This window comes from Mauremys reevesii, linkage group 3 (assembly GCF_016161935.1).
Source record: "Mauremys reevesii isolate NIE-2019 linkage group 3, ASM1616193v1, whole genome shotgun sequence".
Lineage (NCBI taxonomy): Eukaryota > Metazoa > Chordata > Testudines > Geoemydidae > Mauremys > Mauremys reevesii.
In genome coordinates this window covers 57,253,662-58,309,868 of record NC_052625.1, presented here as the reverse complement: position 1 = coordinate 58,309,868, position 1,056,207 = coordinate 57,253,662, and the positions used below count along the sequence as shown (strand labels likewise).

The window sequence follows — 1,056,207 nt, the reverse complement described above, 5'->3', positions numbered from 1 at the left end:
GCTGCACCAGTTGAACAACCTGTTCACCTATTCCCCAGTTTAAGCTGCTTTCTCTGTATAGCTGCCAATAATCTGTCTTGCAAAGTACATAAATACAACAGTCTGCTAATTAGAACATGTAGCCAAGTTGCATTCCGGGAGCTGCCGCTTGTTTATGCTCAACAATGACATACTCAGCTTTTCTATAAGGCCTTTGTCTGAGGATCCCAAAGCACTTTGCAAACGCTAATGATTGTAATTATGCATCTCAACACCCCTCTGAGTTAGTATTGTTACAGTCATTTTCCCAGTGATGAAATGTAAGCGCAGAGAGGTGAAGTGACTTGCCCAAGATTACACAGTGAATCAGTGGCAGAGCAGGAACTAGCCCTCAGCAGGCCTGGTTCCACATGTGCACCCAGCCCAACTTCCTGCTGTGTAACTACTGCACAACTTGCGTGACTAAACCAGGCAAGATATCAGTTTTAAGCGTTTTCCTCTTAGCTGGTTAATGTAAATACAACAGAACATCCCTAGTCAGAAGCACTAGAGAAGGACGCAGGAAGCTTGCACGTGACTGAGAATCAGGGCAGTGCTGATGTCACATTCCCTGGGAGGGAGCATTCAGCACTCAGCAATGCTTTGGAAGAGGTCCAGCCTAATTACAATTATTACAGGGTGGAGAGGAGTGGAGCAGAGAAATTCAGTGGCCGATTGTCATGCTCCCACTTGCTTTACTCACACCCTAGCAGTTACTTAGCCAGCATCAGCCTCCTGTCAGCCAGAAGGCAAAGCTGCAAATGGCATCCTCATGGGGCTTACTCAGTGCTGGAGGGAGTGTGGACTGGTGTTTAGACCAAAGAACTGGGGATCAGGCACTAGCAGGGTCTGCTCCTAGGTCTCAGTGTGAGGCTAGAGAGGGATGAAAATTTTACAGGAAAAAACGTTGCTGGTGAAAAATGTGGTTTTGTTGATATTGAAATTTCCTATTGGAAAATGTCAATTTGTATTTTTTTTTCAGTTTTCCAGTAGGAGGAGTCAAAATGAACCAAGTCATTTCAAAATGTCACTTCAAAAATGATCTTTGGAACAAAACTTCTTGTTTAGAAGTGCAAAATGTTCTTTGAATTATCAACATTTCCCCTGGGCAATGACCTGTGCCAAATGTTGGTATTCATGTCAATCTAATTTTGGAAAGAGGAGGCAGGTTCAGGGCTCTGAAGTATGAAAGACACATGGATTAGCTGTAGTAGGGGTATTGCCCTTTCACAGAACCAATTTTCCTACTTTCACCCAGGTTCCTGTTGCTGCTTCACAGATCACGTATGTTTCCAAAAAGTAAATTATATGTAACCATCCCCAACAAAAGCCCCACAGTGTAATCACTGTGTCATTTATAGTATGTGTGCATGTGGGTGTGTGAAATGGTGTTACTGGCCAAACATTTCACAGTGTGTCGCAGCTGCAGCCCAGAACAAATAAATATGCTTTCCATATAAGGCTTAGTCCCAGCTGCCTGTCTCATCAGGGAGCATGTGATCTCAGGGCTCACATCTTCTGATAAGCCACCCCACTTGACCTAGTTAGCAGGGCCATCCTCAGCCCATAATCTCATATTATGCAAGTAGGAAACATGAGGCACTCTGGTCTGTTCAGAGAAAGGGAGATTTGCTTTAATTGTTACCATAATACTGACCCTGGCTAGCCTTTGACCTGAGAGTGGAGGCTCAGTCAGGGAGTTGCTCCTGTGTTTTCTCTAATCCCCCTGCTGCAGTGTGTTTGGTGGAAACCTGACACACCAAAGGCTTTTATTGTCTTAGATCAGACTTTAAAGGAAAGCAAGCCTGAAATGGAGGGGATCCAATGGCCCTGGAACAATTTTTACAGTGGGGGTGCTGATGATGGAAACAATATATTTGGTGTTTGTTAGCACTACTTCAAGCCAGGGGGTGTGGCAGGACCCCTAGTTCCAGCACCATTGGCTCTGGGTGGCTGGAGCGATGCCTGCCTCTATCAATTATTGAGTTCTAAGCTTGTGTTATGCACCAGTGTCCTTTCATGTAATCATCTTTGGAGCCTTATCACGTTCCCCTTCATTATTGCATTCTAATTATCCTTTAGCTTGGCTGCTAGCAGAAGCAGCCTTTGGTTTCTTTTTTTTTTTAATTGAAAAAACTGGGTAATTGAAAGTTAGGTCACTCTGGAATCTTTCCCTGCATAAAGCCAGAGGAGTCCAGAAACCTATTAGAAATGCATTAGCTTCCTCCCCGCCCCCTCCTTGGAGTCCATCCAGATGGAACACAAACAAGGAGAGGACAAATGAGCAGCTCTCTGCCTCTCTGAAATGGCTGACGTCAGCTCCCATGAAGTGTCACTTTAATCAGCACACGAGGAATGGTTCTCCTGCTCTAGCCTTCCCCAGCAATTCTCGGTACAGAAACGTTGGGCGGGAGGGTTTGTTTTCTTAATTGCTTTAAAAAAACCAAAGTAGCGACTTTGTCAGTGCTTTTGTGAGGTCCTAGCCTGGCAGCCCTGGAAATTGAAATCCTCTTTGTGATGCACAGAGCTGGTACAGCATGGGCAGCAGTAGGGCAAGCACCTACCACATAGGCTCTGCCAATACATCCTCAGCCTGATCTGAGAGACCAACCTCAGAGGTGAGCTGCTGGATCAGTCACTTTAGTGTCTGGACAAACTAAAGGCACTAAGTAATACAGTGCAAGGTATATGCCTATGTTGGCTAGGAGGTGGATGGACTAGATCAGTGGTTCTCAAAGTAGGGCCGCCGCTTGTTCAGGGAAAGCCCCTGGCAGGTCGGTTTGTTTACCTGCTGCGTCTGCAGGTTCAGCCAATCGTGGCTCCCACTGGCCGCGGTTCGCCGCTCCAGGCCAATGCGGGCTGCAGGAAGGGCGGCCAGCATATTCCTCAGCCCGCGCCGCTTCCCACAGCCCCCATTGGTCTGGAGCGGTGAACCGCAGCCAGTGGGAGCAGCGATCGGCCGAACCTGTGGACACAGCAGGTAAACAAACCGGCCCAGCCCACCAGGGGCTTTCCCTGAATAAGCGGCAGCCCTAGTTTGAGAACCACTGGACTAAATGGCTTAATAAAGCTTAATGAGACATGAAGGTACCAGGAGGACTGAGAGTCATTAGACCTGAGTTCTGTTCCTAAATAACTTAATGGCTCTCTGCCTCAGTTTCCCCATCTGTGAAATTGGGCTAAAACATTTATCTACCTCATGGGGCTGGGGTGATAAGGCTTAATTCATTCATGTCTGTAAAGCAGTTTGAGATCCTTGGATGAAGGCTGCTGTAGAAGAACTTGTGTTGCTGTTGTTATATAGTTTTCTATTTAGTTTTAGTCCTGATTCTTTCCTTCACAACATTTCAAAATGTCTTTAGTTTTTACATTTCCCCAGTGCAGTGAGAGAATGCCTGGGAAGCAGGAGTATGATGCATCCAGCATCTCGTGGCTGTCTGCCCAGAGGTGTGCCCACAGGTAAACTTCCCTACTGTTTGCCTAGCTTAATGGCTGTGGTACTGGACAAGCTGGGACAGGTCTCAATGGTGCAATTTAAAAACAAATTTTCAGTCTCCATGGTGCCGGGAGATTACCTCACTCCAGACATTCAGAAGCACCCCAGAAAAAAAAATCAATAATACTAGCAGGCTAGTGTCTGTGTAAAGACAGTCAGCTGGCCCCATCAGCTGCTTTTATTGGGCAGCCTGCTTCACAGTTAAGTGGTTTCCTAATTACAGTCTACACTGTATTTCCCATACTGCACAGCTATGCATCATCAGGTGCTGCTGCTTCCTTTATGGCCGCTGAGGCCCACTGCAGCATGGCACTGCCTCAGCATTAATGCTTTGCTTACCAGTGCAATTAAAGGAGGATTAAAGTGGATTTGTGGCAGCTACATTCTTAACTTCCTCATGCCCTCTGTGTCCAGCTGCTCATATGTCTCGTCTCACAAAGCCTGGAGGTGGCTATGCGCCTTGTGGGGCTTTTTAAAAATAGCTCAGTGAGCTATGTGCTTCACAAATGCCTGCAAACGACTCTGGGGCATGTGAGAGAGCTCCCAAAGCCTCGCGGGGATTTAAGGCTCAGCTAGGATCCACCCCAATCTTCCCCCATCCCCTCCCCAAAATGAAAAACGATGGGATCCCTTGAACAGATTGTTTTACACAGCTCAGTCACCACCTCGTCTTCCCTTCACTCCTTGCCAGCACAGACTTCCCTTCTCAGCCCCCTCAGTCTCATTCCCAAATGAAGAAATCTAGCCCAGGCAAGCTGCCAGCAGAAATCAGCTGCAGTATTGCCAACATCAGGCATTTAAAAATCCTGAGTCAGACCCCCCCAAAATCATGAGATTTCAAATTAATAATAATAATGTTGGGATTCTTCTTATTTACCTTCTGGTGTTGGAGCCTTTGGGGTTCACATCTTCAAGCTTTTCTCCAGAGCCATGAGCAGCAGAAACATTTTTATTTTGGGGGGCATCGGTTTGTGATTGGTTCTCCTTCCCAAAGCTCTCAACTCATTGAAATCCACAATTGGGGTGTTTCTCTCATGAGCCCTTCCATCCAAATTTCTTTAATCATCAAGGACAGAAGTCAGTGACCAGGAGTTGAAGGTGAGCAGTTGAAATGTCTTATTCAGGCTAAGTTCAGAATTCTCGTAAACCGTGCCTGCAGCCACACCCCCTGCTTCACTCGCTACCTGGCCTGCCCAGACCTTGGCCTTAGCAGAGAGGAGACAAGATTCCCCACCTCAGTCTGGCTCCCACTTCCCTGAACTTCTGGGGAGATGCCTGAAGAGACAACAGGGCTAGAGCAGAGCAAGGGAAAATTACCTATGCTGTACCTGTTCTGTGGATACAGCTGGCTTCACTCTTCCCTGCACCTCTTCTTCTACGCATTCCCTATCCATGGCCTCAGGAAGTCCTGAGATCTCCCCATCAACCACCTCGTGGCACTGGTCAAGGTGGCCATCCATCTGTTCAGGAGGAGGAAGCTGAATGAGGGGGAGGGGTTTCTTCACAACTCTAGGGCCTTTTTCCAATCCCTCATTTACGCACACATTGGGGCAGAGTTCCTCTGGGCAGCATCCACTGACTCCTTAGATTACTGCTCAGAGCAGTAAGTGTTGTCCAGGGTTCTCTGCTCAAGTCCCCCTCTGGATCCCTTGTTTTGACAGAGACCTACACTCCTGTCTCTGCAGCTAACAGACGTATTGGAGCATGAGCTTTCGTGGGTGAATACCCACTTCGATCCGACAAAATGGGTATTCACCCACAAAAGCTCATGCTCCAATACGTCTGTTAGTCTGTAAGGTGCCACAGGACTCTTTGCTGCTTTTACAGATCCAGACTAACACGGCTACCCCTCTGATACTTGACTCCTGTCTCTGTTTTTCATTTTTGTTCCCTGCAATCATTTATCTGCTGGATCCTTAGGTCCCTTCCAATGGGCCTTTTGTTGCTGATGTTCTAGTGGGTTCTGCCCATCATCCCAGAATTTAAATAGGCTGTTCTTCTTCTTTGTTAAAAAAAGACGAGGAGAAACCAAAACTGAAGCCAATGTCCATCTAGGCATCTCTGCAGAGCCTGAAAGTCTTAATTGCTCCATGACCTTTTCTAATTGGATTGGTTTGTAAAGGGCAGCTGACTGAGACTTGACTTTCTGTAGAGGACCCCACCACAAAAAGCACGTCACGGACACTGGTGTTATTTTATTCCACTGTTGTAAGGTGGCTGTGCAGCATTTCTATGCCCTGTTGTACAGTCCCATAGTTATACCCTGCTATACAATGCCACTGCTATAATAAAACGTAGCCCATAAAGTGCTTCTCATCTTCAAAAATGTCTTACAAGCCCTTACAACCCTCACTGATGCATTGGTAAGTCCTATTTCACAGATTGGGCAGAGGGTCTGAGTTTCCCAATCTCTTTTTGCATTATTGACATGGTCCTCAGGACTGTTGCTGTACAATGTCAGCCCACTGCTAGCCTGCTTTATAGATGCAATGACTACTTCATGTCCAAATGGCTAAGAGCAACCGGTGAAGCTGCACTTCTACAACCACTCTGCTGCTGCACAAAATGCCACCACATCAGAAATAAAAACCTCTGGCTGTGGCTGTTTAGCAAGGGCCGTAGTTCACATATGTTTTGCGTTACATACTGTAGACTGCCTTTTAGCTGAAGCCAAACAAAGGGATCCCAGCTGTGACCAATTATGGTCAGAGAGGCATTTAGGTTAGAGTTTGAAAGTGGTGTAAGATTTCAGGCTCTCTCTCTAGTTCAGAGAAGTAGCTAAGTCCCTGTTTGGGTTATACCAGCTTTGAATACTTTGGGCCTGATTCTGATCTCACTTTCATTGGCTTTCCCCTATTGTCACTCCATTGACTTTAGTGGACCTACTCCTGATTTACATGGGTGAGGTCATTATCAGACCCGTTCAGTACAATATACCAAGGCAATCTGAAGGGATGGGAGCTCATTTAACATTTCCCCATCTAGTGGCAGATACAATGGCAAGGCTTGAATCTGGATCCAGATCCAGCCTTTCCGAACTGTAGGGAAGTATTCACATCCAAGGACTTGGGTCAGGGTCCATCTCACCATCATTTTTCTGAGCCCTATAGAGAGGTTTGAGGGAACACCTGCCCTTTGAACATCAAATCTCTTTCATGTACCCTTAGGAGCTGTAGAAATAATGGTTCTTAAAATGTATTTTAATTGCACAATAGACTGTTTAACGTGCCATTTTCAAAGGGGCTTTGATCCAGCCTCTATACCTAGGCCCTGATCCTGCAAATACTTACTATCCAGCAGAATTCTTACAATCAGGAATTGCCCCACCGAAGTCCCCAGGGCAGGGACCACAAATTCAATTTGCAAAGGGTCTGCAAAGCACCCACATAGATTCTCCCAGGGAATACCCAAGAGACCTTCTGTGACTTTTACAGAGCTGACTTTGTCCCCTCCCACCTTGGAGAAAGGCTTGGCGCACGAGCCATTCTGGGGCAGGCGGGAAAGTGTGTCAGGGAGGTGGGAGAGGGATTAGCTGGGGTTTCTTATGCTCAGGAAATTCTGTGGTGCTGCCATGGCCCCTGGGGCAGAAGGGTTGCAATGTAAGGCAGCCCTAATTGCTACTTTAGTCTACACTGGGGGTCACTGACCCCATTCCTGGCAGTCCCAGAACAAGGGTGACACAAGCTGCCTCCCCTGTCTTTCTGCCCAAGACTTAGCACTGGTGCAGGGATGAATTTTGCCCTCTATCACTTTCTAAAACTGCACCCCCATGTCGCTGCAGAAAATGCATAACCAACTGTGACTTTCAAGAGGGGGATAGTCAACTTGCACTTATTGAAATGGACTAATTTTAAAAAAATTCTAGTTTCTTATCAATCACCCTTTAAATAACCTGTTCTGATACTTTTTAAAGCTGTATTTTAAAGAGGTGGCATAGGTTTACCTTTCCCCTGTTGATGTTTTTAATAGTATTTTCAGAAATGAAGCGAATTACTAATGGTGTGATGATGCAGCGGGAGTAGTGAGAGTGACTATACGCTAAGTGCTGTCAAATGCAAAAAATAAAGGACCCAAATATAAAAACAAATCATTTCATACATACACGCCTTTTTTTCCAGTCCAAAATGTAAGTTTTCCAAGCTGACTGTGTCCCCAAGAGTTCGCTCTGGTGTATTTCTTCAATATAATGCAAACACTGAAAAGCAAGGAAATTATAAGTTAGCGTGACATTCACACACAACACAATACAAATCTCCTAGCATTAGCTCACTACCATCACAATACTCAACCACATCAGCTCGCTGAGGACTCTGAACTTATCAAGCAAAGTACCTTAAGCACGTGAGTAGTCATAGATTCATAGAGTTTAAAGCCAGCAGACATCCTTTTGATCATGTAGTCTGACTTCCTGCATAACGCAGGCCACTGAACAGTATCACTGAGACTACTCATGCTTAAGAGCTTTGTTGAATCAGGGCCACGTTACAAAATCAAGCCCTGATACCCCCTGTAATGCACTCACTTTCAATTCAACAATGCTGTTACCCCCATGGCACATATCAACAAACTGGCTGGGGGCTAGTGGCCAAGGGAGCCTGCCAGTCTGTTCGGCAGTGTTACTGGAGGAGCTTTCCTCCCATGGACTTCCCAAGATACAGGAGACAGATTTGGGGAACGGGTCTCTGCTTATAGCCTCAGAGCTTGTTGCCTTCTCCCTCAGCTTCCCCTGGCATATGTGAAAACAGCTGTGTTGAGTAACAGGAATAACTCTTTCCTTTTTTTGATGATAGATTTTTTTTTAAAATAAGCTTGGGTGGGGGAATCTCATGAAAAGTGGTAATAAATGTGGAAAATCTGACATCTACATTGTGTGTCTCATGCTATAGGACTCTGAAAACATGTTTGAAAAGGAGTGATTTTTTACAAGTGTGTTGAATAGGAAACATATTGATTCATTTAATATAATTATATAGGTAACTGAGTGCAGCTCTGCTGAGTAAGTGTTGTATTTGGTGGTGAAATGTGTTACAGTGAGATTTAAATTCCTTCGTTTGTCATTAAAATTAAGAGAAACAAGTGGTATAACAAGTGATGTCTCCATAATACATTTGTAGCTACAACTGTATTGACAATTATATGACATCAGTGAGGGCAAGATCAGACTCTTTTTATTTGTTACGTGTTGCACATGTATCAAACACCCAGGTCCGGATCCTGCAACTCTTACTCACATGAGTTGGTCTCATGTGAATGGTGTCATTGAAGTGAACGGAATCAATCAGGTGAGTATGGACAGGTTGAGTAAGCTCTGTAAAATTGGGCCACATTTAATTCTTTGGTTTGCTGCATATTTGGGCACATTAATTAATGGGGTTACACCAGGGACAAATTGGGTCCATTATGATTTTTATTTGAATTTATTGCAGGAATGTAAAACACATTTGTCTGGTATATTCCTAAAGCATGCGTTCTCACTGCAGCATAACATTTGTACTATTTTGCCAGCTAACCTTTGAATACCATGTTCTTGGTTTTTCTTCTGGAAGAAGCCTTTGGCCGCTGCCTGCAGTGTTTTTTAACACACAACTTATCATTTGAAACACGCACTGTTTAACTTATGTGCGTCTGTCCTTGGAAGCATGGAATATTGATGTCCTGCTCTGCTTGTACATTGCAGACAAAAACAAAGTCATTACGGCTGAAGAGATATTAAATAAATATTTAGAAAGCAAACAAACCAACCTTGCATGCTACCCATGTAACATTATGTTGCTAAAAAATCTGTTGTATTCATAGTTACCTATATGGAGTCATTTTATTGGGCCATATTATGCAAGAGAAGTGCAACCAACAGACTAATCAAGAGACAATGGCCTTTAATGGACTAATGAGGAGGCAGGAATAATAATGCTTGGCCTTTCTATAGCACTCTTCAGCCCTAGATCTCAAAGGCAGGTTAGTTGTCATATCCCCATTTTACAGATGGGGACACTAAAGCAGACAGAGGTGAAGTGATTTGCCAAAGCTCAGGCAGCAGGTCAGTGGCAGAGCTAGGAATAGCACTTAGGTCTCCTGAGTCCCACACCAGTGCTCTGTGCACTGAGCCATATTAACTCTTGCTCAGTTGTTGTCCCAACTCTGACACTGGCTTCTTCTGTGTCTTCTTCCTGCATCTGCAAAATAGGGATAATATTTACTGTACTTGCCTCCTTCCCTCCTTCTCAGGGGTGCTGTGGGGATGAACTCATCAGATCTAAGGCCCAGTGTAAGTGCTGAGTATTATTAAATATGTTGCTAATGCATTTGTAAGTCTTACATATATTTGATATGTATAATTAATTACTGGTTGGAATATAAAGGAGAATTTGCTTTTATACAGCAGTTTTCATCGTCAGGGTTGCTCAGTTCACATTTAGGGAATTAGTGCCAGATTGTGTGGTTTGCTAAGGTCACTTTACAAGACCTAAGTAACCCAAACTGACCTAAAAGACCTGGGGTGATTAGGAGGGAATTTCCCCTGTGCTGAGTAACTCCATCCACAGAAAGTTGGTGGAAATGGCTCTCTCCTCTGGTATGTCAGCCACCTCATCATATTGGTGTAAGCAAAGGGAGAGGGTATGTGAGATGGTTCCTGGGGCACCCAGGACTGTGAGTCACCTTATGACCATCTGCCTCTAGCATGAGGGAATCTTGCTTGTGGTAACTGGGTATTAACTCCTTAACACCACCAGACCTTCAGCCACTCAAACACTCTGCTCTGGGTTAAGCCAGCCTTGTCTTGCAGGTTAACAAGAGGTGCACCCCAAGTCCCTTTGAAGCATTCCCCTGTGATACTCAGCACCTCACACTGGCTACTCACAGAAATCCCAGATCCTCTGCCCCCAAAGGAGCAGGGTGCTCAAGTTTACCAATTTTACCATAAACCACCATTTCTGTATAACATACAGCACTTTTAATGAAACAAAGGAAGGTTTATTTAAGGAAGCATAGCGATTCCCCTAGAAACAAGAGAGAGCGATGGAAACAAATGGTTACAATGGAGAACAAAATCAGAAAACATGAACTAGGGCCTACACTTATTAAAAGTTACCTTCCCTATCTAATTCAGTAGGCTTTCCCCCCAAAGTTCAGTCTGTTGCAAAGCTGGCTGGTTTCACAGGAACCAGGATGCAAATAGTCACGATGTCTCCTTGGTGAATGGATCCAGAGTGCCTCTCCCCATTCTGTGTTATACAGAAACACTTGCTTGTCTCTGTTCAGAGGCAGGGCAATCCCTTATCTGTTGTAATGGTCCATTTTTACCTCCAGGTGGCTTGGACTGTTTGCAGGTGTCTTTGGTGGCTTGTCATTGACTCTTCTGGGATGAGGCAACGGTAGACAACTGAGCCTGGCATTACCTCACCAGCTAATCAGGGAAGGGTGGCAACTTCCTCCTGCATGAACAAGTCATCACCGAGTAATATAATTCCCTGGTGACGCCTTTTAACCTTAAGACCGTAAGGGCATAAACGTCAATATAATTACATTATTCCTTACATACCACCTCTACATACATCACACCATGATTATGAACATTGATAAGTTGCAAGCTTTCAACAGAGACCTTTCATGTTATTCTTTGTGGATAAATGCCCTGTAAGCAATGTACTTGATGTAGTGAGTTTGTCAGGTCTGAGATGAGAGCTGTTTGCAAAGAACAGGTGACCCTTTGCCAGGGTGCCTGTTTCACAGCACGGCAAAGGTGTTTTAGGGCTTCAGCATAGATCAAAGAGAGAAAGGTGGGAAGAGGAGGTGGGGGTGGCGTGGAGCTTGGCTGCGCTTGATTCCTCACAGCTGCAAGTAATGATTCTCACATCTACTTCTCTATTCCACACCTGTCTCACTCTGTCCAAATTAAAATCTTGGCCTCCTTTTCCGACAGCTCCTTATGGAAGTCCAGCCACCAATCTACCGGTAAGCTCAATAGAGCCAATGCTAAGCTCTTGATTTTCCCCCACAATCCCCCTCTTCCCCACTTTCTTTGTCACTATGGTCTACACTTCCACGCATCTAGGCCTCTAATCTACTCAAAATGCTACTGCCATAATAATTGTCCTGGATTGTCACTTTGAGCACCCATCTCCTCATGCCTTCTCTGGCTACCCCTGCACCATTATCAAACACAAGCTTTGTACCGTCACACTTACGGCCCTTCAAAATTTAGCTCTACCGAACCTAGTTGTTCTGTTAATCATCATGATTTCAGCCACCACTCACTCTCTCTGTCAGTGCTCCCAACCTTCAGTGCCCACAAACACCTCCATGTTTTCTTTCAGACCTTGTTATATGCATCAGAAAAACTGTGACAAAATCCATCTAGCAACCGCTGAATCTGAGTTCGAATCCTTCCATAAAACACCTCTCCCATGATGGCCACAAGACTTCGCCTGCTCTGAGTGGTGACTAATGCTCATTTATCTCAAGTTATGCTTGATTTTACTGTTACCTCATCCTCAACCTCTCCTCCCACCCCGCCCCACATGCGTCTGTATTTGTTCATTTCATCCACCTGTTATGTTCTGTTGCAACCTAGTTTGTGATATGTTTGGGGCAGGGATTGTCTTTTTAATGTGTTTGTACAGTGTCTTGCACAATGGAGCACTGATTCCTGGCAGAGGTTGCTAGGTGTGTTACCATGTACATAAATTATTAATAATAATAAATATATACAGGCGTATTAACCAAAATTGGCAAATGAAGGTTCAGTTAACTCCATCCATGGTCTGTTTTCAGGGCAGTGCCCCATACATCACTCTGGCACTTCCCTGTCAAAATCTGACTCAGTCCTCGTGCTCTAAGTTTGAGCTGGAGCTTGGCCCTGTGGTCCAGCCAAGCTGGCTCAGCACGGGATGAGGGACAGAGGAAAAGGGGGCTTCATGTTACCTTTCCACCTCCCCGATGTTGGGGCCTCAGGGCTGCCCTACGTTGTGCCTGGTTGCCCACAGGCCTCATGGGCCAGCCCAGCAGCCAGGCACAGCTGCAATGCAGTAGCCATACACCCTTTTCCACAGCCTTGCACCTTATGCCACCCAGGGTTCCCCCCTCCTGTTGATGAAAATCTTAGGGGTCGCTAGGCCAGGTGTATGGCTCCTTTGTGCTACCAAAGGAGTGCAAAAGGGCTGCAGTAGGGCTAGGGATCTGGCCCCTCGTAAAGCAGGAGTAATTCCACTGGAGCCAACTGAGTCGCACCTACTGACACCTGGTCTGAACTTAGCCCAAAGCTTCTGACTCCAAGTCATGCACAGAGTGGGGGGAACAAAATGTCCTACAGCGAAAGGGTTTTACATGAAGACACAAGTGAGATGCTGTATGGAATCTGGGGGACACTTTAGGATATTATGAATACCAATATTGTAAAATTGCAATGAGTTATGTCAGATATCTGCAAAAATGTAAGGTCTCTGCAAAAATGTTATAATTTGCCAGGTATTATAATCTTGTTTATATCATCTTTGTATTGTAAGTAGTATGTAGGGTATATCTGTAGTTCCAAACTTGTGCTGTGCATTTGGGTGACACCCTCAGACAGTTTGGCATCAGCACTGCCTAGCCCACTTGATGGCGCATCAAGGGACATCAGCTACACAACTGACCCATTGAGAGAAGGCAGATACACCTTATGACTCAGCAAGGCATGCAGGGACATGCCTATGGACAGAACTCTAAGGATTCCAGTTGTATTGGGCAACTTGTGTTTGGAACAAAGGAAATACAAACTGCATGCCAAAAGACTATAAAAGGCAGCTGTGTCATCTCCATTTTGTCTTCATTCCTGCTTCTTACCTCTGGGGTAACCTTTTTACAAACAAAGCTCTGAATGACCCATCCAAGCTGTGGATGTCTTCCAGGGGGACTTTCAAGCCAGCAAACTCACCAATATTGCTAAGAACCTGATATATGGACTTTGAAGTCTTTGTATGTATGTGACTGCGTTACCATTTAATAGCTGTTTTCTTGTTCTTTCTTTTTTCTTCTTTAGTTTTAGATGCTAAAGGTTTGGCTGGTCATATGGTATTTTGGGTAAGATCCAACCTAATACTGCCCTGGCAATGTGGCTGGCCCTTTGGGGTCAGATGAACATTTTGTATCGGTGATCAGAGTTTTTTAAATAACGTCTCACTGTACTGGACCTAGGTGCTGATTGGGAGCCAGAGCCCTTTTTGCTTCTTGATAACCAGTGTGGGGGATCAGGAGCATAGTTTGTGACTGGCTGGGGAGTTTAACTTCAGTGTTACTCCCAACACTGGTGGGTATCTGCTCTCCCTTTTGCAGCCTACCCTGACCTTGGCATTTCCAGTGAGGGCTGCCCCAGGCACGCTGGATCACAACAAGGTTATGCTATTTGACCCACAAGCAGGTGCTGCTCCATCACTCCATTCCTCTACAGCAGGTGCTGCTCCAGAACTGAGGGTTCATGGCTCTCCATTCGAAAGTGAGTTACAGAGAAATTAGGCTGTTGTATATGATACAATAGTGCAGTGTTATGGAGATAGACCCTTATAGCACTTAAGTGCTTAGCTTACTTATTGCCTCTACAGCTGGGAGACTGTTGTATAGACAAGTTAAATCATTAATTGCTAATTCCCTGAGACAATGCACCCTAGTTATCTCAAGGAGCTCACTGCATCCTGGGCACCGCAAGGAGTGGTTGAGACCTAAAAGCATAGAGGTAGAAGGTAGGAAAGACCAAGATCCACCAACTCCACTCCCACTGTAATTGCTCACATCAGGAGGAATTGGGTGTGGTGTATGACAGGAGTGTGGGGGGAGGGAAAGGGTGTGTGCTGAGGAAGGGCGGAGATGAAGAGGCACGGAGGGGTGAGGGATGGCATGTGCATATGGCATGTGCCTCTTCATCTCAGCTGCTTCTGTCTCTACCTAGTGCTTACTGTGTACCTTCCAAAATCACTTCAAGCATATGAATGATCTTAGCCCTATGCATTTTACTGTTCTTCATTTGCCCAATGACAGCGTTCGAAAATAATTTTAATAAAAGGCAGCGGGTAAGTGTTGCTGGTAGGAGCTACACAGGTGGGCAGGTATATCAGTTGGGGATGGAGAGAGACGCATTCCGAGAAGCCTATAAACAGGCAGTGTGATCAGGCTGGTTTGCAGACTATAGTGAAGATAATTAAGCCCTGATCCTGCAAACCTTTAATCACATGTGTAAACTTAGTCATGTGAGTAGTCTGACTTCAAGAGTACTAAGTTATGAACACATTTATAGCAGCAGGGCCCTAATAAATAATTTTCTGTGTATGATCAGCATTTATTCCCTCCTGGCTCTGAGATTATTACTCTTCTGGGTAAATTGAAAAATCTATCTGTTGAACATTGCTTTTTACTGTGGTGGGGGATGAATGGGGAGAATCTTAATTTTTGTGATTTGGAGAATTTTTAGTGGACATCATGTCACTCAGATGTATTTGTAAAATGTATCCTTAGGAACTGTAGATGGGCCTAGTGCATCTTTGGCAGGTGCATTATATAAACTGAAATAACAACCAGGGATCTAGGCAGTTGACTTGCTTTTATAGACAGATGTGATGCTGTCAGGCATGTTACCCAAGAGGTAGTACACACGGAAGATCTGGAATGGAAAGGGGAGGGGGACAATGGAAGTTCCCTTGGGTTGGATTGGTCTCTATAAGAGATGTAGATAAGCAGGAGAAGCAAGAACTCATGTTTTCCAAGTTTCCTAAGAGGCTGTGGGCCAGATCCTCCACTTGTGTAAATGGTCATAGTTCAGCTAAAATCAAGGGCTCTGACACTTTACACCAGCTGATGATCTGGACCAGAATTTATTAGTTCTTGTTGGTGTGCATCTCTTAGTGTCATCAGATACCAGTCTAGTCTGAAGCACAACTCTTAGCAAACAGGTCTGTAAGTGTTGTCTCTGCTGTAATCAGTGAATCTTCCATTGCAAGCCCCTGGGGCTGCATTTTCTTGCTGCCAGATATTATAACTAAGAAGCTCTTTGGTACACAGTTTGATTTTTAAAAATATGTCCTGGGAGACACTTCCTTCAATTCTGAAAATGAGCACATGCCTCCTGTAGATTGGTGTGAGTCCACAATGTCTGAATTTCTTGATAATCCCAGGAGATGCATGTGTGATGTCTTAATTGACTAGTAAAAGGAGACAAGTAGTTAATGGGGCACAGAGTAATACTGTTTCCCACCTGTAAAGTGAACTGCCTGAGGTCATGCAGCAATTCAGTGGCAGAAGGCTCCTGTGATGGATTTGATCACAGAGACCCCCTTGGGATTGTCACCTGATGTGCTGAAACTACCTCTGAGCCCATTTTCTTTGCCAACTTGGGACTCCAGAACCCTGTCTTGTTGAGCCAGACACGCCAGTCTGCTCCAACACAGATCCAGGGTCTGAACCACACCCCCAAAGCTGCAGACTTAACTGAAAACAGCTCAGCAAGTACTCCTGTCTCCAACACCCAGACACCCAAATCCCAAAGGGCTCTAAATAAATCTGTTTTACTCTGTATAAAGCTTATACAGCGTAAACTCATGAATTGTCCACCCTCTATAACACTAAAAGAGAGAGATGCACAGCTGTTTGCTCCCCCAGGTATTAATCACTTACTTAATAAACAAAGTGATTTTATTAAGAATAAAAAGTAGAATTTAAGTGGTTCCAAGTAATAACTGACAGAACAAAGTAAGTTACCAAGCAAAATAAAACAAAACATGCAAGTCTAAGCCTAATACATTAAGAAACTGAATACAGGTAAATCTCACTCTCAGAGATGTTCCAATAAGCTTCTTTCACGGACTAGACTCCTTCCTAGTCTGGGCCCAGTCCTTTCCCCTGGTACAGTCCTTGTTAGTTCCAGCTCAGATGGTAACTAGGGATTTCTCATGACTGGCAGCCCCTTTGTTCTGTTCCACCCCCTTTCATAGCTTTGGCACAAGACAGGAATCTTTTGTCTCTCTGGGTCCCCACCCGTCCTTCTAAATGGGAAAGCACCAGTTTTAAGATGGATTCCAGTCCCCAGGTGACATGGTCACATATCCTGTGAGACCCCAAGCCTCCATTCTTCCCGGCCTGACTCACTAGAACGCAGGAAGGTTTGCAAGTAAACAGAGCCATTTACAATTAATTGTCCTAGTCAATGGGAGTCATCAAGATTCCAAGCCACCATTAATGGCCCACACTTTGCATAATTACCATAGGATTTCAGACATATACTTCATATGTCTAGTTTTAGATACAAGAATGATACATTCATATAAATAGGATGAACACACTCAGTAGATTATAAACTTTGTAATGATACCTTACAAGAGACCTTTTGCATAAAGCATATTCCAGTTACATTATATTCACACTTATAAACATATTTTTGTAAAGCATATGGAGTGCAATGTCACAGCTCCTGAATGGACTTCTCAGGAAATAGTCTCTTGAAAAGACCATCCCCTTTCTCACATAACTGATCTCTCTAGACACTTGGATGTGAAAAGCAGTGGGACTGCAAATCACTGGCTGTATTTTTAGTCTCAGTGACCCTCTCCGTCCTCCCCTACTCAAACCACTGGCATTAATACTAAAGCATTGGAGGATTTTAAAGCCATTGACTCTGTGTGTTAGTTTCCTCTTCCTTAAAATGGGATAATATGTCCCTGTCTCATTCTGAGGTTTCATTCATCAGTGTCTGCCAAGCAACTGAGTTCCTTGGATGGAAAGTGTTATAGGAGCATGACGTCTTGCCATTAAACAAACAGTGACAGCTGAACAGTGGGGCAGCTGCTGCTTTAGGTGTTGTCAGAATTAATTAATGCTTGCAAAGCACTCTGAAGTTTGAAGCATTGTATAAAAACTGCATGTTATCAGGTGCCAATCATGAGTCTCAGATGGAATAAACCAGGCCTGGATGGTGAGGTGGAGGCAGTAACATACCTTCCCGTTCTGCAAATGGTAGGCATGGCTGGCACTAGGCACTTGCAGTGCTAGTCACCAGTGTGAGACCTCCCCAACGATCGGAGTGGGATTGCCAACTAACTTGAAATTTGGCTTCTTCATGGCTCTGCATTCCAAGCCTAGGATTACATGTTGCAACCCCTAGTGCCGCTGATTTCATTGTTACTGCTCATGGAGTAAGATACAATAAGTAGCAGTGGCAGAATCTGCCCCTTCATTTGTTCTGCAAAGTATATCCTAAATCTATTGTAGGTTTCAGCACATTGCATACAGGGGTATTACCCCATCATGCGAACTTCCTGGTATATAACCAGGGCCGGCGCTAGGTTTTTTGTCACCCCAAGCAAAAAAAAAAACTAGAGCACAACTGCTGAAGCAAGAAAAAAAAAAGTGGCCGGAATGCCGCCCCTGAAATTGTGCTGCCCCAAGCACATGCTTGGTTTGCTGGTGTAGAGCCAGTCCTGTATATAACAGGGAGGCTGAGTTAGAGGGGGCCCCAAAATCTTAAAGCCAGTGCTGTGAGAGGTACACTGCTACCCATCCCAAACAAACACTTGGAAGCACTGAAACATTTCCAACCCAATGCAGCCATCTCCAATTGCTTATCTGAATGTTTTCAGTGAAATGTGAACTTTTCAAAGTTGATGGTAATTCCAAGGTCACTTGTATTTTGCATCTAACCCTGTGTGATGACTCACTTTCTACTCCATTTACCACTGATGACTATGTCATTGTTAGGATTTTATTCTCCCTGGAGCTTTCTGGAAGCTGGGCCCCAGGTAATTGATTTTTATTAGGACAATAAATTAAAAAGGATGGACCATGTCATTCTTTTTTGGCAGTATTTTTCCCTGAGATGACAGAGCCATCACTTACAGGCATATGGCAAATTTGTAAATGTAATCAGTGGACTTGCTGTGCTGAGCGGATGGAACAATAATAGTGGTGCTAATAGATTCAATCAGTGGAGTAGCATGCAAGCTTTAACAAGCCCTTAAATCAACATTAGGGGTTGTACTATATATTAGATAACCATTTGGACCTAGGCACTCACACTGAAACCATAAGAGAAACCCTTTTGAAAGGGTTAGCTGCTCTGTGCACTATTGAAAAGGATCTCTCTTCATTTATCAACATAGTTAAGATATGATTTGCCCTATAGGGTGGAACCTTTAGTCTGTTTCAGGGCTGGTGAAAGGAAGTTTCATGCCCTAGGCGAAACTTCCACCTTGCGCTCCCCCCCAAGCCCTGTGGCAGCTCCCCCCCCCCCCCGCCCTGAGGCACCCGACCCCGCGACAGCTCCCCACCCTGCCCTGAGGCGCCCCCCCGTGGGATCTCTGCCCCCCGGGAGCCGTGTGGCACCTCCTCACCTCTGCTGAGCGTCCTCCCCGAGTACGCTGCCCCCACTCTAATTCTCCTCCCAGGCTTGTAGGGCCAAACAGCTGATTGGCGCTGCAAGCTGGGAGGTGGGAGCAGTGGACCAGCGACCGCGCGCTCGGGGAGGAACCGCTGTAAAAAAAAATTGGGGGCACCGCTTTTTGGCGCCCCCAAATCTTGGCGCCCTAGGCAACCGCCTAGTTCGCCTTAATGGTAGCACCGGCCCCGGTCTTATCTAGTAACTGGACTTGAATACTGGTCAATTATTATAGATGAAACAAAAATAGGTAAACAAAAAACCTCACCAACATCTATAATTCCCCTTACCATTGTGGCGTGTTGTATGTGGGCAGAAAAATTCCTTCCTGATCTCACTGGTGATCAGTTTCCACCCTAAAGCATGAGATTTGATTACTCTTACTTTAGCTTCCTCAACTGCAGATGTTTCTGGTAATATTATCTAGCCTCTCTTTTTTTCCCCTCTGTCTGTCTAGAAAGCTCTAACCACCCACCCCAAGGGACCTCGAGAAGTCATCTAGTCCAGTCCCCTGCACTCATGGCAGGATTAAGTATTATCTAGACCATCCCTGGCAGGTGTTTGTCCAATCTGCTCTTAAAAATCCTCAATGATGGAGATTCCACAACCTCCCTAGGCAATTTATTCCAGTGCTTAACCACTTCTGACCTTTAGGAAGTTTTTCCCTTGCTGCAATTTAAGCCCATTGCCTCTTCGTCATTTCTATAGTATCTTCCATCAGAGATGCTCAAAGGAGTTAGAGACATTCACAAACGTAGCCTCAGAACATCTATTTCACAGAAGTGTTACTTATTTCCTCATTTTTGCAGACTTTGAAACTGAGAGAAATAAATCAAAAATTTGAATGTGGTTTTATTTTTTAAGACCAAAAGGGACCACAAGGGTCCTCTAGTCTGATTCATGCATAGGACAGGCCAGAAGATTTCACCTGGTAAGTGCTGCATCAAGCCCAACAGCTTGAGGCTAAATAAGCGCATATGTATTTAAGACATCCAATCTTGATGTAACCATTTCAGGGAATGGAGAATCCCCTCCCCTACAACCCTGTAAACTGTTCCAGTGGTTAATTACCCTCACTGTTAGAAATTTGGGAGAAACAAAGTGGTTTGCTTGAGGCCACATGGTGACTCATTAGCAGAACTAGGATCTGAACCCACATATTGTGATTCCAGTCCCATTCCTTATGTACACGAATATCCTTCCCCTTAAGACTCAACCATAGTATTCACTAAAGATATGTCTATGCTGCAATTAAAAACCCACGGCTGATGCAGACTCACAGGGCTCCGGCTAAGGGGCTGGTTAATTGCGGTGTAGATATCTGGGCTTGGGCTATGGCCTAAGCCCTGGGACTCTTCCTCCTTGCAGGGTCCTAGAGCCGGGCTCCAGCCTGAGCCCAAACATCTGTGCCTCAGTTAAACAGCCCCCCAGCTAGAGCCCCGTGAGCCTGGCCATAGGCCAACAGCGGGTTTTAATTGCAGTGTAGACACACCCTCAATCACCATGACCTCCAAAGGTTCTTTTTGTTTGTTCTAAGCAACCTATTAATTTAATCAAGAGCTGCCTTTCTTCTCCGCGTATGTGACATTTGCATTGTGATATTTTGAAGCACGATGACTACATTACACTCGATCGTATTGCTGTCACAAATAGACATGTGGTGATGTTGCTTTTAACCAACAGATGGTTCTTGTAAGACTCTTAAAGTGACAAGCCATTTAGTGTTGGGAACAGGAGACAGCCTTGTCCAAGATCAAGATTGTCCTTGCAAAATAGTAGGGGGAGAGGGGTACTGTGCTGCTCTTGTTAACCTAGACTGAAGTCTAGTATGCTTGGCTACACTCCAGAAAACCAATGCCCAATAGCAGGGGCACAAGATAGAAGTTGCTCCCCTATTTTTGCTCCCTACAGTGCAGAGGCTGATTCACAGGCCTCCATGACAGGAGCATTCTGGAATGTAGGGGCCATGATTTGTGCGTTTATATGTGTGCCACTCCTAATGTGGCCTCTAAGCACACATACAGACTATTTGTGCTCCTGGAACTAATATCCACATGGAGGGTGCTGTATGCCTGGCGCTGCTGGCCAGAAAACTGGAACGCATTGGGCTCCATCCTGATCCTCTCGTTTTTACTCAGGCAAAACTCCCATTGATTCAGGATTTAGCCTGTTAACACTGCTCTTGGCGTACATGTACTGTACCTGCCCATTTTAAGGGCCATTATGTGGTGTTCCAGAATCTGGGCCACAGGCATTAAGGGGAAAAGCTGCTTAGTGGCTTAAATTATTTCTAAAACTGCTCGTAAATGTATAGAGACAAAGTATGACAGATGTGCACACAGGCAGCTGAGTGAATCGTTACACACACAGAAGAATCATCCATCACTGTCTATACCCACGACATTCCACTCCTCCCCCATCACGGTCACATGTTCTCCAGTTCACGTGACTCACTTGTGGCTTTTTTGGCACCATCCTTGAGACATCTATGTTCAGAGTTTTCCTACTGAGATGCTCCTAGTTCTAATCTTTCCCTGGCTCATGTTGCAGTCTTCCTTTTACTGGTGCTGTGTTTAAATATCTGCCACATGACAATGGTAAGGAACCACAGAAAGAGTCACTTTCTTCTAATGAGGAACTCTGATAGAATCAGGAAAACAACATATTCCCTAAAGATGTGCTCATGCACTCTCTCTGCTTTCCTGCAAAGCTTCTAGAACAGTGGTTCTCAAACTTCCATGCCCAGATCTTCTTTTCAATGGCGTGGATCCCCCCTGCCCCATAGCAGGGCTCTAGCTCGGATCTCCTCCTTCCCACTTACTTATAGGGGAAGGGTAGGGTGGACCAGGGCCAGCTCCAGGTTTTCTGCTGCCCCAAGCGGCAAACAAACAAACAAAAAGCCACGGCAGCACGATCGCGCTGCTCTACTCTTCGGCGGCAATTCAGTGGCAGGTTCTTCGCTCCGAGAGGGCCTGAGGGACCCGCCACCGAATTGCCACCAAAGATCCGGACGTGCCGCCCCTTGGTATTGGCCGCCCCAAGCACCTGCTTCTTTAGCTGGTGCCTAGAGCCAGCCCAGGGGTGGCCCCTGACAGCTGGCTGTGACCTTCCAAAGAGGCTGAGAACCTGCTTGAGAACCCATGACCTAGAATCTTCCCAGGCCCCCTACAGCCTGGCTTCCTGCTACAGAGTTAAAGAAACAGTATACCTGTCATTGGAATTGTGGGTGCTCCAGATGTCTAACGTTGGGCACCCAAAATTAGATGCAACTTTCAAAAATGTTGGCCTCAGCATTTAGACCCAAGAAGCAGAAATTCTGCTCTAAACTACACCAAGGCTGGAGCCAGAGCCTGTTTGGAGCTGGGAGATCTGGACAGGGATGAGACTCTGGCCCTTTGAGTAAGATATCACTTACTTTCTGACTGTACGATTTGCTGTAAGTGCCAGATGTTCAAACTTGGCACAACAGGTGCTGTACCAATGAGGGGCTTTTGTGGGCCCCCATTTTCAACCTGAGATAGAATAATTGTCTTCAAGAATTAACTTATGGGACCAAATCCTACACTTATTGTGCACCTAAAAGGAATCTGAGATTGGGCCTACTGGAATATTATAGATAGACACTGCAGGATGGGCTAAGCATTAGTATATAGCCTTAGCTTTCTCCAATAGGAAAGCAGTGTCATAGTTAGAGAGCGAGCTGCACTTCTATCCCCCTTATGGTCTCCCTCAATTGTGCCCCTTCATGTATCAGGTCTTGTGCCTTTACTTACCCCAGGGTGGAATTCCACAGTTCCTCCACTCCAAGTCCAACCCTGGGTTACAATACCCTGCATATCAACCATGCTTCCCCAGCAAGTCTGAGTTCGGGTATGCACAGTTCTTCCCTTCAGGAGTCTGTGACAAGTGATTATAGAGTGATCAGGCAGCCTGTATAAACCAAAGCACTGTTGATTTTGCAGTAGGAACAAAGCACCTAGAGAATGCTACAGGCTGATCTATCTTACCCCAAAACATACCATCTCCTTATAGCAATCTAGGCAGCCCTAACTCCTTCCAGCACCTCAGTGAGTGTTTTTTTCTAGTTCCCCTAAACAGCTGCCTTCTCTCTTGAGTGCGTGTTCCTTCTTAAAACTGCCACAGGTCTTTGGATCTCCTGTGTTTGTGGGTCTCTTCAAACTGTTTAGTAGGTTAGCTAGAAAGAAGGGAAAATCTTCAAAATTAATACTCCTGGAACTGTCCCCTAAATACCCTCTGAGGGGAGGCTTACCCTGAGCCATTCTTTCTCCCTTCTGCTTATTCCCTCCCCGCCCCCCCCCCCACACAATCCCCTATTAAACTAAACCAATATATTCATACAGTAAACATCCCAGTAACCAGGTCAACATGCAGTGTTCACAAATTAATGCACAGCAGCTCCAAATCCATCACAGCAAGGTATGTATAATTCTCCCCCCGCCCCTGCCCCCGAGGCAGCCTCCCCAGAGACAGTAAAGAATTCAGTGTACTTTCTGAGCTCACCAGTCCCTCTAGGAACACACAATTAATTGTACTCTCTGGTATGGCCAGCTGACAACAGTAGAAAACAGTGCTCGGAGGAAACCGGCATTCTAAAGAGCTGAGTGCTGGTGCTTTTTTTCTGGCAGGAATCTATCAGTCCTTTACTCTGTTTTTGTTTCACTCAAACAAGAAAAATATGGGATCATGATTGTGGAGGAAGTAAATTAGAAAGTTTGAAGAAATACAGTTAGAGCTTGAGCCACATCCCTTTGAATTCAATGGGAAGACGCGCTGATTTCAAGAGTTTGGATGTAAGAAGGCAAGGCAGGAAGGGAAGAGAACAAGTTGGGGGCTGATCAGACTCACTTCACTTCTCACTCCGCCTTTACTCTGTCTATTCCCCCTTATTAGAATTATTTGTATTGAAGTAGCACCTCAGAGCCACGATCCCATGATGCTAGGTACTGTACAGATTTTGAACAAATGAGATGGTCCTTACCCTAATGAGTGTACAATCTAAGTGTGCTCTCCTGGTCACACCTGTGGCATAGGGTTTCCAATTTTCTGACAAAATAAAACCAAGCACCCTTGCCCTGCCCCTCCTCCAAGGCCCTGCCCTATTCACTCCATCCCCCTTCCCTGTCGCTCGATCTCTCCTACCCTCACTCATTTTCACCGGGCTGGGTCCCTTTGCGACCGGATGTTCGGTTGAAAACTGGACACCGTGGCACCTTACAAGAGGTGGGATGAAATTTCCCTTTCTCAGATCTCCCCTGCAACATTACAAGTGGTTGTCTATGGGCTTTGCCCTTTATCTCAGACCTGCTGGGCAGCATTACAGAAGCTACTCAGACCTGTGCTGCTGTGTTACAGTTGCTCCCTCATGCCTTTCTTCCCGTTATGAACACTATAGTTCCTCAGAAACACGGCCAGCCAACAGCAGTGCCTTTCCCTGAAGATTCACGGCTAAATTGAGACATCATCTGTTTGTATAAACAAATTAATTTCTTTTGGCTCAGACTGGATAAAAGGCTCCTTTATTTTCTTATTCACACAAACACTGATCTGCTGGAGCAGCTTTCTTTGCCACAGAATATGAAGTTTATCTTCAAGCCTATGAATACTTCACATTTTCCTTACTCCAAACTGAAATTTGGTCCAGGTGAAAATGTATCCCGCGCCATGTTATGATTACCAAGTTTTTTAGTAGAATGAGCTAAACTGTTTTCTTTCTTGAGGCCAAAGACCATTCTGTGTTTCACCCGATTTTCTCCGTGGTTTTGGGAGCACTGAAGCTTTTAAAGCATATAATTGCCTAGCACTGCTGCCAGTGTGGCTAGTAAGCGTGGAGTCTCTAATCATGAAGATGGGTATTTACAAAAGAAAATGCTGTTTGAAAGCATTGCACTTTACTTCAGTAAATCAGTCACTGGGAGCCATAGTTGCTAAGCTACAGGGAAAGTAGGGCAGTCAGCGATAAAGGAGCTTCTTAGTGTGATCAGTCAGATTATTTGACATTAAAGTCAGTAGATCAGTGGGTGCTCCCCCCAGAGAGAAGCATTTCTTTGCTGAAGAAAGGCCTGTAAGTGACGTTAAACCATTTAACACTGTGGATCAGATGAGCTACTTTGGGCTTTTTACGACTTGTGTGTTAAAGACTCTTAGGAGATAAAAAGCTACCTGGCACCACATTAATATTAATGGTAGCTGCAGAAATATGAAAGGGAGCCTGAAGCTTCTTGCTCAAGGATGCAAAAAGGCACATGTGGTTACTATTTACTACTCTGACTTTGGTTGTTTAAAACACTAACAGTAGCGACTAACCAGTTATCCTGGAACTGTGGGATATTAGTTCTTTTGTTTGTTCTGTTTTTCTTCCTGTAAAGGACCCTGCCTTTACCCATGTTGTCTCCCCTCACCCTTCCTCAGATATCCTGCTGCACTGGAAGCTCTTATTCACTTCTTCCAGTTGGCTTTCAGTGGAATTATGTAGGCACATAATTTGGTCCATAATGCCTCTGTCAAGGTTCCTTCCCCACTCTGAACTCTAGGGCACAGATGTGGGGACCTGTATGAGAACCTCTAAGCTTAACTACCAGCTTAGATCTGGTTTTGCTGCCACCATCCAAATTATTTGAGTTATTTGGGAAACTCTGTCTATCTCCCCCCAGAATATCTCCCTCCCAAGTACTATAACCCTTCCCTGGGTAGCCTTGAGAGGCTTCTCCACCAATTTCCTGGTGAACACCGATCCAAACCCTTGGATCTTAAAACAAGGAGAAATTAACCATTCCCCCTCCTTTCCCGCCACCAATTCCTGGTGAGTCCAGATCCAACCCCCTTGATCTTAAAACAAGGAAAAATCAATCAGGTTCTTAAAAAGAAGACTTTTAATTAAAGAAAGAAATTTAAAAATCAAAGAGCCCAGAGGAACCCCCTCTAGCCTTAGGTTCAAAGTTACAGCAAACAGAGGTAACCCCCCTAGCAAAAGGAACATTTACAAGTTGAGAAAACAAAGATAAAACAAACACGTCTTGCCTGGCTGTTACTTACAAGTTTGAAATATGAGAGACTTGTTCAGAAAGATTTGGAGAGCCTGGATTGATGTCTGGTCCCTCTTAGTCCCAAGAGCGAACAACCCCAAAACAAAGAGCACAAACCAAAGCCTTCCCTCTACCAAGATTTGAAAGTATCTTGTCCTCTTATTGGTCCTTTGGGTCAGGTGTCAGCCAGGTTACCTGAGCTTCTTAACCCTTTACAGGTAAAAGGATTTTGGTGTCTCTGGCCAGGAGGGATTTTATAGTATTGTACACAGGAGGGCTGTTCCCTTCCCTTTATAGTTATGACACTGCCTCCAACACGGTCTCACACAGGTTTCGTTCCTGCTTCCCTCACCCACAACTTAAGCTATTGGAGGATTGTGCCCTGTCTCAGGCTGAGGAGATCTAGCATCCTAAAGGAAGGGGGAGATTAGGGAAACACTGACTAATATTCAAGTTTAGATCAGCTTTTTAACCCCAGAAAATCTGTCACCAAACTATATATAAACCCAGACCTACTAATTATGTATTAGAACTTTAAATTACAGGTCAGTAGTTATAATAATCTATTGCTTTGTAGTATTACAAAAAACTGCTGTGACTAACTGAATGATGAAGCATGGCTTGAGAAGGTTTAATTAGTTAATTTCATTAATCACAAAAGCTATTTATTGTGTTTGCCGAACAATAGAGATTATTGTTTTTCAATAAGACTACAATACTTTTTCTTTCCTTGAGAAGGTTAGAAAAGTATGTTCTCCGTGTATCACATAACATATAGTGACATATATGGCTTTTCTTTAGGCTTTTGGCTGACAATGTAGTGTAGTATAGTATTATTTAATACCCAGCAGTTATTTCATAGAGGACTTATCCTACACTTCCAGTAGAAAGGACTGCATGATCTTTCAAATAGGTCTCCTTCATCTATATATGAGAAATCCATAGGGTTTTAATTTAATTGTAAGATTGTGAATAGTGTGATAAATTCTTTTCATAGCTACTAAAGGGTGAAAAGTACAAAAGTAAAAGGATTTGTTCATGGATTTATGGACACATACACACCCAGAGCAAAACTTTACAAGCATTAGTCAAGCAAAACAGACACAAAATCTAAAATACAAAACAAATTACTAAATCCATATAAAGCAACAAAGAGTCTAGACTCTGTTATAGACTAACAGAAGTACTGGAGCATAAGCTTTCATGGGTGAATACCCACTTCATCAGATGCATGTGGTGGAAATTTCCAGAGGCAGGTATAAATATGCAGGCAAGAATCAGTCTAGAGATAACGAGGTTAGCTCAATCAGGGAGGGTGAGGCTCTCTTCTAGCAGTTGAGGTGTGAACACCAAGGGAACAGAAACTGCTTTTGTAGTTGACTAGCCATTCACAGTCTTTGTTTAATCCTGAGCTGATGGTGTCAAATTTGCAAATGAACTGAAGTTCAGCAATTTCTCTTTGGAGTCTAGTCCTAAAGTTTTTTTGCTGCAGGATGGCTACCTTTACATCTGCTATTGTGTGTCCAAGGAGGTTGAAGTGTTCTCCTACAGGTTTTTGTATATTGCCATTCCTAATATCTGACTTGTGTCCATTTATCCTTTTATGTAGGGACTGTCCAGTTTGGCTGATGTACATAGCAGAGGGGCATTGTTGGCACATGATGGCATATATTACATTGGTGGACGTGCAGGTGAATGAACCGGTGATGTTGTGGCTGATCTGGTTAGGTCCTGTGATGGTGTCACTGGTGTAAATATGTGGGCAGAGTTGGCATCGAGGTTTGTTGCATGGATTGGTTCCTGAGTTAGAGTTACTGTGGTGCGGTGTGTGGTTGCTGGTGAGAATATGCTTAAGGTTGGCGGGTTGTCTGTGGGCGAGGACTGGCCTGCCTCCCAAGGCCTGTGAAAGCGAGGATTCGTTGTCCAGGATGGTTTGTAGATCACTGATGATGCGTTGGAGAGGTTTTAGCTGAAGACTGTAGGTGATGGCCAATGGAGTTCTGTTGGTTTCACTTGCACGTCCACAAAAGCGTATGCTCCAATACTTCTGTTAGTCTATAAGGTTCCACAGGACTCTTTGTCGCTTTTTAAAGATCCAGACTAACACGGCTACCCCTCTGATACTTAAATCCATATACTTTGTTCAAACACATGGAAATCTGAGCAAATGTCTGAATTTGAGATATGGTGTATTATCCGGATGGAAAAAGACATTACATTCAGTCATTTGGGTTTTTTTAAAACTATTTCATATAAATAGATCCACTTTTTAAAAAAGGTTATATTTAAGAAATATATGTAGCACTCATAAAAATCCTCAAATTGACAGCTCCACACATCAGCACTGTGTGGCAGACTCCCTAGCTAATGCAAATTGTCGTTGCTCCACTGAAGTCAGTGAAGTTATGACAACTTACGCCTGCTGAAGATCGGTCCCTGTCTTTTTATCCATAAAACAAGCAGTGGCAGAGCAAGCTTGCCCCGCATTGCCATTACATCTCAACCCTTATCGAAAGTGATTACCTCTAGGACAGGGTTGCAAGAGATGTTTGCTCTCCATGGCTCATTCAGTCCTTGCTTGGTGCCTCTGCTAAGACTGACAAGGGGTCCCTTAATGCTGGCTACAGTGACAATTTTCTCATGTTGTCACCTGTCCACTAGAAACTGGACTGAGAATCACCAATTCTCTACCTAGGTCATCTATCAGTCATCAGAAAACCTTCAGCCATTACTGACCTGACCTGGAGAGGAGAAGTTTGGAATCTCATGACTTAGCAACATGAGTTACCCAATCCCCCTGAAAATATATTGCTTAAAAATATTCACCAAATTACAGTGTTCTTTTAACATAAGGTTTCTGCCTGTTCACATTCTTCATTCTTATTATGTCCCCTTTTAGAAAACATGCATTCTATCATTACAATGATTATTATTTATTATCTCTACTGGGAAATCAATTTATGCTGCAGTTGAAGATGCTCCCCTGAAAACTTCCAGCAAAAGAGAAGGTTCTTGTCCTATGGTGATATTGACTGGCACTGATAAGTGGTAAGTACATGGTCAGAGACATCCCCACAGTTAGCCTTGCAGGACTGACAGTAAGAAAGCAAGTAAGTGCAGCTCTTTATATTATTTTCACTTCAGTCTGCCACCAAAACATAAGCAGCTGGGTGCAGTAGCTGTGTAGGGGGTTTGCTGGAGTTAGATGCATTAACACCACTTCTGTTTGTTTTCATAAAAACACTCTCGGGTCTGCTTGCTCAAGTAGCGAGGTAAGAATTTCATTATTTAGTGCAAGCCCCTTGGATTGAAGGAAGATTCTAATACCAGTAATTCCTGTACTGTTCCCTATGGCAGAAAGGAATTGTGGTGGGATCCCCAGGGTGCAGCCTGGGACTGTGGGACCGCTGTGCCCCCCTGAACTCTCTACAGCCTGGGCTGTCTCTCACAATGCCTTGCTAGTGACCAGCAGCAAAGCCCTCCAGGCTCTCTGATCACTCAGCACAGCCACATGTGGAGCCCCACCCCCAGCTACATTGCATGAATGCTCCCAGAGCCACTCATGAATCACACAGAGAAAGGCACCAGAGCCAAATCCCCCCAGCTCCCAGCACCGCACCTCAGGAATATACCATCTTGCATTGCTCAACACGAGCAATGCAGATTTATTAATTGGTTCTCCACTTCATCAATGGAAAGCCACAATGTGGATAAAACCAGCCTTTGCAAACCTGAGCACATTTGCCACACACTTCAGGCAAACTCATTGGTAAAGATAAACAGTAAAATAAGTTTATTGACTACAAAAGATAGATTTTAAGTGATAAGCAAATAGTCAGAGTTAGTTACCAAAAGAAATAAAATATAAGCACGCAGTCTAAACTCTCAACCCTATTAGACTGGACAACACCTAGTTTAAGCAGTTTTTCTCACCCCACTGGATATTGCAGTCCTTAATATACAGATTTGTCCCTTAAATCTGCACCAGTTTCCTCTGTTGGAATCTTTAGTCTTCTTCTCAGTGTGGTTATTGCTTGCAGCATAGGTGGGGGCAGGAGAAAGGCCCCGCATGTGGCCACTGTGTCTGTTTTATAACCTCAGTCCCATGTGCTTGGGAAGCATAAGTCCAGGAATGTCTGGGGGGCATTGCTGAGTCTCCAGGCAAAGTTGAGCGATTCCCCAGGTGTGGCCTGATGCAGGTGAGTCATTGCATTGTAGCTCCATTGCTGAACAATGGTTGTTGATGGGTTGATTGATACCCCACCTGGGTGTTGGTTACTTTCCTTGCTGTTGCCTCTGGGGACCTAATATCTGGCTGATTCCTCAACTTACAGCATGTTTTAGTGACCACCATACAACACAATTCTCATAACTTCATATGCATTAATGATATACATATATGGATAAATGACTTTCAGCAGATCATAACCTTTCCTGGATACCTTACAAGGCATGCTTTATATGTAAGATCATGATTATATAAAAATGAGGAATATGGGGGTTCCAGAATGCTCCCCCAAAGTATAGAATGTCACAGGAACAATACTAACATATGTAATTGAATTGCATCCTACTTGAATTGCAGGATGATTGTCAAAAAGTTGGTGCAAGAAATGGGACTGATGATTCAGGAAATGGCACTCTTCCCCCTGAATAAATCTGAATCCATGTCCTCACTGTGACAATTATGGTAATATCCTCAACGAACCTCATTCAATTAAGTATTTTTGGAATTCATTGTATTAAAAATGAGATTAAATGAGAGAGAAGATTGTTTTGATCAGTAGTAGTAGCCTGTGAAGAATGTGAAAGGAAAGTCCTTTATAAAGTCTCAAGTAAAGATAAACAATAAACAAAATCTGAGGCAGAAAATTAACAAGGGATAAATAAGTCTCTGTTCTTCTGTCTAACACAAATCATACATAACCAATTGCTTTCAGAGTGGGCAAGGGAATTCTAAATTTCTTAAATATGGGACTGCTTTGGAAAGAGATGGGTAATGGTGCAGTGATGGGCCCGCACAAGGAGAGAAAGTGTGCACATTTTTTATTAAGGGGTAAGGCCAGCAGTGCAAGTAGGGCAGTCTGGTACACCATACCAGCAAGATATTTATAGCTGGTACGGTGTACTGGAAAGACACAGGAGGAGCAGAACGTGGGGCTGTTAGGCAGCTCCATTCCGGCAGTTCCTCCGGTGCAGCTGTACTGCCCCCAATGCTTCCATGCAGGGTCTCCTCCAGCTGTACAGCAGAGGGGAAAGAAGAACATGGGACCATGGGGCGGCCCCACACACTAGCACCTCTGGTATGTCCACTGTTTGCCTGCTGTGACTGATGAAAGCTTTCCACAGCAAAGTTTAATCTCCCAGGTGAGAGAGAGCACTGATTGTGATCTCCCCCGCCCCCACTTGTATTTTGTTCTTTAAATCTGTGTTCAGCAAAAAACACGGCATTACTGGCTTAATCGTCTTCTGACATGCATCCAACGAAGTGGGTATTCACCCATGAAAGCTCATGCTCCAAAACGTCTGTTAGTCTATAAGGTGCCACAAGACTCTTTGCTGCTTTTACGTCTTCTATTTGTCTTCAGTAAAATCCGGGCTTTACAACAAGCTTTTCTCTGTGAAAGGTGTGACTAAGCTTGAAACAATTTTGCATTTCTTTATTTTTAATAGCATATTCTAATTGACCCCCTCCTTCTGCCTTACCTGTTGCCAGTCTGAATCAGACAATAAAATCTGCTGGCAAGGAGACTGCTCACTGCCCAAGGCTTTCCTATAGAACCACCCAGCAATATTAGCAATTGTTTTTTTAATTGCATATATGATGCTAATATACAAACACCAAATACAGGGCATTTCTTTAACAAGCTCAGTGATGTTTATTTAAATGCCTCTTATTGGATTTTTGTATATCCCAAGGGATATTTTCTCAAATTACACCTCTTCTCAGGGCAAGCTGAAACCAAGAAATTTCTCACAGCCACACTGCTGATCAGCATGTGGGAATGGAGACTTATAATCACTGGTACTAAGTTTTAAAGCACCATCTCCTTAGTTGTGTTTTGAAAGGTGTTTGCTCCAGCTGGTAGCCCTTGTGTGACAGTGTGATGGTGACCTTAGGCAGAGTGAGATGAGTGCCTATCACAGAAGTCAGAACAGCTGAGCAAATGTACATAGGTGCTGGAACTAGGGGAGCAGGGAGTGCTGCAGCACCCTCTGGCTTGAAGTGGTTTCCATCATATATGGGGTTTACAGTCTGGTTCAATGGCTCTCAGCACCCCCATTATACATATTGTTCCAGTGCCCCTGCAAATGTATAGAGGTCTGCCATGAAAGAGCCTCTGGGAACATCTCTCTGGGAGAGAGAAGAGATTGTCCCTCCCACTCTGGCATATAGAAAGTCAACTGATCTCTCTGCCTCCCAGTGGCAAAAGCCAATGCTAGGCCTTGCCACTGATGCTGCAGTGGTGTATATGGAACTCATGAAAGAATTAATCAGATCACTAATTGCAACCTAACATAGGGTGACCAGATCACAGGGATGAAATATTGGGACATGGGGGGGAGGGGCAGAGCAAAAAAAAATGGTGGCAGAGCAAAAAAAAAAAAAAAAGCAGTTTCGCAGGGGACGGGGGCATTAGCAGGCCCCAGCCGCACCACTGGATCGCACACAGCGCCCCGGCCGCGCGCGCTGCATTCCCCGCGGAGCCTCCCACCCTGTGGCCTGCCCCGGGCACATGAGAGTTGTCCCGCCGCCGGCGGGGAGCCCCGCGCCTCTCCCGCTCAGCTGCGTTCCAGCAGCTCCTTCCCGGCAGGGCGAGCCGCTGAAGCGCAGCTGAGCGGGAGAGGCGCGGGGTTCCCCGGCAGCGGCGGGGAAGTTTATCGGTTCGGGGGACTCCGGCCAGCTCCTCGCGCCAGCCACCCCACCTGGGCCAAATCTTGCCCCCGCAGCCCCTCTCCGCCGCGTGTCTCCAGCGGGCAGCCCACACCCCCGGGCCGCGCCGCCCACCTGGGCCCTGCCCGCTCCACGCTGCCCCTGGACCCACCGCGCTGCCCCGTGGGCTGCAGGGCTGAAGCAGCCTCCGCGCTGCACTGCAGCACTCCCGGCCCCAGCCGGCCATGGCCTGTGTATCCAGGCTGCTGCACAGGGGCATCTCCTCCCCAGGTTCGGCTTGGGATCCAATGGGGCAGTGAGGAGGCGGGGCTGGAGGCAGAGATTTGGTGAGGGATCCAATGGGGGATGGAGGGGGCGGAGTCGGGCGGGAGGGTGAGAGCCCCTCCGGGCTCTGCCTGTGCACAGGAGTGGAGGGCAAAATTGTTTGTTTGTCCCGTGTCCCGACCAAACATTGGTTGGGACACGGGACAAACAAGCAAATATCGGGACAGTCCCGATAAAATCGGAATGTCTGGTCACCCTAACCTAACAGTGTCCTGCCCTCGGGATCACTGTCAGCCAATGGTAGTTTTTTTCTGATGATGTAATGCTTGTATTTTGCCTTTCAGTGGATGAGTGTGTGTGAGTGTGTGTGTGTGTGTGGGGAGGGAACGGTAGGCAGAGCTTTGGTGGATATGTCTAACTGGACAAAACTGTCACTAGCAGTCTCTCCTGTTTATATAGTTTGAATTAAGTTACTTAATAAAGCAGTTAATTTTTGAGATTCATAGCTACTACACCAAAAACAACTTCCCCCTCTATTTCAACCCTTATGGAAATCCTGAAAATGTGTTACAATCAAATTTCAGTCTCTGCTAATTAGCTGTATGTTCTAGATTCACAAGCTCTATCCCACTAGAGATGTGTTCCTAAATGTTAAATTTAGGCTAACTGGAGGCACTCTCCTTTAATTTAGGAAATTGAAGTTACTAATACAGATGGAGAGATAAAAATTAGCAGTGGAGAAGATGAATACTGAGCCCTAAGTGACAGCATAACCTATAATTACTCAAATTCTACTAATAGTGAGTAATTCAAGTTTTAAGAGATTTCAGTAGTCTAAGGGGCTGTAGTTATTTCCAATTTATATTCTTGTTGCTAGGTTTAGTCAAGAAACCAGCTGTATAATGTAGCAGCAGAAAACTAGCGTTTTGAAGTTGTCAACCGGGTTTCAAAATATAAAATTTAAATTAGAAAGTATCCAACACAGGGATACCAGAGCTAACTGAACACTGATATTTGTGTCTCTCAAATACTACACAGATCCTATCATACGATCAGGGGCGGCTCCAGACCCCAGCACACCAAGCGCGTGCTTGGGGGCGCTCTGCCAGTCCCCGGGAGGGCAGCAGGTGGCTCCGGTGGACCTCCCACAGGCGTGCCTGCGGAGGGTCCGCTGGTCCCGCGGCTTCGGTGGAGCATCTGCAGGGTCGCCTGTGGGAGGTCCACCGGAGCTGCGGGACCAGCAGACCATCCGCAGGCATGTCTGTGGGAGGTCCACCGGAGCTGCGGGACTGGCAGAGCGCCCCCCGCGGCATGCCGCTGTGCTTGGGGCGGCGAAATCGCTAGAGCCGCCCCTGCATATGATGAGTTCAGAATACTTTACAAACACTATTTAAGGCTCCCAACATTCCTCTGAGGTTTCTAACTATTATCTCCAATTTCTAGGTGGGGGACTGAGGCACAGATATGGTAAGTGGCTTCCTTGAGGTCATACACTAAGGCCTGGTCTACACTGGTGGTGGTAGCGGGGTGATCTAGGTTACGCAACTTCAGCTATGTGAATAACATAGCTGAAGTCAATGTACTTAGATCTACTTACCACAGTGCCTTCACTGCAATAGGTCGACTGCTGACACTTCCCCATGGATTCCGCTTATGCTTCTCACTCCAGTGGAATACCAGAGTCAACAGGAGAGCCTTCGGTGGTCGATTTATTGTGTCTTCACTAGATGCGATAAATCGATCCCCACTGGATCGATCACTCCAGAGGTAGGTGTAGACATGCCCTGAGTCAGTGAAACTCAGGAGTCCTGCTCTAGCCACTAGACCACACTCATCCACACCCTTTAGGGGAGTTAGGCACCTAAATAACTTTGAGGATCTACATCTCAGTTACTGCAGACAGGCCTAACTGTAGCAAAGCACTTAAGCTCATGCTCAGTTTTAAGCATGTGAGTAGTCCTGATGAGTCAGAGGATCTACTCACATGCTTGAAGTTGAGTACATGCTTAGGTGCTTTGTTGATGTGGGGCTTGTTTCAGTATGAGAGGAATAAATCTTTAACAGTCAAAGGAATATGGTATATCCCAACTGCTGCTCTTTTATCCTTTGCAGCTTTATAGTATAGAAAAGTGCCCCGTTTTAGATGCATCTAGCATAAATTTGATTAACTGATAATGAAATCAGTGGCTAAATACATAGGAATGACCTTCATATGTTAATGATCTGTTACATCTCTACAGATATCAAGTTATGTGATACATTATGACTTTTAAATTTGGATGTTAATTTCTTGTGATTCTTCTAGTGTGCCTAGAATATACATGGAAACATCGCTTCCCATGAGCAGGTTTAAAGACTAAAATGTTCTTTCATTTTAAAAAAACAGGTAATCTTTTCTGCTCCAGTGATTAATTTTACTCCTCATATCATTTCAACTTTTTAATCTAAAGTGGATTTTTATCTAAACAGACTAAAAATACTGTGATCTCTTGATTTCAATAGCTAAAAGCATTGCAGCCTGCATATTAATAAACCAAAGCAGGATCAAGAGGTATGGGTAAACATTTCTTTTTAAAAATTTTTTTTTCTAAACATTATATAAATGTCTGTGCTTTCTCCCCACTTCCTTTTTATGTGAAATAACATATTATACTTGACACTGAAATATGTCAATCTTGTAAATAAATATCTGCTGGTTAATGTAAGAACCAGTAGCAATACTCCTTGCAAACATTGTATATGTTCCCCCAGATTATTATTATATAACTGTATACAATAGAAAGACATAATTCAGATTTATAAAATGTAGATCATGAAGAAGCTAGACCATTTCAGTAAAAGTGCCTTAAAGTTTTGCATGATTCATAATAGTTCAAATATCCCTGTCTTCCAAACTTTTATATAAATCTTGTATTCTTTACAGTATACATAACTTTTCTCTACAAACGGAAAATGTATTTCTAATGGTTGCTGGCCTGGTTTGCTTCTGGATTATTATTGTTCATTACAGCACCTAAAAGTATGCTGGGCAGACTTTTGAATAGAGACTTTCACAGAAAAGCGAGGAAATAGAAATTCCTCCCTCAAACCCCATTTGTATCCAGCAAAGAGGACTGTGATTCAGTATTCTTAGATTTGATACCCAATTCTGATGATTTGCACTGGATGACCCTGCCAAGTCACATTACTCTGATATTTTTTCAGTAAAATATACATATAATTTATGTACCTCTGAGGGTTGTAAAGTTTAATTATCTACTATTTGTGAAGCCGTGTGAGAATTGCTATATTGGTAAAGAGTAAGTTTTTTGTAAAGCCTGAAAACACAAGTCACTAGGTATATAGACTCCTTCATGCACCTAGCACCTTTCACAACTGCCACTGGTGACTGGGTTTGAGGATTGTTTGCAAATCACTTTAGTGCAGTATAAAACCTCTGAAAGGGAATTCCAATTGCCCAGCTGTGTTGCCATGCTATTAAAAATAATGGCTTCACTTTCCGAAGTCATGGCCTGGGCACACAGATGAGGACAGGGCACACAAGGGATTAAGTAGCAAAGAATGGTTTAAAACAATACTAAAGAAAATTGCCCAGGGATTCGTGCTGAGGACTCAGAATCGTGACCCACTATATAATCATAGGCAACTCCCTTAACCTATCTGTGCCACCTTATATCTTTCTTACAGCTGGATAAACTAATTCTTAACTACTGTTAACTAATACTTAACTACTGAGCCATTGGAAAGTTTGATTAATAATGTATATAAAGCACTGTGAGATCAAAGGATAAAAGTTGCTCACATCGCTGGAACTTAGTCCCCAAATTTAAAGGATTTCTTTCTGAAGCTCACTGTGCATTTTATTTTTGTGAAACTATAGCTGCTAGTGTCAAATGCCAGCAAATTTGCAGGGCATAAACCATCTGTTTTCCCTGAAATTGACTATTCTTACATTTACATAGGAAAATGAATGCAGACACTTTTTCGATTCCCACAGCTGTTCCTTCCTGGGAGATACAGCAAGAACATTTTCTCTGATGCAAAGGAGTGGTAAATTTGAGTGTCATGTCATGCCAGAGACTTGGTCTGAGGCCAGAATCACCTGTCATGTTTTGCTTCAAGAGCCCATCCCCCAGCCTGGGTTGGGAAATAATGCAGCAGCAGGTGTCCTTTATTTATGACAACCGGTGGGCAGTAGGACAAGTTGGCAGAGGAACTGAGATTGTATCATAATCTAATAAAAACCCTCATCGCACTTTTAAATAGTTCTGACACTAACAGCTGAAGTAGTCTGACGCACGTGCGGGTGTGTATGCCTTACATGTGAGCTTTTCACCATTTTTGTAGGGGACTCCTGTGAGGCTTTATGATCTCGTCAGGGTTGCGAGGGCCCTGCCCAATCTGTATGGGTATATTGGAAATACTGGGATATAAGGCTGCAGTAGATGCATGATTCAGTCACAGGCCTTTTCAAAGTGAGACTTACTGATGTGTTGTTTAGGAGAGTGAAACTCCCCTTCTACCTTTTTTACTCTCTCATCGCTGGTCCTTGGTGGCTACTGTCATTCTGCGAATGTTCCATAGCAATTAATGGAATGTCTAGACATACCTGGGTATGATCGAAAGCAAAATACGTGGCACGTGCAGTAGGAATAAAGGGGTGACGATACACTCCGCTACGACAGATAATGTCATGACTCACGTTGTGGGGATAATAAATACTTGCCTTTTGTTTGAGGATGTCTGTTTTAAACACAACAGGAGATGCCAACGATAGAGGTGTATCTGGAGTTAAATGCCTAAGTCTGAACTGCAGGGAGGCACCTCTCTCTGCTAGCAATCCACAACTGGGAATCCTCTCCTGAAGTCCAGTCAGGAGGCTTAGGTACCTAAAGCCATGTCTACACTAGAGAGCTTGCAGCAGCACAGCTGTCCTGATGCAGCTGCACTGCTGTAAGATCCTGTATAGCCACTCGGTGTTGATGGGAGAGATATCCCCCATCGACATAATTAAACCACCTCCAATGAGCGGCGGTAGCTATGTCAGAAGGAGAGCATCGCCCATCATAGCACTGTGCACATGAGTGCTTGTGCTGGTAAAACTTATCTCACTTAGGGGAGTGTATTTTTCACTGAGTGACATAAGTTTTGCCGACATCAGTGGTAGTGTAGACATGGCCTGAGTCAGACACCTGTTTCACTCCACTCAAAATAGCTGGAGGAGGAGGAGGTGGTGGTGGTGCTGCTCTACCATGCTTATAACTTTTATCATAGTGATTAGAGTATGAATGAGGGATATAGGAAACCCAGGTTCCATTTCTCCCTTTGTCTGATAGGGAGCAGGGGTCTCCTACCTCTCAGGAGAATGATGAATGATGGGATAGTCAGGTATGGGGCTTGCTCAGTCTCACCTGTTGAAGCTGGTCCACTGAATACTTAAACATTCTTTGGAGCAGGGGCTCTGTACTCTGGGGGTGGGGTATGTCTATACAGCAAAAAAATACCTGCAGCAGCAAGTCTCAGAGCTGAGTCAGTTGTCCTAGGCTTGCACCAGAGGGCTTAAAGTAGCAGTGCAGATGTTCAGGCTCAGGCTGGGAGCCAGACTCTGAAACACAGGGAGGGTCTCAGGCCCGAGCTTGAGCCTGACAGGCTACACTGCTATCATTAGCCCTGGCGCATGAGCCAGGGATGGCGGAGCCTTCCCAAAAGTGGGTGTGGGGGCCCCCACCCCCTCTGTGGCCCCATCCCTGCCCTGCCTCTTCCCCCCCCCCAAGGCCCCGCCCCGGCCAAGACAGAAGCTGGAGCCGGAGCGGGGCTGGGGAGTCTGGCCCCTCCACCTGCCTGGGGTGGGTGGGTCCAAAGAGTCGCCCCTATTCCTGCACCCAAGCTCCCCCACCCAGGGCACAAGGGTCCACGACTCCCCACAGGAGCCTGCATGACTCTTATCTCAACCGGGTTCCAGCCGGGGAGGCGGGACCATGGTAAGAGCTGCGTGGGCAGCTGTGGGGAGCCAAGGACCACCTGCCTCGGGTGGGAGGCCCAGCGAGCAGGCACAGGCCTTGGGGGGAAGAAGAGGGGCTGAGGCGGAGTCCATGACAAAAAGTGGATGGGCCAGGCCTGTCCACTTTCGAAACATGGGAGGGCCATGGCTACAGAGTCATTCTCTTTCTCGGGCCCATTCACTCTAAGGGTATGTCTACACTACGAAATTAGGTCGATTTTATAACAGTCGATTTTTTAGAATTCGATTTTATACAGTCTATTGTGTATGTCCACACTAAGCGCATTACGTCAGTGGAGTGCGTCCTCACTACAGCAGCTAGCATTGACTTACAGAGTGGTGCACTGGGGGAAGCTATCCCACAGTCCCCGCAGTCTCTGCTGCCCATTGGAATTCTGGGTTAAGCTTCCAATGCCTGGTGTGGCAAAAACTTTGTTGCGGGTGGTTTTGAGTACAAGTCATCAGCCCCCCCTCCTTCTGTGAAAGCAATGGCAGAGAATCGTTTCACACCTTTTTTCCGGGGTCCCGTCCACTGGACCCGCTCAGCCCTCTGCCTGCCTGGATGATCAGAACCCCAGTGGTCTGGGGGTCCGTCTGCCGGCTCCTGCCAGCCTGGGTCCCACTCAGCCCCACTTAGCTGGCAGACCTCTGTGAAGTCGATTGGTGTGCCTTGACAGATATGGCTATCCTCCTCTTAGAGCACCGAATGGGAGTGACTCCAGGTCATTCTCTTCTTTAAGTTTCGTCTCATGGAGATTCAGTCCTGCCTGGAATATCATGCGAGCTGGAGGCTTCTGCCTCAGGCTGCTCTCCCAGCCGGCAGCACCGTGCGGTCGCACCTACCCCAGCCTGCCCCTTGCTCCCATGGCTCATGAAGCCTGGACAGTAGTAAGGAGCAGTTCAACTTGTGGAATGACAAATCCAGAACAAAGAATTGCACTCTATGGGCCACGTTAAGATTATTTCAGAGTCCTAGATAGCATTTAGTCCCTATAAAAGGCTTCATGAAAATTTTCCCCCGCCCCTAACAAAGATGTTAACTTATCAGAGCAGCTGAAAGGGTAAGGAACCCGGTACTATAACTTAGAGAGAGCTTCCATATTATTTAACTCATAATTGATATAATTCAAAGTAAAATTTCACAGCGTGGTCTGTTCTAAGACTAAAAATGCAGGAAGGGAGTCAGAAAAAGGAACAATGACCTGTTTCCACCAGGTTTTGAACCAGGGATGTTTTGCATGTTAGGAGAATGTGATAATCACTAAACTATGGGGTTTTCGTGTGTTAGGTAAATGTGATAACCAATTACACTACAGGGCTTCTCTTTTTTCCCCACAGACTTTGCCGAATGCACAGGAATGTTTTCCTCTAGCTACAGAAGCTACCTAACGCAATGTCTATATCGATCGCCTTCCTGCTCACAAAGCGGCCATGCCCCCGCCCAAGGCTGACGCAGCGCGGAGTGCATGTGACACAGCGACCTGGCTTGGGCAGGCTCACTAGCGAGGCATGATACTTTTGATGTTAAGCAAACACAGCAATTCTTTCCTGGCCTCTGCCACTGAATGTCTCCATGCATTACGCTGTGCCGTATCAGTGCAGGAGGACTGCATGATCTCGGAAAACGTCATCGCGAGTGCATTTTTTTCACCTTCTAATCTGCGATAACCTCAGGGACGGAGATGATAGGGTGAGCGTAGAAACATTCTGGGGGGACTGCATGGTCACCTGTGCTGCTGAGTTCGCCACGCTGGCCAAACAGGACATGAAATTCAAAAGTTCCCAGGGCTTTTCCTGTGTACCTGGCTAGTGAATCTGAGTTCAAAGTGCTGTCCAGAGCAGTCACAATGGAGCACTCTGGGATAGCTCCTGGAGGCCAATACCATTGAATTGCATTCACACTACCCCAAATTCGACCCGGCGATGTTGATTTCAGCGCTAATCCGCTCGTCAGGGAGGAGTACAGAAATTGATTATAAAAGCCCTTTAAGTCGACAAAAATGGCTTTGTCGTGTGGATGGGTGCAGGGTTAAATCGATCTAATGCTGCTAAATTCAACCTAAACTCATAGTGTAGACCAGGGCTAAGTGTTTATCCAAAGTGGAACAGATTTAACAGGAGAGACAGAGGGATATCCCATAGTTCAGTGGTTAATGCCCTTTCCTGAGCAGATGATTGGCAGAACCCTGTTCAAATCCTTTATCCCCATCAGACAAAGGGAGGAATTGAACCTGGATGTCCCAGGTAAGAGCTCTAATCAGCAGGATAAAAGTTACAATGGAGACAGCACCACTACTTCCTCCTCCAGCCTGATTTTGAATAGGACCTGATCCAACTTGCCTACTGGATTGGGCCCCATGGCAGTGGTGCTGGACAATATAAACGTACCCAGTTTGAATTATGGATTGCACTGGGGTTTAGGCAGGAGATATCTATGAACAGAATCCAGAAAGTCTCAATCCCAATCATCTGCTCTAACCACTACGCTGCCTCTTTAGCTCTTTGATGAGGATAACAGAAGTGTAAAATGTAGGCAGAATATTTACAGTTTATTCTCTTATAGTAGTTTAATAGACTGCCACTAAATTCTTGAAAAAAGCCTGACTTTAGCTGGGCATCTATAATCTCATGTAAGGTGTGCTTTCAGAATGGGGGAGGGATGTAATGTATTCTGCAGTGCATCAGAACAATTCCAGAACAGCTCTCTGCTAATAAAAACAGACTGGGGTGGGGGGGGCACAAGGGAGACAGGAGTGGGAATACAGCTTGGTGGGGGAAGAGGGGAAAAGTAACAGAAAGTCAAGGTTCAGGTGTTGCTTAGTTTAAAATAAAATACTACAGTAGCAAAAGGTGCTAATGGTCACTGATATTTGAGCACCACCCAGGATGCAATGCCTCATAAAGGGAGTTAAAGATGTCATGTAGTAACTGCAGTCAGAGAGTCTTTAAGGGTAATATATAGGTTTAAAGGAATCCTCTCTGCCTCGGTCTTTAGCTTCTGAGCTTCCTTTCTGTTGCAGAGCAGATATCCAAAAGATTAATGGTCAGGGCACTTTTCCACACCATTTGGCCTGAGCAGGAGCCTTGGACTAGGCATTTCCCAGTCCAGATATAAAGTACAGGAGCAGAGGGAGGAAAAGGAGCAGGATGGGTGGATGGCTGTTTGGGTAAGCGGTTAGATCTGTTTTGAGTTTTGTGTTAACTGTGGACAGAGCTAGAAGCACAAAACAGGTGTTTCATTCTTGGACAGGGGAATGGTGCCATATCTGAGGTTTCTGCAAAAGACATTGCCTGTTTGCAGTTTGTTACCACCTCTGTTCAAAGAAACAGGGCTTGTGTACATAGTTTAATTTATTTATTTACAAAAAGAAAGCAACTAGCTCTGCATCACTGATTTGTGCTCCAAACAGAAAACTGACATACAAGGTCCCCAAAATCTCCTTTTGCTTAGCAAAGGGGAAACAATAGAGACAATCTGTAGAGTTTTGAACCAGCTTATAGAATAGGGTGACCAGACAGCAAGGGTGAAAAATTGGGACAGAGGGTGGGGGGTAATAGGCACCCATGTAAGCAAAAGCCCCAAATATCGGGACTGTCTCTATAAAATCGGAGCATCTGGTCACCCTATTATAGAATGCTGCTGTATATCCTTATAAGTCAGACAATAACAGATAGGGTTAGGGGAACAATGCTGCTGGGGCCCTGCTTGTCAAGTAGCAACTAAGAGTCTGAGTAAATACAGTACCCTTAGAGAACTGGATCTTGGGGTGATTAATAACTGCTATGTCAATGAGATAGTGACTGACTGGGTGGGCCAGTGTAGTGTTGTTCTAAATGACTAAAAGTAGTTTGAGAGGTTGAAACAATGCTGTGAAGGTAAGAATGGGGTCAGTCTAATGCTGTTTACAATAACATGGAAGCTTGAGTGTACTGAGGACACTATTACTAAGGCCTTGTCTACATTGGCAAGTTTCTGCGCAGTAAAGCAGCTTTCTGTGTTGTAACTTCTGAGGTGTATACACTGCCAAGCCACTTAGTGCGCAGAAACTGTTAAAAAAACATTCCGACGAGAGATGTACAGCTTTCTGTGCTGGGGGTGCAGTATCCTGGTCGATTACAGTGCTGCGATTGGGCTCTGGGAGGTGTCCCACAGTGCCTGTTCTTGCCTCTCTGGTCATTGGTTTGAACTCTACTGCCCTGCCCTCAGGTGACCAACCGTCATCCCCACTCCGTAAATTCCTTTGGAATTTTGAAAGTCCCCTTCCTGTTTGTTTGGTGATGCATGCAGTGGTCTCAGCACATCTTTCCAGGTAGCCATGCCTGCTCCACACACCAGACGATTCCCCCGCTTGTAACAATGCAGTCTTGGAGAAGACCCTCCTTTGATTCCCTGCTCACCCTCAGCAGCGAGATACCTTCCATAATGAACACAGCCTGTGGAAAATGTGGGGACAGGAATGATTATCAGAGCCTCCCTACAGTGCTGTCTCTCCCCAAAAGCCACATGCCCAGTGTACAGTAGGGTCTGGGAAAAGTGATTTACCCTGCCCCTGCAGCTACTCATCATTTTGGGGGTCTTGTGGCTCATATGTGCTTGCCTGGGGTCAGCCAGTTAGTGACAGGTGTGTGAATAGTGGCTGTGTTTTAAATCACTGAATCAGTGTCCTCTGTGTTGCAAACAATACAGCTTCTGTAAAATGTTGCATTTTGGCTTCACAGAGATGTCCTTGGGAGCCCAGCCTCCCTCTTTGTTATCACCGGCTGAACGGCTGCGCAGAATTCGAAAGCGGCCAAGAAGAACTAAGGAGAACTTTCTGTGTGAACTTACGGTGCACTCTACGGCCAAAAAATAGGAATTGAAGGAGTAACAGGATAATGAGAAGAAGGACCGAAAGGAAAATGCAGCACACCAGAATGAAGCCATAGAGTGGCTCTTAAATGTTATGGAGAGTCAAGTGGACACACTCCAGGGGATATTAGCAGTGGTGAGCTGCAGCCGGTTCGTACCGGTTCACGGGAACCGGTTGTTAAATTTAGAAGCCTTTTTAGAACCGGTTGTCCTGCGTGGGACAACTGGTTCTAAAAGGGCATTTAACAAGTGCTCCCTGCTGTGGCCCCAGCTCACCTCTGCTCTGCCTCCACCTCCTCCCATGAATGCTCCGCCCTGCTTCTCCTCCCACCGATTCCCGCGAATCAGCTGTTCACGCGGGAAGCCTGGGAGGGCTGAGAAGCAAGCAGGCTTCCCGCTCAGGCCCAGGAAGACGAAGCTGAGGTAGGGGTAGAGGGAACGAGGAGGGCCGTGCGCCCCGGCCGGTCTCCGGCCACGGCCCTGGCTGCCCAGCTCTGGCTATGGCCCTGCCCAGCCCCGCGTCCCCGACCGCCCGGCTCCGGCTGCGGCCCTTCCCAGCCGCCAGTCTCCAGCCGCGTCCCTTCCCGTCTCCGGCCCGCGGCCCTGCCTGACCCCGCGTCCCCGGCCGCCCGGCTCCAGCCGTGTCCCCGCCTCCCCCAGCCGCCCGGCTCTTGCTGTGGTGCGACGCAGCCCGGCTCCGGTAGTGCAGGTCTGGGCACGGTGGTGGCCGCAACCCCACCTACCCGGATGCCCGGCTCCAGACATGGCCCCCCGGCTCTGGCCCAGCCTGGCCCCATGGCTCCAGCCGCCCGGCTCCTACTGTGGTGTCACGTGGCCGGGCTCCGGCAGTGCGGGTCCGGGCGCGGTGGCGGCCCCGGCTGCCCGGCTCCAGCTCCAGCTGCGTGGCTCCAGCCGCGGCCCTCTGGCTCCAGCCACGGCCCCGCGTCCCCGGGCTCCCGGCTCCAGCCACGGCTGGACTGTAGCGCCGCCAGCCACGTCCAGGCAGCGCGGTAAGGGGGCAGGGAGGGGGTGTTGGAGAGAGGGCAGGGGAGTGCGGGGGTGGATAGGGGTTGGGGGGGTCAGAGGGCAGGGAACAGGGGGACTGAATAGGGCAAAGGGTCCCGGTGGGGCAGTCAGAAAGGATCAGGGGTTGGATGGGGCAGTGGGAGGCAGTCAGGGGCAAGGGTTCCAGGAGCAGTCAGGGGACAGAGAGAACAGGTGGTTGGATGGGGCAGGGGTCCTTGGGGGCTGTCATAAACAGATAGTTAAGGGTTAAGGTCTCTTTTACCTGTAAAGGGTTAACAAGCTCAGTAACTTGACGGACACCTGACCAGAGGACCAATCAAGGGACAAGATAATTTCAAATCTCTGTGGAGGGAAGTCTTTGTCTGTGTTCTTTGTTTGGCTTTTGTTCTCTCTTTGGATCTAAGAGGGGCCAGACGTATTTCCAGGCTCTCCAAGTTCCCTGAAGTATTTTCTTCTATTCAGTATAGTGAGTATTAGAAAGGCGGTTTAGTCTTATAATTAATTTCTACATTTGCAATTGTGTGTTTGCTGGAGAAATATCTTTATTTCTATTTGCTGTTACTTTGATTATTCTGAGAAGGTGGGGGGGAAGTCTCTCCAAGTTTATAAGCTAGACCCTGTATATTTTTCATCCTGGTGTTACAGAGATAGTGTACTTTCTTTTTTTTTTTTCCTTTCTTTTAATAAAATCTTTTCTTTTTAAAACCTGATTGATTTCTTCCCTTGTTTGGAATCTCAGGGGAAGAGGAGGATGGAGGAGGGAAAGGGAATCCCTCTTTGTTTTGATTCAAGGAGTTTGAATCAAGGTGATCTCTCCCGACGGCTAAGGGAGGGGGAGGTGGGGGGAATGGATTATTTCCCTTTGTGTTAAGATCCAAGGAAGTTGGGATCTGTGTTCCCCAGGGAAAGTTTGGGGGAACAGGGAGTGTGCTAGACACTGAAATTTCTAGCTGGTGGCAGCTTTACCAGATCTAAACTAGGATTTAAGTTTAGAGGAGTCCATGCAGGTCCCCATCTTGTGGACGCTAAAGTTCAAAGTGGGGAATAAACCTATGACAGGGGCCATCAGGAATGAGAGGAGGGGTTGGATGGGGCAGCGGGGGGCAGTCAGGGTACAGGGAAGAAGGGTGGATGGGGCAGGGGTCCCTGGGGTGGGTGTGTGTGTCAAGGAACGCAGGGTGTTGGATGGGGCAGGAGTCCCGGGGGGTGGGCCATGACCCCTCGTGGGATGAGGAGGGATTTTGGCAGCTCATCACTGGATATTAGCACTACAAACCGAGCAGCACCTGCCCTCCCCTGCAGCCGTTGTCCCAAAACTCTTTCACATGCACCCCCCAGACACTACCCAGACTCTCTTATCAACCTCCTGGCTCCAGTCTGTACCCACGACATTCCACTCCTCCCCCATCACAGTCCAGCACTGCGGACTCCCAGTACCCACTGCACTCAACACCCGTCCCTCTGCAGGTTAGCCCTGTTGAAGTACAGTACCCGCTACAATGTACTACAAAGGAGATGGTTGGATATGATCCCTGGACACAAATTTGTAACCGTCCTGGGACCCCACCTCCTCCTGGGATCCCCCTCAGTGCTGATGTATTTTTTGTTTGTCTCTCTCCTCCGATTGTTGTTTTTTAATAAAAGAATTGTGTTGGTTTGAAAGCAATCTGTATTCTATTAATTGAAAGCAAACAGAGCCCTGTAAAGCAAGAGGCTATTATCTTAAAGCTTCATATTGCACTGTCTCTACCTATCACAATCACTTCCTAGCATTACAAGCACTGCACTCCCAAGCATAGCAACTATTAGTGGCTTTCAGCTTCAATTTGCTGCCTCAAGGCATCCTTGATCCTTATGGCCCCGCGCTGCGCCCCTCTAATAGCCCTGGTCTCTGGCTGTTCAAATTCATTGAGTACATTAGCTTTTTCCACATCCTCTGTCACTAGGTTGCCACCCTCATTCAGTAAGGGTCCCACACGTTCCTTGACTTTCTTCTTGTTGCTAACATAGCTGAAGAAACCCTTCTTGTTACTCTTAACATCTCTTGCTAGCTGCAACTCCAAGTGTAATTTGGCCTTCCTGATTTCACTCCTGCATGCCTGAGCAATATTTTTATACTCCTCCCTGGTCATTTGTCCAATCTGATGGTCTATAGCAGACTCCCACCACGACATCACCCTTGTTGCTCACACTTCTAAACTTAATCCAGAGACTCTCAGGTTTTCTGCAGTTTCGTACCGGAGCTCTGAGTAGTCATACTGCTCTCTTACATACAATGCAACTCCCCCATCTTTTCTGCCCTGCCTGTCCTTCCTGAACAGTTTATATCCATCCATGACAGTACTCCGGTCATGTGAATTATCCCACCAAGTCTCTGTTATTCCAATCACATCATAGTTCCTTGACTGTGCCAGGACTTCCACTTCTCCCTGCTTGTTTTCCAGGCTTCTTTCATTTGTGTATAGGCACTTAAGCTAACTCGCTGATTGTCCCACTTTCTCAGTCTGAGACAGGAGTCCTCCCCTCTTGCACTCTCCTGCTCGTGCTTCCTCCTGGTATCCCATTTCCCCACTTACCTCAGGGCTTTGGTCTCCTTCCCCCGGTGAACCTAGTTTAAAGCCCTCCTCACTAGGTTAGCCAGCCTGCTTGTGAAGATGCTGTTCCCTCTCTTTGTTAGGTAGAGCCCGTCTCTGCCTAGCACTCCTCCTTCTTGGAACACCATCCCATGGTCAAAGAATCCAAAGCCTTCTCACCGACACCACCTGTGTAGCCATTCGTTGACTTCCACAATTCAACGATCTCTACCCAAGCCTTTTCCCTGCACAGGAAGGATGGACAAGAACACCACTTGCGCCTCAAACTCCTTTATCCTTCTTCCCAGAGCCACATAGTCTGCAGTGATCCACTCAAGGTCATTCTTGGCAGTATCATTGGTTCCCACATGGAGAAGCAGAAAGCATAGGAATATTGTCATTGGCCAGGTCCAGCTTCCCATATAGGCAGCACCAGCGGGCCTTTAACTGGCCAAAAGCACGCTCAACAGTCATTCTGCACTCGCTCAGCCTATTGTTGAACTGCTCCTTGCTGCTGTCAAGGTGCCCCATGTATGGCTTCATAAGCCATGGCATTAAGGGGCAGGCAGGGTCTCCCAAGATCACAATGGACATTTCAACTTCCCCTATGGTGATCTTCTCTTCCAGGAAGAAAGTGCCTGCTTGCAGCTTCCTGAACAGGCCAGTGTTCTGAAAGATGCCTCCGTCATACACCTTTCCACACCAGCCTGCGTTAATGTCTGTGAAACGCCCACTGTGATCCACAAGCGCCTGGAGAACCATAGAGAAATACCCCTTCCAATTAATGTACTCAGTAGCTAGGTGGTCTGGTGCCAGAATTGGAATATGCGTGCCATCTATCACCCCTCTACAGTTAGGGAAGCCCATTTTTGCAAAGCCATCCATAATGTCACGCACATTGCCCAGAGTCACAATCTTTTGGAGCAGGATGCAATTAATGGCCCTGCATGCTTCCATCAACACAAGTCCAATGATAGAGTTTCCGACTCCAAAATGGTTAGCGACCGATCGATAGTAGTCTGGAGTAGCCAGCTTCCACAGTGCAATTGCCATGCACTTCTCCAACAGCAGGGCAGCTCTCATTTTCATGTCCTTGCACTGCAGGGCTGGGGTGAGCTCATCACACAGTCCCATGAATGTGGCTTTCCTCATCTGAAAGTTCTGCAGCCACTGCTTGTCATCCCAGACATGTATCATGATGTGATTCCACCACTCAGTGCTTGTTTCCTAAGCCCCAAAGCATCATTCCATGGTGGTCAGCACCTCCGTGAATGCCACAAGCAATCTCATGTCACAGCTACTACATGTGGTGAGATTAATGTCGCACTCCTCTTGCCTTTGTAGTTTAAGGAATAACTCCACTGCCACTCGTGATGTGTTAGTCAGAGCGAGCAGCATAATGGTCAACAGTTCAGGATCCATTTCTGCAGACCGAAGAGGCAGAGCGCGCAGTACCGTTGAAAGATGGCACCAAATACGGACGGAAGCACAGGGATTGCTGGGATGTGAAGCAATGCATCACAGGGCATTGGGACAGGACCCAGGATGCCCCACGACCCCCTCTGCCTTCCCACAACTCTTAGCGGCAGAAAAGGAAGAGATGCTCTGTGGGATAGTTACCCAGAGTGCACCACTCCAAATACCGCTGCAAGTGCCGCAAGTGTGAACATGCTATTGTGCAGGCAGCTGACACTGTGAACATACAACAACGGTTTCCCTTCAGCGCTCTCTGAGCGGCGCTGTAACTGCTGGCGCTGTAACTCTGCCAGTGTAGACATACCCTTAGGTGCATCATTTCCCCCTGCACTCTCTTTTGTCCATCTCCTTTAAAATTTGAGTCTTTCGTAAGCTTATAAATTCCTGAGTGCACCATGGCAAAACTATATGATACTACAGAAGAGTTTGCTGACTGGAATGGAGAAGCGGGGGAGGGGGGGAGAAAGGCTTTTGAAGGTCGATGGTAATGAAGCTGAGAAGGGGAGAGTAAGCAACAAAGAGAAGTGTGGGATTAGTGAAGGCAATTTCAAAATAATAGGAAATTAACAAAGGGGAGAAAGATTAATGGGAATTTACATCAGTACATACTCAGCTTCCCCTTTTTCCACCCAAAACACCAGCAAGATATCTCTGCTCTGCATCCTTGCTTGGCAGAAGTGGCAAAGCACATCTCCTTTTTCAATGAGATTTAGTGTTGCATAAACTGCACCTATGGGCTTTTTTTTTTATTGCTGCATCTTTAACCAAAATTAATAAACTTAATAGTATACAAAGTGAATTCTGTGATTCACAAGATCTTTCGGAATATTACTGTTTAATTTTAAATGGTTCATCACCGTTACAAAGTTAGTCAAATAACTTTATTCTTTGAAATTAAAAACATCTCAGTTTCATTGTACTGTGTAATAAATGCATAAAATTCCAACTTTCTCCCCTGTAAATTTAATGTCCTTAACTGAGCCATAATACCACCAGACAATTATTTTCTTTCAACAAGCAGATTTAATTTATTTCCCTTTTAAGACCGAGCATTTTTTTATGGAGTACCATATCGCAAAATGCTTCAAATTATTTCATGTTACTATATAGTATACCATGATCTGTGCTGTGTTTGATATAACTTGAATTGTGGTTGGCAAGATTATGGTTTGTACAGTATGGATTTTTAATGTACCTTGTACATACAACTACCCCACAGTTTTGCCCAGTGCAGCAATCATTTGCCATCTTTTAGAGTTTGTGCTGCAAAATGATTTGTATCAGTGCCACAATGCAATATCACTACACAACTCCATCCTGTTGTCATGCAACATTCTATCACTGTGCAACATCATCACGCCACAGCACAATGTTGTGATGACTTTCAGGGCAGTTCAATAATGTGGGACTGATCCACTGAAACTGGGATAATGCTTTAAAATTCAGGATGGATTGTATATCTACTATATTGGGCAGCGCTGAAAGTCCTATTTTTAAAAGCTGAATAATTACTTTTTCTAACTTGACAAAAAATAAATTTCCAAGTGTCACTTAGCTCTTCACTGTTTATGGAAAAGACTGAAAACGAAGAGAGTTTGTATATGCATATAAACTTTTAGCAGATGGTTGGAATTACATTTTGGTGTCTGTCTCCAACTGGAAATATAAAGTCAAATTTTGAGCTTTGTTATAGTCTCTTCTTTTCTTTTAGTACATCCAGTGAAACCTTATTATCACCCCACACATTTTGAAGGAGCTCTTTCTCACTTTAGTTGCTGGGCCCCCTAACATAGACTCCCACATATTCATCACATCATTCAAGAACTTTTAAAGCTTTGTTCATACTAGTTTTTCCTTGATCGTGACATGAAAATCTTGTATGGCTTCATGGGCTGTATGGACCTAGGCAAAAATTCAGACTTGGGCTCCTAGAGCTAGGAACTTAATCTGCATCTATATTTAGGTATATAAGTGGCCTGATTTTTTCTAGAGCAGCTGCAGTTTGCACAGCATAATCAGCTACATTTTAGCAGCCTACATACAATTGAACATGTTGGCCCTATTCTTGAGAATTTTTAACAGTTGCTTTCTAAAGTATTTTATGTCCAGTCAGGTAAGGCACCTGTTGGCAAAACCATATACACTGAAATGGTCAAGAAGTAATGCCGAAAAATATTTTGGGAGTGAGAAAAATAATAGTATTAAAGATCCCATTCACACCAGAGCATAGATCAGGCTAGCTAGAAAATCATTCTTGACACCTGCATTATAACATGGATGTAGTGAGCACAACTTGGCATTTCAGTGGGGACAATTTGTTTAAATAAATTGTGACCTATGACCCATGTGGTTTCAGCGGGAGGATGTCTGCTCGGAGGCTGGGTCAGCCTATTTGAAACGTACTTTTAATGAAAACTGAGCTTCTCAAACATGGTTCCAGGAGCTGGGCCTTTCAGAAAAGCACAAGCGAATGTGACACAAGATCAGATCAGGGGAGTTGATAAGGGCAGCTGTGAGCGCGTGAGTCCCAGCTGGGAAAGCTTGGGGATGTCTGACAGATTCCCACCTGCCCGGAACGTGACTGCGGGTAGCTGCTTCTCTGACTACCTGCCACTCAGTCTGGATAACCCCCTCCCTGCCCCCACCTGACTCTAGCGCGGCCCGGCCTCGCTTGCAGCACCGCTAGGCCCAACGGGTTACTAGACCGGGGGCCCCGCGGAGCAAGGGAAGAGCAGCTCAAACATATGAGCACCTCTACGGGAGGGCCTGAAGCACAGAAAGAACACCCCCATTGCGCCTGCGCAGTAACATCCCCCCCCCCGCGAGGAGTCCCTTGCGCCTGCGCAGTTGTTGAAGTTCCGAAGCGAAGTCGCCGCCGGGAGGGGGAGTTGGCGCGTGCGCGGTGGTGGCAGTCTGGTTTCTGAGGCGGGGAGGAGGCGCGAGGGTTGATCTCCCCCATTTAACGGAGCGGGACCGAGCCCGGCGCTTTTGGGTGCCAGCGCGGGAGAAGCAAAGCGCCTGGCGGGATTCCTGGGGCGAGTCGCCGGCTCCCCTCGTCTGTGAAGCCCTCTCCACCCCGCCTTCTCCCCGCCCGGGACTACTGAGTCCGGTGCACACAAGATGGCGGACGGGGAGCTGAATGTGGATAGCCTCATCACCCGGCTGCTGGAAGGTGAGCGAGCCCCACCCCCCAGCACGTACACACGGGGGGGGGGGCGAGGAAGGGGGTACTCCCGCACGCACACACACACCCGGGGGACTGCGGCGGGAGGGTGCAAGGCGGGATCCTTCCCAACCCCACACCCGGGGAGGGGGGTGCAAGGCGGGATCCTTCCCAACCCCACACCAGGGGAGGGGGAGGGGGGTGCAAGGCGGGATCCTTCCCAGCCCCACTCCCGGGGAGGGGGAGGGGGTGGGGGTGGGGGTGTGGAAGGCGGGATCCTTCCCAACCCCACACCCGGGGAGGGGGGGACACCCCCACCCCTACGCGCACACAGCAGGAGATGGGGGTGAGGCTCTCTTTGCCCAGTGGGGGAAGGGAAAGCAGCAGCGAAGGAAGGATGGGGGGGCGGTCACTCACGCGGTACTAGGTGCTCTAAGCTATTTCAGTGATGGGGTGGGGGGACACACTTCATACTGCTACATATTTGGCTGCTGAGACGGAGAGGGGTGAGGGAGGTAGATGATGTCCTGGGTGCACAGGCCCCTTCGCCATCAGAATATGCTATTATGTTAGAGGGGCCATTGAGGGCTAGTGCTTTGAAATATGTTTGCACCAATATGCAGGAATGTGTGTGCGTGTGCCCGTGTGGCGGGGTCTCTGTAATGCGAATGCCTGGCTCTATCAGTGAGGCATGTGTTTAAAGCCCAGGATTGTCCCGCTAAAGCTGCCCCAGTGATGGGTGAGATAGAAAAGCCTAGCTAGTGGAAGGTCTCTTCCTCCTTCCCATCAGGTTAGTAGCACTTTTTCATTGCTTACAAAAATTGACAAATATTTGTGTGGGGGGTGGGGGGTGTAAAAGGGGAAGCAGAAGGAATTTAGTGTACTGCAGTTCCTCTGCCCAGCTCTGGGGCTATTTCTAATGTTGGCTATAGAGAGAGAATAATCAGTGAGAGGGTCAATATGCCTTTTTTCAGTATTACCAAAGATATCTTTTGTTAAGGTAAGGGAAAACAGTTGACTAACTTCCCATTTTCCAAGGAGCAGGATACTACTTCTATCCTTAGCATCATCATTTGATGTTCTTGGATAGTGAATATCCAGTCTTCCCAGCCTCCTGATTGCCCCCAACAAATACCTGGTGAGGGAAGGGAACAGGTACAGATATGTGTAGTTCACTTTAAAAATGGATGTAACTGCTGGTTTTGGAAAGCTACCAATGTGACTTTCATACAAGTTTTGTTTTGGAGCAGGGATTCTTGGCCTGAAAGAGAGAAACAGAAGTTTAATAAATCTGTTTGAATTTTGCATGTTCTCTCATTTTTGGGTGGTATCTTGTTTAACTACTTTGGTAATGTAACATAATGTATAGGTTTGTGACTATCATATTGTAGTCATTCCTCCAGCCTCCTGGGGGTGAAATGGCATGTATAATGAGCAACACGTAAAGAAATAACAAATCCTAAACTTTTTGTGTTCTTCGTTGTTGGTTCTGTTAGTATGTCTGTATTTAAAGTATCCAGTGTAGTATGGGAACTTGCAGGCACCTATATTTATAATTAAATGTAGGTAGATATTGTCTGTTCAGCATTAGGCAAGAGTTCATTTCTGTGAGTGACTTGAAGCTTGAAATACTGCTAACAAGTTTTAACAAGACGCTTTTACCAGTGAAGGCTGTCTTCTGTTTTGTTTTTACTCCTGGATTACAGATAGGCCCATTTGTGACCTAGTCAGCATTCACTTCCTACCATAAGCTGAATTTTGTCTGTGTGTCTTGTGGGGAGTGGGGTGGGGAATGTTCTGGCTTAAATCTTTGTCTGGGATAGCACTTTCTAATATGTTTTAACTGTTTTCACTTTATTAATCTATAAATTATAGACTTGTGTTTTTAAATAGTTGTTGTTATATGTTGGTGTCTAAGCCAGCCTGTTACCATTTATCTTAAAGTATTAGCTTGTTAAGACAATAAAGCTAAAAACTTGTGTATGTCCAGTAATTGTTTTTTATCTGAAGTGCATATCCATATTACAATAGTTGATAAAATAATACAAAGTGTTACACATACAATACAATAATACAAAGTGTTGCACATACAAGGATGTATGTAACTGTTAGTCACAGGTTACAGTCACCTTGTAGGTTACTTAGGGTATGTTTACACTACTCAGCGGGTAGCGATCGATCTGTCAGGGATCGATTCATTGCATGTAGTGTAGATGCGATAGATCGATCCCCGCTTGCTCTCCCATCGACTGCTGAACTCCAGCTTGGCGAGAGGCGGAAGCAAAATCGACCGGGGAGCCGTGGTGCGCTGTGAGGACACAAAGTAAAGAATTTTGAATTCGATCTAAGATGCATCAACTTCAGCTACGCTATTCTCGTAGCTGAAGTTGCATATCTTAGATCGATTTCCCTCCCCCCCAGTGTAGACCAGGCCTCAGATTCACAGTTGAGACAGTATTGTGAAAAGATTTAAGCACAAATTTCCCCAATATTAAAATGTGTGATAAAGCACAAATTTGAACAGTTAAGTCTAAAATTTGCCAAGTCTTTGTACAGACAATTTTTTCTAACCCATCTTTAAAACCTAAGATTTTGATTTACTTTTTGTTTGACTTAAGGAAAATCGGTTTTGTTTACACTCAACTTTGACTGACCCAGACTTAGTTTTTTTTCTTCACTTAACTGCCATTAAGTTTAACAGAGCTTGTATAACTTCTCTCTGCATCAGAGGGAAAATACATCCCACTATCACTGCATTGTTCTTATGTGTGTTTTTTGTAGGTGTCCCCAAACAACAAGTATGAGGGTTTTTTGCTTTAATTTAAATTTTTGCTTGTATTACCCATCTTCCAGTTTCTGCACTGTGAGTGCACCATAGGATGAATAAAAGCTTGACTACTTCAGTTTTAACACTAAAGTTTCTTTTATGTAATCAGATACTTAGCAATTTATGGTTTATTTGCATTGGTTCTACTTTGGTAAAGCTGTAGTGTAAAATGTGTTTCAAGCAAAAAGTAAGCCTGTTAATTCTCAATCTAGGAGCAATATTTTACATATTGTCAATTGTTTTTACCATTTCCAATTAGATGGCCAGAAATAGTGGGTTTTATAGTGCAAAAATGTATTTAAAAGCTTTAAGAGAATCTTATTGCAGTGTGTTGGTCCATAGCATGTTCTAGGGCTTTCTGCTCCCTTTAAATGAAATGGATGGCTTTAACTTTGAACAGCAGTGACAGAAGTCTTTCAATAGCTGGCGCTTACAACCCATTTTGCAATGTACTAACTCAGGGTTTCTCAAACTTCATTGCACTGCGACCCCCTTCTGACTACAAAAATTACTACACAACCACAGGAGGGGGGACGGAGCTCACCCAAGCCCTGCTGTCCTGGGGCGAGGGGGCCAAAGCTTGAGCCCCACTGCCCTGGGGAGTGGAGGAGGGGCAAAGCCTAAACCCAAGGGCTTGGGGCCTGTAACCTGAGCCCCACTGCCCAGGGTTAAAGCAGTTGGGCTTCAGCTTTGGCCCTGGGCAGGTGGGCTCAGGCTTTGGCCTAGGCCCCAGCAAGTCTAAGCCAGCCTTGGTGACCCCATTAAAACAGGGTCACAACCCACTTTGGAGTCACGACCCACAGTTTGAGAACCACTGTACTAACTGTTTATAAAAATAGCAACAGTAGCAAGAAACTTCTGCCCTCTTCGGGTTGTTGAATGACTACACCTGTTTTTGAACATTAACCTAGGAGTCATGATCCATGCAGTCACTTTGAGACTGGATTACAGTACTGTAATTGCTTAGTACTTAGTCAGTCAAGGCCAATTAAACTCCGTCTTGTACAACACAGAACAACCTGTCTCTCTTGATCAGAACTAGCTGCTGAGAGCACATCAGTTAATTCCACCCTCCACTTGCCTCCCTTTTGTTGCTAGGTCCTAGTTCTCAAAGTTGAGAAGCATACTTACTACCTCTGAGAATGCCTTACCATCTGAAGCTCATTGACACCTGCACTCATGAACACACACACTTATTTCAGAGAATGAAACTCTGGAGAGCTGGAAGGCAAGCTTCTTAATGCTGGATTCTAGACTAAACACTCCTCTTGAAGAAATCAGAGCAATTCTTAAATTGGCTTGTCAGAGACCATTTCAAAACCCATCTTTTCATAACATCATATTCCCATACATGCTAGAGAACTTAGGTTCTTCCCTCCCTTTTTAAGTGGTGAACTCCAGGATGCCAAGAGGAGCCCATTTTTGAGTTCACTTTGTCTTTATTTGTAACTTGTTCAGAATATAAATGCTATGGTTATTAGTGCCTTAGAACAGTGGTTCTCAACCATGGGTATGTGTACCTCTGGGGTTATGCAGAGGTCTTCCAGGAGATATATCAACTCATCTGGATATTTGCCTAGTTTTACAACAGGCTACATAAAAAGCACTAGTGAAATCAGTACAAACTAAAATTTCATAAAGATGACTTTATACTGCTCTATACACTGAAATATAAGTATGAAATTTATATTCCAATTGATTTATTTTATAATTACATAGTAAAAGAGAAAGTAAGCAATTTTTCAGCAATAGCGTGCTGTGACGCATGTATTTTTGTGTGATTTTTATAAGCAAGTCGTTTTTAAGTGAGGTGTAACTTAGGGGTATGCATGACAAATCAGACTCCTGAAAGGGGTATGATAGTCTAGAAAGATTGAGAACCACTGCCTTAGAAGTACCTATTATGTAAAGAAAACAAGTACACCTCTACTCCAATATAACGCAGTCCTCGGGAGCCAAAAAAATCTCATCGCCTTATATCGCGTTTGGTCCGGTACGCCGTGCCAGACTGCACTGGCTTCCCCAGCAGTGATTTAAGGGGCCCAGTGCTCCAGCTGCTGCGGGGAGCCCCGGGCCCTTTAAATCTCCGATGGAGCTCTGGCAGCAGGGCTCGGGTGGCACTTTAAAGGGCCTGGGGCTCCCCGCTGCTTTACTGCGTTATATCCGAATTTGTGTTATATCGGGTCGTGTTATATCGGGTCACGTTCTATCGGGGTAGAGGTGTAGAATGAATACTGCATGCTAGGAGTAAACTGGCTGGTTTATAAGGTATGCTGCTAGCACAGAACATAGCAGGCACACCTTGTCCTTTGTCTCATTTTCCTGCCCTCCAGCTCCTAAGAGCTGGCAGAGATCCACCCCTATTCTCCTTGCACTGGAATGGCACTGGGATGGGGAGAGACCCTCTGCTTTTTCACTTAATGCTTGCAGACATGTACCATAAGCCTGGTCTTTGAACCTGGTGGCTATTGAGTTATGGCTACTAGATACAGGGTATGTGTGTTGATTAGGGGGCTGCTGAGAATCAGGGCTTGTCTAGACACACAAGTTGTGTTGGTCTAACTTAAAGCAGTTTTAACTTAAGCCAGTGCAAACCTCTCTGTGGACACACCTGTTTGAAACTGATTGTTGTTTGTATTGTAGTAGCACCGGGGGGCCTCCAACATAGACCAGATCCCCTTTGTGTTAGGTACTGTACAAACACAAAATAAAGACTCTTCTCTGCTTCACAGAGCTCTGTTTAGCTTCAGCCTGTAAATTTACTGATGTAAACCAAACATAAGAGTTTCATAGATTATAAAGCCAGAAGAACATTGTGATCATGTTGTTTGACATCCTGTAAAACACAGAATACAGGACTTCCCTGGGTTAATTTCTGTTTGAACTGGAGCATTGAGTTTATCGCTAAGGTATGTCTTCCAGTCCTTAAACCCAGTGGTTCTCAAAGTGTGGGTCGAGACTCTAAAGTGGGTCACAACCCCGTTTTAATGGGGTTACCAAGGCTGGCGTTAGACTTGCTGGGACCTGGGGCCAAAGCTGGAGTGCCACTGCCCAGGGCCGAATCTAAGGTCTGAGCCCAACTGCCTGGGGCCAAAGCTGAAGCCCAACGGCTTTAACCCTGGGCAGTGGGGCTGAAGTTACAGGCTCCAAGCCTTCAATTTTTAACATCTATCTTGAATTGTGGACGCAAGTTCTGGGCATAGTATTACCGCAGTGGTTGCCCCAGTGCCAAATACAGATGTAATGAAATTTACTCCTATTTGATATTCCCCTGTTTTATGCATCCAAGGATTGCATTAGGCATTTTGGCCAGAGCATCACCAAACAGACTTAAATCAATTTAAGGCCCGATCTACACTTAGGTTTGTTGGAATAGCTATATTGGTCGGGGTGTGAAAAATTACACCCCTGAGCTCCGTAGTTAAGCTGACCAAACCCTGGTGTAGATGCAGCTAGGTCAGTGGAAGAATTTCTCTACATTGATGACATCTTTATCATCTGGACTCATGGAAAAGAAGCCCTCGAGGAATTCCACCGAGATTTTAACAATTTCCATCCCACCATCAACCTCAGCCTAGACCAATCCACACAAGCGGTCCATTTCCTAGACACTACTGTGCTAATAAACGATGGTCACATAAATACCACCCTATACCGGAAACCCACTGACCGCTGTACTTACTTACATGCCTCCAGCTTCCATCCCGGACACACCACACGATCCATTGTCTACAGCCAAGCTCTAAGATACAACCGTATTTGCTCCAATCCCTCAGACAGAGATAAACACCTACAAGATTTCTATCAAGCATTCTTAAACCTACAATACCCACCTGCTGAAGTGAAAAAACAGATTGACAGAGCCAGAAGAGTACCCAGAAGCCACCTACTACAGGACAGGCCTAAAAAAGAAAATAACAGAACACCACTAGCCATCACCTACAGCCCCCAACTAAAACCTCTCCAGCGCATCATCAAAGATTTACAACCTATCCTTAGAGATGATCCCTCACTCTCACAGATCTTGGGAGACAAGCCAGTCCTCGCTTATAGACAGCCTCCCAACCTGAAGCAAATACTCACCAGCAACCGCACACCATACAACATAAACACTAACCCAGGAACCTATCCTTGCAACAAAGCCCGATGCCAGCTCTGTCCACATATCCATTCAAGTGACACCATCATAGGACCTAATCACATCAGACACGCCATCAGGGGCTCATACACCTGCACATCTACCAACGTGATATATGCCATCATGTGCCAGCAATGCCCCTCTGCCATGTACATTGGCCAAACCGGACAGTCTCTACGCAAAAGAATAAATGGACACAAATCTGACATCAGGAATCATAACATTCAAAAACCAGTGGGAGAATACTTCATCCTCTCTAACCACTCAGCGACAGACTTGAAGGTGGCAATTTTGCAACAAAAAAACTTCAAAAACAGACTCCAAAGAGAAACTGCTGAACTTGAATTAATATGCAAACTAGATACTATTAACTGTAGGTTAAACAAAGACTGGGAATGGTTGGGTCATTACACCAATTGAATCTATTTCCCTATGTTAAGTTCTCCTCACACCGTCTATGGGCCATCTTAATTATCACTTCAAAAAGTTTTTTTCCTCCTGCTAACGATAGCTCATCTCAATTGATTAGACTCTGCCTGTTGGTATGCATACTTCCACCTTTTCATGTTCTCTGTATGTATAAATATCCCCTGTCTGTGTGTTCCATCCTATGCATCCGAAGAAGTGAGCTGTAGCTCACGAAAGCTCATGCTTAAATAAATTTGTTAGTCTTTAAGGTGCCACAAGTACTCCTGTTTTTTCTGTTGATCTAGCTAATGTTGCTCAGGAAGGCAGATTAACTACAGTGGTGGAAGAAAACCCTTCTGTTGCAGCAGAAAGAATCTACAGTATGGCGTTTACAGTGGCACGGCTGCAGTGCTGTAGCTGTGACACTGTAGAGCCCATAGTGTAGACCATAGGTAATCAATAGGTGGATTGCGGGCCAAATCCAGACTGCCAGCTGCTTTTGAGTGGACTGTGAAATCTTTTTGTATACTTATTACCGTTATTGATGTTGCGGTGTGAAAAATGTTTCTCTGGAGTTTGACTATAACTTGACCAAGAAATTTGCACCTTGACCAAAAAATAGACTATTCCCTGGTGTAGACGTATTCTGTGAGACAATTTTTCTTTCTAAACTCTGATTTTTAGACCAGGTGTAAGAAAGCTTACTAGTTCTGTTACAGTTTGATGAACTAGTATTATCACCTGATAAGTTGTGAAACGTTATTCCATAAAGTGTGAGTGTCTCTTGACTTATTACATTTGTTCAAAATGTATGCAACATAGATTAATCAGAGCCTTACAGTTTAAAGAAAGATAATGGTCTCAGCTGGCTCCTTCTCTGGTACAGTCTGAGACATTTGCTGATATAAGACTTGTTTCCATATTCAAGAAAAGCTGCAAGTGCCCAGTCAAGTGGAGAAAACTTATTTTAACCTTCTGTTTCAAAAATTGATTTTTGGGGAATTTGACGTCATTGGACAATTGTAGCTACTTGAATGTGGAAGCAAGAAAGTCTGCTGGTAACATGAAACTCAAACACACTCTCATAGTTCTGGGAGAGAATTGCAGCCAAGATACATTCTTTAGAAACACTGGCCTTTTCAGCCAAAAGTACAATTGTCTGCTTATCTGAGGGCTTGGCTACACTTACAAGTTGCAGCGCTGGGAGTTACAGCGCTGCTCATGCAGCTGTGAGGCCAGGCCGGCTGGTGTGGCCACACCACACAGCACAGCAGCGCAGTGTGGTGGCACTTGCAGCACTTTCCAGCGCTCCCCGTTTTTTGGCGCTGTGATTTGGGGGGGAAGGGAAAGGAGTGGTCATTCCGCTTCTTCCTGTTTGCAGCGCCCGTGTGGCATCGCTTCACATCCCAGCATTCATTCCGCAGCGTTTGGCGCCATTGTGGGACTCTGCTGATGAGTGTCACCAGCACAACCGTTTGGCAGTCGAGCTATTCCTTCAGCTCCAAAGTGACAGACACTGTGTGCTGCGGCATTCACGGAAAGCTGCAGAACTTTCGTATGAAAAAAAAGCCACTGGGGACTGTGTGTGTGAGCTCCCCCACTCTGCGGCGCAAGGACACAAGATTGAGCTGCCTGCGGTGGAAAAGCGGGTGGCTATTGCAATCTGGAAGATGGCAAATCCAGACAGCTACCGTCGTCGGGAACCAGTTTGGATGCAAGTTTGCAAGGCAATAAATCGCATCCTGCTAAGAAAGACCGTGACTCTGGGGCGTGCAGGACATTGTGGATGGCTTCAGAGTACGTTAATCGAAGGGGTATTTCTCTATGTTCTCCAGGCGCTTGTGGATCGGCTGGCCTGGGTGCATGATGCGCGCATCTTCGGAAAGACAGGAAGATCACAGTAGGGGATGAATGAATGCTGTGATCCTCCTGACCCCCCCGCATACCGTTACTGCCTTGGCTCTGAAACCCTATACAGGGAAGCTTGACAGGAGCAAGGACCGGTTCAACTACAGGCTGAGAGATGTTTGTATGGGAAGCTAGACTTGGGGGGGAGCAGCATCCCCCGGGTTATAGCGCTTGCTGTACCCTCCATAATATTTGGCCAACAGTAATGTTTGCCTGCATGGGAGGAATTGCACTGCTTACACTGTTATTCTATTATCCCTATTAATAATATGATTTGCAGTGCCTCTTTCTTTACTGGGCTAAGGTGTCTTTCACTATCTGCTATAATAAAGACTGTTTTCAAAGCCAAGAATTGTTTTATTGAAAAGAAAAAAACTTCCTTGACAGACAGACAGACACACAACATTTCATTAACACAAGAGAGCTGACATTGGGCACAAGCACAAGGGCGGGGGCGGGGGGGAGTAGCACGGTAGCCAGGATTAGCAGCCGCTCTCGTGCTTTTCCTCTTGGCCACTGCATTTTCCTGCTTTCTTCTCGCCACTCCTTCAATTCTTTCAGCATGTCCTCTTTGCTCTTTCGGGATTTTTCTGTGATGTTGAACATCTGGGCAGTCCAGTCAAGGTCACTGTACACAAGACATGAATTGTTACACTGAGGGAGTTCTCACTTGCATTCTTTATCCAAAAAAAAAAAAACACAAGAGCCCACGAAATGGTGAGTGGAGAGGGGGGTGAGTGAGAGGAGAGGCTGGTTTGCGGGGGTAATCTGGAGTGAGGGGGTTGAGTGAAGATGCAGATGCAGGCTGGGGGGGGGGGCTCTTTTTTTTAGAGCAATGGGACCCCCCCGGGCGTGCCTGTGTTCTGATGTGGAAAATGGTCCCCCCTGGGGCGCGCGGCGGGCGGACCGTCACGTCACAGGGGACAAGGGACACAGCTCCTGCCTATATAAACCGCGGCAGGCATTGCCCGCGCTCTGGATGAAGCTTTTGCTGAGATATGACTGATTAGATTACGTGGCGTGATAGACCACATCAACGGGCTATTCATCATTCTAGCTGCCCATGCATGCATCCATAACCCCCTTCTGCGGTGGGGTACTCCTCTCCTCTTGAGAGAAGCTCCTGGCTGCCTGCCTGCAGCTCCAGGGGTTTTTTCCCCCTCCCCCCAGCTTTCACTCTCGGGTTCTCTCCCCCCGCAGCCTCCCCAGAAGTGTCCATCGTTACCCTGGGATTGGCAGTGGGGTCACCCCAAGTATGTTGTCCATCTCGGTGGGGGCGGATCCGGATCTGCGATTCCCCCTCTCGGCTTTTAGGCAGGCACAGCTCAGCTCTTTAACTTTCACCCTGCATTAGTGTGCCCGTTGATGGCCCCTATCCCCTTCCCGGGCGCCGCGCCAGCTGTGCCTGAACAGACGCCTCACCCGAACAGGATAGATAGGGAGCTCCCCTCCCTGGAGGACAGGTAAAGGCTGGTGGTGTCCACACAGCTGCTGAGCGCAGGTGCTGGTGTGCCAGCGCTGCCCTCCCCCCCGGGATGGATGGGTTTCAGCGCCTGCAGGGACCAGGGAGTTGCAGCGCTGTGCTGCCCAAGTGTGGTGTGGGTGTTAATTGCAGCGCTGGAAAGCCTCCACCAGCGCTGCAACTTGTAAGTGTAGCCAAGCCCAGAAGGTTACTATAAGATTGGTGGTTGAAGGTCTGTTCGGCTTTACTTGGTGCATTTGCAGCACTCAGAACATAGCCAGCTTCCAGAGCAGCAAAGGAAAGAAACTTTTTTTTTAAATAATAAATTGTGCATGTAAAAGCACTTACATGGCATATGGTGTTGGGAGGTAACAGTAGTTTCAGAGTATACATAATTCTTTGAAAAAGCTGAAAATCTAGTTAGTGATGTCCATTTGTTTTGTGGAACTGTTGACATTTTGTGTAATGTTCAATAACAAATACTGAAAAAACAAACTAGAATACACTGCTTTATAATCATTGAACTCCTAGAGTCTTGATGAAACCGAAGTTAATGAAAATGCAAGAATAGAGAGACAAATGTTTCACTATTGACAGAATACAAGTTTTTATACGCTATAGAACATTGGTTCTAGCTCAAACAGTTTTTGAGCTAGAGGCCCCTAAAATCAGATAGCAATTGTAAATATGTAAGGGAGGCAAGCGCATGAGAGATTTTTAAGCTGTACATTACAAACCCCCATAGCTGAAACTAATCCTTGGAAAGATGGAACTCCCAGCTTTCTGATTGATGTTATTAGTTTCCATCTCTGGTGGCTTGAGGTGTTTTACTTAAAATAATCACTGGTTCCTCTGATCAGATTAAAAAATAAAAAAATAAATACAGGCAATCTTCAGATTGCTAGTCATCCTTGTCTAGTCAGTCCTTGCTACACAGTACCAGTAACGTGAAGAAAACCTCTTGCTTGCCCAGATTTACACGTAAGCTGCCATACTCTGAAGCTGTTACATTTTGTCTTTTATATTTGTCATAGTAAAATAGTGTGCATTGCGCAATATTCCTACTGCGCAATGTTGGGACCTAATCCTACAAGGTACTAAACATCTTTAATTCCTGTTGATTTCAATAAGAGTTAGACACTTGGCACTTTGCAGGGTCAGGTCTTCATAGACTTTAAGGTCAGAAGGGACCTGCAGAACTCAGACTAAAGGCTGAGATTGGAACAGTTCCAAAATGAAAACTGTAAGCTAAATTCAAACCATTCAATATTGTGGAAGAAAATGACAAACTGTTTTGGTTATTTTGAAAGGTCACTTTTCTTCCTTTTCGCAAAGCACTTAGAATGACGACTCCTTTATGCTTTTTTCTTCTCTTCTCCCATACGTTATTGCTTCAAAACTTTTTTTTTTATACTTGGCTTGTGGGGAAAGTAATTTGGCACTCTGGGATAATGCTGTTGTATGCCACATCCCGGAATGGATCATCATAGATGTGGGAAATGAGGGACATTCTCAGAAAAGAAAAATAGAACTAGAAAAGGGCTATTTTAAGGATATACAAATTATGAAAAATAGACTGCAAGGAGCAAACTCAGTCATTTTTATTCAGACATGAAGTATCACAGATACAGCCGGTGGGGGGGGGGGAGGGGAGAGTATAACAGTTTAAAAAGAAGCAGGATATGAGTTTGCTTTATCTTCTCTCCCTGAAAAGAAACTTCAGAGACAATTGTAATAGTGTATTCCGTTTCAGCTGATAGTGTTGGGAGGGTAGGAGTATCTTGAAATTAATCTTGGGTAGGGAGGGTAATAAAAAGGCAGGAATCATATTGCATTTTCAACACGGGTCCTGATGGGCACTAAAATTGTAAACTATCCCATTCTTAGCAATCTGTAAATCATGGAAAGGTTGAAATAAGGGGAGAGAGAGCATGCTAAAACTCTTGTCCATTTGGATGACCTCATTGTAAAAGTAAGGAAATTTTCAGTTTGCCATTTTTGTATCTGGTTAAGGTTGTAACGAAGTATTGATTGCTTACATGCCATAGAGTATATAAACAGAAAGATATGTTAAAGAACAATTTTAGCATGAATCCCTCAGCTTTCTTGCATTCAGAGTACTGCTACACTTTAATAGAGATGAGGAAAAAGCAATGATTTAATTTTAATATAATGAAATGTGCTTTTAATGTGGAAAATTGAGCTGAATTTTTTTTATTTAAGTCAGTGACTCGGGATGTGGTTGTGGATTTTAGAAAATCAAATCAATGTAGTTAGTACTGTGTGCTCAAACATTGAAGCATACTATATTTGGCTACTTAGCCAGGTCAAGTTTCATATGAAACTGACCTCAGGGAAGAACATCAGATCTTACTGTTTAACAACTTAACCTGTAACATTTTCCTTCAGATTTTTAAAGGTGTTTGAAAAAACCCATCTTAAGCTTGTCTCCAAAGCATAGGTTTTTTTGTTTGTTTTACTTTTGTGGTACAATTTCATGCTTTCCTAATCTAGACTAGTTCATTTTAGTATTTTAACAAACCCCACAACTCCTAAAAATAAAAATCTTAACATTAGTGAGCTTTGCACTCCTTTTATGTATATACTTTTTTTGCTCTTTGTCTAATGCAGATGAATCACCTTGGGGGCAGGTATCTATTCTTAGTTGTCTAAATACCATGCACATGCATAGCATTACATAAATAGTAATCTGAGTCCCTATCTTTACCTAGAACTTCTGAAATATAATCAGAGAGCCTTGATATTACATGGGTCATTATGTATAAAATAAGACCTTTTTCTGATTCAGAACCATGTTGAAAAATGTTTGCTTAATCCTAAGGCTTTGTCTAACAGTACACCTGGGGAAACAGCAATTGTCGATTACTGCCATGGATTACTTTCCTAGTGTAGTTGGAGGTTTCTTGTGGCCTTTTTTTTTAAAAATTTAGAAGGCCTCTTCAAGACTTATAGTATGTAGAACAGTTCTAGTTTAGCATGGGCTGTTGAGATTGGTTACCTAGTTAACTATTTTTTGAATAAGTTTGAAACTTGTGTTTAAGTATATTGAAAAAGCTTATACTATTGAATTGGTTGTTTTGGGTACCTTTTTTATTTTTTTATTTTTTTTGCTAACCTCAAAAACAGATTAAAACTGAATAAAAGCATTTATGGCTGTATCTGTAATTCTTGAATTTCCTTGAATCCTGTCAGTGTGATAGTGAACTGAAATTGCATTAGTAGCATAGTTCCATTTCCTAGTGAAGGATGAAGCTCGTGTCCTTGTCCAGATAGATTTAGGGTAGGTCTTCTCTGCAGAGTTAATTGTGGTGATCAATACCCTGGGGCTTTCCCCTACATTGGCCTAATTTGGGTGTGAGTGGCTGCTTCCACAGTGGTGCTGTACTTGTGTGAGGTGTTAGGACTTCTAGGGTCATATTCATGATTCTTAGTTCTGCAGTGAGCTGTGTCACTTTGTTTTTTTGTTGGTTTGTTTTTTTCCCCTCAGTGAATTGTGGGAGAACTTGTCTGTCCTTCTGGGCACATGAGAGGAATTGTGGGAAGGCATTGGAGGACTATCAGCAGGCCGTCCTTAGGCATACGCAGAACATGCAGCTGTGTAGGGCACCAGTGACCAGCTCCCACCTCCCTGCCAGCCCTCCTGTGCGTTCCTTTGGGGGTGCAGGGCCCTGGACAACTCCCTCCGCCCCACCCCCATTTTCCTTCCCTCCTCCCAAGTCCCCTCCCCCCAATGATGGACATGGCCCGGGGGATTAGTGGGGGGCCTGCTGCTGGCAGCAGGGGTCAGGCCTACCCCTGCACTCACAGGCGGTGGCAGGAAGCAGAGCAACCCAGCCCACTCCACTCCGCTGGCTGGCTCCCTGCTGTGTCGCTCTGCATCCCGCTGCCGGTGAGTGCAGAGGGAGGGGAGGCTTCCCCCAAACCCCCTCCCCCAAGCAACATGGCTGAGGCGGGGGGAGCGGAGTGGGCTGGGGCCAGGTCATTCTGCTTCCTGCTGCCGGCGCCAGGCCCCCTGCTAATCCCTCAGGGCGCTCTGGGCCTGTGGAGCCCCCCCAAAACAGCCCGCCATATCTCCTGCCTCTGTGGCCCTGCAGGCTTTGAGTGCGGGCGGTGGGGGGGAAAGTAAGTTCTTGGGTTGCATAGGGCACCATAATTGGTAGGGATGACCCTGACTATCAGCATTTGAGTGGCTTGGCCTATGCTCACAGTGTAAAAGGAGGTGGTTACCAGCCTGAGTGTAAGCAGTGCTCAGGCTTTAGCCTGTATCCCAGGATTGGCCAGCTACTTTGACTATCAAGTACCACAGTCTTGGGTGAGGTTTGGTGTGTGGATGACTGTAGCACTTGTAGTGTAGATATACCTTGAGTTAACTGTGCAATGAAGACAACTCTCTTGAGTGTATCATCTGCCTTAAATTCCACTGCTTATGAGGTATTGATGCAATTGTGGTCCCTAGTAAGACAGGGTAGATTATTCTCTGAAAATGTCTCATTCTTTATCCTCTGAGTCCTGACTTCTTCCAAAGAAAGAACAGTTATAAGTCTGTCTGAGGGCCCTCTTGCAGAGTTCCAGTTTATCTTCTAACACTAGAAGCTGCTCTGGAGGGTTAGTAAGGCTACAGTTTTCTCATGGAAATTTTAGTAAATTTCCCAGCAGAAGTGCAAGACAAAAAGAGAAGTAAGTGAAAGGTCACTAAATGATGTAACTTCACAACATTAGCATATACGAGATTGTAGTGGGGGTGCTGAAAGGTGAGGCTGGGGGAGGGGGGACAGGCAGGCAGAGTTTGGGAGAATGAGCCCATCCCACACACCTCTTTCGGTGACAGCTCCTGTCTTTTATGGATGGGTACAGCTCCCCACTCCAGGCGTTGTGACCCTGTGCTTCAGGTCACAATGCCACTCAGTTTGGGCCTAATCAAATGTGTTTTACAGTTGTTTCCAAGATGTCTCGGACTTTATTCAAATTCATGATTTCTGTGACAGAACTAGCCTAGGTAAGGAGATGTGAGAGGTGGAGTCTTCATTGTACTGTAGATGCTCAGCTCTGTCTCTCCCTCATGTCTGACTCTGCATCTATACAGTGGAACAGATAATGCAGTGCCCATAGGAGGTCTATGTGTCTGGAAGGCTGCTAGATGATTGAAGCCTAATCCAGCTAAAAACCAAGTTAATGTTGATAGGCTCTGAGAAGCAACAAGAAATGGTGAGAGCCATGCTTGTACCTAGTTGGATTAGTGTGCCATTTATAACAGACTTGCAGTATTAGAGGGGTATTAGATCCAAGATTGCTGTTAGATGTAAAGGTAACATGGATGGCAGTACCACTTTTCATCTGCATCTGGTAAGGCAAATGCAACCACTTTTTTGGGAGTGGACTTTGCTATCGATATTAGTGTCTTTGAGCTTATATGTACGGACGTTATACTGGTATAAGGTGTGAATTCAAACTGTTGTTATACTGGTAACTCCCCATGTGGGGACACACTGCAGTATAGTTTTTTATAGTTTTAACTTTTTCCCAGTGTTTGTCACTGTGGAAGGTAGTTTACCTCAGCCTGCTAACTTGAGTTGAACCTACAAAGCTGCCTTATCTTCACTAGGATTTTACTTCAGTTAATTAACTAGTTTGCTAACTTAAGAATGCCTTTTTTTTTTTTTGGTAGAGACAATGCCTGAGTGATTTGGTACCAGATGACCTCAGATTACATCTATCCATATGCTGTATTGCCTATATACTAAAGCTTTTCTTAAATGTAAATCCATGGAGGCTGTTGGCAGCATATTCTTCATGAAAAATCCATTGGTTCTGAAGCTTGCTTTGTTTTCCCCTTTCCAGTCGTCAAGAAGCCCAGACCTTGTAAAACTCCTAGGCATTGGTCTGCTGGGCAAGTAATTAATGAGATAAGACGTTTGACTTTGTATCTGGTTTGATACTGTGAATTATATAAAGGCTTACTGTGTTTTTACATATTTAAAAAACTTCTTTTTGTGGATGTAGTAAGTGCCCAAAGAAATATGTGGTAGATGTGATTAATCTACAGAAGAGCATATTTTTCTGGTTAGGATATAGTCTCCTGTGTATTTTTGCTACATATGTGCTCTTTCAGTGTTATCTGTAGGATCATCAGTAGATGAAGCAGTATACATTGAAAATTAGATGAGAACATGCTAAAACTCATTTTACTCCCAAACTAGAAAAGGAAGGGAAAATTAGACATTTTTAACGTTCTTGACAAGGCAAATTAAATCAAGAGAAACAACAATTTGTTGAAGGAAAGTGAAGTTCAATTACTATAGTTTGAGTCATAGGCTGCATACAGTTTGATATCATTCTTGGACAAGAGCCTTTAGGTAAAGCTTCAAAATTAATTAATCGCTTTTATATTTAAAGCCAACCATAACAATATTGAAGCTTTATGACTTTGTAAATTCTTCAGGACAGGGACTCTTTGCTGTGTTTGTACAGTAATTCCTTAGCACAGTGCAATACCTACATGCTGCCACATAATACAAACAACTAAAATGTTGTAGGAGTGAGGGGGCATTTTAGTGTGTTGCTTGCTCAGTTTGCAACACAAGTGCAAGGGATATTAATTGTGAGACCTTTACATTATTCATCACTTCCTTTGGCTGGAATACTTCCAGAATGTGTGTTTATATAAAGTGCTAAAGGAAAACATTCCAAAGAATACCATTCAGCAAGCATTCTTAATATGTTCAGAACTGAAAGCCCATACACCCATGTGGCTCTTGACGCAACTCTTGTGTTTAGCCTCTGGCCTTCTCGTTGCTAGGAAAAGGTGTTTTTAGCACATGAGCTAACATGTTGGGTCATATGTTAAAACACTTATTCCTAGTGAATGCAAGATCTGAGTTGCCTGTTTATTTTATTTCTAATCTTAGAATTTTTAGCCACATAACCATACTAACTAACAAGATGTGACACGTTGGCATTGTTCTTGTCGATTAGTGTAGTATTACAGCTGGCATGCATCAATAGAACAAAGCAGTTTCTAGCTTGTGTTTGGGCCATAGCTTATTTAATCAGTTTACTCAGCAGTTTTTTTTGACCCAAGAACCTGTTGTAAGCTTAACAGTCCAGTTGCCCTACTCCCAGTCCTGAGCTCTTAACTATCAGCAGTATGATACTATGGTTACATCTACACAGCACCAATGCCTGCCTGCCTCCCAACCCCCACGGTAGTGACACTCGGAACCTGGCTCAAGTGTCTGGGCCTCGCATTACAAGACTAAATAGCAATGTAGACGGTCCTGCTCAGACTGAGGCCCCGGCTCTGAAATCCACCAAGAGGGTGAAGTTCTTAGAGCCTGGGCTCCAGGCCAAGTGGGAATGCTTACTCAGCTATTTTTAGCCTTGTACTGCGAGTCTAGGTCAGCTGATCCGGGCTCTGAGACTTGCTTCCTGGGATTTCTTTCTGCTGTATAGATGTACCTTTTGATGGTTAAAAAGAATAGATTTTTCCTATTTGGCTGCTATTTTGAAAATCAAGTATTATATACTTAAATATTTCAACTTAAAAATATGCATATGTCTATTATGGGAACATATTAGGAAACAAGTGCAGTGCAAATTAGTGTGTTGATGTTCACAGAAGCACTGGACTTCACTAAATGTACAACATAGGAATACTGTTATCCCAACTATACTTAACTCTGATTTCAAAAATTTCCTGAAAATCTGTTTTGAAAAGAATGATTTCCTGTATCTTGTGTATGTGAGCGCACTCTATCTTTATGAACTAATTGACCCACTTTTTCTAGATCATTGGTCCCCAGACTGTGGGGCATGACTCCCCAGGAGGTGTGGAGGAACATTTGGCAGGGGGGAGAGCATGGTGGGAACCTGACTCCGGCCCCTTTCCTCTGCCCAGGTCCCAGAGGTGTGTGGGTAGATTACATTATGGGCGAGGAGGGGGAGCGACATAAAAAGTTTGGGGACCACTGTTTTAGAGGCTGGATAGGAAGAAAGCTGCAGTAGTTGAGGTCTTCATTGGCCACAATGGAGCCGCTAATATAAATATTTAGGTAAAGTTATCTTTCCGCCAAGAATGTCTTCTATGCTTGATAGAGAACAAGAAAGGGAACTATAGGTGTAACTGTCCATGTGACCCTACACTACTGGCTAACACACCTGTTTCAAATTGATCAATTTTGAATTAGTTGCATTACTTAAAAGAATGACTTCCTCTTTCTGTACTTTGTTATAAAATGTAAAGGGAGCTTTTGACATGATTTTGGGATTTGAAAGCAATTTTTGTAACCACAATACTAAACTCTTGACTTAGAATTGAATGTAAGGGGAGGGGAAACCCAGCTCTGCAGTGGTTAAAAATATTTTTTTTAATAGAATAAAACCTGGATGACTTAGGGCTTGTCTGTACAGTTTTCTTGATTAATTCAATGTGTGGACACTCTTATTCTGGAATAAGCTCACTTGGGAACAAGGCATGCTTACTGCAGAATAAGAATATCCACATGTGGAGTTATCTAGGGAAAATTCCATGTGAGCCTTTAGGCTTGTTTCCATTGTCTATCAGGAGTGTTCACGCTGTCATTTTTAGAGGTAAATCTGAAATACGCCTGGAGTTACACAACGTGGATAAAATGATTTGTTTCAAAAAAATCAAATTGATTTTTCAGCTTTTTAAAATTTAATTCATGTTTGTTTACAAGTTGCTAGTTCTTTATTTCTTATTTTATAATCTTAAATTGTGAAAGTTGATGTTTTGTACAAGTTTCTTAATATTAGTAGAATTTCAGATTTTATGCAGTATTTTTATATTGCGTTTCACCCTTAAAATGCTAATCTGTTGTGGGGTGGGCAGAATCCAAAGCTAAAATGCTTTGCCCAGGCTATATTTGATCAGGATTTTCAGACTGAAGTCAAGGGCTCTTGTGCTTTTGAGTCATTGTAGGTGCTTCTGAAAATACCACAGTTAGGTGCAAGGTGGTTTAAGCCGAAGTTTAGGCTTCTGTTTTTGAAAACTTTTTAGCTTGTGAATAAAAAGTTCATTAACTTTGTTCATGAATTGAAAGTCTACACTCTGTTAACACTGAAACTATTTAAGTGATAAAAACTTTAGCATTAAATCTTTAATACATATAATTTTAGCTCCTTGTGATGCAAACACTTTATTCACATGAATAGTTCTGTTGACTTCAATGGTTCTAGTGCAGTTAGTTGCATATGGATTTAAGTGTTTGTAGGCTCAGTTCTTAATTTTTAATATTTTTGTGTTTTGCCTGTTATGTTACCCTTATTAAAAAGCCTCTAATTTTTTAATCTAAAGTTGCAATAGTACAAGTGAAACTCACTTTGTAAAGCCTCAACCAGATGTAAATAAATGATTAGTGATTTAGATCTTACTTTACTGCACCCTGGAATTGCAATGCTTTTAGTGCAAAGTGCTTGATTTCAAAATTCATGACCATTCAGTGACCATTTTGGCTTGCTATCCCACAAATTTCCTTTTGGATTACATGCTTGAGTCATGAGGTAAAATTATTTTGACTGGGCTGAAGAACATCTTGGCATTAACAAAAAGTGTTTAGTCTTCAGTGTTGAGATGCTCTAGGATTCTTTCCTAGTCAATTATGAGAACTTGTTTGTCCTTGCAACTTCTGCAAAGGGCATTGTAGGACTCTTGACATTCAGGATTTGTTTTTTGTTTTGTTGTGGGTGGGTTTTTTTTTTCCCCTATGGCTTCACTGCAAAGTGGGTGTATTCCTGCCCTAGTTAAACTGGAGCTGAGCTCTAATCTATACCCTCAGTTTAAAGCACCTCTGAACCTGGGGCAGAGGCTAACGCAAAGCCTAGGCAAACTTCAGTGAAGAGAGACCCTCAGAAAGCTGGTGTTGCTCTTCCACTGTCCCTCTCAGGAAGTGATAGTCTTTTGTCATCGTCCTTCCTGAGCTGTTAAAGAGGCCATCAGCTCTGTCCCTTTCAGCCCCTTTGATTCCACTTAAAAATAACCCCATCAGTATTGACCACCAGATAGTAAGAGGCTTTCAGCCCCTATCTTTGTATACCATATTCTTCTTTATCAACTATAGGAGTATCCTTTAGCCTTGCTTGCATCCACTTTTGATCTACCATTGAGTACCAGTACTCTCTTGCCGTACCTTACTAGAACAGCTGTCAGTTTCCTCTGGTTCCTGGATCCTGCTCTTGAAGATAGAACAAGGAATATTTCACCCTAACCTACGTATGGAACGCTCTGTCTGGTTGGTTGAGCTTGCGAAGCCATAATGTCTTGATATTTGTCTGGCTAATGTGATAACTCTTAATTCTGCATCTGATCAATCCTAAAATGTCATGGAATGTTCTAGGCATCAGTAAATGGTACCTAATTGATTTCTGGGGAAATCAAAACACCAAAAGAAGGAGAGTAAGGAACACGAGCGCCTTTTCTCTGTTTAGTAAAGCCAGAGCTTCAAGCTCCTCTGCAATTGTCTGTAGATCAAAGAACTGGTTGATGGAACTCATTAATGCCTTCCAATATCTCACCTCTGCCCATTCTCCCAAGAGCTGAATATATTGCTATCCTGAATGACTTATCTCCTAGACGAGTGTGTGTGTGTGTGTATAAGATATATCTTGGTATGGGGGATACACAATCCCTAGTGGGGCAGGAGATTTGGGGACCTTGGTATGGGGAAGGGGCAGTGGTGCTGTACACCCAACTGCTGGTATGGGTATGGAGAATGGGGGCACCTTGGGGGGAGGGAATGGGGGGGCACACAACACAGGGTGAGGGGAGAATGAGTGGGCCCTAGCATGTGGTGGCGGGGAGAATGGGGGACACAGTAGCCCCCAGGAATGAGGGAGAGAACATGGGAGTTGCAGGGACTCCTGCGATAGAGGGGGAAAAGGGAGGGTGGCACTCCAGGAAGGATGAAGGAGCCCTGGTGTGTACAATAAAGAAGTTAAGTGTTGGAGTTCTCCCCAGTAGATATTTCATAAAAGCAGGAAATAAGCTAGCTCTTCAATAGGAATTGGAGACTAGTCAGACATGTTTTTGTGGTACACATAAATTTTTTTTAAAGGCGAGTTTTGGTGTCGTTATAGAAGCTTCTCCAATTAAACTTTCTAATGTTGCCTTAACACAAACCATGCTAGAACGTGATTTGTTTCAGATCAAGGTTAAAATGAAAACTAAATTGTTCAAGTTCTTGATACAATAAGGATGTCTGAACCCTAGATACTAGTGTTCTACTCCTCCCCCCCCAATAGTTCAAACATAGAATACATTTTATTCCTGTAATACACTGTAGTGACGAAAGCAGTATAAAAGTCGTATGGCAGCTAGGTGTCCACTGTGCAATCCTCCTAAACAAAAGTGTGCCTTGGTGATATTTACATGCAAAAATTGTTCTGCTTTTCAGTGCGAGGATGTCGTCCTGGCAAGATCGTGCAGATGACAGAAGCAGAAGTTCGAGGATTGTGCATAAAATCACGAGAAATCTTTCTTAGCCAGCCTATTCTCCTGGAACTGGAGGCACCGCTGAAAATCTGTGGTATGTAAATACGTGTGTATCTTGTCTTATATCTCTAGTGTATACTTCAAAATTGGCATTTTGTTGGGAAAGGTGGAAACATAATAAATTGAAGATGGTTTTTTGGTGGTTTTGCACCTTTGTCTGAGTGACATGCCAAATGGCCTTGGGTAATGTGGGTTGCAAAAATGGCCGTCTTCACTAGCTAGATAAGAAATTACGTTGATTTAATACTGAAGAGCTGATTGACAGTTGGCAGAGCATTTACTCTGAAAGACTGTCAGCATTTAGGGTGTAGTGTGATTAAATTTAGCCTTCTGTAGTGCGAATTGTATGGCTCCACACCTAGAGGAGGAGAACCACTGGATTGGGGTGTTGATCTAATTTCAAGTGTATTCTGTAAATGGTGAGTCACATTAAAACATAGCATAAACACTTACATCATAATAGAACATGTTCATTTCAAAATGTATGCAAAATGTAAAGTCCTTTAACCGACATACATTGCTACATTTAATTAATTCAGTTGTATTCTCAGAATGGATTCCCATTCACTTAAAGCAATTTAAACGAAATTTTAAAATTCACTGTTTTATGTAATTACATTGGATGTGTATTTTTAAACCACTTTGATTTCATTCTAAATAATGAACTCTTCAAGCTTTGTAGAAGACTTTGGCAGGTCCTTTCAGATAAATATTGGTAAACCTAAAATCCATGTAATTCCTTATTAACCTCTTTTGTAAAGTTAATGCTGGATATTTGCAGTAATTGGTGTGCAAGCACAATAGTTCCCAATGCTGGTTAGTAAACACCCCCCCAGTTTGTTTGTCAGGGTTTTACATAGGGAGGAAGTGTTGCATGTAATGAACAATACTATGATGCTTCCTTTTAAAATCCTGAATTTCTTGAATTAGGTATTCAATACTGAAGTGTTATGGTTCAAACTTGCTCATATGTATGGGCCCAAAGACTTTCATGGGCCATCCCAGACCTTAGATTACACCAGTCATGCAGAAATCATCAACTTTCCTAACTTGTGCTATATGATCACAGGGATATTTCTAATTACCAATGTCCTAATATTAATGGCAAACTCATCTTAAATGACTTTTGTTTTTTTAAAGCATTGCCTATTATACATTAATCTAGTTTTGCTGTTAACCCTCTGTACTTCACTTGGTATGAACAATAAACTGAGTAAGAAAAGCCAAAGTGAAACCAATGAAATGATGTAAGGGGATATTTTAATCCAAACTGAAACCGAAGACTCATTATACTAGGCAAACCTGCAGCCATGCCCCTTTAAACTAAATTTTGGATCCAACTTATCTGAGGGTGTTCTTTGTGCGGAAAATGATGGGGCAACAAATCTGAAGCTAAACTTAAGTAGCGATAACTTGCAGGAGAACATGATATAGGCCAGGGGTGGGCAAACTTTTGGGCCTGAGGGCCACATTGGGGTGGGGAACTTGCTTGCAGGGCCATGAATGTAGGGCTGGGGCAGAGGGTTGGGGTGCGGGAGGGAGTGTGGAGGGTGGGGGGTGTGGTGTGCAGGAAGGGGCTCAAGGCAAGCAGTTGGGGCAGAGGAGGAGTGCGGGGTGTATGGGGGGGCTCAGGGAAGGGGGTTGAGGTGTAGGTGCAGCAGGGAGTTGGGTTGCAGGCAGGGGACCCAGGGCAGGGAGTTCGGGTGCAGGAGGGGTTTGGGGTGTAGGCTCCATCCTAGTGCCACTTACCTGGAGTGGCTCCGGGGTGGCAGCGGCGTGCAGCCACCTGGCCCTGCACTGCTCCAGGAAGTGGTTGGCACTATGTCCCTGTGGCCCCTGGGGGAGGGAGCGCAGAGGGCTCCGCGTGCCTGTGGATACCTCCCCTGAAGCTCCCATTGGTGCTGGTTCCCCATTCCCGGCCAGTGGGAGCTTCAGGGGAGGTACCCAGAGGCAAGGGCAGCATGCAGAGCTCTTCCCCCCCCACCCCCCCCGGGGGCCATAGGGACGTGGTGCTGGCTCCTTCTGGGAGCAGTGTGGGGCCTGCAGTGCCACGGGAGTGTCAGTCCCTTGGGCTGGATTCAAAGCCGTGAGGGGCCCGATCTGGCCCACGAGCCATACTTTGCTCACCTCTGATATAGGCATTAGGATGTTTCTGATGTTTAAGGAGCTTGAGTCCTATGTATGGTGACTAAGGGCTTGGCTACACTTACAAATTTGTAGCGCTGCAGCAGGGTGTGAAAACACACCCTCTCCAGCGCTGCAAATTGCGGCGCTGCAAAGCGCCAGTGTGGTCAAAGCCCCAGCGCTGGGAGCACGGCTCCCAGCGCTGTCCGTTATTCCCCACAGGGAGGTGGAGTACGGACAGCGCTGGGAGAGCTCTCTCCCAGCGCTGGCGCTTTGACTACACTTAGCGCTTCAAAGCGCTGCCGCGGCAGCGCTTTGAAGTGCTAAGTGTAGCCACAGCCTCAGAGAAGCTCTTGTACAGGTAGAAATAATTTTTTTAACTAGTCTTAAAATAAATAAAACAATGTGCAGCTACACTAATCATCTGGCCTACATTGAATTACATTAACTCGTATGTTTGGGATTTATGTGGGTTACATAAGCCAATACCTTTCATATAACATTTTCATTTTATGCCAATTTTCTCTTTAAAAACAATGTAGTTCTTGTTCTGGCAGGATTCAGATCTGACTTGCAGTTTAGCTCAAACTTGTATCTATCAGGCATCTTGAACAGATTACTAAATGTCTCTCTAAATGTGGAGTCATGGCCTACTTACAAAATGGTTTCTGCAAAATATTGTCCAGTTATCCTCTTTCAACACTTGACTGTGGGTCTAATTGCAAATAAAATATTATGAAACTTTACCCAAATATTTTATTGATTATCCATGTACAGTAATTAGTTGGTGCCTGACAATGAGGTTCCATATACTTACATTGTTACATTGTTAAATTAGGCTTATTGGAAGTAGAGATGTATGTAGAGAGAATATGTATACCCATTCAACTAACACTACTCCGCCCTAAATGTGGGTCTTAAGGAGAGCTCTCTGCTTCAGTTTGTGGCCTACAAACGTTGTCAGTTTACCATTGTCATCTTTGCAGCATCTGTGATCTTTGTCTGATGCTAGTTCTAGGTCAGTGTGCGTCCAAGTATTTGTCTACAAGGTACCGGGCTGTAAAGGAAAACTTAAACAAGCAAAATCCCTTTATTCTTCTGTGACCATTATCTTGTATATCTAAGGTGAAAGACTCACTGCATAGTATGCACTGTAGGAATTTTCTTACATGGGCTTAGCTATCTTTCTCTTCAGAGGAATCAGTAACTTCACTAGATACGAAGTCAAATAATGCAGTTTGTCTAGTATTATGACGGGTCCAAGATAGCAAGTGTCCTCAAACACTAAATTGGCTTCTGGGCCCCTTTTATAGAAGCTACGTATCTTTCTCTGGAATATACAGCATAACTGTTTAACCTAGTGAATTGTGTACAGCAATAGCTTTAACTCCATACGCTAGTGGTTTTTAACTAGTGGTCCATGAACTCCTTGGGGTCCACAGAGTAAGATTTCCAAAGGGGTCCACACCTCCATTTGTATTTTTTTTAAGGGTCCGGAAATGAAAAAAGTTTGAAAACCAGTGCCATACACCAAGCTAATAAGCTTATATTCTTTTACTTTTTTCCCCCAATGGACCAGGGACATGGCATGAAATAAAAAATATGACTAATCTCTTTTAGTGGTTCTTGAACATTTTAAGAGGAATAGCCAGACTGGATCCCATTTGAGGTCCATCTATCCTGTCTGACAATGACCGGTACCAGATTCTTCAGAGATCTTTGGGAAAGGCAGATGTGGGATAATCTGCCTCCTGTGTTAAGTTTCATCCTGATCTGTTGTTGGTAAAGATTGGCTTAAACCCTGAAGCATAAGGTTTAATATCCCTTTTTAAAAAATTGTCCCAGAATTATGATGTTTCCTCTTCTTTTATATCCATGTGCAGAATGAATTTTGTTATGTGCATCATTATGCAGGTGATGTGTGGCGGGGGTGGGGCAGAGGGGTTCAGAGTGTCGGTGGGGGATCAGGGCTAGGGCAGAGGGATGGGGTGAGGGCTCTGGACTGAGGCAGGGAGTTGGGGTACAGGAGGGGATATGGGCTCGGGGACGGAGTTTGGGTGCGGGAGGGGGCTCAGGGCTGGGACAGGGCATTAGGCTGCGGGCTCGGGGGTGGGGATGAAGGGTTTGGGATGCAGGCTGCTCTAGACTGTGACAGGAAGAGAGGACTCTCCCTAGTGCTCTCTTGCTGCAGCAGCCCAGGGCTTCAGGAGAGGTGCCTTTCCTCACTGCGCACTTGTGTGGCCCTTGTTAGTCTGCCACGTGGCCACACAGCGTAGAGCTTGTTCTGGGATACTCTTGATATCCATCGTGATGTCCCATACCTATCTAATCATGATGTGGATCACTCCATAAAATATTATATTATCTATCTCTTACACTATCCACCTTTTCTGTGGCAATTTGTGTTCTGTTTCATGAAAAAGATTCTACAGATGGGTGTGGTTCTGAAATCCTGTTAGCGTCTGCACATTTTGAACTTGAAACAGAGAAGCCGAGAAGACATGGACCTAAGTGTGTAGCGTATGGAGAGGAGCTTGGGCTTGCTTGTTCAAAAAGCCGCTGGCAACTGAGACAGAGACTGGCTTACAATTAACAAGAAGCATCTTTGCTTGACCACTGTAGGCACTTCACCATTTTGCCAGCAGTCGACCTAGATCACATTGAAGTGTTCCACAAATCAGTCAAAACCTAAATGGGTCAAGTTGTATAAACTTACTACTGACTGATTTAAAGAGTGTATGCTTATGCGATGAATGCTGCAAATAGCAAGGGTACATAGCTATTTTAACAGTAGGTCTCAAAGGGCTTTACAATGTAAGGTATCACATACCCATTTGCAGATGGGGAAACTGAGGCATAGCAAGATGAAGTGACTTGCCCAAGGTCACCCAGTAGACAAGTGGCAGAGCCAGGAATAGAACCCCTTGTCAGCGATCTGTTCTGTAAGCTACTCTGTGTTCCTGTACACACATAATTGTAAAGAATTCTTTAGTGTTTAGGTTTCTATTCTTCCATCACACCCATCTACACGGTTATAGTTAGCCAGCCTCTGGGTGATATGGTATTCTGTGCCAACTAGTTATGACAGAACTGTTGCACCATGCAGCCTGCCTATTTTTTTTTTTTGGAAGTGGCCCATTGTGGAATATATGGTAAGTGGTAGGTGAATCTGGCTGAATAATTTGTCAGAATAATACTTATTGTATCAGTTTTTAATAACTACTTGCAAGCTTGCTAGATATCTTTTGTATAGGATATGATTTTCAAGAGTTCTGTACTGTGTAGTATAGCAAATTGCGTGCACACAAAAAAAATCACATGAAAGAAGGCACTTAGCCAAGCTACCTTGTCCAGTGACATTGTATAGTAGCTGTAATATTGCCGGGGTGACCAGCAGGTCAACAGTTGACTTTTTAGGGTATAAAACAAACTTAGAATAGCTTAATGCATCGCCTACCTCTACTGATTTGTCCAGTTTCTTTACTGATTGGTTCTGGAAGGAGAGTGGAGTGTGGTGGTAAACCTACAAGTTGCTTTGCTTTTTAAAAATAGAAGGTGGCAAATCTAACTATGTATTAGTTGGATCAAGTCAGCTTTCTTCTGAATTTATGTTTAAATTTGTACAAATAAACTGGAATTTCCCATCTTTTCCAGGGACTACTTAGTTAAATGGAAAGGAAGATTTTGTACCCTTCAGAATGTTTCTGGAACTGACACTGCAATTCTCTGCAAATCTTGTGGTCAATTTCCATAGATTGAGTGCTTCAATTTTAGCTTTCTTTATCCTTTCTCAACAGACCATCTGAAAGATCTTTCCACAATATCAGTCTAACTGCCTCTCAATTCTTAACTGACCCTCTAAAATGAGTACTAATTCAATGTCTTGGTTTCAGTAAGGTATTTATGATATTGTACTAATATTTATTTCTTTAAATTTACCTTATTCAGGTGACATTCATGGGCAATATACAGATTTACTTCGATTGTTTGAGTATGGAGGATTCCCACCAGAAGCCAACTATCTTTTCCTGGGAGATTACGTAGACAGAGGCAAGCAGTCTCTGGAAACCATCTGCCTATTACTGGCATACAAAATCAAGTATCCAGAAAACTTCTTTCTCCTAAGAGGAAACCATGAGTGTGCTAGCATTAATCGTATCTATGGATTCTATGATGAATGTAAGCAAAACCTTTTTGTTCTCAAAAGTTGCTTCTATTTAACAATATGTTGTAGGACTAGAAAGTAGATTTTTAACCAAATAATGACTGTTCATTGCAAGAATTTATCAAAGCAATCTGTAGGAAAAGCTTTCCATAAATTATTTTGAAACACAGCTTATGTCTCTTAATACTTGGTTTTACATATGTGGTCTTTACTTGAAGTAAATTTACTCTGAAATGCTTTTAACAGGTGATCTTTACAGGTTTTATGAAACTTGAATAATTCAACTTTCAGACTTTGGGCAGAATATAATGTACATTATAGGTTGGCTATATAATTCCTTTTCTAATAGACTACTCTGTTCCTGCAGGCAAACGGCGATTTAATATTAAACTTTGGAAGACATTCACAGACTGCTTTAACTGTCTGCCTATTGCAGCCATTGTGGATGAGAAGATCTTCTGCTGTCATGGAGGTAAGATAATTACTTCAATCTGACAGTGAATGTAGTTATATTTTTCCTATCCATTGCATAATTAGTGTCAATCTCTGGCCCAGGATCAGACTAAAACACTGTTCCATGTTGCATACAATAGCAATTAAATTACCATTGAGAGTAATTTAATGGCACCATTAAGATAACTGTGGCTTATTCCTGTTCATCTCCTCATCCTCACTCTGTGTTCTCTGTGTTGTGCTCAGGAATAGGATCTTTGCATTTATCTTCCAATATGCCTAGGTCATTGTGCTACATGATAACAGAAAATGCAAAACCAAAAATTGCACTTTTCTCCTTCAGAATCAGACTGAAGTTTAATGTGAAGTTAGCTCTAAAGAATTGACTTGCATACACATGCTGATTCCCCTCCTCCCCCCCAATAGCATAATAAATTGCCCAATCGTGGGATAAACTTGTTTGCCTCTGTTTGACAAGTTCATAAATTGTTTCTGCTCCTGTGTCCAATCATTTGGAACAGTGTATTTTCCTCACCTATGTGAACATTCAGTGGCTTACAAGGCTTTTTCTCCCTGCCCGTATCCATTCCCTCCACAGCTGGCTTCTTAGCTTTCTTCACTTTTTCTCACTGGAGCCTAGGCAGAATGTAACATATTTGCCTCCTTGTAGAGTGATCAGCCAGCCAAGTGGGCAGAACCACGCCTGTAGTGTTTTGTGTCCAAACTGCTCCAGCTATGGGCTTCATGGTGCTGCAGGTATGATGCCTTCTCTACCTCCCTCAAGACGGATTGGAGCAGGCCCAGGCTCTAAATTTCCTTCTGTTTTCTTGGTGAACAGGAGGGCTTCTGACAGCAAGGCAATGGTAACAAAGTAGGAGTGTCTCAGTTTTGCCTCAAGATTCAGGTGATGAGTGCAGCCCCTGTTTCGACCAACAATTGGAGGCTGCCTAAATTGGAGCTCAGACTTCCATTTTCCCAATACAGCGTGGGGCAGGTAGCATGCCTTTTTGCAAGAGCTGCTGAGCAGTAGTCCAATCCTGTTTCTTGAGCATTTCCCCTCTCCTTCTTGGGTGAGTAGCATCTCAAAAGAGCCATCACTCTACCCCCACCTGGCTTAATGCCTCTGCTTACTTCAAGTGATTATGATATGAGATCTGGATCTCCACTCCCCTCCCCCTTCGCATATGTGAAGGAGATCAAAGGAAAGAGATGCATGTGTATCTTGAGGGATCCAGTATTCATTATTTCAGTGCTAAGTTGTGTAGGTTGTCAGTAGCACTGCACAGGGACCGTCTTGTGATGCTGATTGTTAGCAATGAGGTGGGATATGAGAGCAGTCTGTATGAGTAATGGTGAAGGATTTATAAAATGTAATGAGCAGTTTGTTTCTAGGGTATGGGTTCAGTGTTTGGGTGTAGAACAGGTATAGGTAGTTCCTGTTCAGTACTGCTTGCCTGAAAACAAGCTTTGCCTTAGCAAAGAGAAGGTTTTACTCTGTCCTACAGATGTCATGTGCCTATTCAGTGTGTGATGAGCACTAACTGCAAAGGCATAGTGTGAGTATGTATTCCTTTATCAACCACAGGTGTTCAGCTTCTGCCAGCCCAAAGTAGAATCTGCTAATGCCTTGCATAACTTTCAGTTAAAGCCCATTTCCTTTTTAGCTCATGAGGAATCCATCGCTTTAGTAGAGTGGCTGAGTCTTGCTAGCGTAAGACAACTCATCGGCTTTATATGCTGAAATACTGGGCTCTCTCCCGAGTTGGGAAGCCTTTGCACACTGCTACTTAGCATTGGTCCAGGTTGTTAAATGAGTAGAAGCAGATTTCACTACCTATAATACAGGCTTTTTCAGTGAAATACTCAAGTTCTCCCAGAATTTTATTTTGATCCTGAGAATTATTAGCTTTTAAAAAAGCTACTTTCTGGGATTATCTAATTTAATTTTTCATAAGTGTGTATGCCAACGGTGAATCCAAAGGAAAGAGTAGAAGCAAGCATGTAGAGAGAGTGCTTTTGTGCAGAGTGATAAATTTGGAAGCTGGTCACTTATCACTCTCTAGCAAGTTTGAACAGCAGAAAGAAAACCATTGGTTCAGATTGTTGAATGCATTGTCAAAGAATCTTGATTTACAGGTATGGAATCTCTTCCAAGTAGTTTAGGTATAATACTTAAGTTTCTTAAAAATGCATATAATTGAAGGTTTTTGCTAATCCCTTTAGCAGAAATATTTCCCAAATCATGACACCGATAGCAGTTAAACTCAGTTAATAGGCACTAACCAGTGAGGTGGTGTAGGAGTATGTGGCTTGTGCAGACCCTCTTACTGCTGACCATAGACTAAAAAAACAAAAAACTTAAGAACTTGAAGTTCTGCATGCATTGTACTTGGGAACAGAGGCCCATGAGAGAATCCCAGAAGGTGATTATTTCTGGAAAACAGATACAAGGTGTAAACAAGTTTCCCTTATAAACATAATTGGGGATTTAAAAATACGTATGTTTTTTATTTTTAAAAAGTAAGACAACCTCAAATTCTGTGTACCATTTAGAGGATATTCTAACCTTAAAAACAAGTGCCCCTTTAAGACTTGTAACCTTCCAGATAGAGGCAAAAGTATTAGCACTATTAAAGCTGATTGGCAGGTATGAAAAGCTTAGCAGAATGTCCTGAATACTCCAAAATAACAAACAGCCCAGGGTGGCACTTAGCACATTTGAGTGGTAAACCTTGCTCTCTCCCCTCCTCTCCATGCCCTCCAAACTGCTTTTCAGGTCCCTGAGTTATGGATTGTCAGCACCTACTCATGACGTCTGAGTCTGTGTACACTGTACCGGTAATAAAACAAACCTGCTGGAGTTCGGAGCCAGCTTATAGGAGTAAGGTAGGTGCCTTTTTTACTATATTGTGTATTTTTGCATAGTTTATTTTTAAAACTTTGCCCTTTGGGATATACAATAAAAACTTTGCAAAACCGCATAACATAGTAAACAAAAGGCACCTCACTTATCCAATTAGGCAGCATGCTGAAATCCTGATTTCACACTGATGTTCCTTTCCTGCTTACATTTCTGCAGTTCTCTTCTTTGCACACACCCCCCCATCTGATTATATAAACCAAATCTCCCCTCTGCTACAGTCTCTCCAATATGTTTCTGCTGAAATTATCTTCTATTACTAACTCAGATGTTCCCCTCTTTGAATACCTTCACTGGCTTTTTGACTGCACATCAAATTGAAGTTTCTCATCCTTGCCTTTAGGGCCTTTGACAGCTCTGTACTCGCTTCTTCATTTTACCCTTTTTTCCTTAAATTTAAACCATCCCTAGTTTCCTCCTTTCGCTCTTCTCTTTGGGTCCTCTTCCATGTTGCTCCTTGCTTTCCTCTTCTCCTCAAAGCCCATTCACACATAAGGTAATAATTGGAGATCTACTAATCTCCTAGAACTGGAAGGGACCTCGAAAGGTCATCGAGTCCAGCCCCCTGCCTTCACTAGCAGGACCAATTTTTGCCCCAGATCCCTAAGTGGCCTCCTCAAGGATTGAACTCACAACCCTGGGTTTAGCAGGCCAATGCTCAAACCACTGAGCTATCCCTCCCCCTTTATTTTCTGGGGAGACAGATGGGGGCTTCAGAGCCTTCCTTAAAGCCACTCTTTCAGGAGGCCTTTCAGTGATAAACTGCTGTTAACCTTCTGTACTGTTAATCTCATACTGTCGCCGTGTCTATTGTCAGAATAGTTTGTCTGCCTGAATTAGGTTTTAATCTCTTGGGGGAGGAGGCAAGATCTTTATGTGCAACACAAAGCATAGAAATGGTATTTCAGTGGGAATTCTGTGATTGGTGTGACACTGCTAGCATAGTGTTGGGGCTTCCTATGAGGGGATGCAGCAATATACAAATAGCAAAAGATGACTTGAGAATACCTGAGGAGAGCCATGGGTTAAATTCCAAATTTGTAGAGTATCCCTTTTGCCCTCTTTATCATGATTCTATATGGGATGCACTTTTTCCTAAAGTAAAAATCTGAGACAGCCAGCAGGGCTCTCTTCTTACTGTGTATAATGTTCTTCCCTTTTTGATTCACCAGTACTTAGATTTGATGAGGACAATAAGGCCCCTTAACTTCCATGTTTTGATCTTGCTTTGGCTTAGCCTAAACATGCACCTGTATAATCCTTTTAGTGCATTTAAATTTATAAAAACACTTGTCTGTGTCTCGTTACCAGCAAATGGTTGCATCAGAGGACCAGGCTTGTAACTGTTGCCATGTCACAAGTTGCAGTCTGAAAACTACACTATTGCATTAAGAGTTTACCATCTTTATCCATGAGGTATTGAGGTGCACAGGTAATCATTGTAGTGGGGGCAGTTTGACAGTAGTTTTTCTAATTTGTATTAAATCCAGGTAGTCTGTGGATCTTAACCCTTGACCACTCTCAACTCTGTTGTTCACAGTAGGAGGAGGTGGGATAAGAGGCAATCTCAGCTTCTTGCAAAAGTGATCTTTATTTGCAGATGTTCAGATTGTATTTCAGCATTTAAAACAATTCTTATGCTGCTATACGCTGGTGTCTTGCACAATCTTCAGCCTTGCACCCACTGGACTTACAACGCTCTGCTGATCCAGGTAGCACACTTTTGTTTTAAAGGCAATTTGTGTTTTGTTGATGGTGTTTTGGGTAGCTTTGGATACCAGTACCTTTTTTCCTAGGAGTCTACATTGACTAACCTTTGCACATGACCGTGCCTTGTACCATATCACACAATAATTTTGCTGGATAAGATCTACAAGACAAATCCAGAAGAGATTTTAAATTGATGCAACTTGCATGTCAGTAGGTCAGAAGAGGATTGTGGAAGGAAGGATAAGTAACTGTCAGAAGGGTGTTAGTTAAAGCTGACTAGGGCCTACCTTTACATGACTACTTCCTCCTTGATGTGTAGGTAACAGAAATTTAAACTTGTTTGGACCCAATTTTGAAGGTGTTATTTGCACCAATTTACATATCTTTCTTTATATTCAGCCAAAGAACCAGTCTTTCTTAAATAATGACTGAAGATAAAACTGTCTTATTAAATGCTTGGAATATTGAACAAAAGTAGTAAAATAGATTGAAAATTAGTATTCATAATAGTAGGCTCTCTTACTGACCTAAGGGGGTATTCTTGGATAAAACAGCTGCCACCGTCTGTCAACTGAAATGTCAAGTGAAATCAAAATTTAAGTGACTCTTACAGTGAAAGATTCTTCCTGCCATGTGAACTCTTTAGAACATTGAACTGAGCAAAATAGACTTTATTTTTAATTTAAGCCTGTGTATCATGAGTTAGAGCTCCTAGGTTCTATTCTCAGCTTTGTGACTGATTTTTATGTGGTTTTGGACAAATCACTTAACTTCTCTAGATAAAGCAATCCTTTGAGGGCTTTTTAAGCCCCTTTCATCCATCTTAAGTCTTGCTGTGGGGCTGTTAGAGTGGAGCAGCCTTGTTGGTACTCTTCTTCTAAATCCCTGCATGCCAAGGAGACTGCTTCCATGCCTGCACAGCTTAGGCTAGTGTGGAGAGGGACAGTGGAATCACAAACTGTGGCTGTAGTGACACTAAGGGCTTGTACACACTACTACTTATGTCAGTATAACGTGTATCACTCAGGGGTGTGAATAAGCCACCCCCACCCCCGAGCAGTGTAAGTTATGCTAACCTAAGCACTGGTATGGACAGCACTATGTCGGTGGGAGATGCTCTCCCGCTGACATAGTTACTGCCTCTCTGAGGTGGTTTTATTATGGGAGAGCTTTCCCATTGGCATAGAGCATCTTCACCAGACGCACTACAGCAGTGCTGCTGTAGCTTTTCTAGTGTAGACTAGCCTTCATATTCTGCACAAGTGGTTTGCTGCAGCTTTGCATCCTGACTATAGTATGGAGTATGCTCTTTAAGCTAGTTTTCCCAGTGAACTTTGCTTCACCTATATAAAAACCCAGTTACTTGTGCTTTATGCAGATGAAATAAAGTTCACCTGCTTAAGTTACCCATTACACAAACAGGTAATGAGACCGACTTTCTCTGCAGTTGCAGTTCTAAGCATCAACAGGGAAAATCCACTTAAATCCCCCCTCTCCTCCCCCCGCCCTTTGAATGAGAAGGTAGCATACAAATAAATAAGTACTACAGTAGAACCTCAGAGTTACAAACTGACTGGTCAACCACACACCTCATTTGAACCACAAGTATGCGATCAGGCAGCAGAGTTGGAAAAAAGCAGATACTGCATAGTACAGCACTGTGTTAAATGTAAACTGTTAGAGTTTAAAAAAAAGATTAGACAAGGTAAGGAAATGTTACTATGCTTGTTTCAATTAAATTAAGATGGTTTAAAAGCAATGTTTTTCTTCTGCATAGCAAAGTTTCAAAGCTCTAAGTCAATGTTCAGTTGTAAACTTTTAGAAGAACTAACGTTTTGTTCAGACTTACAAACAACTGCTGTTCCTGGGGTGTTTGTAACTCTGAGGTTCTACTGTAGTAAGCCCATTAAGTGCTGTTGCAGTCCTAATGCACAGACTAGTTGTATTTTAAGTGGTGTCTAGAAACCCGCTGACTTTTTTTCCACTTTATATTACAGTGAAAATAATGCATGCTGTATCACCTTGAGCCTCCAGTTGTGCATTTCCTGGTACCCTTTTAAAAGTAAGAATACAAGAAGCTTAGTTAATTTTTGTATATATTTACAGGACTGTCACCAGATCTCCAGTCAATGGAGCAGATTCGGAGAATTATGAGACCCACAGATGTTCCTGACACAGGTAAGACATACAGAATTTATTGTACATGTATCTTGCAGTGATGCCAAAGCAAACTTACCAGTGGTATTAGAATATCGGAACCAATTTCTATTTATGCAGTTGAGAGCCTTGAAACAGTCTAATTGTGCTTCAATTGTAATCTTCAGTACTCTATTCCTGTTCCTACCTAAGATCCCGAGGCTTTCCTTGTGCAAACTATGAATTTCATTTTGCTTTTTGATAATTAATCGAGTATTTTTTTGACAGAGCAAGCGCCTGAAATCAGATACTTTTTTCACCTTTTGTTGTCGTCTTGGCAGAATTATGAAGTTTGTATTCCTTGCCTAAGAGACGGGACTGCAGTGAATTATCCCAAATAAAAAATAAAACATGGCTTTCTAGAAAATCAATAGAATAGCTAAGTGAAATCAGAAAAACTTAACTGAAAATACAGGTTCTGTCTCCCTAGCCTTGGTTAAATAGGCCCCAAACATTTAGTTGTTCAAAATCCATCAAAGAACATAATCGGCATTTCTAGAGTTCTCTTGGTTTCTCATAGCATCAGAGTTTAAATTAATCTGGGGTTAGTAGTAATCTTTTTGCTGTGCAGGCATGTCAGTTTTTTATAACCTCTACTGCTACTTTTCTATGGCCAGATGTTGAACTTGTTTGTATTAATGTTCTAGCCCTAAAGTTCTCTTTTCAATTATCATATTAATACTTGCATAAATACATTTTATGGGGGGAGCAAATTGATCTGTCCCTTTTACCACTGCAATAGCCACTTCTATATCATTTTTATTAAAATCTACCCCCTTCTCTAGAACTGTAGGAGACAGAATTACTGTTTCGTTCCCTAGTATTAAAGAAGATCCTTAGCGCTGCATAGGTGGTGTCTAGTAATGCATGATCTTGCTTTGAGCGAGTAGTTGTTGGTTTGAAGTCAATTTGCATGTTAAAGGAGGCCTCACAATAGGGTTATCTTTGTCTATCATTACACCATCTCCTTGAAGTCCAAGATTTTATTATAAAGATCCTCTTTCACAGCTGACTTCTTCAGATGTCAGTCTGTTAATTTTCTATCAGTTTATGAATGGGTAGTATCCTGTCCATCGCCATAAGCCAAAATACATTAGGGTGCAAGTTGATATCTCTGCAATTCGCATCCAGATACAGCATGAGGCAATTAGTGGAGAACTTTCACAACACAAGTGTAAATTACAACACTAATTCATACCTAAAATATCTCCTTGCATTGTATTCTTTAACTGGATTTAAAAAAAAAACACGAAAAAGAGACATTTTAAACTTCAATACTTGGCTTCCATCAGAAAGTCCTTCAAAAAAGGAGGGCTTTTTAACTAATATGTCCGGTGTCACTGCTAGAGCCAATCCATCTTAAAGCTGCCTGCAGAATTATTTGATTCTAGTTCACAAAGACGCTTTCTTCTGAAAAATCTTATACCTGCTTTTGTTGCAAATGACCCCCAAAACAGTTTCACTGTTCTACTGCTGGTGCATGCCCATGCCAAGCTATAAGACGGTGTTGACCAGCAACAGTAAAATCAAAGCTGAAACTGAGGAGGCTGAAGAAAAAATATGTGCATGTATAGAAAGAAAAAGGAGGGTTGTTCTTCTAAGCATCAACAGGGAAAACCCACTTAAATCCCCCCCCCCCACCCCTTCCAAATTTTTTTCCCAAGATCTCTGAAAAATGTGGTAGATTCTTAGTTTAAATCATGAGTGGCAGTTTCTCCAATCTAGTTCAGCCACAAATGATTTGGCTTGATGCGGGAATTATTGGGAAAGATTCTATAATCTGTTGGTTGGAGGTTAGACTCTAATTTTAAAAAAAATGAAGTTGAACATTCCTTTAAGTTGGCAATATTATGGGGCTCTGAATGTTAAGTCTTTTTTCCCTGAGGCCTACCTCTATACTCTTCTCTTCAGTGATTTTCAATAGTATTTTCAGCTTCATACGCTTGATGTGATAAAACTGAAGTGGCTGGTGTAGTGACAATGAATTGAGTGTTTGGTAATCAGAATGGTCATTGGAAAATTACCACTGTGCTTTCCTATTCTTATGTCTTCAGAATTGCTCATGTTAATTTTATTGAGTATACTAAGGTTCAATCTATATGCTGTTTACATGGTGTTAGGAGATCATGTTAAAATATCATTAAACATACAGTGCAGTGATATGATTTCATCTTAATTGTGTAGATGAAACCAAAATATGTTGTGGAATTTTGTTATAGCACTGTAAAGGTCATGGGCCAGATTCATCTAACCTGACACTTTTGTGTGGAGTCATAAAGGAAAGGTCATATGATCCCCTTCATCAGAGGACAAGTGCAGCCCAAAAAGTGAGAGCTCCAGGGTAGTTTCTGTCAGCATGTTCCTATAGAAATCTTGGTAGAGAACACCATCAGGGAGGGCAGTGATGCCACCGTCTCCCCCTCGCAAGGTATGCCCAGATCTAGAATTGAGGGTCTCAGTAGTCTCTTGCAGGTTCTTTAATATTTTAAAATAGAGTACTAACCAAAAAGCAAGCTTTCTTGGTAGATACAAATTGCTGAATGCAGGCAGTACATTTTAGCATATCAGGTGGACTAAGTACTAGACGTTTCCGTGCAGTCTGTAGCTGTACCTTGTGTTTTGGATGACCAGTCAAATATAGACAAGTAAATTTTAATGTCTGTACTTTGTTTGGCGGGGATGGGACAAGTTAGGATAGAGCATGGTGACAGAAAAGAAATTGAAGACACCTTCATGGAAAATTCTGAAATCCTTACCAGAAACATCTTCAAACTAACCAGAAAAACCACTCTGTACTGTAAAACAGTTTTGGTGCATTTTCTTCATACAGCTGTTATCTGTCTAAGGGTACATCTACACTGGAATAAAAGACTCATGGCACAGCTGCCCTGGCCCAGGCTGCAGGGCTAAAAATCATTGTGTAGACATCTGGGCTTGGTCTGGAGCCTTTCCCCCCACCTTATGGAGTCCCAGAGCTTGGGCTCCAGCCTGAGTCTGAACATCTACACAGCAATTTTACAGCCCTGTGATCCTAAGTCAACTGACCCAGGCCAGCCACAGGTGCTTAGTTGCTGTGTAGATGTACCCTAAAAGCTCTAGTTAAAATGACACAATTGTTGTTTGACTTTCAGATTTGTCGGTTTAGTTACATTTGTAAGCAGGCAAGAATGGTTGTCAAAACAAAGCCACTGTTTAGAAGTACAGAGTATCTGAAAAGCGAATGGCTTACACACACATACACACCCAGTATGTCTACACAAGAGCTGGAAGGTATAAATTACAGCTTAAGGAGATAACTGATTGAGCTAGTGCTCTTAAAAAAAAATAGAGCAGCAAAGAGTCCTGTGGCACCTTATAGACTAACAGACGTATTGGAGCATGAGCTTTTGTGGGTGAATACCCACTTTGTCGGATGTACATGCAAGTTATAAGTTATATCGGGATAGAGATGTATGTAGTTTATCTAAATGTTTTTTTGACTATGTTCCACCCAAAAGCCTCCAGCAGCTTCTTACAGATTACCAAATCCCACAGGCCTTTAGCTGCAAAAGGTCATGGTGATAGCGTTTGTGGAGCTGATGAGGCAGGGTTGACTTTTTTTTTTTAAATAAGGCAGCTGATTAGCAATTTAAATCACCAAGTTGAAATCCTTGATTTTATTTAAATCAATTTTAATGAAATTTCTCATTTGTATTTATTTTCTAAAGAAAGATGCAGTCTCATTGATATAACCATTAAAACATGTTTATTTACAACTAAATATAGTGCCTTTATCCTAGATTTGGTTACATCTTTTTGATGTGTAGGAGGGTACACTACAAATGCATACGTTTATTTAAGCGATTATAGCATAGTATTTTCAGATTATTAATTGTACATTTTTAGTATGTTAGAAAATGATATTGCTTATTTAGTTTTGCTCATTTTGTCAAGCTGCTGTTTAAACACACAACAGCATATGTTAGCATCTCTTATCAAAACATGTTTCACATCTACAACTAAATGATATATTAAACAGATTAACTAATCAGTGAATCAAGCTGATTATTTCAGCTCAAACTGGATAAATTTTTAAATATGCCTGTGTGAAACTAACTGGAACTTAAGCTCCCACTTGCCTATATCTCTTGGAAAAAGAGTTTCCTAAATTACTTACCTCTTGTGCCATAGTAATAAAGCTTGATCTCAAAAGTTAGGGTTTATAAAATAAAAAATCTGAATCTGTCTTTGAGTAAAAGGCTGCTTTTCTATATAAAGTTTTCGATAGGAGCTTATAGATTCAGCATATCTACTTTTTATGTAAATGTGGTGAGAGGTCGGAAAATACATTAAGGCCTGAACTTATTGTGTTAAATTCAAATTTCACTTTAAACAGGTTTTCTTTTTAAAAAGAGAGAGAGAGACTTACTATAATCCTTTTTTTTCCAAAGGAACATTTTTTTTATCCACCCTCTTTTGAGGGGAACTTTTCATCATATTTGCATAAGTAATCGCTGACTATTGATAATCCCTACAATTATAAGGGTTGTCTTTTTTTTTTTTTAAAGGGGGCGGAATATTAGTACACTTCCTAAGATTACTGTCTTTCACAGGCTTGCTGTGTGACTTGCTCTGGTCGGATCCGGACAAAGATGTGCAAGGATGGGGCGAAAATGATCGTGGGGTCTCATTCACTTTTGGTGCTGATGTGGTTAGTAAATTTCTGAACCGTCATGATCTGGATTTGATCTGTCGAGCTCATCAGGTACAAACTCTACTATCTTTGCTACTTTAAATCTCCTTCTAGTCTTTCTTTGAGGTATTAGGCATTGAAAGAATTATCTTCATTTATATTTAGGATATTACTTGCGGGTATCTGGATTCTGTAGAATCCACTTTCCAATCTAGCATTTACAGTTTGACCAGATGTAGAGGTCTTGGTACTTCTAGAACAGGGGTAGGCAACCTATGGCATGTGTGCCGAAGGCGGCACGCAAGTTGATTTTTCAGTGGCACTCACACTGCCCAGGTCCTGGCCACTAGTCCGGGGGGCTCTAAGAAGCTTAATTTAAAATTAAATTAAAATGCAAACATTTTTAAAAGCTTATTTACTTACATACAACAATAGTTTAGTTGTCTATTATAGACTTCTAGACTTTCTAAAAACATTAAAATGGATTACTGGCACACAAAACCTTAAATTTGAGTGAATAAATGAAGACTCGGCACACCACTTCTGAAAGGTTGCCGACCCCTGTTCTAGAAGCACCAAATACAGGGGTGTTCCTCAGAAACCAATATTTGTGAATACTTATTTCAGTTTCAACAACCATGATGTCATCCATACCCTGCCCCCCATATTATGTAATTGGTGTGACTTTCTTGTTCAGTGAGAGCATGTGATTATTTTACTGGAGCAACTTAGGTGCCTAGGCTTCAAGAATGGTGTAGACTAGTGGCTTAAAAACAGGACATGGAATCAGAGGCACCAAGCAATACAACTTAAGCTAAAATTTAAGTGACATCTGATTTTGGCAGTCTACATTTTTGGGTCTCCAACTTAACACATACATTTTCAGAGGTACTGAGCCCCTTTAAATTGTGGAAATATAAACAAATGTATTGTATTGAAATCTTCATTCCAGAGTTGCTACCTTTTATTCTGGTTCCAGTACATACATAAATTTTCCCATGGAAGAATCTATTTGTGTGATTTGTTAAAGATTCTGAAACTGTACTTGATGCTTAAGTACACAGATGACTTTAATGTTAAATGTTTCTATTCAAACGGAATATCATTAAGCTCCGTAGACTAAGAATTGACCTCTTTTGAGAGTGGTTCCCATCTTGGAGTTAAGTTTCATTACTTGTACTGTGTTTTTAAATTAACTTTTTCTACTTCTGGTAAATAAAATGATGCAGGCTTTTACTGCATGTCTTGCAGTAACACAATTTTGCACAGGCACTTTGGTTGGACACTCATGGATCTGTCTCCACTGATGCAAGTCACAGATCTTTTCTCCTGCAGCAATAATTGTGACGGACTGTAGATGTTTCAAGATCAATACCTTCAGATAGCTTTGCTGCCAATGTATCAGTTATTCAGATAGTCCCTTTAAAAACATGCAGTGTAGTTGTAGCTTTGTTGGTCCCAGGATGTTAGGGGCAAGGTGGATGAGGTAATACCTTTTATTAGACCAACTTCTATTGATGGGCGAGAGAAGCTTTTGAGCCACACACAGCTCTTCAGGTCTGGGAAAGGTACTCCCAGCATAACAGCAATATGCAAGGTGGAACAGATAGTTTAGTATAAGTAGTTAGTACATACTGGAAGGGACCATTCAAGGTAGAGTAGTCAGTTAACACATGCAGTCATGGGACAAAAGAAGTGTTAGACTGTAACGATCCATAAATCCAGTCTCTCTGTTCAGCCCATTATTTTTAGTGTCTAGCAAAGTAATGAATTTTAAGCTTCCAGGCTTTGTCTTCTGAAAATGTTGAATAGTTTTCCAGTTCGTGATCAAACCAGCAGACAAAGGGGTGCCATTGTAGTCCTCAACCATGATTGTGTTAACGAAGCCAACTGACAGCTTTCCAGCACCACTTATTATAAAGAACTCAAAAAAACCCCCCACCATGATTTACCCAGAAACTTAAGCATATCATCAAATCCTTCCCCAAACAATTCTAAGAGAAACTCTACAAATTCACCCCCCCTGAACCCATCCCAGGGACCTTCTGCATGCTTCCCAAGATGTACAAACAAGGGAACCCAGGCAGAGACATCGGTAAACATCCCATAGCTCAATATGAAGAAATATTGGGACCCATAGAAACTATCCTCAAACCATTCCCTGCACAAAGAGCCACCTTCCTCCAGTGTACAACTGACTTCCTCCACAAACTTCGCAATATTAAAAGCCTCCCTCAGAACACCATCCACGCCACCATGGATATCACTTCCCTAAACACAGCATCCCTTACAATGATGGCATAGCTGCCTGCCTCAAATATTTACAAGACAATGGATGACCCTCAGATGCCCACCCCAAATGCATCGCCAAACTCATCCATTTCATCCTCACCCATAACAATTTTATGTTCAACAACAAACTTTGTCCAAACCATGGGAACAGCCAGGGGTACTAGGATGGCTCCCCAATATGGCAACTGTGGAGATTAATGGAAGGAGGAGGCACACATCAGAGCCCTGGGGGGCTCACGTTAGGGCCCTAGTGGGACTCTGGGTGATCGTTACTTCCCACCATCCAACACAGATGTAATGAGGTTGAATAGTGTCCACAAAAGAGAAACTAAACAACTAATTCTTTCTCAAGAAAGGTTTTTAATGTCTTATGACTATAAAGGCAAAACAGACAAAATGTGCCTAATGACTTCACATGTACTGTAACGATCCCCAACCAGTACAAGTTCATATGCAATACCAATACATTAATCAACTATAGTTTACTAATTTTAACCTACCTATTAACTTATTTAACAACTTATAAACTTTTACTGACTTTTATGATAAACTTGATGGTAACTTATAGTGAAGACAGGCACAGCGATTTGTTAAACCACTATGATTTATAAACTAACTTCACCAGTGCTGTACCTGCTTTCAGCAAGGCACAAAACATATATAGTTACTATATATTGATTAACTATTGACTACTACTATTTTTAAACAACTTAAACTTAAGTCTGTATTAATACTATAGGTTAAGATTACCCAGCTCGAGCATAACCAGACCTTTCTCACACACACGTACACGTGTACACACACACACACGTACACACCCCTCTGCATCTTATTTATACAGTATTTGCTGGCCGTGTTTCAAAACAAGTCAACCAATCAAGGTGGCCAAATATTCTAGGGTGGCATTTGCGGTTGTTTTGAAGTTATGAACTGTGCACCAGTGCTCAGCTCATCTCTTCTCTATGCGGCTAATAGTGGTCAATTTGCTAGACTCAAAAATGCTCGAATCAGCTTAAAGAGGTATTTGGTTGCAGAGCATAATAACCACAAGTCTGTATCTACCTTGACAGAGTTTCCTTTTTAGTCTATAAAGCTTCCTAGGTAGATTATGCTTATGCTTGCAGGATTCTACTGTACTCGCTTCTTACAACTTCAGGAAGTTTGAGGCCTAACAGTACTTAGCCTGACACTACTTGACAAGGCTTATGCACATTAATCACACCAACCTCTTTATGGGAAACCTTGAAGATGAATTTCTGGACAAATGCACCACAAAACAAATGATATACCTGAGATACATCAATGATATTTTCATCCTCTGGACAGACAGCTTAAACTCCCCCATAGACTTCCACCACAACTTCAACAACCAGCACCCATCCATTAAACTCTCTTTGGAACACTCCCCCAGTAGCATCCGTTTCAGCCCTACAGACAACCGTATACAAGAAACCCACAGATCACTACACCTACCTTCATAGATCCCGTAACCAAGCAATCTGTTAAGTACAGCCAGGCACTCAGATACCACAGAATGTACTCCAAGGAATAAGTCTGGGATATACACCTTTAACACACTTAAAACCGCCTTCACCAAACAAGGACACTCCACCAGACAAGTAGATCGCATCATGGAATGAGCAGCCCAAGTACCCCAAGAGAACCTGCTTCAATACAGAAATAACACCCTCCCACCCCACCCCACCCCGTGACCACACTCCCCTAGTTATCACCTACTGCCCCACACTGGGACCCATACAGGGACTCATCAGACTACAACCCATACTTGAAGGGAACTCCATCCTGAAAGAAATCTTTCAGGAACCCCCCACTTCTGCTTTTCAAACAATCCCCCGACCTCTCCAAGCTCTTAATCATCAGAAGCAAACTCCACACACCAACTCAAAGCTGCACTAGAACCTGCCAGAACAAATGCAAAATCTTGCAGCTCTATCTCCACTGCTACAATGATCAGCACCCCCCACAACACATCTTTCATGATCCATGGATCATCCTACATGTGCCTATCACAACATATGGTATATCTCATCCAGTGCACTAAATGCCCCAATAACTCTGTGGATGAAACCAGACTATCACTGGGCTCTTGAATAAACTCACATAGGAAAATAAGACAAATAACATCACCTGTGGGTGAACACTTATCACAAAGCAGTCCCTCTATCTGACCTATCAGTCATCATCCTCAAAGGAAGCCTGCACAACATTTTCAAAATACAAGTGTGGTAGCTTAAATTCATTATTCTTCTATACACTAAAACCCATGGACTGAACAGACCCTGGATTTATGGCTGCTTATAACAATCTGTAACCTACTAAGCCCCCCCCCCTTTTTTTTTGTCCTATGACTGCAGAGGCGTTAACAGACCACTCTGCCTTGAATGGTTCATTTAGAATATGTGCTAACTACTTACGCTAAACTATCTGTTCCACCTTGCATTTTGCTGTGATGCTGGGAGTACCTTTCCCAGACCTGAAGAAGAGCTCTGTGAGCGCGAAAGCTTGTCTCTCACCAACAGAAGTTGGTCCAATAAAAGATATGATCTCATCTACCTTGTCTCTTCAAAAACATCCTTCTAGGCATTGTTGTTGCAAAATAACTTCACAATTTTATGTCTGGAATATCTTTATAGATTTTAGGCAAACAATAGTGTTAATGTAACCGTTACCCCGACAATGAGGATTAGCTGGCCATGGAAGCTATTTTATTTTAGGCATACATTATTTTGTCTTTCATTGCCCCATGGTATGTATATGGTGGTGGTGGGATGCAGCATGGAGATCTGCCTTACCTAGGTACTGGTCATTCTTGCACTATAGTTTGAGCTGGATTACTGCTTTCTCTTTAGTAAAGAGAATGATGAATATCTCTAGCAGAAGCTAATTCTTCTAAGTACAGTAGAATCATTTTCATGAAAGCTCTTTAGAACATGGGAGTTGTAACATGTTACAGGGGTTTTTAAGAATGGCACCAGAGTATAGTAAGAGAATGATATGGGATGCAGTAGTAATGTGGTACCTTTTTTAAAATATTATCTAAAACATTTGTTGAATTATAAAACTTCTCTTTTGTACTCAGTATAAGGTTTCCAAATATTTATCAATTGAGAGCATGGTCACCAAACTTCAAGTTTGAAAATCTTAATCTAATTTATCAGCATATTAGCTATAGTTGTTTTTAAGCTATTTGATTTCAGATACTTACTTAAATTTTTTCTGATTTGGCACCACAGCCCAGTGTTGTGTGTCCACCTCTCAATCATTAAATGTTGTTCCTTTCACTGCCTACTTGTCCATAACATAAGCAATTGCTGCCTGCTTGAGAACTCGAGTTTAGGTCATAGAATTAATCTAATTCGGGCAGGGTTTATTGTCTCAATAGATAGCTGTATTGACTTCAGCTGCTTTTTGTTTTTTCCCCTCTCCTCCTATTAACAGGTGGTTGAAGATGGTTATGAATTCTTTGCTAAACGACAGTTGGTCACCCTATTTTCAGCTCCAAATTACTGTGGAGAGTTTGATAATGCTGGAGGCATGATGAGTGTGGATGAAACTTTGATGTGTTCCTTTCAGGTATACTATGCTGCTAGATTAAAACTTAGTCTGTGTTCTTTTTTAGTGGATAGGTTTATAGAAACTATAAATTGGCACTCAACATGTGCCACTAAGAGAAAATAAGCTTCAGAAGATGGTACTACACAGCAGGCTGGCATCAAACCAACTTTGCCACAGGGAGCTCTTTAAGAGGCCTGGAATTCCTGTAAATAAACTTGCCATGTTCCATAGCTGCCATATGCTAGATTCTTCTGTGCATTCTCAGTGCACATTTAGAACTGGATTTAATCTTCTGAGTCCAATTCTGGGCAGCAGAACAAATCCTTATTCAGAGATGATGGCATTCTGTAATGTGACTCCTCAACTAGTGTGTTCTTTCTGCCTCAGACAAGTCACATACTAGCAGCTCCTGTTTTTTTATCTAGATAGAACAGTCACAATCAAAAGCAGTTGAAAATGAAGTCCATCTATAGAGAGTAATATGTGGAGACATGAGTGGGATAAGGAAATAAACAGGGTGGCGAGGTTTATATTCTACGTTTTTGCTCCTCAAAAGTAATCAAACTACAGTCAAAAATTTGAATTGTCCCATTGATTCATAGTGTATGGAATGTATCTCAATTGTCATGGACTTATTAAAAATATTTCCTTGTTTTTTCAAAGATATTGAAACCATCTGAAAAGAAAGCCAAGTACCAGTATGGTGGATTGAATTCTGGACGTCCAGTCACTCCACCTCGTACAGCTAATCCACCGAAGAAGAGGTGAAGAAAGGAACAATGTCAAAACACCACCAGATCTATCAAGGACAAAACTCCATATTACAGTATATAATAAGTGTGCACTGTAAAACCATCCAGCCATTTGACACCCTTTATGATGTCACACGTTTAACTTAAAGAGACGGGTAAAGGATCTTTACTAATTTTTTCTAGTAGAAAGATGTGCGACACTGTATTGTAACAAGTATAGCTCCAAGTTCTAATATCCAATGTAGAGTAAAATCCAGATTTAAAAAAATCTGTTGAATTACATATTCACTTATCACGGTTTTTAAAGTTGACCAACATCCCAGTTAAAACTTGATGTAATAGTTAAACCAGATGAGAGCATGATGTTCCATTTGTGTAATGTGGTCATATTGTTGCTTGATTGCTTTTACTTTGGTTATTTTGTAGCTAGAATGATGCAAATATGGTATCTAGTCATGTTCCCTGGCTGCTTTTTTTTTTTTTAAACGAAAAAAAATACGGAAGGGGCTTTTTTGGGGACAGCCACTGATTTTTTTTTTTTCATTTTTTTTCCCCCCTCATTCTTTGTAATCTTGCTGTTTAAATGTGTGCCCCATTGTAATAAAAAGGTGATAGGATGGTAGTGAATAAAAAAGGCAAACTATGTCTAAATTAGTGACCCAGTAAAGCACCCTGACAGTCAGCATTGTTTGAGGGACAGAAAACTGTCTTGCTTTTTAACTTAAATTGCCACAGAATGGATTTGCGCACTACACTGTTCTAAATTATTGACATTATACTGTGCAGTGGCACTTCACTTAATACTAAAATGGTATTGCCTATTAGTTGGTAACGTGATTATGTGGTACCTTGGCTTTAGGTTTTATTAGCACGAAACACCTTTGGCATGCTTAGCTTCCCAGTAACATACTATCTGCATCAGAATGCATCTTGCGTAGCTCCACAAAACATGAAGATCCTTATTTGATAAGCCTTGGAAAGCTGAAGTTTTTTCATAAGAGGGTGTATTTAAATGGGTGTTAACCTACCATTCACTGATCAACTGACCAGTGATGGTTGAACTGTCTAATATTGCCATGTGAATGTTCTACATGATTGTAAGGCTTATGTCACTAAAGATTATATACTGGATTTTCATGATCAAAGTTCATATATTGTATAGACTTTTGCTTTGTAGTGTACTATAGTAGCAATAATTTCTGTACATGATCAAGAGTTATGCAGTATTTCTTTTCTTGTTCTCTTTTCTTAAGGTTCATATTGACAAATGGCAAGGTGTAGGGAAGTTATAAAGTTAGTAATAGGGTAAAAATTGTAAGACACAGATTTGATGTTAAGATGTAACACTATTGGATATGATTATAACAGGTTTTTATTGAACATGGCAAATTTGCCACGATTCTTTGGGGGAAGGCTTCAGATTTATACCATTCTAAATGTGCAACAGTAGATGTAAAACTCTTGACTTTAATATTGTCTTTGAAAATGTTAAATTGAGGATTCTGGCAACTTACATTTTATGAGCTGGCACAGTATATAATGCGAGAGTGTGATTTCTGACACAGTGAAAAGTTCTTTAAAATGGATTTAAGTCTTTTTTCTAATTCCATTTTGTTTTAAATGCATATTTTAAATGTAGTTTTTCATTTAGTAAAAGTTGTCTAATTGATTTTGAAGTCTGTCTGGTTATTTTAAAACTCTTCAACTGCTACTCCGCAATTGATTTTGTTCATACTTATCCGTCTGTCCTTGAGGCAGACTGGATAAGCTGCTGTTTGGACAGTGGTTTACAGTCTTTTTTTGAGGCGAGCACTTGATGTTCATTACTCATAGACTTTAAGGTCAGAAGGGACCATTATGATCATCTAGTCTGACCTCCTGCACAATGCAGGCCACAGAATCTCACCCACCCACCCCTGTAACAAACCCTATGTCTGAGTTATTGAAGTCCTCAAATTGTGGTTTGAAGACCTCAAGCTGCAGAGAATCCTTCAGCAAGTGACCCGTGCCCCATCCTGCAGAGGAAGGTGAAAAACCTCCACAGCCTCTGCCAATCTGCCCTGGAGGAAAATTCCTTCCCGACCCCAGATATGGCGATCAGTTAAACCCTGAGCATGTGGGCAAGACTCACCAGACAGCACCCAGGAAAGAATTCTCTGTAGTAACTCAGATCCCACCCCATCTAACATCCCATCACAGACCACTGGGCATACTTACCTGCTGATAATCAGAGATCAGTTGCCAAATTAATTGCCCAAATTAGGCTATCCCATCATACCGTCTCCTCCATAAACTTATCAAGCTTAGTCTTAAAGCCAGATATGTCTTTTTCCCCCACTACTCCCCTTGGAAGGCTGTTCCAGAATTTCACTCCTCTAATAGTTAGACACCTTCGTCTAATTTCAAGTCTAAACTTCCTAGTGTCCAGTTTATATCCATTTGTTCTTGTGTCCACATTGGTACTAAACTTAAATAATTCCTCTCCCTCCCTAATATTTATCCCTCTGATATATTTATAAAGAGCAATCATATCCTCCCTCAACCTTCTTTTGGTTAGGCTAAACAAGCCAAGCTCTTTGAGTCTCCTTTCATAAGACAGGTTTTCCATTCCTCGGATCATCCTAGTAGCCATTCTCTGTACCTGTTCCAGTTTGAATTCATCCTTCTTAAAACATGGGAGACCAGAACTGCACACAGTATTCCAGATGAGGTCTCACCAGTGCCTTGTATAATGGTACTAACACCTCCTTATCTTTGCTGGAAATACCTCGCCTGATGCATCCTAAAACTGCATTAGCTTTTTTGACGGCCATATCACATTGGCGACTCCATAGTCATCCTGTGATCAACCAATACTCCGAGGTCCTTCTCCTCTGTTAACTTCCAACTGATGTGTCCCCAATTTATAATTAAAATTCTTGTTATTACTCCCTAAATGCATGACCTTGCACTTTTCACTATTAAATTTCATCCTATTACTATTACGCCAGTTTACGAGGTCATCCAGATCTTCCTGTAGGATATCCCGGTCCTTCTCTGTGTTAGCAACACAACCTCCCAGCTGTGTCATCCGCAAACTTTATTAGCACATTCCCACTTTTTGTGCCAAAGTCAGTAATAAAAAGATTAAATAAGGTTGGTCCCAAAACCGATCCCTGAGGAACTCCACTAGTAACCTCTTTCCAGCCTGACAGTTCACCTTTCAGTACGACACGTTGTAGTCTCCCCTTTAACCAGTTCGTTATCCACCTTTCGATTTTCCTATTGATCCCCAGCTTTTCCAGTTTAATTCCCCATGTGGAACTGTATCAAATGCCTTACTGAAATCGAGGTAAATTAGATCCACTGCATTTCCTTTGTCTAAAAAAATCTGTTACCTTCTCAAAAGATCAGGTTGGTTTGGCACGATCAACCTTTTGTAAAATCATGTTGTAATTTGTCCCAGTTACCATTGACCTCAATGTCCTTAACTACTTTCTCCTTCAAAATTTTTTCCAAGACCTTACATACTACAGATGTCAAACTAACAGGCCTATAGTTGCCCGGATCACTTTTTTTCCCTTTCTTAAATAGGAACTATGTTAGCAATTCTCCAGTCGTACGGTACAACCCCTGAGTTTACTGATTCATTAAAAATTCTTGCTAATGGGCTTGCAATTTCATGTGTCTGTTCCTTTAATATTCTTGGATAAAGATTATCTGGGCCCTCCGATTTCGTCCCATTAAGCTGTTCGAGTTTGGCTTCTACCTTGTATGTGGTAATATCTACCTCCATAGCCTCATTCCCATTTGTCATCTTACCATTATCCCTAAGCTCCTCATTAAAGACTGAGGCAAGTATTTGTTTAGCTATTGGGCCATGCCTAGATTATCCTTAACCTCTATTCCATCCTCAGTGTTTAGCGGTCCCACTTCTTTCTTTGTTTTCTTCTTATTTATATGGCTATAGAACCTTTTACTATAGGTTTTAATTCCCTTTGCAAGGTCCAACTCTACATGGCTTTTAGCCTTTCTCACTTCATCCCTACATGTTCTGACCTCAAAGTAGCTTTCCTTGCTAATCCCTCCCATCTTCCACTCCTTGTTAAGCTTTCTGCTTTTTCTTAATCACCTCTCTAAGATGCTTGCTCATCCAGCTTGGTCTACAACTCCTGTCTATGATTTTTTTTTCCCCTTTCTTGGGATGCAGGCTTCTGATAGTTTCTGCAACTTTGACTTGAAGTAATTCCAGGCCTCCTCCTCCTTTAGATCCACAAGTTCTTCAGTCCAATCCACTTCCCTAACTAATTTCCTTTAAAGAATTAAGTTAGCCCTTTTGAAATAAAAAAACCCTAGTTCCAGATATATTTTTGTTTATCCTTCCATCTAGTTTGAACTGAATTAGCTCATGATCACTCGAACCAAGGTTGTCCCCTACAACCATTTCTTCTATGAGGTCCTCAGTACTCACCAAAACCAAATCTAAAATGGCATCCCCTCTTGCTGGTTCTTCAACTACTTGGTTAAGAAATCCATCAGCTATCCCATCTGAGCCCTATTATTATTATTACTAGCATTTGTCCTCCAGTCTATATCTGGGAAGTTAGTCTCCCATGATCACACAATTCCCATTAGTGTTTACTTCATTAAAAGCATTAGAGGTCTCTATCCATATCCAAATCTGATTCCAGCGGTCTGTAGCACACCCCAAGCACTATCCCAGGGGAGGCTCTAGTAGCTTTCTTCCCCAATGTGATTTTTTTGCCCAGACAGACTATCTTATCCATTCTATCACTTCTTATTTCTTTACAGTCTACCTCATCATTGATATACAATGCTACTCCACCACCTTTGCCTTTATTTCTGTCTTTCCTAAACAGTACATACCCTTCAATACCTGTACTCCAGACATGACTACTGTTTCACCATGTTTCTGTTATCCCTATAATATCCGGTTTCACTTCCTGCACCAGTAGCTCTAGTTCCTCCATTTTGTTACCTAGGCTTCTCGCATTAGTGTACAAACATCTTAATTTTTGCAGTTTGGTTTCACTGACATTCTTTACCCGGTTAGGCCCAGACATTCTACCACCAGTATCACCAATTAGACTGGTATCTATACTACCCTTCCTCCTTATGTCCATTCTCCTGCCCACGGCTGCATTCTCTCTTACTTTGTTTTCTTCCCTCTCAATGTTGAATTCCAACGTGGAGATTACCTATACATCTCCCAACCATCTCCCCCAAATTCCTAGTTTAAAGCTCTTAATCAGTTGTGCCAGCCTCCATCCTAGAAGTCTATTTCCCTCCTTACTCAGGTGAAGTCCATCCCGAGAGAACAGTCCTCTGTCCATGAATGCTTCCCAGTGGCCGTACATCCCAAAGCCCTCCTTATAGCACCACTGCCTGAGCCATCTGTTGATCGCCAAAATCTTGTCACACCTTTGTTGCCCTTCTCTAGGAACAGGCAAAATCCCACTGAAGATCACCTGAGCCTTGATTTCCTTAAGCATCTTCCCCAGTCTGGCATAGTCTCCCTCGATACGTTCCAGCGAGAATCTAGCCGTCTCATTGTCCTTCATGTGGGAACAAATCAGCGGATTCTTTCCCGCTCCCGTTAGGATCCTTTTCAGCCTCAGGTCCACATCCCGTATCTTAGCACCTGGCAGACAGCACACCCTTCCGTTTTCTGGATCAGCTCTAGTTACAAGCCTGTCTGTTCTCAGTAGGAGTCCCCAATCACATAGACCTGCCTTTTCCTGGTGATGGTGTGATTATCCAGTCTATCCCCTGTTCCCTCTGGCTGCAAGTCCTCTTCATTCCTATTCACCCTTGCAATCCATCCCATATCCTCCTGGGGCTCATATTTGGTGTTGTCTCCATTGACTCTTCCCCTCCTTCCTATAGGACTAGCTGTTCTTCTCTTCTTCTGTGCCCTCTCATCTTCAGCGACCACCTGCTGTGCCGCTTCTTCATTTTCCAACTCTGCAAACCTGTTCCTGAGCTCTATTTCTCCTTCACTGGTCCGTCTTTTCCTCTGCCTGGTTCTCTTAGTCACATGCTTCCACTGTCCACTTTCCTCACCCAGCAGTCTCCCTTCAGAATTCTTTGGTCCTGTTTCCATCTGCAAGTCTGAGCTTATCCCTTCAGCCTCCTCATGTCTTTGCTCCATCATCCGCTCGAACCCCCTTCTACGCTCTACCAGAGTTTCCACCTGCATCTCCAGTCCTCGGATCTTTTCTTTGATCAGCTTTATCAGGCGGCACTTCATGCAGACGAAACTCTTTTCAGATACCCTCTCCAGGATCATGTACATGCCACAGCTGCCACATCCAGTCATCCTCATTGTGTCGTTCACTGCTGCCTCTGTATCGGTCATAGCCTTCCCACCTAAATCCTGTTAGTCCAGGAAACACAAACCAAAACAAACCCCCAACAGGCACCAGAACACTGGCAGACCACCACCCACTCCCTTCACTAGGCTGTCAGTTCCTCTGCTTAGGTCTCTACGTCTCCCCCACAACCTCCCCCTTAAACTCCCACTGAAACTCCCCTGTTTACAGCTCTGTTTGCTGGCTCCTGTGCTGCTGCAGCTGTCTATATGGTTCATAATGTTACAGAATTGTAACAGGACAGCTATATGATAGTCTTCATTGATAAACTCAGAAAAGTATCAGTTCAAGTTTGGAAAGGCTGGATTTCTAATGGCCAAGCACTGGTCTCCAAAATTCCCTCCTCCCCCTCAAAAGGGGGGGGGGGAAGGAAATCACAATATCAAGTACAGGCAAATCTCATCTTACACGGGGGGTTCTGTTCTGCAGTTAGCGCATAAAGCGAAAACCGCGTATAGTCAAAATTACATTGAGTTGAATGGCGGTCGGAATTGCCCGCACTACAGAAATAGTATTTAAATTTTTTTTTTGCCGACCACGTAAAGCTGAAATCGCGCATGTTAAATGCGCGTAAGATGCGACAGACCTGTAGTAAGGTTAATACTTTCAGAATCGAAGAAAAATTTGGAAATGCCTTTTGTATTCTAAAATACCAAGGTCTAGAGTTGGATAGTATAGTACATTATGTGTATAATGCGCTCACTTGTGTTGCAAATGTTTCCTCTGGGTGATCTTCAGAAGAGAATTCAAATGTCTTCAGAGAGTGGCTCTTAGTGTTTTTTTTTTTGTTTTGTTTTTTTTAAATTCCTATTTCCTTTTATAATAGAAATTGAGGTAATGTTTCTCCTGGAGAACTAATGTCATACACTGGTGATACCATACAAGTGAAATCTGACTGAGAGGAATGATTTTTAGACCGGGTAGGGGGATGGACTTAACACCTGTAACTAAAATGCTAGAATAAATTGTCTGTTAGACTGAATATCCCTGCCTCATCCAGGGCTGACATCTAAAACATTCAGCAAAACAAGGAGAAACCAGTATTGACATTCTTGATACTTTGAGGGCAAACACAAGCATAACTTTAAAAAAAGTAAAAACTAATGCCTGAATTCATCAAACAAGGAATTAATATCTTGCAGTTATATGCTTAGCAATGTTGAATACTACTTATTAGTCTTTTTTATCTTGACATGAATGAGAGGTGATGTGTAACAAATGAAATTTATCATAGATGCCCCCCCCCCGAATGCAAAAAGTAATAGTGAAAACAGAACACTTAACCTTTAACTGCATTGAAGGGCAAAACTAACTGAAGCAAAAGAGCTTTCAGATTTAGTCCATACATCAATGGCTTTCATAATTTCACTTACTTAGAAATGCATTGGGTGGTTTTCAGGTGTGAAGAATGAGTGGGATCCCAATTTTCTTGGAAGATCTGAAGATATACAGTACCATAAAAGCATTGTCCTGACTTATGGTAAGATTTGAGGGAATTAAAGTTTCTACATTAGGGGGCTTCTAAACATTGCTATAATGAATTAACATTTGCGTTAAGCTACTAAATATTGAATTTGGGGAGTTTATTATAGTTGAGACCATAGCTCACTTTGAGATCTACAAATATATAGATATAAAAAGCATTTTACAAAGGAATGGAAATCTCCATTTTACAGATGGGCAGATTTAGGCACAGAATTCTCAAATTTAAAAAAAAATGGAGGGAGAAAGTGGAAAGATTTATTTTTAAATGTCATTGAGAAATAAGTCATTAAAGCAGTGTCCACTACAGAAATTTGGCACACTACCATGGTGGTTATAGCACACTTCTAATGTATTTTGTTCACACAAGTGCTTGTAATGCTATAATAAACTTTTAAGTTAGTCTTGCTTCAAGCAAGACTATACCACACTGTGGTCCACCATTGTTGGTGTCCACTGGTGCAGTGTTGGTATGGACAAATTGCTGGTGTAATTGGCCTATGGTGTGCCATGCAGTGCTTAGGTGGCCAGTATGGTCTACTTTCCGCATTTCACTTTCCAGGCAGCAACAGCCTCCAACTATACAAAAAATATTCACTGTGGAGCAAAGCTGTGTGAAGCTTGTGCTGGGAAAACTGTGGTGATTAATTTGATTCAGGTCACCTGCGTGTCTCCAAAGAGGTGCTCTCAAGCATTCGTTCAGTTGGCCAAAGGCAGACGTGGACACTGGTAGCTGAAGAGAGGTGATTTAGGGTCAATTGAATTCTGCTCTGCAATATTTTAGTGCAGTGACAGTCAGCTAAAGGGCCAATCATACATTGGGGGAGATACTTTTAGCCTGCTCTGCTCCATTTGTCCCATTCAGGTAATACAGAAGAAGCAGAAACCATCCCCAAATCCCCCTCTGGGGATTCCATCAATGTGAATGAGGCGTTGGCAGCATATTCAGCACCTTTTATCTTCCTCCCCACAGTCTTTGGTGCAGGGATCATGTTGGGGGCAGGAACGGTGAGTGGCTAATGTGTGCTATCCTCTGGTTATCAACAGCTGGTGTATGGTTCTTGGTAACCATTTCCAGCTGGGCAGAGAATCAGTCAGTCATAACTGGTTTTTTTGCCTACAGTTTTTTGTCCCTCTTGAGTGCAGGGAGGAGGGGAAGCTGCCCATTGCTAGGGGCTCCCCTGAACTCAGGCAGAGCCACTCAAGCATCTGTCCTTCTCTCCTGGGGTTCTTACAGCTTTGCAGGCGATGGAGCAGCCAGAACCATCTTCTCCTCCCTCCCCAGCAAAGCAGCAGGAGAGCTGCTGATCAACTGCAGCAAGCAAGAGAGCAGCTTCTCAGTCCTCCTGGCTTGCATCTGGTAGTGCAGAGAAAGCAGTAAGAGGCAATGTCCCTTCTGCCTCCTTGTGGTCACAGGGCTGATTGACACTTCAACTGAATTACTGGGTGCAATTCCAGAAGCACATTTTTCAATTCATAATCATGACAAATTTTCTTAAGTTACCCTGAAGGGCTGCAAGTTTGGAAACTGCTGCTTTGTCTCATTGGTTCTCAAACTTGTCCAAAGAGAATGTGCTAGTGGCTTGTAGAGAGCTAGCTCATCAGATAAAACAGCTAGAAATATTTATTACGTAGGTGGCACATGGATATTAGCAATTGCGAATGAAGCAAGGTGGTTCACAAGTTAATCTTAAAATACAGCCTACACTAGAAAAGATTTTTAGATGCTCTGTTCGTGTATAGATAGGCTCCATTTGGAGTGTCAAGCAGTAAAGCAAGAAGATAGAGATGGGTCTTGTATAGTAAGCCCTGGAACAATAAACTAGTCTGATTTACAGTGGAAAATTCACCCCTTTTGCAAAGAGCTGGCCTGAGTTCTCAGGACTTGGCATTTCTATCTAGCCCAAAGTGCTTTTGGATTGTATTGGTGAGGGACAAGGAGGATATAGATGTGAACAGGAGAGGCAGACCTCCCAGTATCTGCAAGAGGTAGGTGAGATTCCTCCACAGTAAAGACTACACACTCCTTCAGGGTTGGATTGTGGCCATTTCTGATTTGTTGGTAGATTGCTATATAGCACATGCCATCTCTACCATCTTTCTCCTAGTGTGACAAGATGATGATGGGTGAGGTAATATCTTTTATTGGACCATCTTCTGTTAGTGAGAGAGAAGCTTTTGAGCTCTAGGACACCAATTCAAGTTCAGCTCCAAGTCAGTAGTGAGTGAAAGTTCTTGCTATCGGATGGCCACCTGATTGTCTTCATGGACTGATTTTATTGGTCTAATTCACTTTCCAGGGGACAGGTGTTTATATCATATTTAGCTTCGCTGCTGGTAATTTCATTAGGGAGGGTTAAAACTGAAGGCTGGTATACACTAGACTAGGGGTTCTCAAACTTCATTGCACCGTGACCCCCTTCTGACAACAAAAATTGCTACACCACTCCAGGAGGGGGGACTGAAGCCTGAGCCTGCCCAAGCCCTGCCACCCTGGACAGGGGAGCCAAAGCCAGAGCCCCACTTCCCCCAGTTGGGGGCGGGGGGGAGAGGCTGTAACCTAAGACCTTCCACCCCAGGCTGAAGCCCTTGGGCTTTGGCCCCGGGCAGTGGGGCTTAGGCTTCAGCTTTGGCCCTTGGCCCCAGCAAGTGTAACGCCAGCCCTGGTGGCCCATTAAAATGGGGTGATGACCCACTTTGGGGTCTCAACCCACAGTTTGAGAACTGCTGCACTAGAAAACTAGATTGACCCAGCTGCGTTGCTCGGAGTCATGACAAATCTACAATTCTGAGTAACTTGAAAAGCTGCGACTTCTTAAGTGTAGACCTGCCCTTAGACTAGACTGCTCTTTGCCTCCCAGTTTCCTCTCCTCATTTGTCCCAGATTCTCTGTCTTAATTTTGCACATTTTCACTGTAGTGAGTTAATGTGATAGTTCTGTGCAAGGATCCATTGTAGTCTTGTTTTGTTTTGTTTTGGATTTGTTCTTCCAGTGAGTTGTAATTTTCAATTAGCATGGGATTGGTTGTACCACTGATCAGGAAGATAAGGTTGCTGAGCCCATGGAGTGATGATATATATGTGAATCATAATTTGTTCGGATTTAGTTTTCGATTTTCTAGTACTTGCTGTTTAACATACATCATAGTAACACCTAAACATTTCACCCAGGGTGGCCCTATTGTGCTAGGTATATAAATGATTGTCTCTGTCCCAAAGACTTGCGGTGTTGGAAATGTTTGTGGCTTTGGTTGAGATCCCCTCAGAAGCTGGTCATTTTGTTGATTAGCCAGAGGAATCTGCCTGGTTCTGCTCTTCAGCTGTTGCTGCTAGTGTATGTGGATGATTTGTTTGCAGTATTGCAGATGCAAGGAATTCTGTTGGGGTTTTATCCCAATAGTGCAGTCAGTTGTTAAATTTTGACCCCCGATTTCACACTCCTATATTAGAATGGCTTGGACTATGCTGGGTTGAATAGTTCTAGCAGAAGCTTACACAACCCAGTAGGTATCTCTAGTGGTTTTATTTTATGGCGTCTGGGTATATCCCCCCAAAATGTGGGGACCCGCATGAAAGACCCCCTAAGCTCATCTTATACCAGTTTAGGTTAAAACTCCTTCCAAGGCACAGTTTTCTGCCTTGGACAGATACTGCTGCCTCTACCAAGTGATTTTTTTTCACAAATATTCTGGGAAGGGTCACTTGGAATCCCTATCCCCCCCACCCCAAAATATCCCCCCAAGATTCTTCACCCCCTTTCCTGGGGAGGCTTGAGAATAAAATATCAACCAGTTGCCTTAGCAATGTGAGCACGGACCAACCCCTTGTCTAAGGACTTTGGAATCAAAGGATTCTTAAAAAAAAAAAAAAGAAACAAATCTGAAAACTCGGGTTTTAGGGATTAAACACCAAAAATAGCTTTCTTGAGGTTCAGCTTACAGGTTACAAGCAAAACAAAAGCACCTGGGGTTAGCACAGAGGTATCCACAAACCAAAACAACTGAAAAGGTTCCTAATCGCATCTGTCTTAACTTTTCCTTGGTTACTTACATATTCGGGTTCCAAATGAGGAGTTTCTAGGTATGATGCTGCTGATTTCCCATACCTGGCTTTAAGTTTACAGCTTGTTGCTCCCCTCCCCTTTCTCCAGCCTTAGAGACAAAGACAAAACCCTCAGACCCAGCGGTTTTTCCAATTTGAAAAGGTACAGACTCCTTATCGGTTCCCCTGGTCAGGTGCCAGCTCAGGTTAAGCTTCTCTTAACCCTTTACAGTTAAGGCAATTAGGGCACAGCTGCTAAGGAGGATTCTATAGCTACTGATTGGCTGGGTGTCCATAAAAAGGAGCTACCCACCCCTCATTTATCACATATGCTGTGGAAAGTCTGTAAAAGTTTTGATTTGTAGTTGATTTAATAACTGATCTGAAACTCTGTGGTGCATGTTTTGTGAGAACTAGATGTGTATAATTTTAGGGTGTGTTCAGGCTCCATGTCTTAAATTCAATTTTGGTTTGAGTTGTTCTGAGGTTTTCTGATTCTTTCCCCCTTGTCCTCCAGTTGACCTTTAAAGTCCACGTACTGCAGTAGGTTTTTGGAAGATGTATGTTTCTCTGGAGACCATCCTGCATGGGTGAGTGTATGCCTGTAATCTGTGTACAGCAGGTATTTTAATTTAAGTCATTTAGTGGGAGTCCTGGGCTTGAGGATTGCTGCCATAGGGGTGGTAGTGCACTGGCACACAGGTTGAACAAGATCAGGTAGAGATTACCATCCCTGTTTTACACTTTCGTTCTCGAATATTCTTTCTATCCTCTCTTTGCATATGATATTCATTTTTTTAGCTTCATAGATTCCAAGTCCAGAAGAGATCATTCTGATCATCTAGTCTGACTTATTGTACGACAAAGGCCATAGAACTTCCCCAAAATAGTTCCTAGAATATAGCTTTTAGAAAAACATCAAATCTTATTTTAAAAGTTGTTGGTAATGGAGAATCCACCACAGCCCTGGGTAAATTGCTCCAGTGATTAATTACTCACTTTTTTTAAACAGTATGCCTTATTACAAGTCTGAATTTGCCTAGCTTCAACTTCCAGCCACTGGATTATTATATCTCTCTCTGCTAGATTGAAGAGCCCAGTATTAAATATTTGTTCTCCATGTAGACACTTAGTATGTAATCAAGTCACCTTTTTCTTAAGCTAAATAGACTTAGAGCTCAGTTACTGTTAAGCATGTTTTCCAGTCCTTTTATAATCCTCTTGGCTCTTCTTTGAACCCTCTCCAACTTATCAAGATCCTTTTTGAATGGTGTACACCAGAAATGGACACAGTATTCCAGCAGCGGCCTCACCAGTGCCGAATACAGAGATAAAATAAGCTTTCTACTCCTACTCGAGATTCCCCTTTTTATACATCACAGGATCACGTTGGCTCTTTTGACTATAGTGCCGCACTGGGAGCTCATGTTCAGCTGATTATCCAACACAACCCCCAGATCTTTCTCAGGAGCACTGTATCAGAGAGGTAGCCGTGTTAGTCTGGATCTGTAAAAGCAGCAAAGAGTCCTGTGGCACTTTATAGACTAACAGACGTATTGGAGCATGAGCTTTCGTGGGTGAATACCCACTTCGTCTACAGTGGGTACAGGAGTAGTAGTCATCCATCCTGTAAGTATGACCTGCATTTTTTGTTCCTCAATGTATACCTTTATATTTAGCTATATTAAAACATATGGTTTGCTTGGACCCAGTTTACCAAGAAATCCAAATCAGTGACTTGTCTTTTGTTAAAGCAGCAAAGAATCCTGTGGCACCTTATAGACTAACAGAACCAGACTAACACGGCTACCTCTCTGATACTTGTCTTTTGTTGTTTATCACTCTCCCAATATTTGTCATCTGCAGACTTTATCAGTGGTGATTTTGTTTTCATGCAGGTCATTGATAAAAATATTAAATGGTGTAGGGGCAAGAACCGATCTCTGTGGAACTCTGTGGAAACACACCTGCTCAATGACAATTCCCTGTTTACAATTACATTTGAGCCAGTTTTTAATCCATTTCTTGTCATGTTAATTTTATAGAGACAAGGTGGGTGAACTAATATCTTTTAGTCAGTGGATCAACTTCTGTTGGTCAGAGACAAACATTCGAGCTTCCACAGAGTTCTTCAGGACCTGAAGCTCGAAAGCTTGTCTGTCACCAACAGAAGTTGGTCCACTAAAGATAATACCTCACCCACCTTGTCTCTCTAATATCCTGGGATCAACACAGCTACAACAACACTACATACATTATTTTATATCATTCTAATTTTTTAGTCAAAACGTATGGTACCAAGTCAAATGCTTTAGAGAAGTCTAAGTATATAACATCAACACTTACTTTTATCAACCAAACCTGTAATCTCATAAAGAAAAAAAGTTGTAATTCATGCAAATCAACATGGGTTTATGGAAAATAGTCAAACTAACATTATCCTCCTTTAATTCTTTATTAATCAAGTTCCTGTATCAGCTGCTCCATTAACTTGACTGGGAGTGATGTCACGCTGACAGGCCTATAATTACCAAAGCTTTTATCCAATTTTTGATTGGTAGATGGGTTTATTAAGGTCATAATGTCTTCTGATCAGTTCTATTTAGCAGCAATTTAAGGTTCAAACTGGGTGCCTTTAAAATCTATGAAGCTGCCCTTCATCTGTTGTGTATATAGATGAATCTGTATTCTAGGTTTTGTGTAATCAGGGAATGATTTCATTAACAGTGGTAAAAATGGGTAGGCAGGGTTACCCAGAATCAGTGTGACACACTTAATGTCAGTATTGAGTTAGGTTTGCAACTTGACCACAGCATGAACATACAGGCAGAAACCAACTTGGTCATCAGTCAGCTGCCCTTCCCCTCTTGGTACTATTCTACCCATTATCATCTGCTCACATAGCTTGTAGGTTGAGCAAAGCAATGATACTAGTCAGTAACTTTTTGCAGAGTTTGGGTCTTTATGTGGTTTAATAGTGCAACTGCTTTAGACTGTCTTCACAGCCTGGGTATCTGCATTATCGTCATGCAAGAATTAAGTCAAGCAGCAACTTCTGTGCTCTTGTCCTGAAGTGGTGGTGGTGGTGGTGGTGTTAGTAGTAGTAGTAGTAGTTCAAAAAAGGAGACACACAATGATTCAAGACATCCACTGCTTGTACACATTCCACCATCCAAGAGGCTGAAGTCTGGATAGAGCTGGGGCTTTCAACCTTTTTCTTTGAGGCACACCCCACCCATCCCCCGCCACCCTAAACATGCTATAAAAACTCCATAGCCCAGCTGTCGCAACTATTTTTCTCCATATAAAAGCCAGGCCAGCGTTAAGGGGTAGCAAGCAGGGCAATTGCCCAAGGCCCTGCAAAGCTAAGTTGCTCAGGCTTTGGCTTCATCCCCGGGTGTTTGGGGCTTGGGGTCCCGGGCTGCTGTCCTACAGCGTGGGGCTTTGGCTTTCTTCCCTGGGCCATAGCGAGTCTAATAATGCTGGCCATGCTTGGCAGCCCCCTGAAACCTGCTTGCGCCCCCTCCCTCCCCATGGATCCCCGGACCCTGGTTGAGAACCATGGGGATAGAGCTTTGCCTCTGAAAATCCCTTACCCCAAAATACTAACGCAGAAGGCTACACAGAACAAAAAAGAGGGAAACGCTGATGATCTTGAAGAACCTGGTTCCTTCAGAACTCCTCCCTCCGGGCACTGACCTCAAATGAAAACACTGGTGTATTCTAAATCAAGTGAATGCTGAAGTGACAAAGACTAGTGATGATGTGACCAAATGGAAGCAAAAGAATGACCCCAAATGTGAATGTGTAGAGCCTAGGCAAGCAGTTGCACCGCATCAGGCAGCGTTCCCCTGTCAATATCTTGTACTCCCACAGAACTGTTCCAGATAAGTGATAACACCAGGTCTTGACTGTGGTTTTGGAGCTGCTGCTGCTTATCAGATGCAGAACTTGCCAAGCCAATTTGTGGCAGCTTAATCAGTGAAGTGTAGAGCCCTCAGATCACCATCAAATCTGGTCTGAGGACAGTTGTCAATGATGTGTGATATCTGTCTTTGGCCACAGCCGCATGTGGAATTCTCTTGTTGGCCCCAGGAGTGAAGGCTGACTACACATTGACCCTGGCCTGTTCAAAATTGGTTCAGAAGGGCCAATGAGTGGTGTGGCAAATCAAAGCTGGGTCCAACCATGATCGGGTCAGTTACAGGAGACTGGTTTCTGACATGAGCCGCAGACCATTCTTCACACCACATTGACATCACAGAGAAATCTGAGCAGGACAAGTGGCACCACAACAGGTGCCTCGACCAGTGCACTCTTGGGTGGTCAAAGAGATCTGTGTATAGTGGTAGGCTTGGGTTTGCCCTGATCATCTCAATCATTCTGGATGTAACATCCTCGTGATGGAAGTCTGGAGAAGTGATTCTGATTAACACAGGGAGCCGTGGTACTGGTGTGGGTCGAATCATCCCAGTTATGATGCACGTGGTTGAGTGTAGTTGTGTGTTAATCAACTTGACATGAGATTGATCTGGCTCTGTTCAAGCACAGTATTGCTACAAAGTAACTGAGGGCTAAACCAGATTATTTGAGAATCTGTGAATATCGGCCAGTTTGCGTAGAAGGTTGTTACATGACTTCACCTTAGCAGCAGTTTTCCTCAGGTGGTTAAGATATGAGAGAGATCTATCTAGGGTTACTCTGAGGCAGACTAGGTGGATTTGTGTGTTCAAGCGATGACCCTTGAGAAAGATATTGAGTTATTGGGCTACTCTGGCCCTGTAAAGATGGAACACACTCAAAACTGGGTCACATTTAGTTGTAAATTCCACCTACTATAGTATTAGGCCATCTTAAACAAGTGAGCGTTTAGGGTGTCCTCAAGTTCTGGGAATGACCGTGCTTGGATGCCTAAGCAAATGTTATCTGAACCTGCAGGAGTGGGTAAACAGAAAGTCATTTGTATGCAGGTTGAAAGCATTGGTGCCAGCACAGAACCTTGGGTAGATCATGCCATAAGCTATGATGAATGTCAATATTGTACAGTGGTAACACAGTACCCCAATGTCCACTCTTGAAAGTCACTGCCTGGCCACCCCCCTATATCCAGTAGTCTGCTTCTATGCCTAGTTCACCACTGAGTAGTACCTTTCTCTGCTAATGTAATCCTAGACTGCTGTTTTTGTAGGGTGGGGGATGGAGGGGAGGCAGACAGGGCTGGCTTAGGGAAGGAGAAAGAGAATGGGCATATGGGTTCCTTCCACTGCTACAGCACAGTACATGAATCCCAATTGTTTAAAGTTCAGTGATCTCTGCCAGTTGGTTAAGTCCCTGTAACATACTAAGAAACATTTGGGCACCTTTCACCTAATCAGTTCCCTGCCACTGCAGGGGCCTCAGACATTGGTGGCAAGTTGGGCTCTTCTGTTCTCTGCCAGTGGCACACAACAGTTTATTCCCCATGGAGTTAACCTAACCCTAACCCTAACTCCTGTTCTTTTTGCAGTTTAAAACTGGAATTCAGATTGCCACATAAACCTCCACAACAAAATTGACTTTCCTGACCTGAACTTGTGCTCTACTGACCAACGGTTATCTGGGATAGCTAGGTTCCATAGGGTAATTCATGGAGAGTGGAACTTTCATTCTGGTGGTGGGATGTTGGGGCTAGCTCACTACAGAATTAGGAAAGCTTTTCTGTAACTCTGAAGTTCAGCAGCTGTTGCTGCTCATCCCAGATCTTAACAATTTTGTTCTACCAATCTGCTCATGGTCCAGACCCAAAAGGTGTGCTCTTTCATTCTCAAGTACCACAAAGACCCAGTTTCTTTGGGGTAAGGGATATACAATCATTGCAACAACACCTCCAACTATTGCTCTGTTTCTGCCTGACTGCAAGTTCAGGTACAGCTTCCATTGTATTGCTGCTGACACCATGCAACTGCTTTTCTCAAGCTCTGGCAGAAACCTTTCTTTCTTGAACATTCACCTTGACCTCCATTTTGAGAAAAGCCCTAGAGGAAATGTACTGGTACCCAAGGATTCATAGGAGTTTCTCTCCTTCCATACTTCTGTTGGCTTCCTCAAAAGTTGCCAGAAGTCTCTGCTCCTGGAACTCTGGGATAGGTACCCACAGGGCAATGCAACTGCAGTACTATAAGTTTTGCCCACATCCACATATGCATTGAATTAAACATGGACTTGCTATATTGTTGATGCTCAAGTGTGCTAACCAATCAGTTCAATGATTCAGTTTTTCACTGTAGACACAGCCTTTTTGAGAAACAGATAGCACTGTTATGCTTGCTCTGGTGCAGCACTGAATGCAACATCATGCTTTTAAGAAGGAAATAGTATTTTAAAAGGACATATACTTAAAATATAGGGCTTTTTATAAAGAGTATACACTTTTTAGTGGCTCATTTTGTCAATGGGTTCTTAAATTATCTAGATTCGTATTGCAAGAGTTTCTGAAAGTCCATCACTTTGTATGATCCGTGTTACATACTTAAGCCTGGCTGTATTAAATATTTTCAGGCATATGGTCTACTTTTCTTGTGCTCTTTCATCAATTTGCTGATCTACTGCATCTTTCTGACCAGACCCCTCTCATGCTTCCTCTGAATGCCTTTCCATTATAAAGAATCATTACAAGCTACTGTTCCAATGCAACTTTGCCTTTCTTGAATCAAAAATATGCAAAAATGTAAATGTACAGAGTGAGGGGGAGAGAGATTTCCTTGCACAACCGGTGGAAATGTTTGGAAGTGGCCACATTTTCAACTTGTATCTTGGATTAATCTTTAAAACCACTCAATCCCGATTGCCCTTGGATACTTCAGTGATATGTCTGGGTCTAACTGCAAGGAAATCCTTTAATTAAAAAATTCTAAGCTTATTTTTCAACTCCTTAGAAGTAGCAAACTGCTCCCTAGTGACCTATTTGGATACAAGTGTTTGGTTTAAAATCATCTGGGACTCATTTATTATGGAAAAGTTTACAGACAATACAGAATAGTTCCTGCATAATTTGCCTCCCTTTTTTAGAATGTAAACAAAATAACCGTATTGATTCAACTTGTTTTAATAGAAGCTGAATAGGGATTACATGCAATGCTAAATCTAGTATTTGACATTTAATAGAAATCTGTGTTTCCTGCTCATGCTTGGTTTAAATTGAAAGTGGTGTGACAGTGCCTCCTGGTGTCTGAGTCAAACACATGGTGAACAAGCAAAAAAACTTCCGGAAATGATTTGGACTATTTTTAAATTATATTTTACAATGTTTAAAGGGCCAGTTTCAATGTATTGTGTGCAGGGTGTGTAACTTGATGATGTTTTTGCTATTATGGAGTGACTTGAGTATAACAGATCTTTGACCTTATAGCTGAGAATGGGAAGAAAAAAAATCCTGTAACATCTTGTTGGAGAACCTCCATCCCCTACAGTGCATAAAAGACAAAAACAGGAGCAGTCCATTTGGGAGATATGTGGGAACAAGCAACTGCTACTTGTCCTGTACCCCAGCCCCCTTAAGTTGATTTTTATAGGGGTGAGCTGTAAATTTGAAGCTGCAAAAAAAAAGTGCCTTAATTTACAAATATCAATATGTATTTATTGACAATTTAAAGGAGCACTGTAAATACTAGAGAAGAATTATGCCTAGTGCATGGATTAAGGTGTGAGATTAGATAAATCACTTAGCCTCTCTGTGCTTGAGTTTCCAAGGGTAGTTTTTTAGGGGTAATTTTTAGCTACCAATGTGTGAGAGGATGAATTAATTGTTTTGTAAAGTGCTTCGAGGTCCTTGGATGAAAGGTGCCAGAAGTGCAAAGTATACTGTACATTTTAAACACTTTTCTTGGCCACACAAACAGCAGGCAGGAACTGTTGCAGATTGATTCACCTCAAATACAGGCATGAAGCAGGAAAGAGGTACAAAAGAGCCGATTTCTACCTGGCTGACTTAGCCTTATACTGCCAGTGTTCCCCATTTCAGCCTCTTCTATACAAATTTATAGCTAGCAATTTGCACACAGACTGACCCATTTGCCGCCTGCCTACAGTATACGTTTGATCTCCAGAAGCCCACATGCCCTTTCTCACAATGTGATCACTGTCTCCGTTTCTAAGTGTCAGTCAAGTGTACTCCAGTTCCTCTGTTTGGTATTTTGTCTTCCCACTTTATTTTCAGGATCCTGTGCAGGCATCTGCAGTTCAATCTGATGTGCCTAGCATATGTAGCCCACATTTCTGAACCATAAAGCAGGGATGACGGCCTGCGAGTCTCATAAATTCACATCGTCACCTTAGTCGATGGTTTGCTGTTAGTCCAGGCACATTTCTGTAATAGGCCAAAATTCTTAGCTGCTTTTCCAGTTCTGTTTGTCAGTTAAATCTGAAGGGCAAGATTCCCGCTGCGTAGAACCCAAGTAACAAAAGCTGTCAACGATGCCAAAAGATTTACCTTGCAGAGGGATGTCAGGCATTGGTTATTCCACCCCTTGGTACATGATCACAATCTTCTTGAAACTAATTCTCAACCCAAAGTTTCTGCATGATGCAGAAAATCTACCCAAGAGATTTTGCAGGGAAGATTCACGGTGGGCGACCATGGCCATGTCATTCACAAACAGGAAATCTCTCAGAAGCTGCTCTTTCACCTTGTTTTTCGCTCTAACACTTGCAATGTTAAACAAGCTTCCATCTAGTCCAGTTCGAAGATAAATGCCATCACTGTTGCCCTTAAATGCATGAAAAAGCAAGAATGAAAAGTAGGTGTTAAAAAGTACAGGGGCTAAAACATACCTGTTTCACCCATTGTTGATATCAAAGACATTTGATTCTATATTCTCATGCACTATAGTTGCCCTCACACTTTGATGTAATGAACAAATAATGTTCAACAATTTTTTGGGAGGGCAACCCAGTTTCTTCAGAATAAAAAGGCCTTGTCTGTTGACCGTATCAAAGGCCTTCCTCAGAGAGATAAAAGTTATGTACAGTGGTATTTGTTTTTCTCTACACTTCTCTTGCAGCCGCTTCACTTAAAATATCTATTAAAGTATTAATAAGACATGGGGAGAAATGGAAAAAACCTCTTCCTTGTTGCCATAAGAAATGATGTCCCTGAAGGCATGCCTGACACCACTGCTGCTTCTATTGGTCTGTATAGTGAAAACAATGATGCTGAGTGTTTCTTTCCATCCTCCAGTAAATCTTTAGTTCTGCTATAAAACAGACAAGACAAGAATTTAAACCAGGATTTTATTGCTCAATATTTCTTGTGGGATTTAATCTGTGAAGAAAAAAATTGATAAAGCTGAATCTCACTAGTTCAGGGGTTCTCAAACTCTCTTGTATAGTGTGGACCAAAACTCAATACAGTGTCTTATGAACCTTCTTCCCTCTCATTTCCAATCAATATTTTTTGTGGCAACTAAGGTAATTGCGTGCATAGAATGGTAACATGAGGATATTGTTTATATATTTTAACTCTGATTTTTTTAAAGTGAACAGTGATTTTTTTTCTTCATTTCACCTCCCTCTCCCATCTATTATGGTTCTCCTTGAAGGAGCCATGCTTAAAGTCTTTGCCCTGTCTACACTGCAGCTTCTGTTAGGATTGGTGGAATTTGCACCACTATAGAAAAAATACACATTTTCCCAGTATAGACACCCCTCCCCCCATGGCTAGACACTCCAGTTCCACTGGACCACCCCGTTGTCAATATTGTCAACCCCAAGTGTTCAAAAGACATGAATTGGGCTCCCCAAAAAATCATTAGATTGGCTTAAAACTAGTGAGATTTTAAAAATTCAGGATTCTTTTATTTTCCTTCTAGGTTTGGGTTTTCAAGCTTTTCCCTGCAACCCTGAAAGCTAGAGACTTGGGGGAAAATAAAAACTGCTGAGTGTCTCATGTAATATCACAACACCAGGAGCTTGGACTTAAAAAAAAAACAAACAAATATTGTGAAACTCACTGTAAAATTGGAGTTTAAAATTGTTTTTACAGTAGGAACACACGAGCACAAAGTAAGATGTCAGTGGAACTCAAGTCTCCTGACTCCCCATTGTGTAGACTCCGTTATTCTTTGAGTTACAGTCCCAATGTCTAAGTAAGGTGTGTGCAGTCCTGTCCACCTTTGATCAGAGATGTTTTCATCAGAAGTGTCTGAGAGGCTATGTCTACACCCTTTTGCTCTGAACTGAGGATATAGGGAGGGGAGACCTGCTGCTGCTCTAGTTCATCTCAGCTGGCTGTGGCTAGAGATGGAGCATTGCAGCATCCATAAGCAAAGCTATTTGACAGTTTACATTTCTACTTAATGTTCTTTATTTTTACTTTATTTCTTTTCCTGGCAGTTTCAGGCCATGGGGTCCCCATGCCTCAATCCTTGGTTTGCTACAGCTAACCAGGGCATCTGTCATCTTAGCCTCTGTAGCCTTTCTTCTGCCCAAAATTCCAGGCTTCAAACCCTGCCAGACCTGTCACAGATCCTCCCTCCTCCCTTAAGATCTGTGGAGCATTATTGAGAGGATCCAGGTCAATGGCTAGAGGGAAGGAGCAAAATTCATCCCGCAAACCCACTGCTTCTCCTCCTTGCAGTTACGTGAGCTTCATGTATAGACTGGGCTAAAGGCATCCTTACTGAGAAATAGGGGATACATTCTGCATACACAGTTGGTCAGCAGCACGCTCTGTGTTGGGATTAACTTGCTAGTGCAGTCATGAGAGGGTTTTTTTAAATATTTGTAATGGGATATTGAGTTAATACTGTTAGTCAATAGAAAAGAATCCCAGTAGCTAGTCTGAATTTTATATGTGTTTGACATGGTATTAAGCAGGCTGAGGTCTCTGTCTATCAAACCCTGGACCTGGTTTAATACTGGACCGTGACTAGATTATGTTAATACCTTTGGCCTGTGTATTATATCTAAACTAATACAACAACTCACAGGGTTTGTGTTGGGATCCCATTTTCATGTCCACCTCCCTCAAAGATCATCACGACAAATGCATCCTTGCTGGGTTGGAGAGCTCACCTTACAGACTCCATAGTACAAGGTAAATGGATCCCTCTAAGACAGGGGTCGGCAACCTTTCAGAAGTAGTGTGCCAAGTCTTCATTTATTCACTCTTATTTAAGGTTTCGCGTGCCAGTAATACATTGTAATGTTTTTAGAAGGTCTCTTTCTATAAGTCTATAATATATAACTAAACTATTGTTGTATATAAAGTAAATCAAGTTTTTAAAATGTTTAAGAAGCTTCATTTAAAATTAAATTAAAATGCAGAGCCCCCTGGACTGGTGGCCAGGACACAGGCAGTGTTAGTGCCACTGAAAATGAGCTTGCGTGCTGCCTTCGGCACGCGTGCCATAGGTTTCCTACCCCTGCACTAAGAATTGCTGCTCCACATCAACATTCTTGCCCTCACTTTCTGCCCAGGATCAAGAGTCACAACTGACAACAGCACAATAATGTACTAGATCAACTGCCAAGGAGAAGCAAGATCTCAGTCTTCATGCACAGAAGCGATGAAGCTCTGGAATTGGTGTCTAACCCAACAAATCAGTATCTTAGCTGCCTACCTATTGGGTCTGAAGAACACCTTAGCAGACACTCTGGACAGGCATTTTTGCCAGGATCGCAAGTGGGAATTGGGCAATCCTAACTCTTGCAAGATCTGGGCCTCTCCACAGATAGAAACCTTTGACACCATCCAACATGAAATGCCAGCACTCCCCCTCAAGGGGAGAACTCAGCTGCAATTCTCTGGGGAGATGCCTTCCTCACACCTTGACCTTGGATTCCGTTATATGCCTGTGTTCCAACACCACTGCTCCTCAGAGTCTTGAAGACACTGAAACAGGAGAAAAGTGGTTAACCTCAGAGCCCCACCATAACTGAGACAGGTTGGGTTCCTGGACCTGATTTCTCTAAGTCAAAGGCCACCTCTTCTCTCTTTGGTCACAGACCTCCTGACCCAGGAGTCTGGCCATGTAACTCATCCCAATCTCTCCTCGTTACACCTACATGCTTGGCTTTCAGGCCTACAGCAGGATTGTTCTCTTGAGGTGCAGTCCATGCTGCTGAGGAGTAGAAAACCCACCACAAGGAAAACCTACCTGCCAAATGGAAGCGTTTCCAGCTTTGACGTGCACAGCAGTCATTATCTCCATGTGAAGCTCACCTCTCTGTCATACTTGGCTACATGTTAAACTTAAAAACCCTTGGGTTATCATTCAGCTCCATCAAAGTCCACCTAGCTGCCATTTCAGCCTTTCACCAACCAGTTGAAGGGTTTTCAGTTTTTGTGCATCCTACTACAAGATTCCTGAAGAGACTGATCAACCTCTTTCCTCACCTAGGACAGCCCGCTTCACCTTTGGGTCTTTATTTAGTTCTCAATGTTAAGAGAGCCTCCACCCCCCTTGAACCCTTGGGGAGTTGTTTGGTTCTGCACTTATCCTACAAAACCATGTTCTTTGTAGCCATTATTTCAGCCAGAAGGATAAGTGAATTGGGAGCTAGTGATGGGGGTGTGGTATTGCAATCTTTTCCCTGCTACTGGCACCTCCTGTAGGTTACCAATCTTGCTAGGTGGGTCTTCGGTGGCTCAGCCCTCTGGCCAAGAAACACAGTCAAGTATAGACCCCTTCAAGGATAGCAAAGAGCTCACCTGTCTGCCCTCACCAGGACCTTGAGCACCATCTCTGGGCCCTTTAAACCCAGTCCTTTGCTCAGGTTTGTGAAGAAGTCTTATCCTCTTCTCTGGGCTTAGGCCACTTTGCCAGTGTAGGGAACCCAGACCTGCTCACTACTCCAGGTTCCAGTCCAGGGACCCTATAAACAGCAGGCATGTACTGCTTCCATCAATTGGTTGCTGCGGTGATCCCTAGGCCTCTTCCTACCTGGTCCCTTTGCCCATTACCTGGGTTATAGTTCTCAGGCGCTCCCTCTCCCCCAGATCCAGGGTATACAGTCAGTTAAGCTCCTTTGGCCACGGAGCAGAACCCTTCCTAGCCCCTCTGCTCCCAGCCAGGAACTGCCTTGTAAAGGGCCTGCAGCTTTTTATCTGAGCCTGTGGGCTCTGATTGGCTGCTTCCGTCAGACCTCTCTAGGCAGGCCTGGAGACCCCACCTCTGTTGCTCCCTCCTGGGGCAGGGTTTAGCAGGACTGCAGGGCCTCCAGCAGGAGACCCTGTCACAGGGCTTTTGTAGCTGATCCACTGGACACAGTTTTCTATCAAGACAAGGTGACTCTTAATCCTCATCCTCATTTTCTATCCAAAATGATGTGAAAAATGAACAAGAATCAGGACATTCATCTACCGTTTTTTTACCCCAGAACCTCATACTTCAATGGAAGAAGCCAACCTACTTACTCTAGGTGTGAGAGGACCACTTGCTTTCGATCTCAACAGGACCAAATCCTTCAGATCCTCTCCTAGGCTCTTTGTCTCCATTGCAGAGAGAATGAAGGGAGTGTCTTTTTCCACACAAAGATTGTCTAAATGGGTCTTCAGGATGCAACTTAGCCTGTTACAAAGCTTCTGAGGCGCACCTTCCACGTAGGATGACAGTTCATTCCATCAGAGCTCAATCCATTTCTGTAGCCTTGCTTATAAACATGCCCATTACAGACATTTGCAAACCTGCCATCTGGTCATCTATACACACCTTTTCCTAACATTATGCTGTCATTCATGCCTCCAGATCAGATGTGACCTTTGCTGAGGTCATTCTCCAAACTATTCTAAACTCAATTTCTCAGCACCCTCCTCCATAATTGAGATACTGCTTGGGAGTCATCTAACACGGAGCACTTACAGGGAAAATAGCTCGAAAAAGGAGACTACTTATATGGACACTGGAGTTCTTGGAGATGTTTTCTCCCTATGGGTGCTCCACTAATGGCCCTTCTTTCTCCTCTGCTTTGGAGTTCTCTTCTTCAGACTGTGTTTAAGAAGGAAAAGGAGCAGTAGTGGTTCCACCCTTCCTATATATCCTCATTCTGGAGTATGAGGGTGTGTATGACAGGGACCCGTGGACTCTGCTGATGAAAAAAATCTCTGATTGAAGGCTAAAACATGTGAACATCTAATGTGGAGCAACCAGAGGGATAAAACACCTGGAACTCCAGTTACTGTACAAGTACCTGCTCCTTTTTTATCCTGGGCTCTCTCCTCTGTTTCTTTCTTTCATGAGTGTAGTTGTCTTTCTCATCATCCTTTTTCCAGTGTCTGTTATCCTTCTGATTTAATTTGTATTTTTTTACACCCTACCTTCCTCTAAATGTTTCCTTCATCCCTCTAATAGAGTGGCTTGCCATTAAAGGCTAGAGATCTGGGATCAGTGAACCCTGATTTCCAAGTTGGCACACCTGAGCAGGAATCAAGTGATTTCCCCTATAAGATCAAGAGTAAGTTGCAGAGAAAGGGTTGGGGTGTTGCGTAGGGAGACTGGGAAGTGAGACTACAGGCAGAAAAGGCACGGGAGTGCATCAATAAGAGGGTAAGCAGATGTACTTTGAGTTTTATTTTAAGTTTACTTTGTGAATAAACCAAGACCCCAAGAAGCAGTGTTGTGAATAGACAAAACAGGTATGTGAAGTTTGTTTGAGGAACCAAGAGGAGAAACTGAGGTAAGAGTCCACTTACAGGTCTGCTCTGGGGCCACTAGGGGGTGTTTGGGAGGATTCTACTCAGTGACAATCTCTCTCTCCCTGCCTGGCTCCAACCCCCTGTCAAATTTCTGCACCTCCCCACTTTGGATCTCCTATCCCTCAGATCTCTTGTCCTCTCCACTCTCCTAGATCAGTGGTTTTCAATCTGTAGTCCGTGGACCCCTGGGGTTCTGCAGACTATGCCTAAGATTTCCTAAGGGGTCCACCCCTCCATTTGAAATTTTTTAGGTGTCTGCAAATGAAAAAAGGTTGAAAATTGCTGTCCTAGATGCTCTTTACTCTTTTTTGCTTTTCCCCTGAATGCTCTCTATCTTCTTGGGACTCTCTTTATCTTTTCAGTGGGCTCCTTCTTCTAACCTCGCTCTACACAGATTTCCATTCTTGGATCTCTTTCCTTTCCCCCACATAACAAGAGGTCTCACCCTCTCACCCCTCCTAGTAAGTTCCTACACATCCTTAGTTTTTTCCCCACCTGGGCTGGCTCCAGGCACCAGTGAAGGAAGCAGGTGCCTGGGGCAGCCAATAGAAAGAGGCAACACTCTGTCCATTATTGGGGCGGCACGTCCGGGTCTTTGGTGGCAATTTCACAGCGGATCCTTCAGTCCCTCTCTTCTTCTTTGGCAGCACTTTGGCAGCAGCTCAATCGGGTTTTTCTTTTTCTTTTCTTTTTCTTCACCAATTGAGGCGGCAAAAAAGCTGGAGCCAGCCCTGTTCCCCACACTGCAGTCCCCTTCTTTATTTCGTTTGGACTCTCAACCTCACTGAAATCTCAGTAGTGCCCTGCTCCCCTTTGCATCAAATCCTCTGTCCCAGCAACCCCACCCCCATTGCACAGCAGCTTCTGCCCCTTGTATCCCAGCCTCTAACTCACCCCTTCTGCCACTGACACTTAGTCACTTCCCTGTTCTGCTCCACAGTGCTGCACCATCTCTGTCTTAGTCCTTAACACCCAGCTGCCAACCTATTCTGTCTCCAGCACCTCCTCATTTCCTCCTTGCACCTCTAACTAGTGGCACCCCAGTAAACCAGACTAGATGATCTAATGATCCCTTCTGGCCTTAAACTCTATGAACCCCCATCTTAGCAGCCCCTAAGCACCAGTCACCTCTTCCCCAAAGATCGCTAAGTATTATACACCCTCTACCTCCCATCCCCCTGCTCTGCCCCCAGCCTCCCTTCTGCTTATCCTCTGCTGTCACCCAACCTCCCCGCACAGGATCCTCATGGCTGGCCCATTCTCCCCTGCCCCAGCGCCCTGAGCCACCTTGGGCTGGAGAGGCTGGGCAGGGGCAGAGCAGCAGGAAAAGGGAGTGTCATGGGGCCCCCTGCCTGCTAAGAGGAGGGCTGCAGAGACTTGGCCAGAAGCCCCTGGGGCAGGCACTCCGGGGTGGGGGTCCTTAACTCTGTCTACAGCCTGGGCCTGAGAGACTGGCAAGGTGGGGCGCGACTTGACTGTGGCCTTTCCATCTGCAATCTTGCCTAGCAACAGGGCTCTCCCTTTTTTGATTGGGTGATACTACCCTCACGCCCCACCCCCCAAGGAAAGGGCCTGAGGGGAAACCAAAACCACCTAGCACCTCAGGATGGCATGAGGCAGAGTCCCTCGCGTTCTGATTGGCCGAGGCTGCTCCTGTCCTTGCCCTGATTGGCTATACAAGGGGTGGGCTGGGTGGCCTTCAGCCAGCAGTGGTCTCTGCGGTGAAGGCAGGAGGGAGGCTGGGAGGCAGCCGGCTTCTCCCCCCTCCCCCCCCGCCTGGGGTGCCCAGCCTGAGGTAACTGTTCCAGCAATCTCCGCCCTGCCCCCACTTGGAACAACGGCCCGACCCCACAGTGCCCCGTGTGTGTGGGGGGGAGGGTTGCTCTCCGCTGGGCAGTGCCCCCCCCTCACCTCTCCAGCAGGCAAACTCGGATCACGAGTCAGGTGGTCTGGGGCCTCAGGCACAGCACACGGCCAGGCCCACGGCTCGCCCTGCACAGGGTCCTGGGGCTCTCGCGGGCCCCCTTTCTCCCCAAAGTGACAGGGGCATGGGGCTCCTTTAGTGAGTACATTGGTGAGGGCAGCTGCGCTGGGTCTGCCGTGCTTTTCTCCTCCTGCTGCTGCTGCTGAAGTGGCTTTGGCAAGGCCCAGCAGAGCACTGGGTCTTGGCGGTTACGCCCCAGTGAGCCGCACAGGGACATTTGCACCCTTCAGAGCTACTCTCTCAGGCTCTCTACAGACTCAGATATACGTCACTGCATCAGTGAGACCTGGGCCACGGGCTCCAACTTAATTTCACAACCACCAGGCTAGAAATTTACTTAAAAACAAAAAACTCAGATTCTGATGCAATCCCATGACTCCAGGAGCTGAGGCCCTTGACATGGGCCTGTAGTGCCTATGTCTTATTTTGGCCCTGCACAAACTGCTCTTTTAAGAAATCTCTGTATTTTGTGCAGAGATAACACTGAGAAGAGAGGATTATGTTGGGGGTAAGGGAGAGATGGATTAATTTTCCCTGGGCATTAACACCCTCTCTAAAGAATACTTCCCTCCCCTTGTGTTTGCTACCAAAGATTGCTCCTTTCTTTTCCTAGAGATTAGCAATCCCTTCTTCCTCCTATTGTGGTGATTAACAGACCATTTCACCTCTCCCACCCCCAATTATTTTTCTTCGCCAGGGGATTACACTTCTCTTCGCTTCCCACTCTCCACCCAAGAATATTCTGCTCACCCTCACTCTGGTATCTCCTTGAAGATGAAATTGTATGCAACTTCACTTTATCTAAAAGCTTGACTTTCTTGATAATCTGTTTAAGGGGGAGTTTTCTCTGTCCAAGCTGTACTTGCAACACTTCAGAAACAAATGTTATAAAAATAGTTCAGGACCTTACTGTTACTGTAACATTATGTTGTGCTTGAATTTAATAATAGTTTGTTAAAATTGCTAATAATTTAATTCCGTTGGTATTCTTTATGAGCACACAGTTAAGCTAAAGAACAACACTGGGAAAAGAACAAATGGGTATAAACTGGCAGTGAATAAATTTAGGCTGGAAATTAGAAGAACATTTTTAACAATCAGAGGAGTGAGGTTCAGGAACAGTCTTCCAATAGGAATTGTGGGAGTAAACAATTTAACTAGATTTAGATGGAGCTTCATACATTTATGATTGGGATTATATAAATTGGTTGCCTGCAATAGCAGGAGACTGGACTCTGATTCAGGAGGTCCCTTCCAGTCCTAATTGCAAATAAGGTAAAAATAAAGATGCCTTTGATTACTATAGTTTTTAATGAAAAAATGGGAGCATGTATGTCTGATCATACAACCTTTTTAATATGGGATATTCTGAATGAGAAAAAGAATAAGTCTTTCTCTAGAGTTTTACCTCAAGTAAGGCCCCAGTCTTCAATTCACATTGATATAAAATAGGGCCTTAGTCTTAGGTAATTATCACAGTCCTTATCTCAGAAGATATAAAGTTCTTTGAGATGCTGGGATGAAAGGTACTATAGAAATTCAAAGTACTAGTGTTATAGCATAGGTGCTTGGGTGTCTTATGAGGAGTCATACCATTTTTGGGATGATAATGTTCTGACAGTTTTGTTTTATTATTATTATTAATACAAGGTGCTAGATGGCTCAGAAGGTTAGTAATGGGTTATGTTAGAATTTCACCCCTACATCATTAATTTGAATTGGTACAGGTAGGTAGCATCCAGCTGAAATTGTTTGTTAGCCTATAAAAGTTAAATTGCTGATTTCAGTCCAAATTCTAGTTGCAAAATGTATTGACAAATCTGTATACAAGTTAATATATCTCTAGTATTCATGAGCACATATTTATAATTGCACTTAAAAAATCAAGTTCCAATTCCAATCTTTAATACACACAGTACTTATCTAGTAAAATCTCGTATTGCACAGTTTAATACAGATGACCTACAGGGAAAATATTTATCATAAAACTTCATATAATGTAGAGAGAATCTTTGACTATGGGCACTTTAATGCCAACTATTATTTTATTTTCACAAGATGACCAGCAATCTGAGTGGTACAAAAATGCAAAAATAAAATGTGCATTATATTGCTCACTATAACACATCGTGGCCCCAATCATGCGAATACTTATACCCGAGTAACTTTATGCATGTGAATTGCCATACTGAGTTCAGTGGGACTACTCATATGTAAAGTTGTTTACATTAGTGTTTGCAGGATTGGGACTTATGTTAGTACAATACAACTGTTTTGTATTTCATCTTCCATACAAACTATACATGAAAATGCTTAAGCTAAATAATACAGTTACAGAGAGGGAGTCTGCAAAGCAACTGTGTATGAATTTTTTGTTAAATCTATGGTTTCTCTTGACACCAAAATGGATATAGAAAAAAGATTTATTGGTGCCTTTTATTTTGCAACTTATCTATATAATCATCTCTATTGTTAATATTGTCTTTTTTTATTTTAACAGGAATCTTCAATACAAAAATGAGACATAATCTGGTCTGTCAGACACCTCGCACTGTCACTGTTCATATAAAGTCAAGTGCATCTAGATCACACCAGCAAAATAAATCTATTAGTCTAAAACGTCCTATTTTTAAAGACAGTCAGGAAAATTGTGAAAAAGATGTGCACAGTAATAAGTCTAAACGTCCAAAAGGTGCATGTCTGGTTATTCAGCGTCAGGAAATGACTGCTTTCTTTAAACTATTTGGTAGGTTAACAATTATACATTTTGGGTAAAATGTGTTGATTGAACACTAAAATACTTTTTATAAGCAACTGTTTTCTCTAAATATAATAACTTGAATGCTTCTCATGCATACATTAACAGCCATATCTTGCGCTGAAGTGCCTGAATATTATTCCTCAGTTAACTGAAAACACTCCCGTTCCTCCTCCACAACTGTTATATTTCAGTGTATAAATATTTACATTTTAAATAAAAATAACTACAGAAGGGCTGTCAAACTGCTGAAAAATACATTGCATAAAGATAAAACAAAAATCATTTGACCCTTTCTACACATATCATCTCCTTTCTCTCCCTTTCATTGTTTTTTTGTTGCAGATGATGATCTAATTCAAGATTTCCTGTGGATGGACTGCTGCTGTAAAATTGCAGATAAGGTAAATTTGGTATCGTTTTGGTTAATTGGCCACTTTTTGCGCCTTTTACTTTTAATCACTTGATATTATAATATGAACATAAACCATATTCTGCTTTCTAATGTATTCACACAGCTTCTGGCAAAGTAACATAGGAAACAATTTACACTTTTCTGAGTGTACTTAATAAAGTATAATCTTGTGGTGATGTCAGAAACAGATTTAAAAGATGCTACGTCCTTTTAGGAAATTTTATATACGAAACAAAAGAATACTAATGTTCTATTTTAATACTTTATGTTTTTCTAACAGTATCTTTTGGCAATGACTTTTGTTTATTTCAAGAGGGCTAGCTTCAGTATAAATGAGCATACCAGACTTAATTTCTTTGTTGCTCTGTAAGTATTCTTTAAATATTTGTTTGAATTATAACATGTTTTTCATTGATTTAGTTCTGTGTTTATTCCATTAATAATTTTGATTTATAAATTAGGATTCTTATGGGGAGAAGTTTCACATCACAACCCTTCCCCATATGAGCAGGCTAGAGAAAAATCCATTAATTTGCCCAGGTTAAAAACTTCTTGAGATCTTTTCTTTGAATAGCGCCCCCAGACTTTGAAGCAGGGACTTGAAATTTGGCAGGGGGATTGCCTTTGTAATAAGGGAGTGCCTTGTGCCATCCCTGTGAAAATCTGCCCAAATATGACCAAATTATAAGCCTTTAAAAATTGCAGTTCATACATGTTGTTCAGTAGACACTTCTTTAATGTTAGCAGCTGTAATCTCCAAAAATTCTTCCCTCATGAAGCAAGCTCAAGATTCTCACAGCTCCTAGCTGACAAGACTGCACCTGCACCATCCCCACAGAGCCTCTGAGCATGGTGCAGCTACAGAGTCTCAGAACAACTTTCCCTGTAATGGCTCCTCCTGGCTTGGGGGCAGGAATGAGCATTGGAACTGAGAGGAAGGGAGTCTGTCTCTCCTGTGCTCTTACTGTGCCTTTCCCCACCACTGCATCTTTATCACAGTTGGGACCCAGGCAGCATGGAGAAAGGTGTCTGATTCAAATGCAGAGGAGACAAACCAGACCTGGGAGAGGGAAAGGAGTAGATTGGGACAAGGAGTCTCATGAGACTGGGATTGGAGCGGGGAGAGAAACTGTGACTGAGAGTTGAAGGTGTGAGATGAGGACTGGCTGGGTGGAAGGAGAAAAGAAACTGGGAAAAGGAATCAGGAACAGGTGGAAAGGGAGACTGAGATTAGATGATCCTGGGGAGGAGGGAGAGACTGGTTGAGGAGCTATAAAGGGGAACTTGGATTGCCAGGGACTGGGGACTGGGGACAAGGAGTTGGGGCCGGATGAGGGACAGCCAGGGCCGCCCAGAGGATTCAGGGGGCCTTGGGCAGGGCCAGGTCTTCGGCGGCAATTCAGCGGCGGGTCCCTCTCGGAGGGAAGGACCTGCCGCCGAATTGCTGCCGAAGAATGAAGCAGCGGTGGTAGAGCAGCTTAAGTGCCACCGATCGCGGGTTTGTTTGTTTTTTTCTGCCACTTGCGGCGCTTGTACTCACCAGGCGGCACTCCGAGGCTTCGGAACCACTTCAGCGGCGGGTCCTTCACTCGCTCCGAGTCTTTGGCTGCACTGAAGGACCCGCCGCCGAAGACCCAGAGCGAGTGAAGGGCCTGCCGCAGAAGTGCCACCGAAAACCCCGGAGCAGCTCGCAGGGCCCCTGTGGGGCCCGGGGCAAATTGCCCCACTTGCCCCCCCCTCCCCCCTGGGCGGCCCTGGGGACAGCTGGGACTGTCTGGGTAAGGAGACTAGGGTAAGAAGCCTGAGGAGTGGAGACTGGATTGGATAGACAGGGTGAATGGTACTACAAGGATCCAGTGGTGGGGAGGAGACAGACAGGGCAGAAGGGATAAAATTTCAGGGAAAGGGGCAGAACAGTCTGTGCCTGAATCTAGAGCACACTCCCTTCCAGAGCCTGGAATGGAACCCATTTTTCCTGTATCTCTCCATGTCTCTGCTGTCAGCAAATATATGTGAAACCAAGTGGCAAAGATGGCAACAGTTACTGGAGCAGGGGGACTCAATTCTGGGTCTCCCACATTAGTGGCTTATCCTCCACGCTATAGAATCATTCTCACTCTCTCTTTCTGGCCTAATGACTATTTAAAATGTATCCAAAATGGACAACTTCATCAGAAGAAACTGAATATCAGAATATCCCCTAGGCCAGTGGCTAAGATTCTCCTTTGGGAGATGGGAAATTCCTATTTAAATCCTTTCACCTGATCAGGCAGAGGGGAGAATGCAACCCAAGTCTCCCATATCCCGAGTGAGTGCTCTAATCCCACTAAGCTGAAAGGAGGTGCTGCCATCTCTGCTGCCTCCTCAGTTTGTATAGGCCCCAACCCAATAGGCATGCTTTGATCACATCTGCCAGATTGGGTCCTGAAGATGAGATAGGCAGAGGAACACTTATCTTTACCTGGTTAGAGGATCTTACGGGGGATTAGGCATTAGATAGGTGTCTGGACACCTAGAATGAGGCAGCAGAGTGCATGCCCCGAGGCAGAAATGTAGGCGCGTAGAGGACTTTTAAAGTGAAAATTTAGATGCTGAGTGAATTTAGGTGCTTATTGTGTTAAGCAGCTGCTGAACCAGGGGTTTTGAGGACCTCACTGGTGCCTAAATTTTTCACTTAAGAACCTAAAGTGGGCAGTTAAGTGCCTTGTTCCTTTTGTGACTCTGGACTTTTGTGTCTGGGCTGCTAAACTTTCATGACCTTTTAGCAAGCTGTACTGATAGCTGATTGTGGTGGGTTTGTGGCTCTAGATAGGAGGTAACAATATTTGCCTGTGGTCGGGGGGGTGGGAGGCAGGTAGGAGGGACAAAACCAAGGAACAAGAAATATTTTCTGAAAGAATGGAGAAATGTGGATGTTAAAAAAGTGGGTTCCCCTTAAAAATGGTGTTGTACCTATTGTATGTTTTTATTTATTTTGCTGCTTTATTAATGTTGAATATTTTTTGCTTCCTAGTTTCTAAACAGACTTGGTTTAGGAAGTACAATTTTCACATGTAGACAAGGCCTGTAAGGCCTTAGTTTTGAAGCAGATCTATCACTGACATTTTCTTTAAACTTTTAAACCTCAGACAATGTATTTGTGCCTCATATCCTAAGGAGTCAATCAAAAACTATTCATTTTAATGTGCGGATGCCCTGTTGATTTGGCAAAGTGAAACTGGATTATATTTAATGTATGTGCCCATCCAGTGAACTTTAGCACAAAACCAATTGTTATGACTGTTTCATATATGTTTGTATTAATGGATTGAAGTAAACCAGAAAATTCCTTTCATCCTGGGAGAAGTCTAAAATTTGGTAGCAAATTTCCCCAAACTAGTGGAAGTAAGGAATTATTTTAAGGTGTATAAAGTTAAAATCATGTGATGTGGTGACTCGAAGTTGGAGATCCTTAATATATATTTTTGTAGGTATCTCGCAAATACAGTTGAAGAAGATGATGAAGAGTCAAAGTATGAAATTTTTCCATGGGCTTTGGGAAAAACCTGGCGGAAGCTTTTCCCTAACTTCTTAAAGTTAAGAGACCAGCTCTGGGATAGAATTGACTACAGGGCTATTGTAAGCAGACGTTGCTGTGAAGAGGTAGGCAGGCTTTTCATGCATTCAATACTTGAGCTATTTACACCAGTTGAGGATCTGGTCTGATATATATTATACATTATCTTTAACAGAAATGTATTGCTAAACCAGGGATTAAGGGGAAAAAAGCAACTGAAATTTAACGATTTGCCTATTCTGTTTTGAAATGGATTATTTTCCTTTGCATTTAATATGCATTCTTAGGAACTCTGGCCTGGATTTAGGAAGGGACTTAGGCTTGCAACTATGAGCACTGTGGCACCTAACTTCTAGGTGCCTATAAAACCACAGGAATACCACCATAATCCACAAATCCTAAATTAGGTGCCTAGGGTCCCTATATAATGAATGGGAAGAGCTAGGTGCCTTAAATATGATCTATAAAAGTCAGCATATTAGGTAGGGAGCTGCCTTTGTGAGCGGTATGCAAAATGGTGTCATGGAGCTAAGGGGGGCAGGGATAGCTTGGTGGTTTGAGCATTGGCCTGCTAAACCCAGGGTTGTGAGTTCAACCCTTGAGGGGGCCATTTAGGGATCAGGGCAAAAATCCCTCAGCAACAGTACTTCATCCTGCTAGTGAAGGCGGGGGACTGGACTTAATGACCTTTCAAGGTCCCTTCCAGTTCTATGAAATAGGTATATCTCCATATATATTTATATAAGTGCCTAAATCTAGGCCTCAGGGACACACCTATCTCTTCCAAGCAATCCACATATAGGAACCTATCTCCTAGAGCCATGTGTCTTAAGTACCTAAATAGTTTTTTGCAGGAATAATTGGAGATATACCAATCTCCTAGAACTGGAAGGGACCTTGAAAGGTCATTGAGTTCAGCCCCCTGCCTTCACTAGCAGGACCAACTTTTTGCCCTGATCCCTAAGTGGCCCCCTCAAGGATTGAACTCACAATCCTGGGTTTAGCAGGCCAATGCTCAAACCACTGAGCTAGCCCTCCTGTTAGGCACCTGCCTCACTCTACACAAAACAGCCAGAGAAGGAGATGGTACTGCTCATCTTCTAACATTTATTGCAGTGGTTATAGCACTCACCTGGGTTGTAGGAAACCCAGGTTCAATTCCCCCTTCTGCCAGAAGGGAAGACAGGATTTGAACAGGGCTCTCCAACCTCTTTTCTCCCACTCTGGCAGAGGGAAGAATTGAACCTGAGTCTCCCACTGGATGCTCTTACCACTGAGATAAATGTTATAAGCCAGGCACAGATTTTGAATGGGACCTGATTTGGTAGGTGGCCTATGAGCACACCTTCTGGATTGGGCCCCTCATATGCTTTAGGGGGATGAATGCATATCTTCCCCGAGCTTGTGAATTGGTCTGGCACTTAGGTGGGAGACAGGTGCCTGGATACCTAGAGTGAGGTAGCAGTGTGCATGCCCAGAGGCAGAAACTTAGGCACCTTGGGAACTTTTACCCTGTAAACTTAGATGCTGAGTGAGTTTAGGCTCCTACAGGGCTTAGTGGGAGTTTTGTGGATTGCAGTAGAGCCAAAAACTGGGACTGAAGCCATTGGGTGCCTAAGTCAGGGGTTTCGTACCTAGCTACCTTTAAAAGCAGCAAAGAATCCTGTGGCACCTTATAGACTAACAGACGTTTTGCAGCATGAGCTTTCGTGGGTGAATACCCACTTCTTCGGATGCATGACTATTCACCCACGAAAGCTCATGCTGCAAAACGTCTGTTAGTCTATAAGGTGCCACAGGATTCTTTGCTGCTTTTACAGATCCAGACTAACACGGCTACCCCTCTGATACTAGCTACCTTTGTGGATCTAGGCCTCTGTTTTTAGGGTAAACTCAATAAAACCCTGTTTCAAACTCCATATCCAAATTTTTAAAAATTTGCCCACATAGCCAGTCCACCTTGCACTTGGAAAGTTTTACATTGTGCCACTGAGCATTCACTACCAAAGTTGCTGCATGAGTTTTTGCTGACCAGAGTCCAAGTGAGCTGTAGCCCACAAAAGCTTATGCTGAAATAAATTTGTTAGTCTCTAAGGTGCCACAAGTACTCCTGTTCTTTTTGTGTCTTAAACAGATACCGTATTTACTGTTGGTCCTGAATGAAGGAATTTGCAACAAAGAGGAAACTGTTTATGCAAGTCACCTCATTCAGTTTAGAATTATTTCATTTTTCAAACTACTTAGAAAATTGTCAATTTCAAATTTTTAGATAAAAATCCAATACTTTGGGTGAAATCCTGGCCCAAGTGAACTCAACAGCAAAACTCCATTTGACTTCAGTAAGGCCAGGATTTTACCCTTTATTTCTAAAAATTAAAGGTGTTTTAACAACCCCTTAATTGCTTTTGCATTATTTCATCCTGTTTTTCAAACCTGAGCTTAACAGAAAAGGAAAAAAGTCACCCTGATAAATACTATTCCTCAGTATTCTCTGGTTGGATTTATTCCTACTGCCAGGAAGGGCCCTGTTATGACATGTGGGATTGAACTGCAGAAAGTAGTGAAATACATTTTCTGTTTGGATTTGGAAAAGATGGGAGCTTATCTATTTCCATTAAATATTGTGAAACTGCACAGTTACAGCCTAGCACAGTGAGAACTGATACCAGATTTAAGATTGATTAAACAAAAAAATTCCCCAAACAATTTTTTCTGTTAGGAGGTTCCATATTGAAACTATGGCATCATCAATTGTTGGAAACCATGATACAGTTCACACTGGGGGTTTACACTGGATACATGGAACGGCACAAGACTTTGTCAAACTGTAAAGTTAAGGGAATTTTAATTAAGTCATCCAGAGCGGTTCAGCCAGCAAAGAGCACTTCTAACTTCCCTACCACTCTAAACCAATGATGTGTATTTCTCAGACACAGATATGATGGAAACTGAATGTGGCTTTTCTTCCTTGAATCCCTACATCAATTAGAAATTAAAGTGATTATTGCATCACCAAATAATTTTTGCACAGAGGAGGTATTTTGAAACTTGTTCTTTCCACCGTAATGTTCAGTTTCATACAGAGGTACCATCTTCCAGGACAAACATATACTTAAGGTTTCTCTTCATTTCAGTTGTATGGTATTTGCTTATTGTTTTTCTTACACTGGTTCTATACATAATTAAGATTTTTCTAATCTAGGTAATGGCTATTGCTCCATCACATTATATATGGCAGCGAGAACGTTCCCTGCATCACAGTGGGGCTGTCAGAAATTACAGCAAAAATGAAGTGCAGTTGCCCCGTGGACCAAGTGCCACACCAGCAGATTGTTTGCTTTGTGGTAAGAAAGGAAGATTTGTAGGACTGGGATTATCATCCTCATCTTCTTCATCCACTGGGACTTTAGAGATCATGGAGCAACATGTATCTCAGGAATTGAAGGACACTTTCCCAGTTGAAAAAATGCTAGTTGATCCTTCTCCTTGCTGTTATTCCCAAGGTACAGTTTAGTATTGTAAGTCGCTTTCATTTACTTAGTTTAGGTATATATTTATTACCTTGGAATCTGCAGTATCTGTATAGCACAGGGGATCTCAAACTGGGGGTTGGGACCCCACAGGGGGTCATGAGATTATTACATGGGGGCAGGAGGTTGCGAGCTGTCAGCCTCAACCCCAAACCCCGCTTTGCCTCCTGCATTGTAATGGTGTTAAATATATTAAAAAATGTTTTTAATTTAGAAGGGGGGGGGTTGCACTTAGAGGCTTTCTATGTGAAAGGGGTCACCAGTACAAAAGTTTGAGAACCACTTGTCTAGCACCCCTAATATATCAGCATTTCTAAAGCACACAGCTCTGCTGCAGGACTGAGCTCTGCTTTTCCCTTGCTCTGTATGTAAGAGGTCTCTCACTTAACCAAAAGCTTGACATAAAGTGAGAAACAAGCCACTTCCTATTCCACTTGCATGTTAGTTTTGGAAAGAATGAATGTAGTGCTTGTGAAAGGAGACTAGAATCTCCATTGCTTTATTTATCTACAGAATTGGGATAGCACAAATAGCAGCAATAAAAGCTCTTTTAGCTGCCCTGTCAAGGTTGCTTATCTCTAACCTGGAGAAACACTGGCAGAGCAGTGTGGTGAAGCTTTTCTAGTAATAAGACCACAGTGTAGTCTTCATGCCTATTAAATCCTTGGACACTCTACTAAGACTCAGATTTATGGGAATGGGGGCCATATAGGCACCTAGACAGACTACCAACAAATGTGCTAATTAACGCCAAGCATGTTTTAGTTTTAAATTATGAACATTTATTAAATCAATTTTCTTGACCTCCAAGGATTTCGCAGTGTTGTGCAGACAGTTAACAATCCCATTTGTAACCAGAACTCTATCCAGATTGTGTGCTATTCTTGGTAAAATAAATGTGTGTGTTTTGAGTAAACCCTTAGGAGGCAAGTCTCAGATGATTCAGTATCAGAATGCGCATCTGTTTGTTTGAACAGCTAATGTTTTATCTTAAGGCATCTTTTGCAGAAGTATTCTGAGTTCCTTCCATTGTTTCTTACATACCTGTAGAATTATAGGGTTGGAAGGGACCTCGGGAGGTCATCTAGTCCAGGGGTAGGCAACCTGCGGCACGCGTGCCGAAGGCGACACGTGAGCTGATTTTCAGTGGCACTCACACTACCTGGGTCCTGGCCACCAGTCTGGGAGACTCGGCATTTTAATTTAATTTTAAATGAAGCTTCTTAAATATTTTAAAAACCTTATTTACTTTACATACAACAAGAGTTTAGTTATATATTATAGACTTATAGAAAGAGACCTTCTAAAAATGTTAAAATGTATTACTGGCACGCAAGACCTTACATTAGAGTGAATAAATGAAGACTTGGCACACCGCTTCTGAAAGGTTGCTGACCCCTGATCTAGTCCAACTCCCTGCTCAAAGCAGGACCAATCCCCAGACAGATTTTTACCCCAGTTCCCTAAGTGGCCCCTTCACAACCCTGAGTTTAGGAGGCCAATGCTCAAATCACTGAGCTATCCCTCCCCCCCACAGTATGTTTTTTTTCACCAAACTACTCTGAAGTCTTGTTAGATGACAGTTACTATCACAATAACAGACTATTTTTTATGATTTTTGTTGTAAATTACCCTTTCTTGTTAGTACTAAAGATGTTCTAGGTCTGTTGAAATTATCCTTGTCTCCTTAACTGTTCTCAATTCTGACTCTTCTGGGGAGTTGACAAATCCTGTTAACTTTTATTCATAGCTACTCACTGACTTCAGCGGACTGTTGATGAATATATACTACTATGAGCAAGAAGTTGTCCACTATTAATTTCTCAAATTAATTCTGAAAATTCCTTTCTAACATTTCCTGTTAGAAGCAACAATAAGAAGCATAATTTATTATCTGAGTTTTAAGATTAGTGTTGTGAGCAACACAAGTTCAGGGTTTAAAAAAAAATGAGTGCAGCCCTCTATCATATATATTCTGAACTTGATTACTCATGAAATCAATTGTTTTTTTCTAACCCACCTCCCACCCTGAAAATCTTGGTTAGCTTTTACTGTATCTGAGAAGTCTCCACCATATAAAGGAGGTATTTGTTCATTTTTAAATTAAGTATTAAGACTGGATCATGCTTCAGATGATTATCTTTTGGTAGATTCATTTTATAAAAATGTATAAGGCTGAAATCTACCAAGATTTACACATGTGCTTAACCACTGGGCACTACTCAGTGTGAAACATTAAATACATGCATACATCTTTGAAGGAGTGGGATTAATTTATCTAAATAAAAATTGGAAACATAATAAATTATCTTTAATATCCATTTTTCCATTAGTGCAAATGGGATTGAAATGTTGGCATTAGGAATCCTACAGAGTGTTATACTTACTGTTTTGATATTGTCCGTAAACTGCTCCAATTCTAAGGGGCTTTTTAAACCTTGAAAATTTTTCAATTGTGTGATATTTATAACAGAAAAGGAATTAGGCAGACGAGTCCAGTAGAACATATCACAGGTTCAGCTCACTATTAAAATACTTTGCACTTACACAGAGCCTCCACTCTGAAACTATAATCACACTTCTGTCCCAATTTTTTTAAACTTAACTCTTATCTGTAACAGTAGTAAGATTACTATATCTGAAAGAGATTAGGAAAAAAATTAGTTCATTTACTTCATGCATTTGATAGCACTTTGTATATAGTCAGGTTCACAGAGTCCCTGGAACAAGTCCTTTTGTTCTGCTTGTGTGGGTTTTCCACAGAGCTTCAGATGAGAAGAACATTTTAAAAGACAGAATAATTTATTTATATTCTCACAACTGACAGAAGAACTCAGAGAAAGGTGGTAATACTTGAAACTATTTCTAATGTATTTTAAGTGGTCGAGACCAGGTGGATGGTTTCCCTTTCAACCTCAGAATAACCCATACGGTAGAGAAGTTTTAGCATATCCATTTTAAATAGGGAGAAACTCAGGCACAGATTTTTCCAAAACTACATAAGACGTGCGTTACAGGGATGGGATTAAAACTAGAACTCCTGACTCTTCAGTCCTATGCTTTGTCCACAGTACCATTCCTCCTCTTCTCCCTCTAACAAATAGTAGACATGCTTTTTGTAATGATGTTGAAAATGATCTGACCACTATCAGCCAAACAATCTTCAGCCCTGATTGACAGAGGTATAGCAAGAAAAATCTTGTCAATAACTGGTCTTTTTCTTTGTGTAAACAGTGCCTTGTAGTAAATAAGTATATATAATAGGGCCAAAATTCCGTGAATTGCATTTCCTATTGATTCGATGTAGAATTATGCAAACATATTTTGCTCCTAACAAAGGTGATCAGTATTGATTGGTACATAACAATGCAAAAAGGAATTGTATCTGTAGCAGAATGCAGAGTTTGGTCTATTGTACTCTTACCTTATGTAAACAAATTCATTGTTTTTCTTTCTTTTTAATTTCTGGTAGATTGCAACAGACTATTCACCAAAGAGAGAAAGATTAGCTGCATGAATCAAGACAAATCCATGGACTGGTTTACAGGAAATGAAGAATGAAATGTTTGACCAGAGTTATTAGATATAGCTCAGAATACCAAACTCATTGCAAGATTAATTATAAAATGTTTGTTTCTAACAGTATTGCATAGCTGTACCATAGTTCACTATTTCATTAGCGTCCCTTCTTTAGATTGTACATGGAATATAAAAATGTACATTCAATATAAATCAAAGTAGTAATTTTAAAAAATGCACAAGTCTACAAAATTAAACAGCCATTTACAACATTTAATTTTATTCTGGCAAAGTACAGTACTCAAATTAGCAGCTGCCATCTGGAGCAGTGTCTGGATATGCCACTTTATATTTCCTCAGCTTGATGAGAAATGCTAGTTGGAGGGAAAAAAAATATTATTGCCACAGGAACCTTAGTGTGCATTTAATAGATAACTACTATAAGTTATATCAATTCATTATGTCAATGATAAAATACTAGTTTAGAAAGAGCGAATGTTTGCAAAATACACAATACTATTTAACAAATCTTAAGATTATAAAAACATTTCCCAAACATTTCTTACCTGTGTGACCAGTTTGCCAAGGGTAAGGTCTAGCAATGTACGGCAGTGAACCATATGGTTCGACATAATCAGAAAGTGATTCTGCTGAATTAAAATAAAAAAAATTTATTTCCTGGCAGGTAAAAAGAGTATTTTATGTCTAAATACTAATCTCTAACATCTTGCCTTTCTCTCTTTTGTTAATCCACTCCTATCAGGCTGCTCTGCAGCCATCCATTGGTATAGACAGCCTCTTTTGCTATATTCACAAACCTATAGCTAGAATAAGCTGTACTGTCTGAATTTGCCAGAGCTGCAGCTTGCAGACAAAGCATCCTGTTTTTGGTTAATGTCTGCCACATACAGTCCCAAAACACACCATAATCATAATGGATCATAAAGCAGCAACAGTATATGGGAGCTACCCTAAGACAACAGTTCCGGAATTCAAGTTTAAAAAGTTTCACTCAGTAGCATGATTGAGCTGCCAATTAGAATTTATTTATTTAATTTGCAACTGGATTTATTAAAAGGCCATTTCATTTACATTTATATTTACCATGAATATAGCTGCCAATCAAAATTTAGGAAAAGACTTCCCAAAAAATATTGATTGTAGCCAGAAAAAGTTCATTTGTAGGAAAGGACTTGGGTGCTAAACCTGTTCTCCACAACCTAGACTTTCAGCTTCACTACTCCTAGTACTTTTCACAGGAAGTAGTACAAGAGCTAGGGGTGAGTAGATCAGGAGGTGTCTGAAAAACAGAAAATGGTATTTTACGTGATTACATTTTTAGCTCTCAAAAAAACCCTCATCCTCAATTTTTTATGATAAAAGTAACAAAAAAGCATTTGTTTATATTTCATGGTTAGAGACCCAGATCTGCAGCTTTCAGACTACAGAAAAAAGTTATACTTCAAGCCAACAACAAGTCTCTGTCTGGTAAGCATAGGCTAATACTTTTGCAACATGCAACAGCAATGCTTTTGGAAAGGAGTTAGAAAACCAGCAGATGCCAGTATGGACCAATGGAGCTTGCATACATCACAAGCTGATAACTTTGGCTTATAGATGTGGAGGATATATGTACATCTGAAGTGATGTAAGCAGATTATTTGGGAGAGGAAGTGTGTGTGAAATAGTAGCAGACTTCTCTGAATTACATCTTGTTCAAAACAGCTGTGGTGAGGGAGAATCTCTCTTCAAAAGGGGGGGAAATTTACATTAGCCTCCTAGTCCAGTGTTTCCCAAACTTGGGACACCACTTGTGTAAGGAAAGACCCTGGCAGGCCGGGCTGGTTTGTTTACCTGCCATGTCCGCAAGTCCGGCCGATTGCGACTCCCACTGGCTGCGGTTCGCCGCTTCAGGCCAATAGGAGCTGCTGGAAGTGGTGCGGGCTGAGGGATGTGCTAGCCACCACTTCCAACAGCTCCCATTAGCCTGGATCGGCGAACTGCAGCCAGTGGGAGCCGCAATTGGCCGGACTGCTGATGCGGCAGCTAAACAAACCAGCCCGGCCCGCCATGGACTTTCACTACACAAGCGGTGACTCCAGTTTGAGAAACGCTGTCCTAGTCCAATTTATATCTAATTCAGGGTAGCTCCTTACCAACATCGTCACTTTCTCCAACTACTGATTGATCCCGAATAGGAAGCTCTTCACCTTCTTTTGGCTGAAGTTCCTCATCTACAATTTGTTTAGGTTCCACTCTTGAGGCAAACCTACCATCCTTCTGCTTAGCAGGGTGTACCAACCAATCTCTGTGAGTCACCTCAATGATCCTTTCACATGAAAGAGAGAGATGGCAGGTCCGTATTCCTTCCAACAGATCGATAACCTGTGTGATACTTTCAGAGAAATGGAAGAGATATGGTGTTACATTTTTCTTTTTTGAGATCCTTTTACACAACTGCTAGTCCTGGACCTGTGTACTGCACTGTGCCCTTCACGTCTTGGTGAACACAAAGCCATCAGTTTTCATTTAAGCCAACAACAAATCTGAATACTGCACAGAAGAACACGGGCAATTATCCTGTAGACATTATTCAGGTAAAACTCCCCCTAACCCCAATGGGAATTTTGCCTAAGTAAGGACTGCAGGACTTATACTGAGTGCAGCTCATAAAGTATTACAGGAACAACAAATGTAGAAAACTGTTACAAAAAATAAACATTTTGTATTTAAAATCTATTATGCATAAAGACATGCTTAACAAAACTACAGTTATCTGATGTCTGAATCAAACGAGTTTATAAATGCCAGGTTTTAATACTTACTTTGCTAGGTATACAGCACATACACCACCCTGCTTAAGATTTGGATACACAACAGGCAAAGCAATCTGAGGGTTAAGCATATCCAAAGCTACCTATAGAAGAACAAGATAATTATTAACCAGACTAAATAGACATAAATCAGTTTCTCCAAGTCAACAAAAGCAGAAAACAATGAGTTTGTTTTATGGAAAATTAATGCATAGATCTACAATATAGATTTGCAAAAAAATAATATTCCAGTCTTTGAACAGATTATGCAGGCCTAAGATCCATGTGTTTTTCTTAGACCTCTCAGTGTTACTGCATTCCAAATGAAGTGTTGATGAGATCTGGTAGTTTTTACTAAATGAACAATTCATATTTAAACAACATACAATAGTCTTGGGTTAATGTCAAACTGTCCAGCAACTAAATTGTATCATGCTGGCAAAATAAAAAAAACCAATGCCTGAAACAGATTACATGTAATTGATTTTTGCATATCTGCTTTAAAAAAAGTTAAGACATTTTCAAACTATATTTTGCAATGAAATAATCACATCATACTATTAAATATTAAAATTCAGATGTTTAACGCATGAGACTTCTATCTCAGCAAATTCTGACAACTGTTTTTCAAGAAACTATTTAAACTGCAAACAAAGAACGGAGTATGTAAGAATACCTGTTTTGTGGAATAATAAACTGTTATATCTAAGATTCTGAGTCAGTGATTATATTTTTAGGTTGCTGGCCATTTTGTATCTGTGCACATAAACTTGTCAACTAAATTTAATTTATTTGTTTAATCTAAAGATTTATGTTGATCCAATAAGACTGAAAATAATAAATTTCTGCATTAACTAGCTTCCCACTGTTTGTTGGAACAATATGGGTTCAAACAATTCTTGTAAAACATCAATTTAAAAGAAAAAGGATACTTGTAAAACATCAATTTAAAAGAAAAAGGATATAAAAACCAAAAGTGTATTTTGTTTACACATTTTGCATGAAATGTTATTAAAAGTTACAGCATGAAGACAGAGGAATTGACAATACCCTTCATTACTTCAGTTTAGACATTCTATTCAGGAGCACAGGTGATATAAAAGGTTTTTTTTTTTTAAATAACAGTTATAGTACAAATAAGTCTGCAATTTATATACAAAGTATGTGCCTAGTTCAGGAGTGGAAAAATCTGTTTCCCTTCACAACTGTACTATTGCAAATGGAGACGGACAAAGTATGTTTTTCCCTATAAGACAGAAAGGAGTAAATCTATGGACATATCAGTGTTTCTTTTGAGGATGATGCACCATCAGACCTTCAAAGACACTTGCTGACAATGGGAGATGGGATTTGTCCATCCCCGCTAACAGAGGCTTGGTTGTTTCTTTATAGTTTATGCTTAGGCTAAAGGTGGGAAACCCACAATGGAGAGGATAAGAAAATTGCTTTTCATTTAATCAGAAAAAAAAAATCAGATGCCAATCTCTTTAAGGTAGGGAGTTTTCTACTAAAGACTTACTGCATCAAATGTTATAGCTTTCATATCCTCAGCAGCTGTTAAAATATCTTTATTAATGAAATCCACGTTATCTGGCCACTCTTCTGCATGTCCTATTTCCCATGCATCACGCCAGCGCCTGTAATTCTTCTTGGCTACAGCATGGTGATCTTTTCTGATTTCATAACTTATAACACGTCCTCGAGGCCCAACTTAAAGCAAATGAAACACACTAAATTTACTATTTTTTTTTCCTGATTCAAGTTAACAGGTTAAAAACATCCAAGTAAATAACAGGACAGGTTAGTCTAAATTGTCTCCCCTTTCTCACCCTAACAAGTTATTATATAAAAGATAATCAACTACAATTTATTTTTGTTCAAATTTAAATGATCCTGTGCAGGTAAAAAATGCCAGATTAACATCTTGGAGGCCGAAATTTGTCTAATCTATGGATAGATACAGCAGAGGCTGGCAGAACCATTTTTCTCAACCCTCACCTGGAGAGAGCACCTCTAGCAATAAGAGAAGAATTCAGTATCTATGGTCCTTTCAGTCTCTGATCTCGCTGCTAATGCTGCCAACAACGGTGTGGGCTTGTCTACACTGCTGCAATAAAGTTATGCGCTGTATCTCTCCAGGGCAGATGTTGCAGGCACAAACTAAAAGGTTTCCAATGCACATTAATTTAGTCCTCTTCAGATAGGATTACATTAATGAGAACTAGGAACCTTTTAGTTTATGCCCGCAGCATCCACATGCGGGAGTTACAGTGCAGCAACTGCAGGGCATAGCTTCAGTTATGCCTAACATTGGGATGAGATTAAAGCAGTGGCCAAAGAGAGACTACAATGAAACCCAATATACTTATTTTCACTTGTGACCCACATCAGAGTGCAGGTATCCAGAAGTGAAACAGCAGCCTCAGCCAGACACCCTGTCCTTCAGTTAACTCGGTCTGTAGCAGATACAGGAGTTTGGGAAAGATAAACACGGACACACATTCATTTTTAGTGCCTAAATCTGAGTTGGTTTTACATTTACAGTAACAGAAGGCTCACTTGCTGAAATTCACCTCTGTGCAGAGGGCCAACACAAGGTGTCTATGGCCCACTTAAGCTTTGTGCCAACATTACACAACTCTGATCCCCTTCTCTCCCCATTCCCTTGAACAGCTCTGACATCCCTTTTTCCATAGGAGCAGCAGCAATTGTGGGGGAAGGGGAGCCTGTGGTGCCCCTTTTCTACTATTGGAAGCAGCACAGGGGAGGTGGGGAGTTCTGGGTTTCTTCTCCAAGTGAGGGAAGGGGAGCGAACGAGCTCCTTCTCCCAGCCTGGTGGAGCAGCCATAGAGAAGAATTGGGGAGGAATGTGGGGATATTTGTAGAGAAGGGGCGAAGGAATCAAAGGTTCCACTTTCTGGCCATTACCAGGTATGTCACTGGATGGGAAGGTGCCCAATGTTCCCCCCCTTATGGTTCTGTTCTGTCAGTACATGAGTTCCTAGAGAGCAAAGACCACTTTGAGGATGATTCGTTATTCATTGAGGAATTGTAGAAAAAAAAAACTACATGCCCCTGATAAATTTTGAGGACAGAAGGCTGGGAGGAATGCATACAGAAGTGGGAGAAGAATGGAGGTCCAGAGTCCCTACCTCAAATCTGGATTTAGTGTATAGGGAAGGGGTTCTACATTTCCATCTTCCTCAGGGGAAGCTCAGGGAGGTGTGAAGTAGCCCATCCATCTCAAAGAAATGTTCTGAGCTGAATGAGAACACCCCATGGTGGAGGTGATACAGCCTGAAACCATGGGTGCTTATTGCTCCATTCCTCTCAAAGCGTGTTCTCATCCTGCCCTCCTTATCTGTCAGTTCTTGTGGGCCTATGTCAAGCTTGCTGGTTCTCAGCAGTGTAAGTGCCAAGCACTCCTGTTCTCAGCTCCCCAATACAGTCTCTGCATTGTATACTGGGCCGTGCACTGACTATGTCTCACCCTGATCTCAGCAGCGAGTTTCTGTGCCACACATACCTGTTCTCAGTGCCTGGTGCAGACTTGGTTTATCATTCCTAATGCAGGACACTTCATCAAGCTTATCCCAGAAAATAAAGTATCTGATGTGGCTGGTACTCTGCAAATGGCATCAGAGCCAGCACAAAGGTGGCAACTAGTTCCTCCCCTATCATTCTGGCCCCAGCACTGCCATTTCAGCTTCATATTCCCGCCCTGTGCCACATAGTTTGGTAAACCTAATCCCCACTGTAGATGCAGCTAGGTTGATGGAAGAATTCTTCCATCGGCCTAGCTAGTGCCTCTCAAAGAGGTAGATTAACTATATCAATGAAAAAAACCCTTCCCATCAATGTAGGAAGCATCTACACTACAGCACTGTAGTGCATGGTGTCAAGTATCAGGGGGTAGCTGTGTTAGTCTGTATTCACAAAAACAACAAGAAGTTCAATGGCACTTTAAATTAAATTTAAGGTGCCACTAGACTCTGTGTTGTTACTGTAGTGTAGACATGGCATGAGCAAGTCTCAAACTTAACAGCAGAGCTGCTCCTCCACTATGATCACGACTTCAGCAATGCAGTCTACTTATCTACACACACACAAACGGGTGAGGAAAGAGTAACCCATGAATAGCAAAGAAAGAGGCTAGAAAGGCAATACAAGAATACCAATGATAAAAATATGGAGTGAAATTTAACCCCATACAGAGCATCAGCACAAGGCCTGTACACCTTATGACATCAAAATGCAGCCTAAATGGCTTACAGGCTACGTGCTGGCCCGCTGCACAGTGCTAAATTTCACCCTAGATAAACAGCATACATAAATCTGAAAAGTCACAGCAAATCCTGAAAGTGGGCATAGAGAGTGACTTCAAGTTTTTTTGATTAATGGAAAAGTAGCACTTGTTATACTAATATTTCTGTGTTGCTTCTGAAATAAACTCCTATATTTGCTAAATCTAGGGTCTTTTACCTGCTCTTGATAGAAACAAGCTCATTCCACCAGACCCAGTACCAGTTTCCACCACAGTGTCTCCTTGGTTGATATCCATCATCATCAGCATTGCATTAATATCCTAAGGGTTAAAAGAGAAATAAAATACCAATACTTTTATACTGTATATTCAAACAGTAATATGTTAGAATTCTGCTTAAAGCAGCAGCCTGATTTTCAGCAGTGCTGAGTACTCTTAGGTTCCACAGAAATCAATAGGAGATGCGGGATGCTACACCTCTGAAAAATCAATATGCAATTGCATAAGCCACCTGAAGCTCCTGCAGCTATTCAGATCAACAAAGCAAATGTTAAAAGAAAGAAGTAATTTACTAATACAGGAATGATAGGACTCCTTAATATAGTAAAACACAAATGGCAAATTATGGTTGTAATGTAAAAGCTAAAATATCCCACTGTAAAACACGGCCCGTTTAGTAGGAAGGAAGCTGTCTAAAAGTAAATTGTATTGCTGTTTCCCTAAACTGAAAATGCTTGGATATGCAAATTAACAACAAAGACTCTGAGACTGCATCTCTAAAAAGGTTTTAAATTAGGACTACCCAAACTTTTATATGTGAAGGGCTGTTTAATAGAAATCCAAAGCATCTCCTGGAGATTGGAACTGTACATCTAATCAAAGTTCCTGGTTTGAGCATTGGTCTGCTAAACCCAGGGTTGTGAGTTCAATCCTTGAGGGGGCCATGTAGTACTCTGGGGCAAAAATCTGTCTGGGGATTGGTCCTGCTCTGAGCAGTGGGTTGGCCTAGATGACCTCCTGAGGTCCCTTCCAACCCTGATATTCTATGATTCCCTAAACCCAGGGGTCATCAGACCCTTCACCACCCTAACCCAATGGTTCTGGTACCCATCTTGTAGCTGGGTGACCTGGGGTGGTCCTGCCTTTTTAAAACCAATAATCATCACCAGCTGCTGTTTAAATCGGGTTTTAAGTTAAAATTGATCAGTTGTGGAAACATCCATTGCAACAACTGACAACCCACGCAACGCGGCCTTACCTTTGGATATGAAATAGTAGGTCCTCTCTTCATCAAAAGCACAAAATCTTCTAAGGCTGGTCTCCTTATCAGGAACTGAAACCCGCTAGAAGTCCTAAACATTTGACCCGGTAGCTTGCCTATTATCTCCAGGTGGCTAATAACTCCCCAACTGCTATTCAATTTCCCGACAGCTGTCAGGTTACGCATATGTTTAAACTCCGCGTAGGTTTTTCTGCGAAACTCTGCTAAAATCAAGTCCCCAGCTTGGAAAGGCACATCTTTAGCCGATGTGTTATGGGTGTCAACAGGCGTCTTGTCTTCATCCCTCTGCAGCTGTGCGGGGGGAGCCCTACCGGCAGCAGGCAGCTGCAGAAGGTGAGAGTCGCCGTTTTCACTGCTGTCCTCCTGCCTTGTTCCCCCCTGGTCTGCGCGCCGTATGGCCCTGAGCTCTTCCGAGAGCAACTCCTCGGGTATCAGCCGGCTCACCCTTTCCAGAGGCGACAGGGCCCTTTCCCAGGCTCGCCTCCTCCGGCTCCTCAGCAGCTGACCCGGGTCCGCCTGCGATGCAGCCGCCGGGGCGGAGTCGGCTACAGGCGATGCAGCGGCAGTGACCTGCTCTTCCGACTCGGGCCCAGCTCCATCCCGGGGCGAGCCGGAACACAGCGCTCGGAGCGCCCGGAGGCGCTGGGCGGAAGGCAGGGGAGGCGCACCCTGCTCCCGGGTGCGCGGGGCCCCTAAGCGCTCGCCAGCCTCAAACACTCCCCTGCCCAGCAGCGCCCGGCACCAGCTCGCCCGCCTCCTCCCGCACGGCGGCACCAACCCGGGCTTCCCCGGGCCCTCTCGCGCGGGCAGCGCCCGCCTCTCCCTTCCCAGCGCTTGCAGGCTCAGCCGCCGCCTGGCACACTGCAGCATGGCTGCGCCGGCCGGGGGCGCTGCACGCAAAGCTGCCGGGGCCGGGAGAGCCCGGGCGCCGCTTGCCGGTCTAGCCTGTGCTGCTGGCTGGGTCCCCTGGGCTGGACTAAGGACTTGCTCACGCGCAGGCGGACTCGCCTTTGCCTTCCCCCTGCAGGAACCACGAGGGCCAACACAGCGACACGCACGTCTGTAGTAAAGCTGCGACCGTCCGGATCCACGTGTTTGCCCACATGGCCCAGGCAGCGCCGATCAGATTGGGGTCCAGCAGCTGCTGTTCCCTTCACAAACAGCCTTATGTTCCTTCGACCCCCTCACCCTAATAGCGTGAGAGTTTGAAAATGACCCATGAAAACCCTTCATCGTGTAGGGGGAAAGATTTTTAAACTGCTTTCAGTTGAATACAGACTGCGAAGATGATTCCTTCCAAGTAGGAACAAGGGGGCGACAAGGAGCGGATCACCGATTACCTGTTCTGTTCATTCCCTATGGGGCACCTGGCATTGGCCGCTGTCTGGAGACAGGATCCTAGGCTAGCTGGAGCTTTGGTCTGACCCAGTATATCCGTTCTTAAGTAAGCGAAATTTGGAAGGATTTGAAATACATTCCCATCTACAAAAAGGGAGAATTTACTCTAAAAATCTGTCCTGAAGATTACAAACATTAATCAAAATCCAGTTAAAGTATTTTGAACAAAAACAATTGCTATAAGAATGCTAAGATTATTATTTATTATACTCTCTTAGAGTTGTTGCCACACACCTTCCCCCCACCCCCAAAACAAGAAAACAAAAAAACATACCTTGGAAGTAACAACTAATCTGAACGAATATAGTTTAAATCGGGCTTCTTGTTCAGCCAGACAAAAACACAAGGCATAACATTTCGATTTAAATGAATCATACTATAATTTAAGTTTATTTGAGCAAAACAATTGGGCACAAAAGACAAAACATAGGTAAGGCAGATATGCTGCTGCAATTTAATGTTTTTCAAAAACAAATACAATCAAAAGAAAATTACAATATGTTGTAAATTTGAATAGAACTTTGTTAGAAGCGTGTCTAGAGGCTTGTTTTCATTTACAATGCAAAATGGTGGAGAAGGAACAACTGCAAAATCACTAGGCCGGAGGTCAGGGATTGACTACGCTTTCTGAAGATTTAAGGTTTTTGTCTATGTTGCAACATGGTCTGAGCAATTTCTTTGCATCTTTATTTTTCCAAATGAATTATAAGGCCCCCATTTGCAATGAGCTCAGTGTGGATGGACCCTGGGACCACAGGTTGCTCACTGCAGGACTGGAGCCTAAAAGAGGAAAGACAATGGGAATCCATTGATGGCATGTGCCTATTTCAAAAAACAATAGCTGAAAACCTAAAACTAAGAAAAACCCATTTAACAATCCACCCTCCCTACTACTCCCATCCTTTAAATCCTTCCGTAACATTCATTTCTGCTTTGTTGTTTAGAAGTGTTACACTTCACTGGGGGGAAAAAAATGCAAAGCTTCATTATTTGCATCAGAACCATAAGATGTACTCAGACCCAGAGTGAATTCTTATATTGTTACTGTAGATCATTATGTACTTGCTCATCCCTTACCATCATCCCTATGGGACACAGACCTTGAGTAAAATTTTCAAAAGTGCTTATGTGACTTATGAGCTCAAGTCAGGGGTGAAAGTAATTTACAGGACTTTTAGGTACTGCCAGAGTCCTGAGGGGGCATGGCCTCATCTGGAAGAGGCGTGGCCTCTCAAGATTTAAAGGCCCTGGTGCACCAGCTGTGGCTGGGAGCCCCAGGGCCTTTAAATCAATCAGGGGTTCTGATCTGAGGAGGTGGCTGGGAGTCCCCCGGGGCTCAGGGGCAAATTAAAGGGCCCGGGGCTCTGGCTGCCGGGGGAACCCCGAGCTTTGCGGGGCTGGGGCAGGGATTTAAAGGGCTCTGGGCTGCCCGCAGCCGCGGGGAGCTCTGAGCCCTTTCAATCCCCACCGTGGAAGCCGGTGCTGTCCAGCACAGCGTACTGGCTCTTGCCGGTACGCTGTACCAGACCGTACTGGCTTACTTTCACCTCTGACCCAAGTCCTGTTTTTAAAGGCACTTTTGAAAATTTTTTTGGTTGTCTTTTCTCATGTTTCTGTAAAGTGATTACCATATTTACGGGTGCTGTAAATCAAATAATCATGTTAATAGCTCTTGAAGATCTGGCTGTGAGATGTGCATGGTTTTAATGGTGAACATAAGCCGTTATACATTTATACTTGCAGTCTATAAACTACAATTTTAAACTGTTTACATTCAGAACAGGTTTCTGGGCTTTTCCTGCCCACCTCTTCTGTGGAAAACTATTTATGACAGAGACACATTAGTCATTAGCAATATTTTCATTGATTTTTTTCCCATCATATATAATTTTCCCCATGTTAAAGGAAGTAGACAGGAACTATTAAATGAGAGGGTATGAAAAAATTTACATTTGCAAGGAAGTATTTATCTTATGCTTCTTCTGACTGGATGTGCCTCAAGGGAATATAGAAGATATGTAATGGGTACAGTACAGAAAGGACTATGCGTATATTTAACATGCATCCTGAAAAGCTAGTGGTGCATCTGAAATGTACTTTTAAAAAATAATTGTTTACAGTGTACTGAATTATTATCATAAATGAAAATTAATCCAGGTTTGCATTTGGAAAGCTTAACTGTACTAGCAAAGCGCTCCTAGAGTGCTACCGTGGTTGCAGCTTGAATTGGCAGAATTGTACTTTTGCAAGCATAGTTTATTCTAGCCCCACCTCTACTCATGCCCCCTCCCCCTCCAAAACAACACTAGGTGAAATAAACTAGATTGGCAAACGTGTGGTTGTACAGTTATAACTGTGTCTATATTAGGGGGCTTCTGCCAGCACAGCTACATTGGTCAGGAATCACACCTTTTCACATCCCTGTTTATATGTATATCTAGCCTGATACAAGAATTTGCAATGCACTGTCCTAATAATCAGGGGAAAATATAGAAATTACAGAAGAAAAATATCTTTTAAATCATCTAGACTACCTCCTGGTAAGTAGAGGATTGATCTCTAGATTACACTTTCTAGTGCTTTTTCCATTCTTGCTTAATCACTGGGGCTTCCACCACTACTCATGGGAAACTATGTTGCATTTTAATAGACCCCAATGCTCAAGACTTTTTTTCTGATATCCAGGCTATATTTTCTATTTCCTATCACTCCCACAGGATAATGGAGCAGCTAATACACAACTCAGTTAATACAGGAGAGTAAATAATTAATGCCAATCTACATGGGTTTATGGAAATCAGATTCTGTCAAACTAACTTGGTATTTTTTTTTTATAAGATTGCAAGTTTGGTGTTGATGTAATAGACTTCTGTACCGGCCCCAGCCCTGAAGCTCGAAAGTACCTTCCACCAACAGAAGTTGATCCAAATAAAATATATTGTCTCTCTCAACTTCTGTAAGGCATTTGACTTGGTACTGCCTGACATTTTGATTAAAAAAACTAGAACAGTATAAAATTAACGTGGCATACATTAAATGGATTAAAGGTTGGCAGATTGGTCTCAAAATGTAATTAAAAACAGGAAACCATCATAGACAGGTGTGTTTCTAGTGGACTTACATAGGGATCAGTTCTTGGCCTTATCCTATTTAACATTTTTACTAATGACCTGGCCGAAAACATTAAATCATCACCGAAAAAGTTTGGTGATGGCACAAAAGTTGGGGGAGTGGTAAATAATGAAGAGGACAGGTCACTGGATTGCTTGGAAAGGTATATGAAAGAAAACAGTATGTGTTTTGATTTAACTAAATGGGAATGTATATGTCCAAGAACAAATATTTAATACTGGGTTCTTCAATCTATCACAGAAAGGTATAACACCATCCAATGGCTGGAAGTTGAAGATAGACAAATTGAGACTGGAAATAAAGTGTAAATTTTTAACATTGAAAGTAATTAACCATGGGACCAGTCATGGGGGATCCTCCATCACTAACCATTTTTAAATCAAGATTGGATGTTTTTCTAAAAGCTCTGCTCTAGGAATTACTTTGGAGACTTTCTATGGCCTGTAAAAGAAGCAGAGTCCTGTGGCACCTTATAGACTAACAGACCTATTGGAGCATGAGCTTTTGTGGGTGAATACCCACTTCATCGGATTCTTTTACAGATCCAGACTAACAAGGCTACCCCTCTCATCTATGGCCTGTGTTACACAAGAAGTCACAGGGATGCCTTCTGGCCTTGAAATCTATGAATCTTTTGATCAGTTCTGGCAGATGTTTCTGCAGTATTTACTCTTTCCCAGTACCTAACAAGGAGATGAACCTTAATAAAATTAATATGCAACAATTATGTCTCAGGCATCCCTTGGTACAGTCACATATCCTACATTTAACAGGCCTGCAAAATGAGAAGCCTTAAAAAAAAAAGCTTGTCATACACCCATCTCTGGACACCCCCCAATCCCCTCCAGCACACAGCAAGTACCACCCAAAGCTGTCATACACTCAGCCCCCAGGATCCCATCTTTCACCCTTGATACTCTCATCACCCTCCCCCACCCGCCTCACAATACTATTTGAACACACATCAGACACCCCCGACCTCCTGTGCAGCCACCCTCCGCTTCCCCCCCAGGACTCCCGCTCCTGCCACACTGAGTCTCCCCCCCCCCGCGCCGCCGCGGGCCTTGCACGCAGCGGAGGGGAGGAGCGGCGCAGGGGGAGCGCGTCCCCGACCAGTGCGCCTGCGCGGGGCGGAAACACGTGGCCGCTGCGCCGCTGGCCTGGAGCAGAGGCCGGGCCCAGAGCGCCATGGCGGCGGCCGGAGCAGTGTGTGGTGGGGACGCCCCGCGGGCCCCTGCGCCTTCTCCCGGGCGGCCGCCGCTCCTGGCGCTGTGCGGCCCCGACGGGCGCCTCCGGGTGTGGGACACGCCGAGCAGCCGCCTGCAGCACGAGTACGTGCCCTCCGCCCACCTCAGCGCCGCCTGCACCTGCCTGGCCTGGGCCCCGCCGGGGGGCCGCCAGCCCCCGAGCAAGGTACCGGGGCGGGAGGGAACGAGGGGCCGGGCCGGGAGTGCCGCCGCTGCCGCCCTGCTCACCACATGGCCCGCTCGCCCCGTGCGGGGCCGGGCCTGCTCCGCCCCACCCCCCGGCACCATGTGGCTTCCCCGGGGAGAGCAGCCAGCAGGCCCCGAGTGGGGGGGAGCCCCCCTACAGCCGGGAAACATCCCCCGTGTGACGGGGACACGCCACGGGCCCCCAACCCCTTGCGGGCCTCCTGCCCGCAGCACCCTGCCGGGCAGCGCTAATGCAGACGGGCCACCGGCAGCGCACGTGGGGCACCCACCCCCGCTCGGGCCGAGGCTAGGGGTGGTGGGGCCGACAGGGCCCCGTCCCGGGGGAGCCGCTCCAGTGAGGGGGGCTAGTGTGCGCAAGCCCTGGGGGAAGGGAAGAATTAGGTGAACTCAGTCCTAGGCTTGCGGGTGGGGAGAGCATGGGATGGGGGAATCTTACCATCCATCGTGTGTGCGCCTAGTGGTGAGGTAGTCCTTGGGTGGCCCAAGCTGGTGTTAAGTGTCTTTGCTGGAGCAGTAGCAACACAGAGTTTACAAAAAGAACAGGAGTGCGTGTGGCACCTTTGAGACTAACACATTTATTTGAGCATAAGCTTTCTGGGCTACAGCCATGTCATAGGTTTCACCCCCACTCTGGACTTTAGAGTATAGATGTGGGGCCCTGCATGTGAACCTCCTAAGCTTAATTACCAGCTTAGATCAATAGGCTCCTCCAAATGTTTGAGTCATCTGGAAAACTCTGTCTTCCCCCCCCAGAAACCTTCCCCTCCATGGGAAGCCTTGAGAGACTCCTCCACCAATTCCCCAGTGAACACTCATCCAAACCCCTTGGATCTTAAAACAAGGACAAATTACTCATTCCCCCTCCCTTTTTCCCCCCCACCAATCCCTGGTGAGTCCAGATCCAATCCCCTTGGATCTTAAACAGGGAAAAATCAATCAGGTTCTTAAAAAGATGGCTTTTAATTAAAGAAAAGAAAGGGTTTACAAAAGAGTTTACAGTTGCTATGTCTATGGTCTTGCATCTGTGCCTATATATATATATATATATATATAACATCTGTGGTGTCTTTCATTAGGGAGTCTCTAAGCACTTTAGAGGTGTTATTGAACTAAGACTCCCAGTCCCTTTGTGATGTGGGTAAGTATTTTCCACTTTTACAGGTTGGGGAGTATGTGTCTTGCCCAAAGTCACCCAGTGTCCAAAGCTAGGAAGAGAACTAAGGAACAATGACTTCTTACAGTTCTGACATACCTAGTACAGCCCCATTTATCCAAAATGCTTGTGTAATCAAAACTATTTGGGGATCCAGATAACTGGGGGTGGGGAGAAGCACTTGGGTAAGTCATTCTCACCTGTGGCTGTGACAATGATTTGGCTGATAGGTAGTTCTTCTGAAATAGGTTTGTATTAGCCATATAAATTAATTGAACTGTGTGTATGTATAATAGCTGTAAGTATCCTTTGCTCAAAGAATGAATTATATTTGTAACATGCTGTCCTTCATATCATATCTATTGGTGAGATACTCTTACGGAGAGAGTAATCGTATTAGGAATTCATACACTATTAAGTTATGTAAAATTCAGTCTCCCTTTGGGATAACATCTATCTCGCCACTTTTGCTCTTTGCAAGTTATTTGTGGAGGGGAATTTTTCTAGGATTCAGGAATGATTTAAATAGGTTTTGAGTAATATTCAGTGACTTCATTCAGAGCAATCATCTGGGAACTTGGAAATTCCAGTGTTGAACTTCAGAGCATTTGTCTTATTTTTTTTACAGTTCATTACCAAACCAAAGGTGTGATCAGAATTAAAACAACAAGGCGCTAGCTCAGTTACATCCTGTCTACACTGAGATTTGAAGCCACCATCTCAACCATTTTTTAGGATAAAAACAGTATTTGAACCTTGTTCTTGTTCAGAAAGTGCAGTTTCCCCCTGGCTAGTAGTATAGATAGGGTGTAACCATATTATAATATTTCTTTATTTATGTAACATCTGTACAAGGATTTCAAAGTGCTTTACATACTTGTTTAATTTATTCTGAGAGTGCTCCTGAGTATTATCCCATATTACTGATTGGGAAATCTGAGATATTGTTAATTGCCCAAGGACACAGGATTACTGTGGCAGAGCGAAGTAGTTTAGATCTCCTAATTTATAGACTTTAAGGTCAGAAGGGACCATTATGATCATCTAGTCTGACCTCCTGCACAATGCAGGCCACAGAATCTCACCCACCCACTTCTATAACAAACCCCTAACCTATGTCTGAGTTATTGAAGTCCTCAAATTGTGGTTTGAAGACCTCAAGCTGCAGAGAATCCTCCAGCAAGTGACCCTATTGTCCTGTACTTTAATTTGATCAATTATAACACACTTTTGAAAAACATATTTATCATTTGATATCTATGCTGACTGAAGAAACTGTGGGCCTGTCACACTTGGTGTATTGCATGTTGGGATACCATTTCACAGCATGGATTTGGTTTTGCCTATGTGGATGGAACCAAAGTATGTTATAACCTTATTATAGCTTTCAAACATTGTTATAACATGGTGTCCTGGCATGGTGTACATGAGCTTAAGCAGCTTTCTAGCAAGAACTATGTTTGAAAATGGTTCTTCAGAAAAGGGCTAACGTTTTAAAATCTCTGTGTAGACAGGGCTTTTTATCTTGTGTAAGGAACTTTGTTGAACACTGGGCCACATCTTAGTGCTAATTATCTCTTAACATGTTGAACTCTGAGCATTACCTGTATTTCAGCATGTTCTCTTGTGGAACTGGTAACTTTTCATATCTTGCAGGATGTGTTCTCTGTAGCTTTGTAACTTGTTGATTTTTGCTCAGATTGAATAAGCAGGGAAAAAAATAAAGCTCTGGTAGCTGAGCCAACTAAAGGATGCTTGTAACACACATTTTGTTTCCTTTTGCACTGAAAAACTTTGTTTTCTGCTAATGTGTCATATGCTTTAAGAACAATCATATGCCAGTAGATGCCTCTAGGTGGTGTTTGGCCAGGTTCCACTTACACAAAGGCAAAATTTGTTCTGGACTCTTGCCACTTTAATGATGACCAAACATTTTTTGGCCAGTATGGGGATGAGTTGTAGAAATAGTGAGATCTTGAACTCTAATCCTGGGAATTCCTAGCTCTGTGATAGCTGCTTGGAGCACACATCTCCTCAATCTTTGTATATGTGCTTGTAGTGTGGGAGGTATTTTAGCTTTTGTTATGGTGACATTATTTTCTTAAAGTGCTGGTCAGTAGAAAGTCTCCCTGAAATAGTCCCTTATAAAAATCTACTTTTCAAGTGAGGCTATTATGGAAAAGCATGCCCTCTTAAAAGAAAAAAAATCAAATTATAACTGCTTTAAATAAAATACTAATATTCCTAAGTCATAATCGTAAATGAATTCTAAATATTTCTTCAATCCGTAGCATCTGAAAAAATAGTAAGACACTCATATGTGGCAGGATCAAGTTCTATGTCTGGCACACGAAAGCTTAGATGTTGTCTGGTATCAAAGGCGTCCTGATCCTGCAGTGAGCTCTGTGTTGGGTCACAGTGAAGTTAATAGGAGATATCGCCATGTGGCAATCATTGCAGGATCAGGACCTAAGACTGGTTTGTATTTAGTTCTATGGATTTTTTTTGGAAGGGTGTGAGCGAGGCATTTTCTAGATCAATATCTAATCCTCATGTTTGTTTAGTAGAGGAGTTCTCAAACTGGAGACCCTGGGGGTTGCAAGGTTATTTCATGGGGGGCCGCAAGCTGCTCGTCTCCGCCCTAACCCTGCTTCACCTCCAGCATTTATAATGGCATTAAATATATTTAAAAGTGTTAATTTAGAAGGGGGCTCGCACTCAGAGGCTTGCTATGTGAAAGGGGTCACCAGTGCAAACTTTGAGAACCACTGGTTTAGCACCTTTTATTCTAAAGATGCCATACCCAAATGTGCTCATTAGCCAAGCTTTTGGGAGCATTTCAGCAGACATAGGGTAACTTTAAGAACAAGTTTCCTTTGGAGAACCTTTGCTACTACTTGGCTCGCTCATTCTGTGACATCAGAAATGTTATGAGTTGGATGGACTTAGGTAAGACTTGCTTGTATTTGTAATGTGTTCTGGAATATCGCCAGTGAACTAAGAATTTTGGGGAGGGGGTTAGAGGTGATGGGAGGATGGAAGAATTTTAGATAAATTAGTAGGTGCTTCTGTGCTTATGGCTGGTTGCTTGCTATTTCAAGGAGAAAGGGTTTTCAACACCCATCTGTGCTTAACTGGTTTCATTTTTCCTTTGCAGTTCATCTTTAGTATGGAAGAGTTTTAGTAAATGCAGATAGCATTTAGGGTCTTCCGGTACTGTGTGGGCATCCAGTGTGAACATAGGCCTCCTCTTCACTGACCAAAGAACAGTGTTTAATTAAACACAGTTTTAATGTGACTGCCTCCAAACAAGTTTAGTTAGTTGGTTTAATGTTCAGACCTAGTGTTGATCATGACTTTAAAACCTAGATTAACATACATTAGACCTGATTTGAAATGTTTAGTTCCAGGTATGAACATGCTTTGAGATGTGTGTTATAGTTTTTGCTGCACTCATGTTTTTGGTGCATTTTTAAAAACTCTTCTTTTGTCTCTGAAAATGAAGCCTGAAAGTATGTTCGTGACAAGCAGAGACCTCAGCTATCCACTTAGGTTTGGCTTTATGTGAAAACTTTTGGAATGGAGTTAGATATTTTTTATTCAAATGTCAGTTATTCTGATTTTTATTAAACTGGCATAGAGTTAACGTCAGCTAAAATTATTCTATTTTGGCTTCCCAAATATCTTACATTTAGCCCTATGTCAAAAGTTTTTAGAGTACTGTAACTTCAGGGATGCAATCTCTCTCTCTCTCTCTCTTTGTTGTTGTTGCATTGTTTAAAATTTAAAACTTAAATGTGTAAGCTTCCAGATGGCCTGCAGCTCTCATATCTTTGGGCTTGGGCACAAACTAATTACATGCTGCATGTCACCTATTGTAATGTTGTAAGAGAGACACCTATGTAGGTGGAGCAGCAAGGCTCTTGTTTTAAGCCCACAAGGAGTCCTTTTTGGGCTTCCTGGCGGTGCAGTGCATTAGTGCAGATATCCTGTTCTGTAGAGGAAACATCGTTTTGTGTCTTGTGGGTAGAAAGTTTTTAAAAATGAAATCTGAGATGAGGTAGTGTCTACATAAGGTACAACAAACTCGTCAGAAAAATATTTTCCTTTTACCTAAGGGGTTGGGGCTGCTTCATTCTTCTGAAGCCCTTAAAGAGTTAAGTATGAACACAGTCTGACATTAAACCCTTGTGAGCAGAAGTGTGGTGGTGGTGGCGGCTTTTCCTCCTCCTTTCTTTATGGTTTGGCATCCTGAGGAACTGAGTCTAGTCTCTTTCACTTACCTAACCTGGCCATCCCACCACACTTCTGGCCAAGGAGGACAGGCTGAAACTCTGTGTAGAGATTGTCAGTGGCTCTCAAACTGTGAGAGCAAGGGATTAAAAAATGGTCTGAGCATGGGAGCCAGGAACTAGGAGTTATAACGCCTGTTCTAATACTGACTTCCTTTGTGGCCTTGGGCAAATCACTGTGTTATCCTAATTTTCCCCACCTGTAAAATGAGAATAGCACTTTCCTCTCAGGGGAGTTGAAGATTTATTTAATGTTTGTAAAGTGCTTTGAAAAATGAAAAGTAGTACAGAAATGCTGAATTCTGTTATGGTTTTGACCTTCCCCTTTGGGGATGAAGCATACCCCGTGTATTACCTTTCAGCCTGGCTCTGGGAATAAAGCAAAGACTAGAAAATGACCTTGGGGTTTTCTTCATGGAACAGCACACTGTCACTATGCTATCAGGATGATTTCATCTGATCTTTTAAAAATAGATTTTGAGCCATAGTGGTGGAAATAAGACTCTTTGTGCTTGTCTACACTAAGATTTGTAATCCCGTTAGTTAACATGTTAAAAAATGATTGTGTCCTGTCTACATTAGAATTTACACACATTTGTTCCCAATTGTGTTTGAACTCTAGGGTTATGGAACCCTTATTTGTGGAAGCAGACCAGACTAACTTGTTACTTTTTTTTTTTAACCCTGCTCCCAATCTCTTTTCAGGAGGGTCCTCAGAGGAAAAAAAGGAAATCTGAAGCTGCAGAAGCAGGTGAACAGTTTGATCTGCTGGCTATTGGTACAGCGGTTGGCAGTATTTTATTATACAGCACAGTTAAAGGAGAATTACAGAGCAAACTAGTAAGCATCACATCAATCTTTCTGTCTATTTGTAAGGTCATATCTGTTGCTCAGAGGGGTGGGCTAAGCTAATTTAACAGTTTTATATTCTGAATGGTTATGTAGTTACACACATGAATGGGTATGTGGTATCCACAAGAATGTCAGAATGATTCTACTTCTAGTGTTGCTAGTATGTATAGACTGAGGAATTACTTTTTCTAGACTAGCGCAACATCATACGATTACATGTACATTTGTAATTCTTGAGTTCCTTTTAACTCGAAAGGATAGTAAGGATTTAGACACCATGAAATTCATCTTGGGTGTATTGCATCTTCAACAATTAGACAATATTCTGTGTCTGAGAATTTAAAAAATTGCATTGGCTAGCATGGAGATGCTACTTGCACTGGCATGTTGGCTTTTCTATAAAATTGTGAATCACAGACTTAGCTTTCCATATGACGTCTTGTGTGAGTCCTTTATATTCTCAGCATATGGTTTTCCCAAACCCATCAGGTGGTGGTTCCATCCTGCTGTCATTTTTCCTTCTTATTAACATCACCTCTTCTCTGCCTTTTCATTTAGCCTTGAATTGTAACAAAACAAAGAAATATAATGGTTGATATCAATGATAATATTTTGGAATAGACATGAGACTGATTTCCTCCTCTTGGTTCTAGACTTACTCGTGGGCATTGATGCACAATGTGTATGTATTACGTATGGGAAAGCATCTGTGTACCTTGTTAAGTTGGGTAGTAGTTTAGCAACATTGGTTTAAAATTGATAGGGTGAATGCTGAAACTTTGCTGGTGACACGTCTTTATTTTACCCACAAAGTTCATGTTTTTGATGGGTCCACAGAAATGTTGACCATTTTTCTTTTTTTAGTAACAGAATAGTGGCTTTTATTTGGGCTGTCATTTTAAAAAAATATTTGGAATTGCAAGAACATTCCTCACTCTGTCATAACTGAAAAGTCATTTTTGATTTTGAAATGTATCAATTTTTTTCTCTGCCAATATTTAAGCATAATGCCTTGCTGTGATGATGCTTACTTGGTTTCGCTCACTGCTGACTTGCAGTGAAGACATTTTCCTCTTGGCTGTCTGAGCGGGCTGGTGCTGAATTAAATAGTAAAATTCAGTAAATTTACAGGAAACTCAAATTATGACTAAAAGCAGGTTAGCGATGCTCTTAGAAAACTGCGTTAATCTTTTGGAAGAAGATCCAGTAACTTTTCCTCTAGGCATGTGTTCACCCTCTCATTCTGGTTAGAACAGATTCTCAGTAAAATGCTGTTGCTGCTCCTTTGGCAGCACTTGAGTTCTAATACGAGGTCTCAGATTAAGTATAACCCAGTGCATTTCCCTCCTACACTGATAGACTCCCATGTTTGAGACGCATGATGCCGGGATTATTTGATGACTTGACCAGTGAGCCCTGTGATAGGATCCCTGGGGTGCAGCATGGAACTATGGGACCACTGTGACCCCTGAACTCTCTCCAATCTGGCCTGTCTTTCACAGTGCCTTACTAGTGACCAGCAGCAAACACCTCTAGTTGCTGTTATCGTTCAGCACAACAGCATGTGGAGCACTACACCCAGCTAGATTGCATGAATGCTCCCAGAGCCACTCATGAATCACACAGAGAAAGGCACCAGAGCCAAATCTCTGGAGCTCCCAGCACCGCACCTCAGGAATACACCATCTTGCAATGCTCAAGATGAGCAGTGCAAATTTATTAATTGGTTCACCACTTCATCAGTGGAAAACGGATATATACTAGCCTTTGCAGAACCTGAGCAGATTTGCCACACACGTCACACAAACTCATTGGTAAAGATAAACAGTAAAACAGATTTAGTGACTACAAAAGATAGATTTTTAAGTGATAAGCAAAAAATTAGTTACCAAAAGAAATAAAATATAAGCACACAGTCTAAACTCTCAACCCTATTAGACTGGGCAACAACTAGACTAAGAAGTTTTTCCTCACACCACTGGATATTGCAGTTCATAGTACACAGATTTCACCCTTGAAATCCGGGCCAGTCCCCTCAGTTGGAGTCTTCAGAGTGTCCTTGTTGCTTGCAGCATGGGTGGGTGAAGGAGGAAGGGGCCATGTGCTGGGCCTGTGTCTGTTTTATACCCTCAGTCCTGTGTTCTTGGGGAGTACTAGTCCGGGCATGTCTGGGTCATTGCTGAGTCTCCAGGCAAGGTTGAGCAATTCCCCTGGTGTGGCCTCATGCAGGTGAGTCATTGTCAGGGTTCCCTCCCCACTCTGAACACTGGGGTACAGATGTGGGGACCTGCATGAAAGACCCCCCCCCCAAGCTTATTTCTACCAGCTTAGGTTAAAAACTTCCCCAAGGCACAAATTCCTTTCCTTGTTCTTGGACGGTATTGCTGCCACCCCCAAGTGATTTAGACAGAAATGCAGGAAAGGTCACTTGGAGTCCCTATTCCCCCAAAATATCCCCACAAGCCCCCTTCGTGGGGAGCCTTGAGAATAATATACCTACCAATTGCCTTTAATATGAATACAAACCAGACCCTTTATCTTTGAGACACTGAAATCAATCAGGTTCTTAAAAGAAGAACTTTATAATAAAGAAAAAAAGTAAAAGAAGCACCTCTGCAAAATCAGGATGGAAGGTAATTTTACAGGGTAATAAAAAGATTTAAAACACAGAGGACTCCCCCTCTGGACTTAGTTTCACAGTTCTAGAAACCAGGAATAAAACACCCTCTTAGCATAGGGAAAATTCACAAGCTAAAACAAAAGATAATCTAATGCATTTCCAGTAGCTCCCTTGCTGGACTATGGTTGTTGATAGGTTTATTGACCCCTGCCCGGGTGTTGGTTACTTTCCTTGCTGTTGCCTCTGGGGAGCTAATATCTGGCTGATTTCCCAACTTACATTCTCTTACATATGAAGTTATGAGAATTGTGTTGTATGGTTGTCACTGAACAACCATAAACACAATTCTCATAACTTCATATGCATTAATGATATACATATATGGATAGAGAAATGACTTTAAACTGATCATAACCTTTCCCCTGATGCCTTATAAAGCATGCTTTTTATGTAAGATCACGATTATATAAAAATGAGAAATATGGAGGTTACAGGATGCTCTCCCAAGGTATCGAATGTCACAACCCCAACCTTCTCTAAAATCTCAGAGCTGGAAACCCTTCTGCTAGTGTCTCTGGTTTTCCTCCTCCTGCCTTTTCTCTTTCGTCTCTGCCCCTTATCAAAAAACTCCTTGTGTAGGGTATCAGATTTAGCTGCCTTTCGAGATTAGATCGTGACATCTCCATTTTCTTCCTTGTTTGGTCTATTCATTATTGAGATATTCAATAGAGTGATTAGCTATGTCCATCCAGTTGTTTTCCAGGCCTGTGAGCTTGCAGCCATTTTGATCACTTGACGGACAGGAGAGGTGGCTGATGTTTCTTGCTAAGTCCTTGGGTCTGGTCTGGTGATGGCTCCTTCTGAAGTGCTGAATACATGGAAATGGCACTTATTTAGCAGCTTGCTTGGACAGGAAGGCTCTCAAAGTGTTCATCTGGGAGATATCTGTATCATCAGGGAAGAAGGCTAGCAAGATACATAGTTTATTCAGATAGCTCTGTTTGGGCTGTATTTATGTCGATGTAAGGAGGAGGGGGATGTTTTTTCTTTATCTGTGACTTTAAATTGCTAGAGCAGGCTTCAATTCTCTCACTAAACCTTTCATTACTTAAAGAATTTTAAAGGTGTAACCACTTATATTTCTAGCATCTATCTAGATGCATGTGTGTGAGACCAGCTTAAAACTGCAGTATAGTGCCATCTCTCTGTTTTGAGTGAATAACCCTTTTCATATTTTCCATAACCTGATTTAGCTCCCCAAAAGTGGCCTGTTCGGTATGTTGATTGCACAAAAACTCATTAACCAAGGCCCGTTTCATTTGCCCATTAGCAATTAAACCTTTGTTTCTCTTGTAGGATGGTGGTCATGACAATAGAATAAACTGTGTACGGTGGCACCAGGACAATGGTTGTTTATATAGTTGTTCAGAAGACAAACACATTGTGGAATGGAACACACAGACCTGCAAAGTGAAGTGGTGAGTGAGACTGGTCTGCAGTCAATAGTGTCAGCATTACTTTTACACACGCCCTTCTTCCCCTCATCAAAGCATTTTGGTCAGGTCTAGTTGGAGGTGCCATATTTTGCTATGCAAGGCGTTTGAACGCTGACCTTCATGCCAGCAGGGGCTGGTAGCCAGCCTTCTGTGCTGAAGGGAAAGCTGTCGCTCTGCTGGGCTTCTGAGGGGGACTGTTGTGGCTCTGTTAAGGGCATAAAAGATGCACTGTGTCAAGAAAATAATTGGATTTGGCATTTCTTCAAAATCAATTTTAAAAAATATCAGACATTCTGGTCACAAGTCTCAGCAAAAACTATAAATTTGAACTCTGAGTGCTTGCTCATGTCCATTCCATATTAGGTGAACACCGTAGAACACCAGTTACGGAAAAGGTAACTGTCTTTTATTCAGAACTATTTTGGGGCTGTCTTCACAAACCAGATTTCACAAGCATTTAATTTAGAACATGCTCTTGTATTATAAAGTAGGTCTATTGAAACTCTGAAATGTGCTGTGCAGTACACTGTCTTCATCTAGTATTTCACAGTCACATAATTATGTAAATCTGTGTCAGCCTATTGAAATGCAGGCCAAGGTTTTCAAAAATGGTGAATACCCAGCATCTTCTGCTGACTTCACTGGGTGTGCGCTCATTGCTTCTGAAAGTCAGACCACTTGTTTGAATGTTTAAATACAGATTCAGAGCATAACCTCAGGCACCCTTTTTTTTTCTTTCTTGGTATGAACTGAAAATTATTAAATTAGACAATTGCAAAAGGCGGAAAATTCATAGATTAAATTGCTAATATATAGCCACAACAAAACGCACATACGTTCTAGTATAAAAGGGCTAAATATTTAAACATCTCTGAAATATGTCCATAACAGCTGTCTTAATTTGCTCTTGTTATATTGTATGCTGTGCAGAAAGCAGCTGGGGCAGCAGTATTGTCACAGATTCATTTCCAGTAAGGTACAGTAGCTAGCAGCCTGTCAGGTTGTCTGCATTACACACAACCATATGCTTGTACAGTTGCATGCCACAGTTAAGATTGTCTGTGTTAGATTATGGATATCACTAACTGTGTCAGGCAACCATGCTAGTGCATAACCTGTCTGTAGTATACATAAGGTGTTGGTGCTTTTGTTCACGGTAGTGAGGGAAATGATGCTAGCATGTCTACTCCTAGCTAGTGTAGACTGTATGCAACTGTGATAGTCCATGACAGATTTGTAAAATGGCTTACACCACAGCTAGTGATCGCCCCAGGTAATCTAGACAGGACTTGTTAAACTCATATCTTGCAAGAACTGAAACCTTTGAAACAGAACCAGCTTTAAAAAGTAGGAAATCTTAAAAGGAGGGTTTTTTTTCCCCCTCTCTGGTGCAACAGTAAGTATATTACACAGTTTTACAGAACATCATGGGATTCACTATTAACATTGTGTTCAATAGTTCATTGGTTGCTCTGACTTCAACAATATGTATGATATGGTTGCCACATTGGTGTGGAATCTGGTTGTGGCAGAGACACCTCACAAAATGTGAAAGGTTGTGTAAGCCTTTCTTTTTAAGTAATGCACAAAAATGCCCTTTTAGCCTGACTAAGAATGTTTTCAGCAGAACTAAGTTTGATGGAATTCCTCAGTCCACAGGATGACTACTTTCTATACTCCAGCATCCTCTTGGTTTAATAGCTTCATGTGTGTTAAACTATGGGAGTGTTTCTGTTTCCTGTTGCACTGTTGTAACTCAGCCACCACCCAGTGTAAGGTTGAGAGGGTGAGTGCAGGCGCATGAGAAGACTTTTTTTTTATCTGCTGCTGAAACTTTCTGTATAAAAGCTTGACCACTGTTAAAACTCTTGTTTTCATCTGTCTTGCGTTGTCTATCTCAGGCCTTAACTTAAATTGATACAGCGGTAAGGAATTGACTTATATTAAATCAATATCAGTAACTCTTAAATGGATTAACAAGTGTTGATCAAAGGTGATTTGCACAAATTTGAGCAAACATCTCAACTGCGTGTAGACAGCGCCTCGGTTTACTGCTGCTACAAAACCAGTGGATTTCACATTTTTCTGAGTCTAGAAATATCTGTTGGTTTTCAGCAGCAGAATAGTGGACTCTTGTGAGATGTCTCTACAATAGATATTTAGGGTAAAATTTCGAGTGTCCTAAATGATTTAGGAGCTCAAATACTGTTTTCAAAAGTGACTTGGGCACTTAGGCTGCTAACTCATTTTTGAAAATAAGTCTTGAACTGCTAAATCAAGAAGGCGTCTTACCCTTAACCCCAAACACACCTGATACTCTTTGAAACACAATAGTCCTGTTTACAATAAATTATTTGCAGTAAAATCTAATATGCAAAACTCTTTGGGTTTTAGGTTCACAAAAGAATTGGTAAGGTTTCATTCAGACTTTTTTTGAACCTCAAACTTTCTTCAGCATTGAAAATGACTCCCCCCTTCTGTAAAAGTGAGTAGTTTTTAGGCAGAAGCTTGTTCTTTCCATTCAGATTCAAACAGAACCAATGTCATACTCTTCTGTCCTGAAACTGCTGTGTCTTACTCATGTAATCCATGAGACAGTCAAGATGATACACTTGTGCTACGGTTGGAGGTTGATGCACATCCCACTGAAGTGAATGGAAAGAGTTCTGTTCGCTTCAGTGGGCATTGGCTAAAACCCATAAATCGGGCCATATTTTCTTTTGTGGTGAAGCAGCGTTGCACATCAGCACCAAAACAAAGCAGTCTGAAAATGACTGAAAATGAGCCATGGGAGGGTCACATTAGTTTATGGGGATCCTCTAGAGCCAGCATAATGGGATATGGGTTTGGGTAAGGTAGAATAGTTGTGTGAACCCAAGCAACTTCCTGAACCTCTTAGGGATGTTAGCATTCATTAAAGATTAGAGAAGCCTTCAGGCAGTTCTAATGTACACCAAGGGGACTGACCAACCAGCCTTTTGCACAGCCAGAGCAGAACAGGGAATGCAAAGGTGGTTTAAATCCACATTTGCAATTCCTTCCTGAGCTGTATTCTGCACTCCTCTGCTGCAGGTGATATTACTTAGAGGGTATTGTGTTCTTGGATGCTGAGCCATCCACAAACACACTGCCATTGCAGACCCCTGACAGGAATGAGTGGCTGCAGGGCTGGGGGAAAATGACCTATTTAATATGACATGGTATCCAGTCACCGACATGCTTAAGACACCCTCTTTGGCCCTCCTGTAGTTTCTCAGGCACTACTTCTTCCCCCCCATTCTCTATTGCTGCTGCAATTTAGTACAGAGCAGGGAGGGAGTAGTGAGCTGGCCATCTCCTGAATTCTCTCCAAGCGAAGTTCTTTTCAGAATGACTCGTTCTGCAGATGCCATTTTCTGGTTGAAGTGGTAGTTCACATTGACCAAAAGTAGCATAGTAAGATGTCGTATGAATCAGATCATCATCATCATCACGCGTACCCCAACATATACCAGGTACTTATCTATTGGCTCAACCCCGCCTGTTGTCGTGTTTGTATTTCATTTTGTTCAACATCAGTATCAATCTTCTAGGGACCACATCTATTCTCCTGTTACAGCACAGGAGGTATGTGACCATTGGAACCACGCTCAGCTACAGATGAGTGGGCTCCTGCCCTGTGACCTGCCATTATTGTGCTGGGTTCATCATTGTCCATGGCTTTCCTACCACTGCTATTTGTAGCTGATTGATTTGAAAATCTTATCAGGCACAAGAATGTGCAAATGATACCAACAGCTATGCAGTCCTCACCACTGTTGGTTTGTTGTGTTTCATGGGAATGGCCTGTGATTTTTTTTCAAGCACTTTTTAACTATTTGCCTTTTTGATATGCTAAGTCTGGAATCTTTTTGGAAAACTTAGTACTACAGACAACGTTTTCAGAAGTGAGTATGGCGTTTAAACTGCTGTGTCACTTACACACTTTTGAAAATTTTACCTTAGGAATCCAGAGGATGTTCTTACACGATTGTGTAAAGTCAGGTACTAATACTTATCCTGACACTGTCGTGAACGTTAAATCAGTTTTCTCTGCCCATTCATTAAGCAGAATGCCTTGCTGTGATGATACCCACTCGGTTTCGCTGACTACTGATGTGCAGTGGGGACAACTTCCTCTTGGCTGTCTGAGCAGGCTGGTGCTGATTGTAATACTGTGAAACAAAAAGGCTGAAGGCAGCAATTGCTAGAGGGTCAGAGTAGCTGTTTATTTTTTTTAATTTTGCAAAATCTTCTTTGAAAATTAAAGAATAAACCATATCCTCTTGACTTGTAAGTGCCGTCTTTGATAAAGCTAGCACTCAGTAGGACACTTAACCCTTGTAACATTGCATTATCATTGGTGTAGCTCCACTGGTGTTGGTAAGGGTGGCAGTGCTTGTGCAGACTTGCCAGCAGCAGGCTACTCTAGCACTACCACTAGTGGGAATTGGAAGTAAAATTCTAGTGTGGACACAACCTTAGGTTGTCACAGGGTGTCTCAGATTCTGTATCTCAATCTGTTTAGTACTGTATTGTCTTTAAAATTGCTTTAATGCCTTTGTTTGACCACTGTTGTCGTCTTGTCAGCTGGTACAGTAATTCTTTCAATATCTAGCTCACAATGTGTTTGGAATACAGAATATTGATACAAAGGCTTTGCCAATGTGCTGGTGTGTGTTGGAAATTATGAAATGTATCTGGAATGTGGGGTGAGTCTCTGAAGTGATCTTAGTAAGAGAGGGTGGGACTGATTTTGCCTCTCTCCTTTTGCTGCTATAAGTTGCTCTAACAACATGGCATCGGTACAGGTAGTTCTGTACTACATATGCCTGTGCATAGGGGTGGGAGGAGGTGTTCTCATAGTGCTAGGTGCTGCACAGGTTCTAAGATGCTGCACGGCCCTTATTTAGCACTAGGGAGGCTGCCATAAGTTACAGAAGCATGTAGGGTTGCTTGAGCCATTTCAGTCCTGCGGCAGCCCAGAATCTGAAAGAGACAAAGGTAGCATAAAGCAGCCTTTACCCCCCTCTTGCCCTGGGTGGTACTGCACAGAATCTAGCCAGATGTGTTTTGAAAGGACATTCTCAGGGTATTGTCTGCATTGCAGTCAGGGCAGTGAGTGCTAGCTTCTGTAGACCTACTGGTGCTAGCTGTATTCTAGCTAGCTCACTAAAACTAGAAGGGAGGATGCCGTGGTGTGGGCTTCGCAAGCCTGCCTGACTCCCCTGAGTACATATGTCTCTGCAGCTTGCACTGAAGCTTTCACCACCGCATCCTCGCTTCTATTTTTAGTGAGCTAGCTAGAGTACAGCTAGTGTGGGTATGTCTACAGAAGCTGCCATTCACACCCCTTACTGCAGTGTAGATGTACACTCAAATATGGGTACCTGTAAATTTTATTCTTCTGTGCCATTTCCCTGAAATAATTGTCTTTAATAATTTAAACAGAATAGTTGACTTCTTACAAAAGCATTAAAAGAGAGTTCCAAGTAGACATTATTAAAAACCATCAGTGTTGTGGTGATGGAAGTTAACAGTTAGTAAGTAAAACTAGGTGGTTATAGATTTCTTCTGTCTCAGTAAGTGCCTCAGCCCATCTCTTCTCAGATAGTTCAGTTGTCAATGCGGCAGTAAGCTTGTATGTTTCTCCTAATTCTTTCACTGGAAGCCACATTTGTTGTTTTTAGGAATTTGCAAAAGCAACACCATCTAATGATTAATTAGTACTATGCAGATACGTCTCTGCTTGGTTTAATGATAAATTTAAAAAATTGTGTGAGAAGAGGAAGTTGTCTCTCTTCCCTGGACTTCTTTTTGGCTCCCCCAGAAAGGGTGAATCTTCCTGGAGGAGCTAATCCTCATGCTCAGTGGGAACTGATTTGTATTCGTATATTTATTCCTTAAATAATTTCCTTATGGCAGCATTGATCTCAGTGGATTGCCCTGAGTCTGTTTGTTACTGAGTTCTTAGTAGCTTACCAAGCCAAAAGTACTACAAGATGTTTGGCTAATATTGCTTCCATGTAAGTCACCTAAAGTCTTGTTTTTGTAGCTCCAACACTGGAACCAACATAGTCCTTTGATCAGTTCAGCTTGTGGATTTACAGATGCCTGAAAAATCACAGCTAGGGGCCGGATTGTTCAGAGGTGTGAGTTTATCATGTGACCTGTATTCAGTGTCTCACAGTAGCTGCTCAAAGCATTTAACAATGGTTGCTTTCCTATCCTACATTGTGGGAATGAACGTTTGAAAGAAACCATATTCACTGCAGTTACCTGCTGCTGTAGATAACTACAAAGACATTTATTTAATTAGAATATATAAACTGAAGGCACACCAACAACATAAAAATCACGCTTCTGTCTGAAAATCCCTTACCTGCAGTTGTGACAAGTCACACATAATGTTAGTGTGATTGAACAACTGAAGGGGTTAAATACAAAACCTACCCAAAAGAGCAGTGGAAAACTTCTGCTGTTCTCTCGCCTGCTGTAGCTGCTTATTGTCTAACTACATCCTTGCTATCTGTCATCAGTATCACAATATAGCTCTTCCTTGCTGTATAGTTTCATATCTAAATATTTGATATGGAAGGAATTTTTAAATAGTAACATATGGATTTTAGTCTTAGTTTATATTGGTTTAAAACATTTTTAAATGTGCCCAGAGCAGAATATTTAAATAGGAAAGAGTCAATTTGGATGCTGTTTGCTTAGTCTTTTCCTTTTCTTCTTTGGAAGAGCATATGAAACCAAAGAACTCTGTGGAATTGAACATAGCATTGCCCGTGAAATGTAAACATTCCATTTAGACTTTTCTGTTGGATTGTCAAGGATGGTGTGGAATAAATTAGCTTGGTTTTGAAGATAGTCAACCTCGTGCATATTGCATTGAAGCATTTCAGAAAAAGATGTCTTAAACTTGTAACAATGAACCAAATGTTTATGATGGGGTTGCGTGGGTCACTCCTTACACTGAATGAACACTGATCGTCCTCTTGCAGTTTAGTGGCCTGTGTGAAGTGTGTTGGTCACTGACTAGTTCCTAGTGGAGACAAGTGTACATGGCAGTGTTTGACACTTTTATAACACCTTTATTCAAGGACCTCAAAAGTCCCTTAATGAACTAAGCCTCAACATTGGCACACAGCAAAATTACCCTATTGGGAGAGTCTGTCCAGAAAAAGTTGAGCACACTTTCTGGGGTCTGGTGCACTAGGAATCATGTACTACTGTGGCCCTTGCTAACCTGTTTTGGGTGTACAGGACTTTGGGGCAGTCAGTCCAGAGCCTTTCACCAGCATTACATACACTGAAATGGTAAAGTATGGGCCGCAACGGACCAAGACTGTGTGGCCTTTTCATTTGATGCACATTAATATTCTTGTGTGTAAATGGCTTTGGTTGTGGGGGGACAAAAAAACTAATTGCTGTGACACAACTTGTAGCTTCTTAAATCTATTGCATTTTTCTTAGCCTCTTCAGCGTTGCTGCTCTGAGTTTGAGATATATTAACTGATGCCCCTTTCCTTTCTCCCTTCCTACCTTCCTCTGTTCCCTTGCAAACAAAAATCTAGCAAATGGAAAGGTGACAATAGCAGCGTTAGCTGTCTGTGCATCAGCCCAGATGGAAAGATGTTACTTTCCGCTGGTCGAACTATCAAACTGTGGGACCTGGAGACCAAAGAAGTCTACAGAGTAAGTGAATTTTTTTTATATACTGGATCTAAAAAAAATCCTTCCCTGATTAAACTGACCTAGTGTGGCTAGTATTTCCTGGTGCAGCATGTCCCAGTTGTGTTGAGTATAAAGAAATAATTGTCAGTCCAGGGGCTACTGGAAGTTGGTGCTATGATGATACCTTCAACTGTGGTTTTTACTTGCTGACAGTTGAATGAGGACACTAAATTCCTTGGCTGTGTCTGAGTGTGCTGTCAGTAGCCCCTGTGCAAACCAACTATTAACATAAGCTTCGTATGGCTCATTTTCACTGGATGTCTTTTTTTGTGTGTGTGTGTTCTCCTAATTCTGTCTCTAGAGACATAAAAATAGACCAAACCAGCTCTTTTCAGATATGACAATGGACTCTGCCAGCAGCATTCAGCAGAGACCCAGTGCTATAAGACTTCAGACAGTGTCTTTCCAATCTTAATGTAACCAGTTACATTATTTATCTGTTACCTAGCAGGTTGGGAGGCATAGTAGCAAACATCCTATTAGGTACACAGACAAAAACCTGGTCTAAACACATGGAACTTAATTACTTGCTGGTCATCTCCAATTAAAAATAGTAGGCGCATTGACCAACCAGTATGCTCAACTGTAGGCTGAAAACGAAAACAGGTCTTCATTTTCTTGTAAGCCCCATGAGAAGATGAATAGATGGGGAAGTAACTTTGGGCAGTAACAGAGGTACCGGTGTAACACCACCTCTTGGGGTAGTCCCACAGGGGACTACAGAATAAAATACAGAAGGTTGTTGGGGAGGATGACTTTTTCTCTCTCTGTTTTTCCCAATCTGAAATTCCACCTACCAGTCTGTCTCCTTTCCTTGTGTAACCACTTTCATTTCTCTCTTGATGAATATCATGAGGTTCAAGGCAGCTGGATTCTAGTTCTAACTGAAAACACTGTAGAAACGTCTTGACATATTCTGTAATACTTGGCTATGACCTGTGCAGCTTGCATAATGTTCTTCGTCACAGCTTGAACATCAAAAGTTTACTATATGACTACTCTTCACCATCCCATCACAAATAAAATTTCATTTCCTCTAGAATTTCACAGGCCATGCGACAGCAGTTTCAGCGCTACTGTTCACCACGGTACGACCTCCAAATGAAAGTCAGCCCTTTGACGGAGTTACAGGGCTCTATTTCCTGTCTGGAGCAGCACGTGACCGGTTACTCAGTGTATGGTATGTAGGCTTTTCTTGTGAAAATCTGTTGATGCTCAGTTTGAGCATAGACTTTTCACAAAAGTGCGAATTGAATTATTTTGCTCATAGATAAACAGAAGGGTTATTCTGGTTTGATGCAATGATGATTCAACTGTGGTTTCAATTCACTGACAATAAAATGAGGATGTGAATTTCCTTGGCTGTGTCTGAGCATGCTACCTGTAGACCCTACTCAGGACTGTACTACATGCTAAGAACATTGTTACATGACTGACTTCTTTGCTCTTAGTGTCTTATTTTTAAAAAAGTGTGTGTTAAACATTCACATTTTCTTTGCACTTGGGGATTGTTTTGTACAAGAATCTTGACTAATTTTTTTTAGTAATTTACAGTTTGGGGCTAGAACATTCTTAGGATTTTAAGAAAACATATGATTGGCATGGTGAGCTTTGAATAGTTAAAACACTTTTTAGTTGATAAGTCTTTAATCCACATATAGCTGGGTTGTAGATGATCACTGTTCAGGGGATTTATAATATTGTGCTCTCCTTCAGTGATGATGCAGAGAGTAGCAGAGTAATGAATGTTTTTTCTTACTACGCGAAATATGTGCTGTTTGTGTCTCCAGGCAGATCAGATCAGATAGAAAAGACAAGAATGCTGTGATGTCTTTTACTGTTACAGATGAGCCAATCTTTGTTGACATAACAATGTCAGAAAGCAAAGAGGAGGTAAGAGAAGTAGTTTGAACTTGTACATTTTTGGTTTCAAGTTTTCAGTGCTGATTTCTTGTTAGTGGGGGGAGTGATAGCTCAGTGGTTTGAGCATTGGTCTGCTAAACCCAGGGTTGTGAGTTCAATCCTTGAGGGGGCCATTTGGGGAACTGGGGTAAAAATCTGGGGATTGGTCCTTCTTTGAGCAGGGGGTTGGACTAGATGACCCCCTGAAGTCCCTTCCAACCCTAATATTCTATGACTCTAAAACACTCTGGTGTGTGGTAAGCAAGGATGAGTGTTGAATGCGAATTAATGGGTTTGTTTGAGAACTGGTGTTAGACTAGAGAGCTACAAAGTAACAGCATTCAGACTTCCATCCCTTAAATGTTTTTCAGCATTCTTGTTAATAATGTGAAAATGTTAACTGACTCTAAAATTGAAACAATTTATTAGCAATCAGTTATTTGCCACGTCTTGTAGCACAAAATAAGCATGTTTCTTTCCAAAATACGGTTCAAGTATTGCCATGGTTTTCCTGAAATGAGGAGGCAAGGACAATCCCACTGAATTTTGAATGAACTACAATTTAATATATTGTATCAGATATGCATTCCATAAGTCAGATTTTTAGCACATTAGGATGTTCCGCAGGAAACTTCTACATAAAAGAATCGGAGAGTTGAAACAAATCTTATTCACAGATGACACAGCTGAAGCATGTTCCGTAACATATTTCAGTCTCTATTTAAGCCTCTTCCCTACATCCTTCACCTTCCTTCTTAAAATGAACTAGGTCAAGCCAGGCTTTCTACTTTTTCATCCATTACTGTAGAGATCTCAGATGGAATATGATATATTATATGTATACCAGTAATTGGCCAAAGAGGCATGTTATGGCTGACTTGCTGTCTCGCATACATGTTCTATAGAAACAGCCTCCATGTAGATATGCTGAAAATCCTGCTTTATTAAACACTTACCAAACCTATGCCTCTGCACTTGTGTCCAAGCCATTTTAGTGGGACTGCCTATATCAGTGGTACTTCAGTAGATTTAATTTAAGTTCCTACCATAGTAGCATATGTTAATTTCTCATGATGTATCAATAACTGGAAGTTTGTTCTCTGATCTAATAAAGACCCTATATTGTGACTTTCTTTCAGCCAGTGAAGTTAGCAGTGGTATGCAGAGATGGACAGTTGCATTTATTTGAACACATCTTAAATGGGTAAGTTGGTATTTTAAAAATTCAAAGTTCTTTATCTTAACCTTATATTTTAGAGGAACCTGGGGATACCGCAAGGCAGTTTGTAGTCATTTCCGAGTATGGTCCTGTTCAGGTCTTAAACTGTTACATCCTGGTCATAAGATAGGACCCAGTTGCCTCAGACACAATGCTTATTTCTCAGAACTTGTGTTCTGTAAAGTTGGTACCTTGGATATGTAACTGTGGGAGACCATTATCTAGTGGCTAGAGCAGAGGACTGTGAAAATTAGTTTCTTGCATTCTACACTCAGCTCTGCTATTGACTGTCACATTAGACAAGTTGCTTAACCTCCTTGTGCCTCACTTAACCCACCTTTAAAATTATAAACTGTTGAGATTGAGTTGATTGGAGAGCTAATAGAAGGTGCTGTAGAAAGGCAAAGTATTCTTGTTTTTAACTAAATCTGTTTTGATGAAATAATTTCTTTTCAGATACTGCAAAAAGCCCTTAACATCAAATTGTACTATCCAGATAGCAACGTCTGGAAAGGACAGTGACGCCACGCCAAAACCAGTCCCTATTCTTGCAGCTGCATTTTGCTCCGACAAGCAATCATTACTGCTTGTGTATGGAAACACCTTACAACCCATCATTGAGAGAGTGGTATGTAAAGCCTACTTGATTTGCAACCTAATGTTTTGTAGGCGTGTAACACAAACTCCCAACTACTCTCTGAATGGAGGAATTTTTAATGTGGACTTGCATAGCGAGGTAAAGCCACTCTTTCCTGTGGTGTGTCCAGTGCCCTCAGTACAGCTGTCTGAAAGGGAATTTTGATTCTGCTTTCTTTTATTAAACACAATATAGCTAATGCTGGGGGTATTTCCTGCTGTTGTTCCAACAGGCATTGTTGACCACTCCATTGCAGCAACTTTAAAACTGGTGTTAATAAATTGTGCTTCAGTTGAAGTTCCTCCATTACCCGAACAAGTTCCCTTGAAAGACATAGGAATCTGGTGACTTCAGGAAAGCAGTTGCTGTGCTTTTCCCCAAGTAACCGAAATTTCACTTTACTGATAATGCCTGATAAGTTATTTCTAACCTGTTGAAGTAGCTTCATGAGTCACAGTGGTGTGTTTAAATTATGTGGACTGTTTCTTTTCTTCCCCTGTGTTAGTCCTTGAACACCACCGAATCTCACATATGCTTGATAAGGGATGTTCAAAAGACCATGGCGCTTCAAACAGAAATGTCTGTATCAAAGGTGAGTGTTTGAAACATCCTAGTCCCTGTTCCGGCTTTATATTTATCAATACTAAACCTTGTATTTTAGCAGAGAAGATAGGGTTCAACATTGGTTACTTCTGAGGAGAAGTTCAATAACAAATAGCATTCCTTGAACAAAATGCATCTCATTGGCTTTTACTGGTCCTAGCACACAGTGCTTAGATGGAGATAGGGTATTGCGGACTAGGACTACTACTGCCTTCATCTCTATACTCAAGATTAGGCATCTCCAATTTTTGCCAGGGGCAGATCCTTGCATCATAACAACTTGCCCTTGCAGCCCTCAGTTGGGCAATGCTTGGGTGTTCTTGTTTTAGTATTTCTGTAAAATTAATCCTGCCTTTTTTGTAGATTCTTAAATCGGGTGTCCTGTCTTTTCTGTGAGGTGGCCTTCATATGCTCTAATTCCCAGGGATACAGCACCTGGGAATGTGAACTTGAAATCCTACACAGCAACGTGTGTTGAGACCATTTTTCACCTCTGGCCCATGTGCAGGGTTCACAGAGTATTAGAAGGAAAGGGTACCTTGAAGACACTTATCAGTAAGTGGCTTTTGGTGAAGGGTGTTGTTGCTGTATAATCCTTGCCCCGCCTTTGTAACTTTGGAGTCTCAGCTTTCTTCAGGTTAAGAATTTCTGAACTAGTATAAAGAACAGAAAGGCAGAGGCTGCTCCCCCTTTTTTACCCTGGGAACCCTGTATTATGGTATGAGTTGGCCCAGTGGACACTCTGCTCAGAAGATTCCTGGCTTGTAGACTCAGTGCACTTAGCCCACAAGTGTAAGTGTATAGAGGCGGCATTTTCTTAAACTACACTTACTGATAACTCTGAGTTGAAACACCAAGAATCTGTGGCACACTTAATTTTGCTGTATGAGTTAGCTTATTGGGTTTCGGACTACTGCTACATCTCCGGGTTTCTGTGAGCCAGATGTGGGCTTGTGTTCTTTTGTAGTCATGAAGCCAATGATAGATGCACCAAAGTGAAAGCTATAGGGAATCTTGGGCTTGCTGTGATGACTTTCGTCTTGGTTTCGCTTATTGCTGAATTCCATGAAGACATATTTTCTCTTGGCTGTCTGAGCATGCCTTCTGGAAAAGAGTTCCATGTGTCATGCACTTGGCACTTCCCTACGAATATCTGTAGCTAGAGTAGGTTTCAAAACCTGCTGTACTGTAACAACCTGAAACTGGAGTATCTCTTTTTGCCTACTACACCTAAATCTTACTGGAAGTGAGGTGATAGAAGGAGTTTGCTACAGTCATTATAGTAGTCTGTATTGGTGCACTGACAGCCAGTGCTACTGCTCACTGGGAACCTATCATATCTCAAAGCAAGAAGGATTAAGTCGGGTCAGTGCTTGAATGGATGACCTCTAAACAGGTTTCTGCAATAAGTGATTATTGGAATTCTGTATGTGTCACGCTTCCATGCATCCACACTGATCCAGCCTGATCACTGTGCTGCTGGATGTGCTGACTTTCAGTTGAGACTTACAACTCAACTTCCTTGTATTCATTAAAGATCCCATGGCATTTCTTTCTGTGATAACGGGTTGCTTATTCAAGCATCCTGGCCTGATTTAATTCAGATACTTGTATTCTACCTCCCTAAATGAGAACCACTGCTCTAGTGTGCAAACTTGATTGCACCCCCCCTTCTTTTTGTCTGTTGTAGTTTATACCCTCTCTTCTGCCGCACAAGTACGTATACAGTAACTCCTCGCTTAACGTTGTAGTTATGTTCCTATAAAATGCTACTTTAAGTGAAATGGTGTTAAGCGAATCCAATTTCCCCATAATTTGTGTAAATCGGGGGTGGGGGTTAGGTTCCAGGGAAATTTTTTTTCGCCAGACAAAACACAGACACAGTATACGTTTTAAACAATTCAATACTGTACACAGCAATGATGATTGTGGAGCTTGGTTGAGGTGGTGGAGTCAGAGGGTGGGATATTTCCCAGGGAATGCCTTACTGCTAAATGATGAACTAGCACTTGGCTGAGCCCTCAAGGGTTAACACGTTAATGTAGCTTCACGCTCTACAAGGCACTACGAATGAAGGGAAGAGACACAATAGACGCATGGCAGTGGCTGCAGATATTCCCTGTGGAAACTGAACGTAATAATGAACCCACGCTATCCCACTGGAGTGCACCACTCCCTCCACTTTCAAAAGTGCTGGGGGGTGCATATGTGTGTGAGACAGAGAGACACATCGTGTGTGAGAGAGAGCCCATTTAAGTACGCTGACTCCACTGTAAGTACACTGCCTTTTTAAGTAGATCGGCAAGTTGAGACAGCAGCTGCTGCCAGCAAGCTCCCTTCATCCTGGTCCTGAGCTCTGTCGTGTCCCCACCCTGCTCTGGGGAGATGGGGTACAGGAGCTGGGAGGGGCACCCTGATATCAGCACCTCTCTTCCTCCCTACCGTCTGCACAGCATTCAGGAGGCTTCTGGGAGCAGCTCCAAGGCAGAAGGCAGGAACAGCACAGGGCAGTGTTGGGAGGGACATCTGAACTGTCTGACAATTGATAGCCTGCTGGGCGGCTGCCACACAAGGAACTTAAGGGAGCTGGTGGGGGCGCTGCCGACCAACCCTGGTTCCAAGCCCCCACCAGCTAGCTCCAACGGGCTGCTCTTCCTGCAAGCAGTGGACAAAGCAGGCAACCGCCAATCAATGTTATAAGGGAGCATTGCGCAACCTTAAAGGAGCATGTCTTTCAGCGGTAGATAGGGCGATCCCTGTTTGAAGGTGTTAGATTTTCTACACTTACTATATACATTTCCAGCAAAGATACAAGTGTTTCTGTTAAGTGTAATTAGGAAACACTTCCTCTAGTTGAACATCCTGGAATATAAATAAATGATTCTCACTTGGTGCATAATTAGCCCAGTTACAAATATTAATTGAGTTAGTTCAGCAAATGGTCCACTGGGATCAACCTTAAACTTCCTTGTAGGACTTTCTTGTCTTACTACCAGACATGGATTCTGAGAGGAGATATTAATATGTGGCGGGGAATGGTTTTACCATGTGTGTGGGTCTGAAACAATAAACCAGTGTTTTGGACTACAGAAAACACACCTGAACATGTTTCCTATTTGTGTGGGGATGTCTCTTTATCACTAGGTAAAAACTCCTGTTGTGAACAAAGAAGCCAAAGTTTTAGTGCCTGGAATTCCTGGACATAGTGCAACCATCAAATCTCAGTCCTCTGGAATGCAGAAAATGGAAAGCAAAAGAAAACCTGGAGACAAAGAGGTAATCAAAGTGCTCTTACTAAACAGTAATAAGCATGCCAGATTGGACTGTTCCCCCCTTTTGGCCAAAATAATGACCGAGAGCTAACTGTTATACTATCAGTTGATGCGAATGATCTGGGATGAGCTCCCCTGCAACTGTGAATGATGGCAGTCTTGCATCCAAGTCCTACACGTTGCCCACAGATCTACCATGTTGTTGAAGAACTTTGTTGTATTCTTGCCTTCTCTCTGCTAGAGCATGTTGCTGGGCTTTGATCCCCCACTTCTCAACACAGATGCCATATTCCCTTTCTCCAGCTCTTCTTGCTTCTTCTTTCCTGAATGTCTCTGCTATGTCATGAGAGATGAGAACTTGTCCTGCCTAAAAAATATAGCAAGATAGGATTTGACCTTGAGAACTGTTGCAGAGGGTTCAGTGCTCTGCTTCAGCTGGTGGCTCAAAAAACACCCCTGAAAAAACATAATTGATAGAGTCCGAGCCTTATGTATTTGGTTGCAAGTTGGTTTAAATGACACTGTCCATATTTATTTCTTCTGCAGGATAGTATTGAAGACCGTCTTGGTGCAATGGATATTGATATTGTGAAAATAAAAACAAAAGGTGGCCTTCCACAAACTGACAGCTTTGCGGTGCTTTTGGTTCAGGGCTTGGAAAGCAATGATCCTAATATCTTAAATGTAAGTGTTATAAGAGCACCATGTGATGCTCAAGTTATTCTGCTTAGACTTGTGAAGTGGCTTCTTGTGCATACTAGGCTGTATGACTAGTGTTAAATTTGCCACTTGTGCTCCGCTGCTTTTTGCATTATCCCACTGCCTTGCAGCGTAGAAACAGAAGTGCCATTATGTGTACCTGTCATATATGTTGTTTTAATTGATGATATTTGCTAATTTTTTTCTATTTGATCTGCTTTGCAAGATGTCTTCTGGATTCCCTCCCCCCCCCCCCCCTCCCCAACCCCTGGATTTCAAAGCTAGTCGATTTGTGTTATACAACATAGAAATGTAGGGCTGGAAGGGACTTTTGAAAGATTTTCATCTCACTGAGGCAGGACCACATACAGTATATCTAGACCATCCCTGGCAGTTGTTTGTCTAAATTATACTTAAAGACCTTCAGTGATGGGTAGTCCACAGCCTCTCTAGGTAACGTTTCAATACTTAACTATCCTTATAGTTAGAAAGTTTTTCCTAATATGTAATTTAAATTTCCCTTGCTGCAGATTAAGCTGATTGAGTGTTTCTTGTTCTACCTTCAATGAATGTGGAGAACAATTGATCAACATTCTCCTTGTAACATATTTGAAGACTATCAGGTCCCCATTAGTCGTCTTTTCTCAAAACTAAACATAACATTTCCTCACAGGTCAGGTTAAAATAGTTATCTAACCATATAAATTCTGTAGTGTCACAGTTCACTTGTTCTTCCATTAATGTTAATAATGTGTCACTTTTTCCTTTGGGGTTTGATTAGTGCATGGTTTCTACTTAGACCTGACTTGAGATCTTCTGAGTGGATATGCTTTGAATAAATAAGTATTGGAGGGCCCACAAGTCAGTTGATAGATAAACCTGCTGTTGGGTGTGTGTAGGAATGGGAGGGTTAAATTTAAGAGAAACTTGGGAGTCCTGAATCTGAAGTCCTTTATCCACAGTACAGGTGGAACACTGACAGTAGCAAGGAAAACTTCCTTGCCTCCTCCAGCGTGCCTCAATCTTTACATGGAGTGGCTACATGATGGATAAAATGAAGTTGTGTCCATGACCTAATCATTCCAGTATTTTTTTCATGAGCACTATATTTACTGAAAAAACACCTCTTCTGTAATTTGCAAACATGCTAGCAGCTTTTTTGCACATCACTCAAAGGACTTGCTTGTCTCTTTAGAAAGTACCCCATTAATGATGATTCCATGTTCATCTTCTCTCTGGCACACGTCCTCAGACTTTACATACAGGGTTGAGATGTGAGCATCAGAGATTCAAACCTCATCTTTTTCTGTCTCCTGTTCTGTGCCCTGTAGATATGTCCTTGGTGTCCTTGATTGTATACGTATGTATTTACTGATTAATGTTTCTCTGATCTCATATTTCCCCCCTCTTTTCACAGAAAGTGCTTCAAACAAGGAAGGAAGCTTTAATAAAGAACACAATAGCTAAGATACCTGTACATGCGGTCATTCCATTGCTGCACGAGGTAGGAGAATTACTGCTGTAGAATTTCCGCTGTTGTAGAACAAGTTAACACTGGGCTTTTCCTCTTACTTGGGAAGTCCAAATATACACCTGTTTTACTCTATGGAATTGGTGTGGAGGTTATCCAGTATTGAAGCAGTTTTTGTCTTGACTCTGACAATTGTCTTCTGAGGCAAATATGGAAACAATGTCATTCCCAGAGTTGAGCGTATCGTCCTGGTTGTGTTAACAAGGTATTAGCCTCATACTGATGTGGGCACTTATCAGAGGCCAGCTTTGACTAGTCTGACTTGTCACTGAAACGTTTAATTCAGGAGAGCTGTGTTAGGTTCTGCATTACTCTGAAACCATGCAAAATAACTGCACATTCAGTGAACTTGTCTCACTGTCAATCCTGCTAGGGATTAACTCTAGTGTTTTTTTCACAATAAAAACTAGGAAGATGGTTTTGTGAAGACACAGGCCTAGAACTCAGGAGATCAGAGTTCAGTTCCTGGTTGTGCTATCTCCTTCTGTGACTTTCTTTGAGACTATGGGTGACTTAATATCTGCGCCTCAGATCCTCATGTATAAAATGGGGATAATTATCCGACCTGAGAGGGTAGTGTGAGAATAACTCAATTCATACTTAGAGGCACTCAGCGATACTACAGTGACGGGGACCTTATACATACTTAGCTGGCATGGTAGCAACAGTGTTGCATTGAACTTGTACTTCCAGTTGAGGGTGAACATTTTGTTCACAGTGCTTAAGTCCCATTGTCAGAAGTGATTTAGGAGCCCAAGTCCCATTGACTTCCAATGATACTTTGGTTCCTAAGTACCTTGAGTCACTTTTGAAAATTGGTTTTAGAGCCTAAGTCACTTAAGCATTGTTACCTTTTTTTAATCCTAATTCTCTACATGTATTCAACTAGATTTGAAAAAAACCCACCAGTTGTATTTGGACTGAAACGTTTCATGTGTAGCTTTACCCAGAAGTGGATTTCTCTTTTGAACTGATACCCCATTCAGACACTTCCCCAAAAGCAGTCAGTGCAACAACATGAGCTTCACAGTGTACATCTTATTTAGCGCTGGTGATTTCTAGCAGACTTTAAATACCTGAGGATTTTTGCGTCCTGATTTCTGGGCTGATATACAGATGTAATGTTAGGATGAGAACTGTCATGTATGCCAGACTTCTAAGTGACCTCATCTTTCTTTCTTTCTTCAGATTACAAAGAGGTTGCAAGGCCACCCATACAGGTAAGAGAAATGATTCACAAGGAAGCTTAGCTGACTTTTTTAAAGGAATGGTGCTTTTTCATTTGTTTGGAGGAGGCCCACGGTAGTGATTATAAAACTATAGCCTCATGAAAGGAAATATCTGACTTGACTGATGGAGGTTCCAGCTGTTTGGGGGCGTTTCTCTCTGAACTCAGTCTGTTTGAGAAATCATTGCATACATCAAAATAGAGAAATGGAAAAGGGCATCTGAGTATGGAAACAATGTTCCCTTAACTCATTATCCAATGGACTTCTGGCCACCTCTATCAGCAGTTTATAATTAAAACAAAATAGTTAAACTCTCAGCCAGCAGCGAAAACCTACAAGTATCCGTATATAAATAAAGTAGTAGAGTTGAGGACAAATATCCAAAAACCTGTTAGCCTCCAGCAAGAGGACAGGGAAATGAAGAAACTGCATGTGTCCATTTTGTGATATTGCATATAAATCATAATTCTGTTATCACACATAAACAGATAACTTCAATAGGTGCCTTAATTGCCCTAGAGAGAGATGGCTAAAACTTAGGCGTTCTTATATTTTTATTAAAGAAACAAAATATGCAGTAAATGCAGTGTGATTTTTGAATGAATATAATACACAGTAGTACTTCTGAATAAACTTTATACTGAAATGTTTTTGTTTGTGCACTTTTATTGCGTTAATAGAAGAGACATTTTGCTCAGTGGAGGGCTTCTAAAATCTGAGTTACATTGACCAAAAATCTTTGTTAACCCAGTGGCCTTTCAATGTTTCAGAAACTCAGTTAAAATCCTTAAATTAATAGGCTAGCCATTAAGAAAGTTGTATTTTTATATATATATAAAAATATGAATTATGAAACCGCTCTTAATAGTCGGGTTAAACAAGTTGCAGTTAGAATATACTTATTCACTGCCTTTCCCAAATCAGAATGTCACTTATAACCTGGAGTGGGGGCCGGAAGAGTGGCAGAAGTGTGTGTCTGTGTGTGTGTGTGTGGGGGGGGTCAAGTAATCTCAGATTTAGTTTCTGATTTCAGAATTAAGACAGTACATACACTGTGAATATTTGTATAGCTGTCAATACTGGGAATTAATATGTATGGTTTGCAAAGATAAATACCACAAAGGATAATCTAATCTGAATTGTATATTAACCCGTAAATCACAAAATAGTAACACTTGTTCATATTGAGAAAAGAATTGTTAAATAGCTACTGGATTAGTCATCTCAGCACTGTGTAGAACCTGTTCTATCAGTACTGGGATCGTTTCAGGACTCCCAGAGCTGTCTACCCTGTTATGTTGGGAGGCAAAGTTTACTCCATAATTTGAAGAAAGAAAGGGAAAAAAAAAAAAAAAAGAATGCTTTAGATCTTTGATCAATCTAAACTTGTCAGGGAAGATATTGGAAGCAACAACGAAGAGCAAATTTAGTACAACTCAGACACTTAAATGACTATTCCAGTTCTAATGGAACGGTTTACGTCTCCTATCTGTGTAGATAAATTGTTCTTATTTCTAGCTTGGCTTCTCTTTTCTAAAACAAAACACTGAGACATTTTGATTTAAACCATTTTAGTGGTCAAAACATAAGGTGTTCTCTTGGCTACACTCATCTTTGATTTATTGTGCTCTTCTCTCCTCCAGTGCCTCACACATGGTCCGGTGGCTAAAGTCTGTTTTCACTATACATGCATCCTACCTTTCCACAGTAAGTATCTTGCTCTATGGTCGATGCTTGCAGCTAACTAAAATGTACCTCTGCTCTTCCATTAAAAGTCAACCCTCCTAACATCCTAATCTGGTGCTACCACTGTCTAAATGAACCTCCCCAAAAAAGATGTTTCATGTCATGGGCAACACTTTTTTTGCCACAACATGCTATAAATTACCTGGTAGCTGGCATTATCCAGTGCAACCATTAGCACTAAATCAAACTGCTTGGCCATGCCTCTGTTAGTTATGGAGTTATACGCAGAGCTGGCTTAATATATGATGATCTAGCCTTGTTGGGTGAACTTCTTAAACAGAAATTGCCCAAGTACTTTCCTACTGCAGACTGATCTGAGACTATCTTGAGTGCAGCTAGCTTTACTTCATAAAAGTATGCTGGAAGTGGAGTATTAGCTGGGTGTCCTGGATAAGCTAATGCAGGAGCATTTAGCCTCTTGGCTTCTGGCTTCAAAGCCTACCACAAGTGAAGGATGAATTTAGTCTTGACCTAGTGATAGAAACCACTAGTTTGGCACAATTGGTCTTCTGTTCCAGAAAGGTCCAGGTCTACAATGTGGGAGTTTGTAGGTTAGGATTGATGTGTATTGACATTCCCAGACTCTCAGCTGATACTTGTGCAGTTCCCATTCATACTAGCCCTTCCCATCAGTTCTCTTAATGCTGTATACCACAATCAAGTGAAGAAGGAAAATTAGATCTGCATGAGCTGAAAGTGGATAGAGCCTAGACAAGCATTGGTTTAGCAGACTTCTTGAAGTAATAATCGTTCATACGTAGTGAAATCTCAGCTCTCATTTTCTCTGAGAGACGATGTGAGCAAGGACTCTATAGGCAGCACCTAAAATGCAGTTTAGACTCTTCTTATGAAGTGGAAGAGGACAACAAAACAGCCTCATTCTTGTGCTTTTTTTTTTCTGTAAAGTTGCCAGACCTGGTTCCTCAGCTGGGTATGCTATATCAGTTAATGGAGAGCAGAGTAAAAACATTGCAGAAGCTCTCTCGCCTCCATGGAAAACTCTATCTTATCATCACCCAGGTGAGTTCAAGCTATAAACATTGGGGTATAAGATGGAAATGATGTCGGAAATAGTGGTTGTCTTCAAATTTGATGCAACCAAACCTGCCATCCACAGCTCAGTACAGTTGCTGGATAGTCACACTGATGATGCTGGAGGCAGCACAGTTGAGTAAGGAGCATCTTGCTACTGACCATATTTTTCTCAACTGACTTAATATTACTTAATTGGGGATGTTTTCTCATTGAAGATTCAGTCACATTTTTCCTTCTGATTTATATGCTGACCGTCAAGGTTTTGAGACTGGAAATAAGCAGGAGAATTTTAAACCACTTAAGATGCGTGTCTCTTCTCTTTAGTATTATAACTTTTCTGCCCATCCTAAATACTCAGCTGTTTTAAAACTACGGATATGGATGGAAGAATAAAATCCAGGCTTGATGGAGATTTCACTTAAATTGTGATGAGTTTTGTAAACACGTGGTAGGTTTTAAGGTTGGATTACATGACTGCAATTTATTGTGATATTTGCAAATCTCTTTTAGGTTGCAGCACTGGAAAAAATACAGGATGCAACTGATATTAATCAGACTGCAAAACTAGTGTATGAGGAAGGTAAGCAGAAGACTTCATGTGGGGTTACCTTGAGAACAGATCGAACCATTGTACACTTAGTGTAGCTCAGCTCCTTTACTAAGGTTACAGCTGTTTGCCAGCCGTCCACATTCCAATTCTGTGCCTCTCGCTGTGTGATCTACCATGGAGGATTTGCTTGAAGACAGTGGAGGGGAGAAGGTGGTATGGAGTTGTCAAGTAGCTTTTTGGTTGGTTGGATTTTTTCCTCTACAGTTATGAAAACCCTGGTGGTAACTGCAAGTCCAACATACTGCTTAACTCTAGTGCCAGGAATCCAGATTTGTTGGCCCAGGTCTGTAGTGCAGAATGCACGTTTGCTGAAGATAAATCACTAGAAGACGCTTCCAAATCTGTCCAGAATCCAGAGGATTTAAAATATCTGTAGACCTGAGGTTTGGGTCTTATGTCAACTCTGAAATATTGTGCATAGGATGATGATTGAGCAACTGATTTACACTGATCAAAATAACCTAATGTTCAGTTTTGGTAGATGTGTTAAATGGCACAGCCAGTTAACATATGTAGTGGCACATGATCTTGGATTTCATTTGAGTAAAGACTGCATCAAACCTGTTGTGTACTCCTGACTTATGTAGCATTTTCCATTTACAGAATCCTCCGAGGATGGTTCTGAAGATGAGATGATTGCAGATAAAGATTCGGATGTAAGTAAAATTCTTTGTCCAAGACTTCAGTCCTTCACTTGACTGATCACAGGAATATAGGATTGCAGAAATGCTTGTACCAAATATTAAGCTGTTCCTGGTTTTTGTTTTTTTGTTCCAGGAGAACTGGGATGAAGATGAAGAGAAAGGGGAGCAATCCGATGAAGAGAAAGGGGAGCAATCCGATGAAGAGAAAGGGGAGCAATCCGATGAACAAGAAATGGCTGTGGAAAAAGAAATCAATGGGGAATCTGATTTGGACCCAGAAAATGAAAGTGAAGAAGAATAACAGATTGTTTTAAACAAAAACGGAACACCTATTAAAAGAAGTGGGCTGCCAGAACTCTAAAATTCTGGATCACCTTGCTGAAAGTTGCTGTAGTCACATAGCCAGGCATGAGTCTGCACTCCCCATGTGCAGAGGCACTTCTGGGCACTGTGCATTCCTGAATCCAGAATGTTTAACCATGCCAGCCTTCTCTTGTCCCATATCCCTGAGCTTATATATAAAATTTCTGCCATCTCATGGTCAGATTTCGCCCGTCTCATGGACAAGCATATTTGTATTCAAGTGAAATAAACCTGCCACCGCCATTTGTGTGGTAAACTTGTTGCAGCTTTACATTGAATTTGTTTAAAATATAACAGATCAAAGATCAGACTATACCTTCTCGCTTCAGTTAGCGATAGCAAGTGGGCATCCTGCTGCATTTTTTCAAAATAAAATAAAATAAAAAATATTTTTGTAATATTTAAATTCACTATTGAATTTCTTCATTTTCTCCTCATAGGTTCACCCATGCCTTGGCAATGTCTGAATGCCAACCTGGTTTCAAACAGCTTTTTCTTTTTTAAACAAAATTGGACTTGACTTTTATATGTATGTATAAATCTATAGCTTTTTTTGTGCTTCAGAAGGACATTAGAACTATCAGTGGTTTCTAATTTGTTTTAATTGATCCTGTATATAAGTTTAATGCTGACCCAGGAAGAGACTTCATCTTGAGGGGGAGGGGGAATGGAAAAAAATTAGGGGAGAGGGAGGGTGAATGCTTGTGAATATGTAACGCAAAGTGTATACGTTTATTACTGATTTTTAATCTCTCAGTGGCAGAACAAGGATTGCTATTTGCTAAGGCAATGGAAGCTGACGTGGTATAAACACATTTTTAAGAGCAAGATACGGTAAAGGTTTGAGCCATTCACCAGTATAATGTACAGTATATTTGTCTATAAATGGAGCTGTTGCAACTAAATACTGCCCTCTTTGTAAAGTGAATAAATATACATCTCCTTTACCAAGTACTTGTTCTGTAATATATGTGGGGATAGAAGAGGTTGTGTGCTTGAGGGAGTTGTCTCATAAGCAGGTATCCCGGGGAAAATGCTGACCATGTTCTGGGCTTGAAGCACATCCAGTGGTAACTCAGATTCTCAGCTCCCTATGTCTTTAGCTGTATCTGCTGGCTTCACTGACACAAACAAGCACTCACTACATTTGGCTTCCAGATGCTCTGAGGGAGAGCAAGTTGGATTGTCTCGTGTTCTGCATGGCGTCGTCCGCCAAGTTCACTTCAAAATCTTATAGGTGAAGTTGGAAGGCAGGAGAAGCATGGCTTGGTTTTTCCCAATCCTAGGTGAGGTTTCCAAGTGTTGTCAATTGGAAAAAATCTCCCTGGTAGCGTAAACTAGGTGCACATTATACCTGTGCCATGGAGAGAAGGTAAATACAGAAGCCCTGAGGCCTTGCCTGCACACACTGTTACCAAACTAAGCTAAATTGATATGACCATTGTTAACCAATATGTGTTCCCATGGAGAGGTCTGTACCAGTTTAAATTAATTTAAACAGATTTTAGTGAAACCATTGCAACTTTTGAGTGTTGGCAAATCCAAACTCAGAAAATCCAGTCCCTTTTCAGAGCATAATGGCACTTTTACTGTTAGCTTTTCTTCATATCTGTTACATTGAATGAGGAGTTTGCTACCTTTTTTGCTTTAAATACAGAATGCTTATGGGGAGACACAAGAGTGGTGCATGCTTAATACATGAAAACTGCCCACAGGTGGCTTTTAAAACGAAATGAGAAGTCTCTCACTTACTTCCTTTCCTACCCCCAATAGTGGGACCATTTCGTTATGGCTGCTGTTTGTGGTGCTGGCAGTAACTCAGGTGGTGATGATCTGCCAACTGAGAAACTTGACTGGTTCAGTGATCGTATCTGATTTATGCTCTTTGTGTAATATGGGATTCTGAATGCATGAACCCCGTCCAGGCTCTTAGGAACGGAATGTACTCCCATAACTTACAGGAAAGGTAATTTTCCTGAGATGTACTGTTATGTCCCAGATTGGACCTATGACATTGATATCATAGGAGTTCGCTCTTGAGTTCATTGGCTGGGTGCCTTCACTAGCACCTCGTATTTAAACTTTGCAAAGTTGGATTGCATGTAATTGTTTTCCCTGCATTGTGATATATCTGTCGCTGGTTTTGCTCTTGCTTGTGTAGCTTTAGGGACTCCCTGCGGGAGTCCTGAGTTTGATACAGGGATAGGAAAATGCTTGTCTGCTGCTATTTGGATGAGTGCCAAAAAAATTTGCTTGTCCAAATAGTTCAAGGGCTAATACCTTGTGATCTGCCACAGCTAGAAACAAAGGCTGTAAACCATAGATTCTCAACCTGGGGCGGGGGGGGAGACAGATCCAGAGGGTTGGCCATCCGTTTCTAGATAGGAGGGTCCTGAACAGAAAAACAGTTTCTGGTATGGAAAAGGTTGAGAACCACTGCTGTAAACAACTGTAAAAGTAAGGCCTGGTGTACACTAGAAAAGATTAACTGCTATACCTATGCCGGCAAACCCTGTAGTGTAGAGACAGTTATAAAGACACAAGTGTGTGTGTTTTTGGCAGTGTAGATTATACTGGTTCAGGGAACAAAATAAGCTATATTGCCAAAACACTTCTTTATGCCAGTACAACCATCTACACTAGAGAGCTTTACTGCTATAGCTATTTACTTAGAAAAATAAACACCTTACATAATTAATCATACAATAAATATAATTAAATTAAACCTCAACAGCATTTAAATCAGTTCTGCAGGGATTCCACCACCCATCCATCTACCCACTTCAGCCTCTAGGAAGTGCACTCTGAGCTTCTTCAGAGACCCGGTTAAAGATGTCTTTGGCAGCCTTCCCAGAAAATCTCCAGATTTGGCTATTATGGACCAACCTGTATCCTAAAAAATCACATCCTTAACTGACATAGCTATGCTGGCAAAAAGCAAACCAAATCAAAACAACACTTTCTAGTGTAGACCTGGCCTATGGTTCCAAGCTTTCATGAAACGCGCACAACTAATACTTTGCATTTCTCGAACACCCACCATTTGAGGATCTCAGTGCGTTACAAACATTAATTAAGCCTCATATCCTGACAGGTTGTACTGTCCACCATAAAAAACGGAGGAAACCGAGGTGCACAAAGTGGTTTTAAGTGACTGCCCCAGAATAGCCTGACTTTCAGAATGCAAGGGTCACCTAACTTGTATATGGGATTACTGACTTCAGCAGCAAAAATCACAGAGCCTGCACCTGGTTTTGATTTCAAATGTGAAGGTACTCTTTCAGCATGACCCACCTGGTATCCAGAACAAAGAGCAGCTAGTTTTACAAAAGTCACTACTTGTATCTGCCTCAAAAGCCTAAGACTCCTGTTTTTTCTGGTGAACTTGTAAACTGTTCCTGGAGGAGGAGCTATGACGTTCCGGTGAAGGGGTGGGAGAAATATCAGACTGAATGTATCCACCTGACTTGGATCTCCCCACTTGCTATTGCTGCAGTGTCTGGAGTCCTATTCCCTCCCTAGTGCTGGTATTAATTTGTTTTGGTGTGAAGGGGGTCAGATCAAATGCTAATTCTAAAATAGGTCTTATCTGAATGGGGGATTTGGCTGACAGTTTGTGCAGGTATCTGATAGAAGTGCCAAGATGAGGGCTTGCTAGAGGCTTTTAAAACTTCATACCTTGTGTAAGTTGTTTACTGCACACACCAGGGGTTCCTTGCATCCCTCCACTTTTGCTCACCTATTCTGCAAGCTCCTTGTGTGCCACCTTCCCATCACCTTCTCTTTCAGGGACTCCCTTCGATTCCCCCCCAATCTCTTCCCTACCAGGGTCTCCTAGTGCTCATTCTCTCATTAATGCAGCTTTGCGTGCACCCCATCCTCTGCATGATCTTTGAATGCTGTAACAGTCAGTACCAAAGGTGGCCAGTAGGTGTCAAAATTGCTCTATGAAAACATCCTGGGCTAGGAGGGCACAAAGATATGAAGAGAGTTAATGAACTTCAGGCTGGCTTAACCCCGTTGCTGCTGACGCGTGCTGTTGGGCAGTGTGGCTCTGCAATTAATGTCTGCTGTCATGGCTGTGCTTACGCTTAGTTTTGCCACGTATGCAAATCTCTGTGCGTGTCATTTCTTCTGCTGTGTGCTGCCAGCCCTTTCAAATGCTTTCTGACCTTGTAAAGCTCTGCTGGGGAAATACTTCTTAAGCAGGCCTCTCTCTGATTACAGTCTGCCGTTGCTGTCCTGCCTCTCTCTAAGGACATAGCATAGCTGGGAGTATTGAAGCTTCATTCTCAGACACCCTGCACTCTGTGACGTGACAGAGCTGAGATTTTTTTTTTTTATATAAGGCTTTTCAGTTCACCTTTAAATTTCCCTGTTCAGGGCTTATTCATCCAACATTAAACACAAAAACCTGAAATTGTTAGGAGCATGTGCAGATAAGAGATGGGGGAGAAAAAAATGCTTGATGGGGGTGTCGGGGAAGGGGAGAGCAGAAGTGGAGTGGGAAAGATTTGGGAGAAGTGTCTGTACACATGCTTGTTAGCTCCGGGGAAAAAAAATAGTGTAGCAAACCTATTGCTGCTGTTTTCAGTAAGATGTTTGAAAACTGAATATGAAAAATATTGAGGTCTGGCGTGTGCACAAGCACCCGAGCTCTAGGCTGGGCTGGGTGAATGCTGGCATTGTGCAATCTCAATCTTTTTGCCTTCATTTCTTTAATTACATTTTCCCTGGGATAGTACAGTTTTGTGAAGTCAGAGAAAACCGCTCTCCTCGTCTCTGCACAGTTCTACGTTGGTGTTGGGTTAGGCATACTGACTAATCTGTAGCCGATGTGGTGTTGGTTTTCCTGTTCTCTAGGAGCAACGGGAAGGAAGGGGGCAGAGAGAGAGAGAGGCTTTCATAATAAATGTTCTAGCTTGCCCATGTGAGCTTGGAGCAACTATGCAGAAGACCTGGATCAGTGGCTCGAAAGCTGCCTAGAAGCCGGTTGACTTGGAGATTTTTTTTCATTGTTGTGTGTAACAGTTAAGCATTTTTTTGAATGAACATGCAGTGGGTGTGTTGTGAATCTTCAGTTCTCCAGTATGAACCAGATTGAATAGTGTTGGCAGGGACATTTCTTCCTACCACCCCAATCAGCCAAATAGGGCAATAACTGCCTTGTTGGCAGCGTGCAGGTTAATGTAGCTGTTCAAAGCATGTTACAAATATTCAGTACTATAAAAAAGGTAATATTGTGCTGTAGAATCAGTTGAAAATTAGTTCCTCTTGCCAGGTCCTGAATTCAGGGGTCTGTGCATCCCCTGCAACAGTTGATAACCCCAGAACAGTGTGAAGAAGGCAGCCTCTTGTTCTGTTAATGATGTAGTCGACCATTCAGAGGTGGTGCTAGCCCATTTGGGGCGGGGGGCACAACACAATAAAAAGCAAATAGGGGGGCCCTTTGAGCTGCTTAAAGCCCTAAGCAATTGCTTAGCCTGCTTATGCCTAGTGCCGGCTCTCCGACCATTATATAGATCGCAAGGTCCTGTATAGACCTTAAGCTCTCCAGGACAGGAACTGGTCTGTGTACATACAGCATGTAGTACGATTCTGATTCTCAAAGCCTGGGTCTCTGGACACTACCAGAATACAAATAATTAATAGTAATTGCAGCAGAGATACCAGATCCCTGTGCTCAGGTTTTGGCAGCTTACTTTAAAGATCAAGAGTTTTTAAGCCAGAGAGAGAAAGTGGCTTCCAATTTAAGGTGGGTTAGTTCCAGAAATAATGGAAAATATGAAAAACAGCCCCTCTCTGAAACAGAGCATATAGCCACCAGAGTTTGTCCTTGTCATCATGCTGATGGGTTTTAATGGCTCAGCTGCTGTCCAAAGTGTAATCCTCTGGTCCACCCTTTGAGCAGCTTGTCTGGTTGCACCCACTTTTGGGTCTGTTTTCTAAAACGTGCCACAACACCTAGAATTCCCAAAGCCAAAAAAATCCCTCTATTTAGTACAGAGCCTGAGGCTCTGTGCAATAAGAGGTCCATGTGCCCCCATTGCTGCATCTGCATTGACAGTGATTTAGTGCTACTCACTATAGTGCTAAGATTTGCACATGTACATGACTCTCATGGAAGCAGGGAGTGGAAAGGAAGTCATGGTCAGACTCAGACTTTCCATGGTGCTCATAATCGTGGAGATGGAATTAACTAGCTCACCTTAAATGCCTTGGCTAAGCAGCAAGCAGCCTTAGTGGTGTCTTCTAAAGTTCTTAGGAATTGGAGATAAATCAATCCTATAGGGACCAATGTATTTTCATGTGTCTGAACATGTAGTCCTTGTTTTCTCTGCACTTCCAAGGTGCGTGCATGTTTACACACTGGCTCCTGTGTGAATATGCACACTCAGTCTTTCCCTAATACATGCGCTCATGAAAGCGGGAATTGTTTACTGGCATCAACAGTAGAGAGCACTTGTCCCTTTGTTATTTTACTGACTTCCCAAAGTCTTGGCAATAAAGTTGTCTATAATATCTCAGCACCCAATGGCATGTTTCTGGAGGAGTATTTGTGTGTGTGTCTCGCTCTCTCTCACATAGTAAACTCACCCGTTATATTCAGCTGCTGACCATGGGGGGCAATAAGAAATGATTTATAACCATGGCAACAGTTGCTGTAGGAAACTGGGATCAACAAGAATCTTTCATGTTCACATCAATGAGTGTATTAAAAATCCTCCCACTCTGAGTCGAACAAGACCATTTGAGACACTTTTTAAAAAAAAAAGTTATAGAGGTAAGTGAAATTGAAATCATATCAAGCAAAATGTCTAGTGCTGGGACTGATGGCACCCTAAGTTTTCTTGAAGTGGAGCTACTTGTTATCAGAACCTTAAAAAAACAACCCAAAACCTTCCTACCCCAAAGTGAATGTGTCTGATGGATGATGTCAACTGGAGCTGGTAGGATTCTGTTTTACTCAATTTGTGTGTTGGTTCAGTGATTTCTGTAATGCAAAATGCTTTTGATTGAACTCTTGAATACAAGCTGTATGAACTTGGTTGGTATGTGTAGTAGCTATTTCAGTTGATGGGTTTCCAGCGTTTTGGGGGTTAAAAAAAAAAGTTTGGTGATCATCCAAACTCGTGCATATGTGAAGTTTTACAATTGTCTGACATCCAAGTTTCTCAGAGCAATGTATGGTTAATGATATAATTAGAGAATCAGTGGGGAATTTTATCCATTGGCTGAAAGGCATCGGAAAGAGACGGATCAAAAGTTTGGAAAAGAGAACTGCAAGGAGTGAGGGGAGGCCGGTTTGGAAAGAATTAATGAAACCAAATTCCTGAGGAGGCCCTAAAACAGATTTTTATCCCTATGGAGAAAGACCTTTTAAGTCAACTTGTGACTCTTCGGCAGAATTCTCAGTTTCAATTAAATTCCGTTTTAGGTGGTGGACAATTTTCTCTCTTCAGTTATCAATATTATTAACCGTTTAAAGGAGGTAATTACACTGTGGTTTCTCTGTGTAAGGAGCTGAAAGCCAGAGGTGCTGCAGCTTGTGGAAGGAGTTTTCTGCTGAGATGGGAGTTCCATGGCACAGCTGATGCTTACCCTGAGCGCTGGAGTGATGATTTTGCTCACACAGATCTGTTCATTCTGACCTGGTTGTGTTCCTCTTGTCTACTTGGGCAAACTGTCCTTATTATGGTTTTGAACATAGATTTTGCATCCTGATACTTCCTTCTACAGCAGTGGTTCTCAACCATGGGTCTGGAGTACCCTAAGGGGCCGTGAGCAGGTTTCAGGGGGGCCGCCAAGCAGGGTCAGTGTTAGACTTGCTGGGGTCCAGGGCAGAAAGCCGAAGCCCCACTGCATGAGGCTGAAGCCTGGGGCCCTGAGCCCCACCACCCGGGGGTGAAGCTGAAGCTTGAGCAATGTAGCTTCACAGGGGCCCCTATGGCATGGGGGCCCAGGCAATTGCCCTGCTTGCTACCCCCTAATGCCGGTTCCAGCTTTTATATGCAGAAAACCAGTTATTGTGACACAGGTGGGTCGTGGAGTTTTTATAGCATGTTGGGGGAAGCCTCAGAAAGAAAAAGGTTGAGAACCTTTGTTCTAGAGAACATGAAGGAAAAAGACAGGAACAGCTGTTCCAGTCCATCAGCTGGCTTTTCCTCCAGGTGCTATGTGCTCATGAGCAAACACTCTCAGGAGGAGGAACAGGTTTTTGTGCCAAATTCTTGTGGCTTTTCTAGTGGGATTTTGCTACAGCTTCAATACGTGATTCATTGAAACAATAAAAGATCAGGAAAACTGCACTGCTTGCACTTCTATGCAATTAAGAGCCTTGATGTTTATGGAGAGGACTAGGTGGCTCCCAGGCCTTTCTTAATGCTAGGAGATTGCCTTGCTGATTTATAACATTCTCCTGTGTAATGGCAGGGCTGATCTCATTATCTCTAATCCATTCTTCATGGATGGGTCTCTGGCAGAACTGTGACTACCTCCAGTGGTGACTCCTCAATCTCCCTTGCGAGCTTATTCTTAGTTTTTATCTGAATGTGTTAGTGGGCTGATAAATTTGCCATGGGCATGGATGGGATTAATCTCTGCTCACTGGCTCTGGCTTGAAAATTCCTCCTCCTCTTCAGAACCCAGCTCTGCCACTGGACTGCTGGTTGACTTTGGGCAAGTCACCTCACGTTTCTGTGCCTCAGTTTCCCCATCTGTATCATGGGGATAACGATACTGATCTCCAAGAGCTTTGAGATCTACTGCTGAAAAGTGCTACACAAGAGCTGGGTGGTGTTTGAAGTGACTCCTGAGGAGGGAGCTGGTGAGAGGTGTTCAGAGGGAGGGAGCCAGCTAGAAGCCATTATTAAGGTGCATAATCCTGCCCCAGGATTCCTCTTCTGTCATTTGTGTCACCCTTTGAATCTTTCTCACTGTGCAGAACTGGTGCTGGTCCTGTCATGGTATCACCATTTCAAAAGGGAGGCAATAATAGCACTTCATCTACCTGCTTTACTAAGATGCACAAGCACTGTTATTTCTATCTTACAGCTGGAGAAACTGAGGCACAGAGAGGTTGTGCTTTGTCCTGGGATGAATGGTGAGTTAGTGCCAGAGCTAGGACTAGAACCCAGGCCTGCAGACTTCCAGTCCAGACACCCTATTCACTGGACCACAACTAAGGAGCTGGCTATTGCTGGTACAGCAGCAGTTCTCAACCTGCGGGCTGCATGTGGCCCAATTAGCACACAGCTGCGTGCTTAAAAAAAAAAAAAATTCAAAATTTGCCCCTCTGGTCTGGCAGGGGGTGAGGCTGGCTGAGGCGGAGACAGCATCTTGCTACCTGCCCCAGTGCTCCTTCCAGCAGGGTGCTGGTGAGTGCCACAGGAAAGCAGGGGGCGGGAGAGTGGGTCTGTGGGTAGGTTTGGGGGGGGGCGCACTTGGCACAAGCGGTTTGCCGGAGTGCTGCAGCACCCCCAGGTTTTAGGTGGGGCTCCGCTCCTGGCCCCTCTTCTCAGGTCCTGGCTGCCAGCCCACACCAGGCACTCTGCTTCTGGCCTGGTGCTGGGGCTCCCGGCTGCCCATCCCTGCACTGAAGCACTCGGGGTCCAGATCTGGCTGCCGGCTGCTGCCCAGCCCTGTGTGGTGGAGTTCCGCTGCCAGCTGCTGCCTGGCCCTGCGTGGCGGGGTCCTGCGGTCCGGCCCCATGCAGTGGGTCTGGGTCCCGGATGCCCAGCCTGTGCCCAGGGCTCTGCTCCTGGCTCTGCTCTGGTGGGGGTGTTGGGCATAGGGGACTGTGGGCAGTTTTTTGGGGGGCGGGGTGCTGTTCTCAACCTGCAGCCCACATAACACATGGTGAGCCGCATATGCAGGCTACAATGATAAACAGGTTGAGAATCACTCCAATACAGAGTGTGTGGTCTTTGCAGCAAGGCTTGGATATACCGTCAGCACTAGTTGCGGTGGCCCAGCAGCCCACTCCCATAGGGAACAGAGGGTCCCTGGTGCTGCTGCCTCACCTGTAGGGAGCAGGAAATGAAGATCCTGGCATGTCTTAGTGGACAGTGTCCATCTTCCCTTTCACCATTTTGCTTCAGAGTGGAAGAGACCCCAGGAGTGGGGTGACACAGTGAGAACAGTGGTAAAGTGACTGGATAATCTGTCTTGGGACAGAGCAGGGTTAAACACATGTTTGGGGTGGGCCCTGGGACTCCTATGTAATTCTTGCACAGCGCAAAAAAAAAAAAAAAAAGTCTGGCAGTGAAATCTGAACAAAGCCTAGCAGAGCTGTTTCCCTCCACACACACCCAGAAGCCAAAAGGTAAGTAGTATAAAATCCAAATGGTGATGACTTCTTCCAACCCTACAGCTAAAGGAGAAGGGACTGACATTCAGAAATTGTTTTTCAGCAGCAGGAATTGGCATCTAGTTTCCCTCTGCCACTCAGAACTGGAATTGAACCAACTTTTAAGTTGGAAGTTCAGTTGATGTTTTCAGCTCTCCTCACAAGGGTCTTTGTTCCCTGATTCCACCAGGGGCTGGAAGGAAAAGTGCCAAATTAACCATCAAAGTCTATTCTGTAGATTTTGAGCCTAGCTCTGCAGTCCCCAGAGTGAGAAGTCTTTTAAAGATCCTTAGCTGCTGTAAATTGCTCTACCTCCATGTCAGTTACACCAGCTGAGGATCTGCCTCCAGAACATCAGGATTGGAAGGGACCTCAGCTAGTCCAACCCCTGCTCAAAGCAGGGCTAATTCCCAGATAGACTTTTGCCCCAGATCCCTATATGGTCCCCTCAAGGATTGAACTCACAACTCTGAGTTTACCAGGCCAATGCTCAAACCACTGAGTTGTCCCTCCTGCTCAGGGTGCTTTGAACAGTTAAACCTTCCACTGTGGCTTTGGCTCCCACTCTTGTGCAACATCAATCTTTCCCCTCTGGAGGGGAGGATGTTGCTATGTCCTCAGAAGCCTGGAATGTTTGAAAAGCAAAAAACGGGAACATAACAAGGATGTCTGAAGCAAAACATGAAAGCAGCTTTGTGGCTATTTACATGCACGTCGGGGCCCTCGAGGAAGCTAATCAACTTACCACAAGAATAGGTGGGGCAGGGCAGGGGTGACACATGTATGGACTGGTAGCTGGATTCAGACCATAAGTCATATTTATGTGGTCCACAGGGCATATCCAGATTGGGCAGAATTCTCATTTAAAAAACAAAACAAAAAAAAACCCCAACCCCCCTCTTCCTGGCTGCAGAGAGCACTTTCCACACATGAACCAAGTTTTGCCTGAGTCTGCAGCCAGCCTGAAACAGTGACTCAGGGAGTGGACTTCAATCCGCCTTGGAGGGGATGGGGAGTGTCAGCTCTAAAGCCCAATGATGACACAAAGAGCAATGAAATAGGTAAGTGTGTTTTAGCAGGGGGGTGAAGCTCTTGGGAAGTGGGAGTTGCTGCAGTGAAGGCAATGCAGAGGAAAGAACAGACATGACTGTTAAGTAGGGCTGGGGGAGCGAAACAGTGACAGGAGGATGAGGAAGAAACAGAAACAAGGGGCTGGAACAGCAGTGGACCTAAAAAAGGACATTTTCTCAATGAGTGAATGCATCAGTAAACCATGGGACAAATAACTACATCTAGTTATTACATAAAGGCAATATTTCCACCCCAGCCCCCAATCTCTGCACAAGTCTACCAATACCATCAGTGAGCATTCTGCTGTGCACTGGGAGGAATGTGTATCACAGAGCTTGTACCCTGGCCTACTAATTAAACATGGAATTTAAATGAGTTTGACACTCTTGCTGTAGGGTGCACCTGAGACTTGCACAGCTGATCTTAATTCTGCTGCAAGTAGCGGAGAGGGGAAACAGAGGCAGACAAAGGAATGAAATCCGGCTGATCTGCATGATCAATGGCTGGCAGAAATTGGCCATACTCCATTGAAGGCAATGAAGTCACTGGAGGGGTACTGATTTACAAAAGCTGAGGATCTGCTCAGAGACGGAAACAATCACGAATGAGTGGCACAGTAAAGAGAGGAAATGTCTGATTAGGCAGTGAGCTCATTTAACTTTGAGGCTAAGATTTTTTTTTCCTCTCAAGGATTTAAGATTAGAGCCCTAATTACAGCTGATGAGAGATGCCCTGATCATCAGAAATAGGGCTTATTGACTTGGGTTCCAAGCGTTGTCACATTATACCCGTTGAAGGATTAGATTAGAGTAGATCCCCCTGTACAAATCTTCCTTCCATTAACTTCCCCACTCAGCTTGACTCTCTGTTGCCAGATTAGTTTCTCTTAAGGATGCTCTCATTTCTCTTGGCATCACTTCCTTTGTCAGTCCCGGCTTTATTTATGGCTTCAGTGCCAGGAGCCAAGCTGCTGGCTTGGGGAGGCAGATAAACGGCAGAGACTAGAAGCTAGCTTTTAGCAGCACTTTGTACTCTAAAGTGCTTTACAAAGTAATAATTTAAGAACTCATATATTGGGAAGGGGGAAGAGATTTGGATTCTGCTCAGTTCCAAGTGTCAGAGTCACGAAATTCAGATCTAAATCCAGATTTCCAGAGTTTGTGGGGGATTAGCTCTGTGGATTTGTTGGGAACCATTTCAGTTCAATGCCTGAGAGCACATCTGGCTGGCAGGGTGAAGGAGAGATGTAAGCTGTATGAGACATGCTCCCATAGATGAAGGATGGTGGGGAAAGCAGAGATGAAAAAGCTTAGCTTCAGCTCCCCTGAATGCCTCAGAGGACGTGCTCCCCACACGTAGCCCTGTTCTTCCCTTCCCTTCAGCAGGAGTGTAAATATTGCTGGAGCTGGTGAGAAGTCTTAAACTGCTGGAGCTGGCAGCTTTCAATTTGGTGCAGGGACACCTGCCTGTGAGTGTGCTTATTTATTTGCTAGGACTTCCTCATGCGCCCTAGCTCATCTACACCAACCCTAACAGGATTTTGGTGACATGCTCTGTGCAGGACAGGCTGGTTCCCCTTGGCAGAGATTAAAGTTCTGACTCTGGACCCTCCCACACTCTTTCTTACTTTTTTCCCCCTACCAAGTGCATAGAGTATGGGCCATATTCTGCTCTAGTTACCCTGTGACTTCCTCCTCCCCCCATTAGAGACCACAGAGTGAAGCTAACAATTGGCTCAGTGGCACTTTGAATGCAGCAGCCCCCCGAAGCCTGGAGAAACATGCTGCCCCTTCCGCTTCTTTCTTGAGAGTGTGATGGTAGGACCTTTCTCTTCTTTTCTGCCCTGCCCCCTCTCTGTTGTTTTGGTTGCTCCTTCATTTATGACAGGTATGAAATGTTGATTGTAAATTCTTAGGTCAGCGACCTTGGGATCCATACTCAGTCACCTGGCCCACTTCTGGGCACAGTCTAAGGAATTTATAACTGTCTACTAAGTGTCTTGTGCTACCGTCCATCACCCTAGATGAGCATATCTCATGGCAATTAGATTGGCAATAACAGAAGTTCCTAGCAGACTTCCTGAAGTCTGGCTCTTCTCCCTTTGTAGGTTACAGATAGCTCCCAGCAAGTTCATCCATGCTGGGATTTCCCTGTTACTGTCCCAGGTGCGGTGCCTGCTAGTAACATTTTCTTTACCTGTCCGGCCTTTGGGGGACTCCATGCCCTTGGGATAATTCATTAGTCCTTTCCAGCCAGTGCTTAATCCTGACTCCTAGAGGTTTATTTAACAACAACATCACTCCAAGTCTATGCCACATGACAAGGAGCTCAAACAGTTGGACTACCTTGGTCACAAAAGTTACTCTTCCATTTAGGGTAGCTGGGGCTTCCCTGGCATAGACCTTTTCACAACCCCATCTAACATGAAATGCTACAAATTTTGCTTGAGGGTATTTGATGGCTGCGATTCACTGGGAGATGCTCTGACCACCTCTCAACCATGAGCGCTGCTCTACTCTGACACCGTTCTTTCTTAAACTCCTGAATAGAGTAAAACGAGAGAGCCAGAATAATCCTCATAGCACCAGCTTGGCTGAAGAAGATATGGGTCCCAGACCCAATCTGCCTGTCCCTGAAGCCAGTTCTTCACCTGCCTCTAGCTCTGGATCTTCTGACACAGGAGCTGGGGAAACTACCGCATCCCAACCTTTCCCAGCTACACCTCAAAGTCTGGCTCCTGGATGGCTCTCAAGCTTAGCGATGGACTGCTTATCCAAGGTACTGAACATACTGCTGAATAGTACAAAACAGTCCATAAGAAAGACTTCCATGCAAAAATGGAAGAAATTCCACTCCTGGTTGAATTTCCCGGTGGGTCCACACTTCTTTGTCTGCTCTAGTATTGAAGCATGGCAATATGTAAAGTGCCAGCATAGACTGGAGACACTGCTATCAAAAATCTCTAATGAAGGCACAGTAGTGTGTGTGCACACCTGGAGTAGAGCACCCATAGGGATAAAACATCTCAAAGAACTCCAATTACTGTACAAGTAAGTAACCTCTCCTTTCCAGATCTGAACTTGGCAGCTCAGCCCAATCTCTAAATGTCAAAGTAGTTTACAGGCTAAATTTACTTCAGACTAGTTTCCTGCTTCCTATGGTGTAATGCTTCCATTGTGCCCCTATTACCAGCATTAAAAGGAACACTTGGGAGATCTTACTCCCAGCAACAAATGAATCCATGCTACAGTGCCAAGAGATATGCCATAAAGCTGGTTACCAGATCCAAAGCAACAGGGATAGATCTAGAACAGAAGATGTCTCTTCCTTTGACTTTTGTAAGTGACCATTAACGCTAGTGAAAGGTGCCAGGTTTGACAGTTTTGGAGTCTGAGGTCCTCTATCCACAGAGGAGCTTCAGCACAGGAAAGGCAGTGAAAGATTCATCCACATGTCCCTGCTCATATGCACGATCTGTGACTGGGAGGAACAACTGCTAGTGCCAATCTGGATCAGATTTGAGATCCATTTAGTCCGGTAACTCATCTCTGGCAGCGGCCAGCACCAGATACTTCAGAGGAAAGTGCAAGAACCCTGCAGTAGGCAGATATGGGAGCCTGAGGAGCTCAACATGAGCGGGAAGACGGGAAGAAGAGAAAAAATAAAAACTTTGAAGTGATGATAGCTCATCTCAATTGATTGGCCTCTTACAGTTGCTATGGCTACTCCCACCTTTTCATGTTCTCTGTATGTACAAATATCTTCTGTGTGTTCCATTCTATGCATCCAATGAAGTGGGTTTTAGCCCACAAAAGCTTATGCTCAAATAAATGTTAGTCTCTAAGGTGCCACAAGTACTCCTGTTCTTTTAGTAGAAGTAGTTAGTACATATTCTAAGGGACTATTCATAGAATCTCAGGGTTGGAAGGGACCTCAGGAGGTCATCTAGTCTAACCCCCTGCTCAAAGCAGGACCAAACCCAACTAAATCATCCCAGCCAGGGCTTTGTCAAGCCTGACCTTAAAAACCTCTAAGGAAGGAGATTCCACCACCTCCCTAGGTAACCCATTCCATTTATTCACCACCCTACTAGTGAAAAAGTTTTTCCTAATGTCCAACCTAAACCTCCCCCTCTGCAACTTGAGACCATTACTCCTTGTTCTGTCATCTTCTACCACTGAGAACAGTCTAGATCCATCCTCTTTGGAACCCCCTTTCAGGTAGTTGAAAGCAGCTATCAAATTCCCCCTCATTCTTCTCTTCTGCAGGCTAAACAATCTCAGTTCCCTCAGCCTCTCCTCATAAGTCATGTGCTCCAGCCCCCTAATCATTTTTGTTGCCCTCCGCTGGACTCTCTCCAATTTATCCACATCCTTCTTGTAGTGTGGGGCCCAAAACTGGACACAGTACTCCAAATGAGGCCTCACCAGTGCTGAATAGAGGGGAATGATCACGTCCCTCGATCTGCTGGAAATGCCCCTACTTATACAACCCAAAATGCCATTAGCCTTCTTGGCAATAAGGGCACACTGTTGACTCATATTCAGCTTTTCGTCCACCGTAACCCCTAGGTCCTTTTCTGCAGAACTGCTGCCCAGCCATTCAGTCCCCAGTCTGTAGCAGTGCATGGGATTCTTCCGTCCTAAGTACAGGACTCTGCACTTGTCCTTGTTGAACCTCATCAGATTTCTTTTGGCCCAATCCTCTAATTTGTCTAGGTCCCTCTGTATCCTATCCCTACCCTCCAGCGTATCAACCACTCCTCCCAGTTTAGTGTCATCTGCAAACTTGCTAAGGGTGCAGTCCACACCATCCTCCAGCTCGTTAATGAAGATATTGAACAAAACCGGCCCCAGCACCGACCATTGGGGCACTCCACTTGATACCGGCTGCCAACTAGACATAGAACCATCGATCACTACCCGTTGAGCCCGACCATCTAGCCAGTTTTCTATCCACCTTACCGTCCATTCATCCAGCCCATACTTCTTTTAACTTGCTGGCTTCATTCAAGATGAAGTGGCCTGTTAACACCCCTTTAGTATAGGACAAAAAGAGGGGGTTAGTGGGGTTCAGACTGTTGTAATAAACCATAAATCCAGTGTCTTTCTGAAGACACTGATTTTTAGTGTCTAGTAGAATAATGAATTTAAGTTCCCAACTCGTCTTTTGAAAGTATCAAGCAGGTTTCCTTTGAGGATGAGGTCAGATATACAGTGATTGCTCTGGCCGCACACCCCTAGTTGTCACTGACCACCCCACTCTGATACCCCTGCAGGCTATCAAACTAGAACCAATACTTTATGGGAACCCCAATCTTGAAAGAAGTCTTTCCTGAACCCTGTCTCTGGCCTTCAAACAACCCCCCAACCTCTTCAAGCTCATCACCAGAAGCAAGCTCCCCACAGACCAGGACCCACCAACTCAAAGCAGCACCAGACCCTGTCAGAACAATAGATGCAAAACCTGTAGACATATCTCCACTGCTACAATGATCAACTCCACCCCCAACTCACCTTTCAAGATCTATGGGTCCTACACATGCCTATCACAGCATGTGGTGTATCTCATCCCTTGCACCAGATACCTTAACAACAACTGTGGGTGAAACCAGACAATCACTATGCTCTGGAATGAACTCACACAGGAAAATGAAAAAGACAAAAACACTCTATAATCGCAGGGTGAACACTCTACACAAAGTGATCACTATATCTGACCTGTCAGTCGTCATGCTCAAGGGAATAATTATTAAAGGAGTATTAACTATTATCATTTTTGTGAGTCAAACAAGGGCTTGTTTTCACTATAGAAACTGGCTGGAGGAAAATTAGTCATGTGATTAAGGCACTCCACTAGGAGTGGGTCTAATTTTGTTGTATAGTAGCTTGAAACTCTGATGCCTTTGTTCTCGGAGTACTGTATCTCTACTTTGAAGAACTCTCTGTCTGCACAGACAGTGACTCTTTTGTTCTCGGCTCTTTACAAGGAGCCCATCACACGGTGCTATCTCTCCTGAAGATGACAGGAGTTTTGCTTGTTCTTGGCTTTCTAAAATAATGATTTTAGATAAGAGAGTATATGTTTCACCCTTTGTATGTGAAACACAACAGGTTGTATCTCCCAGTTATGATTGTTCTGAATGCTGAATTTGACGGTGGTCAGTAAGAAGCCTGAAACTAGATTCTTCATTTATGCTCATTCACATTTTAACAGCTTTCACCACCATCCTTTGCTTCCTTTCCTTGTGGAAGGTCCCTCTACTGTTCTGAAGCACATGCTGCACCTTCTCCCTCCAGTTCTATTCCATCTGCCTCAGGTACAACACTGAAAATAGCAGATATTGGCCTTTCTCGTGGTATTTCTCATGGAAATCAAGAAGGGCAGAGGTGTAACTTTTTTTTCAAGTTAACCAAGGTATTTTCCAAACCTCTAAAATTTGAGGTTTGAGACTTTTTTGGTGGTGGTGGAGTGGTGGTGGGCGTGAGAGGAGAAGATTCTGTTCTTTTCAGCCAAACCTGTTTGCCCAGTCCTAGGAAAATCATGTACTTATTTACATAGGGGAAAAAAAGCCCCAAGAAATTTGATGTCTGGTTGATGCCTTAGTTCAAGTCTTTTTATGTCTTTTAGAACTCCTGCTTGGAGTGTCAGATGCTTAAAGGAAACAAACAAACAAACAAAAATCATGACCAGCCACAGCCTCTTTACCCTATTCTTGGTTGGGTCATCCAAAAGGCAGGCTTTTAAAAAAATCAACTATATAATATAAGCTTTTAATTACAAAGCTTATACAAATGAAGAAATGGCCAGGTGTGAGAACAAGGCTAGCTGCTGGGCCCAGCTCAAGGAGAGGTAGAAAGAGATTGTGTATTAAAATGTAAACACATGTATTGAATGACTGGGTTCCAGGCAAAAATCTGGAAGTTTCATGAACATCTGAGAGAAGGACTTAGTGTGGGTTAGGCTTCTCCAAGGGTTGTGTACAGGTCAAACTTCCTTTGCAGCCAAATCCAAAAGAAGGAAAAATACAAGTGATCTGATGGATTCTGAATGGGGTGGCACCATCTAATCTCTTTGCAACTCTCATATTGTACTAAAGCCCAAACCAAAATGAGAGCCAACCGAAGCAACAATGAATGATGATTCAGTTTAATTACACCCTCTTGTATGAACTGACTAGCATGTGCACATTTCACTGCCCTTTAGGGGCTCCTCTTGGGTGCTGTGGAGTACCTGCTGGTTTGGAGAGTTGGTTGGCTTATTTATGAATAAGTTATCTGACAAACGTAGCTCATTTTGCTGTCTACAAACCAATTCCAACTTTATTGACTGGATTGATTATTCACAAATAGGCACCTGATATTTTAGATAAAAGATTTTCAGCCTGTGGATTATTCTCAGAACGGTTCACTACAACTGCCTGCTGTTTGTTATTCAGAGTGTATGATTGGTCTCATGAGTGATATTTCTTCTTCCTAACCAACTGACTGAAACTTCTGCAACGGAAGAATAACAAACAAATAAATAGCACACTTGTTGGTAGACATTTTTGAACAAGTAATTATTTGCAGAATAAGATTTCAATATTGTCACTCTGTATAACCCTGAAGCCTAGACTGTCTGTATAGTCAGTGTGAAGTGACAGAAACTGCTATGAGCATGATTAAGAGCTCTTTTTGTAAAGAATATCACCAGGTTGAATTATCACTGAGATTCACAGTCTGTTACTCTCCAGTTTATAAGTTCCCAGCTATTTTGACTATATGAATTATACCCATGTGGTATATAATTACAGTAAGGGATATTTCTGTGCCATGCCAAGGGTTCTAGGTCATAGTGACATCAAAGGTAACTCAACCAATTGCCACCCTTACTCTACAGCTAAGTTGTGTGCAACAATTACGTTGGTTAAATGAGGGAGAGTAGTGGATTACTTGGCCCGTTTGCCACAGTTCTTCAAAAGCACCCACACAACACAGCCAGCACAAACAAACAATGCCAAAACACACAGAGCCATTCACCGTAGCATATGCCCTTCATTCACCACCTGCACAAACCAACACAACTCTTCCAGTGTGTTGCAACAGAAACAGCTGGGAGCATGGCTGAGACTCTCTCTGTTCAGAACATCACCAGCTGAGCCCTGTGGAACCAGATGGAATGTTGGCACGCAAAGGTTCTGTGGCAGTTGGAATGTGACAGTTGATTTGAGGAGGTGGGAGTAACAGCTATGGGGGACACACAAAGGTGGTGGTGCCTGCAGCCAGGGGTCAGCTCTGTCACAAACAATGGGGAACATGTTAACACAGCAACGTTGGTCAATGCAATGCAACACATGGAAATGAGCCCCAAAGCACTACCTACCTATGTGGCTGTACTGCCTCTCTGGATGATTTCCTGGTCACTAGCACACACTGCTTTGTGTTGTTTTAGTGTGGCTACTGCTGCGGTGCTTTGTGACAGCATTTGATGAAATAGTACACAGGCACACTGGGGTGAGCGCCTGCCACAAGTACTTAAATAATCTGACTCCATGCCATACTGAAATGGGCACAAGTGAAAGCCTTTCCCATAGCTACTGGTATATGGTGGCACCATTACCAGCACCACTCTAAGCGTTGACCACCCACCATGCCAAGAAAGAAAGCTCCCCACACTGGCCAGAGAGAGGCTACAAGAAGGAAATCATTAAGGAAAAATGAATCAGATACAGTGCACGGATGATGGATTACTTGGTCCAACTACCACACCTATGTAACAGCATTGGCTCTCATCCACTATTTTGTGCTAAACGTCTTGAAACTTTAGGCTGCGCCAACATTTTCATGAACAAACCAATGGTTATCCAAATACTCACAAACAAGGAATGACAGAACACAGCCCTTCTCCAGCAATGACATCAAAGTGAGCTCACCCTGTTGATTCACAAAATATAAACTGACCTCTCTTGGTACTGTTCAGCCAGCTCTGTTGGGTTGTTAGTAAGTGTAAGGCCTTGTCTACTGGTTTATTGTTGTAGAGTTGCTTATAGAGCTGGGCAGTGCCAACTAGGTTTAATTAGGGTTGTTTGTGAGGCAGTGTGGGCTAGTGGCTAGAGCACTGGATTAGCATGCAGAAAGACCTGGGTTTTATTCCTGGGTCTGCCACTGCTTTGCTGGGTGATCTTGGAGAAGTCACTCTCTTCCCTCTGCCTCAGTTTCCCCATTGTAGAATAAGGATATGATATTGACCTCATTGTGTGAGAACTAGGCACATTTATTATTTGTGGTGAGATTGCACATGTATTAAGCTGTGCACACTTATTTTGTATTGGAGCGTTAAATGTCAGCTAAGGGGTGTGCAAACTGGTTTGTTGTTGGGTTTCCTGAAACTGTGTGATTGGCATTGATGGGAGGTTATTTTGAGCATTTAAACAAAACCAAAGCCCTAACATAAAGAAATGAGTTTTGTACAAAATATAAATGAAAAAAATACAAAATAGCAATGATTTATATATAAAAGCTTGTCATTTTGAAGAATCCCAAAGAGCTTCACAAATTATCTGTGCTATATGGAAAATTACTGCACATTCCACATAAATGTGGCCACTTTTTAGGTGGAACATGGCAATTGTTTATCATTATCCAGCAGCATATCACAACTGTTTAGCACAGAAACAGAAAATAAGGATAATACAATAGTGCGTCCAGTGGAAACTGTTGGGGGTATGTAGGCCAGCAGAATGTAAATAAATACATCTCTGCTTGACCAGATTCTGGGGCTAAGGGGAAAGGCCATGGGCTCTTTAATAGTCACAGCAAGTTAGTACCTTAGTCCTACTTTCTCACCTAAAAGGGGGCACTTTCAGCACCACAGGCCCCTCAACATTCTGCTGGGCTTATTGATTAAGTGATGACTCCCAGAAGAGTGCTGCCTACTGACTCACCAGCACTGCTTTCTGCAGTACTCCGGTTTTAACTTGGAGGATTCCCAGCTTGACCTTGGTTAGTTTGTGAAGTCACAGCCCAAAGCAGAAGTGCTAGAAGCAAATTGCCTGAAGGAGGTCAAATGCTGGGCCTGCTAATCCTGACACTTTCCCTTTGTAGTATAAACCTTCTACACCTTGTGAAAGATAATGTGGAAAAAAATATAATTTTTCCATATGGCAAAGGCAGCTTCTGGCTTTACTGTATTGAAACAATTGGTGGGTTGTAAATTGTTTTGGCCTTAGGGAGCTGGTACTTTCTCTCCCCCCGCCCTTCCCCCCTCTTTTAAGCAAGTACATTGGCAGGTCGCCCGGTCTCCCCTGGTCCTGCAGATCTGTTTCCCTCCTGTTTGCCAAATGCCTAAAAAAAGGAACCAATCAGATCACATTCACCTAATGGATTTATGAATCTCCTTAGGTGCCATCAGGCCTAATTTCTTAGCAAGCTGTGACAGTTTAACATCTGGGCAATAACTGCAGAGGGGTGATGGATGGCTAGGGGACCACAGAAACCTGGAATTGTTACTAAGCTACAGTAAAAGCCATAGCCAAGCCCTGTGCAAATCTTCCCCAATGTTAATGGAACCATCTAAATAAGAATGAAGGTAGGTTTCCCTTGTTGTCATCATTGCAGCAAAGTTATTTGCTTTGTAGTTCATGTCTTTTGCCAGGTGGCCTGGAACTGTTTGTCAAGCTGAACTTGAATAGGTTTAATTTACTACTGGACTTTATTGAACTGTGGTTTCACCCATTTTTAAAGGGATCCTTTAAGGAGGAAGGAGCTGTATTAACCTGTTACTTCACGCAGAATGCACTTGAATCACAGCAATTCACTATGTGCTATTCTGGTGCCTAGAGACTGTGGGGGGATGGTGCATTAGAAATGCCTTAATTAGAGTACTTATTTCCATGCTGACTTTGTAGCAGATTAGGTTTTGTGTGTTCAAAGACTGGAGGGTGCAATTGCATCCCTGAACAAAGCTAGCACTAAGCAATAGCACTGATCCTGTGTGAACTGATTTGCTATGGCTCTCTGTCACTAGGAGAAGACCAAGTTGTTGGAATCTGGAACAGAAGCAGTTGCCATATGGCCAGGTTTTGGCATATCAATGGATCCTTTTGGGGTTCTGCTGGCCGTGGTAAGGGTAGACTGGTTCAGAAAGTAATATTGAGTTCATTTCTGCTGGCTTGACTGAACCTAGGATGGATTGAAATGTACTATAAGCAGGGCTTACCTGTTGGATGTTGTGCAAACATGGATTGGAGCCACTTATGTAAGACTCGTAGGCTAAAACCTGCTAAGAGTGCTAGGGGTTTCTTTTTAGAGCTTGTTTATGTTCCAATAGGAGAAAAGGGCTTTATTAAAAAAAGAAATTTGCCATGCCCTTCATCTGTACTGTACAGTCAAGGGTCTCAGGGTATATTTTAAAACTATAAGTAAGGCTAAGATTTTGTCATGGTTATTTGTAGTAAAAGTCACCGACAGGTCACGTGCAATAACCAAAAATTCACGGAAGCCCCTGACCTGTGTCTGACTTTTATTAAAAATAACTATGGCAAAATGGGGAAGGAGGAGGGTCCAACACCCCCTGCTGCTGGGGCTCCAGGGTTCCCCCCACCCATGGTGACTGAAAGCACAGGGTCCCCACTGCCCACTGGCAGCAGTTTGGAGCTATGAGGTCTGCTCTGGCAGTTGGGAGCTGCGGGGTCCCCCCCATCCGCCACCCCTGGCAGTGGCTCGGAGTTGTGGAGATCCCCCTGCTTCCCACTCTGCCAGCTGGGGGCTACGGAGGGGCTCCCGCCTCCAGTAGCGGCTAGGAGTTGCGGGGGTGGGGGGGCCCTGCTGACTGACGGCTCCAGCTCCACCGTCCTGGGGTTGAAGCAGATTCAGTGACTTCCATGACCTTTGTGACAAAATCTTAGCCTTACATGCAGGCACTTATCACTGCAGTGTTAGAGACACTGGTGGAAAATGGCAATTATTTTTAGTGGGGAATTTTTTCTATATTTCCTGCAAATATTTTTATTTTCTAATCTGAAACTGAAAAATGTTTGGTTTTCAAAAACAGCTTTTCTTTAAAAAATTAATTGTTCAATACAACTTTTCAAAAACCAAATCTTGAATTTTTTTTTACCAAATATTGTTTGGTTTTCAATTTCTGTTTTTATAGAAAAAATGTAAAACTTACTCCTCCAAAATGAAAATGTTGATTAGAAAATGTTTTCATTTTGATTGAAAGGCTCTTTGTCATCAAAAAAAAGTTTCGACATTTTCTAAAACCTCTAGGGCTAAATTCCTCCCTGGTGTCACTTCACTGTCAATGGAACTGCACCAGGGATTAATTTTGTTCACTGTCTTTCAGACAAAATGGTCAAGGCCACCATCATCCACCACTGATGCTAGTGGGAGCTTTGCCATTGATTTCAATGCCCATGGAGAGCACTGGGTCCAATCATGATGTCTTGGCCAGTATTTCCTCCTCTGGCTCTAATATCTGAGGCTGTGCATGAACTGTTGTGAGAGCCTGTGCTGCCATAGTTGTGATACTCATTGGGATTCCCAGATATAAATTCTATTCTTTGTTTGGATGAACTAGCTACTGCTCCTAGACATAATATTGAGGACCTACGCTAACCTCAACCATGTCTCACTGACTTGCCTGGATCTACTTGATTTGACGGCTGATGAACAAAGTCAGGGATGTGCTGAAAAACGCTTTCAGTGTTACAGAACAACAGCTGCCCCATTACGATCCCGGACTTGACTCAGACAAAACTGATTTTCCTGAAACTTTGCTAAATCTTGTTAGGGAAGTTTGGTAACTACTAGACAAAGCTTTTAAAGTTATGTGGTTAAATCTTGGCTCTGTTGAAGTCAATGGCAAAACTCCTATTGACTTCAATGGGTCTGGGATTTCATCCATGGAGTGTTGAAAATTCACCTCTAGTTGAATTTTGAATATTTTTCTGATTCTTCTTAGCTCATCATAGCTCCCAAATAATTTGATCTGCAAACTCTAATGTTTTGGTTTTGCTGGCAGGAGGTACCTCTTAGTATTTGTGGGAGATAAGAACAATGTTAAGAGTTATAAAGAGCAAAGTTTATAGAACTATCATTTACAAATATAAACTGAACTTCTGACTCCAGCTTCTGGCTGAGCCGGAGATTTATTGGGGATAGATGGGTGCAGGGGCAGCAGGGTAGAGAGAAAGAAAGGATATATTATTATCCCATTTTACAGATGAGGCATTGAGACACAGAGAGCCCAAGTGACGTGCCCAAGGTTACAGAGAAAGTCATTGGAAGAGCTGGAAACAGAACCCAGCTCTCTTGCATCTCAGTTTAGTCCCATCATTATAAGATCATTTGTCCTCTTGTATGTGGGTGTTTTTCTTTGCCTTTTAACATTTAAGTTTAACATGAACTTTACAATGCATTTCTACCTGATTAAATGGACTTGTTCTTTAAAGGGGGTAGATTTCAAGCACGATAATGTTGATTCATCCCAGAATAGGTGAAGTTAAAATGAATTAGATAAATTATCTAGGGTAGCCAGCAGACCCCTACCTGTTTATCCTTTTCCTTTTTTCTGGAGCAACCCTAATCTGCTATCTAAGGCATGCTAGACAGCTAGTTTAATAAAACAGCACACTGTTGAATGAACCTTTCCCATTGCATACTGCCTTTTCCTTGCCAGTATGTTAGATGCCTTCTCTCCCCAGCTATTCCTCTGATACACCCCTTATAAACTTTCTACATGTTTCATTTTCAATGTCTGCCACAAACTATAGGTTGGCGCTATACAAATGAGGGTTTTTTCGGCCTCCTTGGGCTGATGATTATGGAGCACTATCTACATGGAACAGCGGGGGTAGCACAGCTCACCAAAAGAGCAGTTTTTGAAATGATGTGAAACAACAAGATTGGGGCTGGGTCCTGCTCCCATTTGACTTCAGTTGGAGCAGGATCAGGCCTTTGGCTTGTAATTCTTATACATTTTTCAGCTGTTTCAAGGAGGAAAAAAGAGCCAGAAATACAGAATGGACTAATTCACTTAAAGAGCTGGTTTCTACAAGACAAATCCTGGAAGCAAACCTAATGCAACCAGGCACATTCTTGTAGAAATAGTGCTTTTCCCCATCTTTCACACAGAGCATTGGTCAAAAGAAAATTGTGGGGGTAAAAATGTAATAATATCCCTTTCCCTGCACTCACAAAGAAGGGACTTTTCCATGACTCCACTAAGGACTGTAACATCATGCAGCAGCTTAATGCCTGTAGCTTTTTTAGCAAAACAAGATGTCTTTTTCCCCCCCTTGGGCATCAGACTCACGTCCCAGACTGCTGGAGAATTTGAATAGTGAGTAGTTAATGAGGGAATGAGGTTCTCTCTCTTCATATCCTGTCTCCTTATTTATTTAATCATGGAAGCCCCAGAGGCTGGAGAATAAGAATGCATCATAAGTCCCAGTCTTCCAGGGGCTGGTGCAGGGTTGTACCCTAGAGCCTGTGTTGTCCAGCCCACAACACACACTCTTTGTCCCGTTTTCAACAGAGATGGGCCCAGGCCAGAAGTGTTTATCTGGACCCTTAAACGTTGGTGGCTCAGATAAAATGGGTCTCAGATCAAGATCCTCTGTATCATGCCTGTCTCTGCTTTTAAATGTCCAGTATGTTCCACCACCTTCACTGGGAGACTATTCACCTGTCTGCTAGGACATTTTCCTTGCCAACACTTCACTTTCCCCCATTTCATCCCTGTATTCCTATTTATACCCTCTGAGTCCACCTAAAACAATTCCCCCTCCCTCCTTGGTATTTACTGGTAGAATGAAACAAAGTTCTCTATTTAACTAATGTAAAGACTTTATTTAAATGAAGAAACAGGTCCACTTTTCCCATCCAACATCACTCTCTGTTGACTGCCTGAATGTACTGATGACCTCCTGTGACATGAGCTGTGCTATCTTAGTGCATGTTATAGAGGATTCAGGATTGTCAGACATTCTAGGCCAATCCAGTTTGCTGCATGTGACCTGATGAAATCTGTGCAAGGTAAACTTCTGCTGCTGAATATATCTCCTTGGCATCCTTCATCTCCAAGAAAAGGTATTTCCACCACCATGACCCTCACTGTAATTTAAAATTTCGGAAGCTACTTATGATGCAATTGTTGTTAATTTACATGGCCTCTTCAAAGCATTAATATCCCCCCAGAGCACCTCCGCCTCAAGTCCTACATGAGGATTTCCTGCCCTGAAGGGTGAATGCAACTGAAGAACATGGGCTCTTGTAAAACAACAACAAAACCTCCCTTCCTGCAGGAGAGGTGGGATTTTAAAGCCCCAGGACTGTAATTCATGTTGTTAATGCTTATCAGTGACTCCCACCTGGGCTTCAGTGCAGTTCTATGGAAGAATAACTGATGTCACTCTTAGCAAGTTCCTCTGCATTCAGCACTTGTACTGCTGGACAGCAGCTTGCCCTGCCACTTCAAAGGAAAGTCTCCAAGGGTCCATCTACACTACGGAGCTACCTAGGCAGGGGAGCTGGGTACAAGACAGTTCCAATTTGTAGGGTACATTGCACTATAATAGTGTTCCATAACCAGGCTAAATAGGCCATGCACATAGGCAGTGCCTTAGTTAGTACCGTGCCTGTAGCTATGGCACCAGCCCTGAATCTGCCTGTCAGAGGAGTATGCAATCAACCTAAGCTTGGCCTACTGGATTTGTGCTGTGTATACGTGCACTGGCTATGCTCTTGACATGCCCATGTTCCCCCACCTATGAAAGTCTCCTCTGCTTTTGCTCCTAGACAGCCACATGTTTCAATTGTGATCAGACCTCAGACCCTTGTGTAAGATGCCCTGGGATTTGTTCTATACTTCCATTAAAATCACCCCCACTATGGTGGTTTTCAAGTGAAAACCAGGTTCTTTGAGACCCCTGATATTTCCCACTTATGCTACCCAGCATTCCTGTGTTCCCCGAACCAGATGAACAGGCAAAATCTCATGTGGAATATAACTATTCTGTTATCCAGAGTGAATAAACTGTGAGTAGCAGCATTTGGATTTCAATGCAGTTGGCAGAGAGCTGAAGTATGCAGTTAGCTAATATGCAATTAACTGGATTAGCAGCCCAGGCAACCAAATGGGGTTTGCTCAAGACCTTGTGATTTTCATGCATGTAAGTGGATTAGGTAGCAAAGCCCTGAGCAGGTAGAGTACATTGTACCACTATGTCTGTGATGGATGGCCACGTTCAGCTGGGCTCACATCTATCCTGGAATTCACTCTCATCTCGCTGCCTCACTATTGCATCTGGTCTGTTTAGTGGTGAGTGACCGCTCCCTGGGTGTGAGGCTGTGACATGATGGAAGATCATGTGGTTGCCATTTGAAACACATATACAGCTCAAAGCTGTATTCCTACTGAACTTCCCTTCTCCTTTACACCATGGTGTCCAAAGTATGGCCTGCAGGCCTATTACAGCCCAAAGGAACATTTTAAAATGTGTCCCATGGCTGCCGTTTAAGATCAGGCAAAGCTCATTAACTTCAGGAACTCAAACAAGCACTATTTTCTGTTCATCTGCTGCATGAAGAGGAGAGAAGCACAAGGAAATAGGCTTATGTGCCTTCACGGCCTGATCTTGCAGAGTGCCTAGGGCCTGCAGCTCCCATTGGCTTCAGAGGGCATTAGGGACCCTCAGCCTTTCTCAGGATTAGACCCTTATTTTGGCAGAGAGAAAAATGGTGGAGCCTTATGAGACAAATTAGGTGCAGGCCTCCATGTTCTTTGCAAGTTGCTAAACCAGTCCTCAGTTTCACAGGTGCCAGGCACTCTTGCTTTCTGTGGCCAAATCAGTCTTTTATATTGTTCACCATTCAGGATTAGAGCTGGTCAGAACCCAGAATTCCCATTCTACAGGAAATTACACAATTTTGGATTTTTTTTTCATTCTAAATCAGAATGAAAAATTGAAACTTCCTGCAGAATGAATTCTGAGATTTTGTTTAGGGAAAAAAAAATCAAAAATGACATTTCATTTCAACCTTATTGAAACATTTAAACTATAATATATAATATAATTATAGTAAATATTATTTTTATTAAACATAAAAATCCAAATTGAATATTTTGACCTTATCACAATGAATCATTTCAATAATTTTTTTCATCAAAAAATTCAAATAAGCCAACGCTGTCCGCAGAAGATGACAATTTCATCAGGAAAATTTCAATCAGCTCCACTGAGCATACTGAATGGGATGCTCCTACAATTGTCCCAATCTTTGTAGCATAGAATAGTGATAGTGCAGACTCTGGGGCTTTTATCCCAGTACTCCTTTAAATAGGAGCAGTATCTATAAAATCTGTTTTACCTTAATCACAGCATATTAGCCTCTCTGCAGTTTCTCACCCTCCCAGTCTGTGAGTTTGTGGACATTCCACAGAGAGGGAGTGTTGTCTAGTGGTTGGACCAAGAGGAATTGGGTGCAGGATGCCTAGTCTCTATTAAAACTAACTTGCTTTGTGACCTTAGGGAGGTCACTTAACTGCTCCATGCCTCAGTTTCCCCATCTGTAAAATGCATACCGTGCTTATCTCATGCAGGTATGGTGAGTGCTAATTACAATAATGTTTGTAAAGCTTGTCAGAAGCAAATTGCTGTATGCTGGAGGTGCAAAGTATTATACTAGTATTATAATATTCTCCCTCCCCTTCTTTGCCTTATTGTGGGAAAATGCATACTGGGAGGAGGGGTCAGGCACATGTTTACACGCAAAGGGGTGAAGACGTTGCCATTTCCTTTCCCACAGACTCCCATGAGCTTTACTCACAAAGCAGATTTACCTGGCGTCAGCCTGCAGAAGGGTCAGAAAAATTGGCTGTGGGGAGTGTCTTAAGCACTGACCTCATTGTACTGCAGTTGAGAAACCATTCACCCCAAGAGACATTTATGAAAACAAAGACCTCAGCTCCTCACATCTTTTCTACTTTCATTCATTTTGAAGATGGTCTTATCACAACTTGACATGTGTCTCATGTGTTGATGTTCCAAACTCTAGTGACTAGGGCACTGCACTAGGAATCAGGAATCCTGTTCCTGGCTCTGCTGTGTGACCCTGTGCAAATCACTTTTCTTCTCTGTGCCTTTTGCCATCGATAACATGGGGCTAAAGCTACTGACCTTCCGTGGCTTTGAGATCTACAGATGAATGCTAAGCAGCATTGTTTTGGTGCTGGTTTATGGTGTGTTGATGTAGGAGTCAGAATGTTCATAGGGGCCAGAAGGGACCACTGTGATGGTTGAGTGTTCACCCTTGACAGTGGTGGGTTCTTATGTGCCTCAGGTTCTATTGTTGCCCTATGCCCAGCATCACCAGGGCTTATCCTGGCTAGCAGTACTAGTAACTGGCACTCTTCTCCTCCTTGAATCATTCCCATCCAATGGCCCTGTGTGAAATATGATGGTGGTTCAATCCATTTCCTTGTGGGCAGGTATTCACTCCACAAAACTATAAACTAGTCTTTCCTTTGCAGTGCAGTTTCCTCCATTCATAGATTATAAGACCAAAAGGGATCATTGTGATCGTAGTCTAATCTCCTGCATAGCACTGGCCACAGAACCTCACCCAGGAATCTATGCCTCAGGTGCATCACTTCTGTTTGAACTACAGCATATCTGTTAGAAAGACCTGGCACCTATCAGACATGACATCAATGCCATCCCTCACTATAGTCTCTGAGTATCATCACAGTTGGCACTAACCAGCACCCTTGATTTGCAGTCTTGGCAGGAAGGCCAAGGTTTGGACAAACTATGGGGACTGAGCCACCCTCTCTCCTCCCAATAGGGTGATCTCTGCAGCTCAGGGATGAGGCACCTTAATGGAGGACTCGCTTGCATTGCCTCTGCCTATATTCTACCTTTGCTTTATACAGTCAGCCTCCACTGCTGGTAGCCACCTCAGCACTTAGCCTTTGCCTCCTGTCTCATGGTGTAGCTGAAGCAGGTTGTTGTCCGGTACAATCTCATGCTTTTTAGAACACAGTGGAGCTGGGTGTAGTCTCTGTGTCAGTTTTACCAGGTGGTTTCATTTTACATCTAGATTTCCTGTAGTTGAACCCCGAAAAGGCACCATGACTTATCCCTCAGGTCAGGGCTTAAATGCTCATAGAGTATTTGCCGGAGTCATGGGACTCAGGGCTTCAGCACCACATGGGGCACTGGTGCTTGGGGCTTCAGCCCCATGGGAGGTGCTGGGATTTGGGGCTTCTGCCCCATAGGTTTGAAAATATTTACCGGAGCACCACTCTGGACAGTTCCGGCTGAATTTTAGCCCTGCCTCAGGATTACTGAAAGCCACTCTTATAGATTGTTGGATTATTTGGTTTGTTCTTGAGGGCAGTGTTCAGAGAGGGAATAAATAAATGGTGGAATTCAGCTGTAAACCTTCAGAGCTGGGTTGAGCTGGGGAGCAAAGCACAGGGGTGATGGGAAAGCAGGGGAACTCCGGCAGTGCTGCAGGGCTAGGCTGAGCTAGGGAGTAGAGCACAGGGGAGCCATGGACAGTGTCGTGACTCGGCAGCCTTTTGCTTACTCTCCAATCACTGTCAAATTCCCTCTCATTGCACAGAAGTGATCGCTAGGATGATGATAGTGGAAATATTTTTAAAATAATATAAGGTCTCTTTAATCAATTTCCTTCTATTATTATTTCCATCAATATTTTTTCTTTTACTCATTCTATTTTTTAGCACCGGAGGCTGCTTTGGAGCTCAGCTCGTACTTATTACAGAGATTGTGAGCTCTTTCCTATATGTCTGCAAAGTCCATTCACACCTATGGTGCTGAATTAATAATATCAGTCTGTTACTCTTGGTTATATAACTGGGGGGTGGGGTGAGTGGGTCTGTATAAGCTAACCTGCTCTGGAAGTGTCCACTGGGCTCTAATTAATGCGGATGTTATGCATGCTCTCGTTCCTCATGGACTCAGTTGCAGTGGCATGTTGATCACCCAGGTGCCTGTCCAATGCTTGGCAGAAGTTGCTATGGGGAAAGCCCAAGGGCTCCCAATTCAGTAGAGGTTCTTGTGAGCAAAAGGTGCCTGTCACAGTGCCAGGAGGTTGCTGCTGCAGCAGCGAATGGTTCTGCTGCCGAACGTGCCTTTTGTGTATGTGTAAGACGCAAACAATACATGAGTACAGCAATAGCTGAGCAGGTATCAGGTTAGAGCCATGGAAGGACGTGTGGAGAAGGTGGTCTGCCTCCTTCACAACTGGAAAAGACCCCTCATACAGTGCCTCTTACCCAGACCGGGCCTGTTTCCTAACAGCTCCCCCTTCTGCCTGTGAAAATGCAGCTCAGGGACTACCTGATGAGTGTTCAAAAGTTCAGTGGAACTTGTCCGCATTGCCCACCATGAGAGGGAAGCAGTGTTCATCCATTACTGGAATCTGGAGCGGGGAACGTAAACATGGCTGATCTCCTTAAACAGCCGCAGGATGTTCAGTTTGGTTTTTCTGTTGGGTTGGCCTGAGGTCGATGGAGGCTGTACAAGTGGTAGAGCTAGATGGACAGATTAGAGATTACTTTTGATCTCCTAAAAAGGAACAAAGAGTCCTGCGGCACATTATAGACTAACAGATGTGTTTTGGTCTCCTAACACTGTTTATTCATATTATTATGAACCCTTTCTGTGGCTGCAGATATCACGGTACAGACTTGTGAGTAGCTCTCATCCATTTTCCTTCCCTTGATGCTCCAAAGGGCTGTGGACACAGCTCCTTCCATGTGGAACTTAAATTCAGCATCTATGGAATGCTGAAGTTGCAGTAAGGCTAAGATCACAGAGAGGTGGCCTAGTGGATAGACCAGTAGACTGGGATTCAGGAGATTTGGGTACTATTCTTGGTTCTGCTGGATGATGATGGACAAATCACATCACCTCTCTGTGCCTCAGTTTTCTCATCTGTAAAATTTGAAAAAATGATTCTGACCTCCTTTGTTAGGGTGAATCTACATGGGGGATTTAATCTAAATCTTTTTGATGCACATCAAGTCATACCAACAGTGTACACACACAACACCTTTTCCATTTTCAATTCGCCTTGCGTGGACACACAGTAGCAATTTTCTGCAAACTCAGAGCATAACATTCTCCCGGGGTATCCAGTGGTCCTTTGCTTTGCTGTTGAGCAGTGTCCTTGGGACTGTTTTTGCTGTGAATTGTGGGAAGCCAGCTGGGGTCAAATATTTTTAAAAAAATCCCATGATTCTGCTGTCTCTGCCCCATACTTTCTTTCTGGGCTGGGCCACACCATTTTCAAGTTGCTGTTGGCCAGTATGGACCCAACAATGCTCCACAATGCTATGGTGACAAGTGTGAATACTCACAGGCATCTTGGGCTGTATTACTGCACTTGGAACTGATGACTTCTGCACTGGCATTTGATTGTTGCATCAACAAACAGATGATGTGGGAGCAGGAGAATATTCTACAGCAGTACTCCTCCGGCAGTATCATATTGCCTCTAAATAAATCCATGGTATGCCCACATCTTGAATACTGCGTGCATATGTGGTCGCCCCATCTCAAAAAAATATATTGGAATTGGAAAAGGTTCAGAAAAGGACAACAAAAATGATTAGGGCTATGGAACAGCTTCCGTATGTGGAGAGATTAATAAAACTGGGACTTTTCAGCTTGGAAAAGAGATGACTAAGGAGGGGTATGATAAAATCATAACTGGTGTGAAGAAAGTAAATAAGGAGTGTTATTTACTCCTTCTCATAATACAAGAACTAGGGGTCACCAAATGCAATTAATAGGCAGCAGGTTTAAAACAAACAAAAGGAAGTATTTCTTCACACAGCGCACAATCAGTCTGTGGGACTCTTTGCCAGAGGATGTTGTGAAGGCCAAAACTATAACAGGATTCAGAAAATAACTCGATAAGTTCATCATGGAGGATAGATCCATCAATGGCTATTAGCCAGGATGGGCAGGGATGGTGTGCCTAGCCTCTGTTTGCCAGAAGCTGGGAATGGGCGACAGGGGATGGATCACTTGATGATTACTTGTTCTGTTCATTCCCTTTGGGGCACCTGGCATTGGCCACTGTCAGAAGGCAGGATACTGGGCTAGATGGCCAGTATGGTCTGACCCAGCATGGCCACTCTTATGTTCTTATGAGCACTGTGGACATTACTGCTGTGGAGGTTTATCTGGTTATTCTGAGACACTCAGCTTATCCCCTGATGCCCAGGCTAATGAAGCCATACACAGGCTGCCACTTGAACAGAAGGAAGGAACATTTTAACTATCACCTGAGTAGCTGCAGAATGGTTGTTGAGTGTGCATTTGGCCATTGGAAAGCAGGTGGCGCTGTTTATGGAATCGGTTGGAAGCAGCAGGAAAAAAGTTCCAACCATTAAAGCAACATATTGTGTTTTGCATAATAGTTTTGAGAGCAAGGGGAAAAGCCTTACTGGTGGGTGAGAGGCTGAGGTGCGGGGACTTGCTCAAAGGTTCAGTCATCCAGTAAGGCATTCCACAGAGAACACAAACACCCACGGGCATCCTGACAGGGCTGCCTACTGTTCGTATTTTGAGTCACATGCCTGAACAGGTTAGCTCGTGGGGGGTGTATTGGTATGCAGACATTATGAAAGCTGGGGTATTGTGTGGGGGTGGTTGAAGTTTAACATTCCCTATGTGCTTTTGTAAAAGCCTGTGTATTATTTCCACTTTATTTAAAGGATTTGCTGTGTTAAATGCAGTTATAACCCATAAAGGTTTTAGTATGAAAGAACAATAAAAAAAAGTTTTAATGAAACCAATGGAAAATAATATCTTTGTATTTGGAAACACATTTAACAAACCAATCTTCTTAAGCAGCCAACTGTGCACGGACCTTTAATTACTGCAACAGTGCAAACAAATGTCAAAGTGCAACAGCAGGAACATTTCAAATTCAGCAGTTTTGGGGGGGGGTGCATAAAGTTCAAAGTGAGTATACGCCTTGCCTCTGGCTCTTCTTGTCCCCGTGGGTTCTGGGGTTGAGTGCCTTGGCTCAAAATTCTCAGGGACACTGTAGGGCTCTAAAAAGCTGGCCTCCCACATGAAGTGTTCTTGGTGCCCAGAGGTTGGACCGGAGAGGTAAATGGGAGCTGCTGGGAGCCCTGTTGTGGGGATGTGGAGGTTAGGAGTTGCTGCTGGTCCCAGTAGCCAGCATTGCCCAGAGTCTCAAGGACATGTCTGCATCCTAAATTATAGGACTGCAGGGCCAGCTGGCCTAGCAGGAGGGTATTCTGGTTCAGGAAAGCGTCCATCAGTTGCATCTGCATCTCTGTCTTTTTCCATACTCTCTTTTGCCATGGTAATGCTGTCTGTGGCCCCAGCCATGCTTTCCCTGGTCATTGTGTTGCTGTCCTGAGCCACTGCCATGAGCTCTTTGGAGCTCTTTCTCTCTCTGGTCCTCATGTCCAGCATCCACCTCTAAGCAGCTTTGTTTTCCTCTGTGACTCTGCCAAGAGCTCTGAAAACATCTGTCCCCAAGTCTTCCTTTTTCTCCCCTCAGGTTGGCCAGTCTGCCAGCAGTACATAAAGGCTCCGTGCTTGAAGATCTTGCTGTTGCAGGTGCTGTGGCTGGGGAAGTAGGGAATAAAAGTTGCTTATTTGTTTGTATCACAGACAAGTTGTCATCTTTTTTTTTTTTTTAAAGTGTGTATATATGACTTTACCTCCTTGAGACTCTTTCTATTCTTGGAAGACCCTCAGAGCTGGCAAGTGGTCTGCATTTATGGTGGGTGCTGGGTGCATTTGGATTTCAGTCCACTGTATCTGCTTTCATGCTGTTAAGGGTGAGGAGGGGTGTTTGGAGCTATATTGCAGGTTGGTTTTTGCAGTTTTTTTGGTATGCTGGAGGTGCTACGATCACTTGCGGGCAAGCTGGATAGTAATTCCCTCTACATCCCCTTTAGGCTGTCCTCTCTTGATGACATTATGCTGAGGCAGGTGACTAGGAGGCAGAGAATGGCCTTATTCAAAAAGACAAAGGCAGACCAGCAAGATATGCTGTGAAGTTGTTCACCAGGTTGTCCCCCTAAAAGTGCTGGAGGAGCGGAAGGGGCTCTCAAGCTATGCTGGGAAGCATGGGCGTGTGGCTGTTCCTTATAACGTATGAAACGAAATCGAGCAATTTCTCAGTTTTAAGTTCTGCTAGATCTCCCCTGCAGACATGGAAAAAGTGCAGAGAAAAACGGATAAGGTCCTTCAATGATTGTCAGCTACGATGCATGTCACAGGGCAATTGCACCTCAGCGAGAAGCAGTAGTGTCTGTGCCTTGATCGGGTGTGCAGTGTGCACTGATACCTGATGCAAACTATGAAAACTAACCAAGTTTCTTTTCCTGTAAGAACTGTCTCAATACACTGTTGAGTTTTTGCAGAAATGAATGCTTTTGTCATTTAAATCTACTATGGGAGGGGGGCAGGCACAGACTGCACCAAGCTGGCAGGTGCCATTTTGAAGCATCTTGAGGCGGGGTCTCCTAGCTCACATCAGCCAACAATAATAATAATCATTAATAGTAAATTGTAAAGATCCTTCCAGGGAATCTCTTTGGTCCTGGCCTGGGTTTCTGGCTGTGACTTGGGCACAGCTGAGGCAGGGCGGGAATCAGGACACATTGTAGCTGGGCAGGACTGGGGCTGGCTTTCCAATTGGCCGTTGTCAGGGTCTCGAGTCACAAAAAATACTAGGCTTTAGGGGGTAGCTCCTCTCTGGCATCCTCCTGCTCCTCCCCTAATGGGTTAAGCCAGTCGTTCTCAGTGGTGGGGAGTGCAGGCAGCAGGCTGTGAATAATGTCTGAGGGGTTGTACCGTAATTGTGTAGAATCCTGTCCAGTTGATCAAAACACTGACAAGTCACATGCCCCCTACCAGATTGTCTCCTTTTATCCCTTGTTTCAATATACTTTATCCTGAGCTGTTTTCTCTTTATCCAGCACTGATCCGCATTCCAGTCTTGACCCCTCGCAGACATCTGCTTTGCAACATCCACAATATGTCCCTATTCCTGTGGCTGGCCACAAGAGCTTTTTCCTGAACCAACGCTTCTCCCCAGATGGCAACAAGATCCAGGGTCTCAGCACAGCTCCAAGCAGCTCTGTGAGACATGTTGTGGGGCTTCTGGAGTGCTATCATGGTTGTATACCCAGAATAGTGATACACTGGGATCCAGGAGCAAAATCTAGCTCTGCACTACCAAAGGGTCATTCTGGAAACTTGACACCAGGACGGGACACAAGTAAATGGCCAGGTTGGTAAAGGTTGAACTGCAAAGCACTGTGGGATAGCTGTTAGAAGCATGCAAAAGTGGTGGGCAGCAACTGTGTGCACATGAACAATAGACCAAACTATCTCCATTCAAAGCAAACTTAGTCCACTTTGCAAGAGTTAGTGCGCAGTGATGGGTTGCACGGTACATATGCAACTGTTTTCAAACTGGATTAACTTTAGTTCTGGTTTAAAACCTTCGTGTAGACAAGCCCTTATTCTTAAGTAACACACAAGAGCTAATTCAAGAAGTGCTAGTTGTTGAGCCACTAAGTAATAGTGACTGCAATATAATTAGGTTCAAGGGGCAAGGCAGGTACTTAAAAGTGACAGTAAACTTTAAAAAGGAAGATTTCAATAAAATGACATTAGTCAAAAAGCCTTAATGTTAAATGAAAAGGAAGTAAAATCCTTGGAAGTGGCATGGGTGCTACTTAAACAATGTTGGAGACTCGGAAGGCATTTGTGCCTGTGAGCAAAAAGGGAGTCACGAAGACAAGCAGTAAATCAATATGGCTAGGTTCGAGAGGCTATTTGAGTCAAATGCAAATCCTTCAAACGTTCAAAATCTGACTCTGGTGAAACCAACAGACACGAGCAGTAGACAGTGTGTAAGAAGGAAATTAGAAGGGCTGCAGTGGAATTCAAAGAACAAATAGCTAAAGGTATAAAAGCAATCAAGAGATTCTTTAAGTCTTTCAGAAGCAGGAAGCCTGTGAAAGAATCAGTGGGTCTTCTGGATCACCAGGAATTCAAGAGAGAAATTAAGGCACTTAAGGACACTGCTGAGAAGTTAAACAATCAGTCTTCACTGCTTAAAATGTCAGGGAGATTCTTACCCTGGACCCCTTCTTTTCTGCTAAGGAAGATGAGGTGTTATCAGAGATTGTGGTGTCAGAAAATGAAGTTCTGGAGCAAACTGGTAATTTAAATAGCAATAAATCACCAGGCCAGATGGTGCATCTGAGAGTTCTGGAGGCACTTACAAAAATATACAATATCTCAGTCAAAACAGCCTCTGTTCCACAGGACTGGAGGGTAGTAGATGTTGTACCTATATGTGACAAAGGCTCTAGGAGTGAGCTGGGGGAAAGAGAAGTAAGTTTTTCACCTGTACCTGGTTACAATGATAATTAACACCATCCCCCCTGAAAAACTCATGATATGCTAAGGTCTAACCAGCTTGGATTCTGCCAAGGTTAGCAGATGAAAGTAGGCTAAAAGCCTTCTTTTCATTGGGTATATGTGGGATTGGCACAAAATGCTAAGAATTATTTTAATTCCCCTTGTTGATTCCTTTGTTTTGGGGGAGTATACCAGTGAAAGGCATTGGTCCTTTGAAGATCCGCTGCTACTGTCATTTTAATAGTAGTATAGTACCACCCCTAACCAAGATCAAAGCCCCAGGGTGCGAGGCACTGCACATACATATAGCAAGAGACAGGCCCTGCCCTGAAGAGTTTATAGTCTAAATAGAACAGATGGACAAAGGATGGGAGAGAGGAAGTATTGCTCTGCCCATTTTATAGATGCAGAACTGAGGCACACTGTGAGATTAAATGACTTGCCCAAGGTCACACAGTAAGTCTGTGGCAAAACTGGGAACTGAACTTATGTCTTGTGAGGCTTAGTATAGTGTCTTAACCACAGAATGATCCTTCCTTTCTGTTCTATTTCAAACAGCGTGAATCTTATAGAGGGACTTACTTAGCCGGGTGACATGTATCTAATAAAATATATTTTGAAGTTAGTCTGGGGGGATCAGCTAATTTTCTGTCATTCTATAATATAAGATTTAAAAAAAATATATAGCTGGATACCAAACAATAGAGAAACTGTGGGACTTGGATAGTTTAGAGTGATGATGTGAGATGGCACTTTTTACTGGTTCAAACAAGTTTAGCAGTGAGAAGATATTATAATTTGGTGTCTGTTTCATGGCCTATATTAAATGAGTTGGGGGTTGTCCCTCCAAATCATAATAGATAAGTGTTGTAATAGATGGGCTCTCCTGTTGCTCTATGTGATCGGAGAAGGGCTGGTAGCCCCAAGGGACAAATTAACTGTGTTGGTTTCCTCTGTTCTCCTTGTGGTGTGAATTATTGCACATCACGGAAATCACCCCCCACTATTCACCCCCTTACTGGCAGTCTGAACAGAGAGGCTGGAGACGGAATGAGCTATGGAGCCTGAATTCCCCTCTGACTCTTGGTGTAGTCCCTCCTGGTCCCAGACATGGTGGGAGAAGCTTGTACTGCTGCTGCATGTGTTTATACCTGGTCTGTGGATAGAGGGTTTCAGTGTCCAGGGGTGACCAATCAGGTACCTTTCAACAGCACTAAACTCAGCTACACATAAGTGCATGCAGGTGTGTGTAAAAACCCAGCAGAGAAGCTAGTTTGAAAACATTTCAAAGCTAGACACTGATGTGTTGTGCATGAATGAAAAATTCAATATTCTTTAGCATTTGTACTTGGCAGTATAGATGTGCCTGGCACTGTACAGAAAGAATAAAGACCACAACTCTGATTCTGCTTTATACCTTGTGTAGCTACTGACACCCCTGCAACTGGGTGTAAGGTGCCATCCCAGCGCAAATGGAGGCATCTGATTTAGTAGCACTTTGAAGAGGTGTCAGTGACTGCCCAAGGTGCAAACCAGGGGGGGAATCCAGCCCACAGTGGTTGGTTAGTTAGTTCTACTCTCCCACTGATTTTTACCCTGGTGTGACTCCATTCAGTGGAGTCATTCCTGATTTACACAGATGTAAGTGCGAGGAGAAGCAAGCTCACAATCCTTGTTCCAAAGAATTTACAACCTGGCTAAGTTACCTACAAATTGTATTCTGTAGTAAGGGAGGGTCTAAACCTTGCCCTCTCATTCATGAATTCTGAAGACTCCACTGCTTGACTGGATATAACACAGCCTTTGTGTGTGTGCTTTTGGGAATCAATCACAAGCAGACTGGGACTCGGCGCACACGTGGCTATTCAGAGCGTGTCCCTGTTCCAGAGTTTGGGTGCTGTCAAGGTCACTCAGGTCCTCTCCATTCCAGCACCCTGGGAGACACGGGCCAGCCCTGCAGGCAAAGCCTTCCCCTCACACCTCCTGCTCAAGACTACTTTAGAGAAGTGGTTGCTATGCAGCCTTGTTTGTTCACGGTATGTAACACTGTTTGCCTGCCGTGTGTGTAACCTGTAAGTGAGAGCCTATTATCTTCACACAGAAGAGGGCTGAGCTACAGAGCTGCCATCCATACCCACAACTTTCAAAATCCTAGGATCTGGAGCTGGGAGGGAGCCGGGATTCATTGTGGGAGGCAGCTGGGCTTTGTAGCTCCCTGAGGGATCACAAATTTAACAACATGGAAACTAGGCGTCCAAAGTGAAAAAGCAAACCTGTTTGTGAAGGAGGTTAGTGAACTGCCCTGACTCGTGCTTTGCTGCTTTTTCTGAGGTGACACTCATGTGGGGGATGGATGGACCATGCTGATGATCTGTTGCATTGTGACCTGGGTGGGTGGGGGAGCTTGCTTGGTGTGAGGGTTCTTTTCCCATAAAGTGGCAGGTGCTCAGAAGTGAAAGAGAATTTGGGGGGAAAGTTTGGTTGATGATTTTTCCCAATAGCTTATTAATTTAACAGGAAAAAATTAGTGTCACGGAAATTTCTGGTGGGCGAATCCCTTTGGTTTAGCTGAGAGTGAGTGAAGCTAGGTCACTTTTTAGGAGAGGGCGTCCTTAGATGAATGGAAGATCAGAGCTTGGATCACTTTGCAGCAGAAGGGTGAGGAGAGGACAAGGAAGGGGCAGGAACTGCTGTCTGATAAGCCAGGATATTTCATGCAACCTGCTGAGTGAGAACAGGCTCTTCAGAGCTTGGCATAGCTGTGGCTCCTGGCAGGAGGAGTCTAGCACTATCCAGAGATGGGTAGGGAAACTGCCATCTTCCATTCACACACTGCAGAGTCAGGTCTCTTGACTAAGATTTTTTTCATTGGTTTTAGTTCATTATTGTGTGTAGGCAAATAGGAGAGCTTGCGTCTCAGCTTCTGACCCAACTTGATTTGTGTCTCAGTGGGGCCATGAAGCATCAGCTGCATTTCAGGCATTTGATAGAAGCACGCTGCTGTTTTCCCAATAGAACTGAACCAGGCTCAAGCCAAATCCTCCCCCAGATCAGACCCTGGCGGAACTTCAGAGCTATTTGGCTCAAGATCAGGGCTCAGTGTATTTCTGGCACATCTCTGTAAGACAGTATTAAAATCCTTCCTGGCCAATAGTATAACTTGCTAGGTTTCAGTAAAAGTAACCTTTATACCCCAATGAAAAGCTGGAGGGGAGTGGGGCAGGGAAGAGGAAGCATTTTGTTTTTCTCTGAATAAATGGATGATAGAAAATCTAGGTAAGCTTGCAGCCTCTCTGGTACATAGGTGCCCACTCCAAGGCACAAGCTCTGTGTAGGAACTAGCCCAGCTCATGTTCAGCCTTTGTTTACAACTGAGTGTATTATCAAGGAAATAAGGATCTGTGGAAACCAGAGCTGGGAAAGCATCAGCAGGTAGAAGAAGGGAAGAGACTTGCTCAAAAGCAGCTTCGTTTCCATTTGAAATCCAGAGATGATAGCCTGTCAGAGATAGCAAATGAAGAGCCACTCAACATCTCTAAGGGATAGGTTGCAGGACTCCCTCTGCTCATTATTAGAGATGTTTGCCAGTTACTCTCTGTCCCTCCCTCCCTCTCCAGAGAGAAATCTTTGCTTCATGTTTCTTTCCTTTCCTTTTTGATAGTGTGTATGCCCCTTTCCTGCAAACTGCAGTTCTGAGCTAGGCAGCGTTGCTGGGATGATGACAATATTACTTAGTACTTATCCAGAATCTTTCATCCAAGGATCTCAAAGCATTTTGCAAAGGTGGGTGAATACTGTTTCCATTATACAGATGGGGAAACAAGTCACAGGGATGAAGTGGTTTACCCAAATTCTATGGTCAATGTTATACAGGAGGTCAGACTAGATGTCATAATGGTCCCCTCTGGCCTTAAGATCTATGAATCTAGAAGGCCACAGTGTATCCCGTGACAGAGTGGGAATTAGAACCTACTTCTGCTCTCTCCCAGCCCTGTACTCTTAGCCTTGTTGCTTCCTTTGCCTTATCATTTGTTAGTTTTGATGCCATGCAGTTTCAAATGACAATTATTTGAATGTTTTTTTTCCTGCAAAGTCTGTAAGGTGAATTGTTGAAAAGTTCAGCATTTTAAGCATGAGCCTGTTCCCTAACTTCTGCCACTGGGCCTTTCCCCTGCAATAGCTCCTGTTGTAAGCTGAGACCGAGTTCAAGAATGACCCTAGGAATGCACAGAGCACACAGGGTGCAAGGTTCTGTGCTTTTGGGACTCTAATTTTCCAGGATACCCATCCTCAGAGCGTGGGACGGAAAAGGCCTACCCCAGCTGTCAAACCTTCCCTATTCCTCACCACCACCCCCAGTGACAAGCGACCAAACTCTCCCTCCATGTTGCCAAACCTTCTGTCCTAAGTCCACGTAACAGAGGTTTCCCTGAAGTCCCAGACACCAGACTTTGCACAGGTTCACTTGAGTGTTTAACTTTCTCCTGGAATTTCTAGGGACCTTGGTTTCTATCATCACATGAACTGCTGGTACCTGGCTTGGTCTGTGTTGCTGAATTTCAGTGGCCAGCTGGTCACTCAGGTGAAGAAAAGCTACTTTTTTGTCCTCCCCCGCCCCCTGACCTCCAAACTTTTACTGAGTACAGTTTGGCTGCTCTGGAGGATCTGAGCCTGTGTCTTTATTGCTTTCATGTATCTTTTCCGAGGGCAATCAATACGACTAGCCAGGAGTCAGTAAGGACTGCTTGTGTGAGCAAGGCTTGCAGGACCAGACCCTTAGACTGTAACTTCCTAAGGGAAGGAGCTGTCTTCTTTTGTGATTTGTGCACCACTAAGCAGTGTTGGGATGAACAAATCATATAATAGTAAGAAGGGCTACTGCACCTTCCTAATTACAGTAACATGAGGTCTGATACACTCACTGGTGTAAGTGAGAGGTCTAACTCCATTGGCTGCTGATTTACAAAGGCGTAAGAGAGAGGAGAAACAGGCCCCATGTTTCACACCTGTTAACATATTGTTTGTAATGAGGAATCTCTGTTATGAAACTAAAATCTCTTTCTAACTGAATGAAATCTCTTCTGATCATGGGGATTTCCCACACTTGATTATTGTTTAGGGGAGAAAGCCTTAGGAAGTCACTTGGAGTTATCTTGGATTTACATGAGAGCTTGTGGAAATACATCCTAGAATACTTAAGGGACTGATTGCTGAGATCTCTGAGCCAATATTATCGATTCTCTGAGAACTCATGGAGGATGGGAGAGATAACTGAGGACTGGAAAAGAGCAAATGTAGTACCTACCTTTCTATAAAAAGGGGAATAAGGACAACCCAGGGAATTATAGACCAGTCAGCTTAACTTTGGTGCCCTGAAAGATAATGGAGCAAATAATCAAACAATCAATTTGTAAGCACCCAGAAGATAATCAGATAATAAGTAACAATAGATATGGAGTTGTCAAGAACAAATCATATCAAACCAAATGAATATCCTTCTTTGACAGGGTAACAAGCCTTGTGGATGGAGGGGAACCAGTAGATGTCATGTATTTTGACTTTAGTAAGGCTTTTGATATTATCTCACTTGACCATCTCATAACCAAACTAGAGAAATATAGCCTAGTTGAACTTACTATAAGGTGGGTGCACAATTGGCTGAAAAAACATACTCAGAGAGTAGTTATCAATGGTTCACAATCAAACTGGAAAGGCATATTGAGTGGGATGCCACAGGGATCTGTCCTGTGTCCAGTTCTATTTAGTAGGGGCATTGCCAGCAGATTGAGGGACGTGATCATTCCCCTCTCTTCGACACTGGTGAGGCCTCATCTGGAGTACTATGTCCAGTTTTGGGCCCCACACTACAAGAAGGATGTGGAAAAAATGGAAAGAGTCCAGCAGAGGGCAACAAAAATGATTAGGGGGCTGGCACACATGACTTATGAGGAGAAGCTGAGGGAACTGGGATTGTTTAGTCTGCAGAAGAGAAGAATGAGGGGGATTTGATAGCTGCTTTCAACTACCTGAAAGGGGGTTCCAAGAAGGATGGACCTAGACTGTTCTCAGTGGTAGCAGATGACAGAACAAGGAGTAATGGTCTCAAGTTGCAGTGGGGGAAGTCTAGGTTGGATATTAGGAAAAACATTTTCACTAGGAGGGTGGTGAAGCACTGGAATGGGTTACCTAGGGAGGTGGTGGAATCTCCTTCCTTAGAGGTTTTTAAGATCAGGCTTGACAAAGCCCTGGCTGGGATGATTTAGTTGGGAATTGGTCCTGTTTTGAGCAGGGGATTGGACTAGATGACCTCCTGAGGTCCCTTCCAACCCTGGTATTCTATGCTTCTATGATTCATAAATGATTTGGATAATGGCATAAAGAGTACACTCATAAAGTTTGCGGACGATACCAAGCTGTGAGGGTTTGCAAGTGCTTTGGAGGACAGGATTAAAATTCAAAATGGTCTTAACAAACTGGAGAAATGGTCTGAATTAAATAGGATGAAATTCATTAAGGACAAATGCAAAGTATTACACTTAGGCCTAGTCTACACGGGGGGGGGGGGGGTTGAACTAAGGTATGCAAGTTCAGCGAGGAATAAGCAATTGCATAAATAAAAATGGGAACTGACTTCCTAGGAAGGAGTATTGCAGAAAAGGATCGGGGGGTTTTAGTGGCTCATAAACTAAATATGGGTCAACAATGTATTATTGTTTCAAAAAAAGCAAACATCATTCTGGGATGTATTAGTAGGAGTGTTATAAGCAAGATATGAGAAGTAATTATTCCACTCTACTCAGCACTAATAAAGTCACAAATGTCCAGTTCTGGGAACCACACTTCTTGAAAGATGTGGATAAACTGGTGAAAGTCCAGAGGAGAGCAACAAAAATTATTAAAGTTCTAGAAAACAAGGGTTTGTTTAGTCTGGAGAAGAGAAGACTGAGAGGGGACATAACAGTCTTCAAGTACATAAAAGGGTGTTATAAAGAGGATGATGATAAATTGTTCTCCTTAGGATAAAAAAGTAATGGGCTTAAATTGCAGCAAGGGAGATTCAGGTTAGACACTAGGAAAAACTTCCTAACTATAAGGGTGGTTAAGCACTGGAATAAATTGCCTAGCAAGGTTGTTGAATCTCCATCACTGGATGTTTTTAAGAACAGATTAGAGAAACACCTGTCAGGGATGATCTAGATAGTACTTAGGCCTGCCTCAGTGCCGGGGACTGGACTAGATGAGATGTTGAGGTCCTTTCCTGTCCTACATGTCTATGATTCTATGAATATAACTGAAATCAGAATCTGGCCCAGCATACAGAAATGGCTTAACTTTCAGGAAAGAGGCACAGAGCAGTATGTGTGATTCCACCCGCCAGGGAAAAGTACATGTGAAAGTATATATGTTAAAGTACTTGATACTAGCACTACAACAAAATGGTTTTAGGCAAAAGGATATGGAAAAGGACACATTCTCTTCAGATCAACGGGTGTTTTGCATGAGTAGCGGTTGATGGGGTGGGCCCAAGCAGCAATGTTCCCTAAGAGATTGGTGCTGATGCTCTCACTTGCACCACTTTTCCATGCCAGGGGAAACCCTAGCTAGGGAGTTATGGACAATCTTTGTCCCCTTTGCACAAGGGGAACTGAGCAGCAGGGCCGGCGCTTCCATTTAAGTGACCTAGGCGGTCACCTAGGGCACCAGAATTTGGGGGGGGGGGCATTTTGCCGCCCTCGGTGGCAATTCGGTGGCGGGGCCTTCACTCGCTCCGGGACCCGCCGCCCAAGTGCCCCAAAGACCGGGAGCGTGGAAGGACCCCCGCCTAGGACGCCAAAAACCCTGGCGCTGCTCCTGCTTAGCAGGCCACACAACCTGGCCCATGAGGTCTTCAGGCATGGGGTGTTGGTTTGGCCTGCACTGAACACATACCACCAAAGTGCATGATACTGACCCTGCTCTTTCTTTCACACTGCAATCCCTTCCCTTACACTTGAGTACATACCAATGGAGGCTCTCCTTCTGCACTCAACCATTGTGTGAGTCCTTTAAAACCAAACATAACCCTGCCACTTTTTGGCCTGCAAGTGACCCAACCCACGCAAGATTTCACATGCTCATTGTCTATTTGTGTAGATATTTCTAGAACATCTTCCATAGTGGCTGCACTCTTGTTTTGTATTATTATGTAACGTTTATAGTAGAGTAGCAGCCAGAGTCCCCAGTCAGGATCGGGGCACTTCCCCTCCCAGAAAGAGCTCACAATGTACAAGAAATTACAATTTAGGGGCCCAATCCAAAGCCCACTGATGTCTCTGAGAGGCTTTCCATTGATCTCAATGGGGCTTAGTTCGGGCCCTAAGGAAAGAAAAGGTAAAACATAATCTATGTGCTTGTCTCTGTTGCCTCTTTGTTTCTTGCAGTCACAAAAGGTTGCAGAACAATCTGTCAGCCACCTTTGAGAAATGAATGTACTTGGCCACAGCTCTTAGTGGAGACAGTTACAGCATGTGTTATGAATACATTGTGTACAATACTCAAATAGCTCTGGTGTTCAACATCACACCTCATTAGGGCTGGCAGTCAGTGCTGTTCTAACTGATGTTTGGTTACCACTGAAGTAGCTGACAAGGTTTGGCTTTCAAACCAGTTTGCTCCTAACTCTTCATTTGCTGCCCTGAATGAACTCCTGCTTGCGATCACTCTTGTTTCAGGGATGAGAAAACAGTTCTGCTGAAGTGAGTGCAGCCCTTGCAAGGAGTCTTTTGTGCAATGTCTTTCGATGGGGGTACTGCGCTCTTTAGTCTCTTGGGCTGAAAGAACTCCTCGGGACCCCTTCTGCGCATGTAACTGTGGTACCAGAACTGCAAGAAAGCCTGTTACATTTTAAATTGCATTTTCTTTGCTTGTGTTCCTTGCTGTGCTTGTGTTCTATGCATATTCCAGCAAACAAGTTTGCTAGCAGAAAAACTTCTGCAAACAGGGAATTTTATATCTGCGGAGAGCAAATTTCAAACATGTCATCTCAAGAATTCGTTCTAGAAACATTATCTTAAGGGTAGTGCTCATCCAGCCAGGGAACAGGAACATGTCATGTATTCTGTGCATCTAATCAAAACTGCTCAGATATTGACAACTTGCAATGATCTGCTTAGAATGACAAAGCCCGTGGGCAGAAATGATCCTGCAGATAAACTTGAAGGGTGAATGAGTTTGAGAAAAACACAAGCTGCTTATGGATAATTAGCAAGCAGAAAAAAATGGTGAAACTAGCAGCTCAAAGATCTTTCTTTCCTTCTTTCCTTTGCCTTGTCTGCATTGGGAGTTGGCCCTGTTTCCAGCAATCGATGGCCAGTCACTGAAGCAGCTGCACTGGTTCAACTCTGCAGTGTAGCTAAGGAATGCTTTTTGCTTATCCCTGCTTGAATCCAGAGTAAGCCTCAAACTATGGGTTTGCTTGTGTCCTCTTCGTGTTTGCCCTCATACGCTAAATCAGTGACTGGCTGATGGCTGTGAATTTGCCCTGATTTAGCAACAACAACTAGGCTTGAGAACCTTTGAGTCATCTGCCCCTGTTGGTTTGTTGTCAGACAAAGTTGTGACTGTGTACATGACATTGTTACAGCTGCATTATTCTGTTTAAGATGGGCTTCCCTGGCAGGGGAATGTCAGCAGCTGAGTTTTCATCAGATCCTCAGAGCTAGCCTAATCCTACGGCCATTAACCTTTGGGGCCCAATTCAAGCCAATTCCAGTTCATAGAGAGCTTTAGAGGGAGGTTAATAGTCAAGTGTATTTTACAAACTGATCCTGTAGGCTTGCAACACTGAGAAACCATCACAGAAATGGCCGGTGGACTGAGAGAGATTTAAATAAAAATAATAACAATAACAAAAAAATTTCCTTTTTCATTTCTTGGCTGCTAATCATCCCAAGGAAACGAGAATCCCAGGAGGATGAACTTCTTTTAGATTGACCCAGTACATAATTAGAAAGAAGTATACATTCCTGTTTGTCCAAATGTTAGCAGGGCCCAGAACTGTTCAAATGCAGCTGAATTTTCCTTATCTCTTTGGAAAAAGTTGGGTTTTTTAGCATTATTGTTTTCACACCATGGCGTCCCAGTGCTGTTGCTGGTTGTGACTTGTGTGTGATGGAGAATGCCCTGAAGTTGCTTTCTGTGTTCATTTCCTTCATCCTTCTGGGATTGGTTTTATAATATCATTGGCCCAAATCCTGGTCCCTGCAATGAGTCCAGTTTAAATGGATTTGGTGTGTGGGAGATTTTTTTCACATTGGACAGGTAAGGGCAGAATCCTACTCCCCCAGCCCTTCCTAAAGGCTGCAGGGCAGCAGTAGAATCCCACCACAGCTACTGCTCTGGGTTACCCTGGCTTCTGTGGCAATTACCTAACCTCACCTTCACTCTGATGGGGAGAGGTGGATCTGTGTAATTCTACATTGCTTGTGTAACCTTCACGTTACACTAACAAAGTGGTCTGCATTTACTGAACCAGTCTTGCATACTGGTAAACTGGGGCACAGAGAGATTAAGTGACTGGCCAAAGGTTACACAACAAAGCAGTGGCAGAGTTGGGTATACAAGCCAGAACTATGCCTCTTTTCAGGGTATTTTTCAGTCCCATTTTTAAATACCTCAAGCTATGGGGCATCTTCTACTTCCTTTGGGAGATAATTACAGTCTAGCTGAACTTACCATTGGGACATTTCTCTCATATTCACCCTACATTTTCTTATGTTCCATTCCCTCCCCCCGCCCAAGTTTATACCCTTCTCACCTCTAGAAATGATTGCTCTAATTCCTTACACACATTGCCCCAAAATAGCCTGAATTCTTTGATCTTATGGACAAGCTGCAAAAGCCATCCATTTGGGTGTGTCTAGAATGGGAAAAGTGGTGGCGGTTAAGCCAGAGTTAGTTAAACATGTTTGCTAACCCTGACTTAACCTCAAGCACTTTTTCTAGTGTACACAAATGCTTCAATAGGGCACCTAGAGCTCAGTGTCTGGGACTATGGGTGGAGAGGGGCAGGCCCTTTGCTCCTGTGTTTATTGGTTGGTCTGTTCATTTTCTATTGTATTGGGCTGCAGGGTGCTATTTTAATTGATTGCAAGTTTAATTGATGGTAGGGCTCCTAGACCTCATGTACAGGCATTCTTTGTGCTGTTTTCTAATTGAAAGAATATGTTAATAAATAAATTACTTTGGCTATCCCGCACACTCCTCCTTTAGTCAGAGTTCAACCAAGCTATATGCATTTAGTCCTTTTAATGAATCCATTTCTCTGGCTCCTTGCTGCAGTCAGCTTACTGTGAGCAAAGATCTTTTCTCAATGCTTTTTTTGTTTAGCATCTAAGGGTGAAATTTTCAAAAGCATTCAACATTGGCAAAATTCTGCTCCCATTGAAGTCAATGGGAGTTTTACCATCAACTTCAGTGGATAAAATTTAGGCCAATTTATCTTCATTTCACTTTGCAATATATTGGCCAAAATGTCCAAAGATGAGACAATAAAAAGTTCTGTGAGATGACAAAGTCTCTGTTATAAACTGGAGAGTACTGTCTGGATTACTGAAATGATAGGGACCAAAATAAGTAAGGAAACAGACTGAGGCAAGGCTAAATACAATTGGAAAGTACATCCTTTACAGCACTCTTCCTGCTTCTACACAAAGTACCCTTCACCCTGCTAGGCTTTGAACACTATAATATTGGCCCCAAGGCGCATTAGCCCCTGGGAAGTGTGTGTATGTATTGGTAAGTGTGTGTGTATAGAGTGTGAGTATGGTTTTGGTGCATGTGGACACAGAGGTCACCACTAAAAATCAACATGGACTGTGCAGTGGTGTTTGGCTTCACCATGCTATTTCCTATGCCAAAGTAAATACTACAAATACCAGTGGTGCAGCAAATGTTGGGTGGCACCAAGTGCGTGTTGGTCTGTTTTTCTGTCTGCTGTAGTAAATATTGACAGATTCAGAATAATTCAGGTTCTGGTTTGAGATCTAGCTGCAAAGTTCAGCACAAATGGGCCAAGAAGGCTGATCTACCCTCTCACCCCAGAGACAGATCAGGATTGAAGCAGATTGGCAGGGAGGGCAGGATACGGGCAGCTCACACTGATGCTGCTCATTCTATAACTAGGCTGTGGATATACAAAGGACTCCAGCCTTCAGCTGTTAATCAGGCACCTTTCACGAATGTTCAAATTCAGTTGAATTAAAGAAAAAGAAAAGAAAATCTGCCACTCTTCCCCTTCTGCCCCTCCTTACATGGGGTCACAGCCCTTCCTGGTGTAACTCTACAATGGAGTTACACCAGACATAAATTTGGCCCTTTGCCATCAAGAGTTTGAAAATGTAGTTTCTGCTACACAGTCTCCTGTCTGGATGCTTCAGTGGCAACCCTTTCAGAGACAGCGCCCTGCCTCTGTGCCCCCCTTGCCTCCTGGCCAGCTTTGGGGAGAATGGCTGCTGGAGGAATTATACTCCCACCTCTGTGCTGGCTACCCTCTGTTTAGAAGCATTAAATGTTCTGGATTACTGAAGTGATAGGGAGCAAAAAATAAGGAATCAGACTGGAGCAAGGCTAAAGAAAATTGGCGGGTTTGCAACAGGTAGAGATTGTGCCGTTTGAATTTGGCATTTAGCTACTGTGCAAGTGCTTTTTAAGCTCTCCTTTGACTTCACCAGTTTTCTGATATGTTCCAGGCAAGAACCCCATTGGACAGGGAAATGTGAGGGAAAGACAGTTTGTCACCCATGTTAATGCTGTTGTATTTCCATGCAGGCCTCTGGACATTACAAGGAGAAGGTACCACCAGCAGCAGCAGGTCAAGTGAAAAGCAAAACAGCAAGTAGCCTCTCAACTGAAAAGAGCCCTTCTGCCCATACACATGGCAACACATGATGATTTCACAGCAGGTAAAGGACTGGATTAGACACTAGTACTCTGCCTTTTGCAGCTCCACAACTGGGGCTTGCTGCAATCCCACCCACTCACTTGTTACCCAGAGGAAATTAACCACAGAGTCTTGTGTCTGTGCTGAGTAATGCTATCATGCTCTAGGTCCGGCAGCATGTGTGCGAGTGCTGTGTTCAAAACACCGTACAGTGAGCCAGATACTTGGGTATGGTGACTGTGCGGGCAAGTGTGGCCGCCATTTTGCATTCAGCAGAGTTTATGGTCTGTCTTTGATATGCAAAGGTAGGGGGTGCTGGCCTGGATGCAGGAGGAGAAAAACTGCCTTGCCTAATTTTGAATCTGCGTGAGCACCATGGATTAGAAAGTTAAACTCGAGCATTACAGGTTTGTGTAGTCTTTAGGAGTCTCTGTGGGAGAAGGAACAGAAAGAAGAAAGGAGAATAAAATCCAATGAAAATATAGGATGGAGTTGGAGCAGAGAAGGGCAAAGGAGGACATTTGAATCAAGAAATAAGTCTGCATTTGGTAGATAGGGTACCCACATGTGTCAGGTGAGCTCTGGGGACTTCTAATCTGGAGTGCAGGCCCCCTCTAGCTAGAAACACAAACATTATTAATTGGTGGTGTGCTTTTACTTTTTTTTTTTAATTGAGTTTCTCTTGGAAGAAAAAGGCCTGGATTTGAATTACAAGGAAGGAAGGAATTTTGATCTAGTTTTGTGAATCTTCCAGATGGTTTGAGCTTTGCAAAAGCTTTAGGTTCAGCAGCCTTAGCCAGGAGAGGAGAGGAAATACAAGATAGATCACTAACAAGGAATTATGTAATTTTGCAAGGCAGTCAGATACCCCAGTGATGAGAGAGGCTGCAGTCAATGAAGTTTTTGCCTGAGCCAGGAATGCAGGGTTTAGCCCACACTATCTGATGTGTAATGTGTGAAAGGGGATGGCTGTTTTTTTTTCTTCTTTTCAAACACCACACATTTGGGTCATTTGTACTGTTCTTAATTTAAAGCTAAGTACCAAGCCCCTGTTGCGGTGTATTGTGGGAGTGTCCCCAAAGTCAAACCCGGATACAGATCGCTGCGAGGGGGAAGCATCGATTCAAACTTGCAGCTGTATGGAAGCAGATGGACGACAGCAGATGAAGGTGAGAACGGGGACAGAATGACTATGACCTGTGGCCTAGGCCATATAGAAACGTGATGCCGCAAGCCTGGCTGCCTGGAAGGGGAGGCACTCTCTGAGCCTGGTGTCCAGATCTACCCTTTTGTTTTTCATTTGCTGTGAGTGATGATTCCAGGATCTAGTTGCAAGTAAGAGACTGCTGTTGGTAAAGTGCTGATCACCCCCTTCCTCTGGTGGAATTTCTGCCATTAAGTAGATCTGAAGGTCACTGATTAGTAGCTGGGCTTTGTCCTCTTGCTAATAGAACTCAGCTGAAAATTGCTTGTGACCATCTGAGGATTATTTGTTGGTGTATGTTGCACAGTCCGGTTTCTAATTGCCAATATGGTCCATATTCCTTTGAATAAAAACCACCGCCACTGGGATCGTTGAGGGCAGTCCCAGCGGAGAGGCCAAAGACTGAGATGATGCTCCCTTCTCATTACTAGAGGTGGGGCCCTCAGCTTCACTCTTCTGGCCAGTCAATGCAGCACTCTTAACAAGCACTAGGGTCACAGTATTTTGATCCGAAATGAAAATAAAATTAAATTGATCTCTAAAAACTAGAATAAAATAAATGCCTCAAATTGACTGATGGATTCTTGATGACTGAGGTTGACTTACTTGACTCGTGCTTTTAAATTGGCCTGCAGCCTCTCTTCAGTCTGTACTGAAAGTCCAGATGAAAAAACAGTCATGCTTGTGGAGTGGAGATGGGGGCCTACCTTATCCCAGAGCCATTTCCTCTCTGGAGGGCTTGGACAGCCCCACCTTGAAACAGGATCCCAAAGAACTGGAGGTGAGCAGTGCGGCCATGGAAACTGCTCAGATCAAGGACAAGCTCAAGAAGAGGAGGATCTCTGAGGGCTTATTTGCATCACATAGAGGTAAAGCTGGGTGCCTATCTGCTATCCCTGATGAAATGAAACCCTTCCAAGAATAGAGGGGTTAGCGTGTGACACTGACAAATACTCAGTTCAATTGCCAGCAATGTCCAGGTTTCACCCAGAGTGTTGGGAGGACATATGTGGCTTGTCTGGACACAGATCCCATTTTATAAGGGGATCTGTATGTGGATGCTGGCATCAAAACATTCTTGAAGGACAAAAATGAGGAGACCTTCTTTTTCTGTGGAGAAAAAATGACAAATGTTCATCCTTGTTTATGTTACTGATTGTTGTAATAGAGCTTTAACTATCTGGAGCCACTACTTTTGCTTGATTTATATTTTCATCTTGTCTATATTTCGTTTTCCCCCTTCCTTTACCTGCTTTAATCTTTCTTTCACAAGGGTTTAAAAGTTTGTTTTCTTAATCCATGTGAATCCAGACGTCAGTTTTCAAATAGTAAATTGGAGCATAGAAAACCATCATGTTATCTGGGGTATTTATAAGGAATTGGATGGATGTGACTGGACCACTCAACTGCAGACGGCTGCAGCCTCTCTATGTTAACATGTGTCCATGGGAACACAGTTCTCACCATTCGGTTAACTACATGTTTTGAAGAAAGTTACCTGATTTGGAGCCAGATCTCCGTTATCTTGGATCTAAAAGGTAGTATCCCTAGTACTATGTGTTTCTGTTTTGCAGGCTTGCTTGACTCCAGTGGCCCTAAGGAGGTTGCCCTGAAGCCAGCTGTTTCCAGATCTGCCTCTCAAAGGCTGCTGCTAACTTCCAAGCCCATGCCTCCCATTCAGAGCATCCCTACCTCCCCAGAGGCCAACGGCACAGATGAAAGGGAGCAGAAGACCTTGGAGAATGGCATGGTCAGCTGGGGCCATGGTGAGGCCCACACTGAGCTGACTCCAACTTCCCAAGAGGTAAATGGGCATAGAATAAGAAAACTGAACCAGACCAAATATGGTTCCTTTGCAGTTTATTTAGTGTCTGGCAGAGCTCTAAGAGATTCCTCTGATGTGCATAAAGTCTAGGATCCTATTTGAAGTGTGGTTGTACTATGAAAAGTTACTCTGTAAAGATGGCATCATGGAGGTACTGTGCTTTTAGTGTCTGTACTGTATAGGAATTGGGTTGTATCTCTTTAAATATGTTCTCATTGTGTTCTGTGTTTGAGGAGAAGCCACCAGAAACCAGTCAGAGGTGCCATATGTATGTAGTAAGGCCTTGCTTGTTTCAATATAGTCAGTAAACATGGACATTTGTGACCCAACTGTGCTTGTGTGGTTTCTTATGGTTAATATTGTGTAAAGAGCAAAAGATGCAATCATGTCTCAATGATTTTCATATCAAAGCTGCTAAATTTAAAAGTATGAAGGTGTTTGCTATAGCTGCCTGCCCTGCAAACTCAACCTGGAATCCAAAAGTCCATCATCAACTCCAATAAAGTTTCTAAAATTCAAGTAAGACCCTGAGTAGTCCCAGTACAGCCGCATTGCCTTGCGTGGCTTTGCGCAGGGGTAACTGACTGGAGCTTTGCAAAAAATTCTACTAAGGATACCCTAGAAGGGATAGAATCCTGCACCCTTTCCATTAACTTTGTTGGCTCTGCAAGGGTGACAGGAGTTACCGCTATTAGACCTCACTACACAGGAGAAGGAAGGTGATTAGGAAATACTTTTGCAAACAAAGGAAGCCTATGAAAAGACCAGTGCACTGGATTTCAGTTATCTAAAGATACTGGGCCAGATTCATGCCTACTGTAATTCTACTGGCTTCACTGGATTGTCATCAGGAATTAATTTGACCAATTGACCATGAAGAAGATAATGGGAGAACTAAGAAAGGATCAGTGTTTCTCTCCATTCCTCCACTCTCCCAGTCACAATATCAATGACCCAGAAGGGGACCCATTCCAATAGAAATGTTTGTCTGTTATGGAGATAGTACAGGATGGTTTCATACACAACACATTGTACTGTGAGCAAGGTAGACTGCTCTGCTGGGGTTGATAACTGACATTGAGCCAGATATGATAAATGAGATGGAAATCGGAGCACACCTAGGATCCGGTGATCACATTAATGTCAGGGCTGAAAGGCTGATGAGGGTCTGTAGAAAGGGCAATAACAGGAAAAAATGGACTTTAGAGAAGTATATTTTGACAGAATGTGAAATAAGCAGTAGAAAATTGGCTGGAGTTCAGTGGTGTATGGTAGATGGTTTAGGTACAGCCATGGGACTGCAATCCAAACTCATCCCAGTACAATCAGAAAGTCTGAAAGAGCAACAGCTTCCCAGAAACTACACTGGCAAAGCAGGGAGATGGTGGGAAGGAGGAAAGATAGGCAGAGGGTGCAGAGCTTCTGCAGTGATGAGCACAATAAAAATACTTGGATAGATGGGAGGCAGAGTGGGGCACTGGCCCCTTTCTTACTGCTTTCCCTTCATTTCCCCTTTCCCAGCTCAGGAGAATAGGGGTGCCATCAATTCTCCCTTCCCTCAGATAGCTTCTTCCTCTCGACTGAGGCTTCAGAGGAGTGTGAGAGAGGAGAGTTTGACAGTGCTAGTCCACTACACACTGCATGGAAGAAGGTGCACTTTCTTTTGTGGTTAAAGTGGAATGCTGACTGTTAGCCCTCCAGATATACTCCCTCTAATCCCTATCTCTGCAGAGATCTTCTGCTTTGTAGCCTAACAGAATGAATTCCTGCCTGTGCTAACCCACGTTACCAGCCTTCCCTTCTAAACCTCACTTGCCTCTGCATAATCACTGAGCTGGATTGAACTGTTTTGTAAGGTTAGGGTGAAGGTTACTTGTTTCAGTTTGAACTTTAACCCTGTGGGCCCTGAACTCTTCCAATTCCAGACGTCCCGGCACTACTTGCATTGCAATGATGAGAAGATGAGGAAGTCATTAGGTTCTGCTTTGATTCCACCTATCCCCAAATCAGTGAGACCACCTGACGGAGACTCTGGCAATTTTCCAATGCCTCTTTCAAGCTCTCAGCAATTGGACCAGGCTGCTCTCACTATACAGGAGTCTGCTGAGATAAGGTAAACGTCTTCCTGGCATCTTCTTCCCTTCCATTGTAGCCTCATCCTACAGATCTCATCTAATAGTTTGTTTATTTGTCATAGTCAGCACTCCAAGATATTTGTATACTAGTATACACTAGTTATTTGTATACTATAGATTGTATGTCTGATATGAATCAAAATCACTCCAGATGTATGGGAGTATGTTCTATTGGTTATGGTTTAGGAGTAGGAGCCAGGACTCCTTAGTGCATGCAGATACTGCACCATCTCAAAAAAATATGTATTGGAATTGGAAAAGGTTCAGAAAAGAGCAACAAAAATGATTAGGGGTATGGAACAGCTTCTGTATGAGGAGAGATTAATAAGACTGGGACTTTTCAGCTTGGAAAAGAGATGACTAAGGAGGGATATGATAAGTCTATAAAATCATGACTGGTGTGGAGAAAGTAAATAAGGAAGTGTCATTTACTTCTTCTCATAACACAAGAACTAAGGGTCACCAAATGATAGGCAGCAGGTTTAAAACAAACAAAAGGAAGTATTTTTTCACACAACACACAGTCAACCTGTGGAACTCCTTTCCAGAGGATGTTGTGAAGGCCAAGACTATAACAGGGTTAAAAAAGGAACTAGATAAATTCATGGAAGATAGATCCATCAATGGCTATCAGCCAGGATGAGCAGAGATTCTGTCCCTAGGCTCTGTTTGCCAGAAGCTGGGAATGGGTTACAGGGGATGGATCACTTGATGATTACCTCTTCTGTTCATTCCATCTGGGACACCTCGCATTGGCCACTGTCACTGGACTAGATGGACCTTTGGTCTGACCCAGTGTGGCCATTCTCATGTTCTTATGTCTATTCCTGACTGCCACTGACTCACTAGACCTGAAGAAGAGCTCTTTGTAGCTTGAAAGCTTGTCTTTTTGACCAACAGAAGTTGGTCCATTAAAAGATATTACCTCACCCATCTTGTCTCTCTACTATCCTGGGACCAGCACGGCTACAAGTATACTGCAGAATGACTCACTATGTAATTTTGGGCAAATCATTTAAGACCCACGCTTCAGCTGGACCTGAGTCTGGCCCCTCATTGTGAGGACAGAATTTTGTATCTGCAAATACTTGTTTCTGCAACAATTTGCTGGTTCCCATATTATCAACTGGGTATCTAGTTACCAAAGTTAGAAGCCATTTCTGTAAATATAGGCCTTAATCCCTTATGTGCCTTGATATTCCCATCACAAAATGAGAGCCCACATACTTACCAACTTCTCAGAAGGTCGTGAGGCTTAATTAACTAATATTTGTAAAATGGTTTGAGACCTTAGGTGAAAGTAGTATTGGTATAGAAGGGTACAGCTTGCTCAGGAAGGCAGGCAGGGAAAACAGGGAGGAGGTATTGCCTTATATATTAAAAATGTATACACTTGGACTGAGGTTGAGATGGAAATAGGAGACAGACTTGTTGAAAGTCTCTGGGTAAGGATAAAAGGGGTAAAAACAAGGGTGATGTCATAGTAGGGGATCTACTACAGACACCTAATCAGGAAGAAGAGGTGGATGAAGCTTTTTTAAAGCAACAAACAAAATCATCCAAAGCACAGGACTTGATGGTAAATGGGGGACTTCAACTACCAAGACATCTGTTGGGAAAATAACACAACAGGGCACAGAATATTCAACAAGTTCTTGGAATGTATTGGAGACATTTTTTTTTATTTCAGAAGGTGGAGAAAGCTACTAGGGAGAGAGAGTTCTAGATTTGATTTTGACAAGTAGGGAGGAACTGGTTTTGAAATTTTGAAAGTAGAAGGCAGCTTGGGTGAAAGTGATCATGAAATGGTAGAGTTCATGATTTTAAAGAATGGTAGGAGGGAGAACAGTAACATAAAGACAATGGATTTCAAGAAGGCAGACTTTAGCAAACTCAGGGAGTTGGTAGGTAAGATCTCATGGGAAGCAAGTCTAAGGGGAAAAACAATTGAAGACAGTTGACAGTTTTTCAAAGAGACATTATTAAGGGCATAAGAGCAAACTACTCCATTGCGTGGGAAAGATAGGAAGTATGACACGAGACCACCTTGGCTTAACCAGGAGATCTTCAATTATCTAAAACTCAAAAAAGAGTTAAATGTCTTCAAGTCACCAGGGCCTGATGAAATGCATCCTATAATGCTCAAGGAGCTGACTGGGGAGATATCTTAGCCATTAGCAAATATCTTTAAAAAGTCATGGAAGAGTGGGGAGATTCCAGAAGACTTGAGAAGGGCAAATATAGTGCCAATCTATAAAAAGGGGAATAAGGACAACCTGGAGAATTACAGACCAGTCAGCTTAATTTCTGTGCCCAGAAAGATAATGGAGCAAATTATAATGCAATCAATTTGCAAACATCTAGAAGATAATAAGGTGAGAAGTAACAGTCAGCATGGATTTGTCAAGAACAAATTGTGTCAAACCAACCTGATAGCTTTTTGACAGGGTAACAAGCATTGTGGATAGGAGGGACGTGGTAGATGTGGTACATCTTGACTTTAGTAAAGCTTTTGATACTGTCATAACCTTCTCATAAACAAACTAGGGAAATTAAACCTAGATGGAGCTACTATAATGTGGGTGCATAACTGACTGGAAAACAGTTCCCAGAGAGTAGATATCAGTTATTCACAGTAATGCTGGAAGGGCATAACGAGTGAGGTCCCCCAGGAATCAGGTCTGGGTCCAGTTCTTTTCAATATCTTCATCAGTGATTTAGATAATAGCATAGAAAGTACACTTATAAAGTTTGCAGATGGTACCAATCTGGAAGGGGTTGCAAGTGCTTTGGAGGATAAGATTATACTTCAAAATGATCTGGACAAACTGGAGAAATGGTCTGAACTAAATAGGATGAAATTCAATATGGACAAATGCAAAATATTCCACTTAGGAAGAAACAATCCGTCGCACACATAGAAAATGGGAAATGACTGCTAAGGAGGGAGTACTGTGGAACGGGATCTGGGGGTTATAATGGACCACAAGCTAAATATGAGTCAACAATGTAACATTGTTGCAAAAAAAGCAAACATAATTCTGGGTTGTATTAACAGGAGTATTGTAAGCAAGACACAAGAAGTGCTCTACTCCGTGCTGATTAGGCCTCAGCTGGAGTATCGTGTCCAGTTCTGGGTGCCACATTTCAGGGAAGATGTGGACAAATTGGAGAAAGTCCAGAGAAGAGCAACAAAAATTATTAAAGGTCTAGAAAACATGACCTCTGAGGGAAGATTGGAAAAAATTGGGTTTGTTTAGTCTGGAAAAGAGAAGACTGAGAGGGGACATAACAGTTTCCAAGTACATAAAAAGTTGTTACAAGGAGGGAGAAAAAAATGTTCTTAACCTCTGAGGATAGGATAATGAACAATGGGCTTAAATTGCAGCAAGGGAGGTTTAGGTTGGACATTAGGAAAAACTTCCTAACTGTCAGGGTGGTTAAGCACTGGAATAAATTGCCTAGGGAGGTTGTGGAATCTGTCATTGGAGATTTTTAAGAGCAGGTTAGACAAACACCTGTCATGGATCGTTTAGATAATACATAAGGCATGGCTACACTTGCAGATGTAGAGTGCTGTGAGTTAAACCTACCTTCAGAGAGCGCAGTAGGGAAAGCACAGTGGTGCGGACATGTTAGCCTGACTGGGACAAGGACCACAGTTGCTCTCCCAAGAAACATGCGCAAGCGCATTGCCCAAGTTCTGGATGAGACCTTTGAAGAGATCACTGAGGCCGATTACCATGATGTGAGAGAGCACATCAATGTCTTATTCAGCATCTAGGCATTCATGCAGCCCTAACTCTCCTCGCCCCAAGAGCCTGCACTGAATAACTTCCTTCCCAAAATAAAAGCCGCTTACCGGGAACCTCCTCCGGTGTTTGTCCTTCCCCAAGCACCGGCCGCCGCGACGGCTACCTTCCTCCTGGCTTGAGAACAGCTCCAGGCTGCATGCATCTAGGGATTCTGGGGTGACTTCCTCTGCCTCAGCACCCTCACTCCCACTTTGGTGCTCCTCCTCCTCCTGCCTTGTTGCACTGGGCTCTGAAGTGTCCATGGTGGTCCCCGGAGTGGAGGTGGGGTCGCCTCCAAGTATCGCGTCCAGCTCTTTGTAGAAACGGCAGTACTTGGGGGCAGCACCAGAGCGGCAGTTTGCCTCGCGGGCTTTGTGGTAGGCATTCACAGCTCCTTCACTTTAATACTACACTGCAGTGCATCCCGGTCATGGCCCCTTTCCATCATGTCCCTTGATATCTGCCCGAAGGTATCATAATTCCTATGGCTGGAGCACAGCTAGGACTGGACAGCTTCCTCCTCCCAAACACTGATGAGGTCCAGCAACTCGCCATTGCTCCATACTGGGGCTCGCCTGGCGTGTGGAGGCATGGTCACTTGTAAAGATGCGCTGTGCTGAGAGCACTTCATGCCTGGCTGAGCAAACAGGGAGGGATTTTTCAAAATTCCCAAAGAATTTAATGGGCAGGTCTGACAGTTGGTCACCTGAGGGCAGAGCAGTAGAGTTCAAAATGATGACCAGAGTGGCTAGCACAGGCATTGTGGGACACTTCTGGAGGCCGATCAGAGCGCGCTATAGGACCAGGGCATCCACACTGGTGCAGCAAACATTATTTGACTCACCGAGGTGGAGTACTAGCAGCGCTGTAGCCGCGGAGTCAGAGCGCTCTATGTGCCTTGTCAATGTGGACGGGTAGTGAGCTTGTGCACCTGGGGTTCCTTTATTGAGCTGTAACTCGCAAGTGTAGCCAAGGCCTTAGTCCTGCTATGAATGCATGGAACTAGACTAGATGACCTCTTGAGGTCCCTTCCAGTTCTATGATTCTATTAAGGAACTATGGGATGATTATAAAATTAATATACATTATAAGTATTATCCCCATTTATTAGTTTAGCTTCTGTGCTTGGGGAAAACTAGCTGTCAGCCTTTTGCTTGATATAATAATAAATAGTGTTAGGCTACAATTGCAGTTTATATACTTCACTAAGATATTGTATATACATGTCTAGTTGCATCAGAATATACTTATTAGGTTCTTACTCACAAATAGATTTTGAAGATAAATTAATTATTTCTTTAAAAGCAGAAGGGCCTAATTCTTTCCTCAGGGGAAGTTACATCAGTGGAACTGAGAATCAGGTGGATTCTCTGTCACTGGCAATTTTAAAATCAAGATTCGTTGTTTTTTAAAAAGATATACCCTGGTTCAAACAGAAATTAATTCAAGTTCTATGACTGTGTTATACAGGAGGTCAGACTAGATGATCACAATGGTCCCTTTTTATAATCCATGAATCTGTGAATCATAATCTGATCTAAAACTGAAACAGACAAAGCTTAATTCTTTTCTCTCTCACACTAGTGTAAATGTGGCTACTCTAATTTGAGCTGTAAGACCAGCCTAACATCTAGTGGAACCAGGACCATATAGATATCTGAAAGTCACTAATGTGACCCTCCCTCCTGAGCTGCACTGGGGGACACAAGGCTGGAATCCAAAGAGGTGACCCACTGCTTTCAGTTGGAGCAGGATTTGCCCCTCATGTGGCATTACTAACCGATGGACCTAATGACCATTATAAAGCAGTTGCCAGCAAACTGAGATCTGTGGGTTACATTTCCTACTCTGTGATGGTGATTCTGGCAAGGAACCTCTCCTCCATTAAAGTGCTCTCTCTTCCTCTATATTTCCTCATAAATTCTTTTCTCCTCAATTGTTTTAAGGTCAAGGCCAGACAGCAATGCTGAGGAGAAGATCCTTAAATCTCTGGGTATGTACATGGCATGTATTTATTTCGTCATAAAATGTTCGTCATAAAATGAACACAGGGAGTTCTCTTCCTCCCGCCCCCGCCCCATAGGTGAAATTATATAAATGTCTTACTGGAGAAACATTCCACAATCCTTCATTATTAGAGGGAGATACTTTAGAAAACTAACCCAGAGTCCAGACATCCAGGAAGCAGTGAGGTGGCCTTGCCAGATGTGAATGGATCCAATAGATGACTTCACATGTTTGATGGCAGGGATTGAGAAATTCACTCCCAACAGCTCATAAATAAAATAGAAAGCATTTTCTCAGCTCCTTCATCTCATACACTTTACTAGATGGGAACTTGCCTCTCTATATAACCATTAGCAGTGCTTAATTTGTGCCTTAATTCTGAGCTCCAGCACCTCTAGGTTTGGCAGTTCATAACCCAGACACCTCTGGGCTTGCTGCATCAGTTATGAAGGTAAAATATTGCTTGAGCCCTGGACCTAACTGCGTGAGTCCTGGTACCTCTTTCATTAGAAATTAAGCACTGGCTGTTAGTGCCACTGAAGGTTAGAGACAGATGAACCATTTCACACAAAATAAGAAATGCCCTCATTTGCCCCTTCTACCCCCATGAACCTTCACTTTAAACTTGAACTGAACCCAAACTGAACCTTTTTTGAGATCTATACTAGTCTGATCCACTTTTTGCACTGGTCATTCCAAAACCTCATGACAGAGGTTGTTCTTGCGATCTTTCTAGCCTAGTTTTGCTGGCCCAAGAGGTTCAGATATGGCTTCACACTGGAGTGCTTATCTGAACTGAACTTTTCAACCTCCTATCGTTCTAAATATTACATCTGAAAAAGAGGCATTTATTGGTTATTTTATCAAAGGCATTTATTAAGTAACCTCTCAGTTACCCCAGATCAAATGAGATCAGTTGACTCTTAAAAATGTTTTGTTCCCCTAACTACCAGCCCTGCAAACTCAACCTTGGATCGAGAGTCAAGCTGAGTTCTTTCTTTCTCATGCATCATCACTGAGAATATTCTGCGAGTTAAATTAGGGCCTCAGTTACACATGTGCAACCCCAGTATTTTTAGGTTAAGCCCTGAGTGACACCTTCGCTACCCCATTGCCTTCAGTGGATTTACACAGCTATAACCATTGGAACTTAGTAAATAATTCTGTTGATAATATTTGAAAAAGAATAGAATCCAGCTTATATGCAGCTATGACTATAAATATAACCAGGGAGCAGATTTGCTGAGTTATGAAGGTGATGTTTTTACATAATTATTTTTCAGAGAACAACTGCCCTTTAAAGTTAATCCATCTCTTTAGTTGATAAGACTTTGGCTTGACCAGCTAGTGAAAAAAATTCCTGATTTTAAATGATATCTTTTTTTTTAGTTTAGTTTATGGTATGATTTTATGACTTGTGAAGCAGTGCATGGAATTATTAGTTCTATGAGCCTTAGCAGCTCTGTTGGAGAGTAATTCAGCATCAGATACTCCGTGCTCTACATATTAAAGGAAACTTTCACATCCAGTCCCCTAGAGAGAGAGAGAGAGAGAGAGAGTGGACAGAGGTGCTAATTTCAGGGGCTGAGCTGCTAGTTTTGATAATGAATCCACTTGTGGGAAATTCATTGCAGCAACCAAGATTCTTATTTTATTGTTCATATTTCAACAATCCAAAACTTTTCTTTAAAAGCTTTTAATTTGCCAGTGAGAGGAGGAATAATTGATTTTACCTAATACATGGGTGTCAGAAGGTGGAAGTGCCACATGAACACAAAGTCTGTAAACTCAGGGAAGGAGAATGCTTTACTCAGATCTGAATAGCTGGGAAAATGTTTCCTTTTCCACAGGGAAAAATCTTTATTTTCACCCTTCTTCAGCAATCACGGTGGCTCCCTAAGGGCTGCAAATTGAGCCGTTTCCCTCACTCAGTAGATCTGTATTTCAAGAAATGTCATTTCTACAGCAGATGCAAAAAGCCAGAGTCCCATCAACCTGTTGGTGCTGGTATGCTGCTTGCTGCACTAATATATGGTATGTGTCTTTGCCTTATCAGAATTCAGAACTCTGGAACCCATTTTGCCTGCTCCCCAAAATGGCTTGACCGGTAGCATGAAGCCTGCTGAATATTTACTGCCATTAACAACCCTCTCCCTCAGCCAGGCCAAGGAGACAGGACCCCTATCGAGCCCTCATCTTTTAAAGGATGATGATTGGAAGGAGAGCAATGGAAGGGTATGTATGTGTTAAGGTCATTGGAGCAGGGATGGCCTTTTCCTTTGGTGATTGTACAGTACCTCCTACAATGAGGTCCTAGGCACGACTGCAATACAAATCACAACTAATAATAAAAATAATAAACTTCCTCTGTCAGGGACCCTCTTCCCTGTTTGATTAGGTTAAAGAGTCAGACATTCGCTGTGTATTTTCTCTGAACAAAGGAGAAGCAGAAATTATTGTCTGGGAAATAGTGATAAGGTTAAGTAGGATGAGTTCTCTGTTCTGACATGAATTCAGAGGTGGTGCAAATTACCCACTGGTGAGTGTGAATTACATGCTGAGACGGTGGAGGGAAGGGTTGTAATATTGGAAGCAACCGAGAGGGTGTGTAGGATACTGGCCTGTCTACCCAACCCTAGGAAGGAGTGGCACCATCCTGAGAGTCGGGTCAGGTCCTTTTCTCAGGGCTTCAGCTTTATTTCCTCCAGATAATATAAATTCAGCACCTCAGTTGTCCTTTCCCTTCTAATACAGAGGCCTGTCTATTCTCTGCAGGTTCCTACTGTACCAGCCACCTTGTCTGAGAGTCACCCTGCTCCCAGGCCTGCAACAGGAACCAACCTACTTCCTATAGCTCTCTCCTCTTTACTCAGGGGCCTCCTACCAGAATCTCCCTGCTCCTCACAGCTCTCCACCCTAACTCAGCTACTTGCTGGCTTTTGTAATCACCTGATCTCTAGCTGATCAGTCTGAGCTGAGAGGTAGCTGACCTCACCTGTTCCAGGTGATGCTGGGCCCAACGGCCCTGTGATGACCAGTGAGGATGTAAATTAAGAGAGGTGCTTGCTTTTCCTGACGTCTTCCTGTTGGCTGCTTGCCTTTCTGTGACTCCTAACCATCCCACCCACTCACTTTCCATCCACTCGCAGTAACTTAAAGACATGAAAATTACACCGCCTGTGAATCTGGCCAAGTATCTTTTCTGTTTAATTATATGCAGGAGGACAATTGCTTCTGAAACTATTGAGGTGTATATTGAAGCATATCAGTGTTTGTGACATTGTACCACAGTGTTTCCTGCTTTCTGTATCATTTGTGTACCTTGGTGTGTTTGTGTTGTGTCCAGATCCACGTGACAATATCCAAGTCAGCTCAGGAGAAAATGCGCCAGAAGCAAATGAAAGAGATGGAGCTTTTGCGTAGTGAGAGGGAGAAGGAAAAGGAGAGAGAGAAGGAAAGGTCCCTGCAGCTCCATGAGCAATTGCAGAATGTTGACACAGAGGTTATTGCTCAGGAAGGTAAGTGGCTGCTAACAGCTATAGGATTGGTTCTCCACTGCCTCACACCTTGTTTAGCCGTTTACACCTGTGCAAAGTGAGTGAAAAATTCTGCTCATTCCAACTGGTAGCATATTAAACTACTGTGCACAGGTGTACAGTAAATGAATAGTGTGTGAGGCACTGCAGTCTTATAACCAGAGCTGCAGGGCAGGAAGATCCCTTTAGAGAAATAACCATCATTTCCCACTAGGATTTTCTATGGAGAAATCCCACCCAATTACCCCTCCTCTAGACATCATTGCAAATTTCCCTACTGCTGAGGAGGCTGGGTGAAACTCTTGTTAGAGCCTGTCAGTACCGCTGGCTCAGTCAGTTGGAGACATCACTTTAAAAATATGGGAGACTGCCTCTCTACCAAGGTGTCACTGACTATTTTCCTGACCCAGTGCTCCCAGCCTAAGCTGGCTCAGGCAGCAAAACATGATGATCTCAGGTACTTACCTACCCCATCATTGTAGTATTTGAGCACTTCACAGTCTTTAATGCATTTATTTTCACAACACTCCTATAAGGAGTTATTAGTCCCATTTTAGATATGGGAGAGACCGAGGCACAGAGAAACTAAGTAACTTACCTATGGTCATATAAGAAGCCTATAGCAGGGTCAGGAATTGAACCCTGATCTCCAAAGCCCCAGGCTAGTGTCCTAACTACTGGACTATTCTTCCTTTCTAATAATAATGACAATGATACTACTGAGCACTTCTGTAGTGCCTTTCATCCAAGACCTCAGAGCACTTTACAAAGGAAGGGGGAATATTATTATTATTCTTTTGCAGATGGATAAACTGAGACATGAGGTGACTTGCCCAAGGCCACACAGTGAGTCAGTGGCAGAGCCGGGAACAGAATGTGGAGTTCCTGTCTCCCCAGCCCCAAGATCTATCCACTAGACAATGCTGCCTTGCAGATCAGACCTATGCCTCTCATTATAGCACAGCCTGCCATAATGAAGACAAACTAATTGTGTCCAAAAAATGCTTTTAATCATATTATGATCTGGAGGAGTTTTAATAGAAATGTTTCTAATTAAAATACGAAGGAAGATCCTGCTTACACAGTAACACAAATCACCCCCTACACACACTCCTGAGAAGCTTATGTTTTAGAGGAGCACTGAAGCTGTTACAAAAGTAGTTCACATTTTTAAAAAAATGTGCTAGAGCATGGCTTACTGACTCTGATCTAATTGCATCTGACGGGCTCTGATTGTGCTGCAGCACAAACTCTAAAGAGTGCAGCAGCAGAGAAAGTTGCAAGTCAGCATTTAGCCCAAGGGCATTATAGAAGGTTACTTTTACTTTTTATTATTACTATTTGGTGGAGTGAATCTAATGCTGGTGAGAAGTGCTACATTGACAGCCCCAGCGGCATAAATCCTCTATTATTCCCCAAAACAAGTAGAGGAGAGGAAGTGGAAAGCTTAACTTCCCTCACCCCTTGTAGAAGGTACGGCTGTATTTTACAGTCATTGTCCCTAGTAATGCAGCTTTCAATCATGTTATTTCTGGAGGTAGGGGTGGGGGGCAATTAAGAACAGCACTGTAGTAGTTTTAAATAAGGGACACCCCTTCACCAATGCGCCTTCCCCCATTACCAATCCCTGGAGCCATCCAATGCATCACTCTAGAAGTGCTCTTTCAGTCCCCACAGGTTTTGGCCTGCTTAACACCAATGGGATCATCTCCATTACACCCAATGTGACCAACCCCTGCAGAGCCAGTGTTGGTATTGCCTTAAAGAAACGGGTCAACAGGCCATCTCTGCCTAGTATCCCCATCATCAATCATGACAGCAGCTTCATGCGACACTCATCAGGTGAGACTTGCTATGTCAGTGGGGTCACAAAGCTGGCATCACAATCTCTGGTGTTCTGTTCCCCTGGGAGTGAGGGCTGATACAGTTTAAAGCACAAATGGACTGAATTCTGCTCTCAGTTTCACTGGTATAAATCCATACTAACCCCAATGTAGTCACTCCAGACTGAGTGAACTGAAGTGGGCATTACTTATGTAGCCAATGGGAGTTTTGCCTGAAAACAAATTTAACAGGGACCTCAGGATATGGCACTTTACCCATTTTGAATTTCTAAAGTGTAACATTGTTTTTGGTTGTAAGATGACATCATAAAAGGGAGATGAATGTATACATCCAGAAAACCTGTTGTTCACACCCTACGAAATCACTGAGCTCAACTGCAGCCAGTCAGGATGAACTCATTTGCATATGTGATCTGATTGGTTGCTCATTGTCACTGACCTCTGAGCAGCTGCCTATCACATTGCATGATTTTTCAGCCAATCATTATCCAGTCACTCTCAGCTGTGGCAGTACTGCCCAATACCATTGCAGCCAGAGGTGGTTGGAGACACCCAGCTTTGGCGTCATGCCTCATGCACCACAAACCGCACGGTATTATTATGTCCTATAGCTTAAATATAACAGGTGACGTATGTGGGATGCTGCAGGGTGATATTGAAAATGTTCCCCCCCCCGCAATTAATGGATAACAGATAGTGGGGGTACCTAGTGACTCTGTTCTTTCTTTGTTTGATAGGAAGCTTTTGTTTTGTTTATCCTACAGCCATAGGACATTGTGATTCTATTAAATCTTGCAAGCTAAGAAGGGATAGGCTGGGTTGGTACTTGGAAGGGAATCTTTTATGGAACACCTTTCTATGTAGGAGGGGATTTTTTAAAATGGTTGGTATTAAAGTTAATGGGGTTTTTACCATTGACCAGTGGGAGCAGAGTTAGGGCATTGCTGAACACTTTTGAAATTCTCAACTTTAGTTTTTGTACCCTATATATCATACAAACCCTATAGACCACATATAAATTATGATATCCTATATATCATATATAGATATCCCCTCCAGAACCTATTTTATCTAGCCTTGACACAACATTTGCACTTTTAGAAGTCAAAAGTTTTTTCATATACAGTTTAGAAGAGGAAAATTTTGGTCTAAAGATCTTTAGGTGTGAAATTTTTTTACTTCTAGCACTTCGGATTACAAATAGGCTTTGTGATAAAATACATTTATCATGTAAAATTTAAGATGCCTAGTATATTCATTTGCTAGCACTGAATCTCTTTACTTACAGTTCACATTTGGAAGGTTTTCTTTGAAACCATCCGGGTTAGAAATTAACGTTTCCTATTAAAGAAAGCTTAGATTCTGCATGGTCTGTAAACAAATATATTTGATAAGACAAATGTATTCTACCCCACAATCCCTGATATACAGTCAGTGGATAGCTCCTAAAGAACAGAAGTATATACAAGACTCAGACATCTGTGAAAATCCCTGAATAATCACATTCCCAACAGTATGTTAAAATATACATATATGTGAATTTTCAGACTTCCATAACAAGCTGGTGTCCAGCGATAAGTGGTTGAAAAATCATGAGGATAGTATTATTATTAATGTATTTGTATTACTATAGCACCTAAGAGCTCTAATGATGGACCAGGATCCCGCTGTGCTAGGAGCTAAATAAAATACAGTACTGTGAAAACCATGGGTCAGATCTTCCACTGAAATCAATTAAGCTATGCTGCTTTATACCAGTTTAGGATGTGGCTCATATTTTTTGGTCTCTTAGCCATTAAAACAGTTCTAATCCTAAGCTTCTGAAACTCATTAAAAACGAGACTGCCCATTTTAATGGTAGGAAAATTCAGACCAATAGCAATTTCAGCTAAGAAGTTAGAATAGGCAGAAGACAAAATAAGCCTCACAATAGAATTTTGGTTGCGACCTTAACTGTGGAGTCGTGACCAGCACCTGCCATATTGATATCTGTGTGTTTGATTTTTCCATACAGCTAACTCCCTGCCAGCAAACATTCTCGATTCTCCAGAGGGGGAGGAGGAGTCTGAATGTGGGGAAGCCTTGGAGATGAGACCCTTCTCTCACCCGGAGCAAGGGCTGGTTGATGCTCTCAAGTGGCTCAATAGCAATGACTGGTAGGGAAACACTCCATCCTCAATTCCCTCCTTCCCCTCAACATAAATATGTGTGAGTGGTTGCCTATGCTCAGTCTCTTTCAGGATCAGGGGCTTGGAGGGGAACTAAGTGAAGCCAATCTTCACAATGCAATTGCTTTCCAGTAGACATGAGCCAGGGAAAGCTCTACAGCCTGGTTCTCCTGCCCAGGCTGTAATGCTGCTGTGGCTAACAGCAGGTTAACGTCATTCATTAACCTTCTCCTTTGGCCCTTTGCGTAGCCACAAATAGTAGTTACAGAGAAGAGATAAAATTATAGGATAATCAGAAGATTCTCCAGCTAGAAGCCTGTGTTTCCTATGTATCATATCCCTGCCTTGACTCCCAGCCAAAGGAGATGGAGGCCACTTCAGCAGTCATAAAGGCTGAAGTAGGGTTGGCCCTACAATTTGCAGGGTCTCAAGCTGCTGGGGGAGATGGGATTGAGTCGTCATGAGTTACCTTCCGCTCTGGTCTCATTGCTGGAAGCATAGGGGAGAGAACTGGGCCTCTTCCCCTTAGCCTTGCTACTGGTGCGTGTGTGTGTGTGTGTTCATTTCAAAAACTGCATCCTCCCCTAGCTCTGCAAGTTATAGATCTGTGAGTGGGGCCCAAGCAATCAGGTGCATTCCTTGTGATTAAGGTGAACTCTAGGATTCAATGCATACTGAGAAAGGAATTGCTCTGCCTGTAGTCTCTCTAAGGCAGGAGTTTTGGGGAGAGGGGCATGGAGTGTGAGGAGTAATTTATTAGGAAGCCAGGATCCTCAGAATAAGAACTTTCCTCACTGCCTAACAGGGGCACAAACAACGATATGTAACTGATGATCACACTATACTGAAATTAGGCATAGAGAGGGAAGAGAACATTCATGGATTCCAAAGCTATAGAGCCATTTCTGATCTCAGCTACACCAGTGTAAATCCAGAGTGAATCCATTCAGTTCGGCAGAATTACTCCAGATTAACAATGGTGTAACTGAGGTCAAAATCTGCCACCCTGCATATAAACACAGTTATTTGATTTTATTTTAAACCCCTTTACTTTAAACTTTCCCTCTCTCATCTTCTCCTCTTTCCTTCTCCCCTCTAATCCTCCACTACTTTCTTCCTCTTTTCTTTGACAACTCCTCCCTACCCCACACAGGAAAAAAAAATGAAGGCTTTCTCTGTTAAGTTAAATCCATGTACCCCAGTGCTGAGGCGACTGTCAGAGGAGGCTGTGCTTCTTGTCATTCACCAATAGGTGGCACTGTTAATTCAGTCAGTTGAGTCCTGAAACAAACTGGCAACATCAATAAGGGTTATAGAAGAAAAATGCAAGTTGTCTCCTGAGTCTAAAGAGAGATGGAAAATCCATAGTCTGCCATGAAAATCTCTAGTTTTCTCAAGGATTGAGTCTATCATGTGGAACTAGTAAATCAATCATACACCTTCCTCCAGCTTAGATCACTGGGGAATTGCACACACAGGCTACTGAAAGCATTTTTTTATTAGCAGTTTAAAAAACTATTAGGGAGTTTCTCGAAAATCCAGCACCTTTGCTTTTGGTGTCCCACTTGTGTGGGTTCCAGGGTCTATCCCCAGGTTGCAGGTGTGTGAAACTGTGTTTAGCACAGTGCTATGCAAGACCAATGATTTGTCTCTTCTATGTCTGTCTGTTTTGTAATTGCCTCTCAGGCCACTGAAGGAGAAAGGACTTTTCAGCATCAAATGCCTGGCTACCTGCCATTCAGAAGTCCTCCTTTGTCGACTTCATGATGTTTCCTTGGCAGTTACCAGAGAGGTAAGAAATTTGTATTAAATGTATGTCTACACAGCGTATAGAATAAGTGTATGTGTGTGTGTTTTATCTTTATTTAGATATTTGCAGGGGACTGGCTAGATGACCTCTTGAGGTCCCTTCCAGTTCTATGATTTGCTCTGTCTATTTCTATAGCTATTTTTATATCTATATCTTTAGATATCTGTCTGATATCTACATCTATATCTACATCTATCTATCTCTGTCTATCCCTACAGCTGAATGCAGTCTCTCTCTCTCTCTTTCTCTCTCAGCACCTTATAGACTAACGGATGTATTGGAGCATAAGCTTTCGTGGGTGTCTGACAAAGTGGGTATTCACCCACAAAAGCTTATGCTCCAATACATCCGTTAGTCTATAAGGTGCCACAGGACTCTTTGTTGCTTTTTACAGATCCAGACAAACACGGCTACCCCTCTGATACTCTCTCTTTGTTGCCTCTTTGAGTTAGGTATTACAATTATGCATTGTACAAATGAGGAAACTGAGGCACAGAAAAGCTGATTTGCCTAAACCAGACTGCATCATTGTCAGTCAGGATTAAACTCTGGAGTTTTGGCTCCCAGGTTTATGCTCGACTCACTAGACCACGTTTCTCTCTCTCTCTCAGAGGTCCCTGCTGACCTTTTCTCCCTCTTCTTTCCAGTGCCTGTTTTTAGTGCCTTGCTCCATAGAAATGTTTCCCCTGCTGCTTCAGACACAAATATCTCCTTGCATATCCAGAGTTCTGGAGCGTGTGTTGGACTCCATGAGCCAGACAGCACTGGGATTCCAGGGCAGTCATCCATGACTGCTCTGAACATCTTTACTTTTTATTTGATCAGTTAATTGAGAGATTTTATTGTGCCCATGTTAGACTTGTCAATGAGTTAAAAGCAGCCGCAAGTTCCAATTCAGCACTTGTTTGTGGCCTGCACAGCTGATTGTGCTATTACTAGGCATGATTTGCCAAGCACACTAAACCTTCTTCCATCTGCAACAAACAATGAGAGTTGGCTCACTTCTGTAAACTCCAATCTCCATCTTCTGTCTACAATACAAAGATCTAGCAGGCTTGAATAATAGGGGTTAGAGGTCTACAGAGCTCATAGGTCACTGTGTTCAGATCCGCAGGATTCAAATCACCCCTACCCCCTTTGAAATTCAGGGATGTGGGAGGCAGATGTTCAGATTATACTTTGCAGCTCAGGCTCTTTTCTAATTCTTACCTCACTGTTCTCTTTAGGAAGAGGTACCTTTTTCTCTTCCTTGCAGAAGCTCACATGCAGAGACATGGGTTCATCTTTCATTTCACTCTTGTCCCAGATTTTGCTTTCACAGTCCAGGAATTGCATTTTCTGGGCCTTGCATTGAACTCTTTGTAGCAGGCGTGGCCAAACTTCCGGACCCTCCGAGCCGCATAGAACAATCTTCAGAAGTTTGAAAGCTGGGGCATGCCTGCTGGGTCTCAGAGCTTCAGCCCTGCAGGAGGCGCCTGCCCAGGCTTGGGGTTTCAGCCCTGCTTCTGCTGAAGCCCCGAGCCCTGTCATGCGTGCCCCGTGGAGTTGAAGCCCCAGCAGATGCTTTCCATGGGGCTGAAGCCTGAGATCCCCCCCTCCCCACTGGGCAGAAGCTAGAGGTGTGTGAGGGGGACACATGGGGATCACGTCCCCCCCCATTTTTTGCCAGGGCTTGCTGGCCTCATTTGGTCACATGGTGCCGCCGGGGCCCCTCCCTGAATGGCGGTTGCTGGAGCTGGCAAGCTGGGATCTGTGCCTTGGGTAGAGGCAGCAGCAAACAGCTGGGACCTGCAGGGAGAACCGCTGCTTTTGCTGCTGCCTCTCCCTAAGGAGCTAAAGCCAGAGGCCCTGCCCTGCAGCTCCCAACTGTTTGCCACTGCCTAACCATGCAGAGCTAACACCTGGGAGCTGAAGGGACGAGGCCATTGAGGGAAAGAAGGGGTGTGTGCCTCGGGGCTGTAACTCAAGCTGTTGTGGTGGGGAGGAGGCAAACCTTTAAATTGTGCCCACCCACTCTGAGCAGGCAGCAGTTGTGTTTGGCAGAAGCCCTTAGCCCCACCACAGGGCAGAAGCCCTGAGCTCCCCCCACCCCAAGTCTAGTAGGTGGAGAAGGGGGGGCGATTTAGGAGCTGCACTTTAACTATAAAAGAGTCACATATAGCTCACAAGCTGCAGTTTGGCCACTCCTGCTTTATAGTAATAACATAGGATATGAAGATGGCTAGAACCATTGGACCATCCCCTGCCTTTGGGCAGCACCAATCTATCTTTCAACAATGCTGTGAACTCTCAGCTGCTGATCCATTCCAGTCTATGGGATGGGGCTTTGTCATTAGGGCCCAATCCATAGTAATGCTGAGTACCTAGATGCCCACTGACTTCAGGGGGAATTAAGGGTGCTCAGCATCTTGCAGGATCAGATCTTTATGAAGTGCATTCCTCCAAAGTGCTTTACCAATCCTAATGAATCCTCAAAACACGACAGAGGGGAAAAGGGGTGGAGAGAGGGAGGGATTATTTTCTCCGTTATGCAGATGGAGAAACCAAAGCAGAGATGTTAAGGGCTCAATACTTCCCCCTGTTGTTCCTTACTCCACAAGCAGTCCCACTGAATTAGGCCTTAAGTGATTTGCTCAAGCCTACAGAAGGAGCTAGTGTCAGAGCCAGGGGTAGTTCTGTGCTTCCAGTCATATGCTTAGTCCAATAGACTATATTTCACCTTTGATGTGACATAAAACTCTGGTTTCCCCTTGGCCCCCTAGATACATGCAGGTAGATCTTCTATCTAAGCTGACTCCTGTGTCCTACTCGTAACTCTTCCCCCTCCAGGTTAGCAACCTCCGCTCAAAGGTGTCTCGCTTTGCTATCAGCATCCTTGGCGAACTCTTCAGAACCATGAAGAAGCACATGGACCAGGAGGTTGAGGAGATTACCCGGGTCCTGCTCCACAAGACAGGGGATTCCAGCGAGTTCATTCAGAAAGCAGCTGATCGATCCCTGGGCATCATGGTGGGGAGTGTGACTCCCATGCGAGCAATGGCTGCCCTCATGGCCGGTGGAGTAAAGTATGTGACTCTTCCCTTGTCTGAGCTCTGCAATTTGACTACTTGCTTTATGGGGAACAAGAGAGTGGTGGAGAAGAAGGAATTCCCTTTGCTCTGGGGTATTTCACTGCCACTACCCATTTACACCTCCCATTATCATCAGATCACCACATTATGATGACCTCCCTTCTAGCACAGTCCATCAACATTGCCCAGATGCTGTGGTGATGGGGATGTGATAGATCAGTGCAGAGCCCTGTGATGTGCTCCCTCCACTCTCCAGGTGATGGGACCACAGCAATCTTGGTGTGTGGCCAAAACCAAGTTTCCTGCTTAATGACCATAGAGCACTAATCACGAGGCCACTGGGACAAACCACACATCATCAGGGCATTATTAACAAGAGAAGCAGGGACCAGTCATATGTATGGTTAGAGTGTACTCACAGGAGAAACTGCATGGTTTGACGGGGACTTGCCACACAGGGTCAATTCCTGAGAGTCTCCCATCATTGTCTTTAAAAACTTCACTTTCAGTTCAAAATGCACAGTAGAGCATCACCAAAATGCCAGCTTCAGTTCAGTGCAGCAGATCCTCTGGGTCTTGAGATACAGACTTTTCTGGGAACCACTAAGTTGGCACCACTTCAAAGTGATGGTTCCATACCTGGTGCTTTCAAACAGGTGCTATTCATTCCAGTAAATGAAGGTCTGGCTAAAACTGTTGGTGAGATACATGTCTGTATACCTTCTGCAGTCCTGAAAACATTAAAACACCAAATGTTCTGGGTATATCTAGGCAGAGGCTGTGTTGGTGAATATACTATAGCACTGTCCCTCATTGTGGTTTTAGGTCTCTGACCATTCAATGGGCTGCTGGATCTGAAACAAGTTGGTGAACTAAGTCCGAATGCTAGTGCACCAATATCAGTGTCAAAGGCATAGTTGCCCCTCCTATCCCTGTCTGGGTTGTTAATATCAGCAGGAACCCCAAGAGCCAAATGTGCCATGGAGACTGAATTCCCCTCTCATCCTTGTATGTGGTCCCTCTGTAACATGGTGGTTCTGTGTGTATGAATGGATACTGTGATCACTAATAGCAGGGTCCACAGAGAGGCTAAGAGACCTGCTACTACCAACAATTAAGGAGCTCTCTCTTGGTCAAGTGGCAGAGGCCTGTGGTTTTGGAGATGAAGGGCCATATAGACATGTGCTGGTTTGATGTCTTGTCTTCAGCCATCGTAACCCCCCTGTTCGAAAGTGCGCCGCTGAACATTTACTGACTGTTATGGAACAGATTGGGGCTGAAAAACTTCTGTCAGGCACCAGAGACAACACAGAACTACTGGTCCAGACTCTGGTGAAGCTTGCTCAAGACTGCAATCAAGACACTAGGTAATGATGTCCCTTTCCCCTCGCAGATGCAGTAGCCTTTTGTGATCAGTAGCTGGCAAAAAACAAACCATGACAATGAAAACTAATGTAAAACAAGCATAAGGAAAACATAATGTAAAATAAGCATAAGGAAAGCATGCTTCCAGTGTGTATACTGTTGGCTAAGAAAAGGTGCAGGATCCATCTTTTATGGGTTATCGGGCAATAAAGATCCATTCAAGCATTTACATTGCATGAGACATCCTTTAGTCTCCAATCAGTTTCCTTTGGCTCCAATATGCAAATATGACTTCCTTGGGTATCTTTTGGGTGTTATGTAAAACTGAATCCCTGGCCACTTATGGTCATTGAAAGATCCTGGAGCATTCCTGGTAAGATTAGGGGTGTTAGCACCCACTATCCTGGTCAAATTCTGGTGGTATTGAATCAATGCTTTCTGCCTCCCTAAATTCCCCTTGAAGCTTCAATTGGCTCTGATAGTTATCACTTTCCACCCTAAACTATTGTGTGCTGTTGAACAGTTGCCATGTTCCACCACAGAGGTAGCTGCTCTTTGGTAGTGGATGAAAACAACTCTGCAATAATTTGTTAAAGTAGGTTAGAAGCTTGCAAAATGAAAGCCTTTTTAAGGAAGTAAATTGTTATGACCGTTACACATCCTCATCAAAGGAAAAATAGATTCCTTAATTATTTAATAGATCTCCATAGAGTGAGAGGATGTTTCCTCATTGCTCTGCTGCTCCATAGCCTATTGTATGCAGCAGGCCATATTGTATAGTGATGCCAGTTTGAGGTAAATCTTAGTCTTTATTTATCTCTCTTTTGAGGGGATAAAAGTCCTTACAAAGTGCCACTAGCTTGTATTGAACATGGAAAGCATAAAATTTCAGTTTCTTTTTGTAATCCCTACCTGCCTCCTGGATAGATAAATAAAATGGTGATATTTTGAGAGAAAATGTTCCTTCATTAATTTCTCCCCCTTCCCATGCTAGGTTTTACGGCCGGAAGATGCTGAATGTGCTGATGCCTCATCCGAAATTCGATGGGTATTTGAAACAGTCTCTCCCATCACATAACTTGCGGAATGTTATGGCAACAATAAAGCAGAAAGTAAGTGCTTATCAGGAGATATATCTTCTGTTTATATGTACTGAGAGAGCCTATACATGATCATGCACAACCCCCTCCCCCTCTCTCTCACTGGCTCTTCTGGTTCATGGAAAGGAACTGCAGATCCTGGCCCAGTTTATCAGTTGGCAGTGAGGGAGGTAAAGTAGGTGGAATTATGGACACAAATAAGAAAGGAAAGTAGAAGAAAATGGTCTCCTTCACACCCAGAAAGAAAAAGAGGGCAGGGGTGGGAGTAGTTCTCTTGAAAGTGTCAAACCTCTTTTTAATACATAGGGGAGGAGATGTCCCTGGAAGATTTCCTAAAATAAGAGAGATGTGTCGCTTAATTGGAGTACATACCTACTCCAATCAGAAATTACTACCTCTGCACTCATGTGATGTGGAACTAGAAAGTGCTCCAAGAATCCCTACAGCAAGTAGGAAATCGTCCTGATGAGCATGGGCTTTCTAGAGAAGAACATGGGTTTGTTGAGGAGCTGGAAGAATGCCTCAGGTGGAATTCTCCCAGTATTCTGTAGGTCAAGGATACCTTTAGAATTACTGGGGGTTCATCTGTTCCCAGAGTTATCTGCTCTGCAACAGGCACCAGTTTGTGACTGCAGTGGTTTTGCATGTGACCAGATCTAGCTGACTGTCATAGGGTTTTATACTGCTGCCCATCACTGTAGCATCTGAATGCCTCAGATTGATTAGGATGGCAATAGCAAAGTCTCCAGTGGATTTCAGGGCATCTCTGGCTCTTCTCCCTTTTTGGGCTATAAAATTCTCTGCTTTCTCATCTGAAGAACACGGATCCTGGCTCTAAGCTGTGTTTCACACTGTCATAAGAAATCATTTCCTATCTTCTCTCGCTTTTTATAGATGCATTTTTTATATATATATATAGGGGATGGAAGACAATGTATCTGAACCTCCTTCTGCCAAAGGCCGCCGGGAGTCTAGGAACAGCAGCTTGACTACCTCCCAGGACAGTCTGCCTTCCAGTGAAGGGTACTGAACATTTCTTTGTTACGATTTCATTATCTTTGAGGATATGCATGGTGGAGTTTTCAGCCTTATTCATCAATAAACTATCTTTAGGCTAGTCTGAATGTTTTGTAGCTGTGTATAAGGATCAGATCCAAAGAGAACATTACTGAGCCAGGTGTCTGCTGCTAGTCCAGTGGCAATGCCACACCTGCTGTGCTGGGGATCAGAGTTCAAGACAGGAACTTGGTCTTTTTTGCTCCCAGGACTGGCAGTGGAGCCACCATTGTCTTTTCTCTTTTGATAACACAGTGGATTTGTTCCATTGTGTTCAGTGGTGGCAAGAAGAAAGAGAGCATAAGCCTCACCATTGTGTTTAGAATTTTCCCCAGGTATGTGCTGGAATTAATGAGCCCCACTTACAAGGGACTAGTCCCCAACCTACTGAAATCAATGGGAATCTTTCCATTAACTCAGTGGACTTTGGATCAAGCCCTAAGAGAGAAATGGTCTGAGCACAGGACTGGGAGCCAGCACTTGGTGTCTATTCCCAGTTTTGCTACTGATTCCTCTGGGTGACCTTGGGTAGATCACTTTAACCCCCCTGTGCTTCAGTTTCCTAATTATAAACTGGAGATAATGTTAACTAGATGTTGCTTCCTGTAACCATACTAAGCTCTGAGGCTGAGTTATTAGAGCAGACTCGCACTGTAACCAAGTGAGCAGGAAGCACCCTGAGGCTGTGTTTGTCATTGTTATACTGAAAACGTTGTTACCCAAAGGTGACATTGAGTTTTTCTGTTCCAACACCAGGTCCAGATCAGACACCCTAGCACCAGCACAGCCGGTGGTTCGTCGCTCATCTCTCCGTAGTGTGGAAGCAATGGAGCAGCTCAAGGAGCTGAACAAACTCTTGATGGCTAAGGAATTTCAGACACGAATGGAGGGAGTGACGCTGCTGGTGGAGCATTGCAGGAACAACCCCCAGTTCGTCTCTGCAAACATTGTCCAGGTCTCAAGAGCCTTTTCTCTTGTTCCCTTTCCCCATGTACCCTGGCCAGGCTTCCCCCAATACAATCAATTCCAGTTACCTTCACCCTCCAGTTAATTCAGGCCAGGCTGGCACACCCTTACTCAATACAGTTAATTCAAGCCTGGCCCTACCTTTCTGCAAGGTTCCACTGCTGCTGCCCCCAAGAAGGTCTTTGCAGCTGCTGCTGCTTATGGCCCTGCTGTTTCTGCCTTCTCCTCCCCTCCAAAAAATAGTGAGAGGGAGCCCAGCTGCCCAGAACTGCTCACTGTTTTCCAGGAGTGGAGTGGGGAGGTTGGAAGGAGTAGGCTGGGCTGCTACATTTTTCATAAGAGAGGGCTGGGAGATGGGTATGGAACCTCCTAGCCCTGAAGAGCACAGCTCCAGCGTTGTGCTCCCCCTTTCTCTTCTGTGGATAATGTAGTGGCTCAGCCTGATCACTTCCTCCTCACCTCTCTTCTACCTGAAAAAACCTGTCAGCTCCTGGGGTCCCATTCTGGGACCCTCTCTCTGCCTCTTGAAGGGAAGGGCAGAGGGCTCAGAGCTGGAAGAGAAGGGTCTCCTCTCCTCTTCTCCCACCCCCACCACTGCAGGGAGCTGCTGCTTCTCTCTGTCCCAGGGATCACTGCCTGAGAATGTGGTGGCAGTGGGACAGGGAGTCAGAATCTGCTCTAATGAGGAGTGCACGATGCATTACACCTGAGAGGCCTGCCTGTTAGACTGATCAGACCCTGAACCACTTCTCAGAGCCCTGCACTCCACCAGCCCCAGGTTTTGGGAGGGTTGGGTAAAACAAGACTTGGATCAGAACCAACCCTAGTTTGGCAAAGCCAGAGCTACCCCGTTTGCCTCACCTATCTTCCCAAACTCTGTTATTAACTGGTAATTGTGATTCTTCTACCCAAGCACTGAAATGACTCAAAGGAAGGTAAATGTGGGGACCTTAAAGAGATTGGCTGCTCCCTTCAGTAAAAGGATTTCTGAACTTTATTGAGGAGGGATAATAAGTATTTTTATCCCTCCCAGCCAATCCCTCCCCCCCAAATCCCCTTTCCCTAACACATTGGAAAATGAGAAGCTATTAAAGAAGCTAGAACCTGCAAACAGTACTGTACATAGTGCTCACTATTGTGAGCAGCACATGGAAGTCCGTGAGACTTCTCACAGTAGTAAGTGCTGACCTGGTATGAAGTGTTGGCAGGATGTGGCCCATTTTTTGTGCTTGCTGGAAGCCTCTATTTCTACATTCCCTGCCAGCCCCAACGGTGCTATACATCCTGATTTTGCTTTTTTATTTTTGAACAGATTTTTGATGCTTTTACCCTGAGACTTCAGGACTCCAACAAGAAAGTGAACCAGCATGCGCTAGAGTCAGCTGCCTCCATGATCCCTATCCTCAAAGATGGCTTACACCCGGTAGTGGTCTCCATGGTGACGGTTGTCACTGATAACTTGAACTCTAAGAATTCTGGGATTTATACTGCAGCAGTGAGGGTGCTGGACACAATGATCGCAAACCTAGGTAATATTTACTTCTTCCTGTTTCTACCATGGGTATCCCATCGTGTGATACCTGCACAATTGCTGTTGCTCCATCTTGGAGTCAGTAAGCCACTTCTGGGCCTCAGATCAAAAATTTCAAAGTAGTCCCTTAATTACCTCACTTGGCTGATGAACTCCACTCTGGTTTGAGGGAATGGCCAGCAGCTGTAAGGGTGTCCCTTAGCCTAGCAGCTTAAGTGTCCTGATTGAATTCTTCTAAATGGCTCTGTAGATGGATGCTGTTTTTCACCAAAAACATGTGTCTGGCTGCATTTCAGTGATTCTTCTCTCTACTGTTTGTTCTTAACCATACTCACGCTCACAGTCATAAACCACACTCACAACCATAGCATCTGAGCTCTTTCCAGAAGTGCATGAAGTAATGTGACGAACATCTATCATGTCTGGTTCTTTCCTTCTCCTCAGTGAGAGATTGTGTAGGGATTTTTATTTTTACACCTCTACCTCGATATAACGCTGTCCTCAGGAGCCAAAAAATCTTACCGCATTATAGGTGAAACCGCGTTATATTGAATTTGCTTTGATCCACCGGAGTGCACAGCCCCGCCCCTCCGGAGCACTACTTTACCGTGTTATATCCAAATTTGTGTTATATCGGGTCATGTTATATCGAGGTAGCGGTGTATTTCATGTAATATATTACATGTCTGCTGTGCTATGTCTATATTACCTCAGGCAAGATCAGAGAAGTATGCCTTGTGCTTGAAGTGGGAGATGGTTTTGGTTTGTAGTGTTTCTTAGTTTTTGCAGGACTTTGTTCCACTGTCTTGGAGCAGCTCCTGGGGAAGTTCTGTCCCCTGTACTGATGAGCTTTACCCTTGCAGTGGACAGTTCAGCTGTACCTGGGGGTGGGAGTCCTGGAGTGGGGTCCTACTCCCAGAATTTTATATGATCTTTTATGATGTCCTGGACCCAAACCATTGAGTGCCTTAAAGATCAGGACTGAGATCTAGAATTTGACATGTTACTGTATTTTGCAGCAAGCCAGCGCAGTAAGCAGAGATCAGGTGATGGATGCCTGGCACAGATTGTGCCTGATCCTGCATGCGTGTACAAGAATGGGGTGGGGTGGAACTGCCTTCAGCCCCTCTTTTGTGCACCTATAGAGGGACCAAGCACAACTGCCCTCCTCAAGTGCAAAGACCAGGGGTCTCTAGTGTAATCAGGGGTGCTAGAAACCCCAAATGGGATGGGCAGGAAGTGAGGCCATGACACAAGTCCCGTCCCCACCAGTTAGTTAAGCTGACCTATTGCACGGCGTGCAGAGTGCACTTTGTACTCTTCCACAGTTGCCCTAGCATTTCCAGTGATATTGCACCTGCCTCACTTTCATTTCCTTTAGGTGCTCCTGCTGGGATGGTGCACCTCCACACTGCCCCTTACAACACTCTTAAAGCCACAACGGGCCCCATAGCTTGGAAAGTGCTGTGAGATCCCTCTACATGAATAAAGCCCTCACCCTACATGTAAATACATGTAAATTGGTGTCATTGTTCTACATATTAACCTCTGGGACTCATTGTCTTGCACTATCCCTCTCACAACTGATCTCAGATGCACAGCCAGTATGTACATCTTACACAAACACAAACATCCATCTCATGCTGTCTCCCACCCACCACAGCTCTCAATCCACCATGGTCCTAATTTTGGGACGAAAACCCACAATGAAGGAGGAACAAAAGGAAAAACAGTAATATGGATCAATGTTTTAAAATGCTGTGAGATTAACTTTTCCCCCTCTCAGCTAATATTTTCTCTCATCTCGGTTTCATGAGTCAGTGTTTTCTGATATTAATTATTCACAACAATAAATGTGAGCATGGAGGTCCGGATATCTGTTGGGGGTGGGATATGGAGTTTTTGCCTCTAGGACACTAGTTCAAGTCAAGCCCAAGTCAATAGGGAGTGAAAGTTGTTACTGTCAGATGGTTGCCTGATTGTCTGTATGGACTGATTTTACTAGTCTAACCCATTTGCCAGTGGACAGGTGTTTACATCACATTTGGCTTCCCTGCTGGTAATTTCATTAGGGAAGGTTAAGACTGAGGGCTGGTCTACACTAGAAAATTAGATCGACCCGGCTATGTCGATCAGAGATATGAAAAATCCACACCCCCGAGCGATGCAGTTATACTGACCTAACCACCGGTGTAGACAGTGTTAAGTCGACAGGGGAGTTTCTCCTGCTGACATAGCTACCGCCTGTTGTGGAGGTGGATCTTTTCAAGTGTAGAGTAGGCCTGCCTGTAGTTAAGTGGACCTAAATCCCTATGTAGACAGTGCTAGGTCAACAGAAGAATTCTTCCATTGACTTGGCTACCACCTCTCAAGGAGGAGATTTTACTACAAATTACTGAATTACCCACTCAGCCATCTAGGTTATGCTTGAGACACCTTGCCAGTGGATGGGGGTGGAATGGGGTGAAGTTTGTGCTAGCACTGTTTTTGTTGTGCCTGTTCTGTCAACAGAGGCTTTCAGTCTTCAGGTTTGTCAGTCTGGCATATTATTAGCAGCACCAAATTCGTACATGAAAATAAATAAAATATGAGATCAGAGCAGATGTGTGTGTGATGAGAGACGAGTTTGGGTTTGAAATGAGGGATGTTCCTTGTAATGATGGTCACTAAGAGTTTTACACATTAAAATAAAGCTGTTTCCCTTCTGCAGAGGCACAATCTTATACCTTGTACAGGACTCATCTTCACACCATGGTGGACTGCAGTTTGAGTGAGCTATGAGTTCCACACAAAATACTGGCGTCTTACAATGATGCTAGGTTTGCAAATCACTCACTACATGATGATCAGAGGTGCTGAGCACCCATATCTTCCATTGACTTCAACTGGAGTTATGGGTACTCAGCTCCTCTGGAAATGAGGCCCTTAGGCCCGGCTCCTCAAAGGTATTTATTCACCAGTTTCCAAGAAGAAAGGGGTCAGAGTGGCAAAGCTTGAATCTGCATCCAAATTTCCCCAACATGTTAGAATTTATTGAATCTGGACTCTTAGTTTGGTTTGTTATAAAGATGGGGCTAAGCAGTAAAACCTGGTACTGAACATCTCTAGAGCATAGGGACAAAGGAGTGCATGGATTTTGAGGTTGTTTCTGGCCCATCTTGGCTTCCCAGGCAAGTTGCTTTGATGCTGATGTGAAGGGGACCTTGACCCAGCAGAGCTCCTGCTGCACCGCCTCCTAAGAAGCTCTAAATTATGGGCCTTGACTGGTTCCTTCTCCTCTCTTCAGTTCATAAATATCTTCAACCCTTGCTCTTCTTTTTTTTAAATGAAATTTATGATTTGCCAAGTTCCTTACTAGAACAACCAAGTATAAATCCAGACCTAAATGATGGCTTGTTCCAAATGTTGTTCTGTATAGGGCGAGATTACTATTGCCAATAACTACATAACCAAGGCCTGTTGTAAATTCTCTTGCCATACAGATTTATGTCAGCTATAGAAATACTGCACTGGGTGAATATGCCTGAAATATTTAGAGTGTTCAAGAGGCAGGCCTTAGAATGGAATTATTAACTCTCTTTGCACCAGCGAGCCAGAGCTCTTATATAGCTAATAGAATTTGCTCACTGCTTGCCTGTCGCTGTTCCCCTGTGCAGGGAAATTGTTTTTAGACCATAAGGACAAGATTGTGTCTGAGTGTAAAGCAGAGAGAATTGTGTGAGGTCAGCACCACTGTGTTCTGGCCTCTCCTCAGTAGGTGGTGGACCTAGACCCGCTCTCCACACCAGCCAGCAGAATGGAGGTGAGCAGATGCCTCACCCTTGTATTATGGTATCCAGCAGCCACGATCCCTATTGGTCTTGTGTCAGGTTCAAGTATATTGTCTCTAGGAGTTTCTCCTCTCCCTCCCCCCCTCCAGGCTATGTCTTAAATGAAACACTGTAACCTGTAAGCACTGGCAAGTGTCAGTACTGGAGCTGTGAAAAACACATTTGTCCATGTTCGTGTAGGTTTCAACTAGAGATGGGTTCAAGCTGCAAAGTTTTTAATATTTTAGATCCAGGGTTTCGGTTCTGCCCATCAGACAGATATGAGCCATTTGTAAAATTCAGATCCAGAACTGGATCTTATACACTCCAAAATTCAAGGATCAGGGGTTTTGATTGGGATTAGGGCTGTCAAGCAATTAAAAAAAAATCACAATTAATCGAGTGATTAATCGCACTGTTAAACAGTAATAGAATACCACTTATTTAAATATTTTTGGATATTTTCTACATTTTCAAATGCACTGATTTCAACTACAACACAGAATACAAAGTGTACAGTGCTCACTTTATATTTATTTTTGATTACAAGTATTTGCACTGTAAAAAAACAAACTAAATAGTATTTTTCAATTCACCTAATACAAGTACTGTAATGTAATCTCTTTATCATGAAAGTTGAACTTACAAATGTAGAATTATGTACAAAAAACCTGCATTCAAAAATAAAACAATGTAAAATTTTAGAGCCTGCAAGTCCACTCAGTCCTACTTCTTGTTCAGCCAGTCACTCAGACAAAGATGTTTGTTTACATTTGCAGAAGATAATGCTGACCTCTTCTTGTTAACATGTCATCTGAAAGTGAGAACAAGCGTTTGCATGGCACTGTTGTAGCCAGCATCACAAGATATTTACATGCCAGATATGCTAAAGATTCATATGTCCCTTCATGCTTCAGCCACCATTCCAGGGGACATGCGTCCATGCTGATGACAGGTTTTGCTTGATAACAATCCAAAGCAGTGCAGACCAACACATGTTCATTTTCACCATCTGAATCAGATGCCACCAGCAGAAGGTTGATTTTCTTTTTTGGTGGTTCAGGTTCTGTAGTTTCTGCATCAAAGTGTTGCTCTTTTAAGACTTCTGAAAGCATGCTCCTCACCTCATTTCTCTCAGATTTTGGAAGGCACTTCAGATTCTTAAACCTTGGGTCAAGTGCTGTAGCTATCTTTAGAAATCTCACATTGGTACCTCCTTTGCATTTTGTGATATCTGCAGTGACAGTGTTCTTAAAATGAACAAAATGTACTGAGTCATCACCCGAGACTGCTATAACATGAAATATATGGCAGGATGCAGGTAAAACAGAGCAGAGGACATATAATTCTCTTCGAAGGAGTTCAGTCACAAATTTAATTAACACATTTTTTAACGAGCATCATCAGCATGGAAACATGTCCTATGGAATGGTGGCCAAAGCATGAAGGGGCATATGAATGTTTAGCATATCTGGAACCTAAATACCTTTCAATGCCAGCTACAAAAGTGCCATGCAAATGCCTGTTCTCACTTTCAGGTGACATTGTAAATGAGAAGTGAGCACCATTAACACCTGTAAATGTAAACAAACTTAGCTGAACAAGAAGTAGGGCTGAATGGACTTGTAGGCGCTAAAGTTGTACATTGTTTTGTTTCTTGAGTGCAGTTATGTAACAAAAAAAATGTACATTTGTAGGTTGCACTTTCATGACAAAGAGATTGCACTACAGTACTTGTATGAGCTGAATTGAAAAATACTGTTTCTTTTGTTTATCATATTTACAGTGCAAATATTTGTAAAAAAAATACACTTTGATTTCAATTACACAGAATACAATAGATATGAAAATGTAGAAAACCATCCAAAATATTTAATAAATTTCAATTGGTATTCTAGTGTTTAACAGGGTGATTAAAACAGATTAATCACGATTATTTTTTTTAGTTAATCGCAGGAGTTAACTGTGATTAATTGACAGCCTTAATTGGGATTGTAGTGGCAAACCCCGTAGAGTGAATCAGGCCCCTTGTCTTTAAATATTGTCACCTTCACAGTTAAAAAACCATGCGTGGCAAGGCCCTACTATTTTCCTAGCCTACAGGAGGTAAGTTGTGTGCATGCCCCCAATCACTCTGCTAACTCCTATATTTTCGACCCTAGATGCAGCTGGGAAACTCTGGTTGTTCACAGGCATCAAAATATGAATTTTAGACAGGATTTTCCCATCTACCACCTTTGATGATCCCAGCAGCAATGGAAAGTGCTTACAAAATTGCTCAGTAGCCTATTGTAATATTATTGTTCTTGAGACCAAAAATCCACCTGGAAACAAACTGAATTGGCTCTGAATAATCCCCAGCACCATTTATCTACCTTTACTTTGACATCTAGCTTGAAGAGTCCCCAGTTTTTGTCTGAAGGCCATAAATGGCCCTGTACTCTTTTCTGTCCATTATCAGTGAACAGAACACAATCCATCACCATTTAAAGGACCTAGCACAATAGGTTGGGGGCTAATCAGACCTTTATGGTGATGGCGCCTAGAATATGGAACTCGATCTTCCCTGGCATCCATCTCTCCCCACTTTTAAAACACTTTAAACCTTTCTGTCCCAGAGGGTTTTTTTGTGTTTCTTTTTTTTAATTTGACCCCGACTTTGTCCTGTATTTATTCTTTTTGTCCTTTTTATAAATCCTTGTGCTTCGGGACATAACCTCTAACCAACAGAGACTGTTTTTCCTTATTACATGCATTCCAATAGTGCTTAGATATGCTCCAAATGAACTTCAGGCCCTGCTGTATTAGGTGCTGTGCAAACATAGCTAGAGACAGTCCCTGTCCCCAAAAGCTTACAGTTTAAATAGACAAGGCAGACAAACGATAAGATAAAGGAAGTATCATCTCCATTTTACAGATGGGCAATTGAGGTCCGTTCTATGCACCAAAATTGCCCTGATTTAACTAAACCGGGTTCTAAATCGACGGAGTCAAACTGGGGCAATACCTCAGTGTGGACACTTAAATCGGTTTGAGTGCCTACGATCGATTTGGGCTTATTTCAGTTTGTTACAGGACACTGGACTGGGGGGAGCATTTCAAAGGCACAAATGACAGGTGCCTAATTCCCATAGGCGGTCAATGGGAATTGGGAGCCTAACTCTTCTCTGTGCCTTTGAAAACCTCATTCTAGATGGACCACTGGTCTGATCTGGTGTGGCAAGTCCAGTATATACCTATGATTTTTTTTAAACCCCTTGGCTGGTTTTACTCGTTAAGCCTTTACAAGGAGGCTTTTATATTGGTAAATACATTTTAAGTCATTTTTACTATGCTATATATAGCACCTCGAGCCCTTCTGCCAGGGTAAATCACAGGGAAGGAGGACTCATTATAACAAACAGTACTAATAAGCATCGTGTTAATGATATAACATCAGGTCTCCAAGGGAGACTCCTTCTAAGGAGGCTGACACTGCTGTACTGAAAATGACATGAGAATGCAAAGGAATCATCTCATCGTATTTCATACTGTGGCTAACACTGAGCTGCCTGTCTTGCAACCAGTAAACCAATCTAGTATTTATTGGATAGAGTCAAAGCTGAGTTACTGAAAATAGCATCACCTGCTGCATTGCTTTCTTACTCCCAGCCTCCATTTGGAGCTGCCCAGTGCTGCAGGCAGTTCTGAGGTAAAGCTTGTATAAATTGGTCGTTGACTCTTGCAAGCTTGCAGTGTTTCAAAATTTTTAATTCAGAAGAGAGCATTGCCCGTAAGCTTAGCACCTTACAAAAGGAAGGGGTCCCAACAATAGTTTTAACAGTGAATGGAAAAGCTTTATTGAGATCAATACTAATAACTAATATTTTGCACAGCTATAACACCTTTCATATCAGGATTTCTAAGCAATTGTTTCAAAACAGCAACTGACATGTAACCATCTCTGTCTGAGTGGAACACAGCAACTATTTAACAGCACATATCAATACTACACATCAGTTTAGGGCTGGAAGTGAAGCATCTATTTGGAATTTTTGACGGACAGAATGTAATTACCAGTGCTGAAATTTAGCTAGAGCACCAGTGACAAATACTGTTGTTGTCTGCTTACAAAAATTACAATGTGATCATTAATGATCTCAGTTTTATGTCTGATACAAAAGATGGCATCTATAACAATAGTGTGTCCCTTAAAACTGTGTTGAGGCTTTGGCTCAGTGCTGGTACAGAAGGAAACATGTTACCTACGGACCCATCACCCTCACTATCTATGGCATCTAGGTGTTCTGTGGAGGAAGCTCATCCAAATACTACCATCCAAAAACAACTCTGCCGAGCTTGTCAGAACCAACAGAATCAACTATTGAAGGTCACTTTGTGCAATAGTTTTAAAACAACAGCCAGGATCCTAAATCAATCACAAGCTGTGGATGAAAAATACATTTGACAACAAAATATTGGGAAATCAGTTCTTCTTTTACCTCCCTGCCAAGATCTGAGTTATTGGTTTTTTTCTCTTTCTTTTTCTGCAACGGCTCTTGATATCACAAGCACAAGTTGCAGATGGTGGTGGTGATCAGATAATTTGTTCTTGCAGGGACAACAGAATCTTGTGCTGAACTCTTGACAGGTAAGTAAAGGAGGAACTGATTTTAAATTTGCACAGATGTTCACTGAGTGTAAAAGTCACTTCTCTGCAGAAATAAAACATGAGGCCTATGTGCCACTTACATCTCATTTAAACTGTGAGGGACTGATTTAGCTGTAGGGTGTGGGACTTGTGCTGCACTCTGCACAGTGGTGAATTTCACACATGCTGATGTGGGATCAGGAACTTTTGTTCTGAATTTGAACCCATCCCACGTTAATGTCAAGAGAAGATTAAATGTACCCCCATATTCTCTGAAATTTTAGAAGGTGCAAATATTTTCTTTGTTGTTTACAATCTCAAAAGCAAGGATCATGAATGTGTCGCTGTCCCTTTCAGATAATGTGTTGCTTCTACAAGCATTTGCCAGCAGAGTGCATTTCATCAGTGGTCGAGCCATGCAGGACATCACGGAACACCTGTCAGGTAACAAACAGCTCAGCTGAACTGGACTTTTCATGGTTCACTTGGATTAAACTCAAGAAAGACTCTTGGGAAATGACAGATATGAGGAAATCCCTATGCATTTACAAAGCTATAGCCCATGGAATAGCAGAAGGCACTGGGCCTGTTCCTCCAGTGCCCTGCACCCTGTGAAGTCAATTATACCTGTGCAAAGTGCTTGTAAAATGCTCCTGCTCTGATCTGGTCATGTATTACATACACTTTGCACAGGTGTAAATGACTGTGCAAGATGCAAGGCAATGGAGAATTGGGCTTTCAGAGTCTAGTAATGAATCATCAATGGGAGGTCTCAAAATTCTCTCCTAAGAAAGCTGGAATACTTGTAGTTTCTCTATCTCCTGAACGGTTTTTAAAAGGGTGGCAGTGTGAGATCAGGGCTAGGCCCACAGGTTCTTCTTCCTTAGACAAATGTCTATCCCCGACAGCCTACGGACACCCACACCCAGCTATGGAACATTTTGGAGTCACTGATATTTTTCTATTCTTGGGGTCTATTTTGCCTCTCTGACAGAGAGCTCTGGGAGAGGAATTCTTTTGTGGCAAACATTTTGGGCTGTATCCCACAAAAGCTGGGACTACCAGCATGAGTGCAGACTGTTCATGTGAATAATGGTTGTTGAAAGGATGTGCCTCCCTGGGGGTGTGAGCAGGCACTTCCTTCCTGACCCTGCAGGCTATCTGCTTCTATCCAGAAGCAAGACATTGCATTTCCATTATTTCAATGTGTGTAAATATAGTCTATTTCCACATCAGCTGAATCCTACAAGCTAAAAATGCTGCTGTTTCTTGACCTATAATCACAGCTTATGTCCAGTGGCAGCCAAGAAATGGCAAAATCGATCATCTCGATGTATGCTGAAAGCAGCCTAATTATAGCCTTGCTTTAATTAGGGCTAAATCTACTGCTAATTATTCCAGCTTCTTTTAATCCAAGGTTTAATAAGGTTTTCTCATTCATTATAATTCTCTTATGGGCATCCATATCCATGGCAAACCTAACAGGGCCTTTAAAGGTAATTTGCATAAAGTAAATCTCTGTACACACACAATTGAATTCTACAGCAATTTAATCTCTTTTTGCAAATAAAGCATTTAAATATAAATTGGGGCCAGTTTAGAAAGAGCATATGTTCCCTCTGGGATTTATTGGGAACAGGCAGCTCTCTCTTCTAAACTCCATGGTGGCCACTACATTTAATAGCATGTGTGCTCTAATTATCTCCTTTTTTAATGAGGGACTGTAACCCTTTGCTGATTTATTATGGTTGTTTAAGTATTATTTAAGGCTGATTTTTATAAAGAGTGAATTTAATGCTGGTGAAAGGTGCCAGACTTACAGTGCTGGGAATATGAAATTGCTTTAACCACAGAATAGCAACGTATGCTTCCCTCACACTATCACCAGCTAATGTGCTTCAATTTATCTCTGTCAGACTGATGAGAATTCAGTCTCCAAGCCATATCAGTTCTTGGCCTCTCTGTGGAAACTGCCAGCAAAGATGCCAGGTAGTGTCAGGTTTTTGTTTGTTTTTAATGTAGCCATCTATCCAATTCAGAAAGTGAATTGAGATCTCATCTCAGGAAGGGTGAAAGGAAGAATTGTCTAGTGATTAGGGCTTTATCCTTGCATTTGGGAGACCTAGGTTTAATTCCCTGTTCCACTACAGCCTTTGTGTGATCTGGGGCAAGTCACTTATGCTCTATCTGTGCCTCAGTTTCTTCTCTCTAAAATGGGTATAACAGCACTTTCTTACATCACAGGCATGTTGTGAGGATAAATATATTAAAGATTGTCAGGCACCCTGTAAACCGTTGGACTCACCCCTGCGGCGCCTCCTACTGGTTGCTCTCCGTATTTAGGCCAGTCCAGCCCTGGAGCACCCTCTGCAGGCTGGTGATCCACCTCTTCTTCTGGCCACCGTATCCCTTCCTAGACCCAGTGCCCCTTTCTCTGGGGTGCTGCCCCCTGGCAATAACCCCTTTTTTACTCTGTCTGGGTTTCCCCTTCCTTGGGAACCCCCCACCCTACTATCCCCACTTCACCTCAGTAGTGGCTACTGCCCAGTCTCTATTCAGCCCCCCATTCGCTGGGGCAGACTGCAGTATCCAATACTCATCATTGGCAAAGGGGGTTTGGACCTGCTGCCTTGGCCTAACCTTAAGTTGCCCTCTGCAACCTCCCAGTACCTTCTGCCCTCTGCTAGGTCATAGCCTGGGGCTTTCTAGGCCAGAGCTCCCCAGCTCCTTAGCCTGTCCCCAGCCCTGCTTCACCCTAGGTACCTTGTCTCATCTACCAAGCAGCTAGGTCCATCTCTCTCTAGCACCAGAGAGAGACTGTCTGGGCTCCTGGCTTCCCTGCCTTTTATAAGGCCCTGCTCCTCAGTTTGGGGTGTGGCCCCCAGCTGCAGCCACTTCTCTAATCAGCTCAGCTTGAGAGCAGCAGCTCTCAAGCCCTGCCAAGCTGTTTCTAACCCCTTAAAACCCCGGAGCAGGGTCCACCCTGCTACACACCCAAACACTGTGATCATGGTGGCTATATTAGTACCTTAGGGTAGGTCCATACTTACCCGCCGGGTCGACGTGGAGAGTTTGACTTCTCGGAGTTCGAACTATCGCGTCTAATCTAGACGCGATAGTTCGAACTCCGAACGCGCTCCCGTCGTCTCCGGAACTCCACCACCGCGAACGGCGGTGGCGGAGTCGACGAGGGAGCCGCGGAGTTCGATCCCACGGCGTCTGGACAGGTAGGAAATTCGAACTAAGGTAGTTCGACTTCAGCTACGCTATTCGCGTAGCTCAAGTCACTGACCTTAGTTCAAACCCCCCCCCCCCCCCGTAGTGTAGACCAGGCCTTAGATAGCTAGACATCTTGACATTTGTAACAGTCATTCATTGTGAGTCACTAAGTACAAGAAAAATCTCAGATTAGACCTTCCCATCAGAAGCACCAATAGATCATCCATCTTTCTGATTGGATTTCCGTCCCATGGGCTAGAATTTTGAAATTTAGTACAGACATTCATTATGGGCCACTGAGCACAAGGAAACCCCAAATTAGACCTTTGTTTTTTTCATCAAAGTTCACCAAAAGGTCAACAGTGTCTCTCACTGGAGTTCAATCATACAAGAGTTCTTTTGAGCTATAATCTTGAAATTTGGTACAGCTATGTTAGACAGCTGATTACTGGAAATAGAGGTTTGACACTTCTATCATATGTTATCAAAGGTTCATCAGTCCAACAGTTTACAAGAATTATATTAATTACTTCTTTAGGGCTGTCATGTTCAGTATGAGGCCTCTGATTTGGAGAAATTTGAGGTCAATAGTTCTATTTAATGGATAATATCATTTCAGTTTGCTTATAGAGAATTGTACGGTTTGCATTCAGATTCCAGACAGTAGTCAGAAACAGTTTTGAGGAACTATAAATAAAGATGGGCTTCCATCTTGATTGTTAAGATGCTTTATCTTCTGTCCTGCAGCGCTTGTATCTTCTGTCTACCCTCGGAAACCCCAGGCTGTGGAACGTCACACCCTGCCTGTTCTCTGGTATTTCCTGAACAACATGATCGGAAATGGGGTGTTACCTGGTAGGAGCGGGAATGTCAGGACTGTGGTCTGCAAGCTTGTTAAAAGCCTGTACAAAGAGATGGGACACAGCCTAAAGGATCATGCTTCCAGCCAACCACAACATGTGATAAAATCCCTCTGGGACCTTTTAGACATGGAACTCCAGTGAAGGAGGCCCAGTAGCCTCCAGGACAGTTTACAGTGTGGCACTTGATGGGGTGGATAAATGAAGTGGTGGACATTATACTGGCAATGATTTTATTCTATGTTTTTGGAGAAAGGAATACGTTTATAGATCCAGATGTATATAGTATATTATGAAGTAGAATTAAACAAAGCACGTATTTTTATAAGGTTTTATTTCTTCAGCGTTTGTTCCTGAGAGGTTTTACATAGCTCTTTTAAAAACAATAATTATGTATAAATATTGTGATTTGTAATTGTGTAAAAAATAAAATAATGTATTTATACACAGACACATTTAGGGAGGGAGAGATGGGCCTTAGACACAATGAGAGAGAGAGAGAGGGGTGGATGATTGGGCCCCAGAAGCAGGGCTGGCTCCAGGTTTTCTGCTGCCCCAAGCGGGGAGGAAAAACAAAACAAACAAACAATCAGCGGCACTTTGGTGGCAGCTCAGTCTCGCCACTCCGTTCTTTGGCGGCAGTTTGGCGGCAGGTCCTTCAGTCCCTGTCTTCCCCTTCGGCGGCAGCTCAAAGAGGAAGAGAGGGACTGAGGGACCCACTACCAAATTCCCGCTGAAGACCTGGACGGGCCACCCCAATAGCGGATGGAGTGCTGCCCCTTTGTATTGGTCGCCCCAAGCACCTGCTTCCTTAGCTGGTGCCTGGAGCTGGCCCTGCCCAGAAGCAGAGAGTGAGAGGCAAACACTCCAGGTTGAGAAAATAAATTGAGTGAGGAAGAGAGAAATATGCTGCCCCCAAGACACAAAGAGTACGTCTACATTGGAGCTGGGAGATTTTCACTAGTGGGGCTCAAGCTAGCATGCTAAAAATAGCAGTGTGGACCTTGCAGCTCAGGCTGGAGCTTGGGATCTGAAGCCTACCTGTCCCTATAGGCTTGAGAGTCCAAGCTGCTATCCAAGCCACAATGTCAACACTGCTATTTTTAACATACTTGTTAGAGTGCCACTAGCATGAGTTTGCCTACCCAGGCTGAGAGGCTCACTCCTAGCCATAGTGTAGACATATCAACAAGAGCCTGTGGGAAAGGGGGTAAAGGAGAGAGGTGGGGCCCTGGAAGCAGAAAAAGTGACCGAAGCGTATATCCATTTCTGAAAAATTGAACACTTCTACACATATTCACACAACCCTGAAAGGCAGGGGGAAAGAAAGAAGAAGGGATATATAGGATCCTGAACACAGGCAGAGTGAGGCACATGGGGCCTATGAGAGCAGAAAAATAGAAGGACCTTGTAAATGGGGCCTTGACCATTAAGTCAGAAGGCCAAAGAGCAGCACAGAAGGACCCAGCCAAAGAGGCCCATGAGTCTGAGAATTTTAAATTTACGTCTTTATTTTTTCATACCTGAAGCTATACAGTAGTCTAACTTGTTGCATTCTGTATTATCTTTCTGTGAATTCCCCTACATCACCAAGGTCTTTTATTACAGTAAAGAATGGGTGAAATGATTCAAACCTTCTGAAGTGTTTTAGATTGACTTAGAACTGCATAGGTAATGTAGTGTAAATGTAATGTTCTAGAGCACCAGGAACTCAGAATCTTCTGGAACATTCTAGTGCACCCTCTGAGCCAGGAACCTAGTTCTGAAACATTATGGAGTGCCCTGGAACTTGCCACCTTCAAAGCCTGCATTACATTTACTCCTTCAAGCAACTTGAGCTTGCTCACTACCTAGAGCTTATTTTAAATTTTTTGGATTTTTTTAGGGGTAGCATCTTCTGAGATCCCTGGTTTCTCCCTCCCTCAATCTCAAAGTCCTCTCTCCTCACAGTTCCCCTCCCTTTAGGCACACCTCCCTCTAGAGCCCTTCGATGCTGAATAAATGTTCTTTCTTTTAGCTGCTTCTTCAGCTTCTCTCTAGCCCCTGGGGATACAGTGGGAAGTTTTTGTACTTAGGAGAAAAGAGGCTTTTGTGTATAGCAAAAGAACCTCCCCGCCAGTCTGTTTTATTTGTTCAGTTGTAGGGTTCATGGAATCAAATTAAAAGGTAGCTTATGTAACCACCTCTTAAGTTACTACTGGCCTGGAGTGTTGCTCATGTGTATATTGTTTCACAGGGTTGATGGGAATAAAGTGTTTCCTGCCAGTATGTTGGTTCTGTCTGGTTGGGTTTTTGTGTTGGCTGTACAGTTGAGGCAGTTTTACCATGTGATGGGAACTCAGAACACAGAAGGACCCAGTTTTGCCCCTGCTGACAAGGGGGCTCCATGCCTTAAGGAAGATGGAGCAGGGGTGCTCCCTGGTGAACACTGGGCTAACTGCAGCTCCACTTCTCCCTCTTGAACAGGAAAACATGTGGAATACAACTGAAGTGGTTGACTGGGAAACAAAAGAGACAAAATGCTTTTGGGAAGGTTGGGAATGGGATCCCCACCCAGGATACTAGGACTGGCACAAACCCAAACAATGTGTTTCCTGTTTCCTTTCTGCGTTTGTTAATTTATCCTTATTGTAATTTTATAACAGTAGCACCTAGAGGCCCCAACTAACATCAGAAGCCTATTTTGCTAGGTACAGCATGAACATGCAACATCCCTGGCTCACAATCTAAATAATCAAGACCAAGGGTGGGGGAGTTGGAGGTACAAGGAGGTGAAGTGACTTGCCAGAGGTCAAACATCAGGTCAGTGGCCAAACTGGTAACAGAACTGGGGTCGCCTGATTCAGTGGCCAGAGGCCAATTCATTAACCCACCCTGCCTTTCTTGTTAGAGCACTAATCCTTGAGGAGATGACCCTGCTGAATGCAAGTGCTTTTTCTGCCTAGTCATTACACCAGTTTACAGAACCCTCCCTGGCCAACCTTGAGCCTATTTCACTGAGGTATATCACAGATGCTAATCCACTGTGGCTCCTGGAGGCTGGATGCAGACTGAATGCCCCACTTTCACCACCCTGCTAGTTCAACAATGGAGTGATGCATTGACAGTGCCCACAGATAGCAATTTACATGCCTGCTAGCCAAAGGTAAGAGCTGTTGTCGTGATGGGGGGGCGGGAACGGCTCTAAAATAATAGGGTAAGGAAAACTCTAGTACTCTGCCCTTTGGGTTGGGACCAAGCACAGGGAGGGGTAGGCTAATGTTCAGATGCCAGGGAGGGGAGAGAGTTGTTTTGACTCTTAATTTTGTTTGTTTTCTTGCTTTGGGGAGAATTTTCACTCTGTACAGTAATAGAGATTTGAAAGACAAAGGTGAATGAATTGAAGATTGGGATCAAGGGGGATGCACAATATAGTAGAACATTGCTAATCCACTGCAAACCTCATCATTTCTCCCAGAAATTGCCACTCTCTCCTCACCAAACAGTAGCTATTTAGGGCCTGATTTTCAGACAGTTTAGGGTATGCAGTCACATGTCCAGTTTGTGTGCACAATTACAGTGAAGCTTGTGCTATGCAATTAATGTAGTGGTGCCCAAATTCATCTAACTGCTTATGAGCCCGGTTACCTGATTTGCACATGCAACTGCAGAATCATCAGTGCATGTGAGATTTCAACAGGAGAGCCTGCCAGAGCCAAGGGGACCTTTGGGGACCTGAGGAGAAGGCAGATAGAGAGCAAAGTGAAGAATTGATGTGGGGAGGGAAATGAGAATAATGTGTCCAGGCTGAGAAAGATGGTGGGGCAGAGACACACACTTGAGAGGGGGGCAAATATTGAGGATGTATTTGGGGGGCTTGTGAGAATATTGGGGAAAGGAGGAAATTTTTGAAAGTGTTGAAAGGAGAGAAATGGTAGGTGGGAAATGAGCAGAATGGAGGCTGGCAATCTCAGACAGAACATTTTCATGTCTTATTCAATCCAAATGACGTCTAGAGTGCAGGAGAGGAGCAGAGACAGGCAAGACCTGGGAAGTGTGCTTATCTTTCAACTCTGCTGCTGAAGGTGAAGTAGCACCCTGTAAATAACCCCCTGTGCTGCCTCTCTGAAATGCTGCGAGAGCTGGAGCAAATGATTCTGGGGTGCATCTGAAAGGGGCTGGTTGCAAGTGGCTGAACATGCAGTATTGGAGGAATGGGGTATGTATATAGAATTTACTGGATCCGACTGAAAACCAGCTGTTAGAAACTTGTCTCTTCACTTCGGGGAGAGACTGCATTGAACGAGCTATTTTCATCCTTGTTATATAATGACTAGAAAAGGTGGTGCTGTTGTCTCTACCAAATTCCTGCCAGTTGACACTGAATTCTGATACTGCAATAAAGCCTTTGATGTCAGTTGATTTAAGCAGAGGTAGGAAGACGGTGACAGATAGAATTAGAGCTGACTGGAATCTTGGAAACATTTGCCACATAGTTGAACTGTGCCTCTGTGTTGGGAGCCTCAGCTGAGAAGCCAGTAACTGAAAGGGTTTGGAACATGAGCTCCCTCACCTCATCCTCAAAAGTAGTGCCCAAGGAATGGGGTTTGAGCCACAAAGCGGGGGAAGAGGGTTATGAGAGGAGCCTGCATTGCCTGTGGTAATACCTTTTCTGTGGATAAATGGAGGACTTCAGTCCCCCTACCCCAGTCAGTCAGCATCTTTCACTTTTTAGTGAAGAAAAGAAAAACACTTTCACAGCTATTTCAAATGCAGGCAAAACCCAGGAATCTGCAGGCCATCTATTTTTGTTACTGCCTGCCATCCCCTTCAGGAAGCGCATGCCAGCCAGTTTGTGGGGCACTTGGTGTTCAAAGCACTGACATTTGAGTAATTGCAGCTCAGCAATGACAGCTCCATTATTATCATCTTCTCACAATTTATCCGAGCTAGAGCCACGCTGGAAATGTGTCTCTGCTAAGGAAAAAATAATCAGGCCTTTGACAATAATCTATTGACACCTCATAAAAATGAATCCCTAAGGTGTGATACCAGTGCAATGCTGTGGCCAAAAGAAATAATGCGATCCTGGGCTGCATAACGGGGGAATCTAAAGTAGGAGTAGAAAGGTTATTTTACCTTTGTATTTGGCACTGTATTTGACCTGCACGCAGTATTAAAGGTGTGAGGGTACCATGGATTTATATAGTGGCATTATGATATTTTCTGTTTTATTATCCTAATAGTTCCTAACTTTCTGTTAGCTTTTTTTGACTGCTGCTGCACACTGAGCAGATGTTTTTGGAGAACTATCCACGATGACTCCAACATCTTTCTTGAGTGGTAACAGCTTATTTAGATCCCATTATTTTGTATGTATAGTTGGGATTATGTTTTCCAAAGTGCATTACTTTGCATTTATCAACACTTAATTTCATCTGCCATTTTGTGGTCCAGTCATGAAGTTTTGTGAGATCCCTTTATAACTCTTCACAGTCAGCTTTGGACATAAGTATCTTGAATAATTTTGTATCTTCTGAAAACTTTGCCATCTGACTGTTTACCCCTGAACAGAACTGGTCAGAGTACAGATCCTTGAGGGACCCCAATGTTTACCTCTCTCCCTTGTGAAAACTGACCATTTATTCCTGCCCTTTCTTTCCTATTTTTAAAGCAGTTACTGATCCATGTGAGGACTGTCCCTGTTATTCCACGACTATCTACTTTGCATATGAGCCTTTGGTGAGGGACGTTGTCAAAGGCTTACTGAAAGTTCAACAATACTATATTCACTAGAATCACCTTTGTCCACATATTTGTTTAAAGCCTCAAAGAATTCTAATAGATTGGTGAGGCATGATTTCCCTTTACATAAGCCATGGTTACTCTTTCCCCACATATCATGTTCACCTATGTGTCTGATAATTCTTTTCTTTAGTCTAGTTTCAACCAATTTGCCTGGTACTAGGTTAGGCTTACTGGCCTGTAATTGCCAGGATTGCCTCTAGAGCTTTTTTTTTTAAAAAATCTGCTATCCGCCAGTCATCTGGTACAGAGGCTGATTTAAGCAATAGGTTGCATACTACAGTTAGTAGTGCTACAATTTCATATCTGAGTTCTTTCAGAACTCTTGGGTGAATATCATCTGGTCCTGGTGACTTATTACTGTTTAATTTATCAGTTTGTTCCAAAACCTCCTCTGTTGATACACCAAATCTAGGACAGTTCCTCAGATTTGTCACCTAAAGAGAACGGATCAGGTGTGGAAATCTCCCTCACATCCTCTGCAGTGAAGATCTATGCAAAGAATTCATTTAGCTTCTCTGCAACTGCCTTGTCTTCCTTGAGTGCTCCTTTAAACCTCAATCTTCCATTGTCCCCACTGATTGTTTGACAGGCTTCCTGCTTCCAATGTACTTATAAAAAATTGCAGTGAGTTTTTGTGTCTTTTGCTAGTTGCTCTTCAAATTCTTTTTTGGCCTGCCTAATTATACTTTTATGCTTGACTTGTTGAAGTTTGTTCCCTTCTGAGGATGCTTTAGCTGAGGATGTTTCAGTGCAAATTGCTAAGTTGATCTTTCATCAATAAATCATTTGCCAAATTCATCCCTGATGTAACTCCAGTGGGGTCAATTAATCTGACCCACTATCACGTCGGCTCATTGATTCTCCATCTTAAACTCTCTCTTTTGTTTTGCCTATGCTTCTTTATTTATATGCTCTAGGAATTATTTTAGAGACATTCTATAGCCTGAGTTATACAGGAGGTCAGACTAGATGATCACATTGGTCCCTTCTGGCCTTCGAATCTATGAATTTGTGTTTCTCTCTGCTATTATTCATTATTTAACACTGTGACTGCAATATTTATTTGAGTGTCTTGAGAAAAGTGTACATGAAAGATCCGCACTGAGTAAAGTTGTATAGCTATAAATATAGATATTTAAAATATGTGTACTAGAGAGGCACCCAAACAAAATATTCAGATCTGAATACCATAACATTGGGTGTGCTTGGAATTTGACCCAGTTCTGGATCACTGCCTACTCCTATTTGAATCTTGTACTTTGAGACTACCTTTGATGTGTACATACACAATAATAAACATTAACCATGCATCAGAGGTAAAAGAGTATATCATCTATATGTGTAATAAATAACAGGGGGGAGGGGAGTAGCTCCCTTTTATGGACACCCAGCCAGCCAGTTAGCTATAATATTCCTCTTAATAGCTATTCTCTACTTGCTTTACCTGTACAGGGTTAACAAGCCCACAGGTAAAATGAAAGGAGTGGGCACCTGACCAAAAGAGCCAATGGGAGGGCTAGAATTTTTTAAAAATTGGGAAAAAAACTTCCCTTTGTCTCTCTGTTGTGGTTCTCCAGGAAAGAGGGGAACTGGGAGCAGTTATGCCATGAGAAGCTTTAAGCCAGGTATGATCATAGATCATCAGATCACACCTAGAACTACTATTTGGAACCCCCAAATATGTAAGTAGATCAGGAATGTTTAGAAAGATGCGATTAGGCTTATTTCTCTTTATTTCTTATGGCTAGTGGACTCCTCTGTGCTAACCCCAGATGCTTTTGTTTGCTTGTAACTTTTAAGCTGAACCCCCAAGAAAGCTATTTTGGGTGCTAAATTTTTGGAATTGCTCTTTTAAAATCTGGTTAAAGCCTAAGTTCCAGATTTATTTTCTTTCTTTTTGTTTTTAATAAAATTTACCTTTTTTAAGAACAGGATTGGATTTTTGGTGCCCTAAGAGGTTTGTGTATATGTTGTTTAATTAGTTGGTGGCAACAACTAATTTCCTTTGTTTTCTTTCTCTGCTCTTCCCTGGAGGGTGGGGATGAAAGTGCTTGAGGATATCCCACAGGAAGGAATTCCCAAGTGCACCTTCCTGGGTTCCAAAGGGGTTTTGCATTTGGGTGGTGGCAGCGTTTACCAAGCCAAGGTCAAGAAAAGCTGTAACATTGGGAGCATAATACAAGCCTGGAGTGGCCAGTATTAATTTTTTGAATCCTTGCGGGCCCCCACCTTCTGCACTCAAGGTGCCAGAGTGGGGAATCAGCCTTGACAATGTGCAATATACATATCTATTCATCTTGAACAGCAGTCAAGATTTGTTTGTTGCAGCTATTACTCAATTTAAGGAGCTAAATGTAATTGGGATGGGCAGCTGAAGTCTATATAACCCCTGCCTGAGTGACTGTTCAGCTCAGAGCTAAGTGATAATATGTTGAGGTGAGCTAATGCTTCCTATTGTAAAAGATTCCTCCATGGATTAAACCATCTTGTTTGTACTTGGCACAGAATGATGATAAAGTTTGTAATAGTTGGGTCTAGTTCAGCGGTCCCCAAACTTTTCAGGGTCATGCCCACCTTACTCCTATCCATGCCCCCCACCCCTCGCACCTGAGTGGGGCTGCAGCTCCCAGGGTGGTGGGAATGGGGACATGGATAGGGGTAAGGGGGCCGAGGCTGGGGCTGCAGCTATGGGTGGGTCTGGGACCCGGAGTGGGGCTGGGGCCGAGAATGGAGCCGCAGCCAAGGGCCAAGGCTGCGGGCAGGGGTGGGAGCAGAGCCACAGCTAGGCCATAGTGGAGGGCAGCAGCTGGGCCAGCCTCAGCCCTGGGCTGGGAACAGAGCCACCGACCAGGGCCAAGAATGGGGATGGGGGTGGGAGTGGAGCCACAGCCAGGCTGCGGTGGGGGCCAGCAGCCAGCCACATGGCCAGATGTGGAGCCGCACCGAGGCAGGGGATAGGGCCAGGTGCCAGGCCGGGAGCCGGGGATGCAGCTGTGAGTAGGGCCAGAGCAGAGCTGGGTGGTGCTCCCTCCTTGCTCTCCCGTGGGGGCTGGCCCAGGCCCACCGTGCACCCCCGAATGTTCCTCCATGCCCCCCTAGGGGGTGCACCTGACAATTTGGGGGCCTCTAGTTCCTTATTTTAAAAAAATTGTATTTGGTTTCATATTAGTTTGAGCTGGGCCATTTAAACCAGCAGTTTAATTGGTAGCTATTGTTATCCGTATAGCTTGGAAAAACCAGTTCATAACCCAGTGTGACCAATAACATCTCAATGCTAAAATCATGGCAGCCAGTTTCTGGTGTTGCAGGCAGAAATATGTGTGTGATGTTTATAAATCAGGTTTTTTGAATCGCTCGGTTGAATCCTGTTGTATCTCCCAACAGTTATGGGCCTAATCGTGACAGCTTCACACAGTCCAAGCAGGAATCATTCATAGGTGATAGGAAAGAATGGAATCCCCCACCCCAATCCACACCAGTACGGACATGGTCAACATCACCATGCTGTGAATTTAGCTTCACAGGAAAAACAGGGGTAAACAAGACCTGCCCTTTAAAAAAAAAAAAAAAAAACCTAGGAAAAAGCCCCTTCAGGCCTTTATTTAATGCATCAAAGAAAAACAAAAATGAACATGTAAGGGCTAGATTCTCAGATGGTATAAATGAGCATAAGTCCGTTGACTTCAAGGCTTTTTTACTCTAGCTGGGGATATGGGTTTTAGTTTTCAAAGGGGGATGTGAAGGGCATTCATGGTGCATTGACCCCCTCCACCGATAATAGCATCACCAGCAGTGTTTGTGGAAATAGCAACACGGGTCTGGCTTTAGAGAAGCAAAACTGAACACCAGGATGGTTTGGACCTGGGTCCCATTTTATGAGGAATAGGGAGAAAAAGAGGGCTTGGGAGGAATGGTTCTGGTGGCCAGTCTCTAGTCTTCAGGACTGTTATTTCTTGGCAGCACTTGTTTTAAGTCCTCTTAAATAGTAAGCCACAGAATTGTAGCCCCATGCTGTAGGGATGTCACCATCACCCCAGGTAGGCCAAAGAACAGTGCAGCTTGCATAAGGAGCAGCTCTCCTATGCAGAAAGGGATCTAAAAAGAGACCACAAAAGGATCCTGAGTGTCTCCAGCATATTGTTATCTAACATTTAGTTAAAGATCAGGGAACTGATTGTTGCTGGCCCCTTGGAGAGGTCCCTTAAGACAGGTTTCACTGTGTACTGGAGGGACACAGGGTGTGGGGGCACAACTACTCAGTCAAGGGGATTGGGAATTACAGCAACTGCCTAGATGCACTTCCTGGCTTCCACCCTGCCTGAGATTTCCAATCTTCTTGTATGTCAAAGCCCAGTCCAACTATTTTGACCTTGTGAAGGTCGAGACAACGTGGCAGGGTTGGAAACTGAAAATCTGCTATTTGTCAACAGAGCCAGTATAGTTCAGGCAGATGCAGTCTGAGCTTTTTCCACTCTCTCTTGCCAATAATTGACAGCACAGACTTTCCATCCTTCCCTAGGAGTGAGAGGTGCTGTGGGCTCCTTGTTCAGAGACCCTCTGCTGAGGTGGTAACCTGCAGATTACTCCCTTTTGCAGAATGGTTTCTGTGAAGTGAGACAGCTGCTGGTAGGAGACCAAGCAATGAGGATGGGTTCAGCAAACCTATTTCAATTAGGACTCTAGGTTAGGACCTAAACCAAGAAGTCTTTAACATTATAACCACCATCCTTAATACTAGAATTTACTTAAAATATCAGGTGATCCTGGGAGACCATTTCAGTACCATGTACATTGCATTGTTCCCTGGAGACACAAACCCATGCTTTTAATGGGTATTTACATGGGAGCACAGCTGTTCAGACCTGCCAAAAATATCTTGTATTTTTATTTGTGGTGTACAAAAGTTATGTATGAGTCATTATACTTCAGAAGACATCCTGACAGTGTTAGCTGAGATTCCACTAATGTAGGAGAAACTGTTACAAGAGCGGATCACTTACCAGATCTCATAAGAGAAGACAATTTCCAGGATAAATACTGAAGTTTTTCAACAAGAAGACTGTATTATTCAATTTTTTATTTGCCATATTCATTTCTGGATTATTTTAGTTTGCCTCTCTAGATCCTCTGTAAAAGGTGGCAATTAATTTGCCATGTGGATTGTTGTTCTAGCAGAGTGGTCTAATGATCAGAGTAGAGAATTAGGTGTTAGGACTCAGTAGTTTTAGTAGCAGCTTAAGCACTGATTCACTGAGCATAGATAGGCATATCACATAACTTTTCTAGGCCTTTGTGTATCCCCTCTGTAAAATGGGGATAATGCTTGCACCCCATCATTTTTGTGATGTTTAGTATGTGTATACATATATATCTTCAGATGAAAGGTGCTATGTTAGAGCCAAAATATTATTAAAGGTTTATATTCAAAATAGTTAGGAGAGATGCATTCACCTCTTGCACGGATCCCCCATCCTTATACTAACTATATTTCCAGGCATACACCAAAAGAAAGAAACTATCAACAGACTCTTAGGAGGTAGAGATGGGAAACCTATTTGATCATTGTGTCCAGCCCTCTGCCATTGCAGGATTTAATTCCCAGTATAGACCAGGTATTAAAGTGATATTATGCTTGGAAGGAAATGAGGCTACAAGATAGAAACTGTCCAGTTAAATTAACTTCTTTGACTCAGCTGTACAGCTGGTACACATTTTTAGTTGCAGGCTATACAGTAAATCTCAGCCCTGTTATCTGTAGGATATTTTGTGCTGCTGGGGGAAAGTCAGGAAAGTTTGTAAAGTTTTTGCCCATCGTGGCTCCCAGTGGCCGCGGTTCGCTGCTCGAGGCCAATGGGAGCTGCTGAAAGCGGCCCAGCTCCCATTGGCCTGGAGCAGTGAACTGCGGCCACCGGGAGCCACGATCGACCAAACCTGCGGATGCGGCAGGTAAACAAACTGGCCCAGCCTGCCAGGGGCTTTCCCTGCATAAGCAACGGAACAAGTTTGGGAACCACTACTCTAACCCATCAGTCAGATGTTCAGATCCATGGGAGTTAGGAGCCTAAGAACCTTTTTGAATCTGGGCCCTTTCCTCTGAAATTCTCTCCTGGCTGGCTTAGACAGCTCCCCGGTCAGCATGCTGGCTTCTGTGAATCCCTTTTTTAGACGCCTATGTCTTCCCATGCCTAACTCAGGGGCAGGCTGAGATTCCACTCGGTAGCAGGATGCCTAGGGGTTAGGTGTTGTAACACTCAGTATTGCAATGTCTAAGTAGAATGGTGGATTTAGCCCTTAGTTTTTAAGGGTTTGTCAGGAAGTGGGGCGCACACAGACGTGGTAACCCTGGATGGAATTAAGTTTGTGTGATGTGGAAAGAAAAATGGTTGAACCATCTCTAAACGGATTGTTTTTCAGGAAGTCCTGGCGATTCCCTAACTGATGACACAGGACGGTTTGAGCAAGTCACTTGGGGTCGCAGCCAGAAGGGACTTAGGCATTGCAATGCTGAGCGGCACAGCACCTTGCTCTTAGGCACCTAGAAAATCACAAGAACACACTTTTCCTGTTGTTATGCATACTTCCACCTTTTCATGTTCTCTGTATGTATAAATATCTCCTGTCTGTGTGTTGTTCCATGCATAAGAAAAAGTGAGAGCTAGCTCACAAAAGCTCATGCTAAAATAAATGTGTTAGTCTTTAAGGTGCCACAAGTACTCCTGTTCTTTTTAAGAACACACTGTGATCCACAAAGCCGAGTTAGGCACGTACGCTCCCATATAATGAATGGGGAGAGACAGGCACCTTAGACTGTCTCTACAAAACCCAGAACGCTAGACAAGGAGCCGCCTACGCTGGCCAATGGGAGGTGCCGGTGAGAGGAGTGTGGGCTAAGCCCTGCCTCTCTCTTGAAGATAGGTGCCTATCTCTGCTTGGCATTTCATGAACAGGAGCCAGCTGCCTGGAGTCAGGTGGGTTAGGCACCCAAGGTGTTTTTTGCAGGAATTAGGTAGACATCTGCCTTGCTCCACACAAAATGGAGGAGGAGGAGAAGGCTGCTGGGTTCCCACCTTATCACTTTTAGCCCAGTGGTTAGGGCACTCACCTGGCATGTGGGTAACCAGAGTTCAATTCCCTCCTCTCTGCCACAGGGGGGAGGAAAGGATTTGAACAGGGGTCTCCCACTGCTCTAACCACTTAGCTTTGGGATATTCTGATGGTGAGGGGCTCCCTCAGTCTCTTCTGTTGAAGCTGATCCACCATGGACAAATAATGAGAGAGTGACTGGAGCAGGGGAGCTGGATCCTGGTTCTCCCACCTCCTAGGTAGATGCCCTAAGCACTGGGCTACAGAATAAGTCTCTCTTTCTTACCTAATGACTATTTAGGTATTTATCGACATTAGAACAGTCATTGGGGAAGTGGAGGAGGGCGAGAGAAAGAAACAGAATCTGTAGTCCACTGGTTAGGGCTCCCTCCCCCCCACACATGTGGGGGACACTGGGTCCAGTCCCCCTGCTCTGATTTAGGTGCTTAAATCTGGGATGTAGGTACCTATGTGGATCTGAGGCTTAATTGCTCTGTGCCTTAGTTTCTTCCCGTCTATAACATGGGGGATAACAACTGCTTCTCAGAATAACTGGCTTGCAGGGATGATTTAATTAATGATTATGAAATACAAGCTCTAGAAGTACAAGTACTGTTGTTATTACTATTTTATTTCATAGGGTATCACTAACTTGAGCAATATTCACAAATCTGTTCCTAAGAGCTGGGATACTTTTTGAAGCCAAAGGAAGCAATCAGACCCGTGTATGGTGGTTTCAGATTGTTGTCCGTAGATGCCAAGGGCCTTGTCATTTCACACTGTTTAAAATTTAAGCAGTGTCATTGGTAGTTGGCGCTGGACCAGTTTTCAGTCTGGTAAAGGTCAGCAGATGAAATGCTGCACAGAGCACTTACCTCATGGCTATGCAAACAGCAGCTCCTGGCTGGAAAGCTGATACTGTTTGAATCTTCTTGCAAGACAAGTGAAATGTGATTAGAAGCACAGGTGCAATTTTACCTTGCATTTAGCTTCACAGAGAGTACAGCAGGGTATGGCGTGTGTCTAGAGATATGCCGGCTTCTTCTGCAATGAAGATCTGCTTCACTGAACACTTTCCGGTGTCAACCCTTTGGCTGCTGCCTCCACAAGGTGGTTGTGTTTGCAGTAACTTTACATAGAATCTCAACTGAAATTAATACAATGTTGTCAGCTGGTACCAAACTAAGCTTAAATTAGAGAGCAAAGGGGCTAATAGGCCAGGACAGCTATTAGCTATGCCAATCCTCTCCACTTGGGATCTTTTAGCTTAGGGGAACATGCTTTTTGTTAACGAAGGTTCAATGTAAAAAAATTGGTATAAGGGCCTTTTCCACTTAAAAAGAAACCAAAATTAACTCACTGCACTTGAAAACATTTCCTTTATTTTTATAGCACAGAGTACATGCTTAACACTCTGTGAAAGAAATCAGGCAAAAATCATTTTGAATAAATATTTACACTCTTAGTATACACATATATACAGAGAGTGAGAGAGAGAGTATATCCACACCTATATAATACATATAAACTCTGGGTTACTTTACAGCAGTAAAAAAATCTTACAAAAGTTATAAAACAGTTCGGTGCCAGGAATGTTGGATTTATGTGCAATTACAAGCATTGGCCAAAAATATCCTGTAACAACACCATGGCCACATTGGCTGTCAATATTGTCGCGATACTGCACATCATGGCCACTCAGAACTTCATGCAGCAACAAGACTAAGAACATCAGATGGCCATACTGGGTCAGACCAATGGTCCGTCTAACCCAGTATCCTGACTTCCGACAGTGGGGTGCCAGATACTTCCAAGGGAGTGAACAGAAGAGGGCAATTACTGAGTTGTCCAGTCCCAACTTCTGGCAGTCAGAGGCTTAGGGACACCCAGAGGTCAAGATTGTTTCTCTGACCATCTTGGCTGAAGAGCCATTGATGGACCTATCTTCCATGACCGTATCTAATTCTTTTTTGAACCCAGTTATATTTTGGTCTTCACAATATCCCCTGCCAATAGGGTGACCAGATGTCCTGATTTTTATAGGGACAGTCCTGATTTTGGGGGCTTTTTCTTATATAGGCACCTATTACCCCCACCCCTTGTCCTGATTTTTTACACTTCCTATCTGGTCACCCTACCTGCCAATGAGGTCCACAGGTTGACTGTGTTGTGTGAAGTACTTCCTTATGTTTGTTTTAAACCTGCTGCCTATTAATTTCATTGGGTGACCTCCTGGTTCTCATGTTATGTGAAGAGGTAAATAACATTTCCTTATTTGCTTTCTCCACATCATTCATGACTGTATAGACCTCTATCATATCCCCATTCGTCATGTTTTTTCTAAGATGAATAGTCCCAGTCTCTTTAACCTCTCCTCATATGGAAGTTGTTCCATACTCCTAATCATCAAAGAATCCTGTGGCACCTTATAGACTAACAGACGTTTTGCAGCATGAGCTTTCGTGGGTGAATACCCACTTCTTTGGATGCAAGCTTGGCTTGGCTTGCATCCGAAGAAATGGGTATTCACCCACAAAAGCTCATGCTGCAAAACGTCTGTTAGTCTATACGGTGCCACAGGATTCTTTGCTGCTTCTACAGAACCAGACTAACACGGCTACCCCTCTGATACTTGACTCCTAATCATATTTGCTGCCCATACTTTTGCCAATTCTAATACACCTTTATTTGAGATGAGGTGGCCAGACCTGTACGCAGTATTCAAGGGTGGGCGTACTATGGATTTATATATTGGCATTACAATATTTTCTGTCTTATTACCTATCCCTTTCCAAATGGTTCCTAACATTGTTAGCTTTTTTGACTGAAGCTGCAGATGTTTTCCAAGAACTACCCACAATGACTCCAACATCTTCTTGAGCTAATTTAGACCCCATCATTTTGTATGTATAGTTGGGATTATGTTTTCCAATGTGCATTACTTTGCATTTATCAACATTGAATTTCATCTTCCATTTTGTTGCCCAGTCACCCAGTTTAGTGAGATCCATTTGTGGCTCTTTGCTTTGGGCTTAACTGTCTTGAGTAATTTTGTATCATCTGCAACTTTGCCACCTCATTGTTCACCCTCTTTTCCAGATCATTTATGAACATGGGGCCACTGCTATTCAACAATAAAGATCCTTAGGGACTCCGCTATTTACGTCTCTCTATTGTCAAAACTGACTGTTTATTCCTACCCTTTGTTTCCTGTCTTTTAATTAGTTACCCTCTTACCCCTTGACTAGAACATAGACTCTTGTTGTCCAAATGCTCAGTACCCCCTGAGCTAAAAGAGAATCTCTTAGCTATAGTAGTATAGATTCTATGACACACACTTGAGCCATTCAGATTCTATCCAATAGAGGGTAGTAGTATAATACACACTAGTCAGTTCATTACAACATATTCAGGCCAGCTCCAAAATTCTGCATAAGCTGTGTGTGTTTTCATTTGCCAGGGAGTTTCCTCCCTAATGTCCAAGACAGTGCTAGGAAAGCACCTGAGTTAACATGTCAGCACACGCATCACATCCTCAAGGGTACGTGGTTTTCAAGACAAGAGTCCTTATTGGGCTTCCTAGCCAGTTAGCACATACACTATGCTGCTTCTACCAGGACATGCATTGCTCCTGGTGAGTGGATTAGCAAAGTGCTCTTCCAGATCACTGGATTCCTGGACATTCTCTGCCAGTAGAAATCTTTTTGCAGAGGATATATCTACCATCAACTTTTCTCCTCCTTGATGTGCTATTAATCTTGGGCTAGGGCAGGACATGGTACTTGGAAAACATAAACAAACACTTTTTGATAAACCTGCCATTTGTATAATATCGATGACAGGAAATTTTAGCATAAGGCCTTAAGTGAGAGAGGAAATTAAATTACTTAGTAATAACTGAATGGAATAAATGCTAGTATTGAGGTCTTTCACCTTGTCATTGGTGGAGAATGGCACTGTTTCAGTGTATTAAAAAGAAGACGGAGGAAGGCTGTCTTGTGGTTAAGGCACTGGGTTAGGACTCAAGAGGTAAAGGTCCCATTTTCAGTTTTGCCACAGACTTCCTATGAGATCTTCTACAAGTCATTTCATCTCTCGGTGCCTCAGTTCCTCCTCTGTAAAACTGGTGTGTGAGGATAAAAATCATCTGTGTATGTGAAATGCTCAGATACCATAGTGTTGAGAACCAGAGAAAAATCTATAAATAAAGGGTAGGATTTTATAGGGTTCCACCCCCTCTCCCCCCCGGATTTTACATTGTCCAAATCACATTTGGAAAGAGGTCCAGTATTAGTTAAAAAGCTGCATACTAGTATAAAGGGGACCCTAATCCTTTGATCAAAGCTGAAAAAATACTGAACCTATAGCTCCGTGGTTGCTCTTATAACCTAGTATTAACTAATAGGAATGTGTTACAAAGAGCTAATGAGCTTTTGTATCAAAACCTAGAGGTCCAATAGCCTGAAAATACCCAACTCTTTTAAAAAATATTGTGAAGGATTTTGGACGAAAGCCGTGGAGCCTTGGCTCCAAAAGGAGTTGCTATTTCCCTTGATCTAAGAAAGAGAATTCTCATACTTAGACGTTGGAGCTGCCTACCAATATCCTCTAGCTGCTCGACAGTAAGGGCCCAATCCAATTGCCATTTAAGTCAACAGGGATCCTTCCAGAATCTTCAGTGGAAGTGGGATAAATCCTGTCTTAATTCATGGATCAAAAGGAGAACAGACCTTCCTAGGGGAGAATAGGATTCTCCCATATATACTGTAAAATGTGCAGTCGTGTAGGTGCGCTAGTATTTATAAAATGGCTGATTAGGTATTACAGTGTTTTTCTAAGAAGGATTAAGGTTCTTGTTCTGGGAACTAGAAGTGATGAGATTACACAATGGTTAAACATAGGTCATAAGATCAAAAACCTCTGTGCAGGAGGAATGTATCTTATTCTGTTTTTTAAAAAAAACATTTTATTTTTTATTAACTGGACTTGATTTTGTTCCCTGCATGCCCATGAAACACATAGGGTAAAGTCCTGGCTTCACTTAGTCAGTGGGAGTTTTGCCATTGATTCCAACAGGACTTCATCCTTAGCAGGAAAATGCAGGATTGTGGGTTTGATTTAAAACAGAAGCTTTGAACCCATCTGAATAAATGTCATGTCATCTAATGTTAATTTCTGCACCTTTGTGACCATTTTAGTTAAATTGTGCAACAAAAGATTTGGCAGCAAGACTCTGTCTTTATAAAATAGTATTGATCTGACCTGTGTCTTTCCAATATTTTATTGTTTCTGGTACTAAATGTAAGTCTTTTAGTAAAATTGTAAAACACCATGAAAGAGAGAAGCAGTTGCCAAGCACCCTGCTCATATTTAATTAGGAAGTCATAGCCAATTTGGGTTTGCAGGTGCAATTATATTGTACTTATTCCTCTTTGATTTGGTCTGAAGCCTGGGACTAAGATATTTAATCACACGAAGGTCCTCTGCCTTGCGCCATACCGTCCATCTTCCAAGCAGATTGTATCGTCACTCCCTGTGGAGCCCCTGGCCCACGATGTAGAGTTCAGGGTGAGAAGCAGACCTGCTGGATCCCTTGAACTCAGAGAAGCATGTGCTGTTCCAGGAATCGCCCTCCTTTCTGGGGCTCTCCTCCATGCTGCAGCTAGAAAAGAGGATTAAGAAAAGAGGATAATCAATCATGTCCTTTTATAAAAAGCTAAGGAGAGCATGTTAACCCATTAAAAACAAAATGCAGCAAGGCATTCTGCAAAGCCTTCCTCCAATTCAGCTGTTTAATACAATACAGGTTGTCTTTCTGGTCCCTGTTTCCTGATGCCAAGTGCACTGTAGTCTCCTCTCCCTGAAACTCTGTTTGGAGCCAAACATTGTAATATGTGATCGCATGAAAGCCACTGTGATGTGTTTAAATGTACAGATGGGCAAATAGATTCACTTACAATGAGAGAAAGGCCTGAGCTACAAAGCTGGGATCCAGATTCCCCAAAAGGGAAGTTTCTATCTATCTTATCCTAGGTACTTATAAGACCCTCTCCCCATTATTGTAGTAACTGATTGCCTCATAATCTTTAATGGTGTTTAACCTCTATCCAGCTGGAATTATTATCCTGATTTTACACACAGGGAACTGAGGCACAGGGAGGCTAAGTGACTTGCCCAAGGTCACATGGGAGGTCTGTGGTGAAGCAGGGACTTAAACTTAGGACTCCTGTGTCCTAGGCTAATGCTCTAACCACTGGATTGTCCTGCCTCTCTGTTGTGGTGGAACTAGTGCTAGACTGGTACTGGATGAATAGATTTAGCCACGCATATAAATAGAGGATTATGCATGAATTTCTCATCCAGATCCAGACTTCCCCATAGTCTGGGAGGACTCATGTTCAAAGTTTTGCTTTTGGTCCTGTGTCACTGAATCAGTTCCTCTTCTTTTCTCTGAATTGAATGAAATCCAAATAGCTTTTATTTTAAGCTTCCTTCCATCTCAGCTGTACCCATGGGGGAGGGCTTTAATCTGACAGCAACAGTACAACCGAAATACTATTTTTTACTATACACACATGCAGACAAATCCTGTTAAGAATTAATAGGATTTGCCTGAGCAAAGCGTCATGCGAGGTATGCCTTGAAAACGTGCCCACCAGCGTTGATTGTTACCCAAAGGCCAGGCCCAGAAAAGAGCAAAGTAGCTCTGTACATCTATCTGTCCAAAGAGCATCCAGTTGTCATCGCTTGGATACTGAAACCTAAACCCACGACTCTTGGTACTTATAAAGTAACAGTAGCTGTGCAGAGCTCTAGCTGCAGCTCTAATCGGGGCTAGTGACATGTTTAAGATATTTTATCTTGATACCCTGCAGAGTTTTAAATGGGACATTTATACGCTTGGAGAGAGGACATTCACAATTTTCTAGTGCAACACTGGGAGTGCAGGAAAACTAGCAGAGTTTCATATAAGACTGACCTACAATTTACAGGGCCCAAAGCTATTGATGCTCAAAATGCAATGGTGTAGAGGTAAAAAAAGAAGTGGGTAAACTAAGCTAAGCTAAACTCCACATTCCCCAAATGAAAAGTGAGTAAACTCCATTTATCTGTATTAACCCTCATCTATACTACTGGCAGAATGTGATGGAAGTTACCACTCTCTCTGGTCCTGCTGCTGAACAGGGAAACTGGGCTGCTGAGATGAATTGCTGGGTCACCACAGGATCACCCACAGGGACCCATGTGGTTGTTTGTATTTGCTTCTGCCTAGGGCCAAGCCTGGCAGCCTAACTATAGCAGTCTGTTTCCCAGCAAAAGGACAATTACCAGAGTGCAGGGAAATGGAAGGAAAAATCCCAAAAGATGCATAGAGGTCTCAAAAATGGGGGTAAATCATTGATTCTCCAATGCTTGTGTGTGGACTACTTCATAAGAGAGAGATCTTGTGGAGCCATCTCCCCGTCTCCTCCCTAGTTCCCTAACTAATTAGTGATAGCAACCTCTAATAATCTAAAATATCTTTTCCCAACATCATAACATACAGGCTCTCCAGGACCCAAGGCATACATACTCTTAGTGGAAAACTGAGGCTCTCTCCTTTCCGACAGTGTAAAGTTCCCCCATTTCTGTCTCTCTAGGGTCTCAAGATTTCACATGTTAAACCTGTTCCAGGTCCAGCACTTTACTGTCTGCCTGGGCATCAGGGGCGGCTCCAGGCCCCAGCACGCCAAGCGCGTGTTTGGGGCGGCATGCCGCGGGGGGTGCTCTGCCGGTCTCCAGGAGGGTGGCAGGCGGCTCCGGTGGACCTCCCGCAGGCGTGCCTGTGGAGGGTCCGCTGGTCCCGTGGCTTCGGTGGAGCATCCGCAGACACACCTGCGGGAGGTCCACCAGAGCTGCGGGACCGGCGACCGGCAGAGCGCCCCCCGCGGCGTGCCGCCGGGCTTGGGGCGGTGAAATGGCTAGAGCTGCCCCTGCTGGGCATCAGGACAATGTAATTCTGAGAAGAAAAAAAATGCATTGTCCTGGAGGAGGGAAAGGAGGAACATTTTTGTGGCATGTTGTTTCACTATAGAAACTGGCAATATGTATTTTTTTTTTGTAGCTGCCTTAAGGCTTTGGAATGTGAGAATATTATATATCCATTGAAAAGGCCCTTGTAAAACACCTGAGGTTTGATCAGTTTCCTAAATTCAGTGTGGTCAGTTTCTTGTGGTTAATAATGAGCTGGTAGGGGGTGCTGTACTGAAGAAGACAGAGTTTCTACGTGCTGAGAGGCAGGCTGGGTCAGGACTCTTGCTTACAGTGAGCTCCAGCTGGCTCCATTTCCCCTGGAAAGTAACCCCTGTTCTGGTCTGCACTCCCGATGTGTCCTGCCTCCCTCTGCTGCCACTTCCTGTCCCTTCTCACCGGCTGGCAGCCATCACAGGAGGTAGCTGTGCACCAGGGCCGCTGGCGGGTGGGGGGAGAAGAGGAGAGTTTTTCGGGGCCCCTGGAGCAGGGTCCTTCACTCACTCTGAGGGCCCTGGAAAACTCTTGTGGGGCCTGGGCCCCTGGAGCTTTTTCCGCTCCGGGTCTTCAGCGGCAATTCAGCTGTGGTGGTGGGGGGGGTGTTGTTCAGCTCCGAGACCCACCGCCGGGTCTTTGGCGGCAAGGCCCCCGCCGCCGAAGACCCCAGGCCCCCTGAATCCTCTGGGCGGCTCTGCTGTGCACATCAGGAGGCCATCCAGGTGTGGAGAGGAACTGACAGATCCCAGAATAGGTCCATGCAGAGAAGTAGGCTGGCAGCGAGAACGAGTCAGCCTGGTGGGAGAAGGCCACTGCTGGCTCTCATCAGAGAGAGGGTGGCCAGGGGTGTGGAAGGGCCCTTGTTAGGCTTGGTGAGGAGAGGAAATGGAAGGTGGAGTGAATGGACAGGAGAGGGTTAAAAGAGATTTGCCCTCAGCTGGGCCTGTGATATGAAGTTCACATTTGGATCTGAACTTCCCCAGAATTCGATGGTGTTGGGATCCAGGGTATGGTGCAGGCAGATGCCTAGTACTGATGTTTGAAGGGTGAAGTATTCTGAATTTTTTCTTCTGTTCGGGGAATGAAATGAGAAGCTGAGGCAGCCTTGTATGGCTAGTGAGCTCTGAGGAGAGTGATGAATCAGCGCGTAGTGTACTGTTAATTAAAACGTTAGGGCTATGAGTCAGTGTCTGTGCCTCAGCATGCCGAGGCTCCGATCAGTGGAACCCATTATATTTCAGTATCCTAGACCTGGAGCATGAAGTGCTGGTTCTATAGGCAGTGATACTGGGTATTTCAACGGTTTGGGTAAGTGGGCAGATTCCTAAAACATCTGGCATCTGTCTGTCACCATGTATGCTATTATGGCTCTGATATGTATATTATGACATTCAAAGCAGTGTCTATAAAGCTGAGGCTGGGCAATTTATTTTATTTATTTTAAACCTAGAAAAAATATTGCATCTTAAATCAGTCCAAGCTGTAAATAATGGGCCACTCTCACCCTGGTATATATCTGTAGTAGCTCAGTGGAATTACTCTGGATATACATTGGTGTAAACGGAGAGCTGAATTTGGCTCAATAAATATTTCATTCTCCCCAAATGACTACAGAAATTGATAGATATCCCAAAAGAGTCACAAAATATTTCATTAAAAGGATGATTTTTTATGGTTTAGTGCAGTGTCTTTTTATATTACCAATTGTGTTGAGACAAACTGCAACACACAGATGATATGCATTGCTGAAGCAGAAATTAAACTAACAATTTATAATAGGCTGTTTTTAAAATTCATCTATAAAACTGTCAGCACTTTCTTCTCATGAGGTTTGACATAAAGCCTTTTTGAAAACATTCATTTTAGCCAACAGACATTGGTATAGACAACGCTGATTTCACACTACACATAAAAAAAAAAAGGAACCTTTAGGAGATAAAATTTGCTTAGAATGTCACAGAGTAGAATGTATAATAAAACAGAGTGCAGGATGCAAAACAATTAGCATTTGCGGAAGGCTTTGTCATTGTTTTGTTTTGGTAATGATAACCTGTGATATACTATCATTCGCAGTACAGGAGAGAAGTTGGGGGCTGACTATGTTTTTCTGGGATCTATCTGGATTTAGTTGCCAAGCTCATTCCTGTGCTGATGACATAGTTGTGTACACACACATTATATATATATATATATATATAATGTGGAGCATAATTGCAAATATTTATTCAAGTGAGTAGTCCAACTGACTTCAGCAGGACTGCTTGCATGAGTAAAACACTACTTGCATGAGAGGCTCTTAATTCTTTTGTGTATCTTAAAGCTTACTTAGCTTAAGGTACTAAGCTGGGAAAAATTAGAACAACATTTACACTTACATGCCATTTAATGATTGCAAAATATTTTGCCAAGAATATATTTAGTGTCATAGCCCGTCTTGTGATTTCAGATAGAGGTATACCCACTTTGTGGTTGAGTAAATTAAAGAGTAGGGAGGTTAAAGGTCAAATTTTTCAAAAGTGGTCACTGACTATGGGTGACTCAATTGTTGCATGCCCATCATGTGACCTTTAGGGCCTGATTTTTTTCAGAAGAGCTGAGCAATCAGACCTCCAAGTCCTTGGCAGCCACAGGTGCCTTGTGCCTTTTAAAACCAGGCTCAAATTGTGCACCCATCAACTGAGTCACCCATAATCAGTGACCAGTTTTGAAAAATTAGATCTACATAATTAGCTCAAGGCCTCAAGTAACAATTTTATAAATAGAGCTTTACAGTTTAAGAGGTCCCCGCCTGAAAGTTACCTGTGCTTACTGCTTTGAAATATTTAAAACACAGAATTCAACTGGGCAACTGGCTAGCTCAGGGACTGATGATAGGTTGCCAATTCAAATCCAACCTAAATCATTAGTCATCTAAAGGTTATTTCATATCTTTTGTGAATTGAATCTGGTGATCTGCAGTATGCTTCCAAATGGCATTCATTATTACCCTGCTTGCCAGCCTCAGCAGACAGGACAAACAGGCTTGAATGAACTACGCAGAGTGACCTATCTTCACCCCGACAGATGGTCTATTTAGGTCTTGGTTAAAGCAATATTAGTGGGGATGGTGGATGTTTGCACTGCTATTCTGCACATAAATAGGACAGTTTTGACTGTACTAAGCTCTCATCAAAAACTGAAAACTGAAAAAAAAAAAAAACAGCACAGCATAAAATACAACCCAAAGTGCTTGACTTAAAGTAGAATGTTTCTCACCTTGCTTGGTTAAGTAGAGGTTCACTGCCAGCTGAGACAGGAGCTGGAAGTCGAAGGTAAACTCCTGGTCTGCGGTCAGAGAAACTTCTCTTTATGAAAGGCTGAGGGTTAGCAGCACTCAGAGCCATCCTCCTCTGCTGATCCCCACACTGCCTGAGCAGCACACTGTTTTTCTGGGCAAAAGCTGAAACTTCAGGCTGGCCTGCAACCTCTGTAGTGCAGTTGCTAGGTGGTGATGGAGGCTTGGCTTCAAATAAAGAAGGAGTTGCTGGGCAAAATATTGAATGTGCATTAGTGGCAATCTTTGGTGGAGAAAGCTGTTGCTCATCACCAGAATCCAAACTGTTTTGTAGTACTTTGTGTGACCGTGAAGGAGAGGCTGGTGGAGAAGGGGTGGTGCAAAATGGAGGTGGACTTGCCTCTCTGCGCTGAGCAGGTGGGCTTGACAACTTCCGCTGAGCTGGTGGACTTTGTTTGCGCCCCACTGGAGGGCTAGGCAGTTTTCGTTGGTTTGGTGAAGAAGGCAGCTTCTTTTGCATTGGAGGGCTTGATACTCTGGGGTTAGCTGGGGGACTGGGTTGCCTGTGAGTAGGAGGAAAGTGGTTAAAAGTTGGCAGGATGTGTCTGGGATACGCAGATGGACTCGAGAGTTGTTTCTCGGTGGGTGGAGAAGGAGGGGGTGTTCTTGTTGGGGAGATTCTTCTGACAAAAGCTGGACTTTTCTCGTTTCTCCCGAGTGAATCAGGATAAATTTGCTTTTGGTTTTGCACTGATGCTAAATTTGTGCCAGGCTCTTTACTTTCTGAGCAGTTTCTGTTCTGTTTTGAAACTCCACTGGGATTTTGAAGAGGTATTATTTTATGTGATTGCTTATACAAATCTGCAGCTTCTTTCATTTCAAAGTCCCTTTGGGTTGCTAATTTACCCTCTTGGCTGTGGATGAACATGTTGGTAGAATTCAGCTCCAATGAATATTTTCTAAATTTGGAGTCCACCCCAGTGTTTCTTAGTACTTTACTGGCAATCATGTTGGGGCTGTTGATATTTTTACTTGGTAATAAGTCAATGGAATGTAGAGAGGCTTTTATCTTTGGAGAAATGTGCACTCTCTTTGTAGCGTGAAGCTCTGTTTTGGCAGGCTTTTTGGCAACATCTGAAGAGTTTTCTTCCATTACTGTGCTTTCTTCAGACTCAGATAAGTCAAAAGAACTGTCCATTAGCATTTCAGGAGGTGGTGGTGGCAGGTTCTCCAAGTCTTCATCAGTTTCCTCATTTGTGTCACTTCTGCTTAATTCTGGAACAGGTGGAAAGGCAGTTGGAAAGGTACAGTGAGATGCATTTGTGTTTGGAAGGTTTATGTCTCCTATTGGTGAAACACGATGCTTGTGAATTAAAGGTGCCAGGGCTCTATGAAGGGGAATGGTGGGAGGAATCACTGGAAGTCCAAACTTTCTGATGCATTTTATTGGTCCTAAAGTTCTTAAATGTGTAGGTTTCACAAGGCCTTCGGAAGGACTAAAAGTTTCAATGAGTTTCTTGACAGATTTCCGAGGGGCACAGCCACTACTGTTGAATTTCTCTATCCCAGGTGGTTCATTTTCTTTCCTGTATGATAAATCCTGTGTGGATGCGGTGGCTTTTATAGGCTTCCTTCTTCTTCTCTCATCTGGATGACTGACAGTGTTTTGCTCGGATTTATGTAAAGGGACCTTATCCTGATTAGGCAATATGCTGAAGTTTTTAGAGAGGGATGCCTTCAGTTTGTTGGTAGAAGATCTGGGTGTAACATGTTCAGTGTCCTGCATGTAAGCTGCTGCTCTTGGCTTCGGGATCTCCTGCTTGCCATCTATTTCTTTGTTCCCATTAAGCATATAAAATGTTTCTAATCTTTTGTTGAGATCTTTTTGGGTCCTTTGAAGTTCTAAAAGGGTTGGGTCTTCTGCACGGCTCCTGAGGGATTCCTCTGACCTGGACCTTCTTTGTTTAACTAAGGTTTTCTGGCTACCACTTGCTGTACTGGGTCTTGCGGTTAGGGCTGCTTTTACACCTTCATCTTCTGTCCACTCCTTTTGTCCACATTTAGCTGGGACAAACTTGATTTTTTCACTGATTGCATCTTTCATCTTCAGTATCATCTCCTCATTCTCTGGATTTTCTATCCTTTTGACGGATGGCCTCCTTGTTTTATCTGTTACTGCAGGTGAAGACATTGGCCTTCTGGGCAGGGCATTCTTCCCCATTTCTGATAGACTTATATTATCATTGTCATCCTCCTCTGGGGTACTCTCTTCCTCTTCATTTGCAGAAGGAGAATCTATTGATTCGCAGTCTTTGAAATCTAAACCTTCCTGGGCGGCATCAGACTGGAGGGAATTAAAAGAAGGACTTTTGGTCACATCTGAACATTGGAGCCTGGTGGAAACATTTTCTGGTGTTGCCCCAAGGGAAGAAGAAGTTGTTCCTTTGCTGTGTACAGATGGGTAAAATATATCCTTAAAATGCTTTTCAAGTGCACAGTCATGGGATCTAGTGGTAACAGACAACAATGTGCTGTTACACTGATGTTCTCCTGGTATTCTGGTGTGTTTCTGAGATGGATGATCATGTGCACAAGAATCGCAGCTTGTTTGCCTTCCAAGTTTATCAAGGGAATTGAACTCTTTGATAGATTCATTGTCTGCACCAATGCCACTGTCTTCTGAATACAGAGTCCTATCATCAGCATGGGCCTGAGAGGAGATCACTGCAACGACTTCAAGCAATTTTATTGCCCTTAGCAGGCGTTCATCAAAGCCTTGTTTTGCTTTCAGTTTTTCTTCCAAGTTGCTGGCCGCAGATTGTAGGTAGCTCCATGTCTCCTGCAGGGCACTGGAGGTAAGGGAAGCCACTGTTCCATTTAGCAGCTGCATTTTGTTGACTGTATACTGCAATAACTGCTGCAACAGATCTGGCTGCTGATTTGGATCCCCCTTTCCAGCTGGCCAAGCCAGATTCCCTCCCACCTCTTTGAGGAGCTCTTCCCCATCATTGGCAATTTCTTCCAAGAGCTGGTTGATTTCATCAAAGCGGAACACTAGAAAGCTCACCATCTGCTGCAAAAGCAGCTGAGTTTGGGTAGCCTGATTGGCCATACATAGGATAGCTTCATATTTGGAGAGGTTGGGATTTAGGTAGGCATAAGCATTTTGATGAGCTTTAACAAGCTGATCTGGGAAATCCACCTTTTTCTCAGTCTTGCTTATAGGTGGGGTAGATTTTTCTTTGGGTTTGCAAAGACGACCCTGTTTTGCTGGTTTATGGCTTTTTTGCTTCTTCCCTTTCTTTGGGGTTTGCTTTGCATTGCTTTCATTCTTGTCGTCCCAAGTGAAAGCTGTTGCCTCTGATTCGCAGGAGCTTTGCTTTTTGATCTGTATGTCTTCTGCTATATGTTTTTGAGACTCAATCAGCTCAGACATGGCTATTTCAGCCTCTGTGGCTGTCCTCTCAATTTTCTTCTCTTCCTCATGAATCTCAGAAAGAGAGAGATCCTCAGATGACAAATGGAAGTTAACATTTTTGATCAGCTCTGATGTTTTCTCCTCCTTTTCCAGCTGGTGATCTTTCCCCAGAGACCCTCTCTGAGGGAACTTGTCAATATCATAACAAGAGGAGCCTTTGACCAGCAATGGAATTGAAAATGCTTCCTCTCCAGGATCGACAGGCAGGATACCTTTGGGTTTATTCAAAGGATTAGTTCCAGTTTTTGCAACATGGTTAGCAATTTCACTGTGGGAAGGTGTACAGCCCATCCTGTCTCTCTGCCTGGCTTTATTTTCTGTTAAAAATATCCAGATGATCAGGTAAAGAATAGAAGACAATAAAACTTACTGTTTCATCCTGTACTGGAACATTTCATTTTTCTCCCAAGGTTTCATCAAGAATTCTCCTAGTTTTGTAGATAGCCTTGTTAATTACAATGAACTTTTCCTACTTCCCAGGATCCTGTCTTAAAAGAGCTACACATTGTCCCGTTGTATTTTGTTTCCTTTAAGGCATTCTTCTACTGGAAACAAACCATGTGAAAGCTGTGTTGGGTTAGAACTAGTGGATTAAGAGGACTCATGTACCTTGTTTCTGTCTTGACAGATGTCATGTATAAATAAGATCTTAAGCTCATTAGGTTAATCTAGCATCAGCACACATGCTGTGTTTGTAACGGAAAACTTTTTAAAAATACTGTATTGGGAGGCAAATTTGTATTGATGTACTGCAATAGAAAGCTTCTTTCCCTCCACTCTTTCTTCCCTCCCAAATGTCCTCCCCCCCCCCCAAAAAATCTACAAATGGAACTTTGAAATCCAAAGGAAGAGATTGTTTCAGGCAATTTCTAGAAGAAACACATTTTAACAGGGGGGGAAATGCCAATGCACAGCCCCTTGCAAGGAGGAAGGGTGGCCTTGACAGAATACAGAAGAAATAGGAGGCACAAGACATAGAATCAAAGAGTTTACAGTTGAGATGCCTGTTAGGTCATCTCATCCAGAAATTCTCAACCTGCTTCCACCTGCAAGCCCCAAGCCATTCACTTTTTCCTACTGTGACCTCCAAAACAAACAATTTTTTTCTCTAATGAACTTTCCAGGAATCCTTTTTTGCTATTTCAACTAGTCCCTCAGCCTAAAATACTGCACTGCACAATGATATAATATTTTTAATTAATTTGGCAGATATGGCCAAAGATAGCATTGACATTAAGTGCATATACAAAGGAGAATTTAAAATTAAAGATATATATTTACAAGTATAATTTAATGTGTTCTTACTGAAGTGTACATGCCACAATGCTCAATAGTCACAATGACCCCACAAGATAGCAGCCTTGCTAACTTTAAGCATTCAAAAATTATGAGTCAGGCCAAACAATCAGGAGGTTGGCTTAAAAATTATGAGATCTTGGAAAATTAAGAAATTTGGGGATCTTTTAATTTATCTTCCAGTGTCTGAGCCTTTAGGGATCAATTTTTCATCTTTTTTTTTTCCCCCCAATCATGATGACTAGAAACTAACTTTTTTTTTTTTAAGTGAAGTCTGAGATTCTCATAATCGCATTACTCCAGGAGCCAAGGCTTTAATGAAAACAAACAAGCAAAACCAAATTTCAATATTGGGCTAGAAACATGAGGCCCAATTCTGCAACCCAGCTGAGAACTATTGATCAGACCATCTCCCAGGCCCCAATACAGAACTGTTCCCTTTTCATTTGTTGATACAATTATAAATAAAATAAAATAAAGTACTCCTCAAACTAACAACCAACCACCGCTGCCGCCACTGGACAAACACCAACAATCCATTTCTTAAAGAGAAATCAAAAAAAGAAAGAAGGAATTAAAACTCTGCAATAAAGCAGCAGATTGTTTAATTTTAAAAAAATGGCTTCTCAAGGGTGCTCTGTAAAAAGATAATTTAGAAAGAAAATTCCCCCCTAAGCAAAATCTCTTCTTATGTTATTAAGACTAAGGCTAAATGGATTAAGATGATTTTTTGTTGTTGTTGTTGTTTTACCTTTCAAACACAGCTTTCCTAGAGAAGGCAGCCATCTCCCAGTGTAATAAGGAATGGAAAAGGTGTTTGCCACCCACTCTAATTACTGTGTAGCATTAGGCTGCTTTATGCTGACAGAGCCAATCATCTCCCTCTAGCAGTGTGATCGCTAACAGTTTGGATGCAGATATCTAATCTATCTGATTTCTAATAAAACTCTTCAAGTTGCCAGGTGCATATAATGCGCTCATGCTTTAATGAATTAGTTTTATGGGATTCATTACTATTAGGGACAAATGCTTTCAATGTTTGCATCCTTATGGACAGAGAAGACTTTAAAGAGTATGAGCTGTGTAAACAAGCTATGTTGCAAAAGTCTAAGCTGACCCCTGAAGAGCATAGGAGAAGGGTTCAGGGAGTTCAGAAAAATGGGGACATGACCTATGCTAAGGTTTCACTTCAACTTAGGGGTTATGTAAGAAAATGGGGAACTGGTTGGGGGGGGTTGATGAGGCCTAGGAATTAATGAGTTTAGAACAATTTTATAAACTGCCACTCTGACCTAAAATCAGGGTTAGCAGACAAAGATCCTAGGGATTTAATGATAATGGGGTAATTGGCAGACTGATATGTGCATAGTCAGCCAGGGTTTGATAGAAAACTAAATAGGGATGAAGTGGAATCAGAGGACAGGGATCGGGCCCATGCAGAAACCCATGACTGGAAGGAAGGAAAACACCTCCAAGAAGCTCGGGGGTTGGGGGAAGTGGTGCTCCGTATGTGACCGGTGGGGTTACTTTGACCGGGATTGCCCTGTCCAGGCCTTGAGGCCCGGTGCAGTGCTGGAAAGGCCAGTTTCCCCCGACCTCAAAGAGTTACCTGTGTGATTAAACCTCCGGAGGGAGGGAGCCACCCAGCCAGGGCATATAATGTTCCTGCTGACACATTCACACCCCAAACCACTGCCCACATGCCAGGCTGCACCCTCCTGGGTACAGATCCCTCAGATGGCCAGTGGGAGTGGAAGGTGGTGGCCAGTGGGGACAAGTTTATTGGATGGAGGGATACTGGCACTGCTAAGACTATGGTTAAGCCCAATGTCGAAATGCTCATCAAATGCTCTGTATGTGAAACCTGGGTTATAGTTCCTTGTTTAACAACCTTTGCTTTACCTACAGCAGGGCTTTCTATATAGACCCAGGAAGGGTCAGAGTGCTGGCTGTACGTGTATTGTCAGATATTCCCTATTTTTTGCTATTATGGTTTTAAAAGCAGAATGGGTGAATCAATCCCCCTCAGCTCCAGAACAGCAAGGCAAAATGCAGATGGGGTAGCTGACAGGGAGGAGGGTGTAGAAGGCTGGATGGATCCCCCGGCCAGTATCCAAAAGGAATCAAGTTACCTTCCCGGAGTATGCAGACAAATACATGAGGAGAGAGGGGATGAGACTGCCTCCTTCTCCAGGGAGGTGCCAAGAGCTACTGACTTAAAGGGAAATTCTCTTGAATCCTGAAGCACAGGCCAGGGATGTAAGTTCCAGGTGCCATTGCCCTGAACTATGACCACAACATCTATATTTAGGTGCCTAACACTTTCAGTTATAAAATCTGCTTGTAACCTTTCTTTGAGAAGCAGTAATAGCGCCATTGTTTGCAGCAGGCATTTGATATTTAGCAAGGAGAAAGCCCTGGGGCCAGAAAAGAACCTTTTCTTAATCTGGTGAAATTCCATTCAGGTTTGGCCAAGATATAAACTTTTAAAAATTACTATTTTCCCTTCTGTTGCTTCCTTTCCTCATGATAATTTTAGCAGCATGCGAAAATAATAGCTGAACGTGGACATGCTAATCTGGGCTCACGGTGTAACCATGACCACCATCACAGCAGCACACACTTCTTGGTAAGGTAACACCCAGGAGCTGGCAGCTTCTCCAGTAGTGGGGCAGTAAGAATTCAGTCAGGCTACCCCTCAATAAGCTCTCTCCAAACCCATCACATGGTTGCAGTTGCCCATCCTCCACTGGAGGGGCACCACATGAAGAAGGAACTCTAGCCACCTACCAGGGAGGGAAGAAAGAGAATGAAAACTGAGCCAGGCTGCCCAGATGCCCTTCCAGATCCAGCACATATCCCAGTACAGGGAATGGGATGCTGGGGGCCAACTGTCTTTGGCCTTCTGCCAGCTAATGCTGCAGTGCTGAAGATTCAGATTACACTGCTGATGGTGCACAATTTGGAGAATGGTGTGACAGTTGCACATAACAGAATTTGTTTTAAGAATGTAGTGAGCGAGAGGGGGAGTGGACAGAAATGAGAATAGAGATGTTGGCAGAAGAGAGATCATGTAACACCTTGAAGATGAAGACAAGAAGTTTAAATGTGATTTTTACTTTGAAATGTGTCTATGTAAAACAACTTTTTACTCAACAGAGCAGCTCACTCATATCTGCTGACTTTGGTGACAACGTTTTTTCACTGGTTTTTATTTCTACAAGTCCCGTAGAGCCAATACAGCTCTGGGAGATGGAAATAGATTCTATTCTTTCTTGTGCATCATCAACAGCATTGTTTATTAAGTTCCAATCCATTCCACCTGTGCAAACCCAGTTAAAACAATAGGATAGTAGAGGTACCATTGAGGGCATTATATGAAGAAAATGGAGTTGCACAGGTTTAACTGAAGACAGCTTGTATATACAGAATCTTTACTACTGGTGATGGTGCATGACAAAGAAATAATTCATCTTGACTCTCAGATCCCAGGGTAAATTTTCCAGGCTGGCAGCCTGACTTCTAAGCTGAGGAAATTTGATCAGGTGCCACTGAGAGACAATAAAAAAGCACCAAATAATGGTATTTTAACAGATCTGCTTTTCAGAGTAGATCCCAACTTTAAAAAGTTAAGAGAAGGGCATGAGAAAACTTTTAAGAAATCTTTATCTATCTCATCCGTAATGTTTTATGACCTTTTTAGGGAATTAATTGCAAAGGAAAGACAGTGGTATATACTGGAGCTTATAGCTTACTGGTTTGCTTGTAGAAACGTAAATGCTACATCAAATATATCTTTATTAAAAGCATAGATTAACAAAATTAGTAAGCACACTCCAAATGTATTTGATAAATCTACAGAACTGTTACTTCTTTCCCTTTTGCTCCTCAACTTTTGTAGCAATGTAAATGTGGGGCCTGATCATAGGAGGTATTGAGCAACCAGCTATCCTATCATAGCCAAGTGGAATTGCAGGACGATAACAACCACTCAGAATCAGGCTTTGCACTTTGCTACCTAGGAGGTAGAATTGCAAGCTAGGGCACTTAGCTGCAGTACAGCAAAGGTATCACATTCTGTGGAAGATGAGTTAAACATCCAAATTGAAAAGAATTTACACGAATCTTTATTACCTTTGGATTGTTCATTCTGTTTTCTTTCTCAAAGCTTCTGGTTGCTAAGCCACCTCTGTGTGTTTAAAACCTCCCGTCTCTCATAGCTAATCTACGCTTTCTGCTTGTTCCAATAGTTAAAATAGTAAATGGTAATGATAGCAGAAATGGAAGTTTTAGGTTTCTGTATTAATTGCATGGAACTGCAAGAAGAGATTAGCTTTACAGATAGACTCCCACGTTCTTTCATGCAAATTAAAAAAAATAAAAGGGCAGATCCCTATCACCTTTGGCTGTGATTGCATCAGCTCTCACAAACCTACGCGGGTTTGGGAATCAGAATGTAAGGTGGAAGATTTCCAAGGAAAACCCAGGTTTTGTAGGAAGAGATACTGGTGATTCAATGGGTAGCATTCTTCTAAGTACTAAACCCGTGTCCTAGCATGAAGTTAGGGAACACTGTTGTGGTGATGGTGCCATCTTTTGCATATGGTGTAAAAATAAGGTCCTGACTTCATGTCATTGTGAAGGATTCCAGAGGTCTGTTTACCCCTATATCTTCACCAAATTCCAGTACGAACAATTACCTATTGCTTCCCGAGGTTGCCCTGAAGTTTCAAATAAGTTTAATGTTATTCTTCACTTTCTATCCTAAACTTTTATGGAGAGTGGCTGTGCTTGGTTAAAGTTACCACATTTTACCCCGATAAAGTTATGTTTCTGTAATTGTTTAAGTTTTTCTTTCACGCAAATACTGGCATTTGTGGGAGCAAGGAGTTTGGGGTAGAAATACCCAGATTCTGCACTGGGAGAAGTAAAGTAATATTTTAATTAACAAAATGCATGTGGTAAACAGAATCTTTTCTTTATAGTCCCAGCCTCTTCCTTCTCCTCTCTGATGATCAATGATTCTGCAATCCATTGTTTACAACATCACAATTCACCAAGTGGTAAGCAATTATGATGCTCCAAGCATCAGTCCATAACATCACTAAATGAGCCAGGCAGGAGGAGGCGAGATTGAGAGGGCTTTTATTTGACTACACATCCTGATGATAAGCAGTGACTGGAAAAGCTATTCTGAAAAGGTACATAAAGCTAAATAATATTTTTTTAAATTATTTAAAATCTTGCCTCCTCCTGCCTGGCTCATGTAGTGATGCTATGGCCTGATGCTAGGAGCATCATAATTGCTTACCACTTGGTGAATTGTGATGTTGTAAACAATATATATACACTTCTACCCCATTATGACGACACCCGATATAACACAAATTCAGATATAATGCGGTAAAGCAGCGCTCTGGGGGGGACGGGGCTGCATGCTCTAGTGGATCAAATCAAGTTCGATATAACACGGTTTCACCTATAACGCGGTAAGATTTTTTGGCTCCTGAGGACAGTGTTATATCGAGGTAGAGGTGTATATAGTGCTGGCCCAAGTTAAGCGTGGATTCTGTAAGGACTTGATCCTGCTCCTGTTCAGGTCAATGGAAAGATTCCCATTGATTTGAATGGTGCAGGATCAAGAGCTAAGCAAGTAGGTTTCCTGTTGCATATGTAATTTAGAGATGACCCGGGATTTAGATTGAGTAGGTTTACAGTGCTGGGTAAGCACCCTTATTCTCCTACTTGGTCTCTTCCAGCTGGTGCAGTGATTGGCAAATGATGTGGAGTCAGGATTCCTACCTTCTACTCTCATCTCTGCCACTAATTCCTGAGCTATCTTGGGCAAATCACTTTAATTCCCTGTGCTTCATCTTACCCGTTTAAAAATGGTTATAATAATGTTTATGTATATGTACCTCACAAGGATGTTGAGGCTTCATTCATTTATGTTTGTAAAGTGCTTGAGATCCTTGGTTTTAAAGTATGATCTAAGTGCATTCTCTCTTCTCCCTTCCCTTCTCCTGTCTCTTTACTTTCTGTTTGCCCCATTATCCACCCATCCATGTCTTTTTCTGACTCTTTATATTTCTTTAGGCCTTTAAATATAGAACATTGGTATCAGTTCCCGACTTGTCCACAGGTCCAAGCTGTCTAATTTGTAGTTATTTTGTGGCTTGTAATTTTCCATTGGCTTTACTTCTCAGCACCAGATCACTGCTGTATACAGTAAGCTCCTCGGTGCCCAAGTAATGGGTGAACCCAGGCAGGTGCAGTTGATTAAACTGACTGAAATGTCCTCTAAGCAATTTTGGATGGTTTCCAACCAATCCATGTGTAGTGTAAACAAGAGACATAATCTGTCTGCATATGGAACAGGCCAACAACATTCTAGTGCAGGCTTACGCAAATACAGTGGATGAAACAGTATCTCATGTCATATACAGGATAGCATATTTACAGATGTGACTTCCAACCACACAGCAATATGAAGAGTTGCCTGTAAATATCTTTCCTTTAAAAAAAAATATACATGGGTATATTTTTGCAAATGTTAATACTGTTGAAAGATACAGGCTGAAGACAATGTATACAGCATGTCCTCATGCCATGTATTCTAGGTTAGTGCACATCAGTTCTAGTTAGCAACACTAGTCTTTTAGTAGCTGCAGATTAAAAAGGACGTTAACAGTGCAGAAGTTTTGTAATGTGAACAAATGTACATTATAGGTTGATTCAAGATATCAGCAAACTAATTTAACTTATTACCTCTTGTAAACCAGGCTTGAATTTAGGACTGCAGAGAAAGAAAGCAACTCCATTTACCAGCTCTAACATCAAATATGGTGCTTTTTTCACTTAGTAATAAATCGAAGATTCAATTTTAATGTAAATTATGAATAACAAGAAAATCAACTGTGTTTTTTAACTTCTTTTTCCTCCTCTAGCTGTATCTCTAGTCTATAATTATCTGACTCATCATGGCTCACAGGGACATGTTGACAAAGGAGCTGTAGCAATTTTTGTAACACTAACAGTGTTGCCTGTTGATATAAAAGGGAATCAGGTTTAAAGAACAATTTTGGCGTTGTTACTGCAAAAAGCAAGATTTAGTCCATAATAAAGAACGTAAGCAGTTTGTGGTGCCAAACAGTATCCCCCTGAGCCCTCAAATTTAATACTGTACATTTATACTGACTTCCATCCACGTATGTCAAGGAACTTTAACAAATATTAAGAGTCATGCACTTGGGAGGAAAGGCGCGTGAGATGAGAGGTATTATACCTTTCTTTACAGATGGGGAAACAGACACAAACAGTTGTTTCTTGACCAAGATAACAGACTTCCTGTGTATATATCACAACCAAAAATTGTAGCCCGTTTCCTGGGTCTAGTGCTATGATGTAAGTCATCCCTCTTTGCATCAACACAACCACACTGGTGTTGGCCTTAGGACCTAACAATCTTCCTGCTGATGTTTGACTTCTTAGGGCCAGGTTTTCAAAAGAGCTCAGCACAATGGGAGATGCTGGGTATTTTAAAAAAAAATCTAATCTCAGTTGTGTGTGCTGAGCACTTGAAAAACTGGCCCTTAGTCTGTTTTGCTGTCAAGGAAACATCCAAGTAAGTCTTTATGTATTGGACCATAGGTGGCAATATATACCTCTTCCTTTTTTAATATCTTTCCTTTCATACAGTGCCACCAACCTTGTCTGAGTTAGCCTCTTGCTTCCTCCCCAAACATTAAAAGATCATATGCCATGTGTGACTTTGGTTTAACAAGACAGTGCTTTCTAAAATGTGAGATCTCACAGTACAAGGCTGCATCTTATCTGCGTTTCTTAGCTATGTGAATCACCAGGCTTATCATGCCCACAAAATACAAATCTTTGATGTGCCACACTGCACGAGCAGCTCTAGCACGTTTACCATTTTCTTCTAGCCTCTGGCAGCTGTGGATAAAATCCCATGTGGGCAGATGATTTTAAAATCAGCCTGGGATTAAAAAGCTTGCCTAATGCACAGCACCTAGTTCAGGCTTCGTAAACATGTCCCATAGTCACTTGGTCTTAACACCAACTTTGTGTGTGTGTGAAAGCAGGGTCTTGTTGTGTATAGTTTCCATGACTCCTTGTCATTCAGAACGGAGGAGGAAGGCAGCAATTGGAAAACACATGTATGTGATGGGCATTTCAAAAACTAGAGCAAGTGCAGGGACTTCCCTGTGTGTGCACTGTACTATGGCAATGGCCCAGCAGGCTACAGACAGCACAAATCCTTAATGCTGGAGTTCACTAATGCCAGCTGCCGCTCCTGCCTCCATAATACCCCACTATGACTTCCCCCAAGCCTCATCCTCTGCAGGGGCAGCCAGCTATCCCCCCCACCACTTTGGGGGCACCCAGCTATCCCCCCCACCCCATACACAGACTCACCCCCCTCGGGGGAACCCAGCTACCCCTCCCCACCCCATACACAGACTCACCCCCCTCGGGGAAACCCAGCTATCCCCCCCACCACTTTGGGGGCACCCAGCTAACCCCCCCACCCCATACACAGACTCACCCCCCTCGGGGGAACCCAGCTACCCCTCCCCACCCCATACACAGACTCACCTCGGGAAACCCAGCTATCCCCCCCACCCCATACACAGCCCCACCCTCCTCGGGGCAACCCAGCTATCCCCCCGACCCCATACACAGCCCCACCCCCCTCATGGGTACCCAGCTATCCCCCCACCCCATACACAGCCCCCATCAGGGCACCCAGCTATCCCCATACACAGCCCCGGGGCACCCAGCTATCCCCACCCCATACACAGCCCCGGGGCACCCAGCTATCCCCACCCCATACACAGCCCCACCCCTCATGGGCACCCAGCTACCCCACCCCATACACAGCCCCACCCCCCGGGGGCATCCAGCTATCCCCCATACACAGCCCCGGGGCACCCAGCTATCCCCCCACCCCATACACAGCCCCGGGGCACCCAGCTATCCTCCCCATACACAGCCCTGGGGCACCCAGCTATCCCCACCCCATACACAGCCCTGGGCACCCAGCTATCCCCACCCCATACACAGCTCCCCCAATACACAGCCCCGGGCACCCAGCTATCCCCACCCCATACACAGCCCCTGGGCACCCAGCTATCCCCACCCCATACACAGCCCCAGGGCACCCAGCTATCCCCACCCCATACACAGCCCCTCTCGGGGGAACCCAGCTACCCCCACCCCATACACAGCCCCACCCCGTCATGGGCACCCAGCTATCCCCACCCCATACACAGCCCCCTGGGGCACCCAGCTATCCCCACCCCATACACAGCTCACTCTGGGGCACCCAGCTATCCCCACCCCATACACAGCCCTCATGGGCACCCAGCTATCCCCACCCCATACACAGCCCGGGGCACCCAGCTATCCCCACCCCATACACAGCCCTCCCGGGGCACCCAGCTATCCCCACCCCATACACAGCCCCTGGGGCACCCAGCTATCCCCACCTGCCTCAGGGGTGCCCAGCTATCCGCGTATCCCCTACAAAGCCCCACCCCTCGGAAGCGCCCAGCTGCCCCCGTTCTCACGGGCTACCCCGCGTCTCCCGGCTCCCCAGCTCCATCCTCTCTGGAGCGACCTGACCCAGCCCCGGGCCGCCCCGCGACGGGAACAGGGACCGGACGGGCGGCAGGGGCGGGGCGCGGGCACGTTCGGGGGCGGGGCTGAGCGGTGTGGCGCAGGGGCGGGGCGAGGGCACGGTCGGGGGCGGGGCTGAGCGGTGTGGCGCAGGGGGCGGGGCGAGGGCACGGTCGGGGGCGGGGCCGCGCGGGGGGCGCCGCGCATGGCAGGGGGAGGAGCCGCGGGCGCGGGCGCGGGCGCGGGCTGAGCGCCTAGCGGCGGGCGGGTGCGTTCCTCTCCCGCGGCGGCGGCGGCGGCGGCGGTGCTGCTGGTGCTGCGAGCCCCGGGCTGGTGCGTGTCCCACTCGCGTAGCGCGGGGGCTGGTGCGTGTGGCCGCGGCCGGCGGGCGGGCGCGCTGGGGGCAGTGGGGCAGGGCCTGCAGGTGTGAGAGGTCGGGTCCCTGCGGGGAATTTACTTCTCGTGACACCAGTTCAGTGACCAGCTGGACCAAGTGTCCCCAGAGCGGGAGCGGCGGCAGCTCCAGTCTCCCCCGTCTCGGTAATTCCCTGCCCGCGTAGCTGGCAGCAGGTGCGGAACAGGACGGGACAGGCGCTGGACGTCGCTGTTCTCTGCTTGGGTCAAAGCGGGGGCAAGGTGGGTTTTCCTGACGCTGCTCTGCGCTCTCCTCCTCCTCCTCCGCCTTCTGCTGCTGGGCTGGCTCGCCAATTCGGTTTATTGATGAGTTGCGGACCCACGTGTTTTAAAAATAACGCCCCAAGAATACGCTCCCCTTCGGAAGAGACGAGCCTGTGAAATGGGCTGCCCTGCGTGTGTCAGGTCACAGCCCCTCAGTCCCTGTGTAGTTCAGCGTCTGTAACTTTATTGGCATGCTGGGTAGAGCTGGGTGAAAGTTTTTGGAAAAGTAGTTTATTGAATGAAAAATGAAGTTTTGATCAATATGAAACTGTTCATGAGTTTCACACAAATAGTTTTGGCTGTTAAAATGCTGCTGTCACTTTCTAACAGTCTGACCTTTTAGTCAAGAGGTTAGGGCACAAACCTGGGATGTTGGAGACTCAGGTTCAAATATCAGTTCTGGAACAGGCCCAAAACTTATTAATTGAAAATTGTGAAAAATTTCACATTTGATATGACCCAAACCAAATTTTTTTTTTTGGGAACAGCCACTAAACACAAAAACAAAAAAATCAGTTATTCATTTAGCTTTAATAATGAGGCGTGCAAGTATTAATGTATTAAGTATCTTTCTCAGACAGGATTCACTCTGATAATGAGGTTTTATACAGTGTGTCTAGTCCTATTGTTAGAGCAGCAGGCTATGTGTGGGCAACCCTGTCTCCTGTGGTCTCATTTTCCTTTGGTTGCAGGCTGTAAAACAGGTTAAGAATAGCAGAACTTATTCTAATTTGATTGTAGAGTTGCCATTTATGAAGGGACACATACATGTGTGTGGGAGAGGTTGGTGGGAATTTAGTAAGGCAGAAAGTGTGGTATTAGAGTGATCAGGGTTTCATTACTTGGTGGTCTGTATTTCAGCTCCATTTTAGAGACCATCCAAGAAACAGTGTTTAATAAAACTAGTGACTTATTTCTAGGAGACAAAGCAGGCAAACTCTCTTCCTCTATAATTAATCTCCTTCCCTCATCCCAGCGTATCTCTTCTCTAGCTCTAAATGGCCAATAACTTTCGACCTAAGGAATATTGTTTCCCTTATGTAATGTGGCTTGCGTTTTTGGCTAAACATATTACAACATGCTCTCTTTACATCAGTGTATGCATTTTGAGATCTTTGCGTAGCTTCCCCCAATTTATACAAATTTTACAAATTGCTAAAGTGAAGGAATTGGGGGAGTTTCAGGGAACCTGTCATACTGTAGGTAAGGTAGTAGGTTTAAAGCGTCAGACTGGATTTCATATTAAAGAGGACACTTTTTTAATTTGAGAAAGTATTGTTCCTTGCTACTTTATAAACTCTTACAGGCTGCATAGATTTTACCTTCCCATGTTTACATTGTGTACTGTATGTAGTGATGTAACATAAGATACTACTATGTAATTCTTATACTTTATTGAATTTGATATGCACTTGGCTCTTGAAACATTATCATGTGTCTGACTTCTGCTATGTAGAAAACGTTGGCTGCTGTTGCTTAAAATATTTGCTGTGTACAATACTGTTATCTAACTCTAGAGACCTATGTGTATTTAAATATTGTGTGTATTTTCTTTGCTCACCTGATTTCTGTTGGTTTTTTGAGAGGAGGTGGTGAATGACAGTTTAAAGCAACATCGTCAAGGTTGGCAGGCCCAAAGCTTCACAATTTTTTCCTGAACTTTTCAGGTACCCAAAATGAAATACTACATTGCAAGGAAGCTGAGTTTCTTGGCCTGGAAACCAGTTAACATCCAAGGTGTTGAGTTTTCACATGATGACTTTCTGCACTGTACTTTTCCCTCTATACTTCTGAGAGCAGGCAGGATTTGCAAGAATCTTGCTCTCTGAAGTGCTTGGATATCCTGCCTGCTCACAATAGAAGAGTTCTCAGGCAAAGGGATGGTTCATTGTGTACGCTTGCCCATCACAAATAAAAGCACATGTAATAAGTTTTGCCTGAAAAATCTCTAGCACCATTTTAATGCATCTCTAACCAGCTTCCCCCTTATAAATGCTTTCAGTTACCCACCTTTTTAGAGGCCCTCATCCAATAAATATTTTTGAACCTTTAGGATAAAAGATTGTCAACTGCAGAAGCACTGGTGCACCAAAAATCTCATTCTTCAGTGTAAAGACAAGGTCTTCTACCTGACCCTTCTTTAATTTGCAAAACCACTGTTCTTATTCTTAATCTCCAAATGTTAAGAAATCCATGCTTGCTTTTCAACATTCAGTTCTCCCCTATACCCACCTGATGACTCCTTCATGCTTCCTATCATATGCAATGACATTTCTCATTGTCATTTTAAAACTTTCTTCAGCCACAATTTACATTACAGTTACATTATAGTTCTTTCCTCACTTCCTCTAAATTTCCTCAACCTTTCCGCTACAGACCCCCAAATTTCTGATCCTACCAACATCTTCCATTCCAGGCTTTATAGGCCATCATGATGATGTAAATATGAGATTTGCTTTTCTATCATGTTCTTGATGGCTATAAAGCAGGCTCCCTTGTAAGATGTGTTCTAACTTATTTTCCCTTATTGGCTAATGATAAATATTGTTAATGGTGAGTCCACTTCAGATCTAAGTTGAGAATGTGGCACCCAGCAGTGAACTGTGCTTGGTTCTGAAGGAGAAAAGGTTTTTACTTGGTTTAAGGTCAACATCTTCAATCCATTTTTAAAAATTACGATTTAATATTTTAGAAGGTGGATTGGTCTGAGAACATTCTGGCAGTGTGGGCCTCTCAAACAAGGCAGTGACTTTATTTAGGGAGTCATCAAAAGGAGCCCTAATAGCCTGATGCATGTGTAGTATACATAAAACAATTTCAGATAAATTAATAAATAATAAATTGTCAAAAGTGACCTCCCCATTCCTTCCCCATTCACTCAGGCAAAAGCCTAGATAAATAGATGAATCTTAATAATAACAAATGAGCCCTGAAGCTGAACAAATTCTAGCTGTCAGGCCAACTGAATAAGTGAATTTCTGAGTCAAGAGCGCTCTACAACTAGTCTTCATAGTAGAAATTTCATTAGAAGGTGCACAAACATCAGTGATGAATACATTATAAATAAGGCTATGATTTAATCACGGATATTTTTAGCAAAAGTCATGGACAGGTCACGGGCAAGAAACAAAAATTCACAGCCCATGACCTGTCCATGACTTATACCATAAATATCCCTGATTGAATCGTGGGAGGCCCTGCTGCCACTCTGGCTACCACTGGGGGGGAGGCCCTGGCCACCACAGGACTCCTGCCTCAGGATTGCTGCTCTGGCTGCCCTGGGATTGCTGCTGGGAGCCACTGAGATACTCCTGCCACCCCCCAGGACTGCTGCTCATGTGTTCCCTGGGGCGAGCCTCACCGGCCGCTGCTCAGTTAGTTCCTGGGGCCAACTGCCTGAGGCCGCCAGAGCAGTGGCTGGTACAGCTGGCCCGGGGGCCAGCTGCTTGGGCAGTTCTGGGGTCAGCCACACTGGCCGCTGCAGAAGTTACGGAGGTTGCAGGAAGTCATAGACTCCATGACCTCCTCAACCTCTGTGACAAACATGGAGCCCTAATTTATAGATTCCTGCGTAAAAGATATACACATTGACTTCCAAAAATGCATGGAATACTCAAGGAGCTGACTGAGGAGTTATCTGAGCCATTAGTGATTATCTTCGAAAAGTCATGGGAGAAATTTCAGAGGACTGGAGAAGGGCAAATATAGTTCCAGTCTATATAAAAGGAAATAAGGACAACCTGGGGAATTACAGACCGGTGAGCTTAACTTCAGTACCCGCAAAGATAATGGAACAAATAATTAAGCAATCGATTTGCAAACACCTAGAAGATAATAAGGTGATAAGTAACAGTCAGTGTGGATTTGTCAAGAACAAATCATGTCAAACCAACCTAATAGCTTTCTTTGGGAGGGTAGCAAGCCTAGCGGATAGAGGGGAAGCAGAAGATGTGGTATATCTTGACTTTAGTAAGGCTTTTGATACTGTCTCGCATGACCTCATAAACTAGGAAAATACAACCTTGATGGAGCTACTATAAGGGAGTGCATAAGTGGTTGGAAAACTGTTCCTAGAGAGTAGTTATCAGTGGTTCACAGTCAAGCTGGAAGGGCATATAAAGTGGAATCCCACCGGGCTCAGTTTTGGGTCCAGTTCTGTTCCAGTTTTCATCCGTGATTTAGATTATGACACAGAGAGCACACTTATAAACTTTGCGGATGATACCAAGCAGGGAGGGGTTGCAAGTGCTTTGGAGGATAGGATTAAAAGTCAAAATAATCTGGACAAACTAGATAAATGGTTTGAAGTAAACAGGATGAAATTCAGTAAGGACAAATGCAAAGAAATTCAGTTAGGAAGGAACAGTCAGTTGCACACACATACAAAATGAGAACGGATTGCCTTGGAAGAAGTGCTGCAGAAAGGGATCTGGTGGGTCATAGTGGATCACAAGCTAAATATGAGTGAACAGTGTAACACTGTTGCAAAAAAAGCAAATGTCATTCTGGGATGTATTAGCAGAATTGTAAGCAAGACATGAGAAGTAATTCTTCTGCTCTACTGCGCAGTGATACAACCTCAACTGGAGTATTGTGCCCAGTTCCGGGCGTCACATTTTAGGAAGGATGTAGACAAATTGGAGGAAGTCTAAGTGCACCCGTGTACTGGCTGGCGGACAAGCATCTGCTGAAATGCTGCCGACAAGCTGCGTTGGCAGCATTTTGGTGGTGACGCCTACTGATGTTGCCGCTTGTCGGCGGAATTTCGGCAGATGCTCGTCCGCCACCACGGTCCTCCGTGGCTCGTCCAGACGAAAAAGGTTGGGGACCACTGGTATAGCTGATGATTATGTCACTCTTTCTGTGAATAGAAATTTACAGAATCACTAAAGTCACTAGCTAGATGGTTTTACTCAATAGCCAGAAATAAGCATAGTGATCCATAGGGATGGGATGTCTCTGTGGTGTGTTTTTGTTTTTGGAGAAAACCCTTGGAAATTGTGGTATTCTAGTAATATATCTAACTTTTCAGGATGTAAACATGATTGGAAACAATTTCATTTGCATGAGAAGTTTAGGGAAGCAGAAAGTAGTAACCCCTGTGTTATGGCAACTCTATTCTTGTAAAAAAAAATGTCATGATACCTTTAAGTGTTAGTGCCCAGGACCTAGGTTTTCAATTTCTTATCTAAAAAATAGTATTTCCAATAGCACAGTTACCCTAGCAGGATGATGGTGGTATTGATTCAGTTCTAACTAAGAAGTGATGCCAGCTTCTATGGTACTTGCTAAGGTGGGTGTTCTCTTTTACATTTACTGACCAAGTCTCATTTGATCCTGTTCAGTTTATAAGATTGGACTAGATTGCAGCCTGGCTAATAGAAAATGTAATTAATAATGCTGTTAAATATTCCTGTATGGCCATTTGATTTAAATGATTATTTTTACTAGGTTATTCTGGGGCGTAGAAAGTTGGCTGGAAGTACTGGAGGTTACAGCACCACGGTAAGTACACTGTATTAAAATTTAGGGCAGGCAAGTTGGGAAGAGAACTGACATGGAGGCAGGCAGAGCAGGGCGAGGCACGGGGAAATTTAGGCAAGGCTCAGGAATGAATCAGCCCATGAGATTTGGGGCCATCCGTGGGAAGATTAATGTGGTGAGAACACTCTCTTCATCTTTGGGAAACAGAGTGGGTAGATTGACTGGTTTCTTGTTTGTGGGGGCAGGAAAGGGAGGCGAAGCTTGAGATGAGAGTGCTGAAGATGAGTAATAGTTAGCACTTCACATTTTCATAAGGGTGTACAGGCATTAAACCTTACTTACAGCATGCCTGAGAACTATGGCAGTATCCCTTTGACCATTTCACAAATGGAGAAACTGAGACAAGGATTTTAAATGTCTTCCCTAAGTCAATAAAGCAAATCCATGACAGACAGGATTACAACTTGGGTGTTCCCAGCAGCATGCTCAAGTTACTAGTTTCTACTAATATAAGTACAGTTTGTTATCACAAAACTTTCATAATTACAATCTTTTGCATGTTTCAAAAAGGAAAGAGATGAACTTCAGTGTAAATCACTGTTTATAGTTGTGTATTGCAATAGAATGTAGAATGTACAGTATTTGGAGTGGGTTTTTTCTCCTTGTTTAAGGTGGCTTTCTAGAAGATGACCATAGAGGATCTCCCAGAACCTTCCCAAGAAGGAGATTCATTGATTGAAAGATACCAGTTTTTATTCCCAGGCTCTGAAACATCAGTTACCTTTTCAGTTGCGGCAGCACCAATGCCTTCAGACTGTGGTATGTATATTTACCGAAGGCAAGAGTTTGTGGAACTACTTTGAGATCATGTGCAGTGCCTGAGTTTGAGAGAGGGAAGTGAGTTTAAAAGAATACCATCAATTTAAAAATTATGCTTCTGTCTGAAAAATGTATCTACAGTTTGTGCATTTCAAAGCACTTTGTTTTCAGTCAGTTTTGCTATTTCTTCTGTACATTCAGTCATTGTGACCTTCCCCTGGTTTTTGTAGGCTCCTGTCACATCAACATGGAAGTGAAAGTTGTCTAAATTAAAAAAGAAAAGAAAAGATGCTGTAAATCCACAAAAATTGGCAGGTTGACTCAAATGCAGGTGCAGTGCCTGAAAATATTTTAAAATCACTTTTAAGAATTGACCAGATTTCCAGTGGGCGAGGCCCCATAAGTACTCCATTTTCGAAACTCACAGTGGGACTTTGGGAGGAAGAAAACTTCTGTTGGAAACATTGTGTTCATTACTAAGGAGAACAATATCACTTCCATTAAGATAGTGGAATTTACCTTTTTGAGATACTATTAAATTGTCTTTATATTCATTCTTTGAAAATAGAGTTATATATTTGAAACAGGTTAAATAAATATTGTCCCATTTGATCTAGTGATTAACTGGAAATGTTTAAGAAAGTCTCTACCCTCCCTTCAGATATCAAGGGTGCTTGGGAGGTGTAAAAAGCTATCTTTCAATTCTGGTTTCCCCAGGTATTGATTCCATATAACATCTTTATTGTACTTCCATGCTTCTGAACACTGTAGTAGTCTATGTTCAGGAGAATTAATGTTCTTGAGACCAACCTCTGTTGCTGGTGTGAAGATCTGGGAATTAAGGTTTTAAGGATTGAACATGCTGTATTTTAATATGTGAGTATGTATCTTTCACTGCTTAGTCCCACTCTTTTTGATAGATCTGTTTACTCAATGAGCCAATTATTTCTGCCAATGATGCTGACCTAGATTGTTTGTTTTTCCACTTCTCCCTCAAGCACCTCCCTGGTTTCTCCCATTCTGCACCTTGTGTGTGGGGGTAAAACCTCCTATCTGAATAATTAAAGGCACCACCCTATTCTACATCTTTCCTTAAAATCTTTTTGTGTTATGGAGGCAGGCAGAGCAGGGAAGGGACACAAGTCACCAGTTAGGCACTAGTTAGGCAAGTGGTGAGACGGGACTTCCGTTGTTCTGCTGAACTTTGTTTAAATGTAACCTCATCTGATCTCCCATACCACCTTATTTCTGTTTTGTCCACCTGTTGAAGTCTGTCTGAAACCCAAATTGTGGGCTCTCTGGGTCAGGAACTGTCATCTTTGTTAGTTAGTACAATGGGGCTTGATCCGTGTTTGGGGTTCTGGGCAATTCCCTAACGTAAGTAATGTAGGGGGTTGCTCTAATATTTATAGACTCTATATATGACTTGGTGCTCAGTTTCTTTTTTTTTTTTTTGTTATTTAAAGTCCAGTTACATGCTGAAAGACTCTGTAAACATTGAGTCGTGGGGTTCATGTTTGTTCTCTAACTTTCCATAGCCAAGTTGTTCGGTTTGCCAGTTAAAAAGATAATTTCATTTTAACTACCAGCACCCAAAATCAGGCAGGGATCTGAAAGTTTAACTGTACCCGTTCTGGTTTGTACATTATTTAACACTAATACTTCTCCATTCAGATAACAATTCTGTCGCACTCCCAGAGCTGTATGAAACTATCAGGAACACAAAGTAACAACTAACCTTTATTTGTATCAAAATAATAAATAGATTTGAATACACACAGTGAGTCTGAACTCTACCTTACCAGCTTTATTCCAGCTTCACTCGGAAACACTGTTTTTAACTACTTATAACACTGTAATGGAGAAGAGAATCAGGACCAGTGAGCAGAACGGTCAATAATCTAATTATAACTTTTTCTGTCAGAGGATCTCAAAGCATTTAACAAATATTTATTTATTCCTCAACTCTACTAGAGATTTAAGTGTGGCATGTGGCATTTTCATTTTAGATTTTTTGGGAAACTGAGGCATGGGACCATGAAGGGCATTATCCTCTTTTTCACTGAACGTGAAGAGACTTACCAAAAGTCTCACAGGGCATTAGTATAGTAGTAGTAAAAACCCAGCCCTGTTGACTTGCAATCCCATGCTTTAACCATTAGATTATGTAGCCTCTGTGATGAGTACAAAGATGCCATTTTACAGTCACCTGTTTACCATACCAAAATGGTAGTTATTGCTGCTCAGCTTGGGTACTCTGTCTGATTACCTCTTTATGGTATCTAAAGCTTAGCTTCAGCAATGTGTGTGTGCCTTGAGAGAGCAGGTACTGGGTAAGAACCAGGGGTATTGGATCTGCTTTTTTAGCCTCCTCTCAGATCCTTTCTGCCTGTATATGGTGGTGGTTGTGCTGTTTATCTGTCAGGTTTATAAAACCTTTTAGTGTTTACTGGTATGGATATCATAGTTGGTGAACTGGTATACGCTTTTTATTAGTTTCTCTCCTCAGTATTTGTTTAGGATACTATAGCTTTTTCTTATCCAAATGGTTGTTAGGTTATATTAAAAAGCTGCCTGCCAGTACATAATAGAGAAACAACTTCCTAGCAGTTTAGAGATCTGGAGGAGATGCATGGGAGATAATCATGGCTAGCCCACTGTCTGCTTGTGACTTGCTGCAATAGCTTTCAGCATGAGATTTTCTTGGGCTTAGAAAGAGGATAAATGTAATGGGTACATTCTACTTATTACCAAAGCTATAAGATTTGTTGGTGCAGGGTGGCTTGCGTTAAGAAGCAAGGCTTGAGTGGTGCTGAGGGTTGAGATTTTTATCAGAATTTGGATTTGAATTAGAATTCCTAAGTGATGAATAGCTTTGAAGCTCTACTTTATTTTCTGCCCTTTGGAGTCAAGGGGACGTGATGAAAGAAGCTTTAGAATATTGATGTGTGTGCTCCTCATTTGTTTTATTTCTTGACCCAGTTGAAGTTGTGGTGAGTCTCACTTTTTTGGGGAAAAGTCATGGCGATGCATCCAGAGGTAGTTTATACCATCTCAGCTCCTCCAGTGTCATGCTCTCAGCCCTATCCCAGAAGTCTGAGACCTACATTTACTCAGTAATATCTCTGTCCAGCTAGCCCTGTATCTGCAACTGATGCAAGACAAGATGACATTTTGTGCATTCATTATAAACCTTTTAGAAGGCAGCCGCCATAGTAGCCTTTGGGGTGATAAAAGTTCAGTGATTTCCAGTTTCCAATCACTGGCTGAGTAAGACACATCTAGCTTCCATTCCTCCTGCAAATAATCATAGCTATCCAAATTCTTATTTTCAGGGTTTAAAAATTTTCACTAATACACAGCATACTACCTTGTGTGGGTAGGGGACATACATAGGTTTTTAATCTGGAAGGCTGTATCTTTGATGCCTGCATTTTGGGTTGTATTATAAGTGAGTTTCAAGTTTTACAAAAGAGAATTCTTTCTGAAGTTGGTGGTCGATGGCCAGATTTTTCAAAGGTGCTGAGTATCTGCAGCACCCATTGATTTCAGTAGAATTTCTGAACATCATGCAATGAATGCCTTCCCTTATTATCCTTATTATTCTTTATTTCTGTTCTCTTGGATGTCATGTATAAGTGTGCATGGTTTTTCTGTGATACTATTTTTTTGGGGAGGAAGGGGCAGGTTCATAACGTTGAGTAAGCAAGTACAAGTTCCGTCACTGTAGTTGAATCTGCTAAGGGCTTGTCTGCGCTCAAGAATAGCTTTGATTCAGCAGTTTGTGACCAGCCTGAAGCATGGGTAAATGTCTGTTAGCATAATTGTTGCAAACACTTGCATGTCCTTGTCTAAACTTAAAACTCAGCCCCAGAGCACCAGTACAGCTATACTGATTGCTGAATCATGGCTTTCACAAAGTGTAGCTAAGGCCTCAATGAGAAGAAAAGAGAAAAAGTTAAGGGAAGAGGCTGAATTTGCTTGTGATTCTGAATTTCAAATCTGTGCATCTCTTCCTTACTTCTCGCCTTAAAAAAGTTTTGAAAAGTAGATGCATTGTTGAAGCATTTTAATACCCAAATTTGCATATAATGCTCTATATCTTTTCTTAAAAAACAGAGTTCTCCTTCTTCGATCCTAATGATGCAGCATGCCAAGAAATTCTTTTCAACCCTAAAACATCAGTTTCTGAATTGTTCGCCATCTTACGGCAATGGGTCCCACAGGTCCAGCAGAACATTGATATAATTGGAAATGAGGTGAGGAATGAAGGAGGATTCCTGAACAGTTTCAGTGTTAAAGCAAATGGTATAGTGTTGATAATGTTCAGAACTGATCGTATTCAACAGCCGAAATAATAGGTTCAAGAGATTGTTTTTGCCTTATAGCACTTGGCTACTGACCAGTATAACAGTGATATAGGCACCAATCACAGTCGAGGCGACATTCAGCTATCTTTGTGAAAGAGAAGGAAGATCAGTATATAACTATTAAAAAAAATTGTGAGAAGGAAGCAAGGGTGGGTTGAAGAAACAAATAGAGAAGTTCTTTTTGGAACTAAAATGACTAGGATTTCCCATCTTCCACTTTTCTGTTTACAGTAACTTTTAAAATTCCGACCAACTAAATTAAAACTGTCAGAATTTAAAGGTGGGGTTTGCAAAAGCAACTAAGTCACTTGGAAGCTGAAGCCTTTTTCTTTATTTCATCAGGTTGTGTAGGTTTTTCCAGATAGTCCAGCATGCATTCTTCTTACAACATCATAACTACAGGTTTTATCAGGGTACTGGGGGACCAGAGGATTAAAATGTGGGTGAGGAAGCAAAATTAGTGTTTTTAAACAGATTTAGTTTTCCTGGGATGCACTGCATCAGAACTGGAACAGTTAACTCTTCAACACATTAAAGCCAAGCTGGTGCTAATGATGGAAAAATGATATAAAACCTGTAAGCACTGAAGGTTAATAATGATAGATACAAATGACTAAATATCCATTTTGCTGAGTTATGTATAACTACAGTAGAACCTCAGAGTTACGAAACCTTGGGAATGGAGGTTGTTTGTAACTTTGAACAAAACGTTATGGTGGTTCTTTCAAAAGTTTACAATTGAATGTTGACTTAATAGAGCTTTGAAACTTTATTATGCAGAAGAAAAAGGCTGCTTTTAACCATCTTAATTTAAATGAAACAAGCACAGAAAGTTTCCTTACCTTGTCAAATCTCTTTTTTTAAACTTTCCTTGTATTTTTTTTTAGTAGTTTACATTTTACACAGTACTGTGCTGTATAGTATTTGCTCCTTTTTTGGGGGGCGGCGGGGTCTATGCTGCCTGATTCTGTACTTGCAGTTCCAAATGAGATGTGTGGTTGACTGGTCAATTTGTAACTCTGGTATTTGTAACTCTGAGGTTCTACTGTACATTGCACTGATAATGCACTTTAGCAGACTGCTTTGCTAGTCTCCACTGCAACAAATGCATAAGTCTATGTGTGAAAACAGAATTTATTCAATAATTTCATCAGTCATGTGCTGTTTTTCTGCAGATCATTAAGAGAGGCTGCAGTGTGAATGATAGAGATGGACTAACTGATATGACTCTCTTACATTACACCTGCAAGTCAGGGGCTCATGGTATTGGTGAGTAAAGAAAAATAGAAATTGGAAATGGAACTGTTTGCCTCAATAAATCAGAGTCTATCCCTTTTCTGTTTGAAAATTGCTCCTTATAGTAAATTTGCTAGTGCTTAGCCTTAACTCTTGTAAACATTTTATTTGTATAGTGCCTTAATGGCTGTTAGAAGGGATGATACAGAAATTATTTTATGTATTAATACCAATTAAAAAAACTAAACATAACTGAGAGGTTTCTTGCTTGGTAATATTGAAATCCCAGGCTCCTTGGGAGAGAGAAGGAATTTTTGGTTGCATTTAATGTACATTTATAGGAAATTAGAGTGCATTTAGCCCTCTCTTTCTTGATGACTCCTATTGGCTTCTATCAAAGTATTTTTTTACACTGATACTGAACCCAGTTCTCCACTCTGCTGCAGCAAAAGGAGGTTGGGTGGCAGATGGAGCTTTAACTTTGTTGGCAGAAGGTCTGAAAATTAGGCATTGTGGAGCCTCACTCTACCACCTCCCTGACTTGTCTCTGATGCCCATGATTCCTTTCATGCCTAATCCTCAAGAGAGCCTTTTTGTAGCAAAATGTCTTTCTATAGGCTTTGCTCTGTGTAGCCATAATTTGGAATACAAAGGTTTTCTAATGCATTATATGTGATATCTAGGCTGGTATATTTATACCACACTACTAAACTCTTAACTAACATTTAAAACAACTTTAAAAAAAAATCTGCTTTGCAGGTGATGTTGAGACTGCTGCCAAATTCGCCTCTCACCTTATTGATCTGGGTGCAGATACCAGTTTGCGTAGTCGCTGGACAAATATGAATGCTTTGCATTATGCTGCCTACTTTGATGTTCCAGAACTTATTAGAATTATTTTGAAAAATGCAAAGCCCAAAGGTAGGTATTATCAAGTATCAGTTTTCTTAGGTAATATGCCATTCTGCCCTTCAGTTAACTGACCCCTCCAGTAAATGGGGTTGTGTAGGCATAGATTAAAGCTGCACTTTCCCATAATTTTTTTTAAAGTAATTTCTCATTCTCTTTAGTTTGCTTTTTTGGTCCATTGTCTCTGAACTGAGTTAATGCTGTAGTGCATAGACCAGGTTTTTTTTAAAGAAGAGAGAGTATGATGGTATCAGACTTCATAAATAGTGAATGGGAAGTGAGGGAATGCGGTGGGGAAGGGTAATATAGCGTCAGTTTACTTACTTCTAAGCTTTTGCTGACAGAGTGAAAGAGTAGATGTGAAGAAACAAGCACAACTGTTCTATCTGTGAAATCTCAGGCCTTCTGAGGTGCCCTTATGATCAAGAGGCAGACTCAGAAAGGAAGAAGCAGGCTATGGGGTAGATCAGTTCTGGAGAACATAACAGAAGGTGAAAAAGATGCATGCTGCTAGCCATTGGAGCTGCTATTGATGTGTTCGTATGTCTCACCTCTGCCGCCCATTTAAAAATGAAGCAACTTAAATTGTCATATCTGAGATAGTAGAATGGGTACAGATTGGGATGGGAGACCCCACTGGTAGTTATAAATGCATTTAAAGTTCTGCAAATAATAGTATAAATGAATAATCAGTCTAACCCAGTATATTAATGCAAAAAGTAAATGACACTGGTTTCTGAAGCAGAAGCCAATATTAGTGTTCCTAATCTGCATGAATATCTATACCAATAAACAGTTTGTGCATTTTACTAAATAAACATCCTTCTGGTTATGCTGTCTTGTAGGGTTGTCAGATGCCTCTTTTTAACTAGCGGTAATTAAAAAGACTTCATTTTAAAAACTGAAAAGATGTGCTTTTATAAATATTGACGACTTAATACCCCATTTCATGTCTAAAAACGTCATGTAGACGCATGGGGTTTGTTTACCAGATCTTGCATAAGGAATTGTCAGAGTATTCATCCATAAGCAAAGGTGCTAGTGACTGCTTTAGCATGTCTCAAAAACAAATGGAGGGTGGGCAGGCTCTAGGGGTACAATTAAAAGGCAAAGTACTGGATTCTGGTGTTGTAGCAAGCTCCTTTCCCTTTGAATCCCTGTCACCGCTCGAGGAGAGCCTGGATCTTTCCACAGTGCTCGAACACTAGCCAGAATTCTCCCTTCTAATGCACCATATTTCCTGAGAGTGTAGGGGCAACAAACTCTAGCCAGCAACAAGAGACAAACCACTATTGCTCATGTTCAGAAGAGCAGCCCACATCATGTTGCAACAGCCACCCTCCCCCTCTCTCTTCATGACCTGCAGCAGCAGAATGGCTCTTGTGCCAAACACCTGGCCGTGTACTTGTTCAGTTCTCCTGCACAGCTGCTCCAAGGAAGGGCAGGGTTTTGTCTAGTCATCAAAGAAAACGTATCTGGGCAAATGACATGCCCCTCATCAGCTTCCACATGTGTAACACCCACAACCTAAGAAAAATGTGATTGCCCTAAGATGTTTATAAAACAACCTGCCTGGCACAGTTGCTGTTAGTTGACTTAATGTGTCAGGAGGTTTGGATTAGTGTAAGAGATACTTGTAACATTTGGGGAACAAGACTTAATTGGGCAGACTGTTCCATAAGAATGTAGTTGCTGTTTCATTTCAGATCTTGTGGAGAACCAGGTATGCATGTACAAACAAAATATAGTTTTTTTGGTTTGCAGTGAGCTGTGTGGAGGGACCCAAGTGTACCTTGGAGGGGTCCATATAGTTCTGGGGGAAAAAAGTCACAAGATTTACATAACCTTTCAAGCAAAAGGTATAATGAGTATGGCATGAATTTAGAGACACTCTTCCAAAGAAGAACCAGTTACCACATGAGCTTGATTTACTGCAGCAGTAAAATGCCCTGCATGCCATCATATAATAGTCTTAATTCTAAGAATTTTAGAGTTAACCTATACCGAGAACTGGTTTATCCCCAAATTGGCAAACCTATTCAGATGTGGGAACTCTCATTCCTTGGGAATGAAATGATGTTTTTATGTGTCATGCTTCTGGTATATAATCCCATATACATCATTCACAACAAACTGTATTGCTGCATATTTCTTTCCTTCAGATAGTTCCCAAGTAATTATACAGGCCACCTTGTTAAGCTGGAAATGTGTGTAAACATGCCTTCAGGTTTTGTCTATGTACTTTTGCTTTCATATATGTTGTGCAAATTTACAAAGTCAATGTAAAATGCAATAAAGGGGTAATGCTAATAACCTCAAAGGGTGTGACTAAGTTTTGAGGACATGATGGTGGTTTGATAGATATATTTGAAGGCTTTCATTTAAAAAAAAACCAAAAACCACTGGATTTTCAGAGGCGCCGAATGCTTGTAGCTCTCATTGACTTTAGTTGGTGATATCTGTATTCAGCACCTCTGAAAATCAGGCCGTATACGGGCATAGAAATGTCTGGTTGATAGCCTAACAAGCATGCAAATTTGCCTGGTCTTATAGATGGATTATTTTAGCTATTTTACTGATAATAGTAATTTCAAGTTTATATATAAAGGTACCTAGTTCACATTGGTGTAGTCCCATTTCAAACAGGATTATGTTAACGCAAAATAGATACCTTTTAAAGTATGCCAGCAGGGTCTACATGGGGCAGTTAGAATGCAACACATTAGAGCACTGGGGTGCTTTGGTGTGCCATGTAGACAACCTTTCTGATGTTAGATAGCTCAGAGTTGAAAGGTTCTGTGTCCGTTTTCATGGCCACTGGTTCAAATTAGAACTAGGTTAGTAACATCTGAAAATCATATGAAGGTTGCTTGATACCCTATGTGAAATGAGTTGGAGTTGTGGACAAAAGTTCACATCCTGAACTGGCACCCATTTTGTTAGCCTCAGTGTTGATGCCAAAGATTGATTGGATATTAAGACTGAATTCTTTTCTATCAGCTAAAAGTAATTGCTCCAAAAGGAGGTTGAGGCACATTGGGATAATCTGGGGGAATTTGTATTATACTGTACCTGTTCTTGATGGGATTATAACATTTCATTCTGTAAATTGTCAATCTAAGACCCTTTACTATCACTCATTAATTTGCTTTTTATGAAGTAAATACGGGAAGCAGGGGTGCAATCAGTGTTTGCTCAATAAAAAAGAACACAGTTGTGTGGAAAATACACCTTTTTCAAAGTTTCTACATGTTTAAACAACAAATAGAAATATAAATGTACAAGCATCTTATTACTTACCCAGAATGCTCAGTTTTATATGCTATCTGCTATTTAGCTATTAGCAGTTAGCGTTACGCAATGAGAGGAGTTAACTAAGGTAGAAGATGGGAGTTCATAAAGAATATATATATGTGTGTGTATATATATGGTTAAGGAGGGGTGCTACATAAAATCACTTTTCATCAGCATCTGGGTTACAGATAATAGTGCTTATTTATATGTTGAAATGTTTCAAGTAACACCTCTTCCATTCTCACTCATGTGATGTTTAATTGCAGATGTGGATGCCACCTGCAGTGACTTTGATTTTGGAACAGCTTTGCATATTGCTGCGTTTAACTTGTGTACTGCAGCAGTGAAGAGTTTACTGGAACATGGAGCGAATCCTGCCTTTAGGGTAAGGTGTAAGATTTCAGATGAACCAAAAGGATGAAAAGTAATTATTTTGACTGTTTAATGTTGCTGTAGTCAGGTTGGTCTCAGGATCTGAGAGAGACAAGGTAGCAAAGATATCTTTTATTGGACCAACTTCTGTTGGTGAAAGGTTCACGCTTTCAAACTACCCAGAGTTCTTCATGTCCGGGGAAAGAAATCAGCGTTTCTGTGCTAAACAAGTTGGGACACGGTTAAGCATAATGGGTAATGTTAGGAGGTCCCTTGAAATAGGCCTGGTGTACACTGGGGTGGGGGGAATCAATCTAAGTTACGCAACTTCAGCTACGTGAATAATGTAGCTGAAGTCGATATACTTAGATCTACTTACCGCAATGTCTTCACTGCAGTAAGTCAACGGCTGATGCTCTCCTGTCAACTCCGGTACTCCACCAGGGCAAGAGGCGCAGGCGGAGTCGACGGGAGAGCACTCGGTGGTCGATTTATTGCGGCTAGACTAGACGCGATAAATCGACCCCTGCTGGATCGATCGCTGCCCATCGATCCAACTGGTAATGTAGACAAGCCCATAGAGTGGGTAATAAGGGTTAGATTGTTTATGCAAAAGGGGTTTGATGTAGGCCATTGAGGGTTAGCAGGCTGGTGTATGTTAGGTTGTTGTAATGAGCCATGTCCTTGGTTTTAGTGTCTAGCAGTGTTATGAATTTAAGTTTCCAGGTTTGCTTTTTGAAGGTATTGGACAGGTTTTATTTAAGGATGAGTGTTGAAAGATCAGATATACAGTGATCACTTGTGAAAAGTGGTAGTCCATAGGTGTTAGGGATTTTTTGTCTTTTATGATTTTCCTGTGTGAGTTGATTTGAGAGTGTAGTGATTAATTTGACTGTCATTTAAGAAAACTTGTATGCAGTAGTGTTGTTACCGTGTTGGTTCCAGGATGTAAGAGAGACATAAGAGGATGTAAGAGGTGGTTGGTGAGAGAGTCAAGCTTACACAGAGCTCTCCTTCAGGTCTGGGCAGTGTATTTCACTGTGACACTCTGAATACAAGGCTGAACAGATTGATTAGCATAGGTAGTTAACACATATTTCAAGGGACTATTCAAGGTGAAGTGTCCAGTTAACACCTCTCCAGTCATAAGGAGGAACTGAGGGAGGGGGAAAAGCTGGGGTATGTGATTAGCTGAGTTCTCTGTCCTCATCCTCAAAGGAAACCTGCGTAACACCTTCAAAGGATGAGTCTGGGAACTTAAATTTGTAATTTTGCTAGATACAAAAATTCATGAACTGAATACACACATTGAATTCATGGCTTTTTACAATAATCTATAACAACCTCCTCTCCCCCCTGCTTTTCTTTTTCTTCCTTTCCCACTGTGATTGGAGAGGTGTTAACTGGCCACCTCACCTTGAATGGTCCCTTGAAAGGTTCTTTGTAAGATGTGTATAACTACTTATGCTAAATAATCTTTCACAGCTAAGTACAAGGTGACACTCTGCAAATGCCTACACTGCCATTAAAAAACCCATGGCTGGCCCATATCACCTGACTTGGCTTGCAGGGCTCAGGTAACTGTGTGCCCCAATGTCTATACGACACCATAATTGAACAGCCCCTTAGCCTGTGTCCCGTGAGCCTGAGTCAACTGACATGGGTCAGCCATGAGTTTTTAATTGCAGCATAGACATACCCACTGAATACATTTATCAGACCTGAAGAAGAGCTCTCTGTAAGCTCAAAAGTTTGTCTCTCTCACCAGCAGACCTACCTTGTCTCTATTTTAAGAAAAAGAGGAAAATTCCCCCAGATTACCCCAACATTTAAGAAAAATAGCCACACACACAAAAGAGTAACAACCAGTCCTGGGTTTTGGTCAGGTGCCTGAAAATCATTGGTAATTAGTTTTGGAAGTTCCTTATATCTCCTTGTCAAGTGCTGGAAATGGGCCATTTTCATTACCACTACAAACAGTTATTTTTCTCTCCTGCTGACAACAGCTCACCTTAACTGATCACTCTCCTTATAATGTGTGTGGTAACACACATTGTTTCATGTTCCCTGTGTATATATATATCTTCCTTCTGTATTTTCCACTACATGCATCCGATGAAGTGAGTTGTAGCCCACGAAAGCTTATGTTACAATAAATTTGTTAGTCTCTAAGGTGCCACAAGTACTCCTATTAATTTTGAAAGATTTTCCTTTTTGGGCCGTTGTGATCTGTTATCCAACCCTAGGTTTCTGTCAAGATCCAGTTCTCTCTAAAAATCAGTTTAGCAACGTTCCTCAGATTTTCCCATTACTATATGTATGCCTGTCTTTTTATTAGTTAGTGGTCCTTTGTCCCCTAAAGTAGCCATTATCACACAGCTGTACCTCTGTTCATAAACATAGGAATGCAACCTAAGATCATCACCAATGCTGGGTATTAATAGTCTTGCCCTAATCACATGAGCCCAAACACAGTCTCTCTGACAGATCTGAATGCCACTTGTGCAGGGGGAAAGAGTCTTGTGGTGGCTGCTGAACCTGAATCTCCCATATTGCAGATTAGTAACTCTGACTTTGTTCTGAAGGAAACCAGGGTCGCTTCTGCTATAGAGATTCCTAGGAGAGAAAAGATTTGGAGTTATGGAAATATTAAAGTGTGGGATTTTGGTTATAATTATCAATGTGTTAATTAAGAATAGTGCCTTGTTTGCTTTTATACATCCAGTTGTATGGCTTCAAAACAGTTTAATGGGTACCTCCTCAAGTAGTGATCCCTGGAAAAAAGGAGAGATTTTGGCCACACCTATCATAGTTAATGATCTTCCACAAGCTCTTGCATGTTTTCCTCCTACAGCTGTTCTGCTAAAAACAATAGGTCTGTGGCAAATGATGGGTGTGCCTGGACCATGTTACTAAAGAGAGAAAATGAAAGAGCTACTGTATTATTTTAAAATAATTCCATAAGATCTTCCATCACAGTATCCACAAACTTACATGTTCCTTGTAGCTGCCATTTGGACTTCTGCTGAGACCGAGTGAGAGAGCCAGTTTTAAACCTTTAAACAGTCTGAATTGTAAGTGCTTCTAGATGTGTTTGATTTGCTCATCTTAAAAATTGCACTGTGGGTCAATCTTCATGCTCCATCAGTTGTTAGTGTATGTACTTAGATTGCACTGTCCATTAGGAACTAGACTAAGAGCATCAATGTTTTTCCACACATAGAATGTCTGTCTTTCTTCTAAGGACTGTCAGTACTAAAGTACAACTCTCATTTGCACTTTGGGACATGGGCTGTCTTTTATCATGTTTTTTACAGTGGGACTCAACCTGGATCTCAACCTGTTATTCTTTAGATGCTATCATAATATAAATGCTAAATAATAATCCGACCTTGATTACAACAAGCATAGCTAAATTGTCCATGGGGCAGTTGTTTTCACATACAGCCATAGTAACCTTGTTTGTGTCTGCTGCAGCTACTGTGGTAACAGTCTTTGTATCCTGCCTTCTGGGGAAATCTAGGTAGCTTTTTTTATATTGTCTTGAAATAAAGTTTCCAGGATGCATGCATGCAGCATCTGGACAGTGTACTTTGGGATGCACTAGCGCATAACTGGGAGACAGGAGGACCAGTAAACTGGGCTACAAGTATGTGGCAACTTAGGCACTGAGAATGAAGCATTGTTAGCTCCCTACTTACTAACGAAATACTAGGCATCCGGTGTTGTGAGCAGACACAAGCCATGTTAGAGCCAAACATAGCACAACCTAGTTAAAAACATTGTAAAAAATTGTCACATGCATCAAGTTTGATATGGTGAGCCAAACCATGGTCTAAGTTGGTAATGATGGAAAGCCATTGCCAGCTAGTAGCGCTTCAGTGGGCTGCTCTTGGTCAACTAGTTCCAGGGACTATATAATATAATTCTTTTTTAACAAGCAAATATAAATTGGATTAAGGCCACTTGGAGAATCCTTAGTTTGTGTGCCAATGATGGTATAGAAACTTTCAGAACATCATTGTTTCTTAGTCCTTCATAACGTGCACTTTAAAATGCAGTATTTTGTCTCAGTCAGATGCCTATTTTATATTGTTATATATACATGTTTGAAAATTTTGGCTGCTGGTTACTAACAACAACAACAAAAAAGGCAGCAAGGGGATTTAAAATCTTATAAATGGACACTACTTCTGCACAGCCAAATTTTGGCCTGTCTTTATGTTAAGTCTTTTCATTATTCTATCTCGTTTATGTAGAATGACAAAGGACAGATTCCAGCAGATGTGGTTCCTGATCCAGTAGATATGCCATTGGAGATGGCAGATGCTGCAGCAAGTGCAAAAGAAATCAAACAGATGCTGTTGGATGCAGTGCCTCTGTCATGTGACATCTCAAAGGCCATGCTTCCAAACTATGATCATGTCACTGGCAAGGCCATGCTTCTGTCACTTGGCTTGAAACTGGGAGATCGTGTTGTTATCGCAGGACAAAAGGTAAGTGAGTAAATTTAAAACTGCACAAGTAATCTCCTGTGAATTGGGCATTTGTAGTACGTTTGAAACTGATTTCTTATCTGTAAATGTAAAATAACTTCTGGAAGGTATGGAATATGGATGGCAGTACAGATGCAAAGATATTTCTATTGCTGGAAAATAGGTGGAAAGGAAAATCCCCTCATGAGAAGCTGAAAGCTTGTGTAGTAGTGAAACTTTTTCACTGTTGTGAAAAGCAGGTTTTGTCAGGCAAAATCTGTATTTTGTACCTGCAAACCTTTCCTTAACAGTCCATCATAATAAATAAGTGAGTCTTAGTCTTTATAGAATGTGGATCCAAAATGCTGCCAAGTCTCTCAAATACCATTTGCAGGATCCTCTGACAGGAATTTATATTCTATAGAATTAATCTAGTTTCCATTCCAGAAACCAGTAAAAGGTACATTTAATTCTGCTTAGCCATTAGTTGTTTAATTTCATTGGTGCAATGCAGCTAACATCTCTTTTAATGAAATACTGCTGTGGTATAGAGGTAGCAATATAATCTAAGGAGCAATGAGTACTTTAGTTAAATAACTGCAGCTCAAATTTTAATAACTTTAAACTAGATAAGTTTGGAAAATTGTTGTTCTATTGGTAACTATATTGGTATATATCAGGGTCGGCAACCTTTCAGAAATGGTGTGCTGAGTTCATTTATTCACCTCTAATTTAAGGTTTTGCGTGCCAGTAATTCATTTTAATGTTTTTAGAAGGTCTCTTTCTATAAGTCTATAATATATAACTAAACTATTGTATGTAAAGTGAAAAAGGTTTTAAAAATGTTTAAGAAGCTTCATTTAAAAGTAAATTAAAATGCAGAGCCCCCTGGACCGGTGGCCAAGACCTGGGCAGTGTGAGTGCCACTGAAAATCAGCTCGCATGCCACCTTCGGCACGCGTGCCATAGGTTGCCTACCCCTGGTATATATGAAGTCGTCAGATACTTTTTTCCTCTTCTTGTAGGTAGCAAGGACTTAGAAATGATTTAAAAGCTATAGGATTTTTTTTAAAGATTGCCATAAGCACACATGCAAACTTTGCAGAAACATCTATTTATAAGAACAGAATTCAGCATTTGGGTTTTCATGCACCTGTGACAACAGTACTTGCATATTTGATTTTTCTAATTTTTATTATATTAACTTTAGATTTATAATTTGTTCTTTTCAATTCAAAAACTTTCCCTTGCAGTGTGTGAAGCAGCTTCCATTTTGAATCTGCATTTGACATGTTATTGAAATTGGGTCAGGAAAGGTGACACAATCATTAGCTATACAAAAGGCATGCTAACTGAAATATATACAAGAAACTGCTTGTTCTGACAAGATAATTAACATCTGAAAGTTGTTTAGCCAGAAACCATTACACAGTGAAAGCGAAGAAGAAAATAACAGCCATCAAAAATACTCAAGCTGCAAGTCAATAAAAGCTCAGAACAAGAAGAAAGAAATTTTTACTGATTTCAGTTACATACATAGAATGCTAGTTTTTATTTTGACATTGCACTAGAGCACTGAACATCTTCTGTAAACTGTAACACTTTCACTCTCTATGTGGATGGAGTTTTCTAGACTTGGAGCCCTTTAGTCTGAAAAGATGCGACTAAAGAGGTGCACCTCCGATAGGCTGCCAGAGGCCAGAGTTTATGGATATAGATTGTCAATGGTCCCCAAACTTTTTATTTCACACCCCCCATTTGCCCCTGTCAGGCCTGCACCCAGGGCTGGGAGCGGGGTCGTGGCTCTGGGAGGGGGGGACACGGACAAGAGTAAGGAGGCTGAGGCTGGGGCCACAGCTGGGGGCAGGGATGGGGTGAGGGGCAGCTGCTGTGTGTCCCTCCCTCCCCAGCTCCCCGTGAGGGTGGGTCTGGACCTCAGTCATGCCCCCCACTTCCTCCACTTCCCTCTAAGGGGGCATACCACACAGTTTGGGGACCTCTGGATTAAGTAATCCTATAATAGTCAAATTTAAAAGGGACAGATAAAACGGGGGGAGAGAGGAAGGAGGCTCTCCCCCTTTATTGCTGCTTTCTGATATATATATAAAGAAGGTTGGTCTGAATGGTTCTGTTTAAATACATTTTAGAAAAAGGGGGTGGGGGAAGCTTCTGTTTGTTGAATTTCTAATTTTAACACTCCCTTCCCCTCTACCCCAACGCCATATCTGCTCTTGAAATTATAGTGATAAACGAGCACCACAAAAGACTGAAAGCTGAGTAATTGAAAGAGGGAGATTTTTTTATTTTAGTAAGACTAACAAACCCTAAGTTCTAAAACTGATTTAAATCCACTGTCTAAAACTGTTGGGAGAAAGGACATCTTTGTTAATGATTCTGCATCCCACTCCTTAAATTAAGGCATGTGAGCTTAGACCAGAAGAAGTCCATTGGCAAAATCAGAGAAGACCGTCTCAGTGCTCCTGATCCTTTTTAAAAAAAAACAGGATCTAGATAAATATTTAAAAGAAAAGAAAAAAAGAAAACAAAACTTTTCAGGCTTTATTTTTGCATTGGCAAGAAGGAATAAAGGTCATAGGCTCTTTGAGAATAAATTCCTTTGCAGCTTATCTTTAAATTTTAGGGGTAGTCTGAATGTGGTGTTTTGTTTTATTTTATAATCTCCCTTCCTCATCCGGTAGAGGCCTGTATTCTTCAGGATACTTAAGTATGTGCCTGACTTTAAGTGGGTGAGTTACCCTTTGAAGTCAAAATGAATGAACCTGCTCAGTAAGACGTGCACTGAAGCACTTTGCTGAAGTGATGTCATTGTCTAATGGTACATGTTGTTTGTGACTTCTTTCTATTGTGATAACTGCCAATAAATGCTGCTTTTGTTCAATCTCAGGTGACTTAGCCCTGTCTCTTACTGGCTGGCATTCTTGAAGGAAAAGGATCTCTGCCCTCAAGGAAGGCAGAGGAATGTGAAAGTGGCAATCTGTATAGTGATCATGGATCTGGAGATGACTTACTATTTTACCTCATATCTAATGGACATGGTATTTATTTATTATTCACAAAGTCATTCTGTGTTAATTCTTTTCTTTAGGTTGGTACATTAAGATTTTGTGGCACAACAGAATTTGCCAGTGGGCAATGGGCTGGTGTAGAGCTGGATGAACCAGAAGGAAAGAATGACGGAAGTGTTGGAAAAGTCCAGTACTTCAAGTGTGCACCAAGATGTGGTAAAACTTTATTTTCTAGATGTTTTACAGATACTTTGAAATCTTAATTAAAAAAAAAAAGAAAAGAAAAATAGTGGTTTGATTAGATGAGGCGTCTTGGGTCAATAAATACAAATCGATTGTCCCAGATTTTTCTATTTTGTAAATTTCTTTAACTGCTCCTAACTTTATCAGTTCTAAATGTTGCAGAAGAAGCCATTTCTGATTACTTCCTTGAAACTGCAATGTAGTATCTTTCCAGTTTTGCCGTCTTTATTGGTTATTGGCTTTTCTCACAGCCATAGTGTAATTGTTTCTTTTCTATTTGACATTTTCTCTCATAGCTTACTTGGCCTTCCACTTTGAAAGAGATTTGTTTGAGCATTCATATATTCTTCTTAAAAATTCTCTCCATCAAAGGAATGTGATGTAGTCTCCCTTCTTTGTTTGTCAAATTGAGGTGTCTGTGGTGTAAATTTGCTTGGCATTTCATTTCCATCTGTGAGATGATGCAGGAGCTTGTGCTGAGGGATGTTCTACCTCAGTTTCCAGCTTAGCCACAAGCATTCTTTGTGATGCTGAGCAGAGCACTGAGGCACAGGATAGAGTAAGTGACTTTCCCATCCATAAAAGAGGAATATTACTTCCCCACCTCACCAGCTATGAGTATAACAATCCATTAATTGAGATACTTTGTTAAACAGAGTAACCTAAGAGAGAATAGCTAGATTTTTTTTCTGCATTACTGCTTCTCCTGGTTGACATACTGCATACAGAAAGAGATGCAACTCTTTTTTTTTTTTTTTTTTTTTATTCTCCAGGTATCTTTGCACCTCTTTCTAAAATAAGTAAGGCTTCAGATCACAAGAAGAATTTTGTCAGAAGTCCTTCCACACGATCTACTTTGGTCAAGTCCAAGAAAATTGATGTAACGCACATAACTTCAAAAGTGAATACTGGTAAATATTTCTTTTTTTATAAAGCTAGTCTCTCCAAAAATCAGATGGTAATTTTGCATATCTTTATGTTAAAATCCTAGCTTGTAGTTAATTCATCCTCTTGGAATAAGAAAGTAGTATGACATTTATTCAGTTAATGAGAAGGCATAATTAAGTTGTTGGTGCTGAGAGGTGTTGAGCATCTGTCACTCCCATTGAAATAACTTTAAACTGCAGGTGCTTATTGCTCAGGATCAGGCCCTGTGGCTCAATCACAGTAACAATTAATGTTCTACCATATGGTATGTCCTTGTACTATAGCACTGGTGTGTTAGGCCTTTTTACGGTCCCCTGCAGCATTATGTAAAATTGATTGCTGGAAGGTAAGATATGGGACTAGTTACACCGTTGCCCAATTCTGGTAAGACAATTGCTATGTCTTTTTCTAGGGCTGAGCCAGGGGAATCTGTAGAGTGACTAAAGGTTCTGTTCTCAGTGAATGGTCATTTTGGTGGTATAATATACCCGGGGATCTAACATTACATATTGATATACTGTTTGGGAAAGGTTTACCATAGCACATACTCTGAAGCTTTTAAAGCTGTTTCGGATTGGAGATGATATCTGTAAATGTCTAAAATCGCTTTGCTTTAATTACGTAAATTTTATTTGGATTGATCAGCAGGCTGTCAAACTATTGAGGAAAACAAATTTAAATGCTAATTTATATGCAGCTGTATATAAGTATTAAAATATTGTAAGAAGTATTAACACCAGTTTCTCCAATAAAAACCCTTCTGGCAAAAATAATTAGAAGCTATTTTAATAACTACGTTATATGTCAAGGCAATGAATTAGTTCACCTGAGAAACAAAGAATACATCTGGAGGGGATAGATATTCTTGTGTTTAAGTCCGTGGGTGGGGGCTTAGGAGATCTGGGTTTAATTCCTGGTTCTGCCACAGACCTCCTGTGTGACCTTAGTTTAGGCAAATCACTTACTCTCTCTGTGCCTCAGGTCCCCATCTGTAAAGTCAAGATAATATTTCTTTTCCTCCACCCTTTGCCTTTCTTGTCAATTCAGCTTCTAAGCTCTCTCGAGCAGGGACTCTCTTATGTGTTTGTACAGTGCCTAGTGCATACAAATGGCCCTGATCTTGATTAAATGATGTAAAAATAATGCTATTAAATGTATTGTTTTATAATTTCCCCTCTCTCTCAGTCCTGTCCAGTTGGACCCTTTATAATAAAGCAGCATGACTTTACAGGTGGAGGGGTGTACATATATTCCTACAAAATTATTTAAATCCTCTAAAACATTCCTTTTTAAACTGTAAAATATGCAGCATATACAGACTACATGATGGGATGGTGGAATACACTTTTTTGGCAGTGATTTGGGATAACTTGCAAAAGTCATTTGACTCTCGCTGTCATGTCTGTGTGGTAGACGTGCTGCTCTGTGACCATTAAAAATAATTGAACATCTGCAATTTTCTACACACTGACATACTTCAAACTTCCTGAAGTTCTCTGTCTGACCTTTGCTAGAAATGGGCCATTTGTACAGTATAAGTTGCATGGTTACGATTTGATCTGAAAAATGACATGCTCCACGAAGCTCATCTTTTTTTGAAATGCCTTGTCCTAATCATATCAACTTAGACAATTAACTTAACATCCAGGCAGTTTAATATGATGTGGAAAAACTGACATCTTGCATAAAATGCTACACTTCAGTAAAAGAATTACATTTGTTTGCAAAACTGTAAAGTGGGTAGCCTAAGCTCTCTCTTTCTATAAAACATTCTTTATTTTGGCTGTTTGGTCCACTCATAGTATTGTGAGCCATAAGACAGCTGTTTAAGATTGAGCTATGATTTATTTTCAAAAGATCTTGATTAAAATGGAAAATGATTGTTTTCCTCTGAGGCAATGCATTCGTGACAACAGTTTGTGATGAACTTGTTTTTTGACATAGCTGTGCCTAGCCATCTTTATAAATCCAAAAATTTGACATTTGCTTTAAGTAAAAATCAGAGTAAGTTATATATGGTACACCCACTAGGCTTACATGTGTAAGCAGTATGCGGTAAGCTGCCATTGTAAGATATTCTTATGCCAAAGGGCTCATTTATCTTAATGTGCCTGGTGGATTCACTTGCGAGGATGGAAGGATCAAGTTGCAAATACAGAGCTTTCTTCTGAAACATTTACTTGCATTACTGGAGTAAATTTCTTCAATGTCGTAACCACCAGTAAATTATGTGTGTTACAGACCATGCAAAATCATTAGTACATCTTCTGTAAACATTGTAGATAGACTGCAGAGTTCTGTCAAACTTTACTTTTAATATTGTATTTAGATATTTTTAATGCTTTTTTTATTTGTACTTTTGATATTTGTGGTAAAAATATTTGCTCTTTAAATAGTCCATTAGATTTCATCAGTAATGGTCACCTGATCACAATAAGTACGTGGACTAATCAAAGATTTTCTGTTATAAAACAGATCTCTGGCCATGAACAATGTTCTCACACGCCTGACTCTTAAGGCTGAAATATAAAACACCTTAAAATAGAATACAGTCATAAATAAGTACCAAAATAATATATCACCTGGGCTAAGCCAATAAATGTAATTAAATAAAAAATCCACTTTGCCCTCATCACTAGTACTAGCAAAATTGCCTGAAGGTTTTGTTCTCCTTGCCTAGTCGTGGCAGACAGCCACTCATGAATACAAAATAACTTGTCCATGAAGCATGTATTTAAGCAGCAATATTAGTTCAGGCATATGTTATTACATTGTTGCTATGTAGTGTAATAGGCTCTTTAATTAGATTAATATTGGCATATTCAATCCATTTTCGTAGGCTTGAAACCAAAAGTTATGGGGTTGAAACTCAGATTTGTATAAATACATGCATACACAGAAATTATAGATTTAACAGTTGGTAGTCTTATTCCAATAGTAAAAACAAAAATGTTCAGTTTTGAGTGTGTTTAAAGAAATCAGAAGTTTGTGATTTTAAAGGATTTTTTGTTCACTTGTATTAACACAGATTGTTTCAATATAAACATTTGGCAAGCAATTTGTTTATAAGATGGCTTGATTGCTTTGGAGTGTTTTTTAAGTGTCAGTGGTTTAATAGGATTGGTAAATTATTTTACAACTAGAAGTTTTATATAAAAATACTGTGGTTTTGTAGTACTCATATTTGAAGACTTGCATTTTACAAGTACTAAATAAGCATCCTGAAACCTGTAATTTAGGCAGACCTTGGCCCCATTTCAAAGATGGGTGAAGAGAGGGATGGGAGAGAGCACAGAGAAGTTGTGGCTTGCCAGTGGTGACACAGGAAACTAGTATCAGATTAGGACATAAATCCTTATTTTCCCAGTACCGTGTTCTAAATCCGGGGTCGGCAACCTGCGGCACGCGTGCCAAAGACGGCACGCGAGCCGATTTTTAATGGCACGCTGCTGCCTGCCAGGGTCCCGGCCCCACTCAGCCCCTCCGCCCACCGCTCTCTCCTGCAGGGGCAGGAGGCCGAAGCTTGGTCCTGCCAGCAGCCAAACTTCCCCCTTCCCCACTTCTTCCCCCAGCGTGCTGCTTTCCTGCCCCTCCTCCTCTCCTTCCTTGCACCGATTAGCTGATTGCCCTTGCGAGGGGGAGGGGGAGCGGAGCCGCAGCCTGCTCGCTGCTCTGGGGAGGAGGCAGAGAAGAGGTAGGGACAGATGGGGCCCTGGGGAAAGGGGTGGAATCGGACATATCCCCTCCAGCCCCCTGCCGTGAGACGCTCATGGCAGAGTGCTGGGAGCACCCGCACGAGCCGAGCACTCCAGCCCTCTGCCCTGACCCCCACCCGCACCCAGCCCTCTGCCCTGACCCCTGCACCCCCTCCACACACCCAGCCCTGACTTCTGCACCTCCCACACATACCCAGCTATCCCACACCCTGATTCCTGCACCCCCTCACACATCTCCAGCCCCGCTCTGACTCCTGTACCCCACACATACCCAGCCCCACACCCCAGGCCTTGACTCTTGCACCCTCCCCCCCACCTCCCCATCCCCACCCCCCACCCTGAGCACTAAACGGGAGCTCCTGCACCCCCACCTCCCACATTCCCACCTGCACCCCCGGTCTGGGGTTCCGTCCGCCAGCCCTGCTCAGTCTGCTGCTGGTCTGGGGTCCCAGCTGCTGGCCCCTTACCAGCCAGGGTCCTGCAGGCCCCACTCAGCCCACTGCCAAACTAGGTGAACGGAACCCCAGGCCGGCAGCGGGCTGAGTGGGCCAGCGGCGTAAGATCAGCATTTTAATTTATTTTTAAATTAAGCTTCTTAAACATTTTGAAAACCTTGTTTACTTTACATACAACAATAGTTTAATTATATAATATAGACTTATAGAGAGAGACCTTCTAAAAAATATTAAAATGTATTACTGGAATGCGAAACCTTAAGTTAAAGTGAATAAGTGAAGACTCGGCACACCACTTCTGAAAGGTTGCTGACCTCTGTTCTAAATACTAGATATCTCACTCTTCTGTAAAGATTACTAGTGTCTATAGTATGTATGTAGAACAGTTGGATTGAAATGATGGACTTGGAGGTTTAATCGTCTGTTCAGTGATCTACAAACCCAGTACTGTATCTGTTTGCATATGTGGATTTTTCTGTAAAATTATTAATTGTTAATTGCCAGGATATTTGTTGACCCTATTTGTTTTTTGTCTTTTTTTGTATCCTAGGCTTAGCTACATTAAAAAAAGACAGTAGTTCTGAATCCACCTTTTTGGCTACTGAAGAAGGAATGAAAATTATGCCTGGTAAAGAAGGTAACTAAATTCCTCTTGTTGATTCATTTTGGGCCAATTCTGGGTAGGGCAAAGGAAGTATCGCATATCTCTTCCTTCCCCTACCCCTCTTCACAGGCACTCAAATATGCTGCAAAAGCAGTGCTAATGTAGACCTGCATTCTAGTTCCAAGCAGCCTTGTACACCAGTCTGCTAGGAGCAGGATTAATCTGAATGGGACCAATTTGATGCCGTTGTGAAAAAGGCTAATGCAGTCCTAGGATGAGTCAAGCGAGGTATTCCCAGTAGAGCTAGGGAAGAGTTAGTACCCTTATACAGCGCACTGGTGAGACCTCATCTGGAATAGTGAGTGCATTTCTGATGTCCCATGTTCAAGAAAGATGAATTCAAACTGGAACAGGTGCAGAGAAGGACTACGAGGGTGATCAGAGGAATGGAGAACCTACCTTTATGAGAAGAGACAAGGAGGTTGGCTTGTTAGGCCTAACAAAACAAAGGCTGAAGGGAGATATGGTTCCTCTCTCTAAATACACCAAGTAGATAATCACTAGCAAGGGGCGGAGTTGTTTTAAGTTAAGAGCTGATACTGGCAGAAGAACAAATGGATATAAACTGGCAATCAGTAAGTTTAGGCTTAAAATTAAACAAAGGTTTCTAACCATCAGAGGAGTGAAGTTCTGGATCAGTCTTTCAAAGGGAGGACTGGGGGCAAAAAACCTAACTTTTTTGGAGGCTGAGCTTAATGAGTTTGCTTACAATGGCATATGGCCCATCGCGACTGCTAGTAGCAAATATCTCCAGTTACTGGAGATCGGACACTAGATAGGGAGGGTTCTGAGTTACTACAGAGAATTATCTCCCACCTGTCTGTCTGGTGGGTCTTGCCCATATGCTTGGGGTCTAATCGCCATCTTGGGCATTGGGAAGGAATTGTACCCCCAGTCAGGTTGTCAGAGACCCTGGGTTGGTTTGTTCATTTTTTTTTTTTTGCCTACCTCTGCAGTGTGGGGTCTGGGTCATTTGCTTGTTTGAAGTAGAGTGAATGGTGGATTCTCTATAATGTGAAGTCTTCAGATCAAGATTTGAGGCCTTCAGTAACTCAGCCAGAAGCTATGGGCCTATTACTGAAGTGAGTGAGGCTGTGGCCTGTGATGTGCATGAGGTCAGACTAGATCATCATGATTAAGGCTTTGTGTCCGTCATGGAAGTCACAGATTCTGGGGGCCAGCTGCATGGGCCGCTGCTGGGGCAGTCTTGGGCCACTGCCTCACCTCCCCCAGCAGCAGCAGTAGTAGTTTGGGTGTGGGAGGAGGCTGAGGGTGGCAGGCACCACCTCCACAGCTCCCATTGGCTGCTGTTCTCGGCCAATGGGAGCTGCAGAGCCAGGGTTCGTGGCAGTAACAGCGCACAGTAACTCCCTGGCTTTCCCTCCCTTTAGGAGCTGCAGGGACATGCCAGCCGCTTTTGGGGACCCATGTCGGTCCGGGTAGGGAGCCTGCCAGCTCCGCCAACCTTCACCCCACAGCACCAGTGGGAGTCCTGGGCTGCACAACACCTGCAGTGCCCACTGGGCCGCCACACACCCCCTCCCCACACACCTGCAGCCCCCTGGCTCAAATTTTAGTTAGGGGTATATAGTAAAAGTCATGGACAGGTCACAGGCTGTGAATTTTTGTTTACTGCCTGTCACCTGTCCATGACTTTTACTAAAAATACCCATGACTAAAATGAGCTTTAATCATGATGGTCCCTTTAGGTCTTAGTCTGAGTCATATGGCCGGCTGCCAGAGCAGCATGGCATGGCAGATATATGTATAACCCTGGAGCCCAGCCCCGCCCCCTAAGCCTTAGGTGCTGTCTAAGAAAACCCCGTCATGTTGCAGATCGTCTGTAGAACAGCCTTTTTGTAGGTTTTGGTGGCTCTTTCCCCCTGTGTTCCTGCTGCTGGCTGCATGTATTCCAATTGGAACTATGTTCAACAAGTATCAGAATTTTGACCCTTTTATTACTTGTATGTTTGAGTGTTGAGTAGAAAATTATAATGGTGTAACAGCATTTTTAGATTAGTCTTCTGTGAGGTAATCATTTAAAAAACATTTTAAATCTTTAAAAATATTATTTTAACTTTTTAAATTAGAATCCAGTCTCTAATGATCTGTAGGTTTATAATTGGCTAGTGACTTATGATGCTTCAGTTTTTGGGTGCTCAACTTGAAAACGCAAAGGGGTCTGATTTGGATGCTCAGCACTTTATAAAAATCCAACCCCCTCTAAGGTTTCTCAAGTTGAACATGTACACCTCTACCCCGATATAACACAAATTCAGATAGAACACGGTAAAGCAGCGGGGAGCCCCAGGCCCTTTAAAGCACCACCCGAGCCCCGCTGCCAGAGCTCCGGCGGTGATTTAAAGAGACCAGAGCTCCCCACAGCAGCTGGAGCACCGGGCCCTTTAAATCCCTGCTGGGGCTCTGGCAGCCAGGCTCGGGCGGTGATTTAAAGGGCCAGAGGCTCCAGCTGCTGTAGGGAGCCCTGGGCCCCGCTGCTGGAGCTCCAGCAGTGATTTAAAGGGCCCGGGGCTCCCCGCAGCAGCTGGAGCACCGGGGCCTTTAAATCACCTCCGGGGAAGCTGGTCCAGTCCGCCACAGCGTACCAGTACGCCATACCAGACCAAACCCGATAAAACGCAGTTTCACCTATAAGGCGGTGAGATTTTTTGGCTCCTGAGGACCGCGTTATATCAGGGTAGAGGTATATTATATTACTATTCGCCTTTGAAGATTTTGAGTATATACAGTTATTTAAAACAAAACAGAAAACTACTCTTCATCTGACTGAGTGTATTTTTTTCTTGAGAAAAACATCATTTTTTTTTTTAATCCCAAAAGTTTCAGTTCATGAACAGTTTCTAGTTAGATACAGGGTTTCAAGATGTAGGAGCCTAACTTTAGGCATCCATATCCCCAATGAGGCACCTAAATAACTGGCTTAATTTTCAAAAAGTGCTGAAAACCCAGCCACTTCTGACTTCAGTCAGAGGTGCTTAGTACTCAGCATTTTCGAAAATTGGGCTACCTAATTGGGTGCCTAAATATGGACTTTAGGCATCTACTTTTTAAAATCTTGAGCTTGGAATGTTACTTTTACACACTCAGAACCACTATTTTTATACACCGCTACCTCGATATAACACAAATTTGGATATAACACGGTAAAGCAGTGCTCCGGTGCGACGGGGCTGCGCACTCCAGTGGATCAAAGCAAGTTCAATATAACATGGTTTCACCTATAACGTGGTAAGATTTTTTTGGCTCCCCAGGACAGCGTTATATCGAGGTAGAGGTGTACTTTTTTTAGTTCATGTTGAGACCACCAATATCTTAACTTTGGAGCCTTTGGATTCTTGTACTCTTTCCTTAGGTACCCCATTCTTTAATCTGTGCTCTGACTCACAACAGATGCACTTCATATTTTTTACTTACCCTCTCCCCATTACCCCTGCCAAGATAGAGGATTTAGTGATATGAATACTGAATCTGTCCTAGCTCCAACCATGTGGGGATCTCAAACACTGAATGAGTAGAGCCTCACAACAGCCCTGAGAGTCAGATAAGCAGCATTATCTCCAACTTCATAGATAGGAAAACTGAGGCACAAAGAGGGTAAAATCTTGCTCCACAGTCAGTTGGTACATCTACACTTTGAGCTGGTGGGATCATTTCCAGCTTGAGGAGACATACTCAGGCTAGCTCTGATCAAACTAACATACTAAAAATAGTGTGTAGCCTCAGTGTCAGGGGCTGCCCCACGTATAATCAGAGCTAGCATGAGTACGCCTCCGTGAGCTGGGAATTATATCTCCAGCTTGAGGTGCAGACATACCTGGTGTTACTTTTGAGCAGAAAAGAAGAGAGAGCTAAAAGCAAAAGTTAAAACAAGACCAATCTTATTGAATATGTTCATAAATGGAGATAAGCGATTTATCTCCCATTCTTCTTTGATCATAAGGATTTGAATAGTAATACAGTATATAATGCATACATTAGTCACTAGTCTACACACCATTACTCGCCCACAAAAATGTCACTTTCCCTACTTCTTCTCATCAACCATTTGATAAAGTGGATATTGACAGTGAGGTGATGAGGGCTCATATTACTAATTCTTCATTCGTTTAACAACTGTATGCTAGAGTATTTACCAGCACATCAAGAAGTATTATAAATACCTAAAAATTATCTACTGGCGTGAAAATAAATGGATAAAGTTTGTGCTGCGAAGTATCAACTTTGCCTTTTAATTGGTTGCTCCTTTGCTTGCTTTGTAAATTAATGAGGTTCTTCTGTATCATACATGCTTGTTTGCTTCAGCTGACTTGTCCTTTCCTGCATACCATCTCTGGATAATTATTTGCATTACCTCTGTCAGCTTTCCTTGGATCCAGCAGTTCTTCCTCTTCCACTGCCTCTTTAGAGAGCAAACAGAATCATCCCAAGAAATGGAACTCAACTAACAGCAATAAAAAGGCAGTGCCTAAAGTAGCTTCTACCTCATCTAAAAGCAGTGCTGGTACTGTATCTGTTGTATTATTAAAGAACACCTTCACAGGCTGGAAATAGGGATGGCAGGTCAGTTAACTGTTTGGTCAAATATTCGTATAAATGTACTTGCTTTTACTTTGTCACTACTTGGGGTGATAACTTAGAGGAGGCACTTGTCAGATAGTTAGTCCTTAAACTCAAGTTTTCTATTTTTGTAACACTTTTACTATTAGAAAATTTGCGGCAGAAGGTGCTGTTCTTAGTCTCACTTACAGATGCACTGCACTTCAGACTATATTATTGCAATTTCTAACGACCAAGTAAACCTTAAATCCAGCATTTTTTAATTAGACTGAATACCCATTGAAGCAAAGGAATGTTTTATCTAAGCAGTGTGTGTGGAACAGGGCCTTGCATTAAGAGCATATATGAATATTTGACCGGTCGGTTGGCTGACTCTCTGCTGAGACCTCATGATGTACTCCTCTTTGCATTTCAAAACTGCTGCTTTCCTAATTTCAGTTTTTCCCTTCATTAAACAGGACTGAATAATGCTTCTCCATCTACAAGAAAAAACCCTTTTGATGAAGGAGAAATTCAGCTCGGAGACAAAGTGCTAGTGGTAGGGCAGAGAACTGGCACTGTTAGATTCTATGGGACAACAAAGTTTGCACCAGGTATTTTATTTGTTCTTAAAATACATTGTAAAATCAGAGTAATGTCCTAGGAACAAGATAAATGTTTGGACCTTATTATTTAAAATAGAAATCCAACAATTTAAGAGTTCTACCTCAATTTCACTTTATTATAATTGAATATTTGACTTTGACATGGAGCTGCCTAGAGTAATGGAGAAGATGGTACAGTACTTTACATTGTGACTGCCACTTGACATTGTAGTCTTTCTCAGAAAGTACAGTAATAATACCATTCATTTTCTTAAGGCGGCTGTAGCCTGATTTGGGTGTGTTAGTAGTGTTGATGTAATTTATCCACTTAATTTAATTTTATTTGATTAATCTTTAATTAATAATATTAATAATAATTATTGGATATTAATTTGTATGGGTTTGGCTCACCAATATGTTTGATCAGAAGATAAAGTTCGTCCTGAATCAGGCTTCGCAGATTTTATAAAAGGAACTTCAGGGTTATGACAGGAGCTTATACTGAGACAAATATAGTCATAAAGACCTTTTATTAAAATCAATGAAGTGGTAAGCAAATGTTAAAACAGTTCAGGATTACAGAGTTACAAATATCACAGTTCTTTAAGAGATATATTTATGACAGTACACTGTTATAAGCTGCAGACTTAATTGATACTCACACTCTGGTGCAGCAGCACCTTGGACGTTTTCACACCTCTGGCAGAGGAAGTTACTGCAAAGTTGTTTGCGTTCTAATTTAACTCTATATATGCTAAATGCTTTAACTAAAATAAAAATATAAGGGAGATTAAATTCCTTTTCACTTACAGTTTTGAAAAGAAATAATACTACAGCCTATTAATAGTTAATAGCCGTCGTCGATGGGTAACATCGATACGTAGATGAAGGTGGAAGCAATGGACAGTAGACAGGAGCAGATAGATGGGTAGAATTGCCTGTCTAATGGTGAGCTGTCTCACCTTTTTATAGAGCATTAGTCGGAAATCCTTCCTCCTATGCCCAAATTTCATCTTTCCCCCACGGAAATGTTAGGGTACATTTGCCCCATAGGCCAGGATGTATGTGCATATGAATGACAGGTATGTATGCGTTTGTGGTGTACTTGTTAGATTTGTGGGCAAAAATCCTCTTTTTCTACCCTTTATTGTTGTTGGTTCAGTTAAAGGTCTCCAGACATCTGCGTAGGTATTTTGTCTATTATCACTTTTCTGAGTAAGGGTCCCAAAATGTGCTAAAGTTGCCTTAGCGTCATACAGGATGTTTGACCTGTAGGTCTCTTGCATTACAGCCACTTATTCTTAATATAAATCTATAAGCCTATTACATCAAATACTTAAATTCATAAGAAAGACATTTATACAGACCAGCAGATTAATCCTTAGGGCTACACGGCTCACCTTTCTTTTTATATGCAGCTGTTTTTGGCCACACTGATGTCTTGCGTTACTGAAGCTCTGCTAGAACATTTAGTGCTCTTCACTTTTTAGACGTGTCATGGTGATATATTGAGCTTTTTCAGAGTTTTTGTTTGATTTCAGTTACTTCTCAGGACCGGTTTTTGTATTTTTATGCTTGATGAAGTTACCGATAACTAGAGAATTTACGTGCTGGAAATTCCCCCCAGTATTACATAGTTAAGTGTCTTCAGAGGGAGGTGGGTTGTTCTGAAACCATAGGAACTATAACTTCTGAAAATGTATCCTTTCCAGCCAAATTATTCTTATGCTCTCCTGTCATTTTTGAGCTCTTTCATAATCCAAACTGCTGCCTAGAACATAACCATAAGGTTGAGGCAAAAAAGGTTCCATTACCCAATGTCTGCACTTAGGGTGACTGGTATATTTGTACCTCCAGTAGTTTAAATCTCAAGCAAGTGGGGTTCCATTTAAAGTGGCAATACCCTGTCTTGACACTTGGTGGTATCAATATTTTAAAAAAATTGCTTAAGATAAAATGTCACAATGAAATATCGGCAGGCACAAGCCACATGCATCATCTCAAGGAGTATGTTATGTGAAGCAATCCCTATTTAAGCTGTCATTATTCTCTAACTTGATTGAGTAATATAGATTCGATAGTCTATTATTCTCAAATGGTTATGTTCCTGTATTTAACTTGTCTGGTGGGAATGGATTTCCTGACTAGCGTGTGGTCACCATGTAAGGTTTTTTTGTTTTGTTTTTTTTAAAGAAAATTTCATCATTGCAACTCTTTGCCTTTGAAACAGCCATATTTTAAAATGGCAAAAAGTAGGCAACGATACAGAACTCTGCTTTCTGAGCAATTGTCAAAAACGTGACACCCTCCCTCCCCCCCTGGTTTATTTTTGGTGGCAATGCAGATCTTTTTCATATAGTTTTGTCTCTCCTGCCTTTGGTGGACAGGAAAGAAGGAACTTTTGATATATTGATCACTTCTAATTCATAGGTCACTGTTCTTATTTCTTCATCTGATAATTAGTATTGCCCTTAAACCTGTAGCCTCAGCACCAAATTACTTGAATTTAATTTTGAGTCTTTTGGGACCGGACAGCATAAGGATTGCTGATAGGATACAGAATTTCTTATCTTTGCATAATCAGCTGACACTTATCACGGGTTGGTAGTGATCAAACTTATTACCATCTGATGGCTGTTCAGTAGCCTGTGTAAAATGAATTGCTGGCCAATCTCAGTTCCTTACACATTTGTATTTGCATCATAAAATCTACTTTGCAATTGGTAATAATTACTTCTGATTTTAGAGAGGGAAAAGGACTGAATGAGCACTGAGTGACATTTGAATTTTAGTAGTGGTAATTTGAGATCAGGATTGAGGCATAAGTGCAGAGAAATTGCCAGTACAGCTTTGTCAATCTGCTGTTTTCAGTAGCCTTAAATTCACTTAAATAAGATGCAAAGCTTTTTATCTTTTCTGTTTTTTGCTAAAAATAGGCCATTTTTCTTAAAATAGATGCAAGTTTTGAGTAATCAACAGTATTTCTAGGGCTATTTTGAATAGAGCATTCGTATCTCAGTGTATTTTAATATAATTTAGTTAACTGTTCTTATTTTTCTTCTGTATGTTGGTGGTGGCATACATTTTGATTTGACGTAATGAGATCGCTTTTGGGTCAGGGAAATCCTGTCTCGGGTTTGGTTAATACACAGGTTGTTATGTATAAATTAGTCATATGCACAACAACTTGAGCATCTGTTAACTATTTTAAATACAAAATTTTAATATTACCCCTGGGTAAAAGTAATATTGAAATTCCAAATTCCGACTGTAGGCTTTTGGTGTGGCATTGAACTGAACAAACCTCACGGCAAGAATGATGGTTCAGTTGGAGGGGTCCAGTACTTCAGTTGTCTCCCCAGATATGGCATATTTGCCCCACCAACCAGAGTGCAGAGGTGAGTATGATATTGTTTTATGTCTGTGTCACAAAACATTTTCTCACTTCCTCTCCAATGGGAAATAAAATTCTGAATGAACTAAAGAGGAAAAACAATTATTCCTGCTGCTGGATAGGTGGTAGATCCCCTTCGTTCCGAGACTAGGTTGCTGAAAGAGTACTAGTATGTCTCAGTACCAGTGCTATATAAACAGGAAGCATACCCAGGTGGCTGTTTCAGCAACCTCACAAATCTAAAAATATTTCATTAAATCCCACTGCCTCTATATCAAGTGATTAAATTTAGGGATTCTAATTCAGTAGGTGCTTTTGAAAGCTCTCATTTTTAGGGCCAAATCCTGATACTGTGAGCAGAATTCAAGTACAAGGATTCTGCCTGTGGATGCTACATAGCTTCCTGGTGGATATAGATCTCACCAGTTGGATCACAGCCACTACCATGGGGCTTGGGGTAAGGAATACGAGAGAGAACCCTGTGCTCGCTAGCCATGTGTTAGGTGGATGAGTACAATGCCTGTGACTGACATACCCATGCTCTTCTCCACTTCCTCTTTTTCTTCTCCTCCAGTCTTCTAGTATGGCAGACAATGACAGAACGATGCCCCACAGCATAAAAGATGATGCATAGTTTCCCCATTTCTACTGTTGTGTTATAACACGCAGAGGAATCCGCACTCTATCTTTAGCCTTTAGGGGTGTGGGGGTGTGTGTGTGTGTTTATATATATATATATATATATATTTATATATATGTATATATTAGCATTTTCTGTTGCTGCATATGCTCTCAGGCAAACTTTCATCGTGCACCTTCAGTAAGACTTAAGATGTCTCCTCTGAGTTTTCTTAATCTTGAGCATACTGCACCTTTTCTGTATCCTTAGATACACACATGCAACATTTTATATTACTAGCTGTCTGTTGACAAAAGACTTTCTGTAGTAATGTATACAAGGCAGAAGTAAGGCCTCTGTGGGACTCTGAACTCTGCATTTACTGACTTGTGGGCAACTAAAAGCTCAGTCTATTTAGGATGAAAATTTAACCAGCATGGTGGGGAGGACTCAACCCTAAATTAATCCAACATATTAAGTATTTGAAAAACCTTGCAACCGATCTTTAGCCAAAATAGCCCAGCAATATATTTCTTAAAGTTGAAATTAACCAATTTTAATTTGTGAGACTTAACCCGTTATCTCACTTTAGGTTAACAGGTTCCTTAGACTCCCTCACAGAAGTTTCAACAGGTAAAATGAATCATTCTTTCCCAGGTAAGAATCTGAGACGTGGGTCTGGTTTTGTTTGGATAGCCTGTAGAACATTTCCAGAAATTGCAGCTTCCTGGACATGCCACCCAGGTTCTTTGAATGACCAAAGCAAAACAGATTTTAGAGCAACCCAGATGCCCCAAGATGCATTGCTATTTGACTTCTCCCTCCTTTACTGACATTGACTGTCCAGTCACTGTTTGCAAGCAGGATTGGCGTTAGGAGACTGACATGCTATCAGTTCCTTCAATTGCAGAAATGGAGGAAATAATTGCATCAGGTATCAGAATGTAACCCATCAATCCAGTGAATAAAAATGAATTTACTTCCTTGAACAGTTCCTTTGGTCCCTATTTATACATACTGGGGTTTTTGCTTGTACTAAAAACCAAAACAAAACCCTGGCTTCGGAATGGACTTACTGCAATAAATGGATATTTCCCCCTTTGTCTACTGTTGACTTAAAAAGTTGTTTTGTAAAGCTCTGTGTACTCTTTATGCACTCAATTTTATTATATAAAATACAAGGCACCTTGGCCCACCGGATAGGGTGCTAGGCTGGGACTCAGGAGCCAGGAGTTATTTTCCTGTCATGGCCCCAGACCTGCTGTGTGCCCTTGGGCAAGTAAACTTCCCCTCTTTCTGCATCTGTTTACGCTGTAAGCTCTTTGGGGCAGGAACTGTGCCGTAATATGTATTTCTACAGTGCTTGGCATGATAGGGCCCTGCGCTCAATTGCTACCATAGTACTTTTTACTGATGATGATTAAATTTCTTACCAAAAATTTTACCATCTAATACAAAAAGAAAACAAAACACTGGGCAGTGGTTCAGGCACAGAAGGGATTGTTGAGAAGATCAGAATAGGGATGATTCACAGATAATTTGGGTTTGATACAGAGCTAGTGAATTATTTATGAAAAATTGGCATTTTTTCTAAACATTTTTTTGTGGAAGTTGTTTCAAAATTTTGAAACATTTATTTTTACCTGCCCCTTGTTCCTCTTCCTTCTCAAAATTCTTGAACATTTCTTGATTTTTATGGAATTTTTCACAACAAAATACTTACCATTTCCCAAGCAACTGTAGTTTGGAGTGGTGGGGAGGGTGCTTAGCAAACGAGATGGGAGCAAAGAAAGCGGTTGTGCACGTTTTATTTTTAAATCAAGTAGCTTAGTCACCTTATTTATTCACTTTCTCCTGTAGGTTTTAGACGAAGTTTAAGTACAACTTCTGCATCTTCACAGAAGGAGATAAACAGGAGAAACTCCTTTGTCAAGTGAGTGTTTGTTTAAATATGTATTAACTGTGCAAAACTGGGCAGCTGTGGTTTAGAATCACTGGAAGAAAGCCCAGAACTTCCTTCTCTTGACACATGCAGGTAACTGCATTGAATGGTGTGGGTTCCTTTCGATTGACTTCTGTAATTTCCATTAATGCACAGGACCAGTTCTTGCAGTCTTCTCTCAGACAAAACTCCCTCTGAGTTCTGGCTGAGAGGGAACAACTGCAGGGCCAGTCCTAGACGAAGTGAACCGCTTGTGCTTGTCCTTGAATCTCGTGCCACCAAAATAGAACAGGGAGTGAAAGTTTCAACTGTGAACTCTTCCAACTCCAGTTGACAAACTATAGCTTAAAAGAAATATACCGAACATGGAAAAAAATTGCATTCTGTCCTCTTTCCCTGGTGGCATTTCACATTTTTGCTTGACTTGTTACTTTAGATTAACCTGGTATATTTGAAGCAATCTGATATTTTTAACATGGAATCTATTTTCTTCTTGGCTGTATATAATTAGATTCATTGACACTTAGATTATGGATTTTTGCAATGGATTTTATTATCTTTCATTGTGTGTGTCTGTCCAGCATCCAAATGAAAATGATCTGTTTCTCATGTGGGGGTATAAATGCAGAGTGGGCTGTCATTTTGCACATTTGATCACGTAGCTTTTGTTGAAACATAGTTTTCAGGGAGTTTAAGTCCTGGTTCTGCATTGCAAAGCACTATGGCTATGCACCATTTAAATTCATTTGTGGCTAACCATTGTGGACAGAGCCAAATTTCTCAGTGTATTAACTATTCAGTTTTTGCACACTGAGCTTTCTGATCTCTGTTGCCATATGATGCTTAGACTTGCATAAGGAAAAAAGAATATGGGGACATTTGTATTTGAGAAGGAGAATTCTCTTCAGGAAGGGTACCTCACTGGATTCAGTGGAGAATTTGTGTTCTGTTCAAGTAGTTCATTCATTATTCCAAGTAATTATGGTGTTTTACACAATTCAATATTGTATGTGTTAAGTTCAGCACTTTCTGTAACCAGCCTGTGCTATCTGCTATGTTTCAGTTATAACACAGTTTTGACCCATTAATACTGGCTGGTCCTGCTATGTCACAACTTCATTTGGCTAACCCAGGGGTCCCCAACGCAGTGCCTGCAGGTGCCATGGTGCCTGCCAGGGCGTCTAAGTGTGCCCGCGTACTGGCCGACAGTCGAGCATCCGCCGAAATGCCACCGACAAGCAGCGTCATCCAGTGAAATCGGCGGCATTTCAGCGGCGACGCCTCTGGATGACGCTGCTTGTCGGCAGTATTTCGGCGGTGACGCCTATTGATATTGCCGCTTGGCGGCATTTTGGTGGATGCTCGTCCGCCGCCACTGTCCTCCGTGGTTCGTCGTCTGGCACCTGCCAGACGAAAAAGTTTGGGGACCACTGGGCTAACCTGTTCATAAGCACAGCAGTTTGTTCATGCCACTCTCTTAGTGATACCATTGTCTATTATAAAGAAAAGGTTGATCTTAATATTAGGTACATGAAAGGGGAACTGATTTTCAATATGTTATGATGTGCTGTCCCTATTTGTAAATAACTGCATATTCATCCTACTGTTGACATGGGATCTGAAGTAATCTATTAAAACGATAAATTAAAATGCCTTTCAAAAACATGTCAGTGCATAAGATAATCATAAGAAAAAAATTTGCTTGTGTGCTCACTGAAAGAAGCCTAATTTCTTTCTCTAACTAGATCTAGAAGCTCGATGCTGCGGCGTAGTTGGAGCAGCACCACTACGACTAACACTGAGGGACCTGTGAAACTACATGAGGGTTCTCAGGTCCTTCTAACCAGCTCGAATGAGATGGGCACAATTAGGTACATTGGCCCTACTGACTTTGCACCAGGGATATGGCTTGGACTTGAACTCAGAAGTGCCAAGGGAAAGAATGATGGATCTGTGAGTGACAAGCGCTACTTCACCTGTAAGACAAACCATGGAGTCTTGGTTCGACCTAGTAGAGTAACCTATCGTGGGATTAATGGAGCAAAACTTGTGGATGATATTTGTTGAACCAGAATGCTTACAACCTGTGCATCAAGTGCTAGTGCAATGATATATAAGCATTAAACCACATACAATAACCCCAGCATCATCTGCACGGAATGCTGACTGAAATTTTATCTAAAACCTGCTTTTTTCGGTAATGTATCTCTTCAGGCTCTAACCACCTCAGGGTATGTCTACACTATGGGATTATTCCGATTTTACATAAACCAGTTTTGTAAAACAGATTGTATAAAGTTGAGTGCACGCGGCCACACTAAGCACATTAATTCGGCGGTGTGCGTCCATGTACCGAGGCTAGTGTCGATTTCCGGAGCGTTGCACTGTGGGTAGCTATCCCATAGTTCCCGCAGTCTCCCCTGCCCATTGGAATTCTGGGATGAGATCCCAATGCAAAAACAGTGTCGCGGGTGATTCTGGGTAAATGTCGTCACTCACTCCTTCCTCCGGGAAAGCAACGGCAGACAATCATTTCGTGCCCTTTTTCCCTGGATTGCCCTGGCAGACGCCGTAGCATGGCAATCATGGAGCCCGTTTTGCCTTTTGTCACTGTCACCGTATGTGTACTGGATGCTGCTGACAGACGCGGTACTGCACTGCTATACAGCAGCATTCATTTGCCTTTGCAAAATAGCAGAGATGGTTACCAGTCATATTGCACCGTCTGCCATTGTAAATTGGCGATGAGATGGTTATCAGTCGTTCTGTACTGTCTGCTGCTATCATGGGTGCTCCTGGCTGGCCTTGCTGAGGTCGGCCAGGGGTGCATAGGCAAAAATGGGAATGACTCCCTGGGTCATTCCCTTCCTATGTTTTGTCTAAAAATAGTCAGTCCAGCCTAGAATATGGGGCAAGTGTACTAGAGAACCAGAGAGCACAGCCGCTCCGGGTCAGAGCCCCAGAGATCCCGCAGAAATGATGAGCTGCATGCCATTCACAGGGGGTGCCCCTGCAACAACCCCACCCGTTGCTTCCCTCCTCCCCCAACCCTCCTGGGCTACCGTGGCAGTGTCCCCCCATTTGTGTGATGAAGTAATAAAGAATGCAGGAATAAGAAACACAGACTTTTTAGTGAGGTAAAATGAGGGGGAGGAAGCCTTCCGCTGCTATGATAGTCCAGGCAGTACAGAATCTTTTCTTTACACATGAAGGGCAGGGGCTGATGGAGCTCAGCCCCCAGTTGCTATGATGAGGACGGTTACCAGCCGTTCTGTACCATCTGCTGGGAATGACCAGGAGTCATTCCTATTTTTACCCAGGCGCCCCCGGCCGACCTCACCGAGGCCAGCCAGGAGCGCTCAAGGGCTGATGACGAGGACGGATACCAGTCCTTTTGTACTGTACTGTCTGCCACCGGGGAGGGGAGGGGAGAGGATGCTGCTGTTTAGCGCTCCAGCACCCCGTCTACCAGCACCATGCAGTAGACATAGGGTGACATTAAAAAAAGGTGAGAAACGATTTTTTTCCCTTTTCTTTGGGGGGGGGGGGAAGGGTGTAAATTGACGACATACACCCTGAAACACCCGGAAAAATGTTTTTGACCCTTCAGGCACTTGGAGCCCAAAAGAATGCAAATGCTTTTCGGAGACTGCGGGGACTGTGGGATAGCTGGAGTCCTCATTTCCCCCCCCCTCCATCCCTCCATGAGCGTCCATTTGATTCTTTGGCTTTCTGTTACGCTTGTCACGCAGCACTGTGCTGACTCCCTGCTGTGGTCTCTGTCTATCATAGCCTGGAGATTTTTTCAAATGCTTTGTCATTTCGTCTTCTGTAACGGAGCTGTGATACACAACAGATTTGTCTCCCCATACAGCGATCAGATCCAGTATCTCCCGTACGGTCCATGCTGGAGCTCTTTTTGGATTTGGGACTGCATCGCCACCCATGCTGATCAGAGCTCCATGCTGGGCAAACAGGAAATGATATTCAAAAGTTCGCGGGGCTTTTCCTGTCTACTTGGCCAGTGCATCCGAGTTCAGATGGCTTTCCAGAGCGGTCACAATGGTGCACTGTGGGATAGCTCCCAGAGGCCAATACCATCGATTTGCGGCCACACTAACCCTAATCCGACATGGCAATACCGATTTCAGCGCTACTCCTCTCGGGGAGGAGAACAGAAACCGGTTTAAAGAGCCCTTTATATTGATATAAAGGGCCTCATTGTGTGGACGGGTGCAGGGTTAAATCGGTATAACGCTGCTAAATTCGGTTTAAACGCGTAGTGTAGACCAGGCCTCAGAGTCATAATGAGGAGTGGAAATCATATACCCCTCTCTCCTATTTTGACACAGTCCCTGCCTGTGAGTTTCTTGTAAAAGCATTCTGGGTTTGATACTATATTATTTGAATAATGTCCCACTCTGAGACAGGGCCGCCCAGGGGGGGCGGGGGGGGCGGGGGGGCGGCCGGCGCGCCTGGGGCGGAAGGCCGGCTCCAGCGCGCCGCCTGCGGGTTTGCTGGCGGCGGTGGCGCGGTTGTTGAGCTCGCGGGCAGGCATGCGGGGCGGGGGACGCGTGCCGGCGGCGGCCGTGCCGCGGTCGTGGCGCCGGTGCCGCCCGCCGTGCCCCCCCTGCCCCCAGTCATCCCAGCCGAGCGAGCAGCGCCGCGCGGACGCCCAGCCCTGCTGCAGGTCCACTCGTCCGCCGGTCCCGGTGGGGCCTGCGCCAGTCATGTGCGGGGCTCCCAACCGGAACTGAGGGCCCCAAAAAAAACTGGGGGGGGGCTCCGCGGTGTGTGCCTGGGAAAATTGCCCTCCTGCCCCCCTCTGGGCGGCCCTGCTCTGAGAAGGCCAGTATATCTGACGTTCTTTTAAGTTGCTTTGTGATTCAATATATTTGGAAGGTTTTTCTTCCATGTACTAATGAACTGATACATCATTCTCCTGCCTTTTCATAACAAAGGAGATTGTTAACTGAGTCACATTAGTCTGTGCAGTATTGGTCCCAGGATATTAGAAACAAGGGTGAGTGCCAGAATATATCTTTTATTGGACCAACTTCTGTTGGTGAGGGAGACAAGCTTTTGAGTACGCAGAGCTCTCTTCTTCTTCTTCCCAGACCTGAAGAAGAGCGCTGTGTAGCTGGAAAGCTTTTCTCTCACCAACAGAAGTTGGTCTAGGGAAGGATTTTCCTCCTCCACCTTGTTTCTCACATTAGTCTGTTTGCTAGACACTTTGTCCATCTCTCTGAGAGCTAGTAGTAATAAGCAGGAGAAATGACTTCTTTTTTTTAAAATCAGTTGTGAAACAATTAAGTATTTTATCATTCATAAAAAAACCCATCCCAAAAAAATGCACACAGGGCTAATGGAAAAACTGTAATTGGAAGAATTTGCTGCTACCGTGCTATGCCAGTGAACTGCATGAATGAAACAGAAAAAAGACTGTAAAAAGCACAAATACGCTGTTTCTGGTTTGCACTTTTCTCTGTGTGGATTTGTAAAAAGACAGCAGCATGCAAGATGCACTTTTGAAAATATAATGCACTTTCATCTCTCTTCTCTGGAGAGCTTTCCCCTGCTGTTTGAAGAAATTCTTTTATTTGCTGTTGCTGCAGGCTACAATCATCATCATGTTTCAATGCATATAGATAAAACTTAGGTTCACCTCACGTAGTACTTGCATCACTAATATCTATGTCCTTTTATGTACTGTCTGCAGGAAGTACTGTGCAGTATATGTATATTTTTAAAGCAAACATTATTCTGTTTTTACTTCCTTTGCATTTTATATATTTCTTCATTGTCCTTCAGAGCAGTTTCTTCTTTGCTACATTGGTCATTTATAAAATTCAAAAATTGCCTATGAGTCTTTTTAGATGTAGCATGGTAACACTTCTATTTTGATTATTTGGCTGCAACATGATTTGTCTCAGCCTTTTTAAATAAACTCAAGTGTTTTTAGAATTTGTTTCACATACATCTTGAACAGCTAAAATACATAACATGTCTAGCATGTATTCATATCTTTTAGTGCAAGTATACAGGTTTCAAACAGTAACATGGTTTGACACTTCTGAATGAGCTGTTTGTTGCATTTCACTTAGGTGAGAAATGTACAGTGCTTTAAATTACATTTGTAGTATCCTATTTTTAGACTGACATTGTGCAGCTTATACAATGTATTTTAAATATGGCTATTTTTCCTGAACTATTAAAAAAGGCTGCATATTGTATTCTGATCTATGGAAGTTTTTAACTGAAGATAAAAATTGTAAATGTACACATTTTATTATAAACTGTCTAACTTATAGCTTTGTATTTGAAGTTAGCAAGGTTCTGAACATCTGTATGTCCAACATCTGTTTCTTCCATCTTTTATATCTATAGGTATCTTTTTTTCCCTGTAATTAACACAGTATTCATGGATCTTTGATTAATTAATGCCCATTCTTTTAAAGATCATTTGCTTTTGGGGGAGTGTGTCACAAAATGTGTCCTTTTTTTTCCCCTTACAAATTATGTAAATAGGATAGAGAAATGGCAACTCTAATATATAAACCGGTTTTATATCTTGATGCAGTTTATTATCTTGGTGTATGGTATAGAATTGCAAGCTGCCAAACAAAGTGTATACATCACTTAAAGTGGTCTTGTTTTTCTCTCCCTCCACCCATTTTGGATAGTGCAATGTCTGAAATAACGTCCTGGTGGCTTAGGTTATTTGTCCACTCTTTTCATTGCTAATGAGGCTAATGTTCAGGTGCTGTGGTTCATCTGTGCAAAGGCGCAGCTACTCCTGGTGCTCACTGTTGGAGGGCCTGGCTTTCCTGTTCTTTGTGCCAAAAATGATCAGCAGGGGCATAGTTAATCTCTCTGCACTGTCAAGGCTGAAGGCCAGTGATGACAGGAAGACTGAGATTGAATCTGGCTCTGTGATTTTTAGGCATGTCACTTGCCCTATTGTGCTCTATTTCCTGGTCTACAATCAGGGGATATTTAACCTTTTCTAAAGCAATAGGAAATCTTCAGCCAGAAGCTCTCCAGTGGTATACAAGTGTCAGTCATGACTCTGATGGGCTTCCTATATGACCTTGAGTGAGTCATTAACCTCACTGTCTCATCTTTATCTGGTGGGCGTGCATAGCTTTTTTTACACAACTTTGTTTCCACTAGAAAAAAAAACACCATGAACTTTAAAACACATTTACTTTGCTAAATAGCTACTGCAGTGAGCCTGCAAGGAGATTAACATGACTTGCTCCGAATTTCAGGTAGGAGTTTAAATATTAGGTGAAGTTACTTCTAAGCCTAGTCATGACAATAGTTTATCCTCAGCTTACAAGCCAGGGGTGATGAACTGATGGTGAGATGATGATGGTAGAGATTTCAATATATAACCCAACAGGTGGAGTTAGTTTGTCATTTTATTTATCTTCATGCTGTTTGGTTCACTACACTTGTTTACAATACAAATACACTAGTCAATACAAAATACTCAATGACCATATATTAGTATGTCTTTTAATATCCCTGAAGTGCATAGGCCCTTCCTTTACACATAGTGTTGCATAAGCTGCTGTACCTGTGATAGACATTCTAACGAAGCAGGGTTACAGACCAGAAAAGCTGGATGCAGATACGCTCCTTTGAGGAATATGGGGTAGGCAACATGTGATGTCTTATCTCTGTAAAGGATTTTTATGCTATTAGTTTTTCAAGTTTTTTTTTCTTCCTAAGCTGATGGTGTCAGCTCCATGACCAGGCTTGCAAAAAATCAAACTCTTGTTAAGACTAATCCTGTCATGCATTGTCACAAGCCTCTGTGGTCTCATTTCTACAATGCACCACCTTTGCCCAGACACAGCAAGGGAAGCGGGTGGTGCTACAGGTGGTTGTGCCACTTGACTGGTTCATTACAGGCTGAAGCCATCACCATTTTTAAACTGAAATCAGCTACCTGAAACAACGTGTGGGGCCTCAAGTAAACTTGCCAATGAGCTCCCTGCCAGTCCCAGCAGGAAGTGGAGCAACCTAAAGGCAGATGAAGGCCATTACCCTGTGCTGTCTGGCCCATGTCCCCCCTCACGCTGCCATCGCCCCTTCCTCGCCCTGTTGTGATTCACCTTATTGCTGCCTGAACCTACAACTCTAATGAGGTACATGGGTCCTGACAAGCAAAAAGGGGTGGGGGCAGGGGTAAGGCTCAGCAGGAATCAGCTCATTCCCTCTTACACACACACATTAGCACCCACCTAGAACCTACAGAAATTCTACAAGAGACCACTACTGCCTAGGTCTAGGCCGCATGGGCTTTAGCCAGTTTGTGTTAAATGTCCTACTGCAATGCTGTAGTTATTGTTCCATCAGCCTGCGTGTCTTATAGGCTGTTGTGCTACCTACATTTCACTGTAGCAAAAAGGTAGCTACATATGATATCCAAATGAAGACATTTACAATGAGATAGTTTATAGTAGACTCACAAGGCCCACACTGGGGAATACTATGTACATGAACATTTTATATAACTGTTAGACACCCTGACTTTGGTTCTGGACAAAAGTTTGTTACAAGCGTAAAATAGATTCTAGTGTTTTAGATAGGACTCCCTGGAGACATGACATGTCTAAAGTCCTCCAATCATGTGAGCTCACATGATCAGGCATTTAAAATTGAGCCTGCTTGAAGCAAGCCCTCAATTTCCCCCTCTACATACAATTCTCCACCCCCCCCCGCCCCCACTAGTGGGATAAGGCTGCTTCTGTTACTGGTATACAGCGAGAGTAACCAGTGAAAAGACTGTGGAATTAAGCCTAATGCTGTAGGATCAGCATTAGGCTTATGAACACTGAATAGCATCAGATCCTCCAAGGGAGACTGGGGCGGGGGGGAGAAGAATAGCTAAAATAAAAGACTTTGATGGGTATTCAGGGTTTTTTTTAACAATCAGTGCACCACCATGCACACACTGAGCTCTCCAGCTGCTGTTTTTCATCCCATTCACGTGTTCAGCTAACTTCATCCTGCTGCCCTTGTGTGGCGACAAACGTAACAAACCAGGCTGCTAAGTTGCCCTTCTCACCTGCTAGGAAAGAACTTGTTATGCATGTCCTGAGCCATTGCATTTTTAATTCCTTGTCTGAACTGATTTCTGCAGATCATGTCACTAAGCAGAGCAGTGATAATCCAAGTGAAGCAGAGCTATTACCACACCACCTTGCAACCCCTTTAGACAGGACTATTATCATTAAAAATTTAAAGTGAACAGGCCCTGGTGCACTACTGGGAGTGTGAAATGTCACAGAGCAATCAGGCAGAAGTTTCCTTTCATTACCCCACTACTGGGGTTCGTGTGCAGGGATTAAAGCCTTGCTCCTGCAAACACACTGGCAGCAAGACTACAGAGCGGCTTACAATTAAGCAATGGGTTTAAAAGCATGAATGCAATTCTCTGCCTTTGATGACGGGCTGCGGGGGCTATGTGTAGCACAGGGCAGAATGTGAACCACGCAGTGCTAGGCTGGAGGTCACCGTGACAGGCATTGCCCCATGCAGCATACTGAACAGCGCACACGGGCTCCCAAAGAAGATGATTTGGTAAATGTCTTTATACTCACTGGAACAGAGAACTAGGGCAATGCCGAGTTTTCACTAACCCAGGAAGGGGGGTGGGACGTGAGCACAGCGACACTGGAATGGGTTCTGTGGGTGTAGCAATCATAATAGGGGTTGGGGGGGGGAGGGGATGAGATTTTTGTATTAGAAATAAGCCACAACTCCATGTTCTGACCTCTTCCAGGAGAAGTATGTCAGGAGCAGAATTCAGACCTACCTCTGTGGTTCCATGGCTGCACTGGCTCCAACACTACAAAAGCAGCTCATTTCTGGCCATGTGGATGTGTCAAACTGATTATGCAAGATCATGGAACCCTCATGAGAAATGCCGACTCTGACATTTGGGCCGAAATCTCATCCTGAGAGTCGGTTCTGCCCTCAGCTATACATGCTGGTAGAGCGGTTTCTTGCCTTGAAAGGAGTGAGAGAAAGCAAAAAGCTTTCCTTTGGGGTCTGCTTGAAAAAAATTAATCTGGACCCTTTGTGAAAAAGGAAAAGAAAGCTGAAATGTCTAAAGAAAATTTCAGTTCCACAGGGATAATATTGCAGTGCAACCTGCCTTGATGGTACACAGTAAAGCTCAGTCATTGTTCTCCCATGGAACACATTGTCTTTCCTGAGACAGTAGAAGAGTTGTTCTCGTCTTGTAGTAGCAAGAGTAGTGTGAATGCAACAGTGCTAAGCTAGATGGACTGGCAGCCCTGTTCCAGTGTCCGTAAGCAAGCCACTGAGAGGATTAGACACCCCAATACGCTTATAACTCACAACTATCCTTTTAGCTCAAGTGGAAGAGGCCTCTGTATTTGCCACAGGCAGTCCTGAGTTCTGGCCCCCACTGCAGCCATGAAATCCATGCAGCCATGACATGCGACATACCAGTAGCAGATGAGTGAAGTCCAAAGCACCCACAGAATCATTACACTTCACAACTCAGACCTGCTAACATAAGCCTCATTAAAAAAAAGTTTGATGCACAATTTCAACATTACGCTACTAAGACGTCAGCATTATTTACCAGAGGGGTGGGGGAAGGCAGAGCAGAGACAAGAACTTCACTTTAAAGTTGAGGGTCTCAGGTCATAGGCCTCAGCTTTGGATCCTTTTCTGACACCCCAAAGCCTGGGGTGTTTTGATCTGGGGCTCTGATGTCTTTCGTTAGAGATTTTACTGCAAAGTTTGGATCCAGGACTGGATGCTGAACCACTCCCCCAAAGTTAAAGGTCTTGGATGCAGACCCATCTTTTCTATATGCCTTCGCTGCTGCTCCGATAGACCTAGTTCTATGGAAATAGGCACCGTATATTTTAGCCAGCACTGCTGCTTCAGCAGCCCCAGTGGAGTATATTGTAAATTATTAACGTACAGCTTTACAATGAATTCAATTCTTCTGTGTATATTGTAACAACACCCGCTGCATGCACAAGGTGTACAGAAAGCAGCAGTGCAGCTTTGGGTTTTTAAATGGACTAGCATACACGAATTCAGTTAAAGAAACAAGGGTAATGAACCCGTGAAATGCAGACACTGCCTAGAATCCAGATGAGGGTCAAAAGTCAAGCCTTCTGGTTGGAGTCATTAGTAAAGGGCATTTCAGACCTTTGTATTTCCATTTACTGGTGACTTCTCACTATAAAGGCCTTTGTAACTTCTCTCTCACACAAGACTGGCCCTGTAAAATTGCACCTGAATTCCACTGAACAAGAAGTTGTTCCTGTAGAACATGGTGCTTCCTTTCTATAGTACAGAAATAATTTTATAGGGCCAGTGCCATCCTTGGCTTTGGGTCTGAAAAAAATATAAATCCTCCTCCTTTTGCACTTCATTCCCTTCCTCTACAGTTAGTTAACTTCCCATCTTACTAACAAACCAGACAGTGTGACTGGCATCCTTCCATTGCCCTGCTAATGATACCGTAATTACTGCATATTCAAGGGCTGGTGCAGGCTACGTTACAGATGTAACGCAACTTGGGAATGTTCCCTGGTGTCTTCATTCAAAGGTGTTTTATCCTTTTTGTTTTGAATGAATGGTTCTTTCCCAAGCCACCTGAAACCTCTGCCATCCATAGGGGATTTCAAGTGTCCCATTCCACAGCAACCAGCAGCTTGGCAAGGAAAACCCCAAACATGAAATACTCAGGCAGTGAAGCCTGACCTTACATTTAAGCGGAGCATACACAATTGAGAAGAAGCGCACAGGGAAGGGCACGACACGACAATGACCATGCATATAAGTTTATGCAACCGAAAGCTGGGCCTTGCAGTTAACGTTAATATCCCCCCTTTCTCGTAGTAGTAGTAGAGGCTCCGATGAGTTGAAGCTTCTTGGGTTATCTGAAAACACGGCTTCAAAGGGTGGCACTTTAGAGCTAGTTGGCACATAATGAAAGTTAGCGCTGTCTGCTCTCTCTCGCTGACAAGGACAATACTCTCCAAGCTCAAGAGCCACACAGAATGAGAGTCAAGAGTGCAGAGGGCTCTCAAGGCCCCTGATGGGCTACGTGGCCCTTGTTTCTATGGACAGAGTCCTCATAATTGCTAGCGCAAGGTGGGGCAGAGGCTTCCAGGGGTAAGCCCTGCTGTTGGTAGCCATAGTTGACGTTCCCACAGGGGAAGTGGCGGAGCCTAAAGAGAGGCACTTCCTTCACACTGGCCGTTAGTGAAGACGGTTCTAAGAGCAGAGAGGAGCCTGGCAGCCTGTTAGTCACAACACCGGGCCCCACAGTACAGTTTCCTTCGTGCCCCACATTCTCCCTCTCGGACACCTCTTTCTCCAGCAGAGAACTGTTTTTGATGACAGGCTTCTCTGCAAACCAGGAGCCATATGTTGGATTCCAGAGATTAGTGGGCTTATTTCTGGACCCCCTGCCTTTCTGAAGGTCAGAAGCCGCGGTGGACTGCGCATAAGCCATGTTGATGTGTCCCCCTTCCAGGGCTGATCGCACATTAACAGGAACCGGAGGCTCGGGGGCTGCCACTTTTGCCAAAGGTTTTCCAGCTGTGACGGCTGAAGGCAGAGGGGGTGGAGAAGGCAGGGCCTGCTTGTCACCCTCTCTCTTTTGGTGTGGGGAGACCATCAGAGGAGGGATTGCTTTGGGGTCTTCTGGGCGCATTGGAACCTTCTCCTCCTCCTCAATGGATGGGCCATATTCCACAGGCAAAGCAGTGGTGATGACATCAGGATCCTAGAGGGGAGAACAATGAGATTCTTTCAATCGCTTTTGCCACTGCTGATATTCAGGCATTGTTGCCAATTGCCTCCTGTTTATAATAATTGTCCTGTATCCAAAGAGCATCTTTTGCCACAGAGGAGCCCAAACTTTATAAAAGGAATCCTAGGGAAATGCAACTACCACTGGGGTGGAACGTGACAGCTTTTTTTACCAGCATTGAGAAACACAGCACATTAGTGAAGAAGAATTCCCATGTGCAGCTGAAACTGCAAGGAGAATGTTGGGATGATACAGATTGGAACACAGAGTTCATAACATTCTCTTGTAATGCAGAAGCAGTTACAGCTGTGAAAAATGTAGCAGCAATGTGGTGCAGGGTGGGGACTCTAGGCATTCAGGGTAACATTTTCAAAAGCACCTAAGCCACTTAGGAGCATACGCCTCAGTGGAATCGGGCTCCTAAGTAATTTTGGCATTTCAATGGGACTTAAGCGCTTTTGAAAATGTTACCCAGAAAGCCGTAAAAGTGTGGAAAGCTGGTCAACTGCTTACTAGGAATAGACAACCAAAAAACCAAACACAAAACCTGGAGTTAACATCTCCACCTGAGGATCTAAAAGCACCTTTCAAAAATTAATGGATTAAACCTCACAGTGTTTCCTCTAATTTTTCCCACCCACGTGCAGAATGAATTTTGTTATGTGCACCAATATGAAAGTAATGTGTGGCGGGGGTGGGGCCAAAGGTTCGCAGTGTGGGAGGGGGCTCCAGGCTGGGGCGGGGGCTAGGGTGTGTGTAGGGGGGTGAGGGTTCCGGCTGAGGGTGTAGGCTCTGGGATGGGGCTGGGAATGAGAGGTTTGGGTTTGCCCCGGAGCTGTGGCAGGGAGAGAGAGGACTCCTCCCAGCCCTCTCTTGCTGCAGCAGCTCCAGTGCCAGAGCTGGAGGGGAGGCATCTTGCCCCGCCGCAGCGCCGGAGTGGGAGGGAGAGGTGCCTCTCCCCACTGCAGCCTCAGGGCTGGGGGACAGAGATGTCTCTACTTGCCATGCCACAGCCCTGGGGCTGGAGGAGTCGCCCCAGCCTTGCATGCCCCAAGCTTCCCTATCACCACCTCCCACCTCACCCCACTGCACCCACCTATTCCCTAGTCCCCATCTCACCTCAGTGCCATCTTCCAGGCCCACCTGTGTGGAATGTGCATGCCTGTGTGGCTGTGCCAATTAAGTGTGCGGCCTTTGATGGCCTCTTGCACAGCTGTGCGCCTTAGAGGGAACGTAGCTCACAACACCCCAGTGGGTGGATCAGTACCAGCCCTATTTTACACATGGGGAAACTGAAGCTCAGCGTGGTGAAATGACGTGCTGTCTGGTCTGTGCAGGTCTGTGCCAAAGTTTGCAAGCCAACATTTTCCTGACTGCTTCATTTGCGAGACCACTAGACTAGAAGAGCTGGGTTAATGAGCTATGTACTAAAAAGGGAAATCAAGTTCAGGCCAGGAGACCCAACCCAATCCCTCTGCCTGACCTTAATGCTCCTAGCTCCTACAGCACTGCAGTCCCCAATTGTCTTCTCCAAACGGGCCAGGTCCGAGGCCCTATAACACATGAGGCTAGAGATGGGCTCAAGTTAAGAAATGTAATCGGATTCTAGATCCAGACTGCCCCAGAGTTCATCACTGCATCCAGTGTTCCAGTTCAGATCCATCTTGGCTCTAACCAAGAAATTTCAGTCTGGATCCAAACCTCTTCACAATTCAAGGGGTCTACTGGAACTGGTGCCCTGGGTCAGATCCATCCCTGCTCAGTACTGGTCAACGTCTTAAGAATTAAAATGTGCAAAGTGGCTGTTATCTGGCAATCCCCTTGCAGCACAGCTAGGGAAGAAAGGAGTGCAAGTGCTAGAGTGCAACCTGGTGGACTGGCTCAGGCCTTTGGCTTGCTGGGGAACTGTACCTTGATGTAGAAACAGCAATCACAGAGTTGCTATACCTGTGTATGGCTGGCCTCTCCTATGTGGGGTGTGTACATGGGCAGTGAGATGGAAGTATGTGTTTCTGAAGGGCAGAGAGGATCCATCACCTCAGTTTACTACATGACACTGATTTCAGGCTAACACAACATGTGTGTTTAGAGCTCACTGCAGTAGTGCAGTACTGCCCACTGGGTGTCTTATGCTGAAAGATGAAAGAACAAATACCTGGGTGCAATATTCAATCCTTTCCAGTATTATGGCAAAGTTTGGCCTGTCTTCAGGCTGGTGCTGCCAGCACTGGGTCATTATACGATACCTACAACAGCAGAAGGAGAGAAAATCATGAAAAGCAGGAAGGCAAAAGGAAGATGCGTTTGGTAGTTAATGGACTTCAGTTCACCATGGTCCATTAGTACCCACCAGCCCACCAAGTGTTCATTGTCACCTTCCACGATGAGTGAAAAAGTCCATCCTGCTGTGGGTTCAAGTGTAGGGTCCTATACCACTCTCTATCTGCATGCAGACAGTGCCCCTCAAGGGCCAAATATACCCTTAAATGCTGCTGTTAGGAACATGTTGTGAAATTGACACCACTGGTGAAAAAAATCAGGCTTTTGCTACATCTGGGGAAGACCTAACAAAGTGGCTATTTCCCATCCAATCCCCTCCTCACTTCCCACACGCTTGAAACATTGTGTGTGGTATTGGGGAAAAACCACCTCTACGGAGAGGGAAGCTGCTCCAACTCCCGTTTAGAAATCAAACTGATAAGCATGGGGGTATGGATTCAAAGAAGTGGGTTGGGAATTCCCACACAGCTGCCTTGCCAGGAGTCTCTTCTACCATACGTCCTTTGAAAATATTCCTTCCAAACCATGGTGTTCCTTTTCCCCCCAGACTCAGGTGGGCCATTCAGTTGAAGACAGGATGTTACCTGCTGTTGTCATACACTGCCCTTGGTGACTGCTCAGGGAAGCATTGCCTTGAGAAACTAAATTGGAAGCCGCTGCGTTGCAAGAGCTCTAGTGATAATTGTGCGCTACTTTTTATTCCAGAGGGTCCCAACACTACTGAACTGATTTTCAAAGGCACTGAGCCCCTACAGCTTATTTGAAAATCAGGCCATCCAGGTAGACGGACTGCTTCACCCGCCACCTGTGGGGTGGAATCCAGCGACACTTCAGAAAAATGACCTAGCCCCAACTGAAACCACACAGGGAATTTACTGTAAGCAGGTTAGAACCTAATTAACTGAGCCAAGGCTTTGCTACTTGTGAGCAACACCAGGGATCTTTAATGGCCAGAGGTGGTCAGAACTTGCAGTTTTACATCTGATCTGAGCTATTGACCGATATTTTTTAACGCACTAGCCACTGGCCAATACTTCCCCAGAAGGCACTCACTGCTAACCTAAAAGGGCTGACAGATAACATTACCAGTAAGGAAAAAGTCTCTGGAACTTGAGTTCATTAAGGACGGTCATTAAATATATGGTAATAAAGCTAATAATCTTCTGGCCAGAGCAGAGTGTTCATGCACAAAATGAGTTAGTTTCATACACAGGGCCAGGGCAGTTTTTGGGTGGATCCATCCTTCCTCCGTTTGTTACGAACTCCAGAACCTCCTGGTTACTTTTGCTAGGATAAGGCATATATCCAAGAGAGAATATCTCCCACAGCAACACACCAAAGGACCTGGACACAGAACAAAAGGAAAGAAGGTCAAGGACACAGGCACAAAATAGTATTGCAATTCAATGGCTATGCACTTAGAGTCATTAAAACCAGTATTTGCTTTGTGCACCCTACAGTCAGTCAACCTGTGGAACTCTCAGCTGCAGGAGAACACTAAGACAAAGTGGCTGATGTAAAAGAAGGGCTGGATGACTTTATGGGAATCAGTAACAATCATTGTTAAGCAAGCCAAGACTGTGATGTGAGTAATTAAATGTCATGCTTCAGAGTACAACTACACTATCTGCCCAGCAGGGTCAGGAAATAGTCATATATACTTGGTGTCTAGCATGTTATAATTGGATACATCAGGTGTATTATTGTGAGAGGACTTGCCTTCTTTTGAAGCCTGGTCTACACTACGATTTTAGGTTGAATTTAGCAGTGTTCCCTCAATTTAAGCCTGGACCCATCCACACGATGAAGCCCTTTTTTTCTACTTAAAGGGCTCTTTAAATCGATTTCTTTACTCCACCTCCGACAAGGGGATTAGTGCTTAAATCGGCCTTGCCGGGTCAAATTTGGGGTAGTGTGGACGCAATTTGACGGTATTGGCCTCCGGGAGCTATCCCAGAGTGCTCTATTGTGACTGTTCTGGACAGCACTCTCAACTCAGATGCACTGGCCAGGTAGACAGGAAAAGGCCCACGAACTTTTGCATTTCATTTCCTGTTTGGCCAGCGTGGTGAGCTGATCAGCACAGCTGACCATGCAGAGCTCATGCAGAGCACATCAGCATGATGTCCGTGTCTATGTCCTCATGACTCTCGTCACCGTGCTGCCATCGCTTCCTCGCCTGGTTTTGCTTTTGCAGCTTCTGGTTCTGCGCTGAAAAAAGGTGTGAAACGATTGTCTGCCGTTGCTCTGACGGAGGGAGGGGTGACTGACGACATGGCTTACAGGGAATGAAAATCAACAAAAGGGGTGGCTTTGCATCAAGGAGAAACACAAACAACTGTCACACAGAATGGCCCCCTCAAGGATTGAACTCAAAACCCTGGGTTTAGCAGGCCGTTAAGTTCACAAAACAAATCGTGTCAATTTCTTGTTTTGATCCAGTCCATCTATCTTTTACATCTTAGGCTGGCAGCAGACGGTGCAGTATGACTGCTAGCCATCATCATCTCCTGGCTGCTCGCCAGAAAATGGTGCAGTACGACTGCTACAATCGTCATCTCCTGGGTGCTCAGAAGAAAATGGGAATGACCTGGCTGAATCACTCCCATGTCTGCCCAGGCACCCCGACCAACCTCACCGAGGTGGGCTAAAAGAGCACCCAGGAGTACGACAACGATGGCTACCAATCGTAATGCACCATCTGCTGCCAAAAGGCAATGAGCTGCTGCTGTGTAGCAATGCAGTCCCACGTCTGCCAGCACCCAGGAGACATACAGTGACAGTGAGCTGAGCGGGCTCCATGCTCGCCGTGGTATGGCGTCTGCTCAGGTAACCCAGGGAAAAAGGCGCAAAACCATTGTCTGCCGTTGCTTTCACAGAGGGAGGGAGGGAGAGGGGGTCCTGATGACATGTATGCAGAACGACCTGAAACACTGTTTTTGCCCCATCAGGCATTGGGATCTCAACCCAGAATCCCAAGGGGCAGCGGAGACTACCCACAGTGCAATGCTCTGGAAGTCGACACTAGCCTTGGTACTGTGGACGGAGTCCGCCGACTTAATGCACTTAGAGCATTTTGTGTGGGGACACACACAATCGACTGTATAAAAATGATTTCTAAAAAACCAACTTCTATAAATTTGACCTAATTTCGTAGTGTAGACATACCCTTAGCCACTGCCGGAGGCAGAACTGTGGTTTGATCCTTTATGGCAAATCCTGTGTTCCTGAATAAACAACAATGCACTTTGCTCTTGTACAAAGGATACAAGTGACCCCTAGTCTCAGAGTCCTAGCCCCATACGTTTCAGGGAATTAAAATTAGAACATTCCCTGGGTTACATCACAAGCTTTGGACTCTGTGGCTGGGCATGTAACACTCTGAAGATTGAAAATGCAACCTCCTCAGCATTCATTTGACTGGCAGCTTGGAAAATGTCAACATTTTATGGGTTAAACACTGCAGTGCGGTTGGAAACAGAATAAAACAGCCCAATGATCACCACTTTGGTGCTGATGGACAGCAAACAATGCTACTGTGTCCTTGGGAGGATTTAACTTGCTCCATCAGCTGTGAAACAGGCTGTATTCTCTCACTCCACACCCTAGGAAGCAGAGGCGGCTCTCGGCATTTTGCCTCCCCAAGCACGGCAGGCAGGCTGCCTTCGGTGGCTTGCCTGCGGAAGGTCCCTGGTCCCGCAGATTCGGCGGCAGCCTGCGGGAGGTCCGCTGAAGCCGCGGGGCCAGCGGACCCTCCGCAGGCATGCCGCCGAAGGTAGCCTGCCTGCCACCCCTGCGGCTTGCCGCCCCAGGCACGCACTTGGCGTGCTGGTGCCTGGAGCCGCCCCTGCTGGGAAGGCAGCTGGTGAACATTAGTACTGATGGCTTCACAGTCTCCTCCTCTCCCCAAACACTCTCCTGCACTCCTGGCTTCCTGACCCAGCTTCGCCTGAGTGATTCTTTCCCAATCAGCAGTACCCCTGGTCTGTCAACACTGGCCCTCTGCTTCCTGACACTAGGGACCGCCAGCCACGGCAGAGTGAGCAGGGCCAGGCTCAGCCACACAGTGCAAGTGACTGCTCAAGACCCTGTCCTTTTGGGGGTATCCACAGCCCTTCACTGACTCTGCAATTTACATGCCAGCCCAATCTCTCCCACCCTCCCCTGGCACCACATGGCTTCATGTGCTGTGTCAGGCCAAGAGGAGGTGGCAATTTAGGGCATTTCCTCTTGCTCCTCTGACACTGGCTGTGTCTGACCTTGCCGCTGAAAGATGGTTTGCTCCTACAAAGAGACTAGACTCCTTTCAATAGCGTACAGCTGACACCTTCCTTCCTAGATCACCTGTTCATAACCAATACAGCATCTAAGCCAGATCCATTGCTCCCAGGAGAGAGCCTTCACTTTGCAAGGATCTGGTTATTCGCTCCCTCATCCCCTCCACTAGATCCCTTGCTTTCAAAGCTCCATCTCTTCTTTTTGGGAGGGGGGAAGGACAGGAACATGTTCCTTTTACAATGGGAAGTAGGTAGTGAGTCATTTTTAAAAACTGGTCAAGAAAAAAGAAGCCCACCATGTATCAGTTTTTGAAGTAAATATTCCTTCCATAAAGGCCTCGGGTGGCATCCATTTGACTGGCAGCATGGCACACCCACCCTTTCGATAATAACTGGCCCTGCAGAGGAAAAATAAAGTGAACAGTCAGCCCAGGATTCAGAAAGAAAGTGGCATTAATATAGTACTTTTCTAATTAATGGATAACAGTGACCAGCCTGAGGGCTGGCTCGTTTAGTAAAGAGCTTAAATCAGGGCTTTTCTTATAGACAAAGCAGCATGGCAGAGATTATATTGACAAGATCTTTTTCTATTCATAGAAACAGTGGGAACAAGCATTTAATGTAGGGCCAGCTCTGTACTTTCCCTCGCTTTGTGCCTGATCCCACAACCTGTGAGTAATCCTGTGGATAGTCCCACGGAAATCACCGGAATTACTCACATGAGTAAGAGTCTCAGAGCAAAACCTTCCTCTTTGGGAAAGCTTTTTCATTGTAGCAGGAAAGACATTTCACAGCATTGATACCCACATCCAGTTAAGCACCCCCCTCAAAAATAATAAAAACCTGTAACAAATAAATCAACCCAACCACCAGAAAACAACGCTGCTAGGTCAGGTTGGCAGAGACCCTGGGGTTTTTCACCTTCCTCTGCAGCATGGGGCCTAGGTCACTTGTAGGTTTAAACTAGTGTAAATGGTGGATTCTCTGTAATTTGAAGTCTTTACATCATGCTTTGAGGACATCAGTAACTCAGGCAGTGGTTAGGGTCTATTAGAGGAGTGGGTGGGCAAGGTTCTGTGGCCTGCGATGCACAGGAGGTCAGACCATGATGGTCCTTTCTGGCCTTAAAGTTCATGAGTCTATGAGAATACCCCAGGCAACATTCTTAGCATGGTAAGGGAGAAAAGCCAGAGTCCACTAGGGATTTTGCTATTACCATGAATTTTATGTAGATGGTACCCAGACACTACGGTGATGGCTGCCAGCATAAAATCCTAACAATCTTAGCTAGATATCAGGCCCTTTGTGTCAATATAATTTAAAATTAAATCCATCAAGCTCAAACCCTTGTACTGGCAGGCACATATGAGCTTGTGCATGCAAGCAAGCTAGAGGTGTGCACACAAAGTGAATGTGAATGGAAAAGTGTGTAAACTTCATAGGCGCCTTTGAAAAGGAGTAAAGGGTACTAGCAGTTAGTTGTGGCAAGTGTGCTGTTTTGCCATCTCAGAGTCCTCTTGTATTGCAGGGCTTCATGGTAGCAGGGTCTTGCCTTGTTTGGTAATAAAAACCAAACAGTGCAGATGCACTCACATCACCTCAGGCTGTGATCTTCCCAGAACTCAAGCTAAGTAGCGTCAGGACTGCTCAGTACTTGCATGGGTGACCTCAACAGAAAAACCCCAAGGTACCAACACAATTTCTTACAGTGACTCAATAAGTGGCTTTCTTTCCATTGAGCCAGGAGTGAACCAGTTCTCCAGCACAGTGTTAGGGGGTGCTATGCTGCTGGGTTGCAGATGAGCTGTAAACTGAGGTCCTGACCACTTGTGATCATTAAAGATTTCCTGGCACTTCTTGGAAATACAGCTTCATTAACCCTAGTGGCCTGGCTAAATTCCAGTTTAGGTAATTACAGTCTCCTGATCTTTCCTCCTTTACACGCAGTCAATTGAGGAGATTTACTTATGACAAAAAATGGAAGGGAACAGGGTCAATAGCAAGGAGGAGGGAGATTAAACTCAAAGTGATTTGGAGCCACAGAACAAAAGGGCACATCAATGACTTATGGCACTTAGTGCTGAGAAAACGAAAGGAAAACAACTAGGGATGGAATGCAAGAGAAGGGGAAAATGTTCTCTGGCCACATGGAAAAACTCTTCCCAGGAGAAGGCTCTGAGGAAGCAGTAAGCAGCCTGTCAATCCACAGCTTGAAAGCAAACAATAGCCTCAGACAGGGAGTCATATGGGAAGGATTTCAGAAATCTCTCTTTTCTGGGGTTAAACAGAGCAGCACATGATGACGCTTAACCAGGCACATAATACCCCATTCTGGTACATTTCTGCCTAGTGATGCCATAAACTGAGTTCTATTACCTGTATATGTCCCGGGCCATTCCAAAGTCTCCAATTTTAGCTACTCTTCCAGGCCCTTGACAAGTAAGGAGACAATTCCTGGCAGCAATGTCCCTGAGAAGGAAAGAAGGAAAGCAGCAGAAAGAGAAGGAGAGAGAAAAGAAAAAATCATTTAACCTTTCAACAGTTTTGCAAAAGCCAAAGGAAATGACAAGAAAACATGTCCTGCTTTCCTGAGGGGCTGAGACCCCTCAAATCCCAGTGAAGTCAATATCTGCAGATAACAAGCTATGTCCCATTGTTTTAGCAGAAATCTTTTGAATTTAAACATTCCATTTGCTATTTCTAATAATTTTTAATGCCTTTTATCATCACATATGGATTATTCAGTATGGCAGGGGCCTCCTGCCAATACCCCTCCTTGCCAGTGTTGTTGAGTCTCTAGAAAGTTGGCAGTAAAAGATCGGAGTTGGACAACCCACCTCTTCCAACAAAACTCTGTCCCATCATGACTACTGCCCCTATACCTACTACATCTTTGTCATGTGTAGTAACATCTATGCCAGAGGCAGGCAGAATAGTCAGAAAATGCTCAAACCTGGATTTCAGAAACTAGACAGACACCTGACTCAAACCCTAAATCCGTGTCCTTGCCTTGAACTCTGTCACCCATCTCTAATGGGCTGCATGAAAACCCTGGGTCTGGGCATAGATCCCTTGTGGCTTGGTCCCATCTCTACAAGAATGAAAACCAGGAGCACAAGCCTGGCAAAATCACCTCAGAGAAGTGAACTAAAAAATGGCAGCAGCAAGTTTGCGGCTCCCCTGCAAAGCCATTCAACTCTGCTCCATGTGGCTGCTGAGCTTTTCCAGGGACAGATAATGGGAAAGCACTGCTGGTTAGCACCTCAGACTTTGCAGCCAGAAGGACCACAAATGTGGCTATTCGTAATCATGTTGGATGCTATAAAACTCTCAAATTATCTCCTTAAAACTAGAACTATTGAGGATATTGAAAAGGTCTGAAGAATGTGGACCAGTTCTGCATTATTTTTATGAATATTTTGTGTATCTCTATACCATATTTTTCCGTGTATAAGACGCCCCCATGTATAAGACACCCCCCACTTTTCTAACCCCAAATTCAGGTTTTTTGTTTTGGTTTGTTTTTTTTCCCCATCCTGCTTTGCCACTCCGGCCATGCCCCAGGTTTTTTTTGTTTTCTTTCCCTGCTTAGCCCCTCCGGCCACGCTGCAGGTCCCTCCCCCCCGCTGCTCCGGCTGCGCCGCAGGTTTTTTTGTTTGGTTTTTTCCCCCCCTGCTTTGCCGTTCCGACCATGCCACAAGTTTTTTTGTTTTGTTTTCTTTGCCCTCCAGCCGCGCTGCAGCTGTCCCCCCCTGACTTTGCAGCTCAGGCCCAGGAAGAGGACGCGGAGGTAGGGGTAGAGGGGACGAGAAGGGCCATGCACCCCAGCTGGTCTCCGGCGGCGGCCCTGCCCGGCTCCTGCCGCGTCCCTCCCCGGCCGCCCGTCCGGCTCCCCGCGTCCCCAGCCACCCGCTCCCCAGTTGCGCGACTCCTGCCCCACATCCCTGGCCGCCCGGCTCCCCGGCTCCGCTTCCCCGGCCGCCCGGTCCCGCTTCCCCGGCTCCACTTCCCCGGTTCCGCTTCCCTGGCCGCCCGGTCCCCGCTTCCCCGGCTCCACTTTCCCAGCTGCCTGGCTCCGGGTCCCCGTCCCCGCTTCCCTGGCTGCCCGGCCCGGCTTCCCCGGCTGCCCGGTTCCAGCCCCGTCCCCGCTTCCCCGGCCGCCCGGAGAGAGGGCAGGGGAGTTCGGGGGTGGGGTGGGTGGTGGATAGGGGTTGGGATTTTGGCAGCTCATCACTGGGTATGGGCAGTTTCGCATTCCCGCGGTTCTCTCCTCGGCTTACTTCCGTGTATAAGACGACCCTCAATTTTTAGTCTAACTATTTTAGGAAAAAGTATAGTCTTATACACAGAAAAATACGGTATGTTTCAGTATTGTGGTGGGGCTTGCTGTATAGGACACTATGGGTTAATTCTTAATGTAGCTCTCAACACATACACAGGAACCAGGCAATGACTCTAACTCAGCTACTGATGCCTAATAGACAGTACAGTGCTGGAAGTCTACTTCCAACCCCTCTGGCGAGATGCATGAACCACACTGACCAGGTTCGTGTCCCAGGACAAACAAAAGGACATTTAAATGAATAAAAGAGTGCCTGTGAGCGCCAGGAGGAGTCCGTGGGTCAGACTGACACAGAGGCAGATGGGGCGGTGCAGTCTAGCTCATCCAGGCCCAATGTCGGGGGAGCCTGGGAAAAGTGGGAACTATCTAAACTGGCAAGGAAAGATTAAGGTTTAGGGCTTGGCTACACTTGCGAGTTACAGCGCAACAAACCAGCCCCAGGTGCACTAGTTGACTCCCTGTCCACACTGGCAAGGCATGTAGAGCGCTCTGACTCCACGGCTACAGCGCTGCTGGTACTCCACCTCGGCAAGTGGAATAACGTTTGCTTTGCCCCCGCTGGAGCACCGCGGTGCCAGTGTGAACAAGGTGTTGCATTACTGCACTGTGATCGGCCTCCAGAAACATCCCATAATCCCCTTAAGTCAAGTGGCCACTCTTGTCATTGTTTTGAACTCCTGTAGGAATGCAGATATGCCCTTTCAAAGCTCTGTTTCTGACAGCCAGCATGAAAGCCGTTACTGTGGAATGCTGTATGTGAGAGAGAGGGGGAGATCTGCTGTTGTCTGAACTTACAAGACAGCATCCTGACATGCTCTCAGCCCCTCAAAAACCCACCCTCTCACCCCCCTATTGTGGGGCGGCTGCCCCATCCCCATGCGAGAGGGGGCTAGAGTTGGCCAGAGCGGCTTCGCAGGCTGGCAGCCAATCAGGGAATGGCCTACTGAGAGCCAATCGGGGCTGAGATTAGAGCCAGCCAATCAGGGCTAGGCTAGGCCTATATAAAGGCTTCCCAGGAAGGGCACAGGCAGTCTCTCCCAGGCCTTCAAAGGCTGAAGGTCTGTCTCCTGTGTGAGGAGACTAGCACCTGGGACAGCGCAGTGCTGGGCAGGCTCAGGGCAGCCAAAGGGAACTCCAGCCCGCCACCTGCCAGGCTGCAGGCCTGAGGGAAGGGCCTAGCTGGTGTGAAGGGCTGAAGGGGAAGTGGCCCATGGGGAGAGACACACAAGGGGAGAGGAGGAGGGCAGGAAGGCTGCTGCCAAAGGGTCCCTGGGTTGGAACCCAGTGTGGAGGGCAGGCCTGGGTCCCCCCCCTTTCCCCTTGCACATACACCCAGCCATTGGATGTGGCAGGAGTGGATTGCACCAGACCCCTGACACAAGGGGTTAGACTTTGGGGTGTGGTTGACCACTGTGGCTGGGGCACAGAGAAAGCCTGCTGTTAACCCACCACCACCACCCCCGGAAGGGGGTGAGGATGGACTAGGGGGCACTGCCGGAGGACAGTGGCCTGAAATGGATTTTGCCAAGTGGGGAGCAATGTGGGTCCGGACACCAGCAGAGAACAGATGACCGATGGGACACCACCAGCAGAATGCGCTCCCCATGGACTGAGCTAATTACTGGAGCAACCAGCGGGAAGCGCCACGGTGGTGAGTCCCAACCCTGTCACACCCCACATACATACATACAACACATTCCCTGTCACACTCCTCCCCACCCTTCTCATTTTAAAAGCATGTTGCAGCCACTTGCATGCTGGGATTGCTGCCCATAATGCACCACTCCCAATGCCACTGCAAGTGCCACAAATGTGGCCATGCCAGTGTGCTTGAAGCTATCAGTGTGGACAGACTGCAGCGCTTTCCCTACTGTGCTGTACGAAGGCTGGTTTAACTCAAAGCGCTCTACATCTGCAAGTGTAGCCATGCCCTTACGTATGATAAAATGCGTACAGGCCTTTCATTGTTGTAACCCTTTTAGAACATAAGAGGGGACATACTAGGTCAGACCAAAGGTCCATCTAGCCCAGTATCCTGTCTTCCGACAGTGGCCAATGCCAGGTGCCCAAGAGGGAATGAACAGAACAGGTAACCATCAAGTGATCCATCCCCTGTTGTCTATTCCCAGCTTCTGGCAAACAGAGGCTAGGGACACCATCCCTGCCCATCCTGGCTAGTAGCCATTGATGGATCTATTCTCCATGAACGTATCTAGTTATTTTTTGAATCCTGTTCTAGTCTTGGCTGTCACAACATCTTTTCCCTCACTGTTTGTTGTGTTCCTTTGGTTAAATAAATAATTCTTTGTTTGGAACAAGTTGTTTTCTATCACCACACTTTCATGCTGGTCACAAGTCCCAAAGAGAAATCTACAGCAGTGGGCAAAACACAGCTGGAGCTGCTGAGGACTCGCAGTTGGTGAATAGGGGACCCAGTCTAAGAGTGGGGTGAATGGTGGAATTCCATCTTGAGAGAAGTGCAGGTGCTGGGCCTGTCTCTTGGAAGGGTACCCAGGGGAAACTGAGCAAAAGGTTAAAGCTGACCCTGGAACCATAACAGAGGGGATTTAAGAAATACTCCTGGAGAAAGATGCTCTGGGCCTTCAGGTCATCATTAAATTCTTGATTTTTGGAAAATGGGGAGAGTATCACTGTTTAAACCACATGTCTGAGGCATGGATGGGAACAACACCCCCTGAAAAGGGGACAGGTAAGTGGCTCTCTAGCCTTGCTTGACTTTGTGGCTAGAATCAGGTCCATCTCAAAAATCTTATACACTGGGAGCAGTCAGTCATATGGTGCCATTTTTTCATTCTAGGTCTGAACAGTACCACACTTTAACCTGTGTGTGTATCCAGGGCCAGGGTGAGAACAGCAAGGAATGAACAGAAGGGCAATAATCAAAGCTTGCTGGAGGGAAGGCCTACAACCTACTGTAACAAAGTCCTGGTTGCTTTCATACAGATGACAAAAACTGCATACATGTTGTGGCCCTGGGGATAGAGCTCAGGTTCTTTGGCACCATGAATACAAGCCTTCCTCACTTGAGATAAAGTAGAGTCCCTGTGAATAATTACTATTAGTCAGGCTTTTGGCTCTTATCTTCTAAAAACATCCAACCACTAGAGGGCAGTGGTACACAAACATTCACCACATACTTACTTGTACATGCTTGCCAATATATTACAATACAATACACACCCACACATACAAAGGGCAACAGTAAATAGTCCTTAATAGCACATGGTCTTACTCACCTGTGAATGAAGTGGTTTTCTTCCAAATACTGACAGCCACATGCAATGTCGCGAGCCACATGTAGCAAGTCCAGCATGCAAAGGGAAGAGGGCTGGCTCTACCAAAAGACAAGGTACAAAGGGGGGTTAAAGCAGAAATGATGCATGGTTCATTGTCAGAGCTATGAGTCACCACTGAGTTAGGGAGATCTCAAATGAGGGACGTGGATCAAATGCTAACACAAATACACAAGGGGATGTAAACTACCTCACACACAGCTTTCCAACTAGCATAAATGTTTCATATCTGGGGAGGTTCTGAAAAAGTGCTGGCACCTAATCATACACACAAATCACACCAATAGAAGCAGAATCACTAGATCTGATATCTTACTGTAGTAGGTCATCTAATTCTCCTCACAGCTGCTGCAGGATTATTCCTCACAGTGTATTCTCCACTGCTTTACGCAGTCTGGCTTTAAATGCACTTACACCACCTCTCGTGGGAGACTATTCCATAGTCTCAGTATTATAAATATTTTGGTGATATTTAACCTGAATTTATCTTTTCTCAGTTTCATCCCATTATTCATACTTCCTTAAGTCACCCTAAACAATCAACCCCTCCTCTTCTACAGCCCCCACATATTATCTGAGTTACTGAGTGCCATCTTGGTATTTGCATCCTTCACCTATGTGTAGATTTTTATCAATTGCCAGTTTGGTTATTGAACTTAATCTCCAGGAGGGCATCAGTGCAGGGAGCTGATGGCTTGTGACAGGAAGGGGAGGGTGCATTCATACAGAACTACATGATGTACTTTGGAGAGGAAGAATTGCCTTTAAGTGACATGACTGATAGGCATGCCAGGACTCTGCACACGGATGAAGCAGATCATCTTCATTGCACCTATTAAGCATCTTTTAACGCTGTATACCCCACCCACTGTTACACACACCAGTACTGGTTCATCGGTGCCTAGGACTCTAAATGCCCCTCTCCCTTCATGACGAAAAGTCACTAGGTCCTGGTATGCTGCTCCCTGCCACCGTCCAGCTCTGAGTCATAATGAACTTTGCCTAACCAGCTGACTAGGATTGGAACCAGCTCCTAGCTTCCCTGCAGTTTGCAGCATGCACAACTGAACAGGAAACAGCGAGCACTGGCTGCTACAACCGAGGTCTTAGTCTGGCTGAAAGGGTTAGGGTAAACCCAGCCTTAAGGTATCCTAGTCTAGTGAAGAGAGCACCAAAGAACTGCAAAGCACCCTGCGTTATATGTTGTCTGAGCAGAGGCTTACCTGCACAGCATCACACACACACAGAGCTAAGCAAAAAGGACAGTGTAGACACATCTATCCTGCCCATGTTTTACTATACACATGGTTTGTTTAACATGCACAGGGATTACTGAAGTGCCCTAATACATAGGAGAAGAGGGCTGGGCTTTTATTTATTTGTGCATAGTGTTGTTCCCCGAAGCCTTACTTTTTGATGGAGAATCTCTTTTAGTCTCGCTCTGCTGATTACTGAGTGATTCAGCAGCATTGAACATATGGCTAAAATGATCAACAAAAGGGTGATGGTGTCTTTTCTTAGAGGTCTGAGCAGGGGCTGCTTCAAACCTTTCAACCCATTTAATGGCCTTTCTGCTGTGATCACGGTTCAGGAGCCAACTCAATGGATATACAGTGAATAAAAAGTCCAGTTCCTCAGGGTGCAGAGACTGACCCCTGGGCTGAATTGAGCTAAGACACAAGGCAGATGGAAGGATGAAGCCACAAGTTGATTCTAATTGTGATGCTTTTCCTTCCTTGGTCAAATTTTGGCTAAATTGAAATTCTAAAGCAGATGTGACTTATCAGCCAACAACAATTTATCTGAGTAATTTGTGTGAAAGACAGAATTTTCAGACCCATTTTGTGCAGTGAACAACCTTGACACACTAGAGAATCAGCTTTACAGCTGTTTACAGCTTTTCCTCCCCAGAGGAGAGGAAGAAACCAGCTGGAAACTGTAGCTCACAATCAGCCTTTAGAGCAAGAGGTGCATTGGAAGCGCTAAAGCGACATCTTCTGTCCCACCCCTCCCCTTTAGGTCCAACCCCTCTAAAGGCAAAGGTGACCTCAAAACAAACTGACTATTGTTCAGTATAATCACTACTCTGCACAACAAGCTGCAGGATACAAAGGAGGGGAAATTACTGCTTATCTTCTAAAGCCATCCTCTGATTGCTTTGCCACGTGAGAAAAGGATCAAACCGACAGGGTTTTGAACTCCACAGAAAGGAGAATTTTGCAATGTTCTCAGTATGTTCCTGGCATTTGAACAGCTAAGTACTGCCCAAATCTATTGAGCTTATCTCACTCATGAGAAGGAGGGAAGTAGAGCCCCTAAATAGACACTGATCTTCACTAGAGGTGGGCCAGAACAAAAGCCCTGGGTCCATAAATGCCTGAAATTTGGGAGAGTTTGGATCTGAACTTTCTGGCTTGGGCTCACCTCTGATCTTGATAAGCCCTCAGCTAGGATAAACTGGTAAAGCTCCACAGAAGTCAATGGATTTATTCTTATTTATTATAGGCTACTTATACATTTGTTACATTTTTTGTTTAGAGTCCAATGGAATGTTTATTTTGTTCAGCCCAGTTGAATGTTTCTTTTATTGTATGTGGTACCTTGATGCGATGGTGACAGGGAAATTGTAAATGATAACAATAAGGGAAGGACAGGGAAGGTGAGAGAGTGAGGAGGAAAGGCAAGAAGGGAGAGACAAAAGGGGTAGTTATGTAGTAGGCAGTAAAGCATTACCACTGTACCTGCCAAAGCTGATTTCTCTTTGTACTTAATTTTCCCTAGGAAGCTAAACTCCCTTTCCTCAATAAAGGTCCGTCAGTGAATTTTGAAAAAACATCATTGTCTGGCTGGGCATGACACGCTTTGTGAGACTAGAAGTCTGCGTGATCAAAGGGAAAGTCACTTTGCTATAGCCTGTCCTCTGAGGGATGGTCTACACTGAAAAATCACACCCTGAGAGAGATAGTTAAGACGACCTAAGCTCTGGTGTAGATAGTGCTAGGTCTATGGAAGAATTCCTCTGTTAATCTAGCTCCTGCCTCTTGGGGAGACGGATTAACTACAACAATGGGAGAACCCCCGCAGTCGCTGTAGTGAGAGTGTCTACATTGAAGTGCTGCAGCCGTGCTGCTGCAGCCTTTAAGTGTAGACATAGCCTCAGATTGTCTACTTTGAACTTCAGTTTGGGGTCACGGGGAGCAGGATTGAGTAGATACAAGCTGCATAGCTGCAGGCCAGAGCAGTTGTACGCAGGATCGGTCATACTCCAGCATATGGGAAGGAGCCCACCAGCCAAATAAGTGAGCATCCATATTTCCAGACCAATATTCCCAACTTTACCATGATAACTGTTAACCATTTGAGCACAGCACACTGCCCATCTCTGATATCTCACCAATGAGCGCAATCCCTGGCTTTGTACTTCCCGAGCCAGCAGGTGCAGGGTGAACAAAGGAGGCAGCATTCTCAGACCCAGAAGGTGCCACCCGAAAGCCACTCTGACAGCTAAAGAACGAGCTGCAGTGGGACTCTTGCCTGGCAGTCCTCGAACAGGAGGGTGTCAGTGATACGGGGCCCAAGGATGAGGATGGGTTTAAAGTAGAGCTGGAACATTTGGATCCAAATCTGAACTTGCCCAAAGTTTAGGGATGTTCAGAACTGGGGTTCTGGTTCGGCCCAAGCACCAAGTTCAAGTCAGTGTTTGAGCCTCCTCTTTCTCACAGCTTGGTGAGGGGTGAGATGCAGTGTTAGTGGAGTGTCTCTAGTTCAGGTCAAAAAATGGGGGATATAGGAGCTCCTCAAGTTGCCAGCTGGGCCACCCTCTCAAAACAATAGTCCCCTACATAATATCTCTTGTTGTTATTCCTGAACCACCTAACGGAGCCCAGGGAGGGCAGAAGGAAGGTCAAGGAAGAGATTGGGAAGGAAGGAGAGGGGTAAAGGGAGAAGTAGGAAGGAAAGAATACTTGTTGCATAGAGCACAGGCACAGTGAAGCTTTCCACATTCCCTCATTTGTGTGTGCATCTCTCTTAACTCTCTGTGTTTGCCACTAACTGTCAGAGAAGCTGAGCAGAGCAGCCGCTGGCTTGGAGAGATGAAAGCACTGACACATGAGGTGGTACTTACAAACAGCAGAAGGGCAAAGAAAAGACAAAACCCTCAGATCAAGCAATGTCACTGATTTCATTCTATGAAGATAAAGGACCTTTTATCATCAAAAGTGTCCGGTTTATTTTCCTGTAAGAAACAAGTCAAAATGCCTGCAGTTCACGATGAATGTCCTTGGTGCTTCTCTACTAGGGCCCAAGGGATTGCTGTCTTGGATTCTCTCTCTCCTTTAATGAGCTAAAACAAGGACTACATTGTGGAGCAATGGTGTTCCCGGCCAAACACCATTCCTGTTTCATCTGACAGACAGCACCTCCGGCAGCACTGCTTGCCCTGGCGTTAGGGCTGCGGATCTGTACTGACTCAGTGGGAAGACGCCACCTGCTGCACCACTAATGCTATTTCCCGTGGCACCATATCAAGAGCAAAGTCCAAGTTGTAAAGTCTAAGATATCTGGCTTTGGCTCTGAACTACCCCTGTGCTCAGCTCCGCTTTCAGTCCGGTGCTCCAGTGTGGGCTCATCTCTAGCCAGACGCTGCTTCATTGTGATGTCTGACAGGACCACAACACACGGTGTTGCAAAGAACCGAACTCGAGTCTATTCTAGAAATTGTCTGTCCAGATGCGTATTTCATACCCCCACAGTGTGGGTGTTCGGGCCCATAGTGTGGTCAGCAGAGACTTTCATGAGTGCTTAATCCAGGCCATGTCTTAGGGAGACCCTGTGTAGTGAGATTAAGCAGCATAGGCTGTTTTTAGTCAGTCTGGAAGCTAGAGCACCAGGGAGAACTATGGAGTCTGTTTGTGTCCAGCAGCCTCAATAAAGAATCCCCTTTGTATGCATTACAGCCAACTCCTCTCTCTTCTCTACTGCTAGGGTACTACAGGATCCAGAGTTTTGCTCTGGGCTCAAAGAAAGATACAGACAATCTGACAAGTTTGGCTCTGGTGCTAAGCTTCCCTCAAATCTGGACCTTTTCTGATCCAGTGGCTTGACTGGACTCTAATCTATTTTGCTCAGCATCAGTAAATCGCCCATTTCCCAGGACTTTCTAGTTATTGTTATACAACATTTCCTGGTGGTTCTGGTTTCACCGGGAAAGGCTCTAAGAACACAGGACATTCCAAATAGCAGAGCAGGTTCTCGAACCCAATTCAAGGAATGAGTCTCCTCTTGTTTACATCAGTTTTAACCTGGTGAGACTCTGCAGACTTAAATGGAGCTACTCTTGATTTACACCAGTGCAAACAAATCAGCTCCAGCTCACCAATGTCTTCCTTTTGGAGTGAGTGCAGGCCTAAATTTCTCAGCACAGTTTAATCCCCTCCTTTTCCAGACAGGGGCTGATGGCTCTGGGACTTATTCATACTCTTTCATCTGAACTGTCTTTAGTTCTTTTTTTGCTATTGTTACCTCCAGATTTTATGGATGCCGGGATTTTAGAAACAGTTGCCACAGGCAATGAAAAGGCCACACCATTTTTAAAATGGGTAAACACCGAGGAAAGCTCACAAGTGAAGCCACTGACTCTTTCCACATCAGCCACTGAACTCTGCTTAAATTTGTCAGCTCATTGGGGTAGGACCATCTCTTTGTTCTGTGTTTATACAGCACGCAGAACAATGGGGTCCTGGTCCATGACTGGGGCTCCTAGGTGCTACTGCAATTCAAATAAATAAAATAACAACAAGAGCTTGCAGTCCCTACCAAGCCGAATTTGAACTAGGGATTCAGTAATGAAAGGCTCTGCTCCCTTTTCAGTGGTGTGGAATTATTAGCGAGATTATCTGGTGGACACCTCACCTCCCATTTGCTGTCACACTGTAGCCTTGTGGCAATTGCGGACATGGCAAAGTGCCATTAGGGAAGGATTTATGTGATTTAAGGGGCTCTGTGATAAATGTTACATACTTAAAAAAAAAGGCAAATCACACACTCTGCTTTTCTTCTCCCCTTCTCATCTGATCTGTTCCTCTTCCTCCCGCTCCTCCACTGGAGATGCTGCTCCTCCACCAACGGGCCCATCTCTCCAGTCCCATGGGTATAGTATCTGGCTACCTTGTGTCCCCCTTTTCCCTACATGCTCCCCTTCTGGAGTTGTCTGGCAGCTTCAGACCCACTGGTGGCTCAGGTTTCCTGACTTAGGGGTGGCTTCTCTTTCTCCTCCTCTTATAGAGCAGTGGACTTTATCAAAGGCAGCTAGACTGGCTTCTCCTCCTAGTCTTTGGAAAGCCTGGAGACTTGTAGAAGCGGCTGGAAACTAGGAGAAGGATCCAGCACCATGTAACCAGCCAGCTCCCTGCAGGCCAATGGCAAGTGCTCTGTGGATTGATTACACATGTCCCTGAAATACAGTTTGGGAACTGCTGCTCTAAAGCATCAGGGTCTCTCAGAAAATAAACAGGTTCTAATTATGTGGATGCAGCATGTTATTAGGGTAAAATTACTGGAGGCCATTCCCAATTATTAATAGGTCAGTGGTGTGAGTGTGCTTTAGTTTAGCTATTTGTAATGCGTGGAGCGCTCTGAGGATAGGAGCCAGGAAGAACAGCAGTGTGGTTAAACGAGGAAGAAATGGCAAAGAGAGTAAGGCACAGGCTGCAAAGCTAGTGGAGAAAGATAATTCCCCTCACCCCACCTTACCGGTCGAGGCCGTGTCTCCCTCAGGAAGGATTTCAGGTCCCCTCCAGCCATAAGCTCCAGCAGGATGAAGCGTGGTAGCGTCTGCAAGCTGACCCCAATACAGCGCACGATGTTCTGGTGGTTGAACTTGCTGCAGAGAGAGCGAGACTAAATTGAAGGGCATATTGAACCAAAAGGCACCTTGATGTGGAGAGTCAGCTTGCCCTACCACAGAGAAGTTGTTTTTCCAGAGGAAACAATGCATCTGAAGGGGTGCTGAGCCAGTCAAATGCAGATACGGTCTGTGATGCTACCAAGTCTAAGGTATCACCATTGGTAGATCTAATTAGCAACACCACTACTTTGGAGACACTGGCCCCAGTTCTCTATTAGTTTGTCTCTGTGCTTGGAATGGAGGATGGAGGCTTTCTGCCCTCTTTGCACTCCCTATATTTTGGGTCTGAGGATGGGCCCTGGGAAGCAGAGAACAGCCACAATTCACTGTGCTTTGGGCATGTGCCCTCCTCACCCACACCTTCTACCTCCCCTCTGACTTCCCTATGCGTGGGACCGGGAGTAGGGTTGCTCCAGAAGCAATACACAGACATAGGAGTCAGTTATGCAGCGGGTATTACCCTAGGTCCCAATGCCACCGCTTTCAATGCCCATTTGTGTCTCCAGCCTTAGTGGAATGGAAAATTGGCTGCCTGGGATCTGTAACTCTGTGTGGTCTTGGGAGAGCAAATTACTTAATGCCAACATTGTCAAAACTGTCCACTAACTTTGAGTGCCCAACCTAAGACAAACAGGGCTGGATCTTCTCATGTGCTGAGCTCCAGGTGAATGGAGGAGGTAATTATGTTTGAAAACTAGGGCCTCAATGTTCCAGGTTGGGCACCCAGACCTTAAAGCATCTAAACTCAATGGACCGTTTTAAGAATATTAGCATCAACCTTTCTGAGCCTCAGTTTCACCATCTGATTTTTTAAAAAGGGAGAATAGTGCCCACCTGCCATTGTCAAGCACTTTGATATCTTCATTAATACATCATCTCACAGAGTACTTTTCATCCTGTAGGACCTGTGCTTTGCCATGCATAGGTAACCAAGGGCTTATATAGGCTTTTATTAACACACCTGATAATAAGAGCTTCCATGAGGAAATCCAGCTCATCTTGCTCTGAACACATCTCTGGCAATGTCTGGAAAAGACCGGACAAGAAGGGAGAGAGAGGTTTTAGTCTCATGATTGTAGAATCCCAGAACAAACACAGTCTGCAGCGATCCCCTTCTCTCCACAAGAAACACTCACACCAAGCTAACTAACATGCCATTTTCAGACTGGGTTGTGAAGCCCTGTTGGCAGGCACAGGGGATTTGCCAACAGATCAGAACATTGGTCCATCAAGCCCAGTACCCTCCTCCTGGCAGTGGCCTATAGCCAGATACTTCAGATGAAGAAGAAACACCCCATAATGCAAACAGTCAACTGCACAATGTTGTACATATTGGGGACTCTATCGTGTTGAGTGATATATAATGCCTAGACAGATTCTTTCTCGACCATTACAATCAGCTACTGCTCTACTGGAAATCTGCATCTGATGCTAGTCACCTCGATTTCAAGGATGACGTCAACGATCATAGTTTGTTCTAACGGGTCTTTGCGTGACTCCTCAGACCAATTTGAGAGGAACAACATTTACCAGTCTAGCCGCAGAGCCATTTGCCTAGTTGTGCTGATCGAGCTGCTTGCTGTTTTTGTGCTTGGCACTATGCTTCCAGCTACTCAACATGATTCTTCTCCAAATTGTGGACACCCACCCTTACGGCTGTGGCACCAGTTGCTCAAAGGTTGAGTCAGAAATGTTCGTTTTGGGGCAGATTTTGTTTGAGGGTGTCTTTGAAGCGTTTCGTCTGCCCTCCATGCTTACAATTGCTGGAGCTTAATTGGGAATATGCAACTTGTTATAATAAATTGGTCTCAGTCATACGAATTACATGGCCAGTCCATCTAAGTGGGTGCTTGAGATGAAATGAGCTCAATACCAACCCAACCAGCTTTTGCCAGGAATTCCATATTAGAAACCCAGTCCTGCCATCTGATGCCCAGCAATCATCATCGGTGTCATAAATGGAAATTGTCTAGATTTTTATATGCCATTTATAACAGGTCCATGTTTTGCACCCACAGAGCAAAGTTTTGAGGACAACAGCATTATAGACTTTGATTTTTGTCTGTAGTCAGATTCCACGTTGCTTCCAGATTTGGTGATGGAGGTAATCATATGCAGCATTGGCTTTCTTAATTCACGTATCAACTTTGTGGTCAATTGTCACTTCATTGTCCAATGTGCTAGCGAGATAAGTAAACTGTTTGATGGCTTGGAGTGTGGCACCTTTCAAGAACATTGACGGGTCTTGATAAGGTTGTTGAGGAGCTGACTAGTACATAACCTGGCTTTTCATTCACTGACTGTGTGGCCAAAATTATGAGCCACCACAGCAAAGTGGTTTGTAAGATCTTGTAGAGTTGCTTCAGAGTGTGCCATCAAGACACAACCATTGGCATACAGCAGTTCCTGGTCCAATTCATCTATCAGCTTGGTGTTCACATGTAAACAGGAAAGATGGAAGAGCTTATCTGTGCAGAAACATATTAACACGCTATTTCAAGACCCACAAAGGACTTTCTATAACATCGCAGCAAAGAATAGACCAACAAGGCTAGGAGCGAGGACACATCCTTGCTTTACCTTGTTTGTGATTGGAAATGGATCTGTTACATCACCATCAATACTAACTTCTTCAGCTATGCCTTCATGGAATTGCTGAGTGATATTAATAAATTTGTCTGGACATCTAAATTTAGCGAGCAATTTCCAGATGGCAGTGTAGTTGACCACATTGAATGCCTTAATTAGATCAAGAAACACGATGTACAAAAGTTGGTGTGGTTTGTGACATTTTTTCTGTAATTGTTGAATAAGGAAAATCATGTCAACAGTGCTCTTTTAAGCACAAAAAGCCACACTAACTCAGATAGAACGTTGTCAATGATTAGGTCAGGAGTTAGTCCAGGAGGATCCATGCAAGAATCTTGCTGGCCACAGACAACAAAGAGATACTGCAGTAGCTACCACGGTCACTCTTTGAGTCTTCATGCTTATAGACGGTGACAATGTTGGCATCTTTCAGTTATTGCGATATGAAGCCGGACATGTAACAAAAATTCAAAAATCCTGTCAATGAGATTTCCTCCATGCTTGAAAACTTCAGTTCGAATGGCATTAGGATAAGGAGATTTGTTATTTTTCATTACTTCAACGGCTTTCAACACCTTGGCACATATGGGTGGACTGGCAAATGCATTAAATGTGGGCAATTTGGGGACATTATCCAGCGATTCATGAGAAACAGTACAAAAATGATTAAGTAGTTCACTAAAATGTTCATGCCACTGTTGGTAGATGGTGATGAGAGATTCACCATCAGCACTTGTTAGTGGCGTCAAGGCAGATTGTGTAGGACTGTACACAGCTTTGACCGCTTCACCGAAACCTTTGGAGTCATTTATCTGCTAGGGTGCGTACAATCAAACACACATTTTGCATTTGGCAGAGTTTGCGCTGGAGTGTGCTGCAAGCTGCCTCGTATCTGGCCTTTTTCGACTCAGAGTGGGTCAGCTATGAGCATGGCATGCGCTAGTCGCTTGACATCAAGGACATTTGATATTTCAGGATCATTGTTGTCACACCACTCTGCACGATGGCATTTCGTATTCCCAATGCAATCCAGAACAGTGTTACAGATCGTGTCACGCAGAGATACTCATTTGGCAGATATATCATCACTGATCATTGGAAGAATTTCTAAGAGCGTAGTTAGAGGTTCTTTTATATGGTCTAACACCCTCACACACTAACGGGTATATCAACCCAATGGACAGGAATGCTACCATCCCGTAGTGACCCCTCTGGTTGTGTGAAGCATGGTATTGGTTGGGATTGAAGGGGAGGCTTGCTCAGCCCTTTCATGATGAGAAGATGATGGCTCTGAAGCAGGGACTTGATGATCAGGATAGTTTAGAGGGAGGAGGATGTAGTGGGGCTCCTCAGGGTTCCCCCAAAGGTGTAAATGAACCCCCACGGAAAGAAGGGACGAGAGAAAGGATATACATGCCTCTTGTTGTGCATATGGTCCTTTCTGCTGAGCTGCACTATAATGGAGCAGACATGGAAGTGCATGCCACCTCCATAGATCAGCACTGCTGCACATCAGTTACACACAGCAGAGGGCATCATGCTGCAGAACTGAAACAATAAGCTGGCTTCCCGGGCAATAAGCTGCTTTCCCAAACCGAGAGGATGCAAGTCACCACAGTTCATTAGTGACTTTTTATAAATTGTAACAGCCGAATAATTACTGACTCAGTGCACTGGGCTCTAGTATCCCCGTTGCTGGAGCTCCTCATTACCAGCTATGTGTTAGCTTCACTTACAGCAATGTCAGACATCACACGGAACATGGTCAGATGCAAGCTGACAGCTTGGAAATAAAGTTCTCTGTAATGCAATTTCTCATTTAGATAAGGTTGAGTCAGCTGGATTAATTTCTCAGAGATTCTGAAAATAAACAATCTTGTTGATGGACATGATGCCTGCAGCACCAGAAGAGACCATGGGAGCCTGGCTAGTGATCAGGGTAGGGGCCTGTGAACAATGCAACATGGTCCATGGCAAAGACAAGGCACTGGACCAGGGAGTCAGCAGATCATGTACAACAGGCATAGTGATACCTACTGTCCTTTGAGATCTATGGATGAGAAATGCTATGTAAAATCTAGGTATTAGTACTCTGCCCAAGTGACCCTAGGGAAATCATCTTACCTGTTTTGTGCCTCAGTGTCCCCAACTGCAAAACAGGGACAATACACACCTATCTTCCAGAGGTGTTGTGAGGCTTAATTTATCAATGTTTTTATAATGCTTTGAGGCCCCTGAATGAAAGGTGCACAAAGTGTTACTATTGTGATTATTCACATATTGTCACTTACCTTCACAGCCACCTGCAAGGGACTGGGGTCACTGGGGATCCCCACCACCTGACCTTCATATACTTCGCCAAAGGCTCCATGGCCTAAACCCCTGGATAAACCAGAAAAGATAAGGAGGTTTTAATGCAGAGCATGCACACTGTAATGTTCTGATCACAGGAAACAGAACATGGGTATAGCTTCTATGACAGTAAAATATGAAGAACTGAAGTTTCAGTTCTGGCCATGCTATTGGTAGCACTCTGCACAGCCATTTGTGAGAGCATGACTTCATTTCCAGTCTCAATTTTGTCTATCTTTGACCTACAATGTTAAAAGTGCTAGGGAAGGTGGCCCTCAGAAGTAACAGCTTGTGGATCCTTAATGTATAATAACCCATTTCCAAGTCACTGATAACTCGGAGGAAAGTGATCTTGAATGCTTATGGATCAATGTCCTAACGGATAAAGAACAAGATGGGGTAATAGTAAGTGTCTGCTACTGAGCACCAAATCGCACTAGGGAACAAGATGACGGGCTTCTTATATACCTATTTACAGTGTGTAGGAAAAAAAGCTACATGATCACAGGAGATTTCAATGTGAGTGACATATGCTGGAGGAATTCTTTATTAGACCTTGTCTTAACAGATAAAGAAGGCCTGATCACAACATTAAACATTAATGGTAGCTTAACATTGTACATAGGTACAAGTGATCATGACTTGATCACATTTATAATGTACAAGCAGAATAAAGTCCAGACTAGTAATATAATATATATACACACACACACACCTTCACACGTGTGTATATATCATTTATATGTGTGTGTGTGTGTGTGTGTGTGTATGCTCGCACACGCTTTAATAGGATCAGTTTCACAAAGCTGAAAAGAATGATGAATCAAACTAGCTGGGAGGAAGAATTTAATCAGAAAAACATGAATTATAATAAAGAACACCTTATACTAGATGCCAAAACAGCCAAAATCACACAATCAAGGAAGAAAGCTGTGCTGGTTAAAAAACTGACCTGATTTAGAAAGGAAGTGAAGGCAGCTATAAAAAATAAATATAATATATGTGACGGGTTGGATCACAGAACCTCCCCTGGGAGCTGCCAACTGATGTACCAAGACTACCTCTGCTCCTGTTTTCCCTGCCAGCTCAGGACTCCAGCACCCTGTCTTGCTGAGCCAGACACTCCTATGTGCTCCAACACAGACCCAGAGTCTGAATTACCTGCCCCAAAGCTGCAGGTTTACCTGAAAACAGATAACAGAAGTGTGCTTGTCTTTAGCACTCAGATGCCCAACTCCCAATGGGGTCTAAACCCAAATAAATTCATTTTACCCTGTATAAAGCTTATGCAGGGTAAACTTATAAATTGTTCACCCTCTATAACACTGATAGAGAGATGCAAAGTTGTTTTCTCCCCCAGGTATTAATACATACTCTGAGTTAATTAATAAGTAAAAAGTGATTTTATTAAATACAGAAAGTAGGATTTAAGTGGTTCCAAGTAGTAACAGACAGAACAAAGTAAGTCACCAAGCAAAATAAAATAAAATGCGCAAATCTATGTCTAATCAAACTGAAGACAGAGAAGATCCTCACCAGTTCCAGAATGCTCCCTTTTTACAGACTAATCTCCTTTTAGCCTGGGTCCAGCAATCACTCACACCCCTTATAGTTACTGTCCTTTGTTCCAATTTCCTTCAAGTACCCTGGAGGGTGGAGAGGCTCCTTCTTTAGCCAGCTGAAGACCAAATGGAGGGGTCTCCCAGGGGTTTAAATAGACTTTCTCTTGTGGGTGGAGACCCCCTCCTCACCCTGTGCAGAATCCAGTCACAAAATGGAGATTTGGAATCACATAGGCAAGTCACATGCCCATGCATGACTCAGGACTTGCAGGTAGCAGCCATTACCCACCTGCTACCTTGAACCTCCTCAGGTAGGCTTCTTATGTGGATTGGAGTCTTCCAAGCTTTTTTGCCTGTTAAGTGCTTCCTAACTGAGCACTTAATTTGCACATTCCTTTCCCAAGAAGTGACCAAATGTTCTAACTAAGGCTACTTAGAAATCAAGCAATTATACAGCCAATGTTCACAACTTTGAACACACAAATGGTGCCTACATAAAACTACGATGAACATAACCAGTAGATCATAACCTTTACATAGATATGTTACATGGCATATGTAGCAAAACCCTATTCCAGTTATATCATACATACATTTATGAGCACCTCCCCCAATAAAGCCTTATGGGGTACACTGTCACAATATATATATAATTACAAATGGAAGAAGAGGGAAGTTGATAGTAATGAATATACATCTGAAGTTAGAAATGATAGAAAATTGATAAGGGAAGCCAAGGGACACAAGGTGAAATCTGTGGCCTGCAGAGTTAAGGACAATAAGGATTTTTCAAAAAATATTAGGAATAAAAAGAATCCTGATAATGGTATTGGTCCATTACTAGATGGAAATGGTAGAATTACCAATAATAATGCAGAAAAGGCAGAAGTGTTCAATAAATATTTCTGTTCTGTATTTGGAGGAAAAAACAGACAATATAGTCTCATCATATAGTGATGATAACACTCTTTCCATTCCACTAGTGTCTGAGAAGATCATTGAACAGAAGCTACTAAAGTTGGATAGTTTAAAGTCAGCAGCTCTGGATAACTTGCATCTAAGAGTTTTAAAAGAGCCGTCTGAAGAACTTCCTGGACCATTAACATTGATTTTCAATAAGTCTTGGAGCACTGGGGATGTTCCAGAAGACTGGAAGAAAGCTAATGTTGCACCAGTTTTTAAAAAGGGCAAAGAGGATATGTCTGTCAGCCTGACATCGATCCTGGGCAAGATAATGGAGCAGCTGATGTGGGACTCGATTAATAAAGAATTAAAAAAATTAAAGGAGGGTAATCTAATTAATGCAAATCAACATTGGTTTATGGAAAATAGATCCTGTCCAACTCACTTGATATCTTTTTTTGTTATAAGATTACAAGTTTGGTTGATAAAGGTAATAATTCTGATGTAATATACTTAGACTTCTGTGAAGTGTTTGACCTGGTAAGCACAAGATTTTGATTAAAAATTAGAATGATGTAAAATTAACATGGAATATGTTAAAGGGATTAAACACTGGTTAACAGACAGGTCTCAAAATATAAATGTAAAAGGGACATCATCATTGAATGGGTGTGTTTCCAGTGGGGTACCACAGGGCTTGGTCTTTGGCCCTATGCTATTTAACATTTTTATCAAGAACCTGGAAGAAAAAATAAAATCATCACTGATAAAGTTTGCAGATGACACAAAAATTGGGGGAGTGGTAGATGACGAAGAGGACAGGTCACTGATTCAGAGCAATCCAGATCAGTTGGGAAAGAGGGCACAAGCCAGGGGAGGGATAGCTCAGTGGTTTGAGCATTGGCCTGCTAAACCCAGGGTTGTGAGTTCAATCCTTGAGGGGGCCATTTAGGGATGTGGGGTAAAAATCTGTCTGGGGATTGGTCCTGCTTTGAGCAGGGTGTTGGACTAGCTGATCTCCTGAGGTCCCTTCCAACCCTGATATTCTATGAATATGCATTTTAACATGGCTATACAGTATGTAAACGTGCACATCTATGAACAAAGAACATAGGCCGTATTTACATTATGGGGAACTCTATTCTGGGAAGCAGTGTCTCTGAAAAAGATTTAGGGGGTCATGGTGGATAATCAGCTGAACACAAACAGCCAGTGTCATACTGTGGCCAAAAGAGCTAATACAATCCTGGGATGCATAAATAGGGAAATCACAAGTAGGGTGTAGAGAGGTTATTCTACCTCTGTATTTGGTACTGGTGCAACCACTGCTAGAATAGTGTGTCCGGTTCTGGTACCCACAGTTCAAGAAGGATGTTGATAAATTTGAGAGGATTCAGAGAAGAACCACGAGATTAATTCAAGGGTTATAAGACAGGTTTTCTAGTGATAGACTCAGAGAGAGCTCTCAAACAAAGAGAAAGTTAAGGGTTGACTCGATTACAGTCTGTAAGTACCTACATGGGGAACAAATATTTAATACTGGGGCTCTTCAGTCTAGCAGAGAAAGTTGTAACACGATTCAATGGGTGGAAGTTGAAGCTAAACAAATTCAGTCTGGAAATAAGGTATACATTTTTGAGAGTGAGGGTAATTAACCATTGGAACAAGTTACCAAGGATCATCTCCATCATCGACAATTTTTAAATCAAGATGGGATGTTTTTCTGATAGCTCTGCTCTAGAAATTACTTTGGGGGCAGGTCTATGGCTTGTGCTATACAGGAGGTCAGACTAGATGACCACAATGGTCCCTTTTGGCCTTGGAAACTACAAACTATGCCCAATGAAGCCAATCTACTGGAGTTAAAGTGTTGGCATAGTAGTACATAGCACACAGCATTGTCCTCTTATACTAGTACAAGAACAGTGTTTAACTTTAGTCTACTTGCTGTGTAACTCAAAAGTGAGCTAAAAAAGATGGGCCTATCATGGATACACTTTTCATTTGAAAGTCATACTCTAAATTTGCTAACAACTTCTCATACAATTATACATCTCACTTAAAGAAAGCATCAAGCGAGAGGCTGTGTAGTACAGAGTGCTATGTTAGTGCTAAAATGGTTACTGTAGATGTTAACATATTATGAAGAAGGTTTGAGGTTTAATTATGAAACAAGATAGAGAAAAAAGCAAATAAATAAATCTTACATTCCACTAATGCACATTTTTTCCATTATGCTCATTATAGAAGTTTCATGTCACTGCTTATTCTGGTTTTCAATTAATGAAAGTTAAAGCACTAAGTGCAACAGCCGGCACATCACATGGGCATTATGGGCTCGGGTACAAAGTACATCACCACCACTGTGAATGTAGCGGAGATGGAAGCTGCTGGACTGACAGTACTGGGAACCCCTCTTCAACCAATGAGGGGTTCAGCTTTGGCAGGGGCAGTGCAAGCCCTCCCCCTGATACGCCTGTTCCTCAACTATGACTTGGAGGGGACTTTCTAGGGGCTCTCTCTTGCAGTGAGATGCCAAGTCATTCACTTCTAGGGCACTGGTATGAACCAGGCCCGGACTGATGGCCAGATCGAATGGCTGCTGGGTGGTCTCCGTTCCATTGAACTGGTGGCCTCATTCCAGTTCTAAATGGCATCTCTGTGGACAGTCTCAGCAGATCATAGAGAGTGAACTCCCCAGATCATGATCCCTCCTAGAGAAGGTTAAGGAACATGCCTTGTGGGCGAGGGTGGGGGAAGCTTGTGCTATTGTTGTCCATGCTGTACCTGTTCTGTAGATACAGTTCAATTTAGAGTGGCTTTACTCCTTGCCAGGATAAAGAATGTTACATTCTCTGACTGTCAGGCCTCAGCCCTGGCAGCTAACTCACACTGCAGAGTCAAATTGCCTGTGGCTTGACTGCTGCTATCAATTATTCCCAATAAGTGTCAGCCTGAAACATTGTTCTCTGCAGCTCTAACCCACCCTTTGTAAAATGGGGATATAAAACAGAGCTGCTACGGCTCATAAACCTATCCCTCCTCCCCCATCAATTCCCAGCTGTTTCCTTTACCCTCCTTTACATTGCATTGTGAAGTCCTAACTTGTGATCAATGAGGTATTAGATATGACAGAGGAGCCCTGCAGTACTTGACAACACAGTGAGAGTGGTAGTGGATGTTGTGGGCTTCATCTCTGTTGTATCTCAGGGACAATTTTGGAAATACAAGCTTCTGAATCTCCCATACCCTCCTGCTTCTTAATCCTGTCTTTTGGCTTTGTGTCTAAGATCATGTAGTATCATTGTCACATCATATCCTCTATGGAAGAGGACTGTATCCTGCAATAGTAGAGGGGTTGGACTCGATGATTCTGCAGGTCTTTCCTAGAGATGATCCCCAACCCAAGGCCCCCTAATCTTTTTAAAAGTTCTGATCCAGATCCTAATGTGGCTCAGGCCCATGGATAGATTTCCTCATCTCTGGCTTTTATAGTCCAAGTCTCACTGTCTGGTAGATTCTCATCTAGATTCTCATCGCTCACTGCTGTTGTTGCAGTTGCTGATGTCACTCTCATTGCCAGGAATCCAGTCACAGACTTCTAATGAACCTCCTCCAATCCTCATGCTCTCCATATTACATCAGTTAATATTTGGTCTAAACACAAGGGTATTCCACAAAGTGTTTGAGAGCCCGGAAGAAAGATGTCTGGGGTCTGAATTACTGGGCTTCATGGTGATAGCTCTTCAGTTCCTTCTACAATACAGAAGATGAACAATGTGCCTATGAAAGGCTAAGGAGACCTAGCTGGAGTCCAGTTCCCACAATGGTCATGTAGTAAGCATGGAATACCACCCTACCCACTATTGGTCTTTTGTGTTTCCAAGGTGTGTGATTGTATGGAAAGAATGAGAACGTGAGAGATTGTGTGTGTGTGTAAAAAAGAGAGTGTATATGAGTGTATGGGGTGAAGTATGGGGAAGGCAAACAGATGAGCTTACCTTATGAGGGAGATATTTTTCCGAGGCACCTCTTTGAGATCACTGATGGAGGTGGTCTTTCCTGCAAAGCAGTAGTTGGGATTGTAGTCCGTCATAATAGTGGAGGTGCGCAGCCTGCTCAGTTTGTACTCGGGGCTCTGTAATTCCAACTGCATGGCTTGCAGCTCCTGGTGTTTCCGGCGATACACTGGAAATGGAGCATAGTGAATCAGGGAGGCAGACTGCCTTGTGAACATGAAGGCAACCAACACAGAACATGTGCGCTGTGGAACTGGTATAGTGTTCAGACTCCAGTGAATCAAAATAGATGGGGGCATTGTCAACCATCTGTACTTCGTGTATATGCAGAAGTCTGGGTGCTTCTCCAAAGCTCAGGCTGAATTTATCCAACTTCTTTGGTTTAGAAATTAGGCTAAGAACAAGCTCACTCGTGCGTCTCCCAGTATTTCTTGATTTGAAGAATAGGGTGAAATCTACTAGAAGTGAACTATGATGTAACAAATCTGTTTTGTTAGAGACTGTCTGGGCTTCAAAGTATCCAGATCCAATTTCCCCAAAGTTCAAGGGCGTTTGGATACAGGGTTTTGGTTAAGCACCTAGCTTATGAGGAAGTTGAATAAAAGTCCATACTTAGTTGCGTTGTATCACAATGTTCGCACTGAAATCTCTTTAGAAGTAAAATCTCTCCCCTCACAATGAAGTTGTGTAAATAAAATGACTTCACTTTATGAAACTTCCTCTTGAGTCCCATAAGCATGAAGGGAGTCTAGCGGGTAAGTGTAAAGTTTTTAAAGACACCCATCCACTCGATCAAATATTTCTAAACCTCAGACATGGTTCAAATTTGGGGGAAAGCTGAAATGAGTTCTTACAGTCTTGGAATCAATTCACTCAGCTGTTATGTTAGCTCTCCACACCTATGGAAGACAGACATTTCTTAGGAAATCACAGACCAAATTAGGGCCCAACCGTAATTTTGCCACTGACTTCAATGGGAGCAAGACTGGGCCCAAAGACTGTGGCTGTACTGGGTCCCATGTCTGCTCTGATAGACAAGTCACTGAGAGGAAGAGTTTAAGGGGAAAACTTCCGCTAGCAAAGGGGGATGGATTTAATGACCTATTATCAAGCCCTCCTAGTTCTCCTTTCAGCTTATCATTGCTCTTGGTTTGATTGCTCAGATCTCTGCTCATTCCTGAAATGAGAATGATAGGGATGGCCAGAAAGAATTTGGTTATTCTTCTATTCCCTGAAAAGTAATTAGATCCTTAAGGGGATACTGTTAGAACAGAAACTGTACATCTGAAACCATGTGTATGTATTAATAGCAACACCTGAAATTCTTAAACTGAAATAACTACACAAATCTAATTTACTAGTCACCATCTGACCTTCTGGGTGTGTGTTTTTTTTTTAAAAAGCATTTCCCTCAGCGTGGACAATGGAAGGAGACTGGCTAGTTTGAATCACTGGTTCTCATGCATTAGTGCAATAATCCTGGTATGTTTAGAGTAGGAATGTAGGCATGGGATTGTTTAAATAAACTTTTTTTAAAAGATGTAATCGATATTCTGACAAAGGCCATGAATATCCATGTCTTACTAAACCATAATTTGTAAAATTAGAATCTAAGCCAAGGTCTTCAAACTTGGGTAACTAAATGTAAGCACCTAAATGCATATTGTAGGTACCCTAAACTAAAAGAGGCCTGATTTTTTTTTAAATGTGAGCACTCACAGCTCCCGTTAAAATCAGTGAAAATTGGAAATTGTGGTCTGACATTTTTACACTCCAAACCACACAATGGTCTCTCTTTAAGGATGTAATCATGAGAATTACAGCAATTCTGCAGTCAGTCACTGGAAGGACCTTGCAACTGGCTAGTAAAGAAAAGGAAGACAAAGATGGTATTTTAATTATACCTGGATATCCATTTATACCAATATTTGCTGCCTGGTGAAATATAAAGTGTAAAAATATTGTTCAAAGTAATTTTTTTTCAACTTTCCCTTCACAAGGAAAAATGTCCCTAAGTTGGTTGTTTTGGTTAAAAACATTTATCAAAAAAGAAAATACATGAGTTTTAATAAAAAAACCAACAAAACAACATAGCGTAAAGCTTGAGTCCTAATGCCAACGTTCTTGGCTCTACTAGAAATGGCTTAGGTGAGAAGCACAATATGCTGCAACTTCTGCTGCTCTATGCACATTTTGCTTTATGAGACACTCACCTATCATGATCCCGGAAAAAGCCAGAATGAGAGCAGCAACCAGTAATGACGTCACTACAGACAAGACCAAGGAGAGGGGGAGATGAGCCCCGGGGTCAGCTGAAAGAGATGCATAAGAAAGGGGGAGTTACTTGTTTTAACTGATCTCCCTATGGTCAGGCCCGCCGACAGCAATTCCGAGCCTCAGGGCAGAACAGTCAATGGGCCCCCACGCACGCACAAGCCGTGGACGTGGTCTGCCTGACATCTGGCGGTGCTGCGCCTGCGCTGGCTGGTGCCCAGCGAGCTGCCAGCTGCACTGCTGGGTGCGCTCTTCCAGCATGGCCAGGGCTTCCACATGCCCGCCCAGTAGGGTTGCCAACTGTCTAATTGCGCAAACCCAAAGACCCTTGCCATGCTCCTTCCTGCCCCTTCATGGCCCCCCTGAGGCCCTGCCCCTGTCCTGCCCCTTCTGAGGCCCTGCCCCCGCTCACTCTATCCCCCCTCCCTGTGTCGCTCGCTCTCCTGCACTCTCACTCACTTTCACCAGGCTAGGGCAGGGGGTTGCAGTGTGGAAGGGGGTGTGGGTATAAGCTCTGGGAGGGAGTTTGGGTGCGGGAGGGGGTGCAGGCTCTGGGAAGCAGTTTGGGTGTGGGAGGGGGTGTGGGGTGCAGGCTCTTGGAGGCAGTTTGGGTGTGGAAGGGGGTGTGGGGTGCAGGCTCTGGGAGGCAGTTTGGGTGTGGGAGGGGGTGTGGGGTGCAGGCTCTTGGAGGCAGTTTGGGTGTGGAAGGGGGTGCAGGGTAGGGGCTCTGGGAGGAAGTTTGGGTGCAGGGTGCTGGCTCTGGGCTGGGAGTGGGTACAGGAGGGGGTCAGAGGGTTGGCGCTTACCTCAGGTGGCTCCCGAAAGCAACCTGCACACACCTCTGGAAGTGGCTCGTAGACAGGGGGCCCCAGGGGGTCTCTGTGTGCCACTGTCCACAGGCACCTCCCCCGCATGTCTCATTGGCTGCAGTTCCTGGCCAATGGGAGCTGCGGAATCGGTGCTCGGAGCAGGGGCAGTGCGCGGAGACCCCCTGCCTCCTCAAAGGCTGTAGAAGCGTTCTGTCCACTTCCAGGAGTGGCACGGAGCGAGAGCGGGCAGGAAGCCTGCCTTAGCTCCGCTGCGCTGCACTGCTGCCAGCGGTGGAGGCTGGGGTCCCCCGGGCCCTTTTAAATCACCCAGGCCCCTGGGCAATTGCCCCCTTCCCCCCCCCCCCCCAAATCAGCAGGCCTGCCTCCGGTCATTTTTAATGTAATATTTTTTTCTGTCCCTCCTCCCATTCACTCCATCTGTCGCTCTTGCACTGTAGGAAACAGAGGATAACCTCTGCTGCAATCAACTCCCAGATCTATGACTTCCAATGGCTCATTGTTTCACTTTCCTCAATTAAGTTTGAGCCATAAAAACAGATGGTTTCCTATCAGGAAATTAATACACACACTCACTGGCTATGAAAGCAAGGTCATAAAAACAGGGATCGGTGTGTGTGTGTGTGTTAAATTGTCGGGGTGGGGAGGGTGCTGAGTGGTGCCATCAGTGTCAAGTCATAGCGAAAACAGGATGAGGACAATTGCAGTATATCATCTTCTAAATGCATCCACACAGAAAGAACAGACGACTACTGGGGAAAACCCTACTACATGGATGCCGTGTTAGCTGGTTTGTAACATTCTTCCCCCGCACCCCAGCCTTGCAATATCTACCATTTAATAATACTTATGGAGCACTTTCCAATCAGGGATCACAAAGCAAATGATGACCATCACCACACCCATATAAATACATCTGACTATCCCCATTTTACAGATGGGGAGACTGCAACATAAAGAGGTTGAACAATTTTCCCAACTCAGTGGCAGAGCTGGGAATAGGACCAAGAACCCTGGCTTAGAGTCCCGCGCTCTACCTGCTGGACTCAGTATCTCTTCTTAATGTACAAATGTGGGGAAAGCCCAGTACTGGAGCTGAGTGTAAGCAGGGCAAATATACTCCACTCTGCTTGCTTATGCTTTGCATTCAGCTCTCAAATGAAGCACTGACTGGGATTCTCCTTCTTGCTTTCCCCTCTCCCATGACGTTTACCCCTCCCTCTGCCATATGCTTGTGACATGTCATCTCTGGCTCTTGGGAAGCCTAAGCTTAGGGTTGACTTTGACTGGAAAATTCAGGGGCGCCATCTCAGATTTCAATGGAGAGGGGGCAGTTTTCAGCAGAGGCCCAGGGGCCACTTAGACCCCTGGAAGTTCTTGGGATTTTTGGAGGATAAAAAGTAAACATCCAAAATCAGTCAGTTCCCTTCACAGCTGCAAGGAAGAGACCTCACTTTTCTTTTCCTAGGAAAAGCTGAGACTCTGAAGCACAAGACGGCAGCCCCCCAGTGCACCGTTGGGGAAGGGGTGCTTCATTGCTCCTCTAGCAGCCAAAGTTCTGGCCACCTTAGCCAATCACAGCTTCTAGCCCAAGCACTAGGGCCAATCAGTAGCGAGGGTGTGTGGCACCAGATGAAGTTGGAGCAGAGCTGCAGTTGCTTCAGACCAGAGGACAGATGGGTCCCTGGAGCTGGGATGGGTAGGTCAGGGAGCAAGCTCCAGGCTGCCTGTGGGTCTCTGGCTGCTGAAAGTTTCAGGGAACAGAGCAGGTCTCTAGGCCTGGAACCCGAGCTACTCTCCAGGACAGCCCCAGGTGCAGCCCACAGGAGGGACCCTAGGGAGCTCCAGCCCCCTGCAGGTACTTGTTGTCCTCCTGGGCCATGGGCAACGCCTTGAAATTAAGCACAGGTGGGGGAAAAGAACAACTCCCCCCCCACACACACCTAAATTGCAACCCTGGGAAAATTCCTTCTTCGTTTGGGGTGAGTGAGTGCGAGTTAATTTCAGATCAGGGCTTCTCTCTTTGATCTGTGCCAGATACAGTGTCAATGTAACCAAAGGCTCTTTAAGGGGCACTCACACCCACATATCTTGCCCCTTCAGTCCAAATTATCACTTAACTGCCCAATGATGCAGGTTTATAAGGCAAAACACATCAGCAGTGCTGCCCCATGTGCCAGCTTCCTCGCCACTGAAGTGCATTGTGTTTTCACTGCAAATGCCAGCAACAAAGGGGATAATTAATCAGGGTCAACTTTAAAGAAAGGTTATTTAAGTGCTTCTGTGCTGTCTTGCAGTCCAGGTCATTAAAGAGGCTTTCACTATGTATTCACTCATAGACCTACCCATCCCAAAGGAGCCCCTTCCTCCCTGCACCTTCTTACCTACACAAGAGACGCCATCGTCAGCCAGATCTGTCCCAGGCTCACAGAAGCAAATGACTTTTTGAGTCTCCAGATCAACACGGCACTCATCAAGCTCACAGTGGCTGCAGTTGAGGTGCAGCTTAATAGCCACCTCTCCGTGCCCCTCTGTCACTAGGGAACAGATGAAAGAGGCTGAGTTGTTATTATAGAGATAACCCAAGAGCTTTCCGCCAACAGCGACAGGAAAACTGCCGCATTATGGGATGGGAAAATGCACAAGTGTAAGGTGCCCAAGTGCCCCACGTTAGGTGGGATGGGCCCTGTCTGAAAAACCTTTCCTGACTGCCATTCACCCCTCTCTGCTGACCGTATCCCCACTTCTCACTGGCACCTGCATTAGGGGAGAGAAGACTGAAGGAATCTCAGCTAATAGTTTTCATTTACAAAAAAATCCCTCTGCTAAGCTGTCTTGGACACCTGCACTGTAGCCATGTTGAACCAGCTATGCTGGTGCAATGTGGCCACACAGCCCCACCCCCTTCAGTGAATCCCCCAATGCAGCAAGGCGTCCTGCCAAGCTTGTATTGCCTCTACAGAGCACAAGGGGCATTGTGGGGCAGGCCCAGGGCATGCTGAGGCCAGGAGGAAGTGTTGCGGGAGCAGTCCTGTGCCCCCTCCATGCTACAGCAAGCCCCACTGGGGCTATGGGAGTTGGGGGAGGAGATGCAAGTTAGGGCAGCCCTCAGGAGTTTCCTAGTCTGTACTGGGGCTGAACCATCCACAGCATCCCCTACTTACCCACTGGGGGAAATCAAGTTCAAGTCAACTGTTGGGGCCAGCACAGACTGGGAAGGCTGCCAAGGTTGCACACTCCATCTGTAGGAACTGGGGGAAATGCCTCACTGCCCTCTCCAGCAACTCTGTCAGTCTGACCAAGGAGAAGCTTTAATGGGGGAAGAGCTGAGCACTGAAACATTTCTCATAAGATCGCTCTCAGCTTCCAGCACTAGCAGAAGCACAACATATAAATCACAGGCTGACAGCTGGGGGAGAGGGGCCTGCTAAATCATCTAGTCCATGTGCTCCATCCAGGACTGGATTGTGGTCGTAGATTGTTCTAAACCAGATGTATAACATAACATCTTTTATTTCAGGGAACACACCTATCCCGGGAGTAGCTCCACAGACCCACACTTGCCACAGTTGCCAACAGCATAGAACACAACACTGGAACACCCACAAATGTCCTTGTTTAACTCTGTGCCTACTCCCCCTACTGGCTGCCTTATTACACACAGTATAACAATTTGTTCCCTAAAGTATTTCTTGGGTTCATTGTCCAATCCAGTTTTAAGCGACTTAAGAAATGAAGCTTCCACCACTTCTCATTGTTAGGAAATGTTTCCCCAACAGCCTCCATCTTTTTCTTTGCTCCCTTTCATCTCCTTATTTCTCATTGGACCACACCAGGGGTCGGCAACCTACGGCACCTGTGCCAAAGGTAGCACACGAGCCTATTTTTAATGGCACGCTGCTGCCAGTCGAGGTCCCAGCCACTGGCCCCGCTCAGCCCTCTGCTGGCCTGGGTGAAAGAAACCCGAGGCCGGCAGCGAGCTGAGCAGGGCCAGTGGCAGGAACCCCAGGCTGGCAGTGGGCTGAGTGGGGCCGGCGGCCGGGACCCCAGAGCAGCAGTGGGCTGAGCGGCTCAGCCCGCTGCCGGTCTGGGGTCCTGGCTGCCGGCCCAATCAGCCCGCTGCTTTCTGACAGGGAGTTCCTCCAGGAAGGGCAGGCAGCCGCCGGCCAGGGATTCTTCCCCGCAGAGCAGCAGAAAGGCACCTCAGTGATCTTGGATGTGAGTTCCGAAGCCCCTGCCCATGGTGCTCGGGGAGCACTGGGGGGACTGCGCTCTGGGAAGCAGCTGCATTAAGGCTCCCAGATGCTGCATGAGCAGCTTGTGTGACTCTCTCCTGGCCCCTGGACTTTAAAGGGGGAGCCTGGACTGGTGCAAGGCACCATGAGTCGCAACTGGCCCCCCTCTTTGCATGGCCCCGCTGCCACCTCATGCTCCAACTCTCCTCTCCCCTTCTCTGGCACTGCGTCAGTCCAGGAGGGGGCCATGCCCCCAGCGCCCCTGAGCCGGCTGGGCAGCAGTGGGGTTGGAGGGGTTTTGCAGCCTCTGGAAAGAACAGATGGCGACAGGGTGGCTCTTGCTGTGTCTGTGCATCCTAACAAAGCGGCACTTCAGCTTGGGCGAGAGTGGCCCCACATCAGGGCAGCTTTCAGCCCCCAGGAGCATTCAGGTTTAAAAAGCGCAAACTGCGGAGTGATCTGGGTAGGTCTTGCATCGCAGGGGATCTGCATCTCAAAGGGGAAGGCAGTGGGAAGCGCAGGGGTCCCTAGAAGCAGCCATATGAGTTTTTTGGGCAGCAGGGACCCAGGTCTTAAGGGCCGCTTCTGAGAGCTCCAGTCCCTGCTGTCAAGTATCAGAGGGGTAGCCGTGTTAGTCTGGATCTGTAAAAAGTGACAAAGAGTCCTGTGGCACTTTATAGACTAACAGACATATTGGAGCATAAGCTTTTGTGGGTGAATACCCACTTTGTCAGTCCCTGCTGTGTCAGTTTCATGTCAGGAGTTGCAGCTGAGCTGTTTCTCTGAGCCATTGGCATCACCGAAAGGGAGAAGCTGAAACTCCCCTGGGTACTGTGTCAATAAGAGTATTCGGTGCACAGGCTCATTTGAAAGAACCTCCTAATGCTCCTTTATATGGTAGCAGTGTCCGTCCCCGCCCCTGTTGCTGGTACAGTCGCTGCTTTTCCTCTTAAATGCACATGCTACCAACTTGAAAAGTATCTAGGGTGTTTGTGTGGATCAGTGTTGCTGGGAGAGATGGGAGCCAGAAAGGGTGAAATCTATATGGACTGTCCATTTAGATCAGCGGTAGGCAACCTATGGCACGCGTGCCAAAGGCAGCACATGAGCTGATTTTCAGTGGCACTTGCACTGCCTGGGTCCTGGCCACCAGTCTGGGGGATCTGCATTTTAATTTAATTTTAAATGAAGCTTCTTAAACACTTTTAAAACCTTATTTACTTTACATATAACAATAGTTTAGTTATATATTATAGACTTATAGAAAGAGACCTTCTAAAAACATTAAAATGTATTACTGGCACGCGAAACCTTAAACTAGAGTGAATAAATGAAGACTCGGCACACCGCTTCTGAAAGGTTGCCGACCCCTGGACTACACTAAACAACTTCTCTCCTTCCTTGGTGTTCACAACCACACTAAATCTACATTTTCTATCTAAGGATCTCAAATTTTTTCCAGACACAGCCTACTCCAAACATGAAGGAAACTCACGAGAACTGATTCCTGACTGATATCAATACCTTTTAGTGCGGGGGTGTATAAAGTACCCAGTGGACTAATAAAGGACACACCATCCTCCCCATCCATCTCTGGGTCATTGTCCGCTGCAGCATTGCCACCTATGTCAAATCAGAAAGTACCTTAACATACTGTGGTTCATTAGATCTAAAATACAGTTAAGAATTGCAACATGCAAGCAAATTCACAGTATGAAGCATCCAAATGAGAAAGGGCAATTAATCAGTCAAAATATCCAACTGGGATGTTTAATGGATGGTGGAAAGGTTTAGTGGATAGTGGTACGGACTATTGGCCTTTCACTTCTGGGATTTCATCTTAATAATGCTTGTGGCTCTTAATTAAGCAAATTAATCTGTCAACTCAGTCCCAAGCAGACCACTGCCCACTAAGCCCAAACATCATCTTTAATCATTTGGATGCTGTGAAAAAACATATAAACAGATTGTCTTATGCATTCATTTGGCCAGCAGACTGGACAATGCCAGTGCATAAGGGTTAATTCCGCACAGTTGCTGATCAGGCTATGTACTCCACCAGCACTGGGAGTGACAGTCATCTGATCTGCTTTCTCTCCTCTACACCCTTGGGCCAGGGTGGTCCAACAGCGATGGGGGACTGAAGGAGCTTGCATGGGAAATGTTCAAGTGTGCCTTGGACAAGCAGAGGATCTCAGAAGCGGAGCAGTAGACCAATATTTGATCTGTTAACATGCACAGATGCTCTTCCTCCCCTCCAAAAAAGAGAGGGTTGTTTTTCCATTTTCATCACCTTTGGCAGGGGAGAAAATAGCACACTGCAAACAAAAGTATCTTACATGAGGCATTCTGTTGAAAAAATCGTTACACATAACATCACAATGCACGTGGTCAAGCTAGGAATTCAGGCTAATTACTTCCTTGCAGTGTTTTGCCCTAATTTCAAGCCACAGTGGTGGATAACCAGGGGTAAGAAGTCCACCACAGCTGAAGAGATGGGTGGCCACAGGGACTGATTATGAGTTGTGGAGCTATTCACCCTATGGTGACAGCTTTCAGTCTGGCCCAAGTAGTAATTCAGTGTCAATACCATCTGACGGCTGACCTGGAGCCTACTGGAAAGGAATTAGTGGCCTCCATTCAGTTCCTTGTTGACAAAAGCCACCATCATAGCTGTCATTAATTGGCCTCCCCTGTTGGCAGTCTTAGCACAAGAGCCAAGGATTGGACTATGGAGACCGAAATACCTGCCTTGCCCTTAGAGGTGATTCCTCTAGGGTTGAGGCATGCTGGTCTTAGGACAGTGTGGAGGAAGCTTGGATTGCCACTGCTCATGCTGAATCTCCTTTAAGGCTATGTCTACACTGCACCGTTAACCCGGTAATTGGCACCAGGGTCTGAACATCTGGGTTATCCCTGCTCAGGTGAGAGCACCTCCACAGCAAAGCCATATCTGGCTATTTCCACACTTGCCTATGTGTGTCTGGGGGAATACCCCATGGTTTTTCATGCTGAGACACTCTAGGATTTCTTTCCCAACCAATTGTGGGAGAATTTGTCTCTCCTTCACAGGGAATGGTGGGAAGGGCATTGGAGGACTCGAATGATTTAGCCTGTGTCCTCACTGAACAGTAGGTGGGTTTCAGCCTGAGTTCAGCCTCAGCACCCCTAGCTGGGTCAGCTAGCCTGGGCTCCAGACCTGGATAAAGGGTGTTTTCTTTCCCCCCCTGCATGGATGGTAAGTGGAGTGAAGACTAAAACCCGGGTTAACTCTGCAATGTAGACATACCCTAAGTGTAAACACTGGCCATCAGACTCCGTGGCAAAAGCCCCCAGATGCTGGTCTTGACAACAGGAATGCAAAGCCTATGGCTCCTGCTTCTTCAGCATCATGGCCAAGAAATGAAAGACTCAATATATAGTTATGAGTCAAGAATCACAACAGGATCTTGATGGCATAGTTTTCCACAATGCAAAGCCAGGATTCCAGTTGAAGAACTGACATCTGGCTATTTGCTTAAAAGCTAAATAACATAAGTTCATCCAGAACTAAAAAGGCAACACACAGACATCCTATTACATAACAATCATATATACTAGCTATAGGAGAATTTTTGATCAGTGTTTTGCTGACTGTTAGCACTAAAGGAGGGGAAGGGACACCTTGAACATGAAGCCACTTTACCTATATATCCTCCGCCTCCTCCACCTGAGGAGCACCCCCCTCCACCCCCTCCGAAACCCCCTCTTGTCTCCCACCCCCACTTCTTCATGGCCTGGGGGCAGGATTTTCCTCCAGTAGCACCTTCCAGCAAGGACTTTCCTGACCACAGGAAGGAAGTGTTATCATTCCAGCCACCTCCACCACCTGCAGTTAAGAAAAGAGAAAGCAGCCCATGTAAGTTTCTGTTACATCCAAAATATATATATCAGCAGAATGAATGTTTATTCCAAACACGTCAGCTGCAAGGGAGATCAGCGTATAGTGGTTAGAGAATGGGATGGGAGTCAGGACTGCTGGGTTCTATTGCCAGTCGGCCACTAACTGGCTGTGTATGACTTGTGGCCACCACAAACTCTCTGTGCCTCTTTTCATCCATCTATAAAAGAAGTGTAATACTGTAATGAGAGCTGGTCAGAAAATGGTATTTTTCCATGAAAAATGTAAAGAGATGAAAAATTAGAGTGTGTGGGTGTACAGGGAGATAGCATTTTTTTTTTGAGGAAATGTTCCATATTTTTCATGAAAAATGAAACCCAAACCTTTTTTGGTTTTCAAAAGGTTATTGGTTTTCAAAAAATACTGAAATAATTTTTTCACTAAAAAAACCCATAGAAAATGTTAAAAGAAACATTTTTCTGCAAATAAATGAATTAAAATGCAATTTTTCTTCACCAACTTTTTTTGATTGAAACATTTTGACTAGCTCTAATTGTAATGGACCGGCTACTGTGTATGTGCTCTGTTGCCCTCTACAGGATAAAATCAGATATTCTCAAGTGTGTGCCTGGTCTCGTATTGGTGACAGCTAACACAGAATGTCCTTTAGCTTGACTGTAGTTGCTAGCACTTTTTGAAGCAGGAGGATTTAAGCATATCCTTGTTGCTGCTTCTATGAAGTTCCAAGTGGCCAGAGTGTGCAGCACAGTGAGAATGGGGAAAAAACGGTTACCTATCTTTTAGTAACTGTTGTTCTTCGAGATGTGTTGTTCACATCCATTACACATTAGGTGTGCGTGCGCTGTGTGCATGGACGTCGGAAATTTTTTCCCTTAGCTGCTCCCGTTGGGGCAGCAGGGGAGCCCCACCAGAGTGGCGCCTAATGCCGGTGCATATATACCCCTGCCGACCCAACCCCCCTTCGGTTTCTTCTTGCCAGAGACTCCAACAGAGGGGAAGGAGGGTGGGAAGTGTAAAGGACATGAACAACACATCTTGAAGAACAACAGTTACGAAAAGGTAGGTAACCGTTTTTTCTTCTTTGAGTGATTGTTCACGTCCATTACACATTAGGTGACTCACATGCTTACCACAGGAGGAGGGTAAGACTCATGGAACAATTGATTGGAGCACAGCCCTGCTGACCGCCGCGTCCTCCCTGGCCTGTTGATGGACTGTGCAGTGGGCTGTGAATGTGTGGACCAACGACCAGGTGGCTTCTTTACAGATCTCCTGGAGTGGAACCTGCGCCAGGAAAGCTGCTGAGGACACTTGAGCCCTAGTCGAGTGAACCGTGATCGCCGGGGCTGGCACCTTGGCAAGCTCATAGCATGTGCAGATGCAATCCGCAATCCATGATGATATCTGCTGCGCCAAGACAGGGAGTCCTTTCATTCTCTCCGCAATGGCAATGAACAACTGTGTCGACTTGCAGAAAGGTGTAGTTCGCTCCAGATAGAACGCCAGGGCCTTACGGACATCCAGAGTATGTAGGCTATGATGACTCGAGTCCATGTATGGTTTGGGAAAGAACCCTGGCAAACAAATGTCCTGTCCCATGTGAAATTGCAAGACTACTTTAGGGAGGAATTTAGGGTGTGGCCTAAGTTGCATTTTGTCCTTATAAAAAACTGTATAAGGGGGCTCTGAGGTGAGGGCCCTCAATTCGAACACCCTCCTTGCGGACATAATGGCTACCAAAAACACCACCTTCCAGGAGAGGTGAGTGAAAGAGCAAGAGGCTGGGGGCTCAAAAGGGGGTCCTATGAGCTTGGTCAGGACCAGGTTAAGGTTCCAGGGAGAGACCGGAGGGTGTGAGTAGGTAAACACCCTCTCCAGCCCCTTGAGAAACCAGGCTACCATGGGGTTGGAAAACACTGAATGTCCCAACTCCCCCGGGTGGAACGCCAAAATGGCAGCCAGATGTACTCTAATTGAGGAGGGGGCGAGACCTTGATGGTTAAGGTGCAGCAGGAATTCTAGGATAACTGGAACAGAGACCTGAAGTGGCTGTATATGCTTTGGTTCACACCAGCAGGAAAACCTCTTCCACTTAGTGAGGTATGCTGCCCTAGTGGAAGGTTTCCTATGGCTGAGGAGAATTTGTCGCACCTGAAGAGAGCACTGGCTCTCCATCACATTCAACCACAGAGATGCAGAGACTGCAGGTTTGGGTGGAGCAGGCGCCCACGGTCCTGAGTGATGAGATCTTGGTGCAGGGGCAGGGCAATCGGGTCGGCTACTGACAGCTCCAGCAAAGTCATAAACCAATGTTGGCAGGGCCAAGTTGGGGCAATGAGAATCATTACTGCCTTGTCTCTGCGAACTTTGAGGAGAACTCTGTGGGATTGCGAGTGGTTTTGGAAAGAGCAAAACTGTGGGCACTGACTCTTGCCCCTGGTGGCAAAGAGGTCCATTTGGGGAAATCCCCACTTCTGGAAGATCGATTGCAAGACATCCGGTCTCATCAACCATTCGTGCATGTGGTACGACCTGCTGAGGTGGTCCGCCAGCTCGTTCCGCTCACCTGGGAGGTATGACGCTACGAGGTGTACTGAGTGGACTATACAAAAGTCCCATAGGAAACGGGCATCTCGGCTCCACCCTGCTTGTTTATGTAGAACATGGCGGTAGTGTTGTCTGTCAGAGCTGTCACACTGTGACCTTCTAAAGCAGCATGAAAGGTTTGGCAGGGTAGACGAACTGCCCTGAGCTCCTTCACATTGATGTGGAGCAACATTTCATCCTTGGACCACAAGCCTTGTGTCTGAAGGTCCCCCAAGTGCGCTCCCCAGCCAAGGTCTGACGCATCTGTTACCAGCATCAGCGTGGGTTGCGTTGCGGTGAAGGGGATCCCTTCGCAGACTACCTGCTGGTTGAGCCACCAGCGCAGGGAGTCCAACTCCTGGGCAGGGATTGTCACTCCAAGGTCTGAGGGGTCTCTGCCCAGGCGATATGACTGGGCTAGCCACAACTTCAAAGTCCTGAGCCGTAGTCGAGCGTGTTTGACTACGTGGGTGCACGCCACCATGTGTCCTAGGAGCTGCAGGCAGCATCTGGCCGTGGTTGTGGGGAACCTCAGCACTGAGTCTATGGCACACTGGATGGCCAGAAATCTGGATTCTGGGAGGCTTGCTTGTGCCTGTACAGAATCCAGGACTGCCTCAATGAACTCCAGCCTTTGCGTAGGTATCAAGGAGGACTTGGACACGTTAACTAGCAGGCCTAGCCTGTGGAATATCTCCAGTGTCACCGCCACATGGGAACGGACTTCCTCCTCGGACCGACTCATGAGAAACCAGTCGTCTAGGTACGGGTATACTCGAATTCTCCTTTTTTGTAGAAAGGCTGCCACTACCGACATGCATTTCGTGAATATGTGGGGGGCTGCCGCCAGGCCAAAAGGTAGGACCGTAAACTGGTAATGGTGCTGGTTTATGGTGAACTGCAGGAACTGACGGTGAGCGGGATCAATAGCGATGTGAAAGTATGCATCTTTCATGTCAAGGGCAGCGTAGAAATCCCCCGGATCCAGGGATGGCCTAGGGAGACCTTGACTAAGAATTTGTTGAGTCCACGCAGGTCTAAAATGTGTCGAAGACCCCCCTTTGCTTTAGGAATAAGAAAATAACGGGAGTAAAACCCTTTCCCCTTTAGATCCCGAGGGACCTCTTCCACTGCCCCCACCTCAAGGAGCATCTGTACCTCCTGCATAAGGAGTTGCTCATGAGAGGGGTCCCCGATGAGGGACGGGGAAGGGGGGTGGGAGGGAGGGAAGGAGGAGAACTGAAGCGTGTATCCACTTGTACTGTGCGTAAGAACAAATGGTCCGATGTTATACGGGATCACGCACGGTAGAAGCGGGACAAGCGGTTCAGGAAACATAGGGAAAGATCCGGTAACTGGCTTGGTACGCTGTCCTCGAGCGCACCTTTAAAACCCTTGCTTGTTGCCGGGTTGCAGCTTGCCCTGGCCCTGGCCTTGGCTAGGCGTGTTGTTCCACCTCTGCTTATTGTCTCTACCTCTCCTCCAATACAGCTCCTGCCTAGGGCGGGGCTGGTATTGTCTTTGCTGAGGTGGCTGGGGCTTGAAAGCCTTCCTCTGAGTCACCAGGGTGTGCATTCAAAATGACTTGAGGGTTGCCTGACAGTCTTTGAGGCTATGCAGCCTGGCATCTGTTTGATCTGAAAAGAGACCAGACCCTTCAAAGGGGAGGTCCTGAAGGGTACTCTGGACCTCTGGCGGATGGCCTGAAGCCTGCAGCCATGCCGAGTGCCTCATCACCACTCCTGAGGTGATTGTTCTGGCTGCTGCATCCGCCGAGTCGAGAGAGGCCTGCAGAGTGGTCTTGGCTACCGCCTTTCCTTCATCCACAAGGGCTGCAAACTCAGGCTGAGAGCTCTGGGGCAAGGAGTCTTTACATTTGGAAACTGCTATCCAGGAATTAAAACTGTGTCTGTTCAGGATCGCCTGCTGGTTCGCGATCCTCAACTGGAGGCCCCCAGAAGAACAGACCTTCCTGCCGAATAGGTCTGGATGTTTAACCTCCTTGGCCTTAGGACCTGGGGCTTACTGACCATGTCATTCCCGTTCATTGACTGCTGAGACGACTAACGAACAGGGGGCCGGATGACAAAAGAGGAAGTCGTATCCGTTGGAAGGGGCAAAGTACTTCCGCTCTACTGTTGCTGTTGGCGCGCTAAAGGCCAGGGTTTGCCAGACCGTCTTGTAGTTGGACTGGATTGTCTTTATAAGCGGGAGTGTAATTCTGGAGGGGCCCTCAGGGCTTAAGATGTCCACCACAGGATGCTCCTGCTCTACTGCTTCCTCCACCTGTAGGCCCAAGTTCTGGGCTACCCTATAGAGCAGCTCCTGGTTTGCTCTGTGGTCAATCGGAGGAGGCCCCGACACTGTGGTTCCCGCCACGGCTTCATCTGGGGATGACAAAGAGGTGAGGGCCTTCTGCATCTCATCTTCCAGCACTTCTTGTACTTCCTCACATGCTGGGGGCTCCTCTGGGTCCTGCCTGACAGACTGCCTCCGGGACAGCGCCGGGCTTGTTGCCGCTTCCACTCTCCTGTGCTCTGGAGAAGTGTCTGGTGGCCTGGATACCATGGCCACCTTGGGCACGGAGGGGTGCCTGTGCGGGGACCGAGACCGATGCACTGAATAGCTGGATCTCGAGACTCTGGAAGAGGGCCCCTGCTGTTGGTGATAGGCCCATGGTGTCCAAAAGGGCAACTGCCTTGGTGGGCCCCATTGGGGATGCCACAGGGCTTGGGAATCCCTGCTTGCCAGTGCCCTGCTCGCATAGCTGGAGCAGCCTGAGTCCACCTCAGATTCTGAGGATGCTGATCTGGAAGGCCAAGGCGGTGCCGTAGAATGGTGCTGCTGGGGGGCTGGAGAACAGCTCCTTGCCGACGGGGACCGGGACCAATACTCCCGGGACCGGGATTGTTGGCTTCTGCTCAGGCCTGGGGACTTCGATCTTGTGTCACCTTGGAGCCAGCCTGGCAATGGCACCGGGGAGTGGTGCCCTGGCGGTGCCGGTGCCTTATGCTGGCTGGGATCCGGTGCCCTCGAGTCCCACTGGGTCAGGGGCAACTGGGAATCTGCAGAGGCCGAGCTTGACCAGGACCGACGCCGGGAGCTGGGATGGTGACCTCAATCGGCGCACCATTGCCGGCTTGCCTCTTGATGGCACTCTTGGAGACGGTGCTGGAGGCTTCTCTTTGGCAGGGAGGGGGCTTGTCGCCGACAACTGGATGAGGTCCTTTGCTGCCTCAAACCTGTCTGTTGTGGAGGGCTGTTCTAGGAGCTCCTCCAGCCCATCCTCTGTGCTCAAGGCGCTTAACCCGAGGCTCAACAGGCTCTTCGGCGCTGGGGCTACCGGAGCGGGAGCATGCCCTGCGGCAGCGCTTCCCTTTTGAGCACTCATTTGCTTGGGCGATGCTGGCTTCTTATGCGGGGAATGCCCTCAGCTTGTAGGCTGGCCCTTTGACCATGCCGGCGAGGTCGAATGGTGCTGGAGGTTTTCTTGTGGCCTCAGCGCGGCATGCTTGCGGTACCCCACCGGTGCCGGATCACGAACTGACGCTGGGGCACTCAGCACTGAGGACGCCAGCACCGAAGTTGGATGGCCCGAGGCTGAAGGTTGCAGTGCGGCCTCCATGAGTAGCTGCTTGAGGTGAAAGTCTCTTTCTTTCTTTCTTAGTCCTTGGCTTAAAAGCCTTACAGATCTTGCAGCGTTCTGTCTGATGCGATTCCCCCAGGCAACGAAAGACACGAAGAGTCGTGGAGGTCACTAATTGGCATAGGCTTGCGGCAGGTGGCTCAAGCCTTAAAGCCTTGAGCCTGCGGCATGCCCTGCAGCCCAGGGCTGGTGCTGGAGACAACTTCCAACACCTAAAACAAAGAAAGCTTAACTATCTATTATTAAGAAGTACTAACTACTGATAACTATGCTAAGGGACACTTGTAAGTGAGAGATAGAGAGCTGTTCCAACACTGCCTCGGGTGGTAAGAAGGAACTGAAGGGGGGTTGGGTCAGCAGGGGTATAGATGCACCAGCATGAGGCGTCACTCTGGCGGGAGCTGCTAAAGGAAAAAGTTTCCAATGTCCGTGCACTGCGCGCACACCTAATGTGTAATGGACGTGAACAATCACTCAAAGAAGAAGTTGGATTGATACTTCACCACCACAACTCTTTAGTTTGCCATACAAAGCCTGAATAACTTGAGTTTGTGCAGTGGTGGGGGTGAATGGCTTCCCCAACACTGACAAGTTATACGCAGAAACCTGAGATCAAGCTATGGGAAGTAGAGTGGATGAGGGAGGAACTAACTTTCTATTACTCTGTCACCAGCCTGGGATCTGAAATATGTTTTTCAAACAAACATTTAATTATCTTTTAAATTAATGGACCACCCAACACAAACCATTTTTCTTGAAACCAAATTCTAACTAATATTTCTACTACGTTGAGACATCTAATTTTCTGATATCAAAGAGTTTGTGCTTAAACTCTTTAATAGCCTAAAATGCTAGAGTGATTCTTACTAGCACTACCGGTGCCTTTCATTTGAGGAGCTCAATGTACTTAACAAATAGTAATTAGTTAAAGCTCTCAAGAGCCCTGGATGTAGAGAAGCATTATCCCCATTTTATAGGTGGCCAAACTGAGTCCTAGAGAGGTTAAGTGACTTGCCAAAGGCCACAAAGTAAGTGGATGTCAAGAAGAGAATTAAGAGTCCTGACTTCCAGCCCTCTGCTCTCTATGCAGTCCCTACTACATAGCATTCAGTTTGGAACATTAAAAAACCCATTTCTGTGCCTCCATTCCCCACCTGTAAATTGGGGATACTAATACTTCTCTCTTTCAGACAAGGATTGGGGTGAGTTAGTTTGAAATTGTACAAACTACCACATCCGTAAACGTAATTGTGATTTTGTTTATTTTTGCAGGGTTCATGATGATTGAAGGTTCAAGATCCAAAGTGCTGGACATTACAGAGCTATGGAAGAGGCTTTTCCGTCTCAGGAAACAAAACAAACAAACATGCATTAAAGTGAATTTCATGCTTGGGAAAGGTGCCAGACTGACAGTCTGTAAGGCTGAAGTCCACTAACCACAGAACAGTGCAATCCGAGAACAAAGCTAGACAATGTTCTGTAGGGAACAATCCTGCCTTGGCAGGGAGATGGACTTGATGACAATAGGTCCTGCCCAGCTCTATTTTTATGGTTCTGTAAGCAGAGACTGCTGAAGCACAAGCTACTCACAGACAGAGAATGCACTCGCCCTGATGCGAGAGGGTGGTCTCCACCTCTGTGGCTCATTCAGTCCTTGGCCTTTTTGCAGGGACTGCTAACCAGGCTGCAATATAGCCCTGTCTGCACTAGCCTGGGAAGCTATGCTGTAGAAATGCAACATGATTTCCACGTCTACAGGGATGTCTTCCCTGTGGTGACAATGGTTTCTGAGAGTCTCACATTTTCGCATCTTATGTTCTGTCCCTCAAAGATTTGCTAAGACAAGGTGGGTGAGGTAATATCCTTCACTGGACCAACTTCTGTTGGTGAGAGAGACAAGCTTTGGAGTTTACACAGAGCTCTTCTTGAGGTCTGGGAAAGATTTTCTGAACAAAGTAAATGTTCCTTACCTGCAGCTCCTGAATTTCCATTCAGCCCTGGAACAGATGAATCATTCTCCAGCCTTTCTGGATGAAAAGTATCTGTTTTGGCCCTGTAGGCCCTGCCACCACCTCCTGCTGCAATTATCAAGGGGACTGGTTCTCCATTCTCCATCTTAACAGGGTGAATTGAGAAATGAAGCTGGGGTTTACGCTGTGTCAGACATGCAAATACAAGTTCATCTCACACGCTAGTTACTTCATATTGCACTAGGCAAGCCCCTAGGACTGCTGAGCAGTCCAAATTACAATTGTCTTATTCACATACCTGCATCCAAAGATTAATGGATACTACTAATCGTACCATGTTCAGTGGAGAACAGCAGCTTCGATGGCTATGTGTATTGTGCAAGCCAGTGCTCGTGGCTCTTGTAAAGCATGTAATGTTACCCTGTATGATGTAGTATATCAATTACAAGAGCTCTATGGTACACTGCTCTGTGTAGTGCAGTACAGTGGCTCCACTTTGCAGGGGATTACCACTTTGGGAGCTACTTGAGTGTGCAGAGTTACTATGATATGGTACAAGTCTATTGATTTGAAGCATATTGAGAACACACAAAACTGGGATTTGGGATGAATGCTGATTGATTAGCCAACTTTTGATAAAATGTAAATGACCTGCAGTAGTGATCAATGGTCTTTGGCTGAAAGGCTACACCTACAGCAGAGCATAAAGGCTGATCCCAATTGTTCGTATGCCATAGCACAGCAGAAGTCAAAGGCTATAGGGCCTTGTGTATTCTGCGATTCCACAGCTCAAGAAACTGCCGTGAAATTTACTCATTGGACAGAACTGTGCTCCAGAATCTCAGATCACAATAAAAAATTATATTTTTAGTCCTTGTGGTTGCAAGGTAAACCTTAAATATGCGAACAGAATGTAATCTGATGCAGTGACCCTGCCTGAGTCAGCAGACAGCTTGAAGAGGTATGAACAGGGCCATTCAGCTCCATAAGGGCTCAGGACCTCTGTGCATCCACGGCCATACATTGTAAATAAAAGTTATATTTAAGCTCACTTTAAGGCTTTTTTACTCTGTCAGAGCGGTTTAAAGGGTCCTTAGTGTAAGTGAGAATCAGGCCCAGAGAGTTCTTGGTGCTCCAGGGTAAATTGTAGGGGGCACTTACTAAACAAAGGATGGCATTCACGTACAAGTCTAGGTAGTGTGCAGCATTTTTAGGTAATAGGATATAAGGGCTATGTTCCTGTACCTTAAATATATACGTTGCTCCTCCCCCTCCACCACCTCCTCCTGCCCATTCATGGACACTCCTGTTCACTCGAATCTCCTCTTCAATCACGTTATTCTCTCCAATGCATACTTTCTGTATAACATGGTTAGTCTGCAGATAGAACAGCAAGTCTGAGTTCAGACAAGGAGCCTCCATTTTGCTGCACACACAAAGTAAGCTCATTAGCTACAAAGGCCTCATATGCTTCCCTCCCCTGCATTTGCAAACCAATGGTCTAAATGTGCTTCCACCAAAACCAAAGGGAATTTTGCCACTGACTCCAATGGGAGCAGAAGCAGGCTCACACTCTCCTACAAGAGTGTCACCTTTTGCTTTGCTACTGGCCAGAGGAATTTGTGGCTTTTTAAAATTGAATCCTTTAAAAATGAATCCAGTGCTGACACAGACGCTGACCTTCCAAAATGCTGGGGTGGGGGTGCTTGACCCCTGGCTCTGACCCAGGCCCTGCCCCCACTCCACCCCTTCTCTCAAGGCCCCACCCCTTCCCACCCTGATTGCCCTGTCTCTTCCCACCCAGTTCCACCCCCTCCCCCAAACATGCCACGTCCTCACTCCTCCCCTCTCCCTCCCAGCCTCCTGCATTCTGCGAAGCAGCTGTTTGTGGCGGGTGGGAGGCACAGGGAGGGAGGGGAAGGCGCTGCTCTGCAGGGCCCACCGGCAGGCAGGAGGTGCTGAGGGGTGGGGGTGGTGCTGATAGGGGGGCTGCCGGTGGGTGCTCAGCACCCACCCTTTTTCCCCTGTGGGTGCTCTAGCCCTGGAGCGCCCACGGAGTCGGCGCCTATGAGTGCTGATCAAAAGAGGCAAATAGACGTCCCTAGAAACTGATGTCCTATATTTATTCACAGGAGAGGTATGGCATAACCCAAGGGTGACTCTGCGTGCTAGGGGGTATGATTCCTCTACTCGTGCGCACATACTCAGGACTGCTGGAACAATCTGTATAGTGGGGGTGCTAAGAGCCATTGAACCAAACTGTAAACCCTGTATACGATGGACGCCACTTCAAGCCATGCGGTGCCGCAGCACCCCCAGCACCCTCTACTTCCAGCACTGATGCACATACTCATGCTAGCTCTCATCGAGCTAGCGTAAGTATAAATAGCAGTGTAGGGGCAGCAGAGGAGCGGCTGAGCTGTGCAGAGTACAAACCTGACAGAAACCGGTGGGTATATTCGGCGCAGCTCAGTCACCCTTCCACTGCTGCTGCTGCCACAGCCACACAATTTATACTCATGCTAGCTTGAGTATGTGTACACAAGGAGGGGAAATCACACCCGTAGTGTGCATCATAGTGCAGATGTAGCCAGTGCGAACCCCTCCTACTTCCTCCTACCCATAACAACACCACCTGGTTTTCACCTAGCATTTTTTACCCATAGATTTCCATGGGCTTTACAAAGGCAGATAAATATTGTTACTATATACATTTTACAAATGGGAAACCGAGGCACTTGACAATTACATGACTTGCTCCAAGTGGTAGCCAGAAATAGAACCCTGGTCTCCTGACTCCCAGTCCAATGCCCTAGCCACTGAGCCCTACTGCCAACATGTTTCAGTCTTGACTTTGAGGGACCAGCTAAGGATAAAGATTCACTATCAACCAGTGCCAAATGCCAAGACAGTTTTTATGGTGGACACTAGTTCAGTAGGCAGTCAGCTGAGTCCACACCAATTCATTTCAAATAGACCAAGAGAGAATTAGAATTACCATCCCTAACCCAGAAGAAAGAACAGTAATTTGGTGACTAATTATGCTCACGTGGTTCACACCTGTTTTCCCCCTAAAGTCAATCAGAGCACTTGTGTGTGTGTCCAATGAGCATGACTTAGCTCTGGGGATTTACATTGGTTGCAGCTCAGCCATTAGTTATATTACTTTCTGGTTGTCACTTAAATATCTGCCTCTCAATTTCTATCTTGTTATTTATATTGGGCTCAACACTGGGGTAATGAGCCGTATTGGTAATATTTACAGATAATATTTGTCTAAATATAATCCTCCTTCTGTATCTTCCTACTCTGTCACACAAGTATTTTATTGCAGCAGAAGAACTTGACGCATGCATCTTTCCAATTTAGAATTGAAGTGTTTTGTTTACCATAAAGTGGACCCAAAACTTGCCTGCCGAGTAACACAGGCACAATTAAAAATCCACTTCAGGCAAGAATTTGATTCAGAGTTTGGAAGGGGATGATTAATAAAATGACAAAGTGCAATGATCCAGAGAGACCAGTAAATTACAATTGGATTAAAAAAAAAACCACCTTCATTGCAAAGACATAACTGATTACAATCCAATCAAGTAAAAGTCCCTTCCACAAGTCAATGCACTCTCTTTGCTTCGATGAAAGAATTACATTAGCACTCAATAAATTCTTGCTAAGATTACCGTGGCCTGTAATTTAATGACTCCATATATTATATTGCACTGGAATGGCTTGATTATACATGCTAAATGAAAGTCTGAGTTAGAACATATCTGATTCTAAAAGGTTCTTACATTAACGGTGTGTGTATATGAGTGCATGTGTGTTGGGGACAGTATTCCAGTTTTAGCATTTTCTGCAAGATTTGGCTTTGGGGCCCCCAGACCCTTCCACTTTCCTGCCTGTATCCTCCTTCCCTTCCCTGCTCAAAATCTGTAATGGGCAGCAATGCTTTGGTTTCGTGAACCCCAGCCGCATAACAAGTGCCACCGCCAAGAATCCTGCAGAATACTAAATGCCCAGATCAAAAGCTGTGGTGAAATTTCACAGGATAATGCTTAATTTTCCTCCATCGGGGCTTCCAGCGGTAGTAATGGAAGGTGATCATCTTGTAAGCAATTTGTAGTGATTCTTAGTAACAGTGGAAGTTGGATTAATTCAGTGGTAATGCCTTCACCCTCCCCCATGCACAAAGCCTGAGCAAACGGAGTTTGTGTGGTGATCCGTGTAGGATTTGAGGGGCCCATATCAAAGATGGGGCTGAGGTTGGAAGGAAGGGAAAACCCCATGAGACCAAACTTGCAGAGCTTCCCCCAGATTAGTCTGTTGGAGAAAGGGTGGGTGAGGTTGTCCCAGTCACTTCTGTAGAATGAGAAAGAGATTTGGTACTTAAAGCCAAAGATTCCCTGAGACGCATGCAGTTCCACTGGGGGCCCCACTGTTCCATGGTAGGACTGTAACATCAGGCCCTTATGGGTATGTCTACACAACAAAGAAATACCCGCAGCTGGCCCAGGTCAGCTGACTTGGACTCAGGCTGCAAGACTGTACAATTGTAATGAGGATGTTCGGGCTTGGCCTGGACCCTGGGCTCTGAGACCCTCTCCCCATAGCCCAAGCCACATGAGCCTGACATGGGCCAGCTGCAGGTGTTCAACTGTAGTATAGACAAACCATTAATATTAAGTCACTACCAGAAATCTTATATCTGTAGTTTGAACTACTCAAACCAAAACCCCTAAATTCAGACAGCTGGACTATTAAAGATCCCAGTGCTGGAAAAGGTTCAACATGAGACAGAATTGGTGGCAATCACTTACACTAGGGCAGGCATCTTCTCCTTGCTGGCCCACCAAGATGTATAAGGCATCATCCTTTTGGAGGTCAAAAATCCCCAATATGGACACACCATGGGACCTCACCATAGTATTCTTCCCTCCTTTCCCACCAGCTGCTCCATAGCCTGAGATGCTGCAATGAAAAGAAAAGAAGATAAAAGCCTGGTACCAAATGGGTGAAAGCAGTGTACTGTAATGGAATCCTAAACCATATTACACTGTTCAGCCAGTAGGTGGTGATATATGTAACATACCTTATTTAAGCTAATGTCAGTACATTAGAGCTTATAGAGAACACATTTGGCATGTATCTTTCTGGGAAAGGAAAGCTCTGTGACTAGACCATATCTGATGCAGACTATAGCAGCCCTGAAACCTACTGTGTACAAGGTGTGCATGGCATGGTGTCAGGAGTAAACTAGTGACAGAGGCGAATAGAAACAGAAGGGAAGCAGCAGCAAAAGTTGCAGCCAGAAGGAACAAAGCACCAAAGGTTGCAGGATCTCATCTACATGCCTCTCTTCGATGCCCAAGAGAATTTCAGCTTTGAGAAACCTTCACAATGGACAGACTGAAGCAGTATTTTGCAAGGTTTGGAATTGCTACCAAACCGAACACTACAAGCATGCTCTTTAATTTATGCTATGGGAAAGCAGGCAGAGCATATCTTTATATCCTTTGACTTTACTAAAGACAGTCACAAAGAAGACTATGGGTACATCTACACTACCTGCCAGATTGGCGGGTAGCAATCAGTCTATTGGGGATCGATTTATTGCATCTAGTGTAGACGCGATAAAATCAATCCCCGATCACTCTGCCGTCAACTCCGGAACTCCACCGCAGCGAGAGGCGGAAGTGGAGTCAACGGGGGAGTGGCAGAGGTCAACTCGCCTCCGTCCTCACGCCCAGGTAAATTGACCTAAGATACACCGACTTCAGCTATGCTATTCGCGTAGCTGAAGTTGCATATCTTAGGTCAACCCCTCCCCCCCGCCCCAGTGTAGACCTAGCCTAAGAAAAGGTTCTGGCTATATTTGATGCATACTTTATACCCCAGAAAAATGTGGTTTATAAAAGAACATGTTTTCACCAGGGGAAAGCATTGACTGTTTTATAGGAACTCTGCATGCACTGGCTGAAAACCGCAAGTTTGGAACTGCACAACATGAAATTTTCAGGGCTTGTCTCCACTCACCAGGGAGTCGATGGGTGGCGATTGATCCACCAGGGGTTGATTTAGCAGGTCTAGTGAAGACCCGCTAAATCGACTGCCAATCACTCTCTCCTCGACTCTGGTACTCCACTGGAAGGAGAAACATAAGGCAAGTTGACAGGAGAGTTTCTCCAGTCGACCCAGTGTGGTGTAGACACTGCAATAAGTCAACCTAATAAGTGGATCATGAATTTAGCTACGCAATGTCAACTTAGGTCAACTTAGCCCCCTAGTACAGACCTGCCCTCAGGGACAGGATGGTTATTAACAGATAAAAACCTTTTGCAGCAGCTACAGCTGAAGAGACTTAACCCAAAGCACAGCTATCCAGATAGCAAAGCAGTCTGAGGGCTTGGCTACACTTACAAGTTGCAGCGCTGGGAGTTACAGCGCTGGTCATGCAGCTGTGTAGGGCCAGCGCTGGAGTGTGGCCACACTGACAGCTACCAGCGCTGCAGTGTGGCCACACTTGCAGCACTTTCCAGCGCTGTATTGAGAGGTGCATTGTGGGCAGCTATCCCACAGAGCACCTCGTCCCGTTTTGGCGCCGTTTTGGCGCTGAGTATTGTGGGAAGGGGAAGGAAGTGTGTGGGTCATTCCGCTTCCTGTTCCAACGCCCCGTGGTGCATCGCTTCACATCCCAGCATTCTGTCTTTCCGGCAACGTTTGGCGCCATTGTGAGTGTCTTTCTGCTCTGTGTGTGAATCGCGATTTCTGTGGGAAATGGAGCCCGAGCTGCTGAGGACTGTGCTGATGAGTGTCACCAGCACAACACATTTGGCAGTCGAGCTATTCCTTCAGCTCCAAAGTGACAGTGAGGAGTCTGACGATGATATCGATATCGATTCGCCTGCCGCGTGTGACACTACAGTGCTTGTGGCATTCACGGAAATGCTCAGCACCGTTGAACGCCGCTTTTGGGCTCGGGAAACAAGCACTGAGTGGTGGGATCACATCGTCATGGAAGTCTGGGATGACGAGCAGTGGCTGCAGAACTTTCGTATGAGAAAAGCCACTTTCATGGGACTGTGTGCTGAGCTCGCCCCCACTCTGCGGCGCAAGGACACAAGATTGAGAGCTGCCCTGACGGTGGAAAAGCGGGTGGCTATTGCAGTCTGGAAGCTGGCAACTCCAGACAGCTACTGGTCGGTCGGGAACCAGTTTGGAGTGGGAAAGTCGACTGTTGGAATCGTGTTGATGCAAGTTTGCAAGGCAATTAATCGCATCCTGCTAAGAAAGACCGTGACTCTGGGGAACGTGCAGGACATTGTGGATGGCTTTGCACAAATGGGTTTCCCTAACTGTGGAGGGGCGATAGATGGGACGCATATTCCTATTCTGCCCCCCCCCCCCACCTGGCATCAGAGTACGTTAATCGTAAGGGGTATTTCTCTATGGTTCTCCAGGCGCTTGTGGATCACCGTGGGCGTTTCATTGACATTTACACAGGCTGGCCTGGAAAGGTGCATGATGCACGCATCTTTCGGAACAGTGGCCTGTTCAGGAAGATGCAGGCAGGCACTTTTTTCCCAGACAGGAAGATCACAGTAGGGGACGTCGAAATGCCCATTGTGATCCTTGGAGACCCCGCTTACCCGTTACTGCCTTGGCTCATGAAACCCTATACAGGGAAGCTTGACAGGAGCAAGGACTGGTTCAACTACAGGCTGAGCCGGTGCCGAATGACTGTGGAGTGTGCTTTTGGGCATTTAAAAGCCCGCTGGCAGTCCTTGTATGGGAAGCTAGACTTGGGGGAAAGCAGCATCCCCGCGGTTATATGCGCTTGCTGTACCCTCCATAATATTTGTGAAGGGAAGGGTGAAACATTCAGTCAGGCATGGACCACCGAGGTTCAAGTCCTGGAGGCTGAATATGCACAGCCAGAGAGCAGGGCTAATAGAGAGGCCCAGCACAGGGCTTCAAGGATTAGGGATGCCTTGAGGGAAGAATTTGAGGCTGAAAGCCAACAGTAATGTTGGCTGCCTTGCATGGGAGTGAAGTGCACTGTTTACACTGTTATTCTATTATCCCTAAAATGATTTGCAGTGCCTGTTTCTTTACTGGGCTAAGGTATCTTTTACTATCTGCTATAATAAAGACTGTTTTCAAAGCCAAGAATTGTTTTATTGAAAAGAAAAAAACTTCCTTGACAGACAGACAGACAGACACACACAACATTTCATGAACACAAGAGGGCAGGGGTGTGGGTTGGTGAACTGCACAGTCACAAGTTTGCATACGTCCTGTCCGGAGTGCTGTGCACTTCAGGGTGCATAAACTGCATGGTGATGGGGGTTGAGTGCAGAGGGTAAGGGTTGTAGTTATCAGGGCTGGTTGGTGAACGTACAGGTGTTGGAGGCAGCTGGTGGTGGTAAGAACCTGGATGCTGGGGAAAGGGGGTTTGAGCTGACATTGGGGCACAAGGCAAAAAGCTTTGGGACGGGGGAGGGCTGTGGGGCAGCACGGGACTGCTCTGCCTGCATGGCTACGATAGCCTGGAGAGAGTCCGCTTGGCGCGACAGGATGTCTAGCAGTTGGTTTGTGCTTTTCCTCTTTGCCACAGCGTTTCTACGCCAATGTCTCTGGCGGATCATGCTTTCCTTTTCTCTCCACTCCTGCAAGGTTTTACTCTCTCTAGCAGAGTGAGCAATAACAGTTCTCAGCATGTCTTCCTTGCTCTTTTGGGGATTTTTTCTCAAATTCTGCAGCTTCTGTGCTGTGGTACATCTGGTCAGTCCAGCAGTCAAGGTCACTAGAAAGGCAGAATTGACAACATTTAACAGGGAAGCATTGTGTTCATTATCTCCAGACTGAAATTCCCACACACTGAAGGAGTTCTTAGCCCTCACTTTAGCATTCTTTTACCACACACATAACACAGCAGAAGCCACGAAATGGTGAGTGAGGGGTGCTTATAGAGGGAGAAGTGGGGCTTGAGTGATAGAGGGGTGCTGGTTGCTTTGGGTAAGCTTCAGTGATAGAGGGTTTGAGTGAAGATGCAGCTGCAGGGGTGATCTTCACTATCTCCCTATCTCTATCACTAGCTTCACTAAAGAGTCTCCCAACATTTTTCACAGGAGTTAATCCTGGAAGATATCTCCTTGCTGCGAGTCACTAGGGAACAGCGGGAGGCTCTTCTACAGCAATGTGGATTCCGCCCTGGACCCTATGCGGGTTGCCTGTGTTCAGCAATGGTCCCCCCACCCCTCGCGGCACAGTGGCGCGGACGCGTTAGCCTGACTGGGACAAGGACAACAGTGGCTCTCCCTATAAACCTGCGCAGGCATATTGCCCACGCTCTGGCTGAAACTTTTGCTGAGATTACTGCAGACGATTACCGCGACGTGATAGACCACATCAATGGGCTATTCCACATCTAGGCTGGCATGCATGCAGCCTTAACCCCCCTTCCTCTCCAGAAACATTTCCACCCAGAAAATAAAAGCCGCTTACCGGTAACCCGCTGCTCTGCTTGTCCTTCTGCAACTGCTGGCTGCTGCGATTGGGTACTTTTCTCCTGGCTTGAGAAGAGCTCCTGGCTGCATGCCTCCAGGGACTCTGTCTTCCCCCATCCCAGTAGCTTCACTCGCGTTTTCCTCCCCCCCCGCCTCCGCCTCCGCCACCTCCTCCTCCTCCTCCTGTCCCCCACCCGGCTCAGAAGTGTCCATCGTGGTCCTGGGATTGGCAGTGGGGTCACCCCCAAGTATCGCGTCCATCTCCCTGTAAAAACGGCAGGTCGTGGGGGCAGCTCCGGATCGGCGATTACCCTCGCGGGCTTTGTAATAGGCACTCCACAGCTCTTTAACTTTCACCCTGCATTGTAGTGCGTCCCGATCATGGCCCCTATCCAGCATGGACCTTGATACCTGCTCAAAGATATCGTAATTCCTATGGCTGGAGCGCAGCTGGGACTGCACAGCTTCCTCCCCCCAAACACTAATGAGGTCCTGCAATTCGCCAGTGCTCCATGCTGGGGCTCGTTTGCCGCGTGGAGGCATGGTCACCTGTAAAGATTAACTGATTGCACTCCACACCTGGCTGCAGCAAACAGGAAGGAGATTTTTAAAATTCCCGGGGCATTTAAAGGGCGGGTCACCTGAGGCAAGAGCAGTAGAGTGCAAACTGATGAGCAGAGTGGCTGAACAGGAATTCTGGGATAACTCCTTATTCCCTGGAGGCCAATTAAAGCGCTGGTGAGTGTCCACACCTGCTGAGCAGCGCTGGATCACCAGCGCTGCACTCCTTATACCCCAACCCTGACGGGTTTTCAGCCAGCGCTGCAACCAGGGAGTTGCAGTGCTGGTTGTGCCCTGCAAGTGTGGACGGGGTGTAATTGCAGCGCTGGAAAGCCTCCACCAGTGCTGCAACTTGTAAGTGTAGCCAAGCCCTGAGCAGTGAGACAGCAAAACCAAGAGCAACTTGCCAAACTTGAAAAACAAGAAACAAGCTTAGAAGCAGTTAACAGATGCAGCATGAGTGCTACAAGGCTTTACAACAAGACCGCTGAGGCAAAGAGAGAACTGCCAGGTAAGAGGCACAAATTCCAGCCAAACACCAAAGTGTGACAGCTTAAATGCACAAGATGTGGAAAAAAATCACATCTCAACAGATGATGCATGTCCAGCCAAAGGCATAAGCTGTAATAAATGCACAAAATTATGGACATTTTGCAGTTATTTGCTGCATCAAAGCAGTCAGGGAATTGACTCATATTACAATCAAAAGCCATTGTTTCTGGGATCTATCCCTTGTGATAACATAGAGCCTTCCTGGAGAGTGAAACTGAATAGTCCAGTAAAGACTATTGATTTTAAAAGTGACAATTTTACATCAGATGACAGACACTCAGTCAGAGAACTGCCAGGTCTAGAACTTGGTGACCGTGCTCGTATCAATTGGATTTAGAAAAAGGATGGACAACTCCAGCTGTCATAAAGAAAAGAATTCAGTGCCCTGGTCATATGTGATTGAGACCAACAGTGAATAGTTCAACAGGAACCACTGACATCTACAATTTGTTCATCAGAAAAAACAATCAACGGAGCAAACTCTATAGATGGCAGATGCAGAACAAGATAATGACTCAAGGATTCCAGACCAACTATAGCCAGTCATTTCAACTAATGGACAGCTAGAGTCACATAATTACAAAACTAGCGTGATTCAGAGACACTTAACAGAATGATCCGTTCTGAACTTCAAAGACAGTGTAAATTTGGTAAATAGTAGGAATGTAGAACTTAAAGGGGGAGATGTAAGGGAATGCTAAACTGTATTCTACTGTTAAGCCACTAGGTGATGCTGTGTGTAACATACCTTATCTAAAAAGAACAGGAGTACTTGTGGCACCTTAGAGACTAACAAATTTATTTCAGCATGCATCCGAAAAAGTGAGCTGTAGCTCACGAAAGCTCATGCTGAAATAAATTTGTTAGTCTCTAAGGTGCCACAAGTACTCCTGTTCTTTTTGCGGATACAGACTAACATGGCTGCTACTCTGAAACCATACCTTATTTAAGCTAACCTCAGACTTACATGGCAGAGGAAAGCTTAGGGTTGCCAACTTTCTAATCACAAAAAACTGAACACCCTTTCCCCGAGGCCTCTCCCCTACCCCGCCCCTTCTCTGAGGCCCTCTCACTCCATCCCCCCTCCCTCTGTCACTCATTCTTCCCAACCCTCACTCTCACTGGGCTGGGGCAGGATTTGGGGTGTGGGAGGAGGGTGAGAGCTCTGGGGTTGGGGGTGCAGGAGAGGGCTCCGGGCTGGGGGTGGGGTATGAGGTCTGGGCTGGGATAGCAGGCTCCAGGTGGGGCCAGAAATAAGGGGTTCAAGATTTGGGAGAGGGCTCCGGGCTTGGGCAGGGGGTTGGGGTGTGTGGAGGGGTGAGGTTTTGATCTAGGGGTGCAGGCTCTGGGATGGGGATGAGGGTTTGGGGTGCAGGAGGGGGCTCTGGGAGGTGGGGTGGGATCTGGGGTGGGTCGGGGATGAGGGGTTTGGAGTGCGTGAGGGGGTGAGGCAGGGTGTTGGGGGGTGCAGGTTCCAGGAGGGAGTTTGGGTGTGGGAGGGGACTCTGGGCTGGGGCAGGGGGTTCGGGTGCTGGAGAGGGTTTGGGGTGCAGGGTCCAGGCAGTGCTTACTGCGGTCTCAGGAAATGGCCGCCAGGTCCCTGCCGCCCCTAGACGCATGGGCAGCCAGGGAAGCTCCACACGTTGCCCTTGTACCCACAGGCACTGCCCCCACAGCTCCCATTGGTCGCAGTGCTTGGCTAATGGGAGCTGCAGAGCTGGCCTCAGAGCAGGGGCAACACGTGGAGCCTCCCTGGCTGCTCATGTGTCTAGAGGCTGCAGGGACCTGGCGGCCACTTCCAGGAGCCACACGGAGCTAGGGCAGGCACGAAGCCTGCTGTAGCTCCGGGCCTCCACTGCGCCGCTGACCAGACTTTTAATGGCCTGGTCAGCGATGCTGACTGGAGCTGCCAGGGTCCCTTTTCGACTGGGCGTTCTGGTAAAAAACTGGATGCCTGGCAACCCTAGGAAAGCTCTGTGGCCAGTCCATATTGGGTACTGAAGCCTGACCTGCTAGTAGCAGCCCTGCAACCTACCGTGTACAAGAAATATATGATGAGCAGCTTCTAAGAAGAATCACAGGAACTACAGATGGGACAGAATTGATCCTTTCCCCTGTCAGTAGCAGATTCTGTGATTACACTTGCAAAGAACATCAGCCAATTATTATTATTTAATTGTACTGCTGTAGCACTTAGGTGCCTCAATCAGGGAATCAGGGCTCCATTGTGGTAGGCACTATATGAACACATCATAAAAAGAAGGAGTCTGCTCCAAAGAGCTTACAGTCTAAGTAAATCAAGATCCAAAACCTCCTTGGAAAAGCAGGATTGTGTACTCTGAAGATTGATGTCCTCTGCTTATCCACAGAACAAGCACAGCCAGGGCAACAGCAGTGCAAGCGTCTCTCACTTCTACTCTAGAGTAAGAACAGTTGATGCCGAGCAAGGGCTTGTAAACACAACTTTGTTGTGTAGAGAGGTTCCTCTCCTCTGGACTGCATACTCCTTGCTGGCTTTAGAGTTGAACACAGGGAGAGAGAACATGATGAGGGTCAATAAATATGAGATTCAACAGGAGGAGACTCGAGGAAGCAGACAAGGAAACTGTTCCAGATGACAGGGGCTGCAGGGGAGAAGGCTCTCTCACACCAACAGTGGCAAGACTGTGTGAAGGGACTGAAGGAGCATAGAGCGAAACTCTGGCTGGAGCAAGTTCAAGTGTACTTTGACAAACAGGGCAGGCAAAGTCCTGACCTTTATATTTAGTGTGTAACACGCACCTTCTCAAGGTGGTGCTCTGTCCCACTCGAGTGGTGTCTGCTCCACATATAAAGGGTGATATTTTTGGCCATTCATTGAAAGTGAAGCTTTTCATGGGAAAGGATTGGTGTCAAAGAATTTCCTGTTTTGAAATGTTTTTCAAAAAAAGTTTCAAAATCATCAAGACATCCTGACTGGCATTTCCACAATGGAATGTTCCTTTTTTGACTGTAAGAAAAGGCTTTTCATTAAGAAATTAAAATTAGTTTATGTAAAAATATTTTTTTTAAACAAAAAAGGATCAAAACTGAAATGAAATGTTTCAAAATGATTAAAACAAAATGTTTTGATGGACTCAAACCAGGGTTTGGGATTTTTTTGGATGATCAGATGGCAATTTTTTTTTGAGATTTTGGCTTTTTGTCCCAATTCAAAATGGGAAAAATATTGAATTTTCCCATGAGAGGAAACCTATTTCCCACCCAGTCCTAGGGATGAGCCTCCTACAGCCTTCGGCTTTTAACTCAATCAGTAAAGCCTCACATTTTGAAAACCAGATGTTCCAGATAGAATCCCCACTGCAGACAACCCACCCAAAAATGTCATGTTACAATTATATCCCTCAAATCCTCCCTCTTTTATGCAAAATAATAAAAATAAATGTGCTCCTCTATAACCATTTATCCAAGGACCTCAAAGTACTTCAGAAACACTGAACTAAGCCAGGCAACTCCCACTGTGAGACAGGTATGAATTACAATCCTCATTTTAGCAGTGGGGAGATTGGGACACAGAGAACCAAATTTCAACCCAGTGTACGCAGGTGAGTCTCCACTGACTTCAGTGGCATTACAACCACTTACATCAGGGTGGAATTTGGCCCAGCGAGGGTAAGTCACTTGGTCCAGAGTGACGGATGATCCTCAAGCAGAGTCAGGAACGCAACCCAAGGAGCTCATTCCCTACTCTAACCACTAGCTGTATCTTCCGCTAATGAAACTAATCTAATTACTTTATTTAAGAAGGAGAACCGGCTTTCCTTTAATCCCCTTTCCTTCAATTTGGGCTCTGAACTTTGCCTGACATGGCACCACATGTAAATGGAGTACAAACAGCACCGTACATGGCACAGGACTGCTCTGCACAGCCCCGTCCCTACCAATTATGGTGCCCTACACAGCCTGAGCACCTGCTCTCCCCCTCCCCTGCCCTGCGGAGGGTCTGGGCTGTGCTCAAGGCCTGCGCAACTGCGGAGGCAGGAGTTGTGGGAGGCCGCTTTGGGGGCGGGGGAGGGGGAGTGCGCAGGCCCAGAATGGGCAGGGGGATTAGCAGGGGGCCTGGCACCGGCAGCAGAAAGCAGAACGACCCAGCCCCAGCTCGCTCCGCTCTCCCCGCCCCAGCTGTGTCGCTCGGGGAAGGGGGCTTGGGGAAAGGGGTCCCCCCTGTACTCACCGGTGGCGGGAAGCAAAGCGACACAGCAGGGAGCCAGTGGAATGGAGTGGCCTGGGTTGCTCTGGTTCCTGCCATTGCCAGTGAGTGCAAGGGTAAGCCTGACCCCTGCTGCCAGTGCAGGCCCCCCCCTCACCCTACTAATCCCCAGGGCTGTGTCCGTCGCTGGGGGAGGGGGCTTGGGAGAAGGGGCGGGAAGAAGCGGGTCGGGGAGGAGGGAGTGTTCCTGCCCCCCGCCCCCAGGAAAGCACAGGGGGGCCAGCTGGGGGATGGGCTGGCCACTGGCACTGCCGCATACAAAACATGCAGCTGCGTAGGGCACCATGAAATTTGAGGCAATTTGGTGCCCCAAATTTCATGGTGTCCTATGCAGCTGTGTATTCTGCCTATGCCTAAGGACGGCCCTGGCTCTGCACTAGGATGGTTTCCCCAAAGGACTTCAAGCAGCTCGTTCAGCCAAGCTTCACATGCTAGTTACTAGTGTGAAAAAATGAGGCTTTGAGATTCTGCTCCGAGGCAGCCAGCACGAAGCGAGCATGATGCTGAAGCAACTGTGGTGTGCCAAGTGCCTCAGAAAGCAGATGAGATCCTTGGAATGTGAAATAATTATGTTGGTGCCACGTTTTTAACCAAACCAATCATTCCTCAATAAGGCTGTACCCAAGCCAGGAGAGAAAGTGAGGGACACTGCCTAGGGTCCTCTGAACAGATGCTGCACAGACCAGGAGATTACTGAGCTGATTTGCAGCAGGACATTGTAATGGCTAATGAGGTGCACCATGAAGCAAGGCAGACTGGCAGGGCTAATCAGCTGCAATTAGGAGCCATATTTTTCTACATCTGAATAGATTTTGCATACAAGAAATAAAGTCAGGACGTGCGAGAGACCCCATTAGTGGCTCATTCAGAAGCTGCAGGCGAATGTGAGCAGCAGATGCATCACCACGGCTGCTCCCCATTCATCAAAGGAGCCAATTGCTATTTAAACAAACAGAATGTTTAGTCTTTATAGTATGAATCCCTGCACCAATACAGAGACTACTGGTGCACGAGGGGGTGGGTGTTGGCTTGCAGGTTTGAGGCCTAAAAGAGACAGACAGCAGCCCAGAAAATCCAGAGGAGGGAATAATTGGCATTTCCTTCCCGACTTCCTTCCTTTTGGCTTTTATTATATCATGACTTGTGCACATTGAGGAAGATGTGAGTCTTTAGGAGGATCTGCATGAAAGGAGAGGACAGTGGCTCAGCAAACTGGGGATGGAGATGCCATTCCACACACAAGCAGCAGCGTGGAGAAAGTAATGGAGATGATTTGGGGAGAGCGAAAATGATCAGGATGTCAAGGCTGGACCACTACATGATCAAGAATAGCCTCTCTCATAGGATTCCTGTCCCACATGGGACTTGGAAGTGCCAAGCGCCAGTTAAAATGACAGAGTGGAAAATACAGTGAACCTGACTGAAAGGATCTTTTAGGGTGTGGTTCTAAAAATGGGTGAACGTGCATGGCGGATGGGAGTGGGTCTTATTTTTTCCTCATCGACTTCATAGCCCCGGGTATGAAGGGATGGAAGATTTCATAGTAAGCTCCAGAATGAAATCTGACAATAAAATACCTAATGTCTTCTTTTGCTTGATGCTGCTGGTCTTTGCAGTGTAAAATCCAACTGGGGCCAAATCCAGCTCTCCTTGCTCACATGGACAGCCCATTAAAGCCCTGAATGAAATAGCCCAGGTCTGTTGACCTTCAGGGCAGGCTGCAAGGCTTAGCTGTCTATTCAGAACTTTGGTGAGGGTGGGCTTTGCTGGGGGCTGCTGTTCATGTCAGAGGGGAGTTTTGCTGGGGGCTGAACTATCCTTTTGCTACCGTTTTTATTCTGGTAAGTTGTGACCCTGGGAATGCCTCAGTGCCAAAGGGCCCACTATACTGTAACTCACATCAGGCCTGACACACTCACTACTCCCAACACACTTATCGTTATATGTATCCAAAAGATGTGTTGGAAGGTATCATATGTCAATTGGTGACACGCTGGGCCTTGAAAATCATTTAGTGATGTAAGTACAGGTTGTGTACAAAGAATTATATCTGTGCTGGAAATATGGTCTTAAAATGTGGTTTGGGAGGCAGTGCATACAGCCAACCTGCCCTTGCCAAAGGAATGTGGGTGTACTTATCTGGCCGGCTTGGTTACAGGCAGAGGACAACAAAAGTATGTTTACATATAAGGTAAACAAAGCTATCAAGCCAATGAGCGGGGAAGGAGACAACTTAGTAAGCACACCAGGGGATAGAGTCTGCTCCCCAGGATGCCTTCCTAGCTCTTGAGGCAGAGACAATGGACTTTGGGCAATATAAGGAGAGCAAAAGACATTCTAGTTATCTATCATTTAGGGAATTTAACGAACAGCACCCTCTGAGCCTGTGAAAGTTGGATCCCCTAGTCTGAGGGCTAAACATGCTGGGAATTTGATGTAAGTGAGAAAAGTGCTTAGGAAAAGATTGTAACTTGCTAAAATTAAGTTTGTTACTAGAAAGTGTGCTTTGTTTGTAAACTCTTTTTCTCTTGCTTAATATCACTTAAATCTCTGTTCTTTGTTAATAAACTTATTCTAGTTTTATTATTAAGTTATCTTAGTGTTGCTATAATGAACTGAGTTCGAGTTTTCAGCTAGCTTAGCAGACAGGTGTATACATTGTCTCTTTGTAGGCAGCAAACTTAATAATTTCTGTAAGCGTTCAGTGAGAGGGATTGGACACGGCAGGGAGACATCTGTGGGGAACACAGGAACTGGAGTTCAGTGACTGTTACCTACAAATCAAGGTTTAGACTGGCAGAGTATTGAGGAATTGACTGGTGAAGCAGACAGACTGATGTGGCAGGGAGCTGACTCCAGCAAAGTTCACTCTTGCTGGTGCTGAGAGGAAACACAGTGGTTTAGGTCTGGGTGTCTTGAGAACAGAATGTCACAAAAATATATTTTAACTTGTGTCCAAAGTGCCCAGCAGATTTTTAATATGTATTAGATAGATCAATATCAGGACTGAGGGCCTCCTCCTTGCTCCTGCTCCTTCACACTGGATGAAAGGGCTGGAGTGACAGAAAGTGGCTGTAAAAGCCCCATATCCAGCAGAGGGTCCTTTCTCCGTTGGTGCAGGCCATGTGCAGACAGCTGTAAGGCTGACTTCTACAGACCCTCCTTGAACAGCAGGTATGCTGGGGGTTAGGAGCGGGAGGGATATATCAGAGGCAGGGATGCGGCATGCAGTGCTATTCTGGGCAGCCCTGGGAAGCTGTTGTAACTTGACATGTCCCCAGGGCTGTCTAGGTTATGCTGGGGGCCTCTCCAGCTCCTGCAGAAGTCCAGGATCAGAAGGGCACAAAGATGGTTTGAACCCACCATAGCCTCCCCACACACACACACACACACACTCCAATTGGCTGCAAGTTCTGTTCTGCATCTTTAAGGGGTGCGGAACAGCACCTGACTCCAGTTGTAGATCGGGAACCAAGTTAGTTTGTTAGCCATTAATTACTTACACACACCCTGAAAGTGTGCTGGGTTTTTACAGACATGGAAGAAGCCAGGTACCTACCCTGAAGAGTTGTAATCTTACTGCTACTTGCAATCTGTATTATGCGGCAAAATCAGCCTGTAGTTGCTGCAGAATTTTGGATCTTCCCTGGGCTGTGTGGTATTAAAGAAATGTCGGTTTTATGTGTTTAATTTATTGCTTCACCTCTTTGGGGTTATATTTTATATGCATATTCACTGTATGCCAGCCTTGAAAAATTCTACTCACCCACACACCCCGGGCAAGTCATTTTTTTTTGATGGGTGAGTAAAACATCATTAGTTTTTTTTTTTTCATTATCATCAATCCTCATGGTAATAGGTGCGCAAGCAGATTTTGTGCCTGGCCTAGTCAATTTCACAAGGCTGCTGTCTGTTATTTTGTTGGTGTCCTGATATTGAGGATTGAGATGCATCCCCAATACCGTAAATCCTTTTAAATAAAAACAAAAAAGTTTAAAAATAATAAAAGATCATAGACTCATAGACTTTAAGGTCAGAAGGGACCATTATGATCATCTAGTCTGACTTCCTGCACAATGCAGGCCACAGAATTTCACCCACTCACTCCTGTAACAAACCCCTAACTATGCCTGAGTTACTGAAGTCCTCAAATTGTGGTTTGAAGACCTCAAGCTGCAGAGAATCCTCCAGCAAGTGACCCATGCCCCATGCTGCAGAGGAAGGCAAAAAACCTCCAGGGCCTCTGCCAATCTGCCCTGGAGGAAAATTCCTTCCCGACCCCAAATATGGCAATCAGTTAAACCCTGAGCATGTGGGCAAAACTCACCAGCCAGCACCCAGGAAAGAATTCTCTGTAGTAACTCAGATCCCATCCCATCTAACATCCCATCACAGACCACCGGGCATACTTACCTCCTGATAATCAAAGATCAATTGCCAAATAAATTGCCAAAATTAGGCTATCCCATCATACCATCCCCTCGATAAACTTATCAAGCTTAGCCTTAAAGCTAGATATGTCTTTTGCCCCCACTGCTCCCCTTGGAAGGCTGTTCCAGAACTTCACTCCTCTAATGGTTAGAAACCTTCGTCTAATTTCAAGTCTAAACTAACTAGTGTCCAGTTTACATCAGAATGTGTCAATGAGTGTTAAGCAGAACTCTACCATTGTCTTCAGAGGGGAGTTCTGCTTAACAATCCACTGCAGAATAATTGATTTGAATGAAGAGTTCTGCTTAAAAAAATAATTGATAGCACGATATGGCCCAATGTTATTGTTTAGTTATAGTAGGCTCAATTTTGACTGTGCTCTTTTATCAAGGAACAACAACTATTTTTTCCCAGTAGTAGCCTGATTAAATTATTTTGAACCATGTCTGACTATCTCTATTTGTTGACTAGAGTGTAGCCAATTAAACAGGCCTGTTAAATTTAAACTGCTAATTTTACCACTTCTGTAGCAGAATTGCCTGTTGCATAAGCCTGGAAAGGTCATGCTAACAAGCACAATTAGTTCAGGGTAGCAAATACTCACATCAATAAAAATTCACAGAAGAAAAAGAAAGGGACCCAGTTATTAAAAGTGTCTGGCAGTAAGTCATTTAAGTTTACATTTTTTTCATTATCTTATAAGCTTCAGCGTAGATTATTAAAATGAAAAAAAAATATTTCTGGCCCTACACTATGTATATGTTTATTTACCAGTTTGCACTTCTTTCAGCTCTCACAATGAAAGAAGGAAACTTAGGAAACAAGTTCTAATATTCTGATAACAGTCATTTGATGTGCTCAGGACATATTTGGAGATGGGGGAAAATTTCAATCTTGTCACTTTTGTTTCTACTCAATGCCACTTTTAGGTCTCACCCACTAGCACAAACCTGCCATTGCACACACTGCAGGGGAATTATTATTTGTTAAACAAGTGTGGAAACATTTCTTAAATTGTACATTTCATAAAATCTTGTTTCTAGCAATCAAACAATTCAGGGCCAAATTTGACCAGTTAGTGTATTGATGTACCTGTTGTGCTGCCATCATTCCACTGAAATTAGTGGGATGTGCATGTGCTTTGGGTTATTGAGCAGCAATTCGGGTTTGGTGGAGGGTAGTTATGGGCTGCTGATCTCTGCACACACATTACTGATCTCAAGTGGATGGGATGTCAGACCTAATCCAGGGTTTATAGGTCTGCTCGGCTCAATGAACTAATGGAGCAGTTCCGTTAATTCAGCAAGTGCTGCAGAAATCAGTGTGAAATTAATGTCATTTAGCTGGCAATGGCAGAGTTTGCCTATGTGGTTAGAGCACATGTATGTGCAACTGCTTGAGCTGTCAATCTTGCTCTCTCATTTTCTTTTTTATTATCATTGTTTTTACAGGGCTCAGAGGTGGATAGACACTTAGCAGATAAAAAAAAAATACATATGTTTCCTGCCCTGGAGAGTTTATTCAGTTTTGGTATGTGCACATCTCAATTATTCTTTTAAATTAGAGGTAGGACTGATAGTGATGCATATAGCTAAGGTTGCTCATCACTTCCCATATAAAGCCCCTGTTGTCAGTTGCTTATAACTTTGCCAGACTGTAATAATTTGTGCTGAAATTTCCCATGCTTGGTCTCTGCCTCAGGCTGTTTTTAAGTTTCAGAAAAACAGTTTAGCTATTCCTCACAACAAAGTAGGGAAAACAGACAATTTTGCCAATATTATTATTTTTTCTCCAACCACTTATTTGAGGCACTCTTGTGTCTCCATTCTTTGGATCACGAACTTGAAATTTGGCAGGGAAGTAGACTTTGGGTCAGAGATGTGCCTTTTGCTGTCCCCATGAAAATCCATCTACATTTGGCCAAGTTCTAATATTCTGAGAACAGTCATTTGATGTGCTCAGAACATATTTGGAGATGGGGGGAAATTTCAATCTTGTCAGTAACTTGTCAAGAAAATGACAGGGCCTCACCTGTAAGTATTGGTTGCTGGCACTCTCCAGATCTGCACACCTTGAAGAATTCCTTCAGCCCCCACTATAACACTGAGATTGGAGTTCCTATAGGCATCGTTGCACTGGGTCTGAGTGGGTCCCTGCGGTCCACTGGCACCACATGTGGTGAACAACCACTGATCTAGAATAAGGACACATGTAAAATACACTTTGAATATATGACAGTCTCACTGTTCTTTTCACTTGCTCCTCCTTGGACTGGGACCAAGAGGAGAATCTGCAGAATCTGTTTTTAAGGGAAAAAGGATAGTCATTCACAAGGCTCCTCATAATCTAGCACGTCATAACAATACTTAGCATTTATGCAGTGATTTTCTTCTGTAGTCCTCAGTCTCACAATGAGGAATATTACCTCTCTTTTACTGAGTCACAGGGAGGCAAAGTAATTTGTTCAAAGTCACACTGCAAGTAAATAGCAGAATGAGGAACAGAACCCAAGTTTAGTGCACTGTCCTCTGGACCATGAATAATGTGTGATCCATTAATAACTAGACCATTGCAATTTACCCCTCTGCTACTCTACTGTCATTTACTAAATAAGAATATACAGTACTCAGTTACTGGGGCCTGAGTGAGAATAATTCTGGATAACTGAGATTTTGGATAATTGAGGAATTTTCACTGTAATTAATACACAAGCAATCATGGCTCAGTTTCAGATAAGAGAGAGTTTGAGATAACTGAGATTGATATAACCAGGATTCAGCTGTATACATTATTCACCATACATTATCACCCTCAGGCATAAATCAGCATAGCTCCACAGTAATTATTTTCACCAGATGGGGATTTGGCCCTATGTGCACAGATTTGTACAGTAGAATCTTGCTAATCGTCACACTTCATAATTCGCACAGATGAAATTGCAATACCTCCCCATTTCTCTGCAGCTTCACCACCAGAGCCAGCACTGTTGTGAGGCCTCATATTATTAAGACCTCATTAGTTCTGCAAATTATATATGCAACATTTGCTAATGTACTCTAAAGCATTATATATAATCAAAACTAACTGGACAAACGCATTTGATGCACGTGTCCTTGGTTTCTCTATTGGTGGTCTTTACTTATATGCTAATTCACAAAATCCAGTAAATTCCATTAGTAAGATTCTACTGTCATTAAAAATGAAAGATTTAAAACATTTTTTTGAAATATCTGTAACCATGACTTTGGGCAAGCCAATTCACCCTTCTAGCTGCGTCTGCAGTGGCATTACTTTTCAACATTCCCATCAATTCATTACAACATATGCAGCTGCACTGGTGATAGCAACAGAGGAAGTGTTAGCTCAGACTGACCGCTAGCATTTTAACCACTCTGCCATGTAAGCCAGAGCTGGTCTAGACAGGATGGTCAAAACACCACTAGGTGGTTTATGCCAGCCATTCCACTCTTGCTATTACTGGTGGAGTTTCCTGGGGGTGAGGGGGGGAGGATAATACTACTACTGTGGTGAGGCTAAATTCATTAACATTTGTAAAGCTGTGAGATTCCCTCAGTGAAATAGAGCAACAATTATTTATTATCACAACAGCTGTTTGGGATTTGACATAGAAGGGATCAAGATATATAGTGCAGAAGAGCTATCTACAAATATGGCTTTTTTCAGGAGCACCTCACAATTAACAAAAATTATCCTCATACCACCCTTATGAGATAGGGAGGCATTATCCCCATTTTACAGATGGGGAACTGAGGCACAGGATAGATTAATTGACTTGCCCATGCTCACACAAGAAGTCTGTGACAAAATCTGGAAGTGAATCCAGGTCTCTTGAGCTCCAGTGCTCTATCCACCTGACTATTCTTTCTAGGCTTAAGGTCTGTTCCAAACCCATTGACGTCAATGGAAGTTTGGACCAGGGCCTTAAGAATAAAGTATCCAGTTTTCTTGATGACTTTCTTAATCCAGAGCCTGACCATCTTCAGGAAACATTACAAAGCCACCCTCTTTGAGAAAACCTTTCTACCATATGTGATGCTCACAATACAAACATCCCCTTCTATTCCCAACCTCCTCCCAATTTCCCCACCTCCCAAAAAATCCCTATCTCAAGCCGTTTCGACCCTGGAAAGGGAGAAGTGCCAGAGACACCACAAAGTCTGCCGGGGACTTTGCTATTGATTTTGCATGGAAGGTGCCCGGATACTACAGCTATGGGCAGGAGCATAGAACACTTTAGATAGATTAGCTAGATCAGAAGATTATATAGATAATGGGTGAAAAACAAAAAACAAAAATGGGGAAAGAGAACCTCAGAAAATATAATCTCAGAAACTAATGGTTTCTAAACAGAATGTTTATCAGAATTTTCACACAATGCTTCTGTGGATATGATCCTTCAAATACTGACAGTCTTACGCCGGAAAGTTGTTATGTTCATTTGCTTCATTGCCAGAAAGAAAGCTGAGGCCTCTCCTTCCAGCTATCATAGTGGCTTAACATTGTAATATTCCAGTGGGCTAAACCAGCTGCACTGAAGCATATGCTTAGTAAAATGGGTAGGTGAGTCTCTTAGTTTGGAATAATAAGAAACAGCTCTTATCTCTCAGGTGAAAATCCGTCTGCACATAGAATTATTTAGGAACAGAGTAGACAAGCCCTAAAGGTGATGTAATGCTATTGTGGGAGTGACTATGCTAATACCTGTGTTCAGTATGGACCTGAGGTTTCCAGAGCCCTCAGCAGACTCAGATGGAACTGAGTGCTTGTGCAGTTAACTAAAAATGTGTGCTTTCTCTCCCGTGAGCCTCCTATTATATTGATCTCCAAAAAGCTGGTGGACTGGGGAAAGCTAGATCACAAGAAGTTTATTATGAATTTTTAATAACCAGAGTCTCAAAAGTTTGGAATTCCGATAAGAAGCCAAAGGTCTGACGGCTTCTCTGAACTGAGTGGAAGTTCCTCTCCTCTCTTCCATAGTTTGAACGAGTGTGGATAAAGCTCAAGAAGATACAGTGGAGGCACCAATCCTGCACTGGCCCCTGAGGGTAGGCTGCTTGGGACATTATAGGTCTTTTTGCATCTCTAATTTTTAAGAAACTTTTCTCTTCGTGAAGAAACCTACACATATGAAGATGAGTTGCATATAAAACATAATGGGTGATATCCTGGCTCCCTTGAAGTCAATGAGGGGTTTGCCATTAACTTCAAAGGGGCCAGGATTTCTCCTAATATCCACCGCCAGGTGTTCTCAGTCTTCCCTCTGTGATGTTATTGATATAAATTGGGACCATATAGAACATGGGTTGCAACCAAGGTCCTGTAGTGGCACCAAATCTTAGGTAAAGGGGGTCATATAAGTTGTCTAAGACCAGGTTATGGGTTGCTGGTTATGATTATGCTGTCTGTGTGCATGTATCATTTTTAGTTGAAGTTATGTATATTGGCTCTATACTGTCTGTATTTCAAGTTGGTGATGTGCTTCTGGGTGATATCCCAGACAAGTTGGTGTTAGCTCTGCTTAGCCTGCTTGATGGCCCATTAAGGACCATCAGCTACACAATTGACCCAGGGAGAGAAGGCAGGCACGCCTTATGACTCAGCGAAGTATGCAGGGACTGGCCCATGTGACTCCAGATTCCATTTTGCTGTAATTTTCCACAGTAGGGACAAAGAGGTTCTTACACCTGGAAAAGCCTATATAAGGCTGATGCATCATCTCCATCTTGTCTTCAACCCTGCTTCTTACCTCTGGAGGGACTTTGCTACAAGCTGAAGCTCTGCACAAAGGACTGAGGACCCATCCCAGCGGGGGATGTACTCCAGAGACTTGATTTGAACCTGCAGTTCACTCCATCACTGCTGCAAGCCTGAACTAAGAACTTTGCCATTACGGTATGTAATTGATTCCATTTAACCAATTCTACCTCTCATTTCTACCTTTTTCCCTTTGTAAATAAACCTTTAGATTTTAGATTCTAAAGGATTGGCAACAGCGTGATTTGTGGGTAAGATCTGATGTGTATATTGACTTGGGTCTGGGGCTTGGTCCTTTGGGATCAAGAGAACCTTTTTCTTTTATTGGGGTGTTGGTTTTCATAACCATTTATCCCCAGGACGAGTGCACTGGTGGTGATACTGGGAAACTGGAGTGTCTAAGGAAATTGCTTGTGTGACTTGTGGTTAGCCAGTGGGGTGAGACCAAAGTCCTTTTTGTCTGGCTGGTTTGGTTTGCCTTAGAGGTGGAAAAACCCCAGCCTAGGGCTGTGACTGCCCTGTTTGAGCAATTGGTCCTGATTTGGCACTCTCAGTTGGGTCCCGCCAGAACCGCATCGTCACACCCTCTTAATCACTACTCTAGTGACTTATGGACCACATTCTTTCTCCTAGTTCAGAATCTCCTTCTTGTTTGATACTGCAAGGCAGTCCAACTTTACTGCTGGATCAAGCAGGAACAGAATGTAGCCTGGGGGGAAGTCGATCCTGGTTTTAAAAAAAATTAGGACGACGGGTTTCAAAAAGTTTGGATCTGGACTAAACTCAGACTTTTTCCCCACGAAACCCACACTGATCTAAAAAATGTATTAAATACAGCACTTGCTTGAAGTCTTAAATAACAAAACAAGCATCCAAGGTTCTCTTAATGTCTATACAACCTCAGAAGTGGCCTTTTTCCAGTAAAAGTGGCTATTTCCTCCCTGTGTATTATTGATTTCCCCCAGTACCAGAAACAACTGCAACATACTACACGAGCCATTAAAAATTCTCAGAAACCTGCTTCCACAGGTTGCTGCATGTCATGGCAGTTTAGAGTAATTCAATTTTGAACACAACTTTGATCTCCACAGATGAAACAGCAACACTGAAACACAACCCTTTAAGCAACTGGGATAGCAGCATAGCATTTTCCACTTGCACGCAACTGTGATGCGGTCATGTAACATACAGTACAACTCTCCTTTGTTCAGCAATGCGTGATGGGGTAGAACCTTCAGCACACCATAATTATCCAGTCCGTGGCTGCCAAAAAGTAATATGTTCTGGTCTAAATTTTCCAAAGTGACTAAGGATTTTGGGTCCCACTTTGGATACTTTAAAGAGGCCTGATGTCCAAAAAGTGCTGAGCACCAGTATGTTGAAAGTCAGGACACCCAACAACAGAGGCATGCAAAATCACTAGTCACTTTGGAAGATTTAGGCCTATATTTTTCTACCCTCTGGACCTGATTCAGACATCTTGGATCAGACCACTAATTGGGTTAATAAACCGAAGCTTTCAATTTAAGGAAAAAATGAAATAAAAAACTGCACTGAGAATCAGAGCCAAGCTAATAAATTATAATGAATAATTTATACAATCATTAATCTCTTTTTCCTGTCTGTGACTGGAGTGTCATTTCTCAGACTTATTTATTGTTCAAAATTATTTGCCAAGTAGTTTCTGGGAATAATTCTTGGCCTGTAGCTTGTCTGCTAGCATTAAAATGAATGTTTTGATTGCATGCAAAGGCCATGTGGTATGTTTACACTTGCTCTTTGATTGGATGAGCATTAACTCTTTCAATGGGGTTTCCATTATAATTAATCATGATTACAAATTAAAAATTCTTTTTCTGTGAAAACTCTACAATATTTTATTAAAATTGTCTGTTTTGGCCAATACTCACCTTTGACCCATCAAATATTCAGAGAAAACAAACACCAAAGTAGTGAAAGTGCAACTAAAACAAATGCAATTAAAAAGTCAAATGAACATTTGCCAGGAAGATTGTGTAGCGTTTGTCCGACTATGTGGACAATATACAGAGGGTGGAATTCACTCTGGTGCAGACAGCCAGCAAATCTAGCCATCACTTAATTCTCACTAGGCCCTATTCTGAAGTCTTAAAGTGGGATTTAAGTGGCGCTTAACCCTTGTGTTGACCATCACCATGAAGAATCACTGAGAGCAACTAACACTTTCAACTTCACCAGCCACCCTGCCTCCAACATATGTGTCTGAACTCTGAGCCAGAAGGAGCTGGGGTGAGACTATAGCTCAGATTCCATGTCTCTTGCAGTGCTTAGCCTTATCCTAAGAATGCCAATAAAGATACCAGTTAGTGACCTGACAAACATACGCTGAAGAAAATATCAAAACCTTAGCCTCTTATCCCATTCATTAGTGTCAACTATCTCTACTAGTGGTTCCCAAACTGTGGATCATGACCACAAATGGGGTCCTGCCCTCAGCAGATGGGGTCATGGCAATTCCTAGTGGGTGGAGGACACCATTTTGCTCTGCACAGCATGACCTCGCATGGATGGTGTGTGTGAAGTCATGATGCACGGAGGACACAATTTTGCTCTACAAAATGGCATCCTCCATGCTCTCTGGACTCCCGGGAGGGAATTTTATTAAAAAGGGGTTGTGCCGGCAAAAACTTTAGGGATCCCTGATCTAAACAGTTATGGCTGGGGGCAGAAGCTAAAAAGATTCTGGACCTGATTTTACAGTAGGGTCTTAGCCTCTCACCAGCTTGGTGTGCAAAGCCTGCATACACAGTTGAACTATTCTAATCCTAGCATATGCAGGCAATAGAAATTTCACAGGCCAATATCCATTTATCCAAATGGGCCTTGGGTCTGAAGCTTCTGTCACCTGCAAATGGAGGGATTACAGTCTATGACTTGCATATACCAGGGCTAGTGCTCCCAAGTAGATGGACATGTGTGTGCAGGGCTGTCCCTAGGTAATATATATAAAAAAAAAGGTAATAATTGGAGATATACCAATCTCCTAGAAATGGAAGGGACCTTGAAGGGTCCTTGAGTCCAGCCCCCTGCCTTCACTAGCAGGACCAATTTTTGCCCCAGATCCCTAAGTGGCCCCCTCAAGGATTGAACTCACAACCCTGGGTTTAGCAGGCCAATGCTCAAACCACTGAGCTATCCCTCCCCCCTCTACAAAAATATTGTAGAGTTTTCACAGAAAAAGACTAAATGGCATGCCAGGCGAGGAGTGTATTCCACCACCCCATTTGTTAAACCTTTGAATACCTTCTTTTTATTGCATTTGTAGCCTATTTCATGACTTTGATGTCTGATTTGCATACATGATTTATCCCTGTCATATAAGACAATACATTTGCAAGCTAGGATCTGTAAATCTGTATTTATTGATGCCATATATAAGCAAATAAAAAAATTAATTTCCTAAGCTGATAGAAAGTTTTTAAATTTTAAGAATAACTGAAATGTACTAACATCAAGAAATTGAACTGTGCACCAACATTGGGTGGACCAGTATTAAATAGTGAGTGTTATGGTAGGTGACAGCCTTAGAATGTTAAACCTAGTCCTTTGGTTCAAAAGGTCGATCTTCCTGCCTTTGGCCTTGCAAATTGAAGTTAATGATCTGGTTTGTCAGGCTTTGCACTCATATCAGATTCCAGTCTCAGCTTATTCGATTGCTTCAGTTCCATCAGGGCATCGTAAACCTCAGTCACTTGGTATCTCACTGGCCTTATGCTGTCAATGCAGCTCTGCCAGCGAGTGTCACTTAGTGGCTTCACAGTCAGATTTGTAACATTGTCCATGAGGATCTTCTAACTGATAGCTGATGCTGAAAACAGGATGTATATCCTTTGCAGTACTCCAAAGAGAGGTACTGAATCTAAAGATGATGATGCGGCATCTGATATAATCAGGTTGAGGGAATGGCAGCCACATGGCATAAAGAAAGCTCTTGGATTCAGGACCAGAATCTTTGCCTGGATGCCACTGTTTCTTCCTTTCATGTTCGCATCATTGTTGTAGCCTTGGCTGCGGCCATCCTCAAGCTTTATTTTACTCTCATTCAAAACATTCATAAACAGTTCTGTTAGGCATTTTCCAGTAGAGTTGTCCACAGACCGGAAACAGATAAAGTGTCCCTGTACTTGGATATAACCAATCTCATCGTCAATAAATCTTATTGTAAATGACATCTTTTCACTGTGATTAATGTCAGGATTGCAGTCCATTATTACAGCATAGTACTTTGCTTTGCCAAGCCATATCAATATGTTATCAAGTACTTTCCTTGCCATAAGGTCAATCAATTTGTTTTGAATTGTTTGGCTCCAGTAATGGTCCATAGCTTCTTTATGAACTGCTTGACATAGGTGCTCATGTGTGACGTCATCATGTCTCCCAAGAAGCTCTACAAAAAACGAGGAAATTACCATTATGTTCAATGAACTTATCCAATGAGCCCGGAAAGCCAAATTATTCTTTGCGAGAAAGAGGAAAATTGAGATCAGACGCTCAAGCATGCTCCTCCAATGCTGGGTTTCTACATTAACAATGTTCTGCGTCTATGTATTTATTCAGCTTGAGCCTGGACTCGACCTCCATCCATTTGGAGTAGGCCATAAAATGGCCAGGTGACTTTTCATGTTGCTTCAGAACATCACCTAAGTTATGCCAGTAATTGTACCCAGAAAGTGCAAACAACGATTTGGCATTCTTGTCAAATATTTTGCAACAAAAACAGAACACTTTGTCAGTTGATTTTGAGTAAACTAGCCAATGCTGATTCAGTTTCTCACCATTTTTGAGCATTCTTTTGCAGTGTGACTTTGAGAAGTGACACTTCTGCTCATTTACTGGAAACATCAGATCCTCAGTTTTGCCTGGCCTGTTCAAAATTGTACAATCAATATTGGCAGAGTTTAGGATTGCTGGCCATAAAGCAGGCTCTGATGTCTCGATCTGCGGTGTGCACTTTTTCTCATTGCTGTTTTTGTCATCATGCAAGGCGCATTCTTCTTTATTGTTTCTCTCCTTTTCATGTAAACCAGGTTTTTCTTTGTCATTACTCTCCTTTTCCTGTGAGCCACATTCTTCTTTATCATCACTCTCCTCTATGCTGCCAGAACTGGATGATTTTTTATCACTTTCCTCACATGCCCATTCCTTATTGTCCGGTAAATCTTCTAATTCCTTAGTAATAGGACTTCAAACATTTACGCTTCACTCCTCAATTTCTTCTGCACTGGGATAATCGCTACTGCCTAAAGCCCGGTGTATGTTGTTCCGTTTCAGATATTTTCCCATCAATATTGCCCCTTGCTGCAAACTAGATTACAATTGAGATTTTTACTTCCTATACTGAGCTCCTGAAGGCTTCTTCAGGGGCATCTTTTATTTTCTCTGGGAGAAACAGACAGTATTAGGGAGAGCAAAAGTCTATGTTCTGCAGTATTAGAAAGTCATCAAACATTACGTGTTAAGCATGGTAAGAAAAGTAACAGTATTTTTTTTTTATATTGTTGTGTTTGATAGATGTCTCTGGCATTTCATTAAATATGTCCTTTATTAGTCGCTACTTACACTCTTCAAGTCTTAAATCACAAGTACACTTTCACAATTACCCAATAAAACAAGGTTCACAATATTCAGCTGAACTCTCACTTTGTTTTTATGTCTCATTGACTGACTGGGGACGTCCTGCCCCTTACATAACTGCATGGGCATGGCTAACAACATTCTAAGAGATTCAAGGAAAATGTAGTTCTCAGGAAATCTGGAAGGTTCCACAAGATTCTACAAAGGTCCAGAACATTTTAGGAAGTTAGTGAAAAATGAATCCACATACAGAATACCTGAAATATGTTACTTCAAATGTTCTATTTTCCCTTTTGCCACGAACAACAAAAACCGGTTACCTGGGTCGCCTGCCCCTAAATTCGGCCCTGTATAAGCATGTGTGCATGCATGTGCAGAAAGTACGCTCACAAGGTGAGGAGAATATTTCAACATCTGCCCATAGATATATTTGTTTCAATATTTTTAATTTTACTTGGCAACAAATATAGCATTTATAATCCCATTTTCTGCCTCTAACAATTCCCAAATGCCCACTTATGTTTCCATTGGTGTTTGAGTCAGCAGCATCCCTAACAATAATGATATATTCCATGTTCTAGTGAGGCGGTGGGATACCCCACAGCCCCGCTGAGGGATGAACCTCCCCTGACACCAACGTGGGCGGAGCCACTGGGTCCTGCGCCCACCCCTCAGAGGTCACGGCGCAGACCCGGAAGTATAAAAGCTCACCTGCATAGCTCAGTTGAGACGCAGCCGCAGCAGAGACCAGACGTCTGCGGCCGAGCTCCCTCGGGGGAGACAGCAGAAGGCCGCGGCCGGCCTGAGGTCGCACCGGGCCGGTCGAGCCTACCCTTCGCTCGTTACCCAGAGGAGGCCTGGCCGAGCCTACCCCGCTCCAGCTACCCCGAGGACTGGCCGAGCCTGCTGCTTGCCAGCTACCCTGAGAAGGAGCCGAGCCTGCCTCTTGCCAGCTACCCCGAGGAGCAGCTGAGCCTACCATCCAGTACTTATCCAGAGGAACCGATGGTCGTTGAGACCGCCAGCGACGCTACAACGACTCAGGTACCCTACGAGGGGGAGTGTAGCCCAGGGGCAGCCGACCCCAGTCTGGCTGCAGCACTGCCTGAGCCTATGTCAGTGTGTTGCGGCCAGGATCCCCACTGATAGCAGCGAGCCTTTGCCGCTGCTAGGGCCCCGGGCTGGGACACAGTGGAGTGGGAGGGCCTGCGTCCCCCCTGCCACTCACTCCTTGGGTGGCAGACTCCCCCTTCTCCCTGGCTTGGAGAGGCTAGGACCTTCTGTTATGTAACTACTGACTTGGCCCCTGCTTAAAGGCCTGAACCTCTGACTGCTTGTTTGCTGCCCCGCCCTGACCCAGGGCCTGGGCTGCTATTAACTACTGACTCAGCTCCTGCTGAAAGGCCTGAGTCCCTGACCATTTGCTTGCTGCCCCGCCCTGACCCTAGGGCCGGGACTGCTTTGAACTACTGACTCAGCCCCTGCCTAAAGGCCTGGGTCTCTGACTGTTTCTTCGCTGCCCCGCCCTGATCTAGGGGCTGGGCGGCTATCGGAACTATTGGCTCAGCCCCCTGCTTAAAGGTCTGAGCCCCTGACCATGTGCTGGCCGTCCCACACTGCCGCAGAGCCCGGACTGCCAGCAGACTAGAGTGAGGCGGTGGGATACCCCACAGCCCCGCTGAGGGACACACTGCGGCCAAGCCACACCACACAGGTCTATAGTGTTTTTCATCCACAAGGATCCCCAAATATTGTACCAATTATTATATGTTATATGCACAGAAATCAAACATGCACCAATGAAATGCAACCATTCCAGAAATGAAACACAGCAGCTGGTTAAAGGCTCACAGCAAATCCACGCAATTGTTTAGTACAAGAAGTGAAGAAGAATATTGTAAATCAATTGAAACTGCACAGGGAATGTCTAGGTACTAGCAGGGGCGGCTCTAGAAATTGCGCCGCCCCAAGCAGGGCGGCACGCCGCGGGGGGCGCTCTGGCGGTCGCCGGTCCCGCGGCTCTGGTGGACCTCCTGCAGACATGCCTGCGGAGGGTCCGCTGGTCCCGTGGCTCCGGTGGACCTCCCGCAGGCATGCCAGCGGATGCTCCACCGAAGCCGCGGGACCAGCGGACCCTCCACAGGCACGCCTGCGGGAGGTCCACCGGAGCTGCCTGCCGCCCTCCCGCGGCATGCCGCCCCAAGCACACTCTTGGTGCGCTGGGGTCTGGAGCCGGCCCTGGGTACTAGAGCTGGTAGAAAATTTTCCAATTGAACAGGTTTTGGACAGAAAATGCTGGTTTGACAGAATCCCCATATTCTGTAGGACTTGAAACTTGCAATGGAAACCTGGCAGGCCTTGCCTAATTTCCTGCCAGCTCCCCCACCTCCGCAGGAACCTGCCTGATGGGGTACTGTGGACCTCGGTTCCCTGGGTTTCCAGGCTTCTCAGGAGCCCACTTGGTGAGCTGCTGGGGAGCCAGGACCGGAAAGTTTTGAAAGATTCCTGTTTGGTTCTTTGGAAATGGAATTTTTTTTTAAATGTCCTTCCCATGGAAAATGTGACATATCCGATTTGTTCAAATTTGAAGCTTTTTGGGGGGAGCGAGTAGAGGAAAGCAAAATTTTCTGCAGGAGGGAAATTCTGGTTCCCACACAGCTCTAATAGGTAATGTACTGTGATTAACCAAACTGGAATTCAGCCAGGCTGGAGAGGGTAGCACCCCTGACACTGGCAAAAAATGCCCTGGGATTTTCAATGTTCACCATTTGTTTGTGGGTCGGGCACAAACACAGCTCAAGGTGGCACAAACGCAGGCATTCTAAAGAGTAACTTTATCAAAGAATGGGACTCAGAGGAAGAAAGAATGAGACATATTTGCTCTGCTGGAGTGGAAAGCAATTTCACTGCTCACAAATATGCCAAACAAGTGTAACAAAAATGGCAATAAGCATCTCAGCCATTCCTCAAAGGCATAAATACATTAACTGGCATCTGTTGGCTCAAACCAGCTTAAGTTAAGGGTAAATCGATTTATTCAGCCTTGAGATGATCACAAATTCACTGTTCCCACATGCTCCATATCCTTATCTGTATTAGGTAATGCAGGTGTAATGCATTACTGAAAGATTTCAATACTTTTCAAACAGTGCATAAGCAGTCCATGCAACTCACTGTTACAATATATCAAGGCCAAGAGACCATCCACACTTAATGTTAGATAGAATAATACATATATACATATAGAATATACATATAAGGAGTACAAGCTCTCATGCTTCAGGGCAAAGGTTAATCACTAAGGGGTACGTCTACACTGCAATGAGACATTTGCGGCTGGCCAGTGCCAGCTGACTGGGGCTTGCGCGGCTCCACGGTTGTTTAATTGCAGTATAGACACTTAGATCCTCCCACCTCACAGGGTGTTTGAGCCCAGGCTCCAGCACCAGCCTGAACGTCTACACTGCAATTAAACAGTCCCTTAGCCTGAGTCAGCTGGGGTGGGCCAGCTGTGGGTTTTTAATTGCAGTGTAGATATACCCTAACTGAGAAGGGCTAGAAAAGAATTTCACCAGTGGGCAGGTAATTTTGTAATTGTCTTTCAGGGATCTTCTTGCACCTTCCTCTGAAGCAGCCGTTGCTCAACAAATAATATGATGCCACAAACCACAGAACAACTAATATGCTCCAAGTATTTGTGAAAACATTCACAAATCCCCTGTGATATTTCACCAAGCAACTGAAGCAGGAACTTACAGCAGAGCCGGATTCCCTATCTCAATTTTAACTAACATTTTGCAGACAGTGACACATCATAAAACATGGAGCGATACATCCTCACCTCAATGCATGAGAGATTTTTGCTACTCACTCCCATTAATTCCAGTAGTCATTCTGCGCTGAAAGCATCCAGACAAAATATACTGCATCAATTCATAAGAAATATATTTAATACTGTGAAAAGAGGAAGCTTTTCAATTTTGCTTTACATTCAGTGACTTGGTGACTGGTAATGTGAGACCCGCAGCCATTACCTTTTCCAGCATTAAAAGTGACATGGGTTAACGCCGAGGGCAAGATGTGAAAAAACGGTATTAAAGAGCAGCGTTGGCTTTGCTCACATTTGTAGGCCTCTGTATCATTAAGTACGGCTGTCTACTAGCACGTTTGTTGGTAAAATTTTTGTTGATCAGGGTGTGAAAAACACACCCCTCTGACCAAAATAAGTTTCACTGATGAAAGTGCTGGTACGGACAGTGCTATGTCAGCAGGAGACACTCTCCCGCCGACAGAGCTACCACGGCTCATTGGGGATGGTTTAATTATGCTGGCAGGAGAGCTCTCTCCCTTTAGCATACAGCAGCTACATGGGAGACCTTAGAGCAGCGGTACAGGTGTGGCACTGCAAGTTCTGTAGTGCAGACATAGCCTAAGTAGTGATATATTATTGGGACATAAAAAGACAAGCGAATACTGTGTTTTGCATTATGTGGAAGTAAGCAAATCTTGCTAGTGATGTTGGTATCATTACAGGAAAGTCTAGCTAGCCCTCTTCTTAGCCTATCTCTCAACTATTTATATAGTCCCAATCTCCATCCATCCATCCACCCACCCTCACCAACCACTCCTCTTCAATCTATCAGTCCACTGAGGAAGACCTGAAAATACTTCTCAAATCCACAGACAGCGCCTCAGTAGCGATGATGGGAGAACTTCAAATGGTTGAAAGGTCTGCTTCACAGAAGTATTCAGACACTCAGATTCTTCTTTCAACCTTTTCTGAACTGTTGTCATTGGCAAAGCTGGCCTGGAAATCTCCTGCATGAGTGGCTGAGCTAGAACTACCATAAGAACAATTTGTCTCGTGCTATTTTCTGGAATCAAAAAATTAATCAATCAAAAATTAACCAATTAATTAACAAAAATTAAAAAATTCAACACACCTGAAAATAAAAACAAACAAACAACAAACTTTAAAAAAAAGAGATGGAGTTTGGAGTGAAGATTTTGGATGAAGGATGTTTCTTATTTTATTGGAATTAGCTTATCCATATCTAATAAGAAGCCACAAAGGATAACAGAAAAGAACAGAGGGTAAATCAGGGACCAAGTCAGCATGGCATGGCTATTCGAAAACCTCCCCTGATAGTCAAACCAATTTCTACAGAATTTAAGCTGTTTATGAAAGAGTGGACAGCGTTAAGTCATAGGTCTAAAAAGTGTGAACTGCCCGATTCATCTCAACTGGATGGGTAACTCTGGAGAGTAGTAATTCCAATATAACTGCACAGCGATATGTTTTGATCATTTCAGCAGGGGCATGCTGCTGAATTTGCATTGTGGATGTAGTCTGAGTACAGTGCCACCACTATTCCTCCTCAGTTTAACCCCTGGGGGAAAGCAAATGTGAAGGACTAGATAGTGTAAAAGATTTGTGTCTACAGAGGGTCAGACCACCATCCCCACTACTACTGTACTCTCAACACACTTTCCATCACTACTTTGCATACTACTTTTGAGGGGGGAGCTGCTTGCTCACTGAGTTTACTGCTGCTTAATATGGAAATGCAATTCAGCAGACATCTTTATTGCATTATGCCAATGGTTCAGTTGGTATAATTGCATGTGAAGAGCCAACAAATGCAATTTTCTTCTGCTTAATACTTGCTCTGTTGCTCCTTTCAGCTCCTTCATCTGATTAACTAATATGACTCAGAGTTCTTCCGAGAAACACCAGCGCAGTATCCTACACAGAACTTTCTCTGATGCAAACTGCAAAATCCCTGTAAATATCAGCTGTCCTGGGAAAGACTGAAGCTGAAGGAAAAATACAATCCAGCCCAAATCACAAAACAACCCATTGACATTAGCCAGGTGAGAAAATTGGATCATGCAGCAACTGATGGACACAAGTAGTGTTACTTGAAAAAAAAAAATCACTTTTTTGTTGTTCAGTGATCTGTCATTTGTGTCTGGGTGTTGTGGCACTTCTGAACTGTGATTGGGACTGAAAGAGAGCCTGAAATATTAGAAGAGAGGCTATTTGTATGGTATTTGCAGCCTGTCCAGGAGCATCAGAAATCTTATGATTAAAACCTAATCACTGCCAGTCCTGCCGTCAAGCCCTTTTCCTTCTGTGTCTTTTTGCCTACCCAGAAACCCATCTCTGTTTCTTCCGGTTTCCGGGCTAGTCATTTGTTTACTGTGTTAATAATTCATCACTGACCTTTTGCAACCTTCTGCCACTTTCAACTTTGCATCTCCTCCTATGCCTGAAATTCCCACAATCTGGCTTTGTCTACACAATAAAGTTGCATTGGTTTAATTTAAATTGGCTTTTAGCTGGACACCGATTACAGTTTAAGAGTGACGTGTTTCAATTTTGCTTAAACTGATACCGAACTGATTTAAAAACAATCCAGAATAAATCTGTTTTCAACAAAAATACGTGTCCACACTGACACAGGTTGAATGAAATTTGTTTAAAATGACACCTTTAGTTAAATCAGTGAAAAATTCTCACGCAGACAAGCTTGCTCTTGGCACCACCCTTTCCTCTTGAGAATTCCTTGTCAAAAAAGCTTCTTCCACAAAGCCTTTCAACAAGATTCTGCCACACAAAGAGCGGCCATTTTTAAATTAAAAATAAAGGGATCTACACTGCTGTGTGATCAACCAACCTTATCTGGTGCTTTGTGTCTGGACTGGACGGTTTGCCTGTTTAGACTATGTGCTCTTAGTGGTAGGGATGCTGTCATGATATAAGAGGGAAGATCCTTTCATGGATTGAGAACTGGTTAAAAGACAGGGAACAAAGGGTAGGAAACAACTGGTAAATATTCAGAATGGAGAGGGGTAAATAGTGGTGTTCCCCAAGGGTCAGTCCTAGGACCAATCCTATTCAACTTATTCATAAATGATCTGGAGAAAGGGGTAAACAGTGAGGTGGCAAAACTTGTAGAGGATACTAAACTGCTCAAGATAGCTAAGACCAAAGCAGACTGTGAAGAACTTAAAAAAGATCTCACAAAACTAAGTGATTTGGCAACAAAATGGCAAATTAAATTTAATGTGGATAAATGTAAAGTAATGCACATTGGGAAAAATAACCCCAACTATACATACAATATGATGGGGGCTAATTTAGCTACAACTAATCAGGAAAAAGATCTTGGAGTCATTGTGGATAGTTCTCTGAAGATGTCAATGCAGTGTGCAGCGGCAGTGAAAAAAGCAAACAGGATGTTAGGAATTATTAAAAAAGGGATAGAGAAGAAGACGGAGAATATCTTATTGCCCTCATATAAATCCATAGTACGCCCACATCTTGAATACTGCGTACAGATGTGGTCTCCTCATCTCAAAAAAGATATACTGGCACTAGAAAAGGTTCAGAGAAAGACAACTAAAATGATTAGGGGTTTGGAACGGGTCCCATATGAGGAAAAATTAAAGAGGCTAGGACTTTTCAGCTTGGAAAAGAGGAGACTGAGGGGGGATATGATAGAGGTATATAAAATCATGAGTGGTATGGAGAAAGTGAATAAGGAAAAGTTATTTACTTGTTCCCATAATATAAGAACAATGGGCCACCAAATGAAATTAATGGGCAGCAGGTTTAAAACAAATAAAAGGAAGTTCTTCTTCACACAGTGCACAGTCAACTTGTGGAACTCCTTGCCTGAGGAAGTTGTGAAGGCTAGGACTATAATAGGGTTTAAAAGAGAATGGGATAAATTCATGGAGGTTAAATCCATTAATGGCTATTAGCCAGGATAGGTAAGGAATGGTGTCCCTAGCCTCTGTCTGTCAGAGGGTGGTGATGGATGGCAGGAGAGAGATCATTTGATCATTATCTGTTAGGTTCACTGCCTCTGGGGCACCTGGCATTGGCCACTGTCAGTTGACAGGGTACTGGACTGGATGGACCTTTGGTCTGACCCAATACGGTCATTCTTATGTTCTTAGGGATCAAGTCTCCATGGTACAGAGCTCTGAGCACACAATCAGCATTCATCTAATAATCATCCCAGAAGTACCTGAGGGAGATGAAGCAATGACTCTGACACGTTCTTTATGAACTTCATGTCAAAAACCTGCCTTCCCCAGGATCAACAGCCACCACAGAACCCTGGGACTTTCAGCACCAAATCACTGCCCATCTACACTTGAGGAAGTGCACTAGCTGGTAGTAGTATTGGGTTCTCATCATCTATGTGGACCAGATGCTAGAGTAGGATGCCACGCACTTAGTGTGTTCACATGCTGTTGGTGTCACAGACTAGCTCTGGGTGCTTCAATATCATTTATAGTAATTCTGTGCTACCACCATCACACCCTTGCCAACCCACAGGGCATGGAGAGGTTCCAGCCATGATGAGCAGGAGCAGGGTTGAGAAAGTCTTTTGCTGTGTACTGGTCTGAGAATGGATAGGGATGGTTGGTTGTGATGAACATTCACTACTTCTGCTGGAACAGGTTTTCCTGAACAAGAACAGAATCAACAAAGACTGTGGGCTAGAGGCCGCTCTGAGTTACCCAGGTGTAATCCAGAATCGCATCAGTGAAGTCAATGGAGTTACTCTGGAGTTATACTCATGCAACTGAGTAACAACACCTCTTAAACTGAGCTTCCTGCTGTGTGAGCGGGGTCAGTTCAGGGAGTTGAAGCTGAAGTTTTATTGTCTCTCTAGCTACAGAAACATAGTTCTTTGTTTTAATCTGATTGGTTAAGAAGGAAATATTACAGTCTGTGATCCATCACACAAGCCAAAGATCACATTAGCTGTAATTACTTTTGGCTGGGCTCATATTGATCAATGCACTCTTAGGGACGTCAGGGTGGTGCTGATGCTGCGGGTTCACTTGCACAACTGTAAACATGCAGTCATCAAACTAATGGCCCTGACAGGCTCAACCTGAGGTTTCTTAAATGCATTACTGGGATGCAGGAAGCAAGAGATGAAAGCCGGGTGAAATGTAGAGATCAGGGACCTGCCTCTCTTATTGAGCAATGGGACACAGACACTGGAAAGTTCACTCAGAGCAGAGGCTCCGTAACACAAGAAGCTCAAAGTGGCTGGTGTTGGGGCACCTGGGAGAAGTACTTTCTTAGTGCATCTCTGGGAGTCTGTGTAAAAATGGTTCCTGTGAAGTTCCTTCAAGAAGTTATTGCTGTTCTCTCATGGAGGAGCCCTTACAGAAGAAGGTGGTAGTACCCCTGTCTACCCTCTTCTGGGTATGAATTTCAGCTCTGGGACAGCTGTTTCCACAGGTACAAAGAGGTGAAGATTGTCACCTCTCTGCACATAGGAGCTATTCAAGGTCCAGGTGCCAGAAGCCATTGTAAAAAGGGCCAGGAATAGCAATGTGGGTAAAAAGTAGGGACAGGCAAACTGGCTTGGATAACATAAGTGACCTGAACCTGCAGCCAAGATTCAAAACAAACCTTTTCTGAGGTTCAAAGAAGCATGGGTACCTTTCCTCCCCTCCTTTCTCCAACCTTTCTCCCATTATTTTGAGTTTCCAGGTATCTCTCTGAATTGCAAGATATCAGATGGAACAAGAAACTGAAGAGTAAGAGAGTCCTAGTCTCACAGTATCTCCAGCCCAGAAAGAAGCTGGAAGTAATGGAACCTTTATAGGGAAGCCTGTTGTCATGAGATTCCCAGCTCTATCTTCCAGACTCAAGAGGCTTAGATTAACTCTGGATGCAAATTTTGGACACTTATCTAAACTGAACCCAAGCGCCAAAGGTTCTGAGGTTCATCCATTGCTAGTAAATAAACAACAGGCCTCATTGTTGTATTTGTGGAATTGGTCCTTCATGAAGCAGCTCTTTGCAGACAAGCTTGACTCTCCCCATAAGGGAGATTGGTAAGAGAGTGGCCACAGGGTGGCTGAAATATCTCCATTCAGAATGGATTGAGTTTTTAACAGTAGGGTACTTGGGCTTTACAGATGTGATCTTGATGTGGGTCATTATAAAGGGCAGTGATAGAGGAATGTGAGAAGAAAGAACGAAGTGATTATAATACTTGAAATTCTTCCGTACCATAAAATCGAAAGGTTTCAATCTTACCTAAAGCACTGGGTACCTGGGGACAAAATGCAGCACCACGTGCCAGCTATATTACCATGCAAGCACTGATATTCCTATGGACCGTCGACCCTGTTGATTCTTATATGGTTCCCATCATCATAGATTCTGAACACCTCACAAACATTAGTAAGTTAGTCTCACAATACCTCTGTGATGTAGGACAATATAATTATCCCCATTTATACATGGGAAACCGAGGCATAGAGAGATTAAGGGTAACATTTTCAAAAGTGCCTAAGTGGATTAGGATTCTGTCACCTTTTCAAAAGTGCATTTTAGGCTCCTAAGCACCATTGATTTCCATAAGACTTCGTTTCATGAGTGTCTAAGTCACTTTGAAAATGCAACGTAGGCGCCTAAATTGCTTAGGAGCTGCTGAAAATGTTACCCTTAGTGACTTGCCCAAGGTCACACAGGAAGTCTGTGGCAGCCCCAGAAACTGAATTTGGATCTCAAGTCCTAGTCCAATTCCTTAACTCCCAACCTTTGTTCTTGCATTCTGCTGCTGTACTGTGCTTGCTATAGAGAATAGCAGCACATTCCTTCTGTTGGTACTACTCTAGGGTAAATGTTCAGCTGCCTGCTGGGAAGGAGGAGGTGTGAACAAATCCCAGGGCTTGTTAACCAGGTTTATGAATTGTGTACCACTTACGGCCCTGTGATCCCCAACCTGCCTGGGGAGGGGTATCTGGCAGCAGAAAGGATGGCATTTCAAGTTGGCAGATAAATAACTTGTTAATAACTCTGATCCTCAGTCAGGAAAGTCAGCTGCTCATGCAATGGACAATAGAAACTCAAGCAAATGAATCCCCGAGAGCTTGTCTCTCCTGGGCTCTCAATGACCCATCTGCCAGTGCTCAGGAAGTGCAGGGAACTGTCTGATTTAAATGCAGAGGGCACAGAAGATGGTGAGAGGGAACAAGGAGTCTGCTGAGACTGAGAATGAAGATGGGGAGGAGAGAAACTGTGACTATAACTGGCTGGGCAAGGAGACTGGGAATGGGAGCTGTGAGGAGTGGAGACTGGGACTGGAAGTCAGTGGTGGAAACGTGGGGAATAGAAGCAAGTTGGTTGTGTGTGTGGAGACACTGAGATTGGACAAGGAGCTGTGGAGAAAGGGGAAGACTAGGACTGGCTGAGTAAGGAGACTGGCACTATGAACCAGTCCTGGGGGGAATAGGAGTGGGGGGAGGGCAGATAGATCTCACAAGGGGCTGGGGTGTGGAAGGAGAACTGGGCAAAGAGATTGGAATATGGAGCCAGGAACGGGGTGGGGAGGACAGCTGGAGTTTGGATGGAGAGATGGCAGGGACAAGGAAACTGGGACTGGGTTTAGGGAGGGGAGAGACTAGAAGTACAAGGGAGAGATGGGGCCTCAGTGAGTCTGGAGAAGGATACTATGACTTGCTGGGCAAGAAGTCTGGGATAAGAAGCATGAGGAGTGGAGACTGGGACTGGGTATGTAATGAAAATGGGACTCAGACCAAGGGACACGGGCGAGAGAAGACTGGGACAGGGACAGGTTGGAGGGGACAAGGCAAGAGAAATTAGCAGAAGACTACACTCCCTTCCAGAATCTAAAACTGAGCCAGAGATTCCTGAGACTCACCATGCCCCTGCTATCAGCAAATATCTGAGAACCCCACTGGAAAAGTGCATGTCATCGCCCTCTGGTACGGGTCCACAAAGAGGTTGACAACCTGCTATCACTATCAGTACTTCATTAGCTCAAGTGACAGAGGTCAGTGTGGTGGATTTAAAGGTTCCAGTCCTACTGATGGCCCACTCCCATCTCAGTCTGATGCCAGATGAAGGAATTAATTTTTTTCAGTTTGTTTTTTTTTTAAACCTAGCAAATTACATAGAAAAAAATACTGTAAAAGAATATTGTTATGGTTGCAAAATCAAGAACTCAAAAGTTAGGAAATGCCAGAAGTAAGGTTGCCTGTGCAATTTTATTTACAGTGTCTCATGAGTAAGATATGTTTCCCATTCATTGTACATTTTTCTTCCCCACACAACACAGCCAAGTTGATGAGAAGAATTTGGACCCAACATAGCAACAAACTTAGCAACAGGGCTAACCAACCATGACAGCAACTGGCACCCACAAGGGGAGAGGCAATTCTCGATTTAGTCCGGAGTGAAGCACAGGAGCTGGTCCAAGAGGTAACTATAACAGGACCACTTGGAAATAGCGACCATAATATAATAACATTTAACATCCCTGTGGTGGGAAGAACACCTCAACAGCCCAACACTGTGACATTTAATTTCAGAAAGGGGAACTATGCAAAAATGAGGGGGTTAGTTAAACAGAAATTAAAAGGTACAATGAGTGACTAAAGTGAAATCCCTGCAAGCTGCATGGACGCTTTTCAAAGACACCATAATAGAGGCCCAACTTAAATGTATACCCCAAATTAAAAAACACAGTAAAAGAACGAAAAAAGAGCCACCGTGGCTTAACAACCATGTAAAAGAAGCAGTGAGAGATAAAAAGGCATCTTTTAAAAAGTGGAAGTCAAATCCTAGTGAGGTAAATAGAAAGGAACATAAACATTGCCTAATTAAGTGTAAAAATGTAATAAGAAAAGCCAAAGAGGAGTTTGAAGAACGGCTAGCCAAAAACTCAAAAGGTAATAACAAAATGTTTTTTAAGTACATCAGAAGCAGGAAGCCTGATAAACAACCAGTGGGGCCCCTGGATGATTGAGATACAAAAGGAGCGCTTAAAGTTGATAAAGTTATTGCGGAGAAACTAAAAACAAATAAAAGGAAGTTCTTCATACAGCGCACACTCTACTTGTGGAACTCCTTGCCTGAGGAGGTTGTGAAGGCTAGGACTATAACAGGGTTTAAAAGAGAACGGGATAAATTCATGGAGGTTAAGTCCATTAATGGCTATTAGTCAGGATGGGTAAGGAAGGGTGTCCCTAGCCTCTGTTTGTCAGAGGGTGGAGATGGATGGTGGGAGAGAGATCACTTGATCATTGCCTGTTGGGTTCACTCCCTCTCGGGCACCTGGCATTGGCCACTGTCGGTAGACAGGGTACAGGGCTAGATGGACCTTTGGTCTGACCCAGTACGGCCATTCTTATGTTCTTATGTTAACTGCTGCATCTTAAAACTAGCCTGAGATGATGTCTTTAAAAATCTCTCACTATTATTTTAATCTAATGCCAAAAAGAGGGGAAGTGGCACTAGCTGACGCAAAGATACATTAGCTACGGAGGTGTGTGACTAGACCAGGATGGATTGGACTAGTGATGTGGACTTCACTATATATTTCGCTTTGAGTATGGCTTTTCCCCCCAAACAATCAAGAGGCCAGACAAATTTACAGTCTCAAAGTGACCATTACTCTACTTTGAGAAGAGTCTCCCCCCACCCATATTCCTTTCTTTTGCAGCTCACAAACCAAATTAGTTGTAATTAACAACCTAATGATGCTTGATTTCCTCTGATCTGTTTGATTTGCCAGAGGCTTATGAAAGGCTTTATATGTTTTCTTTACTAATAAACTATACTGGATTCCATTGTGTTTAACTGAAATCTTTACTACTGTGAAAGCTGAATGTCCTGGAATGATTCTCAGCCAAGGAAATTCCCTACCTGCAGGACCAGAGATGGGAACAGTGCTGAGTTGGAGGCTCTCCAGAATCTTTTGTTCCAATCTGATCCTTTTCTGGCTGTCTCCTTTGATGAATAGATTGCTCGAATCCGGAGCTGCATCTTGAGATGTCTTCTCTCCATTGACTAGAACACAAAAAAGCCACAGTCTGGTTTATGACTGCACTCAGACAGTGTGTGTCTCAGCAAATGGAGGAAAGTTACAGCCGGTGGCCACTCTGCCTGGGGCAAGAGTCTGCCAGCCACAGGGCAAAACAATATTAAAAGGAGGGCAGAAGGGCAGTTTATTGCTGCTGTGGGAGTTGAAACAAACCAAGGGGAAAAGGAGGCAGGAGGAAAGCATGCTGAACAAAAAAGCAAAGCAAATGAAGCTAATAAGCTGAAATAGAGACCTGAAAGGGACACAGTCTAACAGAGTGGGCCTCACCAAGATTTAGGTACTAAAATGGTAGATAGGGTAACAATATTTATTTGCTATTTAAAGTCTGGCTATCTCATCTTCACATCAGTTCCTGTTCTAGGTTGCAGGAAGATACTGGGATAATTTAACATACTTACATATTAAATAATTAGCCACATATGAGGCTAGAGATGGGCCAGCCATAAATGCTGAATCCAAATCTGAACTTCCCCAGAGCATGGGGAGATTCTGTAACCTGGTGTTTTGACTGGGCAAGCTATAGATATTGGGCCAGCCATGAAGTTTGGGTCTAGATCCAAACTTTCTTTGAAGTTTGGAAGACAGTTTAGATCCTAGGTTTTGATTCAGACCTATCTTTGTGTGAGTGAAATGAAATTGCCCTATTCCAACAAGAACACTTCACTTGATGGTCTTACGAAATTAGTGTCAATCACAGAATACCTAGGTTTACCTCTTTTCCCAGGTGGCTCCAATTTCTATTCATTTATTTGTCACAGATAACAAACCAGCTAAGGAGGAATGTTTTGCAACCACAAATTGGCTTTTGAGCCATATTGTGTAGACAGGTGATGCCACCATCTGGATTTGTAGTGGACACTCTTGCACCATATGACTCATTATCCATTCAAATGTAAAGTCAAAGCTCAAGGAAACTGATAAAACGTAGTGAAAGAGTCTCCATCTGCACACAGGTACAATTTCAGGGATTTACCCTGATATTTCTGGAAAGATTTAGAATACAACTGTACCTCTTCCCCAATCACAAATAAAAGGCTAATGAGAGGCACACTTACTTGTTAGATAACAGTCCAGGCTAAGAGACACATTGTCAAAAGCAATAATGGCATCGGAGTCTTCTTCCCATGAAGTAATGATCTGAAGCCAAAACCTGTACAGATGGGGGAAAAGAAAAGGGATCTAGTTATGTTAAGGAGATGCGACTTCAGAGTTACCAAAAATAAAAGGATAAGTTTGAGAACAGAGAAAACTTCTTCTTTGACATACGATCATGCAATCTTATAGTAATGGAGAAAGAATACTGAACCCTGTCTCGCAAAGGTCAATTGAGTACTATGCTGATGGGGACTGTAGAAATACTCCCCTCTGTATCTATCTAGGTATGCTTATACTTTTGTTATAGAAGGCAAAACTGAGGCACAAGGAGAATAAGTGTCTTGTCCAAGCTCAGACAGCATATCCGGGACAGAATCATGAAAAGAAACCAGTTCTCTTAATACTCAGTGTAAAATTTTTAAAAGCACCTGAGTGACTTCAGAGCATAGGTTCCCTTTTCAAAAGTGACTTAGGCACTTTGGGCTGGATTCACCATGATGACTTAGGCTCAGCATTGAACTGCCGAATGTTTAGGGGCCCCGCTGCCTAGTGGGATTCACAGCCCTGAGTTATGTGCCCAGGCTCCCTATTCAATACATGTGGAGAGTTAGGTGCCCAAGAAGGGGATTCACAAAAGCCAGCATGCCGAGCAGGGAGCTGCCCATGCTAGTCAATAGGGAATGCTGAGGAGAGGAGTGTGGTATAACTCCTACCCTTCAAAGGCAGTTAGATGGAGGCTAACTTCAGGCTGGAGGGAGGCTCATCCCTCCATTCAGGATTCACAGCTGTGAACTCTTTCCTGGAGATAGGTGCCTAAGCCAGGTCAGGCCTTTCTTTCAAAGAAACCAAGGGGAATGAGGTTCAAACCCCTCCTCTGCCAGATGTGCGGTAGGGATTTAAACCCAGGTCTCTCACCTCCCAGGGCAGTACCCTAACCGCTGGGCTTATATACAATGACTTCCATTCTCTCTCTGGCCCAATCAAATTTGTTGTATCTGACCCACATTCACAAACAGTTTTGGTTCCCCAAGAAATTCATTTTTCAGCCACTTAACTATTCACTGAAAAAAAAAATCATTGTTTCTAAACCTGGATGAGTGCTCTAGCCACAGGGCTATTGGGTAAAAAGGGAGAACCCCCACCACTGCCCCCTCTAACTGTGTTTTGTGAGAGCCCCCATCCAGTAGGGGATTTCTGAGAAAGCCTTCTGGATTGGGCCCCACATGTATGACAGGCAGGAGGATGCCTACTTTGAGGAACATGCCGGGGCTTAGACATGAGTTAGGCGCCGGGCGTCAAGACTCGGGCAGTTTTGCGCATGCCTAGCAGCAGAATTTTAAGCACCTAGGAGACTTTACCTGGAGAAACAGATGCCTAGGGAATTTAGACACCTATAAAGTTAGGTGGCAACTGAGCAGAGGTTTTGAGGATCTAAATTTTGGATTTAGGCACCTAAAGAAGCAGTTAAGCACCTAAATCCCTTTGTGGATTGACCCTGTAGAAGCCTAAATCACTAAGGTGCTGTTGAAAATTTTACCATCAATCTGCTGCCCTCTACACTGGAGTATACCTTTACCACTGATTCATAACAAAAGGAAATCCAGAATCTCTAACTCAGATCTTGCAAGACAAATGACAGAAAGATTTGCCACTTGCAGACTATGGGAACTGTAGAACTGTTTACTTTAGTGCAAAAGAGACTGAGCGTACATTTGCATTAAATCACTTTCATGCTCCCAGCTGGCCTTCAGAGGGGAGCTAGGAAGAAATATCATGGCAAATTCATTTTCAATTATTTTTCAAGGCAATTGATATAGCAAAAATATTAATTTACAATAAATATTTCCAGTTCTACAATATATAGTCAGTGTAATGATAGAGGGTACTCATGGGCTTAAACTGACTCTTAGAGTCTAAGCTGTGCAATTTCATCCGTTCCTGCTGCTTCTTTGCCGCCTGGAATCATAATCCTTTCCTAGGACACAAGAATAATTTCTAACAGTAACCAACTGTGATGCTGGGACAAGATGTTGGTCTCAAACATTGTATCAAGGCCACAAAAAATGATACCTTCAGGTGAGGACTGAGGAGCAAGAGAATATGAAATCTTAAAAACAGGAAAGAACTTGAGACAAATTCTCTGCCGCTTCCTGATTCTCTGCCTTATCTCCAGCCCAGGGTAGAACAGTCATAGGGCTGGTCTATCCTGTCTATGGTCTCCCAGGGTATATGTACGCTGCAATTAGACACCCGCTGCTGGCCAGAGCCAACTGACTCTGGCTCATAGGGCTCAGGCTAAGGGGCTGTTTAATTGCAGTGTAGATATTCCGGCTTGGGCTGCAGCCCGAGCTCTGGGACCCTCCCACCTTGCAGGGTCCTAGAGCCCAGGCTCCAGCCTGAGCCCAAACCTCAACACTGCAGTTAAATAGCCCCTTAGCCCAAGCTCTGTGAGCCTGAGTCATCTGACATGGGCCATCTGTGTGTTTTTAATTGCAGTGTAGACATACCCAGAGACTATTTGTCAAGCTGGGGATAGCTGGAGTGAAGCCCACTCCACATACTTCCAGTCCCCACCAATGTCATCCTTCCTGTGCTAGGGACCACAGGGACAGAGGCAAAGGATCTGGCACAACCAGGAATCCACAAGCAGCAAAGTTGCTGGTGGTCTCTTTGCACCACCTGAGTGGCATAAAGGGAGCGAAACAGAGTAGAAAAATCTGTCCCCTTGTCTCCATGCAAATGCCCTGATCAGAGTTTATTTATCCCTTTACACTTTATTTCTGCAAATAGAAAACTGTAATGTTGTGATACTGAAGTTTCTCCCCTCAGCATGAAATGGGTGATATGAGCTAGAGAACGTATCAAAAATAGAATGATTTTAGAATGTTCTGAAAGACCGAAGCAGCAGCTGTTTAAAAGAGGCTGATTGACCCTGGGAATTGCATATATTCTGAAGGAGAAACATTGCTAACAATCAGAGGAAACTCAATGAGATGTCAAAACATAAACATGTTTTCTGAACTGAACTACCTTTATCACCTAGAAAGCAACAGTTCGATCTAAATAACTCCTAAGAAAAATCACAGAAGCATAGTCCTTTCCCTCCTCATCTATGTGCTGCAACAACCTGGTACTGCCAGCAGCTCTGGAGTTTTTAGTCAATCACCTGAGTCCTAATTAATACGGGCATGGGGGTAAATCCGAGGAAAGCCTTGCACAACATTTTTTACTTTTGCAGTCCACAGTGATGCACGCACACACAGGCCTCTCTCTACCCAGCCATCCAAAGCTGAAACCCCAATATGCTTTGAATAAAATAATCCAAGTATTCTAGGTACTGGTGTACAAATGAACACAGTGACATTAGGCATCCCAAATGGCTCACCTTCCCCTCACTCAATACTTGGCACAACACATTTAGCATTTAAGGCACAGGACTGAGTGGCTGGAGATTTGGGTTATATTACAGGCTGCGTCACTGACTCACTATGCGTCCTCGGGAAAGTCACTTAGAGCTGGTTTAAATGGCGTGGTAAAGTGTTCTAAAGGGGTGTGATTTGGAAAGCACTTTGATGTGTTGTGCTCTAAAAGGTACCTAGTCTGCATTAATGAGTGCACCAGCAGGGCCTACATAGGGACAACTAAAGCACAACAGGTTAGAGCATTTTGTAAACCACACCTCTCTAGAGCACTTTGCTGCATCACATAGACAAGTCCTTTATCTCCTTGTGCCTCAGTTTTTTCCATATTAAATAAGGATAATACCCGGAAGAGGGGAGATTATGAGGATACCATCCTGGCTAATGCACCACTTTTGCACATAGTCTATTCTCCAGTTCTTTGGGATTCTGGTTTTATAAGACACAAGCAATGAAATAACCTGAAGTGGAGAATTAGTGCTCCAAGGTGATGGATTGCCACACATGTAGGAAATAGCATAACCTGTCCAAGAAAGGTGGAGGAGGGCTAGTGAGATCCAGGTCAAGTAGCATGTCCTTGACACGAGAGTCAAATCAACTGCTTTGAGGCCTCAGGTTGCCAAGACAAAGAAACTGAGGAGGTAGAAGGCATCAGTCTCCTACTCTTGGACCTTTGCCTTCTTTTAGATTGGTCAGTAAGGGTAATATTGTTGCCTAGGCTGGTATTAGAATAATGTTTTGCCCTCTTTGTTGCCAGAGTGTAGAGGCCCAAGGATTTCAAAACCACTTGAGTCCTTTAGCATGTACAAATCATTCTCTGTTTTAGATAAGAACTCTGCACATCTTTCAAAGGGAAAGTCCTTAGCTGCCTGTTCCACATCCGCAGGAATCCCTGAGGACTACAATCAGGAGAAATGGAGCATAGTCACCACCATCTCTGTTGCCTTGGCTGCAGAATCTGCTGCATCCAAAGAAGCCTGCAAAGCTGATTGAGAAATGAGGCAGCCCTCTGAGATGAGTGACTAAAACTGTTCTCTGGAACCTTCTGATAACTTGCTCACAGACTGAGATATTGCCACCTTGCTACAGAAATCCTACCTTGATAACTGACGGTAATTGCAATGTGAATTTGTAAATTTGCTGAAGAATAAAAGTCTGTCTACCAGAACAGTCAGGCTTTTGGGCGCCTTTGTCTCTGAGGTAGCCTTAGCCCCGCCCTGCTGGCTCTTCTCATTCACCATGGCCACTACTAAAGAGTCAGTGGTGAGATGTAAATAGTGTTCCGCATTTTCAGTTGTTACCGGTTTCCACTGATGAATTATCAATTTTTTTATTAAAAGCAGTTCAGTTTTTACTGATTTACACCCGTTTATCAATCCACTTGGTATTTTTTTGGGTACTTTTTTTGGTTAAACACTAGTCCTTTACACGACTGTTTTGTCCTGCAGTGCTAGGATTGAAGCAGTTCCACAGTGTAAAATACAGAACACCTACATGGTGGAGGTCAGAAAAATCAAACAACATTAATATCGTGCTATGATTGGCTCACAAAGAGAGGCTGCCCGCCTATTTCACTTGAGTCCATTTAGTGCGGCACTGAATTGAAACAATCAATCTTCCCCAAAGAAATATGTGTAATGCCCCCTATCCACCTAGTTACCTCCTTTAGTGCCAATCTCCTTATGGGTTTGGATGGACAGGCCTGGGTTCTTCTGCATCCCCACACAGCTAGTTCTGCCCTCTCTGTGACTGGCTCCAGTCTACTCCCAAAAAGGCTTCTCCCGCCTCCAGGATTCCCAGGGGAGGGTATCTCACTCCCTATTGGTCAGATTAGCTCTTCTTCCCAGGCTTTCCCTTGTCAATCATTTGACTCTGCCCCCTCCCCCAAGCAGGCATGCCTGCAATCCTTCCCCAATCAACAGGGGCCCCTCTTGTTCTATATGGTGCCTCTCCTCTCTCCCTCTTGGTTGCTTAGCGGACTCAGAATCTGCCCTTGGCTTCCCCTTCCTATCTGGGACAACGTGCCTCTCCCTGAACTGCCAGCACGCAGAGCCCCAGGAACCTAGCTATGCTCCTTGGGGGTTACAGATAGAAAAGGTAAACATGGGGCAAAACCACAAATCTGTGCCTGAATACGAATAGGAAAATCAGTGCTTAGAAATTTTCAAGAAAAGTAAAGTGGGGAGTGAAGAGGATGCCTTGTGCTTCAAGTACAGCAGCACTGAGGTCAGTGCTCACATTGACAGACTAAAGGAGCATGTTGAACGCAAGTGACACAAGAAGCTTAAAGAAGCAAGTGAGCTTTGGGATAAACAATCGATATCAGGAGGTTTCACCCGGGCTTTAAGGAAAGAGAGGACACAGCAAAACTGTGTCAATGAATTTGTGCGTATTCTTTGTTTCGCTGGACAACCACTGTTAATAGCAAAGGGGCCTACTCGTGACTTTGTGCGACAATACTGTCCAGCAACAAAAGCCCTTGCTACAACCTCACTCGTAAATATCTGAAAGAAAATGATGTTTTAGTGTCTAAACTGATGGAAGAAATTGATGGAAATATGGTGTCTAGTCAAATTTTTAATGAGTCTCTTGATGCTTTGGACTGCTGATTCTTGGCCTTTTGTTTTTGCTTTTTGATTTCAAAGAGAATAAACCCGCATTGTTTTCTGCTAATGTGACATTCATCTCCTCTGCAGATACTGGTTTCGTCAATGCAATAACGGATATGTTTGAGATGTACCAGCTAACTTGGGAAAATGTGGCCACAACTAACACAGATTCTGCTTCCTACATGGCTAAATTTGCAAGGGAGATTAAACTCAATCAGAAACTGGAGCTGCTACATATTACCTGTCCTGCTCATCTGATTAACGTTGCGCAGTCAGCAGCTACTGCTACAGAAGAAATGAAAGATGTGAAATCTTGACTCGCCGGATTCAGAGCCATTTTCAAGCACTCAGACAAGTTGAAAGCTTTGTTTTACACAGTGTGAGACAAGTGCAGAGCCGACTGCCAATTACCTACCCCTGTTGTGCCACATCGGTACATGAGCTTGTACTTCGCTGCCTGTCATGTAAATAACACGTGGACTGTGCTAATGTATCTCACAAATCATCCTGAGTTTGTTGGTTCTAAAGCAGAAACTCCAAAGAGACTGGCAAATAACCAAAATGACTGCCAGCTTCTGCACACCAAGCTAATGTTCATTGGTGAAAATTTGGAATAACTGTGTGATGCACAGAAAACATTGTAGTTTTCTCTGACCACTGCCAACACATTTCCAGTACAGATGTTTACCGGATCCTGACAACCAGAATCTCAGCTGAATTGAGCACAAAATCTGTAAGAGAAACATATGGCAAGAAACGCTAGCTGTTTCTGGCACTCTTTCTGACCCCAGAACATGAGAAAACCAAAAAGTGTTCAAAACCTTCAACACAGTGCTCAGCAAGCAATGGGAGATGACTGTGACCCGCAATATGAACCCTGAAGTGTTTGGTGCCAAAGAGTCTTTTTGGAATGTCATCCAGGTGTTGCACCCCTTTCTCAAGGTGAATTTTGCAATAGACTATGACTGTTATGCCAGAGGGTTTCAACCATTTGCCACTAAAGATGAAATTTCAGATCTGAAAGGCACATTTACTACGTACATGAACATGCCTAACACTGACACCATGAAACTGGATGTGCTGGCTTTTTGCAACAGCCATCAAGACACACTTTCCAACTTCAGCAAAGTGGCACAGCAAGCTTCGAGCGTGCCCCCTGGATCTATAGATGCAGAGCACATAATTTCCAACTTGGACTACCTCCAAGACAGCAAGAGGCTCGACATGAGTGAGGATACTGTGAAGAAATTTATGTGGATTTCTGGAAAAACTACTACCTCTGAGAGACCAAAAAATACTTTTGTACATAAAAAAAAGTTTCAATTATATTATAGTAAAATGTGTATATTATAAAAGTTTTTTTGGTTTTCTTTTTCCCCTGATTTTTCCCAATGTTTTTATTTTTATTTTTAACCCCATTTCATCCTGATTTTAATGTTTGGAAAATAAACAATGAAAAATTCCTAGATTATTATTATTATTATTTTACAAATAAAAACTGAAAACACGGAACACTAGATGTAATAAAACTATCCAAATCCCTGAGATGGAACTTGGTATTTGTATTTAATATGTTTGGCCAAATGGGAAAAGGAGGATGGGGTTTGCCAGAGTATTTTGGCTGACTGCATAATAGCCTCATTGATAGGTAAGGACTATCTTTCCTTCTGAAGTGGGATGGAAAATGTTGATCAGTTTGTGGGTATTCGCCTCCACTAGCTCCACTTGAATGCCCAGATAAGCTGCCATTCTCCTGAGGAGCCCCTGATATATCTTGAAGTCATCTGGTACCAGAGCCTCATCAGGCAATGAGGAGGATATCTGAAGGGAAGGGAAAAGAGAGAGCTCCTCAGGCTGTTCCTGTGCTACCACAGCAGGCTGCAGCTCCAAAGTAGGTTGAAGTAAGTCCTGAGCTTGAGAGTCCAAAGGCTGTTCAGTAGAGGCTGTCACCCCTCAGTACTGTCTGTATGGGTGATGTAGATCTGGATGCTGGAGGTGTCCCCTAGGGCATACAATAGGGCCATGGAGGGGGCTGGTGTGGTATGAAGCCCCAGGCATGTCTGGCCCCAGCATCACAACCCCTGGCTGAAATCTTCTGAAACCCACTCCAGGGACTATGAGAATGGGATCAGGAGGAAGCTCTGGACTTGCAGCGTTGAGATACCTGAAAGCCTAGCCAACGGACACTCTAAGTATTCCGAGACCTACGATGGCACAGTACTAAGAGGGGTCCTTGGTGACCGAGATCTGGATCTGGCTTCCTGGCTGCCAGTAACATGTGCTGTGTAGGAGCTGGTACCGGACCACAAGAGGTGAAAGGAGCTGGTACCAAGCCTGAAGCTGGCGGACTCTCAACAAAGCATTCAGGTGCCAATGGCCTTGGCAGCTGTGCTGGCGCTGGAAGAAGGACTTCACTCTGAAGGAACGGGGATGGTGGTACTGACAGGCATAACAAATCCCTGGCCATGGCATAAGCCTCTGGCGTAGTCATACAGACACAGGGTGCTGACCCACAGTGATCAGAAATTGCAGCCAAAGAGGTCTTGACAGTCCCAAGGAGGGCACTGCAGTTGATGGTTCAGCTCTCTCTGTATTCACTGGTACCAGTAGTGGCAAGACAAAAGACACTCTGTGGGTACTGGCACGACATTCTGCAGAGGAGTCCTGCTCTCTGGACTTAAAAAAAGCCGATGCCGATGTCTCCTTGTGTTTCCGAAGCCGGGACTGCTCTGAAGTCTTGGGCCTTGAAAAAGACAGTCCCAGTGAAGGGACTCTACTGCAGCTGGGCAAGCACTTTGGGAGGAAGAACTTCCCTTGGATGACCAAGTGGGGTCCGATGCCCATCTAAGAGTGGTCTCCATCAGGATGTAACAGAGACATTCCTCCCTAGGCTTCTTTCTCTTGGTCTCAAAACCAAAACAAATAGAGTGCAATATCTCTAACATGACCCTCACCCAAGCACTTGAGACAGTACAAACAAGGGTCACTGACAGAGTTGAAAAGCTTTTGTTCAAAGGAAACAGAATTGCTCTGACCCTGGACGGTAAGAAGGAACTGAAGGTGTGGGTGGGAAGGCTCTGATCTTTATACACTCACTTCAGAGCATGAGGAGTTTGACAATAGTTTGGGCTGCCCCTACAGGTAGTGCTAGGAAAAATATCTCTGGCACCAGTGCCTGGGACATGCACACACCTACAGTGTAATGGGCATATGCAAGCATTCGAAGAAGAACTGAACTCTTTTCACCCAGTCCTACAGGAAATATCTGGGCTACCTATCCAATATGTATTTCTATCAGGAGAATGTGTGTGTTAATATGGCCTGCAGTTTGTGTGGAACAGAGTTTTCACAAATGTTTAAAAACATTTTGGCATGAACTTAATGCAGATGAAAGGTGTTATATTGACAGTTGTGAGGTGTTCTGCTTGTCCACAGAATAGATATCACTTAGGCCTGGTCTACACTGGGGGAGGGGGGGTTCGAACTAAGGTACGCAAGTTCAGCTACGCAAATAGCGTAGCCGAACTCGAAGTACCTTAGTTCGAAGAACTTACCCATCCTCACGGTGCGGGATCAAAGTCCGCGGCTCCCCCATCGACTCCGCCACCGCCGTTCGCGGTGGTGGAGATCCGGAGTCGACGGGAGCGCGTTCAGAGTTCGATATATCGCGTCTAGATGAGACGCGATATATCGAACTCCGAGAAGTTGATCGCTACCCGCCGACCCGGGCGGGTAGTATGGACGTACCCTTAGGAAATGGCAGTACAATCGTCCTCCACGGCACCCCAACGTGCCTTGGTACTAAACTGGAAGACTATCTGGAATTCAGTTGCTGTGGGCCTTCACCTTTGTTCTGAGGCTGCCAAATGAATGCCAGTTAGAGAGGTGATTTTTGTGATGTGGACTCACCAATTCATTTCACAGAGGTAAAAGAAAAGCTCTTCATGCCAGGTTTCAAGGCAACTTTTGCAGACTCAAGAATATTCAGATAGGCCCTTAGGGCCAGATTTCAAAGGTATTTAGATGCCTAAAGAGAGAAACTGAAAATCCCACTGGGAGCCTATCTCCTTCTTTAGGCACTTTTGAATTCTGACCCTTACTGATTCTGGAATTTTGGGTGATTGGCTGAGCTGAATCCAAGCTCTTCGTCCTTTGAAGTCTGCTCTTCACTGCCTGTTATACTCATGTCTCATCAGTCTCTCCTGCCAGCACAGAATTGTTCTGATTATGGAGAGAGAACTATCATCTAAGCTGGCCACATAAGAAGTCCAGTAAATGGAATAGGTCAATTTCTGTCTTTTGTTACATTCACTGAAGTTAACACTAAGCATCGTTGCTACAACTAGGGCTGTGCAGACATAACAGATGGCAAAATTTGTCCCATTGTGTTCACCAGACTTCTTGTATGGCCAATAAGTTGATAGTCTTGTCTCTATTTGTCAGTGACAGAAACACTGAACTTTTATTCCCCTGTTCTAGGCCCAGAACTCTTATTTTCTTAACTACATAAGGAGATATGAACAAGACCGGAATTTATCTGAATTCAGAGGGGGTCTGTGACAACTGGGAAACAGTAATCGATACAGTACTCTGGTCACTGCAACAACAAGCAGTTGCTTGGGAGTAGCCCTGATTAGGAAGAGCTGTGCCTAATTGCTGGATTGGGAGGGGCTGAGAGCCCAAAGGCTAATTAGCCCATTACTCACAAGATAAAAAAGACACAGGAAGGAAAGTACTTGTGGGGAAGACAGAGATTGGCAGGCTTTTGAAAGGCAGAGGACAGATCTCTCGGGGGTGTGTGTGTAAAGGTGAGCTAAGGATTGTAGGATATTGTCAATGCAGAGCTGCTTGAGTTTGTACAGGTTGCTGGGCAAACAGTGAAATAAACCATGTGGTGTTTGACCAGAAGGTGATCTCCAAGCAGTTTGTAGCTTGAAAAGAGACAAGAATGGGACCCCACACTTTCACATTTAGGAGCTTGTCCAGGATCTATAGCTGGCTTGAGGGTTTTGCAGCCTGGACCAGGAGAAGCCTCTGCAGTGGCTGGGAAACTGCAGGAATAGCTGCAGAAGACCCTGAAAAGTTCCCAACAATCCCACCACAGAGAGAGCCAGGCCTTGTTTGCAGGCAGAATAGCAAAAGAGTCTGCAGGACGTTATAAGAGATCAAGCCCAAAGGGTAACAGCAACTTCTAGAGAAGGTGGTGAGTCCTGTGGAAGGGGTGCTAGACCAAGCAAGAGATGATCCCCAGATCCAGATGCAAGGAGTGTAAGTGTACCCTGTTATAGAATCCCAAATGGGGAAAAAAACATGCAAATGACAAACACCTTCAGATCCACCATGATTACTGTGGGATTATGTTAATTTCATTTATTTCTTTTCTAAAACAAATGGAGCTTCAGTGAAAACTTTGTCCCCTGAGACCAGCATGTCTGCAACAAATAGTTAATCTTTTTTCTCTCTGATTTAATGTCACTATTCATTTAGAAATATGATGTCTCTCAAATTCCACTGAAACAAGTTCATTAGTCAACCAACATTTCAATCATTAGCTTCAGTGGTTTAGCTTAATGGGCTAATTAAGAGAAATTTAATCAAAACTGAAGATGGAGATGTCATATTAGTGAGAAAAAAATATGGATGACTTTTCTCTCCTCATTCTGTACAAAAAATGTAGCACAGGAACATTGTCACTAATCTAATCACTCAGAGCCTGATTCAATGCCCATTGAACTCAATGGTAAGACTCCCATTGACTTTAATAGGCATTGGGATTAAGTCCTAAAGGCAGTGACTGTTGGCAGACCATAAGCATGCTCAAAGGTTGTGGATTAACATGGATTTAAGTGATTTAATGTTCACATTGTGCCTTACAAACAGAGATGTTTTGAACAGAGACTGCAGATAATATTTGAAAAAAAACTAACAACAAAAATCAATGCTGACAATTGTGCCATGAGTTTGCTGCTTATTAAACCTGCCTCGGCAGCATCTGCACATGAATTGCAAATGCTAGTCAGACAGTTTTATGTTTGCACGCTGAGTTCCATTACAGGAACAACATGATGGTCGATAGTGGTTTTAATGGCTTGAGTCCTGGAAAATCTTAGTTTGAGAACAAGAGGAACTTCTTGGTTTCATTCAAGTGTTGATGTCCTTGTTGTCACTACTTTTGTCCTGTTCAACCCTAAGGCCATTTTTAAAATGGTTCCTCTGATTCATGGCAGGTGGTGGAGTGTTGGCTAAAAATAAATTAATCTTAGCTGATCTACGGGAATATCTGATGATATTCCATGGGATTTGCTTTCTTTCTGAAGCAGACGGGAAATGTTTCACTAGGTGGACAGGAAGACTAATTCAAATCTCCCTTTTGAGCAACATCAACTGAGCTGACTGTAGAAGCCCTCTACACCAATATTCCACACAAAGATGGACTACAAGCTATCAGGAACAGTATCCCTGATAAATATCACGGCTAACCTGGTGGCTGAACTTTGTGACTTTGTCCTCACCCACAACTATTTCACATTTGGGGACAATATATACCTTCAAGTCAGCGGCACTGCTATGGGTACCCGCATGGCCCCACAGTATGCCAACATTTTTATGGCTGACTTATAACAATGCTTCCTTAGCTCTCGTCCCCTAACGCCCCTACTCTACTTGTGCTACATTGATGACATCTTCATCATCTGGACCCATGGAAAAAAAAACCTTGAGGAATTCCACCATGAGTTCAATAATTTCAATCTCACCATCAACCTCAGCCTAGATCAATCCACACAAGCGGTCCATTTCCTGGATACTACTGTGCTAATAAGCGACGGTCACATAAATACCACCCTATACCAGAAACCTACTGACTGCTATACTTACCTACATGCCTCCAGCTTCCATCCAGGACACACCACATGATCCATTGTCTACAGCCAAGCTCTAAGATACAACCGCATTTGCTCCAATCCCTCAGACAGAGACAAGCACCTACAAGATCTCTATCAAGCATTCTTAAAACTACAATATCCACCTGCTGAAGTGAAAAAACAGATTGACAGAGCCAGACGAGTACCCAGAAGTCACCTCCTACAAGACAGGCCCAACAAAGAAAATAACAGTACACCACTAGCTGTCACCTTCAGCCCCCAACTAAAACCTCTCCAGCACATCAAAGATCTACAACCTATCCTGAAAGATGATCCCTCACTCTCACAGATCTTGGGAGACAGACCTGTCCTCGCTTACAGACAACCCCCCAACTTGAAGCAAATACTCACCAGCAACCACACATCACTGAACAAAAACACTAACCCAGGAACCTATCCTTGCAACAAAGCCTGATGCCAACTCTGTTCACATATCTATTCAAGTGACATCATCATAGGACCTAATCACATCAGCCATACCATCAGGGGCTCATTCACCTGCACATCTACCAATGTGATATATGCCATCATGTACCAGCAATACCCCTCTGCCATGTACATTGGCCAAACCGGACAAAAGAATTAATGGACACAAATCTGACATCAGGAATCATAACACTCAAAAACCAGTAGGAGAACACTTTAACCTGTCTGGTCATTCAATGACAGACCTGCGGGTGGCAATTTTGCAACAGAAAAGCTTCAAAAACAGACTCCAACGAGAAACTGCTAAGCTGGAATTGATATGCAAACTAGATACAATCAATTTAGGCTTGAATAGGGACTGGGAATGGCTGAGCCATTAAAAACATTGAATATCTCCCTTTGTAAGTATTCTCACACTTCTTATCAAACTGTCTGTACTGGGCTATCTTGATTATCACTTCAAAAGTTATTTTTCTCTTACTTAATTGGCCTCTCAGAGTTGGTAAGACAACTCCTACCTTTTCATGCTCTCTGTATGTGTATATATATCTCCTCAATATATGTTCCATTCTATGCATCCAAAGAAGTGGACTGTAGCCCACAAAAGCTTATGCTCAAATAAATTTGTTAGTCTCTAAGGTGCCACAAGTACTCCTGTTCTTTTTGTGGATAAGACTAACACGGCTGGTACTCTGAAACCTGGCTTTATTTAAACTTAAACCACAACCACAGGAGACGATGGTGACAGCTCAAATACTTGAGAGTTAGAGATGAGAAAGGTGATCTAAGGCCAAGCTGAATTCATTTTCTTTGGTTGGTTTCTTTGGCCTGAGCCAGAAAGTATAGATTCAGATAATAATTTCCTCAAACAGTAGGAGAGTTTGGATCTGGGAGTTTGGCTGAGCCTATTATAGCAACAGGTGCCCATCTATGAGGTTAGATCTGGATCCCAATTCCTCCCAAACTCAGGATCTTTAAATCTGGGGTTTCACTTCAGACCCATCAGTATTTGATCTTAATCCTACCTTCTTACTTCCTCCAACCCTGATGGAGTAGTTTAAGGATTCTCTTGAATTCATTTAGACCTTATTTATACAGGGAAATTTACCAGCACAGCTATGCACGCATAATTATACTGGTATAGTCATGCTGGTAAATTTCCCTGTACAGAATAGCCCTAATTCTCTTTGCTTCCATCACCTAAATTGAGATTGTATTCCATAGCTTTGTTATTTTTTGTGTATAGTTGTTCTGCTCCTGTCTGGGAAGAAGCTGAGAACATTTTGCCTGGAGTGGAGAGCTCAGAAAGCCTGTATTTATATTAAGTCCCCACAGCTCCCTCCTTTTAATAACAATTTGGAATCCCAACAGTGCTTTTAATGTCAGCTCACAGACACAGTGCAGGTAACCAACAGCCAGTCTCATGCAGCTCTCTTCATGCTATAGCATGGAATGGTTCATAATCACTACAATCAAAAATCTATTCCAGTCAAGGATGACCGAGAAAAGGAACACATGAGAGTCACTACATGTACAAACACACATTCAGAGATAGAGAGACAGAGAGACAGTATGTACAGATAATGTTTCTTACTGAAGAATGGTATTTCTCTGAAGGCCAAGGTCTGTCTCTAACGAGAATAATTATTATTTGTCCTGCACAGGACTGAAGTACCAATAGAATAGCAAACTTTCTGAGCACTGACCCCAGTTGCCTTAATAGCTTCCATAGCACAAATGTCACACTGGTAGCACTTACCCCAGAGAGAAATACTTGGAAAATGAGAGAAGAGATACCCCTGGTTGGAATGAAATTATTTGGAGAAATAGAGGCATTTCAGTCAAGCAAAGTTAAAAAGAACTTTCATTCAGAAAGTTACCTATGAGCCAACAATAAAAGGGCACCTGGGATTTATTAAAGGGGAGGGGGCCGTAGGGAATAAACATACATGCACCAGTTCTATCACAGGCATTGCTAATGCACCTATCACCAACTGTGTTTCAAAAGTAGGGCATTAGGATGAGTGAATAACATTACAAAACAGAACTGCAGTAGGTGGGCATTAGCGACTGTCCTTCCTGCCACAGAATATACTGTTATACACTGGGGGAAAAAGAAAGATGTTTCACACCCTGTGAAGTAACTGCAGTTCTTGGAGATGTGTCCCCCTATGGGGGCTCCACTTTGGTTACTTCAGGTACATGTGCACCCCCATGTGTCTCTGATTGGAGATTTTCATTAGCAGCGTCCGTTTGGCCTGCACATGCGCCGTTGATATCCTCATGCCCCTCACCGAGGTTATATCAGGGCATGTGCACAAACTGCCCTCAGTTGTTTCTCCACCACTGAGTCTCAGAAGGAAACTTTGAAGCAGAGGGGAAGGAGGGTGGGTAGTGGAGCACCCATACGGACACACGCCTCAAAGAACTACAGTTACTGCACAGGGTGAGTAACCTCTCTTTCTTTTTCGAGTAACATCCATGTGGGTGCTCCACTTCAGGTGACTCCCATAAGAAAGAGAGCACTTCGGAGTTGAGTCCATTACAGAGGAGAGAACTGCATTGCCAACTGCTGCATCAGATCTAGAAGCACCGACTAAGGCATAGTGTCTGGAGAAGGTATGTACCGAAGACCATGTAAGCAGCCCTGCAAATCTCAGAAACTGGGACATTTTTAAGGAGAGCCATATATGTAGATTGTGACCTCATCGAATGAACTGACATGCCAGCAGGATATGCTGAACACCTACCTGCATGAATGGTTCTTTTATTGTAGAGCTCTCTTCCTGATCATCTACATTTGAGGCTGAATGTGTTAGGCACCTAAGAGGCTCTGTGGAACAATGGATGTGGGCTTGTCTACATTTGAAATGCTGCAGCGCTGCAACTGCACTGCTGTAGCACATCAGTGTACACACAACCGATGCTGCCAAGAGGGGCTGTCCCATCAGTTTAGGTCAGTGGTGGGCAACCTGTGGCCCATCATGGTAATCTGCTTGAGGGCCACGAGACATTTTGCTGACATTGACCGTCTGCAGGCATGGCCTCCCCGCAGCTTCCAGTGGCCGTGGTTTGCCGTTCCTGGCCAATGGGAGCTGCGGGAAGCGGTAGGCTGCAAGGAGAACTGTGGCCACTGGGAGTGGCAGGGGGCCGTGCCCAGTGATGAGCTGCCAAAATCTTAACAACGGGTTCCCTATAAAAAGTTCTGATTTAACAACGGGTTCCCTATAAAAAGTTCTGATTTAAGGGATGTGCGACAGCATGTATTTTTTGTACCAATAGGGTTACCATACGTCCATATTTTCCCAGGAGGTGATTAAGAACCGAAAAGCCTGACATGTCCAGGAAAATACAGATGTATTTTAACCCTACCTAAAGTTCTTTTTTAAAAAGATGGGGCTGAACTAGAAATGAGCTCCGTTTCACATGTGTGGGTGGTGATCAGGGACAGTCTCAATTTTTGGGTCTTTTTCTTATATAGGCTCCTATTACCCCTCACCCCCGTCCCGATTTTTCACACTTGCTGTCTGGTCACTCTAGAGTGTGCACATGTGTGGGTCCCAGCTGCTCCCTGCCCCCCCCTCATTGAAGCAGGTGTGCAGGGTTACTGCCCTGGGAACTGCAGGGCACCAGTGGATGTGGGGCTGGCTGCAGATAGGGGCGTGGGGCAGGGCTAGCTGGAGGCAGGGAGTGACACGGGCTGGTTGTGGGCAGGTGATGCAGACGGGCGGGCTGCGGGTGGCTGTGGGCAGGGGGTGGCTGCAGGCAGGGGGTGGCTGTGGCAGGGGCTGCAGGCAGAGGCTGGCTGCGGGCAGAGGGTAGCTGTGGCAAGGGCTGGCTGCGGGCAGAGGGCGGCTGTGGGCAGGGGCTGGCTGCGGGTGGCTGTGGGCAGGGGGTGGGGCAGAGGGCGGCTGTGGGCAGGGGCTGGCTGCGGGTGGCTGGGGGCAGAGGCTGGCTCGGGGGAAGGGGCGGCTGTGGGCAGGGGCTGGCTGCAGGCAGGAGGTGGCTGGGGCAGGGACTGGCTAGGGGTGGCTGGGGGCAGGGGCTGGCTGGGGCCAGTGGGGGGCTGTGGGCTGGGGCTGGCTGGGGGTGGCTGCGGGCAGGGGCAGGGGCTGGCTGCGGGTGGCTGTGGGCAGGGGTGGCTGGGGCAGAGGCGGCTGCGGGCAGGGGCTGGCTGCGGGCAGGGGTGGGGCAGGGGCTGGCTGTGGGTGGCTGTGGGCAGGGGTGGGGCAGGGGTGGCTGTGGGCAGGGGCTGGCTGCGGGTGGCTGCGGGCAGGGGCAGGGGCTGGCTGCGGGTGGCGGTGGGCAGGGGGCAGGGGCTGGCTGCGGGTGGCTGGGGCAGAGGCTGGCTGGGGGCAGGGGCGGCTGTGGGCAGGGGCTGGCTGCGGGTGGCTGTGGGCAGGGGTGGGGCAGGAGGTGGCTGGGGCAGGGGCTGGCTGCGGGTGGCTGTGGGCAGGGGTGGGGCAGGGGTGGCTGGGGGCAGGGGCTGGCTGCGGGCAGGGGCAGGGGCTGGCTGCGGGCGGCGGTGGGCAGGGGCGGGGCTGGCTGCGGGTGGCTGGGGGCAGAGGCTGGCTGGGGGCAGGGGCGGCTGTGGGCAGGGGCTGGCTGCAGGCAGGAGGTGGCTGGGGCAGGGACTGGCTAGGGGTGGCTGGGGCAGGGGCTGGCTGCGGGCAGAGGGCGGCTGCGGGCAGAGGGGCTGGGGGCGGCTGGGGGCAGGGGGGTGGCTGTGGCAGGGAAGGTGGGGGAGGGGCGCAGATACTCACACGGGGGGGGGGGCTGGGAGCAGCAGGAGGCACCCGGGGGCTCACCAGGCAGCAGCAGGAGCCCCAGGGCCAGAGGTCCAAAGAGCAGGAGCAGCAACAGGGCCAGGAGGCAGCTCACATGGCTCTCGCAGCACAGCGCAGCGCCCCCCGGCGGCCGGGAGGAGGAATTACAGGCTTCCCAGGCAGAGCCCATCAAAGCTTCCCTCGCAGGGAAGCTAGTTAACAAGCGGTTCTAAAACCGCTTCTAAATTTAACAACGGGTTTGCGCGAACTGGTGCGAACCGGCTCCAGCTCACCCCTGGCCGTGCCTGCAGACAGTCAATGTCAGCAAAATGTCTCATGGCCCGCAAGCAGATTACCCTGATGGGCTGCTTGAGGCCCGTGGGCCACAGGTTTCCCACCACTAGTTTAGGTAATCTGCTTCCCTGAGAGGAGTCTTCTGTCTGCCTAGTGCTGTCTACACTGTTAGGGCAGCTTAACTATGCTGCTGGGGGTGGGGTAGGGTGGGGTGGGGGAGAGGGGTGGATTTTTGACACCTGAGTGATGTAGCTTGGTCAACCTAACCTTTTAGTGTAGACAAGGCCTGTGATTGGCATGAGAAGCTGAACAACCCAGTCAGAGTGACATGAGCTTGCCATGAAAAAGAAATTATGGGCTTTCCTTGTGTTGTTAGGGCTTTTTTTCTCCCATTGATCATTTTCTAAACCCTCTTGAAGAGGCTGAATTAAACTGAGGGAATACCTACTAGACCCCGGAAAATCTGGACAGCAAGAATCAGTGTGAAACATAAAAGAATACCTGGGTGAGCTAACACGAGCGTTGAGATAATCCCAGTATTGCCAACCCTAAACATTCAAAATCATTAGTCAGACCCCCAAAATCATGGGATTGAACCCCCTACATTCTGGGTTTTTTTATTTGCCATCTGGCTTCTGAGCCTCCAAGATACACTCTAGTTATATTTTCCAGCTTCTCTCAGTAATTCTGAGGTCTAGAAACTTAAAAAAAGAAAAGAAAGAAAGAAAGTGGAGATTCCCATTTGATCACTTGTCTCCAGAAGCTGAGGCTGTAAATAAAACACCAAATATTGTGAAACTGGTGATAAAATCACAAGAGTTGGCAACACTGTCATTGGTTCTCCAAAATTCCACAATTTCCCTGCTCACCTGCTGAAAACAGGGGCACTGGAACGTGTGTGTGGCAGGGAGGGGGGGAAGGCGGGCTATGGCCCCATCACCAGCATAAGGGAGGGGGCAGAAAGGAGCAAGCAGAGGATGGGGTCTTGGGGGAAAGAGGCAGCATTGAGGCAGGACCTTGGGTAGAAGGGGCTATGTGGCATGGGGACTTGGGAAGAAGGGGCAGCACAGGGGGTGGGGCCATGGTTTGGGCACCAGTGGTCCCCCCACTTTTAGGGACCTTCTGTTGGCCCGGGCTGGAAAGACATCCCTTCCAAAGCTGTTGCTCACAGATTGATTTCTGACAGAGATAGCCCAATCCAACACCCAATGTTAAACATACCAACCTTGCTAATGGCTTTTATCTCTTTGTAATAAACTGAACTGAAAGCCTGGGTCCAGACACTAAATATTAGATGGTTAAATCTAGATGACAATTCTGTGGCTTGAACCCATGTCTAATTTTGACAAATTACCTTTAACTCTATCCAGTGGAAAAAAATCACATTTTATTTGCCTGAAGGGTAATAAGAATGGGGATATGTCTCAGTCCCTGATAGTTTCATGCTACATTAGGCCTTTAATGAAAAACAGTTACTCCCCCTTCCCCCATTCGAATCACTTCTTAGCCTTCTGAACAAAAGGTGTGGTTAGGGGAGAGGCTGTAGCACTGATCTTCTCTAGGAAGGGAAGACAAAGCACCAGTTAGATGATATGCTTCAGTGTGGTTTAATTAAATACATCTAGGCTGGTGGCACTGGAGTGGTAAATAAACTAGTTTAATGAAAGGTAATAGATTGATCTGGGATGTAGGGTGCTTCTATCTGTAACAAGGAGAGTGCTCCTATTATTACTGATAACTCTGCAGCTTTGCTGCTGGGGAATCAGAGATGAACCTCTCCTTTCCAAAGAGTCACAGCCACTTAAAACTGACCCCAAATGTAGGTTTTGTAACCCTAAACAACAAACCTGATGAAAGGATTCAAAGAAAAAAAAAACCAAGATATGTTCCTTTTTTTTTCCCTATTGCCAATGGAAATAGTGTAAATAAACATTTCCCAGCACTGCTTGCAACCCAAATATTTTAGACTGTGCTAATGCATAAGAGCCAGAATGTGAAAATGACTTGAAACTCACAAAAAAACAAACCTTAAACTGAGTAGTCTTGTCTCATTGGCTGGATCAACAAAGGTATTTAGGTGCCTAAATCCCCTCCTTTTTTTGGCACCACTGTAATCCACAAAACTCCTGCTTGGCTGCTGCCTAAACTTGTAGGTGACTAAACCCACTCAGTACTTATGTTTTTGCAATAAAAATTCCCTAGGTGCCTACTTTTCTATCTCTGAGCATGAGCATAGCTATCTCTCCCTAGGCATCTGCCTGCTTAAGCCCCACAGTGATACACCAGGGGTCGGCAACCTTTCAGAAGTGGTGTGCCGAGTCTTCATTTATTCACTCTAATTTAAGGTTTCACGTGCCAGTAATACATTTTAATGTTTTTAGAAGGTCTCTTTCTATAAGTCTATAATATATAACTAAACCATTGTTGTATGTAAAGTAAATAAGGTTTTTTAAAATGTTTAAGCAGCTTCATTTAAAATTAAATTAAAATGCAGAGCCCCCGGACCGGTGCCAGGATCTGGACAGTGTGAGTGCCACTGAAAATCAGCTTGTGTGCCACCTTTGGCACCCATGCTATAGGTTGCCTACCCCTGTGATACACTAATTATGGGAAGACAGGTGGAGGGGACCCTAAGTCATATATGGAGCTCAATCCAAGTAGGAGTGCTTAGAGGCCACCTAACTCCAGACATGACAGCTGGGGAGAGAAGAACCACCACCCTTATAATTGTTAGCCTAGTGGTTAGGGTATAGTCAGCTGGGATGTGGGAGAGCCTCAGTTCAAGTCCCCTCTCTGCCTGAGGAGGTGAAGGGATTTGAACAGGGATCTGCCACCTCTCAAGTGACTGCCCTAACCACTGGGCTACAGAGTGATTCTCACTCTCTCTGACCTAATGAATAAAGTGGAAGAACTTAAACTAGAAAGACTGAAGAAGCTGCACATCAGAATATCCAATAGCCCCATGATTAAGGCACTCACCTGCGAGGTGGCAGATCCCTGTTCAAATCCCTTCTCGTCCTCAGGCAGAGTGGGGGATGTGAACTGAGGAATCTCTCACATCCCAGGTGAGTACCCTTAACTACTGGACAAACACTTATAAGGGAGGTTGGTTGTCCCCCTTCCTAGCTGTTTTGTGTGGAGCTAGATAGTCGCTGAATGCACCTACCGGATTGGGCCCTACATGTGAGTTAGGCAGCTGAACTTATTTCCCTAGTTTGTGGATTGCAAGCAGAGATAGGCACCTCTCTGCAGCCCACACTTAGAAGTCTATCTCAGAGAGGAGAGGGACTTAGAACACACCCATTGTTGGCACCTCCCATTGGCTAGCTTAGGCTGCTCCTTGCCTACCTAGTGTGCTGGTTTTGTGGATCACATTCTAAGGCACCTGTCTCTCCCCATTCATTGAATAGGGAGCGTAGGTGCCAAACTCGGGCTTTGGGGATTGCAATATTGTTCCTGTGATTTTCTAGGTGCCTAAAAGTTAGGTGTTACTATGCTCTGTCCTTGTGTAGATCCGGGCCACTGTCGCAATCAAATGAAATGCAAAAGGCAAACAAAAAGCATCAGCACTGAGAAGTGCATTGGATTTTAAACATTATTTCCCTTCTTATGAAAAGGTGAAATTTGAAACATAGGAAATTATATAATTATTTTTACCCTGGCAGTCTCCCTTTAAATAGTGGGACAGCACATGTGAAAGTTATCAGGGTTTGCCTCCTTGCAAGGGAAATTGAAGGGGGTGGTTGATATTTGGACAATGGAGAGAAGGCAATTCAGACATTTTCCCCATACAACAGGAGGTTTTTGTCACAACCTGTTTCTTTTGTTTTGATCATAGCTAGCTTGGTAGCATGTCCTTCACTAGGACCTTTATTTCCTTTTCTCACACCCAACAGAAGTATCACAGGCTCTGGAAATGCATTTCAGTCCCTCTAGTCCCAATACCACTCTAGCTACTTCTTATACTGTTTTACTTTGATGTGCCTGACATTCCTCTGCCACAGCTCTTTGCAGCATGAGTGGGGAGGGCAAACTTTTGACAAGGACATAAAGCCAAACTCCTACTCTTATGAATAGAGTTCCAGGATTTTTAATGTCCACATGGAATAGATAGGACCTCAGCTGTGAAGGCCTCAACTGGATGATTCCTTAGAATCTAAAAAGATAAGACAAAGGACAGAAGAAAGGAAGTGTTTTATTCCCATTTTACTCAGGAGATTAAATGTTTTGTCCAGGGTCACACAGTCTGGGAATATAAACTAAATCTCCCGAGTCCCAATTCAGTGTCTTCTCTGTAAAAAACACTCTTCCTGGCCCAACCAAACCACTGAAATGTCACAGTTATGGTCCTGTTCCAAAGTATATATTTTTTCCTAGGCAGTTTGAGACAGATCAGGGATTTAGTAGATACCTGGATCCAAAGACAGAGGTGATCTAATTTCTTGGACACTTTCCTAAAGCTTCTTTGAAACACCATAAGCTTAACTTTGCGTTTCTTGACTAAGCAATTTTTGAGTAAACAGGTTGTCCCTGGTGAGAATTCATGCCTCTGAGCAGTTTTAGGTAGGTATTGTTTAGTTATCAGAAGAACTTTCCACACACAGCATGCTAGCTCATGTCTCCTGTAGAAGAGGTATATTGGCCTGGTGTGTGCTATTAAAGAGTTAAGCTTCAGTTGGATGTTTAAAGGTGCTGCACCTCCTGCACGATACTATAGAGTGTCACATTTTCAGGTGTTCAATACAGACTCTCTCACCCTCAGAGAGAGAGACCAGTTACAGAGACTGAAAGTATGTTTACACTTCGGGGTGGGAGGTGTGATTCCCAACTCAAGGAGACATACTCGTGCTACCTCTGATCAAGCTAGCACTCTAAAAAGCCAGAAGTGTAGCCATGGCAGCACAAGCGATGGGAGGGCTAGCTACCCTGAGTACAATCCTGTCTCAGACGCTAGTATGTACTTGGGAAGCTAGCCCCTCCTGCCGCTGGTGCTGCTGCAGTTAGACTCTATTTTTAGCTCACTCGCTGGATCAGAACTAGCACAGATTTATCTTCTTGAGCTGGAAATTACACCTCCAGCTCAAACTGTTGACTTTGACATACCATCAGGCAAAGGATGCAGACAGGCTAGATTTCAGCATCAGAAATGTGTTTACTTCTGTTAAATACATAAGTTATCCTAAATCCTTTCTCGGTCACCATTAAAATACTATACACTGCAGTCTCCTTTAGCATCACATCTGTATCTTCAGCTGTGCAGTTCCTAAACTGTGAGTCTCTAAGCACTTCAGACTTCCTAAGAAGCAGGTCTCAGGTGCTGGGGAAGAGGCCTGCAGGAATTTCCGCAGTCTTTCCAAGCCCAAACAAGACTTTCACTGGTTTAAACTAAATCCATTTTAAAAATTGATTTTCATTAGCATAGTGTAACTTCTGGGTGTATATAAGGCCTAAGACTTTCTAAGATGCATCAAAACTCTGACGCCTCCTCAGAGCCCTTGATCTTCCTCTTCTAACCCCTCCTCTCCCTTCAATGGACTCAACAGTTTTTTCCCTCTAGACACTGGGATTTGAGGGTGCTCAGCACCCCACAGGCAAAACTCAGCATTTTACAAGGATTTATTGACTTACTACTGGACCTGGTTCCCACGATCATAATATCCTATTTTATTCAATCTGCCATGAGAGAAAGTTTAAAGCTCACACAGAGACATAACAGGAGGGTAGAGGTAGAGATTAATTCAAGTGGAGGCATTTCCATGGCAACACTTAAGTAAATAATAATTCACAGGAATAATAATGGCAAAATACAGCCTTCTTCAAAGGAAAACACAGCTAAAGGGAAGGAAGCAGCCAGGTGTGCCACCAGTGGTGACTGCATAATAAGGCTAATGTTGATATTTTAAAAATCTTTGATGATTCATATTAACTATGCATTTGATGATAAAGTAATGGCTGTGCACTTTTGTATGGTCACCCTACACACATTCCCAAGACGCAGCTAGATAAAAAGACACAACTGCATCATGTTTTTCATACCTTCTCATGAGGCAAGCTAACCCTTTAATGAAATCCATTATTCCTAGGGCAGAGAGCTCCAGAAAGATCAAAGTCTTGATCCTTACCACATAGAAAAGAGACACATATTGTGTCCTAAAGGTCAGAGCAATGGAAGGTGACTATATAGGTGTCTCCTCTATGAACAGCACACGTTGCAGTGCATTTTAAATGGAAGTAAACAAATCACACAGCAACCCTTTGAAGGAGATCTGCAGTTGGTTGATAAAACAATATTCTGTGTAAGGTGTAAGCAGGGTGACCAGATAGCAATTGTGAAAAAATGGAATGAGGGTGGGGGATAATAGGCACCTATATAAGAAAAAGTCCCCAAAAACGGGACTGTCCCTTTTAAAACAGGACATCTGGTCACCCTAGGTGTAAGGGCCTGCAGCTAACCAGCTTACCTCCTAGCTTAAACCTCAGACAGTCTAGCAAGAACAACTGGGCCCCAACTGAGCCACCTGATTGACCCATCTACCCAATAGGCTGAGAGGATAAGGAGACCCACTCTTAAGATCAGCAGCAGGGCACTGGCTGCTGAAAGCATTTGCAAATATTGCCTCAAACCCAGTCCTGCTTCTGCCTTGCCTCACTCCAGGTAATTCAGCTCTGACTCCTGACCTCTGGGTCTGACCCTCAGCTCCAGCCACTAGGCATGACTCCAGCTCCAGCCACTAGGCACAACCCGCCTATGTCCAAGTCACATGACACTCTGTAACTTAGCACAGGTTGTCATGTGGACATTTTACGGTATAAAAGTCATTTGGTGAGAGAACTACTACGTGCAAGTTAAGCAGAACACACACCACTGCCAGGAATGAGATGATGCCTTATTAGAAGTGGGTTGTTATTGTTTGGTGCAGGGGGGTAGAATTCTCAATCACATCAGGGTTCTAGTTTTGTGGCTGGCCCTTTCTTATAGGACTGAATTAAATGCCAGATCCAAACATGCCCTGAAATTTGGGGAGTTTGAAATCTGGAACTAGAACTGAATTATATAGCTCAGGCCCAGCTCTAGTACAATGTCTATAGGATCTTTCATCTGAAGATCTAAACATACTTTGCAAACAGTAATGAACATGAAATATTACATCCAGTCAGGGAAACCAAGGCACAATTTAAGTGGCTTTCTCAGGGCCACACAGTGATTCAGTGGCAGAGCCAGGAATGGAACGCAGAAGTGCTGACACCTAGCACTCTGTATGCAGTGTTGTTGTAGCCATGTCGGTCCCAGGATATTGGAAAGACAATATCTTTTATTGGACCAACTTCTCTTGGTGAGAGAGACCAGCTTTCAAGCTTATGCAATGTGCGCTCTTCTCTAACCTCTCACTGATGCATACTCTCTATTCATAACTGAATGTCCCAATGGGAGGCAAAGCACCTCCCTCCCTCTGAGAGCTGAGTACTCTGTTTCTAAGACTGCTCAAGCAATTTTGGATGCTAACCAGCCACTGATGAAGTACCTTCTCATTGGGAGGGAAGCAAAGGATGAGAAGAAAGAGGAGAGGCTCCCACCTGTCTGACACGTCAGGAAGAGATAAAACCATCGACTGCCAGACTCCCAAACCTTCACTGTTAGTGAAGTGCCAGAACGTCCTGCTCTGTTCCTTCCCCGTTTTGTTCTCGACAAGGACCAGGGAAATATTTCCAAACAAGAAGCCGTGGATGAGCCATGACATTCGGAGCTACAAGGAAGAGAACATATAAGGAAGCAAGTAAGATACTTTAGTAATCCATAAATAAACTAAATCCCCAATTCTACTCATTCAGTTCCTTCTTTCCCTCCCTCCAAATCCTCAATCCTTCTTCCCTGATGTCCTTCTCCTTCTCTCGGCATAGGGGTAGCTGCCAAATATTCGAGGCAGTATTGCTGTGCAGAAGTATTTGGTGCAATATGCTGGTAAAGACACTAAAAGTTAATGGAAAATTTGTGGGCCTGATTCTCATTTACACTAAGGTCCCCTGTAGACCACTCTGGTAGTGCATAGGGGTCTAAAAAGTGGGTTCACACGTAATCTATACGCATTTTAAGGTCCCTTTACAGTGCATGTATAAATGGCGATAGTTTAAATGAAAGTCGGGCCCTTTATACCCATCTATATATCTTAGAATACATGGGTACTTGGTGCAGGATTCTTACATTCAGGTAAGTATTCAGGTGTTTTATATTCAGTTAAAAAATTAGAGCTCAGTAACTCGCAAACCACATGTGGCTTTTTACATGGTTATTTCTCTTCTCTCCTCCAGTCTGGCTCTTTGTCCCATGTTTTGGCTTATGAACTATGGTAAAATGTAGTGGTTCAGCTGAGCCTAGGGGTGAAAGCCTGGCCCCACCAAAGTCAATTGCAAAACTCCCATTCACTTTAATGGGGTCAGAATTTCACCACATCAATGGCTGGTGACAGGACACTAAATGAGGAGGGCTCTGAATTACTACAGAGAATTATTTCCCAGGTGTCTGGCTGGTGAGTCTTGTCCACAGGCGTAGGGTCTAACTGATTGTCATAGTTGGGATTGGGAAGGAATTTTCCCCCAGGTCAGATTGGCAGAGACCCTGAGAGTTTTTCCCCTTCCTCTGCAGCATAGGCCATGGGTCATTTGCAGGTTTAAATTAGTGTAAATGGTGGATTCTCTGTAATTTGAAGTCTTTAAACTATTATTTGAGGACATCAGTAACTCAGCCATGGCACGGGTCAGGGGTCTATTACAGGAGTGGGTGAGGATCTGTGGCCTGCAATGTGCAGAAGGTCAGACTAGATGATCATAGAATAATAGGACTGGAAAGGACCTCAAGAGGTCACCTAAGTCCAGTCCCCTGCACTCATGGCAGGACTAAATATTATCTAGACCATCCCTGACAGGTGTTTGTCCAACCTGCTCTTAAAAATCTCCAGTGATGGAGATTCCACAACCTCCCTAAGCAATTTATCCCAGTGCTTAAACACCCTGACAGTCAGGACATTTTTCCTAATGTCCAACCTAAACCTCCCTTGTTCCAATTTAAGCCCATTGCTTCTTGTCCTATCCTCAGAAGAGGTTAAGGAGAACAACTTTTCTTCCTTCTCCTTGTAACAACCTTGTATGTACTTGAAAATTGTTATATCCCTGCTTGGTCTTCTCTTCTTCAGACTAAACAAATCCATTTTTTTTTCAATCTTCTGTCATAGCTCATGTTTCTAGACCTTTCATCATTTATGTTGCTCTTCTCTGGACTTTCTCCAATTTGTCCACACCTTTCCTGAAATGTGGCACCCAGAACTGGACAATACTCCAGTTGAGGCCGCAGCAGAGTAGAGTGGAAGAATTACTTCTTGTGTTTTGCTTACAACACTCCTGCTAATAGATCCCAGAATATTTACTTTTCTTGCAACAGTCTTATATTGGTGACTCAAATTTAGCTTGTGATCCACTATGACCCCCCAGATCCCTTTCTGCAGTACTCCTTCCTCGGAAGTCAGTTCCCATTTTGTATGTGCACAACTGATTGTTCCTTCTTAAGTGGAGTACTTTGCATTTTTCCTTACTGAATTTCATTCTATTTACTTCAGACTATTTCTCCAATTTGTCCAGAACATTTTGAATTTTAATCCTATCCTCCAAAACACTTGAAACCCCTCCCAGCTTGGTATCATCCACAAACTTTATAAGTGTACTCTCTATGCCATTATCTAAATTATTGATGAAAATATTGAACAGAACCGGGCCCAGAACTGATCCCTGTGGGACCCTACTCGATATGTCTTTCCAGCATGACTGTGAACCACTGATAACTACTCTCTGGGAACAGTTTTCCAATCAGTTATGCACCCACCTTATAGTAATTTCACTTAGGTTATATTTCCCTGGCTTGTTTCTGAGAAGGTCATGCGAGAGAGTGTCAAAAGCCTTACTAAAGTCAAGATATACCACATCTACTGCTTCCCCCTTATCCATAAGGCTTGTTACCCTGTCAAAGAAAGCTATTAGGATGGTCTGACTTGATTTGTTCTTGACAAATCCATGCTGACTGTTACTTAACACCTTATTATCTTGTAGGTGTTTGTAAATTGATTGCTTAATTATTTGCTCCATCTTGCTGGGTACAGAAATTAAGCTGACTGGTCTGTAATTCTCTGGGTTGTCCTTATTCCTCTTTTTATAGAGAGTTACTATATTCACCCTTTTCCAGTCCTCTGGGATTTCTGCTGTCTTCCATGACTTTTCAAAGATAGTTGCTAATGGCTCAGATGTCTCCTCAGTCAGATCCTTGAGTATTCTAGGATGTATTTCTTCAGACCCTGGTGACTTGAAGACATCTAACTTGTCTAAGTAATTTTAACTTAGTCTTTCCCTATTTTAGACTCTGATCCTATCTCATTTTCACTGGCATTCACTATGTTCGATGACAAATCACTACTAACCTTTTTGGTGAAAACCAAACCAAAAAAGTCATTTAGCACTTCTGCCATTTCCACATTTTCTGTTATTATTTCCCCCCCTCATTGAGTAATGGGTCTACCTTGTCCTTCCTTTTGTTTCTAATGTATTTGTAGAATGTTTTCTGGCTACCTTTTATGTCTTGAGCTAGTTTAATCTCATTTTGTGCCTTGGCCTTTCTAATGTTGTCCCTACATAGGTGTGCTATTTGTTTATATTCATCCTTTGTCATTTGACCGAGTTTCCACTTTTTGTAGGACTCTTTTTTTTGAGTTTTAAGATCATTGAAGATCACCTGGGTAAGCCAGGGTGGTCTCTTTCCATACTTGCTCCCTTTCCTACACAGTGGGATAGTTTTCTCTTCTGCCCTTAATCATGATGGTCCCTTCTGACTTTAGTCTCTGAGTCTATATATGTGGAAACCTCCAGTACCTCATATATGCCATTGGAGAAGTGCCTTTAAAAAACAACAACAAAAAAACAACCCAACAGATAAGTTTAAAACATGGACCATTTTCATAGCACTTCTATGTTCAGTGCACATATACTTTATTATAAAAGGACGACTTTAATACTTGTGTGATCCATAACTTTAAGGCTCATTCTCCCTTTGGACATGATCTAATAGATACAAGTTAAAACTGACAGCTTTTTCAGTGATGAACTCTCTTACATTCAGGCAGCAGCAGAAACAAGTGCAGAATGACTTCAATAAGAGGGTGTCACTAGCAATTACATGCTCATCCCCTAGATATTCCTTTCAAAAATTAGTTTTTCCCTCCTTCTCTTCAGGTTTTTATAGACTTTCCAATTATGATCCAGTGATATTTGGCTTTTTATTAATTAAAGTACTGTATGGAGCACAGTCTCAAGCATTTTTGTTAGAGCTAATGTAACAAAGTCCCTTAGCGGCTCTTTATCTCTGTATATAAAATTACTTCCTGGCGTTTTCTCATTTTAGGACTCATTTTCTCTCATTGTCAGGAATGAAATATAAACCTTTGCAATTTGGTCTGGTCTCAAAATCTCTAACATGAACATTGCTGTCTAATTTTCTTTGAAATAACCCCCTCAAACTCTCTGCTTATAAAGAGCTTAATAAGAAAAAAAAATACCGCATGCAGGGGCTGGATTTATGCAGCCATCACAATAATCGGCAAATGTGAGGTTGCCCAAGGAATGGGTTTACTGAGGCTACGTTAATGATGGATTTCTGGACACAAGAGAGCGTTCACAGCACTGAGTCCTGATTCAACTCATAAAAAAAAAACCTTCATAATTTTGTAATGCTTCAAATCCAGCACATAACCTAACTGGGAAGGTTAGGTAATTGCACTTATATTTTTATATGGTAAAACTATTTGCTGTCTTGATAATATACATTTTCTCCATTATATATTTAGCTAGGTTACAGAATTAGAAAGGCTAACAGTTATCCTGCTTCAGGGAAAAAGGTAGTCATTTTTTTTTTACCCCTCCCCATGACATAACACTGTACAATTAGGTAAGATGGAGTGTGTATGTATGTATTGTGAGAGCATCTTTGCCTGAGGCATCAAGTCTATGATGACAGATTTGGGGATGGAGAGGATGAAGTGGTGATGCTGATGATGCTGAACTGAACCTCTAGCCACAGTCCCAGAGCGTCAGGTATTTCACTGCTGATCACCTACAAGGGATCATGAGATCATCTAGTCTGGCTTCCTGCATATCTCAGGTCCTTACATTTTACCCAGTTACCCCAATAACTTTGTGTTTGGCTTCAAAATTAACACCTCATTTAAATGAACGGGGGCAGCTCATTTCTTTTACAGCTATCATTTCAGGCCACTTGTCTACACAGTTAGGAAGAGGACCACACTGAGAAGACTTCTGTTTGCAACTGTAATGACCAAAGCCCCAAGGCCCTGTTCTTCTTTCATGCCAATTTTACACCAGTGCCAAACCCTGGACTTCACTAGAGATGCTCCTGATTTATACTAGTGTAAGTAAAAGGAGAGTGTGTCCATTATTTATTTTATTTTTTTAAATTAAAATGTGTATTGTGCCCAAACACCGTCAGAGAAGTACAGGCATGAGATCTCATGGACTGCTGACTCAGTCTGACCCTGGGTACAGGAAAGGCCCTGTAGAACTCTGGGGCCATTTCTGCACTCAGATCAGTAGAATCCATAACATACAATTATGGATCCTACAGCAATAGGAGCAGCCGCCTACCAATGGCCTCCTAGCTGCCAGTCTGCTGCTGCTATCACTGAAGGGAAGGAGAGGGGTAGAAGGTCAAATAAGTAGTTTCTCCTTTGAGTCAGAGTTCAAGGCCAGAACAGAGCACCAGATCATCCAGTCTGACCTGTTTATCACAGGTCACCACCACCATCTAGCAGCTGCACACTAAACCAACAACAAAAATTAGACCAATGTATTACAGCCCACAGGAAGCTAGACTGTTGTCTGCAACAGGCAGAGAATAGGAGGGACTGAGATGCACCAGTGCCCAAAGCCCCCTACAATGGCAGGGAAATTAAAGTGAAATATACCCAGATAATCCTGGCAAGTAATCTGCACACTCATGCTGCAGAGTAAAACGGCATCCCTCCCCCGCCCCCGTGCCCCATCTCCCACACGCAAGGTCACTGCCAATCTGACTTGGGAGGAAATTTCTTCTTGATCCCACATGCAGTGATCAGTTAGACCCTGTGCATCCTTCTCAGGGGATGTTGTGGCTATCTCCTATTCTGTGATGATTCTAATGGGATGATGTCACAAAGTGATCTGAGCCATGGGTATAGGCCAGTGGCAGCACACCAGCGGGCTAGATTATTAATTATTATTCATAGTTTGTACCATAGTAATGCCCAGAGGTACAGTTAAGATCAGGAACTCATTGTTGTACAGTGTGTAGGACAAGGTAGCAAGAACAGAGTCCCTGGCCCCAGAGAGTTCACAATTTAGATATATGACAAGATGTGAAAGGTGGATTAAACTAGATCTGGGCGAAATATTTTGGATGAATAGTCTATTCACCCAAAAATGCAGTTTTGGGTTGGCCAAAGCTACTCACGAATTTGTGTCAAGTTTACCTATTAGTTGTGACCAAACAGAAAATGTAAAATGTTTCAATAATACTGAAAATGTTTTTTTCTAAATGAAACCACGTTTTTTTAGACATAACAAAATGTTTCAGCTCAGATTTTTTTTCCCACTCTTCTATTCACTAAAATTTTGAAAAATGTCATTTTCATTCAACCCAAAACAAATGTTTTATTTTTTTTAAATGCCAGTGAACCAAAAGGGATGCAGTGTTTTTGTAGTTATATTGGTCACAAGATATTAAAGAGACAAGGTGGGTGAGGTAATATCTTTTATTGGACCAACTTCTGTTGGTGAGAAAGACAGGTTTTTGAACTTACACTGAGCTCTTCTTCAGGTGTGGGAAACCAGTGAACCAACATCCATTATCCATTATCCAGTATCCATTATTTGCCCAGTTCCAGATGAAACAGACAAATGGGGATGAAGGGACGAGTATGAAGACAAGGTAGCATAAATCAAACATCTCTTTGCAACAGGGCTGCCCCGGGGGGGGGCAAGTGGGGCAATTTGCCCCAGGGGCCCCCACGAGAGTTTTTCGGGGGCCCTGGAGTGGGGTCCTTCACTCGCTCCAGGGGCCCCGGAAAACTCTCACGGGGCCTGGGCCCCTGGGGCTTCTTCCGCGGCAATTTGGCAGCGGGGGGTCCTTTCCCCCCGGGACCCACCGCCGAAGTGCCAGTTTAGTTTGGCGGCAATTCGGCGGCGGGAGCCCCCGCCGCCGAAGACCCTCAGCCCCCTGAATCCTCTGGGCAGCCCTGCTTTGCAATAGAATGCAGTGGTTTCCAGCTTGCCACCTGCCCAGACAATTTTAGTTCTCTAGAGCAAGGCAGGATGTATCACCTCCTGGTGTAGTGGTTGTACTGTTGCTGGAGGTCTAATGCTTGTTTCATGGAGGGATGCTGCAGGAGAGAGAGGCTTTATGTTGGTGTGCTGTTGAAGGAATCCTGTTGCCTGCCATTCCAGTGAAATACAATAATCTCTTATCTGCTGCATCTTAGTGTCAGGTGAAATGATCCTGCTGCTGTGAAGTACTTAACATTCCTTCAGGTGATTATAAACAGTAGATTATTATACTACTAAATTCTAATGATAGTTTTCTCTTGCAGCCCATTGGATTGGAGTTTGGTAGTGTTGTAAACCACTTCCTTCTTGGCTCATCAGAAGTAAAACTTCTGTGTTGATATTTTTACATATTAAATGAAAGAGGTGAATTTGAAACTGAATTGATCAACCTTTCCTGCAAGCCAATGATTTTAATCTATAATGGGGAAAAGAGTGCATCTTTGTGATGCAAAGACCAGTTCCTCTGCAAAATACCTTGAGACTTCACATATGGACTAGAGAAGCCACTTCATTGTGCCATTCTGACTACAACAGTTTTAGGCTGATACACAGGGTCTTGAGTGGCCCAATACACTACCACAGGAGCCTTCCAGCCTCTGTATTCTCTGGAGACCAGCCAGGCAAAAAGAGTCTGTAGAATCTGAATTGATGACAGAGAGAGCCTTTGGCTATAGCAAAACTGAAAGCTGAAGCAGTCAGTGAATTGGAATGGATGCACATGTCAGCTGTTTGAAGGAAAGGAGTAGTTGGAATCAGATGCGAGAGAAACTCATTGGTGAAGTGCATCATGCAGACTGTAATGGACTGGCTCTGAATGAATCGACTGGCATGGTGCTCAAATGGGAAACTTTGGCTGTGATTTTTATGGTTTCTAAGCTTCACAGCAGGATGTTCCAGGTACTTTTGCACCTGCTGAAATCAAAGGGAGCTGACGATCAGATGGATGCCCTAGTTAAGACTTCTGAATGAGGCTGGCAATCATTTTATGGAGTAAGGCATCAATGATGGCAGATGGGGCTCCATGTGTGATGGCTATAGAATGGTGGCACATTTTGAAAGAGCTGAAGCTGTGCTCTTGGTGGCATATCCCTGCATTATGCATCAAATGGTTCCCTGTGTCCTGGACTGGCAGCAAAATATTCTGAAGCCAGAAACACCATTAAGGAATTAATTAACCATCTCCGGTCGACATTGACTCATTGGTGCCTTGTATTCTGTATTTTGGAGCCCTGCTTTAGATGCAGATTAGCTGCTCATATGCAACCTCACTGATTCAGTAAATGGAAAGCCCTGAAATGATTAGGGGGAATTAAAAGAACAAGTCTCTAGTTAAAATTTAGTATATTGAGGCAAAACTTAGATAACAGCGATAACTATTTTGCATTGCAGACAACAGGCCACCAGGCAAAAGGATGCCATCAGATATTCCACAAGTTTAATCAGAGACAAGGGAGACCTTCAAAATGGTCAAGGTAGACATGCATTTCACCTGAGCGACTGCACAAGATTTATTCCTGTTGATAACAACACGTCCTGGGTGATTACGTAGGAAGACAAAAAGAAGCACTGACGGTAGGTTTTGTAAAACCAGATGGTTAATCAGTCTAGGCCAGTGGCTCTTAAACTTTTTTACTTGTGACCCCTTTCACATAGCAAGCTTCTGAGTGCGGCCCCCACCCCGCCTATAAATATATAAAAAAGTGTTTTTAATTTAACACCATTTTAAATGCTGGAGGCAAAGAGGGATTTGGGGTGGAGGCTGACAGCTCACGACCCCCCCACGTAATAACCTCCCAACCCCCAGTTTGAGAACCCCTGGTCTAGGCCAACCAGGAATTACTTATCATGAGGCATGTGCAATGTATTAGCCTCTTAAATGTAGAAGAAACAAACATATTGAGAGTCACTCGAGTCCTCACCAAGACTGTGTCCGCTTACATCTGCAAGACTCTGGTACAAACTACTTCCCAAACAAACTTCTGGAAGGCCATGAGAGACAACGCTACATGCTCACAGCACCGGGCTGCTAAAGGGAAGATGACTCAATGGCAATCTGGAGTGTTGCAGCCTCTTTTTCTATTCTAACCTGAAATGGCCTTTACTGTCAGCATTATGGCTTCACCAGTCAGGGAGGCAAGGCCTGGCATCAGCAAAGATCGTTGAAGAATGGGAGAAAAGAGGGATATATAAATATAGCTAGCAACAAAAGTAGCTCAAAGGGAGACAGAAAGGAATCTACCTATGCCTCCCCTTGGAACTTCAGGAGTTTAATCCCATTGGATGACACCCCCTCTAACCTCAGCCCCAAGGTACATGTTAGAGGTTGACATATTGTGAAAAAGCACCATGACTTTGACAGTTGCTGGCAGGTTTTTTTTTGCTGCCTACAATGTTTTGTACAGGTATCCTTGATGTTAGCTGTCCTGCACAAATCAATTGCCGACTCTTGCATTTCAACTGTGTTGCCATGGCTCTTCTTTTGTGGGCAGGGAACCATGAAAGTTGCCTTCAGATGTGAATGCACTAGCTCACTAACTGGAAGCTAGGTATTAAGGAAGCTCAGAAGAAATTTTATCATGCTCAAGGTGGAGTGGACTTACTGAAGCAAAAATTGAAGCTACAGGCTGAACACATTTAATACAGCTATAGATGAGTATAATCCCATGTGGGGGAGACAGCTCTATAAAATCTTAGCAATTTTTGTGCATGAATGTGAAGCATTTTAGAAGCATCACATTGCTAGCTTTGGCAATGGTGATTACTTTTTTTGCATATTAGAAATGGAACATATAGAAAGAAGCACATTCCAAGCTATGAGCTTTAGAAAGATAACAATTTGGCCCTCAGCACAAATTGTGCTGGGCTCTTGTGAGCATCATGCAAGTATCATGAAATTCCTGGAATGTCCTGCTTCTGGTCAGGCCAGTGACTATGTGAGAATAGTTTCTTTTGCAATATGTTGGCACTTCTGCTTTCAGTCGTTGGTTGGATGTGCAAGCAAAGGAGGTCATCGAAATGACAAAATGATAATCCATCTGCTTTGACTGTTCAATTCTAGTGGGGTTGAGTGGGGTTCCCCCTCCCCTCATTTTATCTGGATCATCATCATAATTTAAAATCCTCCTCAACTTTCATCATTTCATCTCCGTGCTCTGGCTTCATAATGGGCAAAAATGAAAGCACAAGTTGCGTTTGTCCTTGGGAGAGAGAAAGTGGCCTCATTTCACTGAAAACCAAAATCAGCAGGGGAAACAATTCCTCTACCAGATCACAGGGCACCCATCTTGTCCTTCAGAAATCTCAGAGATAGTGGAGATCACCAATGAAACAGGGAACCAGGCAGAGATGAAAGCAACAAAAGAAAGAAAATGAAGCGGGTATTCACCACTTCCAGGTATTTAAAAATAACACCTAAAAATCAGAAAGGACTTGGGCAATGTTCTGCAAAATTAAACACATTCAAGGAAAGCCAGCAGTGCTGGAGACATCTCCATGTAGCATTTTTCACACTCAAATATTCAGAGTCAGTGTTAACACATGTCCTAGCTTATTTAAAACTCCAGGAGCAAGGGAGAAAAAGAGAAATGCAATATTGGTGCTTCCAATACAGCTGCTCTGGCTGTAGGACCTCTCATTATTTATTTACATATCAAAGAAACATGTTGAAAATGAATTTAGTGCTGGTGAAAGGAGCTGGATCAATGGCCCTGGAGGATGGAGCCTTCTTTGTATCCATGGAGCAGGGGGAAAATCAGCACAAAAACTTCTTCACCAATCATCAAACTTCTTCATCAATCATCTCTAGCTTGCTTCTTGCTTGCATATATAAACCTGCCCCTGGAAATTTCCACCACTTGCATCTGAAGAAGTGGGTATTCACCCACGAAAGCTCATGCTGCAGAACGTCTGTTAGTCTATAAGGTGCCACAGGATTCTTTGTTGCTTTCTTCACCAATGTGCCACAGTTCTTCTCTGGACAGACCATGTTTGGGTGTAAAAAGGAAGTTCAGACTTTCTAAAACAAGTTTGATTAACTCCGGCACCGAAAATTACGTAATCTTGGCTTCCAGCTTCTACCTCCAGGGGAGGTGCCAAAATAGCCTCAGAAAAGGGTTCTCACTACATTACAGACATGACCACAAGTATGAAGCATATTGTGGGAATCTGTTCTCACTGTCCCTCAGCACAATTTTGCTACTTCAAAGGTTTGGCTCAAAATCAAATGAACAATTAAACTAGTGGGTGCTTATCTGAAGAGAATGGCCCCACTTACTCAGCCTCAGCTTCCTGTAAGAGAGAGTCAGGTCTCTTTATGGGACTGGAATAAGTTGTTCGTACTGCACGGTACTATAGGGCTTGGCTACACTTACAAGTTAAGCGCATTAAAGCAGCCCAGTGCTCTCTAAGGGTAGGTCCATACTTACCCTCCGGGTCGATGCGGAGAGTTCGACTTCTCGGAGTTCGAACTATCACGTCTAATCTAGACGCGATAGTTCGAACTCCGGACGCGCTCCCGTCGACTCCGGAACTCCACCACCACGAACGGCGGTGGCGGAGTCGACGGGGGAGCCGTGGACTTTGATCCCGCGGCGTCAGGACGGGTAAGTCAGTCGAACTAAGGTAGTTCGACTTCAGCTACGCTATTCACGTAGCTGAAGTCGTGTACCTTAGTTCGACCCCCACCCCCCAGTGTAGACCAGGCCTAACTCACAATGCATCCACATTGGCAAGGCATGTAGAGTGCTCTGACTCCGTGGCTAGAGTGCTCCTGGTACTCCACCTCGGCGAGTGGAATAACATGTGATGAGCCCCTGCTGGAGCGCCGCGGTGCCAGTGTGGACACCCTGGTCTGTTAATGCGCTCTGATCGGCCTCTAGAAGTGTCCCACAATGGCTTTTCTAGCCTCTCTGGTCATCACTTTGAACTCTACTGCCCTGCCCTCAGGTGACCAACTGCCAGACCCGGCCATTAAATTCTGTGGGAATTTTGAAAATCCCCTTCCTGTTTGCTCAGCCAGGCATGAAGTGCTCTCAGAGGATCTTTCCAAGTGACCATGCCTCCACACACCAGGCGAGCCCCAGTATGGAGAAATGGCGAAGTGCTGGACCTCATCAGTGTTTGGTGGGAGGAAGCTGTCCAGTCCCAGCCGCGCTCCAACCGTAGAAACTCCGATACCTTCAGGCAGATATCAAGGGACATGATGGAAAGGGACCATGATCGAGATGCACTGCAGTGCAGGATTAAAGTGAAGGAGCTGCGGAATGCCTACCACAAAGCCCGCGAGGCAAAGAGCTGCTCCGGTGTTGCCCCCATGATCTGCCATTTCTACAAAGAGCTGGACGCGATACTTGGGGGTGACCCCACCTCCACTCCGGGAACCACCATGGACCCTTCAGATCCCAGTTCAACAAGCCAAAAGGAGAAAGAGAAGGAAAATGGGAGTGAGGGTGCTAAGGAGAAGGAAGACACCCTGGAATCCCTAGATGCATGCAGCCAGGAGCTATTTGAAAGCTAGGACGAAGGTAGCCAATTATGGCGGCAGGTGCTTGGGGAAGGACAAACACCAGAGGAGGTTCCCAGTAAGCGGCTTTTATTTTGGGAAGGAATTTATTCAGTGGAGGCTCTTGGGGCGAGGATGGTTAGGGCTGCATGCATGCCTAGATGCAGAATAGAGCATTGATGTGATCTTTCACATCACGGTAATCGGCCTCAGTGATCTTTTCAAAGGTCTCATCCAGAACTTGGGCAATGCACTTGTGCATGTTTCTTGGGAGCACCACTGTGGTCCTTGTTCCAGTCAGGCTAATGTTCACGCCACTGTGCCGTGAGGGGCGGGGGAACCATAGCTGCACACAGGCAAGATGCATATGGGCCAGGGCAGAAGCCGCGTTGTAGTAGAAGACCCTCCCTTGTTTCCCAGGTCACCCTCAGCAGTGAGATATCTTCCAGGATGAGCTCCTGTGGCAAATATGGGGACAATGTTCAGTATAGGGGCCCCCTGCCACTGTTGGCTCTCCCCAAGGCACAGAAACCCAGAGGGCAGTACAGCCCTGAAACAATCAGTCCCCCTTGCCCCTGTGCTTACTCACCATTTTGGGGCTCCTGTGGGTTACGTGCGCTCACTTTGGGACAAGCAAATTATGCTACTGTATAGACTGGGCTTGCCCTCCTTAAGTACGGGGGAATCATTGCTCTGTCTGGTGTGAACAATGCTGCCTCTGTTAAGTGTTGCATTTTACCTTTACAGATGCAACCTTGAGATCTCAGCTATCTATCTCATCACCGGCCGAGAGGCTGCAAAGAATCAGCAAAAGATCACGTAGAAGCAAAGAAGACCTGCTGCATGAAGTAATGCAGCAGTCACTTAACAAGAATCTAAAAGTGCAGGAGTGGAGGGAGAGAGAAAGGAGAATCCACCAGCTGAATGAGGAGCGCCGGCACAAAGGCGCGGTGCTCTGGCAGCAAAGCACGGATTGGCTAATAAGAATCACGGAGCGCCAAGCAGACTCTATCCAGGTGCTCGTAGCCATGCAGGTGGAGCACTAGTGCGCCTGTCCCCCCTGCAGCCCTTGTCCCAAAACTCTTTCCCTTGTGCTCCCATGTCACCTCCAATCCACTTTCCCCAACATCTGGGTTCTGACCATCACCAGCTGCCTCCAGCGCCTGTAGCTTCACCACCCCACCCTGAAAACTATGACCCTTACCCACTTCACTCAACCCCTATCACCATGCGGTATAGCCATCATGAAGTGCAGCGCTCATTGCACAGCACTCCAGACAGGAAGGCTGAATATGATAACAGGACATACACAAACCTGTGATTGTACCGTTTCCCACCCCACCCCCTTGCCCTTTCTGTTTCCCAAGCAGTTGCGTTTCTTTTTAATAAATGAATTTTCTTTTCAATAAATGGATTTTTTTGGCTTTGAAAACATTCTTTATTATTGCATAAAGTAAAAGATACCTTAGACCAGGAAAGCAACAGGCACTGCAAGTCAGCGTAGCAAACACAGATTCCTACTAACATTGGAATCACTGCACTTCACTCCCGTGCAGGGCACCAGACATTACTGGTGGCTTTCAGACTCAAATTGCTCCCTCAAGGCATCCCTAATCCTTGCAGCCCCACGCTGCGCCCCTCTAAATAGCCTTGCTCTCTGGCAGTTCAAATTCAGCCTCTAAGTGTTGAACCTCCAAGTTCCATACCTGAGTGAATCTTTCACCCTTCCCTTCACAAATGTTATGGAGGGTACAGAACACAGATATAACTGCGGGGATGGTGTCATGGGCCAAGTCCAGCTTCCCATAGAGAGAGTGCCAGTGGCCCTTTAAACAGCCAAAAGCACACTCCACAGTCATTCTGCACCAGCTCAGCCTGTTGTTGAACCACTCCTTGCTGCTGTCAAGGTTCCCTGTGTAGGGTTTCATGAGGCATGGCATTAATGGGTAAGTGGGGTCTCCAAGGATCACAATGGGCATTTCAACTTCCCCTACAGTGATCTTCTGATCTGGGAAAAAAGTCCCCGCTTGCAGCTTCCTGAACAGGCCAGTGTTCCGAAAGATGGGTGCGTCATGCACCTTTCTGGGCTAGCCTTCACTAATATCAATGAAACGCCCACGGTGATCCATAAGTGCCTGAAGAACCATAGAGAAATACCCCTTCCGATCAATGTACTCAGAGGCAAGGTGGGCTGGTGTCAGAATTGGAATACGTGTCCCATCTATCGCCCCTCCGCAATTAGGGAAACTCATTTGTGCCAAGCCAGCCACAATGTCATGCATGTTACCCACAGTCATGGTTCTTCTGAGCAGGATGTGATTAATGGCCCTACAAACTTGCATCAACGCGATTCCAGCAGTCAACTTTGCCACTGCAAACTGGTTAGTGACTGATCGGTAGCTGATGGAGTTGCCAGCTTCCAGATTGCAATAGCCACCCGCTTCTCCACCGGCAGGGCAGCTCTCAATCTTGTGCCCTTGCACCGCAGGGTGGGGGTGAGGCTCAGCACACAGTCCCATGAAAGTGGCTTTTCTCATCCGAAAGTTCTGCAGCCACTGCTCATCATCCCAGACTTGCAGGACGATGTGATCCCACCATTCAGTGCTTGTTTCCCGAGCCCAAAAGCGGTGTTCCACGGTGGTGAGCATGTCTGTGAATGAGACAAGCAATTTCGTGTCGTATGCGTTATGTAACTCGATATCATCGTCAGAGTTCTCACTGTCAGTTTGGATGTTAAGGAGTATCTCGACTGCCAAACGTGACATGCTGGCGAGACTCATCAGCATATTCCTCCGGAGTTCGGGTTCCGTTTGCGCAGACTGAAAAGGGAAGACAGAGCACGCAGTACAAAAAACGTCGAAAGATGGTGTCAAATGTGGATGGATGCAGAGGGATTGCTGGGATGTGAAGCGCTGCATCACGGGGAGTTGGGACAGGACCCAGAATGCCCCACAGCCCACACTCCCTTCCCACAAGCCACAGCGCCAGAATGGGAAGAGGTGCTCTGTGGGATAGCTGCCCATAATGCACTGCTCCCAATGCCGCTGCAAGTGCTGCAAATGTGGCTACGCCAGTGCGCTTGCAGCTCTCAGTGTGAACAGACTTCAGTGCTTTCCCAAGGTGCTCTATGAAGGCTGGTTTAATGCAAAGTGCTCTACATCTGCAAGTGTAGCCATGCCCGTAGAGTAAGCACAGTAGAGGGAGAGCAAGCAGGACTCTGGAATGTGAGCTGCACTAGCAATGGGAAAGTAAGCAAGAGTTTGGGCTGCACTGCCTATGGGAGCAAGCAAGACTCCATGAGAGTTTTCTGGGATCTATTGTCCCTCATGTATCATGAATACATTTGTCAGTGAAATTCTAGTTGCCAAAGAACCCAGCCTGGTTGTGACATGCTATCAACACTGACAGGTAGAACAATTATGTCTAATGCCTGAACTTGAGCCAGACCCATTGGGAAGTGACTGAGAGGGAATAAATAGGAAATGCATTATGTTATTTTCACAGCCACTTTTCTGACTATAACTCCATTATAAGAAAAATCATTTGCACCTATTGGCGAGATAAACAGGAGGAAAGGTCTCCTTCTCTCCTTATGTTAGGCTGAGAAGTGGCACTAAATTAATCTGATTGCAGAAAGATTGTTCCAGTAAAATAGAATTTGAAGCTCCCAGGGACGTGTTGAGAACAGAGGCTTTACACTATTTAAAAAGGCAAGAGACAAAACCCCTCGCCAAACTCCTTCACTCTTTATTACCAGCAGCTGCAATGCTGCATGTGTCCGGCTGCCTTGTAAGTGCCAAGGGAAGTAATGGAGGTGGGACAGCATGTGAGCAGATAAAATAGATAGTAGCTTCCCCTCAGCTGCAAGTTTAATTATTTGCACTATCGTAAGCTGAAGGAAAAAAATTATACATATTGGGAAATGATTCGCCCAGCTTCCTGCAGCAGGCAGATTTATGAAAAATATTTACTCTTGCTGGTTCATGACAAAATGAGGTCTTTAAATATTCTGATCCCGCGCATGCCTTTGGAATGGGGGAAGAAAAGGCAGAAGGAGTCTCCTACAAAAGCAAGAGTGTGAGAGCTTGCAGGGAACAAAGTAGCATTCATTTCTCTGCATGAACTAATATGCCTTCAAGAAGTGAACCAAATCAAACATTAAACGAAAGAAAACCCCTTCCTTTAAAGTACCCCTTCTAAAATGTCCCAGAACATCCTGTCTTCCTCCTTTCTGTATAGGGACTGGAGCACACAGTCTTTGTTTCATGTCTTACACAGTACTTAGTACATTGTCAGTGCTTAACAAATACAGAATGATCTATATTTTCCAAACATGGCAAGTGATTTTGCGTGTCCCAGATTTTTGGGTGACCAGCCTGAGATACTTTAAAGAAGCCTGATTTTCCAAAAGTAGAGTGCCAAACCCTCGGAAAATCAGAATCTTTTGTGGTGTCTCACTGTGTGTGGCACCCAAAATCACCAACTACTGTTAAAGGTGTAGAACAATAAATAAATACCACTACTGCTATCATGCACTATATGGGTGCAGACCACAGGTCATGTGATGTGTCCAATCTACACACATCCCTTGGACCTGTCATTATCTAAACCACAATTTGAGGTTACACACGTTACTCCTACGTGACCAAATTGCAGTTCTCAGTCACTCCTGGCTCAGGAAAGTGTCCCACCGAAGTCAATACAACTTTCACCTGAGCGAGGGCTCAGTTCTGAAGTGCGGCGCAACCTCAACTTCTGTTAACTTCAGCACTTTCAAGAACAGGGTCTAAGCAAGAAGTGGCAGGATTTAGGTGGGTCATGATAAAGCCCCGATGGCCTGAATACTGGATGGTGATTAGGAAAGTGCATGCTGCACCTTCTGAACAGATTAGGAGCCAGTCCTGAACACACTCCTAATGCATATGCATCACTACAGCTGCCTCCGATTTCTGAAGGCAGAATGTCTTTGGGTAGTGCTGCTGGCACAGTGCACTTCTCTATCTCCCTTCTTGTTTTTACTTTGGCTACTAAAGCCACAATATAGTCCTTCCTCTCTGTATTAACAAAGCACTGGCTGATCAATGCATTAATGTAAATACATTATACTTGGTTACATCCACAACATAAACTAGTCAAGCTTCATTTTTCATAGAGTCCAGTTTGTGGGTGCTTGAAGAGAGCATCCAGATCTCACGCCTGGGTACTCAACGCTGCACATAGCTGCAAAAAATGGGCATTTGCATGTCTGTGTGCCAGTCTGAGCTTCCAAATGGGAGATTTGGATGACCTGCCAGTAATGGTGTTTGAAAACCAAGTTTGGAAAACATTGTGGGAGAAAGAAGAGACTTTAGGACTTGCCTCACAGGGAGAATTCCTAATTGGAGCTGGAAACACAGCGCTGGTCACGATGATTGTTTCTGCCACTGGGACCTTACTGGTGCTCAGCAAGAGTGCAGAGCCTAGATAAAACACAAAAGAGAAGAGCAGACATGCTGTTGCCACTAACCTCTGATGCAAGGTTTGTAAAAGGCTCATCAGAACATTCCTGTAAGAACCTTACCTAGTCTGGTTCCAATTGTGTTAACTGGTCCCTGTTTCAGGGGGATAACATATGACAAAAGGCATTTTTCAATTTAGTTTGGATGCAGTCAGTACAACTTCACATACTCTAGGGCCCTATTCGGGAAACATATTTAAGTGATCTGGCTATCTTCTTCACACACATTATTTTTCTGCTTATAAGTAATTTAGGATTCATTTTCTTTGCTGGATCCACAACAAAATGCATTTGTTAAAAAATTTAATTTTAAGTGACTCTTCGTGCTGGTGAAAAATACCAGATTAATAGCAATGCAGTTGGAGCTCTGTCTGTTACTTTAGCAAGGACTGCAGGAGGAATTGGAAACACAGATATTTTCTTGTAGAGGGCATAGGGAGTGGAGGAAAATGCAAAAGGAAATTCTTTGCTCTCTCTGCACAGAGCCAGAGAGGGCTGAGGCTGTGGGAATGATCAGTGGGTCCAAAATGCTGACAATACAGAGGTTGCAAACTTCCACATAAGCTTTGCTCCCCCTGCCTTGGGGCTGCAGTACCTGTGAAAGAGGGGAGATTAGGTTGCACTGAACCCTGCCTGCATGGTGTGGGCCCGGTGCCATACATATTTGTGGGCCTCCATGGGGGCAAAGGAGCATGGCGTGGGGAGGTTGGTCCCTAGAGCAAGGGGCCAGCCAGGGGCATTGGGGCATAGCATGGCAGGGCTGGCCCTGCTCCACCCAGCCCAGTGCAAGGGCACTGTATACAAACTGGCAGTTACCAGATGCACACTGGCACACCCAGCCCTGTGCTGCCAGCATGCCCCTTCCCCTCGGGGGTGGGCCCATGCCATGCCACACAGAGCCCCCAACTCCCTATGCCCAGAATTCCCCAGAGCTGCTATACCCAGCAGCCCCACACATAGACTCTCCACCGCAAATGCACAGCAGGATGCAACCCTCCCCCCCCCCGCGCAACACCCCCCCCGCCCTTCTGCACCATTACTGCCCAATGCACTTCCCCTCAGCCCCACCACCCCCACTCCCCAGCACTCCACTCAGACCCCCCCACTGGCCAGCACCCCCCCACACAGCCGCACCACTACTGGCCAATGCACTTCCCCACAGCCCCCCCCACCACAACTACACAGCACCCCACTCTAGGGTGACCAGATGTCCCGATTTTATAGGGACACTCACGATATTTGGGGCTTTTTTTTTTTATGGGCTCCTATTGCCCCCCACCCCCGTCCCGATTTTTCACACTTGCTATCTGGTCACCCTACCCCACTCAGACCCCCAGCATCCCAACACACAGACCTCTCCCACCACTCCCCAACAGACCTCCCACTGGCCACCAGACCACCCCCCGCCTCTGGAGACCCACTCCCTCACACCCTGGCCCCTGGCCACACTCACCGGCTCTGCTGGAAGGTGATGGCATCTGCCAGGCTGAGCTGGCAGCACGGCCGGGGCCGGTCCAGTGCCAGAGCAGGAAATCACTCTGGCCTCTTGGGAGTGGCACAATTAGCCAGGTCAGGGTCTGCCCCCGCCCTGGCCGGACTCCCTCAGGACCCACTTGCCTGGAGATAGGATGACCGTACATCTCCTTTTGGCTGGGACTGTTCCCTTTTTAAGCTCTGTCCCAGCCATCCTGACTTTTTTGACAAAAACGGGAATTTATCCTATTTGGTCTTGCCAACTGATCACTTATCAAGAACAAACAAACAAATGCCCAGTTTACCAAAAAGTTCAGTGTACCCCCCCCCAGCAGGGCACGGGGGAACATGTTGGCGGTGGGGTGGGGTGGCGATGCAAGGTGTCAGGCAGCAGGGCTGGGGGGTCAGCCCCAGGTAGAATGGAGCTTGGGGGGCTTTAGGGGCCAGCCCCAGCCCCTGGCAGTGATGTGGGGAGGGTGTCAGCCCCAGCTTCTGGCACTGGTGCGGGGAGCTGCAGTGGGGGAGGGGTCAGCTCTAGTCCCGGCATCGGCATGCGGTGCTCTGGGAGGGGAGAAGGGGTCGGGGAGAGGAGGGAAAGCCCCTGGCTGCAGCACGGGGAGCTCGGGGAGGGGAGAAGGGGTCGGGGGGAACAGCCCTGGCTGCAGCACAGGGAGCTCAGGGAGGGGAGAAGGGGTCGGGGAAAGCAGGGAAAGCCCCTGGCTGCAGCACGGGGAGCTCGGGGAGGGGAGAAGGGGTCGGGGGGAACAGCCCCTGGCTGCAGCACAGGGAGCTCAGGGAGGGGAGAAGGGGTCGGGGAAAGCAGGGAAAGCCCCTGGCTGCAGCACGGGGAGCTCGGGGAGGGGAGAAGGGGTCGGGGGGACCAGCCCCTGGCTGCAGCACAGGAGCTCAGGGAGGGGAGAAGGGGTCGGGGAAAGCAGGGAAAGCCCCTGGCTGCAGCACGGGGAGCTCGGGGAGGGGAGAAGGGGTCGGGGAGAGGGGGGAACAGCCCCTGGCCGCAACACGGGGAGGAGGGCCCAGCCCCTGGCAGCGTGGAGCTGGGGGTGGGGCCAGCAGCCCCAGCCAGGCGGCACAGGGCTCCAGCTCTCTCAGCCCCAGCTGCGGCCAGAGGGCAGAGAGGGGCCCATGACTGGGCTATGATCCAACAGGAGAGAGCAGAATGGTGGGCAGGGGGCAGAGGCGGGGGTGGAGAAGAGCTGGCGGGGCCTTGGAGTGCAGCCCAAGCAGAGCAGGCCGGGTTAGGCTGGGGCCCCTTTGGAGCCTGGGCCCGGCACCATGGTGCCAGTGGCGCCATTGTAAATCCGTTACTGGTATTATTCAACTCTGAACAGCGTTTTTGGGATAGTGTGTATGGCAGATGCTACTCTGTATAATTACTGTTTTCCTTTAGTGGCTCTGCGTATAAACAATAAATGTCTCCTCTGATTTATACTATTGTATGAGGGAAAATGTTCATGGAGGCAGGTAGTTTGTATGCCACATTTCAGCCTGGGGATAGTTCAATGGCCAGGATATAAACCACTGAATACTGTGGGTTTATGAGAGCAAAGTTGAAATTGTGGGGGGAGTGCAGGGAAGCAGAGACAGGATTAAGAGAAAGTAAATAAGGAATTGTGGAAGGGTGAAGGATCTGGCTGGCTTGGCAAGGTGGAGGCAGGACGATGTGAAGAGGATAAAAAGTAATGAGACTTATCTGAAGAAAAGCACAGAAGCCTGGGACACCAATCTCTAGTGACAAGACAGACAGGATAATGACAGCACCAACGGTCTTATGCTCAGAGTGTTTAAGGTGGAAAGATAGGTTTTGTTTCACTGAAAGCTGAATATAAAGGACTTATGAAAACAAGGTAAGTGCAAATCCTGTGTTTTGCACTGAAAAAACCTCCCCCTTTGCCTTTAGCATACCCCCCGTCCCCGCCCACCCACTTTGTTACCTGCCATTCATTCCCTGTATCTACTGCTATTCCCTCATACCTTCTAGTGAAGGGAAGTGGCTGTACTCCAGGTTTCCGATCTGCCATGGAGAAGCGAGAGAGGTGGGAGAGCCCTGGGTCCAGCCGCAGTCCCCTTCTTCAAATGAACAGTAAAAGCCAGTGGGGAGCTTTTCTGTAAGAGGGAAAGTCCAAAAAACACAGAAGAGCTGATTAGTAGATTCCTGGGCACAGGCAGAAGGAAAACAATGAATTTTCTCCCAGGGTTATTTTGGAGCAGACTGACTCTTCACATCTCCATGTGGCCATTTGCTGTTGCCCATCATACCATGGATGACAAAGTGAGGGGGGAAAAAGGTAACAACACTTCAAGGTGTGACTGTTGGCTGAAAGAGAGGGGCAAATCCCTGCATGTGTGACATTGGGGGGTTTCCTATTTACTTGGTCTCTGCGGCTTCTAGGATCTAATTTACTCAAGGTTACAAATCAAGAGATGATTTTCCTAATTTCTGGCCCCCAAAACTCCACCTGGGAAGGGAAAATCCTCATCAGTAAAGCACTCTTACCACCCCCACCCCTTTTACAGAGGTCAGTGCAGTCCAGTGGCTCAGGCGCAGCCCTGAGAGTCTGAAGACCCCGGTTCTAGTATCAGCTTGCCCTCTTATTCTGCTCTGACCTCAGGCAAGTCATTGCACTTCTTTGTGCCTCAGTGCTCACATCTGTGAAAGGGGAATAGTAACACCTCCCTGCCTTGGGAATGCACTTAGGGATGGAATATGAACATTTTGTCTGAAACCCTATTTGCAGTTTTGAATCTCATTCTTTCATTTTGTTACTGGCTTGGGTTTTTTAATGGGGTTCTGCATTGTAAGTCCTAATGTTTTATTAGTCACTGGCTTTCGGTCTCTGTGGTCTGGTCTACACTACAGAGTTAGAGCGATGCAAGGTAGCTTAAGTTGACCAACTATGGTAGAGTCTACACTTAAATTTCACTCCCACCACTGTATCTGCCCTGGTACGCCGACCTAATAATTCCACCTCCATGAGCGGTGTAGAATCAAGGTCAATGTAGTTAGGTCAATGCAGTGTCAGTGTAGACACTGCCTTGCTTAAGTCAACTGTTATTGGCTTTCAGGAGCTGTCCACAATGCCCCACATTGATGGTACAATTGGTACAAGCACCCCTGATGAGGGCAGACAGTCTCTTAGCCCATGCCTTGTGAGTCCGAGTCAGTTGGCACCGGCCAGCCATGGGTGTCTAATTGCAGGGTATTCAAGATGTTAAACTACGTGTGCGCGCACACGCGCGTGCGCACACACACACACACACAAAAGTACAGCAGAGTAATAACCCCTTTTAGCAGGAGTGAGAGTGAATAGCAACTATACTTCAAAACAGCACTGGGGTTACACAGGGTGGTTTTATTAGCAGCACAGAATGACTAGATTAGTTGAGTGATTGAATTAGCTGCTGACAGACAAGTTGTTATAACTCAAGTTGTTGCATCTCCACTACTTTACTTCAGCCCAGACCCCAGATAGGCCAGCTAGCTCAATCTTAAAGCACCACTTTGTGTAGCTAATTAGTTTATTTTTTCATCCATTATCATTGCAAAGGTTTGAGATCTGGGATCTCTGTCTTGGATTGTTCCTTTATCATTCCCACTGGGACCATTAGGTCTGAAACTACAAGTTGAGATTTTTGTGTGTGGAGACGAATTAGAAGTAATACTCAAGTTACAACTCCAGCTAATTGTGCTGGGACACCCACAGACACTGAATGCGGAGCAAGGAGTCACAGGGAAGTGATTTGGTAAAGGTCACTGGCAGTGTCATTAACTGTTGCAAGAGAAACACAGGATCCTGAACACATATCTTGGCAAGAAAGCGAAGGAAGGATGGATTCTCCATTATGTTGTTTGAAAATGTGATTTCAACATATCTAACATAATCCTGCTAGTGACTGAGGAGCTGTGAAGGGCAATTTAAAAAACAAAAAGTGAAGGCAGTGGTGACTGATAGCCATGAAACCGAAACTACCTATCTTCTCATGTGTATTTATTTAAAGTATGTATGGCCCTCATCACTGCAGTATCTGAGCTCCACAAGATTTAATAAAATGCTTCCCTCCTCCACTTCTTCATTTGCAGGAGTAGTTTAAAAGATCATTTCCTCACTCCACTTCCAAAGTTTTCTGTTTATTCAAGAAGTATCATCTTGTCAAAAACCTGTACAAGAGGCCTATCATTCAAGATGCTGAGCACTGTCAATGCCCATTCACTCCATAAGGATCACAGGACACTCAGCTCCTCACAGGATTAGGCCCTAACTTCTCTGCTCTCCCAAAGTGCCTCACTGTTGCTGTAGATAGGTTAAAAGGGTAATTCAGGGTCCATGGCCTATTCAGTTCCTGTTCTCACTACAGGAGGCCAGTTAGTCACTGCTGTGATGATTGTGTCTGTGATGTGAACATCTGATTTTTTAGGTAGGAACTGGACTGAGAATCACCAACTCATTCCACTTAGGCCACCAACACTCATCACATGTCCATGGCTTTCACAGGTTCAAAGCTAGCCCTAGCAGTCCCTCTTGAACTATGGTGGAAGTGAAAAACCTCCTTATCCCATAGCCATCCCATCAACCATAAACCAAACCTTTAAAAGCACATTTAAGTTTTTGCCTTTTAAAGGCTCCACATTTGTGCAGCCTTCCCTACACTCTCTAGGCTAAGAAAACAGAAGCTTCACTGTGTTTTACCCATCTGTAGAACTTGATTATTTCATCATCTCAGCCTCAGGCTGGGATCTGAATAAAATGACAGAACCAGGTGTGCCCTGAATTCCTATTGTAACAGCTCAGTGTGGTGTCTGATTGAATGCATTTTCCTGTCTGGGATGCTGTAAACAAGCCCAAGCAGTGGGAGAGACATCTAAGCAACAAACTCTGCCTGGAGGCTAGAAAAAGCTGTAGTTCAGCTCATTGTGATGTATAATAGAAATAGAGATGTATAATAAAAGCTATTACTACCACAGTACATCTCTTTCCTCCTCCTCAAATATGTCATTATGAATTGCTGAATGTTCTGCACTCTAGATGTGCTGCATTCTCAACTACTATTGTTTAATGCTTCGTATATGTAGAAAAGCAATGGAACCTATTTATTGCCATTCCAAGGAAAGCTTTCAGGATAGAGCCACTCTAAACACGTTACCACACAGCAGGCTCTCATTAGCATTATCCAGATTAGTGAGGGCGCTGTGCACTGCACAGAGGGTAAAAAAAAAACTGTCTGGATTGAAAAGGCAATATCCAACATACACAGTGCACGTTTCTGAACTTTTTAGCTAGGCAAAACTCACATTGACTTCAGTGAGAGTTCTGCCTGATTAAGGAGAGCAGGAGTTTTATGAGAGTTGGTGAAACCTATTGTCTTTGATAGTATTAGAGACAGGCAAACCTCAAAAGGTTCAAACCTCAGTGGGTATGTCTACACTGCAACGTAAGCTTGAGCTTAAACTTGGGCACAAACCTAACCCCCCTTGTTTCTACACTGAAATTGTGCTAACTCAGGGCTTGGTCCCAGTGTCTCAGGACCTGCAGGGTTCAAGCATGAGTCAAGCTAGGACCCAGGGTTCCAGCCCTATTGCTTTGCAGTGTTCCTTGACTCATGTCCTGGGAGTCCACCAGACGTATCCCGCAATTTCATGGACTGACTTCCTTAGTTCTCTCTGACGGGTTGGATCACAGAAACCCCCTTGGGAACTGCCAACTGATGTGCCAAGACTACTTCTGCCCCTGCTTTCCCTGCCAGCTCGGGACTCCAGCACCCTGTCTTGCTGAGCCAGACATGCCAATTTGAGCCTAATACAGTAATAAAACTGAATACAGATAAAATCTCATCCTCAGAGATGTTTCAATAAGTTTCTTTCACAGACTGGAGGCCTTCCTAGTCTGGGCACAATCCTTTCCCCGGGTACAGCCCTTGTTACAGCTCCGGTGGTAGCTAGGGGATTCCTCATGACTGGCAGCCCCTTTGTTCTGTTCCACCCCCTTACACATCTTTTGCATAAGGCAGGAATCCTTTGTCCCTCTGGGTTCCCACCCCCTTCTTCTCAATGGAAAAGCACCAGGTTAAAGATGGATTCCAGTTCAGGTGACATGATCACATGTCACTGTAAGACTTCATTACCCACTTGCCAGCACATATATATACACAGGAAGACTTACAAGTAAAACAGAACCATCTACAGACAATTGTCCTGGTTAATGGGAGCCATCAAGTTTCCAAACCACCATTAATGGCCCACACTTTGCATAATTACAATAGGCCTCAGAGTTATATTTTATATTTCTAGTTTCAGATACAAGAGTGATACATCTATACAAATAGGATGACCACACTCAGTAGATTATAAGCTTTGTAATGATACCTTACACGAGACCTTTTGCATGAAGCATATTCCAGTTACATTATATTAATACTCATTATATGATTTTATGAAAATATGCTAGACTGCAACGTCACACTCTCTATCCCAACAATCTCTAATTGACAACTGAAAACAGAAGCCATCCCCTTTGGCATAGGCAGAGGGTATCGTAGGCCAGAGCATGCCAAGTCTTCCCAATCAGCTAGGCGTGGCCCCACCCATGCGCCATCCTGAGGCCCGCTCCTGCATCCTGTTCTTCCCCCATGACCCCAGCCCAGACTGCTCCTCTTCCCATCTTTGCTAAGATTCTTCCCTGAAGTGGGTGGGGGTTGGGGCTAGGGTGGGCTGCCCAGCTGGCCTGGGCTGGGGCTGCCCAGTGCTCTGGCTGGACAGCCTGGTCAGGATGGCCTGGGACTCAGGACAGCTGGGGTGGGGCTCCTCTGGCTGCGAGGCGGGGAAGGAGGGCAGGCCAGGGGCTAGCCTCCCTGCATGGGGGATTCATGCACCACACCATGTCCCTCGGCATACAGCTGCAGCTCACCACTGGAGAATCTCCTGGGTTTGCAATGGAGACCAGACTGAACAAGCCTTTTGCAAAGCATGCTGCTTCATGGTCTTGGGCACACAGCCATATTTTGGTGAATCTCTAGTGCAAGGCCAATAAAACTGTGGCCTTCAGCAAAAGCACCAGGAATGATCATGCGTACCAGCAGATAGCTAAAAAGCTGGCAGCTTTGCAGTTTTTCCAGACTGGTGACCAGTGCAGGGAGCGTATTAAGAAGCTTAAAAGCGAGTACCAGACAACCAGGCACAAGAACCACATCTCGGGCAACTCGCCAACATCATGCCCATATGATGAGGAGTTTGACCAGGTGCTAGGCACTGTGCCCAACCATGGTTCATGATGCTCAGTCGGGATGGTGCTGGGCTAGCCCCTGAATCCAGCCAGGTGACTGATGGGAGCCAGCAGCAGGCTCCAGTGAGGAATATGAAGTGACTCTGTTTATGAAACCAGTCCCAGAGGAGGTTGTGGATAAGGATCAAAAGCAAATTCTAGGTCCCTACTTGGAAGAGCTGTGACATCTCATCCCATCCTGAAGAACACTCTGCTGGTGAGCCTGCAGCAAACCCAGTGGAGACAGAAGCTGCTCCAGTGCCCGGTAACTTTCTGACACCAATATAGTTTATTATTACAGTAATGGGAGAGATTTCTGCTCTAAGAAGCACTGCAAAAGTTAGGAGAAGTCCCGGCTACCAGCATGTATCCGCCAAAGACAGAATATATCATGCCACCTTGGCACCCCCTTCCCCCAACTCCTCTCCACCACGGAGTTCAAAATGGAACCTGGGAATTTGAAACATTAAAAAACAGCTTTAAAGAGTATTTTCACTGCAGAGTCACAGATGTTTGCGAGGGTCATTCATGTTTTCCTTGCAGTAGTAAGAGCTTGAAATTGGCAGCTTTGTAATCACTCCACAGTCTGTGGAGCAGCCTGGAAACAGTGAACTCAGTGTGTGCGTTTGGGAAACAGTTTTCTATTTCCAAATCTAGTCCATTTCAGTTAGAGGTAGTCCATGCAGTCTGTGGGTCACAAAATCACTTCTCCCAAGTGTGAGTGGGGTGTCTGTTTTTGTCCAGAACTGTGCCAGGTGTGAAGAGGAGGAAAGCTAGAGAGTTCTGAGTGTTTGCTTGCAGCAATAACAGGCTAAGCCATGTGGAAGCTAACAGAGCATCCTGTTAATTCCCTCATGGAATCTGACACAAACGTAGTTGCTGATAGCTGCAAACTTTTCCTGAAGCCGGAACTCCAGATAGTCAGTCACACTGTAGGGAAGGGCATATTTTCTAGGCCCTCCTCTATAGCTGACTAGCCTACTACACCCAAAGGCACCAAAATGTGAAAGGCCAGAAATGATGGAAAAAGCCTTTTGCAGCAAGAACACTATTCTGCCCCTTAATATGCCAAGTAGTTATGCAATTTTAATAAAACTGAAAAGAGGTTGTAATTTTAAACATAGCACATTGTCTCTGCACTTTTGTAATTGCGCTTAACCAGATGCGTCCAGAGAGACTATGTGGACTGAAGCATCCTCATCACAATATATGGTGATTCAGTTTTGAAATGTAACATTTTATGTCCTTGAGATTCCACAAGAATTAATTCTGTGCTCCTCCATATTGCTACTTTAGACAATAACCTTTTGTTTCTTGTCCTATTTCAGGCCCCTCAATTTCCACTGCCTGCTGTTCATCAAGAACTCAGTCCCTGGCCCAACATACCTTCCCAGATCATTCCAAAAGGAAGTGTTTCTGTGATGAAGTTATGGTCGGTGTCCATAAGGGGTCTCATCAGTGGTCTTGTACCAGAAGCAGAGGGATACACGACTGGAATGAGGCCAAGCTGAGAGGCAGGAGGGCAGGCTGAGGCTAGCCGCCTAGGTGGAGGACAGGGGTTCAGAGAGGGAGCAGGTGCTTGTAAACCAGTTTCTGGAACAGGAACTGTGGCTAAGGTAGGAGGACAGATCTCAATAGAGAGAGACCTATTTCAATAACTCATCTCCATCACGGCTGCAAGAGCACCAGCTCCTGCTGCCTCCCAAGCAGCATGGCCTGATCCCCCTGTAGCATACCCTCAGGCATGCAGTAGCTTGAACAACTCCATGTCCAGGTGGTCCATGCTTCAGGCCCCATAAGTGGCTGGACAGGGCAACTAAACCCCAGGCAGTCTTCCTTCTTGAATCTCTTTCCTGTGGATACCTCCACTCCCCTCTCCCAGAACTAAGTACATGGAAAATGGGGAAAGAACAGGGGACCAGGGGACATGTAGTGATAGGGGGGTTGGGCTGGATTTGGATTGCTCCCAGCATTTTTTTTTTAAATGTTCTTCTGGTACTTGATTTTGGGTGTTGTAAAGGCAACTGGCCTATCCAGCACTGGGTGACTGTTGTACTGTTTTAATACCTGTTTACAAATAAAGCCTTTTAGGTCATCAAGAAATGTTATTGCTATCACTCATCACTTCATACAATCATGAGTTGAGATGATAAAGCTAAAAACATGAGCAGTAGCAAGCAAACACTATTTCTCAATTTACCCAGGTACAGCAATTCACATTTCAATAAATTCTATACATAAACCCATCCTGCCCCCCCCAACTCATTATTCATCATGTCATTCATAATTATATTGCATGAAAATCAAGTTCACACACCTCTCAAGCACTAAATTTCCCCCCCTCCCCAAATTTAATTAGCCCCATTCTTCCCACAAGCATTTTCATGCAGGTACTATTCCCCCTCTTCCACTGGGCCATGCAAGTCCATAATGTGAGAGCACAAAGCATCCCTGACTTCTGTTGCCCTGTTGAAAACAGTTCCCGTAGTGGTAGTTGCACGTGGTGGCTGAGTGTACCAATTCATTGTCCTATCGCTGCCATGGTCCATTCAGAGGGAAATGGCTCACTGCTGGCTTCACAAAGTTTGTGAAAAGCACAGCAAGCCACAGTAATATGGATAGCATTGACGACATCCAAATGGGTCTGTAGACATCTCCAACATGTATTTTAATCTGCCAAAATCACATTCAATCACCATTCTACATCTGCTGAGAATGTAGTTAAACCTTTTCCCAGGGCCTCTGAAATCAGGATACGATTTCATAAGGCAAGGCAAAAGGGGCACACGAGGTCCCCAAGAATAATGGTGGGGACTGTAACTCTGTTTGTCAAATCATCTGGTGGGAATAATGTCACAGCCTGTCCAGGAATGTAGAATCCTGAGCGACGAAAAACTAGCATTATGAACTTTCAAGCCCACGTTGATGTTCATAAATCTGCCTCTGTGGTCCACCGTAACAATGGAGTACCACCCTTTGTGGTTTATCTACTCATGTGATCCTTGAGGAGAGCTAACTATGGGTATTAGTTCCATCAATGACCCCAGCACAGTTAAACTCCATTCTCTCAAAGTCAGCAGTTACCTGTGGAATATCTTTAATGCCCAACACCTTGGGATAAACCACACATCTGACTGCCTCAGATACCTCTGCCACGAATTTCTCTACAATTTCCAACCCAAACTGGTTGACAATGGACCTGTAGCCGTCTGGGGTAGCCAGCTTCCAGACATTTATAGCAACCTGCTTCTGGACTGGCAAGGGTGTCCTCTGGTGTGTCTCTTTATGCTGGAGGGTTGGGGCAAGCTGCTCACAAACTCCAGAAATGTAGCTTTCTTCATGCAAGAGTTCTGGACCCACTGCTGGTCATCCCAGGTCTCCATGGCCATGTGATCACACCAGTCTGTGCTTGTGGTCCTGCACCAGATGCACTGTTCTACAGAGCAGCTATGACAATTGTACTGAGCAGCATCTGCCAGTGTGAGTCTGCCATGCCAGGGTACTCCTACTTCTCCTCCATCATGACATCTATTGGATACCTTTGGTGGGACAGAAGCCACCATCAAATTGTCCATCAGCTCCCAAGGATGCTCTGCCAGTTTCCTGACACAAGAGCAAAAGCACAGGCAAGAGAAATTCTTCAAAAGTTCTCCATGTTGCTGGCTCCGGTAGGTGGGAGCACACAGAGCAAAATGACTGCTCAGCAGGCTGTGTTGGCAGGGCATTCAAACATACAGGGTGGGGAATTACGTTTTTTCACAGTGCATCAGTCATATGGCTAGAGTTGCCACATTTCAGGGGGGTGGCAGGGGCTCTTGGATATGGTTGATCTGACTTGGGTCAGTGCAGTGTGGACGTCAGAGCCCCAGGTACGAGAAAAAGTCTTAACATAGGATTAAGAAACAGTGTAGATGACATGAGTCAGCTGACTTGAGTCCCACTACCCCCGGGCTTACATTGCAGAATAGACATACAGAGTGGGACCAGCGTATGCTGTCTACTGTGAAAAAGAGGAGAGTGGCAGGTTCCAGGGATTCTGAGAGGGAGCAGAGGCCATGTTGGGACCTCTCCATCTAAGAAGGAGGATGTAGTGTTGACAGCTTGGTCCTTCTCTACGTATTTTCAAACTTTTAGAATGGTTCAGGTTTGGTTTGAGAAGTAGGTAAAAGTTCAGGGGGTTCTGATTTTAACCCACACATCCCATCCTTTAACAGCAACAATAATTAACCTTTGGAACAACTTATGGAAGGATGTGGTGGATTCTCCATCACTTGAAATCTGTGAATCAAGATCAGATGTCTTTAGAAAAGATATGCTCTGACTCAAAGGGCTTGATGCAGGAATTACGAGTAAAATCTTATGTCACGTGCTATGCACAAGGACAGACTAGATGATCATTATTGTCCCTTCTGGCCCTAAATAAAGTCTATGAATCTCTACTGGATATGGAAGGAAGTTTCAGATCCTGGGTCAAAGGAACATCTAAATGTGAAAGATCTATCAGATGCTTTAAATGTTAACACTGTAGCTGCCTACATATAGGTTGTTCATTACTACTTGGTCTGCCAAGTGCCATCAGAAATGAAGTGCAAAAAGTAACTATCCATTTCACCACAGTAAATAATTTTTTTTCCTTGTAATGCCAAATGGCTTTTTTGAGATGATAACTGGTGGAGATAATCTCCATGCCGAATTTTAACATTGAGAGGGAAGAAAACGAAGCAAGAAAGGATACTGTTATGGGTAGGAGAATGGACATATGGAGGAAGGGTACTGTAAATACAATTCTAATAGGTGATACTTTTGGTAGAATGTCTGGGCCTAATTGGGTAAAGAATGTGAGTGAAGCCAAACAGCAAGAATTAAGATGTTTGTAAACCAATGCGAGGAGCCTAGGTAACAAAATGGAGGAACTAGAGTTACTGGTGCAGGAAGTGAAAGCGGATATTATAGGGATAACAGAAACATGCTGGAATAGTAGTCATGACTGGAGTACAGGTATTGAAGGGTATGTGCTGTTTAGGAAAGACAGAAATAAAGGCAAAGGTGGTAGAGTAGCATTATAAATCAATGATGAAGTAGACTAAAAAATAAGAAGGGATGGAATGGATAAGACAGAGTCTGTCTGGGCAAAAATCACATTGGGGAAGAAAGTTACTAGAGCCTCCCCAGTGTTTGGGGTGTGCTATAGACCACCGGGATCTGATCTGGATATGGATAGGACCTTTTTAATGTTTTTAATGAAGTAAATATTAATGGGAATTGTGTGATCATGGGAGACTTTAACTTCCCAGATATAGACTGGAGGACAAGTGCTAATAATAATCATAGGGCTCAGATTTTCCTAGATGTGATAGCTGATGGATTCCTTCACCAAGTAGTTGCTGAACCAATAAGAGGGGATGCCATTTTAGATTTGGTTTTGGTGAGTAGTGAGGACCTCATAGAAGAAATGGTTGTAGGGGACAACCTTGGTTCGAGTGATCATGAGCTAATTCAGTTTAAACTAAATGGAAGGATAAACAAAAATAGATCTGTGACTAGGGTTTTTTATTTCAAAAGGGCTAACTTTAAAGAATTAAGGAAATTAGTTAGGGAAGTGGATTGGACTGAAGAGCTTGGGGACCTAAAGGTGGAGGAAGCCTGGAATTACTTCAAGTCAAAGTTGCAGAAACTATCAGAAGCCTGCATCCCAAGAAAGGGAAAAAAATCATAGGCAGGAGTTGTAGACCAAGCTAGATAAGCAAGCATCTCAGAGAGGTGATTAAAAACAAGCAGAAAGCCTACCCGGAATGGAAGATGGGAGAGATCAGCAAGGAAAGCTACCTTATTGAGGTCAGAACATATAGGGATAAAGTTAGAAAGGCCAAAAGCCATGTAGAGTTGGACCTTGCAAAGGGAATTAAAACCTATAGTAAAAGGTTTTATAGCCATATAAATAAAAAGAAAACAAAGAAAGAAGAAGTGGGGATGGAGTGGAGGTTAAGGATAATCTAGGCATGGCCCAATATCTAAAGAAATATTTTGCCTCATTCTTTAATGTGGTAGGATGACAAATGGGAATGAGGATATGGAGGTAGATATTACCACATCTGATGTAGAAGCCAAACTCCAACAGCTTAATGGGACTAAATCAGGGGGCCCAGATAATCTTCATCCAAGAATATTAAAGGAACTGGCACATGACATTGCAAGCCCATTAGCAAGAAGTTTTAATTAATCAGTAAACTCAGGTGTTGTACCCTATGACTGAAAAATTGCTAATATAGTTCCTATGTTTAAGAAGGGGGGAAAAAGGTGATCCGGGCAACTACAGGCCTGTCAGTTTGACATCTGTAGTATGCAAGGTCTTTGAAAAAAATTTGAAGGAAAAAGTAGTCAAGGACATTGAGGTCAATGGTAATTGGGACAAAACACAACATGGTTTTACAAAAGGTAGATCATGCCAAACCAACCTGATCTCCTTCTTTGAGAAGGTAACAGATTTTTTTAGACAAAGGAAATGCAGTGGTTCTAATTTACCTCCATTTCAGTAAGGCATTTGATACGGTTCCACATGGGGAATTATTAGTTAAATTGGAAAAGATGGGGATCAATATGAAAATTGAAAGGTGGATAAGGAACTGGTTAAAGGGGAGACTACAACGAGTCATACTGAAAGGTGAACTGTCAGGCTGGAAGGAAGTTACTAGTGGAGTTCCTCAGGGATCGGTTTTGGGACCAATCTTATTTAATCTTTTTATTACTGACCTTGGCACAAAAAGTAGGAATGTGCTAATAAAGTTTGCAGATGACACAAAGCTGGGAGGTATTGCTAACATAGCGAAGGACCGGGATATCATACAGGGAGATCTGGATGACCTTGTAAACTGGAGTAATAGTAATAGGATGAAATTTAATAGTGAAAAGTGGGATTTAGGGATTAATAACAAGAATTTTAGTTATAAATTGGGGACACATCAGTTGGAAGTAACAGAGGAGGAGAAAGACCTTGGAGTATTGGTTGATCACAGGATGACTATGAGCCACCGATGTGATATGGCCAGGAAAAAAGCTAATGCGGTCTTGGGATGCATCAGGCGAGGTATTTTCAGTAGAGATAAGGAGGTGTTAGTACCGTTATACAAGGCACTGGTGAGACCTCATCTGGAATACTGTGTGCAATTCTGGTCTCCCATGGTTAAGAAGGATGAATTCAAACTGGAACAGGTACAGAGAACGGCTACTAGGACGATCCAAGGAATGGAAAACCTGTCTTATGAAAGGAAACTCAAAGAGCTTGGCTTGTTTAGCCTAACCAAAAGAAGGCTGAGGGGAGATATGATTGCTCTCTATAAATATATCAGAGGAATAAATACCAGGGAGGGAGAGGAATTATTTAAGCTCAGTACCAATGTGGACACAAGAACAAATGGATATAAACTGGCTATCAGGAAGTTTACACTTGAAATTAGATGAAGGTCTCTAACCATCAGAGGAGTGAAGTTCTAGAACAGTCTTCCAAGGAGAATAGTGGGGGCAAAAGACATATCTGGCTTCAAGACTAAGCTTGATAAGTTTAGGGAGGGGATGGTATAATGGGATAGCCTAATTTTGGCAATTAATTCGTCTTTCACTACTAGCGGTAGCCCTAATACCTAATACCAATGGCTTGTGATGGGGTGGGATCTGAGTTACTACAGAGAATTCTTTCCTGGGTGTCTGGCTGGTGAGTCTTGCCCACATGCTCAGGGTTTACCTGATCACCATATTTGGGGTCGGGAAGGAATTTTCCTCCAGGGCAGATTGGCAGAAGCCCTTGGGGTTTTTCGCCTTCCTCTGCACCGTGGGGCATGGGTCACTTGTTGGAAGATTCTCTGCACCTTGAAGTCTTTAAACCATGATTTGAGGACTTCAGTGGCTCAGACACAGGTTTGATACAGGAGTGGGTGGCTGAGATTCTGTGGCCTGCGTTGTGCAGGAGGTCAGACTAGATGATCATAATGGTCCCTTCTGATCTTAAAGTCTATGATTCTATGAGATCGGAATTCTGTCAGATGTAACCCTTTCAATGTAAAGATGGGGAGAAAAGTTTGTAACTTAGCAAAGGTTTATGCAAGACAGGAGAAGGTAGGGCACTTTTACAGAGAGCATTGCATAGTGACATGCCACCACACCATTTCTTCTCTGGATAGCTTCTGTTGAGTCATATCTATCACCAATGCACAGATGAATCAGCTGGTTTTCCTCACAGATTTTCAGTTGGATAGTATATGGGGCCCAGTAGAATTTCCTATGCTTTGCAGTCATTTGCTCACTCTGACTGAAACTTGAAATACACATTTCTAGTCTAGATGCTAGGAATACTCATCCCCCCACAGACATAAATGCACATTCCTCCACCCACACACAGAATGGAATTTGAGTCACCAGAGCCTGAAATGGGACTTGAGCCATATATTATTTTATTTGGTAACACAGGAATGTGAATTTAAAATAATGTCTTTCCCTTCTTTCCAACTCCTCTCCTGCTGCTCCTAGAGCAGCTGCTTTTCAAACTTCAGAGTGACTCCCTCTTCAGGTATTAGGGCTACATTGTGAATGGGGGAGAGTTTCAATCAGTCACAGATGATGTAACCCTTGGGAATTGTTCCCCCCACGCAAGGGTTTTCAGGTGTGTAACTGCAGTCCATATATCATAATCCATAATACACATAATAGGGTTAGCTCATCTGGCATCAGAGCATTTCAGCCTTTGATTTGCTATTCCCTCACCTGTGGTACCACTCATATACAGCACTCTGATATGAGGGATGCTCTTAAACCAAAACCCCAACACCTCCTGCACCGGAAAAATACAGATCTAAACTACTGGAGATAAAGTCTTTGCTTTTGTAAAACAAAACTGTGCCAATTTTTATGCCAGAAGAGAATTTGGCCTTTCATCTCGGTCTTGCATCATAGCAGCCACATTACCTATATGGCTGTATTACATCAGGCGAGCAGGGGCTGTCTTCACAGCAATTTCCAATCCTTGTGTATGAATTTGCCAGTGAAGACATAGGATGATCCACTCCCTGAAATCTTAATTTGTTGTTCTACTTTTTTCACTCCCCCACCATGATCCCTGTGACGGCCACAAATGCAAAGCTTCAAACATCCCGCCCCGCCCTCCCGTACTATCAAAATAGAGAGAACAAAAGACATAAACCACCTTGATTAGATACATCCAGGTTCCCCTGCAATCACAGGAAGTTGGTCTTGTAGGACCCCCCCTAACATGGTCACAGGATAACTGGGGGAGAAACCAAGTTTTCTGCCCATATTCAGTAGAGGAAATTCCTTTACAAGCACACTGTTGCCAATCTGTTACATCTGTACATATGACCCCAAACCACCATGATTTGGCATCTGATTCCATTTATGCTTCTTTGAAGGGGGTCTCTTTTCGCTGCAAGACTGTTTGATTAAAAATCAAACAGCAACATTTCTTTTCTCCAGGGGTCCCTGATTCTACTTATTCTACAAAGACTAATTGGCTGTATGCAGCAGAACCATCATGACATTTTCATTGGCCATTAATAAGTAAAGAGGTGTTAACAGACAGCAGGCTTTAGGGATCATTTTGAGCCAGGAAAAGAACAAAACAAAACACAAACGAAAAAACAAGAAAAGGCAAAATCAGTATCTTCAAAACCAAAAGAAACAGTAGAAAAACACAAGACCTTGAACTTCATAAAAGAGAGAAACCATCAGTTAATAATTTGGCTTGACCCTTTCTGACAGTTCTTTTGTGTATGTGGCAGCAATGCTTGGGGAAAACATAAAACAAAAAACCGAACAACCTACAACAGTGATTCATTTTTTTCCATGCTTGAAAACATTGATGAAAGTGTTTAAGTTGTCAGGACTAAATGACAACTTTAATGCTGAAAAAGATTTGGTACATTGTGTGTTGGTCTGATAAACTGATGTAATTGAGGTGTAAAATGATTGATTGTTTTTTATTCTGCAAAAGAACCTTATGCCAACCGTAGGCAATGTCCCATATGGGTAGGGCAGCTCTGCAACAGCAGATAATTGAATAGTAGAACTCAATGGGCTAGTACTCACGAGCTAAGCAAGGGTGGGATTGGTCAGTACTTAGATTAGAGAACCCAATTGTGAGGGGGTATACAAACCCTACACTGGGCCTGAAGGGGCTAAAAGGCAATAGTGGGCTCAGGTACCCTCCTGAACATGCTCTAGATGGAGGAGTGGGTTAAAGGCACTGAGAAGCCCAGGCACGGGGTGGACAGGTTGCAGGAAAGAGAAATCCTTCTTCGGGAAGCCAGACAGTAGGCAGGCTGAGTCTGAGAGGGGACCAGAGAGTGGGTAAGGCCCACAGGCAGTACCATCTTCAACCATCACCCTCTTTGAGAACCAGCAAATCCTTGCTCCTTTTGACTCTTTAAGTGACTTCAGGGGCCATGCCCCAAACTAAAGGGTCATATAAGTAGGAAGTAGCCCACAGCAGCAATCAGACTCGCTGTATGGAGGACCCTTCCAGTGTTGGTTCCCACCTGGCCCTGGACTGGGACCTGGTGGAGATGGAAGGCTGCATTCCCCCTACCACATCCCTTTTGGGGGCCAAGGCCGGCTGCAGGTGAAAAGCCAAAGATTCCCAGCTTAGGGTCAGGGACAGGCACGTCTAGTACTCTTTTAGAGAAGGCAAAGAGCTGGAAGTCAGGTGCGCTAACCACTAGGTTTTTCAGAAGGCCAGGCAGCCTCTCACACCATTGGAAACCTAGGTACTGAAGGAAGTGACTCTAGAGGTGGCACTCTTCTCACATCCAAGAATGAAGGGTCACAGTTTTACTGAGGATGCTGTCTTTCAGAGGAGAATACCTGGATTATGTTGTTGTGGTCAAACTCAAAATTGTCTATTATTCCCTCAGACATCTTGGCTAAATTCTAAGGTAGTTAATTATATTCTGCTCATGTTTTACTCTCATGGTATTTTCAGCTGGACATAGTGGGCCAAATTCTCTGCCTGCATAACTCCATTGACTGTAGATGTTGACATTTCAATGGTGGGTGAAATGAGCCATATATGGTGTATGAATTTCATGTCACTGGGAGAGGGGCATTGGTTGCTTGGCCAGCTGCCCTACCATGGTGTGGGATCTGGCAGCTAGGAGCACAACCCTGCCAGCTAGTGTGTGTATGCTGTAGCTGGCCAGAGACACTAGGCCAGAGGTGCATCCTCTTTGTCAGAGAAACAATAAGCATGCTCCCATAAGTTTGTCCTATTCTAGAAGGATGGTTCTTGGATCGTAACAACAGCAGGTACAGCACTACTTCCCACACTACAATGCTTCTAACAGTACAGACAGGAATTTATGCACAGCAGATACAAGACATAAAATACATATATAGATGATCCCTTTATTGGGCTGGGTAAGTAATGTAACTTCCTGCTAGAAATGAAGTGAAATATAGTCAGTGGTAAAAAGAATTCTAATTGTCACCATTTATAGTTTTTAATTAAATATTAAAATACAATAAAAATCCCATTACTTTTTTTAAAGCTACGCTTGAAGGTTTTTAGACAAAAGGGGGATTTTTTGAGATCTGTAAGAGAAATTTTTAAGTGCATTTTAATTTTAATGCAGTGTTTCAGAGAAGGGAATGGATGGCTCAGGAGATTGGTAATGTGAAAAACAGCTTTATCTAGGTTGCCAGTTCAAATCTGCTTCAGGTCAGCAGTGATGCTGCATACAATGTTAGCATGAAAACCTGTTTGCTGTGAACAAGTGGGTATGTGAACACTGCAGCTGGGAGTGAGCCTCCCACCCCAGGTAGACAGACTCAAGCCAGCATGGTAAAAATTGTGTGGATGTTGCAGTTTGGATGGCAGCTCAGGCTCTCACGCCCACCTGACCCCTGGGTCTGAGCTGGGGTAGCTAGTCCAGGTCTCCGCTGGATCTAGAACATCTACACGCTGCTATTTTTAGGGCCCTAGTTTGAGCTGAACTAGTGTGAGTCTCCCTACCCAGGCTGGGAGGCTCACTAACAAGTTTCACCTCACATGGTAAAAACTCTAGTAGTCACATTAAAAGTTAACTGTTTAAAAGCTGTTTGGTAGCCTATAAGAGCTATGTTGGGTGCTCCTAGTTCAGATGCCAGTTATACATTGCATAAAACTTATGACACCATTGATTTGACTGGCACACTTGCTAGCAGTAAAGAGGGTGAAATTCTCCATGGTCTCCCATGTTACTCCTAGGCTAGATATACAGTAGGATCACTTCGCCAGTGTAGGAATACAGTATACTATACCAGCAAAGCATGCAAAGTGTGGACAGAGCTTATATGGGCAAAGTTTCACTTTTGCCAGCATAGCTTAGTCTAGTTCCGCAGAAGTGAAGTGAACTATAGTGGCAAATGTGCAGTTTCACCACTATATCTAGCCCATGAAAGCTTATGCCCAAAGAAATTTGTTAGCCTCTAAGGCTGTGGTCCCCAACGTGGTGCCCATGGGTGCCATGGTGCCTGCTGGGGCATTTATGTGCGCCCACCTAGTGCCCAGCAGGGGAGAGAAGCCGCGGCCTCGTGCCTGCCGGGGACAGAGAACTCCGGGGCTGCAGGCCCCGGTGTTCTCTGTCATCGCAGCTTCTCTCCAGCTTCTCTCTGGATTCATATATTATGTAATATTAAATATTACATTTTTCATATTATTTAATGTACAAATACAAAATAAGCCTTGAAAAATTGTTGGCGCCCGCCACACTCTTCTGAAAACATGAACGTGCTACTGGCCACAAAAAGGTTGGGGACCGCTGCTCTCAGGTGCCACAAGGACTCCTCGTTGTTTATATTAGAGACTTCTACCAACACTGCTATATTGGTCGGGGATCACAGCTCATCCATCACACCCTGACTGACATAGTTATGCCAGCAAAAGTATGTAGTTCAACCTGGCCGTAGAGCTGGTTCCCTCCAAGTCAGGATTGAGGTACATAAAGGGCAGCACAGGAGAAGCTTCCCCAGTTTGCTGTCCTTGATGTACCTGTTTTGTGGAGAAGCAGAAGTATTCAGTCTCCAGGACTGTCAATCTAGCACCTTTCATTAGCACTGAATTCACTTTAAAAAGTTGAGAAGAGTCAATTGCTGTAGATACAATTCATGAGGGCACAGATTTATCTAGGACTTGTCTTACTACAGTAACAACTAAAAAGAAGACCATGTATCACAGAGCCCATTATATAGATGTCTCTGGAACAGTACAACCATCAGTGACATATCCAGGAGTGTAGAAACTTAAGGCAAACACAAGAAACTGATCATCTCAAAATGTGTCATTATAGGCTACGTCTATACTGTGAGCTAGGGGTGTGAGTCCCCATCTCATATACACATACTTGCACTGGCTATTGTTGAGCTAGAATGAGCATAGATAGCAGCATAGGTAGGAGCAATGCAGGCATGGCTAAGCTGTGCCAAGTACATAACCACTGGTTTTCAAGTGGGTTTCTACTTGGTATGGCTCAGCTGTGCCTCTGCTGCTGCTACCCGTGCTGCCATGACTACGCTGCTATTTATACTTGTGTTAGCTCAAGGCACGCCAGTGTGAGTATGTGTGTACATGAACAGGGCAATCCCACCCTTAGGTTGTAGCACAGGCATAGCCTTAAACTACAGACTGCTCAGGAATGGCTATTTAAATAAGGAAAAGGAGGAAGAGCAAACAGAGATATTTTTGGGAGGAAGAATGGATTAGTGGTCAAAGCATAGGACTAGGAGTGAGGAAAGGTAGGTTCTTTCCCAGACAGGTCACTTCCTCAGTTATAAAATGGGGTTAATATGCACTTTTCATGCCTGTGTGGGGCAGTTACCCTGCTCCTAGGAGAAAAGGAGTGAGAGCAGCTCAGAGAGGCTGGCTGAGTAGCAGCCACAGCTGTGGCTACACCCAATCAGGTCACAGCCGGCCCTGACATAAGAGCTAAGGGAGGCACTGGGTCAGTCTCATTCCAGTCCTGGTGTAAGAAGGGTTTAGCTGCCTGGGAGCACTGGGCACCTCAAGCAAAGCAGTGCTGGGGAAGGGCAGGCAGAGCTGGGGAGCTCAGGCCAGGCAAGTTCCCAGGCTGAGTCCTGGCTGAAGGCCAGGAGAGGTACTGGGGCTACAGGGAAAGGCAGCAGGTCCAACCCCCTTGCCAATGATGAGTGGCCATTACAGACTGCAGTTTGCCCCAGTGAGAGGGGGCTAGATGATGACTGGCAGTAGTCACTGAGGCAAGGTGGGTACAAGGCAGTTGTTTCTCCGGCTATTAGCCTTCATGTGTTCATTCAAAGCTCCTGTGATTTGGGAAGCAACATCTGGCTCCCATTTTCCAGAAGGGAGGTGAAAGGATGTAAACTTGGGGTCAGAATTTACTCACTGCACATATCTCCCTCGTCCTCTCCCTCTGCGCAGTCTCTGATGAAATCACATGCCTGCCCCAGTTTGATTTCTGTTCCATTCCAACAGTTGAAGGAACCCTGTAGGGCCATTTTGGAGCCAGAAGAAGATCCTAGAGAGAAGGAAAATAAGTCAATTAAGACTGCTGCATTACCCTCTTTTCCACATCCCTACTACAGTGTCTGTTGGGATCCCAATCACATGGTCATAGAATCATGGAAGTTAGAGATGCAGAAGACCTAATGGATTACCCACTCCACCCCTCTGCAAATACAAGAACGTTCCCAGCAGTGCATATCATCATGACAGAGGATTAGCAGTTCTGCCTTTTCTTACCTTCTGAGAATTTGTGTATGGACAAACAAATTTTCTCATTAAAGTCGAAATCCAAAATTGGGACTAAGTAGATTCGAAATAGTCCTGTAGTGTAGACAAGGCCTCAGTCTTGGTCACCATAGTGTGTTCATTATGTTAGAGCAGCTTCTGTTTTCTCCTAATGCCCAACAGTCTATGTTAAGTACTAGATAGGTACAGTTCAAGGAATTTTCAGTTTTTTTGGTGGGGGGGGAGGAGCTGATACTTTAGAAAAAAGGGTTGAATTCCTACAGTTTGTGTTGCTGTACTTCTGAAAAATGTGCTATGTCAAACGATACACAGCATGGGTTTTTAATTGTGTGCAAATTTTCTGCTACCCTGACAGCCTTGAAGATTGAGGTGCTTTCTCTGAAGCTCAGGAACAGCAAAGGGATGCAAACAGTCCGAGCTTCTTCTATACCATCCTGCCAGTATGCCTAACCTATGACATGGAGGCATCATACCTCTAGGAGTTGGAAGATAATTTAGTGTCAGTTGTCCAGTTCAATCCTTGCCTCTCTCTCCCTTCGTCCCTAACAGCAGAGAGTACCAACAAGGAGGCCAACTGTGATGTGAACCACCATTTACTGGGAAAATCATCAGCTCATTTCATATGAGCCAAACAGTGTTTAGACAGTAATGGCTTTTAGTTAGTGCTGAGCTCACTGCAAGATTTTATAGCCTAATGATAATTCCCCTTCAGACATCCAGACAATGTATGTTCTGATGGATGGGGCAACTTGGCCATCATAAGGTAGAACTGATGATAATGGTGGTACTGGAGTTGTGTATTAATGTACATTCCTTGTTTAAGACTTTAGTTACCATATACCCTACATGCTAGTCAGCAAGTGTGTCAAATTATTCTAAAGAAACATATCAATCGTCTAGCCTGCTTTAAGTATCCTTATTTTACCATATCAGTTATAACACCTTGCAAGCAGAAGGGTCCAAAGAGAAGGCCAGACAGTGAGTCAAATTTTGCTCTCATTTATACTACTGAGTACCTCCCAAATATTACTAGTAAATCCAGAGCTATACCAGCAGTTAAACTCTATTAACTTCCACGGCGATAATCCTGATTTACACAGGTGGGTCAGAGCAGAACCTGCCCTGCTGTCTATTGGATTCACTTCACTCATTGCTGCAAAGCAGGAACATAGCATGGATGGGCCTGGGGCACCAGGTTGGGAGTCTGAAGACCAGGGTGCCATTCCTGTATTTGTCATCAATTTGCTTTGCGACTTTAAGAAAGTCGTTTACCATCTCTGTGCTTCAGTTTCACCATCTGTAAAATGAGGATATAATGACCTCCTTCGTAAAGAGCTTTGAGATCTGGAGATGAAATCAGAAAGGCTAAGGCACTAAATGAGTTACAGCTAGCAAGGGACATAATAGGAAAGAGGAAGAGGTTTGTTAAATACATTAGGAGGAAGAGAAAGATGAAGAAAACTGTAGGTCCTCTACTTAGTGGGGAAGAAGAGCTAATAAATGATGACAAATCTAAAAGGCTGATGTGGCAAATGCCTATTGTGCTTCTGTCCTCACTAAAAAGATTAATGGCGACCAGAAACTCAACACAATTAATATTAACAACAAGGGGGAATGAACATAAGCAAAAATAGGGAAGAATAGTCTAAAGAATACTTAGATAAGTTACATATATTCAAGTCTGTATGGCCTGATGACATGCAGCCATAGGTACTTTAGAAACTAGCTGAAGCAATCTCAGAACTGCTAGCAATTATCTGTGAAAACTCACGGCGCATGGTTTCAGAGGACCGGGAAAGAGCAAACATACCACCCATCTTTAAAAAGGGGAACAAAGAGGGCTAGGGAATTATAGACCAGTCATCTTAACTTTGATATGTGGAAAAATATTGGAATAAATTATTAAACAATGAATTTGTAAGCATGTAGAGGATAACAGGGTTATAAGGAATAGCCAGCACTGATTCATCAAGAACCAATCATGCCAAACCAACCTATTTTCCTTACTGGCCTCGTGGATGGGGAAGCAGTAGATAGCATAACTTGATTTTAGTAAAGCTTTTGATACAGTCCCACATGACAGTCTCATGAGCCACCTAGTGAAATATGTTCTAGATGGAATTACTATACAGTGGTTGCTATATTCAAAGAGTTGTTATCAATGCAATGGCTTGCTGTCAAACTGGTAGGGTGTGCCTAGTGGGGTCTTGAATGGGACAATCTTGGGTCTGATACTATTCAATATTTTCATTAATGGCTTGGAAAATGGAGTGGAGAGTATGGTTATAAAATTTGCAGATGATACCAAGCTGGGGGTGGGGGGGTTGCAAGCACTGTGGAGGACAGGATCAGAATTCAAAACAACTTTGATAAATTAGGGAATTGGTCTGAAATCAACAAGATGAAAGTCAATAAAAACAAGTGCCATGCACTTCACTTAGGAAAGAAAAATCAAATGCAAAACTACAAAATGGGAATAACAGGCTAAGTGGTAGAACTGCTGAAAAAGACCTGGGGGTTATAGTGGATCACAAACTGAATGAGTGTCAACAATACACTTGCAAAAATGGCTAATATCATTCTGGCATGTTTTAACAGAAGTGCCGTATGTAAGACACAGGAGGTAACTGTGCCAAGCTACTCGGCACTGTTGAGACCTCAGCTGGAGCACTTTGTTCAATTCTGGGCACAACGTTTCAGAAAAGAAGTGGATAAACTGGGGAGAGCCCAGAGGAGAGCAACAAATGTTAGGGCAGATTTTCTAAATATCTTACGAGCAAAAATTCAAAAATGCTGGGCATGATTCATTTTGAGAAAAGAAGACTGAGCAGTGCCTTGATACTAGCCTTCAAATATATTAAGAGCTGTTATAAAGAGGACCATGATCAATTGTTCTGCATTTCCACTGAAAGGAGAACAAGAAGTAATAGGCTTAATCTGCAGCAAGGGAGATTTAGATTAAATATTAGGAAAAATTTTCTAACCATAAGGATAGTTAAGTTCTGGAGCAGGTTTCCAAGGGAGGCTTTTAAGAACAGGCTGGACAAATACCTGTCAGGGATAGTCGAGATTACTTGGTCCTGCTTCAGTGCAGGGGACTGTACTTGATGACATCTCTAGGTCCCTTCCAGCCCTTCATTACTATGAAATAAGCTCTATAAGAATAAAGTATTATTATTCTGTATTGTAATGAAGCAGCTGTATAGTACTGCTATGCTGTAAAACAATAGCTTTCAGAGGACTGAATAACTTCTTCTGAAACTACAAGTGGAACTGAGGTTAGCAGAACATTTATTTACCAAAGTGAAAATCTGGCCAGGACACCAAGGTCAATACCTCAGTTGTTGCAAACGTGCAGCGAGTTCTTTAATGGACTAGAAGTGACCATTACCTATTGTGCCCCTATTAGTTCAAGCTCAGAGGGGAAAAAAACAATCTACTGAGTTAGTTCTTGTAGCACTTGCATTTGGTTGTTAGTTTTTTGTTTTGTTTTTTTTGGTGAGGGGTTGGGAATTTCCACCCAAGAACTGGCTAACCTTAAGCTTCTTAGCATATGAGAGCTGGCTCTTCATTGCCCTGGGTGAGCGGGCTAAAAACACAGCATGCCTATCATGGCTGTCTAACAAGTCAATGTATTGCTCATTATTACACAATATACCACACACACCACCTTGTGCTCCTGTGGCCCTTTTAAAAGAAGCTTCAGATAACATTTCTGTGCATCTTTTTTGGAATCTAAATCTGAAGCCCAGGTCTCCTGCCTCCTAAAGAAATACAAGTCTGCAGTTTGTGCTCTGTATGAGTGAAACATGCAATCCACTTTCCAACTTCAAATACCAGTAGCTCAAAACATAGTTGTGCTTCTTTCTGTAAAGGGATACTCCTAGACACTTGTATAGTGCATTTTTTTACAAGGACCACAAAGAGCTTTACAAAAACGGTTACCTACTATTAATTATATTTTATAGATGGGGACACTGAGGCATACAGAAGTGAAGTAACTTCACTGATTCATTGTATTGAACTGAATCAACAACAGAGTCAGAAAGAGAATCCAGGTCTCCTGATCAGGGCCACTGAGAGTGGCTTTGGGCCCTGGTGAAAAAAAATTTTCGGGCCCCCCAGCAAGGGTGGACAGGCTAAAGAGAGCCAACAAAGCCAGGCCCTGGGCCCCCTTCTGGACTGCCGGACCCTGATAATTTGTACCGGCTTCCCCCCTTCCCCCATCAGCCCTGCTCCTGATCTATCTAATCAAGAGGAAGAACTACTGCTGCTTTAATGTCTGCACCACCCTAATGTCATCCATCAAGTCAGCTCTCTTACGAGCTATCTTCTGACTGCAACTCCCAGTCTGAATATAAAGTCTGAAGTACTACAAACATAATCCTATGCAAAAGGAATGATCACAAGAGTGAAATGCCTGCAAGCTGCATGGAAACTATTTTAATATACCACAATAGAGGCTCAAACTAAATGTACACCCCAAATTTAAAAAAAAAACAGTAAGAGGAACCAAAAAATGCCACCATGGCTATAATAGTAGATTAAAAGAGGTGGTTAGAGACAAAATTGGAAGTCAAATCCCACTGAAGAAAAGAGAAGGAAGCATAAACTCTGGCAAGTCAAGCATAAAAGTATAATTAGGAAGGCCAAAAAAGAATTTGAAGAACAATTAGCAACAGACAAAAACTAACAAAACAATTCTTTAAGTACAACAGCAGCAGGAAGCCTGTCTAACGATCAGCAGGGTCTCTGGATGATAGAGGTGCTGAAGGAGCACTCAAGGAAGATAAGGCCATTGTGGAGAAACTAAATGAATTCTTTGCATTGGTCTTCACTGCAGAGGATGTCAGGGAGATTCCTGTACCTGATTCATTCTTTTTGGATAACACATCTGAGGAACTGTCCCAGACTGCGGTGTCAGTAGAGGTGGTTTTGGAACAAATTTATAAATTAAACAGTAATAAATCACCAGGACCAGATGGCATTCACCCAAGAGGTCTGAAGGAACTCGCATATGAAATTGCAGAACTACTAACTGTGGTATGTAATCTATCACTTAAATCAGCCTCTGTACCTGATGACCAGTGGATAGCTAACGTAACATTGATTTTTTTTTTAAAAGGCTCTAGAGGCAATCCTGGCAATTACAGGCCAGTAAGCATAACTTCAGTACCAGGCAAATTGGTTGAAACTATAGTAAAGAGCAGAATTATCCTACACATAGATGAACATGATATACTGGGGAAGGGTTAACATGGCTTTTATAAAGGGAAATCATGCCTCACCAATCTATTAGAATTCTTTCAGGCTGTAAATAAACATGTGGACAATGGTGATCCAGTGGATAGAATGTACTTGGACTTTCAGAAAGCCTTTGACAAGGTCCCTCATCAAAGGCTCTTAAGCAAAGCAAGCACTCATGTTATAAGAGGGACGGTGCTCTCATGGATTAGTAACTGGTTAAAAGATAGTTTTCAGAATGGAGAGAGGTAAATAGTGGTGTCCCCAAGGGGTCTGTACTGGGACCAGTGCAGTTCAACATATTCATAAATGATCTGGAAAAGGTGGCAAAGTTTACAGATTATACAAAATTATTCAAGATAGTTATGTTGAAAGCTGACTGTGAAAAGTTACAAAGGGATCTCACAAAACTGAGTGATGAGACAAGAAAATGGCAGATGAAATTCAATGTTGATAAATGCAAAGTAATGCACACTGGAAAAAATAATCCTGACTATACAGGTAAAATGACAGCATCTAAATTAGCTGTTACCACTCAAGAAAGGTCTTGGAGTCATAATGGATATTTCTCTGAAAACATCCACTCAGTGTGCAACCGCAGTCAAAATAGCTAACAGTATGTTAGCAACCATTAAGAAATGGATAGATAAGACATAAAATATCATAATGTCACCATATCAATCCATGGTAGGCCTACACCTTGAATACTGCACGCAGTTCTGGTTGTCCTATCTCAAAAGATACTTTAGATTTGGAAGAAAGTACAGAGAAGGGCAACAAAACTGATGAGGGGTCTGGAATAACTTCCATGAGAGGAGAAATTTAAAAGACTGACTTTTCAGCTTAGAAAAGACATGACTGGTGATATGAAGAGGTCTATAATATCATGAATGGTGTAGAGAAAGTGAATAGGGAAGTGTTATTTACCCCTTCACATAACACAAGAGCCAGGGGTCACCCAATGAAATTAAGAGACAGCAGGTTTATAAACAAATGAAAGTAAGTACTTCTTCACACAACACACAGCCTGTGGAACTCATTGCCTGGGGATGTTGTGAAGACCAAAAGTGAAAGTGGGTTCAAAAAAGAATAAGATAAGTTCATGGAGGATAGGTCTATCAATGGCTATTAACCAACATGGTTGGGGACACAACCCCATGCTCTGGGTGTCGTTAAACCTCTGACTGCCAGAAACTCAGACTGGATGATAGGAGATGAATCATTCAATAATTCCCCTGTTCTGTTAATTCCTTCTGAAGCATCTGTCATTGGACACTGTCAGAAGACAGGATACTGGTTTAGATGCACCATTGGTCTGACCCAGCATAGCCACTCTTACATTTAATGAGAAGGGTAGAATAAGCTGTTATATGTTCAAGTGGAACAAATCTCTGCTTGTACTGCACTGTCAGTCTTAGGTATGTAGAAAGGGGCAGCATATCTAATTCAATGTACAAGCATGTGATGTGAAAGGCTCTGAATTTTAGAAGTGTCTATAAAACAAGGACTGTTCAAATGTTTGTGTCTCCCTTACACTCCCAAGGAAAAGGCCTTATACTGCTTTGAAGCATCAATTAATTTCCTACCAATGTTATCAGGAGTTGTGCTATATAGCCAACAATTATAGCTCAGTTACCCAACATTTCTTACATCTGACAGGTGTTGCTAGCTTCTGTGATGTGGACTGGTGGATCTCAGTCTAGTTCCTGGTGGACAAGTGCCGATATGATTTACCATCTCACCCTTGCCGTTGATCTGTACATCAGGGTTGGGGCAGTGGCTACAGGAAGCTTGCACTGCTGCTTTCTGTGCCTCTCCTATTCTGTGGACAAAGAGTTCATTCTCCAGGGCTCTCAATCCAGCATGAGGACTATATTCCTGTATAATGTTTCTAAACAAAAGCTAACTGTTGTTATGTAAACATCAGAAACAATATAGTCATTACAAGGATTTGTAAACTTGTTAAAAACTTCCTAAATAAATAGTGAAGATGCACAGGCTTTAGCATGGGCTGTACGTGCCTGCCCAGAATCCTGGGTAAGTATTCGCATTGCTAGCCTGTGCCAGGGTCTATGCCCATGCATCTTCACTGGTATTTTTAGTTGTGCTAGGCAGATTAAAGCTAGCATGGGTACGCTAACCCAATCTCACCTCTGATTGCAATGTAGACACACACTAAAAATGGCTTGCCCTGGGCCATTTGCTTTTTGCTTCAGCTCTGCCTTCTTTACCCTGCTCCTCCTGTCTCCACACAATATCCTGCCTTAGAAAAAAAGCTGTGTGGAAAGCAAGCCCTGATCCTGCCTGGGGAAAGTCCTATACTAGTTAAACTACAGTATTTAACAATTATGTAAACTGGAGCTGTGCACCCAAAAATGAAAACCAGCTTGAAGCAGCCATGTATGAGTGTAGCAGGCTCGAACATCTCTCCACTATTGTTACAGTGAGAGGTCGCCTGCAAAGAGCCTATTCTCCAGAAGCAACATGATGGGCAGTTGCTTCCAGAGCATAGGAGGGCTGGCTGCTTTCCCCAGAGGCTAACTCTCTCCTGCTACCTGGATTCCAGCCCCAGAGCATGGGATTTACTAGGCTGCTATCACAATGAAATGGCATTAACAATGAATGCGGTTAGGAATAGCGCTATGCACATAACTGGCTTTTTTGGTTTGCTGGCTGTTCAAAAAATAAAAATGATCGGGGGGGAAAATTAGTTTCAGGCCAACCGCAAACAAACATTTTTCAGTATTTTAATTGAATCAAAAAGTTTTTTAAAAAGTAGTTTGGTGTTAAACAAAATGTTTTGTTTGACCCTGTAAATGGACATGGCTATTTTGGAGAACCTCTCTGGCCAGTTATGGCTCTACCGAAACTTACCTCCGTTTCCCCTTCAATAAGGTAACAATGATGTCACTTTAACAGCCCAGTCAAGGAGAAGCCAAAGTCTAATTAACTTCATTGCATCTCTATTTAATAAATCACTCTGAGAAGAGCACTTGAACAGTGAGTTAGGCTCTTACCTTGGGGCCCAGAGAAAACTTAAATGTCCCAAAATCATATTTTTTGGGTCTGGTCAGATCAATCCTCAGGAGCTGGGGCGAGGATTCTCCCTTGCCAGTTGTGCAGCTTCTTCCCAGCCCACCCTGCTTGTCTTTACTGGCTTTCAGCTTCCTCTAACAGTGGCTCTTTCAGCTGTAGGATCCCAGGTTTCTCTGCTGCCTGGAGAGCTTTGCAGTCCCCCTCCTTCATCTTGCAGCTTCCTGGTTTTTTGGGTAATAGGGAATCAGTCCTCTTTAGCCAGCTAGTTAAGTCCCACATCACCCTCCCAGGTGTGGTGGGTGGGGCTAATGGATTGGGACAGGGCTGACCAGCTGCAGCCCTTAGGTCCTTAAGGGGAAGACCATCCCTCTACAGACCCAAAATGAAACATTTCATTTGTGCTTTTTAAAACTTTTTACTCTTTATTTTTTAAGGAAATTGCAGAAATTTCAAAATGAACCATCATTCCAAATTGGAAAAAACAAAATGTTTTATTTCAAAAATGTTGAAACTAAATGATTCAAATTTTGTTTTTTCCAATTTGGAATGATGGTTCATTTACAGTATGCAAAGTCAGGCTTATTTGGTGAATTCGACATATATGTTTTGGTTGACCTGAATCTGGATTTTTGGTGGAAAAAGTTTTGCCCAGCTCTAATTAGATTACCAAATATTGCAGCTAAACCCAGAGCCAAGACTTTTTCAGGTTCTCCCTCTCTTTGAGTGGTTTTAGGATATCAGAGGCCATCCAGGGAAGAGTGAGCTGGAGTCTCTCATCTCTTTGCAGTCTCTTCTTGGAGGCCCCTTTGGTCTCTTTGACAGCTGAGTGGCCATAAGTAATGCAGCATGATAAGCCTGACTTTGCATACTGTAAATCTTCTGGGGACCGAACCTCTTCGATTCTGCCTTGGATCAAGGCTGGATGTTTTTTCTAGAAGATACACTTTAGTTCAACCACAGCTGCTGGGCCTGAAGCAATAATCCATTCAAGGAAGTCCTATGGCCTGTGTTATGCAGGGGGTCAAACTGGATGTTCACAATGGTCCCGTCTGGTCTTAAAATGTATGAATCTATGAAAGTGGATAGATTTATAGAAGAATGCACCTGCTCTCCAGTGTCTGCGCTTCCTACTTACAACCAGAGACCCTCCCCTGTAATACCATGCGTCATGGACCTGCCTTTCAAGAATGTCATATCCAAAGCAGGCCATTGTTGCAAATTCCCTATTACAACTCCAACCCACTTTTACATAACAAAGGTAAAATCAGAGACTGAGCCCAAAGCCCCTTGGCAGAATGAGCCATTGTTTGCCTGACTCATCCATGCTTGCTAAACAGCAAAGCTACATCATGTTCCTTGATACTACAGAGAGTTGAGAACTGCTGGTGATTCAATTAGATGTGCGCTTGATACTTTTATTTATATTGCCTGCCAAAACTAAAAATTAATGAAGCATGTAGAAAAACAACCCCTATTTCTTGTCAGACTCATTTTATGGTGCAAATAAATTCAGAAGAGGAAAACAAACAAACATGCCAAACCTTTTTAATAAAGGGTCCCAGCTCCTAAACAGGGTGCTCTGTGTTATTGACAGCTCATAGTTTTTGATTGCCTTACAGCAATTCTGACTTGCAGCATGCAAGCTATGCTTGTATGTCTGTAAGGGTCAAGACATTCCTACAGACCAGAACTGTACATACAGAAGCAAGACAAGTGGCTGAAACTGGACAACCCTGAGAGTCTATCAGCAAGGACTCCATACACTTCTACAGCACATCTTCCTTTTTGTAACATGCTATCCCCTGCAGAATCTACAGTTTGGAAGTTCCTACAGATACAGCTTACAGTCTTTCCCATGTCTGAATCAAACCTCATCAGATTTCACAGGCTAAGGGTATGTCTACACTGGCAACTTGCTGTGCCACAAGTTATACCACTTTTATTAAAATGTTGGAATTAAACCACTGTCATGTCCACACTGTGCTCCTTGTGACACTGGAGCGCATCCACATTAGCAGCTCTTGAAACGGCAAAAACAGCAGTGCATTGTGGTAGCTATCTTGCTGTGCAACTGGCCACAGGGTGCTTTGGGAAGGGTTTGCAATGCCTCCTGGGGCAGGCACAGCATCACATGATGCAGATTTCTCAATCCCATTGTTCCATGGGCATCCTACTACATCTCCAGATGCTTTTCAATTGAAGGTGTGTGTGTGGGGTGGGGAATTGTGTCACAGGGAGTGGTGTGAGTATGGAGTGGGGGAGAGAGACAGTGTGTTTTGGGGGACAGAGAGTGTGTCCACGTGCTGTCTTGTAAGTTCAGAGAGCGACAGGAAGCAACCAGTCCTGAGGCGGGGGAAACCCCAACAAAACACACACACACACACACCCCCCTCTGTGTTCCACAGCATGAGCATTCCACATTAATGGTTTGCTTTGTGTTCTGGAGCAGATCAGCACAGCGAGCAACGGCTGTCAGAAATGGTGCTTTGCAAGGGGAGGGGCGCAGTTCAAAACAATGAGCAGAGCGGTCACTTGAGGCATTATGGGACAGCGCCGGAGGCCAATGACAGCGCAGAAAGCAATCAAGTGTCTACACTGGCAATGGGATGCTGGAGCCTCTGTGCAAATAGCCTTACCACTCTCATCGAGGTGGGTTTGTTTTTTTTTGCAGCGCTGCAACTCAGGAGTTTCTGCGCACAAAGTGGCATGGCAGTGCGTTCACGTCTGCAGTTTGAGCATAAAAAGCTGCTTTACTGTGCAGAAACTTGCCAGTGTAGACAAGCCCTGAGAGTTGGACTGGGTCAATATGAAGATCTCTAGAGGAAAACCAGGGTGTTGCAGGAAGTGACTTTAGTGACTCAGTAGGTGGTTCTTCCTGTCAAGCAGGGGCTGGTACGACGTACCGGTAAAAGGTGGCTGCCAGTACCGGCCTGTACCGCTGACTTTAAAGCGCTGCTGTGGCAGCACTTTAAGGACCCTGCTTAAAGCGCTGCTGTGGCAGCGCTTACACATCGCTGCCCCTTTTGCGCCCCCCCCATCGGCAGCCCTGCCAGTTTGTGCCTCCATCGGCGGCCCTGCCAGGTCCCTACCGGCAGGGCCGCCAATGAGGGGTGCAAAAAGGGCAGCCAGGGCCGGCTGCAGTGTTTTTGCTGCCCCAAGCAGAAAAAAAAAAAGCAGCAATCAGTGGCAGCTCTGCCACCGCTGCTTCATTCTTCGGCGGCAGTTTGGTCGCAGGTCCTTCCCCCCCAAGCGGGACTGAGGGATCTGCCGCCGAATTGCCGCTGAAGAGCCGGACGTGCCGCCCCATTCCGTTGGCTGCCCCAAGCGCCTGCTTGCTGCGCTGGTGCCTGGAGCGGACCTGGGGGCAGCGCCGTTAAAGCGCTGCCGCAGCAGTGCTTTAATGTCGTCGTCCCTTTTGCCCCACCTCCCGGCCGCCAATGGGGGAGGGGGGCAAAAGAAGTAGCTGCCCCAGAGCCCCAATTTAAAGGGCCCGGGGCTCCGGCTGCCGCTGCCACTGGAGCCCCGGGCCCTTTAAATCGCTGCTGGAGCCCGGGGCGATGCAGGCCAAGCAGCGCAGATGGACTGGCTGAGGGACGCTGACCCCAACCCCACCTCTTCCACCCGAGGCCCCACCCCTTCAGCGCAAGGCCCTGCCCCTTCCAGGGGGCCCAGAGCTGGCCCCGTACCGGTAAGAGCTCCATTTTACTTTCACCTCTGCTGTCAAGTAAGTATTAAATCAATGCCCCAGGATGGTGTTATGGAGCATTGTGTTGCTATCTAACTAACACATAAGATGTAACACCAAGGTCCTCAGCACTTGTAGCAGCATTAATATTATCTGTTCATTTATCTCCGTTGACATGAGATTTGAATTAGCTCAGATTTGCATTATGCCGCACACATACCTGGGCTTGTAGCATAGGTCACAGAACAGAAATAGTATGATCACAGCAGGGTGAGTTATTAGGCTCAGTTCAGTGTCATTGGATGAATTATTCCCTTCTTCTATTTGCATATTCAGTGTCTACACACACAAGGAATGATTGGACAAAGGAGAAGATTTAGGTAGCTAAAAAAATATGTACCAAAAAGCATCCCTCCCAAAATTATACTTTAAATATTCTTTTTGTTTATTTTTTTTAATGGAGGCATTTTTATTTATGTTAAGGGGGGTTAACTAGCTTTTAATTAAAATGTCCATTTGATATTTAAAAAGACATTAATTTGGCTTTTCATTTTCCAGCCCCAATCACTTCATCCCAGGAGAGCCTGCGAGAAAATGATTGCTGAGTCTTGCGCAGACCCCGACTAACATACAAAAGGTGACTGGGAGAAGAAAAAATGAATAATATCAAACAGGCATCAAAGTAAAATTTGTGGGAGACGTGCTTTATATTTACAGCAATGTTTGTGTAGCTGTTGGTATCCATAAATTACACTAGTCATTAAGCTGTACCAGAGCTGGCTCGGTGTCTTATAAATTATTATTTAATCAGCAACATTAAAAAAAAATGGCACATTTCAAGGAAAGGAGAAACAAACAATGGCTTGGGGGCCCTGCACAGACTTAGAACCTCACAGGTCCTGCTTCCAATCACTCCTTAATTTGGTAAATACTGGAATCCAATGCCAGGCTCTGGACATGAATAACATGATTTGAACTCACGCCTGATCATACAGATTTGACCTAATGTCTGTGCAGCTGGGCAAGTAAGGATATCCACTAACTCCTCTTCACAGCCCAATCAGTTCCTCTGTTAATGTGACTAGAGGGGTGGTCCCTTTCTGTCTGATCTCGGATGAACATGGAACAGAAACTTGCAACTCACTGCCCAATCCCCCTTGCCTTGCCAGCTTGGTCATAGGAGTAAAAAGGGAAATGCTGAAAAGTACCCAGACATTTATGAAGATGTCCTGGAGTTTATAGGTCTACCATGGTGCTGCGGCAGGATAATCCAAAGGCAGCAGAGTCATAGAACACGTCGATGTAAAACCCACAGAAACTCTTGAACCATCAGTTCCCACTGCTGCCAATCTCTTTTTGGACCAGCACATCCACATGCAGCAGGAAAAGGATTAAATGCAGAAGAGTCTGAATGAGTGCACAGAGTAATAGCTATTAGCCAATGGGATATGCAGATATTCAGTTCTTCTGAAAAGCAGGCCCTTACTGCTCTGCAAACACAAGTAAAGTGTGCAAGAACCCAGGGGCGGCTCTAGCCATTTTGCCGCCCCAAGCACGGCGGCATGCAGCGTGGGGGCGCTCTGCCGGTTGCCGGTCCCGCGGCTCCGGTGGACCTCCCGCAGACGTGCCTGCGGAGGGTCCACTGGTCCTGCGGCTTCAGTGAAGCATCCGCAGGCACGCCTGCGGGAGGTCCACTGGAGCCGCCTGCCGCCCTCCCGGCGACCGGCAGAGCGCCCCCCGCGGCGTGCCGCCCCAAACACGCGCTTGGCGTGCTGGGGCCTGGAGCCGCCCCTGAAAGAACCCAAAGTGAAGGAGCATGCTGCTGAACATTTATGGATGAGCAAGTGCTCATGTAACACTGACAGATCCTGGTCATCGGCAGGCAGGCTCGAACCTCGGGCCTCTGGAGCCTAGTGCCTGAACCTCTGCTGCATGAGCTAAAAGCCAACTGGCTGTTAGCTAAGGCTGTAAAGCAGACTCATTAATCATAGGCGCCAACTCCGTGGGTGCTCCGGGGCTAGAGCACCCATGGGGAAAAATTGGTGGGTGCTCTGCACCCACTGGCAGCCAAGCTCCCTGCCTTGCCCCGCCCCAGCTCACCTCTGCCTACGTTCCGCCTCCTCCCCTGGGCGTGCCCCCGCGTCCTGCTTCTCCCTCCTCCCTCCCAGCGCTTGAGCCGCGAAACAGCTGTTTTGTGCGGCAAGCCTGGCTGGGGGGGGAAGGAGGGGAAACGCGGTGCACTTAGGGGAGGAGGCAGGGCCAGGGTGGAGATTTGGGGAGGGGTCCAATAGGGGCAGGGAGAGGTGGTGTTAGAGCAGTGACTTTGGGGCAGGAGTGGAGTTGGGGCGGGGGCGTGAGCACCCACCAGTGCAGAAAAAAGTTGGCGCCTGTGTCATTAATTGCTCTCTCTAAGTGGTCTCGGTTCCACAAGATGTGACAGAACACCACACTCAGAAGGGGTGTGGGTCACATACTTCCCCTAGCTGAGGGAGACTTCCCACAGTTGAAATCCCGGATAAGCCCCCACTTGTAACGCCAACAGATTCCAGTCGGCGGTGGGCAGGATCAAACGGGGGACCTCTAGAGCTTAGTGCATGAACCTCTACAGCATAAGCTAAAAGCCAGCCAGCTGGTTTTTGGCTCATGCACTAAGTGCCAGAGGTCCCCAGTTTGGTCCCGCCTGCCAACGTGTGGGGTCTGTCAGCATTCCACTTGCTAAAATACTCCTCAGCAGGAGCCTCATCCTAACCATTTAAGGCAATGGGAACATAACCATTGGTTTCAATGGAAGCAGGAATGGGCCCAGCACTTGTTACTGCTTCCATTCTAAGAGGCAAGAGCACAGTTCTGTATCAACCCATTCCATTGTGCATTAATGTGTGCTGGGTAAAAGTTTTTAATTTTATTTGTATGCAAGTGGCTTCTGGAAATACCTACATATGAAGCTTTCCTTGATTAGCTTTCCCCACGCTCTTCCCAAATAAGAGAGAGATTTGTATGATATTTAATTAGCATGTCAAAAATATTTTTAACAGGCTAGCTCTGCACTCTAATTTACTTTTCCTCGGCCAAGGCATGCCACTTAAAAAGATTTCTGGATTTTGAAGCCCCTAATCTGGTAATTAAAACTGAAACCCTCCTTGATGCTCCTTGTGTCTTAGGAGAATTCATCACTGGCTTTTCAATTCCATTTGCTTCTTTCTTTGGCAGTTCAGAGGTCTCTGAATCAGAGGTGTTTAAAAACAGAGCATATAGAGATTTAATGCTGGCATTAAACACCAAGAGAGTGTGTACTTTCTACTGCAAGGGTGGGCAAACTATGGCCCCTGGGCTGGATCCGGCCTGTCATGGCTTTGGATCCAGCCCGCAGGATTGCCACCCCCGTGGTGCCGCGGGCTGCGCGCTGATCCCAGATGTGGCCAGCACCATGTCGCTGTGGCCCCTGGGGTAGGGGGACCAGAGGGCTCCGTGCGCTGCCCTCGCCTGCAAGCACCACCTCCCGCAGCTCCCATTGCCCGGGAACGGGGAACCATGGCAAATGGGAGCTTCAGGGGAGGTACCTGCAGGTGAGGGCAGAGCATGGAGCCCTCTGCTCCCCCTCCCCCAGGGGCCACAGGACCGTTGTGCCAGCCACTTCTGGGAGCGGCGTGGGGCCAGGGCAGGCAGGGAGTCTTCTCTGGCCCCAGTGTGCATCGCTACAACCCCAGAGCTGCTCCAGGTAACTGGCGCCAGGCCAGAACCCGTGCTCTGAACCCCTCCTGCACCCCACACTCCCTGACCTGAGCCCCCTGCCGCACCTTGCCTGCACCCTAACCCCTTTCCGCACCCCACACCCTTCCTGCACCCTTACACCCCGCCGGCACCCCAACCCCCTTCCCTGTGCCCTCTCGTACACCCCATACCCCTTCTCTGCCCCAACCCCCTTCCTGCACTCCGCACCCTTTTCACACCCCACACTCCCTCCCGCACCCCAACCCCCTGCCTCAGCCCTACATTCATGGCCCTGCATGCAATTTCCCCACCCAGACGTGACCCTTGGGCCAAAAAGTTTGCCCACCCCTGGTCTAATGCTTAGAGTAAATATGGTGTCAGGACTCTTCTTTTCTCTTATCCAGTTCTGCCACTGACTCACTGTGGGGATGTCTAGAAAGCAGCTGGGTGGTATGATTCCCAGCATGGGTAGACATTCATGCACGAGTTCTACTTGAGCTAGCACCTAAAAATAGGTTTGGCCATGATAACAGCAGCTCGAGCTAGCCATCTGAGCACATACCTAGGGGTTGGACAGAATTGTACTCTGGCAGCCAGGCACCCGTGCTGTTGCCTCCAACACAGCTAAGTTTAGTATACTAGAGCTAGCCTGTGTACCTGTACTTGAACTGGGAACTACCTCTCAACTACTGTGTAGAAATACCTTGTGTGACCTTGGACCTGTCACTTTATCATTCTGGGCCTCCAATTCTCAACCTTTAAAAATTAAAGATGATTAGTAAATTCTGGTGGCTGGAGACAACACATTTGCAATGGCAGGCTCCAAAACCTGGGAAGCCCTAACTGAAGAGATCAGGAGACCTACTCAAACTATGGTCAGGGCAAAATGCAAGACACAACTTGGTACAAACACCCAATGACAAGAGAGAATGACTTGGCAATGTCTCAGAGGAAAGCGAGGAAAGTAACAGAGAGAGAAGAGAAAGAATGGATTAGGGAAATAAATAACCCCCCACACTAAGTAATGTCATCAAATCAAATGGCAGAAAGTAAGACGAGGAAAGGAAAGGATGGGGAGGACAGGGGCAGGATCTGTGACGAGAGGGATAGGAACAGGCCAGGGAAAACAGAGGCACAAGAGTCTAAAACCACTAGAGAACACAACCCTCCAGAACTTGAACCCATCATTGGTGAGTCTCAGCCTTCCTTTGCTGTCTAGTAATTATCTGTGACGACCACTGTTAGAGCATGTGTCTCCCTCATCCTCTAGTGGCAGGTCCACACAGAAGAGAAGAGCCTCCTACTGTTCCATTAGCTAAAGTAATAGAGGCCTGTGCTGTGGATATGAAAATCCTAACCCTGCTAATGATCTATGATTACATTTTTGTTTATGCAATTTTCAAGTTCTAAAAAAGACTAGGAAATTACATCCGAACCCCTCCCACTCCAAACAAACAAAATGCCCCACCCAAATCCAGGTTAAAAGAACATTAAGTTTGCAAAGTCAAGCACTCAGAAGTTAGGAAATGCCAGAATTAAGGATGCCTGTGCAATCTTCATTTGGCCCCTTTGAGCAAACACATTGTGACAGAGTTTTAAATTACACATTTTTTCCCACAGGACCCCTGCCTCATTCAGTGAACAGGCTGGACCTACTCTCGGGGCAGAACAAGGCTGTGCAGTAAAGGAGACTGTTGTCTGTAGGACTCCTGCCTTTTTTGTTGCAGAGTTGGAAGGTGTGTAGTTAATGAGGCAGGGAACTGCAGGAAGAGAAAGGGCAATTTCATGGTGAAGGCAATTGATTGATACCCTGAAGAACTGGATTCTATCCCCTTCCTCTGCCACAGAGTTCCTGTGTGCTACTGGGCAAGTCACTTAAGCCAAATTCTTTCCAGGTGATCACTAATTGTGTGTTCTTTATTTTCTGGGTGCCCAACTGGAGACCCTGGGGCTGATTTGCATAAGTGCTGAGCACTCACAGCTGCAACTGAGATCAATGGGGGCTGGGCTTTGAACATATAAAGTGCTATAAAAATGCTTTCAAAAAACCAGGTTTTCAGTTTCTAAAACTGGGTATACAAAATTTGATGATTTGGTTTTAATTTGTGTATCTCAATTCAGTGTAAAATGGGGAAAGCAATATCATCTCAACTCATAGGGGTGTTGTGAAAAATCAATTCATTAATGTTTGTAAAGAATGAAGTAAGAAACTACAATGAGAGCATCATTAAAGTTCTTTAGACAAAGTTTTTCTGGAGGTAATAACATGTAGCTTTCTTAAAATTATAATTAAACAAGGAACTAGAACATGTAAGTACCTATACTTTACACTTTTCCCTTTTTCAATTAGGAAAGTTGGCTGACAGGCTAAATTTATCTTCATTGTTCTTGAGAAAACAAATAATTGAGTATAATAAACCACCTCAGAGCATACTTCCCTATTAATCTTGCACAAAAACTAAGTGGTTTTATTATTTTTCTTAGGGCTTCCCACAAAATGCATCATTTTCTTCTGTTATTTGCTTACTAATCATTGAACTCAAACAACACACTGGAGAATTAACAGTAATCAGCAGCAAACAACAGTAACTGCAACAGAGAGTTCTACAAGGAAAGCAATGTGTCCCTCTAGCATGTATTAGCAACGGTTTACTCACCGGCACCTACGCAGTTTACAGCTGTGGAGAAATTAATGCTCAGACCCACACTCCTGGTGAAATATGGTATGTGCAGATCTTTTAGAGGAAAGTGAAAGAACCTCAAAAGAAACAGCTTGGAATTATGGAATTCTAATGATAGAACAACAGGAAAAGAATGGAAATTATGGAAAAGAACAAAACTGGAGTCTTGAATATGACCCACCTGGAATTGTGAACTTTGGTGTTCAGGTTCAAATGCCCAGGTCACCTTCCTGCAGGTTGTTTGTAATTTTAGAGCGAAACAGCTGTCTGATTCCCTCTTCTCTGTAGGACCACTGGAACCTAATTAGCTAACACTAAACACTTTGAATGCCACCAGGCAACTCAGTGCTAACCAAAACAAATCACAGAGCTCCATATTATATAACAAAGGAATATCCTAAAAAAAGTTGGCAAAGCATACTTTTTGCCCTGTACTTTTCCAAAATAGACTTTCCAAAAAATTGGTCCAACTTTCATTAACACCCCTGACATCCTATCACACCTCTCAGTTCTCCAATCCATTTTACACAGCTGTTAATTTAGCATGGGGGAAGCTCTAATTGGAGTGGTTAATAATCACTCAAAGATAAATGCTGCTTGCAGCGTGGGGCTGATGCTTACAGAGGCATGAAGTGGCTAACTAAGATCTCCAGGTTTATTTATAGAAAGCAGTGACAGGCTTGAGCACTGGTTTTCTCTCAATGTCAACCAAACATATGGAATTGCACACAAAATAAAATAGAGCCACGAAGAAAGAAAGCATGAAGCGAATGCTTCAGAAAAGAGTAATACAGGCTAACCTACAACTGGAAAGAGTAAGGATCTGAATGAACAGTCTGTGACTGCAGTTGTCTTTGACTCCAAGAGACCTTGTTCAAGTCCTGCTCAGATCATTAATGAAAGTGAGTTTTGTCGGTCTCATCCTGGTTAACTGAGGCATCACAACGCAAACAGCAGAAACACTAAAAACTATATACGTGCTAAGTAGAAGTATCATCCACGGGTCTCAAAGCATGGTAGAAAGATATTCTAATTTTACAGATGGGGAAATGGAGGCATGGACTGGTTAAATGACTTACTTCAGACAACACACCAAGACAGCGGTTTAACAGTTGCCAGGTCCCTTGATTCCTATTCCAATGACCCATCCCCTGGATCACAACTGTCCAGGAAATAAAATAAATTCAGATATAGCAAAGGTCAGCGAAGATTGCTTGTCTCATACAGTCTTACCCCTGTATTGTTCCTTCTATTAACGTCTTTCTGACCTTTTTCTGAACCTGGTAGTAATGGCTCCTCAGCCACCTCCCTCAATCATATGTTTTTATTGGTTTCCATATTGGGACTGAGGTACATTTTAAGGCATGATGTAACAAAACCTACAGACACAGAGAAGCATCTCCATAACTAGCTAAGTTGAACACGAGCATCTTCATAGATAGAACTCAGCATCTTTTGCTCATAAAATGCAACCTTCTTCTAGCATAATTAAAAGCACCATCTCTCCATTAGCTCTCAGCAGTACTGCATTAAGGTATGCCCCTTGTGCAGATAAGCCACTAGGGAGCAATGTAATCACAGGTGCTAAAGCATATGCAATTCCATGCAACAGACAAGAGTGGTGTATATACACCAGGGGTCGGCAACCTCTGGCACGTGGCTCATGAGGGTAAGCACCCTGGTGGGCCAGCCAGTTTGTTTACCTGCCACGTCAGCAGATTCGGCCGATCGCGGCTCCCACTGGCCGCAGTTAGCCATCCCAAGCCAATGGGAGCAGCGGGAAGTGGTGCGGGCCGAGGGATGTGCTGGGCACAGCTTCCCGCTGCTCCTATTGGCCTGGGATGGTGAACTGCGGCCAGTGGGAGCCACGATCGGCCTAACCCTCTGGATATGGCAGGTAAACAAACTGGCCCGGCCCACCAGGGGCTTTCCCTGGCGATCTGTGTGCCAGAGGTTGCCGACCCCTGATATACACCATGTGCAAAGGACTGGCCCTGGAATGAAATAGCAGAAGGTGTTACTGGTAAGGACCGAGCTGCACTATATAAAACTGTGGAAAGGAAGTTTCCTTCCTCTATGTCTGTATCTAGCAAGTGCAATAAACCACCTTCATGGACCCAGTTTTCACCTTTCTCTAAAATGGAGTGACAACAGTAAGAGACTCATGCCTGAGTGAAATGAAATCACATATGACCATTTGCTATTAGGGAAGAGGAATGTCTTTGGTCACATACGGTAGGTTTGCGGCTGGAAGGATGTCTGTCTATTGTTGCAGGCTGTTCAGCTTTCAGCTCCATTAATGAAAAAGGAAATCATTGTAGCACATGCCCCTGCTTCTCTGCACTGGAGAATACTGATGCCGTGGGTGGATGCTATTGCTCACTAGTTACACTACCTCTGTCTCTGCAATCCAAAGCCAACCCATGGTGGGTGCAGCCCTTCACACTTCTGTGCCCTGCTGTGCAGCTGGGGCTTGCTTTGCCTCAACAAAATAATTCCAGAGGCAAAACTACTGACGGGTTGGTGACCCCAGACATCAAAGTCAAGAAGAAGGGCCCTTTCCTGCACATATGCTCGGCACTAAACCTTGAACACCCCTGAAGGACAAGTAGATCTTGAATGTTTACAGAAAAACACACAGATGTTGGCCAACAAAGTGGCAATCAGGTCTGTGTAACTGTAGTTTTATGCTGAGGTTTGGAGAAAAGAATAAAAGGGCTAATTAGGTCTAGATTGGCTAAGAGACAGTATTAAGTGACATGAGATGAAGCCTGCAAATATTTGAAGGGTCATCAAAGAGATAGAGGGATCTACCTAACTATATAATAAAGTACCAAGAGTACCTAGGAGAACTAGGATGAAGCCAAGACAGAGAACATTTAGGCTGAGTTTCAAAAACTATTCCCTGACACAGAGCTCTATTAGGCTGTGCAATGGATTCCCAAAGCTGTGGTGGAAACCTCATTGCTTGGAACATTGAGAACTAGATTGGGCAAAATCAGGGAAGAATACACTGTAAGGAACAATCCTGCCTCGGGCAGGAAGTGGACCAGATGTGATCTCATAGGTCTTTTCAATGTATTTATTCAGTTCAAGACCAAGTCAGGGCAAGGGTTCATTGACACAAAGGTCATGAGTTATTTGCATGGGAATCCAGCCCTGAATAATAGAAATCTTGTGAGATCAGCCATCTTGGGGAACACAGGTCTTTCCTGGTTTAAAATCTGACCCATAAATGACATTGTATCTGGCATATGCTCATGTCTTCTTAAACTGCCCACGTTTCCTCCTCTGGCATAGTTCACTTATGCTGTGTCCAAGAGCAGCGGATACCTGTTATATAGTCTATAAAGACAGCAGTTAAAATACCTGACTTCTAGCCCTCCTGTGGTGTTAATTTAATAGGATGGGGATGCAGTTCACTAGCTATAATGAAGGTCTAAAGATAAGTATTCAAACACCTGCAATATCTCAAAGCCTTGGAACTTTATCTATAATTCACAGAGATTTTACATTCCAAAAGTTCAGTGAAATATTGGCAAGAAAATTAACTGCCCTAAAATTTGTACTTAACCAAAGAAATGATTCTGGTCTCACCATCCCACTTTGTGAGATTACTTTATGAGCAGCAGCAGGATTCTTATGAAAGTGGAGTTGTATTAAAAGCCCTCAGCTGTATTTCGACTAAACCCTCCCACGCCAACCCCAGTGTAATTACTGTTCTTTTTTAATGAGCAATATAATTTTAAGCAGTCGGTCACTGAGGTGTCCCAAAGAGGATAGAAGTGCCTCCTCCTAGCATCTAGTAGGGATAAAATTAGTGAGCCACAGTCCCAAAGCATCAACACATTACAAAGCCCACTGAGATCAGTGCCAGTGAGTTCTTAATGGGTAACAGTCATTACATTCACTAAAGAGATACGCTTCCAATGAACCTGTACAAAACCAGTGAATTTAGAGCTGGTAAAAAGCACTGGATTTACAGTCCTGCTGACCAAATCCCTCTGTCTACCAGGCAGCTACTGCACAGGCAGCAGCTGTGCAAGCTTTCTCTGCACTGAACTCCTCTGCTTTTAATGAAGGCAAAAGCACAGATGCAATCCCCATGCCCATTCAGTCCAGTTTTAGTGCCAGCAGTTTCTGTGAACTACCCTTAGAAACTGGATTGAAATGTATCAACTTATTTCATGAAGGCCACTCAACCGCCTGCAGATAAGTCATGGCTTTCAGTCGCCACCTCTTTTACAGTCCGTGAGATGCATCCTGGAAATGGGGAAGTGAAAGACTTAGCATCCCACTTCCAGACCCTTAAGTCATCCATTTTCATTCATAAAACTAAAGCATTAAATATGAGAAGAAGAGAGATGGTGAAAGCAGGGGTGGCTCTAGGAATTGCGCCACCCCAAGCAGGGCGGCACGCCGTGGGGGGCGCTCTGGTGGTAGCCGGTCCCGAGGCTCCGGTGGACCTCCTGTAGACGTGCCTGCGGATGCTCCACCAGAGCTGCGGGACCAGCGGACCCTCCGCAGGCATGTCTGCGGGAGGTCCACTGGAGCCACCTGCCGCCCTCCCGTGGCACACCGCCCCAAGCACGCGCTTGGCGCGCTGGGGTCTGGAGCCGGCCCTGGGTGAAAGGGTGTCAACTGCAGCGAGTCTCCATCACTTCTCTTAGGCACTTCACCAAATTAGGCACCACGTGTTTCCCAGCTTGTAACAGGTCTGGTTCTTGAATTGTCACCAAGAGACATAACTACCACAGTTTAGGGCATCAGAGTCAGGAGTCCTGAGTTCGGTCACTTACTTGCTCTGTGACCTTGAGCAAATCAGTTTGCCTCTCTCTGTGCCTCCATTTCTTTGTCTGTAAAACAGGGATATCATCACGTCACAGGGGTTGAGAGGTTTCATTATTGTTTGTAACAGAGAGAGAGAGACTCCGATGAAAGGTGTTCTTGTAAAGACTGCAAATGCAAACAATCAGTGCTCAGAATGACATTGTCACCTGAATCCTTGCCACATGCTAACACAGCATCTGTTTGATTGAGTCTCCGGGTCCTTCTTGTTATTACATCTTTTATTTGTAAGAAGCACCCTTCCTCCCAAAATCTCTCCCACACAAACTGACTCAAACACTGCACCAAAAATGCAATTGGTGTACATGTGCCAGCCACCAGTGTGACTAGGATGTCGTTCTCCAAATTACACAAATCTCTCAAATGTGTAAATATTCACAAACCGCTAGTTCAAATGATGGCACCCCCAGGCTTCCATGGAAGACCAAAACACTGATTATTATTTGTACGGTGCTATGTAAGTGCTGAGTTATTGCTTTCTCAGCAAGTAATGGTATGGAAATTAAAATTAATGTCAAGTTTACATTAAAAATTACATTGACAATTATTGTGACAGATTAAATTGATTTACATGCATTTTGTAAACTGATTCGGTGCTCACTGATTAATGCAATAAATTAGAGTCTTACAAATCCCATGTGTGATTATATAAATCACTAACTTCCAACAGCAATGTATACTGTGTCAAACATCTTGTTTGTACATCAAAAAGACAATGACTTGTACAACATCAAAATTAGAATCAAGCATCATAGCCTTTCTATGGAATAATGGACAGAGGCCCTTGATATGTGATCAGGATTATCCCCAGACTTTGTCATTGGAGGACATGGTGATATGACAATTGCTGAGTTGTGCTCAAATTTTCAGTGAAAATTGCTTTTCATATCAGGAAAATGTAGTGATGCGGGACCATCAAGGTCAAATCTGGATACAAGCTTCTCCCAAGCTCATGTGTTTGTATCCAGAGATTTGCTTTGGGATTATCTCCAGAAAAAAGTTATTTCATCTGGAAAGTTCATGTAACAAAAGTGTCCCTCTCTGTTATCACTTTGATGCACAGTACAATACAGGCCAGCTCACAAAAGCAAGAAGAAACACTGCAGATGTAGGCTAAAAGCTTTTATAAATCATCAGCACAAACACTGAGAATTCCTTTTGCTATCCTATGGACCTCTCCCCAGTGCAGCTGCAGATCTCACGTATTTTCACAATTGTTCCCCGCAATGTACATGGCTGTATCTGTTATAAACACAAGAGTTGTACAAAAGTTGCATGACAAAGCTGAAATTATGCAAAGCTTGCCCTGTTCAGAGGTCATATTACAAAACCGCCGTGCAAAGATTTTATAATGTTCATTTACCTGGTCTGATTTATTATGGTCACACATTGAAACTCACAGTTTTGCAACTCCAAACCAGATGTAAACCTCTGGTTTCACCCATAAACACTGTTATTGGTTTAATTCAAACCCAGAACTCAAAAAAGAACCTCAAAGGGTCTAAATACACATGAATGGAGTTTGATAGAAAATCCCTGAGAACCAAACCTACTGAGTGTTGCATGCCTCTGATAAACAGCACACAGTAAAGAGGCAGCACACAGTATCATACACTAAAGCATACACTAGGTGGCAGTATAGTAAACCATAACAACTTGGAAAAATCTCCCACATAACAGCCCAATATGCTGAGCCACCCACCTCCTGTACTTGGTTACAATTTCTCCTTTTCCTGAAATCAATGGCAAACAACAGGCGGTGAAGGAATAAGGTGCTGAGGAGGGGTTTGGCACCTCACAGGTACTTAATGACAAGAGGCTGAATGAAGACAGGAATGTGATCATCCATCATTAATGCAGGCTCCTAGCATGGTTCTCTCTTGTTAACACACCACCCATGCAGAAACAGCCATCACCATGGTTTACAAATTAAGGGCCTGATCTAAAGCTCATTGAAGTCAATGGAAAGACTCCCAGTCAAGCAGGGCCGCCCAGAGGATTCCGGGGGCCTGGGGTCTTCGGCAGCGGGGGGGCCCTTCCGTTCCGGGACCCGCCGCCGAAGTGCCCCGAAGACCCGCGGCGGGGCCCCCCCCGCCGCCGAATTACCGCCGAAGCGGGACCCGCCGCCGAAGTGCAGCCCGGTCTTCGGGGCACTTCGGCGGCGGGTCCCGGAACGGAAGGGCCCCCCGCCGCCGAATTACCGCTGAAGACCGAGCTGAACTCGGCGGCAGGTCCCGCTCCGTCTTCGGCGGTAATTTGCCAGCGGGGGGTCCTTCCGCCCGGGAGCGGAAGGACCCGCCGCCGGCGAAGACCGGGAGCGAAGAAGCTCCTGCGCCCAGCCCCGCAAGAGTTTTCCGGGCCCCCCGGAGCGAGTGAGGGACCCCGCTCCAGGGGCCCCAAAAAACTCTCGTGGGGGCCCCTGTGGGGCTCGGGGCCTGGGGCAAATTGCCCCTCTTGCCCCCCCCTCTGGGCGGCCCTGCAGTCAAGCCCCAAGTGAGGAGGGATCAGATGGGAACAGTCCTTTTGCTTAACATTCTAAATATATGTCAGCAAAACTTAGTACTGTAGGGTACAAACCTCAGAAAGGGTCCAGAGGTTTCATCCTAATGCTCTTCAAACTGTGACTAGATACCCTGCAATGTAAGGTTTCCCCCTTGGAGATTTCTGGCCCTTTCTTGCTTATCTTACAGTAGCTCAGGACTTCTGCTTCCTCATGAAAAAAAACCTGATTTTAAACCAATTAACAGATCTTATTTTTTTGCATTAAAAAGGTCCACAAGGTTTTGCTTGGATTTGAGTTTGGGCCCAAAATCTGGGCTGGCTCTTTTATTTAAATTGATTCACATTTCCTAGTCATGAGTTAATTACACTAAGATCTAAATATAATTAGGCTTTAAGAAGGAGAAGCATTTAGTTGTTGGCCTCACCTACGTTACAACTATAACCATGTCAGGGAAACCGATTACAGTACAGGTGTCCCATGGCCTGTTACCGCACAGTTAAAAGTTGTATTCTCAATGGGATGTAATGTGTTTCTGTAAACTGGTTAAAATCCTGGGCAGCTCAAGACTTTAGTCAGGTTATAAGGACACAATTTGCTTTAGTCAGCACTATAAATTCTAACCAGATTGTAACTGAATCCCTGAGTTGATTATAGTTGTAGCACAGATGGTTCCATTATATATTTACACGTCTGATTCTATACTAATTACTTCTCCAAAGTAACTAGCACAGTAGTGGTTCAAGGTCTCCCCCCCCGCCCCCACCCCTTACTTGAGATGGGCATAAATCAGATCTGAAACCCTCTCCTTCCCTCAGACTTTGGGAATATTTGTAAGGAGAGACAACTCTGGACCTGAACTATGTCTCTTGAGTCTCCCTCTAAAATGGGCAGAGCTGGAATATCTAATCCAAATGCCCTTAAGCTTTGGGGAAATTCTGATAGTGAAGCAGAACTTCACAACTGAGGCCCATCTCTAGTTAAAGCTAGAGATAAGAAAAGAGCATTTGTAGGAAGCAAACGGTGGCAGCTTTTCTGCAGAGAAGTATTTAAAATTATTAAAGTGTGACTGAGCCTATAAATAAGACATTTGTGATGATTTTATATTTAGATAAACAACGTCCTGCTTTAACTACTACTAATAAAGATACCACATCAACTGCCACAATGTAGTGTAATATAATTTCCCTGTCTGACTCTTAATGGCATATTATAACTAAAATGTCCTGCCAGTTGAAATTTAGGCTAGAACTCAATGATCTTAAACAACTGGATTTGAAATGACTAACTCCTAAATGTAATCAGATATCCATGCAGAAGGAGCACGAATTAAAGTCCTCGGCAAAGGCTGTGTATAATAATATAGGTCTTAACATCACTTAGAGACAATGTTGTTAAAGGCTGTATTAAGGGATGAAGTTACAGTCCCCACTTAAACAAAAATGACAGGGTCATTCACGGGGGTATAAAAATAAGCAAGATAATGGGAGTGAGTGAACCGCACCTCCTGGTAATGGAGTAATTGGAAAGTGATACGGCTCTTCTCAATGCTCTTTGAAAAGGAGCAAAGGATTGGATATCCAAAGTATAATTCAATTTATGTAGATTTTTCAAAAAGACTGACAAAGGCTCCCATAAGGGAATATAGTTAACAGAAACCAAAGCTTGTTAGGAGCTTAGTGCTTTTAGGGCCTTTGAGAGGCGGCATGAGCTACGAGACTCGGCGTCAGACATGCCTCAGTTCTAGACCTTGGGCGAGTCACCTGTCGGGATTCTGACAAGGGCAGTCAGAAACAAGGGTCAGAGCAGGTCCAACCTGAGGCTGGGAGTAGTGGAACAGTTTGTAGTGAGGTTTCAAACCAGATTGATACCAAGTGTCAGAGTCTGAGTCAAGGTCTGGGTCAGGAGGCAAAATCCAAATCAAGCTGAGGTCGAAATCAGGAGTTCAGGAGCAGGAATGGTGTGGCAGCTACAGGAAAGCTGCACTGTTGCCAGGACACATCCTGGAATATCCCTTGGGTTTATATCAGGAACCATGAAGCTGCTGCCTGTGAGACCCCTTGAGGTGGGACTTCCCATGGCCTGTGTCTGCAGGGGAGCACAAGCTGGTTACAGCTGCTGCTGGATGGCAGCATGGAGATTCCAGCTGCCGGGTAGTTCTTCAGGGCTGGGTTCTAAACCCATGGGCCTTACACTAAGCTCTTTTATGCCTGAGCAGTCTCATCTGTGAAATGGGAATGTTGCCAGTTCAGTAAAACACTTATGTACATGCTTAAATTCCACTGAAGTCACCCTCCTCACCTGTAGGCCCCTTTCATCTCTGATTTTGTGAGTGGATATCCCAGCTGGAGATCTGGGTTCAGTTTCTGGTTAGCAGCTGAAATGAGTTCAACAGGTCTAGTCCTTAGACCCCATTTGTACACATTGCCAAACCACCACATCATGGTGCATAGATAGTGATGTTTAACTCAGGAGAGGTTACAGATTGGCACTGAAGGGTGCGTTGCAGGGCACAACAGAGGTGCTCTGCCAGAGGTGTGTGGGACAAGCTTGCACAGATCCTGCCATTACTCTATGGTGTTCTAAACCAGCACTATTAGTCCTATACTAAAAAATCATTCTCAAAGATTTTATGGCCTTACCCTCAGAGGCTCTGAACACCACCTGCAAGGTTATTATTATAAATTATGTATGTAGGACCCAACGTGGGGCATGATCAGTTTGTTCAAAACTCGGTGCCTGATGTTGTCTATTAAAAGCAGAGAAGTGGTGAGCAGGTTTTATATATTCTGAGTGTAAAACACCATTGACTTCAATAACCACAGAACATGGGTGGCGGGTAATGGAAGCTGGGGGAGGCTAAGCTCCCCAAACCTTGGGCTGCTGGAGGGAGAGGGGGGCTGTGGTGGATCACTGCACAAGCACACGGGGCTTGTGCTCAGGGCCCTGTAAAAATCTCCCCCAGCCATGGCCCCAGGGCTGGAGGAGCTCTTGCTCCCTGCTGTGGCCACAGCGCTTTGGGGGTGGGGGGCTGGAGAGGAGTGAGCAGGGTGGCAGTGCCGTGGGAGGAAGAGGCACTGTGGGGGCAGGGCCGCAGGGGAAGGAGCGGAAGGGGGGGGAGAGTCTTCGGGCTCTCAGCCCCACTCCGTGGCCCTGACCAAGCTCTCATTCCCCTGCCCCCGTCCCAGTATAGGGTGCTGAGAGAAGCGAGCGGAGGAATTGCTTCAGCCAGAAGAGGCGGGGCAGGGGGCTAGCCTCCACAAGGGGGAGTTTCACCCACTACCCAGGTAGCAGAATTAAACCATCCCTGAGCACTATTCGAAATTCCACTCTACAATTCTTCAACACGATTCTCCTCCTCCTCCTGGCTCTCCTTTTGAGGGATGGCTTTTTCAAGGTGTTTAGGTGCTTAATTCCCAATCATTTCAATGGGTGTTAGGTGCCTAAACACCTTTAAAATCTGGCCCTTAATCTCTCTGTGCCTCAGTTCCGCATTTTCAAAGTAGTATTTCCCAACCCCACAGTTTTGGAAGGGTAAATATAGTAAAGACTGTGAAGTGCTTAAATACTATGGGGGCCTATAAGTATCTAAGATGAAACAGATCTAATCTAAGGAGCTCAAAAGCCATAAGTGTGAATGAGATAAATGTCTTCCTATGCCGTTTGGGGTTTATTCCTTGGTAGTTCAGTCCAGGCTAACACTTGTGGTGACACTAAGCCCTAGGGACTGTGTTAGCCTTTCTGTGAATTAGATCCACTGGTGTCCAGCAGGCTATAACTTGCTGCCTCTTCTCTACCCACTGAGGACACTGTGATCTTTTCTCAAGTGCAAACAAACAAAAACCAACTCCTTGTGTTAGCAGAATTAGTACCTGAGCTGAACAAAATGAGGAAGCCTCTGCATGAGGTAAAGATGGAGAAATAAGGAGAAAGATATCTCTGTTGCCTGGCTGTGTTAGCTGGAGAAGAGATTGTCCTTGTTCCATTTATTAACTCACATGCAGATTATATGAACAACTGCAGCAATGAAACCCACACAGGTATGAGGGAAGATGCCTTCACCAGATGCTGTAGCTGCTGCTGTGACCAGCTTTACTGGTTGGGTGAGCAAATCTGAAAGAGCAATTTTCAAATGATGTGTGATGAGCCCCAGAGGTGAGGCATTTAGTTATACTTAAACACACTCTTAGCTTAGCCAAGGTTTAGTATTAACATAAGACTCCAACTATTCTTTCCCATTACTTCAGTCAAATCTCTCAACTCACACTTGCTACCTATTCCCTATTAAGCTGTCATTCATTTTTACTGCTGAGAAAAGGCTCAGTTCTGTACATGTTTCATTTAGTCCCCAAAACAGATGCAAATCAGTGTGGAAAGCCAGGATAAATTTGCACCCACATTCTGGCTCTCCATGACCTTAGTATGTATGCATGCACACGTGTATACACACACACACATACACATACACACACACAAACACACTCCCCTTAAATGACTCCTGCTTCTAGAGGATTAGTCTATAGAGTGTGCCAGTACTAAAACATCTTTGGAACTTCTAAACCTAATATATGACAGTTTCCTAACTCAAGAAGTATTGCAGCCAACACAGGGGAATTCTATATTAGACCGCTGTTTCTCAAAGGCGGCTACCATGGCCGCATGCAGCCACCAGGGGGGTTCCCTGCAACCATGGCAGTTTCAGCCCCTTGCCTTCCTCCCTGTTGCTCCTGCATGCGCTGCCTCTCTGGAGACACAGGTGGGACACACAACACTTAAGGAGCGAGATGAGGCGGCAAGGACGGGGTGAGAACAGTGGGTGGGAGGGGTGAGGCGGCGAGCGGTGAGGAGGCCCTGGCAGAGGAATAAGGAGGTGGGCCAGCAGCAGGGTGACAAGGCAGGCAGGAGGGTCTGGCTGCAAGCGGGGAGTGAGGAGATGAGTGGTGAGAGTGAGGAGGCGAGGGGTGAGGACTGGAGGCGGGTGGATGTGGGGTGAGGAGGCGAATGGCAAGGTGAATGGGCCCTGGCGGAGGAGTAAGGAGGTGAGCCAGCAGCAGGGTGATGAGGCGGACAGGGGGGTCTGGCTGTGAGTGGGGGGATTGAGGAGGTGAGCAGTGAACCACCAGCGAGCAGGAGTTCTCACGGTGGGCTGGGGGGGTTTTGTGGCAAGGGAGTGAGGAGGCGAGCAACAGGTGGAGGAATGAGGAGGGACACAGGAGGCGAGCAGCAGGCTCATGGGCAGAGGGTGGAGCCCCCCTTTGGGAAGGCTAGTCTCCAACTGCATCTCTTCTGCCTGTGCTCCCGCCCCTAGCAGCTGGAGCCCTGAGACCACCTGCACCTGGAGCCACAAGCTCCTCACCTGGAAAAGCCCGGAGCACCCTCCCCCCATGGCTGGAGGATCCCCGGGCTGGCCGAAGTCCTGAGACACACTCCCCTTCCCCACCTGCCCAGAGGAGCCCCAGGGTGGCTGAAGCCCGGAACACCTCTGCCCCCTCGTCCAGAGGAGCTCTGGGCTGGCCGAAGCCCCAAGCCCCCACACCTGGCCGGTGGAGCCCTGGGCCAGCTGCAGCCATGCCTCCCTTCCCCTCTCCTCCCCAGACATGTTCTTCATTATTATTTGGACTTCTATTATGTAAAAGCATTTTTAAATTTACTTCAGAATTATTATACCGACAACCACTTTTACCAGAAAAGCAAAAGAAACAATAATAAAAAAAAAGAACATGTCCTAACAGATAAAGGAGAACTGATGATAGAACTAAAAGTTAATGGTAGCTTAGGTACAAGTAATCATGACTTGATCACATTTATAATATCCAAGCAGAATAATGTCCAAACAAGTAATATATATATTATATAAAATACATCAACAGGGTCAATTTCAGAAAACTGAAAACAATTATGAGTCTCTGATACGGTCTCGCATGATATTCTTATCAATAAACTAGGCAAATACAATTTAGATGGGGCTACTATAAGGTGGGTGCATAACTGGCTGGATAACTGTACTCAGAGAGTAGTTATTAATGGTTCCCAATCCTGCTGGAAAGGTATAACAAGTGGGGTTCCGCAGGGGTCTGTTTCGGGACCGGCTCTGTTCATTATCTTCATCAACGACTTAGATGTTGGCATAGAAAGTACGCTTATTAAGTTTGCAGATGATACCAAACTGGGAGGGACTGCAACTGCTTTGGAGGACACAGTCATAATTCAAAATGATCTGGACAAATTGGAGAAATGGTCTGAGGTAAACAGGATGAAGTTTAATAAAGACAAATGCAAAGTGCTCCACTTAGGAAGGAACAATCAGTTTCACACATACAGAATGGGAAGAGACTGTCTAGGAAGGAGTACGGCAGAAAGGGATCTAGGGGTTATAGTGGACCACAAGCTAAATATGAGTCAACAGTGTGATGCTGTTGCAAAAAAAGGAAACATGATTCTGGGATGCATTAGCAGGTGTGTTGTGAGCAAGACATGAGAAGTCATTCTTCTGCTCTACTCTGCGCTGGTTAGGCCTCAACTGGAATATTGTGTCTAGTTCCAGGAACCGCATTTCAAGAAAGATGTGGGGAAATTGGAGAGGGTCCAGAGAAAAGCAACAGGAATGATTAAAGGTCTTGAGAACATGACCTACGAAGGAAGGCTGAAAGAATTGGGTTTGTTTAGTTTGGAAAAGAGAAGACAGAGGGGACATGATAGCAGTTTTCAGGTATCTAAAAGGGTGTCATCAGGAGGAGGGAGAAAACTTGTTCACCTTAGCCTCTAATGATAGAACAGGAAGCAATGGGCTTAAACTGCAGCAAGGGAGATTTAGGTTGGACATTAGGAAAAAGTTCCTAACTGTCAGGGTAGTTAAACACTGGAATAAATTGCCTAGGGAGGTTGTGGAATCTCCATCTCTGGAGATATTTAAGAGTAGGTTAGATAAATGTCTATCAGGGATGGTCTAGACAGTATTTGGTCCTGCCGTGAGGGTAGGGGACTGGACTCGATGACCTCTCGAGGTCCCTTCCAGTCCTAGAGTCTATGAATCTATGAGCCAAATCTGCTGGGTGGAAGAATTTAAACAGAAAAATGTGACTAACACTTGTGAATCATTTCAGAATACCTTACTAGGTGCCCCAAAAGCCACAATCCTACAATTGAGGAAGGCAGCTATGCTGATTTAGACCAATCTGGTTTATGTGGGGAAGTGAAGGCAGCTTAATATAGCAAATGGAAGAAAGGAGAAGTTGATAGTAAGGAATATAAATCAGAAGTTATGAACTGTAGAAAATTGATAAGGGAAGCCAAGGGACACAAGCAGATATCTATGGCCTGCAGAGTTAAGGATCATGAGAAGGAGATTTAAAAATATATTAGGGACAAAAGGAATCCTGACTATGGTATTGATCCATTACAAGATGGAAATGATATAATTATCAATAATAATGCATAAAAGGCAGAAGTGTTCAATAAATATTTCTATTCTGTATTTTGGGGAAAATATGATATAATACCATATGGTGATGATAATGCTCTTTCCATTCCACTAGCATCTGAGGAGGATGATAAACATCAGATACTGAAGTCAGCCATTTTTAAATCAGTAGGTCCTGATAACTTGCATCCAAGACTTTTAAAAGAGCTGACTAAGAAGCTCACTGGACTGTTAACGTTGATTTTCAATAAGTGTTGGAGAACTGGAGAAGTTCCAGAAGACTGGAAGAAAGTTAATGTTGTGCTAATTTTTAAATGGGTAAATGGGATGACCCGAGTAATTATAGGCCTGTCAGTCTGACATCGATCTCAGGGAAGACAATAGTGTAGCTGATACAGGATTTGATTAATAAAGAACTAAAAGAGGGTAATGTAATTAATGCAAATCAAAATGGATATATGGAAAAGAGATCCTGTTAAACTAACTCAATAGTTTTTTTTTTTATATGAGATTACCAATTTGTTTGATAAAAGTAATAGTGTTCACATAATATACTTAGATATCTGTAAGGCGTTTGACTTGGAAGCTCACAGCATTTTGATTAATAACTAGAATGTAAAATTAACATGGCACACATTAAATGAGTTAAAAACTGGCTAAGTGATAGGTCTCAAAAATATAAGTGTAAATGGGGAATCATCATCGAGCAGGTGTGTTTCCATTGGTGATCCATTTTTGGCCCTACGCTAGTCAACATTTTTATCAATGACCTGGAAGAAAACATAAAATCATCACTGAGAAAGTTTGCAGATGACACAAAAATTGGGGGAGTGATAAATAACGAAGACGACAGGTCACTGATTCAGAGCAATCTGATCATGTATGCATTTACATTTAGCTGTATTAGCAAGCATTTTGTTTGCTTGTGCCCAGTTTACCCACTGATTCAGAGCAATCTGGATCAGTGGGTAAACTGGGCACAAGCAAACAATATGCTTGCTAATACAGCTAAATGTAAATGTATACATCTAGGAACAAAGAATATAGATGATGCTTACAGGATGGAGGACTCTATTCTGGGAAGCAATGACTGAAAAAGATTTGGAGGTTGTGGTGGATAATCAGCTGAACACAAGCTCCCCATGTGACGCTGTCATCAAAAGAGCTTATGCGATCTTGGGATGCATAAACAGGGGATTCTCAAGTAGGAGTAGAGAGGTTATTTTACTTCTGTAAAGATTTTCTGCAGATCCTCATGATGTGAACTGTCAGAGCTCCATTGACTTAGCGTTATGACTGTTTTCATCCACAGAAGATCTACCCAATCAGCTTTACTGCATGTCCTCAAGGTTAACCAATTCAAGCTCTTTCAAAACAAGAGAAAGTAAGCGCCAGAGCTGAAGTCCCTTTATAGAGAATGTTCTGCATGTAGATCCCTCTCTTTTATAGAGGGTGCTGCAGGTCAAGCACCTTCACTGATCAAAGCTGTGTCAGTCTGGTCACTCTTCAAAGCTTCTTGGTTTTGCCTAAACTACATAAAGTTACTTTAAGTTCACGCAGCATTACCTACATTCCCCTAAAATTACTGTAGGGAATAGTTTGCATACTGTAAATACTGGGGTTAAGTTACTTAGCTATCTAAGCCATTTGGCTAGTTTCTAAAAGCGTTTGGCTATGGTATCACTGTTTGTTACCACTGCATATAATAAAAACATCAGATGAGTTAACATTGGGTACACAATTTAACCTTGATTTTCCTGATCTTTTAGTACTTGCTTTCTCAACCTTTGTTTCAATTATGCTAGTATATGTATTTCTCTCTCTCTCTCTCTCTCTCTCTCTCTCTCACACACACACACACACACACACACACACACACACACACAAGTGCTTCAAGGCTTGCCAGTGGCTCTATATCAATCAATATAACTAACAGTGATAATACTAACGAACTACTGAACTTACATATTTCATCCTCTATTATTTACTGTATGTTACAACCTCTGGGCTTGTGGAATTATTGCTTGCAGCTGTAAATGACATCTGAACATTTCAGTACACAATTTGTGCCTGAGTGCATGTGTACTCATTGCTGTGACCTCTGTGAAAATGGTTACTCCAGGTTGTGGCATACACAAAAAACAAACAAAAAAAAACCCAGCAAGGGCAGCTCAGACCCTTCAAAAATACCACAAAGTTGAAGTATCAGCCATCACCTCCTAAATGCAACCATGCTGCAAACAAATAGCGTTTATCCTGTATATATTTTTATGCACCTCCATCCGCCAAGAATGAGACTACCTCAACTACAACCTTTACAAGATAACTGATTTGTCCACTCCTAGCAACTTCATCTGTGTAAACTAGTGTCCACTACACAAAAACAGCACCTCATAATTTTTAAGCCAGATAGTCATTTCCATAAGTATTAACTAATGTAGCCCAGCAAGACTCTCATCCTTTTATTCTTGTTATGAAGATGATGATGCACCACCAGTTATGTCCCTGTGCGCAATCCACTTACATTAGAAATGCCTAATGACTGGGACTCTTACTCCAGCTGACTCATTCAATTGCACAAGACCTCCTGATTGTGCAAAACTTTGGGTATTTCCACTGGAATTTAAAAAGGATTCTTAAAATCTCTTTCATGTAATAATAGCTGACTGGTAAAATAAAGATCTTTCCACCCAAGTGAGACTTTTGGATCAATACGCAGCACTAGTCGAGGCTTTCAAAAGTTGAATACATAAAAGCACTGTACACATCATTTATGGAGGTGCTCTGTCACACTACTTCAAGAAAGTACAGCATATACTTTTCTCTCTTCTCACTTCCACAAAAAAGTGTGTGTCATATTGCTATTCACTAATGATGACATTTTTAAAAGCTTCTTAGTCATTTAGGAGCTTTCAGAGATCCACCACACCCCTAAATTTCTTATCTCCTATGCAGGTTGGTTGCTCTTCCTTTGGGCTTTGGATGGCCAGCTCTAAAACCAAAACAAACTCATAGCACAGTACATCTGTGATACTAACCAAGATTTTCAAATGTAACAAATGATTTTGGGTGACTAACCTACGACACCTAAAAGGGGTTTGATTACACTGAGCACTCACCCTTTGAAAATTAGACCCCTTTAGGGAGTCTCAAGTTCATCACCTCAAAATCTAGGCCTCCCATCAGTCACTTTTGAAAATCTTGGCTACCACCCTAATTTCAGAATGCAAAATGAACATTCATTGAAAACAATGAAAGTGTGTGTGTGTGTGGGGGGGGTGTTTTTAAAAAGAGGTTAAATTCTACATAGAAAAATGGACATAGATTTTTACTCATTATTTGTACAGGCAGTGAATTCAGATTATTTCAGGTAATTATACATATAGCACCACAAATGATGTTGTGCCTGAATTGTAGCCCACTGTAATTGCATGTCCTAGATTAACTTGACAGGCTTTGGGGAAAGGATATTGTGAGGATTTTTTTCTAAACATTTTGTAAAAATCTGTGTACATTTATGGTACTTGGAAATAAGTAATTATGGTGATCACAGGTAACAATGCCTCCGTTGTAAAAGCAGTGGACTGGATTTTTAGTACAATTAGTATTGGAGATGGGCCTGTACCAGAAATTAGCTCTGAATGCTCCTAACATCAGAGACATTTCTGGGTACAACGGTCCAGCAGGTAGCATACAACACTGGAAGGCAGATAACCTAGGTTCTATTCCAGACTCTGTTGCAGATTTACTGAGGTACATTGGGTGAGTCATGCCACCAATTTGGGCCTCAGTTTCTGTCTGTCTGTCATATGAGGATAGTTATCTTTACCCCTCCTTTGTAAAACCATGTGTGATTTATTGATGAAAAGTGCTATAAAGGCTTAAGGTTGATCATGAACCTTATGACTCAGGTCCAGACAGAGCCGGATTTAGCCATCCATACTCAGGATGAGTAGCGCCTTATTCCCCACGTAATCGGACTGAACCAACAAGGCTAGTGTGCAGAGTAAGGTACTACTCTGCCTAAATACAGGTAATGGACTCTGGCCTTTAGTATCTTTTTAGAATTTTAAAGATGATAATTTCATAAAGGTCAACTTGTTACTTCTGAGGGCTGTCAGGGATAAAGGCATTAATTTAGGAACAAAGCCGAGGGGCTCTGAGATACCTTATGAAATTACTTTTTTGACTTATGACCCTAGGTGAGGGTATTGTGACCCTTCTTGCTGTTTTTGAAAGAAAAACAAGATGTACAATTTCAATGGGTTTTGTTACAAGTTAATAAAGCAAACTTAAAAATTAAACAAACTTCACTAAAGATAGCTATAAATCCTACTAATTCAGTGGTAAACACAATTATATCTAAGTCATAACTGAAACTGAATTAAAAAAAAATCAGCAAATTGACAATAATATGGAATGGAGTCACCAATCTTAAGCTTGATTAGTATAAATCTTATTTGAGCTGAAGAAGAGCTAAGAGTTTGCAAAACGAAATTGAAATTTATGCACTAAGCCCAACTCCTCCCAACTGGGGTGATCATTATATACTAAAGTTTAAGAACTAAACAGGAAGAAATTTCTGTCAGATAATTTCACATTTCTGTTTACCCATAAATTACTATTAAAGAGCTAAGATTCTTTGGCCAATCTGATCATTTGACTGCTTGAACATTTGGATACTGACATTTTCCAAGAGTTGTTTCATTCGCTGAGTTATCCTCATCCATTTTCAGTGCCTGTTTGTAAGGGACAGCACCATTCTCAGATTCAAGGAGAAAAGGGCATAAGGCCACTCTGGCAGCTTTTTTTAATCTCAGCTGCTGACATTGCTCTATTTCTGCATCATCCCCTGACACCTGAATTGTGCCTAATAACTATCACTTCTGACACATACCCCCTTTCATCTTTGATCGCCAGCCTGCCAACCTGGTTTAGTAACTTTCCTCACTGATTCATCTTGGATCTAACTGAAACATTCTTGGCATTAGGGACTAACTTTCATTCAAATGCCTCTTATCTTTGCCCTTGATCATTTTACAAACTGACTGATTACATGCACAAGGGATAATCATTTTGCTTAATTAACTTCCCATTGTTATGTACTTGCTTTCCTCTGCATATTTAATATGGCTGGATGGAAAACAACAATTTAATTTCACTAAAATTTTTGAGAGTTCAAATATGTTTTCCAAATCAGGCAGAGCAGAGACTTCAACCTTGTTGTCTCTCATGCCAGGTGAGAGCCCTAGCCACTGGGCTATTGGCTATTCTAGAGTGTCTGGCTTTCCCTGCCACCCAAAATTCCATCTGGACCTGAGAAAATGTCATTGAAGCCAATGCATGTGTCCAAAAAAAAAAAAAAAATTAGGTTTTGAAAAACAGGCATTTAAAAAAAAATTGTCAAAAAGTCCCTGACCAGCTACTATTTAACCAATAAGCTGCTTATTCACCATTTCTCTCACTGATTATTCCTGATCACTTTGCTTAATTAATTGCATTTAAAAAGAACTATGGCTGCCTGTGAAGGGGGACTTGCCACTGGAGCGCCTCCTTGTGGCTGAGTGTGGCTCTCCAAATCTACCAGTGCCACTTTGGTTCTCTTCCTGGCCGGAAGGCTGAGTCACAGGTCATGATTTAAGTTATCCCCTTCTAGAGCAATCAGATAATCAATGCTGGCCCAGAAAAGAGCCAAGAAGCCTAGGTCTCTGCTAATATCTTAACCATCATTGAACATCATTTTGTGGCTCATTAGGAAGGTGATATGATTACACATCATAAGCCATAAGTTGCTTGTAATAAAGCAATACACGTTGACAGCAAGGCTTTTATGGAAACCAAAGCCATTGCTAGGAATGACGTTGGCTCCTGACAAACACTTGTGCGACCTCTCTGATAGAAAGCTCATTCGCTCTGTGTAGTCTATGTCAGTTCTGGTCAGGTAATCAATACAGAAGAGGAGTGCACAGCACATTGGAGTGAACATTTCAGCCAGCAGCTAAATGCACCCCCAATTTCTGTGGACCCTGGCATTAAGGCTGCTGCAAAGTTGACCTATTCTGCACATAATGATTCTGGCATATTCACAGTCAACAAAATCCAAAGAGACATAAGGAAGCTTCAGGGAAATAAGGCAATAGGAATCTGTGGAAATTCTGCAGAACTGCTAATGCTGGACCAGCTATTTTTCTGTGGCTGCAGATACTGTTCAATATTATCTGGAGAACTGAGTTGATCCCATCCAACTGGCAAACAGGCATTATTTTACCTCTTTGGGAACTCAAAGGCAGTAAATAAGACTGTTGTTAACTATTAATTGCAGTATTACTCTTCTAATGGCCCTGGGGAAAGTTTTTGCTTCTGTCTTGTAGTCCTGAGCTATTGATATCTTAAGAAGCAAGAGAAGAACACAACATGCTGGCTTCACTCCTGGCCATCCAACAATTGAGCAAATCTTCACAGTGTGTCAGCTTAATGAGAAGGCATGAGATTTCAAGCACCCCAGTCACACTGCATTTGTGGACATTAAAGCCACATTTGACTTCATTGTCAGGGAATTGCTTTGGCTGATCTCGAAACTCATAGGCCTCTCTGACAAGCTCTGTAGAATGTTTTGTCTCTTATATGATGATTCCTTAAGCTGGGTTCTCTTGAATGGAGAAAAAACTAACTTCTTCTGAATTAAGTCAGGCATTCAGCAAGTACGTGTTGCCACTCCAGACCTCTTCAATAGCATCAGAGTACATGCTTGATCAGACACTATTTCAATGAATTTTAGGCATATATCATGATGATAAGAAACTCACTGATGTCAATTTTGCTGATGGCATATCTCTAGTTGTCAAATCAATGAATGAGCTAATTGTGGCACTTAAAGCCATGGAAAGCTCAGTGCCAAAAATGGGCCTGGAAATTCGGATAAAACCAAAATTCTTCCCATCAGTCATTTCAAATATGTTGCTAGTTTTAGTATCTTAGTGAGAGACCATCCAGTGACGATTGTTGGTGATTCCACCTACCTCAGCTCTGTTGTCAATAACATGGGTGGCATCAAGAAAGAATTTGAAATCCGCACTGGAAAAGTGTCATCAATAATGGAAAGGCTCATCAAGAACATCTTTCACAAACCCAACACCCTGATAAGCAGAGAAACAACGCTGAGGATATAGAATGCTTCAGTGGTCAGTATTCTGACATGTGGGATGGAAACATGGCCCCTCACTGTCAAGATTGAAAAGAAGTTGGATGCCATTCAGATGAAGCATCTCTGAATGATCAAAAACATCAAATGGTACAAATTGAAGTTGAAAGAAGAGATCTATTTTCTAACTAAACAGATCCCAGTCTCTCACTCACTCAGTACTCTCTAAGGTGGTGCTGTAATCTGTTCTGAATGCCTATCAACTTACCAGAGAGAATTATCTTCCACTTGGACCCAATGAAAGCAGGATGTAAAAGACCACTTGAAGATTTAAAACATGATGGCTGGATGGTGTCAGACACCTGCCCCTCACAAGTATGGTACACCATAATGTACCAGATTTTGCTCAGGACAGAATATTTGTGGAGGTGCATAATATGTTTGCTGGCCTCTAAGCTGTCCAACTAAGCAACCTAACCTAACCTTTTATTGTAATGGAGTCCAACAAACCAAAGTCCAAGACCTTGTTTCAGGTCTTCAGCCCTGATTCTGTACCCCAGGGTTCTCACTTCATTTTCTCAGGGCTCTCTGTGTTCCTTGTCCCCTTCTCTAGCCTCACACTAACTAGTCAGTGGCTGGTTGGAGAACCTAGACCCTTCCTCTACACTGGGTTCCAGCCCAGGGACCCTGTAACCAGCAGCCAAGTCTGTTTCTTCAGACTAGTTGATGCTGCTTCCCAGCTTCTTCCTACCCTGACCTCTCTCAGGTCTTCTCCTCCTCATCCTCTTTAGATTCATCCAGGACTCTCAAGGGGTCTTCCCTGGAGTTCCCCAACCAAATACCAAACTAAAAGTACAGACACAAATCCGTCTTCTGCCCTCCTCAGGCTTGACTTTTCATCCCCCTGTAGTTTCCTTTATGTTGTTCCTTAGCTAAGCACCTCCCAGGGCTCTCTCCCTGGAAGCCCAAATCCTGCCCTTCTTTCAGGACACATCACTAGAGTCTGCTCCACCACAGTGGCTGTTCTATGCCTCCTTTGGCTGCTTGCCAGCCTTCTCCACCCAGGTGAGGTCCCAGGGCTTACTTGCCTCTGGGTTTTCGCCTCTCTTTAGTCCCACAGAGTGATTGCCGAGCTCCTTACTCTTTATCTGGAGTCCTTTTCTGCTCCAGACTTCCTTTCTTTATCCTAAATACCCAGCCTCACCCCAGCAGGGCTTCATCAGTTAAGCCTTACCCACTCTCTAGGTGCAGCCAGGTAGCACAATTGGCCTCTCAAGTCCAAATTAACACTTTTGCAGCCTGTGTGGAGTATACACCCAATCACTGCCCCATCCCAACCACCTGCTAACTTGTCAACCATCAAGTATCTAATCACTCCCACCTCCAAACCTATTACTCACGCCCCAAGATTCACCTCTACTCCCCATCATCATCTCTCACCATGCCTCTGGTTTTATAATCCTCTTTCTCTTTTGCTATCTCACCTGTCTTCTTACTCGAGTCAGTTCTCTCCTTTCCTCTTTTCATGTTGCTGTCATCAAGTGTTTATTTGATCACCATCCAACTTCCATTCTGCCTTGGACTTCTGGCTCTCCCCCATCCTGGCATCACAATCACTACCCTCTTCCTCAGTAACTTCACCTTTCTCCAGCTGACATGCAAATGGACCTCAATGCCCACATTCAGCCCCACCGAAGCCAATGGGACTCCATAAGAAACAGGGTCCATTTGCTTGGAGCAGAGTGCAGGGCCAGGTTATACATCTCTTTAATACCCAAGGCTTCCTTGAACTAAACCTTTTATCCAGCCTGTTGAGCACTTTGGAGATTTTGATGAAATGAAACTCAGATGATGTTGCCCCAGATTCAAAAGAAGATTTATGTTATCTGCTCCATTTCACAAGTAGATGACAATCTAGTTCACTTTTTTATTGTTTTATTCTTTTCAACCATTGCGTTTTCAGAAAAGTCCAAAATCAGACTTCTTGTCCCATTCTCTGTTTTAAAACTAGCAGACTTTTCTGAAAACATAATGGTTAAAAAGAATAAAATAATAAAAAAAGTGAACTAGATTGTCATCTACTTGTGAAATGGCGCAGATAAAAAATCTTCTTTTGAATCTGGGGCATCATCTCAAAATAAGGGCTTCATCAGCGAGGCATCTCTCTGCTTCCCCATTTCCTAAATGAGAATGGAGAATCTTACAACCATGTCAATAAATCTGAGCAGTTAAAACATCATAGGAACTAAGTGGCAGCAATTAACAGTAATAAAAATAAGTTCAATGTGGGGAAAGAAAATTACAGAGTTAATTTTCTTTCACTGAATCAACAGGTCCTCTGTTGACTGACTGTTAAAAAGTAGTGCAAGAGCCGATTGTTCAACATGCTAATAAGTACTGAGCACTAGCAACTGCCATCAAATACACAGTGGGAGCTGAGGGCCACTCAGTGCCTCTCAGGGAGCTTTCAGTACCTCCCAAGATCAGGCACTATCTTCTTAGGCCTTGGCTACATTTGTGAATTACAGCGCAATAAAGCCTCCCAGAGCACTGTATCTCACTCGCCATCCACACTGGCAAGGCACGTACAGCGCTGTGTCTCCGTGGCTACAGCGCTGCTGGTACTCCACCTCCCCGAGAGGAATAACATTTGCTGCACCTTGACTACAACTCCCAGGCGTCAGCGTGAACGAGGAGTTAACTTACTGCGCTGTGATAATCTCCTTATCAAGTGGCCACTCTTCTCATTGTTGTGATCGGCTGCAGGAATGCGGAAGTGCCATTTCAAAGCTCCCTTTCAGAGAGAAAAAGCAACATTTTGCTGTTTGCTTTGAGTGAGTGAGAAGCAGTGGGGGGGGGGTCTGAACTTACAAGACAGCTTGCTGACACACTCTCAGCACTCCAAAAACCTACTTATTCTCTCTCCCCCCACCCTCCCTGTCACACTCCACCCCTTTTGAAAAGCACGTTGCAGCCACTTTCATGCTGGGATAGCTGCCCATAATGCACCGCTGCCAATGCAGCTGCAAATGCTGCAAATGTGGCCACAACAGTGCGCTGGCAGCTGTCAATGTGGACAGACTGCAGCACTTTCCCTACTCTGCTGTGCGAAGGCGGGTTTAACTCACAGCGCTCTACATCTGCAAGTGTAGCCATGCCCTTAGTTCATTGAAACAGAATGTTAAGGGTCAGATTCTCAAGAGGGGGGAAGCCAAGGATCCAGATGTGTTTCCCTGATCCCAAGCCACCTGACCCCAGTGCATGTCAGATGAGAAATCTTACACCTGCTCCACCATACCTGGCTTCTGCCCCCAGAATACCCCACTCTCGGCCTTCCCTGTATATGCTGTGGCTAAGGAAAGCATTTGGCATAGGAGGGTTACACCAGCATAGAGTTCCCCACGTGCTGTAGTGATGGGTGCCTGGAAAATAGATGCCTTTTATATACACATTCATAAGACTCCCCCTCTCCAGTGAGCTCAGAAATGTTTTATTTCTTCTGGTCAATAGATAATTATATTGCATAACCATCACTAGTTAGCTATGGCACCCACTAGTTGATGTACAGAGCTGCAGAAACTTTACAATGGTTATTATACGAAATGATGGACCACTAATTGAGCTATTCTGCCGCCTCTGGCAGGCCATGGAAAAATGCTGTTTTAAGACTGAACTTAAGTTTTTTATTGTTCTGGTCATTAACATTTAACAATATGGAAACAAAAAAGAAAAAGGAAAGGACCATCAGTGTTGTAGATTTACTTTATTTAGCCTAAAACAGACACAGAAACCACAGTGGAAACTGTTCAACAGTTGCAGCTTCATTCCATATGGCCACTGCGTTCTCACAACTACAGAGTAGCTCTGTCCACAGCATGACATCCCTAATGGATCAAAATGCTAGAGTGCTAGGGATTATTACCGGCACAGGACATAGAATCAGAATAATCAGTATTGCTATACTTGGGAGTGAAGGTGAGCAGCAGAAGAAGCTGACTGCCAAAGCTTTAGAAGGCAAACAAAGGCAAAGACTTTCCAAACACTTACTTAGGCAAATTAGATCCACAGGAGAACCAACTCAATAGAACTATAAGAATAGCTCAGCCCACTATAAGGAAAAAAAAAACAGCCAATCTGCCATATTTCTGTTTTAAACGCAGAAGTCCATTGAACTCCCCAGAAAGACTCGCACTGACTTCACTAAGCTTTGGGTCAAGCTCTTAACTTGATAGTACCTCCGTAGTAAGGGTGAATATCCAATTAATTCTTTGCTCTGTAAATCCCTTATTACAAAAGGGATGCCACTTTCTCACTTCTTCAAGATTTAGGGCAACTGGATGATACCGGGCAAGGCCAAATTCTTCCCACCTTCACACCCATGCAGTCCTTCTGGTTTCAGTGGAGCTGCAGGGCTGTAAATATGAAGGTAGAATTTGATTTTGGATCTGTAATAATACATGGACAGAGGCTGTTCTCAGATGCAGGATTCCCCCTTTCTTCACACAGCAGTTTGTATAACAGGTTCACAATATGGTCTGTGCTCATTGCTCTGTTTGTTATCAATTTTCCTGTCAGAAGGGCCTTGAGCAATGGATCTCCAGACCATACCAAAAGGGTATGTCTGCTCCCACTGGAAGCAGGAATCTTCTCTCTCTGTCATATAATTAGAGTTGAGCAAATTATTCACTGCACATAATTTGATTAATTTAGCCTCTTCCCATAAATTTTCTGCAAGCAACTTATAATACTCTCAAGTGAAATTGTTACTAGAAAACAATTCACTAGAACTTTCTATGAATAATTATTGACCCCTAGATTTGTTGCCAGCATTTTGTTGTGAGGCTTTAATATTTACAATTCACACAGTGTAAGTTCTGATCAGACACATTTGTCACACAGTATTGCTTCAGCTCTCTGACTGGATAAGGATAACTATTACAAGCAGATTTTTCCGTAGGCATACTCACATTTATGAGTTAGAATTAACTTTTGACACACAAAATGCTCACTGTCATTCGCTTCAATTCACTGACTCCACAAACATCCCTGCCAACATATTTATTTGCTAGAAAATTTGTAGAAAGTGAATGCAAACAGGGCGTAAACACAAGTGAAACAAACTCAGTTTTTATTTGAGTGAATATTCATGGAATATACATTGACTTAATCACTCAGATCTGTACGCAATCCTGATTGGATCCAGCTATTATCAGATTATTGTTACTACCCTCTGTGCTAGACATCTAGCAAAATTCATTTGCCAATTACAGTTCATTCAGAAACCCAGCTGTCAGATTACTTATCAGGGGAAGCATGGAAAGTCCGTTCACTGGCTGCTTGTAGTTTTTCCATATGGGTTTCAAAATTATTCTCCAAGTTCTTTATTTTGCCATCCTTTTTTCCACAGGAATATCATTCCCTGGGGTCAAATGCTTGTTCCCCTTTCTCTCTCATCTTAAGGTTTTCTACACTGGATTTTTTAGATATCTAATAACTTTCAGCTTAATTTTTAGAAAGTTTTATTTAATCTAACTGGAGATCCCTATGGGGCTACTTAGTAGCTCTGAATGTAATAAATATTTTTCATGCACATAAACTGCAATTGAAAAAGCAACTGCTGGGTTGCTGAAGATGTTAACTGAAACACTCTCTTCCCCCCACTGCAACAACAAAAATATATTAATATGTTTTTCCAGGTTGATTTCTAAGCATGAAAACCTGAAAGCTAAGTGTTTCCTCCTTTCAGACACATCATATATCTGAGGAACTACTTTTATCTGACACTGAATAGCACTAAACATTGTACATGTTTTATAAGAATTTTATCTCCTTCTATACTTAAGTAAAAATAATTAGTAATGTTCAGTTTCCCTGATTAAGAAAAATGTCTTCTCATTTACTTACAATTAAGTACTTTAAATTCATTAAGTTTTTAACTTACCAAATTAATTACTTAACAAATGCAATAAAATATTAGTAGAAAATCATTAAATACCATTAATACATCAATACATTACTCAGGAAATTAACTGTTTTTATTACTAGAAATTGCCATTAATTACAAAATATTGCTATACCAATTACAGTACACTGTATTCAGAGAATGGACAAGTTCAGTTCTTATAGTAGAGTTAATGTCAGCTGCTACTTTTCTGCAATTGTAATAGGTAAGCAATTTTTATTTATTTGTTCATGCATGCTTTGGAGGCATCTACTGTTCTAAATAGTAAATGTTACTTTTTTAAGATTGGGGACTGCTTATTTTGCTCTACACACTACCACAATTTGTTTCACATTTAATACAGGATATGGCAGCCATTCATTATTATGGAGAATGCTACCAGTTTCAGGACCCGATCCAAAAGCCACTGAAGCAATGGGCATTGTCTTTCCATTAATTTCTATGGGCTTTAGATCAGAACCTGACACCCTGATTCAGGAAAGCATCCGTAATCAGGAAGAGTACTTAGCCACATGTTTAAATCTCACTGTAGTCAATGAGACTTAAACATGTGCTTCAGAGCTCTTCATGAGTTGAAGTCAATGGGACTGAAGCGATACATGAGAGAAGTGGTGGTAGTAGTAATAAATACAAGTTAGAACAGGGGTTCTTAAACTGGGGGTAGGGACCCCTCAGCGGGTTGTGAGGTTATTACATTGGGGGTCGCAAGCTGTCAGCCTCCACCCCAAACTCCACTTTGCCTTCAGCATTTATAATGGTGTTAAATAAAGGCTTGCTATGTGAAAGGGGTCACCAGCACAAACATTTGAGAATCACTGGGTTAGAATAACAAGATGACATGGTGTCAGATTTGTTATGTGCACTTCTGGATGGCATGATATAGCAAACTTAAAAAGCCCCCCAACTGTTAGATTTATCTTCTCCCTTGTCATTGTGACTTGACCAAGGCCAGTTAAGCATCTGCATTCTGAGGCTCGAAGGATCTCAAATGCAGTTAAGAACAAATGCTTGTGGTTTTCTAATGCTTTCTAGCACTGGAGGACAGGGCCGCCCAGAGGATTCAGGGTGCCTGGGGAAAGCAATTTCGGGGGGCCCTTCCATAAAAAAAATTGCAATACTATACAATACTATATTCTCGTGGGGGCCCCTGCAGGGCCCGGCACAAATTGCCCCACTTGCTCCGCACCCACAGGCGGCCCTTAGAAAAATAAACCTTCTGCATCTCGGCACAAACCCAGTTTTGAGAAAATTTCTTTACAAGGTATCACTGGTTCTCGGCCTCAGCTAGTGCTAAAAGGCACTAAAGCTCATTAAAAGGGTTGGACAAATATTTTCTGTCAAAACTTTTTCTGGATCGAAAACTAGGGGTTTTTAAAAAGCAGAAAAAAATCACGGAAAAGGTCTGTTTTCCTTCAAAATTTGTTGTGGTTTTTTTAATTGAAAAGCTGAAATTAGTCTGCCAAAACCTGAATATGGTTTGGGGTTTCAGAAGTGTGTGGCCAAATATTTGCTGCTTGCTGTGTTTGATTGTTTAAAGAAACAATAAAAAAATTCTGCTTAAAAAAAATCCAAAACTTTTGAACCAACTCAGCTTGTGACCAAACGCCTGAGCCCATCCAGTCAGAGATTTTTCCAGGTTTCTGATACTCTGCTGGCTTCCTTGACTCATATCTGTCTCCATAACTTTGGGTTCATTTAGGTTAGAACATAAGAACGGCCATACTGGGTCAAACTAAAGGTCCATCCAGCTCAGTATCCTGTCTACCGACAATGGCCAATGCCAAGTGCCCCAGAGGGAGTAAACCTAACAGATAATGATCAAATGATCTCTCTCCTGCCATCCATCTCCACCCTCTGACAAACAGAGGCTAGGGACACCATTCCTTACCCATCCTGGCTAATAGCCATTAATGGACTTAACCTCCATGCATTTATCTGTTTCCTAGAGACTGGCTCCATGGGGTCCCTCACAAACTGGAGACAGTTACTGTGGGTTTGTCTTTAGTATAGACTATGTACATACTCCACGAACTGAGCATTTGAGCTTGTTCCAGAATCTGGGATGAGCCTATGTTGTGAAAACTGAAATGCTCAAAATAGCACATGCATGTGAATGGACACAGGGTGCTAAAATTAAATTAACCCAGGGGTTCTCAAACTGGGGATCGGGACCCCTCAGGTGGTCACAAGGTTATTACTGGGGGTCACGAGCTGTCAGCCTCCACCTCAAACCCCGCTTTGCCTCCAGCATTTATAATAGTGCTAAATATATTAGAAAGTGTTTTTAATTTATGTGTGGGGGGGTCGCACTCAGAAGTTTGCTATGTGAAAGGGGTCACCAGTATAAAAGTCTGAGAACCACTGAAGCCTCAGGGAATGCAGGGGAGGGTGGTCTCCCTTGGTAGGGTTGGGACGGATATTGCTCTTCTCATGTGATCCCTCCCGCAGTGGCTAATTTTAAATGAAGCTACCCTCCCCTGACATGAATCTCCCTATGGCACTGAAATTAAATATAGACTATAATTTGGCATCTGAGAAGTGAAAGGGATTGTAGCCCTAATGGAAAAGCTAACAGCTTGGCTCTTCTGCAAGCCTCAAACTGCTGAATGAGTTTTAGGGTAGGGAAGGCTGTGCCTCCCAAACAGGCTGGCCCTGCCCCCATCTGACCCCCACCCACTTACTGCCCCCCTCAGAATCCCTGACCCATCCTGCTCCTTGTCCCCTCACCGTCCCCCAGAGATCCCACCCCGGGACCCCACTGCTGCTCCCTGTCCCCTGACTGCCCCGACCCCTATCCACCCCCCTGCGTTGAGTCCTGACAGAGCCCCAAAACGCCCATGATCCAACCCCCCCGTTCCCTGACTGCCCCCCCAACCTCTGCCCCCTCCCTATCCCCAGGACTCCCTGCCCTTTAGCCACCCCCCCCCAGCACCTTACCCCTGGCTCCCCCCTCACCCGGAGCCTCAGCGCATCCAGGAGCTTCCCTCGACAGCGGCAGTATGGCTCCGGCGGGGCCCCTGAGCTCTGCCCTGCTCAGGGCCGCATGGTAAGGGGGCGGGGCTGTGAGCTCCAGCGGGGCCTGAGCTCCCTCCGCTCGGCCTGGAGCTCGCAGCCCCGCCCCCTTAACACGCGGCTCTGAGCGGGGCAGAGCTGAGAGGCCCCGCCGGAGCCACGCTGCCACTGTCGAGGGCTCCTGGATGCGCTGAGGCTCCGGGAGACGGGGGAGTCGAGGTTGGGTCAGGCTGGGGCCGGGGAGGGAGCCTCGGCCATTCTCGTGGGGGCCCCTGCGGAGCCCGGGGCAAATTGCCTTCCCCTCTGGGCGACCCTGCTGGAGGAGAAGGAGGATCTGGAGATCCAGATCACAGTGAAGACATAGTACTAATACAATATGATCCTGTGGGACATGATTAAACTTGGGTTAAACAGGAGTTTTAGTTGATTAGTTTAGAAAACTGGGGTTATACTCTAATAACCTACTATTGCGTTGCTTGCCTCTCCCCATCAATGGTAAAAATCTTGCTCTCTGTTCTGCCAGTGCAAAGCTGGAGTAACTCTTTTGGCTTGCACCATCTTTTCACCAGTGGAACACAGAGCAGAATTTGATCTGTTTCTCTCTTTTCTTCAATTCTTTTTCTGCCTGTTATCATCTTATTTATTTTCAGCTCTCCATACCAAAAGGATCCCTAGGACAAGAGGTAGACAAGCTATTTTTAAAAATACTTGCCACATCATCAATTTGCAGAGATGGGACTGAACCAGACCGTTCAATCCAAAACCTCTTCAAATTTCAGAGATCCAGCTTCAATCAGGGCCACCCAGGGGCGAGGGAGGGGGCAAGTGGGGCAATTTGCCCTAGGCCCCAGGCCCGGCAGGGGCCCCCACGAGAGTTTTTCGGGGGCCCTGGAGCGGGGTCCTTCATTCGCTCCGGGGGCCCTGGAAAACTCTTGTGGGGCCCGGGCCCCCAGAGCTTCTTCGGCTCTGGGTCTTCAGTGGCGGGGGGTCCTTCTGCTCCGGGACACGGCACAGAAGTGCCCCGAAGACCCGCGGTGGGGGGGTCCTTCCGCCCCAGGACCTGCCACCAAAGTGCTGGGTCTTCGATGGCAATTCGGCGGCGGGGGAAGACCCCAGTCCCCCTGAATCCTCTGGGCGGCCCAAGCTTCAATTCTGAAGATTTGGCTCTCAAATGGGAAGGGATATTTTCCAATTCAGGTGCAGCCATAATCTCAGTTCTAGTGATGTTTTTGTCCAAGACTGGAGAAATTATTATTTATATTATCAGAGTACCTAGGAGCCCCAGTCAGAGACAAGGACCCCAGTGCACTAGTCTCATGAGTTGAGATTTCTGATATTCAAAATGACAGAAACCTCACAGGAGAAGCATCTTTTCTGAAAATATCAGAAAATTATTTTGGGGGATCAAGATTTTGTGAGATCTCTCTACCATTAAACTCAAACCCAACCCCCTACCTTCATTTAAAACTCACCTTATGTCTAATTCAGATCCAGATCTTTATCTTCCTCAGTACTGCTTCCTAAAAATGGTTTTTGTTCCTTTATGTTTAAATATATGCAATTAAAAAAAATTATTCTTTAGGGAAAGAGAGACTCATTTAAGTCAGTGGACAATTGCTTGTTAATACTTCTGTTCAGAATGTTATTTTCCAAACACTTCCATCTATAAAGCACACTACACTGGTTATTATGGCATCTAAGCACTTAAGCTGCTGATAGGATCCAAACAGCTGCAGAAAGAGTACATTTAGGTTCATCCTTTCTTATTGCTTTTCCTGTTCCCTCCCCTACCCCAAGGTCATCACCCACTACTGTTCATCGCTGTCTTCTCTTTAGTAAGAGGATATGGTAGCACATGTTAAGCTGCCTATGAAAGACTTAATTACAAGCTACTGAAAAAGAACATGTGGTCTTATTCCATGTGGACTGTATACAGTACACAGTGTATGTTTAATGAGTACAGTTGTAGCCAGCCATTTGAAATCCATACATATAATTGCAGATTCATTCCCCTTCTGGCTCACAATATATATTGATAGCCCCAATGGTAGAAATCAGTCACCTTAAGAAAGGTGTCAATCCCTCTTCAAAGCAATTGAAAATGTTTGCTTTGGGTAATGCTGTATGCCCACTGCCACTGACATTAATAATTCAGAGGGCCACAATGCCTTCTATTGCCTGATTAGGGCTCAGCTAAGGCTACCTTTCAGTTGTTGCATGGACTGTTGGCTCCAGGAAAGGAGAGCTTATGGAAATATAATCTGAGTCGGTACCAGCAGGATATTATAGAATCATAGACAGACAGGGCTAGAAGAGACCTTGAGAAGTCATCAAGTCCAGCCCCCTATGCTGAGGCAAGACCAAGTAAACCTCCTTGACCATCCTTGACAGGTGTTCATCTACTCTAGTGGTTCTCAACCTATTTACAATTGTGGGCCGCATATGCGGTCCACAACATGTTATGTGGGCTGTTAAAAAATCCAGTGATAGGGATTCCACAACCTCCCTTGGAAGTCTATTCCAATGCTCAACTATCTTTATAATTAGAAAGTTTTCCCTAATATCTAACCTAAATCTCCCTTGCTGCAGATTAAGCCCATTACTTCTTGTCCTACTATCAGTGGACATGAAGAACAGTTGATCACTGTCCTCTGTATGACAGCCCTTTCTGTATTTGAAGACTTATTAGGTCCCCCCTCAGACTTCTTTTCTCACGACTAAATATGCCCTTCCTCATAGGACAGGTTTTGTAAAGCTTTTATCATTTTGTTGCTCTCCAGTTCATCTACATCTTTCCCAAAGTATGGTGCCCTGAGCTGGACACAGTATTACAGCTGAGGCCTCACTAGTGTTGAGTACAGTGGAACAATTACCTCCCATGTCTTGCATACATCACTCCTGTTAATATACCTGTGACAGTCTACATTACTATGTCAAGTATCAGAGGGGTAGCCGTGTTAGTCTGGATCTGTAAAAGCAGCAAAGAGTCCTGTGGCACCTTATAGACTAACAGACGTATTGGAGCATGAGCTTCCGTGGGTGAATACCCACTTCGTCGGATGCATGCATGCTCATGCTCTAATACGTCTGTTAGTCTATAACGTGCCACAGGACTCTTTGCTGCTTTTACATTACTATGGTCACCACTTTTACAAAATTATGATAGACCTTGTACAAAATATGCCTTCTGAGGTATCAGTTGACCATCATTTTCCTGTTAAAATATGTGTATCAACATTGTATATGGTGATATTAGATTTTGCTATATGTTTGTAACTGGAGCATGTTATAATTCTGGGGAACACCCACAGTTTAGCTCTTCAGAGACAACAAAGGGGTGGCCAACACGCAGCCAGGTGCTAAGAGCATTGTCTGCTTAACCGGTCATTCATCAGCAGGGGAGTTGTAAACAAGAAAAGTACAGTTCACCTGAAGGACAGCTGGCAGGTCATGTATGCTATAGAACTGCCCGACCACATAACCCAACAAGGACTTATCCAGTAAAAAAATGTCAGGATATAAAAAGGGGAAACTAAGGCCACTGGCCACTTCCCCCATCTCTATGGCAACAAGAATGCTTGAAAGACTTTGAACTGGGGAGATTGGTTCCATCCAGGGAAGCCAATCCAGCCTGCGTACTAACAACCATGAACTGCTTGCAACATTCAAAGTAGTGAAAAAAGCTGTTTGCTAAATTTTTTTCTTAGTTTGGTAAAGGTTTAGGAAGAAGACTGTGTAGTTATCTTTTATTTCTTTTGTAACCAATTCTGACTTTTTATAGCTGCATCACTTATCCACACTTAAAATCTAGCGATCTTACTTTAGTTAATAAACTTGTTTTATTCTTTTATCTAAACCAGTGTGTTTTGATTGAAGTGATTGGGGAATCTCTGCTTAGTTTAAAAAGGGCTGGGGCATATTAATTTTCTTTGATAAAATTACAGACTTATGAGGGCTTGCCCTGTCCAAGGGGGTCTTGATCAGTGTAAGCAGCACATTTCTGGTGTGCAAGGCTAGGGCTGAGGGATATGCATGTGTTGCCGTGTATCTGTTCATGATTGGCTGAGAAAGCATTCATGTAACCTTGTGTGTGCCTTTACATGCTGATGGCTGTGTGGGAGCAAAGCCTGGGGAGGCTGCTTTTCCATTCGCAAAGCAATGTGAGAGACACCCTGTTCTGAAGAACTCAGAGGACACCACGGTTCAGAAGTCCAGTTTGTATCCTGGGGTGATCACAATACCCCAGAATGATACTCGCATTTTTTGTAACTGCATCACATTGTTGACTGATATTCATATTCAATTTGTGATCCACTATAACCCCCGGATCCTCTTCTGCAGTACTACTGCCTAGCCAGTTATTCCCAATTTTGTAGTTTGGCATTTGATTTTTCCTTCTTAAGTGTAATACTTTGCACTTGTCTTTGTTGAATTTCATCTTGTTTATTTCAGACCAAGCTCATTTTGAATTCTAAACATGGCCTCCAAGTGCTTTCAACCCCTCCCAGCTTGGCATCATCCATACATTTTAGAAGTATATTCTCCACTCTATTATTGAAGTCATTAATAAAAATATTGAATAGTAGCAGAGCCAGGACTGAGCCTTGCAGGACTTCACTAGATTCATGCTCCCCGTTTGAGAGTGAACTACTGATTACGACTCTTGGAGCACAGTCTTTCAACCAGTTTTGCACCAATCTTATAGTAATTTAATCTAAACCATATTTCTCTAGTTCGCTTATGGGAATGTCATGGGGGACTGTGTCTAAAGCATTATTAAAATTAAGATATATCACATTTACAGCTTCCCCCATCCACTAGACTAGTAAACCTGTCAAAGGGGGAAATTAGGGTGGTTTGGAATAATTTATACTTGACAAATCCATGTTGGCTATTACTAACAACCCTATTATCCTCTAGCTGCTTACAAACTGATTGTTTAATAATTTGTTCCAGTATCTTTCCATATATTGAAGTTAGACAGCTGGTCTATAATTCCCCAGGTCACCATTATTTCCCTTTTTTAAAGATAGGTACTATGTTTGCCCTTCTCCAGTTTCACCATCATCAAGGAGTTTTCAAAAGATGTCCACTAATGGGTCTAAGATTGCTTTAGCTAGTTCCTAAAGTACCCTAGGGTGAATTTCATCAAGCCCTTCAATACATCTACCATATCTAAACATTTTTGAACCTGTTCTTTCCTTATTTTGGCTTGTGTTTCTTCTCCCTTGTTGTTAATACTAATTGTGTTAAGTACATGGCCATAGTTTACCTTCATGTCATGAAATCATGGGGTAGCATTTCTTGTTGAAACAAATTATTGAAGCAGCTAGGTGTTTGAATGAGCATCAGCCCCCTCTTATTTTTTCTTCGGTGCCTAAAAACACATTCTTTTTAACATTCACACTGATGACAACAGTCCTCTACTTGAACTAGCTGTGCTGCGGTTGTCCATTATCTTCATTGGGATGGCAAGTATGTACAGCACGACACATTCAGCAGCACAGCTGGATGTACCTTGCATGTTCAGCACCACGTGTTCTCTCTGCCTGGAACTAATAGCAATTACTGTGTGTTTGTACTGTGCTAACACAACAAGGCTCTAATCATAACTGCGCTTTTGGGCATGGCAATACAAATAATGATCAAAATTATGTATAGGCTTCAATAGATTTCTCTGTCCTGGAGAGTTTGAAAAAGGAACAAGTTTAAATCAACTTTCACCAATTTTCCTAATACATATTTTCTAGACATATTTTAATAAAATCCACAAAAACCAATAGGCTAAGTACTATCACTAATAATACTCTGCATTTACATATAATGCCTGAGGATTCCAACATGATTCACAAATTGTATACATAGAGCTAAATTGAAATGTGGCCACCTCTGGGGTGAAACACTGAAGTGAAGTGCTTGAATTAATGATACAGCCTGTATTTAATGGAAGTGCTATCATTAAACTTTCCAGAAAACTAAAATGTCATGTACTGCATTGAATGCTTAGGTTAGCTACAGTAGAACTTTCTACTATATGAAGAAGATTGTATAATTGACAAAAACCTTTTTGCTTAAAATGGTAGCAAGACACGAGTTAGAAAGAATGGAATACTCTTCATTACCTGAACTGCAGTTCTTCATTGCAAAGGAGTCCATGGCAGCTACACTCCTGTTCCCACTAGCAACATATTCCAGTGAGATCCGAAAAGGTTTCTTAAGGTGTCCAACTCTCTTCTGCAGAAGCACCCATCTGGTCTCGTCACAAAGCAAAAGGAAACAACACAGGACAAGAGTGGTAAGAAAGGAGGCTATTTTACAAGGCACACATGTCCAAACATAGCAGCTCGACCCATGGCTTATCATACTGTCCCCCTAAGATGCCCCACCAGTGGCCTTTGCTTCCTTAGACTGCAAAAATAAACCTCAAAGAATTTTTTTTCCAAAGAGGGGAGATGTCATGACAAATGAACAACATTAGCTAATGATGGGTTCTCTCTCTCTCATCTGCCACACTTCTCAGCTGTGAGATCTCTTGCAGCTGTTTAAAAGGAGCCTAACTTCCTTTGCAAAGTGAACTGTGAAATCTGTCACACACATGCACGCCTTCTCTAGATACCACTCCTTCCTGCCTTCCACCACCACCGTCTGTTATACAGATTCAGGCAATAAGTTATCCTCAGGAGGTTGCTGAATAGTTGTATTTCCCAGACTTTATATCTGTTTGATGTAATGCATTTTGCTCCTATGTGGCTGGTTGGAACTCCAAACGCGTATGAGTTTTAAAATTAAAATGGCCCATTTCCCTGTCTGTACTGTTCCCTTAGTTTGTACTTTTGTTTCTTTTAACTTGACTATGGCCCTGGAGACTAAAGGCCAAATTCAGAAATGATGTGTAAGGCAATGTAAGTTACATGTTGCTAAGCAAGTGTAAGTGGGAACAGCGGAGTCTGAGTCTATCCTGGCATAATGTATTCACTGAAGAAAATTAAAGACCATCCCCTTACATGCATACCTCTCACCCTCCGACTTGTTGTTTTTGCTGCTGCACTCCACTTTCCCAGCTACTCAGCATCAAAGTTACACCTACTTATATACAGTGGCACTTCCTTAACATGCAACTTTCAGCATCTTAGCACATCACCCCTATATTTGGCCCTGACATTGTATGTCTACAGGACAGGTATAAACACAAGCCGTAACAATGTGAGTCTCCTTCCTCCCCTCAAACATGCCACAATCCTGACCTACAGGGAATACAGATTTATATTTAGGAACAAAAGGGCATGAATGGACAATTCACTCTCTGTGGCTCATTCCACCCTTGGTCACTGTGTAGAGCAGGGGTGGGCAAACTTTTTGGCCTGAGGACCACATCTGGGTATGGAAATTGTATGGCAGGCCATGAATGCTCACAACATTGGGGTTGGGGTGCAGGAGGGGGTGAGGGCTCCAGGGTAGGGCCAGAAATGAGTTCAGGGTGTGGGAGGGAGCGCCGGACAAGGGCAGGAGGGTGAGGGCTCCGGCTGGGGTTGCGGGCTCTGGGGTGGGGGATGAGAGATTTGGAGTATAGGATGGTGCTCTGGGCTGGGACCGAGGAATTCGAAGGGTGGGAAGGGGATGGGGGTTGGGGCATGGACGGGGGGGTGGGTGGGGCTGGCTCAGGGGTGCAGGCGCCGGGTGATGCTTACCTCAAGTGGCTCCTAGTAACAGCAGCAGCATGTCCCCCCACAGGCTCCTACATGGAGGCGTGGCCAGGCAGCTCTGTTGCACTCTGCCCCATCCACAGTCGCCGCTCCTGCAGCTCCCATTGGCTGTGGTTCCTGGCCAATGGGAGCTGGGGGGGCAGCACTCGGAGCAGGGGCAATGTACAGAGTGGAGCCCCATGGCTGCCCCTACACGTAGGAGCTGGAGGGGGGACATACTGCTGCTTTTGGGAGCTGCACAGAGTGGCCCCCCGACCCTGCTCCCCGGCTGGAGCACTGGAGTGGGGCAAGCTCCAGACTCAGATCCCCAGTGGGAGCTCGAGGGCTGGATTAAAATGGCTGGTGGGCTGGATGTAGCCTATGGGCCGTAGTTTGCCCACCCCTGGCGTAGAGGTTGCCAGTAAAGATACCAATTAGTGACAGTTGCAAAAGGATGTTTTGTGACAGGAATATTCATACTGTAGGAGCTAGACTGGACCCACCAACTCATTTCACGTGAGTCTGTTCAGTACCCTGGATGATGGTAACTTTTGGTCACTATCCATTTGACCATATTCAAACCATTAATACAGATGAGGAATTCTGTAGCCCTGTTGTATAGGCCGTTCCCCTGTTCTTTAAATTTCCTTTCATAGATTCTTCCAGGATACCAAAACAAAAAATGGATAAAAGCATATGAGATTTCCTTTTAAGCTTATTGTAATTGGTCATCTGGGAACAAACAGAACAGGTGTTCCATAAGGCCTGTTAGAAAATTCTCAATACACCGCAGCTGCAATTGTTTAAATCAGAACAAAAACATATTGTGCTTCCTTAGGACACTTTGAAACAGCAATATTAGGCATTTTTGAGGAACATTATAACTATTTCAGATTAACTTAATGGGGTCAGTGCCAAGAAAGTTTAGAAGCAGTTGCTCTTTTATAACTGACTCTTGAAACAGAAGTTTCCTTATCAAGATCCCTAATTGCTCCATTTCATGTTGGTTTGTTATTATGGTGTTGTCCAGTGGGCTGGACACAGGAATTTATCTATCTTTAGTAAAAAGAGCATTGGAGCAGATGTTTTTGAGAAAAGAAACTTCACAATTTACATGGATACTGCAATCAGATAAGAACTTGCCCAAATTTTGACGTACTTCTCAAGAGACATTACCAGCTTAACAGCATCCCAAAAAGGAAATAAAATCATCTCTCTCTCTGTCACAGTATTTATTTTAATGAACTCATAATAATACATGTGTGCACCACTGCCCCACGCTATGTAGAATCAGAACTGATTAACTGTCTCACAGGTCCTACATTGTTAATAACTAAAATAAATTCTCCTTTAGTTCCAATAGTTATAGCCAGTGCTTTTGGAGCAAGAAGGCACACGTTCTATCCCCCACTGTCACTATTGGCCATGAAACACTGCACAATGACAACTGCGAAGTTCTTAGGAGGTCTTGGGTCTGCTAGAATATCTTAAATTCTTTACCCATCTACCTACTAACACCACTTTAGATTATTGAACTCTGATTTTTTTAAAATAAGAAAATGTTATTTTGTTGGGAGGAGGAGGAGGAGGAGGAACATGGTGCACTCGGGGAAGAGGTGGGTCCGGGGTGAGGATTTGGGGAGGGGTCCAATAGGGGCAGGGAGGAAGTGGAGTCAGGGCGGGGCCAGCAGGGTGTGAGCACCCACAGCGCTACGGAAAGTTGGCGCCTGTGGTGACATTTACATCAAACTAATCTTCATTTAGTCCCCTGCTTCTGGAATGTAGAGTACACACTTTGGATCACCCATTTCCAGAGAGCCCAGTCTCCTGCCAGCATTGCATCCTGCTCTATATTAAGGCTGAGGGGGGCAAAGTTGGAAGCCACAACATCCCTCCAGCATATGCAAGGCTGTGTGCAAGTTTTCTCCATCAAGCTTTTGTTGGCTCAAACATAAAGCTGGAGCACTTGTATGGATCCCAACATATGAAGCAGATGGCCAAGCTACCTGAGCCAACACTGTTGCTTTGGGAGACACTGGAGGCTGGTTGGTCTGATGCCTGACCTCCTCATTTATGTGATGAAGCCATCATATGCCTTCAATACACCATTACTGCTGCATGTTGAAAGTGCCCAGCTGGTGTATTTGCATCCCTATGGAGGCCCAGAGCCATCCAAAAGGACAAAAGCCACTGCTGCTTGATAGATACACATCTTAGTCTGAGTTGATATGTGGTGTTGACATTACACAGGCTCCCAAAAGCATGCATAACATCCATAGCCTTGTTGATTTGATGTTTCGTGTCAGCAAGGCAACTTCCCTCCTTGGTGTAAACAGAGACAAGATCTTCAAATGAACTGATGAATTCAACTTCTTGTCCATCGATTATGATGGGTAGGAGTAGAGGTCCATCAGCCACCTTCATCAGTTTGGTCTTCTTCCAGGTGACTTGACTACCAAGCTTACTTGCTTCTTCCGTATATAAATTATGAGCATTGATGAGATTAGTTCATGAGGATGCGAATATAGCCCTGTCATTCTCATATTCCAGGTCTATTATGTAGAAGTCATGCAGTATCATCCGGGTATGCAGCTAGTGATGGCTTCCATCATTTGGTCAATAATGGGGTTGAACAGATCATTTGGGGGCAGCCACGCACAGTGAACAGATGCCACTACTGTGCTCAAACCAATTGGACATCTTATTACCTAAGCAGTCACAGCTCTCACTTTAGCAATGCATTTCTACAAGAAGATTGAGGAGCTTTCTACGTACACCAGTAACTTTACAGGCACAGCCAAAGGAGTGACAATCAAAAGAGTCAAAGGCAGCTTTTAAATCAATAAAGGCTATATACACTTTATCCTTCCTCCTACTATTCCCTGCAAAATAAATCCTGTGTTCACTGAAATTAAAGAAAATCATATCAAATCATGGAAGCATTTTTATTCATATGCTGTCCTTTAAACCACCTCTCTTTTCCCACCCATCCCTTTAAAAAAACAAAAAAAAAAAACATGGAGACCAAAGCCATCTCACCAGTGTCCCTTTAATCTCTAAAAGGTAACTAATTTATCTATGAGCAGGGTGAACCAGCTTTGGACATAATTTACTCTGAAAAAATGCAGGAACATCTGTATATCATGAAAAACATTCCTCACCGTTTCAAAAGACTGATGGATTTTAATTCCAAGTACACAGTGGCCTTCAACAATGATTTCCATTTCTGTGCTACTGCTAACCCTCCGGATAAATGTGTCAAGAGTTTTAGGAATTGCTTTTCTGAGTTACTGGTGCAATAACTTCAGTTTGAAATTCTCAGGTCTCTCATAGTTTACCACTGAAACTTTATTAACTTTCAGAGCTGTGGCCAAGCAGGTATTTTATGTCACTGGAATTCAAGACAGGGGACACTTCTTCGGAGTTTGTAATGCAACTTCCTAGAAATGGATTTTTTTAGGTTCAAGTAATCTATGTGAAAAAAATGGGTAATTCTCAGTCCACTTCCTAGTAGAGAGGTAGGCACATCACAAAAAAGACTATAAATATGACAGTAACTGGCAGATTTATCAGGGACATCAAACAAGGAGTGAATGACCCAAAGGAGAGAAGCTATCCTCATGCCTAGAAGTGTATCGTTATAAAGGAAGATTGGTGGATCAGAATGGGAGAAGATTCACGGTACACAGTGTAGTTGTTCTATAAATACAGACCAGCCATCATGCTCTAGATCTATCACACATGCACGTTTTTACAGCACTACATTCCCTCTAAAAATCTAACTCCCGCCCCCAACAAACAACCTTCACCCCCCACCCTTGACCTGTAGCAGGATATGCCCTAGGGTAAATTATATCTGCTGACAGGTTAACTATTTGTATTTCCATCACACTATTACAGCAGCCTACACTTTAGAAATCATTTTATCAAGGTAGCAGTAAGGGGCTTAAACTATTATTTAGGCAAGAAGAGGGGAAATCTCCAATATAGAGTCATGCTCAATAACTGTTGGACATGTAACCCTCTCCGCTCCTACAAACAGGATACAGTAAAACAAGATTCAGATTCACATAACACCTTTTATTTGAAGGGTATCCTCCAAAGTGCTTTACAAAACAATGAATTAAATACTGGCATGTCAACGGCTGTATGGAAAAATGGCTCAGTTGCTGGGCACACAGCAATAACTCACATGCAGCAATGAGTATTAAAACCTCTTATCAAAAGAGGACACCAGGAGTATCTCCCTAATCTTTATCCTTTGAGATCTGTAGTGTCTACCTGGACACCTATCAAACAGCAGAAGAGTCCACAATTTAATGTCTTCTAATCTGAATGACGGCACTGTTCACAGGACGATGGCTCCCTCTCCCTGTCCCGCTATTGCATTGGGAACAATCCCAAGTCCTCGTCCAGGCTTGAGCTCTGAACATTGTTGCTCAGAGATGGCCAAGCAGGACTGACATTGAGCAATGACTGCTATCTCCTGATACACAGTGGGCCAAATTCAACACTGTTGTAATTCCAGTAGAGTCACTAGAGTTACACCATGGATGAATTTGTTTCAATGGTTCTAATATTTAGAATATAAGCAACAGCTCAACATGCAGATTAAAAATGTTATGATTTTCTGACTTTGCCCAAGAATTTGAGTAAAGCAAAACCCTTGATCCAAATATTCTCAAACTTTGGAAAACTTCAGACCCAGATCCAAACTCTAGCACCAGGGCCCATGTCACAGTTTGAGAGGAGCAAGTGCTTGCAGAAGGGCTGAACTGGACTCTCGGAGTTCATTAGTGCCAGTCTTCCATAGTCAGAAGGATTATTGCAGGACTAAAAGAGAACCTCAGTCCCCAACATGGGCCAAACATGTTGCCTCCTCTACACTCTTTAGAAAGAAGAGAACAGTCCTGGGAATAGAATGCTTGGCACTTTAATGGCATTGGTTGCACAGCACCAACCACAGGGTTAAGTCTTTATGGTCACCCCCCACCAAACTATCCTAAACATTCCCACAATCTCAACTCTCCCCAAACCTCACAGTTACAACCCAGCTCTTTTTTAGCTCCCAAGCACTAGTTTTGCTTATACAAAGCATCAGTTTCAGTGGACACAGTACAATTTGGGGGGGGGGGGTAAAAACTTGACTTTTGGGAGATATTTATAATTTTAGACCCCCCTACAGTTGTTCACAAAGTATTTAATTTGGGGAGGTACATTATCAATTAATACTGACCAAAACACTAGTGCATTAAATGTAATTTTGCATGCTTCTCTGAATAACAGGAGCTTCAAGCCGTTTGAGTGCAAGCAGTCATGATACTTTCTGGGAAGCAGAGTGTTCTGAAAAAATGATCAGCTAGAGCCAGAAATGAAATCTCAAACTGAAAAATGCATGCCCTACATATGCCAGTCTGACTGCATACTTAGAGGATTTTGATAATCCCTGCCCCATATGTATGTGCACACACTGGTTCGTTGGGATATTTGTCCCTCAGTGTGGAGGTGTAATAAGATACTTAACTGTATCAATGATTTTATCCTCAATCCCTCATATATCTACTCTTCTCACACAATCACTTCTGTGACTCTTCCCAAGACTTCAGTGCATGAAGGGTGAAATTCACTCTTGCTCTGAAAGCCAGCACATGGCCCATGTCACTACTTATACCCCTTTTTTGAGGGTATAAGTGTTGCACGGTCCTTGTACAGGCCGTTTGAAGTGGATGCATTTCACCTAGAATGCCCTCCCAGTTCGGGTCTGGAAAGTCACAACTTTCTCATTATCCAGGCTAGCATCCCTATTGAGGAAAGCACTTAAGCATGTGCTTAAATGCTTAAGTGAGAAGCACAAGCTTAAGTGCCTCCCTGAATCAGGGCCTCAGATCTCCGCTTATGGCTCACCTCTTCTACTTTGACCACAGAATAAACAATTTTAAAAAAAAATTAAAAATCTCCACAGTTAAACTGAGTATCAGCGGAATCTTATTTCTGAAACCTGTGTCCTTCCTCACCTCAACCCTCACTCTTGTTTTTTAGCCTATTATGTCATGCCTGTTAATAGAACCTAAAATTTTCAGGACAGGGACTTCACTCATTTCTTTTTCTTTTTTTGTTCTTTTTTGTTAAAGTGTTCTGCACACTTTTGAGAGCTATACAATCAGGGCCAGCTCCAGGCACCAGCGAAGGAAGCAGGTGCTTGGGGCGGCCTATAGAAAGGGGCGGCACGTCCAGGTCTTCAGCAGCAATTCAGCGGCGGGTTCCAGTCCCTCTTGGAGCAAAGGACCCAGCGCCGAATTGCCACCAAAAAATGAAGCAGCGTGGTAGAGCTGCCGAAGTGCTGCTTTATCTTTTGTTTTTTTCTCTCCTTAGCCGCTTGGGGCGGCAAAAAAGCTGGAGCCAGCCCTGTATACAATTAAATGCAACAACAATAGCTGCGGTTAGAGTATTTCAAATCAAAACACACATCCAGCATCATTAAGGTACTTTGAAAAAGTTAAAACTTGCTCCTTAAAAATGATACCTTGTTAAGGAGAGGATTAAAAAGACAAAAATCTCACCAGGATTACTAAAGAGATTTTTCTTCCCTCCTTCTACTAGAGGAATTTGGGAAAGAGATGAACTATGCCCTTCCAACACACGGTTCCATGATTAAAAGTGGTTTATAGCAGTCAATAATCCTCCAGACTCAAGTCAATCTTTGCCTACCAACAGATACTGCATTAGGTGTGAACAAATTAGATCTATTTGGGCTGCAGCCGTGATTCCTCTCAAAATTCCAGGAAAGGGAAAATAATATGAATGAACCACAGAAAATTCTGTAGACTTTTTTTCCCATTAACTCAAACTGTATGCTAATGTTACCCTGCATTGCCCTGAGATTATTTTAAGTGATCCACATTACATTTATTTCAATGAATTGATCTTAAAACTACTTAAAATACAAGAACCCGGGCACTGGTTAGCTGTTTTCGGAAAACAGCTATTTTCTAAAGAGGCAGTTAGTAATATATTGCTGCCTACGGATGCAGCATTAACACAGAAGGACTCCCCGCCCTGCGCAAATCAGAAATTGTATATCAAACTCTTCCACTTGGAGAACACTTGGATAAGGAAAGGAGGAAAATGGGCATTTATTTCACTATGTTTCAGTTAAAACTACTTGTCTCACTAGTCCCTGTTCCATCAAACTTCTACATTAAAAAAAGTCATAATGGATAGTGATACCAGTTTAATATAGGATTTAATAGCAATTGATAACATTTTGTAGAGAATTTAAGCCATCTTATAGGATTCTATAGCAGGAATCCTGCTGTCTTTTAGATAGTATTCTAAAAACTATCTATAGAGCTCTGCTTAGGCCCTGATCCAAAGCCCATAGAAGTCAATGCAAAGATTCCCACTGACTGTAACAGGCATTGGTTCAGACCATTAATTTCCATAGGAATCTATTATTAGCTCTATTAAATTCTACAGGACTTTTTGCTAAGGGATGTGCTGGAAGGGGTTCTTGGAACCTTCTAGGAGACCTTTGTTAAAATTCTGCCACAAAACTGAAGGGATGGCTGCAGTGATATCCTGGCTTTTGTTCCTTCAAGGAGAAGTCCTATATTATTTTAATAGAGATTAAACTACTAGGGTTCTTCAGAAATATAATAGGGCCCTACAGAAATTACTCTATAATCTTTAGGCCTGGATTCTAAACCAGGAGCAATGCATAGCTCCCTTGCCCTAGAAACTGGGCATGACTGAGTTGCAATCTAATATTTCCTTGCTTGTGCCAGAGAGGAAAATCTGAGCCATCCCTTTGAGGCGGTCACATCAGGCTATTGCCTCTAGTCACGTACATGCAAGGAAAGGGGGTTCAGCAGCCTGGCAGTAGCTGCTGTCCTTCCCCTGTATGCTCTGATGTTGTGGGGAGCCCTCACAAGAGATCCTTAGCCATGCAGGGCTGGGGTATAAGGAGGAGGACTCACAATTAAGCCCAGAGAATTTAATATAGAATGGCATCCCTTCCACAGGGTTTGTGAACCATCCCACATGATTATATAGTAGATACAGAATTTACAAGAAAATTCTATATGATGACACAAAACAAACAAAGTTCACCTGTAGGAGAACTATCCTTGTCTATTAAATTCTATAGGGCTTTTTTCATAAGGCCTGGAGTTTACCCCTTTCTTGAGAGGCTGATGAAGAATCCCCGCCAGAGAGATTACACTAATTATTTTTTATTAAATTACCTACACAGCACCTGGAACTCTACAAAACAGTCTACTTGCTCTGGAGAGCTTACAAACTATGACCTCAGTACTGCAGAGACTTAATCACATGAGTAACTGAAGAAATAGAGCCTCAGAGCTTAACTCCCAATATTTTAATTGACTTCAATGGGAGGTGAATCAGATCTGGAGTTAAGATGAGAACAACAGGAAAAGACAAATCAGGGAGAGAATGAGAGGTCAGAGGGATACGGCTGAAGATAATAGTGGTTGTTCGGATGAGGAACAAACGGATTTTCAAGAAAATTTCACTAAAGGGCAGGTATTTCTAAAAAAATGTCCTTGAGGAATACTTTAAGACTCCCTTACAAGGTCTTTGTCTCTGAGCATTCCAGTTTATACAAATTCAATATTGTGCTGTACTAGCAAATGTATTGCATGTCTAGCAAATGTATTTTGTTGGCCAAGTGTGATTGCCTCCTTCCTTGGTTAAAAGAATATATATATTTTTTCAAATTCATGAGATTTTAGTGTGTTTCTCTAATGCATGCGGGCTCTTCAGCTCCACCTCCTCTTGCACTCTTCCTCCCATTCACACATAAGCCTGATTATATTTACTTTAATGAAACACAGAGATTAAATTAAATTCTGTAAACAGATTGCAACAAATTGTTGGCGGTATATAATCCAAGACTACTATAGCCACATTTAGCATTTATATAACCTCTTACATCTTCAGAGCACTGTACAGCTATCAGCCAATGATTCCTGACAACTTCTCTACGGAGATAAGCGACTATTATCCTCAATTTACGTGGGGAAATTGAGGCATAGAAAGGTTGATGGCAAAGCTGAGATTGGTATTCAGGAATTCACAATTCCTAGTCCTATGCTTAAGACCCTTAACCATGATGCTTTAGATAAGGGTAATTACATTTCATGCTTCAGGGAATAATTTATTTGCCTTTGTGATGTCAGAAAAAAAATCCATCCCCTCAAACTAATGGACAGCATTGCACAATTTTCTAGGAGCATTTTTGGCAGGGGTTACATTTTCTTCTGACTCATCATACATTAGCCACTAGCAGGACCCTGGACTAGATGGGCTACTGGCCTTATCCAGTCTATAAATTCCTATGTTCCTCTACAAAGAATAATTTAGAACCAAGGTTATGCAAAGTATGAGCAGAAACAGCCTTCCCTATCTTCCTAGACAGAACAAGGAAATGGGACTATGTTCCCATACAAGCCATTTTCCCCTCATTAGCAGTTAGTTTGAATACATATTGCAGGGTATATTACAGAGTGTCCCCTACTATTAAAGGAGATCACACACTGTTCAAGAATCTAACAGAGTCTTATTTCCATTGATGTCAAAAACAATCTTGCTTTCATTACAGACATGGACCAAAAGCCAATATCAAGGCTTCAGAATGAAATAACATGAGTCAGACATCCAGAGGAGAAGACCAATGGCAGGGCTATTTTGAAATAATTGAACTCGCGCAGCATCTGGATGACCAATTAAAAGGAAATTGTCATTACTGAGTGCAGAGGTGAAATTTCAGACTGGGGCTAAAGGGGAGTTTAAATATCACATTAGCTCACAGTTTATGGGCCAAACACTATAATAAAATATTTTAATGTTGGAAAGCTGAATGAGAGTGAAGGTTTTGCTTCAGAGAATAGATACTGCACATACCTACTTTGATATCTCTTTGGATACATTAGTGTGCAGAGGATAGTGGGTTAAATAATGTAGATTTCAGAACAATATATCAATGAATTGGATCAGTGATTAAGCGGAGAACTGGTTTGCCCAGAGAATGCGTAAGAGGACAGAGAGTTGTTCATCTCCAGATGACTCATGGAAATCCAGTACAGATCTGTAAAGAACTCTTGACAAAGTCGTTACTGTCTGATGCCATAAGTTAGTCTCTCACACTTTAGAATGTAGATATGATGCAAAGTGAGGGTAAGCACCAACAAGAGAGACCTGATGGTGGGTGGAGGATGTGTATTTAGTAATGAACAAACTGTTTTATTTTTTTAATTGAATTTATTTAGTTTTTGCAGGCTTTGGGTCAGAACTTAGTCTTTAGCATGGCTTTGAATGAAGTGAGGGTGATGGCTTGGAAAGCTGTGCATCTTCTTACTTATGTAGAAACCATGTTATCTATCCTGTTATAGATTATTTTTTTTGTATTGCATATTTTATAGGAACAATACTTCAATTATGATGAGAGGCTGAGGGATCTGGGATTGTTTAATCTGCAGAAGAAAAGAATGAGGGGGATTTGATAGCTGCTTTCAACTACCTGAAAGGGGGTTCCAAAGAGGATGGATCTAGACTGTTCTCAGTGGTAGCAGATGACAGAACAAGGAGTAATGATCTCAAGTTGCAGTATGGGAGGTTTAGGTTGGATATTAGGAAAAACTTTTTCACTAGGAGGGTGGTGAAGCACTGGAATGGGTTACCTAGGGAGGTGGTGGAATCTCCTTCCTTAGAGGTTTTTAAGGTCCGGCTTGACAAAGCCCTAGCTGGGATGATTTAGTTGGGGATTGGTCCTTCTTTGAGCAGGGGGTTGGACTAGATGACCTCCTGAGGTCCCTTCAAACCCTGATATTCTATGAATAAAAAATTTTGGAGAAAAAAAAAAAAGAGATGAGAGATAATTGTATAAAATGTCCCAGTGACTTATTCTAAGAGATAGAGCTAAGGAAGTCAACACCAACTCATCATAGCAATTGGCACACTGGAGATTAGACAGAGCCACCCAGAAAAACTGAAATTTGGATTCAGAGTCCAAATTAAATTCAGAGAGAGAGAGCGAGAGCGCACGCACACGCATGCGAGGCTCTCTGTAGCATCCATTCTTCACGGGAGATAAATGTTCTTGTAACTGGCAATGAGAATATTTGTGATGACAAGACTAAATATTTTAGGCCCAAATTGAAAAATGGCTATTGGTTTTTAGTGCCTCAATTTTTGAGTGCTTAATATGGTGAGTTTGATTGTTCAAGGCACTGTTCCGGTTGTGTTGACTTCATTTGGAATTCTGGATGCTTCTAAAATGCAGCCTCAAGGAACCTCAAGTTGCATATCCAAAAAACAGAAGGCAGTCAAAATCAGTGGCCACTTTTGAACATTTGGGCCAAATATTTGAGACGTGTCCAACCCACAAATCTGAGATCTGTCTGTCCCCTGAGTCTGACAGTGCTTGGATCTGGGGTTTTGGTTTGGTCCCATATTTTTTAGTCGATACTTGCTCTGCACACTGTTTTCAGAGTAAACACTATAACCCCTAATAGTACTATGCCCTGAAAACAGACTCCCAAGATGTGAAAGTGCCATTTATTGGCCAATGAAAGTCAGATATAAAGATGTCTGAACTAAGAGGCTCATTTCCTCAGGTTAATATTGCAGCTGAAATTGAAGGTTGTTTGGATGACAATTTTAAAACAACATGAAAAGGTTATGACTGTCCTTAGTGTTTAATGCTAAACCAAACCATTTCCATTCATGCATTCCATCAACACTATTTCCCCTTCGGTATTACATCTAGTTCTTTTTCAGTTGTAATAAATCCTTTATTATTACCTCAGTACTTACAACACACAACCAAACACACTCATTGGGACAGTGTGTGTCTTTAGGCACAGCACTGAGGAAGGGATGGTGAATAAGTTGCACTATCCCAGGAGTATCCACAGAAGGCACTGTGATTACAGAGACACTTCTGAGTCCTGGTTTCTCCTCTACTTTCTGCTACTCGCAGCTGGGAGGGATGGAAAACTAGCCTATACCAGCAGCAAAGTACAACACAACACACCCTATGCCAGTTCAGCAGCACTAGCCAGCAAGTAGGAGGGATGAAGACACCCATCCTCTGTCCCTTACTCAGGGTGCAGGGAGAGGTGGGATAAGGGGGCTCTGCTACTGCCTGCCTGCATGCGTGACTTTGAACAAGTCATATCACCTCTCCATACCTCGGCTTCCCCATCTGTAAATTGGGGATAATACGAACTACTTACTGTACATGGGTATTGTTAAGGTTTGTCTATACAGCAGTTGGAGTGAGCCTCTCAGCCTGGGTCAACAGAGATTGTTTAGAGCACTAGCGTGAACCCTGCTAACCTATAGCTCTACAGACAGCACTTTGAAGTTTCAGCCCCCGCACCTCTTGGCTTCAGACTGAAACCAAGATGCAATTTCAAAGCCTCATCTATAAAGCTCTTTTTAGAGCACTAGCGTGAGTCCTGCTAGCCCAAGTCTATTGACCGGACTGGGAGGCTCTCTCTAAAATGCTGTGTAGACATATCCTAAGGGTTATTCACTGATGGGTGAAATTCACCCCTGTGCAGAGGGCCAGCAAAAGGGCTAGGCAACATTTAATTCCCACTCAATTCCCTATTTTGAGTGCTTCAGTGGAACGGTTTGTCTGCATAGTGAAGTGCTTCAAACTCCTGGGATGGAAGGTGTCAGAGAGATCCAGAACAGCAGTGGTGCAAGTAGGGCAGTATGGTCTGGTACGCTGTACCAGTAAGCTATTTATACCCGGCATGCCATACTGGAAAGACATGAGAGGAGCAGAATGTGGGGCCGCTGGGTGACCCTATGCCAGCAACTCCTCCAGTGCGGCTGTATCACCCCCAGCCTTTCCCAGGGCCACCCAGAGGATTCAGGGAGCCTGGGGTAAATCGGGGGAGCTGCGGCGCTTGTACCCATCTGGCAGCGGTCCAGGTCTTTGGTGGCATTTCGGCGGCGGGGGGCCCTTCAGTCACTCTGCATCTTCAGCAGCACTGAAGGGCCCTTCGCCGCTGAAATGCTGCTGAAGACCCGAACCACTGCCGAGCCAGGGCTTGCGGAGCCCCTGTGGGGCCCGGGGAAAATTGCCCCGCTTGCCCCCCCGAGCAGCCCTGGCCTTTCCACAGTGCTAAGCCTTCTAAGTCCTGTCTGGGGTCTGTACAGCAGTCCTGCAGGAGGATAGGGCTGGATGTAGTACAGTCGCACTGAAGCAGCTGCTGGTGTGGGGCCGCCCAGTGACCCCACATTCTGGTCTTTTTGCCGCTGTGGTTCTGGAGAGCCCTGTGGTTCAGAAGTCCGGCACAGCAGGAGGAGGACAGAGCACCCCCTCCCCCCAGGTAACATGTAATGGATCATGGGGAGGAGAGAGGGACAGTGCAGGGTCCCGGGCTGGGGTCACATGAGAGGTCATGTGCCCCTCTCTTTAGCTGGTGCAGGATACCAGTGAGAAATGAATTCTGCTTGCACCACTACATAACATCACGCAGCATGTGCTACTGGCTTAACTAAGGGTGATAGAAAGACAGACAAACAGCTTCAGCTGTGAATTTCCAGACATTTATCAGCCCCTTCATGTTATCACTAGGATACTTTTGTTTACTATTTCCCAGAATTGTTTTCTTGCAGGTAAGATTCTCTACCTTATTGCTCCTCTCCACCACAAAGCTACCTGGATGCTCTAGTGCAGGGGCAGGCAAACTTTTTGGCCTGAGGGCCACATCAGGTTTTGGAAATTGTATGGAGGGCCGGTTAGGGGAGGCTGTGCCTCCTCAAACAGCCAGGCATGGCCTGGCCCCACCCCCTATCTGAGCCCCCGATTCTTGCCCTGAGGCACCCCACCCCACAGATCTCTGCCCCATCCACCCCCCCGCTCCCTGTCCCCTGACCGCCCCCAGAATCCCTGCCCCTGACTGCCCCCCACCTCCCATCCAACCCCTCCTCTCCTTCCTGACTGCCCCCCCGGGACCCCTGCCCCCATTCAACCCCTGTTCCCTGCCCTCTGACTGCTATCCACACCCCCGCCTCCTGACCACCACCCTGAACTCCTCTGCCCTCTATTCAACCCCCCCACTCCCTACCCCCTTACCACACTGCCTGGAGCACCGGTGGCTGGCAGTGCTACAGCTGTACCGCCCGGCTGGAGCCAGCCACGCCACCGCGCAGCACAGAGCACCGGGTCAGGCTGGGCTCAGCAGCTGTGCTGCCCCAGGAGCTCACAGCCCTGCTGCCCAGAGCATTGTGCTGGCGGGCTCAGGGGCTGGGCAGGAGGGTCCCGCGGGCCATAGTTTGCCCACCTCTGCTCTAGTCTGAACTGAAACCCATCTTAATCTCTGCAGCTCCCCCACCTTATCTCCCACACATTGCTTGCTCAATGCATAGTAGGGTTTTGCCTTTTTCATCAATATTAAGATTTATATTGACTCTCAAAGTCTCACGCTCGCTGACCTCTCCTTTTCCTTAACAAACATAACCACAAAGCGCTCAGGTTCTGAGTCTGCCAGGAAGAACAATCAATACTGCTGAATAAAAATTCACCTATTGCTCACATTAGCCTTTGCCTCTGCCCAGCTCAAAGGTTTCATGCATTTTCAGCTCGTTAGCAATTCCTAGATGATGGAAAGTTCAGCAGCCTCTGCACCAATCCGAATACATTTTGGATGGATATTCTGTGCTGAGAAATACCACTAGGTATATAAGAGCTTCTCTTAATTAATTAGCCTCTTACAGTTGGTATGGGTACTTCCACCTTTTCGTGTTCTCTGTATGTATAAATATCTTCTGTCTGTGTGTTCCATTCTATGCATCCAATGAAGTGGGCTGTAGCCCACGAAAGCTTATGCTCAAATAAATGCTTATGCTCATTGTGTGACCTTGGGACAGGGTTAATGAAAGGTACTGTACCTTGATCAAAACACTCAGCAGAGGGCCTGTCTCCCCACTATGTGTAGCTGAAAGGTCTTCATGTCCGTGTCCCCAACCAAGAGTAAATCAGAGGAAGGGGGAACAAGGGGCCAGTGGCCCCAGAGCCCTGTGCAAATAGCAGTGAGAGGCTACATCCTCTGTTCCCAATCATAAGCTGTAGAGGAGCAGGCAGGGGAACAAGAGGGCCTGCACAACAGCCACACAACCTGACCCTGTGTTTACCTCCTCAACTCCTCTGCTCCACCTACATCCAGCGCTGAACCTTGTACAATCATTTACATCTATGCAAAGTGAGTGTAAAATGCTACTCATCTAATCTAGTACCATTTTATGCCCACTTTGCACTAGTGTAAATGACAGCAGATGATGCAGGGCAATAGAGAATCAGGCCTTCAGGTTTTGCGGGTGGTGTGAGTTTCTCCCAAAGTGCACAAAGAGGAACTTTCTGGTTTAAGAACAGCATTTTTTTAAAAATAGTATAACATTTAAAACCAGAGCCAAATCCCCCTGGTCTATTGTGCAGCAAGTGGCTGTGTTCGAGAATCACGTCTGTAGAAAAACCCCAGCGCACACAACAGATCCATCAACGTTTTGAAAGGTGAATGAATAAAGGATTTAGGAAGTAGAACAGCTGTTTCAATTATGGCATTGGGAGCACAAGCCCTAGGCATTCAGTGATGCTGAAAGCCCATGAGCTGTGGGGAACAGAGCTATCTTTATGGATAATAATGAAAAGAGCAAGGCCCTTCATATATTCAAAGCAAACAAATAGCAAGTGCTTTGGTGGCAGTGGGTTGTTTTCTGATTCAATCTTCCACATTTTTATTTCTGCTTTGCAAAGATGAACAAACCCTTTTTCTGTGGACTGCAAAAGAAATCAGCTACCCTAGTACTGCGTTTGGCTGTTCCTAAGAAGATTTTGACTTCCTGCTTCGCAAATATGATTTTAAACATGACCCTCTCTGCTTCCTCATAAGAGTTGGTATCTTGAAGGGTTTCAGAGTGATAGACCTGTTAGTCTGTATCAGCAAAAAGAACAAGGAGTACTTGTGGCAACTTAGAGACTATCAAATTTATTTGGGCATAAGCTTTTGTGGGCTAAAACCCACTTCATCGGATGCATGCAGTGGAAAATACAGTAGGTAGATATATAGACACAGAGAGGTTAGTGGATGTGAAACAGCTGTCTCCAGCAGGCAATGTCCCGTGTTAATAGTCACATCATCGCATCCAGAGAAATCATGAACCTCTGTAACTTATGAATATTACATTTCATGTTTACCAATGTAGACCATGTCAATTCAAAAAGTGCCCTTGGAAATTTTGGTTCAGTCAGATATCTAAGCTCCTTAACAGGAAATATTATACAGAGAATAATTAAGCTGGCTGTACTGAGATACAGGGAAATTATTTCCTTGAGGGATTCTGGCTAAATCAACACACAATATACACATTATACACAGAGTAGGTAGACGGTAAACTGAGGTTGACCTAAACTCTGGTTCAGTGAAGTTTGTTTACCTTCACCAGGTTGCACTGGTAAAACTTAACTTACCAGTGTAATGCAGCCACCTCTGGGATGAAGTGTAACAGCTATTAACAGATAGGGTTACCACCTCTGAGGTACAAAAAAAAAGGCACCATCCAGGATGATCTGGAGCTCATAAAACTGGACAGCTGGCAGTGTGTGCTGCCACCCTTACAGATTTCATGGCACAGCTATCTCAAAGAAGGGATGATCCTAGGAAAACCTGGATAGGTGGTAACCCTATTAACAGAGCACAGCAACACTACATAGCACTTAAGGTCAGGTAGTGAAACAGAAATGGGGAAATTCAGGGAGGGAGAAGATGATTTCCCAACCTGTAATTTGGCCAGAAAACTAGGGCTGTAAAGGTCTTAGCTCTACCAAAACTGGCACGAGATCTTTAATTCTCACAAATGATCATATCATAGCGAGGATCTAGTTTTATGCCTCTTCTGACAGACAGTGTTATCCCATTTTTGGGATGACTGTTTGAAGCCCTCAACACATAGCATATCCAAACTCCACAGTAATTGTCTGCAAAGAAGGTGGGGGATCAGAAGGGCAGGCAGTGGAGTCTATGAACATCACAGGTGCTCTCACCAAAAAAACTGCTTAAGGGGTCACAGCTATTACAGGCCGGGGCGGATGTAGTAAGTGTAGCAATTTGTCTGTGCAGTTGCCTTGTCTCTGGAATGGGAGGGGCGGATCCCATATTCACTCAATGTCCCTGCATTGTACCTCCATGCAAATCCACTTACTCTGGCTCCACACAAGGGATGAGAATTTCCCCCTTAGAGGGACCCTTTGATTCCCTGCAGCGGTGCCATGAGGAACAGCTGCCAGGTACCCTGCTGAGTAGATGCTAGATCAATAGCTTAATTAGTTAATGACTACACTGCACTTGGAAGATGAAAAGTACAATATCATTATTAGAGGTAACTCCTTGATCAAAGCACTTCACCTCCACTGCTTCATTCTTTCATGCACCATGTTGAATTATTGATATTTCTGGATCAATGGTACTGAAGGTTCTGTAGTAGCCACCTCTTGAATCTTTGTTCTTGAGCTATGCACTCGCTACTCCAAATAAACTCAACCCCCTATACACTGGGTAGCTGACACAGTAATACAAATGCAGAATATTAGCACAATTTATTAAAATAATCTATTCTTGCTCCTTCTCCATGATCCATCCTATCTGTGCAGCCCTTTGCAAATGCAAAGGGCTATGGATTGTTATTAAAATTTCAGTCTAAATGATTCAATCCTTGCTCCTCTCTCTCAAATTAATCTCAAAATGGAAGACCCACTTTCATTGTTAAATGTGCCAAGTTTGTAATGAATTATCTTGCAGCCTTTGGAATCTCCCCAGAGACACACCCTTCAGACTCAGCCTGCTGCTATGTGCCTGGCTTATTTCAGAGATTTTATGGATTTAGGCTAGAATTTTGCAGATTTTTTTATAGCCACTAATAAAGGACAAAACTCAAAATGTTTCAAAGCTTTGGTTAAACATCCAAGTGTTTGGATGTTGCTCATCTGAAATTTGTCTGGGTCTCTGGGATTGGGACATCAGAGAATAGAATGGCAGATCACACACAAGCTAGAAAGTGTGTGTGATAGCAAGTGAGTCAAAGAATATGAACCAAGGAGAAAGCAAGAGCAAAAACACAGGAGAGCAAGTGAGCCAGAGAGAGCTTGTGTGGGAGAATACAAATGAGAGTAAGAGGCCAGACAGCACACCACAGAGCCAATGGGTCACCGTACACCAGAGGAAGTGAGTTAGAGTGTGACAGCATGAGTGCTCATGCACTTGTGAACAATACAGCGTGTTCATAGGTCAGCAAAAGACATGGCAGTGTTCTAGTAGTTTGTCGTTCAGTTAGGATCAAAAATACCCCATGCCTACCCTCACTCACCGTATCTTAATACTTCCACTACGAGATGAAACTATGAATTGCAAAGATCTGGGAAAGCGAAAGGATGCAGGCAAATTAAACCAAACATTTTTGAACTTCTGAAATGGCCTGAGGTTCAGTCTGGGCTGGCTCTCTCCTCATCCAAACTGGTTCACTCATCCCTCCCCCTACCCTCCACTCTTAAGCATATGGGTTCAACATTGCAGCAATGAGCTCAAAACAGGGGAAACTCCTGTGATACTTCACATTCTGTGAAGAGCACTAGAGAACCTATGACGTTGATCATCATGAATAAAGCCATTTAGAAAAAAGGCATGGTGACCCTTCTATGTGGGTGAATAATCAAGCTGAGTGAATTACCAGCCAAAAGAGACTGCAGTTATTCTTCTGCGTAGTCACTCTTTATGAGCAGCCTTAACTTACTTGTGACCTTCATGGGAACATCTCTTGTTTTATACCAGAAAGGGAAAATAACCAGAGTTTCAAGGTCTGAGCCAGAAATCCAATATAAAAACCTATGGGAAAGCAAACGCTAAACAAACGGGACTTTTAATAATTCAACATCATCGATGACTCTGTGGATCAGGTACAGAGATTTCTGGCAAAAAGGGAATGAGCAAGCAGGAGATCTTGTCCTGAAATATAATGCATGTCTAGGAATGGGCAGAACTGCAAAAGCTTTCATTCATTTGGGAAAAGCACCCTATAGTGAGAGACCAGACAGCTACAGGGGAGGGAGGGAGGTGCCTTACCTCTCGATCACTTGTTTTAATCCCACAAAGAGTTAGTAGTGAACAAAAATTATTCACATATGATGGTTCTTTGATGGAAGGAGTGGTGGTCAGAGCCTGTTACTGCCAGATCTCCACATTATTAAAACTGGCATTAGTTTTCACCCTCTTTGAGCAGTGAATGGCCATGAAGGTTGAACTACACTCTCCCCTCTACATACAAGTGTTTAAATGCTTTCAAAAGCAAATGCCTTTGAAAAATACTAAATATTGAATGGAACGAATGTATAATACTTACTGAGATTCATCAGCTAATCCAACCACCCCTTATCTCTAAAGTTATCCAGAAAAGAAGGTGGAAATATTTGGGACATAGTTGAAGAATGAAGCCGGTGTGTCTACCATAGCAGACATGGGTAGCTGGAAGAACATGCAAAAAGGGCCACCTGAACAAATTGAACATTATTCTGATACAGAAAACGTATGGGACTTAACATACAGAACATGCAAAGAGAGGCCCAGGATAGACAGAGAGGGATGTGGTTTGGGCTTTGTTGGTGCCCTACACAACCTCTGAAAGCACAGGAAGGATTCAGGTTCAGATCAGGGGTGCTGGAACAATTTGTATAGTGGTGGTGCTGAGAGCCATTGAATCAAGCTGTAAACCCTGTATATAATGGAAGCCACTTCAAGTGAGGGGGTGCAGCAGTACCCCCAGTTCCAGCACCTATGGTTCAGATTCTCCCCACTAAATATTTTCCCTCCAAATCAGGATGGAGCCATATTGGCAACCTCATAGGCAACCTCATAGGCAGTCTCAGAGGCAATCTGAATGGGTCAGATTGAATAAACCACTTTCTTGCCATTAAAAGTAGAAGATTTCAGTCTCTAAAGCAATCAATTCCATGATATTTCATGCACACTAACAATACATTAAAAAAATAAACCAGCAGCTAAAGCTTCAGATGTGTATTGGAAGCTTTGAAACCTACACAACTGTACTTGAAAAGTTATGAGAACTAAGTGTTGCTTCTGGCGAGAAATACTGTGCTGTTTTGGCCCTTTCACTGACAGCTGCAAACCAAGAAGTGCAGAGTCATGTGACCATGACAAATTATTAAACAAGTATTAATAATTTTTCAAATTTCAAAAAAAGAATTAGATTCAAGCCTTGAGTGGACCCTTCTCATATTTGAACCAATTCCTCCATCCTAGTGCAGACCCAGCAAAGTAGATTCTTGATGGGGCCTCTTACTCCTGTGATCTACAAGGTTTTCTCCTACAGCGTTCTCTCTATGGAGATTCCGTTCCCATTGCTTCCATTACAGAGAGCATGGAAAAGCAGCTGCATCATTCACATTCACAAGAGGTGGGTTTCTGTGGGAACAACATATGAAAGCAACAGACAGCCAAAAACGTTTTTCCAGGGCTTTTGCGAATTCTTCCAGTTAAGCCTGTTAAGGAAATAATAAGTGCAAGTTGATAGTGCACACCAAAACATTTGGATCAGTCGACAACTACAGCTGTTGGCAGATCTTAATGTGATGAACACTTAAAAGCTTCCTCTAAAATGCCACCAATCAGCCACTGGAGTTTCTATTGGCCAGTCACTGAGGGAAAGGTCTTCAGAGGCACCATTAACCTTTACACTCTGATGTGGAATAAAGATTTTAAGTCATCATTACTAGTAGTCTTTAACCTTTCAGGGAAATTAAATTAATTTTTTTAGTTACATGTTAGAAATAGGTTTTCCTTTCAGGGGAAGAAAAAAAAGGGAGGGAAATGCAGATGAAATAAACACTCCTAGGACACCATAGAAGCACACACAGGGGCTGAAGGGTGAATTTTCTCTCACTTCAAACTTCACTGTGCAACAGCTCTACAGAATTCAGACATACTAGTACAGGACCCAAAGGTGGACCAGTCTGGCAGCTGTTCATTGAATGTCCACAGAGCAGAGAAGATGGTTTACAATACAGTTATTTAACAGCTCCTAAATCCCCTTTGAGTTGTGAATATTTTTGCAAATCAAAGTACTGAGATCTGTTCACTATGTTTCATGAGGTAACTGTTTGGGGGAATCTTCATTTATATATTTTAAATAATTGTCCACGGCAACCAGAGCTTGGGGTGAGCACTTTTTCTTTTGTTTAGAGGTATAAATCAAAATGAATAAGTATATAATTATTTGTTATTTCTAGGGATTTGGATGACTGCTCGGTATTAGTACATCCCAGGGGTTTCACACATCTTAGCACAAATGATTATTTGGCTGAAAATTATTTGCTGTTTCCTGTTTTATAATGGGTCAGTCATCAAGTCAGAGAAAAGAAACAATATGTCCGTGACTTAGGAGATCAAAACAATGACACAAATTGTCAGTCAAAGAAAACAGTTTGCAAACAAGCTAATGTGAATTATCTGTCCAACCTGTCAGCAAATTCTCAGGAATAGCTAACAAGAGCTAACTGAAAAGGGGCTGTATACATAATGAATATTATATATGTCAAATAGGGAACGTCTCGGAGGGCTAGTCTACATTAGATGTGCTACATCGGCGCAGCTTCACCGATGTGGTTGCGCTGCTGTAGCACATCTGGTGAAGATGCTCTATGCCAATAGGCGAGAGCTCTCCCGTTGGCATAATTACTCCACCTCTGCAAGAGGCATTAGCTGTGTCAGCAGGAGAGAATCTCCTGCTAACATAGCGCAGTCCACTTCGGCACTTATGTCAATGTCACGTCTGTCACTCAGGGGGCTGGCTTTTTCACATCCCTGAACGATGTCAGTTATATTGACATAAGCAGTCGTGTAGACCTGCCCTTACTCAGTTTAGCAGCTTGAGTTTAATTCCTATAGGGGAGCCTGGGGTTAACTCAAAATGCTAATCTGGGTTAAAAGCAGAATTGTCATGTCTCCATTGATATTTTAACCTGAGTTAGCTAACTTGAATTAAAAAACATATCAGTTTTTGCAGTGTAGACATACCCTATGTTTTTGTACAGCAGCATCTGCACAATGGGACTCTAGATGCTACTTCAGCGCAAACAGTAGTCAACAACTAAAAGAACAAAATGTAAGAGTTGAACTCTCTCAAGGCTGCTTCCTTGGATGTAGTAGATTAAGGATGCTTCAAACCATTATTAGTTCCATGAACCAAGATTATATGATCCAGAATACAAGGGAGCAGTAAGCAGATATGAGCCTTGCAATTATAAAATGTATTCTGTACAGGAGGTAAAAAGAATGTTACAGAGAATGAACCAAAAGGGTAAAAATTGATTCATTAAGATATTAGTATACAAAGGACCACAAGAGCATAGGAAATAAACTGAAATGAAAATAGGAAAGGATAAGGTTACTCAGACAAAAATAAATAGAAATATTCCAAGTAATAAAAAAATATTAAACTTTCTTAAAGCCAAGAGGTTTAAGATATCTATTTGGGGGAGAGCAGCAACTGGTGGTGATGTAATTAGTAAGATGAGCCAGAACACAGGGGTTTTAATTCAGTTTTTAATTAAGATAAAATTGGCTCTGTTGCCAATTTCAAGTCAATTATGGGAAAAAATGATGTTCATTTATGAAATGACACTGGGCCTTAAATATGTATGTATGAAACAGAATGTAATAATAGGGACCTTAGAGTTTGCGAAGGATGGCTAAAGATCCTTGCTCATTTAAGGAGACAAATCAATTGAATGAGAAACACACAGAGGACATGTTGATTTCTCAATACATTTCCTACTTATTTTTTAATCTTTACTGTTGGCAACTAGATATAATTACATGTATAGGTTGTAAAGCTCCCTGGGGCAGGAATTGTGTGTAAGCTGATTCCCAACTGTTCTAACAGATATAAATAAATACATTAAAATAAATAATAAGATACAAATTAAAGAAATATGGTCCCCGGCACTTTAGAAATACCTGGATACCTAGTTATGACTAGAGCTGGCTGGAATTTTCCAATAAAACAGCATTTTGTTAGAAAATGCCAATTTGTAAACACTGAAATGATTTGTGGCACCATATCAGGGTTGATGAATCACAGGTAAGTTTCCCTATGAAATCTTCCTAGTTTCCTGACAGCTCACCTGGTGGGCTGCTGGGGAGATCAGGCTTCCAGGGCCTGCTCTTCCAGGGACAAGCCCTACATGTGGATCACACTACGGTTGGGGACTCCAGGCTCTCTGCCGTGGAACCAAAAGCTTGAAAGCCTGGGGATGACATTTCCACAGAACTGAGGACCATGGAAGCCCTGGCAGCCTCTGACTGAAATTGACGTGATTTTGTTAATTTGCTGCTGCCCACCATTCATAACAGCAAGGGAGCAAGTTTTGTTTTGGAAATATAGGTAGGTGTTTCTGAAAAGAAAATTGTATGAAATTTCTGATTCCCAGGAAATCTTAAAATATTTGATTTTGTTCCAAATTGGAATGAAACAATTTCCCCCAAGCTGGAAATTCTGAGTTTCAGCAGACTCTAGTTATGGCAGTCTGAAGCAAATATATAATTCCATTTTCTTCTTCTCTTTTTCCTAAATCACAAAGGAGTAAATATAGGCAAAACCTATGTATGGCTTCAATTTAAATTTCACAAACATTATTTTACATGGCTTGCAAAATGAGGGTTGGTTCAAATCTTGATCCTATTATATCGGAATCCATTTTATTGCCTCCATGTTCTAATACACATTATTTTATTATTATTATTACAGATAAATAAGTTATGGCAAGAGCCACCAAATGACAATATAACAGTCTTACAAGTTCTTTTTCTTAGCACGAGAACCCTATACATTCCTTGGAGACATAGTGTATTATTGTTAATTTTGTGCTGTAACTTATTGATGAGGGAACTGTGCTAAGCAGCAAGAGATTTTGTTCTGTGTCTTAATCTTTTTTATTAGAGTCATTCTTGTGGGATAGTTGCTTCCTCTGACCTGGACATTTATGCTTGGGTTGAGATTCCTGAAAGAGAGAATTGTCTGTGTGCGCTTTGTGAACACCTCCATTCTAGGACTGGTACATACTGTGTAAAATAAGCAATTTGTACTAATATAACTCACTTCCATATGACTGATTCCTTCTTCAATAGGAAGCTGACCTGCAAGGACCCATCATCTGTTATTAGCTCGCCAAGGGACAACAGTATACTACACTTGTATTATGTCTTTCATCCAAAGATCCCAAAGCTCATGATAAACTAAGATCCATAAAATATACAGTACATAGGAATCACTTTACCTGCCACTGAAATGCAGCCAGTTCCAGAATACAATCCTGCAAGTGTTTAACAGTGCACAGCAACACAGAACAAGCTGGAGGTATTCTGCATGATTTGAGACTGACAAGGATGGGCAGGCTGTGGCCACCAGAGAGAAGAGGACCAGGAAGAATTCTGCACAAGTAGAAACTGTGGAAGATATCTCTCAAGATCCAGCTGGACCAAAGGAACAGAGGGATGTATAGGGCACACCCATGGATGGCAGCTTGGCCCAACCTGTAAGAAAGTCAAGCTTGCTCACAAAGATATTGCCAACTATCCAAGGAAGACAGATGATCCTTGTTGAGAATTCAATACTCAGAAAAATTTAAAAAACATTACACCAGGGACAGATAGACAACAGGATGGGGTGCTGTCTTCCTCAAGTCACTCTAAGATTGTATAGGCTTCTGAAGTTGATGAGCAAGGATCCATTGATGGATCATATCAACACTAATTACACTGTGTTGAGGAATCTCTCACATATAAAAAAATGACTTCAGGGAACTTAAAAGTGTGCTGAAGAAGAACAGTGCCCACAACAATCTTCTCTGAGATTCTTCCTGAGAGTGAAGGAAGAAGATTCTGGAAGTGAATCACCGACTAGGTAATGTGGTGTCAGGTAGAAGGTTTTTGTTTTGTGGAACATTGGTCCATCTTCTGTGGGCAGAGGCGGCTGTACAGTTTGGATGGCCTCCACCTCTGTAGAAGGGGAACCAGTCACCTCAGGAAAATGCTAGCTTAGAGTAGTCACAAAGGCAATAAACTAATAAAAAGGGAGGGTAAAAAGTGGGAAGAAATTGAATCAAAATGTTGATGTTGCAAAATCACGATGTTGGGAACAAAGGTTATCATGGAACCAAAGGATACGAAGAGAAGAAATTCTTTAATTGCCTATACATCATTGCTAGGAGCCTGAACAACAGACAAAAGGCATGGGAATTGCTCATTTATTAGCATAAATTTGATCTAGTGGGTATTACTGAAACCTGGGAAGACCAATATATGGAATGTTAAAATCAATGGTTACAACTTATTTAGGAAGGATTGAGAGGGCAAAAAGGGAGAGGGAGTGGAGCTCTATGTAAAAAATGGCAAACAGTTATCTGTTTCCAAGTCACTGATAACTTGAAAGAAAAGGACTTTGGATTCTTATGGATCAATGTCCTAACAGATAAAGTACAAGATTGTATTAGTTGATGTTTGGTACAGATCACCAAATCACACTAGAAAAAAGGATGACTGGCTCCTTATCCACCAACCTATATTGTTTAGGGAAAAAGCTGCATGATCATGGGGAACTTCAATTTCATGTATGCTGGAGGTCTCATGCTACCAGTACTAAAACATCCTTGGGATTTCTTAATATTATAAACGACAGTTTCCGAACTCAAAGTGCTGCATCCAACATGGTGAATATGGTACAGTTATCAATAACAATGGAGAAAAGACAGAAGTGTTCAATAAATATTTCTGTTCTGTATTTGGGAAAAAAACAGATGTTGTAGTCATATCATAATGATAATACTCTTTCCATTCCACTAGTACCTCAGGAGGATGTTAAACAGCAGCTACTAAAGTTAGACATTTTTAAATCAGCAGGCCCAGAGAATTATATCCAAGAGTTCGAAAAGAGATGGCTAAAGAGCTTGTAGGATAGTTGACTTCCAATGACTCTTGGAACACTGAGGAAGTTCCAGAATACTGGAAGAAAGCTAATATTGTACCAATATTTGAAAAAGGTAAATGGGATGACCCAAGTTATTATAGATCTATCAGGCTGACTTCAATCCTGGGCAAGATAATGGAGTGACTGATGCAGGACTCAGTTAATAAATAATTAAAGGAGGGTAGCATAAATAATGCCAATCAACATGGGCTTGTGAAAAATAGATCTTGTCAAAGAAATCTGATATTTTTTGTGAGATTACAATTCTAGCTCATAAAAGGTAATAGTGTTGATGTAATACACTTACACAACTCTAAGATATTTCATTTGGTAGAGCACATTTTGATTAAAAATGAATATAAAATTAACATGACACACATTAAATGGGTTAAAACTAGGCTGATAGGTCTCCAAGTGTAATTGTAAACAGGGAATCATCACTGAGTGGGTTGTTTCTAGTGTGGCCCTCCAGGAATCATTTCTCGCCCCTACACCATTTAACATTTTTATTAATGACTGAAAGAAAACAAAATCATCACTGATAAAATTTGCAGATGATACAAAAATTGGGGGAATGGTAAATAATGAAGAGGACAGGTCACCAGTACAGAATAATCCAGATAGCTAGGTGAACTGGGCACAAGCAAAAATATGCATTTTAATATGGCTCATTGTACATGTATACATCTGAGAACAAAGAACATAGGCCATACTTACAGGATGGGGGGACTCTATCCTGGGAAGCAGTGGCTCTGAAAAGGATTTGGGTGTTGTGGTGGAGAATCAGCTAAATATGAGCTCCTAGTGCAAAGCTGTGGCCAAAAGGGCTAATGCAATCCTTGCATGCGCAAATGGGAATCTCAAGCAGGAATAGAGAGGGGTTTTTACCTCTATATCTGGCACTCGTGTAAGTGCTGCTGAAATACTGTATCCAGTTCTGGTGTCCACAATTTATGAATGATGCTGATAAATTGAAGAGGATTCAGAGAAGAGCCATGAGACAGATTAAAGGATTAGAAAACCTGCCTTATAGTCATAGACTTAAGGTGCTCAATCTATTTAGTTTAAGAAAGAGAAGGTTAAGGGGTGACTGAATTACAGGGTATAAGTATTTACATAGGGAACAAATATTTTATAATGGGCTCTTCAATCTAGCAGAGAAAGCAATGACATGATCCAGTGACTAGAAGTGGAAGCTAGACAAAGTCAGACTGGAAATAAGGCACGAATTGGTAGTGAAGGTAATTAACCACTGGACCAATTTACCAAGAGTCATGGTGGATTCTCCATCACAGGCAATTTTAAAATCAATTGGATGTTTTTTCCTAAAAGCTCTGCTGTAAGAATTATTTTGGGGAAGTTCCCTGGCCTGTGCTATACAGGAGGCCAGACTAGAGGATCACAATGGTCCTTTCGGGCCTTGGAACGTATGAATGTATGAACAGGAAGCAAAGAATCCTGTAGGGTATAGGCTAGATGCAGTTAGAGAGGGAGTCTATAATTATCTGGTTTGGAATTTAGTCAGGACAGCAGAAATAACCCTTCAGATGAGCCTTACACTTGACTTTGACCCCGACCTTTCAATGAGTTCTATGAGCAAACCTGTTTATTCACATAGACTCATTATCTTCAATGGGGTTTCATATGGGTGCCTTGGTCCACCCCCCTGGAGTTCATTGCAGAACTGGGGACCTTGTTTATGTCTCACTTGCAAGCTGTGCATAAATCCGTGCATGCTCCCCAGTTTCACACAGCGGCTCATCATTTCAGAAAAGGAAATATGATTGTTTCATTAATTGAAGGTTGTTTAAAAAAAATCTAATTTTATTTATCATGGAAACAAATGCAATTCCACATTTAATAAAAAGGGTAGAGCAAAGGTGGATGGTAACTGCAATCGAGCCTGGTGAAGAATGGGAGAAATTACAATTCTCAGCTCATCATGCAGGGAAATATGTTTAGATCAGAGATCTCATATTTCTCTACTGAAAATGAAATTAATATTGATATTTTTGTTTCATAATTTAATTGAATGAAATTATAGAATGCTCATAATTTAAACTTTGTTTTTAATGTATTTCATTTCTTGCCTCATGTGTATAAGTGTGCAGGGCTTGAAAGCAGTACAGATGCATCATAAATATTTCAAGCATGAATGTTCATGACCTATCTTTTTGGCCTGGTTCTAAGTCAGTCAGGATGTTACAATAGACTTAGATCTTTAATGTTTGCAAAGCACTGGCAGAAAAGAATATTAAAAAATATAAAATGAATATGTATCAAAGCACCACTTAGAATATACAGGAAATGCGTTGGTTGGGTCCAGTACAATGCACCCAGATGCCAAAGCTACCAAACATATATCTTTTGCTATTTTACATGGAGTTCAGAGCTAAAATAGAGTGGAAGAGATAAAAATAATGTAATTGTTATTATGTATTGTTCATAGAATGGTAGCACCTCACTGCTGGGATCAAGACTGGGGCTCCATTGTGTTAGACATGTAAAATCATAGCAAGAGACAGTCCATGCCCCTGAAGAGTTTATAATCAGATAGACAAGACAAAGATTGTGAAACAGAGATATTGGGAAGGGGAGTGTCTTGCCAAAAGGCACACAGCAGGTCAATGGGAGAGCTGGGAATAGAATCAAAGTCTGCTCTCTTTCAATCCAGTATTTCTCAACAGTATTTATCAGCATTAATCCGTCATTTCTTTGTCACATTTTTCTCAGCAATTCTCCCTTCTTTAATCTTTAAATCCATTAAGATTATTGTTCTCTTTTTCTTAATTTTTAATTAAAGATGGGGCCAAATTACAGATTTTCTACTGAAATTGGAGTTTTCTCAACTGTCAGTGCTCTTCACAATACAGTTTCCAGTTCAGCCTCTTGCACCAATACATTCAAAACTGCTAAATTTTGGTCCAAACCTCACCAAAGTACTAAAGGGTTTGGTTCTAGGGTTCTGGTTAATTAGTCCAGGCCCATTTCTGCTAACATTTTTTAGTTCAATCTGGTGTCAGACTGACAACTCTGGAGCCTGACACCCTCTAATCATCTACAGAGCAAGTATAGCACTAGCAGCAGTACTGCAAGCGTTCCCATGCTACCCCATGAAGCTGCCTCAACCATAACCCTGGAAGGAGCTATACTAGGGTGAGATGGTAGGTCAATTTCCAAGACCCCTTCAGTGCATGCTCTGCTCAGATTGCCAACAAAGGTGCCAACACACACCAACACTGATTGTTTTTTTTGTGACCTGGACATTAGTGCATGTTTTTATATTATTTTCTTCAAAACTCTTTATTAAAATATATGAGTTATAATGAATACATCTCCCTTAAATGACTTCATCTGGCCCCTTCAGCTAACAGTAAAAAGTTATGGAAGAGAGAGAAAAAAGAAATCAACAACTTTCTGTTGTGCTGCATTGCACCAGCACAAATCATTTCTAAACAAGCTAAATTAGTTCTAATTGAGCAGCAGATGTCCAATCCTCGGTCTGGAGCTGGTGTACACTCATTCTTTTAATCATGTAAATCACCAGGACAGACTCACTTATAAGGACTCTAGAACTAGTCTGGTATATTGGGCTGTCAAGTGAGGACTAAAGCAAATACATCCCATTAAAACCTTCATAATTTATCTTTTGCATGAAGGAGGTCACCTGTTGGAGAGTGCTTCAAATAGTAAAATACTGTCCTCTTGTGAACTGTAGGTTGCTAATCAGTACTAATTAGCAAATCTTTAGTTAACTTATTTCCCTAGGATAAATTAAGAGGCTGTATATTAGTATTATTAAGCTTCATAAAATAGAAACACAGAAAATGCCTCTCTGGAACATAGCAATGGTCCATCTAGCAACAAGGGATACCGTGGACTTTCATATCATGAAAGTGAAGTTCGCCCCTGTTCAGAGAGCCTGCACAAGACCTATGAATTTGAGGTCTTACCTAGAGTGCAGGAATGCGCACTAAAGAGGTATGAAGTCTAAAGCAAATCAACACTATGCCGGTCAATTTCTCCAGGCAGAAAAGCCTTCAGTATAGACAAAGCCTATATCATCTAAAACATGTTAGTTAATAGGTTTTCTAACATGGTGGGTTTTCCCCAATGTAGACAGAGAGTAAGCAAAAGGATATTTTTTTCTATATACCTTAGAATTTTGAATACTGTGTAGAATTTATATTTATATTTTTTCTTGATGTAAACAGAATAAATTGAAGTAGTTTTTTAAAATAATTTTGGATTCCATAAGGGAGAAAATGTGCCTTTATCATTATTTTCATCTAAAAAAAATTAAAATATTGAAATATGCAATGTAAAGAAAACATCTTTTCTATTTAATGACAGCCTCCCTAATACACACACACACACACACAAAACAGGAACATAATACAGAAAAATTAAACAGGTTATTATTGGCTTTTTAGATTTTGGGGACCAGTTGATGTGATTTAATGTTTATTATCTTTTCCTGTGCCTGCTAAAAATTGCAAAGCCAGATGGATACTGAATTGTGTTTTGTGTTTCACTGTGAAGGGGCAGGGAAAATACAAAGCATGAATCAGATATCTAACAAAGATAACACCGTAGGAAAAAGCTGCTGGTTTCAAAAGTAACTTATTGGATTATGAAGTTACTGGATGAAGAGACTCCTACTGCCTGTGGATTTAACGTGTTAATTTTTGGTGAAAAAATAATTCAGAGGAAAAGCAGGTTTTGCCCAGTTTGCAATTAGTGTTAATTTACCATTCTATTTTCTTAGCGGACTTGAAAATTGCAGAGAGATGCACATGGAGAAGGTGTGTTTGAGAGCATGAGGGGAAAAACGGGTGACTCGCAGATGATTAAACATTCAAACACCACCACTACAAAATGAAAATTTCCATGCTAACTCAGCAAAGGCCAACCTTTTCAAAACTGAAATGTGGCAACATCCATTTTGGGGTTCAACGTGAGATACCTTGGGACTGATTTGCACAGAAGCACCTGCAACACCCACTGACTGATTAAATCAGAGGGGACTGGTCTCTCCCCCTCCCCAGTTTTCACTATCCTGTTTATCCCCCTCAATGCAGCTGTAGGACTAATGGACTCCAATTCATGGTTCCACTCTCAGTTTGATTTATGTGGCTTCACAATGCCACCTGGGTGCTTTGACTGTAAAGTTCTGATGTGGAAGGCACTAGACTGCCTCGCACTTATGAAAGTGTCACAGATTGGTGGAACTGGAACTCCACTTTCTCCTCCCTCTCCCCATTTTCTCTCTCTTCTTCGTTCCTTCCTCCTCTCTCACTGCCAATGGTCTAGGAGCAGAGCATTTTGAGTGGATTAACTCAAATTAAGGTTACTGGGTAGGCTTCTTGTTTAAGTCACATCCTAAAATACTCCCAAGCAATGAATGCAATTCCAACTCCTCTGTTATTAAAAAACCATTAAGATGCTGATTTTGTCAGACTCTTGAGTGGTAGCTTAAAGGTCAAGAGCAAAAGAAAAAAGAAAAGCTTATGAACTTTCCTGGCTCTTTGTTAGGCATAAAGAGGCCACAAACTGTTTTCAGTAAAGGTTTCTATTGTTCTTCCTGTTTGTCTTTTAGTCCAGAAATGTTAGGTCCCAGCTTTTGCTGGAATATTGGCAGCCTAGTAGGTTATGACATCACAAGAGACCAGAGCTATAGCTTTTCGAGCCCCCAGCTGAGAGGGGAAGGGCTATTTAGTCAGGTACACTTTTTGTTTGCTTTTAGCAAACCCCATTTATTTTAAACTCCTGACAAACAGCATTGAGGAGAAAGCTCTTGGTATGAGATTTAGGGCCCCACCCTGACTCATTTAAAGGCTATGGCTAGGTCTACACTGGGGTGGGGGGGTGTCGACCTAAAATATGCAACTTCAACTACGCAAATAGCGTAGCTGAAGTCGGCGTATCTTAGGTTGATTTATCTGGCTGTGAGGATGGTGGCGATTCGACTGCTGCCGCTCCCCCATCAACTCCGCTTCCGCCTTTCACCGCGGTGGAGTTCCAGAGTTGACGGCAGAGCAATCGGGGATCAATTTTATCGTGTCTACACTAGATGCGATAAATCAATCCCTGATAGATCGATCACTACCCGCCGATCTGGCGGGTAGAGTAGACGTACCCTGAGGAAGCTGCAGTTCAGGTGACTATTGAGATATTGGAAGGTCCTCTAGCCTAAAAACAGAGGGAGGGAAATAAGGAAATTATGTTTCTAAGGCAGTGATTCTCAACCTTTCCAGACTACTGCACCCCTTTCAGGAGTCTGATTTGTCTTGTGTACCTCAAGTTTCACCTCATTTAAAAACTACTTGCTTACAAAATCAGACATAAAAAAACAAAAAAGTGTCACAACACACTAATACTGAAAAATTACTTTCTCATTTTTACAATATAATTATAAAATAAATCAATTAGAATATAAATATTATATAGTATATTCAGCAGTATAACAAGTCATTGTCTGTATGTAGTGTTTTTTATGTAGCCTATTGTAGAATTAGACAAACATCTAGATGAGTTGATGTACCGCCTGGAAGACCTCTGCATACCCCAAGGATGCACTTACCTAGAGTTGCCAGGCATCCATTTTTCGCCCAGAATGCCTGGTCGAAAAGGGACCCTGGCAGCTCTGATCAGCATCACTGACCAGGCTGCAAAAAGTCCAGTTGGTGGCACAGTGGAACTAAGGCAGGCTCCCTGCCTGCCCTGGTTCCACGCAGCTCCTGGAAGTGGCAGGCATGTCCCTGCAGCCCCTAGGTGCAGGGATGGCCATGGAAGCTCCGCACGGTGCCCTGTTCCAAGTGCCGGCTCTGTAGCTTTCATTGGCCAGGAACCGCAGCCAATAGAAGCTCCAGGGCCAGCACCTGCGGGCAAGAGCAGTGCGCACCACATAGAGCCACCTGGCTGCGTCTCTGCCTAAGGATTGGACATACTGTCCACTTCCAGGAGCAGTGCGGAGCCAGGGCAGGCAGGGAGCCTCCCTTAGCCCTGCCGTGCAGCCAACTGGGAGCTGCCTGAGGTAAGCACCTCCTGGCTGAAGCCTGCACCCTGAACCCCCCTGCCCCAGGTCGGATCCCCCTCCCACACCCTAACTCCCTCCCAGACACTGAACCCCAACCCCTGCCCCAGGTCAGAACCCTCTCCCGCAGCCAAACACTATCTCAGAGGCTACACCCCCTCCCAATCCCAGCCCTAAGCCCCCTCCTGCACCCAAACTCCCTCCCGGAGCCCATATCCCTAACCCCTCCCGCACCCCAACCCCATGACCCAGCCTGAGCCAGCTCCTGTACTTCAAACCCCTTGGCCCCAGCCCAGAGCCCCCTGCATCCCAAACCATTCATCCCCATTCCCAGCCCACAGCCCGCACCCACAGCCGGAGCCCTCACCCCCTCCCACACCCCAACCTCCTGCCCCAGCCCAGAGCCCCCTCCCATACCCTTAGCCCCTCATTTCTGGTCCCACGCCAGAGCCTGCATACCCAGCTGGAGCCCCCACCCCCACCGCAATCCCCTGCCCCAGCCCAATGAAAGTGAGTGAGGATAGGGGAGAGTGAGCAACAGAGGGAGGTGAGCTGGAGTGAGTGCGGGCAAGGCCTCAGAGAAGGGGCTGGTCAGGGGTGAGAACTCAGGGAAGGGGTGGGGCAAGGGAGTTCAGTTTTGTGCAGTTAGAAAGTTGGCAACACTACGCATACACCTGGTTGAGAACCACTATTCTCGGCTTCTACAAATAAACAAACAAACCAAACAGTCCTGGGGTGGAGGACAACTTTGTGGCTGTCTTTAAGGGAACAGTAAGTGATGCATACAAACTCATGCTTACAGTTCCCATATTCTGGCTCCTACTTGATATGGGTGAATTTTTTCATCAAACTTTTTTTTGGCAACAACATTAGATTTGGCATTGGCAACCCAGAAACATTACACAAATTCCTATCAGTTTTGCAGAATTATTCACTTTTGAAAAGTCCCCAAAAATTCTGAAAAAAAAATGCACAAAACATTTTGTTTCATGAGTTTTAAAAGGAAACATTTTGATTGTATGGTTTGAAATTACTTTTCATTTCAAGATTTCCTTAAATTTTATTTTAAAAAATTCAAAGACATTAAAAATGGTCATAATCAAAACAAAATGTTTAGTTCAACCCGAAGTGATTTTTTTTTACCCTAATCATTTTACTGAATATTTTGTTTGTGGTCCAATCCAAAACTACATCTCCCCTCCAACTTTCTGAAATTGCCAATGACCTGAAAAAAACATTATTTGCACAGACTTAGACCCTATCCAGGGGTCTGTCTCTATGTTTCTCTAATGGAGAATAAGGTATTTAAAAGAGCAACAACAGGGCTAGGAGTGCAGTAGCAGTGAAAGGTCAAGGTAAGGAGAGAAACAGATCAAGCAAGAGAGGGGGCATTCCTCTATCAGCACAGCCTGTAGACAGCCATGGGGAGGCTACTGTAAATTAGAGCAGCCCCCACAAGACAGCCCTAGCTAACATTAGTCTTGGGTTTGTCCCTGCAGTAATCCAGAATCTGGGTGATGCAAAAATGGCTGAAAGCCCTCACCAAAGGTGTCTCACATAGGACCTTCTATGCTGTGCCACTCAGGAAAGACAGCACAGAATCTGCCCCGTTTTGTTGTACGGTCTTTATTTTCTTCTTTAATGTCTTACCTAGTAAAGTATTACAGAGTATCACAAAGTGATACTTTACTGAGTGAGAATGAGAAGACAATATGGATGATGTCTGCGAAGCCATTACAGTTTCTGCTTTGATCTACTTCAAGGCTTTTATACCTTCAATGACACTCATTTTGGCATTTCCTCAAGTTTATATTGATTTCTTGTTTGTTTGTTTTTCTTGTTTTTTTACTGAGAGCTGTGCAGGGCAAATTCAAGCACTCATTTTTTTGGAGTCTTGGCACCATCTAACATGCCTAAAGCATTAGCTCAATGGAATTCAAATGTTTTCTATACATAATAACACAAGAGCAAGAGGATCTATCCTACTTTATGTGCTTTTAGATGTACAGAGAAAGTGATCCTATTTCATTCTCTTTCTGAACTTTTCAACTCCTGACAACACAACTCCGCATCTAGCTCAAGAAAAAAAAATAGTGTCATCTTGTCTTTAAGAGCCAATTGCCAGATTGTCTGGGGGTTATAGACTGTTGGAAGGTGCAAATGGGTTCCTCTTGAATGGATGATCTTTAGTTGTTTAGGATTCACTTACACAAGGAGACTGAGTGTCAAGAAAGGATGCTCTTTGGGGGGAGCGGAGGCAAGTTTAGAAGTGGATGTAAGTGATTTTAAGAAAATAAAGGAAATCTAAATCAGAATAATTTACACCACCCTCTGGCCCCCTCAAGCTGCACATTATCCCAACTCAGACTCCCTTGGACTCCTACTGAAGTGTAACTTACGCGCCCTGATACCCATTACTCATTATCACTGTATTACCAACTGAGTAAGCAGGTAAAACTCACATAACAAAGAGCGAGAGGAGAGGCATGTAGCAAGGAAAGCAACTAACAGGAGGTTATAAGACTGTGTAAGTCAAAGTAGCCATACCCTATCTCAATTTACACCCTGTTACACGTACTGCTCCTTAACATGTAAGTCACGCAAACTTGCACCCAGTTACCAATGTGTAAGAGAGTCTAAGTAGCTCTAAGATAATCTAAGTTACACCATTTTACACCTTACCTCTGCATTTGGCCCTCTGGTACAGATACAAATTATAGGAGCTGATCCTGCAAGGAGCTGTGCCTTCCACTCCCACTAAGGGTGTTCAAAACCTCACCAAATCAGGCCCAAGAGGCATAAAGACTGAGCATCAAAACTTTGTGTTCTTAAGAGTTGTTCGTAATTTTTGGATGTCAAGACAGATTTTGATAATGCTGAGGCAGGTCTGTGTAGGTAGGCCTGGCCTGATTGCAGTAATGAAACACATGCGGGGAGGCCTTATTCTTGGAAGATAGGATATGGGGGGCCAGGAAATGAATTATTAAGCTGAAAACAGAACATTTGTTCTAAATAAGAATGCAAATACACCTCTACACCAATATAACGTGACCCGATATAACATGAATTCGAATATAATGTGGTCCAGGGTTTTTGCCGATTGGCGGCAGCTCCACCGTGCCACTTTCTTCTTCGGCAGCATTTCGGTGGCAGATCCTTCCCTCCAAGAGGGACCCGCTGTCGAATTGCAGCCCAAGAGCCCTACGTGCTGCCCCTTCCCCTTGGCCACCCCAAAAACCTGCTTGCTGAGCTGGTGCCTGGAGCTGGCCCTGGGTAAAGCAGTGATCCGGGGGTGCAGGACGGATCAAAGCAAATTCAATGTAACGTGGTAAGATTTTTTGGCTCCCAAGGACAGCATTATATTGGGGTAGAGCTAAGAAGGCTAAGAAGAGAATGTCTGAGCCATGTAAGGTAAAAGGGAGGACATCCAGGGAACCATTTACTATGAACAATATAACAGTGGCCAAGTGTGCAAATGTGTGCAGTATTAATGATGATTATTCTGTGAAGATAAAGAATATAATACTCTGATCAAATCATTCATACATTATATAAGAAATTCAAAAAAATAGAGCAATAGCTCACAATGACTCTCTGATTCAATCTAAACTAACTTGTTAATTGGTCACTTAAAAAAAAGTTCTGTTGGCAGGACTAGCAGACTCAGAGGACTGGTATGGGAATAAGGAGGCTTCTGTCTTCTTGGTCACTCATTCAAATTGTGGTCCAGATTGTTCTCCCCTATGTGGAAAACTATAGGAAGGGACTTCAAATTCTACATGGAATTCACAGTAAAGATTAAGGGCATGTCTATACACAGATATTATAGCAATTTAAGTATTCCAGTATAGTTAAAGCCCTACAGCTCCCCTTCTGTGGATGCAGTTAGACAGGTATAAAGGGGAAGGGGAGTTGTATCTGATATACTGATACAGCTGTGTCCCCACTTGGGTTGTTGATCTGGTATAATTATTTCAATATAAAGTTGTATGTCTAAATTATATCAATACAAAATCTGTATGCAGATCAGGTCTTAATTGTAGCATAACACTTCTTCCCACACTGCAGCAGATTCTTCTCTCAGTTATGCTGGTGTAAATACAGAGAAAATAAAATGAAGTCAGTAGTTTTGCTCCAGATATAAGCTTGTGTAAACAAGAGCAGAATTGGGCCCAGTTTCTATATCGCTTTGCTTGAGAGTACACACTTGCTGAAGTTAAAATTACACCGTGCAATAAATAAATAAAATTGCTAAACTGACTGCCTCTGTCCTTATGATTTAATATTTTAATTCTGTATCTCTCACTTTACAAAACAAACAAGTCATTTATCTCAAAGGAGAAGATATGAGACCCAGACCTTGCGTTCCTTACTCAGGTAGAATGCCAGTTCAGCTCGGCAGGATTCCACAGGGCTTATGTGGTAGTTTTGCATTAGTAGGAGCTGCAGGGTTTGGCCCATAATGATATAGAAATGGAAAAAGAACATTGCTTTCCAGGCAGCCTAAGGGGGAACCCTTGTTGCCTGTGACATTATGGAATAAAAGGTCAAAATCCATTTGCATGGCCAGTAGCAGTGCCAGAAAGAATAAAGGAAATCGATTTAATTTTCAAGACTGACATTCTTAGCTTATACCAAAAGCCAAGGTAGTAATGAATGTTCTTTCTTTTTTAGCTATTTCTTGACTTTTGGTTGTTTTCTTTAAATCAGAATACGCTGGATTAGGCTGGGGGTATTTTTAGTGATATTACAACTAGAATGTTAGCAACTGCCATAGCAGTAGTTGAAGTTAGCGAAGGACTTCCATTACAAACATCTGTTTTCATTTGGTCACGGCATTGGCTATACGGCCTGAACTACAAAGCCGGCAAATCACTGAAACAGCCTCAGTGGCTTCACACACAGAAAAGGTAGCGCTTGTCCTTGCCCAAGGTAGTCAAAGCTCTATCCACTTGAGATGCCAAAGGGAGATACCATTCAAAGTGCAGTGTACAGATCTCCAGAGCAGATTTTCCTCATGGAAAGTTTTGATTGAGCAGAAACTGCATTTTTGATGGAAAATTTCAGATCACCTTTATTAATTACAGTCTGGTCCTTCAAAATTACTTGTGTAGTTCCAAGTGGATGCCATTTTCTTCACTTCCTTTCAAACTGTCGCATAGTGTTGCATGTTATTACAGACTGTGTCATAAGGCAAATGTACAAGGGGGCTAAATTTAGGTTGCAGTGCCACCCTTAATTCTAACATTGCCTAATGTTTGAGTGCTTGACTTTGCAACCTTAGTAATGGAGGTGAGTGGGAGTGAGAGTGTAATGAAATCACAGGCCTGGTCTACACTAGGACTTTAATTCGAATTTATCAGCATTAATTCGAACTAACCGCTCAACCGTCCACACCAGGAAGCCATTTAATTCGAACTAGAGGGCTCTTTAGTTCGAATTTGGTACTCCACCCCGGCAGGTGGAGTAACGCTAAATTCGCACTTGCTAGCTCGAATTAGGCTTGGTGTGGATGCTAATCGAACTTAGCAGCTCCGGGAGCTATCCCACAGTTCACCACTCTGTTGACGCTCTGGACAGCATTCCGAGCTTGGATTCTCTGGCCAGCCACACAGGAAATGACCCACGAAAATTTGAATTCATTTTCCTGTCTGGGCGGTTTGAATCTGACGTTCTGGTTGCACATCGGGGCGAGCTCCGCAGCACCTGCAACGATGCAGAGCTCTCCAGCAGAGGAGTCCGGGTAATCCCAGAATAGAAAGAGGTCCCCAGCATGGAGTGACCGGGAAGTCCAGGATCTGATCACTGTGTGGGGCGAGGAGTCTGTGCTCTCGGAGCTGCGCTCCAACAAGCGGAACGCGAAGACCTTCGAGAAGGTCTCTAAAGCCATGAAAGACAAAGGATACAGCCGGGATGCGATGCAGTGCCGCGTGAAAGTGAAGGACCTAAGACAAGGGTATCAAAAAGTCAGAGCGGCAAACGGACGCTCCGGAGCCCAGCCCCAGACATGCCGCTTCTACGAGGCACTGCATGCCATTCTAGGTGGGTCTGCCACCAGTGCCCCACCACTGACGGTGGACTCCGAGGACGGAATAGTGTACCGGGACAGTTCCCCCTCCCTGTTCACCGATGGGGAAGATGAGGAAGGGTCTGTTGAGGACGGCGCAGGCGACATCGAACCCACTCCCGCTTTCCTTGACAGCCAGGATCTCTTCATCACCCTCACAGAGATCCCGTACCAACCGTCCCCGCCCGTTAACCCGGACTCGGAATCAGGGGAAGGATCAGGCGGTAAGTGCTACAAACAGGGAAACATTTATTTTTTTAAGAAACAGGGATATATATAAAAAATAGAAATACTATATAACAATTTTTAAATATGAAACTATACAAACAGCAGGTCTACACAAACAGCAATGGAGCAATAGTCCTCTGGGGATAGTTCAAAAAAGCTCTCAGAGAGCAGCTGGAAAAGCCTCAGCAAGAGGTTTCTTGGGAGAGGTGCTTTATTGGGTGCTCCGTTGAAGCACACTCTTCCGCGCCAGGCCATCCTCAGGTAAAGGGGGACCATCGCCTCGACGAGCATGGCAGCGTATGGTCCTGGTCTGTGCGCATCCGCTCTCTCTGTGTGTGCCTGACACGCCTCAGGGTGATGTCGTTGTGGAAGTGCTGCATCTAATTAGTGGAATTAGTGTACTGTTACTATTGTGCATGGTAGACTTTTACTTTGCATAAGAATGACCCTCGCTTAACAGAGTTTTACTTTGCATAAGAATGACCCTTGCTTAACAGAGTTTTACTTTGCATAAGAATGACCCTCGCTTAACAGCCACGTGTTGCAGGCCACAGAGGAAACGCATACAGGGGTCTTTCCCGTTCACTGGCTGGAGGCAGGGGCGGCTCTAGAAATCGGGCTGCCCCAAGCAGCGCGGAGCGCTGCGCCGCCCTTCCCCGGTCCCGCGGCGGGTCCCGTCTTCCCGCGGCTCCGGTTGAGCTCCTGCCGGCACGCCTGCGGCAGGTCCACCGGAGCCCGGGACGAGCGGACCTGCCGCAGTCATTCCTGCGGGAGCTCAACCGAGCCGCGGGAAGAGGCGACCCTCCGCAGTCATGCCTGCGGCAGGTCCGCTCGTCCCGGGCTCCGGTGGACCTGCCGCAGGCATGCCTGCGGGAGCTCAACCGGCGCCGCGGGAAGACGGGACCCGCCGCAGTCATGCCTGCGGCAGGTCCGCTGCCCCGGCTCCGGTGGACCTGCCGCAGGCATGCCGGCGGGAGCTCCACCGGAGCCAAATGCCGCCCCCCCGGGAAACAGCCGCCCCAAGCGCCTGCTTGGCGCGCTGGTGTCTAGAGCCGCCCCTGGCTGGAGGTGCCGCATAACGCTCATCTTTTCTGCTTTGCACATTGCCTCCAGCAGGAGAGCACAGCTAAGCAGTAACTGATAAGCACTCTGTACTGTAAGGCTTACCAGGACTTTGTGCAAGAGGGATGCAGCTGTCTCTCTCGCCAGCGCTATCCAGTGCAATCGCGCCGCCAATGAGAGCGTATTCCGAAATCTCGGACTAGTTCCGAGATCTCCTGAGACTTGGTTCCCTGTTTGGTCTTCTTAACTGAAACTGACTAGACTGTGTTTACTGTTGGCAAACATGTATTTGTTCAAGGAAATCACCTACTTTTTCGCATCACACAGCTTCGGCTCCTTCCCGGACTGCCCCGCCATCCCCCTCGCAGAGGCTGGCTCAGATTAGACGCCGAAAGAAAAAGACAAGGGACGACATGTTCCAGGAACTGATACCAGCTCCAGAGCGGAGGCGGCAGAGCAGAGACAGTCGAGGGAGAGCCTGTGTCAGCAGCATCGCACACACATGGAACGGGAGGATAGGTGGCGGCAGGAAGACCAGCAGGCGACTCAAACGCTGCTTGGTCTAATGAGGGAGCAAACGGACATGCTCCAGCGCCTTGTAGATGTTCTGCAAGACCGCATTCAGGAGGAGAGAGCCCCCCCTGCAGTGCATCTGCAACCGCCCTCCAACACCAAGAAGTCCTGTCCCCCCCTCACCCAAAGTGACAAGACGGAGGGGCGGTAGGGGCCGTGAGAACTGTCCCTGCACCGCAGCACACCGATAATGTTCGAGACAACTGTCACGCTGTAAATTTGTACAAGCTCTTTCCTTAAAGCATCAACCAGTCCCAACTCCAAGTTCAAACCCCCCACTGTGTACTACATTATTAAAAGCGGTTTTGTGTTACTGACTGTTTCCGTCACGTTTCTGGTGTCAGAAGACTTTCTGTTGTTCTGTGGGGTTGTAATTTCACTGCATAGCCCACAGTGCCATGCTACAGACTTGGCTGCAGGGTCAACTGCAGGGCACACACAGACTGCAGTCAGTAGGCACCAGGGACAGTCTGTGTGGTGTATGCTACACCGGGTCTTTCCTTGATGTGTATGCTTGTGCAGGGTCCTGGTGCCTGACATCCCAGAATGTAAAGGCAGGCTTCCCTTCACATGCACTTGGACCGTAGTCACGATCCTCCCCGGTGCCCTGAGCCCCAAAAAGAGCCCTCATCCAGGGGCAGATACTCACCCTTCCCCCACACCCCTCACCCCTTCCAACGCCCAAACCCACAGCCGTCATGTTAACCCCTATCCAAAGACGGCACCCCTCGCCCCTTCCTGCAAACCCACCCATCAGTGCACACCTTAACCAGCACAGAGTGCTTCCATGTTTCAACGAAGAAAGAGAAATGCAAAGTCAACGAAAGATTTATTATTAATTACTAAAACATGTCCTTAGTTTTAAAACGTCCTTCGGAACTGGGGGAAACTTGGTTTATGATCAGGCTCTCTTAAAATCAAGTGGACAGTCACAGGTTACCCTGCTCTGCGAGGAAACTTGCTTTCAAAGCCTCCCTGATGCATATCGCTTCCCGCTGGGATATTCTCTCAGCACGGGTGTCTGGCTGATCGTAAACAGCAGCCAGGCGATTTGCCTCAACCTCCCAAGCGGCCAAAAAGGTCTCGCTCTTGCTCTCACAAAGATTGTGGAGCACACAGCAAGCAGCAATAACTACGGGGATATTCTTTTCGCTGATGTCCGAGCGAGTCAGTAAGGTCCGCCATCTCCCTTGAGACGTCCGACAGCACACTCCACCACCATTCTGCACTTGCTCAGCCGGTAGTTGAAGAGTTCCTTTTCACTGTCCAAGGCGCCTGTATAGGGCTTCATGAGCCAGGGCATTAGCGGGTAGGCCGGGTCCCCGAGGATCACTGTAGGCATCTGCACATCCCCAACCGTTATTTTGTGGTCCGGGAAGAAAGTGCCTGCCTGGAGGCGTCTAAACAGACCAGAGTTCCTGAACACACGCGTCATGAACCTTGCCCGCCCACCCGACGTTGATGTTGGTAAAACGTCCCTATGGTCCACCACAGCTTGCAGCACCATTGAAAAGTAGCCCTTTCGGTTAATGTACTCGCTGGCCTGGAGGGCTGGTGCCAGGATAGGGATGTGAGTCCCATCTATAGCCCCACCGCAGTTTGGGAATCCCATCGCAGCGAAGCCATCTATGATGACCTGGACATTTCCGACAGTCACTACCTTTGAGAGCAGTTGCTCAACGATTGCGTGGGCTACTTGAATGACAGCAATCCCCACGGTAGATTTGCCCACGCCAAAGTGGTTCGCTACTGACCGGTAGCTGTCTGGCGTGGCAAGTTTCCAGAGGGCTATGGCCACTCGCTTCTGCACACTCAGGGCTGCTCGCATCCTTGTGTCCTGGCGCTTCAGGGCAGGGGACAGCAAGTCACACAGTTCAAGGAAAGTGCCCTTACGCATCCTGAAGTTTCGCAGCCACTCTGTGTCATCCCAGACCTGCAGCACTATGCGGTCCCACCAGTCTGTGCTTGTTTCCCGGGCCCAGAATCGCCGTTCCACACCATGAACTTGACCCATTGCCACCATGATCTCCACTGCCCGGCATACCCTGCTTTCTGAGAGGTCTGCGCCACTCTCCTCACCGTGCTGCCGGAGCCTCCTCGCCCGGTTTCTCAGCATCTGACTGTGGAAGAGGTGGACGATAACGTGCGAGGAGTTGACAACGGCCATAAGTGCAGCGATGATCGCAGCGGGCTCCATGCTCGCAGTGCTGTGGCGTCCGCGCTGTAACCGACCAGACAAGGGCGCGAACAGATTTCCCGCCGGCGCTTTCAAGGAAGACAGGGAGGGCGGGATTGACGGTTCAATGACGACACATTTTTCCCCCCAGCATGCATTGGGGGGAAATCCCACAATTCCAATGGGCAGCGGGGAGTGCGGGAACTGTGGGATAGCTTCCCACAGTGCACCGCTTCCAAAGTCGAAGCTGGCCCCGTGAATGTGGACTCAGAAGTTCGAATTTGTGTATTTAGTATGGATACACAAATTCGACTTATTAAGGTCGAATCCACAAATTCGACTTAAGTAGATTCGAAATAGTCCTGTAGTGTAGACAAGCCCACAGATAAAGAGGAGGGTTCAGAGGTTTGAGGCTGACTCAAAATAATAGGTTTCAAGTTTGGATTAAGTGGTTATGAAATCTCATGAGATTTTGGCCCAAAATGATGAAAATCTCATAAAACTGGGTTACTGCATGAAATATTTGCCATCTTGGGTTGAATTCTAATGAGATCTGCTGTCCTCATAAGATTCTGGCTACATCTAAAAGTGGAAAGTTACCCTTCTGCATTTGAATCGGATCCAGAACCAGAATTGTAGAGCTGGGTTGGATTTAGGGATTCAAATGAAAAGAGCTATGAAACTTGAAGAGGTTGAGATTAGAAGTTCTGGTTTTGTTATATTTCTAATTAATTTACAAAGGGGGAGAACTCTTTCAAATAGCACAAAATAAGAAAAAATATTTATGTCAAATCATGGAATTGATATATATGCAAGAAACCTGCCATTTAGCGTGGTGATTTCTCCCTACTTTTTGAGCCAAGAAAAAAAATCATTTTTTTGATTGTTCATCACATAGGTTTTTGCTTTGAACTCCTGACAGCCTCTCTCATATTCATCACAGAAAAGTGGTGTGCTCTGTATCAAAAAAAATCACAAAAGTTCTTGGCTTCTGAGAGTGTTGCCACATGTCCTGATGCCAGGACCATCCAGAATTTAATAGGGTGAGCCTGCATCCAGCAAATCTACCTTGCAGGACATTAAAGGATCATCACACTCAATTTAATATGTTGATCCATTTCAAGACACAAACTTGTCCTCTCAGATGCATGTAAAGGAAGCAACCCTGGGATGCTCCATTGCTGTAGCACATCACAAAGCACTGGTTCATTTCTCTTGGCCATTGATATACCACTGCAGTAATTAAATCAGCCCATTCTGTAAATAGTGAGGCCATACCACAGAGTGTAAAACTGAACCTAATGGCTCTTTGTTCTTCAGTCTAATACAATCCAGTTAGAAAAGAAACTCTGTTCCCTTATAACAAAGAACTACCTGTTCTAAATAGGGCACCAAACCATAAGGGAAACTGTAAGGTTGACATATTTATATTTCACCTGTCATCCCAAATAATCACAAAGTGCCTTACAGTCTATCTACATGGATCACTTCACTTGCCACTGAAATACAGCCACCCCTGAGTGAAGAGGCAGCCATTCTGCTCCAGAAACACTACATAGCTTCAAGGAAAATGAAAGATAACTTATTCAACTGAAATCACAGAGTGGATTTTAGGTAGGTCAGAATGTAATTGAGTTTGGAATTTAACCAGGTCATCAGGGACCAGGAGCCTCCTTGGAGCATGCCTACTCTTGAGAAGGGTGTCATGGGATCTCTTACCCTCACACATGCTAAAGGCCTCAAATTCATGACTCATCTGAGAAACAGATCATTCCTTCACTGAGCAGCTTCCACCACAAGCATCGTTAACCATCTGTCACAGCAAACACCACAGCTTTCCAGTGGAAATAAAGGAAACATTGCATAACTATGATGTGCTTTATAAAAGTAACTCAAAATGTCTACCTAACAAATAAAATCTCAACACCAGAGTCTGTGACCTCCTGGACTACAACTGGGGAGTCTGGCTGTATCCCCTGATGCTCGCTCAGCGCATGGGACTCTCCAGACCTCGTACTCCCCAGCACGTACTTCAGGAGGTGAGGGCCGCTTTGCCACCTGCTGCTCGGGCCTACCTTGACTAGGTCCTGTGAGAGGGCACGCCCCGCCCACCCTCCACCCCAGGCCCTCTGGACCTTTTCATCGGGTCCCTGCCCCGTGGACCCAACTAACCCACCCACCCCTTCACCGTGAGCCGGCTGCACAATCTACAGCTGGTCCGCTTCCGGACCACGCCAAGGAAACATCTATACATGCTCATGCTCCACATCTTTCACTTCCTCACCCTCGTGTCCCACCCTGACACAAAGTGGCGGGACCTCCTGCCACCTCTAAAGGGTGAGGAGCTCCAGTGGGCCAGCCTATATTCCACCCTGGTCCCAAGGAGTGCCGGGGATATCAGTTGGCAACTCCTTCCTGGGACTGTGAGCACGGGCATGTACTGGCGTGGTTTACCCCTATCCCGGATACTTGCCCCTTTTGCGCGTGAGGGAAACCCTGGCGCACATTTACTTGGAGTGCGCCAGGCTACAACCTCTATTCCAGCTCCTCACAAATATTTTGTTAAGATTTTGGTTTCACTTTTCCCTTCACCTTTTTATTTATGCACTCCCTATCCATGGCCTCTGTAGCAGAGTGGTTACCCTGCTCCTTCCCTGAAGGGCTTAAAACAGCCCTGGGGGAAGGTTGTGGCTGGGAGCTGCTAACCAGGGCTGATTGGGAAGTGGCTGCAGCTGGGCCACGCCCCAATCAGGCCACAGCTGACCTGTATAAAGAGGCTGGGAGCCAGGAGCTCAATAGTCTCCCTCTGCCTGTAGAGGGAGATGGGCCTGGCTGCAGGGAGCTAGAGACAGGGTACCTGAGTGGAGCAGGGCTGGGGAAAGGCTGAGGAGCTGGGGAGCTCCAGCCTGGAAAGCCCCAGGCTGCAGCCTAGCATAAGGCCAAGAGGTACTGGGAATTGCAGGGGGCAGCCCAGGGGTAGGCAAAGGCAGCAGGTCTAAACCCCTTTGCCTATGATGAGTGGCTGATACTGCAGTCTGCCCCAGTGAACGGGGGCTAGATGGAGACTGGGCAGTAGCCAAAACTGAGGCAAAGTGGGGATAATGGGTTGGGGGTTCCCCAAGGAGGGGAGACCCAGATTGGTGGGATACTGCCAGGGGGCAGCACCCCAGTTAAAAGGGCACCGGGGTCCAGGGAGGGACACAGGAGCCAAGAGGACAGGTGGCTTACTGGCCTGCAGAGGGTTCTCCTGGCTGGTAAAAGAGCTAATTCCCGAGGACAACCAGCAGGAAGCGCCGCAGAGGTGAGTCCGCATGTCTACAGCCCCACAAAGTCACGGGACCTCCTGGTCAACCTCTCCTGGCCCTGGCTAAAACAGCTATCTACAAAACCAGGAAGAGGAGGTTGGCCGATGGGGTCTCCTGTGACTGTGGGGCCTATTTCCGATCCTCCGTCAGTTCACACATCCGGGCAGAGTTCCTCCCGGTGGCGTCCACTGGCTCCCTTGACACCTTCGAGGAGCAGTGCACGCTGTCCTGGGTTCTTTGCTCAATGTCCCTGTCAGGTTCCCTTTGTTTGACCCCACTCCCATCCCTGTGATCTCATTAGTTGTCCCCCAGAATTATTTGGTTTCCAGGCCCTGTGGATCCTCCCCTTAGGCTGGGGGCAGGGTCCTTTAGTCCAATAGGAACTAAAATCTCAGAAGCACTTGCTCTGATTGCACTAACCAGAGGCTGCTTTTAGAAAGTGTTTCCTTAATCTTTAGAACACGATCTGAGGATGTTCTCAAATTCAGGTGAAAGACTGAGTCATTCTCATTTAATTGAACGAAATAGAACCATCTGACCCTCATGTCAGACAACTCTGCAGGATCCCTGCTCATTTAGGATCTCATTCAAATCCTCCTCCTTGTTCTTCAAATCCCATGCAGACTTGCCAGAGGCCACCTCTCAGGCTTTGTTTCTCTCTACTCCTTTTCTTGCTTCCCTCATCAACATAGAACCTGCCAGTTCTCTATCCCTCCACCAATAGCAGTACAAGAGCCTTCTCCTGTGCAGTTCCTGTCATCTGGAACAGCTTTCATGTCCCAGCACCTCATCAACTCTGCTTCTCATTTGAACTGGCATCTTTTTTCCTTCACATAACCCTTTTGTAACAGCATCACTTAATGCTGTGAAATAGTTTGGGATATAGACAGTACTAAATTAAATAAAGATGCATCAGACAATGAAAACTAGAAAATAGGAGCAATTTCTATGAAAATGTTCATAAGAAATTTATTCCTTTATTCTGATAAAATTCAAGATTTCACTGAAATTGTTAATTACTTTTTTTTAAATGTAAATGTAAAAACTAAAGCTCTGACTCCATTAGTTCTGGGCAAAAAATGTTTGTCACCCTCTTACCAAAAAAACCAAACAAACCCCAAGATTCAAAAGCAGAGATAGCAGAAACAAAAGACCAGAGTCCTAGACAAAACATTCCAAAGAACTCCCTGTTTTTCTTGATGAGCATAACATTTCTGATGTCTTCAATTCTCTGCTCATTGAGGTATTTAACAGTATTTGGTACTAGGTGTCTCAGCGACCCCCTGACAGGAGCTGAAGTCAGTGGGAGCTGTGGCTGCTCAGCACCTTACAGCATCAGGCCTAAACCAAACTATATATGATGACTGGATAGGTTACGGCTAGCTTACATTGAAAAGTAGGTGTTTGGGGTGGAGGGAAGAAGTAGGAGACTCAATAACTCTGGTTCTTGTACAACCTCATGGAAATCCCTTCAAGAGTTTGGTTCATCTGAAGTATAAATAGTGTAAACTGATATTAACCCTTAAAAAGTTGACATTTTCCTCATTGCTATCCATGTATGGAAGGCCTATTTCCACAGTCTTCAAATGGTTAACAAGATGTTGCCAACAGACCTCCTCACTCCTTTATGAATGATGTGCTGTATATCGATCTATCTATCTGGGTATTTAAATAAGTGTCCCATAAACGTGGAATATAGGTACCACGGTATCTACCCTCGTCTTTGGGGAATGCCATAACAAGCAATCTTCCAGAGACCAAGAGCATTGGGTTGGTGAGGGCTGGAAGTACTTCCTTTGTGTTTGTTAGTTGAATAAATTGTGCACGTCTGAGGTACATGCATACACCCCCTCAGACAGGATATGGAAGCAACATAGAAACAGCTTATATTTCCAGCTTTTTTCTATTATTTGTCAATGGTAAAAGGCAGAGACAAGTTATGCCAATATGTCCCAGAACAATGTGACATTTTGATGCTGTGTCACAATGTTGTGCCACTTGCATGCTAGCAACTTCGTGCTCTGGAAGTCCTTTCAGAGTGAGGGCCCCAGATCAACAAATAAGCCCTAAGTTTCCAACAATTAAAAGGCAGGTGGTCTTGATTGTGCTTCATTCAACTCCAATACAAGCAAAACACTTAATTTCATGGACATGTGTTGTGTGCACAGTTGGCGAATACCATCTTCCAAAAATACCAAGACTTTTTTTGGTGGGAGTGAACTGCTGGTAAAAATAATTGAAAAGACTGAAAAGATTGCATGTGAAAGATGGGTGTGGGGGTGTGGTGAGAGATAGATAAAGAACTGACATTTAATTTGCAGAGGCTACTGAAAAACGATAGTCTTGTTTTTCAGCTACTGGAAAAGACAGACCAGCTCATTAGCTGTATTCCCAAGTCAAACATTTGTCTCTTTCCATCAGGCTGGTAACATTATCAACCATGTCAAGAATCTAATAGATATCACATGCAGTAAGGGAAATTAATCACAAGACAGAGTGGGACAGATTCAGGACTCCATTACTCTGGTGTAAACCCAAAGGGACTCCATTTAGTTGAATGGAATCCCTCTGGATTTATATCAGTTTTACATGAGACCAGAATCTGGCAGGGGCACTGGAACAATTTGTATAGTGGAGGTGCTCAGAGCCATTGAACCAAACTATAAACTCTCTATATGATGGAAGCTACTTCAAGCCAGGGGATGCAGCAGCACCCCCTGCATCGCTAGTTCCACTACCTATGGAATCTGGGCCATCTTATACTGTTTTATCTCTTTATATCTGTACACTTCACAGAATAATTCTAAACAAGGCTAAGAATTGACTTGACAAACAAAACATCATTCAAATTTTTTCATTCATATTTGTATTTTGCCTGGGACATATTTATCCAGGATGTAGGGGAAAAATGGTGCTCTGCTTTTGATCCACATTTATTTAAGAGTACAATACCAAGCAAGACTAGGCACTAATGGACAGATATGGAAATATTCTCTGCACTTGATGATTGACCTCCAATTTAAAAGATTAATTGTGAAAATCCACAGTCTTTCCCTAGAAAATCTAAAATGTGTAAATAAGTGAGTCACAAGACATTTTACATGATAAAGCTCCTTCCCAGATAGATATGTGGCTACACAAGTTGTACAAACCCTCGTTGTCAATTTAATATCATATAAGAACACAGAACATAAAAACGCCAGACAAATGATCTATCTAGCACAGTATCCTGTCTCTGACAGTAGCTAGTGCCAGATGCTTCAGAGGGAATGAACAGAACAGGGAAATTTCAAGTGACCTATCCTCTGTCATCCAGTCACGGCTTCTGGCAGTTGGAGATTTAGGGGCACCCGGAGCTGGTGCATTCCTAACCATCTTGGCTAATAGTCATTGATCCTCCATGGACTTATCTAATTCTTTTTTTTAACCTAGTTATATCTTTGGCCTTCACCACATTCCCTGGCACCCAGTCTTGTATGGAACAGCTTCCATACCCCTTATCATTTTCATTGCCCTTCTCTGCACCTTTTCCAATTCTAATATGGGTTTTTTTGAGAGGGGGTGACCAAAACTGCACACAGTATTCAAGCTATGGGCATACCATGGATGTATATAGTGGTATTATGATATTTTCTCTTTTAATAGGTATCCCTTGGCTAATGGTTCCTAACATTGTTAGGTTTTTTGGTCTGGACTGCCACTGCACACTGAGTGGATGTTTTCAGAGAACAATCAGCGATGACGCCAAGATCTTTCTTGAGTTGTAACAGCTCACTTAGACCCCATCATTTTGCAAGTACAGTTAGGATTAAGTTTTCCAGTGTGCATTACTTTGCATTTTTCAACATGGATTTTCATATGCTATTTTGTTGGCCAGTTTTCCAGTTTCATGAGATCCCTTTGTAACTCCTCACAGTACGCTTTGCTCTTAACTATCCTGAGCAATTTTGTGTTGTCTGCAAATTTTGCCACCATACTGTTCACTCCCCATTTCCCGATCATTTAGGAATATATTGAACAGCACAAGGCCATGTACAGATGCTTGGGGTGGGGGGGCCCACTATTTACATCTTTAAATTATGAAAACCCACCATTTATTCCTAGCCTGTGTTTCCTCTCTCTTAACCAGTTACTGATTCATGACAAGACCTTTCCTCTTATATTTATCCAAGGAAAAAAGAACAGGTTTATTCAATTTTTCTTTCAAGAAAGATTGTCTTGTGATTAAGGCATGGGACTGGGACTGATGAGAACTAGGTTCAGTTCCCAATTCTGATACAGACTTCCTATGTGACCTTGGGCAAGTCACTTCATCTCTGTATGTCTCAGTTCCTGTAAGATAACTCTTTTTCTTAACTTGTTTGTTTATGTTGTGAATTCTCTGGGTGAGGACTTGTCTCATTATGTGGATGGTCAACACCTAGCACAATAAGACCTGGTCTCAGGTGGTGCCTCTGGAACTACTGCAATAATATATAAACATTTATCCCAAGATGGAAGGTCAAAGACTAAAGAGAGAAATTCTCATTCAGTTCAACTCTTGCAGTCCTTGTTCTAAAGCATCACAATTACGCCACAAATACACAAGTAATCTCATTAGTTAGCATGTCCAGGGAGTTCCAAGATTCTTCTATTAATTAATTTTACCAGTATTTAGACAGCTCCTATTACCCTGTTTTCATGACATACTTAAACTCAAAGGCTGCATACATGAGGAAGAAAAGCTGCAGCAATTTTTCTCCCTCACAATCTTTGCAGAGACTATTCACAATTCCAGTTCTTTTTCTCCTGGAGCAAACAGACGACTCCAGGCTAGCACCACCAGTAGCACTTACCTCCCCAAAGGAAGCTAGAAGAGGCAAGGGTGGGTCCATGCCCCAGTGCCACTTCTTTCTCACCTATCAGTAGAAGTGCCTTTTGCGAAGGGTGTTGCAAGAATCACTCTTGTCTGCGCCCCCTTCTGCCCCGCAGTGCTCCTGGAGACAATGCACTCAAAACCAAGCTTCATTCAGTTATCAGTGATTATAGGAACTCTCCATGGGGCAGCTTAACCTTCACGTTGGCCCTTACTAGCGCCAGTGGTTTAAAGCCACATTATGGCCTACAGTTTTCATAATGGGGGCTACTTAGAAGCATCCAAACCATCGGAATCTGCAAAACTGAGATGGAATTTGATGAGAAGAGGCTCTCTAATGAGACCCTGTTTCTGAAAGGACCCGAAATATCCCAAGTACAATTCTAATAATTTCAACTTCATGTCACAGAGGGACCCAAGTGTCCAAAAATGAAAAAAGTAACTTACCGTATTAAAAAAAAATAATGAACAAAATATTCTCAAACCTCCACATTTTGGTTTGAGTTTGGAGTCAAGTTTCAAGTCTGTTCTTCTTTTACTTGAAACTGTTCAATCATTCCTCCCAATCATGGGTCATAATTGCTCTCAATACACTTGTCAAGCATAGAAAAAGAGATTAGCTAAATCACCCCCTGCTTACTTCTTCAGTTACCAAGTTGATCTCTCTTGTGCAAGACCATCTCCATTACTACCAGTGTTAGAGAACAACTGGGCATAAGGGACACATGAAGATTCAGGCTTAAAACGCTTTAATTTGTTAGTGATTTCGGAAGTAACTAAATATTCCATCTTCCTAAAGCCTTGGGGAGTTGTTGCTCTAGAAATCTTCTTTCTCTCTCAACTAAATTGAAGAGCATAGATAAGGAATATGGGATGTGGAATATTTTTATGTCGTCCCCCCATAAATCCTTTTGAGCATTTTAATATATCTTAGTACAATCATACACAAATAATGCATTTCATGGCCTCCAGGCTTTGTACATTTTCAGTCACTGAGGCTTTTTGTGTCACATCATAGAAGGGGAAGATCAGCAATATACGACAAGAGCCAAATTTTCAGGCACAAATTTTAATGTTGTGCCTGAAAAAGTTCATGTGCTTTGTGGGCACAAATGGAGTTTCCAGAAACAAACATTATGCATAGATTTTTATGGGTGCAAACTCAATCTGGTCCTAGGACCTAAATTGTTTCAGAGTCTTATTCTTGCAAAGACTTAGATACATGCTTAGAATTAAGCACATGAGAAATTCCATTGACTTCAATGGAAGTTGGATCAAGACCTTATAAAATAGCAATCAGTGGATCACTTGCAGTTTTTATTATGTGATTTACAATTGCATTTGCTTGCGGCAACCTTACGATATCCACATCAGCCTGTGTAGTTCTCCTTTCAAGACAGGAAGAACTATAACAAACAGTGAGCCCGGTAGGTCAAGTTTGTCTTAATTATTTATTAAGTAAAAAGTAAACCATCAAGATCCTGCGCTGAAGGAGCTGAAAACCCCCCAGAGAGATGTTGAAATGAGGCATTTTCAACTCCCATTGATTTCAATGGCAGCAGAGGGTGCATATCACATAGCAGGATTGGGCCCCAAATTTGGTGAAGACCCAATTTACATTTTTGGGCCACAATAACCTGGTTTATTATCAATGCACCTTCTTTAGACAAGATTTTGAAAAGTTTACCCATAATCTCTAAGGAACCATTAACAATGATTACTGTTCCAAACCTTGTTACAGACTGGTCCAGTTCAGTAAAACATTTTTGTGCTGAAAATTATACCACTGACAGCCAGTTCTGCCTAGGGGAAAATCAAATGCATATTGTACCCTAAAGTTACAGCACCAGGAAACCTTTGTATATTGCTTAAGTTTAATTAGGAGGCAGTTTACATATTCCTCAGACTCAAAAAAACTGGTTCCCAAGAGCATCTTCATGAACAATTTAAACATGGCTAAAGTGCCCACTTCCATTTTTATTTCCCCTTTCTTTAAGTTACTGCTTAAAGAAATTACAACAAACTCCGGCATTTTTGGAACAAGAACCTTTCATTCAAGGATCACAGAGCTCTTTACAACCATCAATTAATTCTCACAACACCCCTTTTGAGATGGGCATTATTATCCCCATTTTCCGGAGAGACAAATCTGAGATACAGTGAGTTGCTCACACCACAAATCAGTGGCAGAATTGGGAACAGACCACACGAATCATGACTTCTAACCTTTTGCTCTTGCTACACTCCTCCTCTAAACTACCAATCCACTCGATAGGAAGATGGACTCTTATTCTGACTTTCAGCTACGGCCAGTATGATTTTTCTCTTTATTTGGTTCACATCTTACCTTTAAGAAAAGCTGGTGGGTGAATGAACAATTGATAACATGGTTACACCGAATGAGGTAGGCAGGTCAAGCTGTACTGCATACAAACTAGTAACAAGATCATACTGGAACTGATTTTTAAAAATCTTGTCCAGCTAGCAAAGAGCAGAGCAATTTATTGCCCCCACCTTTGAGCCTCACCTTGAGAATGCAATAAGATGGAGTCCCTCTAGTCTCATTAACATGAGCAGATTCACGTAATCTCCTGTTCACCTTACCTTAGCACATCGAATATACAGAACAATGAAAAAGCCTACGTTTGAGATGCTTATCAGAGACACTGCCTCAGACTTGTGACCACAGCAAAGTAGTAGAAAGAAGCTGCTGAAAAGGCAGAGTCAATTAGGAACTGCATCTACTTCACCTCCTAGTCAGCAGAGTTCACAGAACCTCTCACAGAGATGAGAGAAGTAATCATCATAGCCTCAGTGAAGGGTCAGACAGACAGACAGGAAGTGGTCATGGAAGCAAAGGATCCATGGTCAGAAGTGAGGAGGGTTTCAGATGAGGCTTTGCATGTGTTAAGGCTCATGTGGTCTCAACCAGCCCAGAATGTATCATTTTGGAGCATCACAGATCCCAGAAGAGTACACAGTTGCACTCATTTCTGGTACCAGTTACATCTCAAAATGATGCATACAAGGGGAGAGGGGGAGGTTCTCAAGAGAATTAGGATTACCAGATGACTTTAGAGAGGCTCAAAACATTGTGGCTAGTTACTATATGCTGAATACATCCCCCCCGCACATTTATGTATTCTACTTCCCTTTCAGATCAACTTCAATTGAAGATGGACTCAAACCCAAAATCAGATCCAGATGCAGGGTAAAAGTTTGAGCATGTTTAGATCCAGTTTGCTGCTTCCAGCTGCTAAAGTGAGAGTCTGTATCTCCACCCAAATTTGCTCAAAGTACAGATATGTTTGGATCCCAGGGTTTTGCTCTGTGTCTATCTCTGCATTCAGCAAATTACTTCTGCATAAACAAACTGCTGTGACATTTTCAGTCAAAAAGAAAACTAACTACAAAGAGATCCAGTATAGTCCAGTAGAAAGGGCAGCAAGGGACCTGGGCTCTGCCACTTACCTGTTGTGTGACCTCAAGCAAGGTACTTCACATTTTGCTTCAGTTTGCCTGTCTGTAAAATGGGGTTAAAATGTTTATGTACTTTATTCAAACTGCTTTGGGATCCAGGGATGAAAAGTGCTATAGAAAAGTTTTAGGAGCACTTCAGTGGTTATTTGAAGAAAGTTAAACTTGGATTTGTGGCACAGAGATCTGCCCCTTTAATAGCCTTAGGTGTGGGGAGGGAGGAGACAAGGAGTTGTCCACCTTGCCCCAGAGAGAAGCCCAGCAGTCAGGTGCTGGGAATCAGCTGACCAGCATTGCATGATTGGCCCACACTCAGCTGGGCAGTACAAAGGGGGAAAACAGGAAAGAGGGGCTTGTAACCAGAGCAGGAGGCTGCATGCAGGCAGACCCTGTGAAGCCCCTGTGCAGGGTCGGAGAGGGCTGTACCTGGTAGCTGCCAGAAGACCGCAGTTTGTGTTACTTTTTGAACACTTTTCTTTCTTGTTTGTGAAGAGAATGAACAGAGCCCTGAAGAAAGGGACAGAAAACTAACCTTGGCATGGCTGATTGTCTATTCCCAGCTAGTGCTAGGACACTAATGTACGTGACTCCTACTAGTACTCTTAAATCACACACCTTTGGCATTCGTAACCAAAGTCAGCACATTTTTAGATGGCATCCTAAAACACACCATTAGAGGTCAAAGCAGTTTGTGCTGTTTGAAAGAGATGAGTTTATCTCAGAAATGAAAATGCAGACATTTATCTGATGAACTATCCAAATACGATATTAAAACCAGTAAGCAAAGATCTCCAAATGTTTCACTCAGAATAAATGTCTTTCCTATAACATTTCTCTCATACACAGATATTATTTACAGTGGATAATTTACTTCGTCTAATACAGGACAGCAGATTACCAGCTACAATTATACATTATATATTAAAAACAATATATAGTGGGGAATAATGGACAATTAAAATATAAGTGCTGCCACTAAAATCCAAATAATATAATGAGCTTAAATTTTATTTCCATTTCACTGTAGCCCAAGGTCCAGTGTGCTTCAGCAACCAGGGTGGGAGCTAAAAGTTGTGGACTACAAACTGCTGGTTCTTCCCAGGAAGTACCCTCTGCCCTCCCAGGCCAGCAAGAAGTTTTAGCACTGAAGCTGGGAACATGAGGCAAGCAGACAGGAGGCTGCTGGATTGGAATCCTGATCTGTTTCCTGACAAAACAACACTTTGTTCCTAGTGGTTTGTCTAAGGGTACGTCTTCACTACCCGCCGTATCGGCGGGTAGCAATCGATTTCTCGGGGATCGATATATCGCGTCTCATCTAGACGCGATATATCGATCCCCAAACGCGCTCCTGTCGACTCCGTAACTCCACCAACCCGAACGGCGGTAGCGGAGTCGACATGGAGAGCCTCGGACATCGATCCCGCGCCGTGAGGACGGTAGGTAATTCGATATAAGATACTTCGACTTCAGCTACGTTATTCACGTAGCTGAAGTTGCGTATCTTATATCGATTTTCCCCCGTAGTGTAGACCTGCCCTGAGTGTGTCTGCTATGAGGTGAATGCACATGATGCAAAGCACATTGAGGAACCTTCAACCTGGTCCCCTAAAGTTGTGTAAAAAGTAACAAAGGCAGACCTACCCTATCTTGAACAACCTCAAACTGGGATGGTGAACAGGAGGGGGCAGGGTTATATAATGTTAACAGAAACTAAGGGTGACAGGTTTTTCTTTAAACTAAAACTGAAAAAAAAAAATCAACCCCTCCCCACCTCATATGTATAGACTGATTCATTTCCATTCTACAGTGATGCTGCAAGAAACAATTCTGACAATTCTTAGATTCTAAGGCCAGAAGGGACCACTGTGATCATCTATTCCAGGGGTCTCAAACACGCATGGGGCTCTTGCGTGTGGCCCGCCAAGCTTCCTGCGCGCCCCCCCCCCCGCCCCTCTGCCTATCCACGGGATTGCCCCTGTGGCGTTGCAAGCCCTGCACCGCTGTCTGAAGCAGCTGGCAGCAGGCCCCTTTGGGCCGGGGGGAGGAGGGAGGAAGCAGAGGGCTCCTGCCTTGCCTCCTTCCAGGCACCGCCCCCCACAGCTCCCATTGGCCAGGAACAGGGAACCGCGGCCAATGGGAGCTTCAGGGGAGGTACCTAGAGGAGCAGCAGCAAGAGCAGTGCACACACAGAACTCTGAGCCCCTCCTCCTCCCCCAGGGGCTCCAGGGACACGGTTCCAGCTGCTTCCTGGAACGGAGCAGCGCGGGGCTGGCGCTGGGGCTGGGGCGGCCCCGATGCACGCCACTGCCACCCCAGAGCTACTCTAGGTAAGTGACGCCGGGCTGGAGCTCCCACCCTGAACCTCTCCTGCACCTCGCCCCCTGCCTCACTCCTCACTCTCTTGCACCCCACCCACCAATGCTCTGCCCTGAGGCCCCTGCCGCACCCTGCACACCCCCTGGGGGCAGCGTTGGGATGGAGACTTCAGGGAAGGGGTGGAAAGAGGTGGGGCGGGGCCTAATGGAAGGGATGGAGTGGGGGCGGGGCCAGAGGCAGTGAGGGGGGGTGTCAGTAATGCGGCCCTCAGTTCAATGCACTAGTCCTCATGTGGCCCTCGTAGTCATTTGAGTTTGAGACCCCTTATCTATTTTAACCTCCTCTATAATACAAGGCATAGACTCTACCCAAAATAATTCTAGAGCATATCTTTTAGAAAAACATCCAATTTTGAATTAAGAATGGTCAGTGATGGAGAATCCACCATGACCCTTGGTGAGTGTTCCAATGGTTAAATACTCACCATTAAAATTTGATGCATTATATCTAGTCTGAGTTTGTCTAACTTCAATTTCCAAACATTGAATTGTGTTATACATTTTTCTGCTAGATAGAAGAGCCCATTATTAAATATTTGTTCCCCATATATGTACTTCTGGACCGGGGGTCGGCAACCTTTCAGAAGTGGGGTGCCAAGTCTTCATTTATTCACTTGAATTTAAGGTTTCGTTTGCCAGTAATGCATTTTAATGTTTTTAGAAGGTCTCTTTCTATAAGCCTAGAATATACAACTAAACTATTGTTGTATGTAAAAGTAAATAAGGTTTTTAAAATATTTAAGAAGCCTCATTTAAAATTAAATTAAAATGCAGAGCCCTCTCAGACTGGTGGCCAGGACCCAGGCAGTGTGAGTGCCACTGAAAATCAGCTCGCGTGCCACCTTTGGCACGCATGCCATAGGTTGCCTACCTCTTTTCTAGACTGTAATACATTCACCACTTAAACCTTCTCTTTCTTAAGCAAAATAGATGGAGCTCCTTGAGTATCACTATAATGCATATTTTTCTAATCATTTTCTTGGCTCTTCTCTAAACTCTCTTCCAATTATTAATATAATTCTTGAACTGTGATCATCAGAACTGGAAACAACATTTCAGCAGCCATCACACTGCTGCCAAATATAGATGCAAAATAACTTCTTTATTCCTACTTGAGATTCCTGTTTATGAATCTATAAGTTACATTAACCATTTTGGCACAATGTTGCAGTAGGAGCTCATCATATTCAGTTGATTACCCACTGTCACCCCCAAATCTTTTTTGGAGTCACTACTTTCAAGAATAGAGTTCCCCATTGTGTAAATGTAGCCTACATTCTTTATTCTGAGATGTGCACTTTTACATTTAGCCATATTAGAACACATTGCTGGTTCCACCCAACTTACTAATCATTCCAGATTGCTCGGTATCAATGACTTGTCCTCTATTATTTACCACTCCCCCAATTTTTGAGTCATCTGCAAACTTTATCAGTGATGCTTTTATGTTTTCTTCTTCCAGATCATTGATAAAAATATGAAATAGTGTAGAGCCAAGAACTGATCTTTGCAGGACCCCATAAGAAACACACCCATTCGATGATGATTCCCCGTTTACAATTCTATTTTGAGACCTATTAGGTTTGTCAGCTTTTAATTCATTTTATGTGTGCCATGTTCATTTTATCTCTCTAGTTTTTTAATCAGAATGTTATGTGGTACCAAGTCAAATGCCTTGCAGAAGGCAAAGTATATTACATTAACACTATTACCTTTATCAACTGAACTTGTAATCTCAAAGAAAAATCAACTTAGTTTGACAGGATCTATTTTCAATAAACACATGTTGATTGGCATTAATTATATTACCCTCTTTTAGTTCTTTATTAATATAGTCCTCTATCAGCTTCTCTACTGTCTTGCCCAGGATTAATGTCAGACTGACAGGCCTATAATTACCTGGGTTATCCCTTTACTCTTTTTAAACACTGCCACAAAATTAGGTTTCTTCCAGTCTTCTGGAACTTCTCCATTGTTCCAAGACATTGGAAATTAACAGTCCAGCGAGCTACTCAGCCAGCTCTTTTAAAACTCTTGGTGGCAAGTTATATGGACCTGCTGATTTAAAAATGTCCAATGTTAAGAGCTGCTGTTTAACATCATTCTGAGATATTAGTGGAATGGAAAGTGTTCTGGTGGCTACATCATCTGTTTTTTCCCTACATACAGAACAGAAATATTTATTGAACGGATCTGCCTTTTTGGTATTATTATTAGTATAATTCTACTATTTCCATTTAGAATTTAGAACCATGGAAACTTACTATTCATTGACAAGCAATGTTCAGATTGTTCCTAAATTTAAGCCTCACACAAAGCAGATGAACCCAAAGTTGGCTAGATAAAAATGCTTCAAGGGTTAGTCTGATAAATGTGTGTTATTATTAAATTATTTGTATTGTGCGAGTGCCTATGAGCTCCAGTCATGGAGCAGGACCTGCTTTGTGCTAAGTGCTGGAGTTAAGGGGTTGAGAACCAGTAGTATCAACAGCTTCAGGGATGCCCCGCCTTCCATTGTTGCATTACATATGGGGAAGCAGTGCTGCCCCATATAAGATCTTTCCAGGTATATCTGTGTATTGAGAATGATGGAGCTAAACTGCATATCCACTGCTGCTCTATATAGCAGAGAAATCAAAACCAGTGCTTTTGAGACTACTATTCAGCTACTGCACACGAGGGTATAACCATTGCTTTGGTGATTGTTTAATAAGGCCAGTTTCTACCCTAATGGTAGAGATAACTGCCATTGGTGTTAACAGGAGTTATCTGTATTTATCATAAGTAGTACAGATTGCTCAGGATTTTACATGAATGGATTTCAGCCATAATTTCAAACTTGGATGCCTAAGTTGTGCCTGCAACAGATCCCAAGGACCACATTCAAAGTGTAAATTTGCATATGCAAATGAATGGCAAACAGATGCTCATGTGTATGACTACTTGTTTATTATGCATTCACAAAGTAGGTTTCATAGGCATACAATTTTAAGACCTGTATAACTGTTATTTGCAGCCACCTCTTATGATTTTATCACGAATCTTGCAGTATTTCGTGTTTTTCTCCAAGCTCCATCTCCCAAGTAATTATGTCAGCATCTCAGCTTTCACTTAAAGTAGCATGTGTCTAGTCCTCAGAGTTGTGAAGAAACTTGAAAATGTGACCAGAACTCAGAAACCAGAGACATATAAAAAGGAGAGGCTATTCACCCTGTGCAGTAACTATAGTTATTGGAGATGTGTGTCCCTAAAGGTGCTCCATTGTAGGTGCACATGTGCCTCCATCAGAGATTTTAGGTAGCAGTGGCATTCAGCCCACACATGCACTCTGCACTGCCTCATGCTCTGCACCCTGGCTAGACAGAACTACATTGGTGAACTGACCTCAGTTCGTTCTCTGCTGGAAAGCTCCATAACAATGAACTCCAAAACAGAGTGGAAAGAGGGCAGGAAGTGGAGCACCCAGACAGACACACACCTCCAAGAACTTACTGTATATGGTGAATACTCTCTTGTTCTTTCAGTAGCGTCCCTATGGGTGGCTCCACTTCAGGTGACTACTGAGCACTACCCTCAAAGAGGGGGGGCTTCGGAGTCAAGTCCAAGATTGAAGACATTACAGGAGAGCCAAACACAGAATCAGAACTTGAGTCATGAATCACTGCATAATGTTCCAAAAGGTGTGTACGGAGGTCCAACTTGCAGCTTCACATCTCAGCAATGGGAACATTCTTAAGAAGAGCTACTGAAGTAGAAAGAGAGCTCATTGAATAGGTTAGTACTCCACAAGGAGGTTGGAGATCATGAGACTGATAACAAAAGGTAACACAGCCGGATTTCCATTTACTTTGTTTGGAAATTGGAGATCCCTTAGACCTGTCCTCAGTAGACACAAACAACCTGGAAGATTTTCAAAAGGCATGTCTGCTCTGCAATTAAAAAGCCACGGCTGGCCTGTGCCAGCTGACTCAAACAGCCCCTTAGCCTGAACCCCACGAGCCTAACTGCAGTGTAGACATTCGAGCTCAGGCTGCAGCCCAAGCTCTGGGTACTCCCACCACACAGGGGCCTAGAGCCTAGGCTCCAGCTCAAACCCAAACTTCTACACTGCAGTTAAACAACCCCTTCACCTGAATCCCACGAGCCCCACTCAGTTGGCATGGGTCAGCAATGGGTTTTTAATTGCAGTGTAGATCTACCCAAAAAGGCTTAGCCCTTCTGACTTCAAGTCTATGTAACCCCTCATCTTCCTTATTTAGGTGTGATTTAAGAAAGAAAACTGGAAAGTGAATAGGCTGGTTAATGTGGAAATCCAGCACCACCTTCAGTAAGAATTTGGGAAGTGGTCACAATGTAACCTTGTCCTTGAAAAATATGATGGAGGAATATGGCATCAGAGCCCCCGTCTCCCCAACTCTGAGCAAAAGTAATGGCTACCAAGAAGGCTGTTTTCATAGATAAGTCAAGAAAGGAACAGGTTGCCACTGGCTCAAAGGGATCTTTCATAAGGCATCTAAGCACCAAGATGAGGTTCCCAAAATGGGCTAGAGTGTTTGATTCATGGAAAAAGATTCCCCAACACCTTGAGACTGGATGTGTAAACACTGAAAAATCCTCCACCGGGAAATGAAAGGCCATAAGGGCTGCTAAATGTACCTTAATGGAACGCAAAGACTAACCTGTCTTTTTCAGTTTTAGGACATAAACTAGTATATTTGACAGCGAAGAGGAAGCAGGTGAAAGATGTCTCAGGTTGCACCAGTGGCTGATCTTGTCCATTTTTGTAGGTAAGTATTATGAGTAGACTGCTTTGTGCTATGTAATAATACTCTTCTCACTTCCTCAGAATAGGTTGTTTCTAATCCTGCAAACCATTGATCATCCATGCTTTGAGAAAAAGAACCCTATGGTTGGGGAGAAGAATTTGACTGGCATCCTGAGAAAGAAGGTGGACAGTCTGGAGGATGATTGGTTGATAAGCAACCAACTGGATGAGGTAAGGAAATCACGTCCATCTTGGCCATACTGGAACCAGCCAAATAACTCTGTCCTTGTCTTTCCGTATTATCTTGATCAACACCATGTATATTAGAGGAGTTGGCAGAAATGCATAAAACAGACCGAATGTCCAACAAAGGAGAAAGGCATCTCCCAAAGAGTGGCAGCCCACTCCACCTCTTAGCACGACTGGAAGCACTTATTGTTTTTGGTTGTGGTGAACAGGTCTATCTGCAGGATGCCCCAACACTAAAATATGCATTGGAGTATAATGGACTTGATTTCCTATTTTGGACCCTGAGAGAAGTGTCTGCAGAAGGTATCCGTGGTGATGGTTTGAATGCCCAAAAGATAAGCTATTAAGATGATACTGAGATACTAACATAGTTTTGTATGCACCATTTCAGAGTCTCATGGCTTTGGTGCAGAGGGAGGGTGATTTCACTTCCCTTTGATGGTTGATATAAAACATGCATCACATATTGTCTGTCACGATCTTCATGTTAGCCTCTGACCAATGGCATCAAATGAAGAGCGGTATTTCTGACTGCCCTGAGTTTCAGCAAGTTGATGTGTAGAATGCTTGTGAGATGACCGCAAATGTGAATGTGAAGATGTGCTCTCCATGCCAACAGAGATGCATCTGTCATTACTAACATTGGAGACAGTTGAGCAAAGGGACTCCTATGCAAATGTGAGGATCTTTCCACCAGTTGACAGAGTTCTTCACAATAGTAGGAACTGACAGTAGTTTGTTCAAGCTTTGTTTGCTTGGCAAATAAACAGTTTTGAGCCACTCTTGGAGGCAGCTCATGTGCAACCTTGTGCAGTTTATCACTTACATACCAGGTGCCATCTATCCAACAACTGGAGATAGCTTTTGACCAACGTCTGGGGGCTGATTTGAACTGTAGTGATTACATTCAATAAGATTGTAAACCTGTGCACTGAGAGGTAGGCTTTGGCCACTACCACATCAAGGCATGCTCCTACGAACACCAATCTTTGCACTGGGGCCAAGGTGGACTTCTAAATTTTTAACTGCAGCTGGATGCAACTTAATGTTTCTCATCAGCCCTTTTAGAGATGGGCAGTATTGTTGCTGGAGCATACCAGTTTACTTTTGCAGGATCCAGCAGAGCCTCTTTAATAGATAGTGCAATTCAGGCAGATGACACTATAGCTAGCAGTTTATGTTATGACTCCTTAAGCTCCTCAAGTGGTATGTGTAAGGAGTCTGGTATCTTTTTAATGAGATCCTGGAACTGCTTGAAGTCATCAGTCAGGGATGATGGGAGACACATGGTATCTTCTTCGTCCCCAGATGAAGCAATGTTGGTTGGCAGAGAGAGATTTTCAAGAAGCACGAGGCTCCTGCTCCTCAAAAATCGCTTCTTGTGGTTCAGGCTTTTTAGAGACAAGATGGGACAGGGAGGGATTGTCTACCCATCATGGCAACAAGTGATGCTAAGGGTTCTAGAGAATTGTTGACAGTACCCCGCCCATGGATCCCAGCACAGCTAACGAGGGGTCCCCATATAGAATAGGTGAGGGCATCAAAGAGTGCTCAGACCCCTGGGATGGAGCTTAGAGAGTATGGAGCTTCAGAGTATGTTCCATCTCCCTAAAAGTCTCCAGAAAAATACTCCTGATAGTGAGGAGGGGAGTCCTGAACTGAAATTTGAGAGACCGATAAGAAAGTCCCATCATCTTCAATGTCACTTTGTAGGAAAAAAAAGGTAGTGATTCTGTTGGTAATGGTTCTATAACTAGAGACCTGGAGGTCCTTGGTACCAAGAATGGATTGTTACTTAGAGAAGTCAGGCATCTCTTTCACAATGAGGTCTCATGAAAATCAAAACTCCTGTAATATCGACATGGTGGTTGGTGGTGAGGCGGCAGCCTGAGCAGAGGTGATTGCGGCAGAGGGAGTGGATGGTACTGTAGGCTTTATGTGCTCTTGATGTGCCTGTGCTAAATGATAATCTGGTCTTCTGTAGTACCAGAATGGTAGGTACTGAGGGCCTGGCTGATTCTACCAGTACTAACTTAGAAGAGGTAGTCTTCTCCTTGCTGCCTCAATCCCCTGATGATACCAATGATCTTCTGAAGCCAGAACCCATACATTTCAGTAAAATGGTGCATGCAGTACCTAAGGAACCTGTAGCCTCATGGGTACCGAGTTGGGAATTGGCAGGTGCCGAAGTATTTGTCCAATCAGTGATGAGGGTTTCTTTGAAGTAGATTACCTACTTGGGGAACATGAGCTCCATTTCCTACAGTCATTTTGAGAGGATTCTTGAGTCTTCCTCTTAGAAGATCTAGGGGAGTGCTGCACTGAAGAGGTTGAGGTGGTCAACTTGTTCAGAATATGGGTGGGATCTCCATGGCCTGGGTCAGAAGCTAGACGAAGGGAGCTCTCCATCATAAGGAGGTGCAATTTAGTCTCCTGGTTCTTTTCTGGTGCTCAATAGGAATACCAGGCAAAAGTTATACTTTTGGGGAATGGATGACTCTCCAAGGCAACAGACACACTGGGAGTGTCCATAACGCACCAGAATAGCCTCCCTGCATGAAAAGGCAACATTTAAAATCTGGAGAGCCACAGGAAACAAACAGAAAAGACAGTCTTTACAACAATTTTTAAAATGATTTAACTATTGCTAGTTACTACTTAAGCTAAGAAAAACTAAGAAAAAAAAACCTACAACTGAGAAGCTCAATTCAGACACTGCTGCAGCTCCATCTCAGATGGAGGCAGTTAAAAAAGAATTGTGGGTGGTTCACCTGCACAGGTCTATCTAGCCATGGTGCAGAGCACGAGTTAGAGTAGAGTGCATGTGTGGGCTGAATGGGCACTGCTACCGAAAATCTCCGATCAAAGGTGCATGCACAGCTGAAGTGAAGCATCCATAGGGACACTACTTGAAGAACCCAACATTTGCTATTTTTAAGCCTACATCATGATTGAGGGTTCAATTCATTTTTTTTAATGCCTAGGATTGGCCATATTACTAAAATGAGTTTTTTAAAACTAAAAGAGTGCTGTACTAATCCAGAATGAGAAAGTCCATATCCTGTACAGTTTACAATCTAATTATTATTAATGGATAGGCTGTTTAGTCATTACAGAATCTGGCACAGGAACAGAAGATGCAGATACAAGCTATCACAAGGAGCCCTTTTTTACAAAGTCAATTTCCTATTTATAACTGCTTTAAAGAACTGAAACTTTTCAAACCATTTTGATTAAGGAAGCAACCTGACAATCAACCTCCAGTTCAATTGTGCACATTGAGCAATAGTTACCAGTGTTCAGACAGATTTTTTTCCCCCCCTGAGCTACCTAGTTTTCATCAAGTTCACTTTGAGTTTTAACACACATTTGTGGGACTTGGACATTGTGTGCAGGAATTAATGGTGAGCTTGATTTTATTTCTTGTTGGTTTGTTTTCCCATTCTGCAGCATTTCTTGCATGACACAAAACAGCTTTGAAATGATCTGCTAGACTGTTAGCCAGTACTCAGTGCTGGTGGAATCTAGTGACCTACACCTCTGGAATACATGGGTAACTTTTAACATCTCCCCAAAGCATTTTAATCAACAAGGAAGAGAAAGAGCATTACTAAATCAAGTCAGATGATATTTCCTGAAGCCATGGCTGATCAGGCTGGCAACTTGTCCCTCTAACAAGGGGAAGTTAGCAGTTGCTCAGCCATATTTGCTGGCATGCCAGCATCTTTATATAGCTCATTTTACCACCATTGATGAGGGGACCCCCAGGCATTCTCCTCCTCAGCTTTACCCTCACAGATCACAGCAGTTTATGAATGGGGCTCAATAAGTGAAGCAGAAGAGAAGATAAATACACTGCTAGGGGCAGATGTTTTGTGCTGAAGCTGATCAGTCACAACATAGAGTTTTTACACTCTTATGCCATAGCTTTGCAGGAGGTAAAGGAACCGTCTTTCCTTCTCCTACATCACATTTGTTTCAGGATCTAGAGAGTCTGGTTAATCCCTCATGCAGGGGGATTCTCTGCTGGTAGCGAACCAGTGTACAGGGTACGGGCAGAGCAGCCAAGAGCTAGGGTAGCAGCTTCTATGCCATACTCTCACTGAGCTAACGGAGTACGGGTCATGACCAGGGCTTTCCACAATGACTTCCATCACTCCATGATGATATACCTACGGCTCTGGGGGAGAGACGGGCAGGGAGTGTAATAAAGCAAGCTGGGGAACTGGGATGTGAGAGCACTCATTTTCTTAATCTACTGAATGAAAGAAACTAAACTTGAGAGAGAATATTCATGACATGTTCATGCCCTGAACTAATCATATTTAATTTAATTACCTTAAAGGTGAATTTCACAGACTAGGATCATTTACATAAAACACTAGTACTAATATTTGCAAATTGCAATCTATTAAAATCTCCTGTATAATCAGACTAAAGTATAATGAGACTAAACACCTATATCTTATGATTAATCCAAAGTGTATAATAAAGGGGGAAAAACCCATCATCCTTAATTAAACTAGGAATCCCTTCTCCATTGCACAACAAGAGTTTAAGGATACATTGGAATATTGAATTGTTACATGAAATTGACAACATTAAACCCACTATGTTCCTTTATCTCAGGCAAGTCAGCTTGCCCTCTGTATTGAGGTGGCAGTGTATATGTTTTAACTTACAGCTCCTTTGGAAATAACAAACATATCAAATAGACAGATTTTGCCAGGCCATTCATCCAATTAGTCCAGCATTTTGCCTGTAGCACTGACCAATATGTGATGCTTCAAGGTGAGGAAAAAAACCCAAATCCTATAATGCACTAGGCAATTTATGCATTACTGTAAATGGATAAGAAAAAATGCTTCCTGACAGACACCTGTGGGGTATGAGTTTATACCTCCAAACATGATGTTTAATATATCACTGTATCTATCCCCTTCAAGGTGCCTGGAGAACCTAAATTCTGAATTTCTTGACTTCAGGGGGATCACATTTATGGATGGTGATTTATTAAGTATAATGATATAAAATAGACATTGATGCAAATTACAAAATTCAGATCTGGATGAAACTTTCCCAAAGTTCAGGGGAGTTTGGCCTAGAACAGGGGTAGGCAACCTATGGCACGTGTGCCGAAGGTGGTACATGAGCTGATTTTTAGTGGCACTCACACTGCCCGGGTCCTGGCCACCGGTCCAGGAAGCTCTGCATTTTAATTTAATTTTAAATGAAGCTTCTTAAACATTTTAAAAACCTTATTTACTTTACATACAATAGTTTAGTTATATATTATAGACGTATAGAAAGAGACCTTCTAAAAACATTAAAATGTATTACTGGCACACAAAACCTTAAATCAGAGTGAATAAATGAAGACTTGACACACCGCTTCTGAAAGGCCGCTGACCCCGGCCTAGAATGTTGGTTCGCGCCCATCATCAATATAAAGTAAAATATCTCCTAACAGAAGTACATTGTGCTAAAAACTGGAAGGGGACATAGCTGGGTTACTCAGAGTATTCTGTGTGAGAGCTACACTTCACCCCTTCCTTAATTCCTGTTTAGTTTGGAGGGCTGTTCCTCTTCTCCCCCCACTCACTCCTTCTGAAAGAAACATGTCTGCTTTGGTTAAGAGTTTATCACCCTTTCCACGAATGAAGAAAAAACAAAAGATAGATTCTAGAAGTGAACTGTTGGCTACGTAAGTGGTATAAGGTAGAGGGTTTTAGTTTTGTAGATCATTGGTCCATCTTTATGGGAAGAGAGGACTGTACAGTAGGATGGGAACCGATCTTCTAGAGGACAGGTTGGCTGGAGAAGTCAGGGAGGTGTTAAGCTAATAATAAAAGGAAAAGATGAACAGAAGGAAGACATCGACCCTCATTTAGAACAAAATCAAGATATTGAGAACATAATTAATCAAGTAACCAAAGGACATGAAGGGAAGAAAGTCTTTAGTTGCCTATATACCAAGGCTAGGAGCCTGGGTAACAAACAAGAGGAATTGGAAGTGCTCATTTATGAGCATAAATTCAATCTAGTTGACATTACTGAAGCTTGGTGGGATGATTCACATGATTGGAATGTTAAAAATAATTTTTTTAACCTAATTAGGAAGGACTGAGTAAGCAAAGAGGGAGGGAGATTGGCATTTAGTAACAAAAACAACATTACCTGTTTCACTGTCACTGACAACTTGGAAGAAAATTATGTTGAAATGATTAAGGATCAATATTTTAACAGATGAAGCACAAAATAGGTTATTAGTTGGTGTCAGCTACAGACCACCAAATCACACTAGGAACAGGATAGCTGGCTTCTAAGCATCTACCTACCATATAGTGTTGGGGGAAAAAGATAAGTGATCATGGAGGACTTCAATCTGAGTGACACATGCTGGAATGCTAAAACATTCACAGAATTTTTAAATATTATATATGACAATTTCCAAACTCAAAAAGAGTTGCATCCAACATGGGAAAATTCTATACTGGACCTTTTGACAGATTAAGAGAAATTAATTAAAAATTAGTGGTAGCTAAGGTACAAGTAATGTGACTTGATCACATTTGATATGTACAAATAGAATTAAGTCTGAGAAATATTTACACTTGGGACTTTAAGAGAGCCATTTCACAAAGCTGAAAACAATGAGTTAAATCAGCTGGGATGAAGAAATTAAATAGAAAAGTGTTAATGATAATTGGGTATTATTTAAAAACTTTATATTAGGAGTTCCAAAAAACAATCGAAAAAGGCTGCACTTATTAAAAAAAAACAACCGGCCTTAAAGAGGAAGTGAATGCAGCTAAAACATAATTAAAAAACAACATAACTAATGGAAGAAAGATGAGGTTAATAGTAATGTTAAATCAGATGTTAGGCATTGTAGAAAATTGATAAGGGAAACAAAAGACACGAAAGAAATCTATGACCAGCAGAGTTAAGGACAATAAGGAGGAGGGTTTCTTTTAAGTTTATTAAGAACAAAAATAATCGTAACAATGGTTTTGGTCTATTGCTAGATGGAAATGGTAGAACTGTCAACAATAATGCAGAAAATTCAGTAAATACTTCTGTATGTGGGGGAGGGATATGATGATGTAGTTACAGCATCATGATGATTATGAAACACTTTCCTTTCCAATAGTAACTCAAGAGAATGTTAAATAACTACTAAAGTTACATATTTTAAAATCAGGTCTACATAGCTTGCATCCAAATGTTTTGATACAGCTGGCCAAGGAGCTAGCTAGACTGTTAATTCTGACTTTCTCAGTGTCTCAAGAATTATTGAAAGTTCCATAAGGCTGATAGAAAGCTAATGTTGTGCCAATATTTTAAAAGGATAAATGTTACGACTGTTGTATGGATCTCAAGGGCCAAAAGAGTTAAAGGTGTTATAAGCTTTTTCCATGTCGAACATTATAACAAGTGATACAAAGGTTTCTACACTAGGGTGACCAGATGTCCCGATTTTATAGGGACAGTCCCGATTTTTGGGTCTCTCTTATATAGGCTCCTATTACCCCTCACCCCCGTCTTAATTTTTCACATTTGCCGTCTGGTCACCCTATTCTACACCCAAAAGCAGTCAGTCATTCTAACACTGAAAGTTTATTGATCCAACACAAGAAAGAACGGAAAAAAAATTGAAACAAGTATTTACTTTGAAACTGAAATTGAGTGATTATGCAAAATAAACTGGGAGATGAGATGAGCTGCCAAGATTTTTCAAAGACTCTTTTCAAGAACCCCCAAAAGGGGGAAAAGTAGGTGGCATAGCTCATCACCTCATTATTTTGTCCACCAATTAGGCCTAATATCTGCCACACCAATTTTAGTCTATTAATTTCTTGACCCACATCTTCTGGTTTATTAAGTCCAATCTCATCACAGTCCTTGAATCATATGAGTAGGTCTTCTTTGTTTGGAATAATTGAGCCTCTCAGTCTGATTTTCCTTGTACTACTTCATTACATTCTTTATTGAAAATATTTTGACCTACTTTCCATGCTTAATTCTCAAAACAGGCAAAACATAGGTTATTGTGACATTTTATAAACTTTCATATACTTTTTACTGTTGAGCTTACAATTAAGATAAAAATGTTAAGCCCAATAATCCTAACATGATCAGGATAATTATAGGCCTGTCACCCTGACATTGATCGTGGGCAAAATAATGGAGTCCCATATAAGCCATCCCATTAATAAAGAATTTAAGAGATTAATGCTAAACAATATTTCCGAGTTCAATCCTTGAGGGGTCCATTTAGGGAACTGGAATAAAAAAAATCTGTCTAGGGATTGGTCCTGCTTTGAGCAGGGGGTTGGACTAGAGGACCTCCTGAGGTCCCTTCCAACCCTAATATTCTATGATTCTAATATTGGTTTATGGAAAATAGATTCTGTCAAACAAACTTGTAATCTCATTTTAAATAAAATAAATTGATATCAAGTTTGGCTGATAAAAAATAGTGTTGATGCACTATTATTGTAAACTTCTGTAAGGCATTTGACTTGGTATTGCAAGACATTTTGATTAAAAAGAATGATGCAAACTTACCAAGGCACACTGATTAAAAACTGGATAATAGAGAGGTTTCAAAATGTAACTAAACAGGGAATCATCATGGAGTGGATGCGCTTCTAATGGGATCCCATATGGATCATTACATGACCCTAGGCTATTTAACATTTTTATCAATGACTTGGAAGAAAACAAAATCATCACTGATAAAGTTTGCAGATGACACACAGACTGGGGGAGTGGTAAATCATGCAGAAGATGGGTCACTGATACAGAGTGATTTGGAGTGCTTGGTAAGCTGGGTGCAAGCAAACAATGTGAGTTTTAATATGGCTCAACATAAATGTATACATCTGGGAACAAAGAATGTAGACCATACTTACATGGTGGGGGACTCTGGGAAGCAGAGACTTTGAAAAAGACTTGGAGGGGGGTCATCATAGTAGATAATTAGCTAAACATGAGCTCTCAGTGCTACACTGTGGCCAAACTGGCTAATGAGATCCTTGGATGCATATACTAATGACTGTGCCATGTTGCTGTAGCCCTGCCAGTCCCAGGATATTAGCGAGACAAGGTGGGTGAGGTAATATCTTTTATTGGACCAAGTTATCAAGCTTACACAGAGTTTGAGAACTTGTCTCTCTCACCAACAGAAGTTACTCCAATAAAAGATATTACCTCACCCACCTTGTCTCTCTGAACGGGGAATACTGAATAGGAGTAGAAAAGTTATATTACCCCTGTATTTGGCACAGATGTTACCACTGCCAGAGTACAGTTTTGGTGTCCTCAATTCAAGAAGAATACTGATAAATTGGAGAAGGTTCAGGGAAGAGCCACAAGAATGATTAAAGAATTAGAAATCATGCCTATCATGATAGACTCAAGGAGCTGAATCTATTTAGCTTAACAAAGGGAGGTTATGGGGTGACTTGATTACAGTCTGTAAGTATCTATGTGGGAAATAAATATCTGGTAATGGATTCTGCAGTTGAAGCTGCGTCAGTCCCAAGATATTAGAAAGATAAGGTGAGTGAGGTAATAGCTTTTGGAGAATGGGCTCTTCAGTCTAGCAGATAAAGATATTACAATCATAGAATCATAGAATTCAAGATCAGAAGGGACCATTATGATCATCTAGTCTGACCTCCTGCAAGATGCAGGCCACATAAGCCGATCCACCCACTCCTTAGCAAGTGAACCCTGCCCCATGCTTCGGAGGAAGGCGAAAAACCTCCAGGGCCATAGCCAAGCTCCAGGGCAATATCCAGTGGCGGGAAGCTGAAGCCAGACAAATTCAGACTGGAAATAAGGCTTAATTTAATAGCAAAGCTAATTAACCATTGGATCAACTTACCTGGTGGACTCTCCATCACTGGCAATTTTTAAATCCGGTTTGGATGTTTTTCTGAAAGATATGCTACAGTTCAAACAGGAATTATTCGGGGAAGTTCTATAGCCTGTGTTATGGAGGAGGTCAGATAAGTGATCACAGCAATCCCTTCTGGCCTTACAAATTATGAATTTCAGAATCCTGTTTCATATCTTTGAAAGTGTTGGAGCAACCGCATCAGTTACCCCCATCTTATCAGCTTAAAACATTCATCTACAGCTAACACAAAAAATATAACTACCAAGTTTAGTATCGGTATTTCAGGGCAGAGCAGCTGTCGGGAAGCTGAAAAATCTGGGCTTTTGATCACATCAATCTGATTCAGGTGTGGTGAACAAACAAAAACACAATGAAATCTGGTGTAAGGAAACAATGTAATGTTACAAAAACAAAACAAAAATACCTCAGGGTCCAGAAAAGTTCCACATCCAGCTAATGTCCTGTAAACTGAGGGAGTTACCTAAGGGTTAGAGCTGAAAGGTCCTATTGAAGTGCAAAACACTAATTATGTATGGATTAAACCCTTTGCCACTAATAACTTTTCTACTGCTCTATTTTTACACTTTCAATATACACAAACTTCCCTTATCACTGCTATCGCTCCCAAGACAACTTCTGTCAGCAGCCATGCCTCTGAAATTAACACATAGAATTTTATTTTATTAAGTCCATGATTTAGTGATTTTACCATAGCTGTTGAAAATGTACATTATAAAATGTGCTTGCTGGGGTTTCATTTAGAAAAACCTGATAGAAACTGCAGTAAGCCTGGGGAGAAATGGGCACAGTTTCTTGTTTCTCTTAAAAATGGGGACGGGGGGAGGGAAGGGTTCATATTTAGGTGAAATGTCTCTATATTCATCTCCCCCGAACCTCCATCTGCCACATGCTGTTTACATCAGGGCTGAAGGATATTACAATACTGGCTTCACATAGTCCCTCATTCCACATATTTCACAGCACATTAGGAAAATGAAATATAAAAAAAGATGACTGCTCTTCTAGCTGATGACTTGGGGCCTAATTCCAAAGCTACTCAAGTCAATGAAAAGACTATTAAATTAAACAGGCTTTGGATTGAGCCCTGAAAGAGCAGGAGGAAAAAAAAATATCAGAGAATATACTATTTATTTCTGTATATTAGTAACTTATGGGCTTTATGTCTGTTGCACCACTCTTCTCGGCACCTCTAAGTGCTTCATAAACATTCCTGACTTAGTTTATTAATATGGGTGTCGTGAGGTTAAGTATCTAGAAGTGGGTGGATACATTTATTTGCTTTGACTCTGTTTGCACACTCTTCGCGTTCGCTTTCTCAGAATTTTCTGGCAAATGAGTTAAGTGGCAGGAAAGTTCATGGAAATAGTTTTAAAGCAAATATTGGAGCACATGCAAGGAAAGTGAAATTTGAGGCCTATATTTTCAAGTCCCATGGGAAAAGTCAATATTTTGACATTAATTTTCATCCTGATTTGGGATGAAAGACCAAAATATTGAATGTTTTCATGAATAAAAAGTTCTGACAATTTTTTATTTGGAAAAGTCAAAGCATTTCTTTTGGGTTTGTTGAATCAAATCCAAACATTTTGTTTAGAGTCTGACATAAAACTGTATCTGCCTATGAAGCTGAAGTGCCTTAGGGGAGTTGTAGTTCATGTGTCATGCCCCAGCTCTCTCCTGTGGGACAGGCCCCAGGGCTGGACTACATCTTATGAGGCACCTCAGTCACAAGACTCGTATGATACCCTGATCGAGCTGTATGTCTTCATTCAGAGTTAACCCTGGTAATTGACACCTGGGTCTGAACACCCAGATTAGCCTATCTTGGGTGTGAGTGACCACACTGCAACACCATGCTCAAGTTACTGAATCCACACTGATGTATGCAGCTATGGATATCTCTAGGACTTCTGGAGTCCTATCCCATGCTTCTTAGTGCTACAGTAAGTTGAGCTGCTCTAGGACTCTTTCCTGGTCAATTGTGGAAGAACTTGTCTGTACTTGTGAAAACACAAGGGAATTGTGGGAAGGCACTGGAGGACTATTGCACTCAAGTGATTTAGCCTGCATGTTCACTGCAAAGTTGGGTGTTGCCAGCCTGATTGAGAATAGCACTGTTGAAAGAATGGGGGCATGAAGCATCCAAATTACCATACCCAGAAGGCAATACAGCACCTTAGGCTGATAAAGTTATGCGACAAAGCAACCTGAAACTGAATATGTTGTTTCAATTTCCCCTGGAAGAAAAATCAGAAAATTTTAGCCAAAAATATATATATCAAAATTTCTATTTTACAAAAAATCCCCACCCAGCTTTACTAGCTACTTCAGGTGCCTCAAGTTTTGGGTGCCCAATGTGAGATACCTTAAAGGGTTCTGAATTTCAGAGGACAGATTCTCTGTACTTTTTGAAAACTGGGCCCCCTTAGGGGGTCTGAAGTTGGGCACTCAACTGAGATGCAGCAAAATTAATAGCCACTTTTAAAAATTTAAGACCAAATTTATAAATGCAAGTGATGCTATCAGTAATCTGATTTTAAGAATTACCCTCATCCAGTCAGGAAACAGAAATACACCCTGTAAGTTAGGTGTCCAGTAAAATTCAAACAAATCCAGTTTGGAGAACAAGCCCACTGTTGATTCACAGGAGCATATATCACTCCTGTTCCTTCAAAGCAGCCAGGAGTAGGGTAAAGTGGAGAGGAAGGCTGCCGGTGTTGCCTCCTCCTTCCAGCACAGTGACAGTACCCTGAGGCCCTCCGATTGGCCAAGCACACTATTTAGCCCTGGAAGCTGTCTGGGCAACCACTCAAACTTCTGGCCTGCTGCGACTCCAGACCTCACCTTGTCTTCTGATCTGTGGTCTCCAATTCCAGCCTAAATCTTATCCTGACTCTTGCCTCCTGATTCCAGCCTGGAGCTACCTCTGAACTCTAGCCTGACTCTGACCCTGACTCTTGTTTATTGAGCCAAGCTCTAGCAATTTCTCCAACCCCTGCTCACTGACTACTATCCTTGACATGTGGACCCCAGCCAACCTCTGACCGCTGCCCCAGTCCCTTACACCAGCTAGTCAAGGTTGACTATCAGCACTTCAAATGGCTGGAAGTTCAGTTTAGATAATCACCTAAAAGAGAAGATGCTTGCCAAAGCTCATCTGAACCCCTTGCAAAATTGGACTAGAAATCTCCCACAGAGACACTCTCAGCATTTTTGCTTCCTACTTTTTCCAACTCAACTCTCCTTCTCCAGGAAGGAATCCTACAGAAAGGTGGGTTCCTCTTCAGCTTGAGAGTCCACGGTTACTGTAAAGCTGCCATTTGGTTAACAAGATTTACATTTGAACAGTTCTCTATCCTGTGTCAATATTTTCATTAATGACTTGGTTGATAGGGTAGAAAGTATGCTTATAAAATTTGTAAAATGACACCAAGCTGTAGTTGCAGCCACAAAACGCCTCTCAGGGATAGTCTAGGTATACTTGCTTCTGCTTCAGCAGAGGGGTGTAGACTAGATGACCTCTCAAGGTCCATTTCCCATCCTACATTCCATGATTCGATAAACGACAATGCATAGTCAGTGGGCCTGCGAAAAAGAGCAAGAATGCCTCTAGCCCAGTGAGTGGTTAGGGCATTCACCTAGAATGAGGAAGTCCCAGATTCAAACCTTTTTCACTTGTGTAGACGGGTCGGACTCACCCCCGCGGCGCCTCCTGCTGGTGACTCTGGGGAATTAGCTCTTTCCAGCACTGGAGCACCCTCTGCAGGCCGGTGATCCACCTGTCCTCAGGCCTCTGTGTCCCTCCCTGGACCCGGTGCCCTTTTACATTGGGATGCTGCCCCCTGGCAGTAACTCCTTTCTCTCAGGGTTTCCCCTCTAAGGGAATCCCCACCCTCTATCCCCACCTTGCCTCAGTGTATGGCTACTGCCAGTCATTGTCTAGGCCCACGCCCTGGGGCAGACTGCAGTATCAGCCTATTCATCACTGGCAAGGTTGGGTTTGGACCTGCTGCCATGGCCTACCCCTGGGCTGCCCTCTGCAACCCCCAGTACCTGTTGGCCCTCTGCTAGGTCGCAGCCTGGGGCTTTCCAGGCTGGAGCTCCCCAGCTCCTCAGCCCTGCTTCACTCAGGTATCCAGTCTCTAGCTCCCTACAGCTAGGCCCTTCTCTCTCTGAAGGCAGAGTAAGACTGTCTGGGCTTCTGGCCTCCAGCCTTTTATAGGGGCCAGCTGTGGCCTGATTGGGGTGTGGCCCAGCTGCAGCCACTTCCCCAATCAGCCCAGCTTTTAGAGCCACAGCTCTCAATCCCTGCCAGGCCCCTTTTTAAACCCCTCAGGTCCACCCTGCTACACTTGGCTTACCCAGAACACTTTGTCCAGTTCTGGGAGAACCCTCAATACAGTTCTCTGGTCAAACTCAGTTTTACCACTGCTTGTCACTCAGATTATTTTATTAAGTATGTAACAACTCTTTGCCCACACTGGCCATGCTCAGAGGCAGGGAGTTTAGGCATAGTGTGATGCCACAATTCCAATCCATTTCACACCACACAGTTTATATACACATCTTTCATAGCTACTGACACCTATACTACTTGCATGTAAAGATCACTCACTTCGCCCATTGCATAAAGCAAGGTTATCAGTTCAAGGTATTTCTGCCTATTTTGTTTACTATAAACATGCTACAATAGTTAGTTTAGTTAGTTTCTGCCTCCCATCTTTACTAAAACATATTCACAATAAGTAGTTGTTTCAGCAATTACTTGTTCAGGCTTGTCTTGCCTTAACTTGGGCCTGCTCCTGTCAGCTAAGCCAGCCCCAAATTCCACTTCTTTTCATTTTCTTTTATGTTAGCATTTATTTAATCTCCATCGTAATTCTCTTTCGGTGCTTGCTTTTTCATTTTATTATCCAGCAACACATTCCCATGATCACAATCATTTGACCTCCCATTAAGACTAAACTTGAAGTACACACAAGGGGTGCTAGCTCACCTCCTTTGGTGTGACCCACCATGGTGTTTCCACAGCCTATACAGCATCATGCCCAATTTGTTGTTGCTCGGCTATCAGTCGTGTAATGGGCACCATTGCTGTACGTTTCTCTTTACTAAATCGGTTGTGTTAATGGACAAGGGAGATATGAGTACAAAGAGAGTAGTCACTAATGATTCCCAATCAGCATTGGTCATCACTTTCTCCAACATGTTGTTCTCAATCCATATGCTTGGCTATAGCGCATGGGTCCCAAACTGAGTCAGAGAGGTAAGGTTTAGACAAAACCCATCCAGGGTACCTTGGCACGGTGCTGTCCCAACTGAAAAGTGGTAGTGACACCATCTGTGCATTGGGATACTGAGCCGTACCACCTCATTCATTCTCTCCTTGGTGACCAGTTGAGCCCAACCTCCTTCTGAGGTAGATGCATTCTCTTGGGTTGAGCATTCACAGAACTATCTATGCTAGTTTCTTTGACAACATGCAGTGTTTCTCTCTCCACTGTCCCTGGTCGCCAACTCAACACTAGAATAGTGCTGTCTATATGGTCCATTCTCAATAGTACCCATACTGTTATCATATACTAATTCTCTAGGACTCCCTATCTGTCTGGGAATAGCAGTCATGACTGGCACAGTGCCATTATTAATTTTGCATGTTGCCTAAGGTTGCCTTCGAGGCTTGCAAACTGCAAGTTTTCTCCATCAATATTATACATTCCCTTTTCCACTAGTGTGGTACATCAGCGTGCCGTTTAACACTCTTGACCACTCCCCTCTCCCCCCCTCACTTTATTTTTTCTATTCCCTGAGCTAAATGCATAACAAGTTTAGTAACAAATATGCTGCAAGCAATTGCTTGAGAAACATTATTAGTCAATGAATCAACAACAGTATTTACAGATATATTAATCCATTTCAAAGTTTGTACAGTGGAGTACATATTACTAATAGTCAATGCCTTCTGCTGAAAGGTTAAAGTACTAATTCCTTCTCCTTTTTTAATGGTTTGCCCAAATCCGTCAGTTCATGAATTAATTTTAAGGTTTAATCCCTCAGTGTCTGCAGAATTCCATAAGAAAACCCCAACTCTTGTTCCACTCAATATAATTGCCAAAGTATCGCTCTTCTTCCTATTATTTGTAAGCCCTTGTTGTATAAACATTGAGAATAGGTAGTTGTTTCAGCAGTTACTTGTTTGGGCTTGTCTTGTCTTATGTTGGGCCTGCACCTGTCAGCTAAGCCAGCCCTATATTCAAATCCCTGCTCCAATGACTAATTATTTATATAAAGTGGAACAGCTTCAAGAGGAGAGACTGAGAGACACCAACAACAGAATATCCTATAAGTCAGTTGTTAGGGTGCACTCTGCAAAGTGGGAGACCCAAGTTCAAATCCAGTCTCCACATCAGGCAAAGCAGGGAATTGAACCTGGGTCTCCCATATTCCATATATAGGAGACCTCTTCCAGAACTTTTTTTTTTTGGGCGGGGGGGGAACAATTTGGTGAATGTGTGCCATATGTGTGAATAGTTTTGGCTCAAAATTACTTTTTTCAGCTAATAAGTTTCACCCAGCTCTACTGAGGATTCTTAAGGGGATATTTCAAACTGTTTTCAGCCCCAAATTTAGATTAAAAAACCAAAAAAAAACAACAAAGAGAAGAGGGTTATAAATCCCAATAAATTCAGAAAGGTTTCCAGGACATTAACATTTTAATATAAACATTCTCTTGCACTGTTGTGAACATAAATGCTAGACATTGCTAGTGCTAGAGAACAAGAAAATAAAAATGACTAGAGCATAAACAGGAAGTGAAACTAACCAGTCTTGATTCACTGTCCAAGTTGAGAAATAAAAAAAACCAAACAAGTAGAATAATAAAAAAATTTAAACATGTTTAAAACGGTTTCAGTAATCTAAAATGTTATTAGTAATACATACAGTATGCCTCACCTGTATGTGCATGTACACACACACACATACACACAGTGATTTTTATATTTGATAGTCTTCAACTTCTATATCAACAGGGCTATAAATCAAACACATCCAAGTAGAACCTAAAACAGAGATGCACAGCAAACCAGCTATTTGAATTTCAGACATAGGGGTGTATTCTTCCCTTCCCACACAGAAGGAAAAAGGGGAAAGATTTATGCATTGACTGCTGTTAGAGTTAATGGTAATTACACATGTAAATTCCCTATGTATCCCAAGGACAATAGACTCCTCCATCTGTAAATGTATGCATTTAAATTTATAGGATAGAACTGATAAATCAAGACAGAAAACATCTCAAATATGGTTACAGAAAAAATACTAAGTACATCATTCCCCCCCCCCCATTATGTATACAATTATCATTTGGAATATTAGCTAAATATGTAATACTAATTTGTAACTTGAAATATTGTTAATGCTCTTCCTCTGAGAGCCCTAGTTTTTTAAAGTACAGTAAAAAGTACTTTTATTACTCAAGTTTTCATTAAAGAAATGCAATAGCACATATCCCCGATGCATATTGCCATTGAGTGTGATAGGTTAATGACATGGACTTTTTTTTTTTTAAATCAGTGCACTGATATTAAGACAGATTTACTTTGCAGCAAATAGTAGATGACTGGGAAGCTGTTCCCATTTCTCATTTTGATTAATGAAACTGAGACGGTCTCCCCTCCACACCCCCTTCTTCTGTGGTTGAAAACATATCGAGTTTATGCTTCTTCCACTCTGTTAAAGATTATTGTAGAATTCCATTCTCTAACAGACGGATGGACCCTCTGTACCACTGATGGCTTTTCTAAAGTGGAACACGGATCAACAAAGCCATCTTTCAGCAGTGATTTCAGCATGGAGGAGGTACAAGGGCTCTGAGATAGAGCACCAAATGCTCTGCTTATAAAGAATCTCAAAGCAAAAGTTGTAAACTCAAGAGAAGAGAATGTAACAGAGGCTGTGAAGTGTGGGGGGGGGGAGGTGGAAGTGAGAGAGAAAGATCTAATTCCTGATGTCCTTTACTTGAGCAAAACTGCCATTGCCATCAGTAGGAGTTTTGCCCAAGTCAGCACTTCAGGATTGGCAAGGGAATATTAAAAGTTGTGAACCCCAGCCCTGAGGTACTAGACCAGATGCTGATCTTACTCCATTTCTACACAGGTGTAACTCCACTGATTTATTGGAGTTGTTCCTGATTTACATTGGTGTAACCTAACAGAACAAGGCACAATAAGCAGTACAATTTTTTGCATTTATGTAGTGCTTAAAAAAATAATCTTTACAAAGCATTATTCTTCCAACACTGAGGCACAGAGAAGTGAAGTGACCTTCTCCTAGGTCATGCCGCAAGTCAGGCTCCTGTTAGCCCACCTTGTACTTTGTCCACCAGACCACAGTTGCACCAAACTACAATCTTTCCACAAAACACAGCCTAAACCTTTTGTGCATTTTGACACACTTGGTGTCTTTCTACAGGCTCTTGTCCACCTCCACTTCCTGTAGTGTCTATCAGGATCATCAAAATACTGCAAGAAAGGCTACTTCTGAGTCTTGGTTAAAAACCCAGAGGTAAGATTCTGTGCTCTGACGAAGAGGAACAGCACAGAACCAACAGCCCAAGGAAGGAAGTGTCTTAAGTGGTTTTAAGCCACCTTTGTACTCTCCTGATCCAGGGCTGCTTCTCGGGGGCTGGAGAGGTTCCAGGCATAGCTTAGACTGTCCTGGGGGCCTGTCTAACATGCATCAACCGCCTGGTCCTGGTCTATAGGCTGCAACGCTGCCCAGAATTTCTTCAGTGCTGTGTTTCATGTCCTTGTCATGTCTTGTCCTTGGGACACATCCTATGTCAGATTTTGCAAAGGAGTCCTCTGGGCGCAGCCTTACAGGTGTCTTCCACAGTGCCTGTGGTTCAAGGGAGGGGAAGAGATATCTGGCTGGATAAAGAACTTTTAGATCCCCTTTACACCACTCCAGTTCTTTTACTCTGCTTAAAAAGGAGCTGGATCAGGGGTGAGGCTCTCACCCTAAATCTAATGAACTGCAAAATGTGGGCTCTTCAAAACCTAGGTCTGAATGAAAACTTTACAACTTGCACCCATCTCTGCTTAAAAAGTTTTAATTAGAACCTGAAAAAACCTAGTGAGGTTTTGAGTGTGTCAGGAAGTTAGAAGGAAGAATTTTATCCTTTTTCAAGCCACTCAATCCTTAATACCACTATTCTGTATATGTAAAAACCATTTGTACTGAAAGGTGAACTGTCAGGCTGGAGGAAGATTACTAATGGAGTTCCTCAGGGATCTGTTTTGGGACCAGTCTTTTTATTACTGACCTTGGCACTAAAGGTGGGAACGTGCTGATAAAGTTTGCGGATGACACAAATCTGGGAGGTATTGCCAATACAGAGAAGGACCAGGATATCATACAGGAAGATCTGGATGACCTTGTAAACTGGAGTAATAGTAATAGGATGAAATTTAAAAGTGAAAAGGGCAAAGTCATGCATTTAGGGATTAATAACAACAAGAATTTTTGTCATAAGCTGGGGACGCATCAGTTGGAAGTAACAGAGGAGGAGAAGGACCTCGGAGTATTGGTTGATCACAGGATGACTATGAGCTGCCAATGTGATATGGCCATGAAAAAAATTAATGCCGTCTTAGGATGCATCAGGCGAGGTATTTCCAGTAGAGAGAAGGAGGTGTTAGTACCCTTATACAAGGCACTGGTGAGACCTCATCTGGAATACTGTGTGCAGTTCTGGTCTCCCATGTTTAAGAAGGATAAATTCAAACCGGAACAGGTACAGCGAAGGGCTACTAGGATGATCTGAGGAATGGAAAACCTGCCTTACGAAAGGAGACTCAAAGAGCTTGGCTTGTTTAGTCTAACCAAAAGAAGGCTGAGGGGAGATATGATTGTTCTCTATAAATATATCAGAGGAATAAATACCAGGGAGGGAGAGGAATTATTTAAGCTCAGTACCAATGTGGACACAAGAACAAATGGATATAACTGGCCATCAGGAAGTTTAGACTTGAGATTAGACAAAGGTTTCAAACCATCAGAGGAATGAAGTTCTGGAACAGCCTTCCAAGGGGAGCAGTGGGGACAAAAGACATATCTGGCTTCATGACTAAGCTTGATAAGTTTATGGAGGGGGTGGTATGATGGGATAGCCTAATTTTGGCAATTAATTTGTCTTTGACTACTAGCGGTAAATATGCCCAATGGCCTGTGATGGGATGTTAGATGGGGTGGGATCTGAGTTAATACAGAGAATTCTTTCCTGGGTGTCTGGCTAGTGAGTCTTGCCCACATGCTCGGGGTTTAGCGGATCGCCATATTTGGGGTCAGGAGGGAATTTTCCTCCAGGGCAGACTGGCAGAGGCCCTGGGGGGGTTTCGCCTTCCTCTGCAGCGTGGGGCATGCGTCACTTGCTAGTGAGGGAAGATGACTGGGAGGAATTCCACACAGCTAGAAGTTTCAAATCAATACCAGATCCACAAAGAGGAAACTTTGGAAGACACCTCACAAAATGCAGTAGATGCAAGGGAATAGAGAGATGTCTGGGACACATGTAGGGCTGCCAGGTGTTTAGTTTTTGACTAGAACACCCAATCGAAAAGGGACCCTGGCAGCTCTGGTTGGCACTGGCGAGCAGGCCATTAAAAGTCCAGTTGACAGCGCAGCAGAGGCCCAGGGTTAAGGCAGGCTCCCTACATGCCCTGGCTCCGCGCTTCTCCCGGAAGCGGACGCCGGGTCCCTGTGGCTCCTATGTGCTGGGACAGCCAGGGACTGGGAGCTTCTGCGCACTGTCCCTGCCCTGAGTGCTGGTTCTGCAGTTCCCATTAGCCGTGAGGGGCAGCACCTGCGGGCATGAAGGCAGCGTGCACCGTGCAGAGCCGCCTGGCAGCTGATGCACCTAGAGGCCACAGAGACCTGGTGGCTGCTTCTTCGGAGCTGTGGTAAGCACCGCAGGGACCTCGCACCTCCTCCCACACCCCAACCCCCTGACCCAGCCCAGAGTCCCCTCCTGCACCCCAACCCCCTGACCCAGCCCAGAGTCCCCTCCTGCACCCCAACCCCCTGACCCAGTCTGGAGCCCTCACTCCCCCACACTCCAACTCCCAGCCTGGAGCCCCCTCCTGCACCCCAAACCTCTCATCCCCGGTCCCACCCCAGAGCCCACACCCCCAGCCGGAGCCCACCCCCCTTCCTGCACTCCAGACGCCTTGGTCCCAGCCCAGAGCCCCCTCCTGCACCGCCCCCCCTGCACCCTAAACCTCTCATCCCTGGCCCCACTCCACAGCCTGTGCCCTCAGCCCAGGGCCTCTGTCGCACCCCAACCCCCTACCCCTGCCCGGTGAAAATGAGTGAGGGTGGGGAAGAGCGAGCGATGGAGGGAGGGGAGAGGGGGCCTTGGAGAAGGGGCAGGGGAGTTCAGTTGTGTGATTAGAAAGTTGGCAACCCTAGACACATGTGGATGGCAATTCAGCCCAATCTATAAGAAAATCAAGCTTGCCCATGAAGAGTTCTCTAGCCACAGGAGGAGAGATGATCCTTGTTGAAGATTCAATATTCACAATTGAAAGAACATTCTGCAAGAGACAGGTAGACAGCAGGACAGTGTGGTGCCTTCCCAGCGCCAAGAAATGAGACTTCACTCTAAGATTAGGTAGGCTTCTGAAGTTGATGGGCAAAGATCCATAGGTGATCATTCATACTGTCACTAACGACAGTGCATTTCAGGATATCTTGCAGAAAGTAGATGACTTCAGGGAACTTGGAAGCATGGTGAAGAAGAATGTCAATGCAATCCTTTCGAATATCCTTCCTATCCCACAAGCAACAGAAGACAGAAGGCAAAAGATACTGGAAGTGAACTGCTGACTAGGTAAGTGGTGTAGGATTTTGGTTTATAAAACATTGGTCCACCTTTATGGGGAGACCGGGCTGTATCGTTTGGATAGTCTCCACTTCATGAGGAGCTTGGTCCCCCTTCTATTGGGCAGGTAGGCTAGAGTAGCAAGGAGACGATTAAACTAACAGCATTAGGGGAGGGTGAAAAAGCGGGAAGATATGAGCATTCAGCACAAAATCAAGATGTTGAGAACAAAATTAATCAAGGAACCAAAAGACAGAAAAAAATTCTTGAATTGTATATACATCAATGCTCGGAGCCAGGGTAACAAAAAAAATGGGAATTGCTTATTTATGAGCATAAATTTGATCTCGTTGGTATTACTGAAACCTGTTGGAATGATTTGAGTGACTGGAATGTCAAAAATCAGTGGAAGGATCAAGTGGGCAAAAGAGGAGGGAGAATGACATTGTCAAAAATAACTTGAAAGAAAATGATCTTGAATGTTAATGTATCAATGTCCTAACAGTTAAAGCACAAGATGGGGTAGTAGTTGGTGGTCTGTAACAGGGAATAGGAGGACTGCCTCCTTACACACTTATCTATAACGTGTAGGGAAAAATGCTGTGTGATCATGGAGGAATTCAATTTAAGTGATGTATGCCAGAGGTCTCATGCTGCCAGTAGTAAAAATTCTTCAAATTTCTAAACATTATAGAAAACAATTTCCTAACTCAAAAAGTGTTGCAGCCAATGCAGAAGAATTCTTTGTTAGACTGTGTCCTAGATAAAAAGAAATTAGATACTAATGGTAGCTTAGGTACAAGTGATCATGACTAAGACTACGAGTTTGTCACGGAGGTCACAGATGACTTCTGCAGCAGCCAGTGCACCTGGCTCAGGGGCAGCTCAGGCAGGCGCAACAGCCACTGCTGGGGCAGTCTCGGCCTTCAGGCACGGCCCCCACAGCTCCCAATGGGAGCTGCGAAGCCAGGGCTCTGGGATGAGGCAGCGTGCAGAGCTGCCTGGCCACACCTCCGCCTAGCAGATGAGTGAAGGGGATCTTGCCACTTCCAGGGAGCCCCCCAGGTAAGCACTGCCCAAAGCCTGCCTCACCCCATCCCGTGCCCCAACCCCCTGCCCTCTCCTACACCCAAACCTTTGCTGCTGCTTGCTGCTGCTGGGGGAGGAGGTGCGGAGCCAGGTAGGGAGCCTGCCAACCCCACCAACACCCCCCTGCCCCCAGCACCAGCGGGGATCCCAGGCTCCATGCTGCCGCCCGTGCCCCACCCCAGCTCCAGCGAGGGTCCTGGGTTGGGTGCCGCCCTCCCTCCACAGCCCAGCCACCCTCCTCCAGCATGCACTGAGCACCCAGGCAGCCCCCTCCCCCAAGTTTTATTCACTGGTATTTTTAGTAAAACTCATGGACAGGTCAGGGGCTGTGAATTTTTGTTTACTGCCCATGACCTGACCATGACTTTTACTAAAAATACCTGTGACTAAAACATAGCCTTAATCATGACTTGATCACATTTATAATGTGCAAGCAGAATAAGGTCCAGTCTCTCTCTCTCTCTCTCTCTCTCCCTCCCCCTATGTATATGTAAAAATACACACACACAGGGCCAGTTTCACAAAGCTAAAAATAACTGAAAGCCAAATCAGCTGGGAGGGGGTGGGGGGAGAATCAGAAAACATGAATGGTAATTGGAAATCATTTAAGAACCCCTTACTAAATGCCCAAAAAGCCACAATCAAGAAAGAAGGCCATGCAGGTTTAAAAAAAGACCTGGTTTAATGGGGATGTGAAGGCAGCTATAAAAATAAAAATACATATAACAAATGGAGAAAGGGGAAATTGATAGTAATGAATATAAAAACAGAAGTTAAAGAATGTAGAAAATTGATAAGGGAAGCCAAGGGACACAAAGACACATCTATGACCAGCAGAGTAAAGAATAATAAGGAGATTTTTAAATATATTAGGAACAAATAGAATCCTAACAATGGTATTGATCTGTTACTAGATGGAAATAGTAGAATTGTCAATAATATTGCAGAAAAGACAGAAGTGTTCAATAAATACTTTTGTTATGTATTTTTGGGAAAAACCTCTCATCATATGGTGATGATGCTCTTTCCATTCCACTAGTATTTCTAGAGGGTGTTATACAGAAGCTACTAAAGCTAGATGTTTTTAAATCAGCAGGTCCAGATAACTTGCATGTAAGAGTTGTAAAAGAACTGTCTGAAAAGTTCACTGGACCGTTAATGTTCATTTTCAATAAGTCTTGGAGCATCGAGGAAGTTCCAGGAGACTAGAATAAAGCTAATATTGTGCCAATTTTTAAAAAGGGTAAACAGGATGATCCAGGTAATTACAGGCCTGTCAGTTTGACATTGATCCTGAGCAAGATAATGGAGCAGCTGATACGGGACTTGATTAATAATCAAAAGGAGCATAATGTAAATTTAAGCAAACAAACACAACATTTATGGAAAATAGATTCTGTTAAACTAACTTGAAATCTTTCCTTGACCAAGTTTGATTGATAAAGTCACTAGTGTTGACGTAATATACTTCAACTTCTTCACTTGGTACTGCATAGCATTTTGATTAAAAACCACAACATAAAATTAACGTGGAATACTTTAAATGGATTAAAAGTTGGCTAACTGATAGGTCTCAAATGTAATTGTAAATGGGGAATTGTTGAGTAGGTGTGTTTCCAGTGGGATCTTGCATTGATCAGTTCGTGCTATGCTATTTCACATTTTTGTTAATGACCTGGAAGAAAACAAAATCATCACTGATAAAGTTTACAGATGAAACAAAAATTGGAAGTGATAATAACGAAGAGGATAGGTCATTGTTAGAGAATCCTATCCAGGACCACTTGGTAAACTAGGTGCAAGCAAACAATATGCATTTTAATATGGCTAAATGTAAATGTTTACATCTAGGAACAAAGAATGCAGGTCAGATTTACATGACGTGAGACTCTGAAAAAGATTTAGGAATTGTGATGGATAATCAGTTGAACATGAGCTCCCACCATATGATCCTGTGGCCAAAAGAATAATGTGATTCTGGGATGCATAAACAAGGGAATGTTGAGTAGGAGTAGAAAGGTTATTTTACCTCTGTCTGGCAATGGTGCGACCATGGCTGGACTACTGTGTCCAGTTCCAATAGCCACAATTCAAGAAGTATGATGATAAATTGAAGAGGGTTCAAGAGAAGAGCCACTAGAATGATTAGATAAAACCATGCCTTATAGCGATAAATCGATTGAGCTCCTTGAGCCTATCTTAAAGAGATGTTTAAGGTGTGACTTGATTACAGTCTATGAGTACCTACATAAGGAACAAATATTTAAGAATGGGCTCTTTAATCTAACAGAGGAAGGTCTAATCCGATCTAATGGCTAGAAACTGAAGCTAAACAAATTGAGACTGGAAATAAAGGTGCACATTTTTCATGTTGAGATTAATTAACCCTTCGAACAATTTAGCAAGAGTCATGGTGTATTCTCCATCACTGACAAATTTTAAATCAAGATTGGATGTTTGTCTAAAAGCTCTGTTCTAGGAATTATTTTGGGGAAGCGCTATGGCTTGTGTTAATAGGAGGTCAGACTACATGATCACAATGGTCCCTTCTATCCTTGGAAGATATGAATAATCATTGTCTTTATCGATAATGTGCCCTTGAGAAAATGTTCTGGGAATTTAGAGTGTGTGAAACTCTTCCAAACTCTAGCAATCCATCAAAATCTGGTTTGAAATACAAGCCTTAGTCACACCAAAAACACCGCAAAGCAAGGAAATCTCCCAGCAGTGAACCCATGCATTGTTGCAACAATGGAGCAGCTAACACAAAATACTTTATTATAAGTAATTGAGAAACACCACAGTAAAGAATGACATTAACCTGAAGAGGTCATTAGTGTGGCAGGCTATGCCTGTACAGTACTCTTACGTTAAAATTAATGCAGCTTGTAAAACACATTGTATTATGAGTCAGAGGCTCCTTATTCAAGCATAACCATAGGGTAAATTATTACAAAGGACAGAAGCCATTAAAAAAGTCAGTTCTGTGTGAAAGCAATTGCATCAGTACTAGAAACAAACATTAGGAGATGCAGCAAATTTAATTCTTGAAACCAGAATATTTGATGGACAGCTTTTGCTTGACTCATCAGTAAATACAATGGAGGTCCTTTTATAGCAAAATTAGTATTTTCCCCCCAAAGAGTAACTTTGCAGGACCTGAAACAACCTGGGACTTTCATTCTTTGCTATAGTGTTTCACTGTATCCAAGTTCATTAAAATAAGCAAGTTGCAAAGTAATATTAATGCCAAGCAAATTAATCATACAGCAAATATACTCCAATTTTCCAGCATATTCTATCCCTAAGTACAAGAGATGTACACAGACCATTGCTAATGTCTATGCAACATACTGGTTAAAGGTATTTCTACACTAGCAACTGTACATGTATGCATGCTCATGGCTGTAAATGCCTCGGGCTCTGGCACAGACCCATTCTCATGTTAGTTTACAGTGCACATGGAGGCAAAAAAAAGTTCCAGCTCTCTAGTTTCAGTAGTCCTCACCTCCCACCCCCACCATTCTACAATGCACTGAACCCTTTTCTTCCTGACCCTTACCCAAACTATAAAGGTCCCCGTCACACTGTTTTCACTGGGTAGCAGTGAGGTGCACTAACCACATCAGAATAGCTTTCCACTACATTGTCTTGATCAATACAGGTGAACATGGATCCTGCTTGGAGAGCAATTTCCTGGCCTGCTGATCACACCAGAGTGCTGATCTATGGGTGGTTGGAGTGCACCGTCCTCCATGACTATGTCAAGAGTGACAAGAACATACACCTGTACCAGGAAATTTCACTGAGGCTGGAATAGGCAGGCATTGAGCAGACTCTGGCCCAGTGCCAGGAACACAAAGCACCTAAGGGTTCCTGGAGGGCAAACAACTTGAACAATCATTCCAGGAGGGCTCATCATACACACCCTTTCTACAGCAAGCTGGAGCAGATGCTCAAGGGCTCCCAGTACAGAGCCTGAAGTAGCTCACAATCACCACCCTCAACCCTGCCATGTGATTGTCTGACAGGATGTCAATGAGGGCCAGGGTGAAGAGGCAACAAGTACCATGGATGATGGCCCGGAAAACCCGGAGCATGAGATTTTGCACCTATACCCAAAATGAACCCAAGGAGGACCCTGCACCTCAATGGATAAATTACAATGGATCTCTACCCTTCCTGCCAATATCCCCTCATTCCAGATTTTAAGCCCAGGCCCTACTCTGCTCCAGCCTGAAATGGTCCCAAAGCTAGACACAGCTATTAAAAAAAGATTTTATTGATTTCCAATGGACTATTATGATGACCTTGGCTGAAGCTGTGTCTTAAAAACAGATTATTAATGAGCAATCATTGTGCCCTTGTGTCTGTGCATTTCTTGGCCAGCAGACAGGTAGCACAGGCCCAGCACCACACGGACTGGGGGAAGGAAGGTAGCGGGTTTCAAAAAAAGTCCTGGCTGGGAATGGGACAGTTGTAGAAAACCTGTTGTTTGTCCAAAGTTAGCAAGAGCTGTCTTTTGTCCCTTGGAAGATTACACAGTTTCACTGCTTCTCTACCCCCTCCTCCCCTCTGCATCCCCTTACAAATGGGAGCTACACAGAATAGTGAGGTGGGTAGGTCTGGGAAGGGAAAAGGAACACTTTTGTTTTTTGAGGAAAAAAAGTTAGTCACAGCACTGCTTTGTCTCCCTTTTTCCCCCCCAACCATCCCGGTTCCTGGTGTCTGGCCTCTCCCACATTCAGCCACACTGAACAAGCCAGGGGAAACGAGGGTGGGAGAAGGGTCTGGTCTGGAGTCTGGATAAACAACTAACTGCACTTTGTAGCTCTTATGGAACACTAATGCCAGTCCTAAAACTGGTCGGGTTTTCAATTAGATACAGTATTCCTCACTTTCAAACCGTCCCATGGTGTTGCTGTTGTTCATAATATATTGGAGTTTTCAACCTTTCCAATTTGCAATTCAGTCATAGCTTGTGATTGAATCCCTACAGGAAGAGAGCTCCCAAAACAAGGGAAGAATTTGTTCTACTCTGACCTGTAGATAAAAACCACAGTGGCTAAGTGCAGGAGGAGATCTATACATTTGATATTCAGAATCTAAGCTTGCAGCAAGAAAAACTAATCAGATATTCACCAGCTTAAAAAAAAAGATTAAATTGAGTATAGAGGAAAATAAGTAAAAAAGGCAGCAGGGTTTTGTAACTTCTAATTTCCCTGCTCACTGAAGCTTCCTGTTTTAAAGCAATTAAATGTAGGCATCAAAAGGCACATGAAATTGCAGGTGGGTGGAGATTAATTTGAGAAGAGAGGCATTCCCCAATTAATTTAAAGGCTGATGTCTGGACCAGGGAGGGATAAATCCTTCAGAGAGCATTTTTGGGGGGAAGGGGAAAGTGCAAGGCTGGCCAACCTGTGAAGAAGAGAGTGCTATCTAGTGGCTAGGACAAGAAACAGAATTAAGAACTAATGGGCTCTATTGCCGATTTTGCCAGTGATTTGCCGTGAACTTGGGCAAGTCACTTTATCTTTGTATGTCTTGAGTTATCCTTCTGTAATATCTGTATAACACCTGCCTACCTCACTAGGGTATTAATCAACAACGAGTCCTGTGGCACCTTATAGACTAACAGATGTATTGGAGCATAAGCTTTCGTGGGTGAATACCCACTTCGTCAGATGAAAGCAGCTACTGCATATTACAGGCAGGGCAAATAACACTGCCTTTTAAGATTGCCCAACACTTCCTATTGTGAGACCCTGCTTTCAGTTGCTTACAACACTGGCAAACTTTAACCACTTGGGCTGACATTTTCCATGCTAGTTGTCTGCCTCGGGCTGATTTTTTGTGGAAAATGTCAGCCTAAATGCTTCAGCAGTTTCTGAGTGAGGCTAAGGAAAATATGCATTGGTTTATCCAAGTTTAAAAAAAAAATGTTGGCGACCTTTTCTTTGAAAAGTTTCTCCCCATGTTTTAGAGTAGGAACTTGAAATTTAGCAGGGGGTGGCCTTTGTATCAGGGAAGTGCCTTTTTACGTTCCTGTGAAAGTCTGCTCAAATTTGGCCAATTTACAAGCCTTGGGGGAAAAAGAGTAAATTGCAGTTTGCACATACTCAGTAGAAACTTCTCAGCTTTTAGCAGCTAAAATCTCCGAAGATTCTATGCTCATTGAGCATACTTCATCCTCTCTCAGCGTCTAGCAGTGTTTAATTTGTGCCAGGACTGAGCCCAGCACCGCTGGGGCTGGGCAGTTCATAGCCCCAGCACCTCTGCGCTTCCCGCATCAGTTATGAAAGTAAAAAAATTGCTTGAGCCCCAGACCTCTGTCATTACAAATTAAGCACTGGCTCCTAGTGCTGACTAGGCTGTATATGCACCATTCCCACAGATCAGTTGAGAATGCTCCATCCCCTCACAGCTCCTGTGTGTGACCAGACTGTGCATGTGCATCCCAAAAGTATGACTAAGCATGCTCCAGCCCAGGGCTATGGGGGAAAAGCCAGTCTTTCCCTGTGATGGCTGCTCCAGAACTCCTGTGTGCACAGTGACTCCTCTGTGCTGGTGCTCAGGCAGCACAGAGGAAATAGATGCTTGATTCAAGTGCAGAGGAGGCAAAAGTCTGATTGGCACAAGGAGCCAGAGAGCAAGAATGATTGGCTGGGCCAGGAGACTGGTACTGAGAACCAGTGGGACAATGTGAATGAGGTGATGGGAAGACGGACAGATTTGAAGAGGAGCTGAGGTGTGGGGTAGAGGGGAGTGGGACTGGCTAAGCAAAGAGAGGGACAAGGAATTAGTGGGGAAGTGGAGATCAGAGATTGGATGAGAAACTTGAAAAAGGAGATTGGGATTGGGGCAACTGGAGGCCAAGGTGGATGAGAGAGAGAGATGCATATGGAAGATGTGGAATTAGGATTGGCTGGGCAAGCAGACTAGGGACAATGGGGAGGGAGGGGAAACCTGAGAATGACTAGGAGTTGGGGGAAAGACTGGGCATGGGAAAGGGAGTCTGGAGAGGTGACACTAGGACTTGCTGGGCAAGGAGACCAGGACTGGGGTGAGATGCCTGAGGAGTGGAGATTGGGATTGTAATAAGGAGCCAGGAGTCGGGAAGAGGCAGGACTGGGACAGGGCCAGTTTGGAAGGGTTGTGACAAAAAGGCTCACGCTTGCAGGGAACAGGCAAAAAGGACACTTGTGCCCATTAGAGAACACGCCTCTCCGGAGCCTGAAATGGAACCCAAGTTTCTGAAATTCCTCTGCTGTCAGAAAATACCCGAGAAACCCACTAGGAAAGTGTCCCATTCCCTCTCAGGTGTTGGTCCTCAGAGCTTTCTACACAAATATTAACAAATCTTATTCATAATCTGTCCCTGTTACTTTTAATAGACCCATCTGTGTTCAGTCAACCTCTTAATGCCTGTATATTTATTATGTGAAGTTTCAAAAAATGGTATCCACTCAGTATAAAAATCCACTAGATTCTGGGATAAGACGGTTTGTGATTTTTTTTCCATTAAAAGGATTTCCCATGTTATGACGCTAATGCTGGGGATCTAGCGGAGCTACCTCACACCTGGCTGCTAGTAATAATTGGATACATAAATTCTTGGCTTAAAGCTAAATATCCAAATGATGCCACCTTTAGCAGCACCTATGATACCCAGGGGAGGAAGAAACGGATAAGGACAGACCCAAGTATAGACAGTTAAGTACACAAACTGCTTCCAGAGGGAAGAACCACACAATAACATAATAACACCACCACCTAACTCTCATAGATAGTGCTTTCGACATACAAGAATGCTAAAAAGGCTACCTGTTTATATGCGCTAGGTGCTCCTGACATGACTCAGAAATACACCCTAAAAGTAGCAGTACAATTCAAGCCTCACCACTGAGCCATCCAACTGAAAAAGTCAAATCCCTCTCGAACAACTCCCCACCCTGACAATTCCTCTCCCCCCACTTTCGAATGTCCCAGGAAAAAAGATGAATGTATCTAGACTTCTCAGATAGTAGAACACTGTAGGGACAAGGAAGATGCCCCACAAGCAAACCATTTCAAAGTGATATAGGGTGATATCCTGGCCCAAATCTTCCATTGAATTCAACAGGGGGCCAGGATTTCATCTTTAGTGTTGATGCTGGCTTAACCCTGGAAACTGAAATCTTCTCTTTACCCATGAGCAGGTATAGCAGGGACAGTGTCATCTTCCCCTCATACTGCCCAGCCATGCACCTTAACCCTGACCCACAGAGCAGGAATGAAAAGGGAATTCAGACTCTATGGCCCATTGAGTCGTTGGCATCCTTTGTGAGAAGACCACCAAGGAGGCCAGTTAATGCCAGTTTAAGGTGGATTCTTGTCTGTTAAGAACTGAGACTCCTACCATCTTGCTTGACACAGGATGTTAAATGATAACTTTTGGTCATCACTGCCTTTGGATGGTTTTGAACTCCTGACATATGGAGGACATTAGTGGAGCCTATTATCAATCCACTGACCCCTTTAAGTCTCCTAAGTTAAGTCACTTAAAGGGGACACTGTAGAAAGCTGTTAGATGTGAGAAGACTGTCTTTCTGTTCCCCACAGTCCTGCCTCATTAAGCTTATGTCCAGATGGATCATCTCACATGAATGTTATATATTTCCTGATGCAATTGTACATTTGGCTAGAGACCCTTAAGATAATCAATCCCTTAAAATAGCAATTACTCATCCAATTCACTTTGAATACAGGTAGCAATCATATAATTGAAATAATTTTATAACAGCAGCCAACAATCACCTTGAACTGAGTTTTTTGATTTTTCCATCTTTTTCTCTATTGAAAAGGATGAAAATTGGATTATTCAGGTCAGATCATTTAAAAAAAGTTCTTAAAAATCATTTCTCCCTTTAGTATAATTTTACTCCATCCAGGAGGTAAGTTAAAACGGTCACTGTGATCTGTGATGGGTTTTGTGTCATTTAAAATAGACCATCTGCAACACTACGCTATGCTTTTCTACCGTGTTCCTTATTAGATGCAGCAAAGTTGTAGAAACTTTTTACAACCTCAGTCAACCTCAGGTTTGGGGCTTATATCCAGTAGTCTCTCCCTCGTACAAAACTCAGCAAGGACAGCATGATGGTATGCAACTGGTTCAAAGGCTGGATAAGAATTGTTTTTTGTAGTCCAAAAAAAAGTATAGTTTAGTCTCTTTGTGGTCTCAACCTCTAGCATGAATAACACATGATAAATTCAAGGATGATGAGAAAGAACTCCAATCATTCTCAATCAGCTAAACATCTGTTGCTTCTATTTCAGATGGAAAATTAGGTTTAGTCAACCTATTACTGAGGGGGACAAAAAACCAGCTACAAGGGCTCTCTGCTGAGAAAAGTCAAACACTAACTGCTTCTTGTTAATAATGACAATTATAGTTAGGATTCAGAGAATTAGATACCCATAGAAAAATGGCCCTTAGAGATCCTATGTGATCCTTGCAAACCGCTAGTACGGAGGCATATACTTCTGAATGCTAAGAGGATGGACTTCACAATCTCTTATGCTGTTCCTGTTTAGATAATGTATCAGAGGCTACTGCGCTTTTGCCATACCGATACATTCTTTCAATAAGCATAATGCAATTTAGTGAGCAGAAAATCTTCTCTAAATGATGCACCGCTCAGAAACAACTCACAGGGGGGAAGTTAGTGTATAGAGTCAGAGGTTGCTGGGATTTTATCAGCAAAAAAGAAACTCCTACTGCAGTAGCCCTACACAGTTTTATGATTCTTCGTAGCAAACAAAAACAAAACAGCCATTTGACAAAATGTTAGAAAATCTGTTAAATACAATATTGGTTTGCAAGCACCGTACACATAGTTTTTCATGCTTGGCTCTGAAAATACATTGTAAAAAGGTGGTAAGTATCATTGTCCGCATTCATAGATGTCGAAACAAAGTCACAGAGGTTAATAACTTGCCCAACATCATAAAACAAATCAGTAGCAGAGTCTAGAATGGAGCCCCAGGTCTCTTTCATAATAGGCTGAATCAAATCCCTGGATCCAAACATTCCTGAACTTTGGGTTGTTCCACTTCCAGGTCAGAACTTTTTAACTTTTGCAAGTCTCTGTCGCAAACTCCTTGCTTCATTTTTTATTCTTTTAAGGCTAGAAATTAGTGAATTCTGACCTCTAAAGCATACGTAGTGTTTTCATCCCAAAAGATCTGAAAGCCCCTTACAAAGTATAAAACAAAACCACCGAATTAACAACACACTAATTATTTCAGAGCCACTGCAAGGGGTGCAAGACTTCATGTTTGTATATTGTCCAGTAGGCAGCATTAACTGGATTATAGTTTCTTGGCTGACTCACAGGGAAGAGTGGTACTTGGTAAATCGTCTACTGTACTCCTTGCAGCATTCCTGGTTTACCTAGGATAGGTAGGCGATTTCTATGCATTCAGCAGCATTGGCCCTGCTAAGACAGAGCTGTCAAAACCAGAACCCAGGGTTGCACAGCTGCAGAATTGATTCCAGAGAACCCAGGAGCATATTCTTAAAGAAAAGCTTAGCTAGGAGATAGAGAACAATTATACTACAGCTGGTTATAAAACTTTGCTAATGGTAGAATGAGAAAGAGCTTACTTAAAAGGACAGGAGAAATAATGTGGGAAAAGATTGGCAGTATTAATGAGGAATATTGCCTAATCTTCAGAATGAAATGCTGGAAGTATTTTGGCTGTAGGAAACCAGACTAAGTGTCCTAGAGTTACTGATTGGAATTTTATATGGCGAAGGAACATTTAATGCAGGAACCATTAAAGACAATGCAACTGAAAATAATCCTGGCTTGTCTAAACAGATATAAAAAACACAAAAGGGGCCAGTGCAGGGATGTAAAGATTAGCACAGGATGAATGGAGGAGGGTTTTTAAACCAAACTATAACCCTCAGCTAGAAAGGCAGAACAGGAGATCTATAAAAACAGGAAGAATTGAGTTTAAAAAAATAGAACAAAGGAGAAAAAAAAAAAGACTTTGGAAAGTCAGAAATATTGCAGCCAAACAGAACTCTGCAAATAATTTTGATGGACACAAACATTTAAAAAATGTTAATGAGGGGAACATTTTCATGCACAGTACTTGAAAGTGGGAAAGAAATCATTTAGAGTGATCTAAGGCGGTATCATTAGGAGTAAGAGGATAAAATGAAGCAAAGAAATTTTTGGACTGAACAGAAAGGATAATTTCCTAGTGGTCAGATTCGTTAGAGTATACTTGCACAGTGGCTCTCAACCTTCCCAGGCTGGACAAATAGATCAAGCAGGTTTGGTTTTGACTGGACAAATAGACCACATGATCCAATTTCTGTTGCCTCATTGGACAGGATACCATAAGAATGCATGCCATACCTATGCAAACGGACTCTCAGAATCATGTTTCCAGAGCAAATACTCAAATTAATGAGTTCAAAACACTTATTTTCCACTAATATTATTCATTTAAAATTTGCTGTTTCCACAAGCATGCCTGCCAGCAGACTCATTAGCTAAAAAATCCACAGAAAAAACTAATACAAACAGGGTGCAAACACAACCAGTGCAAATTCTTTTTTATGCAAGCGAATCATCATGGAACACTGAGGTATATGCCTAGCTCTAGTTAAGGTTAACTGACCAGGTAGGAGGTGGGAACCTTCATAAGCAGTCCCATGCTGTACCAGTTCTGGGAATAAACTGGGATTCTGCCTGTAGGAATAGCAATCCAGTACTTTACTTCACCAGCAGTAAATTCAGTAAAAAGTTTAAAAAGAAATATATCAAACATATTTAAAGACATAGTTCCAATACAAAGTGACAACTTAATCTACATAATCTAGTGCTTGAGTCTCATTGGAATTTAATTCTTTCATAGCTTGAGGCATTTGTACATGAGGTTTATGCTTTAACACAAGGCTTTGAAGGACTGTATTTCACCCTAGCAGCCCTTGAAGGCCTATGAATTCAATCATTTTAGCCACTGAAAATAAGCAAGCAGGTAACACTTCCAGGTGCCTCATTAGACATAGTCATGTATTTTCCTTTACTATGGCAGGGATTTTGATTTAAAAAAAAAGTTAGATGGAGATGAACAGAATTTCCAAATCTAAGAATATGTTATAAAGAGGGTGGATTCCCCAGCAATGCCAAGGATTGTTTCGCCTGGAAGGAGAATAAAGTCTCACGATTTTCCTTTGCATTTAATTTCTGAGAGATTGACTGAGTCTCTTCATAGCTGGTTGGAGGAGACCAGAACTGGAAAAGTTACAGCACATCCAGTTTTCTGTCTGCAATTGATTGGAATTCACCCATCCCCTTTTTAATCACAAATCAGCCTTTGAAGATCTACTGCTAAACAGGTTACAGTCAAACACCCAAATACCTGGATTTTTATCTGAACTATCTGAATCTCTTGGTTTGGCAAAATTGAGCTAAACTTTAAAAATCCCAGACTTTAAAACAGATTCAATTGGTGGCTCTGAAAATCAGGTCACTTATTTTGGGGTCACAATACAGATTTGGGTGCTAAAATGGGAACCTAAGTGTGAAAAATTTGATCTTAACCTCTCTGTGGCTCAGCTTAATCATCTGCAAAATAGAGAAAATGCTACCTTCCTTCTTAACAGGCTGCTGTGAGGCTCAGTGCTTGTCTACAAGGTGCAGCAATGCGCACTACAGGGGTATGATTTTTAAAGCACGCTAATGTTTTAAAGCAGTCTCCATGGGACAATAAATGCACAACACATTAGTGTAGACAAGCCCTTACTATGTGGCTGTAAAGTGGTTGGAGATATTTATGGGAGGAGAGAGGGTGACACATCATATAGGTTCATATTACCAACAACAACAAAAGGAGCTAACAAGGGGGCATTTCTTTTAAGCTGCAGGGCATCAAGAATGCAAAATTTCTTTCTTCTCAGCTTGTGGAGCTATCAAAGAGATGAGTACAGCTTTTTTTTTTTTAAATAAAAGAAACTACTACAAGAAATAACCTTCAGACTTCAAGTCTCTAAGGTCAAATCTGGCAGATGCTGGTGGTTCCTTCACTTATTGCTCAGACATCTATCAGTGAAATCCATCTCAACTGAAGTTACACACACCAGAAAGGGAACAGTCTATCATATTTTGTCCTTAAAAATTTAGGTGTTCTCTTGCATTTTTTAAGAAGTGCATTCTGCAGCCTCTCGGTTCAGATATTTATGCTTAGACATCAAATTGTTTATTTAAGAGAAGCCTCTCTTTTCACTGTTTTACATGAAAATCGTAGATGACTCCCAAGATTGTCTGAGGCTCTAGACATTGTTATGTATATGCATAGCAAGATCATTAAACTAGATGTTGTACATATGCCTAGTAAAAGGCAATCCCCACACAATCAAAACAGACACGGGATGAATTTTACAGATGGAAAACTATGGCACGCAGAGGGTAGGTGACTTGCCCAAGGTTACATATGATGTTGGTGAAGAGCTGAGAACTGAAACCCTGGCTCCAATCCAGTAATTTTACCACAAGACCATCTTTGTCTTGTGACTACATCTAAACTGGGATGGCAGCAGGGTGCTCTGGGTGAGGAGTCATCCATGGTCTGTGGAGCTCACTTCTTGCCCAGTGTCACCACAGCTCAGATTTAAATTATCGGTAAAAATCAAGACCCACCCTTGTCCTAGGCTTTTTCAGGCAGGATGAGAAGGGAGTGGTGATGGTTAAATGAAGTTAAGTGAGAGATGAGACGTGGCTGTGGGGGAGATTATGTGGCAGTTTTCTTCATGTTTGTGCAAGACTGTTTAATGTATTTTATTAAATTGTGTGCTTTTTCTCATGGGTACACAGATAGAGAGGTGAAATTACCTGTCTAAATCCATAGAGTGAGTCAGCAGACAAAGCCATATTTAGAACCCAGAAGTTCCTCACTTGCAGTAGATTCTCATATTGCTAGAATATACTGCTTAGCTAAATACGCTTCGAAAACAAATGCCATCTCCTCACCTGCAATATTTAAGAGAAGAAATCCCTCTTTAAAAAAGTTAATGATGAGAAAGGATTGCCTGTAGCATTATGCAAGCAGAAAAAGAACAATACAGTACCTATGGCTAGTGGCATTTGGTACAATCAGAAGCTGCTAAGTACCCTTGGAAGGAATTGCATCAGCAAGACGGAATAATGGATTTCTTTATTACAAAGGATCAATAAGTACTGCACAGATTCTCCTTCCCTTCTGAAGTTGATTCTTTACCAGCTGAGAGACCACAGAGCAATACAATAGAAGACAGAATAGACTGGCATCAAAAATGAATCCACAAAGTCAAATCAACTAGCTCTCTAACTGCACAACAAATCCAATTCCAACAGTGTACAGTAATATATCACTCCCACAGAAACTTCCTATAGAATTCAATAGTAATTCAACCAATACTGTTCTACTGAAGTTACTTCAAAAACCTGCAGAATTTAGTGGAGAATGGGAGCCTATCACTATACGACTTAAAAACACACATCCTAGAGTTATTGAACAGGGATGTAATTTCCATTACTTTATAAAGGATGTTACAAACATTCTATAGTGAAGTTATTTATGATTATATTGCCTAGGGCTTTTGCATAAAAGGTGAAGAGGCTTCTTTATTCTCAGCCTATTCCCAGCCTCAGAAGCCAAGCTCCATTATCCATGCACTGTTCAAAGCGTCCATCATTCTTGACCCATTCTTCCCACAGAGGCTCTTCCATCCTCCCCATCCCATCAAAATGCATTGCTATACAAATCTGCTTAACTGACCTAGTTTTCTTCCTATGAAAAGGATGAAAACTTTAGCCAAATAAAACAAATAAGCAAGAAATACAACAGGCAACACACGTGATAATCAGTGTTATGTAGTGACTCTTATTCTGTGATCGAGCAGTTTGTATGACTCCACAGTCCATGGAAGTACACAATCCACTCTAAAGGCAGTGAAAGCAGGTGAGCAGAGCATCATTTACCCTGTCCAACAGTTTTTATGCACACAGAATATACATCAAATTCAATGGGAGCATTGTGCATGAGAACTGCAAGGCTGGGATCTTGCTTCCCAACTGCATATTGGATGCAATGAGGAGGGCAGTTCCTCCCATATAGCGTTTAAAAAGTTTTATGGTTTAACACTTCTACTGCTACTGTTTAATGCCTACTCCACAAGCTGCCAAGCAGCAGCTTTGGTTGGTTGTAGGGTGACCAGATGTTCCGATTTTATAGGGACAACCCTGATTTTTTGGGGTCTTTTTCTTATATAAGCTCCTATTATCCCCCACCCCTTATCCCGATTTTTCACACTTGCTGTCTGGTCACTCAGGTTGGTTGGCTCAACCCCTAATCAGAAAGTAGTATCTGACAGTACTTTCTTCTCCCTCCTGTAAATGTACATGATCTGTGAAGACCTTATCAGATATTAATGTGTGTAATTCAGGCTGGGGGAAGGGGGGGGGAGAGATACTAGCTGACACTATGAGCTGCTTGAGAGATGAGAAAAATCTGACCTGAAATTAATCTATGATCAGGCTGCCTTTCAAATACTTTAAAACGTAGTCTCTACGTATTATGGGGCCTGATTTTCAGGTAATCTCAGGGTGCAGTCAGGTAGCTAGACACCTAATTACCATCATTTGGGTGTACTGTTATCTGTGGGTGAAAAAAAAAAACCTGGAGGCAGACTACTAGAAGTAAATGAGCTTTTCCCACTGGTGCTGGGAGGATCCGCTGTCACTTACAGAGCTGAGATCCTGGCAGCTCATCTTCTTTATACCCTTCAGGAAAGCAGAGGGGAAATCAGGTGCTCACATACAATGGTGATGAGTAAGGATACGATTTGGTCACGAATTCCATGACTTTAACAGACCTCTGTGACTCCCACTTCAGCCCCCCAGGGGCCAGTGGAGCTCAGGCAGCCAGCTTCTCTTCCCTTCCTTCTCCCCCGCCCTGATGGGCTTTGGTTTCAGCCTTGCACTGTGGGGCTCCGGCTTCCAAGACTTATGGTTTATTGTCTGTGTCCTACCTGTGAATTTTAATAAAAATCCCTGTGCCAAAATCTTAACCTTAGCAATGAGCATGGTATAACATTTTCTTTTCTGTTCACCCTCAGTGCTCCTTGCTCCATTTGATACCAAGGTGATAACCTACCTTTCATGTTTGTAAAGTACCTATTTGATAGCTGTATTAGGAAGAGCGAGAATTTGCTCTGCCTGAGACTCGGGAAAAGTGAGTGGACAGAATCAGATATACGCACCTTGGGAAAGCCATCTGTAGGGCCACACTGGGCTGCCTTCAGTTCATAAACAGAGGTTTGAGTGAAGAATTGCTGTAGTGCCAGCACTGTTGCTTCAAAGACAGGTATATATGCTAATATAGTTTATCAAACTGGTAGTCAGCTAGGATGCATAACTTGGCAATTTGGAACTTTGCAGCAACAGCCAAGATACTACTCAGATCCTCCTGCTCTAAAAGAACAGGTCCCCACCACTTCAGCAAGATGATGCTCCATTAGCTGTTAGCAGTATAGGGGCTAGGGCATCTAGCTGAGCGGTTCTGATAGTCTCCAGCAGATGCCAGTGATACACACAAACAGTTTGTTTCAATAGTTTAGACATGCTTTTCCTCCCACCCCCAAATGTAATTATTCTTAACATTTTCTTACTGTAATGGTGAAAACAAAAGTTAAAGAGCCTATGTGCAGTAGAGCAAAGCACCTTAACACAATAGTATGCCCTACAAATGTGAAGCAGTAGTGGCATTGCCAACACAAGCTGTACTTCTGCACAAAGCATGTTTATTAGCCATGACACAGAATAAAAGCATTTTCAAAGAGCTGGCGAAGAAGACAGCTGCTGCAGCTCCCCTAATTACCTTTCCCCAGACATCAAGAGTAATTTACAAGTTGGATAATATTGCTGGAACTAAGCACGATCTAGAGCCGCACACTAGCTCTCCTCCTCAGTTTTAAAGACCATGCATAATAGTAGAAATACAACCATTCAGCCCACTCCTGTGAGTCAGGTTGTCTCCTGTGAGATTTTTTATTGCACATTCTCCTTTTGTTACTAGAAAACATTGAGTTTGTTTTACCCCATAATCAGGCAATCACCATGACTTGTTACTGGCATAAGCCAGCAGGACTTGATATAATAATCACTCTCTCTAATCTATTACATTAAACAAAGATAGTTTAAGATGCTTGGTACAAATTATGCTTCTTAATGCACATTCTGGGGCACAGAGGTAAAAATCAATAAGTAGAACAGAGGGAATGTTAGCTTCACAAATATTCCGATTAAATTCTAAATTAAACAATCACCAGCACATTTAACGATTCAGAATACATTTGTTCAGCTATGGGCCTGCTGTTTTGCTGCTAACCACAACCTAAGAAAATACATAGAAAGTCTGACAAATTGAGACGTCACTGACAATTAATCTTAATTACACCAGGAGGAAATTTTTCATCCAATTGTAGCCCAGAAAGATCTGACACTCTCCCTGACAAATGGCACTGAAATCTCTGGTGATGCAAGAGACCATTTTTTTTTACAGAGACAATTAACATGTGTACAGACGCTCCCCGATTTACGCAAGTGTTCCGGAACGCCTTGCATAACTCAAATTTTGCATAGTCGGAAATGTATCTCTGACCATTATGCCAAAAAAACCCAACAACAAAAAAAACCATCACCACAAAACAACACACCCTCCTATTTCTAGTTTATGGAACTTTTTCCGTAAGTGTGGATGTGCGTAAGTTGGGTCTTGCATAATCTGGGGAGCGTCTGTATAAATAATATGCACGTGCACACAATTAAGGGACCAAAAGTGAAAACAGTCTGTGGAAGGCTCTCTGCACAGTCTAAGCACAGTAGTGGAGGGAACGGAGAAAGGAAGAAATAGGTATGGGAGAAAGATTGTGCAGGTGGCTTTGAACCTTGGAGTGAGTGAGCTCCTTGTGGCTCTGCATAGGCATACTATTATCTGGAACTAGGGTACAATGGGTAAAAGTAACCCCTACAGGGAGCCCGCACTAAGCCTTTGTGTGACCCACAACCACTGAGTGTGGTGCTCTGTCCCGCTCTAGTGGCGGTTGAGCCATCTACAGAGGCTAATCAGCATAGATACAATTGTGCCATGGTAAAATTATGCATAATTCATGACAACAAATAGATAAATTTCAGGCTGTGGTCATGACAACAAAAAATTGTGTAACAACTGAATGCTACCATAAATATGCATTTATTGACGCAAACAGCATAATGATTCTACTAAACAAAATATAGGGCTTGTCTGCAGGAACATTTAGTTTGTCACAAGCTGGGGCGTGAATCTACTCTGCAGTAGCCTGCCGTGGACCACAGGATGTTCCTGTGCATCATGCTGAAGGTGATTTAGTCCTCTTTGAAACGGGAGCAGATCCAAGTGCATTAACAGGTTTTAAATGCACCTTGGAGCATGGTGTGACATACGTACCACTTGAGTGCACAGGCCTTGTACCACAATACAATGTTCTTTTGATAATGTACTATCAAAACCATAAAAAGCAATATTCTGGTTTGGAAAGGGGACTTACCCATGTTTCTCTTGACTTGGGGCCAACAGGATTTCACTGCTACTTTCGTCAGCAGGGAGAAGCCGAGCAATATAGTCCCCACTTTGTTGGAGATGCCTGTACACAGACACCTGAATAGTGCATTGCTCACTACTGCTCCTCAACCAGGGGCTCAAGATGATGGGGCTCATGCTTTCTGATGTATTGAGGAACAGGAATGAACCTACAAAGAAAAAGGAAACAAGAGTTTTTTAAAACAGTGCTTTTCAGACCCTCAGATAGAGGAAGCAGTTTGTAAAATACTGTGGACTGACAATCTGTACTGAATTGAAGCAATGATTTGACATTTAAAATGTATGCAGAGTGGACAATGCCATAGAAAATTTTGCAGGGAAAACACTACATCTACAGGTGACTGAAGTAGATTAGGATTTACAAAACATTTGAGAATTTTCCTAATAGAGAGATTCGCTTGGGGACTTCACCCCTTCAAAACCTCTCATGTGTGATTTAGATCCAAAGTTAATGGCTCTGATCTCTCTGGAATAGGGTCCCAGCTTGACAGGTTGGGTTATATTAGAGCTCTATCAGTGGCCCCATTTGTATTCCCACTCTAAACAAAGCTTACAGTGATTATGTTTCCTGTATAAATAGAAAGCACAAATTCATCAGCTGTGCTCTCTTATAAACCATAAAGTATATTCAAAGCCATTTGTGTCAGGATAAATGCTTGATATTTTTATTGCCTCAGCCATTTATTCTGACATATTAATTTTATATGCACTTAATCCACATGAAAGGTTTGATTATTATCTGGTACATCAACTACCTTCATTTAATCCTATTTCAATAACATCTCAGATTTATCCAGGGGTTCAGAGCTAATGAACTCTCCGCAGATTAAAGCTCACCTTGAGTAAGCAAAATTACCCTCTTTTGGCAGATACCAATTTACCAAATATTCCATAGAACAAGCACTAGTCAGACAGAAAAGGGAGCCAGTCTTTGGTACAGAACATTTTCTGTTTTACCATATGCACTCATTACCCCTGTGAGAGAACATGGCAATACTACTTTGCACTAGAGATGACCCGTATTTCCTGACAGTGGGGGGGGCAGAGTAAGGGCAGTGGCTTCAGCAGATGTAACTGAGCATGCTCAGTCCATTTGAGCACACTCAGTACAAGCCAAGCAGCAAATGGGGGGGGGGCACGTGACCTCACATGTCTCCCCCCTACCCCACGCATTGCCTCTGCTTTGCATTCCCATGAGGCTTTAAATCACAGACATCAAAAAGCTTTCTAAAGTAGGCATTAATGTTCACAATAACTCTGCAAGTTCTGTATTCCCATTTAACAGATGGAAGAAACTGAGGCACAAAGAGGCTGAAGTCCTTTCAAAAGTGCTCACTAATGTTAGGTGATTTGCTTTCTCAGATGCCCAGTGTAAGACAAGGGCATGATTTTCCAAATGTTAACCACCCATAATAAAGGGAAGTATGTCTGAAAATCAGATCCTAAATCTCTCAAGTTAGGCACCTAATATCAGTGGGCACTTCTGAAAATTTTCAACTGAACAACTTGCCTAAGGACACACAGTACATCAGTGGAAGAGTTGGGACTAGAACCCAGGTGTCCTGACTCCCAGTTCATTGCACTGACAACCAGACAACACTGTCTCCAGAGGCATGTTAGCTAGCATATACTTGATATCAATTTTAGCTAGCAAATATTTGTCCTGAAAGCAGGATTGGGCAGTACAATGTCAGAAATAGTCCCCTCATGACAGAAGATTCCATGGGCGCCAAGTAGAGAGAAAGAGTGAATCCATGAATTACTATTAGTTCCTTTAGTGTCAGATAAGGAGGTACAAGTCTCCTCACTACCTGGACCAAATACATTTCCTAAAGTTTAAGGGAGTTTATTTATTTGGCTGATCAGTAAAGAGATGGTAACTGTATCTATCACCCTTGTGCTTTCCCATCTCTCTCTGTGGTTGAGAGCAACAAGAATTACAGCATTAAATCTCAGCTTTATTTTTCCACCCCCACAAGAACACTGGGATCACAGTGACATGAAAGAGAGCAGAGATTTCTACTCACAGCAGAAAGACACTAAACCCTGCAGTAATTGCTGATAACTTGCCAGATTCAGGGGGCCATTTGCTCATCTTATTGCCTTGTGATGGGGAGTAGGATTTTAAAGCTATCACAAATTAGAAGGCAGTTTTGGTTCCTTCACTGCTTACTTACAGTAGGTATAGGAAAAGTGCTTCCAAGCAAGCATCACTCATGCCCAGGCTCAAGGCTAGACTTAGAATGTCAATGAGACTTTCAAATAGGAAAAGATATCTACCTCAGAGCAACCAGTAAGTGTTAGGCAGTCACTACTCTCCTTCCTTTGGACTATTATTAACAGGGTTTTCTCCACCAAAGCGCTTGCTTATTGTTTCACCTATGCTCAATTCTACCTATGAACTGAAGTGTGCAGTTCTGACCACATGAAGGTTACAGAGCCCTACCGATGGAGCAGTCCAGACAGTGCTATGTGGCAGCTGCACTGAATGATCCCATGCTGCACTGTTCCAAAGTGAGGGGGTAGAGAGTCATGCTGGAGAACCTCCCCATCCTCCCCAGAGCAGTGCTCTTGTGACCAGAACAAAAAACACACTAGGGAAAGCCTCTTAATGTGCTTTTGTGGAGGCTACTCAACAAACAGAGCACAGGAGCTGTAATGTACCATTTTTAGAGGATGTAAACATACCTTGGTTTCTGAAAGCCAATTCCCTCAAGGGAAACGTCACTGTCTGCTGCACTTACCTTAGTGCTGCACTTACTGCTATTCTACTCCATAAACACTCAGGGAAGCACTCTCAGAATTCTGTTTGGCTGTGGTACTTCTGGAATTTCCAGAAGGTGAGAAGTGATTTGCTGTGAACACACACAGCAGATTCTGGAAGCAAAATGTGTATCCCACTGTAGATTTTAAAGATCCCTGATAACAGACTGTACATAAGATTTCTCCATTTCAGAACAAAACATTGGTCCATTAGCTCCTACTTCCGTGACTAATACCCGATGTCTCAGAGGAAGACCCCATCTTTCCATAATACATCTAGCCATTTAAGTCTACCCCTTACTAAGGGTATGTCTACACTAGCAACACAAACGTAGCATAGACACTTATTACTATGAAAAAAGGTTCTTCCATCACTTTAGTAAATCCAGTTCTCTGAGAGGCAGTAGCTAGGTCAACTAAAGAATTTTTCCATAGACCTAGCAGAGTCTACACTGGAACTTAGGTCAACTTAATTACATCACACAGGGAGTGAAATTTTTCACAGTACTAAGCAATGCAGTCAAGTCAACCTAACTCTGTAGCGTATACCAGCCCTTAGACTGCACAATTTTATTATTTAACATTATGCAGATCCTTTTCAAAGCCACATTAATACACATTAAGGATGGGTCCAAAACTTCAGACCTGTATGATTCCAGGTAAATTCAGTAAATCATTAGGAATGTGTCTAAAATTCTTATTAGGTTATGGATTGTAACTTTTCTAAGGAGCCATTATATAGCCATGATGTTAGCCTATTCATTGGGAATGAGAGGGAAATATACTGTTTTCCACCTGGGTTCCCAGGTAAAACTGTGTCCTAATCTGTTTATCAGTTTTCAGTATTCCTCCAGCAAGAGGAAGTCCATGTGGCAAACTGTATCTCAGATCATCGTGTAGGTCTTTAGGGTTGTAAGGTTTCATCAGTAATTTTCTTGGACTGCTATTTTCCTTTAGTAGCTTACAGCTCTAATGAGGCTCTCGGGGATCTTGCAGGGTGAATAACTAAGAAAGAGCACTGCAGCTTCAAACAAACTTCTACTGTTAGTTGGGCACCTAGGGAATATAAACTGAGATGAAAGAGTCCTTCATAGAACAAGTGGTCAGTATCATGTTCTACCACTTGTAGGATTTTAAAAAATTAATAAAGCACTGGTATATTGCAGTAACCCATATTTAATACTCAGGGGTGAGGTGAAGAGTTTGCAACTGGTGAAGCTAATTAAAACACTAATGCTTCATCTTAGGATATGGTATACTCACTAGTGAGACATTGAAGAAGCCTGCTGTCACCACTTAAACTAGAGTGGACACTAATTATCATGCCAACTGAGTGCTGGGATTGAATAGATGTAATCCCCTAAATAAATATAACCAATACAGTGTCTCAAATCTAGGGCCACTTAGCTCTGCATGACTCTCACTATGCTGCTCCGTCACTAGGATCACTCAGAACTATATGGGGGCAGTGGGACAAAGTCTCCTGCACCAAGAAAATGAGCCACTACCACTCGAGCTAACAGAAAATCTCCTCTAGCTGTTGCAGCTTAAGTTTTATGACACTTGGTTGAGCCATTCTAATTCTATCCAGCAGAGGGCAGTAGTAGACATCTCACACATTTTCATTACAATACTTTATAACGTAATTGTGCCTTTTATCCAGAGAGATTCAAAGTGCTTCACAGACTATATCCTACAATCACACACACACACACACACAGCTGAAACAGTGCAATTTTTGAGTTAGAGTGATTATATGCTAGCAACATTACTCAGCTGGGTTTCTTTGTTTTAAATAGTGAGGGGTCTGCATTTGTAATGCCAGCTCCTAAACTTCCCCCATCCCCAGCATGTCCACCTCCTCGAGACACACTATGGGAAAGTCCTAAATATCAATTTGCTCAGGCTTCTGATTTGTATCTGCACAATTTCTCCACCTTTCTAATATTTGCAGTCAACTCATAATTGGTTTCTACATCTTTGTTGGTTGTTTCCTTTTACAGTGTCTGTATTAATTGTCTGTCACTCCACACCTTGCACAGAAAAGATATTTAAGAATAAGCACAAGAGAATTACTGCAACTGACATTAAAGTGTATTTAGAGCACCCTGATGATTGCAACATTCAATAGATGAATAAATCTTGCACTAAGAATTACTGCCTAATGGTTGGAGGTTTGTTTCCAGCATTTTAAAATTCATACCGTGAGAAGGGAATGATGGCTCAAGGGATTAGTAATGGCATATTGTTGTCTTCACTAGTTCAAATTCAGCCGGGATTATTTGGGACTGAAGGTGTAATATTTACTTGTTAAGAATCATCACTGTCAGTGTTCAGGCAATACAGGACACAAATGTTGTACAAACCACAGCACTTATCCCCAGGAGCTTACAAATGAAAAGACTTACACTGATCAGATAAGAATGCATTAGAAGACACAGACCAAAATCATTACCACCTGGCAGCTGTTTGATGGCCTGTGTGAACTGAACTGGTGAAACAGACCTAATCTACTGGACAGAAATTCCACTTTTCCTTTAGAGATACCAGTGAGTGATTGTGCAAGGAGTGTGAATTCATTTCTCAAAACTGGTCCCTTCAGAATAGGATTGAGGCACATTGGTAGAGAAGCATGCACCATGAGATTTTTTTGGTTGAATCTGTAAATATGCAAGAGAGAGAAAATGAATGCTCCAGGGCTGGGCACTGGGAATCTATAATGAGCACTAAATTCATTTTTATCCATGAAGTGTGAAGAGTGCACAAGCTCAGGAGAGCAGACTCACTCAGAGCTCCACACAAGAATTTGCCTTTTTTGCTCATTATGTGAAACATCTAAGACAATTTCTGTGTCGCAGCTGAAACGTATTCTGAAACCTGTCTCAAGTGTCCATTATTTTGAAGGCGTATTGCTCATTGTACAACCAAAATTTACCTAGACCCCATGCCAACCTCTGGGTATTTCGCAGTACTTCATCTTTGCCACTCAGAGAGGCTACATCAATGAAGCGAGGTTACAGACAACTTTATTTGTGCTAGAGACATTAATCCCACCCCATTTAAAGTGCAATCTTACTTGGAAAAGTAACTTTTTCCAAAGAGCATAGCAGAGCTCCCTCTTGGTGATTTTTGTATCAAATGTGCACAGGCTGAACAGAAGAAGTCTGCAGGGTTGGAAGTTAGAAAGGCATCTTCTGTCCAACATGTGCACATGTAGATGGAAGCATTGACAGCAGAACCACCTTCTGCAACTCTGATCCCGCCCTTTCTGGCTGGTAGAAGAATGTAGAGAGCATTTAGTATCCCTTATAATTGTCAACACCACCCTTGATGAGGAGAATCATCATCCATTGTAAAAACAGGCACTGTGGGTGGACTAAAGTAACCATCACTACACACTTTGCCAGCTGCCACCTAGATTCTAACCCTTTTTTAAAGCAAGCTAATTGAGAAACTAACAAAAACCAGTCATCAAATCCTCCTCTCAGTTGCTTGTATCCTGGATTCCTCCAGTCAGTCTTCAAACCAGGATACAGTAGAAGCATACTGGTTGCTCTGGTGAATGATCTCGTGTCTATAAACAAGGGAAATATATCCATACCTTCTTTAAGGGACCTCTCTGAAGCAGACACCAAGCATGGAAGATTTCAGCCCAAACAGAAAAAGTTACAGTGGAAAACAAGTTTCAGAGCAGCAGCCATGTTAGTCTGTATCCGCAAAAAGAACAGGAGTACTTGTGGCACCATAGAGACTAACAAATTTATTTGAGCATAAGCTTTCATGGGCTATGGGCTGTAGCCCACAAAAGCTTATGCTCAAATAAATGTGTTAGTCTCTATGGTGCCACAAGTACTCCTGTTCTTTTTTTAGTGGAAAACAAGGGGGGTATAATGGGAAGCGTTAACATAGGGGATGCTAGGTCTCCTTACAATGTACCTATGGGGCCAGATCCTCAGCTGCTGTAAACAGATATGACTTCACTGAAGTCAATACCTCATGTTGTTTGAAAGCTCTTCAGGATGAAGGGTATTATACTAAATTTGCATTTTAGTTATGTACTTAGGGGACTAACAACAAGAATTGTTGCTATAAGATGGGGACTTAGTTGGAAGAGACAGGGGAGGAGAATAGGGTGACCAGATAGCAAGTGTGAAAAATTGGGACAGTGGTTAGGGGTAATAGGTGCCTATATAAGAAAAAGCCCCAAATATTGGGACTGTTCCTATAAAATCAGGACATCTGGTCACCCTAGAGGAGAAAGACTTGGGTGTATTAGTTCATCACAGGAGGACTATGAGCTGCCAATGTGATGTGGCTGTGAAAGAGGCTAATGCAATCCTAGGATGCATCAGGCAAGGTATTTCAAGTAAAGGTAGGGAAGTATTAGTGTCATTATGCAAGGGACTGGTGAGACCTTATCTGGAATATTGTGTGCAGTTCTGGCATCCTATGGTTAAGAAAGATGAATTCAAACTGGAACAGGTGTGGAGAAGAGCTACTTGGATGATCAGAGGAGTGGAGAACATACTTTATGAAGGGAGACTCAAGGAGCTTGACTTGTTTAGCTTAAGCTAAAGAAGGCAGAGGGGAGATAGGATTGCTCTCTATAACTACATCAGAGGGATAAATAACAGCGAGGGAGAGAAGTTATTTAAGTTAAGCACCAATGTGGACACAAGAACAAATGGATATAAACACCAACAAGTTTAGGCTCAAAATTAGGTGAAGGTTTTTAACCAGAGAAGTGAAGACCTGGAACAGCCTTCCAAGGGGAGCAGTGGGGGGGCAAAAAACCTAACTGGTTTCAAGACTGAGCTTGATAAGTTTATGGAGGGGAAGGTATGATGAGACTGCCTACAACGGCATGTAACTGGCTTTTGTTTCCTTCGTGACACGCTCTTCTTTGGCTACATGCCGTGGGAGCTCCAATCTGTGACTGCTAGTTGCAAACAACCCCAACCACCAGTGATAGGACACTAAATGGGGAAGACTAAGTTACTACAGATAATTCTTTCCCAGTTGTCTAATTGTTGGGTCTTGCCAAAATGCTCAGGGTCCAAACAATCACCATATTTGGGGTCAGGAAGGATTAGCAGAGACCCTGTTTTTTTGCCTTCCTCCGCAGCATGGGGCATAGGTTATTTGCAGGTTTAAACTAGAGTAAATGGTGGATTCTGTTACTTGAGGTCTTTAAATCAAAATTTGAGGAATTCACTAACGCAGCCAGGGCTTATGAATCTGTTACAGGAGTGGGTGGGTGAGTTTCTGTGGCCAGCAATGTGCAGGAGGTCAGACTAGATGATCACAATGGTCCCTTGTGGCCTTAAAGTCTATGAGTCTATTACCATACAGTGATAGCCACTAAACAGGCCAGTGAGCTCAGGGGCAAAAGTAAAAAATAATGGCAAGCATGAGATTTTATAATGAAGTGGGCAGATTGCGTTACTTGAAGAAAATAACTAAAACGATACACCAAAGCCAAATTATATATACACCCAGTGAGTCTCCTTAGACTCAAGCTAGATTAAAGTGTCACAAGTAGCAATTCAGAGAGATTTCCTCTCTAATTACCAGAGGCCATAGTTTTGTTAGTTTAACTTATCGTCTGGAAAAGCAAAGCTCAAAACAAAGACAGACTAACTTAATCTGATCACCGTTATAAAGCAGCAGTTTTACAACCCTTTGCAAAATTGATAGATTTTTATTCTGAACATAAACTCCATCTTACTACTAAAAGGATTTTATTACCTTTTGCATATTAGTTCAATACTGCACCAGATTAAATTAGAGCCTTAAAAACTATTAACAGTCAATGTTTATTGGGGGCTGTACAGAAAAAAATGTCAAGACAATGAATGGAGCTCTATAAAACAACAGCTTTGAAAAGCAGGGACATGGGAGCAGGCAACAGATGATGGAAGAGGTGGAGGCAAAAAAGTCATCCAGGTTGCAGCATTGAGAAAAGATGTTGGTATGGATCTCTGTAGTTCTTGATTGTCTAAGGTTAGCTGGGGGATATTTCAGTCACTAAAGCAAACCACTGAAATGTGCTTAACTATAAGTATGTGAATATCCCCACCAACATCAGTGGGACTCACCTACTAAAAGATATGTATGTGCCTACATGATTTGCTGCATTATGGCCTAAGAGACATGATGAAAGCTTGCTATGAATTATTACCATCCACTGAGCAGAGCTATTCCTATTCTTTCAGTAACAGAGTGAAATCCTGAACCTAATGAAGTCAATGAGGCCTGATGTCACCCAGGGCCGCCCAGAGGATTCAGGTCTTCAGTGGCAGGTCCCAGGGCGGAAGGGCCCCCTGCCGCTGAATTGCCGCCAAAGACCCGGAGCAGAAGAAGTTCCGGGGGCCCAGGCCCCGAAAAACTCTCGTGGGGGCCCCTGCGGGGCCCAGGGCAAATTGCCCCACCACCCTGGGCAGCCCTGATGTCACCCATAATACAGTACTTTGTAGGCATGTAGCATGTTTCACATAATGTCAGAGCAAGTAATGAATGCTCATTAACCATCACAAATTCATACCAGCTGTAGTATTATACCCATTTTACAAATAAGTATAGTGAGGCACGGAGAAGTTCAGTAAAATGTTGTATGATTCAAATGAGCCTATGACCAAAAGTGGAAATGAAATCCTAGAGCCCCAACTGTTAGGCCCTTGCTTTGACTATATCTCACACTAACTCCCAGTGAGTCATTTCTAATTATCTAAATATAAAGATAAAGATAAAGATTCAGGAATTATTTAAAGCAAAATAAAGATATAAAATCAAGGAGGGCTCTCTTCTCCCGCTGACCTTGCAAGGAAATTTCCCCAGACAACACTCCTTTTGTGTACAAGGCAGCTACTCATGTAAATCCCTTCATGCATTTGACAACCTATTTGCCATGATCCTTGCAAACTTTGGCAGAGCTCCAGGATCATCAACTTGAAAAGATGAGGGGGGAAAAAATAAACTCCAATCCCTATCAAGGCCCCCACCTATCTCCCAAAAGGGAGCCTAAAGCTTGTATACATAAGGGAGAAGCATCAGAACTCAGACACACACATAGCCTCATTCACAGCTTGCCCGTGTTGCCGTACAGTTAAAGAATAGTGCAGTTAAAGAATATAAAAGCCTGTTTTTCCATCCTTACTATTTATGTATTTATGGTTTGTATTGCAGTAGTACCCATAGTCAGAGACTGAGGTGCTGTACATACTGTGACAGGGCAAGGCCAGATGGCTATAGAAAAGTAGTGGGAGATAGATATATTAGCCCCAAATTAAACAAATCCCTGGTACCAGGATAAGTAAATGGCAGCTGCTCCAGGTCAATTAAGACACCTGGGGCCAATTAAGAGCTTTTCAGAAGGCAGGGAGGATGCTAGGTTGACTGGGACACCTGAAGCCAATCGGGGGCTGGCTGAAACTAGTTAAAAGCCTCCCAGTTAGTCAGGTAGGTGCACATGTCAGGAGCTGTGAGTGGAAGTTATGCTGCTGGAGAGATTGAGCTGTACACACCATATCAGGCACAAGGAAGGAGGCCCTGAGATAAGGGTGAAGTGGAGCTTGAGGAATTTGGGGGCTGCTGTGGGGAAGTAGCCCAGGGAATTGTACGTGTCCTATTCCTAAAAGGTCAGCTACCATAGTTGATAGTATTAGGGTCCCTGGGCTGGAGCCTGGAGTAGAGAGTGGGCCTGGGCTCCCCCTCTTTGCCCCCATGATTAATCACTGAGACTGGGAGACAACAGACTATGCAAGGGAGGATAGCTTCTCCTTGCCTCCCTCGCTGGCTTATGATGAAAATGGCTCAGCAGACTGTGACCCTTGTCTCTAGAGAGAGAAGGGTTAAGTGGAGGGTCACAATGAGCCTTTGAGATTAGTGAAATCCATCAGGAAATGCAGGACCCATGGAGACAAGGACAGAGCTTTGTGACAATACATAAAAGAAAGACCACCCTTGCCCCGAAGAGCTTACAATCTGAAAAACTGACTTTGAGACTAAGATTTCCATAGCAGAGAGAGAAAAAGGGGAAAACTTAAATTTCCAGATATTGCCTTCAGTAATGGGAACTAGAACCAGATGCTGTGGTGGCCCAATTCCTAAATAATTCAGTAGCAAGTTTGCTCCCAGCTGAGAAGCACTGAACTGAAAAAAGTAGTTAATTAAAAACTTAAAATTCAACACTGAAATTAAACCTTCCTAGTGACTGACAAAAATTAAATAATTCAGTCTTGCACAACAGATCAGCTATCATGCTTTTTCTCCTTTGTTACGGGCAAAGGCAAACAGCAAGTCACTCTCAGGTCTGCCTTTCAGAGAACAGATGAGGAGAGGTTGCTTCATCTTGCATTGGGAAGAAGAGGCAACAGAGAAAGCTAAATAGTATGCTTGTTCTGTCAATACAAACAAAGAGGCAGCGGATACACTTTCTAAAGCAGTGGTTCTCAAAGGCCTGGTCTACACTACGCGTTTAAACCGGTTTTAGGAGCATTAAACCGATTTAACGCCACACCCGTCCACACTAAGAGGCCCTTTATATCGGTATAAAGGGCTCTTTAAACCGGTTTCTGTACTTCTCCCTAACGAGAGGAGTAGCGCTAATATCAGTATTACCATATCGGATTAGGGTTAGTGTGGCCGCAGATCGACGGTATTGGCCTCCGGGCGGTATCCCACAGTGCACCACTGACCGCTCTGGACAGCAATCTGAACTCGGATGCAGTGGCCAGGTAGACAGGAAAAGCCCCGCGAACTTTTGAATATTTCCTGTTTGCCCAGCGTGGAGCTCCGATCAGCACGTGTGGTGATGCAGTTAAAAATCAAAATAAAGAAAGAGCTCCCGCATGGACCATGCGGACGTGATCGCTGTAAGGGCAGGCAAATCTGTTCTATCAGCGCTCCGTTACAGAAGACTAATTAAAAAACATTTTTAAAAAATCTCCAGACAGACGCCATAGCAGGGACTCAGCGCACTGCCTGCGTGAAAAAGTAATGGAAGCCAAGGAATCAAAATGGCGCTCATGGACTGGAGGACTCAAGCTATCCCACAGTTCCTGCAGTCTCTCTGAAAAGCATTTGCATTCTTGGCTGAGCTCCAAATGCTTCTAGGGTCAAACACACTGTCCGCGGTGGGTCAGGGCATAGCTCAGCAATTTACGCCCCAGAAGTGAAAGGGAAAACAATCCTCTCTTGACTCTTTTACATGTCACCCTATCTTTACTGAATGCTGCAGATAGACGTGATGCTGCAGCACTCAACACCAACATCCTTGCTCCCCCCCGCCATGGGTGGCTGATGGTGCAATATGACTGGCATCCGTCCTCGTCATCAGCCTATTGGCACATGGGGCAATGCAAAAGGGCTGGTAACCATGCTGACTAGCATCCGTCAGGTCGATCAAGGGCGTCTGGCCCTAATTTTTCCTGGTAGATGGTACAGTATGGCTGATAACCATCTCTGCTGTCATGCAAAAGCAAAAGCATGCTTCTGTGTAGCGCTGCTGAATCGCCTCTGTGAGAGGCATCTAGTACACATACGGTGACAGTCACAAAAGGCAAAACAGGCTCCATGATTGCCATGCTATGGCATCTGCCAGGGCAATCCAGGGAAAAAAGGCACGAAATGCTTGTCTGCCGTTGCTTTCCCAGAGGAAGGAGTGACTGACGACATTTACCCAGAACCACCTGCGACAATGATTTTTGCCCCATCAGGTACTGGGATCTCAACCCGGAAATTGCAAGGGGCGGGGGAGGCTGCGGGAACTATGGGATAGCTACGGAATAGCTACCCACAGTGCAACGCTCCAGAAATAGACGCTAGCCTCGGACCGTGGACGCACACCACTGATTTAATGTGTTTAGTGTGGCTACACGCACTCGATTTTATACAATCTGTTTTGCTAAACCGGTTTATGTAAATTCGGAATAATTCCGTAGTGTAGACGTACCCAAACTTTTGTACTGGTGACCCCTTTTTCACATAGCAAGCCTCTTAGTGCGACCCCTCCCCTTATAAATTAAAAACATTATATATAAAATACTATTATAAATGCAAAGTGTGATTTGGGGTGGAGGCTGATAGCTCACGAACCCCCATGTAATAACCTTGCGACCCCCTGATGGGTCCTGACCCCCAGTTTGAGAACCCCTGTTCTAAAGGCTTCACTGTCCCTGCATGCACGTTAATGGGAGAATAAGAAAGGAAGTCTAATGCTGTACCTCTAGTTATCACTTTTCCTTTGAGCATGCTTATTTCATTATGCTCCGCAGGCTAAGAGCTTTAAAATTAAGGAGGCTGACGACAAACCGAGACGCAGTTTCTGAACTGACTCATTGCTGGAACAGACTGGGCATTGCAACAAGTCAGACTGTGCAGCAACGTCCCTATCCGCCTCATCTAACAAGGAGCAGTTATTGTGAGTTACTCCCTTGGAGAATGAGACGTGCAGAAGGAGAGGAGTAAAAATCAATACTATATACTCATCCGCATATCCTCCTGTTGCGTGTCAGGATTTGGCTGTACAAGTAAAGACTGCAGTATTGTCAACCACAAGAGTTCAGAAATCAGTCAGACCCCCTCAAAAAATCATGAGGTTGGCCCTAAAATTCACGTTTAAAATTTTTTTGTGCCTTTCCTTATTTTCTGAACTGCCCTATCTACCTCCAGAGCATGTGCACATGCATGCCTCTCTCTATTACAATTACCAAGTCCCCAGATGTGTAGAGAGGTGATTCTGTCCCCTACTGCAGGCACGTTTCACTACCCTCTTCCATCCCTAGGGGCAGCTGCTACCGGGTCCCCTTTTCCCCCTTCCCAGGGCTGATGAGGGCACTTCTAGGGGGTTCATCACTCCCTTCTCCAGGCCTAATGTTACAGGGAGGGAGAGGAACACAGAGCAGATTGACCCATTGTTCATGGGGGCTGAGTGTGTCAACTCAAATTGATATTCCAAACAAAAGTTGTTGGGGGTTTTTTGGTTTCAGAGAGAAACACACAAACAAATCAATTTGGGTTTGCAATGAACCAAATGTTTGGGGAATTTTTCAGTTTTGGCTACCAAACTGAAAAAAACAATTATTCACTCAGCTCTAGCTGGCAGCTCCATATCCATCCTTTCCTACCCAAAAACTGCTGGAGAGCTCTCTGCTTCCTGCAGATGCTCCAGTTGGTTGCTCCTCCCTAGGATGTGGGGAGAGCAGCCAGAGTGTTTTTCCTCAGCAGGGATGAAATTGGTGAAAGGGTTGGAGCTTTTCCCATTGTTGAGAGACTGGCTCCAGCCCCGACCAAAATTGTGTTACTCATGGGAGAGTTAGCAACACTGGGGTTGGGTGTCCCATTTCAGATATAATAGGTTGTGCCTGATCCAAGTCACCTGCCAGAGTTTGGCGGTGTTCAGAACAGTGATTCTGAAATGAATCTTTGCAATGAGCAGAACAAAACCATTGGATCAAAACATACCTGAGACTGTGGGGACTTCTAAATCTATATCTGAATTTTACAGGACATGCTTATCTTTAGAGAAGAGATGACCCAAACCCTCTTCTCAAATTAAACATCCAAACTTTTCTGGACATTTGAAAAATCCTCACCCCTCTGTTTTTCTCCATGCCATGATATATGGGATCATAGTTCTTCTTAACCAGGAGTTTTTCATTAAAGAAAACTACTACACCACTACCTCGATATAAAGCCACCCGATATAACACGAATTTGTATATAACGTGGTAAAGCAGTGCTCTGGGGGGATGGGGAGGCTGCGCACTCTGGTGGATCAAAGCAAGTTCAATATAACGTGGTTTCACCTATAATGCGGTAAGATTTTTTTGGCTCCCAAGGACAGAGTTATATTGAGATAGAGGTGTACTTCTACAGATAAATAAGCTTCCCACAGCTTTTGTTCCAGGTCTGTTTCCTTAATTTACCACGGTCAATGTTTGTTGGTCACCCTATACAGCACAAAGACATCTAGTGTCTATATAATAATCTCTCCAGTTTATCCAAGAGATTTCAGAGAGGAGTTGATCATAGTCTACAAGTATCTACCTGGGGAAGAAATTTTTGATAGGTTAAAGTGATGTCTACTAGCAGAAAAAGGCACAATGAGATCCAGTGGTTGGAAGCTGCTGTTTGATATAGTCAAAGTAGAAAAAAGGCAACTCTTTAACAGAGGGTATTTAACCATTGGAACAATTTATGCAGGGATGTGGTGGATTATTAAAATCAAGAGTGGATCTCTTTATAAAAAGAAAAGATACTCTGTCTCAAACAGAAGTTATAGGCTTGATGCGGAAAGTACTAGGTGAGGTTCTATGGCCAATGGTATGTAGGAGGTCAGACTTGAGCAAGAGTGGGCAGACTTTTAGGCCTCAGGGCCACATCTGGGTATGGAAATTGTATGGTGGGCCATGAATGGCAGGTGCGGGAGGGGGACTCTATAAGGGATGTTACCGAGGTAGGGGGAGGAGGGACTCATGGGGTGTGACAAAGGTGGGGGGGGCTCTACAGGGGCAGTACTGGGAACTCTTGGGGCCCTGCTGGCAATGACACCAAGGCTGCTGTACCAGGCACTGCCACGGGTGGAGGCATCCTAGCTGGGACAGGTGCGACCCCAGGTGGTTTTGAGGCTCTCGAGGGTGGGGCCGTAGGATATCGGAAGGCGATTGGGCGTGCTGCCGTATGGAGGGGGGGGCTGCCGCATAGGGGCAGGGTTCCAAGCCCAGAAACAATGCAGTGAAGTTGCGCCTGCGCAGGGTGGCTCTGCATGCCGGAAGATGGTGCTCATCAAGGGGATTGTGAGTTGGGGGCTGGTGACCACCTGGTGGGCGGAGCAAGCGCCCAACCCTGCTCCCCAGTGGAACCTTGAGAGCTGGATAAAAACATCTAATGGTCCAGAAGCGGCTTGTGGGCCATAGTTTGCCCACCACTGGACTAGATGATCACAACAGTACATTCTGGCTTTAAAAAAAAACTTAGGAATAATCGCAAAACAGATCACAATGGGCTTGGCCAATGCTGGAAATGAAAGACCTTGCCCTTTGAATGTTTTCTAGCCTCACCTATCAAATCTCCCATGACAGCAAGTTCTCAACTTAATTTTTCTGAGAAACTGTTTGAACTAAATATGAAATACTAGGGTAGGTGTGAAGGGGAAAAAAATTTCAGTTTCACCAAAGCCATCAACATTTAACTTTAAGGAACTAAAATTAGACCAAGACAACCACAAAAAGAACAACGTTATCATGGTGTGTTAGTGAAGGGAAGAGTGCGGAGAAAGACACTGGCAAATGTTGGGTAGAAGAACTGAATAGGCAAAATTTTCAAAAGCCTCCAAGTGCCATAGGAGCCTAAGACAAGACTTTCGAAAGGCCTTTAGGTGCCTAACTCACTGAGGCACTTAACATTTTGTATGGTCAAAACATTATACAATCAATCAATGTCAGATTAATCCTCAGAACATACCAAATCCATTTTTACAAAGGGGAACGCTGATACACAAAGGTGCAGTGACTGCCCAAAGTCATGCAGTAAACAGTGGCACAGCCAGGATTAGTAACACACCTGGCTCCCAGTGTTGTGGTTATTCATTCACACAATATACATCATTTGAGTTGATTAGTTTCACGTGGTTCTTGTTGGCTAGCTATTTAATTAATGTGTTTTAATTCTCTATGTAGCGGACTGGGGTTGGAAAGCCCTACAGAAATGGCCCACATGAAGGAGGGGTTGGAAAAGACATCCAATTGTTTATAAGGCTGAGGGGAGATATGACTGCTCTTTATAAATATATCAGGGAGAGAGAGGAATTATTTAAGCTTAGTACCAATGTGGCCACAAGAACAAATGGATATAAACTGGACACTAGGAAGTTTAGACTTGAAATTAGATGAAGGTTTCTAGCCCTTAGAGGAGTGAAGTTCTGGAACAGCCTTCTAAGGGGAGTAGTGGGGGCAAGAGACATATCTGGCTTCAAGACTAAGCTTGATAAGTTTATGGAGGGGATGGTACGATGGGATAGCCTAATTTTGGCAATTAATTGATCTTTGATTATTAGCAGGTAAATAGGCCCAATGGTCTATGATGGCATGTTAGATGGAGTGGGATCTGAGTTACTTCAGAGAATTCTTTCCTGGGTGCTGGCTGGTGAGTCTTGCCCACATGCTCAGGGTTTCACTGATCGCCATATTTGGGGTCGAGAAGGAATTTTCCTCCATGGCAGATTGGCAGAGGCCCTGGAGGTTTTTCACCTTCCTCTGCAGCATGGGGCATGGTCACTTGCTGGTGGATTCTCTGCACCTTGAGGTCTTTAAACCATGATTTGAGGACTTCAATAACTCAGACATAGGGTAGGGGTTTGTTACAGGAGTGGGTGGGTGAGATTCTGTGGCCTGCGTTGTGCAGGAGGTCAGACTAGATGACCATAATGGTCCCTTCTGACCTTAAGCTATGAATCTATTTCCATACTGTAGGAACCCCAGTTATGGACAAGACCCCTTTGTGCTAGGCACTGTACAAACAGAACAAAAAGACAGTCCTTGTTCCAAAGAACTTGCAATGGAAGTATAAGATGAGAGGTGATATAGACAGATGAGGGAGTACAAGGGCACAATGAGACAATATTGGCCATATCAATATTGAATTTTACAGTAAGAGGAATCAGTTCCACAAATCAAAATGTTTGCCCTGTAATACAAAGTCATATTTCCTCCCCATCAGACTGGGAACCATTAACCTATCTTGTCATTGTTTGTTACCCTTATTTGGGATATATCATGACTGAATTAGAAAATATCTTCGGGGAAAGGACCACTTTAAAATTCCTAGCACACTTTTGAGCTCTGTGCAAAACTAATAACCTCACTAAAATATCAAGGCCACTACTTTTTCTGATGTGTGAAACCATATCTTGCTCTCTTGACACAGGCAAACCCCCTAGGGTTCAATGTAGGTTTTGCATGAGTAAAGACTGCAGAAGTTCAGGCCTTTGAACATTATGGATTAAAGACTGTATATCTTTCACTCTGAAACATTAAAACTTAGCCTTGGGGAGATTTGCCCACCAAACGGGACATGCTGTTCATTTGCATCTGCTATAATCCTGCCTTTAGGATGCTCTTTAAATCAATTTCACTTTTACAAAGTGATTTTTTCCCCTCCAATAATGAACTTGGGGGTCACAGAGCCCTGAATGCAGGGACAACCTTTCCCTAGAATTCAATTAAGTCGAACTGATTGTAGTCAGTCCAACCCCCCCCCACCCCACACACACACGCTTCTTTCTTTAAATCTATAAAAAGAATATGAAAAAGGACACACAAGAAATCTCCCCATACCAAAGTACACAAGACCGCTGAGAGTCAAAACTAGAAAGCTGTGGACATTGTTTGTTTTAAAGATACTGACTAACTATCCTTAGTCACTTTCCATTCTTACTGAAATTACGTAAGGAGATACATTCATGTGTTCAGACTCTTCTTTCTGCTAGCTTATCTTTCACTCACTGACATTCTAAGTTTGGCCTCAAATGATTCTAGATAACACAAACTGCTGTCTTATTCAAAGGGCCCCTTTAGAAGGGACACCACCACCTCCCGAGCACCCCCTTACACCTAAGCGTGGGTCTGCTGTGGCCTACCTCCAGGGCCGAAGGAAGTTTTGCGCCCTAGGCAAAACTTTCACCTTGCGCCACCCCTGCACCCAGCCCCCCTATGGCAGCTAACCATGCCCACCCACCCCTCCCACCAGAGGAGCCCCCCCTCACAGCAGCTAACCCCACCTGGGGAGCCCCCCCTTGCAGCAGCTACCCCCCCTTGCAAGACTCCCCCCCCACCCTCCACGGAAGCTAACCCTGCCCAGGGAGCCCACCCCAGCTCTCCTCCGCTGAGCAGGCTGGCACTGCTCTAATTCTCCTCCCCTCCCAGGCCTGTGGCACCGATTGGAGGAGACTTAGAGCAGGGGTTGTGTGCTCAGCAGTGGAGGTGATGTGGGGCGGGGAGCAGTTCCCCTGTGTGTGCCCCGCCCCCCCAGCTCACCTCCACTCTACCTCCTCACCTGAGTGGGCTTTTAGGCACCCTCAACCACTAGGTGCCCTAGGCAGCCACCTAGTTTGTCTAAGTGGTTGCACCGGCCCTGTCTGCCTCAGTTCCACCCCCTCCTTAAGTAGGTAACAGTGATGTCACTTGAGCAGCCCAGTCAAGAAGCCAAGCACTCTACTTTACAGGGGTGTGTCTCCCTTTATTTAAGCCTTCTGAATGGAGCACTTGTACAAGGGTTTAAAGACTCTTACCTCAGACCCCAGAGAAAAAAAGATCCACAACAAAAGTCTCTACGTTCCAGCAGCAGCTCCTTCAGCTGTAAGGCCTCAGGCTTCTCCCCTGCTGGAGAGCTCTGCAGTCTTTCCCTGTCTTCTTCAGGGTCTCTCCTAGTCTCCCTGCCTGGAGAACATTTTGCAGACTTTCCCTTGCTTGTTCAGGGTCTCTCCCATGTCTCCCTGCCCAGAGAGCTTTTGCCTAGTGCAGGCAGCTCCCTAGGAACTCCCCTACTCTGGAGCTTCCTTTCTCCTCAAGAGCCTTTTATTAAGCTCCTTAATTAATTGCCTTCCTTCCAGCTGTGTAGGCAGTTAACTATCCCCAGGTGGACCTGGGTTGGCTCATTCCCTTCAGTGAAGCCTGTTCATTGGTAGGCTGGGCATCTGATACCCCTGTGGCAGACTCTTACCAAATGTTAGTTCTAACTCAGTAATTGTAACCAGCAGATAACAGGACTGACACAAGGTGACTAGATGACAGAGTGGCTTAGACATAGGAGATGAAGCCTTTCGCTACTGGTTCAAATCCAGGCCAGTACTTGGTAGAGTTTGAAAGATGTTTCTATCTGACAATTATTTTCAGTTAGTGGCCCCACGCCACCTCCATTACCACTGTTGGTACAGGAACAAGATGCAGTGGTAAGGTAGCATAAGTGAAGCTTGCACTATGGCTGCTGTGCTGTACTTGTTCTGTAGATATACCCAGAACTTCACCATCAGACTAGCACCTTTCCCCTGGATTAAACTTGCAAACTCCTGTCCCTGTACATAAGGAACACAACCCTAAAGAGTGACTCCTTGGGAAATTTAAAGAGACACTCGGTAAAATTTTCAAAAGCAAAGTCACTTAGGAACCTAAATCCCACTGACTTACAGTGCCTAAGGAGTTTAAGTCTCTCTGAATGACAATGATAATTAAGCTCCTAAATCACTTAGGAGCTTTTGAAAATGTTGCCCAGTGTCTTTTTATTTTTTGTACAATTCCTTCTATTTTAATCTATTTTACTTTTACGCCCATTTATGCTGTTTGTTTACTTTTTGCATTTCATTCAGAAGATGCATTTCCTTTGTCTCTCCAGCCCACTTCACTTTCCTGTCCTGATGCACTAGTAAAAGACTACAAAGACTTGGGGCACAAGGAGGACATTTAAATCCAAACAAGATGCTATTTTTATTGGCTTTCAAACAAAAAACTTCATGGCAACATTTCTATCAATCCTACATTTGGTAAAACTTTGTTTATACAAAGCCTCATTTCTGGGGCTAAATCAACCTGACAGTCTCCCTTCTGAGGGTGGAAAAATAAACTACCATAGGAATAAGCAAGTAGTGGCAGTGGTGATGTAAACTATAAGACAGTGATGAAGAGTAAATACCGAGTTCTCCTATTTCTTGCGATATCTAACTCTGTGGGATTTACCACAGTTGCTCCTCGATAGACTCCACTCTGCACAGTCACATGCTATGGGCTGTTATGCAGTTCCTGGTAGTGATTCCAGAAAGGATGTCTCCCGCAACCTCTGTCCCCTTTTTTGCTTTCAATGTAAATGTTGCAAGGTCTTATGCAGTAGTAACTCAGTGCTGACACCATGTCACCACTAAGGCGCTCAAAACTCAAGAAAGATGTTGATCAATTGGAATTATATTGGGGAAGTTTATGGCCTGTGCTATACAGGAAGTCAGACTAGATTATCACAATTGTCTCTTCTGGCCTTGGAATCTATGACCAAGTCTGTATCAGTGCATATATGCCATGCATGTCAGTGTGCACGTTTTACAGTTCCTGTGGGCAACGTTTCTTATGGTAACTGGAAGGTTTTCCAGATACTCCATAAGTCCTTTTTAAACAGCATAAGGACAGATCTTGCTGGCTAACTACAACTGCTGTGTTAGTGGTCATGTGTGCTGCAATAGGTGCACCTATTATCTCTTGAGGGCCCTCCGTTGCTTATTTGTGGTGTTAGTACTACTTCAAACAGGAAAGGCCAATTTGACCACTGTAGGCCAGAATCCTTAATGGATATGAATGAGCGCTAAGTAAATAATAGTGGGTTATTAGTAGCAAAGCTCAAGGTCTCTGTCCTTCCTTACAATAAATAAATACTACATAAACTATACAAGCAAGTATTTGTTATGCTGACCCTTGGTCTTTAAGGATGCATTACAAGCAGAGGTACACTTTTATGATTGGTAGCTACACTGCAGAACTGGCTTTGCATTTCAGCACCCCATGGGCAAACCTTTTCCATTTCCACAGATCAGAAGGAACTATCAGACTCATACATTTGGTCAACCCAATTAGCTGGGATCTAAATATTGCTGCAGCCCTCATTGTGGACAGTTGATAGACTTTATTCCCTTTCCACAGCTCTGGCAGTTTCCCTTTAAACGCTTGCCATGAAGGGAAACAGCCTTCCTCTTCTAGCAGCATTAGGCATTGAACAGCTAGAAGGGATACAATTCCCACAAGTAAAACAACATAGTTATCCTTGATTCCTTGGCATTCTTACAAGAGAATCAGCTGAATGGGCAGCAGAGGAGGATAGTGGCAGATGGAGACAACCTAAGCACTGATAGAACATAAAAAGCATGTTCTATTAGCTGGTTTCCATCTCTTCAGAATTCTATTTGGAATTGGAGGCGAGACCAGAAGTTTTATAGATACCATGGAGGATGGAGAAATCTGGCTGAGATTCTAATAACCCCCACTGAAAAACTGACAGGCAAAAATCCAAGCACCCCTGAATGCCAAGCCAAAGATTCTGGCCCTGATGCAGAGGGACCAACTCTTGATATCCTATACTGTTACAACACTGGGAATTCCCAGACTGCAAGCAAAATGAATGCTTAGAAGCATGTTTTATACACGTCTACTCTACAGTATTTTAATAAGCATATACAGGAGATTGTATTGAGGCCAGCAGGGGCTTTTAACCAAATACGCTGAAGGGACATGGGAACATTGTTTAAAATAAGTCCTCAGAGTTCTCTTCACTAACTGGAAGCCTTGTTGCCAATGTCAGTAGAAAGACCAAGGCCTGAATGTACAATAGAGATGGAATGATCGTCTCGCTCCTAGAGGTGGGACCTCCAGATCAGGTTTGAGGCACAATGGCTGGGCAGTGTAGGGAAGCATGCACTCTTGCTTCCTATCCTGTACCTGCTGTCTGGTGCACAAATAGATGACTTTGGTTTGCAGGGCTGTCAGAATGGACCCCCAAGTGCAACTCATGCATGCACACACCAAAGGAATAACAGCACCAAACACTTTCAGCACCATCCAGAAGCTAAGGCAATGGTGTGTATGCTCATTTTTTCCATATAGTACGTTATCTAATCTTAAAAATTGAATTTTATAGTCCTTTGCAAATTAATCACAGAAACCATGGAAAGCCTCTGAAATGAGTGAATGACTTCCCTTAGTTTGGAACAGTAAACAGCTATAACGTGGTAATTGTCTTTCATCACCATCCAGAATGAAGGCCAAGAAAATTGTGTTCCTTGCTCTCTTAGGAAATACCATAAGCCAGCCACATACAGCTGGATGGAAATCTGAACACAGGATAGTTCTCATTTCACACACAAGCAATGGCAGACTGGAATGACTATTTTTTATAAGCATCAACTGCCTGCTTGACACTGTACAAAATACAGGAAGTGCTTCAGATGCAGTGGTGCTACATGACAGAGGAAGCCCATGATAGGAGATGAGACTCTTGTCCTGAAGTGCTTACAATGTAGACACCCAACACAAAGTGTGCTAGGAAGCCCACGGAAAAAAAGCTATCGTGAACCCTCTTTTTGAGGGAGGAAGAAATGAGTTTTGAGGAGGGATCTGAGTGACTGGGCTACCTGAGATGGGAAGAGAGTTCAAAGTGTAAGACAAGAGTTGAGAGAATAGGAGGAGGTGAAGAGGGATTCACTAGCAGGAACAAGGTGAACTAAATATTTTCTTTGCTTTATGATCCAGAATTATATCTGGACAGCGAAGGCAAGCGTGAGCAACTACTAACTACACAGTTAATGGATTGGGCTGAGCTTGTAACAATGTAAAGCTCTGAGAAATCGGAAGGGACACGTTTTGTCAAGATTGAGCGGTCCAACACAAAGTAAAACTCCAGCACCGCACAATCACACATTGAGCAAGGATAAGTATTTGTGCGCTCCCCCACATGCACAGAAAGTAAAAAATGCAGTAGAAGCCCAGTTTGACTAAGCTCTTGTGGGACACAAAGTTTGTTAAATTGGGGCAGGGAAAAGGTGAAATGTAAAACAAACCACAGAGATGACAGTAAGTGGAAGTATTGTAAATTCATTCACAGTTAATATCAAGCACAATTCATTCAAATATTCTGTATCTCATCTTGTCAAAATGTATCTCAGCCTAATTAAAATTTAATGAATTAAAATCTAGTTCAATTAAAATCTAATAGTTCTCTACATGATTGTATATAACTAAACTATGAAATCCATAACAGATGTTGGCTTCTTTTGATCATTTATTTTCTCTGCTGCCTTCATACAGAGTTGCTTTAATCAGAGAAGCTGCACATAGACTCTGTCCCTTTGCTTCTTTAGCCAAGAAGAGCATTTCCCAGCATTCAAGGGCATACTCCGGCACCTGCTGAGGTATCAATGGCAAACTTCCAATTCTCTTCAATAAAAGTAGGATCAGGTTTTTATAGTGGTCACCACTCTTAGGATTGCATTCAGCCTATGGCTCTCAAACTTTTTCATACTATAAACCACTGTTTAAGATACCTTTCCTTGCAACCCTGATCTCAGTGTCTCCCTGCAGCTTCTCAAAATAAAGCATCACTGAGAAACAGTGTTAAGGAGGCAAGATGATATAGTCAGTGTAATGCAATGGGTGGGGCTGGTCAAAAACTGTCAAAACTTTTTCAATGGAAAGTGAGATGATTTTTTTTTCCTGAAAGATATTTCCTTTCCATGGAAACTTTATTTATTTATGTTTGAAAAACTGAACAGCCAAAACCAAAACAGTGGCGGTGATGACTATGATGCAACTCTCATGATGCAAAGCCTTTCCTCACCCAGAGGAGAGACCATGTAGTTGAGAAGAGGTGTAAGTGTGACTAGGGAACCCAGTCTATATGAGAGAGAGTGGGCACATGAAGCTCCTGAGCTACAAATCCCATGGAACACTACAGTGCATTTTGGAATAAAAATATTTTGTGTTTTGGCCACAACATTTTGGATTTAGATTTTTCATTCAAGAGTCAACATTTTCTATGAAAAAAATGCAGAACAGCTCTAGCAATGGGTCACTTGCTTGGTTATATCCTCACTATAGTGCCTGCAGTGCTGTTGGTACTATACAAATAATGCCACAATTCAGTCCTTGGCCTCTTGAGACTTCTGTTAAGGGTGCCAATTATGGCACTGAGTTTTTGTCATGTGGACACTTATCCAGTAGCAACTGGGTTGCAACCACAATTTATTTCACACCATTTTAAAGCCAGAAGCTGGCCGATTTTTGTCTTTGTAATTCAGGATCTCTTCATTTAACGTGTCTCTTTCTCTCCTGTTGCTTCATATCCTACCCACCTTTCCTTTATAGCCAGGCTACAAAAGCCCATGGTATTGACTTTCAGCTTAATGCTGCTTCTTCAGTAACACAAGCAGCAAGAAATCTCTCTCTCTCTCTACTCAAGTGCCAGTGGACACTTATCTAATTCTGCCAGGTACAGAGAACAATCACAAGGTGCCATCAAAATTTAAAAGGAAAATTACCATAACCATTTTACCACTCTTCCTTAATGGGACATTTACCCAGGATTCCACATAGAAATCTCATAGACAATTGAAAAAATAACAGACACCTTCAATCCCTATCAGCCCCCTCTTCTCATTCTCTATAATGAATACACCACTTTCCTTCCAACCTGAATATGGATCCCTCCTTTTCCATCAGTAAAAGAACTGTCCAGATGGTTCCCTCCCTCTCTAACACACAATTTCTCTCTCTCTCTCTCACACACACATATACACACACACACCCCTACCTGCCTCCCAGCTAGTTCTCCTCTTGGCCTTCCACTCCCATGCAACACAACACACAGTAGCCAGAGATGAACTGAAGGAGGTGCAGATGGCAGGGGCGGCTCTAGACATTTCGCCACCCCAAGCACGACGTCATGCCGCGGGGGGCACTCTGCTGCTCGCTGGTCCCGCGGCTTCGGTGGCAGAGCGCCCCCCGCGGCATGCCGCCCCAAGCACGCGCTTGGCGAGCTGGGACCTGGAGCCGCCCCTGGTAGATGGGGAGCGAGAGTCTGGTAAAAGGAAGAGTGTTCAGCAGCACACAGACAAGTTGGGGATGAGGAAAAACTCCCTCTAAACAACAGACCTGACTCTCCCACTTCCAGAGTAGCACCTCCTGGGGCCATAATTCCCAAACCCTTAAATAAGATCATTCCCAGGTACCATTCTCCTGAAAACTAGGCAGTTTTCTAAGGGTTAAAACTTCTCAGTCATATGCATCTTCATTTAGTTCTCCTCCAGTCTATGGATGTTACACAAACACTGCATTTTAGGCTTTAGCAAAGGCATTACTTTACCAAGCTATTTGTCAATGTAGCTTATTCTATGCAAGCATATACAGATGGTCTATATTAAAAACATCCTTAGGTTTCTCAGGCAAGCTACCGTCTTGCCAGTCAGCTCCTGTTATCTTACTGTGCTTGGTACACTCACGTCAACAGGCCATTACTTTGTGCTACCTTGATAACAAGCTGATTATCCAAACATCTGAAAAAATGGCCTTCTGTAAAATTACATTGCAGCTAATGAAGAACAGATGCTTCCCTTAAAGGAAAAAAGAAATACAGAAACCTGGCTATCAAGCATGCGCTGGTATCTGGCTAGCACTGTGCAATTGCAAAGGATTGAAATCCCAGAAATTATGAGTGTCTACTTTGGCTGTTGGGAAATTACTCACACAGAAGTCACCTCAAATCCAATAAGCTTGCCTCAAAGTTTCATTGTAATTGAGATTATAACTCTTATTTTAATCACTGCAGGAAAAAATACAAAAACACATGCACCAGACAAAGCTCTAATTGAGGATAATAAGAAAGATGAATAACATATGGTTGTTTGTGTAGGTGCAAAGACTTTGTAATTTCTAAATTAAATTAAAGGGGGAAAAAAACCACAGAGATGTGGTCATGAACAGAATGCCAAACTGTGGCAAACACAAACAAAACCTTATGTAGAGTAAACTGAAGTCAAGTCTATGATTTTGAACAGTGATTATTTAGGCAAGATGTGTGATGATTTGGAGAATCTGTACAGTTTAGGAATTCTGGTTGACATTGTGAAGCTATTATGAAATTGTTGTATCATAGACCCATAGAAATGGGCTTTCCATGTGTCTACCATCACTGACAAGACTTTAAAGTACATCACTCCCAGATCAGGGACAATAGCCCATTATTAAGGACTATCAGCCCCTGAGTATGTCTTACCTGGGGAGAATAAGAAAGTAACTGCATCCTAGTAGAAAACACTTCTTTCCAACTTCCCTCAGTAGGAGGGGTGGGGGTGGGGATTGAAGAGTGGAAAGTTAGCAGCGGCAAAACAAAAGTAAGACATCAATGTGATAATGCTAGCCTTTAAGAAAGACTTACAGGGAGAAGACAATAATGCACAGGAAGTTTTGGCCAACAGAGGGGGGAAAGGCAAGATTAGTCAAGGTCAGAGATGGTGAGGGACAGAAGACTCCATGTTTCAGAACACAAGTCACACACTGCAGCAGCAGAACTGTGAACAGCCCCAGTCCCCAGATGATCCTGGCCCAGTCCAAAGCATGCTACAAGCAGGGATATGCATGTAGGGTGTGTGTGTGTGAGTATCATATGATTCAGTAAAGAGCAATGAGTTTAGAATCCTGTGCAAGATCTCTTTGTGTGTTATGTTACACTATTCATGTGCCCCTTGAAGAAGTAAAGTGTAGGCCCAGAATATCCATGTAGCTGGAGTTGTAGGATAGTGTGTGTTTAAGCTATGAGGGGTGAGGAAGTCTGAGGGGACTCCACGGGTTCTCAGGGCTGAGCCATGGGCCGTGTGGTTGCAGCTCTCAGGAGGAGGTGCTAAACAGAATCTGCACCCCAAGAGTGTGCTTAGAAGTCCCAAAATAGGAACAGGGCATGGGCTCTGTTCAGACTCTGGAGGCTTAAAACATCTGGGGATTCAGCAGTTGGATCCACTCACAGCAGCATCATGAGTAGGGCCCAATCAAATTCAGAGCCTTGAAAAATGGGTCATGGACCATGAAATCTGGTCTCCCCTGTGAAATCTAGCTATTGAAGGGGGGTTGCAGGATTGCCACCCATACTTCTGAGCTGCCTTCAGAGCTGGCCAGCCAGAGAGTGGAGAGCAGTGGCTGCTGGCTGGGCATCCAGCTTTGAAGGCAGTGCCAGCAGCAGCACAGAAGAGAGGGTGGCATGGTATAGGGGTGAGGTTGTCACTTTTTGCAGTGGGCAGGGCCAGCCTTATGGGTGGGTGACATCGGCAACCACCCAGGGCACCATGGTCAACCTTCCCCCACACACATACACAGCCAGCCCAAGGTCCATTTAATCTCCAGGTGCTGGGCCCAGAGCCAGAGGTGCCCCAGTCAGGGGATCCTACCATGCGCTGGACTCCAGCTGCTAGTCCTGGCTGGGCGGGGTGTGTGTGTGTGGGGGGAGGACTTCCTCTTCTCCTGCATGGACTGATCCTGGGAATGAGTCAGACTCACCTCTGGGAACTTCCCCCAGCTGCAGGAAGCTCCGCAGCTGCTGGCTGGGAGCCTAGTTCTGAAGGTCGCGCTGCTGCTAGCAGCAGCACAGAAGAAGGGTGGCAATATCACATCCCCACTGCAGCAGCCTTGTGACCTCCCCCCATAGTTTCAACACCATGAAATTTCAGATTTAAATATCTGAAACCATGAAATTTAAGTTTTTAAAAATCCTATGATTGTGAAATTTATCAAAATGGACTGTGAATTTGGTAGGGCCCTACCCATAAGTGACCAAGAGGGAGCACACAACTGGACCAATGACAGCATAAACCTGAGAAAACTGGGTAATATACAACATAAGAATTAACATTTTGCACTTCTGTAGCACCCTACATCCAAGAATCTTAAAGAGTGCTTTATAAAACATTAATTCCTCAACACCTCTGTGTTGCAGGCGAGTGATAAATAGGGATTCACTTCACCTAGCACTAAAAGGCTACCATCTCTGAAGTGGAAAGTAGCAGCTGTTTAACAGTGCTCAGTAACACTACACAATTGTTTAGGATGTGAAGTGAAAAAGAATTTTGTCTCCAATTAAAATAGAGGATTTACTGGAGAGGGAGGAATAAAACTGGCTCCCATTCCAGGATCTTAACAACTTCTTGCTTCTGGCATGATGGAATAATCTACTGTACATGGAAAGTTTGTCTGTGTAGGAGACAGAGCCTTCTTGGAGACTGGTCCATGATTGGAATTCAAATACTCAGAAACTAAGAATGACGACATACCTCACCACTCTACGCTCCAAAGGCAAAGCCCACCTCTTGTACTGTGCCTCCACAAATAACAACATGTATTACATTAGCTTTACACACATGCGCCTTTTCCCCTATGGAGAGGATTAGAGAACTAACCACACAACAGATGCTAGCCACTTTGTGTAATTTAGCTTCGGAAGGAGCTCAGAAACTATGGTGATGGAGTGCAATGTAAGTACCTGAGCAGAACGAAGGAGAATGAACATCATTAAATGTTAAATATAATCTGAACCTAATCACAGAACACTGAAGTTTGCCTATTGCTGAGCTTCCCATCCAACAAATCCCCATTTGTGCTTTGTTTAGCCTAATTGTTTAAAGAAGCTTAAACAAATAAGTAACCTGAAATGAATCTTTATGAAGCAAAACTGAGATTATTAACAGGTAAACAGCAGTATGCCTCTAGGGCACCATACTGCCGCCAGTAAAAATCTCATTATCCTCCTAAATTCTGTTTACTAAATAAATGAGATTAATTACATTTATATGTTAAATAAATAAGTAAAGAACCAACTATTTACTCCATGTTCATCAGTATCAGTCACAAAGGCATGTGTACTCCTACCAGAGGTAAGAGGGGATGATGGATGAACCTTGCAGACCTGGCTCTGTTGGGTACCTAGGGGAGTTCTTATAGTGGATGCCATTCCTACATTGATCTCACCCTCTATTCTAGCCATTACTGCACATCTGCTTCTCTTGCTGCATCTACATTCTCCCACTCTGCTCATCTACCATTTTACAATTCCTCTATCTCCACCTTGAGATTTTCTCACCCCCCATCTGACCTGGGTTCCTTGCTGCTATTTCCTCATTACATCCAACTGCCTCAAAATTCCTTCATACATCCATTCTCCCTTCTGTTGCTAATTTCCCCTCTATCCTACCTTTCCATTTCTGCGTTCTGACCTTCTGTGACGCTAATAGCAAAGGGCACACCCTACATACTGTTGTCAGAGTATTTAGCCAAACAGCATCTTCTGAGGTATTATATAAAAAACGGTGACACACTGGTCATTAATATTATTGCATGATGTATGTACAGTTGGTGTGTGAAGCATTATGTTTGTGTGCTGGAAATATTATCTTAAAATAGGTTTCAGAGGCAGTAGATAAAGGAATCTCGTCTTAGACAAAAGAATGTGGATTTACCTGTCTGGGTGAAGCATTGTAAGTTGAGAGCACAATGAAAGTATATTTACATATAAGTTAAACAAAACACTCAAGCTAACAAGTGGGGGACGAAACAGTTTAGTGAGCACATCAGGCTACAGATTCTGCACCCCAAGGAAGAGTTCCTGGCTCTTAAGCAAAGGCAATGGGCTTTGGAAAATAGAAGGGAAGCAAAAAGATTCTAGTTATCTGTTCCTTAGGGACAGGGTGACCGTGTCTCTTGTTTTGGCCAGGACAGTCTCTTTTTTAAGCCTTGTCCCAGCCATCCTGACATTTTTTGACAAAGTGGGCATTTGTCCCATTTGCTCTTGCTAATTTGATCAGTTGGCAAGAGCAAATGGGACAAATGCCCACTTGTCAAAAAATTAGGGTGCACAAGAACATGTGTGGGGGGAGCAGTGATGCCAGCCTCAGCCTTGCGGGAAGGGATGGGGGGGCTCAGGCTAGCCCCACAGGGCAGGGTGGGCACATGGGCTAGCCCCACATTGTGTCCCATTTTCCCTTTTTGGAAATACGGTCACCCAACACAGGGAACCAAGAGAACAGCACCCTCTGAGTCCTGTGAAAAAAGGATCTCCTGGCCAGGAGGACTAAAACCACTGGTAACTTGATGGAATTGAGAAAACTCCTTAGGCAAAGATTGTAATTTACACTTCTGAAATGTCCCTAGCCTATGTTTGCCAGAAGCTGGGAATGAGCGACATGGGATGAATCACTTGATTATCTGGTATGGACCACTGTCAGAAGACAGGATACTGAGCTAGATGGACCATTGGTCTGACCCAGTATGGCCATTCTTATGTTCTTATGTAAACAGATATTCCAGATCACTTGGTCCTTCACTCTAAGATCAAGAGGAAGAAACCCTCCACACTTTATGTGACTTCTGGAATTTGAGAGCCAGATGTTCACTTGGTGTAAATCTGTGATGTTTCATTGATGGAGTTGCACTGATTACAGTAGCTGAGGCTCTGTCCCCAGATATCTAAAAACATCTTACATATTGAAGGACAAGAAAGTGGAGACATCTTTACTACAGAAGATGACAGCAGAGGTGGAAAGATATAATGCTCACAACAAAACGAGCATTTTCAAAATGCTGGGCATTTTCCCCATATTTCATTGTGAAATCAACACTATTCTCTTCATATGCTAAAATAGCACTGTTTTGAAACAAAAATTATTCACACTGGGCAATTTTGTTATTTCACACATTTTTGCAGGCATTTTCAATATTTTCCCTAAAAACAAATGTTGGGGGACAGTGGAAGCAAAAATAAGAGAAAGTAATTTGGGAATAATGATTCCTACAAATATCTCTAATTTCATGTACAGTTTGTTTCCTTCTACAAAATGGTCTCATGTCCTGTAGTCCCATTGTTGTGTGCTAAAATGGTATATACATTACTGTAGAACCCTACAGCAATTTAAAAAAAAAACATGTCAGGAAGGTAAACTAGAGATAAAGCCAGCAATTACATTTCCAGAGAGAAACCTCATTATATTGAAACAATCAATCCCAACACAGGGTTAGAGTTACATGTGAACTCCCAGCCTTCAAGAACAAAATATACAGACATTATGTTTGACAAAAGACTACACAATAATAAACAGATTATTAGAGTCAGACAAGTTGGGAATTGAAATCTCCTTCAGCAACACCTCAAAATCATGAAACACTAATGCACAAGGGCTGTAAGAACAGGAATATAAAGGAGCACTTAACCGAACAGAGGTACAGGGCGGGAAAGGTGAAGAGATGGAAGAGTACTATACAAAACAATATTCCAGTGAGCCATCCTTGAGACTCAGTTCTAAAGCAGTTTTCATGATAGTGCACAAACAGGGACAATAAAAGTCTCTAGGGAATTTCTCCCCATTCTCAGATCTGCAGAATGTTTGAACAGGGTAAATTGTTGTGCTCTTTGGTCTTGTGCTTGATTTTTTTTAAACATCAATCATCACTGTAGGACACAAGGAGGATCATTTAAAATATTTGTTATAGAAGAAACATGGTCTAATGTTTAAAATTAGGTACAAGGCCTGACCCAAAGTCCACTGAAGTCAGTAGGAGTCTCACACACATGCACCCCCCTCATTTCCTGAAGTCACTCTATGGCACTCTGCCTCTGTTTGCCCCCCTATGAAAGCCCTCTAAGAACTCATTCATTTCAAAGTTAGATCAAACAATCCCCTCCTGGGGTCCAATATTGAAGTCAAGAGGCTATGGATCAGGGCCTTCCAATAGTATCTCTATGTGAGAGGCTATGTTTCAATGTGCTTGTACAGTGCTCAGTACTATGGGTCCCCAGACTCTGACTGTGCCTCCTGGACACTATTGTAATATAAATATGAATAAATATTTCTGGCTGTGCCAGCAACCTGCTCTGCAGCCTCTATTTTTCATGCATTTTTAAGGTGCACATCACTGGAACTGAATGAATAATGCATAACAATTTATTCCATTAATTTAGCCACAAATTATCTGCAAACAGATGGAAGATTTTACAAGTATATTCAGTGTTGGAAATTATTTGAAGAGTGTTTTGTGTGAACATATAGATTACTCCTCAATTGGTTGGATAGAGTACGGCTTAGAGAACTCAGTATTCTTAATTCACTGTTTGAGCGGTTATGTTTGGACTTTACTGCATATCCGTACCATGACTGGAGGGCGCATTAACGCTTAGGCCTGGTGTGTGTGGGGGGGGAGGAGAGGAGGGTTTCGAATTCAGATATGCAACTTCAGCTATGCTATTCACATAGCTGAAGTCGAAGTATCTTAGTTCGACTTACCCGTCCTCACAGCGGCGAGTCGACTGCTGTGGCTCCCCCGTCGACTCCTGCTGAGGTGGAGGACAGGCATCAATTTGGGGATCGATTTATTGCGTCTAGACGAGATGCGATAAATTGATCCCCGATACATTGAACACTACCCGCTGATCCGGCGGGTAGTATAGATGTGCCCTTAGAAGGAAGCACTTCTGAGCCAGCAAACAAACAAAGCCAACACTGTTTTCTGCTGACCAAGAAAAAAATAAAGACTAACTCACTCTAAAGAGGAGTTGGGCATGAACAACAGTAGGCAGCAGAAGCAGGAGAAATTTTGCCCCTCTTTAGTAAACAATTTTAGTTAGAAATAAGTAAGTGAGCAGCCAGCAGTCCAAGGGTACATTTTGCAGCATCACCCTGACTATACAGCCCATGTGCAAGACATATCACTCAGCCTGTATGTGAGGACTTCGATTTATTAGGTGTGGCTTTCCCTTTTGTTCTCTGCACAGACACCCCTACTATCCATATGGACTAAGACTATACAGTTTCTTTTAAAACCCATCTTCACTGCATCCCTAGTTAATAATATGGCATAAGCGATCATTGATTTAATTTCATTGACTGATAGCAGCTGGGGATGGGGGGGGTGAGGGTGACAGGATCCAACACTCCCAATTGTTTTTTAAATTTTCTGAAAAGGACTGAATCTTGAAGGGTGGTCATCTATATCTAGCCTCTACAAGGCATTCTGGAGTGAATGTAGCATACATAAAAGATGCCCGATTGCCAGCCCTGAAGATTGAAATTCACTCCTATTCCTCAGAACACGCACACATGGCACAGGTAGCAACAATGCTTAACAAAGCCTTCCCACCCACTGCTTTGCCAGACATTGCAAATAGAGTTTGTGCTAGAGGTAGCTCAAAATACGTGGCCCACCCAACCCTAGGCCTCTCTGCTCAGACTGCCAATATGGCAGCAAATTAATACCCATTTAGGATGTGGACAAATGCCCATTGGAAACTAAACTGAGCCCTCTAACTCATTCCACATTAGCTATCAAACATCCTACCAATGGTAATGACTTTCAGCCTCTAATGACTGACTGGATTTGAACCAGCGACCTTGAGCTGACAGATCCCAAATCCCATTACCTATCTCTTGTCTTGCAAATGCTTTTACTGCGAGGAAGACAGAATGCTTCTCTGATCAGTTTGTCATTCCATTCTCAAGCATACATCCTTTTTCTGAGGTGAGGGGGAAGAATAAGAGGGGTACATTCTTTAAGGGCTTAGTTTTCTTTTAGGAATCCTACTTGGGAAACGATGGAGGTATCAAATGGAAGCATTGGCCAATCACATAAATCAGACTTCACTTAAGTAGTTAATGTCAATCACGAGTGGGGGGAAGGGAGGAGAAGGAGGGGATACAAGATTAAGTGTTCATTCCCAGAGCCCAGCACATCTTTTGTGCTCCAGAAGCATTTGAAAGAATATCAATCAAAACAGAATATGAACCGACAAAGCTAATTCAGTGACTAGCTGTTTCATTTCAGTTGTGTCTTTCTCAATCTCCTCAGCCAGGTAACATGGCCTTTCCTTGAAAGTTACACAACAAATCAAATAAGTGTGTGTCTGGGGGAAGGAGGGAGAGGGGACAAAATTTATTACTGCCTAAAAGGGAAGGTGACTCATAAGAGAGTGGCGTTAACAAAATGACAGCATGAGAGAGGGCTCTGAACTGGTTCTAATGATCTAATGACTAATATCGTCCATTAAGGAAAGCAAGGCCAAGATCTCTCTTGCTGATTAACATCATATCTTATCCATGTTTTTAATAAAAGTTTTAATATATACTGCTCTGCAGCAATCTACATGTTTAATTAAAACTCTGAAAGCTCCCAGAGTGTGTTCATTTTACTTCACCAGATGAAATACTGAACTGTCTAATGCATACTAGGGTTCTGGCTGCAGCCACAGGAAAAGGAAAAAAGAATATTACTGTACTAAATATAGGAACAGCACCTGTCTTAAACCAGACATCTGTTAAATATGGAGTGTGAAACCTCTAGACAAGTAAGTAGATGACAAGAATTTTTAATACTAATATTTTGTGATGTAGATGTTTTATTAATGCTTGATATAATGTACATTATGCAAAATAGAGATTTTAAAATTGCTTTGGGATCTTTCTGGTTGAAAAGGTGTTGTATAAATATTGAAGGACAAATTCTGCTCTTACAGCTAAACAGGTGTAAATCCAGAGTAACTCCATTCAATTTAATGGAGATACACCAGTGTAAATTTAATGTAATTGAGAACATAATTTGACCATCAGTTATTCTATATACTGTATATGTATTACAAAATTAATTTTTAAAGCCTTCAATTCTAAACCAAGGAGGTGAAGAATCTACTTTTTTGGTGTCTGACCAAACAATACACATGATCAATACAATAATACTAGTCACTAGAAACAACTCCAGCTAGCACTCTATAAATACCTTAGGTAAGGAGATAGTATGCAAGCCATCGTAAAATTTATTGTAGCATAATTACAAAATCTATTTTTAATTAAACTCACTCAACCTCCTGCAGAAATTGAACATGGAGGCCACTTGCCAAATGTTGTGTGACTGACGTACTGGAATGCTGACTGGCCAGTCAGTGTATTCAGAAACATGTCATGACTGACTTACTGCTAAAACAGTAACTACACTCTGGTTTCTGAGATACTGCATTTATTTTCTTATATTATAGGAAATAGTGTGGTAACAAAAATCATTGTTTGGAACTGTGGTCAAATATTAACATTGTAGTGCTAACCACTGTACAGGACTTTATAAACAGTGGAGGTGAGGTGGTTAGTCAACAGGGGTACAGTTTGGGGCAGATCAGCATTAACCTAATTCAAATAGGTTTACAAATATCTATCTTTCCCCACAAACTGAATGCAAATCCAAGATTCTACACATCCCTAACTAACTAAAACACTAAGGGTTAGTTTCATCAATCCTCCAAGTCTACTTTGTGATACTTAAATAATGTCAAGTCAATGGAAATGGGCCAGAAATGGCTAAAGAATTCCCCCTACGTATGGGGAGCTTTCTGCTAGTGTAAGGCTAGAGATGGTGGCAGGGACAGTTCCTAGTCCAGCAGCCCCTCTGGTATAGGTGGAGGGAAAGTGTGCACTAGTGGTGAGGTGAGGGTTTTCCAAGGATGTGGTGGAGCAGAGCTCTGCTATGCTCAATCATCCCCTGGTGAATGGTCTTTGAGGGACTTTATGCTCCTCTATGCAGAGAAAGAGCTTCCTGAGCTTCTGTGCAAGGCCCTCATCACCCTTTCCATGTTCAAGTCCCTCCTGAAGACCCACCTCTATTGTGATGTCTATAAGAAACTTAATGATAGTGTCATCCTTGAGGTGTAACTAGGGCATATTTGATATGTCCTACTTATATAGGTACATTAACACAGCTGTGTATTTGTTGCTTCCCTTCCACCTAGTACCTTCCATCTGTGTTTACACTGTGAACTCCTCAGGACTTGGGGCGGCTTCTTCTCTTTGAAAGCTCCTAGTGCATCACAGGTGCTACCAGAAATAAATAGTGACAGTGGACGAGCAAGTCTATGGCAGACATGAGTGTGATGCTTCCCATGGTACCCAGGGTTGTGAGGCACCCACTTCACTATCACCTGCCCTTAGCATGAGGAAATCTTGTCCATGCCTGCCATGCATCAGCTCCCTGGCTACACCAGCATCTGGCAACGCAAGCGTTCCTCCCCCGCATTCAGGCCACAGTAGGCCTCACCTCCTCTCTCCAGTAAGTGAGTCTTCTGAACATTTCCTGTAGTGTCCAGCCCCTTAGCTACCAAAACACTCAGAATTACCAGGCCTGCTGTTTCCAAAGGAACAGTACACACCAGTTTACTAGTTATACCTCAGAAGGCAGCTTTGCTGAACAAACAGAACTTAGATATTTATAGGGAAAATAAGAATAAGTTTAATATCAAGGAACAAGATTCAAGAGATCATGAGTAAGAATATTGGAAACAAAAAGGTTATATATAAAACAAAATCATAACACTTTATAGAGACTAAACTTAACTAATAAGTTATCCTCCTGTCTAAAGAAGTTTACATAACCCAAAGTTCTCTCCAGTGTTTTCAACAAGCTTAGCTGAGATCCCTTTGCCATGAAGCAAACTTGCAGTTCATTTACTTCCTAGGTAAAGGATGCCAACATGTCCACTTTGCCCCTCAAATACATCAAATGTTTGTTCTGATCATAGAGATCACCTCTCCCTCACTGTTTACCTCTTCCTGTTAGTTTCCTTCTGAAGTTCCCTCCAGCTCTACATTACCATTTGAATTACAATCCTAATTGTTGCCCATTGTGAACCAGGCAATACTCGGTTTACTTGTAAACAGATACATGGATAAACATCTCTTGCCTAGAGAAAAATCTGCTATTCACCTCTCCTGGTGACCAACCCTCACAGCTGCATATCTTCAGAACATAATTCTCAGTATATATACACATAACTCCGTACCCAGTATCTATACATACATACATTTCACAATGATATTGATGACCAGTGACACAGGCTTTTATTAAAAACCTCACATGACATCCTTTGGTGAAATAGACTATAAATACCAGACCCAGGGTATTCCCAGAATGCTTAAACATCTCTTATGCCCTCTGCCAGTTGGTATCAAGAGGTCTGAGAGTAAAAATTAGTTTTCCTGATGTCCTTTCAAAATTATACCAGGAGAGCAGACCAGCCTCTCCAATAGGAAGTGCTGCAAATCTCCTATTAAGAGACACAGGAATGGGGCTAATTTCTGTCTGATTCTTGAAACAGGAAGCATTGACATTGCTATAATTTGTTGATGTGCTAAAAGTAAACTCTACAATCCACTGTTACACTTTGATTTTGGCTCCTGAATTTTGTTTCTGTAAAAGCAGACAGAATAGTCTCAAAGGCTGGTTATGTGGTGGCAAATAAGAGAAATGCTATTTTGTTCAATGGCCAGGTGCCTAATGGAAAGATAATTTGGGGAAAGTTGCCTGTGACTGGCTAAGAGGTTGTTGTTTTTTTTAAGGAGTAGAAGTATTCTATTTGGTGTTTAGCTCAATTGACTGTATGTTAATAATGGCTGTTTTTTCATTTGTGTAACTAATGTTTTTTTTCAGAATAACTGATATAATGGGTAGGCTTTAAGAGCTTTTTATACCTGCCATATCATGCTTTGAGCCCTGGATGAAATATAACAAAATTTATGTGCAAAGCATTTGTAAGTAATGTAATTGCCACACATTTTAGTCCTGTCTCTGTTTAACCTGCTGGAGCAATTTTGGATCTCGGGCATTGTTCTCTTCATAGGGAGGGCTTTCCAAGCAATAGAAAATACTCCATTTCCCCATTAAAAAATAAAATTAGTACTGGTAAAAGGTTCTGGGTGGACAAGTCCAGGTAACAGAGTTCTCTGCCCACTGAAAATATCTAGTGGACAGCACTATTGCAATCTCCCTCCATGCTGTCCCACCAATGTGGTCTCAGCACTGATCTTGGCCAACTTCTGGGGACAGAAGTGGAAGTCATTCTCCCTGACTATTCAAATCCTTGACCTCACTTCTGTCGCTGCCTACAAGTAGGGCCGGCTTTAGGCACCAGCAAAACAAGCAGGTGCTTGGGGCGGCACATTTGCAGGGGCGGCAGGAATCCAGCATGGGAGCTGAGAACCAACAGGGGGCCCTGGGAGCTGTAGTTCCTTGGTTAGCTCCCTGCCTATAGAGCCAGCCATGGAGCAGGGAAAGAACTACATTTCCCAGCATTCCCTTGGAAGCTATCAACAGGAAAGGGAGGAGGAGGGAGTGAGGTAGTGAGACCTCATGCTGCAGCTTGCTGTGAAAGGAGAGCTCACTGCTAGAACGGGGTGGCACTGTGAACCATAGGGTTACCATATTTTAACATTAAAAAAAGAGCACTTACGCAGTTCTGTAACCATATGGGAACCAATCCTGTCTGTGTTCTGTGCACATCCAAATTCCTGCTGAATGACCCATCCTGGGAGCAAGTTACTAGTGCTTGGGGCGGCAAAAAACCTACAGCCGGGCCTGCCTACAAGGATGGCAAACAACAGCCATTATGGCAATGATGTTGCTGTTCTGGACACCATCCCCCACTAACAATTGGAAAGAGACCAAAAACGGATGGCTTTTTGGAAGATATGCTTTAGTCAGACAAGTTATTGGGCTCAATGCAGAAGGTAGTTGGATGAACTTCAGTGGCCTGTGTTATACAGATGGTCAGACTAGATCTAATGGTTCCTTCTGGCCTTACAATCTATGAACTAATTCATTTCATACAGGCCACCAAGCAGAACTCAAAGGACAATGATTTTCAACCACTACCAACACTGTTTGGGAGAGAAAAGACTTATTTACTCCCTGCCAGTGCAGCATTGTTTACTAGAGTACACTGAATACCAACTCCTATTCACAGGAGCAGTTTGTAAGTAAAACCCTGGATATGACAGGCAATATCCAATAGAGTGCTGCATTACTGATCTCTTAAAAAAACATGATGGATGCCCTTGCAAAAATCTGGAAGTGCATTTCAGACAAGCACTCAAAAGGTGTGGTACTTATATAAACCCTCTGACCATTCATAATCTACAATACTGGGTCAAACACTCAGAAATGCTCTAAGCATTTCAGCACTTCCACTTCTGGTGCTGTCTGGAATCAGAAAGAATAAAGATATGTGAAAAGTTGGGGGGAGGGGGCGGGAAGGCGAAACCAATCAACACAGGAATGTGAAATTACAACACATGATCTGATCATAGGTCCAGCACTTTTGGTGTCTCACCTTTGGCAGTAGCCAATAATACAAGATGCTTCACAGGAAGGCAAAACACCAACACCACATAGAACCTAGCAATAGAATATTGATCATGGGGAAAGAATTCCTTCCTGACGCTAATGAACAGCTATTGCCACAAAGTTTGAGACTGACTTGCCCTTATACTACTGTCAAAAAAGTCAGCTTGCATATTGGATCTGATCCTGGACTCCTTATTCAGCAAAACACCCACAGAAGCCAATGGGAATGTTGATGAATAAGGCACAGGCAAGGTCTATTCCTTTATCTGAGTGAGTTCACCCATTCATTGCATTTAGTCACTACATAAACTGCCCTCCTGCTGCTATACATAAAGGGATTTATTTAGATTTATTGTGCCTATCAATCTTTAAGATCTTACAACTGTTTCTAAAATTTTATACACTAAATCAAATACATCAAGACAGTTAGAATGATCTCACTCACAGGCCCTTCCCAGCAAGGCAGCAAAATGAAACATTGACAATATGTCAAGAATATACTCTGCCCAGCTGTAGAACAAGAACTCCCCTCCAACATCCAGTCTAGATTAACCCCCATCAAATTCCCTGCCTCTGGAGAACAGGAAGCTAGTGCAGTATGCTATGCCTAGGTGGTCAGTGAATCTGAGCTCTGACAAACCAAGAAAGGAAGGGAATGTTAGAGTGAAGGACATGGTATACAGAACACCCTGCCAAAAATACCCCTTCCTTTCAAACCCAGGGGTGTTAGCACAGTCCCCTCATGGTTACAGCTGCTGCAGTGTCAAATGGGGGAAAGAGACCATCTCTCCAATAGCCAGAAACTGAATCACTTAAGATTTTATAGGTCAACAATGATCCCATTAAGTTCACATGGAAATCAACTGGCAACCAGAGCAGAAGTGCAATATGCTCTCTGGGTGAAATGGCATGTTATGAGTACTCCGCCAAATTCTGCACTAGCTGCAATTTCAAGATGTTTTTAAGGTGCAGAGGACAGCAATTATCTAACCTGATGGGGATAAAAATGGTGGTGAAAAAAGTATGGGATTATATAACTACAGACTGTATTGTTATGTATATGTACAAGGGGCCAAATAAAGGGTGCACAGACTCTACTGCTATATGTACACATACAGCACTTTCCATCCGAGAACCTCAATGTTCTTAGCAAGCCTTTACTTTAGCCTCACAGTGTATATAGAGTATTATTTCCTTTTAACAATGAGGAAACTGAGGCACAGAGAAGTTAAAATGAATCGCCAAAGTTCAGTCTGTGGCACACCAAGCAGAGCTGGGATTAGAATTTAGACATTTCTGACCAGCCCTTCCTCTGCCATATTGCTGCCTGGGTACAATAACTGGATCAGAAACAGGGTGCTAAATTAAGAGAACTGTACAATATGGTGGACTCTATTTTAAAGTAGTGTAATATCTTTCTTCTAAATCAGTTTTTTGTTTGTTTGGGAAATACCCTTTCTTACAGCAAACAGAGTCAAATAATGTTGGTATTATAAACATAAAATTGTATTGTGCATGTATTAAAGAAAACTGAGCCTTTATTATGCATATTTTGTAAGCATTTAAGTTTCAGACTTTATTGTTCTGGGGCGGGGGGTGGGGAGAATCATGAGAAAAGAATAAATAAGGACACAGTTCACTGGGGGAGAAAATATCCCTCCAGCCTCCACAGTATGGGTGGGCAAGCCTGAAAACTTTCACTTTGCAGTTAAGATGCAAAATCTGACCATCTCTAAAACAGATGGCTGACCATGAAAGTATATAATCTAAGGATGAAGTGCTGCTGATAGATGAGGGCTGGCTGTATGGAGACATGGGCAGCCTTCTTGCTTTGCTGCAGTGACTGGTTTGGAGAATCTTTGTTGGTTACTTCCCTGTGTGTCCAGCTCATCACAGTCCAGGGATGTGATCCCAGAGTGTGGGTTTTCTGGGTTAGCGCTAGAGCTGGTTGAAACGTTTTTTGACAAAACTCTTTTCCCTTGAAAAATGCCAGTTTGTCAAAATCAAAATGTTTTGCAGAAATGTATAGGTTTTGATGAAAATTTCATTGGGAAGGTTTCTCAGATCAAGGATATGATTTTTGGTCAAAACCAGAGAGACACACACCCTGCTCTGCTCCTGGGATAGTACAACTGCTGCTGTAACCTTTGCCCAAGGTAAATTGCAAGGTGCCAACCTAGCCCTGTGGGATTTAGTAGAGAATGATATCTCTGCTGTAGAATTGCATACAATCCCATACAGAAGAAAGATGATCATTCTTTGTTAAACTCTAGAAGACTTTTTCATAAGGAAAATAAATAAAAGAAGATTCTGTTTAAAGAATCAAACTAGCTACATGCAGATTGTGCTACTTCAATATATTTCACTTGCACCAAAAATAAATCAAACTCGTTGACTGTGCTGTTTTTGTGACTCCACTGAAGAATTTATTAAAAGTTGCTGCCATTCTATATTGATTTTATATAAAGTCATTTAGAATCTCTATCTTGCTGTATCCAGTAAGGAAAGGATAAAAAAAATAGGGAGGAATCAAACTTTTTTTTAAAAAAACCAGAAACTGACAAGATGAAAGCTACATGTTAATAGCTGCACAGCCATAGATTTTTTTCCCCCAACACTTTTATTAATTTAAAGAAGAAAAACTCGAATCTGGATCACTTTTCATCAGTCATGCCACTTAATCTTTGCACTTCTTTCCCCAGAGTCAGTGACTGTAGACTAATCAATTTCACTTTCCCATTTATAATGTGTTTCATCTTTTAGTTCTTTTTGCCCTAGTAAAATGGTACTGTACTTGGGTTCCCAAGCCTTGCAGAGTCATGTTTCAATTATTTAAAAATGTTCATTGAATTAAAATATTTTAGATACATACACATACTCTCTCTCTCTCTCATATATAAAATATGCTCTCACCTACACATGAACTACATCACCCTTGCTGTACTAAACCCCCCTCATTTCATCCTACTGGGGGAAGGGCTTGCCCTTGGTAGCAGGGCCGGCTCCAGGCACCAGCATTCCAAGCTGGTGCTTGGGGCGGCAATCCCTGTTGTTTTGCCCCCAAGCAGCATACCATGTGCCCTTAGGGCGGCACATGCGTTTCCACGGTGGTGGCAATTCGGCAGCAGCTTCTCTATTTAGCTGTCCTCGGCGGCTTCAGCTAAACATAGAAGCTGCCGCAGAATTGCCGCAGCCGTGGAAACGCGCCGGCTGCCCTAAGGGCACAGGGACTGCCCCCGCCGTCCGCAGCAGCAATCCGGTGTGCTGCTTGGGGCGGCGAAAACTGTAGAGCCGATCCTGCTTGGTAGCCAAGTAATGCCCCTAAACCTGGCAAATCCACAGGTATCTATGGGATGCCATGTGAAGAACTAGTGCCTCTGCACTTGCTCTTGTCACTAGAATCCCCTTCCCAGCTCCCTTGCAGCTTGACTCCACAGCCCCACCCGACTCATTTCTCCCTTGGCTCTCTGAGGCTCCACCCCCTTGATGTACATACCTCAGGAGGAACTGAGCCCCATCATTTATTCTACAAAACCTATTTTTTGTGCACAGATCTGTTTGTATGTTAAAATAAAGACAAAGCAACCTCTGCACTGGAAAAAGTGAGCTTTCCAGGCATCGGGCCGCTATATACTGACATGATTTCTTTCCAAAATAAAAGTTTATCAGCAATGACTTTGGCTTTATATCAACATTATATATTGCAAACTAGTGCATCTGTATTGGAAACACAAATAGTTTTACCTTAACAGTCTACAACATTTACTAGAAAACAAATGTATCAGAAGTGATTTCCCTCCTTCCCTAGTAACTCAGTTACTTATTTCTTGTAAACCTTTCCTTTCGATAAGCCATTTCTCACAGAGCAGCTCCATGGCTCCAAGTAAACACCCCGGTGAAAATCTGGCCCCATTGAAGACAATGGCAAAACTCTCTCTGAAGTCAGTGGGGCCAGGATTTCACTCCATCCTATTAAGAGAAACCAGATAGTAGCAGATCCCCGGACTCTGCTTCACCCTTTGCTTTGCATGTCCCTTCCCCACTTTCTGAAGCACACAGCAAAGCTGCACATCAGGTATGTGGGGAAACATCTCACCAGGCAGTCCTGTGCCAATCTCTCTCCCCCCCCCCCCACTCTGCAGAACAAAGTTAGCTCCATTACCAGGAGATTCTCCACCATTGCACATTCAAGAGCATGTTTTACCTTTTGTATTTAAAACTGTTTGACAGTGTCCCTTTAGATACAGCTTCCTCATCCTCTTGCCCCCATTCTAGCTCCAATCTGGAATAGTGAGAAGCTACCCGTTTCTCTTGTAATAATCTCTAAATCTCTGTGAGGTGTGGGATAAATTCTTTAACTGGAAGAAGCCTTTCATTTGCATCCCAGTTTTATTAATTAAATTACAACGATGTTTTATGTACTAGTTAGAACTATAATGAAGTACAACAGCTTTCATAATGGCACACATCACTCAAAGGTTGACACCTTTTATAATGACATACATATCACTATTAACACTATTAGACTTTCTGAACAAGAAATCTGAAGCTATGTCTACACTATAGCTTATGTTGTAGGGTGACCAGATGTCCCGATTTTATAGGGACAGTCCCGATATTTGGTTCTTTTCTTATATAGGCTCCTATTACCCCCCACCCCACCCCGATTTTTCACACTTGCTGTCTGGTCACCATTGATCTCTCTCATTGGCATAGAGCATCTTCACCAGACACGCTGCAGTGCTTTATGTGTAGACAAGCCCAAAGGTTTCTGGAGAACACCACAGTTAAAGATTTTTATTGCCCTACTTGCAGAGAACAGAGATAAAAGGGATCAAAGAGGAGTCGTACATTATTTACACTGAAAAGTGAATCTAACCACCCCATATATAACACTTTCATAAACAGATACATAGTTTATGCTACAAAATGCCTATACCTGTATTTGAGTAACATTGAGTTACATCACATCAGTTAATCTGTCCTCAGAAGAGAAGCACGATGCATACTGCTTTAGTTTCAATGTTGTAAGAGAACAGTCTGCTAAATATTTTATACTGCAGTCTGGTAGGTTTAAAAAACAAGCTCAAGATCAAGTTATAGCACAGACTTCTGCTATAGACTAGGAACCAGACATTTAATGGTATTTAGGCACCTAAATACAGATAGCTAGCTAGTGGGATTTTCAAAGGCACCTACATACCTCTAAAAACCTGGCCCTAGGCCTGAAAAAAACAAACACTGTTCACATTAAAATAAATCTATAATCAATGAAACTGAAAGGTAGCAATTTGAAAACTGATAAAAGGAAATCGTTTACACAACATACAATTAACTTGTGGAATCCATTGCCACAGGATATCATTGAGGCCAAGATCTTAGCATGCTTGAGAATATCAACAAATCTCAAACTATTAGATGTTAGCAGTAATTTACCCTCGGGGTACAGTTTCATGCACCCCCTCTCCCCCTTTTTTTAAAAAAAAGAATCTGGTACTGGCCAATATCAGTGAGATAATGGTCACAGAAAAATGTGAAGATACCATATCACATGTGGGCTGAACACTTTTCATAAAACGATCACTCCATGTCTGACCTCTCAGTCCTCACCCCCAAAGGAAACATTCACAACACTTTCAAAAGAGAAGCCTGGAAGCTTAAATTCATAATTTTGCTAGACCCTAAAATTCATGGTTTTAACAACACTAGATTTATGATTTATTACAACAATCTGTAATCCACTAGTCCCTACCCCTTTTATGTCCTATGCCTGTAGGGGTATTAATGGAACACTTCACCTTGAATGGTCCCTTAGAATGTGTGTTAACTGCTTATGCTAAATCTGTTGCATCATGTTGTATTTCACTATGAAACTGACTGCCTTTCCCAGACCTGAAAAAGAGCTCCGTGTTGCTTGAAAGCTTGACTCTTTCACCAACAGAAGTTGGTCCAATAAAAGATATTACCTTACCCACTTTGTCTCTCTACAGGTATAGATAGACCATTAATCTGATTTAGTATAACGGTTCCTGTATACCTATATCAACTGAGTCAAAAACAAAATTAAGGAAACTCGGGGTGTTGTTTTCAACCTAATGAAGAGTTATGTTCACTGGCAAAAATAATGAACTTTCAGCCTGTATCAAATTAATCAATACTTGTGATACTCTGGTTTCACACCCCAGTAATTTCCAGGTGAAAGCTAGTCATTTTACAAAGCTTGGCTATGAATACAACCTGCCTGTACTTAGCATACAGCTCAAAAAGTCCAAAGCACAACACATGATTCTGAGCACCAACAAACACTGTTGCTTAGGCCTTGGCTACACTTGCGTGTTATAGCGCAATAAAGCCACCAAGAGCACTCTCCCACACTCCCCGTCCACACTGGCAAGGCACATAGAGCTCTCTGACTCCGCGGCTGGAGCGCTCCTGGTACTCCACCTCCCCGAGAGAAATAACATTTGTTGTGCTGTTGCTGGAGTGCTGCGGCGCCAGTGTGGACACCTAATGTGTCTGGTTGATCTTCCGGAAGTGTCCCACAATGCCTGTTCTAGCCACTCTGGTCATCACTTTTGAACTCTGCTGCCCTGTCCTCAGGTGACCAAGCGTCAGACTCGCCCTTTAAATTCCCTGGGAATTTTGAAAATCCCCTTCCTGTTTGCTCAGCCAGGCGTGGAGTGAATCTTTCCAGGTGGCCATGCCTCCACGTACCAGGCGATCCCCAGTATGGAGCAATGGCGAGGTGCTGGACCTCATCAGTGTTTGGGGAGAGGAAGCTGTGCAGTCCCAGCTGCACTCCAGCTTTAGGAATTACAATACTTTCGGGCACATATCAAGGGCCATGATAGACAGGGGCCATGACCAGGATGCGGTGCAGTGTCGGGTTAAAGTAAAGGACTTGCGGAATGCCTACCGCAAAGCCCACGAGGCAAACAGCCGCTCCGGTGCTGCCCCCTGCAACCTGAAAATTCTACAAAGAGCTGGACGCGATACTTGGGGGCGATCCCACCTCCACTGCAATGACCACCCTGGACACTTCCGAGCCCAGCACAGCAAGGGGCAGGGAGAGAGGGAGGAGAAAGGCACGAGCAATGGTGCTGAGGCAGGGGGAGACACCCCGGAATCCCTAGATGCATGCAGCCGGGAGCTCTTCTTGAGCCAGGAGGAAGGCAGCCAGTCGCCGTGTCCAGTGCTTGGAGAAGGACAAACAACAGAGGTTGTTCCTGGTAAGCAGCTTTCTTTCAGGGAAGGAAGTTTTTAGGCATGGGCTCTTTGGGCGAGGAGGGGGTAACCATTGCTGCATACAGACAAGCTGCGTATGGGCCAGGGCGGAAGCTGCATTGTAGGAGAAGATCCTCCCTGGCTTCCCTGGTCACCCTCAGCAGCGAGATATCTTCCAGGATGAACTCCTGTGGAGAATGTTGGGACAGTGTTCCGTGTAGGTGCCCTCCAGGCACCGTTGGCTCTCCCCAAGGCACAAAAACCCAGAGGACAGTACAGCCATGAAACAATCAGTCCCCATGGACCCCTGTGCTTACTCACCATTTCTGGGGCTCCCATGGGTTATGTGCACTCGCTTTGGGACAGGCAAAGTATGGTTTTTGTAATTGCCCTCCTTAAGTGCGGGGGAATCATTGCTTTGTCTGGTATGTACAATGCTGCCTCTGTTAAGTGTTGCATTTTGCCTGTATAGGTGCAACCTTGAGATCTCAGCCGTCATTCTTATCACTGGCTGACGGACTGAGAAGACTCAGGAAGAGGCTACATAAAAGCAAAGAAGACATGCTGCATGAAGTCATGCAGCAGTCTGTAAACGAGAATCGAAAGATACAGAAGTGGAGGGAGAGCGAAAGGAGGATCCGCCAGGAAAATGCGGCACCAGCGGCAAAGCACAGAACAGCTGATTAGCATAATGGAGCACCAAGCGGATTCTATCCAGGCGCTCATCACCATGCAGCTGGAACACTACCATGCTCACCCCAACTCCCTGCAGCCCTTGTCCCAAAACTCTTCCTCTTGTGCCCCCATGTCCCCTCCATCCCACTCTCCCCAACATCTGGGTTGTTACCACCCCCAGCTGCCTCCTACACCCATAGCTTCACCACCCACCCACAAAAACTACGACCCTTATCCACTGCACTCAACCCCCCCTCAACATGCCTTATAGCCATCCTGAAGTGCAGCACTCAGTGCACAGCACTCCAGACAGGATTCGAGCATATGAAATCAGGACATACTTAAGCCTATGAGTGAACCGGTCCCCACCCCACCCTCTTGCCCTTTTGGTATTTCTGTGTTACTTTGGTTTTTTTCCCAAATAAATGAATTTTCTTTTCAATAAATGGAGTTTTTTTTACTTTGAAAACATACTTTATTAGTGCATAAAGCAAAATATACCTTAGCCCAGGAAAGCAACAAGCACTGCAAATCAGTGTACCAAACACAGCCACTGCACTTAACTCCCGTGCAAAGCACCAGACATTACTGGTGGCGTTCAGCCTCAAATTGTTCCCTCAAGGCATCCCTAATCCTTGCAGCCCCACGCTGGGCCCCTGCTCTCTGGCTGTGCAAATTCAGCCTCCAGGTGTTGAACCTCTGAGGCCCAGGCCTGAGTGAAGCTTTAACCCTTCCCTTCACAAATATTATGGCGGGTACAGCATGCGTATATAGCCACGGGGATGTTGTCTTCAGCCAAGTCCAGCTTCCCATAAAGAGAGCGCCAGCGGCCCTTCAAACAGCCAAAAACACACTTTACAGTCATTCGGCCCCAGCTCAGCCTGTAGTTGAACCATTCCTGGCGGCTGTCCAGACTGCTTGTGTAAGGTTTCATGAACCACGGCATTAAAGGGTAAGTGGGGTCTCCAAGGATCACAATGGGCATTTCGACTTCCTCTACGGTGATCCTCTGGTCTGGGAAAAAACTCCCAGCTTGCAGCTTCCTGAACAGGCAAATGTTCCAAAAGATGCGTGCAGCATGCACCCTTCCGGGCCAGCCTGCGTTAATGTCAATGACATTACCATGGTGATCCACAAACGCCTGGAGAACCATGGAGAAATACCCCTTTTGGTTAACATACTCGGAGGCTAGGTGGGCTGGTGCCAGAATAGGAATATGCGTCCCATCTATCGCCCCTCCACAGTTAGGGAAACCCATTTGTTCAAAGCCAGCCATAATGTCATGCACGTTACCCGGAGTCACAGTTCTTCTGAGCAGGATGTGATTAATGGCCCTGCAAACTTGTACCAACACAATTCCAACCATCGACTTTCCCACTCCAAACTGGTTAATGACTGATCGGTAGCTGTCTGGAGTTGCCAGCTTCCAGATTGCAATAGCCACCCGCTTCTCCACCGGCAGGGCAGCTCTCAATCTTGTGTCCTTGTGCCGCAGGGTGGGGGCGAGCTCAGCACACAGTCCTATGAAAGTGGCTTTTCTCATCCGAAAGTTCTGCAGCCACTGCTTGTCATCCCAGACTTGCAGGAGGATGTGATCCCATCACTCAGTGCTTGTTTCCCAAGCCCAAAAGCAGCGTTCCATGGTGGAGAGCATGTCCGTGAATGAGACAGGCAATTTTGTGTCATATGCGTTATGTGACTCGATATCATCGTTGGACGCCTCACTGTCACTTTGGATCTTAAGCAGTAACTCGGCTGCCAAACGAGACGTGCTGGCGCGACTTGTCAACATGTTCCGCAGCAGTTCAGGCTCCATTCCTGCAGACCAAAAGGGAAGACAAAGTGCGCTCTGCACAGAAACCCTTGAAAGATGGCACTAAATGTGGACGGATGCAGAGGGATTGCTGGGATGTGAAGCGATGCATCACAGGGCGTTGGGACAGGATCCAGAATGCTCCGCACCCCATGCCCCCTTCCCACAAGCCACAGCACCAGAATGAGAAGAGGTGCTCTGTGGGATAGCTGCCCATAATGCATCGCTCCAAATGCCGCTTCAAGTGCCGTGAATGTGGCCACGCCAGTGTGCTTGCAGCTGTCAGTGTGGATAGACTGGAGCACTTTCCCTGGTGCACTCTCTGAAGGGTGGTTTAACCCAAAGTGCTCTACATCTGCAAATGTAGCCATGGCCTTAGTATAGACACCTGTAACATTATAACAACAACATCTCACAAGTAAGGATGTGCTTCATAGTATTTGCAGCCTGGCTGCAAGTGATTACAAAAAAAAAACCCAACACAACACAACTTTCAAGATTTGTGGGTCCTACATATGCTTACCACAAGATGTTGGGTACCCCATGCTGTGGATCAAATGCCCCATCAACAACTATGTGGGTGAAACCAGACAATCAATACACTCTGGAATGAATACACACAGAAAAATGATTGAAGACAAAAAGATACAATATCATCTGTGGTGAACACTTTTCACAAAGCAATCACTCCATATTGTAGCTTTCAATACTTTTCCTTAACGGAAACTTGCACAACACCTTCAAAAAGCAAGCCTAGGAACTTAAACTCATAACTCTGTTAAGTCTGTGGGTTTTGGCATCTAGCAGGGACACTGATTTTACGGCTCATTACAACAATTTGTAACACATCACACTGCCTGCTACCCTTAATTGCCCACTTCAAACCCTTCATGCATAATCATCTAACCCCCACCTGCCCACTTCATGTCAGGTGACTGCCTCTAATGCTCCTTACTCCTTTTTGCTTAACAATTTGTCCCAACTTGTATTTAGCTTAGGCTAAGTTCAGCAGCAGCGCAGAAGCGCTATGAAGTCAAGCAGCAGCGCCAGCCGAGCGGAGAGAGCGCTGTCCCGCTGTCCTCCCCTCCACCTCCCTGTGGGCGCTGGGAGCCGCGGCGGCCCAGCGCCGGGCGCTGGGGCTATCACTCAAACGGGCGGCCGCGAATTTGGCGCGCGCTGGGAGAGGTGTTTTCACACCCTGCTGCAGCGCTGCAAATTTGCAAGTGTAGCCATGGCCTCAGACATTCTGCTTGCTTCCTTCCCCCGAGCTGAAGAAGAGCTCTGTGTGGCTCGAAAGCTTGTACCTTCCAGCCACAGAAGTTGGTCCAATAAAAGATATTACCTCACCTACCTTGTCAGAGAGATTTTCAGCCCAATTTTGAAGCCTCAAGAGGGATGGAAAGTTCAGAAATGTGTCAAGGTCAGGTATGTACAACACACCAGACCTTTAGAGATACTAATAATGAGGGATTGGTACTATTTGCTTCTGATTAGCAGAACATCTGAGCATATAACCATTATCACCATCACAAAGTCCACTAAGGACTTTGCTATTGTAATTGATTTTATGTGAAAGGTGCTAAGTCTAGACTCACAAAAGAATTTAGGCACCACTGGCATTTGCAAAACCACTGTTCAGCTGCTGCCTAACCCTGTAGACACTTATGTTTCAGCTAGTAAAATCTCCATGGCAATCTAAATTTCCACCAGTGGACGTGCACAAACTCTGACACTGCAGAGTTGCTTGGCACTGTAAGTCACTCCTAAACCCCAGTGGGATTCTCAGAATAGGCCTTGTCCTGCCCATTTCACCTGTGGAGGCCAATCTGTTGGCTAAGCACACTTAACCTGCACAAAAGACAGTCAAGAGCAAGAATTTGGAGAGTTGGCTCGTGGCTTGAATGTGTCCCTCAGAATACCCTATAGTCCAGTGATTAGGTTTGAGAATTGGTGGGAGAACTTTTTCCTCAGTTATAACTGAGGTTTGCATTGGAACAAGCAGCCTAGGAAGTGGCTTCCAGATATACATATGAAATTTTTATTATATTTTAATAAACAAAGGGGAAAAAGCCAGCTTTTCTCTCAACACTGTTAACAACCATTTAACACGATAGTTGTTAGAAAGTATCCTCCTATCAAAAATAAACTCAGAAACCAAGTCTGTTCTCCCTTCAATTTTCTGTGCAATGTAATAAAATCTCTCTTATTAATTATCAACTTCATCATCAAGGGACAGTCTTAATCATGAGTGTCTGCAGTTCAGAATACTGTGGCAGCATTGACAGGGAATTTTGCATTTCATGTAATTGGCCAGGTAATTAGAATACAACATCCTTAATTGCACAATTACCAAAAGCAAACTGCATAGCTCACAACACAAGATTGTTAGGAGGAGCAGAGGGAACCAACCAGGCTGCTGAATGCCTGTTTTTACCTCATCACATATTTAAATAAACACTACAAGTGGCTTGCTGCCACCGCATTCTGCTGTGAGATTACTGAACACAAACCACAGCTCCCTTCATTCTAGCTTGTAAAAATATATTCAGGAGAATTGCATAGACTTCAGGAATTTAAAATCCATTAAAAAACAAGCCAACCCCCATAAAAGGATTTTGGAAAGTGAAAAGAGCCCAGCAGCCTGCCAGCAACACAGAGGGCCAGACCCTCAACTGGAGTCAACTGAAGTCAATGGAGCTACACTGATTTACAGAAAGCTTGAGCATACCCCAGGCTTGAGGAGGAGTTAGATACATCGTAAAATAATAATCAAAATAATACAAATTAAAGCACTCGGAATCTTAAAGAAGAAGGGAAGGAGGCTGCCTGAACAAGTGCCTCCCAGCTCATCAGTTTAGATACTACAATGATGGATGCACTAGAAATACTGAGAAGATCTATATACCAATGTGCAACGGCAGTCAAAAAAGCTAACAGAATGTAGGAACCATTAGGAAAGGGATCGATAATAAGCCAGAAAATATCATAATGCCACTATATAAATCCACAGTACACTCACACCTTGAATACTGAGTGCTGTTCTGGTTGCCTCATCTCAAAAAACAAAGATATATTAGAATTGGAAAAGGTTCAGAAGAGGGCAACAAAAATGATGAGGGGTATGGAACAGCTTCCATATGAGGAGAGGTTAAAAAGACTAGGTCTAGTCAGCTTAGGAAAGAAACAACTAAGGGGTGGATCTGAGAGAGGTCTATAAAATCATGAACGGTGTAGAGAAAGCGAATAAGAAAGTGTTATTTACCCCTTCACAGAACACAAGAACTAGGGGTCAGCCGATGAAATTAATAGGTATCTGGTTTAAAACAAACAAAAGGAAGTGCTTTTTCACACAAGGCACAGTCAACTTGTTGCCAGTGGATCTTGTGAAAGCAAAGTATAACTGGGTTCAAAAAAGAACTAGATAAGTTAATGGGGATAGGTCCATCAATGGCTATTAGCCAAGATGGTCAGGGATGCAACCTCATATTCCCGGTGTCCCTAAACTTCTGCCTGCCAGAAGCTGGGACTGGACGACAAGGGATGGATCACTCGAAATTGCCCTGTTCTGTTCATTCGCTCTGAAGCATCTTGCCATTGTCCAAAGTCAGAATACTGGGGTAGACAGAGCATTGATCTGACCCAGTATGGCTGTTCTTATAAAGAGTAAGCTCTGGTTTACATTACAAACTTTTCCACTCCCTACAGCAATGTAGTTATACCGAGCTAACCCCTCTTGTATGGGGCAGCTTCTCCTGTTGACATAGCTCCACCTCTTGGGGAGGTGAAGTACCAACACAGACAGGAGAAGCTCTCTCATCAGTGTAGGTAACATCTCCACTAAGCGCTGCAACTGCGCCGCTGCTGTGCTGTAAGTGTGGACAAGCCCTCAATCTACAATGAAGCAACGTCAGTAGAGGCCATTCATCTGCCTCTCTCTTCCCTTGGCCTGGAAGAAGATTAAGAGCCACAGCAATTATCCTTTACAGGGAAGAGGTCACATGTGGGGTTGATGACAATCTACTGTTCATGTAAGGAATTGCAGAAAGAATAAGCAGCAACCAAAAGTCATGAAACCAACAAGTTGCCAACTAAATTGCACTATTCAGTCATGCTGTTTTTGTTTCTTCCCTTCCCACGTCTTCAGACTTATCTGTACAGGAACCAGCACACTGTGATCACTATACAAAGTAAATAATTAGAGAGCCTTGGGATCCCAAACAGAATAGCATTCTACCAGGATCAAATATAATATCCACCTAGAGAAAGGAGAAAAAACAACATACATCACAGTGAGTCGCCTGTTCTACAGCAGTAAGGCTTGTGGTGAGTGAAACAACTCATTTATATCTAGTTTGGAAACCGTGCATTAAGGCCATTTGTTATCACTGTAGGTTAGTGGTTAGAGCAGGGAACTGAGAGCCAAGATTCCTGGGTTCTATCCTCAGCTCTGTACACAGCTCACTGTGTGCCTTTGGGCAAATCATTTGGCCTTTCTGTCTCAAGTTTCCTGTATGTAAAATGGGTCTAATAAATGTGCACATCTCGCAGGAGTGTAATGAAGATTAATTCATGCTTGTAAAGCACTAAGATCTTTGGATGAGAAGCACCATTCTAGTACAAATTATTATTAATTTGGATGAAAGGTTTTCTATCAATGGAACATTATCTTTTGTTCTGCCAAGCTAACTGCCTTACACTCTCTCTGCTGGCATTACTCAAACTGAACTTTTCCTTTTCATGTCATTTGGCTACTGCTTTTTTTGTGGATTGCAGTTTAACACAGATTACTGCATGCTGCTGAGAGACTTTTTAAAATTTGTCTGTATCAGGATGAACCCTGGATGTGAACAACTCTAAACTTCAGTCATTTGAAATCCACCTCTAGATTCAAGCTTTACAGCTTCTTTCCATCCCTATCAAACCAAATAACAACATGTTCATAAGTACCTACGACAACCTTATTTTCAGGAGTACTGGGCACTCCCAACTACAGATGAAGTTAACGAGAGCAGAAGATGCTCTGCACTTCTGAAAAATCAGGCGTTCTGCAAGCTAAACACAGTGTATCTGATTCTGCCTTTACATGGGTTTTACACAAGTAGAACTCTACTGACTTCAATGGAATTGCTCTTGATTTACACAAGGATGAGAGAAGAATCAGGCCTACTGAATTTCACATAATTCTAGTCAGAAAGTTCTCCACACAAGACTACAGAGAGGTGTCCTATCTGTCTCCTTAATCCAACTCACTTTCAGATTATTAAGAAGGGCCCATTGCTGGATACTACTCAACTGGAAACTGGCCCAATATCCAATGTGATGGGATAGGAGGAAGACTATGGCGATGTTTACATCATAGCTCCTGGGCCTGCTCACTGGGGCAATTGCCTGTAAATCCAAGTAGCATTAGATCTTATGGTCCTGCTCTATTCCTTTTACGACCCCCTCTTCCAAAGCCCTGTCTAGTGAGGAGTCCCTTTGCAGCTGGGCTCTGTAACATGTTATGGATGTGCATCTGTCTGCATGGGCTCCCTAGATCCTGCCACTTGTAGTGGAAGTACAATGGTTCATTTCTGTGAGGCACCCTCTCTGCCCATGGAACAGAGGAAACAATGGGTAGGTAAAGCCCTTGTCTCTCCCCTACCCCGCTTTTTTTTAAATGAAAACTTTAATGTTGGGGCTTGTCTATGTCCCTGGAAGGCAGTCAAATTTGGGGACAAAATTATTTTTAAATCGTTTAACAAACAAGCACTGCAGAAATTTGCTTCCCTGTTTGGCTGGGCAGAGCAAACAAAGGGAACTTTCACAAGGAGAAACTAATTCAATTGCTTGTTGCCTTAGTGTTCTGGGTACAGTAAACTTGCACAAGATGATTCCCTGTGGAAGAAGAAGAAACCCTGAGCCAGACAGAATCATTAGGCAAAAGCAGTCATGTTTATATTGTTCAGATATAATCAGAGTCTACTTATACTCAAAATAATTTTTGAATAATAGTTGTTCAAAGGATGTAGTTTTTCCATCTTTTTGTGAGTCTAGAAAGACAAATATTGAACTCCTCACTTCTGCAGAAGGCTCAGTTAGCAGAACTGAAATTCCTGTGCTACATCATAAGCAAGTAGCTACATGATAATAAATATATTGTACAAAAACCACAAGTTATTTTAGAGGATTGTGCTGGTTCTTGCATGCACTTTGTGTCACATACAGCACACACACCTAAAGCCTTTCAAATGCATTAAAGATATTAACACTGGGTAATCAGCAGTCTGTTTCAACTCCAAGTTCACATAAAATTCACCAGTACAGATAGTTGGAACCTCCACAGTTTATTTAATAGATTAGGATCAAAATAGCCAACTACTGTTTTGTTCTTTTGATCCTCAGAAATAAGCATAACTCATGAACTTCTATGGGGCTAACTTGATTTACACCAGCTGAGGATCGGGTTGCAGGTGCATTGAAAATTTTTAGCACACATGATAAGTCTATCAATTTGCTACAAGTTGAGAACTACAACTTTATTTGGCTGTGTATTTATAATGGCCAAAGGATAGAGATGTCTTGATGCTCAGAGATGCTGAGCACCTGAAGCACCCATTGGCTTCAGTGGGATTTATGGATGCTCAGCACTGAGTCCACTTCTATTTTGGTGCCTAAATATAAATTCAAAGGCTTAATACTATGCACCTATGTTATCTGGGTGACTTTTTAAAAACAAAGAAATATATTTAACAATAGCATTTGCTTGTAGTTTCCTTGGTAGAGAAATAGAAATTGCTTGACATTTGAATTAGAGAAGTAGTAAAATCATGAAATAATGATTAGCACTTCACATTTATAGATGCCTCAAAGCACTTTACAAAGGAGGATATTATTATCCCCAATCTACAGATGGAGTAATTGAAGGTCAGAGGTTAGGTGAGGTGACTGGCCTGAAAGGTTACACAGCAAGTCACTGGCAAAGCTGGAAATAGAATTCATGTTTTCTGAGGGTCATGTCCTACTCCTACCCCTATATCATGTTCTAAAACTACCTCTCAGTTGATCAGCTTTGTTTTCACACTACACTAACAGAGAAAAGCCTGCCATGGAAAGCATTTTAGAATATCATGGATTGAATTTAGGGCATCTCTGGCCATAATACTCTGTCTCCATGGAAAATGTGGAACTGGGGCCTCTGCACAGACTGTACTGTTCTTATTAGAATCTAATCATCCATCTAAAAAGAAAAGGAAATCCAGAATGTCTCTCCCCATCAGCTCACAGAGATGGTTTACATTATCAAGGCTGATACCCTGATGGCTGGCTAATCAATTTCTGCTGAAAACAACAGAATTTAAGATGGGGCCAATTTACAAAGTTCAGATCCCCCCAAAATTCCAGAGGATTCAGCTCCAGGATTTTGGTACAAGACCATCTCTAAATAGGACCAACATCAGAGAAAAAACTCCCTCAGACATATTAATTGTATATTAACGTTGGAGCACAGTTCTTCAGTAACACAGGAAGATGCTGAGCTGAATTCAAAATTGTGCATTAGTAGCATTCTGGCATCTACGGAAAAGATCCATTTCCAGACTTCCAACTTCCAAGCCTGCCCATGCCCACTGCCAATATGACCTTTCTGGACCCACAGACCTCAGCTGCTTGCTGAGACAAAAAAAAAGTTGTAGATACATTTAGGGTGGCTCTAGTTTCTTCAGTTTCCTAATGATCTTCCTCCTCCAGGAGGGCCCTACTAATCCTAACCCCATGAGAGTCTCAATGCTCTTACCCCATCCACCTTCTATTCCAAAAAGAAAATACTTCTTATTCCCAGCTGTAATGCTTGGCAACCCCTACCCCAAGGGGTGCCACATTCACATGAACCTAGGACTTGCTCTCTACATAGGACTTTGCTCTGTAAAGAGTCATGCCCAATGCGCACTTATTTTTCATTCTGTATGAAAAAATAGGGGCATCTGTGTAACTATTTCCATTGTCCCATTGTTTGTACAGCTACAAAAAAAGCTTGTGACTTGCAATCATAATTATAACACAACTAACCCTATTTATCAGCAGTCTCCAAGCCATAGCCATTAGGCTTAACAGACCCTGCATGTCTCTGTTAATCTTTGCATTTGAACATGCCTATCTTTCTTTCAGTTCTACTACTGCAAACCTATTTACTGTGAATGAGATTGGTCTGCAACAGCAGGTGCCAAATGCAACTAGCCCACAGGCTCTTTCACAACAAGATTCAACAGACTTGGAAATGAGAAGCGAAAAGTTTAGTCCAGAAGTGAGCTGGGTTTTAATTACTTTCTGAAATCATTGCAACAGGGCTACTCTAATGCATTTAGCAACAATTAGCTCTCAAAGCCCCAACAGCTGCACATTGCTGATGCTCTCCAGATGCAGGCAAAGGAATTAAATCATGGGATAATTCAATTGGAAAATTGGGTGTAATTATGGAGAATGCAGAGTCTGCTAGACTCCTTGTGCTGATTGGTAGTTACTTTAAAAATAGTGAGGTGGTCTGCACAGTACACACTTCATATAAATAGGTAGCTATGTTTGGAGAAATCTCATTTAGTTTCATGAAGATATGGATTTAATATTGTTAAAAATGTATTTGATGACATTAATGTGAATCTATCCTCACTACCCAATTCCAGGCAAGGAACAGAATGATCCAGTGTCATTTGCAGATGGGATAGTACTACTATTCACTTATAGCACCTTCTGTTTGGAGGAACTCAAAGCACTTTGCAAATATTCAAGTGAGGTTCTGCTTTAAAAACAATGTAAAAACGGCCTTTTCTTTCAACTGATTGCAATGATGGGTGCAGCCAATCAAGTCCATCTGCTTTGTTAGCAAACAACTTTTTAACTCCTAGATTTTGGGAGAGTAGCTAGATTCCATTTTGCTCATGCATTGTCTGTAGAATTGTTAAGTTACAATTAGCAATAGAATTGATGACTGCAGAAGTTCCAGTCACAGAATATTCATTATTGTTGATGATGCAAAAAACAGAAAACTTTGACCTTGCTTTCAGATTCCACGTTAAGGTTGCAGGCCTAACACTTAAGAAAGCCATCTTTTCATTTGTAAATTGATCAGATTTACTCTTGAGTCATTAGACACAATAAATATGTACGCGGACAACACATTTGCCCACCTTCCTTTAAAAAAAAAAAAAAAAGTTATTTTTCCCGAGGCAAACCCTTTAGTTTCACAATATCTAACTGAGGCTTGAGCTACACTAGCAGCTTATAGCAATATAACTACGCTGCTCAGGGGTGTGGAAAATGCACACCCTGGGGCCCTGAGCAACGCAGTTATACCAGCCTAACTCCCCCAGGTAAACAGCACTATAACATCAGGAGGTCTTCTCCTATGGACACCTCTTGGGCAGGTGGAGTACCTACTCAGATGGGAGAAGCCCTCCTGTGGGAATAGGTAGCATTGACACTGAAGCACTGCAGCCGCACCACTACAGCCTTTTAAGCCCTGAGCTTGCTAAACACAATCACAATTTTACTCATGGGTAAACAGACACAGAAAGATTAATTGACACGTCCATCATCATCCCGAATCAGTGGCAGAGGTAGGAAGACCGCCTAGAAATTCTGAATTTCAGTCCCCTGCTCTAACCACAAGACATACTGTCTTAGTAATAGTTCATATGTCCATGTATGATAATAGTGGTCTAAATAAAAATATATTGTATTCTGTATAGGAAGCCAAAGAAATATTTTCCAGAAAGCCTTCATTTTATTCCTTTAAAAATAAAGTAAATAAAAAGTATCTTTAGGCAACAAAGCATCAATTATTCTTAAAAGGTTTCAGTAATCAATCACCCAACAGCAAATCTGGAGTTATTTTTGGCACTATTAGCAACACAATGATAATGAAAATTGATTACAAAGTCACAACCCCTCATTAAGTTGCTGTCAATCGGGCAAAAAAGTACATTGCTCAATTTTATTTTTTAAAATAGTGGTGGTAAAAAAAATCATCAATTAAAGGGACATCTGGTAAGAGAAAGATGACAAACTGCTCACTTCTCTCACTGATCGCCTTTAAGCTGATGAAGGGGGGGGGGAATCTTTATGGGGTCCTTTGTCCCTTTTCAAGCAGAGAAACTTAATCCTGTCTGACGGCTGGGAACAAGTCACTAGCCTCCAGGAACAGTGTCCAGAGAAGGATAGCGTTCAAATTGCAGATCTCAGCAGCTAAAGAGACACAAATGAACAGATGAAATGTGCTCTAAGGGCTTAACCATCAAAGCTGCTGAGCACTCTGCTCCAAACCAGCAAAACTCTAAAGCACATTCTTAATGATTAACATTGAAAATGGTCCCACCAAATTCAGTGGGCCTACTCGCATGCTTCAAGTTTAAAGACATGCTTAAATAGGGCCTATCTGAAGATGAAATGGGAAAAAAAATAGATTTGGGCCCTTTTTTGTTTTTACATCACAAAAATCCAAGGCCTGTTTTTTTTGTTTGTTTGTTTGTTTGTTTTTTTGTTTTTACTTTCAGGAAGAAATTTCTCAACTTCCCTGTTTTGTTGACGTCACTCAGAGGATCAGACAAGTGGACTAAGAACTCTTTCGGGTGTCCAGGGAAGGGATATTGATATTTTAATCTTTAATTGAGAAAACTTCCCCCCCAACTCTTTGTCTGGCATTTAAGTTGAATAGTTATTAACAAAAAACAAACCAGACTTTTAGACAGTCTGGACAAAAAAATATTTCCCTTTTCAATGACTCTTGGTAATTACTTCCAATTACTTGCTTGGTATCTAGGATGTCATAGACCTGCTAGGTCTCCAGTCACACACACAATCCTCTCCCAGGGAAAAATGTTTAGACAAGACCTGAATTTCAAATATAACTGTGGTGTATTGAAAAATATTAAAAATGTGATCTCTTTACATTCTCAGGGATTTCCCTGGTCCTGCTTGCAGGCAGGGGGCTTGGTAGGGAAGAGTGTGATTGTGGGCAGGCAGCTCAGAGTAAGGTGGGGTGAGTTGTCTCTCTCCATTTTAGAGAGCAGACAGTTTTGTCTCTCTCAGTTTTGGGGTACTGTGTGTTCTCATTCTGAATTCTAAGGAAAAAAAAGTATTGTTACGTTGCAACCTTCCATCAAGAGTATTTTATGTTTGTCTAACTTCCGTTTGTATGTCATGAACATAAGAAGCAAGCAGCCTTTCAGGCCACCTTCCTACATCTTAAAGAAGCAAAGAAATGTTGTTCCGCCTCTCCCCCCACCCCACCCCTTTGCAGCTCACTGTCAATGAGGAGTGCCTGTTGAACAGCATTAGCCAATATACAGCATATATTTGTAATGCGTATGGCACATCACACTATTATATATTACATGCACAACATTAATATTGTATACAAATCATATATGAAGGTTGGGTAGTTAACGTAAGAAGTATAACTGTGGATTGTGCTTTGTTCGTTGGAACAGACAAATAAAAACGTGTCAGAAATAAAGTGTTTGAACGCATGTCCTGGTACAGCTAGGAGGTACCTCCAAGGCTCCCTGATACATGGAATGTGGTATTGAAAACAAAGATAAGGAAGGTACAAGAAAATAAATTATTACAAACTGGCAGGTTGAATCTTGGCTGACACATAGAAAGCTTTTAGTTTGTAAATAACTACAGGATAAATAAACACAGGTGGTCTGCTTCAAAAGTGTGCACTCAAGACTATGTAAGGCAAGGGTCTCAAACTCAAATGACCACAAGGGCCACATGAGGACTAGTACATTGGCCCGAGGGCCGCATTACTGACACCCCCCCACACTGCCCTTGGCCCCACCCCCACTCCACCCCTTCCATGAAGCCCCGTCCCTGCCCTGCCTCTTCCCACCCCTTTCCCAAAATCCCCACCCCAACTCCATCCCCTCCCTGCCCCCAGGGGGTGCAGAAGGTGTGTGGGGAGTGTCAGGGGCTCAGGGCAGGGAGCTGGGGTGTGGGATGCAGGAGGGATGAGAGGTGCGGCAGGGGGTCAGGGCAGGGGATTGGGATGCGGCAGGGGGCTCAGGGCAGTGAGTTGGGGTGTGGGGTGCGGCAGGGGGTCAGGGCAGGGGATCAGGGCGCAGGAAGGGTGTGGCAGGTGGCTCAGGGAAGGCGGTTGGGGTGCAGGAGGGGTGTGGGGCACAGCAGGGGGCTCAGGGCAGTGGGTTGGGGTGCAGAAGGGGTGTGGCAGGGGGTCGGGGCAGAGGGTTTGACTGCAGGAGGGGTTGGTGGGTGGGCTTTGGCCTGGCACGCACCAGGGGCAGGGCAGGCTCCCTACCTGCCTGCCTGCCCTGCCCCTGCGCCGCTCCAGGAGGTGGCTGGAACATGGGGGAGCAGGGACATGGGGTGTGTGTTGCTGTTGCTTCATGCACCGTCCCCAGCATCTCCTGTAGGTTCTGTCCGCTTCCTGGAGTGGCGCGGGGGCAGGATGTCCAGGGAAGGGACACGCCCCCGGTGCGTGTCGGGCCAGAGCCGCTTTAAGTAAATGCTGGAGGAGGGCGGGAGGGGGCTGCAAGGACCTAGTGGGCCACAGAAAATAACCTCCCAGGCCGCATGTTTGAGACCCCTGATGTAAGGTGAATATTGTGAGATTGCTTCCCTGAAAAAGTGGTATGTGTATCTCCTTTTCATGATGCACTCCTTTGTCTTCAATAAACTGACTACACTTGGCTATTTTGGATATCGACCCACTAGTGTAGTCAAGCATTTGGCCAGACCTAGTCAATAACAGGTGCTCTGCCATGCCTGCCTCCTATTTACCTGGACACTCTCTGAATCTCTATAATGCTTGAGCTAGGAGACTGGGATTTGGGCAGCCCACGTTTTACTGTGGTAGGAGTGAGCACATCTAAATGGGAGGTAGTGGACAACTGAAGCCTTTGGCCCATATTATGTCTGGCCCACTGTAGTTGCACGAGAGAGTCAGAGACGATAAGAGGCTAACACCCAATAAGTCTCTTTGCAGGCACGATACATAGTCCAGTGTTTTTGCTGCCCCAGCCACCCCACAAAGGGCTGATTCATGCTTACACGGACAGTAGAGTTAATCTTCCCAAACTGGAGAGAGGAGAGGCCATGGTATCATGACAACTCCTCCACACCAGCCAGCTGAGCTGGCTCTGCTTTGTGGAGTGGGAAGCGCCTGACACACCCAACAGAAAGATGAAGCAAGAGCCACTCTTGTTATTAACCCAGTGAAGGCAGGCACACAGTGGAGCAGTGCCCCTCCATGGTATCCCACCATACTATCTACCTGAAAGGTATAACCTAGTCCTCCTTAGTCTGATGACTTGAAGCAGCTGTCCCCTCAAAAAACTGGTAATCACTGAACTAAGCTAACAAACAGGCCCATTTTGGAGGGGATAGGTTACTTCAGTGTGATTAGCAGAATGACTTCCTGCCGACCACTTTGGTTCAGCCAGTGTGCTCAACATGGCTGCTCTTAAAGGATAGAGGGGATGGTGCCTGTTAGAGTTCAGTGCCACAGAGGGGAAAATAAAAGGAGATGGTGCTTTTTTGGAAAAGTAAAGGAAAATGAAGATTTGGTCATTTTCACTGGAAAGTGGAAAAGGAGTGATTTGTTGTCCACTGCTCTTTCCAAAGTTTGTACTGTAACTAATGAGATTCTTCTGGTTATAAAGGAGTGTTCAATAACTCAGCCCAAAAAAAATTTGGCTACCGTGATAAAAATGACATATCAATTACACAGCAAGTTAATTTGTTTTTGCCAGTCCCTGTCTCATCAAATCATTCTCGCCATATTGAGCATTTGTTTCAATTAACTGAACACTTGGGATATGTTCTCTTTCTAGACACCTCCACTAGATGTAATGCCCCGAGAAGTCCTAGTGGCACACACAGTGGCACCAGTAAGGACCCACTAACTTGAGTGTGGATGCTTATACACACCAGGCACTGATCACCTGAGGCCTGGTCTACACTACAAGTTTAAACCGATTTTAGCAGCGTTAAACCGATTTAACGCTGCACCCGTCCACACGAGGCCCTTTATATCGATATAAAGGGCTCTTTAAACCGGTTTCTGTACTCCTCCCTGACGAGAGGAGTAGCACTGAAATCGGTATTACCATATCGGATTAGGGTTAGTATGGCTGCAAATCGACGGTATTGGCCTCCAGGCGGTATCCCACAGTGCACCATTGTGACCGCTCTGGACAGCAATCTGAACTCAGATACACTGAGATGCACAGGTAGACAGGAAAAGCCCCGCGAACTTTTGAATTTCATTTCCTGTTTGCCCAGCGTGGAGCTCCAATCAGCACGGGTGGCGATGCAGCCCCAAATCCAAAAAGAGCTCCAGCATGGACCGTACGGGAGATACTGGATCTGATCGCTGTATGGGGAGGCAAATCTGTTCTATCACAGCTCCGTTACAGACGACGAAATGCCAAAGCATTTGAAAAAATCTCCAGACAGAGGCCACAGCAGGGACTCAGCACAGTGCTGCGTGAGAAGCGTAACGGAAAGCCAAAGAATCAAATGGACACTCATGGAGGGAGAGAGGGGGTACTGAGGACTTCAGCTATCCCACAGTCCCCACAGTCTCCGAAAAGCATTTGCATTCTTGGCCGAGCTCCCAATGCCTGTAGGGTCAAACACATTGTCCGGGGTGGTTCAGGGTATAGCTTGTCAATTTACCCCCCTTTCCCCCCCCCTGAAAGAAAAGGGAAAAAAATTGTTTCTTGACTTTTTTCAATGTCACCCTATGTCTACTGAATGCTGCTGGTAGACGCGATGCTGCGGCAGTGAACAGCAGCATCCTCTCCCCTCCACTCCCCGGTGGCAGATGGTACAATATGACTGCTATCCATCGTCATCATCAGCCCGTGAGTGCTCCTGGCTGGCCTCAGGTGAGGTCGGCTGGGGGCGCCTGGGTAAAAATAGGAATGACTCCCGGTCATTCCCAGTAGATGGTACAGAACGGCTGGTAACCATCTTCATCATAGCAACTGGGGGCTGAGCTCCATCAGACCCCCCCCCACCCTTCATATCTAAAGAAAAGATTCTGTACTGCCTGGACTATCATAGCAGCTGGAGGCTGCCTCCCCCTCATTTTATCTCACTAACAAGTCAGTGTTTCTTATTCCTGCATTCTTTATTACTTCATCACAGAAATGGGGGGACACTGCAACAGTAGCTCAGGAGGGTTGGGGGAGCAGGGAAGCAACGGGTGGGGTTGTTGCAGGGGCACCCCCTAGAATGGCATGCAGCTCATCATTTCTGCGGGATCTGACACGGAGCGGATGTGCTCTCTGGTACACTGGTTCTCTAGCACACTTGCCCCATATTCTAGGCAGGACTGACTATTTTTAGATACAACATAAAGGAGGGAATGACCCGGAGAGTCATTTCCATTTTTGTCTTTGCGCCCCCGGCCAACCTCAGCCAGGAGCACCCATGACAGCAGCAGACGGTACAGAATGACTGATAACCGTCTCTGCTATCTTGCAAAGGCAAATGAATGCTGCTCTGTAGCACTGCAGTACCGCCTCCGTCAGCGGCATCCAGTACACGTATGGTGACAGTGACAAAAGGCAAAACAGGCTCCATGGTTGCCATGCTATGGCGTCTGCCAGGGCAATCCAGGGCGCGAAATGATTGTCTGCCATTGCTTTCACGGAGGAAGGAATGAGTGACGACATTTACCCAGAAACACCCTAACACTGTTTTTGCACCATCATGCATTGGGGTCTCAACCCAGAATTCCAATGGGCGGGGGAGACTGCGGGAACTATGGGATAGCTACGGGATAGCTACCCACAGTGCAACGCTCCAGAAATCGACGCTAGCCTCGGATCATGGATGCACACCGCTGAATTAATGTACTTAGTGTGGCCGCGTGCACTCGACTTTATACAATCTGTTTTACAAAACCAGTTTATGTAAAATCGGAATAATCCTGTAGTGTAGACATACCCTGAGTTAACTCTTCACTGAAGACATACCTGGAGTCCGTGGCAGAGCTGGGAAGCAAATTGATCTCCCTTCCCTTACCCTCTAGAGCTCAATCTTTGTGACACTAAGGACTACGTTAGAAATTTGCCAGTAATCCAAATCCAATTATACACACACATAGCCACACATCTCAACCCTCCAGTGTTTAAGGTAAATAAATACCTCCAATGTATTTCTTATTCCTGAATCTTCTTTGATCCTAGAGATAAACTTGAACTACAATCCTGGATTTGAACAATCCTGAACTCTGAGGAAGTCCAGATTCAAATTCCACAGTGAGTCAGACTCATCTCAACTTGATATCGAAACAGAAATTGCTTGAGCTTGTTGGCAGGAAAAAGCAACTTTGTCCTACTCCCCGCCTGCAAAAGAAATGCTAGTTGCAGGATGCATTTTCAAACTCTAAGCCAAAGTGTAATTGTGGCTCACATTCTTTGGTCTCACGTTGCCTCAGAATTTTAAAGTACTGTACATCTTAATGAGTAGGATGTGGTTCAAGCAGATGACAGGGAGCCAGGCATTCTGGAGTCTATTCCCATTTCTATCAATGACTCACTATGGGATTGCTTAATCTGTACCTCAGTTTACCTAGCTGTAAAGTGGGGGATAAGACCTACCTATCTCAAAGCAGTATTATGATGCTTAATAAATAAGTGTTCATAAAAAAAACCTTGATATGAAGAGTGCCAAGTATTATTCATTCAGATGCTGCCATTGATTAGTAAACAGCCTCATTTATCATGCACCTGTACTAAGCAGTATTTAATAGGATCTGCCCTTGTTTAATAGATACTCCTTTTACTACACAAGCCAAAGGAGAAAATCAATACATTTAATAGAATCTATGGTTTCTAAATAAAGACATACGGTATCTCATTGTATTTGTTCCTAGACTCTTTCCTTTAATCATTAGTTTGTCACAGAATAAATTGAAGAGGAATACATTATCTAAATTATCACCTCTTTGGAAGCTTTGAGCTTAGTTTAGGAGGATGCGTGTCTGTCTATCCATCTGAAAAATGGAACAGTGTCTTCAGGGTTGAAGGGCTTCTGTTTTATTTTGTAGTTAGATACCAGAGTCTGACAACATGGTCTGTTGTTCCCAAATGTACCGAGTTCAGTATGGAAAATTCCAAATTGTGTATGTCATAGCAACTTCCATCTGTGATGCAATGACCTTAAGGCAGCACATGAATTTGTTTGGGAAAAGCCTGACCTATCCATACCTTGCAGTATCAAAAGCTATCACCTCTCAGGGAGGAGTCAGAAACAAAACCCCAGTTCCATTCACAGCTCAACTTTGAGTGACACTCAAACCTAGAATTGGATCTGAATCCGATTTTTTAAAATGAGGCCAATTATCTTTACAATGAGCTGAACCAAAAATCTCAACTTGGAACATCCTTGAACTTTGGGGTGTTTAAGATCCAAATTAGAATTCCAGGTCATCTTGGGCCCATCTCTTTGATAAATGAAATTACTGTGACACACATGAAAAGGATTTGCGAACTGACCTCCATTCTACTGTTAACACACCTTGCAAGGCTCCAAATCTCAAGAAATTGGAATCTGTGGTATATAGCAAAATGCTTCCCTTCATTTTCCTGACTTTTCCACTTGCATGCTGGAAGGACAATGAAAGCAAGTTGACCAGTGCTACAAGAACCATACAAAGGAAGTTATTGTAGCTGCTTGTCCAGCACTTGATCACAACTAATGGCAAATACCAAAGGTTCCAGAGGGTCCATTCAGATACCTCTGAGTCTGCAAAGTTGGGCTAGCTGTCTTGCTTGTGGTTGAGCCAAAGATCCTAAGAGAACAGCTTTTCACAGAATAAAGATCTTGTGAAATGATGAGAACAAAAAGGTAACTGAACTTTTTGGAAATCACAAGAGAAAAGGTCATTTTGGGTACAGTTTGAGTTCATGGGTTCTTGGCTCGCTCATCCTTCCTTTGATGCCTGAATGTTTGTAAATCAGAAAAAATGGCTGTTTCTGGATTAACATATCAAAGGATTTTGTTTCAAGTCTTTCCTTTATTTCAGCCAGAAAGGGGACAGAATGGTAACTTAGCCTCAGGATTTATTCTCTGTGTCTGTGGTTCAGAGAGGAGCCTTGAGGACAAGATGAGTCAACACCAGGTCTATGATGTCAATTGACCTACGTTTCCATGAGGAAAACCAGGCTGAGTCACTCATTTGCAATAAGATAGTGGTAAAGATCTTAATGGCTGCAGACTTTGCACTGATCAGCATAAGAATAAGGTCCCAGTATTTTGTTTTTTTGAGCATGTGTGGGCTGGATTGGATATTGATCAAATAATTACCTCTTTTCTAGGCAGTGGTTGGCATTCCAGAACAAAGTTTGGTGTACCATGGCCTGTGAGAAACCCCACAGAAGACCTACAAATACACAGTGATGGGAAGAGATCTAGAACTGCTCAACTCCCCATGCTATAAGGAAAGATGAGTTGATGTCTTGTTCTGTAGTAGTTTACAATAGTTTTCCTTGATGGTTCCTGGCCCACCTCTAATTGGCCCTGTCCAATAAGGAAGGTGAGAGAGAGAGACCAAAGAAGGGAGCATCTCTAGACAGGGCAGCTGTTGGGTAGGGAATAGGGCTAAACTTAGAGGCCAAAGGGGTTTTGAGTTCCTTATGGAGAGCTGGGTGCCTAACACAATATGCTAAATAAAGGGCAACATGGCCCAGCTTAGGGATGGAGTAAACCTTTAAATATCCATGATCAGTAACAGGACATTGCAACATTTGTGTCACTACATGGAAGGACAAGATCCCCTTCCTAGATGCCCAGCCTGGATCCAAGACCCCCAAGGCACTACCCTTAATCCACTTTGGATGTACCAAAAGGAGACTGGAACCCTTGGAAAGTAGCTGAAGCACTGATACATGTAAAGATGGCTGCTGTTGGGGAAAAAGTTGGTCAGTGGATCTTATTCTATCACAGTTACTCTCAAAATAAATAAGAAAAACAGCCTCATCTGATGGGCCAAATCCTGCTCATGTGAAGCCAGTTTCCTTGATTGATTTCAGTGGAGTTAGCATTCTGGATGAATTTGGTCCATTAATTACAAATCAATTTAAAGGACGGGATTACTCACATGAATAAAGTAAATAGGAGTTGGCCCGATGCCTATATATTCTCCATTCAACTAGCATTTTATACAACAAAATGAGACCGAACTTTAGGAATAGTTCATAAATCATAACTTACAATGTAATTATTCTTGTACCTATGGAAATGGCTTAGTGACGCAGTGGATGTATCTCACGGTATTAAGAAAAATATAAAAAGACATCTAAAGACAGAATACAGATGTCTCAATTACACTAACCTCAGCATCTTGCCTTTACATTGCAGCCTTCATTAGTCACTTTAACTGGATTAAAACAAACATAATTGGTCTACAGTGTAAAATGAATATATATATTTAAGGGAAAAAAATCTAGCACCAAATAACTACTTTGGTGGTTCACCACCCCCTGCCTGTTTCATATATTTTAAGTAATTGGTGATATCAGCTAAAATCACATTAACAATTTCCCCAAGGAAGATTTAACCTCAAAAGGCATATACATGAGGTCTTGGGTAATATTTTTGGTGATGCACTGCTTCCCAGAGGCACTGAAGTATGTAAACTCTAATTGGAAAGATATATTATGAAGCATCTATATTGGCTTTTGCTTTATGGATGCATTAATGGAAAGAGCAATAATTTGCACAGAAAGCATCTGGTATGATACCATATGTAGAAACATTCAGAATAAGTCAAATGCACCGTCTTCCTTTACCCAGGTGGGCTTCTTTAGATTAGAGAAAGACGTTAAATTGAGGTTAGCTAACACACACTGACCTAATCACAACTTTTTCCCTACTGTAGATGAAGGTTAACAGCCTTTGCCTGAATTTAGCTGGTCAAGGTCCATCTTAGCTGGGAATCTGGCCTGCTATCACATGCATCTTACCTTTTGGAGTTCTGGGACTCTGTCTTACCCTTATGCTTATGCCTGAATGAACGTTTAAATGTACTTGGTATAATACAATAGAAAAGAGAATCTGTTTTCACTTGACATTAAAAGCAATAATGAATAGATTCTAATCCAGCCTCCCTTGTCAATTTACTAATGCTTTTAATAGACTCAAAAAAATAGGGCTGGTGAAAATCCCCTTTGATATTGTGTGTATGCTAAGACCATCAAGGGAGCAACATGACGCAAAATACTCCATGGTCACAGAAGTTCTAGGTGTTAAACCCCTCATGATTTTACAGTTAAGGCATAGGAGATGCAAGCTCTACACTCCGCTTTGTCATATTTAATTATGTACTTAATTAAATGTTACATTTTGTTGACACTTATGATACGTAGTAGCTGGTGTCAGTACAGCAAAACAATCTAAAATAAGTACTTGGAATAGTAGTAAAGCAATTGCTAATAATTCAATGATCATTAATTCATTTACTCAGAGTTCTGCTTCCTTATGTAATGTGTGGGTGTTCTCTTTGCTTATAAATAGTGTATTATGTAAAGAAAAAGTGTGCATGTGTGTAAATGGAGTGTTGTTTAAAAGGGACTGATTTGATAGCTCTGCAGAATGAGGGGCACCTATCCTACACCACTGAAGCCAATCGCTAAAATCTCATTAGCTTCAGTGGTGTGAGATAGAGCCCATAATCTCTATTTAGAAAAAAGAAAGCACAGACTGCAGTAAGGCAAGCTTGCTCTATGTTGCCCCTCTAATGTCTCTCTCAACCTTGGCCATAAGGGTCCACCTCTAGATATATGAGAGAGAGAGAGAGAGGAGTTCATTTTTCATACCCATTCTCTTCTGAGACTGCCCACAACAATGCCAAGTCCAGCAGTGGTCAAGTACTATTTCCATCAATTCAAATCTGCTAAGTAATTTCCATAGCTACTTTGTAAATTATTGTGTAGTCACAGGTAATGAGCAAAACATTAATTTTACTGTGCATCAGAAATTAATATATCCTGTAATTTTTCTCTTTCAGTTTTGGGAGTAGAAGATGCTTCATTTCAGATGAATTCCTGGTAAACCTTAACTGAATTAAAGAACAAATGAGCAAACAAATAAGATTTCCAAGCCAACAAACCCACACACCCATTCATATTCAGTATAAATATATATAACTATTATATAATACTTACAATTAGAAATAAACACATAGCCCTACAATGAGATAATAATTTAGTCTCTTTAGAGCAGGCTCATTAAAGTGAAATAATGTTGCAATAACAAAGCACAAGAGTATCACTAACTAGGAGGGTAGGCTGCAGAATGCCAAGAATATCCAGTGCATTTTGTCTGTGAAGAGGGAGCATGAGCTGGGATCTGACCATTATGAAAAGTGGCATCTTTTCTTCATGGCACTTTGGGTTTTTGGCATCAGGAGTTTGTGTTTTCAAAATCAGATGCATTTTAGTATTTTAATATTGTATATGTTCCTATGGGGCTGTGTGATCGTATTTGATATGTATATTCTGTCATGTTCAGTCTCCAAACAAAATCTGATCTGATGTAGAGCTGGTAGAGCTATTCATTACAAGCAATATGCATTATAAAAATCTAACTTCTTCTGTTTATAAGGAGCTTGTGCATCAACCCTGTGAATAATCTTTTCTTTGCAATAGTATGGATGAATAATTTTCAAACTATGGGCTGTTTGCAAACAGTTTGCCTCATCCATTCACTATTTGTGGTGTGTGGTTGATCTAGTTAAGTCATACGATAATATTTCGACTCCCTGATTGAATGACAATCTTTAAGTAGGAGAATACTTAATAGTGAAAAATTCACTCCTGGCTGGATCACCATTTGGGCTCAAATTTGTTAAAAGATTAGGAGGATTTGCATATACTTTCATGAATATCTGATGCCATCCTAATGTTTACAAATAACTAACACTGACCTCACAGATCAAATGTGACACTTATTCACAAAAATGTTCCTAAACCATTTTTAAACTGTTTGACCATCTGGATTAAGTCCCGACAAACAAGGCGACTTTTGTTTTTCCCTTCAGTTAGGAAGGGTGGTGCAATATGCACTCAGAAGTAAAAGGTCTTTCGTTTTGTTTTTAAAGCAAAACCTTTCTCTGACGAAGAATGGCTTTTCAATAAAATCCCAAAATTTTGATTCTGTCAAAGTTTTTCTATTTTTGACATAAATCAATTATATTGCATTTACAAATAAAATATTTAATTTAATTTTGGTTATCAAAAATGAAAAATGCTTTTTCAGCACTAAAAAGACAACTCAGTCCATTTCTGTCAGTTCAAGACCCATCTCAAAGCAGGTCTTATGGACCAAAGTCAACTGTTATTTCACACATGAATATCTCTTCCTCATTTATCTATCTGGCACGAGTCTACCTGGTTCCTGGGTATTCATCCTGTATTTTTTCCCCATTGATGAATGTGCTGATATTTCTGATTGTATTTACACTGGGAAAAAATGTTGTACTTAAAAACCCTGAAAAGGGCCAAAAAGATAATTTCTTGCTAGCACATGGTTTGATATATACCATCCCATTTGGTTAATATCTAATATTTTGTTCCAGATTATCACTTTATCATCTTATATCATCTTCCTCATTTTTATCTGTCCTAGGGACAATAAATTAAAGGCAGTAGCCATTTATACTCCAGTAGTTCATTATCTTTGATTGCTAATATTCTCAGTGCCTGGGTCTCATTCCACACCTTCTATGTCCTTTGCTCTCCTTTTTTTACATAGGAACATAAGAATGGCCATACTGGGTCAGACCAAAGGTCCATCCAGCCCAGTATCTGTCTACCGACAGTGGCCAATGTCAGGTGCCCCAGAGGGAATGAACCTAACAGGCAATGATCAAGTGATTTCTCTCCTGCCATCCATCTCCTCCCTCTGACAAACAGAGGCTAGGGATACCATTCCTTACCCATCCTGGCTAATAGCCATTAATGGACTTAGCCTCCATGAATTTATCTAGTTCTCTTTTAAACCCTGTTATATTCTTAACCTTCACAACCTCCTCAGGCAAGAAGTTCCACAGGTTGACTATGCGCTGTGTGAAGAAGAACTTCCTTTTATTTGTTTTAAACCTGTTGCCCATTAATTTCATTTGGTGGCCCCTAGTTCTTGTATTATGGGACCAAGTAAATAACTTTTCCTTATTCACTTTCTCCACACCACTCATGATTTTATATACCTCTATCATATCCTCCCTTTGGCTACGTCTTCACTACCCGCCGTATCGGCGGGTAGCAATCGATTTCTTGGGGATCGATATATCGCGTCTCATCTAGGCGCGATATATTGATCCCCGAATGAGCTCCTGTCAACTCCGGAATACCACCAACCCGAACGACGGTAGCGGAGTCAACATGGGGAGCCGCGGACGTCGATTCCGCGCCGTGAGGACGGTAGGTAATTCGATCTAAGATACTTCGACTTCAGCTACGTTATTCACATAGCTGAAGTTACGTATCTTAGATCGATTTCCCCCCGTAGTGTAGACCAGCCCTTAGTCTCCTCTTTTCCAAGCTGAAAAGTCCTAGCCTCTTTAATCTCTCCTCATATGGGACCCGTTCCAACCCCGTAATCATTTTAGTTGCCCTTCTCTCAACCTTTTCTAATGCCAGTATATCTTTTTTGATATGAGGAGACCACATCTGTACGCAGTATTCAAGATGTAGGCGTACCATGGATTTATATAAGGGCAATAAGATTCTCCGTGGCCTGCTAAACCCAGCATTGTGAGTTCAATCCTTGAGGGGGACATTATAGGGATCTGGGGCAAAAATCTGTCTGGGGATTGGTCCTGCTTTGAGCAGCAGGTTGGACTAGATGACCTCCCTTCCAACCTTGATATTCTATGACTCTCTATCCCTTTTTAAATTATTCCTAACATCCTGTTTGCTTTTTTGACTGCTGCAGCACACTGTATGGACGTCTTCAGAAAACTATCCACGATGACTCCAAGATCTCTTTCCTGATTAGTTGTAGCTAAACCATATTGTACATATAGTTGGGGTTATTTTTTCCAATGTGCATTACTTTACATTTATCCAGATTAAATTTCATTTGCCATTTTGTTGCCCAATCACTTAGTTTTGTGAGATCTTTTTGAAGTCCTTCACAGTCTTCTTTGGTCTTAATGATCTTAAGCAGTTTAGTATTGTCTGCAGACTTTGCCACCTCACTGTTTACCCCTTTCTCCAGATCATTTATGAATAAGTTGAATAGGATTGGTCCTAGGACTGACCCTTGGGGAACACCACTAGTTACCCCTCTCCATTCTGAAAATTTACCATTTATTCCTACCCTTTGTTCCCTGTCTTTTAACCAGTTCTCAATCCATGAAAGGACCTTCCCTCTTATCCCATGACAACTTAATTTATGTGAGAGCCTTTGGTGAGGGACCTTGTCAAAGGCTTTCTAGAAATCTAAGTACACTATGCCCACTGGATCCTTTGTCCACATGTTTGTTGACCCCTTCAAAAGAACTCTAATAGATTAATAAGACATGATTTCCTTTTACAGAAACCATGTTGACTTTTGCCCAACAATTTATGTTTTAATGTGTCTGACAATTTTATTCTTTACTATTATTTCCAACTAATTTGCCCAGTACTGACGTTAGACTTACCTGTCTGTAATTGCCGGGATCACCTCGAGAGCCCTTTTTAAACATTGGTGTTACATTAGCTATCTTCCAGTCATTGGGTACAGAAGCCGATTTAAAGGACAGGTTACAAACCATAGTTAATAGTTCAGCAATTTCATATTTGGGTTCTTTCAGAACTCTTGGGTGAATGCCATCTGGTCCTGGTGACTTGTTACTGTTAAGTTTATCAATTAATTCCAAAACCTCCTCTAGTGACGCTTCAATCTGTGACAATTCCTCAGATTTGTCACCTACCAGATTTCCACAATGACAAAGAAGATCACTCAACTAATAAAATGTGTGCGTGTTTAATTCTTATTTTACCTCTAATTCAAGGTAGCCTCAAGCTAGGGTATTACCCTCATTTGTCTTCCTCTGATAGAAGTGTAATTGCATTTCCATGGAGGAACTTTTTCAAATATTGTTCTGTTTTCCAATATAGTAGAACCTTGATATGAAACTCTGTCATCTAAATGGGGTTGTCTCCCCCAAATCTAATCATATAAAAGACAGATCTCTGAGTTTGTGGCTTAACCCTGTTATAGATCTGAATCTGAAGACCTGGAGATTAAAAAAAAATACAAATTTGGATCTAATTTGCATTCTGTCTGTTTGAATCTAACTGTTGCTCCTTCTTCCACAGGTAGATGAGCAGGAGGAAAGGCACAGGGGAGGTACTGGGAGTGCAAGGAATCTTTGCTTTCTCCTTGTACATCTGACTGATGGGCCAGAAATAACGGTAGTCTTTGAACTCTGAGCAAACAGCTATTGCTCCCTGCAAGTGCACCAGTATATACACCTTCCCTCTCCTCAAATGGTGTTGGAAAAAGGCAGAACCTTGATCCCTTCTGCATCTGGAGATCACATGCAGCATCTTCTTATGAGGTGGTAACAATGGCACACAGAAGGATTGTGCCTTTCTGGGAGGCACTGTACATTCCTGAGGCAGAGTGTTTCCTGGAGCTCTTGATGTGGTGACCCAGTTCCAACCCCTCTCCCCAATTAACCCTCCCACACATACACACTTCAGGGCTGTGTCTGAATGGCACCCACAGACATAGGAAGCTTGGATCTGGATCCAGAATTCAGATACAGAGGTTCTGGTTTGGCCACTTTTTGATGGAGAGAGAAATCTCTTTGTCTTACTTGGGATATAACAAACAGATACAGTAGAACTTCACTGATCTGTAAACCCAGTCATTTTAACCAAAAATCTAGTTGTCTCATCTGCCTTCTTAGCAAAGATTTAACAGCAGGGATAGCACTGCCGCAAGATCTATTACTAATATTTCACTACAAAATATATTGCTGAACTTTTGCTGGTAGAATATATTATGAAGTATCATAAATAATTAAAAATTAATCATACTTGTCAAAATAAATGAATACTTTCTGTGATGCAGTATTCCTGAATATTTTATGGCATTTATTTTCTTATTCTTCATGAATTACAAAATGTGGTAGCCCAGAACGGGTTACCTAGTCACTAACGTGCATATTGGCCTGATCCTGAGCCCAGCAAAGTCAGTGCAAGTCTTTACCATTGTCTTTACTGGACTTTGAATCAGGCTCCTACTGAAATTTAAATATAATAAGACTCTGAACCTGCAAAGACTTACACGTAAGCTTTAAGAATGTGAACATCCCATTGGCTTCAATGGAGCTAGTTGCCTGGGAGAAATTAAGCATATATATAACTCTTTGCAGGATCAGGGCCTAAGCTTGTAGATTCACAAGTGATTGTGTTGTCTTGGACATGGATGATTGATCCACTAACTGCAGTGGGGGACTATTAGTGAAAAGCTTGCTGTATAACTGTAAATACAAAGCAATGCACCACTGTTATTCCCAATACATACACTGAAAGGTGCCTCATTTACAAATATCCATTAGTTTTCTGTAGCAAGAGTGTACCATTCAGGTGGTTTTAATAATAATTAATGTCACTTAATTACTAGCACCTTTCTTCTGTGAATCTCAACATGTTTTAAAAATGTATATAAATGCTATCACCTACATTTTTCAAAAGGGGATACTAGAGTTGCAAGAAGTTTGTCCAAATTCATACACTGAGTCTAAGTAACAGCTGGGAATATTGCTTCTCAGTGTCAAATATTATCAGTGAATTTCTACTAATCTTTATACATAAAGGGAGGATAATGGAAGCAGGCTTGGATATTTGTCTTGATTAATAGGAAATTCACTTGACATGACTTGATAGTCAAGTGACAAGGATGAGTTAAAATGACTCAAAATTGGGTTATGCTATCTGCTTATTTACTTCTGTTCATTACAGTTCATGAATGGAGATGAAATGGGACTTGCATAATTGGAAGTATGCTGTGCAGGAAACAAACAGTGGGGGTTGGAATTACTGTGCTTAGTTATTTCAGATTGAAACAGACCACACAAAATGTCTCTGTGCCAAGCAGCTGTAATTAAAGTGATGTAAAATAGAAAGCTATGAGTGTAGAATTTTCAAATCCATCTTCATATGCAAAAGAAGTTACAGTCATTTGGGAACTGCAAGGCTTTTCAGGAGGTTCTGCAAGGGCTTGAGTCACCACAAAATGAATTATTGACTACCCTCAATTTGTCTATTTGTTTAAAAACCCCAAACAAATCCAAGTCTGACTCAATCGACTGCACAGGCTCCTACTCTAGTCCCCTCCCCATGTCAGCCAAATGACTTCATTACCCGTCTAGCACGGGTTGGACTTTAAACATCAGTCCAACTCTGAAATATTTACAGCAGCATGAAAACAAATCCTTCAAAGACCAATTACTAATTATTCAAAGCTTAATGATCACAGAAGCAGGATCCAGAACACATTCATAGATAGCGAATGTACTCCCTTGAAAACTACACTGAAGACACAAGGGCCAGGATTTCACCCAAGGGTGAAACTCCTATTGACTTCTATGGGTATGTCTACATTGCAATTAGACGCCTGTGGCTGGCCTGCACCAGCTGGCTTGGTCTTCTGGGGCTTGGGCTAAGAGGCTGCTCAACTGCGGTATAGACCGTGGAGCTTGGGTTGCAGCCCGAGCTCTGGGACCCTCCCATCTCACAGGGTCCTAGAGCCCAGGCTGCAGTCCAAGCCCAAACGTCTACACTGCAATTAAGCAGACCATTAGCCCAAGTCAGCTGGCACTGGCCAGCCATGAGTTTTTAATTGCAGTGTAGACATACCCTAAAAAGGCCAGGATTTCACCCACTGAGTTTAAACTCTTTCCATGGCTTCAAGGCCCTCTCTATATCTTGGACTTCTTATCCTATTGGGTTCCTTCATTCTCTCGCTACTCCACCAACTATTCCAGCCTCATCACACCTTCCATTTCTGTCTCCATGCCTTCCTCCCCACTACCCTTTTGGTGTGGAACCTCCTCTCAAAGCAGTTCACCAAGCAACCAACCTTCTCATTCTAATCCTTCTTAAAGTCCCATTCAGCCAGAACTTCCATAAGAAGTGAAAGGAGAAGACTTAAATATTTAACACCTTCATCTAAAGCATCCCATTTCTGGTTTACCCAATGCATCCTGCTTTCTGGGCATCTCTCTCTGATGCAGGGACTTTATTTTGTGCATTGCACTTAGCTAGGCTACTTAAATTGCTTTCATTACTGCTATTCTTCCTTCTCTTCTCCCCCCTTCCTTCCTATTGTTTCTTACAGTCCAATTAAAGGCAAAATGCAAGGAACATAAGCTTCATCATCTTATGTGTTTGTACAATGTCTAGCACAATGGGGTCCTGATCCTGACATTTCTTTCATCAGTCCAGTCTTTCCACCGATCCATGATAAATCTCTTAAATCAATGCAATAACTCAACATGAGTAAGGTTGAAGGAACAGGCACTAAAAGCTGATGCATAAAGAATGCTGTTCGGGAAGCACATGTGAAAGCATAGTACATGGTGAAGACAGAAGAAATAAAGATGTCTTTCTGAGACTAATACAGAGGGAGGTTGCAGAGGAAACTTTCCCCCAACATTTGTTTGGATGTGTCCCTACTTTCCTCTCCCATTTGTGGTTCCAGCCACTTAAATGACACCCTGACTTTTAGCAGGGGCAGTTTTCAAGCAGGTACCCACAACAGGTAGAAGGGGGTGGGATTTTCTGCTACTTTTTTAGGATTAAAAAGGCAAAGTGCAGTTTGCTGATTCTTTTGTCATTTATAATCTGAATGAAATATGCTGCTGTTGTCAGGTTTGATTAAAAGCAGATTTAAGAAATACCCAAGAAGGTCAAAGAAGCCATCTTTGATTCAAAAGAGCGAGAAAAGAAAACTTACACACTTTTTACTTTTCCTACTTCTAGATCTCTTTATTTAAATATACATTGCTTTATTGATGATAATGTCAAATGCTTAGTATTTATTTTCTCTCTAAATAGCTTTGATGGAAAAATCTTAAATCTTGACAAGAAAATTGTTTGCACTGGCTTCCAAGTAAGACGTCTGTGCCTAGCGTTTAGCAATGGACAATAATGCAGAACACATGGATTTTATTCTCTGCTCTTCCACTGACTCACAGAATGACTTTGAGCATGTCAAACTCCATGTGCCTCAGTATACGCAGGGTGATGCAAAGCAGAATTCATCCTGTCTCCCCCACCCCCACCAATAACCTCAGAGGAAAGGTGCTATAGATGTGTAAAATATTATTATTCAACTCCAAGTGCAATGTCCAGAGTCCAGTCTGGTTCAGATTTTTACAATCCCAAAGCTGATTTCAATCCAGTCTTATTTTGCTTCCTATAGACAGAACAAATCCCTTAAGTTCATTTGTTGCTTGTCACAGAGAAAGGAACAGAATTGCCCCAAACATTGTATAGGGTGTGGTATCTACAAGCACACCACCATTATTTTAAGGAGATTAAATACACTTGCTCATCCTACCTCTTGGTGAATCCTCAGAGTAATCTCTGTCTGGTCCATCCAAAAGGTTTAGCTCCTCTGCACTCACTCTGTGCCAGGTCCTGCTGTGGTTTTCTTTGTCCTTCAGTGGAGGAGAATATTCCAGCTCACAAGGCAATTCAAAATTGCAGTCAAACACTGTTACAGGAAAACAGACAGTACACATAGGGTTAATAAAATCCAACTTCTCCCCTCCTAATCAGTCATATTTCTTACGTGAGTTAGGACTTATTTTTATTCATGTTTCTCCTTGCATTTTACTCCCTTTCCAAGTAAAAAGGGACACAAGAAAGTTCAGATCAGATCAAATGATTGACAGAAGAGGAGTTCAGAATAAACCAAACTCTAAAGGTGCCTTGTGGGGTGAACGGAGCAGCAGCAAATGAAGAGGAAGGGCCAGAGGCCACCACATCTCTTGGGGGGGAAAAGAGGGCCAGCAAAGATTTTCAAGCAGGAAAAAAATTATCTAGAGTGGGGTTGTCAACAGACTGACTGCAAGCCAAATCCGGACCACCCGACGCTTTTGAAGAGACCCCAAAATTATTTACTTATTATCGTTATTTTTCAGTATTTGCTCTGGAGTCTGGACCTTGACTATACCTTGACCAAGAAATTTGGACGTTGACAAAAAATAATTGACTACCCTTAATTAGAGAAAGGTAACTGGATATCTTAGAGATTGAGGAAAATTGGATATAGAGCTTTTCTATTATAGGATGTCAGTTCAAATTCCACCCAAGTCAATAGAAGCTCATTACAATCTGAAGACTGTTCAGTGGTCTATGAATTGCTGGTCTCAGACCAGCTCCTAGAGGACAGGGGTTCTGCAACACACCAATCGTGAGCACAACTGGTATATTGTATGGCAGTCTCAACAGAGAGACCTGTGGTTAAATGGCTCATGGGTGACTGAAGTGACCTTTCACTCACAAAAGTGGTCCTTCAGGGTGAGGCACATTAGTGCAGCAGCGGAAGCTTGATTTGTTGCTGAGTGTCCTGTGGACAGTGGGACTTCAACCACCAAAGCTCGCTACCCACACCTTTCCCCAGCACCAAGTTTTCTTTTAGGAACAGCCTTTTCTAAAGATGCTTAAAACTGTTGGTGCAATTAAGATTCCCTGCTCAGAATACAATATTTTCACCATCACATTATGGAGTCAGTGCCGGGTTTAAAATGGCTCTAGTGGCTCCCTGGAGCTGGGCCCATGCTGAGAAGAGGCCCTGGCCTGCTCCGCTTGCACAGCGCCCCAAAACCCCGCTGGCTTCCCCCCACCACCACTTGCTGCTCTTGGCCTGCCTGCCGGTTGCCTGAGAGCTCCCCTCCGCTCCCTTTCCCCACCCCCTGCTCCTCTCAGCCCCCTGGTCGGACCCCAGTGCACCTCTGGCTCTGGGCAGACTCTGCTTCCCACCACCTGTGGGGCCCCACCTGTCTCCTCAGAGCTGAGCTACCTGGGTCTGGTGCAGAAGCCTGGCCAGTCTCAGCCAGGTGCGTGTGTGTGTATATATGAGACAGGTGGGGCCCAGGTGTGAGGGGCTGGAGTGATTCCCGGCCTTGGGACCAGCCCTGGCTGCACTGCCAGCTCAACCCAACAGATACAGTCGCTTCCCAGAAAGGCTGGTGAGTGCGGCCTGGAGGCAGGGCTTGGCGGAGTGGGTCTGTGGGGAGTGCGTGTGTTGGGTGGGGGTTGGGCTGTGAAGGGCCAGGGAGGATCTGTGTGGGGGTTTTGTGGGTGGTGCTGGGCAGTTGTGGTGAGGTTGTGAGCAGGGGTGGTGTTGTGCATGGGTCCGGGGGTGCCTCTGGCCATAGGGAGTCAGGGGGTGTTGGATGTGGGGTCTCTGTGGTGTGGTATACGCCCACTCCCAAGGGAAGGGGCATTTTGGCAGCACAGAGCCAGGCAGGCCACTTTGTGTCTGGCAACTGCCGGTTTGTAAATAGTTCCCTCACATTGGGTGGAGCAGGGCCGCCCTGCCATGCCATGCCCCTTTGCCTCTGACTGGCCCCTCACTCCGGGGACTGACCTTCCCACGCCATGCTCCACTGCCTCCATGGGGGCCCACAAATATGTTTGGCAGTGGGCCCACAAAAGGTTAATCCGGTCATGGGAGTAAAGTTGTCCAAGACAACATACAGTAACGTGTTGAATTCATCTCCAACTACTATATCCAATGATTTTTCCTTCTTTAGTTTTTGAAAGCCCCTATCAAGTACGTTGACTTCCCCAGCCGTGGTCTGCAGTTAACAGTCCACAGATTTTGGATGAGACTTGTGCTTCTAAATAACTCAGGGCCAGATTTGTAAAGATTTGTATGTGCCTAAAGATAGAGACAGGCACCTAATAGGATTTCCCAAGCATCTAGGCACTAAACTCCCTTTTGAAAAATCCCACGAGGCACTTATCTGCATGTTTAGGTGCCTAAATACATTTAAAAACTGGCCCTTAGATATTTTTGAAAAGCCTACTCTTAAGACCCTCTTGGAGGAAAATGTTGTTCTCTGGAGATTTTCTTTAGTATCCACTCTCATGCCACTATTGTGAGACTAAAACAAATAATTTAAATTGACATTAGTCAAACTAAGATTTTTTTTTAAACTTCAATTACATTCTCTATTAAGCACCTCATTTCTTCCCAGACTGCATATATTTATGCAGTTCAGACAATTCTCCTGCTGATAACGTCTTTTAATCCTAAAGTTAATATTATTGCCTTTTCTCTATACTTTCAGATAATTCGCCTCTTTAATGAGGAAATGGAATCAGCAAGGTCTAGTGTTTATTTTTTGTTTTTTTTACAATCTACTTTCTAATCATGTATTTTGTCAATTCCTTCGTCACACTACAGAGATAATAAATGTAACAAAATCGATGGACATGCACAACACATGGTAGCAGCAAGGATAGAACTCAAGTCTTTCCATTGCAAATGTGTTGGCTCTATCTCTAGAGTTAGAGGATAACATTTTTAGCAATATAAAGGTTATGCTTAAGGTTACAATTTAGTCACAGATGTTGTGGAAGTCATGGAATCCGTGACTTCCAGTGACCTCCGTGACTTCAGCCTGCAGTGGTTGGGATCTGCAGGGTCCCCCACCACCTACGGGCACAGGGAACTGCGGGGTATCCACACTGCTTCTGACAGCCTCTGGAGCTCCAAGCCGCTGCAGGGTGCCCCCGAGCTTCCATCCACCACAGGTGGCAGAAGCCCCTGGAACTGCCAGTGGTGGGGGAACCCCAAGAGCTGCCAGCCGTGCCCCTAGCTACTGCAGGCAGCTCCCAGTCCCTGTGCAGGTGCCCACTTCAGACAGTGTGGGGACCTGCAGATCCCCATTTTGTCACGGATATTGTTAGTAAAAGTCACGGACAGGTCATCGCTTCCGTTAATTTTTCTTTTTTACCCAGATCCTGTCAGTGACTTTTATTAAAAATATCCATGCCAAAATCTTAGCCTTAGTTATGATATAGTAGAGCAGATTTGATTCCACCCAGCAGGGGATGCTGTTGCACATACATGCTACCCAGTTTTTACAACACTGCCACCAAATTTTCTTAATTTCCTGACATTGTTTTCCATTCTTCAGGATTTACTAAAAATCTATAAAGTGTAAGAGTCTTTTCAGTTTTGTGCCAGCACACAAAAAGACATGAGAAGAGCCAAACAGCTTTGATTTAATGTTAGCCCTGCCTATGATTTAATATTAGTCCTGCCTATGCCAACACAAATGAAAGGAGAGAGATTTAAAAACGTGACTTTTTTGGTGAGCTGGTTCCGAACCCTTGTCCTTTTCCATCAATCTAAACTATTTATCATTACTAACATTTGTGTATGCCCCACCACCATAGTTTCTGGGGGCACCATATTTATTTGGAATACCAAATACATTTGTAATTTGTACCATGGCATCTCCAAAAGCCCCAACCAGAATCAAGGTCCCATTATGCGAAGTGCTGTACAAAAACATTGCACGATTCCTGCTCTTTAGCATTTACAGTCTAAGGCTCCAATCATAAAAGGCACATACGTAAGTATTAACTGTACACATAAATAGTCCATTGAACTTTAATGGGATTTCTCACATGTGTGAAGTTACCCTCCTGTCTAAATGCTCCCAGGCCCAGTGCCTAATTTGAGACAAAATGCAAGGTATAAGCACAGGAAACAATAGGTGGAAGGAGGACATGGATGACACTATTACACTGTTATTACTTTACACCACTACACAACAAAAACCACTAACCCAGGAGCTATCCTTGCAACAAAGCCCGTTGCCAACTCTGTCCACATATCTATTCAGGGGACACCATCACAGGACCTAATCACATGAGCCACACTATCAGAGGCTCATTCACCTGCACAATTTGTTTCTTCCACAACATCTACCAATGTGGTATATGTCATCATGTGCCAGCAATGCCCCTCTGCAATGAACATTGGCCAAACCGGACAGTCTCTACATAACAGAATAAATGGACACAAATCAGATGTCAAGAATTATAACATTCAAAAACCAGTTGGAGAACACGTCAACCTCCCTGGTCACTCAATTACAGACCTAACAGTTGCAATATTACAACAAAAAAACTTTAGAAACAGGTTCCAATGAGAGACTGCTGAATTGGAATTAATTTGCAAATTAGACACCATTAAGTTAGGCTTGAATAAAGACTGGGAGTGGATGGGTCATTACACAAAGTAAAACTATTTCCCCATGTTTATTTTTCTCCCCTACGGTTCCTCACACCTTCTTGTCAACTGCCGGAAATGGGCCATTTTGATTACCACTACAAAAAGTTTTTTTTCTCTCCTGCTGGTAATAGCTCATCTTAACTGATCACTCTCGTTATAGTGTGTATGGTAACACTCATTGTTTCATGGTGTGTGTGTGTGTGTCTGTCTGTCTGTCTGTCTTCCTACTGTATTTTCCACTGCATGCATCCGATGAAGTGGGTTTTAGCCCACGAAAGCTTATGCTCAAATAAATGCATTAGTCTCTAAGGTGCCACAAGTACTCCTGTTCTTTTTGCAGATACAGACTAACACAGCTGCTACTCTGAAAACTATTACATATTTATTTCATGTATCTTGCATATTTTGTATAATATCATCATCTGCCTTTTCCATTCCCCACTTCCCAGCATTTACATTATAAATCTCCCTTTATAAGCATGCATAGCTTGGCCAACAACTGTAAAGAGCTGACCCATGACAAACTCATCATGAAATGAAAAAAAACTTTGGCTTTCTAATGTTAGAAGGTCAAAACTGACCCCCTTGGGTGGCCCAGGCCAGAAAGAATGCATGGAAAGGACAGCCATTAAATTAACTGGTTCATGCCCCCTCACTCATCTTCTCTTTCATACTATCGAGACATCACCACCTGCCTCCACTATGCTAGTGATGCCACCCTTCATCTCTCGTTTGTTACAATTTTCAAACAAGGGCCTTCGTGTTTTCTCTCATACCACCCCTCAAGCACGAAAGCGGCTCCCTGTAAATATCCACAAAGCCACTTCATTGTCCTCCTTCAAACTCTCCCCTACTGGGATGCCTACAGAAACTTGACAGCAGCTGGTCTGCTGAGACCTCTGCTTATGCTGTTCAGTTTTATCTCATTGTTTCCTTTTGCTCCCCATTTGTCTGTAATCACCTGTTGCCTTCTGTTTTATAGTTAGACTGCAAGTGCCTCAGGACAGAAACTGCCTTTGTTTTGTGTTTGTAAAGCACCTAGTACAGTGAAACCCTGGTCTATGACTGGGGTATCAAGCACTCCAGTAATACAACTCAACAATAAACAAATAAATATCTCCTCAGTAGTGTGCCCCCTCATGGCAATTAAAGCTGCCTGTCTGCAATGGGAACCCAGAGGAAGGGCTGGGAATGTCAAGGACACCTGTCTTTCCTCATGTTGAATCCCATGGGGCACAGGGAGGTGTGTAACATATACCTCCTTGGATCAGCCTGGCTGAATGCAGCTCAGAACAACATTTAAAATAGATAGTTTTGCATAGGAAGATGCAGTATTTGACTCATATACACCTTTAAAGTAGTGTCTGATTTGATTAAGCTTTCATATCTATTTAGGGGACTTGTACACGCATTATCACGATAGTATCCAACCACTTCACAAGCTTTAAATGAATTTATTCTCACAACACCCTCTTGCCCTAGGGAAGTACTAACTTTTCTGCAGGTTAAGAAATGAGGGGCATAGGGATTAAGTGATTTGCTAAAGGTCACAAAGGAAGACAGTGGTATTGAAATTAAAACCAAGAGTATTGAGGAAATTGAAAACAAATCTCCCAAGTCCCAGGCCTAATCACAACCTAATCACAGGACCATTCTTCCTCTCAAACGAAGTTAATGATCAGTCCACAATGTAGAGTAAATGATTTTCATATATACTATATGTAAGCTCATTTACAAGCTGTTCTTGAGTTGTAAGTAACCTTCTTTGGTATCTGCTGCAGGACTATACCACATATACAAGCATAGAATCCATTCTTTCCACAAATTGCTTCCTTCCACAAATACAAATTACTGGTCAATTTTTAATGCATCCACACAGGTCTTTCACCTCCCTTTTCTGATCTTTGTCTTATGTTTAAATCCTACACAATGCTGTGTGTGTGTTTAGCAGTGTAGGAAAAGAACTCATTGCTTTTGGAGTTTATTTGATTAAATAAGCCATCATTTCCCTTTTTCAAATAAACACACGCTGTAGGAGAAGTAATTAAATTTAGTAGAACCTACAGAGATTTTTTTTCCAAGCTCCCCTTCCACCTCCTCCCCCAGCCACTCCCCAAATAAGACTAGAAGGTGACAATTGTGCATACTCAGTAGTTTTTTTGCAATGAGATTTTCACAAAGATTTATATCCATAGGTATGTGTTTATGCAGTAGCTATATGAACACTATGGATCATACATGTTCTAAAGGAAATGCTAAGTCCAGTAAATCACAAAGCCTCTTTTAAAATATAGCATAGAAGTTGAAGGCTCACTACATCTTCCAGTTTCTTGAATGCCCAGACAGTTTATAATAAATCTGTTACATCATTATACTTTTAAATGGAAAATAAATTAACCTTGGTTGCTTACAATCAAAGGTAAACACCCACCTGTTTAAGATTTTGGTTGTAGCCATCAATGTGCGTATCACAACTTGCTGGCTATATAAGGAAATGCCAACTTACCAAATCTGGCTAAGAAAGATAAAGCAAGTCACTACCTGATTGAGAAGGTAGGAAATTGTAACTGAGACGTGATGTTAAGACCTTGTGTATACGTTTTATATTTGAACAGTACCTAGCAAATGGGGCTCTGGTCCATGACTGGGGCTCCTAGGTGCTACGATAATACAAATAAATACATAGCAGATAGATGTCTTCTGTCCATCTCAAAAGTTAATGGTGAAAATGCCAAAGCAGTTTTGTTACTATGTGTCATGCTGCAGCATCACAAGTTACTAAAAAGTCCAGTTCTTGCATGGCAGTCCTTGTCACAGATGGTGCAAGCACAACCCACAGGGCCAGAAGATGAATCTGGTACACTACTGCTGCTAGGACACCTGCTGTAATTTCCTCTTTGTTCTTTTCATTTTTCTCTCTCTCAATCACCTCTCTTCAGCCTCTTTAACTCTTTCCAGCCCTTGTATAGCACAGCCCTCCAGCACCACCCTCCAGTGTAGCCTGTTGCTAGCTGACTCTTTGGAGCTTGTAATGTTGATGTTGGAAGTTTTCAAATCCCTCTTGCAAACGTCTTTGAACCTGAGCCTACAACAGCCCAGTGGCCTTAGAGCAGCCACATATTCTCCATGCAGTAGGTCCTTTAGAATGTGTCCATCATCCATCCAGTACAGATAACTAAACCAATGAAGATATCTGTGTTTAAGAACAGTAATTAGGGTTGGCAATTTTGCTGTCTCAAATACTATGGTATCAGGAACTTCAGTTTCTTACTTGATATTTAAAATATGAAAAAGACAGTGGGTGTGGAAGGCATTTAGCCTTCTCTCATGTCTGCTGTACAGCAGTGTGCTCAGGACCATACTGAAGTGTTCTCAGGACACATGTCTGGTAAACTCATATTTTCATGTTTAATGCCAATTTCCTGTTATCTCACATGTGCTTGGTCAAATGACTGAATGTGGTGGCTGCCTTCCTGAAATGAGCATAAGCTTTTCACCTAGAGATAGGTTAACCAATATAGTTGATTCAAAACAGAATTTGTGCATAACTTGTAGCACACTGCCAACTATTAAAACTTTGGGTACAGTCAACATATGTTTGCTATAATCATTGTCTTCTTTAGACTGATAGTTTGTAATGAAACTGGACTAGCACACATAAAGTTATTGCTAAGCTTCTGGAGCTCTTCTTAACTATGTGTGATGAACAGAAATAAATAATAAAAATAATTAGGGATTTGCACTGGTATAACTATATCTATGTTAGTTATGTTGGTGTAAGTTTTCCAATATGAATGACAACTACCTCCATTTTAGTTATGCTGGTGAAAGTTTTCAATTATACAAAAAAGCCTAGTAAAAACAAAATATAAACCAAATCTCAAGAAGAACACCTTAACAGTGAGATCTGCTGGAAAATATCCTTCAGTATGACAGCTCACCTTCCTTCACTATCCAGTACACACACATACACACACACACACACACACACACACTCGTTATGAGGCAGCTGGTGTAAGGGAAACCAGAGTTGACTCTTTGGAAAGAACAAGGAATTTATTTATATAAATAAGTTTGTATGTTCCAACTCCCCCCCAAGAAAGGTCTTTTTTCCCCATCTCCTGTCTTTCTGACTTTCAGGATCATAGACCCCCCTTGGCCCACCATGATTTGAAATGGTATTATCAGTGATTGATTTATCCCTTCTCTGACTAAGTGTGAATCCCACCCACACTCAGCCCTATGCTTATGCACAAACATATCAACTGGGTATTTAACTAGCTGTCCCGTATGCCATATTTTCAGATATAGGCATCTAAATAAAAAATCTTGCCTATGCTGACAAAAATTTGACTAATTCATGTCCAACACCCAACAGCGTGGCTCTACCAGTTGTAGCAATGGCAGAAGCTAGAGAGTGGACAGGGATCAAACATTCTTACCATGGTAAGTTTCTTTTTAAATAAATACTGTATTGACATTTATCCATTGGGGAAGAGATATCATTTAAACTGTATAGTGGAGAAACGCTCTGCTGAGTGAGATCTGGGACCTCCATTAACACCCACTAACCTCTATATACTCAGTATTTAAGGCCTATAAAGCTTTTAATTCATGACAGGGAACTGAACAATTAAGTTTTCATTTACTAATCTCAGAGAAAAAGCAAGTTCCTAAAGCTTTCCCAGTTCTTTTTAGGTATAGATGGCATGGGACAGACAGTTTTAGGAGCCTGGGGGCCTCCTATAAGGTTAGTCTTGAATCCCATTTTAAGCCTATCTACACCAGAAGAATAATCACCCAATGATTCTTCAGTCATGTTGTCACAGTGCAGGGAGATGTCAGGTTAAGACAGTGGTGGGTGACAATGGGCTGTGTAGTGGGGCTAGGGTGAAAGAACTCACATAGTTACTGCCCATTTGCTGGGAAAATGCTAGACTTCATTCTTCATGGCTGTCAATTTGACAGCTTGTAGGAGCATTAGATTTAAATTAACTCCACACCTTCCAGGAAAAAGCAGCATTGGTTGTAGGACAGTCCCAGGGAAATTAGGTCTGTCCCACAAATATGTTGGCCATCCATCCCAAAGTCCCATCTTCACGTCCTGGGGAGGGCTTGTATTGCAAATGTCTTGCAAAAGTTAGCATTGTCTTGGGGTATGTCTGCACTGCAATTAAAAAACGGTGGCTGGCCCATGCCAGCTGACTTAGGCTCATGGGGCTGTTTAATGGCAGTGTAGGTACTCTGGCTTGGCCTGGAGCCCAGGTTCCAAACCCTGTGACTGGGAGGGTCTCAGAACTTGGGCTGCAGCCTGAGCCCAAAGATCTACACAGCAACTAGTCTCCTAGCTTGAGCCCCACGTGGCTGAGTCAGCTAGAATGGGCCAGCTGTAGGTGTCTAACTGCAGGGTAGACATACCCTTAGAGTCATGGAAAGGCCATCCCACAAATGAAAGATACTCAAAAAACAGAGTAAAGGTGAGCTTCTCTAACTCCCTTCTCCTTCCTAGCCTGCAGCACCATAGTTGTGTGGCTGTAATATCGGTAGTGTAGACATAACCACAGTCACAGGTGGGGCTGGGCCCTACTCTCCATAAAGGGTCAGCTATCCTGTGACATCATCCGCCCTCCCAACCCCCCTTGCCATTTTTAAAATGGGAGAAACACTTATCCCCTACATCAATGATTTGAACACACTCTGAACATGTTAAGTGCTAGATCTAAAATACCATATGAGCTTAGAATAATAAAATCCATGTGTTCTACAAAGACACTGTAAACTGCTGGCAATAAAAATTCATAAGTCCTGACTTTAAGCCTGTGCACTAATCACTAGGACGTGTTGCCTCTATCTTTGTAGAAGTACAGATAGAGAACTCAACTCTGGCAAAAGCCTTTAAATTAATCCAGCAGTGGCAAATAATATCTGAGTGCCCACTTCTTAGATTAAACAACACAGCCACTCATTTCTGTTACACGGATCTCTAAACTGACAGCAGTCACTTTATGTCTTCCCTATTCCTTTATATGCATTGGAGACTCAGTCACCAAAATCTGTGACAGCTACTTTGTTCATTCAAAATCAGGCTACAAAGAAAAGTAACCAGGATTCCTTCATCAATCAGTTATAAGCACACTCTGTCAAGACATCTCATGGGGGAATGAAACAGCCAACACAGATCTCATTTCCGTTCCTCCAGCCATAAGAAATTGACAGATTAGGTGGGTCCAGCTATAGTGCATGTGCTCAGAGATGGAAATATTTGTCCCCCAAATCTCTCATGCACACAAGACAAACATCTCTATGAAAGGGAATTTCTTATGCATGTTCTGTACAAATGTCTAAAGAGGATTGTTAGGAAACTCATATTCCAGTTGACTCAACATAGTAGCAGGATGTGAACTGTCATATTTTGACAAGCCTTAAAAGGGGATTCATTGCCAAAATATATATATTAGGGTGGTCTCTAGGGAAAATAAATACCAGAAGAAGAAAAAGGCAATTTGTTATCTTACTGTATAGTATTTCATACTTGTATCAGTCTTTGCATAAATTGCATATTGCCATTGGAATATTGTCTGCAGGTGAAGGAGAAAAAAGGGACAAGGAGAGCAAGATTGTTTTCCTGGATTTTGGTCTCCCTATCCCAAGCGAAAGGAACGTCTAATCCCTGTTTGTGACCAAAGAGCTTCTTAATGACAACTGGCAAGAGGGTGCAGAGGGATTACCAGAATCTCCCGATTCTGGTATACACAAAAAGGGTCTCAACCAGGCTTGGTTGAAAACACTGAAGAGAATGTTGAGTAAGATAAACTTATTTAGATAAGAGTAACTTGTTAGTTAAGTTTGGTCTCTAGAAAGCATATTTGATTTTGTTCTATATGTAATATTTGTTTCCAATATTCTTCCTCTCTATCACTTGAATCTATTCTTTAATAATAGATGTATTTATAGTGAAAACAAGATTTAGTATAAGTGCAGTGGTATTAAGCAAAGTGCTGGTCCTGAGTTGAATCTTACAAGTTGCTTTGTACCTTTGGGAACAGCAGATCTGGTAATACTGAGTGTTCAGTGGATAAGGAGCTGGACACTGCAGAGTTCTCTGAGTCTTGTCATTTGGTGTGTGCCCATTGCCACCTGTACAGAGAGAGAGGGGCCTGCAAGGGCTTGGAAGACAGTGCTTGTGCTGCCAGAGGCTAGTGGTTTCAGGGAGCTGATCACAGCAGGCTCAGACAAGGTTGCTGCATGTTAGGGACAGGTGGTAGTGAGGTGGCAGCCAACCTGCATACCCCTGGGGAACTTAATATGCTCCACGACATATGCTTAGGAATGCTTGCTGACCCTATATTCTTCAGTCCCTGCCATGTGGGAGGGAAAGAGAGCATCTTGACAAGGAGAAAGAATAAAGGAAAGCCTAAAAATATAGATACTTAAAATTTCTTCCTGTCCCTTAAACCAGTGCTTCTCAAGCTATCTGATGTGGGGGACCGGCAATTTTTTTTTCCCAATGTGCCAGGGACTGGTGCCATATTATTATCCTAGTCAACGCTCTTATGAGGAAACTCGCCGCGGACCGGCAGCCGATGGCTCGCCGACCACCACTTTGAGAAGTACTGCCTAAAACAACATTGGGCTCCTATTTAAAAAAAAATAATAATCTTGCTTCTCAGTAGGACAGGTGAAATTTTGTATCTCCAGGATGGTAGGTAAATAAATCACTGCTCAGGTAGAGCAGCAGATCTGGAAAACTGCTAGCACTGATGAGACACAGCGGGAAGAGTATTGTAAAAGCTTCCTATTGAAGTAACCTCTCCAACAGCCTGAGCGGATGACTACCTCTAGGTACAGTTGTATGTAATTTCACAAATGTGATGAAACATTTGCTTGCAAGAACCATTGCAGCCAATTCAGCAGTATTTTTTTTTATTTATTTTTTTTGAGGGGAGTTTAGTTTTGTTTAGGTTTTTGTTTTTGTTTTTTTGGTGGTGGTAAAAAAATTAATTTACTCAGTCTATCAATCTAAGAAATTGATCCATTAACAGGACTAACAGGAAAAAAGTAATTAAGAAAACTAATATTTCTCCATGTCAGCAATGCCAGTCATTTAATTAGATGGATCCCATCAGACTATTAGACAAAGTTTTAATAGAAGTTTTATTAAACACTCACTAATAATCTCAATTGTGCCACAATGTTGCAAACAGTGGCACTTTCTTCTAGAAGAGGGAAGGACAGTGCTCTAGTGAAAGAGGATGTCTAGGTTTTATTTCACATTCAAAACAATGAGGAGTCCTTGTGGCACCTTAAGAGACTAACAAATTTATTTGGGCATAAGCTTTCATGAGCTATAACCCACTTCATCAGATGCATGGAGTGAAAAAAATAGGCAGGTATAAATAATACAGCACATGAAAAGATGAGACTTGCCTTACCAAGTGAAGGGGTTAGTGCTAACAAGGTGCCACAAGGACTCCTCATTGTTTTTGCTGATATAGACTAACACAGCTACCACTCTGAAACATTTCACAGTCAGTAATTTACTGTGTGACTTGGGATGACTCACTTAACCTAGGAGGAAGGATGTGTCAGTGGTTAAACCACTACCCTGGGGCTCAGGAGATTTGAGTTCAATTCCTTGCCTTGCCCCAGTCATCTTATGTGACCTTGTCTAAGTCAGTTAGACCCACATCCACAAAGGGACTTAGACATTGCGGCACCAAGAAAAATCACAGGAACAATATTGCAATCCACAACACCTGAGTTAGGTGCCCAGGGGTATGTGTACATTGCACTTAAACATCCGCAGCAGGCCCATGCCAGCTGACTTGGGCTCAGGCTAAGGGGCTATTTAATTGCAGTGTAGATTTTTAGGCTCAGGCTGGAGCCCAGGTTCTAGGACCTCTTAGCCCAAGCAAGTTACAGCCACAGGTGTTTAACTGCAGTGTAGACATACGTTAAATTCCCTATATAATGCATGGGAAGAGATAGGTGTGTCTTAAGCCCCACACTTTTCACAGAGATAGGCACCTAAGTCTGGGCTACAGGATGGCACCTATCTCTGCTAGCAATCCACAAAAATGGGGGGTGGGGTGGAAATAGCTGCTCTAAGTCATGTGTGGGGCTTGATCTGATTGGTGTGCTCAGATGCCACTTAGGGCAGGTCTACACTAAGGGCGGGGGTCGAACTAGGGTACGCAAGTTCAGCTACGGGAATAGCGTAGCTGAACTCGAAGTACCCTAGTTCGAACTACTTACCCATCCAGACGCCGCGGGATCGAAGTCCGCGGCTCCAAGGTCGACTCCGCCACCGCCTTTTGCAGTGGTGGAGTTCTGGAGTCGACCGGAGCGCGTGGGGAGTTTGAATTATCGCGTCTAGATTAGACGCGATAGTTCGAACTCCAAGAAGTCGAACTCACCGCGTCGACCCGGCAGGTAAGTGTAGACTAGCCCTTAGATTTACATAAAACAGTTGGAGGGGGGAAGTCTCTCCCTTTAACCATTAGCCCTGTGGTTAGGGAACTCACTTAGGAAGTGGGAGAGCTCCAGTTCAATTCCTCCATCTGGCTGATGAGAAGAGGTTTGAACAGAGGTTTTCTACCTCTCGAGTGAGTGCCCTAATCACTGGCCTAGTGAGACAGTCTCACACACACTTTCCCCCTAGCCTAATTCATATCTAACTATTCAATATTTAACTGAAGGAGAACAACTTCAACAGGAGAGACTGAGGGAGCACTGTGATGGTGCCCCCCCATAAGGCTTTATGGAATATGCTTATGAATGTATATATGACATAACTAGAATATGTTTTATGCTACATATGCCATGTAACATATCTCTGTAAAGGTTATGGTGTACTGAATCAACTAATCCTATTTATATGCATGTATCATTTTTGTACTTGACGTTAGGAATATTGGCTGTCTACTTCCTTGATTTTAACTAGCCTAGAAGAGCATTTGGTCAGCTTCTTGAGAAAAGTGCAAATTAAGTGCCCAATCAAAAACCACTTAAGCCAACAATGAACTTGAAGATGCCAATCCACATCTGAGCTTTCACAGGAATGTGGCTTGGCTGGTAAAAACTGAGTCATGCATGGACATGTGGCTTGCCCATGTGACTCCAAAACTCCATCTTGGAGCTGGACTTCACATAGGAGAGAGGAGGGGGTCTCCACCCACAAGAGAAAGTCTATTTAAACCCCTGGGAGACCCCTCCATTTTGTCTTCAGTTGGCTAAAGATATAGCCTCTCCACCCCCAAGGATACCTGAAAGAAACTGGAACAAGGGATGGTAACTACAGGGGGTGAGAGTGATTGCTGGACCCAGACTAGAAGGAGACTAGTCTGTAAAGGAAGGTAACTGGTGACGTTTTTATCTGTGTTCGGTTTTCTTAGACATAGACTTGCATGTTCTATTTTATTTTGCTTGGTAACTCACTTTGTTCTGTCTGTTACTACTTGGAACCACTTTAATCCACTTTCTGTATTTAATAAAATCACTTTTTACATATTAATTAACCCAGAGTATGTAGTAATACCTGGGAGGGGGGCAAACAGCTGTGCATATCTCTCTATCAGTGTTATAGAGGGCGAACAATTTATGATTTTATCCTGTATAAGCTTTATACAAGGTAAAACGGATTTATTTGGGGTTTAGACCCCATTGGGAATTGGGCATCTGAGTGTTAAAGACAGGAACACTTCTGTAACTTGCTTTCAGGTAAGTCTGCAGCTTTGGGGCATGTGGTTCAGACCTGGGTCTGTGTTGGAGCAGGCGGGCGTGTCTGGCTCAGCAAGACAGGGTGCTGGATTCCCACGCTGGCAGGGAAAGCAGAGGCAGAAGTAGTCTTGGCACATCAGTTGGCAGTTCCCAAGGGGGTTTCTGTGATCCAACCTGTCACAAGCACTGCCTCAGAACATCCCATAGTCCAGCAGTTTAGGCATGCACCTGAGAGGTGATGGACCCTGTTCAAATCCCTTCTCCTCATCAGACAGAGTAGGGGATTGCACTGGTGGTCTCCCACTTCTCCAGTGAGTACTCAACCACTGAACTAACGGTTATAAGGAAGGTCCTCTCTTTCCCTCACCCAGGGTGCTCTATGTAGATCTAGGCAGCCCCTGAATTCACCTACCAGATCAGGCCCTGCACATGACTTAGGTAGGGAAACATCTGTCTTCCCCCAGTTTGTGGATTGCACTGGGGCTTAGGCATCTCAGGGCCTAGAGTGAGGCAGCAGAGTGCATGCCCAGAGAGACAGAAACATAGGCATGTTGGAAACTTTTACTGCAAACATGAGTGAGTTTAGCAGCTTAGGCAGCAGCCGGTCAGTTTTGTGGATCACAGTGCTGCCTAAAAATGGGACTCACATGCTTAAGTCTCAGAGTCAGGCACTTAAGTACCTTTGTGGAGCCAGGCCTTAGTCTCTGCGCCTGAGTTCCCCATCTTTAAAATGGGGATAACACTTCCCTCACTCACAGGGGTTTTCTGAGGATAAATATATTCAAGATTGTAGTATCTGAGCACCACACAGTGATGCAGAGCATATGAAGCAGATTAACCACTCTGTCCCTCAGTTTTCCCACCTGCAAAATGGAGATGCTTACTCATTTCATAGGAGTGAGATGAGACTTAATGATTTGAAAAGTGCTTTGAAATCATAGAACTGCAAAGTATTTCTCCTTTTCTCTGTATAAACCACTGGGTGTTATAGTGCAAACCCATCCTGAGCAGACAGCTAATCAAAGGGAGCCAGTGAAGGACACCAACATACTGAGGACTTGGGGTAACTTCCAAAGGAGACAATAGAGTTGAGGGCAAGAGGGACCTGGTGATACTCAATTTTTCTTTTACATTTAAAAAAAAAATCTCTTCAAGCTTGGATAGATGGTTGGATAGGCTCTGTCAAAATGGAGATTTAACTGAGAACACTACCTCACATCTGGCCTCAGTGATACTTTGCCATTTCAGAGAGCAAAGGAACTGGGACTGTGAAGAGCTGAGTTCTGTTCCTATAGAATCATAGAATCTCAGGGTTGGAAGGAACCTCAGGAGGTCATCTAGTCCAACCCCCTGCTCAAAGCAGGACCAAACCCAATTAAATCATCCCAGCCAGGGCTTTGTGAAGCCTGACCTTAAAAACCTCTAAGGAAGGAGATTCCACCACCTCCCTAGGTAACCCATTCCAGTTCTTCACCACCCTACTAGTGAAAAAGTTTTTCCTAATGTCCAACCTAAACCTCCCCCTCTGCAACTTGAGACCATTACTCCTTGTTCTGTCATCTTCTACCACTGAGAACAGTCTAGATCCATCCTCTTTGGAACCCCCTTTCAGGTAGTTGAAAGCAGCTATCAAATCCCCCCTCATTCTTCTCTTCTGCAGGCTAAACAATCCCAGTTCCCTCAGCCTCTCCTCATAAGTCATGTGCTCCAGCCCCCTAATCATTTTTGTTGCCCTCCGCTGGACTCTCTCCAATTTATCCACATCCTTCTTGTAGTGTGGGGCCCAAAACTGGACACAGTACTCCAAATGAGGCCTCACCAGTGCTGAATAGAGGGGAATGATCACGTCCCTCGATCTGCTGGAAATGCCCCTACTTATACAACCCAAAATGCCATTAGCCTTCTTGGCAACAAGGGCACATTGTTGACTCATATTCATCTTTTCATCCACCGTAACCCCTAGGTCATTTTCTGCAGAACTGCTGCCCAGCCATTCGGTCCCTAGTCTGTAGCAGTGCATGGGATTCTTCCGTCCTAAGTGCAGGACTCTGCACTTGTCCTTGTTGAACCTCATCATATTTCTTTTGGCCCAATCCTCTAATTTGTCTAGGTCCCTCTGTATCCTATCCCTACCCTCCAGCGTATCAACCGCTCCTCCCAGTTTAGTGTCATCTGCAAACTTGCTAAGGGTGCAGTCCACACCATCCTCCAGATTGTTAATGAAGATATTGAACAAAACCGGCCCCAGCACCAACCCTTGGGACACTCCACTTGATACCATCTTTGATAATTATTTCCTTTGTGACTTGGGGCCTTTTAGATAGCTGGGGGTGGGCGCATGCCATAACACGGAATACCAAAGGCTCTCTCTCCCTCTGGCAGGGAGGAACTATGCCAAAGTCTCCAGCCAGGGACATTAAGATGAACAATAAATAGGGCCCTGACTAGGCTGCTTTCAATCCCTTTACACCTCAATTCCTCTTGATTTGTTCCTCAGAGGCTGGTGTAGTGGCTCTACTTCACACAGAAACATGCACCACTCAGTCCCCAGGACATAGTGTTCCTGGGATACAGGGGTGTGGCCAAAGCAAACTGTCCTATAGGTATTCCAGGTTGCTGAATAGTGCCTTTGGGTCCACTGCAGTCCAGGTGTACGTTAAAGCAGACCCATAGGCCAGAGCAACCGCTGGAAATCCCAGAACCCCCCAGGTGCAATGGTGACAAAAAGCAATCAGCCCCTCTTCAAGACTCCTCCCACTCTTCTGAACCGCACATCCTGAAAGTAATAGGAAATACTTGACCCAAATTCAGAACTATCAGTAAACTAGTTGAGGTTTTTAAGAGCTTTGAAAATATAAAGCATTATAGATGTAAGCAGAGTCTGAATGAGCTCTCCCCTGACATCTAGTGGTGAGTGGTGGAAAAGGAATTCAGGAGCTGATCTCGTTTGCATGGACACACCCACCCTGCCAGGGTGCTTAGCATGATGGGATTGCTTGCCCAAATGATCACTTGTGGCTGATGTTGGATCCCCTTGTTATTGGGGCAGGAGTAATAAAGGGTTGTTATCCTTGTTGTGTGAACCAAGTGCAGCAGAACTATACCTGGCATACCTAGATAGAGGGACTTGCCCTCAACTGAATAGCACTCGCTAGGCTGGGGACATGGATTCCAAAGGCCAATCAGTTGAGGGGGTGGGGAGGACAGGTATTTGTACCTGGTGGCATGGGCCCTGTTTAAGGGTTCTAGACACCGTTTGTAAAAGAGCTAATTTAGACTCAATTGAGAGTCTTGTTACATGCTACAGAGCTGAAATCACTGATACTTAAGTCCAACTATTAGATCTACTTTGGGACAGTGTCTCTATTGCAAAAGCCTGCCCACTAACAGCTGAAATCACTGACAACTGTGTTAAGTGGTGGGCCCTGAAAACATCTTGGAAAGTGGCCAGCCAGGCAGCTGGTGGAGAGGCACACGGCCAGCAGGGTGGCTGGCAGAGAGGGACAGAGCAGACTGGCAATCGTCTGGCAGGGCAATATGTGTAATGTGTCTCCTTGCCCCCCCCCTTCTACCCAGGGTGGGAGGTTAGCTGTGCAGATGAACCTCTGAACTCTGGGGTTGCACTGGCCAAGGACAGTAACTGTGAGGGGGGTGGGATGGGCAAGTTAAAAGGACTTTTGGGTTGCTGGACTTAAGAACCTGAGGGGAAAAAGGACACTGCCCAACTTACTTGCTCATGGTTTATGTTTATGAACCCTAGTTGTGGGGTTTTCCTAAATTAATGCTGACTTACTTCTCTCCTTTTATTAAAAGGTTTTGCTACACTCAAACTCTGTGCTTGTGAGAGGGTGTATTGCCTCTTAGAGGTGCCCAGGGAGTGGTGTGTAATTGTCCCAGGTCACTGGGTTGGGGCTCAAAAAGGAAACCCTAGATACTGAGCCTAGCCCTTGTTGCTGTTGGCTCCACCTGGCAGAAGGGTTACATACAAAAATATTGTGCTTTGCCAATTCTGGAGCACTGAGTAGGGATCATCTTTGTGTAACATATACAATCGATTTCCTGCCATTCATTGCAGAATGGTGGGTTGGGCATTGATAGAACTTCATCCAGACAGATTATATAATCAGCCAAAAGCCACTGTAAGTCATTTTAAACTTAGATACAGTACATTTATCTACATGTGATTCCATTAGATGGAACCAATCCACATGATTTTAGGTTCTTAGAACAAACCCTTCTCTTGGAATGATATTTCTGAGAAATTTAAAGAGGTTAGGATGAAGTAATAAAGGATAAATGAGAAATCTTCCTTGAAGCTTCTGTGAAAGCCAAGGGGGGGGGGGAATTTTCTACTGTCCCTTCTGAAATGAAATTGGTGCGTCCTCATCAGTCACGCAGCTACAACAGCTAGAAGCAGATATTGTATGCCAGTACAAATAATATATATTGCGCAGCATAAAAGGCTGCAACATAAATTTGAAGATATATGGAACTCCTTCATATAGGTAGGTCAAACTTTTCCCTCAAGCAGATAATTACAGGCTTGGGGTGAGTAAATCTTATTAGCCTCTCTCCACCTTATCTCTTCTCATGAGAAACTGGTGGTGGATATATCCTCCTTCAGTCCTTTTACTGAATTGCATGCTGGATATATCTTTATTCCGTCCTTCTCTGACCAGGAAAACACTGGCATATCATTCTACTGTATGAATGTGGTTTTACATTATCATTAATTAGATCATATTAGAGAATAGTCTGAACCATAATCCCAGTTCTGTTCCACTCTCATCCTACCCCAGTGAAGGTGATGTAACAAACCCAAATTTTGCAAGTGGTCTCTATCTTTATAGTAGGCCAAACACATTCTCAGCTCCAAACACACTTTGAGGCATTTGAAATCCAAGATACACGTTTAGCAGCTTGAGCCCAACCATAAAGGTAAGTCAATTAAAAGTGTAGTGGTTGTGACCAGCAATCTGATCTGCTAGTGTGGATCCTTCAGTTCATGCAGAGCCTCTCTAATAGCAGGGGCAACATGGCTATTTTAACATGAACCATCTTACTTTAAATGTTTTGAACTACTAACATACCGATACAGTATTTATGTAAAGTTGCATGGGTATAGAGAATAAGCCTACTTACCATGTTGTCCTCTGTGAGGGAAGAAAGGGGAAGAGTCTTTCATGACCCAAGTTAAATTCCAGGCAGAGAAATCAGGGGAGAGAGAAGGAATATTTGTGGGAGATTCCAAAGTGCTCATACCTTTAAATAAAAGAATAAATGAAAATAAATATAATATAAACAACAGGCTGAAGGATCCTAAAGTGCTTTACAGACTATATGTAATAAGTGCTGAAATGCAGTCACCTCTTGGGTACAGCACAGAATCAGTTTAACAGCACATTGCCGTACTAAACAGCTGTTTATGACAGGACATAAAGAATACCATATCCACTGGAAACTGAAAATTCAATTATATACAGTTATGTTTCAATCCAAGGCAGATTCATAGTAGGATTAAATAGTTTCAGTGGCTGAAAGGACGTCTTTTACCCATCAACGTGCACAGGGAGAATCAGGATAAATTGTTTGTTTTACATATGAAAAACGAGTATTGTTGTTCAGCAGAATTGTCAATACTACCCCTCTGTGTTTCCAAGCTTTGCTTTGACCTCAGAGTGCTTTAAGCTTAGCGTGTGTGTTTGTTTTTTGCACCTGGAATCCTGCACATAAAGCAGGTGAATTCATGCTTTGCTGAGTTTTTGTTGCATAAATTAAAATGTTTGAAACAAGCCTTTAGGGATTTAGACTGTTACAATGAACTAGAATGGGTTACGATGGTCAATTTTATCCATATCCACTCTGCAAGACCAGGATGACTCTACGCATGTGTGAACTGGTGCCTGAATTATAAGGCAAGCCTGACGGGTGCAATAGAATTCCAAGGGTATGGAAATGTGGTCAATTCATGGGATTCAGAGTTTTCCTGTCACAATTTTTATTTGCAAGAACTTGATTCTGATCTCACTCATACTGGTATAAATTGGGAGTAACAATGGCATAAACAAGAGGAGAATCAAGTGCTAATCTTTCATATAAAGACACAATGTATGCTAACTAACTCTACTGATTGCAACAATAACCTTTAGGATATAAACTGGCTTCAACACAGTATTGTTTTGTCACTCATCCTGGAATTGTAGACAAAAAGTTTAGTTTCCTTGATGGCTGAACTATATCTTGACCCTTTGCGAATTTATGGTAAAATAACTGAATACTATATATTATTGGGTGGAGTTTAGCAACATAGATATTACCAGAGTGGATCAGACCCATGGACCATCAAGTCTAGTATCCCATATTTAACTGTAAATAAACGAGTAATCTCCCTACATACAAACTTAATACACAACTATGCAATGACTTAGCTGGGGGCAAGGGGGCTTGTGTCTATCTAACCTCAAGCGGTTAGTGATTGACTTATGCCCTTCATTGAGACTTGATCATGGTGGTAATGTTAGATTTCAGGGATTTCATTACAACAGTCTTGTTTGTTGCCAGGGTCTGACTATTTCAACAATTTTACTGTCATTAGACTAGTATTACTGAATTAAAAAGTATAACATACAGTAACTCCTTGCTTAACGTTGTAGTTATGTTCCTGAAAAATGTGACTTTATGTGAAATGATGTTAAGCGAATCCAATTTCCCCATAAAAATTAATGTAAATGGGGAGGGGCGATTTTTTTCACCAGACTCTCTCTCTCTCTCTATATATATATATACACACACATACACGTACACAATTTTTAAACAAACAATTTAATACTGCATACAGCAATGATGATTGTGAAGCTTGGTTGAGGTGGTGAAGTCAGAGGGTGGCAGAGGGTGGGATATTTCCCAGGGAATGCCTTACTGGCTAAATGATGAACTAACACTCGGCTGAGCCCTCAAGGGTTAACACATTGTTATTAATGTAGCCTCACACTCTACAAGGCAGCACAAATGGAGGGAGGGGAGACAGCATGGCAGACAGAGATAGAGACACACCCTGTGAGTGAGAGAGAGAGAGAGAGAGAGAGAGAGAGAGAGAGAGAGAGAGAGATGTGCACTGCCTCTTTAAGTACACTGACCCCACTCTAAGTACACTGCCTTTTTAAGTAGATCAGCAAGTTGAGACAGCCGCTGCTGCCAGAAAGCTCCCTTCCGTGTCCCCCCACCCCCATGGAGATGGGCTAAGGGGGGGGACACCCTGACATTAACACCCCTTTCCACCCCCTTGCACAGCAAGCAGGAGGCTCCCAGGAGCATCTCCAAGGCAGAGGACAGGAGCAGCACATGCCAGTTGGGGGAGGGATAACTGAACTGCTGGCAATTGATAGCCTGCTGGGCAGCTGCTGCACAGGGAACTTAGGGGAGCAGGGAGCTGATGGGAGGCTGCCTGTCCACCCTCATTCCAAGCCCCCACCAGCTAGCTCCACTAGCTGCTGTTTCTGCAAGCCGTGGACAAAGCAGGCAGCTGCTAAATAACATTATAAGGAGCATTGCGTAACTTTAAATGAGCACGTTCTCTAATTGATCAGCAGCGTAACACAAAACAACATTAGCCAAGAGGAATTTACATGAGGAGTTACTGTATTGAACAAATGAAGTTCTTGAAGTGGCTGACTCCACTAAACAAACAGCCAAACAAATAAATGGAATAAGGGTGTGTCACTTGATTTGGGACTGGGTGATCAATGGCAATACTCCCCGTCACATAATAAGGTAAGCATCCATCGATGCTACAGAATGTGGAGAGATTCAGCATCCTACTTCCAAACCATCTGCTTCATAAAGGACAAGATCTTTGAGGTCTCGATCTCTAAAAGCCCTAAATGAGCACAATTTTAGTATACATGTTCATGGTAGATAGATAGAACCTTGGTTGTGAACCCCTCTGAATTCTCAAAAAGGTCAGATGTCGATCTGAAATTTGTAGCAGGCCTCCATCTCTCTCTCTCTGACACCCACCCCCTTACAGTGAAGGTCACTCAACTGCATTTCCTACCAGCAGAGTTAAGTCACTGTTAACACCCAGACCAACCTCATTTGGCATATTATACCTTACCAACCCAAAATCCTAACACCCAAACATTCTCCCAGACTGCCCACCTTCACAGCCACCTCCCTGTCAGTTATAACCCACCATTGCACATATCCCCTTCTTCAGCTTCATGCCACTCTAACTCCAACCTCACTTAGATTGAAATATATCTTACTAATGCACTTGCTTTTACGGCAAAAGTATGTAATGAGATTTTTCCTATCCAAATTCTGGAGTCAGAATTAAAGTGGTCTCCGAGCAGGACTAGATGACACTGTAGTAAAAATACCTGAGCCCTGCCTACACTAGCTCTTCTACTATTGCTAACACCGAAGAGAGTTACGCCAATGGTAGTACAACAATTCAGGATTTTATAAAAATTTATAGTGTAGACGCAGCCTGGAGATTCAGTTCAATTGATCTTACCTAATGATGTTTTTGCTTCCCTGTACTCTTTATAATCCTGAAACTTTATCTCACGGTCTTTGCTTGGATTATTGGCCTTAGTACAAATGCAAGAAGATTGTATTAGAAGTTATGAATCCTTCCCAATTAAGTCATCTTCAGAGAAAGATGATGGTTAAAAAGGTTTTTGCATAGACAAAAGGCCAGGCTCCTCAATGAGGAATTAATTATTTGATTTCAGGTAAGAGTCACAGGTCAAGAGAAAGAAAGACATTTCCTCTTCCACTTTATTGTAGCTCCAAGGGATTTCATGTCTTGAAAGATAATTACAATAAGACCTAAAAATCAAATAAACAAATTCCTCACTCTTTTATGAATCTCTCGAGAATAATCCACAAAAATTATTTTGCTGTCATTTTACAGAATAAAATGTTTTTGCTTCCTTAAGGGAGCAAAATCTGAGCTGGAATCTTCCTCTAACTCTTACAGAACATGCCAACTATACATTCTGGTTCCTTGTGCCATGGTGCTTTATCACTTTTCTATGGCAGCAGCGCTAACCTTTTAAATAAATAAATGAATTAGCAACCGGAAGCTGACAGCTCCATTTTTAGTAGCCAGAAGCTTGGCAAGATATAATAAACTATAGAGAGGCGGCACATTTCAGTACAGAGGCTTAAACATTCAAATCCTTCGTTTGCATCTTTGGCTATCTTTAACATGTCTGCCTAAAGGAGCTTTCAGGGCCAAATTCTGACTTTGGACACTTGAAGGGAATTCAAATTCCTTTCAGCTAACCGAGAGTTTGGATTAAAAAAGGTCATCATTTACATTTGCTGAAGTCAGGACTTGATCATATAAGTCCACATGCAATGATATGTACATTATATTTTAAACAACATACATATATACAGAGAGTGAGACAGTGGTTCAAAATTATTCATTCAATGCTTTTTTTTTTATGAAAAATGGCTTTTTAATATAAATATTCTATTTTTCCAGTTCAATAAAATGAAAAATTAAAACTTTGTTTTCCATTTTTGTTTTTCTTCCTCCTTTAACACACATAAACACACTCTCTCTCCCACCCACCGCCCCATATTTTAGAAAGAAAGGTGGGTGGACAAAACAAGTAAATACATTTTTTTAAAATTGAGGGGAGTTGTCAAAGTTGGCAGGGGCGGATTTACCACAAAATGTACCATGCCCTGGCATGGGGCCACCCCAACAACAGGGGGCCCCAGGGCCAGGCACGCAGGCAGCCTGCTCCACAAGGGAGACTGCGGGGGCAGAAGATGTGGGGGGCAGGAGAGCAGGGAGGGAGGCTCACCTGCAGCCTCAGGGGACCAGGCGGGAGCTACAGGCGGCGGCAAGTGCGAACCAGATGATGCAGGAGGAGCACAGGGTAGCCACACAGCTGGCCCGAGAGAAGCGTCGCTTTGAAGGGAAAACTTCTGCTTCTCTCCGGCTGCATGGCTGCCCCCTTCTTCTCCTGAGTCCTCTGGCCCATGTTCACGCCGCTTGTCACTGCCTGGCGCAGCCTACAGGGGGACAGAGGGGAGCCGGGGGATGGCACAGAGCTCCTGGGAAGTGGCAGGCTGGCTGGGGGATGAGGATGGTCGCAGGAACTGGCATAGAGCCTGCAGGCAGTGGGGCCAGCCAAGGGAGGTGAGCAGAGATGAGCACACGGAGGCAGCAGGGTGCTCAGGTGGCCGCTGAGGGAACTGTGCCCCCACTCACCTTCCGGTGGGTGTTCAGCCCACGCAGGTCTCTGCCCGCCTCTCCGGGCCAGCAAGCATGGGGCCAATGGGGTGCCCGAAGTTGTCTTTGGTGGCCATGGAGATCTTGGTGTCTCCTCTCCTGGCTCCTTCTCCAGCTCCATGGCAGCTCTGCTCATTTCGCTGGGCCTCCAGCCCTGTCCCTTCCACCTGAGGCCCCGCCCCTTCTGGGGGCCCAGGGCCAGCCCCCCCACCTTGCCCTTGGGCCTGGCAATTCCATCAGCAGCCCTGCTTGCACCCCTAGTTCCTGTGTCTATGGTCCCGGATGCCGCCCTGCGACCTGTGCCCAGGGCTATATTAACTTTTTGTGGGCCCCCCGGGGGAATGATTTTAAAAGGGGCCAGGGGTTGGCGTGTGGAGCGCTTACATGGGGCAGCTCCTGTTTAGTTCTCAGAATGGGGGTGGGGATGTGGGGGGATGCAGGAGTCAGGGCAGGGGGCAGGGCTAGGGAGGTGTGAGGGGAGTGCAGGGGTCAGGACAGGGGGCTGGATATGTGTGGGGGGTGCAGGAGTCAGGGTAGGAGGCTCGGGGTATGTGAGGGGGGTGCAGGGGCTGGGATATAGGGGCAGGTGCAGGGGGCCTGATAGGCAGAGGGCTGTGGGTGTGGACTGGGGTCATGGAAGTGCTCACGCAGGGGGCTGGAGGGGGTATGCTCCAATTCCAGCCCCTTCCCCAAGGCCTCCCCCCCACCTCTTCTCCTCCTCCTCCCCCCCCCCCTCCTGCCATCAAGCAGCTGATCCAGCTGATCGGTGGCAGGAGGGAACGTAGCACGCTGGGGAAATAGGTGGGGGAGGAGTCAGGCTGCTGGTGGCAGAGGCTGCCATGGAAGCCATAGCAGCCAGCAACATCAAGCTTCTCTGACCCCACAGGAGAGAGCTGGGGGTGGAGAAGAGTGGGTTGGGCCTGAGGCATCTTTCGACCATGGACCCGGCACCAGTGGCGCCATTGTAAATCCAGTATTGCTCATGCCCAGGTCTGAACACGTGCCTGGAAGGGAGAGGGTCTGGCTTTCAGCACCCTACTATTAAGAATGTTCCAGGGCCACTGGCATTAAGCCTAATTGGGTGGTACATGGCCCACCCATGACTACACCCCTGCTCTTTCAAACATTTTTAAATCTGCCTAAAATCAAGGTCAGTTTTTTTTAGCAATAATGAAGCAACACTATGAATGTCAGTCAAAAACGAAAAAAAGTGAAGGCAAAGCAAGAAGACAAAGCTAAGAAAAAAAAAGAGTTTGTCATCTTATTTTAAAAAGCTTGAAGTATTGAATAGTGGACATCCATCAAAAACTATGGGCGAGGAAACATCTGAATTATCTGATCACTTGAGTTGTGGGGATACCAGGACGACTGCAAAAGTTGAACAAGTGGACTCTGCAGTGTAAATGGAACTGCAAAATATTGGTAAATTTGTCAAAGTAAGGGAAGAAACCTACCCTGAAGGCATTGCATTATGGCCAAAATTTGTTCAATAAAAAACATCCCATTAAATTGGATATTGAATTTTTCTTAGTAAATAAACCAAAAAATGTAGGTAATCTGGAAAATTTGAGGAAAAAAAAGAGTCAGAGGTTGGAGGATGAAAGCAATTTAGAGGTCTTCATGAGTCCCATTTTCTGAGGACGAAGAAAAATGGGATGAAAGAAATGAGAAATTGGTCGATTTTTTCGGAAACCACCAAGGCAGTCTACTGTTATGTTTGCAAATTATTCCCTGACCATAGTAAAGGAAAACAAACATTTGTCGACAGGCACTCTAATTGGAGAAACATTGCAAGACATATCGCTGATCATGAAACTTCCAAAGCTCATATTAATGCTATGTGTAAGTTTGTTCAAAGGTGTAAAGCAGGGGTCGGCAACCTTTCAGAAGTGGTGTGCTGAGTCTTCATTTATTCACTCTAATTTAAGGTTTCGCGTGCCAGTAATACATTTTAACATTTTTAGATGGTCTCTTTCTACAAGTCTATAATATATTAACTAAACTATTATTGTATTTAAAGTAAATATGGTTTTTAAAATGTTTAAGAAACTTCATTTAAAATTAAATTAAAATGCAGAGCCTCCCGGACTGGTGGCCAGGACCTGGGCAGTGAGAGTGCCACTGGTTGCCTACCCCTGGTGTAAAGTATCTGGAAGAATTGATTCTGTATTTTCGGCTCAGTTTGAAAAGGATTGTTCTTATTGGAGGTGTTGAGACGTGTTGTTGCCATGCTCAAACTGCTGTCTTCTTTGGGACTACTTCTAAGACGACACGATAAGCCATCATTGTCAAATCAAAAAGGTAATTTTTTAACCTGCCTTGAATATCTTAGTGAATTTGACAATTCTCAATGAACATTTGAAAAATTATCAGTATTGTGGCTCAGGGAAGACCAACTTTTTAAACGCACCAAACCTACAATGAATTCATCACTATGATGGCAGAGCAGCTCCAAAACCAATTCACTGGTTAAGTAAAGGGATGATAAGTACTATTTCATAATAATCGATTCAACCCCAGATGTGAGTCATGTAGACCAATTAACATTAATTTTAAGATGTGACCGGCAATGGTGAAGTTGTAAAGCAATTTCTTTGTTTTGTCTCACTAAAATCCCACACTTCTGAATGTCTAGAGACAACTGTTTTGGAAATCATTGCAAATTTAGGTTTGGACATCAAAAATTGTCATGGGCAGAGCTTTGATAACACCTCAAATATGGCAGGAAAATATTCATGTCTACAGGCAAGACTGAACAATGCAAATCCCTCTGCTTTATTCATTCCATGTTCCAGCCATTCTTTAAATTTAATCTGCAGTGTTGCAGCCGAATCTTGTGAGGGAGCTACACTTTGACTTTGTTCAAAACACGTATGCTTTTCCCCCCCGCCCAGTTTCCACACATCAGTGGAGTATTCTATAATCATGCTTGGAGCAGGCAAATGGAAAACATTAAACAGTCAAAAGAATTTGTGACACCAGGCGGTCTGCTTGTGCAGATGCTGTTTTGGCTTTGAAAATGAGCTATGATGTTATAAAGAAAACCTTATTAGACATAGCCACATCAAGTTCTGAAAAACCACGTGTGAAAACTGAAGCAAAATCCTTAGCAGAAAAGTTTGAAAAGTATGATATTGCTGCTTTTACTCTTTTGTGGAACCATTTACTTCAAAGAATTAATGCCGTCAGCAAATCGCTGCAAAAGGTTGATGCAAATTTATTGAATGCTGCACAATTGTTAGCCTCAGTTACAAGTTTTGTCATGGAAGTTCGAAATGACTATAGTTCAGTGGAAGCAGAGGCACTAACATTAACAGAAAATATAGGTTCCTCTTGATATATCTGATGAGAAGCGTAAAAAAACCCAGGAAGTTATTTTTCAATGAAACTAGAGACAATGAAATCAATTTAAAAGGGAAAGAAGATCATCACTGAGACAGTTAATGTTATTTGTGATACAATAATAGTGCAATTGCAGAATAGAGGTGAATCTCTAAAGAAAACTGTTGATTTATTTTGCGTGTTTTTTGACAGAAGTATGGACGGAAATGCTAAAAGCCACTACAATAAGAAATTAAGTGAATTCTACCAAGAGGACATAGACATAAATCTTTTTGAAGATGAAATGAAACATTTCATTCATTTTATCGAAAATGATGAGTCTGTGCTTCGAGATCACCAGTTGATTTGTAGAGACATGTACGTGACTGTTTGTAGGCAACCTTTCCAAATGTAGAAACCATTCTGAAAATATTTTTAACAATACCGGTCACAAATGCTTCTCATGAATGTCTTTTTCTGTATTGAAACCAGTTAAAAATTGTTTGTGAAGTACGATGAGTCAGGAACATTTGACAAGTTCAGCAATATTGACAATTGGAAGTGCCTCTTTACAAAATACTACTTATGACGACTTAATTGATGATTTTGTAAAGAAAAAAAAAAGTGTAGAAAAAAAAGCTATCTGAATAAATGTTTTTTCCAAATTGAATAAGTTTCTTCAGAGGAAGTTTACTTTTATTTTTCCATTCATGCATCATCTATACTTTTTATATTTACACCTTTTTCACATTAGCATAATGCAAATACAAGCTTTCATCTAGTCTAGAAGTTCTTAAACTGCGGTCCGAGAACTCCATTCAGGTGGACCAAGGAAAGGTAATGATTTTTTTTTTTAATAACGCGCTATTATCCCAAGCACTTTACAATAATTAGCTAATGGTACAAATAATATTTGGAAAGATCATTAAGTGGTCTGCCAAGACCCTCAGCACTTTTCAAGTGGTCTGTGGGAAAACAATCAAAGTGCCTCACTTTATTTTCATTTACTTCCTATTACTTATAATATAGGAGGAGGATAAAGGAAAATAAATGAAAAACGGGGAGCGAGGGAGATAAAAGAAAATGTTCTTTTCTTGGTTGGGTCCTGGGGAGGAGGAAGGCAAAAATGAAGCTGAGCACAAGGCCCCACTAACTCTAAATCTACCACTGAAAGTTGGAAAAAAAGTTTACAATATTGCTTTAATGTTTAACAATATTAAAATCTTGAATTTTTAACAAAACATCTTGGCTATTTTTTGACCAGTGCACGCACACTCTTTCACACACAGTTAATAAAAGTCTCCATAGAAATACCTGCTGCTTAGTGCTACCTCTGGATACTGCTTTATTACGCTACCTGTGTTTGTAATTATCTCAGATTGCTAGAACATATTTACAATAATGGCTCTTATAAAACTTGGATCTTCGAATCAGCCAAACTCCACAGTTAGAATGTTTCAAGGACATTGTGGAAAACATACTGAGAAAAAATTAAGGTATCAAAATATCTCTAGTCCTTGGAATATACAGGTACTATCATGTTTCCTGCTACACAAATTTGACAAGAGCTAGGTTTCACCTTAATTCTAACTTACATATTGTATTCACCCTCATGTTACCGGCTAGTTCCAGCTGACATACTAGTAAGTAGCTGTTTTTTTAGGCTTCTGGAGTGGTGTACCAGTCATATTTTAAATGCTCTGGGTCGAGTTCCCCTCTTAGCTACACCTACAACTTACAGTAATAGAGTTGAAGGCCAGAAGGGACCACTAGATCATGTAGTCTGACCTCCTATACATCGCAAGCCAAACCCATCCATAAACTCAATATTATAAATGAGACCAAAAGTATTACAGCCCACAGGACTCTAGACTATTATGTGCTACAGGGAGAGAGTAGGAGAGACTGAAGTGCACCAATTCCTTTGTCCCCTACAGCTGTAGGGAAATGATGAAATGAGATATACACAGATAGTCCTGGCAATCCCTGCACCCTCAAGCTGCAGACAAAGGCGAAACCCCCACAAAAGTCACTCCCAATCTGACCTGGGGGGAAAATTCCTTCCCAACCCCATATATTGTCAGGGGCGGCTCTAGACATTCCGCCGCCCCAAGCACGGCAGCATGCCGCAGGGGGCGCTCTGCCGGTCGCCGGTCCCGCAGCCCCGGTGGACCTCCTGCAGGCGTGCCTGTGGAGGGTCCGCTGGTCCCGCGACTCCACCGAAGGTCCACCGGAGCTGCGGGACCAGTGGACCCTCCGCAGGCATGCCGCCGAAGGCTGGCTGCCTGCCGCCCTCCCGGGGACCGGCAGAGTGCCCCCTGCGGCTTGCCGCCCCAAGCACGCGCTTGGCGTGCTGGGGCCTAGAGCCGCCCCTGTATATTGTGATCAGTTAGACCCAGGCATGTGAGCATGTAGTGGTCAACCAAGCACCTGAGAGAATGTACAGTGCGCATGAGACCAATGGTCACCCTGTCCCACCTCCAGCCATAACCATATTTGATGCTTCAGAGGAAGGAGGCTATCACATTCGAGGGTGCAATCCAGATTAATACGGGATTGTGTCATCACCTGTCCTGCAACCTTGGGTGCCTCCCGACGCTCTGTGCCTGTAGCTCCCAACCTGGGCCTCTCTCAAGCAGCATGAAGGTCACACCCTGAGTGTCTGTGTATAGCTGCAGCCAGCCAGCAACAGTCCAGTCACACTCTGGCTTCCACTAGCCTTATCACCACTTGCAGGGTGACCCCAACACTCCTTCCCCTCAAATCCCCTTCCTGACTGCAACAGGTGGCTGGCAGAAACTCTGAAGCATGAGTTTTAGGAACATAAGACAAAAACCAGAAGCGATCCCCAGTGTCCCCTACCATCACAAGCAATCCCATCATACAACAACACTCAAATTTGTCCATCTCTCTCTTAAAACTAAGTTGTTTATGCCCACCCCCCAACTCCCTTTTGGAAGGCTTTTCCAAAACCTGACTCCTTTGATGGTTAGAAACCTTCTTCTAATTTCTAGCCTGAATTTGTTCATGTCCAATTTACACTCATTTGCTCTTGTCCACCATTGTCCTTCAGCTTAAATAGCTCTTTACCCTCCTGATGTATTTATAGAGCAAAATCACATCCCCTGCAGCCTTCTTCTTGATAGACTAAGCAAGTCTCCTCTCATAAGATAGGCCCTCTGTTCCCCTTATCATTCAAGTAACTCTTCTCTGCACCTGTTCCAGTTTGAATTCATCTTTCTTGAACATGGGTGGTCAGCACTGTACACAGTATTCCAAATAAGGTCCCACTAGTGTCTTTTACAATGGTATGAGTACTTCTCTGTCCCTACTGGACATTCCTCGCCTAATACATCCTGGGATCACATTTGCCTTTTTTTCATTCACATCACATTGGTGGCTCATAGTCATCCTGTGATCAATCCATACACTCATTGTCCTGTGTCGCTTCCAACTATAAGCCCCCAGCCTGTAGCAGAAATTCTTATTATTAGACCCTAAGTGCATGATCTTGCACTTTGTACTACTGATTTTCATCCCATTTCTGTCACTTCAGTCTTTCAGGTCATCCAGACCTTCCTGTGTAATATTCCGATCCTCCACTGTATTGATGATGCCTCCCAACCTTGTATCATCAGCAAATTTCATTAGTGCATTCCTACTTTTTCTGCCAAGGTCATTAATAAAAATATTGAATAAGACTAGTGTTAAGACTGATCCTTGAGGAACTCCACTCACAACCTCCCTCGCATCCGATAATTAATTTTCCAGCACAACCCATTGCCTTCTCCCATTTAGCCAGTTCCTTACAATTCTTGTACTAACTCCCACTTCTCTAATTTAACTAATAATTTCCCATGTCAAATGCTGTCATAGGTTTATTCCCCACTTTGAACTTTAGCGTTCACAAGATGGGGACCTGTATGGACTCCTCTAAACTAAAATCCTAGTTTAGATCTGGTTCTTGCTGCCACCAGTCAAGTTTAAAGTGTCTGACACACTCCCTGTTCCCCCAAAACTCTCCCTGGGGAACACAGATTCAAACTTGAATCTCAACACAAAGGGAAACAACCATTTCCCCCCTCCCCTCTCCTAGTGCTTAGGAGAGATACCTGGATTCAAACTCCTTGAATCAAACAAAGAGGGATTCACTTTTCCCCCCTCCCCTTCCCCTGAAAATCCAAACAAGGGAAGAAATCAATTAAGTTCTAAAAAGAAAAGATTTTATTAAAGAAAGAAAAAAAAGTACACTATCTCTGTATTACCAGGATGCAAAAATACAAGGTCTAACTTATAAACCTGGAGAGGCTCTCCCCCCACTCCTTTCTCAGAACAATCAAAGTAACAGCAAACAAAAATAAAGATATTTCTCCAGCAACCACACAATTGCAAATGCAGAAATTAATTAGAAGATTAATTCGCCTTTCTAAACTCACTATACTGGATAGTAGGAAATACTCCAGGAGAACTTGGAGACACGTCTGGCCTCTCTTAGATCCAAAGAGAGCACGAACACTCAAACAAAGAACACAGATAAAGACCTCCCTCCACAGAGATTTGAAATTATCTTGTCCCTTGATTGGTCCTCTGGTCAGGTGTTCATCAGGTTACTGAGCTTGTTAACCCTTTACAGGTAAAAGAGACTTTAACCCTTAACTATCTGTTTATGACAAATGCTTTACTGGAGTCCAAGTATATTAGATCTAATGCATTTTCCTTATTTAAAGATCATCAGTTATTTTCTCAAAGAAGGAAATCAAGTTTATCTGGCTTGATCTACCTTCGGTAAAACCATGTTACATTACTTCCCCTTTACTTCCATGAATTTAAATGGTTCTTTCCTTCACAATGCATTCTAAAGCCTTGCATACTACTGAGGTCAGAGTAACAGGTCTATAATTGCTTGATCAGTTCCCCCAACCCCTTTTTAAAATATAGGTACAACATTAGCTATTCTCCAGTTATATGGAACTACCCCTGAATAGATAGATTTAAAATCCTTCTTGCCAGACTAGCAATCTCATGTGCCAGTTACTTCAGTATTCTGGGAAGGAAATTATTCCCTCACCCACAATTTGAGTGCATTAAACTCTTTCCCCCCCCCTCTTTCTCCCCCCTCCCCCAACTTTGGATGCAGTAATATCCTATTCTATACACTCAGTTCCATCAGCCTTCCCGACTTCATGCCCATGTTCCATATCATCTTCCTTATAGAAAACCAAGACAAAGTATTAGTTTAGTATTTGAGCTTCAGCTAGATTATCTTCAGTCTCCTTGCCATTCACCCTGCATAGCTGCCCACCCTCATCCTTCCTTATTCTCTTTTTATTTATATAACTGAAAACCTTATTTATTTTAATTTCCTTGGCAAGAGCTAATTCAACAGGACTTTTGACAATTCTCACTTTATCCCCTACATTTTCTAATTTCCAAGTTATGGCTTTCTTTGCTGATCAATCCTTTTTCCAGTCCCCATATCCTCTGTGCTTACTCCTAATCTTTTTGAGGTCATTATTCATGCATCTGGGTCTGGAGCCTTTCCTCATACATTTTTCCTTTTTCTTGGGATGCAAATTTCAGGCAGTTTTTATAGTGTTGATTGGAAGAAATTCCAAGCCTCCTCCATGTTTAAATCCTCAAGTCTTCCAGTCCAGGTGACTTCTTTAATTCCCTTAATTTCCCAAAATACACCTTTGGGGAATACTACAAAATTATTCATTTGTTTAAATGAAAGCAGAAGATGATTTGGTGGCATACATAACTGTTTTCCATATGATTGATCACAATAATGTTTGCAGATAGTGGAAGTCCTACAACTGTGTGTTTGCAAATATATAAATAAATAGAGCCTAATTCATCCTGATGGCCACACTGCCACCTTGAAATCTCCATTTTTTCTCCTCCTGTTGCTAAACATTTCAGTCGTCCATAACAGTAGAGAGAGAATATCATGTGATCAAGGTGACCAATCAATCACACACTGAGAACAACAGTGAATAGTCAGAGTAAGAAGATGATAATCCATAGATTGAAATATATTCCTATAAATTATCTGTCAAACCCTTTTGAATGGCAAACAGAATCATTAAATTCATGATCTGTTTGTAGTTAAATCACAAAACAAGGAAAAGCACAAAATTCTTAAGATAAATGATTTGCTCTGAATAGTTGGCCAGCTCTACTTACACCCACGGATGAGTATAACATCTTAATTTTAATTTTACAAACCTTTCTAAAGTGAAAAAAATGTTCATTGACAGCCTGTCAGCTCATCTTTTTCAGTTGGAAAACATGTTTAATAATGTATTATGTTATAATGATTTTGTGTCACACTCTACAAGACTGACATGCACAAACAAACAGTGCTTTGTGTGTCAGATAATCTTTGCTGGATTGTTATTGAAAAGAAGGAATGTGCAGATAGCATTTAGTGTGTGGTAGCAGATGCATACAGATTTGGGGAGTTCACTTGAACATACTTAATGAAGCACACACAATGACAGACAATACTGACTGACAACCATAAGCTGATGAAAAACCTGGAAATACTTTACATGTCTTATTTAAAATATACTCTGTTAAATTAACTGCTTGTAACACTACAAATATATTGTGCCCCTCTATCGTTAAATGTTGATTTTTCCCCCCACTTCTTTGTAAGGCTGATGAAACTTTTCTGTCAAAAAAACAAAACAAAAAACAAAAAAAACAAAACTGAAAATTGAGGTTTTGATAAAACAAGGTGTCTGCTTTACACAGAAGCATTCCCCCCGCCCCATCAAAAAACCAAAATACCCCCAAAATGAAATATTTTGATTTGGAAATGCTGCCATGGTATGTCATGAGAGTTGTAGTTTTGGTTGTCTCATAACCCCATTATCCTGTATGACCCAGGCTTCCCATCAGGTCTATCTCTCTCCTGATGCATTGCCAGAGACTCTCATGATGCACTGCCTCCCCTCTCCAAGAAGGGAGACCATGGTGCATTGTGGGAGGCTATAGTCCAACCAGGAAGCCTGGCCTATGGAGGAGAACGTGAGCACGAGGCACCTGAAATATAACTCTCATGAAGAATTGTGGCAATGTTTCCAAATTAAAAGGTTTTGGGATTTGTCTGATTTTATTTTATTTTTTTAATTTTGCCCCCACCTCCCCAAAGAAATTTAGATGGAAATAAATTTTGTTTCTTTTAAATTTTTTTGTGGATTTTTTTCCTCCTCCTCAACCAGCTCTACTTAACTGTCTCTAGATTATGAATCATTTGGAATGGGGATCCTGTCTTTTGCTGAATGGAGAGCACCTAGCACACTGTAGGTGCTACCAAAAATAAAGTAGAGAACACGTATCCTACCCAGATCAGTCTAAGAAGGGCTTAAAAATATAGTACCAGATCCTCAGCTGGTCCAAATCAGCATAGCTCCAGTAACTTCAAATTGATTTTTGCTAGCTGAGAATTTGTTCCATAGTGCGTCTGGGAAGTGGTCATGGGATATGGATCCTTACATCAGTGAGTCAAATCCAGCCCAAGTTAGCAGTGGCTGAAAATTGTTGTCATTCCATGTTTGTTGAATGGCCTTTTTAAATAAACCGATAATCTCTATACACTTCCTAGTGGACAAAGGCCCACATCTAACACCCTTGTTGGTGATCTCAGCAAAGAGGCCAAGCACTGAATGACGATGACTGAAGGCATCTCTCAACTAAAGATTACCCTTGTGACCAGGCGGGTCGGGGCTCAACCCTCCCAAGGGCGGAGGGGAGCCACACCGACTCACTACAGGTCCTCTGTCTCGCAGGGGCTGATCCCCTTCTGGGTTCCTGGCGACAAAGACACAGTCAGAAGGCTCAGTCCCCTGGTGCAGGGGCTGAGCAACAATCAGTACCAGGAGCTCAGGCCCTCTGGAGCGGGACTGAGCAGCAAACAGTACGAGGTGGCCCAGGCCCTTTGGGTCAGGGGCTGAGCAGCAAACGGTACAAGATGGCTCAGGCCCTTTGGGTCAGGGGCTGAGCAGCAAGCAGTACAAGGCGGCTCAGGCCCTTTGGGTCAGGGGCTGAGCAGCAAACAGTACAAGGTGTATAGGCCCAGGTCCTTGCACCTGGGAGAGGGGGAAAACTGCCACCCGTGAGTGGGGTGGCAGGGGGGACACAGGCCCGCCCACTCCACTGTGTCTCAGCCCAGGGCCCTAGCAGCGGCTATCACTGCCGCTGGTCAGTGGGGTCCTGACCACAACACACTGACATCGGGACCTCTGCCTCAGTAGCCTGACAGGGGTTGGCTACCCCCAGGCTACTTTCCATCTCCCCCTCAGGGCCTACCTCGTCGGTTGCACCAGATCCAGGCCAGTCAAGCTGCATCGTTTCCTCGGGACCGGGGCTTGGTGGCAGGTCCGATAGCTCCCCCGGGAAGTCCGGCCAGGCGTGCTCAGGCAGCTCCTCCGGGTAGCAGCAGGGTTGGGGGAGCTCCGGCGGCTCCTCTTCGTAGTTGGCGTGGGGAAGCTCCGTCGGCTCCTCCGGGTAGTGGGCGCGGGGAAGCTCCGTCGGCTCCTCCGGGTAGTGGGCGCGGGGAAGCTCTGTCCAGGCTGGGTGGCCGCCGCGGGTCCGGGCGGGTTCCCAGTCACGAGCTCCCTGTGGCACGTCTGCTCCCTGTGGCGGCTCGGGCCCTACTGAGCTCTGGCGACCCGCTCTTATACTTCCTGTCCCGCCCCTTGACTTCCGGGGGGCGGGAACAGGTGGCAGTATCGCTGTGAAGGTTTTCTGAAAGGCCTGGAGGAGACAGTTGGCCTGCTTGCGCTGTTCGTCGGTAAGCGATTCTCCGAGGAGGGGCGCTGCAGGGTCTTCTACTTGGGGTATGCGGGGTCCCAGTTCTGGCTCGGGCGGATAAGGGTTGATCAACAAACCCTCCCGGTCACGCCAGGGCTTCAGCAGGTTCACATGGTACCGTTGGGTCCCCTTACGTTTATCTGGTTGGCAAACCTCGTAGGTGACCGGTCCCACTTTTCGGATTACTTCATACGGTCCCCTCCAGCGGGCCAAAAGCTTGGACTCGCTCGAGGGCAGGAGGAGTAGGACGCGATCCCCGGGGGTGAACTCCCGTGCCTGTGCCCCCTGGTTGTAGGCCCGCTCCTGTCACCCCTGCGCCGTCCTTAAGTTCTCCCGTGCCAGGGCCCCGGCCTGGGCTAGATACTCCCGTAGTTTGAGGACGTACTTCAGGAGGCCCTGGGTTGGGGAAGCCGACTGTTCCCAGGTCTCCCGCATCAGATCTAAGAGGCCTCGGGGTCGGCATCCGTATAACAGCTCAAACGGGGAGAATTTGGTTGACGCCTGGGGGACCTCCCGGATGGCCAACAGCAGGGGCGGAAGAAACTGGTCCCAGTGGCGGAGCTCCTCCGGGGGGAATTTTCGCAACATCCCCTTGAAGGTTCGGTTAAATCGCTCCACCAACCTGTCCGTCTGCGGGTGGTACACCGATGTGCGGAGCTGTTTAACCCCTAAGAGCTCGCAAACCTGCTGTAACAGCCGGGAGGTAAAATTCGTCCCTTGGTCGGTCAAGACCTCCTTGGGCAGCCCTACCCATGTGAAGATCTTCACCAGTTCCCCCGCTATAGCTCGGGCCGTAATGCTCCGCAACGGGACGGCCTCAGGGAAACGGGAAGTGTAGTCCATGAGCACCAGGATGTATTGAAAGCCGGTGGTGCTTTTTGGGAGGGGGCCCACGAGGTCCATGGTGACCCGCTCGAAGGGGGTCTCCATCAGGGACATGGGGACCAGGGGCGCCTTGGAGACCCCGGGAGGAGCGGCTAGTTGGCACTCCGGACAGGAGCTGCAGTACCTCTTCACATCCTCATAGACCCCCGGCCAAAAGAACCAGGCTGTGATCCGGGCGAGGGTCTTCTCCTGCCCCAGGTGCCCCCCAGCTGGTATATCATGGGCCAGCTTCAGCACGGCTCACCGATGACATTGGGGTACTAGCAGCTGAGTCTGAGGTTCTCGCGTGCGGGGATCCCGGTCAACCCTGTAGAGCCGGTCTCGGCGCAGCTCAAAGTGGGGCCACTGGGTGGCTCGCTGGGGGTCGGTAACGGCCCCGTCGACCGCCGCCAGTTGCTTGTAAGCGTGGCTGAGCGTTGGGTCCGCCCGTTGATCCCGGCAGAAATCAGTGGTAAAGCAGGGTTCAGGGGCAAGCTCCCGCGGAGGCCCCCCACCGTCCTCGCCCTCTGCTGTGGTCCCCGCGGCCTCGTCCTCAGCGGTCGGCGAGATCTCCTGGTGGTCTGCTTCCAGGGCGGGTGTGGCTTGGAGGACCTCCTCAAAGGCGGGCCAATCCCGACCCAGGATTACAGGATACGCGAGGCGAGGGGCCAGACCGACCACCAGGCTCCGGGTGACGCCCGCGATCGTGAGGGGAACCCGGGCACTCGGGTAGGGCCGGACGTCCCCATGGATACATTGTAGGTGTATCGTCCCCAGGCGGGAATCGGCGGGAGGTCCCAGATCCTGGCGGATTAATGTCTGGCCGCAGCCGGAGTCAATCAAGGCCTGGATCATCTGACCCCCGACAGCCACAGGGATGGTAAGCTTGGGATTCTGGGGTGGTCGGGCCCGACTGTGCCCTGCACACACTTGCCCATAACTACAATCCATTGCTGGGCAGTCTCGCTGGAGATGCCCTGTCTTCCCGCACCTGAAACAGGGACCGAGCTCCGGACGTCTGCTCCGGGAGACTGCTCCCCTCGGGCTCCAAGGGGGGCTTCGTTGGGCCCCCAGGGGCCTCTGGCCAGGGGGCGTTGGCCCGGCCCGGGGGACCAATTCAGGGCGCCGGCTCCGGGGCTCCGGGCGAGGGTCCGGCCCGCGGCCCGGGTGCCATGGTCCACTCGGGGGGTTCCCCTTCTTCTCACTGCGGGAGGATTCAGGCCCGGAGCTGGGAGGCCGAAGGGTGGGCCCCACCGGAGTCTCGGCGGCGAGGAAGTCCTCCATAAGCGAGACCGCCGCGGCCAATGTCGCGGGCCGGTAGCGGAGCACCTAGGCCCTTCCTCGGGCAGGCAGGGTGTGGACGAATTGCTCAAGGACGACCTGTTCGACTACTTCCTCGGCCGTCCTGGCGTCCGGCTGTAGCCACCGCCGGCATGCCTCCTTCAAGCTTTGGGCCACCAGCCGGGGGCGGGTGCCCGGAGGGTACGTCTGGCTCCGGAACCGCTGCCTAAAGGTTTCTGGACTGACGTCCAAGGCGTCTAAAATTGCGGCCTTTACCGGGTCATATTCCTTGGCTTCCTCTGTCGCCAGTCCGCGGTAGGCTGTCTGTGCCGCCCCGGTCAAGTAGGGGGCCAAAAGGGTAGCCCACTGATCTCGGGCCCACCCGGCGACGAGGGCCACGCGTTCGAAAGTGACCAAGAAGGCCTCGGGGTCATCATCCGGGCCCATCTTGGTCAGTCGCAAGGGGGCGGCTAAGCGTGGCGTCCCAGCGTTCTCCCCTGCTGGCCCCGCAGCAGGGCGTGGGAAGGTGGCCACCAGCTGTTGCAGCTGGTTCCCCAGTTGTTGCACTAATTGCTGTTGCCGCTCCAGTTGAGCCATGTGTTGCTCTTGCTGGAGCTGGAGATGGGCGGCATCTCGCTGTCGCTGCTGCTCGAGTTGGGCGGCATGCTGCTGCTGCTACTGCTGCAGCTGTGCCGCCTGCTGCCGCTCTTGACTCTCTGTGAGGAGCTGGAACCACCGCTCCATGTCCATACTCCAGTAGGGAGAGGGTGGGCAGCTGCCACCCCCTCTTCGACCCCTTCTCACAGGGGTCAGGGGTTCAAGTCCCTAGTCAGGTGCCACGTGTGACCGGGCGGGTCGGGGCTCAACCCTCCCAAGGGCGGAGGGGAGCCACACCGACTCACTACAGGTCCTCTGTCTCACAGGGGCTGATCCCCTTCTGGGTTCCTGGCAACAAAGACACAGTCAGAAGGCTCAGTCCCCTGGTGCAGGGGCTGAGCAACAATCAGTACCAGGAGCAAACAGTACGAGGTGGCCCAGGCCCTTTGGGTCAGGGGCTGAGCAGCAAACAGTACGAGGCGCCTCAGGTAGATGTTGAGATATACTGGCATGGCAATGTGGGAAACTTGCACTCCTGTTGACTATTCTGTACCTGCTCAATCTGCAGATTCATTGATCTGGCACCTTTTCACCAGCACTAAATTATTTGAGGAGAGAAAGCCTGAGCAAGCCAAGTTTAACATTTCTAAATTTGGAGGAGGTAGCACTTAGCATCGGTTTTCAGATGTTATAGAATCATGATTAAAGATAGAAAGGATTGACTAGGTCATACTGAGCAAAAGAAGTTCTACAGTTTGGGTTAGACTGTTATTCTGCATGGACAAAATGGTAAGGTTTATTTATTTATTTATATTAAAGAAATTGCCTTGTTAACTAAAAAATTAACCAGGCCCAACCTTTAAACACATCAATGGAGCCAAGATTTCGCCTTTAAGTCAAAGGAAGTTTTGCCCTTGACTTCAATGGAGCTGGGCCCCGGTTTTCACCCATACATTTGTAGCCTGATACATAGGCCAGAGAAAAGGCTTCACATAAGCATCTGTGCTTTTGGTTTCTTAACAAAACTGTCCATCATCTTGGGTTCATACCCCATGTCATGCCAATGGGACTTAAAATTGTAATAATAGAATCATGGAATATTAGGGTTGGAAGAGACCTCAGAAGGTCATCTAGTCCTCTCCCCTGCTCAAACCAGGACCAACACCAACTAAATTATCCTAGCCAGGGCTTTGTCAACCCGGCCTTAAAAACCTCTAAGGCTGGAGATTCCAGCACCTCCCTAGGTAACCATTCCAGTGCTTCACCACCCTCCTATGAAATAGTGTTTCCTAATATCCAACCTCGACCTCCCCCATTGCAACTTGAGACCATTACTTCTTGTTCTGTCATCTGCCACCACTGAGAACAGCCTAGCTCCATCCTCTTTGCAAGCCCCCTTCAGGTAGTTGAAGGCTGCTATCAAATCCCCCCTCACTCTTCTCTTCTGCAGACTAAATAACCCCAGTTCCCTCAGCCTCTCCTTGTAAGTCATGTGCCCCAGCCCCCTAAACATTTTTGTTGCTCTGTGCTGGACTCTCTCCAATTTATCCACATCCCTTCTATAGTGTGGGGGGACCAAAACTGGACACAGTACTCCAGGTGCGGCCTCACCAGTGCCGAATAGAGGGGAATAATCACTTCCCTCGATCTGCTGGCAATGCTCCTACTAATACAGCCCAATATGCCATTGGCATTCTTGGCCAACTTCTCAAAGCACTTTCTTGCAGTTTTACATGATTCAAAAAAATAAAATGTTGTACCACTGTCACCGCCCCCCCCCTTTTTTTTTTTTTAAGAAAGGAGACTTTATTAGAGTTTAATCTATTCATCTATCACCCACCACTATATTAACTGAGCACCACACACATCCCTGTAAGTAAAGATAATGTTAATATATCAGTTTTACAGATGGGGAAACAGCCTGGAGATTAACCCATCAGACAAGAAATCTGTAGCAGAGCTGGGAATAAAACCAGAACTCCTGAGTGCCAGTTCAGTGTCTTAGCCATAAAACTATACTTCCTTTACTGTGTTACTAATACTGTTGCAGGCAAATACTGAAAGAAATGTTAAAGCTTCATTACTTATAATGTTCATTTACTTTTGTTTGCAGTCAGCTTCACTTTCAGGTCTCAAGCAGCTGTACAAGGCAGCAGTGCTTGGGTTACAAGTAATACAGAGAATTTTTTGTTTTATTTTTAAACTTTTTTCCACTGGAATGTTTAAGACTTCTCAAAACACATCTGTTAGTCTCTAGCTTTTTTTTAAGCTAGTGATTTTACAAAACCTAAATCAAATTTGATGTGACAACATCCCTTTAAGTCTATACAGCCATATCATTTATTCATGGTAGGCATGATTTTTACTACACTACATTCTCAGGGGAAAACTACACAGAGAAAAAGAGTGTGGCAGCTTTGAGGGACTGAGGGCTGGCGGTCCTCACATATCAGCGCATGAGCGCGGGACTCCAACGGGTGCCAAAGCCAGCCCTACAGATACTGCTAAAGCAAAAAATTCTGACAACGGTGCATGTGAGCGCGCACATACCTAAAATGGAATGAACGTGAGCAAGCACTCGATGAATTATAGAATCAGAGAAAGATTAAGTAATAATATAATAGAGACCTAAACAATCCATAGCCAACAGACTGTATCCCTTTGGACATGTGTATGCCTCCTCAATGCTTGCAAGTATTTTATCCCAACTATGTTATTATTCATTAACAGCTTAATCTACAACCCACTGATATCAATGGGAGTCCTACCAACCGACTTCACAGTAGTCACTGGGTAAGGCCTTAAAAGACTTGATATTTAGGTCTTTCATCTGAGGATCTCAAAGCAAAGCACTTTCCCAATGTTAGCTAGCGAATTGTTCTCTAAATCACACACACTAGGGTCCCAATCCTGCATTTGCTCACATTTACTCACCTGACTATTTACATGCATGAAGTTACTCATGTGTGAGGATGTTTGCTGAATGGAGATCCAGCTATATAACCTCTAGAAAGGTCAGATAATCTACCCATTTTACAAGGCTGGACTTTCAAAGAAACAAAATAGCAGGTATCCTGACAGAAGCGTAATAATTTGTTATGCTTGCTAACTTCAAACCACACAGTGTCTGCATCTTTGAATTAAGCACAGCTATTTCCATGATTAAAGCTTATTCCTTTCTGGAGTCTCTCTCAAAAAAGGACTTTTACCCTTGTTTCATCTTTTTTCTAAAATGGGATAAAAATGGTATGTCTATAAAAAAAAAAACCCCACACAACCCCCCCCCCAACATTTAGGATCACCTTTTATATTCAAAATGAAGACTTGCTAGAATGAACACACCCACACTTGTGGGTGCAGTTACCATGAGTGCCTATGCACATGGAGTATTTGTAAACTGAAATAGACAGATGGTTTAATGGCCATTTGCATGCACAGTCACAGTTTCTGACTGTGCAAATAAAAATAGACACTTATATTCTTGGATCAGGGCCTTTGGGGGGGGGGGCTGTAGTGCTCAGATGATTTCCTCCCAATGCTAATGCAACTCCTTTTACCAGCACACCAATTCCTATTGATCCCCTTCCACATTTATGAATTTCCTTAAAACAAGGAACTTGTTAACAAGAACTTATAATGCAAAAGGGAAAAAAAAGGCAGATCTGAAGTCGAGTGATACAAGAGCACAGCTATTCAAAAACAAAAACAATTTTTTTCAGGAAAAAATTACAGAAAATTTACCTCCTCACACTGATTTTTGGTCAAAAGAAAAAAAAAAGTTTTGATGAACATTTCCTGACAAGCGGAGTGTGAAAGAATCTCAAAAGTTTCAAAGGTTCGGGGGGGGGGGGGCGGGGGGGGTTATCACCCATAAATGCAGATGTTCATCTGAATCTTTCTGGCCTGCAAAAAAAAGTTCAAAATCCATGAGAGCAGATCCTCTAAGGGGCCTTTTTAGTACTTCTTGTTGCTGATCAGGATAGAAATATAGGACAGCAAGTATTGCTTTTCCCATAGTCTAAATCAGGAAGGGTTGAAACAAACAATTTTTTAAAACACATTTTATCATATATCCATCTAAACTGATATAGATGCACATTCTGTTGTCCCTCTCCCCCATATCTCTACATTCACTTGGACCAAACCTCACTGTTTAAAGTTTCTCTCTCCCACTCACTCTAGTACTGCATTAAGCCTAGCTTAAAAGAAAAAAAGGTTCTCATTTTCCTATACGTATTTTAGAAAAACAAATTCTACCAGTTCTAATATAGGACTTGAGAGACTTTAAAAAGTTCAGGTTTGGCCTGAATGTCTGGAAAAAGTTTTTACTTCTTCCCAGGTGATTCATTCAGTATTTGTGCAAACACAGACTGAAAGATTACTTTGTCTCTTCATTATTTTCCTTCCTAAACTCATTTTCAGCATATTCCATGTTACTACTATGTATTTTTCTCTCTTAAGCAAAGAAACAGCATTCTCTCCCCTACTCTCTTCTTCATCTTCTTTTATATTATGTGGAAAATGTACCTTGTGTGCATTGTAAAAATCCTCCCTGCTCACACAGCGTAGGATAATTATCAGAACAGTAATGCATGAGACATCAGGTATTTTTCAATGAACTTAAGCCCCCATATTTACCATGCCTGCAACTGTGCTCAACTAATCATGGCTGCTAAATGGGGCCAGGTGCATAAATATAGTGATTTAAAAAAAACCAAACTCTCCAAGTTGTATACCCATCCTTAACTATTGCTATGACTAAGACAGGAGGTAGAATCTATGCTTATAACACATGCTCAAGCTACAGAGACTTATTTTTTATTTTATTTTTCTTACAGAAAAGCTACTATGGGAGAGACTATTTTAGATTTGAGTTTGACAAAATAGGGAAGAACTGGTTGAGAATTTGAAAGCTGAAGGCAGCTTGGGTGAAAGTGATCATGAAATGGTAGAGTTCATGATTCTAAGAAATGGTAGGAGGAGAACAGCACAATAAAGACCATGGATTTCAAGAAGGCAGACTTTAGCAAACTCTGGGAGTTGGTAGGTAAAATCCCATGGGAAGCAAGTCTAAGGGGAAAAACAACTGAAGACAGTTGGCAGTTTTTCAAAGAGACATTATTGAGGGCACAAGAGCAAACTATCCCACTGCATAGGAAAGACAAGTATGGCAAGAGACCACCCTAGCTTAACCAGGATATCATCAATGATCTAAAACTCAAAAAAAAGAGTCCTATAAAAAGTGGAAGCTCAGTCAAATTAGAAAGGATGAATATAAACAAACAACACAAGTATGTAGGGACAAAATTAGAAAAGCCAAGACACAAAATGAGATCAAACTAGCTAGGGACATAAAAGGAAACAAGGAAACATTCTACAAATACATTAGAAGCAAGAGGAAGACCAAGGACAGAGTAGGCCCATTAGTCAATGAGGGGGGAAGACAATAACAGAAAATGTGGAAATGGCGGAGGTGCTTAATGATTTATTTGTTTCAGTTTTCACCAAGAAGATTGGTGGTGATTGAGCATCTTACAGTGAATGCCAGTGAAAATGAGGTAGGATCAGAGTCAAATAGGGAAAGAACAAGTCAAAAATTACTTAGACAAGTTAGATGTCTTCAAATCACTGGGACCTGATGAAATGCATCCTAGAATATTCAAGGAGCTGACTAAGGAGATATCTGACCCATTAGCAATTATCTTTGAAAAGTCATGGAAGATGGGAGACATTCCAGAAGACTGGAAAATGGCAAATAAAGTGCCCATCTATAAAAAAGGGAAATAAGGACAACCCATGGAATTACAGAACAGTCAGCATAACTTCTGTACCCGAAAAGATAATGGGGCAAATAATTAAGCAATCAATTTGCAAACACCTAGAAGATAATAAGATGATAATTAACAGTCAGCAGGGACTTGTCAAGAACAAATCATGTCAAACCAAACTGATAACTTCCTTTGACAGGGTAACAAGCCTTGTGGATAGATGGGAAGCAGTAGATGTGGTATATCTTGACTTTAGTAAAGCAGTGCAAGAGGCAGAAGCAAAGTCTATGGGGGAGCCATGGCCATCCATCCAGCGCCACGAGGACGCGAAGTAAGTAATTTTAATTCGATCTAAGATACGTCGACTTCAGCTACGCTATTCTCGTAGCTGAAGTTGTGTATCTTAGATCGATTCCCCCCCACAGTGTAGACCAGGCCATACAGTTTGTGGACGATACCAAACTGGGAGGGGTTGCAAGTGCTTTGGAGGACAGGATTAAAATTCAGAATGATCTGGACAAACGGTCTGAAGTAAATAGGATGAAATTCAATAAGGACAAATGCAAAGTACTCCACTTAGGAAGGAACAATCAGTTGCACACATACAAAGTGGGAAATGACTGCCTAGGAAGGAGTACTGTGGAAAGGGATCTGGGAGTCATAGTGGATCACAAGCTAAATATGAGTCAACACAAACGCTGTGGTTGTATTAACAGGAGTATTGTAAGCAAGACATGAGAATTAATTCTTCCACTCTACTCCACGCTGATTAGGCCTCAACTGGAGTATTGTGTCCTGTTCTAGGCACCACGTTTCAGGAAAGATGTGGACAAATTGTAAAAAGTCCAGAGAAGAGCAGCAAAAATGATGAAAGGTCTAGAAAACATGACCTATGGGGGAAGATTGAAAAAATTGGGTTTGTTTAGTCTGGAGAAGAGACGACTGAGAGGGGACATGATAAGTTTTCAAGTACATAAACGGTTGTTACAAGGAGGACGGAGAAAAATTGTTCTTAATCTCTGAGGATAGGACAACAAACAATGGGCTTAAATTGCAGCAAGGGCAGTTTAGATTGGACATTAGGAAAAGCTTCCTAACTTTCAGGATGGTTAAGCACTGGAATACATTACCTAGGGAGGTTGTGGAATCTCCTTCATTGGATATTTTTAAGAGCAGGTTGGACAAACACCTGTCAGCGATGGTCTAGATAATACTTAGTCCTGCTGTGAATGTAGGGGACTGGACTAGATGACCTCTTGAGGTCCCTTCCAGTTCTATGATTCTATGACAACACAGGCAGAATATCGGACCAGCAAAATCTTAAAATTGTATTTTTCGTCACTAAAGATAGAGGTGAGAATTCAGTGGCTTGTTTTTTTAAAAAAGCTCACATTTGAAATTCTTTATATTCTTAAAATGCTTCCTTCCCTCCTCCGCCCCCCCAAACAGGTAATAAAATTCAAAAAGTTGCATTAAGGTGGAGTTGTCAAATACACAAGAGCCACCAAACTTGGAGTGTCTCCAACAGAAACTGTGATTTAGCCATACTGCATATACAGTGCATATGCTTAAAAAGGCAGCCTGGATCTAGACATATTGTCCATTTTAAGTATGGGAATATAGCCGAACCCTGTCATTTCTCTAAAACTGGAATGCACTTCTAAAACGTACCCACTGTGTGAAGGCACTAATGGTAATGCTCTATAGAATTATATGAAGCACTACATATGCACAATGGAAACAAATTATGATTGCTGGAAGGAAACAGAGTTATGAATTTCCTGCCTTTTGTGTATTTAATATAATTTATTTGCAGCATTAGACTTTTCTGTTGAGAAGTACCGTTGCAAAGAGACAATGAACTCACAAGATGTTCCTGCAGCAGAGAAAATACAAGCCATTTGTTATTGGTAGGAAAGTTGCATTATCTCTAGAAATAGCAAAAGGATGAGAAGACTTTCAATCTAAAATCCAGCTGTCTCGGCAGTAACAATAAAATCTCATTCATATTCCATTTACCGGGAAGGATGCCAACGTGCTTATATTGTCTATTTTCACTGCAATATTTTATGTTTCTTAAGGTAAAGGATATCATCTCTGGCTACATCTGTGGGGTATTTAAATGTGTGGAAGCATTTCTCAGGAAAAAGTTTTGCAACTGCTACTGAAATGAACGCCATAAAACACCTGAGTAAAACATGAAAAGCTCTTATCTTTACTCAGATAGGCACCTTCGAATTGACTACAAATGGAAGTTGTAGAAGGGAAAAAGTACCTCGTCATTTTGTTTTTCAGTTGGAAAAGAAAAAAAAAGAGAGGCACTGTAAAGTATATAAGAGATATGCCTTTTTGTACTATGATATAGTTTTCTCTGTACAGCACCTTTTATCACAAGATTTTAAGCTCTAATTAATCCTCAGCAATTCTGCAAAGCTGTTGAGTGTTATAATGAACAGCTACTACTGCCCTCTACTGCATGGAATCAGAACTGCTCACTTCTGTGACGTGCTATATTGGTACCAGCTCATGGAGGCTGTGCTTTAGCTCAAGCAGCAGAAGTTACTCCTAGGCTGTCAATTATTATCATCATCTGTATTCTGGTAGAGCCCACAGTGTGCTAGAAGCTGTCCATGCACCCAAGAAGACAGTCCCTCATAACCTAAGACGACAAACCACACAAGATGTGAGAGGGTGGTGGTCAACATACATACATTGTATAAATGAGGTGAAGGGTATGTTCTTTAGTGAATATCCCTGACTTGCACCAACCTTTATTAGTTAGGTCAAAGCTAGCAGCATTGGCCGGAAGAAGAGGTGAGAGAGAACTTAAGCAACAAGAGCACATAAGTAAGGAGGTGTAGAGTTGCAAAGAGCTTTATGGGTGAGAACCTGAACTTGATGGGATGAAACAGTTTGTGAGGGGAAATTGTTATAGTATTGAACACATTTTAAAGATGATAGGGAAACTGAACCACAAAGAGATTTGCCCAAGTTCTCACAGCAAGCCAGTAGCAGACTTGAGAATAGATGCAAGTATTCTTGCCTCCCCTCCCCAAGTCTCCTGCTCTGGCCATCCATCCACACTTGTCCGGTGGCTTTAATGTGCCTTACAGAGAAGAAAATGCTGTTAATCTGGAATAGAGGCAGAACATGGAAAGTGCTTTCACTATTCAAAAAATAAATGGCCTTGCAGGAAGATCCAGAAGGGCAATATGATATTTTATTCTGAGCTGTTTTTTTCCCCCTGAGTTTATGACTGTCTAAATCCTTTCCTGCATAAGTGAAATAACTTAGCTCCTTTTTCCCCTCAGACCCTGTGCTGTTCGAAAAGAATTTCCCAAAGTGATTACCTAAAGTTCTGAAAGAGAAATGATTACAAATGGCTGAGTTAACTGCTCCGGATGGTCTCATCAGTCATCATAATGCGGTCTCAGCACAAGTCTCATCAAGACCAGCAACTTGTCATGACAGATGACACCTCTTTAAGGAGACTTCCTCCCTTGGTTTTTCCATCTAGCAAACCCTCCAGGCATAGGTGCTTGCAAATGAAGGCCCTTAAGGAATAGTCAGGAGGGAATCATTGCTAGCTGTCACGAGTGAGTTGGTTAGTTGTTTTCTTTAGTGGTACCTTATTTCTGATTCTTGGAGTGTTTTTATTTACATGCATGTCTTGTAAAGTGCTTTTGCTTTTAAGATGAATTCAGTGCCGATTAAAGGTACCCAGGTAAGAGCAATGGAGACTGAACTGTGTAAACCAAAGATAATATGGATCTACCTCATGAGGGTGTTGTGAGGACTGGTTCATTAATGTTTGTGAGTTGCACAAACTATAGTCATGAGCACCAGAGAAATGTCTAATAATAAATAAATGCCAACTTGTTTATGATTCAACCGGTAGGGCAAGGGACCAGGACTCAGGATACCTCAATTCTAGTCCCAGCTCTGCCACTTATCTCCAGTGAGAACTTGGACAAGTCACATCATCACTCTGTGCCTCAGTTTCCCTACCTGTAAAATGGGAATGACGACATTTACTATGCATTGAGATTCTAGGATGAAAAGAACTAAATGTTTATTTGAAGGAATGACAGAGGAGAAAATTCAAAATCTCATTCCCACTAAGCCATCTACTTCCACCCTTCCTGCACTGTTTTCAGCAATAAGAAAAAAAAAAAAAGCCAAATACTTTAACTTTGCAAGAAGAGCAACTGCCTTTCTAATGCCATAGATCCTATCCCTATGGTAGAACAAAGGAAACTATTTATAACAAGTTTTGTCAGACCCAGTCCTTGTTTTCTCTTTATCAATTGCCCATGAACAGATCACAATTTTGATGAACATATTCGTTCTTTGAAATTACTCACCACGTTTTACACGAGCATAGCCAGTTGAGGGTACGGGGAAGGTTGTGACTAAGTATTGATTCAGCTATTCACCATTTGGCCCTGGGTTACACTTAAAATTTACATTTCTCAGGGGCGTGAAAAATTCACACCTCTTATCACTGTAGTTAAGCCAACCTTACCCTGGAGGGGACCTATCTACATCGGCAGAAGAATTCTTCCGCCGATGTAGTGTACCACTGCTTCGGGAAGTGGATTACACAAATCAACAGAAAAACCCCCGTTCTGTTGGTGTAGCAAATATCTAGATCTATGCCTCTATAGCTCTGCAAGAGTGTCTCTGTAGCCCTGGTAGCATAGACAGACAATCTCCTGGTTTTTGAAATGTATGCCGTTTGGAATGGTTACTAGAGCTGTATAGGAACCGGAATTTCCATTTTGTGGGAAATTCTGTGATTTCTAAGTTTGTTTCTGTTGGGAATCAGAACGAAACCAAAGAATTTCAAAGTTTCCCACAAAACAAGATTTTCAACAAAAATTTCATTTGGGGTCAATTAAAATATTCTGTTTTCAATAAATATCAAAACTTTTCATTCTGATTTTGACTTTTTAAACTTGTATATTATAATTTAGAATATAAAATGAATTTTATAACAGTCTAAACATTGCATTAGAGTAAGGTCTACATCTTCATTTTCCAAAATGAAATTTTGTTAAAATTGACACATTCCTGTGGAAAATTTCAATCTTGATTAAATGTTCCATCAGAAACATTTTGACCAGTTCTAATGGTATGTCCCTGTTCCACAATTGCCTAAACACCACTCTTGGGATCATGTTTCCAGCGTGAATACTCACAACTAGCACTTCCTGTGAGTATTTTCCAATAGTCACTTAGCATTAGCTGTTTTGGAGAACATCCCTATCAGCAAATTTGCTTCCCTAGAGTAATTAGCAAAAGTGAACACCAAGAGGAAAGCAAACACAGCCAGTGAATTCACTTGAAAATTCAGATGAAGACTACATTGTTGGCTACAGACTACCCACAAAAAATTTGAAGTGAAAATTATATTTTTGATTATTTTAAAGGATGAGAGGAACCATCCATAATCTATCCTGGCACTAACACATATAAAATATTTAATACTAGTACTAATAATTAGGGCTGTTGATTAATCACAGTTAACTCATGTGATTAACAAAAAGATTAATCACAATTAAAAATATTAATCATGATTAATTGCACTGTTAAACAATAGAATACCAATTTAAATGCATTAAATATTTTTGGATGTTTTTCTACTTTTCAAATATCTTGATTTCAATTGCAACACAGAATACAAAGTGTACAGTGCCCACTTTATATTATTTTTATTACAAATATTTGCACTGTAAAAATGATAAACAAAAGAAATAGTATTCTTCAATTCACTTCATACAAGTATCATAGTGCAATCTCTTTATAGTGAAAGCACAAGTTACAAATGTAGATTTTTTTGTTACATAATTGCATTCAGAAACAAAACAATTTAAAACTATAGCACCTAGAAGTCCACTCAGTCCTACTTCTTGTTCAGCCAATAGCTAAGACAAACAAGTTTATTTACATTTATGGGAGATACTTCTGCCTGTTTCTTATTTACAATGTCACCTGAGAGTGAGAACAGACATTCGCATGGCACTTTTGTAGCCAGCATTGCAAGGTATTTACGTGCCAGATATGCTAAACATTCGTATGCCCCTTCATGTTTTGGCCACCATTCCAGAAGACATGCTTCCATGCTTATGATGCTTGTTTAAAAAAATTATGCATTAATTAAATTTGTGCCTGAACTACTTGGGGGAGAATTGTATGTCCCCTGCTCTGTGTTTTACCTGCATTCTGCCATATATTTCATGTTATAGCAGTCTCGGATGATGACCTAGCATGTTGTGTGTTTTAAGAACACCTTCACTGCAGATTTGACAAAAGGCAAAGAAGGTACCAATGTGAGATTTCTAAAAATAGCTACAGCACTTGACCCAAGTGCCTTCCAAAATCTGAGAGGGACAGGGTGTGGAGTATGCTTTCAGAAGTCTTAAAAGAACAACACTGCAATGCGGAAACTACAGAACCCAAACCACCAAAAAAGAAAATCAGCCTTCTGCTGGTGGCATCTGACTTAGATGATGAAAGTGAACATGCGTTGGTCTGCACTGTTTGACTAGTTATCGAGCAGAACCAGTCATCAGCATGGATGCATGTCCTCTGGAATGGTGGTTGAAGCATGAAGGGGCACGTGAATCTTTAGCCCACCTGGCACAAATATCTTACAACGGCAGCTACAACAGTGCCATGCAAACACCTGTTCGCACTGTCAGGTGACGTAAACAAGAAGCAGGCAGCAGTATCTCCTGCAAATGTAAAATTTGTTTGAGCAATTGGCTGAACAAGAAGTAGGACTGAGTTGACTTGTAGGCTCTAAAGAAAACAGTTACAAATATAGAGTTATGGACAAAAAGTAAGTTCAACTTTCATGATAAAGAAATTGCACTACAGTACTTGTATTAAGTGAATTGAAAAATACTATTTCTTTTGTTTTTACAGTGCAAATATTTAGAATAAAAATAAATATAAAGTGAGCACTGTAGACTTCCTATTCTGTGTTGTAATTGAAATCAATATATTTGAAAATGTGGAAAATATCCAAAAATATTGATATAAACTGTATTCTGTTATTAACAATGTGACTTCTTTTAAATCACTTGACAGCCCCACTAATAATAAAAACAATTGGGCTTATATTTGAAAGTCTCCACCTAATCTACAAAGGTGCTACTAACTCCCATGTCTGTAGAATCCACGGATACCTTTGAATGAAAGGCATTCAGGGAACACAAAATATTATTTTATCCCCTTTTTCCTTTATAGAATAAATCAACCAATTCCTTGCAGTGTGTCTTCATTTCCAGGCCTCACCCTACTTCTGTGTATTTTCAGATTCCAACTCAAATGACTCCTTTCCCCTCCCTCCCCCTGCAGTATCTGCATACACAGAAAATATTTTAAAAGCATTCTGTGGATTTTTTAGCTTCTTTTAATGCAGTTTAGTGAATGGAAATAAAGAGAAACTAGTACCATCAGCATAGCAACACAGGACTGGAAGGGACCTGTTGGGTCCACAAATCCAGTAGCCTGCTATTACAGGCAACCCCCATCATATAATTCCATTTATAATTATTGACCAAGATTCATCTAACCATCCAGCTCACCACAGTTCACCAGTAAGTGCTCAGTGGATCATCATGGACTACAGTTTTAGAAACTCTGAACTACTCTTTCTATATTTTTCCAATTATTTATTTAAATAATTAATATTAAGGAGCCTATTAATTAAGAACAGCAATACTGGGTCAGACCAAAGGTCCATCTAGCCCAGTATCCTGTCTTCCAACAGTGGCCAATGCCAGGTGCCCCAGAGGGAATGAACAGAACAGATAATCATCAAGTGATCCATCCCCTGTTGCCCATTCCCAGCTTCTGGCAAACAGAGGCCAAGGACACCATCCCTGTCCATTCTGAACTTATCTAGTTCTTTTTTGAACCCTGTTATAGTCTTGGCCTTCACAACATCCTCTGGCAAAGAGTTCCACAGGTTGTGCGTTGTGTGGAAAAAAATACTTCCTTTTGTTTGTTTTAAACTTGCTGCCTATTCATTTCATTTGGTGACCCCTAGTTCTTGTGTTATGAGAAGGAGTAAATAACACGTCCTTATTTACTTTCTCCACAACGGTCATGATTTTATAGACCTCTATCATATCTCCCCTTAGTCGTTTCTTTTCCGAGCTGAAAAGTCCCAGTCTTATTAGTCTCTCCTCATAAAGCAGCCTTTCCATACTCCTAATAATTTGTATTGCCCTTTTCTGAACCTTTTTGAATTCCAATACATCTTTTTTGAGATGGGGTGACCACATCTGCACGCAGTATTCAAGATGTGGTCATATCATGGATTTATATAGCGGCAATATGATATTTCTGTCTTCTTATCTATCCCTTTCTTAAATGATTCCCAACATTCGGTTTGCTTTTTTGACTGCCGCTGCACATTGAGTGGATGTTTTCAGAGAACTAGCCACAATCTCTTTCTTGACCAGTAACAGCCAATTTAGATCCCATCATTTTATATGTATAGTTGGGATTATGGTTTTCCAATGTGCATTACTTTGTATTTATCAACATTTAATTTCATCTGCCATTTTGTTGCCCAGTCACCCAATTGAAACCTGCTATACTGGATTACAGCACAGCAACCCTCCCATAATGGTATCATAGCATCCTTTCTTCCCCTAATCTACCGGCGGTAGAGAAAATCCTATTGGCTGCCAGATACATTTTGAAAGTGTTGGGTTTTGCACAAAAATCCCTCCAAAATGTAAAAGCACTAATATAAGGTACTGCAGTTCCTAGAAACGGCCCCTCAGACTCGCACTCAAGCAAAAGTACTTTACTGCAAATAAGTAACTTAAACATTTTTAATTACATTGATAAAATGAGATCCAGGCAAGATTTAAAAAAAAAAAAAAAGAAAGAAAAGGAAAAAAGCGCATATTTTTTCCATTTTCCATCTAAAAAAAAAAATCTGTTTTTCAGCCAAGGTGTCTTACAAAAGCCTTTGATAAAAATTGAAGCATATAATAACCACACTGACGCATTGTGGCTTGTGAAGAGAGAGAGAGAGACAAGCAATTTGGAAAACTTTTTAAAATCACAGCTACAGGAAGATCAGATGGCTCAAGGGAATGTAACAGATTCTGGAGCTTTTCACCTTTAGGTCACTAGTTTAATGCAGCTTCACAAGGGAACGAACAGAACGTATCACCAGCTAATGACATTTGGTGATCTCCGTGGACCATTGTCCCCATCAAATAAACCACCTTCGTAATTGGAAGATCTGCTATTAGTCTCAGCAGAGAGGCCAAGGATTGAACGAGCCATGGAGAATGGCTTACTCTTTTCCCCCTAGAAATGAAGTCCCTCCAGGTCAGGACTGAAACTCACAGATGGGGAAGCTTGCGCCACCCCTGCCTGTGCTATAGCTGTTCAAGGGAAGGAGGGAGGATTTCATTCTTCAGAGAATAATCAGCCAGATACCTTCCACCAGAACTAAATTTACTTCAGAATATCTAAAAGGAAATAACTGTGGTTTTGATAAGGGTGAACATCAGAGGTGGAAATTACTAATCTGAAGTTCTACATTGCTGAGCAAGCAAGACAGCATTTCTGCTTCTCATGGAAGGAAAAGCATACTCTGTCCTTGCTCATAAGAATCTCCCTGTTCTCACCCCCAACATCCACAATTTAGTTATCGAGAGAAATAGTCCACAATTTCCAATGTCTTCTCCTGTCATCAAGTTGCTAAAAAAAATTTGACCTGATTTTCTGTTTGTCACTATCTCAATAGCACACCTGTTCACACACAGAAAGGTTGATCAGAAATCCAGCTCACTTGTCTCAGGAATTCACATCATTATCTTCCCGCGCAGACTACATGAATCACAAATTCAGTTTCTCTACTGGGGCTTTAAGCTTTCAGCAGTTCTTTTGCTTTCTGACCATTGTGTTCTGGGTATGTGGGGCGGGGGGGGGCAAGGGGGAGAGGGAAGGATAGAAATTTACCCTCCAAGGACTCTGCCCTCTTCACTCTCCACTATTCTAAAATGCAACTGACCTTGCTTCTTAGGCCATGTCTACACTAGCACTTCAGTTGGCAAAACTTTTGTTACAGGTGTGAAAACACACACCCCTGAGCGACCTGAGCGCTTATGCCAGCAAAATTTATGTGCACAGCATAATGTCAGCGGGAGATGCTCTCCCACCGACATGCTACTGCTGCTCATTGAGCTGCTTTTATTATGTGGACAGGAGAGCTCTCTCCCATCAGCATAATGCGGTTACACAAGAGCTTTTACAGCAGTGCAGCTGTATCAGTCCAACTGTGCCACTGTAAGCTTCTAAGTGTAGACAAGGCATCGGTGTGGTCAGTCTCCAACCTGATTTAACTTGTTGTTTATGTCAAAAGCAGCTGGAGTTTGGAACCGTCTACATTTACTAGAGGTGGACCTGAATCACAACCCTAGCTCTGAACACCCTTGATTTTTGAGGTATGTAAAATTAAATCCGGGATGGAACCCTGTAGCTTGGATGGCTCTGTAGTGTTTCAGAGCCATATTGTTATATGGCACAATGTCATTCTTATTTTAGTCGGAAATGGGTTTGCCACAAATCTACCACTGTTGGCAGGTCGTTCACAATGCAGTAATCAAAACTCAACCTGTCATTTTCGAGTCCATTTCTGTGAGGCCTTATGAATGGACAGTCAGATCTATTTGGGATAAAATAAGAAACAAACAATCTTAACTTTTAATGAGATCTGAAAAAAAGCTTGTTTAATTTATTCCATTCCCCTTCTTTCCCTTACACCACATTGCTCTTGTTTGTGGTGCACCGATGTACATTCAGATTTTGATCAGGAAAAGCAGAAGTGACAGAACATGGAAAGAAATGTTAACATTTCTAGTCCAATTTTGCAGACATTAGCAGTTCAGAGCTATCTCCAAATGATTACTTCCTTAGCCAAATTGAATGAAATCTCCAACCCTTTTAAAAGCAGTTCCACTCTGAAAAGAAGCTCCAAAAAAGAAAAAGGGGGTATGATGGGGCTATTTATTTATGCTCTTAATGATTTCCAGATGAGATGCGCAGAGTTTGCAAATCAACATTTTTTTCTTTAACTGTCAGCCCTGCAAACTTAACCCAGGATTCTAGAGTCAAAGTGGGCTTTTCCCATCTTGTGCATCATAACCATAACAAAGATTCTGTAGGCCAAATTATGCTTTCAGTGAAACCATGAGGTTGCACAGGTGCATAACTGACTGGAACTTGATCAAAATTCTATTGAGGTTGTGTAAGAAGGAAAAGCATCCAGCTCACTCTCCCATAGTTGAAGTCAAAAGCAATAAATATATTATATTGTGACCAACATTAGCAGAAATTAGCCAATAGATCTATTTTGTGTGTGCAATCAGACTAAGAAAGTACCATTTTTGGATAGTCACTCGAGAGCTGAACAACATTTTAACATCACTAGTAAACTACACTCAGTTGGGGAGTTAAAAATCAGGATTTATTAGCCTTCTACAATGTTTGGCAGGTAAACAGGAAAACAAAAAATGTAATGCCCATTGTGTCCTAAACCTGTGCACCAAAAACAAAGCATTCCACATTCCCAGCAATGTTGGGGCAAGTAGGCTGGCCTGGAGCAGAAGCCGAATTCACCACTATCTGTAGCTACCATGAGGCAGAAAGCCAGAGATTTTTCTAATGAATATAGCCCTTAATGTCTTGGCAAAACATCAAGGAGATACTTTACTAAATAAAAAAAACCTTCTTTGTAATATAAGCAATATCTCTGCCAGTATCACACTAATGGCTCAGCTCCAGGCAATAAAGATTTAGTATAAAACCCAGTACTACTGGGATATAATCCAATTCTTGCACCCTCCAACAGATTCAGAAAAAATACACTTTCCTTGTTCCACATATTGATTTTTCCAGACTTTGGGTTTTGGCCTAGATCTCATCATATAAAACATAATTAAACAACAAAAACACACAAACAAAAAACCCACCACATTAACTTTTATTCCCTGATGTTACAACTTCACTGGTTAAAATTTCAAAATGTATAAACCTCACAACTTACTCAACTTCATATTTAATCCAGTGTCCTCCTTTTTCTTTTCTTTAGACTGAAACAAGGACACATGCAAGATCTCAAGAGGTTGTCTACCCTCAGCCATTGATAAGGATAAGGACAGTCAGAGCGGTGGATTTCTCTAATTCCAAGGACAACTCTAACTGTGAAATGTTTAGAAGGATATACCAGGCTAAATTCATTTCTGCAATGACTCTACTACCAAGCCCATGGAGTTACACAGTGGATGAACTTGAATTTATTTTTTCAACTCAGACTATGTTCATTAAAAGATTTGTGAACTTTGACTGAACCCTGGCCCATTTCCAGAGTGATATGGGAAGAATAATGTTTTTGCATTTAAAAAAATAGTTTTATATTAAAGCAGCAAAAATCACAAAGTTATTTTGGGAACAAAAATTCCAGTTGGAAACTGAAAGCAAAACCCTAATACCACCAACCATAAAATGTAATTTATTTAATACAATCAATACCATTTGCTCGTTAATTTCTTATTTGGATCATATTTACAGGAAAACATTAGTAACTGAAGTAATGGTGAATTAAATGGCAACCATGCGCACAAGGATTTGATGAAACTCATACAGTTAGACAAAAGACAGAGATGATAATAAGTAGTGCCTTTTACCCTGACATCTTAAAGTGCTTTACAAAGGTGGGCAAGTGTCATCAGGCGTATTATCCCAGTCCAATGCAGTAGTCACTGAGACATGGTGCCTCTCTTTATTCTGAGAGCAATGGAATCAAATCAAACACACATCTGGTGAGCATGACAGAGTGCGACAGGCCTGTCCTCCATTTTGTATGCCTGTTTCCATTTTGGTATTCTGACCAGTTTCATCTTGTATATGCACAGCCAATTGGGAAACCTTCCCTACCTAGGTGGGGTACTTGACACTCCTTGAGAATTATCAGGGGGTGGCGCGGAGAGACACCAAGATGGAGGGCCACTGACTTAAGAATGGTGGTGCTTCTGAGTGGAGCACATGGTATAGAGAGACACACACCCTATTTAAAGGCTGAGTTCTGGCCTATAGATCTGTCCAAGCCCAGATGCAACATGACTAGCACCAGAAGACAGCACGGGCTGCCTGCTCGAAAGACCCTGACAAAACCCTGGACTTACAGGAGTGGTGAGCTCAGACCAGGGGAATTATGTTCAGGATTGTTGTGTTGTTTTCCAAAGATCTGTAATACTACAGTGCAATTTAAGAATAAAAGATTTGTAGTTAAGCAACTCTGTGCTAAATTCTTGTATGTTCCTTGTCTGCCTGCACGTTGTCCCTGAAGGGATTAATTGGGAACCCAGAGCTCCCTCAGCCATATGGAACTCTGGGCTGTAGCACTGGTTCTAGGGTCTAAGGCAGCCAGACTCTGACATCCCACTGTCCAAGAAGAGTACCAGACATGGGGTTTGCACTCATCCTTGAGCGTGCCTTAAGCCTGGTCTACACTATGACTTTAGGTTGAATTTAGCAGCATTACCTCAATTTAACTCTGGACCCGTCCACACAACGAAGCCTTTTTTCCCCCAACTTAAAGGGCTCTTTAAATCGATTTCTTTACTCCACCTCCGACGAGGGGATTAGCGCTGAAATCGGCCTTGCCGGGTTGAATTTGGGGTAGTGTGGACGCATTTCGATGGTATTGCCCTCCAGGAGCTATCCCAGACTGCTCCATTGTGACCGCTCTGGACAGTGCTCTCAACTCAGATGCACTGGCCAGATAGACAGGAAAAGGCTCGCGAACTTTTGAATTTCATTTCCTGTTTGGCCAGCGTGTTTGCAGAGCTCATCAGCATGATGTGCACATTGCCAGGGCACATGCGGGGGAGGAATAGCTCAGTGGTTTAAGCATTGGCCTGCTAAAACCAGGGTTGTGAGTTCAATCCTTGAGGGGGCCACTTAGGGATCTGGGGCAAAAATTGGTCCTGCTAGTGAAGGCAGGGGGCTGGACTCAATGACCATTCAAGGTCCCTTCCAGTTCTAGGAGATTGGTATATCTCCAATTATTACCTTTATTACATTGCATGGCCTGTACTTTGTGAGAAGTCTATGACCATGTCCCTCTCATCACCGCACTGCCGTCGCCTCCTCACCTGGGTTTTACATGAAGCAATTGTCTGCCGTTGCTCTGACGGAGGGAGGGGTGACTGATGACATGGCTTACAGGGAATTAAAATCAACAAAAGGGGTGGCTTTGTATCAAAGAGGAACATAAACAACTGTCACACAGAATGGCCCCCCTCAAGGATTGAACTCAAAACCCTGGGTTTAGAAGGCTGTTGATTTCACAAAACAAATCGAGTCAATTTCTTGTTTTGATCCATCTATCTTTTACATCTTAGGCTGGCAGCAGACGGTGCAGTATGACTGCAAGCCATCGTCATCTCCTGGGTGCTCAGCAGAAGATGCTGCATTACAATTGCTAGCCATCATCATCTCCTGACTGCTCGCCAGAAGACGGTGCAGTAGGACTGCTAGCCATCGTCATCTCCTAGGTGCTTGGCAGAAGATGGGAATGACCTGGCTGAGTCACTCCCATGTCTGCCCAGGTGCCCCTGACCGATCTCACCGAGGTTGGCTAAAAGAGCACCCAGGAATAGGATGACAATGGCTACCAATTGTAATGCACCGTCTGCTGCCAAAAGGCAATGAGCTGCTGCTGTGTAGCAATGCAATCCCATGTCTGCCAGCACCCAGGAGACGTACGCTGATGGTGAGCTGAGTGGGCTCCATGCTTGCTGTGGTATGGCATCTGCACAGGTAACCCAGGAAAAAAGGCACGAAACGACTGTCTGCCGTTGCTTTCACAGAAGGAGGGAGGGAGAGGAAGGCCTGATGACATGTACCCAGAACCACCCACGACACTCTTTTTGCCCCATCAGGCACTGGGATCTCAACCCAGAATCCCAATGGGCAGCAGAGACTGCAGGAACTGTGGGATAGCTACTCACAGTACAACGCTCCGGTACTGTGGACGCAGTCTGCCGACTTAATGCACTTCGAGCATTTTGTGTGGGGACACACACAATCGACTGTATAAAAATGATTTCTAAAAAACGACTTCTATAAATTTGACCTAATTTTGTAGTGTAGACATACCCTAAGAGACCCAAAAGGTAGGAACAGTGATCAGCCATTACCCAGACCTGGGGGCTTAGAAACATATGGGAGCCAACTGCTGTCTAGGGTCAGGTTGCAGGAGCGAGCATCAGCAAATTTCAGTTTGCTGCCTTCTGTGACCACAGACCCTTTTGCAGAGTACACTCACATGTGTGGTTTGTTTAGCACCCGTGTATGCAATATGAATGATGTAGCCTAAGCCTTGACCCAGCAAAGTACTTAAGAACATGCTTAACATTAAGCTCCTGAGTAGTCCCACAGGGGATTGTTCGCATGCTTAAAGTTAAAATTTGTATTTAAATATCATCATCATCTCAGGGCCCAAATGTATAAATTAATAGCAGTAATTTAGTTATCTAAATAGGGATCATCCTCTCTAGTAACCCGGGGGTTGGCTGATTGTGGAAAACAATTGACTCTGTTCATTAAGAGTTTCACTCTCAGCTTCGTCAGCCATATTGTATTTTTCACTATATAGGGGTTGGGTTCACTAGCTTGTCTAATTGTTCCGTGCACACAGTGCAGGAGTCCCATATCGAGCTCTTTTCCCATGGTCTAATATTATAATCTCTGATAAATTGATGCATCTCTTCTACATTGCAAGTTTGTCCTAGCCCATCTAAAACTGATGGCAATACTATTAGTTGCCACTTGCTGGCAGACAGAATTCTCCTTCATACTATACAGTAAATACACTGTTTAGCTGCCCAATTGCTCCTGACTTGTATGTTTCTGGATATCACCCTTATTATCCTTCACTTAATTTTGAGTGAAGCTGTATTAATTCAAATAACAAACAGTACAGCCAAACAATTATATAGTAATACAATTAAATACACTGGTGTACTGGTATAAATAAATCAGGGGTCTCAAACAGGGGGTTACAAGCTTATTACGGGGGGCGGGGGGGTCACGAGCTTTCAGCCTCCACCCAAACTCTGCTTCACCTCCAGCAATTATAATGGTGTTAAATATATAAAAAAGTGTTTTTAATTTATAAGCAGTGCCGGCTTTACACTGATTCCCCAGAATCAGGACCCGCACCGAAGAGAGGTGAAGTGAGTAATGTACATATATAATGTAATATACAGCAAACAGGAAAACATCAAAAAAGAGCTCTCCAACCTGGAGACCCTCATCAATAACCAAACTTCCATACAAACGGACTTCACTAAAATAAGACAGGAGATCTACATTACTCACTTCACCTCTCTACAAAGGAAAAAGGACTGTAAGCTGTCTAAACTCCTACCTGCTATATGGGGCCACAACCGTGGTACCCCTAACCCACCCAGCAATATCGTCAATCTATCCAACCACACACTCAGCCCAGAAGAACAGTCTGTCCTATCTCGGGGACTCTCTTTCTGTCCTGCAACCCCACCAACATGATACAGTTCTGCGGCGATCTGGAAGCCTACTTTCGCCGTCTCCGACTCAAAGAATACTTTCAGGACAACACTGAACAGCGCACTGATACACAGCTACCCTCCCACCAACAGCACAAAAAGAAGAACTCCACATGGACTCCTCCTGAGGGTCGAAATGACAGTCTGGACCTATACATTGAATGCTTCTGCCGACGTGCACAGGCAGAAATTGTGGAAAAACAACATCGCTTGCCTCATAACCTAAGTCATGCAGAACGCAATGCCATCCACAGCCTCAGAAACCATCCTGACATTATAATCAAAGAGGCTGATAAAGGAGGTGCTGTTGTCATCATGAACAGGTCTGACTACCAAAAGGAAGCCGCCAGACAACTCTCCAACACCAAATTCTACAGGCCACGTCCCTCAGATCCCATGAGGAATACACTAAGAAACTGCACCATCTACTCAGGACACTCCCTACACTAACACCGGAACAAATCAACATACCCTTAGAGCCCCGACCAGGGCTATTCTATCTACTGCCCAAAATCCACAAACCTGGAAATCCTGGACGCCCCATCATCTCGGGCATTGGAACTCTCACTGAAGGATTGTCTGGATATGTGGACTCTCTACTCAGACCCTATGCCACTAGCACTCCCAGCTATCTCCGTGACACCACTGATTTCCTGAGGAAACTACAATGCATTGGTGACCTTCCAGAAAACACCATCCTGGCCACCATGGATGTAGAGGCTCTCTACACAAACATCCCACACGCTGATGGAATACAAGCTGTCAGGAACAGTATCCCTGATGATGCCACAGCACAACTGGTTGCTGAGCTCTGTGCCTTTATCCTCACACACAACTATTTCAAATTTAATGACAATATATATCTCCAGATCAGTGGCACCGCTATGGGCACCTGCATGGCCCCACAATATGCCAATATTTTTATGGCTGACCTGGAACAACGCTTCCTCAGCTCCCGTCCACTCATACCCCTTCTCTACCTACGCTACATTGATGACATCTTCATCATCTGGACCCATGGGAAGGAGACTCTGGAAAAATTCCACCACGATTTCAACAGCTTCCACCCCACCATCAACCTCAGCCTGGACCAATCTACACGGGAGGTCCACTTCCTAGACACTACGGTGCAAATAATTGATGGTCTCATTAACATCACCCTATACCGAAAACCTACTGACCGCTATGCCTACCTTCATGCCTCCAGCTTCCATACCGGGCACACCACAAGATCCATTGTCTACAGCCAAGCACTGAGGTACAACCGCATCTGCTCTAACCCCACAGACAGAGACCAACACCTACAAAATCTCCACCAAGCATTCTCAAAACTACAGTACCCGCACGAGGAAATAAGGAAACAGATCAACAGAGCCAGATGTGTACCCAGAAGCCTCCTACTGCAAGACAAACCCAAGAAAGAAACCAACAGGACTCCACTGGCCATCACATACAGTCCCCAGCTAAAACCCCTCCAGCGCATCATCAGGGATCTACAACCCATCCTGGACAATGACCCCACACTTTCACAGGCCTTGGGTGGCAGGCCAGTCCTCGCCCACAGACAACTTGCCAACCTGAAGCATATTCTCACCAGTAACTGCACACCGCACCATAGTAACTCTAGCTCAGGAACCAATCCATGCAACAAACCTCGATGCCAACTCTGCCCACATATCTACACCAGCGACACCATCACAGGACCGAACCAGATCAGCCACACCATCACCAGTTCATTCACCTGCACGTCCACCAATGTAATATATGCCATCATATGCCAGCAATGCCCCTCTGCTATGTACATCGGTCAAACTGGACAGTCTCTAAGGAAAAGGATAAATGGACACAAATCAGATATTAGGAATGGCAATATACAAAAACCTGTAGGAGAACACTTCAACCTCCCTGGCCACACAATAGCAGATCTTAAGGTGGCCATCCTGCAGCAAAAAAACTTCAGGACCAGACTTCTAAGAGAAACTGCTGAGCTCCAGTTCATCTGCAAATTTGACACCATCAGCTCAGGATTAAACAAAGACTGTGAATGGCTCGCCAACTACAGAACCAGTTTCTCCTCCCTTGGTTTTCACTCAACTGCTAGAACAGGGCCTCATCCTCCCTGATTGAACTAACCTCGTTATCTCTAGCTTGCTTCTTGCTTGCCTATATAAACCTGCCCTTGGAAATTTCCACTACTTGCATCCGAAGAAATGGGTATTCACCCACGAAAGCTCATGCTGCAAAACTTCTGTTAGTCTATAAGGTGCCACAGGATTCTTTGCTGCTTCTACAGAACCACACTAACACGGCTACCCCTCTGATACTTTGCTTTTAATGGAGAGAATAACTTGTCCTTTTCTCAGTAATGATTGTATCTGCAGTGCTCGCATATCTAAGGGAATCACTGCTTGGCTGGGTACTTTGGGATACATAATATTCCTATTTACAGGTGGGGAAAATAGTTTAAATGATGTGCCCACATTCAAACAGAGTCAGTATCAGAGCCAGCACTAGAATGCAAGATTTCCTGTTTCTCAGAACTGTGCCCCAATCCGACCTCTCATAGCTTTGGGAAAACACTAAGCTCTTTGGGTGTTACAAGTGCAAGGTATTATGTTCTTTTTCAGTTAACCTGGGAGAAATACAATACTCCATATTCACTCCTGAAGACAGTAAAACCTGAATCCTAAAACAACCTTAAAACCACAATAAGCTGAATTTCTCTTTTGTTTGATTATTTTTACTTCTTTGGCATTATTAGGTTGGTCCCAAAAAAATCAAAAGTAATTCTACACCTGGAGCTTAAATGCAAATAATAATAATAATAATAAATGACTTTCATTTGATCTGTGCAAGCCTGCAGTGTGTTCGACAAAAGTGTCAGGGCCTCAGGCATTATTGGGATATTGGCAGAGGCTGTTCCCTGAATTATAGAAAGAAGAAAAAAAGACCATTGTTATAGCATTTGCTGAGGCTGTTGCAGCAGATTAAGTTTGGATCAATGAGTTGCTTGATTACCCTACTTCACTCCTGAGCCTCTTTCAAGGCCTCAGTGTTACCAACTGGGAAAACAAAGACAGTTTACACAGCCAAAATTACATTCTGTAAAGGCTTAAGCTTAGTTTAGAAACAAAGGGTAAATTTTTCAGAAGTGCTTAAGTGGCATAGGAGCCCATGTCTGATTTTCAAAAGGGATTTAGGCTCTCAGAACTATAGTCACATTGAAAGTCAATGGGACTTAAGCTCCTAACGTTCAGATTTACAAAGGTATTTAGGCATCTGAAGATGCAGATAGCACCTTTAGAAAAATCCCACTAGGTGCCTAACTTGCTTAGGCCATTTTGAAATTCCCATTAGGAGCTTATCTTCAGGTGCTGAAATACTTCTGTAAATCTGACCATCATCTCTTAAGCACTTAGGTGGCGGCTTTGAAAATTTTACCCAAAAAGACTGATTCTCATCTGTGATCCTGCCCCTCTGTGCCACTTCAGTGGTGTGCAGAGGCCAGAAACAGCCCAATCTCCCATGGTGGAGAATCCCTAGTGTGTTGAGAAGGGAATCTTCAACTGGCTTAGTTGACAAAGATGGTTTCTCAACAGCCACTGATGTTGTAATACTCAGGCCATGCCTTTTCCTGCACACAACACATCAGTGAACCTTAGCTGGTGACCTGCCCCTGAGGAGCCATAGCCAATCAGTGTACTTTAGAGCAGCCCAGAGGCTTTTCTAACATGCACTACAGCCAGTACAGAACCAACTATATGTTAGTAGAGCCCTGCAAATTTGCAGAACTCTCTTCCGCGGGTGCGAGATATCTGCGGCCCATGTTTGCGGATCATAGATTGGCTGCAGATACAATTTTTGTATCTGCACAGGGCTCTACTCATTAGGATGATGTTATAAGCTATTTGAAGCTCATTTTTCAGCTGCACCCAACAGATACTGAGCATAACTAAAAAAATTGACCCTGTAAAAAGTTGACCAGCAATGCAGATATGCCCCCCAATTCTGGAAATGTTCTGAAACGACAACACTAGATACTTGAGACCCCAATTTCACTATCATGTCTTCTGTTAACATATGGTGGTACGTTGAATTTTAAACTACAATAAACTATACCCTGGATGACCATCCCTCATCCTGTTCTGATTTTGGACAGAAAATACTCGAGTTTTACCTGATAGTTTTTTTTTTTTAATATAACTTTTTTTTAAACCTGGTTCTGCCAAGCAGTTAACATATTCAGGACTATTGGATTTGCAGGTCAGATCCAGGCTTCATCAATTCTGATATCCCTTTCCCCAACAGAGGCCACTCCTGAGGAATCTGGGGAAAAAATAAAATCAGAATTCACCAGGCCAAACTTCAGAATGCTGTACACAGGGAAAATATTCCTCTCCTAACCCAAGACAAATTTATCTTTTTTCTTTAAAAGATAAACCCTTTTTGGTTTTGGATCAGATTCCTAATAAGAGTGTTCTGGGATCACTCTTGTTTGGCAAAGCTCATCCTTTTTGATTGCATGAGGCAATGGAATCTGTAGTTGTATAAACACATTACAGTTGGATGACATGATGAACAGACCCATATATTTGTATAACAACATTACAAATGAAGATCGTAATATTTTACTGCTTTGTGACTAAGAAGCCATTGTTACATCCATTCATTTGTCTCGCCGCACAAGATGTCCATTGCTCCTAAGGGTGCAAATAAAAAGTTTGCCGAACGAATAAAAAAATAGTAACAGCTGTTATCAACAGCATTTTCTTCTAAACAAAAAGAAAAAAGATCTTACATATTGCAAGATATGTGTCTTGACTATACTCAAGACACAACTACGTGGACTAGGACACAGGACTCCTGGGTTCTATTTTACTCTGAGTTCTGCTGCCCACCATCTCTAGTCCCAACTCTGTGATGTTTTACAAGTCATTTAGCCTGATTGTTTGTGGCTCAGCACCTTGTGTAGATATTTAAACCAGTGCAAACTAAATATACAATGGGTGTAAAATGCAACCATTCTGATTTGGGAGTATATTACACCCTCTTTATATTGGTGTAAGTGACCAATAATGCGTGGGCCCAAAATGCCTTAATTTAGCCATCTGTAAAAGTTAAACATTCAAGCTCACGGGGGCACTGTAAAGTGGTTATGATCATCATATGAAAGGCATTTTGTAAATCCATTTTTTAAACACTACTACTACTAATGGCACTATGCAGGGATAGATTAACTAGAGGTAATAAGGACTCAGCCAAGCCACTAACAATGCCCCACCTTTATTTATAGATTAGTAAGTGTGCAACTGATTTCCCATTGTCTCCCCTCATCTGCAAAACACACAAACACATTGTCATGCACCTCTGTGCTGGTTCCTGGTTCCAGTTGGGCCAGAATCTCGTAAACAGCCGGATGAATAATATACACAAACCATGTGACCTTTTTTCAATCAATTGACAAACAAGGCTTGGATTTCCAAAGGACACTACAGAAGTGAGGTTCCCACATGACACGGAAGTTCCTCATGCCCAGGTGACCTATACTATTAATTATTATTATTTTTTAGCATTTGATGAGCTCTACAGTTAATCTAATGAGATTATCACATCAATTATCCATGTGCTTTTTCTATTCTTCAGCAATTTTGGGTGGAAGGGAGAGGAGGAGAGTAGTTCCATCCAATTATTCAAACCAGTTTGACACAAATAGGGTAAGCTGTTTCAGATGTCAGCCCAGTTTTCCAGACCAAGATATTCTGGGTTATTCAGATTAGGGTTAAATAAATAACAGTACTTGAACATTTTAACATTGATTCTGCAACCTGATTTGTACAGCTGAACCCCTTGTAGAGCCACCAAGTTCCTCACAGACATACAGAGTCCAGCTACCCAGACCCAGTTGCAGAATGAGGATGGAAATTTGTGCCCAATGTTGCTAGGTAATTTCCAAGAAGTCAAAATTGGCCCAGTGAATAAAAGTTACCTTACAGCATGTGCAGCCCAGACGCTGCAGCATTATGCTAGTGCATGAGAGCCCGAAAGTGAAACTTATGTAGTTCCACAGTCCAAGATGAATAAAGTGAAAAAAGTAAACAAAAATAGCATAAAGAGTGAAAAGTGAATGAGATTTTAAGATATGTTTCAGGGGGACTAATCTAAATTACAATGTGCCCTACAGGTAAGGAATTAGGTGGATCCATCAAGTGTGGAGATGGAGGCAGATTGGGCTTCATCTATTCATCCAGTTCAGTTATATATATACACACACCTGTGCAAGATCCACTTGAGCTAGTGTGTTAAATATAGCAGTGTGGATGTTGTGGCACAGGCAGCAGCTCAGGCTTAAGGCACACAAGTCCTAGCTTGCCTGACAACATGGGTCCAAGATGGGGTGGCTAGCCCAAGCCACAGCTCGGGCAGCAATGTCCACACTGATATTTTTAATATGCAAGCTTGAGCAGAGCTTGTGTGAGTCTGTCTACTTCAGCAGGGAGGCTCACTTAAGGCTGCAGTGTAGATAAATCCTATGGGCCATTGCACAGGTACAGAATCACCAGACAGCAGCACTGCCCAGACCATACTCCTCCCATCCCTGCTGTGCCCTCTGCATGGGAGGGGAACTCTTGAAGAGGCAGCACAGTGTCCCCTGCATGGATTACATTCATTAGGAGAAAGGGGCTTTACATCTGCCTTACAGCCCCTTTGTACCAAGCAGGTGCACAGGGGTCATACGATAATGATGAATAAGGCCCCTTCTTTAAATACATTATTTTTAACCAGACAAGATCCCTTGAAGGAACTCACATACAGAGTCCATCTCTTGTATGTCCCGGGGCCAGTCACAGATCATAGACCCCACCCTGAAACACATTCAAACCTTCATGGTGTTTCCAACCCCATCCACAACAGGAGTGGAAAATAAAGAACAAGAAAGGCTTTTTAGGTGATTGTTCATTTTTCATTGTGCTTTAGCGTCTAGCCTTCTTTCATGAGGCTCTGACAGAAGCTCACGCAGACAAAGGATTATATGAGCTAAGAACCCTCAGCCACCATCAAAAGAACATTTGGCATCCTTAACATGAGCTACGGCTGTCTGCACACAGCCAAGGAGTATGCTGCTGTTGGCTCTCCGTGGAGTGCATGTCAGATCTGTGGAGCAGCCAACCGAGCCCTCCAACAAAATATACTAATAATTTATGAAGAGAAAGTAATTCTTGCAGCTCTTCTAGTCTGCATGCAAGAAAGGGAGAGACAAGGAACTGAAAATAGATGAGACTAGAGAGAAAAATACGGTTCTCTTAGGCTGCTGTGAAACACCCACGTGCACATGCATGCACGCACACACACACTAAAGAAAATGAGAGATAAAAATTTATGGCCTGATTTTCTGGGAGTACAGCACAGCATTCCCCAGCACAGCATTCCCCAACTCATCCAGGGGAAGCTGCAGGGACTCAGCAATTCTGAAAATCAAACCAATGCTCTCTAACATTTGGGGTGGGCAGGGGGAGGTAGCTGCCCCAAATAGTGGGGTTCTGAACTCCTTCTAGTGCCTTCGAAGGGCCAAGGCCAAGAAGGAAAATTAGGAGCATGGAGGAAAAGGAAGAAGAAATAAAGAAGGGAAAGGAGGAAAGAAGAGACTCTGGGAGGGAGATAGAGTGGCAGAGGACTTAGCAGTCTGAAAAAAAACAAAACAAAAAACAGGTATATTTACTAATAACCTCCTTGATACAAGTCATGGGAAAAAAATCAGCATTGTATCATCAAAAAAAAAAAAAAAAAAAGACCAGTTGTGGGGTATATAAAATTAAGGGTCAGATTCTCCATTGCCTTCTGCTTTCTATAGTGAGTTATGTGTGCGTAAAGTGGGTGTAAGAGGCCACAATGGACCGGCAAGTTAAATCAAACTATTTCCACTTACTGTGTTTGGAACAACTGTAATTAAGAGCCTAACGGCGAAAACAGAATAATTAATGGCTTTTGTTATGAGTTAAATTCAATGACATGAGCAGGAAGGCTGAAGCAAGGAACATCAGAACATTCCAGACATCCACCTGCATAGTTCCCCTAACTCCAAATTCAGTGATGACAGGACAGAAACATCAAATCTTCAAAATGCTCACAATGTCTACATTGCACTCTAGATCACAATCAGCTCAGGATTGCCTCTATGAGGTGCAATTGCACCTCCTGAGGCAGTACAGACATGCCCACCAGCAGAGCTTACCCTGTGGGCACTAACTAACAACTTATAGGGGCAGCTGTTCTCATCCTCTCTCTCCTCCTGTTAAAGGAGGGACGGAGACTCTTGACTGTTTCTCTTCAGTTCCTACCTGTACTTGATCAACTTCTATTCTCTCCTCTTTATTAGGATATAAAAGTATCCCCTTTAATAAATCCTCCCCTAAGGGATGTATCTGTCCAAACTGTGTGCTCCGCTCAGGGCGGCTCTACCATTTTTGCTGCGCCGCTTGGATTGCTGCCCAAACTGCCAAAGCAAAAAAAAAAACAAAAAAAAACCCAAACAACACGCTGCCCGACTGTGCTGCCCCAAGAATGGACTGAATTCTGCCCCTTAGCATATGCTGCCCCAGGCACGTGCTTCCTCCACTGATGCCTTGAGCCGGCCCTGGCTCCGCTGCACCTGTTGGCTTTCCCTCAGCAGTTAGTTTAAAAACTCCTGTATGACCTTTTTACACTTTATATGCCAGCAATCTGGGTCCATTTTGATTTAAGTGGAGCCCATCCTTTATACACTTCTTTCCCAAAACGTGTATGTGTACACACACACACACACACACACACACCCCACACACTATTAGCAGTTCCCACTCATCCTACTTGCCTGGGTTAAATTTCTATTTGCCTTCATTTAGTAGGCTTTTCAAGCCCTGGCAAATTTGAAACCTTTACTATACATTAACTATTCACTGTATATACATTAGCAATTCAAAGTCAATTGGTAAAGGGAAAAAAAGTCAATTGCTTTTGGCATTCAGTCAAATTATTTTCCAAAGCATATTTTCCCTGTACAGATATTTCACATTCATTGGGATAAAATTAATCAGATGATCTGAAAATCTCCAGTTTAGAAAAATATTTAATTCTAACATTTAAAAGTTAATTCTCCCTTCAGCATGCTGAGTACTTTCATTAAAGCGAAAATTATTATTAGCATTGCGTGACCCTTCAGAAATAGGCCCATTGTTCAATAAAACTGACCTCAGCAACAATTGACCTTAACATTGCTCAACCGTTTGACAGTCATTTATCTTCTGATCTCCCTTCAATGGGCCTTGTTGCTGAAACAGCTAATTCATCAACCTGGAAGTTTAGTTCAACAGCATAGTGCCGGCATTTCTTTTCTACTTATACCATGAGGGGACAGCTTTAGAATCACTCAAGAAATTGTGTCTCATTCCTACTGAATAGGATTTGAAGAGCAGCGATGTACCAATAAGTGACTTGCATTTGGCACATCCCTTTAAGCACATATTGAGAACCATGCTGAAACAAAAACAAATTACCTTGTTAACTTCAGGTTAAGGTGCTGCTTAACATTAAAGCCAAAATATGCCTTCATTAAACAAACAAAAATCCTATGCATTTAAAAACTATGGGCACAGTTACAGTTTTGCAAATTAACATACAAATGTAAGACATATATATAAAAATCAACTCCATCCATCCGTCCTCACTCTCTTGCAACAGAAGCCAATCATCCCTACATCACGCATATTTCCAGTACAGGCTACAACGTTTACAAATTAACGGGCTCTGTGGAATTACGAAATTACTAGTAGCTGAACACTTATGCTGTCACAAGGGTGCAATTCATAAAGTCTTGTGTTTAAAAAGCCAGAAATGGGGGCTCTTATTTCCATGTGCTGTGTTGTACTCAGCAATGTTGCTGTGTTAACATGTTCCTGTAGTGAGGCGGTCTGGCTCCCGGCCGCACCTGAGAGGGAGGAGCCAGAACAGCCACCACAGTGGGCGGGGCCATTGCCGCCTGTCCCCGTCCCCCAGAAGTCACGGGGTGGGACAGGAAGTATAAAAGTCCCGGCCCAGCGCTCAGTTGCACCCCGGCGGCTGGAGAGGACAGACGCTCCTGACCGAGCTCCTGCTGGACCGAGCCTGCCCCGAGCCAGGTACCCTGAAGTGGACTGGCCAAGCCTTCCCCGAGCCCGGTATCCTGAAGTGGACTGGCCGAGCCTTCCCCGAGCCCGGTACCCCGAGGAGCTACCCGAGCGTAACCCCGACCCGTGTCCTGAGGAGCAGCCCGAGCTAGCCGACACTCAGCACGACGAGGAGCCCATGGTGTGGGACCCAGCGCCGGACACCAGTACTGAGCAGGTACCCACGGAGGGGGAAATGGAAAGTAGCCCGGGGGTAGCTGACCCCAGTCTGGCTACAGCAGATGTTGAGCCGATGTCGGTGTGTTGCGGTCAGGACCCTACCGACCCAGCAGCAGACTAACTGCTGCTGTTAGGGCCCCGGGCTGGGACACAGTGGAGTGGGTGGGCCTGTGTCCCCCCTGCCACCCCACTCACGGGTGGCCGTCTCCCCCTCACCCCAGCGCTCAGACAGTGAGCCCTGAACTATTGCTGTTGCTCAGCTCCTGCCAAGGACCTGAGCCCTGAACTATTGCTGTTGCTCAGCTCCTGCCAAGGATCTGAGTCTAGAACTGCTGTTTGCTGCCCCGCCCTGACTGAGGGCTTGGGGCTTAAACCACTGACTCTGTTTGCTCAGCCCCTGCCTGAGGGCCTGAGCTCGAACTGCTGGTTGCTGCTCCGCCCGGACTGAGGGCTTGGGCGTAAATTACTGACTCTGTTCGCTCGGCCCTGCTTGAGGGTCTGAGCTAGAACTGCTGTTGGTTGCCCCACCCTGACTGCGGGCTTGGGGCCTAATCTACTGACTCTGTTTATTTTTGCTCAGCCCCTGCCTGAGGGTCTGAGCCCGTGGACCTTCGGAGACTGACTTGCGGATTTAGGCCGTGTAGTGAGGCGGTCTGGCTCCCGGCCGCCCCTGAGACGTCCGAGCCCCCACACCGGACCCTTACAGTTCCCCATGGTTTATGCAGAGCAGCCCCCTGGTTGCAGGCACCACCACCTCTTTGTCGCCCCAAGTAGCTGTTACTCCCACCCCCTCTGCTCAACAGTCACATTTCAACTGCCACAGAACCTTTGCGTGCCAACATTCCATGTGGTTCCCGCAGGTCCCAATGATGGTTGAACCTGGAGATGTTCTGAACAGAGAGAGCTCTCAGCCATGCTCAGAGCTGTTTCCAGCACTTCACACTGACTCAATAGATATTCTAGGCTTCAGAGTGACATGCAGACAGAATGAGACTACTGCAAGATGTGCGTTGATTTGTCAGGGTGGCAAATCAGGATGTGCGTATTGCAGGGAAGGGCTGTGTATGTTTGGGGTTTTTTGTATGCTGGTTGTGTAGCTGCATGCATGGTTGTGTTGATTTGTTTCTTGGAGGTTTGTGCTGGGAGATGTGCGAGATTTGTGCAAGTGCATGGGTATGGTAGTTGTGCCAAGCAACTCACCATCTGTGCAGTCTCCTTCATACATCAAATGAAACTGTTGCAAACAAATTATCTGTAGAATGAGAGTGGCAATTGGAGGAGTTACGTCTGATAACAGTTGAACTCATTTGACATGGTATAGCTTCATTCCTTACTGTAGGTTTACACCGCATGGGTGGAATTTGTGAAGTCAGAATGGCTGAGAACTTAAAAATGGGATGGTAACAGACAAACCTAGTGGCGACTGAACCTGAAAACATGAACAAAGAGAACCCCCATCCATGCTTGTAGCAGTTTCCATGGCTTCACACTGACTATGCAGACATTTTAGGTTTCATTGTGACATTCCTGGAATCTTATCATAGAAACTAAGCCCACTGAGGTTACTACTTGGCTCTCCTGTGGAGTGAAGAGGGGAGTTGGGACACTTATGCAGGGGAGTTGTGGGTGAGTAGAGAAGCTGGGAGTGGTTCATGTATCTTGTCAAGGGGGAGGGTACAATGTGTATGAGGGCGATTAGGAGCTGAGCAGCATGGTTTATTGATCTTCAGCTCAGAATTAAAAGTTACTAACTCAAGTGCAATATGCAGCCTTTCGATGACTTGGTAGTCCAGTTCAGGATTTAGGGAAGCCCTGTGTGGTGACATTAGGCAACACAGGGGAGACGGTCAGAGTATGTCTTCCATATAGTTCGCTTGAGAGACTTCTTGTGTTAGCCTAGCTTGAGTGAGAGCAGCGGCACTGCAAAATGTCTCAATCAAGCTATTTTGTCCACACTGGCGCTAAACTCACATGTGAGAGTCTGAATTCTGAAGGCAGGACTCCAGTTCTTTGCACTTCAATAAGCTAAGCTGCTCTATGAATTCTCTCCCCATGAATTCTGGGATAACTTCTCTGTCCTTTCTGGACACCTGGGGGGAATTCTAGTGTTACCAACTTTCATGGATTTTTTCCACATCTGGATGTGGACTTGCAATGACATTTGCTAGAAAGCTGGAGCTTCTTGTAAATCCCCTGACTGGCTGCCTGCCCCATTTACCCACCTCCTGGGACAGTACAACCACACAGTTGTACTTCAGGAAGCAAGAGCTCTTTCCCCTCCCCTTAGCAACCCAAAGCCCTTCTCATGGGAAGGAAGGAAGGAAGGAGGGAGGAAGTTTACAAGCCCAGCAGCTCAAGGCAGCTCCTTCTCCTCCCCTCCTATGAGCAACAGGGAAGGGACAGTTCCTCCCTTCCCTCTGCCTCCCTGCAACACTTGGGAGGGAGGGAGAACAGACACCAGAGCTGCCTCCCTTTCAAAACCAGCTCCAGGTACCAGCGCAGCAAGCAGGTGCTTGGGGCAGCCAATGGAAAGGGGTGGCATGTCCGGGTCTTCGTCAGCAATTCAGTGGTGGGTCCCTCGGTTCCTCTTGGAGGGAAGGACCTGTCGCTGAATTGCCCCTGAAGAATGAAGCGGTGGCTGCTGCTGGTCACGGCTTCCCCCCTGCCCTCGCTGCTTGGGGCTGCAAAAATGCTGGAGCTGACCCTGCTCCCTTTACCCAGCCTGGAACAGGGAGAGGACCTCCCTAAAGCCCCCCTCCCTTTTCCTATGTGTGAGGGAAAGAACCCCAGAAGGAGCAGAGGGAGGGTGGAGGGGGGCTGAGCTGAACTGATGAGGGGACAAGACTGGTTTGGAGGCTGTGGGACAGAATTAACTTCTGGGCAAGAGATGAACAGATGTAAGGCCAAACCCCCTACCCACTAAACTTGGGGAACAGTGCAGCACTAATTATATCTCCCCTTTTCCCACCCACCCACGTGCAATGGGAAGGGGAGTTCAAAAACCAAGACAGACCAAAAACTACAATATATTTTTTTTTCTTTTAAACTCTTATGATTTTGGGGGGGCTCTGACATGATTTTTGTTCTTTTGAAGTTGGCAACATTGGAATTGTGGGAAAGCATTGGAGGACTAGCAGCACTTGAGCGTAACAAGCTTGCCTCCACATGGCAGAGCAGTCATGTCAGCAGCTGACAAGTTGTACTAAATGAGCTTTAATCAAGATCCCCAGTGGGCCAGCAGCTTAAGTTAAAAGCACCACCACACTCATTTAAGGGTTTGTGTGTTGTGTTGACAAGGGCAGCACTCAAGTCAATTTTGCAGTGAAGACAAGCCCACAGCCTGCAACCTAAAGAGTCAGATAAAAACTACCAGGCCTATCTGCATCAAGACCCAAATAAAGAATCCTTTTTACATTCATTACAACAGAGTCTGGTCTCTTGTCCATGTGCAACAGCAGGGGTCTGTAACCCTTTTTTACAAAAAAATATTGCAGCCACACTGGAGAATGCCAGTAGGACTTTTAATCAACAACGTCCTGAAACCATTGCTACACTAACTTCACCAGGCTGTAAGAAATCCCTGGCCGTACACCACGCTCTTCTCACCTTTGCAGCCCAGTTTTCAATTTGCTAAGAGTTGTCTGAAAATTGAAAACTGTGTTCCAAGGAGTTGAGGAGTTGTGTGTGTGGTGTGGGGGAGGGCAGGGGGTTAGTTGCTTCAATGCAGATTAAAAATTGGTTTAAGAAAAATAAATTGCAACATAGTGTTATCCTTCTGACTCACTTTAATGTCAGCATGAGATTTGAAGGGAAAATGCTGTTTCTCCTTATCTTCTATTTCACGCTATTTTAATTTAGTGAGCAACTCTATGAGCAAGTGTGCTACCAAGAAAACAGAAGTAGGGACTTACGATCTCAGCGCAAAGAGTCAGGGGCAAATATTTTCCTGGAGGACTGATGCCTCCTATAAATCATTCTGCAGTCCTAATTATCCCATAATATCCACTCTGATGACAGGGGAAGGGGTGTCTAGAAGACAATCTGTGCAAGGATTCCAGCCAGGGGCAAGGATTGCTTCCCAGCCTCACCTAACATAGATAAGGATGCAAAGTCAAACCCCACAAGCCTTGCAGGTCCCTGAGGATCTGCATGGAGGTCCCTTGCTTTCATACCAGCTCTGGACCCCAGTGACACCTCCAGCCTGTCTCCATGGCAACTTGGCTCCTTTGCACCATAGGGAGTAGTGCTAGGTTAGAGGGCGGGGGGGGGGAGGGTTGAGTAAGAGCTAATACAGCCAAGTTTATCTTTCTTGGCTAATTTCTAAGGGGCCAGAGAGGGGACAATTTGCACCTCTCCCACAAGCTTGTTTCATTCACAAAGAATGAAGCTGATTGCAGGTTAGGTTGAACAAGTGAAACTTCCCTGTGCACTGCTCTTTCCATCTGACTGAGTTGCTTCCAGCCTAACTCCCTTACTCCAGTTCCACTGATAAGAATACATCTGCCCTATTTTAATATAAATATTAAAAATAAATAATTTATGCCCATCGGGAACCCCAGAGATACAGGCAAGTCCCCACAGGGTCCACAATGTGCAGGCAAGGGGAAGGGAATGTCAGTAAAGAATTTCATTGTTTAACAGGATAACATTTAGTAAATGAGGAAATAAGGAGGTAGAAGGGGCCTCGTGGGAAAAAAGGGAAGGGAGCGCTGAGGAAGAAGTAGTACATGTGCAGTCTCCCTCAAGAAAAGAGGGAAAGGATTTTGAAAATACAAAGTGTAAGATATACTCTGGAACTCTGAGCTCAGCTATCTTTGCTCTTAAGTTTATGAAGGGAATATTGTCTCAAGACAGTAGTAGAGGTTAGTCCTGCATTATTTTTAGTCACATACCTGAAAAAAAGCATTTGATGGATACAATTTTGATAGCGGTGTGGTGCCCATCCATTTCTGCTGCTATTGTCTAAAATTAATAATCCCTGTTGATTATAACTAGACAAACTATATGCAATGGGATGGTATATGACCAACCACCAGCACCAACATGGATATTTGGTCCTGAAAACACCAGATGTGTCTATTTTTCGGAGCTGCTGAACGCCTACAACACCAACGAAAGTCAATGGGAGTCGCAGCTGCATAGTACCTCTGAAAAACTTCAGAGCCAAGGCCTTTATTCAAAGTAAAGCTCCCCAACTCATGGGGGACCAATAGTTCCAATGGATTCTGAGCCACCATCTGCAAACTGCCCTTTTCTAGGGAAAGGAAAATTCAAAAGGACTGTATACAGCTGCACTTGCTTGCTTCATCAAAACAGTTCTAGCACCAAGGAGCAGAAGTTGAAGTGGACATGGCTTGAGAGAATGGTGTAATGGGAATGCTCCATTTTCTTTCTGCCAACTGCACAAGATGTTGAAAACACTAAACGAATGACACTGGTCTTGTCTTTTGACTTATTTTTATTGTTTATGTCATTAACTCTAATTATTAACCATGTTTTGCAATTTCATAGCTCCTCCCACCCAAGGGTCTCAAAACACTTTACAGACATTACATTAGTTGATCCTCACAACACTCTTGTGAGACAATACCAAAAACCACATCCTCCATCAATAAAATGGGGTTTGTCCAAGGGCAGAGCTGCAAATAAAAACCAGAAGTCTTAATGTCTAGTGCCTGTTAAAACTATTAGACCATATGATCTTGCTACAGTAAAGCCAAGAAGGGTTTTAAGCCTTGCAGCTTGCAAAAAAAGCTTCTATCTAGTCACATATTAATTAAACAGGATGAAACTGATGAAATCATTAAACTCTGAAATAAGACAAGTCTTCCATTTATCATGTTTCCCACACCTGACTGAGGACCAGGCTCTCTGCTGTGATGTTCACTCATAATGTAAATCTGACAGGGCTTCTCCAGACAGACACTTACTCTTTCCAAAAGATTTCTACTTAGTGTCTCCTTGTGCCAATTATGAAAGCGCTGTCTACTTTCCTATGCAAATACTAACATTTTTGCCACTCGTGCATAGTGCCCCTAAAACCAGCTGGTGAAGTTAGAGTGCATGTGAAAGAAGGTTGGTAAAAAGGTTACAACCCTGATGAATGTCTGTGTATACTTATTCCAATGTGTGGTCAGCCACACAGGATGGAGAAGGGGCATCTTTGTTGCCTCTACTTCTATTTTACAACAACACACTTAGTAGCAAGCTTAGAAATCCTACTACAGAAATGAGAAAACAGTGCAATGTGTGTGCTTAGTATTGAAGCTTAGCAGTTTGCCAAGTCATACAGGCAAGTGGCTCAGGTATCTTGTCAATTTGGTTTAGTTTTCCCCCAACTCTGCCATTAGCAGCCACTCTCCAAAAGGAGATTCATTTTGTATACAAAAGAGCCGAGAGAGACAGTATATATGAGTGCTAATACTGCTGAGCTTGCACACAAGTTATTACAGTCCTAGTCAGACAAAGCTGCAGGGAATCTGTACAATTCTCTATCATGTCCTACAACCTTGGAGGAAAATCAGATGACTTGTTATAATTTTGTATCATTTCTATTAGGAGAGTGACCTATCAAGAGTGCTCCTATCAGGACTTTAGCTCCATTGTGCCAAGCACTATACACACACATTGGTCACATGGCCCCTGCCCGAAATGGTTTACAATCTAAGAGAAGCAACATGCAAGGAGTGGGAGGGATGGGAAGGGATATGAACCACAGGCAGTAGTAGTTTTGGTGGTTCACTAGGTAGCATTTTTTTCCTCTGTATTGCTGCCAAACTAAAATCCCAGCATGGCATAAGGGGTACTGTGGTCTAGGAAATGTCAACTTCCAGAGTTAAACTGAGCTCCTGACCATTAAAGAAATCCCAGAGCAATTATTGTCAAAAGTGGAGTATTAACCCTGGTCCCCCAGCCAAATTCCACTTTCAGTAATTATCTACTACCTCCAATCATTGTGTATCATTGCCATACATTATCAGGCTATGGCTACACTAGAGCCACTCTAAACTTATGGGAAAACTCTTCTGTTCACTTAATTACTCCAGCTCCCCTGAATGGCAGTAGCTATGGATTTGTCTACACTAGCACTTTTGTTGGCAAAACTTTTGTTGGTCAGGGGTGTGAAAAAAACAAACCAACCAACCCCTCCTCCCTCCCCCCCAAAAAACCCTCACTCCCTGACCAACAAGTTACACCAACAAAAGTGCCGGTGTGGAAAGCGCTGTGACAACAGGAGAGCATCTCCCTCTGATATAGTTACCGCTGCTCATTGGGTATGGTTTAATTATGCTGGCAGGAGAGCTCTCTCCAGTTGGTATAGAGCTGCTACACAGAAGACTTACAGCAGTGCAGCTGCGGTGCTACAGCTATGCCACTGTAAAGTCTGTAGCGTAGACTACTTCTCCCACCGACATAGGCTCTCCTGCTGACATAACGCTGTCCATATTGACTCTTATGTCAATGTAACTTACATCACTCGGGGCCAGGGATTGTTTATTCACACCCTGAGTGACATAAGTAATGCTGACCTAACCTGCACTGTAGACAAAGCCTAAACAGCTGCTGCATTCTGCTCCACAGGTGGCTTCATTTCAGTGGGGATGGGGGAAAAGGATTCTTGATTAAATGGGGTGAAAAACAAATACATTAAAAAAAGGTTTATACTTGCCAAAAGAATGCAAAAAACTCTTGAGTTTAATTGAATCACTCCTCACCAACAGCACTCCTCACCAACATTAAAATAGAGATAATACCTATATATTAGTGGGTTTTTTTAAAAACAATCATGTTAAACTCAAATAGGAAAAATCCATAATATGTTTATGGTATTAATAAATTGTAAAAATGATAGCATGTCTTTTTTTGATCAAGCTTGTTATTCATTTCTTAATGACATGATTTTAGATCTTTTTTGTCATCTTTAATCATATCTACATATAAAGAAAAGGAATGCTCTGTAAAAGTGTTGTATGTTGGTATGACTTAGGAAGACAGTCCTGTATCAGTTACACTTGAGTCATGGTTGGATGGTTTCTAGCTCTTATGGTTCTAAAAACCTAATTCCTCTCCCTACCTGTCCTCTTCCCCCCATGAAAGCTAAAGGAACATCATAGAGGGTTGTTGAACAGCCATGACTTTTAATTTGACTTGCAAAACTAAAGGAATCTCACAATCCATGACAGTGGGGGGGAACAGACCAACATTAGCTACAAGCAGCTTCTATCTGTGGATATCCACAGAGAACTATGAGAAACAGGGTAGAGGAAAAGAACACTCTACCATAATTTAAATTCATAACAGAAAATATGAACACATTTGATTGTTTTGTGCAGTCTTTAGTGCCTGGGAGCACAACTCATAATAATTTAACAGCAAACAATATAAGATTTATGGTAATAATTTAGCATCTCTTAAGCAAGAATTTGGCTTACCCATCTTGTATGTATATAAAACTAAAACCTGAAACAACAAACAAGAGAAGATGAAACTACAGATGTGTTGTGTTTACTAGCACCTTCAAGAGATATCAGCTTTGTTCAAGCCCCAATGCAGGGATTTACCAACCCTAAGAGGAATCACTTTAAAAAACATTTGTACAGTGCTGTATTTTACATGACACTATTCAAAAAACGAATAAACACGCTTACACATTTGTTTTAATGCAAACAGTTTTTTGGGATGGTGACAAGTTAAAAATGTGTCATGTTTTATTAGGCCAATTTCTGTTAGTGAAAGAAACAAGCTTTTGAACGACAAAGAACTCTTCTTTAGTTCTCTGTAGCTCTCAAGCTAGCAAAATATATTACCTCACCTACCTTGTCTCTCTAATGTGCTGGGACCAACATGGCTACACCACCACTACAAACAACCTTATTTTACCCAAACACCAGAGCACAGCATGTAATCTCATCTGATTCTGAAGGACTATACTATGGAATAACCCTAATTCAGCAGTCAGCAAACCCCAGCTTGTCTTTGTGTACACTTGGGAGTCTATACTGGTGTGGCGACACAATTGCTGAATCAAGGTATTTCCTGAATTAAGACAAGGCCTAATTGTAAGTGAAAATGACCAATCATTTAATGCAAACCTGAAGAAATGTGATTCCTGTAACTTTAAAAAAGCTCGTAAGTGATAATTTTACTGAGTTTGATTCTGAACTCATATTACCAATACCATCAGTGACAATGCAAACATCACCCTGTCTGCTCTGCCAAAAGAGCTTCAACTCTGTGTTTTAGGGACCACTACAGGAGATGAGAGGTGATAAAAGTTCAGTCTTCATGGTTCATTCAGGCCTTGACCCAAAGCCAAGTGAAGTCAATAAGGATATTTACATTGATTTCTATGAGCTCTGGATCAATCTCTTAAGTCCTTTGCCTCTCTACCAAGGCTTAACAAGACGGCCAGTTAGTATCTATTTGATAATAGGAACTGGGCTGAGACCATCAATTCATTTTACATAGACAGAAAAAGTCAAAGGGTAAAGACTTTTGAACACTTCTACTGTAACCGACTGAATAAATGTGTTGTGCTCTCCACTAATGACTAGTCTGCATCAAGGATAAGAGCCTCCTACCACTACCACCTAATTGAATTATTCCTTTCTTTCAAGTGGTAGAGACATGCTTTGGCACTGAATACTCAGGGTTCTGTACCAGTTGATGACCCATAGAGTGGAGACAAGGGCTGTTTCAAATCTGGCTTTCATGAGTGTAACAGTGCCTTGGTGGTAAAAAGTTCTGTGTATCATTATCAGTCCCCTCTGCTACCTAGTCCCTCTCACCTAACGTCTATTTTATGGTGAACAGATAAATAATAAATCTCCATGTTCATGCTAACTCACTCTTTGTTCTCATTCTGTCCCTGTTCTTCAATCTGCTGTGCAAGGACAAACTAATGATGGCAAATATCACTTGAAAGTAAGTTATGCATCAGAGACAGTTTTTCCAGTGCAACTGACATGAATATTTGAATCCAAGGTCAGGGATTAATCATTCGTCAGTAAAGATCCTCACAGTTTGCCATTGTTTCAGAAAGCCAAAAAGCTTACAAGCCTTGTATTTGTTTTACCTCGAAACATGAAAAATGAGAGTTAAAAAAAAAAAAAGCTATATGCAAACTGTTCAGTAGTTTTTGCCTAAGCACAAAATGATTTCACCATCTTCATTTGCTTCCAATCATATCACTCCCTCCTGCCCTGCTTGACACTTTTGACAATATTGCTCTCAATGAAAAGGTATGTGCCTCCAAAACATTTATATCTGCTATATTACGAGGTCCTGAACTACGATCTTCAATTGTGCATGAAACCACAGCATTTGCTACAGTACTCAGAAAAGAAAAGGATGCAACCCGTTTAGCAGACAAGATGTTCCACTCAAATCAAAAGCAAGTTCAACAAACATCAACCTCTCTTGCACTAGAAATACATCTATCTTTAAGGAGTGTGATAGACCCAGGCCAGTTGGGTATAGCAGAAGGCAGATATACTGGCCACTGGATTAACAGTTTTCTGTTGCCTGACTGACCACAGCAGGGGCTGCTCCAGGCTAATGAGAACACCTGACTAATTAACCTGCAAAGAGTCAGGTGAGGCCATTAAGCTAATATGACCACCTGACTCATTAAGGCCCCACTGATACTATAAAAAGGGCTCACTCCAGTCAGGCAGAGGAGAGGAAGTGTGGTGGAAGGGCTGGTTAATGAAGACACCCTCAAACCATTGTTAAGGGAGCCCTAAGGTAAGGGTGAAGGAGGAAGAAGCAGGAGAGCTGTGGGGAAGTGGCCCAGGGAAACGTAGCAACTCTAGCAGTGAAAGGTTGGCTGCCAACAGCTGCTACCATTAGGTCCCTGTGCTGGAACCTGGAGTAGAAGGTGGGCCCAGGTTCCCCCCAACCCACCACTACAGAAACATCTCCTGGGAGGGGAAGTCAGGCCCTTGTCAGGACAGGAGACTAAACTGTTCTGAAATAAGCCCCAGGGACAAGAGAGACTGTGGGAGTTCTCTCACCAACCTCCTTGCTGGCCTATGATGAAAAGGGCTCAGTAGACTGTAACCCTGGTCCTAGAGAGAAGGGCTACGTGGAGGGTCACAGTGAGCCACTGAGGCTAGCAAAAACCATCTAGAAGTGCAGGACCCATGGGGGCAAGGTCAGAGCTCTGCCACAGGAGTCAGACACATATAAAATTACATTGTTCTTAATTTGTGGTTGACTATCTGCATTGAATAATTTCATGTAGAACTTCTCATGCAGTCAAGCATCCTTATACTGTTACATACACAGCAATAACTCTTTCAAAGAAATTAACTCAATAAATTTAAGTTCAATTCAGCTGTCCCAAACAGTATTTATATTTCCTGATTTACCCAAAGTGTGTTTATCATGGATCAACACGCTATCTGTTTTGTTAAAAAGAAAAAAATAATCCAAAACATGAAGGGACATGTGGGCTAACCCAAAATTCATTGAAATCATTGTTAGTCATTCTATCAACTTCAGCGGGCTTTGGTTCAGGCCCTGGTGAGGGGAACTAAATGACTCAGGGAACTTGTAATGATTTCTTCCCTTCTTCATCACGGTTTCCTATTTGGCCCAGGCTGATAGATACATAGTCGTTATTCTTTGAGTAGTATTTCATCTGTGCAGGCATGAAACAAGTTCATTGCCATGGTGTCTGAGTGTTTAGTCAGTGGCCACAAGGCTTAGCATTCATAAAATGCTTAGGTTTTTCAAACTGATCCCACAATATCCCCATGTGGTAGGTGTTATCTTCACTTTACAAGTGTGGAAATTAAGACACAGACTAAGCTGTTTGCTCAAAGGCTCACAAAGTCAGGGGCACTCCTAGAGATACTTTTCAGAGTGGTAGCTGTGTTAGTCTGTATCAGCAAAAACAACGAGGAATCCTTGTGGCACCTTGGAGACCAACAAATTTATTTGGGCATAAGCTATTGTGGGCTAGAGCCCACTTCATCAGATGCATGAAGTGAAAAATACAGAAGCAGGTGCCAGCAATGCCCCTCTGCCATGTACATTGGCCAAACTGGACAGTCTCTATGCAAAAGAATAAATGGACACAAATCTGACATCAGGAATCATCATAACATTCAAAACCAGTAAGAGAACACTTCAATCTCTCTGGTCACTCAATAACAGACCTAAAAGTGGCAATTCAACAACAACAACAACAAAACTTCAAAAACAGACTCCAACGTGAAACTGCAGAACTGGAATTAATTTGCAAACTGGATACCATCAGATTAGGCCTGCATAAAGACTGGGAGTGGTTAGGTCATTACAAAACCTAAAAAATTAATTTCCCGAATACTAATTTCTCCCTACTGTTACTCATACCTTCTTGTCAACTGTCTGTAATGGGCCACTCTCTTACCACTCCAAAAGTTATTTTTCCTCCCTTGGTATCCTGTTAATTGATTTATCTCAGGCTGACCTCACACTTGGTAAAGCAACCCCCATCCTTTCAGGTATTTATACCTGCTCCTGTATTTTCCACTCCATGCATCTGATGAAGTGGGCTCTAGGGCCCATGAAAGCTTATGCCCAAATAAATTTGTTAGTTTCTAAGCTGCCATAAGGATTCCTCATTGTTTTTTCTAGAGATACTTGTATTTCCCCCTGAAATACAGAGAGTGATGTAGTGCTGCAATCTATTACAATTTATGAACAAATGGGAAGGACAAAAATAAAGGAACAGTTTAGGTCATTTAAATAAAAATATTAAAGGACTTGTGGGATCTTTTCAGATGATGATTCCAGTTATGGCCAATCCAGTAGAAAGCAAGGTGGACTTCAAAACTTATCCATTAGGTAGGAAATAATTCCAGTAACTATTGCTTCTTAGAGTCAGTTTTCTATGGCTAGTAATACATGGTTTAATGCATGTGACCATGTTTTCCACTAGTGACTTGTACCAGCAACTGTAACACCTTAGTAGTTATTCATAGCTAAAGTAGTTCTCGTTTAGCTCAACTGGTGCCATCCTGTCTTTTTTGTGCTCTTGGCCAGAAGCCTCACTGGCAAGCATGGTGTCTGAATATGAATGGGGCCATGGTGTATTACAAATGAAAGATCACTCCAAGGAAAACACATCATCAGTATGACACATTCTTTGTAGTAGGAAACTAAACCAGGTCTGGAAATTTTGATTTCAATTAAGCCACCTTTTCTGGTGGGGAAATTTTTCTGTGAAAGAATTTCAACCAGCCCTATAGGAAACAAGGAGGTAGAAGGCCACAAGTCTTCCCCATTCGGTTGCTCAAGAGAGATTATGTTTTTCCTCTCCACAAAGTTGAAAATACGCTCATTTCATACACAACCAAGCTACATTTTCCATTGAAAACAATCCTATCTACAAATAAAAGGCAACTTCCAAAACATTTTTAAAATGTCAGTGTTCATAGATTGTCAATATAAAGTTCACCATTCTATGAAATCAGGGGAAATTTACATCTGAATGGGAGAGAATTGCCCAAAATAAAACAATGGGCATTTTGGAGAGAGATTTCAGGGATTCATTTTCACCACTTTTGCACAGCTTTCTGGATCCCATCCTGGGAAGCCCTTAGGCATGTGTTAATTCATCCCTATTCAAGGCACTTAAGCACATGCTCAAGTGCTATCTTGAATAGGCATGCTTTCTGAACTGGGGCCTCAGACAGCAACAAGGAGAAACTTGTGAAGAAATTGCTTGCTCTCCTGTTAAATGAATTAATTTAATATCCATCACAATAAAAGTCAGATGATCTAATGTGGCATTAATACAAATACAATTTGTATAGGGGAATCTATTGTCATTTAGTCATTCATTGATTTGCCATTAAAGTGTACCACTTATAAGTTATTTAAATGAGTTGCTGCATTTAAAAAAAAAACAAGTGGAAATATGCAACTCATACTCTGCCAGACTCATAGTGTCTACAGAAGCAATGCCAGCAAGAAGCATTTCTTAGATTAGGTTGAACACAGTGATTTGTTGTTCTTGGAAAGACAAAGGCCATGGGGTTCAAAACTGGGTGCCTAAAACAGCCACCTAAATTAATATCTAGATGCCTAAATAAATGGCCTGATCACAGGCCCCAGTTTCCTCCTTGCCTTGGGGGTGCTTAACCCTCACCCCACCTCACCCCCATCCTGCCTCTTCTCACCCCTACTCTGCCCCAAGCCCCACTTCTTCCTGCCCAGTTCCGCCCCCCTCCCCAAAGTGTGCCTCATCCCTGCTCCTCTGCTTCTCTCCTCCCCTGCCTCCTGCACACTGCGGAATAGCTGATCATGGTGGGTAGGAGGAGCTGGGAAGGAGGGGGAGGTGTTGATCGGCAGGGCCTCTGGCACCCGCTAATTTTTTTCCAGAAATGCTGAGCACCCATAGCTTTCACTAGTATCAATAGAAGTTGTAGGAGCTCAGTGCCTCTGAAAAATCAGGCCACATAGTCTCCAGTCCTACAAACATATATGCAAGTGCTTAACTCTTACTACTATAAGTAGTCTCATTAAGTTCAATGGGAGCATTCACAGCTGTAAAGTTAAGCATGTGTATAAGTGTTGCAGGATCAGGCCTTATTTAGTGTCTAAGGTTGGGCACCCAAGTTTGAAAATTTTGGGCACAGTGTCACAATAGTACTACTATACAGTAGTAAGTGTACATCTGATGTAGCTCAAGTTCCACACCAAACTAACTAACAAATCAGTAGACTGGATCAGCCACCTAACAAAACTATCTTAACCTTCAAGTTTGCCAACTTGGAGCCACACAATCTCCTCCCACATGAAAATAAATGCAAGGGAAAGGAAAAAATAAAGCCCATAGTCACAATAATTACTTGTCTGTGTATATAGGAAATGGTGAAGGCTATGAACATAACAGTAAATAAAATACTGGTACAGAACAACAGATTTTCCCTCCATACTTCTCTTCAAAACCTTCTCTCCCTCTCTCTTAGGTAAAGACACACACACACACACACGAGCGACAGGACCTGTAAGCCTACAATCAGGGACCTGTGGTGTTAGCCGCTGTACACACACACCCGACACCATGAAAAGGCTGTGTCTTACTCAAAGACCTTACAGTCTAAGGCCTGGTCTACACTAAGGGCGGGTTCGAACTAGGGTACGCAAGTTCAGCTACGCGAATAGATTCGCGAACTCGAAGTACCCTAGTTCGAACTACTTAACCGTCCAGACGCTGCGGGATCGAAGTCCGCGGCTCCAAGGTCGACTCTGCCACCGCCGTTTGCAGTGGTGGAGTTCTGGAGTCGACCAGAGCGCGCGGGGAGTTCGAACTATTGCATCTAGATTAGACACAATAGTTCGAACTCCGAGAAGTCGAACTCACCGCGTCGACCTGCGCTGTAAGTGTAGACGTACCCTAAGTTACACACACACACACACAGTGTTGCCACATGCTCCGTCACCAGTTCTTGTTGTTTTATCCTGAGTTTGATATTTAATTAAAGCCCCGCACCTTGAGTCATGCGATTACACAAAAAATCTCAACTTTTGCTTAAAAAAAGTTTCTAGCTCATGATTCTAGAGAAAAAACTTGAAAGTGTAACCCAGTTCTACCCAATTCAGAAACTAGAGGGGCATAGAAATAACCCCCATTTTTGTTTTAGATCTCATGATTATAGGGGCTTAAGATTTTTTTAATGTTTGAGGTTGGCAACACTGTTATAATCTGGCCAAGTAAACACCAGCAAGTCAGAATGCAAATGCAAGATCCAGCAAACAGATTAGTGCACAAGGATCCTGACTCTCTTGCAGAATCCCACTGAACTCAATGGAATTCCATACAGAAGCTAGGATTCAGAGATTTTTATTTTAATGCCTGGTGGTACCATGGTGACTATCAAGTTTAATTCCTTCAAAACACAGGCCATAGAACATTACCCAGTCATTTCAGCATCAAGCCCAAAAACTTCTTTGAACTACAGCGTATATTTTAGAAAGACATCCAATCTTCATTTACAGGCAAAGTGCTGGAAAATCCACCACATCTCTAATTATTGGAACAATTTACCTAACTACCCTGTTAAAAATGTGTAACTTTTTCTAGTCTAAATATGTCTAGCTTCAGCTTCCAACAACTGGGATCTCAACATGCCTTTTCTTATTAGGTTTAAGTGTCGTCTACTATCCAAAATCTTTCTCATGTAGATGTGATCAAGTCACTTCTACACGCCCCCCCTTGGATTAATTTTTGAGCGTCTTGCTTCTGTCACTATAAGATATCTTTTCCAGAGATCACATCTTTCTTGCGGCAGTTTTCTGAACCCTTTCCTGGTTTTCTACATTCTTCTTGAAGTGTGGATGTGTTCCAGTAACGTTCTCACTAATACCTTATATAGGGGTAATACCACCTTCTTATTCCTACTTGATATTCCCCTGCTTACGCATCCAAGGATCATATTCACGCTCCTAGCTACAGCATTAAACTGGAAGCTCGTGTTCCAATGGTTATTTACCTTGATCCCCAAGTCTTTTTCAGTGTCACTGCATTCCAGGATATTTTCTCCCATCATCTCAGTGTGACCAACATTCTTTTTGTTCCTAAATGCATGATCTTGCATTTGGCTGTGTTAAAATGCAGATTTTTCAACCTGGATTGCTTGGTAGGGAGGACTCATTTGGTCTGTGTAATTGACCAGTCCCCATTGTTATTTCCCACTCCACAAATTTGTGTGTGTCATCTGCAAATTTTACCAGCAACAGTTTTATATTTTCTTCCAGTCCAGATCATTGATAGAAATACTGAACGGAATTAGGCTGAGAACAGATCTCCATGGAACCCCACTAGAAACACCCCCACAAGATGATTATTGCCCGTAGACAATTACTTTTTGACAATCATCAGTTCCCAGCTTTTTAACATGGGTTACATTAATTTTGTATAGTGCTAATAATACACATATACATACACACACACCAGAATGGTTTGTTGAATTAGGCCAAATGCCTTTCAGAAATCTAAATTCATAATCAAAAAGTGATATCAAGTTTGATTGAAAGACCTACTTGCCATAAAACCATATTGACTGGCATTAATTATACTGATCTGTTTGAGGAACTGAACCCCAGCTAGTAGCATAATGTAAGATTTTCAGAAGTTCCTAAGTGATTTAGGAGTGGAAGTCTAATGGATTTTCAATGACACTTACATTCCTAAATCACTCAGGGGCTTTTGAAAAAAATCCCACCCTTATTTGTTTATCCACCCAAACAACTAAGGAAATCTGTTCTAAATACAGGATTCAAGCAATTATATATCAAATAAGATTAACAATGTAAATCTCTACTTGTGACTAACATAATGATGAATGACTCAGTTTCATAGGCTCTTAGCTAACAGGATAAAGAAACAAATTTACCACCATCTACTAGGAAATGATCAAGTAAAACTAAGAACACCCATGCAACCAGTACAGATTTCATCAATTTCCACAGCCAATTTCATTTAGGGTGGAAAAAAATTACTAGAATAGACAAGCCAATATTAAGCAAAAAGCTCGCTGAATATATACCAAGAGCCAATTTAGGGCCTATCAGCCAAGCAAATGACAAGATTGTAGTCTTAAAATTATAGTAAGAATGAATGGATAGTGAAACCCAGAGAGGCACAATGACCTATAACAAAAGAATGGGTTCATTTAGCACCGTTTTCTTTTTAGCCATACAGATTTTGGGGGGGGGGGGGAGGATCATAAGAATGAAGTTTCAGGAGTGGACACATTTACTCTTCACATGCATTGCCTCAACGCTGTGTGAAGAAACCAAAGCTGCAGACCTTGATTTTCAATATTCATAGCCATTCACCTCTGTCTTTTCACAATTCAGTCAGGCTGTAAGAAGAGAAAGGAAGCAGCTATTGTGGACTACGATATTATGAGGCATTGTAAAAGTAAGTGATGCTCTGTGCGCTGGTGAGGGATGATGTGATATTGCTTGAGATTCCATAGAAATGGGTAGCACTGTAAATCTAAAGCCTTGCTCTGCATGAGTACTCAGATGAGCTGACCCACTGAGGTCAGTGGAACCATTTGCTTGAGTTAGTGGTTTGCAGAATGAGGCCCCTACAAACTCCTGTATACAAATTTTAGGCTTGTTTAGGACTCAGTCCAAATCCTGGTGAAGTCAAATGAAGGACTCCATTGACTTCAATAGCAGTCGGATCAGGCCCTTGAGCACTTACACAACATACTAAGTGGCAGACATGGAGGTTTAAATGCACTATTTGTCCATAGAACAGGTACTGTAATGACAGCAGCAGAGTGCTTTAAACACCAGTGATGTAATTCAGCTTTGTTGTGGCAGTTGCACCTTGTAATGCGAACTAACTGTTCTCTCTTTGCATGTTAGATTTTTACCTCTTTTTTTGAGGCTGCTAAGAAGAGTATCATAGTGCCAGCTGTTGTGGCAGCTTATGGGATGATTAAGACACAAAAACTAGGCATGGAAAGACCTATGTTATCATCCCAATTCTGCCACGAACAGGTTACTTAGGGTCTGATTCAAAGTCCAAAGTCAGTTGATGTCTATGAAAAGACTCCCACGGGCTTTGGATCAAGACCTTAGGTCTGGTTTACATTTAAAAAAAAAAAAAAGAGTGACCAAACTACATCATTCAGGGCTGTGAAAAATTTTGCACCCTGAGCACCATAGTTAGATTGGCATAACTACCGGGATAGATGAGGCTAGGTCGATGGAGGAATTCTTCCACCGTCCTAGCTACCACCTCTCAGGAGCAGTGGATTAACTACACTGATGGAAAAACACTATGTGCCACAGCTGCACTGCTGTGGCTGTCCTGTTGTAGCAGTTGTAGTATAGACATGGCCTTACTAACTGATCTATCTTCCAATGAAGTCAGCAGAAAGGCTCCCCATTAACTTCAGCAGGAGTTGGATTGGACCTTTAACCTCTCTGCCTCATTTCTCTTCAGCTCCACCTGTAAAATAGGAACATACTAAGCCTAACCACATTGTACTTGAATGCCTAATGTTTTGTGTGTGTCATGTTCACTAGCCACTAGACTGAGTGGTAGCTCTTTTTACATAGGCTACTGAACAGCCACCAGACAGTAATGATTTCCATTCACTATTGGCCTGGCCTGGTTTCCTATCATACTTACAATTTAGAAGTGAAAGGCTCTGGATTTTATTACCAATAGACTGAGCCATCCAGCCTTCCTAAATGCATATTTCTATTTTGGATTCCAATATTCTTCTAGATTTATTCAACAATATGTATTGTTTTATTTCCATCCTCTCTGTGCATTTACAGGCGGGAAGTTATCATGCTGTTATCAAATTGCAAATAAAGTCAGGATATTGGATCACAGCCTGCAGAACTCATCAGATGTAACAATTCAGGGAGAACTCTGTAGCACAGATTGGAAAAAGATGACAGAATTTTGATGAAAAATATAGCAAATACAATGTATCCCTGGCACAATACCATAATCTTTCATAAAGGACCAATCATATTTAGAATACAGTCCACAAAAGTGATTCTCAGCATTTTCAAGCAATTGTACCAGTCCATCAGACTAACAGCTTGGCTGCACCAGCCAGCACTTAAGTTTAAAGTTTCACCTATATTGCACTCAATGGGATATTTCGGTGCACAGAGACTGCAAAATCAGGTCAAAAATGCACTTTTAGATGAACCTAACCGGTTACTTGTTATGTAATTTTCCTGATAATTAAAAAAAGCAAAAAACAAAAAACCCTAAAGATGTGAATTGTTAGTGCTGAATTTACGTCTCTGGAAGTAGAAATTTTCTATTGAACCACACAAAAGTTAGACGATGGGAAGCAGCAGTGCAAGCTTCCTTCCCCCTCCTCTCCATATTGTTTCTAAACCACAGATCTCAAAATTATTTAGAAAGATGGGTCAATATCACCATTTTACAAAGAGGGAAACTGAGGCCTATAGAGAAAAAGTGACTTGAGTCAGTAGCAGAGATGGGAACAGAATGCAAGATGTCTGGTTACCAACTTGAGTGCCTTATTCACTGGTCCATATAGGCAGCCATCCTGCCAACGTACCTCAGTCCTGACCATGTGTGGCAAGAGTTCTGAAAGTACTCAAATATGGAATGGCAAAACTACTAATAGTAACTTATCACTTAAATCAGACTCTGTACCAGATGACTGGAGGACAGATAATGTGATTTTTTTTTTTAAATCGATAACAAACAAAAAGCCACAACACGCTGCTCCAGAGGTGATTCTGCCAATTACAGGCCAGTAAACCTAACTTCAGTACCAGGCAAACTGGTTGAAACTACAGTAAAGAATAGAATTATCAGACACCTAGATGAACACAACATATTGGGGCCAAGTCAACACAGCTTTTGTAAAGGGAAATCATGCCTAACAAAATTAGAATTCTTGGAGGGTGTCAACAAGCATGTGGGCATGGGTGATCCAGGGGACATAATGAATATGGACTTTCAGAAAGCCTTTGACATGGTCCCACGCCAAAGGCTCTTAAGCAAAGTAAGTAATCATGGGATCAGCAACTGGTTAAAAAGATAGGAAACAAAGAGTAGGAATAAACTATCAGTGAAAAGAGGTAATTGGTGGGGTCCCCCCAAAGAATGGGACAAGTGCTGTTCAACATATTCATAAATGATCTAGAAAAAGGGGTAATCAGGGAGGTGGCAAAGTTAACTATCTTGAGTAATTTTGTATCATCCGCTAAGTCCACAGCTGACTGAAGACTTACAAAAGGATCTCAAAGAACTGGGTGACTGGGCAACAAAATGGCAGATGAAATTTAATGTTGATAAATGTAAAGTAATACACATTGGAAAAAATAATCCCAACTATATATACACAAAATGATGGGATCTAAATAAGCTGTTACCACTTGAGAAAGATGTTGGATTCATCATGGATAGTTCTCCAAAATCATCTGCTCAATGTGCAGCAGCAGTCAAAAAAAGCTAACAAAGTTAGGAACCATTAGGAAAGGAATAGATAATAAGACAAATATCAAAACACCATTATATAAAGCTATAGTATGCCCACACCTTGAATACTGTGCACAGTTCTGCTCATCTCATCTCAAAGAAAAAAAAAAAGATGTATTAGAATTTGAAAAGATGCAGAGAAGGGCAACAAAAATTTTATAGGAGAGAGATATCCCTAATAAAGAGATGACTGTGGGGCAATATGATAGATCTCTCTAAAATCATGAATGGTGTGGAGAGTGTAAATAACACAGGAACCAGGAGTCACTCAATAAAAACAGGCAGCAGGTTTAAAAAACATAAGGAAGTATTTCTTCACACAATACACAGTCAACCTGTAGAACTCATTGCGAGGGGATGTTGTGAAGGCCAAAAGTATAAGCAGGTATAAGTGGGTTCAGAAAAGAATTAGATAAACTCATGGAGGATAGGTCCATCAATGGCTATTAGCCAAGATGGTCACAGATGCAACACCATGCTCTCGATGTCACTAAGCATCTGACTGCCAGAAGCTGGGACCAGAAAACAAGGGATGGATCATACAATAAAATTTCTCTGTTCTGTTCATTCCCACCAAAGCATCTGGCACCAACCCCTGTTGGAAGACCCAATATAGCTATTCTTATTTTCTTTTGTTCCTTACAGATAAGCTAACTGGGCTTTAGTTGTGTGGCCAACTGCCACGACCATCCTGACAGACTCCTTATCAGGGCAATTTACAGTGGTAAGTTTAACAGCAGAAATGATATTCTTAATGAAGTATTGCTGCAACTAAATGTGTACAATTAGATATAACCATAGTGATGACATGGATCCCAGCGCATGTAGAGGTAGCAGGCAACAAATTAGTGGAGAAATCAGCAGTTAATATGAATACATTGACCTAAGAATCCTCCTAAGTAAACTGGAATTTAAACACCTAATAAAAAATGAGCTAAGGAAGAAATGGCAAGAACCGTGGGCAAATGAAACAAAGGGGAAAAAATTCCAAGAAATATGCCCAACAGTTGACAAAATTAATATAATCAAAGGCCCTGAAAACAAGAGTGAAGTGGCTAGTTAGAATTCTAACAGGGCATTATGGATTAAATAGTAATTTATTTCTAATTAAGTTCTCATAACAAGAACTAGGGATCACCAAATGAAATTAATAAGCAGCAGGTTTAACACAAATAAAAGGAAGTATTTCTTCACACAACGCACAGTGAACCTGTGGAACTCCTTGCCAGGGGATGTTGTGAAGGCCAAGACCATAACAGAGTTAAAAAAAGAACTCAATAAATTCACGGAGGATAGATCCATCAATGGCTATTAGCCAGGATGGGCAGGAATGGTGTCCCTAGCCTCTGTTTGCCAGATGCTGGGAATGAGTGACGGGGATGGGATCACTTGATGATTACCAGTTCTGTTCATTCCCTCTGGGGCACCTGGCACTGGCCACTGTCGGAAGACAGGATACGGGGCTATATGGGCCTTTGGTCTGACCCAGTAGGGCTGTTCTTATATTCTCTTATGTAATTAACATGCACAAAAATGGATGAGCAACACATAAGGTCCAGGAAATGATAGATCATATCCTTTGATGTTGTAAAGGCTGTACCTGTGAAAGGAGATATTTCTATAGAAAACTCAGAGGCCTTAAAGTAACAGAAATTTCTTTATAACATGTATCAAAAATACAAGGAAAATGAGCCCCAACCCCAACAAAAGGCTCTTTAAGAACATCAGGAAAGGTGAGAGACTAAATCATAAAAAAGTACAGTGCATGGCAGTCTTACACTCAGAAAGCGAGTCAGCTATGCCAAAAAAGAAGAAGAAAGGGGCTGCAGGAAAAGTCTGCAGTCACTATGAGAACAGAGAGGTGTGGAGGAAGAAAAGCTGGCGGGAGGAGAGGAAGAATAAGCACTTGTCTCCTAGCCCTGAAAGAAGGATCATCCCAGAGAAATTACAGGGAAGAGAGCCTGACAAAAGCTGGGTAGGAAGAAGCCCAGGGAAACAGCAACAAGGTGTGGGACAATGACATAGGCGGCAGGTTTGTATAATTTTTGGTGGGGCCCAAAATGGTGGTGCCCCCACTCCCGCCCTGTAAGCCGATATAAAATGAAGCTACAACGCGTCAGTGCCACAAGATTACAAGGGTCAATTAAAAGTGGAAAGTCAGAAGCAGCACTTGCCTACTTCAATATACAGTATTATATTTTGTTGCACCTGTTGTGATGAATTGGGAATGTTCTTAATATTTTCTCTGAATACTGTGTGGGTGCCTCAGTTTTCCCTGCAAGATGCCAACTGAAGGTGTTGGGGACAAAGAGATCAGGTGGCCTCCCTGTCGGGAAGAGACACAGAGGCCAGAGGAGGGAGTGTCAGTTTGGAGCTGGCTGAGGAAATGGGGAGAGACCCAGAACTTGGTTCTGGGCTCCCCACCCCCCAAGATGGACCTGACAGAGGGGTTCTCTTTTCTGTACCAACAAGCTCTGTTTAAACTGTGTTCCCGTCATCTAATAAACCTTCTGTTTTACTGTCTGGCTGAGAGTCACATCTGACTGCGGAGTTGGGGTGCAGGGACCTCTGGTTGCCCCAGTACCAGCCTGGGCAGACTTACTGTGGAAAGTGCATGATGTGGAAGGGCATGCTGAATGCTCCGAGGTCAGACCCAGGAAGGTGTAAGCTTCTTGCCCTGGAGACAGTATGCTCCAAGAGAGGAGGCTCCCCCAGAGTCCTGACTGGCTTTGTATGGAGTTGTTCCAAAGCATCACAGCATCCCCTTCCACACCGTGCACTTCCCAGAAGTCCGCACAGGCACTGACACTCCCTCCTCCAGCCTTTGTCTCTTTTCCAGGCATTAGGAGGCCACCCGATCTCTCTGTTCTCCAACACCTTCAGTTGGCACCTTGCAGGGGAAACTGATTTGGGAGAAATGAAGTAAAAGCTGCCCAAACCGAGCTTGAGCACTCCTGAATTTTGAGGTGTTCAAATCTGGAAGGCAGGTGCTGGGGGTGGGAGAGGGCTGTGGGCTCCATGGGGGAGCATGGCAGCAACTGTCTGGAGCTGCACGGAGCCAGACATGCTGGTCTGAGTGGCACAGTAAGCGGTTTGGGGGTTGGAGAAGAGGTACGGGGTTCCGGGGGGCAGTCAAGGGACAAGGAGCAGGGGGGGTTGGATGGGGCAGAGGTTCGGAGGGGCAGTCAGGGGACTGGCAGCAATTGGATAGGCATGGGAGTCCAGGAGGTTTATCAGGGGACAGGTAGGAGGGTCCTGGGGGGGAAGTTGGGTGGGGTCTCAGGAGGGTTGGGGGGAAAGGAAGAGGGAGGCTTAGATAGAGGCTGAGGTCCCAAGGGGGGGCAGGGGGGGGGGGGATGGGGGGGGGGGGGGAGGGACCAGTGTGTGTTAGATAGGGGGTGGAGGTCCTGGGGGGCAGTTGGGGCAGGGGTCTGGGGAGGGGGCAATCAGCGGCCGGGAATCAGAGGGCTCTGCGCTGCCTGCAGCCGCGGGGAGCCCAGAGCCCGCTAAGAGCCTGCAGCCGCTGGGAGCCCAGAGCCCTTTAAATCTCAGCCGCGGCCGGAGTCAGAGGGCTCTGGGCTCCCCGCGGTTGCAGGCAGCCCAGAGCCCTCTGACTCCCGGCCGCGGCTGGGATTTAAAGGGCTCTGGGCTCCCCGCGGTTGCAGGCAGCGCAGAGCCCTCTGATTCCCAGCCGCGGCTGGGATTTAAAAGGCTCTGTGCTCCCGGCAGCTGCCGGCAGCCCAGAGCAGGGGAGAAACCTAGCTCCAAATATTGCTGGAGCAGAGCCCCTGACTGTGAATATTCCTGGGGCTAAAGCCTCAGGAGCCCATATAAGTTGGCGCCCATGGACAATGAAGACCTTGGCTGCTGGTTATAGGGTCCCTAGGCTGGAACCCAGTGTAGTGGGAGGGCCCAGGTTTCCCTTCCAGCCACTGGCAGCAGTCCAGAGAAGTGGACAAGGACATTAGAAAGCCACGAGGCAAGTGTGTGAGGACCAGAGACCTGGAATTGGGGCCAAAGACCCTCTTGTGAAGACATTGAACTGTTTTGCATTGGGCTGTTACCTCAGAAAGGGTGAACATTAATATTGCGAGCTGGCCAGAGGGAAGAGTTATGGAAGAGAGACAACCACAGCAAAGGAGCAGGGGCGGCTCTAGACATTTCGCCGCCCCAAGCACGGCGGCATGCCGCGGCGGGAGCTCTGCCGGTCGCCGGTCCCGCGGCTACGGTGGACCTCCCGCAGGCATTCCTGCAGAGGGTCCGCTGGTCCTGCGGCTCCACCGAAGCACCCCGCGGCATGCCGCCCCAAGCATGCGCTTGGCGTGCTGGGGCCTGGAGCCGCCCCTGCAAAGGAGTGACTGTCAGCAGGGGGAAAAGAGAATGAAAAAAGCTGCCACCCCACACCTGGCCATGAGGAGGTGCTCTGTAGCAGTTTATTAAAAGATTTTTTCTTGCATTCCATTTATAAATAGGGGAACCAAAGAATGGAGGAACATGACAATATTTTGTAGTGTAACAGGCTGCTTCCTAAATTTGCAGTTTCATCTGTTTAAGATTTTACCCCTCTTTCTTCCAGTGGGGAAAAATGCAAAGAATTCAAATATTCCCCAGCAGCATTGGAGATCCAGACATGCAATCAAAGTCCTAGTGCACAAAAATCAAAGTGAAACTGACCAGTTTTTTTTCATAGTACACTGAAAGAAATATAAAAAAAGTAAACAGAGATAGTGGAAATAAAAGTAATCGTATTTTTATAGCATCTTGGCTTTAAAAAAAATTAAAATAAACTTTTTAATGTGCTGTCACTTACTAAAACAAAATAGTAAATTATTGAAATTGAAAATTTTTGTTTTTCAAATATATTACTTCGAGCATGACAGTCTGTCATTAATACTGCAAATGAGCTAGGCACAAACAATGAGAGGTAACTCCAGGGAAGTGAAATTAGCCTGGGTTAAGTAATAAGCAGTAATGGCAAATACTTAAATGGATCAAGATGCATAATAAGCGCATGTATCAGAAATAGAAAGAACAAAGTGGATCATATTTCAAGGGGAAGGAGAATTAGAGAACAAGGAGAGGAAGGCCAGGAAAAATATAGTATTTTTCCCATTACTGCAGGACCGTATCTAGAGGTTGTATATCAACGAAGAAGGCAGTTAGAATATCACAGAATGGAAATAAAATCTGTAAAATATATGCAGCGTTACTCAAATGCATTTTCAAGGAGGATATTAGCTGTATGCCTTCTGGTTATAGAGTCATGATTTACATAACCTCAGGACCGATGAGAAACATACTAGGGAGCAAACAAAAAAAGTAGTGAGGCTGATTCCCAGCATGTCTCAAGGATTGACAGTAAATGTTATCTCCAAATAAGGTCAACAGATTATAATTGATGACACTGTGCTGGAGGTCAGTGTCAGATTAACACCACCACCACACATTAGGAAATATCTAACGGTGGTATAAAGAAGTGTCTTTCCCAACCTGCTCTAAAACATGATCCACTCATTGAATTTAGTCTTAAAAAAACAAACAAACAAAAAAAACACCACGCTTACCCCCTTCCTGGTATTTATTGTTAATTTTCCCCCACCCCCATAGGTAACAACATACATCTGAGGGTCTTCTAGGGTTGCTCCCTCAGGACTGCTCAGTCCAGCGCATAGGTTCCTCTGTGCCTCAGAGCCACATCATTTCCCCCCTTATATCTAGGGTGGCATTAATGAGCCAGCAGAACCAACATGAGCTAATAAGGCAGGTTCACAGGAGCATTGCCCCTGTTTTACAACTGGGGTAGTGGTTCTCAACCTGTGGCCCACAGGCCGCTTGCGACCCAGTCAGCACAGAGCTGTGGCCCATGTGACATCTTCAGGGCCATACAGGTAGTATTGGATTCGGCCCATATAATACATTGTGGGTCACATATGCAGCCCACAGTGGTAAATAGGTTCAGAACCACTGGGTTAGAAACTAAGGACTCAGTCCTGCCACCCTTACTCTCATTGAATAGTATGTACTCTGAGTAGTCCAACTGATACTACTATTACTATTACTTATTGCAAGGGTGACCCATATAGTTATTAACACGAGGCACTTTGAGACACTTTAGATGACTATTCATCAAGCAGTCTGGCCACAGAAGTGATAAACACAAACCCAGAAAGGACGACTCCTTCCTAAGCCAAGCACATGTTAATGGGTTAAGGCAGTGATACTCAGACTGAGGCTCCCATGCCACAAGTGGCTCTTTAACACATCTCCTGCCACTCTTTGTAGCACATAGATATTAAAACACTGGTTGATAATTAAATCACACAATCTAAGTTACTAAAAGCATCCTGATAGCTTTAATATGTTAACAACCAATTGTAGTTGATAAAATAATATTTGGTCAGATACTCTAAGATATTTATAAATAAATATTTCTCTGCCATACTGTTTAAATATGAATATATAGCACTGTAGTAAATGAAAATTAATTCACACTACTGTGGCTTTCTTGGGTAATGCTGATCACTAATTTGGCTCCTGAACCACTGATGTCTGAATATCACTGGATTAAGGGACAAGCCCTCCACTATCCCTGTGTCAAAACCTGGTGACTACAACAGAGTCACATATCACCTGCGTACTGTCCCACCTCATACAAATGAGTCTTCCCATCTGTCCACTCCAAAGTAGCAATTTACAAGACAAGAGACAAAAAACCTTAGGAGGCCACCTGGGGATGTAGCTGGATTTGATATCAGGACATGGCTTCCAAGAAAACAGAATTTCAAAAGGAAGCGTTCCCACCACTGTGAAACTGAATGGCTTTCCCTCCAACCAGAATTAAATCAGTGAACGTCCCACGGGGAAATAGTTCATCTTCCAGCAATTAAAAAAAAAATTGTTTGAATTTTCAGACTCTCTTCAAAACTACTTAACGTGTGATTTCAACACTGAAAAAAGTAACTCTGAAGAAGTACCTTAGTCTCATAATAGTCGGTATGGCAACACCCATTTTTTCCACGTTCTCTATCTCCCTACTGTATTTTCCACTGCATGCATTCGATGAAGTTGGTTTTAGCCCATGAAAGCTTATGCCCGAATAAATTTGTTAGTCCTTAAGGTGCCACAAGTACTCCTTGTTCTTTTTTCTGAAGTAGTGGCACCACGGGTTTTCAAATTAATTTTGCCTCGTTCATTTCCAGGTCCCATTTCCTCATTTTGCAGATAAGTGGTGGTTTTTTTTCTTTCAGTTTTTGTTGGGGTTTTTTTTGGGGGGGGGGCGGCGGGCTGTTAAGTCTTACCTGTCCGCTCCACAAGCTAATCCTGGGCTCTTTCCATCTTGCACACCACAATCACTAACTGGGGTTCTGCTGCCGATATTAGACCCTAACCTGTTCCTGTGCAACCTAAAGTCTTTACATTATGCCCTCCATGACACGGTCACAAAGCCAATAACCGTTAACAGGGTTGCATACTTGTCCTCAAATTATGCCTTCAGTGTGATAACTGTATCTCCATTAGCCGTATGTGGATGTATGCAGGTGTCACTGAGGGCATAATACAAGACAATGGAATTGCACAGGTATAACTGAGTGCTTAGCATGCGTCTAAAACTGGACCTGATCTATGCAAAGGAAAAAAGCCAGTCTGACAGTTGGGAGCCCAGGGTAAAGTATGTGGAGCTGGCAGATGGGAAAGGAAGGAGAATTGTCATCTTATTTACAATGTGAGCTTATTTAAGATGGAAAAAAACAAACAGTGAGACACTATGAATAAGGAGCCCCACAGTGCTATTTCTACAGAGTAAAATTGCATTTTAATGGCCATATAAGTTGTAAAAATAATAAGCAGGTATTTTTCCACTGCACATTCTTTAGTGTGGCTATGAAGGATGGGCTAAGTATAGAAGGTGCCCATGAAAACTCAATATTTGCTGCTCCATACTGACTGAAATACAACAAGCAGGGCTGGTGCAAGGATGTTTCGCGCCCTAGGCAAAACTTCCATCTTGCGCCCCCTGCCCCCCGTGTCCCCACCCTGAGGCGCCCCCCACCCCGTGGCAGCTCCCCCCCCTCCGCCCTGAGGCACCTCCCCCCATTACTTGCTGCAGGTGATCCTCCCCGCGCTCCCTTGATCTGGCCGCCGCGGTCGCTGCCGAAGAAAATGGCGCCCCCCAAATCCCAGTGCCCTAGGCGACCACCTAGGTCGACTAAATGGTTGCACTGGCCCTGACAACAAGATTTAATTTTCTAAGGATAGGAAGAGTACCTGTCTGCAGAAAATGCAGTCTCTATTTGCAGTGGTGAATGCTGAGGTTTTAATGGTACCCACCATTAGACTCAACTTTGCCCATCCCTTGATCCAAACATGAAACAAATAGATGTTGAGGATTAAAACAGAACAAAGTTTGGTTAGTTGTTTTTTCAATTTCACGAGCCTCCATACTTCCTGGCCTCAGTAGGAAGCATGATCAAAAAAAGGTAAGTGTTGAAATAGCTCTATGAAGATTGATGTATTTCTGGCCTGCTCAGAAGCAGAAACTAATGAGCCTCACACAAAGCCTTTTCTCCTGAGATTTTCAGTCTGATTTGGCACAATTGAGCATCTCTGATTAGTGCTGAGAAAATACTTCAAAAAAATCATTAGCAACAAATTCACGTTCACTGCAGATTTGCTTCCCTTTTTGTGGTCTCTTTCTGTGACTATTCTAGCATGCACATTTACTGGCAGGAATGTTTACCAGAACAATAATTTTTAAGTGAATAGTGGGACAGAAAATTGAGGTAAAATTGTAATTTGTAATCACAAGCATTTGCACACTGGAAACCTGAACCTGCTGGGAAAATGCCATGTGACCTGTGTTTGCAGTCAAAACAGAACTGTAAATTCACACCGTCAAATATTTCACCAATACACTCAGTGAAGAGCTCAGTCTGAAACATATTTGCATAAAACAGTCAACAAATAATTTTGAAAGAACAAGTTTATGGTAGTTCCAACTGCTTGAGGATAAGTAGTGGACATCAAGAGAGATTAGATTCCATGAATAAACTGTTTGCTGTGAACAGTTAAGTGTCCAGGAAGTGAATCTCTTGTGTGGACTGGTCCAGGCGGAGGTTGATGGTGGGATGGAAATTGTTGAAATCATGGTGGAATTCCTCAAGGACTTCTTTTCCATGGGTCCAGATGATGAACATGTCATCAATGTAGTGCGAGTAGAGTATGGGCGTTAGGGAACGAGAGCTGAGGAAGCGTTGTTCTAAGTCAGCCATAAAAATGTTGGCATACTTTGGAGCCACGTGGGTACCGATAGCAGTGCAGCTGACTTGAAGGTATATATTGACTGAGAATTGATACAAGTTGTTATAGAATACATTCTTTTGAAAATAGCACTAAGATTCTTGACAGGGAAAAAACAAACAATTACTCACCATTTTGCAACTGTTGTTCTTAGAGATGTGTTGCTCATATCTATTCCAGTTAGGTGTGTGGGCACGCCGTGAGCAGGAATGTCAGAAACTTTTCCCTAGCAGCTACCCATTAGGTCGGCTGTGGACCCCCTGGAGTGGCGCTGATACGACGCTCTATATACGACCCTGCCGGCCCAACCCCCCTGCAGTTCCTTCTTGCTGGCAACTCCAACAGAGGGGAAGGTGTGGGGGAATGGAATAGATATGAGCAACACATCTTGAAGAACAACAGTTATAAAAAGGGTGAGTAACTTTTTTCTTCGAGTGCTTGCTCATATCAGTTCCAGTTAGGTGACTCCCAAGCCTTACATCGGAGGTGGGGTCGGAGTCAAGGTATCGCAGACTAAAGTATTGCCCTGCCAAAGGCTGCATTGTCCCTCGATTGTGGAGTGTGACATGAAGATGTGCACTGAAGACCACGTGGCAGCCCTGCAGATTTCCTGGAGGGGTACATGTGCCAGGAAGGCTGTTGATGAGGCCTGAGCCCTCATGGATTGAGCCATAACAACAGGCAGAGGGGCCTTCACCAAGTCATAACAAGCGCGAATACACGCCGTGATCCAGGAAGATATCCGCTGGGAAGAGACTGGCAAACCTTTCATCGGCTCCACTAGAGTGATGAACAACTGGGTTGTTTTTCGGAACGGCTTCATTCAGTCTATGTAGAAAGTAAGTGCCTTTCTAATGTCCAGCAAATGAAGCTGCTGCTCATGAAGGGTGGTGTGCAGTTTTGGATAAAAAAACTGGCAGGAAAATATCGTGGCTGACATAGAAGCGGGACATGACTTTTGGCAGGAAGGCTGGGTGAGGCCTAAGCTGCACCTTGTCCTTATGAAAAATGGTATATGGGGGCTCACATGTGAGGTCCCATAGCTCAGAAATGCGTCGTGCCGAGATGGCCACTCAGAAGGCAACCTTCCAGGAGAGGTAGAGGAGTGAGCAGGAAGCTGACTGCTCAAAAGGAGGACCCATGAAACAAGAAAGGACTAAATTAAGGTCCCAGGCCAGGACAGGGGGCTTCATCAAGGGATGGATCTTTTCCAGTCCTTTTAGGAAACATCCCATGATGGGGTGTGCAAACACTGAGTGCCCTGAAACGCCCAGGTGAAATGCCGAAGTAGCCACAGAGTGGACCTTAAGAGAACTGAATACTAGGCGCTGGTCTTTCAAGTGCACCAGATAGTCCAGGATGCACGGGATTGAAGCCTGGAGTTGGAGCACTTGCCGTTGGGCACACCAGATACAAAGCAAAATGGAAAAGGTTTTCTAAGTGGTCCTAGTAGAAGGCTTGCGGCTTTCCAGGAGCACCTGCCTCACCGGGTCCAAACAGGCAAGATGTGCTTGGTTCAACCACGGATCCTCCCAGCCATGAGATGGAGTGACTGAAGGTCTGGGTGGAAGAGACGACCATGATTCTGCGAGATCAGGTCAGGAGTGGAAGGTAGACGCACCGGGGATTAGATCGACAGGTCTAAGAGGGTGGGGGTACCAGCACTGGCGAGGCCAACCTAGGGCCATCAGTACAACATCTGCCTTGTCCCTGCGGCCCTTGAGAAGCACCTTGTGGATGAGTGGAAATGGTGGGAAGGCATATAATATAGTTGACTGGACCATGGGATCAGGAAGGCATCTGCAATTGAGCCCGGGTTGTGCCCCCAGAAGGAGCAGAAGTGATTCAGGAAAATCCCCAACTGTGGAAGATGGAGTGGATAATGTCCGGACGGATCGCCCATTTGTGTGTAAGGAACCATCTGCTCAATCTGTCCACCAGTATGTTCTGAACACCCGGCAGGTATGAAGCTTGGAGAAGGATGGAGTGGGCTAGGCAGAATTCCCATAGCAGGAGGGCTTCCTGACAGAGAGGAGATGACTGGGCTCCGCCTTGCTTGCTTATATAAAACATGGCCATGGTATTGTCTGTCAGCACCGCTACACAATGGCCCTGCAAGCGGGACAGGAACGCTTGGCATGTGAGGCAGATAGCCCTGAGCTCTTTGATGTTGATATGCAGAGCCAGGTCCTCTCCTTACCAGAGGCCCTGAGTCATAAGGTTCCTGAGATGTGCTCCCCAGCCCAGCAATGACGCATCCTTTACCAGGGTCAGAGTGGGCTGAGGAGGGTGGATCGGCACCCTGGCACCCACCATGTGGGGGTCCAGCCACTACATAGGGAAAGACCACTGCTGGGTGGGCTGGGGTTTGAATGGCTCTCTGTGTCACCAGGGTATGCATGTCGAGAGACTTAATGGTAATACGCGAGTCTTTCGGGCTATGCAGTCTGGAGTTGGTTTGTTCAGCAAAGAAACCCTGACCGTCAAATGGGAGGTCCTGGGTTGTTTGCTGAAACTCCGGCGGGAGAACTGAGGACCAGAGCCTGGCATTGCGCTGCATGGCAATACCGGATGCCAGTGTATGCGCTGCCGTGTCCGCAGTATCTAGGGAACCTTGGAGAGAAGTCCAGGCCCCTAGTCTGCCCTCCTCAGCAATGGCTCTCAGCTCCGTCCGTGAGTCAGATGGAAGAAGCTCTTTGAACTTCTGAACTGCAGACCGTGAGTTGTAACTAGTGCAAGGTTTAAAGGCCTTGCAGATCTTGCACTTATCTGCCTGATGGGCCTCTACCAGACACCGAAGACAGGAGTCGTGGGGGGTCGCTCATGGGCATAGGCTTGCCGCAGGAGCTACAGGTTTTGAAGCCCTGAGACGGCATGCCCTGGAGCCCTGTGCGGCACTCCTCGAAGGGGGAAGTCCCCCCCAACTGCTAAAGACTATACTTAACTAAAAAAATTAACTAACAATGGGTAACTATATACAAAGATAAGTAGAAGAACTAGAGATTAGTGGAGCACTTGCGAGCAATAGACCACTGTTCCAACAACCCTCACTGGCAGCAAGAAGGAACTGAAGGGAGGGTTGGGCAGGCAGGGTCATATATAGAGGGCCATATCAGTGCCACTCCAGGGTTCTCCACAGCCGGCCCGATGGGTAGCTGCTAGGAAAAAGTTTCCGACATTCCTGCACATGCACACACCTAACTGGAATGGATATGAGCAAGCACTCGAAGAAGAACTTGCCTGTCCTGCCAAACTCTGATTACGTATCAAATTTCAAATAAAAGACAGACAGACAATCTGCTTCTGATTTGCCCATCCACCTAAGTATCTAGGCATTACATACAAGAATTTGTAGCAGCATCACTGTGCTCCCATTTGGACCATTTTCTCTATCCCTCACCAGGATACCATGTCTTTCTGATGGGTCACTTTAGAGGGGACATGCCATTGAGTACTTCAGCAGTCCTCTTTAGACAGGGAAGATTACCGTACGCAGTGTTGTTATAGTTATGTTGGTCCCAGAATATGAGAGGGACAAGATGGGTGAGGTAATATCCTTTATTGGGACACTTTCCGATGATATGAGCGAGAGGCTTTCGAGCTTATACAAAACTGCTCTTCAGGTCTGGGAAATGTACTCAGGCTATGTCTACACTAGAAACTTCAAAAAGCCTGTCCACACTAGCACTTTAAAGTACTCAAACTTGCTGTGCTCAGGGGGGTGATTTTTCACCCCCGAGCCAGCAAGTTAGAGTGCTATAAAATGTAAGTGTAGACAAGCCCTCAGTGTTACAGCTAAATACAAGGAGGAAAAGACTAGTTAGCATAAGTAGTTAACACACATTTCCAGGGACCATTCAAGGTGAAGTGGCTTTTTAACAAATTCAAAAGATCAGATGCCAAATATGGGTCCTACAATAGAAGACATTTTAATAAAGTGAACTTGAACCATCTATGTAGTAGACCTATACATACACACACCACTCTGCCTAGTGGGAAGATTTTCCATTTACACTAAGGCCACTTTAGATCACTCTTGACAGTGTAAAGGAGCCTTGAGGAGAAAGTAAGCTATATTTACATACAATGTATATTACTATAGCATTGTTAATTGGCTTTGGTGTAAGTGAGACTCAGATGCAGTGTCTCTTCCCAAGCATTTAAAATGTCTGTCTTTTTTTTTCTTTTGTAGCAATTTAATCTATAATAGTCTATTTTTAATAGCTTTTACGCTGTCATTCCTCACAAGTCACTTAATCTTAAATTCACCTCTATAATTCATAGCTTGAGCTAATAGAATTTTAGTGAATTGAATACCATCCATCAAGTCTGACTCACATGAATAATGAAAGCCTGAATAAATACGGACAAATGAAACTGTTTGTATAAAATTGTGGTGATATTAGGCCAAACTCCTGTTGCATACCTATTGAATGAAGACACTGGAGCTGTGGTAAGGTACACAAACCTGGCAGACAGTTTGTTACAGTATTATTGTTGGTGTCAACACACTCGGAGTATGTCCTATCCTGCAAAAAAAACCCAACCAAACCACAAAAATCTGTGGCAGGGAGGCTTCGAGCCCAGCTCTACAGGCTCATGGGGTTGTGCTATATGATGCTAAAAATAGTTGTGTAGATGTTCTGCTCAGGCTGAAGCCTGGGCTGTGAAACCATCCCTCTGCCGGCCTGGTATTCAAAGGCCAAGAGTCAGCCTCAGCCAGAACATTTACAAGCTATCTTTAGTGCCATAGCATAAGCCCCATGCGCCCAAGTCTGTACTCCCTGGGCTCTGAGACGTGTGTGTGTGTGTGTGTGTGGTTTTCACTGTAGACAAAGTTCCCATAAATCCTGGTACAAATTAGCCAGACATTGACTGGACTGTGGACCACTTCACACATCCCTGTAGGCAATAGCCCTAGCATTAAAACTCCCCATGGGATGACCTCAGGGATGCGAGCTCCTTCACAAGTTCGAACTTTGGTGATAACCTCAGAAGGTAACAGGCATGATTAAAGAATCAGACTCTCACCAAAATGCACTGGCGTGGTGATAGCCAAAGCCTTCAGCCGGAGAACCTTAAGCAAGAGCAGCGCCAGAGATATCTTCACCCAGCCATTACTTAAGAATGGGGGATGGGGATATGGGAGCTGGATAAAAAGAAGTCTGAGGAACAGATTAAATTATCTGAAGGAGAAAGGCTTAGCTAAAAACATATCCTCAAAAATATTTGTTCATGATTTTTCTTCCCAAAGCTGCAAGCCTTAAATGTTCCTTTTCTTTCATTCCTTGTTCCTTTTCCTTTTTTAAGTACCAAATCATCTTCTGTGCCTGTCACAGAGATGCAATTGTTAAATGAATTGCTGCAAACTAAGGAAAAACACAGGAGGATTTTTAAATTCCCCCAATTATTCATTAAAGCACTTTAGTACCTCCAGTTCTGATGGCATAATCCATTTTTAATTAGCAAGGGTGTAAGGCATCCTTTGTCAATCACTGATAAAATGGTATGAGAGGTAATTTCTCACACCATCAAAGCATCACCTGAATTCAGCTAATGCCTCATCTGTTGTAACAAGCATGTCTACCCGCTATAAGCTAGTTGTATCTGAACAGCCTTCAACAGTTCTATAGCACTTCATCAGCATTTGGATGCTGCCTTAACTACACTGGGCATTTGAAGCCATGTTAGCACCTTTCAAACACAAACTAATTCTCACTGTAGAGGGGCCTTAGCAAATCATGAGAATCCCTGAAACCCAGTTTGAATTCAGTTGAGTGTAATGAATGTAAAGACTTTTCTACACAAAAACATTTAGTTCACAGAAACCTGGGATATGAATCTAGACCACAAGAGCCTGTCCTGTGGACGTGCTGACAAACACTAACAGTTCATTAGGGCACTTTGATCTTTGGGAGTAGATCAAAGCACACTAACAAACTGTTAGCATCTGTCAGCAGGGTCCAGGGACAGTTACTGTGCAGCAGATTCACACCCCAGCATGCCCTGAACTAAATATTTGTGCAGTCAAGCCCTAAGGAAGTGGCAAGCACATTATTTATTTAGGTAAGTTCCACCAAATGCCTAGATCAGAGGAAGCTTGTCTCAGATGAGGATGCCAATTGTCTCCACTTAATTTACACATTCTCTTATGGCAAGTAAATGTAACGCTATGGGTAAACTACTCAGGGGTGTATGTGATAGCTGCCCTCTTGGCCACCACAGACATTCTAGCTGGCACTGTAACAGACTCACATCCCCTGCAGATAGGACACAGAAGGGGACCCATAACTAGAGCTGTACCAATTATATGGGTTTTTTTGGACTTTCTTTGGAATTGTCAGTGACCTGAAAAAGATTTGTTATGGTTCAAACAAAATGTCTTGTTCAACCCTAAAATTTTGTTTAATCTAATTTTTTTTTTAATCAGATGTTTAAAAATGGTTCAGGAAATTTTGAAATGAAGTCACAGAATTGAAGGCCAGAGGGACCACCAGATAATCTAGTCTGACCTGCTATATATCATGGGCCACACTTTATAAAATTCACAAACTTTAAAGAGGTTCTCTAAAGTGCTTTATTTTTGGTCTTGCTGGATGAAAGGTGCTATAAACATGGAAGTTTGTTACCCTGTTAATAAAGAATTAAAGCATGGGCCTAGATTTTCAAAAATGGGCACCTAAACTTAGAATCCTAAGTCCCTATTTAGGCACCTAAAAAAAAGATCTGATTTTCAGAGATGCTGAGCACCATCAGCTTCCATAGATATCAGTTAAGCTCCTATCTCTAATATTTACATTCACAAATAGCTGCTCTACTTTTTAAATTTTAAAGAAACAAAAAGTTCTAAGAAGTCAGCATTTGCAAGTCATTACACTACATAGATGCTATCTCAGATAGCAGGCTTCCCCTCTATATATAGTACAGAAAGTAACTGTGGCAGCTCTGGCTAAATGTTGGGTGTTTAATAGCAGCTATTTTAAAAATAGCTTCTTGTAATTAGAATAAAGTTTATTTAAATATATGTTTAGTGTGACAAATACTACGGGGTGGAGGATGGGGAGAAAAGCAAAACCTAGATGGATAGATTTACCCATCTTTTCTTTGAATGCCATTAGAATAATTTGTCCATTTTAACCACATTTCCTGAGTGCATTGTACTGAGGCAGAATGCAGATTGCATTGTGCAATGTGAGATTGAGGGGAAAGTAAGGTAGACAGCAGTTCCTTCCCATCATTGCTTAATCCAAGCCAGGATCTAAGGAAAACAGTTTTTGGCAGAAAAGTGAAAACTTGTAGGAAAAAAATATTAATGAAAATTGTGTGTGTGTTTTTTTAATTGAAATTTTCTGTGAGGCCATTTTGCTAACAGCTCTACTAATGACATTAGGCTGAGCAGATGGGTGAGGTAAACTCTTTTATTGGACCAAGTTCTGTCAAAATATATTACCTCACACACCTTGTCTCTCTAATATCCCGGGTCTGGGACCAACATGCCCACAACACTGAATACATTAAGCAGAGCAGGCTGTTTCACTGTTGGCCTGAGTGAGAATGACAGGGTTTGTCAGTGTCCAGTGACCTCACTTAAGAGCCCCCCTCTGTACTCATTACAGGCTACTCCGGTCTTGTCTCTGCCATGAGGGAGAATAGAAACTATGAAAACTAAGTAGTGATGGTAGCAACTTTGTGATGGGCTGGGACAATATTGTTCACAAAAGAATCACAACAAGTGCGTTTAAACTTGTGAGGTGCTCAACACCCTCAACTGAAGCCAATGAGAAGCAGGGTACTCAGCACGTCGAGATATGACTGACTTACACAGCGCCTTAAACAATGTATGGTGCGTGTCTTCCAAAACAAACCCAACAACATGCATCATTCACACCTGACGACTATGGAGCTGCTCAAACAGTTTTATCAATGGGCAACTTTTCTTTATTTCCTGTTTTAAAGTGCCTAACCTTGCTTCATAGTTTTTAGACCAGCGTGAAATAAACCACACAGACTGGGATCCAACAGCCAAGGAGATATTCACAGAAAGAGATGCTACTGCTAAAATGATATAATTTGTGACCTTAGTATATGAATACTGTTGCAGTGGTAACTGTTGCTGAGCTCACTGTCAGCTGGGAGACAAAAAAGTAGGGGGAAAAAAACAAAGCCAAAAAACTAGACAACCAAGAAAGTTCACTGATTTATTCCCTTTATTATTCATCTCATTAAATGGCAAGAGAATTATTTTGACCTAAGAGGGAAAACATTTTCCCTAAGCAAATGTGGAAATTGTTACACTAACCATAGGCCACATACTGATCTTAGTTACACTTGTAAATCCTGAGAAATTCCACTTCAGAGTCAGCTCAGAGTTCATGTTCACAGTGTGCAGAGGCATCTCTGTATGGCCGCTTAGCCCACCACCATCTGCACACACACACTTCGCACAAGTAATGGCTATAAATATGTTGAAGACTATGGCTGACAACTTTGCTTTTCAGGCACAATGGAACTCTCTACAATAGGAGACAGAACTGGGAGAACTTATGTGTGGGAGACAGAACTATCTCGAGGGCTAGCCTGAAACTGTGGAATGAACTTTCACAAGTAGTAAGGACTATCATAAACCTCACCACCTTCCAATTTATGTGCAAGACACATTTTTGACCTTGCCTTTTCTAAACACACACAGAGCAACATATATATTTAAAAAAATAAACACACCTAAAACAAATAACTTGACTGCGCACACACTTTTCGCCCTGGGGAGAGGATGAGAGAACAAATGTGAACTATGTAGTCACACTGCTTAATTCACTTCTGGAAGACACACTCACAGTACTATGGTGATGAGCATGGTATAAGAACCTCTTTACTCAGAATTCAGATGAATATTAGTGACTCATTATAGCACTATTCCTCTAGATCTGCTCATGACAGGACTTTCCCAAAGCCTGATCTGGTCTTTACACTAGCAAGCATGAAATGCAGGATTAGCTGGAGAAAAGAAAAGGCAAAAAATAAAGTGGCAGGTCATGGATGATTGTGTACTGATGATTGTATTAAAGACCTTCTCCCACCAACTCTGAGACTCTCTGGATAAGAAAACTGCTAATGGGAGATGGATGCTTTTCACCTGCAAATCACCAGTTTGAATCTAGTGTGAGGGTCTCAAACTCAATTTACCTTAGGGTCAGTGCCAGTCCTCAAATCCTCCCAGAGGGCCAATGTCACTGAAGATAGTGTTCAGAAAAGAAAAAGATTATATTGTATTTTTTATTTTGAATTTCTTAGAAATAAAACTGTCATACAACTTTATACAATTTTTCACCTGCCAGAGAGTTTTTGCCAGACACCTGGCAACACTTTAGTTCTGTCAGTTTGTTAAGGTTTGGCCTCAGTGACTGAGCAGTTGAAACTTTCAGGATTGCAACAAGGTGTACATCAGATAGTTGTGTTTGGTATTTTGACTTGTTTATATTCATTGTGGAAAAAAGGGATTCTGCCTCCATGGCTGACTCTGCCTGGCAGCTAATGATGGCACCTCTGTCCCTCTCCCCCAGTCAATGGGACCTGCTGGGCGGGGGCAGCACCAGTAGCAGACATTGCCAGCAGGATGCTGCCTGCATCTCTCCTCTGTGGGCCACAGTGGGGAAGTTCTCAGGCCGCAGGTGGCCTGGGACTTTGAGACCCCTGATCTAGTGCATGACAGCAATGACTGAAAATTGTTGCCACCTGAGGACTGTTCAGTGCCTTATGTAAAATAAATTAGTGGGTCCTGATCCTGTTCTTGGACAGGTCAAGTATCCACATCAGAAGAGCCCAATACCATAATTGGCCATCTGCAAATTTTGAACCCCAGTATTCACATCTCACTCCTTAGGGGTGGCCCCTTCAGGGCAGGGCTGAGGCACAATGGTGGTATGTGGGAAATTTGCCCTGCTTATGCCTGTGCTAGTCCCATTTGTGGGTAATTAGGAGACCTAGAACCTTTCACAAACATTTTGTGAAAATAAATAAAGACCAGGTAAGGAGAGTGCCACTTAACAAGAAATTGCTAGAGAGGCAGGATATTCCAGTGGTTAGGATCTCAGCCTAAGCCCTGAGACACCCAGGTTCAGTTCCATACTATGCCATTCCTCGGGTCCTTAGGTCTTTCATAGGGATAATAGTACTTCCTTAACTTACATGGGTGTTGTGAGGATAAGTACATTGTGACATACTTAGATACTATGGTAACTGGGAGCCATACAAGTACCTTAGATTGACAAAAAAAATTGTATTTTCTTCCCCATGGTCTTGATTTGGGAGTAGCTCAGGATTCATTTACACTTCATTTCTGAATGAGGATGAAACTAATCTGAAAACATTTGCCTAACTGAACGATACTAAAATTCCTTAATTATTCCTAATTTGAAAATACTACTGTGGTGCCTCATGGGAGCTGTAGGTCAGATGACTCATGCTCCCATTCTTCTCTGTAATGGGACTCCAGGGTCTGACTACATCTCCCATTATGCATCACACTCCTTTAAGTCAAGGAAGGCAGTACATCATGGGAGAGGTAATCCAGCAGGGGGCCCAGTCCATAGAGAAGAATGGGAACATGGAGCTACTAAACTAGCAAATCCATGAGGCACCGTGGCAGGATTTCCAAATAAAAAAATATTTCAGTTTAGGGCCATGTGATTTTTCTGTGAAAAACGATGACATTTTCTATAAAGTAGACGATTCTGTGAAAAAAAGTTTACTTAAACAAAATTCCATCAACAGTTATAATGGAAAATTTTGGACCAGCCCTATACTGAGCTAAAGCAACTCGTAAGAGTCACCTTGAGAGGTTTAATTCTTTCATAAGGTGATGCCACATAAGCTATGTACAGTAGGTTTCACAGTGCAGTGTATAGTTATCAAACTTTGTTCTCCATGTACCACACCTTTACATTTCTAAGAATGCCTCCTCTGTGCAGCGACAGCTGACATTTTGTTCTCAGAGCTGCTATAGTCTGGTAGACAGAGGAGAGACACTGTGCCCTCTTACTGAGCTTCTCCCCAGGCCCCCCTTGCTATTTAATGGTTTCTTGTTAATCTAAAATAAGAAGTCATTCAGACTCAAGGTATATGGTGGCTCTTTAAGTTTAACATAGCATCCATTACTGTTGCCTTACAACACCCCCATCCAGCATTAATAAGATACAACAATAAAAATTAAACTTGGGTTCTCTGGAATACTGGATACATTGACATCCACACCTATGTCAAGTTACAGACCTAGATACTTGGAAGTTAAACCACTAGGAAGCAGGGTGTTTGTTGTTTAATTTATGAGAAATCCAGAACAAAAACTCAACATTTTGGCTTTGGGGCCTTTATCTGAGGTGGATACTTGTCCAGTATTTCCTGTGTTTACAGAGAAGGCAAGTTTGCTTTAAATTGTAGATGTGCCTTGCTGACCCGAACCCCCAAACATCAAATGCATTCCAAATCTAAATTTGGATCTGAATTCTTTTGCTGGCACCTCTCTCCAATATTGTCAACCACAAGCTTTTAAAAATCCATGAATAAGTCAGGGACCCCCAAAATCATGAGATTTTGTAAGTTATAAATGTTTGGTTCTTTTAAAACACCTGGTTTGAGCTTTTCGGGTGCACTCATTTCACATTTTTTGCTGAAACCATGAAGACTAGAGACTTTTTGTGTTTTAAAATAAAAGCTGAGAGTCTGATGCCATCCCTTGATTCCAGCACTTGGGACTTTAAGAAAAATAAAATCTGCCAAATAATGCAAGACTTGCAATAAAATTGCAAGGGATGGCAACACTGTATCTGGACTGCTGCTCCCTACTGGCATGGGCGTAGTTTTGGGGCAGAGGGCTTTTCCCCCACCCCCAACTGGAAGCCTCAGTCAGGTGCAGAATTTGCCCCTACATACACAGCCCCATTGTCCTGACTGGAGCTGTCCCCTCCCCTGAAAATATAGAAGTCAAACTATGCCTATGCCTATTAGATGGCATCAGACCTGCTCAAATGTGATCTTGCCATCTAGTGACTCAGTTATGAAGCACATATAAACCCTACAGTTACTGAGACTACAAAAAGAGGATGACTCAAGTGGGAGAAGCCTGGGTTCTGAGAATGGAGGACTGTGGAATCTTCTCTCTAGAGATCTATCCATCCCACAATTTTCAGATTCTTCCTTCTGGTTTTACCAAAGTCATCCCTCATGCTTTCCCAAGAACTGGGAAGGCCACTTTGAGGCATTACTTTGAACATAATTTTGGGGACCTAGTTCTGAGAGGTGATCCTGTTTCTTGGCATAAGATGAAGCTATCAAATCAGAATATTGAGACAATGAGTGCTCTACAGAACAAAATTTAATAGGGGATAAACCCAACTTCTAGCCTCACTGATATATATATATATATGCATGCAGCTTGGCTAGTAATTATGGGTATATAGAATCATTATGAAGAGCCCAGAATCTCTCAGAACACACAAAAAAACCCCAATACTACAGCACATTCAGATTTCTAGAAAGCAAATTCTAGATAATTAGATCTAATCAGGTGCATGTTTTAATGTTCTAATTACACAACAATGACAGCGTGGCAAAATATGAAAGATTGAGAACCACTGACCAAGCAATTTTAAAGGTTGGATAATTTTTTTTTTAAAATGAAAAATGGAAAAGACTTGAGCTTTTTGCTTCCAAGGAATAATGAAATGGAGATCATGACAGACTAATCCCCTATTACAAATAAATCAATGAAACTATCTAAAGAACATACAATGGCTCTGTTCCTACAAAAGGCTCAGTGTCCACACACTGAAGTTTTTCCATAACCTGGCTTCAAATTACACTTAGATTACAAGTACAAGGTTGATGTATTCTCTGGAAATGGAGTTTGCAGCCTGCCCTCAATATAGACTCCCTGGGGAGAAACTGCCCACATCACTAACATGTCATATACCATAGGACTTTCTATACATCTGGCAGCTTCTACTCAGGAGGGACCAGTACTGGGCAAACAGGGAATGGCTCCTGGCATGTAACTTTTTCTTCTGAGACATGAAATTCCTCGAGATTAATTTATTTTTATTTAAATAATTTATTGACCGTTATGAAGGAGCAGAGACAAGTGTTATTCCATACAGAGTTAGACACAAATGTATGTACAGAATACTGCCCACAAGCCAAATTCTGAACATGCAGTCTTTGCTTTGGGCCACAATAACATAAGTAGAGATGAGCAAAGGAGTAGAGGTACGAGTTTTGGCAAATCCAAATCTGCAAATGACATGTTGAAGAATGGTTCATGTGCACATTGCCCTTGGTCCTCACTCTTTTTGATAGAAAGGAAGAGGTAGTTCAGCTAAAAAGGTGTAGTTAGACCCCTTCCCTCCCCCATCTCAAAAAAAAAAAAAACCAAAAAAAAACGCAAGCTTAATAAGAAGTAAGAAAAATACATACAAGGCATAAACTACCAGATGTGTTGCTTTTAAGCACATGCTTAGATGTTTTGCTTTATAGGATCGTTACTGAGTATCTAAACAGAGATTATTGTACACATTGTCCCTCCTTGCCCCTTGTCTGTTTATTACCCTCACTTGAGGGCTGCTTCTGCTCCCAATGAAATCAGTGAAAAGACTTCCATTGACTTCAGTGACACTAGATTGGGCATTTGATGTCATGTGAGGCCTTCTCTACTCAAGCTTTACCGAAGCTTTTGGTGAAGCAAAATAAGTTATACTGATATAAAGTGCCATATATGGCTATACCTGCAACAACACTAAGGCTTTTACTGGTGTAAGTGTATCAGGAATTAAACAAAAAAACATAAGAACAGCCATACTGGGTCAGAAGAAAGGTTCATTCAGCCCAGTATCCTGTCTGCTGACTGTGGCCAATGCCAGGTGCCCCAGAGGGAGTGAACCTAACAGGTAATGATCAAGTGATCTCTCTCCTGCCATCCATCTCCACCCTCTGACGAACAGAGGCTAGGGACACCCTTCCTTACCCATCCAGGCTAATAGCCATTAATGGACTTAACCTCCATGAATTTATCTAGTTCTCTTTTAAACCCTGTTATAGTCCTGGCCTTCACAACTTCCTCAGGCAAGGGGTTCCACAGGTTGACTGTGCGCTGTGTGAAGAAGAACTTCCTTTTATTTGTTTTAAACTTGCTGCCCATTAATTTCATTTCATAAACTTACTACCCACCCAATTGAAACACCTAGACCCCTTGCAGACAATGTTCTGCTGATCAATCTTTTTAAGTATAGATCAGGCCTTAACTCTAAGCTCTTTAGGGCAGGGACCATGTCTTAACTTGTTTCTGTGAAATTTTAGGTGCTCAAAAATGCTAAATAATAATCACGAAACAGCAGTGTTTTAAAAGAAGTTCTATGTATTTTATGGGGAAAAATATTGAACACAGTGCAAAAAGCTCCTAATTATCAATATTTACTTCATGCCGAGCACTCTCTTCAAAAGGACACAGCACTGCCTCGGTCTTCAAAGCCATATCACAGCACCAGGCAGCCAGTGGAAAGAGACACCAGAAGAGCAGCACCCAGTGACATATCAGCATTAGCCAGTCATGTCTGCTTCTTGTTGGCTCATTTTCTGGCTGTGTGAACAGAGAATCAATACAGCTCCTACTTCTAGAGTTCATTGTTGCATCTCAGTGCTTTGATTTAAGGAGCACCTGAGGAATAACCAGAGGCATAATACTGACAACGTAAGACCTCACCCTTGGGTTATGCCACGTGAACTGAGATCTCCTTACATCATCAGGATTCACAATGCTGTAGCTTAGCTTTAGTTTATGCCATGTGTGTTTACCTATGGTCTGATGAACCCTGAAGATAAGGATCTCTCAATGCATTCAGCATACTCTAAAGCTAAGCTATGGCATGGTGAACATCAGTGAGTTTTACCTTTTGTTTTATACACTGTCAGTGAAACCACTGACCATAAAAACTTCTCCCCACCTTCAAACAATCAATTAAGGTGAACTCAGAATTCTTGACCCTTTAATTCTTAGAGAGGATCAGGATGTGTTGTAAAGCAGACTTAATAAAGTGAGGGACTTCTGCATTAGGTCAATTCTCTAGCTCTCTGCGGAAGTACCCATTCTCTCTCTGATCCCACAGCAGGGAAAGGAGATTTGGGAGGGAAAGGAGAATTAGCACAAGAGCACTTGATTATTTTAATTCCACATTTCCCCCAAGGGTCTGAGAGGATGCTTACTGCCTACCAATTGACAGTGAAGACCAAATAAATTGTATGCATATTATCTTAGTCTTTGTCTGTTAACACAACCTACCAAGCACTAAGATCAATTTTTAAACAAGCTAATATTGTTACTACTTATCACTGACATATATATTGCTTACAGTATTTGAGGCACTGGATCTCACAAGAAATCCTTGATTAATGGCCAACATGTAACCTTTGATTAATTAGCAGATATCCCAGTATAACCTCCTTGAACTTTCAGGTGAATTAGCGTAAGAGCTCCTAGAAATTAATTACTGTATATCAAATCAGACAAGTATGTGAAAGAAAAAAAAAGGGTCACTCTAAGAGGGAGTAAGGCATAATCTTTACTCCATGGAAAAGGCTATGATGTAAAAGTAGTTGTGGTTATATCCACCTTCATATTTCTAGTTAATACCCAAAACACTAGAGATGCTCGAATCTCAGTTGATTTGGCAGTTCACTTCAGTTTCAAGAGACTCTTTTCCAGCTCAAAGTAGTATGGGTATTAGCCTGTAAATCTTGCAATAGAATCTGTCTTGCAAGTTTTCCATTATTCCGAGTTTTGGCTTAGCCAGAAATCGTATGAGACCAGCAGCCTGTGTGTTCATGGACTTGGTCTGAATAGAGAAGAGAACCTGGGGATTCTGACCTCTACCGCTTGTCTTGTTCTGTAGTCCTAGTTACTAAGCCCCACATTTGACATCTATGCAACCTACCTAGCTCATGGGATTGTTCTGAGGCTTGGTGAATTTGTAAAGCATTGTGAGATCCTCAGATGAGAGAGTGAAGTATTACTTTATTGCAGTATTTTTGCATTTCCTATTCTAGTCTGGATCAAAATGAGGAAGGGCAGAGACATAAAAAGGTCAAAAATTTCAAACCTCAAAAGAGCTTATATTAGGTTTAGTGTGGATGAACTAACTGATGTGTGAAAGGAAAGGTAAGTAACTTCCACTGTATGGAGATCCACTCTCACTCTGAACTGATTTTAATGAAATTCTTCATATAATTTGTTGATTCATTTGATGCAAATGTAGGATTTTTGATCAAACCAAGGCCATACTTAAGGTTAGAAACCTGAACGAAAATCCAAGGAATCAGTATATAGGAAGTTTATTTCTTGATGATTATGGGAAGTAGAGAGAAAATTCTCATTTCTAATTTTAGATTCACAACATGCTTGGGGCACCAGATTCTGTCATGTGCAAAGAATGCTGTTTAGCCAAAGTCTGAGCTTGGTTCAAGGAGCCCAGTGTATCCATTCATTGACTAGATGTTGGTCTAGTCAAACCTCAACATCATTTTGTGGCAAATGCACAGTTATTTGACCTAGTGAAGAATGTTAATTGCTTCCCCCTTATAGTGCCTTGATACCCTATTCATTTCCTTCTATCACTGTCTTTTGCTATGCTGCATGGAAAAACTGTCCACACTCTATTTAGTAATCCACCGTCCTCGCCTCTTTAAATGCTTCTTAAATCCCCATTTTTTCCATGTCACTTTTAATTTAGATTATAGGCTCTTCAAAGCAGGAATCCAGCATATGTTTTTCAAAACTGCAGTCTTTATTTGTTCCCTTGGGAACCTAGTAGACATTTGTACAGCATCCAAACAAATAGAAATAAAGGAAACCTAGTCCCTTAGGGAAAGCACCAGTTCCTCACAAAGCTTCTGTGGGTCTAGAACAGTAAACTCCCTAAAGATAGGCCTTTTAAGTCTAGTTTTCAAATAATGAAACCTGCATACAAAAATGCACGCTGGCAATTGCACTACTACAATTATATACACACACAAATGTCTAGCAAAGTCCCTCATTTTTATATTTTCAGGCACAAATGTAGGTATAGACCTGCAGAGACATTTTTACATGAAGACCTGAAGTCTTAGCATTTCTTTAACTATGAAAATAATGCCAAAAATAAAAAGGTCTGGAAAGATATTTGTGGGACAAAGTTACTAGTGCAAACACCCAAAATTGAGAAATTGAAGCATTTTTCTTGGGTGACATTTCCTAACCCATTCTGAGTTATAAGTTACTTGGGCATGGTATGGAAGTGTGTGGGTCAGTGAGTACCAGTTTTCCTGTTGAGAAGCAACTGGAAGTAACCAGGGGTGCTGGAACAGTTTTTATAGTGGGGGTGCTGAGAGCCATTGAACCAAACTGCAAACCCTGTATATGATGGACCACTTCAAGCCAGGGGGTACTGAAGCACCCCCAGTTCCAGCACCTATGGAAGTTTTAAGATGAGTTATATTTTATTACAAGAGCTTAGTAAAGCATGGTGGATAATAAACTTGTAAATGCTAAGTAGGGGAATTTATGAACAGAGGGGACCGCACCCTTAAACGTGGAGTTTAGCGTAAATCTATAATAGGCCCAAAATGTAATAAAAAAATAAAACTGAACTATTACCTGAAAATAAAACGAGCAAGTATTAAAAATTAAGAAAGTGCATGGCACCCCCCACCCCCACTTGCATTTTCCATAGGAAATTTCAAGTTGACAAAATTTCTCTCATTTTTTTGGAATTTTCCACTGTGAAAACAAAACTCATTCTGACCAACTCTACATCAAACTGATAATGCAGATCATGTACTGTATTGAATGTATATTGTAGTGGATACTACTACTGCTGTTCCTTTCCTCAGAACACGCTTTACAAATATTAAATCACAAGACCTTACTGACATTGTCATAAATACAGAGGAAAGAGTAGCACAGGGGCCAGCAACCTCTGGCACGCAGCTCGCCAGGGTAAGCACCCTGGTGGGCCGGGCCAGTTTGCTTACCTGCTGTGTCGGCAGGTTTGGCTGACAGCAGCTCCCACTGGCCACAGTTTGCTGTCCCAGGCCAATGGCGGCGGCGGGAAGCGGCGCGGGTGAGGGATGTGCTGGCCATGCAGGTCCCCACATCTGCACCCCAGAGTTCAGAGTGGAGGAGGGGAACTAAGAATCTGTCTCTCTTTAGGAAATTATAAAGATGTTGTTTTGCCTTTAACGCCTTTTTTTTTTTGGCTTGTGAGGAAGAATCACAATAACTATACATGTTTATATAGCTTACATTTATTCAGATTCTTAATTTTTATGTTAGAAAATGGTAAATTATGCCTCATTAGATCAAGTTTAACAAATCACGACAGAAAAAAGTCAAATTCATTTAAAAATGCACAAAAACAATGTTTGGTGTTTTTTTAGTAAATGAAATATCTTCAAATGTGCTGGATACATAAGAGAAATTTATCAAAATGTGTTACATTTAAAACTAAACTGATATATTAAATAAAGAAGTTTTGTTAATGATTTGATCCGATTGTTTCTGGTCGCCATGTCCTTCATAATTCTGGAAGGAGTAGATCTTATCCTCTCATACTTCGTTTTTTTCACATATTAAAAGCAGGAAAGCTTGTTTTCCTCTTCTTCAACTCCCAGTTGGTTTTTTAATTTTGCATTGAATTAATTAAATAAGCAGAAGAAGCTACTGCTTTCAAAAGCTGGCTTAGACTTTCAGCAAACTCTAGTTATAGGTGTTTAGCCAGAGACTTCCACCAGTTCAGTAGTATGACTTTCTTTAAAACTGTGCTGCAAAGTTGTACTGCTTAATTTAGTTTAAATTTTAATAGCTTTCAGTAAGTGTATGCTTAAAAACAGGTTGTCAATTTCAAATTTAATTTTAAAGTAGGAAACTTGTACTTCATTTATTTAAATAAGAATCCAGTTAAAAAAACCCACAGACATTGATTTTTATCACCCTGATTGGCAGGGGTTACCCTTCAGCCCTGAAAGAGAAAGAAAGAAAAATGGACAGACACCTGCTGAGAGATGTACTCTTAGGGCCTAGATTGACAATGGAATGCTGCCATAGAGACTGGGACTGCCTTTTTGGCAGGTGAGGAAGTTTAAGCAGAAAATGTCCTGCTTTTCAGAAATGCTATTGGCATGGGCGCCAACTTCTATGGGCTCCTGGGGCTTTAGCCCCAGGAATATTCACAGACAGGGGCTCTGCTCCAGCAGTATTTGGAGCTAGGTTTCTCCCCTGCTCTGCGCTGCTGGCAGCCCAGAGCCCTTTAAATCCCAGCCGCGGCCGGGAGTCAGAGGGCTCTGGGCTGCCTGCAAGGAGCCCAGAGCCTTTAAATCCCAGCTCAGAGGGCTCTGGGCTGCCTGCCGCGGGGAGCCCAGAGCCCTCTGATTCCCGGCCACGGCTGGGATTTAAAAGGCTCTGGGCTGCCCGCCGCGGCGGGGAGCCCAGAGCCCTCTGATTCCCGGCCACGGCTGGGATTTCAAAGGCTCTGGGCTCCCCGCGGCTGCCAGCGGCCCAGAGCCCTTTGATTCCCAGCCCCTGGCCACTGATTGCCCCCTCCCCAGACCCCTGCCCCAACTGCCCCCCAGGACCTCCACCCCCTATCTAAGCACCACTGGTCCTTGTTCCCCGATTACCCCCTCCCGAGACCCCTGCCCCTAACTGCCCCTTGGGACCTCAGCCCCTATCTAAGCCTCCCTTCTCCTTGTCCCCAACTGCCCCCTCCTGAGACCCCACCCCACTTCCCCCCCAGGACCGCACCCCCTACCTGTCCCCTGATAAACCTCCTGGACTCCCATGCCTATCCAATTGCTGCCTGTCCCCTGACTGCCCCTTCGAACCTCTGCCCCATCCAACCCCCCCTGCTCCTTGTCCCTTGACTGCCCCCCGGAACTCCCTACCTCTTCTCCAACCCCCAAACCGCTTACTGTGCCACTCAGACCAGCGTGTCTGGCTCCGTGCAGCTCCAGACAGTTGCTGCCATGCTCCCCCATGGAGCCCACAGCCCTCTCCCACCCCCAGCACCTGCCTTCCGGATTTGAACACCTCAAAATTCAGGAGTGCTCAAGCTCGGTTTGGGCAGCTTTTACTTCATTTCTCCCAAATCAGTTTCCCCTGCAAGGTACCAACTGAAGGTGTTGGAGAACAGAGAGATCGGGTGGCCTCCTAATGCCTGGAAAAGAGACAAAGGCCGGAGGAGGGAGTGTCAGTGCCTGTGCGGACTTCTGGGAAGTGCACGGTGTGGAAGGGGATGCTGTGATGCTTTGGAACAACTCCATACAAAGCCAGTCAGGACTCTGGGGGAGCCTCCTCTCTTGGAGCATACTGTCTCCAGGGCAAGAAGCTTACACCTTCCTGGGTCTGACCTCAGAGCATTCAGCATGCCCTTCCACGTCATGCACTTTCCACAGCGAGTCTGCCCAGGCTGGTCCTGGGGCAACCAGAGGGCCCTGCACCCCAACTCCGCAGTCAGATGTGACTCTCAGCCAGACAGTAAAACAGAAGGTTTATTAGATGACGGGAACACAGTTTAAACAGAGCTTGTTGGTACAGAAAACAGAACCCCTCTGTCAGGTCCATCTTGGGGGGTGGGGAGCCCAGAACGAAGTTCTGGGTCTCTCCTCATTTCCCCAGCCAGCTCCAAACTGACACTCCCTCCTCTGGCCTCTGTGTCTCTTCCGGACAAGGAGGCCACCTGATCTCTTTGTCCCCAACACCTTCAGTTTCCCCTGCAAGATGCCAACTGAGGCACCCACACATTATTCAGAGAAAACATTAAGAACATTCCCAATTCATCACAACAGGTGCAACAAAATATAATACTGTATATTGAAGTAGGCAAGTGCTGCTTCTGACTTTCCACTTGTAATCTTGTGGCACTGACGCGTTGTAGCTTCATTTTATATCGGCTTACAGGGCGGGAGTGGGGGGGCACCACCATTTTGGGCCCCACCAAAAATTATACAAACCTGCCGCCTATGGCTATTGGTTCTTGTACAAGAGGGAAGCTTCTACAGATTGAGAAAATAGCCATCACAGATGTGTAGAACAGATAGAAAAGAAACCTAAAGACAGGCTGAAAGAATCAAGACAGAAATTTTAACCTTCTTTTACAGAAGCTCAGTAAATATTAAGTTATGCTGTTCCTGTACCCCACTCTCGAGAGACTTTAAAATGCTTAAACATGTCCTAAAATAGACTAAAGTACAAAGAGAAGGAGAGCAGAAGAACAGAGTGGAATAGTCCCTTGTACACTGCAACATTTTCACAAAAATATACATGCCACAATAGCATATTTGAATGGTAATTTTGTAACACCACTATGTCCGTATGCATATCAACTCACATCCCTTGAGACCTTCCGTATTTCTGTTGCCAATCCAGAAATTATTCATCTCATTAATAAATTATATAACTTTATAAAGTATAAATTATACTTTGAGGCCTGAATAGCTCTCGGAGTCATTAATTATTAACAAGCACACAAGAACAGTGGAAACTGGGTTAGTTGACTAGTATTTAAATATGTTAACGAATCAGGCCCTAAGTTGATATCTTACATGGACATCAACTTCTAGATGTTTTGGTTATAGAGCAAACACCTTTCATATTCCAAATTGGTTGAACCATTCTTGTCCAAAAGAAAAACAAAACAAAAAATCACTTTCCAGGTATGGCCTCTGCTCAGAGGCTCAACTTTCTGAAACAAAGCAGTTGGAATGAAAAATATTTTGCAACCTTAATAGCAGAAGTGGCAACAGATACAATTGCCTAGTCTTTTGAGATCTTCAGAGAAAAACGATACACTCTGTGAATGCACACATGCGCCACTATACACACAGAGATACATCACAGTAATCAGTTCTTCCAGTGAAATGCATCCACCTCTGTCTCGTGTGTGCCCAGATAAACAATTGTTGCATTCCATTAGTACACACACAGTTTGTGGCAGGAATTGAAGAATACCATTTCATATTCAAATCCAACACATTTCCCAAAGCAAGGGTATTTGTATACTTGATTCTCAATAACTTCAGTGAACTGAATATGCCCTTGACTAAAATGTTCTCATTTCCCTTTAATCTCAACCTTCTAAAAGCCAGGCGTGTTCCACTGATTGATTAAATTGATGCTGTCTAACTTGTTGGCTTTGTCTCCATCACACTTCTCCATAAATACATACAAATCACTAGCATGCAATGATTTAGCTATCACTGAATGAAGAAATCTGACACGTGGTTTATAGATCAGTGGTATAGCTCTGGAAACAATTGCTTGTTCAATAAATAAATCAAGGCTTGATTTAGAATCAGTGACAACCCTTCAGAAATCCCAATTGTGGCTCTGCAAACACTGTCACACACCCCTTAACATTCACTGAGTTGGCTTCAGCTCTTTGTTGTTACAGGGACACTCAGCTGTAATTGACAGTGCTCATTAATCCTTCCATCAGTGTCTTATACCACTCATCCGGTCTTGGAAAAGACTGCAGAGAATTGGTTATCCAACTGCTCTAGAATCAGTCTCTCCAAAAGAAAAAAAGGAAGCACTTTATCACGAGTGACTTCCCATTACAAAGCAGGCATGGAGCTTAAATACAGTATTTGATGGAAAATCCATCATCCTTTGAATACTTTTAGAAATATAAATATTAAATCCTATCTGAATTTCATGCATTTCTAAAGGTGTCTGTCACCCTATCTCCAGGTACTGAAAGAGGCAAATTACTATTGCACTGCAATGTTAATACAACAGACTTCTTAGTACATTCTATTCTTCAATTCGCCCATATTGCTGGCTGGTTGTGGGGAGATGTACACCTGCTTGGGCATGCATATGTGTATTCAAGCACAGGCTCTTTCACTGCACACTTGCATTTACTTTTCTGCAGTTACTACAGGAAGTCTTTCACCTTTTTGACAATTTTGCAGAATGCTCTGAAAATTGTCAAGCTTGACCCTCTTACAGTATCTTGTTCTCTTAAGAAGTCTCTATCAATCATGTGCAAACAGATTGTCCAAAGACTCATAATGTGGACAAATTAGGGTAGGCTTTCACAAGGATGTCAAAGGCATGTCCCTGATGCAAAGGCCACCCCACTGCCAAATTTCAACCTCCTGCTCCATAGCACATAGGAGCTTGAACTTCTCAATGAAGTGGCAGTCAGAGTTAAATATACATGTATATATTGGCAAGACTATATTTTTTTCTAAATCTCATTCTTGAAAGTTTCAATCATTTTAGCTGAAACTTTCCAGAATGCAGCCTTAGGCAGACACCCAGCATGGGAAATTTCAGCCCAAAGTGTTAAAGTCTAGCAAAGTATAAGAAACTAAAACCAGGGTCTAATGAAGAGAAGTGTTGGACAACCTCAGCTGTAGGCAATACTGCCCTTACCTCCTATAAATATATATATTAAAGCACTAGACAGGCCTACCCCATATACTGCCTTTAAGTGAACAAAGTTGGTTCTCATTGGGCAAGTTTTGCAACTTGTGCTATACTACTGCTTGAGGTTTGGTCTGTCACATACTGCACTAAACTAATGGCTCAAAATTCTTTCATTTTATGGATCACTATACAGAAGAATAAGATTCTCTCATGGAACTCTACCCACCACTCAAAAGTGGTTCTTGGTGGTCCATAGAGAGAAGTGCTCAAGCTAGGGTGACCAGACAGCAACCATGAAAAACTGGAATGGGGGTGGGAGGTTATAGGAGCTTATATAAGAAAAAGACCCAAAAAATCAGGACTGTCCCTATAAAAAAAACTGGAACATCTGGTCACTCTAGCTCAAGCACAATTGGAGATTTTCAAATTTAAGTCCAGGAACCACTGCACTGGTTTACTCGCTAAGCTCTGCGTGAAAGGAACTCTTTCACTTCAGGGTTTTACATGATCACACAATTGCTTGTCTTTAAATCAGGATTTCCATTTTATCTCTCTCTGTGTCAAATATTACTTGAAATATCATGAGCCTTGTATTTCAGGATACTGCAGCATGAAAGAAGGGGGAAAAAAAAGAACATTATTGCAGTCTAATACCATAGCAAGCTGCTCAGCCAACTGTAAATATTTTGAATTCAAGTGCCCCTATACAAGAAAGAGTAGGAGACAATTAAATAAAAATCAATGGTCATGCTTTATAGTGCTTGACGTTTTACTTTTTCCAGGGCTTTGATTATAAAATGCAGCACATCTGCTCAGTCAGTGCTTCTTGTGCTTTAGAGTCTTTTTTCCACTTTGCTGCCCTCCACCTTTCTTCCATAGTTCTAGGACATTCTGGGGCAAAACAGCATGGAAGCCTGACAGCTGGTGTTGTAGTCGCAGCATGACAATCTTTTGTTGGAAAGTGACACTGTATGGGCTCTTCTCTTTAAAGGATAAGTGCACAGGAAATGGGATACAGAGCATAAGCTTGAATCTAACAGAGGTCAATAGCACCTACAGGCAATTGACCTCTGGTGGCTGTTCAGTGGGCTGTGTAATATTTAATGGTGGGTTCAGCCAAACGCTTTATAGACAAGCATTTACACCACAACACTAGCACTGCAACTCAGAGGACAAAGAGTGCATGAGCAAAGGGGAATGAATTTCCTTCTCATTCCCAAAGGATAGTCCCCCTCCACAGCAAAAGTGACACACAGCAGTCAGGGAGCATGTATTGCCAGTGCCTGAGCTGTAGCTCCCAACTTCAATTGGAAAAGCTTCACAAATAAAAGCAGTAACTTTAGCTCCTATCATGAGTTCACAAAGTAAGATCATATTACCTGAGTATCAGGAAATTTTGACAGCTGCTGGGTATTTGTGAATATTTTCATGCATCATAAAAGTTCAGGACTTTTGACACAGGATTATTCAACTAAAATTCATTTGTTACTCTCCTGTTTAAGAAGTTTCAGACAAGGAGCAGGCACACTATGATAGAGGGGGAAAAAAAAATGACCTAAACAATAAGTGATTTAGATGCCTTGGCACCACTGAAAATCAATGAGACATAGGGGCCTACCACCTGTTTCCAAAAGCACCTGAGTCACTTTGGAGCTTTTGAAAATTGTACCCTATGTGACATAGGTGACCAATCACACATCAAGAGTAGCAAATAGCTAATGCACACTGTTCCCAAACAATCCATAGGCTGAAATTTGCTCAACTCTTCAGCTAATATTAATGAATTAAAGCTTCTATCAGCAACAAATGGCAACGATCTGGAATGGCGGGCTGCTTCACTCACCACTAGGCTGGCACCTCCTCCTGCCTGTTCTGGGGAATACCTCACCAGGTGGACACCCCTTCTGGCAGCTGCACGCTGTCTCTCTCTCTCTCTCTCACTCCATGAGCTACAGCTGTCCTCCAGCAAGGTCACTACACATATTTTCCCCTTCTGGGGTACCAAGAGGTTCCTTCAGTGGTCCCAGGCAGTCTTCCTGTTCACCATCACATAATGCCACTCCCTCAATGGCTGACAGGGGAACCCAGGTCCACCCTCTACTCTGGGATCTGGCTCAGGGACCCTCAAGCCAACAGTCAAGATCTGCTCCCTTTTATACCTTACTGCCTTTCCCACTATTTGGCATTCCCTGCTCTCTGGGGTTTGCCAGCCTTCTAACTCCTCCCAAAAAACTGTAAGCTACCTGTCCCTATAGCCTCCAAATTCTCCTCCCTTCTCCCAGAGGGGGACTGCAGACTTTTCTAGAAGCCCCCTCAACTGCCAATTTCCTGTCCACCTAGCTCATTCCTCCTCAGCTGGGCTCCCACCCTCAGTCAGGAGATTGCTTAGCTACCTGATTCTCCTCAGCTGTGGCTTGTTGGGTTAATTAGCCCCTTTCTCAATCTGCCTTAACCCTTTCAGAGCAAGTGTGGGGTGAACACCCACCACAACTGGAAGTATGCATTACAGAGTGATCCCTGTTTTAAACAATTGAATACTTGACTAACACAATACTTCAGACAAGCCCACAACAATAGCCTGGAGGCACATAAAGCAATTATGCATGAAATAATACTCTTGTACTCCTCTCATAAAAAAAAGAAAATGCCCAAACGAGGGCCAAGTTCACAAACACCATTCACACACAGAAATAGGGGCTAAATTCACAATGAATAATTCAACCAACTCTAATCAAATGGCTTCTATTAGCATGACAGCCCAGCATCTTGCAGAAGCCCCCTCATTTACATAACTTTTCATCTAGAGCTAATGTAGGGACAAAGAATAATGACAATATATATTCATCAATGTAAAATGAGTTTTAGTTCACATAAAAGGTCCTAGATTGACAGCACTGATTCAGTATCCTGAACAGTTACTTTTTATCTTAAGTCATGTTCCTCTCATTCTCAAACAGATTACAACAATTTTTTATTTAAAACACAATATGTTAATATTTCCCACTGATCAGGTGATTCTTCAACTTGCAGTTTTTACTGAATGGAATATCAAAAAACAAGATAGTCTGCATAAATCTGCTGCAATTATACCTTTTTAATTATGCATACAACCATCACTGTTTTGAAAGATGCCATCGCATTCCAAATGCAAGAGCTCTGGGTACCTGTCACTTAAGTGTCAGACCTGTAACATTCCCATCAGTCCAGCTGTGAGGCAGGAGAGGCGGCAACCTTACCAAACATAATATGCAGGGTCCTCATCACTTGCATTTTTCAAACTGCCATTTATCTACTTTCATGCTCTCCCTCCCCATCATGTCGATCCTTTTTTTGCACTTTATTCAAAAATCACAAGTTAATTAACAATTCATTATGGTACTCCATAAACATCCCTCATTCACCACAATACTGAATAACTTAGTCTGTAAGGACTTGTCTACATGCAGAGTTGCACCAATTTAAACTTACTTAGGGTGTGATTTTAAACCAATTTACTTAAACTGGTGCAAAAACCTATGTGGTGTGCTTATTTTGGTTGAAGCCAGGTTGATTTCAGTACGTCTTAAGTTGATTAGAAAAAGGTTTAAGCTAAACCCAAGTAAGACACTCACACTGAAACAGTGTCCACATAGCGGTTTGTGCTCTTTTGACTGGTATAGAAAAGAGCTGAGTGTTTTGGGGGCAAGAGCTTGTTATTAGGATGACCAGAAGCCCAACTTTTCAAAAGGGTGATTTACAGAGTACCCGTCCAGGAGTAGGCTGACCAAACATCTTGCTGAATTTTCCCTATAGCAGTTCAGGCACACTGTCTTTACCCATTACAAACTGGGCAGAAAATCTTCCCTGTCTCAAACATGCTTAAGGCGGGTATACCTGAAGAGACTGTTTTCAATTCTCCCCCCATCTTCCCCTGTAAAAATATACATCTAATAAAATCATGTCCTCAAGACATCCTTCTTCAGATTCCTCCAGTGCCTGGAAAGAGTCCTGCTCTAGTTTTAATAGTGTGCTTAATAAATAAATACATAGCTCTTCTAGAATGATTTCTAGCCACGGATCTCAAAAGCTTTACAAAGGAGGTTGGTATCATCATCCCCATTTTCCAGATGGAGAAAGTAGAGCAAAAAGGGAAAGTGATTTACCCAAGATCATACAGGATGCCAATCGCAGAGCTGGGAAGGAGGTTTCCCAATGTACTGGTCTCCTGACTCTCAATCCACTGCTGCCTTCACCAGACCAAACTGTCTCTCAGAAGACAGAGATTAGAATCCTGACCAGGATGGTGGAGGTCACCTCCTTTTTACCTGTTCTAAAGAGCTCATTCCAGGTTCTACATGCTGAGATGAGGCTTGTAGCATTTACAAAGTGCTATAGGAGAACTTGTCGCGCCTTAGAGACTAACATTTATTTGAGCATAAGCTTTTGTGGGCTACAGCCCACTTCATCGGATGCATAGAATGGAACATATAGTGAGGATATAGATATAGATATAGATATCTATATCTATATACATTGCATAGAATTCAAACTATCATTGAATTCTAAAGTGTCTCTCAACACTTTAGAATTCTATATCTATATCCTCACTATATGTTCCATTCTATGCATCCGATGAAGTGGGCTGTAGCCCACGAAAGCTTATGCTCAAATAAATTTGTTAGTCTCTAAGGTCCCACAAGTACTCCTGTTCTTTTTGCAGATACAGACTAACACGGCTGCTACTCTGAAACAAAGTGCTATGTAATGCAGACTTGCAGCCAGGTTCTTAGAGGGCTTAGCACCATTGAATTCAATGGAGTTATGCAGGTGTGGGGGTGGGAGGGCTGTGCGCTCTTGCTACAGTTCTTGGCTTTGTTTAAGCAGTTTTGAAATACTACCAGCCAAAAAATTTGGCTTCCTATTTTTGACTCTAAGTACTTTCACTGTTTGTGGAATTGATCCCTGGCTCCTTTTGGGAATGCATGTCGAGCATACCCTCTCCATAATCCCTACCACTATCCTCAATGATTTGCATCATCCATATTTAGCCCTACTGATCTCATTCCTATGTTATGGGAACCTTCAATCCCACCCATAGAGTTTTCATTCTTCTGAGCCTGCAGTGAGCCTCGGGTGTTTGTCTATGGACTCTTTAGGAGTGAACTATGAGTAGCTGGCATTGCTGACTCCTATCTAGTACTCCTCTGTGAAGGGAAGAACCAGATTGGAACACAGCAGTGCAGGTCGCAATTGTATCAGGGCCACCTGCCAGAGAGCAGAAACCTATTCTCTTGATACACATACTCAAATGCCAGAAAGTAAAGTAAGCAGCCAGCAGGTGGTTGCTAGACAGGGAAGTAGGTAAATGTAGGAAGATCATGAAAATGACATATGCTGGGACAGTGTATTAACAGCGCACAGTCAATTTAAAACATCCCCTAAAACAATTTCGGATCAGAAAGTCTAGTAATGCAATGAGACCATTTGTATGGCCTGTTCTCCACCTCCACCACTGATTTAGTGGCATTCATAATCCCATATTGTTTCCCACCTCAGCCATTGAAATAGGCTGTCATGATGCAGTGAATGACTTCAGCATATACCCTTTTCTGGAAATATATCCTTCTGTACAGGAACAACTCATCAACACCACTCGTGTAAGGATCTGTAATGTTCTTTGGCTTCAAACGGTCAATAGTGTTTTTCCTTCACTCTGCTGAACTCAGCTGATCTAGCATTGCACAGTGCCTTTCAGGGCCTCATAGAATTCTGCTTCTTACTTAAGTCTGCTGTGCCAGTTTATTATTTACACACTGCTCAGTTTGCTGACCTCATCCTGGTTTGGTTCAGGCTCTCAGGAAAGCGAAACATGAATGTTTCTCTTATGTATGAAATTAATTCAGTTAGTCCCAGTTATGCTGCTGACTTGCAGCTCTCACACACTACTCACAGATGGCTTTTTAGCATTCTGGGATTTATCAGTGTGCTCTGCAAATATTCATTCGATATCCATAGGCAGCAATCCGTTATTGGCCAGTAGTGGGTGAACTCACCAAGAGGATTTAGCAGGACTGTTCCATCTCTAGTTTGCATGATCCTGTCAGAGATGGGCATGGACTTCAAAGTTAGGACATGAATCTGAACTTTCATGAAGTTCTGGGATGTTCAGCACAATATGGAAATAAGAGCTAGCCTTGACATTTGGTTCCAAATTCAAACTTTGAGGGATGCAGGGTATTTCATTTGGGACCAGCTCTAGATCCTATGGGCTTGATTCAAATCTCACTCACATTGGGTTAATGCCACTGACTTTGGTGCAGACGACACCCATTCCCATTTTTATGGAGCTGTCCATTGCCCTGGAAACTAGGCTTGAATGATATGAACAGCATCCCAAAATCTCTCTTGTGCTAATGCAACACCCTCGTGTTCCGCAAAAGCGTAATGTGGCCACACAGCATTGTGATGATACATTTTCAAGATGCAATGGGCCCAACTTCTCATCTAATACGAGTATAAGTCTGGAGTAACTCCTTTAAAACTGACAGCGAAACTCAAGTGTACATGAGGTCAGACTCAGACCCATAGGATCTCCGGGGGGAAAAAGCCCAATTGAGTTACTCCAGATTCACACCAGTATAAGTGTGAAATGAGAGTCAGACCCAATGATTATCTCAGAAGATGATTTTTTTTTTTTTTTAAACAAGACAGCAGTTCTATCTTGACTGGCTGAACATTAATCTCATATTAGCTGCAAAAATTTATCTGGCACATTGCACTTACTTTATGGGGCAAATTTTCAAAGCATTCTGAGTTCCTATTAAAGTCAATTGGAAATGGCATGGCTAAAAGCCTGCATAATATTTTGAACATTTGGACACTACAAATTTAACTATTTCCCTCATTGCCCTCCTGAGTCCTCTGCTCTGTCAACCCCCTATTTTAAGATCAAATATAACTGGAAATTGTGTTTCGTTTGTTCCTGGAATTTGAAAATCTTAAATATGTCAGTTTGTAAACCTTATCCGCTCTTTATTTTTACATGAGAGCTGAAATTGTAGCCGTATCACATGCTCAGATACCACAGCAATGGGCACAGTATATGATCCTAAAAATAATCTTTTCTTTGGTTACATGCCAAGTAAGATTTAATTTACTTTTGAATTTCCCTCACTCTGGGACGATTATGTGCAAGGTGCCACATACACATTTTGTATCATATCCTATAGTGAAATATCAGAAGAAGAGTTTGATAGTACACCCATCCAGAATAAATTCATTTACATCACCCATTGTTGGGGTAGCCATGATAACACGCCCGTTTGAGGTTATGGAAAAGCAATATACAGCTCTATAAAATGTCTCATTCCAGCAGTTGTTTTGGAGACAGAATATAGCCAATTAGGGTTCAGCTGGTTATGAAACCATCCAAAAATCAGTTCACCCAGAGAAATAAGATTTATTAAATGGTCAAGACATATTCCTCTGGTCCTTTTGATATCTCATAATGACACTGACAGATAGAAGACTCAGATGACTGGTTCCTTAGCCCATAACACCACTAATACTTCAAAATTTGTCAAAGTGACAATTCAAAGCCATTTGCTCCTACTTATGACAGGAAGGAAGAGTTTTATTTTATTTTTTAATATAAACACAACTCATCTTAAATGATGGATGAAAGACTGAAAAACTGCTCATTGCTTTCCAGGTATCTCTCTATGCATCAAGGGACTCTGAAAGTTGCTCAGTGTTAATTTAAGTGTTGAGAGACACTTTAGAATTCAATGATAGTTTCATTCAAATAGATCTAATAAAGTAATGCAGGATTTTGGATGTTACTCTAGTAATGATGGGTGTATCCATGAGATCATCTGAGGAGGTGGGGTTTGATTACACATCAGGGTGAGGCTAGGTCTCAAGGCAGAACCAGGAGACAGTTGTTCGGCATTGAAAGACTGTAAACTCTTTTCCTGACATCAACACAAAATGGTAAACATCTTGTAAGGTTCATTTGTCTCTTAAGATCTGACATGCAAACTTACATAAAAGGCCATTGACAAGGTGGGAGGAAGGGATAGCTCAGTGGTTTGAGCATTGCCCTGCTAAACCCAGGGTTGTAAACTCAATCCTTGAGGGGGCCATTTAGGGATCTGGGGCAAAAATCTGTCTGGGGATTGGTCCTGCTTTGAGCAGGGGGTTGTTGGATGAGATGACCTCCTGAGATCCCTTCCAACACTGATATTCTAAAAGTATAACCACAGCTGAAGTGGAAAATAGGATCCTGCAGGTTTTAAATCCAATTTAAAATTACAACTGTAAAGACCTAGTTTGAGGTAGAGATTAGAAACAACTCCTCCTCCTGAAATTTAGGGTGGGGGGTAGATTTTTAGCTTGCTAGTTGGGGCCATCTCTGTATCACACACATTATGGCACAGATCCTTAGATACATCCAAGGAGAACACAGCACAGATCAGAAGGGCAAGTACCAATGTGGTCTTCACACTCCACCATCCTGAGTAGGCCAGATCCCTGGCATAACAGAGGCTATGTCTGCTCTGCACACCTTACAGCGGCTCAGCTGGGTCGCTACAGCAATGCCGCTGTAAGGTACACAGGGTAGTCACTCTTTGTTGGCCGGAAAGAGCTCTCCGGCCAACAAAATAAGACCACCCTCAACGAGGGGTGGTAGCTTTGTCGGCGGGAGAGCATCTTCCACCTACAAAGCGTTGTCCACACCGGCACTTTTCATCGGTAAAACTGTTGTTGGTCAGGGGTGTGGTTTTTTCACACCCCTGACTGACAAAAATTTTAATGACGAAAATGCAGCATAGACATAGCCTTAGAGTACAAGGTCAATGCTAGACCTGGAGAGCCATTCACATTAGGGTTCCCAATGTTACTGAGCTGAGCCTCGACAAGGCTCCCTCCCCCAAAGACAAGGTTTAAATCTAAAAAAACAAAACAAAAAAACCAAAATCACACACACACACCAATTTAGTCTGTTTCTTTAGGCTAATCCTAACAAAGGATACTTCAGCCAAACAGCTTCCTAGCCTGCTTCATCTCACTCTCTCTGAAACACACACACACACACACACACACACAGACTTACTTTACAAATATCAATATGCCTTAGGAGGCCCTCTTTTCTTATTTTCCTGCAATTTAAATTTTTCAAAACTCACTCCATAATTTTTCTGGCATCAAAGAAGATTACAGAATTATTTCCCCCTCCTGCCCAAGAGGAACAATATTTTTAACCAGTCAATTCAAGCTGGCTAGAAGCAGGTCCAACTGATGTTAACTGGAAGAAGAATTTCTGGAAAATGTACCCAGGAAATGCAACCTCAGGGTGGCTGAGTTTGTTTGTAAGGAGTAGAGTAGAAAATAGAATGGGTTAGGCCCATCATTCTTCTCTTTTCTACAGATGTTACATTTCTCAGCTTTCTAAATAATTACTTTTCTAAAGGGATATCATACTTGTTAATTGCCGGGCTGCCACTATGTATTCCTGGGATGGCTGAGAAAGATGCAACTGCAACACGTCCTGTGAACAGCCTATCCGTCTCTTTCATCCTAATTATCTCACTTACCTTGTGTTCCCCTGGCCTCTCTGTTGGATCCACCTGTTGGCTCATTCTATACTTATATTGTAAGTTCTATGGCACTGGAATCATGTTCAGGTTATACTTATGTAAAGTGCCTAGTACCATGCAGCCCCAATCCTTAACTAGAGTCTCTAGATGCTAACGCAATACAAATACTAAACAATGGAGGATGACAGCAAAGAAGCGTTAAAGGGTTAACATGCTGGCCCTGTGAGTGTTAAACTAGTCTTTTTTAGCAACCAAACACCTGAGCTCTTCTTTAAAGTACTTTGAGAACTCATGTGTGACTCAGGGCTCAAGGATCTTGTCAAAAGTCTTCGGAGACTATCCTAATGAGTCCCTTGCTTTGAACATTGCTTTATTCTGCTGACCTACATGGTGAGCAGCCAGGTGTATGGGAACACAATAAATCTGAGCATGACATTCCAAGCTACAGAGATTTCCAAATAGCTGGTTTATACAAAAAAAAGAAGGAGGAGGATATTAAGAATGTGTAGACCATGAAGGGAAACAGAGCACAACTTTGTCTGCCCCAGAAGAGCAGCCCAAATAATTTATTGGAAGTGGAAAGGGAATGTTCATTACTGTCTTCAGTGGAGCTGGAAATTGGGTTGTGGCCTCTTTAAATTAAATCCCACAACTATAGGCACAAGTGATTTTGTAAGATCACACGTGACATTTGTTCCAGTTTGAGAAGGGATGGGTCAGGCTCCATGGATACCTCAGAATTTCATACCTGTTATTGTGCAGCAAACCATGGCCATTTGGAACATCACATGATAGCAGGACTGAACTCAACAGCATCTGCTTCAAGAGAACAGCCTCCTCCCCCCAATAACTATTCTAAAAGGACAAACTCTGAGTGGGATGGGACCTATGACACACAACTGATTCCGTCACGTAGAGGGCAGCATTCACATTCATTCAAACTATCCAATACATCACAGCATGTACAAAAAAGAGGGAGAGGGAACAAAATAAACTGTGTAAAGTGTTAAGAGATGAAAGACTGGAAGGATTAAAGTCTATAGTAGGTCAGAGCTTGTTACCTAACCTGAAGTATCAACACAGAGAGACTCCCCAGCTATGTAGATAAGACAACTCATTCAGTTCATCCATAGCACTACAGGTTAGACTAGGGGTAGTCAATTATTTTTTGTTAAGGTCCACATTTCTTGGTCAAGGTATAGTCAAGGTCCAGACTCCAGAGAAAATAATAAGTAAATAAAAAGATCTCAGGGTCCATTCAAAAGCATCAGGTAGTCCGGATTTGGCCCATGGTCTGCTTATTGACTATCCCTGGGTTAGACCCCACGTTTATCTCCATCCCACACAAATTTAGTGCAATCTTAACTTTGATTAATGTGACTATTGCACACGAAAATGCAGGTTCATGAGAGCATGGAAATTCTAGTGCTGCCAAAAGAGCGTCACCTTCCAGAACTCAGCTCCTGGCACTAACAGTTTTCTTTGGTCCCTCATTTTGGGTTTATATCCTTCTCCTTTCAGCTCCAGTAGATCAAGCTGCACACAATATTAAGTAAATTAAAACAATATTTTAATCTAAATTCATTGGGGTGGAATGGTGGCAACTAAATATATTGGTATATGTCTCCATTTACTGAAAAACACAGTACCGCGTAAACTGGCAAACACAAAACAGGAAATGAGTTATTGGCTCATATTTTTACTGAGACACATTTTTCTCTGCATGTAGTTAGAAAATAGGCTTCTGTGTAGTTTTGTAGCTATCCAAGGTCAACTTTTCCAAGGGCTGAAATAATCTCATCTCCCTCCCTCTAAAATTACAAGCCACTTTCCTGTATAGCCAACATGTTGCTCATCCAGTAGTTTATCCCCTTGCTCCTGATCATCTTTCAGGTTTGCCATAGATATAGAACATGTTATAGAGCTATAACATGACAGTTTTTACATGAGTATCTCTTAAAGAGGGGTTATATGTTCATAAAAGGCCTACAGAAACAGCCCTTAGTTAAGCCACACATTCCTCCTGTCAAGGCAGATCTGCTTAGGGCCAGATTCTGACACTTTCTCACACTAAAGAGTACCTTATGCTACAAGTGGTCTCATTTAAGTCATCCTGTACTCAATGGAGCTACTTTTGGGATAAATTCCTGTCCACTAAGAGTTAGTGTATCACAATTTGGATTCTTATAACTCAGTCCAAACGTGCCCTTAGGGTTTTGGTCCCAGGTCAAATCCAAAACTGGAAAGATGCCATTTTTCTTTTCTTCCAAGACTTCTGAATCTTGGTGAGTTCTTAGCACCACAATCAAGCCCTGTTCCAATCATGACTCTCTGAGGGCTGTTTGAGAGAAACACTTGAAGCAATCTTAATATGATCCTACGCACCCTACAACTTGTCTGAGGTGGGACAGCAAAATTCTAAGATTAACTTTGTTAGATGCTGCAAAGAGATAATGGATGGATGGCCCTTGTCCACAGACAAGAGGAAATCATTCATCAGTGCCACCAGTTCCATCTGTCCTATACCCTGCCCCAGAGCCAGATTGGAATAGTTCCAGGATATTGGAAGTAGCTATGTGGGGCTGGAGATGTTCCTTAGTGAGCTTGCAAATTAGCTTGCTCAGGAATGGGACTCAAGATGCATCGGAGCACCAAATTCACTTGCAAATTCAGATGTAAGCTAGGCTTTAGTTGCTTGGCTAAGGAAGCAAACAGATATCTTAGAGATCACATTATTTAGCCCTGATCTATATACTACAAACATATGTTGGTATAACTATGTTGTGGAAAATCCACAGCACAAAGAGATTCAGTTATACTGACCTAACTCCCAGTGTAGATAGCGCTGGTTGACTGGACGGCTTCTCCCATCAATACAGTTACCACCTCTCAGGGAGGTGGAGTAGCTACACCCATGAGAGCAGCTCTCCCACCAGTGTAGGTAATGTCTTTACTAAGTGCTACAGCACTGCAGCAGTGCTGCAGCAGCACTGTAAGCGTACAAAAGCCCAAAGTCCCTCTGCTTACTCAGAGGATCAGACTTGCAAAGTTCAAGGAGTGTGCACAGATGAATACTAGCTGTTTTTATATATGAAGATCATGCTTCAACTGAGACACAGGATTCCATATTGTACATTGAATGGAAGCTATTGATAAAGTTACTGGAAATCTCCAAGTGAAGCTGGCCCAAAGGAGTAATGGGATGAAAGTGAGGAAGTTTAAGCTCTCAATAAAAGGTCTCCCTTATTCTAGCCACCAGAACAAATTGCCTCTAAATTATCGCAAGCCTTAACCAATAGGTCCAGTGAGCTTTGATCTTTCCCCAGAATATCAAGATGTGATAGATTCTTCTGGTTGCCTGTACTGCAAGCTCTAAGGAACTTTGCAAGGATACAGTTAACCCACATCTTTTTATTTTACCAGAAGAAAGAATCTGAACCTCTGGCTTCAGAGGTATAAAGCTTAACATTCTAGCCTCCACTTAACAACAGGATTATGTATCAATGCCCCTACATTTCCTTTTTATTATTATTATTATTGTAGTGTAAGTCCTGTCCCCCACTCCACACCCCTGCTAGACAACTACTTTCTCCCAACACCAGACCCCAGGGCTCTGGCACTTTTCCCTTTGTTTGTGCTAGGATCATCTCCCTTCTCCTTTAGGGAACCTTTTATGGGAGCGCAGCTTCTCTGATCTATGACCCAAATCCCTGCCATGAGACGCCTCAGGCCTAAGATCCAACAGAAGACCAGCTTAGAACAGCACAAGATAGCCCTCTAGACTGCAGCAAACCAGACTAAGCCCAAGCCCTTCCCACCAGTCAGTGACAAGCATTTAAGAACAAGGGCTTTCATTATCCCACATGCACATTTGACAAGTACGAGGACAATATGGGGTCAAAAACAAACCCAGCACCAGTGTTTTCTCTGTTTTCTAAGTGGACTAAGTGCTGGTGAAAGGTGCTGGATTTGACACCTTGAAGCTCAGTTTATCCACGCAAAAAATACACACAATGTGCCCAAACCCTCATTCATTGGGGGCGATTGGTAGGCCTCAGAAGATGGTTCCCTTCAATCTTTTGGCTGGTGACATCTGAAAACGGGTGGGGAAAACAGACTCAGAGGCATCAGCAGGGCCAGTTTACAGGAGAAGGCTGTTATTATTGTCTGACAGAAAACAGGCCAGGCAGTAATGCTTGTGTGCCCTTTCTCCCCCAGGAAGCATCCACCTCTCTCTGCTGATACTCTTATTTTATTCAGATACTCGTTTCCTAGGAACTCAGCTGAATCAACTCATTTCACACAAGCGTCCCAGCAACCATGAGATAGAAACAGCATTCACATGCTAACTGGTCATTTGAAGACAAAAAGGCTTTATAAACTCCTTAGTCACCTAAGACCTGTTGAAGTAAATGGACAAATTTCCATTGACTTCAGTGCACTTTGGACCAGGCCCCTAGTGTGGTCCTTCAAACAAACTCAAGACACTTAGGAGCCCTGATTCTCAAGTTTACATTAAGGATGATATAGGGAACAGAAATTCCTTTTACATAATGTAGCTTAAATTTGGGACCTGGCTGATTCCATCCCTTCCATCATTCCTATGGTATCATGACCACTACTTTATTTACAGGACTCCACTTCATATTAAAGTGAAATAATGGCTGGCAGAGGAAATGATGCCATCCCCTTTGATTTTACTGTCTTAGTTCAGTCCAGATCCCACTGTGTAGTCTATTCACCAGCTGCACAACTGCCTGACAACTTTAGGGAACTTTCTCAAGTAATAACTCCTGAATTTCTTTCCAGGTATTATGCTCCAGCTCTTTATAGTTTAGAGGATATTGCTCTATTTATTCTCAGTTTCATATCCCTCTTTATGGTTATCTACCATCATTGCCATCTTTCAAGTCATTGTACTTTAGGATAAGCCCTTCTGTATCTGATTACTGCACTGCTGCTTATTACTGGCTGTTTTCCCCTCTAAAGTCAGAATTATTTTACCTGCTTGCAGACTTCACTTCCACTACACCATTAAATCTAGCCACAGAATCCTAACAATGATCCCTGAGCCATCATCAGTTAGATTTCACCAAGACCATTGTCCACCATCACCCTGGTGAAACTCTTCAGAGCTATCACCACCCTGTACCTTAAAAGTTATTTGCAAAGGAAAAAAATATTGGATTGTGCCTTTTATTTGCTTTGTTAGGATATATAGAGACCTGGATATTTTATTCCCCACCAAAATATTATTTATTCTGCTTTTTATTTTTGTTTATTGAACCTTAAAGAGGAGTTACATATGTGTTAACAAAAGACAGTTTCAAGCTAATTGAGAAGGGAATTGATTTTTATTTAATCAAGTTTCACTTGCATAATTTCTCTGATGTAATGAACATACAGCTTTCCAGTTGTTCATAGAGACTTCCAAAAGGGGAAAAATGGATAGACAAGATCTAGACTGACATCCTGGCCTCATTGAAGTTAATTGCAGTTTTAATATTGACTTCAGTGGGACCAGGATTTCACCCCTTAATTGCCAGTATAAAATAAGACATTCAGGCCTTCATTATAGTATATGAATTAAGCAGTCTATATATTAGGGCTGAATGTTGAACCGAGAATATTTTAGTTGAGCCAAAGTCCTGGCAACATCAGGCTGTTAAAATCCCCCTGTAGCTTCAGTGGGATCTCGTATTCTTCACTCCCATGCTGCCACTAAATTCTTTGTAGCATTGCTGTGCAATGACGAACAGTTGCTGGGCTTCACCCTAGAAGTGACTTGGTGGAAGAATTCATTTCTGTAAGTATGTTGTTTGTATATCGGCTGGCGAGGTTCTTTGAGATCATTCTGGATTAAAGGTGCTCTAAGGGAAAGTCATTGCCATATGGTTTTAAACTCAGAAACTAAGAGCTATAATCATACAGCTTCAACTTCTCCACAACCAAGTTCAAATGTCCTCCAATTATGATTATATATTAAAAGATCTATAAAAGTGAGCTCTACTTTGTCATTTTTCTAGTGCCCTTTATGGTGAAGTGTGCAACTACATGACTCCTTCCATGTCTAAAACCTTATTCCTCCAGCCTCTCAATAACCCTGTCCCTAATTGTAACCCATAGCTGACAATTCATTGCTCTGATAGCCACAGCCTTTCAAACAAAATGTATACTACTAGAAAAATCCATCTTTATTTTCTTTTCTATTTGTTCTTCTTGTCTATAACTTTCTCATGCCCTCCATTGTCTGAAATCAGTTGTGTTTCTATTTGATTTTAGTTCTGTTCTTCCAAACATTTTGCTTTCCCATACTTTAGCAGTTATAACATGTAATCAAGACTCCTGGGTTTTAGTCTCAGTCCTACCACTGACTCAGTGTGCAGCCCTGAGGAGGTCACTTAACCTCTCTGTACCTAAGTTTATTCTTCTGTGACATGGAAACAATCATTTAGCTACCTCACCAGGATGTCATGAGACCTACAGTCTTCCAAGCACTTTAAGAACCTCAAAGGGAAGGCGGTCCAGGATTGCTTAGTATCCATCATCCACAAATGATTCCACTCGGAGGCCCTGGGACTCTTAATCCAGTGTTTCATTGTTTATTTCCTAGTCAGCATTGTGTATTTCACCAGACTAGAAATCTCCCTTCTCATTAATCTTGCTGAACAGCTCTCCTCTCTGAGCTCTACTGCACACGATTTGGGATTCCTCATTCCTGAATATCCTTCAAAAGGAAAATCGGTTTTAAGTGTCCCCATTACTCACATATATAGAGATGTCAAAGCAAGGCCACCACGCAACTCCCAATGCATTTTAGAACTCTGAATTCACACCAAAAAGGCAAAGAGAGACAAGCAGGCAGCCTCTTACTAGGAGAGTTATCACTCAGGCAGGCCTAATACAGAAAGCTATGGAGAGGGCCAACTCAGGCAGGGAGAAAAAAAAACTTACTAGAAAACCTGATAAATTTAAAGTTGGGTGAACATCAAAAGGTTCCATTTGAATAATTAGTCGGATTTAGAACTGGATCCTTCATCTGAGGTTTTAATGATGATGAGAAGAGAACTTTATGCGTTGCCCATGAATCTAAGTTACGTTTCCTCTCTCCAACCTCCACAATTTATATTAGACCATTTTACCCTTAAGCTGTAGGGTTTCCATAGCATAAGAACTCAACTCCCTGAAGCTTTGCCCAGAATTTTTCTGAAGTTAGAAAAAGTCATCTTTACATTCTCACACAAACATATTTTCCTGCCCTTCCATGTCTCAGATAAGCCCAAACATGCCAAATTGCTAGAAATGGAGGGGGGAGATGCTTGGATCCAGGCACATCTTCACAAAATCCCATGATCAATGTGCTTCCTTTATTTCCAACTGGACCAGAATCGGGTGATACTGAAAATCTCCGGAGAAAGTTTGTGCACATGGCATATCCTGATGCGTTTTGTAGATTCGAGAACTTTCGATAATTTGGATAAGCTTTAGAGTCAAGTGTTAATTTTTTCTTTATATAGAATATCTAAAAACTCGGAATCCACCCGTCATTAGAAAAGATATGTATGACAAAATTAGCTTCAGGAACCATCTCCTCGGACCATTAGATAATTTAGTACATCCCCTTTGCCAGGATGGGATTGTTCCCTGTAGCATATTCATGCTTTGTCCAATCCAGTTTAAACGAACCAACCAATTTGCCTCTCTCAAGAGAAATTGACCTTCTTGACAAACTCCTTAAAAACTAGCTACGTGGAATAACTAGCACCTAAATATGCTACAGGGAACTAGAGGAGACCAGTTCCTTTAAATTGCTTTTTCTTCACGTCAGTATATTTTATATTGTTTTATAGCCAATACAAAAAACCTGCCACTCCAAATAGGTTACACTGGTGATAAACTTCAATACATTAAGTCTTATGCATAGGCTGTTTTTTGAAGACTTAATATAAGCCATGTTCATTATCCATAAAGTGTTATTGAATCAGGTCTTAAAACTTTATGCAGCTTTTGTGTGTAGAAATAAGAAAGGATTTTAGATTGGCAAGGCAAGGCAAGAAAAGTCATGCCCTGTGGCTGATCCAGAAATGCTCAGATGATTTAAAACCTTAATTACTCCTGGAAAGTTAGCACTTCAAATGTTATCATTTGCACTTCACTCTGAACTCAGCAGAGTGGAATGAATGGGGATGCAGTGATAATAATAATAAAAAAGGTTCTTTTCAGTTTATTTTTGGAGAGGACACCATTAGGAGGAATGTGAGACACAGGATGTTACTTTTCAAGTGAATTCAGTGCTGGTGAATGGTGTCCTATTGATGGAGCCAGAAATGGGAGTTCTAGCATTATAACAGGTACAGCATCGCAGGCTCTCTCACAGAGCCCTATTAATGAGGCTCATCCCCAGTGCAACCTTGCATAATGCTTGCTGCATGCTTGGGAGCTTCCAAGAACACAGTACAATGCACACAACAAAAGATGCCAGTTTCCCCCTCACAAACAAAGCCTCTTTTCAAAAGGAAATAGGAGGGCCTTGTTCAGATGGATCCTCTAGATATTCTTTAGGCACTAATAAGAGAAAGTCCTGCAAAAATTGCAGGTCCTTGATAGCAACAAAAAAGCTTTGCCTCCTCTCACACTCCAGGCTGGAACAGGGCTTTTCACAAGTACAGCCATTCCAATCTCAGTAGGTTTGGCAGCAGACAACTCCCGTGTAAGATATCAATTAACAACAACTATCTACCTACATATATATTACACACACACTACTGTGGAGAGGAAACTCTTATTCCTGAGGGCAAAACAGCAACCTCCAGGGTGGCCTAAAGCCTGACACCTGTGTAGAGCAACTGTTTATGTCAGAATGTGGCTGCAGAGGTCAAAGGAGCACCTTCCACATTGGAAGGTGAGGTTCTGGCCTGCAGGGACAGAGAAGGAGCTGCCGTTCGTAGTCAACAACAAGCGGTGCCTTCTGCTGTATTTGTATTATGTGTTCTTTCAGTACAAATAACCAAGTTACTTTAATGCACAGACCACCACATCTCTCTCTGCCTCCTGATCCCACTGCCTAGTTCCCTCAGCCCCACACCTAAATCAGCAACTGATGCCAAACCTTCTCATTCCTAACCAGGGGGAAAACACTGAAGAGTTTTACAAGCTTACGAGTGCGGCAAGGGTCATCCCTTGCCACTGATCCAAGCACAATATTCCCCACTGAAGTCAGTAAGGAGCTCAGCGGAAAAACTGATGGTAGGCTCAAGTAATATTTTTACTTTAATAACTGATGCAGCAAGCCCAAAGGTGCCAGGGCTATGAACTGCCAAGCCCAGAGGTGCTGGAGCTCAGCCCTGGCAAGCCGTAGCACAAATTAAGCACTGATGGTAGGACAGAATGCCAAACATATAAATCATTTAAGGTGACCTTCAGAAGGAAAATAGAAATTGGGTTTGTAGTTTGAGGCTTTTGTTTGTTCGCTCCCTTGTGTATTCTAATAAACACCTGATTTTTTTGGCTTAAGTTTTGCTTGCCTTTTATATTAGGTAAGAACAGGATTGGGTCTAGCTTACTTCTCCCAAAAGACTATACTAACAGCTGGAGGAGTTTTCAAATAACCTCAGGGGTACCCTGAAATTAAACTTGGTTCATAGGGAAGGCAAGAGAACTTTTTAAGACTTCAAAATTCATTTGTCTGTTTGGCTTTGTTAATATCAATTTAATTCAAACAGCTGGGAGAAGAGTTGGATTTTCTTAAAACATGAATAATCCTGCCTCTCTGTTAAGGGCTGAGACAACTTGGAATGCATATACAAAACCCAAAACAAGTCCTCCAATAAAATTAGGGAATACCAGGCAAGCAAGGAGAGGAGCAAAGTGAGAGGTTGTCTGTGAATGGGGCAGGGAAGAGGGTTAGGGTAGCATGGGGTTTCTGGGAGGCCTTTGGGGCTGGAGCTATGTTGTGTTTTGGGAGCATACCTGTCAGCCTTCAAATCTGTCAGCCAGGCCTTCAAAGTATGACAAATGGCTGAAATGTGGCATAGCAGGGTTTTGTTGCACCTCACATCATAACTGACAGAGATTTTTTTTTTAAAATCTAAAACTTATTTTCAAGGGTCTTCCTTCACTGTGTGAAAGAAATAGACCAGTTTTGTGACCTGCTACTGATGGGAGAGTTGAGCAGGAAGGGTGTTCCTGTTAAACTTACATAAAAGCATTAAATTGTTTTTATTTAAATGTTACATAATACCATAATGAGAGGCTGCTGTAAGCTGCCACTATCTGACTGGCTCTCTGCAGTCCAGAGCACCACCTTCCACTATAGTCAATAGCCTTTGGCCTCAGCAGTAACATCACTAATTGTAACATGACAACAGCAGATGCTTCACACAGATGGGGGGTTGCAAAGAGGGTCCCCTGCCAGGGATTCTCCTGGGATACCAAGAGAGGATATTTGGGGGTCCAGGCTGCCTCCCTTACAGTTAAAGCTGATATTCTCCCCTCTCCCCCACACATTTAATTCAGTCCTTACACCCCCAGTATAGAGAATTAAGCCATCCCACCCCAACACAGAGAATTAAGGCCCAGCCCTACCTGCCTACAGGGTTCCATTGCCGCTGTCCTAGGCCCCTGCTTGTCTCTCCAAGGAACAGAGAGGAAGCCTAGCTGCCAAAAGCAGTTTTTCAGGAGTAGGGGCAAAGTTGGAGGGAGCAGGGTGAGCCAGTACATCTTCCACAAGAAGGAAGGGATGGAACCTCCCAGCCTTCAAAAAGCCCTCTCCTCCTGTGAGCAGACCAGCCACCTACCCCCTCTCCTGCTTAAAACCAGCTGTGGTCTCCCACCTGTCTTCTGTTTGTATAGGAGTGAGAGAGGATCAGGGGCCTAAAGTTGCACTAAGAATCTCCTCAGACTTTCCTACCCCTACAAGCAAACTGCTGCTGCTCCGCCTGTAGTATACCACCATAGCTTGTTGTGCAGGGCATGAAAGCCTGCTGTGATGCAGAAGGTCTCTCATTATGTGGTACACCTGGGAAGCATGAGGGACAAACAGGACCACGTGGGTGGCAATGTGGGGGGGATAAGTAAGGTTTCTGGCAGGAGGGCCGTGAAGGGGGAAGAGAAGAGCTGCCTTCTGACAATCCACTTATAGTCTGTCAGAGTAACAGCTCTCATGTGAAAAACCAGAAGTAGGAGCATGCATGTCTCTCTTCCCTACAAGTTAGTAAATATGAAAAGGAGGTGTGCCAATTGTTAAAGCTGAACTCAGTCTCTGTGTAAAACAGAGGGAGCTGAGACCATCTTGAAGTACAAGTCTCCAAGCAATCTTATCTATGGCCTCACTATCAGATTCTCCATGATGCGGCAGTTGGGAGAGCACCCATTACATCTTTGGGCTTTGAGGAATTTGATACTTTTCAAAGTTAAAAAGTTACACCAAGGAAATCAAGCAGAAGATTAGCAGGAACTATTTGCCAGGAGACTTATTCTGAACTGTCCATATGTAGAGGATACATGGAATTCCTTTTCTTTAAACATTGTATTAACCTTTTGCTGATGGAAAGAGATTGCTGATCAAGAGCTAGATGAGGTCAGTGCTGCAATTATATTTCAAATCCCCTTCAAACAAGTCTCTTTCAGCATGAAAGAAAAGAGTTGAAAAAATGATTTGTTGCTGAAATTGAGTCTTTTAGAAGAATAATTAACCTTTAATAACTATTCTGCCCTCGTCTTAAGCCCTGAAAAGTAATCCTTTCTCATTAGCTTCAAGTTTAATTAGCATCAATAACGAAACCTCCCTCAGAAATAACCATATCATCATGCTCCCTAATGACTGCATACTTTAATACACAGTGCTACTAACAAAGGCCATAGGGTAGTTCCTGAAGACAGAATTTGAGGCCCCCAACAGAGCAAAGTTGTCTTAGTTCCTTTTGAGAACACAATTTAAATCACACAAAAAATGAGCTGGTGAGGAACATACCAAGAAGCAGATTTGTCTAAGGGGTGGGAGCTGAGGAAAAAACTTTTTTTGGTAGGGGGTGAGGGGGATGTTTGTATAGGATCTAGGCAGGCATCATTTGGTGTTTAGAGAACAAGATTTTGGGATTCTATTCCTGACTTGCTATATAATCATGGGCAAAATACAGAGAATTTCTATGCCTTAATTCTTGCTTCTTGGCTGGTTGGTGAGAGTAGAGTGTAACAGTATTTGACATTCTCTATGAGAAGACTATCCTGCACTTGCAGGCTGGTTTAATTATCTAACAAGGTTTTTCCAACTCTAAATTTTATGAGCAGTCTGTAAAATGGATATAAATACTCAGTATTGTCACAGAGCTGCTAAGGCTTAATTAGCACCTGCAAAGCACTTAGAGATTCTCAGATGAAAGGCATTCTAAAGCACCAGGCATTTTGGTCTTTATTTAATGGGAATTGGTAGAAGTGAGAGAACCCAAGTGCATGGATTCTAATCTAAGTTCTTAAAAGAAGTCAGAACTTCCATATGCTCAAGTGTGTCATAGGCCTTATAGTGCTTACAGCTAAGAGATTGGAAAAAAGTGATGAAAAACATTTGAAGATATAACAGCACTAAAAATAGTGTGACGAGAAGGGGAGAATCTATATTTGCCAATGCATATGGTATTTACAACTCCACAGGAACTTTGCCTTCTACTTTGCAATATATATGAAGTGTAGAGTTGCCTCTCTATAATTAAAACAAAGGAAACAAGTGCATGGGGCCCCCTTATAGCATTCAGCAATGACAACTTATGCATCTGTTCTATACAGGGGCAGGCCTTAGGGAAAATGGCACCCAGGGTGAACTTGCATTTTGGTACCCTGGCCCCTGTGGGCATGGCACCTCCCAGTGCCCCTGGCCCCCATGGGCTCCCCACCCTCCCATCTAACACCTGCACTGTGCCCCCTTTGCCCCAATGCCTGCTCCTCGTCCTGCACCCCTAATTCCTACACCCCTTCACTCCCAAACTCTGCCCCCTCCTGTGCCCCTCACCCTAAACTGTGCCCCCTTCACCCCAACCCCTGCACTCCCCTCCTGTGCCACAATCTCTCTACTCCTTCACTCCTACTCTCTGCACCTCCCTCCTGAGTCCCCAACCCCTGCACTATGCATGCCTCCTGCACCCCAACCCTTGCCCCATCCTGTGCCCCAACCCCTGCACTGTGTCCCCTTCATCCCAACCCCACCCCTCCTGTGCCCCTAACCCCAGCACTGTGTGTGCCCCTTTCACCTCAACCCCTGCACTCCCTTCCTGCACCTCAACCCCTGCACTGTGCCCCTTCGCTCCTACCCCCTGCACCTCCCTCCTGAGCCCCTAACCCCTGCACTGTGCCCCCTTTGTCCCTAACCCTTGCATCCCACTCCTGGATGCACAAAGCAGCTGGCATTTCTGCTTGCTCTCCCACTGGACTGCTGCTCCTCTGCCCCACACAGCCCTAGGAGGCTGTGAGGTGGGGAGCAAGGAGTGATGTTGAGGCTTCCTGCATCCAAGTCACTTTCCCTGTGGGCAGTGTAAGGGGAGGGCAGGAGAGCAGCAGCTCCTGATGCCTCAGCACAGCCCAGGTGGCGAAATGACCTGGATTCAGGGATCCCTGGTGTGTGTGTGTTGAGGGGAGTGTGTATGTGCCTAAGTGAGTGAGTGCACTGTCTCTTCAAGACAGCACTCAGGGTCAGGAGCCTGAACAAGGCTTGTTCAGACACAAGCAGCTGCCAGCAGCTCCGGACCAGAGAGGCAGCAGCACATACATATTCCCCCCTGTCCTGTCACTTCAGCTTAGTGGAAATCATATACACAAGTGGGGGAGATGGGGACACCCCACCATCAGCCCACTGCTCCCCCTGCAAAGCAGACAGGAGGACACTCCCAATCCAAAGTGGCCAGTGGCAACTTCAGGGGCGGCCGGCAGGGGAGCAGGAACAGCAGCAGCTGCACATGTGGAACAGGGTAAAGGAGGAGCACCCCTGCTCCAGAGGAGTCACCTGGCTCTGACGGCTGGTCCTCCAACTGCAGTTCGTGTCTCTCCCACTCCCGCGTGCTGCTGCTGCTGCTTGTCTGCCTATAGTGCCACCTCCATCAGCCCAGCTAGTCTCTCCACAGCAGGACAGGTGGGAATCCAAAGCCTGTGCACAGCACCCCACTGGGCGGGGGCCCATACAATCCACCCCAAAGGCTGTCCCTAGATACACCATGCATCACCATAGCAGGAGACTATCCTCACCTATGCACTGTGTTTAGGAGCTCTCTATCCATGGTCTCCTTTCTGGTCACCTGCTGCAGAGTCACATGCATCCCCCAGGTCGAGCCTATTAATTGAAAAATGGGATTGCAGTTTTCTCCAGGTGCATAATTTTGAATGTGTGAAATTGGAGAGCTGCTTGTTACAGGGAAGATGTGTGCAGGAGAAGGCTGCAGCTATTCAGTTGACTACAATATGTTACCGCATGGGAAATCCAAGTCTGAAACAGACTTAGCACACCTCTTCTTCTTAGGCCAGCATGGAGGTGCAGCCCACTCTGCCTTACTATGGGTGGTTTCATTTTGCTGGGACCAGAATTGGAAATATGAGGTGGGAAGCTATTCTCATGGTGTTTCCAGCAATGACCAGAAGTCTCATGTAAAAAGTCTATTTTCTGAAGGTTGCCAGCTCAGTTCTGCCCTCAAGTGGTTCTGATGGTTTGAAGCCTTCAAATGCCACTTCTCAGATGGGCCATGGAATAAGCAGATGTGGTGTTCTCTCTCAATCTCTCCGATTTACGTAGTTACATTATAATTCAGTAATTAAATATTACTTGGCCCAGAGAAAGAATGAATTTCAGGTGGTGCCAGATCCCTGTTCAAATCCCTTCTCCTCAGCAAACAGAGGAGAACTTAAACTAGTTGTCTCCCATATCCCAGGTGAGCACTCTAACCATGGCACTGAAGATTAAACATTTGCCAAAGTCCCACACATAGAAGTCAGACAATATATCCAAGGCCCAGCTCCACAAAAGGCTCTTAGGTGTTGCAATGGTGACCATTGCAAAGCCAAACTGTTAAGTGCCTAGAAAAATCACAGCAAACGCCACCTTAGCAGTTTTGTATAGATAAAGGTGGCCTCTGTGCATGTCCATTGGATTAGGCCCCACATGAGTTAGGCAGAGTAACACCTATAATCCCCAGGTTCATGGATCACTCTGGGACTTAGGTGGGAGATAGGCATCCAGATGCCTACAGTGAGGCAGCAGCATGAGGTAGAAATACAGGTGCCTAGGGAACTTTTACTGCAAAAACTTAGGCACTGAACAAAATTGTGTGCCTACAGGGTGAGGCGGCAGCCCAGTGGGAGTTTCAGGGATTGCATTGGTGCCTAAAAACGTGATGGGGTGTCGTGCCGAAATACCTCTGTGAAGCCAGGACTGAACACTTCAGTTTGGTCCTAAAACAGGGTGAAATTTCAGAGAAGAGGATTGTGTTTTTTTCCCAAAAAGCAGAAACATGAATTTGTTATACCACAGCAGGCATGGTAGACCAAAAAAAACCCCTGAGATTACACTGAAGTTTCTGGTTTCTGGGAAAAGGCAGGTGTGGGGAAGATGTATTCTGATTTGCACAGGAAGATTGTACATCTGACTGCTTTTTTCTACTTAGAACTTACAAAAACCTTGGGGTTCAGTCTGTAAGATTCATGCTCTCTCTGTAACAGCCTCATGATGCTAATATGATGGTAGCTTTCCCCTAAGGATTTCAAAAAGGGATTAAAATTTATCCCCACTTTACTTATGGAGAAGGTAACACACAGACAAATGCTGGATGTTACAGATTTGCCCAATGTCACACAGCAAGTCAATGGCACAACTGCATATAGAAAACACATCGCTCCTGACAAGTTCACTGCTCTAGCCACTAAACATGCTGCCTCCTGCATGATCTGTCTGTGCCACACACTCCATGATGACCCACACCCCCAGTTAATATAGTTGTATGTGGAGTAAGTTAGCACAGAATTTGATTCTTAGTTTCCCCTCTGTGGAGCACCTTGAGATTCTCTGGCAAATACGTGCTATGTAAATGCAAAATATTATTCAGTATTCTGTTCTTGCAAATCAAGGATCCTTTTCACCTTTGATAAACAGACTTTCCCAAGTTTGCCACCACCTCTGTACAGTACTTTGGTTTTTTTCAGTGCCTATTCTAGGGTAATAAATTGGCTAATTTAGTCTACCACTCCCATCTACTGGATGCAACCAAAGTACATAGTGTGTCAGAAGCCCTATATTGTTAGCAGCTAAAGGGGATTCTCTTTTAGCACAATTGACAGGGGTTATAGCTTCAGGAAGATCTAAGTTCTGGCCATGCAGTCACAGTGAATTTCTGAGCAACCATGGTATGCAGCACAGTGACAGCTATGAAATTTCTAGACAGACACAGTCATAAATCAAAATCCTTATGTATATTAGACTTTATTCTCAAAATGTGTTTCTTGCCTAAATATTTAAACACATAAATAACCTCCAGCCATTCCACCTTGTCATTTTAAGCTTCCTGACATTTATTTTTGGAAGAGAAGAAAGGTCAGACTTATCAAATCTGCATTTATGCTTCCATGACATTTTTCTCCAACCAAATTTTTCTGAATTAGAGAAACAAGACAAATGTGGCACATTTCAGAAAGGACCTTTCTGAGCTAGGCATTTCAGTCTGTACAGCAACACTTATCTCTGAAGCTGATTCAGAAGGACAGTACTGTGATCCAGGGGATAGAGCAGGATTTGGAAGCTAAGACCTGGGTTCCAGCTCCTCCATTGAATTGTCATGTGCCTGGTCACTGCGATGGTCACTGAAGACAAAAAAATTTTAAAAGTGTCTAAGTTTGGGTGCCTTAAATTTTGAGTGACCAGCCCGGGTCAGTTGGACCCTGATAATCAGTGGTGCGGAGCCTCTTTGCTTCAGTTGGATTGTTGCAACTCAGCAATTCTGAAAAAAAATAATCAAGCCCACCATTGTGTCTCAATTTGGGCATGCAACAATGGAGGCACCCAACATTAGCCAATACTTTGAAAAATATTGATCTTAGCATCTGGAGCAAACAGATGTTATCTATACCAAAATATAGATAACATGGAGATAATGATGCGGATCTTCCTATGACTTCTGTGGATAAGTGCAAAATACCATTACTCTTTTCTCACCCTTCTATAGCTGATTCACATGTGTACGGCTCACAGGCAGATCATGATTTCTCAGATAATATTCATGCAAGATGCACTGTGAACCAAGTGACCCGACTAAGTTTGGATACAATTCAAACACACCGTGCACAACAGGTTTATCAACTGTCTCTGATTTTGAACAATGTCTTTGCATTTGTAGAATACATTGTTCAAGTCTTCCATCACCCCGGGTGAAGGAGATATTTATTCCCCATTTTTACTGCTGGAAGAAGTAGAGCCACAGCAAGGAGAGCAGGGAAAATATCTTAAGAGCATGCTGTGAATATTCACACAAATAAAAAACCGAATGCTCTTTATCTATATTTGTGCCCCTTTTGTATTTCCTTGCCATTAATATTTTAGTGCATGAGTTCACTGGCAGGAATGTTCATGAGAGCAGTGAGTTTTAAACAATAGTAAAAGGAAATTTGCAGAAAGCAAAATTGAAATCAAACACATATATTTGCATCAGAAACCTGATTTTAAAGAGTGCTGCCCCAAGTGCAGACAAGAAAAGCCCCAATTTACACTGGTTGAGCTTATCTTGGCTTTAAGCAGTGGTAAATCCAGCTGGTGCCAATTGTGGTTTTCCTTGGGGTTTGCACTGGTGCGGTTACAATACCAGCCAGCCACTGACTGCTAAACCCCAAGTCTAGACAGAGAGTCAGGAACTAGGGATGAACCACTTGCACTACAAGGAAGCACTTCAGAAGCTGTGCTGCAAGGGGTTGATCCACTGAAGTTAATGGGAGTTTTACCATTGACTAAAGTGGGAACAAAATCAGGTCCCAGGTACATAGTTGGGATGTAGGAGAATGACAGACAGACACTAATGAGAAAGTGATTGAACCCCTCCCTCTACCTACTCCCTGCCCTTAGGGCAGCTGGATTCACTACTGCCCAGCCTCAGCTTCGTTGTTGGGAAGAAAATGGCAACAAATAGTAAAGACAAAAGTAAAAATATGAGTGAAATCCTGGCACCACTGAAATCCTTGGCAAAATTCCTATTAACTTCAATAGGGCCAGTATTTTACCCACACAGTCCAGTTTTCATTCACACAAAGGTCACCTTAAAAAATATTTTTGCATCCCCTTTTCTCTGCCGGAATGGTGTAAAGGGGCTTTAGTGTAAATGAGAATCAGGCCCATGGTAGCAGCACCCTGCAGCAGTACAATTTAGTTGCTAGGAAAGTGTCAGTATTGCAATAGCTCTGGTAGAGACACCGCTATGTGGTGAGTGCTGAGAAGACAGCTGCTGTTTCAGACATGACACATGTGGCAAGTTAGTATCATTCCATGTGAAGACCACAGAGCAGAAGGAATGTCTCCCCAGCCAGAGAGGGATAAGTTATGCATTGCTATTTAAAAATTATAATTGGAATTTTAAATCTATTTTATGAATGGAAGTACTTTGGCCTTTTGAGGAAGGTATGAGTCATTTTCATCCCACTGTGCCCCCTTTTTAATGAACATTTCCCACCTTAGCATATGTAAGTAGTAATTAATCACAGGAAGTTATTTTACAGGCATCATAGCTTATTAAATCTTCTGACTAGACTCACAAGAAACCCACTTAACATTTGTAGACGAGGTGTCCTACTGTAAGTGTGCTGGCTACCTGTGCCATTAATATATGAGAGAATGCCTGGTCTAGTAATTAGAGCATAGTGGATTATCCGGGTAGTTGTAGATCCATTGGTTATGCTACTAGACATCTTCTAAACTACCCTGCTCCATGCAGCCACAATGATGTCTTTATGTCTGTTCCACTGCATGGAAGGGGGCATTCACTCCCTGCAAAGAGGGCTGGCACAAGGCCTATACACTACTTAAATCCCATTTACCCCCAGGTGGAACTGACATGCAGTGGAACTGACATGGAGGAATCTTCCACACAACCTGCATAAGTAATCTGTGGCCAGTCTCTGTGGCACCATAGAGCAGATGATTTACGGTTGATTCAAAGAAGGGTTAGTAGCATGGCCAGTGGCTTCACAGCTACGCAGATCCACTCTAACTTCTAGACAACATATCCTATCATGACTCCAGAAGGCATAAGTTGGTCTTTAGTGGTGCATAGGTGATGAACAGGCCTTCTGTGAAGGGTGAAATTTCACCCTTAGAGTATTTCATGTCCATGGGAGTGGGACAGTAATTTGGCCCTGAGAATTTTTGCAGGCATATTTTGTGGAAGTTCCTGTAACCTTTATGGTTTGTTTACTGAACAACAATGGTTCCCTCAGTACCATCCTTTATTATTTTTTCTCTCTCTCCCCGCCAAACACAATTATATGTGGAAACATCTCTTAGCAAGACTTGTTGACAAGGGGGAGGGCTAACTCACTAAATATCCTTGAGTGAGTGGGACAGCTAAAGAATAAAGCAAAGCCAAACACAGTTTAGCCACTTCTGGCTCCCTCCCCATGTAACCAGGGGTGAGCTGCAGACGGTTCGCAACGGTTCGCGCGAACCGTTTGCTAAAATTAGACGCCGGACAGCGAACCGCTTGCTAAAGTTCTCTGTCCGGCGTCTAATTTTAGCAAACAGTTCGCGCGAACAGTTGCGAATTCTGCCTCCACCTCCTGCCATGAAGCTCCTCCTTGCTTCTCCTCCCCCACGGCTTCCCACGAATCAGCTGTTCGCGCGGGAAGCCTGGGAGGGCTGAGAAGCAGGCAGGCTTCCCCGGCCCAGGAAGACGACCCTAAGGTAGGAAACTAGGGGGGCGTGTGCCCCAGGCCGGTCCCTGGCTGCAGCCCGTCCCCGCCTCCCCGGCCGCGACCCTGCCCGGCCCCGCGTCCCCGACTCCCGAACCCCTCCCGGCCGCCCGGCTCTGGCCGCACCCCCGCCCTGCCCCACCTACCGTCCCGGGTCCCCGCCCGACCATCCCTGGCCGTGTCACTGCCCCCCCCGCATTCCCGGCCGCGACCCTGCCTGGCCCGGCCCGGGTCCCCGCCTGACCTCACCGGCCTCCTGGCCGCGTGTCCCCAGCTCCCGGCCGCGACCCTGCCCGGCCACCCCCGCGCCCTGCCCGGCCACCCCGGCCCCGGGGCCCCGCCCGACCCTCCCTGGCCGCGTCCTACACCCCCCCCCGCGGTCCCGGCCCCGCGTACGCGGCCCTGCCCGGCCCCCCCCCCCGCCCCCGGGTCCCCGCCCGACCCTCACCGGCCTCCCTGGCCGCGTCCCCGCTGCCTCCCGGCCCCGCGTTCGCGCCCTGCCCGGCCCTGGGTCCCCACCCGACCCTCACCGGCCTCCCTGGCCGCGTCCCCGCTGCTCCCAGCCGCGACCCTGCCCGGCCACCCGCCCCGGGTCCCCACCCGACCCTCCTGGCCGCATCCCCGCGGCCCTGCCTGGCCCCCGGGTCCCCGCCCGACCCTCCCTGGCCGTGTCCTCCCGCGTTCCCGGCCCTGCCCGGCCCCCGGCCCCCGCCTGACCCTCCCTGGCCGCGTCCCCCGCGTTTGCGGCCCTGCCCGCCCCCTCCAGTCCCTGACCCCTCCCGGCCGCCCGGCTCGGCCGCACCCCCCCCGGCCCAGCCGTGCCCCCACCAAACGGGATTCCCAGCTCTGGACACGGCCCCCCACCTCCAGCCAGGCCAGGCCCCGTGGCTACAGCCGCCCCTGCTGTTTTGCCAGGGGGCTGGGCTCCGGCAGCGCGGGCCTGGGCGTGGCGGCGGCCCCGGCTGCCCGGCTCCAGCTCTGGCCGCAGCCCTCCCTGGCTCCACCCGGCCAGCCACCTGGCTCCGGCCGCTGGGCTCCCGCCGCATCCTCCGGCCCGGCCGCGACTCCTGTCCTGGCCCAGCCACGTCCAGGCAGCGGTAAGGGGGCAGGAGGGGTGTTGGAGAGAGGTAGGGAGTTTGGGGGTGGGGGTCAGAGGGCAGAGAACAGGGGATTGCATGGGGGCAAGGGGCCCGGGGAGCAGTCAGGAAAGAGCAGGGTTGGATGAGGTGGTGGGGGCACTCAGGGACAGAGAGAAGGGGTAGTTGTATGGGGTAGGGGTTCGGGGGGGCCATTGAGACTGAGAGGAGGGGTTGGGTGAGGCGGCAAGGGGTTAGTCAGGGGACAGGGAAGGGGGGGATGGGTCAGGGGTCTCGGAGTGTGTGTATCAAGGAACATGAGGGGTTGGATGGGGCACGACCCCCCCCCCAGAGGGGGGGGGAGGAGGGAACCCGTTGTTAAAATTTTGGAGGGAGGAGGGAACCCGTTGTTAAAAATTTGGCAGCTCATCACTGCATGTAACCAAAATTTAATCTCAGACCATTTGGCAAAAATATTTAATTATGTCTGTACAAGTGTGTCTATGCTGCAATTAAACCTGTGGTTGGCCCATGCCAGCTGACTTGACCTTGCAGGGCTCCAACTAAGAGGCTGTTTAACTGCAGTATAGATGTTTGAGCTCAGGCTGGAGCTCAGGCTCTAGGACCCTGCAAAATGAGAGGGTCCCAGATCTCAGGCTGCAGCCCAAGGCCAAATGTCTGCACCACAGTTAAACAGCTCTTTAGCCAGGGGTGATGGATATTTCCTAAAAGTGTGGGGGAGGGGAATGAGGACCCCACCTCCATGGCCATGCCTCTGCCCTCCTCTTCCCCCAATGCCATGCCCCCGCGACAAACTGGAAGCCAGAGCCAGGCTGGGGAGGCTCCAAGATCAGCCCCCGGCCTGTGGCCATGACCCCCGGGTCCCTCACCCAGGGCAGATGGAGGGTACATGGCTCCCCACAGCTGTTTATGTGGCTCTTACTGGCCTGGCCTGGGGTTGAGGCCCCGGGGGCTGAAGAGCCAAAGCTGGGCCATAGCAAAAGCCACCCAAGCAGCTGTGGAGATCCACGGATCCTCCATCTGCCCTGAGCAGGGAGTCCAGGGGATGGGGACATGGGTCAGGGACTGCTCTTGGGCCCCCCACCCCAGGCAGGTGGAGGCTCTGCTGTGGCTCCCCACAGCTGCTTGGGTTTCCTGGGCTTCTCTAACCCAAGCTGGGCTTCAGCTTCCTGCCTGGCCAGGGGCAGAGCCTCAGAGGGGAAAGAAGAGGGGCAGAGGGCTGGGCCCATGGCAAAAAGTGGGCGGGCCATGGCCTCTTAGCCCCCGTGTTCCGGAGCCCTTGTCTTTAGCCCAAGCTTGAGTCAACTGGGTGTTTAATTGCAGCATAGATATACCCTATATGAACTACAATCCTGGGCATCTCCGGATTACAGGGAGGTAAGGAAAGCACATGAGCTATCTTGGTATAAAATCCAAGTGGACCCAAGGCTCTGTAGTTTTTAATCATGCTCAACACTATCCCATTACCTGGCGGGGACCTTGCCGAGACACATCAAGGTAAAGCCTGGTCTCTGCTAGGCTTTTACACTGATATCACTAACGCACATTGATCATCTCCAGTCAAAACAAAAAAACCACACCTTCCTTTGGCCTGTGGCCTCTGGTATTGTAAAAGTTATTAGGGTTTACCATCTAACGTGGGCTAAACCTACAGCTGCCTTTTTTCACTAGGAGTGTAACACCAGTTAGCTAACATGGGTTCACTTAACAGAGGTTAAATATAACTTTAGTCCTACTAAAGACACGCCCAGACACTACAGTTCCCATCACTGGTCAAACCAGTGAAGCTAAATTGGTTTTAGAAACTGTGTCTCCCATTTCAGCTGGGATCTTGGCCACAGCAACACTGAGCCCTGTAAGAAACTACAAACAGGAAGTTGGGCAGAGGGGAGGAGTGAGCTGAGCAAAGGGAGATTGACAGTTTATTTCTCATCAGGGAGCTTATGGGAATGGATTGAAAGACCAACAAGCCTTAATTGCTGAGACTACCTTTGGCAACATGTCTTCACTGCAGTTACCTTGGGGTAAATGTACCTTAACAGATATCTCAGGGTTTACCCTCTAGCTCAGGCAGTGGTGGCTACCTCACCATGTAGCACAGAGAGAAGCATTTTGCTGCATGAATGTGGAGCATGTTAACTCAGGCTCAACCATGGCTTTTCTTAAACAGTGAAGACAACTCCTTTAGCAATGACTTCATTGAAGGAAAAAAGTTAACAGAACCAGCAAGATAACTAACATGGGCTAGTTGTGACACTGTTAGGTCTCAATGGAGACAGCAGAGAGTTTTACTATGATGTAGCTATGTGAGGTCAGCCATAGTGGGAGGGGAAGAGAATCCTACCTAGCTACTGTCATAGTAAACGCTACATGTGTTTGGTCTCCATTAGGATTTTACAGCCAGATCAATGACCTGTTATAGTTATCTCGCTGTAAGAAAAAGCCCACTTTTTTGGCAGGTCTGTACAGACCCAGGTTTGAAAGCCCAGTTTGATTTCAGTTTTATACCAGTGGAAATCTGAAGTGGGTCCCCTGAAGTTAGTTTCAACAGATTTAAACTGCTGGCCCATTTTTTCAGTTATGAGCTCAAAGCTGGCTGCTTCAGCATTGTGTTTCAAGCCCCAGTAGTGACTTGTCTCTTCAGACTTTACTTAAGTATATTCTGTGGTCCATTAAATAAGCTACCCAACTACTTTCCCTGGGTCAAAGTATTTGGCTAGGCTGTCCATTAGGGCTTATGTTCTTTCTGTAGGAGACAATGAAAGAAAGCTAGTATTAGAGCTTAAATAATTGTGGATAATGAGAAGAAATCTCCTTTACTGGCACAGAACAAAGACCTTTTATCTGAGGAAGTCAAGTTGTCCTTACATAGCTTGATTTCAGAGAACTGGGAGGTGGAAGCAAGAATTTAAGCTACCCTGCTTCATTAGAGAAGTATCAGTGCTAACAGAGCTGTTGTCCTCCCTACTACTTTAACCTTTGCAATGCCACTTCACGTTAGACTCCTTTGATTCAAAAGGGTGAAGGTCATTAAGCCCCACTTTATATCCAACTGAAGGAGAATCAGTTGCGTTCTCATGCCTTATATTTGTTCTGGGCATTTGCTATCACGCCATGTCCCTTCATCGTATTAATGCCTCATTGTGTTGATATTATCAATTGTATCGATGTTTTTGCTACCTTGTGGTTCGTGACAGAGGAGAACCTGGACATCACTCGTTGCACTACAGTGAGCTTTGCCGCCGTTATTACCAAATTAATACCCTATTTCTCCACTTGATAGATCCGGATCCTGCACTGCTTAGGTCAGCGGCAGTATTGCCATTGACTTCAAGGAGAGCAGGACTACATGATGGATGAGTAGCTGGATTTCGAGTCCCTGTGTCTGAATGGAACAAACAAACTCAACCGGTTTAACAAAACATCATCTTCCCCACTGCGATCATCCCCTGGAACATTCTGTTCTACTAAAGCGTACCAAAAACAAGACACGAGGAAAAAGCCCCAACTCGGATTGATTTTGCTTTACAAACAATCAAGTGGGTGGAAAAGGCAGGAATCTAGCATTTGCGCCCTACTACTTCTCAGAGACAGAGCGATATAGCCCATCCGTCAAAACCAAGATTAGCCCCACAGCCAGTCTCTAGTTCCTTTCCCCCCTTACTTAATAGAAGGCGGCATTCTCCTGGCCACTAGTCCTACTGGAGCTGGGGGAGATAGGAGAGCAGGGAAATCTCGAGCGAAGGTGTTTAACCAAGGCTATATTATTGAACCAGCACGAATGTTTCTATACAGAGCAGATAAGACAGCATTGCAGGACACACACACCCCCGCCCCAGGTAAAGAAATCTGCAGTGTTGCTTACTGCCAGCCACTGCCACTGGGAGCGGCCGGCCACAGAACGGAGGTGGGAGGGTGGAATAAGGGGGGGGAGAGGAAGGAAAACCACGTCTAAATGTCCCTTATTCACACACACCTCCTTTCCTTCCATTGATATCTGCTTTGCGCTCTGCAGCTGGAGGCACAATTCAGACTGGCCAGTTTGCAGAATGAGAAGAGAAACCTCTCGTAGGGAGCCTGGGGTGTTGTGGGGTCAGCAGGGCGTGTGGTGGGAGACTTCCAGGGAAAATCGCCCAGGTATTTATTTTTGACCCAGGCCATTTGATGCAATCTACTGTGGTCCCAACACACAAGCTCTTCAGACGTGTCTTTGACGAACCAGAGCGACAAGTCCCCTTTGCGGGGCTCGTTTAGCCGTGTCCAGAGGGATGGTGCTCTGGAGGCGCAAGGAACCCCCCACTAAGGAGGTGTAAACACAGGCGGTGGGGAGAGAACAAACATGGGCTTGGATCCTGGCATGTTCTCCAAACTTTCCCCAGCCTCAGTGTAAGGGAGACGGTAAATGGGCAGAGTAACTGTGGCCCGATCAGCCCCACGGGGAAGTTCTCAGGGCTAGGTGGAAACACTGAGCTTATACGGGTGCAAGTTATAACGCCAGGGCATGCAAGGCAACTGCTCACCTCTCCTGGAGATCTGAAAGAGCAGGCGGGGCTGGGAGGCTCTGATCGCCGCGGATAAGCTGCTCTCCCTGCCCAGGAATGCCGCCTTTCTCTCGGGCATTAGCCGGATCCTCAGCCTTCCTTCTCCGGAGCGGATCCACCAGCTGAACAGCTCGGTGAGGTTAAACTCCAGCTCGCCCGCAGCTGGCTCTGCTTCTTCGCCCGCTGCCTGGGTCGGGTCCCAGGCGCAGCCCTCCCGCAGGCTCCCCTCTCCCACCTCCAGCACCAGCTGCTTGGCTCGGCGGAGCTTTCGCACCGAGCCCCCTTTCAGCACCTTGGACAGGGCTCGAGGCCGGGCAGGCTGCTGCGGGGATCCAGCCCTGGGACGCCAGGAGTTCGCCGCCCGAAGCAGGGGCGAGCACTCCAGCACCAGGCTGCAGCGCGCCCGGAGCCAGCCCACTGCTTCCCCTCCGCCCAGCAGCAGGTCCCGCAGGTAGGTCTGGAACAGGGAAGGGACGATGAAATCTACCGCCAGGCTCTTCCTCTGGAGCCTGGAGAAGCTGGGGGGTTCCCGCTGCAGCTGCTGCCCAGGCCGGGAGCCGGCGAGAGGGGTCCTCTCTTCCAAGCTCAGGGCTGGGGGGAAGGAGAGGAGCACGGTGGCCACAAAGAAGCGGGAAAGGCTGGCAGCTTTCATATTAGCATGTGATGGGGGAAGGAGCCACTGGGGTCTAGGGGATCCCCCCCGACTCAGTCACTAGCTGGATTCACGGGGGTTCCCGGGTGATTCCCCGATTCCCTCACTTGCAAGAGCTCAGGGGAGCCACTGGATCCCTCTACTCCGTCACCAGCAGGAGCTGCAGGGAGCCAGGGGAATCCCTGTATCGCCTCCCCGCTCAGGCACGCCCGGGACCCACTGGATTCCTGCCAGTCCCTTCTAGTCGATCACCAGCCAGATCCAGGCGAGCCTCTGTCCGCTCTCACTGGAGCCCGCCGCTAACCAGATGCTTGTGTCCGAGCCCGATGTGCAGACACGAGGGGACGGGTGTCTCTTCTCACACTCCTCTGCACGACAGGGCCACTCACAAGTGCGGCTGGGCGACAGGCGTGTGGGCTGGCCCGCTCCCCCCTCAGCAGCGCACACCTTCCCCAGCGGGCAGCCCCGGCTCGGCTGCTCCCCTGGAAGGAAGGGCTGCGCCTGGGGCCGGAGCTGAGCCCATCCCCGGCTAGAGTCTCTCCCGCGCGCCTCGGCTGCTCGCTGCTACGTTTCTTCTTGCCCGACCCTTTGCAGGAGGAAACCCCACGCTGAGCTTCAGGAGCTGCCCAGCTCCTGTTCCCTATTCCCCTCCCCTGTCACTGGCCGGAGACACCCTGCGCCAGCCCGGCTGGCTGCGCCTGCAGCTCTGAGCTGGCCCTGTCCTTGGACGGATCCTGGTGGGTTTCTGGCGTGGCTGGCTCAGCTGCTGGGGTGAGAAGGGAGCTCAGTTTGGGGGGTCCCCCTCAGTCTCTACGCCCGGCTCCCCAGCGCCTCCGCTTGGGCCCCTTGGCCAGCTGCTGCTGGTTTTCGGGAGTAGCTGTAGCGGCTGGTGGGGCGGACGAGCTCAGACACTGGGTCCCCCGGCCAGCTCCCTACGTCTTACTCCTCTCGGCACCTTGAACCATCCCATGTGTGGGGCAGCGGCGAGTGTCCGTGGCGGGAGGCGGTGAGAGGCTGAGTGAGGGGCTCAGCAGCTTCACGCCCCTCCGGAGAGCTGCAGCCGCCCGCCGTCTATAGTGGCAGCCGCCGCTGCTGCCGCCGCCACTCGTGGCAGTCGCTGGTTCCCAGCTGCCTGCCCCGCTCGCGGCCGGTGCAAGGATTTGTTACAGGCTCCAACTACCCGCCACACGCCAGGTATTACCCTGCCACCGCTGACGTCACGCCTGAGTCCTGCTCCCACCAGCCAATGGCGTGTCCAGGGGACATTATTATTCAAATGACTTGAGAGAGGGAGGAGGCTCAGGCTGGCGGGGGAGTGGGGGGGTGTCTTCATTGAGAAAAGCACTACAACCCCTTCCCCTCCCCCTGCTCCGTGTGACTGGTGGGGAAGCAGGCAGGCTGGCTGCTGCAGGCAAACGAGAGCCTCTGAAGGGGAATTGGCAATAATGCCCTTTCCCTGATTATGCGTCAAAAGATTAAGCAGATCAAGCACAAGCAAAGCAAGTTCACGACTCAAAACGATGAGATGTGCGAGAAGAGGCGTTTAGTTCACCACCTCTGCGATCCGCACAGTTGCAATTCATCTGCGGAAATGACTTTTAATGACAAGAAATGGTACGGGGGTGGGAGGCGAAAAGATTCCTCTAGTGGAGAAGGCCCAGTGGAGCGAGTAGGGGACGAGAGAAGATCTGGATTCTGTTTTTTCAGCTGTGCTACCGACTAATTTCCTGTGTGACTTTAGGCAAGTCTCAAACGGAGATTTTCAGGGCACTTAACCCTTCAAGGCAGGTGTTTTCAAAGGAGCCTAACCTCCGTGTCTCTATTGCCACACCTGTCAACAGAGTGCTAGCTCTTACTTTTCAGTATTTAAAACATCTGTAAATGTAGAATTCAAGCCTCCACAGCAGAGGGGCCTCATGTAAGACTCTCTGTGCATCATGTGAGGAGTAATAGCCTCTGCAATTGGGTGAATTATACACTGATAGTTATTTGGATTTAAAAAATAATAAAGAAGAGGGATTATTTGTAATTCACTTTGAGATCCTGGAAAGATGTAAAAGTTGGAAAGAGGATATTGGTTTTGTTTTGTAGGTTGACCCCTACACTGAAAGTAAGAGTTAAAAAAAATTACTCAAACAATTAATATTAGTTGTCTGTGGTTTTAAATACTTCTTTATAGAAGAGAACCAGAGAAATTCATTCTATTCCTTAGGCAAAGATATGTCAAACACGCAGCATCAAGCTCATTAAGGTAACACAGAGAGGTAGAATCTGTCCTGCATCTTGTGAGGCACAATCCAGAGGGGAAAGCAGCAAAGGTTTTTTTAAGTCATGTTTAAGTTTGTGTCACCCAAATTGTGGTCTGCTGGGTTGAGGAGGGGAGGGCAGTACAATGATAGAGGTGACGGTCTACAACAGGGGTTCTCAATCTAGGGGTCGGGACCCCTTAGGGGGCCATGAAGTTATTACATGGGGCGGGGGATCGCAAGCTGTCAGCCTCCACCTCAAACCCCGCTTTGCCTCCAGCATTTATAATGGTGTTAAATACATAAACAAGTGTTTTTAATTTATAAGGGGTGGCGGAGGTTGCACTCAGAGGCTTGAAGTGTGAAAGGGGTCACCAGTACAATAGTTTGAGAACCACTGGTCTACAAGATCATGAATGGTGAATAGGGAAATGTTATTTACCCCTTCACATAAGAAAAATTAGGGGTCACCCACTGACATTTATAGGCAGCAAGTTTAAAAACAAACATAAGAAAGAACTTCTTCACACAAGCAGGGGCAGCTCTAGGCATTTTGCTACCCCAAGCATGGCAGGCAGGCTGCCTTTGGCGAATTGCCTGCGGAGGGTCTGCCAAAGCCGCGGGACCAGCGGACTCTCCACAGGCAAGCCACCGAAGGCAGCCTGCCTGCTGCCCTCGCAGCGACCGGCAGAGCACCCCCAATGGCTTGCCGCCCCAAGCAGGTGCTTGGTGTGCTGGTGCCTGGAGCCACCCCTGCACACAAGGCACAGTCAGTCTGTGGAACTTGTTGCCAAGGGATGTTGTGAAGGCCAAAAGTCTAAGTAGGTTCAAAGGAGAATTAGATACGGTCATGGAGGATAGGTACATTAATGGCTAATAGCTAACATGATCAGGCATGCAATCCCATGCCCTGGGAATCCCTAAGCCTCCAACTGCCAGAAGCTCAGACTGGATGAAAGGGGATGAATCACTCCAAATTGCCCTGTTCTGTTCATTCCATCTGAAACAGCTAGTACTGGCCATTGTCCAAAGACAGGATCCTGGGCTAGATGGACCATTAGTCTGACCCAGTATGGCTGTTCTTATGTTCTGACATATACTGAGGGTCTTTTAAGAACAGCCCCCTGGCAGCCTTCCCACAACTGCCTATGAGTTGTGCTACAACCACAAATCCTGGGAGTAATGAGTGCTATAGACATGCCCCATCTTGCCTGTATGCCAGGGCCTGTGAGGAGGGATAGTATAATAGGGCTGCTCATCAGCTTGTCACAGACCATGACTGCTCTGTAGCATCCCCTGCAGGCTGAGTGTGGTGTTGCAGGCACTCTGCCTCAGTTTCCTTCTCCCTGGGTTTTCTGTCTCTCCCAGTGATCATGTGGCTCAGCCCTCCAGCTGGATCACTCTGAGTTCAAGCCCTTTTTAGGGTAACAAGTCTAAACAAGAGTCCCAGATAAACAAAATCCTCTCTTTTGACTTTTGGGCTTCTCCGAAGTCTGCCCTCTGAGCCCTGTGTGACGTTATTGATATAAATGGGAACCATATAGAACATGGGTTGCAACCAAGGTCCTGTGGTGGCACCAAATCCTAAGTAAAGGGGGTCATATAAGGTGTCTAAGACCAGGTTCTGGGTTGCTGGTTATGATTATGCTGTCTGTATGTCTGTGTATCATTTTGTAGTTGAAGTTATAAGTATTGGCTCTGTACTGTCTGTATTTTGTATTATGCTCTGCCTCTGGGAAGTGTCCCAGACAAGCTGATGTCAGCCCTGCATAGCTGGCTTGATGGCCCATTAAGGGCCATCAGCTACACAATTGACTTATGGAGAGAAGGCAGACACGCCTTGTGACTCAGCAAAGTATGCAGGGACTGGCCCATGTGACTCCAGGCTCCATTTTGCTGTAATTTTCCACAGTGAAGACAAAGAGATTCTTACACCTGGAAAAGTCTATATAAGGCTGATGCATCATCTCCATCTTGTCTTCAATCCTGCTTCTGACCTCTGGAAGGACTTTGCTACAAACTGAAGCTCTGCACGAAGGACTGTTGACCCATCCCAGCGGGGGATGTTCCAGAGACTTAATCTGAACCTGCAGTTTACTCCAGCACTGCTGCAAGCCTGAACTAAGAACTTTGCCATTACTGTATGTAATTGATTCCATTTAACCAATTCTACCTCTCATCTCTACCTTTTTCCCTTTGTAAATAAACCTTTAGATTTTAGATTCTAAAGGATTGGCAACAGCGTGATTTGTGGGTAAGATCTGATGTGTATATTGACCTGGGTCTGGGGCTTGGTCCTTTGGGACCGAGGGAACCTTTTTCTTTTATTGGGGTGTTGGTTTTCATAACCATTCATCCCCAGGACGAGTGCACTGGTGGTGATACTGGGAGACTGGAGTGTCTAAGGAAATTGCTTGTGTGACTTGTGGTTAGCCAGTGGGGTGAGACCAAAGTCCTTTTTGTCTGGCTGGTTTGGTTTGCCTTAGAGGTGGAAAAACCCCAGCCTAGGGCTGTAACTGCCCTGTTTGAGCAATTGGTCCTGATTTGGCACTCTCAGTTGGGTCCCGCCAGAATCGCTCCGTCACACCCTGCTGTCAGTTCCTTCTGGGTTATCTTTCAGTCTCCATATTTTCTGAAACAGGAACACAGCCCTCCTCCTGGAGCTGGGTAATTCAGGCATTTACTACCTCTCTCCTTAAGCTGGGAGTTCCCAGCTGTCCTCCTTGGAGCTAAGTTGTAAGTCAGTCAGCTGTAGAGCCTTCCCCCAAGTCCTCAGAGAAGCCAGCCTGCTAGCATCTACAGTGCTATAAGGTAGGAAGCCACCCTCATGCTAGTCCATTTCTACCAGCTCATCCCTAATTGGTTGGGAGAGAAGGGAGCCTTGCCCCATCCTCTCTGCCAGGCACCTGGCAGTAGGCCCATAAAGACACAGTGATGGCATTTCCTCCTGAGCCAGATTTATTCCTCATGACTACTTCATTTTTTATATATATATGGAACTAGAAGATATCAAACCTTTCAAAATATTAAAGGGCTATATCACATGACAGGATGGTCTTACCAGTAGGCACCACTACCCTCAAGAAGGCAAAATATCCCATCAAAGAGCCTTATGTTACTCCTGCCCCCAGGGATTTTTCCTCAGCTCCTTGCAGCAATTTCATGGTCCTTTTACCTCAGCAGAGCAGTGTCTAAGGGCCAGAACAGGAACCAGAATTGGACCCTTCAGGTCTGACCCAAAGCCCCCAAAAGTCAGTGGAAAGATTCCCACTGACTTCCATGGGGTTTGGATCAGGCCTTTAGTTATTTGGTAAACCTAATGCTTTTGAAGGTATTGCATGGCAAATATTAAAGAGAAATAATATGTAAACCACTGTTTACATATGCAGTTACTGGAGCTGGTTGAATTTTTGTTTTGTTTAAAGCATTAACAAAAAAGGCTCCCTCCCCCTCAAAAAAAGTAAAATTGTTCACAAAAGCCTTTATTAAATGTGTTTAAGTTGACATTGTTTGGCTTCTCTTCTTTTCAGTTATTCCCCCACACTTCCTCTTGTATTTGTCCCATTCCTCTCCTATTCCCCCTCTCCCCCACCATGTTATTAAATGCAATAGAATGAATGATGTCCAGGGTTGTTTGAAAGAAAAGTGAACAATATCCCTCCTCCCACACCTTCCATTCTCCTTTTTCCTACCCTAACTCCTCAAAAGTTGAAGAAGTTTCCCAAACAAACTTGGGACATCACTCATTCTATTGCATTCAGAAGAAAACATTGAAAAAAAGTGAGGAAAAGTGGGGGAGGGAGACCAATGTTTAAAATAAACATTTTGAAATACCCAAAAAGGTTTAACAAAACAAAACCAAACAAAACCAAAACAAAAAGTGTGTGTGGGGGGGAAATCAGTTTGGAATTAAAATAATTTCAAAGATTTATGAAACTATTTTTCCTTTTTTTGGCCAGCTCTAAGTGTTAGACTGTAAGTAGCGTAATTATGTTTCTTGATAACCAAGTATTACTCATTTTACTGGAAGTTGCCTGCATGAATTACTTATTGCCCTGTGCTTCATACTTAATTCATGTATTTTTATAATCCAGGTATTACATAGTAGTTACAGAGTAATTATTCTGTCACATAGTTAGCTCTTTTGGCAATAAAAAAAAATCGTGTTAGTTGCAGGTCTTGTGAAGTATAATCACAGAGTAACCATGCTATAACTTCAAAAAGTTTTTTTCCTCCTGCTAACTATAGCTCATCTCAATTGATTAGACTCTGCCTGTTGGTATGCATACTTCCACCTTTTCATGTTCTCTGTATGTATAAATATCTCCTGTCTGTGTGTTCCATTCTATGCATCCGAAGAAGTGAGCTGTAGCTCACGAAAGCTCATGCTTAAATAAATTTGTGGCACCTTAAAGACTAACAAGTACTCCTGTTTTTTTTGCGGATACAGACTAACACGGCTGCTACTCTGAAACATGCTATAATTGTAGTGCAAACAGAGGCTGTAATTTACAGCCACAGTATTATAAAAATATAATAAGGATCTTTTCTACACACGAGCTGAAGAACTAAGATCAATCAGCATAGTAACACTCAGGTATATAATATGTTTAATACAAAAAGCATATTGGTGCCATATTCCAGTCTTAGGCCTTTAAACTCCCTTAACTAAAGCCCACTAAAGACAATGGCAGTCTTTCCATTGACCTCAGTGGGCCCTACAATACCCACAGCGTGTAACTTTCACTGTTTTAGGTTTCATTAGACTCACTTACCCAACATGTGATTTACCATTGCTTATCCATCACTTCTGAATTTGGCCTATAGTATTTTAGGGCCTGATGATGCATCTATTAGAGTAATTAGCAAAGCTCCCACTAATGTCAGTTAGAAAGAAGATCCCATGCCCTTACATATCAGGCTTTTGCCATAAACAGATTTTTTTTTAAATATGTAATTTAGTACATTCAGAAAGATGCAAGCACATAAAGCTATTATATAATATAAAATGCCATATACAAAGGTAAAAAAAATTGATCTTTATGCTCTTATTTAAGCCAAGGATCATTATTTGAGATATATATAAAATGGAATGAATTAATCATGGTCTGGTTGTTTTTTTTTCCCATTCAGTATCCTCTTATACAGTAGCAGCTAGAATCACATTAATGTCTGCATTAGTGAGACTTGAGAAATCGATTCTCAAACTTACCCCATTCCACCAAATTATTTTGGCCTGTCATCTTAATCATGTTGAGCGCTATACACTAGCAAGTTTCTTACAAAAATAGCAATTGGAGAAAATGAAATGCAGTGTACTGGAAGAAAATGTTCTAAAAGTCTCTTTGACTAGTTTATTGCAGGCTGTTTGCCTACTTGAATGAATCATATTTCCATCAAATAAAGATTCCGCTAGGGAACTTTTATAGCTTTCATTCCTCATGTGACAGATATGGCAATTTCCTGCCATGTCCTGCACACACCTTATTGAATTAAGTTAATCTTAAGAGTTGATCATATTAAAAAATGCAAATATTTATGCATTCTTGGGGGATTGCGTGTAGCATCTCTAAGGGGGCGACATGGCCCATGTAAACCATAGGAAGCGGTATAAGCTCTAAAGGGCTATTTGAAACAATGGGCCAGACAAGAATGAACTTTTATACTTAAATAGGTTCCCAGCAAATATCTGCGGGGATGAATATGCAAATGTACCCCATATAGTTATGCAAGAGCTCAGCCTTTTGAAGCATCACCCCAAGGAGGCGACCTCTGCTGATTGTCTGTTATGTGGGGACAAATCAAAGGCCCAAACATTATAAAAGAAGGACTCAAAGGTTCATGAGGGTTCTTGCTCTGAGAAAGATGTAATACATTTATAATCACAGAAAAAAATCCTGCGTAGGGTCTGAAGGACTGACTCCTACCAGATCCCTTGTTGCAGTTGGGGGTGATGATCGCTGCTAAGCTTATTAGCACACGTGTAGCTTCTTTTATTGTTTTAACGTTTTCTCTGCAATGCTTATGTGTTCAGAATTGTGCAGCCTGGAAAAATCCCAGTCAAGAAGGAGAGAGATTCACTTCTCTGCCCAAGAAAGATGACAGCTGAGGGGCTGGGAGCCGAGAAGTGAGTGCCCTCATTGGACCATGGAATGGAAATACAAGTGCAGTTGCCCTGAACTATGACACCTGAGTGTTTCCAGTTGGTGATCATCAAGCACAGGACTTGATCCTATGCTCATCGAACTCAATCGCAAAGCTCCCATTGGTTATAATAGTTCAGAATCAGGACCCTAATGCAGATTTTCAACTCAGCCATTAAGTATTTACAAAAAAAAATGGATTCATTCAATTATTCTAACTTCCAATTAAGCAAGACCATGTCTCCCAAAGTCTGTTGTTTACTCTGCTACATAGAGACCACTTACCACTACTCACCGCCTTATGGTCAGATGGTGTGTCAGAGCTCTCTTGCTGGGCTATCACCCCTTGCCAATGGCCACTTGTGACGTATGACCAGAAAGGGTTAAGCATCCTGCAGGATAAATGATTCAAATTCAACCCTTAAAAACATATGGGGAGATAATGTTTGAGTTTTTGTGTATTTACATATATATTGGTAGAAGTCAATAGTGTAATCAAACAGTCCCTGTCTAAGCTGTATTCTGTTAATTCAGAGATCAAAAAACATCTTAGCATTTAAATGAACTGTAAACATAGGATATCGCTGTATTCATCTCTCTTTGAAATGTATAGCAAATCATCTGCGAATGGTGGAAAAACAGGCAATTGCCTTATGTTGATCTGTGTGGATAATTACTGGTGATGCTTGGGAAATGAGTGTCTGTTGTTTGCTGAGGGACTCTGAGCTATCAAAGAAGGCCTGGAACGGTATAAAAAATGACTTGGGTCCTGATCCTGTCATCTCAGATCTGCATGAGGTTTCATGCAGGGGAAGCCTAAGCCACAAGGACTGAGCTAAAGTAATGGTCAAGACTTTGCTAACATAAAGCAAAGTTAAGCTATGAGCCAGAGGCAGGCCTTGCTCACAGAAGCTGGCAAGAAGAAGGTGCTAATTGCACGTATACACATATGTAAAGGGTATCAAGCACTAATAGCATAAACATGGGCCAGGATGGCACCAGAACAGTCCAGTATGAACACATTCCACAGAGATAATGAGGAACAGGCTGAACCATCCTAAAAGACAGGGTCAAAAGGATAATATGATAGATAGACTTGTTTGTTCGAACCAACATGTACTAGGAGAGAGGCAGCCCAATGTGCACAGGGGTTTTACCTCAATACATCAGGAGTGATGTGTAACTTGTTTGTACCTGTGTATAAGAATGAATCCCTGACCGGATATCTTTGTCTGGCCTAGGAGACAGTGGAGAGTCCCGCCACTGACCGAGCCAGTCCATTGTCAGGGGGCACATATTTGTAGTATGTCCCGTAGAGTCTAGGGGGAACTATTACTGTGCTTCGTTTGACAATAAACCTGGCTGGGTGCCTTCGTACCTTATCAGAGTCTGTGGTCATTGGGGGTTCTCTCGGGGTCTGCTGTGTCAATGATCTGCACAGAGCTGGGGCAGCACACAGAGGGAACACACGCACACAGCTGACTGTTATCATCATTGAACAGAGCAGAGCACAACACCGGTGACATCTGACAACACCTTGCAACAGGGCTATTTTACTAACACCTCTGCAAGTTCAATGTTAAGTGCTGCCTAACCGCTAAAGTGTTTACTTTACATATTTGGGGAAACCTATGAATTCACAGTACTTGCTGGGACAGATACAAATTAAGATTTCCATAAAAAGTGAAGGAAGAAAAAAGTATGGCACACAATCGAGTAGTTTTAATAAGTGAGTTGGTGTTTTGAAATAAAATATAATATTGCAAGAAATCCTTGGCCATGTAAGACTTCATGGTTATCATTATGGTGCATATCACCATGGCCAATTGCAATTTCACATTGGTAGCAGAAATAAAACTGAGATGCTTCTCTTCAAAAAGCACAGGCTCCTGCTACTTAAAGCTAAAGGAAAATCTCCATTAATTCTAAGTAGTAGAAAGTCCATGACACAGAACCAAGCAGTGCTGATTCCATCCAACAAAGAGCTATACTACATGCACATGTTGTTACAGGGTCCACTCACCACTAGCACACCTCCTCCTGGGTCTTTTGGGGAGAAGCTCTTTCCAGGTCTGACACTCTCTTCTGCCATTTGTTCACGTATACCACAGCATCAGGCTCAGGGTGCTTATTTTTCACGGCTTGGCCCTCCATGCAGGTCACTATACTCTTCACCTTCAAAGATGACAAAACCGTATCTGATGACTATCTCTGGTAGACTTCTGCTCCACTGCCTAGTCTGAACCACTTCCCCTATGGCTGGTAGGGGAACCCAGCCCCATCCTCTACTCCAGGTTCCAGTCCAGAGACCCTATGTCTATCAACCATGGTCTACTTTCTCCTAGATCCTGTTGCTCTTTCCCTAGACTCCTTCTTACATCTTCTGGCTCCCCACTCTCTAGGTTTACCAATGCAAACTCCACTACAGACTAAATTCTACAGCCCCAAACACACCTCCCTTCTCCCAAGGAGTGACTGCAAACTACTTCCCCTGCAGCCCCCTTTCTACTGCTAACTTCCTGGATCTATACCAGCTCCACCTGTTCCTTCTCAGCTGGGTTCCATCATCAACATCAGGCTTTCCATCCCCATCACTCCCCAAGATACAATTTATTAGATTAATTAACCTAATTCTCCCCTCTCTCTCTCTCTCTCTCACACACACACACACACACACACACACACACACACACACACACACACACACACACACACACACACACACACACACACACACACACACACACACACACACACCAAATTTAAGGGAACCTAATATGGTTTTACTTCTTGTCAGGGAACCAGCAAGTTACTACTACGCTCTTCCCTGCTGCTCCAAACTACAGAGGTTGCTACATTGTGTTCAAAACATTTTTGCACAAAATAGGAAGAGCCACGCACTCTTTGTTCCTCATATGTGCATTCCACGCATGATGCACTGGTGGGTCCAAGTCAGAGACACAACTACAAAAAATCTCCCTTTGACATCAGTTGGAAAGAGGATCTTTTAAGTTATCCAGCTTTTGCCATAATATACAATTCTTTCTGCAAATTCATTACATTCCAAAAGATGCCAATACATAAAACTATTCTATAATATAAAATGCAACATAAAAGTGTTAAAAATTGGTTTGTATGCTCTTGTTTAACCCAAGGTTCCTTATTGCTGGTCCTTAAATTCAGTAAGTATCCTCTTATTCTAGAGCAGGTAGAATCACATTAATGTCTGTGTTTCCCCAAACTTGTTCCAGCAAATTATTTTGGACTATCATCTTACCCCTGCTGAGCACTATATACTAGCAAGCCTCTTACCCTCCTCCCACAAAAATGTCATTTACTGGAGAAAATGTAATGTTAAGTACAGGAAGAAAATGTTCTAAAAAGTCTCTTTGAGTAGTTTATTTTAGGCTGTTTGCCTGATTGTGCAAATGAGATTTCCATCCAATAAAGTTTCCACTAGGGGAGTGCTAAAGCTTTCATTCCTCGATATTTCTAGTTGTTGATCATCTAGGTTTTGATTCTATGCTCGCTGAAGTCAATGGCAAAACTGCCTTTGACTTTAATCGTGCAAGACCAGGGCTCCAGTTCAGATTTTCAACTCAACCACTAAGTATTTTCAGTGATGAATTTTGATGATTTCATTTATATCTGATCTGCTAAGCAAGATCATGTTGTTTACTCTTGAAATTGTCCAAAGTATTCAGTGACCTCCACAACCAGTAGGAAGTCAAGGTTGTGTGAAAGGTGTCAGTTTCACATCACTGGAAATGGCAGTCTTCTATTTACCTGCAGAAGAAGTATAGCATGTGGCAGTGCAAGCTTCCTCCACATTGCCTCACTAATGTGCCACAGCCTTATCCTGGGGGTGCCACATCATTCTAGGGTATGTCTACATTGCAATTAGACACCGATAGTTGGCCCCTGCCTGCTGCCTCAGGGTTGCGGTCCTTGGCTAAGGGGCTGTTTAATTGCAGTTTACACATTTCGGCTCGGTCTGGAGCCTAAGCTCTGGGACCATCCCACCTCTCAGTGTCCTAGAGCCCAGGCTCCAGCCCGAGCCCAAACATCTACCCTGCAATTAAACAGCCTCTTAGCCTGAGGACTGCGAATTCAAGTCAGCTGGCATGGGACAGCTGTGGATTTTTAATTGCAGTTTATACGTACCCCTAGAGTTCAAAGGGTAGCTCAGACACCATGCCCATTCAATCTCTGACCTCTCTGCTACGACTGCCACCACAGATGTTGAATAGGACAATGTGGGCTTTTGTGATGTACAGCAGCCATCTATCATCTTTTTGGAACTTGGCTGACAACAGCAACTTATTTCACGGATGTCTACTGAACAACTGTTAACCTTTTGGTCAATACCACCCTGGGATAGATTTGAACTTGTCACCTAGATCTCTCACTGAGTCATCCAGTCTTCCTATCCTCCCCACAGTGGGGGTATTTTTACTTCAAAGATTCATTGAAAATTACCAGGACAGTTCTACCTATTTGAAATCAAGACAGTCATGATGTCATATTACTCAGCTGATATAGTCGAGGGGTGGTGGGGGGAGAAGCAGTTTCAATGGAGGCCAAAGGTGGAAAGAATTCTTCTTCCCAGGCCACAGAAGCATAGTAGTATAGCTTCATTACCATCACTGCAGGCCAATAGGCCACAGTAGACCTTGGAGTTTATTGTGCCCTGCTTCATGGAGAGTAATGGCCACTGGATTTATGTGACCGGAAGTCTCTCACCAACCTTGGCTCTATGGTACCTGGGGATGTGGAGCTGTTTTAATAAATGCTTCACTTTTTGGAAATAAAATAAAATAGTGCATCAAATTCTTCCCCATGAAGAACTTCATAGTGTTCATTACGGTGCTCACCAATATGGCCATTTCTAATTTCACACTGGCAGCAAAAATAAACCCGAGATGTTCCTCTTCCAAAAACACAGGTTCCTGTCACTTTAAACCAGTGGAGAATCTTAGCAGTATAAGGTCCATAACACAGAACCAAGCAGTTCTGTTTCCATCCAAGAAAGCACAGAACTTCACACACATGGCTAATAGCTAATTTAATGAAACCTAACACAATTTCACTTCTCATCAGGGAACCAACAGGTTGCCATTATTCTCTCCCCTAAGATGCTCCAAACTATATAGGTTGCTACATTGTGAACTACTACAAAACATTTTGCACAGAAGCTGAAGGGCTATGTGCTTTCTTTGTTCCTCGTGTGTGGGTTCCACTCATGAGCCACTGGTGGCTGTAGGCCAGAGACACAATAGGCTTTTGTAAATTAGAAACAATCTTGGAGGAAATCCAGTGACAAAACTCCCTTTGAGTTTGGTGGGGATGGGATTTCACCCTTTATGTCCTTTTGAGAAATACAGAAGTAAAGGGCAAGATTTTTGAAAATCTATGAGAGCTGACTGAAAATTTTTGACTGTAAACTTTCCCTGCCAAAACCCCATTTTTCATGGGAAAAGGTCACTTCTGGGTTTGGTTGTTTTTTTTTTTTCAGATTTATGAAGGGAAAATTTCTAGAGGACACAAACCTTTTCATGCTGTTGCATTTCAAATTGAAATTTTTGTTTTGTTTTATTGGAAACCAAAACTTTCCAAAATTGATTTTCCATTCTTCAAACCAGCTGTAAAAGCCATTCTCTTTACTTCCTATTTGGAGGCCTAGACAAGTAGTTTGCTTTTCAAACATCGTTATAGCCAGTGTGAACTGTTGGGTACTCTGCACTTTTGAAACTCCATCCACTTAAGCAGGTGCATAGATACACAGAAGCCTAACTTGAGGTTCCCATTTTTAAATATTTTGGAAAAAATGATACCTTGACCTTCACAGGTGCCAGTATAACTATTATTGAGCCACACACTTATTGACAAAAGGAAATTCTCTTTAACTTCAGCTGGAGTTGCCCATGCATAAGAAGGGCAGAATTCAGGCCTATGTTTGTTGAAGTGTGTACCCGAGGAAGGATTTGGTAAATTACGAGAACTCTTGATAAGTTTTCCAATAAATTGCTGTCTCCATTTTTGTCCCAGAAGTCTTTTGCCTTAACTCAAAAATGAGAATATTTATTATGCAGCTATATTGTTTTGGTTATATAGGCAGTTGCTCTATTTGCCTGGTTAGTGGCAAACACAAGAAAAAAATCACGTGAAATTAATTTTCTTTAGGGCCTAACTGAATCAATTTATTCTTAACTTCTGTAATTTTATTTTTGTGTATTGTTTTAAAAGTATAATTTGAAGTGAGGAGAAGGACTGAAGCAGCGCTCTGCAATAATTTTCAAATTCAGACTACTTTTTGTTTAGCATTATGGTTAACTACTAAGAGACTATGTTAATAAAATTTGAATATTTGATTAATGTTTCATTCACTGCCATCTTCATAATGTGTTTTCACAGCATTATTAAAATTACAGGCTTTTCTGTTGGGAAAAAAAGAAGAAACATTTTAAACATAATTTACTTAATGTTTAATTACTTACATGCTGCCATCTAAATAACCACCAAAGTGGCCTCAAAATAATCACCTTCCTTCTTTTGCTGTGGAATAGGTCAGATTATTGTTTGTTTGTACCATAGCAGCACTCCAGAAATCTCAATAAGAATCAGTTGTGCTGGGTGTTTTACACATAGAGGTGGCTATACAAATTGATTTTGGGAAGGATTTTCCCTGGATAAGGGACAGTGTGAAAGAGGCCATGGAGATGCTTGTGGGAAAAACAGATCAACAGACAATGTAATCTGCCATCAATGGCAGAGTGAAATTGGGGGTTGTGACCTGGCCTCGCATTTCCTATGCACAAAAACTCCCACTAACATAGTTTTTGATGTGCAACCCCCCCTCCCCGCCCAATAATTTTCATGAGGATCAGCTAACATAATGAGATTTAAGGGAGCATCATAGGCAGAAGAAGCCAGTTAGTACATTAGATGTAAAGCCTAGAGGTATAGCCACTTATTTCTCCTCATCGCTGTTTCAGGAACTGGTATTCAGAGTACAAGCTGAATCAAAAAGTGCCTTTTTTAATAGGGATTAAATGGTATAAGAATGTCTTTTATTATATCAGGGGAGAAAAAGAAAAAGTGGGTCCATTAATAAATGAAGAAAGAGCCAACAATCAATGATGGCTCGACAATGCCTGAGCTGCTTTTTCACTCTTTTTAAAATTGATCTTTAACACAAAAAGTGGTATGGACAATTGGGAAGTGATGGAGACCCTGTCTGTACAGCTGCTAATAAAAGATCTGTAAGGAAATACTTGGAAAAAAATATGATAGATCTATATCAGCAGGTCTGGATGTTACACATCACAGGGTCTTAATTTAGCTAATGAATTGACTGTAACACTGGCAGTTGGTTCTGAAAAGTCAAGGAGAACCTAGGAGATCTCAGAGGATGGAGAAAAAATGAAATGTGGTGCTGATCTTTATCAAGAGGGGGAAAAGTCACCTTGGTTAGTCTACATTTTAGCTCTAATAAACTAATGGAAGAGACAATGGGCCAACGCCTCAGATGACTTCAGTGGAACTACCCCAGTTAACACCAGGGTCTGGACCACTGAGAACTAATATTCTCCAAGCCCAGAGGATAAAAAACCTACAAGTGCTAAAGGGCACGGACTTTATCAAGTTGTACCAGAGAAATATGATTACTCTTTGGGGCTCAAATGACAATTGTTCAGTGGTTGGGGGGGATGTAGTAGATTTTTAATATACCCTGACTTTAGTAAACATTTGTCACAACACAGCAAGAAATATCACTAGATCTGAGACCTGTCACGTGAACTGAAAATTGACTACAGGAGCATAGCAAACTGTAATGTGTTGGGGAGAGGGCTGGGTTATGTCTACACCGCAATAAAACACCTGCGGCTGGCCCATGTCAGCTGACTTGGGCTGCAGGGCTATAAAATTGCAGTGTTCAGGCTTGGGCTGGAGACCAGGCACTGTGACCCCTCGGGGGAAGGAGCCCCAGGCCCTTTAAATTGCTGCTGGAGCTCTGGGCAGTGCAGGCTGGGCAGTGCTGAAGGGCTGGCTGGGGCAATCTGGCCCCGGCCCCGCCCTTTCTGCCTGAAGCCCCACCCCTTCTGGGGGCCCAGAGCCACCCCCTCTCTAGCTTGCCCAGGAGCCCAGCCGCCCTGTGTACCGGTAAATCCTTTAAGTTACTTTCACCCCAGGATTAATCAGATTGGGACCTTTCAGTTTGGAAAAGAGAAGATTAAGGGGGATATGATAGAGGTCTATACAATCATGACTGGTATGGAGAAAGTAAATAAGGAAGTGTTATTTACTCCTTCTCATAACACAAGAACGAGGGGTCACAAAATGAAATGAATAGGCAGCAGGTTTGCAACAAACAAAAGGAAGGATTTCTTCACCTAATGCACAGTCAACTGTGGAACTTTTTGCCAGAAAATGTTGTGAAGGCCAAGACTATAACAGGGTTCAAAAAAGAACTAGAAAAATTCACGGAGGATAGGTTCATCAACGGCTATTAGCCATGCGGGGCAGGGATGGTGTCCCTAGCCTCTGTTTGCCAGAAGCTGGGAATGGGTGACACGGGATAGATCATTTGGTGATTACTTGTTCTGTTCATTCCCTCTGGGGCACCTGGCATTGGCCACTGTCAGATGACAGGATACTGGGCTAGATGGACCTTTGGTCTGACCCAGTATGGCCATTCTTATGTTCAGTGTTAAATTCACAGATGGTACTAACTTGGGAAAGGTTGCATACCCAAATAAGAACAGAGAAATAATACCAAGACTGTTATGATGGCAAACCAGGTGCCAGCTCTTGCCAAGACTGCAAGCATTAGGTAACAATGGACAGATTCATAGCTGGAGATCAGACCAGTTCACTTATGTGTTAGTTTTGCTTAAAATGGGTATAAGTCTTATAAGAATGTATTTAGTGTTTAGACGCTATGAAATACTTGTAAATTGTTGCATGCATTAATCTCACTTGTAATGACTGCATTCCATGTTATAAGATAATATGTACATTTTGCTTTGTAACTTTGGAAATGTTTCCTCTGAACTTGTGAACCCTCACACAGGAATCATCCCTTCACCAAACAACCCTGAAAAATAATCAGACAGGCCATCAAGGAACATCACAATACAAAGGATTGGTTAATGGCTCCATTGCACCTTGAAAACTCTACATGCAAGGAAGCCTCCTGTGAGTGTGGAGGCTGAATGAAGGAAATAAAACAGACACAAGAAAATTTCCCGTCTTTTTGGCTGTTTGAACTCTGACAGAGCTAGAGACACCAAACTGAAGCCAGAGATCCCCAGGGCTGCTCTGAAAGACAGTTTGAACTGATAGATCACTGCAGCTCTGTCACATTTAGGATTTAGATGGTAACTCATTTGTGTGTGTATGTTTCCCTGCTTTAACCTGTAAATAATTCCCTTATTCCTTCTTCCTCATTACTAAACCTTTACATAGTTTATTACAGGATTGGCTGCAGGCATTGTCTTTGGTGTAACAGCTAGGGTACCAAGTGATCTGGGGTAAGTGACTGGTCTCTTGGACTAGGAGCAAAGTGAGTATGGTGTGATTTTTGATGCAAGTGACCATTTATAACTGAGACCAGTTTGGGTGGCAAGATAGAGGCAAGTCTAAGGGGACTGTCTCTGACTCCATTGGTAAGACTGTTATAGTGATCCAGGAGTTCACATTTGTTACTGGCTTGGTGAAATCTAATTATAGAACACACCTCCAGTTTGGGTTGTCTTCTCTGTTTATGACAATCTGCCCTGAGGTAGGCACTGTCAGTCATGAGCTGCTCCAGACAGCATGACAAAGACTAATTATATGGGCAGGAAGTAATACAATGAGAATCAGCCTTGGAAAGTGTAAGACAATTCAGGTGAAATAACCCAGACCAGGGACTGGAAGGGGAGATTTGAAGAACGGTCATTGTGAGCTAGGTTCAGGGAAGAAACTGGTATTATTTGAGTGCCATTACTGTGCGTGGTGCTATACAAAATAGAGGAAGAGGCAGGTTTTCCCCCCCTCCCAAGGCACTCACAACTCAGATTGGACAGGTCATGATTATTTGTGCCACAGTCATACCTCAGGACCCCAGTCAACATAATACAAAAATAGTCCCTGCCCCAGAGAGTTCACAGTCTAGGCCAGAGGTTCTCAAACTGTGGACCATGAGCTCCATTCAGATGGTCCATGGATAGTTCCCTCTAATGTGTGTGCCTGGGCGGCCGCACACAAGAGAATGACACGCCACCCACCTAATTAGTGGAACTGCACAGGCGTGGCTCCACTAATTAGGTGCCTGGACCCTGGGGAAGACGCACATGTAAGGTGAGGTGGTGGCCTTGGGGGGAATAGGGGTAGGTGAGAGGGGGCAGTGGGGTGAGAAGAGGCAGTGGGGGGAATTTGGGACATGCAGGGCTGCAGCAGCCAGAGAAAGAGACGACTTTCCCCAGCTCTGTGGCTGCTGTGATGGGAGAGAGACCCCCACTCCTTCCCAGCCCCAGCTCGGCGGCTGCCACGGCGGGGTAGAGAGGGCACATCCATTGTATTAGAAAGGTGAGACTACTGATATTAAAATATGAGTTGTGTGCTTTTATTTGTAGAACAAAAAAAACCTTAATTGCTATTAAGGGGTTTTTTTATATAGTGCTTTTATCCAAAGTGCTTTACAACAGTTAGCTACGGTACAAACAACACTTGGAAAGATCATTAAGTGCTCTGCCAAGACCCTCAGCAATTTTCAAGTGGTCTGCGAAAAAAATGTTTGAGAACCACTGGTCTAGGGGCTAGTCTACACTAGAAGTGCTACAGCGATGCAGCTGCACCAATATAGAGGACTCTGCCATTAGCACAACAAAACCATGTCCACGAGAGGTGGTAGCTATGTTGTCAGGCTTATTCACACCTCTGAGTGACATAAGTTATACTGACATAACCTGTAGCATGGACAAGCCCTAACTATGACAAGATGCAATAGGTGGATGAAAAGACGAAGAGCCCAGGAGACAAAGGTAAGAGTAAAATGAGCTTGTTTTTACATAATAAGCAGTAGCTTAGCCATTTCAGGATGGCAGTTTTCTGTGGGCATCACAGCAGAAGTAAGACTTAAGGAGGGATCTGAAGGAGGATAAGGTGGATGTTTCATGGATTCCCTGCCTCCAGCTCACACACACACACACACAGGGGATTATTAAAATTCCCGGTTTATAAAAAAAAATAAAAAAGGCCAAAAGCGGGTGGTATACACCCATAAGCGTGCGGTCGGGTGGTGTCGCGTGTGGTGGTGTGGCTAGTGTCGATTTCTAGGCGTTGCACTAGCTGTAGCTATTCCCCGCAGCCTCCCCTAGTTTCCCGCGCCCTCCCCTTAACTTCCCCGCCCCCTTGGAACTTCGAGATCAAATCCCAGGTGTCGATGGGGCAAAAATCAAATGTCATGGGTGGTGGGTAAATGTCGTCTCAGTCAGCTTGCCGTGGACAAGCTGGATTGCCTGGATTGCCTTTTTCCCCTGGGATTGCCATAGCCCATGCCCCAGCTTGGCAATCATGCATCTTGTTTATGTGTTGTAGCTGAGCTCTATTACAGCATTCAGCCTAGCAGCGAGACACAGCAGCAGCTCACAGATTACAAGTGCTTACACAGAAGCAATAATACATTTTTCCACCCCCCATAAACCATTGCACCAAATTGGACCATGGATCTGGCTACCAGTCCTTTGTACCTACCATTACAGATGCCCCCTGCTATTTGCTGCCCATTATATGAGCAGCGGGGCGCAAAAGCCCAATTGATTTACTAGCATTGATTGTTCCATCATTGTTTTCTGCCATTGCTGTCTGGCGATCAGCCCCCTGGCCGATCAAAAGGGAAATGTAAAAAAAAAAAAAACTCAAACTGAAAATCTAATCCTCCTATTAGTATCTAAATATACTAGAGAACCACCTAATCATAGAACCAGAAGAAGAACTGAGAGCTAGAACTGAGAGTGAGCAGAGCCTGCAGATTAGCTGTCAGCAGACATAGAAATCTGTGTCTATTTGTAACACTTGCTCCTGTCCCAGTTCAACCCCCCCCTTCTTCCTTTCTTCCCCCAGCCTTTCTTGGCTACGTGTAGCATTGTCCCCAATGATAAAGACAAAAAGAAATGAAAAAGGAATAGTGAGAAATGAGTTGCAAGTGAGTGGTGAGAGGAGATCCAGTCCTCCAGCATGAAGCAGCACAGCAGACAAGAGAGCAGCCAGGGCAAGCTGAGCCTCCTGGGGGTCTGATGAAGGGGGGGCTTTTCTTGAGGGGTGGGGTGGGGGAGGGAGCTCAGGATGCCCCAGCCCCTGATGGATACCAGCCCCCACCACCCACCACCATCCATCCATCTGAAAGAAAGAAAAATTAGCTGAGGCTTTACCAGAGTACTTCCAGTTAGTCCTTTGCTGAGGCTGCTGAGGCTGATGATGAGATGGATTTCCATCATTTTGTGACATCAGCCGAGAGGCGCGGAGTGTGGATGTTGTTGTTGAGTGCTGCACGTCTATCTGCAGCTGCAGCATTCAGTAAAGATAGGGTGACATGTAAAGAGGAGAGTTTTAGTTTTTGGGGGGGGGGTGAGGGTGGTGGGGGTGGGTAGAGTAGGTTGCCAAGCCCTGACCACCCACATGACACTGTGTGGAGCTCAGCCAGCATTGAGAGAAGCCAGCCAAGAATGCAAATAGGGGCCAGAGGCTCCAGGTGTCCTGGGATCCTCCTCCAGTCATTCAGCATCATTCATCCATTTCTTTCTTCACGCTTCCATTCGCTTGTGCTGCTGTGAGCTCCTGCTATGGCTGCTGTCTGGTCTTTTTTAATTAAAAAAATTTTGAATTTCATCTTCTCTATGCGCGCTGATACGTTTTGTTGCCTGCCCTTACAGCGATCATGCATGGTCCATGCGGGAGCTCTTTTTTATTTTTATTTTCGCATCACCCCCTGCTGATCGCTGTGCCCGGCGGGCAGCCAAAAAAAAAAAAAAATATTCAATTGTTCTTTTTTCTTTTTCCTCCGAGTTCAGATTGCGGTCCAGGGTGCGGCGTCCAGCACTGCACTGTGGCACTAGAGGAGGAGCCAATACGTCGATCATACCGTCACTCTAACCACTATCCGATATGATATATGATATACCGGTACTACCTCTCCTTCTAGGAGAGAGGGTAACAGTTTTTAAAGCCATTAAAAAATCGATAAGGTGCCTCCTAGTGTGTGTGTTTTTTTTTGGTTAAATCGGTTTTTTCTAAAAAAAAAATTTTAGCGCCTAGTGTAGACCAGGCCACACACACACACACACTCTCTCTCTCTCTCGAATAATCAGAGAATGTGCACATTTCAAAGCAGCATAGTGGTCACCTTTTTAGTACCCAGCATAGGGGACAATTAGGGAGACAACAGCACTCAACAAACTGGACAAGAGCTTGCAATGGGATATGGCATTCTGAATTGTTCTAGGGGCTATAGAAGCAAAGATATAACCTCATTGAGCAGACAGCTAACAGTCCCTCTGTATGTGGCATGTAAAACACTGCATACATTCAGTCCTTACTGGTTGCTGAAGCTGAAATGCCTGTTTAGATGTGTTGGACTGAGAAGGAACAAATTAAGGGCCCAATTCTACATTTTCTTATTCAGGCAAATCTCTCATCCTTGGGCCTTACAAGAGCATTTGCTGTTTCTAAAAATTTATTATTAGTCACCTTATCAGTGGTCAGAAGAGTGAGACTTCTGAAGAAGAGTAAGAGTGAGAGAAGACTGTTTATCCAGGTCTTGTACTTTGTGTGTGGAGGTGGGGGGATTTACGCTGACGCACCTCCATTGATTTCAGTGGAGGTACTCCAAATTTACACTGATGTAATAGAAAGCAGTATCTGGCTTCGCTATGCTTTGTGTAGCTATTCTAACTCCCAAAGAAAGAAGCTGTGAATTAACAATGCACATTATTTTTTTCACCACTCCGCATAAAACACCTGCCTTTTAATTGGAGCTACAGTAGATTTCCATGCACTGGGATAAAGTATAATAGCATCTCTCACTACATTCATTCTTTCATCTATCTCATTATGGCAATTAGTGTGTTTCCATTTTGAACAAAGATCCTTCCTGAAAGCAATCTGGCTGCTAATGTCACAATTACTGTTTCGTTCTGTTGGACCAATTATAGGTGATAATGTTACTATTTGACAATGTTTGTGTTCTAATTAAGAGCATGACTACAAACTGGTGCTCAGTTCCTGCCAAGCTGCTGCTCTTTCAGCTGATATTGCATTTAATCACTGTTTTTTATACATCCCTGGCACAGTTCAAGGAAAATAAGGATTGGTCACCCTTCGTATACAAGATTGCTCCACCTTCATCCAAACTCATCCCTTCTCTTCCTGAATGACTCAAGCATTCTTTTGTTCTATGTTTGGTATTAGGGACAGAGTAAGTCAGAGATGTAAGCAGGCGCCTTTGATTGACAATTTTAATCTCCCACTTAATGCCCAGATTTTCAAGTGTCAGCAGTAAACCACTGATTGTTAATATCACCCAGCAGCAGGGTGCATGAGCACAATAGTTGGTCATTAAGGAAAAACAAATAAATGATGAACATGCCTCAGGCTGTTAAACAAGACATACAGGATCTGGGACAAAAGAACTGAGTAAAATAGACTAGCCCATTCAGAATGGAAAAATGCCACCATTGTTTGTGTTTCAAATCTTGCATTTTTTAATCTTTGGTGTGATGTAAAATAGGGTAGGAATATTTGATAATTTTACCTCGTCTGTAAGGTCTGGTCTACACTACAGGCCTATATCGGTATAACTACATCACATAGGTCTGGTCTGCACTGGGGGCGGGGGAGGGGGAGAAATAGATCTAAGATATGCAAATTCAGCTATGAGAATAGCATAGCTGAAATTGACATATCTTAGATCGAATTAAAATTACTTACTTCGCATCCTCACAGTGCTGGATCGACGGCCGCGGCTCCCCCATCGACTTTGCTTCCGCCTCTCGCACTGCTGGAGTTCAGCAGTCGATGGGAGAGCGATCGGGGATCGATTTATCGTGTCTACACTACACACGATAAATCGATCCCTGATAGATCGATCACTACCCGCCATCCGGCGGGTAGTGTAGACGTACCCTCAGGGGTGTGAAAAATGTATGCCCCTCAGTGATGTAGTTATACTGACCTAACTCCCCACATAGAGAGGTGAATTAACTATACCAATGGAGCACTCTCTCCCATGAGCTTAGCACATCTTCATTAAAGTGCAACAGTGGCATTTTAAGTGTCCTTGCATTTTAAATCTCCTTGCTTCACTGGGCCACAGTGCAGTGGGTTGGATTTAAAGCCAGAGGAGATGTGTGGATCTATTTGGAGGCAGGCATGCTCAAAGAGAGGGTAGAGAGGATATGGATAGGAAGTGATTTTAAGGGACAGATTAGTGTGGATGAAGAATTCTGTAACCCAACTAAAGGCACATTGAAACTGCACTTGTCTGTGCTGCAGACTTTGTTGTTGTAGACTCAGTCACATCATCAATAAGGAAAATCATCATCAGTAGGATAGCTTCCCTGAGTTTGCATAGATGATCAATATCCAGGCACAAACATTTACTTGCCCTGGAATGAGATGATTGTGAGAGAGGAAAGGGGGCCATTTCATGGTATTTTCAGAGATGGCCAAAATATCAAGACCACTAGTCAAATTAGGAACATTCCAGTTTCACAGATACTAGAGAGGTAATCTTCAAGGATATTGTTTCTTAAAGAGCACCCACTCATCCAGATTTGACGGCGTTATACCACAAAGTCAAAAAAGTTACACTAGGGATGAATTTGGTCCAACATTAGGGTCTGATCCTATTCTTATTGACATGAACAATGGCTTAAAGAATCAGCCCGTCCTGAAAATCAAGCTGCTTGACTTAATTCTTCTGCTCTACACGAAAGCAGCACAGTGCATATTCAAGGCAGGCAATAATTTCTGATGAATAAGATAAGTCAGTTCTTTTTTCCAGGACTGTGAAGCACATCAGCAACTGATGAAACAATTTCTGGATTCCATACAAGCTGTGATACTCAAACCTCTCACTCTCTTAGAGTGGAACAAGTACACTGAGAAGACTCAATTTGCTTTAAGAACACATATGACCTATGACACCAATGTAGAAATAGTTTGAGTGAAAATCACCTTCGGGTACTACCAGCAGCAACTCAGGCAAGTATTTACATCTGACCATCCTGGGGCAATTTTTTGGTCAAACGATCACAGACCCATCCATGATTTTTCCCCACTTTCCACCCAAAAAATAGTCATGGGGTCTCACCTACTGTCCACAGAGCTAATGTACTGCTGAGTCAAGCACTGCAGTGAAAGAATGAGTCACAAGCCCCCAGGCACATGACTGCAGGGAGGAGACTTTAGAAACTGTTGGTGAGTGGGGTGCAGAGCTGAGGCAGTAGTGCTTAAGGGGGCTGAAAAAGGTGGGACATCTATCCCATTTGCCCAGCCCTCACCCTACCCTCTACTCTACCCTGTAGCCTCACTTCTGCTTCTCCTGAAACTCCTGGGGCTCTGCATCTCCTCCACCCAGGCCTGAGAGAGATGCAGGGGGTCCCTCTTCCCCTTCCCAGGCTGGGTTTTGCAGCAAGGCGCACAAAAGCCACGCCTTTGCTTGCACCAGCGGGTGGAGCGGCCCTGAGCAACTGGGGTCTTTTCACTCCCATTCAACTGGTATTGGCTCCTGAGGGGATGGGGTCCAGGGAGTGCTGCCTGCTTCCTGCAGCAGCTTTTTATTGGCTGTTGTTCGCCCAGGAGGTGGGGCAATAGGGGGAAAACAGCCAATCGGAAGGTGTGTCCCCCCACCCCCGCCCCAGTAGGGCTGACACTGTAAGCTTCTCAGTGCCCAGGCTCCCCTTATAGAGATGCTGCACGCCGGGTCTGTGACCTATCTCCAGGAGGCGCATTCTAGGGGCATGCAGCAGAATCAGTAGGTTGGCTACAGAACAATACTCCACTGAATGTAGGGGGTGCCTCTGGTTTCTCTCTGTATGACTGCCTACTCTCCACAGCTCAGTGACTCCACAGGCTCTTAACTGTGTCCTTAGGGAGAGGTGAGTCACTCCCAAGCACTTTGACAGAGAGCAGTAGTGACATTGGCTGTCCACTTGACAGATCAACCAAACACCCGGAAAGCAGGGCCGGATTAACACAGGGGCACCATCTCTTCAGCTCCCATTGACCAGGAACACTGTGGGGGCAGCACTTGTGGGCACGGGCAGCGCACAGAGACACACTATCCCCGTCCCCCGAGGGGTGCACAGAGACGTGCTAGCAGCCAGCTGCTTCCGGGGGCGGCGTGGGGCCATGGCATGCAGCCTGCCTGAGCCCTGCTGTGCTACTGGCCAGGAGCCACCAGTGGTAAGCACCTCCCAGATGGATCCTGCACCTCGCATCCTCTCATTCACCCCAACCCCCTGCCCCAGGTCAAAATCCCCCCCTGCACCAAACTCCCTCCAAGAGCCTGCACCCCTCACCTGTACCCCAACTCTCTGCCCCAGCCTGGAGCCTCCTCCTGCACCCAAACTCCCTCCCAGAAAGAAAATAATATAACAGCTGTTCTGAAGTAAGAAGTAGACTATTTTGAATTAACTTAACTATATTCTACATGTTTTAAGACTGAAATGTAACCACAGAACAGCTTTATGTTAATTAAAAGGCAACTTTAGTATAGCATTAATAGCCTCAATTCCATAATTGTGATCATTTTGTTTTAAATTAGGGGAAAGACTTCTATACAGGGGCCCCACAAAATCGAATAGCCCCAGGCCCAGAGGAGAGTTAATCCAGCCCTGCTGGAAAGCAATGTAAAAGAAACTGGGTTTAGTCTCATACCTTGTCAAATGCAAATTCTGTATTTGCCAGCACTTTTTGAGACTGGCCAACTTAGACAACAAGGACAGGTTGGTTGACTGTAGAGGACTTTCTTTCCTATGTGATAAAACAACTGATGCTATGGACAGATATATGTGTAATGTGCTCGTGATGCTTAGTGTTGATTGCAGTGATGACTCTTAACTACTTGGAGTCCAAAGTAACCTACAGAACTGTGTGATGCTTGAACCTGTTAATTTTAAGCCTGTAAGTAAAGCTGTAATAGACGCTCGGATAATCAAAATAATGTATCAGGTTTTTATTCCTGACAGTGCTACATACCTGCTTAAAGCATTCCAAAGATACTTGAAACCTGTGATCAACACTGTCAAATTTAGGCGCCTACAGTTAGACACTTATGTCAAGGGTCTGATTTTTCTGAGATTTTTCACCAGCAAACTTCCTCTGATTTCAGTGGAAGCTGTGAATGATCAGCACCGTTGTCGATCGGGCCACTCTTATTTAGCTCCCTAATTTTATTGGCCTAAGGCCTGACTGTCAAGAGATGCTGAACACCTGTCACTGCTCCCATTGTCTTCAATTAGAGATTTGATTGCTCACCAGCTTGGAAAATGAGAACTCTATGTTCCCAAATCCTGTTCATGCCAAGTACACAGTACATCTACTCATTCTTGCTGGTGACCAATGGAGAAAAACTTTTTTTCAAAAGCAAGTGACCTAGACTAAGAGTTATATGTTGCTTCACTGCATGCCTAGCAAAAAAAGGAAGGTTCTGTGTCTTTCTAGATGTAACAGGATGTGTCCTCAGATGTACTCCCAACACTGGCCGTATGTGGTGGAACAGTTGGTTTCAGGCAATACTCCTGACCGTTACAGACAATACCTTGAAGTCAACACTTGATTCGCTCTTGCACCTTGTGCAGCCATTTATATCTGTACAAAATGTGACTACATTTCTACCATTCTGACTTGGTAGCGGGGCGGCTCTAGCTTTTTTGCTGCCCCAAGCATGGCAGTCAGGCAGCCTTCGGTGGCGCGCCTGCGGGAGGTCCCTGGTCCCGTGGATTCGGCGGCTTCCCTGAGGGAGGTCCGATGGTCCCGCGTCTTTGGTGTACCCGCTGACGAATTGCCGCCAAATTCATGGGACCAGGGTCCTGCAGGCAAGCCGCCGAAGGCTGCCTGACTGACACCCTCGCAGAGACTGGCAGGGCACCCCCCGCAGCTTGCCACCCCAGGCACGCACTTGGAGCACTGGTGCCTGGAGCCGCCGCTGCTTGGTAATGTTTATGGCCAGTTTACACAGGGATAAATGAGTGCACAAGATGCAGAGCAGTGGAAAATCAGTTCTACATTCCCAAGGACATTGGTGGGATGGGACCAAGGACTTAGAGAAAACTGTAAAGTTCTAGAACTGTATGTTAGAAAAGTTATGGACAGCTTAACAAAGTCCTTAAAATGTCAATCATGCCTTGCTTTGATTATCTGCAAGACCTTGCTCCTTGTACACCCACAGAAACTGAAAACACCTTATACACTTATAAAAAAAAAGAAACTAAGCAAAAGGTCAGTAAAGATTGGGAATGATGTGGATGAATCTCCCAGACATTTAAAATAAGCCCTGCAACAGTTTTTATCCCCAAATCTCATGGAGGTTTTGATCCACAGAAAGCCAAAACTTTTATGGTGAGGAACAGAGATATTTTTGAATTGTTTCCAATGTTTGAAGATAACAGACCTGCACAGAGAGTGTTTGCAGCCCGCATACATACTTCGTCTGAACTAACTCACATTAGCCCAATGCCGATGAGGTGTGAACTGAATTTTTGATTTCCAGATCTTTCATCTATTGAATGAAAATTCCTTTTTACCAACAAACTATGCTTCTGCTTTGCTTTGTATAAAGATGTCCATAGAGATGACAGGAGAACTCTAAAAGTATGTAATTAGGCAATGTATAACAAGCAAGACACTGGTTGTTATGTTTTTTAAAATATTGTATTTAGTGTTGTGTTGCTTTCAAATTATGAAATCGTTTTAAAAAACACTGTCATGTGATGATAAAGAATTACATAAAAGGGTCACAAACTCTAAACAAGGAACTTCATTTAAATAATGAATGCAGCATTATGCCTAAAGCTACTGTTTATCTCTGTTTCATTAGAAAACTTCCCCAGACATCTTCAGTCTGAATGCCTGCAATAGATTTAAAGAAACAGTACACATTTACTCTGATTTTTCTAAGTGACGATAAAGTTTATGTAAATGAAAACTATTTTTAAAGCAAATGTGATGACTTTTAGACCTTTTCTCCATGAAAAGGTCATGATTACACCACCACCTCAATATTTCCCCCATGACAAACAGCTTTATTAAGATGTACAGAATGGCCGACTTCTATGGTCAAATTTGATAATGTCTGTACATATCAACATACACAAGTCCTCACAAATACCTTGCTATGGATTGTGAGGCTCAGCAGTTAGCAGAAAGAGAACACTACAGACATGTTCTTGAATACTAGATCTAGTCATTTCCTCTTTTTTATTCTTACTAAAAGTAAATGGTGGCTAAAATTGTATTTTCCCCATATTATCCCCCCGCACACACATACACACCAAGTGTTTAATAACAGAATAGCAAATAATATTGGAAATGCATAATTTATTAAGGGAACACAGTAATAAAACTCTCCCTTAAGAATAGGGAACTCGTGTCGAGTTTTTTCAGAGTTTCCCTTTTAATCTGTATGAATCTGCTCATAGATGTCTCCATATCAGCACTCGACAAAGGGACCAATTGTATTATAAGAAAAGCATGGCCGCTTAGCCCTTCATCTTTGTCACTGTGCAGTACAGCTGAGCCATTCAGAACTACATGGCAACAGGAGGCAGAGAGCCCAGATCCTCATGCTCCAGGGTATAACAAATCTGAGTTCCAGTCCCCAAAAACCTAATATCTGATACCTGTTTGAGCAATTCTGATTCTTCCCCCTTGAAAGCAGTTTTATCCAACATACAACATTACCTCTTATAGACATTACATACAGCGACATATACATCTATACAGACAGAACATTGTCTCTGTCAATGTTGTCAACGGGGACTCCAGTGAAACTCAGTATTGACGCCAGGCTGAGTCCCCCTGTGTTATAGCTCAGATATATGCGGCTTGAGTGCTTGGTTATATGTAATGTAGCCAATTCTTCTGCTGGATGTGGGAGCGGGGATGGTCATGCAGTAATAGCTAGGTCTTCTGATTTCCAGGCCAGTGTCAAATCCACTGGATCATTCTGCTTACCTGGTCAAAGTCAAAGGGAGCTGCAATGGGTGCGCAACATCTCTGAAAATCAGGCCCCATGAATTAAAAAGTGGGCACCTAAAAATTGAAGCACCAAAATTAGACACCACTTTTGACTCTCAATTATTTATCTATGGCCCTACAGGAAACCTGTGACAGAGCAATACATAGAACCCAGTATGACGGGTTGGATCACAGAACCCCCCTTGGGAATTGCCAACTGATGTACCAAGACTACTTCTGCCCCTGCTTTCCCTGCAAGCTCGGGACTCCAGCACCCCGTCTTGCTGAGCCGACACACCAGTCTGCTCCAACACAGACCCGGGATCTGAACCACATGCCCCAAAGCTGCAGACCTAATCTGAAAGCAGCTTACAGAAGTGTTTCTGTCTTTAACACTCAGATGCCCAGCTCCCAATGGAATCTAAACCCCAAATAAATCCATGTTACCCTATATAAGGCTTGTACAGGGTAAACTCAAATTGTTTGCCCTCTATAACACTGATAGAGAGATATGCACAGCTGTTTGCCCCCCCCCAGGTATTAATACATACTCTGGGTTAATTAATAAGTAAAAAGTGATTTTATTAAATGCAGAAAGTAGGATTTAAGTGGTTCCAAGTAGTAACAGACAGAACAAAGTGAATTACCAAGCAAAATAAAACAAAACATGCAAATCTAAGTCTAATACGGTAATAAAACCAAATGCATATAAAATCTCACCCTCAGAGCTGTTTCAACAAGTTTCTTTCACAGACTGGACACCTTCTAGTCTGGGCACAATCCTTTCCCCGGGTACAGCCCTTGTTCCAGCTCAGGTGGGAGCTAGGGGATTTCTCATGATGGCTCCCCTTTGTTCTGTTCCACCCCCTTACACATCTTTTGCATAAGGCAGGAATCCTTTGTCCCTCTAGGTTCCCACCCCTCCTTGTCAATGGAAAAGACCAGGTTAAAGATGGATTCCAGTTCAGGTGACATGATCACATGTAACTGTAAGACCCCAAGCCTTCATTCCTCCCAGCCTGCCTGCAAACAGAGCTATCCACTGTCAATTGTCCTGGTTAATGAGACCCATCAAGTTTCCAAACCACCATTAATGGCCCACACTTTGCATAATTACAATAGGCCTTCAAGTTATATTGTATATTTCTAGTTTCAGATACAAGAGTGATACATTTATACAAATAGGATGGTCACACTCAGTAGATTATAAACTTTGTAATGATACCTTACAAGAGATCTTTTGCACAAAGCATATTCCAGTTACATTATATTCATACTCATTAGCATATTTTCATAAAATCATATAGAGTGCAACATCACACCCAGCCTCTTCATTCCTCTGGTACTTTGACCACCAATTCATCCTTTTAATCTTATTTATACACAGAAGATTCTACACTAGGCCATAGCCTGCAATACATCTTTCACTAACATCTTTCAGGCTCCGTGGAAGGCATATACACAAATATAAAGGTGCGAATGTAACCACTGATTTTACTATTATTAATAGGGTCCAATCTGCTCCAACATCAACCTTGTCTCTCCAAATAGGCAATTACAGTTGTTTTTCTGTCATTAAACCAGTCTTAATGGGTGCAGCCAATGGACCATCTATTATCATGAATGCAATTACCATCTCTGTCATGATCAATATTTGCTTACGCTGAGTTAGGAAAGATATTGAAAGCTTATAGTGCATTTAAATGGCTGTTGATGCTAAGACAATGGGGAAGCTGGAGAGCAGTGAGAAATGTTACCTAAAATAAGTGCAGCCTCTCTTGACATTCCTCAAGTCATCCGTGAGATGAAATGCATGTTGATGATCCTCTTTTCTGGCACTGATACCCTGAACTCACATCAAGGAGGCAGAGGCTCAGCTAATCTCTCAGTGGGGTAAGGTTAAATATGAGAGAGGTTAATTGACTGGTTCTCCAATATCATGAGGAATGTATTAGAAGAGGCAGGTCCACTGGGAATTGGACTGAGCATATCCTCTCCTTCCCCGCTCCCTAACTGCATGCACGTATACACACATACTTTATTCACAGGGGCTGTGGAACAGCCGTCATTAGGTAATAACTTTTGGGCTACTGCCAACCTGTGTTGAATTTAAACTAGTAAGATTGAGCAGGAAGGCTCTGAATCATATCACTGAGCCCCTAAGCCATAAAGCAGAAAGGGGACTGGATGAATCGAGGGGTAGGTAATGAAATACAAAGCCTTTGAATAAGCCATTTGTTTGAATCCAGACCAAGTCAACAGTGGCCAAAAATCAGATTATGGTTTAATTATTACAGTGAAGTGTTATATAGTGATTCGTATATAGGAGTGATCTTAGAATTCCAGAGTTCTAATCCCAACCGCTTCCTTGAACTATTCACTTAACCTTTCTGCCTCAGTTTCCCCTTTTGTAAAATGAAAACAATAATATTGATTCACCAGAGTGGTGAAAGGATCTGTACATTGTGCTTTTCACTTTCAGAGCCTTTAAAAGCATTAAGTATAATTATTACCCATACATTACTATGGTAGGGTTTCTCCAATGCACTGTTGTTGAGGAAGATTTGCAGTGTCATTGTCCATGCTGTACCTATTCTAGGGTCCCCAGAGCTATCAGTCTTGGGCTTTTCACTGTCATGTGTTTAAACCCTTACAGAAATGCCCTATAGAATTTAAGAGAGTAGTTACCCTTCTGTGGAATTTTTAAGACAACCTATAGAATTCTAGAGCAGCATTCTATTCAATTGGCTAGACACTGGAGACAGGCTTGGAAAGACGTTTCTGTAGAAGTCTATTGGTTCTGTAGAAGTCTATTGGTTTCAACCTATTAAATTCTATAGGACTTTTTCATAAGGCTTTCAAAATCAAACATTATTAGTGTGATCATATCAAAAAACCACCTGGTGATCACTTTCCAACTCAAGAAAACCAGACAGGAGCACTAATTCTATGACTACTGAGTCAGACTATTGCCCACACAGTGAACAGAGATACATGGGAATTGACATACTGGCTCAGACTTGAGGTCCATCTAGTACAGTATCTCTTCTCTGACAGCGGCCAACACCAGATATTTCAAAGGAAAGTGTAAGAACCTTGAAGTAGGCAGATGTGGAATAATCTATCCTCTACATTAGCTCCCATCCTGATCTCTAACAGAGACCGGTGTAAGCTTTGAAGCATGAGGTTTAAAATCCCTTCCAAAAATTATGTTAGCTTTATTGATGATAACTCCGGATAGTCTTGTTTTTCATCTATATGCCTTTCTTAATCTTGTGTGACTTCCTGTGGCAGTGAGTTCCATAGCCTAGATATGCATTGCATGAAAAAAATCTTTCCTGGTATCAGTTTCAAATTTGCCATCTTTTAATTTCATTTCACTGTTTATGTATGTGTGTATCTCCAGAATCTGCAGTCTGGAAATCTGTATTCCAAACACCAATTTAATGGGACTCGCAACTTCTTTTTAGACAGCATCTGGCAAGAGCAAGGGGTGCAGAAATCTCTGCATTCGAGTGGTTCCTTTTCAACAGGGGGTAAATTCAAATAGCTCAAACCCAGGTAATGTTATTTCTTTCATCAATGTCAATGTACCCCTGAGATCTCTAGGTTAAAAAGTGAGTTCAACAGCCAATCAAAGGCTCTGCTTATAAGCCCTGCATAATACAATTGTCTTTTGTAAGTTACACAGCTTGGTTCTGAATCTAATAGTGATGCTGGATGTCACAGGACAACTCATTTGAATCATATTTAGGGGATTTTTAGGGTGATGAGTTCAAAGGGAATTAGAAAATGCGGGGTGGGAAAAGTTAGGCAGATTGGTTCCAAAAAATCCTACCAATATTTGAGTGAAAATCTTACGGTAGATCTCTAAAAGTTAAAGTTAGATTGGGTAGGGGAAAGGAGGAGGTCAGAGTGCTACTTCTTCCTGGAAAGTCCTCTGTGGTGAGAGCCTGGAAATCCCCACATTGTTCAAGTTTCACTCACTTTTAGGAAATTAAGAATGTTTACGATATGAAAAAAAGGCATGGCACGACTGACTTATATTTCAAAACAGGCTAGAAGACAATTAATCTCTGTGGACTCCTCTTCTTACCAGGCCTGCAAAAGTGACTGGAAGCCACACACCATTCGTATCAGTCCCCATGGGCTGGGAATGGCGAACTGTGGCTACTGGGAGCTGTGGGGGGCCATGCCTGCAAATGGTCAACGTCAGCAAAATGTCTCACGGCCCACAATCGGATTACCCTGATGGTCCGCATGTGGCCCGCGGGCCGCAGGTTGCCCACCACTGAGCTAGGCTGTTCTCAGTGGTGGCAGATGACAGAAGAAGCAGCAATGTTTCCTTGCTTTCAGCCTTAACAAAAGACAAATGGGGACCTTCAGCACTAGATGATTATCTCCGTTAATACACAGTGTAAATGCTCTCACCACTTTTTTATATTCACCAATTTAAAAACAAATTTAAGCTGCTGTTGCCTTCAGCGCATTGGCAAGAAATAGCCTCCCTTACACCCCCTCACCTCCCCCCACAGTCCTAGTCAGCAGAAAATCCGTGCTGTTTACTCAGGGCCTAATCCTATGAGATGCTGAGCAAACTCCGCTCCCATGAAGGCAGGAAGGGCCCTTAGAGATTAACCGTTGTTAGACAATTTCAATTTTTCTTTACTTCAGACACACATGTCTTTTTGTTTCTTCTTTTTCTTAAATAATCATTAATTAACACCCCTACCCCAACCTCACTTTTAAACTAAGCAACCCCCTCGCCCCCAGTCCTTTTGCATTTGAGTTACTGGGTGCCATGGGAGTTAAATATCCAATTTAAAAGCCGGTTATATTTGGGGTGCTGGAACAAATTTTTATAGGGCAGTGCAGAGAGCCATTGAACCAGACTGTAAACCCTGTATATAATGGAAACCACTGCAAGCTAGGGGGTGCTATAGCCACACCCCCTCAACCCTGCTGGGCATGTTTCAACCGCCGCTGCAATATAAAAGGGAGCAGGCCAGCTCAGTCTAGGTGGACTGCTGAGGAGGAAAAACTCACCTTGCTGGCTCCAGCCAAGGAGCAGCTGGGATCCCAGACCTTGGGAGCAGGAGATGCTGAGGCCCTGACAGGCATCTGCAGGTGCCTCAGGGAAATTGCAGTCATTGCCTGAGGAGCCAAGAGACTCCAAAAAACACCCTGACTTCAACTGCAGGAGTCACAGTAGGAAGTAGCCTAGGAAGGGACTAGCCAGTATCCCTTCAGCAGTTGGAGCATTGCAGGAAGATTCCCCGCCGACTTTGGGGGGTGGCCACCGCACCCCTTTCTGCTGACCCTGGCCATTGGGCTGTGCTTCCCTGCAGCTGAGGGGCGTCCGGCTGACACTGGCCATTGGGCCATGCTGCCCTGAAGCCGAGGGGCGTCTTGCTGTCTCACCATTTGCCTATCAGCGCTGACCATTGGACCATGCAGTCCCGAGGCTGAGGACAGCCATATAGACTTAACTGCCGGGCTACCATGCCCTTATCCCAGCCCCAGGGTAACGGGGCGTATTTGCCCCATGACACTTGCCTACACTGTGAGTTCCCCCAGCAAGTCAGGCTGCCTAAACAGGCCTGCTTTGCTTTCTCCTCAGAAGCTATAAACAGTGTAATTGCCTATAAGTATAAGGTACCACGCAGCCCTTTCTGAGCAAGCACCTTTATGCTTACAGTAAAAATATTACAGAGAAAACAGCTAAACAATAAAGAACCTACACGCATATGAATAAGCTTACCAGAGATCACCCCCAACTCCAACAATGGCTCCAACCAGTAAACAGTTCTTCAGACCCCACCAAGGAGTTGTTCAGTGCTCACAAGTTCATAACAGCTGTTATCTCAGAACAAGCATGCTCATGAATCTGAGAATCATTCCTTTATGCAGTTCGGGCCTCTGATCTACAGAGACCATGAATAGGTAATCAGCCAGACAGTGGCTCCCTCCCCAGAGCAAAGCTTCAAAAGGTTGCATCTTTGCATATAGGCAGAGGGTGTAATTTGTATTCAGTTTGCCCCAGGTATTTCGTAGGGACCCCACTTAGCTTTGTTTTGTCTGACATATTGTTTAAAATAGTCCTTGGGAGCTCATAACACTTTCCAAGGTCTCAATTGGCCAAATCTTTCCCCCCAGCGATGTAAAATACAATCTCTCAGTAATCCATAAATTTTGCATTTCTGATATAATGAACTCCCAAGATACCTAAACTTAATTCAATAAGGTTTGCACACAATATTGCAGGAAATTGCCATATCTGTCACACTCTTTACCATGGAAGAAGCCAGGCATTTAGTCCCTCAAACCACAGATCACCTGAAATTCTTGCAGGTCATAGGGGATTCATGGGCCTTCCACACAGAGAACCTGTGCTTCTGCCTGGTTCCCTCAGCTCCCTGTGGCACCTTGACAGCAGGGACTCTGAGGCCAGCACACCCCCTCTACAGTAGCTGCTGCAAGAATCTTAGACTTGAGCAGCAGTAATTTAATCCTCTTTGCCATGTGGGCTTTTGCACATGCTGCCAAGTGCAATTTACTTCCCACCCCTCACACCCAAACCTTAAATCTGTATCCCAGAGGAAGGGCTTCGGGGGGCTGGGGTGTCAGGGAAAGGGGGGATATTCTGTGGAGGCAACACTCTGCTTGCTGTCTCTCTCCAGGCTAAGTGGGCGGGTGCATGTGTAATGCTGACAGACCCCAGTCATCAGCGTGTGGGATTGAACCAGGGACCTCTGGAGTTTAATGCATGAGCCTCTACCGCATGAGCTAAAAGCCAACTGGCTGTTAGCTAAGATTATAGCGCAGACTTATTTTATATCTCTATCTCTAAGTGGTCTTGGTGCCACTAGATGGGACAGAACACCACACACAGAAGGTGTGTGGGTTACACATGCTCCCCTATGGGCACAGAAGCAAAGTCTCTAATGCAAGAAGTGCCATCATACATATTTAGTGGTTATCTGAACACACATTTCTCCATACTGGGGATGGAAATTAATTTTGCCCCACATGGTCTGTGGAGCTCCCAAGTGCTCTGGACTCAAGGCGAGTATATAACATTAGGAAGGCCATAGTGAAACTGATCACTCTTAATTTTAACCTCTTCCTTAAGAAAGCACAGCTGATCTGGCAACCCTTGCTCGCACAAGTAGTCCCATTGACTTCAATAGAGATGCTCGCATGAGTAAAGGCTAAAGGAACCGGCCTTTCTTTTGTATTCCAACTGTCATGCAAACTTCATCTCCAAAATGCTCGACAGAACCCAGCAGTGCAGCTGCAGAGATAAATAAGAGCAGAGAAAGAGGGGAAGGGATAGAGGTAAGGGGGAAAGGAGAAGCTTTCAGATGAGATGGAGAACCAATGAGGCAAAGAGATACAGGAAAGGCTGCTCCAGGTGGCAGGAACCATAGAGGAGAAGGCTCTCATCCCAGATTGTGTGGCAGGATAGAGAGAACAAGCAGTCACCTGATGAAATTAAAGGGCAATAGATTTAGAAAAAATAAAATGAAATACCCCTCTGCACAGCACGAAGTCAGTCTGTAGAATATGTTGAAGAGACGGTCATGTAGTTAAATACTGTGGCTGGAGTTTTATAAGGTTTTTTTTGACCACGTTATGAATACTAATATCATGCAGTGCTATGCTAGCTAACGTAAGAGTAATCAAATCTCAAAGCTTCAGAGCATAAACCTATCATCTGCTGGGGTCAGCAAGGAACATCCAACCCATGGTATAAATGCTCTGACTGGATTCCATAATTAGCTAGGACCATTATGGGAGTTAGTCACCTTCTGAATATTGACCCCTGCTGGAGGCAGGATCCGAGAATGGATTGACCATTGCCCTGATCCAGAGTGTCAGCTCCTATCTATATTTATTTTGGATGCTATTCCTCTTTGCCAAAAGTTCACCTCCCTGTTCAAATTTGTTCAGTTCTTCCTGTACACAGTCAGAAAGTACTGGAAAGGCTACACTCCTCAATGATAGGTTTCAGAGTAGCAGCCGTGTTAGTCTGTATCTGCAAGTACTACTCCTCAGTGATGTGGTTGCTAAAACCAAGAGCTGGACAAACCATGCAGGGTTTATTTCATGCTGGGTTTTGTGAGTTGAGACCTGCAGGTCAGTTTTTCTGGGGCAGGCAGGAAGCCAATTGCTGCAGCCTGGAGTGTGATAAATGTCACCTTTAATTGCTTTCCTTAGTGGTGCTTACTGCAGCTTCTCTTTTCTCTCAAACAGCCTCGGAACCTGCCCTAACTATCTTTAATATCTTAAGGGTTCCTGGTGGGTGGCTCCCACTTCTTCCTCTTTCCTTGCAGGTGTCTCACAAATTTAGGATGAAGCTGGTTGGCTTTTTTTATTTCTAAATTTGAATTTTTGAAAAAAATGGGAGGGAAAATTTTTAGAAGTTCATAACATTTCTCTTTTTAAATACCAGCTACATAAACATTCTGTACTCATGTCAGACTTTGCACCTGTTTTCAACTCTGACTAAGGATGGTTGCAAGTGTTCCACGCAGCCCTCGCTCTGACCAAACATTGACTGAAGGAACTTTTTGATGAAGAAATGTTGTACATACACTATTCCTATACTGCCAGCTCATAACACCTAGAGGAGAAAATCTTCCTTGGATACATAAACAGGGGAATCTCCAGTAGGAGTAGAGGTTATTTTACCTCTGTATTTGGCAGTGGTGCACTCGCTGCTGGAATGCTGTGTCCTGTTCTGATGTCCATAATTCAGGAAGGATGTTGATAAATTGGAGACCGTTCATAGAAGAGCCTTGAGAATTAACAACGGATTAGAAAGCATGCTTTATAGTGATAGATTCAAGGAGCTCAATCTACTTATCTTAAGAAAGGGAACATTAAGGGGTGTCTTGATTAGTCTATAAGTACCCACATGGGGAACAAATATTTAATAATGGCTCTTCAGTCTAGCAGAGACATGTGTAACATGATCCAATGGCTGAAAGTTGAAGCTAGACAGATAGACATAAGGCATACATTTTTAAGAGTAAGGATAACTAACAAACAATTTGCCAAGGGTCATGCTGGATTCTCCATCACTGACCATTTTTAAATCCAGATTGGATGTTTTCTAAAAGCTGCTCTAGGAATTATTTTTGGGAAGTTCTATGGCCTGTGTTGTACAGGAGATTAGACTATCACAATGGTCCCTTGTGGCCTTGGAATCTATGAATCTATTAACACAACTATCCGTTAGTGACTTTTAATTAATCAAATATTTTCAATCTTTCTTGATAATACTATGAAATATAACAGGGTTTCTATTGTTTCCCCCCCACACACACACACACACCTGTCTGGAGACCAAAATAGTTCCTGTGTATTCTCTTTCTGTGATAACTCTGCTTTGTGACGCATATTAATGGCACATCTTACTTTTAGCAAGTATAAACATTTAGATGCATACTAATAAGTTCACGACCTTCATGCTTGAGACAGTAGGGAAGGTAGCTTATTAGTTGTCCAATATTCTGCTGGAGTGTTGTGTTCTCAACATGAAGGAAGCAAAACAAATATGTAAAATGGGAAATTATTAAACTAAAAACCACATTAAAAAGATCCTTTTCTAGTGTGTGATGTTATTACATGGGCCTGCATTTCCAAAAGTGACTAGTGATAATGAGTGCCTCGGGCCCAACTTGCAACTCCTTAAAGGAGACTTAATTTGAGGCTTTGTCTACACTGGATCTTCATTGGTAAAACTTTTGTCATTTGGGGTGTTAAACACACACACACACACCGAATGACAAACGTCTTACCAATTAAAAGCACCGGTATGAACAGCGCTTTGTTGGCCGACAAAGCTGCTGCCGCTCGTTGTGGGTGGAAGTGTTTTGTCAGCAGGAGATGCCTTTGTCTCCCTAATATTCTGGGACCAACATGGCTACAGCAACACTGCAAACTAACCTCAGGGTTGTGGGCTTGAGCCCTACGGTGGTTGCTTTGCTTTCTTGGACAGTCTTTTTGTTCCATGTTTGTACAGAACCTCACAGTGGGGTCCTGGTCCATGATGGGCTGTTAGTCTCTAGGATAATAAATCATTATAATAATAACGCACACCATTTTTGTACTGCTATAATTATATTAATTTGAAACTAGTGTAAAGTGGTGCAATATCCTACTGTGGAGGACGTTACACAGGGATAAAGGTGCTAGTATGGGTACAGCTTATTACTGTACGTTTAGGGCAATACACTGTAACCAATACACTTCTGCTGGTACAAAATCTGTGTGGACCAGCTCCCCAACAGTTTAACTCTATTTGCCTTGTACACGGCAGAGTACATAGGTCCCATCACAGGCCCCGGCCTGCAGAATAATTTGAAAATGCCAATTGAATAAAAATAAAATTTAAAAGAAAAAAAATCAAAATCTTCCTGTGAAGGAAGAAGACAGAATCATTGTTTCTCTTTGCCCCTCCATGGATTTGTTTTGTTCCTCAGATTACAGTATCCTCGTCAGTGAAACTTCCAGTTGCTGATCACCTCTCCAGCTCTAGTCTACAAGCACCCTGTAGGGAGCCGGGGTTGCCCCCTACTGAGCCGGTCCAGGACGCGCCGCATTCTCCGCCGGAGGGGGCGGGGCCAGGGTGCGTTCGCTCCATCCCCAGCTGTGGGAGGGGCGGAACGAACCGGGACGCGCCGCGTTCTCTGCCAAAGGGGGCGGGGCCAGGGCGTGTTCGCCCCGTCCCCAGCTGTGAGAGGGGCGGAGCGAGGAATACAAAGGGCAGGGCCCTTTGCTCCGAACGGGCGGCACCACGGACGGATGCAAGGCCCGACGCTGAGCCGCTTCTGCCTGACCCAGCTGCCGACTCCGGGGAGGCGGAGGACCCGGCAACCCTCAAGGAGCCGGAGCTGCCCGCCGCGGTCTACCCGACCGACTTGGAGGCTCATATACCTGGACATTGGCCCGCGTCCCCCTGCTAGAGGGGCACGCTAGGGACCTTTGCCAGCGTACCCCTGCTAGAGGGGCATGCTCGGGACTTTTGCCAGCGTTCCCCTGCTAGAGGGGCACGCTAGAGACTACGACCGGCGCTCCCCGGCCTGAGGGCGCGCTGTGGGTATCTGCCAGCGGTCCCCCTGCCCGAGGGACGTGCCCGGGACCCCTCCACCGCCGCCAGCGGAGGTAGCGAAGGACTCCCCGGCTTACACACCCAGATTTGCAACACTAGTCTTATGGCTGAGGCACTGGACTAAGATTCAAGAAAGAGGGTCAGTTCTTGCTGTGCTACAAACTCTCTACGTGACCTTGGAAAAGTCACTTAGGGCTTGTCTACATGAACATTTAGTTTGTGACAACATAGGGGCGGGTGAAACTACCATGCAGTAGAGCGGGGGTCCCCAATGTGGTGCCCGTGGGTGCCATGGCGCCCGCTGGGGTGTCTAAGTGCACCCGTGTACTGGGCGGCAGACAAGCATCCACTGAAATGCAGCTGACAAGCAGCAGCATCCAGAGACGTCGCTGCCAAAATGCTGCTGATTATTGGCGGCATTTCGGCAGCGACGCCTCTGGATGATGCTGCTTGTCGGCGATGGTGCCTGTTGATGTTGCCGCTTGTTGGCAGATGCTCGTCCACCACCACAGTCCTCCATGGCTCATCGTCTGGCACCCGCCAGATGAAAAAGGCTGAGGACCACTGCAGTAGACTGCCTGGTCTGACTTTCCATGGGCTTTGATCTAGTCCCATTTCAAAATGGACTAAAGCGAACCAATGAACTGTAAAAGTATGTCAGCAAGGTCCACAGGGATGGTTGGACCACAGCAAGCTAATGCTAGGTAGGTTCACACCCCCACGTGCCACAAATGAAACATTCCTCTACACAAGCCCTAAATCTCCTTGTGCTTGAATTCCCCATCTGTAAAAAAAGGGATAATAAAGCTCCTTTTCTATCTCTCACCTATTTAGATTATTCCCCTGAGTGACGTAGTCATACTGATACAAGTTGGTAGTGGAAACCAAACCTCAGAGGGGCCTGGCCTGGGTATTTCAACAACCAGAGCCAGCCAGAACACTTTGGTGCAAGCTGTGGAGTAATATTTTGCTCCTTCCCTCCCACGTGTAACCACTGCTGACCATGATGATCACAACACTGAGCACAAGGCCATCCTAAAGATAGAGAGGTGGGCCAGTGAGGTTATTCTTTGGGATACATGCCAAATTGTACTGACTCATGTTACATACTCTGTGTGTGTGGGGGGGGGGCAGGGTCAGAATCTGTACAGTAGGTTCCTCCCACCCAAGCTTGCTGCCCTAGAAATGAAGCTCCAGTCTGTTTGCATGACTTAGCCATTTATTTTTTGAAGGAAAAGGGCTAGAGCCTTGGGGTCAAATTCACTGCTGGTGTAAACTGGCCAATCTCTGAGATCCATAGAGTTGCACCCATTTACATTAGTACAGTGTTTAGCCCTTGATTTTAAAAAAAAAAAGTTAGCCAAGAATCCCCTACATAGGGCTAAAAGGCTAGCTCTGTTAAAAGGGAGGGGTGTCATGTGAAGTTCTGGTTTCCAGAAATCTGAGTTTGAGATGGCTCTCAGTTTCACCCAAACTGGTTCACCCTCCCCTACTAAGTGGGTGTTCATGAAGCCAGAAATGGGATCAAAATTGGCCATGTAAGAAAATTCCCCAATGCAAACTAACAAAACAACTATAAAAAGAAGTCTTGTTTTACGACATGCTCCATTGGTACTGCAGCATTCTGCCGATGTGGGCATATTTTCTAACACATTATGCAAAAACAAGTCAGGGAAGATGCTGAGGATTGTAATTTTCTAATTTAATTCTGCCATTTCCAGTAATGGAAAGCCATACTCCGCCTATTTATCTTCATAAGTGACAGATGCATTTCATTAAAACTTCCTTAAATAATTTCTCATGGCATTCAAGAGGGGAGAAAAAAGGCGCGAGAAGATATCTATTTTGTGAGCACACGCACACTGATGTTTTGAGAACTGTTAAACACGCAAATGATCTATGACATTGCCTTAAACAGGTCAAATAAAAAGACATTTGTCTGGTATTTTTAGAAATGTTGATGCCCATTGAACAAGTCGTGAAACAATGTGACTGTCTGTGACTGTGTAACAATATACTACTAATATCAGCCTACATTTGTATAATATCCTTCATCCTGAAGGATCCCAAAGTGCTTTGCAATGTAGAGAGACAGCCAGATGCTTCACCAGCTACTGAAATGCAGTCACTTTGAGGGTAGCATTTGGCAGCTGTACAGCCACTCTGCAGCATAGGTAAGGCCAGGAAATGAAGAATTCTATATCCAACTGACATGGAGTTTAAATAAATTCAACATTATTACAGTGGAAGCAAATACGCACCTTATTCTAAGGACATAGCAGAAGATTGATCATGGAGAACAAGAACCTCTTCCAAAGAGGTCACCATTTTGAATCAGCGCAGTTCAGCGTGGATGGTTCTTATGTGGCGTAAGTATTGCAGAATGAATGTGAGGCCTTAGGATAGAACTGAATACATGCAGAGAAAGCACTGGAAGCAGCTGAGGAGCAGGAGCCGGAAAAGAGACATTTGTGACTTTTTTGCTATTCCCTTCCTAGCCTTTAGGGCTGTTATAAACTATGCAAGCTTGTAACAACCCCCAAGGGGCCATTAGGCCAGTGGAAAAGTGCCAGCTCATGCCAGCCATGTCTCTGATCCCCTCTAACATGCCCCCTGCACTGGGAGGGCTGGAAGGGAATGGCTTAGAGGGGACTGCTCAGCTGCTCACTTAGGGCAACTTACAACCTGCTTTGCATTGCCAGAGTGGCACAAAGGTGCTGGAATGGCAGTAGGGTGACCACATAGAAAGTGTAAAAAAAAAAAAATCAGGACAGGGATGGGGAGTACTAGGTGCCTATATAAGAAAAAGCCCCAAATATCAGGACTCTCCCTATAAAATCAAGACATCTGTTCACTCTAAGTGGCACCCAGAGTCTGACCCTAGGCACCCACATCACAAAACCCACCATCACAATTGGCATTCTTTTGTTTCCTAGTCAATTGGGTCAGCAGAAAGGCCCAGGACCACATGGGCCATGGAGAATGAATTGGCCCCTAGAACAAGAGAGAGAACACTTTCAGGTACATGGGTAGAGTGCATGGGGCAGGTTTCAGTGCCTCTGCTGATGCTGCTTGTGCTGAGATCATCTCCTTCAATCCCTAGGGCTGTCAGGCTGGCAATTTTTACCAGCACTCCTTTTACTTTCTAAGAGAAACTAGAGCGGAGCAAGTAAATTCCAGTGAATAATTTATTCAACAAACTGCTTCCTTTCTGTTTGTGAATCACTGAGTCAGTCGTGTTTTCTTCAGAATGTTGTTCAGAATTATTCTCTGAAAACTTTCTATGAATTATTCTTGGTCTGTAGCTTGTTGCTGAACAAGCCTTGGTAAGTATTTGAAACTGGATTTGCGTAGCTTAGCTTGGACTAGACACATGGAGTTGTTTCTGTTCTAATTGGAGGACTGTAACTCTTACAACTAACTTTCGGGTGCAAAAATTCATGCTTAGTCAAAATTCACTTTTTCGCTATATTTGTGGTTCCTGTGAACATGATTCCTGCCATGAATGGATTTGGGATATACACCACCTGGGGTCAGTAAGATATCATCCCCCGGTCCATTGTATGGCATGGCACAATTAGACGTATTGTGTGGGTTTTATAGCTTGGCTCACAGCCAGAGCCTGGGTTGAGGAGTGCTTTGTGCAACTGAGAATGGGATGTCAGGGGTGCAGTACAAAGGTGACCACCTTAAGTCATTTCTGTTACTCTGATCCTGGTACCATAAATGTTGGGCTATACCATAGCATAAGTTACATTCACCGGCTGGCTGTTTTAAGCTACACTGGCTGGCAATTCCCTCAGACACCCTTCGAGCAATAGGGGATTACAACCTAGCTGTGTCACCTTTGCTTAGACACGCCCCAACCACCAGCAACTGGGAAGAAGGGGGCCTAAGATCCACTTCAGCAGCTTCACACCACCAGACTAGGGGTCCGGGGGAATCTTCAAGATAGTGGATCTACTGGGTTCACAGAAGTTTTGCACACTGGCCCATGCAAACCTGCACAGGGCAGGATCCGATCTTTGTCCATCTAGGCTGGGAGTTCTAAAGGACCTTAAGGAAGCAAGTGCCCAAATCTCATTGAGATCCATTGGAAACTGGGCATCTAACACCCAATCTCCTTTGAAAATCCCAGCCATAGGTATTCTATGCCACATACATCACCATGCTATCTGAAGCCTTTAACCCGGCCTCTGGCCCCTCTCAAATACACTAGCACTGAGATTACCACATGCAGAGTGCTAGCAGCACAGTGGTTGCACTTAAAACTTCCCAGTTTTGTCTTAAAGATCATTACCCGAGTATTTGTTTATATATTAACATAGGGGATACCTAATGGAATGGGGCAAATTTGTTGTCAGTCACTCTACATTCAGGAATAACTACTGCTGATACTAAATCATGAGATTTGTGGTAATTGAGTCCTGATGGCAGATGGGTCCAATTAACTCTGACGAAAAGAGGGTGCGAATATTGATTTGGACCACAGAGAACCTAGAGGCAAATGTTCAGAGCAGCCAAACTTGGAGGTTTGGAAGGCTATGTTGTGAAGTTACCAGTAAAGCCAAGCCTCAGGAAAAGGAACAATTTGGCCCATCACACAGGGTCTGGTGTTCTGTTGAGGAAAAGGTGGGGACTCGGCCCGTTGACATTTATGCAATTCTTGTATGGGTTAGCACAGACTGTCTTCCATCCATCGTAACCAGTTTGTGACGGTCACTCCTTCCTCTCCTATCCTTGTGACATTGCACAGATGACGAAGGACTGTTGTTCAACAAAGCCACTGCTAACAGCTACCAAAAACTACAGAGTAAGCACAGTTAAAGAAGGGAAGAAGAGATCCACCTTGCAGTTTATCACTTGGCAATGCTTGAAGAGGTAATTAAAGTGATTTGTATTTGGGAATGTCAAGATGACAAAAGATCGGAGGTTGCTTTTTGTTTTGTTTCCACCACCAGACTCCGGATTGCTCCTGTGTTGTCATGCATGACCAAGAGACCCCTTCAGAGGAAAGCCTAATTAAAAGGAGAAAAGGACTGCCGGCTTTGTTTGTTTGTTTGGAAATAATTTCGGTGCTGCCTTTGATTCATCAAGGCAATCTTGATGCACTCAGGAAACGCCTCTAAGGGGAGGTGAGCAGCCATGAAGGCCACTGCTCTAGTGGTGGCATATGCAGGATGTGGGTTCAGGGTGGGGAGGGAGAACTAGTTTTCTTGTGACTCTAAAACGCACTATAGAAAGAAGAGTCTTTTGGACAGAACTTGTTTTCATGCAGGAGGGCATATTCCACCATGTCTCTTGTAAAGGAAGTGACAGAGCTCAGGTATGCCTTTGCCAAATGTATGGAATAGATATTATCGTAGCTGAGGGCAGTGGGTCAGTTAAGATTTGTCATCCGATCCCCTGAACATGGGACCTGTTTCTCAGTCCTGGTAGGGCCCCAGTCTGTGCGCCATAAAGAAGCCATAAAATAGGCTAATTGGCCAACTGAGGATTCCCCAGTATGACATTCTCAAGGTGGTCCCTTGGCAAGGCAGGGGATAGGAAGCATGCCCTATGCTCCTGCAATCCACAGTTGTTGGAATGCCCCTTTGGGGATGTTGGTAGCTAAGTACAAGGTAGAACAGTCACTTCTTGGCCAAACTGCACAGCAGCCAGCCTTAGGATCAGAGGTAGGTGGGGCATAAAGGTAGTGTAAACACCCCTTGTCCCTGCTCTTCCTGGGTCCTGAGCCAAATGCAGATCAGCCAACCCAAGAATTTAGCCTGTAATCTTATCTCCGTCCTGATTTCTAAATAACTGCCAGGCACAGCAATAACTCTCCTCCATGCCAATGAACAGATGCATGTAGTAATATTTACATTGCCAGTGTGACTTTCATCCCAAAGGAACTCAAAGTACCTTAAATTTGTTAGTCTCTAAGGTGCCACAATGACTCCTGGTTGTTTTTGCTGATACAGACCAACACAGCTACCACTCTGAAACCTTTACAAACTCTGTGCAAGACACCTACCAATAAAATGCAGCCACCTCAAGGTGGAACATGGCCATTTTTAAGAGAACAGTAATGTAGTGGGCCAGGTCCTCAGCTGCTATAAATCAGAGTAGCTCCATTGGCTTCTAACCTTCTGTGATTTAAAATTTGTATTGTTATGAACCCTTTGGAGGAGCAAAAAAATGGCCAAGTTTCTGTTCTCCTTGCTGTTATTGACACTGATAGATTCAAGGCCCTCCTTTCTGTCTCAGTACAAGGATAACTAACCTTAGTTAGTGTGAAGCACTTTGTACACTGATTTGAGGCTGTATATTCCCCCTCCAAAGTGATGAGTAGACAAATTAATGCAATTTCATGGTGATTCTTTTTTTAAAATCCTACTTCATTTTTTTTAATTAACAGGAATGGGAAAAGGGAAGGACAGAATTCAACAGCAACTATGGCAAAAAGTCAACAGATTTTCCTTTTCCAACACAGTTTTAGCAAGATTCCAATTCATATTATCACCTTATGTAGTGTTAGGCCTAATCTATTGATTTAGATGCTCAGAATCTGTGGGGATGATGGTCATAAATACATAGATAGATCAGGCCCTCGTCATTATAGGATCCGAGTGCCTGTTTCCATGAAAGTCAGAGGAGCACTGCTGACATTGTGATACAAATGCATGAACAGGATTCAAGGACACAATTGCAAAGTACAAAATCTGAGCTGATTTGTTTTTGTTAAGATACAATATCATTTTACAATTATCTGAAGAAACAAATGAATCCTGGTAACAATGCTACAACAGGCTTAGCATTCATTTTCTTGGCACCAGAATCCAGAGTTACATTCATATGTCACATGAAACAGAGTAAAATATCAATAGATAAATTCTTACATTAAGGTTATGGGCCAGGTTCTGCTCTCATTTACGAATTGCAAATCCAGAGTACCTCAGCTGACATAGGTGGTCTCATTCTGGATTTTCACTGGTGTAACAGGGCAGAATTTGACTCTGTAGGTTAAGAATTCTGTGCATGTTTTGTCCTCTTACATATCTCATTATCTACCCTGATTTATGGGCCTCATCCTCATCTTACGTAAATGGATACAGCTCTATTGAAATTGGCATCCATTTAAAGCAATTAACGAGTTAGCCCATATCTGTAACTTGTTTCTTTGTTCTATCCATTGTTTTCATGTTTAAGTTGTTAGCAACATACAACGGGCGGGAATTTTTTTTTTTTTTTAAAAGAAGCTTCTCTCCATTTTCACTGCCATAGAAGCCCACTTTTAAAGTCCTAGTCTCGAGTCTCTCTCATTCAGTGCCCTTACCCTTCTTTTGCTTTCTGATGCTTTTAAATTGGGCTCCATATTTCCTCCCATTTTGCTATGCAGCCTTGTAGTTTGCATACTGACCCTTCACATGCTGCGGTTTGGATCACCAGCTCCAGCCAATATATTAGCAACACACAATTACACTCTCAAGGTAGGCTCAAGTGCAGATCCTACCTCTCCGTAAATATCTTAATGAGTAGAAAATGATGCAAAACTTCAGTCATTCAAAAGCAGGAGTTTGATGTATTACAAAAGTTATGTTTTCAGTTCACATAGTATAGAGGAAAAACTTTTCTGGGATTAGAGATTGTGGTTAGTATGAAAACATTTTCTGAATGTTTACATTCCAGCAGTCCAGCCTGGATGTTGCTATTTTCTCAAGCAGCACATATTACATTTGTTCCTAGACTATCTTGCCAAAGCTATACCCACTACTTGCTGTGCTATTGCCAGATCTTAACTGCTCAGTGGGGTTGGAGTTGTTTGGTTGCTATGTGGATGGGAGACCTTCCAAAGAAGTGCAATGGGTGACTTGATAGATGGTGCTTTTGTCTGCCACACTCACTATCCTGGAATATGCCAGGAAGGTCTCTCTTTGGGATGACATATCAAAAGTGGTTGTTAAATATCCCATGGTTTAGTTTTTGAGGGATAAATGGAACCAGACACTTGCCACTGGTGATTCATGATTATGTAAATAGGGTTAACGGAGGGGTGGGGCGGGTGTTGAAAGAATTCACTCCCCAGATAAAAATAGTGTCCTTATGTGTGAGCCAGATATTAACCAGATGTTTTCTGTCTGGGTCCTATAGCTGTTACCATCTGATTGTTGTGTGAACTGAATTGGTAGGTTTCTGTCCAGTTCCCAATGGACCCATGTCCAAATCTCTCTCTCTCTCTCACACACACACACACCCCACTGATGTTTACTAGCAGTTTCAAAGAATAAGTTCAGTCTGCATAGTCTAATCATCCCTTAAGTCTATATTCTCTACATTAGAGGGAATCTCTCCATGTCTGGGGTCAGGAGAAGCACTGTGGGAATCTTGTAAGACTTCTGGTCATGCTGTACCTGCTCTATGTATAAAGAGAAGACATCAGTCTCTAGGGCTGGCACTGAGGCATGTTGCACCAGAGCTAACAGTGAAAATCATTCCTGGACAAAGATACAGCACATGATCTATGCCAGAGGTTCTCACATTGGGGGTCATAAACTGTCAGCCTCCACCCCAAACCCCACTTCAACTCCAGCCTTTATAATGGTGTTAAAGATATATAAAAAAAAGTGTTTTTAATTTATAAGAGGGGGTGGGTTTACACTCAGAGACTTGAGAACCACTGGTCTATGCTATACATTATTTAAGTCCTACTTAAGCCATCAAAATAGTCTAAGTATTCTATTTTGATGGCTTCAGTCAGCTCCTAAGTGCCACACGTGACATATGCTGGCCCTCTGCACAAGGGTGAATTTCATAAAAGTTCACATTAATAGCAGAAGCCTGACTCACCACTCTGTTATGCCAGTTTTACATTAGTGTGACAAATTAGCATAGACGGATCAGGCCCCCAAAGTCTAAGTGCTCCTCTGCTTTGCTGTATGGTAAATACTTCTGGATCATCGTAGAAGGAAAACAGCTTAACTTCACTGAACCTGCTTCTCTTCAATACAGCCTTAAGACCAGCACATTATGTAATTACATTAATACTGTACATTCAATGGACTAATGTAATTGTTGGGTTCATGCAGAAACAAGTTTCACCTCACTGTGCGTCATTTAAGCCTATTAAAATCCTTTTTACCAACAAAAGAAACATTTCTTAAGCAAGGTCCTGGTCAGAAATGGAAATGCTGGATCAAACACTCACCAGCACAATGGCTTGTGCATCAGGTCATAGTTCCTATTTGTTACACTGCAGCATGTGGATCAAGGCAGCTGACATGAGCTATCGCTACCTTAACATGGATCTTGAGTGTTTTGAGCAAGCAGTATCTTTTCCCTGGCAGACAGAAGTAGCCACAGCAAAAAGTAGTTGTGCTGACAGCATGTGCTTTATGGGGAGAAAATGACTGTAGGACTTGCAAAGGAGTGGAGATGTGGTGTCTCTTCCTTTGTTAGATTCAGCACATAGGGTGAATTTTGGTACTTACCTGCGTGGGACATACAGCGCTAGGGGTCTATGCCATGGGATGGTTCTTCATTAGGGTCTTAGCTAAATGACACAAGTTCTTACTCTACTTGCAGATCCTCACTTTGGTTGGTTTCACAGCCAATAATAATACTGCACTTGAATTGTACAGCACCTTAAATATGAGCCTCTCAAGGCACCTAGGGCCTGATCCAAAAGTTGACTGACTACAGTGGTATTTGAATGAGGCTAATAATAAACATCCATTAGTGTAGGTAGCTTCACAGCACCGAAGCACCTACTAACATCAGTCTTGCAAAGCCTGGAGTAAAGAAGTTTTGGTGGCACATTTCTGAAGAGGCAACCAGAGAGGCTGACAGTAGCAGCATCTTCAATGGAGCTACGCTGATTTAGACTAGCTGAGAATCTGGACCTTGCTCTTTGGCAGTTGGTCTAAAGCCAAAAAAGGCTTAATTTTAAAATAATGAAATTCTGCAGGGAGGGAGGGACCTAGAGAACTTCTCAATGGACCTTCATCCATGGCCACACCTAACAACCTTATGTTGTGCCTAAAAATGGAAATCTGGGTGCACCTGCTGATAGCCCTTCGTGCCCAGAAAAGCAAGATGACACTTGCACAAGTGGCTACATACAAACTCCTTCTCAGTACATTTCTGGAGGCCCATTCATAATGTGGCTTTTAATGTTTAAACCTGAGCCTGGTGTGGTCACAGTGAAGATACAAGGAGAGGGTGCCCCTGTAAAATCAGGATGGGACAGTGTTTAGGGTCCAACAAGGGGCACTGCTTTATTTTATGTATGGGACTAAGCTGCAAAGCTTGGAACTGGATTCAGAGCACCTCAAAGTTCAGATCCAGATTTTGGTTTCACTCATTATAATAAAGGCTATGTGCAAATCTGACTTGGATCAAAGTTCAGATTCAAACACCTCAGTGTTCAGATCCAAGGTTTTGTTTACTGGCTCATCTCTATTTATTCAAGATATAGTACAATTCTTGCACACTCTTCTATATGGAGAATGTATAGGGCTAGATCCTCTGCTGGTGTAAATCAAAGTTACTCCATCACTTTCTATGGACCAACATCAATTTAGATCAGCTGAGGGTCTCAGAAGGCTCCCTAACTGACTTTCCTCTTAATTAATTATGCAACTCTACCTTCTTTACTGTAATCTGCTTTGCAACAAAGCCCCCTCTAGTTCCTTCCTAGTGGCAAATTTTGTTATTACAACATGCTTCCAAAATTAGACTAATCAGTGAGCAAGTGTTGGTGGAACGCATGAAGTTTGCATCACCACCCATTCCCACGGACATACTTTTAATACACAGCATAAAAATATGCAAAGTATTTAAGCAAAAGTTGAAGAGCGAGCGGTAAGCTCTTTGAATAATGTCTGTTTTCAGCTGAAAAGCTGTTTGAGCAATTTGTATTATACTTTGGCAAGTTTTAGACAAAATAGATAAAAAGACAAATAGGTAACTATTGATAATATATGTATATAAATTAAAGCAGTAAGTCCTCTAGTCATCCATTCTACAGCTGCCAAGACAATTATATAAATTTAAGATGAGGTGCAGACAGGACCCTTATAGCAAAGATCATAAGGAAACAGGGCCAGCTTTCAGAATTATTCATGCAATAGCTATCTGATACAGCTCCTTGCTTGGGAAGGCCCTGCAAAGACTCTCAACTCACAGACTGGGCCAGTTGGTTTCATTAGAGCTAAGAAAAGATGACTAAGGGAGGGACCTGACAAGTCTCCAAATAGGTCAAGAGCTGTTACAAAAAAGATGGTGATCTACTGTTCTCCATGTCCCCTGGAGTTAGGAGAAGAAGCAATCTGCAACAAGGGAGATTTAGGTTAGATATTAGGAAAACTTTCTAACTGTACGGATAGTTAAATTGTAGAATAGGCTTCCAAAGGAGGTAGAATCCCTATCGTTGGACATTTTGGAGAGCAGGTGAGACAAAGATTTGTCAGGGATGGTCTAGATATATTTGGTACTGCCTCAGTGCAGGGAATGGACTAGATGAGCTCTCAAGATCCCTTCCAGCTGTATGTATGATTAACAATAAGCAATGCAGCAAGCAGGCAGAATTGTAGGAAACAGATCTTCACTGAACATGTATTGTTACGTACTAAGAGGCCCGTTTTTGTCTAGTAGCACACTGGCCCAGCTTGTTTTCCCAAGCCTCTGGTGTCACGACACTTGGTTCCTCCTGAAAAACTGATCCTTTTTCTCCAGTGCCACTCTCTCTGTATTCTCCCCTACAAAAGTGGGACTGCATGGGGGTCACTTGCTCCTACTGGCAGCGGAAGCTGAGAGGAAGATCACCCTCTTCCTCACACTGGATGCTCAGAATCCCCTTCTCATTTGGGATCCCACACAGCCTAAGGTCAACTCCACAAGGCAGCAGAGCACAGTCCAACCTTGATTATCTAAAGGTCTTTCCAAATTGAACTAGATGAGACTCTGACAGAACTCCTTCCCATAGAGATTATGGAAGAACTCCTCTGCTCTGTAACCAGTATAGTGACCCTCTTACCCTCATATATCTGGTGGGTCAAGTTATCATCTGACTGAGCTCCTGACTGGACCCATCCTTTGGTTAGACAGAACCAGACTAACACGGCTACCCCTCTGATACTTGACATCCTTTTATAGACATTTGTAAAATACCTTGTAGTCATAAGAGTGATGCCAGCTGAAATCTTAAGAACATAAGAATGGCCATAGTGGGTCAAACCAAAGGTCCATCTAGCCCTGTATCCTGTCTTCCAATAGTGGCCAATGCCAGGTGCCCCAAAAGAAATGAACAGAACAGGTAATCATCAAATGATCCATCCCCTGTCGCCCATTCCCAGCTTCTGGCAAACACTGCATGTGCTTGAATCATTGTCTAGTGAGGTCTGGATAACTGGCACACAACAGTTAGGAATATTGACTTATTTTAACATATCTTCCTGGACACAAAAATAGTTCTCCAGGGGGCTAATAATTTGTTTACTTGCCTGTGAAAAAAATCGCCACACTTCCCTTTGCTTAATAAAAAGCTTAAAGATTAGCATATTCCTGGGATCAACATGGCTACAACAACATTGCTAAATAAATAAATAAAAGTAACATTGAACATTTGGAAACTTTTCCACATTTTTTCAAATACAAGAAGTTTGTCACCCTTTCCTGGGAAAAGTTTTGAGAAATCAGCACCTCGCAATAAAGTTTTTTTGAAGAGTTCCCGACCACCTCTAGTCCTGGATGCACTATATCAGACCCTAATAGAGCCCAGTGTCAGTGAGGAAGGGACACAAAAAGCCAGGAGCAAGAGGTTCTTTTAAAAGTCTCTCAAGCATTTGTGAAATAGTTTTTTCAGGAACATATGTGCCATAAACAAAAGATGAGATGGTGTGGAGTGGTATGGTATAAAGGTTTTATCATCATTTGTCTGCAAGGACCTGCATAATGCATGAGAAGTACACTCATCGCAAACTCATATTTTAGTTCAAGCGACAGAGGTCTCCGCAGTAGTGCTAAAAGTCTTGCATTCAGTCACATCTAAAGACTCATTCAGGGGGATGTTACAAGAGACTTAAATGCTGTCAGTGGGCCCCAGTTGCTGGGAATGAGCCCTCCTAACAGGAAGAATATGTAACCCACCAGTTTAGTATGGTGAACATTATATGCTGGCCCAAAGAGGACAAGAGTTGCAATAGAGTTAGTCCTTTAGCTCAAGTGGCAAAGGTCTGTGCTGCAGATCTGAAGGGCCCGATTTCAAATGTTGCTGACCACTTGGGAGGTTGGGATCAATACAGTGGCTTATGATCGAAACCTGGGGGAGAAGGAGGAATCTTTCATGTGCACTGAATAAGCCGGGGTCCTTTGCAAAAATAGTATGTGATCTTGTAATTAAAAGACTGCATACGTACAAGAGGTGGAGGAGGAAGTGTTAAGGTTGCATAGGCAACCCGGAATGCTGGCATTTCCTAATTTTTAAGGGCTTCACTTTTCAACTTCAGTAACAGTCTTTTAGCATAGGTTATTTTTAGTGAACTAATATAAAAATCCTTATGCTACTAGCATCTTCAGTTATTGCTGCTGAAATAATTTTTTAGTAATCAGGTTTACCATTGAGGCCTTCTGCACTTCAACACAGCTTTGATCTTCAAACTAGCTCGGTCAGTTTTCCTTCCCATTGAAGTGGCACAATGTCATTGCGTTTGGGGTCATGGCCCTCCAAAGTGTTATTTTATTTTTTAAAAAGGAAGTATTTTTTAAAATTCATAAAGACATTTGCATGATCAGTAGGTTTGACAGATCACTCTTTAAATATTGGGCCTCAAATTACATGAAAATTTCCTTTCAATTATGCTAAAAACACCCTGAGATCATGTTAGTCCCTAAGGCCATAATTTCAGTCCTATGGGGACATACACACAAGCTGGCTATGTCTATTATACTGATTAATTCCTTCAATGCCCCTTCTGTGCATAGTTGTGACTGACACAAGACTGGTGCTGCTTTCAAATGTCTATGGAGCATGACCTCAAGCTAATATGGTGAATGATGAAAGAAAAAGGATTCATTTAGCATGTGAACTCTGCATCACGACTGCCAGAAGCACTGAACACATACAAATTGCTATTTTGTCAGCAAGTAGCGCTTGGCTGGGCTTTTAAATAATCCACTTATTCCAAACCATCATCCTCAAAGCTGTGACAATTGAAAGAATAGGTGAATTGAAAATAGGATTTCATTATTTTCTGATCTTAACTCCATTGTTTAGATAAGAGGTTTGGACCAGGATGTTCAGAGCAGTTCATGACCTCTTAGCAGTTCTAGCCCACACTGAGTTCTCCAAAGTATTTTATAAAAGCCTTTCTGAAAAGGCCAGACAAAGAGGATTCGATGGCTCAGAAGATTGACTGCCAAATATCCTGCTGTTGACGACTTGTATGTCACTGGTTCAACTCTTACCTGGACCAGCAATCTCAGGAAGCTGAAAGTAGCTGCAGGCTGCATGGTGTCCCAAAAGCTAGTTGATTTGCCAGTCTCATTCCAGGAAAGGAAATCTCCAGCCCAGAAACCACCTCTGTAATTGGCATTAGTTGGTAGAATGTGTACAGAATTTCTATGTGGGTCAGAAAGCTGGGTGCTTATACAGCCAGACTTGGAGGGGCTAAGGCATTCCATATACCCTGTCAGTGCCAAATCCTGAGCATAAAGTGGTTTGACTTTGTGCAAAATGTTAGTCTTGCCAAGATCTAGCCTTCCTTCAATTGTTCATTACATTTAAAAACAGTGTGTTCTTCAGCTATGTCACCACACTGCACAAAAACACCCCAGCATATTGTGCTCTCAAACTCTCCAATCAACATGCAAAGGGGTACATGCCCTGATTCTATCTGGGGCCACCACAGAGATTTGTGGATTCCCAGGACTGAGCCAGATCTGGGAATTTCACTACACAATGCTTGGTGTGACACCATCAGCTGAGGTCATTCCGGTGGCACAGCTATCCCCAAAGACTGTGTGTTTGATGATAGGTAGAATGGCCAAGAATTACACAGAGCATGGAGACTGAATTCCTCTCTCATCCAAGCAGCTGTCTCCAGAGCAAAGCTTAGTGTTTGCCTCCGGTGCAATCTGTGCTATAGAACATGGCTAAACAGAAGATGTCAACTTTCAGGGATGTTGAGTTAGAAAAAAAAATCTGAAAAAAGTCTGGTTGATTTTTGTGTGAGAGATTCCCCTCCCGCCCCCCACACACCCACCCAAATTTTCTATCAACTATAGAGTTACATTATTTTGAAAAATTGGGGCGGGGGGGAGAATGCATTTTTTCTCGCTAACACCTTTCACCAGAGACAAGTTTGCTAGAAAAATATTTTCTATTTCGCTCTTATTGTTGCCTTTGATATTTTCCCCCCCAGTTAGGGTTGGCTCTGAACTTGCATTCCTGCCTTGAATCCCCTATGCAGTGTAATTGTTGCCATGCCAGTCCCTGGGCACTAGCAGCAGTGCAAGTAAAGTGGTACGGTATGGTACACCATACCGGCAAGATATTTATAGCTGGTACGGCATACTGGAAAGAGGAGCAGTAGAGCGTAGGGCTCCTTTCCACATTCTGCTCCTTTTGCTGCTGCAGTTTCCAGGAGAGTCCTGAACTGCAGGGCACTCCTGGGAACTGCAGCAGCGAAGGAGAAGAACGTGAGACCACCAGGCAGCCCCACGCCGGCAGCTCCTCCAGTGCGGCTTCTGTACTGCCTCCAGCCCTCTCCCTCCCCCATCCCTGTTCTTCGGGATGTACAGACGGAAGAGACCCTGCCTGGAAGGGCTGGGGCAGTACAGCCACACCGGAGATGCTGTGGGCATGGCGGTCACATATTCTGCTCCTTTTGCAGCTGTGGTTCTGAAGTCTCCAGCACAGCGGGGGGCGGGAGGGGAAGGACAGAGGAGCCCCCCACCTCCCAGGTAAGGGATGGTGGATCATGGGGAGAGGACACGGAGTGCGTGGGGGCCCCAGGCTGGAGATGAGTCATGTGGAGGGTCACGTGAGGAGGTCACATGTCCCCCTCCCCCGTACCAGTAAGAAATGGATTCCACTTGCACCACTGGATATTAGATAGACAAGTTGGGTGAGGTCATACCCTTTACTGTTGGTGAGAGAGACAAGCTTTTGAGCAGAAGTTGGCCCAATAAAAAGATATGACCTCACCCACCTTGTTTCTTGAAGCCTGTAGACAATTGGAGTATGCAAAAAATTCAAGATTAGACATAACTACCATGTATTCTGTGCAAAGAAACTTTTTAATTTTACCATCTGCCCAGATCAAAGATATTTGGACACCCAACTCCTATCGATTCCCAGCAGCTCACTGGTCACACCCATTTACATCATACCAGGGCCTCTTTTCTCCTCCATGCCGGGGCTGTGTGCATGCCCCCATCTTTCTTCCCTTCCTACTATTATTCTTCAGTCTGGAAGACAGTTGAATATGCTGGTACACTAAGTGTCCTATCAGGAAGCTGGGCAGAGATGAGATGGTATATTGTTATGCTGGAAGGCATTAATGGGAGACATCAACCATGTTTTTGTATTCTACAGAGAATTGCAGAGGTGTTTGAAACTGTAGCTGGGCTAATAGGATGGCAGCAGCTCCTCAGGCCTCCTGCTTTTTCCTTTTGTTTTTCTAGTTTTCCTCAAAAAAAAAAATCAGTAAAATTCTGGCCACTGAAATCCCAAAATTTCAAGGAATGTTCTAGTTATCAGATGAAGTGTCCAAAAGTTGTAAGATTACAGACAGAAATGCCATTCAGCTGCGGGCATGGCTTTCACAAGCTCAGCCACGGATGTTGACTGGAAATCTTCATTCTATTCAGCAACCCTAGTAGGGATGAATATTGACTAATCTTCCATAATCATCCACAGAGCAGCTATTCCTCTGTATATTCTTCCTAAAGGAATGTGTTCCTTCCAAGAGCGTCATGCAGCAAAGACCTCTTGGATGGAAAACAAAAAAATTTAAAAAGATCCCAATGAGCAACAGATTTAAACGCACAGTTGCAGTCATGCACTTGCATTTATTTGCGGCTGTGGGTGAAAGCCTATGTCATCTGATTGCAATATGCAGCAGTGACACACCACACACAAAGAGTCATGAATGTCTCATAAGGGGTAGATTAGCATTTGAGATAAAAAACAGCTGGTGCTTACTTTATAATAGAACTACAGAATGTTTAAGTCAGCAGCAGCAGAGAAAAGAGAACAGGAAGTATGTCCTAGAGGGCTTTGCAAATTTGATGGGATCTTCGTAATGGCTTTGCAGGTGCCACAAACAGTTTGCAGTCAGATGCAACTAAATGGTACAAACGGGAGAAGAGAATGGAAGCTCAGCAGCCCAGGAGAAAGACTAGATTTGAGGAAATCAAAGAATCTGCTGCTGTAAACTTGACTCATGCTGCCATCTTCTGGCTATGCTGGCCCCTGTACTTCTGAGACAGACTAGCATTCTTAATACAAAATAATTCGCTCTGTTTTCTGACTATATTGGTTATGGGCCTGATTCAGAGTGTGTTGATATGAATAGGAGTATTTCTGGTGACAAAGGGTTTAGGATCAGAACCTATAAGTATAAGCAAGAGGAGTAGTCCCACATGCATCAACCACTGGAATATGAACACGAGCAAAAGGTTTGTCAGAGGTATGTTGAATTATGCACATATATTTTAATAAATCCTAATATAATTCTTTGTTTAAAATCCTCCACTGCAACAAAGTCAATCCCCCTGTAGACAAATGGGCTCCCTTCTGGCTTGCCCCCTCATGGGCTGGGTGTGGCACAGCAGGCTCTCTTCATCTAATGCCCCCTGCCCATGGTCACTTCAGTCCTCTGCCGCTTCTTGTGACTCAATCCCCACAGCCAGGTCACTTCCAATCCCCACTCTCACTCCTTACAGGAAGGCTGGGTTTAGGGGCAGGCAGCCACCTTGCGTGCTAGGCTTGGAGGGGCACTGAGCTTGTGGTGCTGTTTTTCTTGTTAGCAACAAAAACGGAAAATAGAATGTTTACAATAAAATGATTCATGCATTCTATATATAGATTAGTGAAAAATTAATCTCCTAGAACTTTCTGGACCTTTGTAGAATCTCATGGAACCTTCTAAAAGCATTCAAAATGGAGGGGCGGGGAGGGAGGGGGAAATGTGCTGAAGACGCTCCTTGCCTGGGGTGCCACTTGGTCTAGGGACAGCCTTTTTCCAGGGTAATGGAGAATCCAACAAATAGTTCCAAGAGCTTGTGTGAGGCTGACTCTGAGCCCAGCAGTCCTACACCCCTTGGGTCAGGGTTTCACAACCTCTCTAGTGTGAAAGTAGAATGAATTATATTGTAAAAATAGAAAGGATTAAAGAAATGCTGTCTGTACCTTTAAGCAAAATTGCTGGAATGCTGCAATCCAGGTGTCAGGAATACAGACATTAACATAGAACAATTGCACCATTTAAGGGCAATTGGTGAAGCATTAGCCTTAGATCGATAAGAGTTAGTAAGGAAGTAGGATATGCATGCTGTACCCCAGGTGAATTTTACTGTTTTTCTCTCTTTGTCCCTTTGTTTAATTCCCACTCTTTTATCTGTATAAATAAGACTGTTTGGGTCTTGCATGGCCACTCACATTATCTGGGTGTTATTGGCAGAGCGCTGTGCTAATAAAACAGAGTGGTCTGACAAATTGTGAGTCCTGATTCTAACTTTGACACTAGGTTCACCCTTCTTTCAGGGTAGGATCTTGTAGGGTTCCCCCTGGAGTCCGACAAATCACCTCTGAAAATATAAACTTAAGCCACTTCTGCCCTCCTCCCACTTGAATTTCTGTCCCCCAAGTTTCCCCTGTGCTCTGTTCCTCAGTTGAATACTTCCCTGGACTACTACTTCAGAGGTACAGGACCTGCCCTTGTCAGAGCTCACTCCACCAGTGGCTTTGCTGTCTGACTCATTGCCTCTTGTGAGAATTCTCTACTCAGGTGAGGATCCCAGGACCAACTCTACCCCCGGGCTTCATCTTTGACCCTGTCAGTCTCTCCACACTCTACTGCAGTGGTCCCCAATGCGGTGCCTGCGGGCGCCATGGCACCTGCCGGGGCATCTATGTGCACCCATGTACTGTCCGGTGGACAAGCATCCGCCAAAATGCCACCGAGAAGCAGCCTCATCCAGAGGCGTTGCCACCAAAATGCCGCTGATTTTTGGAAGCGACACCTCTGGATGACGCTGCTTCTCAGTGGCATTTCAGTGGCAACGCCTCTTGACGTTGCTGCTTCTCGGCAGCATTTCGGCGGATGCTTGTCTGCTGGCCACGGTCCTCGGTGGCTTGTCGTCCGGCACCCGCCAGACGAAAAAGGTTGGGGACCACTGCTCTACTGCCAAGATAGGGACTTCAGAGTTCTTCTTTACCTCTCTCCCTTCAGCCCCCCTCTGCTCTGGGCTTCATCTCCTCATAGTAATAACCAGCCAGCTCCTCTCCACGTTGAGACTTATCTTTAAGTGGTCCTGGCCAACCCTGTAGAGGCACTAGGTGCCTTCACTGAGTCCTCCGCTTCCAGTTAGCTCTTGCTGAGCCAGTGTGGGGTATACACCCAATCACACCCTATTGCAGGGTCTCAAGCTGGGGGGGGTAATTCACAGGGGATCAAAGACCAATTTCAGGGGACCATAGTACCCCCCTCACCCTCCCATGTGTTCATTGCCCCTTCTGTGTTCCTAGGTGGGATGAGAAATCTCTAAACATATAGCATGTGTGTGGGGGGACATTTTTCTGTTGGAGCATGGGGTTCCAGGACAGCAACGTTTATATTCTTTTTTCCTTCCTGAACTGCTGTGTGTAACAATATTTTATACTAATGCAATCGCTGGGCTGGAGACCGCTATTTGTTTTCATCTGTGTACACAATGCTGTGTTCATTGATCTGTAAATTGCTCCAAAAGAATAAAGAGCAGAGGAGGGACAGCAGGGGAGGGGCCAGGGACTAGCCTCCACGGCCAGGAGGAGCTGAAGGGCCAGGCAGGATGGTCTCACAGCTGTAGTTTTCCCACCTCTGCACTAAGTCATTAATTGATCTTGAGCCAGTTGCCAGGAACTGTATGACTCAGTTCCCCCCCCCCCCTTGTAAAATGGGGGTACTAATTCTGCTCTGCCACATGATGGGAGGGAGTTTACAAGGCTTAATTCTTCAATGTTTGGTAAGGGCTTTGAGAGCCTCTGATGAAAAGCGTTAAGAGTTACTGCCTACAAGGATCCTGCAGTCTATGCCAGCAGAAATACAAACAAGGGGGCCACATTTTGAAAGCTACAATGCCTTTGCAGCATAGCAGGAGAATGCCAAATCCGCCTGTTTAGAACATAGTCTAGCCTTGGTGTGTGTCTGTTTGACTTGCACCTTCAATGTGAACTGAAGTAAGCGAAGTGATGTGTGGAATAATCCACGTAGCTGTCTCACATTTGTCTCCTTTAATTTACCTGTAATACTCTGTTAGTTTTGGGGATTAGGCTGTGCCTGAAACCATCTGTAACATCCACGTTGCTCTTCCGTACCCATAGGGAATAGGTGTGATCATCCCGTTTTCTGTCTGTCAAGCATTTGAGGGCTTTGAACAGGCAACTAATTAAAAAACAAAACACCAATACAGCAAGCACAGTTTGGTCAGATGAGTAAGAGGGGATATGATAGTCATTAGCATAAGGACAGATGTGAATCCCAAGGGCCAGACAGTTCTGAGATTCATAGGTGAATCTCAGTCCCTCTGTAGGAGGGGACATCACTTCACTGGCCCTGTGGAGGGCTCTCTGGGTGGCATGGGATCCATGGAGCAGGAGGGGATAGAGTTGGGGCAGGATCCAGAGGGAAGCCCCTCATCCTCCCTCAAAAGCAGTTGAATACCACCCCAGGCTGGATGAACATTTCTGCACATCTGCCCTGCAGGAAACCCACCTGCCAACATCAAGAGCCACTGAAGTCAGGGAAGAGGGAGAGGAGTCATACCACCAGGAAACAGAGGTGCCACTGTGGACCAGATCCACTTCTGGGGTAGAGAGCCTCCATATGGGTTCTCCTGGGATCTGCTAGGTTTGTGGGCTATTTTTCAGTGAAAAGGGAGGGACAAACCCTGCCTCCTGGTGGGACAATGAGGGAGAATGGCTATCAAGCGATCATAACTGATATTTCTCAATAAAAAAGTCTTCTCCTGTGGCACTCCATATGGGGACGATCTGGCCCCAAGGAGAGAGGAGCTGTTTAGGCAGTGCTACAGAGAACAGGAGGAGACAAGCAAGATAAATAGCAAGTTAGAAATCCTACTAGCTGATCCTGCACCATTGAAATTGGTGATAATTTTGCCAATAACTTCAATAGGAGTAGTATCAAGCACTGAAACTGTGTAGTCATCTCCAAAGAAGGCAACAGGGACACCCCAACCATGGACTGGCTAACCTAAAAATCCACCTCCCTTTTCTCCAATTGTATTACCATATACCCACAAATCCCCTAAATTTTCTAAAGTACTGTGCAACTGCCAGCATACTAAGGCTTAAACATCCACCCCTGCTGCTTAGCAGAGCTAGAACATGAGGGGAAAGAGTTAAGCCTGTTTTCAAGTAGGTGTTGTGCAGAGCTAATTTCTTCTCTGCAGTTTAAGCTAATGCCACATCGATTTTCTGATACTCTGTGACCTCCTTGTGTCTGCCTATTTGACATTTACAGGTTTTGTTCAATGTTTACACTTTGCTTTCAATGTGGTTTTCCTGGGTCCTATGCAAACCGAATTAGGGAGCAGATATATTTCAGGACTGACGTCTGTGGCTAAGATCAGCCTAGTATTAGCCCTAGCTAAGCTTGAAGAGTGGGTATAAGTAGCCTCTCAAGATTCCCACTCTGCAACACGCTCATTAAAGATACTATTTTAATGTACTAGTACATCCAGACCAACCACATTAAGAAAACATTAAGGTTGCAAAATGGAGTACTCAAAAGTTAGGAAACGCCAGAACTAAAGGTGCCTGTGCATCCTGAATTCAAGCCCCTTCTCATAATCCAGATGCACATGGTATTTACTTACATTGATCACACTCCTTTTTCCACAAGTGTCCTGCCTCAGTCAGTGCACAGGATGGACAGGGCTCAGTGAATGGGCAGCTGTCCAATACTTTTTATCCTCATTCAGTGTGAGGCCCCAGGACTATTTTCCACACATCTAAATCCTGCTCTGAATGCAGAACTATTGATTTCCTTGTGGGCTTTTAGATGGCACTCATCACTAGTGTGTGCAAACATTAATGTGCTGCAAACATTAATGATCTTACCCTCAACCCCCATTTTATAAACCGATGCGGGAACTGAGGCACAGAGAGATTAAGGCTAACTTTGTCAAAAGTATCCACTGACTTTGGGTGCCCAGGGCCTGATTTTTTTCAGATAACTTAGCGTTTCCATAGCACTGTGTATGTTCAAAGCACAGATCCTACCTCCTACAGATTTCAGCTGCAGCTGAGAGCGCTCACACTTCAGACTCTGCGGCGGTCACGTTGGGCACCCAGCAGCTGAAGAACACAGTTAGCGGCCAGCTGAACATTTCAACTTTCCCAGCACCACATAGGAACTCTGTGGCAGAGGCAGGGACAGAATCCAGTTCTCCAGGGCAGCACTGGACTGCTTTACCCATTAGACCACCTTTTCTCTTTGTTCAATACTCTGCTTCATTCACTACACATCTCCCAGATCCCATCTTTGCTCTTCACTTTTTTCTTTCCTTTTCTATGGCTCATTACCCTTTACCCATTACCCTTCTTAGCTCCTGTCCTGACACCTAGCTCCTGCCCCCACCAACACAACTACCTCATCCCCTCTTCCCACAATTCCTGCCCCTCCCACCAAATTCCAGTCATACTGTGTACTCCTCCTCCATGCTGTCTGGTGGCCAACAGCAGGGACTTGGAGAGTGCAGGAGAGGCAGTCAGCCCTAGATAAGCATGCTCTGTCGGATGGTGCTTGCACAGTCTAGTCAGCACTGCAGGAAGGAGCTGTGTGGGGATGGAGCATGATCAGTCATTCTGTGGGGAGGGCACATATGCAGTTATGATGCTGGGAGGCGGGGTCAGAAGTGACAGTAAGACTGTCACAGGAGGCACTCAGTGTTAGGAGTGCCTCCTCCAGGCCACTCTGGAAATTAGCTTCTTCCAGGTCCAGGGCTCCCTCACCCTTTATATCCTACAGCTGCCATGTCTCTGGGTGCCCCTTCTTTGTGACATGGCCCTCAGGCCTGGTCACTATACATGTTTCCCCTTCCAGGATACCAAAGGGTTTCAGGGAGATCGTCCCAGAACATCTGCCACTTCCTCAGTGACTGGTAGGGGAACCAAGACCCACCCTCTACTCCAGGTTCCAGCTCAGGGAACCACTAGACAGCAACCAAAGTCTGCACCCTCCTGAATCTTGCTGCCTTTCCCCTGAGCCTTACCTTTCCTTCTGGCTCTCCCCACTCCTCCAAGGAGTAATGATAAGCTACTTACCTCTGCAGCCCCAAACACACCTCCCAGAGAGTGACTGCAGACTACTTCCCCTGAAATCTCCCCACTGTGGCTAACTTCTTGTCTTTATAAACCCAGCCCAGCTGGGCATCCTCACTCAGTTCAGGGAGTGCTTAAACCACCTGAGTCCCCTCAGCTGTGGCCTATCTGGTTAATTGGCCCCATGCTTAGCCTACATTAACCCTTTCAGGGCAAGTGTGGAGTCAGGGCAGAACAGTCAATAGCTCCCCTAGAAAGGGATGGCTGAGTTTTACGACACTACTTTTTATCCTATTAATAACACATTAGAACCCACTATGTGTAAGTTGTGGCATTCCTTGATCTAGTTAACTATTTTTTTTTCAGTTAAAGCACCAGTATTAAACATATTGCGAGCCTAAATATAAGATGTAGAATTTGTTAATTTTGAATTATATATTTAAATTAAATACATTATAGAATGAAATTAATGAATATATAAAACATTTAAAGAAGCACAAAGTAAGAAAACACAAAGTATCAAGTAGGCCTATTAACCACCTAATCATGATTCATGTGTAATCTAAAGAAAAGGAAAAAACTGCTATATAAGATGTAACTGAATATGGCCAACAAAGTTAAAATATACAATAAAGCAAATATTTTAAAAGATTTTTAAAAATATACTCACATATCTGAATGTGGAAGAGGTCCTGAAATGCTCCAAGAGGACGAATGTCTCTGACCCAGGCTTTATCTTCTGGCCGGCCAGAGACCTGCTCCCAGCGGGAACGCATGGCCCATTGGAGGACCCTCAGCCATTGCACAGTGGTGATATCAGAGTGGGGATCCCAGGGCGGGAAGCACCTGCTGACGCCCCCATGAGCCACAACCCCTCTCCGGGCTCAGATTCCAGTGCAGGCTGCAAGAGAACAGAAGGGCAACATATTGGACGCTCAGTCACTGAGGAACCCGTGTGGGCAGCTGGCAGAGTGAAGGAGCTGCAGCCCTGGCCCCGCACCTCAAGGGGACCAGGCTCCTCTCCAGCCTGTACTTGCTGCCCAGAGGACGGGCAGGATGTGAAGTCATGAACCAGAGCTAGTGCCCAGCTGATGAAGCTAGTGCTCATGAGAGGGGCACCTGGATGCCACCTGGACCCTTTTAAATTGCCAGGCCTCTGGGCAATTGACCCCTTTGCCCCCTCTCCTCTGGTCAGAGAGCCTGTGCATGGTGAACACCCACGCACAAAGAGCTTGAACCTGACAAACATTATCGGCTAACAAGACAAGAGAAATTTGAAGCTGGAGATTGACTTGAGGAAATACAAAGAGAATTTATTTACAGGGTATGGGTGAGGGAAGAGCTGTTAAAACTCTCTACAAGAGTCTAAACACCAAAGAGAAGTGGGAGAAATACTATATGTCAAGTGGGCTATCACTAGGAGAGCACCAGGGTGAACTGAAGCAAAGAGAAAATTTAGGCTGAATCTCAAGAAAGATTTCCAGCAGCAAGGTCTGTTAGGCTGTCAAACAATTTACCCAGGAGAACCCCATTGCACCATTAATTAAAAAAAAAAAATCAGACTGAAGACATCACCAGAGAAGCTAGAGAACTCTACATTGGCAGTGTGAAGATGCTTCTAGTTGAGACCAATCTGAGTGAATTTTAACCATGAAGTTTAAATCTGGAGTCAAACTTCAGGAGTGCTTGGAATCAAGGTTTCGGTCTCCCCACCACCCAACCTGATCTCCAGAATATCAAAGGCAGGGAAGAAGTAGCTGCACAGGGGCCCTTCAAGTCTTGGGAAAAGTCAGTTCAAACATGTTTTGAGTGTTGTGGCAGAGCTCTGACCTTGCTTCTGTGGGTCCTGCGCTTCTAGGCGGTTTATGCTAGCCTCAGTGGCTCACTGTGACCCTCCACGTAGCCCTTCTCTCTCTAGGGCCAGGGTTACAGTCTACTGAGCCCTTTTCATCATAGGCCTGCAAGGAGGTTGGTGAGAGAACTCCCACAGTCTCTGTTCAGCCTCCTGTCCTGACAGGGACCTGACTTCCCCTTCCAGGAGCTGTTCCTGTAGTGGTGGGTTGGGGGGAACCCGGGCCCGCCCTCTACTCCGGGTTCCAGCCCAGGGACCCTAATGGTAGCAGTTGTTGGCAGCCAACCTTTCACTGCCAGAGTTGCTACATTTCCCTGAGCCACTTCCCCACAGCTCTCCTGCTTCTCCCTTCTTCACCCTTACCTTAGGGCTCCTTTAACGATGTTTTAGAGTGTCTTCAGTAACCAGCCCTTCAGCTGCACTTCCACTCCTCTGCCTGACTGGAGTGAGCCCTTTTTATAGTAACAGCAGGGCCTTAATTAGAGTCAGGTGGTCACATTAACTGAATGGCCTAACTCTTTACAGGTTAATTAAAGTCAGGTGTTCTCATTAGCCTGGAGCAGACCCTGCTCTGGTCAGTCAGGGAACAGAAAACTGTTAATCCAGTGGCCAGTATATCTGCCTTCAGCTATTCTGCTGTACCCCATTTGCCTGAGTCTCTCACGGTGTTTATACTAAAACAGGCAATGAAGGACAATGGAGTGTAACATTTCATAGATTCATAGACTCTAGGACTGGAAGGGACCTCGAGAGGTCATCGAGTCCAGTCCCCTGCCCTCATGGCAGGACCAAATACTGTCTAGACCATCTCTGATAGACATTTATCTAACCTACTCTTAAATATCTCCAGAGATGAAGATTCCACAACCTTCCTAGGCAATTTATTCCAGTGTTTAACCACCCTGACAGTTAGGAACTTTTTCCTAATGTCCAACCTAAACCTCCCTTGCTGCAGTTTAAGCTCATTGCTTCTTGTTCTATCCTTAGAGGCTAAGATGAATAAGTTTTCTTCCTCCTCTTTGTGACACCCTTTTAGATACCTGAAAACTGCTATCATGTCCCCTCTCAGTCTTCTCTTTTCCAAACTAAACAAACCCTAATTCTTTCAGCCTTCCTTCATAGGTCATGTTCTCTAGACCTTTAATTATTCTTGTTGTTCTTCTCTGGACCCTCTCCAATTTCTCCATATCTTTCTTGAAATGTGGTGTCCAGAACTGGACACAATACAGTTGAGGCCTAACCAGTGCAGAGTAGAGCGGAAGAATGACTTCTCGTGTCTTGCTCACAACACGCCTGTTAATGCATCCCAGAATCATGTTTGCTTTTTTTGCAACAGCATCACACTGTTGCCTCATATTTAGCTTCTGGTCCACTATAACCCCTAGATCCCGTTACTGCTGTACTCCTTCCTAGACAGTCTCTTCCCATTCTGTATGTGTGAAACTGATTGTTCCTTCCTAAGTGGAGCACTTTGCATTTGTCTTTATTAAACTTCATCCTGTTTACCTCAGACCATTTCTCCAATTTGTCCAGATCATTTTGAATTATGACCCTATCCTCCAAAGCAGTTGCAATCCCTCCCAGTTTGGTATCATCTGCAAACTTAATAAGCGTACTTTCTATGCCAATATCTAAGTCGTTGATTAAGATATTGAACAGAGCCGGTCCCAAAACAGACCCCTGCAGAACCCCACTTGTTATACCTTTCCAGCAGGATTGGGAACCATTAATTACTCTCTGAGTATGGTTATCCAGCCAGTTATGCACCCACCTTATAGTAGCCCCATCTAAGTTGTAGTTGCCTAGTTTATTGATAAGAATATCATACAAGACCGTATAAAATGCCTTACTAAAATCTAGGTATACCACATCCACTGCTTCTCCCTTATCCACAAGTCTTGTTATCTTGTCAAAGAAAGCTATCAGTTTGGTTTGACATGATTTGTTCTTTACAAATCTTTACAAATCCATGCTGGCTATTCCCTATCACCTTACCACCTTCCCTATCACCTTACCACCTTCCAAGTGTTTGCAGACAATTTCCTTAATTATTTGCTCCATTATCTTCCCTGGCACAGAAGTTAAACTAACTGGTCTGTAGCTTCCTGGGTTGTTTTTATTTCCCTTTTTGTAGATGGGCACTATATTTCCAAAGATAATAGCTAGAGGCTCAGATACCTCCTCTGTTAGCTCCTTGAGTATTCTAGGATGCATTTCATCAGGCCCTGGTGACTCGTAGGCATCTAACTTTTCTAAGAGATTTTTAACTTGTTCTTTTTTTATTTTATCTTCTAAACCTACCCCCTTTCCATTAGCATTCACTATGTTAGGCATTCCTTCAGACTTCTCGGTGAAGACCGAAACAAAGAATTCATTAAGCATCTCTGCCATTTCCAAGTTTCGTGTTACTGTTGCTCCCTCCTTACTGAGCACTTTTATCACTTTAGAGTCACTGAGTCCATTTTCAGGCATTTGGGATTCCTATTTGCATGTTCACTCTGAGCATATACACCACTAGAAACCAAGCTCTGAAATACATTGTCAGACCTGGAACTGGTCAAAAACAGTTTGAAAAATGCATGAAAAATGTCAAAGTCATTTTCATCCTGTAAAGGCAAAACAGAGCTTTTTGCAAAATAATCCAGTTTTTAAATTTTCCTATCCCCCTATGTTCCCCAAATTTTTCCTATGAGAGCAATAAAATCAGTGATGTCTGGGGTTTGGGATTCCTCCCCGCTTCTTCTTCCCTCCCCCTCCCCTTTCTCTCTCTTTTTCCATTTGCCATTCTGTAATTTTTCAAAAGTTGAGGAAGTTAGAGGTCAGGGCCTATGACCTGGCAAAGGGGTGAAAGGGTGAATTAGGGAGCAGAGCAGAGCATAGAGGGTTTCCTGCTCATTTCCAGTAAGTGGACCAGTGGTAGGAAAGAGCACAGGAGTTATTGTGGAGGTCATAATTTATTTCCTGAGGCAGGAAAAGCCTCAAATTGTTCAGCTGGTTGGTTGATTTTATTTGGGAGATGAGAAATGAAAGTGCATGAGGAGAGAGGATCACCACTTATTGTGGGCATCACTATTATGACCATAACTGGTCAGGACCTCTGTCTGATGACTCATCCAGCTAAAGCCCTCCAACACATCACTACACTGTGGTTTTCAGATTAGTATTAGCTCAAAGGAAAAAGCACCACCTATTGATCACCATCAGCACTTCATGCAACACCTAGCTATTTCTTGGAGAGTCACAAGCCAAACAGGCCTACCTCAACCGCACTTATCTAAATGCTCATCAGATCTCACAAGCTAATATGGTAAGGGGTGCTAAAAAAACCTCTTTGCCAGATCTACAGCTCAAGTATGGCTTCAGTTAAGAGAGAGCCTCTGGAGAAAATGTATCAAATAAACAGAGGAAGGAGTAAGTCAAATTAAAATAAAATGGTAAAGATCCAGTTTTGTAATCATTATTAAGCTACCATTCAAGCAGTACAGATCATCCAATTAAGGTGGCTCCATGGATTGACAATGTTGGAGGTGAAGAGCATCTGTGGCTGATTGGAAGAAGTGATACCATGTTGAAATCCAAATCCAGAGGCGCAATTATACAAAAACTCTTAGTAGGCAAGTTTTAGGGGAAACTTAAAAGCAAATTGTAAAAACAGCCTGACCAAACACGAGGCAGCAGTTTATAGAATATCAATTGCTATGCCTCGGGGACAAGAAGAGAGAAACGTGCCCAGAATATGAACAGCCTGATAAAAAATAGTGAATTTCCCCAACGGATGCAGCAAGGTTACCAGCAACATCAGGTCACCAGCAACACAGCCAAATAAAAGGATTTACCCAGCCCCTTCCCTCAGGCAGAGGGAAGGAGAGTTCAAGTAGGGGAGGGTGGATTCTTGTTGAGCGTGTGCTTGCGGTTTGGTGCCTTATTATCATAGCCACATAATATACTACCAAAAGGGGATCTGGCATCCCACCTTCCCAGAACACAGCCTCTTCTTGGCTTTGGCCTGGAGAGAATGATTAGGCCCCATTTTAGGTTTCTTGGGCAAGTTCCACTCATGGGTTCGATGGCCAATGGCTGGGATCCACAGAGGGACTTAGGCACTGGGACACTGAGAGTTACGGTGCCTCACTGTTAGGTGCCTAGAAAACCACAGGAACAACCGTGCAATCCACAAAGCTGAGTGAGGTGCCTAGGCCTAGGCTCCCTCTACAATGAATGTAGGGGAGAGACAAGCACCTTGGAATGTGATCCACAAAAGCACCCATGCTGGGCAGGGAGCTGCCTAAGCTAGCCAATGAGAGATGCCAGCTAGATGGGGTAGTTCTAAGCCCTGGACCTCTCATGTAGATAGGTGCCTAAGTCCGGGTTTCAGGAAGGTGCCTCTCTCCTTAGCAGTCTACAATTGGGGACTAGGAATCAGGCAGCTTAGGTGCCTCTTGTGAGAATGAGTTAAGCACTTGCCTTGCTCCACACCAAGAAGCTTGCTGAGGAGGTGGTGCCCATCTTAACAGTTTCAATCCAGTGGCTAGAACACTCACCTGGAATGTGGGACACTCTGATTCAATTTCCCCTGCTGGAAGAATGGATTTGAGCAGGGAGGGCTTCCACCTCTCAGGAACTTGCTCTAACCACTGAGCTGGGGCTCTCTCAGTCTCTCCAATTGAAGCTGTTCCACTGTAGATAAATACTTAAGTAGTCACTGAATTAGAGCAAGAGAGAGAATGATTCTGTAGCCCAGTGGTTAGGTCACCCATGGGTAAGACCCAGGTTCCAGTCCCCCTGCTCCAAACACTTTTATTATTTAATCCACATCAGAATAGCCCCAGCAGGAGAGACAGAGGCAGCTCCACATCAGAATAGCCCCAGCCCAGTGGTTAGCGCACCATCCTGAGTGGTGGGAGACCCCTGTTTAAATCATCTCTCTCTTTCTAGCAGAGAGGGGGGAATTGAACTCAGGTCTCTGTCTTCCACAGCCCAGGTGAGTGCTCTACCCACTGGGCTAAAAGTCATAAGGTGGGCACCACTTCCTCCTCTGGCAGGATTTTGAACAGGACCCGATCCAGTAGGTGGCCTCTAAACACCCCTAGTGCATGGGTGGCCAACCTAAGCCTGAGAAGGAGCCAGAATTTACCAATGTACATTGCCAAAGAGCCACAGTAATACATCAGCAGCCCCCTATCAGCTCCGCCCCCACTCCAAGCGCCTCCCACCCACTTGCAGCCCCACAGATCTGCACCTCCCAATCAGCTGTTTTGTGGTGTGCAGGAGGCTTGGAGGGGTAGGGGGAGGAGCAAGGGTATAGTAGGCTCAGAGAAGGGGGAGGAAAGGGGTGGAGTGGGGGCAGGGGCTGTGGCAGAGCCAGAGGTTGAGCAATGAGCACCCCCCAGCACATTAGAAAGTTGGCACCTGTAGCTCCAGCCACAGAGTCAGTGCCTATACAAGGAGCTGCATATTAGCTTCTGAAGAGCCACATGTGGCTCCGGAGACAGAGGTTGGCCACCCCTGCCCCTAGTGGATTGGGCCCAGCATGTAACTTATGTGGCTGAACACATGTCTTCTGCTGGTTCGTGATTTGCTCTGGGGCTTAGGCAGGGGATAGGCACTCAGACACCTAGAGGGAAGCAGTAGTACATATGCCCAGAGGCAAAAACATAAGTATCAAGGAAATTGTACTCTGAAAACTTAAGCAACAAGTGAGTTTAGGTTAAGCAGGAGTATAGTGGATCCCAGGGGAGCCAAAACTGGGACTTAGACACTTGTAACACGGTCCTCTGCCATTTTCCTGGGGCCACTGGCTGCCCCAATAAAGCTCAGAGAGGCTTCTAGTTCTACAGCAACCATGGCTTTATTTATACCCTATTCTCCCACCACCAGTGATATACTATATACAGAGCTTGCAGACCTTACAATCACCTCTCCTACACAGAATCTGCCCTCAGCCTGCAGACTGGCCATTCCCGCTTCTAGCTGCTAGCCAGCCAGCCTTTATAGCCCTTGAACCCTCAGGCCCGCAGGTGCAGCCAGTTCTAAAGGCCAGGCACCAGACTTTTCCCCAGCCCCAATCTATTTCCCCTGATTGGGGCTGGCTGAGAAGGGGCTAATTAGGTGCCTTTGCACCAGCACCCTGCTACAGCACCTATGCACCATAGTGCATTTAAGCCTATGAGCTTAGGAGAATGGGTATGAGTAGCACCTTTGGAAAGGGGCTGTTGGAATTCTATATAGACAGATCATTCAGGGAGGCCCAAATCAATTAGCAACTTGCCAAAAGCCCAGCCCTGGTATCTGTATATACATTTACTTACATGTATTTGATCAGAATTAAATAGACATATGTAGAAGTATGACCACAACTCAGCATACCCCCTAATGGCTGGGTGTGACATTGCAGGACTTTCTCCCTTAGTCAATTCCTTCCAACCATGGTCCAGATCCTTTATTGCTCTGGTTCTTCCAGTGACTCAGCCCTCCAGACAGCATCACATACAGCCTTACCCCTTCCAGGGTTTCAATGTGTCAAACACTCTCCAATACAATACTGGTCATCAATACTACATCTCCTGCCCCTGCTAAACTGTTCTTTAATCCCACTCTTCTGTCACAGCAAGGGGTCCCCAGGTTACTTTCCAGAAGAACTCAATAAGCCCAAACACAATTTAAGCCACTTCTCCACATCCTGGGCTTATAGTTCATGAGGCTCTCCTCAGATCCCTGTTCCACATCCAGAACACCAAGACATAGGACTAGTAGAGTAACAAACCCTCCAGGATTGCCCTGGAGTCTCCAGGAATTAAAGATTAATCTTTAATTAAAGATTATGTCATGTGATGAAACCCCCAGGAATACATCCAACCAAATTTGGCTGGCTGCATATCTGTGCCCACCCCATGGGTTTCCCCGCAAAGCAAGGGAACTCTAGCTTATAACTGTAGTCCTGCCTTCTAGGTGCCCACTCCTTCCTTTCCGAAGCACCCCAGGAAGTGTTTAATAAGGAATTGGATCTGACACCCCTGTAGGTACAAGTGGGCTAAATGAGCTCTCAGGCACTTGTTAACTCTTGTCTACCAGTGTGGGATTTACACACTCCATCAGTGCATAACCCTGCTTTTTGCCATTACCTTGTATTTTCCGATAGATGTGGTTTGTTTGTTGTGTTTTCTTGCAATGAATAAAGAGGGCCAGATTCTTTCCTGTACCTAGATCCACTAAGTGGAGAGAGCGTGGAGAGTCAGGAAACTGGTTACAGTTCCCTAATGGTCATGGTTCATCTGGGCTGGTTTGGCCCTTGCATAGGTTACAGCAGCCAAAAGCCAAGGTCTGTTTGAAACATCCCCTAAAGGGCTGAATACCAGCTGTGACTAGGCAGAGGACAGTGAGCCATGCCCTGCCTACTCCCTGCCTTGATCCTCCCTTCCCCAATTTGTCCCCTGTGCTAGGGCTTAGAAGAGGGTGGAACAGAGACTGGGTCTGCTGGCAGTGAACCAGCTGAGAGCTCCCAACATCAAGAGGATTCTCAGCAGGCTAGATCCAGCTTCTGTACTTACTTATTGAACATAGAGATCTGGTGCTTATTTGCGGGGGCTGCACTTTGGACAGCCCTGCTGTAATACATGAGCCCAAATTCTCCTCACAATTCCACCACGAAACCTTATTGACTGCAGTGGGCTAGAAGTAGGGAGGCAGTGTGGCCAGTGGACAGCGCATAGGACTAGGAGCTAGGAAACCAGAGTTCTTTTACCAGCTCTTCTTCTTGGGTGGGTCATGTAGCCCCTCTTTGGCTTGGTTTCCCTATCTGTAAAATGGGATAACAGTGCTTATTTATCTTTGCAGCATGCTTAGAGATCTATAGATTAAGTAAGGAACAAGAGAAGAGTTTGTGTTGGTAGCTAAATAAATACATGAGTCTCTGTGACGGGGTGTTTGCCCCACACCAGCCCTGAAAGGGTTAAGGAAGCTCAGCAAGGGCGAGTTAAAATAGTCCCCACATGAGTGGACTAGGCTGGAGGAGAAACCCCTGATTGGAGGATGAAGCTCACCTGAGCAGGTGTGGGCTGGGCTAATATAAAGCCAGTAAGCTGGCAAGGTGCTTTGCAATAGAAAGAGGGTTGGTAGAGAATTCTCTGACCCCTGAGAAGGAGCTATTTGAGAAGGAGACTGGATACAAAGGGAGCAGGAGCAGGAGCAGGAGCAGGAGCTGATGATGAGGCTATCAGCAAGAAAGTAAAGCTGAGGGAAGGAACTATTACCAAATGCTATAATTGGAAGATTCCTAGTCAAAGAAATAAGATTAGATGATGATAACCCTGTGAAAATACTTGACTGGGTTTGAAAAAAAGCATTGGGGAGATTGTAAGAGCTAGGAGGCTGTGAAAAGGTGATCTTTTAATTGAATGAAAAAACACAGAGCAAACTGAAACTTCTAAAAGTTAAAATAAGTTGTCAGCTCCCTAAGTATTTGACAGGAATAAAGGCGGTAATATGTAGTGTGCCATTACACCTGACCAATGATCAGATAACTAATAGCCTAGGAGAACATAAAGTATTTAGTAAGTAAGTGACTAATTAAATAGTAGAGGAGGAGAAAACAAACCAGCAGCAGCTGTACTGATTACATTTAAGGGAGGGACTCTACCTGAGAGAGTAACACTAGGGGTTTCAGATATGACTTGATTCTGAATATAGCCTCCTGCCCAGGGTCTGGGCATGTAGCAGCTGTTTGTAAAGGGAAAATAAGATGCTGTAAATGTGGGGGAGAGTATTCCTATGAAAACTGTATAGAAGCAACAAAGCTCAAATGTAGTAATTGGGGTGGTAATCACAGCCCAACATATAGAGGGTGAGTTGCAGCAAGGCAAGCTAAAGAGATACAAAAAATAGTGAATAACCTATTTTAAGCAGAAGCTGAAAGAAGATTCTCAAAGCATCAAATGGAGAGGGAAGAGATAATCAGCATAGGAAAAGGTGAACTGCAGGCACAGCCTCATTCTATAAAGAACACTGGAAGGAATAAGAGATGATATACTAGGAATGGAAAAATAAAAGTGATAAACTGTACATCACAAGCTGGGAAAAATCAGAAAAAATGAATAACAGCAAGTGTAGTAGAAAAATACTTTTATATTAGTGACTTGTCAAGGGACTGCATTTGTGCAATTTTGAATTAAACTAATGGAGAAATATAACTAGTATGGGGATCTCAATCTTTTGTTGGAATGCCACCAGTCTGATAGTACATGGCCAAGAACTAAAAGAAAATATCCTGGAAATGAAAACTAAACCAGATGTCCTATGGATCCAGGAAACATGGCTGGTCGAAAAGCTTGCTTTAAATTCCCAGAGTATATTGCCTTTAGGCAAGGCTGAAAACTAGGAAGAGGAGGTATTTTGAACTTTCATCAGGGAAAGATTAAACTAAATTGCAGTAGAGACTAAAGAAGCAGCCTAGAATATAATGCTGTTGAGATTCCAGTGCAGAAGAGTAATGTTTCTTTAAGGATTTATAATGCCTATAAAACCTATGTGGAAAATTAGAAAGCTTGGAGCTACAAGAAATAGTGAAGAATGAAAACATATGATTATTTAGGTCATCACATATAATTGTGGGGAAGTAAGACAGCTGATAGAAATGATGCATTCTTAGAAAAGTTCTTAGATGGAAATCTAGTGGTTTTAAACAATAGCATTTCAGCTAGATTTAGTGTAACAGAGGCTAAATTTTCCTACTTAGACCTGGGAATTATAACAGCCTATATTGCAAGTAAATGCAACTGGGAAATATATAAGGAAGAAGGAATGGGAAGTGATCATTTCCCTATGCTTATTGCTTTTCAAGGGCAAGGTAAGGTTGAAGGTAATGGGAAAACTACCCACTTGGAATTTTAAGAAAGCTAATTGGGAGATATTTGCAAGTGAATGTACTGAATTTTGTTACCTTTGTGAGAGTGATTAACAAAGAATCTCAAAGACAATGTAACACGTGATTAATAGCAGGAGTTACTGTAGCCATACCTCAGATATTGAAGTACTCCAAAAATAAAAGCTCACTTCCACAGTGGAATGAGTGCAAAATGGCAGTTAAAGAATGGAACATAGTCTATAAAAACACAAAAAATACAATGAATAGTGAAGACCTAATGGCATATAAAAGAAGTAAGGCAATAGTACAAAGAATTGGAAAAGGATCAAAGAAATAATTGGAGCAAGTACTGTGGACAGATAAACAAACATAATCAAGACGTCAGAAATATAAAAGCAAATAAGAGAATTGAATTCAGACTAAAAAGTAGCCACATATTGGATCATATTGGGATTGACAATATAGTTAGAAGTTGAGAAGTTTTTTAGCAGAAACTTTCCAAGCTGTGAGTAATGATGAAAACCTAAGTGAGGTTTTCCACCAGATTAAAAGACAATGCATTGAAGAGAATCACGATCTATTATGTAATTGGGGTAAACATGAAGATACTCTATTGAATGATTTTGTATGTGTGAATTTGAGAAAGCTATTGATACCAGCAATAATACATCCCCAGGTAAAGATAATATATGTAACATAATGTTTAACCCTCAAACTGCTTTCAGAGATATCTTGGAATTATTTATCACTATATAGGGGAAAAGGAGTGATACAGATAGGTGGAAACACGAAGTAGTGATTCCAATATGAAAACCAGGCAAACTATTCACAAAAGTGGATGCCTATAGACTAATTGCTGTTACATCCTGCCTGCATAAAAGTACAGTGGGGATGAAAGATTGACTTCCTATTAGGAAAAACAATGGCATTATAGGTATGGTGCAGAATGGTTTTAGGAGAGGAAGATGCACCATTGATCACTAAATGAGAATCTGAAATACAAAAAAGTATGAGACACAAGGGTTTCATGATAGCTGCCTTTCTAGATAGTGGAAAAAAACGTATGACATGCTCTGGAGGGAAGGCTTATTATACAAAGTAGGTGCACTAGGATAAGGGGAAGAATGTGTGGGTAGATTAGAGAAGTTTTGAGTAAAAGGACCATGCAGGTCAGAGTGGGGAAAGTTTTTTATGTCGAGTATGTGTGTATATAGATAGATAATCTAGTATCAAAAATAGTTCATCATAAGGAAATGTTATCAACCCAACCTTATTTAATATTATGATAAATGACCCCCCAAACAAACAAGTGTCATTCTAGGTTGGAGTCATTTTATTAGCAGATGATTGTGCTTGGTGGGTTAGGACAAAGAAAATTGAGGTGGCAGAAAAGAGAATCAACAATGTGTTCCTAGAGACCTCTGACTAGTGAAATGCATGCGGTTTCACATTCTGCATTGCTAATACCCAAGGATTGATCTTTACAAAAAGGAAAGTTACAAAGGAAAGTAACAAATAGACATAGTACCCCTAAGATGATGACTCTCAACTATTTGATACTAAATTACTTTTAAAAGATCATATAAACCCTGATAAATATACATGAAGAATTAACCTGCGTAAGTCTTGCTGGGAGTGATGGGTGAGCGGATAAGAAAACACTGCTGACGGTACACAGAGCCTTAATCAGATCAGTTATTGAGCATGGCTACCAAGCTTTTGGGTCAGCATTAAAATCAGAACTTAAAAAATTAGAATACATACAAGTCCAGGTACTACAAATGGCATGCAGTGTATTTATTACATCTATATGTGCACTACATATAGCTTCTAGTGACATGCTAATTACACTATGAATGAAACTACTGTATCTAACTTTCTGGGCCAAAGTTAATGGGAACTGCAATGATGAAAATACTAAACAAATTTATGAGAGCTGTTGGGAATTCGATAGCCAAACTGTAGCACATGTTAGAACTCCACATTCCATTAGAGTTAGTGTGGATGCAGGAGTTGAAAGACAAGGAAAAATTGAACAAAGTCAACTTTTTAGTCATGTGAAAATTAGTTATGGATGGAAAGTCACGTGCCAACTTGGATTTAGACATATGTTAGAAATTTAAGGGTAAAGAGACAATAGGCATTAAGTATGAAGTGTACCATGTGTAGAGGAGAAGTGGAATCAGTTTTGTCAAATATATGCAGGTGGGTCCAAAAAAGAAAAAAACAGGAAGATGTGGGGATGGCATACTGAACATCAAAATGTGGAATTAGTACATCTAAAAGAATATCTGACTATTTAGGTGTCATGATAGCTGGACTAGTAGCAATAATGCTAGCTTTGGATTGGAGCTGGGAGATATGCCCAGCAGCAGCAGTCATTTTTTCAGATTCAATCTCAGACCTGATACTTTTTTTTTTTATTTCTGTCTCTGTATGTAGAAGTGAATTAAATGAAATTTATATTTCTAACAGAGTTAGTACAAATGGGCATACATATAGCATTAGCTTGGATCCCAGTGCATACTGGGGATAACAGAATGAAATGGGTAGACAAAGCAGCTAAAAACACTGTAAGAAATGCAAGGACTAAGACAGAATTACCCTTAAGAAACAGGAATTCAAAAGCCTAGTACAGAAAGAATTAAGAGGAATGGCAAAATTGGATTAATGAAAAGGTTTTTTTTGTTGTTTTTTTTAATTGTGCCCTAGAACTGAGGACAACGACATATGTCTTGGCCTGGACAGGACTAATGAAGTGCTTTTGTTTAAAATACTAACTGGCTTAAACAAAAATCTCTTTTGAATAAAAGATGGACTGTGCACTCTGTAGTATGGAAGAAACAGTTGATCACCTTCTATGAGTATGTAAGGGCTTTGATAAAGAAAGGGAAAAGCTTTCTGAGCGATTCAAACAATTTAAGGTAAAAAAATTACATTATGTGATTTAGTAAAAACATTGGGGAAATGGAGTATTATCAAAAAGGTGCTGTTACATTACCTGACAAGACACAGGGCAGAGTGAGAAGATATAAACTGCTAAGTAGTGAGGAATTATAGTTAGTGATGGCTATAGGCTATTCATTCAAGTCTGCTTTGCCAAAAAAAAAGGGGTGGAGGGAGAAAGAAAGAGGGATTCAGTGGGGAAGGAGGAAACCCAGGCAAAGAGTGGGTGATGGAAGACTGGCCCTGAAAGAAGGGAGGAGGGGAAAAAAGCCTGTGGGAGGTGGAGTAGGATGCATCCTAGGGGGAGAGTAGCAAGGCTGAAGTCTAAGCAGACCTTGGCAGCATGTCATAGGGTCCCTGAGCAGGAATCATAGAACCATAGGGTTAGACGGGACCATGAGGGTCACCTAGTCCAACTCCCTGCCAAGATGCATGATTTGTTATGTCTAAACTCAGAGTAGTGGGTGGGCCTGGGTTCCCCTACCAGCCACTGGGGTAGTGGGTCCTGAGAGACGTTGAGAACTTACACCCCGCAGAAGGGGGAACTACAGTGACCTGGCCAGACGGCCAAACCACGACGGGAGTATTTCTATCCCAAGACTGAGAATTAGAGAGTGACAGAGTGCAACTGCAAGAAGGGGTGTTGGCCTGGCAGAGCTAATCCCCAGGCACGGTCAGAAGGAGGCATTCTAGTGGGGTGTAGAGAATCCCAGGACTCTCCCACAAAAACCCTACATCCCTGTGATGTTAAATTTGCACATTTAATCTCTGAAAATCAGCAACAGGAACAATTAAGGTTACAGGTGTAATCTTAACTCTGCCCCCTGATTGTGTGTGTATGTTGATGCCATTTTTAATGATATGATTAAATACCATTTCACAAATAATATGAGGCAATTTTTCTTGTACAGCCTTATTTATTACTTCTGAGTCTGTTGTCTCCGGTTAATTTATCCCAGTGTTGAAGAACATCACTCTCATCCATGAATCAGCAACTTCAGAGGGGAAACTAAATACAGCCACATTCTTAATATACAGCAAATCACTGTCTTAACACTTGGTTAATGTTCCACAGTGCATTGAATTATTGTCCTTGGATTTCAGATTAGTCCAGATTTAGTGCCCTGGTAGAAGAATTAAGGAGTACATGAAATAAGACGTGTGCCAGGCAAGCTTCCAGAGCAGCACAGGAGCATGTTGCCATCACAGCCACTAAGGCAGGCCCATGAGAAGCAGTCAGTGTCACAGAACATGCTTCCCTTTTCATGGGGAGCTACGTAAGATGAGGGGGACCAATTTGGATATAGCAGAAGGGTTCAGAGATGTTCCTAGAAAGAAAGTGAAGGAAGACAATTATTTTACTGTGATTTTAATGTGATCATGATCAGAAATAGAACAGAGGCCAGCACCCTCTTACTCAACATTTTATTCATGGAATTTAACACCAGAAGGAACCACCAGATCATCTAGTCTGACTTCCTGTATATGACAACACCACCTAGCATCCACACTCAAAGCCCAAAGTAGGACAGCCCTCGACACTAAATTATTGTGTGCCACAGGCAGGGAACAGGAGGGACTGAGGTGCCACCAATGCAACAATGGATCTTCTCATCTATATATTCCACGGCCTGACTAGTGATTGGAATTCCTGAAATCCTCCTTTAGTCCTCACTCATGGGATATTCTCCACTCAAGAAAATAAGTTGGATCCTTAGAGTAACCCATCTCCTAACTCCAATGGAAGTTTTCCCTGACTAAGAGAGGAGAAAAGTTTTGGGGGTGAAAATCCTAACAAACTTGGTTCCCAGAGTGCTAGTAAACAGCCTTATTTATTACTCTGTCATCCTTTGTCACCTGTCTCCAATCAATCACTTTACTACTATTAAAGTCTCCACATTGTTTTCCTAATGGCTCCGCATATGTGAATCAAAAGCATCTCAATATCTTGAGCAAACTTGAGTGAGTAGCAGAGCAATAGCTATCTGCTTCTCCTTGACTGAGGGCTAGTCCTTGCTCAGCAGTCGGTCTGCTTGCTTTCTCTTCTCGCATTAGACTAAAAATCTCATCTACTTAAAGGTATATGCAAACTCAGCCCAATATTGTCCTTATTACTCCTCTTGGTTGAGGACTATAATCATGTACTGCAGAGCCACAAAGGAAGGCAAATTATTATACCTTACTATGGGAGGAAAAGGTTCTGTTTTACCCTGTCTTGGGTAAACTTGATTGCCAAGCATCTGGCCAATCTGTCATTGTATATCCTTATCTGCATTCCTGGTGGATTTTCCTGCATCTCTTATTCATGGCTCTCCATTCCATTTGTTTTCCTCCTCCTCTTTCATGGCCTGCCTATTGGCTTGTTCATAGGTCCCTGCTTTCATCTGCTTTCATGTGCTCTTCCCCTTCCTTCTCTTATGTGGTCAGGAAACATCATCTTTTTATTTGCTGCTTAGCTTTTGCAATGGCCAGTCACAAAGCACTGCAAAAGTGCTTCTGTGGAGTGTTCCCTTCCTGTGACTAAAATAAAGGGGTCTGCTCCAGGACCCAAATTCTGGCTTGAGTTGTGCACAGGATACAAGCAAAAAATAGAGCAAGATGCATGTGCAACTGGCATCTCTTTCATATGCACCTATATGAACTGCCCCCAGCATTCTGAAATGCCATAAAAGGGATGGCTTTGTGATTCTGTGTGTTTTCCATGGGTCCTTCCCATAGTAATAGAAAAAGAAACATAGCCGGGGAAAAGGGAATGGGATGCTCAAAACCTAATCCCTCCATATGAAGACTTCAGAATCATGCCTAAATAACTTATTCAAGAAGCAAATGTTATCCTGGCCACGAAGTGGAATAATTTGTGCCCACCTCTGCAGACCTTGTTAGTGTCTGTGGGAACACTCTGTACATTAGCAGTAATCTGCTTTCCTCCAGTCTCAAAAAAACTGCCCCCTGATCCTTGCTCCCACCTGCCTCTCACCAGCCACTGCCCCGTCTCCCTTGAATTCCAATCTTATAGAAAATGCCATATACAACTGCTGCCTCGGGTTCCCCTCCTCCAGCTCTGTACCAGATCCCCTCCAGCCTGGCTTCTGCTCTCTCCACTGCATTGACAGTGCTCTCACTTAGGTCTCTAAATGGCTGGGATGCGGGTTGAAATTTTTCATATTTTGATGAAATTCCAGGATCCAGACGGGGAAAAAATTGTTCCTTTACAGTCTTTTCTTGGTTCCTCCTAACTGCTTACATGGCTCCAACTACCGGTGTTATACCAATGGCTTGCATGGCCAACCTATCTGCTCTTGACTCGTGTCCCTCAACCTAACCTCTCTCTCACCTCAGCCTGACTTGGTGGCATCGCCTTCAGGATGTCTCTTAATCTTTCCTCCAAACCTTCCTCCCCTGCCATTCCCTCCATTTAGTGTCACTGAGAACATCGCCATGTGCACTGTCTTGCTACTTAGATTTTGGAAAAGAGAATAGGGTTTGCAGGACTGGATTAGACCACTGGTCCATCATGTCCAATATTGGCCAATACTTGTATGGTGAAAACATCACGATGCACCTGACCATAGCACTCTGTTGTACAGCCAAGTGGGGGAAATATCCTCCCCCATGGAAAGAGATAATCCTGTTAGTTTAAAAGATTGAATCAGATGCCAATGGGCTCCTTGGCCTGCATCTTCCATCCTTAGTGGTCTGACTCATCTAATTAAGGTGATCAGTTGTTTGGAAAAAAACAAAGCAATTTGGTGCCTCTAATCATTAGTCTGACGTGAGCAAGGATTTTTTTTCCCTCTTGGCTGTCTTCATTTTCTGTACAGCAGTGCCTCATGATTCAGTGCAGCTCCAGAAGGACCAATGACTGCGTGGGCTGTCTTTGGCAAATACATTTGTTTGAAAATAAGTGTTTGTTTGACTTCTCTTTTTAATAAAAAAAAAAAAAAAAAGCACAATAACAAAACCCCTATTCCCTGGCAGGTTGACTCAATCACTATCTCGCTCTTTGCCAGGCTACAAAATTACAACCCACCTCTATGCAATTTATTACTTAGAGCATACACAGATGGAGCACACAGAGTTTTTAGACATGATGCCACCAAAAGAATTTTTATGGATCACGAAGAAACACTTTGCTTAAGAACAAGCAGCTTTTTGCAGGGCTAGAAAGAAAAGTTATTTTATGCACACAAATAAAACAGGATTTTGCCAGGGCTGCTTGGATACAGGTATGTTTCACGCAGTGTATATGCTGTTGATTTTTACATTTGTTTTATTATTGGCTTGCAAGGTCTGTTGATTAGTGTAGAGGCAAAAAGGGGACAGATCCATTGATTAACACCAGTTGAGGAACACCAGAGAGCTATATCCATTAATGCCAGCTGAGGCCCTGGTCTAGCGTGCCTGTTAATATCTCATGTGTTGGCTTTCGTTGCTGAAGACTACTTAGAAATTATAAATTAAAGGCACTGAGATTTTTGGCCTGGCCAGTTACAGGGGGTTATTTTAAAATTCAGTCCATTGTGTCAAATGCACATTTAAAGGGATCTTCGTCACAAAAGCTCTTCAGTCTTAAAACAAAACAGCCATCCCAGAACCCCCACTATCTTTAAGAAATAAACACATCTACAACATACCCGTCCTAACCCTCAGCAGCTCTTCAGCCATAGTATACATCCTTTCCCTAACTTCCACCCCAAAATAATCCCAACCAAAACCCTCCCCAGAAAAATCCTGGGAGAACAGGTGACTCTTGCAGCTTATCCTGAAGGCCACCAATGCCCTGATGAGCAAAACCCGTAAATCTGAGATTAGCTTTAAGGATGGCAATAGTGTCCTATGCTATTGTTACTATTACTTATTATTTGTTACGGTAGTGACTAGGATGCCTAATTGTGGACCAGCCCCCACTGTGGTGCATAGGCCTTGGGCTCTCCTCCTGCCTTAACTGTCTGATGGCAGATGGCATGAGAGTTTTTTTCATCCAGATCCTAGTGTCCAGGTAACAACACTACTAAATCTATTGTCACAATAAGCAAAACATGTTCCTTTTTCAGTAGCTTCAGCAGAGGAGCCAATGAATGGACTACTCTCTCCTTCTAGGTTAGGGTTCTGCCATATTGATGGCTATGGGAAAACATCATAGGATATTTAACAGGAGAAAAAGTATGAGAACTTGAGTAATGAGATGAACCATTAGGTTCATTACATTATTTGCTGGCTACTTGTTTTCAGACCCAAATCACCATCCTGTCCCGCTCCCAGCCACAGACTTCAGGAATATTTCATAAGTCAAACTCCAAGGAAAATAGAACTGAGAATGTACTATGAGTTATTTTCTTTTTCTATTTTAAAAATAGGGTTTGGGGTTTTTTATGTTCCAGGGGATGCAGGAAAAGCATTATTGTAATAACACAAGGGAAGCAGCTGGGCTGAGTGAACGTTTATATATTTCAGAAGGGAAACAAAATGAATGAAGTGCATTCCTGGCAATGAAGTGGAATGATAGACAAATACTAAGGTGTCCACCCCCTCTCACAGCCTGCTTTGAAAAAGAAGAGAGGGAAGAGTCAGTAAAGGAGGGAGGATGGTCTGGTGGGCAAGGCACTGAACTGGGATACAAGGGGTAAGGTTCCCAGCTGTCCCACAGATTTCCTGTGGGACCCTGGGCAAGTCATTTATACTTCAATTGCCAATAGTGTCCAACGATTTGGGGTGCCCAAACTGACATACCTGGGGCTGAATTTTCAGAGATGCTGAGCAGCTGGACAGTTTTGAAAATTTAGGCTGGGATTTGGGTGCCTACTGTTACAGAAGTGTGTGTGCACTCTCTCTCTCTACTGTATATATGTAAATAGTTAATAGATAAGGGGCCAGTAGATGGCACTCAGAAATATGTAGCATAGTACCTGGGTTTTGTAGGATCAATACAACACCATGTTATGCATTGTAGATCACTCCCCCGGCAGCTCTTAACATGCAGTTTTTAACACCTAACTCCCTTAGGTTCCTTTAAGCTTTAAGAACAGAAGAATGGCCACACTGGGGCAGACCAATGGTCTGTCTAGTCCAACATCCTGTTCTCTGACAGTGGTTGATGACAGATGCTTCCAAGGAAATGAACAGAACAGGGCAATTATCGAGAGATCCAACCCCTGCCATCCAGTCTCAGCTTCTGGCAGTCAAAGGTTTAAGAACACCCTGAGCATAGGCTTGCGTCCCTGACCATCTTGGCTAACAGACATTGATGGACTTATCCTCCATGTAATTCTTTTTAGAACCCAGTTATATTTTTGGCCTTCACAATATCCACTGGTAACGAGTTCCACAGGATGACTGTGTTTTGAGTGAAGGACTGTTTTTTTAAACCTGTTGCCTAATAATTTCATTGGGTGACCCCTGGTTCTTGTGTTAGATGACGGGGTCAGTAACACTTCCTTATTCACTTTCTCTAAAATCATGAATGTTGTGGAGAGCTCTATCATACCCCTTTTTCTAAGATGAACAGTCCCAGTCTCTTTAATCTCTCCTCATATGAAAGCTGTTTCATACCTCTCGTCACTTTTGTTGCCCTTCTCTGTGCTTTTTCCAATTCTAATTTCTCTTTGTTGAGATGTGGCAACCAGAAAGGCACACAGTATTCAAAGTGTGGGCGTTCCATAGATGTATATAGTGACATTATGATATTTTCTGTCATCTTATCTATCTGATTCCTAATGGTTCCTAGCAATTTGTTAGCTTTATTGACTGCCGCTGCACATTACTGTTTTGGGAGAACTACCATGATGTGTCCAAGATCTATCTTGAGAGGTGACAGCTAGTTTAGATCACATCATTTTGTCTGTATAGTTGGGATTATTTCTTTCTAATGTGCATTACTTTGCATTTATCAACATTGAATTTCATCTGTCATTTTCTTATCCAGTCACCCAGTTTTATGACGCCTCTTTGTAACCATCTGCAGTCAACTTTGGACTTAACTATCATGAGTAATTTTCTATTGTCTGCAAACTTTGTCACCTCACTGTTTACCCCTTTTTTCCAGGCCGCTTATGAATATGTTGAACAACTCAGGTCCCAGCACAGATCCTTGGAGAACTCCACTATTTACCTCTCTCCACTGTGAAAACTGACCATTTATTCCTACTGTTTCCTATTTTTTAACTAATTGCTGATCCAAGAGAGGACCTTCCCTCTTATGCCATGATTGCTTACTCTGCATAAGAGCCTTTGGTGAGGGACCTTGGACTTGGACTTTCGGAAAGCCTTTGACATGATATCCACTGGATCACCCTAGTTAACATGTTTGTTGACCCACTCAAAGAATTCTAGTAGATTGGTGAGGCATGATTTCCCTTTATAAAAACCATGTTCACTCTCCCGCAACATACGATATTCATCTGTGTCTGATAATTCTGTCCTTTTACCATAGTTTTAACCATTTTGCCTGGTACTGAAGTTAGGCTTACTGGCCTGTACCTTCCAGGATCTCCTCTGGAGCCTTTTTTAAATCATTTAAAAATGTTAGCTAACTGCCAGTCATCTGGTACAGAGGCTGATTTAAGCAATATGAGTAGTGAGTAGTTCTGGAATTTCATATTTGAGTTCCTTCAGAACTCTTGGTTGAATACCATCTGGTCCTGGTGACTTACTACGCTTTGTTTAATCAGCTTATTTCAAAATCTCCTATTTTCCCTCAATCTCAGACAGTTCCTCAGGTGTGGGAATCCCCCTCACATCCTCCCCAGTGAAGACCAATGCAAAGAATTCATTTAGCTTCTCCGCAATTGCCTTGTCTTCCTTGAGTGCTCATTTCAGCACCTTGACTATCCATAGAGATTCTATGGTAGTGTTTTATTCATTTAATATTTTTACCATACTTGAGTCTATGCTTTCTTTCAAATATAGTGCCATGCCCTCATCATAGAATATCAGGGTTGGAAGGGACCTCAGGAGGTCATCTAATCCAACTGCCTGCTCAAAGCAGGACCAATCCCCAACTAAATCATCCCAGCCAGGGCTTTGTCAAGCCTGACCTTAAAAACCTCTAAGGAAGGAGATTCCACCACCTCCCTAGGTAACCCATTCCAGTTCTTCACCACCCTACTAGTGAAAAAGATTTTTCTAATATCCAACCTAAACCTCCCCCACTGCAACTTGAGACCATTACTCCTTGTTCTGTCATCAGGTTCCAGCATGACCTCGTCTGTCATTCCAATATATTTTCTACCCTGGAATTACTGTGTCCCATTGATTATCAATATTTAGTTGTCTGCCTTCATGTGATGTAATTGAATTGGATTCTTTTTTTCATTTGACTATTTCTCTTCAGTTCCTACCTGTACTTTATCAACTTCAATCCTCACCTCTACTAGGATCTAGAGTATCCCTTTTAATAAATCTTCCCTTAAGGGATGTGTCTGTCTGAACCATGTGCTCCTCTGTACCTGTCAGTTTCCCCCCAGCTCTTAGTTTAAAACTCCGCTATGACTTTTTTTTAATTTTACATACCAGCAATCTGGTTCCAGTTTGGTTTAGATAGAACGTGTATGGACTTTCGGTACAGGCTCGTCCTTTCCCAAAAGGTTCCCCAGTTCCTAATAAACCTAAATCTCGCCTCTGGACACCATTGTCTCATTCATTCAATAAGACCCTGCAATTTGGCCTGTCTAAGTGGCTCTGCATGTGGAACTGGAAACATTTCAGAGAACGCTACCATAGACATTCTGGACTTTAATCTCTTATCTAGCAGCCTACATTTGACCTACCTTTCCCTATGGTTTAATCTCTCCATTTTATAGATGGGGAATTGAAGATTAGAAAGAATGCTGCTTTTCCTCACAACAGTGTTGTAGAGATAACTTCATTGTTTGAGATGCTCAGATATGAGGATGATGGATGCCATCAGAGTTACCAAAATAGACAGATACCATTCAAAGAGACGGTGTGACCATCCAAGGCTGCCAATGCTGTGTATTTGTCATGCAGGGCAAAAATAACCATAACAGAATTAGGGTGGAGTGAACAGTACTGATAAATTAATGCATACACATCCTGTTAAACTTTTATCCAAAATCCAAACTCAAGGGGAACATTCACTGAGTTCAGAAAAAGTTAGGTAAAAACCTTTCTTTTCTCAGTTTTGTGCACTTTTGTGCAATTCGCAACCAGGATCATAAGCAAAGATGCAGAGATTCATGAAACAGGCCAATTCTCCAGTATTAATGTAGTGGAAAGGAAGCACTGTACATCACACAAGGAAGACCAATTTGGCAGAGTCAAGAGTGCCAGATAAGTTGAGTATGCAAGAAGCATCCATACTTCTAGGTGCTTCTCCACTGTCTTCAATGGAGCTACTCCAGTTTACACCAGCAGAGAATTTGGCCCAGTGCAACTGGATTATACTGGCTTGCTGAGAACCCTTCTGCTCGTCCCTCTCCCGGAGCAGGAGATCTATTGCCAGCTTTTGAGAGAATACAGAGTCTTTCTTCCTGTGATTACTCATCTCAGAACTAGAACAGTGTAACAGGCTGACTGGGATGAGTCCAGTGCCTGGACTTCAAAGTAAAAGCAAAAGGTTGCCCAAAGATATAGTGGGTGCACCACAAAACTTAATTCTGGATTCAATAAAAAGGGAATTGTACTGTTTGCATGAATTCCCTGGATAATGTTTTTATCTGGTTAAATAGGAGTCCAGGTGATGACTGTACACAGACTGTCCTACACCCCAAGTAAGGGCTCACGGAGTGAAAGCAAAGAATAGAAAACAACGTACTTGTCTTGGGAACCACTGAGGTTGCTAGATTTCTTGCCTTACCTATGCTTATAGAAAGGAAAGAGTGACACCTGGTGGTTAGAAGCCTGAGCTACTTTTCTATTATGCCTTGCTCAAACATTTTTATCTGGAATTAACTGCAGCAACTCCAGGGCAGCTTTAAAAGTAGGTTGGTACTTACGTTACTAAAGAAAAGCCACAAACACAATGCTGATTTGTCTGTGTATGACAGAGGGTGTTTCGTGGTCAGGGGTGGCGAGTAGTATGGGCCCAGGGTGCCTGGGCTTCAGCAAATTCAGGGCCTGGGGACCCTGTATAGTGTAGTAAACTGCTCTGCATAGGAATGTGCTACTGGTAGCAGTTACTGATACATTAGATCAGTTGTTTCCCAAACTTGGGACGCCACTTGTGTAGGGAAAGCCCCCGGTGGGCTGGGCCGGTGTGTTTACCTGCCGCATCCATAGGTCCGGCCGATCGCGGCTCCCACTGGCCGCGGTTCGCTGCTCCAGGCCAATGGGAGCTGCTGGAGGCAGCGCAGGCTGAGGGATGTACTGGCCACCGCTTCCAGCAGCCCCCATTGGCCTGGAGCAGTGAACCGCGGCCAGTGGGAGCTGCGATCGGCCGGACCTATGGATGCGGCAGGTAAACACACCGGCCCAGCCCACCGGGGGCTTTTCCTACACAAGCAGTGTCCCAAGTTTGGGAAACACTGCATTAGATTTATACAATAGCAATTTCTTACAAACTGCTGCTGGAGGTAGCAAATGCCTACAGGTAGCACTTTCTTGCACTATAATCTGTGTGAAATTGCTACATGTAGAAATGTGCTATCTGTAGCAGTTATTGATATGTATAGATTGTAAGAAACAGCTTTTGTAAAAAAAAAAAAGTTACTTGAATTTTACATACTTGAAAACTGTTATCATGTTTAAATCTTCCCTCATAGGTCATGTTTTCTAGACCTTACATTTTTTTCCCCTCTCTTCTCCAGACTTTCTCCAATTTGTCCACATCTTTCCTGAAATGTGGCGCCAAGAATTGGACATAATACTCCACTTGAGGCCTAATCAGCGCAGAGTAGAGCAGAAGAATTACTTCTCATGTCTTGCTCACAACACTCCTGCTAATACATCCCAGAATGATGTTCTGTTTTTTTGCAGCAGCGTTACACTGTTCACTCATATTCAGCTTGTGGTCCACTATGAGCCCCAGATCCCTTTCCGCAGTACTCCTTCCTAAGCAGTCATTTCCATTTTGTATGTGTGCAGCTGATTTGTTTCTAAATGGAGTACTTTGCATTTCTCCTTTTTGAATTGCATCCTATTTACTTCAGACTATATCGCCAGTTTGTCCAGATCATTTTGAATTTTCATCTTATCCTCCCAAGCACTTGCAACCCTTCCAAGCTTGTTAAGTGTGCTCTCTATGCCATTATCTCAATCATTAAGATTTTGAATAGAAACATTTCCAGAACTGATCCCTGCAGAACCCCTCATTATGCCCTTTCAGCCTGACTGTGAATCACTGATAACTACTGTCGGAACTATTTCCCAACCAGTTTTGCAACCATCTTATTTTAGCTCCATCTAGGTTGCATTTCCATAGTTTGTTTATGAGACGGTCATGGGAAACAGTATCTAAAGCCTTACTAAAGGCAAGATAGACCATGTTGACCACTCTTTCTCCCCCCTCCCCCCATCCACAAGCAGAGGCAGCTCTAGGCATTTCGCCGCCCCAAGCACGGCAGGCAGGCCGCATTCAGCGGCTTGCCTGCGGGAGGTCCACTGGTCCTGCGGCTTCGGTGGACCTCCTGCAGGCAAGCCGCCGAAGGCACCCTGCCTGCCGCCCCCGCGGCGCCGGCAGAGTGCCCCCTGCAGCTTGGTTTTACATGTGAGACTGCTTGAATTAGCTACATCAGATGGCCTTTTTTAGCAAAGGAGGACCTGTCACTGCTGCAGGTAGCACGATCCTACAGATAGCATTTTCACACACACAAATGTGTAAGAAACTGCAATCTGCAGGGACGTGCTACCTCTAACACTGCTGTCTCATGAAGCTAATTCCTACAGATAGCAGTCTCACATGCCTATGGTGTGAGAAACTGCTATCTGTAGCAATTTGCAACCTGTAGCAGAAAGGGGGTGAATTCTTTAGCAGTTCCTGAGAGCTGTGAAGGGCCATACCTGTGGATGCTCAGGTAAACGGTGTTTCGTGGCCAGCTAGTGACTTTCCCTTACAAGCCGCAATGCATATTTGAAAACCCCTGGCCTATCACAACAAGCAAACCTACCCTACTATTTTCATTAGGAGCAAAAGAAACTAATGCTGAATACTGCAGCTGACAGAATGTGATGTAAAAAAGCATCACACAATCTCTTGTTAGAAGAGCTTTCTACTAAACTCTGCACGTGCCCAGCCCAATCACACTCCCTACCTTCATTTGGCGTCTCTCACTCAGCACAAAATGAAATACACACAAGATGACATTTAGAAAGATGAGTTTCAGTTGATGAACCTGCCAGATAATAGCTGCTGCTGCTGGAAATATAGTGGGGGAATATGTTATGCAGACAAAACTACACCGGATCGTTTCAGGGGGCAAGGCAAAGAAGCCACATTTATTATGATAACACAATTTGATTTGACCAATAACTAATACCTAATACCTATACACATATCCACGCGTGTGCACACACACATCAGATGTTCTGTAGCTGCTGTATAGTTACCAGTCCTGAACATAGCTTGAGTCCATGGCTTGATTTTGCGGCTTGGGTTTGTAGCTTGTGGCGACTAACTGGCCAGGAAAGCCGGGCACAAGGAAAGGCTGAGTCTGCCCTCCCACATTCACAGCAGAATGTTACCCTCCAAAGTCTCCCATCTCACCCATCCTTTTTTCGTAGGCTTTAGTTTGAATCCAGAGTTTATAGGTCTTGCTGTGTCACGCTGCCTCTGGGTTCAGTGTGATTGATCACCTGTCACTTGCAGACATGACTTTCAGCCTCAGACCTGGCTTTGATCTTCCTTCTATTGTACCTTGGTTCTTTTCTTTTTAGGGTGGACTCTTTATACTTTGTTAGAGCTGTTGTCTGCACCTTCAGCCATTGGTGTTTGAACTCTATTTCATCAGGACAGGCTGGTGCCGGAGGTTGATTTCCATCATCCAGACATACCTCATTCACACATCTAAACTAAACTAATAAGATTACAGCAGGGTTTTGCAAAAATGAAAGTTGCAGCAAACTTTTACAAAATGGAGTGAACATTTTAAAATGGAGTTTGAATTACAATATGGCAAACAGTGAACAGAAGTTACAATGTAGGTAAGTGTAATGAATGGTAAACAATGAACAGAAGTTACAATACTGAAACAGTGCAAGTCTCAGGGTATGTCTACACTCCGGGATTATTCCGATTTTACATAAACCGGTTTTGTAAAACAGATTGTATAAAGTTGAGTGCATGTGGCCACACTAAGCACATTAATTTGGTGGTGTGCGTCCATGTACCGAGGCTAGCGTCGATTTCCGGAGCGTTGCACTGTGGGTAGCTATCCCGTAGCTATCCCATAGTTCCCGCAGTCTCCCCTGCCCATTGGAATTCTGGGTTGAGATCCCAATGCAAAAACAGTGTCACGGGTGATTCTGGATAAATATCATCACACAATCCTTCCTCCAGGAAAGCAACGGCAGACAATCATTTTGCGCCCTTTTTCCCTTGATTGCCCTGGCAGACGCCATAGCATGGCAATCATGCAGCCCGTTTTGCCTTTTCTCACTGTCACCATATGTGTACTGGATGCTGCTGACAGACGCGGTACTGCACTGCTACACAACAGCATTCATTTGCCTTTGCAAGATAGCAGAGACGGTTACCAGTCATATTGTACCATCTGCCATTGTAAATTGGCGATGAGATGATAGTTATCAGTCATTCTGTACCGTCTGCTGCTATCATGGGTACTCCTGGCTGGTCTCGCTGAGGTCGGCCGGGGGCGCGTAGGCAAAAATGGGAATGACTCCCTGGGTCATTCCCTTCCTATGTTTTGTCTAAAAATAGAGTCAGTCCAGCCTAGAATATGGGGCAAGTGTACTAGAGAACCAGAGAGCACAGCCGCTCCGTGTCAGAGCCCCAGAGATCCCACAGAAATGATGAGCTGCATGCCATTCTAGGGGGTGCCCCGCAACAACCCCACCCGTTGCTTCCCTCCTCCCCCAACCCTCCTGGGCTACCGTGGCAGTGTCCCCCCATTTGTGTGATGAAGTAATAAAGAATGCAGGAATAAGAAACAGACTTTTTAGTGAGATAAAATGAGGGGGAGGAAACTCCAGCTGCTATGATAGTCCAGGCAGGACATTAAAGGGTAGAGGGGGAGAGGAGACCAGCCTTCCACTGCTATGATAGTCCAGGCAGTACAGAATCTTTTCTTTAGACATGGGCGGGGGGGGGGCTGATAGAGCTCAGCCCCCAGTTGCTATGATGAGGACGGTTACCAGCCGTTCTGTACCATCTGCTGGGAATGACCAGGAGTCATTCTTATTTTTACCCAGGCGCCCCCAGCCGACCTCACCGAGGCCAGCCAGGAGCACTCACAGGCTGATGATGAGGACGGATACCAGTCCTTCTGCACTGTACCGTCTGCCACCAGGGAGGGGAGGGGAGAGGATGCTGCTGTTTAGCTCTCCAGCACCCCGTCTACCAGCAGCATGCAGTAGACATAGGATGACATTGAAAAAAGGCGAGAAACGATTTTTTCCCCTTTTCTTTCGGGGGGGGGAAGGGTGTAAATTAACGACATACACCCTGAAACACCCAGAAAAATGTTTTTGACCCTTCAGGCATTTGGAGCCCAGCCAAGAATGCAAATGCTTTTCGGAGACTGCGGGGACTGTGGGATAGCTGGAGTCCTCATTCCTCCCTCCATGAGTGTCCATTTGATTCTTTGGCTTTCCGTTACGCTTCTCACGCAGCACTGTGCTGAGTCCCTGCTGTGGCCTCTGTCTGTCATAGCCTGGAGATTTTTTCAAATGCTTTGTCATTTCTGTCGCAACCTGATACGCAGTTATGGCTCTGTATGGCCAATTGTCGGTCCACGGCCATCTTGTCCTATTAAAAGGACAAGGCAGCCTCCATCTTGGACCAGGTTCTTGTTGCGTAGGAAAGGGCAGAGACCTAATCCTGCCCAGCAACACTAAAGTGCTGTGTGTACTTTCCTGGTTTTTTTTTCTGTTGGGCCGTCTAAAGGTCAGGCTAGTGCAGTGTGCAAAGACCTGATTCTGCCCAGCAACTCCGTAGTATGCATTTTCCCGCTCTTTTTGGGCCCGGTCGTCTGGAGGTCAGGCTAGTTCTGCCCAGCAACTCCAGAGTACTGTATACAGAGACCTAATTCTGCCCAGATACCCCAGTGTGCCGTGTGCAAATCCTGCCGGCCTGGGGGGCAACAGCTCGAAACCTGGAGGGAGGGGGAACCAGGGACCAATCAGATGTTGACACGAGTGAGTGAGACCCTTTCTATAAAACTAGGTTTCCCCCCAAAATCTGTGTGGAGTATCCGCGTGTCAGTTGAAGGACCTGATCAACCTTTCGGCCAGGGTCTCCTCCCGGTATAGCTAGCTCGTGTCGTGTCATCTTCGTTGTCGCCTTGGACCTGTTCCTGGCACCTCATCATGCTTCTGGTGTCTGCTCTGCTGGTCAGCTGCGCCTGGAGTGCGGTATTTGTTTTCTAATTTCTGACAGTTTGCTTATCTAGCCTCCTATTTTTCCCCTCCCTAACCCAGTACCAAGTGTGTACACAGTGTTAAGGATTAAAGTATTGAGCTCATAATTGCACAATTGCCTAGGTGTATAGTTGTTCTAAGGTTTTAATAAATTGTTTATTGTAAACTGTTTTAAGTGTGTGAGTCACTGCTCTGTCTTTGTCCGGAGTGTTTGTGTCTGGGAGCTGTCTCCACCTGGGGATTAGCTGACCAAGGGGTTCCTGTCCCCGCGGTCTGTGTGAGTGGAATCTGCCCAACTGCAGCCGCACCACACTCTGGGTTTACCCTTAGTGTGAAAGCAAGGGCGGTTGAGGCAGTGGCCTGTGGGTCTCTTTCCTGTGTTGCACCGGGCACCGCCCTGACGAACCCGATTCCCATCTTGTGTGATTGGTGTGTCTGCCTATCCAGTGTGGTGCAGTGAGCAGTATAGAATTGTACTGTTAATGATTTTTGGGTTGTTTATATTGCCTAACAACATCCCAGCTAAAAATTGCCTCTCTCCCTTGGCCCAAGTTGTAACTTTCCCCCAAATAAACGCAGCCACTTGGCTTTGCACCTTATTCTGGTCCTGCCTGATTTTCCTCTCCCAATATAAAGCTGATCGAACCGCAATCTATTTCGGACAATTTCGTCTTCTGTAATGGAGCTCTGATACAACAGATTTGTCTCCCCATACAGCGATCAGATCCAGTATCTCCCGTACGGTCCATGCTGGAGCTCTTTTTGGATTTGGGACTGCAATGCCACCCGTGCTGATCAGAGCTCCACGCTGGGCAAACAGGAAATGAAATTCAAAAGTTCGCGGGGCTTTTCCTGTCTACCTGGCCCGTGCATCCGAGTTCAGATGGCTTTCTAGAGCAGTCACAATGGTGCACTGTGGGATAGCTCCCGGAGGCCAATACCGTCAATTTGCAGCCACACTAACCCTAATCCGACATGGCAATACCGATTTCAGCGCTACTCCTCTCGTCGGGGAGGAGTACAGAAACCGATTTAAAGAGCCCTTTATATCGATATAAAGGGCCTTATTGTGTGGACGGGTGCAGGGTTAAATCGGTATAACGCTGCTAAATTCGGTTTAAATGCATAGTATAGACCAGGCCTCAGTGATTTAAGCAGGAAATGGATTGACAGTGAAACTTATAAGGGCAACTGGCAGAACAGCTATGGCTCTTAATAAGCATCTTAATTGTCAATTAGCCAGTTATTGGGGTAACCAGTTTTATGAATGAATGTTTCATTCATAAAACTTTACTTATGAAGTTACATTAATGAGTGAACAATTAAAAATAATATCATTCATCAGTTCTACAAATATACCAGAGAGATTACACTGATCAGGCCTTTTGAGAATTTACCAGGGAAATCAAGAAATTTTATACTTTGGGATTCTGAAGAAAAGTACAGGGAAATAAGAGCCAGGATTTCCACTGACTTGCTGTATAACCTTTGGCAAGTTACGTCATCTGGTATGCCTCCAGTTTGTCCTCTCAACTTTCTCCTGCCCTGTTAACTCAAGAGTAAATAGGCCAGCTAGAATTCTGATTTCAGCAGCAGATCTTTTCACCCCTCTAGATCTATCACCAGGTGTTAGATAGAAGTTGGTGTGCCTCCCACCTCTCTTGTGTGGTGTAGTGGACAAAAGAGAGAAATGATTTTTGCAAACATTCCATTCCTACATGGAAACTATTGATATGCTTGATAAATGGAAGTTTGTCAACAAATTCTGTAAAAATAACTGTGTGGTAAGCAATATCTTTGAGAAACCATTCTCTGTCGTCTTCATCCTCCTCCACAACTGTCATTGAAATCACCTGGATGATGGCTTGAAACTCCTGACATTACACACTACTCCACTTCCGTGTGCGTGACCTCCACTTGGCTGTTGTGAGGCTTGTGAGATGCATTGCCTCCCATTTCTCCTACCTCTGAGGTTTTCACAGTGTCATCCACAGCAGGTTCCTTTTCCATGTTTCTCTGTGATATGTTTTCCTCACCTAATTTTGGAGGCTCTTTAAATACTTTTAGTTGGGAGATACTGTACAACGTTGCTAAACCTTTCCCTAACTTGTTTTCTAATTTAACTCTTTTGCCCTCTACAGTGGCAATTTTGTATAGTCCCACGTAGGTAGGTTGTAGCTGCCCTTCCCTTTCTAGTTTTCCTTCTCGTATTCAGTAACATGGCAGTGTCACCAACCATGAATGTTATTTCCCCATGTTCTTCTGCTCACAGGTGCACCTCACTTCTCCAGTTGGCCCGCACCGCGGGCCGGGCTTGGAACAGCGGAGTGGCGCCCTCCCTGCTCGCCTACTGCCCCTACTCCCTCACCGGCTTACCTCCTTCGCTTGTTTGCGCGCTATGGCGCCGTCAGTATTCTCCCTCTTGGGCCTCTCCTCCTGTTTCTCCTTCTACCCTCTGTGATGGCCACAGCCCTAGCGTGGTCTCCTAGTCTTTGGTAGTTAAAAAGTTAGTTTATTAGTTAGTAGTATATAGTTGATAGTAGTGTTTTAGTGTTAAGATCTTCTTAATAGCTAATCGTTTGAGTTAGCCCCTCTTCTTCCCATAGCACGAAGGCGGCTTGCCCCGCGACAAGATTTTAGGCCTGTGCGATTCTGCAGCCTGCCCTGGATCGGTGCCCCATGCCCCGCCCGGCTTGTCAGCCCTCCCGAACCAGCGGAGCACGAAAAGTGCGACTGCCGCTGCTGAAGGGCACGCCAGCGAGGAGGACCAAGACAGGAGCTTTCGGCCGCGAACGGCACGCGCACACGGCCCCCGCAGCGAAGCCGCGGCGCCCCCCGTCCGCGGTGCGAGCGCGCGGCGGCGCCCCGCTCTCGCGCCAGAAGAGTGGCACTCGCCGGCACCGGCGCTCTCACGCAGCGCGCGCAGAGAAGTCCCGCCAGCACCTCTCCCCAGCGGAGTCCCGCGCTCCCGGCGCTCGGCCACCCTCGGCACCGCAGCGCACGCACCTGCGGCTCAGCCGGTACCAAGGCGACAGGCACCTCCCGCTCCTCCCGGCTGGCAGGTGCCCAAGCTCCCGGCCTCTGGCCGCGTCGTAGCCTCACCTCCGCGGCGGCGGGCAGCTGCGGCCTCCCGACCCCACGGCCGAGCTGGTAGGCACGCCCGAGAGCGCACGCTGCGCGCGGGCGCACGGCAAGCCCCGCCGGCCGCGCTCCCGTGCGGCCTCCAAATCAGGGCAAGCGTGCACCTGCGCCCCCGGCTGACCGTTGCAACGCCAGGCCACGCCGGTCCCGCGACCGGCGCCGGCGCCCCGCCAACGGCGCCAGTCCCGCCGCACCGGTCCGGCGATCCGACGTCGCAGGCACCGCTCCAGTCTGCGACCCGTCCCAACCTCAGCACGCCGCACGTCTCGTGGTGTCGAGTCGCTCCCACCGTCGGCCACGATCGCGCGTCCACCACATCCGGCCGCAGCCGCCGCGCTCGCACCGATCACCACCACCCGTCGGAGCCGCCGCCCTCCACCGCCGATCGATCCGCCCGATGATCTCGGTCGGGCACTGGCCCGGCCGCTCGCAGCGCACCTGTCTGGCACCATCACGGCGGGACCGCGACTCGGCACGGCACGCCGCACCCGGCCTCCTGCCCCATGCGCCGCCGGTCATCTCTGGGCACCCGGCGCCCCCGTGCCAGATTGTCAGCCACACCGCCAGCCCCCTGACTGGGCCGACCAGCGGTCCCGGGCCCCGCTCCCCACACAGTCCCCAGGGCAGCCTGCACTCCCAAGCCCACCCTGGGCGGCTCCCCTCTGGCTCAGCATCCCTGGGCCTCCCCCCAACACCACTGGAGCAGAACTCCGTCTGAGCCCCCTCCCCTTCCCGCCTCCTCACGCAGCTCTGGTGGACCTCGGATCGACCCCGAAGGGCGCCCCCTGTCTTCTCCCTTCTCGGTGGCGCCCCGGCAGGGCCGGTGTACAGACAGACGTGGCCCCTCCCCTCCTTCTCCGGATGAGGCAGAGGCAGCGCCTCCGCCTGGGACATCCCCCGGCGGGCCTCCCAGGAGGTGGGCTTCTCCGGAGAGGACAAGGCCCCGATGACCCGGCCCTGGGGCCGCGGTCCCGTCGAGCCTTTCCCACAAACCAGCGGCGCGCCGGGCAAAATGCCACGGGTGCCTGCCTTGTCCGCCTCGCAGAGAAAAATACGGCGTGGGCGGTGGGAATGTCTCTTCTGCCAGCCCCATGACTCGCTCATCCGCCCAGTCCGTCGCTCGTCCCCCCTGGGTATGATATCCGCGGCCGTGGCAGCTGTCTGGCAGTCGCCAGCGCCCGCCCCGCCAGGCGGCGCGGAGCGGGACGGTCACTCGCCCGCGGCTGGGCGCCAGTCAGCTCTTGGCGCAGCTGGCGCCCGCCAGCTGGCCGCGTTCTTGGCCATCCTGTTGGGCATAAGGTGTATCACGTCTCCCCCACCCGACCCGACATTCGCCGCCCCTCCGAGAATATTTTGGCTCCTCTCAGAGAGCCAGGCCAGGTCTCTTGATTCATGGGGTCTGTTCTGGCCCTTCTCGGGGGCTCTTCCATCCAGGTTGCTCTGGATCTGGCATAACTATCGGGCAGTCCTCCACCTTGCTGCCTCCAGGCAGTATACCCATCAGGACCTCCTCCCTCCACTCCGCCAGCAGTCTGTGCAGACACAACCAGGCAGCCAGATACCGCTATACCTGACCTCAACTATGCTAGCTCCAGCATACCTGGGCCAGGTCACCAGCTACCACTAGCGCACGCGGGCCTCCAGGTAGCCAGCTACCCAAGGCGGCCAGCTCAAGGCAACAGGCCCTCCAGGCATTTACCCCAGGCCCAGCAAGAGCCCCTAAGGCAGCCCAGGGCCAGCGGCCCCAACCGCGCCCAGAGCAACAGGCGCAGCAGAAGGCCCAGAGGATGGCGCAAGGCGGCCAAAAAGTCCCTTCCAGCCATTTGATGGAGCCAGACGCGCAACCACCTTTCCACTCAGTCTCCCCGGGTTTTATTCAGCCATTCCAGCTTCCTCTCCTTCCAGTCGCCACCAATCCCACCTTCAGTTTATCCTCCTTCCTCCCCACTCATTCACCCACCTTCCCCTCTTCCTCCCCCTTCCCACCCTTCCTTCCCTCCCTTTGCAAGACTCCTCACCAGGGGCAGCTGGGCAAGAGAGTGAGGAGGATCTGAGGCGGGGAGGAGATCCCAGGGAGGTGGTTCCCTCTCCTGCAGGGGGGCAAGGATGGCCTCCAGACTCTTTGGCTCTTCTCTGAAGGCAAGGTATCAGATCAAGACCTCGTTTCTGGTGGGGGGCAGAGGACCCATCATCCGCATCTGGATCAGGGCGCTGCTTCACCCCCTTCGACCATTCCTCCCTCCCTTCCATGTTTGCAGAGCACCACCCCATCGACGCTGTGTTACTTTGCTATCCGTACTTACCACCACCCCCAGCTTGCTTACCTGTGTTTATGGTGGTTGGGCGCCGGCTTCCCCTGTGCTGCATGCTGCCCCTATCCACGCTCCGCTGGAGGGTTCATGGCCATCCCATTGGGCCACGCTGGCTGTGGTTCCGCCCGTCTCTCCCTATTTCTACCAATATGGCGCGAGCTACTGACTGAGACCTCCCGCCAACTGGGGTCTTCTATGCCAATGTGGAGCGAGATACTCTCCACCATCGGCACTGGGTCTCTCGTTTATGATGGGTCTTCAGCTCACGGTCATCTCAGGCCTGGAGTTTATTGCCCCTCGACTCACGACACTCCCCACGCGCCTCTCCTGCGCGCCCCACCGTCCTCTGACGGTCCCGACTCCTGCATGATTTTCCCACCACCCTGGGTCGTCGGCGGTTCGTCACCTGCTGGCCTGCTGCCGTGCCGCCCATACCAATCACACGAGGCGTCGGTGTACCGCTTCCACATTTCATGGCTGATGGAGTAGTGGTCGTACCGCCACATTCACGCTCCATCAGTTGGTGGCTCGGTCACACCACCTATTGCAGGAGTCCTCGCAGTTGGGGCTGCGATGTGCAGGGAGTGGGACTTCAGCGGACCTCCTGGGATGCGAGCACCGGGGGAGCGACACACACAGGGCCTCTGGGGAGCAGGGTGCTCTCCCCCACAGCAGCTCTCAACCTCCTTCCGCGCCTCTCCCTCTCCATCACGCCAGGTGTCTGCGAGCTGACTGGGCCTCGGCGGCCCAGTGCGTGGCGACATTCGCGGACCGAGGCCCGAGCAGCGCTCGTGTCACAAGCAATCCCGGTGCGACTGTTGTGCCTTGCCAGCAAAGAGCGGAGCAGAGCCTGGCTCTCCGGCTCTGCTGCATCAGGCGATGCTCCGTGCAGAGCACTCTGTTGAGTGCCCTCAGCAGGCCCTTCGCTCTTCCATCCGACCTTCTCTCTTTCTCTGCGACCGTCCTTTCCAGATACCACACAATCTTCCCGAGTCCCTCCGTCAGTCCAGAGAGCACCGGCTCAGAGGGTCGCCTCCAGGCTCCTATTGCCCCCTGTTCGCTTCCTTGCCTGACAGATCAGCCTCTTTGCCCACCTCCTTTACCCTTCGTCTCCTCTCGCCTTCCTTCCCCCTCCGCTCCCTAGTGCACGCCCACCTGCTGCTTGAGCTCGAGGGACAGAGCAGCTGCGTGTCTCCACGCTGCTCTCGGAGGAGAGGCAGCTCCGAGCTCGGCCTGCCGTCGCCGCCATCCCGGACCCCATCCCCTTCCTTTGTGGCCGGACCTCATCACCCAGCTCCATCCTGACTCCGCCACCCACCTGCAGGCCACCCTCTCAGGCTGCTCGAGTGGCAGTGCGGGTCGCACCACTTACAGACAGATCTTCACCAGTACAATCGAGAGAGAGAGCAGAAAGTTGCAGCTCTCCACTTACACCTTGCGAGAGAAATGGTTGCCCTTCGAACGGTGGTGTGATCAACGTGGCCGGCGGTCCCTCGGTCCCTCCATCCCCTAACATCCCACCTTTGGTACCTCACTTGTCCTTGGCAGCTCTCCTCCCCCTACCTTTGGTAGCCTGGCATCTAGCAGTGCTCCTCATCTATGGGAGGTCGGTCCATCTTCTAACCCAATGGTTCCCGCTTCCTTAAGGGCCTCAACCGGTTGTACCCCCGGTCTTGTCCGCTCCCCGCCGGTCCTTTGACCCTCGTTCTTGCCAGCGCCCCTGGATGGCCCTTGAGCCTCTTCTGGCATGCTCTCTCCTCCTCGCCTCTCTCCTCCTCCTGCCTACCTCCCTCCTCTGAGACATTCAGCGAGAGTCTCTCAGCTCTCTGGGGCGACCTCTGGTGTGGCTCACCACCCCTTCCCGACCCCCAAGGACAAAGGTGCCACCCACCACAGGTGCCCTTCCTCCCCAAGGTGGCCTTCCACTTCACCCTCCCAGATGGCCTCCCTTCCTTCTCTTCATCTTTCCTCTCCGCCTCCCGACGGGCCCACGCCTCCCCTGGCTTCAAACCCTGGGGCCCTTGTCTTTCCGGAGGGCCTTGCCAGCGGCATTAGCAGCTGACCCCCTTCTTTGTGTGGGCCCGCGAGTTTGTGGCGGTCGCCCCCCGTGGTGGTCCTGACTCCTCCTCCTGTGCATGTATCCGACATGGTAGGAGTTGGCCACCATGCCCCCTCACTGCGCCACACTCCAGCCTCCATGCCACACCTCGCCGGCCGCCTCCTGGCCCGCCTTCCCGCCCAGGACATCTGTAGAGCGGCACCTTGTCCACGCCAGTGGTCTTCCCCTCCACACCTTTGCCCAATCAAGTGCAGCTTGGCAATGCCGCCTCAGGCTCAGCTCTCTCTCACATGTCTTCTCCATGTCACCCTCCGCACACTGTCACACCGCGAGGAAAATCACTGGAAGAATGCAAAATCACTTAAGAAGAAAGAAGAAAAGCTCAGAGTAACTGTTGTTCGTTTTGAGAGTTGCTGTGTTGTTCTTCATTCCATCCTCTATCCCCTCCCCCCGCCCGCCGGTGGCGCCGGAAGAACTGAGGAGCGGGAAGGGGGGGGCGTATATAACAACAGGTGGCATGCCGGCGCAGCCCCAGCCCGCCCCCGCCCCGTTGCCCGTTGCTGTAAAAAAAATGTTCCGAGCGTGCACTGCGCGCCGCACACACTAAACTGGGGGGGAGCGGAGCAACACATCTCGAAGAACAACAGTTACTACGGTGAGTAACCGTCTTTTTATGAATCTTAGTTTTGGCATACTGTATTTGTTGCCTTTCTTGTGCTTTTGAAATATTACTAATAGCCAGTTTAGTTTCAGCATCACGTCTAGTTTGTTTTCATGATGTACTCTTTGTAGTATTCTTCGAGTTCCTTGAAATCTGTTGGCTTTGGAAACAAATGGAGAAGGAGTTGTTTGTAAAATGAACAATCACAGAATAATATGCACCTGAAAGCTGAAGGACACTTACCGTGTAGTTGTCTGAGACTTGGTCTGGGAATCTTGCCTCAAAGCCATACAGTAGTCAATAGGGTGACAAGTTTGGTTGTCATCTTTGGTTTTGTTCACAAAGAAAATACGTCACCAAGAAATTCATCTCAATTAGTCTCACTGTCATCAACCAACTTGTGCAATGCTCTGTAAAAAATGGTGATGAATTATTTGTGGGTGAAGAGGAAAGGACTGTCTTTACTGAGACAAATTGTATGCAATTGAAAAGGTATAAAGAGGCCATCATAGTGCAGTGAGATAATTCCTTTTATTTGAAATAAAAGACAAGTTGAGTTTCAATGTACTAAAAACTTGAAGCAATTTGTAGCTTCTGTCATAGTGCATTCTCCTTTCTATTAATAGTGTAATTTTCCCTACCCTAAAATTACATTTTTGTGTGTGTGTGTGTGTGTGTGTGTGTGTGTGTGTTCAGCTAGTCCATTGGTTTGTGGATGGTATGGCCTGGTGAAGCTATGTTGTATTCCCAACTTTTTTGTACATCTCTAGGTTAAGCTGAAAGGAAAAAACATATGCCATAAACTTTCCTTTGGACAGGTTTGGTGTGTAACCCTAAGCCTAACCTTTTCCCCTGATACCTTACAAGGCATGCTTTATATGTAAGATCATGATTATATGAAAATGAGGAATATGGGGTACATTCCCCCAATGTATAGGATGTCACACATTCATTTTGTGATACAGCTGTAAAACTACTCTTAAGTTTTCTAAATAAATCACTGTTTAAAAATGTATAGTGTGTACCTTCTAGAAATTAAACTTATATCTAACTCTGAGTTGTGAAGAATATGTATTAAGGTTATAAAACCCAACAAGAATGCACTTTTATGTAGAAAACCATGATTAAATCGAGTCTTCCTGACTAGTGATGTAAATTATGATTTAATTTGATTAATTTGGTTTAAATCAAATCCACCATGGTTTAGGGCCAGTGTCACAGCCTTATGTACATGTTTATTACTCAAGAAATCTTAAGTGACACTTTTGCTGTATGGCAAGATGCTTAGTCACCATGATTAGACAAACACTAGATACCAAACACATTTTTGGGAGATGATAGAACCAACCCCACATTCCTATATTTTCAGGACTGTTTAAAAAACATTTTGCAAGTGAAATTTCATGGCTATTGCATGAAAAACCCTTAATGAAAGTCTGAACATTTAAAAAGAAATCTTTATTAGTCCCTTTTCACTGCATAGTAGGTGATACAAAAAAAACTGAATGCACACAAAACATTGAGAGTAGTAAACAGCATTATAAACAGTATGTGAAATACTTAATTCCTTTGAAAAGCAAGCTCATAGGCAGAAAATCTACCATTGTGCTTTATACAGTCTTCCACTTCTGTCACTGTTACCTCTTTGCGCCTTATGTGTATTTATCACCACAAAAATTACACTCAAACCTGTGGTACTCACATGTCACCTCATTGCTCTCTCGTTTAATTTTTGAGATATTTTCTTTAGTCTTTGTCTTAACTGTTAAAACGTAACTTGTCTTGTGGTGTTTTCATTAGTTTTATTAGCAGTGAGAAAAAGGCATAATGGGGACACAAGGTATATTATACACACCTGGATTATTCTCAGTGGTTGATAATGTTAGATCCTTCGTTCTCAGTATGCTGAGCTGAGCCGAAGTGTCTATCTCCCCATCATCCAGATTGCTGGGACAATCACTTCTCACTATTCAGTCTTTGTACCTCAGGTGTTTCTGGTTGTTCTTGTAGGCTGTCATTGTCCACCTTTTCTTTCTCTCCCCCCCCCCCCTTTCTGGAAGGCTCTTTTGCTGTGACCTGGTTCAAACAGCACCCACTGTGTAGAGTTTTCTGATCTTGGTCAAGTAGTCCCCATTGTATAGCACTATCGTTCAAAGGTTTCTATTGCACACAGTTCCTGGGGTAATCTTTGTGTGTTTGTGCATTCCTTCAATAAGGCACTAACATTGTCTGGCCTCATCCAACAGAGCACATTTGAAATATAGAGACATGGTCAATATTTCTAGCCTCAGATACAAACATTACATGCATACAGATTGGACAAGCACAGTCAATAGGTCTTAAGTTTTGCAACGATACCCCACATCAGCCATCTTGCATAAAGTATATATTAGCTATGTCATATCCATATCATAAGCATATTTTCATAAAGAATGTAGAGTATAATGTCAGACCCCACATGTTTGTTTGCTGATCTGCAAACTGTAAAGGAGCATGGACCTTTGGGTTGAAATGCTCACGACAATAGTGCAGAGCCAGGCAAGCTCCATGATTCTGTGTGAGATGGCAGTCAGTAAGGAGGGCCAGGCAGGTTGGTGGGTTTAGAAAAAAAGGTGTAAACATTATGTATATGTTGATGTATGGCATACATATAACATTAGTGGATGGTTAACAATGCATTATAGGAAGTTGGATCCCATGGCCACAACCAGCCTGTCTGACCTGTTTGGTACCCAGCATACACTGCCAAACCAAAGCTTCCCAAAATACAGTGGGTGGACAGTGGGATATCTATTCATGGTGCACCTCACTCTGAATTTATACAAGTGCTTCTGGTGAGTACCCCGACTGCTGAGACAAGGAGTCCAGGAGGCACACAAGTAACCGTAGTGACTCTATGCTGACATAACGTGAGTTAACCCACACTTAAAGTGTAGCTATGGCCCTAGCTATATGAAATGTTTGGGAGAGGAAATGGGAACAGTACGAGGGTAGGCTAAGATTCACTCAGGTGTTTAGGCTCAAGGCATTGGAACTGGCCTTACTGCACCCTACAGGCTCTGGAACAAAGAGGCACATAAAAAAGAAATCATTTATTTAGTAAAATGCCTTGACTGGAGGGTGTATAACTCGTGATTTTAGAATTTTTGTAGTTGTAAAGGTATCTTGGGGTTGTAGATGTGTGTTCATTATATTTTGAAAGGCAAAATTATGAATGGGTTGAACAAAGAATTAGATCAGTCCCTCAGGATAAGTACATTGGCTATTAGCCAAGATAATCAGGGATGTAGGCCCATGCTCTGCATGTCCCTAAACTGTCCTTTGACTGTCAGATGCTGGGAGTGGATAATGGGATGGTTCACTGAGTCATTGCCTGGTCTGATCATTCCCTTAGAAGCACCTGGCATGGGCTGCTGTCACAAGACAGGATACTAGATTAGGTGGACTATTGGTCTGACCCACGATGGCAGTTCTAATTTTCCGCAAAAATTACAATAGATTTTTTTTCCAGGGAGAAAGATGTTATAGGAGACCAGTGTCCTACCTTTACTGAATATTTGAGAATCAAGTTGTACACAATGGCATGCAGAAAAACACTAAGGGCTAGACCTGAGAGGCAAAATAACAGTTGCAAAAATACAATCCCCATTGGTGGATTGACTCAAAATAAAGTTTTGACACTAGGCCAGAGATTCAGTCAAAGTGGAAGTCAGATGATCCAAAAGAATAAACATCTGCTCGAAAAATTAGAATTAAAAATTCAGGGAATTCAGGGAATCCCAGCAGCAGATAAGACAACTTGGGAAACTGCCATGAGACTCTCTGCATTCAGATACAGTGATAAGGGATTCTTTGCTTCTGAGGGGATATATGTAAAATGTTTCACTGAGTTAAGTCTCAGGGATTATCTACACTGGCAAGTTAAAGCGCTCTAACTTGCTGGCTCAGGGGTGTGAAAAATCACCGCCAGCACAGCAAGTTTGAGCTCTTCAAAGCGCTAGTGTGGACAGGCTTGGCTCCCAGTGGTCAGAGCTAATCCCCTCGTCGAGGTGGATTACCAGGAGCACTGGCACCCATGGCAGTGCTTTGAACTTTATAGTGTAGACATAACATCAGTAGGTTAGATCAGACAAAGAGGAGCTGCATTGACTAGGCATTGGGAAGCCTGTGCCTTTAAGAACCCAGCCCTGGGAAGATGATGCTGAGAGGTGCTGTCTGTGAGAGGGGGAAATAAAAAAAGCCCCTTTGCCCCCCACCATTTCTGCAAACTCTGGTGTCTCAGTCCCAGTGGGGTAACTGTTACCCCCTGTGTCCCTTCCTGTGCCGGGTTTTGCCCTGTCACCCTCTCTGCCAGTGCCTCACCATGAGCTTAATTCCTGCTTCTCCCCCCCCACTCTGGTTTTGCCCTTTAGCCCCTCTCCTAATCTCCAGTTGCTTGACCCCACCCCCAGAACAGTCAATTTCCACCCCTGCTCAGACCCTGACCACCCCCAGCTCCGATTCGCCCCCTTTGCCACTTTTTTAACCCCTGTCAAAAGCAGTCCACAGAATCTTACAGCTAATAAGGGCAGGGTGAAGGGCAGTGGCTTCAGCAGATGTACTGTAAGTAGCACATTCCTATGCAGAGCAATTTACTGCGCTACACTGGCTCCACCAATGTTCTGAGCTGGGTCTTTCCTCTACCTCGCCTGATGCCCCCACGCACCTCGCCCAAGCATCCCTGCCTGCCCTGGGCAGCAGGCAGCTGCCCGCTGCAGCTCCATGCTGTGCTCCTTAGCCCAGCCGCTGCTGGCTACAAGGGAGCAGTGCCAGAGGCTGCCTGAGGCAGCTGCTGAGCCTGCCATGGGAGGAAGTACATTGCAGCCCCCCCAGTAGGTGACTCCAATGGGGGGGCTTATCTTGGCTGGGCCTCCTGAGCAACAGCCGGGGGGGGAGGGGGCTTGAGTGAGGGTCATGCCGGGGCCGGGGGCTGCCAGGGGGGAGAGGGCTGGGCAGTTCTCCTCTCTGGTCCCCAGCCCTGGGACAGCCTGCCTGCTGCACCCCAAACTCCTCATGCCCAGCCCTGCCCCATGCCCCACACCCCCTCACCCCAACCCCCTGCCCCAGTCTAGAGCCTGCACCCAGAACCCAAACTCCATCCCAGAGCCTGCACCCCAACTTCCCCCTAGAGCCTGCACCCCAGACTCCCTCCCACACCCAAACTCCCTCCCAGAGCCTTAGGCAGGTGTTGGGGGGGGGGAAGGGAGGGGAAGTACTTGGACCTGTTTGGGGCACCACCAAAAATTATACAAACCTGCTGTTCTTTGCTTGGTCCCACTACATGCTCTAGGCTGAGCTAATGCATCTGCAGTTCTGCTTCTGTCATCTTTAAAGGTTTGGGGTTTTTTTCTAAAATGTTAAGTAAATTGGGGGGGGGGGCATGAAACGTTCCAGATTGAATGTTCTAGAGCCTTAAGGCCTCTGTGTATCCCCAGGATGAATAGAGCCCAGGCATTTGTAGCTCAAGCTTCCTCAACACCACTACTTTTGGCAGCGTGTCTCAACACTCACTAGGGATGACTGGAATTGCTTGTAGCTTCCTAGTGGTTATGGAACCCACTGATGAATGGGAGTTACAAACGCATTCTGTGCTGAATCCACAGATTGTATGAGCAGGTACTGCCCCACTTAACTAGCCCCATGTTAGTAAATATTAACTTTTTATGATTTTGTATATTAAAATCCATTATTTTATATGCTAACCAAAATCCTTTTTATATTGTGTATTTTGTCCCCCGTACCTAGGAAGCTGAAAGTTCTACCCTTAACCTGAACTTAGTATGTGAGCAACACTCAGGAATTTGTCATTAAATATTGACTATAGCTTATTATTCCCTGTGCCTCTAAATCCAGATGTCCAGGAAAAAGGACCTCTCAAAATGAATGAAAGATATCTACAGAAGTATGTCATAAACAAGACTGGGTAATCGATAACTGGATCATAAGCACGCTTATGTTCTGTGATTGATAATAGGTATTTGTTGCAGATGTTTTCTGTGATGAATTGATGAATGAAATAATGACCCATTAAAAGATGTTTTTAACTCACTAGGAAGTACTAGTGGCAACAGGTGTTCTTAATAATTACTGGGTTAGAAATCCTTTTAACTTTAAATAAATTCCATAAGTGACTTGGTAAGATGAGATATGGAAAACAGAACACATAGTGAAATTAATTGTGGGATGATAATTTTCTCTTCTTTCACTCTATAAAAGGAAAGAGGTTCATGGAGTTAGATGGGGATGAACACTGCCAGCATTGCACCAGTTACAAAGAGGAGGACAGGGTGCCATCCTTTCACTTGTCTCACTATACTTCTGCCTCCTTTATGTTCATTAATTGTAAAAGGCTTCCTCCGGTATTCCTACCAGATGCACGCTGTCTCCTGTGTTCCATGTTTCTCTTGCATATGTAGTGTCCACTCTGCAGGATGGGTCCTCAGCAATGGGAATCAAACCTGTTCTATCTGGACCTAAAAACATGAGCCTCCTGAACTAAAAGACCCAACTCAATTAGCCCAGGCTGTAGCAGGCTCATCAACCTCTGTATGTTGCCCACCCTAAGCGGAGGATCCACAAGGCCTGGAAACCAAATAATTCCGCGGGACAACTAATGAGATCACAGGGACGGGAGTGAGGTCAAAGGGTCAAACAAAGGGAACCTTACAGGGACACCGAGCAGAGAACCCCGGACAGCGCCCACTGCTCCTCGAAGGTGTCAAGGGAGCCAGCGGACACCGCCCGGAGGAACTCTGCCCAGATGCATGAACGAACAGAGGATCAGAAATAGGCCCCACAGTCACAGGAGACCCCATCAGCCAACCTCCTTTCCCTGATTTTATAGATGGCTGTTTTAGCCAGGGCCAGGAGGAGGGTGACCAGGAGGTCCTGTGGCTTTGTGGGGCCACGGACAGGGAGTGCATAAATAAAAAGGTAGGGGGAAAAGTGCAACCAAAATCTTAACAAAATATTTGTGAGAAGCCAGAATAGGGGGTGCATCCTGGTGCACCCCAAGTAAATGTGTGCCAGGATTTCCCTCATGCCACAAAAGAGGCAGGTGGCATGGTTTACCTCTATCCTGGACAAGTACCCTCCCGTGCACACAGTCCCATGAAGGAGTCGCCAACTGATATCCCCGGTGGGCCTCGGGACCAGGGCGGAGTATAGGCTGGCCCACCATGGCTCCTCACCCTCTAGAGGTGGCAGGAGGTCCCGCCACTTTGTGTCGGGGTGGGACGCGAGGGTGAGGAAGTGAAGGGTGTGGAGCACGAGCATGTAGAGATGTTTCCTTGGCACGGTCTGGAAGTGGACCGGCTGTAGATTGTGCAGCCAGCTCACAGTGAAGGGGCAGCGGGGCAGGGGCCTGATGAAAAGTTCCGGAGGGCCTGGGGTGGAGGGTGGGTGGAGCATGCCCTCTCACAGGACCCGGTCAAGGTAGGCCCGAGCAGCGGGCGGCAAAGCGGCCCTCACCTCCTGAAGTACGCGCTGGGGAGCACGAGGTCTGAAGAGCCCCATGCGCTGAGCAAGCATCTGGGGATCCAGCCAGTCTCCCTGGTCGTAGTCCAGGAGGTCTCCGACTCTGGTGACTTCTGCCAGGACAAACCTCTGGCACACCCAGGGGGACTCCGCCACCTGCACACGGAGCTGGGGTTGTATAGCTGGAGCTCCATGAGGAGATCTGCTCCCTCGGTGGCCACCATGGACCTGGTCATTGAGAACAGCTTCCAGGTCTGGAATATGTCCTGGTAGAAGACCGGCAGCCCAGAGAGGTCTTGCGGAAGACCTCTCGGATGGAGATAAAGGAGCTGCCGGTTGTATAGGAGCCCTTGGAAGTGGTGCAGGAAGGCGCGCGCCAGCACTCTCTATGCCGGACTACCTGCACCATAAAGGAGCCTCTGCAGGTCCTGGAGGCAGAAGACATGGACCTGTGTGTAGACACTTCAGGTCCTGCCCTCCCTCCTCCAGGGGCAGATGGAGGACCCCTGCAGAGACCCAGTGCAGTCCTGGCCAAAAGAACTCCAGAACCACCGTCCGGAAGTGGGCCAGGAAGCCCGGGGCCGGGACCAGGGTGTTGAGTTGGTACCAGACCATGGAAAGGACTAGTTGATTAAGCACCAGTGCCCTCCCTCAGAGGGATAGGCACCAGAGTGGGCCTGTCCATTTCCAGAGCCTCTCCGTCACCCTGCCCGTTAAACCGTACCAGTCTTCCAGCGGAGACAGATGCGTTGCAGAAAGGTAAACACCGAGATAGAGCAGCGGACTGGTGCTCCACCGGATGGCCTGAAGCGTAGGTGGGAGGGAGCTCGCCTGCCACCCATCCCCGACCACCAGGCCAGAGCTCTTTACCCAGTTGACCCAGGCGGAGGAGGCTGCTGAGTACACGGTCTGGCAAGCCTCCACCCACGCCAAGTCACCCGGGTCCTGGACCACGAGAAGCATGTCATTGGCGTATGCCGACAGGACCAGCTGCAGCTCCGGCTCTCGCAGCACCAACTCCTTCAACCTCCTGAGGAGGAGGCAGAGGAAGGGCTCGAACGCCAGAGCATACAGCTGGCCCAAGAGGGGGCACCCCTGCCGTACTTCTCACCTGAAGCTGACCGGTTCGGTCAAGGTCTAGTTGAGTCTGACCAGACACTCTGCGGAAGCGTACAGCACCTGGAGAAAACCCACAAACTGGGGTCCGAAGCCAAACGCTTGCAGAGTGCCCAGGAGATACCCATGGTCCACCCTGTTGAATGCCTTCTCCTGATCCAGGGACAAGAGGGCAAACAACAGACCATCCCTACACCCGAGCTTCAAGAGGTCCCAGACCAAATACAGATTATCAAATATGGTGCGGCCCGGGATGGTGTAGGTCTGGTCCGGGTGGACCACGTCCACCAGCATGGACCCTAGCCGCAGCGAGATGGCCTTGGCTACAGTTTAGTAGTCCGTGCTGAGGAGCGAGACAGGATGCCAATTCCGTAAGTCACAGAGGTCTCCCTTCTTTGGCAATAAGGCGAGCATGGCTCACCTGCATGAAAGAGGGAGGACCCCGCCCTGCAAGGACTCAACCCAGATGGTCACATCCCACAACACGCGGTAGAATTCCACGGTCAGCCTGTCCATGCCTGAGATTTATTGGTGGGCATGCAGCAGAGGGCTTCTGAGAACTTGGCCAGAGTGAGAGGCAGCTCTAGGTCTTGGTCGCCCACGCTGATCATTGGGAGTCCATCCCAGAGCACTCTGCAAGCGTTAGGATCAGTGAGATCTGGGGATAAAAGGCCTGAGTAGAAGGCCCTGGCCCTCCCGCACATCTCCGCCAGATCCGTGAGGGGGGTGCTGTCCTCTGCCAGGAGCCAGGTGACATGCTTCTTGGCCCCCCTCTTTTTCTCCAAGGTATAGAAGAAGTGGGAGCCGCAATCCATCCGCTGAAGGAGGCGGATGAGGAATTGAACAAAGGCAGCCCGGGCCCGAGGGTCCTCAAGGGCCTGGAGCTCCTCCAGTTTCTCTCGGCACGCTCCACAGAGGGATGGATCCTCAGGGCTGGTGGCCAGATGCCTCTCCAGCTCTAAGACCTCTTGTTCCAACTGCTCTATCGCCGCATCCCTCCGTTGGCTGGCGCCCCAGGTGTAGTCGCGGCAGAAGAGCCGGGTGCGCACCTTCCCCACATCCCACCACCACCGTGCCGAAGGAAAGGTGCGCCTTTGCCCTTGCCAGGCCAGCCAGAACTCCTGGAAGGATGCCACGAAGCCCACATCCTCCAACAAGCTGTTGTTGAAATGCCAATAGGCTGGCCCCGGCCTCTCCGCACAGAGAGAGGCCATCACGGTGGCTAGATGGTGATCTGAAAATGGGGCCGGCTGGATGCTGGAGGAGTGGGCCCATGAAAGGTAGAAGCATGACAGATATATGTGGTCCAACAGGGAGTGGTGCGACTGATGGGCCTCCGCCCAGACAAAGGTGAACGTCGAGATGTTGTCCGGGTGATGGTCGCGCCAGACGTTCACCAGGGAGTGACCGCCGACGATCTCCCGGAGGACATCCATGGCGGTTGAGCACTGCTCGGTCCCCGGGCAGTCCCACTCCATGAGGGTAGTGTTAAAGTCCCTGCCCAGGACCAGACACACACAAGGATCCAAGGAGCCGAGGAAGGCAGACGCCTGCTGATAGAAACGCAGCCGCTCCATGCCCCATGTCGGGGCGTAAACGTTGACAAGGTTAACCATGAACCCCTCCATACAGACCCAAAGCTGCAACAGGCAGCCCAGCACAGCCTTGGCGACCATCAGCACCTTGGGCCATAGGTTGGGCCACTCCAGCTGTATGAACTGTGAGATGGCTAAAGTAGACCCTGTCCCCCCATTCCAGCTGCCAGCTGTCTTCAGCGGCTGGATCAGTATGGGTGTCCTGCAGGAAAACCACAGAGTACCCCCCCCCCCCCTCAAAGGAAGGAGAGTACCTGGCTCCTGCGGAGACCCATCCTACAGCCCCAGGTGTTCAATGTTGCGAAGATAAGTGCTATGAGGAGGGCTGGGGAGGGATCCTCTCCAGCAGGGTCACTCATGGCCCCTGTCGGCCCATGCAGCAAACCGTGACCTACCCCATAGGTGAGTAAGAAGTCACGGAAGAGGCGGACCCGCTGGTAGGCTGCGGTGGCCTGCTTCCCAGTCCTTTTACCCTCCCCCATGAGGGCCCTCGTAGCCCGGAGGATTTGATG

General features: G+C 43.9%; 8 protein-coding genes, 4 long non-coding RNA genes and 5 other non-coding genes across 47 annotated transcripts; 12 read left to right on the top strand and 5 right to left on the bottom strand.

Moving 5' to 3' along the window:
- The first annotated feature begins 51,900 nt into the window (after nt 1-51,900).
- PPP1CB (protein phosphatase 1 catalytic subunit beta) lies at nt 51,901-99,356 on the top strand. Of its 2 annotated transcripts, none has more exons than XM_039530485.1 (8): nt 51,901-52,204; nt 74,368-74,499; nt 80,538-80,768; nt 81,122-81,226; nt 87,944-88,015; nt 92,626-92,777; nt 98,457-98,591; nt 99,237-99,356. In XM_039530485.1, exons 1-8 carry the CDS (start codon nt 52,153-52,155, stop codon nt 99,339-99,341), a joined length of 984 nt encoding a protein of 327 aa, XP_039386419.1. In that variant the 5' UTR covers nt 51,901-52,152; the 3' UTR covers nt 99,342-99,356. The 2 variants fall into 2 exon arrangements, with proteins under 2 accessions (XP_039386419.1, XP_039386420.1); XM_039530486.1 differs by lacking the exon at nt 51,901-52,204 and adding an exon at nt 52,719-52,985.
- A 27,940-nt stretch (nt 99,357-127,296) lies between these two features.
- Nucleotides 127,297-141,819, top strand: SPDYA (speedy/RINGO cell cycle regulator family member A). 5 transcript variants are annotated; one of them, XM_039532345.1, is made up of 8 exons: nt 127,721-127,952; nt 128,572-128,656; nt 130,375-130,620; nt 130,978-131,036; nt 131,328-131,413; nt 134,518-134,689; nt 137,806-138,106; nt 141,606-141,819. In XM_039532345.1, the coding sequence occupies exons 3-8, from the start codon at nt 130,392-130,394 to the stop codon at nt 141,692-141,694; spliced, it is 936 nt and encodes a 311-aa protein (XP_039388279.1). In that variant the 5' UTR covers nt 127,721-127,952; nt 128,572-128,656; nt 130,375-130,391; the 3' UTR covers nt 141,695-141,819. The 5 variants fall into 5 exon arrangements, with proteins under 5 accessions (XP_039388281.1, XP_039388278.1, XP_039388283.1 ...); XM_039532347.1 differs by lacking the exons at nt 127,721-127,952; nt 128,572-128,656 and adding an exon at nt 127,297-127,349; XM_039532344.1 differs by lacking the exons at nt 127,721-127,952; nt 128,572-128,656 and adding an exon at nt 127,601-127,685.
- A 92-nt stretch (nt 141,820-141,911) lies between these two features.
- Nucleotides 141,912-151,153, bottom strand: TRMT61B (tRNA methyltransferase 61B). Of its 4 annotated transcripts, none has more exons than XM_039532342.1 (7): nt 149,988-151,153; nt 148,948-149,050; nt 145,985-146,175; nt 144,478-144,569; nt 143,926-144,047; nt 142,219-142,302; nt 141,912-142,026 (listed from the first exon to the last, which is right to left on the bottom strand). In XM_039532342.1, exons 1-7 carry the CDS (start codon nt 150,879-150,881, stop codon nt 141,959-141,961), a joined length of 1,554 nt encoding a protein of 517 aa, XP_039388276.1. In that variant the 5' UTR covers nt 150,882-151,153; the 3' UTR covers nt 141,912-141,958. The 4 variants fall into 4 exon arrangements, with proteins under 4 accessions (XP_039388276.1, XP_039388277.1, XP_039388275.1 ...); XM_039532343.1 differs by having other exon boundaries at nt 142,219-142,299; XM_039532341.1 differs by having other exon boundaries at nt 142,219-142,299; nt 143,809-144,047; nt 149,988-151,150.
- A 4,468-nt stretch (nt 151,154-155,621) lies between these two features.
- Nucleotides 155,622-190,561, top strand: WDR43 (WD repeat domain 43). The gene is made up of 18 exons (XM_039531771.1): nt 155,622-155,954; nt 162,146-162,280; nt 166,269-166,390; nt 174,007-174,127; nt 175,207-175,346; nt 175,957-176,059; nt 177,208-177,272; nt 177,744-177,915; nt 178,430-178,516; nt 181,672-181,803; nt 182,346-182,483; nt 183,916-184,002; nt 185,218-185,249; nt 186,902-186,965; nt 187,911-188,024; nt 188,550-188,619; nt 189,253-189,305; nt 189,427-190,561. Exons 1-18 carry the CDS (start codon nt 155,730-155,732, stop codon nt 189,592-189,594), a joined length of 2,028 nt encoding a protein of 675 aa, XP_039387705.1. The 5' UTR covers nt 155,622-155,729; the 3' UTR covers nt 189,595-190,561.
- LOC120402477 lies at nt 163,305-163,382 on the top strand. The gene has a single exon (XR_005597258.1). It is a non-coding gene; the product is annotated as a small nucleolar RNA SNORD53/SNORD92 (small nucleolar RNA).
- Nucleotides 170,505-170,582, top strand: LOC120402478. Its single transcript, XR_005597259.1, has one exon. It is a non-coding gene; the product is annotated as a small nucleolar RNA SNORD53/SNORD92 (small nucleolar RNA).
- On the top strand, nt 174,276-174,359 carry LOC120402482. The gene has a single exon (XR_005597263.1). It is a non-coding gene; the product is annotated as a small nucleolar RNA SNORD53/SNORD92 (small nucleolar RNA).
- Nucleotides 175,463-175,542, top strand: LOC120402481. The gene has a single exon (XR_005597262.1). It is a non-coding gene; the product is annotated as a small nucleolar RNA SNORD53/SNORD92 (small nucleolar RNA).
- Nucleotides 179,548-179,626, top strand: LOC120402480. Its single transcript, XR_005597261.1, has one exon. It is a non-coding gene; the product is annotated as a small nucleolar RNA SNORD53/SNORD92 (small nucleolar RNA).
- An 18,601-nt stretch (nt 190,562-209,162) lies between the features above and the next one.
- TOGARAM2 (TOG array regulator of axonemal microtubules 2) lies at nt 209,163-282,589 on the top strand. Of its 7 annotated transcripts, none has more exons than XM_039530089.1 (21): nt 209,164-209,825; nt 240,329-240,462; nt 241,475-241,609; nt 242,280-242,513; nt 243,219-243,448; nt 245,395-245,582; nt 251,345-251,391; nt 253,462-253,640; nt 254,752-254,923; nt 256,610-256,783; nt 258,800-258,941; nt 260,640-260,745; nt 263,593-263,828; nt 265,043-265,201; nt 266,194-266,311; nt 267,219-267,322; nt 268,112-268,310; nt 269,634-269,850; nt 278,259-278,291; nt 278,649-278,735; nt 282,258-282,589. In XM_039530089.1, the coding sequence occupies exons 2-21, from the start codon at nt 240,435-240,437 to the stop codon at nt 282,512-282,514; spliced, it is 3,045 nt and encodes a 1,014-aa protein (XP_039386023.1). In that variant the 5' UTR covers nt 209,164-209,825; nt 240,329-240,434; the 3' UTR covers nt 282,515-282,589. The 7 variants fall into 7 exon arrangements, with proteins under 7 accessions (XP_039386027.1, XP_039386023.1, XP_039386022.1 ...); XM_039530088.1 differs by having other exon boundaries at nt 209,164-209,979; XM_039530090.1 differs by lacking the exon at nt 209,164-209,825 and adding an exon at nt 231,183-231,304.
- Nucleotides 282,590-300,505: 17,916 nt separating this feature from the next.
- Nucleotides 300,506-318,180, bottom strand: PCARE (photoreceptor cilium actin regulator). 3 transcript variants are annotated; one of them, XM_039530085.1, is made up of 3 exons: nt 318,064-318,180; nt 306,503-310,316; nt 300,506-300,902 (listed from the first exon to the last, which is right to left on the bottom strand). In XM_039530085.1, exons 2-3 carry the CDS (start codon nt 310,288-310,290, stop codon nt 300,767-300,769), a joined length of 3,924 nt encoding a protein of 1,307 aa, XP_039386019.1. In that variant the 5' UTR covers nt 310,291-310,316; nt 318,064-318,180; the 3' UTR covers nt 300,506-300,766. The 3 variants fall into 3 exon arrangements, with proteins under 3 accessions (XP_039386019.1, XP_039386018.1, XP_039386020.1); XM_039530084.1 differs by lacking the exon at nt 318,064-318,180 and adding an exon at nt 312,047-312,182; XM_039530086.1 differs by lacking the exon at nt 318,064-318,180 and adding an exon at nt 311,549-311,567.
- CLIP4 (CAP-Gly domain containing linker protein family member 4) lies at nt 316,390-364,862 on the top strand. 5 transcript variants are annotated; one of them, XM_039530095.1, is made up of 17 exons: nt 316,390-316,496; nt 327,064-327,117; nt 327,768-327,915; nt 332,035-332,174; nt 333,461-333,554; nt 334,281-334,442; nt 337,991-338,109; nt 342,356-342,592; nt 345,678-345,813; nt 346,614-346,751; nt 351,489-351,575; nt 355,984-356,124; nt 356,639-356,773; nt 360,039-360,162; nt 361,370-361,434; nt 362,638-362,710; nt 364,465-364,862. In XM_039530095.1, the coding sequence occupies exons 3-17, from the start codon at nt 327,783-327,785 to the stop codon at nt 364,784-364,786; spliced, it is 2,106 nt and encodes a 701-aa protein (XP_039386029.1). In that variant the 5' UTR covers nt 316,390-316,496; nt 327,064-327,117; nt 327,768-327,782; the 3' UTR covers nt 364,787-364,862. The 5 variants fall into 5 exon arrangements, with proteins under 5 accessions (XP_039386029.1, XP_039386033.1, XP_039386032.1 ...); XM_039530098.1 differs by lacking the exon at nt 316,390-316,496 and adding an exon at nt 316,764-316,784; XM_039530097.1 differs by lacking the exon at nt 316,390-316,496 and adding an exon at nt 321,207-321,267.
- A 5,281-nt stretch (nt 364,863-370,143) lies between these two features.
- ALK (ALK receptor tyrosine kinase) lies at nt 370,144-944,277 on the bottom strand. 10 transcript variants are annotated; one of them, XM_039530220.1, is made up of 30 exons: nt 908,955-909,444; nt 908,491-908,638; nt 800,615-800,734; nt 780,053-780,208; nt 701,244-701,445; nt 595,920-596,047; nt 540,193-540,324; nt 520,512-520,643; nt 516,908-517,008; nt 499,216-499,385; nt 473,164-473,258; nt 471,931-472,074; nt 448,857-449,019; nt 432,344-432,494; nt 428,772-428,903; nt 427,527-427,671; nt 419,229-419,291; nt 416,948-417,046; nt 413,573-413,725; nt 410,301-410,399; nt 408,070-408,256; nt 401,543-401,633; nt 397,624-397,688; nt 396,509-396,638; nt 389,699-389,796; nt 384,476-384,568; nt 382,396-382,497; nt 379,032-379,166; nt 377,698-377,788; nt 370,144-375,515 (listed from the first exon to the last, which is right to left on the bottom strand). In XM_039530220.1, exons 3-30 carry the CDS (start codon nt 800,730-800,732, stop codon nt 374,811-374,813), a joined length of 4,080 nt encoding a protein of 1,359 aa, XP_039386154.1. In that variant the 5' UTR covers nt 800,733-800,734; nt 908,491-908,638; nt 908,955-909,444; the 3' UTR covers nt 370,144-374,810. The 10 variants fall into 10 exon arrangements, with proteins under 10 accessions (XP_039386154.1, XP_039386162.1, XP_039386152.1 ...); XM_039530228.1 differs by lacking the exons at nt 908,491-908,638; nt 908,955-909,444 and adding an exon at nt 942,221-944,277; XM_039530218.1 differs by lacking the exons at nt 908,491-908,638; nt 908,955-909,444 and adding an exon at nt 927,274-927,631.
- LOC120400909 lies at nt 853,874-856,874 on the top strand. Its single transcript, XR_005596153.1, has 3 exons — nt 853,874-854,405; nt 854,707-854,993; nt 856,462-856,874. It is a non-coding gene; the product is annotated as an uncharacterized LOC120400909 (long non-coding RNA).
- Nucleotides 944,278-971,254: 26,977 nt separating the features above from the next.
- Nucleotides 971,255-1,009,425, bottom strand: LOC120401926. Its single transcript, XR_005596848.1, has 3 exons — nt 1,009,366-1,009,425; nt 1,007,821-1,008,051; nt 971,255-972,579 (listed from the first exon to the last, which is right to left on the bottom strand). It is a non-coding gene; the product is annotated as an uncharacterized LOC120401926 (long non-coding RNA).
- Nucleotides 986,563-990,126, top strand: LOC120401927. Of its 2 annotated transcripts, none has more exons than XR_005596850.1 (3): nt 986,563-986,644; nt 988,380-988,504; nt 990,024-990,126. It is a non-coding gene; the product is annotated as an uncharacterized LOC120401927 (long non-coding RNA). The 2 variants fall into 2 exon arrangements; XR_005596849.1 differs by lacking the exon at nt 990,024-990,126 and adding an exon at nt 988,585-988,689.
- Nucleotides 1,001,347-1,006,244, bottom strand: LOC120401925. The gene is made up of 3 exons (XR_005596847.1): nt 1,006,110-1,006,244; nt 1,004,109-1,004,250; nt 1,001,347-1,001,627 (listed from the first exon to the last, which is right to left on the bottom strand). It is a non-coding gene; the product is annotated as an uncharacterized LOC120401925 (long non-coding RNA).
- Nucleotides 1,009,426-1,056,207: the final 46,782 nt, after the last annotated feature.

Bases quoted from the DNA above. Each gene is read 5' to 3' on its own strand.
- WDR43 (XM_039531771.1), top strand. From the start codon at position 155,730: ATGGCGGCGGCCGGAGCAGTGTGTGGTGGGGACGCCCCGCGGGCCCCT. The intron at 177,273-177,743 runs GTAAGTTGGTAT...ATTTCTTTTCAG, and splicing joins TTTGAACACATCTTAAATGG to ATACTGCAAAAAGCCCTTAA. The intron at 177,916-178,429 runs GTATGTAAAGCC...CCCCTGTGTTAG, and splicing joins AACCCATCATTGAGAGAGTG to TCCTTGAACACCACCGAATC.
- ALK (XM_039530228.1), bottom strand. From the start codon at position 942,893: ATGAAAGCTGCCAGCCTTTCCCGCTTCTTTGTGGCCACCGTGCTCCTC. The intron at 449,020-471,930 runs GTAGGGAATTTC...TCCTTATTCTAG, and splicing joins TCCCATCTCTGGTCCTGCAG to ATCAGTGGTTGTTCACCACA. The intron at 377,789-379,031 runs GTATGAAACTAA...CTGCTGTTGTAG, and splicing joins AAAAACTGCCCTGGCCCTGT to GTATCGTATAATGACCCAGT.
- TOGARAM2 (XM_039530089.1), top strand. From the start codon at position 240,435: ATGGCAACACATGATGATTTCACAGCAG. The intron at 254,924-256,609 runs GTAAGTGGCTGC...GTGCTCTTTCAG, and splicing joins AGAGGTTATTGCTCAGGAAG to TCCCCACAGGTTTTGGCCTG. The intron at 278,736-282,257 runs GTAACAAACAGC...TCTGTCCTGCAG, and splicing joins CATCACGGAACACCTGTCAG to CGCTTGTATCTTCTGTCTAC.
- PCARE (XM_039530085.1), bottom strand. From the start codon at position 310,290: ATGGGCTGTACACCTTCCCACAGTGAAATTGCTAACCATGTTGCAAAA. The intron at 300,903-306,502 runs GTGAGAAACATT...CCTCTTTTCTAG, and splicing joins CCTCTACTTAACCAAGCAAG to CTGCAGCATGGAGGAGAGCC.
- CLIP4 (XM_039530095.1), top strand. From the start codon at position 327,783: ATGACCATAGAGGATCTCCCAGAACCTTCCCAAGAAGGAGATTCATTG. The intron at 327,916-332,034 runs GTATGTATATTT...CTTAAAAAACAG, and splicing joins ACCAATGCCTTCAGACTGTG to AGTTCTCCTTCTTCGATCCT. The intron at 333,555-334,280 runs GTGAGTAAAGAA...TCTGCTTTGCAG, and splicing joins GTCAGGGGCTCATGGTATTG to GTGATGTTGAGACTGCTGCC.
- PPP1CB (XM_039530485.1), top strand. From the start codon at position 52,153: ATGGCGGACGGGGAGCTGAATGTGGATAGCCTCATCACCCGGCTGCTG. The intron at 81,227-87,943 runs GTAAGATAATTA...ATATATTTACAG, and splicing joins GATCTTCTGCTGTCATGGAG to GACTGTCACCAGATCTCCAG. The intron at 98,592-99,236 runs GTATACTATGCT...GTTTTTTCAAAG, and splicing joins CTTTGATGTGTTCCTTTCAG to ATATTGAAACCATCTGAAAA.
- TRMT61B (XM_039532340.1), bottom strand. From the start codon at position 150,881: ATGCTGCAGTGTGCCAGGCGGCGGCTGAGCCTGCAAGCGCTGGGAAGG. The intron at 144,570-145,984 runs GTAAGTCTTTAG...GTTCTTCTATAG, and splicing joins AAGCTATAACATTTGATGCA to GTAGCTTTGGATATGCTTAA. The intron at 142,303-143,808 runs GTAAGGAGCTAC...ATTTTAATTCAG, and splicing joins TGGAGAAAGTGACGATGTTG to CAGAATCACTTTCTGATTAT.
- SPDYA (XM_039532347.1), top strand. From the start codon at position 130,392: ATGAGACATAATCTGGTCTGTCAGACACCTCGCACTGTCACTGTTCAT. The intron at 131,414-134,517 runs GTAAGTATTCTT...ATATTTTTGTAG, and splicing joins CTTAATTTCTTTGTTGCTCT to GTATCTCGCAAATACAGTTG. The intron at 134,690-137,805 runs GTAGGCAGGCTT...TTTCTAATCTAG, and splicing joins GCAGACGTTGCTGTGAAGAG to GTAATGGCTATTGCTCCATC.